Here is a 1,150,724-nt window from a genome sequence, read left to right on the forward strand (position 1 = left end):
ACGTGATGGGCTCTTGTGGGTTCCTCCTCCCTTTGCTCTCATCTGGAAATTTCCTCTAGGCAAAGACTAAGGTCATCACTGTGCTCACCACTTTTCTTTGCCCTCTTTCAAGGATCATATAGTCCTGCACTATTATCGTCCAGTGTTTAAAAACATTTGCACAACATATTTTTCCCCAGTTTTTTAGTTGTTTATGGAAGAAGAGCAAATTCTGTACTGGTTACTCTTTCACAGGCAGAAGCAGAGGTCCAAACACCAAACTGTACTTCACAGTATATAACTTGGGTTCCCATACAATGTTTATTCCACCATAGGCTGGAATCATGGTAATAACAGAAATGGTAAAATCTCTGACAAGAAACTCACTTAAGTAAATGTAAATCACACTTTGAGGAAATTGAGTGAGGAAGGATAGTAGGATTAGATTTTTACAGTAATTTTGATATTTTTCAATTAATCTGATCAGGAGTTTAATTCTACCTGAAATTATGAATTTTAAATACATGAATATACCTTTAAAATGCACAAACTCATTCTTTCTTCTTTATTTTCATTATGTAAGTCCTTGATACTGCGCATACTGATGCTTTCTTTGCACACTTATAATCACCCCTCAAAGACTCCCTTCAGACAGATTTATTGCTTAAATTCAATTTAAGTGAGTTGACTCTTGGGTAAAATAATCAAAGAATAGACAGGGAAGTTGAGTTAGTCTTGCAGAGGTCTTTAAAATACATATAATTTAATAAATACTAAATTTTCACAAGCACAATTCTAGCATAAAGAAATCATTCTCTTGCCCTCCCCCTAAAAATCTGAGAACATTTCATGGTTTTCTGAGAAGACACAATAATTTTTATTCATTCCAACTTTCGCATCAGTTACAGTACACAATTATAAAGACAAGTGATGTTAACACAGACCCACCACGCAGACAAGTGAGGATGTGACCCCACTGTATTTTCAGGCTCTGAGCATCTCTGTGTTTGCCCACTTTGATCAGTTTTTAATTTCCATGGAATGTGCAGGCATCCAGAAGTTCTGTGAGCGGTAACATAAGAGAAAGATCGTCAGGTACTGCCTGGGCTTATTAAACACGATCCTTTTCCTATTTTCTAAAAATAAATGGTAGATAATAAATATTCTTTTTAAATTTCTCTCTCATCCCTCTAACTGATGTCAGTGCTATTCTTAAACATCTACATTTTCCTCTCCTGCTCTCCTCATCTTTAACACATGATATAATTTAACAAAAATTCAGGCATACTCCCAATAATTTGATTATTCCAGGTCTAATTTTATTTCTCCAACTTATTTCTTTTAGAGGTAGCTGTGCCATTTCTACAATACACAAAAATAGAGAGAAATGATATACTTAGTGCTACTTCCATGTATGTATATATGTAGAAATGGCCTACTTAGTGCTAATACTGTTTCTATTAAATTGTATAAAGTATTATCTATAGGTTTTACTTAAAATCTTTGCAAATTGGTCCTCTGTGAGTGGTATATGTGTCATTTCCAACCTTCTCCCTACACTGAAATGCTAACACACATTTTCATTCTAGTAGCCAAAGAAAACAGACAAGGACATGTAAACAAGTTCAATTTGCAAAAGATCTCTAGTTCTGCTGTACCCTCTGTCTCCTTCAAACAATTTGGCCTTTTCAGGTAGTATCTTATACAGTTGCCTAATTGAGTTGCTTCCCTGGTAAGCCTGAATCTTCCTGCAGGGCCAGGAGCAAGCCCTCTGAATCTTTATGCTCCTATTGGTACTGGTCCAGGCTTGGCACAAGGTCATCTTTAAGACAAACATGTTTGCCTTGATGCACATGTAACTGCTCCTCGGTATTTATTCTACTCACCAGAGCGTAAGCAATGCTTCACATTAGCAATAGCCTGAAGATACTCTGGCCCTAAGTATTTTTGGTAAGTTGTTCTGTCCTGAAGGTTAGCCAGACATTCCGTGTCATCACTGAAGAGCAGGTCTTTGGCTGGAGATTTAAACAGCTGGAACATCATGTATTCAAACCCATTTCTTCCGAAGAGCTCCTGGGTCAGACAGACAGACAGAAAATAAGTGACCAGCAGCCCGGGCCACGTGTTCTGCATCAGAAGCCCCAAGTCTGCTGGCCTGCTCGGCTCCAGCCCCTGGCAACCCTGGGACACAGCAACAGCTCAGGAGGCACTGGAACAAAATGGCAAAAAGTCCTCTGGGTTCAAAGGCAGGCCCTAGCTTTTCCCATCATGTGACTTAAGAAAATTCTTGACTGAGCTCAGTGAACTTCAGTTTGTACGTGTGCATACTCAGTCGTGTCTGACTCTTTGGGACCCCAGGGATTAGAGCCCACCAGGCTCCTCTGTCCATGAAATTTTCCAGGCAAGAATACTGGAGTGGGTTGCCATTTCCTTCTCCAGGGGATCTTCCCAACCCAGCAACCAAAACTGCATCTCTTGTGCCACAAATGGTTTCCCACTGCACCAAGGTGGAAACACCTGAACTTCAATTTACTCATTTGTAAATGGAGGTAATTACATTAGATACTGACATGATATATGCAAAAAGTGAGAGTGTTAGTCATTCACTCATGTCCAATTCTTTGCAACCCCATGGACTCTTCTGTCCATGGAATTCTCCACGCAAAAACACTGGAGTGGGTAGCCATTCCCTTCTCCAAGGGATCTTCCTCACCCAGGGATCGAACCTGCATCCCTTGCATTGCAGCCAGATTCTTCACTATCTGATAAAGAATACAGGGAAGCCCAATGTATGTAAAGCAACTGCTAAATAAAAAGAGCCCCAAATTCACTGCTCTATTACTATCCCACCAACAACTGGTGGATGTTTTCAACTCTCTGAGTCATCTTTACATGTTTTCCTGTGACCAGATCCCTTGCTACCTTGCATCTTCTGTTCTCTGAACCTGACCCAGACACTGATCATTTCCATTGCTTCCTGCCTCTCCCCCCTACTTCCTTTGTCCACTTCCTTTGTAGTGGAGATGGCAGCTTACCCTGGATGGAACCATCCCTTCAAAAGCCCAAGTCGAAGAGCCTCTTGTGTTGCCAGCTGCCTCTGGGTCATCATCCTTTAACCAGGATGTGTCAACAGCATATGCTAAGATATAGATTACTCATTTGGGGCTCCTCCAGGAATAGGGTGCACTTGGGCAAAAGGCAGATGAGGCTTTGGGATCAAAAAAAAAAAAAAAAGATCATCTGATTCAGGCAGCCACTATTCCCTAGGGTCAGCCCTTTTTGGCTGCCTATAGAGGTTATGAGTTATCTGAATGTTGGCTCTTCGACTTTCATGAAGCCCAAAATAGTGCTCAGCTTGCCCAGCTTCAAGAAACACAGTGAGATCCTCTTTTGGTCAGGCAGAGTAATCCCTGTTTCACCTTTCCAACATGTAGCCCTGCCTGGTGGGAAGGGCACCTGGGCTGACTCCCTTATTTCCGGGACAGAACAAGCCCAGGAGGTACCATGACTCTGCTCAGTCTCAGGGAGACACTTAAGATGCCCATGTGTCTGGACTCTTCCAGTCCACTGGGATACTCTAGACAGCCCCAGAGCAAGAAGTGAGCACAGCCACCAGCCTCCCACTCTCATCAGAGGCAGGCTCCACTGCCCAGGGAGAAAGAGTGTGCAACTGAGCTGGGGTGTGTCTGTGCAGCTCTGCAAGTGAGCTGAGCATTCATGTGGGGGATGAGGACTGAATTCCCACACCTGTTGGTTGAAGAGCATTCTGCGGACAAAATCTGCCTTATCTTTCCTCGAGACCACAGCATGACTTGGGACTATGGCCAGGTGGCAGCTCTGAGCCTCAGTCACAGGCTTCCTAGAGCCATCGAGGCACAGCAGCTGGAAGTCCTCGGGTTTTAGATTCTTCGCCCAGGCTTCAGGGTTCTTTCCTGGAGAGAGAGAGGAGGTGGAGGGGTCACAGCTAATGACTTCAGTCAAGGCACCCTCACTGGGGGGTGTGACTGCCCACCAGTGCCTGGGAGAATCACAAAGGCACAAACAGAACAATAAAGCCTTTACAATAAAACAGAAGAGAAACATTCATAAACTCATAAATTCATTTGTCAGTCCTGTTAAAGGCAAAGATTTCCTCAACAGGCCTGAAAAGTGCTAGTCAAAAAACAGAAGATCGGCTGATTAAACTATATTAAAATGAAAACTATATTAAAATGAAGAATGTTCATCAAAAGACATCATTAAGAAAGCAGGGAATTCCCTGGTGGTTCAATGGTTAGGACTCCAGGCTTCTACTGCTGGGCGCAGGTTCAACTCCTGGTGGGGAACTAAGCTCCCACAAGACTCACAGCATGGCCAAAAAAAAAAAAAAAGTTAAAGGCAAGTATTTTCAAAGAGGGACAAGATATGTGCATTACATATAGCTGACAAAAACTTGTGTCCAGAAAATACAAAGAATGCATAAAAATCAAGACAGCCAGACATGCTTCTATGGACTGTGGCCTTTGTGTGTTTGTTGGTTGGGTTCAAGGCCAATGTGATAACCAACCCTGTCCAGTTTGAGCAGACATGAAGAATTTTTTCATTCCCTAAATAAAGAATGTTAGGACCAACATGACTGCCTGGGGAGTGATTTCCCAGGAAGGACTCTGAGTTTTCCTGAGGGAGGAAAGGGCAGTGCCAGTCCATACCATTGGTGTTCTGCAGGACCGTGGGGTGCTTCACAAAGGCCACATCTCCCTTCTCAACCAGACACCTGCACAGAGAGGGCCAGGTCAGCAAGGAGGATCCACAGAGGCGGGAGAGAGCTGCTCCAAGACGGAATCCCTGGGAGCTCCCACCCCCTCCCCCAGGCAACTGGGCACATCTACCATGGCCCACTTACTCCACACACACTGCTCTAATGCCTGCTGTCCCTGGTAACTTCAGAAGAAATGTCCTAGAAAAAGAAATCTGCTTATTTAGATTCCACTGTAGATACCCATTGCTTGCTTCCTTAAACAGTGATTGGTTTCTCCATGGGAGATGCTTGTGTTCTATTAACAGGGCTATCCAAAGATAATTCTCTGGCTGGATCAAAACTCATGTCAGAGATTAAAATCAGTGTGGAAGATGTGATTCTGAAGGAGCCTTGTCACACCTTATGTGTCTACACAGCCTTAACAAAAGTTAATGTGCATGTATCACGAGATATTTTTCATGCTTAATCTCCTGAAAAATGTTTCTCAGTGTTTGAGGTGCATGCTTTGGGAGAAACGTTGAGCACGCTAAAAATAAGTTTTGTGACATTCAATCAGTTGGAAATTGATATTATTAATTTTTAGGAACACCTCTCCAGTTTTCTCTGTCCCATCATCAGGCCCCTCTATCCTTCACTAGAATCAGTTACTCCCAGAAATTTTCCTAAGTAATCTTGTCCTATTTCTTTGTCTTAACAACCTCCCCCCAATAATCCCAGGCCTGAATGAGCCCAATCGTCCGTCTCAGGTGTGTCTGCACCTCAGCAGTGAGGTGCTCCCCGATCCTTAACTTCACCTGGACATTCTGGCATCCCTTCTCCACTCTAGACCTGTGACTCTCCAAGAGTGGGCTGGACCAGCAGCATCAGCAATGCTGGGAACGGGTTATAAATGCACATTCTTGGGCCCTGGACTCACTGGCTCAGGAACTCTGGAGTGGGGTTCAGCCCTCTGGGTTTGAATAAGCCCTGTGGAAGTGTGCTCAAGTGAGTATGAGAGACCAGTGCCTGAGACAGTGTCCCCACGACTCTTTGTGATCCCATGGACTGCAGCCCACCAGGCTCCTCCGTCCATGGGGATTCTCCAGGTAAGAATACTGGAATGGGTCACCAGCCCTCCTCCAGGGGATCTTCCCAACCTAGGGATCAAACCCAAGTTTCCCGCATTGCAGGCAGATTCTTTACTGTCTGAGCCACCAGGTAAGCCATTCTACAGAGCAGGGACCCCAAAATGTTCTCCCACTTCCGGTAAACCTCTGTCTCTCCATACACCCCTCCACAACACTTACACTCTGTCATGTACTCTGGCTTCACAGAAGAAATAAAGAGATCATCATGTGGGCTTCCTTTCAGCATCCTTCTGTTGAATCTGGCAGCCCTAGACTCTAGCACTCTCCTGCCCTCCAGGGACAAAGGAGGAGGGAAGGCCTCCCTCCAGCTAAAGTCTCCTCCCCAGGGGCTCTGCACCCCATCTCGACCCACACTCAGGCACTTTCCACGGCAGTCATCCTCTTTCCCCTCTATAACCCTCTTCACTGGGCTCTTTCCATCAGTATTTATGCTTTTTTGAAAAAATAAACAAACACTAAGCCTTGCCTTGACCCTACACTGCCCTTAGCAATGGGCATCTCCCCTAAAGTCATCCAAACACCTAAGAGCGTCATAGCACCTACCATCAGCATTCCTGCACAGGACTCCCTGACCCCTGCCAGTCATCTTAGGGGACTGACTCACTATTGAATCTGCTCCCGCCTGGGTCACCAGACCCCATTCATTGTACTTGTTTTATTTGATGTCCCAAGTCCATCCTTTCTCCAGTCATCTTTGTTTTAGACTAAACATAATATGTCTATGTATCTGTTTTGGAAGTCTTTTCTCTTCCACTGGTTTGTCTTTCATCACATAAACCAGCCTGTATTGATCACAGTATTAAGTAGTACTGTAATGTGATTTTTAAATCTAAGAACACAAAATTCCCTTTGTGTAACATTGTTTTCTAATTCTTAGCTCTTATTTGGTCTACCAAGTGTTAATATTTTTTGAGTTCTGTCTAGGCCTCCCCATCCCCTTCAATCCACCTGGTCACACTGGAAGCAGCTAGGACTTTACAACACAACTTCAGGGCGTGAGTTGTGTGAGCAGGAAGATTCCCCCTGAACTGGGCTGACAATCACCCTCAATGCTGTGTTGAAGCTAGACTGTGGTGGGGGAGGGGGACAGGGGAGATACATGGATTTCTGTTAGGGGTTATAATCCGGGAAGAGATAATGGTGGTTTAGATCAAGGTGGTATCAGCAGAGATGGGTGATGAGGTCAGTTCTTGTTACCCTTTGCAGGTAGAGATAACATAATATGATGATACAGGGCCTCAGAGAAAGAGAGGAGACATGGTTAAGACACATCAAGACTTTGACTTTTTCCAAAAGGAAAAACAGAGTTGCCTTTAACTGAGATGGGGAAGACTGCAGGAGGTGCTGGTTTGGGTGGGAGTGTGTGAAATTCCAAAAGCTCAGTTTGGGACATTTAAACTTGACCTGGTGATTAGACATCCAAGTGGACATGCCCAGTAGGCAGTTAGGTGTATGAGTTTGGAGTTTCATCTGGTGTTTTGAAGAGATGTCTGAAGAGGAACGTAAATTTGGGAATTGTCAACATAGAACTACTATGGAGAAGGAGAAGTGGGCGTCAGAGGATGAGATGGCTGGATGGCATCATTGATGCAGTGAACATGAACTTGGGCAAACTCCAGGAGATGGTGAGGAACAGGGGGGCCTGATATGCTATAGTCCATGGGGTTGCAAAGAGTTGGACATGACTGGGGGACTGACCAACAACAAGAACTAGATAAAACCACTAAAGTCTGAGCATTAAGAGACAAGACCAAGGCTGGAGCCCCGGGGCTTGCCAATACATAGGGGTCAGGGAATGAAGCAGAGCCAGCAAAGGGGCTGAGATGCAGTAACAGGAGAAGAAGGAGGGAATCCAAGAAAGTGTGGTGTCCTGAAGCCAGAGAAGAAAATGTATCCAAGAGGAGGAAGAGATGGGTGGTGCCAGTGATCTGGGCTTTGGATTTATTTGCAACACAGAGGTCCCTGGAGATTTAAAAGGACGATTTCAGAAGTTCCCTGGTGGTCCACAGGCTAAGACTCCTTGCTCCCAATGCTGGGGCCCAGGTTTGACTCCTGATTATGGAACTAGATCTCACATGCCAGAACCAAGGGTTCACATGCTGCATCTAAGGATCCCACATGCCACAATGAAGACCCCATGCAGCCGGATAAATAGATTTTTTTAAAGTGTAGTTTCAGCTGTGTGGTGGAAGTGGTGAAAGGTTGTTGCTGACCCACGACAAGATGCCTGGATTCTTGGCCTCTGGAAGAGAAGAATTCAATCTGGGGCCAGTGACGAGGCTTGATTGCTCAGAGCTTTTGTGCAATAGAGTTTTATTAAAGTATAAAAGGGATAGAGAAAGCTTCTGACATAGATATCAGAAGGGGGCAGAAAGAGTACCCCCTTGCTAGTGTTAGCAATGGCGGTATATACCTTTTAATTAGTTATTACAATAAATCAAAAGAATGTCTCAAGGTTGTGAAAATTTTACCAGACTTACTCTAGCAATTTATATTTTAGGATAACAAGATTAGAATTTGACAATAGAAAGATCCTCCGGACCCACTCCCATAATATACATTCTAAGATATCAGGATTAGTCAGAGGTATTCAGGAAGGAGAAACTGTCCTTCAGCCAGATATATTGTAGTTGTATAATCTCTAGTACAGAGTTTAAACTGAGTTGTGTAATTGACTGAGACTAGGGCTTCCCTGGTGGCTCAGAGGATAAGTGTTTGCCTGGAATGCGGGAGACCCAGGTTCGATCCCTGGGTCGGGAAGTTCCCCTGGAGAAGGAAATGGCAACCCACTCCAGTACTCTTGCCTGGAGAATCCCATGGAGGGAGGAGCCTGGTAGGCTACAGTCCATGGGGTTGCAAAGAGTTGGACATGACTGGGGGACTGACCAACAACAAGAACTAGATAAAACCACTAAAGTCTGAGCATTAAGAGACAAGACCAAGGCTGGAGCCCCGGGGCTTGCCAATACATAGGGGTTGGAAACGACTGAGTGACTTCACTTCACTTCAAGGAATGCAGAGGGGAAAAAACGTTTGTCCTTTTCTCCTCCTTGAAAATTCCAGACTCCCAGTCTCCACTTTGAGAGCCCCAGACCCCTTTCTCCTCCTTGGGGACCCTGAACTTCTTATCAATCTGCCTAGGAATTGACTTTCTGTGGTGCATGGGGGTTAGTGGCGGGGGCTGGGTAGTGGCAGATATGGTGGGAATAATCTTCCCACTTGCCAACAATGAGGAAGAATGTCTTCTGTAGATAATTTAAATACAATAATGAAAACCAACTCCATTGGTTGGGGAGGGAGAGGTGAACAGTTTCTTAAACTAGGTTTGGGGGAGACTGAAAGGAGAGAGACTGAACTGGGCAAGGACATTAGAGTAACCTCCTTCAAGGACTTCTGTTGTAAAGAAGTGAGAAACAGGAGGTTGCTGCAGAGGACAGTGAGATCAAGAGAAGTTTGTCTTATTTCTTTATGTTTAGGATGAGAAAGAAGCAGCATGTTCGTGTGCTGCTGGAAGTAATTCTGTGGATAAAAAGATGTGATGATACAGGAGGAAGAGGAGAGGCATGCTGGGCAACGCTCTTCAACAGGCTGAGGGGAGGCGATGCCAGCACAGGATCAGACTCAGCAGGAGCTGGCCTGCTCGTCCCCAGGAGGAGGAGGGGCAGCGTGCCCACCGGCATGGAGGTTAGCACACGCACAGATATGGCAGTGGCACACTGGTGTTTCTATCTGGATGACCTCAATTTTCTCAGGTGAAGGAGGAAACAAAAGTGTGATAGATGAAGGAAGAGACACTGGATGACTGAGGAGAGGAAAGAGCATGGAATGGTCTTGTAAGAGAGTGGGATGGTAACGGACTAGCGACGGTCTGGCTCATTGGAACTGGCTTCTCATCACGTTACTCGGAGGCCAGTCAGCTTGGAGGCCCTGGCACCAAAGGGGAATGTTGGAGCCAACCCAGGTTGCAGTTCAGCCAGGAGTAGGTGACTGGCATTTGAGGATGTGCACAGGGGAATAATGAATAATTATCACGGTTGGCTATAGAACGTATGCTGTTGTCTGGAGGGGGAAAGGTTTATAGTGGGGGGTGAGAACAGGATCAGTGGATCTCAGGTCAGTAGGAATGCTGGAGACAGGAAGCTGGAAGCAGAGCCAAGGCAGGCAGGAGGCGGTGGGAAGAATGCGATGCCTAGAGCTAAGACTGTTCTTTGCATCCCCATCTTCACGATGGAACTCCCGAGGTTCTGGACAGAACTCGAGGTCTCTGTGACGCTATCATAATCATGCCAAAATGGGACCGTGGACCTTAATACCGATGCACATCCCAGTGGAAGGAAAAGTTCAAATATTTTAGCCTCAGTTTAATGTTTATCATATATTTATGCGGTAGGATCTGTGAAAATATGTAATTTATGTATGGTTTATGAAAGTGACAAAGCTTTGGAGAGGGAGGGACAAAGTAGTCTGGCCATGTGATGACTAGAAGCCTTCTTTATAGACGCTCCCACATTCTCCACACAGCCCCAACTCCACAGCACCCTCGAGGACCCTCCATACTTAGCATTAACTCTACCTCCTGAGCCAGATCTCCAAGGGCAGAGCAGCCAGTGGCTGCAAGCCCAGCCTGCCCTCCCTGGGCCCACCTCCCAGTGCTCTCTCGGGGCTTCTCTGGCTGCAGGCACAGCACGATTTGTCTAGCTTTGCCTTTGTCCTAGCTGTTCCTTCTTCCTGGATTATTCTTCTCCAGGTTTTCTCAAGCCTGATTCCCTTTCAGTATTTAACCCCCAATATTTAACAGCCCCTCCATGACGCTGAGGCCTTCCCTGACCACTTTTTCTAAGATTAACCCCGAGTCACTGTCACATCACACCCCTCGGTCCCACGCCCCCATACACACACCCTACAGCACTTACCACAGTCAGGAAGTGATCATCCTTTATGCGTTGTGTTACTCCCCCCATGAGACACAGGGGCCACGTGTCTTGCTGTTGCTCTAACCCACCCTACCTAGAACAGTGCCTGCACCTACTATGTGCTCAAAAAATATTTATTGAATGAATGGAGGAGCCCAGGAATATGTTATTAAATGCACTCATCAAACAGGTATAAAATGCACATATTCAGTGTCCTTCCTTTGATCTCAAACTGGGCTCTGGAAGATCCTGTGACTTGTCCACAGTCATATAGAAGGAAGGATCAAAAGCAGAAGTAGGGCTGTGACCTGTGCTTATCATTCTTGCCCCTCCCCAGGCGCCCTGAGTCCATCAGCTCTGCCCAAGAGTGCTCCAGGAAGGGACCGGACCTGAGTCCTCAGGGCCCCTGGGAATCTGCATTTCTGCTCTCCAGTCCTGGCCCCTTCTAAATGCAGCACCCAGATGGTGGGGTGCTGAGAAAGGAGAAAGGACAAGAGGTTCACTGGGTTGGTACCAAAGCAAAAGGCAGTGGGCAGATGCTACTTGCCTGAGCGCCCCACTGGAGCCGTAGTACTGCTCGTGGCTGTTGGGAGCACACATGTGGGCTGGCTTGAAGCTGCCTCTGCACAGAGCGCAGAGGCTGGACTCCGGATCAGACCCAGGGGCACAGCTTTGACTGAAGAACTCATCTGCACAGGAGGACACCAGAGGTTAGATTTCCCTGCCTGTGTTGGCAAGAAAGCCTCAGATTTTGTTCCTAAAATTGCCTGAGTGACATAAAGACACATTCAGGTGTTTAGTACCATATGATTAGAAATAAGCACCTATGAAATAGAAAAAGAAAAAAGGTTGCAGCTGGAGCAAAGTAAAGGGGACCTGGCTGAAGCTGGGACAAGGGTCTGTGAAATCACTGAAGTCCTGGCACAGGGCAGCAGGGGGAGGGATGGACACGGATTTAACTCTAGGAGAGTGGACGAAATTGGAAGTTTTGGTTGGTTGACCCTGTCCTGCACACTTTCCAATCTCTATTGCCCTTGTCCATCTTTACAAGGTCTGCAGTTATGACTCGAAGGACAGGAAGGAGCCCAAGAGGCCCAACTGCCCAACCCTGTGCTGAGCCCCAGGGTACCACTATGATGAAACCACAGAAGCCCTGCCCTCCTGGAGCCCAAGTTCATGGGGTGACAGTCACAACTCAAGTAACTACAGCATGAATTAGCATTTCCCCATAACTGTATTTCCACATCATGTTCTGGGAAAAAGAATATGGCTCCACAGCTACAAATAAAGGAGCCTGGTGCAGACCTAGGAGTCAGGGAGAGGTCTCAAGTGGAGAGATGAAGAATGAATAGGAGTTACTCTAGTGAAGGGCAAAGGATGAGCTTCCTAGTCAGGGAGCAGCATCTGCAACGGCTAGGGCAAGGGTTGGGGGAGGGGGGCAGACAGCACAGAGAGCTTAATGGAGGCCCCCTGGGCCTGAACCACTCAGGGATCCAGTGAGTGAGAAGGGTCAGGGTCCAGACCACGTGTGACGGTCTACATCTTTGTGTACATTTTGTTTTTATTTATAAAGAAATGGGGAGCCTCTGACAGGCTAGATAATGTTGGGCCAAGGGTCTAGCAGGGTGAGTCAAGACAGATGTGGGGTGCAGGCAGCAGGCTACTGCTGGAGTCCAGGGGACGTGAGGGCAGCTTGGAGTCTCCCAAAGCAGAGGGAGGAGCTAGGTGGAGGGAGGACAGCTAAAATCTCAGGCTGGATGAGTATGCGGGGATGACAGGTTGGTTTCCAGCTGGAGCCAGGGTACAGACTGGGAGCCTCCAGCAAGCTGGGTGGCTCTGGGGCAGGACCAGGCTTGGTAGGGAGAATGCATTCTATTTTGTACAGGTTAGGTTTAATGCACTTTTCAAATACAAGATTAGATAATGTCAAACAGGCAGTTCAATATATGCAGGTTTGGAGGTCAAAGAGAAATCCACGCTAGGGACAAAACCTGACATTGTCAGCATATTGACCTAATCACAGTGACAGCAGCGAACCTTGATCTAGTGCTTGCTCTGGGCCTAGCTTTGCACGTATAATATTGGTTTAGATGGTCATCTAGGCTGTAGGCATAGATGTGAGTGCTTGGAGGTTGAGTTTAAAGTGGAAAAAGTTGCTTTAAGCAACTCAAACATTTATTAACCAGGTTGGGAAAGAGGGACTTTGTAGGGGTAAGAGAAAAAAGAAGCTAGTGTGTTTTCACAAAAAGCCAGGAGACTGTGGTTTAAGATGATTCAAAGAAAGTTCATGGAGGAACAGACTGGAGCCCATCCTTCCAACTGAGCAACACGGAGGTCCTGGTAGCCTTGACCAGAGTTCTCCCTGTGGAATGAGACAGGGGAGTCACCCACAGCAGGGAGTGCAGGGGTGAATGGCTCAGACCATGATTTTAAGAGGTCTAGCCATAAAGGTGGAGAAGGCGATGGCACCCCACTCCAGTACTCTTGCCTGGAAAATCCCATGGACGGAGGAGCCTGATGGGCTGCAGTCCGTGGGGTCGTGAAGAGTTGGACACGACTGGGCAACTTCACTTTCACTTTTCACTTTCATGCATTGGAGAAGGAAATGGCAACCCACTCCAGTGTTCTTTCCTGGAGAATCCCAGGGATGGGGGAGCCTGGTGGGCTGCTGTCTATGGGGTCGCACAGAGTCGGACACGACTGAAGAGACTTAGCAGAAGCAGCAGCAGCAGCCATAAAGGCAGAAGGAGAAGGTTAGGAGCTAGAGGGGATGGTAGGGAGAGGGAAGATTTTTCAAGATGAAAGACGTTGGGTGCATTTACAGGTTGAGAGAAATTTGCATATACCAGAGGAAGAAATGGTAACTGAGGGTGCAGCTCTGGGTAAGGGGTCGAGGCAGGGACCGATAGCCATGTGGGTAGGAGGACTTGCTAAGCAGATGCAGCCAGCAGGGGCCCTGGGCTTTGTTGGTGAGGTATTGATGGGAACTGTCCTGATGGCTTCAAGTGTCTCTTGCAGAGGCAGACAAGATCATCTGCTCAGAAAGGGTGGTAGACAGGTGAGAGTGGCCTGGAGGTGTATGGACAACTAGGACACTAGGGTAGTTACTGGGAAGTGCGGGGAGTGGAGCAGAGGAACAGTAGGCGTGCTCATGAGCCTACAGTTGTCTGGGGTATGGGTGATGCCGAGGCCAGCGGCTGGAACATCTGCATGGAATGAGCTGCTGTGCCCTGTGACATCCTCCACCTGTGTTAAGCTGCTCAGGGGCAGAGCGCCAAGAGAGCGGGTGGTGGGGTTCCTGCAGGGCTGGGACTTGTCACACAGCTGGGGAAAGCAGGGGAGCAGGAGCCTTTTAGGTATTGGCTGAAATGACTAGTACAGAAATGTAAGAGAGGTGAGCGGTGAAAGCTAAAGCACTCAAAGGGTGAAGCTGAAGCGTACTGGTGTGACGTGTTCAATTAAGAAGGCAGGTTCAGGTCTCTCATCTTCTGAGATGGCCCACACTCTGTGTAGGTGTATATCTCCCCAAATAAACCTTTTTCACACTTAAAGAAAGAGAGCAAGTTTAAATGGAAAAACAACACATGCACACTAGCACACACATTACACACGCACACCTACACCCCACTCTACACTCCACTCTCGTTTTGCCAACAGGCCTCTTCCATGAGATCTAGCCATAAAGGCCGAAGGTCTAGCCATAAGCCATGAGCCAGCTTCCATGAGCCAGACGAAAGACATAAAGAGTGGTGTATTTCCCTGAGATCTGCTCTTTGAGCCAAACCACTTCCGCAGAAGCAAGATGGGAGGAGAAAGGGGGGTCCTGCTAAGAAGATGTGAAGCTTGCCCACATGTCTATCCAGCCCCTGTCCACCACCCACTTATGCCATTCGTTGAACTGAATTTCTCCCCTACATAGGCACACCGCCACTCAGAACACACTTACCCAATTTACATGACCCAGTCTGATTGTATAGGAAACCCATGGGGATGTTCCAGCCAGCAGAAGTGCCAACTGCAGTGTGGCAGGACTTCTTGCCTCGCAGAGAGTTCCAGGTTAGGTTGGCATCTGACTTCTTGACCACTGCCACAACGTAATAACCTTGCAACAGATACCAAGGTGCAATTTCAGTACCTCCCAGGCCCTCCCTAAAATTTACTCCAGAGCCACTGCAGCTAACCTTCACCTGTCAGTCTCTCAGGGAGGGAGCACTGGGTGGAGCCACCTGTTTGAGTATTTCTGTTGAGTAGAAGTCCAAAAGAAAGTACTTTAATGACTTCCTTTTTAAAGTGAAGTCTCTGATTTTCTAGGTTTATAGTAATACCATTTTTTAATGATGACAATTTAATGTCTTCCTTTCCTCAATTTTTTAAAAAAAACTCCTTTTCTTATTTTACTGAATTCACTCACAAAATAATGCCAAATGTATTTGGTGAGTGTGCGCATTCTTGTCTTGCTCCTGATTTTTACAGGACCGCCATTGACATTTGATGTAGTCTATCACAGTATTGGGACAGAATTGTGTTTGTTGAGTAAGACCTAAACTCCAAGGCTGTTTAGAGACTGAAATCATGGGTAATGTGGTTCACCACCCCCACTCCCACCCCCTCCCAACACACATGCACACACCTTTTCTTGCTGTTGTAGTTCAGATGTCTATATATTCAAGTTGGAAGTCAACATAGCATTGGAAGACCTCCCTCACCACTTACTAAACTGCCTCAGATAAGTCACTCAGCATCACCAGGATCCTAAATCTCTCATAAATGAAATGGTAACAGTAATACCCATTTGGGTACTAATACCTATTGAAGGAGATGAAATGTGTTAATACGATCATACTGTACATTAGGAATGGGAAGGGGAAGTTACATGGATAGGTTTCTGGCCATGTTGCTAGCAGCAGGAGCAGTACTAGAGCCACTTTCTTGGTGAAGCAGATTCTCCTGCCTACCACACTGGGCTCTATGACACCATTCCAGTGGCCAAACACTGTTAAAGTACCTTTCTTTGAGCTGTAACAATTTCAACAAAATGGCATTAACTATTGTCATCTGGGGTGTGTGTGTGTGTGTGTGTGTGGCTTCGGGATTAACTCCTCTCCATCTCTACTCCAATCTAACCTTCTCCATCACCCTGAACTGTCTTCCAAGCATCCTCATTGATGCACATTTGTATACCACTGCAGTTCTTGGAAATTTCAATCACTCGTGAAGCAATTACAATTCCTTAGGACTTCATATATTTTATAATCAGAATGACTATATGCTGTTCCTTAGGTTTTGGGATACAGACTCAATTCAGCTAAGACTGTTAGCCAGGAAAGCAGGGAGGAAAGAGGGACAATATATCCCAGATTCTGCTCCCTTTGAAGGGGAGAAGCTGTGGGGTGAGTGGCTTTGCACCCCGAAGCCTCTGCAGAGCTGGGTGGTGCAGGGCCTCTGTGACCCCACACTTAATGCTGTGATGCTCCAAGCCCCCACACCTCCCCTAGCTCTATCTCATAAGAAATTCCAAACCAAGTAAGCACTTGGTTTCATCTCAAGATCCCCTATCACAATAGTTTTCCAAGTTGAATGCACATCAGAATCATTCTGAGGGCTTGCTGAAACACAGAGCAGCAGCCGCATCCTGGAGCTCAGCAGACCTGTGGTTGGACACAAGAAGGGTCATTGCTAATTTCTCAGGCAACACTGGTGCTGCTGGTCCAAACACCACATGACATACACACTGCTCTAGCCAATGCCCTAGATTACCCAGGGCACTTCAGAAACAGATAAAGACCGTTTCTGCCCATGAGATGACACAGATGGCAAAACTTGTCACCTGGCCTCCTATTCTGAAGAGGACCTCTGCTATTCAAAGCCAGCCACTAAAAGCTAAGGGTTAATTTCCTTTCCCTCCTCCTCTTCTTCATTAGCAGCATCTATGACTCCCCTCTTCCTCCTCTGAGGCCTCCACGGGGCCCCAGAAATGTCAGGAATGGGCTCCTGTCCCTTGCAGAGATGGGTAGCAGCCTGTGACAGGGAGCACTGTGGTGGGTCAGGAAGGGCAGCAGGTTTCCAGTCATGCTGCCTTGAACAAGCCTAGGTGCGGCCACTCGCTGCCTGTGTGGCCCTGGGCCAGTCACACAGTCCCTGAGCCTCACTTTCCCATCTGTGTGATGCACACAGCGACACCCACATTCTAGAGGACTGCTGAGCAGGAGCAGCGCAAGCAGGAGCCCTCTGTCCACTGGCACATGCTCCACAAACAGAAATTATTTCACAGCTCACGACAGATTTGCTCCTTCACAGTGAACTGTGGCAGGGTCATCTCTCTCTCTCTCTCTCTCTTTTTTTTACAAGTCTAGTAACTTTGGTTTATTTGTAAGGCTTTCCTCAACCCCTCTCCCCCACAATAGGCCTTTACCTTTGAGCCCCAGTGTTACTGATTCTGACTCACCTTTCATAGGTGTGTTCACACACTTAGACCCAAGCTGCTCTTTGCCATCTTGAGACACTAAAAACAATTGAGGTACAGGTCGTTAAACTCTCACGTTACTCAAGTCATGATTTTCTCACTCTCAACAGTCAAGAACAAAATGAGGAGAAACGCTGACCAAGCAGTTTGTCATTGGCATCAACAAGCTGATTCCCTGCCATCCTATTTCACCTCCTCTCCCCTGACCTTTGCTATTTGAAATTAGGCTCCATCCCAGAATTAGCTCAACACTTGGGGAGCTACAGAGAAAGAAAATGAAATGCTCATTGAAGGGGGTGAGGGGGAAGCAGAAGCCATAAAAACCTTCACAGAGGCTTTTCACTTTGCCATGTGATTCTAGGCATCCTGACATTCTTCCCTTCAGAGCTTTGGGCTGTGCAAGCAGTCACCACAGTCTTGCTAAGTTGTAAGGGAAGGGTCCAACCCATGGTTCAGAAAGACTGGTTACAGTCGGCATTCTACCCTGGACACCTCATTCAACCTCCCCAAGCCTCAGTTGTTATGGAGACACCACTGTTTACTTCAAAAAAAAAGTTGTTTTGTTTTGAAGGATAAAGTATGGTTTCTCACTGCCTAGCAACTTAGGGGTTTAACAAATGAACCAGCTTTATTTTTCCTGATAGATGGATCCCCACCAAGACCATGACCTGTAGCCCCAATCCTTAATGTTCTAACAGCTGGAGTGAGTTCATTTGGATTAGTAAACTTGGCAAAAGGATCTAGGCACCTGTGGCTCTTTCTTCCTTGAAGAGAATGGGGAGAGGATGGTTTTGACCTCCTTATGTGTGACAGAATGTGTTTTCTTCCATACTAAGCCGTGGAGCCAGTCAGCCAGTAGAACTGTCCACCTGAACTGGTGGGCAACTCTAACTCAAGGGCAATTTAATGAACCCTGTGGCCAGTTCTGTGCCATGGTCTCCAATATCACTCCTCCAGCAATAAAGGTGTTACTTTGATTTCTCTCCAAGTTTCATATATGTCTTAATTTGTTCTGACTCTGGGAAAATAGATGTTATCTACTAGTACTCTATGCTGGAGAAGGCAATGGCAACCCACTCTAGTACTCTTGCCTGGAAAGTCCCATGGATGGAGGAGCCTGGTGGGCTGCAGTCTATAGGGTCGCTAAGAGTCGGACACAACTGAAGCGACTTCACTTTCACTTTTCACTTTCGTGCATTGGAGAAGGAAGTGGCAACCCACTCCAGTGTTCTTGCCTGGAGAATCCCAAGGATGGTGGAGCCTGGTGGGCTGCCATCTATGGGGTCGCACAGAGTCGGACACAACTGAAGCGACTTAGCAGCAGCAGCAGCAGCAGTACTCTATGCTCCAAAAACAGCTATTGTTATCTCAACACTGAACTAAATTACTCTTTGCCTTTCTATGTCCATAGGCCAGAGGGAAGAAAACACAGAGACCCTCGCCTCCACTTACAGTAGTTCTCTGCCAGGACAGGCACCAGACCACACTTGCCCGCTGTGTAGATGAAGCCTCCATCCAAGCTCATGGCGTCAGCCTCTCCTTTCTGAAGTTAAGAAGTAAAACAGTAGCACAACAGTGAGGTTGTTATCCTGTCTCACCCTCAGAAGTTTGCATCTCATTGGCTTCACATCATGTGTCTTTGTGATAAACTAAATGGCATGTATGACCCAAAGCTTCTGCCACATAAACCCAGGGTTTAGAAAACTGGACATGCCAGAGGTCCCAACCCAGATCATGCTCCCTAGACATCTCTGTGCCCTCCATGAGGCCCCATTCTTAGTGCGGGCCACGCTCTCATCACATTTCCTTTGTGACCATTGTCACTCACTCAACAATCCACGTGGTCAGACTTAGTGTATTTAATCTGTTTCTACAGGAGATGCTTTTTTCCATATGGCAGAGTTCAATTCTGTTCCTATAATCCCATTAGCACTCTAGTCTAATTAATAATTTATTAATAATTAACTTATGATTTTAATCAGTGAACTTTTCCAACAACAAAGCCAAAAATGCGCACTTCTATTTATAGATAAGGTAGTGAAGAAAAAACATACAGACACAGGAACACTCTTTGCTCTTTCCCTACTAACTGCTCTTCTAGAAATCTACCTTAAAACAGTAGTAACTACAGAAGCAAAAGCTTACCTTACCATGTGCTGGGCCCTTTTCTAAACACTATAGAGATTTTCTCATGTACTCCCTCACAGAACCCAGTAAGGGGGGTACTATAATTCTCCCCCTTTTATACATTTTTTTAACTGAAGCAGAGAGAAGCTAAGTAGTTTATCCAATAGATGATCACTAAGATAAACTCAGGTGGTTTAATTTTCTTAGCCTCTGCTCATAACCACTATGGAATGTGTCAGCCTCTGGGACTGACTGTTCCAAAGGACACATCCCTAAATACTTTCTATGTACATTTTTTTTCATCCATCAAATGAGTGAAAAAAATCTATTTCATGGGCTTATCATGAGGATTAAATGAGTTAATACAAGTTAAGAGCTCATACACATGCATGGCACACAGTAAGTAATTTCAGATATATTCACCATCATTAATATTAAAGAGGCTTCCTCAAAAATACTGATGGGTATAGAACAAAAATATCCAATCACATATTATCTATAATAGACAAGGATTCAGAAATAATTCAAATATAGACATTTAGAATTGAGACATAAAAATTTGGTGATCTAATATGCAGCTGTTAAAAACATTCTAAATGAATATTTCATTACCTAAGAAAGCATGCCAATTGTGCTCAATAATTGAAATAATAACTATTAACATTTATTGACTGCCTATTACACATTAGGCAATGTTACAAGCACTCAAATTCATTTAATCCTTATAGTGGACAAATTCAGGAGACTATATCAATTGCAAGACCTTAATATTATGGGTTAGTCCCAGAGGGGTTTACCGCAATTATCTTTTGAAGAAAAAACTGTAGTGTTTTCTAAGTTTGTCAATTTTCCAGCCTTTTATTGATAATTTTTTTCCTAATCTCCAAAACTGAAATGTACAGTTATTAACAACATAACACCATCACTCAGAAATTATAATGAGTTTTGAGTTGTGAAGTTGTAAATGATATTATTTTTCATTTCTCTTCCAGCATGTAATAATTTTATCACGGGAAAAAAAAAGTTTGCTTTCACAATCCACAGGGGCTCTGACCACAGGATATCACCCCACATCCTAGGCAGGACCCCTCAGAGCTCCCTGGGCTCCAGAGTTGAGCTGAAGATATGGGTCCTGGGCTGCTCTGTTTCTGCCCTGGCAGAGCTGAAGGGGGAGGTAGGGCCAGTGGGGTGGAGCTTCAGAGAGTGGGGCTGGGGGAGGCAGCATGTAACAGGCGTGTCTCAGCCTCACAGCTGATGGGAAGACACGGGGAAGGGGCCTCCAGCACCAAACACACAGCAGCGCTGCGTCCGAGTGGCCAAGGCAACTGCAGAGGCGGGGCCTCCTTACCGCGATGGCAGCAATGCAGTCCTCGGTGCTCTCCTCCACGGTGCACGCCAAGATGCCGCCGCTCAGCGCACTCCACCGGTTACACTTGACATGCTCATCATGGCCCACTGTGCACCACATCACCCTCTGGGGATCTTCTGCCTCTGGGATCGCTAGAGAAGAGCCAGGGATCCAAAAGAAGCCCCCAGATGGGAGAAGGATTCAGAGTGGCTGCCCAACCGGGCTCTTCCTGGCAGCGGCAGCATTGACGTGTCTCATGCCCATGTCACCACCTATTCCCGCGTATCACCTCCAGGAGAAATGGCCAACTTGGCTCCCAGACAAAGCAATGAAGGCAGAGCAAGCCCCTCCTGACCTCCCTACTCAGACATCACCTCCCCAGGGGAAGCCTCTGCCAGCACCAGCCCAACTCAGGGCCTTCTGGGTTTTTTTTCCTCACAGGACAGAGATCTCCCATCCAGAGAGCAACCTCCAGTTGGAAGCCAGTGTCATTTGTTCTGGACGGGTCTGCTTGTTCCACCCCCCATCCCCCCACACCTGCTTCTGCCACCAAGTATGTCCACATCAATCACAAGGGCTTTGGCAGATGTGCCATAAGTACTGAAAAAAAAAAAAAAGAAAAAGAAAGAAAGAAAGGAAGGAAGCATGGAGAGCCAAAGGAAAGCAAGTGCTGGATCAGGGCTTGCTGGATCAGTGTGTGCTTAGTCGCTTCAGTCGTGTCCAACTCTCTGTGACCCTATGGACTGTAGCCTGCCAGAATCCTCTGTCCATGGGATTCTTCAGGCAAGAATACTGGAGTCGGTCGCCATGCCCTCCTCCAGGGGATCTTCCCGACCCAGGGATCGAACACAAGTCTCTCATGTCTCCTGCACTGGCAGGCAGATTCTTTACCACTAGTGCCACCTGGGAAGTCCAAAACCCTCTGAAATTCTAGCTCCGATCCTGGTGGTGGCAGAGGCTGTGTTCCCACTTCAGTTTAGGATTGGCTCTATTCCTTATCAAATAGACCCCCTGTGGGGTGGGGCAAGCCTGGCTAACACAAGGAGACAGGACTGTCGTTACTTAAATATGAAAGTCACTCAATCGTGTCTGACTCTTGGAGACCCCATGGACTGTACAGTCCATGGAATTCTCCAGCCCAGAATACTGGAGTGGGTAGCTTTCCCTTCTCCAAGGGATCTTCCCAACCCAGGGATCAAACCCAGGTCTCCCACATTGCAGGCAGATTCCTTACCAGCTGAGCCACAAGGGAAGCCCAACAATACTGGAGTGGGTAGCCTATCCCTTCTCCAGCAGATCTTCCCAATCCAGGAATCAAATCCTGCCTTGCAGGCAGATTCTTTACCAACTGAGCTATGAGGGAAGCCCCCGTTATTACTTAAGTAGCCTGTAATCTGAAGGTCTTTCAAACCCTTTTGTGAACCCGAGGTTCAGGCCTTTCCCCAAGTTCAGCAGAACATCCCCACAAGAATCCAGCACAGTTGGCCCTCCCTTGGACCCTGCAGGCCAGTGTGGGTTGGGTGAGGTGGGGCTTGCAGGTCCCAGGAAAGCCTCCACGGCCCCGCCCTGCCCTATGCTCAAGCTCTCCAGGTCTTCCCAGGAGCTACACACCTCTCCCCAGATGCTGAATGACCGAAAAATATTCATATCCCAAGTACAGCTTGGCATCCATCTTAGGTGGGACTCTTAAAAACCCAATGGCAGCATCTGTAAATAGCAGGTCTTTCCCATGAGGAGAGTAGAAGAGCTGGAATTCTGCTGACTTGTCTTTTCCAAAGTGTTCCTGTTCAAAGGATAAAAGAAATAGTAAAGGAAGGAGGCTGGCAGAGAGAAGCAAAGTAAAAACAAATCCCAAAATCAGGCGAATAGAAAGGGAGAGAAATATGAATGCCTGAGAGTGAAGACCAAGGCCCTTCAAAGTCCCTGTGGCTCACAGGGTTCTCCAATCTTCTTCAGCAAACACTTCACTCAAATCCTAATTTGCCTGCCTTGTGTGGCTTCAGGGAAACTGCCAGGGGCTGCCTCCCAGGTCTGTACAAAGGGTAATGGCACCATGGGTCAGGAAGCTTCCATCTCCTATGCTGTGTTTCCATGGGTGGGGCAGCCAGTGATGGTGACCTTGTTGCTGGACTTCATCCTGTGGGCTTCATCCTGGAGTGGGTGGTGATCCAGGACCATCTAGCCTGGGGGTCATGAGCCTTAGGTGCACCTGACGCCCCAGGCCTGCCGTGAAGGACTTCAAGCAGTCCTCTTTCTGGCCCTCCCAGAAAACCAAGAGCCCTTTGCTTGTGACCCCACTGACTGGCCCAAAGCTGTTCCTGATGGTAGCTGACAGTAGCAGCTCCCACATGCTCTTTGCAATGTCTGCTTTTTGCCTTTGCAATGGCTCTTCATATTGCCTTCTCTGGCAAACCCCACATCTCCTTGGAGTGTCCACAGCTTACTCTTGGGGCCCAGAAACCTTTCCAGATATACCCTGCAAATCACTCTCTTCAAAGTACACAGTTCATGCGTGCAAGGCTGTGCCCCATGGTGGTGATCCGTGTGTACAGTGTGCTCACTGTACCTTCCACAGTCATCTGCGAGTGATCCCATGGCAGGTCTGTGTCCAGTTCATCTCTGAATACCTAGTGCTGAGCACAGGGCACTAACGGAGATGGGACAGGTGAGAGATGTGGGTGTGCTGGGAGGGAGGGCCTCCAGCACAAGACACAAAACGCTCAGAGTCAGAACCTGCTGCTGAGGGGTCCAGGCCAGTGGGATAAGAGAGGGGAGCAGCTCCTGGAGGAGGGGCCTCTGCACTGCAGCTTGAGGATCCCTATACAACCTAGAAGAATAAAATGGGGCAACAGTGGCCTTCTGCAGAGTCCTTGGCCCATGGTGTTGGTGATGCCAAGGGAGAGAGTTTTATGGTAACTGCTGCCCATCACATATCCAGACCAAGTGCTGGTCACTGAAGCGAAGGACATGTGGTGTGGTTCCCACTGTGCCCAACACCAGGATTTCCACAGTGGCTGGAAGAGAGTGAGGGAAAGCACCCCAAATCCGAGCAGGGACCCTTATGCAGGAGGGGAAGACGGGGCGGGGATACCTGAGCCTGACTGAGAAGCTCCCAGATCAAGTCTTCTTTGCCATCCACACTTCGGGCCACGACGGCATGGGAAGGGACCCGGGCCAGGTGGCATCCCTTGTACTCGTGCACAGGCCTCCGGGTGTTTTCCCTGCAGAGCAGTTCGTACTGGTCCCTGTCGGCCTGGTTAGCCAGGTTCTCTAGAGGAGGGAAGCCTACATGAGCTGACAGCCAGCAGACAATGAGCCGTGGTGCCCAGCCCTCCCAAATTGTTTGTTTAGGGATTTGTTGAAATAGCTGTCCAAGCCCAAGATGGAGCCACTCATATCTGCTGCCATGTCTGTGATCTGTGTCTGTGATGCCGCATCACCATGGAAAGTTAGATAACTCCCTGTGCCTGTAAATGTTCTGCTTAATAGAAATGCAGTCTATCCAGTCAGCCAGGCACCCAATGCCAAGCTAACTCTGGGCTCTATACCTCCTTCCTTCTTTCTTCTCAACCTGGTCAAAGTGACCCTGGCCCATCAGATATTATCTATTTTTCTCTTCATTGTTCTTTACTTTTTATCCCATCAAAGCTTCCTGCCTTCTGCAATTTTCCAGTTCTCTGAATGGCCCATTTAAAGAAGTGCTAACGTTTATATCACCTGAACTGTCTTCTTTCATCATTTTTTAACAGCCTGGAGAGGACTAAAAGAGAATTTTTTCCAAATACATTTGGACAGGTGAGGATGCTGAGCCCTCCGGAGATGAAATGACAGATTCTCACTGCAGAGAGACCAGGGCTGGGACGCATGCTCTGCCCAGAGCTCTGCTAACAAGAATGGTGACAGCAAATGCTTTCTGAGAGCTCATAATGCACCAAAGACTGAGTTGAAGCTCAGTTTCATTTAATCTTCATAACAACTGGGGGAGGCTGGTAATGTGATTATCCCATTCCAGAGATAAGGAGACTGAGGCTCAAAGGATTAAGGGAACTCATCAAAGTCTGACCTAGCCTGGGACTGACACAGCGCCATGCTGCAGAGACAGTTCAGGTCCCTAAATAAAGTGGCAATACTCCCCTGGGGACAGAGTCTGCTGGGGAAAGGTGGCAGTGGGTTGAGAGATGGATGGAGGACTACGGGCTCAGTCAGGATACTATATAGGTACAAAGAAGGACCAAAAAGCTGTGTGAGGAAAACAGACTCTTTGGTTCCCCTGGTCTAGGTATTAGAAAGTATTCTGGGTTGAACTGTGTCCCCCTAAAATTCGTATGTTGAGGTCCTAATCCCCAGCACCTCAGAACATGACTTTATTTGGAAACAGAGACAGCTCAGGAGTAATGAGTTAAGATGAGGCTGTAACTGGTATCTTAGACAGAATACTAGCACAGAAAAAACACGTTAGGTAAAAAGTTAGGAAATCTGAATCAAGTGTGGACTGTAGTTAACTAAAAAAAACAGAAAAAAAATCTATATGGAACTGCAATGTACCAAGAATAATAAGACATTTTGGAGAAAAAGCAAAATGAGTTGAAGCAGAGCTCGGCTTAGAAGATGTGAAACGTTACTTAAAAACTGTAATTCAAGCCATTTAGCACTGATGCATAGATAGACAAATACATTACACAGGATAGAGCAGTGGTTAGAAAACTAGAGCCTTGTACAAAATCTAGCTTGTTGTCTGTTTTTGTAAACAAAGATTTTTTGGAAACAAAGAGATGAGGTCAAAGTGGAGTAGGATGGCTCCTGATCCCATATGACGGGTATCCTTCCTAAAAGGGGAAATTTGGACACAAACAGACACACACACACTGGGAGAACACCATGTGGAGGGAAAGACAGAGATTGGGGTGATGGAACTGCAGGCCAAGGACCCCAAAGATTGCCAGCAAACATCAGAATCCACGGGGGTGGGGGGAGCATAGAACAGGTCCTCCGTCACAGCTCTCAGGAAGAACAGCCCTGCCAACACCCCAATCTTAGAATTCTAGCCTCTAGAACTCAGAGAATGAATTTCTGTTGCTTAAGCCACTCAGTGTATTATAGCCACCCACTATATCTCTAGGTTCCACATCTGCAAAGATTTTTTTTTTAATTCCAGGAAATTCCAAAAAGCAAAACTTGAATTTGTCACGGAGGCAACTATTTGCATAGCATTTACATTGATTAAGTATTATAAGTAATCTAGAGATGATTAAAAGCATATAAAGGATGTACACAGGTTATATGCAAATACTGCACAGTTTTAGGTAAGGAACTTGAGGACCTGCAAATGCTGATAAACTGAGAGATGCCTGTACTCTGTAATGGCAGCCCTAGCAAACTCATATCCTAGGCTGATAAAATCTTATACTGAAAGAGAATGAGTAGTACAATTCGAGTTCCTGTGAACAGTTCCATTTTAACCAGACACGTTGCAGAGAAAATACATTTTAAAGCTTTATATTAAAAGAAAAATTTAAACAATTTTTGCAATGTTAAAATTAAAAGAACAATATGATCTAATAGCTTCAGAAAGAAAGAACGTTTCCACCTCAGTCTTTCTAGAGCCCAGTGGTGGGAGCAGCTCGCCAACACTCATTTTCACCCCTAAGCCCAGTACATAGTCTCTCAGAAACTCCCACTTAAAAGGTAATACGGGATTGTGTGTGATAGTGGACATATGACTTTCAGCAAAGGGAAATCTAGATGGTCTCAGACAATTGGTGGTTTTCAGAAAGTGGGGATGTTTTCAGTTCTCTAGAGTGAGTGTTAGAATATTCTGTCCATTGGCCTAACTGTGACAACATGAGCAATCACAGAAAATAACAATGACAACTATTGAGAGTAACTTGATTTTGGGAGAAGAGACCCATATATTCCCCTTCTAATGAAAATTACTGATAATAAGACACACATCAATTGCCAAAAGGCTAACAAACCAGGTCAGTGTGTTATAATGAGAGAACAGTGGATTATGAACGGCTGAGATGAGGGAACAGAGCCAACACACTTCTGTTTCATGTTAGGGAAAGAGACCAGCCTGCAAGGAACCAAGGCCCCCAGAAAAAGTGAAGGCTCAAAATTCTGCTTCAGGTAGCAGACAATGATTTTAAAAATGAACTGAGTATAAAATATATATCTCTTGTTTAAACATCTAAAGTGTTATAAATGTGTCTGTGCCTGATAGAAATTTAATTGGTTATAAAACCTAGAATCTGAAAACTGAATTCATATGAAACACTATTTGTTTCTGATTGCCCAAAACTTTTGAAAGGTTTTTTTTTTTTAACGTATAAATAAAGAAATACATTTTTGTCCACAGTAGTAATGCTTTGCAACAGATTTAATTATAGATGTGCTAACAAGTTCTGCAATCATTATAAGAATTTATTTCTTTAAGGTGATTAAAGAAAACATTTAGGAACCGTTTATAAGGAAGCATTCAGGAGATCATGATTAGATCTGAATTTGGCATTTCAGTGACTAAGAGAATCTAATTATTAAAACTTGCTTTATTAGTTGGTAAGTAAGATTTAAATGTTCAGAAAATTTGTTCAATCAATTTATAAACTGAACAAACTGAACACTAAACAAAGCACCAATAATGGAAGTGTCATTATACAGAAACTCTATTTCATTAAAGATCTTGGCACAACCCATCTCTAGATATAAGGAAACTTAGGAAAGAAGGAGTTCCTCTGGCCAGGGTGTGGCCACAAGATTCTTCCTCCATCTGACTTACCAAATACCGTCAGATGCCTCACGAAGCTCACGTCCCCCACACCATCCTGCAGACACCTGAGCAATAGGACAGCTGTGTTCAGACCACTGTCTACAACATAGGCTCACCCCCCACCCCGCCAGGAGCCCCCTCCTCAGGCTCTGCCCCAGCAACTGGCTCACAGGGCTTCACCTGCAGTTTCCCAGGCTTCAGTCTGTCCTCGCAGAGGCAACGGCCCTGTCTGAGGAGTCTTTGAACCCTCAGAGCCAAGCCCGGGTCTGAAATAGGCAGAAGCCCCATAAGCCCCATCCCAGGCAACTCTGGGGAGGGATGGTCCAAAAGAAGGACCCTCAGCTTCCTCTTTGTAGGCAGCCTGAAGCAATAGAGTTTTTGTACTTTTTTTTTAAGGTCAAAAGCCTTTTACAAAGACGACCTACTCCTGTATTCTCACATGGCGAATCCCATGGACAGAGGAGCCTGATAGGCTATGGTCCACAGGGTTGCAAAGAGTCGGACACGACTGAAGTATCTTAGCACAGCACAGCACATAGAGTATAAAAACTCCAGACAGCCTGGATACCTGGTCAGTTTTGCTCTGGTTTCGAATGTTAGTTATGTCCCTTGCAGGCATGTTGTATAGAAAGGTGCCTTCGGGCACAGGGCTGAGGAGGAGGTGGGAAGACGTAGCACGTGTATCTGGCGTGGAGATGCTCAGGCAGAGAAGCCAGTGAAGGGTTCGGGAGAGGATCTGATCTTTGGCCTGGCTGCGTGCTCAAGCCTGTGTCTATGGAACCCAGAGGCCTCCCTGGTCCCGACTCCAGGCTCTGGGTAGATGAGAGCCCCCCCACCCCACACACACAGAAGACTCCTTTGTAGGACAGGCAGGAACGAGGATGTGCCGTGGGAGACAGTCAAAACCCAAGGTTTCACCAGGACACTTGAGGTTATCCGGGGCAGGCCCCATCTACTCCCTGTTCTTCAGTTTCCCCAACATCAGAGAGAGGAGGAGAAGGGGGCCCACTCACTTGAAAGCCCCCGAGTAGCCGAAGTACGGTTCGTGGTGGGAGCAGGCACACTTGTCCATCCCTTTTCCAGCACACAGTTGGCACAGTTTGGGGAAGTTTGACTGATCCGCACAGGGGACGCAGCTGCCCGCGAAGAACTTGGCCGCTGCTGCTCAACACAGACACACGGACTTCAGGGCATGAGCTGGTGGGGCCTCTGGGTCGTGTGTGTGTGTGTGTGAGTGTGAGTGTGTGAGTGGCCCTATGTGAGAGCCCAGAGGTTTGAATGCATTGCTTCGGACTGTCATGAGGAAGTGGGCATGTAGAGGTGGCCAACAGTGCCTGGTCCAAAGGCGTGGATGGCTCATGCGTGGGCCTGGGTCTCCAGAACTTCCCAGTGTTTCCACTGCGGGGCTCAAAAGCTGCTGAGCTGCACTGAACCAGGCGGCTCCAGTTCTCCTCACCTGGCTCAATCACCAACATGGAGGCTCGGGAATGGTGGTGGGGAGCACAGAAATCTGAACACTCAGGAACCCCAACAGTCCTTCCTTATCTCAGGAAATAGTCCCACCCACTCTTCTCCTTTTCTGATCATGGCCCATGGTGGCTCACGGGAATCCCTCTTCCAAGAATTCATGGGAGGGGGCTGCATTCACTTGCTTCATGTGAGTGGGTGTGCCAACATAACCACCCAGACAGACGTCCAACAACTCAAGGCAAGATGGAACCCCAAGAAAACACAGCCAGAGCTGTGGCCCAGGTTGCAGCACCCCATCTGACCTCTGCAGCTCAAAACACAAGTGAAACATGAATGTTGCAGAGCTGGCAGGGCTCAAAAAGAAACACTTTTGCAAAGTGCAGAAAATCTGGTTATCTTTCGGGCGCAAAAAGGCACCCTCGGTTCACCCTGGCTCATCATAACTGAGCTCTGGTCCACTCATCTCCTCTCGCCTTCACCCCCAGACCTCACCCAAGGCACTGCGGCCCGACTGCTGGTGGTGTGGTGGTCACCCTTAGAGAGTCTTCCTGGGCAGCTGGAAGGGAGCTCCTCTTTCTCCTGAGCCTCCACCATGGCCCTTGTCAAACCCCACTGCTGGGATACCATGCATGTGGGGCTGCCAGGAGCTCAGAGACAGGGTCTCTTTGGCTGAAGGAAGGGAAGTCCCAGCTGCCAGTCACAAGGGTCACTGGTGTGGCAAGCCCAGGCAGTACATGTTTAAAGCAGGTTGTCCTCATCCCATCTTGGATTTCACGAAACCTGTATACCTGGCAGTGATTGTAAGGCCCCAATACAATCCGTGTGGGTCCCAGCAGTAGGAACCCTGCCAGAGGGCACCCCACCCTGGCCAGCTTACCTTCTTGGGACCAGTCAGAGGGAAGAAGCATCCTCATGGGGATGTTCCACCCAGCAGACCACCCCAGGCCTGTGTGGCAGGACTTCTTGCCCTGGAGCTGATTCAGCTGGAAGTTGCTGCCCTTCTTCACCACAGCTACGACATAATGGTGAGTCTGTGGATCTGCAAAGCAGCAGAGAAAGAAGGGCCGAGGCAAGATGTCGCATCATTGCTACTAATCTTCCAGAGTGTGTGCAGTGGAGCCTGGGGGATTCTAGGACCTGCAGCACCTTCTGGTTAACAGGTAGAAAAGGAAAGGGAAAGGCCCCTGATTGACAGAAGAAAGCAAACTGTCCCTTTTCAAGGCAATAGGCTGGAGGACCTACAGCTCCCAGTCACCGTGATGTTACTGCTTCTCCCCTTCTCTGCTCCTCTGTCTGCAGCACAGACACGAAGGTGAAGGTGTGGGAGGAAGGTACACAGGGCATCTGAAGATTTTACTGGGGCCTTCAAGTTGGACTCAGGTTGAGGCAGGCTGTGCTCCTGCACACACTGGCAACGTTTATGGACAAGTAGGACCGGCACCTCATTCTTCAGCTCCTTAAAGTCCCTTCTCACAACATTCACTGCCCACATTCTCTAGCACCTGCAGGGGACTTGGCAAAAGGAGAGCCTGTCCTGGGATATGCGTCTCCAGAGAGGCATCCCGTTGATGCAATCCCACTGAGTGGGCGTGGACTCCAGATAGCACATCCCCTCTCACTCAGCAGCACCCAGCAGCATTCCCATCAGGAGGCTTAAAGTCCACAGTTTCCCAGAAAGAGCCAAGCTTCCAGCCCCCACAGGTCAGCGCTGGGGACAGCCTTCCACAGTACAAAGAACCCCAGCAACTTGTTCCCTGCAAGTGTAATACCGACAGAGTCCTTGCCTCCCCCCACAGCAGCTGTGTCAGGACAGAGACCTGGGTCTCCATGAGGGACGCACCATCTTTTGACCCATAGAACTCTGCCACGACAGGCTTCAGGTTGTAGGGCTTCAGACCTGCCTCATAGACCAAACCGCCATCCACCATCACAGCATCTGCTTCGTGTGCCTGAAAGAAGAAAGGCCAGACATGAATGAAGCCCCTCAGCTCCGAGGAAGACTCACTTAACTCTCTGCCAGGGTCACTTGTAACCCCTGGGATATTTGAACGGCTCTGATCTCCTCCATCTCCCTCATGTTGGCTCAAAAACCTTTCCCCAACCATGCTTTTAAAACTACCACCTCACAAATGCTGAAAACACTGTTTTTCTCCTGAGCCCTTAGCAACCATCTGACAAATCTTCTTCATTTATTGTTTGTCCTCCTCCTTGGAATGCAAGCTCCACCAAGTTGGAGATGTTAGTGTTCTGTTGTTTTATCTTAACAAAGCCCAGCACCTATTACCAGTAGAAGTACAACAGATGTTGTCGGAAACGCGAGTAAATGAATCAGAATATTTCCATCCATGTTGAATATTTCCATCCATGTTGCTGTTGCTCAGTCACTAAGTCGTGTCCGACTCTGTGATCCCATGGACTGCAGCACTCCAGGCCTCCCTGTACCTCAGTGTCTCCAAGAGTTTGCCCAAGTTCATGTCCATTGAGTAGGTGATGCTGTCCAGCCATCTCATCCTCTGTTGCTCTCTTCTCCATTTCCATCTGCATTTCCATCCATAAGAGTCATGTTTTACACTCTTAAGTCTGGATTGCCTCTTCAAGAATCTGTCAAGGATTCCTTCCTTCCTGAGAAAAGCAGTAACCTCACAGCCTCTTCTCAAAAATCAGGTTAGATCAATTCCCTAGCTCTTATGGAAATCTTTTTTCTTCAACTGGAGGGCATGGCAACCCACTCCAGTATTCTTGCCTGGAGAATCTCTGTGGAGAGGAGCCTGGTGGGCTACAGTCCATGGGGTCATAAAGAGTCAGACACTATTGAGCGACTAAGCATAGCACAGCTTACAAATTTATAATTTATAATGAGCATTACAGAAAATAAATAAAAGCTTGTGTGTATCCTTACAGGATCTTTCCAAATTTTTTCCAGAAATGATGTATAAATTTATAATTTATAATGCCAATAGCTGCTGCTGCTAAGTCACTTCAGTCGTGTCCGACTCTGTGTGACCCCATAAAAGGCAGCCCACCATGCTCCCCCGTCCCTGAGATTCTCCAGGCAAGAACACTGAAGTGGGTTGCCATTTCCTTTTCCAATGCATGAAAGTGAAAAGTGAAAGTGAAGTTGCTCAGTCATGTCCGACTCCTAGCGACCCCATGGACTGCAGCCCACCAGGCTCCTCCGTCCATGGGATTTTCCAGGCAAGAGTACTAGAGTGGGGTGCCATTGCCTTCTCCAATAATAATGCATGCCAATTTCATGCAAAACTATCAGCAAGAAATGCTATCTTTTAAGAAATATTACTACATTAAAAAATATAAACTGTTACTTTAAGGATGTTTTTATTTGCATTTCTTTGATTATTAAAAAGGATGAAGACTTTTCCTTCCTCATTTATATCATCTATTAGTTGTAATTTCTGTGAGCAGCTTGTTTATAGCTTGTTATTCTTAAGCATTTCTTATAAATTTAAATGACATCTTTATATAGCTTTTAGATCACATTGCTTTGTTATAGCTGATGTGAATATACTTTTCTCTAGGCTTAGGACTTTAATTTTTTTTTTTTGTCAGAGATTAAAAATTTTTACATTTCCAAATTTGTCTACTTTTGTGATTTATCTTGTTATATCTAGCTACATTAGTCAAATTGAGTCAAGCTAGGAGTTTATTTTGGTAAATGTATTAAAAATCTCAGTTGATTTTATTTCTAAACGGCTATCCAATTGTCCAGCTAAAGATTTCCTTTCTCAGTCTTTTCTTTGAAAGTTTGCCTTGTCACACAGTATCTAAATCTATGTGGATCTAACCATTAAGTCTGGAACCCAATGCCGTAGTGGTGGACATTCATAGTTTGCATCTACATCATATCATGTGGATAATTAGCTATTTTTAGAAAGCTGGAAATATGTCTAAATCTTGTTCTCTTCCAGGTCTTCTACATCTGTCCAAGGACCTTGTTCTTTGCAACACTGTTATTAAATATGTTATAGTTTCAGACAGGCCTCAGCTACTCCCCTGCGCATTTTATTTTTCACAATACTATTTTATATTCTCATCCACACTTAAGAATTACAAAGTTATTTTATTGACTTAAAATTTTTTGATATTATTTTTATAAAATTATATTAAGTTGATGAATCAACTTTGGGAGAATATGCAAATATATGAAGTTTAGTCTTCCTATCTGGGAATACGGCATATGTTTTAATTTATTAATAATATTGTTCATTTATCTCAGGCTCTTGTATTATATTTCTTGTATTCTTGCAGATCTCTCATATAACTTTTTTCCCTGAAACATTTTTCTGTGTATCATCTTACATGTAAATAAGATCATAATTTGGGGTTCTTTTTCCCCAACTAGTGACCACTGACAGTTAAAATGACATTAAATTGTGATACATTTATCTTTTACCAAAGTACTTTTCTCATTAATAATTATAGTAATATTTCTATTGATTTCATTATACTTTATAGGCATGTAAGCATCTGAACATATTGACTGTTTGTTTGTTTCTATCATTTTATATCATTGCATTACTAGGAAATTCCAAAAACAATATTAAGTAATAACAGTAACACTAAAACTCCTTGTTTATTTCTGAGTATTTATATATTTCTCTTCCAGTACAAATCTGGCTTTGCTTTACTATGGGCATTTTCAATGAATCCTTATCTATCAGTTGTTTAAATATTATCATTATTGCTGTTTTCACTATTAATAAATGTTGAGCACCTATATTTTCATCTACACACAGTCCCTGTACTTTCAAGTCTAGTTCCTTTGGGGAGAAAATTGTTCTAGAGCAATAAACTATAGCAAGCACAGAAAAAGAACAAGAAAGTATGGATTTCCTCCCACTCTTCTGTGACAGTAGTGACTTACCGCAATGGCCCTGATGCAATCAAGGTAAGAGGTTCTCTTCACACAGGTGACATGAGGACCTTCCACTGAAAGGACTTTTTTCATATTGTCGTGGAAACTGTAGCACTTACTCGCCTCAAGATTCGAGACAGTGCACCATCTCACAGTTCTCTCAGGGACAGCCAGACACAGCCCTAGGGAAGGGAGGCCAGATGTGTAAGGGAGCCATAGTACTCACAATTCTGCTGGACGGAGAGGTTAAAGACAGGGTCAAGGATTAGCTGAGAGGAATAGACACAAATTGGACTGGCTGTCTGGTAGCTCCCATTTCTCTGACTGTACCTTTCCCTTTGGAAATAAAAAAGCCAAAAGCACCCTCAAAAAGTTAAATATAGAATTACTATATGACCCACTCATACTTTTGGGTATCAGTATATACCCAAAAGGATTGAAAACAGGATTGAATACTCCTGAGAAATCTGTATGCAGGTCAAGAAGCAACAGTTAGAACTGGACATGGAACAACAGACTGGTTCCAAATTGGGAAAGGAGTACATCAAGGCTGTATATTGTCACCCTGCTTATTTAACTTCTGTGCAGAGCACATCATGAGAAATGTTGGGCTGGATGAAACACAAGCTGGAATCAAGATTGCCAGGAGAATTAACAATAACCTCAGATTTGCAGATTGAAGAGGAACTGAAGAGTCTCTTGATAAAAGTGAAAGAGGAGAGTGAAAAAGTTGGCTTAAAACTCAACATTCAGAAAACAAAGATCATGTTTTTGTTCTTTTGCCATGTTTTGTTCTTTTGCCATGAAATGGTCCCATCATTTCATGGCAAATAGATGGGGAAACAATGGAAACAGTGAGAGACTTTATTTTCTTGGGCTCCAAAATCATTGAAAATGGTGACTTGCAGCCATGAAGTTAAAAGATGCTTGCTTCTTGGAAGAGAAGCTATGACAAACCTGGACAGCATATTAAAAAGCACAGACATTACTTTGCCAACAAAGGCCCATCTAGCCAAAGGTTTGGTTTTTCCAGTAATCATGTATGGATGTGAGAGTTGGACTATAAAGAAAACTGAGCACCGAAGAATTGATGCTTTTGAACTGTGGTATTGGAGAAGACTCTTGAGATTCCCTTGGACTGCAAGAAGATCCAACCAGTCCATCCTAAAGGAAATCAGTCCTGAATATTCACTGGAAGGATTGATGCTGAAACTGAAACTCCAATCCTTTGGCCACCTGATACGAAGAACTGACTCATTTGAAAAGACCCTGATGCTGGGAAAGATTGAAGGCAAGAAGAGAAGGGGAGGACAGAGGATGAGATGGTTGGATGGCATCACCAACTTGATGGACATGAGCTTGAGCAATTTCCAGGAGTTGGTTATAGACAGGAAAGCCTGGAGTGCTGCAGGCCATGGGCTCTCAAACAGTCAGACACGACTGAGAAACTGAACTGAATTGACTCAAATACATATACACAAATATTCATAGCAGCACTTTTTGCAATGGTCAAAAAAGGTGGGAACAACCCAAATGTATAGCAAGGAATAAGCAATATATAGTATATCCATACAATGGAATGTAATCTACCATAAAAAGAATAAAGCAATGCTACAGCATTGATAAAACTGAAAAATAATATATTAAATGAAAGAAGTCAGACACAAGTGGCTACACATTATATCATTCAGTTTATGTGAAATATCCCGAATAAGTAAATCTATCGAGACACAAATTGGTGGTGGCCAGGGGCTGGGGGAGAGGAGGATGACTACAGGGTAGTCTCTTGGGTGATGGAACCATGCTGGAACTGGCTAAAGGTGGCATCTGTATAACCTTGTGAATACTGAATACTACTCAATCTATACTTTTATTTACTCACTAAATATTTGCTTATTTATTTGGCTGCACCAAGTCTTGGTTGTGGCACACGGGATCTCTAGTTGCTGCATGCAAACTCTCAGTTGTGGCATGTGAGACTTAGTTCCCTGACCAGGGATCGAACCTGGGCCCCCTGCATTGAAAGTGCAGAATCTTAGCCCCTGACTCACCAGGGAAGTCCCTGAATTGCATACTTTTAAATTACTAATTTTGTGTTAGTGAATTTCACCTCAAAAAATCTTATGGAAAGGAAGTTGGAACCTGAGTCTTTGTCTTGACGTTGCATACTTCAGCCTTCCACGGTAGCAACTGCTGGGGCATTAAAATCAGTGTCGGTTCATTTCACTAGCCCGATGCTGCTGCTGCTGCTGCTAAGTCACTTCAGTGTTGTAAATAGTGTTGACAGTATTATGAAAGCAAAATGCTGTTTACAAATTTGCAGTATTTGGGCAAAATGTCAACTTAGTTGAAATCCAGGTGAGAGTAACAGCAGTCACAGCTACCAGTTTTTGAGGAGGCCCTGTGCGTCAGGCAGTCAGCCACACTCACAACCCTCCTTGAACTCCTGCAACTGTCTTGCCAGTTAAATACTGATGTTCCCGTTTTGCAGATGAGTTTAAGCAAGTAAACAAAAAAACCTATCAGAGACTAGAAATGAAGCTAATCCTTGAAACCCCCAGGTCTGTTTGACTCCAAAACCTGTATTGCTCTTTAACTGCCTATAAGTAGGAAATATAAAAATCAATGGGGCAAGCGATATCAAATTTCACTCAGAGAAATCCGTACCAAAGACAGGAAGTGACAAATGGAGTGCTTCAGCTTTGTTTGAACAGGCCCATTTGATAGCAGCCACCCAGGCTAGGAGAGCCATGAGAGAGTGGAGCTGTTGGGCCACGTGCCCTTATGCAGAATAGACGTGTGCAGAGTAATAACTCACGTTGCATTTTGAGCCTTTCAAAGCATGCTTACCCTGCTTGCCAATGTATATTCTTAAAACGTTCTGCTCTTGGAAATAACTGGTAACCATGGAGACAATACAACTCTATAAATGAAAATAGCTTTGTAAGTAGATTAAGTTACACAAAAAGCTACTGTATACAATGGCAGTTTTTTTCTTTTTCAAAAGTATATACTTACTGTGAAAGCTTCTTCGGAAGGTCTGTATTTTCCATCACTTTTGCTTATGTTCCAATAATTAAAGCTGCAGCTTTTGCACTACTGATGTTTTTAAATTATTTTTTTTACTGAATGAAAGATTCAGTGCTTTACAATTTTCCAAAATATCACACAGTTGACTTCATACAATCCTATAATAATCTTTTTTTCCCTCTCCTACTTCTATATTACCCCTCACTCCTTCCCTCTCCCCAATGATAGCCATGGTTCATTCAGTGTGAATATAAAATAGGGTGAATGATATTTGCGTAGTTAGGGGAAAGCTAAAACCTTGACAAAAACATGGTACTAAAACAGGGAACTAAGCGAAACAAACAAAACACAAAACAAAAAAATTAAACCAGATAGACTTCTGTTTCCACCTATGACAGATAACTGATACGGGACTTGCCCTGGCACTTTAAACAACTGAAACAAACAAACAAACAAACAGGACCCTGGGAAAACACATATGAAAAAAAATTTTTTTTTAAACACTGGGAAACAGGCAGTTCATAATTATGATCCTTGAGAGAAGGGAAACAAATAAGGTAAGCCCTGAAATCACTCTAGCTTTCTTCCTGGACAAAATGTCCAGACGGCAGGGCAGAAAGGAGGAAACAGTCTGATGGTCATTCTAAGCTGAGGAGCCAGAGATCGTAGCTCGGCAAGGCAGAGGCAAATAAGAATGTGCAGCATAGGGCACCAAAGAGCAGGGAGTGCAAAGAGAGAGGAGAAAGAGAGAGAAGTAGAGATCCAGGATTTTCACATCCTGGAGATTCCGGCTAATTATCAATCTGATCATTGTGGAGGCCAGGCAAGGACAACTGCTAGGGAAAAAAAAAATTAATGGGAACCTTAAACCAAGCATTTCACAGAGTTCAAATGGGGTTAAGAATCATCTGAGTTCACACCATTCAGAGTGGAGAAAATCTTATTGAGTAAATAGTACATTTTTGAAAGATTCCAGAAGTAAGCTAAACTAGATCTAGAAAGAAAGGTAATCTAGACACAGCCTAAACATCTTGAAAACTAATCATTAACATTAAGCTGATCTGAAGACATTACGAGTGCCTGCCAGAAAAAAGGTTGACACCCCTTAAATTAAAAACAAATCCAGTAATCAGTAAGGTAAAATTCACCGTGTCTAGCAACCAATAAAATTAATACACACGTGAAGGTGCAGGAAAATGTAAACCATAACCAGGAGGAAAATCAGCCAATAGAATCAGACCCAGAAGTGAAAGAGATGAGGAAATTAACAGAAAATAACTTTAGAACAGCTATTTTAAATGTTGAAAGTATGCTCAGAGATTTTTTTTTTAAAGCACGAACATCAGTGCTGCCAGGGGATGTGGCACTTCCTTTCTGCTCTCACACTAGTCCTGGTATCACCACGTGCACCCTAAGCACGCAGAATGATGCCAGCAAGTCTGAGGACCTGTACTTGCCATGGAAATGCTCCACCAGCAACTGTAACATCAGTACCAAAGACCATCCAGATGAACCTGGCCAAGGCTGACAAAATGACAGGCAGGTTCGAAGGCCAGTTTAAAACTGAGGCTATCTGTGGGGCCATTCACAGGATGGGAGAGTCAGATGACCAGTCAAGGCTTATGGCATCGTGTAAAAGAACTTCTGACTGGAGAGGATCATGGAAATGTGAAATATTTTTCATAACTAGTGACCCCCTCAGAAAAGAAAAACATGAGCATAATGAAGATACAAATGTAAGATGTAAAGAGCCAAAAAGAATTGCTAGAGATAGAAAAGCTGAAATGAAAATTCCACTGGGTGGGATTAACAGATACTACAGAAGAAAAAAGATGATCTGGACGACATTATTAGAAACTATCCAAAATGAAGCAGAGAGAAAAAAGATTGAAAAACAAATGATCTAAGCCTCAGTGATTTATCATATAGGATAAAGTGATCCATATACGTGTAACTGGAGTCCAGGATAAAAATGGAGGGGAGGGGCAGGAAAAAATATGGGAAGAAATATTCAGTCAGAACATTTCCTAATATTATGAAAACTACAAACTCACAGTTCTGAAGCAACCAGAGAAAAGAGACAAAATTAGGTACAGAGGAACAAGGACAATAAATATCTCAGACTTTTTGTCAGAAACCATACAAGTTAAAGACAATGGAATGGTATCACTAGAGTGCTAAAAGAAAAATAACTCACTAACTTAGAAATCTACAACCAATGAAAACAACTTTAAGAATTGAAGGAAAAAACAAACTTTTCCAGGCAAACAAATGTTGAGAGGATTTGGGTTCAGCAAACTTGCACTACAATGAATGTTAAAGGAAGTTCCAGATCCAGGCGGTTACACTGATGAATTCTATCACACACTTAAAACAGAAATCTCACCAGTGCTACACAAACTATCTTGTAAAGTAGAGGAGAAAGTAATACACCTAGAAAATATTCCTTAGAAAAAATATTCATTTTCTAAAGACAACAGTAACTTGATACTAAGTCCAAACAAAGATATTAAAGACAAAGTAAAGTACAGCCAAACATCCCCCATGAACACAGACACAAAAATCACTTACAAAACATTAACAAATCAGAAAATATTAATAAATCAAATCCAGCCAAAATTTTTTGAGTACATGAATACACACACACATACACACAAACACACACACATATTTATCCCTTACCCAGGAATGAAAAGTTGAATTAAAGTGCAAAAATTAATCAGTATAGTTCACCATATGACAGAATAAAACAGAAAAATCCATATGATAATCTCAATAGAACAGAAAAGGTACTAGCCAATTCAAAATTCCAAAGTAAGGATAGAAAGAAGTGTCCTCAACCTGATAAAGAGCATATACAAAAAAAAATCACACTTACTGTCATACATAATGGTGAAAGACTGAATGCTTTCCTTTTCAGGTCAGAAACAAGTCAAAGATGGACATTCTCATCACTTCCAACAGTGTAATAGAGGTCTTAATCATTTTAACAAAGCTCAAGAGAGAAACAAAAGGTACACAGATTGGAAAAGAAGATACAAAATTGTCTATGTTCATAAATAACATGTTTCTCTACAAAGAAAACTTTAAGGAATAAATAAGTTTAGGAAGATCATCAGATTTGAGGTCAATATACTAAAATCAACTGGATCTCTACAATGCTAAAAAGATAAAAACTACAAAAATGAAACTTTAAAAATACTACTTACAATGACATATCTAGAGACGAGTTCAACAAATTATGAATAAGACCTGTACACGGAAACTACAAAATATTCCCAAGATAAATGAAAGAAGACCTAAATAAATAGATATAGAATGTTCATGGATTAGAAAACTCAATATTAAGATGTCAACTCTCCTCAAAATAATGTATAAATGCTATCCCAATAAAAATCCAAACCTAATCTTGCTTTTTATAGAAATTGATAACCTGATTCAAAACTGTGTTTGGATATGCAAAATACCTAGATGGCCAAACCGACACTGAAGTAGCACAATAGAGCCAGAGGATTTATACTATCTGATTTCCAGACTGACTATAAAGCTACAGTAATCAAGGCAGTATGATCTTGTCATAAGGAGACACTAAAGCTTAATGTAACAGGACAGTCTAGAAATTGACCCATATAGAGGCAATAGGTCTTCCCTGTAGCTCAAAAGGTAAAGAATCTGCCTGCAATGCAGGAGACCCAGGTTTGTTTCCTGGGTCAGGAAGATATTCTGGAGAAGGGAATAGCAATCCACTCCAGTATTCTTGCCTGGAGAATTCCATGGAAAGAGGAGTCTGTTGGACTACAGTCTATGGGATCAAAAAGAGTCAGACTCAACTGAGCAACTAAAACTACTACTATACTATAACACTACTACTATTATAGAGGCAATAGATTTTCAACAAAGCTGTCAAGGTAATTCAGTGACGAAAGGATATTCTTTTCAAAAACAAGTCCTGGAAAAACCAGATATCCATATGAGAAACATGAATCACAACTCTTTCTTTACACCACACACAAAAGTTAACTAAAAATGCATCATAAACCAAAATACAAAACCTGAAGCTATAAAACTTCCAAAATAAAACAAAGAGGAAAATACTTCAACTTGTGGGGCTAGCCAGTTATATTTTTAGAGATGACACAAAACATAATAACAGAAAATAAAAATTAGGTAAGTGAACCTGATCAAAATGTAAGACATTTGCTCTTCAGAAGAAATCATTTAGAAAATGGAAAGCTAAGCCACAAATTTGGTAAATAATTGTAATACATCTATCCCTGGTGGCTCAGACAGTAAAGAATCTACCTGCACTTGGAAAACACAGGTTTGATCCCTGGATTGGGAAGATCCCCCAAATGGCTACCCACTCCAGTATTCTTGCCTGGAGAATTCCACGACAGAGGAGCGTAGTGGGCTACAGTCCATGGGGTCACAAAGAGTTGGAAATGACTGAGTAATGTGTAAGTAAAGTGTAAGTAATACACTTTATCTGACCAAGGATTTGCATCTAGAAAATATAAAGGGCTTTTTAACTCAAGAAGTCAAATAATCCAGTTGAAAAATAGGGAAATATTTGTACGGATACTTCATAAAAGAAGATATACAATAATATCTTCAACATTATTACTCTTCAGAGAAATGCAATTTAAAACCATTGTGAGCTACCACACATATCTATTAGAAAGGCTAACTGTGAAAATACTGACAACACCAAGTGTTAGCAGGATGTAGAGCAACTGAAAGTCTCATATTGCTGGTAGGAATGTAAAGTGGTACAACTACTCAAAAAAAATTGACATTTTCTTAACAAGTTAAAGATACACTTACCATTATGACCCAGCAATGCTACTCTTAAATATTCACCCAAAAGAAATAAAAACGTATGTCCACCCAAAGACTTGGATACTAATAGTCAAAGCAGCTTTAGTCATAATACCCCCAATCTGAAGACAATCTAGACATCCACTAAGAAGCTAGTGGAAAACAAACTGTAGCAAAGACACATCGTGAAATACTACTAAGCAGTAAAAAGGAGTGAACAATGTGGATGAATTTCTAAACAATTATGCTGAATGAAATCAGCCAGACACAAAAGACTAGGTACTGTATAATTCCATTTATGTGAAATCTTAGAAAAGGAAAAACTTATCTAAAGTGGGAAAAAATGGGAATGACTAGGAAGGGATAGTGGACAGTTTGAGAGTGACAGAAATGTTCTGTGTTTTGATTGTGGTGGTAGTTATGTGGGTAGGCATATTTGTTGAAATTTATCGAACTGTATGTGTACATAAAGGTATTATATTAAATGTAAGTAAAAGTTATTTTAAAAAGAAAGAGAGTGTATGTAAGCAAGCTAAGGGTCAATGGAGTCAAATAGCCTGGTGACTAGACCAGCCATCAATAACACTCCATCAGATCATGTGACAATTTCAAGAATGGGTACTCAGAGCCCACCTCAAATATTTCAATCTGGTAGCCCATGCTCACTGTGTGGAGAAATATCTTCCCCAGAAGAGCAAAAGATCGAGAAAGGTAGCAGCCAAGGTGGAGAGACAGGCTGTTCTGAGCCCCTGGTTCTTGGCTCTTACAAGGTTTCCTAATCACCACCCCTTCTCCACTGACAATTTTAGTTTAAGCTAGTTTGGTCGCATTCCTGTCATCTGCCACCTGAAGAATTTTTATTGGAAAAGAACACTGAGCTTTGAAGAAAGCTGGTCTCCAATTCCAGCCTTGCCCAGCACCAAGAGGGAGGAAATGTTGGGGTGGATTGGGCAGAGGACAGAGGAGAGGCAGCTCTTGCCTCTGTTTAGTAAACACAGAGCTGACTGGGAGAGTGAACTCTTAGTCAGTGCCTGACACTGCCAGGAGAAGGATGGAGGAAGAACAAACAACACAAGCACTGTTCAGGGAGAATGGGGAGAGACCAAGGAGCTGCACTACAGATTCCCTGTGGCCACAGTTGCACCACAGCAGCAGCAAACCGGTCAGCCCTCCTCAGCCCCTGCAGAGCTCCCTCTGTGGCCCTAGAGGGCAGCACTTGGCCAGGGAGACCCAGAAAGCACTCCTTGCATTTCCTGCCTTCTTCTGCCCAGCCCAGGTTACCCCTCCCCCCATGATAGATATGCTGCCCCAGAAATGACTTAAGACAACCTGAGACCTTGACAGAACCAGGGCTGGACAGAACCCAGTCGTTCAGCCTGGGAGGGCTTCCACCTGCATGAGCTCAGCGACTTTGTGCTGTGACCTTCCTTGCAGTTACCCAACCAAGAGCCCCTTTCATTTAAGAGCAGGATTTTTTCCCAGTGATAACTCACCTGTGCCTAAAGCGCTGCTCTTAGGCACATGACCTCATGTCACATGTACAGCAACTGTGTTTGTTGTGAAAAAGTAATTTCTACTGAACTGAAGAGTAAATTAGCTCAGAGAGGACAAGAGACGACTCAGAGTCACATGGCACTGAGTGGCGGGTGGATCTCATTCTAGGGTGGGTGTTTGTCCCCTATATTTCTCCACCTCTCTAGTGTATACTAGGGATGGGAGGCATTGTATGTGCAGAGCAGGAAACGTCCTTCTGGTTAGATACTTGACAAGATTACCTCATGTGCTTCAGCCCCTCATTCCCCCAGTCTGTGAGTCCTGGGAGAAAAAAATCCGTTCTCTCCACTGACCCTGTTTCCTCCCCTCTAAATGGGATGAACAGCCTTCAGGCAAGGGGTCACGAACATTTTCCATAATTGTCTACCGAGGCAATGACTAGCTTTGTGAGCCATACAGTCTCTGTGGCAACTACTCAACTCTGCTTTAAAGCCTGAAAGCAGCTATTGTTGTTGTTGTCATTGTTTAGTCACTGAGTCAGGTCTGACTCTGCCACTCTATGGACTGTACCCAGGTTCTTCTGTCCATGGGATTTTCCCCACAAGAATACTGGAGTGGGTTGCCATTTCCTCCTCCAGGGGAATCTTCCCCACCCGGAAATCAAGCCTGCATATCCTGCATTGGCAGGAGAATTCTTTACCACTGAGCCACCTGGGAAGCCCGAAAGCAGCCGTGGATAGTATTTGAATGAGCCTGATCCTGTTGCAGTGAAGTGTTATTTATGGATGCTGACGTTTGAATTTCATTTAATTGTCATGTGTCAAAACCATTTTTCTTTTTGTTTTCTTCCACCCATGTGAAGATGTAAAACCCATTCTTAGCTCAGTCTGCTGTATATAGGCGGCTGGAGGAATTTGGCCGGCTGGTCATAGTTTGTGAACTCCTGTCCTAGGCTATAGGGTTTCTTCAAGGGCGACTGCCTGTCAGGTGTACTGATGCACCTCCGGGGGTGGAAGGCACTTTGCAGCCAGCCAGACTCTGGGCTACTTCGAAGCCGCTCTAGCCCAGGCAGTGTAGCGTCCCGCCGTGGCTGACCCTCTGCTGGTACCCAGTCCCCATCCTAGGGGCCCGCCCTCACCCAGCTTCCAGCGCGCACTCACCCAGGGCGCCCGCGCACAGCAGGGAGCAGATGACGAGCCTCATTCTCCTCGTTGACGCGCGACACCTACCCGGCTCCCGGGGCCTCAGCTAGCTTTACCTGTCCACGAGGGGGCGGATCCGCCTCCTCGGAAGGGTTCCCTCTTCCGGCAGATCGCCCTCGCCACACCCCCATCCCTTGCGCGGGCATTTCGCCAGCCGAGCCTCGGCTGCATCTTTGCCCAGCGCCAGGAGCTGCGAGGCTGGGTCTCCGCTCGCCAGCTAGAGATCCGCACCCAGATATATGAGCCGCAGCAACCCCGGAGCCCGTTGGAGAGAGACACTGAGGCCCAAGGTGAGAGTGACCGCCTGGGCCCCAGGTTAGTTACTAGAATGCAGGTTCCTTGACTTCTAGACCTAGACGGCAGGTCTTGCATGGCCCTCCCTTTCGGGACTGAGGGGCGGTAGACGAGGTGAAACCTGTGGATCCCTCCTCTAGAAAAGGATGTGCACACGTATATACAACATTTTGAACACAGTTTTCAGGGATCCTCAGACTCTTTCTCCAAAGCGTCTCGGATGCCTACTTTGGGTCCCTCCCAGAAGCTCTCCAACCCCCAACCCCCATAAAATGGTCTCCTGCAACCCTGTCCTGAAGGTTGAGATCTGGTGAAGCGCAGGTGCAGACTGCGGAAGACTTCCTCCGGAAGTCTATGAACTCTCCCTGGGGCAAGTCTTCCGAATTTAGAGAGAATTTAAAAAACTTTTTCTTGAATGTAATAAACATAACATGAAACTTCACATGTCCCAAGTATAAAACGATGAATTATCACCAAGTGAACACAAGAGCATAACACAAGAAAAGGAACGTTAATAGGGTGGGGATGCCCCTCCTCAGTTACTTCCCATCTTCCCACAAGCGTATCCATTATCGTGACTTTTAGCAACACAGACTAATTCTGCTGATTGTTTAAGTTTACAGACATAGAATCATACCATATGTACAATGTTACATCTGGCTTCTTTCACTCAAGGTTATATTTGTAGGATTCATCTACCTTGCTGTTTATGCACAATCCCAGGCTTGGTGTTGCATCAGTTCAGTTCAGCTCAGTTCAGTCGCTCAGTCCTGTTTGATTCTTTGGAACATCAAGGACTGTAGCACACCAACTCCCGGAGCTTGCTCATACTCATGTCCATTGAGTCCGTGATGCCATCCAATCATCTCATCCTCTGTCATTCCTTTCTCTTGCCTTCAACCTTTCCAGGATCAGGGTCTTTTCCAATGAGTCAGTTCTTCTCATCAGGTGACCAAAGTATTGGAGCTTCAGCTTCAGCATCAGTCCTTCCAATGAATATTCAGGACTGATTTCCTTTAGGATGGACTGGTTTGATCATCTTGCAGTCCAAAGGACTCTCAAGAGTCTTCTCCAACACCATAGCTCAAAAGCATCAATTCGTCAGCACTCAGCTTTCTTTATGGTCCAACTCTCACATCCATACATGACTACTGGAAAAACCATAGCTTTGACTAGACATATCTTTGTCGGCAAAATAATGTCTCTTCTTTTTAATGTGCAGTCCATGTTTGTCATAGATTTTTCTTCCAAGGAGCAAGCGTCTTTTAATTTCATGGCTGCAGTCACCATCTGCAGTGATTTTGGAACCCAAGGAAATAAAGTCTGTCACTGTGTCCATTGTTTCCCCATCTATTTGCCATGAAGCGATGGGACTGGATGCTATGATCCTAGTTTTTTGAATGTTGAGTTTTAAGCCAGATTTTTAACTCTCCTTTTTCACTTCCATCAAGAGGCTCTTCAGTTCCTCTTTGCTTTCTACCATAAGGGTAGTGTCATCTGCATATCTGAGGTTATTGATATTTCTCCTGGGTATCTTGATTCCAGCTTGTGCTTCATCCAGCCTGGCATTTCACATGATGTAATCTGCACAGAAGTCAAATAAGCAGGGTGACAATATACAGCCTTGATGTACTCCTTTCGCAATTTGGAACCAGTCCATTGTTCCATGTCCAGTTCTAACTGTTGCTTATTGACTTGCATACAGATTTCTCAGGAGACAGATTACGCAGTTTGATATTCCCATCTCTTGAAGAATTTTCCACTGTTTGTTGTGATCCACACAGTCAAAGGCTTTGGCATAGTCAATGAAGCAGAAGTAGATGTTTTTTTTATGGAATTCTCTTGCTTTTTGTATTATCCAATGGATGTTGGCAATTTGATATCTGGTTCCTCTGCCTTTTCTAATTCCAGCTTGAGCACCTGGAAGTTCTCAGTTCACATACTGTTGAAGCTTCGCTTGGAGAATTTTGAGCATTACTTTGCTAGCCTGTGAGATGAGTGCAATTGTGCAGTTGTTTGAACATTCTTTGGCATTGCCTTTCTTTGGGATTGGAATGAAAACTGACCTTTTCCAGTCCTGTGGCCACTGCTGAGTTTTCCAAAATTGCTGGCATATTGAGTGAAGCACTTTCACAGCATCATCTTTTAGGATTTGAAATAGATCAACTGGAATTCCATCACCTCCACTAGCTTTGTTCGTAGTGATGCTTCCTAAGGCCCACTTGACTTCACATTCTAGGATTTTTGGCTCTAGGTGAGTGTGAGTGATCACACCATTGTGATTATATGGATTGTGAAGATGTTTTTTGTACAGTTTTTCTATGTATTCTTGCTGCCTCTTCTTAATATCTTCTGTTAGGTCCATACCATTTCTGTCCTTTATTGAGCCCATCTTTGCATGAAATGTTCTCTTGGTATCTCTAATTTTCTTGAAGAGATCTCTAGTCTTTCCCATTCTATTGTTTTCCTCTATTTCTTTGCACTGATCACTGAGGATAGGGCTTTCTTATCTCTCCTTGCTCTTCTTTGGAACTCTGCATTCAAACTCTGGGTTACCCCTCTCCTTTCCAAGAAACTTGGCACCTCTAATGCCTCATGCTCTTAAATAGATGTTTTCTGGGGCTTTATCCACATCTGGATGTGCTCAACAAGAGCACGGTTCTTATACAGGCTACTTCAACATGACAGAAGCACAAATGAGGATGACATTAGCTACTAATTTGTAATCTTTATTTTTTTTAATATTCTAACATATTGTTAACTGAATGAATGAATTTTACAGGTTATTGTGCTCATTTACAAGTGTTCCAACTCCTCGTTTATTCATACCTTTGAAAGGAAATAGAGTCTAATATTTTTCTTGTTTTACATGCTAACCCTAAGCTGGAAAATAGTGTCTCAAGGGGTAAGGCTCAAAAAATTGTCAAATAGGTGAATAAAGGCACATGAAGGATTATCTCAAAAGTATATTTGAGCAATCTTCTCTGTAGGCCAGTGGACAAAAACTAAATAGGGTCAAGAGGTGAGCATTGCTCTTAAGGTTAATGATCTGCCTAAAGCTAACACAGCCTAAAACCAGTAGCCCAAGATGCCCAGTGACCTCTGAGTGGAGCAAACTCTGGAAAATTCCTATTTATTGTAACCAAGTTATATTGCAAAGGAAGGACATCCATAATCCTAAAGCCATCTCTGTTGCTTTGACACAATCATAACAGCAGAGCAGGTTAGATTGTATCATAGGAAACAATTTAAAGACTTCATGATGGCCTTTGGAAAATTAGGAATTTGTAAATTTATCATAACTGTGTGCCAGGCACTAAGCTAAGTGTTTTTCAGATATTAATTTATAGTAACCTCATAAGTTAGTTACTTTTATCATCTCCATTTCATACAGGAAGAAAGTGAAGCACCAAGAGGTTAAGTAACTTGTCCAAGGTCAGACAGTCAGTACATGTCAGAGCCAGTATTCAGGCTAGGCAGCCTGCTTCCAAGTCTATGCTCTTCCCCATGTGGCCTCCAGCATTTATCTCTGAACCCATTTCACTCTTTCCTCTTTCTAAGGGCCTTTCTGATAATAAAAACAGTTTTTGAAACACATTTGTTTAGACCCTGGCAACTTCAGAATTGATTAGGTTGGTACTAGTTGACATAACAGATGAAACTCCAAATCTCAATGGTTTAACATAATGGAAGTTGGCTTCCTGCTAGTATAAAGCCCAGTTGGAATCAGAGGTCTTATTTTATTGGAGAGGCAGGGGTGTGGGGGGTTCCACCTTCATAGCTCTGGTTAGTCAATCAGAGATACAGGCTAAGAGATGCTCTGCCATTTTCAATATGTGGTTTCCAAGACTGCCTTGCGTGTTGACACCTAGAATAAGGAAGTATGGGAGGTGCAAGAGGTTTCCATGAACCAGGTCTGGAAGTGCTATACATCACTTCTATTTATATTCTATTGGCTATAACTCAGTCACATGACCCCATCGAGATGCAGACAGGATGGGAACTGGAATCCCTGGCTCAGCAACTTTGTCCCAGCCACAACATACACTATCAAAGAAGACCACATGTCTTCGGTCTTTTGTCTTAGCTTGTGTTTCCCCAGAAAACACACTTTTAGACAAGACTTTTCAAATGTTTTATTTGGTAAAATAAAGAATATTTGCTAAAATAAAGTTAGAGAATGGGGAAGAGAGACAGGGATAAAAAGGCAACCAAAGGATGTACTGACAGATCAGTTACCACCATGGAGACTGGAGCTTAATTCCACTGGGGAAACTCTGGAAGCAAGGTTATAATAGCCCATCCAAGAGGCTTGCAAATAAGAGTCTTTGTACACCAACTCCTGTCAGTAATCATTTGAAGGTTTTTTTTTCCCATGGGTCATAAATCTCCTTGCTTCCTGGGCTACTGTGCAGGTGGCAAAGCCGACTCCTGGTGTCACAGAATGCTTTCATGCAAAGAAACACAGGTGCTGGCAGCTGGAAGTTTCCCAATATGCCTGTGAGTGGTAAGGCTGAGGGGATATATATGGGATACTAAGGATCTACTACACAGTCTCTGCCAGAATCCACTGGATGATCCAGTGACATATGGACTGAACAGATTGATTGCTACTCACCCCTCATCCCCACCAATCACATGGTGATATATAATAGTGGAGCAGGGACAGAACAACTACAGTAAAATTTCTTTTCAGAAAGTTCCGGAAAGAGGGGAGATTCCTAGCTGTTGCTGATCAGTATCAACTTTGAAGTCCTACTGGAGAGGCACTGGATAGTTCCTCTTTCTGACTCAGGTTCTGCTCTCTGAAAGTAGTTCCTTTGCTCAGTGTTCTCCAAAGACCCTCTTGGAGGGTCCTCCTTCTCTATGATCCTCTCTAACCAGGTCTAGACAGGGTATTGAGAAACTAGTGTTCCCTGAAGGCTGTATGACTTTTCACCCACTTCCTATTATGCAAGCTTGAAAATTATATTAAAGTTTGAATACTCCGAATTTCTGGTTTTCTTCACAAAACAATGACCTCAAAACCTTAGTAGCCTTCAGATCTACTTGCTCCCTGTCAGTTTTACACATACAAGACAAGGGCAAGGCCTGAGTGATGAAGCTGGTGAAGATACATGAGACATATTTATTGTTTCCATCAAATCAGATCAGATCAGATCAGTCACTCAGTCGTGTCCGACTCTTTGTGACCCCATGAATCACAGCACGCCAGGCCTCCCTGTCCATCACCAACTCCTGGAGTTCACTGAGACTCACGTCCATCCAGTTAGCAATGCCATCCAGCCATCTCATCCTCTGTCGTCCCCTTCTCCTCCTGCCCCCAATCCCTCCCAGCATCAGAGTCTTTTCCAATGAGTCAACTCTTCGCATGAGGTGGCCAAAGTACTGGAGCTTCACCTCCAGCATCATTCCTTCCAAAGAAATCCCAGGGCTGATCTCCTTCAGAATGGACTGGTTGGATCTCCTTGCAGTCCAAGGGACTCTCAAGAGTCTTCTCCAACACCACAGTTCAAAAGCATCAATTCTTCGGTGCTCAGCCTTCTTCACAGTCCAACTCTCACATCCATACATGACCACAGGAAAAACCATAGCCTTGACTAGACGAACCTTTGTTGGCAAAGTAATGTCTCTGCTTTTGAATATGCTATCTAGGTTGGTCATAACTTTCCTTCCAAGGAGTACGTGTCTTTTAATTTCACGGCTGCAGTCACCATCTGTAGTGATTTTGGAGCCCAGAAAAATAAAGTCTGACATGGTTTCCACTGTTTCCCCATCTATTTCCCATGAAGTGATGGGACCGGATGCCATGATCTTCTTTTTCTGAATGTTGAGCTTTAAGCCAACTTTTTCACTCTCCTCTTTCACTTTCATTAAGAGGCTTTTGAGTTCCTCTTCACTTTCTGCCATAAGGGTGGTGTCATCTGCATATCTGAGGTTATTGATATTTCTCCTGGCAATCTTGATTCCAGCTTGTGTTTCTTCCAGTCCAGCGTTTCTCATGATGTACTCTGCATATAAGTTAAATAAACAGGGTGACAATATACAGCCTTGATGAACTCCTTTTCCTATTTGGAACCAGTCTGTTGTTCCATGTCCAGTTCTAACTATTGCTTCCTGACCTGCATACAAATTTCTCAAGAGGCAGATCAGGTGGTCTGGTATTCCCATCTCTTTCAGAATTTTCCACAGTTTATTGTGATCCACACAGTCAAAGGCTTTGGCATAGTCAATAAAGCAAAAATAGATGTTTTTCTGGAACTCTCTTGCTTTTTCTATGATCCAGTGGATGTTGGCAATTTGATCTCTGGTTCCTCTGCCTTTTCTAAAACCAGCTTGAACATCAGGAAGTTCACGGTTCACATATTGCTGAAGCCATAGCAAAAATAGAAGAAGCCAAAGGTGCTAGCTCCCTGGGTCCTCACCCACACACTGAAAAGGATGACACCGAAGAAAAGGGGCTGGTGACTGCAATTGAGATTTGCAGTCCAGTTCCTCATCACTGGGGAACCAAATCTAGATCATAGCTATGTGGTTTTATATTCTGCAGCTCTATTCTGAGGGGAGCGATGCAGAGAAGCACACTTCATCAGAATCTGGGACGTGATGAGAAGCTATCTGATGACATTCTTCTAGGGCAGGTGGGAAGACAAGTGGGAGGTGGCCTCCATCCTCTCATGTTCCAGCAGGATCACAGAGTGTTTGGCTTAACTGTGCTGCAGTTTCAACCTTCACCTGTATGGATACGTACAAGTTTGCCAGGAAGCCATGGCAGAGCTGTTCCCCTACAGTAGTTGCCACACTCACAGTTCTCTCCTGGACTAATTTTCAAGCCTGATTGCTATTCTTAACCCCATACCTGTTTCTCTCTCAATTAATGGTACCTAACAATCACTTCATGGTAAATAGATGGCAGGGGAGGGAATGGAAACAGTGACAGATTTTATTTTCACGGGCTCCAAAATCACTGCAGATGGTGACTGCAGCCATGAAATTAAAAGACACTTGCTCCTTGGAAAAAAGTTATGACAAACCTAGACAGCTATTAAAAAACAGAGACATCATTTTGCCTACAATGGTCCATATAGTCAAGCTATGGTTTTTCCAATAGTCATGTATGGATTTGAGAAAGCTGAGTACCAAAGAATTGATGCTTTAGAATTGTGGCACTGGAAAAGACTCTTGAGAGTCCCTTGGATTGCAAGGAGATCAAACCAGTCAGTCCTAAAGGAAATCAGTCCTGAATATTCATTGGAAGGACTGATGCTGAAGCTCCAATACTTTGGCCTCCTAATGCGAAGAGCCAATTCACTGGCAAAGAACCCAATGCTGGGAAAGATTGAGGGCAGGAGGTCAAGTGGGTGACAGAGGATGAAATGGTTGGATGGCGTCATCAAGTCAATGGATATGAGTTTGAGCAAACTCTAGGAGATAGTGAAGGACAGGGAAGCCTGGCCTGCTGCAGTACATGGGGTCTCAAAGAGTCAGACATGACTTAGAGACTGAACAACAACAACCCAGGTTAAGTAGGCGGCCCATACTCTTAGGTCTTTTTCACATGATGGGTTATAATGTACATTTGTTCTGGAAAACTTCTCTCGGGTTTTGTTTCATTTTTAGGGCCTAGATGCAATCAGCTTTCCCAACCTTGCAAAATCCAAGTTTTGGATTTTTAAATTCCTTTTACTTCTTGTGTGTAAACAAGCTAATCCTTCCCTGAGTTTAGCACTTTCTTATAATACCAAATTAAATGCAGCCAATAGCAACCAATGCATGCTAATAGCATCCTATTTTACCTCCTCCTCCTCCACTTCAGTGGATTCAGTTGACCTATATGTTCTACCTTCCAGGTATGAAGACAACCGTTTAAATAAATATTTTGCCACCACAGAGACTATTTCTATAGCAAGAAAGATCATTTACTAACCTCATTTTTAAATTATACATCCCCTTATTTGTACATAGTCTTTGTGGTGGCAAAATATTTATTTAAACTGTTGTCTTCATACCTGGAAGGTAGATCATAGGCCTACTAAGTGATGAAGTGTAGGAGGAGGAGGTAAAATTAACCTCATTTTAAAATTATACATCCCCTTATTTATATACGGGGCTTCCTTGGTAGCTTAGATGGTAAAGAATCTGCCTGCAATGCAGGAGACCCAGGTTAGTTCCCTGGGTTGGGAAGATCCCCTGGAAAAGGAAATGGCTACCCACTCCAGTATTCTTGCCTGGAAAACCCCATGGACAGAGGCACCTGGTGGGCTACAGTCCATGTGGTTGCAAAGAGTCAGACATGACTGAGCAACTAATGTCAATGTTGTTTGTATGTATTTATTCATTCACATCACTGGAAGCAAATATAAAACACTATCACTGAAAAGGCCTGGTTTAGTTTGTTTTAGTTTTCAGAAATCTCATCAATGTAGCAAAATATAACAGGAAATATTCATATTCACATTACCCATATTTTAAAAATAACTATCTTTTTATATTTGTTTTCTGCATTTTTAAATTTTACAAACAGATAAATTTCCCTTTAGGCTTACTCCAAGCAAAGTCTAGAGTGTCTGGCTCTAGGTGACAGAAGTGCTAAGGAAACAGGAAGGTGAGGGGAAAGTTAATGCCCAGATCCCATCTTCAGGGGCAGCTTCTTAAGGGCACATCACAACTGTTCTGTTGTTGTTCTTTCACTAACATCTTCATGGGTGAAAATCCATATAACTATTTTCACCCTTTCCTAAAGGATGACTCTTCAAGCAAACCTTAACATGAATCAGAATCATTCTGAGGGCTTGTTGAAACACAGAGCAGCAGCCGCATCCTGGAGCTCAGCTGGCCTGTGGTTGGACTCACAAAGTTTCATTTCTAATAAGTTCTCAGGTGATGATGGTGCTGCTGGTCCAGACACCACACGACATACACAACCACTGCTCTAGCCAATGCCCTAGATTAACCAGGGCACCTCAGAAACAGATAAAGACCATTTCTGCCCATGAGATGACGCAGATGGCAAAACTTGTCACCTGGCCACCTATTCCGAAGAGGAGGTCAACTCCCCTGCTATTCAAAGTCAACCACTAAAAGCTAAACAGTTAATTTCATTCTCAGATGGTAAAGAATCCACCTGCAAGGCAGGAGACCTGGGTTCACTCCTTGGGTGGGGAAGGTACCCTGGAGAAGGAAAAGGCTACCCACTCTAGTATTCTTTCCTGGAAAATCCCCATAGACAGAGGAGCCTGGTGGGCTACAGTCCATGGGGTCACAAAGAGTCAGACACGACTGAGTGACTAAACACAGCACATGACTCCCGTTTTCCTCCTCTGAGGCCTTTACTGGGTCCTAGAAATGTCAGGAATGGGCTCCTGTCCCTTCAGAGATGTGTGGCAGCCTGTGACAAGGAGCACTGTGATGAGTCAGGAAGAGCAGGGGCGTTCCAGTCACACAGTCCCTGAGCCTCACTTTCTCATCTACATGATTTGAGAGGTGGCTACCCCCTCACAGTTGAAAGACAGTGTGGGGAGGGGGTGGTTGGAAAATATCAGGTAAATAGTCACTCAGTTGAAAGATATTGGAGGAGGCTTGGTTGAAAGATACCAGGGAATAATCACTCAAGAGAAAGACACTGAGGGTAGGGGAAGGTGCTGGTTGAATAATACCAGGGTTTGCTCAGTTGTATGAGACTAAGTGGTCTGTACTGTGTGGTTGGATATAAGGCTGATCTGATGCTTTTCCTCAGTTTGTCTGCCTCCATAGCATTTGTTGGGATAAAAGTGAGGATATTACTGAGAGCTTTGCTCTGAAGGAAAGGGATAAGGCTTCTCCCAGCTGCTTGCTGTTTTCTTAGGCAACTGAGAAATTTACAGTAGTGGAGGCAGAATCCTCATACCATGCAGTAGTCCCATAGGGAAACCCCATTCATTAACTAAAACACTTCCTCATCCAGGGGTCACAAATAAGAATTGGCCATTCAGTGATCTGAGCACCCATGGTGGTCTTAGATCCCAGAAGGGAGAAATTGAGGCATACGAGAGGGCTGAAATGCCTCTAAGGTTAACCCTAGAGGGTTAAGTTCACAAGCAGTGCACTGGCTTACCACACAATTTCATTAGTGAATTTTTTAATCTGAAAAATTCAACTTTAAAATGGGAAATACAGCCTCTCCAACACAGAAACAAGGGATATCAGAAAGCCAGCCTTTAACTGACACCCAAGCCAAGGGTTAAGGACGTACAAACTTATACTTGCAAGTACCTACTCAATTGGGCAAACTATACTAAAGAAGAACTCAACCTAAAAAAGGCCAAATCAGGGTTCTTCTCATATTCAGAAATTGCTGTTTTTGTACACACAGAAAAAGCCAGCCACAAATCAAACAAACTGAGTGGAATGCTTACTTTGATTGGTATTTCGGAGAAGGCAATGGCACCCCACTCCAGTACTCTTGCCTGGAAAATCCCGTGGATGGAGGAGCCTGGTAGGCTGCAGTCCATGGGGTCGCTAGGAGTTGGACACGACTGAGCGACTTCACTTTCACTTTTCCCTTTCATGCATTGAAATGCTTAGGAATGCTTACTTTGATTGGTATTTAGAAGCTACTAAACTAAAAAAGGCTGCTAGAACTCTGTCTCTTCTTTTGCTCCTCCCACATATCTTTTTCTATCTGAATTGCCTGGTTCAGATGTTGTATTTTTTCTTTTCCAACTCATCTGCCTCCTGCTGCTTTTTCTTCCCCAATAAAGGAAGGAAAAAAAAAATCAGAAGTGATTGTAACTCCCTTTAAGGAGGAACCTATTACAGGGAGAGATGAACCATCCTTAGTGTTTACAACACACCCAGGACCTAAGCAGAACTTTAGAGCCTTAGCTAAGGAATTTCCAATCCAAGTTAGGATCCATTAGGATTTGCTAAGGAATTTGAGTTACACATCTTGACTTATAAGTCTGGGTTTTCAGATCTGTATCAATTAATATAGGTGTTAGTTTCTGAATGCAAAGCAAGGGAATGAATTTTAAAAAGCAGGATGTAAACATTCCTCAATGGATTTTGAACCACAGGCTCACACTGAATACAAGGAATTAGCTCAGAAATTGCTTAAACTTATCCCATAGGTTTTTCCAAAAAAAAAAAAAAAAAAGACCAGACAGAGATTCACCAGTGCAAGCAAAGATCAGATGGATCAATTCTAGATTATTATGAAAGGGTTGAAAAAAACTTTTAAGCAATATTCTGGCTTGACAACTGAATCATTCTCTAAACACCAAAGCAGCCCCTTGCTTAACTCTGCTTTCTCAGAAAGCTTAAAGAAGGATTTGACTACTCTAGTCAAAGGATAACCTAGATTGGTCAGAGTTACAAACAAATGTCCTTGTTACACTGGCTGACCAATGTTTCACAATCATTAAAAAAAAAGTAGGGGGTATCTACAAAAATGATCAACCTTCAATTGTGCTAGTGCCTGTTGAAGTTTAACTGACTTCTGTTTAATTCCCAACTAGTTGAGAAAGCTAGCTTGAAAGAAAAAAGTTATATATATATATATATATAAATAATTCTGACCCTGAGCGAATAAGGCCTACTAAGAAAGCCTGATTTTCTCTTCCTGTTCTTTGAGCCCAGAGTTCTAAGGATTATTTATTCTATCTCAACCATCTCTAATTCTTGAAGCAGGGGGAGAAAGGGGATAGGAAAAATTATTTAACTTATTCTAATTATTATTTACAAGTAGTGAGCTGTATATTGTGATATATGTTTCATGACTAAGTTTAGAAAATGAAGCTATGAAACCCCTTGTATCTGTCTGGATATATGTATGTCTCAATATGTGTGTTTGGATAATATTTCTGAGGTTAATTTGTCAATGAGGTCTACTTAATTGAATTAAAGAAAATCAAGTATTTACATAAATTCTGAAAGATATAGGAGATAACTGCCCAGAATTAATTTCAGATTTACATAAGCTGGGAAATATTCAGTATTAAATTAATGCCTGGTATTAATGTTTAAGTTTTTTTACCTAATTAATACAGACATGTCTTTAGAGTCATCAGCATTAAGTATAATACTTTTATTGCATCTAGATTTAAATAAAATCTTGTTATAGCTATTGCAACTTTGTCAGCAAGGAAGGTAACTTGATGTGAAGGAACTTTAAAGGAAAGAAAATACAAATAATGCAAGAGCTCTTAGAAAAACTCTATTAAAAATAATTATGCTTAGAACTGTCTATCTAAAATAGTCTCTCCAGATTCTGGTAACTTGAAATTCTAGAATTGTGCTGAATTAAGTTAAGTGATGGAAGTTTATTGAATAGCTAGGCCACTCCCAAATAAAATAAGATATTGAAACATCAATTACTAAACACTGGATTCCTCTTTCAGAAACGCTAAAGATATTTTGGGGGGTGGTCCTAAGATGGCGGAGGAATAAGATGGGGAGATCACTTTCTCCCCCACAAATTCATCAAAAGAACATTTGAACACTGAGTAAATTCCACAAAACAACTTCTGAATGCTGGCAGAGGACATCAGGCACCCAGAAAAATAGCCCATTGTCTTCGAAAGGAGGTAGGAAAAAATATAAAAAATAAAAAGAGAAACAAAAGCTATAGGAATGGAGATGGGTCCCGGGAAGGGAGTCTTAAAAAAGAGAGAAGTTTCCAAACACCAGGAAACACTCTCACTGGTGAATCTGTGGCGAGCCTTGGAATCTCAGAGGGCAACATAACCGGGAGGAAAAATAAATAAATAATTAAAACCCAGAGATTACGTGCCCAACAGTTACTCCCGGTGGAGAAGCAGTGCAGACTCCTGCATCCGCCACTAGCAAGTGGGGGCTGGGCAGGGAAGTGCAGGCTGCATTGCTTAGAGTAAGGACAAGGCCTGAATGGCCCGAGGGCAATCTGAGGGAACTAACTTGAGATAGCAAACCAGACTGTGGGATAGATACCACGTGAAAAGCCCTAACATAACATACTGCCAGGCCCGCTCACAGAACAAAGGACTGAGCAGAGCTAGCTGGCTGCGGACCGGCCCATCCCCCACCAGAGACGGGCAGGCAAGGGCAGCCAGAGCCGGAAGAGGGCAATCGCGGCCCCAGAGAGGCATCCTCTACTAAACTGCAAGCAGGTTTCATTGCTAACCAAGACTTCTTGGGATTCTGGACCGTCGACATCCACCGGGAGTGTCGTAGCCAGAGATCAGTTCCCCAGAAGAGACACACGGCACACCTGAGAAGGTGCTCTGGTTGTACACCCAGAAAACCTAGCGGAAGGGACGGGGGAGGCAATAAGTCACAGAACTGCGCTCGACAAGCTCCTGGTCACCTGAGCTGCCCGGACCTGGGAAGGGCACAAAACACAACCCAACCAAGTCTGCGTCTTTTTGGAGTATCCGAGTACCTGAACCTGAGTGGCTTAGACCTAGGAAGTGCATACAACCCAGGGCCAGCCTCAGACAGTTCCTGGCAGAGCAACCTAGAGCCTAAGTAGTGTAGACAGGGAAAGCATACACTCCGTGAGCGGGGGCAAACCCAGTGTGACTGAGACACTGTGAGCACACACCAGTGTTATTTGTTTGCAGTATTCCTCCCTCCCCACAGCACGACTGAACAAGTGAGCCTAAAAAAGTGTCCACCACCGCCCCCTTGTGTCAGGGTGGAAATTAGACACTGAAGAGACCAGCAAACACAAGAAGCTAAAACAAACAGAGGGAACTGTCTTGGAAGTGACAGGTGCAATAGATTAAAACTGTGTAGTTAGCACTGACTACATAGGAAGGGGCCTATAGATCTTGAGAAATATAAGCCAGATCAAGGAACTATCTGAAAATGAACTGACCCCACACTGTCCACAACACCACTAGAGAAAGTCCAAGATATACTTTTACTATTATCATTTTTTTTAATTTGTAAAAAAAAATTTTTTTATTTTTAAGTCCTCTATTACTCCTTTAATTTTCATTTTTATAACCCACTGCTGCTGCTGCTAAGTCGCTTCAGTCATGTCCGACTCTGTGCGACCCCATAGATGGCCTCCCACCAGGCTCCCCCGTCCCTGGGACTCTCCAGGCAATAACACTGGAGTGGGTTGCCATTTCCTTCTCCAATGCATGAAAGTGAAAAGTGAAAGTGAAGTCGCTTCAGTTGTGTCCAACTCTGTGCGACCCCATAGATGGCAGCCCACCAGGCTCCGCCATTCCTGGGATTCTCCAGGCAAGAACACTGGAGTGGGTTGCCATACTATTACTTTGCAAAAAAAAAAAAAAAGACCCTATTTTTTAAAGCAAACTTCATATATATACATTTTATGATTTTTGTGACTTTGTTTTTTTCTTTAATATTATATTTTTGAGAATCCAACCTCTACTCTAAATTTTTAATCTTTGCTTTTTGGTATTTGTTATCAATTTTGTACCTTTAAGAACCCAATCTTCAGTACCCATTTTTACCTGGGAGTGAGATTACTGGCTTGACTGCTCTCTCCCCCTTTGGACTCTCCTTTTTCTCCACTAGGTCACCTCTACCTACTCCCTCCCCCTTCTCTTCTTTACCCAACTCTGTGAATCTCTTTGTGTGTTCTGGACAGTGGAGAACACTTAGGGAACTGATTATTGACTGGATCTGTCTCTCTCCTTTTTATTCCCCCCTGTATCCTCCTGGCCACCTCTGTCTCTTCCCTCCCTCTTGTCTTCTCTGTATAACTCCATGAACATCTCTGAGGGATCCAGACTGTGGAGAGCCCATAAGGAAGTGATTACTGGCTAGCTTGCTCTCTCCTCTTTTGATCCCCCCTCTTCTCCTCCTGGTCACCTCTATCACCCTCCTCCCTCTTCTCTTCTCCATGTACCTCTGTGAACCTCTCTGGGTGTCCCTCACTGTGGAGAAACTTTTCATCTTTAACCTAGATGTTTTATCATCGGTGCTGTATAGATGGAGAAGTCTTGAGGCTACTGTAGAATAAGACTGAAAATCAGAGGCAGGAAGCTTAAGTCCAAATCCTGAGAACACCAGAGAACTCCTGACTCCAGGGAACATTAATCAACAGGAGCTCATCAAACGCTTCCATACTTACACTGAAACCAAGCACCACCCAAAGGCCAACAAGTTCCAGAGCAAGACACACCACGCAAATTCTCCAGCAACACAGGAACATAGCCTGGAGCTTCAATATACAGGCCAAAGTCACACCGAACCCATTGACATCTCATAACTCATTACTGGACACTTCATTGCACTCCAGAGAGAAGAAATCCAGCTCCACCCACCAGAACACCAACATAAGCTTCCCTAACCAGGAAACCTTGACAAGCCACCTGTCCAACCCCACCCACAGCGAGGAAACTCCACAATAAAGAGAACTCCACAAACTGCCAGAATACAGAAAGGCCACCCCAAACACAGCAATATAAACAAGAGGAAAAGGCAGAGAAATACCCAGGAGATAAAGGAACAGGATAGATGCCCACCAAACCAAACAAAAGAAGAAGAGATAGGGAATCTACCTGATAAAGAATTCCAAATAATGATAGTGAAAATGACCCAAAATCTTGAAAACAAAATGGAGTTACAGATATATAGCCTGGAGACAAGGATTGAGAAGATGCAAGAAAGGTTTAACAAGGACCTAGAAGAAATAAATAAGAGTCAATATGTAATGAATAAGGCAATAAATGAGATAAAAAAACACTCTGGAGGGAACCAACAGTAGAATAATGGAGGCAGAAGATAGGATTAGTGAGGTAGAAGATAGAACGGTAGAAATAAATGAAACAGAGAGGAAAAAAGAAAAACGACTTAAAAGAAATGAGGACAGTCTCAGTGATCTCTGAGACAATGTTAAATGCCCCAACATTCGAATCATAGGAGTCCCAGAAGAAGAAGACAAAAAGAAAGACCATGAGAAAATACTTGAGGAGATAATAGTTGAAAACTTCCCTAAAATGGGGAAAGAAATAATCATTCAAGTCCAAGAAACCCAGAGAGTTCCAAACAGGATAAACCCAAGGTGAAACATCCCAAGACACATATTAATCAAATTAACAAAGATCAAACACAAAGAACAGATATTAAAAGCAGCAAGGGAAACACAACAAATAACACATAGGGGGATTCCCATAAGGATAACAGCTGATCTTTAGATAGAAACTCTTCAGTCTAGGAGGGAATGGGAGGACATACTTAAAGTGATTAAAGAAAATAATCTACAGCCCAGATTACTGTACTCAGCAAGGATCTCATTCAAATATGAAGGAGAAATCAAAAGCTTTACAGACAAGCAAAAACTGAGAGAATTCAGCACCACCAAACCAGCTCTCCAACAAATGCTAAAGGATCTTCTCTAGACAGGAAACACAGAAAGGGTGTATAAACTCAAACCCAAAGCAACAAAGTAAATGGCAGTGGGATCATACTTATCAATAATTACCTTAAATGTAAATGGGTTGAATGCTCCAACCAAAAGACAAAGACTGGCTGGATGGATACAAAAACAAGACCCCTATATATGTTGTCTACAAGAGACCCACCTTGAAACAAGGGACACATACAGACTGAAAGTGAAGGGCTGGAAAAAGATATTCCACGCAAATAGAGACCAAAAGAAAGCAGGAGTAGCAATACTCATATCAGATAAAATAGACTTTAAAACAAAGGCTGTGAAAAGAGACAAAGAAGGGCACTACATAATGATCAAAGGATCAACCCAAGAAGAAGATAAAACAATAATAAATATATAAGCACACAACATAAGAGTACAGCAATATGTAAGACAAATACTAACAAGTATGAAAGGGGAAATTAACAATAACACAATAATAATGGGAGACTTTAATACCCCACTCACACCTATGGATAGATCAACTAAACAGAAAACTAATAAGGAAACACAAACTTTAAACGATACAATAGACCAGTTAGACCTAATTGATATCTATAGGACATTTCATCCCAAAACAATGAATTTCACCTTTTTCTCAAGAGCACACGGAACCTTCTCCAGGATAGATCACATCCTGGGCCATAAATCTAGCCTTGGTAAATTCGGAAAAATTGAAATCACTCCAAGCATCTTTTCTGACCACAATGCAGTAAGATTAGATCTCAATTACAGGAGAAAAACTTTTAAAAATTCCAACATATGGAGGCTGAACAACACGCTGCTGAATAATCAACAAATCACAGAAGAAATAAAAAAAGAAATCAAAATATGCATAGAAACGAGTGAAAATGAGAACACTACAACCCAAAACCTGTGGGACACTGTAAAAGCAGTGCTAAGGGGAAGGTTCATAGCAATACAGGCTTATCTGAAGAAACAAGAAAAAAGTCAAATAAATAAGCTAACTCTACACCTAAAGCAACTAAAAAAGGAAGAAATGAAGAACCCCAGGGTTAGTAGAAGGAAAGAAATCTTAAAAATTAGGGCAGAAATAAATGCAAAAGAAACAAAAGAGACCATAGCAAAAATCAACAAAGCCAAAAGCTGGTTCCTTGAGAAGATAAATAAAATTGACAAACCATTAGCCAGACTCATCAAGAAACAAAGGGAGAAAAATCAAATCAATAAAATTAGAAATGAAAATGGAGAGATCACAACAGACAACACAGAAATACAAAGGATCATAAGAGACTACTATCAGCAACTATATGCCAATAAAATGGACAACTTGGAAGAAATGGACAAATTCTTAGAAAAGTACAACTTTCCAGAACTGAACCAGGAAGAAATAGAAAATCTTAACAGACCCATCACAAGCACAGAAATTGAAACTGTAATAAAAAATCTTCCAGCAAACAAAAGCCCAGGTCCAGACGGCTTCACAGCTGAATTCTACCAAAAATTTAGAGAAGAGCTAACACCTATCCTACTCAAACTCTTCCAGAAAATTGCAGAGGAAGGCAAACTTCCAAACTCATTCTATGAGGCCACCATCACCCTAATACCAAAACCTGACAAAGATGCCACAAAAAAGAAAGCTACAGGCCAATATCACTGATGAACATAGATGCAAAAATCCTGAACAAAATTCTAGCAAACAGAATCCAACAACACATTAAAAAGATCATACATCATAGCCAAGTGGGCTTTATCCCAGGGATGCAAGGATTCTTCAATATCCACAAATCAGTCAATGTAATGCAACACATTAACAACACCTTGAGCCCTGCCTCCTGTAAGCTCAGGCATCCAGCCCAGGCCCCCTCGGCCCCTTCCTTGCCTCCCTCCACTGGGCGCTGCTGCACCCCTGAAACGCCCACACTCTACGCTGGCACATCCCACTGCAGCTGACCTCACACTTCACCATCACACAGCGCATTAACACCTTCGATTCTCCCATTTATCTGTCCCCACCTGCTTCTATCTCCTTCTAGCTTAGAACCCAGAGAATTTCCAGCAAGGGCTATCCATCTCCTCGACCAAGAGTGACCAACCCTTAGGCTGCACCCTGAGTCCATCCCCTTCTGCTCCCTTGGGCAGTAATCTGCTCCTTCAGATTTGCTCCTCTCCCTCCTGCAGCCTCAACTCTCTCTTTTGAACCTCTTCCTTCAGCAAATTTGCTTATGTGTCCATGTTTCCGACATTAATAACAGAACAATCACCTACCCCTTGGCTTCCTCTTGCCCCTGCTCTGTCTTTTGTCCTTTTTTATGGTCAAGCTTCCTGAGATTGTCTCTATTTTTCTCTCGATCCATTGCACGCTGGCCTGGGGATTACACCATCACAATGGATTGCTCTTGACAAGAGCTCCAGGGACCTTGTTAACTTATTCCCTGGATGCCTGATCCTGGCAGGCTCTACACAGCCTCAAACATGTACTCATGAGAATTTGCTCTCAGTCCAGTCTACACACCACCCCCTCCTGCTTCCCTTGTCCCCACCTCAACTGCTTCTCAGGCTCCCTCCTGGCATCCTCATGGTAAATATTCCTCAAACACCCAGGGGAAATTCTGATGCAGCTGGTCTGAGAAGGGCCAAGAATTTGCATCCCTTACAAGTTCCTGAGTGATGCTGCTGCTGCTGGTCCACAGACCACGCTTCAGAACCACCACTTTATAGAGGAAAGTTAGCCTTGGCCTGAGCCCTTCAGTGAATATAGCAGGCTCATCGCAAAGTGGGCCCCTGCCACCCAAGCTGGGGAAGGTTCTGGCTCCACTTGGGCTGAGCTCACAGCAGTGAGGCCTTTGACATTGGCTTGCACTGACTCTTGGCTAATTTTCCAACTTACTCCTAGTCATTGTTGCTGTGGCTAAAGAACAGAACATAGGCATTGAGGGTCATTATTGGTGCTCAAAGTGGAGGTAAGAGGCAGGGATGCCCATCAAAGGGTGTTCTGCCTGCTCCCAGGTCAGACTCAGGCCTTTCTGTTCTCCGCTGCATTTTCTCTTTGCCCCATCTTTCGTGTTTTAAGAGCACATCAAGCCATACTTCTTCAGAGACCTAAAAAATGTTATCTAGTAATTGCATTCAGAATTCTCCCTCAGTTTCCTCTGACTCCCTGAGCTCCATCCCCAGCACCCGCTTCTGGGTTGAGAGTCAGAGGACTCTCCAAGCAGGGCAGATGTCCCCCAAAGAGGAAACAGAATGCACGTATTCCTGCTATAGGAACATAGTGAAGTAGCTAGTCGTGTCCGACTCTTTGCGACCCCGTGGACTGTAGTCTGCCAGGCTCTTCCCTCCATGGTATTCTCCCGGCAAGAGTACTGGAGTGGGTTGCCATTTCCTTCTCCAGGAGATCGTCCCAGCTCAGGGATCGAACCCGGGTCTCCCGCATTGCAGGCAGACGCTTTAACCTCTGAGCCACCAGGGAATCCCCTTATAGGAACATAAGGACAGCCTAATACCGAGGCCAGGGTCATTCCGCAGGGTTGAGCCTCAGAGCTGCTAGGCTGCTTCCTCTTTGCCCTGCGTCTGCCCGAGGGGCTAAATAAATGAACTTCACCTTGGGCCCTTGCCAAGGGTCTGCCTGTTTCCCACAGCAGCATGGGCTGACCATATCTGCATAGGAAGGAGGGCTGACGTGCTTGTGCTCATGAATGTATGAAGTGTCTGAGGCAGGGGTTGACCTTGATCTTACTCAATTACTCAAAACAGCCACAGTTTACTAGAGTCTGTGGAACAGTCCCTGAATCCTTGCCTAGCACTCCAAAGATGCTCAATAAATATTTGTTGAGTGAATGAATGCATTCACTCCAGGATAATCTGTTCATTCCAAGAAATCTGACGCGATCCTGGCTGCTCTCATCTAAACCAAGTTTTTCCTGTTTCTTTTCATCTTTCCCTTTCTAAAGTTCTCAGATGGGGCATAAAACAAATCCTCTTTCATCCTGCCAGGGAACATGGAACATGGAATCAACACACACATGAAAATCCCTGACCATGGGCTCCCTGTGCACTCAGCCAACCCAGCCATCCCTCCAGCAGCCACACCACAGAGCGAGCCCATGGCAGCCCCCCAAATGAACATAAAGCTGCCTCTCCTTCTCTGGAGATCTGCAGCTCCTGGAATCTGCCAGGGCAGGTGTCTCCTGGCAACTGTGCAGGTGTCTCCTGGCAACTGTGCAGATGTCCCTCCCCTTGTAGATTCCTCGTGACGTGCGCCCTGCATTCTCAGGCCTCAGGAGATTTGGGGCCTCGAAGAAGGACTAAGAACAAAGAAGGGTCAGGGAAGTGAGCCAGGAGTCAATAAAAGCCAGATGAAAGATGTTTTTAATGAATTGATTTGATCACCAACTTGTAAAATAAACCTGCTTTTTGGAGCTAAGAGTTGGGAAGATCTTGCTCAACTCTGCTTCTTTCATGCCTGGTTCCCCTTATGGACCAAGCTGTCACCACACAGCCCTCCCCATAAGGTCACAGTGTTGCTGGGCAGACAAAGCCATCTTCATCAAATAGCCACACAACGTGACAATGTGGCAGAGGTTAAAGAAATCATTCTACAGCCTGTCACAGTATCATGAATGATTACTGGTGAGTTTGGTGTCACATTTTTCTAGCTTTGAATGAGTTAGAAAAAAATTTATAACCATTTACAAAAATGCTAAAGTCCATGTGGCTAAACTCACACCAAGTGCGCCCCACCGAATGTGCTCCTTTCCTTGGACAGTGTGACTTCCAGCCCCTGGCCTAAGAAGACTCCCCATATGCGGCTCTAGCAGGTAACTATTGCCCCCGAGGCCAGCCAGGCAGACATGGAGCATGCTGGATGAGGCTGGATTGCGCTGCCCTACTGGGCCATATGACCCAAAATCAGAGCCCAGGTTTTCCTCTCTGGGCTCAGATGCCTAAGTGACTTGTTGGAGCAAAGCCCTGGAGCACAGTAAGCAGGAAGTCTGTTCACCACTCAGCCAAGGCTGGGGTCTACCACCCTCCCATCCTGGCCCTTTGCCTCCACAAATAAAAGGCAGTCCAGCTCCACTCTCTCCCACTCCTTCTGTCAACATCCAATGCACTTCATGACCTGGCATCTTCAGGGAACTCATGACAAAAAGAAATAGGAGTCAACCTGCCAGCAATTTTAGCCCAGACTGATGTCGAGGGAAATGTGATTGCTGCCCCTCGAAGCTGGGGAGGGGCAGGAACCCAGTCCTCCACCCCTCCCAGGGCTGACTGGGGCGTGGACACCTCCCCAGAAACCCATGCAAGGTCATGGGGCAGACCTTGCTGCAGACATTGGTTTTGGGAGCAATCATCCCAAAGTATTTTACAAGTGTATGAGTAAACACCAGCCTAAAGTGTGACTCTTCAGAGGAAAAGTGAATAATTAATCTAAGTTTCAAATACTGAATATTTTTCAATAAATGTTGATTCTATTTGTATATCTCCAATCCACAAGTATTATTGAGAAGGTTTGGAAATGCTATTGAAGATGAAGAATAGAGAAAACATGTTTATCTCACTTACAGCTACGTACAGCAGTGTTGTTAACCTAGACAATGTCCAGCTATGAGCTCATGTGGGACTCAGTCACAGAGATGCTTTCCATGTCTATTGTGCTTATGATGTTGAGCTGAGGGCTTTTGCCATGATGCCTTCTTCCTTTCTAAAAATGTGTTCATTAAAAAAAAAAAAAAAAAAAACAGGATGTTTAGGTTGTGATATGGAGAAGGCAATGGCAACCCATTCCAGTACTCTTGCCTGGAAAATCCCATGGACGGAGGAGCCTGGTAGGCTGCAGTCCATGGGGTCGCTAAGTGTCAGGCATGACTGAGTGACTTCACTTTCACTTTTCACTTTCATGCATTGGAGAAGGAAATGGCAACCCACTCCAGTGTTCTCGCCTGGAGAATCCCAGGGACAGAGGAGCCTAGTGGGCTGTCGTCTATGGGATCGCACAAAGTCGGACACAACTGAGGTGACTTAGCAGCAGCAGCAGGTTACGATAACAAAATACCATAGCCCGAGGCTAACAAGCAACAGAAATTTACTTCTCATACTTCTGGAGTCTGGAAGTCCAAGATCAAAGCATTGGCAGATTCCTGGTTTGTGGACAGCGTCTTCTCACTGTGTCCTCACAAGGGGAAGGAGGCTCTCTGCTGCTGCTGCTGCTGCTGCTAAGTCGCTTCAGTCGTGTCCGACTCTGTGTGACCCCATAGACGGCAGCCCACCAGGCTCCCCCGTCCCTGGGATTCTCCAGGCAAGAACACTGGAGTGGGTTGCCATTTCCTTCTCCAATGCATGAAAGTGAAAAGTGAAAGTGAAGTCGCTCAGTCGTGTCCGACTCTTAGCGACCCCATGGACTGCAGGCTACCAGGCTCCTCCGCCCATGGGATTTTCCAGGCAAGAGTACTGGAGTGGGGTGCCATCGCCTTCTCCGAGGAGGCTCTCTAGGGTCCTTTATATAAGGGCACTAATCCCATTCCTGAGGGCTCCACCTTCATGACCTCATTGCCTCCTAAAGGCCCCACCTCCAAATATCATCACTGTCAGGGTTAGGTGTCAATATATGAATTTGAGGGGCACAGCATTCAACCTATGCATGCAGGCATGCTAAGTCACATCAGTAATGTCCGACTCTGTGCAACCCTATGGACAGCAGCCCACCAGGCTCCTCTGTCCACAGGATTTTCTAGGCAAGAATACTGGAGTGGGTTGCCATTTCCTTTTCAATTCAATCTATAGCAATGCACAAAGAAGAGAAAGAAAAGCAAGAAAGATGATGGAAGCATACACCCAGAGCACTACATGTTTGGTGACCACTGCATAAACTGCTGTGCTGGAGTGACCTCTAGTGGGGGGGAGGGTTGAGGATCTGGGCATCCATAAGATAGGCTAGAGGCTGTATGCACTTTCTAGAACCCCAGAGAGGGGCATTATGCCAGGAGAGGCCTCCACTTGCCCACACACATGGATCATTGACCAAGCTCAGTTCTGACTGCCAGTTACAAGCTGCTTGCAGAGTCTCTGACACTGGGTGGCACACATCATAGATGTAAGTGCCACGTTAGGGTTCTCCAGAAAAATGCCAGATGCCCAGTTCAATTTGAATTTCCAACAAACAACAGTTTTGGGGTTTTTTTTTAAAGCATAAGTATGTCCTAAATATCTCATGGGACATGCTTGTACTAAAAAATTATTCATTGTTAACTGGACATTCACATTGAACTGTGTGCTCTTTATTTTTACACATTAAATCTAGCAACTCGCTATACTAGGTGTGAGGCCCTCGCTATACTGAGGGCCTTTCTGGACCAAGTCAGGGTGCTGGGGACAGGCATCCAACCTGGCCAGGCCTCCCCAGACACTGAGACCAGGCATATCCCCGGTCAGGTGACAGCAGAGCTGCTCTTGAATGACTTCTGAGAGGATGGGCCCACTGAATCCATTCCACCAGTGTGGGAGGGTCCCCATGTCACCATTTCACTTCTGACATATGTCAGTGGGGTCAAAATAAACAGTAGCAAATTTAATGTGAAGATTAAGGGTGGCAAACTGATGCTAGAATCTAGATGCTTTATGTCAAATGTATTATTCTTTCTTTTTTTCTTTTTGAGGTCACAGATGTCAAGAGTTTAATGGCAGCAGGACTTAACAGAGAGTTCTCTTTATGAACTTTTTCTGTTAATTGGAAAAAGACTGCCATTATTTTATTTGACATGGAGAACATACATACTCAAGCCTGAGGACTGTCAAGGACCCATCAGGACACTGCTTGTTAATAGATTCACAACCCAGATGGAGACCCCAGAGATGATAGGAAAAGAAGCCAGAAAAGCAAGCCTTAGGCAGAGCTGGACTGGTTCACAAGGGCCAGAAGAGGGGCAAGCAGTGCTTTGGGAGAGGGGGTGTTCCCTAAGGATGCATGGTGTCTGTGGAGCACACGGCCACCTGGGGACCATGTGCTCCCACATGTGTGTGGCATTGTTGTTGTTGGGGGGCACTCTGGAGAATGCAGAGCCCAGATGACTGTCCACTAGAGCCCAAGGCCCTGGAGGGCAGTGAGCAGGGGCAAGTCAGGCAGACCCCAAGTGATGCTGAAAGCTCAGCTTCTCTGTGTACCAGTGCTGAGTTGAATCTTGGAGACAGAGTTTTGGGTAAAGTCAAAAAGAATAGCTTTCTTACTTTGCCAGGCAAAGGGGGCCTCAGCAAGCCAATGCCCTCAAAACCATCTGTCCCAACTTGGGAGACAATAGTGAGAAGTTTTACAGTAATTGTTCAAAGAGGACATGGTCAGCCTGTGGACATTCTTCTCATTGGTTGGTGTGGAGGTGAATGGGAGTCGGCATCATCAACTTTCTGGTTCCAACTGGTCTGGGATCTACATGTTTGTGGGCAGCATACCATTGTTAACTGTTGACTTCTCCCACCCAGAGGGTGTTTCAGTATCTGCAAAATAGCTCAAATATATTGTGGTGTATCTACTGATGGGGAATCAGGACCTTGCCCCAAGGCTGCTCTTAACTGTTTCTCACTAGTCTCACATACTCTCCCTTCCCTAATTTGTAACTGCTTGAAATCTGTCCATTGGAACCCAGGAAGGTTTGGAGGCTGAGTGAAAACTGCTTCCTATAACCAAAGAAATAGTGGACACAGAAAGGCTTTGTGCCCAGGAGCCCCACAGGGTTCTGCTCAGTATCATAAGTGGAAGGTGGCATGGGAGGTTAGCCACCAGAGAGAAGTCCAGGTTTGCTCTTGGCTTGCCACACAGAAGGGACCCTCTTGAGAGTGGCAGGGGGAGTCTGTCTGAAGGGTTGGAGACTAGAGCTGAGAAGCCCAGGTTTATTATCCTGGCAGAAGTCTTGAGGGGACCTCAGAGGCTGTTGGGTGAGTGTGGCCCAAGTGGGAGTGACTGGGGCCTGCCTGGCACATCAGCAGGAGGGGGCAGTGAGGATGGTGACAGAGCGACCACAGAGAGCGGTACCCACACAGCCGGAGTGGACAGGGCTGAAAGGAGCCACATACACGGTCTGATTTAGACCCTTAGGACATGGGTCAGGGGTTCAGCTCCTGCCTTTACCTGCTGTTGGCCAATCGGCCGGGTGCCTTCCACCACGGCCTGACAGCGGGTCTGGTCCCAGTTCTGGCACTGACTCTGTATTCTTTGGAGAAACCATGTCTCCGCTCAGCAGCTATTTTCACAGCAACACAGGAGACCCCCTTCATGTGCTCTGGGAAGTCACAGCTTCATGTCGGGTCAGCCAGGCTGGCCCAGTACAGCCATGGGTGTGGACCAAGCATGTGGCTTCCACGCAGGATGGCCAGCCTTGGCACCTGAGCCGGGCACACATCACCACAGCTGTCCCACCATCCTGCCCCGGTGTTTCATCAAGGGAGTCTGAAAGTGAAAACAACGGGAAGAAAAGTGAAACCTCCCAAAGGGGCAGGCAAAGGTCGCTTCGTGTCCCTTGAAATGAGACCCAGAGGAACCTTTGTGACTTCCGCATTCCTGTCTTCCGCCACACTTCCTGCGTGGCTCTGGTTCCTGGCACACACAGCCCTGTAGAGGCTGTCATCATAGCCCTGTCAGCCAGATGGCTGCTCCACCCAACCCTGCGCTGACAAAGGGTCGTCTCCCCACATGCCAGCCGCACACAGAACCGAGCATGTGGTTCTGCATGTGGCTCTCACAGAACTCACAGCTGTGCACAGGACCTGTCCTCAGGTACCCCCGCAGTTCTCCCCAAACACAAGCCTGCACACACCCCTCCCCCAGCTCAGCCCTCACACACCCATCCTGGCAGAAGTACACTCATGAGCACAGACACGGAGCACCCTGTGTGTGCTAAGTCACTTTAGTCACATCCAACTGTTTGTGACCCTATGGGCAGTAGCCCACCAGGCTCCTCTGTCCATGGGATTCTCCAGGCAAGAATACTCGAGTGGGTTGCCATGTCCTCCTCCAGGGGATCTTCCCCACGCAAGGATTGAATCTGCGTCTCTTGCATCTCCTGCATTGGCAGGCGGGTTCTTTACCACTAGTGCCATCTGGGAAACCCTGCATTCTTGCATATCCAGTCTCCCTACGTGTGCTCATGCCCAGTACACAGACACGTACACGGGCCTCTCTGTTGACGGCTATCGAGCCCTTGGGTGGCTATTCCTCTGTGCACAGGGCAGGGACACCAGCCCCTCCCTCCACTGCCATCTAGAAACGGTCTCCACCACCTTCCTGAGCTCAACCAACTGGGCGGGGCCCCATAACTGCATCTGGTTCTGTTTGCACTGACTCAAAGGGCACTCCCTTTGAGACCCCGCCCTTCGAAGGCCAAGCCAACACCTGCCAGCTGTTTTTCCCACACATTGAACATGCAGTGCTGGAGGAACTGGCATCCTGGCTACCTGGACTCTGGAACAAATCAATACGGTTCTTCTTATCTCTGTGTTAGAGAGGCTAGTCCAAGCTGTCAGAAACACAGAAACATAGACACTCGGGTTATTTGGAATGGTGGCTGTTCATTGGAAGGAAGAAAAGAGGGCCAGAGAGAGATGCATGGGCAGGACCACAGCAGTGTCCTGCAGTTGGGACTTGAGTTTGGGTTTAACCCTAAGAAGAGTGTCTGCCCCACCTGGGTCCCGGACACAGCACCAGACGCCTAGTGTGTGTTATCAAGGGGCGCTCACAGCAGCCTTATGCAGGAGTTCCCGTCACTGTCCATTCAAAGAGGATGGTGAGGCTGAGATAGTCTGTGGCTTGCCTGAAGTCCTGCAGCTAGTGAGTGCAGGGCTGGGACGTGAGCCCCGCAGTCAGGGGCCCGTCCACGTACCAAGGAGGCCCCGCAATGCCACTCCCAGAAGCTGGTGTCTGTGGCTCTCGACCTGGTGGATCTGCCTTTCTCTTGAGATGACTTCCCCCCGTCTTTGAGTGTTTGTCTGTCTGTCTCTGCTTCCTACTCTGTGTGTCTCTATCTAAAACTTCCAAGAGGGGACCCTTAGTATCAGTCAGATTCTAGCCAGTGCAGAACCACTCTGAAAGTAAAACGAGCAAAGTTTCAGCCAGACTGGACCCATGCTCCACTCCCTTCCTTCCCACAGTGAGCAGATGCCTTGGGGCGAGGCGCTCAGCTGTGGTCAGGACAGCTAGTCACTCTCAGATGCCCTGGGGATGGGGCAAGACACACTACCAACCCCAGGTTGTCCAGTGTGGTTTCAAATACTGTTATTGGAAATTTTTTCTGAACATATTTCTCATTTTCTTGACTTGGTGAGATTAATCTAGTAAGCATAATTGAATAGCTACAAAAACTAGTCAGGATTTTAATGATTCCTGGGGCATCCTTCTGCATTCCAAGTGCATCAAGCAGCCAAAGCAGGAGGGATGGAGAGCTGATGGTGGTGACAACCAGGAAACTCCCTAAACATCTTTTTAAACATTCTTGATGAGTTTTTTGCCTTAATGTTAATTTAGAGGCAACAAAGAGGCAAATTTAGAGGCTGCAACTCCCTGGCAGCAGGTTCAGTGAGCTAAGCGTCGTGGCTGCAGATGCAGGCAGGGTCCCTGGGTCAGGCAGCTTCCTTCGCCTGGGACCTTTCAGCCTTGGCTGCAGAAGGCCGCCCACATCAAGGGGCCTCTGGGGGCACCTAGGCGTGGAGGGTCCCGGGCCAGCTCCTCAGTCATCTGCATTGCCAGGAGCCTCCTCCACTGATAGAGGACAGAGGTGGGGGTCTCGGGTCACTCAGCCCGTAACACCCGCAAGCACAGGCCACCAAGCCACCCTCCCTTGGGACTGTCAGGAGCAGCCCATTTCAATTTGATCGTTTGCATAAATACATTAGAGACCACAGACTTCATGTCAGCGTGTGGTCCAGATCCTGTTAGAAAATATCCGTATTTATAGAGAAGCTTAAAAGAAGGAGCAAAAGTCCCAAATCCTTCACTGAAAATGACTGAGTGGGAGGGAATATTCACACCCAAAGCTACAATCTGGATTCTGGACTCTGCCTAATGTCAAACAGTATTCCCTGTGGATCTGAAACCCCACATGCTAGCAGCTACTGCGGAAGCAGGGCTTTTCCAGGACAGCCATCTCCTTGGGAGCTGTGCCCTGAACTGACCGAGGATGACTGACCTTTAGTCTCCTTCAGCCCAGGAGGCAGCTAGGCACGAGGCTGTGGGGCTGGAATTCAGACCTCTCTCCCCACGGACCTGGGCGCATGGGTGTGGGTGGCTGGGGGAATGTTGGCCTGGCCTCGGGCTCCTCTTTTCCTAAGTCAGGAGCCAAACGAGGAGATGGCTTCAGACCATGTGCTGCAGGCTGACAGTTACCCGACAACAGACCAACACTCACAGTCACCTCGATTTTTTAAGGAGTGCATGTCAGTGGCCTTGCTTGGCAAGAAAAACCTTGATTTCCCACCCCACCCCACTTATTCTACAGCAGAAATAGGCAACTTTTTACCAAGCTTTTACAGGATTCCTAGCCCAGCACCTGACTTGGAAACTCTTCCAAGAGGGTCCACCTTCACAAAGTTGATGTGTGGGTCTCAGTCCCCTGATTTTAGCCTGCATTGTTGACAGAAGCACTTTAAAGAGGTGTGGGATCTGAATGGGGACAGAGGTGGGTGATTCTGGGGGAGGTGAGAGGACCCACTGCATGTCATGACTAAATAAGTCCACTACAGGAGAGGAGGGTCTGGAGATGCTCTGCCCCAGTGGAAGTGACCTCAGAGAGGAGTGAGGACCATCTGAGGACAGGTCCCCAGAGCCCTGCACTCTCATGGGAGGGGTCTGAGCCATCTCTGCCCAGAGGAAATCCCTCCACACAATCAGTTCTCCCAAATCCGACAGCCAAGAACCCGAGGCAGGGCCTAGGAGCATGAGAGGGCTGAGTGGGTGGGCACAGGGCCTTGGGCAGTGCCAGTCCTTTCCAGAACGAACAGGCACCTGCTCTCCTTGCACTGCCAAGAGGAAAAAGGTGAGCAGAGGCTGCCCTTCCCCTCTCAGTCAATGTAACCAAGACCCTCCCAGACACCTCTCCTCCTGAAACCTCAATGGGGTGTGTTCCTGAGGGTCTTTGCCCAGAGCAGCCCCATGGTGCCACCAGGACTCCCCTTAAATCACTGAACATTTCCCTGAGAGACTCAACTGGACAACTCCAGGACCCAGGGAGGCAGCGGTTGAACTCAGGGCCCCAGAGGACTGATGTTGGGGTCATCATCAGTTGTAGGTTTGGGGAGGGGTTCTAAGTTGGAGAGGAAGTGAGTTCCTGGGCTTCCTAACATTCCGTGAATCTCATCCAGACCTTCTCTCTTAGTTTCCTGGGGCTGCTGTAACTGTAGTTCCACAGGATGGGGTGCTGACACAATAGAACTTTATTGTCTCATAGCTCTAGAGGCCAGAAATCCAAGGTCAAGGTGATGGCAAGGGTGGTTTCTTCTGAGGCTTCTCTCCTTGACTTGTAGACAGCTGTCCTCTCCCTGAATCTTCACACGGTCTTCCTTCCCTGTGTGTCCATGACCAAAATTCCTCCTCTTATAGCACTAGCCATATAGGATTAGAATGGTCCTAAGGACCTTTTTTAAATTTAATTACCTCCTTACAGACCTGGTCTATAAGCAGACACTCTTTTCACAGCAAACACCCTGGTCACAGAAAACACCCTTTTCCAACATCACAAGAGACAACTCTACACATGGACATCACCTAATGGTCAATACCGAAATTAGACTGATTACATTCTTTGCATCTGAAGATGGAGAAGCTCTATACGGTCAGCAAAAACAAGATCTGGAGCTGACTGTGGCTCAGATCATCAGCACCTTATTGCAAAATTCAGGTTTAAACTGAAGAAAGTGGGGAAATCCACTAGGCCATTCAGCAATGACTTAAATTGCTTATGATTATATAGTAGAGGTAATGAATAGATTCAAAGGATTAGACCTGGTAGACGAAGTGCCTGAAGAACTATGGATAGAGGTTTGTAACATTTTACAGGAAGCAGTGACCAAAAGCATCCCAAAGAAAAAGAAATGCAATAAGGCAAAGTGGTTGTCTGAGGAGGCCTTACAAATAGCTGAGGAAAGAAGAGAAGTGAAAAGCAAGGGAGAAAGAGAAAGATATACCCAACTGAATGCAGAGTTCCAAAGAATAGCAAGGAGACAGAAGGCCTTCTTTAATGAACAATGCAAAGAAATAGAGGGAAACAATAGAATGGGAAAGACTAGAGATCTTTTCAAGAAAATTGGAGACATCAAAGGATCATTTCACGCAATGATGTGCATGATAAAGGACAGAAATAGTAAGGACCTAACAGAGGCAGAAGAGATTAAGAAGAGGTGGCAAGAATACAAGAAGAACTATACAAAAAAAGGTCTTAATGACCCAGATAAGCACGATGGTGTCCTCACTCACCTAGAGCCAGACATCTCAAAATGTGAAGTCAAGTGGGCCTCAGGTAGCATTACTATGAACAAAGCTAGTGGAAGTGATGGAATTCCAGCTGAGCTATTTCAAATCCTAAAAGATGATGCTGTGAAAGTGCTGCACTCAATATGTCAGCAAATTTGGAAAACCCAGCAGTGGCCACAGGACTAGAAAAGGTCAATGTTTACCCCAATCCCAAAGAAGGGCAGTGCTAAAGAATGTTCAAACTACCGGACAATTGTGCTCATTTCCCATGCTAGTAAGGTCAAGCTCAAAATCCTTTAAGTTAGGCTTCAGCAATACTTGAATTGAGAACTTCTGGATGTCCAAGCTAGATTTAGAAAAGTCACAGGAACCAGAGATCAAACTGCCAACATTTGCTGGATCATAAAGAAAGCAATGGAATTCCAGTAAAACATCTACTTACACTTCATTGACTATGCTAAAGCCTTTCACTATGTAGATCACAACAAACTGTGAAAAATTCTTAAAGAGATGGGAATACCAGACCATCTTATCTGTCTTCTCAGAAACCTATACATGGGTCAAGAAGCAACAGTTAGGCCTCTACATGGACTGGTTCAAAATTGGGAAAGGAGTACAACAAGGCTACATATTGTCATCCTGATTATTTAACTTATATGCAGAGTACATCATGCCAAATGCCAGGCTGGATGAATTATAAGCTGGAATCAAGATCGCCAGGAGAAATATCAACAACCTCAGATATGCAGATAACACCACCCTAATGGCAGGAAGTCTAGTCAAGGCTATGGTTTTTCCAGTGGTCATGTATGGATGAGAGAGTTGGACTGTGAAGAAAGCTGAGCGCCGAAGAATTGATGCTTTTGAACTGTGGTGTTGGAGAAGACTCTTGAGAGTCCCTTGGACTGCAAGGAGATCCAACCAGTCCATTCTGAAGATCAGCCCTGGGATCTCTTTGGAAGCAATGATGCTAAAGCTGAAACTCCAGTACTTTGGCCACCTCATGCGAAGAGTTGACTCATTGGAAAAGACTCTGATGCTGGGAGGGATTGGGGGCAGAAGGAGAAGGGGACGACAGAGGATGAGATGGCTGGATGGCATCACTGACTTGATGGACGTGAGTCTGGGTGAACTCTGGGAGTTGGTGATGGACAGGGAGGCCTGGCATGCTGCGATTCATGGGGTCACAAAGAGTCAGACACGACTGAGTGACTGAACTGAAACTGAAAGGCAGGAAGTGAGGAGGAACTAAAGAGCCTCTTGATGAGGGTGAAAGACAAGAGTGAAAAAGCTGGCTTAAACTCAGCATTCAAAAAACTAAGATCAGGGCCCAGTCCCATCACTTCATGCCAAGTAGATGGGTAAAAAGTGGAAGCAGTGACAGATTTTCTCTTCGCGGTCTCCAAAATCACTGCAGATGGTGACTGCAGCCATGAAATTAGAAGATGCGTGCTTCTTGGAAGGAAAGCAAGGACAAACCTAGACAGCATATTAAAAAGCAAAGACGTCACTTGCTGACAAAGGTCCATAGAGTCAAAGCCATGGTCTTTCCAGCTGCCATGTACAGATGTGAGTGTTGGACCATAAAGAAGACAGAGCACCGAAGAATTGATACTTTCAAATTGTTACTGAAGAAGACTCTTGAGAGTCCCGTGGACTGCAAGGAGATCAAACCAGTCAATCCTAAAGGAAATCAACCCTGAATACTCATTGGAAGGACTGATGCTGAAGCTGAAGCTCCAATACTTTGGGCACCTGATGTGAAGAGCCAACTCATTGGAACAGACCCCGATGCTGGGAAAGACTGAGGGCAAGAGAAGAGGAGGTGACAGAGGATGAGACGGTTGGATGACATCACTGACTCAATAGACATGAATTTGAGCAAACTCTATGAGATAGTGAGGGACAGGCAGGCCTGGCGTGCTGCAGTCCATGGGTTTGCAGAGTCAGACACGACTTAGTGACTGGACAACAGCATTACAGATCTTACTTCCAAGTATGGTCACGTTCTGTGGGCAGCGCTTCGACATGTGAATTTGAGATGGCGTAGCCCAGCCTATAATGGAGCCCAAGCAGCCCAAGCAGCAAGCATCTACTTCTGGATGGCATCTGGGTGCTCCCTCCATAAAGGCAATCCATGTTGCCCACTGGGTATTTCACAAGTGCTTTCTGCTTCAAACCCTATAACCTCCCCTGGAGTCAGCAGAGAAGCATCCTCATCTCATTTCATAGATGAGAAAACAGGTCATGAGAGCTAAAGTTAGTGTCCCCAAGCCCCCTGCCAGGAAGTGAATGTTCTGGGCTGAGACTGGGCTCCTCACTCCTTGGCTCTGTTCCTTCAAACTCCCTGCTTCAGGGACTACAACATTTCCCTTCAAGGAAGGAAGAAAATATTTCCTCTGATAAGAGCTTAACACCCAAGTCAAGTTTGCAGGCTTTCAGGCTCCTCGTCCTATTTAATGTGCCAGAGCTTCTTCTAGTTAACATTTATTTGCTAAATAAAGTCACTTCTCCCTACATTTGGCTCTCACACAGCTGCCGTGAGCCATGCGCTCTGCAAGGCCCCTCATATGTATTATATCAAAAATTAATCATATTTCATAGATGAGAAATGGCAGCTTAAGGAGGCAAAACTGAGCTGCTGGTCAGTGCTGGAAGGGTGCAGTGAAACCAGGAAAGGGTGATTCACAAGCCCTTATCTTTCGAGGGTAGCAACCCTCAACAAATTCAGTTACTCAGCAAGTGTTTATTAGATGTCTGCTCCATGCCAGGCACTGTTCAAGGTGACACTCTAGTTGTTTGGGTTTAATCTATTTACAAAAGAGACACTGAGCCCTGTGTTTATGGAGCTAGAGTTGTCCAGAGGGAGACAAACAATAAATATAGTAAATAGGTAAATTGTATTATGGTTTCCCTGGTGGCTCCGTGGTAAAGAATATGCCTGCAATGCAGGAGACTTACAGGAGGCACAGGTATGATCCCTGAGTTGGGAAGATCCCCTGGAGGATGAAATGGCAATCCACTCCAGTATTCTTGCCTGGGAAATCCCATGGACAAAGGAGCGTGGTGGGCTAAAGTCCATGGGGTCGCAAAAAAGTCAGACACGACTGACTGGCTAAACAACAACAATCAAATTGTAATATATGTTAGAAAGTGGTAAGTCCTATGCGGCAGAGTGGGGGTGATCAGGAACACTGGGCTGGGGAGATGAAGTTGCAGTATTGAACGGGGTGCTCAGGGAAGGTGTTCTGGAGCATAGACTCAGGAAGGAAGAAGTTAGACAATGAGGATGCCTGGAAAAGAAGGTCTGAGCAGAGAGAACAAGTGCCAAGGCCCTGGGCCTGGAGGGTGCTTGGTGTTTCGTAGGGACAGCATGGGGCCCTGTGGCCAGACAGGCAGGGACGAGGGTGAGGACGGCGTGGAGGGGAAGTCGGAGCGGAAAAGGGCCTTCAGGGGCAGGCTCACAGCCACTGCCAGGACCTGGGCTTGGTCTAGAAGCGGGACCTCGGCAGGGCTCTGAGCAGAGTAGGCAGGCATGGTCTGACTGCTTTCTAGTGGGATCCCAGCTGCTGTGTTGAGAATACCTGGCAGGGGAACAGAGAGGAAGAGGGGATACCAGTTAATAGGACATTGGCGTGGACAAGGTGGTCCTGATGCTGACAGACTCTGCTGCTCTTGTTGCTCTTTCTCCCTCTCCCCATCTCTGCCTCCTTCTTTTTGGAAAGTCTCTGGAATGTGGCAGACTACATTCCAGTCCTGGTGTCCCCAGTGAGCAGCTCTCTGGGGTCAGAGATAGCTGCTTCCATGCTCAGAATATCAGATTTCTCCTTTAGTAAATGAAATAAAACAGGGTTAATGATGCCAGCCTCACAGAGCAGTTGGAGAATCACCCATGGATGGATAGATGTGGGCGTTTCAGTCAGTTCAGTCACTCAGTCATGCCTGACTCTGCGACCCCATGGACTGCAGCACACCAGGCTTCCCTGTCCATCACCAACTCCTGGAGCTACTCAAACTCACGTCCATCAAGTTGGTGATGCCATCCAACCATCTCATCCTCTGTCGTCCCTTTCTCCTGCCTTCAATCTTTCCCAGCATCAGGGTCTTTTCCGGTGAGTCAGTTCTTCACATCAGGTGGCTAAAGTATTGGAGTTTCAGGTTTAGCATCAGTCCTTCCAATGAATATTCAGGACTGATTTCCTTTAGGATGGAGTGGTTGGATCTCCTTGCAGTCCAGGGGACTGTAAAGAGTCTTCTCCAACACCACAGTTCAAAAGCATCAATTCTTTGGGGCATTCGGTCCCAGCCAGCTCAGTCAAGGCCCCTCAGATTGGGTTTCTGAGCCCTTGATCCCTTGCCCCAAATGGGAACCCTCCAGACATGGGGCTCACAGAAGGATACAGTCCTCTGTGAGCGTCAAAGGCAGAGCCCGTGATCACTGGGGAACCAGCTTAGAGAGGCCCAGGAATCCAGGTATGAACTTCATGTCTTCTGATCCTCAGGGGAGGGGGCTGTATGTGAGCACTGGATCAGGATTCCAGCAACCTGCATTTGTTTATTTTTTTAATTGAGATATAATTGACATACAACACTATATTAGTTGCAAGTGTACAACATAATATCTGTTTATGTTGCAAATGGTCACCACAGTAAGTCTAGCTAGCAGCAACCTGCATTTCTTCGTCAACTCTGCCACGTCCCAACTCAGCAGACTTGAGAGACGACATCTCTCTGGGCTTGTTTCCCCACCTGACAAATGCACATGTTGATAACATTTCCATGCTTCTCTCCAGCCTTCTGGAAGTTTTCTGGGCCTGAGAGGAGCCCGGGCAGTTGTGGAGTCACAGAGTTACTCACTTCCTTGTTTTCCTACATGACTTGGCCCTATTTCCTGGCTTCCACCTCTACCCAGTCAATGACTTGGTCTGAGCCACTTATGCGGGGAAAGCTGGTGAGCTGAGCTGGGATCAGAAAAGTGCCGGACAGACCTGGGCCACACAACCTCATGCCCTCCCCTGAGGGTGGGCCCTGCCTCTAAGGAGATGTGTGGATAGAAGTTCATGAAGGTCGTGCTGGAAGGTCTCTTAGAGACCCTCAACTTACAGCGGGGAAGCTGAGGGTAACAGAGGGGAAGAGACTTGTCCAGGATCTCACAGAGGTCACTGGAAACATCTGTTTGTTTTTTAATAAACAAGAAACAGCCTTATTACAGTATAAGTAGCATCTATTAAACTCTACATGAAGTGGCGTTGGGTGAGTTCTGACACACATACATCCCATCATCCAGCTCCACAGTCAGGATACTTATCGTTCCCATCACGTGGGGACTTCCTTGGTGGTCCAATGGCTAAGATTCTTCACTCCCAATGCAGGGGCCCAGGTTCAATCCCTGGTCAGGGTACTAGATTCCACATGCCCCAACTCAGAGGGCACAGGCAACAACTAAAGATCCTGCATGCCTCAACTAAGACCAGGCACAGCCAAATAAATCAAGCTAAAAAAATTTCCCATCGCCTCCAGAAGCTTCCTCATGGTCCTCTGTCCTGTCTCCCTCACTGACACTCCAGGCAAACTCCAGTCTGCTTTCTGCCACTACCGACGCATTTTTGCATCTGTTTTAAGGGAGCACTGATAGGGCTGGTGGGCAGGCTGGGTGTGGCCTGGGAAAGACAGGGGCCACCAGGATTGCGGCCTGAGGACTGGAAGGCTGGGGCAGCCATACTTTGAGGTGAGGGTCAGGGAGCTTCATGAGCTTAGCCTTAGGCCTTAGGTGACCTGTCTAGTCATCCTTGTACGGGGAAGGCTCTGGGGCAGTTGGGCACAGGAGCCTGGAGTTCCAGAGTCTGGACTGGAGATCTGCAGAGAGGGACGGGAAGTCAAGGACCGGCCAGACCTCCAAAGAACAAGTGTGGTGACAGCGGGGCCCTGGTCTCCCACTGGGCAGTTGGCCAGGGCCAGCTCTCTACAAAACGTCTGCTCCCCTCCAGGGGTCTGGCATCCCTGAGCCCAGGGAAGTGGGTCCTCCAAGGGCAGAGTGTTGTTGCATCTGCCTGGTGGCCACACAGTGCCTGGGCCCTGGGAAGAGCAACTGAATGGGCAAGGAAAACTCCCTTTACCTTGCCAATATTTGCAATATTGGCAAAAAGTATGTGTCAGAGGAGGGCAAGTACCCAGACAATTATGACCACTTTCCATGGGCCTCACCTCTGGCCAGATGTTCTGCAGAAAAGGAAAAAGCAAAGTGACATTTGACTCGCCTTTCACGAACACTCCCTCAGTTGACCTCCCAGTAACCCCATCAGCTAGGTCCCTCCTTTACAGAAGAGGAAAGTGGGGCTCCAGAGAGAAGATGGCACCAGATGTGGACCCACTGCCTCCTCGGTGGTCCCTGGGGGCACGAAGGCTTGAGCAAATCTGCCTTGGGCCATCCCCAGCTGGTCACTGCCCTTTCCCCAGGGCTCCCCTCTCTCTGCAAATCTACTCCAAGACATTTTGTCCTGTTTGGACTAACTGCCCCACCAGCCCTATACCTTGGCACCGCACCCTGGCCTGTCAGTGTGAGCCCACACTTCCCACCTGCCCTGTCCTAAAGGGCTTTCTCTGGGCCATGCGTGATGCCTCATACTCCAGGTGTGTGCAAGGCCTCATGGCAGTATCTCCAGAAACCCCATGCGGCTAGAATATTCGACATAACTGATAAACACAGTTGAGCAGCTTTCACTGTGTCTGGCCAGGCACACAAGAGGCAGGCACTATCCTAATCCTCCCGCGCCTGGAGACAGGAGGTCCGTGGGTCAACCTCAGGTCATTAAAGTTGACTGTGAGGCATGTGTGCTCTGGAAGAAAAGGGTCAGTGCATAGGACAGGGGACCAACCATTCCAGGATCCATAAAGGGGTTCTGGGGAAGGGAGTGGGGAGCTGGGGCCGAAGGAAGAGCAGGAGTCACCAGGGGAAGATGGAGGAGAGGTTATTCCAGGCAGAGGAGGAAGGGGGCAGAGCTGTGAGGGCCAGAGGAGGCCTGTGTGCCTCAAGAGGGGACACCTCAGGTAGCTGAGGATGTCCAGAGGGGAGGTGGGACCGGAAGCGGTATGTCTTATCCACCAGCAGAGACACACGCCCTTCCCTAGAGCGGCTCAGGGACTGGGAGCAGGCAGGGGCCCTGGGCCTCATAGCACCTTGCGGAGGGAGGCTCCCAGGTCAGTTCCTGCTCAGCAGAGGCCAAGTAGCTCCAAGAGCTCTGCCCAGCAGAGAGGGGGCCGCTAGTCCCCACTGCCTGTCCACTGTCGGCTCCAAGCAGACCAGGAGGCCCGGGCCTTCCTTCTGCTGTGAGTTTTCTGATGGAGGCGGAAAGGCCAAACCCTGGAATGTGCTGACCTCTGCCCCCTGTAAGGTCCAGGAGCTAAGGCCCTTTCTTCCCAGTGCCAAAGCCCTGCTAAAGCCAAGGGTGGGTGTGGCCCAGCATGGGGCAGGCCAAGCAGGAGAAACATTTCCCCTAGGATGGTTCCCAGAAGGGTCTCCTTCAGCATCCCCAGCCTCCTTCCCTAATGAGGAGAGGAAGGCCCCTGAGGCCAGGGTCAGCACAGCATACCCCGGCCAGTACTGGCTCAGCGCTTCCTGGGCAGGGCCCTAGCCCTTGAAACTGGCGGCCCTGGAGCTCCTTTCAGGAAACTTCACAGTTGGTTTTGGAATCCACTCCTGTCACATAGGAACAGAGCTCTGTGGCCTGTGTTGGGAGGGAAGTCATGGGCGGCTGGAAGGGGAGGGGGCTTCAGGGCAGGGCCTGGGCGTGGGAAGAAGATCAACCTTGGAGGAAGCCCAGCCTCGCGCTCTCCAAGCCTCAGTGGCCTCATCTGTGACATGGAAACCACGACTGCTCTGCCAATGCCAAAGGAAAGCTTTGAGGTCAGGGGAAACTGTATGGTGCTTTCCAAGTGCGAGATGAGCCTCTTATCAGGCTCCAGTCACCCAAGGGGAGGACACTGAGTTAAGGTAGCAACAGCCCTCAACGTAGAGCTGAGAAGCTGCAAAGCTGGGGTTCTGCTGCCTGAGGGGCCAAGCAAGGTCTGAAGACTCTCAGCACCCCTCATCCTGAAATGCAGAGCCCTGGGTTTTTTTTCTCCAGATGAACTGGGCTCTGAACCCTCCTGGCAAGCCAAGACATGGGCTTGCACTGGGGCTGGTGGTTCTTAAGGGAATCCTCTGAGAATCCTCGATGGGAGGGGAAAACACAGACTCCCAGGCGGGTAGGGCAGGGATGTACAAGGATCCAAGCTAAGGACCCCTAGAGGTGTGTGTGCAAGAGTTAGTATTAGACTGGGAACTTAGAAGAAGGCAGGAACCGCTGCCAGGAAGCTCCCACAGCCCTTTGGCTCGTGAAGCCTTCCCCGTGGTGAGTACTTGAGAGTGAGGACCACACTTTCTTCCTTAGAGCCACAGAGTATGCCCAGATAAGGGCCTCTGTACGTGTGCTGGGAAAATGAATAGAACAACTCTTGGTAAACTCTCAACTCAAGTCTCATCTACCTTTGTCTCTGGCATCTAGCACAGCACCTGCATTCAGCTGGTGCTCAGTATATGTCTAGCGGCTATTTGTTTCCCCAGTAAACCCTGCCCTGGACTCAATACGGACTACCTGAGCTTTTCCAAGCACGTCTTTTGTTCTCCAGCCTCTCAGCCCCTGTTCCTTCTGTGGGAGCGTCATCCCAGGCCCTTCTTCACCACCTGACATTCTGAGCATCCTTTGTGGGCCCCCTTTCCCAGGAGGCCTTCTCTGACCAGACTGACTTCCACTCGGTACCATCCAAAGTCCTCCAAGGACTTTCCTCATCCCACAAGGGACTGCCAGGCTCTCAACACTCACCACACTCCCAGTCCTAACCCTTTCCCTAGCCCTCACCTCAACCCAACACCCAGCTGAGGGTCTGTCCTGCCGGGAAGAAGTCAGCCACGTAGCGATGGGAGTGTATCCATCCACTCTCCCCTCGGGGCCAGGATACGCCCCCTCACGCGCTCACCCTTTCTCAGAAGACATAAGAGAGGATGACAAAGCGAGAGGCTCTGGACCAGTCACCAACTCCACCAAAAGGAAGTGGTGGTTTTGAAGAGCCTTGAGCTGGTGGTCAGGACGCCTGGGCGGGTGACCTTGGAAAAGTCACACACAGAGCCTCAGATTCCCGTCTGTGAAATGAAGAGCTGGACCACATCTCATAAACTCTGACACATTGAAAGTGCCCTATCCCAAGAAGGAAATTCCCCACAATGGCTGGAAAACGAGGGGGGGGGGGGTAGTATGTGCTCAAGGGCCCCCTGTCTACCAGGGCCAGTCTCCCTCTTTCCCAGGACTGCCCAGGAGCTCAGGACACTGCCAGAGGGTGGGTGTCCCGCCCCTGGTCAGGTTTGCTGTATTTTGCTGTGTGGCGAGTCCTGGCCTAAGGTCAGCTGTCCCCCTGCATCCAAGGCAGATTTCCTAGGAGGGAGCCCTGAAATTGGCTCCCAATTTCGGAGGAGGGAGAACAAGTTGATTCCAGGGAAAGAATATATTTTCCGGAACATTTAAGACAGCTGTTGTTTCTGCGGCCTGCGGGGGTGCCCCTCACTCTGTCATCCCCAGAGTTGTTGGCTCCCCCGAATCCTTGGGACCTGGGAAAACAGTGTCCTCCTTCCTTCCCACCACCCGCCTCTCACTTCCAACAAGCAGCACTTCCTCTGGGATTCTCCACCTTGGACTCGCTCCAGGGAATTTCTGGAAGCATAAAATGGTGCAGACAGATTGTTTTCATTATGATTATTCTGGGTTTAACCTCCTGGCCCTGCGTCACTGAGAATTGGGGTCTCTTTGTTAGAACCGCATGGGGCAAGAGGCCTTTCTTTTTCTTCTGTTTGCTGCCCGAATCAGTCTTATTTTCCTTCCCTCAATTCTGGATCCTCTCCTGCCTGGACCCATTCCTCCACACGCCCTCCCTGCCTCCTGCAGGATTTGTCTAATGAAGCCTCAGGGTGACCCTGCTCTCCTGCCTGACCTGCATTGTTGTCAAATCCTTGCTTCTCTCTGGGGCTGCTTTCCAATGTGAAACCAACCTCTCTGAACCCGCCTCTGAAAGACTTAGAGGATCTGCCAACATTTGGTCTGAATGTATTTTAACATGAAAATTTTCCTGTTCATCAAAATTGTAGCGAAAACAACACACTCACACAAATGTGTTTCATGTACATTTCAGTACATTGAAAACTACCAACACATTAACTTGGACTGCTGCAAGAACGCATTTTTTTGTACAGATCTCAAAGCAAGAATTTTATTTAATTAAAGGTTGTTCTAGGAACAGCAAGAGAGCTAATTTAAAAAATAAAAACCACACTTTTAACAATTGCAAATACTTCTCCACGTGAAACAGAATTTCTTAATCTGGTACAATCAAAATAGATGGCAGTGGTTCTCAGCTGGGGTGATTTTACTCCTGACACCTGACTCTGGAGGAAGGGCCAGTGACTATTGGCTACTGTCACCATGCAGGGTCTTGAGTTGTGCCGTGAGGGCTCCCACTCTGGGCCCACCACTCCTAGACCATGTGACCCCAGGCTCAGTACCTCGTCTCGCCAAGCTTAGATTTCCTCAACTGCAAGATGGCACCACAGTATCATGTATTTCATTTGGCTGTTGTGAGGATTAGATGGTATCATTTATGCCAAGTGCTTAGAACAGTGTCAAACACACAATCATTGTTAGCCACCACCATCATGATTCCTGCAAATTCCCACAGCCTGCCAGTAAGAACTGGCCATTGGAGGACCCCTGTTTGCCTCCCCGACTCCAGGGTCCTTGTCTTGCTTCACAGCCCAGCCCTGTCATGGCCTTATGTGGGGAGTGGGGGCAGCCTATTGGAAGGCACTCCCCAGAACAAAGCTTTAAGCAGCAGTGTCCAGAGACACAGACACCTGATGATTTTTCTGGCCCCAAAACTTACAGATGCCCAGACTCACAAAGCCCCCTCCCCACTTCCTCTTTGAAAGCTGGAGTCCTACTGGGCTGAAGAGGAGCTGGGGGGGAGGGGGGATGACGGTTAGGGTTCAGGCTCAACCCTGACCTTTAATTTTGGTGAAGAGCCTCCTTGGAAAAGCTATTCAACCTTGGCAGAGGGGAAGGGAGTGTCCTACCAGGACACCAAGGGAAAAAGGTGGTGTTTACATTTCTGCAAACTCTATTGTTTGAAAGGACACAGAGCAGCCATTTCCCACAGCAATGGCCAATAGGGTCAGAATTTCTCACATGTTGCAGTGAGACCAGCCTGGCTGGGCTGTTTATTTACAGCAAAAAGCATCACTTTACCAAAATGATTTACTAAAAGCTATCTTCCAGTATCAAATTTGAGAATTTGCTCTAAATGTGACAAATGGGTTTACTTGCTGCAGATGGTTTTCCTGCAAAGAACAGCCAGGATAGGCATTAAGAAGATGCTGAAGCCCATTCTGGAGAAGGTTTGTTTTGCTGAGCCAGTTGGCAAGGTTGGGGGCGTTCTAGGTCTGTCCTGGACACCTCAGTGCCTTCCCCGTCTCCTCCTTCCAGGACTTCCCTCCCTCCCACAACATCTTCTGGCTCTTCCTTCAGAATTTGTCCAGAACTAGACCACCTCCCATTAGCTCCACCGCCACCCTGGCTCAAGCACCGCCATCTCCTGCCCGAGTCATTGCTGTGGCCCCTCCCTGGTCTCCCTGCTTCTGCTATGGCCCCTCTACAAACTATCACCCAGAGAAAGGTCATTTTAAAACATAAGTCTGATGTCACTCTTCTAGAACATTCGAGTCCAGAGGACCCTTCCCAGCTCACAAGGAGTCAAATTCAAAGTCCTTTCTGTGGCCTGTATGCTGTGTTCCCACCCTGGCATACTCACCTGGGCCTCTTCTCTTACCACTTGGCTCACTCCTCCCAGGCACACTGGGCCCTTGTTCTCCCCTGAACACCCCCTGGTACAGCCTGCCATTCCTTCTGCTCCCACATGGCCTCCCTGACTTCCTTTGAGTTCCTGCTCAGGTGTCTTCTCATCGAAGAGCCCTTCCCTTACCACCCTGACAATTGCCAGTGTCCACCCCACTGCAAACACAGGTTTCCTCCTCTATTTGCTTCACAGCATTGCTGAACCTTCGCTCTCTGCTCATCACTTACTTGTGTGTTGGTGGTCTCCCTCCCTGGAGATCCACTCCTAAAGCGTGGGACATTGTGGTGTTCACAGCTCTATCCCCACTATCCCCATCCATGTCAGGAGCTCAACCAATACCTGTTGAGTAAGTGATGATTAGGTGAGTGAATTCTGAGGGCAGCCCCAGACAGCTGTGATTCCTCTCCTCTGCCCACAGCTGATGGGGCCAGTGACCACCAATCCCCAGGTGAACCAGCACCCAGACAGGTCAGGAGGAAAACGCTCAGCCCTCTTGCATCATGGGGATTTGTGGGTCAAGTCCTCATCGGTCTCCACCTCCCTCTTTCTCAGTATAAAGAGATTAGCCAGGAGATAGTGAGAAAGAGAAGTTACCTGCCAAGTGTTCCCAGCTGCAAAGACTATGGCTCCCCACAGATCCACGGATGAGGCCCCAGGCTGTCCCAGCCCTCTGGTTCCAGGTGTCATCGGAAGCCACAGGCCTGGGCGAAGAACGTTCCATCTACACATATAACATCATGCCACTGGTGTCGGTGTCAGGATTGGGAGCAGGGTCAGGGAGGGTCACTGTGTGAAAGTGTTAGGGTTCAGGGTGGTTCTGTGTGAGACAGAGGAATGCCTTTGGTGGCTTTTGGCTGGTCCAATTGGTCAGGAAAATCATTCCAGAGAAGGAGGGCCAGAGAGCATGATCTCAACTTCCACAAGCGATCATGAACTTGGGAGGATATTCCAGGTAAAAGAAACAATATAAGAAACAGCAAACTGGTTTCCTGAGCAGGGACTGAGAAGCTGGAAATCGATTCTGTAGATGGGCTAAAGTGTAGGCTTCATGCTGGGGGCCAGGAAAAAATGACCCCAGGTTTCTCCAGCACCTGCTGTGCCAGGCCCTGTCTTGGTGCTAGAAGATGAATAAGGCCCAACTTCCCTCACCCTGTCACACCCTGCACAAGGTGGTGGGTGTCAGAAATACATGTGCAGCCAGCATCACGGCATACACACACAACATGCATATACAAATTGCACTTCCACACATACACAGAAAAGAGGCACCTGGATGAGAGCTGACTCAGTGGCCCTTGTCAAGTCTCCAAAATGATTTCTCCCAACAGAAAATAGGCAGTGGTGCCAGAAGATCCACTTGGCATCTCACAGGCTGCACCCAGCTCCCCTCCTGCAGTCCCCTAGAGCCAGGCTTTCACCTTGAAACAAATCTCTTTTTTCTTTTTCTTTTTTTAATTTAAATTTATTTATTTTAATTGGAGGCTAATTACTTTACAATATTATATTGGTTTTTGCCATACATCAACATGAATCTGCCACGGGTGTACAAACACCATCCTGAACCCCCCTCCCACCTCCCTCCCTGTACCATCCCTCTGAGTTATCCCAGTGCACCAGCACCAAGCATCCTGTATCCTACATTGAACCTGGACTGGTGATTAGTTTCTTATATGATATTATACATGTTTCAATGCCATTCTCCCAAATCATCCCACGCTCTCCCTCTCCCACAGGGTCCAAAAGACTGTTCTATACATCTGTGTCTCTTTTGCTGTCTCACATACAGGGTTATCGTTACCATCTTTCTAAATTCCATATATATGCGTTAGTATAATGTATTGGTATTTTTCTTTCTGGCTTACTTCACTCTGTATAATAGCCTCCAGTTTCATCCACCTCATTAGAACTGATTTAAATGTTTTCTTTTTAATGGCTGAGTAATACTCCATTGTGTATATGTACCACAGCTTTCTTATCCATTCATCTGCTGATCGACATCTAGGTTGCTTCCGTGTCCTGGCTATAATAAACAGTGCCTCGATGAACATTGGGGTACATGTGTCTCTTTCAATTCTGGTTTCCTCAGTGTGTATGCCCAGCAGTGGGATTGCTGGGTCATAAGGCAGTTGTATTTCTAGTTTTTAAAGGAATCTCCACACTGTTCTCCATAGGGGCTGTACTAGTTTGCATTCCCACCAACAATGTAAGAGTGTTCCCTTTTCTCCACACCCTCTCCAGAATTTATTGCTTATAGACTTTTGGATTGCAGCCATTCTGACTGGCGTGAAATGGTACCTCATTGTGGTTTTGATTTGCATTTCTCTGATAATGAGTGATGTTGAGCATCTTTTCACGTGTTTGTTAGCCATCTGTATGTCTTCTTTGGAAAAATGTCTATTTAGTTCTTTGGCCCATTTTTTGATTGGGTCGTTTATTTTTCTGGAATTGAGCTGCAGGAATTGCTTGTATATTTTTGAGATCAGTTATTTGTCAGTTGCTTCATTTGCTATTATTTTCTCCCATTCCGAAGGCTGTCTTTTCACCTTGCTTATAGTTTCCTTTGTTGTGCAGAAGCTTTTAATTTTAATTAGGTCCCATTTGTTTATTTTTGCTTTTATTTCCAGTATTCTGGGAGGTGGGTCATAGAGGATCCTGCTGTGCTTTGTGTCAGAGAGTGTTTTGCCTATGTTCTCCTCTAGGAGTTTTATAGTTTCTGGTCTTACGTTTAGATCTTTAATCCACTTTGAGTTTATTTTTGTGTATGGTGTTAGAAAGTGTTCCAGTTTCATTCTTTTACAAGTGGTTAACCAGTTTTCCCAGCACCACTTGTTAAAGAGATTGTCTTTAATCCATTGCATATTCTTGCCTCCTTTGTCAAAGATAAGGTGTCCATAGGTGCATGGAATTATCTCTGGGCTTTATGTTTTGTTCCATTGATCTATATTTCTGTCTTTGTGCCAGTACCATACTGCCTTGATGACTATGGCTTTGTAGTAGAGCCTGAAGTCAGGCAGGTTGATTCCTCCAGTTCCATTCTTCTTTCTCAAGATTGCTTTGGCTATTCGAGGTTTTTTGTATTTCCATACAAATTGTGAAATTATTTGTTCTAGCTCTGTGAAAAATACCGTTGGTAGCTTGATAGGGATTGCATTGAATCTATAGGTTGCTTTGGGTAGTATACTCATTTTCACTATATTGATTCTTCCGATCCATGAACACGGTATATTTCTCCATCTATTAGTGTCCTCTTTGATTTTTTTCACCAGTGTTTTATAGTTTTCTATGTATAGGTCTTTAGTTTCTTTAGGTAAATATATTCCTAAGTATTTTATTCTTTTTGTTGCAATGGTGAATGGAATTGTTTCCTTAATTTCTCTTTCTATTTTCTCATTATTAGTGTATAGGAATGCAAGGGATTTCTGTGTGTTGATTTTATATCCTGCAACTTTACTATATTCATCGATTAGTTCTAGTAATTTTCTGGTGGAGTCTTTAGGGTTTTCTATGTAGAGGATCATGTCATCTGCAAACAGTGAGACTTTTACTTCTTCTTTTCCAGATTCCTTTTATTTCTTTTTCTGCTCTGATTTCTGTGGCCAAAACTTCCAAAACTATGTTGAATAGTAATGGTGAAAGTGGACACCCTTGTCTTGTTCCTGACTTTAGGGGAAATGCTTTCAATTTTTCACCTTTGAGGATAATGTTTGCTGTGGGTTTGTCATATATAGCTTTTATTATGTTGAGGTATGTTCCTTCTATTCCTGCTTTCTGGAGAGTTTTTATCATAAATGGATGTTGAATTTTGTCAAAGGCTTCCTCTGCATCTATTGAGATAATCATGTAGTTTATGTCTCTGCTTTTGAATATGCTATCTAGTTGTTCATAACTTTCCTCCCAAGGAGTAAGCGCCTTTTAATTTCATGGCTGCAATCACCATCTGCAGTGATTTTGGAGCCCAAAATCACTGACAATGTGGTCCACTGGAGAAAGGAATGGCAAACCACTTCAGTATTCTTGCCTTGAGAACCCCATGAACAGTATGAAAAGGCAAAATGATAGGCTACTGAAAGAGGAACTCCCCAGGTCAGTAGGTGACCAATATGCTACTGGAGATTAGTGGAGAAATAACTCCAGAAAGAATGAAGGGATGGAGCCAAAGCAAAAACAATACACAGTAAATATTGTCAAATGAGTAATAATTCTTCTTAGGTTATATTGTATGATAAATGTTGCTAATATAGATATCCTGGAAATTGTGAATTCCTTTTTCCAGTGGTCATGTATGGATGTGAGAGTTGGACTGTGAAGAAAGCTGAGCGCCGAAGAATTGATGCTTTTGAACTGTGGTGCTGGAAAAGACTCTTGAGAGTCCCTTGGACTGCAAGGAGATCCAACCAGTCCATTCTGAAGGAGATCAGTCCTGGGTGTTCTTTGGAAGAAATGATGCTAAAGCTGAAACTCCAGTACTTTGGCCACCTCATGCAAAGAGTGAACTCATTGGAAAAGACCATGATGCTGGGAGGGATTGGGGGCAGGAGGAGAAGGGAACGACAGAGGATGAGATGGCTGGATGGCATCACCGACTCGATGGACATGAGTTTGGGTAAACTCTGGGAGTTGGTGATGGACAGGGAGGCCTGGAGTGCTGCGATTCATGGGGTTGCAAAAAGTCGGACATGACTGAGCAACTGAACTAAACTGAACTGACTGAAAATTCTGATAGATCCTAGTAAAATTTGTCAGTCATGATTCTAGTTATTATCTTAAAGTGTTCTATGTCATAGCAGTAACCAAGTTTCTTTGTTAATTGCATTGTAATTAGATTTTAAATGTGCCTTAAGTCTTTTGTCATCATAGACAGTTATGGTTTTATTCTGGTGTTTTTGCAAAAATGCTTCCTCTTCAAGAAGATTAATAGAAAGGCTGCTGCTGCTGCTAAGTCACTTCAGTCGTGTCCGACTCTTTGCGACCCTATAGACTGCAGCCCACCAGGCTCCCCCGTCCCCGGGATTCTCCAGGCAAGAACATTGGAGTGGGTTGCCATTTCCTTCTCCAATGCATGAAAGTGAAAAGTGAAAGTGAAGTCGCTCAGTCGTGTCCGACTCCCAGCGACCCCATGGACTGCAGCCTACCAGGCTCCTCCGTCCGTGGGATTTTCCAGGCAAGAGTACTGGAGTGGGGTGCCATTGCCTAATCCATAATAGAAAGGACTTCTGGATAAATACAGGTTTCTGACTTTCAGATCATAATGCTGAACTGAGTAAGAAATTAAACAGTCCTAATGAGAAACGCGATGACTTCATAAATTGCTAACAAAACAAGTTAATTACATAAGACTGAGTGACTGGTGAATATGGTTATAGTTTTTAGTTTCTGTCTGAAAAACTACTGGTTTGTATCTACGTTTTCCAGGTATAAGGAAACCTTTCCCTCAAACAAATTATGACTTTGATAAATTATACCTTTGTAAGCAGAATTGCTTATAAACAATTCTGAGCGGCAAGAGGCGGCTGTGTGGTGCTGGAGCGGTGAGTGGCTGAGAGGAGATACCCTGCATCCAAGGTCAGTAGCAGTGACCATGAGGAGATACCACACGTCCAAGGAAAGGAGCAACAGCTGCAAGTTGCTGGAGCAGCCGTAAAGAAATACCCCACGTCCAAGGTAAGAGAAATCCCAGTAAGATGGGATTTGAGATGGGTGCTGAGAGAGGGCATCAGAAAGCAGACAGACTGAAACCACAATCACAAAAACTGACCAATCTAATCACGTGGACCACAGCCTTGTCTAACTCAATGAAACTAAGCCAGTCCAGGTAAGCCACCCGAGACAGACAGGTCTTGGTAGAGAGTTGTGACAAAATGTGGTCACTGGAGAAGGGAATGGCAAACCACTTCAGTATTCGTCCTTGAGAACCCCATGAACAGTATGAAAAGGCAAAAAGATAGGACACTGACAGATGAACTCCCCAGGTCAGTAGGTGCCCAATATGCTACTGGAGATCAGTGGAGAAATAAGTCCAAAAAGAATGGAGAGACGGAGCCAAAGCAGAAACAACACCCAGTTGTGGATGTGACTGGTGATAGAAGCAAGGTCTAATGCTGTAAAACAGCAATATTGTATAGGAACCTAGAATGCTAGGTCCATGAATCAAGACAAATTGGAAGTGGTCAAACAGGAGATGGCAAGAGTGAAAGTCGACATTTTAGGAATAAGTGAACTAAAATGGACTGGAATGGGTGAATTTAATTCAGATGACCATTATATCTACTATGGTGGGCAAGAATCCCTTAGAAGAAATGGAGTAGCCATCATAATCAACAAAAGACTCTGAAATGCAGTACTTGGATGCAATCTCAAAAACGACTGAATGATCTCTGTTCATTTCCAAGGCAAACCATCTATATCACAGTAATCCAAGTCTATGCCCTGACCAGTAATGCTGAAGAAGCTGAAGTTGAACTGTTCTATGAAGACCTAGAAGACCCTTTATAACTAACACCACATAAAGATGTCCTTTTCATTATAGGGGACTGGAATGCAAAAGTAGGAAGTTGAAAAACACCTGGAATAACAGGCAAATTTGGCCTTAGAGTACAGAACGAAGCAGAGCAAAGGCTATTAGAGTTTTGCCAAGAGAACGCACTGGTCATAGCAAACACCCTCTTCCAACAGCACAAGAGAAGACTCCACACATGGACATCACCAGATGGCCACCACCGAAATGAGATTGATTATATTCTTTGCAGCAAAGGATGGAGAAGCTCTATACAGTCAGCAAAAACAAGACCAGGAGCTGACTGTGGCTCAGATCATGAACCCCTTATTGCCAAATTCATATTAAAATTGAAGAAGGTGGGGAAAACCACTAGACCATTCAGGTATGACTTAAATCACATCCCTTATGATTATACAGTGGAAGTGAGAAATAGATTTAAGGGACTAGATCTGATACACAGAGTGCCCAACGAACTGTGGATGCAGGTTCATGACATTGTACAGGAGACACGGATCAAGACCATCCCCAAGAAAAAAAAAATGCAAAAAAGCAAAATGGCTGTCTGAGGAGGCCTTAAAAATAGCGGTGAAAAGAAGAGAAGTGAAAAACAAAGGATAAAAGGAAAGATATAAGCATCTGAATGCAGAGTTCCAAAGAATAGCAAGAAGAAATAAGAAAGCTTTCCTCAGTGATCAGTGCAAAGAAATAGAGGGAAAAAATAGAATGGGAAAGACTAGAAATTTCTTCAAGAAAATTAGATATACCAGATCAGATCAGATCAGATCAGTCGCTCAGTCGTGTCCGACTCTTTGTGACCCCATGAATCGCAGCACACCAGGCCTCCCTGTCCATCACCAACTCCCGGAGTTCACTCAGACTCAGGTCCATCGAGTCAGTGATGCTACCCAGCCATCTCATCCTCTGTTGTCCTCTTCTCCTCCTGCCCCCAACCCCTCCCAGCATCAGAGTCTTTTCCAATGAGTCAACTCTTCGCATGAGGTGGCCAAAGTACTGGAGTTTCAGCTTTAGCATCATTCCTTCCAAAGAAATCCCAGGGCTTATCTCCTTCAGAATGGACTGGTTGGATCTCCTTGCAGTCCAAGGCAATCTCAAGAGTCTTCTCCAACACCACAGTTCAAAAGCATCAATTCTTTGGCACTCAGCCTTCTTCACAGTCCAACTCTCACATCCATACATGACTACAGGAAAAACCATAGCCTTGACTAGACGAACCTTTGCTGGCAAAGTAATGTCTCTGCTTTTGAATATGCTATCTAATTTGGTCATAACTTTCCTTCCAAGGAGTAAGCGTCTTTTAATTTCATGGCTACAGTCACCATCTGTAGTGATTTTGGAGCCCAGAAAAATAAAGTCTGACACTGTTTCCACTGTTTCCCCATCTATTTCCCATGAAGTTGTGGGACCGGATGCCATGATCTTCGTGTTCTGAATGTTGAGCTTTAAGCCAACTTTTTCACTCTCCGCTTTCACTTTCATCAAGAGGCTTTTAAGGGAATATTAAATCAAAGATGGGCTCAATAAAGGACAGAAATGGTATGGACCTAACAAGCAGAAGATATTAAGAAGAGATGGCAAGAATACACAGAAGAACTGTACAAAAAAGATCTTCATGACCCAGATAATCACGATGATGTGATCACTCACCTAGAGCCATACATCCCGGAATGTGAAGTCAAGTGGGCCTTAGGAGGCATAACTACGAACAAAGCTAGTGGAGGTGATGGAATTCCAGTTGAGCTATTTCAAATCCTGAAAGATGATGCTTTAAAATGCTGCACTCAATATGCCAGCAAATTTGGAAAACTCAGCAGTGACCACAGGACTGGAAAAGGTCAGTTTTCACTCCAATTCCAAAGAAAGACAATATCAAAGAATGTTCAAACTATCACACAATTACACTCATCTCACATGCTGGTAAAGTCAGTTAGTTCAGTTGCTCAGTCGTGTCCGACTCTTTGCGACCCCATGAATCGCAGCACACCAGGCCTCCCTGTCCATCAACATCGCCCGGAGTTCACTCAAACTCAGGTCCATCGAGTCAGTGATGCCATCCAACCATCTCATCCTCTGTTGTCCCCTTCTCCTGCCCCCAATCCCTCCCAGCATCAGAGTCTTTTCCAATGAGTCAACTCTTCGCATGAGGTGGGCAAAGTACTGGAGTTTCAGCTTTAGCATCATTCCTTCCAAAGAAATCCCAGGGCTGATCTCCTTCAGAATGGACTGGTTGGATCTCCTTGCAGTCCAAGGGACTCTCAAGAGTCTTCTCCAACACCACAGTTCAAAAGCATCAATTCTTCAGCGCTCAGCTTTCTTCACAGTCCAACTCTCACATCCATACATGACCACAGGAAAAACCATAGCCTTGACTAGACGAACCTTTGTTGGCAAAGTAATGTTTCTGCTTTTGAATATGCTATCCAGGTTGGTCATAACTTTCCTTCCAAGGAGTACGTGTCTTTTAATTTCATGGCTACAACCACCATCTGCAGTGATTTTGGAGCTAAAAAAATAAAGTCTGACACTATTTCTTCTCCAAGTCAGGTTTCAGCAATACGTGAACCATGAACTTCCAGATGTCCAAGCTGGTTTTAGAAAAAGCAGAGGACCCAGAGATCAAATTGCCAACATCTGTTGGATCATCAAAAAAAGCAAGAGAGTTCCAGAAAAACATCTATTTCTGCTTTATTGACTATGCCAAAGCCTTTGACTGTGTGGATCACAATAAACTGTGGAAAACTCTGAAAGAGATGGGAATACCAGACCACCTGACCTGCCTCTTGAGAAACCTGTATGCAGGTCAGGAAGCAATAGTTAGAACTGAACATGGAACAACAGACTGGTTCCAAATAGGAAAAGGAGTACGTCAAGGCTGTATATTGTCACCATGCTAATTTGACTTATATGCAGAGCATATCAGGAGAAACGCTGTGCTGGATGAAGCAGAAGCTGGAATCAAGTTTGCTGGGAGAAATATCAATAACCTCAGGTGTGCAGATGACACCACCCTTATGGCAGAAAGTGAAGAAGAACTAAGGAGCCTCTTGATGAAAGTGGAAGAGGAGAGTGAAAAAGTTGGCTTAAAGCTCAATATTCAAAAAACTAAGATGACCATCTCTTCATGGGAAATAGATGGGGAAACAGTGGAAACATTGGGTGACTTTATTTTTGGGGGTCCAAAATCACTGCAGATGGTGACTGCAGCCATGAAATTAAAAGACGCTTACTCCTTGGAAGGAAAGTTATGACCAACTTAGACAGCATATTAAAAAGCAGAAACATTACTTTGCCAACAAATGTCCATCTAATCAAGGCTATGTTTTTTCCAGTAGTCTCTTATGGATGTGGGAGTTGGAGTATAAAGAAAGCTGAGCACCAAAGAATTGATGCTTTTGAACTGTGGTGTTGGAGAAGACTCTTGAGTCCCTTGGACTGCAAGGAGGTCCAACCCAGGTCATCCTAAAGGAGATCAGTTCTGAGTGCTCATTGGAAGGACTGATGTTGAAGATGAAACTCTAGTCCTTTGGCCACTTGATGCAAAGAGCTGACTGATTTGAAAACGCCCTGATGCTGGGAAAGATTGAAGGCAGGAGGAGAAAGGGATGACAGAGGATGAGATGGTTGAATGGCATCACTGACTCAATGGAAATGAGTGAGTAGACTTTGGGAGTTGGTGATTGACAGGGAGGCCTAGCATGCTGTGGTCCATGGGGTCACGAACAGTCAGAAATGACTGAGCAAGTGAACTGAACTGAAGCAGAACTGAGGGTTTCCAGGTGGCACTAGTGTTAAATAAACCCCCTACCAATGCAGGAGTTACAGGAGATGCAGGTTCGATCCCTGGGTTGGGAAGACCCCCTAGAGAGGGATATGGCAATCCACTCCATTATTCTTACCTGGAGAATCCCATGGACAGAGGAGCCTGATGGGCTCCGGTACATGGGGTCACAAAGAGTTGGACATCACTGAAGTGACTTAGCATGCACGAATGCAACTAGAATTGAAACATTTACCTTTTTTTCTCTATCTGCTTCCTCCAGAGATTGTAAACTCTTAAGTTCCCAGCAATGTTACCAGAAAAATAAGGAAAGCCGCACACTAACAGCTACAGAAAGCTCAACGTAATTGGGGGACCTTTAAAAAAGACAAATTAACCAATATATCTGTTAGGTGAAATCTGTGACAAGCCCTTTGTGTACCTTTTCTAGCCCTGATAGGATCTTTAAAAGTTCACTCAGACTCCTTATAAAATTTTCAGCAAAGAGTGTATATGATCAAATATAAATTATCAGGCCAAATTTTTGAGATCAGAGTTATTTTGCAAAAAAAATAGTCAATTTTGTTATATTTGGTAGAAATGAGGGTAATTCTAGAGAAGAAAAGATGTTTCAATGAATGTTAAACCCCAGTTTTGTTAACAGAGGTCTATATTTACTACGACTCACTTCCTGGATAGTTCCTTGCTGTTATATTAAAGTTTAATCGAATTGTTAAAAGAACACTCTAAGTTTGTTTCTGAAGCTTTCTTTATGGTCCAACTCTCACATCCATACATGACTACTGGAAACGCTATAGCTTTGACTGTATGGACCTTTGTAGGCAAAGTGATGTCTCTCCTTTTTAATATGCTGTCCAGATTTGTCACAGCTTTTCTTCCAAAGAGTATTTTTAATATCATGGCTGCAGTCACCATCTGCAGTGATTTTGGAGTCCAAGAAAATAAAATCTGTCACTGTTTCCACTTTTTCCCCTTCTATTTGCCATGAAGTAATGGGACCAGATGCCATGATCTTGGTTTTTTGAATGTTGAGTTTCAAGCCAGCTTTTTCTCCCTCCCCTTTCACCCTCATCAAGAGGCTCTTTAGTTCCTCTTCCCTTTCAGCCATTAGAGAGGTATTATCTGAATATCTGAGGTTGCTGATATTTCTCCTGGCAATCTTGATCCCAGCTTGTGATTCATTCAGCCTGACATTTTGCATGATGTACTTTTCATTTAAGTTAAATAAGTAGCATGACAATATGCAGCATTGAAATACTCCTTTCCCACTTTGAACAGTCCATTGTTCCATGAGCTGTATGAAAAGATATGACACCAGGAGATGAGCCCCTCAGGTCGGAAAGTGTCTAATATGCTCTTGGGTAGGAGTAGAGGACAATTACAAATAGCTCCAGAAAGAATGAAGCTCCAGAAAGAATGGACCAAAGTGAAAACAATGCTCATTTGTGGATGTGTCTGGTGGTGAAAGTAAAGTCCGATGGTGTAAAGAACAATATTGCATAAGAGCACAGAATGTTAGATCCATGAATCAAGGTAAGGTGAATGTAGTCAAGCAGGAGATGGCAAGAGTGAATATCAATATCTTTGGAATCAGTGAACTAAAATGGACAGGAAAGGGCGAACTTAATTCAGATGATCATTACATCTACTACTGTGGGCAAGAATCCCTTAGAAAAAAATGGAGTAGCCCTCAGTCAAAAGAAGAGTCTGAAATACAGTACTTGGGTGCAGTCTCAAAAACGACAGACTGATCTTGCTTCATTTTCAGGGCAAATCATTCAACGTCACAATAATCCAAGTCTATGTCCCAACCACTGATTCTGAAAAGCTGAAGTTGAGCACTTCTATGAAGACCTAATGCAAAAGTAGGAAGCCAAGAGATACTTGTAGTATCTCTTGTTTGGCTTTGAAGTACAAAATGAAGCAGGGCAAAGTCTAACAGAGTTTTATCAAGAGAATGAACTGGTCATAGCAAACTGATCATCGCAAAAGACATTTCTACACATGGACATCACCAAATGGTCAATACTGAAATCAGACTTATATTCTTTGCAGCCAAAGATGGAGAAGCTCTATACAGTCAGCAAAAACAAAACCTGGAGTTGACTGTGGCTCAGATAATGAACTCCTTGTTGCAAAATTCAGATTTGAATTGAAGGAAGTAGGGAAAACCACTAGGCCTTTCAGGTATGACCTAAATCAAATCCCTTATTGTTATACACTGGAGGTGATGAATAGATTCAGGGATTAGATCTGGTAGACTGAGTGCCTAGAGAACTATGGGCAGAGGTTCATAACATTGTACAAGAGGCAATGACCAAAACGATCACAAAGAAAAACAAGTGCAAGAAGGCAAAATGGTTGTCTGAAGAGGCTTTACAAATAGCTGAGAAAAGAAGAGCTGTGAAAGGCAAAACAGAAAGGGAAAGGTATACCCAACTGAATGCAGAGGTCCAGAGACTAGCAGAGAGAGATAAGAAGGCCTTCTTAAATGAACACTGCAAAGAAATAGAGGGAAACAATAGAATGGGAACAACTAGAGATCTCTTCAAGAAAATTGGAGCTGTCAAGGGACTATTTTATGGAAGGATGAGCATGATAAAGGACAGAAACAGAAGAGATTAATAAGACGAGGCAAGAATACACAAAAGAACTCTACAGAAAGAGAACTGAATGAACCAGATAACCACGATGGTGTGGTCATTTACCTAGAGCAGACATCCTGGAGTGTGAAGTCAAGTGGGCCTTAGGAAGCATTACTACAGACAAAGCTAGTGGAGGTGATGGAATTCCAGCTGAGCTATTTCAAATCCTAAAAGATGATGCTGTTGAAAGTGCTGTACTCAATATGTCAGCAAATTTGGAAAACTCAGCAGTGGCCACAGGACTGGAAAAGGTCAGTTTTCATTCCAATCCCAAAGAATGGAAATATGAAAGAATGTTCAAATTACTGTACAAGTGTGCTCTTTTCAAATGCTAATAAGTTAATGCTCAAAATCCTTCAAGCTAGGCCTCAGCAGTATGTGAATCAAGAACTTCCAGATGAACAAGATTGGTTTAGAAAAAGCAGAGGAACCAGAGATCAAATTGCCAACATTCATTTGATCATAGAGAGAGCAAGAGACTTTCAGAAGAGCATCTACTTCTGTATCATTGACTATGTGAAAGCCTTTAACAGTGTGGATCTCCAACTGTGAAAAATTCTTAAAGAGATGGGAATACCAGACTACCTTACCTGTCTCTTGAGAAGCTTGTATACCAGTCAAGAAGCAAAAGTCAGAACTGGAAACAGAATAACTGAGTGGTTCCAAATTGGGAAAGGAGTATGACAAACTGTATATTGTCACCCTGCTTATTTAACTTCTATGCAGAGTACATCTTGTGAGATGCTGGGCTGGATGAAGCACAAGCCGGAATCAAGATTGCCAGGAGAAGCATCAACAACCACAGATATGCAGATGATATCACTCTAATGCAGAAAGTGAAGAGGAAGTAAAGAGCTTCTTGATGGGGGTGAAAGAGGAGAGTGGAAAAGCAGGTTTGAAACTCAACATTCAAAAAACCAAGATCAAGGCATCCAATCCCATCACTTCATGGCAAATAGAAGGGAAAAAGTGAAAGCACTGGCAGATTTATTTTCTTGGGGGTCCCAAATCACTGCAGACAGTGACTGTAGCCTTGAAATGTAAAGATGTTCACTCCTCAGAAGAAAAGCTGTGACAAATCTGGACAGCATATTAAAAAGCAGAGACCTCACTTTGCTGATGAGGGTCTGTATAGTCAAAGCTCTGGTTTTTCCAGTAGTCATATATGGATGTAAGAGTTGGACCATAACGAAGGCTGAGCACTGAAGAATTGATGCTCTTGAACTGTGGTGTTGGAGAAGACTCTTCAGAGTCCCTTAAACAGCAAGGGGTTCAAACCTGTCAATCCTAAAGGAAGTCAACCCTGAATATTCATTGGAAGGACTGTTGTGAAAGCTGAAGCTCCAATACTTTGGCCACTTGATGTGAAGAGTGGACTCATTGGCAAAGACTCTGATGCTGGGAAAGATTAAGGGCAGGAGGAATAGGGGGTGACAGAGCATGAGATGGTTGGATGACATCACGGACTCAATGGACATGAATTTTAGCAAATTCTAAGATACCTTGGAGGACAGCAGAGTCTGGTGTGCTGCAGTCCATGGGGTGGCAGAGTCAGACAGGACTTAGTGACTGAACAACAATATGTGGTTAACACCAGGCTGAGGTCATTTAAGTTTTAAGGCCCCTCCTCCCTTAATCTTTTATTGTTTACTCACTAAGTCATCTCTGACTCTTGTGACAACAGACTGTAACCCACCAGACTCCTTTGTACGTGGGATTTCCCATGCAAGAATACTGGAGTGGGTTGCCGTTTCCTCTTCCCAGTGATCTTCCTGACCCAAGGATCAAACCCCATCTCCTGCATTGGAGGAAGATTCCTTTATCTTGGGAACAATTAAATTATATTAAGGATAAACAACCTAGTAATACTAGGCTGGGTGCCTTATGGACAGTGCCAATCCCAGGTGGTGCAGTGGGAAAGAACCCTCCCCCCTTGCCCCAAGTCAATGCAGGAGATGCAAGAAATGCATGTATCTGTGGATTGGAAAGATCCCCTGGAGGAAGGAATGGCAACCCACTCCAGTATTCTTACCTGGAAAATTCCATGGACAGATGAGGCTGGCAGTCTACAGTCAATGGGTCCACAAATAGTCAGACATGACTGAGCATACACAAAGTTTATTATTTCCATGAAAAATAAAGATTGGTACAGAATAGATGAAGTCAATCTGAGGATATACTGGACTACACCTAATGGAAGTTCTTGGCTTCTTACTGATAAGTTAAATAATACTGCTAGCTATGTTACTTGTACTTTATCTGTTTTACAAGATTGTTGTTTCTTGCATTACCAAATGTGTGACTGAGCCTCTGATGAAAATATTTTTATATGATATCAATGATTGTAATAGTATAACTTTAGATATGGGAAGATACAACAAGAGGGAATTTTTTCCTGGACATAAGAGGTTAGTAAGACAGGTGATCCAGAGTCCTGGTTACTGTTGATAAGACCTAGTCCAGTAACTGCATTGAGTGGTCTATCAGTAAAATCTTTGACAGATCTAAAAATGAACCTTCCTAGCACTGTGTGACAAAATGGTCATGAAATGCCTCCTGAAGCATGGTCGAATTTAATACCAGCAGGCTGCTGCTGCTAAGTCGCTTCAGTCGTGTCCGACTCTGTGCAACCCCATAGACGGCAGCCCACTAGGCTCCTCCGTCCCTGGGATTCTCCAGGCAAGAACACTGGAGTGGGTTGCCATTTCCTCCTTCAGTGCATGAAACTGGAAAGTGAAAGTGAAGTCGCTCAGTCGTGCCCGACTCTTAGCGACCCCATGGACTGCAGCCTACCAGGCTCCTCTGTCCATGGGATTTTCCAGGCAAGAGTACAGGAGTGGGGTGCCATTGCCTTCTCCGATACCAGGAGGGGGCCCTATCAAATTGGCACTTGCCATCTACCTCTCAGCTCAGTTCAGTTCAGTTGCTCAGTTGTGTTTGACTCTTTGCAACTCCGTGGACTGCAGCACACCAGGCCTCCCTGTCCATCACCAACTCCTGGAGTTTACTCAAACTCATGTCCGTTGAGTTGGTGATGCCATCCAACCAGCTCATCCTCTGGTTCTCCTTCTCTTGCCTTCAATCTTTCCCAGCATCAGGGTCTTTTCAAATGAGTCAGGTCTTCGCATCAGGTGGCCAAAGTATTGGAGTTTCAGCTTCAACATCAGTCCTTCCAATGAACACCCAGGACTGATCTCCTTTAAGATGGACTGGTTGGATCTCCTTGCTGTCAAGGGACTCTCAAGAGTCTTCTCCAACACCACAGTTCAAAAGCATCAATTCTTCAGTGCTCAGCTTTCTTTATAGTCCAACTCTCACATCCATACAAGACTACTGGAAAAACCATAGCTTTGATGAGACGGACCTTTGTTGACAAAGTAATGTCTCTGCTTTTTTTTATTATTATTATAAATTTATTTATTTTAATTGGAGGCTAATGTCTCTGCTTTTTAATATGCTGTCTAAGTTGGTCATAACTTTCCTTCCAAGGAGTAAGCATCTTTTAATTTCATGGCTGCAGTCACCATCTGCAGTGATTTTGGAGCCCACCCCCCCCCCCAAATAAAGTCAGCCACTGTTTCCACTGTTTCTCCATCTATTTGCCATGAAGGGATGGGACTGGATGCCATGATCTTAGTTTTCTGAATGTTGAGCTTTAAGCCAATTTTTTCACTCTCCTCTTTCACTTTCATCAAGAGGCTCTTTAGTTCTTCTTCTCTTTCTGCCATAAGGGTGGTGTCATCTGCATATCTGAGGTTATTGATATTTCTCCTCGCAATCTTGATTTCAGCTTGTGCTTCATCCAGCCCAGGATTTGCATGATGTACTCTGCATATAAGTTAAATAAACAGGGTGACAATATACAGCTTTGACATACTCCTTTTCCTATTTGGAACAAGCCTGTTGTTCCATGTCCAGATCTAACCGTTGCTTCCTGACCTGCATACAGGTTTCTCAAGAGGCAGGTCAGGTAGTCTGGTATTCCCATCTCTTTCAGAACTTTCCACAGTTTGTGGTGATCCACAAAAGTAAAAGGCTTTGGCGGAGTCAGTAAAGCAGAAGTAGATGTTTTTCTGCCTTCTACCTCTACAAGGAATAAATCATGTGCTGCTTCAGCTACTCATTTCAACACTCCCTGAAAGGAGTTTAAGGTGGACAGCAGAAATGAGGCATTCGTGCTTTGGAAAAAGACCTGGCAGAATAGGGCTTCAGATGGATATTTTCAAAGACCCTATTTTATGACCCCAATTCTTGTATCTCCTCATATCTAGAAAAGCACTTAAATTCTTCATGGTGATGTCCACTCCTTGTGACTAGCAGAAATCTTCTGCAAAATATATGTGCTTGAATGCATATACTCCCCTTTCACCAAAGGCACATATATACTGACCTTCCATTCTACCACTTTGGAGTAGTTTCTAGGAACTATTTGAGGTGCTGTCACCCAGGCTATAGTCCTTGTTATTGTTGTTGCTGTTCTGTCACTCAGTCGTGTCTGACTCTTTGCAACCCCATGGAATGCAGCATGGAAGCCAGCTGCATGGAACCCCAAGGAAGCCAGGCTTCCCTGTCCTTCAGTATCTCCTAGAGTTTGCTCAAACTCATGTCCATTAGGTTGATGATGCATTTCAACCATCTCATCCTCTGTCACCCACTTCTCCATCTGCCCTGAATCTTTCCCAGCATCAGTCTTTTCCAATGAGTTGGCTGTTTGGATTAGGTGGCCAAAGTATTGGAGCTTCAGCATCAGTACTTCCAATGAATATTCAGGGTTGATTTCCTTTAGGATTGACTGGTTTGAAGGGGCTTCCTTCATAGATCAGTTGGTAAAGAATCTGCATTCAATGCAGGAATCCAACTGCAATGCAGGAGACCCAGGTTCAATTTCCAGGAGAAGGAAATGGCAACCAACTCCAGGATTCTTGCCTGGAAAATCCCATGGACAAAGGAACCTGGTGGGCTAAAGTCCACGGGGTCACAAGAGTCAGACACGACTTAGGGACTAAACCACCACTGGTCTGAACTTCTTGCATCCAAGGGACTCTTGAGTCTTCTCCAGAACCACAGTTTGAAAGCATCAATTCTCCAGCACTCAACCTTCTTTATGGTCCAACTCTCATCTCCATACATGACTACTGGAAAAACCATAACTTTGACCATACGGACCTTTGTTGGCAAAGTGATGTCTATACTTTTTAATATGCTGTTTTGGTTTGTTATAGCTTTTCTTCCAAGTGAAATGGAGCAGGACACCGTGTCCCTGCCCACTCCTCCATCATGTTTGCCTGCCTTTTGTCTGTGGAAAACTTTAGTCAAAGAATAAGCTTAATCAGAGAAGTGATAAATGTGGAGATAAAAGAAAACAGAAGAGACTTAGGAATAATGTAGTCATTAAGCATCATCAAGGACCTTTATCAAGGGCTGTAGATAATATTCTGAGCCATACACTATGAGCTGTTTTATAGATACTAAAACCCCAGGTGGAGAAGATAACTACACGATGACCAGACTGTATCCAGGACATGAACTGCCACAATTCCAAGGACTGATCACAAAGAAATTTGAACAAATGGACCCTGGAACTGAAGATTAACTGTGCCTAAAATGATCAAGATGATGCTCGTCAGATCACTGATGACCAATTTGAAGATGATTGTTAGAGCTGTGTTGTTTCTGCATGTAGCCTCTGCCCCACCCCCACTCTGTTTATAAAAGTTCTTACCCCACTGCTTGTGGGGACAGTCAGCTTTTGGAGAGATGTCTGCCATCCTCCCCCCACCCCAGTTGCCAGCATCTGAAATAAAGCACTTTCATTTCCATCAACCTGGCCTATTTAAGCATCTTTAAATTTCATGGCTACAGTCACTGGCCCCAGCGATTTTGGAGCCCAAGAAAACAAAGTCTGTCACTGTTTCCATTTTGTCCCCATCTATTGGCCATGAAGTGGCCAATGGGACCAGATGCAATGATCTTAGTTTTTGAATGTTGAGTTTTAAGCCTTCTTTTCATGCTTTTTTACCTTCATCTAGAGACTCTTTAGTTCCTCTTTGCTTTCTGCCATTAGGGTGGTGTCATCTGCATATCTCAGGTTATTGACATTTTTCCTGGCAATCATGATTCCAGATTGAGCTTCAGCCAGCCAGGCATTTCACATTATGTACTCTGTAAATAAGCGGGGTGACAAGGTACAGAGTTGACATACTCCTTTCCCAATTTGGAACCAGTCCATTGTTCCATGTCCAGTTCTGTTGCTTCTTGACTTGCAAAGACGTTACTCAGGAGGCAGGTAAGGTCAGTTTTCATTCCAATCCCAAAGAAAGGCAATGGCAAAGAATGCTCAAATTACCATACAATTGCACGCATCTCACACACTAGTAAAGTAATGCTCAAAATTCTCCAAGCCTGGCTTCAGCAATACATGAACCGTGAACTTCCAGATGTTCAAGCTGGTTTTAGAAAAGGCAGAAGAACCAGAGATCAAATTGCCAACATTCACTGGATCATCAAAAAGGCAAGAGAGTTCCAGAAAAACATCTATTTCTGCTTTATTGACTATGCCAAAGCCTTTGACTATGTGGATCACAATAAACTGTGGGAAATTCTGAAAGAGATGGGAATACCAGACCAGCTGACCTGCCTCTTGAGAAATCTGTATGCAGGTCAGGAAGCAACAGTTAGATCTGGACATGGAACAACAGGCTTGTTCCAAATAGGAAAAGGAGTATGTCAAGGTTGTATATTGCCACCCTGCTTATTTAACTTATATTCAGAGTACATCATGAGAAAAGCCAGGCTGGAAGAAGCACAAGCTGAAATCAATGTTGCTGGGAGAAATATCAATAACCTCAGATACGCAGATGACACCACCCTTATGGCAGAAAGAGAAGAACTAAAGAGCCTCTGGATGAAAGTGAAAGAGGAGAGTGAAAAAGTTGGTTTAAAGCTCAACATTCAGAAAACTAAGATCATGGCATCCGGTCCCATCACTTTATGGCAAATAGATGGGGAAACAGGGGAAACAGGGGAAACAGTGGCTGACTTTATTTGGGGGGGAGGCCTCCAAAATCACTGCAGATGGTGACTGCAGCTATGAAATTAAAAGATGCTTACTCCTTGGAAGGAAAGTTATGACCAACCTAGATAGCATATTAAAAAGCAGAGACATTACTTTGTCAACAAATGTCTGTCTAGTCAAAGCTATGGTTTTTCCAATAGTCACGTATGGATGTGAGAGTTGGACTATAAAGAAAGCTGAGCACCAAAGAATTGTTGCTTTTGAACTGTGGTGTTAGAGAAGATTCTTGAGAGTCCTTTGACAGCAAGGAGATCCAACCAGTCCATCCTAAAGTAGATCAGTCCTGGGTGTTCACTGGAAGGACTGATGTTGAAGCTGAAACTCCAATACTTTGGCTACCTGATGTGAAGAGCAGACTCATTTGAAAAGACCCTGATACTGGGAAAGATTAAGGGCAGGACAAGGGGATGACAGAGGATGAGCTGGTTGGATGGCATCACCGACTCAATGGACATGAGTATGGGTAAATGCTGGGAGTTGGTGATGGACACGGAGGCCTGGTGTGCTGCAGTTCATAAGGTAGAAAAGAGTCGGACATGACTGAGCAACTGAACTGAACTGAAGGTGCTCTGATATTCCCATCTCTTAAGAATTTTCCACAGTTTGTTGTGATCCAACAGTCAAAGGCTTGAATATAGTAAATGAAGCAGATGTTTTTCTGGAATTCTCTTGCTTCTCTATGACCCAACAGATGTTGACAATTGGATCTCTGGTTCCTCTGCCTTTTCTAAATCCAGCTTGAGCATCTGAAAGTTCTTGGTTCACACACTGCTGAAGCCTAGCTTGAAGGATTTTGAGCATTACCACGTTAGCATGTGAAATGAGTGCAACTGTGCCATAGTTTGAATATTCTTTGACATTCCCCTTTTGGGGAATGGAATCAAAACTGACCTTTTCCAGTCCTGTGGCCACTGCTGAGTTTTCCAAATTTGCTGACACACTGAGTACAGCTCTTTCACAGCATAATCTTTTAAGATTTTAAATAGCTTACCTGGGATTCCATCACCTCCACTTTGTAGTAATGCTTCCTAAGGCCCACTTGACCACACACTCCAGGATGTCTGGCTCTAGGTGAGTGACCACACCATAGTGCTTATCTGGGTCTTCCAGACCTCTTTTATATAGTTCTTCTGTGTATTCTTGCCTTCTCTGCTTCTGTTACATCCATACTGTTTCTGTCCTTCAGTTCAGTTCAGTCGCTCAGTCGTGTCTGACTCTTTGCAACCCCATAAATCACAGCACGCCAGGCCTCCCTGTCCATCACCAACTCCCAGAGTTCACTCAAACTCATGTCCATCGAGTCAGTGATGTCATCCAGCCATCTTATCCTCCTGCCCCCAATCCCTCCCAACATCAGGGGCTTTTCCAATGAGTCAACTCTTTGCATGAGGTGGCCAAAGTATTGGAGTTTCAGCTTCAGCATCTGTCCTTCCAATGAACACCAAGGACTCATTTCCTTTAGGACAGACTGGTTGGATCTCCTTGCAGTCCAAGGGACTCTCAAGAGTCTTCTCCAACACCACAGTTCAAAAGCATCAATTCTTTGGTGCTCAGCTTTCTTCACAGTCCAACGTCTCACATCCATACATGACCACTGGAAAAACCATAGCCTTGACTAGACAGACCTTTGTTGGCAAAGTAATATCTGTCCTTATTTTGCCCCAAATAAAACTTAACTCGCCACTCTTAGGTTGTGCAGTTTTTAAAGTTGACAGTGGCCAACAATGACCATTTTCTAGAGGACTGCCCAGCAGAGTGAGCAGGAGCCCTGTGTCCACTGTCACTCACCCCACAAATAGTAATTATTATATCAGCTCAGATTTGCTCCTTCACAGTGAATTGTGGCAAGGTTGTCTCTCATTTTTTTTTTTTTTAAACAAGTGTAGTAACTTTGATGTATCTGTAAGGCTTTCCTCACCTCCTCCCTGACAACAGGCCTTTCAGTCCCAGTGTTTCTGATTCTGACTCACCTTCCACTTAAATGTTCACACACTTTGACCCAAGATGCTGTCTACCATCTTTAGACATTTAAAAAACCAAGGTACAGATCATTAAACTCTCAGGTTACTCAAGTCATGATTTTCTCTCAACAGTCAAGAATAAAATGAGGAGAAACGCTGACCAAGCAGTTTGTCATTGGCTATCAACAACTAGAGAATCTACAATCCTATTTCGCCTCCTCGCCCCATACCTTTTCCATTTGAACATTAGGTTCCATCCCACAATCTGCCCAACACTTGGGAAGCTACAGAGAAAAAAATGAGATGCTCACGGGGTGGGAGTAGTGAGGTAGGAGAATGGGGTGTTAGTCCTGGAGAGGGCACTACTAAAGTTGGCAAAGACCCCCTACGCACCAGGCGTGTAATTCACGTCATCCTGACACCTTTCTTTCCTTTAAGACACTTGGCTGTTGTAGTTGGTGAGCACATTTGGGCTATACTGGAGGAAAATAATCCAGTCCACCAGTCCATGGAGACAAAAAGACTTGGGTGCAGTCTTAAACTTCTACCACTTACTGTGACCTCGAACACTTCATTTAATTTCCCTAAGCCTCAGTTTTTACATCTGTAAAATGCGAATCAGTATTTGCCTCCCAGAGTTGTTTTAGATAACATATGGTGTCTCGGCATAAAGTATTTATTAAAGAAACCCTCTTTTACCTGTCTTTATTTTTTTGGATATGTTAGGGTCTGCTCTGAGGCATCAGTCCCCAATATTTTCTGTCACTAGTGACCGGTTTAGTAGAAGACTATTTTTCCCAGGGCAGGGGGAGCTCGGCAGTTCAGGCGGCAACGCGAGAAATGGGGGAGCGGCTCTGCTTCCACCACTAACCTTCCCTGGCCCTGGAGTAGCGAACTCCTGCTCTAAGATACCTCTGATCCGCCGCCTCAAAGCCCTAGCCCTCGGCGCTTCGCCAATTCCCAGCAAAGGCAAAACCCGTCCTTCCAGCTCCCAAGCCAAGCTTCTGCCACAGCCTCCCTGTAACACCTTAGCCTCCGGGTGGGAACCAACCACTACCGCCGCTTTCTTTCGTCTCCGCCCTCCGCCCCCCGCAGCTGTCGTAGCGTCACTTCCGCCGGAAGGTACGGGCACAACTGTGCGGTTGGCGCGAAAGTCGGTTCGCGGTTCGGCAACTTCCGGGTCTGCGTTTGCTTTGGTCGGGGGCGCCGCTGGGTGCGGCGGGTGTGCGCCGGGCTGGCGCCCGACCCCAGCCGCAGTCCCGCGGGCCGCGCGGCCCCCTACTCGCCGGCCGGAGATCCCCTGGCTCCACCGAGGTGAGTGAAGCTCAGAGTGAGCACCCAGCTCCCTCCTCACCTCGTGAGGGGGTGGGGAGGCGGGGCGGGGGAGGGGTCCTCGACGCCGCCTCTGGCCTTAGGGGCCCTGGATTCCGGACCTTGTAACCGGCCCCCGGACCGGTGGATGGGACACCAGAGAGCACGTGACTGGGGCTGGACCGATAATCGGACTTTTCCCTGGCAGCTGGGGAGCGAGAGCGTCTGGCCTTTTAGGGCCCTAACTTGGATGGCTGGCTTTCATGTTTATATTTAAAGTTCATTTAGTGAGGGCTTAACCTATGTCGAGGGCCGCAGATGACCTCAGGGACCTTAATCGTTCTGAGCATTCTCAGGCTAAATGAAATTGAATGGCCATCGGCTTAGGAGACTTAGAGCTCCAGAGCAAAGGTCCTGGATGAATTCAGTTTAGCAACATTAATTTCGTATTTTGATTTACGAAGACTGGTTGTTGTCATCTTTTCCCTTGATTTTGTCCACATTCCACTGTTTCCTACAAACCATAGTAAACGAATTCAAGGGCAAGACCAGAATGTTTGTCCTTCGGCATTCTTATTTGCGCAGAAAAACAGGTGCTTTAAACCTTTAACTTTATATGTAATGTGTTTTTGCTCTTGTTAATGGTTCCTTTATTTTGACAGTTCAGAAATGTCCAAAAATGACAAAGAACCGTTTTTTGTGAAGTTTTTAAAGTCTTCAGACAATTCTGAATGTTTTTTTGAAGCTCTTGAGGTAAGACTACTTGACAATGTCTTGCTGTGAATTCATTTTCTTGTTTCTAGTGTTTTTGACTTAGGCCTTTTATGTCTTAGTCATGGTTATTTTATTTTCATAATAGTTTTACTCTAGTCTACATTCGTAGATATCTCATTGTTAACACACTTTTGAATTGATATTAGTATATCATGTATTTTGGGGGGCTTGAAGTCTTTACTGACTTTTATATTGAAAGTGATGGGCCTACTAGTCTTAGAAATTAAGTAGTTTTCTTTTGTCTACTAACCATAGACCTTTGTGTGTTGAAAAAACTTGAGGTAGTCATATATTGGTTACACTTCAGTTTTTGTTTTTGTAAATTGTTAAAACTATGTTTCATTATATAGTTTCATGTGGGAGGATGTAGGGGTAGTGTCTCCCCTAGTAGCATCACCGTGGCCTGAGAAATTGGACCCCAACTCAGACTTACCAACTGGAATCTACTTTTTAACAAGATCTTATGTGTGTTTAAGAAACACTTGTAGCATGTTTTTCTTTAAAGTTCATTCATTCAGCAAATAATTATTGTGTTCATCATCCGATAAGCACTGTTCAAATACTTGGGATACACAGTGGTTTAGATAATGAGAGCAGGCAAAGATCCATACTTTCTCAGAGTTTACATTCTGGTCTAGCTAGAGGAAATAAACTAATCAGATATATAAGTGTGTGAACTATATAGTATGTTAAAGGTGCAAAGTGCTGTGGGAGGAGAAATGGGAAACAAGTTAAAACATTCCAGAAGATGTTTGTTAAGGAAGAAGGGAAGTTTACAATTTATTTTAAATATAGTGTGATATATTTTGTGGAGAAGTTGGTATTTGCAAACACTTGAAGGAGGTGAGATAATGAGCCATGTGAATATGTGGGGAAGGTTTCAGTTTCAGGCAGAGGGGATAATCATGCACAGGCCCTGGGAAGGTGCTTGCAGTGACTGTCCTGCTTTATTGTGGCTCAAGTGTAGTGTGAACAGGAGATGTGGGATGAATGCTAAGGTTTGCTTCAGAGAGTAAAATAAAGAAGTAATGAGGGCCTTGTGGTCTCTTTTAAGGACTTTGGCTTTTTCTTCCGGTGAGATGGAGAGCCACTAGGGGAGTTTAATCAGAAGAGTATTATGAGCTGACTTACTCGTTTTAAAAGGATCACCCTAAGTATTTAATGAAAGGACTTCAAAATTTGTTAAAATATTTGAGTGCTTATTGGGAGCCAGGATATGTTGCCAAACAAGATAGATCATGAAACGTTCTTCTTACAAGGGAGAGAGACAAAAACAGTGTGTATGTATGTATATATAATATTATACATATTATATATGCTAGTATACATAATACTACATCTGTGTTACTTTCTTCGTAAAATTGGGAAAGAATATTTTAGAAAAGTGGGGTCAGGAAAATCATCTCTGAGGAAGTGACATGGGAGCAGATGCGGTTGAAGTGAAACAAGTCAGGTGAAGTCCTGGGGGAAGAGTATTCCAGGTAGCAGGGGGAGAAAGCAAAACCTCTAAATGAGGTCATACTTAGCTTGTTCCAGGTCTGGAAAGAAAGCATGAGTGGCTAGAGAAGAGGAAGCAAAAGGGATTAGAGGAAGAAGTAAGCATGGGAAGACAGAGACAGGCAAGGGCCAGACTCTGTGGTCTTGTAGGTGATTGTAAGAAATGAGGATTTTATTCTGAGTGTGGTGGGAAGCTCCTGGAGGTTTTGACCAGAGTGACATGACCTGATTTGTATTGTTGAAAAGATTAGTAGCTGCTGTGTGGAGAATAGATTTAGGGCAAAGGATGAGAAGGAACCCCTTTGGAGACTCCTGCACAGGCCCCGTGAGAGATTATGGTTCCTTTTGATAGGAAGAAGGCTGGATTTGAGATGGATTTTGAAGATAAGAGTTCATAGGACATAAATACAGGTGAATAATTTCATATGCATTCTTATTTTTTCTTTCAGTCAATAAAAGAGTTCCAATCAGAAGAGTATCTTCAGATTATTACAGAAGAAGAGGCATTGAAAATAAAGGAGAATGATAGATCACTGTATATCTGTGACCCCTTTAGTGGTGATGCCTTTGATCATCTCAAAAAGGTTTGCTAACTTTTAGTGTGTTCTTTCAGGTACTGTTTTTGGTTTGTTTTTGCTGGACATAAGTTCTTTACTGGTCATCATGTATTTTGTATATTATGAATTGAGAGGAATCTTTTGGTTTTGAAAGATCAGAATAGTATTTTTAAAGTGTAATTATGTTCCAGTAGGCTTTGGTTGGGCTTCCCTGTGGCTCAGACAGTAAAGAATCCACATGCAATGCAGGAAATCTGGGTTTGATCCCTAGGTTGGGAAGATCCCCTGGAGGAGGGCATGGCAACCCACTCCAGTATTCTTGCCTGGAGAATCCTCATGGAGGAGCCTGGCGGGCTACAGTCCATGGCGTCACAAAGAGTCAGACACGACTGAACGAGACTAAGTACAGCACAGAACAGACTTTGCTTAATATGTGATTTTTATATTTCAGGGAATTTAACCTCACTAAGTATAATTTAACCCTATAGTAATGAAGTATTTACTGATGAAGTTCTAATGTACTTAAACCCAGTTTGATTGTAGAGTAAGAAAGGATTTGTTTCCTTACTGTCTTTACTGTGTGCTCTTGAATTTTAGTACCTGTGCTTTGTATAGGGTATGAAAACTTATATGCTAAAAGGAAGCGAATTGGGGATGAGCATTGCTAATATATCATTGAGCCATCTTATTTCTTTTTGTTGATTCTAGAGTCTACTGACTCATTACTTTTTTGGTGTCTGGACAAGAGAGAAGCATTGAAATAAAAGTAAACTGGCTATAATTCCATCCAAATTACAAAGAAGTGACTCTTGTTTGAAGGAGAAGAAAACATAGAAGAGTAGCTAGATGCAGTACTATACAGTATATGGAAGGTCTGTGCCCATGTTTGCCAAAAGCATTATTGGTCTTACCCTCCTTTTGGAAATAACACCTCTTGTCAGATAGAAGCAATAGCATTGAATACTCAGTTTTCTTATGACTGACCAAAAAGATAGAAATAGACATTTACCCTGTAGACATTTACATCAGTTATGTTTTGGTAACTTTGGCAACTGTAGGCTTTTTAGTCTGGCCTGGATGTGCTGATGTTGAGCAAGATTGTTAACTTTTCTCAGTTATCAATGAAAGTGATACCTTACAAGAAGTTTTTGTGGGCCTTTCTTGGAAAAACACTGAGTTGTGAACAGTGTTTAAAAACGAATGTAGAAACTACCTAGGGTTATGCTTTTTTTGTAGCATAATAGGTATTTTAGAGGGGAATTATTTGGGTTCTTACACTTCACTGCCTCATTGGCTGGGTGCTTCATTTGAACAGTAAAGGTAGATGTTTCCTAAATATTATGGCATAAGGCTATTACTAGTATCCCCTATTGCTAAGATTTTGTTTTGGAGATTAAAATTTTAATGGCAATTTAGAGTGAGTGTAACTTTTGGAGCTTATTTCTTTTGATAGCCTCCGTTGTTTGATTTGCTTGTGTGTTAATGTGTGGTATGTCTGAGAAATTATATAACATGTGTTTGTTTTTTTAACAATTTGGTGGGTTTTCTGCAGTGATCAACTTCTCTAAAGAATTGGTAAATACAGTGTTACAAAATATAATTTTCTAAAACCGTCTCTTCCTACTTAATAATCTTTCCTTGTTTTTGTAGCTTGGTTGCAGAATTGTTGGTCCTCAAGTAGTCATATTTTGTATGCACCACCAGCGATGTGTCCCAAGAGCTGAACATCCAGTTTATAACATGGTTATGTCTGATGTAACCGTGTCCTGTACAAGCCTGGAAAAAGACAGAAGGGTAGGTGTTGCTGTATTAAGTGGACTATCGTCAATATATATTTGCACACTTAATTTTTCACTGTATAGGGGATGTTTTGAAAGACCTTGCATTTGGTGCTTATGACATGTAACAGAGTCTAGATGATATTGTATGTCTTTTTTTTATTTATTTAATTGGAGGCTCATTACTTTACAATATTGTAGTGGTTTTTGCCATACATTGACATGAATCAGCCATGGGTGTACATGTGTTTCCCATCCTGAACCCCCCTCCCACCTCCCTCCCCATCCCATCCCTCAGGGTCATCCCAGTGCTCTGGCCCTGAGCACCCTGTCTCATGCATCAAAGCTGGACTGGCGATCTGTTTCACATATGGTAATATACTGTTTCAATGCTATTCTCAAATCATCCCACCCTTGCCTTCTCCCACAGAGTCCAAAAGTCTGTTCTTTACATCTGTGTCTCTTTTGCTGTCTTGCATATGGGGTCATCATTACAATCTTTCTAAATACTGTATATATGTGTTAATATACTCTATTGGTGTTTTTCTTTCTGACTTACTTCACACTGTATAATAGGCTCCAGTTTCATCCACCTCATTAGAACTGATTCAAATGCATTCTTTTTAATAGCTGAGTAATATTCCATTGTGTATATGTACCACAGCTTTTTTATCCATTCATCTGCTGATGGACATCTAGGTTGCTTCCATGTCCTGGATATTGTAAACAGTGCTGCAATGAACATTGGGGTACACGTGTCTCTTTCAATTCTGGTTTCCTTGGTGTGTATGCCCAGCAGTGGGATTGCTGGGTCATGACTGAGCAACTGATCTGATCTGATCTGATGGCAGTTCTATTTCCAGTTTTTTAAGGAATCTCCACATTGTTCTCCATAGTGGCTGTACTAGTTTGCATTCCCACTAACAGTGTAAGAGGGTTCTCTTTTCTCCACACCTTCTCCGGGATTTATTGTTTGTAGACTTTTGGATAGCAGCCATTCTGACCAGCGTGAGATGGTACCTCATTGTGGTTTTGATTTGCATTTCTCTAATAATGAGTGATGTTGAGCATCTTTTCATGTGTTTGTTAGCCATCTCTATGTCTTCTTTGGAAAATGTCTGTTTAGTTCTTTGGCCCATTTTTTGATTGAGTCGTTTATTTTTCTGGAATTGAGCTGCATGAGCTGCTTGTATATTTTTGAGATTAATTCTTTGTCAGTTGCTTCGCTTGCTCTTCTCCCATTCTGAAGGCTGTCTTTTCACCTTGCTTATAGTTTCCTTTGTTGTGCAGAAGCTTTTAATTTTAATTAGGTCCCATTTGTTTATTTTTGCTTTTATTTCCGTTACTCTGGGAGGTGGGTCATAGAGGATCCTGCTGTGATTTATGTCAGAGTGTTTTGCCTGTGTTTTCCTCTAGGAGTTTCATAGTTTCTGGTCTTAACATTTAGATCTTTAATCCACTTTGAGTTTATTTTTGTGTATGGTGTTACAAAGAGTTGTAGTTTCATTCTTTTACAAGTGGTTGATCAGTTTTCCCAGCACCACTTGTTAAAGAGATTGTCTTTTCTCCATTGTATATTCTTGCCTCTTTTGTCAAAAATAAGATGTCCATACGTGCGTGCGTTTATCTCTGGGCTTTCTATTTTGTTCCTTTGATCTATATTTCTGTCTTTGTGCCAGTACCATACTGTCTTGATGACTGTAGCTTTGTAGTATAATCTGAAGTCAGGCAGATTGATTCCTCCAGTTCCATTCTTCTTTCTCAAGATTGCTTTGGTTATTTGAGTTTTTTTTGTATTTCCATACAAATTGTGAAATTATTTGTTGTAGTTCTCTGAAAAATAATGTTGGTAGCTTGATAGCGATTGCTATAGATTGCTTTGGGTAATACACTCATTTTCACTATATTGATTATTCTGATCCATGAACATGGTATATTTCTCCATCTGTTTGTGTCATCTGTGATTTATTTCATCAGTGTTTTATAGTTTTCTATATATAGGTCTTTTGTTTCTTTATACTATACTAAGTCACTTCAGTCATGTCCGACTCTGTGCGACCCCATAGACGGCAGCCCACCAGGCTCTCCCGTCCCTGGGATTCTCCGGGCAAGAACACTGGAGTGGGTTGCCGTTTCCTTCTCCAGTGCATGAAAGTGAAAAGTGAAACTGAAGTCGCTCAGTTGTGTCCGACTCTTAGCGACCCCATGGATTGCAGCCTAACAGGCTCCTTCGTCCATGGGATTTTCCAAGCAAGAGTACTGGAGTGCGGTGCCATTGCTTTCTCCGTTTGTTTCTTTAGGTAGATTTATTCCTAAGTATTTTATTCTTTTTGTTGCAATGGTGAATGGAATTGTTTCCTTAATTTCTCTTTCGGTTTCTCGTTGTTAGTGTATAGGAATGCAAGGGATTTCAGTGTGTTAATTTTATATCCTGCAACTTTACTGTATTCATTGATTAGCTCTAGTAATTTTCTGGTGGTGTCTTTAGGTTTTCTATGTATAGGGTCATGTCATTTGCAAACAGTCAGAGTTTTACGTCTTCTTTTTCCAATCTGGATTCCCTTTATTCCTTTTTCTTTTCTGATTGCTGTGGCTAAAACTTCTAAAACTAGGTTGAATAGTAGTGGTGAGAGTGGGCACCCTTGTCTTGTTCCTGACTTTAGGGGAAACGCTGTCAATTTTTAACCATTGAGGGTAATGTTTGCTGTGGGTTTATCATATATGGCTTTTATTATGTTGAGGTATGTTCCTTTGGCCGCCTAATGTGAAGAGCTGACTCATTGGAAAAGACCCTGATGCTGGGAAAGATTGAAGGCAGGAGGAGAAGGGATGACAGAGGATGAGATGGTTGGATGGCATCACCAACTCAATGGACATGGGTTTGGGTGGACTCTGGGAGTTGGTGATGGACAGGGAGGCCTGGTATGCTGTGGTTCATGGGTTCGCAAAGAGTCGGACACGACTGAACTGAACTGATGTTCCTTCTGTGCTTGCTTTCTGGAGAGGTTTTATCATAAATGCATGTTGAATTTTGTCAAAGGCTTTCTCTTCAAAATTGAAAGCAGTGGACTCTTTTATTGCAAACTGGCTACTTAAAATTTTTTGTTTTGATTTTAAAAGGAAACTCACTTTTTTTCTCTGTATTATCAATAAATTTGTCTTTGAGTCACCTTTTTCCACCATAGTTAATCTTTTAAAAAGGATTCTGAGATTTACACATATTTTTTCTATATTCAGTATGTCATTTGTATATTTTTAAGTATGTGCATCAGTTCAGTTCAGTCGCTCAGACATGTCCGACTCTTTGTGACCCCCTGGACTGCAGCATGTCAGGCCTCCCTGTCCATTACCAGCTCCCGGTATTTACCCAAAACTCGTGTCCATTGAGTCGGTGATGCCACCCAACCATCTCATCCTCTGTCATCCCCTCCTCCTGTCTTCAGTCTTTCCCAGCATCAGGGTCTTTTCAAAATGAGTCAGCTCTTCGCATCAGGTGGCTAAAGTATTGGAGTTTCAGCTTCAACATCAGTCCTTCATAGTATATTAAAATATATAGTGTTCACTGTAGAAGAAAAATGGTTAAATTCATGGAGTTGCAAAAGACAGACATAGGAAAATAACGTGCATAAAGGTAATTCTAAAATTTATACTTTATATTTATCTTCTAAAAAATAACTTCATGAATTATTTAACTTGTAGTGATGAGAAATATTTGTGTGTTCAAGCTAAGAACAACAAACAGTGTTTATCGGACATTGTATTTAAAAATGGAAGAAATATTGTTTGATTCTGTATTAATTTTCTTTTGGGGCTACAGGAAGAAGTTCATAAATATGTACAAATGATGGGTGGACGCGTATACAGAGACCTTAACGTATCAGTAACTCACCTTATTGCAGGAGAAGTTGGTAGCAAAAAATACTTAGTTGCTGCAAACCTAAAGAAACCTATTTTGCTTCCCTCTTGGATAAAAACACTTTGGGAGAAGTCACAGGAGAAGTAAGAGATATTTTAGATATTTTCTAGATTTGAATAAGTGTTATCATTTTGGCATATTATGGGTTTTCATGGGGGGCGGTTTATGGTATCCGTTTGGGTGAACTCCGGGAGTTGGTGATGGACAGGGAGGCTTTTGCATGCTGCAATTCATGGGGTTGCAAAGAGTTGGACACAACTGAGTGACTGAACTGAACTGATGGATTTGTTATTTGGGACAAAAATTGGATCATTACTCTTTTCTCCAATGAAAACAAAAGATAATCTACAAGTTCTTATTATCAAGGTATAAGTTGTTAGGTAGACTGGGCTATGGACTTAACATTTGCTACGAGATAATAAATTCTTTGGTAATAGAATTGTTTTCAGCAGTGAACAATGATAAAATAGTTGAGAGAATCTGTGTGGCAACTGTAGCTTTTATGTTGCATTATCTTTCAATACCATGCCCTCATGTTGCTGCTGCTGCTGCTGCTGCTAAGTCGCTTCAGTCATGTCCAACTCTTGTGCAACCCCATAGACGGCAGCCCATCAGGCTCCGCCATCCCTGGGATTCTCTAGGCAAGATCACTGGAGTGGGGTGCCATTTCTTTCTCCAGCCCTCATGTTAGGATGGAGAATAAATTTTAGCCACTTTGGTATTTGTATTTCTTCCCAAAGGGAACATATTTAAGGTTGAATATAAACATATATAACCCATTAACTGAGATGTAATTATTCAGTAAATGTTAATTAAGCCCATTTTATGTACCTGTCCTGAACTAGGCATTAGGTAACTGGAGAGCAAAACAAGACATCATCCCTGGCCTCATAGAGCTTAGAGCCTATTTCAAAAGATAGAATTGAGTCTCCCTTAGAATTCGATTAACAACCAATACGTATTTAGTTACCACTGTTTAAATTAAGTAGGCATTTTCCAGTCTTCCTTTCAGCACCATCCAGCATATTCTAAACATGTCTCTATATTGGCATCATCATCATTCCTAGCCTGTTTCATGAGTACATCTACCTACCAGGGCAGCAGAATGATGATATTTTTGTTGGCATTCTGCCAAAAATCTTTGCTTATTATTTGTATAGTATAATGGAAGAATTAAAAGTCTGTCTTTTTAGTAGGCAACCAAAGAATCTTTGAATTTTTAGTTAGAATTTTAGACTTATAAGTTTGGAAAGTGCACTGCTTTGACCAGCATGGATTTATAGTTAACTGAAATATATGTATTTTTTCACTTAAAACAGTTTTATTTGAGGCTCTGAAACATTAATTTTTTTAGAGACATGGTTTGAGCTAGATGAGCAGTTAGTATAATTCTAAGTGTGCTTGTCAGTTTCCCTTAATATTGATCAAATTCCTAAAAAATGAGGAAAACATTAGTGTTACTTCTGTTGTTTGTCATTCTTCTGATAAAGTTTAAACTACCTGGTATTTTGATATCTTAATTTACGGGTTTTTTGTTTTGTTTTGTTCATTTTCCCCAGGAAAATAGCTAGATATACTGATATAAACATGGAAGACTTCAAGTGTCCTATTTTTCTTGGTTGCATAATCTGTGTGACTGGCTTATGTACCTTAGACAGGAAATCAGTTCAGCAGCTAACAGTAAAGCATGGAGGACAGTACATGGGACAGTTGAAAATGAATGAGTGTACACACCTCATTGTGCAAGAACCAAAAGGTAAAACTGTTTCCCAAATAGATGATAGAATATCTTTTACTTCTGATATTTCATAAACATGCACATTTCTTTTTTCTTTATTTTTGGCTCTACTGGGTCTTGTTGATGCATAGGCTTTTCTCTAGTTGCAGCAAGTAAGGGCTGCTGTCCAGCTGGAGTGGCTTCTCTAGTTAAGTGGCACAGGCTCTAGGGTATGTGGGCTTTAGTACTTGCAGTTCCCGGGCTCTAGAGCATAGGCTCAATAGTTGTGGTTCACGGGTTTAGTTGCTTCGCAGCATGTGGGATCTTCCTGGACTAGGGATTGAACCTGTGTCTCCTGCATTGGCAGGTAGATTCTTTACCACGAGCCATCTGGGAAGCCCTCTAATAATAAATTTTAAAGGCTTGGCTTCATTTTTAATTGAATGAATTATCCTTACTGAGTAAACTGCAAATTTTAACTTGAAGATACACCTTGAAGAACATGAAACTACTAAAAGAAAAATATATTACCAGGAAAAAGAGTTCCTTAAAATTGCAATTAATTTTGGCGTTCTATAACCATTATAACTATTCTGGAGAATATTTTTACTGATTCTCTGAAAATATATAAAAATTGATGAGAACAGAGTTGTATTAACATTTTTATTGTCTCTTTTTACCTACACAGAGAGTTTTTACCTAGATATCAATGTTGTTTTTTTCTTCCTAGGTGTGACTGTGAACAACTGTAATTGCAAAAAAAATTTTTACATTTTATATTAGAAATATGTATTTTGAAACTACTTTCCAAAATGTTTTATTGTATCATGTCACCTTTGTTTCCATCTAAGCGTATTCATCCTCATATATCTCTATAAACTATAAATATACTGTTATCCCTTAACCCTATTCCTTATAGTATGAAACTGAGGGTCAGAGTCTCCTGAGCAGTAACTGCTTTAGATAGAATGGTTTCTTCAGAGTGTCAGAGCAATTTAAATACTTGTGTTAAGTAGGAATTGAAGTATATATACACATAAATATATGTATATGTATATATACACACAGTAATTAGTTTAAAAGTGAAAAGTGTAAAACCACTAAATTCTGTGAGTTATCCACATGTTACAGATTAAGAAGCTGGTTTAAAGAACTTAAGAGATGGAAGCTATATTCAGAAATTTTATTTCAGTTACCCCAGTAATGGCTTCTGTCTCTGCAATTTTGTAAAAGATAAACCCCTCACATAGCATGTGTATTTAACACAACACACATAAAATATAATTGGATAATAACCTAATATATTGCCTTTTAATACACTGTATAACATACCTCTGAAGAGTAATTGCTGGTAATTTTAATTTTGTTTCAGGTGAATTTTTTTCATAAGCTTTCATATAAATATTTCTGCAAAGATGGATTTTAATGGCTTGCATTTCTCTCTTTTTTAATTGACATAATAGGTCAAAAATATGAATGTGCCAAGAGATGGAATGTACACTGTGTGACCACGCAGTGGTTTTTTGACAGTGTTGAGAAAGGTTTTTGTCAGGATGAATCCATATACAAGACAGAGCCTAGATCAGAAGCAAAGAGTATGCCTGATACTTCAACTCCTACTGGCCAGATCAACACAATTGATAGTAAGTCTCTTTGGGATTAAGCAGTCATTTTTAAGACAGTTTTCTGTGTAAGGATTGATTTGTTAATAGGATCAATGAGATACAGTAGAGAATTCTCTCTTTTCTTACTTTGTTTCCAGGTGTAATTGTATAATAAAATAACCAAATTATATTAAAAAAAAATTAGTCCAGAACTTCTGCTATTTCATTTTCTAATGAATACCTACTTTCTTTCATATCCTTATATAATGCACAAGATAGTTAAAGAAATTAAGAATATTAATAAAGACTTAAGGGAATTAAGTTTTTAAAACTTGACTGGCATGTGGATATTAGTCCTATTTCTTTATTAGTTTGCTACAGTTGTTATAGATCATCTGTATTCATATAAAATTTAAAAAACATTTCTGTTTTGGAAGTACCATGTATACTTGTTGTTGGCAATATTACAAATGTTACCAAATTTTTTTCCAATATAACCTTCCTGGACCTTGAAGTCAGCAACTTCAGATTTTTATTGGAAGCCAGTCACTATTAAGAGAATATATTAAGTATATTTTCATTAAAATGAAGCTTAATTAGATTCATTTTCCCTTTTCATACTTGACCCCCAAGATTTCAGTAAAGCCACTTAAATTTTACTTTAGAGATTGTTCATGGCTCTTCTGGTATAAGAAAAGTTCACCTATAGGAAAATATGTGATTAGTTATTTTATTTCCATAAATTTATGCATCTTTGTTTTTAATATGTAGGTCGTACTCTTTCAGATGTCAGCCATATTTCCAACATCAATGCAAGCTGCATAAATGAATCAATATGTAATTCAGTTAATAGCAAACTGGAACCTACAATTGAAAATCTGGAAAATTTGGATATCAGTGCATTTCAGGCACCTGAAGATTTATTAGATGGTTGTCGGGTATGTCTTTATTATGTAATGCACTAAGCGATAATACACGTTGGTACTTGTAGCTTCACTCTGAAGACCCTTCAGAGTTGGGCTTGCTCCTTACCTACAGAAGCCCACCACTCAAGCTAAGCAAATGCACTCATTAGGCCGTGTTTGTCTTTTAGCTATTAGGGTCTCTTTGCTTGGGATGTACCTTTATATGTCATCCATTAAACTTCATATCATTTTTCAAATCTTCTTTGAACCCTCCTAACTACCTTAATCTTCCCATGTACTGTGGGGGTTTTTTTGGCTGCATTGGATCTTCATTGCTGTGATCAGGCGTTGTCTAATTGCTTCAAGCAGGGGCTGTGGTTCATTGTAGTGCCTTCTCTCGTTGCAGAGCCTGGGCTCTAGGAGCACAGGCTTCGGTAGTTGTAGCACACAGGCTCAGTGTTTGGGGTAAATAGAGTTAGTTACTCTGTGGCATGTGGATTTTTTAGACCAGGGATCGAATCCCTGTCCCCTGCATTAGCAGTACGGATTCTTAACCACTGGACCACCAGGGAAATCCTATCTACTGTATTTTGAGACCATTTAGTTTCTGAACCACTTAATGGATTTTTATTTATAATTGTCATTTATTGTTTATAATAAGTGAGACACTGTGCTGATTATTTCATATACATGTTAGTATGTCATATATAATCCCATTTAATTCCCACAAATAACTCAAATGGATATTATTCAGGCTGAAACTCAGAGGATTAAAGTTCTTGTCCAGAATCTCACAGACAGTAAGTAACTAGCCATTTACTCCACAAAGCCTGTATTTCTAAAGATTAGGTACACCACTTTGTTTAATATCTCTTGGGCTATTTAATTTTTTAGTGTCTGAGTAACTGTCTAATAAATGCCTTGATGGTAACATCTTATATATTTTTTAGAACTACTTAGTATATTTCTTGCTTGTAGACTGAATAGGCTATGCACTAATTCTCAAGGAGTTAGTTAACTAGTTAACTTAACTAGTTAAAGTTAAGCAAAGACTTAACTTTCTTATTTTAATCTTCAGGAAATTGGGCAAATTACCTTCCTTTCTATACTTTTAAAACTTAACAGTTTATTAATAGAATAGGAGGTGTTGTGTAATCTTTTATCTAGACTCTACTAATTCTGGATGTGACTTAATTATTCTTATAGGAAATGTATGATTACTCATTTTTGTTAAAATGTAATCTAGTGATGGAGGTTATTTAGTTTGGGATATAAATGCAGTTTGGAATAGATTAAGACATTTTTAAAAGATCCATTTTGTAAAATAGAGAAGAAGAAGATACAATATAGTAATATTGATTAAATTGATTTCCGTTCAGTTCAGTTGCTCAGTCATGTCCAACTCTTTGCGTCCCCATGGACTGCAGCACACTAGGCCTCCCTGTCCATCACCAACTCCCAGAGTTTACCCAAACTCATGTCCATTGAGTTGGTGATGCCATCCAACCATCTTATCCTCAGTCATCCCCTTCTCCTGCTTTCAGTCTTTCCCAGTATCATAGTCTTTTCCATTGAGTTAGTTCTTCACATTAGGTGACCAAAGTATTGGCGTTTCAGCTTCAATATCAGTCCTTCCAATGAATATTCAGGACTGATCTCCTTTAGGATTGACTGATTGGATCTCCTTGCGGTCCAAGGGACTCTCAAGAGTCTTCTCCAACACCACAGTTCAAAAGCAACAATTCTTCGGTGCTCAGCTTTCTTTATAGTCCAACTCTCACATCTCACATGTGCACATATTGATGGTTAAAAATAAGTTACTGAATATGTTTCATCCTCAAAGCGTTGTGCTTAGCTCTTTGACCTAATTTTTTTTGTTTAATCAACTATGAAAACTGTATTTCAGTATATAAGGAAGAAAACTGATTTAAATAGTCTAAGTTGGACTTGCTTGGTAGTCCAATCATTAAGAATCCACCTCCCAGTGCAGAGGACACAGGTTTGATCCCTGGTCTGGGAAGATTCTTCAGTGGCTCAGCAATAAAAAATTCACCTGCAATGCAGGAGACGAGGGTTTGATCCCTGGGTTGGGAAGATCGCCTGGAGTAGGAAATGGTAACCCACTCCAGTATTCTTGGCAGTAAAATCCCATGGACAGTGGAGTGAGCCTGGCAGGCTATATACAGTCCATAGAGTAGAAAAGATTTGGACACAAACTGAGCACGCTCGCACTCTGAGGCTTCCCATGCCGTCAGGCAGCTAAGCATATGTGTCACAGCTGCTGAGCCCGCACACCCTAGAGCCTATTCCCTACAAAAAGAGAAGCCACTGCATTGAGAAATCTGCACATCCTCACGAGTAGCATCCACCTGCCACAGCTAAAGAAAGCCCTCGCGCAGCAACGAAGACCCACACCACCAAAGAAAAAGCCTAGTATGTTGAAGTGGTCATGTGGTTAATCATTGGTAGCCGACCCCAAATTTAAACCTAGATTTTCTGAATTCACATATTTAACTCCAGTTTATTTCAGTAATTACTTGGAAATTTACAAGTAGTAAGACCAGTTTAAGAAGCTACCTACATTTTAGAAATTGCTGTGCACTAATATTCAGAAGATATTTGAATTATTCTGGTTTCTATTTTATTTAAATTTTCAGTACTTATCAGTAATGGGTAATAATGTTATGGGATTGTGAAGAAGTGATAAAATTTAAGAATTATTTAGAAATCAAAGTTTCAGAATATACTTCTTAATATATTTAAAATGTAAATATAAAGGTTGCCTTATTTACACGTAATGGGTTTAGATCACACTTTCAATAAATAGATTTCTATTGAGAGAAATAGGCCATTTTAAATGTGTTAATCTAAAGCCAATTTTTTTTTTTTTTTCATTGCAGATCTATCTTTGTGGTTTTAATGGCAGAAAGCTAGATAAACTGAGAAGACTTATTAACAGTGGAGGTGGAGTTCGTTTTAATCAGCTCAATGAAGATGTAACTCATGTTATTGTGGGAGATGATGATGATGAATTGAAGCAGTTTTGGGATAAATCAGCCCACAGGTTTTTTCAGTTTTTGATTCAAAGCAATTTCTACTCTGTAATGATTTTCCTTAAAATTGCATATCCTGGCAGTTATGGAAACTGCATGGTACATGGGATAATGGTATTTATGGTTTAAACTAATATATAACTGTACTGTTTTTGTAGGCCGCATGTAGTGGGAGCAAAATGGTTGCTAGAGTGTTTTAGTAAAGGCTACATGCTTCCTGAAGAGCCATACATCCACGTTAACTACCAGCCAGTGGAAATTCCAGTTTCAGATCCACCTGAAAGTAAAACAGCCCTTTTGAAAAGGAAGAACAACGGCTTCTCTAAGAGTGACTTTGTTCCTGAGGAGAAGCATGAGCAAGCTGATGAAGATCTGCTCTCTCAGTATCAGACTAATAACCCCACAGTAGGTAAGAAAGAATGACCAGTGTTAACAGTCATTAAATATTTTGGTAACAGAATACATACTTATGTGATTTCTGCCAGGTTCTTTAGAATTTAGGTTATACTAACCTCTTTCTTCCCTTGAAGTTTTATTTGTGTTACTTTTTTTTCTTTTAAGCAGACAACGCTAAGAGATTCTAGACTTTCTGAGTCCCTTTTTTCTCTTCAGTTCACCTGTACCTCTTGGGTCTGGTTTTTAAATACTGTCACTTGGTTTGTGTGTTTGTAACATCCTGAGTTTATTACAGGGGTCAGTTCAGTTCAGATGCTCAGTTGTGTTTGACTCTTTGCAACCCCATGGACTGTAGCACGCCAGGCTTCACTGTCCATCACCAACTCCTGAAGCTTGCTCAAACTCACGTCCATCGAGTTGGTGATGCCATCCAACCATCTCATCCTCTATTGCCTCCTTCTCCCGCCTTCAATCTTTCCCAGCATCAGGGTCTTTTCCAATGAGTCAGTTCTTTGCATCAGGTGGCCAAAGGATTGGAGTATCAGCATCAGTCCTTCCAATGAATATTCAGGACTGATTTCCTTTAGGATTGACTGGTTTGATCTCCTTTCAGTCCAAGAGACTCTCAAGAGTCTTCTCCAATGCCACAGTTCAAAAGCATCAGTTCTTTTTATGGTCCAACTCTCACATCCATACATGACTACTGGAAAAACCATAGCTTTGACTATATGGACCTTTGGTAATGTCTCTGCTTTTTTATATGCTGTCTAGGTTGGTCATAGCTTTTCCTCCAAGGAGCAAGTGTCTTTTAATTTCATGGCTGCAGTCACCACATGCAGAGATTTTGGAGCCAAGAAAATAAAGTCTGTCACTGTTTCTATTGTTTCCCCATCTATTGGCCGTGAAGTGATGGGACCAGACGCCATGCCATGATCTTAGTTTTTTGAATGTTGAGTTTTAAGCCAGCTTTTTCACTCTTCTCTTTCACTTTCATCAAGAGGCTGTTTAGTCCCTCTTCGCTTTTTGCCATAAGGGTGGTGTCATCTCCATATCTGAGATTATTGGTATTTGTCCCGGCAATCTTGTTTCCAGCTGGTGCCTCATCTAGTCCGGCAGCTTCATCTAGTCCGGCAAGGTATTTGTTACAAGGTATTTTAACCTTATAACAAATGCCTATTAGTTTGTAATTGTAGCTTTAATGAGTATAATGCTGCACTGTAGACTACTGTCTCAGGATGTAGTCTTCTCAGTGTGCTAAACACAATTGCCAGTGAAAAGTTGTAAACAGCATTTCTACTTTTTAAATACTTTTTATTATAGAGTATTTAATTCATCCAAAAAGATATAAAGAATAATTTAACAAATAACCATATACTACTAATCTAACTGTTTAAAAACTATAGGATATTCTGTTTGGTCAAAATTCTCCTGTGAATCCATCCTCATTTTCTTAGTAGTTGATAACATATATATATCTGTAAGTAATATACACACTGTTTGGTTTTGTGTGTATTTTAACTTACATAAATCATACATGATATGTACTCTTTTGCTGCTGCTGCTGCTAAGTCCCTTCAGTCGTGTCTGACTCTGTGCGACCCCAGAGACGGCAGCCCACCAGGCTCCCCCATCCCTGGCATTCTCCAGGCAAGAACACTGGAGTGGGTTGCCATTTCCTTCTCCAATGCATGAAAGTGAAAAGTGAAAGTGAAGTCACTCAGTCGTGTCTGACTCCCAGCGACCCCACGGACTGCAGCCCACCAGGCTTCCCCGTCCACGGGACCCTCCAGGCAAGAGTACTGGAGTGGGTTGCCATTGCCTTCTCCCTAAACATGCAAGATACTCATCTCATCCTAGTAACTGGTTATGAATATATCACACTGGTATATGAACATGCCATAGTTTATCTATTGCCCTTCCTGAGGAGATTTTTATTGTGGTTTTTTTGTTTTGTTTTCTAATAACAAACAGTACTGCTGAAATTGTTCTTGTGTGTGTCTATGCACGTGAACAAGAATTTCTCTAGGGTGGGATGACTGATTCCTGGGATAAGTTTGTCTTCTACTTTCTTACATAAAGCATATTGCTTTCTGGAGTGTTTTAGTTTACCACTTTATACTAGAACAATAGTAAGTGTTCCTGTTGTTGCACATCCTTTTAACATTTAGTATTTCTCATAAGGCTTGAAATTCTTATTAATTTGATGGGTATAGAGTGGGATCTCATTGTGGTTTTAATTTTATAACATTGCTAATAAGGTAGAGCATCTTTTTGAGTGTTATTTGGCTATACTTTTGTTTTAATTAATTTATTTTTTATTGAAGAATAATCACTTTACACAGTTTTGCTGTTTTCTGTCAAACCTCGACGTGAATCAGCTATATGTATACATACATCCCCTCCCTTTTGAAACTCCCTCTCATCTCCATCCCCATCCCACCCCCTCTAGGTTGATACAGAGCCCCTGTTTGAGTTTCCTGTAAAGTAGGTTTTTTAATCCATTATTTTATGGTTTGTTTTTTTCTGTTTTATGTAAGTTTTCCTATCTGAAAGTCATAAAGTTGTATTTTAAAAGTCTTAAAGTTTTGCTTTTTCATATTTCGTCTTCAGTCCACATGGAGTTGATTTTTGCATTTGATAAGAAGCATTCAAATTATCAGTGTAAATAATCACTTATTCTCAAACTTTTTTGAATAGGCCATCCTTTGTCTACTAATTTGCCCTCTTGCCCCTGTCATTTATTAAGGGTCTGTTAAGTGGGGACCTGTGTTTAGGCTTTTTATTCTGTTCCATTGAGATACTTCACTGATAAACCATCTTATTTTAATAGCTTTTGTAATATGTTTTGATATCTGAAATGTCAAGGCCCTCCAGTTTCCTTTACAAAAGTTTCTTACCTATTCTTGAACTTTTGCTTCTATATAAATTTTTAAAATTAATTTGTCAGTTTGAATAAATCTGTATGGGAATTCGGTTGGGATTGTACTGAAATTATTTGGAGCAGGATTGACATCTTTACAATAAAAAGATCTTCCTGTCCATGAATATAGAATATCAGCATACAGTTTATGTTTTTCAATAAAGTATAACGAGTCATAAGATACTAGACATGCTATGTTACAACTATCCCTAATTTTTTGTATTTTGTGTCTGTTCATTTGATATTTTAATTCTTAAAATTATATTTTACTGATATACAAGAATAAAACATTTTGAATAAGAACATTTTGGGTATTGAGTTTTTTAAAAATTGTGGTAAAATATGCCTGACATAAAATTGACCATTTTAACCGTCCTTAGATATACAGTTTAGTGGTATTAATTATATTCACATAGTTTTGCCACCATCATTACCATCCATGCCAGAACTTGATCTTCCCAAACTGAAACTTTATAGGCCTTAAATAGTAACTCTATATTCCTCCAGCCCGTTTCCTGGTATCCACCATTATATTTCTGTCTCTATGAATTTGACTATTCTAGTTAGCTCATATACATGGACTCAAGACAATACCTTTTGTGTCTGGCTTATTTCACTTAGCATTATGTCCTCAAGGCCATGTTTTAGCATGTGTCAGAATATCATTCCTTATTAAAGTTGAATAATACTCCACTGTATGTTGGAATTGTCTGTTCCATTTTCTGTTGATGGACACTTGAGTTGTCTCTACCTTTGGCTGTTGTAAATTATGGTGCTATGAACATTGGTGTACAGATATCTGTTCAAGTTCCTGCTTTCAGTTCTTTTAGATATAGTCTCAGAGGTGGAATTGATAAGTCATGGTAATTCTGTGTTTAACTTTTTGGGAAACTATCTTGCTGTTTTCCACAGTGCTGAACTACTTTACATCTTCACCAGCTATGCACAAAAGTTCTAGTTTCTCTATATCCTTAGAACATACTGTATTTCCTTTTTTTTTTTTTTTTTTCATATAAAAGTCATCCTCACGGATTTGAAGTGATATCTCACTGATGGTTTTGATTTTCATTTCCCTGATTAGTGATGTTGTGCATCATTTCCTGCTCTTATTGGCCATCTATATATCTTCTTTGGAGAAATGTTTATTCAATCGGGTTGACTGTTTTTTGTTACTGAGTAGTAGGAGTTCTTTATATATTCTGAATATTGATCTCTTATCAGTTATTTGATTTGTATATATGTTCCCCCTTCTTTGGGTAGTGTTTTCACATTGTGTTCTTTGGTAGATGAAAGTTTTAACTGTGATGAAGTCCAGTTTATCTGTTTTTTTCTCATTGCCTGTATTTTTGGTGTCATAATTAAGAAATCATTACGAAAGCTAGTCATGAAACTTTCTCATATGTTTTCTCATAAAAGTTTTGTTTTTATTCTTCTTTAGAACTTTGATCTGGGTATTACATGCTTTTCCTCTGTTCATTGGAATTATCATATGGTTTTTCCTTCTTGCTGTGATAAATCGTATTAGATTTTATATTGTCAAATCAAGTTTAAATTCTTCTGGATGTGATATATTCATCTTTTTTACACATTACTATATTTAGTTTGCTAATATTTGATTTAGGCTTTTATCTACTCAGTGTGATACTGGCTATACTTTTCCTTTGTCTGTTATCTTTGTTGGATTGTGTTATTAATTGAGTGGATTGAGGATTATTCTTTCTTTTTAAAAAAATCTCAGTTTGTGGTAGATTGTGGGGTTATTTTTTCCTTTTTTTTTTTAAATCTCAGAGTTTGTGTATCATTGGGGTTCCCTATCCTTGAATGTGTGATGAAACTCATCTCTCTGGGCCTAGTGTTTCTTTGTAAGAAAATTTTATAGTACTAATTCACTTAATGGATATAAGACTGTTCAGTTGTGTTTTTTTCTGCATCAACTTTTGTAAGCTGTGTTTTCTAGGAAGCTTAATGGCTAATTTTAATAGTCGTTTTAGGAAACTAACTTCATTCATAAATTTATTTTTTCCTTCTGATTTCTTGAGTTGCACGATTTGCTTTCTTTTTTTTGTTAGTCTTTTTATCTAAGTATGTCAATAGATTTCTCTCAAAGTACTCACTCAACTAGTTGTATTTCAAAATATATTTTTTTTAAATTATTTTATATTTTGATCGCACTGGGTCTTCATTGCTGCACACAGGCTTTCTCTAGTTTTGGAGAGCAAAGGTTCCTCTAGTTGCAGTGCACAGGCTTCTCATTGCAGGGCGTGGGTTCCTCCTTACGGGGACTTCTCCTGTGGAGCACAGGCTCTAGAGCACTTGGGTTCTAGTGGTTGTGGCATGGGCTCAGTAGTTGAGGCACATGGAGTCCACAGCATGTGGACTCTTCCCAGACCGGGAATCAGACCCATGTCCCCTGCTTTGGCAGGTGGATCCTTATCTACTTTACCACCAGAGAAATCCCAAAAGATCTTTTATGTAGAATTTTTGTAATTTGTTATTGTTGTTTCTCACTCGCAGAGTCGTGTCTGACTCTGCCACCCCATGGACTGAAGCACTCCAGGCTTTCCTGTCATTCACTATCTCCTGGAGTTTGCTCAAACTCGTATCCATTAAGTCAGTGATGCTATCTAGCCATCTCATCCTCTGCTGCACCTTTCTCTTTTTACCTCTAATTTTTCCCAGCTTCAGGGTCTTTTCTAATGAGTCTATTCTTTGCATCAGGTCGCCAAAATATTCTGTTCTAAATGTTTTCTAATTTTATCATATATTTGGTCTGTGAGGTGTTTAGTAAGTAGTTTTTGTAAATATTTTTCTGTGCCTCAGAAAAATGTTTTCTATGATTATTTGGAAATTTTATACATTTGTATGATGTAATCAAGTTTTGTCAGTTCTATCTATGCATTAATGAAATAGATGTTAAACTCCTCTATTGTAATGGTGACTGTCACTTTTTCCATGCAGTTCTGTCACATTCAGTTCTTTTGTGTGTATTTTGAAGTCTTATTACATGGGGATCCTCATTTTCCTAATTTTTCATTTACTTAAGATCTATTTTATCTGATATTAAAACACCTATGCCTGCTTCACATAGGTATTTTTTTAGTGTGACTTTCTTTTAATTGAAAATTGGTTGATTTACATTTGTTGTTACTTGTAATATATTTGGATTATTTTCTACCCTCTTGTTCTGTGCTATTTGTCCCATTTTTCCATGCTTCCTTGGTTTTTGTTTGTTTTTTTAACATTTTTGTCTTTTGGATGGGTTGAGCTTGCCTTTTCCTTCCCCAGATCACACTTCCAACTCTGCATCTTTCCCTCTACTGATTTGGAAGTTTATATATACTGTTTTATGTTTTCAGTGTTTACCCTTGAAAATCTAATGCACATCATAGCTTAAAATTTAAAATTAATTAGAATTTTTGTCTTTCTTGTGAATAATTTAAGAACCTTATAATGTTTATCTTCAGCATCACTACCAACCATACTCTCTACACATGCACTCATTAATATATTCAGCTTATGTGATTTCGTCTTGTATTTTCATTGTCCTTTAATCTCACAATTAGGCATTGTTGTTTTCTATATTCAGTAATTGTTTTGATTTACCAGCATATTTAGCTACTTCTTTGCTCCTGATTCCTTATTGCATCTGATCTCTCTCCTTTGAAATAATTTTCTTTTTTCTTAAGATATATCCTTTGGAAATTTCTGTTAATGTCTTTATTTTGCCCTTGTCCTTAAAAGACAGTTCTAGACAGTTAATTTGTCAGAGCTCTTGGGAGATATTTTTTCTTTGTCATCTGTTTCCATGACTGCTAATTAAGAAGTCAGATGTCAGCTTACTTGTCATTCTTTTGTAGGAAATCTTTTTTTCTCTGGTGGTGCTAATGGTTAAAAATTCACCTGCCAGTGCAAGAGACACAAGAGATGAGGGTTTGATCCCTGAGTTGGGAAGTTCCCCTGAAGTACCAAATGGCAACCTGCTCCAGTGTTTATGCCTGCAAAATTCCATTGATAGAGGAACTTGGCAGGCTGCAGTCCATGGAGTCGCAAGAGTCTGACACAGCTTAGTGGCTAAACAGCAGCAGCATCTTTTTTCTCTATTTTTAATACCTTTTTTGTGTGTGTCCTGGAGTTTTACCATTTATCTGTCTTATTTGCAAATCATTGTACTTTTTGAATCAGAGAATTAGTGATTTTTTTTTCCTTTATTAGTTTTTAAAAATTTTTCATCTATTATGTGTTTGAATATTGCTTTCCTTCATTCTCTGTATTCTGTAACTCCCCTTTAGCTCTGTGTCCTTAATCTGTCCTTCTAATTTCATCTTTTTATTTATTAATGTAATTTCTTCAGATTTTCCTTCTACAACACTGTTTTTCTGTTTAGCTATTGCCTAATATGTTTAACCCATCCATTAAACTTTCACTTTCAGTATTTTTCAGTTCATAGAAGTCCTAGTTCTTTAAGTAGTGTGTTGTTCTGTATTTGTGGGGGGGTTTTGCTTTATTTCTTGAGACATTTTAAACCTATTGCAACATCTGAATGAAGAACCGGGGTAGTTCTCTTGATTGTTGTTCATGATGCTTGGCTTCCTCATGTGTTTTGTGATATTTATTATATAAACTCTTTCTCGTTAGGACTTGAGGTCCTAAGAAGCCTGGGAAGAGAATTTGGTCCTCCAGATAAAGTTTATGATTAAACCTGCCAGGAGCCTAGGAATTTCCCAACTTAGGACACCCCTAAGTTACTTATTAGCTAGATGTTTTTGGACCATCAGGCCCTAACCTACTCTGAGGACCAGCCTATGATGACAGATTCCCAAGAGAGATGTGTTGACAACCACCCCCCCCACCCCCTAAAAGCCAAAATCGTGTACTACTCATCTCTTTTTGCAGGGTGAACATGGTGGTGGTTGATTGGTTTTTGATGGACATTTTTACTGAAGGCATCTTCCTTTAGGGTTTCTGAGTGAAAGCATATATTCTTCCCCACCTCTAATTAGTGTGGGATAAAAGGCTTGACTCCTGTCCCTCTACATGACATCCTTAAATCCTAAGGGTGTTGGTCACTGCGAAAATAGATGGTAATTGTTACCTTTAGTGATTACTTAATGCTCTGGATTCATACTTCCACTTCATTTTTAGCATTTGAGAATTTACCTTGCTTTTTTGCAAACTCAGCTTTGCATTTATAATGATACCTTTAATACTTCATCCTCTATTTTTAGGTGTTTTATGGTGAGAGGGTTCTGCATGTCTAGCTGGCCATATTTTTATTTATTTATTTTTGACATATTTTTAGAGAATTTCAATTTTCCTCTTTTTTTCAGCTTAAAACAATATTTAATAATCCACACTGTTCATGTTGTTCTGAAAAATGATTTTTGTCAGACCATTTCCTTATGCTTTAGTAGTGTATCATATCAGATCATCCTAATTTTTTAGGATGTTTTAGTACAAAAAGACCACCTATTGACTGGAAGCAGTTTTATGTGCTATCCTTCAACAAGGGTGGTTGTTGGAGTAAGGCAATTAGTTTCTCAAATCTTCCTTTCTGAAGCAGCTAGTAGTGTGCTGACTTTGAAAGGATTTGGTGATAGTAAATCTCAGTGAATCCCCAAGTACCTTTGAAAGAATGTAATTAAGTGTTTACTTCATGTTGAAAAAGCTATGAAAAAGTGTCTGTTGGGCTTCCAAATGACATCTGTTTGAAAAGAGGGTTCTATTAGTAAATGAACTGCTATAAAATGTGTTATTTTATTCTGAACCTTTAATAACTTCAGGGTTTTACTTATAATTTAGAAGAACATAGTATTTCTAGTTTGTTTTTATAGTATGTACTGATGTGTTCAGTCATGGCCAACTCTGCGACCCCATGGACTGTAGCCCACCAGGCTCCTCTGTCTGTGGAATTTTCCAGGCAAGAATACTGAAGTGGGTTGCCATTTCCTTCTCCAGTTTTTACTGTAGTATTCTAAAATTCCCGCTGGTTTCTTTGTTCTTACACCTCACCAATTACACAGAAACATCAAAGTTGTTTTTTTCCTCCGAGATGTGATTGTGAGCAATTTTAATGCAAAAAAAAATTTGTTTTTACGTTTTATATTATACATTTAAAACTGCTTTCTAAATGTTTTATAGTATCATGTCACCTTTATTTCCATCTAGGCTTATTCATCCTCATGTGTGCTCAGTCATGTCTGACTCTTTGTGACCCTTTAGACTGTGGCCTACCAGGCTCCTCTTTCCTGGCATTTTTCAGGCAAGAATACTGGAGTGAGTAGCCATTTCCTCCTCCAGGGGAACTTCCTGACCCAGGATTAAACCCTAGTCTCCTGCGTCTCCTGCATTGCAGGCAGATTCTTTACCTGCTGAGCCATTGGGAATACATCCCTCTAAATTATAGATACACTGTTATCCTTTATTCCTTACAGTATCAAACTGAAGGTCAGAGAATCTCCTGACATACTGATTAGTAAATGCTCTAGACAGAACAGCTTCTTCAGAGTCTCAGAGCAATTTAAATATTTGCATTAAGTAGAAATTAAAGTGTGTATATACATACTTTATTTTATATATATATATATGCACACTTTATGTATACTTTTCTCCAATAAGCATGACTTTTCACTTTTCAACTAATGACTGTATGAATGTGTATATACAGTAATTAGTTTAAAAGTGTAAAGAGTCATTTATATATGTACACACACACACACACACACACACCCATATACAGTAATTAAAATGAAGAGAGTTCTGCCTGTTGGAGATGAGGATAGAAATAAGAAGATGGCTTCCCTGGTGGCTCAGCAGTAAAGAATCCGCCTGCTGTGCAGGAGATGTGGGTTCAATACCTAGGTCAGGAAGATCCCCTGTAGAAGGAAATGGCAACCCACTTCAGTGTTTTTGCCTGGGAAATCCCATGGACAGAGGATCCTGGCTGGCTACAGTCCATGGAGTCAGAAAAGAGTGGGACACGACTTAGCAACTAGAACAACTATAACATAATGCTACAGACCCTGCAGTCAGACAAACTTTGGTTTATATCTCATTTCTGCCAGCTAATAACTGTGTGACCTTAGAGAAATTATATAACCTGTTTAGACCTGACATTCTTCTTGAAGGATGGGTGTAGATACAGCAATAGAACTAGCCTTATATTATCATAAGCATTAATTACATGCACGAAAAGCCCTTAAGTACAGTGCCTATGTTCCTGGTGGCTCTGATGGTAAAGAATCTCCCTGGAATGTGGGAGACCCAGGTTCAATTTCTTGGGTCGGGAAAATCCCCAGAAGGAAATGGCAACTCACTCCAGTGTTCTTGTCTGGAGAATCCCATGGACAGAGAAGCCTGGCAGGCTGTAGTACATGGGGTCACAAAGAGTCAGACATAGCTGAGCAACTAACTCTATGTAAATAGAAAAGAATCTTTGACTAGCCTTCAGGCTGTTGGAATCCCAGGAAGCAGGGCTTGGAAAATGCTGAAAGTTGCTCAGTTGTGTTTGACTCTTTGTGACCCCATGGACTGTCCATGGAATTCTCCAGGCCAGAATACTGGAATGGGTGGCCTTTCCCTCCTCCAGATCTTCCCACCCAGGGACTGAATTCAGGTCTCCTGCATCACAGGCAGAGTCTTTACCAGCAGAGCCACAAGGGAAGCCCCTTGAGGAGTTATTGGAGCTTCATAATTTTTGAGTTACTGCTACTGCTAAGTCACTTCAGTCGTGTGCGACCCCATAGACAGCAGCCCACCAGGCTCGCCCGTCCCTGGGATTCTCCAGGCAAGAACACTGGAGTGGGTTGCCATTTCCTTCTCCAGTGCATGAAAGTGAAAAGTGAAAGTGAAGTCACTCAGTCCTGTCTGACTCTTAGCGACCCCATGGACTGGAGCCCACCAGGTTCCTCCATCCATGGGATTTTCCAGGCACGAGTACTGGAGTAGGGTGCCATTGCCAGTTCGAGTTACTGGAGCCTCACAATTTTCTAGTATACTAGGAATACTAGAATACTAACATGATTGCTCTTATCCGAGGATGGTAATACTCATTGCTGTCTTGGGAACCCAGAGGATGGGGTAGGTCATATTCTTTCTTCATTGTATACTTATAAAGCCTTAGTTTTGTAAGTTTGGTCACAGTTCTTAGGCTCCCTGTTACCTTTATATCCTTACTAGGAGATAAACTTTATAAAGTAAATTACCTGTTAGAAAACGTTTCTTTTTCTTTTCCAGTTGAAGTTGCCAAGTCTGAAGTTGGGCTCTGTAGTGACTCTACTCATGTGGAGCCCCGTAATGATTCTACTCATATTTCTCTGCAAGAACACCAGTCTTCCATCAGTCATTGCCTCCCTGATGTTTCTACAATTACCGAAGAAGGTTTATTTAGCCAAAAGAGTTTCCTAGTTTTGGGGTTTAGTAATGAAAATGAATCTAATATTGCAATCATCATAAGAGAAAATGCTGGAAAAATTGTGTCCCTTCAGAGCAGAGTTGTTGCTGATTATGCTGTGGTTCCTCTGCTGGGATGTGAAGTACAGGCAACTGTGGGAGAAGTTGTAACAAACACATGGCTGGTAAGAAAACACCGCATCAGTTCAAATGTAGTATTGAAGGGTGTCTGAAGCTATATATCTTTGGCACTTTAGTTTTGGTAGACTGGTATTTGGGTTTGGGCACTGTCTGGATTTTGTTTTTAGCAAAGGAAATTATCAATAATAAAATACACAAGCTTCTTAGTCCTAATCCTGGTAGAATAGAGGGGCTACATCAGCAGCATTCTTTCCTAGGAAAGTGACTCCAGGTCTTCTCATATTTAGGTTTTCCCTGTTTTCCTACTACCAAAGCATGACATGCACTTATGTATTATTGCATCTTGTTGGCTTATCAATGATAATTTCAACCACTGACTTTTTCAACTTTCCAAGACTTAAGAGGAAAAATGATAACTACATTGGAAGAAATTAAATTTAAAGCAATATTTAGGAAATTCAATGATAAATCTGATTTTAATATCCTATATAATGACTGATACATTTTAATATTATAATTTTAAATGTATTGTGAATGAGCATATACACATTTATATTAATAAAATTGCTTTTCACTGTAACTGAACCAGTGTTAACCACTAATTGCTTATTTCAGGTTGATGATGATGTTTTTCTTGTTTTTAAAAGGTAATGTGTATAGACTACCAGACTTTAATTGATCCAAAGTCAAATCCTCTCTTCACACCAGTTCCAGTTATGGCAGGAATGACTCCTTTAGAGGGTTGTGTTCTTTCATTCAGCCAATGTGTAGGAGCTGAAAAAGATTCATTGACATTCTTAGCAAATCACCTTGGAGCCAGGTATGTAGTATTTTTAGTACTTGCCCTCTTGGTGTATGTATTATTTGTTTTTACTTACTGAAAAGCATACAAATTAGCATTTCACTGGATTTCTTATAATATTTATGAGGAGTATGTTGCATATCTGATGTGGTGGCTCAAAGTGGAAGGGAGAGAATGATGTTAGACAAGTACTTAGCAAGTATTAAGACTACAGGCATTAATGCTTACTACCAAGAAAAGGAATATTTAAAGATACTGCTTGTCTCAGTGTTATTTCCTTCTGTGTGCCATATTCTTTTTTAGTATACATTGTTTCTCTGCAATGCAGTGTTAAGCAGAAATAATGAATACTTTAGGAGAAAGAAAATGAATTTAAAAGTTCTTTAAATTAGCCCAACCCCTAAGTGAACTTTAATGGTGGCTGTTTAAAAAAAAAGTAGAAAACTGTTACATAAATAATTGTAAATGGACTAACTTCCACATTAAAGGAAAAGTTCTTTTAGATTATATCATGAAACAGCACTTAAAATACTTTAAAACAAGAGCCACACCTAAACCAAAGTGATTCAGAACATTTGGGGAAAAAGTAAAGATGGGCAAAGATATGTGAAAAGAGAGGGGTACAATTTTATTATCAGACAAGTTTGAATTCAAATTGAAAGGCATTAAACGGGGAAAAAGCATGTTGTAAATAAAGAATGCTATTTACACTGAAGGTTTTTAATTTCTAAAAAAATTAGAAATGAATAGTAGAAATGGAAAATGAAGACTGTATCAACTGGACATTTTAGAACTTTTTAATAACTCTTGGTTCAAAGAGGAATTCAAAACCATTTATAAGCCTAGATATCATTGTCAACCTAATAGTAACAAGCAACACCAGTACCCACATTGTGACCTTAAAATACCATTTCCCACTAAAAGAAAGTAAAGCTTAGAGAAATGATCAGTTCTACGTCTGGGGCAGAAAAGATACCAGTGAGTCTGGAACCTTTTGTCAGAATGGAGAACAAATATATTATTGAAGACTACTACGAAGGGTTGTGTCAAAAGGACCACCACTGGCCGAAGACAGGAAAAGTGTCAATAGCAGCAGTGGCTCCAGACATCATCAAATAATATTTCAATCATGATTTCATAATGGCACCAAAAAACTAAGTTAATTGGCCATGTTTGAAGGATGCTAGGAAACCAACTCATTATTTTTGAAAGCTGGTAAATGAGGAGAAAGGATCTGGTATTTATTCTGCCTTCCTGTACAGTCTGTATCAGACTGTATCCATAATAATAGATAAGACAAAGTTTCCCTTTATAGAGGTATTCCAACAAATGAGTGAAGAAGAAATGGTAAAATTTTGACTCCTAATAAATGGAAGAATCTAGATATTGAAAACCAACATTCACAAAATAAAGAGAAAACTAGACATATGCCTCCTTATGAAGAATATACAACCATCTTGAAACAATCTTATCAAAATAATGAAACCTCATGATCCAGTATCTTCAACAGATATAAAGGGGGCATGGAAAGAAGAGGGAACCTGGAAGCCAAAAGACATAAAAAATGAAATGTAGTGTTTAAGGGTGGGAAGTGATAAAGTAAGGAAGTTCAGTTCAGTTCAGTTGCTCAGTCATGTCCGACTCTTTGCAACCCCATGAACCGCAGCATACCAGGCCTCCCTGTCCATCACCAACTCCCAGAGTCCACCCAAAACCATGTCCATTGAGTTGGTGATGCCATCCAACCATCTCATCCTCTGTCATCCCCTTCTCCTCCTGCCAGCAGTCTTTCCCAGCATCAGGGTCTTTCAAGTGAGTCAGCTCTTCGCATGAGGTGGCCAAAATATTGGAGTTTTAGCTCCAAGATCAGTCCTTCCAATGAACACCCAGGACTGATCTCCTTTAGGATGGACTGATTGGATCTCCTTGCAGTCCAAGGGACTCTCAAGAGTCTTCTCCAGCACCACAGTTCAAAAGCATCAATTCTTCGGTGCTCTGCTTTATAGTCCAACTCTCACATCCATACATGACCACTGGAAAAACCATAACCTTGACTAGATAGACCTTTATATCTACTACTGTGGGCAGAAATTCCTTAGGAAAAATGGCGTAGCCATCATAGTCAACAAGAGAGTCCAAAATGCAGTACTTGGATGCAATCTCAAAAACGACAGAATGATCTCTGTTCGTTTCCAAGGCAAACCATTCAATATCATGGTAATCCAAGTCTGTGCCCCAACCAGTAGCCCTGAAGAAGCTGAAGTTGAACAGTTTTATGAAGACCTATAAGACCTTCTAGTACTAACACCCGAAAAAGGTGTCCTTTTCATTATAGGGGACTGGAATGCAAAAGTAGGAAGTAAAGAAACACCTGGAGTAACAGGCAAATTTGGCTTTGGAGTACAGAATGAAGCAGGGCAAAGGCTAATAGAGTTCCGCCAAGAGAATGCACTGGTCATAGCAAACACCCTCTTCCAACAACACAAGAGAAGACTCTACACATGGACATCACCAGATGGTCAACACCGAAATGAGATTGATTATATTCTTTGCAGCCAAAGATGGAGAAGCTCTATATAGTCAGCAAAAACAAGACTGGGAGCTGACTGTGGCTCGGATCATGAACTCCTTATTGCCAAATTCAGACTGAAATTGAAGAAAGTGGAAAAAACCACTAGACCATGTATGACCTAAATCAAATCCCTTATGACTATACATTGGAAGTGAGGAATAGATTTAAGGGACTAGATCTGATAGAGTACCTGATGAACTATGGACAGAGGTTTATGACATTGTAAAGTAAGGAAGTGATAACTATAAATATCCAAACAGTGGCTGCTATTAACATGGGAGGGGAGGGGTGGTAGTAACAGAAGAGGCATATTGGAGAGGTTCTGGAGTGACTGGTAAGAGTCTGTCTTCTGACGTGGGTGGGGAAAATAAGGGTTTTCATTTTATAATTCACTAAATCTTATATTTCCTTTTTTGCTGTGTTCTATACTTTGGTTATACTAAACAATAAACTTTTGGAAAAAACAAATTGTAGAAAAGAACAGTAAGAAAATATGGCAGTAGACTAAAGCAGTGCTCATAGAAAAATTCAGCAAACTGATTACATAAAATACTAATATACAGAAGTCACTGACCTTCATATGTGCAGCTAGTTAGAAGAGCTAATGAAAACAGAGGTCTCTTACTAAATCTGTAGTAAGAGATAAATAGGTAGCAACTGATATGTAATCTTAAAAAGAAAGAAAATGAATGAACAAAATAAAACCAAAATAGACTCATAGATACAGAGAATAAATTAGTGGTCACCAGAAGGGAGGAAATGGCAACCCACTCCAGTGTTCTTGTCTGGAGAATCCCAGGGATGGGGGAGCCTGGTGGGCTGCCGTCGATGGGGTCTCACAGAGTCGGACACGACTGAAACGACTTAGCAGCAGCAGCAGAAGGGAAGGGAATAAGAGGCTGGGCAAAATTAGTGAAGGGGATTAAGAGGTACAAAATTCCAGTTATAAAATTTAAAAGTCACAGGGGTGTAATTAGATTTGGTATTGATCTTTTGTAATCTATTTAAATGTTGAGTCACTATATCATACACCTTAAACTAATATTGTATGTCAACTATATTTTGATTTAAGAAAAAAGTTGAAAGTGAAACTTGGAAGAGCTACGGAAACTTGTAAAATGCTATTGAGGGAAACAGGACTTGAAGAGTATAAAAGATGTACCTGTTCTTGGACAGAAAGACTATAAACATTATAAAGGAATTGTTTAGAGAGGGCAATAAGCAGACTAATTCTTAAATTCATAAGAAAATATTAGCAAGCAGGAAAGTCATAAAAATTCTGAAATAGAATTGTTATTTAAATATATTTTGTAAACCTCACAAGATAATAGTATGTCTGTAAGTAGCAGAAAGTTAAGTGAACAGACAGAAAGCATAGAAATAGACCTAAATACAAACGAATTTAGTATATGATAAAGGTGATGTTTCAGCTTATTGAGGAAGAGATAATTCAATAAAATTGGAGCAACATCTCATACCAAAATAAGTACCAAATTAATTGATCAGTGGGTTAAATGTGAAAAATGAATCCTTGAAAGTACTAGGGAAAATGTGGGATACTTGACAAAATCTTAGAAGTGAGGAACTAGACCTGAAACCCAGAAGTCCTAAAAGACATTTCTGTTTGTATCTCAAACGGTGGTGTTCTCTTTAATATTCTGTGATCTTGAGGAAGACGCTTAATTTCTCTGCATCTTTTCCCAGGTTGTATCTTTATGATAACTTGTAAAATATTGGTATTTCACAAATACTGAGAGGATCCAATGATATACTTGAAAATGCTTAGAGAAGTTGGGGTGTAGGGCTAGAAGTTGTGTTATTCATACTCATCCTTTGCTCCCCTAGTTGTTCCGTGTCTTTTACTGGGAGGAAAGACAAGGTGGGTAGGTGGGTGATGACCAATTAAATAGATGATCTTTCTGGTTATTTCTTGTAAGTCTGGTTTAATTTGCTTATTTTTAAATAATTAATTTTTTAAAGTTTAATTTTAACAATACATTTTTATCCTAGAGTAGGTATTGTAAGAGGATTAGCTTAATTTAAGAAATATAACCAACTTTTAATGTATTTTCTTTACTTAGAACTCTGACAACACCATTGTATTAGAAATGTCATTCTTTGCCAACTATTATGCATATGACCATTTGCTTTTTTTAAAATGTAACTTTCAGTGTTCAAGAATACTTCGTTCGCAAGTCCAATGCAAAGAAAGGCATGTTTGCCAGTACACATCTTGTTTTGAAAGAGCCAGGTGGTTCTAAATATGAAGCTGCCAAGAAGTGGAATTTACCAGCAGTCACCATAGCTTGGCTGTTAGAGTCTGCTAGATTGGGAAAGAGAGCAAATGAAAACCATTTCCTGATTGAAAATTCATCTAAAGAAGGTTAATATTTTTGTTTGTCATTTTATATATATTTTTACAGTTTGGTTTCTGGGATTGTTGTTCAGTTGCTAAGTCGTGTCTGACTGTTTGTGACCCCACAGTTTCTGGTATATGAATGTGCTAAAACTTGTTTTTCAGACAGTTCATTAAGATTTCTCCCTTTAACATGAGCCACTGTTGGGCACCCATTATTGGGGAGAGGGGTGAGCAATATAAGTACGTTCATAGCAGAAATGTTTAATTTATAATTGTACTATCAAGTGTAGGCACAATCTGAAAGCTAGAAGGTACAAACAGTATGGGAGTGTTCGAGGGTCTCAGTGTTTGAATCTAAAGATGTGAGCTTGGATCCCATTTACTGTTCCTTCTGTGAGTAAAGTGCTGTCTATTCCTATTTTAGTTTTTCCTGTCTATGCATTTTATTCTATTCCAGTCTGTTCCTGGACTTCTGCATCTTATCTCTTGCCCGCCTTGTGCTTGCTTGTTCCTCCTTGTCTTTCAGCTCCCAGCTTAGATATCACTTTCCCTGGAAAAACCTTCCTTGATTTATAAGTATGGCCTTGTCTTGCCATAACACCATGCCTCTTTTGTAGCTCTTATCCCAGTGTTACCATTCCAGTTTACTTTCCTGTTTCCCTGCTCAGCCATAAGCTCTGAAAAGGCAAGGAGTACATGCATCTTGTAAATTATATATTTTCATTGTCTAGATTGGACCTGGCATGGAGCAGCCATCTAGTAAGTGTTCTTGATAAATGTTGAAAAATGGTAGGAGGCAGAATGGGAGGACACAGTAGCCTCTCTTATATAACATGAGGGCATCCCAGGTCACACTTTAGGGAACCTTGGGAACAGCTCTCAAAGCTATTACTTATTACTTTTCTCTAGATAAACTGGGAATTTTACAACTGAGGCGAAGTAATGTTTAGGTCATATTAAAATCTCATTAAGAACTTTTCAAAAACTTGACTGTAGTTGTTAACTCTGAGTACATATAATTGGGATTTTCTTTTTACTCTGCCATTGACCAAGATGATATTAACTTCTTGTTCAATCACTAAGTCATGTCTGACTCTTTGTGACCCCATGGACCCAGCACACCAGGCCTCCCTGACCTTCACTGTCTGCCAGAGTTTGCTTAAGCTTATATCCATTGAGTCAATGATGCTACCTAACCATCTCATCCTCTGCCACCCTCTTCTTTTGTCTTCTGTCTTTCCAGTGAGTCAGCTCTTCACATCAGGTGGCCAAAGTATTGGAGCTTCAGCTTCAGCATTAGTCCTTCCAATGAATATTTAGGATTGATTTCCTTTAGGATTGACTGGTTTGATCTTCAAGGGACTCTCAAATGTCTTCTCCAGTATCGCATTCTTTGGCACTTGCTTATATAATTTTGGGCAAATTATGAGGTTTATTGAGAATATTTTAAGTTATAACAAGATGAAACAGGACATCTAATTTCATTCATTATTTCAGTTGATTTGCTTGTCTAACTCAACATATATTTTAATGTCTGGTTTATTTCTTTGAAAGTAAGTTTATAGCTTTGTGGTGTGAAGTGTACTTCACATGAAAACTAATAGGAAGATAAAAACATCACTTCTTGTATGCCTCTTTAGAGACAAGAAAATGACATCAGTGGCTCATATTTATTTCTTTTCATTTTAAATCTCTAGAACAAAGTTTGGAAACTGAAACAACAAATGAGGTGAATCTAAATCCAGATACTCCAGAGCATCCTGTAACACATCTGGAAACTCAGAGAAAAACAGCCGTTACACCTTTAGATATGAACCGCTTTCAGAGTAAAGCTTTCCGCACGGTGATGTCACAGCACTCCGGACAGGCTTCAGTGTCCCCTTCCCCAGGACAGTCACTTCAGAAGGAGCCCTCATTACACCTGGATACGCCGTCAAAGTTTCTGTCCAAGGACAAACTGTTCAAGCCTTCCTTTGATGTGAAGGTGAGGCTTATAGAAAATGGTTCTGGAGATAACAGTTTTATAGTTCATAAAGTTAAAGCACCAAGTTCTCCATCACTTAGTTTGTAGTAGTAACTTCAGAAATATTGGCAAATAGATTCATGATAATGAGTCCCTATGTATACCCAGCGTTGAGGTAACAGCTAGAGATATATATGGTGTGAAATCAGGACATCTGGGTTCAAGTTCTGTGTCTGTTGTGAATGGTATGATTCGCAGATTGTTTAATATATTTGAGCATCAGTTCTATCTTTTGTACAAATAGGATAATATCACTGAAAACCACACACTTACTGTAAGAATCAAGTGAAATTGTGTGATAAATAGTTTCATAAACTGTACAATTACATAGACACATTGGACTTAGGTTTTGATTCTAGGAATACCCCCAGTGCACTTTCTGAAAATGTTATCTCTTTACCTTTCAGTCATTTGCCCTAAAAAGATGAGTTAAGTGTGCATCTTTCTTTGATCTTCTGAGCATTGGAATATGGCTCCCTGTTTAAAAAATGCATTCACAAATTAAGGTTTAATTCAGCCTTCTCAGATAGTTTTCTTTCATTCCCCAAAGATAATTTTCTTCACTACTCCTTTAGTAGTTCTTGGACTTTCAAATAGCTGTGCGAACCATGATTTTTTTTATCCATGAACCTTTGCAAAAGTATTGTGTGGTTTTACTCATAGTATGTTTTGGAGCAGACTTAAAGTTTGCAAGTTGTTCATCTTCAGAAAATAAACATAAATTGACCTGGGACAGTTTTCTCCAAGCTAAATCTTTGATCACATTTCTTCTGAAGTAATATTTTTACTGTAACACTACTTATGCTGTGAAAAGTAGAGGGAAAGCACTGGTTTGGGAATTGTGAGATCTAAAATCAGGCCTCTGCTTTGCCTCTTACTGCCTTTTAAGGCAAGTCAACTTCTTTGTGTTTCATTATCCCCATCTGTAAAATTATGGAGCATATCTAGATGATTTCTAAGGTCTCAAAGCTAGTAATATTCTTTGAATAGTAAATGGAATAATAATAGGCAAGATAGTAGAAATATTTCTGTTTGTTGAGACCATTCTTCTACTTTACAGTGAAAAACTGATGGTTCTGAAATAGTCTCAGTGAAGGTATAAAGCACATTTAAAGGTTTTATTGTTCAGTCATAATGTGTTTAGCAGTGTCTCTCTCTTGTGATATATAAAATAGTACTTCACCTTGTACTCAGTGGTCTTTAAATTAATGTAACAGATGGGCAAAAAAGAAAAATCTGATTATCTACTCTGCTCTCTAGTACGTGGTGAAACACTGATGCTTTGCTCATGAGAATATATCAGTGTTGGTGCATGCATTTTGCTTACATGGTTTCCTTTACCTGTGCAAATTGTGTGTGTTCAAGGTGAATATTCATCACTTGAGCACTGGCTAAATACTTTCTGCTGTGTATATGGAATACTCTTCAGATGGGAAAGAGAATGAGCACAAGTCCTGAACAGCAGTGACTAGTGCTCACGTGGGAATTGGGGTGGCTTGGGAATAGGCATATATTTTGTACCTTTGAAGATTTTTCATAATCCTCAGCTCAATATGACTTTTTAATCCTCCTTATTGTTCATGTCTAGTTTATATCCATCCTTGCTTACTTGTTTCCTTCTGTGTTTTTTGCTTGTTTACTTGTTTGTTTTGTTTATTTTGTTTTTTTTGTATCATTTTAACCAATTTCAACTGTGAAGTGAAGTCGCTCAGTCGTATCCAACTCTTTGCGACCCCATGGACTGTAGCCTACCAGGCTCCTCTGTCCGTGGGATTTTCCAAGCAAGAATACTGGAGTGGGTTGCCATTTCCTTCTCCAGGAGATCTTCCTGACCCAGGGATCGAGCCCAGGTCTCCTGCATTGTAGGCAGATGCTTTACCGTCTGAGCCATTTCAACTGTAAGATCAGACAAATGTGGTAAAATACTACTGAAAATGTATTAAGCTGCTTGGTCTCTTTGAACCAGTTTGTTGGACAGTATGGAATTGTTTTCTTCATTATCTATATAGATACAGATAATACTTCATTCTTTTTATTGTTGTTTGGAGGAAAGCTGGAGTAGGTTAAAGCTATAATCCAGTTAATACTGAGGATTATTCCCCTTCTCTCTTTACCTCTTTTTTCCCCTTTCCTTTTTCTGTTTACCTCTGTCTCCCCTCTTCTTTCTCTCCTTTTCTCTTCCTTTTCCTCACTTCCTTCCTCTTCCTCCTCCTCCTCCTCCATATACACAGGATGCTCTCGCAGCCTTGGAAACTCCAGGAGGTCCCAGCCAGCAGAAAAGGAAACTGAGTACACCACTCTCAGAAGTCATCGTCAAAAACCTGAAACTTGCTTTGGCAAATAGCTCTCGAAATGCTGTTGCTCTTTCTGCCAGCCCTCAACTGAAGGATGCCCATTCAGAAAAGGTGGAATTATATCTCTTATTAAAAGGAAGTTTTAGATTTAAAAAAAACATTTGAAATAATAATGATTGATCTGTTTCTTTTATTTTCCATGGGCAGGAAGATGCTCCGAAGCCACTTGAGAACGTTGTGGTGTGTGTTAGTAAGAAACTCAGTAAGAAGCAGAGTGAACTAAATGGGATTGCGGCCTCTCTAGGTGCAGACTACAGGTAGTTGGCATGCATTTTTTTTGGTGGTGATATGAACTCAATTTATAGGGAAACCTAAAGCTGTTGTGAGCATCTATTTAAAAAAAAAAAAAAAAAGCATTATTTTGCCTTTTATTAATAGTTTATCATAGTATCTACAAAATCCAATTTTGATTTAATTTACCTCATCCTTTTAAGATACCCTCTCCCATATCAATTCACTCTTACATGTATGTTTTTAGGGCATATTTAACAAATATATGAGAACATACTTTGTGACACTATTTCTAAAAATCTGGGATCCGTGAATGAGTACAGTCTAGAAAAAAAATCCTTGTCTTCAAGGAGTTTTTTTAATACATTTAGGTCGGAGATTTTAAGCATGTTTCTTAGTGATTTTCAAATTAGAGCCCTTCTGTGAGTACTGCTAAGTGCTGCAGCACTCCTGAATTAAAATGGTCTTTTTGAGGATGTTTAATGCCTATCGTTTTTACTTTGGAGTCATAGATAACCACTCTCAACCTGACAGCCCATCTAGAGACAGGTCCCTAGCACAAATGGCATCAGTGTCAGGGATTGAGAGACCCTTGCCTATTCCAGCCAGTGCTGAGTTGATCGTATTCCTTCATTGTCTGTGGTACTCGCTTTCTTGATCACTTGTTTTCAGCAGTTCATAGTTAGCATAATGATTGGTTTACAATTAACAAACAGTTTGAGGAATATGATTAGCTTTATCTTTCCCTTTTGGTAAGTCATTTCAGTTATCTTTTTGATGGAGAAATTAAATCAGGAGAATGGAAAAATAAAATATATTTGTGTGATTATAGGCACCTTAGTGTTTCATTCATCTATTGTAGAAGAGTAAAGCTTTCTTACTTATAACTATTATTTGTATTGTCTATATATTGTTCTTACCTGGTTGCTGAGTGCTCAATATGAGGCAAGTATTATCTCATACCATTCTCACAGTAGCCCTAAGAGCCCTAAAAATTGAATGTGTCCATGGGGATTCTGTTTAGATGTAGACTTATGTAAGATTTAAAAAACGCATATAGGACTTGTGTTTTTATAAGATTTAAAATGCCAGTCCTGGGAATTCCTGGTGGGTCCACAGGTTAGGATTCTGCACTTCCACTGCTGGGGGGCCAGGTTCTATCCCTGGTCAGGGAACTAAGATCCCACAAGCCACACCAGACAGCCAAAATAAATAAAATGCCCCAGTCTTCTCAATATAAAAAAAAAAATACATTGCTGAAATCCCTAAATAGAAGCTAATACTCAGTGGCATTACTTTGGAATTTGCATTAGGTATATTCCTGAAGTAAATTTCTGAGACTTGATAATTAATGAGAGGAAAGAACTCTTATTATGCAGAGGTTACAGTATGTATGTGTTCATAGGGTAATTGGCTCTCAAGTGCTGCTGTTCCAGATGTTCCCTTCCATACGCACCAAAGAGATCAGTGATACTGTCTCCCACCTGCTGACAGTTAAAATCTAGACCAGATCTTCCTGACACATCAGATATAGCACTCCCTTTTTATTACAGATATTTATACAACATTCCTTCTACTAAAATGGATTTCATAAATCTAACTTTTATAATTAAAGTCAGTAGAAGGTACATAGTAATAGAATATACATTAAATATGTAAATGCCTTTGTCTGATAACACAGAGGGGAATGGAGTATTTATATTTTTGCATACATAGAAAGAGCACTTCAAATGTGATAGCTGGAAGACTGAAATAGATATGGAGACTCAGATACCATAAACAGGATTTCTGTTGGTAATATGACTACCATGAGTTGTTCACATTTAGCAAACTAGGTTAAGGAAATATTAAATGGGAAGAAATCGGGAGCACAGTGTAATAGCTAAGAGTGTGCATTTTGAAGTCAAAATTGGCTCTACCTCTTATTCACTGAGTATGTTACTTAATCATGTCCTTCAGTTTGCTTATCTATTAAATGGATAAAATAATACAGTGTTTTAGAATTGTTGTGAGAAATGGATGGATAATGCTGTGTAGAGTACACAATATTATGGGCACAGAGTGAATGTACAGTGACTAGTGCCTGCCAGCAGCTGGAGGATAGGTTGGATACTTAACAGGAAAATATCTTTATCGTTATATCACCCGTATGAAGTGATATTATAGAAGATGTTTTAAAGAATATCTTTCTGCGTCTCTCTCTACATTTATATATTGAGAGATATGCGTATAAAATTTAACAGTGAAAGTGGAGTCTGTCATTTAGTGTTTTTGCTTACTCTGGTTCCTGAAAGGTTTTGGGTATTCTGTTTATAGAGAATAATGATAAACTAATGTCGTTATCTCTCTCAGGTATTCAGGCTTTTGTGGGTTTGATTGTTTTAGGTGGAGTTTTGATGAGACAGTGACTCATTTCATCTATCAAGGAAGACCAAATGACACTAATCGGGAGTATAAATCTGTAAAAGAAAGAGGAGTACACATTGTTTCAGAGCACTGGCTTTTAGAGGTAAGCATACTCCCCGCGCCTTTCTGTTAAATGAAAACATAAACAGTACTTCAAGGCACAGATCCATTTCTCTGTACATAAACAAGTTTGATAACCTTATTTAATTGCACATTTCCTTTCTTTGGCATCAGAAACTTAAGGTCTTTAATCCTTAAATGCTTAGTAAATCTTTAATGGGTATTCTTTCAGATTGTCTCTGATTCTTTTTGCTAGTTAAAAATGATATGAAAGAAAATTTTGTAATGCTTTGAGGAGAATTAATTTAGCATGCCAATACAGTTTCTTTTCTTTCTTCTTCTTCAATTTTCCTTCTGGGTATTCCCTGAAATGTGATTGATACTTTGGCAAAAGCATAGAAATAGAATTAGATTTCATACTTTAGTGGGCAGGACATTTAAAAGTGAGGACAAATTGTTACTTGTATAATGGAATTTTAAAGTCAACTACTTTTCAAAACTTTAATTTTGTGAACTTTTGCCATCTTAGAATTCCTTAACATCTTTTAGTTACTAAAATTTTTTTAGTCCTGTTTTAAAGCACACCATTGTATTACAGTGTGCCCAGGAGTATAAACATCTTCCCGAATCTCTTTATCCACATACTTACAATCCCAAAATGAGCTTGGACATCAGTGCAGTGCAAGATGGCCGACTCTGTAATAACCGACTACTTTCAGCTGGCTCTGCAATGAGGGATGATGAGGTAAACGATACAGATGATACATTTACCCCCTCTTTAAGCTGAATGTACAGTCATATATTGCTGTGAAGCCTTATACAGGGCTTGGTTTGAGAAACTGTAATTTTTCTCCTTCAATAGCCAGATCATATGCCTCTAGAAGAAAATGATATAGACAATATGACCACCAGTAATAAAGAACTAACAACATCAAATGGAAATGGGAGGAATGACTCTAAAGGAGGTAAAATATTTTAAATTACAAACAAAATTTATAAATGTGTATCTTTCATACTGAGGGCTTCCTTTGCATCAGATGAACAAATAAAGTTATCTTCTATGTTACTAAATAGAAGTAAAGCATATATTAATATTTGAGGATTGAATTGAGGTTCCATGCCAATCATTAATTAATAGCAAAACTTTGAGTGATAAAGTGTGAAACCTGTAAAATGTGTGAAACTAGGTATTCTACAGAGTTAGTGTGACACAGCTGTATTCTCTTAAACATAGGTAGAGATGGTAATTTTTCAAAAATTGGTCCTTTGATTCAAAAAGTTTCATTATATGCACAATATATTTTAACATAAATTCAAATGGTTTTAAAGGTACAGAAGGAGGTGTAAAGAGTTTCTCTTTATCTTTCTGATGTTATTTATTTATTTTTGGTTGTGCTGGGTCTTCATTGTCATGGGCAGGCTTTCTCTAGTTGCGGTGCACTGGCTTTATTGTAGTGGCTTATCTTGTTGTGAAACACAGATTCTAGGCACAGGAGCTCAGTAGCTGTGGAGTAGCTACTTAGTAGCTCGCAGGCCCTAGCGTGCTCAGGCTCCAGTAGTTGAGGCAGGCACGTGAGGCTCTAGAGTACGGGTGCAGTAGTTACAACACATGTGCTTGCTCTGCAGCACGGGGGATCTTCCCAGACCAGGCATCCCACCCGTGTTCCCTGCATTGGAGGGGAACTCCTATCCACTGTACCACCAGAGAAGTCCTCTGATGTTATTGTCTTATGATTTCTTCCAGAGCTGTTTTATGAGTGTACAATTATAAACATGTTTTCTCCTTCCCTCATTTAAAAAAATATATAAATATTAAACTACTATATATATTGTTTTATACTTTGATATTGATATTGTTATTTAACAGTTCAACTTGTGGAGTGTCATATTAGGACATAAGGAGCTTCTTCAGTCTTTTTCCCTTTTTTGGCAACTGTATAGTATTCATAGTATGAATGGCTCACTTTGTTTAGCCAGTTCCTTGTTGATGGGCATGTTGGTTATTTCTCTTGTCTTGCTATTATAAAGAGTGGTGCAGCAATGAGTAACGTTAAAGCTCTAGGTGTCCTCTCTTTAATGGATTTAATGGATCAGTATTTTCTATTTTCTTTACCCTACCAGAGCATTCCCTATGATTTACCTGTTTAGTTAGTCCCACTCTGTTCATTCCAAAAATGTTTATTTAGTACCTACTTGAATATTTAGTCTATAAAGAAACCAAAGATAAACATGTTGTGGTCTGTGTTTTCAGGGACCATAAGGGAAAATCATAAATGACTGTAATGTATGTCAGGGTGTGGTACAGAGCATGAGAGGATCAGAAACTGGCAGGGTATCTGCAGAGGGATGATGACCATGCGTCTCAGCAGTGTCTGCAGAGGGCTTCCTGATTATTTCCTATTCCATCTCCATAGTAAGGGCTGCCTTTATGTCTTGGTTCTGCAGTATTCATAGTCTTAGTACAGTACTGTAGCCTATAGTAAATATTCAGTAGATGTCAAGTCAATAAATCTGTGTTCAACTAAATCTAGACAAAATAGTTAATATGAATAAGGTGTGCTAAAGAGAAACTTACCTTGATTGGTATATTTTTGTTTGTTTCAAGCTCTGACACAGACTTTGGAGATGAGAGAGAACTTTCAAAAGCAGCTTCAGGAGATAATGTCTGCAACTTCAATAGTGAAACCCCAAGGGCAGAGGACTTCCCTCTCAAGAAGTGGTTGTAACAGTACCTCTTCAACTCCTGACAGCACCCGCTCTGCCCGCAGTGGACGAAGTAGAGTCCTAGAGGCACTGAGGTCTGTCCCTGTCACTGATGGCAGAATAGCTTTTCCTTCCTCCCTTCCTTGTTAACTTATCCTTCTTTCATTTCATGCAACTCCAGAATTCTTATTTGGGAATAGGAAGCAGAGGTGTGTTCCATACCAAGGAACTGCTTCCACTGAGGCATGATTAATACATTTTATTACCTCCCCTGAGAAAGACATGATTTAAGATCCAGTTTGCCTTGTTTGAAATGGATTGAATGGTAGTCCTCTCTGTTCTGTGTATTAGACTTAAATAATATTGCTATTAGACAGTAAGTGCATGTGTATGTGTATATATATATATAAATTTAGGCAGTTTTCTTATTGGATTACATGTTATTTTGTATTCTCTTTATAACTCTTATCTTCTAGGGAAGGTGATTACAGATCTTAGTGTGATGTGATTTAAGTTCAATAGAAATAACTTCATCTTTTCCTTAATAGAAAAATACGATGAAGGTTAATGGACTTATATCTTGAATTGATTAATTGAAATATGCATTTATCTATATTAACTGTATGTTTCATGAGGCTGTTTCTTTAGCTGAGTACGGAGCAAAAATGATTTTCTATTTAATACACCTCAGGTCATATTTTACATTTTAGAGAGCCTAAATCTTGTGCCAAAGTCAGTAAGTAAATATATTCTGAGAGTAAAAGGCCATCTTCCTTGTATTTGAGGCAAATGAACACTTTAGGAGTGCCATCAGCTTTAGCAAATTATTTTTATTAATAATTCTTTATGTATATACATTGAAATATTCAGTATACACATTGAAGGCAGGTATTGGAATTCTTTTTACTTTTCAGTGAAATTGGTACACCATAAAGAGGAACTAAAAAGCCTCTTGATGAAAGTGAAAGAGGAGAGTGGAAAAGTTGGCTTAAAGCTCAATATTCAGAAAACTAAGATCATGGCATCTGGTCCCATCACTTCATGGAAAATAGATGGGGAAACAGTGGAAACAGTGTCAGACTTTATTTTGGGGGGCTCCAAAATCACTGCAGATGGTGACTGCAGCCATGAAATTAAAAGACGCTTACTCCTTGGAAGGAAAGTTACGACCAACCTAGATAGTATATTGAAAAGCAGAGATATTACTTTGCCAACAAAGGTCCATCTAGTCAAGGCTATGGTTTTTCCAGTGGTCATGTATGGATGTGAGAGTTGGACTGTGAAGAAGGCTGAACGCCGAAGAATTGATGCTTTTGAACTGTGGTGTTGGAGAAGACTCTTGAGAATCCCTTGAACTGCAAGGAGATCCAATCAGTCCATTCTAAAGGAGATCAGTCCTGGTGTTCACTGAAAGGACTGATGCTGAAGTTGAAACTCATACTTTGGCCACCTCATGCGAAGAGTTGACTCATTGGAAAAGACTCTGATGCTAGGAGGGATCAGGGGCAGGAGGAGAAGGGAATGGCAGAGGATGAGATGGTTGGATGGCATCACTGACTCGATGGACATGAGTTTGAGTGAACTCTGGGAGTTGGTGATGGACAGGGAAGCCTGGCATGCTGTAATTCACGGGGTTGCAAAGAGTCAGACACGACGGAGGGACTGGACTGAACTGAACTGAAAACATGTTTCACTCTAGTTCTCTATAAAGCTGGCTTACCTTAGACTCTGAGAGGTTTGGTTGTTAGTAACCAAAAAACCTTCCTTAAAAGCAGCCTATAGATACTAAGTACACTTCCTACGTAATTATAGTTATTGTTTAATTACAGTTATTGTTTCCAGTGATTAAAAATACAACCTGTGAATGGTCAGCAAAATAACCAGGTTTCTAAACATGTTTCCCTAAGCCTATATAATTGAGAAAAGTCCCTTTTCTAAATGCTGTAATCATTTTGGAATTTTTTAAAATTTCCTACAGTAAACTTACCCTCTGAAGTTGAGATTCAATGTGCTTTATTTTCTAGGTAAAACATAAGTTTCTGGGGAAAAAAATTTTTAAATAAAAATTTCCCTAAGTTCAATTATTGAATAAGTATTTTCAAGTTGCTTACTGGGTGCTAGATGGTGGACATTTAAAGGTGAACCACCAATTTGCAGTCTAACTTAACAGAAGTTATGAGGACGGATTTTGTTATGGCTATCTGTTATTAAAATTGTGACTTCTGTTCCTTAGGCAGTCTCGTCAAACAGTACCTGATGTCAACACAGAGCCCTCCCAAAATGAACAGATCATTTGGGATGACCCTACAGCCAGGGAGGAGAGAGCAAGACTTGCCAGCAATTTGCAGTGGCCTAGTTGTCCCACACAATACTCTGAGCTTCAGGTTGATGTTAAAAAACTGGAGGATTCTCCTTTCCAGGAGCCTTTACATGATTCAGAAATTGCTGAACAGGGTAATGAGAAAGAAATCTATTTAATTGTTTGTATTAAGTACATGTTGACTTCTTGAAAATAAATAGATAAGCACTTCGTGGTTCTCTGAATTGTACATGCCAACAAAAACTTAATAGATATATTTGGGCTTAAACTTGGAAGTCAGATAAATAATTATAAATTGATGTAATTTATCATACTCTGGTTGGGAGAATTCCATGGACAGAGGAGCCTGGCAGGCTACAGTCCATGGGGTTGCAGAGAGTCAGACACGACTGAAGTGACTTAGCCACATAGGCATCATAAATTGAAATATGTATTTTGATTAAATTTGGAAGTTAAGGATTAGGCATTTTTTCCCCCAGACATTTTTCCAGTTCTTTTTGCATTTGTGTAGTTAATGCTTGATTTTTCTCTCAATCATCTTGTTCATTTAAGTCTTAACTCCACCTAGCATTTACCTACATTTCTTTAGAGCTGTATGAGTTTCTTTCTGAATTCCCTATATTTTTCTTCCTTGGACTTTACCTTGAAAACAAAATGCTTCCTGTTTCTCATCATTGGTCATCTTTCCCCCCCTCTTTCTCTTTCTGATCACATGAGTATTTCTCTATACTAGATGTATAGATTTATCTCTGCTTCTGATTTTCTCATAAAATTGCTCTCATTTTTAAAATCTGATTTACATTTTACTGATGAAGGTGTGGTATTTAAAGAGAGAAGCACACAGATAACACCATTTGCCATTTTAATTGCTTTCATTTATAAGCTCTAGAAATAGGCTACTTCTTTTGCATGTACATTTTACATTCTAGAATTTCTGTTTAATTTCATCTTGGTTAAGACAGATGAGAATATTTCCCAGACTTTCTTCTTAGTCATATTTGGATAACATCACACTGTAGCATTTTATTGCCCTCAGCTGTCTGTGATCCTGGGAACGTATGTGTGACCGGAGCCCCAAAACACCCGATCTCTGAAGAACTGGAAGCTCCAGTGAAAGACAGCCACCTGATCCCTACGCCTCAAGCCCCCAGTATTGCCTTCCCCCTAGCCAACCCACCTGTGGCTCCACACCCTAGAGAAAAGGTTTGTTTATCCTTAGTATGGTGATAAAACTTTTGGATATTGCTGTTACGCTACATTCAGAATTTTTTGATATCAATATCAAGGTTTTGTCATATGTTGAAAACTTTATTTCTTTGTACTTTATTATAATCATTTCTGCATTTGATGACTCAGAAAACTAAGTAAAATGTTACTGTAAAAGAACCATAGACTTGATAGCTGTTTTGATGTTAATTTTTTTCTAAAATAAACTTTTCCATTCCAGATTATAACAATAGAGGAGACTCATGAAGACTTAAAAAAACAGTACATATTTCAGTTGTCATCTCTGAATCCTCAAGAACGTATTGATTATTGTCATCTGATTGAAAAACTAGGTACAAGTATCTTACTTAAGTCGAAAATGTAACCTTATTTGGAAGTCAAATGTAGCTAACTATTGATTACCATTTTTAAGCTGTAGAAATTGAGATTAGAAAGATGAATAACTTGTCTCAGGCCATACAGCCTCTCAGCAGTAGAACTTAAGTCTTAGGATTTAAAGATTTAAAGTGAATCCCATCATTCAGGTGTAAGAATCTTGTCCTACTTTGAATGTTCATTGTTGAAACTCTGGACAAAATCAAAGGAATTATATAGTTAAAAACTACATTTTCATGAAGTTGAAGGTACACTGATATCCAGACAGGAGCTCCTCCTGCTGTGATGTTCTTATTCTACTGGTTGTCAAGCTCTTCCTGACCATTCTGGAAGCAGCATACTAGAAAGGTAAACTTCCTAACAACTACTTTAAAAAGTAAAATGAAGCAGGTGAAATTAATTTTACATATGTATTTTATTTATATGTGTACTTTATTTAATATTTACTTTATTAGTATATGCAAAATATATTCAAAATATTTTATTCAACATGTAATTAGTATAAAATATCAGTGAGATAATTTGCCTGTTTTCTTACTAAGTTTGAAATCTGGGATATATTTTACATGTACAGCACATCTCAACATCTCAATAGGGAGTAGCTGTGCTTCAGGTGTTCAATAGCCCCATGTGACTAGGAGCTACTGTATTGGACAAAGCAGCCTTATAGAACTTAATATGACAACTTGACCTAGAGAAACATTAAGAAATAATGATTGTTTTTAATAGTGGCCCTGAATCATCAAGAAAAGATTAAAGGTCCTTTAGTGCTCTCCTTTTAAGTTTGTGGGACAAACTTAAAACTCCTTTTAAGTTTTTTTTTTTTTGTTAAGATTTCTTTCAGATACAGTTGTGTACTTAAGAAGCTGTATGTTTTGGAAACTTCACTCATGTGGAACATTTGTTTCCCAGTCATACAATAAATTAGATGGAGATAAGTCAGAATTGCTAAGCGTTACCTAGAGCTACCAAATGGAGCACTTTCAAGTGTGTGTCTTCCGTAGAGTGTTCCATCTCTGTAAACTATGCAGCTAGCAGAGACTTGTCTAGAAGAGAGCAGAGGCAGATGAGGGCAGATTGCTGAACTGGGAGTCTGTGACTAGAGGGTTTTTGATACTAGACTGCAGAGAGTCCCATCATTGTATAAACGAAGCAGCCGTGGCCAACTGATGTACATAAATAAGTTCGCCTGTTGTCTGGGTTATAATAAATTCATTACGTAGAATTAGATATTGATATTAATAATGGAATTTTTACCTTATTGTTCTTTAGTCACTGTGATCCTGGGTTAGTTACTCTATACCTGTGTCCTCATATGTAAATTGTACATAATAGAATATTCATAGAATAGTGATGATTAAATGCGTCAATACTTTAAACTCCCTGACTTGTATAGTAAGTGCTCAAAAGTATTGCCGCTCTTAATTATTAAAGTCATATGTAAAGCATGAGTAGAGTTCCATTGTTTTGTTAAAAATCTCAAGAAGTCCTTGGTACCACACTGCCTAACCTCTAAAATAGAAATAAAAGCATGCTTTACATATGCTTTCATTTACTTAGGCCTTCTTCTTTCCTCAAAGTCTGACTTCTTTCTTACATATCTGAGAAGAGGGATCAGCTCTCACCATCTCCTTCATCTCTATTTACCTAGCGTGTGTTTTCCTCCTGAGCTGCTGTGTTGGTCTACTGACCTTATTTCCACTAAAAGCAGGACAAAAATTTTTTTTTCTGTATTTAGTCTATAGATGCCCATTTTTGGCCTCCCTCTCCCTGGTGACACATATTCAGTGCTTGAAAACTGCTAAGGTAGTTGAAAGAGACTTAAGAGATGTGAACCTAAGAGAGGCTTAAGAGAGCAACCACTTGCAGTTTGTTGCTCTTGTTTGTATTCATTTTCTTTTTTTTATCTTAATTGTAACCAATTTCAGAGAAGCAGGAAATTTTGAGTAAACATTTTATAAAAATACTCATGTAAAGTAATTGTCCGGGGTTTTGTTTATTTAATGCAGTTCATTTATAAATAACTTCTCTGCATTCCTGGGCTCGATTCCTGGGTCGGGAAGATCCCCTGGAGAAGGAAATGGCAGTCCACTTCAGTACTCTTGCCTAGAAAATCCCAGGGGCAGAGGAGCCTGGTGGGCTCCAGTCCATGGGGTTGCAAGAGTCGACGACTTAGCGACTACACCACCACCACTGCATAGTGAGGTACATTTTCCCTCAGAAAAGGTTACGAATCAATAAAGTATCGATTTTTCTCTAATTAAGGTGGATCAGTGATTGAGAAGCAGTGCTTTGATCCCAGCTGTACACACATTGTTGTGGGGCATCCACTTCGCAACGAGAAGTATTTAGCCTCCGTGGCAGCGGGAAAGTGGGTACTCCATCGCTCCTACCTCGAAGCTTGCAGGACTGCTGGGCGCTTCATGTCGGTGTGTATGCAAATTAACATGAAGGGTCATTTTTCTTTAAAATTAAATGTCTTAATAATTGATTCCAGCACATAAAATATTAAGCTAGTTATTTGAAATATTTTGGTTTGTAACTGACCATTGCAATAATATCTATCATGTAGTTTTTGAAGTTTTCAATCAAGATAACCTCAGGGATCTCTCTTGTATAGACTAGTAATCAAACTGTTAATATATACCTCCTCCGAGACCATGTCCTTCTGTGACTTTCATCTTATAGTAGGTAAAGCCCAGTAATCTAAATATTACCAGTTGCTAAGATGAAGCTAGATGTACATGACTTTCATATGAAGGCAAATTAATCTACATTTCCTCCATGCTCATAAATTGATGCTTGTTTAGTACTCTCTGTATTTAAAGGAACAAAATGTGTAGCTTGTAGCTCTTACTAGATTGGGGACTCTTTGAGGACGAATTGTAGAAATGCAAAAGTTTGTTGAACTAATTCTCTAGGAAGAAGACTATGAGTGGGGAAGTAGTTCCATACTTGATGTTTTGACTGGAATCAATGTACAGCAACGAAAACTAGCACTTGCAGCAATGAGATGGAGGAAAAAAATCCAGCAAAGACAAGAATCAGGCATTACTGAGGTATTAATCTATATAATTATGTGGGTAGTATAAATGGCATTTGATGTCATGACTAGTCCAGATTTTAATTTTTAATAGATAACCTGTATTACAAAGTAAGAATAGTTCTATTTGTCTTTTATTCTTTGATTGATATACTTAATTTGGGCATTCTAAATTGAGCTTAGTGTGATTCCTAATTCTTCTAATTGTGATCAACAGTAATATATATTTAGTGTTGATGGCGCTCTTAAAAATCATTTATATGTGTAAAATGTGACCCATACTATATTTCTTCCAAAGAATCTTTTCAGCCTCTAGCTTCAGGAGTTTTCAACTTGGGGTCCACAGATTATCAAATCATATATCAAAGGAGTTTATAGATCAGATTCAGAAAGGCTGTACACTTTTGATGGGAAAAATACATCTTTATTTTTACAAACCTCTAATTGAAAGTTTGCATTTCCTTCATTATATAAGTCTAGGCAACAAATCACAACACTGTTAACAGTGCTGTGACGTTCCCCACAGAAATCAGGTATTTTTTTTAATGTGTTTTTTTATTTGGCTCTGTTGAGTCTTACTTGCAGCGTACAGGATCTTCACTGCCTCACATGGGGTCTTTCCTCGTGGCGCACGAGGTCTCTAGTAAGGGCTTTCAGGCTCAGTCGTTGCAGCGTGGGTTTAGTTGTTTTGCAGCGTGTGGGATCTCCAGCAGGGATCAGACTTGCATCCCCTGCATTATAAGGCAGGTTCTTAACCACTGAACCACCAGGGAAGTCCCAAAAATCAGATATTTTTGCTTGCATTATGTTTGCAACTTGAAATATTGTTTATGTTCATCACAACTTTAAAATTATAATACATATAGACCTCCTCGACTTGCAGTGGTTTGACTTTATGATGCTACAAAAGTGATACACATTCAGTGAAAAGCATATTTCAAATTTTGAATGTTGGTCTTTTTCCAGGCTAGCATTATACAATGCAGTATTCTCTGGTGATGCTGGGCTATAGCAGCAAGCACTGTGCCCAGTGAGCCACATGATCGTGGGGGCAGTAAACAACTGATACAGCCATTTTGTTTTTCTGTATAGTATTCAGTGAATTACATGAGATATTCAACTACTTTATTATAAAATTGACTCTGTGTTAGCTGATTTTGCCCAACTAAAGACTTCTGTGTTATGAGCATGTTTAATGTAGACTAGTAAGCTATGGTTAGATAGTATTACTGACTCAAAGGACATGAATTTGAGCAAACTCTCAAATTAGTTAGTGGACCTAGTGGAGAACAGATGCGCCTGGCGTGCTGCAGTCCTTGTGGTTGCAGTCAAAGACACAGCTTAGCAACTCAACAGCAGCAGCAGTGAGACTTCCCTGGTGGTCCTGTGGCTAAGGCTTCGTGCTCCCAATGCATGCGGCCCAGGTTCAATCCATGATCAGAGAACTAGATCCCACATGATGCAACTAAAAGTCCCACGTGCTGCAACTAAGACCCGGTGCAGCCAAATAAATAAAGTTTTAAAAAACAGTAGTAATCTATGATGGTTAGTACATTAGGTGTATTTAAATGCATTTTTTACTAAATGGTGTCTTCAACCCTCTGATGGGTTTAAGGTAGAAGCACATCTATTATGTCACAGATTTTTTAATATTTTTATAATTTTCAATAAAATGGTTTCGTTTGTAATACTTTGTTTTATTTTGAACATTTATAAAACATTCATATGGTATGGAAATTACATTTCAATAAAGGTGTTATTTTTTTTTTAATTATTTGGAAAACAGATCATAGGTTTTACTAGACTGCCAGATGGGTCCATGCCTCACAAAAAGGTTAACAGTACAAATTATGTCATCTTTTATGTTATATTCTGAGTTCTCTGCTATCTCCAAGTCCCTGTTAGCCTTGATTCCCTTTATTTTAGAGTAATTCCACAAGCTTCTGTTAACTGGTAATTCTGTACTTAAATTTCCAATTTGTAGTCATTTTCAAGGGAAATAGTAGTGAGGCTTCATCTAATCTAAGAAGCCGTGTTTTAGATTCTACAATTAGATTAGTTGTAAGGAAGAAAAATACTACAAAAAAACTAGACAAATGTCAAGTCGCTTTGTTTTACTGTTACCTAATTATTAAATCATTTTTTTATTCTTTAATTATTTATTGATGGCCAACTGTATGCCAGACACCATGACTGTGTGTATCAGAGTGTTCCGGGCAAGATAGTTATCAGTTCATCAGAAGTAAAACTTATAAGATTATTCACTTACATTAAACTAAGACTACAGAGAAAATAATGTTTTTATATTGTCAAATTATTTTCCAAATAATTTCTACACTGATTATTCTTTATTTGCAGGGGGCATTTAGCGGGTGGAAAGTTATTTTACATGTTGATCAGTCCCGAGAATCAGGATTCAAACGCCTACTTCAGTCAGGAGGAGCAAAGGTTTGTATTGAGTCAACTTAACTGGATTTTTTACAATTATTTCTAACCAAGGTTGCTGTCATCAGTTCTTGATTTTCTGTACTTTATGAGATGGTAATCCTTAGATGTAGCTTATACAGTTGAATTACCTTGGAACACTGATAGATTGTGGTGCTTTTTGTTTTTTCCTTAGGTGCTGCCTGGTTATTCTGTATCTTTATTTAAAGAAGCTACACATCTCTTTTCTGACTTTAATAAACAGAAACCAGATGACTCAGGAGTTAATATAGCAGAAGCTGCTGCCCAGAATGTATACTGCTTGAAAACAGAATACATTGCTGATTTTCTTATGCAGGTTTGTAAAATCCTGTCCTTGACAACCTCTCTACCAGAAACATGCTTATATGCATATAGATATAACTATACAGTAAAACCCTTGGTTGGTATTCATAGAATGTTAATCTCCCATTAGTCTCCTTGATTCAGCCCTTTCAGTTTCCATCTATTTTTTTAAAATAATGAACACACGTAAACATTTGGCCTGGAAGGTAAATATGAAATAGGTTTAAAAATCTGGAGACCTCTAAAAACCTTAAAAGTGCCCTCTAAAATGTTGGACTCTAAAGAACACAGAAATTGATTCTGCGAATCCAAGGAGAGACATTTACCCAGGGGTCCTTTCTAAATTTTCTTGACCTTTTTGCTTTGTTGTTGTTTAGTTGCTAAGTCGTGTCCAACTCTTTGTGACCCCATGAACTGCAGCACACCAGACTTCCCTGTCCTTCACCATCTCCTGGAGTTTGCTCAGACTCACGTCTATTGAGTGAATGATGACATCCAATCATCTCACCCTCTGTAACCCACTTTTTCTTCTCAGTCTTTCCCAGCATCAGGGTCTTTTTCCGGTGAGTCACCTCTTCCTGTCAGGTGGCCAAAGTATTTGGAGCTTCAGCGTTAGTCCTTCCAATGAATATTCAGGGTTGATTTCCTTTAGGATTGACTGGTGTGATCTCCTTGCTGTCCATGGGACTTGCAGGAGCCTTCTCCAGCACCACTCTCCTCTTTTACCCTCACCAAGAGGCTCTTTAGTTCGTCTTCACCATTCTGTTTCAGGGATATATCAAGAGGTTCTTGGTTCCTCTACTCCCATTAGAGTGCTACCTTTTGCATATCTGAGGTTATTGATATTTCTCCTTGCAATCTTGATTGCAGCCTGTGATTCATCCAGCTGGGCATTTCACACGATGCACTCTGCATAAAAGTTAAATAAGCAAGGTGACAGTATACAGCTTTGATGTACTCCTTTCCCAATTTTGAAATAATCTGTTGTTCATGTCCAGTTCTAATTGTTGCTTCTTTACCTACATAGAGGTTTCTCAGGAGGCAGGTAAGGTAGTCTGATATTCCCATCTGTTTTAAGAACTTTCCACAGTTTGTTATGATCTACACAGTCAAAGGCTTTAGCATAGTCAATGAAGATGTTTTTCTGGGATTCTCTAGCTTTTTCTATGATCTAATGGATGTTGGCAGTTTGATCTCTGGTTCCTCTGCCTTTTCTAAATCCAGCTTGTACATCTGGAAATTCTTGGTTCACATACTGTTGAAGCCTAGCTTGAAGGATTTTTGAGCATCACTTTGCTAGCATGTGAAATGAGCACAATTGTGTGGTAGTTTGAACATTCTTTGACTTCGCCCTTCTTTGGGATTGGAATGAAAACTGACCTTTTCCAGTCCTGTGGCCACTGCTGAGTTTTCCAAATTTGTTGACATACTGAGTGCAGCACTTTTAACAGCATCATCTTTTAGGATTTGAAATAGCTCAGCTGGAATTCCATCACCTCCACTAGCTTTGTTCTTAGTATTGCTTCCTAAGGCTCACTTGACTTTGCACTCCAGGATGTCTGGCTCTAGGTAAAGGACCACATCATCATGGTTATCCGAGTCATCTTTTTTTGTATAGTTCTTCTGTGTATTCTTGCTACCTCTTAATCTCTTATGCTTTGGTACATTGTAAATACCTGTGTTAGATAATAAGGGAAATCATGCACTTGCTACATGGAAGGCTCACTATATTCCTGTTCAGAATTGGCCTTTGTTGGCTATTTGAATGGGCAAAGAAAAATCTTGACACCAGAGTACCTAAAATGCCATCAGGAATCAGTGAGATATGACACATCATAAATGTCTTACCACAAAGGATCTCAAATAGAAGGAAGTCAAAACTCAACCTGGTTTATAATTGTTGCTGCTTGCGTTTGGAAGTTGGTCAGGAATTAATAGAAGGAATGCTTGAAACAGACATAAAACCTGTTATAAAGCAGTGAAGTGTATTGACTAGGAATTAGTAAATCAGTGCTTGTTCTCCTTGAACATCTAAATAAATACATATATATATATAAAACAGGTATGCATGCTTTATTATTTTTAAATGACAAATTTAATGAGGTAAAAGAACACCATGTATACAAGAGATCGTGAAGATTTATTCTAAGAGCCATCTCTGATGAATTCATGGTTCATTAGAATGCTGTGTAAAGAAGGATTCTGAGTTTGTATCATTAGCAGTGTCTTTGTTATCCTTGCTCAAATTAGAATCTTCTCAGTGGTAGCATTTCTTTCATTAGACAATGAGAGCTTTATGATCCATTTAATTTCCATTTTAGTTGCTAGAAACTCTGGGGAATTTTTTTTTAATATAATTTTCTCCTTTCCCTTTATTACTTGATTTTTTCTTTTATTTTGTGGACTGTTCAGTTCAGTTCAGTCGCTCAGTCGTGTCTGACCCTTTGCGACCCCATGAATCGCAGCATGCCACGCCTCCCTGTCCATCACCAACTCCCGGAGTTCACTCAAACTCGTGTCAGTCGAGTCGGTGATGCCATCCAGCCGTCTCATCCTCTATCGTCCACTTCTGCCCCCAATCCCTCCCAGCATCAGGTTCTTTTCCAATGAGTCAATTCTTCGCATGAGGTAGCCAAAGTATAGGAGTTTCAGCTTTAACATCAGTCCTTACAATGGACACCCAGGGCTGATCTTCCTTAGAATGGACTGGTTGGATTTCTTTGCAGTCCAAGGGACTCTCAAGAGTCTTCTCCAACACCACAGTTCAAAAGCATCAATTCTTCGGCATTCAGCTTTCTTCACAGTCCAACTCTCACATCCATACGTGACCACTGGAAAAACCATAGCCTTGACTAGACGGACCTTTGTTGGCAAAGTAATGTCTCTGCTTTTTAATATGCTATCTAGGTTGGTCATAACTTTCCTTCCAAGGAGTAAGCATCTTTTAATTTCTTGGCTGCAGTCACCATCTGCAGTGATTTTGGAGCCCCCAAAAATAAAGTCTGACACTGTTTCTACTGTTTCCGCATCTATTTCCCATGAAGTGACGGGACCAGATGCTATGGTCTTCGTCTTCTGAATATTGAGCTTTAAGCCAACTTTTTCACTCTCCACTTTCACTTTCATCAAGAGGCTTTTTAGTTTCTCTTTACTTTCTGCCCTAAGGGTGGTGTCATCTGCATATCTGAGGTTATTGATATTTCTCCTGGCAATCTTGATTCCAGCCTGTGCTTTTTCCAGCCCAGCGTTTCTCATGATGTACTCTGCATAGAAGTTAAATAAGCAGGGTGACAATATACAGCCTTGACGTACTCCTTTTCCTATTTGGAACCAGTCTGTTGTTCCATGTCCAGTTCTAACTGTTGCTTCCTGATCTGCATATAGGTTTCTCAAGAGGCAGGTCAGGTGGTCTGGTATTCCCACCTCTTGAAGAATTTTCCACAGTTTATTGTGATCCACACAGTCAAAGGCTTTGGCATAGTCAATAAAGCAGAAATAGATGTTTTCTGGAACTTTCTTGCTTTTTCCATGATCCAGCAGATGTTGGCAGTTTGATATCTGGTTCTTCTGCCTTTTCTGAAACCAGCTTGAACATCTGGAAGTTCACGGTTCATGTATTGCTGAAGTCTGGCTTGGAGAATTTTTGAGCATTACTTTACTAGTGTGTGAGATGAGTGCAGTTGTGGACTGTTACTATACTGTAATTTGGGGTTTTTTTAATTAGTTTATTTTAATTGGAGGCTAATTACAATATTGTGATGGTTTTTGCCTTACATTGACATGAATCAGCCACGGGTGTATATGTGTCCCCCTATCCTGAACCCCGCCTCCCACCTCTCTCCCCATCCCATCTCTCTGGGTTGTGCTAGAGCACCAGCTTTGAGTGCCCTGCTTCATGCATTGAACTTGCACTGGTCATCTGTTTCACATATGGTAGTATACATGTTTCAGTGCTGTTCTATCAAATCATCCTACCCTTGCCTTCCCCACAGGATCCAAAATTCCGTTCTTTACATCTGTGTGTCCAGTTCCATTCTTCTTTATCAGGATTGCTTTGGCTGTTCAAGATTTTTTGTGTTTCTATACAAACTGTGAGATTATTTGTTCTAGTTCTATGAAAAATACCATTGGTAGCTTGATAAGGATTGCATTGAATCTATAGATTGCTTTGGGTAGTATACTCATTTTCACTATATTGATTCTTCTGATCCATGAATATGGTGTATTTCTCCATCTATTTGTGTCATATTTGATTTCTTTCATCAGTGTTTTATAGTTTTCTTTGTAGTGTCCTGCTTTGTCTCTTATCACGGTCTTTATTTCAAAGTCTATTTTGTCTGGTATGAGTATTGCTACTTCTGCTTTCTTTTGGTCTCCATTTGCATGAAATATCTTTTTCCAGCCCTTCACTTTCAGTCTGTATGTGTCCCTTGGTTTCAGGTGGGTCTCTTGTAGACAGCATATAGTGTCTTGTTTTTGTATCCATTTGGCCAGTCTTTATCTTTTGATTGGGGCATTTAGCCCATTTACATTTAAGGTAATTATTGATAACTATGATTCCATTACCATTTACTTGTTGTTTTACATTAGATTTTATAAACCTTTTCTATGCTTCCTGTCTAGAGAAGATCCTTTAGCATTTATTGAAGAGCTGGTTTGGTGGTACTCAATTCTCTCAGCTTTTGCTTGTCTCTAAAGCTTTTGATTTCTCCTTCATATCTGAATGAGATCTTTGCTGGGTAGAGTAATCTTGTTTGTAGGTTTTTCTCTTTCATCACTTTAAGTATGTCCTGCCATTCCCTTCTGGGCTGAAGAGTTTCTATTGAAATATCAGCTGTTATCTTTATGGGGATCCCCTTGTGTGTTGTATGTTGCTTTTCCCTTGCTGCTTTTAATATTTACTCTTGTGTCTAATCTTTGTTAGTTTGATTAATATGTATCTTGGGGTTTTTTGCTTTGAGTTTATCCTTTTTGGAACTCTGTGGGTTTCTTGAACTTGGGTGGCTATTTCCTTCCCCATTTTAGGGAAGTTTTCGCCTATTATCTCCTCAGGTATTTTTTCATGCCCTTTGTTTTTGTCTTCTTCTGTGATACCTATGATTCGAATGTTGGGGCATTTAACATTGCCCCAGCAGTCTTTGAGGTTGTCCTCATTTCTTTTCATTCTTTTTTCCTCTCTGCTTCATTTATTTCCACCGTTCTATCTTCCATCTCACTTATCCTCTCTTCTGCCTCAGTTATTCTACTGTTGGTTCCCTCCAGAGTGCTTTTGATCCTCAGTTATTGCATTATTCATTATTGATTGACTTTTCTTTATTTTTTCTAGGTCCTTGTTAAACATTTCTTGCATCTTCTCAACCCTTGTCTCTAGTCTATTTATCTGTAACTCCATTTTGTCTTCAAGATTTTGGATCATATTTACTATCATTATTCTGAATTCTTTTTCAGATAGACTCCCTATCTCCTCTTTGGTTTGGTGGGTATTTATCATATTCCTTCACCTGCTGAATGTTTCTCTGCCTTTTCATTTTGTTTATATTGCTGTGTTTCGGGTGCCATGTCTGTAGGCTGTAAGTTCATGGTTCCTCTTTATTGTGGAGTCTACTTCCTGTGGGTGGAGTTGGACTAGTGGCTTGTCAAGGTTTCTTGATTGGGGGAGCTTGTTTCTGTGTTCTGGTGGGTGGAGCTGGATTTCTCTCTGTAGTGCAGTGAAGTGTCCAGTAGTGAGTTTTGGGGTGTCCGTGGGTTTGACATGGCTTTGGGCAGCCTGTGTTTTAATGCTCAGGGTTGTGTTCCTGTTTTGCTGGAGAATTAGTGTGGTATGTCTTGCACTGGAATTTATTGACTCTTGGGTGGAGCTTGTGTTTCAGTGTAAGTATTGAGTCTTTTGGGTGAGCTCTTGTCTATTAATGTTGCCAGAGTCAGGAGTTCTCTGATGTTCTCAAGTTTTGGAGTTAAGCCTCCTGCCTCTGGCTTTCAGTCCTTCTCTTACAGTAGCCTCAAGACTTCTCCATCAATACAGCACATATGATAAAACATCTAGGTTAATGGTGAAACAATTCTCCACAGCAAGGAATACCCAGAGAGATATATAGAATTACATAGAGAAGAGAAGAGGGAGGAGGAAGATAGAGGTGACCAAGAGAAGAGGGGGAGTCAAAGGGGAGAGAGTGATCAAGCCAGTAATCAATTCTTTAAGTGCTCTGCACAGACCAGAACACCCAGTGAGATTCACAGAGGTAAGTAGAGAAGAGAAGAGGAAGGTAGGAGATACAGGTGATCTGGAGGAGAAAAGTGAGAGTCAAAAGGGGAGAGAGCAGTCAAGCCAGTAATCAAATCCCTAACTGAAAATGGATACTGAAGATAGATTCTTAAAGGTACAAAATTGATAATACCAAAAAGCAAGATTAGAAATCTAGAATAGACTCTCAAAAATACAATATAAAATACAAAAACAAAATCCATCACAATATTTATATATATGTGAAATTTACTTTAAAAAATAGGGTCCTTTTTTTTGCTAGGTAATACTAGGTTATGAAAATTAAAGGAGTAATAAAGAACTTAAACTTTCTTTAAAAAATTAAAAAGTCATAATAGTAAAAATATATCTAGGAATTTCTCTGGAGCTGTTGTGGGCATTGTGACATTAGTTCAGTGTCAGTCCCTTTTTCCAGCTTGTACTTGTTTTGAAGGTCTATAGGTCCCCCTCCAGTGCACAGTCAGTATTAACCACAGGGTTTTAATGCGTTGCACCTGTCTCTTCCACAGCGGTTCCTTCTTCTGTTTATTTTTACTTCCTCTGTTTGCAAATCTCTTCAGTGTCTAATTTCTGCCCTGACACAAGGGGGTGAAGGTGGCTACTTATTTAGGCTCACTTGTTCAGTTGTGTTTTGGGAAGGGAGGGACACTGCAAACAAATACCACTGGCATGTGTGGGGAGTGCTCACAGTGTGTGGACCACCCTGGGTTTACCACAGCCCAGGGCAGCGTGTGTTTCCCAGGTCTACACTGCTCAGACTCCAGGGTGCTCTTCAAGGACACTGTCCCAAGTGGGCCCTACATTTCATGCAGTCCCCAGGTCTAAGCTGCTCAGGTTCTCGGGAGCTTTGCAGGGGCACAGACCCAGATGGGTTGTGCATTCTGTGCCTCCCAGGTCCGAGCACCTCAGGCAACCCAGTACTTGATGAACACACTGTCCCAGAAGCACCATGCATCTTAATCACCTCCCTGGTCCTGGTCTGTTGGTTTCCCAGGTATGCTGCGAGAGCACCATCACAGATATGCCGTGTGTCTCTGGGGAGCTAATCTCAGGCTGTAACACTCCTGGCAGATGTCAACCATCCAGGAACCCAGGAAGACATAGCTAGCAACTGGGAGTCTGCTCATAGTTTGGTAGAAGATGCAGTCTCCAGAGCTGAGATTGCAGCAGCCCCTTGCCTTCTGGCTCTGGCTCTGTCTGTTACACACCTGCCTCTCTGCCTCTTGGGGGAGAGAGCCCTATATTGCAGCTGGCTCTCACTCCTTTGGTATTCACTCATCTTTGTTCTGTGAGTGCACCAGAGGTGACTGTGCTGTGTTAGAGCCTTTCTCAGGAAAGTTGATTTTTTTTTTTTTTTTCTGTCTCTCTGGTGACCCCATGTTGCAGTCTCATGTTAGCTCTCTCTGATTGTCATCAGGGCATTCAGGCCCATTCCTTACCCTAAGGACCGATGATGCTGCCACTCCTCCCTGCCCAGCCCCCACTCTCCGGTGGTAAACGCAAGCATCTGGGCTGCTGTGATGCTGGCAGTTGTGGTTAGGTGTGTATTCTGTGGGGTTCTTTTTTTTTTTCTCCCAGTTATGTTGCCCTCTGAGATTACAAAACTCCCCACAGACCCACCTGTGAGAGGGTTTCCTACTGTGTGGAAACTTTTCCTCCTTCACACTCTCTCCCCAAGACAGGTCTCTATCCCTAAATCTTTTGTCTCTGTTTCTGTGTTTTATATTTTGTCCAACCTCCTTTCTAAGAGAATGGGCTGCCTTTCTCGGTGCCTGGTGTACTCCACCAGCGTTCAGAAGTTGTTTTGTGGAAGTTGCTCAACATTCAGATGATCTTTTGATGAATTTGTGAGAGAGAAAGAGGTCTCCCTGTCCTATTCCTCCACCATCTTGGGACCGCCTCCCCCTAAATATATTTTTTAGAAATCTATTTGTTGAGATATGAGGTTTTAAAATTCTACTAATTGAATAAGGGGCAGGGATTAGGGGAATGTAGAGGAAAAGGCAACACACTCCAGTACTCTTGCCTAGAAAATCTCATGGACGGAGGAGCCTGGTGTCCATGGGGTCGCAAAGAGTTGGACACAACTGAGCGACTTCACTTTCAGAGAGGCTCCTGTACTTCATCCCTCCAGAAGTTACTGATTGTTTCAGGGATATGGCTGCCATCTAAGATAGGACCCAACATAGATGAATTGCTTAATTTGTACTGTGTCAAGTGTTTGTATGTGTACTATATAATTTGTTGGTATTTTTTCTTACATATGAAAGAGTGTATAGAAAGTATTTCCTGGTTAAAGAATAGCAGAATGTCATCCAGGCACCCAGGATAAAATATAGATTGCTAGTCTCATACGACCTCCAGTTGCTCCTCTCTGGTTGTTTGTATCCTTGCCTTTGTCAGGGTTGATACGTGTGTCAAGTTCTAGATATCTGGAAAAATGCATTGGGGGAGTAAACTGCCCTGTATTTCTGCATCTGAGCTCATCATTGCCTCTCTGTAGGTCTCAGGAGTAGGTCAAAACAGAAGACATTTATAGAGTGAGGCAGCAGGCTAAGGATGGGAGAGCAGCAGCTTCATGTCAAGTTCATGGCCAAGAGAAACCAAGCAGAGGTAGGACCCTGAGATAGGCTTACCCCAGTGTTCTGATGTCAGGTTAGAAACTAGGTGCTGTGGCTGCAGGGAACTTCGTGATAACAGATTTCAACATGTCTTCAGTTGTGTTGCTTCAGTTTGGATGGTCACCCTGTATCTACTTCTGTACAGTGCCATCATCCCAGGAGCTCCATTCACTGCCCTTTGTCTCTTCTAGTAACTTTTGTCTCCTTGCTTCTAGTATTGCTATTGAGTAGTCTGAAGCCATCTGATTTATAATCCTTTATATGTAACTATAATCTAATAGGAAGTTCTTTTTTTTTTTCACATTTTCTTATGTCTGAATAGTTTCTGTTTCCACTAAGCTGTGTTTTCACAGCTGGGTTTTCATCTTCCATTTTAGAGGAATTTATCAGATATCTAGTAATTCTTGGTTTTCTATACATGATTAAGACAAGGGGGTAAAATGCTGTTCAAAAGTATTGAGCACATTTGCATCTTGTCCATTTTGAGCTGGGTGAGATGGTTTGGGTGGACTAATTATTGGACCTCCTCTCCTAGATTCATAACAGTGATTCATTTTATGTACATATTGCAAAGTGATCCCCACAGTAAGTCCGTGTACAACCACAAATTTTTTTTATATTGTGTGTTGAGAACCTCCAAGATCGACTCTAAACGAGTTTCAAATATACCATGCTGCTGACTGAAGTCGGACACTTCAGTCATGTCCGACTCTGTGTGACCCCATGGATGCCAGCCTACCAGGCTCCCCCGTCCCTGGGATTCTCCAGGCAAGAACACTGGAGTGGGTTGCCATTTCCTTCCCCAGTGCATGAAAGTGAAAAGTGAAAGTGAAGTCGCTCAGTCGTGTCTGACTCTTAGCGACCCCATGGACTGCAGCCTACCAGGCTTCTCTGTCCATGGGATTTTCCAGGCAAGAGTACTGGAGTGGGGTGCCATTGCCTTCTCCGAAATATACCATACAGTACTATTCATTATAACCGCCATGCCGTGAATTATATCCCCATGACTTACATATATCAAATTTGTATCTCCTAACCACCCTCATCCTTCTTGCTCACCCACCCCTCAACCCCCTGCCTCTTTCAAGCAACCATCAATCTGTTCTATCTGCTGAGTTCTGAGGGTTTTGTTTTTTAGATTCCATTTATTAAAAAAACCATATAGTATTTGTATGTCTCTGTTTGACTCTTTTTGCTTAGCATAGTGCCCTCAAGGTCCATCCATGTTGCCACAGTTGGCAGGGCTTCCTCTTTAATGGCTGCCAGTATTCCATTTAGTCTGTGTGTGTGTGTATATGTGTTTGTACCAGTTTTCTTTATCTATTCATTCATTTCTGGATACTCATATCTTGGCTACTGTAAATAATGCTTCAGTGAACACAGGAGTGTAAAGATATTTTCAAGTTAGTGTTTTTATTTCCTTTGGATAAATAGCCAGAAGTGGAATTTTGGGGCCTTATAGTAGTTCTGTCTTTGATTTTTTGTGGAACCTCCATACTGTTTTCCATAGTGGCGGTAGCATTTACATTCCTACCAGTGGTGCACAGAGGTTCCCTTTTCTCTGCACTCTTGCCAACATGTGTTGTTTCTTGTCTTTTCTATGTAAAAGTTATTCTCTCAAGTGTGAGATGTTATCTCATTGTGGTTTTGATTTGCATTTCTCTGTTGATTAGTCATGTTGAGCACTTTTTCACGTACCTGTTGGCCTTCTGTATGTATGTCTTCTTTGGGAAAATGTCTGTCAGATCCTCTGCCTATTTTTTAATGGATTTTTTTCCCCCCACTGTTGAGTTTTATGAGTGTTTTGTATACTTTGGATATTAACTCCTTATCAGATACATAATTTGCACATTTTTTCTCCCATTTGACAAGTTGCCTTTTCATTTTGTTGATGGTTTCCTTCATTGTGCAGAAGCTTCTTGTTTGATAATCTCACTTGTTTATTTTTGCTTTTGTTGTCTTTGCTTTTTGTGTCAAGTAAAAAAACCAAAACCACTGTCTAGAAGCTTGCCACCTGTTTTTTTCCTAGGAGTTTTATGGTTTCAGGTCTTATGTTCAAGTTTTTAATCCATTTTGAGTTTAGTTTTTTGTGTGATGTAAGATACTGAGTTTCATTCTTTTGCATGTGGTGATTTAGTTTTCCCAACACTGTTTATTGAAAAGACTGTCTTTTCCCTGTTGTATATTCTTGGCATCTTTGTTGTAAATTACTTGACCATGTATGCATATGATTATTTCTGGGTCTCTAGTCTATTCCATTGATCTGTTTTTAGGCCCATAGAGTGTTGTTCAGTCGCTCAGTTGTGTCCAAGTCTTTGTGACCCCATGTACTATAGCACACCAGGCTTCCCTGTCCTTCACCATCTCCCAGAGCTTGCTGAAACCCATGTCCATTGAGTCAGTGGTGCCATCCAACCATCTTGTCCTCTGTCATCCCCTTCTTCTCCTACCTTCAGTCTTTCCCAGCATCAGTGTCTTTTTCAGTGAGTCAGCTCTTCACATCAGATGGCCAAAGTATTGGAGCTACCAATACTTTGGTCCTTCCAATGAATATTCAGGATTGATTTCCTTTAGGATTAACTGATTGGGTCTCCTTGCAGTCCAAGGGACTCTCAAGAGTCTTCTCCAACACCACAGTTCAAAAGCATCAATTCTTTGATGCTCAGCTTTCTTTATGGTCCAGCTCTCACATCCATGTATGACTACTAGAAAAACCATAGCTTTGACTAGACAGACTTTTGTTGGCAAAGTAATGTCTCTACTTTTTAATATGCTGTGTAGGTTTGTCATAGCTTTTCTTCCAAGAAGCAAGTGTCTTTTAATTTCATGGCTGCAATCACCATCTGCAGTGATTTTGGAGCCCCCCAAAATAAAGTCTGTCACTGTTTCCATTACCCATCTATTTGCCATGAAGTGATGAGACCAGATATCGTGATCTTAGTTTTCTGAATTTTGAATTTTAAGCCAGTTTTTCATTCTCTTTCACTTTCATCAAGAAGCTCTTAAGTTCCTCTTTGCTTTCTGCCATAAGGGTGGTGTCATCTGCATACCTGAGGTTATTGATGTTTCTCCCTGCAATCTTGATTCCAACTTGTGCTTCATCCAGCCCTGCATTTCACATGATGTACTATTTTGATAACTGTAGCTTTGTAATATAGTTTGAAATCAGGGCACATGATGCTCCAGCTTTGTTGTTCTTTCTCTAGATAGCTTTATTTGAGGTCTTTTGTGTTTCCATACAAATTTTAGGATTGTTTGTTCTATTTCTCTGGAAAATGCCATGGAATTTTGATAGGGATTGCATTGAATCTGTAGATTGCTTTGGGTAGCAAGGACATTTTAACAACATTAATTTTTCTAATCCATGGACACAGATTGTCTTCATTTCATCAGTCTTACTGTTTATAAATGTAAGTTGAATTTATTGCCCAGTGTTTTATTCTTTTTGTTGCAATTATAAATGGGATTATTTCTTCTTAATTTTTCTTTTTTTAAAGTTTAAATTATCTTTGTTGTTAAATGAATTTCTTGAAAGGGAACCCTCTTGTACTATTGTTGGGAATGTAAATTGATACAGCCACTATGGAGGATAGTGTGGAAATTCCTTTAAAAACTAGGAATAAAACTACCATATGACCCAACAATCCCACTACTGGGTATATACCTTGACAAAACCATAATTGAAAAAGACACATGTACCCCCAGTATTTGTTGCAGCACTATTTATGTGTGTATATATATATGTATGTATATATGTATATACCTATGTGTGTATATAATGGAATATTACTTAACCATGAAAAGGAGCACATTTGATCCAGTTGCTAAGGTGGATGAACCTAGAGCCTATTAGAGTGAAGTCAGAGAAAAATATTATATATTAACACATATATATGGAACCTAGAAATATGGTACTGATGAACCTGTTTGCAGGGCAGCAATGGAGACACAGAGAACAGACTTGTGAACACAGAGAAGGGGTGGGAAGGAGAAGGTGGGACGCATGGAGAGAGTAGCATGGAGACATACACACAGCCATAAGTAAAATAGATAGCCAATGGGAATTTGCTGCGTGACTCAGGGAACTCAAACTGCGGCTGTGTGTGTGACAACCTAGAGGGGTGGGATGGGGTGGGAGGGAGGTTTAAAGGCAGGGGACATATGTATACCTATGGCTGATACATGTTGGTGTATGGCAGAAACCAATACAATATTGTAAAGCAATTATCCTCCAATTAAATATTTTAAAAAATTGAGCAGAGGGGAATAGCTTTCTTATAAACAGGATATAGTTGGGACTTGGTTTTTATTCTCTAGTTTAGTCTACAGTGTAATTACCAATACTGGATTTTCTTTTTTGCCATCTGTCTTTTGGTTTGTCTCTCAGTTCTTTGTTCCTCAGTTCTTGTTTTTTTTGGTATTTTTTTAGAACTCCATTTTATTCATTGTCCTTTTCTTGTCTGCACTGGCTCTTCATTGCTGTGTGAGCTTTCTGTAGTTGCAGTGAGTGGGGTCTACTCTCTATTTGTGATGTATGGGTTTCTCATGGCTGTGGCTTCTCTTGCTGAGGAGCAGGGGCTCTGGGCACATGGACTCCATAGTTGCAGCACATGGGCTTAGTTGCTCCATGGCATGTGGGATCTTCTGGACCAGGGATTAAACCTGTGTCCCCTGCATTGGCAGGTGGACTCAACCACTGGACCACCAGGCAAGTCCAGCGTCCATTCTTTTTAAAGCAACAACTTCTCTGCTTTTTTTGGACACGTGGAAGTGTTTTGCTCTACTGATTACAATGCACTTAATTTTTCATAATCTTTCTAGAGTTACTATTGTACCACTTTGCATAAAATTTAGTAATCTTGGAACCATATAGATTAAATTGCTTCCCTTGTTCTTCAAACCAGGAGTCAGTAAACTATAGCCCACAGTCCAGTCTATTGCCTGTTTTATAAATAAAACTTATAAAGTTGAAACCCAGCTGTGTTCATTCATTGACATATTCTATTTGGCTGCTTTTGCACTACAACTGCATACATAGTTGAGTAGTTGCAGCAAAGATTTGCAACTACTAAAATGTTTAATGTGTGACACATCTGTCTGTTATAACTCCACAGTTTTGTGTAATACTTTAAGTTTTGCCTTAAACAGTCTTATTTATTTTAAGAAAATCAGAAGGGAAGCCTTTTATATTTACCCTAATATATATCATCTTAAATGTTATTTCTTTCTAAAGAGCTAAGTTTTTGTGTGGTTCATTTTCCTTCAGCCTGAAGAACTTTCTTTAGTTTGTAATACAAATATGATGGGGACCAATTCTAGTTTTCTTTTTTGAAAATGTCTGTTTTACCTTTATTCTTGAAGATTTTTGATAGGATATAGAATTGGGAGTTGAGTTGTTTTCTTCTTCTAGTACTTTAAAGACTTCATTCTCTCCTGGCCACTTTTATTTCTGATAAGAAGTTAATGGTAATTTGAATTGTTCTTTATGCAATATGTCATTTTTCCCTCGCTTCCAGGCTATCTCTTATGCCTGGCAACCACTATTCTTTTTTTTTAAGAGGACACTAAAAAAAGAATTATTTCACTGTGTGAGGTCTTAGTTGCAGCACATGAGATCTTCATTGCTTCACGCAAGATCCTTTGTTGTAGCACATGAACATCCTGATCGTGGCACACAGTCTCCAGTGTGTGGGCTCAGTAGTTGCAGTGCGTGGGCTTAGTTACTCTACAGCATGTGGAACCTAGTTCCCCAACCAGGGATCAAACCTGTGTCCCCTGTGTTACAAGGTAGATTCTTAACTGCTGGACCACCAGCAAGTCCCAATTAGTAATCTTTTGTCCATTTCTATAATTTAATGATTTTTTAAAATCTTAAATAAATGAAATTACTAATAGTGTGTGAACTTTGGCAGTTGGCTTTTTTCACTCAGTAAAATTCTTTTGAGATTCATCCAAATTGTTGTTAGTATACACTTTTATTCCATTTTATTACTGAGTGATACAGATATACTACAGTTAATCTTTAACCTGTTGAAGGCCATCTGGGTTATTTCTGGCTTGGAGCTGCTAGGAATGTTTGTATAGTTTGTATGTGAATATAAGATTACACTGCACTGGGATAAGTGCCCAAGTGTATGTTTCCAGAGTGGGCATATTTTACATTCCCATCGTCAATGTCTGAGTGATCCAGTTTCTTTGCATCCTCATCTACATTTAATTATCATTTCAGTTGGCATATAATCTCTCATGGTTTTAGCTTGTGGCATTTCCTTAATGGCTAATCAAAGTGAACATCTCTTTGTGTGCTTTTTTACCATGTTTATAATCCTCTTTATTGAAATGTCTCCTCATGTCTTTTTGCCTATTTTGTAATTGAATTGGTTTTACCTGTGAGAGTTTTTTGTAGCAGATACTCGTCTTTTGTTGGATATGTGTTTGCACATATTTTCTCCGTCTCGGTTTATCTCTTGACTTTTATACTCTTTTTTTTTTTGGCTGTGCCACACAGCTTGCAGGATCTTAGTTCCCCCACCAGGGGCTGAACCCGGGCCCTGAGCAGTGGAAGCACTGAGTCCTAACCACTGAACCAACAGGGATTTCCTACCTTTATCTCTTAACAGGATTTTTTGCAAAACAGAAGTTTAAAAGTTTTTACAGTTTTTATACTTTCTATGACCCATTTTCCATAAAACATGTGAAAGTCTCTAAGTTGTGTCCGACTCTTTGTGACCCCATGGACTGTAGCCCACCAGGCTCCTCTGTCCATGGGATTCTCCAGGTAGGAATACTGCAGTGGGTAGCCATTCCCTTCTCCAGAGATCTTCCTGATCCAGGGATTGAACCCAGTGCTCCTGCACTGCAGGCAGATTCTTCACCGTCTGAGCCACCAGGGAATCCTGGTTGTGAGGTTTAGGACAAAATCGTCAGGGGGTTGGCTAGGGGATTTTCTGCCTCAGAATATCCAGTTGCTTTAGAACCATTTGTTAAAGAGCAAATGGTTAATCCTCCATTTAGTTGCATTTGTACCTTTTTTTAAATTTAGATGTGGGTTTTGTGTCAGTCAGAATAGATTCCATCAGTCTATGTGTCTTTCCCTCTGCAAGGTTTGTTTTTTTTTTTTGCAAGACTCAATTAGTCCTAATACTCAGTAATGATTCCTTTCTCTTTATTCCTCTTTTTCAAAATTGCTGTTGCTATTCTAGTGCTTGTACTTTTTTTTTTGCTTTTATCTTTATATGTAAATTTTTAAATAAGCTTGTTTGTCTATAAAAACACCTTGCTATGGTTTTAATAGGAATTACACTAAACCTACAGGTGAGTGGAAGTGTTTGACATCCCCAGTCTATTAAGTCTTTCAGTCCTTAAAGGCAGTAGGCAGTTTGCTTGGCTGACATTACACAGTAAGTTGCAGCTCAGATCTCAGTTGGGTTCTGGGGGCCTTACCTTGAGTCTCTGACAGACATGATTTAGGGGTCAAGTCAGAATTTGGTCAGTGTTTATAATACAGAGTTGGAGCTCCCCTCAGATCTTCTGGAATTTCCCACCTCATTTTCTAGTGCTATGGTGCCATTCTGTCCTGTGGCTCTTCAAAATTTTCTGTTTTAGCCAGTCAACATGACATAGACAGGGGCATCTCCCCTGACTAAAAGCTGTAAAAAATGAAAAAGAGGATTTGCCCTTTTCATTCCTTTCTTTCCAGAGGTCAGCCCCCCCACCCCGCCATTTGGTATTTGCCTGATTGTTTCTTCTACAGTGTCTTAGAGTAGTTGCTTTTCGTATATTCTGGTTGGAAGTTATACTTGTTAAACTTTGGAGGAGTTGGATTGAAAGGCATTTACCCAGTGTGGTGGTGATTTCTTGTGTTCTCCAGTCTACCATGTTGCCAGGAATAAACTGCACTTATAATAGCTGTTTTCTTTTATGTTGCAATATGGCTGTGTGGAAGAAAAATGCAAAGGATTTTGGAGTCAAGTGGAGAGGTACATGAATTTGGCTTTGCCACCTGCTAGTTATATAACACTGTGTCATTTAACCTTTTTTATCTGTAAAATGGAGAATAAAAAGCCTATCTCACATGTTTATTGAAAAAATTTTTTAAGGTTTTCAGAAACTTGCATCTCACTTAAATGATAGCTATTAATTGTATTTTATGTTTTCTCTATTCTGTTTTTTAATCTATATTTAATCCATTAAGATCTGAGATAGCCCACCTCTGCCTGAGCTGTAAACTCATTTTTCCAATAAAAGGTGAAATTTTGTTACATGGGATCTGTTCATTAAGGGTGACAAATGCTAAGTAGCTATCTTGGAAGACTGATGTTTAAGTTTTTTGATTATAAAGCAGAGTAAAGAAATCTATTACCTTATTAACAGTTTGAAATCTGAAAAAAAAAAAAATTAACAATGTTGGGTTTTTCCCCTTTTATAGGAATCCCCTCCTCAAGTAGAAAATTACTGTCTACCAGAAGCTGCTTCATTTCTTCAGAATAAAAAGGAACCTGGGCCTGGATTCTCACAAAAGAGGAAAGCTCCTGCAGAAAAAAATAAAATCAAACGACCCAGAGTACAGTAATTATATTTACTCAGTTACCAAACATTAAATGTTTTTTAAATTAATAACTTGATGACTGTGATGGATTTGTAATTTAAAGACAAGAACCTGGAGAATTCAGCTTCAGTATAGTGATGAAGCTTGAAGTTAGTTTTCAACACCTGAAATTTTAATCACTGAAATATGAACTGATCCTAATAGAAAGTTACCTGAAATAACAAAATGCAGCTCCTCAGCTAGCTTGTCGTTAAACCATATTGATGTGTGTGATGTGGGTTTTTATTTATTTGCTTGTAAGTATCCAAGTCTGTAGTTTAGTGGAAGTTTGAGCAAGGTGTTAGATTTTGCCTTAAAATGTCTGCTTTAATTCGTAACAAGAAAGTTATCAATTGGGATTCATTCATATTTTCCCTGATTTTTAGCTTCTTACCATTTTATCTCTTCTTAACAGGAGCCTGAGCACAAGGTTTAATGAGGAACTGAGGCTTTAAACTTAAGTGTGTGTGTATATATGTATATGCATGTTTGTACAAATCTCCATGATGTTTGCCAAGTTTGGGGGCCAAAACTTGGAAGATAAAGACAATAAAGAATAAAAGTAGTGACTCAAAGTAGTTGTTCAAATAGATAATTAAAAAAAAAAAAAATTCTGGTAACCATTCTCGTTGAAGCAAATAAAAGATTTGTAAAACAGCTTAAAAATAAATCTAGTTATGTTTCTGATGTTGTTTATGTATAATTATTAGGGCTTCCCTGGTGGCTCAGTTGGTAAAGAATCTGCCTGCAATGCAGGAGACCTGGGTTAGATCCCCAGATTAGGAAGATCCCATGGAGAAGGGAACGGCTACCCACTCCAGTATTCTGGCCTGGAGAATTCCATGGACTGTATGTATAGTCAATGGGGTCGCAAAAGAGTTGGACATAACTGAGTGACTTGCACATACACATGTAGAAATTTGCTCTGGTGGGTTAAAAAAAGGAAGAACTATAGAACTGCATTAGCCTCTATTAATCTAAACCTAAACACCAGATACTACATGCATGGCCACAGTTCTCTAAATGTAAGGCTACCTCACTTTGTTTAAGGGACTGTAATTTTGATGTAAATTGTTCAGTTCCTAGTAATAATCTTTGAAAGGCAAACTCAAATGTTGATGAATTAAAATACTTAATCTGAACACCAAACCCCTGAAGTTTTCATCAGATTTTTCTCTAAATGAAGTAGGGGTTATCACTGCCCTTCAGTCTTTTTAGCTTTGAGCTAATTCACGCCTTCAATTCAGTTCAGTTCAGTTCAGTTCAGTCGCTCAGTCGTGTCTGACTGTTTGCAACCCCATGAATCGCAGCACACCAGGCCTTCCTGTCCATCACGAACTCCCGGAGTTCACTCAGACTCACGTCCATCGAGTCAGTGATGCCATCCAGCCATCTCATCCTCTGTCGTCCCCTTCTCCTCCTGCCCCCAGTCCTTCCCAGCATCAGAGTCTTTTCCAATGAGTCAACTTTTTGCATGAGGTGGCCAGAGTACTGGAGTTTCAGGTTTAGCATCATTTCTTTCAAAGAAATCCTTAGGACAACACAAATTCTTACACCAGCAAACAGGTAGCATTGTCATATAAACTGTACTCCTGCCCTCCTCCAAACAAAAAACCCATAGACCTGGTTTTATTAGCACCATTTTGTGTTAGCTGTCCTTTCATTGGCAGTTTGAGGTATGATTCTCTCTGAATTTAACTACTTAAAAATTCTTTGAAATAGGTACTCTTTTCTTGATGAGCACACTGTTTCCAGAACAAATATTATTCTACTATTTCTCTATCTCAGAATAAATGAACTAATGTAGCATTGTCTTTTCTGCCATGATTATGAACTATTTTCTCTGTTCAGGCCTTAATGTACAATTTTAAGGCTCCAGATCTCAGCTTCTCTTGACTCTCCAGAATCTGTCTACACCCTGCATAACACATTTTCAGTCAGGTTTTGACTCTTAGCACTGTAAATGTCTTATACCAGCGAAGTCTTCTTACATGCAGATAATTCTAAGCATAGGTAGATATCTCATTTAAAAAGGAAGAAAAAAACTTTCCTTGATTATTCTGACTTTCTCCTTAGAATTACTGTAGTATTTTAATCTATGACATTTAAATTAGCATTTCTTATATTTCCCTGTGACTCATGTGCATTACTCTGGCCTCATCACAATTCACTGATTCAACAAATATGACTCCTCAGCATGTAAGGTAGTTTGTGGACTTCAGGAGCAAACCACTTAGCATACATGCTCCCTCAGAGTTAGAGGTATGGCCCTCAGTGCAGACACTACACTCAGTTATCCTCGGATTTAGTATTTATATTTCAGGTTGAATTTTATCTTCCTCAGCCCACTAAAGAAAATTTCACAGATTGACACAACCCGATATGTGACTGTACTTGGAGATTGGCCTTTAAGGAAATAATTAAGGTTAAATGAAGTCCTATGAGCGGGCTTTAAGGAGAGACCAGGAGTTCATGGGCACAGAGGAAAGGCCACATGGGGACACAGGCAGCTGTCTGCAAGTCAGGAGAAGATGCTTTACCAGAAGCCATCTCTGGCAGCATCTTGACCTTAAACGTCTAGCCTCCAGAACTGTGAGAAGTTTGTTGTTTAAGCTCTAGTCCATACCTGTTCATTTTGAGACAGGAGGGGAAGGGACAGGACAAAACCTCTGGACAGTGAAGGAGGCCACAGCTATTTATTAGCCTGCTGAAAAGGCTGGAACTGGCTGAAACCAAGATGACTTCAAGAATAATCTGGTCATTGACATTTAGCTTATACTTTCATTGTAATAAAATCACTCAGATGGGAAAAGTGGGCAGTGGCCCAATTTCTGGAAAAATCCCATCCTTCCCTGAAATAGCGAGAGTATTCCTCCCAGCCATTAGCCTATGAAATTACTCAGCCCATAAAAAGCAACAACCCCATGGCATGAGTCCAGTCTCACTTTCTGAAGAGGTTCTGCCAATGGAGTGTGCATCCCTCAAACTCACTTTCACTTTTTTGGGGGGGCTCATTTGTGAAGTCTTTGCTGCATGAAGCAAAAGATCCCTTCTTAGCACTCCGTCCCAGGACCTGATGTTTCCCTCTCCTGCAGCAACTTAACAGATGAACCTTTAACTCGGAGGTACTTCCATAAGTGTTGCTTTATTGTAGAGGTTGGCAAGCTTTCTCTGTAGAAGGTGGAAAATGAACTTTTAAGCAATGTGGGCTGGTCTTTGTGGCATTTTTCCTCCAACCCTCTAAAATATAAAAACTATCCTGAACTCAAGGCCATATGGAAATAGGCAGTTGGCCATAGTGTGACCCCCACTCTAGCCTCAAAAATACTTTTAAATCTGTATTTATTGACCTGTTTTACTGGCATGTCCCCAGCACCTCAAACAATGGATGGAATAAGCAGATAAAAAATAAATATTTTTAAATCAATTCATGTTTCTTGGGGGAAAAAAGTCTGTCAACAAGCAAGGCACACAGCTCTTTGTTTTTCTCCCACTCAAAAAGTAGTATCCTTTTGGCATTTCATGCTTATTTAGCATTTTGGATTCTGTAATTGAAAGTATTGAGTGTTTTAAATTTGTGAGGTATTTATGGGAAGAAAAGCCAGGAGACAGATATGTTTTTCAAGGCATAAAGGAAAAGCAATAGACTATTTTGCTTTTAATATAATAGCAATATTTCTAAAGCAATAGAAACTGATAAAGGAAAGAGAATCAGGCAGTTATCCTACGAGTATGACTGCATTTCAGGATAACCTGACAGTTGAGAAAAGGCCCTATAGAATAATTCCAGGCAGAAAGTGCAGAAGAAATGATAGAAGGCAAGCCATTTTATAGTTTCTAATGAAATCATAGATCTAAGCAAAGAGGGACTTTTATAATGATGGGTCAAGCTGATAATACCTGAACTCACTGGTCACAAAAAGAGTCAGACATGCCTCCTGATGTGATGTAGCAGGAAATAGAAAACATCTGTAATCTTTCCCTCAGCCCCATGACTTGGATTTGATCAAGCTTCCAGATCTTAATAAAATCAATCAACATTGAGTAAGGAGAGATCTGGGCTTCCTTTATGGCTCAGCTGGTAAAGAATCCACCTGTAATGTGGGGGACCTGGGTTCAATCCCTGGGTTGGGGAGATTCCCTGGAGAAGGGAAAGAGTACCCACTCCAGTATTATGACCTGGAGAATTCCATGGACCACAGTGTTCTTTGGAAGGAATGATGCTAAAGCTGAAACTCCAGTACTTTGGCCACCTCATGTGAAGAGTTGACTCATTGGAAAAGACTCTGATGCTGGGAGGGATTGGGTGCGGGAGGAAAGGGGGATGACAGAGGATGAGATGGCTGGATGGCAATACCAACTCGATGGATGTGAGTTTGAGTAATCTCCGGGAGATGGTGATGGACAGGGAGGCCTGGCGTGCTGCAGTGCATGGGGTTGCAGAGAGTCAGACACGACTGAGCCACTGAACTGAACAGTCCGTGGGGTCACAAAGAGTCAGACACAACTGAGCGACTGTCAAGGAGAGACCCAGTTCAAAATGATGATGTTCGTGGATCCTATGTCCCATGGACACACTGCATCCTATATACAGAACAATTTCCTCTGAAAGAGCCACAAAAAGTGGTTGCTACATATCAGGCAAATGAGAAAACCACATCAAAGCAGGTAGGGGGAAGCTGAGACACAGTCTCACCATAAACCCCACCCCCAGCATGGCACCCACAATCAGAAGCAGACTGGCACACCTGAGCTTCTCCCTGGGGAACAAAGGCTTTGAACTCCACATCTGACATCCCACATTTTAAGACCTACACCTGAGAGGCAAGCTTCTGAAGTATCTAGCTTTGACAGTCAGTGGAGCTTGTTTCCTCAAGACTCACAAGGCTACAGTTATCTGGGAATGCAGTGCAGAGGCAGACCGAAAAGGGCCAGTCTTTCTGTAAAAGAGGCCCAACTGCTTATTGTAAAGCTTTGAGGTTTGTATTACAAGTGGAATATAACTTAAAAATTGTGGGAGAAGGCAATGGTACCCCACTCTGCCGGGGTCCAGCCCCGGTGGATCCAGGGAATTCGAAGCGGGGACGGTGTGGGCGAGGATCAGGAAACAACTGCTTAATTAAATTTTAATTAAGGATATAAAGAGTAATAGAATAAGGATAGCTGAGTGAGGAAATTCAGTGGAGAAAAGAGGCTGAATAATTCAGCCAGAAGGTGAGAGAAAGAACAACATGAGGTGACCAAGTTTCCGTGAACAAGGCCCGCACTTTATTTTCCAAAGTAGTTTTTATACCTTAAGTTATGCATAGAGGATAATGGGCGAAGAGGTAGAGTCAGGCAGCAAGCCAGGCTTTCTTCCTGCAAACTTATCATATGCAAAAGTTTAGGTGATTTGCATCATCTTCTGGCCCGGAGGCCTGTTAACATTTTAAGACCCTTTCTTCAGAAAACTTACTTTTCTCTAAAGGTGATTAGTCAAGCGCCACCCTCCAAAAGCATTAGATAAAGTTGCATTCCTACAGAGCAAAGGTGTGGTGGGCTATAACAAGAAAAAGAATTAACTCAAGGTCCCAGGTTACAAACATTAAAACTACTACTTACACCAATTATATTAATCAATACACTGCCAGGGACACAGCAGGTAAGGGATATGGAAACTTAGCAGCAAACATTGGCCCAACAAGTGAAAAACCCTTCACCAATACAATTTCTAATCAATCTTTTAACTGCTCAAAGGAATCTGTATTCAGACAGTTTAGAACATCTCATGCCTCTCACAGTTGGGAGGCTCTGAGCAATCACATGTGGCCGGAAAAACCTATTCAGGCAGGCTAGAGGATTTTCAAAGGAGTTTGTAGGTTGACACACTGTAACATCCAGGAATTATTAACTGGAGCTGTAAGCTAACTCTTTTTTCAGAGAGGTAGTAGGGGACAGCCCCCCGTAAAGTCAGAGGTGTAGCTGAAAGCACAAAGCAGAAAGTAGGCAGACTCTGGTTTTGGGGGCAGATGCTCGAGAATTTCCAGGGGGACTCCTGAGGCTCAATCCCACCTTCGTGTATGCCGAGCCTCCTTCCTCATGACCTTTGCCATGGGCGGAGTTCCTCACCCTGGCTCCTGGAAGTGATAAGACTTCAGTTGAGCTATTCCAGATCCTGAAAGATTATGCTGTGAAAGTGTTGCACTCAATATGCAATATGCACTCAATATGCAATATGCCAGCTCCCGGCACCACTCCAGTACTCTTGCCTGAAAAATCCCATGGATGGAGGAGCCTGGTGGGCTGCAGTGCATGGGGTCGCTAAGAATTGGACACGATTGAGCGACTTCACTTTCACTTTTCACTTTCATGCATTGGAGAAGGCAATGGCAACCCACTCCAGTGTTCTTGCCTGGAGAATCCCAGGGACGGGGGAGCCTGGTGGGCTGCCGTCTATGGGGTCGCACAGAGTCAGACACTACTGAAGCGACGCAACAGCAGCAGCAGCAGCAGCAGCAGGGACCATATTGGTATAAGAACAGACATGTAGACCAGTGGAATAGGGAGTCCAGGAATAGATTGTGGCATTAAGAAACAAAAAGCATCGAGAGGGGATATATGTGTACTTAGAGCTGATTCACTTTGTTGTATAGCAGAAACACAACACTGTAAGGCAGTTATCCTCCAATTAAAAAAAACAAACACTGTGCTAGGCCAAGACAATGCATCATTCTTGCAGCCCTCCAGCTTGGAAACTGAGGTTTATCACCTTTGCTGCAAGACTTTGTTAGGTAGGTAGAATAGGGAAAAGGAGTCCAAAATGGTGGTGGCTAAAAGACAAGGAAGGTCAAAGGGAGGTCCAAGGACCGGAGTGAAGACTTCACGCAGAACAAACAGCACTCTTGGCTAAGCCCAATTTGCATAGGGCAGGCCCAGGTGGAGGAAAAAAACATATAAAAGGAGGAGCCAAAGCGCTGTCTCATGGACTCTCTCTCCCGCATGCGCGTGCGCACTCTCTCTCTCTTTCTCCCTCCCCACGCACTCCTCCACTCTCTTCTCTTTGAGTCTTGGATTCTCCTGCTATCTTATAAATAAAATGGAGCTGTAACACTGATTTGCCTAAGAGCTGTAACACGGTTTGTCCAAGACCCAAGAGCTGTGATGCGCCGAGGGCTTTAATGTCCGTTGCTCCAAATCTTTGTTGTGACAAGACAAAGAACCGAGGAACATACACTCGCGTGACAACTTGAACTGTCGAAGAAAACAGTAGAAGCAACTTCATCTCTGTCTGGTCAGGGTTAATTCTGAACCTCCTAATTTCTTAAGGCTTTTGTGAAAGCTATTATTCTTTATGTGATTTAACAGTCACATGTTTTTTTTTTTTTACTATGTGCTTATTCATTTTTTCTGTCTTCATATATCACAGTAGAATAAACCTGAGTTGCATGAAACAGTAAAAAAAAAAAAAATTGTGAACCACTGTTGTACACTTGTGTATCAACTGTACCTCAATAAAACAAGCAAAAGCTTTGGCCTGAGGGGCAGGCATTCGACACAGATGTTGCAAGGAGGGGCGGCCCGAAAAGGGGCTCTTGTGTAACATTCAGAAATGAATTGTCAGAGGAGACATACACGCTGACAAAACAAGAGACTTTATTGCGAAGGGCCTCCTGAGTGGAGAACGGTAAGGTAAGGGGACCTGGGAGAACTGCTCTGCCACGTGGCTTGCAATCTTGGGTTTTATAGTGATGGGATTAGTTTCTGGGTTGTTTCTGGCCATTCTGACTCAGGGTATTCCTAGTGGCACGCGCATCGCTCAGCCAAGATGGAGGGCATTGAGAAGGAGTCTGGAAAGTGATAGGATACGTGTCATCTCCTTTGACCTTTCCCAAATTCTTCCAGTTGGAGGTGGCTTGTTACTTCTGTGTTCCTTACCAGGACCTCCTGTCATAAAATAACTCATGCAAAGGGTTACTGTGGTGCCTGGCCAGGGTGGGCAGTTTCAAACAGTGTGTTTCCCCTAACACAAAGAGGTGACAACTGAAGCACTCTCCGAAAGACCGAGGCCACCACACCTGCCTTTTGTACACTCTCTGCCTTGCTCCAGATCTCTGGTACCTCCCAGAAAGGAGCCTATACATTTGCCTGGTGCCCTGATTTTGGGAGGATCCACCCCGACACAGAACACCTCTTCATCACCTGGTTCTAGTAGCTAGTGGGGCTTAGTCCTGCAGGTCCCGTAGGACAAATGGACAAGAGTTCTTAAACAGCCATCACTCCCAGGGCACAGCAGGGAGGCAATAGACTGAAAAACCCATTCTTTCTGTAAAAGAGGATTGGTACTTATTTTCATTGCTACCGCCTGGGGGCAGGCTTCCAATTAAACACACATTGAGAGGCCTCATGAAATACTTATCTAAAGTCTACAGAGGCTGGTTGGAGCCATCTTCAACCTCTCCCTCTGCCTCTCTCCTAGTATCTCCTAGGAAGGAATTTGTGCTCATGCCTGGCACCCACGTTTTTGTGGCTGCTCCCAGGGGACACCCCTTGGTCACCTGGTTCCGGTGGTCAACAGGGCTAACACTCACAAGTCCCACACTATAACAAATGGAGAAGTTTTTTTTTTTAACCAGCCATCATCCCCAGGGCACGTAAGGAGGACTGAAACACGCCCAGTCTTTCTGTGAAATAATTCTATTAGCATGTCTTCATAGCTTTGGCCTGAGGGGCAGGCTTCTAATTAAACACACACCAAAGGTTTGACTACAATCTTCTCCAGAGACTTCAGGGGGTGAACACCATCTTCACACTCTCCCTTCTGCCCTACCCTAGGTTACTGGTACCTCTGAAAGAGCTGTGTACACGTCTGATGCCCTGACTTTTGTGGCTACCACCTAGAGGACACATACTGTGATAGCCTAGTTCTGGGCGTCAGCAGGACTTGTGTTCACAGGTTCAGTGGGATGGTAGCAAACAGTTTTGAAAAGGCTATCACCCCAGGGCTCAATCAATGCAGAGAAGCAGACAGAACTGCTCTTTTTCCAGTATTCCCCTGGAGAAGGTATATTTGCATACTTAAAAAGCTGCTTCCCAAGAGTCTGACTTCCAGTCAGCCTGAATCTTGGGTGCTGACTGAGATCCTCCTCTTTGGAACACTGAGAGGTCTTGGCACACCCTCAAGTACTGGGAGCCACTATGAACAAATTAGTCTACTTGAACAATCACAGAAGTTTGAAGGACAACCACGAGCTACAGCAGGGTTGAATAAGTTTCATCTCCAACACAAGCACACCTCTTCAACACTAGAAAAAATGGTTGCTTTATCTAACGTACAGAAACCAATAAAGAGAGGCAAGAAAAAAAGAAACAAAGGAATATGTTCCAAACAAAAGAATAAACTAAAATTTCATAAGACGACCATAATGAAACAGATGAGTGATTTTGCTGATAAAGAGTTCAAAATAACAGTCATAAAGATGTTCCCCAAGCTCATGAGAATTGTGAATGAGCAAAGTGAGAATTTCAACAGAAAAAAAAAAATGTAAATATTAAACTGAAGTCATAGAGCTGAAGAATGCAATAACTAAACTTTTGAAAAATACGATAGAGGGTTTCAACATCAGACTAGATGAAACAAACAAGAAAAAGATCAATGAACTTGAAGACAGTTCAGTGAAATCCATTGAATTAGAGCAGCAAAAATAAAAAAGATGAAGAGTAAAGATAGTTCAAAGGACTTACAGAACAATATAAAGTAGACCAACATTCACATTATATGATTCCCAGAAGGATAGACATTGCTGAAAATTGCTGAAAATTTTCCTAACCCTGGAAAAGGAAAAAGATATTCCATATAAGATGAACTCAAAGAGACATTATAATTAGGGTATCAAAAGTTAAAGACAACAAAAGAGTCTTAAAAACAGCAAGAGATAAAACAACTTGCTATGTACAAAGGAACCCCCACAAAGATCATTAGCCGATATTTCAGTGGAAACTTCCCAGGCCAGAAGAGAGACTGGCATGATATATTTAAAGTGCTGAAAGAAAAAAATACTGTACTGGCAAAGTTGTCCTTCAGAATTGAAGGACACATAGAGAGCTTTCCAGACAAGGAAAAGATAAAGAAATTCATCAACACTAGACCAGACTTACAAGAAATATTAAAGGAACTTCTTTAAGCTGGGGGAGGGGGACATTAATTAGTAACAAGAAACATGGAAGTATAAATCTCACTGTTACAGATAAATATATAGAGATAAATCATAGTAAAATTCAGAATAATGTAAAGTTGGTGGGTTAATCACTTTATAAAGGTACTATGAAGGTTAAGACAAAAGTAGTAAAAATAATTATAACTACAATAATTTGTTAATAGATACATAAGATTAAAAGATGTAAACTGTGACATCAAAAATACAAAACATGGTGAGGGGAGTAAAAATGTAGTCTTAGAATGAGACCAAAATTGTTATCAACTTAAAATAGACTGTATAAATAAAAATATAAGTTGTTTTATGTAAGCTCATGGTAACCACCATAGATACACAAAGAAAATCAAAGCATACCACTATGGAAAACCATCAAATCAATAAAGTAAGAGAGCACAAGATGAACAAAGCTGAAATGGAACCAAATGAAAGCTGGAGTGGCTATACTTATAGTAGACAAAATAGACTTTAAGTCAGAGACAAGGAAACTCAATATACAATGATAAAAGGGTCAACCCAACAAGAGAATATAATATTTTTAAGAACTAATGCACCCAACATAGAAACACCTAAGTGTATAAAGCAAACAACACACATAAAGAAGTAGACAGCAATATAATAGTAAGGGATTTTAATATTCCACTTTAATCCATGAATAGATCCTCCAGACAGAAAATAAATACAGAAACATGGACCTTAAATGACACATTGGATCAAATGAAGTTAAAAGACATATATAAAACATTCTACTCAAAAGTAACAGAATACACATTCTTCTCAAGTGTTCCTAAAACATTCTCCAGCATGGATTATAAGTTAAGCCACCCACACAAAAAAAATCAATAAATTGAAGACCAAAATCATACCAAGCATCTTTTCTGACCACTATGATATGAAACCAGAAATCAATTACAAGAATAAAACTAGAAAATCAACAGATATATGGATATTAAACTACATGCTACTGAACAACAAATAGGTCAAAGAAGACATCAAAAGGGAAATAAAAAAATACTTTGAGACAACTGAAAATGGAAATGAAACATATCAACTCTATGTGATGCAGCAAAAGCAGTTCTAAGAGAGAAGTTCACAGTGATAAATGCCTGGGGCTTCCCTGGTGGCCCAGGGGCTTAGATTCCATATTCCCAATGCAGGGTGCCCACTTTCGATCCCTGGTTGGGGAACTAGATTCCACATGTTGCAACTAAACATCTTGTGTGCCTCAACTAAAAGATCACTCATGTAGCAACATGTGATCAACATAGGATCGTGTAGATCCCAACAGAATGCCACAACTAAGAACTGGTGCATGGAGAAGGAAATGGCAACCCACTCCAGTATTCTTGCCTGGACAGAGGAGCCTGGCGGGCTGCAGTCCATGGGGTTACATGACAGCATGTGTGCATGAGGGTGGAGGGTGACGGGTTGGTAGCAACAAACTGGTAGAACTAAAAAAAATAAAATGTGGTGCAGCCAAAATAAATAAATATTAAAATAAAAGAAGAACTCCTCAATAGTGATAGATGCCTTATTAAGAAATAAGAAAGGTCTCAAACAACCTAACCTCAGACCTCAAGGAACTACAAAAGAAGAACAAACTAGTCTAAATTTATAGAAAGAAGAAAATAACAAAGATCAAAGCAGAAATGAAGGAGAGACTAAAAGACAATAGAAAAGATCAATGAAACTAAGAGCTGAGGTTTTTCTAAATATTTTATTTTTGTATAGTCTAATTAATCTTTTATTTATTTATCTGTGGATGCTCTGGGTCTTCATGGCCGTGAGTCAGGCTACTCCTTAGATGTGGTGTGCAGGCTTTTCATTACCGTAGCTTCTCTTGTTGCGGGGCAGGGGACCTAGGGCATACAAGCCTCAGTAGTTGTGGCTCACGGGGGTATAGGCTCAGTAGTTGTGGTGCACAGGCTTAGTTGCCCCGTGGGATCTTCCCAGAACAGGGATCGAACCCATGTCCCTGCATTGGCAGGTGGATTCTTAACCACTGGACCACCAGGAAAGTCCCTAAGAGCTGTTTTGTTTTGTTTTGTTTTTATTAATTTACTTATTTTTGGCTGCTCTAGGTCTTCATGCAGGCTTTCCCTATGGGGAAAAGCTTTCCAATGGGGGATACTCTTCGTTGCAGTTCATAGGTTTCTCACTGTGGTGGCTTTTCTTATTGTCAAAGTATGGGCTCTAGAGCCCTGGCTCAATAGTTGTGACACACAGGGTTAGTTCCTCTGCAGCATGTGGAATCTTCCCAGACCAGGGATAGAACCCATATCCCCTGCACTGGCAGGCAGACTCTTAACCACTTGACCACCAGGGAAGCCCGAAGATTCATTGATTGATTTTGATTGATTGACCTACTAAGAGCTGATTTTTGAAAAATGAATTATCAACTATAAACTAAAGAAAGCAAATCTTATCTAGCAACACCAAGAAAATAAAAGAGGACTCAAATAAAGTTAGAAATGAAAGCAGAGACATTACAATAATACCACAGAGATAAAGAATCATGAGATTCTACTATGAATACTTAAATATCAACAAATTGTACAATCTATAAAAAATGAATAAAAGTATAGAAATATACAGACTATGAAGAATAAGTCATGAAAAAAATTTGATTACACTGATTAAGGAGATTGAATCAGTAATCCAAAACTTCTCAACAAACAAAACTCCAGGGTCAGATGTTTGTACTGGTAAATTCTGGTAACTTCCAGTGAACATTTAAAGAATAGCAACCCTTCTCAAACTCTTTCAAAAAAATAGAAGAGGAGAGAAGACTTCCAAACCAATTTTATAAAGCCAGCATTTACCCTGATATGAAAACTAAAGATAGAAGAAAAGAATATTACAGGCCAACAATGAACATAAATGCAAAAATCCTCAACAGAATATCAGCAAACTGAATTCAGCAATACACACAGAAATTATGACTAAGTAGGATTTATTCCAGAGATGCAAGGGATAGGGGTGGTTCAATATCCACAAATCAATCAATGTGATATATTAACAAAATGAAGAATAAAAATCACCTCAATAGATGCAGAAAAGGCTTTTCACAAAATTCAAATGTTAAAGTTTAAATTTAGCATCCAGTGGATTTAAAATTTAATGTGCATTTAAAAGATTCTCAGAAAAGTATGTAGAGAGAGAATGTGCTCCAACATAATAAAAGCCATTCATGAGAAGCCAACAGTCAACATCATACTCAGCAGTCAATAGCTAGAAGCTTTTTCTCTAAGATTAGGAATAAGACAAAGATACTCATTCATGTCACGTTTATTCATCATATTATTGTGATACTGGAAGCCTTAACCAGAGCAATTAAGCAAAAGAAAGAAAGAAAAGGCACCAAAATTGAAAAGGAAGTAGTGAATCTGTAACTGTTTGCAGATGACCTGGTGTTAGAATAAGAAAATCCTAAGGACTCCACCAAAAAACTATTGGCACTAAATAATGAATTCAGTAAAGATGCAGGACACAAAATCAATATGCAAAAATAAGCTGTGTTTCTATATGCTAAAAATGAACTATCAGAAAGAGAAATTAAGAAAATGACCTAAGACCTATATGCTGAGAACTGTAAAGGATTAATAAAGGAAACTGAAGATGATCTGATCCAAAGAAATAGAAAGATGTCCCATGCTCTTGGATTGAAGAAATTAATATTGTTAAAATGACTACCCAAAAGCAATCTACAGATTTAATAAAATCCCTATGAAATTATCCATGACACTTTTCAGAGAACTAGAACAAGTAATCCTAAAATTTATATGAAACCACGAAAGATTGTTCTTTTTCCTCAGCATTGCTTTGGTAATTCTTAAAATATAGCTCTTCCAGACTTTGGACAATATTACAAAGCTACAGTAATTAAAACAGCATGGCACTGGCACAAAACAGACATATAAATCAATGGAAGAGAATAGAGAGCTCAGAAATAAACCCACACACCTATGGTCAATTAATCTATGAAAATGGAGGCAAGAATTACAATGGAGAAAATCTCTTCAGCAAGTTGTGCTAGGAAAGCTTTTAGACTGCCTTATGGCAAATCTATGAAATTAGAACACTCCCTTCATACCAATATATCAAAAAAAAAAAAAAAAAAAAAATTCAAGAAGGTTGAAAGACCTAAATATAAGACATGACACAATAAAACTACTAGAAAAGAACATAAACAAAACATCTTCTGACATAAATCATAAAATATGTTCTTAGATTAGTCTCCCAAAGATGAAATAAACAAATGGGACATAATCAAACTTATTTGCTTTTGCATGGCAAAGTAAACCAGAAACAAAATGAAAAGACAATCTATAGAATGGGAGAAAATATTTGCAAATGATGTAACAGACAATAGATCAATTTCCAAAATATATAAACAGCTCATACAACTCAATATAAAAAAGAAAACCAAATAACTCAATCAAAAGAAGGGCAGAAGGCCTAGATTTTTCTCCAAAGAAGGCATACAGATAGCCAACAGGCACATGAAAAGATACTCAACATCACAAATTATTGGAGAAATGCAAATCAAAACCACAGTGAGATATCATCTTGCATTGGTCAGAATGCCTACCATCAAAAAAATTTATAAATAATAAATGCTGGAGACTGTGTAGAGAAATAGGAACTCTCCTATACTGTTGGTGGAATGTAAATTGGTGCAACCACATGAGAAACAGTATGGTGGTTCCTTAAATATCTAGAAATAGATCAAGCAGTCCCACTCCAGAAAAGACAAAAACTCTAATTCAAAAAGATACATGTGGGACTTCCCTGGTGGTCCAGGAGTTAAGATTCTGTGCTTCCAATGTAGGGGGCATGGGTTCAACCACTGGACAGGAAACTAAGATCCTACATGCCACACAGGGCAGCCAAAAAAAAGATACATGCATCCCAATTATCATAGCAGCACTATTTACACTAAGTGTAAAGCCAAGATATGGAAGCAACAAAAATATCCATGAACAGATGAATGGATAAAGAAGATATTACTCAGTCATAAAAAAGAATGAAGTAATGTCGATTGCAGTGACCAGCCAATTTGGATGGACCTAGAGATGGTCATATTAAGTAAAGTAAGCCAGACAAAGACAAATATCATGATATTGCTTATATGTGGAATCTTAAAAAAAATATACTAATGAATATATATAAAACAGTCCTAAAATATGTATAGAATTACAAAAAATCTGAATAGCCAAAGCAACTTGAAAAAAATAACAGTTGGAAGCATCATTTTTCCTAATTTCAAACTATATTACAAATATATAATAATCGATATAGCATGGTATGGACATTAAACCAGACACACGTATCAATGGAACAGAGTAAGCCTACACATGCGTGGTCAGTTAACTTGCAACACAGCTGTTAAGGATATACAATGGGGTAAAGATAATCTCTTCAGTAAATGGTGATGGGAAAACTGGCAACCACATGCAAAACAATGAAACTGGACCACTATCTTATTCCATACACAAAAGTAAAACTCAAATGGATCAAAGACTTGAACATAAGACCTGAAACCATAAAACTCCTGGAAGAAAACACAGCAGTGATCTCCTTGACATAGGTATTGGTGATGATTTTTTTAGATTTGACAGCAAAACCAAAATAAACAAGTGGGACTAAATGCTTCTGCACAGAAAAGAAAACCATCAACAAAATGAGAAGGTAACCCATCAAATGGGAGAAAATTTTTGCAAACTATGTACCTGATAAAAGGCTAATATCCAAATTATAGAAGAATTCATACAATTCAATAGCAAACATCCAAACTGATTAAAAACGTGGGTAGAAGGTCTGAATAGACATTTGTCCAAAGAAGACATACAGATGGCCAACAGGTACATGAAAAGGTGCTTGATATCACTTATCAGGGAAATGCAAATCAAAACTAAACGATATCACTCACACCTTTAGAATGGCTATCATCGAAAAGGCAGAAATAAGAAGAGTTGGTGAAGATATGGAGAAAAGGGGACACTTGTCCCACTGAGGGTAATATAAATTGGTGTAGTGACCATGGAAAACAATATGTAGCTTCCTTAAAAAATTAAAAATAGAACTACCATGTAATCCAACAATCCAATTCTGGGTATCATCTAAAGAAAATGAAAACACTAACCCCAAAAAACTGACCCCCATGTTCATTGCAGCATTATTTACAATAACCAAGATAAGGGAGCAACCTTAGGTGTCCTTTGATGGATGAATGAATTTAAAAAATTGGTAAATACATACAATGGAATATTATTCAACCATAAAAACAAGGAAATCTTGTCATTTGTGACCTTGGGGGTATAATGCTAAGTAAAATAAGTCAGATGGATAAAGACAAATGCCATACGATTTCACTTATACATGGGCTCTAAAACAAAACAAAACTCATAAAGAGAACAGATTGATGGTTGCCAGAAGCTGGGGTCAAGGGTGTGAAATGGGTGAGTGAAGGTGTTCAGAGGTATAAATAAGTAACTCCTGGGGAATGTAATGTACAACACGGTGACTATTGTTAATAACATCGTATTGAATGTTTGAAAATTGCTGAGGGTAGATCTTAAAATTTCTCATTACAAGAAAAAAATTTTGTAACTATGTATGGTGATGGATGTTAACTAGACTCATTGTGGGGACCATTCTATAATATATACAAATATCAAATCATTATGTTGTATACCTGAAACTAATATGTTACATATTAATTTTACCTCAAAAAAACAAAAAATATAGGCTACCACTGAGTCCAAGTTTCAGTCAACCAACCAAGTAATATGTTAGAGCTCTCAGTGCTAACACTTTAGGTCTAGAATCTCTGGTTAGTGAACCCATATGAATGGATTCAGCTCAATCTAGTAGTATATCCTCTTCTCCTTGCTCTGAAAGTCACTCCATTATGTCTGACTCTTTGTGACCCCATGGACTTTACAGTCCATGGAATTCTCCAGGCCAGAGTACTGGAGTGGGTAGGCTTTCCATTCTCCACAGGATCGTCCCAACCCAGGGATCAAACCCCCAGGTCTCCCGCTTTGCAGGAGGATTCTTTACCAACTGAGCTATCAGGGAAGCCTGCCACTACTGCTGCTAAGTCACTCCAGTCGTGTCCGACTCTGTGTGACCCCAGAGACGTCAGCCCACGAGGCTCCCCGTCCCTGGGATTCTCCAGGCAAGAACAATGGAGTGGGTTGCCATTTCCTTCTCCAATGCAGGAAAGTGAAAAGTGAAAGTGAAGTCACTCAGTCGTGTCCAACTCTTAGCAACCCCATGGACTGCAGCCTACCAGGCTCCTTCGTCCATGGGATTTTCCAGGCAAGAGTACTGGAGTGGGTTGCCAGTGCCTTCTCCAATCAGGGAAGCCTAATGCTCTTCAAATACATACCCACATGTATATTTCAGAATTATGCTAATATATGTTAGGGAAATCTTAATATTTTTTCCCTTTTTGGGTTACTTACTATGTGGGTGGTGGTGGTGGTTTAGTCGCTAAGTCGTGTCCAACTCTTGCGAGCCCATGGACTGTATGTAGCCTGTCAGGTTCCTCTGTCTGTGGGATTCTCCAGGCAAGAATACTGGAGTGGGTTGCCATTTCCTTCTTCAGAGGATCTTTCCAACTCAGGAGTCAAACCTGGGTCTCCTGTACTGCAGGCAGATTCTTTTACTGTGTGGGCAGTGGCGTCAAAGAAGTTCTTGAGAATGGGCATGTCTTTGCATGAGAATTTGACTCAAATGAAGAATCTCCAGATTTGCCAAAAAAAAAAAAAGCCATCTCGGTTAACACAGGAAAATAAAATTATGTCCACTGACAAAGAAGGTTCAGTTTAGTCTGAGTCTGGCCAGAAGTTGCCATTCCAAGTTTCCCCATCTCTCCCAGTCAGTGTCCTAATCACATAAGCAAGTTAATGATTTTGTGAATTCAACGGATGTTATAATTCTGCACCCTGCACAGTGAAGTTTTGTTTGATTTTCAGCAACATCAAGCCCCCTGGCTCCATGAAATAATTCTCTTAGGACTGCCATGGATGCTCTTTGTTCCTTGGACTGTGACTTGAGCTGAGAGTTTAAGGGCTCGAGCTTGTCATTTCTTCTTGTAAGCACTCCAGTGCAACCCCACACTAGCCCTTGCAGACATCATTACTGCCGTTAAAGTCAAATGCAGCCCAAGTCCCAGGGGCTCATGAAACACTTCAGCGGACACTTCATCCCAAGCAGAGGTAGTAGCTGAACTGCTATGCATGTCATGGATTATAACTATCTCACTGCCTAGTGGCAAGGAGCTCAATTTTGCTTGAGTTCAAAGGTACCACCAAACCAATCCCCAAGTCAGATCTTTGAAGGTTTTTCTCCTGAGACCATTCCTGGTACCATTTCATTCACCAGGAAACAAATGAAACCAGTAATTTAGACGGGAAAAATCTAAAGAATTATTACCTAGTAAAAGTGGTTAACATTTAAGAAGGATAAAAGAGTATGCTAAGACATACATCAGTAGCAACTATAGAAAGCAGCCACAAGCCCTAGAGTTGAGGAAGAGTGAACAAGAAAGGAACTTATAGGCCAATGGTACAAGACCGAAAGTCCAGAGATAAACCCATGCACCTATGGGAACCTTATCTTTGACAAAGGAGGCAAGAATATACAATGGAGAAAATATAGTCTCCAATAAGTGGCGCTGGGAAAACTGTACAGCTACATGTAAAAGATGAAATAAGAATGCTTCCTAACACCATACACAAAGATAAACTCAAAATAGATTAAAGACCTAAATGTAAGACCAGAAACTATAAAACTCTTAGAGGAAAACAGAGGCAGGACATCTATGACATAAATCACAGCAAGATCCCCTATGACCCACCTCATGGAATAATGGAAATAAAAACAAAAATAAACAAGTGGGACATAATTAAACTTAAAAGCTTTTGTGTAGCAAAGGAAACTATAAACAAAGTGAAAAGAAAACCTTCACAATAGGAAAAAATAATAGCAAATGAAACAACTGACAATGGATTAATTTCCAAAATGTACAAGCCGCTCATGCAGCTCCATACCAGAAAAACAAACAACCCAATTAAAAAGTGGGCAAAAGACCTAAATAGACATTTTTCTAAAGAAGACATACAGATGGCTAACAAACACATGAAAAGATGCTCAACATCTCCCATTATTAGACAAATGCAAATCAAAACTATAACGAGGTATCTCCTTGCCCTGGTCAGAATGACTATCATCAAAAAATCTACAAACCATAAAAGCTGGAGAGGGTGTGGAGAAAAGGGAACCATCTTATACTGTTGGTGGGAATGTAAATTAATATAGCCACTATGGAACACAGTGTGGAGATTCCTTAAAAAACTAGGAATAAAGCTACCATGCATGCGTGTCTGCTCAGTCGTTTCAGTCTTGTCCGACTCTGCAACCCCATGGACTGTAGCTAGCCAGGGTCCTCTGTCCATGGGATTCTCTAGGCAAGAATACTGGAGTGGGTTTCCATGCCCTCCTCCAGGGGATCTTCTGGACCCAGGGATCAAACCAGTGTCTCCTGTGTCTCTTTCATTGCTGATGGATTCCTTACTGTTGAGCCACCAGGGAAGCTCAAAACGACCATGTAACCCAATAATCCCACTACTGGGTATATACCCTGAGAAAACTATAATTGAAAAAGACACATGTACCCCAATGTTCATTGCAGCACTATTTACAATAGCTAGGATATGAAAGCAACTTAGATGTCCATTGACAGATGAATGCATAAAAAATTGTGGTGCACATATACAATGGAATATTACTCAGCCACAGAAAGGAACACATTTGAGTCAGTGCTAATGAAGTGGATGAACCTAGAGCCTATTGTACAGAGTGAAGTAAGTCAGAAAGAAAAAAACAAATGTCATATATTAATGCATATATATGAAATCTAGAAAAATAGTACTGATGAATGTAGTTGCCGGGCAGCAATGGAGACACAGCCATAGAGAACAGAGTTGTGGACGTGAAGAGGGGGTAAGAAGAGGAGGGTGGGATGATGAGAGAGTAACATGGAAACATGTACACTACCACATGTACAACAGATAGCAGAGGAGAATTTACTGCATGACTCAGGTAACTCAAACTGGGCTCTGTGACAACCTAGAGGGGTGGGATGGGGTGGGAGGGAGCTTCAAGACGGAGGGGACATATGTATACCCATGGCTGATTCCTGTGGATGTTTGGCAGAAACACAATACTGTAAAGCAATGATCCTTCAACTAACAATAAATAAACTAAAAAGAAAGGGACTTAGAAACTTAAAGGCAGGGTCCCTCTCAAGGCTGAGGTTCAAACCTGGGAGGGGAGAGTAAGGCTGCACTGCAACAGCCAACCTGCTAGTGTCAAAAAAAAACCTGCTGGTGGATATGGGCTGAAGTAACAACTGGAGGGTGTGAGCCACGGCTGAACCATGAGGGCTACATGACAATCTGCCCAGAGGACAGGAAGAAAGGCATAGTCCTGTTGCTAACTCTACCGTTTTCCTCCAGCTCCCTCTGTTGGCGAAGCAGAGCTGTGTACAGGATTCAGATTTCGTTGAATCACAATGCAAGGCGAAGGAGGGCAGCTTTGGAAACTAAAGTCTATCAATTAATAACAGGCACACCACTTATTCATAGGAGTTGTAGGAAAGTAATCTGCTAAATTCAGAATGTGGGCAATTCTACAAGCCAAATAACCAGAATTGTAAGAATACAATGGGAAAATCATGGGAGCTTAAAGACTAAATGCAATAGTCATTCTTGTCTGGTTTCAAACAAACCAACTGAAAAGCATCAGGAGAAATCAGAGTAACACCAGCAGGACACTTGATATTAAGAAAATGTTAGTTGTTTAGGTGTGATAATGGTGTTATGGTTAGGAATCTTTATCACTCGGTGAAATATTTACAGATGAAATAGATCTGGGATTAGCTTTAAATGAATCCAGGAAATGGGGAACATGTTCCCAGGTGAAATAAGAGCGACCCACAGACTGATCATTGTTGAAGCTAGGTCATAGCCTCAAGGACATTTATTATACTATTCTCTATTCTAATGTATTTGGAATTTTCATCATAAAATATCCTAAAAAATAAAATCCCACATTCAGAAAAAGATTTAAAGATAATACAACTCACCTCAGTGTCAGGAACTCTATATTCTGCTGCTTTGAGAGGGAGATAGTTAAGAAGCCAGCCTCAAAGGCATCCATGCCGGCTTTGGGATGGGAATACAGCAAAGGCATTTCCAAACCCAGCTTGAAGAAACATTAGTTTCCTGCTTTATTTCTTTAGCCTTAAATCTAACAAGAGGAGTGGAAGCAAAGCCTCATGGTTAAGAACACACCAGAGTCAAAACACCTGGGGTGGAATCCTGGCTCCTTCATCACCTGCTCTGTGATTCAGGCAAGCTTATCTAAGCTTTCAGAAGCTATTTTCCCATCTTTAAGGGATTGCCAGGAATTAAATGAGTAACATTTATTACATGTTTTGCACAGTGCCTGCCCCAAGGTTAAACACTTTATGAGTAATTTTTTAAAATTCTAAAAAAATGATTTGCTATTTGATACTCTTGCTAGACTGGAGCTAAGGTTAAAAAAATATATGAAAGGAAAAAAAAATATATGAAAGGAAGATGGGAGGGTCAGAGAAGGACATAGGAACATAACAGAGGCTGCAACCTGCCTTTAACCCCATTACACTAACATGGTGCTACTGAGGTGGGGAGTCCCTGACATCCAAGTTTAATTCAGGCTCTAATTAAAGCCATACATTTGAACTGTAAAATTAGAGAAACCCAGGAAGACAACTGCAATAGTTTCATCAATTTAAAACCAAAGACAAGCCTAAGAGGCTTCCTCTCTGTGTCCATATGCTATTCAAAAGGATGCTTCAGTGCAACCCAGATGACCCCTAGAAGGTGACTGAAGTCAACCACCAGCCCAAAGTGTGGTCAGTAAAGAGCCTGAATTTCCAGTGCTGAGTAGGCAAATTGATAGTGCAGTTGCTAAAGCCTGTCTCTGGTAAAGTTAATCCTGTTCATTTCATAGTCACCTGGGAGAACTACAGAATTGCAAAGAAACCCTTAAAACCCAGAGGTGTTCTTACTAGCAACATAACGGAAGGGCAAATTTAAAGTATCCAGGAGTGATGTAAGGCAAGTTAAGATTTACAGTGAGTAACTTCTGGAATGGTCAGATTTATTGTCAAGACACAAGAGAGACAAAGTTAGTGTATGAGAAGGAAAACAAAGGAACTATAGTAATTATATTGATGGTGAGGTAGTTTTCTTGGAAATGAGAGGATATATTTAACAGTTTTTATACTGATAATTACTGAATGATAAAAATGTGTATGTAAAAATTAAAAAAAAAAAACTGTATTTCAGCTGCCCACACTGTTTCAGTACCCATTCCCCACCCTCACCCCTCATTTCACACTGTCTGATAATGCCAAGATGCTTGGTCCTTGGAAGGAAAGCTATGATGAACCTAGACAGCATATTAAAAAGCAGAGACATCACTTTGCCAACAAAAGTCCATATACTCAAAGCTGTTTTTCCAGTAGTCATGTATGGATGTGAGAGTTGGACCATAAAGAAGGCTGAGTGCCAAAGAATTGATGCTTTTGAATTGTGGTGAACCTTGAGAGTCCCTTGGGCAGCAAGAAGATCAAGCCAGTCGATCCTAAAGGAAATCAATCCTGAATACTCATTAGAAAGACTGATGCTGAAGCTCCAATACTTTGGCCACCTGATGCAAAGAGCTGGCTCATTGGAAAAGACCCCGATGCTGGAAAAGATTGAAGGCAAAAGGAGAAAGAGGTTGGTAGAGGATGAGATGGTTGGTTGGCATCACCGACTCAATGGACATGAATCTGAGCAAACTCTGGGAGATAGTGAAGGACAGGGAAGTCTGGTGCTGCAGTCCGTCGGGTTGCAAAGAGCTGGACACAACTTAGCGGCTGAGCAACAACAATAATACATTTAGAAATATGATAATCCTTTTTGGACTAAAAATGCAATCAAAAGGATTTCCTATATAACTGGCCATGTGTTTTCGCGCTCCATCACAGAGAGACAGATTCTCTCTTTGACATACTTTGTGGTTCCCATATTTTGCCACATATTAGAATTAACTGGAGAAAAGAAAAAATCCCTATGTGCCATTCATAGCCCATACCAATTAAATCAGAATACCTAGGGTAGGGGTGGGAATCGGGCATCAGTGTTTTTAAAAAAGATCTCCAGGTTCTTCCAAAATGAAGCAGTTCCAGAACCGTGGATATAACCCATAGAGTTGCCTCACTTCTTTGGAAGAAAATCAGCTACAGTCTTTTTAGGGATGATATACTGTCTAAACTTTGGAGTTGAAAATCAAGGACACAAAGTCTCTGTCCTGAGGTAATGTTTTGAGTTTCCATACACTCACATTCAAAATAATTGATAGTTTATTTTGTATGTTTGTCTGCCTACATTAAAAAAAAAAGATTTTAAAAATAAAAGTTTGAGTTTTCTGGGGGGGAAAAAAAGGTAAAGTTATACAACAGAAGTTAAGAGATGGTATAGAAAATTATTGTCTGATAGCTTGTTGTAACGAAGTAAGAAAAGGTAAAATATCCTGGTTTAGGTTTTGAAACTTGAGAGTTTGGGGTCTGTAGGGAAATAAGCCAAGATGGCACGGTCAGGCTCTCTCACCCCATAGCCTCTCACTCTTGCCCCATGAGTTGTAAGTTGTAAATAATGATTATGTAATGGCTGGGATCACTTAGAGCACTGCATCTGTGTGTCACGAGGTACTTGCTTGGCCATGAGCTACTTTTGTTCTGTAAGCATATATAAGCTCCACCTGGAAAGCCCTTGTGGGTTATGTTATGTGATGGCTGCTGCATCAGCCAGGAGGGAATAAATGTGTCTGCAGTTCCTATGGCTCCTTGAGTGTTCTTCCAGCTTCCCTGCTCATATCTTGCCTACCATGGGTTCAGCAAACAGTATGCACAGTGAGATACAGTGAGACAGGTGGTGTAGTCAGCAGGATCAGTAGACAGGGTCAAAAGCCACTCATGTTTAGAGAAAATCAAAAGACCATGTTTCCTGAAATGGCACTGCAAAAATGTAGAACATCACATTAAATATTTGCAATAAATTTAAAAAATCATTCCCTTAGCTGAATCTGCTTGCTACCTGTTTTAGGGAGAAAGTGGCTGCCTTCTTAGTGGTGCTCACCTGATACTAAAGCTGTCTACTCAGCCTGTTACCAATTAAGAAAGACTATGGATGCTGCTTCATTCATACTTAACACATTGTCTTCCACCATATTTGGAGACAAAGGATTTTATCCTTACACTTTAAAAAAACTTTTACTAGAATATATGTTGCTTTACAATGTTGTGTTAGTTTCTACTGTATAGCAAAATGAATCAATAATATGTATGTGTGTGTGTATATATATACACCCTCTTTTTTGGATTTCGTTCCCTTTCAGGTTACCACAGAGCACTGAGTAGAGTTCCCCGGGCTATACAGTAGGTTCTCATTAGTTATCTATTTTATACATACTATTAATAGTGTGTGTTTGTCAGTTCCAATCTTCCAAATTCATGCCACCCCCTGCTTTCCCTTTGGTATCCATCAATGTGTTCTCTATGTCTGTGTCTCTATTTCTACTTTGTAAATTTGTTGTTGTTTCATTCAGTTGCTAAGTTATGTCTGACTCTTGGCGATCCCATGGACTGCAGTATGCCAGGCTTCCCTGTCCTTCCTTATCTCCTGGAATTTTCTCAGTCTCATGTCCATTATGTTGGTGATGCCATCCAAGCACCTTACCCTCTGTCACCACCTTTTCCTTCTGCCCTTGATCTTTCCCAGTATCAGGGTCTTTTCAATGAGTCAGCTCTTTGCATCAGGTGGTCAAAGTATTGGAGCTTCAGCTTCAGCATCAGTCCTTCCAATGAATATTCAGGGTTGATTTCCTTTAGGATTGACTGGTTTGATCACCATGCTGTCCAGGGGACTCTCAAGAGTCTTCTCCAGCCCCCACAATTTAAAGGCATCAATTCTTTGGTGCTCAGCCTTCTTTATGGTCCAACTCTCACATCCATACAGGACTACTGGAAAAACCATAGCTTTGAGTATATGGACCTATGTCAGCAAAGTCTCTGCTTTTAAATATGCTGTTTAGATTTGTCATAGCTTTCCTTTCAAGGAAAGAGCATCTTTCACTTTCCTGGCTGCAGTCAACATCTGCAGTGATTTTGGACCCCAAGAAAGTAAAATCTGCCACTGTTTCCACTTTTTCCCCTTCTATTTTCCATGAAGTGATGGGACCAGATGCCATGATCTTAGTGTTTTGAACGTTGAGTTTTAAGCCAGTTTTTTCACTTTCCTCTTTCACTCTCATCAAAGAGGCTTTTAGTTCCTCTTTGCTTTCTGCCATTAGAATAGTATCATCTGCATATCTGAGATTGTTAATATTTCTCCTGGTAATCTGGATTCCAGATTGTGATTCATCCAGCCTGGCATTTCACATAATGTACTCTGCATATAAGTTGAATAAGCAGAGCCTCGATGTACTCCTTTCCCAATTTTGAACCAGTCTGTTGTTCCATGCAAGGTTCTGACTGCTGCTTCTTGACCCATATATGGGTTTCTCAGGAGACAGGTAAAACGGTCTGGTATTCTCATGTCTTTAGGAATTTTCCACAGTTTGTTGTGATCTACACAGTCAAGGCTTTAGTGTAGTCAATGAAGCAAAAGTAGATGTTTTTCTGGAATTGCCTTGCTTTCTCTATGATCCAATAGATGTTGGCAATTTGATTTCTGGTTCCTCTACCTTTTCTAAACCCAGTTTGTACACCTGAAAGTTCTTGGTTCACTTACTGCTGAACCTAGCTTGAAGGATTTGAGCATTACTTTGCTAGCATGTGAAATGAGCACAATTGTATGATAGTTTGAGCATGCTTTGGCATTGCCCTTCTTTGGGATTGGAATGAAAACTGACCTTTTCCAGTCCTGTGGCCATTGCCAAGTTTTCCAAATTTGCTGTCATTCTGAGTGCAGCAGTTTCACAGCATCATCTTTTAGGATTTTAAATAGCTCAGTTGGAATTCCATCACCTCCACCAGCTTTGTTTGTAGTAATGCTCCCTAAAGCCCACTTGACTTTACACTCCAGGATGTCTGTCTCTGTGCTGTGCTGTGCTTAGTCACTCAATCACGTCCAACTCTTTTTGACCCCATGGATTGTAGCCCACCAGTCTTCTCTGTCCATGGGGATTCTCCAGGCAAGAATACTGGAGTAGGTTGCCATTCCCTCCTCCAGGGGATCTTCCCAACCCAACGATCAACTGGGTGAACGATCAAACCATCATGGTTATCCAGATCATTAAGGCCTTTTTTGTGTAGTTCTGTGTATTCTTGCCACCTCTTCTTAATCTCTTCTGCTTCTGTTAGGTCCTTACCTTCTCTGTTTTTTACTGTGCCCATCTTTGTATAAAATATTCCTTTGATACCTCCAATTTTCTTGAAGAGATCTCTAGTCTTTCCCATTCTGTTGTTTCCCTCTTTCTTTGCATTGTTCACTTAAGAAGGCTTTCTTATCTTTTCTTGCTGTTCTCTGGAACTCCGCATTCAGTCGGGTATATCTTTCCCTTTTTCCCTTGGCTTTTGCCTGTCTTCTTTTCTCAGATATTTGTAAAGCCTCCTCAGACAACCACTTTGCCTTCTTGCATTTCTTTTTCTTTGGGATGGTTTTGTTCACCACCTCTTGTACACTGTTACAAACCTCTGTTCATAGTTCTTTAGGCATTCTGCTACCAGATCTACTCCCTTGAATATCTATCACCTTCACAGAATAATCATAGGGATTTGATTTGGGTGAAACCTGAATGGCCTAGTGGTTTTCCCTACTTTTTTCAATTTAAGCCTGACTTTTGCAATAAGGAGCTCATGATCTGAGCTCCAGGTCTTGTTTTTGCTGACTGTATAGAGTTTCTCCATCTTCAGCTGCATAGACTATAATCAATCTGATTTTGGTACTGACCATGTGGTGATATCCATGTGTAGAGTCATCTCCTCTGCTGTTGTTGGATGAGGGTGTTTGCTATGGTCAGTGACCAGTGTGTTCTCTTGACAAACTCTGTTAGCTTTTGCCCTACTTAATTTTTTTATTTTTTTAAATATAAATGTATTTAATTGGAAGCTAATTACTTTACAATATTGTATTGGTTTTGCCATACATCAACATGAATCCGCCACAGGTGTACACGTGTTCCCCATCCTGAAACCCCCTCCCACCTCCCTCCCCGTGCCCTACTTTATTTTGTACTCCAAGGCCAAACTTGCTTGTTACACCAGGTATCTTTTAATTTCCTATTTTTGCATTTCAATCCTCTATGATGAAAAGGACTTCTTTTTTGTATTAGTTCTGGAAGATCTTGTAGGTCTTCATAGAACCAGTCAACTTCAGCTTCATCAGCATTAGTGGTTAGGGCATAGACTTGGATTACTGTGATGTTGAATGGTTTGCCTCAGAAATGAACCAAGATTATTCTGTCATTTTTGAGACTGTACCCAAGCATTTCAGACTGTTTCGTCGACCATGAGGTCTACTCCATTTCTTCTAAGGTCTTCTTGCCCACAGTAGTAGATATGATAGTCATCTGAATTAAATTCACCTATTCCCATCCATTGTAGTTCACTGATACCTAAGATGTTGAGATGGCTGATACCAATTTTTTCAAATTCTGCCTAGTACACAATATTTGTTTTTCTTTTTCTGACCTACTTCATTCTGTGTGAAGGTCTATCCACATCTCTACAAATGACCCAATTTTGTTTCTTTTTATGGCTGAGTAATATTCCCATCTTCTTTATCCATTGCTCCTGTTAATGGACATTTAAGTTGTTTCTTGCTGTCTGCTCTGATTGGATCCCTGCAGAGTGCAGTTGGGGGACGGTGTTCAGTGGAGAGGATACTCATGGGTGAAATGAGAATTGATAACTTGAGTTCTACCCACCTTCTATTACTATACCCAGCTATTGTCTAAAATGCTAGTTCTCACTTGGGCTATAATTTTTTAAAAGGTTTAAAATACCTTAATGATTTCCTTGGTGTGGACATAATCCCTTCTCATTTATTTTTAGATAATAAAAATGCTGTTTAGAGTGATTGTTTATGTTCTTTGATTAATATAATCATAATATTCATTACCTTTATATCAAGCTTGAGAAGCAATTCATGGGAATTCCCTTGTTGTCCAGTGGTATGACTTGGTGCTTCCACTGCTACAAGTTGCACAGTGCAGCCAAAAACCAAACAAATGAAAGAAGCAATTCAGGACTTCCCTAGTGGCGCAGTGGATAAGAATCCGCCTGCCAGTGCAGGGGACATGGGCTCAGTCTCTGGTCAGGGAAGATTTCACATGCTGCAGGGCAGGCAAGCCTGTGCACCACAGCTACTGAGCCTATGCTCTAGAGCCCATGAACTAAAACTACTGAGCCCGCGAGCCTAGAGCCTGTGCTCTGCAATAGGAGAAGCCACCACAATGAGAAGTCCATTCACCACAACAGATTAGCCCCTACTCACCACAACTAGAGGAAGTCTGTGCAAAACAATGAAGACCTAGCTCAAAAAAAAAAAAAAAAAAAAATTTCACAACTTGCCTGCATTTTTCAGGCCCCATTATGCCTTGTCACAGTAGCTGGGTGATAAAAACTGTCATACAGTTTCAGGACTCTAGTTATTGGAGTATCTGTGTATATGATTCTCTATGTCCTGGATTCTCCTTCCTAGCTCTGATTATCCTATTAAATTCTATCTCCACTGTGTAATACAGATTCTGACGTCAATCTTTTCCTGTCTACCGCCCTCCACCTAATCTCTCCCCAATTTCTATTCCACACTCCCAAACTCCTGACATCCTTTCCCATGTGTTTTTATTCCAGTTTCACATTCTAGTGGAGGGTGGTATTAAGAAAGATGGGGGGAAAATGTTTGCAAATCATGTATCTGATTAGGTCCTAGTATCCAGAATATATAGAGAACTCTTCTGTCTCAACAGTAAAAAGAGAAAAGGCTCAATTTAAAAATTAGTGAAGGATTTGAATGGATGAATTTTTCCAGAGACATAAAAATGCCCAATAAGCACATGAACAGATGTTCAACATCATTAATCATTACAGAAATGTGAATCAATACCAAGAGATACCACTTCATCCCAATTAGGATGACTAGAACTAAAAGTCAGGTAACGAGTAATTATAAAGAGAAATCAAAATCCTCAGACACTACACAGCTATTTTGGAAAAGAGTTTGGTAGTTACTCAGAAAGTTAACACATGACCCAGCAATTTCACTCCTAGATCCTAACCCTAACCCAAGAGAATTGAAAAACATGTTGATACAAAAACTTGTACTTGAAAGTTCATAGAAGCATTATTCATAACAAGGACAAAGTGGAAATTACCAAATGCTTATCAAATAATGAATGGGTAAATGAAAATATGGCACATCAACATAGTTTAATACTGTCTAGCAATCAAAAGTAATGAAGTACTGATACATGCTACAACTGGATGAATCTCAAGAACATGCCAAATGAAAGAAGACAGTCAAAAAAGACCATATATTGTATAGCCCTGCTTATATGAAATGTCCAGAATAAAGAAATCTATAAAGGAAAAATAATAGTTGCTACCTAAGGTTGGGGATTTGAAGGGAAGTGGGAAAGTACTGCTCATGGGCATGGGATTTCTTCTGGAGATGATGAAAACATTCCAGAATTAGACGTAGTGATAGTTGCCCTCCTGGTGCTAATAAGCTAGTGTCCTCATGGTATAATGAGCTCTCCCACCTTTAATGGCTGCTACCCACATTTAATGTTAAAAATTTACTCTTTAGACAAACTTAGAGAAGGGAAGAGTGATAGGAAGTATGTTTTTGTGTGTGCTCTATTTTTGAATAGGACTACTGAGAATAATCTTAATCTAGTACAAAGAATGACCAAATAATAAATCATTAACAGCAATGGTGGGTGGCAGCCATTCTGGAGAGCTCCTTTTATCACGAGGACACTGGTGATGGCAAGTGCTATTTTGAAATCCTCCCTCTGGGTTATTAGCACTGGCTTATTACCACATTCACCAGCCTGTCAGTACCAGTCCTGGCCCTCCGCCTAAGTTGAGTAGCTGTCTGCCTTGGAACACAGCTTTACCCACCAGGAAGCCAGTAGCAGCTGTGAGCCCCCCTGAGGCCCCCAGGGTCCTGGGACCTGGCCTGTCATAACAGATAATTGAGGAGTTGGCCACACTAGTGGGCTAGCACTAGCCTCAGGACACTCAAAGTCCCTCCATGGCCTCAACCACCAGCAGGCTGATACCAGCTTCAGAACCTCAGACCCTTATAGCTAGAGACCCAGGACCCAGCTCTGCCCTTTAGTGGGTCGGCACTAGCCCCAGACTTGTCTCACTCACCAGAGGGTGGATGTCAGGTCTGAAACACCTGGGGTCCCTCAGCTAGCAGCCTGGAGTCTGGCCCTGCCTATGGTGGGCCAGCACTAGCCCTGGAACCTGGCCCCATACACTTGAGTCTAAGACAAGCTCTAGGACACCAGGACCTGTAAGCAACCATCCCAGGACCCAGATTTCTCACTAACAGGCTGGCACCAGCCCTGGAAGCTCCCTTGAAGCCAGCTGCCCATGAATTAGCCCAGTGGCTGGTGGTCTCTGCACTAGATAGGGCCTGGTAACCAACTGGACCAGGGGCTAGTCATGACTACCAGCATGCCCACCCACAACAGAAGGGCCTAGAACTTCACAAAGAGTGAAGAGCATATAGTGAAGAGCACCCCTAGAACATATAGGTCTGGTGACCAGAGGAGAAAGCACTGCTGTGACATAGGACATTCTATAGAAGGCCACTTCTCCAAAATCAGGGAATAGCTGATCTGCCTAATACATAGAAATTAAAACAGCAAATTAGGCAAAAAAGAGGAAACAGAGGAATATGTTCCAAATAAGGAAAAAGATAAAATCCCAGAGGAACAGCTAAATGGAGTGGAGATAAATAATCTACCCAGTAAAGAGTTCAAGGTAAATATCATAAAGATATTCAATGAACTCAGAAGAATGGATGAACACAGTGAGAAATTTAACAAAGAGTTAGAAAACATATAAAGAAGACTCAGAGTTGAAGAATACAACTGAAAAAAAAAAATACACTAGATTGGAATCAACAGATTAGATGATACAGAGGAATGGATCTGCAAACTGGAAGTCAGAGTGGGGCAAATCACCCAAGCTGAACAGAAAAAAGAAAAAAAAAGTGAAGATAGACTTTTAAGAGATCTTCAAGACAACATCAAATGTATAAACATTTGCATGATAGAGGTGTACCAGGAGAATAAAGAGGCAAAGAACATATTTGAAGACAAGGATTCAGCACCACTAAACTTGTTCTACAAGAAATATTAAGGGACTTCTTTAAGTGAAAAAGAAAAGACCACAACTAGAAATATGAAAGTTACTAAATAAAACTCTCATTGGTGAAGGTAAATATACAGTCAAGGTACTAGATCAATCACTTATGAAGCTACTAGAAGGGTAATACGACAAAAGTAGTACAATCACCTATGCCCACAAGTATAGTTAAAGGATACATAAAACAAAAAGATGCAAAATATGTTGTCAAAAGCACTAAATATGGGAGAGTAAAAATGCAGGGCTGTCAAAATGTGTTCAAACTTAAGTTACCAACTTAAAATAATCATATATATATGTATATATGTGTGTGTATATATATATATAGGCTGCTGTATATTAATATAAACCTCATAGAAACCACAAACCAAAATCTACAATAGATACACACACAAGAGAGGAAACCAAAAAGAACACTAAAGAGAGTTATCAAATCACAAGGGAAGAGAACAAAAAAAGGAACCAAAAAGAACTATAAAAACAACCAGAAAATAATTAATAAAATGGCAATAAGTACAGACTTATCAATAATTACTTTAAATGTAAATGGACTAAAGAGCCTCTTGATGAAAGTGAAAGAGGAGAGTGGAAAAGTTGGCTTAAAGCTCAACATTCAGAAAACTAAGATCATGGCATCCGGTCCCATCATTTCATGGCACATAGATGGGGAAACAGTGGCTGACTTTACTTTTCTGGGCTCCAAAATCACTGCAGATGGTGATTGCAGCAATGAAATTAAAAGACGCTTACTGCTTGGAAAGAAAGTTATGACCAACCTAGACAGCATATTAAAAAGCAGAGACATTACTTTGCCAGCTAAGGTCCAACTAGTCAAGGCTATGGTTTTTCCAGTGGTCATGTATGGATGTGAGAGTTGGACTATAAAGAAAGCTTGCACTGAAGAATTGATGCTTTTGAACTGTGGTGTTGGAGAAGACTCTTGAGAGTCCCTTGGACTGCAAGGAGATCCAACCAGTCCATCCTAAAGGAGATCAGTTCTGGGTGTTCATTGGAAGGACTGAAGTTGAAGCTGAAACTCTAATACTTTGGCCACCTGATGCGAAAAGCTGACTCATTTGAAAAGACCCTGATGCTGGGAAAGATTGAAAGCAGGAGGAGAAGGGGACAATGGAAGATGAGATGGTTGGATGGCATCACCAACTCAATGGACATGGGTTTGGGTAAACTCCGGGAGTTGTTGATGAACAGGGAGGCCTGGCGTGCTGTGGTTCATGGGGTCACAAAGAGTCAGACACGACTGAGTGACTGAACTGAAATGGAGTAAAAGACAGTAGCTGAATGGATACAAAAACAAGACCCATTTATGTGCTGCCTATAAGAGACTCACTTTAGGTCTAAAGATACACACAGACTGAAAGTGGGGATGGGGAAAGGTATTCCATATAAATGGAAATGAATAGAAAGCCAGGGCAGAAATACTTATATCAGACAAAATAGACTTTAAAACAAAGACTGAAACAAGAGACAAAAATAAGGACATTACATAAGGATCAAGAGACCAATCCAAGAAGATATAACAATTGTAAATCCAAGAAGATATAATAATTGAAAATATACATAAACCCAACATAGGAGTACCACAATAAATACAACAAATGTTAATAGATATAAAGGGAGAAATTGACAGTAACACATAGTAAGGGACTTAAACTCTTTCCTCTCCACACATAAATGGACAGATTATCAGGTAGAAAACGAATAAACACTGGTCTTAAATGATACATCAGGCCATATGGACTTAACAGATGTGTATTTTTCAACCATAATGCCATGAGACTAGAAATTACAAGAAAAAACTGCCAAAAAAATAAACACATGGAGGCTAAACAATAAGCTACTAAAACAACCAATAGATCACTAAAAAAAAAGTCAAAGAGGATATAAATACATGGAGACAAATGAAAACATAATGAACCCAAAATCTATGGGACACAGCAAAAGCTGTTCTAAGAGGAAAGTTTGTAGTAACACAAGCCTCAGAAAACAAGAAAAATCTCAAATAAACAACCTTACACATAAAGTAACTAGAAAAAGAAAAAGAAAACCCAAAGTAGAAGGGAAGAAATAAAAAAGATCAGAGCAGAAATAAATGAAAAAGATACTAAAAATACAATAGAAAAAAATCAATAAAACCAAGAGCTGTCTCTTTGAAAAGATAAATAAAATTCATAAACGTTTATCCAGATTCATCAAGGAAAAGAGAGGGCCTCAATAAATGAATTCTAAATTTTCTATTTCAGAAATGAAAATAGAAAAGTTACAACTGCCACAGAAACACAAGATCATGAGAATACTGGAACATTTATGTCAATAAACTGGGAAACTTAGAAGAAATTCCTAGAAATGTACAATCTCCCAAAACTGAATCAGAAAGGAATAGAAAACATGAACATACTAATTAACAGGAATGGAAGTTGAGTCAGTATTTTAAAAAACTTCCAACAAAAGTCCACAGACTTACAGGTGAATTCTGCCAAACAGTTAAGGAGTTAACATCTACACTTCTCAAACTCCAGAAGGTACAGAGGGAGGAACATTTTCAAACTCATTTGACAAGGCCAACAACACCCTGATATCAAAACCAAAGATATAAAAACAAGAAAATTACAGGCCAATATCATTGATAAATACAGATGTAAAAATACCCAACAAAATATTAGCAAACCAAACTCAACAATACATTAAAAGGACCGTACACCATGATTGAGGTTTGTCCCAGAGATGCAAGGATGGTTCATTATTCTCAAATCAATTAATGTGATACACCATATTAACAAAATGAAGAGGGAACATCCTTGGTGGTCCAGTGGCTAAGACTCTATGCTCCCAGTGCACAGGGACTGGGTCAATCCTTGGTCAGGGAACTAGATCTCACATGCCACAACTAAGAGCTCATATGCCCCACCTAAAAGATCCTGCATGCTGCAACAAAGATTGAAGATCTTGCATGCTGCAACTGAGACCTGCCATAACCAAATGAAATACTAAAAAAAAAAAAAAAAAAAAAAAAATCAGGAAGAAAAATCATAATCATCTTAATAGATTCAGAAAAGCTTTTGACAAGATTCAAAATCCATTTATGATTTAAAAATTCTCAACAAAGTTGGTATACAGGGAAACACCTCAATATAATAAAAGTCATATATGACAAGCTCACAGCTAACATATGGTAAAAAGCTAAAAGCATTTCCTGTAAGATCAGGAACAAAACAAGGACGCCCACTCTCACTTCTCTTAAAATTTAATTGGAGGATAATTACTTTACAATATTGTGATGGTTTTTGCTGTACAACAACATGAATTGGCCACAGGTATACATGTGTCCACCCCCCCACCCCCCCGCCATCCTGAAACCCCTTCACACCTCTGTCCCCAATCTATCCCTTTGGGTTGACCCAGAGCACTGGCTTTTGGTGCCCTGCTTCATGCATCAAACTTGCACTGGTCATCTATTTTACATATGGTAATGTACAATTTCAATGCTATTCTCTCAAATTATCCCACCGTCACCTTCTCCCACTGAGTCCGAAAGTCTATTCTTTACATCTGTCTCCTTTGCTGCCCTGCATGTAGGATCGTCAGTACCATCTTTCTAAATTCCATATACGTGTGTTAATATATAGTACTTGTCTTTCTCTTTCTGACTTACTTCCCTCTGTATAATAGGCTCCAGGTTCATCCACCTCATTAGGACTGACTTAAATGTGTTCCTTTTTATAGCTGAATGATATTCTATTGAACTGTGGTGTTGGAGAAGACTCTTGAGAGTCCCTTGAACTGCAGGGAGATCCAACCAGTCCATTCTGAAGGAGATCAGCCCTGGAAGGAATGATGCTAAAGCTGAAACTCCAGTACTTTGGACACATGCGAAGAGTTGACTCATTGGAAAAGACTCTGATGCTGGGAGGGATTGGGACCAGGAGGAAAAGGGGACAACAGAGGATGAGATGGCTGGATGGTATCACTGACTCAATGGACGTGAGTCTCAGTGAACTCTGGGAGTTGGTGATGGACAGGGAGGCCTGGCGTGCTGCGATTCATGGGGTCGCAAAGAGTTGGACATGACTGAGCGACTGATCTGATCTGATCTGGTCTGATACGTACCACAACTTTCTTAATCTGCCGATGGACATCTAGGTTGCTTTCATGTCCTAGCTATTGTAAATAGTGCTGCAGTGAACATTGGGATATGCCGGGAGCCGGTGAGGCATTCCACTCGTGACAAAGGTCATGAGGAAGGAGGCTCGGCATACGCAAAGGCGGGATCGAGCCTCAGGAGTCCCCCTGGATATTCTCGAGCATCTACCCCCCAAAAACCAGAGTCTGCCTACTTTATTGCTTTGTGCTCTCACCTCTGACTTTACTGGGGGCTGTCCCCCACCACCATCTCGCTCTCTCTGTCAAAGATTTAACTTACAGCTCCAATTAATAAAGTTCCTGGGCAACTAAGAGTGTTTAAATCCAAACCCCTCAGATGGCTCTCTAACTCGCCTGACAAATTTACCCGGACTCCTACAGCTATGCATACGATTGTTTACAGTCTCCCAGCCTCGAAAGGCACGGGAAGCTTAAGATATTCAAATAGCTTAGAGCCTCTCAGAGAGTTAGAAACTGTCAGAATAAAACTAGTAAAAGATTTCATTGATGAGCCAATGCTTGTTGCCAAGTTATCACATCCCCTGAATTGTATCCTTGAATATGTATTAATTAATAGTTGGTATGTAGAAAAAATGAGTAGTGGCCTTGGTGTTAGTAACTTTAGACCCTTAAGGTAATAAATTCTTTCCTTTGTTGTAAACCCATTACACATCCGCCCTATAGGAATGCAATTTTATCTTCAGAAGATGGCGCCAAACCTTAAAATAATTACTCTTAGAGAAAATAAGTCTTTGTTGATAAGTCTTTGTCAAGAGTCATAAAATGTTAATAAGCCTTCTGGCCAGAAGATGATGTAAATCACCTAAACCATTTGTATACGATAAATTTGCAGGAAAGAAACCCTGGTTTTTGATAAGGATCAAAGACTGCTGACTTTGTATCCCCTATTATCCTTTATGTGTAACTTAGGGTATAAAAACCCCTGTTGAAAAAAAAGCTATGGGCCTTGCTCACCAAAGCTTGGTCTCCCCATGTCATTCTTCCCCTCAATTTCCAACTGAGTCTCCATCTGGAGCGCGGATATCCTCTGCGACCATTTATTTGCCTGGGCTTCTAAGACCCACTCGAGAAGGTGTCTAAGGTGGGGCACCTTCCACTATTCAAAAGGGCGCCTGTGGCCTCCGTGGTCAGAGCTAACCTGGTGTCACGGGTTATATTGATTTTCCGCGTAAACCAAGCTACTCAGCTTCTTTTCTCCACTGAATTTTCCTACTGAGCTATCCTCATTCTATTACTCTTTATATCTTTGATAAATAAATAAATAAATAAATAGGTCGCCGAAGCCGTCTCTCCTTCGAATACCCTGGATCAGCCGGGGCTGGACCCCGGCAGGGATACATGTGTCTCAATTCTGTTTTCCTAGGGGTGTATGCCCAGCAGTGGGATTGCTGGGTCATGTGGCAATTCTACTCCCAATTTTTTAAGGAATCTCCACACTGTTCTCATAGTGGCTGTTGTGGTTTGCACTCCCAACAACAGTGTAAGAGGGTTCCCTTTCCTCCACACCCTCTCCAGCATTTATTTTTTGTAGACTTTCTGATGATGGTCATTCTGACTGGTGTGAGATGATACCTTATGGTGGTTTTGATTTGCATTTCTCTAATGAGTGATGTTGAGCATATTTTCATTTGTTTATTAGCCATCTGTATGTCTATTTTGGAGAAATGTCTGTTTAGGTCTTTGGCCCACTTTTTGATTGGGTTGTTCATTTTTCTGGTATTGAGCTGCATAAGCTGCTTGTATATTTTGGAGATTAATTGTCAGTTGTTTCCTTTGCTATTATTTTCTCCCATTCTGAGAACTGTCATTTAGCCTTGCTTATAGTTTCCTTTGGCAACCTGGCTTCCCTGGTGGCTCAGAGGTTAAAGCGTCTGCCTCTAATACGGGTAGACCTTGGTTTGATCCCTGGGTCAGGAAGATTCCCTAGAGAAGGAAATGGCAACCCACTCCAGTATTCTTGCCTGGAGAATCCCATGGACGGAGGAGCCTGGTGGGCTACAGTCCATGGGGTAAACTTAATTAGGTCCCATTTATTTTTTGTTTTTATTTCCATTACTCAATGAGGTTAGTCATACAGGATCTTGCTGTGATTTATTTCGAAGAGAGTTCTGCTTATGTTTTCCTCTAAGAATTTTATATTTTCTGGTCTTACATTTAGGTCTTTAATCCATTTTGAGTTTACTTTTGTTGTATGGTGTTAGAAAGTGTTCTAGTTTCATTCCTTTACATGTAATTGACCAGTTTTCCCATACATACACAATGAAGACTATCTTTTCTCCATTGTATATTTTTGCCTTGTCAAAAATAACGTGTCCACAGGTGAGTGGATTTATCTCTGGACTTTCTATTTTGTTCCATTGATCTGTATTTCTATCTTTGTGCCAGTACCATACTGTCTTGATGACTGTAGCTTTGCAGTATAGTCTGAAATCAGACAGGTTGATTCCTCCAGTTCCATTCTTCCTTCTCAAGACTGCTTTGGCTATTCATGGTCTTTTGTGTTTCCATACAAATTGTGAAATTATTTATTCCACTTCTATGGAAAAGAACATTGGTAGCTTGATAGGGATTGCATTGAATCTATAGATTGCTTTGGGAAGTATACTCATTTTCACTATATTGATTCTTCCAATCCAAGAACATGGTATGTTTCTCCATCTATTTGTGTCATCTTTGATTTCTTTCATCAGTGTTTTACGCTTTTCTGTATACAAGTCTTTTGTTTCTTTAAGTAAATTCATTCCTAGGTATTTTATTCTTTTCTTTGCAGTGATGAAGGGGATTGCTTCCTTAATTTTTCTTTCTGATTTTTCATTATTAGTGTATAGGAATGAAAGGGATTTGTGTATCCTGCAACTTATGTTTATTGATTAGCTATAGTAATTTTCTGGTGGCATATTTAGGGTTTTCTATGTAGAGGATCATGTCATCTTCAAACACTGAGAGTTTTACTTCTCTTCCAATCTGGATTCCTTTTTCTTCTCTGATTGCTGCGGCCAGGACTTCCAAATCTATGTTGAATAGTAGTATCACTCTCACCACCTCTATTCAACATAGTATTGTAAGTCCTAGTAACAGCAATCAGATGAGAAAAATAAAACAAATTAAAATTTCAAAGGATGAAGTAATGCTGCCACTGTTTGCAAATGACATAATCCTAATATATATAAGATCCTAAGTGAAAATGTTAGTCGCTCAGTTGTGCCCAACTCTTTGTTTCTCTTTCATGGGATTTTCCAGCCAAGAAGACTGGTTTGCCACTTCCTTCTCCAGGGGATCTTTCTGACCCAGGGACTGAACCCCAGTCTCCTGTACTACAGGCAGATTCTTTACCAACTGAGCTACCAGGGAAGCCCAATAAAATCCTAAAGATGCCACCAAAAAACTATTAGAACTTACCAATGAATTCAGTAAAGTTGCAGGGTACAAAATTAATATACAGAAAATCTATTGCATTTCTATATACTAATAACTATCAGAAAGAAAAATTCTGTTTACAGTCTCATCAAAAGTAATACAAGGAATAAATCTAACTAAGGTGAAAGGCCTGTACTCACTGATGAATGAAACCGATGACACTAACAAATGGAAAGATGTATGGTGCTCATGAATTGAAGAATTTTGTTAAAATGACCATATTCTACAGATTCAATGCAATCCCTATCAAAATACCAATAATGTTTTCCACGATGATGCTTATTGTTACCCTGTTTATTTAACTTATATGCAGAGTATATCTTGTGAAATGCTGGGCTGGATGAGTTACAGCTGGAATCTAGATTGCCAGGAGAAATAACAACCACAGATATATGTGGATGATACCACTCTAATGGCAGGAAGTGAAGAGGAACTTAAGAGCATTTTGTTGAGGGTGAAGGAGAGTGAAAAAGCTGGCTTAAAATTCAATATTAAACTAAGATCATGGGATCCAGTCCATCAGTTCATGACAATAGAAGGAGAAAAGGTGGAAGTAATGACAATTTCCTCTTCTTACACTCTAAAATCACTGCCAAAGGTGACTGCAGCAGCCATGAAATTACAAGATTGCTTCTTGGCAGGAAAGCTCTAACAAACCTAGACAGTGTGTTAAAAAGCAAAGACATCACTTTGCTGACAAAGGGCCATATAGTCAAGGCTATGGTCTTTCCAGTAGTGATGTATGGATGTGACAGCTGGACCATAAAGAAGGCAGAACGTTGAAGAATTGATGCTTTTGAACTGTGGTGTTGGAGAAGACTCTTGAGAGTCCTTTGGACAGCAAGATTAAAACCGGTCAATCTTAAAGGAAATCAACCCTAAATACTCAATAGAAGGGCTGATGCTGAAGCTCCAATTCTTTGGCCACTTGATGCAAACAGCTGACTCACTGGAAAAGACCTTGATGCTGGCAAAGATTGAAGGCAGAATAAGAGGGGAGAGAGGGTGAGATGATTGGATGGCATCACCAATTCAATGGATGTGAACTTGGGCAAACTCTGGGAGATGGTGAGGGAAAGGGAAGCCTAGTGTACTGCAGTCCATGGGGCTGTGAAGAGTTGGTCATGATTTGGCAACTAAACAACATTCTTCATAGGACTAGAATAATTCTAAAATTTCCATAAACACCAAATAGGCAAAACAATCTTGAGCAAGAACAAAGCTGGAGGTAACATGATCCCTGATTTCAAAGTATACTACAAAGTTATAGTAATCAAAATGGCATGATACTGGCATAAAAACATGCATAAATCAATGGAAAAGAACAGAGAGGCCAGAAACAAACCCAATGTATATCATCAATTAATCTATGATAAGGGACATACAACAGAAAAAAGACAGCCTCTTCAATGAAAGATTTGGGAAACTGAACAACTACCTGGAAAACTGGACTACTTACTCACACCGTACATAAAAACAAACTCAAAATGGATTAAAGATTTAAATGTAAGACCTGAAACCATAAAACTTCTAAAAGAAAAAACACAGGGATCATGCTCTTTACTCTTTCTGTTGTTCACTTGCAAAGCTGTGTCCAACTCTTTGCGACCCCATGGGCTGCAGCACGCCGGGCTTCCCTGTCTTCCACTGTCTCCTGGAGTTTGTCCATTGAGTCAGTGATGCCATTCAAACATCTCATGCTCTATCACCCCTTTCTCCTCCTGCCTTCAATCTTGCCCAGCATCAGTCTTTTCCAATGGAAAATTCTCTTCCAGTTTCTTCACAATAGGTAGCTGAAGTATTGGAGCTTCAGCTTCAGTTCTAATGAATATTCAGGGTTGATTTCCTTTAGGATTGACTGGTTTTATCTCCTTGCAGTCCAAGGGACTTAAGTCTTCTGCAGCACAATTCGAAAGCATCAATTCTTCAGCACTCAACCTCCCTTATGGCCAACTCTCACATTCACACACGACTACTAGAGAAACCATAACTGACTATATGGATCTTTGTCAGCAAAGTGATGTCCCTGCTTTCTAATACACTGTCTAGGTTTGTCATAGCTTTTCTTTCAAGAAGCAAGTGTCTTTTTAGGGCTGCAGTCACCATCTGCTGTGATTTTGGAGCCCAAGAAAATAAAATCTGCTGTTGCCTCCCCCTTTTTCTCCATCTATGTTTGATGTCTCCTCAGGCAAAAGAAACAAAAAAAAACAGGACTACATCAACCTAAAAAGCTTTTATTCATTTGCATAGTGAGGGAAACTACCAACAAAATGAAAAGGCCACCTACTGAGTGGGAGAAGGTATTTGCAAAGGATATACCCGGTAAGTGTTAATGTCCAAATTTTTAAAAAAATTAAATTGGAAGCTGATTACTTTACAATATTGTAGTGGTTTTTGCCATACAATGACATGAATCAGCTATGTTAATGTCCAAATTTAACTCATACAAGGACTTTCCTGGTGGTCCAGTGGTTAAGACTTCATGCTTCCACTGTAGGGAGTGAGGTTTTGGTTCCTGATTGGGGAACTAAGATCCCACATGCTGTGCAGCAGGACCAAAAAAAAAAAAAAATTCAAATGGACAGAAGACCTGAGAAGACATTTTGCCACTGAAGTCATACAGATAGCCAGACACATCAAAGGATGTTCAACATCAGTATTAATCAGGGAAATGTAAACCAAAGCCACAATATCACCTCACATCTGTCAAAATGGCCATTATCATAAAGACAACAAATAAAGTGCTCTCAAGGATGTGGAGAAAAGGGAACCCTCATTCTATTTGTGGGAATGTAAATTTGTACAGCCCCTATGCAAAACTGTAAGGATATTTCTCAAAAAATTAAAAAAAAACTGCTGTACAATCCAGTAATAACCACTCCTGGGTGTTTATCCAAGAAAAGCAAAATCTCTAAATTGAAGACATGTTCACCTCTATGTTCAATGCAGCATTATTTACAATAGCCAAGTTACTGTAACAGGAAGCAACCTGTGTCCATCAACAGACACATGAAGAAAATGTGTTACATACATACAGTAATTGTTTAGTCACTAAGTTGTGTCTGACTCTTTGTGACCCCATGGACTGCAGCCTACCATGCTCCTCTGTCCATGGGATTTCCCAGGCAAGAATACTGGAGTGAGTTGCCATTTCCTTCCCCCGAGTCTGCCTGCCAGATCCATGCGTTGAACCCGTTTCCTGTCTCCTGCATTGGCAGGTGGAGTCTTTATCACTGAGCAACCTGAGAAGCCCATATACTCAACCATAAAAAAGAATGAAAATTTGCCATTAGCAATGTGGATGAACTTGGAGGGCATTACGCTTAGTGAAATAAGTCAGACAAGTTATGATTCCACTTATAGGTGGAATTAAAAAAAAAAATGTATCAGAACTTAGAGCATGTGGTTTCCAGAGGGAAAAAATGTATCAGAACTTTGAGCACGTGGTTGCCAGAGATGGGCATATGGGGATGGATGCAATGGATGAGGAACATTAACAGGTACATACTTCAGTTACTAAACAAATAAGTTGTAGGCATGAAAAAAAAACACATACTTACATTCCAAAATGAATAGTTCAAATACTTGCATTTGACTTTTGGTATTTCAACAATTACTTAAAATATACTTTCTCTATTGTTTAGAAATTTAGGCACTAAATGTGTTACGCTGTGCTTAGCCACTCAGTCATGTCCAACTCTATGACCCCATGGAGTGTGGCCCACCACACTCCTCTGTCCAAGTGGGATTCCCCAGGTAAGAATACTTAAGTGGGTTTCAATGGCCTTCTCCAGAGGATCTTCCCAACCCAGGGATCGAACCCAGTTCTCCAACCCATGTCTCCAACATTGCAGTCAGATTTATTGTCTGAGCCATCAGAGAAACCCAAGAATACTCGAGTGGGTAGCCTATCCCTTCTCCCGGGGAACTTTCCAACCCAGGAATTGAAGCAGGGTCTCCTGCACTGCAGGTAGATCCTTTACCATCTGAGCTACCAGGGAAGCCTGGTAGGGACTATAATTCAGACTAAATTCTGAAATTTCTCATTTGAGAAATTTGTAAGCTTCTCAGAGGATAAGGCCTCAAATCTTTAGTTTACATAGTAGATACAATAGTGTAGATTCCCCTGCCATGGTCCAAGACAACAAAACTTAATAGAGCAATGAAGGCAAGTGTGCATCTCAGTTTTTATCTTTGGAAAAGAATATTCGTCACAGCTTCACAATTTCATTCCAGGTCTGGTTTTTTAACATTAAAAACAAACATTTCTCAAATGGGAAGGTCACTCAGGATGAGATTATCATCCCCCCAAGCAAAGCAGGAATATCATCAATCCTCCTTTTGCAAAGATAGAGGATAAGTTACCAGTTGAGCAAAAACCAGACTCCAAAATCCATATATTTACTTTTTATTGAATTTGTTAATGACACATAGTTTTTGCACTGCCAAACCATGCCTGAGAATTCAAAGAAAGAAATGGTACAATGGACAGCCTCATCCACCCATCATACAGCATATTAAAACTTGATTCATGTGCACTTTGATAATTCCACATCTTTTAAAAAGTTGTAACAACGGTTGGGATTTTTAAGTCTCCTTGCAGGTCTTTAGATTTCTATGCCATTAAATAACTTTTCCCATATATTCATCTCAGTTCCTCAATAACATAACCCCCAAAAAAATTTTGCTGGAAAAAAATGCACTTTTCAGGGGATTTATGTGGCTCAAGGTCCAAGAGATTATTTGTTAAAAGATTTTTGTTTCCCATATGATGTCTTCAGATTAACCAAGAATCCTTTGTTTTTCAATCATCCAACCTCTCCTTGGCTGGCTCAGCTACTCACCCAAGCACATCAGAACATAGGCATCCTGCCTGCCACCTCAAGTAACTCCAACATTATTGCCCAGATACACTTTGCAGGTCCCATCAGGTGATTCTGTTCGCTTCCCAGGAGTGGGATTCCTGCATTGACACTTTTATCAAGACTCAACTCCTAGAGGAAAATGCTCCCACAACAGGATAGTTTTACTCACCCATTTGCTTCACTCTTGCCAGTAGCAAGTCTGCAACTCCTACATTTGGCAAAGGGATTTTATTATAGAGAAACCCAGACTCTGCATTAAGTGGTCACATGCCACTTTGAAATATATCTACCAAAGATACAAAACTAGTAAATTACCAGACTATCTCATTAGATGGAAAGACTTTTCAGTAATCCTGGGTAGCATCCTGGTGTCCCTTTTCAGGACTAAAAATTACTGGATAGTTTAAGCTGTAATTATTAAAAACAGAAGTGCTACATCACCTGTCTTTCGCCCCTGACTCTCCAAATGATCAACTTAAAGACATACCAAAAGGTTGATACCAAAGCTAGGCTGGGACAATCACTGCATCTACAGAATACCTAACACCTTAAATGTTTGGGCACAAGTGCATCTGGAATTCTTGTCAAAGATCATGCAAGATCTGTGAAACTTAAGTGTGTTTCAGGTTGAGGTTCTGCTCTTACTGCTTTGAATTTCTAAGGACAGGACAGTGACTCCCTTGGCCTGAGCAGAAACTAAACAGTCTTTCCACCAGTTTACTATACAATTTAGACCTGATTAGAGGAGGCTTTAGCAGCACCTGAAGTAGAGCCCCCGGCATTTACTGCCCTTTACATTAAAGGCCATTTGGTTCCACTCTAGGGATTGGCAAATTCATGAGACATTTCACAATTCCAATGCATACTTCAGGTTACTGAGCTAAGCAATATGCTCTGTAAAAGAACTATTCCAAGTGATAGCAAAAAAAAAAAAGCCTTAATATGGAACACAGAAAAAGCATTACCCAAATAAAAAAATTACTAAAAGAAATAAGATTCTTCCCTCCTACCCCTTTCCCCACTTGGTGACCAAAGTTTGGATGAATTTAATTTGTGGTTACCTCAGAATACAACTCAAAGTTTTAAATTATAAATCAGAGCCCTACAGATTTTCCAAGCACATCAGTTCTTTTGAGAGCGGCATGTTCTAGTAAGTCTAATCCAGCCACAGTCCACCTCAGAGTATTCCTTATAGATGGGGCACAGGACAGGTTAATTAAGGTCACTTAAATCTTCATCTTTTACAGCAGATCAGAACCCAGATGGCTGACTTTCTGCAGGATTTCTGATAGGAATCCAGTAGAGCTGGTTTCAAGTTTCACATCGATACTTAATAGCTGTAACCTTCTTATCCAGAAGTTGTGATCCACATGAAGTCCACAATGAGTGCAGCAAATCTGAGGTAGTCAACCCTTACGAAGGCTCAGTATCTGAACATAAAAAGATTTTGATATGACCACTGGCTACAGGTTTTGATTTTTTTTTTTTTGTACTCGCACAGTAATTATGAAAGAACACTGCTGAATTTAGTTCGAACATTAATATAACTATGAAACCCCCCCTAAATCCAATACACATAAAGAGCAGTTGTAACACTTAAACTTCCATAGTGCAACATGGTCAGTCATGTATACCAAGTGGTCTGCATCGGCTGTAGATCCAGCAGAGATCAGATGACGGATGGCTGTCCGTGGCGGTTAGCTGTGGTTTAGTTACCTTAGAAGGGTTAGCAAACACCATTCCTTAATTGTACTGTGTGTGGCTGCTTTTCTGATTCTCAAGCACAGCATACTGGTTGTCTAGCTGAAGTTTAAGGGCCTGGTTTTTTGAAAACTCATCCCTACCTCTAGTTTTGTGTCTTACTACTTCAAAGCTCTTCTCCATTTCTTTATCCCTAAGGGAAAAGAAATGTAATCAGTAAATATTTCTTCTTCACTAGGCTGTTCTGAAAATATTCGTTCTTGAATTAAAATAAAAAAGCCACCCCTTGGAAAAATCTTGAGGGAAGGGATAGGAGGGGGAAACTGGCATGTAAAATCCTTATCAAAACCATTTTTAAGGCTTCAATTGAACAGAAAATATAGAATACTGTACTGAAGCGCTACGGTCATATTTTCTGTGGTTGCAATTCTACCAAATACTATTAACTGAAATCCTATTCTGGGACCAACTTCAAGACAACTGCAAAGTTAAAAAGCTGTCTAATGACATGGTGAATCCTTCTAAGACTCACTTCTACTCTTAGGAAAAAAAAGACAATACATCTCTTTTTTTATATGTAAGTAAGGGCTTCTCATTCAAGTAAATTTCTACTCATTATTCAAAGACCTCTCTGCACTTCTACTTTATGGGAATGGATCAGATAAAGATGTGTGTGGTGAATCAGTGCCTCGTGTGTAGGACAGAGCAAGTCAGAGGTTTAAATTCAAGTCAGTTGTGCCCTCAAAGAGGCAAAAAGACTAGGATTTAATTTAAAAGCCACCCCCCACAAATTCCATACTATGTCATTTACACTTCTTATTTACGTAAAGAAAAAAATCATGTCCCTATATAAGATGTGGATGTGCCATATGTGGTCATTTAACTCCAGGTAGCATTCATTTTAAGTACTTGCTGAAATAAGATTATTTTTAGTATTAGGTATATAAATGTCAGCATTTTTCATCTATTCACATTAACTGGGAATACAATAAAATATTGCTGATTTCTCTAGTCTATAATATAAGGAACGTTGAAGCAGCAATAATGTACCCAATACTTATTAAGAATTCTAACTAGGTAAGACTTGTCATGGCTACAGAATGACATAACCCAGGGAAAAGAGGAACTTGCAGAAGATGTCTGTCTTTGGTACTCTTTCCCCTCAGCCCTTCCAGGGTTCTTCCTCTCCTCCCCAATTCCTGGGCATATAAGACCTACCTTAATTCTTAATTACCTCTCAGCTGCAGCCTGGGCTTTACTGCAACCCTCAAGGTGGGTTTTCAAATACCAAACACCCCATTTTCTGGCCAAGGCAAAAGTTTCAAAACAAAATATTGAGCATACTTACTTCCGGCTCTCTACATGCTTGGCAGTGGACTGCAGGGATGGGAACTGCGTATCACTATAGATTTCTGGTGGTCCTTGTGGTGCTTTCCTTGTTGTGGTCAACCTAGCTCCAGGAGGCCTATACACGCCACTAGTCATTGTCGGTTCTGGGGTTTCTGTAACTGACATTTCACAACAGTTTAGAGAAACCACTCAAGTGCCTAGCATTTTAACAAGCTACTCCTGAATTCTTGATCATTTAACAATTATGGAAACAAAACAAAACAAAACAAAAATATTTATTTGCATTAAAGTTCTCTGAACAACAGAAAGAAAGAAAATTATTTGAGATATTCCCCTTCTGAGAACTCATTCTTCAGACTGAGTAAAATGGGAAAAGGAAAAAAAAAGATGGGTAGTCAGCTGTCAAAAACTGAAAAACAAACAAAAAAACCAAAAACCTTAAACATGTCTGGCAAGCTATAGGATCACTATAGGATTATTGTAAGACTTAAGCTGCCTACGGCCTTAACTTCCAAGTTCCTTTATCGAGGATATGAACGTGTTTAGATCAGACACAAATCTCTCTCTCCTAGCAACGGAAAGAAGACCCTACTCACTCACTACAAATATGCACTTAGTTGAAAGCTGACTGCCTATTAAAATTATAGACAACACATCTTTATGAAAATGAAATATTAAGATTACCAACTATTGGAGCAGGAGGTGCTTGTACCGGAGCAGTTTTATTCCAAGGGCCTGAAGACTTTTCTACACCACCACCACCACCTCCACCTTCTTCCCAATTATCACTTGGATCTTCTCTCTTTTCAACTTCATCTTCTTCCTTTTCACTATCGGAAAATAAATACGTGAATTCAATTACAGAAACAAGTTTTTTGTTTGGGTCCTGGGGGACAGGCCTCATGAGGGATACGGAAAAAAATTAAGCACCTGAGCAGTCCAATTTTCAGGTGGAAAATCTGTCAGTCCAAATCCTTAGTTCTATCAATACTGATCTGTGATTCTGGAGAAGGCACTTAACCCTCTTCCAGCCCAAATGCCAAGCTTTTTTTTTTTTTTAAAAGGGAAAGGAAGAAATAGGGGATTTCATTTTATGCATTGGGGCCTCAACTTAACTTCAAGTGAACGAATTCATCACTGGAAAAGAGTTCATAAAACCACTGACAGTCTCCATTTCCCTTTTTGCAAACTTCATACACTCAAGAACATCTAGAAATATTTAACATACTGACACATCAACTTATAACAACCTACGTTGATTACTTATAGGAGTCCCTACGGAGGGAGGGAAGAAAGGTCAATCTAACCTGACATGTAGAGAAAAATAATCAAAAGTATAATTACTAGATTTTTTTCTGGAACCCAAGTGTACAAACAGCCATTTATAGTAAGCATATTTTCAGATTAATTCAGATCAAATGAATTGTTTTTAAAAGTTGTCTAATTTCATTTTCTAATCCTTTAGTACATGTAACAAAATACTCTCAAAACTAATTCACATTCCAACAGAGGAAAACAAGTTAGTGTTTAGCATCAGTCTCTACTATCCAGACATAGGGAATACACAGAACTGGTTCCTAATAACAGAGATGTGTCACCCATTTAAAGAAGAGAATAAAAGAACTCAGTCGTTGCTTACTAGTGATTATAAATGCAAAATACATTCTCAGTGGTGACATACCATTCTAAGATTCTATTTAATGCCTCTTTTTAATTTATCTATTCTTGAAGTGTATAATCTCTCCAAGGTATCTTTGATGATGTCCCCTTGTGTTCGATTACTTATTACTGTGTCATGTAAACCTGAATGTGCTAAATTAACAAGTACATATATCTTGTCTTTCTATTCCACTGGCTTGACAGCACAAAGATAACTGCCAAGTCAAACTTCCCTTGCCCCTGCAGATGATGCATCTGGCACAGACACCTTTTCCCTGGATTATTTCCCATGACACTAGTGGTGTTTCCTAGGTATTCAGCTTATCAATCTGTACCATCAATCTAACTATCCTTTCCTCTATTAAAAAAACATACTGTCCTTGGCCTTCCACTCTTTGAGATATTTTCTCTTTTTGATAGCTGATCCATAATGATGGTCATAACAATGTGTACATGACTCCTACCTTGACTGTGACCTTGGGAACATTAGGGCTTCTCTTGGTTTTTGCAAAATGACATCTAAGGGTGTTAGCCTTCTATGTCTATTAAAATAAGTTCTGGCTATATGACAAATTTCTTGAATTGCTAATAGTCTCCTTTAATGACACTGAGACAATGGTACCATGCAACACTGCCCACCAACCAGAGGTAACTGCAGAGTTTAGAGGCCTAGGGTGGCAACAGGAAGGGGAAAGTGGAATGAACTTACCTTCAATCTGCATTTACAACAGCAAGGTTTTATTTAAGACTACGGTTTGAGAGGAAAAAAGGGTAGAGAGTATGGCTAAGCCAGCCTTCAGTTTTCCTTGCTGATAACGTAGTAGAATTCCATGCAGTCATTTAAAATAATGTGTTAGGCTTATACTAATATGGAAATAATAATCATTTCATATAAACAAGGTACTAAAACAAAATCTATGTACCTAATATAAATAGAAAGACATCTAGAATGATTGTTTAGCTAAATGTTAAAAAGTGGGTACTAGAATGCATGACTTTATTTTCTTCATGCAGTTAGGAGCAGATTCTAAGGCCAAACTGCCTGTTCAATACATGCAGACTCTGCGATTTACCAGCCAGAAAGAGTAAGTACAACACCTAACTTCTGTATGCCTCAGTCTCCTCATGTGTAAAATGGGGATAACAATCCCATTATGAAGACTGATTGACATAAAGCACTCAGAACAGTGCTTGGCACACAGTAAGTAAGTGCTGTCAGCCCTTGCTATTACATGCTTTTTTAATATTTGAGTTTTCATAAAAGCATCACATTTCTTTAACAGGAAAAAAATATAGCATTTGGAAAAAGCAAAAATGCAACAAGAAAATGTTCTTTTAAATCGGATACCAAGCAGTATGACCTTCTTCCTAAAGCTTTTAAGCAGAATGAATAGTTAAGAGTATGAATGTCATAATTTATCTAGAAGTCTAACAGTGGTACTCAAATGTCAAAACTGTCCCAAAAGAAGTTTTTTTTAAGTTACCCACTTCTGAACCCACACCTATGTAAATTACACTATAATGTAATTTGGGCTATGAATAAAAGCACAGGTGTTATTCACTTAGCTATAATGACTAAGGAGTTAGTAATGTCCTAGCGACCCAATCTATGCCAGATAGGGAGATAAGAGGCCCATAAAGATTTAAGTGACTTCATGACACTTTTACACTCTAATATCCCCCCAAACTATGACAGCTTTCATTTGGTCAATTACATTTTGAAATGGTTTTTCAGCAATGCACTGAATCACAATTGTTCACATATATATAACTTTAAAATAGCTATTTCCTTAAATTATTTTAATATTTGGTGATTAATAATTTAAACTCCAAAATTATCAGCTTGTAATAAACTGAAAGCCAAAAAAAATGTTAACACTGATTATCCCTTGAATATTTCTTTATGCTGCTTTACTTTTCAAATGTTCTAAAACCCAAAAACATTGTTTTCCTAATCTGCAAAAAAAAAAAAAAGAAAAATTCCAATATAGTATGATAGAATGCTGAAAGTCTTCATCAATTTTTTCTCTCAGAGACAAGTGACAGAAATGAATTTTTTTTAAAAACCCATAAATCCTAAATACCTCCAGAGTATAAACTACACTAGAAAATAAGTGATCTATTTTAATTAGAGGGATTTTATACTGATAACAGGCACAAGACAATTTAGTATTTTGGTTTCATAAGATTCTGAAATATTAGCTAAACTAAACACTGGAAGTTATCTAGTTGAGATACTTCATTCAACAGAGGGAAATAAGGCCCAGAGATGCTAAGAGCCTTGCTGAAATGCTACAGTACCAACAGCAGGACAGAATAATTTAAATATCGTATTACTCTTTCATACATAGGTATTTCAGAAAATGTCAAACCTCCAAATGCCAAAAACAAAAAACATGTTACAAAGAATTATTTCCACAGAAGACAACTAGGCTAGAATTTAACGTTTAACCCAATATATAGCATCTCATCAGCTAAATCTGATGCTTTGAAAACTACAATGCCACTATAAATTCATTATCCCAACTCAAAAGTATACTGTCTTAAATATGCTTTAGTCTATACGGCACTATTGGTGGGGTACGAGGAATGATAATGCTAGAAAAAGGAGTATTTACTTAGTATCTCTATACTATGCCAGGCAGTGTTATAACCACTTTACAAAGCTAAACCTCAAAATAACAAAGATGAGGAGAAGACCCATCATACATATGCTGCTGTTGCTGCTAAGTCGCTTCAGTCGTGTCCGACTGTGTGCGACCCCATAGATAGCAGCCCACCAGGCTCCCCTGTCCCTGGGCTTCTCCAGGCAAGAACACTGGAGTGGGTTGCCATTTCCTTCTCCAATGCATGAAAGTGCAAGTGAAGTCCCTCAGTTGTGTCTGACCCTCAGCGACCGCATGGACTTCAGCCTTCCAGGCTCCTCCGTCCATGGGATTTTCCAAGCAAGAATACTGGAGTGGGGTGATTGTACATATGAGGAAACTTATATTCAGATACTTAAAGGATCTTCCCCAGGGCTACAAGGTAGTAAAGTCAAGTCAGTGGGACTCCAGAGCCCATATTCTTTCAGGCTGCCTCTCACTTCATTTTATTCTCTTTATAGCTCTAAAATATGATACAAAAATTTTCTATATTTTCAGATTTGAGAAGCTCACTTTTCTGAAATAAGACTGATCAGGATCACCCATGTTACAGCAGTATATTTATAAAAAACATAATACTCTTACTACCATATCTCAAGGGACATTACAGAATTTAAGCATCCTATCTCCCCTCTCCCAACACTAAAGCAGCTAACACAAAATCCAGACTTGACTGCACTTTTGCCAGTAATAATGGGCAGCTCCACTGGTTTTATGCAACCACTCCCATGACAGTAAACTGGGGAGACAGAAACCGCCTGACGAGTCATGCCTGGCAGCTTAAAATGTCACTGTACCCATCCAAGGTCTCTTTCTTGGCCCCTTCATGGCAGACCTAAGCGTCTCTCTCCTGGGCTCTATCCACAGCCTCTACAAATCACTGAAACGACCCACAGGGGTTCAGCTGAGCATGAGTAGTTTTTTTTTTTTTTTTTGTTAAACAACTCCAAGACCTAACAATCAATGCTCGGAGGTCAAATATTTTCTACAATGAATCCAGATTGGATGCTGAAGTAATTTCCTCTCTTCAAACGACAACTTAACTAGTTCTACCTAATCGGTTTAAGTCTAGCTGTCCAAAGATTTCTAGACAACCACTGGGCTCATGTTAGTGAAACATGACAAATGCTCACCATTTAGTAGCAAGTAGTAAATGAAATCTTTCTCCCTCAAATCCATTTTAAAGATGGGAAAGGCCTGTAGGTCCTATTATCAACCAATAATCTAAGCTTAAGCACCAGGCTCTTTCTTTTATCATCTCAATGGCTTCTCTCTCAGAACCTGTCGGTAAACAATGATGCAATCCTGAATAAGATTTATTAACTTAGACACAAAACTTGACACGTGACCTCCTACTACTCCTGGTACTTAAATCTTGAGCTAGTTGGTAAATGTGAGCTAGAATGTTAACACAGTATGTTTGTCACTGTTGAAAACTTCCCCTCTTTCAACTGCACTTAACTTCAACACAGGTTGAGCATGCAAACTTACTACAATGACTAGTGCTGAGAACTTTTAAGACTGTATGCAGCTAACTAAAGAGAAAGCAAATGTGGCAAAAAATGATTGGTAGATCTCAGCCAAAAGTATAAGGGTACTTATTCTACTATTCTTGCAACTTTTCTGTGGTTTGTAATTTTTCAACACAAAAAGTTAGGAGGTAAAACATTAAGACTACAGACAGAGAATTTCAAGATATTTTAAGTCAATTTCTAAAGTTTCATTTTCTCTTGTCCCATATTGAAAGGCTGCCTCTCTCATGGATAGAAAAGATGACAAATTAAAGGCATATCCACCCCACTCCAATATCTGAGAAGAGAGATATTTCATTTCTCTCTCCTTCCAAGAGCTTCAGCTCAAAAGGTAAGATCAAGACATAGACAACAATCATTCAAGAACTCCAGCAACTGTGAGGATTTTTGTTTGTATGATTATACTATTGCCAACCTGAAATGGCATGTTGTCCTATTAAGTTCATAGTGAAATGACTCACCAGCATGCATGTGTGCTCAGTCACATTCAACTCTTTGTGACCCCATGGATTGTAGCCTGTCAGGCTCTTCAGGCAAGAATACTGGAATGGGTCCTTCTCCAGGGAATCTTCCTGATAGAAACTGACCCAACATCTCCTGTGTTGGCAGGCGGATTCTTAACCACTGAACAATCTGGAAAACCCACTGACTCACCAGCCTAGGGCTTTAGTCATAATGTGTCTCCACGACTCCTTCAAATATTGGAATTATAAAGCAGATGCTTCATGGCTAAACAGCAAAATTCCCAAGAGTAAATCACTCTACCCACTAAATAGAGAAGTTGATTAACATGAACCAAGCGGATACATTATGAACATCTTATTCAAAATCCTCACAACAAATCTGAGCAGTCATCTCAATTCTGCAGATGAGAACATTCACAAGTAAAGTAACTCGCCCCAGGTCACACATAAGCAGCAGGGCTACAATGCAGGCCTAGGTCTGTCTTTCCCTAAGTCCATGTTTTTGCTATATTATCAACTACATCCTATCTGTTCGAGTAACCTACTTTCCATTCTATTGAACCAATGTGTCTTTCCCTGGAGATTTCCACTCCTACTGGAATGGGCTGCCATTTCCTTCTCCAGGTGATCTTCCCCACCCAGGGACTGAATCCGCATCTCCTGCATGGGCAGGAGGATTCTTTACTACTGAGCCATCTGAGAAGCCCCAAATCCAGTCTAAAGTTAAAACTTTCAGTCATTATTATGAAACCTCTGAGAGCTTCTCACTCTCAAGCCTTTCCTGGAAACTTACATTCCCTTCTATTGATTTATGAAGGCAACAGAGATAGACCCCAGACTCCATAATAACTAAGGAGCCACAAAACAGCTTCCTTCAGGAAGAAGGTATGTTTTTCAATGTTAGCAGGTAAGAGAAAGACCTCTGCATGGCCACTAAGTGGCCATGACTAGATGCTAAAAATGTAAAATGCAGTATAAAAGCTGCTCTATTTTGGGTCAAGCAAACCTCAATGTTCACACTAGCTGAGATTTAATTACGCCTCTGGCAAAAGTGAAGAATAGAAGTGTTTTAAGTAATGTTCCACCACTTCAGGAGTAGCTAAAAATGAAAAAAAATAACCCTGAATGGATATGGGATATACAGTCAATGACAAAAATAGATGGTAGTTTAAATATCCTGTATAACAAAATCAACTTCTAGCATTCAATGAACTTGAAACCTCTTCCCTCAGAAAGCGCTGCTCTTGCTCAGTAATCGAGTCTTTGAGAACATACAGTGCATGGGCTGGCAATCAGGAAAGGCAGAGCAAGAGCCTACTCTACCACAGAACACAGGAACCCAACACACAGGCGGTTCCACTACCACAAGTAACTATTAACAACTCCACATCCCTCCTCCCGATTTTTAAAAGCCAAGCCCCAGGAGAAAGAAAATGTATTATTTTCTAAACTATACCTCTTCAAAAACATCTAACACATGAAGGAAGCCAAGAAGTGGTTGGGAATAAACCTCCAGTCTTATCACCTCTACTTCACACCACCAGGAAGGTATTTCAAATGTAGAGAAACTATTCCCTAACTTTCCCACTATCAATCAGGTTTCACTTTGCAACAACGTGAAAGCACCTAGGACATGAATGCCTAGCTGTGATAAGTAAGTATTCAACAAATGTCATAAACATTAGCCCTGCTTTTTTAACAAGTTATTTAACATTATAAACATTACCATCTAGTGAGTCCTTCATTGGAAGGACTGATGCTGAAACTCCAATACCGTGGCCACCTGATGTGAAGAATTGACTCACTGAAAAAGACCCTGATACTGGGAAAGATTAAAGGCAGGAGGAGAAGGGGACAACAGAGGATGTGATGTCTGGATGGCATCACTGACCTGATGGACATGAGTTTGAGCAAGCTCCAGGAGTTGGTGATGGACAGGGAAGCCTGCAGTCCATGGGGTCGCAAAGTCGGACACGACTGAGCGACTGAATTTAACTGAGTGAGGTCAAAGAACAGTATTCTGTTAAGGAAAAGTTATTTCCTCCACTGTGCCAGGTGGTCACGAGTAAATATAAATCACAAACTTCAATCTGGAAGGCAGTGCATCAGGATCACTTCTTTTTTTGGCTACACCGCATGGTATGCAGGACTAGTTCCCCAACCAGTAGAAGAACTTGGGCCCCTAACAGTGACAGCACTGAGGTAATTCCCTAGGATCACTTATTTCTTGAAACTGGGAATAAACAGTTTCTAATATAAGCCAATGGATTTTCTACTTCATGAAACTTTCAAAAACATGACATTTATTTACATGAATCTAAAGTTCATGTGACTACCATAGACTGGATTTGATAAAACATGTTAATTTCAAATCTTCTAAATCAACCAATGTAATTTTCAGGAATTACTGTTTTCTTAAAAAAAAAACAAAAAACAAAAAACTTTACGCTTAGACTATGATTCCATTTCTATAAATTTCTAGGGGAAATTAATCTATAGTGTTAGGACAGTGGTTATTTTGGGGGCAAAAACAATGACTACAAGAGGTTAGGAGGGGTGCTTTCTTCTCTACCAGTAATGTTTTCTTTCTTGACTTCCGTGCTGATTACACAAGTTGAATAGGTAAAATCTGTATTTCCCTGTAACTATGCTTCAATTACAACCACCCATGTTATCTTTTGGGACAAAAGCTAAGTTCAACCCACCAATATTAAAAGCAAAAATTTTGAAAGCACAAAATCCATTTTAGCTGTCTCAAAAAGGACTAACCAAGATTTGAAGTAGGCAAGCTCTCACAGGATTTTAGAACTGGCAGCTAATTTGACTGGCATGTAAAAGGGCTGCCATCACAGAGGAGGAACAGACACAATCCATTAGTCGTAATAAGCATACCTAAAGCACAAGAGTACTGTGATGCTGTTTTGGGACAAAAAACCCCCAAACATACAGTATTTATCCTGTGGGTGACATAAACGTTATCTGTAACCAAACCATACCTTATTTGCATTGCTTGAACTCTTAGGCCGCTGTAATCAACCTCTTTTTGCTCAAATTCTTTCCACTCATCTTCCTCCTGTAAAACAAGTACCCGGTAGTCAATTAAAGCTATTTTAAAAACATAACTAAAACAACTATCAGACTATTGAAAAGGGATCAAGTGGCTGGAATCTAAAGTGTGGACTCGTTTTCTGGCCAAAGCCCTTGCTCAATCCCAAGGCCACTAGCTTGAGGACAAACGTGACTAAACTTTGTTACTTCCACCCAGTTCCTTCACGAGACTTGTTACTTTAAAAGCAACCAGGAAACGTCGGATCAAGTCAATAGTAAGCACACAACTAAACGTCTACCTCAATCTTGTATGAGACTTTTCTTTTACAGGTTTCCAGACCAAGTAGAGCCAATTAGATCTGCCACAAATGTGACTGTTAGAAAATTCAGCTCACACTACTGGGCTGAAATCAGAACGCTAAATTACTCAGAGTAGACGTCACCCGATAGATGCACTTCCGACCCGGGCCGAGTCCCCGGGAGGCTGCCGCCGCCTGCCTGCGTGCTGGCCCGAGCCAGGCGACGAGGGTCGGGAGCTGGGCCGCTGTGGTCCGGCGGGGAACGCAAGGCGGCCCGCCGTGGGAAGCCCGCGTCACGTGGCAGCCTCCGCGCCCGTCAGCCCGCCGGCCGGCCCCGGCCGCTTCCCCAGGCAGGCAGGCGGGGGCGGGCACATGGGCGCAAGCGCGCGGCCCGGGCCCTAACTCCCCGGCCCCTCACCTTTGTCACAACCTTGGTGGCGGCCCCAGGGCCAGTGGCCCCCACGCCCGCGGTCCCGCTATCGCCCGGCCGGGTCCCCGCGCCCGCCCCACCGCCCGCCGCGCCCGTGGCTCCGCTGCTCCCGCCAGCGCCTCCCGCCGCGCTCGCTGCGCTCGCCGCCCGGTTGCTCCGCTCCTTCTTCTTCTTTTTATCTCTCTTGGCGAAGAAGTTGTCTAGGCTCCGCTCCTCCGTCTCAGCCATGGCCGCGGCCTCCTTGGCCCGGATGGGTGGGGCCGGCGGCGGGCCAGGCCCGCCGAGGCTCCGAACTCGGGGTCGAGGCCGGCTCGGCGCTCAAGCTCCCGGGCGCGGCGACGCCTCAGTCCCGCGGGGTCGCTGAGGCGTGTGCAGCGGGGCGACCGGCCCCCCCCCGCCTGCTGGCGGACGGTGGTACGGTCCTCCTAGGGGCTCGCGTGCCGCTGCCGCCGCCCGAGCCCGCCCGGGCCGCAGCTGCTGCCGCGATCGCAGTGCAGGATCCCGCCCGCTCCACAGCTGGAGGGAAAAAGGAACGCGCGGGCCAGAGGCTCCGGCGAGAGTGCTGGGTTAGCGGCGGCGCGTGCAGAAGGAAGACGCGAGCACGCAGGCCGGGAGAGGAGGGGATAGGGGGTGGGGAGGGGAGGGAAGGGGAGGAGGGAGGGCGGGCCACCAGAAAAGAGAGGCAGCGCCCGCGCCTGCGTACTTAGCTCCGCCCGCCTCTGTGGGAGCGTGGAGGGAAGGGCGGTGAGAGGAGACGGAGGCGGAGCTGGCAAGGGAGCCAATCAGGTGCCAGGACGAAGTGCTTAGGCGACAATCCCTGCCTCAGACGGGGCGGGGCTGTGGCTTGGGGGCGGGGAGAGGGTGTATGCTAAATAAGTGACGTATATGATGGCTCTTGCCTCCTGATTGGTCGAGCGTTTAGCCTTGAGGGCGGGCATTTAGAGGGCTTGTTGGTGACTTGGCTAAAGAGGTCCGGTCGAAGGGGTGGGTAGGTCCGTTCTAGGCGCATGCGTAGGGTACACGTGTGTCTGCTAGTCCGCCGCAAACTGTGGCCTTGTAGTGGTTTGAACTTTAGTGAGACTGAGAGGCCCTGTGCTAAGCTAGCTGTATAAAGAATGTATCGTCTGCTCCGCTGGCCTCTGTATTTTCACCCTCTCTGGTCTGGCAACTGTTCATTTTATTCGTAGGTGATGATTATTACGAAAATGAGGTGCTTTCGGCTTGAAGTTTAGTTCTTATTTACTAAAAGGTCTACGTAAACCAGTAGGTAGTCAAAAGGAGATTGGTTTTATCTGAATTCTACTTTCTGTGAGATAGCTAGAAATAGTGTCAAGCTAAATCTGACCCTCAAGCGCCTGATCTGTAAAGTGGAGATGTTAGCTCTTGCAAGACACGTGGGGAAAGATTACCTCTTAGCTGCCAGCGCAGTACTTAATACTCATTGTGCGTGCTAAATCGCTTCAGTCGTGTCTGACTCTTTGCGACTGCATGGAATGTAGCTGCCAGGCTCCTCGGTCATTGTAATTCTCCAGGAAAGAATACTGGAGTGGGTTGCCATTTCCTTCTCCAGGGATTGAACCCGTGTCTCTATGTCTCCTGCATTGGCAGGCAGTTTCTGATACACATTAGATGCTATAAATAATTTTACATGTAAATAATACCCCCTACCCTGATGAGATGATGGCTATAATCTATCATTTTTGTCCCTGATAAGAGGAAAGGAATGGCATATATAGAAGAAGGGAGCAAATGTGCCCAGACTGTACGTGGTTGTACCATTTAAGTACCTTCTGGGCGTTGAGAATGAAATGAATCCTCCCATATGAAAAAGGCAGTCTAATAAAAGGTATTAAGCTTTCCACTTCCTTCTAAAGACAGAGAACTGTCACAACCACTGAGGAAATGACTCAGTTATGTTAGTAGCCTTGTAGGGTAGATAGAGCACAGCCAATTCGTGGAGGTACTTGTCTTTTCCTTTACAGTTTTTCTGTTAAAGTCTGTCTCCCCTACACCCCCTTCACCTCTACTATTAAAGTACTAAATCCAGAATATGTCAAAGAAGCAAATCAAGGAGCTGGTCTTGGCCAATCGCAAGCTTATGTTTAATTCCCCATACTGACTCCAACTACCTGGGGTGGATCTCTAGGTAACTTCCTTCTGTGACACCAGGCATCTTCTTGTGATGCAAGCCAAGTTCAGTATTGCCTCTCCCCTACCTTCCTTGACATCTCTGATCAAATTTTTCTTCCCTTCTCTCCCTCCCTTCTTTCCCTCCTTGCTCCCAATCCCTTCCTTCCTTTTATTCTTTCTTTCCTCACCTGTGAAACGCCTTTTTGTTATATTTAAGGCAACGTGGTTTATTCTAGGCAGAGTAACTTGTCATTCCTGCCTTCAACTCCCTTATAATCTACAAGAAAAGACCTAGATATGAATAATTGAAATTTAGCCCTCTCTTTCTTATATCTCCATCAATGGATCAGTGTGTCTTGAAGGAATTAATGATGGGAAAAAGCAGAGAAGGAACAGCAGCTGCAGCAAAATTCCCCACTACATCTTCCAGTGATTGAGGGCATGTTCTTCAAACTTGATCACATATAAAAGACTCAGGTCAGGCCAATAGAGAGACTAGGGTCTTTGTGGTTGTGTCATTATCTACAGTTGATTCTCTCCTCCAGGAATCTAGTCTCCCTCTCATTAAATCCCCTGACCTGAAACTCACAGCATATATTCATACCAGATTTTCCTGTTAAATCTCCTGTGCTCCCTCCTCTGGTGTGTTACACAGAGCCTTGAAACCTACCATCACCACACCCCTTATCTTTACCCCAACCCTCATCATGAAGCACCATCCAGTGCTCTCTTGATGTTTGGACCTTCACCATCTTTAAAGTAAAACAGACCTTCATTTGTACTTGGTGGGTGGAGAGTTGAATAGTGGTGAGAACTTGGACCATTACCAGTTATTTCAGCACATCTTCTAAGGAGCCTAATGCTGTCTGAATGTGAAAATTTCTGAGTCCTCTGAAGTGGTACAATCCAAAGGACATCATCTGTCTCCCCCGACAAGGCCAGCTGAGCTTCAATATTCCATGAGCTCAAGAGCTGGCACAGGGAAGCTGGGCCCAGCCCCATTGTCCGTGGGTTCTTTTTTGCTGAGCTATTCATTCCAAGTTCCATTCTGCTACCTAGGCTAGAAGTTCCACACATGCTCAGCTCAAAGGAATGCAGCTGGTGCTAGCCAAAGACTTCCCAGGAAATGAGAAGCAGCTTTTCATTTGTGACTTCCTCTCTCAGAAATCTGAGGGACTGAGCTACTTCCTGGGCTATTCCATTAATGACCTTTTCCAGTTGAGGAATAACTACTTTCAGATCACTTCCTCTGGGAAAAAACTTCTGCTGATTTCTACAGGCAGTCTGGTTCCTGACCTTTAAAGACCCAGAGACCTTTTGTTTGGTATGGATATTTGATGCCTTCCAGATATTTCCATGATTTGTTTGTTGTTTAACCATTCATCCATTCATTAACTCATTCATTTATGTAAAACATTTATTTCATGAGCACCTACTGTATGCCAGGCCTGATATTAGCAGTTAAGTATAAGTCAGATGTAGGCCTTTCCCTCACAGAGCTTACTGTATGATAAACTGGTAGTCAGTATACACAAGTATACATACAATTATAACACATTGAAAATATAATGGGGCAGGGTTGGAGCATAGCCGTTAGCGACTTGATTAGAGAGCCATTCCACCAACAGTCAACCTCACAGTGGTCCTTGTGGCAGAGAGAGCAGGATGGCTGCTTTCTCTCTGACCTCAAGAACAAAGGATCTGCTACTAAGAAGTTTACAACAGCTAATTATGCCCCTCTGTCACTTTTTCTATGAAAGAGATTTGCTGAAAACTTCAGGAGTTTGGAGTTTTTAAGGCGTGAGCCATCCATCTCCCTTCATTCCCCCACAATAAACCTTTGTTCCCAATACCGACGACGTTTTGGTGTTGTTTTGCCTCACTATGTGTTAGGCACATGGACTCTTGTTCGGCAGCAAAACACTTGAAGGTAAGAATAGGGTTGGGCATACAGCCTACATCACATAGACATTTGACTGAAGTTTGTAAAATGTGGCCACTAATCCCTAGTTTTCCACATTAACGGGATTGCACAAACCTTGGACTATCTCAGTGTTCCTTAACATTGTTCTTTGTTGGCTTTAGAACATATAGTCAGTCATGGGTAGCAAAAAATTTGACCTTCTTCAACCTCAAGGCCCTTGTTAGGTCATCCTTGACTTTAAGGTTCTAGCTGGAAGATGAATGGACAGCAAGAGTAAAGAGGTCCCAGATACCAGTGGCCACCCAGAAGAGCCTGTTTCCAGAAAGAGGTAAAGGGCTGCCATGCATGACCCTTCCCCTTCCATTCCCCTACCCCCATCTACCACAAGGCTTGCAAAAGAGAGTTGGACTTAGTAAGCCCACCCCTAGTGGATCCCGTCTCCTATTTGATGAAACACATGAAGTTGCCGCTATCTGACTGTTTTTTACCTGACAAAATAGCAGTTTCATATGGTTCAGCCTAATATATCTGAGAATAAACAAAAAAAATTCTGTAAATGATTGAAGAGCTTGGGAACAACCAACCCAGTCATCAAGGTGACTGATTTCAGGAGAAGGACTGAAATGTGATGATAATTGAATACTCAGCAATCTTATTGTATTCTGTGGAGAATACAGGAAACAAAGATAAAGAATGAGGCTGGCAAACAGAAAGAGGAAGGAAAAAGAAGCAGGATAGAGCCAGGAGGCTAGAAGTTGGCATTTACTACCTATAACTGTCCAGGAAAGAGCAACATGAAATTGGAGCTCACACAGTGCCCTGCTGCGAGGTGGAGATGACTTGCCAAGGCCCCCTGCCTTGGATGAAATCCTTCCTTAACTCACAAACCAGCCTGCTGATGACTGATTTGGCTCCCTGGGATTGTTGATATCGGAAAAAGGGTGGTCTGGTTGAGGGAGGAGCCATCCAGTTATTGAAGGACTAATACCAGCTGTTAATGAATACATGGGTATCTGGTTATATACTTCAGCCTCCTATGAGTTGGATTGCTGGGAGTTAGTCTTCTTTAGGCAGACATATCTCAGACTTGACTATGAAACAGGTTCAGCTTTATGGTAAACTCATTAAGGTAAAACTATCCTGGGTGGCCTCTTTGGGAGCTAGTCAGATGACTCTAGCACAAAGCAAAACCTTCTGACCCAAATCATCTTGATCACAGAGTGCAAGGGATATAATTATATTGGCAAGGTACCATTACCCTATCCCTGACCCTAGCTCTAGTCCTAATCCTACTTCATGACCTAACAGGGAGATGGGAAATTGTCTGGCATTGTATGCTTCTGAATCCGAGCCAGCCCAGTCCTGGTTACCAGGTCAGTAGGTCAATAGTATTGTCTTCCTACTTGGGCTAACAAGCAGAAAAGAGTGAGGGTGTAGGGAGCATAGAGAAAGCTTCCCATGCTGAAGGCAAGTCTTTTACATTCTCCCAAGCACCATGCTCTTTACTTCACAGTCAAGAGTCTATTTTCTAGACCTTGATTCAAATAAAAACTCTGCCTCTTCCTAGCAAGTCACTTATCATCTCTGCATCTCAGGTTTTGTGTTTTTTTTAATCTTACTTTACAAATAAGGATGAGAAACACACCTGCCTTGCTGAGCTGTGAGGAGTCAGGGTAAGGATGGACTTGAAGACCACCTGGCTCAGTGTCTGACATTCATCTCAATTAATATTATTTTTATTAGTTTTTTGGCTGGGCTGGGTCTTCATTGCTGTGTGCAGGTTTTCTCTAGTTGTCGTGTGAGGGCTTCTCATTGCTGTGACTTCTGTTGCAGAGCAGGCGCTCTAGAGCACAGGCTCAGTCTTTGCATCACGCAGGTTTAGTTGCCCCACGGCATGTGGAATCTTCCTGGACCAGGGATCAAACCTTTGTTCCCTGCATTGGCGGGTGGAGTCTTAACCAGTGGACTACCAGCAAAGTTCAAATTATTATTATTATTAATAGCACTTATGTACTAAGGCATAAAATATCATTTATAGTTACATAAGGGGTTTTGGTGACTGTTCCTTTATCTGTTCTCTCTGACCCTGCTGCTCGTAATTGGGTGTTCAGCACCTGCTGAGTGGCACTAGCCCCATAGTAAACAATCACTAAACATTTGTTGACAATTAAAAGGATAATTTAAAAAAACAGTGAGAAAACTAAAGTTTCATGATGTGTATTTGTAGTTACTAAATATGAAATCACTTAGTACTTTTGTAACAGGAAGAAAAGGAGCAGCCCACAACTTTTGAAACAATGACATAGCCCAGGGACACAATGTAAACCCATTAAGATCAAATGGGACCAAGATGGCAGACAAGACTAGACCTTGATCCTCAATCAGCAAGTGAAATGACACACCCAGAGGTGCCATGACAGTTCCAAGGCACTGCTAAAAGGCCAAGGAGTGGGTGGTGGCCCAAATCCTGGAAATCTCTGCCCCTTCCCCCAAATAGTTGAAATAATCCTCCCACTCAATAACATATGAAATTACCCAGCTTATATAAAAACTAACCATGGCATATTTTGCGGTCGCACTCACCCTCTGAGATGGTGCACACACTGTGGAGTGTTTTTCTCTCTGAATGAATAAATCCACTTCTTACCTATCACTTTGTCTCTCACTGAATTCTTTATGTGATGAGACATCAAGAACCTGAGCTTCATTAGGTCCTGAAGCCAGGGACTGTGGGTTTTGGCTGGGTTTGAATCCCAGCCACGTGAGTACAAGTCCCAAGCAGGATTTTAGCTGGATTTGAGTCCCAGCCAGGTGGGTTCAAGTCCCAGTCTGTAAAGGTTTCACTTTGGCCTCTTCTCTCCAGTCTCCTGGTTATATAGTTCTTGCTCATGTTAAACTATCTGTGACTTTGAAATGGAGCAAAATAGCCACCACAAGTGCCCATCTGCTTAGAGCTCCTGTGGTGCCCCCTGAGGACCTCAGTACTACCCACCATCCACTCAGTCTTCTGAGCTGGCAAGGCACCCTCCCTCTCCGCCCAAATAAAACTGAACTTGCTGAGTAAGTCAGCAAGAAGTTAAACTCTCCCCTCTCTGGGGGTTGAGGGAGGGGCCTGGCTTAGCCTCAGGTAATCATTGATGAGCCCCCAGTCAAAGGGTTACACAGAGGAAGTGAAGTGAAGTGAAGTGAAGTCGCTCAGGCGTGTCCGACTCTGCGACCCCATGGACAGTAGCCTGGCAGGCTCCGCCGTCCATGGGATTTTCCAGGCAAGAATACTGGAGCAGGCTGCCATTTCCTTCTCCAGGAGATCTTCCCAACCCAGAGATTGAACCCAGGTCTCCTGCATTGCAGACAGATGCTTTACTGTCTGAGCCACCAAGGAAGCCCAACACAGAGGAAGAAAGCATTTTGATAGCACTGGCCCAACCTCCTGAGTGGAGTTCATCCCAGATAGTATGATTCTGAGGTCTGCACCCCACCCTGCTCCATCCCCAGGCCAATCCTCCGGGAGACCTCTCCACGCAGTGGGATGTCTGGCCTGAGGTATGCCAGAAGGGTAGAAACTAGAAAAGTTTTGTGAGGCTTCTGGGAGCTTTCACCCTTGTCACTGGCTAATCTCCTCCTGTGGGTCTTGGCCCTGGAAGAACAAAAAGCGTGTCATGTAAACAATTGTAAAATTATATAAATCAATAAGATACAATTAAAGGTTATGTATTAAAGCTGCTGCCAAACACAGCTAAGTGAAGAATAACTGCTTGTATGTACTTAATGAAGTGGCAAAATTAGTAAAGGTTCTTAGTGATGCTATATGCCCTTCCATCTCCCCTGTCCCCACATCCATGACAAAGAAGCTTCGATCTTAACCTATCCCTGCCCTGCTCCATGAAACTGCAACAAATCTGCAACGGTTCCTGCTTATCACCACATCCCAACTTAATTCCCAGGCCCCTGGGTCCTCACATTTCCCAGGATGTTACGTTTCCCAGGAGGTGTGGAAAATGTGTAGCCTGAATATCTCCCTTTACCTTTGAATGTGACATTTGGATGAAAATGACCTGAAATCTGGTCTTGCCTGACCAGCCTCAGTGGAAGCAGATTCCGTGTGCTTGATAACCTTCTAAGGTTCCCTGGGGACTTCCTGTGTTCAGTTCTAGTTCACTGCAGGCACTGTCCCCAGAGTCCCCTGCCCAAGCTTGTTCTTTCCTGCCCTTCATTTAGGGTCCTCTCCTGGACCCTTGCCCTGTCTCCACTCATGTGACTCACAGCCCTTCTGAAGACTTGGTAGACACTGGAATGGTTTTGAAAGTATGGTTTAGTGTTTTATAAGCTTATTTTTACACACCTAATTTCCTCATCTAAAGGCTTAAATAGAAAGAAAGCAAAAGGAAAAATACAGGTAGGAAAGTAAGACAGGGGGAGATGAGTTTAATACAAAAAATGCAAATGCTCTGCAAAGTTGCTTTTGGAGGTAGGGACAGGGTGAGTTCAGAATGTGCACCCTAGAATTTTTCCCAGATGATGTAATAGGAAATTTCTATCTTATGCACTGATGCTGAAGATGATTTTGAGGCCAAGGCTGGATTGTTGCCCCAGATCCTCACAATCTTGTGAATCTGAGCAGTAAAAATGGAACAGGAGGGAAGGTGGCAGGGCAAAACCTTTGAAGGAATGACATAGCTTGAGGGCACAATCAGATCAGATCAGTCGCTTAGTCGTGTCCGACTCTTTGCAACCCCATGAATCGCAGCACGCCAGGCCTCCCTGTCCAACACCAACTCCCGGAGTTCACTGAGACTCACGTCCATCGAGTCAGTGATGCCATCCAGCCATCTCATTCTCTGTTGTCCCCTTCTCCTCTTGCCCCCAATCCCTCCCAGCATCAGAGTCTTTTCCAATGAGTCAACTCTTCGCATGAGGTGGCCAAAGTACTGGAGTTTCAGCTTTAGCATCATTCCTTCCAAAGAAATCCCAGGGCTGATCTCCTTCAGAATGGACTTGTTGGATCTCCTTGCAGTCCAAGGGACTCTCAAGAGTCTTCTCCAACACCACAGTTCAAAAGCATCAATTCTTCGGCACTCAGCCTTCTTCACAGTCCAACTCTCACATCCATACATGACCACAGGAAAAACCATAGCCTTGACTAGACGGACCTTTGTTGGCAAAGTAATGTCTCTGCTTTTGAATATGCTATCTAATTTGGTCATAACTTTCCTTCCAAGGAGTAAGCGTCTTTTAATTTCATGGCTGCACTCACCATCTGCAGTGATTTTGGAGCCCCCCAAAATAAAGTCTGACACTGTTTCCCCATCTATTTCCCATGAAGTGATGGGACCGGATGCCGTGATCTTCGTTTTCTGAATGTTGAGCTTTAAGCCAACTTTTTCACTCTCCTCTTTCGCCTTCATCAAGAGGCTTTTTAGTTCCTCTTCACTTTCTGCCCTAAGGGTGGTGTCATCTGCATATCTGAGGTTATTGATATTTCTCCTGGCAATCTTGATTCCAGCTTGTGTTTCTTCCAGTCCAGCGTTTCTCATGATGTACTCTGCATATAAGTTAAATAAACAGGGTGACAATATACAGCCTTGACGAACTCCTTTTCCTATTTGGAACCAGTCTGTTGTTCCATGTCCAGTTCTAACTGTTGCTTAATGGGTCCAAGATGGCGGACAGGTCAACTTCCACTACCTTGAACCTCAATATTTGCTCACTGTAACACATCACCAAGCTAAGTGACACACCCACAAGCACCATCAAAGATCAAAAAATGGGCAGTGTCCCAAATTCTGGAAATCTCTGCCCCTTCCTCCAAATAGTTGGAATAACCCTCCCACTCATTAGCTTGTGAAATTACCCAGCCCATAAAAGCTAACCACACCACGTTTTGAGGCCATAGTAGCCCTCTGTGGTGGCCCATGTTCTCGTTTATGGAGTGTGTTTCTCTCTAAATAAATCCACTTCTTACCTATCATTTTGTCTCTCACTAAATTCTTTCTGCTATAAGACATTAAGAACTTGAGCTTCATTAGGTCCAGAAACCAGGTGTGTATTCTCAGCTGGAAGACAGTGGGTTTTGGCTGGGTTCAAATCCCAAGCTGAGGTGAATGGTTTCACAAGCAGTGGTATATCCTTGCCTTTAGAAAGAATCTTGCCACTGCATAGCTTTCCTGTCTCCATCATGTCCTGAATTTCCCCTCTTTGGATCTTTTCATCAGTTATTGGCTCTTCTGAGAAGACTCTGCCCTCTCCTGTCTACCTGTGGAAGTCAATCTGTGTTTTAGAGCCCTCATCACTTCTCCACCTCCCCAGATGCCCAGGTGGGATTAAACTCTGCCTTTCCCAAGTTGCCTAAGTCTTTGCATCTCTCGTAAAGCACCCATCCCAGCCTGTGCTAGTCACCTGGTATTGGAACAGCAGGGGCCAGGGGATTTTCTTTCCAGGACTACATCTGAGGTGATGCTTTCTAAGTATAGAATCAGTCAGAATCTTCAAGTTGAAGAACCAGCTCCAGGGACTTGATGACCTCCAGCTCAAACAGTCCCTGAAGATGGAGTAGTCCTGGTCCCTTTGTAGGAAGGAGGGGATTAACAATCTCTGGGTTACTAAGGCCTCATGGACTCAGAGGTGAAGTTGCTCAGTCGTGCGTGACACTTTGCGACCCCATGGACTGTAGCCTACCAGGCTCCTCTGTTGGTGGACTTTTCCAGGCAAGGATACTGGAGTGGGTTGCCATTTTCTTCTCCAGGGGATCTTCCTGACCCGGGGATCGAACCCAGGTCTCCCGCATTTAGGTAGATGCTTTACCCTCTGAGTCACCAGGAAAGCCCGTGAACTCAGGGCCTTCCTCAATGTCCCAGTTCTGCTGGGCCAGCTGTGGCTTCCTAGAAGCCTCTGATTCCACAAGCTGGCCTGGCCTATGGGGCCCTCCCTCTGTGACCAAGTAGTCAGCCAGTTAGAGCTCTAGGGCCTGGCTAACCTGGTCCAAGAGAGAACTACTTTCTGATCACTCCTTTCCTTTTCTGCTTCACATCCAACCCATCCAGCTGCCCTTGGGCAGAGCCCTAAGGTCAGGCTAGAGTAGTCACACTCCATCCAATTAATCACTAAACCCTGCCCTCCAAACCAGAGTTTTTTTTTCCCCTGGATCAAAAAATAAGATCAGTTTATCATTCCTCTGTTTAAAACCATTCAATGATTACTCATTGCTCTCAGGATTTCTCAGGCTAAAATTCTTAACAGGATTTGAAAACCTTTCACCTGGCCCTTTCAAAATAAGAGGATTTATAATCTTTTCAAAAACAACAAGAATCCTGACACAATCTTAATTACTCCAGCTGTCAAAACTGTTTAAGATTGATGAGGTCTGCATTAAGCTGTTAGAAGGTGATTAACTCATTTGTCCTGAATGGGTGTGAATTCCAAGGAAATTGTTTTTCCACCCTCTTCTCTGTTCTGCCTGCGATACTATCCTTAGATGACTGCTGGTGACAAGGTTCATTAAGGCAGTCAGGGTGGAAAGGACTGTGGAGGGGATTGAAGCGGGGATTGAAGTCTTGTAGATGAGATTCCTTTGCTGTTGTTCAGTCGCTAAGTTGCTAAGTTGTGTCTGACTCTGTGACCCTGTGGGCTGCTGCACGCCAGGCTTCCTTGTCCTTCACTGTCTCTGGGAGTTTGTTCAGATTCATGTCCATTGAGTTGGTGATGTATTCTACCATCTCATCTTCTGCCGTCCACTTCTCCTTTTGCCTTCCATCTTTCCCAACATCAGGGTCTTTTCTAATGAGTCAGCTCTTTGTATCAGGTGGCCAAAGTACTGGAGTTTCAGCTCAGCATCAGTCCTTCCAATGAATATTCAGGATTGATTTCCTTTAGGATAGACTGGTTTGATCTCCTTGCAGTCCAAGGGACTCTCAGGAGTCTTCTCCAGCACCACAGTTTGAAAGCATCAACTTTTTGGAGCTCAGCTTTTTTTATTGTCCAGCTCTTACATCCACACATGACTACTGGAAAAACCATAGTTTTGACTATATAGACATTCGTTAGCAAAGTTATGTTTCTGCTTTTTAATATGCTGTCTATGTTTGCCATTGCTTTTCTTCCAAAGAGCAAGCACCTTTTAATTTCATGGCTAGAGTCACCATCTGAAGTGATTTTGGAGTCCCAAAATATAAAGTCTCTCACTGTTTCCATTGTTTCCCCATGAAGTGATGGGACCGGACGCTGTGATCTTAGTTTTTTTTTAATGTTCAGTTAAGCCAGTTTTTTCACTCTCCTCTTTTACCTTCATCAAGAGGCTCTTTAGTTCTTCCCTTTCTGCCACAAGTGTGGTGTCATCACCATATCTGAGCACCATATCTGATTCTCTGGGCAATCTTGATTACAGCTTGTGCTCCATCCAGCCCAGCATTTCACATGTTGTACTCTGCATAAAAGTTATATAAGCAGGGTGACAATATACAGCGTGATGTACTTCTTTCCCAATTTTGAACCAGTCCATTGTTACATGTCTGGTTCTAACTATTGCTTCTTGACCTGCATACAGATTTCTCAAGAGACAGGTCAGGTGGTCTGGTATTCCCATCTCTTGAAGAATTTTCCACAGTATGTTATGATCTACATAGTCAAAGGCTTTAGCATAGTCAATGAAGATGTTTTTCTGGGATTCTCTAGCTTTTTCTATGATCCAACAGATGTTGGAAATTTGATCTCTGGTCCCTCTGCCTTTTTTAAGTCCAGCCTGTACATCTGGAAATTCTCAGTTCACATACTGTTGAAACCTATCTTGAAGGATTTTGAGCATTACTTTGCTAGCATGTGAGATGAGTGCAATTGTATGGTAGTTTGACTATTCTTTGGCATTGCCTTTCTTTGGGATTGGAATGAAAACTGATCTTTTCCAGTCCTGTGGTCACTGCTGAGTTTTCCAAATTTGCTGGCATATTGAGTGCAGCACTTTCACAGTATCATATTTTAGGATTTAAAATAGCTCAGCTGAAATTCCATCACCTCCACCAGCTTTGTTCATAGTGATGCTTCCTAAGGCCCACTTCACTTTGCACTCCAGGATGTCTGGCTCTAGGTGAGTGATCACACCCTTGTGGTTATCTGGGTTATGAAGATCTTTTTTTATAGTTGTTCTGTGTATTCTTGCCACCTCTCCTTAATATCTTCTGCTTCTGTTAGGTCCATACCATTTCTATCCTTTATTGTTCCTATATTTGTATGAAATATTCCCTTGAAGAGATCTCTAGTCTTTCCCATTCTATTGTTTCCCTCTATTTCTTTTCATTGTTCACTTAAAAAGGCATTCTTATCTCTCCTTGCTATTCTTTGAAACTCTGCATAAAGATGGGTATATTCTTCCTTTGCCTTTAGCTTCTCTTCTTTTTTCAGCTATTTATAAGGCCTCCTCAGACATCCTTCTTGACTTTTTGCATTTCTTTTTCTTGGTTATAGTTTTGATCACCGCCTCCTATGCAATGTTATTAACCTCCATCTATAGTTCTACAGGCTCTCTGAAATAGCTGAGGGGAGGTCAAGTGTATGGTGACAGATGGTAACCAGATTTTGGGGATAATCACTTTGTAATGAACACAACCATCAAATCATAAGAAGAGTAGTGAAGTCAATGTTTAAATCCATATCTCCTTAGCTCTGATACTTTCCTTTATTCCTCTCTGATCCAGCATAGCTGGGTGTCAGGCACTTCTGCATTCACCATCTCACTGAATCCTCACAATACACCAGGAGGTGAACACTTGTGGTTAGAACATGATTGATGAGGGGACTGAAACGCAGAGAGGAAAAATGAGCGGACCAAGGTCACCCAGCCAATAAATCACTTCTTTTTTTTCTAGCTCTAGCTCTACTACTTGTAATATTTCTTTCACTCTGTTATCTGTCATCCCAATGCAGACATAATAAAGTAGAACATTTTCTTCTACAAAGGTTTGCCGATAATCTTGGGATCAAAGGTAATCAGCCAAAAGATTGAATACGAGTTATGAAATCAATGTCTAAAGACTGATTACGAGTTCAGTCAGTGGCCTACCTCAGTTCTACAGCAGACAAAGCATTCTGTTTCCATAAGGGTCAGCTCCTGCCAAGTTCAGAAAGCTCAGCCCAGGTCTGTTGTTAATTCTGAATTCTTCAGATGGAAGAACTCTTACACACACACACAAGAATGCTTACATGAGGCTTCATTCCTGGGACAAAACAACGAACCATTGAAAGAGGATGGGGGCCCTCTCTCGCCCTCTGAGATGGCACATGTTCTGTCTGTAGAGTGTGTTTGTCTCTAACCAAATCCACTTCTTACCTAAAAAAAGGAAGAAAGAAAGAGGACAGGGGAACTTTCCTGGTTGTCCAGTGGTTTTAAGAATCTACCTTCCAGAATCTACCTGTCCAGTGGTTAAGTGCAAGGGAGGCAGGTTTGATACTTGGCTGGGAACATAGGATTCCACATGCCTCAGGGCAACTAAGCCCACGTACCATAACTAAAGAGAAGCCCAAGTTCCACAACAAAAGACCTGATGCAGCCAAAATAAATAAATTAATTAATTAATGGAAAAAAACCAAACTTTAAAAAAAAAAGGAAGAAAGAGGATGGGTTATATAAGGCTGAAAATTGAGAAGTCCTGAAAGGTGGGAACCAGCTGCCAGGCCCAATCCAAAGTTCCCTAGCAAACCAGCCCTAGCGTAGAGAGGATTCTAAAAGGCCAAAAACAAAAACACATTCATTAAAAACACCGGAGATGAATTCTTTCAAAGCAGCTTAGTCCTCTGGTGGGGCCTTCCCCTGTCTTTCCTCTGCCCACTCTGCCCCTACAAATATTCAAAGAGAGCAGACACCCACTGGCCTCATCTGGCCCACAGATGAGTTTTCTTTAACCTGCACACAGTTTTTAAATAGCTGTAAACATCAAAAGTGAGAAGTTTTACCTAAGAATCTAGACTTTTTCTTTTCTTTTGGAAAATCAGAAGTTTTTCATATGAAGCCAAGTGGCTTCATATCTCTGAATGATAACTATGACAAAGTTGAGCAGTGGCTGCCTCCAAGGTATTTTTATACCCAGACCACTTGACTCACTTATCTTCGATGCCTGACCCCTGTGGGCATCTGTTTTTCACTCAGGCCAGGTGAGACTTCCCATCTGCATATCAAGTGAAACAGATCTCCCTCACCCTAATATTCAAAAATCCTTCACAACACAGCTTATTCTGACTTACCCATGTGACTAGACTTCATTCTGAATTTATCTACTTCCTGTATAAACAGGTCCCTTACCTTCCCACATTCACATTTTTGCTGGTGCTTTTTCATTTCCTTTAAGATGCCTTCCATCCCAACCAAATCTGGGAACTCTCCTGCACCCTCAAAAGTCCATGTGAGGGCCTTTTTGGAATCTCCCAAACAGAAACAACCTTTCTTTCATTAGAGGCTCCAAAGTGCCGTGTTATTTTGCAGTATAGTCATACCTTATGTATTCTTCTTTACAGATGTTGGGATTTTTACAAATTGAAGGTTTGCAGCAACCCTGTGTTGTCAGATGATGGTTAGCATTTTTTAACAGTAAAGACATAAAAGCTATTGCATACTTAACAGATTACAGTATAGTGTAAACATAACTTTTATATGCACTGGAAAACCAAAAAAAAAAAAAAAAAAAGGCTTGATTCACTGGCCTGTGATATTTGCTTTACTGTGGTGCTCTGGACTGAACTGGCAATACCACCCAGGTCTGCCTGTACTTGCTCTGGACTTTTACAACTTCACATATTTACATATTATAAGTTCTTTTCCTGTGATTACTTCTGTCCTGGCCAGTAGTCCAACTGAGCCGAGCCAAGGCCTTACCTGTGAATAAGGAAGCTGTCTTAACCCTCCTGACCAGCCAAGTCACCAGATAAATACCACAGACTGGCTTCATTTAATGCCATATGGAGCAGTACAACTTCCTGACTGAGATTTGCCCAAATTCCTGACTTTTGTGACAGTTGTGTGATAGGATAATAAGCTTATTGTTTTAAGCCACTGCTTTGTCACATAGCAACAGATAACCAAACTGGTTCTGAAAATTTTAAAAGTCTTTAATCTTGTTAATTATTTTCAAGCCTTTTTACAAAATTAAAATAAACACACATACAACTTAAAGAAGGAGAAGGGAACTAATTTATTGAGTTCTTAATTTGATTCAGTTCAGTTCAGTTCAGTCACTCAGTCGTCTGACTCTTTACTGCCTGACAAGTTATACGTGTTACATTATCTAACACTCAAGACAATCTAACTTGTGCTATTATCTACATTTCTGAGAAGAAGGAACCAAAGCTGAGAGGGAGTGTGCTTTGCCAGCTCAGAAGACTGAATGGATGGTGGGTAGTACTGAGGTCCTGGAGGGGCACCACAGGAGCTCTAAGCAGATGGACACTTGTGGTGGCTATTTTGCTCCCTCCATTTCGAAGTCACAGTTTAGCATGAGCAAGAACTGTATGATCAGGAGACTGAAGAGAAGAGGCCAAAGTGCAAGTGATTTCATATTTAGTAACTACAAATACACATCATGAAGCTTTAATTTTTTCACTGTTTTTTAAATTATCATTTTAATTGTCAACAAATGTTAATTGAATGCAGGAGGAGGAGGAGACAACAGAAGATGAGATGGTTGAATGGCATCACCAACTCAATGGACATGAGTTTGAACAAACTCTGGGAGATGGTGAAGGACCAGGAAGCCTGGCGTGCTGCAGTCCATGGGGTTGCAAATAGTCGGACAGGCTGAGGGACTGAAAAACACCACCACCACTTATTTTCCTCCTGTCCCCAACCACCTTCCCCTCTGGTAACCACTAATTTGTTCTCTGTGTCTATGAGTCTATTATTGTCTTGTTTTGTTTAGATTCCACATATGAGTGAAATTATAAGGTTTTTGTTTTTCACCTTCCATCTTATTTCACTTGATTCTACAACTAAAATAACAGCTACTATGAATTCAGTAATTACTATGTACCAGGCTCTGTGCATCTTTTAAAATGCTTGCAACAACCCTAAATGGATAGAGGTATAGTTGTTATTATCTCCATTTTACAAAGGAGGAAACTAAGGCACAGAAAATTTAAGTAACTTACCCAAGACCTCCCAGCTAAGTGGTGAAGCCAAGCTATCTAATTCCAGAGCCTGTACTTCTAGCTGTGTAAGTTAAGACAAGCCCTGTAACCTTTCTGATCTTCAGTTTCTGATCTATAAAATTGGGAAATCTTTGTGAGGATTAGAAATAATGTATATAAAATGACTATCATGGCAAGTGCCTAGCATTTTATGGATATTAACTGTTTCCTTAATGGCTTAGTGTTAGGGGTTGGATTGTGTCCTCCTGAAGATGTTGAAGTCCTAGTACCTGGTGCCTATGAATGTGACCTGATTTGGAAATAAGGTCTTTGCAGATGATGAAGTTAAGATGAGGTCATTAGGATGAGAAATCTGGACACAGAGAGAGACACAAAGTGAGGGTGCCATCTGAACATCAAGGTAAAGATCGGGGTGATGTATCGACAAGACAGGCAACACCAAAGACTGAAAACAAACCGCCAGCATCTAGGGGAGAGGCTTGGAACAGATTCCATCAGAGCGCTCAGAAGGAACCAGCCCTGCTGACACCTTAATTTGGACACCCAGCCCCCAGGACCATGAGAGACTACGCTTCTGCTGCTTTCAGCCACTCAGCTTGCGGCCCTTTGCTATGGCAGCCCTGGGGAACTAATAGCTCAGCACATGGTACTTGTACCTTTGATACTCGGCAAGGCGTCTCTGAGTCTCTGGGTGTACACAGCAACCTGCTGCTAGCATCCTGGGTGCTCTGCACATGTGCAGCCCTGCAGCCCAGCTGTACATGGAGCCAGTCTAATACATTAGAAGGTTGGACCAAGGTCAACTCTCGAGATCTCACGTGTCTTTTGTGCTCCTCTGGATCAAGTGCCCACTACTCTTATGCTGCCTTGGGTAGAGCAGAATGTCTTCAGTAAACTCATTCAGAAGAAGGTGCTGGTGGATAATTTGTCCTCTCAAATGAATTAATCACACCTGAGAGATGAACTCTCCGATAACCTTGGTGCCTGGTTGGAAGAGATTTTAGGTTAAGACCCCTCAGGCTCCCCCAGAATATCTGCATGCCCTACAGTCCAGGCACCATGTGCACTGCTCTCTGCATACAGATATCCAAGTTCAGAGATCAAGGGATACTTTCCAGCACAGAAGGTGATTTAAGCAGCCTAGGTAAATGCCTCAGACCTTCAGGGAAATCAGGACAGCCTCAGAGAGCATTTAGAAATGGAGAGGCAGGAGGGCTTTGTGAGCCCAAGAGATTCATTGTTAAGGCTTGGAAAATAATTAGAGGTGGAATGAGCTCAAGCTGCAGCAACCAGGGACCCTGTGGGACACTGTTTTTCAGGAACTCTAGAAGCAGCATTCCCTCAGGTTCATTTTCAGGAAAGAAAAAGATCTCCAAACAAAAAGACCATCATAGCTGTTTAAAATAGGTGGAGATCATGATCTGTTAGTGTTCCCTGATTAGGGGGCAACAGACCACCTGCATATTGCTGTTTAACAAACTACTCCACATTGAGCAGCTTAAAATAACAATATTTATTGTCTCACATAATTTCTAAGGGTCGCCTTACCTGGGTGGCTCTGGATCAGGGTCTTTCATGAGGTTGCAGTTGGGCAGTTGGCTGGGGCTGCAGTCTTCCCAAGCCTTGACTGGGCCTGGGGGATTTGCTTTCCAAATGGCTCCCTCATGTGGCTGTTTGTAAGAGGGCTTATTTTTTGTTCACTGTTGTCCTGAAGTCTCACTACCTTACCACACAGCTGGTCACATAGGATGACCAATCATCTTGGTTTGCCCAGGACTAAGGGGGTTCTCAGGATGTGAGACATTCATTCTAAAACCAGGAAAGTCCTGGGCAACCTGGGGACAAGTTGGTCTCTCACAAGGGCTGCTCAAAATATGAAGAGAGTGGCCAAGATAGAGCTATGAAGCATTTTATCATCTAATCTTACAAGTAACATACTGTGCATCACTTCTGGTCTAGTCTACTGGTCAGACAGACCAGCCTTGGTACCGTGTGCAAAGCTACTATACAAGGTATAAATATTAGGAGGTAGGGATCAATGGAGCCATCTTAGAGGCTGGCTACCACATTTCCCCAAAACTCAGTGGTTTAAAGCAACCACCCTGTTAGTATCTTTCATGAGTCTGTGGGTTAACAGGGCTCAGATGGATGGTTCTTCTGTACCCCACGATGTCTGCTGGATCTGCAGCCACTAGGGCTCAAGTGAGCTGGAATCTCAAATGACATATTTCCATGGCTGGCAGTTGGTGCTGGCTGTTGGCTAGGAGCTAATCTAAGGCTGCCTATGGGACAGTCTTGGTTCTCCTCCATGTGACCTTTCCATATAGCTTTGACTGGATTCTGAGAGGGAACATCCCAAGAATAGGCATGTAAGCAGAAGGAAACAGAAGCTACCAAATCTCCTAAGATGTGAAATCAGAAGCCCTTGAACATCTTACATTGCATTCCATTGGCCAAAGACGTCACAGGGAGAGCCTAGATATAAGGAAAGGGGAAATAAACCATACTTCTTGATATGAGGAATAGCATATGTTTGTAGTAAGGGGAGGGATTATTAGTAGCTACTACACAGCCTAATAGGAGAAGGCAATGGCACCCCACTCCAGTACTCTTGCCTGGAAAATCCCACGGATGGGGGAGCCTGGTGGGCTGCCGTCTATGGGGTCGCACAGAGTTGGACAGGACTGAAGTGACTTAGCAGTAGCACACAGCCTAATGGGGCTACCACTACCCAAAGACTGTGCTTCAGGGTTTCTCATTAGTGAATGTGCAAAAGCTCCAGAGGTGGTGAAATATTCCAGGCACTCTTAAATTTCTGAATCTATAATCCTGGCTTTATTTTTTTTTAATTTTTTAATTAAAAATTTATACATGTAATTGTAATGAAGTTCATACAGAAAAAATAGGTAATCAATACTTAAGAGACCATGTAATTTTGGTACATAGCTTCTTAGAATTTACACTATGCAAAAATAATTTTATTTTACAAAACTGTAACCATTTTGAACCTACTATTTTTAAATCTGCCATTTTCTCCTAAAACTACATTGTGAGTCTCTTTCTGTGATGGTTAATATAGAGCTACCTCAGTTTAAGGGTCACATAGTATTTCATTGTATACCTACCAGCCAAGACTGTTGATAACAACAACAGAGATACACTGTGGTTAGGTTATTTAGCAAAAAAGGACATTTTTTGAAAAGTATTGGATAGCCCATGGAATCTATGCTGTGTCAGTTTAGAGTCCCATTAGCTATTTTTGTGTAATAATCTGTAAGACTTAGTAGAATAAAACATTCACCATTTTAATATACTCATAAATTCTGTGGGTCAGGAATTCTACAGGGCACAGTAGGGATGATGCACAATGTCTGGGATCTTGGCTGGGAAAATTCACACTAAGAGTGAGATGAAAGGCTGGAGTGGGGGTGGAGTGGTAGAATCATCTGAAGGCTATGTCATGCACATGTTTGGAGACTGGGCTGCCATGAATTGAACTCTGGGCTGGCAGGGATTCTGGATCAGAGTGCCTATACAAGCTGTCTCTATATGACTTGGGCTTCCTCACAGTGTGGTGGCCTCTGGGTAGTCTGACTTCTTACAAGGTGGTTCAATGCTCTAGGAGCTGGTGTTCTAGCAAGCAGGGAGGAAGCTGCACTGCCTTTTGTGACCTAACCCTGGAAATCACTTTCACCAAAGTCTATTGATTGAAGTGGTCACAAGCCTGCTCAAATTCAAAAGAGGAGACATAGTCTCTACTTCTCAATGGGAGGAGTAGAAAAGAATTTGTGGCTATGTTCTAAAATCACCATAATTAGGATAATCTAAGTTACCATAACAAAGAAAGTTCAACTTACAGTGACTTAATGAATATGGAAATTTATTTCTCTGGCACATAACAGTTACAAGGTGAGTAGCCTAAGTCATTGAGGCAGCTCTGCTCCACCAGACACCACTATGCCCCTGGAATCTAGGCTCCACTGCCAACACAGCAGTCTTGAAAACCGCTAACTGTCCTTGTGTCTTTGTGGGCAAAACCTTAGGCAGGAGCCCACACACCGGCCACTCAGCTCACATGCTTGTATCTTGTCTTCCAGGGAGCAAGGAGTGGGCATATTTGCCTTCTTTATGCTTCTGTAGTGGAAAGCAGGGGTGCTTCTTTCTTATCTTTAAATTTCTTCTTTAAATGAAGAAGGATCAGATACTAGATACCCTAAAAACAAACAAATATCCAGTAGAATATGGATGTATCATATCCCAGCTCTTACTGATAGACATTTCGGTTGATAAGTTTCTGTTGATAAGATGTTATTTACACTGTTTCGAGGAACATTCAAATATCTTTGAATATTTGTAAGATATTTTTTTCCCTTTAAAATACATTTCAGGACTTCTTTGGTCGTCCAGTTGTTAAGAATCCACCTTGCAATTCAGGGGACGTGGATTTAATCACTAGTCTGGGAATATCCCACGTGACATGGAGCAACTAAGCTCATGCTCTACAACTACTGAGCTTACTCCCTAGAGCCTGTGCTCTGCAACAAGAGAAGCCACTGAGATGAGAAGCCTGTGCACCGCAACGAAGAGTAGCCCCTGCTTGTCACTGCTAGAGAAAGCCCACTTACAGCAATGAAGACCCAGCACAGCCAAAAAAAGCAACAAACAAAGGAAACACTGTTACTGCCTTGATCCTTATCATGCCTTTATCCAGACTGACTATATAACCTCTCCCTATTTATGGGGTGCCAGTGGGTAGGGGGGGAAGTGGATAGTTCTTATGGAGCTAGCCTGCTGTGTTTCCCTTTGTCTGCCGCTGCTGCTGCTGCTAAATCGCTTCAGTCGTGTCTGACTGTGTGTGACCCCATAGACCGCAGCCCACCAGGCTCCCCCGTCCCTGGAATTCTCCAGGCAAGAACACTGGAATGGTTTGCCATTTCCTTCTCCAATGCTTGAAAGTGAAAAGTGAAAGTGAAGTCACTCAGTCGTGTCCGACTCTTTGCAACCTCATGCACTGCAGCCTACCAGGCTCCTCCGTCCATGAGATTTGCCTGGCAAACTAATAAAGCCACCCTTTCCTTCTCTGGGGGGGGGGGGGGGGGGGGGGGGGCGGAAATATATTTTCCAAGGAGTCATGTCATAGTTTCTGATGTCTAGTCCGTAGTTTCTGCATCTAGTCCTACAGAAACCCACCAAAGCCCCTCCTTTTCTTCAAGTCAGGGGTGGCAGCCCAGCAATTTGTATGAGCCAGGGAGAAAGTCTGGAGAGATTCGTCGTGTACTATCAAGGATGCTCCAGGATTAAGTGTTGGGGTGGCCATGATCATAACCTGCTCTTGTTTATGGAGCACTGTGTGAAGGGCTTTACTCATACTGTCTCACTTAGTCTTTGCCTTAATCTGATGGGGAAGATTCATCTTCATTTGATAAATTATCTTTATCAAATTATCTTTGACAAATTATCTTCATGTGATAGATGGAGAAGCTTAGGTTCCAAGAGATTAGGTAATTTATCTAAGGCCTTGGAGTCAAATCAGTGCTTGGAACACTTGCTTGTAGGAAATTCCCTCCCTAACCCAGCTGCCATACTGTGGGAAGCCCAAGCCACATGAAGAGGCTATGTGCTGACATTTCAGCCAACAGCCTCAGCTGAGCTCCCAGCTGTCAGCCAGCATCAGCTCCCAGCCATGTGAGTGAGCCAGCTTGGATTCTTCTCACTCTTCAGCCCACTTGACACCCCAGGTGGCTATAGCCCCAACCAACATCATAGTAGTAGAACTGCTAAGTTGAGCTCAGCGACTCCAAAGACTGGAGAGAACTAATAATGAAATAGTTTTTGTGTCAAGTCACTGAGTTTTGGCATTTTTATGTAAGAGTGACTAACCAAAACAGGTGGGGAGCTACTCATTCTTGGATGAATCCCAGAAGAGTCTGAAGAGGGGGTTACTGCTCTGGGGGTATCACTAGAGTAGGGGGGTCTTTGATGATTCTTACAAGTTCAGTGTACTAGGCTGCATCTGCATATGACAGTTTTGCTCGCTCCCTGCCCCAGATGGGGAAAACTTCATTGAGTCACAAGTCTGGGAAGAGAAACTGTGTATAAATAAGTTGACAGAAATCTGGGCAAGATTCCCAAAGTAAATAATGTTGATTCTCAACACAAAGAAGACATTGCTTAATGCTACAAAAACTCACATAAACAGTCATTGCTTTATGACTGATTTGCTATATTTTCAAATTTTAAAAAAGTAACCATAATAAGCATCATTTTAAAAAGCAGCACTTGGAAATGCTGGGACATTGTGTGCAGTTCCTGAGGTCACAAGAGTATCCTTATCTTTTGGAGCTTCCCAGTCCTGTAGGCTGGAGGTTGTGCCAGTTTGACCTTTGGAAAGCCCCAGTTGGCACTCAGATCCCAAAGCAAAATCCAACGTTTCTTTTCAAAGAGAAGAGAAGCTCACAAAAGTTCAATAAGATGGTGGCCTTTACCAATTTAGGTGTTTAGTCTCTTAACCCTCACTTCTCAGTCCCTTCCAGTTCAGTGGTTCTCAAATCTGGGGGCATAAAAATCATCTGGGAAGTACGTAAAAGATGTATAAAAAAATACAGGATTCTTCCCTGAAGATTCCCATTCTCTGAGTCTGGGGTGGGATCCCAGAATTTTTATTTTAAAGAGAACCAGCTGGGACTTATTTGGCAGTCTAGTGGTTAAGACTCCTTGCTTCCAATGCATGGGGTTAAACCCCTGGTTGGGGAATTAAGATTCCACATGCCATTGTGCATGGCCAAAAAGAAAAAGAACTGGCTAATTCTTCCATTGTTGGGCCCCATACCCCAAGCTGAAGAGGACTATCATCTCAGGCCTTTCCTGAAAGTGTAGAATAGAGATGGGGAGAGTCCTCGATAACCCGACCTCCAGAGACCAGGATGGACCTTGGAAGGAGATCAAGATGGGATATTCAGATTCTGAGCCAGGAAGGATATAACAAACTCTGTAGCAAATGGTTTTCAAATTGTGTTTCTTCAACCCTAAGGGGTTCCTCAGATGTGCTATCACCTCCAACCCCAGCAGTTTCTCTTTGATCTGTTTTATCATAGTAGGTTTCCAAGAAAGATTGTGTTAGAAGAAAAGATTTTACTGCTAAATTCCCTCCCTGCTTAAGGATATAGTTTGGTGAGGGTGAGGAGCAAACAGAACCCTCAAACCTTGGTGGTAAGAATGAAAAATGATGCAGCCACTGTGGAAAAGCTTGGTGGTTCTGTAATAAATTATATGGAGATTACCATATGTCTTGGTTTGCTCAGGCTGTTGTAAAAAAATAACCATAGATGAGGTGAATTAAACAACAGACATTTATTTCTCACAGTTCTATTATAAACGTTTGGCTCTTTACAACAGTCCAAAGGTGGAAACAACCCAAATTTCATCATAACTGACAAATGATGAATGAGTAAAAGTAGTATATCTCTACAATGAAAAACTACTTAACTATACAAAAGAATGAAGTGTTGATACATGAATGAACCTTGAAAACATCATGCTAAGTGAAAGAAGTCAGTCACAAAAGGACAAATAATTGCATGATTCCATTTATATGAAATATTCAGAATAGGCAAATCCATAGAGACAGAGACGGAAAGCAGATTAGTGGTTGCCGGAGATTAGGGGGATGGGGTAATGGGGAGTGACTGCTTAATGAGTGCAGGATTTCTTTTGGGGATGATGAAAATGTCCTGGAACTTGGTAGTGGTGATGGTCACACAACATTGTAAATGTGCTAAATGTCAATAATGACAAGCTTTATGTTATGAGAATTTCACAAAATACAGCAATGAAAAAAAAAAACAACCCAATCAACAGACCTAGAACAATCATCTCACTATTATTACTATTATTTTTACTGATAAGGTAGCTGAGGTCAGAAAGGGGAAATGGCTTGGTGAGGTCACCCAGCCTGTTAGAGGTACAGCCAAGTCTAGTGACCCCCAGCCTGCCATAGCAGGCTGCCTCTCTTCTTCAACATCCTTGGGCCCTTACCCCCAACCCCTACCAAAAATGCTAAGATTCAGGGACGTGCAATGTCCTGAGCCATGCATCACATCATAGTTTTTGCAGCCAGGCCCCCTGCTTCCCAGGCAGAGGTCCACTTTACCCCCAATAGAGCTGGGCCAGCCTTTTTTCTGCTGTCACCAGTGCCTAGTGCCTTCAAGTGTGTTGATGAAAGACAAACCCACTTCTAACTTCATACTTGAGTAAATCTTCCTAAGGGGCTCGCTAAGCTGCATTCTTCGGACAGGGTTGATAAGGGCTGGGTGCATCAGATTCCTTACATTACAGACATTGCTTAGCTTCCCAAACTCCAGCTGGGCAGAGAGTCTGGAGGAACTGTTGATGCTCCCAGGGTTGGGTTGGATTTATTCCAGCCATACGCATTTGTGTGGTTGGCTCTTCTCTCTGGCTGTTGGACCATATGCGTCTATCCCACAGTAGGTGCTTAATAAAGATTCATTGTAGGCTTCCCTGGTGGCTCAGTGGTAAAGAATCTGCCTGCCAACGCAGGAGACACTGGTTGATCCCTGGTCTGGGAAGATTCCGCATGCTGTGGAGCAACTAGGCTCGTGCATCACAACTACTGAGCCTGTGCTCAAGCCAAGGAGTTGCAACTACTGAAGCCCATGTGCCCTAGAGCCCATGTTCCATGACAAGAAAAGCTGCTGCAATGAGAAGCCTGAGCACTGCAACTGCAGAGTAATTTGCCACAACTAGAGAAAAGCCCACACAGCAGTGAAGACCAGCATAGCCAAAAATCAATCAATGAATAAAATTATTAAAAAAAAAATTCACTGGCACAGTAGTCCCTGTCTTGTGGTCATCCTGGGACTGTCTTCATTCTAGTTAAGAGAGTTCAGGAAAAGGCCTCACTTTCCTTAGTGCCATTGAGAATAAAGGACTCAGGGTAAGTTGTACATGAAGTGAGAATCGTTTATCTGGTAGCCACCTGTCCTGACTCTTTGTGACCCCATGGATGCAAAATTCAAGTCCATGGAATTCTCCAGGCCTGCAATGCAGTCATGTCCAACTCTTTATGATTCCATGGACTGTAGCTTGCCAGGCTCCTCTGTCCATGGAATTCTCCAAGCAAGAATACTGGAGTGAGTAGCCGTTCCCTTCTCCAGGGAATCTTCCCAACCCAGGAATCGAACTCAGGTCTCCTGCATTGCAGGCAGATTCTTTACCAGCTGAGCCACCTGGGAAGCCCAGGGTAGCCATCTGAGATGGAATTATTCACCATTCTGGGAGGTGGGGGCAACAGAAGGGTATAACTCATTTGCATTTGCAGTACTGTGAACTTTAGAGGTCAGGTCTTCTGGAACAATTCCTTCAGCTTCTTACCTAGGGTTTCAAAAAATTGCTAAGAGTTTTGTTCTGTCTCCTCAGATCCTGACCATTCCTTACATTTCTTAGTTACAGTCTCCAGACAAATCATGGAGTTTTAAAAAAAGTGCAGAAACATACAAAAGGGCAATTGCAGGACCCAAGAAAATTGACTCTTTGGCAATTTTCTAATCTCAGCTGAGAACCCTGGCTGAGAAGGGAAACCTAGTTCTGCTCATTTGTGTTCAGTATCTGCTTCAGTGTGGGGATGGGGAGGGCGAACTCCCTCAATCCTCACATGGTGACTCACTTTGCTCAGCCTCTGATGATTATCTAACTCCTTGAACTTGAGCTTGGAAATTGACTTCAGGCAGCAGGGATGGATGGAAACATTAAGGAAGACAGCAGCGTAGCAGTGGCCACAGTTTCTATGTTGCCATTTAGGATAAATCAGTAAAGGTGAGAATTGCTACAGGGCAGAGGTTTTGGGGGTGAGTATTTACAATTCAGCCTTGGTGGTTGTATGTGGTTTCCCTGCTGTGTGGACAGATGCCTTATGTCTGGATGCAGACTTTCATTTTACAGGACAGAGAGGTTTAGAAATGCTCTATTCCTGTTTGGAGATTTTAGTGTATGACTCTGTTCAATGATCCAAGGTGTCTTGCAGAAGAGAAATCTGCCTTGGCGTTGTTCAATCCAGTCTTTCCCAGTTATTTGACTTTAGAATTCTTCCTCCTCCTCCCATTATAGCACTCATTTATACCCCGTGAAAGCCAAATTTCCAAGAAATAATGGGAAATGCCTCCTTATGTCCTGTGGAGTTGGTTCTGGCCACTGATGCCCTACAGTGAGCAGCAATGGGGATATTTGGTCAGGACACAGGACAGGGGACCGTGTTATAATAATCCAGGAAGTAGCAATACATGTTGTACCTGTCAGGCTCCTTCCTACACTGAGATGTTTTGATTCTCTGCACACTGACCAGGAAACCACTATTTGCTGAGCATCATGCCCTGGGAGCTTTTTGTATGTCATCTGTGTAATCTTCCCTCAAGTCTGTTGTTTCCATTCTATAATGAGGAAATTGGGACTCCAAGAGGTTGTGTAAGGAGGTCACCCAGTTGAGTGTGTGGCAGAGTGAAGATCTGGGCTGAGGATGACGGGCCAACACTGGTACCCCCTCCTCAGACACCGATGGTGGGAAAGGAAACTGGGGCAGCTGTAGTTCAGCAGTTCGTCCATCAGTTAAAGAGAATTGCCAAATGTCTTGGGCTGCTATGACAAATACCATGGACTGGAGGCCTTAAACAGCAGGCATCTGGTTCTCACAATTCTGGAGCTGGTGGGTCCCACGTCAGGGTTAGTGTCTGGTGAAGACTGGCGGGTGGCTGCCTCTTGCGGTCGCTCCCCTGTGTCTCGCCACTTCACTCACAAGCTGCATTTTCATGTTGCTCTTTCCAGAGAGTCTGGTTCCCACGAGGAGCTGTTTTGCTGGTCATGTGACCTTGGGCCTCTGGGCCTCAGTTTCCTCATCTGTAAAATAGGATAATACTCTCATTTTCTTTCTTCTGAACTTTTCCACATTTTCGTATTCCTTCCCTCCTCTCCTCTTTCCTTCTCCCTTAATTTTTCCTCCCTCAGTTTGTTTTTCCACATTGTCATAAACCTCAATCTCTAGCATTAATTTTCCCCTGGAAGATCCTTGAAACTCCCCTGTTGGATCCTCCCTAAAGTGGCTTGAGAGGCACCGATGGTTTTTCAGTAACAGAGACCAGACAAGAAGGCGACTGCTGAGGAATTCCATGTCAGTCAGGCGCTCTGTGCTCTGCATCTAGAATAGGGCAGTTTCCAAGGTGACTGAGCCTGGTGTGTGAGGATAAGGTGATAAGGTGAGGGCCTGGAGTTATGAGCTGCCAAACTCATAAACCATGCGGGCTTCCTCTGAGCCACTCGCCAAGCAATTTAACAACCGACTTGCTTCAAAGTGTTCCAAACTATTTAATGATCAGTGCATCTATAAATAGGGTCGTAAAAACAATCTGGATAGATATTAATGTATGGGTTCAGTCCTGGAGTAACTAAACCTTGAGTTGTTTTGACCTCAGAGAGCCATCAAAGTCTGCTGCAAGGAACAATTCTGCAGTTGTCTTGGGGCAGATGTTTTGTTCCTGCTCAACATGTCCTTGTGTGTATAATTTGTTAACATGATAATAGTGTGCTGCTTGGCACTCGCAGTTTACTAAGTGCCTTCACACACATGTTCTCATTTGATCCTGGCAAGCCAGGCATTATTATGAGGCTCAGGGGAGATAAGTGACTCACCTCAGAACATCCAGATTGTGGGGTGAATGGGGCTGGGGTAGCGGGGCTGGGGATAGTGGTGGTGGTAGCAGAGTCCAGATTTCAGATAAGGACTATGTGGCTTCCAAATTTATCTTCCTATCTTATTCCATCAAATCCTATTTCCTGGTTTAAAAGACTGGATACAATCAGTGACTCTTCTGTTCTCAAAGGGGCCAGCACCCAAGTCTCTCCTTTGATTGCTTTATATTAAAAATAGGCTGGCCAGATTTAGTAAATAAAAATACAAAACACCTCATTAAATTAAAAATTCAGATTAAATAATGAATAATTTTTTGGTGTAAGTATGTCCCATGATACCTGGAAACTCTAACTTAAAGTACTTGCTATTGTCAGGTAAGATAATTCTTACCTGTTCCTCTTTTTGGAGGGCAGAATAGAATGTGATGATTGGAGCTCGAATGATTTATGATTAAGGGCTCTCCATAATCAGGACTTGCAACACCCTGACTGCACCTATCTGATTAAAAAAACAAAAATAAAAAAATAAGGTACTTGCTATTAAATATTTTTTCTTTTAAAAAATAACATGAGTTACAGAAAATTTTGAAAAATCAGATAAACAAAAGAAAAGTGAAAGTGAAAGTCATTTAGTCGTGTCCGACTCTTTGCGACCCCATGGACTGACTATACAGTCCATAGAATTCTCCAGGTCAGAATACTGGAGTGGGTAGTCTTTCCCTTCTCCAAGGGATCTTCCCAACCCAGGGACTGAATCCAGGTCTCCTGCATTGCAGGCAGATTCCTTACCAGCTGAGACACAAAGAAAGCCCATAAGCAAAAGAAAGAAAATATAAATTAGTCCTAATTTTGCTGCTGCTGCTAAGTCGCTTCAGTCGTGTCAGACTCTGTGCAACCCGAGACGGCAGCCCACCAGGCTCCCCCGTCCCTGGGATTCTCCAGGCAAGAACACTGGAGTGGGTTGCCATTTCCTTCTCCAATGCATGAAAGTGAAAAGGGAAAGTGAAGTCGCTCAGTCGTGCATGAAAGTGAAAAGGGAAAGTGAAGTCGCTCAGTCGTGTCCGACTCTTAGCGACCCCATGGACTGCAGTGCAGCCTACCAGGCTCATCCTTTCATGGGATTTTCCAGACAAGAGTACTGGAGTGGGGTGCCATTGCCTTCTCTGAGTCCTAATTTTACCATCATATAATATTAATATTTAAATATTAGCTGTTAATACTTTGTTATATTTATTGTGACCTCTTTTCCATTATGCATATGTTTATATGCATAATTTCTTTTTTAAAAATAGAAAAATGAATTTACTGATTATATATTACTTAGTTCAGTTCAGTCTCTCAGTTGCTTTGCGATCCCATGGACTGCAGCGTGCCAGGATTCCCTGTCAATCACCAATTCCTGGAGCTTGCTCAAGTCGGTGATGTCATCCAACGATCTTATCTTCTGTCCTCCTCTTTTCCTCCTGCCTTCAGTCTTTCCCAGCACTGGGGTCTTTTCTAGTGAGTCAGTTCTTTGCATCAGGTGGACAAAGTATGGAAGTTTAAGCTTCAGCATCAGTCCTTCCGATGAATATTCAGGACTAATTTCCTTTAGGATTGCCTGGTTGGATCTCCTTGCAGTCCAAGGGACTCTCAAGAGTCTTCTCCAACACCACAGTTCAAAAGCATCGATTTTTCGGCACTCAGCTTTCTTTATAGTCCAACTCTCACATCCACGCATGACTACTGGAAAACCATAGCTTTGACTATATGGACCTTTGTCGGCAAAGGAATGTCTCTGCTTTTTAATATGCTGTCTAGGTTAGTCATAGCTTTTCTTCCAAGGAGCAAGCATTTTTTAATTTCATGGCTGCAGTCACCATCTGCAGTGATTTTGGAGTCCAAAAAAATAAAGTTTGTCACTGTTTCCACTGTTTCCCCATCTGTTTGCCACGAAGTGTTGGGACCAGATGCCATGATATTAGTTTTTTGAATGTTGAGTTTTAAGCCAACTGTTTCACTTTCCTCTTTCACTTTAATCGAGAGGCTCCTGAGTTCTTCACTTTCTGCCATAAGGTTGATGTCGTCTGTGTATCTGAGGTTATTGATATTTCTCCTGGCAATCTTGATTCCAGATTGTATAACTTAAGGTCTGCATTTTTTTCACTCAGTAATATATCTTGGATATCTTTATATGCCTTGATAAATTCTGTAATATTCAAATGACTGCAAGGCCATTGATGGCATAACACATTGCCTTTAGTGAATCCTCTATAGGCAAACACTTAGGTTGTGTCTAATGTTTTATTACTACAGACTTATCATGAATAAACTTCATTGAGTCTTCTGGACATCCTTGGGGTAAATTTCTGACAGTAAAATTTCTTGGTCAAAGGATATGCAAACTTTAAAGGCTTTTTTATAGGTTGTCAAGTTGTCCTCCAGAAAAATTGTACCAGTTTATGTTCTTACAAATAGTGTCTGAAAATGCCATTTCCTTGCATACTGGCAATGTTGGAAATTATCAATAAAAACAAAAAGAAAAAATAACCCGTTTGATTCTGAGCCTATCCTGACTCTATAATCATATTCAACACTCTGCCCTCAAGTATGTAATCTTACTTCTTTCTACTGAACCTTAAATTCTCAAAGAAGGGAGTAGATTAGATCAGGGATAGAAATCACTACCTCCACCCCATCACATGCTGAATTTCCATCCAGGTAATAACAGGCCCAATCCTGTTTGGCTTTTGAGATTAGAAGAGGGCACATTCAACCTGCTGAATTTCCACAGTGCTCAGAATCTTACTCACCTCAGCCTTACAGGTGACCATTACTAATGTAAAGAACTTGCTCATTAGGGCAAATTTCCCTTGATGTAGAAATTCAGTTAATAAATGGAAACAAAATGGTAGAATTATAATGTCATCAATCATCAGTATTTGTTTATTTCAGGTATCAGTTCAGTCTCTCAGTCGTATCCGACACTTGTGACCCCATGAAACGCAGCACGCCAGGCCTCCCTTTCCATCACCAACTCCCAGAGTTTACTCAAACTCATGTCCATTGAGTCGGTGATGCCATCCAACCATCTCATCCTCTGTCATCCCCTTCTCCTCCTGCTCTCAATCTTTCCAAGCATTAAGGTCTTTTCAAATGAGTCAGCTCTTCGCATCAGGTGGCCAAAGTATTGGAGTTTCAGCTTCAACATCAGTCCTTCCAGTGAACACCCAGGACTGATCTCCTTTAGGATGGACTGGTTGTATCTCCTTGCAGTCCAAGGGACTCTCAAGAGTCTTCTCCAACACCACAGTTCAAAAGCATCATTTAACTTAATCAAATCTCTAAAGACCCATCTCCAAATAGTCACATGCTGAGGTATTGGGTTACAGCTTCAACAAATGAATCTTGGGAGGGGACACATTTTACCCCATAATATTATAGAATACTGATAGCTAAACACATTAGAACCAAGTGAAATATCTAATGATATGATAATGATGAAACTGATCCAACAAATATATACTGAGTGCTTGCAGGGCCAGGTACTACTCTGTTTGCTGAGTTCTGTCCACAGTCTAGTGGGAGCAGGAGGTTAACAGACAAATTATAAGAGACGTAGCCAAGCATGATACCCATGTGCACAGACTCTGGATGTAAACTTCCTTGCTCCCCCACTTACTAGCTGTATGACTGTGGGTAAGCTGTTTAACTTCTCTGTACCTCAGTTTCCTCATCTGTAAACAGGTCTGTTTTGAGAATTAAATATTTATAAAGTACTTAGAATTGTAGCTGGAACATAGCACTACAAGTGATAAATAAATAAATTTGTGAACATTCACATGAGTCTGGCATTGAAAATGAGGTCTCTGGTAGACTGCAATCTTGGTTCCAATTTCATCTCCCTCCTTGTATCCAGGGCCTTTGCCATGTGACTGCAATTCCTCCATAGGTGATGGAATCTGTTTCTTTGCCCTTTCACTTCAAGCTGGCCCATGTGACTGGTTCTGGCCAATTGAATGTTAACAGATGTGAAATTAGTAGAGATTTGAAGTGTGCCAGTGGGGTGTGTCCCCTTGTGTTTCTCTCATCAGTATGAGAATATGCTGGAACTAATCGACTGATCCTAGTGGCAGGATGGAGACATATGGACTAGAGTCACCCCAACTGACCAGAAAACATTTAAATGAGAACCAGTTCTAACTGTGTGTGTACTGAGAATTCGAGGCTACTTGTTACCTAGCAGTAACTGACTAATAGGATGCTGATTGAGATTATTTCATCAGGAAATGCTCCCAATAAATTACATGATGGCAAAAATTGATTACAAAACAATTCTTACAGTAAGATCCTATTTTTTAATTTTAAATAAATTTGTTTATGTGTTTTTGTGTATCCCTGAAAAAAGTGTAGACCAAAATGTTAGCCAGTGGTTTTCACTGATGGGTGGCAATTTTTATTTTGTATGTATTTTTTTCTATGCTTCAAGTAAGCTAAATGACCATGTTTGGATTTTGTGTTTAGATGGGTGGAGAGATGAATGGTGGTTGGGTGGATAGACGCAGCCCTCCCTTGTGCCTGTTCTCCCAGATTGGTCTGAACTCTTCTATGGTGATCAAACACCCACTGCAGTAGGGCTGGAGGCCACACAGAATGTCTGTGATTATAGCAGTTTGGAAAATGATTTGTAAGATAGCCTTTCAAGGTGAGACATCTTGTTAAGATTCTTCCAGGCCCCCTGAGAGATTCCTGTAGGGCTTGGAACATCATGTTTAAATGCATTTGGACATATGCCAGGTCAGGATGAATTAGAGGTTAACATTTAGTTTAAGAACAAGACAAAAGAAGGCCTGAAAAACAAGCTTGAAATATCTGTTCTACTTGCTGCAGTTACTTCATTTTAGGTTTTCCTTGGTCTCCCCAGAGTGATCAGCCCTGATAGATGGCACCTGGGCATATGGGCCTTGCCCTCTCCAGCCAGAGCAGGACACACTGTAGCCTTCACTCCGTCTCACTCTGGATTCAGAATCCACAGTGGCACCACAGTGGATTCTAATCCTTGGTAGGAGAGACTTTTGTAGTTATTGTGTTTTTTTTTCTGATTTTTTAAAATCGATTTTGTTGAAATAAAATCCATCCATTTAAAACGAACAGTCTGGACTTCCCCGGTGGTACAGTGGATAGGAATCTGCCTTGCCAATGCAAGGGGCATGGATTTGATCCCCGATCCGGAAAGATCCCACACGTCTTGGAGCAACTGACCCTGTGCACCACAACTGCTGAGCCTGAGCTCTAGAGCCTGAGAGCTACAAATACTGAGCCCATGTGCCTGAAGCCCATGCTCCACAGCAAGAGAAAGCCCTGCAATAAGGAGCCCATGCACCGCAACTACAGAGTAGCCCCCGCCTGCCACAACTAGGGAAAGCCCAAGTGTAGCAACAAAGACCCAGCACAGCCAGATAAATAGACAAGATTTTTAAAAATAAATGAAATATACAGTTTAATGAATTTTGACAAATGTACACCCTCTTGTAATCAAGATACAGAATCTCTCCGTCACCGTCTCAGGTTCCTGCCGTCCCTTTGTAGTCAATCCCAACTTGCATTCCCGACTTCAGGCAACCACTGATGAGCTTCCTGACTGTACATTAGGTTTGCCACTTCTAGAATGTGACAGAAATGAAGTCATACAGCATGCACACTTTTGTGTCTGGCTTTCTTTGCTCAGTATAATGTTTCTGAGATTCATCTAAGATGAGTGACACCTTAGCTTTTTTCTTATTGTTTCTAAAGAGTATCCAGTTTATGGATGAACCACAATTGCTTTATTCATTCAGCTTTTGATGGACATTTGGGTGGTTTCTAGTTTGGGACTATTATAAATAAAACTTTTCTTTCCTTTTTTGAATTTCAACTATACTTATCCAGTAGCTGCTATGGGACTCGCTACAAAATGAACAATTTTCCCTGAAGCTTGCTTTTGCACTAAGAAAAATTATCTGTGATCAAAAAACTTGATAGTTCATTATTTCATTCCACCAAGCACTCATTTAATGAGCCATTTATCCAGTAAACATTCGCTTACCACCTACTATTATTACTAGTAATAATTTAGTAATATGCTAGCTGCTAAGTCACTTCAGTTGTGTCTGACTCTATGCGACCCCATAGACGGTAGCCTACCAGGCTCCCCCGTCCCTGGGATTCTCCAGGCAAGAACACTAGAGTGGGTTGCCATTTCCTTCTCCAGTGCATGAAAGTGAAAAGTGAAAGTGAAGTCACTCAGTTGTGTCCGACCCTCAGCGACCCCATGGACTGCAGCCTTCCAGGCTCCTCCATCCATGGGATTTTCCAGGCAAGAGTACTGGAGTGGGGTGCCATTGCCTTCTCCATAGTAATATATTGAGTGCTTAATAAAGTACACCATGCCTCAAATACAGGGAGTATCACATTCTTTTCTCACAACCGTCCTATAGGGTAGCTGTGACTGGTCTCTCAGCTTAAGGTGCTTCTTAAATGAAATAAAGTTGCCTTTTTTAAACAAAAGAATTTTCTGTGCATCTTAGGCTTTTCATTTATTTATTGGCCTGCCCTCCTCTCTCTCTCACTCCACTTGGGTTTTGTGAGGTTTTACGACATCTCTTCTTTAATCAGGACCAAATGACCTGTGACGTTGCGCATGCCTTTATGTTTATTGGCCAACACCAAAAGGAAGATATTATACTCTGACATCCCTGGTGTCATACATAGATTGATATTCACTCCAGGCACACATGGAACACTTCATTTTTCAGAGACATGATTGAGCCAAGGTGCTACATAAGTCAAATAAATAAATATAGCTCTGGAAAGCCAAGGGCAGTTCTGTCCTCTGTGACACGTGGAAATACAGTTAACTTTCTGAGTTCTACTGAATGCTAACATGCAGCAGGAACTTTGGAAAAAGGAGAAAAAAGATGAGACAGAGAAAGACTCTCCTAACTCTTGACAAGTTTCATTAGTATGAGAGCCAAGAATAAGCTGAAAGAATAGTTTTCAAGAAAGCATAAACAATGGGAGAAAATGAGTATATCTTGAGCTTCTACCATCTGCCAAAGAATGTGCTAATCCATGTGCTCCAACGTGGCAGGTCCTCATGATCCCCTAGGAGACTTATGAAAACATAGATTACTGGGCCTCATCCCCAGGATTTCTGATTCTGTAGGTCTGGAGTTGAGTTCAAGAATTTACAACTCTAACAAGTTTCTAAGTGCTATTCATGCTGCTGGTCCAGGGACCACAGCCTGAGATCCACTCAGAGTTGATAATATGTGCTAGACCCATGTATTATCACATTTAAACACCCCAAGAGCACTATGAAGTAGGTCTCATTGTCCCCAATTTGTACGTGAGGAAAGTAGAGTTCAGAGAGAAGTTCCACAATTGTACCCTGAGTCCATAGCTAGTGAGCAGCACAGCCATACTTTGAAGTCACAGTTTTCTTACTCTAAAACCTATGGTTTTCCCACAATTTCAAACATCCCTCAGACTCTTCCTGGAAAAGCAGACCTAGAATATTATCTGAGCTGCTCAATGTTGCCAGAATCTCCAGTGTTTGAGAATAAACAGGCACCATGGCATTATTTAAGATCACATGCTCCCAAAATAATAGAATGGTTTGGAAAGGATCCAGAATGTAGGAGTCAATGACCCTGATGAACACTATGTGCTTCTTTGAAGCAACTCAGTATGCAAAACACTTCAAGGTGACCTATCACTCTTGCTTCCTCCTTTCATAAAGACAGAACCTGGTTACAAATCAGATTTTCACCTGACTATCTCCCTTCTGCTTCCCATAAGCCTCCTGCTGCATTAATTCAGCATAAGGAATAATTCTATAAAATGTGTAAAAGCAAATACTTCAAACATAAGTAGATTTTCTCATATGAACAAAGAAATTGTCTTCCTTGTTGAATTTTTGTCCTCTAAAAGACTTTAAGTCAGGGACTTCCCTTGAAGTCCAGTGGTTAGGACTCCATGCTTCCAATGCAGGGGGCACGGGTTTGACCCCTGGCCAGGGAACTAAGATTCCAGGTGCTACAAGATACAGCCAAAAAAAAAAAAAACTTTATTTCAGACACAAATTATCAATTTAAGAAATGAGAGATGACATCACTAAAGAGTCTACAAAGATTAAAAAGATGATAAGAGATGCTTATGGAAAACTTTTATGCCAATAAATTTGACAACTTAGATGATATGGATGAATTCCTTGATAGATGGAAATGACCAAAGATTATGAAAGAGCAAATAGATAACCTGAATATCATGTCTGTTAATGAAATTGAATTTATAGTTTAAAACATTTCCACAAAGAAAACTCCAAGTTCATATGGCTGTACAAGTAAATTCTACCAGACATGTAAGGGAAAAGTAATATAAATTCTATACAAATTATTTTAGAACCCCACACCCTGAATTGAAAATGCAGATGCCAAGCCACTGAACCACCAGGGAAGTGTCCCGTGGAGCTTTTATAAGACCGAGGATTCCATTTCATCTGGCATTACCAAAATTGCATTTTTTCTCCCCTTAATATTAAGTGCAGTCTTTGGTCTGGAAGTAAAGTCTTTGAATTTCAGGATAATTTTAACTTAATAGTTAATTGGTAAATAACCTCTCCTCTTCAATTTCCTGGGTTTCCTTGGTGACTCAGACTGTAAAAAATCTGTCTGCAATGCAGGAGACCCAGGTTCAATCTCTGGGGTGGGGGGACTAATATACTACATGCCTCGTGGCACAGACAAAATTTTTAAAAAAAAACTCCAGGAAGTAAACAAGATTTATGTGTGTCCCTGCTTTGCAGATAAAAACATCGGTCAAGGAAACAGGGTGGGGGAAGTTTGACCTCCACATCTCCCCTCTGGTGGTAGGGAAGGCAGAGACAGGAGGATACACAAAATAAGCTATCTCACAATTTCCCTATGGATAAGATTAGAAACAATTCAAAGTTACTAGAGAATGAAAAAGATGGTTCTTAGAGAAGGAATCCAGAAGAAATGGCAATCCACCTCATGGGAAGATTTTTTTTGGGGTGGGGAGGGTGCTTCACCACATGGCTTACGGGATCTTAGTTATCCAATCAGGGATTGAACCCAGGCCCCCTGCAGAGGAAACACAGAGTCCTAACCACTGGACTGCCAGGGAATTCCCTAAACTTTTTATTTTAGAGAATTTCAAACTTACCTAAAAGAAAGTGAAAGTGAAGACGCTCAGTCATGTCTGACTCTTTGCGATCCATGGACTGTAGCCTACCAGGCTCCTCAGTTCATGGAATTTTCCAGGCAAGAGTACTGGAGTGGGTTGCCATTTCCTTCTCCAGGGTATCTTCCTGACCCAGGGATCGAACCCATGTCTCCCGCGTTGCAGGCAGATGCTTTACCATCTGAGCCACCAGGGAAGCCCCAACCTACCTAAAGGATATAGAATATAATGAAGTCCCATAACATTTACCCGGCCCCAAACAACAACCATCAACAAGTCCATGCCTCCAGACCTCCATCCATTTCCTCTGTCACATACAGTTAGCCCCCGTTGTCTGTGGGGGTTGCAAGACACCCAGTGGATGTATGAAATAGTACTGAACCCTAGATGTATGATTTTTTTCCTATACATGTTTGCCTAAAATACAGTTATAAATTATGCACAATAAGAGATTAACAACAGTAACCAACAATAAAATAGAACAACTTTAACAATATACTGGAATGAAAGTTATATGAATGTGGTCTCTGTAAAATGAGGATTACTTGAACATGAGAACTGGGTTACCATGACAGTCAACATGATAACCTAGATGGCTACTAAATGACTAATGGGCAGATATGCTGGACAAAGGGATGATTATGTCCCAGGCAGGATGGAGTGGGATCTCGTGGGATTTCACCATACTACCTTGAATAGTGTGCAAGGGGCTTCCCTGGTGGCTCAGTCGTAAAGAACCCACCTGCCAATGTGGGAGACAGGGGTTCAACCCCTAATCCAGGAAGATCCCACATGCCAAGGAGCAATCAAGTCTGGACACCACAGCTGCTGAGACTCTGCTCCAGAGCCAGGAGACACAACTACCAAGCCCACACGCTACAATGACTGAAGCCCTCATACCCTAAAGCCCGTGCTCTAAAACAAACGAAGCCCCACAATGAGAAGCCCGCACACCACAGCTAGACAGTAGCCTCTGCTTACCACAACTAGAGAAAAGCCCTCGCAGCAACAAAGACCCGCACAGCCACAAATAAATGATAAATAATTCGATAATTTTCTTAAAAAGAATGGTGTGCAACTTAACATTTCTGAATTGTTAATTTCTAAATTTTTCCATTTAATACTTTTGAACCAGAGTTGACCATGGGTAACTGAAACAGGGCAGAAAACAAAACTGCTGCTAAAGTGGGGGAGGGGAGGGGTACTGTATTATTTTAAAGCAAATCCCACCCATAATATCACTTTACCCATAAATACTTCAGTGTGTTGTTGTTTAGTCATTAAGTTGTGCCCAACTCTTTGGTGACCCCCACGTACTATAGCCCTCCAGATTCCTCTGTCCATGGGATTTCCTAGGCAAGAATACTGGAGTGGGTAGCCGTTCCCTTTTCCAGGGGATCTTCTAAACCCAGGGATTGAACTTATGTCTCCTATTGGCAGGTGGATTCTTCACCACTGCCCAAATATTTCAATATGTATCTCTAAAACACAGCCTCACAATCTCAGCATCATTACTGTTGTGAGCCAAATGACTCTTTGCTGTGAGCAGCTATCTGGTGCATTATAGGATGTTTAGCAACATCCCTGGGTACTACTCACTAGACCCTGGTAACACCTTCCCTCCAGTTATGACAACCAAAAATGTCTCAAGATTGCCAAATATCCTGGGAAGCAAAATCTCAAAACTGAGAACCACTACTCTAAAAGATGAAGGCTCTTGTTTAAAACATAGATGATACTATTATCACGTGTTTTAAAATTAGTGGTTATTTCTTACATTAACCAAATATCCATTCCATGTTTACATTTCTAATTGTCTCATGAATGGTGTATTCTTTCCAATAGTTTTTTTTTTTTTTAAATAAGGATTCAAGTATACTCCATACATTCTGATTGGTGGATATGTCTTTTAGGTATCTTTTACACTGTTTCCCCTGCATCCTTTTTTTTTCTCCACTTTTTTCTTTTTTTTTAAAGAAAAGAAGCCATATGACCTATAGAGTTGCCCTTAGTCTGAATTTTACTGATTACTTGTTCATAGTAGTTTAACATTTCCTCTGCACTTGAAATAAACAGACACTGATACACTGATACAAAAAAGATCTTCACAACCCAGATAATCACGATGGTGTGATCACTCACTTAGAGCCAGACATCCTGGAATGTGAAGTCAAGTGGGCCTTAGGAAGCATCACTGTGAACAAAGCTAGTAGAGGTGATGGAATTTCAGTTGAGCTATTTCAAATCCTGAAAGATGATGCTTTGAAAGTGCTGCACTCAATATGCCAGCAAATTTGGAAAACTCAGCAGTGGCCACAGGACTGGAAAAGGTCAGTTTTCATTCCAATCCCAAAGAAAGGCAATGCCAAAGAATGCTCAAACTACCACACAATTGCACTCATCTCACACGCTAGTAAAGTTATGCTCAAAATTCTCCAAGCCAAACTTCAGCAATACATGAACTGTGAACTTCCAGATGTTCAAGCTGGTTTTAGAAAAGGCAGAGGAACCAGAGATCAAATCGCCAACATCTGGTCGATCATCAAAAAAGCAAGAGAGTTCCAGAAAAACATCTATTTCTGCTTTATTGACTATGCTAAAGCCTTTGACTGTGTGGATCACAATAAATTGTGGAAAATTCTGAAAGAGATGGGAATACCAGACCATTCACCTGCCTCTTGAGACACCTGTATGCAGGTCAGGAAGCAACAGTTAGAACTGGACATGGAACAACAGACTGGTTCCAAATAGGAAAAGGAGTACATCAAGGCTGTATATTGTCACCCTGCTTATTTAACTTATATGCAGAGTACATCATGAGAAACGCTGGGCTGGAAGAAGCACAAGCTGAAATCAAGATTGCCAGGAGAAATATCAGTAACCTCAGATATGCAGATGACACCACCCTTATGGCAGAAAGTGAAGAAGAACTAAAGAGCCTCTTGATGAAAGTTAAACAGGAAAGTGAAAAAGTTGGCTTAAAGCTCAACATTCAGAAAATGAAGATCATGGCATCTGGTCCCATCACTTCATGGCAAATAGGTAGGGAAACAGTGGAAACAGTGGCTGACTTTATTTTGGGGGGGGCTCCAAAATCACTGCAGGTGGTGATTGCAGCCATGAAATTAAACTATGCTTACTCCTTGGAATGAAAGTTATGACCAACACAGACAGCATACTAAAAAGCAGAGACATTCCTCTGTCAACAAATGTTTGTCTAGTCAAGGCTATGGTTTTTCCAGTGGTCATATATGTATGTGAGAGTTGGACTACAAAGAAAGCTGAGTGCTGAAGAATTGATGCTTTTGAACTGTGGTGTTGGAGAAGACTCTTGAGAGTCCCTTGGACTGCAAGGAGATCCAACCAGTCCATCCTAAAGGAGATCAGTCCTGGGTGTTCACTGGAAGGACTGATGTTGAAGCTGAAACTCCAATACTTTGGCCACCTGATGCGAAGAGCTGACTCATTTGAAAAGACCTTAATGCTTGGAAAGATTGAGAGCAGGAGGAGAAGGGGATGACAGAGGATGAGATGGTTGGATGGCATCACCGACTCAATGGACATGAGTTTGAGTAAACTCTGGGAGTTGGTGATGGACAGGGAGGCCTGGCGTGCTGCGTTTCATGGGGTCACAAGTGTCGGATACGACTGAGAGACTGAACTGATACCTGAAATAAACAAATACTGATGATTGATGACATTATAATTCTACCATTCTGTCTCCATTTATTAACTGAATTCCTACATCAAGGGAAATTTGCCCTAATGAGCAAGTTCTTTACATTAGTAATGGGCACCTGTAAGGCTGAGGTGAGTAAGATTCTGAGCACTGTGAAAATTCAGCAGGTTGAATGTGCCCTCTTCTAATCTCAAAAGCCAAACAGGATTGGGCCTGTTATTACTTGGATGGAAATTCATTTGTTCCTAGTCTTGCAGGATACTTAGTATTGGTCACATGGAAGCTGCTGCTGCTGCTGCTAAGTCACTTCAGTCATGTCCGACTCTGTGTGACCCCATAGACGGCAGCCTACCAGGCTCCCCTGTCCCTGGTATTCTCTAGGCAAGAACACTGGAGTGGGTTGCCATTTCCTTCTCCAATGCATGAAAGTGAAAAGTTAAAGGGAAGTCACTCAGTCACGTCCGACTCTTCACGACTCCATGGACTACAGCCCACCAGGCTCCTCCATCCATGGGATTTTCCAGGCAAGAATACTGGAGTGGGGTGCCATCGCCTTCTCCGCACATGGAAGCTAGTTTGAAGCAAACAGGATAAATTTTATGGATCACACAGTTCTCTGAGAGCCATAGAAATCAGAATCTGCATGGTGTCGAACAGGTACTCTCCTGACTCCAAGAGCCAAGGTACAGATCTTATCTGACTCTCCAAAACTTGCTCCGTCTCTCTTTCTCTCTGCACATCTGCTTTGTGTCTTCCCCTCAATGGACTAGGCATCTAGACTTCTCTGCTCACCCACAGCCTCCGAGCTGGGCCATCTTTCAGTCAAGTAACCAACAAAAATGGACTTTCTTATTTTAGGCCCAATTTACATTTTTGGGAGAAAATTGACCAATTCTTTTTTGGTTCAGTCAGCTATGGTCAGGGAGGGGCCAGGTCACTGGTGACAAAATGGATGCCAAGTCCCCTTCCTGAAGCGGGTGAGGCATTCTCAGGAAGGGGTGAGATGATTCATGTTGACAGCGCACAAAGCCTTTTTCATATGGTGCAAAAGTGAGGAATCCATTAATGATTCTAATTTAAAAATCATTCAAGAAAACTGGCAGTACGATGAAGAGGAGCAAACACCCCAGGTCAAATTCTGAAACCAATAAGAATAACTCAACACAAAGAACTACATAGTAAAGCTTGGATAACGAATACCAAAGGATTAAGTAATAGAATCTTGTGAGATTTCCATAGTCACTGTAACCAAGAAGGAGGAAGTGTAATTAAATTCAGGGGGTCAGGATCTTGAAAGCTGGAAGTAGGAAAGAACAGGAAAGAGAGAAAATGAAATTTCCTCAGGTGGGGATCTATAGCATGGAGTTCCTTACTTCACAGGCTGCTGTGAGGACAAAATGAGCTTGTGCACAGAAAGCATTTAGCCCAATGCTTGGCACAATTTTACTTATAATTAGGAACATAAAGGAAAGGCAGTGCACTACACTATTCTTGCGTGGAGAATATCATGGACAGAGGAGCCTGTGGGCTATGTCCCTAGGGTCACAAAGAGTTGGACTTAGCAGCTAAACCAACACCAAGAAAGGATACAGGGCACGATGGGGCTTCTCCTTGGTTAGCTGGCAAGTCAGTAAAGGAATTTCCAAGCCCAACCCCAGGAAAGCAATACCACCCATAAAGATGTGAGAATGGGTCCCAATCTCTTTGGGCATGAGGACTCTTTCTAACATCAAAATATCTAAGCCAGGACCTTTAGTGTTCTGAAAATTCTGAAATTTGTGTGCTGAAAGGAATAGTTTATGTCATTGGATAGAGACATCTCAATTTACTGTTGTGGATACTGAAGGTCAAAAAAGTGAAGGCTGTCGTCACTATCACGCTGAAATCTAGACATCAAAATTGACAGAAACTACGCCCCCTACCTGCCTTCCACTAGGATTCTTGTGTCCTCAACTGACTTTTCTCCTCCTGCCTCACCACCCACATCCTGAGAGCTTGGGTTTTATAGCTTCTTGGTCTAAGCTTCTTTAATCTGAGGTTGTGCCAACACTCATTCATTCCTTCATGTAGGCCTTTATTCATCCATCAGTGGTCAACTGCTATTTGGTACCCAGGTCCTGTCTGGACACTGAGTATACAGCTAGTGAACAGAGGGTCCTAGTAAATGAAAATTCTTCATTATCAAGAGGAGTTCCCAGAACTTCCCTGGTAGTCCAGTGGTTAAGAATCTGCCTGCCAATGCAGGGGACACAGTTCAATCCCTGGTCTGGGAAGATTTCACATGCAGCAGGGAAACTAAGCCCATGAACCATTATTACTGAACCTAGGAGCCTTAACTACTGAACCTGCATGCCCCCAGAGCCCGTGCTCCACAACGAGAGAGTAGCCCTTGCTCACCACAACTAGAGAAAGCCTGTGCTCAGCAATGAAGACCCAGTTCAGCCAAAAATAAATAAATAATATATAACTTAAAAAAGAGGAGTCCCCAAATGTAGAAGGACAGGAGTGTCAGCCCCTCAGGGTCACTTGAGAATTTCTAGTTAATATCAGTAGTATTAACATCTTTGTTTGGGAGTTCAGAAGTCTTAAGGCTTCAGAATGATTTAAAATTTGCCCAGTAGCTTCTTGATATGGCCTGATCATTTTTTATCTAGTTTAGTAACCACTATTTATCTACCTAGCCAGCTTTGTAATTCACATTTTCCCCTAGCACACAGTTAAGGAAACTGGTGAAATACTCATGTTGGATGTGACCAAGATCCCTGTTCAGGCACGCACAGACCCAGGAGAGTGAGCTGTCGCATTTTACTCCTGAGTTCATGAGTTTTGGAAGGCACGTGCCCTGTCTTAAGAATGGAATGCAGAGAGTTAAGACTTATTCAAGACAAAACCATGCAAAATCAAAGTTCTCATCACATTCTTTCTAGGAAGCAGATATTTTAAAATGTTCAACCACTGGCATTGTGTTTCTAAAATAACACGTTTCCTTTTCATGTTATTTCAGTTGTTAAAGAGACAGATGAAACTGATAGTTACTTGGCTGAAAATATTTGTGTTGGGTGATGTCCCTATCCTGTCTCTACACCCAAGACATTCATTCTACAAGTATTTATTGATGATATTAGAGTACAGGGTTCAAGCTGTGAGTCACAACATACTGATGGGTCATGAATGGTGTTGGGCTGCTGTTGGCATTTTTAAAAATGAAATAGAACCAAATAAAACAGGAAATGTCAGCAAGAATTATGTGCAGTGAGGGTAAATATTGTTACATGCATCTTTTGATTCCTCTCTGGGTCAATGTATGTGTGTGTATAAATGTTGAGTGAATACTACATTGTACTTTTAAACTTATTTCTTATTGTGAGTCACCATCAAAAATGTTGGAAAACATTGATAGAACAGTTAAAAAAAGCACAGACTCTGGAGTTAGAATGAATTAAAATCCTGGCTCCATCACTTTTCTAGACGTATGATTATTGGGCAATTACTTAAACTCTCTGTGAAATGGGAATTATGACAGATCCGTTAAGCCTAGGAGGACCTGGGCGCAAGCACAAGGTCCATGATATTTTTGCTATTGGTGTTTAGTCACTAAGTCATGTCTGACTCTTTTGCGACTCCATGGACTGTAGCCCACCAGGCTCCTCTGTCCATGGAATTTTCCAGGCAACGATACTAGAGTAGGTTACCATTTCCTTCTACAGGGGATCTTCCTGGCCCAGGGGATCAAACTCACATTTGCTTGGCACCTGGGAAGCCACACATGATATTTTTTGGAGCCTACTAAAATGTTTGATTTCTTTTAAAACCAGAAGAAAAAAAAATAAACCTTTAGGGCTGAAGAAGATATTTTACATTTTTTTCTCAGGTAATAAAAAGACAAATTTTTAAGAGTCCACCAAAGTCTACTTTGTGGGAGGGGCCCTCAAAAGCAAAAATTCCTGGGCCAATGAGAATCATAACACACCTTGAATAGGTAAGGTGACCAATTCACCCCAGTTTTAAATAGAAAGTCCTGCATCCCATGAACCCCCTCAGCCGTAAGCAAACAGGACTCTCAGCTACCATGCTGATAGACTTGTTGTAAAGCTGAAATTAGATGATTATTGACAAAGCTTGGCAGATTGCCTAGTACATCAGCACTCAGTAAATGCCTTACCAAGGGTCAGGCACTATGCTGGCCTTGAAGAATTGTAAGGTGAATCAGACAAGGCTAGCCCTTGAGAAGCAGTAGAATATTACAGTGGGTGAGAGTGAATGTGGAGCCAAATGGAAACTGTTCCAATCCCAACTCTGCTACTTCTTAGCTTTATGATTTAGAGCTAAGTACTTAGACTTTCTGTGCCTCAGATTCTTATCTGTACAGTGGATAAGATCGTAATTGTATCTACTTCACTGGAAAGTAGTAAATATTAAATGAGTTGGTGCTTAAAAAATACTTGGAACGGTGTTTTGGAGAAGGAAATGACAACCCTTCAGTCTTCTTGCCTGAAGATCCCATGGACAGAGGAACCTGAAGGGTTACTGTTCATGGGGTTACAAAGAGTCGGACTCCACTGAGAGACTAAGTACAAGCACAGAGTTTAGTATATGACAAGCACTTTGCAAATCTCAGCTATTTAAGCGTGAATCAACTAGCAGCTGGGGTTGCTGTAACAGATGCCATAGACTTGATGACTTTACCAACAGAAATTCATTTTCTCATAGTTCTGAAGACTGAATGTTCAAGGTCAACATTTGGCAGGGTTTAGTTTCTGGTGAGAGCTGTTTTCCTGGCTGACAAATGGCTACCTTCTGCTGTGTCCTACATGGGAGAGAGAGAGAGAAAGTGAGACACAGTGAAAGAGGGCCCTTGTATCTCGTCTTGGCACCCTGATAACCAGAAATGAGTCATGGGCCCACACTTATGTCCCTCACTGGTGGAGAAATAATATAGGATAGCCATACTGCTGCTGCTGCTGCTAAGTCGCTTCAGTTGTGTCTGACTCTGTGCGACTCCATGACGGCAGCCCACCAGGCTCCCCCATCCCTGGGATTCTCCAGGCAAGAACACTGGAGTGGATTACCATACTAGTTTAGCTTAATTACGTTTCCTCCAAATAGGGCTGGTCTTCCATCAGCAAGGCGGAAGAGGAGCATGGCTGTTGAGTAGGCTTCTGACAGCATCTGCCCTGGGCTTTCACAGGCCACCTGGGAAGCCAGACAAAACAATAACAGCTAATGGTATGCAGCTGTGGCCCTAATGGTGCAAAGATGCGGGGGTGGGGGGTGCTTCAGGCATGTGACAGGTGAGTGGGGTCTTGCAGGCCTGAGAAGGATTTCTTCAGCTGAAGACGTGGGCAGAGGAGAGGAAATAGCACAGGGAAGGGTGTGGAAGCATCAGGAGCACAGGGTGGTCAGGAATGGGCTGGAAGGGACACTTTAGGAGGCAGGAGTGGGTGCTCAGATTAGAAGAGAGGCAGGAGAAGTGGGTGATCCCAGATCATGGAGGCATTGAATGGTGGGCTCCAGAGGCTGGACTTGATCCTGAGAGTGGTCGGAACCCTTTGGATGTTTGAAGCCAGGAAGCGGCTGATGAGCTGAACTACTTTTCAAGGGAAAGCCTATGTTTCTCAGTCTTGCATGTACGCTTCCCAGGGCATACGTGGTGGTGTGGTTGGGGCTTTTGAAGCTACAGAATGAATGAGTGCATCTCCTCACATGTAAGTGACTGGATTGAGAAGAAAAAATAAACTTATTCCCAGTAAGCAACTTAGAATTTTATTTTGATACTGAAATGAGCAAAGTAAGACACAGGATTTTCAAGAATAATGAAGATAAAAGAGAAGACTTTAAAGAAATTATGAGTTTGTGGTGGACTTCTTTGGGCTATGATCCTAGTCCTCCAAAGCCTATATTTAGTGTCATCTGAGTCCCTTGGACTGCATGGAGATCCAACCAGTCCATTCTGAAGGAGATCAACCCTGGGTGTTCTTTGGAAGGAATGATGCTAAAGCTGAAACTCCAGTACTTTGGCCACCTCATGCAAAGGGTTGACTCATTGGAAAAGACTCTGATGCTGGGAGGGATTGGGGGCAGGAGGAGAAGGGGACGACAGAGGATGAGATGGCTGGATGGCATCACTGTCTCGATGGACGTGAGTTTGAGTGAACTCCAGGAGTTGGTGATGGACAGGGAGGCCTGGCGTGCTGCAATTCATGGGGTCGCAAAGAGTCAGACACGACTGAGCGACTGATCTGATCTGATCTGATCTGATAATCGGGTTGGAGAAGGCAATGGCACCCCACTCCAGTACTCTTGCCTGGAAAATCCCATGGGTGTAGGAGCCTGGTAGGCTGCAGTCCATGGAGTTGATAAGAGTCGGACACGACTGAGCGACTTCACTTTCAGTTTTCACCTTCATGCATTGGAGACGGAAATGGCAACCCACTCCAGTGTTCTTGCCTGGAGAATCCCAGGGACGGGGGAGCCTGGTGGGCTGCCGTCTATGGGGTCGCACAGAGTCGGACACGACTGAAGCGACTTAGCAGCAGCAGCAGCAACATAATCAGGTGATTGGTGGTGGAACAGTTGCAGAGCCCTGGAGCCAGTACGGAGGGCAGCAGGAAACTATCTTAACCCTGCTGGCAATATGTTCTTTATCTGCCCAAGATCTCTCTGAAGGAATGTTTCCCTGGAAAGTATCTTTTTCAGACAAGTTCACAGACAGTATCAGGAGCTTTGTAACTCAGTGTGAATTTATCTAAGCATACTCTACTGGATAGTTCTATTGTCAAACCTGTTAAATGGGAACTATGTTTCCACAATCCCTTTCCTGTTTGGTTTCAGGTTAGAGTTGCCCGAAAGAGGAACTTGCACCAAACTGGGGAGGTGAGAGAGAAGCAGCAGCCATTACTCTCTGGATGTCATTATGGTTAGATGCAATGCCATACGAAGAGGTGCCAGTGCATTCAGGCTAGCCCTAGCCCTCCTGTGCTCTGAAACCAGCTCTTCTATTCAAGTGGTGTCCCTGATGACCAACAGCAAGCCCATCACCAGATGCTGTGGGCCCACAGCCCACACAGCTTCTCTATCAGTTTCCGCATTGCACTCCACTGGGATGTGCTTCTCTGATTGATAGGCTGGCAACTCTCTCATCTCACTCTTCCTTTCTGACTTCCTCTTCCATGCTCCTCTTATGATTGCATAAGGTTTAATTCCAAATTCTTTATCCCAGAGCTCACTTCAGTTCTGCTTCCCTGATTGGACCCGATTGATATACATAATTTCCTTTTGATGTTTCACTCAGGCCTGAGGACAGAGCGGTTTTAATGGAAAATAAAGTGAGGAGGTAATCTCTAGCAGGGACTAACTGCATAGTGCAGGGAACTAAACACTGTTCTATATTTGGTAACAACTTACAAGGGAAAAGAGTCTGAAAAAAATATGTATGTATATATAACTGAATGACTTTCCTCTACACCTGAAACTAACACAAATTTGTAAATCATCTATACTCAGTCAGTTCAGTCACTCAGTCGTGTCCGACTCTTTGCAACCCCATGAATCGCAGCATGCCAGGCCTCCCTGTCCATCACCAACTCCTGGAGTTCACTCAGACTGATGTCCATCGAGTCAGTGATGCCATTCAGCCATCTCATCCTCTGTCGTCCTCTTCTCCTCCTGCCCCCAATCCCTCCCAGCATCAGAGTCTTTTCCAATGAGTCAGCTCTTCGCATGAGGTGGCCAAAGTACTGGAGTTTCAGCTTTAGCATCATTCCTTCCAAAGAACACCCAGGGTTGATCTCCTTCAGAATGGTCTGGTTGGATCTCCTTGCAGTCCAAGGGACTCTCAAGAGTCTTCTCCAACACCACAGTTCAAAAGCATCAATTCTTCGGTGCTCAGCCCTCTTCACAGTCCAACTCTCACATCCATACATGACCACAGGAAAAACCCTAGCCTTGACTAGACGGACCTTTGTTGGCAAAGTAATGTCTCTGCTTTTGAATATGCTATCTAGGTTGGTCATAACTTTCCTTCCAAGGAGTAAGCGTCTTTTAATTTCATGGCTGCAGTCATCATCTGCAGTGATTTTGGAGCCCCCCAAAATTAAGCCTGACACTGTTTCCACTGTTTCCCCATCTATTTCCACTGTTTCCCCATCTATTTCCCAAGAAGTGATGGGACCAGATGCCATGATCTTCGTTATCTGAATGTTGAGCTTTAAGCCAACTTTTTCACTCTCCACTTTCACTTTCATCAAGAGGCTTTTTAGTCCTCTTCCCTTTCTGCCATAAGGGTGGTGTCATCTGCATATCTGAGGGTTATTGATATTTCCCCCAGCAATCTTGATTCCAGCTTGTGCTTCTTCCAGCCCAGCATTTCTCATGATGTACTCTGCATAGAAGTTAAATAAGCAGGGTGACAATATACAGCCAATAAAATAAACTAATTAAAAAAGAGACAGGAGGTAATCTTTAAGCTGTGACAATATTTGAGAGATGAGCCTGGACAGGACATGGCAGTGGGAGGTTGTAAGCCCAGAAAGCAGTGAGGCGCCCCCCTCCCCGGCAGGCCCCCAAGCCGTGGGCAAGGGATAGAGGGCTGTGCAGAGGGGAGAGAGCAACAGTGAAGGATGGTTCCCACTTCCTGCTTTCAGCACGACCTGCCACTGCCAGTAGCTTGCTCATTCTCTTCTGGCTTTCAGAATGGTTGTTTAACAGATGACTCTTTCATGCCCGAGAGAGAAACAGAATTAAAAAAAATATATGCAAAGGCAAGAGCAGTGGAAAATAGAACACTGAGTAAGAAGAAAGTCACACAGGGGATTCATTAGTCTGGACAGGACTTTGAAGAATTCCTTTTGTGGCACTGACTTTATAAAACTACATCCTTCTTTATTGTCCTTATATCTGGGATCATAGATAACATAAGTAGATCTCTCTTTATATTTTGAGAATGTTGTCTATCCCATTGTTCATGATTCTATACATAAAGATCCATGTAAAAATTGTCCTTTAAAAGTGCAAAAGTGGGGAAAATCTGGAGTCTTGCCATTCATTTATAAGGCAAAAAGAAGTATGATATTTTTATTTTTCTTCTTGTCCTGGTTGCCAGGAAACTCAGATATACATTTTATGATTGTAGGAAAGAGTGCTCTTTAGTCTAAGTTCTATCTTTCTGTACTTAGTTCCCTTTAGTGTCAGTCCTTGAAAAGTTTCTTTGTGAATGCTTAAGGCAATTTTGTGTTTGTTGAATTTGCCAAAGTTCCTTCCTCTTGCCTTCTTTTTTTTTTTCTTGTTTTGGAGACAACCTAGAGAGGGCATATTTCATTTCTGGTAACTTGGCACCATTCCTTCCTATTCCACCCAAGAGACAAATGTAATTCTTGACTGGGAGGAACACAAAGAAGGTGAAAGCTGTATTTCCAGTTTGGATAGAAATGAAATTGCACTCGCGCGTGGATCGTATCTGTGTATATGGTGATTTTTGTCATGAGATCCAACCAAGATACGGAACACCTTCAGGTCCTCATCTGTGTGGAAAAAATCTTAGTGGTTTTCTCCTAAATAGTCAGTGAGGAGTTTTAAGACTCATATGATGCACAGGTTACCACGGAGCCCTTGGGTTCCTTCTCTTGGTTCTTCAGCTTACTCATTTTTAGGTAATGGTCCAGTTACTAAAAAGCAAAAATCATATAAATTGTTGTCAAGTAGAAACATGTACAGGTGACTTTATTCTTTTCCAACTTTTTGAAACTGTAGTTATATGATTTGTAATTAAAATTAAATTTATAAAGAAAAGTTTGTTATGACAACAAAGTGAATTCCCTTTTGTAAGGTTGAAGTCCATAAATTTAATCACAACAATCCTATCCTCAGGCTACAGAAAAGTAGATTAAAATCAACATGGGTAATTTAATCTGAAGCCCTGAAGGGAATTCAATCTGGTTTCAGAGAATAAGAAAACAATAAATGTCAAGGAAAATTCAATCTCACTTCATTAGAGAAATGAAGGATCTGTGTAGCAAAGACCAGGTTAACCATCAGTAAAATGGCAAAAAATGATGTAGTTGATACATAAACGTATCATAGCAAACTCAAATACACAGACAGACTCTGTGTACACATGCAAGCACACCCACACAACATAAGTACCTTTAAAGCAAGAACTTTTTCTGTTTTGTGGTATTCCCGGAGACCAAAACACGGTCTTACAGTAGTAGGTACCCAAATCTATGTCAAATAAATTATTCAAATATAAATAACATAGAAAGATACCAGCATGCACCCTTAGACAGGGGGATATTCTCCATAAGTGTTTTGCACTAAGAGAACATATAGATTCTTAATTTAATATAATAATATCTACGAGAGAATAAGCTAAGACCAGCAGAATGGGTTGAAGAGGATATTGCAGAACTAAATAAAAGTTAGTACTATTTGATATATAACAAATAAACCTGATATATTAATAGCTGGACATGAGTTTGAGTGAACTCTGGGAGTTGGTGATGGACAGGGAGGCCTGGCGTGCTGTGATTCATGGGGTCACAAAGAGTTGGACACGACTGAGCGACTGACTGAACTGAACTGATGAATAGATATAGCTGAAAGTCAAATTTTGGTGGAGAGTCTTGAGATAATCAGAATGAATGTGGAGAAAAGGGAAAAAAATAAAAAATTAGACAGGAGATGATAGACATGAAGAGGGCAAAGGTGACTCTTTGATGGCTTTGAGGTAGAGACTCTCACAAATGGAATAGAACATGTATTCAGAGATTTAATATAAAAAATTTTACCTTAAAAATGAAAGAAGAATAAAATTTTTAGGCATATAGGGCATATCACATGTAAAAAGTGATTAAAAATGATGGTTATCAGAGCAGATCTTCAGTCTGATTTAAGACCTTGAAAAATGAAGACAAATTATTCAAGTGTCCAGGAAGAAGCAGTGAGAGGTAGACTGGCCTCAGACTTTTCCACAACAGTCCAAGCCAAAGACTCTGAAGTCAAGTCTGCCAAGTTCTGAGGGAAACAAAATGTGACCTGGGAACACTGTACATAGTCAATTCTTATCCAAATGTAACAGAACCAGTGAGACATGCTCAAACATGAAGGAAGAAGTCCAGTACCCATCAGCCACCAACACTTAGAAAATTCACTAAAGATAAATTGATTTAAACAAGAGAGGAAACATAATAAAGAATCTAAGAATGAAAAAGCTGTGGTTAAAGTACTCATAGCTAAATATGGACAAAGGCTGACAACAAAAGGATTTACATTTTCAGAAAAAAATGTGAACACAGCAAATCTTGATTAAATAAAAATGATGTGAGCAAAAAAAAAAAAATGATACTAAGAGAGCAAGAGAAGGAAAAAGAGAAAAGGTGTAGCTGTGCTAACAAGTGCGTGTTTTCTAGTGTAACAAACTGATACTATATAAAAACTGAAATGCATTGTATTTATTTATTTTTGGCCACACTGTGCAGCATATGGGATCTTTGTTCCCCTACCAAGGATCAAACCTGTGCCCCCTGCACTGAGAGCACTGATTTAAACACTGGACTGCCAGTTCAGTTCAGTTAAGTCACTCAGTCGTGTCCAACTCTTTGTGACCTCATGGACTGCACCACGGCAAGTCACCCTATCCATTACCAACTCCTGGAGCTCACTCAACCTCATGTTTATTGAGTCGGTGATGCCATCCAACCATCTCATCCTCTGTCATTCCCTTCTCCTCCCACCTTCAATCTTTCCCAACATCAGGGTCTTTTCCAGTGAGTCAGTTCTTTGCATCAGGTGGCCAAAGTATTGGAGTTTCAGCTTCAGCATCAGTCCTTCCAAGGAATATTCAGCACTGATTTCCTTCAGGATGAATTGGTTGGATCTCCTTGCTCTACAAGGGACTCTCAAGAGTCTTCTCCAACACCACAGTTCAAAAGCATCAATTCTTTGGCACTCAGCTTTCTTTATAGTCCAACTCTCACATCTACACATGACTACTGGAAAACCATAGCTTTAACTAGATGGACCTTTCTTGGAAAACTAATGTCTCTGCTTTTTAATATGCTGTCTAGGTTGGTCATAGCTTTTCTTCCAAGGAGCAAGCATCTTTTAATTTCATGGCTGCAGTCAACATCTGCAGTGATTTTGGAGCCCCCAAAATATAAAGTCTGTCACTGTTTCCACTGTTTCCCCATCTATTTGCCATGAAGGGGTGGGACCTGATGCCATGAGCTTAGTTTTCTGAATGTTGAGCTTTAAGCCAACTTTTTCACTCTCCTCTTTCACTTTCATCAAGAAGCTATTCAGTTCCTTTTCACTTTCTGCCATAAGTGTGGTATCACCTGCATATCTGAAGTTATTAGTGTTTCTCCTGGCAATCTTGATTCCAGCTTGTGCTTCATCTAGTCCAGCATTTCTCATGATGTACTCTGCATATAAGTTAAATAAGCAGAGTGACAATATACAGCCTTGGTGTACTCCTTTCCTGATTTGGAATCAGTCTGTTGTTCCGTGTCCAGTTCTAACTGTTGCCTCTTGACCTGCATACGTATTTCTCAGGAGGCAGGTCAGGTGGTTTGATATTCCTGTCTCTTGAAAATTTTCCACAGTCTATTGTGATCTATACAGTCAAAGGTTTGGCATAGTCAATAAAACAGCAGTAGATGTTTTTCTGGAATTCTCTTGCCTTTTCGATGATCCAATGGATGGTGGCAAATTGACCTCTGGTTCCTCTGCTTTTTCTAAATCCAGCTTGAACATCTGGAAGTTCACAGTTCATGTACTGTTGAAACCTGGCTTGGAGAATTTTGAACATTACTTTGATAGCCTGTGAGATGAGTGCAATTGGCACTGCCTTTCTTTGGGATTGGAATGAAAACTGACCTTTTCCAGTACTGTGGCCACTGCTGAGTTTTCCAAATTTGCTGGCATATTCAGTGCAGCACTTTCACAGCATCATCTTTTAGGATTTGAAATAGCTCAACTGGAATTCCATCACCTCCACCAGCTTTGTTTGTAATGATGCTTTCTAAGGCCCACTTGACTTCGCATTCCAGGATGTTTGGTTCTAGGTGAGTGATCACAACACGTCGTGTTTATCTGGGTCATGAAGATCCTTTTTGTATAGTTCTTCTGTGTATTCTTGCCATCTCTTCTTAATATCTTCTGCTTCTGTTAAGTCCATACCATTTCTGTCCTTTATTGTGCCCATCTTTGCATGAAAAGCTCCCTAGGTATCTCTAATTTTCTTGAAGAGATCTCTAGTCTTTCCCATTCTATTGCTTTCCTCTATTTCTTTGCATTGATCACTAAGGAAGGCTTTCTTATCTCTCCTTGCTATTCTTTGGAACTCTGCATTCAAATGGGTATATCTTTTCTTTTCTCCTTTGCCTTTAGCGTTTTTGCCTTCTTTTCTCAGCTATTTGCCTTCTTTTCTCAGCTATTTGTAAGGCCTCCTCAGACAATCATTTTGCCTTTTTGCATTTCTTTTTCTTGGGGATGGTCTTGATCACTGCGTCCTTTACAATGTTATCAATCTCTGTCCATAGTTTCTTCAGGCACTCTGTCTATCAGATATAATCCCTTGAATCTATTTGTCACTTCCACTGTATAATCATAAGGGATTTGGTTTAGGTCATACCTGAATGATGTAGTGGTTTTCCCTACTTTCTTCAATTTAAGTCTGATTTTTGCAATAAGGAGTTCATGATCTGAGCCACAGTCAGCTCCTGGTCTTGTTTTCTTCTGACTGTATAGAGCTTCTCCATCTTTGGTTGCAAAGAATATAATCAATCTGATTTCAGTATTGACCATCTGGTGATGTCCATGTGTTAGAATCTTCTCTTGTGTTGTTGGAAGAGGGTGTTTGCTATGACCAGCGTGTTATGGTGGGAAAACTCTATTAGCCTTTGCCCTGCTTCATGCTGTGCTCCAAGGCCAAACTTGCCTGTTACTACAGATATTTCTTGACTTCCTAATTGTCAGGGAAGTCGCCAAAACATGTATTTTAAAGTAATACATAATATTGTAACCAAATGAGTTGAAAACTTATGTCTATACAAAACTTGCACATGGAAGTCTAGAGCAGCTTCATTCACAGCCCTAAATTGAAAGCAACCAAGATTCTTTCAATGGATGAGTGGATACACAAATTGGTGTTCCATATTTCATTTGTACAGTGGAATAGTATTCAGTATTCAGTAATAAAAAGAAATGATCCATCAAACCATGAAAAGACATGCAGAAATGTTAAATTTATAGTGCTAAGTGAAAGAAAGCAATCTGAAAATGTTACACGCTATATGATTCCAACTATAGAACATTCTGGAAAAAGCAAAAACAGTAAAAAGATCAGTAGTTGGCAGGGGTTCCTGGAGGGGGAAAGGATGAATGGGTAGAGCACAGAGGGTCTTTAGGCGGTGACACTATTCTCTATGGTACTGCTATGGTGGATACATGTCATTATACATTTGTCAAAACCCAAAGAATGTACAACACAAAGAGCAAGTCATAATGTAAATTATGGACTTCAGTTAATAGTGAGGCATTAATAAGAAGGGCAATGCCGAAGTATGTTCAAACTACCACACAATTGCACTCATCTCATGCGCTTGCAAAGTAATGCTCAATATTCTCCAAGCCAAGCTTCAATAGTACATGAATTGTGAACTTTTAGATGTTCAAGCTGGATTTAGAAAAGCAGAGGGACCAGAGATCAAACTGCCACCATTCACTGGATCATTGAAAAAGCAAGAGAATTCCAGAAAAACATCTACTGCTGCTTTATTGATTATGCCAAAGCCTTTAACTGTGTAGATCACAACAAACTGTGGAAAATTCTTCTAGAGATGGGAATACCAGACCACATTACCTGCCTCCTGAGAAATCTGTATGCAGGTCAAGAAGCAACAGTTAGAACTGGACGTGGAACAACAGACTGATTCCAAATCAGGAAAGGAGGATGTCAGGCTGTATATTGTCACCCTGCTTACTTATATGCAGAGTGAAAGTGAAGTCGCTCAGTTGTGTCCGACTCTTTGTGGCCCCATGGACTGTAGCCTATCAGGCTCCTCTGTCCATGGGATTTTCCAGGCAAAGTGCTGGAGTGGATTGCCATTTCCTTCTCCAGGGGATCTTCCCGACCCAGGAATTGAACCCAGGTCTCCCACATTGCAGGCAGACACTTTACCATCTGAGCCACCAGGGAAGCCCTGGTGCAGAGTACATTATGCAAAATGCTGGGCTGGTTGAAGCACAAGCTGGAATCAAGATTGCCAGGAGAAATATCAGTAACCTCAGATATGCAGATGACACCACACTTATGGCACAAAGTGAAGAGGAACGGAATAGCCTCTTGATGAAAGTAAAAGAGGAGAGTGGAAAAGCTGGCTTAAAGCTCAACATTCAGAAAACTAAAATCATGGCCTCTGGTCCCATCACTTCATGGCAAATAGATAGGGAAACAATGGAAACCATGATAGACTTTATTTTGGGGGGCTCCAAAATCACTGCAGATGGTAACTACAGCCATGAAATTAAAAGATGCTTGCTCCTTGGAAGAAAAGCTATGACCAGCCTAGACAGCATATTAAAAAGCAGACATTACTTTTCCAACAAAGGTCCATCTAGTCAAACTATGGTTTTCCAGTAGTCATGTGTGGATGTGAGAGTTGGACTATAAAGAAAGCTGAGTGCTAAAGAATCAATGCTTTTGAACTGTGGTGTTGGAGAAGACTCTTGAGAGTCCCTTGGACAGCAAGGAGGTGCAACCAGTCCATCCTGAAGAAAATCAGTCCTGAATATTCATTGGAAGGACTGATGCTGAAGCTGAAACTCCAATACTTTGGCCACCTGGTGTGAAGAAGTGACTCATTGGAAAAAACCCTGATGCTGGGGAAGATTGAAGGCAGGAGAGGAGGACAACAGAGGATGAGATAGTTGGATGGCATCAACGACTCAATGGACATGAATTTGAGCAATCTCTGGGAGTTGGTGATGGACAGGGTAGACTGGCATGCTACAGTCCATGGGATCATCAAGAGTCGGACAGGACTGAGTGACTGACCAGAATATTGGTTCACCAGTTGTACAAATATACCACACTAATGCAAGTTGTTAATAATACAGGGGGGCTTCCCTGATATCTCAGTAGGTAAAGAATTCGCCTGCAATGCAGGAGACCCTGGTTCAATTCCTGGGTCAGGAAGATCTGCTGGAGAAGAGATAGGATACACAATAAAGCATTCTTGGGCTTCCCTTATGGCTCAGCTAGTAAAGAGTCCACCTGCAATGTGGGAGACCTGGGTTTGACCCAACCAGAGTTTAATTAAACCAGTGTTAATGCATCATTATTAGCTGAAGTCCATAATTTACATTATGACTTGCTCTTTGTGTTGTACATTCTTTTGGTTGACAGATGTATAATGACATGTATCCACCATAAAAGTACCATAGAGAATAGTGTCACCACCCTGAAGACCCTCTGTGCTCTACCCATTCATCCTTTCCCTCTCCTGGAACCCCTGGCAACCACTGATCTTTTTACTGTCTCTCTAGAGAAAACTGTGGGAGAGACAGTATACAGGAACTCTCTGTACAATCTGCTTAGTTTTTCTGTAAATCTAAAACCACTGTAAAAAATAAAGCCTACTAATTAGAAATTTTTACAAAATTTTATAAATTTTAAATAAAAAATCCAAAATGTAAAGCTTTTGTCTCAATGTTTGCCAGTCAAAATTTTCAAGTTATTAATATATTACAATAGATAAGTATACAAGTAATTAATAGATAAGTATATAAGAAATTAAAACTTTAAAATAATAATTTTTTAAAGTTTATAGCATTTATACTTCTGAAGTTAATATAGCTTAAAGCTGTATTAATAATTTGGGATGGTTTATTGATCTAAAATGATAATATTGTGGAATCTGAGTGAAGGGTACATGGGAATTCTTTGAAATTTATTCTTTTGACTCCTGTATGCCTGCAATTATGTCAAAATAAAAACTAAAAAAAAAAAAAATCCTCAAACGTCAGACCTTGCAGCCTTATGTGTTACTGCATTTAGTTCATAGCCAAATAACTATTTGTGTGCTGCTTCTGAAAATCTAGCTTGGCCCGTCTTTCCTTGTGGTGGCTGGTGTGTAAAGTACAATATGTATCTCACTTTCAAAGGTCTGTACCGACAACTCTAGACCACTGGATCTTTAGAGGCTCCACCCATGTTCTCAGGGATTATCTCCCCCATCTGGCTTACAGAGGGACCTACATGCTGGCTCCTTGGGCCCACCAAGTCTAGTTAGCATGATGAAAACCTGTAATGGATGATCTTGGTATTCTTTGGTCCTTCTAGAATACATTATGACCATGTACAGGGGAGAAGACATGGCCTGAAGCAAGACAGGAAAGGTATTTCATTGTTCCTGCCAGAGGGACAGGATAGGATGGGGAGAAAAGCATTTGCTGGGTCAATAGTGACACACCAGGTGCCAGGGCTGTGTGGATTTGCTCCAGGGAAAATACCACCCCTGCAATCATGCTGGAGAAGGCAATGGCACCCCACTCCAGTACTCTTGCCTGGAAAATCCCATGGACGGAGGAGCCTGGTAGGCTGCAGTCCATGGGGTCATAGGAGTCGGACACTACGGAGAGACTTCACTTTCACTTTTCACTTTCATGCATTGGAGAAGGAAATGGCAACCCATTCCAGTGTTCTTGCCTGGAGAATCCCAGGGACGGCGGAGCCTGATGGGCTGCCGTCTCTGGGGTCGCGCGGAGTCGGACATGACTGAAGCGACTTAGCAGCAGCAGCAGCAATCATGCTGTGAGTCACCTCACCATTTGCTTCCTCTCTGATCCTTCTCCATGACCCACCTGACTGTGTGCTGACCACACAGCTGGGTTAGTTGCGGATAAGGAGGGAACCACTACCCTGCATCTTCAAGTCTTTGGTGGTAGCATTAAGCTCTCATGGGGAAAGAGAAAAGCATTATGAGAAGGATGGCACACTGAAGGAGCTTGACAAATGGTAGCCATCATCATCATTGTTGTCATACTGTCATTGTTATTGTTCAAGGCAAAGCAGGGCCAACGTTCAGATTACCACTTTCCTTTATAAGGACCATATTTCACTGGTTCTAAGGAGCACATTGTTTTATACTTTAAAGTCTCTAAAATCAAGATATGATAACAGTTGATGATGTGTTACTGCTATTCAGTTGGATTAAAACTGAGTGCCTTCACAGAGGCTTTCTGTTTGCTTCTGCCAGTCCCTTGTGGGCAGAAGTAGGTGTACCCAAAACCAATGAAACTAAAACTTCAAGGGCCCTCTCTTGTGTGGTTCTTGCAAGACCCTGCAAGGGGCCTGAGTCGCAGTTTTACATGATGATCTGGTTTCATAAAATGTTTAAGAATAAGATATTTCATATTCATTTTCTTAAAGATGGCCCAAATTGCATAAGCTTCAGGCTCTGGCTGAAGCTTCTCTTGTGTCATTCTGCTTGTCTTTTTTCTTGCTATGTCTATTTTGTATATTTCTCATTTACCCCTAAACTATGGTCTTTAATGTCTCACCTTTATCTGGGGGTCTTGTAGCAGACTTCCACTGGGAGTGGCTTTATTTCTTAGTGTTAAATTCAGTAATGATGTGGTTTATAATCAATGATGCCTTAAGTTCCATGAACATAGTATGTAACAGGACACCCAGGCTGGGGCCAGCTGAGATCCAGGAGGCCGGCTGTGAAGTTGGACAGCACTGTTTCCTAGAGGTTCCTTTTGTGGTCTGGGGACATTAGCTTCCCCTCCCTCAACTACAACTGACAGTTCAGGAGTTTCTTAAAACTCAAGAAATATCTGGGGACATTGAAACAAGTGCCTGGTCACATATCCTGGTTTGTGTGGGGCTGAGGAAAGGATATGAATTCAGCCCAGAGGTGGGGTTCAAATCCGTCTGAGGAGCTGAAATGGTTGGAGGTGAGTCCGGATGTAACTAGACTGAGGGAGAGGCTATGGGACCTCTATGAGGGAGTGAGAACTCGCAGAATGGCTCAGCTGAGCAAGTAGGGGCCAGATATGAGCCTCTTTTGATTTATTACCCCGTCCAGGGCCTGTGCAGTAAGGAGGAGAGGGATGTGGCATAAAACGAAAGACCCGTGTCACAGGAGGCCAAGCACTCTGCTAGGGAACTCCTTCCAAAAGAGCTGGCTGTAGGGGAGAAGCCAGTAGTGGAGTAGTGAATCAGTATAGTGGAGTAGAAGGATTACTTGGAGGAAGCCTGTGAAACTGTTGGAATGACAGTCACTCAATTTATACTCACTTACTATACTCAGGGGTACCCCCCTGCCAGGCACTTCAGATGTATTTGGTAAAATTAAGCAGGACTTCTCACAAATAAGCTTGCAAATATGACCTTAGTTGTTTTCAAAAGGTAGTTAAGCCCATGGTACATCCCATACACCTCTACTCAACTTTAATCTGCACTCTCCAATATGGTAGCCACTAGTCATGTGTGTCTATTGAGCTCTTGAAATATGGATAGTGTGGGTGTGGAACTGAATTTGAAATATTATTTAATTTTAATTAAAAAATGGAAGCTATATAGAATATTTGTCCTGTAAAACTTACAAGAAAATTTTGAAACGTGTTTCATTTTTTATATTTATAGATTTAGAATTGATTTTCAATTTGTGGAATACCTCCTTAAATGTAATATTAATAATTAGATGTAAGAGTGAGTGGATTTACTTAACTTGATTAGGTGTGATTTTGAAGTTGACATGCTTTTGCTTCAAATTTATATGAATTCTTCTGAAAAAGGTGAATATAAATGGTCAGTATAGTTGTAAACATCAAAGAAAAACAATTTTTTTGGTCCTCAGTTTGGTTACTGGAAAACTTCTAAGTATGTTTGGAATAACTTGGGTTTGTGAGTCTACTAACAGACTGGAAGCTGACTGTGGCTCAGATCATGACCTCTTTATTGCCAAATTCAGACTTGAATTGAAGAAAGTAGGGAAAACCACTAGACCATTAAGGTATGACCTAAATCAAATTCCTTATGATTATACAGTGGAAGTGAGAAATAGATTTAAGGGATTAGATTTTATAGATAGAGTGCCTGATGAACTATGGATGGAGGTTTGTGACATTGTACAGGAGACAGGGATCAAGACCATCCCCATGGAAAAGAAATGCAAAAAAGCAAAATGGCTGTCTGGGGAGGCCTTGCAAATAGCTGAGAAAAGAAGAGAAGTGAAAAGCAAAGGAGAAAAGGAAAGATATAAGCATCTGAATGCAGAGTTCCAAAGAACAGCAAGAAGAGATAAGAAAGCCTTCTTCAGCGATCAATGCAAAGAAATAGAGGAAAACAACAGAATGGGAAAGACTAGAGATCTCTTCAAGACAATTAGAGATACCTAGTGAACTTTTCATGCAAAGATGGGCTCGATAAAGGACAGAAATGGTATGCACCTAACAGAAGCAGAAGATATTAAGAAGAGATGGCAAGAATACACAGAAGAACTGTACAAAAAAGATCTTCATGACCCAGATAATCACGATGGTGTGATCACTCACCTAGAGCCAGACATCCTGGAATGTGAAGTCAAATGGGCCTTAGAAAGCATCACTATGAACAAAGCTAGTGGAGGTAATGGAATTCCAGTGGAGCTATTCCAAATCCTGAAAGATGATGCTGTGAAAGTGCTGCACTCAATATGCCAGCAAATTTGGAAAATTTGGCAGTGGCCACAGGACTGGAAAAGGTCAGTTTTCATTCCAATCCCAAAGAAAGGCAATGCCAAAGAATGCTCAAACTACTGCACACTTGCACTCATCTCACACACATAGTAAAGTAATGCTCAAAATTCTCCAAGCCAGGCTTCAGCAATGCATGAACCGTGAACTTACAGATGTTCAAGCTGGTTTTAGAAAAGGCAGAGGAACCAGAGATCAAACTGCCAACATCCGCTGGATCATGGAAAAAGCAAGAGATTTCCAGGAAAACATCTATTTCTGCTTTATTGACTATGCCAAAGTCTTTGACTGTGTGGATCACAATAAACTGTGGAAAATTCTGAAAGAGATGGGAATACCAGACCACCTGACCTGCCTCTTGAAAAACCTGTATACAGGTCAGGAAGCAACAGTTAGAACTGGACATGGAACAGCAGACTGGTTCCAAATAGGAAAAGGAGTATGTCAAGGCTGTATACGGTCACCCTGCTTAATTAATTTATATGCAGAGTACATCATGAGAGACGTTGGGCTGGAAGAAGCACAAGCTGGAATCAAGATTGCCGGGAGAAATATCAATAACCCTCAGATATGCAGATGACACCACCCTTATGGCAGAAAGGGAAGAGGAACTAAAAAGTCTCTTGATGAAAGTGAAAGAGGAGAGTGAAAAAGTTGGCTTAAAGCTCAACATTCAGAAAACGAAGATCATGGCATCTGGTCCCATCGCTTCATGGGAAATGGATGGGGAAACAGTGGAAACAGTGTCACACTATATTTTTGGGGGCTCCAAAATCACTGCAGATGGTGACTGCAGCCATGAAATTAAAAGACGCTTACTCCTTGGAAGGAAAGTTATGACCAACCTAGATAGCATATTAAAAAGCAGAGATATTACTTTGCCAACAAAGGTCCGTCTAGTCAAGGCTATGGTTTTTCCAGTGGTCATGTATGGATGTGAGAGTTGGACTGTGAAGAAGGCTGAGCGCTGAAGAATTGATGCTTTTGAACTGTGGTGTTGGAGAAGACTCTTGAGAGTCCCTTGGACTGCAAGGAGATCCAACCAGTCCTTTCTGAAGGAGATCAGTCCTGGGAGTTCTTTGGAAGGAGTGATGCTAAAGCTGAAACTCCAGTACTTTGGCCACCTCATGCAAAGAGTTGACTCATTGAAAAAGACTCTGATGCTGGGAGGGATTGGGGGCATGAGGAGAAGGGGACAACAGAGGATGAGATGGCTGGATGGCATCACTGACTCGATGGACATGAGTTTGAGTGAACTCCGGAAGTTGGTGATGGACAAGAAGGCCTGGTGTGCTGCAATTCATGGGGTGGCAAAGAGTCGGACATGACTGACTGACCTGAACTGAAACCACCAGGGAAGTTATCAACATGGTTTTTTTGTCCAATCCTAGTATTGCACTGAAAGCCTGACTCTCTGTGATGTGAATTACCTTTCCCTTTCAAGAGGAGCTGGAGAAAATGGAATATTTTCTCTTATGCTTGACAGGAACAAGTGGGTTTTCTGTTGACTCTGCAACACAGCACATCTATGGTGGGATCTACTCCGGTTCCTGCTCAACCTATTGTTCAAAATAACCAGTCTATATGATCTAATTAAGCCAGTCACTTCAGCAGAGAAAATAGTTCGCTTTATTTCATCACTCAATGAGCAGATTAATTTCTTGAACGTGACTGGAACTGCTGTGCTGCTGTGTCAGGAGACTGAGTTTTCAATCAAGACTGGGCAAGGACATGGCCTGGATCACCTTTTCCCCTTCTCCTGTGTTGCAATATCCAAGCTAGAAATGCTGGACAAACCTTCATATATCATTTAAGGTCAGATACTATGTGGGGAATGTGAAGTATGGAGTGTTTTTGTCTGGTATGATTAGGGCTGCCAGATAATTTTTTGGTAGAAGTATGTCTCATGCAATATGTGGGACATATCATACGTCTATTAAAAATTATTCATTATTTGTATGAAATTCAGATTTACCTAGGCATCCTATATTTTTATTTGCTAAGTCCAGCAACTCCAGATAAGATGCTAGAATGGCCCCAAAGAGGCACCACTTTCTTTTACCATTTCTCAAACAAAAAGATGATGTGTTTAAGAAAGGATATCTGTAGCACAATAGTATCAGAAACAAATAGTTAGGAATGAGTTTAGCCAGGGAGGGGAAAGATCTCTACACTGAAAACCATAAGACATTGATGAAAGAAATCAAACAAGACACAAATAAATGGAAAGGTATTCTGTGTTCGTGGATTGGAAGAATTAATATTGTTAAAATGTCTATTCTACTCAAAGCCATCTAGAAATTTAATGCAGTTTCTATCAAGATTCCAATGGTATTTTTAACAGAAGTAGAAAAAACAGTTCTAAAACTTACATAGGCCCACAAAAGACCATGAATTGCAAAAACAATCCTGAGAAAGAAGAACAAAGAGAGAAGCATAACACTTCCTGATTCCAAGCTATATTATAAAATTATAGTAATTAAATTGTATCATATTGGCATAAACGAGTTACACAGATCAATGGAACAGAACTGAGAGCCCGGAAATAAACTCAGGCATATATGATCAATTAATATTTGACAAGGGAGCCAAGAATATTCAGTGAAGAAAACACAGTCTCTTCAATAACTGAGAAAATTGGATATCACATAAAGAATGAAACTTGACCCCTTATCTTATACTACTCACAAAAATGAACTCAAAATGGATTAAAGACCTAAATGTAAGATGAGAAGTCATACAACTCCTTGAAGAAAACATAGGAAAAAAGCTCTTTGACATGGGTCTTGACAAACGATTTTTTGGATATGACACCTAAAGCACAAGCAATAAAATAAAAAGTAAACAAGTTAGATGACATCAAACTAACAAGATTCTGCCCAGCAAAAACAAACAAAAACCAACAAAAGACAACCTATGGATCGGGAAAACATACTTGCACACTATACATCTACTAAGGGGTTAATATCCAAATTATAATGAAGAAAACTGACCTTTTCCAGTCCTGGGGTCACTGCTGAGTTTTCTAAATTTGCTGGCATATTGAGTGCAACACTTTCACAGCATCATCTTTTAGGATTTGAAATAGCTCAACTGAAATTCCATCATCTCCATTAGCTTTGTTCCGAGTGATGCTTCCTAAGGCCCACTTGACTTCGCATTCCAGGATGCCTGGCTCTAGGCAGGTGATCATACCATCATGGTTATCTGAGTCATGAAGATATTTTTTTCTAGCCACAGAACTGGAAAAGTTCAGTTTTCATTCCAATCCCAAAGAAAGGCAATGCCAAAGAATGTTTAAACTATCACATAATTGCACTCATCTCACACATTAGCAAAGTAATGCTCAAAATTCTCCAAGTCAGGCTTCAACAGTACGTGAACCGAGAACTTCCAGATGTTCAAGCAAGATTTAGAAAAGGCAGAGGAACCAGAAATCAAATTGGCAACATCCGTTGGATCATTGAAAAAGCAAGAGAGTTCCAGATAAACCTCTACTTCTGTTTTATTGACTCTACCAAAGTCTTTGTGTGGATCACAATAAACTGTGGAAAATTCTTCAAGAGATGGGAATACCAGACCACCTGATCTGCCTCCTGAGAAATCTGTATGCAGGTCAGGAAGCAACAGTTAGAACTGGACATGGAAAAACAGACTGGTTCCAAATCAGGAAAGGAGGATGTCAAGGCTATATATTGTCACCCAGCTTATTTAATTTATATGCAGAGTACATCATGCAAAATGCCGGGCTGGATGAAGCACAAGCTCGATCAAGATTGCCAGAAGAAATATCAATAATCTCAGATATGCAGATGACACCACCCTTATGGCAGAAAGTGAAGAAGAACTAAAGAGCTTCTTGATGAAAGTGAAAAGGGGAGAGTGAAAAAATTGGCTTAAAACTCAAAATTCAGAAAATGAAGATCATGGCATCCGGTCCCATCTCTTCATGGCAAATAGATGGGGAAACAGTGGAAACAGTGACAGACTTTATTTTTGGGGGTTCCAGAATCACTGCAGATGCTGACTGCAGCTATGAAATTAAAAGATGTTTGCTCCTTGGAAGAAAAGTTATTACCAACCTAGACAGCACATTAAAAAGCAGAGACATTACTTTGCCAACAAAGGTTGGTCTAGTCAAAGCTATGGTTTTTCCAGTAGTCATGTATGGATGTTAGAGTTGGACTATAAAGAAAGCTGAGTGCCAAAGAACTGATGCTTTTGAACTGTGGTGTTGGAGAAGACTCTTGAGAGTCCCTTGGACTGCAAGGAGATCCAACCAGTCCATCCTAAAGGAAATCAGTCCTGAATATTCATTGGAAGGACTTATGCTAAAGCTGAAACTCCAATACTTTGGCCACCTGATGCAAAGAACTGACTCTTTTGAAAAGACCCTGATGCTGGGAAAGATTGAAGGCAGGAGGAGAAGGGGGCAACAAGGATGAGATGGTTGGATGGCATCAGCAATTGGATGGACATGAGTTTGAGTAAATTCCTGGAGTTGGTGATGGACAGGGAGGCTTGGCATGCTATAGTCCATGGAGTCGCCAAACGACTGAGTGACTGAACTGAACTGATGTAAGATAATGTATGTTAACTTATTGTGGTAATCATTCACAATATATCAAATCATTATGCTATATGCTTTAAACTTACATGGTGTTGCATGTCAGTTTTATCTCAATAAATCTGGAAAAAATATTTGTGTGCTATATGGAGATAATCAGAGACCAGCATGGTGTTTGATGATTCCTGCTGAATCATCTTACTGAGACCAACAGAGGTCAGATCTGAGAGTCTGTGTTCACATTTTCTGTGAATAACTGAACTATGTTAAAGGGGTCATGCAAATTGTAATGTGCTGCTCTGCCTACTTTGCTTTGTTTTCCCTTTTATGTGCCCATATGAACTCCTTAATGAGATTGTAAACCCAACAGGGCAGAAACTGTGTCTTCTTTTTACTGGGATCCCCAAAGTCCAAGAAAATGTCTGGGTACCTGCAGATGCTTGGAAGTGTGATACATGATAATGAAAGGGAGACTTACCTTGGTCTGAAATCCAATGGGTATTCTAACAATCTCAGAGGGAGTTTTGTGCCTCAGGCACCAGGCCAGAGGTCAGTGGAGTAGCCTGGTCTGGAAATAGAGATCGTCTGTGCTTTCAGAGGAGTCTGTCGAAAGCCCTTCTCTGGTTTGCCCCAGAACAAGTGCTCCATCCTTGAGGCCAACACAAGCAACAGCCTCCCTGCCACCTGTCAGTGAACTGCTGCCAGACTGTAATTGTACCGGATGCTGTGAGAGGAAGCCTGAATTAAATGAGGCTTCAGCAGGGCCAACAGTGCCTTTTCTTACCTGTTAATGAAGCCTCATTAGAGACAGCAAGAAACCGTGCTGAGAGCTGGAAGCACCAGTCTGCTGGGCTCTCCTTGCCAAAGGATGATTAACTTAATGATTTACGGCAGCTGCTCTTTGAGGTTACAGAGCCGAGGAGACTGAGTGTGTGCGGCCGGCACAGTGTGCTGTCTGGTGGAAGCTCAGGAGGGTGTACAAATCCATTCTCCCCTAGCTTCCAGGTTCTGGGGAATGCATAGCCATTCAGATCCAGAAGTATCTCATTCTGATGGCTGGCCTTCTGAGGCTCTCCAGCTGTGTTTAAGTTAGGGATTTAGATCGTGGCTGGGGAACAAAAATTCACCATAATAAGTAAAAAAGAAAAGAAGCAGACCCCAGTGAACGGGCATTCTACAAAGTTGGCTGCACATTCTTCTGGGGAGGCCCTGGTACCCATAGCTTCAGTCACGGGCACCCCTGGGTGTGCAGCTATGGAGGGGATTGGTGCTTTCTGAAATGCAGCCGTAGGTGGTGTCTTGACTATTTCTATGCTTCAGACAACAAAGGGAATCATGCAAAGGTGCCATGCAAACTAAATAGCTGTCCTGCCCACCTGACTTATTAATACAATTCCTTTGATTCTGGAAGCCACAAGAGAAACCAGTTGGAGCGATTTCAACCAGGCGATCCCCATGTCTTGCCTCGCTTCTCTTTCTAACTTTCTTAAAAGTAAATAAGATTCCATTTGTTTATGTTGACCTCGGCTATTTGGAAGCCCAGGAACTGAAGGAGGGGGTCTTCGAATGTGCCCATGTTGGACACACTGCCCTGTCTGGATTAGCTGCTTATGTGAGGACAGACACTCAGCTTGGATCATTTTTAAATTTTGGTCTGTAATTCTGTGTGACAGGTGTGTTGATAGGAGCTTGGGGGAGGAATTAAGAAATGAAGTCTGGGCTGGGTGTGTGTGGTTTTGGAGGCACTGAAAGCCTGTGGTAGGACACAGGTGGTGGTTTCAGTTTTAATCAGAAGGCAGGGGCCTCTCGAATGGGTAGGCGGCAGATTCATGAACTATATTTGGCTGGCCTGGGCCCTGAGAGGGCTGGGGAAGGACCCTGGAAGAATGTTCTGAGGCTGCAAGTGTAGGCAGCCACAATAACAACCTAATTCATCTCCCACAGATTTAAACTGAAGTTCCCTTTAAACTGATTGAGAGAGGTGCTCTGCCAACAGCAGTGAAATGTGGGTGTCTGCACATAACTATTCATGCAGAGCACACTAAAGACACCTGAATGCTCTGTGATCACGCTACATGCTGACCCCTCTAGCAAGAACATTGTTTTTTTTCCCCAATGGTGGCAATCTGGTATGCTGAGCACAACTCTCACCCCAGAAGCACATTTATGTTGATAAACCCATGAGCAGCTGACCCTTGAATAATGAGGAAGATGGCATCATGCTCCAGGACCCTTCCAGAAGCCTTTTAAGAATGGCCCCAAAAGGGAAGGCCAGGTAGGTAAAGTGATATCCATCTCTATCTGATAGTGGGTTGAACAAGGTGGGCAGACTGGAAGCCACACACAAAGCATTTATTTGAGAGGGGCAAGGGAGATTGCTCGAGCTGTAGACTACTTGAATTAAGGCAGCAGGACCCTCTCCACTTCCAGGAAGCTTTTCAGCTCAAGCTGAACCAACCAGGAAATCCAGCTTGGGGTGGGGAGTGGGAAGGGTGAGGGGAGATGAGGGTTGGGGGTGTAAGGGAGTAGGGATGGGAATTCCTCAGGGAACTTCATTGGTCACTTGGTGAGGAAGCCAGCATTTTCTTCATGAAAAGAGGGTATTTCTCCATTAGCTGAAAGAAAAAAAAAAAAAAAAAAACCCAAAACACATTTGAGTGAGAAAAGCCATGGATGATGAAAATTAGTAAAGACATCACAATAGGATTACAGGAAAGGTAGATGTTTCACAGAAAGAATTTGGCCTTTGGAACAAGACAGTTTGAGTTTCAACTCCTACCTCCACGGTTATTAGCTGTATGACCTTGGGTAAATGACTTAAGATCTCTTTGATTTTGTTTCCTGTCTGTAAAATGGGGATAATGATGTGGTTCTGGCAGAGTTTTGAGGGGAAATGAAGATAGTATAGAGCTTGAGACTGCTGGCACATAGAAGGCACTCACTGAATGGCGTTCTTGAAGTAAATTTAACCAGTCTTGTTACTTTTGTGTTTCAGTTATTCATACACACCTGAAAAAATTAGTGTTGTTACAAACGTCTAGCTTTTATAACCAACAGAAATCAATCCAATAAAAAGGCAGCTGGAAACAGGAGCTGGATGCCACGGTTTTCGTTTGAAAGGAGTGAGCGTTAGGTTGCTTCCTGGCCTTCTCACCTTCTAAGAAGGGGATGGCGCAGAGCACAGTGAGAGTCCGGACTCCTGGCATCCAGTCCAGCTCTGCCTCCCCGTGGGACCATGGGAAAATCTTTTTCTGCTCTGGACTTCTTATTCTCTCTGGAATCATGAGCCGTTGTACTACATAATCAACAAGTCGTCTCTTAGCCCTGCTATTCTATTTCTAATTCAATGTGTGCCATAGACTGGACCTTGGAGGGCACGGAGATACAGAATTATGATGAAAGAAAGGCTTGAATTTCCTTAAAGAATTGGCAAGGAAGCTGAGCCCCAAGCCTCACGCCTATGCTTCAGGGTGTCCTTACCCATTAAAAAAGTACTGCTACGTGTATATATATGTGCATGGTGTATATGTATATATACCACACATATGTATATAAATGTGTTATATATGTATCTGTACCACACACACATAAATGTATATATACCACATACACACATGTATGTTCATTGACGTACACATGTCATTCCCAACCTCTCACCTCTGTCCACTATGGAGGCTGGAAAAGCTAAATAGTTGCTTTCCCAGCTTCCCTTGCAGGTAGGTCTAATCATGTGAGCAGACTGGTTAATGAGATAAAAAAGAAAGTCGATTGGAGGCCTTCTCAAAACATTTTCCCTTCACTGAAAAAAGGAGTGAGTCATGCAGGGAAAATCCTTTCTTCTGTCCCCTCTTCCCTCCCTCTTCTTGCCATGCATGAAGTTATGCTCTCTGGAGCTGTGATAGGCATTTGGCAACCATGGGTGACAAAGATGAAGACAGGAATGGTAAATCAGAGGGATGAAATGAGCTGGGGACCTGACTGACATCACGAGCAGCCTAGCCTCTCTCATTTCTGAAACTTTCAGGTGAACATGGTTTATGCCCTTGCTGCTCAAAGTGTGGTCTGTGGACCAGCAGTACAGGCATCGCCTGAGAGTTCTGTCAGAAATGCAGAGTCTCAGGTCCTGTCTCAGACTTATAGAAGCAGAATTTGCATTTTTAAAAAGATGCCCAGGCTTGGCATGTTTCAGGAGTGTTGATTTATAGCTTCAGTAATAAGGACTTACTACATGCAATGGCACCCCACTCCAGTACTCTTGCCTGGAAACTCCCATGGATGGAGAAGCCTGGTGGGCTGCAGTCCATGGGGTTGCTACAAGTCAGACGCGGCTGAGTGACCTCACTTTCACTTTTCACTTTCATGCATTGGAGAAGGAAATGGCAACCCACTCCAGTGTTCTTGCCTGGAGAATTCCAGGGATGGGGGAGCCTGGTGGGCTGCTATCTATGGGGTTGCACAGAGTTGGACATGACTGAAGCGACTTAGCAGCAGCAGCAGCAACATGCAGCAGAAAGCATTGCTAACAGCTACCATGTAGTATGAGGTAAGTGTGAACCATATAGGTGTGTCTATAGGTGTGTGTCCATATGTCTGTATACATGAATATATACTGACATCCACATATATATGTATACACACGTAAGTATATACTATATATTCATCTATATATTGTTGTTGTTTAGTCGCTAAGTCATGTCTGACTCTTTGCAAACCCATGGACTGTAGCCCCAGGCTCCTCTGTCCATGGGATTTTCCAGTCAAGAATTCTGGAGTTGGTTGCCATTTCCTCCTCCAGGAGATCTTCCCCACCCAGGGATCCAACGCTTGTCTCCTCCTTGGCAGGTGAATTCTTTACCACTGAGCCACCAGGGAAGACAAATACTATGTACATATGAATGGAAAAGTCCTGGGAGGACAGTCTGGCTGTGGGAGTTGAGGGGGTGTGTTGGGCGGTGATTTCTCATTTTTACATTAATTACTTTTATAGTATTTGAGAAAATGTGTAATGGAAACCTATGAGTACCTACCCCCTCCTAACAAAGCTAGCAGAGACGCACCTGCTCTCCTCGCGGTCCAGCAGCGCGTGGTAAGACGCCACGTCCCGCTGCAGCTGGCATTTGTGCGACAGCAGGTGCTCCCGGGCCTGCAGCTGCTGCTCCGCCTCCGCGCGCATCTCCCTGAGCTCCGCCTCCAGCCTGCTGACCACCGCTCCCAAGTTCTGCAGCTCGATGTCATGCCAGTGCTTGGCATCGTGCAAGGTGTTCTCCAGGCCTCGCTTCTACAAGAGAGGGAACGCGGGCCAAGCCTGAGGCCGAGGGACAGGCCCTGGGAAGAGGGAGGTGGGCAGAGCAGTGGGAGGGGCTGGCCTCGGCCTGGTCTGTCCGTTTCTCCCATGACTATTACCTTGACCGACTGAGGTGGCTCAGTGGGGAAGTAATGAATCCTCCTGGGGAGGCCAGAGTCTTGTTTAGTCTAATTCACTGATCCTTCCTATGGGGGTGGGGGTGGAGGTGGAGAGGGAGACGAGGAAGAAAAAGAGGGGAGGAGACCAGAAGGGAGGGCCTATGAGACAGAATGATGAGAGAAAATGAGAGGGAGATGAGTGAGAGAAGGAGAGAGATAAAAGGAGACAGAAATACACACACACACACACACACACACACACACACACACAGGAGGCAGTCTGCAGGTGTTTCTTCAAAGAAATTTTGCAGTCTTCTCCCTGAACTGCCTCCAAGCCTTTTTGCTCCTGACTGCTCCCCCACTGGGCCCCTTCCTTCCTCTGTGAACCCCCACTCACCGTCCTGCTGGGATGCTGTCTCCTGCACGCTTCCCACATTCCACAGTCAGAAATAACGTCTCTGGTCCCTATACCCTCGGCATGTCTTTCCTCAGTGTCTCGGTAGCACTCTGTGCTAGTTCCTCTTCCCCAGCTGCCCCTTCGCCCTACCCTTAGCCCGTCTGTCTCTGAGCTGAGCCACACCGGTTGGTCTCTACCAGACTCACGATTTGGTCATCTCTGTGGCTGACTCCTGTGTTGATGTGTCCAGCACAGACGTCTCCCCACCCATGCAGACTTGCTACTGAGGTTCTTCCTAGACATATACACAGGTTGTGGGCACCTCAAATCAAGGTGTTCAAAGTGAAGCCATTGGCTTCCTTCCAAACCTGCTGGCCCCTTCTCTCCTGTGCTCCAGCTGGTGAACTCAACAGGAGCTAGAAGCCAGGGAAAGATATGCCCCTGATCCTGCTTCCCTCCCAAATTCAGTTATCAGAGTCCTGCCTCTTCTATATTCTGAAACATTTTCCCATTTGTGCCCCCTGTGCTCCAGCCACCAATACCCTGGATGACTGCTTATCGCCTCTCATCTGGAGGAAACTCTGTGGCCTCCCAGCTCATTTCCTCTGACTGTAGTTCCTCCTCCTCTGCACCACAGCACCCCCCTCCCCCCACCCCACCCTACCCTGCTGCTAACAGCAGCCACCGTGTGCTGTCTAAAGCCCAAATCTGCTTGTATCCCCCTCCTCCTCAGCTGGCTGACTCCTATTCACCCCATGTCCAAGATCAGGGGTCACCTTTCTTAGGAAACCTCTTGTGCCTGCCACCACCAGGCTGGATTAGGGTGTCCCTTCTCTGGGTTTCACAGCTTCCCAAGCACACACATGCCCTTGAAGTGGGCTGAGCTTCTTAGGGCATGTCTCCTCTAGCAGATGCTGAGCTCCTTGAGAGAAGGAACCTGGTTTCTATAACCCCAGAGATAAGACAGGACCTGATACAGAGCAGGGGTGTGTGTGTGTGTGTGTGTGTTGCCTAAATGACAGCACTTGTATTATGGTTAAACTTACTGCCCTGTCTCCCCACTAGACTGAAACTTTCTTCTCATCTTCCCATATACCAAGCCCTGCAAACTGTAGGGCTTTACTGACCAGTAAACACCTTTAAAAAATGGTATGCATCTTTAACAGTTTTTAGTACTTCTAATTATGTAGTTCTATAATTTAGAATCTGGCCTTTTATATGACACATAAAAAACAAATATCCTTCTAAATTGGACTGAGTCTTGTTGAAACAAGTTTCTGTACTCTCTTTTAACCATTGTGACTGAAATGGAAGACTCTTGCTCAAGATGTCATCTTGAATCATGACTACTGTCAAGCAGAAGCCATCATATTATCTTATTTAAATCTTCCTAACTTTACAGGATATGAGAATGTTGAGTCAGACTCCCATCCTAGGTATGTCTACAGGTGGCAAAATGTGATTAGTAGAAATAAACGTAGATCAGTGTCTGCTCTGGTTATTATTTGCTGGTAAGATCTGGGATGCTAACTCTACCTACTACACTTGGCATTCAGTATCAGATGATCCTTTGCAGGCCTCAAACCTCTCACGTGCTGTGAGATGGGAAAGCCATATGACTACAGTTAGACAGTTGAGAGTTAAACTTGACACAGGAAAGGCCAGGACTGTTCCTGGCCCACTCACCAGAGCTCGTAAGGATTCCGTCTCAGCCTGCAGGCTCTGGATTTGGCAGGAAGTGTTGTGCAACTCCACCCTGAGGGCTGCAGCCAGCTTCTCTTCCTGGGTCTGGGCCCTGCGAGCCAGTTCTGCCTGTTGCTGTGGAGAGTCAGAAGTGAGAAGAGGAGCCATGGCCTGAACCCGTCGTTTCCTCTCACCCTCTTGGAAACAGCCATTTGATTTAAAAATCACTTTTTTTTTTTTTTTAAATAGGTGCCCACATGAACTTGTTGGAGAAGGCAATGGCACCCCACTCCAGCACTCTTGCCTGGATGGAGGAGCCTGGTAGGCTGCAGTCCATGGGGTTTCGAAGAGTTGGACGTGACTGAACGACTTCCCTTTCACTTTTCACTTTCATGCTTTGGAGAAGGAAATGGCAACCCACTCCAGTGTTCTTGCCTGGAGAATCCCAGGGACGGGGGAGCCTGGTGGGCTGCCGTCTCTGGGGTCGCACAGAGTCGGACACGACTGAAGCGACTTAGCAGTAGCAGCAGCACATGAACTTGTATTCCAACATTTAAGTAATTTGAACATATAACGCATGCAAATAGAATAAAATACAAAAGATCTTCTAAAGGATATATAGTATAAAGTCACCTTTTCTTCCTGTGCCCTAATTACTTCATTCTGTTTCTAGTTTCTTTTATCTCCTACCAGAGCTATTTCATTCATTTATCAGATCAGATCAGTCGCTCAGTCGTGTCCGACTCTTTGCAACCCCATGAATCGAAGCACGCCAGGCCTCCCTGTCCATCACCAACTCCTGGAGTTCACTCAGACTCACGTCCATCGAGTCAGTGATGCCATCCAGCCATCTCATCCTGTGTCTTCCCCTTCTCCTCCTGCCCCCAATCCCTCCCAGCATCAGAGTCTTTTCCAACGAGTCAACTCTTTGCATGAGGTGGCCAAAGTACTGGAGTTTCAGCTTCAGCATCATTCCTTCCAAAGAAATCCCAGGGCTGATCTCCTTCAGAAAGGACTGGTTGGATCTCCTTGCAGTCCAAGGGACTCTCAAGAGTCTTTCCAACACCACAGTTCAAAAGCATCAATTAACAGATGCGTATGAACATCCCTCCTTGCTTTGGTACTTAATACATTTTTAGAAACTATTCTATAGCAGTACATGTAGATCAATTACATTCTTTTTAAGTGTTGCATGATATTACCTTGCTTGGAGGTACTGTGATTATTTGGAAGTTTCCCAATGATTGACACTTACCTTGTTTCCAGTCTTGGCCTGTTATGAACAATGACGCAATCCCTCAATTTCCATACATGGGGGGATCTCTGAGGGGTAAATTGCTGTAGTGAAACTGCTGAGTCAAAAACATAGGCATTTCAGACTTCTCTGGTGGCTCAGTGATTAACAATCCGCCTGCCAGTGCAGGGGACACAGGTTCAGTTCCTGGTCTGGGAAGATTCCACATGCTGGGGAGCAGCCAAGCCTATGTACCGTAACTACTGGAGCCCTTGTGCTCTAGGGCCTGCGAGTCACAACTAGTGAGTCCACATGCTGCAACTGCTGAGGTCTGTGTGCCTAGAGCCCATGCTTAGCAACAAGAGATGCCACTGCAAAGATAAGGTCATGCACCGCAGCAAAGAGTAGCCGCAACTTGCCACAATTAGAGAAAGCCTGTGTGCAGCAATGAAGACCCAGTGCAACCCCCCAAAATTAATTAATTAATAATAAAAAACCCAGTGCTAAGGGGTCATCAGGAAGGATTATAAAAAAAAAGTAGGCGTTGTAACCATGATAAACTTTGGAAATTTGAACTCCCTCCAGCGTTGCAATTGTCCCACATCTTCCCCCAACAAGGGGTGAACCAGCTCGACCTGAAAGCTGCTGTTTTCCTGTAAAGATCCATCTGACCACCACTGTGAATACAAGGGGAAGATCTGTGCTTCTCCCCAGAGCAAGATGGACATATTCTGATTCCTCCTACATTCACGAGAGCGGGTCACTGCTACTCCTCTTTGCTGGAGAAAAGGGAAAACACCAGAGTTCTCCCTCGTGTTTCTTCAGTGCAGCCCGTTGAAAGGTCTCCAAGTCAATGATGTAGGAGAAAATAAACTGCTTTCTCTCCTAGGTTACTGGCTTTCTGAGTTTCCCATCTTTACCACATATGAATACTTATTTATAGAATTATGCCCAAATAGTCCACCTAATTGACTGGCTAAAAAAATCCCAAATCAGAAGGCTCACATCTCAGTATCAGTTCTGCCAATTCTTGCTGTTTGAGGTCTATTAAGAGCTCAACTAAAATGTCCATTAAATGCCAGGGAGCAGCTGAAGGACAGCAGAACCCATGGGCTCAGCTCTGACTGGTTGGCCCATGGCTGTGTGTCTCTGGCCCATTATTCAGCCTCTCTGAGTTCCAGTCTGTACCCTTAGATGATGTTGAGTGGGGAATGATAATCATATGATGACTGCCTCCTGGGGTCACTGTGAGGCTCCCATCAGTTATGCATGTGGAGGTTTTAGGAACCTTAAAAGTGTGCAAATATTGGCTCTGTATATTTTCTATATGTAACAAGGAATAGTAGCTAACAAATGAGTTTGCAAAACTCACTATAGTTGAATACTCCTAATGATAACTAATGGGCTTCCCAGGTGGCTCAGTGGTAAAGAATCTACCTGCCAATGCAGAAGACACAAGAGATGTGGGTTCGATCCTTAGATTGGGAAGCTTCCCTGGAGGAGGAAATGGCAATTCAATGCAGTATACTTGCCCAGAAAATTCCATGTACAGAGGAGCCTTGTGGGCTACAGTCCATGGGGTCACAAAGAGTCAGACATGACTGAGCTATACAGTAGTTTTAAATCAGCCCTGGTGAGAGTACTTACACCATGGAAACTGGCAAACACTACAAATCAGGGACTGAATTATTGTTTTGTTGATTGTGCAGACTTAAGAAAGGGATGCAGAAAGTGTTAATAATGCAGATTAAACTTAAAAGTGGGTCATGTCTATAGCTATTGCATTGATAATGTCACAAAAGTTAGAGGGGTTATTCTTCAAGTATTTGAAAATTACTATGTGATTCACAAAGAAGTCACTCATAGCACTGATGAATGAACTCATTAAAGTCAACGAAAATATCAACCAAAATTCACAGCAGAGTTGTCCTCATTCCTATGATGTGAGTGACTTTTTGTTTAATTTGATATTAATAATCAAGCACTTTTCTGATTTTGTGACACTACAGTTGATGACAGAATTATTAAAATGGCTGGCAGATTTTGTAAGAAATAGCAAGTCACACTGAAGCTATAGGTTCTAATGGAAAAACAAAGTGTTTTATCTTAAAATTTGTTATTTCTAAAATAACATAAGAAAATATCAACAGAAACTTTTATGTTACCTCTAAGTAGTATAGGCAGAGTACATCACGGGAAACGCTGGGCTGGAAGAAGCACAAGCTGGAATCAAGATTGCCAGGAGAAATATCAATAACCTCAGATATGCAGACGACACCACCCTTATGGCAGAAAGTGAAGAGCAACTAAAAAGTCTCTTGATGAAAGTGAAAGAGGAGAGTGAAAAAGTTGGCTTAAAGCTCAACATTCAGAAAATGAAGATCATGTCATCTGGTCCCATCACTTCATGGGAAATAGATGGGGAAACAGTGGAAACAGTGGCTGACTTTATTTTTTGGGGCTCCAAAATCACTGCAGATGGTGACTGCAGCCATGAAATTAAAATATGGTTACTCCTTGGAAGGAAAGTTATGACCAACCTAGACAGCATATTGAAAAGCAGAGACATTCTTTGCCAACAAAGGTCCGTCTAGTCAAGGCTATGGTTTTTCCAGTGGTCATGTATGGATGTGAGAGTTGGACTGTGAAGAAAGCTGAGTGTCCAAGAATTGATGCTTTTGAACTGTGGTATTGGAGAAGACTCTTGAGAGTCCCTTGGACTGCAAGGAGATCCAACCAGTCCATCCTAAAGGAAATCAGTCCTGGGTGTTCATTGGGAGGACTGATGTTGAAGCTGAAACTCCAATACTTTGGCCACCTCATGCAAAGAGTTGACTCATTGGAAAAGACTCTGATGCTGGGAGGGATTGGGGGCAGGAGGAGAAGAGGATGACAGAGGATGAGATGGCTGGATGGCATCACCAACTCGATGGATATGAGTTTGGGTAAACTCTGGGAGTTGGTGATGGACAGGGAGGCCTGGAGTGCTGCGATTCATGGGGTTGCAAAGAGTCGGACACGACTGAGCGACTGAACTGAACTGAAGTAGTAATGTGAATATGACTGGCACATAAATACATGTGTTTACATTTCCCTGCAGAGAGAATGTCACCAGCACAGCATGAGTTAGAGCTGGGCACGAGGGGAAGTCCAGTCCCACGGAGGCACACTTCAGTTCCTTAGTGGGCAGGCCTGGGGTAAAGCTGCTGGCCAAGGAATGAAGTGTCCCTCTACTGCATTCAGATAATGTAGTCTGTGGTTCAGTGGTACACACTGGTCTCCGGAGAGATGAATCTCCATGTCTCAGTTTTATTAGCAAAATGCTGTACCCAAATATTTTCCAAGTATTCTTAGACAACGAGCATGGTTTGTTGCATATATGAATACTTATTCAAACTGTTTTTATTTGAATCAATTCACTTTTTCTTTGTAAATAAATGTCTTTAAAAATGTGATCTGCAGTTAAGTTCTCAAATATTAATGTGTGGCTGCATCATCTGGGAGACCTTGTGAAAATGCAGATTCTGAGTCAAGAGATCCTGAGTGGGGCCCAGGAATGTGCATTTAAAACTTCCATGTGATGCCTGGTCCTTGGAAGCAAAGTTCTAGGTTGTTACGAAAACTGATAAAACTGTGTTACTTGCCAAAGATAAAAGATAACTGAAAAGTCAACAAAATGAAAACAAGCCACTGTATTGTATTTTAACACATGCTGCTTGCCAAGCTGCTGAATCTCAAAGTTGGCTTTCTCTTTGTTGAAAGGTAGAGTTAATAAATATAAGAGAAGTGTTAGTGACGTCCCATCACTAAATGGAAACTTTCTTGCACCATTTTTTAAATTAAGGTGGAAAGAAAAAGAAACTAATTTGATCCCTATGGGTGTAAATATTGTTTTATATGACATCTCCAACATTTTCAAGAGGAGAAGGCGGTGACAGAGGATGAGATGGTTGGATGGCATCACTGACTCAAAGGACATGAGTTTGAACAAACCCCAGGAAACAGTGAAGGACAGGGAAGCCTGCTGTGCTGCACTCCGTGGGGTCACAAAGAGTTGGACACGAACAATAATGACAACCTTCTTAAATCAGCTTGCCACAAATGATACTTGCCCTTCATATGGAGACAGTCAATTGTTTTAACTCACCTAAAAGTATAACATGTTCTTCTCCAGTGGCTTTTAGATTTATGTTGACCCAACACCTCCAGATTTCTCCTCATACACCAAACAGCAGCTATGTGTTTCTAGCCCCTGAGCATGGGAAGGGAGGACCTTGATCTGCGATTCAGTGCCATTGCTGGGATGTGTGCTGAGATTCAAATATGTTGGTCCCTAGGCTTGCAGATCAGCTTGAAACCTTGGGTCCACTGTGCAGGAGTTGGGCTACTCAGGTTTGCACTCCAGTAATATTTCTGGGGCAGGAAAGCATATTGGCATTTTGAAATATGGTAAACATTTTCAAATTAATTTTTACAAATTGGCATGGTGTTGCACATGAAGGATGGATGTGAGAGAAAAAGAGCAGCAGACTCTTAAGGAAGTCAGAATGAAGAATTGGATGGTAAAGAGCCATCCAATTGGAGGGGAAAAGAGCCATCTCCACACCCCACCCACTTTGCTGATTAGTGCAGCCATTCCTCCAAACACCCTGGGCACTTGGAAAGGTGACTTGGAAGTGGTGATTGTGTGGTGTGAGGGGAGAGTGAGAGTTTAAGAGGAGGCAGAGTATGGACAGCAGTGACGTGGGTCCAAGCTGAGCACTGAACATGAGTCCAAGCTGAGCACTCAGGGGTGGACATGTGCAGTCTGCCTTTCCCTGAGCAGTTGCTGCATGGGCTCCAGAGTCTCACAAGCTCTCTGGGTTTTGCAGCTGGGGAACAGCTTTACCAGAGCATCGCTCTGCCAACGTCCTTGCTCACGTCCTTGCTCTTAAGCTTCTCAGATCTCGCAGGATTACACTGACCTCATTATGGTCACATTCATGGAGAAAGGGAAAGCAATGGGTTCCTTGGAGAAGCAGGGGTTTCTGATCTTGCTTCACAGAGGAATCTTACGCCTGTTGGGCTACACTCCATGGGGCTCTCAAAGAGTCGGACATGACTGAGCAACAAACACTTTCATTTTCACATCCACATAGAAGGCACAGAATTGTGGTCTGGAAAGATCCTGACAGAAGCCTGGCATAACCTTTTGGTTCCTCAAGACAAAGCCCTCCCAGCCTCACACATGACGTCACTTGTGCTCATCCTTAGGAAAGAGGATGAATCAAGGTCTCCCTGCTCCCCAGCTCCCCACCCACTCCACGTGATCTGTCTGGGTCAGCCTAGCAGTGAAGACTGTTGATTCTATAGTTAGAACACATGGTTTGAATCCTAGCTCTGCCATGTCCTAACTTTGTGATCTTGGGTAATTTATCTAACCTGTCTGTGCCTTAGTTTCCTTCTCTATATGATGGTTGAAATCACAGTAGCTATCTCAGGTTAGGAAGATGAACTAAGAACAGGCCTGTCAAGTGCTCTGGACACTGTTTGGCACTTGGTAAACCCTTAATAAGCTCCTGCTTTCCTGGCTCGGTTCACTCTGTCCTGCGAAAGAGTGGTCTTTCTGTCCGCTGCCTCCCACCTGCTCCCCACCTAACCTCACACTAGGGTGTGGCACCTTGTGTGCAGGAACAACTTCGTACTCACCCCTCAACTTCCATCCCAGGCACCTAAACTGGTTTTTACCCCTAGAACATACCCAACGACCTTTATTTAAGGTCAACAAAGTATCCCAGGCACAGGTTTGGGACTACAGTAGAGGAACATCTACCATGGAATTAAATCAAATCTCCTTTTCATTAGGAGGACTAGCTGTCATTATTATGATTATAAGGTACTTCATAGTCACAAGTGTCATATAAATGCTATTTAGCTGAGGAAAGCTTTTGCCAGGCAGCTACCCCAGCCAGATGTAGGATTTAGTAGGGAGAAGGCTGGATGCCACCCAGGAGGATTTGGGTTCGCCTTAGTGGGAATTAAAAAGAAGTTCTTGTCTCCCTCAGTGAAACATCAACACTGGCAGAAGAGCTGGCCTGGCCTGGCTGAGCCAAGTCTCTTCTTGAATTTACACGAGAGCTGTTTGGCTGCTGAAGGTGCTTTCTTTAGGGTATAGGAGCAATTCACAGCCTCAGTTGAAGCTGCCAAAGGAAACCCATGGGAGCACGTGGTCTGGCAGACCCCTGCCTTCTTGGTAGTGTGCAAGTGTGCCCGCTGATGAAAGAAGCAGAAGAAGCTCAGGAAGGAGGAGTATTCTGAGGATAAAAATAGATTTTTCTTCCTAAAGTAATTATTGAAAAAGTTGAAATGACAGCATTTTTGCTCTGGTTCATGGAGATCACCCCATTTCTAAGAAGGCTCACCTCTGCTCTGCCCCTGCCAGGAGACCAAATGTTGAATACAAGCCACCCTACCTTAATGTCTCAGAGACTTGTGTTGTCTTGTTTTTGCAGATCTCTTGGTTTAGAAGTAAGATTCCTATGCTTTTCTTGGGAAAGAGCTACTGTTAAGAAATATCCAAGACAGATTTGAGATCAGCAGAATCAGGTGCCAGGAATGACCAAGAATTGAAGCCAAGGACTTTGTGTCCACAGCACCAAGCTCAGGGCCTGGAGCCTGGTTTGTCCTTGACAGGCTGCGTCTGAATGAGTGAGCGAGTGAAGATTTCTTGGTAGAAGGTGTGAGGACAAGGTTGCAATGGTGAGTGATCCCCTGATAGCCAACTGGGTGTCGACCAGTCGTGGGGTTGAAAACCCAATATAGGAGGTGAGGACCTGGGTGCGCCCTTACAACACCTGTGATTGTGCTGGGTAGTCAGATAAAGAAGAGGGTGTGACAGCCTCTTCATATTTCCTACTCTTGACTCTCCACACCTGCCCCCAGCTGCACCAGCTGGGTCACACCACCGCAGCACACAGCTACAGGAACCAAATTCTGGCCCTTGGCTCCTATACTAACACTTCCTTACAGGCTAATAACAACTTTTGAAAGCTAGCTGGAACCATGATAAAGTAAGTAAAAAGACCAGTGACAGGGAGGTCCCTGGTGGTCCAGTGGTTAGGACTCTGTGCTTTCACTGCCAAGGCTTGGTTTATTCCCCGGTCAGGAAATTAGGATCCCGCAAGCCATGCAGTGTGGCTAATAAAAAAAAAAAAAAAAAGACAAGTGACAAGCTAGGAAGATATCATGGAGAATTAATTATTTCTCTAACGTACAAACAGCCACTATAAACCAGTATTAGAGTCCAAGACCTAATAAAAATGGGCAAAAGATATGATCTGATAGAATACACAAAAGCAAATATGGATGAAATTCAGCCATGATGTTCCACCTTCCTCATAATACGACAAAGGCAAAATAAAAATATACTGAAAAACCATTTTTACCTATAATATTGGCAAAGATCACAAAGAGATCACAGTGTGAGAACTCAGTCTCAATGAGGATGCAGGGAATATATATTCTCAAACATTTCTAATGAGAATTGTTACAACCTTTACGGAAGGTAATTTGGCAATGTTTATCAAAATTACTGATTGGACATAATTTTTGCTCCAGCAATTCCATGTCTATAAATTTATCCAACAGATACATTTTTATATTGGGAAAGGAGGGACATACACAGTTAGTGACTAATCATTTATAATATTATAGGAAAGATTGGAAGCCACCATTCATCAACAGGGTACAGGTTAAATAAACCCTAGGATACACATTAGCTGGAACAAAGGTTGGCAACTTTTCTGTAAAGAGCCAGATAGTAAATGTTTTAGGCTTGGCAGACCATATGGTCTCTGTTGCAACTACTCAACTCTGCTGGTACAATGCAAATACAGCTGTAGACAATATGTAAATGATGAGCATGGCTACATTCCAATAAAACTTTATTTGCGGAAAAACAGGCAGCAGGTCAGATATTGCTTGTGGGCCAGATTTAGCTTTGTTGCCCTCTGGAGTACAATATTGTGCAGCTAAGAAGCAGTATGTTCCAAATAATACTATTTGTGTAAGAAGAGAGAAAATATGTACATATTTTCTTGTATATGCATAAAAAATGTCTCTGAAAGGGGACATAGGAAAAGGGTAACATTTATTGACCCAACAACAAAGCCTGGGTGCCTGGGACATGGGTGAGGTGACACTTTTCACTGTTTGTTATTTTGTACATCTTGAATTTTGAACCAAGTGAAGGTACTAGATATTAAAATGAATAAATAAAATAAGAAATAAAAGTAAGCTGGGGCTCTTTTCAAAGCTGACTCTGTGGTGTTTTTATGAGGTTTAGAAATGCTACATGATTCCTCTTCAGTGCTTGCTGTGAGGACTTATTTCACGGAAGAGCCATTGAGAGTATAGCCAACTCATCAGCACACAGGGACCCCCAGATTACAGATACTCTCGGAGTCTGCTTTCCCAAAGGAACTCCCCCAGTTGACTATCATGGCAGGACCATATGGAGCTTCTAATTTCCCATCTTACAGTTGAGTGCCAGAAATGCATTTAGAAAAAATTGACTCTTCCAGGTAAAAGCAAGTAAAGAAAAGGCACAGACACAGCAGCCTGTATAAAATATATACCCCACAGGGCAAGCTACTGTTTGTGAATATAGATGACATGGTGACACGTTATCCAAAGCTTCTAGTTGCTCACGGGTAGATCTAGATCCATGCTGTCCAGTATGGTAGCCAACTAGCCAACACATAGTGATTATGTAAGAAGTTATAAAAAATAAATCAAGAGTTCAGGTTCTCAGTCGTATCAGGCACATTTCTGGTGCTCAATAACCACGACTGAGCTGCCTCACTGGACTGCTGCACAGGTCACAGAACAGCCCCTCCCCCCACCTGCCCACGGACACTTTCATCAGAGGGCACCACTCTAGTCAGTCTCAGTGTCTTCTCCAGCTCTAAGTTAGCAACAACCAGAAACCTCACAATTCATCTCCATCTGTTCAGCTTTCTTCATTCTTAACCGTCTCCACAATCTGTCATCCTGACTATTTGAGGCATGATGGTTACAGCACAGACAAAGTTTCTGACCACAAATGCCTTAAACTGATCTGAGGCAAGTGTGGCCTATTGTCAGGGCAGGAGGCATGGGAGCAATCTATTTGTTGGGGAGCCCCTGCCCCTGAGAGATTCATCAGAGCGCCACCCCCTGCCCAACATTAAACAAGCCTTTGATTATTGTGCACATCACCCACCTGCAGTGAACAAGGACAGAGATGCAACTTCTAGGAACTGGGGGGAGGGCCTCCAACTCCATCAAGGGCAAACTGAAGTGGTTAAGGCCAACCGTTCAATCCCTAAGCAGCCTGATTCAGAAACTTGGGGAGCCCTTAGTCTGCAGAGTGGCCCCATTTCTAGGAGAACCGCACACTGGTAAGGAAAAGATCAGGTGGAAGAAACATGGGATTATATATATCATGATGGACTGACACTGACATAAAAGGCTATGGATGGGTGTGTGCTAAATCTCTTCAGTTGTGTCCGACTCTTTGTGATACTATGGACTGTAGCCTTCCAGGTTCCTCTGTCCATGGGATTCTCCAGGCAAGAATACTGGAGTGGATTGCCATGCTCTCCTCCAGAAGACCTTCCTGACCCAGGGACCGGACCCCCGTCTCCTGCACTGCAGGTAGATTCTTAATCACTGAGCCACAGGGAAAGCCCACAAAAGACTGTAACAGGCATTTAGGATTACATTCCTGAAAGTGTCTTTTTGGCTACCCAGAACATCATTCTCCTGTTGATGATATGATGCTTGAATTTTTGCACCTGTGAAAGAAAAACTTAGTAGAAACAGCCTGGTTGCAGGGAAACTAGAAGCTCCCAGCTCTTTCTCCTCCTTTTCTCCCTTTCTACTTGCTTTCCTTTCTTCCTTCCTGGTTGCAGAAAACACATCTGTGAAGTGGGAATAACAATAGTTCCTACTTTTGAGGCTGTTTGAATGAACAGAAAGGATGTCAGAGGTCTAGCCAGCACAAATGGCCTCACATGGTTATCGGTTTAATTTTTGAATTCTATTAATAGTCTTCTAACAATGATGGACAGATGACTTCAATGCACCCGTAAGTTCTGCAAAAGTTTTAGGAAGAAGAGCACTGTAAGATCTTAACCTAGCCAAGGTATTTGCACTTAGGACTCTCTGTTTTGTTTGTTACTCTACAGAGTGGAAATATCTCAGCACATGAATCTAGGAAACAGGCAAATAATAGCGACTCTACTGGATTTCCCAAGGTGGTCTTTTAAGGTGGTAGTTGCAGACTGAGTCGGAGAAGGCAATGGCACCCCACTCTAGTACTGTTGCCTGGAAAATCCCATGGATGGAGGAGCCTGGTGGGCTGCAGTCCATGGGGTCGCTACGAGTTGGACATGATTGAGTGACTTCATTTTCACTTTTCACTTTCATGCATTGGAGAAGGAAATGGCAACCCACTCCAGTGTTCTTGCCTGGAGAATCTCAGGGATGGAGGAGCCTGCTGGGCTGCCGTCTATGGGGTTGCATAGAGTCGGACACGACTGAAGCAACTTAGCAGCAGCAGCAGCAGTTGGGTAATGTGTTCCATGGCTAACCAGGTGGTCTGGAGGGTGGTATGGCGTGCTGTTGGAGGTTCTCAAAGTATACCCAGATATCCTGAGTTGGGTAACCACATTAAACAGAAAAGAAAGGGCCAGACTTTAAAACACTCTAAAAATTCTCTGGACCAACCTGATGCCCCAGTCACTGAATCCTGCAACTTGAGAAACTCCAAAAACTGGACCAAGGTGGGAATGTAAATTGATACATCCACTATGGTAGACAGGATGGAGATTTACTAAAAAACTAGGAATAAAACTACCTTATGACCCAGAAATGCCACCACTGGGCATCTATCCTGAGAAACCATAATTGAAAAAGACACATGTACCCCAATGTTCATTGCAGCACTATTTACAATAGGCAGGACATGGAAGCAACCTAGATGTCCATCAACAGATGAATGGAAAAAGAAGCTGTGGTACATAAATGCAGTGGAATATTACTCAGCCATAGAAAGGAACACATTTGAGTCAGTTCCAATGAGGTGGATAAACCTAGAGCCTATTAAACAGAGTGAAACAAGTCACAAAGAGAAAAACAAATATGGTATATTAACGCATATATATGGAATCTAGAAAGATGGTACCGATGAGCCTATTTGCAGGGCAGCATCTCCATTGCTTATGACAGAATGATGACGTGGGGCTGGGGGGTGGGTAGGAAGGGGAGAGTGGGGATGAATGGAGGGTGTAGCGTGGAAACAAATACACTAACATATGTAAAATAGATAGCCAGTGGGAATTTGCTGTATGACTCAAAGAACTGAAACTGGGGCTCTGTGATAACCTAGAGGGGCTGGATGGGGTGGGAAGTGGGAGGGAGGCTCAAGAGGGAGGGGACATATGAATACCTATGGCTGATCCATGTTGATGTATGGCAGAAACCAACACAATATTGTAATTATTCTTCAATTAAAAGTAAATTAAAAAAAACTGGGCCGCTGAGGTTCCCAACATCTATAACACCATGACTAGAGAGAACCTATCGGGAACTTCTTTACAAGCTTTTACCGATTAAGAGTTGGCAGGAAAGTGTAGCAGATGCCACACCAGCCTCCAGACTACCTGGTTAGCCACAGAACAAGGTAGACAGCGTCCACCTTGACTCCTAGGTGACCCGTTAGTTCTCCCCAGCTTCCTTCCCACTGCCAGATTGTGCAGCTGGGAGCTCTCTCTGAAGACTCTGAAAGGTCACTCAGCTAGCAGATATCAGATGACTGTCAGGAGAGGGTATTACTACCCCAGCTTCCTGATCTCTCTTATATTCTTTACTGTCCCCCAGATCCACAGTGGGGATGCTCCAGTCTCTCACAGTGGGAGCTGGCTGGATAGTGTGTTCGTTGGTTCACTTCTCTGCTTCCTGCAACTTCCAAAGAAACTACCTACACTTCAACATTTGTCTCAGGATCAGTTTCTGGGGGAATGTAAATGAAGACAAATTAATCATGTCAATTAATTTTTAGCCTCTCCAGACTGAGAGGTAATTAAACACATGTCTATATTCTCTCTGCAAAAGGTTTTGAAAGCAGTGTGTGCTAAGCTATTTCACATTTATGCTTTGCTGCCAAGAAACAGACGAGAGATGTTCCGGCTGGACAAAAGTCAGCCCCCGAGGGCATGATGGCAACTGACAAAACTATTTATTGGAGGACTTTGGCTGTCAGTTCTGATTGCTGTGGATGATTAGAAGAATTCACTCATTCTGCAAATATTTTCTGAGCTCCGCCTCTCTGCAAGAGGCCCACTGGAAGCATTGGCCAAATTGAAACAAATACTGTGTATTCTCTGAGATGTAGCTTTCAGATTACTCTATTTAAAATTAAAACAACAACAACAACAACTCTAATGGATCTGTTTAGAATTAACGTTTGAATGACTGTTGGGCTGATGATGATTCTCAAGAGGGTAAGGGAAGAATAATAACTAACAAATTTTTTCTTTTTCATGTGATGCACAATTTATTTCTGTTAATTACAGAGCCCCTCCACCCTTTCCCAGAGAGATAATCACTATGGTGTGGTAAGGACCCTGGGGGTGTTAGGACAGAAGCAAGTTTGCAGACTGCTGGGTCAGTATGATTTAGCTTTGGGAACAGGGCCAAAGAGAAGTGACAGCCCAGCGCAGAGAAAGGGTCCCTGGACCCAGAGTCAGGAGAGCTTAACAGTGGTGTTACATCCAGCTGTGTGACCTCAGGACATCAACTACCCTCTGTGGGTCTTAATTTCCTCACCTCTAAAATGAGGGTATGGGACAGATGGTCTCCAGGGTCATTCATTGTAAATATTCATGAGTCCCCTAAGAAACAATGGACCCAAACCAAATCTATGTTTTGGTTTCACTTTCTCTCTGTGCTGTTTCACTTCTCGCGGTTGTGGAGGCTGTATTTCAAAGGAGTTACTAGGCACTATTTGCTGTGGAAATTGTTTGTAGTGACCCGGCCCAAAGAATTGAAAGAAGAGGTGTTGGAAAGGGGTAGAGAGTAGAGAATTGGGGAGTGGAAGACACTTTCTGGACTGGAGAATTCGGGAGGATCCACATTTGCAAAGACCCTGTGGGGAAGTTTCCTGTTGATATGTGGGGGCAGGGGTTGAGGAGGGCTGAGAAAAGAAAGAACAGAAAAGGCCTTGCTCATTTCCTTTTGGTCGATTTGATCAACCCATGGTCCCCAACCTTGGCTATGTGTTAGAATCATCAGTGAGCTTAAAAGCCAGGAAGTCCCTCTCCTTCTTCTGATTTAATTGGTCTCTGGCCTGGGTATTTTTGAAAGTGCCCTGCGATATTGGATGCTTGGGGCTAGTGCACTGGGACGACCCTGAGGGATGGTATGGGGAGGGAGGAGGGAGGAGGGTTCAGGATGGGGAACACGGGTATACCTGCGGTGGATTCATTTTGATATTTGGCAAAACTAATACAATTATGTAAAGTTTAAAAATAAAATAAAATTTAAAAAAATTAAAAAAAAAAAAAAAAAAAGAAAGTGCCCTGAAATAATTTTGCTGTGCAGTCGGGATTGAGACCCACTCAATGGTCACCAAGACTTCAGAGCAACCCTCTTGACTTCTTTCAAATTTTATCTAATTTTTCTCACTTGCTTTCTGCTTCCCTTCCTCTTCTGCTCTTTCATCCTCTGGCTCAGAATTCTAGAGTCATGAATTGGTGGGAGATGGAGAAGGGAAGAACAAACCCTGTGCTTTCTATTTTCTGGTTAAGTCCTTTCTTATTTCTGAGGTCTAAGAAAAGATGCTTTCCCTCCACAAATATAAATCATACTATTTAAGAAAAGTTTGAGAAATATGAAAAAACAAGAAAGAAAACACACCACAACGTGAAATGGGTCCCTCGCTTAAAGACAACCACCGCTAACGCTAATACCTTTACATTACAGGGTTTTTTCTTTCTGATTTTTTTTAAAAAGGGAGACCTTTTATTTATAGCTTAATTAAGGTATTATTGTGCTTAAGTCACTCAGTCATGTCCAACTCTTTGCAACCCCATGGACTGTAGCCCACCTTGCTCCTTTGTCCACGGGGATTCGCCAGGCAGGAATACTGGAGTGGGTTGTCATGCCCTCCTCCATGGGATCTTCCCAATCCAGGGATTGAACTCAGGTGTCCCACATTGCAGGAGGATTCTTTAGCATCTGAGCCACCAGGGAAGCCCAGGAATATTGGAGTGGGTAGCCTATCCCTTCTCCAGGGGATCTTCCCGACCCAGGAATTGAACCAGGGTCTCCTGCATTGCAGGTGGATTCTTTACCAGTTGAACTACCAAGGAAGGCCTAAATTATATAATTATAAAGGTATAATTGAAGTATAATAAACTTCCTTCTGACTTTTTCTTGAGGCTTAGCTTCTTTGTTTGAATGCTTTACCCACTGTGTATAGCAGGGGTCAGCGATTACAGTCCAAAGGCCAAATCAGGCCCACTCACTTCCTGTTTCTGAAAATAAAGTGTTATTGGAACACAGCCATGCTCACTGGTGCTTTGTCCACAGCAGTTTTCACACCAGTGGCAGAGCTGAGTACTGCAACAGAGGACCTCTGGCCCAGGAAGCCTCAGTATTTACTATCTTGTTCTAGAGCAAGTTTGCTGGCCCTTGGGACGTACCATTCTCTACTCTCCTTATTACCCCCGTTTTACCTTATTGCCTGAGCAGTCCCCATACTTCTGTCAATGCTTCATAAATCTAATTTCTAATAATTGCCTGATATTCTATTGCATGCTCAGCTTGTGACTTACTCTTTCTCCTGTTGTTAAACATTTATCTGTTTTTCCTCCCTTTTCACCCTTGTAATAATAAATGCTTTTTTTCACCCTTGTAATAATAAATGCTTCAGTGGGTATATATGGATGTAAACTTTATCTATATTTTCAATTATATCTTTAATGGAGTCTAGATTATTCAATTGGTAGGTATGGGCATTTTAAGACTCTCAATACATACCATCAAATCCCTTCCTCAAAGACGTCAGACTGGTTTGTGCTTCCCAAGAACTCAGGGGAGCACCCACATGCTTGCCAACATTGAGTATTAACATTTTAAACATTTTCTGCATTTAGACAGGTGAACAAAAAACTATTGCTGTAAATTGCATGTCTTTTTCTGTCTAGTGAGATTGAAATGATTGCTTTTCTTCTTTCACATGTTGGCTGCTATTCATCTTTGCTTGGCCTCCTTCTGCAGAGGGCAGAGTGAGGGTGCTGATCTTGCCTCTCACCTTAGCTTGGAGCAAGGCTCCTGCCTGCAGCCGGTTCTTTTCAACATCTCTTTCCCAGTGAATTCTGATCGTCTCAAGGATGTCATCCAGCCCAGTGCCAATGGGAACGTTCAGTTGTTCCAGCTCAGACCCTGCCAGCTGTTTGTACAGCATTTTCACATCCTGAAAATGACAACATACACCTCAGTGAGTTCAAGAGGAGAAAGAAAAGACATGACGTTCTAGCGGCCAAAGCCCAGCTCCATAAGCGAAACTTGGCTTCTCAGTCTGCTGCTGCCAATCGTGGGGCTTCACAGAGAAAGGCAGCTTGGGCACCATATTCTCTTTTCCCTAGGATGCGTTTCTTAAGTTGGTCTTCACAATCCCAGACCCACCCAAAGCAAAACTCAAAATAAATCACAACACAGAGTAAGCAACAAAAGCAAGATGAAACTTATGAATTTCATCAAGTCAGAGTAGGCGGAAAGAAAGTTAAAGATAGCTGTGACGTTTTTAAAAAGGGGTACCTTTTAAAAAGGGTGACAAATATGGAACTAAGAACAGGAGGAAGTGGTTAGCTCAAGGTTGGACAAAAGAAGTAACTTCCCAATGTGAACATGGTAAAGTGGGTTTTCACTTTTTCAACTGCAAGCATTTTAGATCTTGGACCAGTGACAGGTGCGATGTAGTTTAGAATCAGCGCAGTTCTGCAGGACACTGGACCACATCACCGTTGGGGGGCCCCTTTGGTCTTGTCACTCCGATCTGACCTAATTTTATTATAAAGTGTGACTAAGCCACAGCCTGGATCTACTCTCAGAGTTATTTCGTTTGTTCTGTCCAGTGTTGAATGAAGGTCCGAGCTAGAAACCTTGGGAGATGCTCCCTTTAATTCAACGCACATTCCATCATACACTGCTGCCTGGACCTGCTGCCTCCCCATTTTTGTACCTGCCTGGTCCCTGAAGCAATTGGAGTTTGAGACTCCAGATAACCTCACCCACTATAAGAATCTGATCATATTTAATTGGTGTTTTACCCACAGCCCAGAGCAATTGACACAGAAAGGCTGTTGTCATTTATGCTGTGAAGCTCAGCCAGGCAGGTGCGGGCTTCTGGACCTGTAGACAGCCCAGTCCCCACCTACCTCTTCATAGCTCCTGGACAGAAAGCCGAGTTCTTCTTTTAGGCTTTCTATTTGACTCTCCAGATCCATTTTTGATGAATTCGCTTCATCAATGACTTTATACAGAGAGTTAATTTCCTCTTCTGCTGCCTTCCTAAATGGCTGCTCATTTTCGTACCTGTAGGTAAAAGAACCCAATCAGCAAGACTGGATAACCTCAAAGCAAAACAAGCAGATTATAAATGTGACCAACAGGCTAATTATGGGATAGTCAGGAAATGAATATTAAAATTCAGTGTTTCAGTGGGTTTGAAAGAAAGAAAAGAAAGTGAAGTCACTCAGTCGTGTCTGACTCTCTGCAACCCCATGGTCTGTAGCCTACCATACTCCTCCGTCCACAGGATTTTCCAGACAAGAGTACTGGAGTGGGTTGTCATTTCCTTCATCTCAGTGGGTTTGAGGACACTGTTAATGCAATTGTTACATATTGATTTATTAAAATGAAAATGATTGCAGCCAACTGCTGAAAACAGGGCACCTGGGCTAACAAAGTATGAGCCTCATGGAGCACTGGAAGCAAGGAGCTCTAGGGAAAGCTTCTCCAAGAGACCATATCCAGCTAAGGGGACCAGTACTGTCATCATTGTTCTAATTTGTCATCCTTTTAACCTGAGGATGCTTTAACAAACACTGCTGAGAATCTGCTAATTACCAGGCTATGTGTTAATAATCTCAAAATGAAGAACGTGTTCCTCTCTCCAAAGAGCCCAGGTAAAATTTCAGGACTGTGGCTGCAAACCCAGATGTCTTCAGAGGCCAAGAGGGGGATATAGACAAGTGATGAGGGCCAGGTCCGGGCCAAACTGAGAGGTGGGGATTGACGTGCCTAGGAACACACATGCTTCAGCAACAGGGGCCCTGGTGCCCATCCCCTCCCCAGCACTGCAGCATCAGAAGGGGTGTGCCTTTCTCTTCTATAGCAACTGGAGACCTGGATTTATATGTGAACTATGCAATAACACAGGGCTTGCCTGGCAGCTCAGATGGTAAAGAATCTGCCTGCAGGAGACCCAAGTTTGGTAACTGGGTCAGGAAGATCCACTGGAGGAGGGCATGGCTACCCACTCCAGTATTCTTGCCTAGAGAATTTCATGGATAAAGGATCTTGGTGGGCTACAGTCCATGGGGTCAAAAAGAGTCAGACACTACTGAGTGACTAACACAGACACACATACATGCACAGACACAAGTGTGAAACCATCACCTCTGAGTCACTTCAATCACTGGTTTGCACAGGCCTTTTTTCCTAACAACTATCCAACATTTTTTCCAATTTCTTCCAGTGTCGCTCCTCTCTTCCACCACCATCCACTCAGTCACATTTCACATGTTACCTTCATCTATCCACAGAAGGGAGATGTCTCATACCTCTCATTCCAGAAAGCATCTTAAGGTCTTAGAATTTTAAGGAACTTTAGCATTTGACTATTGCAGTGGAAGAAAAGTTATGACCAACCTAGACCGCATATTGAAAAGCAGAGACATTACTTTGCCAATAAAGGTCCGTCTAGTCAAGGCTATGGTTTTTCCTGTGGTCATGTATGGATGTGAGAGTTGGACTGTGAAGAAGGCTGAGTGCAGAAGAATTGATGCTTTTGAACTGTGGTGTTGGAGAAGACTCTTGAGAGTCCCTTGGACTGCAAGGAGATCCAACCAGTCCATTCTGAAGGAGATCAGCCCTGGGATTACTTTGGAAGGAATGATGCTAAAGCTGAAACTCCAGTACCTTGGCCCCCTCATGCGAAGAGTTGACTCATTGGAAAAGACTCTGATGCTGGGAGGGATTGGGGGCAAGAGGAGAAGGGGACGACACAGGATGAGATGGCTGGATGGCATCACTGACTCGATGGACGTGAGTCTGGGTGAACTCCTTGAGTTGGTGATGGACAGGGAGGCCTGGCGTGCTGCAATTCATGGGGTCTCAAAGAGTCGGACACGACTGAGCGACTGAACTAAACTGAACTGAACTGATTGCAGGTGACAATCCCCTGATGGTGTTATTGATAGGTGATCATGCAGGCTCGGCTTCAAAACTTCCAGCAATGGGACCTCATTGCCCAAGGCCACCAGGCCATTTTTGAATGATTCTAACTATTGCAAATTGCCTCCTTCAAGAACTTTAGTTTCCATTCCTGTAAGAGTCTGAGTTCCATCCTCTGCAACACCTGAAGTCAGTCTAAATCCTTCACTGGCTGTCCCCAAATCCTTCACTGGCTGTCCCCAAATATTTGGAGATATTCCCTTACTCACTCTCTCATCCCGTGTCCATCCCCTCGACCCCTCCAAGACCTTTCTTCTTCAGGTTAAACATTCCCCTTCCTTCCTCCATTCTTCACGTAAATCAGTTTTCATATCCATCATTATTGAGGGTGGGGTCTATGACCCTTTCCGTTTTGTTTTCCCAGCACCAGGTTTAAGATATATTTGTGGAATGATTAGAAATACTCACTGGTCTACATCCTTCTTAAAATGTGATACAGAGAACAAAATGTAAAACTCCAGATATTGCCTGATCAGTTCACAGTCCTGTGGGAATGTCTGCCCCTTTGTTTAAACCCTTTAATTCTATTCATCACAAACCCTAAGATTTGCATTGTGAGTTTTTGTTTGTGTTTGTTTGTTTCAGTTTGACCAGCTGTATTTGCTGGACTAATCAAGGAGAACCCCTGAACATTTTTCATAAGAGCTGCTTGAAACCCAGTTTTCCTGTCTTCTCTAAGTGTACCTATTATTTGAATCCCAAAATAGGAGTTCATGCTTATCCTCTTACAGTTTCATTGGCCTATTATTCCAATGTGTTGGGAGCAGAATCATGATTCTGTCAGTCTACTCTTCACCACCCCCACTGGCTTTGGATCGTGGGTCATTTGGTCACATCTGCTTTCAAGCACCTCGCAGTTAAAAACAGTAAATGAGGAGACTGAGGACAGAGCCCTGTGACATACCACCAGAGACTTCCCTGAGAGCTGGACCTGTGTCTTTGGATCAGCACTCAAGGGTGGTTTCTGAAGCATTTTTTCTGTGTTCTATATGTGGGATTACATTTTCTACCCAAATGTAGTCTTTTTTGAAGGATTGCATTCTTATTGACATTTAGTCCCTTTGGAGACAAATCCTGCCCCTCCAGCTGAAATGGAAAGCCACTCATATAATGGGGATTGTTCCTTTTTGACCCAGGTTGGAAGACTCCTTCACTGCCTCTGCAGTCCTGTTTTGCTCACCTGTCCAGGGAGCCTGGTCCCTTCTAGCACATGATCCATTCAGCATTACTGGATGTTTTGGTTCCCTAAGGACCATTTTTTGGGAAGTCCTCTGAGGATTTGAAATATCTCCATGACATCCCCCAAGGCTGCTGTTAAACTTTTAGCCTTTTTTTTTTTTTACCACCCTTCTTTGAGTGGTGCTTCAGTTAGAACCCCTGGGTGCTCATGGCACCCAGAACCGTCTTGCCTTGACCTGCAGGCCTCCCTGACATGACGGTGTCCATGGCATCTCATCACTTCTGCTTGACTGCTCTACCATCAACTCAACTCAGCTTCCTCAAAACCAAACTCATTATCAATGCCTGAATTTTAGACAAGCTTTCCCTCCCCAATTTCCCATTTCATTCAAAGAATCACCAGTGTTCTAAATTACTCAAGTTCAAAGCCTGGGATTTACCTTTAACCTTCTCTCTTCAGGTTGTCTAAGTAGATAATTTTCAAATCCAGCCAGTTAGTTCTTCAACCCAGCCCTCAAGTCTGCCCACTACTACCATCCCAGGCCAGCCCTAAACTACACTTGCCTTCTAGTGTCTTCCCAGACTCACAGTATTGCCTGCAGAGTGACTGTACTTAACCACACTGAGTCATCTCTCTGCTCTGATGTCTTGTCACATCCTCTGGCTCCTCAATAATCTGATAAAGTGACTTTCCAACCACTGTCCCAATCCAGACCCTTAACTCCCATTGTTTCCTACTCATTTGCCTGCCTCTTCTCTCTACCACTACAAAGCTTCCTTTAAAGCTCAAGTCTGGTCATGATGGGCCACTGCTCAGACCCCTTCTGAGGGTCTCCTCTGCTCTCAGATAATGTCTGAGCCCTTTGGAATGGCTGACGTGGTCCTCCAGGATCATTTGCTCTACATGCCCCAGTCTCCCAAGCTGCTTGGAATTGCAATAACACACCATGTCTTCTCATGTCCTCCCAACTTGCCACATGCTGCTTATTCTGCCTGGGAAGTCATGCGTCCTTTATATGCCTGGTCAACTTCTACATAAGTTCAGGATCCAAATCAGGTATCACCTCTTTTGCCAACACTCCCTCATTTGGGCTCATCTCAGTGATGGCATCTATGCTCGGTGAGACCACTGTCTGCTCACTCCTCTGTCTTTGACATTAAACTGTGGGCTCATTGAGGTCAGGAACCATGCCCGATTCACTTCACTCCCAGCATCTGGCAAGGGGCCTGGGATAAGCAGACATTCAAACACATGTTGAACTCATTTATTCACTCATTCAACAAATGTTTGTTGAGCATCTGTCTCATGTTCTCTGTTTTAGGAGCTGGTGATACAATGGGGTACAAAATAGATCAAATCTCTGCTTTCAGTGAGTTTACATTCTATTCTGTTGAATGGCAGGACAAAGGTATGTATGAATGTATGAATTAATGCCAAAAGGAATAAATGAATGAAAGACATTTCAGTCAGATCCTGTTTCATCACACTTAATTAAATTCCACCTTAAATTTAGTGTGAATGGTTTGCTATTTACAGGTGTTTGTCTTTAATTGTGCACTGAGCTGTCATGACTGGATGATGGATCTGCTTCCTTGTGTACCTGTAACATTGGCTACTGTGCTGGGTAAACGGCAACCCTGGCTGATTGAGAGTCTCTTTGACTCCAGAGTGCCACTAATGGAGGCCTTTTAGCAGGTAGAATAGCTTGGTGTCAGAGAAAGGAAAAGACTAGGGATCTGAGGAGATGGTGGGGATTCCCTTTTTCATCACAGTTCAGTTCAGTCCCTCAGTCATGTCCAACTCTTTTCGACCCCATGGACTGCAGCATGCCAGGCTTCCCTGTCCATCACCAACCCCCAGAGCTTGCTCAAACTCATGTCCATCAAGTTGGTGATGCCATCCAACCATCTCATCCTCTGTCATCCCCTTCTCCTTCTGCCTTCAATCTTTTCCACCATCAGGGTCTTTTCCAAGGAGTCAGTTCTTCACATCAGATGGTCAAAGTATTGGAGTTTCATCACAATACCCTTCTCATTCCTTAAGATAAGAATGACTGTGGGATCACGGTCTTCCCTACAGACTCCCAACTATATGCCTTTCTTCTTCATCTTTGCCAGTTTAGGGAATAACAAGCCCATGACTCACCCATTTGCTCAACTCCCAGGACACCTTCCTCACAAAATAGTCTCAAAATCACTGTGCTCATCCATAAAAGGGCATCTTCATTTTGCTTTTCCATTAGGCCAGTGTTTTGCAAAACTCACTCTCCTTCAGGATTTTGCCCTAAATGTTTATCTCCTTTATCATTATTTACTTTTTATTGTTCCTCAAATTTGTCTACTTAAAGAGCAAACATTAAATCAACAAACTTTAAAAGCTCTTTATATTAAATAAATTTTAAATTGATACTATAAATGGTAGTACTATAGTGGAAAGACAGTTTCATGGGCCATAAACAGAAGGTAACATAAAGATCAATGAGCACTAAAAACAAAATGTTAATCTTCATACCACTTAAAATGATCTTCATCAGCCACATTTTAGGAAATACTGTATTAGACTCCAAAGAGGTGGTTCTCAAGGCTGGATGGACATCAAGAAAGGCTGGGGAACTTTAAAGATACAGAGGCCTGGCCCCATCCCTGGGACTCTGCTTAATTAGCCTGTGGGGCTTGTGTACTGGCACTTTCAAGTGTCCAGGTAATTCTCATATGCAGCTGGAATTGAGAAGCATAGATCCAAACCAGTAGTTCTCACAGTGTGTTCCCAGGACCAGAGTATCAGCATCATTGGGACCTTGTTAGAAATGTGAATTTTAGGTACCACCTACTGAATCAGAAATTCTGAGTGTGGGCACAGCCATCTGTGTGTTCTATCAGCCTCTCAGGTGATTCTAATGTACAATGAGTTTTGAGAACCCTGCTCTAAACCAAGTGACACTCGTGAAATCTCTGAGGTCTTAGACCTATTTGTGTCTACAAGGAGTGCTTGAGCAGGGTGGTCTTGGCTCTGGATTCTCCCAGGACCACTGTTATCCCACCCAGCCTTCTGTGACACTGAGGTGCCTGCTGCAGACACATTACCCAAGTGGCCCAGGAGTCCTGGGTGTGGAGGGACAGTCCCCTCTGCTGCAGAATGTTACCTCTCCTTAAAGTCGTCCGCGCCCGCCTGGATATTCTCTGTCTGGAGCATGAGCCGTGCGTTTTCCAGGACCGCCTCGCCCACCTAGAACGACCACACACCGAAGGACAAGGTCACTGTCACGTCTTCCCACTTCCCACTGGGCCCTCATGCTGGGCACAGAGGCTTTGGGGCACTGCAAGAACTTTTCTCACGCCAAGTATTTTTAGAATTCAAGTGTCCCTCTTTAAGAGAGGAGGAGATAGACACTAAAGTCTAAAATCTGGATGTATTTTAAGGGCTTTTAGGTTTGGATTTTGGAGCAAAAAGATTACTTAAGGCAGACTTGTCCATAGCCTCTTTCACAACGATGAGCTTTTGGCTCTCCAGAGAAATTTCTTGCTCCTTAAACAAAGTTTCACTGGTTCAACCTAGTGTCTCTTAACATTTTCTGGTCATGGACGTCTTGAGAAGCTGATGAACTCTCCAGACCAGTGCTGTCCAACAGAATTTTCTGTGATGATGGAACTGTTGTATACTGCGCGGGCCAACAAGTGGCCCCACGTGGCTATGGAACACTCAAAATGTGGTAAAGGCAACTGCAGAGGCGGAGCATTCAATTTTATTTAAAGTTAACTATTTACATTTAAATTTATGCTGGACAGCACTAGAATTCTGTCCACTCTGAAAACATACATGTGAACATAAACACTGCACATACAGTTCAGAGGTTTCATGGAGAAGAATGGTTTTCCACACTTGGACCATAACACCTCTCAAGATCCCCATAGGTGGGAATTAGGGGGGATGGTCCTCTTTTTAACCTGAGAAGCTTCTTTTAAAAAACATATATATTTTTTACATATTGACTTCTATATAATCTTCAGTTTGGGCTGGGGGACGAACTAACTGGTATTTTATTTTTTTAATATAAATTTATTTATTTTAATTAGAGGCTAATTACTTTACAATATTGTATTGGTTTTGCCATACATCAACATGAATCCGCTACGGGTGTACACATGTTAAGAAGGAGGCAAGAGGCTCTCTTGGTGACTCAGTGGTAAAGAATCTGCCTGCCAGTTCAGGAGACACAGGTTTGATTCCTAAGTCAGGAAGATCCACATGTCCCGGAGCAATTAAGCCCATGTGCCACAATTACTGAGCCCATGCTCTACAGCAAGGGAGCTGCAATTGCTGAAATCTGTATGCCCTAGAGCCCCGTGCTCTGAAACAAGAACGCCCTCACAATGAGAAGCCTGTACACTGCAACAGAGAAGCCCCTGCTTGCCACAACTAGAGAAAAGCTCACACAGCAATGAAGACCCAGCACAGCCAAAAATAAAAATAAATAATACAATTTTTTTAAAATGGAAGCAAACCTGAGAAAACTTTCTGGAGTGATGAAGATGTTCCAGGGACTTCTCTGATGGCCCAGTGGTAAAGAACCCACCTGCCAATGCAGGGGACGTGAGTTTGATCCCTGATCCGGGAAGACTCCGCACGTTACGGAACAACTAAGCCCGTGCACCACGACTACTGAGCCTGCACTTTGCAGAGCCCACATGTCACAACTACTGAGCCTGTGTGCTACAAATACCAAAGCCAGGGTGCCTAGAGCCTGTGCTCCACAACAAGAGGAGCCACTACAGCGAGAAGCCCTTGCACTGCAGTGAGCAGTAGCCCCCACTCGCCACAACTAGAGAAAGCCTGCGCAAAGCAACAAAGACCCAGCGTAGCCAAAAATAAGTAAATAAAATGTAAAGAAACCAGAAGTCCCATATCTGGATCTGATGATTACACAGATATATAGTAAGTAAAGGGACTTCCCTGGTGGCTCAGATGGTAAAGAACCTGCCTGCAATGCAGGAGACCTGAGTTTGATCCGAGGGTTGGGAAGATACCCTGGAGAAGGGAATGGCTACCCACTCCAGTATTCTTAACTAGAATACTAGTGTTCTTGACTTCATGGAGTCATGAAGAGTTGTGTCTGAACACAACTGAGTGATTAACACACATAATAGGTAAAGATTTGTTAAGTTGTACCTAACAGATTTGTGTATTTTATTATATGTAAGTTATGTTTTCGGCTTCCCTGGTGGCTTAGATAGTAAAGAATCTGCCTGCAATGCAGGAGACATGGGTTCAATCCCTGGGTTGGGAAGATCCCCTGGAGGAGGGCATGACAACCCATTCCAGTATTCTTGCCTGGAGAATCCCACGGACAGAGGAGCCTGGAGGGATACAGTCCATGGGGTCACAAAGAGTTGGACATGGCTGAGCGACTAAGCACAGCACAAGTTATCTTTAATAAAAATATGTAAAATTGAAAAAATAAAGTGATGCAAACGACTGTTTTAAGCTCTTATCAGTCCTTTGCTCTTAAAAATTAATGAGTTGCAATTAATGAGTTCTTTGCTGACTTGGTGGAGGACTTCCAGCACCAGAGGTCAGAGACTAGAGTGAGATGAGAAAGAATGGGGAGAAGGAGACCCCAGGTTCCTTCTCCCCTGGGTGTGTCAGGGTGGGGCTGGAGCAGCGAGAAGATGAGGTTGCTGTTGGGAAAATCAATGGAGTGGACAAACCACACAGGACGGCCCTACTGGATCAGAAGAGCACCATTCTTTCCACCTGGAGCTGGGACTTGGTCCACACTGTGTTTCCTGTTTCCCCAGCAAAGTCTCATCTCATCGTGCTGAAGTGGCCCTCCCCAGGTCAGCCCCTTGTTCATTGCTGTGTCCCCAAGCTCTGGCTTGTGGTGGCCATTCCATCAACATCTGGAGAAGCACCAGGGTTGGTCAGGAAGGGCTGAGGGGAAAGCATGGGTAAAGGTTTTATTGTGGTTTTCATGGGAAGAAATGGGCATGGCAAGGTAAGCAGCTGGGACTGGCTGGTTTCAATAATTTCAGTGGTCTCTATGCTATAGCGGTGGTCCCCAGTTTTCTGGTACCTAGCCCTGGGTGGTCGGAGCAGAGGAATATTGCCTCCTGGAAGGTGCGAGCCAGCAACGGGAATCAGGTTGGGGTACTGACTCAGAAAGGGCTGATTTGCATCTCAAAGGCATTGTCCCAGGTAAGTGGTTACTATCTCTAGGATTTGCTAGCCCCGTGAAAGCGCAGTCTGTGCCTGTTAATGAGGCCCCAGATGTCAGAGCATCAAGAATACAGACAATAAGAAGACATAATTATGTTGTTGAATATAGTTCATTCAAGGGCTCTGGCTAAGTGAGGCCTCTGAGCACTATCTCTGGCAGCTCTGACCCAGCCCTCTCTTCGTCCTCTTCACACACTGCCACTCCCACATCAGGAGCCCCTTTCCTTGTCTCTGGGTACTCAGTGATGCCACCTTGCAGATGATGAATTTGAAGCTCAGGGCACTCACTCTGCTCATTTTCTCACAATTGTACCCCTGGCAAATATTACACCCTGGTATGGGACCTCGAGGCATAGAAGGTGTCCAGATTGTGGGCTCAGAAGCCCTGATACAGAGAAGATGGCTTCAGAAGTGCTCTAAACTATATGGCCATGTGGGGCCGATGTGGGCAGAACAGGCTGTAGCTTGTACCATCTGGAAGACCACCTTTAAGACAAGGAATAAAACAATGACTACTGCAGGACTTCCCTGGTGGTCCAGTGGTTAAGCATCCACCTGCCAATGCAAGGGACACTGGTTCGATCCCTGGTCTGGGAAAATCCTACATGCTGTAGGGAAACTGGGCCTGTGTACCACAACTACTGAAGCCCACATGCTCTAGGGCGGATGTGCAACTACTGAAGCCCTTGGGCAGCAAGGGAGACCCAGTGCAGCCATAAATAAATAAGTATATATATATATAAAGACTAAGGTGGGGTGAGCCAGTGAGGGAGCTCCAGGTTTAAACTATTCTCTTGGGTACAGCTCCATTTTGTGTCTGCTTTTAAAACTGGGGACCGAGGGGTTGGACAGAAAAAGTTAAAAACAAAACCCAGCCCTGGGGCATGAGTGGCAGTATGTGTGTACCATGTTCAGAGGCACACAAATCTGGAAAAGCAGAAAGATGCTTGGGGATGCAGTCACCTATGTCTGGTTGTCCAGAATAAACACACTAGTGCTTACATGTGCTGCGTTACGGCTGGGGCGTGGCTTGTGGGAATCAGTGACATCTACCCGGTGGACCGCAGACTCTAAGTAGGACGCTGCCAGAAGCCCCGGCGCAGGAGTCGGTAGAAGGTGCCGGCTGATGGGAGGCAAGGCTGGGACCCTGCCCTTGCTTCTCCTCCTCACCCCGGATGAGGACTGGAGGCGGCCTGGGACCGTTTGGACGCTGCCCAGCAGATGAAGTGGTTCTGTCCAAGGAGGCTGGGCAGCGCTGGGCTCCGGGAAGCTGGGGACCTTCCTGCTTTCACTGTTGTTTAGTAACAACAAGGGGTTTATTCGAGCCTCAGGCAGAGGCTAATTATAGGTCCCAACTTGCCAAAGCACAATTGGCTGGCGGTACTACCCCATGTCCACAGATGGGATCCTAAAATAGACCTCCAGCCAGGGCTGAGCCACGGAAAGCCTTCCTCTGTCCTCCTGTGGTCCCTCAGCCCCGCAGAGGCCACGGCCTCTGGATGTCAGTGGTGGCTCAGCGCCCGCAGCCAGGAAAGGGCCGGGAGGCCGGTCCAGGGCTGGGACTCAGATGAGGTTTAGCACAGGCTGAGGACTGGGATTGTGGCCGAGACCAAAAGTAAGCACAGAGCCTGCAGTGGAACAGGGACCATCTTTGTCTCTATATCTGGGAAAACCATCTTCTCTGGGGCTGAGGACAGAAAAGGAAGAGGAAGGGAAGTCGGACTTACTGCCCATCCACACGTGTGCTGCCCGCCCCCTGTGCTGGCGCTGGCTTGGACTGGCTTATACTGGCTTGCCAGGGCAGACTGTTAACTATTTCAGGAGTTTTGTGAGCTGGTTGTTAAACATAGCCATCACGAAAATTTTAATTATGTGAACTTACAATTACATGTGCTGTGTTGTGCTTAGTCACTCAGTCATGTCCAACTCTTTGAAACCCCATGGACTGTAGCCCCCCAGCTTCTCTGCCATGGGGATTCTCCAGGCAAGAATACTGGAGTGGATTGCCATGCCCTCCTCTAGGGGATCTTCCCCACCCAGGGGTTGAATTCAGATCTCCTGCATTGCAGGCAAATTCTTTACCATCTAGGCCACCAGGGAAGCCCTACAATTACATAAATTATATTAAAAGCAAAAGTAATAAATACTCGGAATAAAAAAGTAATGAATACTCATCAGTTCCAAATTGTTTTACTATGTTTGACTGTCATCTCTGCTTTTGAGGTTATTTGTTTCTATTATATCTATAGTGATGTGTGGACAGGGAACATTGCTTGCCATTCCAGTAAACAAAGAATGTTGCCTGCCATTCTATTAATAGTTCTACAAGGACCAAGCCATTAGCCACTGCAGCTGCCCCCTACCCCCATGGTGCACCCTAAGAACCTAGGATGGAGGAAAATAGGAAGCATTCTGTGCTTTGGATACTGGCCTTAGATAGTTAAGATGCATATTGAAGGAATAATTTCAATGAGCTCAGACTCTTCATCTCCCTTTATATATAAAAGCACTGAAATCATCAGCTTGAGATGTCAGTTTCTTATGATTAGCAGTAATCTTTTGATGTTTGTTTTCTAGCATAAAGCTCCTATATCCTGCAGCTTACCCTACCTCTTCCAAGCAGTTCCTCAGAGCTATCCGAGAGGCAGTCTTCTGGGCTATAGTCCTCAGTAGGACCCCAAATGAAACTTAATTCTCAACTCTTAGGTTGTGCATTTTTCTTTAATAGACAGGTGAAACTGTGTACCACTGTCCTGCATGCATCTCTTCCCAGCTCTGCATCTGTGTGGGTAGCTTGATGTCATTGGGTGAGAGTAGCTCCACTAGGGAGACTGGCAAATATTGTACCACAGAACCTTTTATCCATGGAGAGCCAGCTGTTAAACAGATCTCAGCTTACCAACAGTACCCCACCTCCCACTTAGTACTTACATCCACAACTTCACTAAATGCTCATGCCCTCCTCCAATCCCCCCTATACTGATATCAATACACCCATTTTACGGATGAGGATGCTAAGGCATATGTTAATTGCCTTAGCAATTAACCTTAGCAATGCCACAGCTGGAATGTGGCAGAGCCAGAAGGCTAAGCCAGGTTAATGTGACTTGAAAGTGTGCAAATCTTTGTCATCAGTTTTGGAAACCAAAAGACACATCAGAATCAAGAGAGACTGTGTTGTGGAGGACTGTTTTCTGTCTTTGCTGTAACACAGAAGAGTCAGGATTCCCGGTTCCTATTTGGACTCCGTCATGAAGACAAAGAGACATCTTCCCTACTGTGTGTGAGAATGCTAACCATCAGCCCAAGCCATCTCCCACTTTAAGTCCCCGAGCTTTCATTTCTGAGCTCTGTAAGCTGGGAAGAGCTGAGGCAGATCTGTGGTCCGACTCTGAAGGATCAGAGGGCTTGTGCGGCTGCATGCTTTGCTGTCAGGCCCTAGACAGCAGAGGTCATTTGTATTTAAGACTGCAAGAGGCATGTGTTAGCTATCTGGATTTATGGCTAGAGTGGATGCAAATTGACCTCACTTCGCCAATCACCTTTTCTTTCCGGGGAGAAGGCAATAAAAATACCACACACTAAGATGTGCAGTCCCTGACTGATGCTGGGAATGCAAACATGCTTATTCATGACCCTGGGGCCACACCCATCCACTTTTCTAGTAGGAGAAAAGTATAACATAAACTGATGTAACAGTTGCTCTCAAGGACAGACTTAAGGGAGGGCAGGCTGGCAGCTTGTCCCCAGGTATGCTGGAGACACCAGCAGGTGACATCCTTTCCTTCTCTCTGTCCCACTGGCCAGAGCTGCCCAGAGCTGCCCAGAGCTGCCCCTACCATCAAGGCCATGTAACTTAATACCACTTCTGTTAAAAAGAAACACCATCATAGCAGCAATAGGACAAATTGCTATGTGAGATTAGCTGGTTTTGAGGGATTAGGACCCATTGGTTTTGCTAGAAGCAAAAACAAAAGTCACCTGCAAAGCCTAAAATGCTGTGGATGAGAGTAGCTGGGGTTGACTAGCAGGGAAATGGCAGTCAGAGGTCCAGGTGGGCAGGGGTGTGTTCTATTGGGGGGTGGTACTGGTGGGAGGGGCTGCCCACTGGCTGTGTGAGTTCAAGCTGCTCCGGGGGTGGCCTGCAGTTGTCTCATCTGACATCCCTGGACCTATCTTCATCTGTGCCTCCACGTGGAGGCTTCCTTAGCAGACTTTTCCCCAATGGTTCTCAAAGTGTGGTTGGTCCCTCTGGACCAGCAGGATCAGCATCACCTGAAACTTGAGAGAATGCAAATTCTCAGACCCTACCTCCCATGTCTGAGTCAGAATCTCTGGAGTGGGTCCTAATGATCTCTGTTTTAACCAGCTTTCCAGGGGATTACAATGCACCTTGGACTTTAAGAGCCTCTACTTTGCACAGACCTGCCTCCAGTCCTTCTCAGGCTGCCCCCAAGCTGCTCCTGGCCCTCCTTGCTGTCCTGGCCCACACTGTGGTCTCTGCCTAGAACACTTGGTCTTCTACCCCGAACCTGGCCACCTGAGAAATTCTTCCCCACTTTAGCGCTCATCTTGAACATGGCTTTGTCTATGAAGCTGCTTTATTCACTCACTCATTCCTGCCTCCATGTCTCCAGCAGGTGATGATGATTTCCTCTGTGCTGGCTATGAGCTGGTTTTGGGGAATTAGCAGGTATGGTAGGAGACATGGTTAGAAAGGCAGGCAGAGGACAGACCTCAGGGTCAAGGTCTTGGGAAGAGTGGAAAGGAGATGGCCTCTGCTGGGAAGTCACTGGAAGCTTGTGAACAGGCACAGGGGTGACCCCCATGGTAAGTGGACCCCTCTGACTCCTGCAGGAAGGAAGCTGTAGGACACTGGGGGCCATGCCGAGGGCCCAGCTGAAGGGCTTCTGCATTCACCCAGGAGAGGTGATGGCGCTTTGACTAGGGAGGAGGTGGGGATGGAGCAGTTTCAGGGGACATGAGAGAGAGGAATTAAGGACGAACCCTAGGCTTTCAGGTGGAGCTACTGGGGGCTTCCCTGGTGGCTCAGACAGTAAAGAATCTGCCTGCAATGTAGGAGACCCAGGCTCAATTCCTGTGTCAGGAAGATCCCCCTGGGGAAGGGAATGGCTACCCACTCCAGTATTCTTGCCTGGAGAATTCCATGGACAGAGGAGCCTGGCAGGCTACAGTCCATGGGATCATAAAGAGTTGGACACGACTGAGCGACTAACAAAAAACAAACAAACAAAAAAACAAACTGGCCCTTGATGCCTCCCTTCCTTCCTCCTTGGGTTATCCTACATCTAAGTCAATCCCCTTCCCCCCCTCTCTGGTGACCACGTCTGCAACTCTCCACACAGTGTAAATGGTGTGTAGGCAATGAACATGTTGGCCTTTTCTTGACCCCAGCTCCTCCCTCACCAGTTTGGGCCAGTTGCTGGGATAAGTTATCTAAGATTCAGTTTCCTCATCCATTAAATGTGGATAATGCCATGCTCTGCCTCCTGGGGTAGTTGTGAGAATTACGTGAGCTGATGCATGTGAAGCAGGGCAGGTGAGGGATTTGACTATCACTGTGTTTCAAAAAGGGCAAGGATGAGCAGCATTTTCAAAAGGGTTTATTGTTTTGGCTCAAGGGTATAATGAATGCTTTATTTGGAGTTAATGATATTGACATCCCAGCAGACAGAGCTGCAGAAGGGGAGGAAGTGGGTAAGACTGGGCTCTGGGAAATGAGACTCAGCTGGTACACTGGCAGATGTAAGAACCCTGGAAACACTTCTCACATTTGTTTGACTTTCAAGTTTAGAATAAATGCTCACCTGTCTCCTGAGAAACCTGTATGTGGGTCAAGAAGCAACAGTTAGAACCGGACATGGAACAACTGACTAGTTCAAAATTGGGAAAGGAGTATGACGAGGCTGTATATTGTCACCCTGCTTATTTAACTTCTATGCAGAGTAGATCATGTGAAATGTCAGGGTTGGTCACAAGCTGGAATCAAGATTGCTGGGAGAAATATCAACAACCTCGGATATGCAGATAATACCACTCTAAAGGCAGAAAGTGAAGAGGAACTAAAGAGCCCCTTGATGAGGGTGAAAGAGGAGAGTGAAAAAGCTGACTTGTAAGTCAACATTAAAAAACTCAGATCATGGCATCCAGTCCCACCACTTCATGGCAAATAGCTGGGGGAAAAGTGGAAGCAGTTACATATTTTATTTTCTTGGGCTCCAAAATCACTGTGTATAGTGACTGCAGCCATAAAATTAAAAGACCTTGCTCCTTGGAAGGAAAGCTATGACAAACCTAGACAGCGTTATTAAAAAGCAGAGACATCACTTTGCTGACAAAGGTCTACAGAGTCAGAGCTATGGTTTTTGTAGTAGTCATGTATGGATGTGAGTTGGCTGAGAGCCTAAGAATTGATGCTTTCAAATTGTGGTGCTGGAGAAGACTCTTGAGAGTCCCTTAGACAGCAAGGAGATCAAACCAGTTGACACTAAAGGAAACCAACCCTGAATATTCATTGGAAGGAGTGATGCTGAAGCTGAAACTCCAATATTTTGGCGACCTGCTGTGAAGAGCTGACTCGCTGGAAAAGAACCTGATTCCGGGAAAGACTGAAGACAAAAGGAGAAGGGGACGACAGAGGATGAGATGGTTAGATGGTTACTGACTCAGTGGACATGAATTCGAACAAATTCTGTGAGATAATGGGGGACAGAGGAGCCTGTTGTGCTCCAGTCCATGGGATCATGAGTCAGACAAGACCTAGTGACTGAACAACAGCAACAATGACTTGTTTTCAGCAATAAATGAACAAGAAATCATCATCTGTCCCTACACCCAACTCTTACTGCAATTTCATCAAGATGGCAAAGGCCACCATATCTCCAAGCCAAACAGATGCATCTCTGTGCTCATCCTGACCTGCCTATTGCGTTTGTCACAAGACATGCTTTCCTCTCTTGGCTCCCATGAGCCATTCTCCCCCACTCTTCCTTCTACTTTTTGGCCAGCTTTTGACTTTTTCCTTTGTGAAATCTTTCTCTCTTCTCTGACCTCTAAATGCTAGAGTTTCTCAGGATTGGGTCTTTGGGTTTGTTCTTTATAGTCATAAGTGATCTGATTCATTTGCATGGATTGAAATGTATATGCGACGACTTCTGTATTTTTGTCTCTAGCCCAGAACGTTCCTTTCTATTCCAGGCTTGTGTACCATTCTCCCCTTGACATCTTCTCCACTTAACAAACTTAACTTGACTAAAACGGAATTTCTTTTCCCTCAAATACCGCCCCCCCACTTCTCCATGCCAGTAAACAGTACCAACACCTACCCAAAGACCAGAGTCTTGACATCACATTTTCTCTCATCTGCCACATCTAATCCAACACCAAGGTTAGTCAGCTTTACACCCACTCCTGCCCCAGTGTACCTCAAATTCATCTGCATCTCACATTTCCACCCGCACCCTGGTGTACATCCCGTCATGCTGTCTGACCCCAAGACACCATCCTCCTAATCCATGTGTCCTCCTCTCCTTGAGTCCGTGCTGCATCCTGCTTCCAGGGAGATTTTCTTCAACCCTTCACATCAGATCATGTTGCTGTGATTAAATAAAAACTCTTCTGCAGTGTTTCTTTTGGTTAGAATAAAACCCAAGCTCCTGACAGCAGCCCTCAAGGCCCTGCAGGTGTGACGGTCTTCCCACTGCTCACAGGTTAAAGCCTGTGGGCCATGCGGGCCTCCCTCCTGCCTTGAGGCCTTGGTGGGCAGTGACTCCTCAGCCTGGACTGCTCTCTCCTCTTTGTGTGGGTGGCTCCATGCTCGTGATCTCCTCTCCTAAGGCAGGATCTTCTTCCACTCTTCCTCTCTCTGCCTTGTTCCCTTTCTTTGAAACACTTATCCCAGCTATATCTGCTTAGTTCCTCAGTCATGTCCGGCTCCTTGTGACCCTATTAACCACAGCCCACTAGGCTCCTCTGTCCATGGGAATTCTCCAGGAGAATACTGGAGTGGGTTGCCATGCCCTCCTCCAGGGGATCTTCCCAACACAGGGATTGAACCCAAGTCTCCTGCACTGCAGACAGATGCTTTACTGTCTGAGCCACCAGGGAGGCCCATGAATGCTGGAGTGGGTAGCCTATCCCTTCTCCAGGAGATCTTCCCAACCTCGGAATTGAACTGGGGTCTCCTGCATTGCAGCGAATTCTGTACCACCTGAGCTACCAGAGGAGCCCATCACAGCTTATAATTATTACCAATTTTTGTTTCTTGATTTACTTGCTGCCAGAATATAAACTCATTGAGGTCAGGCTTTTCTGCTTTTCTGTTCTGCTGTTGTCCCATCCCCAGCACAGTGTGTGGTACAGGATGAGATGGATACATGGGCCCAGAAATGGTGCTGCTTCTTCAGGGACAACCAGACAGGGGAGCCCCTAAAGGCACAGCCAGTGTTGTACCTGCTTCCAACCTGAGAATCACCTTCGGCCCTTCCCCTCACTCCCAAATCAAACATAACAGTTCCCTACATTGACATGCTTCACTCCATTCCCATCCCTTATCCAGCTTGGTTTGAGTCCTAATCATCTCTTTTCTAGTTCAACCTGCTAGTTGTTACCTGTAGATGGAAAATATGAAGCCCACGGAATGAGTTAAGGTAGCACCTGCAGGTGGAGTCAGGGGACATGTCATCAGGTAGTGAAGAAGGTGTCACCTCCTGGACAGCTCATCTCAAGCATAGTCACAGCCACTGGGCATCCAGGGAGAATCAGGGACACTGAAGGCTAATTTCGGTCTTTTTGGGGAAGTTGAGGTTGGGGAAACCCTCCTGAGTCCGTACTGCATGTGAGTTTTGACCTCATCATTACACTGCAGTCCATCTGAGAGAAGAAGTCTTAGTAGGAGAGGTCGGAGGAGTGTGGAGCAAGAGGCTGGTGTGGGTGCTGGTGTTCACAGTGCTGGGCAATCAGGAGGTCCTAGTCCCTAGAGGCTGCCCTCTGTCATGGGAGGACAGAATTCCCTTGTCTTCACCCTCCCTGGAGGCCTCCTTCATTCCACAGCCCCCAACACCCTGCCTCAGTTACCTTGGACTTGCTTTGAACAAAGAGTTTAACCGCCACAGTATGGCAGATGTAATCCTGGCTATACATGTCAGAAGGGTTTCTTTGTCATGAGCTGGCCCTAATTTCTACAGATGCCCTAATAAAATCAGAGTTTTGAGCACCAAGCATTTCAAGATATGGTGACTCTGGGAGGCTCTGTTTGGGCAGCCAGCTGGTCTCCCTCTGGGACTTCTCTCTGCGTCTCTCCACTTTCTACATTTGAAACAAATGCTTTCCAACTTCCCATTTCCCTTTCTGCTGGCATGAACTTACTAAGAGCAAATTTGAATTTATTCAGGGGTGTGCTCTTATTTAAACCCTGACAACTTGACCCTGCTCTTCACTCTGGCTTTCTTTCTCCTCTCCCCTGCTGTGGGCTGAACTATTTTCCTGAACAGATGAGGCCCTTTCCAGGTTCCAGCCCTTGACTCAGATCGCTACCTCTGCATGCCATGACCAAACCCGGCCACCCAGCCTCCCAGTGGGGAAACTGAGGCCCAGAGAGTACAGGAACTTGCCTACAGGACTAGGCATCCAAGCTGAATTTAATCCTCATATGTCTGACTTGTAGCTCGTTGCCCGTTTTTCTTTTTAAAAAAATTTTTATTATGGAAAATTTCAACTACATAAAATTACATATAAAGGTAGAAAGAGACATATCTCCTCACTTCAACAATTAAAATCTCATGGCTAATGAAAAAAACCTCCATTTCCACTGACCTCTACTCCTTATCTCAGATTGTTATACACATGTCACTTCATCTGTAATTATTTCAGAAACTCTCTTTTGTACTTCTTGTACTTCAACTTAAAAATTAATAAAGCCATGCATACATGTCTAGTTTAAAAATTAGACAGTACTAAAAAGAAATGCTTATAAAGGTTTGTAAAGAAAAAGCACTCCCAGGCCCACATTTTTGTAACCTCATGTCCTAGTCCCCAGCTGTTTGTCTGTTCAGAGCTTGCCCCATCTTTCTACAGATTTTTTGATTGCCTACAGCCATAGGCATTATTTATTGACTTCCTGGTGGACATATGAAGATTTACTGCTCTGACACTCCATCTCCCTTTCCCTTTATTTATTGGCTCTCTTGATAACTTTAAATAATAAAGCTGTATGTCTTGCTGTATCATTTATGGACAGTTTCTTTCTCACATTCACTTTTTCTCTTATAATTGCAGATGTTTTATATTCTAAGGTCAAAAGAGAAGATAGGAAACCAGTTTAATTACTAAACGACTTTAATGATGCCTGTGTGAAATACAGATCCTTTTTGCTAAGAATTACGATGGAAGTGCCCCTGATTGTGAGAAGCTGTGGGCAGAGAGCCAAATTGTTGCTTTATTTCTCAACTGAGCATCCTCAGGCCTGCAGAATAGTCAGCTGTTTGATCATTTTTCATGGTGCTAACCTCTCCAGGGTATGCCTGCACCACCCACATGCAACCATCTTGCCTCACCACCCACCATGTTTGAATTGTGATTCTAACACTGAGTAGCTTAGTTTTTTCTCTTGTCAAAGGGAGCAGCTTTATCTAGATAGTACCAGGCACACAATAATCCCTTAATAGATGTTTGTTGAATGAATAAGTGATACATGTTTAAAGAGCCAAACATGAAAAAGCAATGAGAAACCAGTTCACAAGCATCAGACTGGCAGACCTTTGGAAGTAGAGGATATGAAGGAGGGGGGCTTCATATTCTGTTTCTGGGAGGGTAAGTTTGTGTGGCCACTCTGGGGAGGCATTTGGCAATGTTGGCTAAAAGCTGATGATAGGCAGAGCCCATGCTGTTTCTAGGTACCAGCCTGGAGCCCAGTAGGAAACCCTTTCTTTTTTGGGGGGTGTTCTGTGGCTGCTTGTGGGATCCTAGTTTCCTGACCAGGGATTGAACCGGGGCTCTCAGCGGGGACAGGGAAGAATCATAACCACTGGGCAACCAGGGAATTCCCAGAGACCTTTTCTCTAGTGGGACAGGGAGGAAATACTTTAGGCTTTGTGGTCTTTGTTGCAAATCCACAACTCTGCCTGGGAGTGTGAAAGCAGCCAATTAGTATACAATTAGCACATGAACAGGTGTGACTGTGCTCCAGTAAGACTTTATTTACAGAATAGATGCTTGGCTGGACTTGGCCTGCCTGTAGTTTGCCCACCTCAGACCTAGAAAGAATCTCTCCAGTGTACATGAAGTTTGTGCCCCTCTTGTTTGTGACAGTCAACCGAAGCAACCTCTTTGGTTTGACAGTGAAGCAACCTCTGTCCATCGACAGAAAAATTCATAACCTATGATGTAAATACAATGAAATGCAACATGCATCAACAAGGACAAATCTAAAAATCAAAATGGAGAGTTAAGAAAGCAAGTTGCTTAAGGAAACAATATATAACAGTTAATTTCTTGTGTCAATTGGACTAGGCCATTTCATGCAAAGATGGGCACAATAAAGGACAGAAACAGCAAGGACCAAAGAGAAGCAGAAGAGATTAAGAAGCGGTGGCAAGAATACACAGAAGAATTGTTCAAAGGTCTTAATGACCTGGATAACCATGGAGAAGGCAATGGCACCCCACTCCAGTACTCTTGCCTGGAAAATCCCATGGATGGAGGAGCCTGGAGGGCTGCAATCCATGGGGTCGCTAAGAGTCGGGCACGACTGAGTGACTTCACTTTCACTTTTCACTTTCATGCATTGGAGAAGGAAATGGCAACCCACTCCAGTGTTTGTGCCTGGAGAATCCCAGGGACGGGGGAGCCTGGTGGGCTGTCATCTCTGGGGTCGCACAGAGTCGGACACGACTGAAGCGACTTAGCTGCAGCAGCAGCAGCAGGCGGCAGCAGCAGCAGCAGTCACTTACCTAGAACTAGACATCCTGGAGTGTGAAGTTAAGTGGGCCTTAGGAAGCTTTACTATGAACAAAGCTAGTGGAAGTGATGGAATTCCAGCTGAGCTATTTCAAATCCTAAAAGATGTTGTTAAAATGCTGCACTCAATATGTCAGCAAATTTGGAAAACTCAGCAGTGGTCACAGGACTAGAAAATGTCAGTTTTCATTCCAATTCCAAAGAAGGGCAATGGCAAAGAATGTTCAAACTACTGTACAATTGCGTTCATTTCACATGCTATCAAGGTAATGCTCAAAATCCTTCAAGCTAGGCTTCAGTAGTATGGGAACTGAGAAATTTCAAATGTACAAGCTGGGTTTAGAAAAGAGAACAAATTGCCAACATGCATTGGATCATAGAAAAAGCAAGGGAATTCCAGAAAAACATCTACTTCTGCTTCATTGACTATACTAAAGCCTTTGATTTTGTGGATCACAACAAACTGTGGAAAATTCATAAAGAGATGGGAATATCAGACCACCTTACCTGCTTCCTGATAAACCTGTATGCAGGTCAAGAAGCAACAGTTCTAAGTGGACATGGAAAAATGGACTGGTTCAAATTTGGGAAAGGAGTACATGAAGGCTGTATATTATCACCTTGCTTATTTAGTTTGTATGCAAAGTTGAGCTGTGAAATGCTGGGCTGGATGAAGCACAAGCTGGAATCAAGATTGATGGGAGAAATATCAACAACCTCACATATGCAGATGATACCATCCTAATGGCAGAAAGCTAAGAGGAACTAAAGAACCTCTTGATAATGGTGAAAGAGGAGAGTGGAAAAGCTGGCTTAAAACTCAACCTTCAAAAAACTAAGATCTTGGCATCCAGGTTCATCAATTCATGGCAAATAGATGGGGGAAAAATGGAAACAGTGGCAGATTTTATTTTCTTAGGCTCGAAAATCACTGTGGATGGTGACTGCAGCCACGAAATGGCTGATTCATGTCAATGTATGGCAAAAACCACTATAATATTGTAAAGTAATTAGCCTCCAATTAAAATAAATAAGTTAATTTTTTTTAAAATGCTTGCTCTTTGGAAGAAAAGCTATGAAAAACTTAGACTGCGTATTAAAAAACAGAGATATTGCTTTGCTGATAAAGGAGCATATAGTCAAAGCTGTGGTTTTTCCATTAGTCATGTATGGTTGTAAAATTTGGACCATAAAAAAGGTTGAGCACTAAAGAATTGATACCGTGGTGCTGGAGAAGACTCTTGAGAGAGTCCCTTGGATAGTGAGGAGATCAAACCAGTCAGTCTTAAAGGAAATAAACCCTGAATACTCTTTGAAAGGACTGATGCGGAAGTTGAAGCTCCAATACTTTGGCCACCTGATGGGACTCATTGGAAAAGACCCTGATGGTAGGAAAGACTGAGGGCAGGAGGAGAAGGGAGCGACAGAGAATGAGATGGTTGGATGGCATCACTGAATCAATAGACATGAGTTTTGTAAACTCTGGGAGACAGTGGAAGACAGGGAAGCCTGGTGTGCTGCAGTCCATGGGGTCACAAAGAGTTGGACATAGCAACCTAACAACAGCAACAAATGGTGCCAAGATGGCACAGACGGTAAAGAATATGCTTGCAATGCAGGAGACCCAGGTTCAATCTCTGGGTTGGGAAGATCCCCTGAAGATGGGAATGGCTTCTCACCCCAGTATTCTTTTGTCTGGAAAATTCCACGGACAGAGAAGCCTGGCAGGCTCCAGTCCATGGGGTCACAAAAAGTTGGACATGACTGAGCGACTAATATTGTGCCCAGATATTTGGTCCAACATTACTCTAGATGAGATTAACATTTTAATTGGTGACTTTGAGTAAAGTGAGAGGACCTCATTCAATTAGTTGAAGACCTGAATAGAACAAAGACTGAGGTCCCGAGAGGAAGAAAGGATTCTACCAGCAGATGGCATCTGGACTTGAACTGGAACAAAAGCTCTTTCCTAGGTGTCTAACCTGGAGAAGGCAATGGCAACCCACTTCAGTACTCTTGCCTGGAAAATCCCATGGACAGAGGAACCTGGTGGGCTGCAGTCCATGGGGTCATTAGAGGTCGGACACGACTGAAGCGACTTAGCAGCAGCAGCAGCAGCAGGTGTCTAACCTGTTGACATCTCGATTTTGGACTTCTAGCTTCATTATAGTGTGAGCCAATTCCTTAAAATGTTTCCCTGAAACATCCTGTTGATTCTGTTTCTCTGGAGAACCCTAATGCACAATGTAATACAATTGAATATAAAGTCTAAAATCATGCAAATAATCCTACAAATGATATATATATATACACACATAGTAAAATTGATAAAAGCATGGTGGGAATGATAAATGCCAAATGTAGAGGAGTGGTAGCCTCTGGAGAGGAGAATGGAATCAGGACAAAGCACAAAGGGGTTTCAGCTGTATCTGAAATCTTTGTGCATTTTTAAAAAAAAGTCTGTAACAAATAACATTAAGGTGGACAATTTCAGATGCTGGGTATCCATTTTATATATTTGACATATTTTATAAATTAAGAAGAATGAGACAACACCACTCAACAACAAGGGAAAGAAAGTCAGTGCAGTGGCTGGCATGCCCATGCTCCTGAAGTGTAGAGCAAGAGTGGCTGGGACAACTGGGCAGAGGAGGCAGATCAGGGGTGGTGGGAGATGACCAGGTAGAGGGCAGTGGGGACCTCTAGAACTCCAGAAGAGGCCTCTGGGCAGCAAGGATGAAGATAAGGCAGACTTGGCATGGGAGAGTGGGGCAGAGCAGTGCGGTCTGTGTGGGCGAGGCTGCCGTAGGTGGCTGCGGAGGCTTGGGTCGGCCACTTGGGTATGGTCACAGGTGCATGGGCTCTCCGGGGGGCACTTTGTGCTCACCTGGAGGAGGCTCTGCAGAAATATTAATAGTTATCCTCTACTTCCCTTTGACAAGAGTTGTTCCTGAGAGCTTGCCAACATCAGAGGAATTTGTGCTGCTCTGAAATACACTGGGGACTTGTTGAGGCTTAAACTGAATTGCAAGTTCTTCCCTATTTCAGTGTGGCTGCTGGAGCAGATATTGTCGGCACTCGGCCACATCCTCTTGGATTGTTTTTTCCACCATTTTCTGTGCCTGTGGGTTTCCTGTGCTTTCGCTTCCCATAGTCTGCACTTGGGACTCTTTTTGGAGCAGGGCCCTCAGGCCAGCAGAGCCCACTGTTCAGTTCCCTGGGCTAGTCCTTTGGGAATGACTGACAAGCATGGGGTGCGGAAGCCCAGCTCCCTCACTTGGGATTAGGACAACTTTGAGTGGAAATTCCCCTCCTGAGTTCCCCTGAAGCTGAGATGATTTGCTTGCTTGTTTCTCCCTCACAGGTTTTCCAGGAACACCTCTATAATATGCCACCTGCTAAGGAGTCCTAGACTTGGGCTCTGCCTCTAGGGCAACCATCTAAGACAAGCGTTCTTCTCATCCCAGAAACTCTCTGGGGTCAGGATACCTCAAGCTGTCTCGTGGGCTGTTGGGCACATAGGCCGTAGAATCAAACTACCCAAGTTGAAAGACTTGTCTCTATCACCTATTAGCTGTGTGACCTTGCAAAAGTTACTTAACTGTTCTGTGCTTCAGTTTACTCATCTTTATTTTATTTTTTAAGTTTTATTTTTTCATTGAAGCATAGCTGATTTATGAAGTGTTGTTTCAGCTGGACAGCACAGTATTTCAGTTGTATATATGTTTATATTCTTTTACATATAGTCTTTTTTATATATATTCTCTTACATACATATTGTCTTTCAGATTCTTTTCCCTTATAGGTTATTACAAAATACTGAGTAGAATTCCTTGTGCTATATCATAGTTCTAGTTTGTTATCTATTTTATATATAGTAGTATGTATATGTTAATCACAAATTACTAATTTATCCCTCCCCTCCCTATCCCCTTTGGTAACCATAAATTTGTTTTCTAAGTCTGTGAGTTGCCTTATCTTTATTATTATTATTTTTTAAATTGGAGATACAGTTCACATTTTATTCAGTTATCTGCCATATTATCCTTGAAACCATTAATAACCCCTCAATCACAAAAGAAGCAGGGGGAAAGACCTGGATTTTTGTGCAGAAGTCACTCTCTACCAAAAGCAATTCATAGTCTACCATGTTTCATGGCTGTGGTTTTCCCTGGAGCCTCTTTTCTGGGGGGAGCAGGGAGAGGGATCTGTTTCTCACAAATATTAGTTGAAAACAAATAACATGACGTACTGTATCACGGGAAAAAAACAACAAGGCCTAGTTCCTGGTGAAACTGCAACCAGGGCGGCCTTCAGGAAAGGATCCCTGCAGTCTCCTAGAGGCGACAGTCAATAACCCTTCTGCCCCAGCCAGTTAGTAATCGTAAGAGATAGCCAGGTGAATGAGAGAGGTAGTCATTAGCTGGAGGACCATGAGCTAGACTCTCTAGAACAGGAACGGCTGAGTGAGTCAGAACGGGAGGGACACATCTACAGAGGCTGGAGAAAAGTAATTAAGAATAGGAAAGGGTGGAAAGACACAGGTTTCCCACCCTGTAGGAGACCCACAGAAAGATGGGAGCCAAGGGGAGTCCTGTCCTTTTCTCTGAGACAGGTGTACACTGTACCGGTCCTGCAGTTTTCAAATAAAAACTGGAATGCTGCTGAAGCTAGTGCAAAGTGAAGTCGGAGTAAACACTGTGTGAGGCGATGGGACAGGTGTTAGGGTTGAAAACGAAGCTGTCTAAGTTGCCGTCCGGACCTGAAAGTGGCCGTCAGACCTGCACACCACAGAGCACTGTGTCGGAGGCCCGAGTGAAAGGAGACACCACTTCCGGCTGGGAGGGCAGAAACGGCATTCTCCAATCCTTTCTTCTGGATTCCTAACATGTCCTCTGTGTCACTGCTCAGCCCACCCCATTCCAGGCACTTGTTTGTCTTCCTTATCTTTCTCTGTAATGTGAAATGGAAGCCTGAGAGAAGATCCTGCCTCACAGGTGTCCAATAACTGGGTGGAATTGATGTGCTGTGGAGGCCTCACTCTATTTTGGATCAAGTGGGTAGAAAAAAATTGGAGGAAAGGCAAGCTGATAAGATGGTGGTGGTTAAGGGTAAGGTGTTTTAATCAGAAGGTATCTCAAGGGTATCTCAAACTTAGTATGTGGCTTAAAGCAGGTGACAGGGAGAATGTCAGTGCAGCCAAGGACCACAGGAAGGTAGCTGGGAGCGCTTTGCCAAATACGTTAGTCTGCGTAATTAGAAAGCTAAAATCTTTTTCTACTATCTACTTAACTTTAACTAGAGCTGACGAGGGAATCATGAATAACTAGAGGGCCTTAACTTTCTAGAAAGTAGGAACATCAAGTAAACACAGCACCCCTCAAAAAAGATGAGGCTGAATATCAAAGTATAGAGAAAGCTTTTGAATATCTTCTTTTCTCCCCCTAGGAACTTTATATGCTATATTTTCTCTCTCTTTTTAATTAATTAATTTATTTTAAATTTTTTTTAAAACTGAAGTATAGTTGGTTAAAAACATTATATTAGTTTCAAGTGTACAATAAAGTGATTCAGTTTTTTTGGGGTATCTTAAGTTTGTTTTTGGCATTTTGGTCTAAAAGCAATCAAGTAATAGAGAGATGCCATCCCGAAAAGGAACGTCTGTAGGAACCAGAGCAGTTGGGTCCACGTATTCGTGATGCCTTTAGACTTGCGCAATACAATGGCATACAAGGACACTCCCACGAGAATCATCCAGGCAAGCCAACACCAACCATGCACGAGGGTGTGATGATGCTTCAGCGAGTACTGAGTGAAGGGCCCAGGGGTCCCAGGCTCTGATAAGGAGTACTCTCAGGCCAGAAGACCATCCACGTGTAATAGCCAAAAGAAAGGATGATGACAGTAACCCAGAACAGACGGCTCCTCTGGAAGTAGGCCTCATCTCCTCTCGACTTCCCCATCGCTGCAGAGCACATCATGGGATGCCTGGCAGGCCACTGGCAGTGTGTGGGGAGATAAAGCTGTGAGTTGCCTTATCTTTAAAAGGGGGATTATAAAAGTGTGGGCCACATAGAGTTGTTGTCAGGTCAAATGGCTTGAGAGATGCAAGAACCTCAGAACAAATTCTGGCATATGGTAAGTGAAGTCAAGTCACTCAGTCTGTCCTACTCTTTGCGACCCCATGGACTGTAGCCTACCGGGCTCCTCCGTCCATGGGATTTTCCAGGCAAGAATACTGGAGTGGGTTGCCATTTCCTTCTCCAGGGGAACTTCCTGACCCAGGGATCAAACCCAGGTCTCCCACATTGTAGGCAGATGCTTTACCATCTGAGCCACAAGGGAAGCCATATGGTAAATGCTCAATAAACATTAGCTTTGTTACCCTCCACTAGAACTTAAGGGCAATCAGGAATTAATATGCTTTGCCCCTGAACCTGGGTCTGAACACCCAGGCTAATTTAATGAAGGAGATAAACCCTTCTCTGTTATATGGACATAAAATCTCAATTTATTACGATGGTGTAGGATGGGCAGGTCAGTAGATTGGCAGGGTGGATGTGGCTAATAGTCTATTGAAAGAACTATAGAAAAATCCTCACCCTTCCTTTGCCTGAGATCCCACCTCACCTTCTAACCCCGGGGCTGGTTGAGGAGCTGGAAGGTGGGTTTGGATTCCATGTCCAGGAATGGGATTTGATAGGGAGACAATTAGAGAAGGGCACCAGCAAAAAAGAGAGGACAGAACTCAAAGTATTACATTTGAAATAGGAAATCAAGGTTCCAGTCCTGGCTCTGGCCTTTACCAGGCACGTATTTCTCACCTCAAAGTCTCAGTTTCCCCATCCGTAACAGGAGGTAATTACGCTGGATCTGACTCCACAGAGAGGCTGTGAGGATCTATGGAGACAGCAGAGAACTGCTGTGCACTGATTCCTACAGATGGCGCCAAAGCAAGTGTTAGGAGAGCAGGGCCATTGCACAGCCCAGATTATCTTTGGAAATCCCTTAGGAGGGCTCTATTTGGGGCAACTGACAACCAACACATCCAGGACAGCCAGGGTTTTTCTCCAGATGAGATAGCTGATTTAGAAGAAGACCTATGCTATCTGGAAAGTTCCTCTCTTGAAACACCGCATCCTGCTCAGCAAGGTAGAACCCTCTCAGCAGGAGCTGCGGTGGGAACTAAGCCTGTGGAAGAGGAAGCAAATTCGTCTCCTGCTCAGTACAGGGCACATCCTCATGGAGGGAGAAGAAGGCCAGCACCAGTTAAAAGGGGTTTGTCTCTCCCTGCACTGATTAAGGTGCAGGACACGTGGGGCCTTAGGGCAGGAAGTGGAGCGCTGAGCTCTGCTGCCTCTCACACTGGAGGCCGAGGCCCTGCAGATTGCTTTGCCTATGGCTTGCAGGAAACCTCAACTCAGACATTTCATGTTGCAGTTTTAGAATGCAAAGGGCTCTTGGAGATCACGCAAGATGAAGAACCAAGGCACAGAGAGGTGTGATGGCTGGTCCCTCTGCTCTTTAGTGACCATAGCAAGGACTCATGGGAGAAACATGGCCTTGATCAGAGAGACAGGACTTCAAACCCTGTCTTTGTCACCTGTGGATGTGTGATGTTCTAAAGGCCCCTGTTTGTAGAATGGGAATAAGGAAACTTTCTCCCCAGAGTACCAAGAGGACTAAACCACGTGCATGTGTAACAGAATGTTAAATTGTCTGAGCCCAGATGGGAAGCTGCTCACTCCTCTTTCAGTGCCCGGAGGTTCACCTGCCCCAGCAGCAAAGGCAAGACCCTGTGACAGGTGTGACAGCCTGGGCTCCACTGAGAGGGGTTTACCAGAGGGCACCTTTGGGGGTGGGGTTGCCGTGGGGGCACCAGCAGAGGAGAGGCCTCTCCCTGCAGCTAGTCCTGCAGAGGGGGAGGGGCGTCTCAAAAGAGCTAAGAGAAACGTCCTCAGGAGAAGAAACCTGGTTTAAACTCCAGCCACACCCAGACATTGTGAAGCCACCTTATAACAGTGTCTCTCAAGGAAGAACCTTTCTGCCTTCCTTTCCTCTCCTTCCTTCCTGCTTACACACTGACTGCATTAGAAACAGCAGCGGGGAGGGCAGGGCGGGGCCGGGGGTTGCCTACCTGGGAGGAGGGAAAACGTGGGTCCATGGGTTGAATAATATATTGACCAGTCATGTTGTTTACTGGATTGAGACAGTGTTTTGGGACTTAAAATAAGCATGGAATTTTTAATTACCTATAAGTGATCAGAAAAATCCTGAGACCATTCATGTTTTCAACAAGGGGCAGGAGACAGCATGTACCTCCCACTGAATACATTGAAAGGGACCTTGGAAGAGGTCCCTTTCAAACCAAAGCTGCTTTTGTAAGCGGACCTCAAGAGGCCGCTTTAACACACAGTTGACACCCATCACACACCCTGCACTATGCTTCGGCACACAGCAGGCTCTCAACAATGTGCGGGTTCATTTATTCCCTCCTCATCCCTCTTGGCTCTCCAGGTCCTAGAGGCCAAGAATTTTGACCCTTTAATGTCCGAACTCCATAGTGCCTGGTGCAGAGTAGACCCATCAATGCCTGATGAATGAACAGAATAAAAGTGAGTTCTGTGCCAGCTCCACAGCAGCCACCATGACAAAGGTTACACTGTGGAGCCTGCTGCTGAGGAAGGGGGTGGGGCCAGCACACGCCGTTATTGCTAAGATTCTGTACTTACATGTGACACTAATTATACCCGCAGGCTGAGGAGCTGCAGCCTAATCTCTGACACTGACAGGGCGTTTTCCCCACTCATATTATTCTCCTTCAGTTTCAAAAGAGTTGGGGCCATGATGGCAGGTGTAATTCTGTCTGTCCTTTTGTAGATGAGAAGATGAAGGTGGAGAGACTGGGGACCCAGGCAAAGTCTTTGGTGAGCTGAGAGCAGATGGGACTCAGGACACCTACTGCAAACTCAAGCTCTCATCTAAAACCCAAAGCCACAGAAAATGCAACTGAAAGAGAAAAGGAGGAGGTGGTTTCTCCCACCACAAATGGAAGCAGGAGAGAATAAGAACAGACTTGCTAGATAACAATATGCAAAGTCTTGGGGCAAAGTGCAATTTTATGGTTGACTTATAATCCTCAGGAAATTGGGAGCTGTCATGAAAATCCTGACATGAACGGACTGACTGAGGGGCGGTATGAAGTGTGTGGCTGGCCTCTCTGGATCAGAGTGGCTCTAGCAATGAAGGGATGATTATAGGCATCCAGAACTTGGCACAAATCAGATTTTGCAGCTGGGTGACTAGGAGTTCAAGCCAGTTCCTAGATGGTCCAGAAGGTGGCGCCACTTGCCAAGATAATCTGGTCAAAGACAGCAGCCTGAGACCCCGCCCGCCCTCCGCCCCCAGCCCCGCCTACAAGGGAGTCCCTAGCCGCTCTAATTTGGCCTAGAGTCTACTGTTGGATTTCTATCACAGAGTGAGATGCTTTTCAGACACCAAGGGTACATCTCTGATTCAATTCAGTTCAGTCGCTCAGTTGTGTACAACTCTTTGCGACCCCATGAACTGCAGCACGCCAGGCTTCCCTGTCCATCACCAACTCCCAGAGCTCGCTCAAACTCATATCCATCCAGTCGGTGATGCCATCAACCATCTCATCCTCTGTCGCCCCCTTCTCCTTTTGCCTTCAATCTTTCCCAGTATCGCCAAAGGATTGCAGTTTCAGCTTCAGCATCAGTCCTTCCAACGAATATTCAGGACTGATTTCCTTTAGGATGGACTGATTGGATTTCCTTGCAGTCTAAGGGACTCTCAAGAGTCTTCTCCAACACCACGGTTCAAAAGCATCAATTTTTTGGTGCTCAGCTTTCTTTATAGTCCAACTCTCACATCCATACACGACTACTGGAAAAACCATAGCTTTGACTAGACTGACCTTTGTCAGCAAAGCAGTGTCACTGTTTTTTAATGTACTGTCTAGGTTGGTCATAGCTTTTCTTCCAAGAAGCAAGCATCTTTTAATGTCATGGCTGCAGTCACCATCTTCACTGATTTTGGAGCCCAGAAAAATAAAGTCTGTAACTGTTTCCATTGTTTCCCCATCTGTTTGCCATGGAGTGATGGGTCCGGATGCCATGATCTTAGTTTTCTGAATGTTGAGTTTTAAGCCAACTTTTTCACTCTCCTCTTTCACTTTCTTCAAGAGGCTCTTCAGTTCCTCTTCCCTTTCTGCTATAGGGTGGTGTCATTTGCATATCTGAGGTTATTGATATTTCTCCCAGCAATCTTGATTACAGCTTGTGCTTCATCCAGCCCAGCATTTCGCATGATGTACTCTGTATATAAGTTAAATAAGCAGGGTGACAATATACAGCCTTGATGTACTCCTTTCCCGATTTGGAACCAGTCTGTTGTTCCATGTCCAGTTCTAACTGTTGCTTCTTGACCTGCATACAGATTTCTCAAGAGGCAGGTCAGGTGGTCTGGAATTCCCATCTCTTTAAGAATTTTCCACAGTTTGTTGTGATCCACACAGTCAAAGGCTTTGGCATAGTCAATAAAGCAGAAGTACATGTTTTTCCAGAACTCTCTTGCTTTTCCGATGCCCCCATGGATGTTGGCAATTTGATCTCTGCTACCTCTGCCTTTTCTAAATCCAGCTTGAACATCTGGAAGTTCACAGTTCATGTACTGTTGAAGCCTGGCTTGGAGAATTTTGAGCATTATTTTCTAGCGTGTGAGATGAGTGCAATTGTGTGGTAGTTTGTAAATTCTTTGGCATTGCCTTTCTTTGGGATTGGAATGAAAACTGACTTTTTCCAGTCCTGTGGCCACTGCTGAGTTTTCCAAATTTGCTGGCATATTGAATGTAGCGCTTTCACAGCATCATCTTTTAGAATTTGAAGTAGCTCAACTGGAATTCCATCATCTCCACTAGCTTTGTTTGTAGTGATGCTTCCTAAGGCCCGCTTGACTTCACATTCCAGGATGTCTGGCTCTAGGTGAGTGATCACACCAGCGTGGTTATTTTGGTCATGAAGATCTTTTTTGTACAGTTCTGTATTCTTGCCACCTCTTCTTAATATCTTCTGCTTCTGTTAGGTGCATACCGTTTATATCCTTTATTGTGCCCATATTTGCATGAAATGTTCCCTTGGTATCTACAATTTTCTTGAAGAGATCTCTAGTCTTTCCCATTCTAGTGTTTCCCTCTATTTCTTTGCATTGATCACTGAGGAAGTCTTTCTTATCTCTGCATTCAAATGGGTATATCTTTCCTTTTCCCCTTTGCCTTTAGCTTTTCTTCTTTTCTCAGCTATTTGTAAGGCCTCCTCAGACAACCATTTTGCCTTTTTGCATTTCTTTTTCTTGGGGATGGTCTTGATCACTGCCTCCTGTACAATGTCATGAATCTCCATCCATAGTTCTTCATGCACTCTGTCTATCAGACATAATCCCTTGAATCTATTTGTCACTTGCACTGTGTAATTGTAAGGGATTTGACTTAGGTCATACCTCAATGGCCTAGTGGTTTCCCCTACTTTCTTCAATTTAAGTATGAATTTGGCAATAAGGAGTTCATGATCTGAGCCACAGTCAGCTCCTGGTCTTGTTTTTTTCTGTATAGAACTTCTCCTTCTTTGGCTGCAAAGAATATAATCAATCTGATTTTGGTATTGACCATCTGGTGATGTCCACGTGTAGAGTCTTTTCTTGTGTTGTTGGAAGAGGGTCTTTGCTATGACCAGTGCATTCTTTTGGCAAAACTGTTAACCTTTGACCTGCTTCATTTTGTACTACAAGGACAAATTTGCCTGTTACTCCAGGTATCTCTTGACCTCCTACTTTTGCATTCCAGTCCCTTATAATGAAAAGGACATCTTTCTTGGGTGTTAGTTCTAGAGTAGAAGGATGTGAGCTCACCTTCTCCTGCGAGAACTCCAAAATTACAACTCACTGCTGAACAACCATTGACAGGAGAATGTTGGATCCCACCAAAAACAGATACCCCATGTCCAATGGCAAAGGAGAAGCCCCAGCAGAACAGTAGGAGGGGCAAAAATCACGTTTAGAATCAAGTCCCATACCTGCCAGAGACACTCGGAGGGCTCAAACAAAGCCTTGTACATACCAGGAGACCCCACAGAGATTGAGCCAGACCTGCCTTTGAGTGCTTGAGTGTCTCCTGTGGAGGTATGGGTCAGCAGTGGCCTCCGCAGTGGGCAGGGGTTCTGGGTGCAGCAGATCTGGGTGTGGCATAAGCCCTCTTGGAGGAGGTTGCCATTAACCCCACCATAGAGCTGCCAGAACTTACACAAGACTGGGGAAACAGACTCTTGGAGGGCACTAATAAAATCTTGTGTGCACCAGGACCCAGGAAGAATAGCAGTGACCCCACAAGAGACTGACCCAGACTTGCCTGTGAGTGTCCAGGAGTCTCAGAAAGGAGGCGTGGGTCAGTGGTGGCCTGCTGCAGGGTCAAGGGTACTGAGAGTGGTAGCGGGTGCCTGGGACCTTTTGAAGGAGGTCGCTATTATCTTCATTATCTCCAAACACCATAGTCAGACAACAGGGAGGGAACACAGCCCTGCGCATCAACAGAAAATTGGATTAAAGATTTACTGAACAAGGCCCCGCCCATCAGAACAACATCCACCCCCCCCCCACCTCCCATCAGGAAGCTTCCATAAGCCTCTTATCCTTATCCATCAGAGGGCAGATAGAATGAAAAGCACAATCAAAGAAAACTAATCAAACTGATCACATGGACCACAGTCTTGTCTAACTCAAAGAAACTATGAGCCATGCCAAGTAGGGCCATCCAAGACAGATGGATCATGGTGGAGAGTTCTGACAAAACGTGGTCCACTGGAGAAGGGAATGGCAAACCACTTAAGTATTCCTGCCTTGAGAACCCCATGAACAGTATGATAAGGTAAAAAGATATGACACTGAAGGATGAACACCCTGGATAGGTTCCCAATATGCTATTGGAGAGGAGTGGAGAAATAACTCCAGAAAGAATGAAGAGATGGAGCCAAAGCAAAAACAACGCTCAGTTGTGAATGTAACTACTGATGTAAGTAAAGTCTGATGCTATAAAGAGCAATATTGCATAGAAACCTGGAATGTAAGCTCCATGAATCAAGGTAAATTGTAAGTGGTCAAACAGGAGATGGCAAGAGTGAACATCAACATTTTAGGAATCAGTGAACTAAAATGGACTGGAATGGGTGAATTTAACTCAGATGGCCATTATATCTACTACTTGGGCAAGAATCACTTAGAAGAAATGGAGTAGCCCTCATAGTCAACAAAAGAGTCTGAAATGCAGTTCTTGGGTGCAATCTCAAAAATGACAGAATGACCTTTGTTCATTTCCAAGGCAAACCATTCAATATCACAGTAATCCAAGTCTGTGCCCCGACCAGTAATGCTGAAGAAGCTGAAGTTGAATGGTTCTATGAAGACCTAAAGACCTTCTAGAACTGACACCCATAAAAGATATCCCTCTCTGATTGCTGCTGCACAACTGCTAATTCCTTCATCCTGCAGTACTGAAGAGTTGGCTGAGCAGATGGTACTGGGAAGGCCTTACAATCCAAGCAGTTATTATCATTTTAATCACTACACACAGTGACATAAATTACCACTACAGTTAATTGAGCACGTGCCTGGCTAGACACTAAGCTAAATGCTTTCAGTGAATTATTTAATTCCCATGACAATCCTGTAGGGTATATATTATTATCCACATGTTACAGATGAGGATGTGTTGAAATTCAGAGAGGCCAATAAATTTGTTTTCCATCACAAGTCCAGTCAATTGCAAAGTCAAATTTGAATGCAGTTCTTTTTGGACTCTGTAGCTTGTACCGTGAATCACTGTGAGGCACTGTCTCCTTCTGTCCTCCTCCCTCTCTCCTCCGCTCTCTCTGTGCCTGGCATTGTCCCAGGGGTTAGATTCAGGACCTGTTGGACTAAACCTCTGCTCTTGGGGATGAATGACAGCAGTGGGCCATGGGAGCGTGATTCCCATCTGAGAACAGGAAAAAATATTCACTTGTATCCAGGACCACCTTTAGGTCAGGCATGATGCTGGGGGGTGTTCAAGCTGGAAATTCCAGGTGTCTATTGGTTACATTTAATCTGGGTTTTTGTGATCATGGATCAGGTGTGGGCTCTGTGCTCTCTCAGTAAGCCAATTTCTCCCCTCACTGCCAGTTAGCAAGACCAATATATTCTGGCAGGTGTGTGTGTTGGCGGGAAGGGGCGGGTCAGTAAAACTGATTCATCAGTACTGGAGCACAGGCACCACTTGACCCTTGAAAATGAAGCAGGTGGCCAACATATGCTGAACAGTCCTATCCCAGCCGGCCAACTAGCATAGCCACGAAAGATTAGGGAACCAGGCTGATGGGAGGGCAGTTTCTTCTCTTAGGCGTCCTCCATGGCTTGGGGATAATGAGGAACAGTAACAGAAGATCTAGGGCCAAGGCTTGGGAGATCAGAGAATCTCACCCTCTCATGTTGTAAGTGTGATTTCACTTGGAGTGAAATGGGTTTGCTGCAGGGCACACAGCCCGTTAGCTCTGAAGTGAAGACAGACGTGGGAGTCACCCGTACTTGGTGTCCATGGAATGAAGTAGAATCTGACCTATTACCTGTGTGTTTGCAAGATGTCAGTTTGACCCAATCTCATTTAACAGTTGAGGAAACTGAGGTTCAGAGATGTGGAATAACTTGTCCAAGATCATACAGCAACTTAGTGACATTTACTGTGTTTCTAATATATAAATAGTACTCTTCTGGGTTCTCTGTACCATGTGTGTGGTTTCATACACCACACAGATTTGGAATCTGATTTCAAGTGCAAAAGGAAGTGAGGGTGAAGTGAATTAGGTGCAGAAATATTGACATTTCTGGGACCTTTAAATGACATTTGAGGAAACAGGATAAAATGTTGGAAATTAAGACTGTAATGTGATAAAAACAATAGCTGATGTTATGGGTTGAACTGTGTACCAGCCAAAAGATATGCTGAAGTATCTGTAAATGCAACCTTATTTGTAAATATGAGGTTTTTACAGATGCAATCAAGATGAGGTCATTAGGGTGGACCCTAGGCCAGTGTGACGTGGTGTCCTTATAAGAGGGAATATTGGACACAGAAACACAGGGAAAAGGAAGTTAGAGACTGAAATAATACATCTACAAGCCAAGGAAGGTCAAGGACTGCAGGCCTCCACCAGAAGGTAGAAGAAGACTTGAAACAGATCCTCCCTTAGAGACCTTGCTCTTGCTGCTGCTGCTAAGTCGCTTCAGTCGTGTCCGACTCTGTGAGACCCCATAGACGGCAGCCCACCAGGTTTCCCGTCCCTGGGATTCTCCAGGCAAGAACACTGGAGTGGGTTGCCATTGAGACCTTAGGAGGAACCAACTCCCCTGACACCTAGATTTCCAACTCCAGCCCCAGAAGTGGGAGAGAGTCCCTTTCTGTTGTTTAAGCCACCCTCTCTGTGGTGCTTCCTTATGGCAGCCAGCAAACAAGTATAATGGAAAACCTCTTATTAAGTAGTTACTTTGCGGGTCATGTCTCTCTGTCGATTTAATCAATATTCATTGTGTATCTACTATGTGCTAGGCACTGTCTAGGGTGCCAGAGAAAGACCAGGGAGTAGAGAGGCAGGAAGTCCCTGCCTTCTGGAAGCTTCTGGTTCCCTGCGTTATCTCCCAGAATTCTCACAATTCTGTGAAATAGGGTCATCCCCCTCACCTTGAGATAAGGGCCTCATATTAGGGAAGGACAAAGTCGGGCCTGGTCTCTGTCACTCTGTTCCACTCATTTACAGAGAGGTGCACGACTGATTCCCTGGGGGGAGAAGGTGAGACAGGCAGGGGTGTGGGGCCCCAGCATTTCTGAGATCAGAGTCCTGCTTCCCAAACAAACCACGCCTTGGCCCAGCCTGGAGAGCCCTGCGTAGCCACATGTGAGGCAGACATCTTGACTTGCCAGCTCTGTCTCCAAGTCCCCCCTTCCCCCACTGAGGTCAGGCTGCTCAGGAGGCCCAGTTTGGGCAGAGAATGTAAAACCCTGGGCCTGACCGCAGGCAGCTGCAGTTAAGAGCTGGGCCGTGGTACGGTCACCTGAATACAAATGTTCACAGTGTATCAGCGACCACCAGTGCTGCTCTGCGATCCTGGTGGGGGGCGGACAGAGACAAGGCCTCCGCATGATCGCATCTGAACCAAGAGGCAAGGCTCTCCAACCACATAAACTCAATGGGCTCCTTCCAGCCAGTGCTGTGAGGGACTGCTGTTTACTCACAACAGCTCTAGGCCTGTTGCACCCTGTCCTCTGGGTCCAAACTGTAAGCTACCCCATCATCCAAGAGCCCCTGGTTCCTGACAGCATCAGATACAGAACAAGTCCTTACTCTTAACTTCCTCCAAATTGCCCAGTACAAGCCTACACCTCACAACAAGCTCCTTGCAATCCCTCTTCCTGAGATGTCCCAGGTTCCCTCAGAGTGTTTCTCTCCTGCTTCAGCAAGCGATACACCTGACTTTGTCCCCCTATCTGTGTACTCTTAGTGGTCAGCCTGGCTGTAACTGGTGCCTGCCTCGCTCTCAGATCCAGGTCCTTCGGCGTCAGCACAGGGGGCTCCTCCCACTGGGCGTGGCCTCTCCTCCCAGGAAGAACCCTCAGCACTTCAAGGGGCCCCGTGGACCTAGGTGTGGTGGCAGCCATCACCCCTGCAAGGGAGACTGTGGCTCCACCCCGCAGTCTGTGGAAGCCTCTGATGTAGGAGAGCGTTTTCCAAGGAGCACCCCTCTCTCCTCCCCCATAGGCTCCCACCGGAGCTCCTCAGCTCCATTCAGATAAAGAGGTTCTGCCTTCAGGGCCGACTGCTCAGCACATTTTTCTAAGCATTAAAAAATCACTGAAGAAGAAAAATAGAAATCCCTGGGGGGCCGCACCATTCCCCGACAGCCAAGCTATTAAACTTTCAAGTCCCAGTACTGAGCGGCCTGACAGCTGGAAGGCGCCTAGCCTAATGTGTCCTCGCTAAAGCAGTTCGTTCCAGTTAGAGCAAGCTTGGGTAAGGATCAATCACTGTTTCTGGCAGTTCCTCCCAAATTAGAAGAGGAAGAAAAGCAGAGAAAAAGGAGGCATATCCCAGAGTTTAATCTCCTCTCAGAGAAGGGCTCTCACTGACTATGACTCCATCTTATCAAACAGTAGGCACTCAGGGGATCACTGGCCCGTCTACTCTTCAGGATCTTGGGTCTCTTATTTATTCTTTTTTTGAAAAGTCTTTATTGAATTTGTTACACTATTACTTCTGTCTTATGTTTTGGTTTTTTGGCTGTGAGGCCTGTGGGAACTTAGCTCCCCCATGAGGGATCGAACCTTCACCCCATGCATTGGAAGGTGAAGTCTTAACCACTGGACCACCAGGGAAGTCCCTGGGGTCTTTTAAATGAGTTTAATAGGAGGCTTTTCATAATTTTTGGGGGGCAGCCAACACTGAGTTGGTCCTGACTAGAACACTAACTCCCAGAGAAACTGCATCTCTGTGGGCCTCAGTTTCTTTGTCTATAAAGTGGGTGTTAATGGCCTGAATTGCGCCCCCCTCTCCAACGTGCATGTTGAAGTCCCAACCCCTAGCACCTCAGAATGTGACTGCATTTGAAAAGGGCTTTTAAAAAGGAGATTAAGTTAAAATGAGGTGGTGGTAGTCTGATATAAGTGGGTCCTTATAGGAAGAGGAAATTTGGACACAGGTCTCCAGTACTCTTGCCTGGAAAATCCCATGGATGGAGGAGCCTAGTAGGCTGCAGTCCATGGGGTCGCTAAGAGTCAGACACGACTGAGTGACTTCACTTTCACTTTTCACTTTCATGCATTGGAGAAGGAAATGGCAACCCACTCCAGTGTTCTTGCCTGGAGAATCGCAGGGACGGGGGAGCCTGATAGGCTATAGTCCATGGGGTCGCAAAGAGTCGGACACGACTGAGTGACTTTTTACTTTACTTTACTATAGAGGGAAGACCATGTGAAGACGCAGGGAGAAGACAGCCACCTGTCAGGCAAGGAGTGAGGCTTCAGAGGGAACAATCCTGCAGACACCTTGACCTCGGACTTTCAGCCTGCAGTACTGTTAGAAAACAAGTTTCTGTCGTTTAAGCCACCCAGTATCACCCAGTCTGTGGTAATTTTCTATGGCGGCCCTGGCAGACTGATCAAGTGGGCATGCCTCCATTTTTCTGGGTGACACAGACACTGTTGAGAGAATCCACTGACAGTGAATAAAGCTCCTGGTAGTATCTGCTGGTGTCACACTGATGAAGGCGCTACGTGAGCGGCGCAGAGTGACGGAGCACACAGTTCATCTCCATGGGTTTTATCAGAGAGCAGGGTTCTTGGGAGGGAATCGTATAGAACTCCCAGGGCACCTATGCCCGCTCCAGAGGGCAGCTGGTACCTGGTGAACCACCTGGCAAGTGGGGGTTGCCCAGGGGTGCCCCCTGCAGCGAAGGCCTGGCCTGGCTGGTTCTGGGTGAGCTGCCAGGTACCTGTGGGAGCTAAAATCCCATCAGGTGCAATTCACTCTGCAGGCAGTGCTTCTGGGGACAGGCCAGGAACCTGTTTTCCTTGTCTCATTCACACTTCACAGCCACACATGGGCAAAGAGCCTTTCCACCTTTATTAGGAACATAAACCAGCACTAGTAAGTTAAGAGTCACATCCCTCCCCAAGTAACAATCAATTTGTTTATCAAATAACCTTCCTCCTCAGAGTTAGCTGGGAACAGGCCTGAGCAGTGGGCCCTTACCTGAAGTGGTCAGAGATGATGAAGAAATAACACAATTAAAGGCTGGGGGTGAGGCCTGGAAGTACTTTGCTCAGCCAGGGAGGGCAAGGGAGGGTGGGGCCTGGGTGCCGGGAGAGGGGCCTCTGTCCTTGGTGCTGGGAGACACAGCTCCAGCAGGTGTGGGCGGCGAGGGTTCTTTGCCTCGGGTGAAACTTTGCCCAGCGTCTGCTGAGAAGGGGGCCTTTTAAACTTTACTTCTCTCCCCATGTTTTCCTCATTGGTCCCTAAAATAGATAAATAAAAACTACCAGTTGGTCGGTTTTGTGATGGAGTTTTCCACTCTGTGCACACTGCTTTTTGTTACTTACTGATAATGGCTGACATAACTTCTCATTTCTGCTAAATAATGTATTTGTGACACTCTGCTCTACCATCTCATTTACAACCAGGTAAATGAGTCTTTATGTGCTTTTTTCCAGCCAGACAACGATAAACTAGATTTTATTTTCCTCAATTGAGTCGTCAACTTTGGTAGATCAGCATAAACCTTTTAGGGGAGTGGGGGTGGGTATGGGTTACATTCTGCTGGGTTCAACCATTTTTTCAATAACTCCCTGGAAAGAGGCATCACATTTGTCCTTGGCACTTGCCTGGATTGTTGTAATTTAGTTCTTCTGAAAAGTGTAGGTCGGTGGAGGGTCTCTCCTATTGCTCTTGGGGTTTTGTTTTGAGAGAAGGCTGTTGGGAAAAGTCTTCTTTCCTCACACCTGGTTTGGTACTTCTCTGAGGCTGTCGGGGCTTCACCAGCACTGGACCTGACTGGACTCACCCCAAGTCATTGGTAGCAGTTTTATTTATAACTTTATTTTCTTTTAAGATAGATCATTCAAATGGTGCAAGAGCCCAAAGTAAGCCTGTTCCCACCGTGTCTCTGGTCACCCAGCTCCACACTAGAAGCAGCCATTGCCACCACGTGTGTATCCTTCCAGGGACAGGCTGCACTCCACCTTTCTTCCTCTCCCCCTCCCTCCTGCCCTTCTTTCCTTCTTCCCTTCCCCTCTTTCTTTCTTTTTCCTTCCTTAAGGACCCCTCTCTCTTTCTTCCTCTCTCTCTTTCTTTTGCCTTAAATGCAAATGGTAGCATAGCATAGATAGGTTTTGCAGTCTGCCTTTTGATTTTTTAAAAAAATATATATTTAGTTTCACAGGTGGTTCAGTGGTAAAGAAGCTACCTGCCAAGCAGGAGATGCAGGTTCAATCCCTGGGTTGGGAAGATCCCCTAGAGAAGTAAACGGCAACCCACTCCAGTATTTTTGCTGGATCATAAGGCAGTTCTATTTCCAGTTTTTTAAGGAATCTCCACACTGTTCTCCATAGTGGCTGTACTAGTTTGCATTCCCACTCAGCCCACTTAAAATGCCTTCCTGAGGGAGCTCAAGCTCCCCAAAGAGTTTACTGTTCCAGCCTGACAACAGGCCCCTGCTCTACCTTTTCTTAGACAATTACTTTGGGAAACATGGAACTGTAAATCTTTTCTCTATTGTTTTGAGACATGAATCTCCTACAACCCAGAATGTTTCCTCTAGAACCTGGGAGCCGTCTCTGTGAAATGCAAACATTTGGGGACATAGTTCCCCCTCTCCCAGTTCCTGGTATGATGCTAATTTCAGGGGGCTCCTTGCTCCAGTCTGTGCCCGTCATAAAGATGTGAGATGTGTGTTTCTCTTCTGGATAAGTGCCAGTTAGCAAACATGGATGGCTGGATCGCCTGGACCACCCTCCTCAGCCTCCTTCAGCATTCTCCTGTAGCACACCAGCATTTAAAAAGCCTCCTACCTTTTGTTTCAGTGGAGTTGAGCTCAGTTCTATTCTGAAGTCTCTCTCTCCTACTGCCGTAGTCTGAATATTAATAAAACCTGTTTTGCTGACTTTTAACAAATGTCCAATACAGACCTTCCCTTTGACAGTTGGGAGGTCAGCTCCAAGTGCAGATTGCCCTGCAGGCGGTCACACCTGGTCCTAACTCCCGGCTTGGTCCACGCTGGGCCCGGGTTGAAGGGTTACCCTCTGGCAGGTTCTTTGGGTCTCACATTTGGTCTCCATTTCTTGGGGGTACCTCTGAGGGCTAGTCAGTACCCCACTCCTCTCTCAACTCCTGCAGTGTCTGTGGTTTGAACCTCTCACGTAAACATAGTTGTTTATGTTACCACCCACTTAATGTCGCTATCTTCTCATTTATTCAATTCTACAAACTTAATTGGGTATTAAGTGTGCTCCCAGCAATGTACATATATTATTTCATGTTATACCTACGGGCCAATCATTTTTATTATGAAAATGTCAAACATACATAAAAAGAGAATGGTATAATGGATCCCCGTATACCCATCACCAGTATGATTATAAACACATGGCTTTTTCTTTTCTTCTTTTGTTATACCAATATCCCCTCACATTTCCATCCTGTCCCAGATTATTTTAAACAAATCCTGGATATTATTTCTTCTTCAGATATTTCAGTACGGTATTGCTAAATTATAAACATGCATTTTTAAAAAACCACATAACTTCTACAAATCTAAAAATACATAGCATCTAAAAAGTAAATACAATTCTTCAATAGCACCAAATATCCAGTTCCTCTTTCTTCACTTGTTTGATATATTTTTTACAGTTTCTTTGAAGAGTGGTCCAAATAAAGTCCATTTCAATGGGCTGATATGTCAATTTAATCTCTTTTAACTTATAGATCCCCCATCTCTCCTTTTTCCCCTGGTAATTTTTGCTTGCTGAAAAAATTGGATGGTTACCCCTGTAATTTCCTACTGCCTGGATTTGCTGACTTCATCCCCATGGTGTCAGTTAACATGTTCATCTGACCTCTGTATTTCCCGTAGTTTTTTCTTGAGACTTAATCACTTGCAATTTTCTTTTTTGTTGGTTTCTTTCTTTTTTTTGGCAAGGCTACTTCATAGGTGGTGTTGCGTGCTCCATCAAAAGGTACAAGTCTGCTGGTCTTTTTTTGTGAGATTAGTAGCTATTTGATACTTGTTATTGCCTAGATACATTATTTGCAAAGTGGTGATATTCAAATGCTGTTTTAAGAATTACTTTTATGATATACAAATAAAATTAATAATTACATTCTTATTTGTTTTTTAACTGTAATACTTCTACAAAATGATGCTTCCTCTCTTCTTTTTCTTCTCTTTTTTTTTTAAACTGTAACCATGATATACCTACAGTTCTTATAGGAAAGTCAGGAAAAACATCTGGCTCATTATCTACCAGTTTTCAAAAAACTGAGTTGGTTCCTCAGCAGACTCCAAGGTGGATTTTGGAGGGGAAGAGTACAATACTGAATGTATAGATTTAAACATTTTTATGTATTTCAATCTACTATAGTTAATATTCTTATTGGTATTTTGCCATCTTTGATTAATGGGGGTTTATTCAAATTGACTATTAAGTCTTTTAATGTGACTCTAGTAGTTCTTTATAGTTTCCTTGGTTTCTCAGATTCATTGCCCCCAAACCTGGATCTAGCCATTTCTCCAAGGAGCTTCTGTTCTTATAGTGAAAGATGGTGGTTAGAGACCAAAACCAGAGGCTAAAAATGCTCAGTACCACTGGGTTGGCCATAGTTTCTAAGTCTTTTGACTGATTAGAGTTAGGAAATGGATATATATTTATTTTATGTTGACCTACAACCAACAACATGATTACTGAAATAATTTGAAATTCTTTTTGCAGTACTCTTCTGCATCCCCACTAGGGATTACTGTGATTTTAAAAGTCACTTGGAATAGTTCTTCTCTTTGTGATTATACCATAAGTTTGAAACATAGTTGGATTCATTTGTTTCTTTTTTCTTTTTGGTTTTTAGAGCTTTCTCTTTAAGATTTAATTTTGTTTTATAATTCTGTAAAATATTTGCATGGCCCCAAAGTCATCTCCACATAACAAGATAAATTAAAACAACTCTAGTGTCTATTTCTTTTCCCTCTACCTGCTTCCTGTAAGTGATCATTTAAAAACATGTTAAAATTTTTTTTTCAATTATAAGGCAATATGTATGCATGTACTCATATCCCTTCCTCTTTCTTAGATAAGTGGTCAATAACATACATATTCTCTCCACCTTGCTTTTTAACCCAACAACATATCCTGGAGATTTTCCATAATAGTTTACAGAGTTATTTCTCATTTCTTTTGTGGATATATAATTCATAGCTTATTCAACTAGTCCCTACTGATAGGTAGTTGGGTTGCTTCCAATTTTTTGCCATTATTCATAGAATTGAAATAAATAGTCTTATGCATACTTCTTGTTCATGTTCTTGCCAGTGTGTCATTGGGAGAGAGTCTTAGAAGTGGGATTGCTGGATCAACTTCAATATACATAAATGCATATACATTTGTATAGATGTTGCCAAATTCTTCTTCACAAGTGATTGCAATATTTTCTATTCCCATCAGTATTATATGAACTTCCCTAGAGCTTCACCTGGGCTTCCCAGGTGGGACAGTGGTAAAGAATCCTCATGACAATGTGGGAGACGTAGAGATGTGGGTTCAATCCCTGGGTTGGGAAGATCCCCTGGAGTAGGAAATGGCAACACACTTCAGTATTCTTGCCAGGAAAATCTCATGGGCAGAGGAGACTGGCGGACTCTAGTCCATGGGGTCGCAAAGAGTCGGACATGACTGAGCGACTGAGCACAGCAGAGCACAGAGCTTCACCAACAAAACAGACTGACACATTTGTGGAGCTTTGCCAATCTGATAGATATAAATGATCTCAGGTAGGTTTTCATTTTGTTTTATTTTTTGTATTTTACTATTATGACTGAAATTGAGCATTCTTTTATGTGGTTAAAAAACATTTTAACTTTAGAGAGGAGAGTTCAAGATGGGGGAACACCTGTGCACCCGTGGCTGATTCATGTCAATGTATGGCAAAAACCATCAAAATATTGTAAAGTAATTATCCTCTAATTAAAAGAAATTAGTTGATTGTAAATTTTTTTCTTTTAATTTTTTTATGTAAACGGTCTATTCATATCTCTAGCCCACTTAAAAATAAGAGTGTTGCTGACTTTTTTTAATCCTTAAATTTTAAATGCTGTCTGTATAATGGAGATATTAACCCTTTATATTCTAAGTTTCAAATACTTATTTTTTAGTTTGCCATCTATTTTTCAGTTATGCTTATGTTGTTGTTTGAGAATGCAAAATTTAAAAAACTTTGGTAATCAAATTTATCAATATTTTAAAAGATCAGTAAGTTTGCTTTTAGATTTTGAATTATATCAAGAAAAAAATGTCCCCACAGCCAAGTTATAAAGAATTTAGCCTTGCGTGGCTTCCTCTTTTACATTTAAATCTAGAATGAATTTGGGATTGATCCTAAAATATAGTGAGGAATGGGTATGATTTTATTATTTTCCTTATGACTATCTAGTTTCCTGAATACCACTCACTGAAAAGGCTTGGTTGCAAAGGCTGCCTTGATCAATACTAATTTCCATATGCAGTGGGGCTTACTTTTAAATTTTGTCTTATGTTTCAGTGGCCTTTCTATCCTTAGTTTACTTTAATGATTGAGACTTTCTAGTATGTTTTATTATCTGGAAGAGCTTTCTCTTCTTTTTTAGTTTTTCTTCTTGGCTCTTCTTGCCTTTTTCCTCTTACAAATGAAATTTATAGTGAACCCATCTAGCTCTAAAAAAGCAATGTTACTGTTTTAAAAATTAGAATTGCATCACATTTATAAATCAATAGGGAGAACTGGGATCTTTATGCTTTCAAGTCTTTTTATTTCAGTGCATGGTATTTCTTTCCATTTGGGTCTTTCAGGAGAGTTTTATGGTGGTCTCATATAAATTTTGGACATTTCTTGTTAAATTTATGTAAAGGCATTTCATTTTATTTTTTGCTATCATAAGTAAGATTTTTCTCTTTCATTGTATCTTTTTTATTTATAGATATAATGGCATTGACTTTTAATTTTCTAAGTAACCTGGTACTTCACTAAAATTATGTTATTGTTTGTGGTAAAGTTTTCACATGGAACCTTTCGGATACTCCAGGAAGACCACCATTTTCCCTCTTGTATTCAAATTCTTGGTGCTTTCCAATTGTTTTCTGATCGCATTGACTACTACCTCTGCCCAGTGTTACACAGTAGTAGAGACAGTACTCATCCTTTTCTTTTTAATTTCTGCAGGAAGGCTACCAGTGTTTTATTCTTAGAGACAATTTATCATTGAAGAAAGTGTCCAAGTATCCTCATTATCCAGATGAGGAATCGAGATGTAGAGCCATCAAGGAAGAACTTGTCTTCAGGTCTGTGGGGCCTCAGTCTCCCCGGCTTAATAATCCCCAGTCTTTGCAGGACACCCCTATTATCTAGACTCCTCTGCCCGCTTCCTCAACATGGACCTGACGTTTTAACAGATCTTAAGAGATTTAAGAGTGACTAAACTTAGCGTGTGGGAAGGGCCTAGAGGCCCCAAGTGACAGGACTCAGTCTCTCCCTTATTTTCTTCAGCAATTCTGCTCCCTCTCAGAGACTCTATGTAGCAAAAGAAGAGCCCCCAAGAAATAAAAAACAACTTTTCTTAGAAAGCAGCTTACTGACCACCTATATTACTCAATCAAGAGCCTCAGGCCTCCTTCCCCTCGCCTGTTGCATCCAAGGAATTTTTCCAATCTTACACATCACTCTCCCTCAGAGGAACTCTCAATGTATCTTTCTCTCTTTAGTTACATTTCTAATGATCCTTCAGTGTCCCTTATAGATCTGCTAACAGAGTGATTACCTCACGGGCCTGCTCTCACTTCATTGTATTTATCGAGAAACAGACTGAGTGGTTTGTCTTGGGTAAATGTATTCAAGCTTTTACAGGCTCTAAAACTGCTCAGGTTCTTCCTCTCTCCGCCTTTCAGGGATACCAGGTTGTGAATCACAACAGTGACCCTGTGGCCTTTCATGTATTCAGTGGGGAGGGTTCTTCTCATATCTTTTTTTTTTTTTTTTTAAACAAAATAAAAAACTGCTAGGACCCCAAGTGCTGTGCGGAGAGAAACCTGGCCTGGATCCAGATTCCCTGTTTCTGGTAGTTTCCCCAAATAGGTAGATCCTCAGAGTATGGACTCCTTCTCTGCAAGGGACAGAAAGAGAGACTGTGAGAGTAGGGGAAATATTAAAATCAGGCCCATTTGAAATTTGAATCCTTTTGCCTTTCAATAGTTTTGACTTCTCCTTGCCTCCAGTTGACAGCCCTCGCCAATGGAGGTATAAGCCGCTGTTTTCTCCCGTGGAGACCACTAATTTCAGTGGAGACTTAAGCCTCCACGGTCCCCTTTCTTCCACCTGCAGCCTCTCCACAGCGCTGGCCTCTGCTCACTCCCGGTGCTTTGACTCTGTGGCTGCTCCACCTCTGTTCCTACTCTTCTTTCATGAGCAGCTCTGAGGCAGGGATATTGCCCAATTCCAAGTTTGAGGTTGGCATATTTGAGGATGAAAGGGCCTGATGTTGCCGCCAGAACTTATTATCAGCGTTACTCACTTGGCAAAAAAAGTCAGAGCACTAAGCAAAGCCAGAGAGGGAAAGGACCACCTTCTGCCTGAGCTGGTACCCGGCTCCTCCTTGACCTCTTGGCCACCATCTGGGAGTTCTTCCATCTGTTTTACTGCTGAGCAGAAGTAGCTGAGAATTTCTATTCTAACACAGCTGAGTCACTGAGAGAGACGTTTGGACATGAAAAAGAACTTCATATACATTTAACTCTAACTAGGACAGGCTTCATACTTTGTGAGTCCCAGTGCAAAATGAAAGCACAGAGCTCCTTGTGCTTTCCTGCTTTCAAAAAGCAGGAAAAGGGGTGCCTTGAAAGGTATTAGAATTTTCCTTTCTTTCTATCTTTTCTCTTGACCTGTCCTACTCATTTTTGCTGTTTAATCTTGTAGTCCTTTGAGTACAGGGGCAATCAAGGCACAGATGCAACCCACAGGCACCCAGGGGGGCTGTGCCCTGTGATTTGGGGGAGCTGTGAGGCCCGCTACTATGGGGTTACCCTTCCTGCCAGCTACTGGACTGATGTGCTAGGTCCTGGCCAGGGGTGGGGAAGTCCGGCCAGGCATCTCCCTTTCTACAGACTGGCCACCCTAACATGGAGGACAGCAGACCCCTAAGAGTACTGAACCTCAGTACTACTCTGTAGGCACCTGGATCGAGGGTGGGTGAAAGGCTCACCTTTCTCCTGTCAGTTGCCTGTTGAATGCACTGTGGTGCTGCCAGTCTCGGATCTGCCCCCCTGAGATACCACCCTGACCCTCCCTGCCCCTGTGACCAGGCCTTTGCTGGGGGTGGGGCAAGGAGGGGAGGTCAGGAGAGGCCTTGAGTTGCAAGGGGTCACAGGACCTAGCTGTCCCAGAGAGACAGGGGAGCCAAGGCTCCAAGTCCCTGACACACGCTTCACTGTGCCATTGGACTTTACTTACAAAACACGAATTCAAAGAAACAGCTAGTGAAAGTTTCAATATGGCAGCTGCTGCTGCTGCTAAGTCACTTCAGTTGTGTTCGACTCTGTGTGACCCCACAGACGGGAGCCCACCAGGCTTCCCCATCCCTGGGATTCTCCAGGCAAGAACACTGGAGTGGGTTGCCATTTCCTTCTCCAATGCATGAAAGTGAAAAGTGAAAAGTGAAAGTGAAGTTGCTCAGTCGTGTCCAACTCATAGTGACCCATGGACTGCAGCCTACCAGGCTCCTCTGTCCATGGATTTTGCAGGCAGCTACTGAGACTTAAACCCCAACTTTGGGGCCTATTAGAGTTTGGGCTCTATAGTGTGGCAGTGGGTCTGCCCCCATGAAGCTGGCTCTGACTCTGACCCCAGTTCTTCCAAGGCTGATAAACTTACACAGTGAAGCGGGAGGGAGACGATCTCCCCAGGCTGCTCACTGGACTGCTGTGCTGTGAACTCCTGAGCCCCGTCCTGGGTCACGTCCCATGCTGGGGCTTTGTCCACAGGGACAGCACTCTCTTTCCCCCTCTCGCCCTCTTCCTTGTTCTTCCGAAAGTACGCCTGTGTCTCCTCGAGGCTGGTGGTGAAAACTCTTGGTGGAGGTGGAGAGGCTGTGGGAGGCTCCGGGGCAGAGGGGCCTTTTCCCAGGGAAGTTCTGGGAGCTCTCTATTAAAACTACCCCCTCTCAATCTTTTTTCTTTTTCCTTCTCAAACAGCTACAGAAGTGTTGGACATGAAATTATGCTTGGTACTTGCTCTGAACTTCTCCATTGCTCCTAGAGCTGAGTCTGAGAAAGTGTCACTGAAATGGACTTTCCAGCCCAACCTACTTGTGGGTGACAGGGGTCCATGTTGGGTTCTACTGGGGGCCCAGGCTAGGGAGAAGGTGACATTTTTCTCTAGGTGTCCAACCACCATTCAGCCACTTTAGGGGTCAGTTACTGAGAGCTTGACCCCAGGCCTCAAGCACAGTGCGGGTCCTGAGGGGCCAAAGAAGATCAGGGAGGACTTCACAGCAGAGGTGCCATTGAAATAGACTTGAAGGATGAGGAGGAGGTACACAGAGGGGAGGAAGTGGCTGCAGGTGGAGGAGACTGGGCGGCCAAGGGGAGAGGGTACGGGAGTGTTGTGAAGTGTCAGGAATGCTGGGGACAGGTGTTTGGAGAGACAGGCAGGAAGCTCCAGGCCAAGAAATCCAAGTGAGGGCAAAGGAGCCCAGGAGCACTCGGCATGCGTGGCTGCCTCTGAGCCCCCATGAGGAGAAGGAGGCACATTCTGAAACAAATGGACTGTGGAGGTGCGGGGGGCTGATCTCTAGGCCAAAAGAGGGAGAGTGCCTGGGGGGCGGGCCCCTCCTGAGCCCTATGGGGACTGGCGGGTGGGAGTCTAGGGCTCCATAACCTGCACCCAGGGAGGCAGTGGGTCCCACTCCCCGAGGGAGAGGCATCATTTCTCAGTGCCCAGAAGCTGGGCCTGCTGTTTGGGGATAGATAGGGCTTAGGAGGGAGCTATCTCCCGCGGCCCTTGGTGATGAGGACACTGCTTGGGGATCGGGGAGTAAGGGGTCCTTTTAAGGCCCTGAAGGGGGCCATGGTCCCAATAGCAACCCCAGGGCCTGTGGCCCAGCTCCCAGGGTGGCGGGTCCTCTTTGAGGACACCACGCTGCATGCACACAGCCCTTCATAGTCCATGCAGCCCCCCTTCACATCTTATTTCAGTTCATGCTCATAGTGGCCCCTTTCCACTGGTGAGGTGTTCATCCACCTCAAAGACAGGGAAAGGGAGGTGTGGGGTGGATGTGCTCCTCACATGGTTGGTCCATGTGAGGGGCAGAGCCAGGATTTGAAGGGAACAGGTCCCTCTCAGTGTTGACCATCGATTGTGTATGTGGCTCTAGGTATCTGCAGTGCCAGGAATGAAACTGTCTTTCTAGGCTGTTAGCCGCTGATTTTACCAAGTACATGACATTCAGTTAACCCCCTAACAGCTCCACACAGTAGATATAGTGACGCCCAAATTGCAAATGAGGAAACAAGCTCAGAGAAGTTACATAACCGACTCAAAGCCACCTAGCTGGAAGGTAGCAGAGCCAACATCCAAATTCAAGTTCTCCTGACCTGTCCATGTGCCTAAGTGAGCCTAGTATGTGAGGGCCTAGACACACAAATGGCGCAGGACGACATGGCAACCGCCGCGGTGGATGTGTGTGCAGGCTGTCACGAGGCCACAGAGGAACAGCAGGCCGAGGGCATGCGGTGTGTTCATGGCCTCCTAGGTGGGTGGTGTGGCCGGGACAGAGGTGACTTTGGGAGGGCCCTGTGGACTGAGCTCAGGGTTGCGGATTTAGTCCTGTCGGTGAGGAGAAGCCCAGAGGGTTCGGGCAGGGTTATAATGCAGAATTTGCATTATGGATTGCCTGTGTCCAAAAGATCACTCTGGTGACTGGGTGGAGAATACCAGGTGGAGAGAAGGTGTTAGTAAAGCTGAAGGGGGAGGCGGATGGCCCACATGAGTCAGTTTTGCAACAGCAATAGAGGAAAAACTGTGTCTTTCTCAGATATGTAGGATTTTCTTATTTATTTATTTTTTTGGATGAAACAGAGCTAGATATGGCGGGAGGACTGGGCCATGTGAAACAGAAATAATTCCATTTTACAGGTTGTTCTAACTGAATCTTCAAGTCCGTGTTTCATAAAAGAGGAAAAAGGGAACTCTGTATTCATAGCTAGAATCTCAAGTCACTTAAAATGAAAATGTGCCCTATTTGGGGGCTGACTGTCTTGGTGTCCAGCCCACAGCACTCTACCTGTACCACTCTCACTATGCATTTTTCTGATCTGTAGTCTACCTACGGGCAGGACCTATGCAACTTATTTATCTATGGACTTGTTGGAATACCCATGGCATTATTATACCCATTTTACAGATAAGGAAACTGAGGCTGAAAGAAGTTGGGCAGCTGCTGAAGCCTCTGAAGCCAGACTAAGTCAGTCTCTGTTGAGTATGGACTAAGTTTTGTCACTGTACTTTTTGACTTAGGAATTGGGACATTTGACTTATGAAAAGTCTGTGTGGCAGCTGAGTGTAAGAAATTATCTGGCAGGAGCTGAAATATTGGAATATTCCAATAAAGAAATATTGGAATATTCCAATAAAGAAATGTTCAGTTCAGTTCAGTCGCTCAGTCATGTCCGACTCTTTGAGACCCCATGAATCGCAGCATGCCAGGCCTCCCTGTCCATCACCAACTCCCGGAGTTCACTCAGACTCACGTCCATCAAGTCAGTGATGCCATCCAGCCACCTCATCCTCTGTCGTCCCCTTCTCCTCCTGCCCCCAATCCCTCCCAGCATCAGAGTCTTTTCCAATGAAATAAAGAAATATTGGAATAGGGGCATTCTGGTGGCTTGTAGGACACAAAAACTTGGAATTATTACTGTTGGAGAGAACCCTGGAGGAATGGCTGGCTGAGATTTGTCAGCTTCAAGGCCCCAGGCTGCTCTGAGATGGCTCTCCTCCCAACACAGATGGATGTGAGCAGAGCAGCAGCTCTGAGGAAGAGCCGAGAGGACAGTGTTGGGTGTCATGTGTACTGTGCTGTCTGCTGGGCACCAGCTGGCAGTGGAGAAGCCTCCAGGGGGTCAAGTGGGAGGCAAGAGGGGCAAATGGGAAGCCCCTGAGTGTGTCTGCCCAGCATCACCCAGTCACACACGAATGAAGGTCTGTGACGTCCCCCTGGGGGCTGTGTGCTGAGCCCCAGGGTGCAACGGGTCTGAGCTGGCAGTTCCTGGCTGGGCTAGAGGCTGATTTAGCTCAGAGGGATGCCAAGGCCAGCATTTGTGGGAGGAGGGGAACAGAGAAGCCAGCCACCCACAAAGAGATAGATGAAATGTGCAAAGCTAGCTGCGGGCCCAGTGTCAGAACCACAGGCTGCAAGCAAATGTGACTGATGATCTCAGCGTCCTGCAGAACCACCCTGGAGAGCAGGTCCTGACCAAGCAAGGAGGAAACCTCTGTGCCCTGCCCTGGTCAGTAAGGTAGCCACTGGCCACTTGTGGATGTATAAATTTAAAGGAATGAAAATGAAATAAAAGAAAAATGTCAGTTCCTCATTCTCATTAGCCACGCATCAAGTGCTCAATAGCCAGAGATAACTAGATGGTATGGATACAGTACTTTTCCATCATTGCAGAACTTCTATCCAAATGTAAATTATCTCAGTAATAATTTTAGTATTGATTATATGTTGAAATAACATTTAAAATATAATGAGTTAAATAAAATACACTAATATGAACCTCACATGTTTCTTTTTACTTTTATTACTGTGGGTAGTAAATTTGTCAATTACCTGCATGGCTCAGATTTCTACAGGATAGCCCTGAATTGATGCAAGCAGGAACACGCCTCCATTTAGCCATCGTCTTTAATGCCACAGCCATTTGGTGGTGATGATGGCTTGATGATGGCTGTAAAAACCATTCCACTTGATGATGGCTGTAAAAACCCTTTTTTAATACAAAGTTACAGAGTCAGCCTAGGCTGAGGGGAGAAATGCAAGCTTTGGAGATGGAAAAATTTAGGTTCAAATCTCAGCTCTGTTTCCCCATCAGCTGTGTGATTTGGGGCACATAACTTCTTTGTGCCTCGGTTTTCTCATCTAAAAATGCAACCAGTGAACGATCCTCTGCACAGTACTGCTTTGAATCCTAGAGGAGACAGTGTCTGCAGAGGGTCTGGCATGGGCCCGGCCCCGAGGGCACCTTAAGAAATGATGCCCCCTTTTATTCTTTTTATCACTGTCATTAATGTTTTTAGCATGGAAGTGTAAGGAGTTATGGTCAGTCTCTCTGGCCTCAGGCCACTCACTTCCTTGTCTCCTCCACCCCCGACCCCGCCTCAGCACCCTTGCTCTCTTTAATGACCCCCAGAGACGGGGCAGCAGGCAGCCAGTCAGCACCCTCTCTCAGGCACTCACCTGCTGGCAGCTGCTGGCCCATGAGGCCCGGAGGGCACCCCAGTTCTCTGAGCGTGTAGCTTTGCTCTCCAGATGCATGCGCAGCTGTGCCTCCAGCTCCTGGCTGACTTTCTCCAGGGCATGTACCTTGGCCATGTATTCCACCAGGCAACCCCCCAGGTCCTCGACGGCACCGAGGTCCCTCTCCAGGCTGGGAGCGGGTGCCGTGGCCAGGCCTGAGCTCCGCAGGCCTTGCAGGAAGACGCTACTGATGCCCAGGGCCCTGCGGGTCACTCGGGCACCCAGGCCACCTGTGGGCCCACTGGGTGCCATCCCTACATAGACTCTGGGTGTTCGGACAAGACCACTCACGGCAACGGTCCTGGAAGCTGGGAGGCCGTCCAGGGAGGAAGGTGACTGAGCTGCCCTGAAGGACGCCTTGTGCCTCTGCAGAGGCATGCTGGAGCTGGCCCCTGCGGGCGCATCCACCACCACGCGCCTGGTGCTCATCTCCCCTTCTGCCTCTGCTGTGCCTAGGGGACTTACAGAGCACAGTGGTTTTTGGTTTCCAGCCCCAGCATCCCCGTGACTGGGCCTCTCTGGAAGCTTCCCTGTGCCAGGGCTGCTTTGTCTGCTGTTTTCCATGAGTTTCCACCATTCACCAAGCTGAAAGGGAAATGGCCCGCCCAGGGCTGTGTGCAGAGAGGCACTCAGGCGTTCTCAGCAGGATCATGTGCCTGACCTCCTAGATTTTTCTGTGGGTGGTGGGGAGGCTGGATCTGTGTAGGCTGTGGGGGTGGCTCATCTGGGCCTGTGTATTTCACTACCTAGGAGGGCAAGGCTGGCACCCAGCAGTCCCATTTCACAGATGAGAAAACTGAAGCTCAAGGCCATTAGATCAGAAGTAGAGAGAGTGGCTGAGCCAGGACTGACTCCAGGTGCTTCAGGGCTAACGTCAGTGCTCTCCAGCTGTACCTGTGCTGCGTGTGTGACTGTGGACATGTGCCCGGAGATGACTGTGAACCAGCCTTGGTGGGAAGCAGCCCCAGGGACTCAAAAGAAACAGACTAAGCCTGTTGCTTCTTTCAGGCTCCCTCAGACCCAGCAGCAGATCAGGTCCCTGCCTGGCGCCTTTCTGCCCCCGAGCATGGTGTTCGTCAGTTGCTTGACCTTGACCACATTGCTTGCCTTCTCTGCACCTTATTCTCCAGGCACTGGCCTGGGCTCTAACTCGCTGATGCACTAGAAAGGGACTGTGGGCAAATTTGGTTCTTACACATGTTGGCCATACGTGCTCTGGATGTTCCCTGTGCCTTGGCTTCCCCATCTGCCAGAAAGCTAGTACATATAAAAAGAGGTTTTCTGGTTAAAAATCTTAAAGGGTGCTCCAAGCTGGTATTGGATGCCACCCTCTGGGCTTTAACTTATGCCCTCAGTATCCAGAAAGGCTCTTGCAGTCCCCAGTATAACAAAATGGACCTGAAATCCACTGCATTTAAGTTTAACCCTAGAGAAAAGAAGTAACCAAAACCCAGATCCTGCAATGTGGGGATGCACCTTGAGGAGAGAAGGGGAGGTGGTGAGCTGAATGTAGCCAGTACTGTGCACATTCCCATGCTTACTACACTGAGTCGTCAATTTGACCTCAGGAAGCAGGATCAAGGTTGACATGCACTACCATTAGGGCTGTGCACTGCACAACTCCAGGAGTATCATCACATGGCCTAGGACCACCTGTTCTCCCTTGCGTGATGACAGTCCTGAGAGCTGCGTGACTTACCTGAAGTTTCCTGTCCAAGAAGGGGCAGACCTGGGATGAGAAGTCTTCTTCTGACTCCAAGTCCAGTGACTTATCTAGAATCCCCCTGTCTCCTAACACCCAGAAAACAGGGTACCTGCCCAAGGTCACACACACAGAGTTAAAAAAGCTGGTCACTTACTGGAACATTCTATGTGCTCTTTCCTTTTTTTCCCCCCTTCTACTTTTTCTATTTGAAATGACATGGAAAGTACTTTATGAATATCAATGTTGAATTTATGATTATCAGGTTAAGTAACCAATCAGATCAAGTAAAGGCTGACAGTGCCCCTTGTTTATTTAGATGAGGCTTTCTTGCTGTGAACGGAAAGCACCCTTTCTTGGTGTACCTGAAGGCCCATGGCTCCCACTAGTCTGCATTATACTGACATCCTCCTAAAACAGGTGATGCTAATGGGCCCCAGGAGCTGCAGGAATTCCAGGATGGATCATTCAAGAATGAACGGAGGGCGCAAGCCACAAAAATTGTTTGCAATAGTGCCATGTTTAGGCACCGTTACTCTATGAAATGGTGACACTCTGTGGTCAGGTTAACTTCATATTCCTCTGACTGAAGATATTTACAATATGGTCTGGAGTCCAGGGAGGGGCAGATGAGGAGGATGTATCTTGACACCAATATCTTCAAAGACCCATAGACAAATGACTTCTGGGGGAGAAATCCCAAGCATGGCCTAAAGAATTTGTTTTAACAAATGATAAATGGCTATTAGCTCATCACACTGATAAAAATCCAACTTACTGTTAAAATAGATACAGATGGATACATGGTGTTGGTACTTAAGGAAGACTTAAAAGTTATCTAAAAATGAAAAGAATGCAAAATGTATTAGCAACTTAATCCTCTGGCTAATAAAATAAGTTTATTTATATATACATGATAGCTGAATTCTGTGTATAAGGAAAAATAAGTCATACATCCCACATATGTATATATAACATATGTATCTCTGATTACATATATTATATATAAATTCTACTTTACAAACAGATTTCTTTCTCTATATACACACACACTGATATTTTAAATGCAATCACTGACAGAAATATTATGACAAGTTTGAAAGATCAGACAGCAATGCACTGGGAAATGAGTCTCAGAGCAACATGTAACCTGCTTCCTTGTGGGTTGAAGAGTCTTTGAAGAGAGACAATCACCAAACTCATGTTAAGTACATTCATAAGACATTGAGAACACACAAGTTTAAAGGCCATTTTTTAAAAAGGAAAATGTAGGAAAGGAAAAAGGTATGATAAAAAGACCACAGCAATAACACAAACATATGACTCAACATTCAAGTTCAGGTCCCAATCTGACTATAAGAACATCTATAATCAAAATATACTATCAAACTATCTTTCATTTAGAGAAAGGAAGTGCCAAAGCAGTTATCTTCTCTATTAGCCACTATGTATTAGGTGAAAAAATGGATAAGCAGCCATCTCTGGAAGCCCTTCTCCTGTCTCCGGGGGTCTGAACCTTGTTGGTTTGTGGACCCCGGGGTGGGGGTGGGGCAGCGGGAGACCACCGATGGAGAGACCAGTGAGAGGTGAAGACCCCTGGTGACCCCCAGGCAGGTCTGCAGCGCCCAGCACAGATACAGTGATGTCTTCTGAGAGATCCGCTTTGGCAATCTTGTTATTTTAAGATCCTGGGAGGAAGCTTTAGAAAACTACAGCTCCACACTCCAAGGCTTCTTCCACAAACACGTTCCTCAGGGGTGTGATGTGATGGTCTTTCGAGAAAACAAAGGTGAACCCCCAAACATTGGATCCTTGAGGAAGGGCAAGCATTTCAAAGCTCCAGGGCTGGGATCCACATTCAAACTGTCTCCAGAGAAAGGCACCGTGTCTAATGCATTTGCGGGTGGTGGGAGAATGTGGGGATACACTTGAAGGGGAGCCTCCTGCTGGCGGAGGGGAAAGTAGTTCTGATGTTAGCACAGTGGGGGCTCCCTGAGGGGGCTGTCAGGGGGCGTGGCCCGAGGACACTGCCGTCCTTTCCGCCTCCACACTCCAGCCTTTGTCCACACCTTGGATGGAATTACCCTCGACAGCCATTGGTGCCGTCACAGGGCTCAGGGCTCCCTCTTCCTTGTCCGCCAGCGTCCTTCCAAGTGCCCAGTTCCCGTCACTGAGGTGCGGATAAGGGGACGGAAATGGGGTCCTTCACATTGAATCAAGAGGAAGTAGAGCTGTAGGAAGCCTCACAGGCCTTGCACTTGGCCATTTTAATATCCACTTGTACAGGCCAGTCTCTTCTCTCACCTGCCTGGGGCTGCTGGGACCCCCACGTACAAGGACAGTTATTAAGAGAAGCAATCAATGCAACTGCTTTGCTTAGAAATACCTTTATTTTATAAAGGCCATGGATTGTTCCGCCAAGATTTTTTTTTTTAAACCACACTTATAAAAAAGATGTTGACAATTCTTAGGAAAAAAAAGCTGCTGAAAATGTTTCTCATCAAGTCAGGGTTACACAAAGATTATATTTATAATATATATTTGTATATTGATAAGTTAGAGATGGAAGGTAGGGACCGGTAAAGCGAGGGCTGCTGCTTAGTTAGATCTCCGACACTTGATCATTTCCCACAAACAGCGTTTCTTGGCAGAAGGGGTTAACGAGGACCATCCCGGTGTCTCTGTAGTCGCCATTGGCTGGGGAGCGGGGCTCTGATAGCTGGTCCTGGAGGACAGAGGGAAGAGACAGGGTGAGCTGGGGAGGGGTCATCAGGTGGCCATTCTTACATACCCACTGCAACATTTACTTCCACTTGGGAGTGCTTGGTAAACATAAAAAAAGTTATTGAAATGTAGTTGACATACAAAGTTACATGAATCTCCAGTGGACTGCACAGTGATTTGACATTTACATATATTATGAGATGGTCACCACGATAAGCCCAATAAACTGTGCCCTCAAACAAAGTTATTACAATATTATCGACCATATCCCTTACGCTGTACCATTACATCCGTGAGGCTTCTTTATTATATAACTGGAGGTTTGTACCTCCTAATCCCCTTTACCTATCTTCTCTTCATCTTAACCACTTGTCATCATCCTCACTGCTGATGCTGGGGTTCAGAGATCTGTCTGCTCTTTTTTCAGATCTTCATAGCAGCTTCCAAAGAAGGGTTCCTGCTTCCTGAATCATCTCCACTCTAGGCTGCAAGAGGTAGCATTGCTGTCCCTGCGTGTACAGCTGTCCATGGTGTACAGCTCGCTGCCCTAGTGGGCAAAACCTGGTCCCCTTGGGCCCCAGACTCTCCTTCCACCTTTTCCCCACAGACCTCCAGGAGGCCTCACCACTTTTCTTTCCTGAACACACCCAGCACTTGCTCTCCTCTTTCTTCTCCTGAGACCCACCTACCAGAACCTGCAGAGTTCATTCCACCCTCCCGAGTCCTCCCAGAGCCTGGTCAGAATTCTAAGTCTGTTTCTTATAGCACTGGATGTGCTGAGCTGAATGGATCTGAATTTCTGTGTGACTGCACGATAGGTGACTGAAAAATTCAGTCCATCTACACAGCCCCAGGAGGGGAAAGCCTAGAAACAGACAACCCGCTCAGGTCATCTGAATGACTTCGGCCTCAGCCATGGAGGCAGATGGGGGCTATGCAATAGCAGTTCTCAGACTCCAGCCCAGGTGTTGACATAGAGAAAAAAAGCCACAGTTTTTTCCAGTTCCACACAACGGAAGGCTCAGAGCCTGCAGGCTATTGTAGGGCAAAGACTCAGTGGCAGACTTGGGTGTAACTGGTTTAGGCCAGACCAGCTTAGAAATGGAGAAGGCAATGGCACCCCACTCCAGTACTCTTGCCTGGAAAATCCCATGGACAGAGGAACCTGGTAGGCTGCAGTCCATGGGGTCGCTAGAGGTCGGACACGACTGAGCGACTTCACTTGCACTTTTCACTTTCATGCATTGGAGAAGGAAATGGCATCCCACTCCAGTGTTCTTGCCTGGAGAATCCCAGGGATGGGGGAGCCTGGTGGGCTGCTGTCTATGGGGTCGCACAGAATCGGACACGACTGACGCAACTTAGCAGCAGCAGCAGCGGCTTAGAAATGGCTTCAATTTAAGATGTCATGATCAATACTCTGAAATTTATTTTTAAACAAAATGTGCAGACTTTTTTGTTTTTGTTTGCACTGCACTATATTCCCCCCAAAATGAATAAAAAGCATGCAATTTTTGATGAGTATATATTATTTATGGGTAATAAGGAGAGAAAGGAAGAAAGGCCATTTGTTGTAAAATGTCTTCAGAAGCCAAGAATGTCCTTCGCTCATCTTAGGGGTGGATGTGGGGCCAGCTGTCTAAGAGAGGAGACCAAGGCAGCGTGTCAGCGAGGGGACAGAAATCCTCTTTCTCCACTGGGCTTTGGAGTTAAGCTGATGGGGAGTTTGGAGCCTGAGATGTGCTGTGGTTTTACAGTCCTCACAAGAGTTTAAGGGCAAACCACATGGGGGAAGTTATTCTGTGTTAAAAAAAAAAAAAGAGAAAGTTATGTAGAAAATAACTAAGGCAGGAAGGAAGAAAAAAGGAAGGAGGGGAAGGAAAAAGAGGAGAAAGCATGAAAAAGTTTCCAAACGCTTCTGGGCACCACAATTCTGCCCACACAGTTCTGTTTTGCTGTTTTCATCAGCCCAGCAGGGGAGCAGGGTGCCAGGGAAACTTGCTTAGGCGAAGCACTTGGCAGCCTCCAAAGCTGGCAGCCTGGCAGTGAGCTCATGGCCCTATGACTGCGGTGGCTGTGTGGGTGGGCAGGGCCTCTGTGCCTGGGGGACAGGACACAACTGCTGTTACTGGGAATACAGCAGGATGAGGGGAGCAGGCCGACTGGGAGAGGGTGAGAAACCCACTCTGAAGCCAGCCAAGCTTGGTGCTGCTGCAGACCCCTGACCCTGGGTCCTAGCAGGGTCTCTGGCCTGTATCCCATGGTGGCCTGGGGCTGTGGGTGCTGTGCTCACCAGCACTGTCCTCTGGCTTTTGGTTTTCATTTACCAATTTGTAAGCAGTTTATGGTCCAGGGGAACAGAGCCCACACTCAAAGTGGGCCAGCCCTTGGGCCAAGTTACCTGTTTTTTTTTTACTCACTGTGACAGTTTTCAGGAACACTTCTGCCACCAAATTGTACCCTGGCCATGCTAAAGATCAATGCCATTGTAAGGCCTGTCCCTCTGTTTGTCCTTCAGCTAATTTTTTTTTTTCTGAGTGTCCACTGTGTGTCAGGCTTTGGGGTGGATGATGGGTAGATTGTGAGCAAAGTTCACTCATGTGATGACCATTTACTGAGAACCTACCACATGCTCAGCACTGTTCTAGGAGCTGGGCATAGGGTGTGAGGAAGCCTCCTGCCCTGGGGCAGCATGTGTTCCAGTAGGTGAGATGTATACTCAGCAGTCAACAGAGAGAGAAGGGTACAATGCCAGGTGGAGAGAAGTCCTGAAGAAAAACGAAGCAGGGTGGGGACAGAGCACTGTGGATAGGGGGAAGGTGGGGTTCTAACCTGTGTAGAGCAGTCAGGGAAGGCCTCTCTGAGGAGGTGGCACTGCAGCAGAGGCTTGGAGGAAGTGAGAGATGGAGGCAGCTGGGAGAAAAGCATTTCAGAGGTGCCAGGATGAGCTTACTCTAGGGACTGAGACCTGTACTCCTGGGGGGCCTGGCAGCGTAGGGAGGAGGTAGGCGGGGCCAGCCCGAGAAAAAACCAGCTAGGAGGAATCTGGGCTTTGTCTAGAGTGTGAGGAGGAGCCCTGTGAGGCTTGGAAGTTGTGACTGACATGAGGTCCTCCCTTGAAAGCCTGGTCTGGTTGCTGTGTGGAGGACAGACTGCAAGCGGGGACTGGGGGCAGACAGCGGCTGGGAGAGCTGTTTGCAGAGCGATGGCAACAATCCTGGGTTCGAGGGATGATGGCAGCCCAGGCGGGTGTCGTTGGGGTAGGGGGTGGTCACAGTGCTGGTAGTGAGACCTGCCCATGTGGAGGAAAAGCCAATGGACTACGGGCTGTTGATGGATGGGATGTGGGGTGTGTCAGAGGAGAAGGTGGCCAGCAGTGCCATCTAATCATGAGAAACACCAGGGGGCTTCCGGGTGTTGAGGTGGCAGGGAAACGCTGAGAGATCAGTCTCAGGCTGTTCACTATGAGATGCCCGTGAAATGTGTGCATCGGTAGCTGGGCACATGGGTCTGGGGCTCAGGCGAGATGGCCAGGCTAGAGCCGAACTTGGTAGTCATGGTGAGAAATGGGACTTAAAGTCATGGAACTCTTTCACAGAGAAGAGAAGCAGTGGGAGCACTGAGCCTGGGCCCTCCTGTGACTGGAGCTTGGGGAAAGGACAGGGGGCCATGATAGAGATTAAGGAGGAGCTGCTGGCGCTGGGAGGGAACAGGACAGGATGGGGCTGGGATGCCAGTGAAGAAATGGTTTAAGGAGATGATTGAACGTGCCAATACTGCTGGTAGGCGAGTAAAATCAGTGCCTTAGAACTTCCCCTTGGGGTTAGCAGTGTGGGGGCGAGAGACTCAAAATTGTCATGTCAGACCTGTGGCTATGTAATTACAACCCTGGTACGTGCCACAGTGCAAAAAGCACAGGAGCTGAGACCCAGTGATAGGAGAGGGTGCCCAGCTAGGCAGTCAGGGGAGGCTTCTCTGAGGAAGTGACTGTTGGACTGCACCCTGAGTGGACAGTGACTGGAGTCACTGAGTGGACAGTGAGGGGGATGCCCAGGAGGGAGAAGGGACATGCTAGGAGACACACCAGGAGAGGGAAGAGCTTATGCACAGCCCTGCAGTGTGATATAACTTGGTGCCATAATGAAATGAAAAGAAATCCAATGTCATCTGAGCTTCGCAGATGAGGGAGAGGGTACGACATAAGGCTGGAGGGTTGGGTGGGGACAGGTTCACCTCACAGGCCCTGAAAAGACTTTGAACTTTGACTTACCAGCAATGGGAAGCTACGGAAGAGTTTGGAGCACAGGCGTGATGTGATCACAGGCATGTCTATAAAAGCTCATCTGGATGCTGGGGGGATGGGTCTGCAGGAGGGGAGGGAACTGTTCCACCAGAAGCACGCTCAGCCCCACCCCCACTTTTACTTAGCTGTCCACCACCCTTCTCCCAGGCCATCTCAACTGCATCCCTTACTTATTTCTCATCTGTCTTTCTGTCCTCTCATCCATTCAGCCATTCACTAAACCATCCTTCCTTTCCTTCTTATCCATTCACTGATAATGACCATCAGCACAATCTTTCTACAACTAGGTCACAAAAAGCTTAACTTTCATTGACTCTCCGCTGTCCAAGACTAATGCACAAACTCCATCCAACTTCATCCAAGGCTGTGCCTAATCCATCTGTCTCTCCTGGCGCACCCTGACCCCTACCCCACCCTTCTGTGAGAGTGGAAAGAGCAGTGGTCTCTGTAGTCAGAACATGGGGTTCAAAGCCCAGCTCCCTTACTGGCCAGGCTGGGGTTTCCTGCACTCATTCACCCTGCCAGCACTTGCTCTGCGAGGCTCTCCTCCATGGGTTTCACAGCCCTCTAACTTTCCCCATATCCCCCTCGTATCCTACTCTCCCCGTATTATCTGAATGATGCCAAGGTCCAGTACCTTAACCACATCTCAGAGCCTGGACCCCTTCAGAGCAAGCTCCCACCTTCACAGTCCCCTGAATGCCTGCCACCAAACTGTCCTCAATGAAGAGTTGTTGGCCTCTTCCCAGAAACCCAAAGTCCCAAGAAACGTGCTTCGCCAAGCAGATGCCCATTTAGCGGGGCGGGGGCGGGGCCCCGCAGCTCAGGACCCTGCCGGTTCTTGCCGCCAGGAGGAGGCTGGAGAGGGGAGTGGGTGCTCCTCCCCCAGTGGCAGTCCTCCTGGGGGCAGCCCTTGGTTTGGGGCTCGTTACCTCAGAGGTTTCCAGGGACTGGATCTCCCTGGGAAGCTCCACGGCATGCTTGCTGAAGTAGTCCATGGTGATGGCGTTGTTCCAGTAGCTCAGACTGTTCTCGGGATTGGCCGGCTTCTTCTTCCTCCGCAGGCAGCACACGGTCAGCAGGACCGCTGCAGACAGAGTCCCGGTTAGAGAGAGGGAGGGGCGGCGAGCCGGGCCAGCATTGCGGAGGGAGGGAGGCAAGCCTCCAGGTGGGACCGTGACAGTCACACATCCAACCACTTGCCCCGCTCATTGATTCGCTTGTTCATTAGCTCAACAAGTATCTATAAACGTGGAGCACCTGCTTTGTGCCAGGTGCTGGGGACGGGGGAGAGAAGAAAAAGACAGGACCGCCCTGCTCTCATAAGCTTTCCTCCTTGCGTGGTATGGAGGGTTCACGGGGGTTAGACAGTATAGGAAGATAACTGTTCAGGGAAAAGGAAACACGGGGAAGTGAGGGAGACAGCCGAGGGGAGCTGCGGGAGGGGTTCCATCGTGAAAAGCTTCCCTGAGCAGTGACCTTATGGCTGAGACTGGCATGTGGGGAAGGAGCTGGCCATGGGTGGAACAGGGGCAGTGTGTCCCAAGTCTAGGGAGCAGTACGTCCAAGGGTCCTGAGGTGGGGACGAGCTGCATGTACGTGAGGAAATAGCAGCATGGCTGGAGCGCGGTTGGTGTGGGAGAGAGTGAGGTGGGAGGTGAGGCCCAGGGGCAGGAAGTTTGGATGGAATTTCGGATACCTGTGCATGTTGCAGTGCCAGGGAGTTTGCTCCAAGTAAAGGCCTTGCGCTCTCACTGGGAGGGGTCCCCAGAGCTCAGCTGCAGGAAGTGACACGTATGTGCCAAGCTGCACCTCAAAACTGAGGAGGAGTGTTCCTGAAGTGGGAGTGTGGCATAGAGATGGGCAGAGCCCAAGGAACCTTACAAATGAGCCTTGACTTCCGCAGAGGGCAGAGGCTCAGAGCAAAATCTCTGGGCAGAGGTCTTGGACCCTGAAAAAACTGTTGCTCCCGTCTCATTATCACCATCATCATCAAAAACAAATAGCTGCTAGCAGTCCTATAGCATGTATGTAGGGCTCCAGCACTCTAGAAACATGAATTCATTTAATCCTCCATGTCCATGAGGTCAGTACTATGAGGGTCACTATTTTACAGACAGGAAAATGGAGACTTAGAGAGGTGAAGTGACTTGCCCAAGCGCAAATCCAGATGGCTCCAAAGTCCATGCTGTTAACCATCCATGGTTCTGCCTCACAAAGACAAGACAAATGCTGACACGGAAACCTCGCTGCACAGAGAGGTCTGATCCCGCCTCCACACAGCTCGACGTGCCACCCTGTTTGTTCAGTCTCGGACCCTCGGGGGCACGGGAGGAAGGAGCATGTTTGGAGGCTGCTGCTGAACCACGTGTGAACAGAGTGGCTTGGACATGCTGACAGGGAAGGCTTCCAAGGTCAGAGAGGTGGGGTGGCCTGTCCGGGGTCTTACAGGGGAACAGGAGATGCAGTGCCCCAGGGAGACAGGAGCCATCTTGGGGAGAAGCCAGTCAATGAAGACTGAGCACCTCCTGCCTAGGCTAGCCATCCCCAGAGCCCATGGGGTGGCTGAAACTCTGGATCAGGGGTAGGCATGGTTGCACTCAACATCCTGGTGGTGCCCATCATCTGTGCTGGGGGGTGGAGGGCAGGCTGAGCTGTCCATAGAGGCTGGTACCGTGGTGGCAGTGGCCACCAGGGGGCAGTGGAGGCCCATCTCTGCCCACAGCGGCCAGCAGGCTTGGTGGTTTTGGGGGCCTATGCCTGCCAGGGTATGGGGGAACTGCAAAAGTTGGCATCCACATAGGCTGAGACCTCAGTGCCCAGAGCCCAGAGCCTTGCAGGCTGACTGAGGAATTCTGTAGCTCTTTCCTGCTGCTGGCCTTGCGGGCACCTCTACCTGAAAAGGCTTCCAGGCAAGATCAAGAGATTGGGCAAGTTTCCATTCCATCCAATCTGCTTTGATCAAAAAGACTTCTACTTTTCTTACCATTCTTCCAGGTCCTCTCAAAAAAGTTTTAAAAATAGAAAGCCAGTTTCTGAATACTTGAGCTCAAAGACATTTTAGACTGGCTGGTAGAGATTCTTTCAAGCTTTGTGGGTTTCCTCCCTTCCTTCCAAAGAGCCCTTTCTTCAACTGGTTGCAGGAATAAGGGGTGAGGAGGGAGGCTGCAGAGTCAGCCTGAAAATCTGCTAATTTAGGGCACACCTGCCTGTTCTATAGAGGAGAAGACTCTGATGCAGAACCCAGCTTGCCACCGGACACAGCAAGTGGCAAGGCTGGGGCAAGGCCCTGGTCCCTTCTCTTTTCCGGAATTTTTATTCTTCATTGTCACGACTACTTTTCACCCTACTCCTGGGACTGGAATGGGGAAGCAGCCCAGGGGAATTCAAGTTGGGGAAACCTAAGCCATAGGGTGAGGGCTAGGCTGCATGAACCACTCCCTCCCACCCCACCCCACCCCCGCCCGCTAACCTAGGTGTGTGCAGGTTGCAGAATCCAGGTCCTCTGGATCCTGGGCCAGTGCCCTCTGAGCCCATACTGCCCCTGCCCCAGGGACTGGGCCTGGTTAGGACGCATGACCAGGGTCCTGCCCTGTGGGAAGGGCTGGGGGTCGGAAGGGGGAGTTCTGTTCCTCACTTTCTCTTCCTCCTCCCATGTTGTTAGCACTCCCAGCCTGACTACACGTCAATCGGGGAGTTCTTGGTGCCTCTCAAACACCATTTCACTTACACACCAGAAGCCAGCCCGGTTACAGGAAGAGCATGGGCTTAGACTCCAAAAGACCTGAGTTCAAGTCTGACTCGGCTGTGTGTTACACTAGGCGTCACTTCCTCATGCTGATCACTATAGACCCGGCAGGGTTGTAAGGATCATGAATGCCAAATGCTGAGAGCACTGCCTGACACACAATAGGCGCTTCACTAATATGAGTTTCCTTCTTGTTCTCACCTCATCATCCTTAAAGGGAGACCCTGAAGGAAAAATTGGGCTGCATGCCTGTTGCGTGGTTCAAGGCCAAGGGTTAGATTAGTACTTCCATTATTTTGGGGTCTGAGCTTTCATCTCAGAAAGAAAAGTTCAATCAAATTTATGGAGTCTCTATTTTATTCCCAGGTGCTCTACCGTCTGATTTAACTCACAATATGGCTGCCTGAGGAAGGTGCTGGCACTCCTCCCATTCACAGAAGAGGCAACTGAAGTCACCTAAACTTCTAAACCACACAATTCTGCACACTCAGGTGCGAGCCGCGCCCCCTCCCATGTCACCGAAAGCTTCAACTGCTCTGTTTCTCCAAAGGGAAAGGCTGTCAAGACCCTCGAGGAGGTCAATAGGATCCCTATTTCCTCTAGTTTTGAAACTGAAATGAGAGTGAAGCAAGTTCTCCCAGCTTCTCCAGCACATCAATAGGGAATCAGCCACAGCTTGTCGGATGTATGACAGGAAGGAGGAGGGTCGCTGACGTGAAGATGGAGCCTGGGTACTGTGCTGTGTTTCTGGAAGGGATCTCATTTCAGGGCTGGGACCTGCTATACGATGGGAAATGGACACGAAAGCCTACAGGACCCCGAGGGAGGTGCTTTGAAAACGCCTGCTGAGGGTGCTCTCCACGGGCGGCTGGAGGATGTGTGGCAAGTCCTGACAATGAGATGAGTATCATCACCCTCTGACCGTGTCCTCACCGGGCACCTCCCCATGGTAGATGCTGTGATAGGACTTCAGATGCATCTGCTGTCCCCGACAAGGCTTTGGAGCGGCAGCTGCAGCCCTGCGAGTGCCTGAGCAGCTCTCCTGCTGCACGGGGCAGCCAAGGGACCACCCCCGCCTCCGCCCCCTGACTCGCCACCACGGGTGTGCTGAGGCCACCCTTCCCAGGCTGCTCCCAGCCATCACTGACGGAGCAGGTCTGTTCCCGAAGGACAGGAAACTCCTCTAATGGTCTGAGGACTCCCCTCACTCGTGGAAGCTTCCTCAGGACGACTATCCAGCCTTTTCCTTCCCAGCCCTCCACCTCTTTCTTCTTCCTTTATATCAATAATTCAAAGGTGTTTCCTCAATAAATCTCTTTCAGGCCTAATTCTGTTTTGGTATCTGCCTCCTGAAGGCCTTGAATGAACACAGTGGACATTAGTCCTATTTTAGCAGGTGAGAAAACAGTGGCCCAAGGGTTAACCTGTCCAAGTCCCAGGGGCGACTTAGTGGGAGAGCTGGGTTTACATCCAGGTGTGTCTGGATCCCAAGTCAAGGCTTCTTGTTACAGCAGGGTCCCTCTCAAGCTATTCACACGGGTTTAAAGTTAGGCAAATGACAGAGGGCAGGGAGCTCTGACGTCTCAGTTTGGCCCCTCATTAGGTAGATTAGAAACCGAAAACCCTGGAGGAAAGGATTAGTCGGGCGGTGCCAGCCCATCTGTGGACAATCATTTCCTCACTCTGGAGGTTGGGGGAGGTCAAGGGAGGCCTCAGGGTGTGGAAGGAGGCCGGGCTGGACCGGGTGATGGGCCTGGGGAAAGCAGGTTTGGGGGCTCATTGACTTTCTGGCCTGGTGGATGGAGATGTGCCTGAGGAAGCTCCAGAAGGTTCCTGCCGCAGGTGCTGGTTGGGAAGCACAGGGAAGAGCTGTGAGTGTGGCCAGGACACTCTAGTCCAGCCTCGGGAACATCCCCGGGTAAGCCTGCCTTTTTCAAAGGCTGCCCCACCTCCTTCAGTTGGTTCATAAACCCCAAGGAGACAAACCTGGTCACGCTTACGTCCCGTCCTAATCTATTCTTTTAACTGGAAAGAGTACTTCTGACCCAGGTTTCTTTCTTTCTTTCTTTTTTAAAATATAATAACTACAAAGTCACTGGGGTCTGTGAGTAAAGGTACACAGACACATTCGGATTTGAGTAACATTCACAGAACAACTGGTAATATAGCCACGAGCCACCTGGCATAAGGATGCGTTCTCTCTGCTGCTCCAGTGGCATTTCTGTACGTCTGGAAGGAGGCCAGCCTGTCCTGGGTAACGTGCGTGTGAACTGTCACGAATCCTGGGTCAGTGAGAGGTTGCTCTGCTTTGGATGGCTCAGCTTGGATTGATGATGAAAACTATCTGTAACTGGCCTTGTTTCCTGCTTTCGCCCCATGTAACTCCCATCTCTTCCAGGGAGGCTGGATGAAGACAGTCTCAACAATGAATGTGGTATGTGCAGGCCAGGCCAGAGAGACTGACAGAGCCACATAACCGATCTCCTGATGGAAACCCAGATGACAGCCAAGAGCAGGGACCACTTCAGCACCAGACCCAGAGGCTTCCAGGAGGAGGTGGTGGCCTGTGCGTCCTGATGGTGGCAGCAGAGACCATCTCAGGAGCCACCCAGCTCCCAGCGCCTGACCAAATGTGACCTGGATCCAATCAGTTTCAGTTCTCAGTACATCTGAAACTAAGTGTGGCTGTTTCCAGTGTGGCTCAGGAGACAAAGCATTTCTCAGACCTGGCGCAACATACATCTTTCCAGCTGCTAGAAAGGGCTCATGATCTGAAGCGCAGGTGTGGGTGGTGACAGCTCCTCTTGAGCAGACCTGAGACTTGCTACAATCACCCTCTGCTTCCACCAGAAATAGGGGACTTGCTGGCCAGCCCAGCAGTCCCTGAGAAGCTGGACCAGGGCCTGGACTACTCAGAAAAGCCAGATGAGAAAATCTACGCATGTACTTTGTCACCAATGCAGATTGCCTGAAATATCTGGCAAACCAGCCAAAGAGGAAACTTCTTTGAGGGCTGGAGAGTGTGCTTTAGGATAAATATAGCTGCTGAGAAGGTCTGACTGTGGGGCCCCTAGACCTGGCCAGGCTATGAGCTTTCAAACAGCACAGCATTTTAAAGCTGGACAAGCATCTTCTTTCTCAGTGCCCCTCTCATCAGGACCTTCACAGGGTCAGCGATGGTCCCACAGGACAGGGAGCTGTATGTATGTGGAGGCGGCCAGGCTGGAACCCTGCTGAGTGAGGGCTTGGCCTGAGGATGGTGGAGATGCGAGACAGACACCAAAGGAAGCAGGGGCTGTGGGTCCCAGGGGAAATCTTCCTTTCTGAAGTAATATGCTCTCACCCAGCGGCTGAAGGCTCCTGTCAGTGCCAGAAGCATTCTCACGGTGCAGTTCCAGGCTTGTCCTCGCTTCTGTCTTGGCTGATGTTATTATGCATGGTTTAGGCAGCCCATGGGTTTTCTGCTTTGCAGTAAAATTTGATCTAATTTCAAACTCATATATAGCAGAAGGGCTGGAGACATCTTTTTAGACCTGCAGCCCCAGGTGGGTGTGGGCTGTGGGAGTGCAGGTAGGGACAGGGCCCTGGCAGCTGGGTGGGGGAAGCTGTGTCACACATTTCTGGGTCCCTCGTGCTTGAAACAGTGCTTGGCACACAGTGAGCACTTGGGAGATGCCGTTGAGGCAAATGGATCGTGTCACCAGGTCTGGGCTGGCTCAGGTGTGAGTGGGACCCTGGGCAAGTCACTTCACGTGGTGACATATGCCCTACCTGTATGGTGCATCTGCTTTGTCTTTTTATTTTATTGCTCTAGCTAGTCTGCTTTAAGGATGAATGATGAAAAATAGTAGGAATTCCCTTTGTAAACTACAGCCTCTAGACACATGGAAAGAATGGAAAATTAGAAAGCTGTCTCTAATGTGGTTACTTCTCAAATATGACCATTATTAATAATTTATGGGCTAATAGTGCTACATTTTCTCATTATCATTCTTCTGTTTTAGAAGTGAGCAATCACAGCTTTAAGAATATCTGTGTGCACCCATGAGTGACAATAAATATGCTTAAGGAAAGAATGAAATATGCAACCTGTAAACATTTTCACTTTTCCTGCACTGGTTCCTTGAGCAGACTGGACTTTCCTCAACATGGAAAGTTGGCTTTGCTTATCAACTGGAAGGAGACAGAGAGCTGGGAGAGGCAGCTCCTGGAAAGAATCCAGACTCCAGATTAAAAAGGATTTTGTCAGAATACAATGCCAAGCAGACATCAGGTTAATGTTAAAGGCACACACCTCCTGTGCTGATGTTTGATTGACCCATAACATGAAGACAGGCTGGGAGACCTGGCCGCATAGCCTCCTCTGAAAAAGTTTCTGGGGCTTCATTCCCCTTGAGATCAGGCTGAGCCCATGGTGTGACATGAGGACCTGATGCCAGAGCAGGTTGCCTGAATGTGACTAAAGTGTCCAAACAGAGGAACTGCCATGCACGCTTCTCTGCCTTGGCCGGGCACGGGCAATGCGGTGCTTCTTCTGGGGCAGGCATGAACTGAGGCCATTGGAGGGGTAGATAGGGGCAGGACCAGGGCCAGGTGGCCCTGTGAAGAGACTCAAAGGGACAGGGACGACAGCTTGGAAAAGAAAAGCTTGCCCTTGAGAGTGGTTTCCTGTATCTCAGGGGTTGGTGGATGGACTTGTTTTGTGTGGTTTCAGAGGGCAGAGGTTAGAACCAAAGAGTGTAACTTACAATGGGAAAATTACAAGGCCCCCAGGAGAGCTGGAAACAGCCACAGGACAAAGGGGCTACGTGGGCAGCACAGGGGTTTCTCACCCCTGAAAGGACTGAGGGGGCACCTGGATGATGTCTGTGTGTGGGGTGGGGCTGGGGGGAGGGCAGGCACAGTAAGGATTCCTGTGAGGCCATCAGAAGAACTCTTAAGAATTGAGATCAGGTGCATGGGGGAGACATGAAGGCAGCCCTTCATTGGGACATGAAGGGTCCCAAGTGATTGCATCAGGTTCTTTGTGGAGACGTCAGGGAGGAAGAGGGCTTCCCCAGTGGCTCAGCCAGTAAAGAATCTGCCTGCAATGCAGGAGACCTGGGTTCAATCCTGGGTTGGGAAGATCCCTGGAGAAAGGAAATGGCTACCCACTCCAGTATTCTTTCTGGAGAATTCCTTGGACAGAGGAGCCGGGTGAGCTACAGTCCAGGGAGTTGCAAAGAGTCAGACACGACTGAGCAACTAACACTTTCACTACACTTTTTTCAGGGAGGAAGAAGCCCCTGGAGTTTTCAATATAGGAGTGATGGTGGGAGTGATGGTGGCAGCAAGGGGGCGCTGGTGGCCCGCTATTGTTGTGGTCTAGGGGAGCCCTTCTCCATGTACCCAGTGGGAGCAAAGGCAATGACAAGGTCCACAAAGCACCACTTCACACCACATATGGACAAGCAAAATGGGGAGGAGCCACAAAACAGCTAAATTCACATGTAACTTGTAAGCCTCAATTTAGTTATAAGAACTGTTTTTGTCAAGGCTACTAGAACTTCCTGCAAAATAAAAACTTCATCTTTTCTTCTTTCATGAGGGAAGACAGGAGGAGGAGAAGAGAGCAACAGTAAGGGCGACGGAAGAGAGGTTGGGGGGAAGGCTCCAAGGGCTCTGCCACTTGGAGGCTGTCGGTTTGGAAGCACCAGCTCTCACCTTGCGGGGTGTTGGTGTCACGTGGCTAGAGAAGAGAGCAGGCAGGGTAGTGTCATGACATGAGCCCTGGGCTGGAAGATGGGTGCTCTGAGCTCACATTCTAACCCTGACTCTCATGAGCTCTGGGGTCCTGGGGAAACCATGTCCCTTCCCCAGCCTGGTGTTTCTTTCTGCAAAATGCCGAGTTGGACTTGACTCCCAGCTCCTAGGAGTTGTGCCTTTATGATCAGTGGGCATCTGAGCCATGGCCTGATGAGCTAGGGGCCAGGAGTGGGATAACCTGGGATTCTTGTTCTGCTGCCTTCTCTCCTGGGGTTCTGGGAACTCTGCAGACCACTTGGTGGGGACTGCCCAAGTGTGGGGCAAAAGAATTGTGGGGATGGGCACGCTGCTGTGGTGGTGGGTGAGGGGAGAAGGGAGCGTGTGAGGCACTTACAGCAGGAGGAGATGGGCACGCTGATGGCGAGGATCACCCAGGCGATGTCCATCTTGCTCAGGCAGATGGTGGCTCTGTGCTGGGGTTTGTCCCCTTCGGCCACATGGGAAATGTTCCCCGCTGTTCCAGGCTTCCAGGTCCCAGCGGGGACCAAACGGTTGAGGAAGTTTCCTGTGGCTGTGGACACCACTGTGGAGAGGGGACTGGGCACCCTGCCCATCATGGTGGGTGTGGGGGTGGCCACAGCTTTCTCCTCGGCTTGGGAAACAGTGCTTTCTGAAGCCCATGTTGGGTGGGCTGGGGCCTGCGGGGCTAAGGATGTTCCCTGAGGAAGCCCCTCGGAAGGGACTGAGACACTGGCATCAAAGGCAGCCTGGATGGGCCCCGTGGTGGCTGCGAAGACCCCAGAGTTGGTAGACGGAGGTCTGCTGGTGCCGGGGGTGACAGTAAGCCAGGAGTCACTGTGGCTGGAGCCGTCCTGCGGGTCACCATGGGGGCGCTGAGAAGGCACTGGAGCACGCTGTTGACTGGCAGGGGTGCCTGAGGCTGCTGTGGCATCTGGCTCCCCTCCTTGGCTGGTGAAGGTGGAACCACCCCCTTGGTCTGCCCTGCTAAGGCTGGGCTTGTCCTCCACAGGCACTAGGGGGGTGGTGGGTGGTACCCACGAGGTCCTGCTGGGCGCTGAGGTTGCAGCCACTGTCTGGGGCTGTGGCGAGGAGGAGTAACCCCAGAGCGGGTTCCTGGGGGTGAAGGTGGAGGGGTCAGGCTCCACAGACCCTGTGAAGTTGCCTTTGTAAATCTGAAAGATTTTCCCCAGCGGCCGCTTCTGCCCCAGATGTGTGGAGCTCTGGTTTCTTCCCCGCTGGCCGTCCTTCCTCCCAGCATGACCACTGGGTGCAGCGGGGATAGGGCGTGGTGAACTGCCGGCTCCCTTTCGGGAAGAGCCAGGGGGCCTGGGGGGCCTGCGTGTGGTAGCTCTGGAGGGGGCTGTGGGGGGACGGCTGGTGGCTTCCCCTGGCTTTGTCAGCAGGATGGTGGGCGCAGTTTCGCCTGGGGCGCGGCCCTCTGAATGGGAGGATGTGGTTGCCATGGCAGCAGGAAGTGGCCCTGTGGACAGGGAACCTTCAGAATGGGGGGTGGATGCCGTCGCCATGATGGTGGAGATGGTGTTTGTAGGAGGGTGTCCATCTAGATGGGGTGTTGTCGTTGCCATGGGAGCTGTGGCCTGTGAGGAGGGTCCATCAGGATGAGGGGTCGGTGTCACCACAGAGGCAGGGGTGGCCACCATGGAGGAGTGTCTGGTAGAACTGAGGGATGCTGTCACCATGGTGCCTGGGATGGTGCCTGAGGGGGAGACTTGAAGAGATTCCCTGGGAGATGGTTCCTGGGCAGCAAATACCAGTGCTTCAGTCAGCGCCAAGGTCAGGAGGAAGCCTTGAGAGGGAGACAGAGAGCAGAGGTGAAATCCCGGCAGCAGCTCAGCCCTGTGCCTTCCTTACCCATGAACCTGAAGCATCTGGGAACTCCAGGGAAATGGTGGGAGGATCCCTGAGGTCCCTGTGCATCCCACACAGGACCATGGGGACGGGGGTATCTATCAGGTTGGTTCCACCCAGCACCCCTCCCAGAGAGAACCCACCCACAGGGGAACCAGAGACAGCCAAACCAGCCAGGCCTGTCCTTTCCCAAGTGCCTCTGAAATCCCTCTGCCCTCTGCCCAAGGGCAGATGCTCAGACGGGCTGGGGGAGGAAGCCTTGTGGCCCCTGAGTGCCTGTGGACCTTCTGCACCAGGGAGCCGTCCAAAGTGTGACCACAAGGAAGCCAGCAGCTCTGTGTGAGCCGCCCTGAGTCACTGAGCAGGGCTGGGTGGGCAGAGCTGACCAGCACCCACGCCTTTTCAGACTCCTCCATTTATGAACTAGACACAGTGCTTGTTCACGCCCACCCACCAAAGAGTTAAGGAGGGTCTACCCCCTCCTTGACCCTGGAGACACAAAAATGAACAGGGCCTGGGTGAGGTCATGAGGTGAGGGCCTGGGTGACCAACAGGCAGAAGCGGACGGGATTCAGAGGGTGACCAGATCTGTTGCCCATAAAGTACTTAGCACAGAGCCTGCAGGACAAGGTGCGGTGCATAAACACCAGCTGGTTGTATGGTTAACTGCTTGTCCTATGTACTCACGAGGCTGAACTCTGGAAGGCCACTGGTGGTGCCTGGCCTTCCAGAGTAGGAGGAGCCCTTCTGAGCATTGACAGAAAACTATGGACTTTGCATGATGGTGAGTGTGTGTGCTTTTTGTTCACTGAGAAAAATGCACAAGGACAAAAATCTATACACGTAAAAACGCTTCTAAAGATGTGTGGATTTTATTAATCACAACAGCATGTGCCCATCTTTAAAAATAATACCTCAGATCAATGGGATATGTAGGATCTATTCGGATTATAAACGTGAAGACTGGCCACCCTGTACTACCCACGGGCTAGGAAGAGCTGCTTCCTACCACCAGGGAGAGCTTGACAGACCTCTACGGTCCGATTCTGACCTGAGACCTCCCCCGTTCACAGGAGCTCCCTGCTCAGTCACACTCATGCCCTTCCTTCAGCGCTGCTAGCTGCCAAGACCAGCCCAGGTAGAGATGAGCCTCTGACTGGTCACCCTCTCGGGGCCTCCCTCCCCCACAGATTCCAGCAGGATGAATGGTCAAAGCAGGGGCCCTGGTGGTGACGCTGGGGAACCTGGGGTGGTCAGCAAAGCTGGCAGGGGAAGACAGGGGCTCTGGTGAGTTTCTGGAAACAGAGATGGGGAGGAGACCTCCTGACATGGCTTCAAAGCAAGGTTCAGGGTCACCACTGAGGCCTCCTCCAACTTAGGGGAGGGGATGGGGTTTGGGTCAGTGCTCCCTCACCCTGCACATCTAACTTAGTGTGTGTGGGAGGCTGAGGGACAGCAGATGGAGTAGAGCCTATAGCAGTCACATCTCCAGGACCAACAGTTCTCCCTAAACGACAGAATTTCTCCACACTTTCATTCATAGTTTAGCCCATATACCAACAGTGTTTTCTACTTATCTGGGTCAATCCTAAAATCTGGCTACTGAGCATCACTCTGGCCCTGTCTCTCATGCTTGACTGAACCCTCGATTTAACCACCTGATGGGGCAGGAAGTTGAGGCTGAAGGCGATTAAATAATGTGTTCAAAGCCCCTCAGTAGAGAAGTATGTGACACCCGGGCATATCCAAAATGCACAGAGTTCCTGGTCACCCAGCACATACGAGGCAGGAGAAAAGGACAGGCAGTTGCAGCTACAGAAGGAACCATGTGCTCAGGGTTGCTGCAGCCCCTCTCTGGCAGTTTAGCACCACAGGGACAACCTATTCCTAGAGCTGGTGGTTGTGACTGCTGAGGTTTTAAGGGACATTCCCTAATAGGCCTCTGTTGGCTCATGAGCACCCTGGTTCAATATGTGCTGAACACATTCCCCTCAAAGCCATATGTGGACACCCTGGCCCTAGCACCTGAGGGTGGAACTGTGTGTTAGGGCCTTTGAAGAGCTGATTAAGGCAAAATGAAGCTTATGGGGTAGGTCCTAACCCAATCTGAAGGGTGTCCTTATAAGAAAAGGAGCCCAGGACACAGATGCAAAGAAGGCCCGCACACAGACAGGCAGTGAGAGGCCAGCTGCCTGCAAGCCAAGAAGAAAGGAGTCAGAGTACTCCAACCCTGCTGGCACCTAGATCTTGGGGTTCCAGCCTCCAAAACTGTGAGATGATAACTTTCTGTGGTTTAACCCCCTCCCCTCCCCCCCCACCCCCGGCCGGTGATACCTTGTGTGGCAGACCCAACAGACTGATATCCGTGTCATACCTTAGAGATTTCTGAAAAATGAGAAGTGGAGACTGGGGCTTGTGTACAGGGAGTTTATTTTGGGAAGTGGCCCTAGGGGACAGCCGTGGGGGCCTGAGATGAGTGAAACAGGGAAAGTCAATCCTAGGGTAGGTTTAAACTGATCAGGGTGCAACTCAAATCTGCTGGGGGTCTCTGAGGAGCTGAGCACCTCTTGCCAGCAGCTCCCCTTCCCACTGCCAGAGCTGCTCACCCACCTCCTCACTCCTCCATGAGGCCCACCTGAGTGAGTCAGCGAGGCTCTGGGCAGGGGCTGTCTGCTCACACCTGTACCCGGCTGGTGGCTGCCACAACAGCTGGAGTTAATTAAATTAAGAGCCCAGAGGATTCCTAGGGTGGAGCACAGATGTGCTCCATACAACCTGAGGCCCATCACCAAGGACAAGGACACTGTTGCCTTCCAGCAGCAGCATCAAGGGCAGCCCAGAGTTTTCAGAGAGGCCCCCAGGGACCCCAGGGACAGGCCAGAGGTAGGAGAGGGGTAGCTCGGCCTCCAGGGGGAACTTCTGCAGCCTCTAGAGGCAGAGGGATTAATGCACCCTGGTCTTCAAAATACTCAGGGAAAGAAATTCCCTTGACTTTCCCACCATGAACATCCCTGGGGCTAAAATCCTCCCAGGTGGGAAGTATACAACTGACTGGAGTTCTCCTTCCTGCAAGACTTTCAGGGAAGTAAACAGGTGTGCCCTTGCTGCAGCTCTTTCTAGATGCCAGCATCGCCTGAAGGTATTTTCACTCTAGGAGGACTGTTAGGGCCCTTTTTTCTTCAGATTTGAAAGCTTCGGTACAATGAATGGATACTGCCATCCTGGGTGCACAGGGTTTCCACCTAGAGGATGACATTTAGCTGTCACAGTGAGAAGGGCACTCGAAACAACTTAGTCCAGTCCCCTCATTTCACAGAAGGGGTAACGGAAGGAGTGAAGTGACTTGTCCAAGAACACAGCTGGTCGGGACACAGCCTGGATTACAGCCATCATTTCAAAGCAACTTTTCATTTGTATCATAAAACTGCTAGAGCATCGCAATGCCCAAATGCCTCCTTCAACATCCACAGTCATCCTCACTATGGAAATCGCCTCTCCTCTCTGGCACAAAAGGTTAAGCACTGAATGTAAAGGCTTACACCATCACAATCACTGCTCAAGGCCTTCAACCCAGGGCTCCCCTAACAGATGCAAATTTCCACTTCAGGCCCTTTGTGCTGGCCTGCTCATTCTCCTCCCCACAATCTGGGGCTACTGCCTCTTTGAATATAATTTGCATAGATTTGCATAATAGACTTTGCCGGCTCTAATTCCAAATATGTAGGCGAGACTATAACTAAAATCCTACTTGATGTGTTTTAAATGTAGAACCAATTTTTAAAGGATGCCAGAATAAGGACAAGTGTAGAGGGTGGGAACCAAAGATTGATGGGTGCTCAGATGTGGCAGGAAGGCCTCCTCCTACCTGCAATTCCAGTGCCCAGTGATCCCAGGACCCAGGGGAAGGAAAGGCCTTCCTCCTTCTGTTTATTTGGTTGGCTGCCGACAGCCCATATTGGGCATGATATTTGCATCTGGTAAAGGCAAGGAGGGAATTGGTGAAGAGAGAAATGACTAATCTGTGCTGAGTGCTTCCTGCCTGCCACGTGCCATTTGAAGGGCTGAGTGTGTTCCTGACACATTTAATCTTCATAACAACCTGATGAGGCAGGTACTATCATTAGCTCCCCATTGCAGCCGACGAAAAGCAGCACAGAGAGGCACAGGAAGCTGCCTCCTTCCACACAGCCTGGGATAGTGAGCTGTGATTTGAACCTGGCAGCCTGGCCCCAGAGTCCACATGCTCAACCATGTTCCCTCACCATTCTGCTCTGCATATTCAAAAGCAATGGTTCAAAATCTTTTGGGAATTGATTTTCTATTACTGATTTTTTGACTTTTCTTTCTTCCTACTTGTTTTCTTCTAGCTCCATTTCAGGGCTCTGTGTTAACATTTTTAACAAGTTAGTTAACTTTATTTTGCAATTTAGCTTCTGCATCAGATGTTTCAACAACAACAAAAAAAGAGAATCCATGCTCACCAAGTTTGACCATCATGAAGTCTGTTTTCTACATGGGCAATAACATACATCTTGCCAGCAAACAGGCTCTTCTCATTTCAGTACTATTGTCTTTTAATTGGAAGGGGCGCTAAGGCTCCCTGCTATCTAACGCCTTCACTGACAGATGAGAAGGCTGAGGCCCAGTGAAGTGGAATCCTCACTCTGGGCCACATACTATGATGCACCAGCCCACAGGGCTCTCTTCACATTACTATGGGTCTGGTATTCTAGTGCTCCATCCTCTGGACTTCTTTTAAAAACAAAATCCCTTTTGTTTTAAAGATCAAAAAGCTTGTCATTCCTAAGAGCATGGTTTCTGTCCATGCTCAGAAATAAATGCGCATCACTGACTTTAGGGTAAGCTGGGTGACTGCTCTGAAGAGGTACTCATGCCTGTGACCTTGGGCTTCTTTATGAAAGAGACTTTTTTTTTTTTCATAAAGACAAAAAGGAGTTTGGGGGTGTATATCTTTGCTGCTACTCCCTTCTCAGGCAGACACTTTCCAAATGTTTCCTCCTCTCAAGTCCTGCTGGTGACATGCTTCAGGTCACAGAACTTAAAGCACAGAGGGTTCTGCTTAGTTCTGAGAGACACCTGAGGCCATCACCTGGTGGGTTCCAGAAATGTCTGGGGATCACTGATTCAACAGTTGCACTGATCAGATCCATGACTCCACTGAGAATTATTGCTCCGAGTACAATCTCTAGAACACATGTGAGCAAGAAAACCACATGAGATGGGCCTAGGTGACCCAGACACTCCTACGGCCTCCAGCTAACATGAATTCACTTCGTGCTGCAACTCTGAAGCTAACAGATCACAGCTTTCTATCAAAAACATGTGTACTCACATGTGAGCACACACACACACAAGCTCCTCTCCTGGTAGCAGGAAATAAGAAGAATGACAAGCGTGAGAACTCCAGTCATCTCCATGGCAATAAACAGTTAAGTCATTCATCCGAAGTCAAAATGGCCATCATGTAGCAGTGTCAGGATTTAAACACAGTTTCTCTGATCCTGGCTGCTCGAAACCCTAGGTACTGAGAAAGTTTTGATCCAGGAAAATGTCCTACGCTTTATGAAGACAGGCAATGATATAACAATAGTAGGAGTGACCACAGCTACAAAACAAACATTTCCCTCCAAGCAGAAACACTCGGCAACCACACCACCTTTCATCTTCAGCTTTTGCTCCTCTGCCTTAGTCACTCAGTTTATTTGGGGACAAGCATTTTCTAACTAGAACTCCTCTTGGGTCTTGAAGCCATTGCTAGAAGCCCCTCCTGTGTGCCTGTAACCACCATTCCTACCACTGATCCAACCCCCATCTCTCTAAATGGAAATGCCCAGTGTCCTGTTTCAAATGCCCACTGTCTGAACTCTAAGCGGCCAGAGTGCAGAGACTGTGTCTGCATCAATGATATTTCTCCATATCTAGTCCAGTACCTTCAGTTCAGTTCAGTTCAATCGCTTAGTCGTGTCCAACTCTTTGTGACCCCATGAATCGCATCATGCCAGGCCTCGCTGTCTATCACCAACTCCCGGAGTTCACTCAGACTCATGTCCATTGAGTCAGTGATGCCATCCAGCCATCTCATCCTCTGTCGTCCCCTTCTCCTCCTGCCCCCAATCCCTCCCAGCATCAGAGTCTTTTCCAATGAGTCAGCTCTTCGAAAGAGGTGGCCAAAGTACTGGAGTTTCAGCTTCAGCATCATTCCCTCCAAAGAAATCCCAGGGCTGATCTCCTTCAGAATGGACTGGTTGGATCTCCCTGCAGTCCAAGGGACTCTCAAGAGTCTTCTCCAACACTACAGTTCAAAAGCATCAATTCTTCAGCGCTCAGCCTTCTCCACAGTCCAACTCTCACATCCATACATGACCACAGGAAAAACCATAGCCTTGACTAGACGGACCTTTGTTGGCAAATTAATGTCTCTGCTTTTGAATATGCTATCTAAGTTGGTCAATACCTTAGGTACCTTAGCCACAACAAATCTTTGCTGAAGAATGAGAAACTCTCCTAAATATCCAAAATATAAGAACTCATACAACTCAATTAGCAAAAAACTCCAAATAATCCGATTAAAAAAATGCTTGGAGGGTCTGAATAGACATTTTTCCAAAGAAGACATTCAGATGGCCAACAGGTACGTGAAAAGGCACTCAGTATCACTAATCATCAGAGAAACACAAATCAAAATCACAATAAAAAAACAAATGAAATATCTCTTCACACCTGTTAGAATGACTATAATCAAAAGGATAAGAGATAACAAGTGTTTTACGGATGTGGAAAAAAGGGAATCTTTGTGCACTGTTGGTGGGAATGTAAACTGGTTAGAGCCCACATGGGAAATAGGATGGAGTTTTCTCAAAATATTAAAATGGAACTAATATATTATCTAGCAATTCCACTTCTGAGTACATATCTGAAGGGAACAAAAATCACTATCTTGAAGAGATATTTGCACCTCCAAGTTCACTCCAGCCTTATGTACAATAGCCAAGACATGGAAACAACCACAGTGTCTACTAATGGATGAACGGATAAAGGAAGTGTAGTATTACACACACACACACACACACACACACACACACACACACACGATTACTCAGCCACAAAAAGAAGTAAATGCTGCTATTTGCAACAACATGGATGGACCTTGAGGGCATTATGCTAACCGAAATAAGTCCGACAGAGAAAGACCAGTACCATATGATCTCACTTATGTGTGGAATCTAAAATAAAAATCAGGGCTTTCCTAGTGGCTCAGTGGTAAAGAATCTGCCTGCCAATGCAGGTGACGCAGGTTTGAACCCTGGTCTAGGAAAATCCCACATGCAGCTAAGCCTGTGTGCTACAACTGTTGAGCCTATGCTCTAGAGCCTGGGAACCGTAATTACTGAGCCCATGCTCCGCAACTACTGAGGCCCATGCATGGCAACTAGAGAGTAGCCCCTGCTCACCGCAAACTAGGGAAAAGCCCGTACAGCGATGCAGACCCAGCACAGCCAAAAATAAATAATTAAATAAAATTATAATAAAATAAAAATTAAACTCATAGAAATACAGAACACGTTGGTGGTTACCATAGGTGGGGAACAGAGAACAGGGGAAATGGGGGAAGGCAGGCAAAATTCCAGTTATAGTAAATAAATTTTGGGTATAATGTATAGCATAGTATCTATAGTTCATAATCCATGGAGAAGGGAATGGTTACCCACTCCAGTATTCTTTCCTGGAAAATCTCACAGACAGAGGAGGCTAGTGGGCTACAGTACTTATTGTACATTTGAAAGTTGTTAAGAGAGTAAATCTTAAATGTTCAGTACAGTTCAATCACTCAGCCGTGTCTGACTCTTTTGTGACCCCATGGACTGCAGCATGACAGGCTTCCTGTTCATCACCAACTTTCAGAGCTTTCTCAAACTCATGTCCATTGCGTCGGTGATGCCATCCAACCATCTCATCCTCTGTTGTCCCCTTCTCCTCCTGCCTTCAATCTTTTCCAGCATCAGGGTCTTTCCCAATGAGTCAGTTCTTCACATTAGTTGGCCAAAGTATTAGAGTATCAGTTTCAGCATCAGTCCTTCCAATGAATATTCAGGACTTATTTCTTTTAGGATTGACTGGTTGGATCTCTATGCAGTCCAAGGGACTCTCATGAGTCTTCTCCAACACCACAGTTCAAAAGCATCAATTCTTCGGCACTCAGCTTTCGTTATAGTCCAATTCTCACATCCATACATGACTATGGGAAAAACCATAGCTTTGAGTAGATGGACCTTTGTTGATAAAGTAATGTCTCTGCTTTTTAATATGCTGCCTAGGTTGGTCATAGCTTTTCTTCCAAGGAGCAAGCATCTTTTAATTTCATGGCTTCAGTAACCATCTGCAGTGATTTTGGAGTCCAAAACAATAAAGTCTTTCACTGTTTCCATTGTTTCACCATCTATTTGCCATGAAGTAATGGAACTGGATGCCATGATCTTAGTTTTCTGAATGTTGAGCTTTAAGTCAACTTTTTCACTCTTCTTTTTCATTTTCATCAAGAGGCTCCTTAGTTCTTCTTCGCTTTCTGCCATAAGGGTGGTGTCATCTGTGTATCTGAGGTTATTGATATTTCTCCCAGAAATCTTGATTACAGCTTGTGCTTCACCCAACCTGGCATTTCACATGATGTACTCTGCATATAAGTTAAATAAGCAGGGTGACAATATACAGCCTTAACGTACTCCTTTCCCAATTTGGAATGAGTCTGTTGTTCCATGTCCGGTTCTAACTGCTACTTCTTGACCTGCCTACAGTTTTCTCAGGAGGCAGGTCAGGTGGTCTGGTATTCCCATCTCCTTCAGAATATTCCAGTTTGTTGTGATCCACACACTCAAAGGCTTCGTTGTAGTCAATAAAGCGAAAGAAGATTTTTTTCTGGAACTTTCTTGCTTTTTCGATGATCCAACAGATGTTGGCAATTTGATGTCTGGTACCTCTGCCTTTTCTAAATCCAGCTTGAACATCTGGAATTTCTTGGTTCATGTACTGTTGAAGCTTGGCTTGGAGAATTTTGAGCATTTCTTTGCTAGCATGTGAGATGAGTGCAATTGTGCGGTGGTTTGAGCATTCTTTGGCATTGCCTTTCTTTGGGATTGGAATGAAAACTGACCTTTTCCAGTCCTGTTGCCACTGCTGAGTTTTCCAAATTTGCTGGCATATTGAGTGCACTTTCACAGTATCATCTTTTAGGATTTGAAATAGCTCAACTGGAATTCTATGACCTCCACCATAGTGATGTTTCCTAAAGCCCACTTAATTTCACATTCCAGGATGTCTGGCTCTGGATGAGTGATCATGCCATCGTGGTAATCTGGGTCATGAAGATATTTTTTGTTTAGTTCTTCTGTATATTCTTTCCACCTCTTCTTAATATTTTCGGCTTCTGTTAGGTCCATACTGTTTTTGTCCTTTATTGTGCTCATCTTTGCATGACGTGTTCCCTTGGTATCTGTAATTTTCTTGAAGAGATCTGTAGTCTTTCCCATTCTATTGTTTTACTCTATTTCTTTGCATCAATTACTGAGGAAGGCTTTCTATCTCTTCTTGCTATTCTTTGGAACTCTGCATTCAAATGGGTATATCTTTCCTTTTCTCCCTTGCCTTTAGCTTCTCTTCTTTTCACAGCTATTTGTAAGGCCTCCTCAGACAACCATTTTGCCTTTTTGCATTTCTTTTTCTTGAGGATGGTCTTGATCACTGCCTCCTGTACAATGTCACAAACCTCTGTCCTAGTTCTTCAGGCACTCTATCAGATCTAATCCTTTGACTGTGTCTGTCACTTCCACTGTATAATCATAAGAGATTTGATTTAGGTCATACCTGAATGGTCTAGTGGTTTTCCCTACTTTCTTCAATTTAAGTCTGAATTTGGCAATAAGGAGTTCATGATCTGAGCCACAGTCAGCTCCTGGACTTGTTTTTGCTGTCTGTATAGAACTTCTTCATCTTTGGCTGCAAAGAATATAATCAATTGGATTTCAGTATTGACATCTGGTGATGTCCATGTGTAGAGTCTTCTCTTGTATTGTTGGAAGAGGGTGTTTGCTATAACCAGTGCATTCTCCTGGCAAAACTCTGTTCACTTTGACCTGCTTAATTTTGTACTCCAAGGCCAAATTTGCCTGTTACTCCAGGTAGCTCTTGACTTCCTACTTTTGCATTCCAGTTCCCTATAAGGAAGAGGACATCTTTTTTGGGTGTTAGTTCTAGAAGGTTATGTAGGTCTTCACGAACCATTCAGCTTCAGCTTCTTCAGCACTACTTGTCGGGGCATAGATTTGGATTACTGTGATATTGAATGGTTTGCCTCGGAAATGAACAGAGATCATTCTGTCATTTTTGAGATTTCATCCAAGTATGGCATTTTGGACTCTTTTGTTGACTGTGATGGCTACTCCACTTCTAAGGGATTCTTGCCCAAGTAGTAGATGTAATGGTGATCTGAGTTAAATTTACCTATTCCAGTCCATTCTAGTTCACTGATTCCTAAAATGTCAATGTTCACTCTTTCCCTCTCCTGTTTGACCACTTCCAATTTGCCTTGATTCACAGAGCTAACATTCCAGGTTCCTATGCAATATTGTTCTTTACAGCATTGGACTTTACTTCCACCACATATCACATCCACAACTGGGCACTGTTTTCTCTTTGACTCTGTTTCTTCATTCTTTCTGGAGTTATTTCTCCACTCTTCTCCAGTAGCCTATTGGGCACCTATTGACCTAGAGAGTTCATCTTTCAGTGTCATACCTTTTTGCCTTTTCATACTGTTCATAGGGTTTTCAAAGCTAGAATATTGAAGTGGATTGCCATTCCCTTCTCCAGTGAACCACGTTTTGTCAGAACCCTCTGCTATTACCCGTCCATCTTAGGTGGCCCTACATGGCATGGCTCATAGTTTCACTGAGCTAGACAAGGCTGTGGTCCATGTGATCAGTTTGGTTAGTTTTCTGTGATTGTAGTTTTCATTCTGTCTGCCCTCTGATAGATAAGGATGAGGCTTATGGAAGCTTCCTGATGGGAGAGTCTGACTGATGGGGAAACTGGGTCTTGTTCTGATGGGGGAGGGGGCCCATGTGCAGTAAATCTTTAATCCAGTTTTCTGTTGAGGGGGATTATAGGTCACTTTACATGTGTACATTTTCATAAATGTTACATATGTGCATTTCATAAATATTCTCATCATGTAAAAAAAATTATGCACTTTCACACACTTTCTCTTTCAAGAAACTAAATCTTAAAAGTTCTGATCATATAAAAATTTGTAACTATGTGGGGTGATTGATGTTAACTAAACTTATTGCAGTAATCATTCCACAATATATTCACATTTTAAATCATTATGATGTAATACAATGTTATATGTCAATTATATTGAAATAAAACTGGGAAAAAAGAAAACTCTTCTAAATCAATCACTAGCCAGCTTTTATTTTCCAAAAATAACCACTGTAACACACCCCAACCAGCTTTCTCTTCCTGAATGTGACTTCAGCACTCCTACTGAAAGGTGAAGTCTGTTCCATTCCCTGGAATCTGGGTGGGTTTGTGACTATGGCTGAAGTGATGCTACATGATTTCTGAGGCCAGGTTATAAGAGATGGTATTGCTTCCTCCGAGTCCTTACTCTTGGGTATTCCTCTCAGAAGTCAGCCACCATGCTGTGAGGAAGCCTGAGCAGTCCATGAAGGAGTCCATCTGGAAAGGGGCTGAGGCCCTGGCCTTCAGTCCCAGCTTGAACTTCTAGATGAAGTCAGCGCCGACTGACTACTGCCAGCCAGGGCAGTGAGTCATCCTCAACCCTATGTGGGCTACCCCAGCTGAGTCCAGGTACAGTAGAGACAAGTGATGCCCCCTAACTAGATTTATGAGCAAATGAATGATTAATGTTGAAGTTTTGAGGCAGTTTGTTAGGCAGTAATAATAACTTGAATATTATCTTTGTAGAAGTGAAATTAAAGTTCTTTCATTAAAAAACTCCTGGATTTAAACATCAGGGGTTTTAAGTGCTGGGGCTCAACAAGCTGATCTTGTCGTGGGTCCCTTACTTTTGTCTCCTGCCCAGATGCAAGGAAAGGGAAATAGCTCACTTCTGGGCTCCTTCTTCAGCATCATGATTTCTCTAATCTATACAATTCCCCCCCCCCCCTCCCGCCTCCGGAGAAGGGAATGGTTACCCACTCCAGTATTCTTGCCTGGAGAATTCCATGGACAGAGAAGCCTGGCAGGCTACAGTCCATAGTGTCACAGAGTCAAACACGACTGAGTGACTAATACTTTAACTTAACATCAAAGAAAGGAAGGAACAAATGCATACTAACAGGGGCATGAAGTTCCTGGCATCTAGGTACCTTGTGGACCAGGGCACAGATGGAATGAGGTGGAGGCTAGCATAAGGTGACCACACATTGAAGACATGAGTTCAAAGAGTATATGTATGTATATATGGTGCCTACATATTGAAGACATACATGACCATTTGCTTCAAGGGGCTGTCATTCTGGAAGGGAAGAGAATAATCTGTGACAGGGGAACAAACCTACACATCAAAGATGTTTTCTCAAAGGCCTTCTCCAAACAACAGGAGTCAAAGTTAGAGGAATGAAAAGGTCAGCTCAGTTTCTAATAAAAGAATAGGATCGTTAATATTCAGGAAACATCTCGCTGACATCATGGGAAAGAACACAACCGCATCAGTCCAGACTGCTTTGTACTCTCCTAAACTAAAAGCAAAAGACTCATAAAAATGTTCTATGCTTTACAGTAGAGGACCTGACAGACACTACCTCAGCCAAGTGATCAAGGTCATGGTGATAATATGCACCCTGGATATGAAGACAGCAATTTACCTCTGTAGCTCTCCTTTCCCAAACCTATATCCCAGGTCTAATGATAAGAAAAACATCTGAAAATCCCAAATGAGGGACATGCTACAAAATATCTGACCAGTACTCCTCACCAAGGTCATCAAAAATAAGGAAAGTCTGAGAAACTCACAGCCGAATGGTGTCTAAGGAGACACGACAACTAAACGTAATGTGGAATCCTGGCTGGGTTCCTGGAACAGAAGAAGGACACTGGGGGGAAATGAAGGAGATGTGAGTAAAAGTTTGGACTTCAGTTAATAATAATGTATCAATACTGTCTCATTAATTGTGACAGATGTACACCAGTATTGTAAGACACTGATTACAATGGGAACTGGCTGCAGGCTATATAGAATCTCTCTGTTTTACTCTGCAATTTTTCTGTTAGGTTCAAAACTACTCTGGGACTTCTCTGATGGTGTAGTGGATAAGAATCCATCAGCCAATGCAGCGGACATGGGTTCGATTCCTGGTCCAGGAAGATTCCACATGCCGCAGAGCAACTAGGCCTGTGTGCCATGACTACTAAGCCTGTGCTCTAGAGCCTGTGCTCTGCAACAAGAGAAGCTATTGCAATGAGAAGCCTGAATACTGCAACAAAGAGTAGTCCTGGCTCACCACAACTAGAGAAAAGCCTGCACATAGCAACGAAGAGACAGTGCAGCCAAAAATAAATAAATAAAAATTATGGGGAGAAAACAACAACAACAACAACAACAACAACAACAAAAACCCAAAACAAAAATCTAGCCTGAGATTTAAAAAAACGTTCCACGGAGGTAAGACAGCAGGGACAATGTGAGAGTGTGTCCTGGAAGGAAAGTTAGCTGAAGGGAGGTTTGCAGGCAACTTTCCCAGAGCCTTGGCGTTAGATCATGTGTCCACAGATGCATTTTGGAGCCCACTTACAGAGGGGAGTAACTATTGTCACATCTATCTATCCCCCCTGCTTCTCACCATTTAAAGTGTTCTCACAGAGAGTGTGGAGTTTGGAGGGGAAATGGTCAGGGAGACTAACAGCCTGAACACATAGTTTTTTCTAACCTGTTCAAATTCCAACTGGGGGATCAGTTTATATACATGCTACATGTGTAATATAAATACTCTTGACCAAGGAAGCAGGCTGCATGGAAACCAAAGCTTATGTCTCATTCAGATCAGATCAGATCAGATCAGTCACTCAGTCGTGTCCGACTCTTTGCGACCCCATGAATCGCAGCACGCCAGGCCTCCCTGTCCATCACCAACTCCCGGAGTTCACTCAGACTCACGTCCATTGAGTCAGTGATGCCATCCAGCCATCTCATCCTCTGGCGTCATTTGCCATTCCCTTCTCCAGTGGACCACATTCTATCAGATCAAATTGCCAACATCCGCTGATCACTGAAAAAGCAAGAGAGTTCCAGAAAAACATCTATTTCTGCTTTGTTGACTATGCCAAAGCCTTTGACTGTGTGGATCACAATAAACTGTGGGAAATTCTGAAAGAGATGGGCATACCAGACCACCTGACCTGCCTCTTGAGAAACCTGTATGCAGGTCAGGAAGCAACAGTTAGAACTGGAAATGGAACAACAGACTGGTTCCAAATAGGAAAAGCAGTACATCGAGGATGTATATTGTCACCCTGCTTATTTAACTTATATGCAGAGTACATTATGAGAAATGCTGGGCTGGAGGAAGCACAAGATTGCTTCCTGGAATCAAGATTGCCGGGAGAAATATCAGTAACCTCAGATATGCAGATGACACCACCCTTATGGCAGAAAGTGAAGAAGAACTAAAGAGCCTCTTGATGAAAGTGAAAGAGGACACTGAAAAAGTTGGCTTAAAGCTCAAATTCAGAAAACGAAGATCATGGCATCTGGTCCCATCCCTTCATAGCAAATAGATGGGGAAACAGTGGAAACAGTGGCTGACTTCATTTTTTTGGGCTCCAAAATCACTGCAGATGGTGACTGCAGCCATGAAATTAAAGGACGCTTACTCCTTGGAAGGAAAGTTATGACCAACCTAGACAACATATTAAAAAGCAGAGACATTACTTTGTCAACAAAGGTCCGTCTAGTCAAGGCTATGGTTTTCCCAGTGGTCATGTATGGATGTGAGAATTGGACTATAAAGAAAGCTGAGCGCTGAAGAATTGATGCTTTTGAACTGTGGTGTTGGAGAAGACTCTTGAGAGTCCCTTGGACTACAAGGAGATCCAATCAGTCCATCCTGAAAGAGACCGGTCCTGGGTGTTCATTGGAAGGACTGGTGCTGAAGCTGAAACTCCAGTACTTCGGCCACCTGGTGCGAAGAGCTGACTCATTTGAAAAGACCCTGATGCTGGGAAAGATTGAGAGCAGGAGGAGAATGGGACGACAGAAGATGAGATGGTTGGATGGTATCACCATCTCGATGGACATGGGTTTGGGTGGGCTCTGGGAGTTGGTGATGGACAGGGAGGCCTGGCCCACTGCAGTTCATGGGGTCACAAAGAGTCAGACATGACTGAGCCACTGACCTAACTAATAGTTATAAAGTCAACATACAAAAAATTAATAAATAATTATTTTATTTATATGAGGTTCAAAACAGACAAAACTAATCTCTAGTGGTAGAAATCAGAACAAATTGTTGTTCTGAGAGGGGAATATTGGCTGAAAAGGAGTATCAAGTTTCTTAGGGTATAGAGAGGTTCTATATCTTGGTTAGAGTAGTGACTAACAGAGGTATACTGCACATTTAAAGTGTGAGTGTTCGCTGATTGGATTTTAAAAAAGGACCTTTCAATATGCTCCCTACAAGAGACTTACTTCAGGGCTAAACACACACACAGATTGAAAATGAGAGGACAGGAAACAGTACCACATCCAAATAGAAATGACAAGAAAATGAGGGTAGCAATACTCATGTCAGACAAAGTAGACTTTAAAATAAAGGCTATAACAAACACAAAGAGGGACACTATATAATGATAAAGGGAAGAGGATATTACACTCACTAACACATATGCACCCAAAACAGAAGCACCTAAATATATAAAGCAAATACTAACATTCATAAAGAGAGAAATGAGCAATGATATAATAATAGTAAGAGACTTTAATAAAATCAGTAAGGCACTAATGGCTTTAAATGACATAATAGACCAGGACTCTAAGACAGAATAGACCAGATCATAGGATATTCTATCCAAAAACAGCAGAATACACATTCTTTTCAAGTACACATGGAATGTCCTCCAGAAGAGATTACAGGCTAGACCACAAAACAAGTCTCAACAAATTTAAGAGAATAGAAATTATATCAAGCATTTTTCCCAACTACAATGGTATGAAACCAGAAATCAACTACAGAAAGAAAAATGGGAAAATGAGAAATGTGATAACTAAACAATATACTGCTTGAAAAACCAGTGGGTTGATGAAGAAATCAAAGGGGGAATTAGAAAACTATTTAAGGCAAGTGAAAAATGGAAACACAACACTTCAAAATTAATGGGATGAAGCAAAAGAGTCCCAAGAGAGAAGTTTATAGCAATACAGGCCTTCCTTAGGAAACAAGAAAAGTCTCAAACAACCTAATTTACCACCTAAAAGAATTAGGAAAATGAACAAAGCTCAAAATTGGCCAAAGAAAGAAAATAAAGATCAGAGAGGAAATAAATAAAATACAAATAAAAATATATAGGAAAAGATCAAGGAAACCAAGAACAGTTTTGTTTTGTTAAAAAAAAAAAAAATGAAACTGGTAAATTTTAACCAGGCTCACCAAGGAGAAAAGAGGGCTAAAATAAGCAAAATAAGAAATGAAAGAGGAGAAATAATAATTTATGCTACAGAGATACAAAAAAAAACCATAGGAGAGTTCAGGATGGGGAACACATGTATACCTGTGGCGGATTCATTTTGATATTTGGCAAAACTAATACAATTATGTAAAGTTTAAAAATAAAATAAAATAAAAAAAAGAGAAAAATACTATGAACAGTTGTATGCCAACAAATTGGACAACGTAGAAGAAATGGACAGATTTTTAGAAACATACAGCCTGCCAAGATGTAATCAAGAAGAAATAGATAATTTGAACAGACTAATCACAAGTAGTGAAATTGAATTTGTTATTTTTTTAAAAAGTTTCCAGAAAACAAAAGTTCAGGATCAGGTGACTTCATAGGGGAATCTTACGAACCATGTAAAGAAGAACTAATACCTATCTTGCTCAAACTATTTTTAAAAATTGGAGAAGATAGGATACTTTCAGATTCATTCTATGAAGCCACCGTTTCCCTGATACCAAAACCAGACAGATACTACAAGGAAAATACAATTGTAGGCCAATATCTATGATGAATATAAATGCAAAAATTCTCAAAAAAATATTAGCAAACTAAATCCAGCAATATATAAAAAGTATCATATACCATGAGCCAAGTAGAATTTATTCCAAGGGCACAAGGATGTCTCAACATTTGAAAATCAATGTGATATACTACATTAATAAAAGGAAGGATTAAAAATTACATGATCATCTCAATAGTCACAGAAGAAGCATTTCACAAAATTCAACATCCATTCATGACAAAAAAAAAAACCCCTCATCAAAGTGGGTATAGAGGGAACACATCTTAACATAATAAAGACCATTTATGACAAACCCATAGCCAGCATCATACTCAATGGGGAAAAGCTGACAGCTTTTACTTTTACTTACTTTTATCCAAGAACAAGATAAAGATCTCTACTCTTGCTGCCTATACTTAATGTTATATTGGAAGTCGTAGCCACAGCAATTATATGAGAAACAGAAAAAAAAGGAATCCAAATTGGAAGGGAAGAAGTAAAACTGTCACTGTTTGCAGATGACATGGTACTCTATATAGAAAACCCTAAAGTCTCCACACAAAAAGTATTAGAATAAATGAATTCATCAAGATAGCAAGCTACAAGATTAGAAAAATCTATTACATTTCTCAATCAACTATCAGTGGGGGATTAAAAAAAAAATCCTGTTTAAAATCACATCAACAGGAATAAAATACCGAGGAATAAACTTAACCAAGGAGGTGAAAGACCTATACTCTGAAAACTATAAAACATTGTTGAAGGAAACTGAAGATGATACAAGGAAATGGAAAGATATCCCATACTCTTGGATTGAAGAATTAATATTGTTAAAATGACTATACTACCCAAGGCAATCTAGAGGTTCAATGCAATCCCTACCAAAATACCCATGACATTTTTCACAGAACTAGAAAATAATCCTAAAATCCATGTGGAACAGCAAAAGATCCCAAACTGACAAAGCAGTCTTAAATAAGAAGGAAAAAACTGGAGATATTACCCACCCAGACCTCAGACTATACTGCAAGGCTACAGTAATCAAAATAGCATAGTACTGGCACAAATACACAGACCAATGGAATGGAATAGAGAGCCCAGAAATAACCCCACACACATATGGTCAATTAATCTACAACAGTGGAGGCAAGAATATGCAATGAAGAAAAGACAGTCTTTTCAACAAGTAGTACTGGGAAAACTGGACAGTTAAATGTAAAGCAATGAGATTAGAACTTACTTTATACCATATACAAAAATAAACTCAAAATTGATTAAAGACCTCACGGTGACACCTGAAACCATTAAGCTCCTTCCTATGAGAGAACATAGGCAGCATATTCATTGACATAAATCATAGCAATACTTTTGACTGTCTTAAGGCAAAAGAAATAAAAGCAAAAATAAACGGAGCCTAATTAAACTTAAGAATGTTTGCACAGCAAAGGAAACTGTCAGCAAAAACAAAAAGACAACCTACAGAATGGGAATAAATGATATGGCCAACAAGGAATTAATATCCAAAATATGTAAACAGTCATTATTACTCAATATCAAAAGAACAAAAACCCAATCAAAAAACGGACAGAATAGACATTTTTTGAATAAGATATACAGATGGCTACTGCTGCTGCTGCTGCTGCTAAGTCACTTCAGTCGTGTCCGACTCTGTGTGACCCTAGACAGCAGCCCACCAGGCTCCCCCGTCCCTGGGATTCTCCAGGCAAGAACACTGGAGTGGGCTGCCATTTCCTTCTCCAATGCATGAAAGTGAAAAGTGAAAGTGAAGTCGCTCAGTCGTGTCCAACTCTTAGCGACCCCATGGACTGCAGCCTACCAGGCTCCTCCACCAATGGGATTTTCCAGGCAAGAGTACTGGAATGGGTTGCCATTGCCTTCTCCGACAGATGGCTACAGACCCATGAAAAGATGCTCAGCATTGCTAATTGTTGAGAAAAGTAAATCAAAACAACAAGATAGCACCTCACACCTATGAGAATGGCTATTATCAAAAAGTCTACAGATTACAAGCAAGGAGAGGATGTGAAAAAAAGAGAATCTTTGTATGCTGTTGGTGGAAATGTAAATTGGTACAGCCACAGTGGAAAAGTGTATGGAAGGTCTTCAAAACACTATAAATAAAACTGGCATGTGGTCTAACAATTCCACTCCTGGGTATACATCCAAAGAAAACAAAAACATTAATTTGAAAAGATACATGCACACCAATGTTCATAGCAGCATTATTTACAATCGACAAGATATGGAAGCAACCCAAAGGTCCATCAACAGATGAATGGATAAGAAAGATATGAGAGACAGAGATATATACACACACATACATAAACACACACGTAATGAAACATTAGTCAATCATTAAAAAATGGAGTTCTGCCATTTTCAGCAAAGTGGGTCGGCCTAGAGAATATTATGCTTACTGAAGTAAGAAAGACAAATACTATATGATTATCACTTACATGTGAAATCTAAAAAATAATACAAATTAATGTATATGCAAAACAAACTGATTCACATAGGAAACAAACCAGTGGTTACATTGTAAATCAACTATACTTCAGCTTAAAAAATGAAATGTGTGTTATTATATACAAATGGAATCATATAGCCTTTTGTGCCTTCCTTTGGCCAGGGAAATTCCAGGGGAGGGATTCTGCTGTGAGCAACCAACATTCCTTTCTGGGGGAAGACAGCCTCAGTCCTGAAGAGAGAGCTGAGTGACACACAACATTTTCTACATGGTTAAATGTAAAAGATGAAATTAAACCAATACAATATTGTAAAGTAATTAACCTCCAATTAAAATAAATAAATTTATATTTAAAAAAATAAAAAATAAATTTCAAATATTAAAAAAATTTTTTTTAATTTAAAAAATGGAAGAAAATATCAAATAGTCCAAAAATGAGATTGAAAAGGATTTTCTTTTTGTGATATTTCCCAAATCAGATAAAAAGAGACGTAGAGCATCTATACTGACAGTAGGTTTTATCAAGGTGGGGAGTGTAGGTGGAAAGGGACAGCAGTAAGAAAAGCCACCAGCATCACCGTGGTCCAGGAAGGACCTCTCTTGCCTCAAATGCTGAACATCTGGAGGACAACGTTTCCTTCCAGTGCTACTTTACTCAAATCCCTGACAAATAGCTTGCACATCAGCCTTGGTTTACAGCATTACTTCACATTCGTGTATGGTGGGGAGGGGCTGATTTTGAGTCCCCCAGAGGGTCCTGCCTATTTCAAACTCAACATGCTTGTAAGAAAGCATAGTCTCCAGGGGATATTCTCCCACTGGCTCCAACCTCCCCCAGCAACTTGCCCTTCCCTGAGACCTCACCCCACCTTTGCATGCCTGTTACAGAAAGTCAAGGCCATAGAAGCTGCTGAACATCCAGCATGTGGGCTTTTTCTGGACATCCCGTGTTCTCACTTGCTGCTTTATTCTGAACCCACTGGAAGGCTGATCAATGGTTAGAGATTATGACACTTTAGGAAGGAAAAAGAAACCTTCTGAGTTAATATTATGATAATAGCAGCCACAGTGACTGTACCAGACACTGTGAGAAGCCCTCTCATATATTATCTCACCAAACCTTCTTTTTTTTTTTAACCAGTTTCATTCACTTTTTTTTCTCATATAAAATTACGTGGTAGCTACCACTGGAGCCTGGGTCCTTGCATGGAGACTGGTGTGGGTCCTTACAAGATGGTCAGTGAATTCCTGATACAGAGACTTGGGGAACACCGTCTCTTTCCAGAGATCAGTTGGAAATGGCATCAAAAGTGGCCTTAGTGGAGTTGCCCAGGGTGGCGGTGCAGCCCCTGGCAGAGGTGTAACAGTCATCAGTGCCAGCCATCATCAGGAGCATCTTGGCCACAGGGGCCAAGACGATGCCAGTGCCCCTGAGGGCAGGGATGAGGTACACCAGCACTGAGCCACAGCAGCCAGTCACCTTGCAAGGGACAGTGTGGGGCCTGCTGATCTTGTTTCCCCAGTAGCCCATTGTCACCTGGGACAATGGAGAGCTTGGCCAGGATGATGGCCCCTATGACCAGGAGAGCAGTGGCTACCTTCTTAGAGCACTTGACACCCAAACTGACGTGTCTGTTGTGATCCCCAGTGGCAGCAAATGCCTTGAACCTGGTCCGCTAGCCAGCACGGACCTGCTTTTACACAGACATAGTCTTCAAAACCTCGTCCTTGAGGGATGTCCCCAGGAAAAAGACAATGATCTCAGATTCCTTGATGGGCAAAGAGAAGAGGTAGATCTCCTCCATGAACTTGATCTCCATGTCCTTGACCAGAGGGCCCAGCTTGGTACTGAGGAGCCACTCCTTGTCCTCGGCCTTACCTCCAAGAGTGCCATGGCGTTTACCCCAGCCCCCCAGCCCTGACCCTGGCCCAATGGCCCTGGACACCACTGCCAAAGTCTCTGTGGATGCCACCACAGCCTCCTATTCCAGGGCCTTCAGGGCCTCCGGGCCCTCCCACAGCACCAGGGTCAGCCTTCATTTGGTGTTTTTACAAAGAAGCCTCACCAAACCTTCTTAAGTCTCTATTTTACATATGGAGGAAATGAGGCTTAGAGTGATCAATTGCCCAAGATTACACAACGAAAAACACTTTCCTAAGACACTTGGATGTGAATGAGGATATACCTGATTCCAAAGACCTCATTGTTTCTGTCCCCTCAGTTCCTCTCAGGTTTCATTGAGCAACATAGGCTATGGAGACAGGGGGCGGGAGACTTAGTGTGCAGCTTTTATTACATCATTGATTCTCAGTCTTGGCTTCACATTAGATTCACCCAGGGAGTGGCTTAAAATCTCATTGGTTCCAGTGAGAAGCTAAGGTTGAGAACCACTTATTAGATGCACCCTCAAAGTATCCTAGAATACAGAGTTGGTGTCATCTTAAAAGCTAGTGTTACCTCCTCCTTATGCTTTAAGGAGATTTCATCATGGATGATCTGGTGACTATTTTGAGCATTTTATTTACAACTTGATATTCATATTGACCTAACAGAAATGGTAACTAAACATAAATAGAACATAGCAGCTTCAGTAAGCTTAGGAATCCTCATGTGGTGGAAAGTCATCACTCTGAACAGAGTTAGAAAACCTAAGTTCAAGTTATAGTCCTTCCACTTACCACCTATGTGACTTGATCTTGAAATTCCTCCTTAATCTGAAGGAAGCCAACTAGATTTTTGAGCAGCAGAATGACATGCTGGGGTGGGGGTGGGGAGAACCTCTTTCTAAAATACCAGAGGTTGGAGACAAAGATGTTGTTCAAGGGTTATGAGGGTACTGATAATTCTGCCTTTACCACCCACCTGTGTGAAATTAAAGTTAAGGGAAGCAATCTGATGCTGATTTTGGCTCAAAAGTTAGAAGAGCCTGTTTTTGTAACAGTTCCTTAAATGGAACCACATACATTGTTAGTCTTAGTTCTTTCAAAATGAAGATGCAAGACCCAAGCCTACCAGGGCAGTGACATAGCAAGAACCTGAGTAACTTCAAGCATCCTAAGGATCCTATCCATCAGGGAACCGAAAGCCAGGATTCCTTTGCCAAGGACTGCTGATCTGCTTCTTCCCTGTTCAGTCTCCTCGTCTCTGACAATAAATACAGACTTTAATTCAGAGTGTGCAGGTGAGGTCACCCCAACTCTACTGCCCCCCTGCTCCTAGATTGACAGAGAAGTACTAGATGTGAGATGTCAACTGGGAGAAAGGTGGTGCAGTGGGAAGAAATAATCACCTCTCACATACATGGAGGCAGTTTAAGAGCCAAGAACCTCACTGCTACCCAGTTGCTATGTTCTGGTTCCCTGTCAGAAAAAAAGAATAGTCTTGTGTCCTGCCTACTCTCCATTTTAATCATACAGCCCCCTTTGCAAACTTTCCTTCACAAGCATCAGGCAGGCTCGTGATTTCTGCCAGATATGGCTCCTCCACATTCTGGAGAAACGCCAGTGTGCTTGTGTCCTTTAAGGTGGCTTAGCAATGAGACCACAGGAGGCAGGGCGAGCAGCTGAGGATTTCACAGGTGACTCTTGCTTCTCCCTGTTGTCTTTGTTTCCACCCTCTTTTCACCTCATTTTAGTCTTCTGTAAAGTGTTGGTCTCAATTTTTATGTTACAAAGCTTGTGTTTGTGCCCATCCCATTGTAAACCACCTTAAATCCGTTCTGAGAACATGAAAGGCATATGTCAGAAACAGTTTTGTCACTTTGGACCTCCACGTCTGTGGCGGGAGACTGGCAGCCACCAGTCAGGTGTGTGCCTGAGTGAGGGTCTGAGCTGTGGACACATCTGGAGGCTGACTGACATGGAGGCACCCAACAAACCTGGTCAGGCATCTGATAGACTCCTACCATGCTAAAGGAGCACAGAGGGTGAGCTGGTACCCAGAACATCATGTCACTCAGCCTCATCTTCAGGGGAGCGTGGCCAGGACACTTGTTTACTACGAGTTGTACAGAATAGAAGTATTAGGGTTTTGATAGTGGATCCTAGCAGCACTTTTGTGAAACAGCATAAGGTGGAGAGAATGGGGGATCAAGGTTAGAGACACCAGAGTCTGAACCTCAGACAGGGCAGAGACACAAAATCCATCACCAAGAGAAGGTGTGTGCTTTCTTTGCCATGCCAACACATAACCATACCTCCCAAGATCCCTGCACCCCCACCTCGCCAAACAAAGCCTGGCAGGCCCAGCTCAGAAAGGGGCTTAAAGGAGCCAAGCAGCCTCCTTAACTGTAGTTGTAGTTGTCAGATCTTACTTTAAATGTCATATAATCATTTTTTACACAGATATAAATTTCTAATTCGGCTTTTTCATTTACACATTTCTTTGACATATGTGCTAAGCACATGCTTGGGGAAAAAAAAACTAGTTTAATTCTGATTTTCTCCCTTTAAAACAACCAGCATTTCACACTCTAGTGCATAATTCATTAAGTAAACCAAAGTTTTTTTTTTTTTTTTTTTTTTTTTTTGAGCTCATGGGAGGGAGGGCAAGTGTGAAGATATACTTTTTGTGGGTCATATCAAGAATTCCATGGTTAGACCTGTTTTGATCCAGGTGACTTTCATGGCACAGATATTCAGCCGAAGTATCTGAATATCCCTGCTCAGCATTTGGAAATGGTTGCAAAAAAGAAAGATGCTACAACATGCTGCTTCAAGGCACTTTGTTTTTTCTTTACCTCCTACGGTAGGAAAGTAGGACTTTGTTTAAGCACACACCTTTCTTTCCTGTCAGTCAGACAGTGATCACAGCCCAAGTGGTGAGTGTCAGCTGAAGTTAGTTACCTCAGCATCTCTATTTGAGGCATATGCATCATTGGTACTGAGCATCTTTAATTGCTATCTTAAATTCTTCAAAAAGATTTATTGTGGCTCAGCCTCCAAAGGTTGTGTTGTGTGCAGAGGGCATAGAAGCAGAGCATCAGAGCAGAAATTTGATATTTGTGAAACAAGTGTTCATCATTTAAGAATGGTCTCCATTCCATATACCAGAGCAACGGTCAAGTTCTAAATGGGACTAAAGGAAAGATGACCCTTACAAAACAGTTGAAACTGGGTTGTTTTGTTGCTGAAATATTTGCAAAAGAGTTGGCAATTATGTAGCACATGATGTAAGTGAAGGGATGCATGATGAAAGTGTCTAGATAAGTCTAAAGGCACTCCCTCAGTAGCATAGAATAAAAATTGTAAGAAAGCATTGTGTTATAGTGTAATTGGCAGTATGTTTTCTTTCTTACTGGGACATAAAACAATAGTATGTTGTCTCTTATGTTTGATGAAATGTACTTAAAACAGAAGAGCTTGAATTTCCTTAGGTAAATATTCTATCTATTGCCTGGATAGATAGCACAGTTAGCACAGGATAACTTATAAAATTCACTCCCAGAATCTGACCACAAGCTGATGCAACCTCAGATGGTTTGAGTGTGAACAACAAAGATTTCATGGAATCCTAGAATGAGTAATCTGTAAAGGAGTCTTAGGGATTCTATGGTCTTACAGATGGAGCTGCTGGAGCCCAGAATTCAGAAGCCTCTCTTCAGTCACTGGACACATATTTAATCAGTGGATCATGAGAACGTGAGGCATGGATGCCCTTTTCCCAGTGCTCCCAGTGGACATTTTGGCTTCGAGGGGCGTGGACAGGAGAGGGGAGAAATGGGAAGGGATGGAGTTTAAGGTTGGGCAGCTGTTCTTTTGTCCCTTATTTGACGATCTGTTTTCTGTGGATGCCTTCTCTCCAGTTCCCCTCCTTACATTCCCCTTATCCCTCCACTGTGCCCCTCACCACTGCCCCCCAACAACCCTGTAATTTTTTCTCTGCTTTTGTCCACTATTCTCCTCCCTTCTCACCCATCTTCTAAGCCTTGAAGTGGCAGATCAGTTGAAGTGGGGGAGGGAATAGGAAGACATATGTGAAGAAAGCAACGCAGACAGGAGGCATCGAAGAAACACTTTAAAAATTTAACTGAGGTACTTCCCTGGTAATCCAGTGAGTCAGAATTTACCTGCCAACGCAGGGGACATGAGTTCAATACGTGGTCTGGGAAGATTTCATGTCCTGCAGAGCAACTAAGCCCATGCACCATAACTATTGAGCCCACTCTCTAGAGCCTGTGCTCTGCAACAAGAGAAGGCACTGCAATGAGAAGCCCACACACAGCAATGGAGAGTAGTCCCCGCTCACCACAGCCAAAGGAAGCCCACATGCAGCAATAAAGACTCAGTTCAGTTCAGTTCAGTCGCTCAGTCGTGTCCAACTCTTTGCGACCCCATGAATCACAGCACGCCAGGTCTCCCTGTCCATCATCAACTCCCGGAGTTCACCCAGACTCACGTCCATTGAGTCAGTGATGCCATACAGCCATCTCATCCTCTGTCATCCTCTTCTCCTCTTGCCCCCAATTCCCCCCAGCATCAGAGTCTTTTCCAATGAGTCAATTCTTCGCATGAGGTGGCCAAAGTACTGGAGTCTCAGCTTTAGCACCATTCCTTCCAAAGAAATCCCAGGGCTGATCTCCTTCAGAATGGACTGGTTGGATCTCCTTGCAGTCCAAGGGACTCTCAAGAGTCTTCTCCAACACCACAGTTCAAAAGCATCAATTCTTCGGCGCTCAGCCTTCTTCACAGTCCAACTCGCACATCCATACATGACCACAGGAAAAACCATAGCCTTGACTAGACGGACCTTTGTTGGCAAAGTAATGTCTCTGCTTTTCAATATGCTATCTAGCTTGGTCAGAACTTTCCTTCCAAGGAGTAAGCGTCTTTTAATTTCATGACTGCAGTCACCATCTGTAGTGATTTTGGAGCCCATAAAAATAAAGTCTGACACTGTTTCCACTGTTTCCCCATCTATTTCCCATGAAGTGATGGGACCGGATGCCATGATCTTCGTTTTCTGAATGTTGAGCTTTAAGCCAACTTTTTCACTCTCCACTTTCACCTTCATCAAGAGGCTTTTTAGTTCCTCTTCACTTTCTGCCCTAAGGGTGGTGTCATCTGCATATCGGAGGTTATTGATATTTCTCCTGAGTGTGAAATATCAAAAAAGTTATTGATATTTGGCTGTGCTAAAGACTCAGCACAGCCAAAAATAACTAATTAATTACTGTTTTAAAAAAATTAACTGGGGAAATTCCCTAGCGGTCCAGTGGTTAGGATTCCACTTTTTCACTGCTGAGGGCCTGGGTTCAATTGAGGAACCAAGATCCCACAAGTGAGGCAAAAAAAAAAAGAAAGTTAACTGGAAAATTTTCCATCTCAGCTCCTACCCTACTCTAGAGCAGGAGTTGGCAAACTACAGTCTTCTGCCTCTTCTTGTAAATAAAGTTTTATTGAATTACAGCAGCATGCATTCATTTACATCTTGTATGTGTCTGTTTCTACACAGTGATGGCAGAATTGGGTGTCCACATAGCCCAAAATGTTTACTAGTTTGGTGTAGACAACTGCTTCCCCAAGAGTAGTCTGCAGAGGTCTCCTTGTGCAAAATGTTAGAGAGGTATCTCTGGAAAGAAAAAGCTTCTTGGGTCAAATATTTTGGAAACTCTGCTTTTTAATCAGAGGATTTCTTAGATCCTTTAATACGCTAACAGGCACTGTGAATTTCTGAGAGGTAGCTGAAGTATACAGCATTTTCCCAGGTTAATTTGGGAACCCTTTTCTTACAGAGCACCTTATGGGTATAGAGTTCCTCAAAAGACACTATGGAAAATGGTTCTCATTCAGTATCCAAGATATATTATTAATATTAAGTGAGAAAAGCAAGATGTATCCATTACACACCCATCAGTGTAAAGCATGAAGAAGGAAACTGTGGTTAAGTGTTTGCTTGTAAATGTTTCAATCATCTCTTGAAAGATCCATAGTGAATTGGTAGTACCACTCACTTCGAGGTGTGTTGAGGCTGGGAGATAGGCTTTTCACTGTATTGATTATCTGCATTTTGACTTTGGGATCATGCCAATGTACTTCATTATCTAAACAGTCTGTCCATCAACATAATTAAATTTTAAAACAAAAATGTAAAATGATAAAACACTTTGGAAAACAGTTTGCCAATTTTTAACAAAGTTAAATATATACATACTGTATGTCTCGGCAGTTCTTCTCCTAGGTATTTACAGAAGAGAAATGTAAACATATGTGCATGCATACACATACTGTAAATAAAATGATGGGAGAGCAGAGACAGGCTTCCATATAAAGATGTGTTGGTTATGTACCTGCAGCCTCCTCCATTGTGACACTGCCCCACGGAGCCCCTTCTTCCCAGCTCTCTCATACCACTTCCCTAGAAAGAAATGTGGCATGAGTTTGGCACATTCACAGTGGTTTCTACCCACACCACGTGCATGGCCTTCTGTGGACTAGCATCCCTCTGTATGACCCCATTGAAGACTAATGGCAGAATTTGGACTTTATCAATTGAAAAGCATCCATTTGGTAAGAGCACAGGAGAAAATAAAGACCACAAATCCAAAGGGCAAAATCATGGAGTCAAGTGTAGAGTCTTTTCCTAATGGAGGAGGATCCCTGCATTTCCCCCCACCACCACCCTGTAATTAATCCTCCACTGGCTCACAGTGCTCTCAGAAAGGACTATATTTACAGGCTGACCCTCTTGTCACGGGCTGGCTCAGGAGTTGCTGCTTCTCTCTTGCAGTCTGTTTCAGGACCTGAGCTGCCCAGTTGGCACCACATCCACAACCCACGGAATAATAACCACACCTTTCTAAGGTTGTGCTTTACAAATGCAAATTAAGTTCACTGCTGGCAGACAGCTCAAATTCCATTTGTTCTTGGCTCACTTTTGCTTAAAAAGGTACAGAGACCAAAAAACCTAGCCAGAGCTGGAGGGCATCATTTGCAGAAAATGCAGCATCTGAAGGAGCCAGGCAGAGCAGGATGGAGTATTGCTGTAGCTCACCTATTTTTATTTCAAATTTACTAACTGCCTGGACCATTTTCTTTGTGGCCTCTGCAACTACATTTTCTCCATTATTATCCTGTGGATGACATAGTCTCCTCCTCCAATAGAACAGGTCACTGATTCCTCTGCATTCCCTTTGGGCAGTACCTTTCAAAATTTGGTGAAATTAGAATCACCTGGAGGTTTTTTAAAACACATACACACACACACACACACACACACACACACACACACACACACACACACTGCCTAGTCTGTTCCCTGAGTTCCTGATTCAGTAGGTTTGGAATTGGGATCCAAGAGTCTCTATTTCTAGCAAGTTCCCAGGTGATGCTGATGCTCCTGGTGATCCACACTCAGAGTAGCTCTTCTCACGGTACATATACCTCTATCATGGTATCTGTTATATTCTGCTTTCATTGTTCCTTTTGTAGGAAGGACTTAGATCAGTACTGTCTCATAGAAATGTAACCTATGTATATAATTTTAAATTTTATAGTAGCTAGTAATATATTAATAAACATGATACAATTAATTTTAACAATACATTTTATTAATAATCAAATATACCCAAAATATTATCACTTCAACATGTAACCAATACCAAAATAAATATTAATCAGATATTCTATATTTTTTGTACTAAGTAATCAAAATTAGGTATATATTTTATACCTAGAGCACATTTCAGTTTGAACTAAGCACATGTGGAGTGCTCCATGGCCACATGTGGTCAGTGGCTACCACACTGGGTGGGACAGCCTGAGGTCATGCTCACCGTGTACCAGAGAGTGTTGTAAACCCTTTAATTCATTTAATATATATTTAACCTTGTATATTAACTCTAGCCCCTCATGATAACCATAGCGGGTAAACAGTGTTATTAATCTCATTTTACAAGTAAGGAAACTAAGGCCCAGAAAGCTTTAGGTAACTTGCCCAGGACCCCTGAGCCAGAAATTGGGGGAAAGGGGACTGGAGCTTGGCATCTGGCTTCAGGGTCAGCCCCATTTCCACAAGGCCCTCATGCTCAACCACAACTCCCTGCAAATACCACTTCAGTATTCTTGCCTTGAGAACCCCATGAACAGTATGAAAAGGCAAAAAGATAGGACACTGAAAGATGAACTCCCCAGGTCGGTAGGTGCCCAATATGCTACTGGAGATCAGTGGAGAAATAACTCCAGAAAGAATGAGGGGATGGAGCCAAAGCAAAAACAATATCCAGTTGTGGATGAGACTGGTGATAGAAGCAAGGTTCAATGCTGTAAAGAGCAATATTGCATAGGAACCTGGAATGTTAGCTCCATGAATCAAGGCAAATTGGAAGTGGTCAAACAGGAGATGACAAGAGTGAACATCGACATTCTAGGAATCCGCGAACTAAGATGGACTGGAATAGGTGCATTTAACTCAGATGACCACTATGTCTACTACTGTGGACAGGAATCCCTTAGAAGAAATGGAGTAGCCATCATGGTCAACAAAAGAGTCCAAAAGGCTGTACTTGGATGCAATCTCAAAAATGACAGAATGATCTCTGTTCATTTCCAAGGCAAACCATTCAATATCACGGTAATTCAAGTTTATGCCCAACAGGTAACACTGAAGTAGCTGAAGTTGAACAGTTCTATGAAGACCTATAAGACCTTCTAGAACTAACACCCCAAAAAGATGTCCTTTTCATTACAGGGGACTGGAATGCAAAAGTAGGAAATCTATGACAAAGGAGGCAAGAATATACAACGGAGAAAAGACAGTCTTTTCAATAAGGGGTGTTGGGAAAACTGGACAGCTATGTGTGAAAGAATGAAACTAGAACATTCTCTAAAACCAAAAACAAACTTAAAATGAATTAAAGACCTAAATATAAGACCAGATACTTTAAAACTCCTAGAGGAAAACACAGGCAGAACTCTTGGGCATAAATCACAACAGTATCATTTTTGGATCCATCTCCTAGAGTCATGAAAGTAAAAACAAAAACAAAAGAACAAATTGGACCTAATTATACTTAAAAGCTTTTACGCAGTGAAGGAAAGAAACCATCAGCAAAACAGAAGGATAACCTACAGAATGAGATAAAATATTTGCAGATAATGTGACTGATAAGGGATTAATTTCCAAAATAAACAGATAGCCTATACAGCCCAATATAAAAAAACAAAAACAAAAAATGAGCAACCCAATCAAACAGCAGGCTTATGAAAATATACTAAACATCATAATTATTAGAGAAATGCAAATCAAAAATGCAATTATTAGAGAAATGCAAATCAAAACTATAAAGCATACCTAACATTGATCAGTCGAAAGTGAAAGTGTTAGTCACTCAGTATCTGACTCTTTGCCACCCCGTGGACTGTAGCCTGCCAGGCTCTTCTGTCCATGGAATTTTCCAGACAAGAATACTGGAGTGGGTAGCTATTCCCTTCTCCAGGGATCTTCCTGACCCAGGGACTGAACCCAGGGCTCCCACACTGCAGGCAGATTCTTTACCATCTGAGCCACCAGGCAATCAGAATGGTCATCATCAAAAAAATCTACAAATAAATGCTGGGGAGTGTGTGGAGAAAAGGGAACCCTCCTACACTATTTAAGTGTGTGTGTGTGCTAAGTCACTTCAGTCGTGTCCAACTCTGTGTGACCCTATGGACTGTATTCTGCCAGGCTCCTCTGTCCATGGAATTTTCCAGGCAAGAATACTGCAGTGGTTTGCCATGCCCTCCTCCAGGGGATGTTCCCCACCCAGCGATCGAACCCGCATCTCCTGCCTTTCCTGCATTGGCAAGCAGATTCTTTACCACTAGCACCGTCTGGGAAGCCCATACTATTTACACTGGGATGTAAATTGGTGATGCCACTGTGGAGAACAGTATGAAGGTTCTTCAAAAAAACTAAAAACAGAGTTGCCATATGATCCAACATTCTCACTCCTGGGCATATATCTGGAAAAACTCTAGTCGGAGAAGATTCATGCACTCCAGTGTCATAGCAGCACTTATTTACAATAGCCAGGACATGGAAGCAACCTAAATATCCATCAACATATGAATGGATAAGAAAATGTGGTACACATGTACAATTGACTACTACTCAGCCATAAGAAAGAATTAAATAATGCCATCTGCAGCAACGTTGTTGGAACTAAAGATGATCATACTAAGTGAAGTAAGACAGAGAAAGACAAAGGTCATATAATGTCATTTACATATAGAATCTTAAAAAAATAATACAAGTCAAACTACGGCACAATAGCACTCATCTCTCACGCTAGTAAAGTAATGCTCAAAATTCTCCAAGCCAGGCTTCAGCAATACGTGAACCGTGAACTTCCAGATGTTCAAGCTGGTTTTAGAAAAGGCAGAGGAACCAGAGATCAAACTGCCAACATCCGCTGGATCATTGAAAAAGCAAGAGAGTTCCAGAAAAACATCTATTTCTGCTTTGTTGACTATGCCAAAGCCTTTGACTGTGTGGATCACAATAAACTGTGGGAAATTCTGAAAGAGATGGGCATACCAGACCACCTGACCTGCCTCTTGAGAAACCTGTATGCAGGTCAGGAAGCAACAGTTAGAACTGGACATGGAACAACAGACTGGTTCCAAATAGGAAAAGGAGTACGTCAAGGCTGTATATTATCACCCTGCTTATTTAACTTACATGCAGAGTACATCATGAGAAACGCTGGGCTGGAGGAAGCACAAGCTGGACTCAAGATTGCCGGGAGAAACATCAATAACCTCAGATATGCAGATGACACCACCTTTATGGCAGAAAGTGAAGAAGAACTAAAGAGCCTCTTGATGAAAGTGAAAGAGGAGAGTGAAAAAGTTGGCTTAAAGCTAAGAAACTAAGATCATGGCATCTGGTCCCATCACTTCGTGGCAAAAAGATGGGGAAACAGTGGAAACAGTGTCAGACTTTATTTTTTTGGGCTCCAAAATCACTGCAGATGGTGACTGCAGCCATGAAATTAAAAGATGCTTACTCTTTGGAAGGAAAGTTATGACCAACCTAGACAGCATATTAAAAAGCAGAGACATTACTTTGTCAACAAAGGTCCGTCCAGTCAAGGCTATGGTTTTTCCAGTGGTCATGTATGGATGTGAGAGTTGGACTATAAAGAAAGCTGAGTGCCGAAGAGTTGAAGCTTTTTATTTTATTATTTTTTTTTTCTCTAATTTTATTTTATTTTTAAACTTTACATAATTGTATTAGTTTTGCCAAATATCAAAATGAATCCGCCACAGGTATACATGTGTTCCCCATCCCGAACCCTCCTCCCTCCTCCCTCCTCATACCATCCCTCTGGGCCGTCCCAGTGCACCAGCCCCAAGCATCCAGCATCATGCATCGAACCTGGACTGGCAACTCGTTTCCTACATGATATTTTACATGTTTCATTGCCATTCTCCCAAATCTTCCCACCCTCTCCCTCTCCCACAGAGTCCATAAGACTGTTCTATACATCAGTGTCTCTTTTGCTGTCTCGTACACCGGGTTATTGTTACCATCTTTCTAAATTCCATATATATGCGTTAGTATACTGTATTTATGTTTTTCCTTCTGGCTTACTTCACTCTGTATAATAGGCTCCAGTTTCATCCACCTCATTAGAACTGATTCAAATGTATTCTTTTTAATGGCTGAGGAAGCTTTTTAACTGTGGTGTTGGAGAAGACTCTTGAGATTCCCTTGGACTGCAAGGAAATCCAACCAGTCCATCCTAAAGGAGATCAGTCCTGGGTGTTCATTGGAAGGAATGATGCTAAAGCTGAAACTCCAGTAATTTGGCCACCTCATGTGAAGAGTTGACTCATTGGAAACGACTGTGATGCTGGGAGGGATTGGGGGCAGGACGAGAAGGGGATGACAGAGGATGAGATGGCTGGATGGCATCACCAAGTTGATGGACAGGAGTTTGGGTAAACTTTGGGAATTGGTGATGGACAGGGAGGCCTGCTGTGCTGTGATTCATGGGGTTGCAAAGTGTTGGACATGACTCAGTGACTGAACTGAACTGAGTATTATAATATACTCAATTTCTTGTATAACCTATACTGGAAAAGAATCTGAAAAATAGGTAGATTGATAGATGTAGATACTGAATCATTTTGCTGTACCCCTGAATGTGTACATCTGAAACTAAGACAACATTTTAAATCATCTATGCTCTAATAAAAAGACATAAATGTGAACTGAGGTAAAATAAGTGTATGGAAAAATTAAGTAGGGTCAGAGGATGAAGGGTGTGATGTGGGACAGTCAGGAGGAGCCTCCATTGAGTGGAGAGGCCCTGAGGGATAATTCTTGAAATCGCAACATGGAAGTCAGTGTGGCTGAACCAGAGTGGGGGTGGGGCAGTCAATAAATGAGGTCAGAGCAAAGGTCAATGGCATTGTTAATACTTGGGCTTTTGCTCTAAGTGAACTGGAAATCCTAGAGAGTTTTGAGCATAGAAATAACATGTAATAACTATTATGTGTTTATCAAGTAATAACTATTACGTGTTTATCAAGTAATAACTATTACGTGTTTATCATGTAATAACTATTACATGTTTATCATGTTTAACGTCATTTTCTCTGAACAGTATTTCTGCCCCCCACTTTTAAGCCTTCTGGGAAATTCCATTATGTCTCAGTCCACTCCAGACTCTGATTTAATGCTCTTTTTTTCTGAGCCACCCAGGCAGAGTTAGGTCTGAGGACTTCAATCCCAAATCCATTTCCCCTGGGCCAGCAGCCTCATCTCCTCATAGCCCACATTTTACTCTAGCAGTTGCTACAGAAATTAGGCACATAGAAAAGCAAGCAGACAGCACCTGCACGCCACATTTTTCTCATTCTAACCCCACCTTCCCTGCCACAGCCACATGAAAAGATTGTGAGCAGCACACAGCCCTCCTGTTACATGCACACTCCTGCCATGTGAGCAGGATAACATCCCAAGAGGCAGGCACCTTTTGACTAATGAGGGATGGAGCCAGATTTTTCCCTCTCCTGTCCCCTGCAGGGACATAAGATCCTACTTTGCTCCTCCAAGGATTCTTAGTGAGACTGCATCCCAGTTGTCCACAGTGGTGATCAGCTCAGTAACATATGTTCTTTCTCCCTTTCACTTTTTCACTCTTTTCAGTCGCCTACACAAGTTCCTTGAAACGACTCTCCAAAATTTAAGCCATATGTCAGCTTACTTTGGGGAGAAAAAAACAGGGTTAAAACATCCCTCTCCTTTCACCTTACTCTGCTCCTGCTTCTTTCAAAAAATTTCATGTCAGCTTCAGCCTCAAGGAACAGAAGACGAACACCAATAACCCCTTCTCTAGCAAGACCATACCCCACCCACTCCTGCTGGACAGACCCAGCCACTGTCTTGGCTGATCTCAGGTCCACAACTTTTCTCTGGCTACTTTCCTACATCCATAATAATTTTTTCCTTTCAACCATTTTTTCAAAGATCAGTTCAAATCTCAGTGATTTTCCTAACAGCTTGCTTCTCTAAATGGCTAAAGTGGAAGTTGTTGTTCTGCTTGTGAGATCTCATCTGCTGTCTTATAATAACTATTTCTGTGTGTTAAGTGTCTTTTCAACTTGATTATGGGATCCTTCAGGGAAGAAATACCATCTTACATTTCAATCATGGAATTATAAGACTTCATGGTTAGGAAGAATCTCAAAACTCATTCATAGAGGACCAGGATTACGATGCCATATCTGATTCTAACTTCATGACTTTCAGAGACTCACTTCATTTCTTTGGACCTGCAGAATGAGGATGAACTCCAAGCCACTTCAAAAGTCAACCATTTCATGATTTCGTGAAAAGACAAATAGTCATTTTAACAAAGAAGGAACCAACAAACAGCCCAAAGAGAGAAAATGACCTTCTCAGGTTCATAGACTCAATGGCCAAAATATAATTAGAAGTTCAATCTCTTGATCTCTGGCCTGCTGGGAGCTATTTTGGAAAGCCCTTTGACTCTCCTACAACACCACTATGAACCTCAAGAAAATGCTCAATGAAAACATACAGATTGACTTACTAAGAAACTAAACTCTCCAGAAAGATGCAACTGACCACAATCTTTGAATATTCTTAAACACTTATTACTTATCACAGAATTGTACATTACTTCTCCATTTCAATTTCTAGGCACTGATTCCTTTTATGCCATGCCAAAGGTTAGCTTTCATTTCTCTCTATTAATAAAGTCTTATTCTTAACTTTGGAACTGTCTGACAAGCTCTGCTGTCCCGGACATGTTTTTGATTTTCCACTTGCTCTTATCTTTTTCACAAAGACAAGTTATAGCAGAGGCATATGAATCTCTTTAGACTTCTGTTTCCTTACCTGTAAACAAAAGTTGTGGAAATGAATGTTCTCTAAAGGTTTTTCTGACTCTAAGATTATTTGAGAAGATTGGACTTATCTCAATCTATAGCAGAAGGAAGTAAAATGTGGAAACTGTGACCAAGATCTCTTGTAATAATTAAACAAATAGTTAAAACTGCTAATTTCTGTTTTGTCCTTAAGCAGTTATATTTTTAAGTGACATTTTAAGCATAATTGATACACAGTGTCCTTGGCACAAGGACTAGTTTGAAAACTCAGTAGAATAATGAAGAAAAATTGATATTTTTTGCTGATAGTTCTTTGGAAGATCATTTAAATGAGTACAACTGTTTAGAAACAGAGATGGATGAGGCCCATTCAACTTGATAAATTCCTGTTTTGAGTGGAACTGGTGGAAAGGTGAGGGAGAGATTCGATTTTGTGTTTGGCATGGATAATTAGAGATAATTATTGAAGGACAATAAAAGTTTGTATACTTTAAAAACAAAGAAACAAGTCAGGAGCCATCAAAAAATAGAATAGAAATCATAAAAGAAAGTGAGAAAAATAAGACCTAAATTTATATGAATAAATGTAACCAAAGTCTCTTATTAGGTGACAGAGATGTTCATCTAAAATAAAATATAGCTGATGTGCTCCATTAACCTAAAACATGACACAAAAGATTGGTAAATACAAGGATAGAGGAAAATCAGCAAAACTCAAGTAGAAATATATTTTATTCAAAGCTCAATTCAGACAAATTCATAACCTTAAAAGTTTTCATCATTTAATGAGGAAGAATGAAGATAAATTATCTGTGAATCCAGCTAAACATTTTTTTAAAACAAAATATAATTAAAGCAAAAAGAGGAAAATAAAAAGTAAGTAAAATTGTAAATTAGAAAAACAATCATACATATATTCAAACGTTAATTTCTTTCTTTTTTTTTTTTTTATGTTCCAGACAGCAAATTCAGGTACAAAAGCCAATTTCTTGAAAAAATAAAATGTATGCCTCTGACTGGCTTTCCAGGTGATGCTAGTGGTAAAGAACCTGCCTGCCAATGCAGGAGACATAAGAGACATGGGTTCAATCCCTGGATCAGGAAGATCCCTTGGAGGAGGGTACGGCAACCCACTCCAGTATTCTTGCCTGGAGAATCCCATGGACAGAGGAGGCTGCTGGGCTACAGTCCACAGGGTTGTAAGGAGTCAGATACAACTGAAGCAACTTAGCACACACACATGCCTTTGACAAGTATATTAAAACAATAAAAATTTGGTATGAGAAAAATATGTAATAGATGAAGAAATTTTTAAACACGGCTACACTTTGTACTATATGTTTAGTGTGAAAATTTTAACAAAATTTACAAGTTTCTAGAAAAATACAGTAATCAAAATTATATAGCAAAGCAGGTTGAACTGCAAGCATAGGAAGTATTTTTAAACTGTCAAATTTTAAAGTTTTTAAGGTGTGAAAGAATTATCTCCAAAAAAGACTATTTACATTTTATAAATAGTAAAAAAAAAAAGTTTAATGAATATCTTACATGCTGTATAAAGTTGTCCAGATAACAGAAAACACTTAAAGACTCTCCTTTTATATTACATAGCTTATGAAACCCAGTTACCAAAACCTAACCTGTTACCTTAAAACCACCATCTCAAACTTACAGGCCAATATTAATAATCAATACAGATATAACAATCTGAAACAAAGTTCTATCAAGATGAAATGAAGGTTATTCAAAGAATGCACAGATGAATTGCTCTTGCTGTTGCTGCTAAGTCGGTTCAGTTGTGTCCAACTCTGTGTGACCCCAGAGATGGCAGCCCACCAGGCTCCCCCGTCCCTGGGATTCTCCAGGCAAGAACACTGGAGTGGGTTGCCATTTCCTTCTCCAATGCATGAAAGTGAAAGGTTAAAGTGAAGTTGCTCAGTCATGTCCAACTCTTAGCAACCCCATGGACTATAGCCTACCAGGCTCCTCTGTTCATGGGATTTTCCAGGCAAGAGTACTGGAGTGGGGTGCCATTGCCTTCTCTGTGAATTGCTCTTAGTATCTATTAATATAGGCCATGAAGTCTTAAGAAGAATAGTTGAATGACAAGCTCAATAGATTACATAAAAAATATTTGACAGTATTGTTGGAGAAGACTCTTGAGAGTCCCTGGGACTGCAAGGAGATCCAACCAGTCCATTCTGAAGGAGATCAGCCCTGGGATTTCTTTGGAAGGAATGATGCTAAAGCTGAAACTCCAGTACTTTGGCCACCTCATGCGAAGAGTTGACTCATTGGAAAGACTCTGATGCTGGGAGGGATTGGAGGCAGGAGGAGAAGGGGACGACAGAAGATGAGATGGCTGGATGGCATCACTGACTCAATGGACGTGAGTCTGAATGAACTCCGGGAGTTGGTGATGGACAGGGAGGCCTGGCATGCTACAGTTCATGGGGTTGCAAAGAGTTGGACATGACTGAGCAACTGAACTGAACTGACTATCCACTCCTTAAAAAAAACCCTCATAATTAGATTCAGAAGCATATTTCCTTAACTTAATAGCTGTTATTATATATAGTCATTTCCATTAAAACCAGGATTAAACAAAGATCCCCACTAACATCATGTTAGATTTAGTTAACCTTATTCTGGACATTCAAATCAATACAATACAATAAAATAAAAGTAAGAATAATAAATGTATAAAAAAGTAATACAAAACTATTATTCATAGAAATATTGTTTTCCTGAAAAATTCTAAACTGTTATAGCAAATAAGAGATATTCGTAAAGGCTATGAACTGGACATGGAACAACAGACTGGTTCCAAATAGGAAAAGGAGTACATGAAGGCTGTATATTGTCTCCCTGCTTATTTAACTTATATGCAGAGTACACCATGAGAAACGCTGGGCTGGAGGAAGCACAAGCTGGAATCAAGATTGCTGGGAGAAACATCAATAACCTCAGATATGCAGATGACACCACCCTTATGGCAGAAAGTGAAGAACTAAAGAGCCTCTTGATGAAAGTGAAAGAGGAGAGTGAAAAAGTTGGCTTAAAGCTCAGCATTCAGAAAATGAAGATCATGGCATCCGGTCCCATCACTTCATAGCAAATAGATGGGGAAACAGTGGAAACAGTGGCTGACTTTATTTTTCTGGGCTCCAAAATCACTGCAGATGGTGACTGCAGCCATGAAATTAAAAGACGCTTACTCCTTGGAAGGAAAGTTATGACCAACCTAGATAGCATATTGAAAAGCAGAGACATTACTTTGCCAACAAAGGTCCGTCTAGTCAAGGCTATGGTTTTTCCAGTGGTCATGTATGGATGTGAGAGTTGGACTATAAAGAAAGCTGAGCGCCGAAGAATTGATGCTTTTGAACTGTGGTGTTGGAGAAGACTCTTGAGAGTCCCTTGGACTGCAAGGAGATCCAACCAGTCCATTTGAAGGACATCAGTCCTGGGTGTTCTTTGGAAGGACTGATGCTGAAGCTGAAACTCCAATACTTTGGCCACCTGATGCAAAGAGCTGACTCATTTGAAAAGACCCTGAGGCTGGAAAAGATTGAGGGCAGGAGGAGAAGGGGACGACAGAGGATGAGATGGTTGGATGGCATCATCGACTCGATGGACATGGGTTTGGGTGGGCTCCGGGAGTTGGTGATGGACAGGGAGGCCTGGCATGTTGTGGTTCATGGGGTCTCAAAGAGTCGGACATGACTGAGCGACTGAACTGAACTGAACTCTTCACAGATGAATTGACTGTAAGTACGCGGGTTTACTTCTGGGTTCTCTGTCCTGTCCCACTGATCTATGTGTCTGTTTTTGTGCCAGTGCCATAGGCTGAAATCAGAGAGCCTGACTTCTCTATTTCTGCTCTTCTTTCTCAAGATCACTTTAGCTATTCAGGGTCTTTTGTGTTTCCATACAAAGTTAAAATTTTTTTGCTCTAGTTCTGTGAAAAATGCCATTGGTATTTTGATAGGGATTGCACTGAATCTGTAGATTGCCTTGGGTAGGATGGTCATTTTAACAATATTGATTCTTCCAGTCCAAGAATATGGTATATTTTTCCAACTGTTTGTGTCATCTTCAATATCTTTCATCACCTTATAGTTTGTGGAATACATGTCTTTTGCCTCCTTAAGTAGATTTATTCCTAGGTATTTTATTCTTTTGGATGTGATGGTAAGTGGCATTGGTTCCTTAATTTCTTTTTCTGATCGTTCATTGTTAGTATATGGAAATGCAACAAATTTCTGTATAATTTTGTGTCCTGCAACTTTACTGAAGTCACTGATGAGCTCTAGTAGATTTCTGGTAGCATCTTTAGGTTTTCCTATGTATATAGTACTATGTCATCTGCAAACGGTGACAATTTTACTTCTTCCTTTTCACTTTGGATTCCTTTTATTTATTTTTCTTCTCTGACTGTCATGGCTAAAACTTCTAAGACTATTGAATAAAAGTGAGGAAAGTGGACATCCCTGTCTTGTTCCTGATCTTAGAGGAAATACTTTTAGCTTTTCATCACTGAGTATGATGTTGGCTGTAGGTTTGTCATATATAACCTTTATTATGTTGAGATATGTTCCCTCTTGGCCCACTTTTGGTGTCTTTTTAAAATAATTTATTTCCTGGCACCAACAGATTTGCTCAACTCAGAGTTGCCACAAACCTTAAATTTCTAAAAAATTTAAAAAAAAAGAAAAAAAAACCTGAAAAATATGTGAAGCACAATAAAATGAGGTATGCCTGTAAATATACAGGCATACTACAACTCCATTAGAAATTTATGCTAATTAAATTTCATGAAGTAGTTTAAAGGCTATTTGAGTTTTGAACCAATTGTTGATTTTTCTCCATAAATGCAATACTAAAAATAAAATAAATTTATTTTAGTATGCTCCACTGGAATGTAAGTACCACCAACGTAACATATGTGTTTTGGTTTGTTCATTGGCATGTTTCCAACATTTAGAACAGTTCCTGTAAATAGCAAGTACTTGATAAATTAAAGAAAAAATGAGTGACAGGTTGAATGAATGAAGATGCACATGTCTTGCTGATGCTGAGTTTGTTTAAAAAAAGACAGGAGGGATCTACCATTTGTTAAAAGGCCCTAAATCAAAACAAAAACATGGATTGATTATGTCCTATCTAGATGGTGATGGACCTTGCTTGTGATGTAGAAAGATGGGAGTTTTTTGGACCTGGAAAGACCAGTGTGTACACAGTGTCACCAGCGTTTGTGTGTTACTGCTGTGGACTCTTGGGTTAAAAGGAGGCATTTTGGAATATGTTGCAACAACTATATAACCTTCTGCCCCTATATCACCTGGTGTGCCCTCGCATCCTGTGACTTCAGATGATATTTGTCCTCTTGGCTAATTAAACCAGGTACTCAAGCTAAACTTAGAGAAAGTCTAGGTAAGTGTGTGTGTGGTGTGTATTTACATGCTTAAATGTGCACAAGCAAATGCTCTTCCAACCAATACGCAACTCAAAAAATCCGGGACAGAAATGTTGTTGAATCTTAAGGTGACAGCCTCTAAATGTAACTATGGCAGCATGATGTATACATATTTGAGAATGAACAGAATAGCTAGAGGAAGGAGAAGGCCAAATGAAGTTGTATTAGTGATAAAAATCTCAAGAATCAGAAGAGATGTGAAATACGTAGAATTTTTGGACAAATTTCTACTAACTTTTTAATATAGCTTAGCTAGTGAACCTAACAACAGAGTTTACTGAATCTAGACTCTCGGAGTGAGTGAGTGGTAGTTTCTCAGTCATGTCTGACTCTTTGTGACCCCATAGACTAAAGCCTGCCCGGCTCCTCTGTGCATGGAATTCTCCAGGCAAGAGTACTGGAGTGGGTTGCCATTTCCTTCTCCAGGGGACCTTCCCAACTCAAGGATTGAACACAGGTCTCCTGCACTGCAGGTATTAAGAGACATTTCTAAGTATAAAGACAGGTCAACTGAAAAAGTATCAGCAGATACGTGCTTGACTTTATCTTATAATCAATAGACAATATATTAGAATATGTAATGAATCCATATAGCTTTTCCAAAGGAATACCCGAGACAGAAGTAGCCATAAAGTTATAAGTGACAATTATCAATCAGATGAAATAATTTAGATGAAGCTTATCTCTTTCGAAGAGATGTGGACTGGGCAAGTGGTCAGGAAGGAAATACAATGTGCTTTTAACTTTGTATGAAAAATAATCTCAGAAAAAGAGTTACAAGTAGTAGTTTTGATTTGCATTTCTCTAATAATTAGTGCTGTAGAGCATCGTTTCACGTGCCTCTTGGCCATCCATATGTCTTCTTTGGAGAAGTGTCTATTTAGGTCCTCCTTCCATTTTTTGATTGGGTTATTTCTTTGTTTTTGATATTGAGCTCCATGAGCTGTTTGTATATTTTGGAGACTAATCCTCTGTCTATTGCTTCGTTTGCAAATATTTTCTCCCATTCTGTGAACCGTCTTTTTATCTTGCTTATGGTTTCCTTTGCTGTGCAAAACCTTTTAAGTTTAATTAGGTCCCATTTGTTTATTTTTGTTTTTATTTTCATTACTCAAAAAAGATCTTGCTGTGGTTTATGTCAAAGAGTGTCTTTCCTATGTTTTCCTCTAAGAGTTTTACAGTGTCCAGTCTTATAGTAGGTCTTTAATCTATTTTGAGTTTATTTTTGTGTATGGTATTAGGTAGTGTTCTAACTGCATTCTTTTACATGTATTGGGGAATTTGTAGAGCTGTGGATGAACCGAGAGTCTGTCACACAGAGTGAAGTAAGTCAGAAAGAGAAAAACATATATCATATATTAACACATATATATGGAGTCTAGAAAAATGATACAGATGAGCCTATTTCCAAAGCAGGAACAGAAGCACAGACATACTGAATGGACATTTGGACACGGGGTGCGGGGCAGGGAAGGGAAAGGTGGGAGGAATTGAGAGATTAGGATTGACATATATAGACTACCATGTGTAAACCAGAAAATTAGTGGGAAACTGCTGTAGAGCACAGGGAGCTCTAGCTCAGTGCTCCATGATGACCTAGAGGGGTGGGATGGGAGCAGGGTGGCAGGGAGACCCAAGAGGGAGGGGATAAATGTATACTTATAGCTGATACATTTTGTTGTACAGTGGAAACTAAAACAACATTGTAAAGCAATTATACTCCAATAAAGAACAGTAGGAAGAGGGTTTATATTCAGCAGAGTCAATGGCCTGATTCTTAAGTGATGGTAAGCTTGTCAGTGATACTTTATGAAAGTGTACATACAGTTAAGCATAACCGTAAACTCTCTGGTGACATTAGTTATTTAAGATTTTTTAAATATTTTGAAGTCATATAAATCTAGCATTTGTAGATATCAGTTGTATGAAACTGAGGCCTGAAAAGTCTAGAAAAATGGAACTAGTAAAGAAATTTGTAAGCTGAGCTTGGTTTACATGGATGGAAGTAAGGGGGTCCTAAGATTAGGTATAAAATTTTTATGCAGCCATGTACATTTTTCTGGGAAAAGGGTGTATAGTAGGGTTGGCAAACATTTTCTATAGAGGTCTAGACAGTAAATGTTTGGACTTTGTGGACCAAATGGTCTCTGCTGAAAACCAGTCAACCGAGCCCATATAGTGTGGAAGTAGCAATAGATGATATATAAAAGAATGGGCATGACGGTCATTCAATAAAACTTCATCTACTCTCATAGGAGGAGGATTGAACTTGGCCCACGAGCCATAGTTTGCTGATCCATGGTATAGTGCAGTGCTAGCCACAAGAACTCTCCATCATAATGAAAATGTCATTATTGGTACTGTCCCATTTTTTTATTTATTGGTACTGTCCAATACGGTAGCCAGTCTGTGTTGTCCAATATGGTAGCCACTAAACATAATATGGCTATTGAACACTTGAAATGCAGCTAGTACTACTTGGGAGTTGAGTTTTTGATTAATTAAAATTTAAATTTAATTGCCACATATTGTCTTACTATACAGGAAGGTACAGGTCTAGAACTTTCATCACAGAATTAGAGGCAATGTAAATAAGCCACAGGCTCCCAGAGAAGAGGACCTCACCCTGCAAAGAGAGGTGTTGCATGTGGAGAGAACTCCCTAGGGCTTTGCTATCATGGCTCATGCAGTTATTCAAACCTTACTTTAGACAAGGTCTTGATGGGTTAGTGTCAGGAACCGAGGAGGTGGTCTGGTTTTATGACAAATGCTCTGGCACTCGGAGCACTACAGGGGGTAGACTCTCTTCTCCCAATTTATCTGCCTGAGATAGTTCATAAATATGACACTAATGGTCACCCACTTCCCTAGTGGTTCCTTGGTTAGAGGAACATGCTGGTGCAATGTGACCAATTAGCCAAAACGACAGGAAGAAGACTGAATCTAGATGCTTGATAAAGGCTATAATCGAAGGGTTTTAAGGTTAGTTCCTCCTCCTCCCCCATCTTTAGAAAGTCTTGAAACACACCAGAACCTGGCTCTATATTTAATTCTGGGGCCAAAAGCATTTCCCAAACAGGCTGATGACCATGCACCGGAAGGATCTTGTTCTAGCCCGGCTGCATCTGCCCACCTCTAGGGAGTGTCCAAGTTGCGATGGAGGTCTCTGGTCTCTAGGCCTCACTATTGGTATCTTTTGCCACATATTCCAACTCTTTCATCATTTCCTGTTTGCTGAACGTGGTAACCATCCTCCAGAGCTGGTGGGAATGAGATGTATTGATTCACATTTGGTACCTGGATTCCAAGAAGCTCTCTCTTGTCAGCTTTTGGCATGGCTACAGTGGGAGTCGCACAGAGATGTTTCCAGATATTCAGCATCCCCCTTTGACAGAGTTACTCCTGGTCACTCTCTAACCTAGGTTGGATCTGTGGCATCCTCAAACCTCTAAAACATGAGATGATTCAGGGGAGAAACCATTTTCGTCTTATACACTGCCTTCCCAATACAAAAAACGGCTATTTCAGTAGCAAATTGGACACCTCAGCCCCCTCTAAAGATTCTGACTTATCTAGGCAGATCAATTCAAGACCTCAGCCACAAGTTTCAGTATGTATTTGTAAAACAAACTGACTTCTAGTCTGGGCTATCTGTTCTTCAGACTTCCCTACCCTCCATCACCAGAATTCCCCTGACAAGTATTAATAAGATTCCTTCCTCTGATTCTTGAGATTTAATTAGGTTTGTCCCCAGGGAAATGCGTGCATCATGGAACACAGGGGGCCATGCTTCTAGGGAAACCAGAAGAGAAAGATGATAATCAATATGGGTCCCTGGGGGGGCTCTGTGGATATGCAGCTTGCAGTCTATAAATGGCACTGATATAGCAGCTAAGGGAAGAGTCCACATGCCTTCTGCTCCCAGGGGTTCTAACAGATGAAGAAAGGCAATATTTTGACTGTTTAATCCACACTGCAGTCTGCACTGGATGTTTTGTTGTTGGTTTTAGGAAAGAGAGTCATTTGTCTGGTTTCTCTGCCTCTATTAGAATGTTCCATCAGAGGAATGTTTCATTAGGATGGTAAATTGCCCCATAAAATATTCAGCACTGGGAGAGACCTATTAAGTCTGGATCAAATCCATAACCAGGAGTTTTTTTTATTCCAGCATTATTTTTTTCAGTACTGAGACATTTGATGACAGTCAGTATTCCCAAATAAGGCAACCACCCACAGTGAATGTCAGTATCTTTCTTAGTAAAATGTCTTGGTAGCCTGTAGCCTGATTTCTTTTCCTGTGATTGCTTCCATATCTTTGGACTAAGGGACATGGGTACAACTTTTTACCTTTTATCACAGATAAACATAAATCTACGTAAAAGTAGGCAAAAGAGTATTAGGAAACTTCCATGTGCCAACAAGTATCAACTCCTGGCCAGTCCTGCTTATCTAATCCCCCACTCACTTCCCTCCTTTCTTGCATTGCTATGAGGTAAATTTCCGAACACTGTATAATGATAACTGCTTTTTAGGGATCTCTTTTATTCCCCTTGCCTGATATGTTATGTTGTCTACTTCTTACCTCTAATGTTTTGCTATTTTGAAGTGAATTACAAATATCATACTTTTCAGGGATCCATTTCTTTACCCAGCCTGATATGTTATAAAGTTTTTTGTTTATTACTTTTAATAAACTAAATACATTTAAAAAACAGAAGCAATCTGTCAGCAGAGAAAGCGTGATTTAGAATCCAGTCCACAAAGCAAGCTCCATTCTCTAGAATGGGCTGAATGTAGTTGGAAGACACAGTACTGTATTTAATCTTAGCAAAAGCCACAGCAACAACAGCAAAAAAGAAAAACACAAGGTCTACTCTATCTGATGAGATACTTTCCTATAAAACCAGGTGGTTCTATTGCCCAAGGTTTTCACCAATGTCATTCTAGAAAAGAACTTTCCCAAGAAAACTAACTATAAGCCACATATCAATATAACATCTGTCTCTCTGTACTTCTCTCTCTCACACACTCACACTCGGACATGGTTTCCCCTGCCTAACCTTTCCTGACAGAGACTTTAAGCTTAGAAGTCAGCTTCCTTCCCCACCGCACCCTGCCCCTGCCTCCCACCTCCCTGTGGGGTCTCCGGGCTCAGCTGCTATCTAGAGCAACACAGATACACACGTGGCAAGGCAGGGAAGTGGAGCTGGCCAAGAGAGTTTCTCATCAAAAGGCAACTTCAGTTCAGTTCAGTTCAGTTGCTCAGTCGTGTCTGACTCTTTGCGACCCCATGAATAGTAGCATGCCAGGCCTCCCTATCCATCACCAACTCCCGGAGTTTACCCAAAGTCATGTCCATCGAGTCGGTGATGCCATCCAGCCATCTCATCCTCTGTCGTCCCCTTCTCCTCCTGCCCCCAATCCCTCCCAGCATCAGGGTCTTTTCCATGAGTCAACTCTTTGCATGAGGTGGCCAAAGTACTGGAGTTTCAGCTTCAGCATCAGTCCTTCCAGTGAACACCCAGGACTGATCTCCTTTAGGATGGACTGGTTGGATCTCTTGTCTTCATGAAAGGAATTGTGTGTACCCAACACTTTTCAGGGCAGGAAAATAGCTGTGTTTATGACATTATTAATGTTCCTTTCTCTCCTTGCCATGGTTGTGATTGTTTCTTTTCAAAGCAAAAGTTCCAGGTACAAAGGATGAAAAGAGAAGGAAACCCAAATTGCATCTCCCCAGCATCAAGTTCCTTTTTATGGGGAACTTTAATCTTCTTTCTGTGGAGGGGATGTAACCACACACTGCCCTATAACCTTCTCCCAGAAAAGGTAATAGGTCACAGCCTGGAAGCATGTTTAATTAGAAAATAACCACTCTCTCTCAGAGGTTTTGAGATTACTGATGCTGTGTGTGTAGTTTTGGGTGGGGTTGAACAGAGGGCCCAGGACCTTCACTTCCTGTGCCTGTGAGCTATGATAAGCATTATTTGAACTTTATCTTTGCTTTAAAAGACAACAATAAATAAAAATGGAGGGTAACCAAGCAAAGGAAAGGGAAAATAAAATCTCCCCCCATGACTTTCCTATGTGGTTAGCACAGCTGTCCAGACTTGAGGCTGCAGAGTGAGGGAGCGATTGGAAGAAGAGCTTCCACCACTTCCAGAATTTTCCTCCTCTTTTTTCCCTGGAGCTTTTCTGTGAGGCCTTGTGATCCTGTCTACAGACACAAGACCCAGAAAAGCTCTGCCAGTCACTGCCAGGCTGTCACGGGCTCTAGGCATTGATGAACTCACATGTCACCTGCTTAGAGAATATTGATCTTCCTCAGCAAAGAGCCCAATCTCATTTCCCAGATTCCTTCTCTGGTTTTAATTACACAGACCTGGAACATGTTCCAAGACATCAGGCAACAGTGGGGCTGTTAATTTTTTAAAAGGAGATGCTTTCCTGCCCTCGCACAATGTGCTTAGATTGAATAATGTTTTTTTTTTTTTCCACCCACAAAATACTATTAATAGTGTTGTCATATATACCCCAAGATTCTCTCACTTAATAAATTTTCAAACACTTATTTACTACCTAATATACTCCAGACAACAGACTAGATTATGAAAATGGTTAAAACAGTCATGACACTCTTAGGCAGCTCAAGGAAGGTAGGTAGGGGACATATATATAAGTAAATAAACAAACAGCCTCAAAATCTGACAAGGGTTAAAACAGAGTTATGGGTTTAACATAGTGAGACTAGAAAGGGAGGTGTAAAGATCATCTATAGCCACCTCCCTTCTTTTTTCCTTCCTCCCATCCCCTGACTATTTTGGGAACCTGTGGCATAGAAGGTGCAGAGTGTTGTTCTGCATTCAGTCCTACGTTACACATGCCTTGCTACTTGGACACTAAAACACACCCTGGCTTCCTCTGTCCACTGCTCTGCGAGCGTGGACTGGCTCTGTGTGCTATTGTGAGATAGCCTGACAGCAAGAGGTGAGGAGGGTAGGACAGGATTAGGAAAAACCAACCACTGCTCTCTGCCTGGAAATACTGGTAACACTGTTCTTACTTGCCTGAGTAGAACCCAGAATCCCTCTGCTTCTCACAGGGCCATAGAGGGAAGAAGACACCTGCTGACTCAGGCTGGGCACTGCAGACAGTAAGCACGCAGTAGGAGCGCACATGGTTGTGTTAATTGTAGAAAAAGGAAAAACTGATCAAATTATAGGGACTTTTATTGAGCTCTACCAGATTTTTAACTACAGATGACGAGCTCAGAGATTTTGGTACCAACATCCCTTTATTCCCTCGTGGTCAGAAGTCATGGCATGATCTTAGTCAGGCACAAATGATTGATCCTCTATTACATACACATCACCTCATGATGTTAGGCTCTCAAATGCAAAATGATAGCAATCCCCATTTAGGGAAGCATACATCTAGCTTCAGTTCTGAATGTGGTTCCAAATCCCTTCTGGACCACTAAATGTTCCTAGATACCAACTAGAGACCAGACAGATGAATGGGACTAAACTGAAAATCCCCCAACGGTAAAAAATGAGTCTACAAAGGTGGTTTGGGGAAAGAATAGAAAGGAGGAATTTCAACAAATAGTACTGGGACAACCAGTTAAACATTTAGAAAAAAATGATGTATATCTGGACTTCACGCTGTCCACCTGTTACGCCCACCTCCCTCTTGCCTTCCCTTCTTCCTTCACTGAACCTCATTGCTCTTCTTTTCATAACTTTCTTGGCTCTCCTTTTGCCTTTGCTTGTCCTGACAGACTTTAGAATCATTTTGACCTCCACCGCAAACACATCTACAGCAGTAGGCCTGGCCTCTGCTCTTTCCTTTTAGAAGGGTGGGATCCCTGCTCCTGAGCTTCTGAGATGAAGTAGTGTGGTGGGGCAGAGATGTGTGTGCTCACCCAGAGCTGACCCTGGGTCAGCTGACCACAATGACCCTGACACCTCTTTGGAGAGGCAGCACCTCTTTAAATGGTTCAAAGGAAGCAACAGCCCTAGGGGCCCTTCTGCAGATGGACATTTGCCAGGAGGACTCCTATCACCGGGCATCCACCTGGGATGCAGGGTTGACTGTGTCTGGAGGGTGGCCCTGGGGAAGTCAGTCCTAACATGCAGCCAGGCCCACGGTGGCCACCTTCCTCAGACAGCCCATTTGGAAAACTAGCACTTCCATGCTTCGGTCTTTTTAATGACCCTGGTCTCATAACGCCCAAGCTAGAGAACCTGAATAACCAACAAAAAATCTTAACATGGTCTCAAAATGTGGTTCGTTTCAAAGAAGGCCCAGTGCTCTGACAATATGAATTGGAGTTATTTTTCTTCTTGATTCTTGGCACTAGTTGGAGTCATGCATTATAAAAACAAATCCCCTCCTCTAGGTGACTGGCATTTCCCTTCTGAGCAGGAACACAGAGCACTCACTCAGCAGCTCTGCGCAAAGTGGACAAATACACTCTTCCTTCAGGCAGACGTCCTGCACTTGGGTGAACAGCTGAGCCCAGCCAGGTGCTCTTGTGCAGTGACAAGCCTGTGCAGCTGTACCTGGTGACTCTGCTGCTGAGGCGCCCACATTCACAGACACATCTAGTTACACTTGTTCATTCACTGTCAAGAAAGCACCTGAGGGCAGTGGGAAACTAACACTCCCCGAGCACCAACTATGCACTGGGCGTTGATTGTCTTCTGTTAAATCTTCTAGGTGGACTTCATTATCGCTATTTCACAGATAAGGAGATTAAAAGCTTTGCCAATGGCTCTGTGGTAGGTAAGTGATAGATATAGAATTAAAACCCAGGACTTTCTGATGCCAAAGCCATGTTCTTCCCACCTTACTATCTCGGGAACACAGAGAAGCACAAGACGGGCTCCTTCTCTCAGGGGGCATGGTCTAAAGTGGGAGAAAGAAGATCCAGAAAATGTGAGTCACTCCCCTTATAGAGACCACTTCTCCCCCTATTCATTAATTGCTGGGTCTAAGCTGACCAGGAATTTGGGAGCCCATCTTCTTGGGAGGGATCTTCAGGGTTGATATTATTCTATGGTTTAATGCTATTCCATTTGATCACCACAACTCCCCAAGGCTCAGCAAGGTGAAGGGCTTTGCTCTAGGTGTGCAGCTCCTAAAAGTAAGGCCAGACTTCTTTTCATTATACCACATACCCCCTTTTTCCTTGGGTGAGATGACCCATGAGCTGGTTGCAGAAAAGCCATAGCCCCAAGACAGGGTAGTATACCATGGGGAGGAAGTCCAACATTTAGCCAGCTCTGGCAGGTGGTCAGTGCAACCAATTCCACATTCACCATGGCAGGGGTGTTTGGTTTTACTTTTTATTGTGGAAAAATTTAAGCATATACAGAACTAAAGAGAATAGCATAACAAACTGCTACAATGGTGATCAACACATGGTCAGTCTTATTTATGATCCCTCCAATACATCATTCTTTTTTAAAAATTAATTACTTTAATTAGAGAATAATTACTTTACAATATTGTGATGGTTTTTGCCATACATCAACATGAATCGGCCACAGGTATATATGTGTTCTCCTCAATCTGAACCCCCCTCCCCACTCCCACCCCACCCTATCCCTCTGGGTTGTCTCAGAGCTTTGAAACATGGCTTTGAAACATGTATATTACCATTTGTAAAACAGATGACCAGTGCAAGTTCAAATACATTACTCTAAAGTAAACTCAGGCATCATATCATTTCCTCTGGCAATACGTAAGCATGTACCTTTAAATTTACTCATTTAAAAAATTACTCTTTTATCACACCTGAAAAAATAAAAATAATTCTTCAATATTATCAAATACCCTGCTAGTGTTCAAATTCCTGAATGCATGTCATTGATTTTAAATAGTTTATACGGTCAATCCATATAAACTATTTAAAATCAATGACATGCATTCAGGAATTTGAACACTAGCAGGGTATTGATAACATTGAAGAATTATTTTTATTTTTTCAGGACGCTCAGGGCTGGTGCACTGGGATGACCTAGAGGGATGGTATGGGGAGGGAAGTGGGACGGGAGTTCAGGATGGGGAACGCGTGTACACCCGTGATGGATTCATGTTGATGTACGGCAAAATCAATACAATATTGTAAAGTAATTAGCCTCCAATTAAAATAAATAAATTTATATACAAAAAACTGCAAAAAAAAAAGTTTAGAGCAATTTCTTAAAAAAAAAAGTTTATACGAATAAAGATCTAAATAAGGTCCAAGCTTTGAAACTGGTTGTCTCTTAAGTCACTTTTAATTTATAGGTTTCTTTCCCACTCTTTTCCCTGTATTAATCTGCTGAACAAACCAGATAACTTGTCCTGTATGTGACCCACATTCTGGATTTTGCTGAGTGCATCTACATCTGGGAAAGGTTTTTAAGCGTGAAGAGTGAGGCGCTAGTAAGAACGTGGCCAGGTGGAGTGAAAGGTGACACACTCAGGACTCAGACAGGCATGGGTTTAAATCCTCAAACTGGAATTAACTGTATAAAATCGAGCAAGTTACTTAATCTTTATTTTCCATTTTTTAGCCTACAAAATGGTCTTGAAAAATGACAGGGCCTACTAAGTGGTGAATGTTAAAGAGGCAACTGTACAAGTCTGTAATATCCTCAAAGTGTTAAACAGTTCTCCCCATTTCCCTCCCATCTGCCATCACTGGAGAGGGAGCACCAGTGAGGCCAGTAATGGGAATGCCCCACTAGAGCAGAAGCTCCCTCTGGGTGAGGTGTGGCTTTGTTTTCTTGGCACAAAAGAACATGACTTGGTGAATCACTTTGTAAGGTTGAAATCCAACCTTTTTCTTAATTTCCCTTGTGTTGCATATCAAAGTGCCACCACTGACTACAGCTGTGAGGTGACAATGATCCCAGTCTGGCTGCACCACTCAATCACTGGACAAAAGGAGATCCAGGGAGTAAGGTGCCTGGCTGGAGCCCCCATCTCCACTCTGGAAACCAATTCTTTCCTGAAATCAGGGCCTCTGGCACACTGCTCCCCTTTCCAAGCCGAAGCACCACCCTTCAACACATCTACTCCCCTTTCAGGCCTTAGATTTCTTCATTGCATGTATCCGCATCTAACACACCATATGTTTTGCTTATTTATTCCTGTTTACTAATCTTTCCCTAATAGAGTTGTCAGCATCACAAGGGCAGGAACTTGGGCTGTTTCGTTTGCTGTTGTGTCCCCAACTCCTGGAATGGTGTCTGGCACACAGAAGCCACTCAACTCATACCTGCTAGATTGAACCATGTTGAAAAAAAGCCTTTTCAGTTGCTATTTGGGGGAATCCACACCAAATAACATTTCTAACCAAGAAGACATTAAAGGTTATAAGCAGAGAATTTTCTGGTGGTCCAGTGGTTAGGAATTGGCATTCTCACTACCAGGGGCCCAGGTTCGATCCCTGGTCAGGGAATTAAGATCCTGTAAGCTACGTGGTGTGGCCAATAAATAAACAGGCTTTAAAAAAAGGTTATGAGCAATTACTATTTGTTAATGCTCTTCAGGTTTCTATTCTGCTTATTTTCAAAGTTTGGCTTGGTGTTTATGTTCTTGCTTATAATTTATGTTCTGTTTCCAACCTCTTATTTACTAAGCCATCTGGGCAATCTGTAAATCCATTACTCACAATTTGGAGAAACTAATTTCTTATAAAAATCATATTATTGGTATCTGCCAAGATCTTCAAGATTTGGCAAACATCTTTTTTCCCTTCTCTTTGAGATGATGTTTATTACTTCTTTCTGTTCAGTTCAGTTGCTCAGTCATATCTGACTCTGTGACCCCATGGACTGCAGAACACAGGCTTCCCTGTCCATCACCAACTCCTGGAGCTTGCTCAAACTCATGTTCATTGAGTTGGTGATGCCATTCGACCATCTCATCTTCTGTTGTCCCCTTCTCCTTCTACCTTCAATCTTTCCCAACATCAGGGTCTTTTCTAAGGAGTCAGTTCTCTGCATCAGGTGGCCGAAGTATTGGAGTTTCAGCTTCAGCATCAGTCCTTCCAATGAATATTCAGGACTGATTTCGTTTAGGATTGACTGGTTTGATCTCCTTGTTGTCCAAGGGAACTCTCAAGAGTCTTCTCCAACACTACAGTTCAAAAGTATCAATTCTCCGGTGCTCGGTTTTCTTTTAGTCCAACTCTTACATCCATACATGACTACTGGAAAAACCATAGCTTTGACTAGATGGACCTTTGTTGGCAAAGTAATGTCTCTGATTTTTAATATACTCTCTAGGTTGGTCAGAGGTTTTCTGCCAAGGAGCAAGTATCTTTTAATTTCATGGCTGCAGTCATTATCTGTGGTAATTTTGGAGCCCAAGAAAATCAAGTCTGTCACTGTTTCCATTATTTCCCCATCTATTTGCCATGGAGTGATGGGACCAGATGCCACGATCTTAAGTTTTCTGAATGTTGAGCTTTAAGCCAACTTTTTCACTTTCCTCTTTCACTTTCATCAAGAGGCTCTTCAGTTTCTCTTTGCTTTCTGCCATAAGTGTGGTGTCATCCGCATATCTAAGGTTATTGATATTTCTCCTGGCAATCTTGATTCCAGCTTGCGCTTCTTCCAGCTCAGCATTTCACATGATGTACTCTGCATATAAGTTAAATAAGCAGGATGACAATATACAACCTTGACATACTCCTTTCCCGATTTGGAACCAGTCTGTTGTTTCATGTCCAGTTCTAAGAGTTGCTTCTTGACCTGCATATAGATTTATCAGGAGGCAGGTATGGTGGGTCTGGTATTCCCATCTCTTTCAGAATTTTCCACAGTTTGTTGTGATCCACACAGTCAAATGCTTTAGCATAACCAATAAAGCTTAAGTAGGTGTTTTTTTGGAACTCTCCTGATTTTTCTATGATCCAAGAGATGTTTGCAATTTGATCTCCGCTTCCTTAGCCTTTTCTAAATCCAGCTTGAACATCTGGAATTTCTAGGTTCACATACTGTTAAAGCCTGGTTTGGAGAATTTTGAGCATTTCTTTGTTAGCATGTGAGACGAGTGCAATTGTGTGGCAATTCTTTGGCAATGCCTTTCTTTGGGACTGGAATGAAAACAGACCTTTTCCAGTCATGTGACCACTGCTGAGTTTTCCAGATTTGCTGGCATATTGAGTGCAGCACTTTCACAGCATCATCTTTAGGATTTGAAAGAGCTCAACTGGAATTCCATCACCTCCACTAGCTTTGTTCATAGTGATTCTTCCTAAGGCCCACTTGATTTCTCATTCCAGGATGTCTGGCTCTAGGTGAGTGATCATACCATCATGGTTATCTGGGTCATGAAGATAGTTTTTTGTATAATTCTTCTGTGTATTCTTGCCACCTCTTCTTAATATCTTCTGCTTCTGTCAGGTTCATAATATTTCTGTCCTTTACTGTTCTATCTTTGCATGAAATGTTCCCTTGGTATCTGTAATTTTCTTGAAGAGATCTGTAGTCTTTCCCATTCTATTGCTTTCCTCTACTTCTTTGCATTGATCACTGAGGAAGACTTTCTTATCTCCCCTTGCTATTCATTGGAACTCTGCATTCAAATGGGTATACCTTTCCTTTTCTCCTTTGCCTTTAGCTTCTCTTCTTTTCTCAGCTATTTGTAAGGCCTCCTCAGACAACCATTTTGTGTTTCTTTTTCTCGGGGATGGTCTTGATCACTGCCTCCTGTACAATGTCACGAACTTCCATTCATAGTTCTTCAGGCACTCTGTCTATCAGATCTAATCCCTTGAATATACTTGTCATTTCCACTGTATAATTGTAAGGGATTTGATTTAGGTCATACCTGAATGGTCTAGTGGTTTTCCCTACTTTCTTCAATTTAAGTCTGAATTTTGCAATAAGGAGTTCATGATCTGAGCCAGTCAGCTCCCGGTCTTGTTTTTGCTGACTGTATAGAGCTTCTCCATCTTTGGCTGCAAAGAATTACTTCCTTAGCAAAGGTAGTAAAAACTCAAGAATTTTTACTGAGCTTGTCACACATATGGTGTCAAGGGAATAGCATCCTTTTTTAAAGCCATCACAGTAATATGGTAACAGCAACACACACATTTCCTCGGGGGATAGAAATCCCTTTCGATTTGCAGGCCATCAGATTGAGATGGGCAACAACAGGGCTGTGAAAACAGAGACTGTCAGCCCAGGAACTTGGAGTGCTTTTCAGCTGCTCACAGAAACACAGTTGCAGTTCACTTTTGAATCAGTGCTCACTCTGACAAGCTCAAAAGAGTTTACAAACCACCCCATCAGGCCTCACTGGCATACTCAGTGGTTCTCCTCTCCCCATTGATGTTTACAGATAGATACTGCTGTGGATCCCCTTTCCTCACAGAACTTTCTCCCACCCTCAGCTTCATCCTTGGCTACCCAGCTTTTCCTCCTCCAGCTATACCAACTCACTCTTCTGACTCTTTGATTATTTACCTCCCCAAGACCCTGTTTTTTAGCTTCCCCCTTGGTCTTGCATATTATAAACTGAGGGCCAAATCTGCCCACCTTAGTTCTGACTCAGGTACCTGGGGACCTTGCCAGCTGGGCCCTGTTTGGGTAAGAGGAGGAATTTGACAATATGGCTCATTTTCAGTCATTCCTTTGGTACCAATGAGATACAGGGTTTGGTACATCTCTTTACCGACAAAGAAAAGATATTCACCCATGTCTTTATATGCCCTACCTGTTCTTGTAATGGCAAGCTCTCACTTTCTAAGGTTCAGATCTCTTCAACTAAGTACCAGGCAAAGTGCTGTTCAGTTCACAGTTAGCACACAGGATAGAAACAAACCTAGCGATCACACAGCTCCCTAAGTGATGATGCTGGAGACACGGGCTCTGCAGAACAGACCTTTACAGCTGGTGCCCAACGGATACTGATTTTCTTTTAAAGAGAGTGCTTTCTTCAATTTCCATTATAAAATAGATTCTTACAAATTCGGAGGATCCCTAGAGAAGGAAGATCCAAACTGAACACCCACAATCTCACCACCCAGTGGGAATCACTCAACACACTGGTGTATTTCTTCCAGTCTTTTTTTTTTTTTAAAGAATGTGAGGAGTATATTTCCTTTTCTCCTCCTGCCCTATATATGTGTTTACTTTTATCTTTCTTGTCTCCTGTGATTAATGGAATAACTAATGTCATGGGGACCCCAGAACAGCTGATTACTGGAATGTTTGTATAGGCCCCTCCCTACTTTCACGGCTTCACGGCTTCTAGCTGTCCCTGGATCTTAGGTGCAGGAGGATTACTTTAAGAGCAGGTGCTTGCTAAAGCTGTAGAGTGTGTGTATATGCTTTTCTATCTCTCTTAATAACTGGATGATACAAGTGCTCACTCAATTATGTATTCTGCTTTTTCTTTTACTGTTACTGTGTCATGCAAAGATGAAAGTGAGCTTTGCAAACAAGTGCTTCTGTGGTGTCCACTGTCAAAGTTGTGTCAAATTTAATTTTCATTCCCTAAAGATCAGAAGTTATAAAAGCCATATCTCAGATATTTCCATGGTCTTTATTTCTGAGGGAGACCTAACTCTCTATATATGTGACTGTGACTGCTGGGCTTACATGGAACCAGCAGGTCGGTGAGATTTCCTGTTGGGGTATCTGGGCGCCTGGCAGGGGCGGGATGGGGTTTGTGTTGCTCACGCCCCCACTTGATCGGCTCCTCACCGCCTCTGTGTCTGGCAGTTGCCATAGATCCAGGCTCTGATGGGCCTGGGGGCTGGGGAAGGGGTCACGCGTTTCTGTGGGGATCCAGACTGGCCCAGGCCTGTTTCATATACTCAGGAGTATGGCCTCTCTTTTAATTTTCAATTATTGTGGGATTGTAGGCAAGTCATTGAACTTCTGGCTCCTACTTCTTCACCTGTTAAAAACAGGAGGGCTTCCCTGGTGGCTCAGTAGTAAAGAATCCGCCTGTCAATGCAGGAAACACAGATTTGATCCCTGATCTGGGACGATCCCATATTCCGTGGAGCAACGAAGCCTGTGTACCTCAACTACTGAGCCTGCACTCTAGAGCCTGTGTGCTCTGCAACAAAAGAAGCCACTGCAAAGAGAAGTCTTGCACTGCAACTAGAGAGCAGCCTCCATTTGCCCCAAAACTAGAGAAAAGGCCCACACAGCAACGAAGACCAGCACAGCCAAAAATAAATAAAAATCACATTACAAAAATAAACACACAGGGTATCAGTCCATGCCTTTGTGTTCTCTAGCAGAATATAAGGATGAGGACTTGTATCATGCATTTCCTGTGAGTTGGGCACCATTCTTAGCACTTGATTAATATTATCTTATTTAGTTCCCACAACCAGCTAAGAGCAAGGAACCACTATTATCTCCATATTACACATGAAGAAATTGAGACCCAACAAGGTGAGACAACTTTAAGAAGATGGTGAGGCCAACATTTACACCAAAGCATTTTGGCTATATTGCCTGAAAGGAGAAACTGCTGAGTGCTTTGAAAGGGCCATGCAAATTAGGTGGTCACTGCCATTGTACTTCTCTCAGAGAGGTGTATCAACAGTAGTAAGCTCTTGGGGTTGGGACCGAGTAATTCCAAATCCTAAACTGATGCTACCTGTCCTTGCTCCAGACCTTTAGGCAAAGTCTAATCCACCCACCAACCCCCATGATAGATTCCATGCTACAAAGCTCCAGCCCTAGACCTCTGTGTGAGTAGGTGGAGACATGGCTTTAGTATGCAGCTTACGGCTCTTAAAGGACCTTGGCTATAATATATGTTAGTCACTCAGATGTGTCCAATTCTTTGTGACCCCATGGACTGTAGCCCACCAGGCTCCTCTGTCCATGGAATTCTCCAGGCAAGAATACTGGAGTGGGTTGCCATGCCCTTCTCTAGGGGATCTTCCCCACCCAGGGATCAAACCTGGGTCTCCTGCATTGCAGGCAGATTCTTTACCATCTGAGCCACCAAGGAAGCCCGTAATATATAATGGGAGGAAGCTTATATCTTCAGGTGAAAAAGTGACTTTATACATCTTCTACTAGCTGTACAACCATTCTTTCACAAAGCATGAATGTTCTTAGGAGCAGTATCAGTTTGAGAACTAGAAATGGCTCTAGAGTTACATCTCTGAAATCACAGCTAGTAAGTTGAAAGTGCTTCTGAAAGCAACTGAACCTCCTATTCAGTTGTGCCTTCAATTAGCATCTACATAATTTAATAACAAAGCTGTCATCCTCTCCTATTAAACAGATGCTGAGATACGGATGAGAGGTGGCACATGCTTTGGATTTGTCATCATCCTTTTTATTTTCCCAAGCTATTAAAAATATTTTTTTCTCCATGTACTACCCTTTCCAATAAAATCTGAGCCATTACTTTTCTTTTGAGTTGTTCATTTTTCTTGATTTAATGGAACAGAAAAAAAAAAGAAAAAAACAGCCTTAAGAATCCCTAAAGGAACACAGCTCCATCCATTTATTCACAAACAGGCATGGCAGCGATCAAATCAGGGAAGTCTTTGGAGATATTAATAGAACAGCAGAAAGGAGTTAATCTTGTATTAGATCACGGTGGATAAGAAAACTGCCATTCATTTGGTAGCATCTTTCTCTAATTCTCATCATCCATGCATTAGGAAAAAGCCTTAAATACACATTAAAAAGGCCTTCTGCCTTTAATGCCATTATCAGTGTTCTCTTCCTTCTCTGAGAAGGACACGCCACTGTCTGAGTGGTGTCCTGACTTGAGAAGCACAACATGAAGGGAATCAGGTGGAAACATCAGACAAGAAAAAACAAAGAATATCTACTTTAAATGTATTTTTTAAATGATGTAAAAATAATTTTCAAAAGTGTGAATATATATGTATTATCTAATGTTTTTTGAAAGTGTATTTTCAAAACTGTTAATATTATAAAATGCAAAGAAAGGCTGAGGAGTTTTTCAGATTAAAGAGATGTGACACCTAAATGAACTGTATGATTCTAGCTTGGATCCTATTCAGGAGGAAAACAGGCTATGAAGCACATTCCAATTGGTGAAATTGGAATATAGGTAATTGATGAAGAGATGAAAGCATATCTAGGGAACTTGGTAATTTCACTGTGGTTATGTAAGAGAATGTCATTCTTGGGAAATGCACACTGAAGTCCTTGGGGAAAAGGGCATGATACACGTAACTAAACCTCAAGTGGCCAGGAGATAATTGCATACATACAGAAGAGATCCACAAAGCAAACAGGCAAACTGTTAACATTTAGTGAATATGAATAATGGGTACCTGTGTTTTCTTCATACTATTCCTATAAACTTTTCTTTAAGTTTGCATTTTCTTACAAATAAAAAGCTGTTTTAAAGTCACTAAACTATGCTAAGATGTCAGTTCTCCCGAGACTGATGTATACATTTGATGCATTCTATCAAAATTCTAGTAGGTTCTTAGAAATTAACAAGATGATCCTGATACTTAGATGGAAATGTAAAGGGCCTAGAACAGTCAAAACAATTCTGAAAAAGAACAGTGTTGATGGGCTTATACTACTTGATTTCAAAACTTACTGTACAATCACAGTAATTAAGACAATGTGGTATTGGCATGTGGATAGTAATATAAACCAAATGGAACAGAAATGAGTTTAGGAATAAATCCTTATACTTATGGTTACTTGATTTTTGATAAAGGGATCAGGACTATTCAATGGGGATGGCAGAGAATTTTTTCAATGATGCTGACACAATTGGATAGCCACATGCAAAAATAATGAACTTAGATCCTTATACTGTACACAAAAATTAACTCAACATGGCATGTAAACCGATATGTAAGAATTAAAACTGTAATATTTCTGGAAGAAAATATAGGAGAAAGTCTTTGTTACTTTTGGTTGGGCAGAGTTCTTAAAAATAATACCAAGTTCATCAAAATTTAAAAAATTCCATGCTTCAAAGATACCATTAAGAAAAGAAAGCAAAAGTCACACACAAAAATATAAATGTAAGCTACAGGAGAAAAGATCTGCATAACATATTGGAAAAAGACTTGTATCTAGAATAAAGAACTCTTGCTGCTGCTGCTGCTGCTACTAAGTCGCTTCAGTCGTTTCCGACTCTGTGCGACCCCATAGACGGCAGCCCACCAGGCTCCCCCGTCCCCGGGATTCTCCAGGCAAGAACATTGGAGTGGGTTGCCATTTCCTTCTCCAATGGATGAAAATGAAAAGTGAAACTGAAGTCGCTCAGTCGTGTCTGACTCGTAGCGACCCCATGGACTGCAGCCTACCAGGCTCCTCAGTCCATGGGATTTTCCAGGCAAGAGTACTGGAGTGGGGTGCCATTGCCTTCTCCGATATACAACCGTAAGCAAAGTCAAAACAGTCCAACTAAAATAAAGTACAGTAGATTGGCCCGGTGAACAAAGGAATTCAAAAATTATATTTAGCAGTTAAGAACAAAGCTAACAAAAGCACAAACTGGAAAACAAAACTAAAGCAAGTTGCCAAGTGGAGAATAAAGCAATGAAAACAAAACTAACAATATGTTGAGAGAGAAGGAAAGAACGAATAGAAATGCAAAGTTAAATAGAGGTAGATGAAGAAGATTTATATACAGTAAAGATTAACTGCAAAGGGAAAAGAACAGTGGGAAAAGAAAACAAAGGAATAAATATAGAAAAAAAAAATAGGTTTGAAAAATTAACAATAAAAAAAGAGAACCACCCCTCCAAAAAGAAAAAGGAAAACTCCACAGAACTGCAGAAAGCCCAACGTAGAGGCAGACATTTATAACAACAATAAAAATGTGACTGAGGAAAAAAAAGCTCAAGAGTTTAATTAGGTTTCATAGTCCCAATAAAATCAACAGCTACAACAGGGGTGGGGGGGAAAGGCGGGCGGTGGGGGAGATAAAAAAAAAAGGAAAAATCCAAAAGAATCTACGGAACAAGTCATAACAGGAATAATAAATGTTTTTTCTTGAGTCACTGCTGTCAGAGTCCTTTCCCTCGCTGGGAGTCACTGTCCACCTCGTCTCCCTACAATGCCCTCCAACACTGTGCTGATCTCTGGACCTGCTGTGGGGGCAGCTCAGATTCTGATCTGGTCTTACTCCTGTGTGTTCTTACCTCCAATGTCCACAGCTATCAGAACTAGTGCGTTTTCTTTCGTGAGAGCTCTCAGCGCCCTTTTATATATTTCATAGACAGAGTCTGCCTAGTTGATTGTGTGGATTTTCTCTGAAGTGGTGGGAAGGTTTTAGGTCTTCTTCCTTAGCCACCCTGCCCCTGGGTTTCACCTGTGGTTTTATTTCCACCTCTGCATATGGTTCGTCCACCGAGGTTTGCTCCTGAGGCTGCCTTGAAAGACCTGGGTCTGCCCCTGTGAGGGCCAGGTGTGGAGGTGTTGCAGTTGCTTGGGTCACAGGGGTTCTGGCAGCACCAGGTACTCAGGGGAGTTGATGGTTAGGGCAGCAGGAAATATAGTGCTTTAGAAGGGTATGGCAACCAGTATTGGGTAATATGTTCCCGTATTCTTTCCCGGAGAACCCCCCTCCCTCCCTGACAGAGAAGCCTGGCAGTCCACAGTCTACAGGGTTGCAAAGAGTCGGATATGATCGAGGTGACCCTGTGCGCATAGACGCAAGACTTTTTTGCCTGTGACAGCTCTGCGCCAGTGAGAGTTGAGCATAAAGGTGGTGCAGCTGCTTGGCTTGTGGGGACCCTGGCGGTACCAGGTGTGCAGGGACATGGACTGCCTCCACAGTAGGAGTTATGGCCCTATCAGAGTCTTTTTTTGAGCCTCTTGTAGCTGGCGATCAGAAGGCCTCTTTGGCCAGTCTTTCTCTGTAGCTCTGGTCTTACTCCAGTGTGTTCTTACCTCCAATGTCCACAGCTATCAGAACTAGTGCGTTTTCTTTTGTGGGAGCTCTCAGTGCCCTTTTATATATTTCATAGACAGAGTCTGTGTAGTTGATTGTGTGGATTTTCTCTGAAGTGGTGGGAAGGTTTTGGGTCTTCTTCCTTAGCCACCCTGCCCCTGGGTTTCAACTGTGGTTTTATTTCCACCTCTGCATGTAGTAGCTGCCACATGGCTATGTTGGCTTATATAGTAAGACATGGGAAACATAGAGCGCTGAGCCAGGAATAAAGTCAGAAACTACATTAGCAAAAAGAGACTTCAATTTCCTGCTTAGCCAGAAAGGAAATAGCAACCACGTAAACCACGTAACTATATAACCATTTGTCTTTTCAATAGACATTAAAAAAAAAACAAAACAAACTATAACAGGGTAATCAACTGAAATTGGATTTCCTTGATATTTCATCATGATAACAGTAAAGTTTTGCAAAGTGAATTGTCACATAATTACATATGATTTAACCTTCATAAACCAACCTTGGGTTAGTAAATTAATGGTATTCACTTTAAGAGTATATTTGGTTTTTTAATGACTAAGGCAGGCTTTCATGTTTCATTAAGACTGCATAATAAATGAATAAATAATGACCAAATTTCTTCACTGCTTAAGTTTGATTTTATGAGAAGGATATTAGGAAGTTATTTTCAAAAGTATTCTGACTGATTTTCTATATATTGTGGAATGTTTAAGAAGGTACCCAGAAGAGAGTTGTCTTTGGTAAACTCTGATAAAGTTCATTGTCTATAAGATTTGTCACTATTATGAAACATTTCCTTTGAAAGATCCAAAACTCACCCACTTCCCTGTTGTAGGGCATCTGTTCTCTATGGGGACCCTGACTGACGCTGCTGATGTTAGGCAAAGTGCGTGGCATGTACATCCTCCAAATACAGTGGTTACCATTGAAATGTATGTAAAAGTGTTTTCTAAATGATAGCTCTAATATGCAAATACTCCAGGCACTGATTATCCTTGAGAAGTTTGCTGCTACTGTTAGCTCTAAAGAACACCTGTTTCTATAACTAGAGCTATATTATAAAATTAGAGATGAGTGTCATAGAAAAAATTCCCATAGAACAGCTTTATCATCAAACAGGCCTCTGGTTCTGAAAATATTTCCTGGACCACTTTAATCTTTATCAGCAGAACTCATCAAGAGACAATTAAAAAACAGGCAGCAGGTAGGAGGTCCACTGTCCTATGTCCTATGTCCCACCTGACTTCAGGCTTGAGGGCCTAGCAAGGAATGAAGTCAGAGCTGTGTGAGGCTGACTGCTGTTCCTCTCATGCTCGAGGGCTGACAGGACACATGGGGGGCAGGCTCAGGGATGCCAGATGCTACAGGATCATGCTGCAGGGCCAATATTACTCAAGGATTAGAGTAAAAACACTGCAATATTAAATGTAGAACAGAAATTTCAGAAGATCCATGAAACTGTATATTTTAAATTTTATATTTTCAAAATGTAAATTGAAATTTTACATTTCAGTTTGGAATATGTCTTCAGTCTACCAAGGGTACAAATTCCCCGGTATGTAAAGTGTGGTAACTGGGTGTGTGTGTACATGTGTATGTGTACGGATGTGGTTTCATTAATGTGTCAGCTTAAGGTTTAGTAAGTGATGAGCAGGAGATACCTGGAGTCACACACTGGAGTGGATAACAACAAAAAGTGGGAAGATCGTGGATTCACTGGATATAAGAGCTGAGACCTTACAGCCCCTTGTGCCCTTTGTACCTCCCTCGCTCAGCCATCTCACAGCTGAGAACACTAAGGCTTATACAGTTGTAGGGATGGTTCATCATGGAGGCAGAGGCAGAGGAGGTGGAAGGACATTCACGGAGTACTTCCGGGGTTGTGCCCCTGTTCTGTGGCAATAAGGGAAGGCAGATAACATAAAGCTAAAACATGGTTTTACCCAGTGTGTGCATTTGTGCTGGGCTTTGCACATTGGGAATGTGTGACAGTGAAAGTGTTACTCGCTCAGTCGTGTCCGACTCTTTGCAACCCCATGGACTGTAGTCTGCCAGGCTCCCCTGTCCATGGAAATCTCTAGGCAAGAACACTGGAATGAGTTGCCATCCCCTTCTCCAGGGGGTTTTCCCAACCCAGGGATTGAACCTGGGTTTCCCACAATGCAGGCAGATTCTTTACCATCTGAGCCAACAGGGAAGCCCGGGAATGTGTAACCAAATGCAAGGAAAATGGTTAGTCAGTAGAGGCTTGTGGAGACTATGGAACTAAAAATGACTGTGTTAAATGCTTTTCTATTACTTGGCTTTTCCCTTAACCCCATCCAAATCATCACTTCTATCTCCTAAATATGCATTGTTAAGAATCCCCCAAAGTAATTATTAACAAGTGAGTCAGCCGCTGCTTGTAAACCATTTTACAAACACAAAAGGTTCTGCAAATGTTTATTCTCATTACTGAACCCCATTCAACAATGGCATAATATAGAAACTCCTTCTTAGCAATGCTCACAGTGCATAATGCCTCAACCCTGGTTAAAGCTGGTAGGTGAGCTGAGGAAAGCACATTCTCCCCTTTTCTGTGTTGAGATCATCAAAATGACCAGACCTGAGTCCTGCCCTGTTCGCAGTTGTTCTTTCAAGTCTGCACCTCAGGGACTACACACCAGTACTGCGGAAAAGGCTTCAGTGCTCGTCTTCAAAGAATGGCTTTTCCCGAGGCACCTGCTTGGCATTAGTAGGTGTGCACATTGTGTTCTTGGGACACAGGGACAGGGAAGGAACAGGAGATGGTTCTCACGCTGCTTTTTAGGGCTCCTTTCTTACTCTGGGAAGGGTGGTGGTTTAGTCCCTAAGTCATGTCTGACTTTTTGTGACCCCATGGACTGTAGCCAGGCTCCTCTGCCCGTGGGATTTCCCAGGCAAGAATACTGGAGTGGGCAGCCATTTCCTTCTCCAGGGTGTCTTCCTGACCCAGGGATTGAACCAACATCTTTTGCATTGCAGACAGATTCTTTACTGCTGAGCCACCAGAAATTCCCTACTCTGGGAATATCAGTCCTGGAAAACACAGATATCTCTTACATCACAAAACAGACAGTAGACCTTTTGCTTATGTGTGTATTAAGGCCAGTATTAACTATACTTTCTTATCTTCTATATTCTAATGCTCTGGCATCTGGGCCTTGCAGACCTGCGGGAGGGCTACCCCTCCCAGGGTGCACTGATTCTTAGAGACAGTAAACTAGAAAACACAAGGATTCCCTGGTGATTCAGATGGTAAAGAGTCTGCCTACAATGTGGGAGACCTGGGTTTGATCCCTGGGTTGGGAAGATCCCCTGGAGAATGAAATGGCAACCCACTCCAGTATTCTTGCCTGAAGAATCCCATGGATGGAGGAGACTGGCAGTCTACAGTCTATGGGGTTGCAAAGAATTGGGACACAACTGAGCGACTTGACTTGACTTGACTTCACTTCACTTCATGAGGGCCCTGCAGTATGGATACCATCCTTCTGCCCTAATTATGCTACGGCCAGGAAATGAGCAATTTATGGTTTAGATAGCACTGCTGCTGCTGCTAAGTCGCTTCAGTCGTGTCCAACTCTGTGTGACCCCATAGACGGCAGCTCCACCGTCCCCGGGATTCTCCAGGCAAGAACATTGGAGTGGGTTGCCATTTCCTTCTCCAATGCATGAAAGTGAAAAGTGAAGTCGCTCAGTCATGTCTGACTCTTAGCAACCCCATGGACTGCAGCCTACCAGGCTCTTCTGTTCATGAGATTTTCCAGGCTAAAGTACTGGAGTGGGGTGCCATTGCCTTCTCCATAGATAGCACTAAACTTATTTAAATTAGCCAATTCTAAGTCTGTCTACCCTGCTTACCCAGTCTTGCCCTCTCCTTCCCATGAAAACTATAATATAGGTTCTCGCCCATGCTACCCTTTTGCCTCCTGTCTGACCCTGGTGCTTTCTGGGTGACCTTGTGTGGCACACGATGCCTGCTGTTTCTAGGGATTTTTGAGACATGCCTTCATGACAGTGATTTCCGCATCTATATGTCTTACCATACCTGATTGAAACAAACCCTGGGTACACTTTAAAACAGAAACCTTTACCCAATTTTATTCATAGTCAGTAAAAAGGGATGAAGTGAAAGGTGTTCAGTTGTGTCCAATTCTTTGCGACCTCATAGACTATATAGTCCATGGAATTCTCCAGGCCGGAATACTGGAGTGGGTAGCCTTTCCCTTCCTTAGGGGATCTTCCCAACCCAAGGATCAAACTCAGGTCTCCTGTATTGCAGGTAGATTCTTTGCCAGCTGGGCCAGCAAAGAGGGTAGGAACGGTAAATTAGCTCTCTGAACACATCACCAATTTCTCTCTTTGCCTGGGACTCTATTGCTCCAGGAACAGCTGAGGTTGCCAGGCAACACCATCAGGTACGCTGCCTACAGTCCCTGGACATTAAGCACTCTCCTTCAGGACTTATTTACTTTGGTCTTTATGTTCTTAAATGTGGTCAGGATCTACTTCCTCTTCCTTTTTCCTCACACACACACACACACACACACACACACACACAATCCTTTATCTTTTAAACAAACACTTTTGAGACTTCCAATGGTGATAAATGATACAGAGAAATATGGAGCAAGAGAGGCAAGGACCTGTCAGGTAAACTATGAATCCTAACTATGCCATGAAAGTACCTCACTTACAACTCTTTGTTGTTGTTGTTCAGTCGCTCAGTTGTGTCTGACTCTTTGCAACCCCATGAACTGCAGCACACCATGCTTTCCCGTCCTTCACCATCTCTGGAGCTTGCTTAAACTCATGTCCATTGAGTCGCTGATGCCATCCAAATGTCTCGTCCTCTGTTGTGCCCTTCTCCTCCTGCCTTCAATTTTTCCCAGCATCAGTGAGTCGGCTCTTCGCATCAGGTAGCCAAAGTATTGGAGCTTCAGCATCAGTCCTTTCAATGAATATTCAAGACTGATTTCTTTTAGGATTGACTGGTTTGATTTCATTGCAGTCCACGGGACTTTCAATAGTCTTCTCTAACACCACAGTTCAAAATCATCAATTCTTTGGCACTCAGACCTCTTTGGCTCACTGTAATTTCCTGAAAACTTAGGGTGAAAAATCAGCTAGTCCTATTTTCTTCCCACTCTGACCTTTCCTTATTCTTAACTCTGGTTTTCAGATTTATCACTTCTATGTGATAGGAAGACCATTTTAATAAAGTGTGCTAATGACATAAGATAATCACGTTCATAATTGGGGAGATTTGGGAACAGATGTATGATTGTTATCGTTAGGGTGGCTCAGGAGAAGAGTGTGTGTGTGTGTGCGTGTGTGTGTGTGTGGTCGAAGATATATATTGGCCTGGAGGAATGGGAACAGTTTCAGTTTTTGTTATTTATAGTAGCATCCCAGGCAGAGAACAGTGGGCCTGTGTCATAAGGGAGAAAAAAGCAAAGAAGTGCTTTTTCACTAAGATCTCTGATGGTTTTGGTCCAACATCATTCAAAAATCTTAAGCATGAGTTGTCTGAGTCTGTGGTGGGTCCACGGAAGGAGGGGAGTGCAATTTCCATGAGCTCCTTCATGCTAAGCCACCACATAAACAAATGTGCTGCAGAAAGAACAATCCTGCTTGCTATACAAATGTAGCTTCAAGCAAGTCTCCTTAGCACTCCATTCCAAAAAGACTGCCAACCTCATCTCCAGCTCTACAGAAGTTCTGGATATTTGGGCTTCATCTCCAAATTGACTTGTGTTCATGGCTTGTCCAAAAGTCTAGATTAAAAGAGTAAGATGAGACTCACCAACTGGTTGGTTAAATATATTTGCCATTGAAAAGTTACTCTTTTATTTCTCCCATTGAAATAGAGGCAGTTTACTCCTCTTGTTTGAAGAGTGGCTTTCTGGCCTCCAGGTCACCTGGGAGGCAGTGAGCATCAGCAGGCTGCACAGTGTCATTCAACTTCTGCAGGCTTCATTTTGCTAGGCTGCAAGCTTTATAATTTTCCCGGATTGTTCCTAGATGACACTTGCCATGAATCAAGTATTAACAGCCTCACAAAAAAGTGTCCTTTTCCCCCCAGTGCAGGTTTCCCCAATGGGAACTTGTGTAGGACTGCCACCTCTGTCAGTTCAAAGCAGGAAGTGGAGCAGGCAGCTCTCCTGGAAACCTAGCCTAAACACATAATCTGAAAGGATGAAAAGTCACGAGCAATAAGATGTTCTTTGCAGTTATTTATAATTCTGAAGAGAAGACAGTTAACTAAAATATCAGCGTTGCACAGTGGTTATGAGCATAGATTAGCATATGCCTGTCTCTGCCACTCACTACTATGTGATCTTGTACAAGTTACCTAGTCTCTCTAAGTCTCGATTTTCTAATCAATAACGTGAGTATGATATTTGTTAGGAGTGTGAATGAATTTATAAACATTTGTCAGTGAAATGAGTTAATATTTACTGTAATATTTATGAGCCTGGTACATACAAAGCATAATGTAAGTATTAGACAAAGTGGTACCTTTTCTAGATGGGGAATTTTATAGCTATTACAAAGATCATTATCAAGATTATTCAGCAGTGAGGAAAGGGGTTATAATAGAAAAGGTCCTACAAAAATCATAAGTACTCTGTATAAAATATGAATATGTTTATCGGTACTATTTTTCTAGATTCCATTTATATGCGTTAACATACGCTATTTGTTTTTCTCTTTTTGACTTGCTTTACTCTGTATAACAGGCTCTAGGTTGCGGGGTGGGAGGGAAGTTCAAGAGGGAGAGGATATATGTATACTTATGGCTGGAAGGAAAGTTATGACCAACCTAGATAGCATATTCAAAAGCAGAGACATTACTTTGCCAACAAAGGTCCGTCTAGTCAAGGCTATGGTTTTCCCAGTGGTCATGTATGGATGTGAGAGTTGGACTGTGATGAAGGCTGAGCACCAAAGAATTGATGCTTTTGAACTGTGGTGTTGGAGAAGACTCTTGAGAGTCCCTTGGACTGTAAGGAGATCCAACCAGTCCATTCTGAAGGAGATCAGCCCTGGGATTTCTTTGGAAGGAATGATGCTAAAGCTGAAGCTCCAGTACTTTGGCCACCTCATGTGAAGAGTTGACTCATTGGAAAAGACTCTGATGCTGGGAGGGATTGGGGGCGGGAGGAGAAGGGGACGCCAGAGGATGAGATGGCTGGATGGTATCACTGACTCGATGGACATGAGTCTGAGTGAACTCCGGGAGTTGGTGATGGACAGGGAGGTCTGGAGTGCTGCGATTCATGGGGTTGCAGAGTCAGACATGACTGAGTGACTGAACTGAACTGATGGCTGATTCATGATGTACAGCAGAAACCAATGCAACATTGTAAAGCAATTATCCTCCAATTAAAGGTAACTTTCAAAAATATGAATATGAAAATTCATCAAGGGACTATATAAAATGAAAACAGTTGTCCTGAGATTCAGGGGCATCTTCTGTTTTTCAGACATTCTGTGTAGCTTTTGTATTAAGTTTTAAGGAAGTTCATGAGGCAGCAGTGGAAAGGCAACATTATTCCTGGGCCACTGGCTGGAACGAATCACCTCATCCTTCTGGCAGAGCTGGGAGGGTTGTCTGCTCTACCAAGAGTAAACAGAAACCTACTCATAAGAATACCCTCAAAGAGGGAGATAACTGGGGAAAGAGGATGCAGCAGCCAGGAGAGGGAAGAGGGACCAAAGTCAGTGGGCAGGCACTTCCTTGCTTCCTGCTCTCTGATTCGCTAGTGGTGCAGTCCACGTTGGGAGGAGGGAGCTCAGAACATCTCGGCAAGATGGACAAAGACAGCAAAGAGATCAAAGCATTTGAGACTTACAAGGTAGGGGTAGAATACCCTCATTTGTCAGGGAGTTGTCCACAGCCACTGAAATAAACTCCAACAAAAGAAATAAACACCAGCATCAAGCATGCCTCCCTCTCCTCTTCTGACCTGGATATCTTATCAGCCCTTCCTAGGAGGGCAGCTGCTTCCCCAGGATAAAGCAGCTTGGATACAGCAGTCTTGCCCTCTGTGTTTACCCACATCTCCCTTTCCCCGCTTCTCATAAGACTCTCAAGTATACAAGGAAACCTTAAAGATTGTCTCAGCCAGTGGCTTTCAAGTCTGGCCCATAGTCCACTCCTAGGGAATTAATATATACAGGTCCCAGGCTTTAAGAAGTAGTAGCTCTGAGGTGTGGAGAAGGCAATGGCACCCCACTCCAGTACTTTTTGCCTGGAAAATCCCATGGATGGAGGAGCCTGGTAGGTTGCAGTCGATGGGGTCACTAGAGTTGGACACGACTGAGTGACTTCACTTTCACTTTTCACTTTCATGCATTGGAGAAGGAAATGGCAACCCACTACAGTGTTCTTTCCTGGAGAATCCCAGGGACGGGGAAGCCTGGTGGGCTGCCGTCTCTGGGGTCGCACAGAGTCGGACACGACTGAAGCGACTTAGCAGCAGCAGCAGCAGCAGCTCTGGGGTGGGGTAAGAATTCTGCATTTTAACTTCCCCTGAGATGAATCAATTCACCTGTGGGAATTATAAGTCTCCTAGTTTATCTTAGTGATAGGAAACAACTGACCCAAACTTTCTCTTTTTCTTCTACCTGTTGGTCATTTACTACTTTCTTTTCTACCTTCACCCTACTTTTCCCTCTCTTTCAAAATCTTTCTTTTCCTGGGTTGGGATTGGCATTTTAACTACAAGAATGAAAACCTCAACTGGGGGAAGGGAGGCTGACAATCTTTTGTTACTAATAAACACACTGGCATTGTTCCAGCATGGCCCCAACATCCTAACATCTGTCTCAGGAAGAGAGAAGTATCCCTGAGCAGTGCACCCATCTGTCCTGGCAATGAGGCAGTGACACAATGAGACGTGCTAAATTAAATGAGTGAGCTCTATGCCTAATGAGTATTATTAGTGCATCTGCATGCATTTAAGGAAAAGCCATTGTTAGCCCTGTGCTGTTCTGACTTCCATCAGAAAGAGGGTGTGAGACTTAGCTCAGACCTGGGCCTTGTGCTATTGTCTTGATCAGATATCTGAGGACCAGACTCCCCAATAAAGTGGAGACAGTTGACATCACCAGGGATCCATCATCCTCACTGGTTCATACTCTCTATTCTTCCTTCCATCTAATAAGAAAGCTGTCTGCTTAGAGTCTATATCTTTGAATGAGACACACTTTCATTCAAACCTGGCTTCTGGGGGTCCTCCTGACACTTCCCCATGTTTGTTCCTGACTTTTCTGTGCTGGACTGCAGCCTCCCTGTCCACAAGTAGCCCCAACAACCCCTTGTGAGGTGCACTGGCCCTGCCACATTGGTTCAGGCAGGTGCCTCCTCCAGCCTATCCATCTATCCTTGAGGAGTGGGACAGGGATCTGGATAAGCATGAAGTTCAGTGGAAATGTCAGATCATTGCTTTTTGTTAGTGTTTTTGAGCAGCTTAGTAACCTGGTAGTAACAGTTGATGCTCACATGCTACTTGTTGGTTAGCCTGGCTACATGATAATTTGAGTTCTGGAAATATCGGCAGAAATATGATTTCTTTGTGTAACAGATTTTTTGTGCACTTTGTATGTAAATATCCCTGTGAGTTCTAAGTACTTTGCTTCCTGGGTGTAATTCCTGTTTTAACAATGTAATGGTTGTTTTATGTTTAATGAATTCAAAAAAGCAAGGGCTTTGGGGGCAGAGACTCTGAGACTTAAATTCCGACTTCACTGCTTTCATAGCTTTAATGCTTCTTCTATTATTTTGGCTTAGTTTGTTTTTTTCCTGCCTTTAGTATTTAGTAAAATTTTTTAAAAAAAAACTTAAATGTGACCAAGAGAAAACCAATAAAGAGGGGACTTCTGTTAATATTTGAACCAGAGTGTTAAGCTTGGACACATGCTCAGTCATTAGACAGACTAGGAGCAGCTGGAATAGAAATAAGTGTGAATTTTGGAGAAATAGTCAGTTGGCACAGAAGCTCTTTCCAGTCTTAAAGCACTCTGTCTTGTTCTTTCATTTTAGTAGGAGAGGCTGTTCCCCGAAAGACAGCTCCATTACCCTTTGTTGGCTAGAGAATGTTTTCATCCAGAGGGTCTTGATGAGCCGTGTTCTCCCGACTCTATGGTTTTCTCTCTTCAGTGGGCCAGCTGCCATGCTGGTTGGTGTTGCTTATCCAGGAGCATTGCCTCTGGCCTAGAACTCTGTACCCTTCTGTAGCAGAAGAGGTGAAGCAGTTGTAACTGGTGGCCCAGCAGCCAGCAGTGGCCCTAACCTAGCACTCATTACCTCCCTCCCAGCTCTCTCAGTGTTCCTCGGGGATACGAAGAGCCTGGTCTGTATGTAGAGACCTTCTGGATTCCAGACCTGGTTTTGCCAAAGAAAGCTCTCAGGCATGTCATGCACACTTCTGCTCTTCAATGGAAAAGTAAGAGAGTTTTCTAAGCAGTAACAAAACTGACCCTGACATTGAGCTTTATAGTTCACATGCTTCCAGGAGATTTCATTTCATGCTCACAACTTTGCAGGTAGGCAGAGGTGTTAATCATTATTTTCATTTAAAGATAAGGAAACTGTGGGTCACGGGGTTACTTAACGGTCTAAGGCCACATGGCTAGACCATGGCAAGCAGGTATGGGGCCAGAGCTCTGCTTTGCCCACTCCCCCATCTCCTTGGTGAGTTGCTCTAAAAGCCTTCTTTCAGATCTTAAATGCTATCATTCTTAGGGTTCGGGGCAAACTTTGCCTAGCTTCTGCATAAAAAATTTTGGATAACTTACACTAATCTCTAAACTTGTCCTTTTAATGAAACAAACATGAAAAAAGAAAATTATGACATATTATGATGTTAGGATTACAAGTTTTATCTAAATTCATTATTTTCTCATGATTTGTTGTTATAAAAGTACATAGTGGGAGTAGCTGAAAAATAGCCTTTAACTTGATAAACCTCAAATGGTTTTGCCCACAGCAACCCTCCTAGCATTGGTAAAATTTTACTTCAGGCAAGGAATGTACATTATTCTGTTGGTGGTTCTGCTCTAACTAGATTGAAATGGCACATACATTCATTTCCTTAAAATTTTTTTTTTCAGGAAACAGTAAGGACATATGGATGCTTGAAATCTCATAAATCTGAAATTATCCCAATTGTGAATCAGCTAATATCATTAGCTGGCCTATCATTATCATGGGCTGGCCTATCATTTCCTGAACTTCACCATCTCAGTAGCAGCCATTTAGTAAAAACAATGTGCATTTAGTTTTAATTAGTTTCCATCAATAATGTTAGAAGTTTAAAAAATAATCAAGCAAACAAATAAAAAATACATCTCAATATTGCTACTTGAGAATCAAATTGATTCTATCCTTCTGTAGATGAGAGAATTATCACAAGAGGCAAAGCCCCGATCTCCGGAAATCATCCTTACACCAGTATTTAAAGTAAATTGCCCAGAAATAATCATATTTGAAGGAAGTAGAGAAAATATCTTGAGATCAGTCATCATGAAGTGATGGCTCTGTGACATAATGCTGTATGTTTTTATGGTTTTATAGTTTTCTTTGATCTCTCAATTCTAAATTAGAATTTGTTTTAAAAAGTAAAACAAATAGCAAAAAGGATAGTTGCTTTTTTATTACCACATTCTTCTAGAAGTTCAAAGAATTTTAGAGCCTTGTTGCTATCAGCTCAAAACAGCTCTAGGGTTGAGAGATTTTTACTGGACAATAAAACTTTCTTCTTTCTGTTTAATACTATCACTTTTCTTGTGCCTGAAGATGTCCTGTATTTGTATAAAGAAGAGAAATACAAATGTTCATTATCCAAATAAAAGCAATTCTAGTAAATTAAATTCACTGAATTAAATTCATCACAGGGGGACTAAACACTTCAGAGAGTAGGGAATTAATATCAGACTTGACAAATGCAAGATCTTCTGTATACTAGTCTATCTTTGGCAAAAGGATGGCGGTGTTCCAAGCCGCAGCATCTCCGCTCTGTGTGCTGAAGCAGATTCCCATGATACCAGCTGCTATTGGAAGTAATTCTAAAATTCAAGTTGATAGCTTCTTAGTTCTTCTGTTGAGATGATGGTCTCTGCTTCCAATGTAAATTAGATCAGACTCTGATATAAGAAAAATCTTCAATTATATATTAAAAAAATTCCTCCTATACATAAAATTTGGGCATGTTCAACCCCTTTCATTCCTCAGCTAAAGAGGAAATGGACTTTGCTGTACAAAGGAAGCTAAACCACTATTTAGCCCGCAAAACCACTCAACGTCCTTCTCACGAAGGAACTGAAAATAAAGGATCCTAATTTGTTAGGTGCTGGAAAGTTGGCTCTGGCTAAGTGCAGGAAGTTGGTAAGATGAACCCTTAAGATCCATTCCAACCCAGTAATGTATATTGTGCTAATCTTTGGCTTGAAGTACATCTAATCCAATGCTGGACAATGTCCAAGCTCATTCATTTAATAGCCAACATTTGTTAAGGGCTTACTATGTGTGAAGACCTGTATTAGCCTTGAGGACAGATACAAAGAAGGTTTCTGCCTTTGAGGAGTGTGATAAAGGCTTTCAGGGAGGGAAGTGCTAATTTCAGTGGGAACCCAAGGGAAGGCGTGACTGACTCCAGCTGCGGGGTCAGTGGTGAAGAAAGCTGGGGCCAGATCCTATGATGAATGGCAGACTGTCTACATGGAAACACTATCAGTGAAAGCTAACATTTCCTGAATGGTACCTACTGGTAAATTGATTCTTCTTTGTGTCTCAGAAAAAGCAACCTGCCTTACAAGGTTGAATTATACAAGGTTCTGTTCCCTGTCGTTCTTAAGAAATAGCCCCTCATTTGTAACATACATCCCTTTCCTCAAAACCTATTCACATGAGATCTCCTCCATTATTCCAGGCCACAAAAAGTATATAATGCATGCTAAAATACCAATTTTATAGAAAGGGGAACTGAGACAGGAAAGAACGTTTCATTTGGCCAAGTGATTTGGCTTAAGTTAGACAAGTAAGTAGCTTATGAAACAGAACGGGAAGCCAGGTGTTCTATCTCAAGCCCCGAGCTCTTCACAGAGCTCCATTCCATCAAATTGATAATACTAAATCCAGAATTCTACTATAAGAAAATTGTGGCTAGGGCATCTGTCTGTCTGTTCTGGCAAAGGAAGACAGGATCTTGTACTTGAGAGTATGGGAGAGATGCTTGGGAAAAACTCGATGAAAACTGTCTCTGGGGTTCCCATTCAAACTCTAAACCCTAAAACCATTCAAACTCTCTGCCAACTGCAGAGCACTTTGGGGTGGGCTGTTCCTGCCTGAGCTATTTTACAAACAGCCAAGTTCCAAGTCCCAGCCACACTGTTTCCCTCTCTTACGATGACGATCAATGCCAGAGCAAAGGACAAGCGAGAGGCAGTCGTGGCAGGGTCAAAGAAAGCTTGAAGCAACCCAGACCCTGGCTCTGGGCCTATGAGGACAGGGCTAGGAACCCACCACTGGAAGCCTGAAACAGCAGAGCTGGAGGGGAGCCTGGCAGTGAGATCCTTATTAAAAGAAATCATGTCAAGAACTCTGATGTTTACAAAAGAGTTTCCTTACCACCTGAACACTTTTTTTGTAGTTTGAAAACCTGCATTTTCTTTAACTTGCTATGTACACACCTTCACCCATATCTGTACACATGGAATTTTATATCCAAGTGAAAAGAATTCTTTTCCCTTTGTCAATCTGGTAAACTTCCATTTACCCTTCAAGATTCTCATGAAGTGTTTTCTAACAGAATCATCTGAGGCACTTAGACAAACTCGTGGGTCTCTTCTCATATGTACTAAATACAGACTTCTGTTCTTATCGAGCTCCTGGTGGGACCCAGGTGTGCAGTCAGGTCTGGAAACCACAGCAGATCCTGCTCTGTAAAATGGTTTTAACAAGAGATGATTTATAGAAGAATTAATTCCAAACATCTGGGAAGGGGAGGAGGTGGCAGAGAGAGAAGCTGAAGCTTGTTTACCGTCCAGAGGTGAGCAAGGCCAGGAGGAAAGCGAAGGGTTGCATGCCCTGCTTCTGTGGATGAGGGCTGCCTTAAGGAGACAGAAGCCAGAGGGCGGGCAAGCTGAGGAACACAGGACATCAGGGGCTTAGAATCAATAAATCTGCAATTTTCTCTTGTGCAAGGCTCAGGGAAATCCTACAGCTCCAGGAAGCTTGCACCTGTCCCATAAAGAAATCCAGTGGTGGTAATTTAAATGTTTTTCCTTCTGACAGTTCCATTTACAAGATTTTTTAAAGAGTGCCAGAATGAAAATAACCCACCTCTTGAATGACTGAAGGTTCTAATTGCTATTAGCATTTTCAGTATTGACTTTACTTGTTACCCACAGTTCAAGGAAAAACATCCTCTCAGGGCCCTCCACTCCCAAATTCATAAACATCTACATACAAGAGCAAAATATTGTTACGTTGTTATTATGTGAGCAGCTGGAGATCCCATTTAAACAGTGGAGATCCCATTTAAAACAGCTGATCCCTGGGTCCAAAAGATCCCCTGGAGGAGGGCATGGCAATCCACTCCAGTATTCTTGCCAGGAAAATCCCATTGACAGAGGAGCCTGGCAGGCTATGGTCCATGGGATCACAAAGAGTCGGACATGACTGAAGTGACTGAGCACGCATGCATGAAATTTTAGCTACTGTTATTTAGCATCTCAAATCACAAGAATGTGATTTCTTTCTTTCTTTTTTTAGGGATCAATTAACAATTGAATTTAGACACTGTTTATTTCATAATTTACTGCTACATTCCATCAGGGTATTTGTTTTCATGTTATGACAGTCCAGCAGCTAAAACATTTATCTTTGAAAAAACTCCTAATGCTTAGTCTTGTAACATATAAATACAATGCACATAAAGATACTACAAAAAACCTCCACCTACCCACAAATTGCTACATGCATCATTTCTGAAATATATACCATATCTAAAAGTACACCTCTATAATGGCTGTGATGCTTTCAGCTCTAAGAAAACTTAAGCTTGTAAAGAACCAGATAGTAACTATCTCAGGCTCTGTGGGGCCTGGGGTCTTCTTCAGACCACTCAACTCTGTCACAGTAATGTGAAGGCGGCCACAGGCAAAACAAATGAATGTTTTTCTTTATTATTGTTCTAATAAAATGTGAATTTATAGACACAAGTTTGAATATAATATAATTTTCATGTCACAAGATATTTAAAAAAATGTTTTTCAACCATTTAGAAATGTAAAACATTGCAGGCAGTGGGCCAGATCTGAATCACTTGTGGAAAAATGTAAAACCAAACCAAAGCAAGGCACTGCAGCAGTAAAGTGAGGGGTGAATGCTCTTAGCTAACCTTTTAGTTATTCATTTCGCAGCATAATTCAAGAAATACAAACTATAATGATGGTAGTATCTAACATATAGCTCTTCCTGTGTTTCAGACACTATTCTAAGTGCTTTAAAAATAATAACTCATTTACACTTCAAAGCAATCCTAACATATTATTATTATCACTTCTTTTTACAGAAAATAAAACTGAGGCACAGAGAGGTTAAGTGCATGCCTCATGCTAGAACCTGAGCCTAGGCAGTAGAAGTCCAGAGGCCACACTCTTAACCTCTACGTCATGTTGCTACTAGGAAGAAAAAGGGTAGTGAAGAACATTTAGGACTCTCATACAAAACATAAATTCAGACAGCCCTGCAACTTACTAAAACAATACTAGCATAAAAGACATTTCTTTACACAGTGTTAAATTTATTGTGTAGGGTATTTCAGCTGTTTTAAAAAATGAACTTTTTCAATTGCTAAGTCATGTCTGACACGTTTGAGACCCCATGGGCTCTAGCCCACCAGGCGCCTCTGTCCATGGGATTTCCCAGGCAAGAATACTGGAGTGGGTTGCCACTTCCTTCTCCAGAGAATGTGATTTCTTATTTGGGTAAAATCTCTGGGCCCTTCTTCATTTTGCATTGTGAGTGAGGTACAGTACAGGGTTTGTGTGATTATCACCTCTGTTTCCTCTTTCTCCAGGTTCAGGTTCTACTGAAAACACTGGTGAGGTAATCCAGAGGTTACAGACCAGTTTTCTTTTGTTCTTTCCTGAGTTATTCTATCTGATGTAGGCCAGTTCTCATTAGTTTTCTGTTTGTTGTATAATGTAATTTCAGGGCTTTATTTCTGAATTAGTTTATTCTTTTTGTTAAGAGACAACTGACAGGGACTTCCCTGGTGGTCCTGTGGTTAAGACTCCGTGCTTGCAATGCAGGGGGCACAGGTTCGATCCCTGGTTAGGGAATTAAGATCCCACATACTGCACAGTGTGGCCAAAAACAAGAGAGAGAGATAGCCAACAAAGTTAAGTGGCTGATAGTTCTCTTACCTCTTTTAAGACTTTATCAAACTGCCACCTTAGTGAGGCCCTTCCTGTCACCTCCTTCCTGCCCCACAACCTTTTCTATGCTCTTGGCCTGCCTTGTTCCCTTCTTAGCACTGTTAGTAAATCTAACAGAACGCACACTTATTGTTCGGTATTGTGGTTATTGTTTGTCTTCCCATCAGGGAGGCATTTTGTCTGTTTGTTCACTGTTGTAACCCCCGTGCCTAGCTCCGCACCCGGCAAGTAGGAGGTGTTCTGTAAGTATGGGTGAATAAGTGAATGAACCATCCCTCCCTCCCTCCTTCCTTCCTTCTGAGGATTATTTTTTATCATGGCAACATATACATAAAACTTACCATTTTAACCTGTTTTCGTTTTAAAGTGTGCATTTCAGTGGCATTAAGCTCATTCGCATTGTTGTGAAACCATTGTCATCATCTTACCTCTGGAGCTTTTTCATTTTCTCAAACTGAAACTCTGTGCCCTTAAAACACTAACTCCCCAACAACTGGGCAACAGCTAGTTAACTGTAACTCCAGGCAACAACCATCCTATGTCTCTGTGAACCTGATTAACTCCAGGTACCACATATAAGTGGCATGGTACAATAAGTATTTGTTCTTTTGTGTCTGGCTGATTTCACTTAACATAATGTCTTCAGGTTTCATCCATGTCATAGCATGTGACAGAATTTTCTTTCTGAATAATATTCCATTTTATGGATAAATCACGTTTTAAAATTGAGAGATAACTAACATACACATTGTATGAATTAAAGTGTTGAGTTGATACATTTATATATATTGCCTTATGAGTACCACTGCAGCTTTAGCTGATATCTTTACCATATCATTCAACTATCACTTCTTTTTATTGTGGTGAGAATATTTGAAAACCAGGCTCTTAGCAATTCTGAAATATATAATACTGTTTTGTGGACTGCAATCACTATGCTGTACATTAGATCTCCAGCACTCATTAGTCTTCCAGTTTCAAGTTTATCCTTTTTCACATCTCCCCAATCCCTCAGCTCCTGGTAACTATCATATTTTTTTTCTTTTTTAAATGTATTTATTTTAATTGGAGGCTAATTACTTTATAACATTGTGGCAGGATTTCCTTCTTTCTTATAGCTGAATCATATTCCAGTGTATACATGCCACATTTTCTTTATCTGCTTGTCTGTTGATGGGCACTTAGGTTGTCTCCATATCTTGGTTATTTTGAATAATGCTGCAATGAACATGGGAATGTAGATTTTTTTTGATATCCTGTTTTCATTTCCTTTGGCTAGATACCCAAAAGAGGGATTGCTGGATCCTATGGTTGTTGTATTTTTAATTTGAGGAATTTGTGTACTGTTTCCCATATTGGGTGAACCAATTTACATTCCCACCAACCGTCTATTAGGGTTCCCTTTTCTCCACATTCTCCCCAACATTCGCTTTTTTCCCCGTTTTCTTGACGTTGGCATTCTAACAGACAGTGATCTCCATTTTTGGTTTTGATTCTCTGTGACTAGTGATATCGAGCACCTTTTCATGTACTTGTTGGCTATTTGAATATTTCCTTTGGAAAAATGTCTATCCAGTTCTTCTTTTCATTTTAAAAATTCGATTGCTTGTTTTTACTGTTGATGTTATTGCTATTGAGGTTGTATGTGTTCTTGTATATTTTGGATATAAGCCCTATATCCACTGTATGTTGTTGTTGCTGTGCTGTGCTCAGTTGTGTCTGACTCTTTGCAACCCTATGGACTATATATAGCCTTCCAGGCTCCACTATCCATGGGATTTTCCTGGCAAGAATACTGGAGTGGGTTGCCATTCCCTCCTCCAGGGGATCTCCCCGACCCAGGGATTGAACCCAGGTCTCCTACATTGCAGGCAGATTCTTTCCCTGAGCCACCATATGGTCTGCAAATATCTTCTCCCATTCAATAGGTTGCCTTTTTATTTTGTTTACTGTTTCTTTTGCTGTGTGGAAGCTTTTTAACTTGATGTAGTCACCTTTGATTTTTGCTTTTCTTGTTTGTGCTTTTGGTGTTGCATCTAAAACATTATTGCCAAGGCCAATGTCAAGGAGCTTTTTCTTTATGGTTTCTTCTAGGAGTCTTTTAACATATGGGTAAAAACTTTGGTCTTATATTTAGCTCTTTAATCCACTTTTTAAAATCCATTTTGAATTAGTTTTTATGAGTGGTATAAGAAAGGTCCAATTTCTTTTTTGTTTTGGTATGTTGTTATCCAGTTTTTCCAACACCATTTGTTGAAAAAACTATCCTTTCCCCATTGAGGGAGTTCTTGACTTCCTTGTCAAATCCTGACTGTATATGTAGAGCTCTTGATTCTGTTTCATTGATCTATGTGTCTTGTTTTTATGTCAGTGACAACTGTTTAAATTACTATAGCTTTGTAGTACAGTTAGAAGTCAGGAAGTGTGATGCTTCTGGCTTTGTTCTTTCTGAGAATTGCTTTGGCTACTTGGAGACTTTTGTGAACCTGTGAACATTTAGATGCTCCATGTTTTTTAGCCCCACGTTTGAGATAGTGTAGGCTAGTGAACAGATTCCCAGAACTTTAGTTCACAGGGCACTTAGTTGGATCAAAAAAATTAAGAAGCATTTATGTCAGAACAACTTAATAGCCATTTGAAAAGAAAAGCACATACATTGAAAGAAAAATATTTTAATTTTATTCTTTAATATTATAATTAGTTAGTAATGGGATGTATGCACCTATTAGGGATGGCAAACTTTTCAAAATCAGATGGGACACAAGAACCTTCAGTTCTGGTTCCACATTGATTTTTCATGTGGTACTTGCTTTTTATCACAAGTGCTGAAAAGCCAGCTTCACAAAGATATGCTATCATCAGAGGAAAGCAGGGTGCTCTAATGTGCACACCATGAATTTGAGCTCTTAGTTCAGGTGGTGCCTGACAGGTATGGGCCACTGGGCCACCATATCCACTCCCTCCGCCCTACTGCTGTGCCCTGGGGAACTGTGGTGCAGTTTCAGAACCATGGACAGAGTGCCTGGATGCAAGCAAACACTTGGGCAAGGTTTCCTATCTATAAGAAAGAGCAAATAATAGTATCTACCTCAGAGATTTTGTTTTGCTTTTTATGATGAAGAAATATCAAACCTACATAAAAGCAAACAGAACAAAACATATGCCATCACTAAGACCCAAAACCATTCAATTATGACCAACTCTGCCCCAGCCCTGCCCTGTATACTTCGCTCCTCATAACTGAGACATAAATCCTGAGTTTCATCTGTATTTTAGCACCTCCTAGGTTTCTCATGAGAATTAAGTGAATTAATAATCATGATGTATTCATCAGACTGCTGATCTTCCCAAAGTGTAGGGTATTGTTACCACTGTCATCTCAGCAACAGCAGCTCTACCACACGCAAGCACTCTGCTCCGCTCCTGGGATGTGTCATACTGGTAAAATGTAGTGTGCTTCCTGTGATACTCCTCAATCCCATGATCACAGAGAATAGGGCTGTGGCAAATGCACTAACCACCTTCCACATAGGATTCAGTAAATGTTTCTCTTCTTGTGCCCACTTTAGAGAATACATGGCATTCAAATGGCATCAGATGCTTTTTATAGACACACAGAGCCACATAGAGTCTGGTTTGATTTCTTGGTTCTGGGTAGAAATCTTCTCTGAGAAGATTAAGTTCTTTTCTACCTCCTTGCACTTCAGATGCAGTGGGGTTTTGCTAAACTAAGCATATCAGAATGCTGCTAATCTAGTATAGCACAATTTTGAAAGAACTAGGAAAAAAATCAGTTTATGGAGAGGTCCCAGCTTCACGTAACTGCCCACACACACATTTGATTGTGAGGGGCACAGATGCTACTCAATCTAGCTGTTGAGGCACGAGGTATGTAAATGGTTATGAAGACAAGAAACAATTGCTATTTTCTCTGAATGACACTCATAATTCTCCCTTCCCTCCTGGGGCTCAATTAAAATGTAATTTAAATTGTTCCTATCTTGGGGTCTCTGGGCCCATTATTCTGTACCCAGCCTAGTGAGTGAGGGGTGATGACAGGAACGTGAAGCACTCCTCTGACTTCAATGCTGCAGCAGCAAAATTCTCCACTTGGCTCTCCTGGATTTGTTGTGGAACCTAAGTGATTATCTGTGTTCAACAAAGCTGAACAAATTATTGATCTGTTCTGTTTGATTTACAGTCTGTTTGGTTTACTGATCTGAGAGAGGCCCTAACTAAAATTCTTCAGGTTTTACTTAGTGAAAGGCACTCAGTCATGTCTGACTTCTTATGACCCCATGGACTATGCAGTCCATGGAATTCGCCAGGTCAGAATACTGGAGTGGGTAGCCTTTCCCTTCTCCAGGGGATCTTCCCAACCCAGGGATCGAACCCAGGTCTCCCTCATTGCAGGAGGATTCTTTACCAGCTGAACCACCAGGGAAGCCAAAGAATACTGGGGTGGGTAGTCTATCCCTTCTCCAGCAGATCTTCCTGACCCAGGAATTGAACTGGGGTCTCATGCACTGCAGGCAGATTCTTTACCAACTGAGCTATCAGGGAAGCCCAAAGTCACTCAGTTGTGTCCAACTTTTTGAGACCCCATGGACTATACAGTCCATGGACTTCTCCAGGCCAGAATACTAGAGTGCATAGCCTTTCCCTTCTCCAGGGGATCTTCCCAACTGAGGGATCAAGCCCAGATCTCCCACATTGCAGGTGGATTCTTTACCAGCTGAGCCACCAGGGAAGCCCAGGGAATAGTGGAGTGGTTTTACTGAGGCCAGGGGCAAAATATACAACGAAACCATCTGCAACCGGCATCCACTTCTTTTAGGCACTGAGCATACCTTAGACTGGGAAGCAGTGTTGGAATCTTACCAGCATACCCTCTCCCACAACATTCATTTTATTATAATTTGCCATTGATGCTACATCACAATTTCAATCTAGCTCCCATCGAAGACAACCAGCAATCTCAAACAAAGGAGCAAATAAAGTCATTCTGAAAAACAGGGTGAATTGTCTAGAAGTAACTCTATTAACCTCCATGCAACTTAGGAAGGTAGGAACTCAGTATAATCGTATTTGTCAGTTTTTGTATATGTAAATAACATGTGAAGTTTTGTATAATATTCTTTAATACTGCATGGTGCTTCATTCAAACAGTTTTTCCTAACTTAGGAAGGTAGGAACTCAGTATAATCGTATTTGTCAGTTTTTGTTCAGGGAGTAAATAACATGTGAAGTTTTGTATAATATTCTTTAATACTGCATGGTGCTTCATTCAAACAGTTTTTCCTAAATTGATAAAATAATGGTATGGGGAGGGAGGTGGGAGGGGGGTTCAGGATGCGGAACACGTGTATATCCGTGGCGGATTCATGTTGATATATGGCAAAACCAACACAATATTGTAAAGTAATTAACCTCCAATTACAATAAATAAATTTATATTAAAAAAATAATTGACAGAGGTCACTCATACCAATAAATATACTCAGCCCTGATTTACTTCTAAAAAGGTTTTATAAACAAGGCTTTGCAAGAATTTTAATCCATTTTCTTTGTCAGTGATCTGCTCATTATCTCCTGAATCTCATTACATAAAACTGTCTGAAGAGGTGAATTTTTTAAAATACCAAGAAACTTCTTGCCAACCACATGCTCAATTCCTGTGTCAGCTAGGCAGGACTTTGAGGGACCTGAGCTTCTTACTTATCCAGCCTCCCTGTCTACTCTGAAAGCAAAGAAGAACAAAGGGTTCAATAATAAATCTGGAAAAATAAAGAATATAAGTAGTAATTAGATGAAAATCTAAGAAAACAGGATCAGAGAAGCAGATAACAGAATCTACATGAAGAATCAATCCTTTTCGTATTTGGTCTGTTTCCTGATTTCCTGATGAAAGCAGCTTTTCCAGTTACTAAGGCCGTGGGCATAGAGCCACAAGACCTGCCTCTGCATTCACTGGTGCCCAGGCACGCTCAGTGGCCAAGGCCAGAGGTTTCAATGCTGCTGTCCTATTGTAGCACTAGGCTGATACAGGTACAACATGTGGATCACATTTTGGAGTCGCTTTCTGGATCGTTAAAAAGTCATGGGTGATACCATCCCGTTGGAAGGTGGAGCTTAATTTCCACCCATTTCCCATTTGGGAAATTTAAATTTGGGTCTGCTTTAGTGGCCTTCTCAGGTGGCTCAGCGGTAATGAATCTACCTGCAATGCAGGAGACATGGGTTTGATCTCTGGGTTGGGGAGATCCCCTGGAGGAGGAAAGGGCAACCCACTCCAGTATTCTTGCCTGAAAAAATACCATGGACCAAAGAGCCAGTAAGGATGGCAGAGTTGGACATGACTGAAGTGACTGAGCATGCACACACACAGCTTTAGTGACTTGCTTGACCAGTAAAATGCAATTTAAGTGACTTCTGTCATCCCCAAGTCTAGGTCATAAGAAACTTTGCAGCTTCCGCTGGGCTGTCTTGAGACAGTCTCTCTGGCGCCCATGAGCTGCCATGCAAGAAAGCCAACTACCCAGAGACTGCTCTGCAGGTGAGGCCAGATGTGGGTGCTCCAGCTGACAGTCAGTGCAGCCATGCTCAGCCTTCCAGCCATCCTTGCTAAGATATAAACTTGTCTTGTAAAGTTGTCTGACAGCCTCCAGGCCAACCTACCCACCAGCCAAATACCATCAAGCTTTCTTAGTCAGTCAATGAACCATGGAGCAGAAGAATCCCCTGGCTGAACCCTGTCCTCCACTTCCTATCAATGTAAACTATTAGGTATATTATAACACAATGGTTGTAGTTTGAAGCTGTCAAGTCTCAGGGTAGTTTGTTACATAGCAGTGGATAACAGGAACACGAGGTACACTGCCTGGCTATACCACAGACTGACTGCCACTTCGAGAGCCACAGCCCAGAACCTGGGGTAGAAAGGCTGATGTGCTGTCGAACCACTAGTGAGCTGGATTAGCCAATCTCATCCTCTGTCATCCCCTTCTCCTGCCTTCAGTTTTTCTCAGGATCAGGGTCTTTTCTAATGAGTCAGCTCTTCGCATCAGGTGGCCAAAGTATTGGAGATTCAGTTTCAGCACCAGACCTTCCAATGAATATTCAGGGTTGATTTCCTGTATGATTGACTGGTTTGATCTTGCAGTCCAAGGGACTCTCAAGAGTCTTCTCCAACACCATAGTTCAAAAGCATCAATTCTTCAACATGCAGCCTTCTTTATGGTCCAACTCTCACATCCATACATGACTACTGGAAAAATCATAGCTTTTTTTTTTTTATTGCCAAAAGTTCATAATTTTCATTAGGATTTACTCTTGATTTTGTATTCTATGAGTTTAGACAAATGTATAATGAAGTATATCCCTCATTACAGTATTGTGCAGAGTAGTCTCACTGCGTTCAAATTCCTCTCTGCTTTGCCCATTGTTCCTTTCTCTATCTTACCCTCTGGCAAAAAATCATAGCTTTGACTATAGGGACCTTTGTCAGCAAAGTAATGTCTCTCTCTGCTTAAGGAAATGACAACCCACTCCAGTATTCTTGCCTGGAGAATTCCATGGACAGAGAAGACTGGCAGATTACAGTCCATGGGATCACAAAGAGTTGGACACTACTGAGTGACTAACACCTTTTCTAGGTTTGTCCAGCTTTTCTTCCAAGGAGCAAGGGTCTTTTAATTTCATGGCTGCAGTCACCATCTGCAGTGATTTTGGAGCCCAAGAAAATAAAGTCTGTCACAATAAATTATAATTTACATGCCTGCCCTATTTGTAGGGGCCTGCGTGGCTCAGTGGAATAGAGTTTTGAACAACTTCCCATCATCCCATTAAGACAACACAGAAGGACCTTATTAAAAGTTTGTGGGGTTCTTCTCTAGAGTAATGTTTGCCTTTAGATTTGATATTTCATATATCCACTCAGCAAATATTTAATGAGAGCCTATTGTACTGTATTCTTTAACAGTTGTGACCAGATGCTTAGGGAATCAATGAATGTAGGAGTGTGTTGTGATTAGAAATGCCTTGGAGGGGACACCACTGGTCAAGACAGCTTTGTAAACTTGTGTTTTGATGTATCCCCCCTTTGCCCCCTGCCTCAAGCACAGAGCAATGCCAGTTAGAACATAAAATTAGAAAACTAAAAAGACACAGCTAAACTAAAAAGCAAGATTAACATACTTGGGCCAGAATTGGAACAGAAAGGTAGAACAGTGAAGACTGCTGAAGCCACAGGCTAGCAGGCAGGCAGTGATGGAGTCTAGCTCTGGCAGGAAAAAGGGAATAATGGCATAGGATCTAGGGGTGGGAATCAGGTTCATAGCTTGAGGTTGGGGTTGAGGTAGGGATTCACTTGTGAAAGTGAAAAAGCCAGTCATTTCTAGCTACCACTTGGGGCTGCAGTTTTAGCAGGTGGAAAGTCCAAGGAAGAGGAAGATCAAAGTTATGGTCTGATTGGGAACTGAACCAAGCCACTCACAGGTCTCTCCACATTAAGCAACTCACTCTGGAGCAGGCGCCTCAACACACATTTCTCAAAACATATTTGTTACTTAAGACAGTTCTACCATTATAAAACCCACCTATTCCATTCCTGCATGGTATCAGAAAAACACAAAAATCCTAAATGAAGTAGTACCTTCCACTTGAAAAACAGAGAGAGAAATTATAAAGCAAAGAATGCAAAAGATAAGAACATTTACCAATTAAAATGTTGGTAATTAAATTTACATTCATCAAATTAAAAAATGTTAAAGCTTGGAATAACCTTAAGACAGTGATACAGTGATTTGGTAATTAGTGAACTGGAAGACAAAACTGAGACCTAAAGCCAGGTGGAGCACAAAAGACAAAATGAAATGTTCTTGCAAAAACCAGTAGAAAAAGAGGGTTGCAGGTCATTCTTGGCTTGAATAAGTCAGGGTTTTGGCATTAATCTGGGATGGTCTGAACAGCACAGGCAGCAATTCAGAAAAATAACATGGGAAGAAGGACAAAAACCTTTTTTTGAAAGAGGTAAACTCAAAATGTTGGCCAGTTGCTAGGCAACCAACCAAGGGTGTCAGCAGCCACTGGAGCAGAAGGCAAAGGCAATGAGAAGAGGGATGAGTAGGGCCATCACCGAGGGAAGGTGGCCATCTAACTGAAGGGACGAGAAGAACCTGTTGTCACAATAGCCAAGACCTGGAGACAACCTAAATGTGCATCAACAGATGACTGGATGTGGTGCATGTACAGTAATCAATGGAGTACTACTCAGCCATTAAAAAGCAAGAAATAATGCCATTTGCAGCCACATGGATGAACCTAGAGATTATCACACACTAAGTGAAGTAAGTCATAGAAAGACAAATATCATATGATATCACTTGTATGTGGAATCTAAAATATGACACAAATGAACATATCTACAAACAGAAACAGACTCACAAATATAGAGAACAGACTTGTGATTGCCAAGACAGGGGTGAGGGGAGGAAGGATCGGGAGTTTGGAATTAGCAGATGCAGTATATACCAGATGTATATGGTATATATAGGATGGAGAAACAACAAGGTCCTACTGTATCACCCAGGGAACTATATTCAACATCCTGTGATAAGCTAGAACAGAAAAGAATATAAAAAAGAATATATATATATATATATATATATATATATATATGTAACTGACAGAAGCAGAAGATATTAAGAAGAGGTGGCAAGAATACACAGAATAACTATACAAAAAAGATCTTCATGACCCAGATAATCACGATGGTATGATCACTCATCTAGAGCCAGACATCCTGGAATGTGAAGTCAGGTGGGCCTTAGGAAGCATCACTGTGAACAAAGCTAGTGGAGGTGATGGAATTCCAGTTGAGCTATTTCAAATCCTAAACGATGATGCTGTGAAAGTGCTTCAGTCAATATACCAGCAAATTTGGAAAACTCAGCAGTGGCCACAGGACTGGAAAAGGTCAGTCTTCATTCCAATCCCTAAGAAAGGCAATGCCAAAGAACGCTCAAACTACCACACAATTGCACTCATCTCATAATGCTAGTAAAGTAATGCTCAAAATTCTCCAAGCCAGGTTTCAGCAATATGTGAACCGTAAAATTTCAGATGTTCAAGCTGGTTTTAGAAAAGGCAGAGGAACCAGAGATCAAATTGCCAACATCCGCTGGATCATTGAAAAATCAAGAGAAACATCTATTTCTGCTTTATTGACTACGCCAAAGCCTTTGACTGTGTGGAACACAATAAACTGGAAAATTTTGAAAGAAATGGGAATCCCAGACCACCTGACCTGCCTTTTGAGAAACCTATCTGCAGGTCAGGAAGCAATAGTTAGAACTGGATATGGAACAACAGACTGGTTCCAAATAGGAAAAGGAGTACGTCAAGGCTGTATATTGTCACCCTGCTTATTTAACTTATATGCAGAGGATATCATGAGAAACACTGGGCTAGAAGAAGCAAAAGATGGAATTAAGATTGCCGGGAGAAATATCAATAACCTCAAATATGCAGATGACACCACCCTTATGGCAGAAAGTGAAGAAGAACAAAAGAGCCTCTTGATGAAAGTGAAAGTGGAGAGGGGAAATGTTGGCTTAAAGCTCAACATTCAGAAAACGAATATTGTTGCATCCGGTCCCATCACTTCATGGCAAATAGATGGGGAAACAGTGGAAAGAGTGGCTGACTTTATTTTTCTGTGCTCCAAAATCACTACAGATGGTGACTGCAGCCATGAAATTAAAAGACTTTTACTCTTTGGAAGGAAAGTTATGACCAATCTAGACAGCAGAGACATTACTTTGTCAACAAAGGTCCGTATAGTCAAGGCTGTGGCTTTTCCAGTAGCCACGTATGGATGTTGAGAGTTGGACTACGAAGAAAGCTGAGTGCCAAACAATTGATGCTTTTGAACTATTGTGTTGGAGAAGACTCTTGAGAGTTCCTTGGATTCCAAGGAGATCAAACCAGTCCATCCTAAAGGAAATCAGTCCTGAATATTCATTGGAAGGACTGATGCTGAAGCTGAAACTCCAATACTTTGGCCATCTGATGCGAAGAGCTGACTCATTTGAAAAGACCCTGATGCTGGGAAAGATTGAAGGCAGGAGGAGAAGGGGATGACAGAGGATGAGATGGCTGGATGGCATCACCGACTCAATGGACATGAGTTTGAGTGAACTCTGGGAGTTGGTGATGGACAGGGAGGCCTGGTGTGCTGCAGTTCATGGGGTCACAAAGAGTCGGACACGACTGAATAACTGAACTGAACTTAACTGAGACACCCTGCTGCACACAGAAATTAAATACAGCATTGTAAATCAACTATACTTCAAATCAGTTTTTAAGAGAAAGAAAGAATAACTTGCCTGAGAGTGGCAGGGGGCCAAGCTGTGCTAGCCCCTTGGACAAACAGCCTCTTCTGTGCCTGCACTGATAGGGCTCTGGGAAGGGGTGGGAGCCAGGAGAGCCACGTGTGGCTGGGGGAGTGGGGCGGAGGGTGGAAGAAAGGGCTGACTCCCGAGTGGAGTGATTCTAACCTGCTGACAGAGAGAGGCTGGGGCCCAAGGGACACACGAGCTCTGAAGGGGGCTAGATGCCTCTTCCTCTGGCTGCCTGGGAGCTGAGCACTACACAGGAGACCAGTCTGGGGGAGGAAGAAGTGGCTCTGGGGAGGACAAGGCCCTCCTCCAACCCTGAGTACCAGGCAACCCTACAGCCCCCTGTCCAGGAAGACTCTCTGTCAGAATGCTCTAGAATCTTGCTGCTCAATACAGCAGCCTCCAGGCCCAAGTGGCTAGTCCACATCTGATACCTGGAGACACCACACAGGTCTTTTCTCCCACATTTCTCAATGTGGAGAGGCCACTGCTGAGTTTTCTGGGTACCTGACAGGTACCCGATACATGGCACATAGATTATAATTTTTGAAAACACGGAAAGCAACAGCAGATACCACCACATTTGAGCTTTCTTTGAAATTCCCAAAGTTGCATTAAGGACATGCAGTATCTTACTGCCATTGTTATAAACAAAAGTTATCAGCATATGGTACTATAACCGCTGGTGTAAGAAATTAAGCATCATCTGGATTGACTGTATGACAGAACCTGAAAGGCTTTTGGAAAAGTTCCGCAATTTGCGCTTATTTGTCTCATTTTCAAAGAGCAGAGGAAAGTACTGATTATGTGAGTATCTGGTTGTCCAGATTATGAAGAAATATCAATACTACTCTTCTATAATTAAATTGTAAGGAGTTAATCGCAATTAAATGTCACCATGTTTGGAAAAAGCTGTCCCTTCTTGGAATTAGCTCTGAAATAACAGAGCAATCAAAACCTGAAATGCAGATCTTTGCAGATGGTTCTTGTCCAGGTTGGGATACATGGCCTTTCTATTTCCTGCAACCTCTGTTGTGTTCTTTTCCTTCACACTGACAGGTCAAAAAGTTTATGACATCTCCACATAAGGATGCTGGGTTATTAATCTGAGAACAAGTACGTTTTCCCCACATTTTACTTATTTTCTTATATCCAGAGGTAAATACAAACTGAAAAAACAGTTGAAAGTATTAGTCACTCAGTCGTGTCCAACTCTTTGTGACCCCATGGACTGTAGCCCACTAGGCTACATGGAATTCTCCAGGCGGGAATACTGGAGTGGGTAGCCATTCCCTTCTCCAGGGATCTTCCCAACCCAGAGATCAATCATGTATTGATCACCTCTTTACAAAAATTCCATTTAACATTTTTTTAAAATGTCATAAATCATATGATTCTATGTGTCCAATGTTCAAAATGTAAGTAATGCAGATAAGCAAACATTCCCATTACTCTCCTTCCCTCTTCTATTCTGCTGACTCCAGAAACTGTCGTGACCTATTAATGTGTCCTTCCTGAGCAAATTCACCTGTGTACACATGAATACACCTCCCTTGAAATAATTGTTCAAATTGACTTTTCCATAAATAATACCACATTTTCCCCATTTCTCCAAATCTTTTGAAAAATGTTTGATGTTAATACCAATAAACCTTGCTCCTTTTCACTGCTGTACTCTATTCCCTCAAATAGCATTGCCCTATTTTATTAAACCACTCCTCCCTGGCTCAGAGGATAAAGCATCTGCCTGCAATGCAGGAGACCCGGGTTCGATCCCTGGGTTGGGAAGATCCCCTGGAGAAGGAAATGGCAACCCACTCCAGTATTCTTGCCTGGAGAATCCCACGGACAGAGGAGCCTGGAGGGCTACAGTCCACGGGGTCACAAAGAGTCGGACACGACTGAGCGACTTCACTTTCTTTCTTTCTTTCCTCCCTCTATGGGAGATTAGGTTTGTCCCACTTTTCACTTTTACAAACACCGCTGCAAAAGAATTTCACCCTTTACTAAAAACCTGAATGGAGATGGGGACAGGAAACACATACTTAACGTCACACCAGTAGAGAAAGAGAAATGAAATAATGATGGGCAAATGGAAATGCACAACAGAACAAGGGTGTGTGGTTTTAATCAGAGCCAGGAGAGCCTTCTTTGACACTATCTGGAGACTTTTTGGCGACCCAATTCATCAGTGAATCTGGAAACTGAAATGTGAAGTCAAAGAAAGTTTTCAAAGCATGCCAGATTCGAATAGTTCATGCAAGGAGGTAAGCAACAACATGACTGTGTTAAGATCCTGAATCTCTGGACTCCAGCAGGGAGCCCTGTGCTGCCTAAAATGGCACTGAAACTGGGGAGAAAACCTTCTAAATCTCCATGGAGTCTCTTCTGATTCTTATTTGCATCATCCTTTTATCTCAAGGAAAATAAGCAAACTGGGTTTGGCAGAGAGATCCATGGCCAGGAAAACTGCACTAAAGCCCAGGGCGAGAGTAGTCTAATAATACTCTTTTCCTTCTGTATAGTTTCTTGGGATAAGCCATTATGTATAAAAGTACTCAGCCTATTATACAGAGTGAAGTTAGTCAGAAAGAAAAACACCAATAGAGAATATTAACGCATACATAGGGAATTTAGAAAGATGGTAACGACGACCTTATACGTGAGACAGCAAAAGAGGCACAGATATAAAGAACAGACTTTTGGACTCTGTGGTAGAAGGTGAGGGTGGGATGATTTGAGAGAATAGATTGAAACATGTATATTACCATATGTGAAATAGATTGCCTGGTGATCTATTTCTCATGCCAGTTCGATGCATGAGACAGGGTGCTCAGGGCTGGTGCACTGGGATGACCCTGAGGGATGAGATGGGGAGGGAGGTGGTAGAGGGGTTCAGGATGGGGAACACATGTACACCCATGGCTGATTCATGTCAATGTATGGCAAAAACCACTACAATATTGTAAAGTAATTAGCCTCCAATTAAATGAATTAATTAAAAAAATAAAGTACTCAGCCCCCAAATCCTAATTCCACTACTGGAAGGAACTACAGAGACAATCAAATTCATCCTATTTGGTAGAGAATGTAACCAAAGCCCAAGAAGAGAAGGTGACTGGGACCTCATCACAGAGCTGGTTAGTGGCAAAGCCTGGGCCATGAGCAGAGTTATTTTGAACTAGCCTCCTGCTGCTCGTCACAGTATCCCTCCATCACACCCAGTGTGCCTACTGCTCCCGAGCTTCTGTCTGGAAGTGCCGCCTCTGCTTGTCACTTTCTTAGCCATGTGACACACATTTTTTGTTTGTCTGTTTAAGCTTCTCTGTCCTTGGTACAGAGCACAGAGAAAGAGGCTCAGTTAGCCGTGGTTGTTTCCAACTACCTATGGTGTCTACAGCAAGGTTCATTCTTATCTGATGCTATGCTTTTTGCATACCTTTGAGGCACAGCTATCTGGCATAACCCTATCCACACACAAACCTTTCCTAAAGCAGAATTCAATTTCTCCATCAAACCCAAATTTGCAAACTTCAGTGCAATGAAGAGGCTCTGGTTCTCATTTCCTGCCCCCCTCAGTCTGACTTATTTAAATATGTGACTCCTCTGACCCCTCCTCTTCTTTTGTCCTGATAGGTTAAGCCTTACTTACTAATTTCATTCAGGGCTCTATTTCTTTTGATGTGACTGGTAGATTACAAAAATGACTGCCATTATTCCCTTCACAGTATCTGCCCCCACCTTGTATGTGACTCTAAAGTTCTTCCCATCAGGAAGTAAAGTTTACTTCCCCATCTCTTTAATCTAGGATGCTGTGTGACTTGCTTTGGCCTACAGAATGAGGTGGGAGTGGCAGTATGCCAGCTCTGAGGGTGGACTTCAATAAGTCTTGTGTATTTCTGTCTGTTCTCTTAGATACCTGCTCAGTATCCATGTGAACAAGCCAGAGCTAGCCTGCAGGAGCAAGTGAGACCATGTGAAGCAGAGACGAACAGTTCCAAATGAGGCTGTCCCAGATCAGCCAGCCTCCCTCAACCCACTTGGCAGCTGAGCACAAAGGCATGAATGAGTCCGGCTCAAACTAGAACCAACCAGCTGAGGACAGCCTACATAGATAACTGTTAGGATTATAGGCTAAATAAGTGATAGTCATTTTAAGCCACTAAGTTTTTTTAGGGGGAAGGGTTGTTGTTATGCAGCAAAAGCCAATTCCTTTATTACTGTCTGCACGAATGTTTAAAATTGGACCTCTCAGATCAAAGAGACTTTTCCCACTTGGTTCTGTACGTACCTCAATGAGTAACTTAATAGAAATTTAGAACAAAAATTGTTTTCTTGAAGAGAATAGGGAAATGGTAAAGAATGATGAAAATGTGATTCCCAGTTTCTTCCTACATTCAGCCCACCCCACTCTACAGCCTGTGATTAAGGAAATAAATAGAAATCCACAGGATACAGGGCATGTCATTAATCAATACTATGGTAGTAAGACAAGCAGCAGAAAATTCTCTCCTTACAAAAGATTTTCTCCTTACCAAAGAATAGACTAGGAAAACTGTCTAGGGACAGGGTGAAAACCCTGTAATTTTTCAAACATCTTGACTGCTGTGACTTTTGCTGTGCCATTTCTTTGCCACTGTCCTGGGTTTGACCTTTGAGCCCATCTCAGTTCCTTCCGAAAGGCAGGAACTTTTGCCTCTGCTCCAGGCTCTTTTGCAGGGAGGGATGGGGAGTACACCACCTGACTCACACCTGACTGCTGTGACTGTGCTGTTTCAAGTCCTTCTTGGGGCTTACATGGGCTTCCCTGGTGGCTCAGTAGTAAAGAATCCGCTTGCCAATGCAGGAGACATGGGTTTGATCCCCGGGTCAGGAAGATCCCCTGGAGTAGAAAATGGCAACCCCACTCCAGTATTCTTCTCTGGGAAATCCCATGGATAGAGGGGCCTGGTGGGTTATAGTCCATGGGATTGCAAAAGAGTTGGACATGACTTAGCGACTAAACAGCAGAAGCAGTGGGCCCTACATTAACTTTCAGAAGCTCCACTCATGCCACATTTAACATGTTAAAATGTACCCACATCCTACAATTTAATATAATTTGTACAGAACCCTCAGGGTGGAGTTGCACTTGGCTAGCTAATATTATGTATGATATTCTCCTAATTACACATTTTAATGTTTACTTTGTAGTTTTCTTTCTGTATTTTGACTTCTTTCTCCATTGTTGATCTTCAGGCCTGAAACATTTTCATAGTCTATTGAAGAACTCACAGGTTCTGGGCTCTGTGCATATAGGTGTCTAACAGGAAAGTCACCCTGGCCTAGTCAATCAACCAATAGCTATTTCTTGAGCACCTAATACTTATGAAGCATTTTACTGAGGTCTTCATCAAACTCATTCACTGGGCAGCTATTTGCCATATCCAGCCACTGAGCTAAGTGCTGAGAACCAGGATAGAGGCCCCTCAGTTTCTGCCATCAAGGGTTCTGAGTTAGCCAGGCCTAGGCTCAAAGTAAAGCAGATGAAAAGAACTGTGAACTTAGGATCTACATCTGGGGTCTTTCCTTTACTCCACTGGAAGGGTGAACAGAGTTCATTTGGGTCAGTATCACTGGGAAGTAGAATATTGCTTACTATAGTCAGTGTCAACTACAAATTGGCAATCGCCATTGCCCCTTGCCACCTACCTCTACAAGGATTAAATCAGGTGCTGCTGCAGCTGCTTATCTTCAACACTGCCTGAAAGGACTTCAAACAGCAGAAGTCTGAGGACAGCAGAAATGAGGCACGCCATGCTCAGGGAAAAACTGGCAAGACAGGTCTTCAGATAGTTAAGATATTCTAAGGAGCTGATTTTATGAGCCCAATTCTTGTATCTCCTCATATCTAGAAAAGCACTCAAGTCCTTTGTGGTGACAACTGCTCCTCATGACTAGCAGAAACATTCTGCAAAAATATATGTACTCGACTCGACCTCTTTGGAGCAGCTTCTCAGAGCTATCTGAGGTGCTGTCTCCCAGGCTATAGCCCTCATTTTACCCCATATAAAATCTGACTCACAACTCTCACATGTTGTGCAATTTTTTTTAAAAGTTGATATCAGTAAACAAAGGATGTCACAGTCATTAGCGATTGCAGGTGCCCAGTGGTAAAGCCTGAGGAAACTCACGATGTGAAAACACAGGATACTGGCCCCACTTACCTGAAGTATGTATCAAAGGAATAACTGCAGTGAGCCCAGACTCTTGCATCTTCCCACACACAGAAAAGCACTAAATTCCTTAAGATATATAGTTTTATTTTATTAACAGTAATCTTTTGTTCTTTTTGCTGCAAAATGCCTATATATCCTAGCTCTCCCCTCAACTCCTTGTAGCAGTTCTCTGAGGGTTACTTAAGATGCTGCCTCCTGGGTTGAAGTCCTGCCAGATAAAACAACTCTCAGCTTTCAGGCTGTGCAGTTGTTTTCGACACCACCTTCCACCTCTGTCAGCAAAAGGAGACTTGACAGATAGTCCTGATTCCTACCTGCAGCTGACTTTGGGCTAAACCCTTACAGTCCTTCCCTCTGAAAGCCAGGATGGTCTCATGAGGAACATGGCAGTCTCCAGAACAAAGGCCGGACCTGGAAGTAACAGGTCCCTCAGAGCTGACTTCAGGGGTCATGGTTGGGGTGGCACAGAGGACTGGCTTAGCCCTCAGATCAGATCAGTCGCTCAGTCGTGTCCGACTCTTTGCGACCCCATGAACCGCAGCACGCCAGGCCTCCCTGTCCATCACCAACTCCTGGAGTTCACCCAGACTCATGTCCACCGAGTCAGTGATGCCATCCAGCCATCTCATCCTCTGTTGTCCCCTTCTCCTCCTGCCCCCAATCCCTCCCAGCATCAGAGTCTTTTCCAATGAGTCAACTCTTCGCATGAGGTGGCCAAAGTACTGGAGTTTCAGCTTTAGCATCATTCCTTCCAAAGAAATCCCAGGGCCGATGTCCTTCAGAATGGACTGGCTGGATCTCCTTGCAGTCCAAGGGACTCTCAAGAGTCTTTTCCAACACCACAGTTCAAAAGCATCAATTCTTCGACGCTCACCCTTCTTCATGGTCCAACTCTCACATCCATACATGACCACAGGAAAAACCATAGCCTTGACTAGACTTATCTTTGTTGGCAAAGTAATGTCTCTGCTTTTGAATATGCTATCTAGGTTGGTCATAACTTTCCTTCCAAGGAGTAAGCGTCTTTTAATTTCATGGGGCAGTCACCATCTGCAGTGATTTTGGAGCCCATAAAAATAAAGTCTGACACTGTTTCCACTGTTTCCCTGTCTATTTCCCATGAAGTGGTGGGACCAGATGCCATGATCTTCGTTTTCTGAATGTTGAGCTTTAAGCCAACTTTTTCACTCTCCACTTTCATTTTCATCAAGAGGCTTTTGAGTTCCTCTTCACTTTCTGCCATAAGGGTGGTGTCATCTGCATATCTGAGGTTATTGATATTTCTCCCGGCAATCTTGATTCCAGTTTGTGTTTCTTCCAGTCCAGCGTTTCTCATGATGTACTCTGCATATAAGTTAAATAAACAGGGTGACAATACACAGCCTTGATGAACTCCTTTTCCTATTTGGAACCAGTCTGTTGTTCCATGTCCAGTTCTAACTGTTGCTTCCTGACCTGCATACAAATTTCTCAAGAGGCAGATCAGGTGGTCTGATATTCCCATCTCTTTCAGAATTTTCCACAATTTATTGTGATCCACACAGTCAAAGGCTTTGGCATAGTCAATAAAGCAGAAATAGATGTTTTTCTGGAACTCTCTTGCTTTTTCTATGATCCAGTGGATGTTGGCAATTTGATCTCTGGTTCTTCTGCCTTTTCTAAAACCAGCTTGAACATCAGGAAGTTCACTGTTCACCATAGGGCTTAGCCCTGTGTTGAGGCAAAAGCTCTATCAGGGTTCTCAGTGTGCTTTTAATGTTCACCAGAGACTGTGCTGGTTTCCCAGGCCCTTGAATGACACTCTTTATAGCCTCAATAGGCAAAACACTGAAAATCAAGTAGGTCTCATGTTCCAGCAAACAGGGATCCTGTTTTTAAGGTCCTGATTTCAAGATCTCTCAGACCTCTTCAAAGGCACTATTAATACTATAAGAATCAACTCAAGAAGGGTGATGTTTTAGCTCAGCTTCTCAACTTTCCTGTGCATTTGAGTGCCCTGGGAATGGTGTTAAAATGTAAATTCTGATGCAGTAGGGCTGGGGTGGGGCCCAAGAGTCTGCTTTTTTCTCCCCATGAAATCAATGCTTAATTGCACTTTGAGCAAGGCTCATATAGCCCTCCACAGACTTTATCTCTTTTATTAATTTATCAACTCTGAAGCCTTAGCATCTACATCTCACAGATAACGTCACGGACTCAGAGTGGCTCGCCTGGAACGCCCGCCTCCACCCCCCACCCCCCCACCCCCCCCACTAGTAAACAGCAGAGTGAGTTCTAATCTGTCTTCTGGCCTCTAGCTCAGCATCACTGCTATTCACCCATCGTCCCAGACAGTTCTTTTCACTTTTACCTCCCATGTCTTGTGAGGTCATTTGTCTCAAGGTAAAAGTCCAGAGGTAATTTCATCCTTTCAAACTTCTGAGCTGATAACCTGATCTCACTTCTCATACTGTGTGGCAGCTAGGGAAGGAAAGAGTTCCAAAAGCGGACTAGAAAGGGCTTGCAGTGGTTATGCCTGGAGTGATTACACCTGCAAAGAAACCAGTCATCCTTGGAAGCATTGCCTGGAGCAGTTAAGCCAATAGGATTTCCATCAGGGCTTGCAGTTAGAGGTTTCCAGAGTGGCAGAGCCTGAGCCTCAGGCCCACAGACTTGGCAACAGACTTGTTGCTTTCTGTGCCTGAAAGTAATTAAAAAAAACTGGAGCAAGCCAGCCATGGTCTTTCTGTGGAAACAAAGATATATTTAATTTGGGGAAGGTACCTATTACATGCCAGATGCTGAGCCAGGTACTTTGTAAACGTCACTTCCAATCCTGACAGCAAGGCTGCGAGGTAAGTTGCCACATCCCATTTTTACAGGGTAGGAAACTGAGCCTCGCAAGGTTAAATAGCTAGGGCCCTGCAGCCCACGGACACCAGGGCTGAGTGTGTCTGATGTGCAGGCTCTTACCACCACACCAGACTACCTCTGAAATGGAGAGTCAGTGAAGTTCAAGGGCAAGAGACTGAACCTGCTCTAACTCCAGCGGCTCCTGTCTCAGTGGAGGCCGGGTCCTCACCCTTCCCACGGCTATCTTCTTGGAACATCTGTATCTAGGTTTTGCCAGGCTGCCATCCTTTTCTTGTTTTTTATGGTAAAAAAATTCTTACTAAAAGTTATAAAGACTGGTACAACAAACCTCTGTTTTCCACATAGATTCACCAATAGTGAATATATATATATATATATATATATATATATATATATATATTCCTGAGTCATTTTTTTCTTGGAGGATAATTACTTTACAATGTTGTGTTTCTTGCCACACAACAGTGTGAATCAGGTATAAGCATACATATGTCCCCTCCCTCTTGACCCTCCTTCCCATCCCACCACTCTAGGTTGTGACAGAGCAGCGGGTTTGAGCTCCCTGTGTCATACAGCACATTCTCACTGGCTGTTTATTTTACACATGGTGATATACATGTTTCAACGCTGCTCTCTCAGTTTACCCCACCCTCTCCTTTGCCCACTGTGTCCACAGGTCTGTTCTCCATGCCTGTGTCTCCACTGCTGCCCTGCAAATACGTTCATCAGTGCCATCTTTCTAGATTCTCTATATATGCATTAATATATAAAAATTGTTTTCCTCTTTCTGACTTACTTCACTCTATATAATAGGCTCTAGGTTCATCCACCTCATTAGAACTGACTCAAATGTGTTCCTTTTTATGGCCAAGTGCTGACTCATTTGAAAAGACGTTGATTCTGGGAAAGATTGAAGGCAGGAGGAGAGGGAGACAACAGAGGATGAGATGGCTGGATGGCATCACTGACTCAATGGACATGGGTTTGAGTGAACTCTGGGAGTTGGTGATGGACATGGAGGCCTGCTGCAGTCCATGGGGTCACAAAGTGTCGGAAATGACTGAGCAACTGAACTGAACTGAATATTCCACTGTATATATGTACCACTTCTTTATCCATTCATCTGTTGATGGACATCTAGGTTGCTTCCATGTCCTAGCTATTATAAATAGTGCTGCAATGAACACTGAAGTACATGTCTTCATCAATTATGGTTTCCTCAGGGTATATGCCCAGTAGTGGGATTTTGGGGTCATATGGTAGTTTTATTCCTAGTTTTTTAAGGAATTTCCATACTATTCTCCACAGTCAAAGCCCACTTTTGATGCAACTTCAAGCCTCTCCATCCCTGGACCTGGTGAGCCAGGTGGTTCTTAAGCACTTCCTCTTAGTACCTCTTAATTTCGGAGGCATTTAGAAAGGCAGTTATGCTCTCAACAAAGGCTCATCACTAGCCACTGTACCCCTCATTTAAAAAACAGAGATTGTTCCTAATTCACCCTCCTTGGCTTTCTTTCTGGAATCCTTAGTGGAGATTAAGAAGCTCCTAAATCAGGGGTTACATATTAAAAAGCAGAGACATTACTTTGCCAACAAAGTTCCGTCTAACCAAGGCTATGGTTTTTCCAGTAGTTATATGTGAATGTGAGAGTTGGACTATAAAGAAAGCTGAATGCCGAAGAATTGATGCTTTTGAACTGTGGTGTTGGAGAAGACTCTTGAGAGTCCCTTGGACTGCAAGATCCAACCAGTCCATTCTGAAGGAGATCAGTCCTGAATATTTGTTGGAAGGACTGATGCTGAAGCTGAAACTCAGCACTCAGCTTTCTTTATAGTCCCACTCTCACATTCACATATGACTACTGGAAAAACCATAGCCTTGATTAGACGGAACTTTGTTGGCAAAATAATGTCTCTGTTTTTTAATATGCTGTCTAGGTTGGTTATAACTTTTTTTCCCAGGAGCAAGCGTCTTTTAACTTTTTAACGTAGTTACTAGAAATTTAGAACTACTTGTGTGGCTCCTGTTATATTTCTAGTGGAGGCACTGCTTTAGAGAGAATATCTAGGTGTAAAACATTTTTACAGTTGGGAAAACTAGATGAGAAAGTGACTTGGGTAGTATGGGCAATTAGTCGCTGAGTCTGAACTAAACCTTTGGTCTTCTGACTCCTGTGTTAATGCTCTTTCCATTTTCCCTTCAAAAGACCTGATTCCAGAATGAAAATTCTCAAAGGATGAGTCTCTCAACAGCCTCTGGGCTCTGTACTTGGTTCTGGAATTCTAAGACCAATTTTAGAGCCTGACTGAGTGTTGGTGGTTCTTGCTGATGGAAGTAGGAAAATCAAACACTGACTTGTAATCAATGGTTTCAGGCATAACAGAATCAGACTTGAAGAAGCAAATGAGAAAGATTTGTAGCTCACTGGTTCCATTTGATGTGCTAGTTTTCAACAGATTCAGAAGAGGAGATCTCAGCCCTGAGTGCCTTGCACCAGAGGCAGTGGAATTTCACTCAGACTCTGATCAGACCTGCCCCTTCATCAGCTCCGATGGAGATGGTCAGGCTGGAAATCCACACCCAGTAGGGAGGGTGGGAGTGTCTCTTACTCTCTGACAAATGGTACAGGGATCCACTACCTTCAGAAAGTTCACCTTCTAGACAGAAGATGTTCATTAATAAGATGGGCCTGAGTGGATGGTAAGCCTGGTCACAGGGGCAGGGAATCACTTGTTCAGCTGTAGTTAAGACTCCCTGACAGGAGGCAGTGGGAAGGGACTCTTGCCCATCAGCACACAGTTATGCTTGGCTGAACTGAGGGATGCTTTTGAACTGTGAGGAAATCCAACCACTGCATCCTAAAGAAAATCAGTCCTGAATATTCATTGGAAGGACTGATGCTAAAGCTGAAATTCCAATACTTTGGCCACCTGATGCGAAGAACTGACTTATTTGAAAAGACCCTGATGCTGGGAAAGACTGAAGGCAGGAGAAGGGGATGACAGAGGATGAGATGGTTAGATGGCATCACTGACACAGCAGATGTGAGTTTGAACAAGCTCTGGGAGATGGTGAAGGACAGGGAAGCCTGGCATGCTGCAGTCCATGGGCTTGCAAAGAGTTGGACACAACTGAGTGACTGAACTGAACTGAGGGAAAAACAAATCTCCATGAGGAGCAGAACAAAGCCATCACAAAGTGAGAGCAGATGCAGTTCCCTCGCGCTGTGTCCAGACAGGCTCCGGAGGCTCTCAGGGGCTGCGTTCTTAGGCACTTGCATCAGCAGGGCCTTGCCTCTCCCATCAGTCTAGAAGGAAAGGTTCCTAATCTAGAGAAAGAAGGAAGAAGCCCATGAGAGACATTGCCTTGACAGGATTCTAGGTTGCCCTGATGGATCACCAGAAATCTGAATGACAGTTGGCAGGCTCGTCCCCAGCATCTTGCACCCAGAGCAACCTGAGAAGGGTCCTGCAGCTGGGGAGCTGCCGTCATTTGCAGGTATGGAGCTCCCCGCTACGCAGGTAATTTCAGCAGTTTGAAAGTACCATTAGCTGTGTTTGCTCATTTACACAAACTAGCTGGGTGTCTGGGAAGCCCTGGGATAGGGAGAACTTGGTCTAGGTGTCACAGAGGGCTGGGTGGGAATTTTATATAACTGTGAAAAAGTTACCTCATGTCTCTGAGCCAGTTTCTTCATTAGTAAAATGGACAAGAAAATATGTCCCAGAGGGTTCTGCCAGGTGGAGTGAGTCAAAGTTCTTGCAGAGTGACCATTCGCAAGGTCTGTCGGGCTCTACTTTTACACTTGGCCCAAAGTCCTCTCTCACGGGGTGGTAGTGGGCTGGCCATCTTCCCTCTCCTCCTCATCCCCCAGACCCTCCTCTCCAAAACAGCCCCACAGAGGCTTGACAATCCACTGCCTGCTGCAAATGGCAGGAACAAAACACCCTGAAATGGAGCATTTTGCCACCTAACTAATTTAATGAGTCAGAAATTGCCCTCTTGGAAAATTTATAAAATGCAGCATATGATTTACAGCTTGACTAGCATTTAAACCTGTGTTCCTTCTACCTCAGCCAGGACACACAGGATCGCAGGAGCCTGTGACCCACTCCCATCTCTGTTGTGGCCCCCGCACTTGTAATGTGGGGACAGCAAAGGGAAGACAGGTGCTGGAAGCAGATTTGGTGTTCGGTTGGCTCTCACTAGGAAACAATAGCTACAGTTTTCAAGTGAATTTTCCAGGGCTTCTGGTGAGTGGGGGAAAAAAAAAAGTCTAATAGTCTGGATAGCACTATGCCTATTTGATAGGGGAAAAAGACACTTATTATTCATTCCATTAGGCAGATACCCCTTTATCCATAAGAAAATATACACATATTTAATTTCTTCTACCTTTATGTCTCTTTCCAGTTCAGAGTTATTAACCTGGGGTTCAGGGATGGGCTTAAAGGGGCTTATAATCCATTAAAATTAAGTGCAAAGTTCATGTGTATGTGAAAGTTTCCCCGAAGAGGAGATTTCTAATTAGTTCTCAGAGGGGTTAGTGAGCCACTCTCACATACGCACTCAATGATAAGCTGCTGCTCTGTAAATGCTCACAGAGCCAGTCCTCTCTGCTCCTGATGGGCTCTTGCTGCCGTAAGCAAAGTCACTTTAATCCTGTGGTTCTCAGTGTGCTGCTGCCATCTGGGACTGCGTGAGTCCTCACTGGGTAGGACTATTCCACTTACTTCACTATGCTTAGCACGCCTGGCATCTGCACACCGAATGCCAGTATCACTCCTAGTTGTTTTGACAACCAAAGATGGTCACGCATATTTCCACACCGCCTTAGAGGGCAGGGCCTCCCCTGCTTGAGACAATTAAGCTTATCTTCCCCCACTTCTCTTTCTTCATGAGGAAAATATGGGAGGTGGGCAAGATGCCCTTCCGGCTCTGTGATTCAGTGACACCTCACATACGTCCCCCCTTCTTTGAGTGTCACATTTGTTTCTGTTCACCCCACTATGCTAACAGATGTGTGTTGTTGAGGGACCAGAAAGGTATCCCCAAGAGTGCAGAACCATGGCCTGGCCTAGATGTGGCCCTCCTGGGCAGTCCTGTGGCCTTCCTAGGATGATGCCCATCGACTGTAATCAGGCTGAAGAGACTTGGAGGGTCAGTTCAGCTCTAGAGTTGGATGATTCTATGCAGTAATGAGAGTAGGTTCTATGGGATTCCCTGCACCTCAAGAAAATTGCTAAGAAATCTTTCAGATATTGTAACAAACCCCTTTATGGGGGAAAAAAAAACGTGAATAGTGCTCCTAGCAGGCAAAGGACCCGGAATGCTCCTTCAATGCCCTAAGTGTTAGACCACACAAATCAAATGTCTAATAAGGAAAAAAAACAAACAGTCCTAGGGGAGGGGATATCCTGGTTGGGCTTATTGATGAGAATCTGGGAATTTGACGACCTTAAGGGAAATTGCAAGGCACCAAGTTCAGACGCTACCTCCTCTCAGAGGCCTGTTTTAGCTCCTGAAGCAGTTAAGAACCCACAACCTAATGTCAGTGCATTTTTATTATGATACATTAATTTTACCACAGCTGTTGATTATTTGCTCACCTACTCATATCTTTACTGAGCAACCGAGGTCTTTGAAGACAGGTTGCATAGGACTCATCAGAGCCCGACACACAGTAGGGATTCAGATGAATAAAACAGGTGCAGGAATAAGGCTGGGTTGTGCACTTGATGGAAGAAATGATAAAACAAGCTGGGCTAGCTTCCAGTGGGGCTGCTCATGATGGCCTGAGGATGCCACCTTTCAGCTTTGTCTCTTCTCTCTTCCAGGGGAGCCAGAGCAGCGCCTGGTGTTAATCACTCTTTCCCTGCAAATGAGACACTTTCTGAATTCACACACTAGCTAGACAGTCCTGTGAAGCCAAAGGAACCATGCTGTTAATTCCTGCTCTCTCTCTCTCCCCTTCCCCCATCTCTCTAGTGAATCTCTGAATGCAGAAACACCTTCTACATTTTCTCTAGAGATTTAATACCATGTAGGAAATTATTTCTGAGTAATCACTTTTGAACTGCTGAATTTGTGTATTCCTACTGAAAACTGACAGCCCTGTAATAAGGAAGTTTATGGGCCTTGTGAGAGAGGTTTTGAACATAGTTGTCACTGGGTAAAAAGTTAATATTTTCTAATGACAAAGTGATGTGGTTGATTCAAATTCCCAGACAATGTTCCCCTGAAGGCTGTGAGCCCTGCCTGTTTCCTGGTCTCTTCCTCTTTCCTGGCTCTTCCCCTTCTACTGTGGAACTCTTGACCCTTTCCCTCAATCAGTGAGCTCAGTCTTTCCTGGTTTCCCCAAGTCTCCTTCTTGGCCTCTTGATGGGTGAGGGTGGTACAGAGTAGATGAAGAGTCAAGAAAGCCTGCCCAGATGTTGGGTCCAGAGCTGGACTGAGTGATATCTCAAGTACCTGAAGTGGTAAAGACCAAAGAGCTACAGAAAGTCAAAGGTCAGAACAGTGCTGGCTTCAAAAGGATGGCTTCCAGGGGGCTTCAGTTCTTCAGTGACTATCACCAGCCCCTCTGACCAAAGAGGGTGGGGGTGGAGGGTATGACTCTTCCTGACAGAGCTGTGTGGTGATTTGGGGAGGCGGGAGAATTGTGTGTGCTTATGTAGGGCCATTCTTCAAGCAGGGAGAAATTGGCTAATATGACCAAAAAATAAATGGCTTCAGCCACATTTGACCACCAAGGTCTTCTTGAGAGCATGTCCAGGACACCTGCCTATGTCTGGACAGCCTTGAGAAAGTTCTTCTTGTGGACTAGGACCAATAGCCTCCACTCTCCAACCCAGCTGCATCAGCCAAAAGTGGCAGGGGTGGTGAAAAGGACACAGGCTTGAGAGGAAGATCTGGGTTCAAGGTTTATATCTGACTCTGCAAACTAGCTGTGTGTTCTTGGGCAAGTCACAAACTCTCAGGGATTGAGTCTCATCTCTAAACAAAGGTGCTACAGGTTTCTAGGTCTTTTAGGATCTTATATTTATTCAAATAATATTTGTTGAGTACCTACTATGTCCTAGGTACTTTCAAGGTGCTTGGGATACAACAGAAAACACAAAACACTAAAATCCCTGTCCTCATGCAGCTCATGTTCTAGTGGAGGGAGCTTGATAATGAAGATAAGTATGTATATTATACTGTCATTTAGAAGGTGATCAATATTGTGGGATGAAATAAAGCCCAGTAGGTTAAGGAGGACCAGGAAAGGTGAAGTCAGGGGCTGGGGGAGAGTGCAAGTAGCAAATTCTCTGATTGATGCTTTTCTGGAATCTCAAAAATGCCTCCTAAGTAAACTTTCTGAGTAGGAACATGATGCCTGTTGAGATGACACAATCAAAGACAGGAAAATGAGGTTTATCTTTCACAAGATTTCAGAATGATCCAATTGGCAGCTCTTAACTCTACTCTAGTTCATTTCCATGAGGAGAAGGTGGGTCTTATTTTCAACGCTCACTAAGGGTTTAGGTTGGGAGTAAGGATATGGAAGTCCCAAAGCTCAGGACAGGGCGGTACTATTGCAAGCTTCCTCCTCACAACTTGGGATACTTGGAAATGCCACAGGATGAGGTTGCAGGTGATAGGCAGTTAGAGATCTGCTAGCAAGGCTCTGTACTCACTGGAAGCCTCAAATTTACTGGTCAGCAGCCTGTCTAATTATCCTAAATGGCAACAGATAACTTCATATCACTGTGAGAAGCCAACTAAAAACTACTGAAAAAATGATCAATAACTCACTGGAAATTCTCCTTCCTCCAAGAATAAAATACTCTTATGATGCCAATGCTTGGTTATAGGTTTTATAGAGGTTTGTTCGTTTGACTGATTGATATATATTCATTTCCTTGCTCCTTCTTTCTTTACAGAAGTGGCTAATATATTTATTTGACTTCTGAGATCCAGAATGAATTCATTTACAGAATTTTTCTAATTGTAAAGATCTGGGTAGAGGAAGGAAGGCAGAAAGCAAAGACTGGCATGCGACACATGACAGTGGGTGCTTCCTGGCTGGCAGACTCACAGGATGCACTTGCACTCAACAAGTGCAAACCCCACTTGGGGGTGTCAGCCGGTGTCCAGAAGGCAAGTAATGGATTTCCTGGCAGATATCTCCTGTGTGAGGCCCAGTAGTTAACTGGCTCCCAAACTTGATCCCAGAAAAGACAATGCTTGGAAAGGTCATCTGGAAATTAGGACATTTTCCAGAATATGCATTATCCTCCCAAATCCCTGATTATCATATGATTCTATTCCTCATTGCCTCTACTCTGAAAATGTAGATATTTGTTCTTCAGACTGAGATAAAACAAATATACTGGTTGAAAAATATTGTGAAACTCTACAATACAGCAGTATTCAGTAGGTTTCCTTTGTTGGCACATTTTACATGACTACATTTCATAGAGAAAGAATTGCCTTCTTGTTCTTAGGTCTTGTCACACCATTAACAGCACTGTGAAAATCCATAGCTCGCTATGGACTCATTCTGTAGATTCAGGTAAAAATGCTTACAGTGTGCTCTCTAGCTTTGAAGTGGAGCAAATGTGACTTAGGAGCCAATCTTCTGCCCTCTCCTCCCCTTAGCACTCATATTCCTAATTATTTCTACTGCATCCCTTGTAGTCATACTTCTCAAACTTTTAGGTCCATATGACTCAGAGTCTGTTGTGTCCAGGGTGATGTCTAGGATTCGGCGGTTTTACAAGCTCTCAGACGATGCCAGAGCTGCTGAGACTGTGCTCCACGGACCACCTTTTGAGTAGCAGAGTTCTACATCCCATACCACACTGCCTGATCTAGGTGTTATCTTGCTGGACTTTGGTGACAGCTCATTGTCCCTTCCGTTTCACACTTTCTCCACAGTTTCCAAGAGGACTTTCTAAAACACAGATCTGGCACCAGTCTTCTCTTCTTACCACTTCCTCCAGTGGCTCCATGCTGCCTAGAGATGAAGTGTCAGCCTGTTAATGTTGGCTGCTGGTCTTCATGATTAGGTCCTGCACCTCACAGCTTCTTCTGCCATTTGGTGTCTTAATCTTGATATCCTTGTGTGGCGGCCACCTTCCAAGATCTTCTCAGTGATCTCTGTCTCACACCCCCTGGGTAGTCCCCTCCCATCTAATCAATAGAATTTTGTGTGACTTCTAAGATTAGGTCATAACCTAGAAGTTGTCACACTGAGTGAAGTAAGTCAGGCAGAGAAGGAAAAATAGCATATGACATCCCTTTTACGTGGAATCTAAAAAGAAATGATACAAATGAACTTACCCACAAAATAGAAATAGACTCACAGACTTGGAGAATGAATTTATGGCTGCCCGGGGGAATGATGTGGGGAAGGGACAGTTAGGGAGTTTGGGATGGACATGTACACACTGCTACATTTAAAATGGATAACCGATAAGGACCTCCTAAACAGCACATGGAACTCTGCTCAGTTTTATACGGCAGCCTGAATTGGAGGGGAGTTTGGGGGAGAATGGATACATGTATATGTATGGCTGAGTCCCTCTGCTCTCCACCTGAAACTATCACAACACTGCTAATTGGCTATAGCAATATAAAATAAAAAGTTAAAAAAAGATTAGATCATAAAAGATATTTAGGCTTTTGTTTTGCTTTCTCTTGGATCATTTACCCTGGGAGAAGCCAGTTGTCATGCCATAGGAACACACGGGCAGGCCTATCAAAAAACCTACATGGTAAGGAACCGAGGCCTCCTGCCAGCAGCCACATGAGTGAACCATTTCAGAAGCAGATCCTCCAGCTGCAGTAAAGCCTTCAGATACCTGTAACGCCAGCTGATGCCTCGACTACAACCAACCGAGAGACCTTCAGCTAGAACCCTTCAGGCTGAGCCACTTTCAAATTCCTGGCCTATAGGAACGGTGGGATAAGTGTTTGTTGCTTGAAGTCATCAAGTTTTGGGGTTATTTGTTGTGTAGCTATTGACGCTGGCATCTCTTCTGGGAAAACTTTTCATCTGGGTAACTTCTAGCCATCCTTTGAGACCCAGATCTCCAGATGTTTCCTCCAGGAAGCCTTCACTAACCTTGTCCCTCAAGATTTAACCAGATGCCTCTTCCTTGGGCTGCCATGATGCCCTGGGTGTGTCTGTATCCCTATCTTTATTACCATGTCTAGTCATTATCTATATTTCTGACAGTCCCATGAGGCTGTGAACTCCTTCGAGGCAAGGGACAGTACCATTTGGATAACCTGAATGCTAATCAAAGTACCTGGAACATAGTAGGCACTTATATATGTTGGAATGAATGAACAAGTGAATGAATTCAACTGCCCTGGAATCATGACTTTACAGTAACTATATCCCTTTACCCAGGAAGTTCTTTAAGCACCTGCCACTACTTATTAGACCTGCCATCTCACAAGGGCCAGCTATGATGTAATCTGTTGACTGCTGAATTTTCAATTTTTTATCACACCACTCATCCACTGAGTTACCTCAGTGGCTCTTAAACAGAACACATCATAATCATCTGTGAGATTTAAAAGAAGATGTGTGCACACACACACACACACACACACATATACACACACATACATATACAGGTATTTACTTTGCTGACAAAGGTCTGTCTAGTCAAAGCTATGGTTTTTCCAGTAGTCATGTATGGATGTGAGAATTGGACAATAAAGAAAGTTGAGCACCAAAGAACTGATGTTTTTGCACTGTGGTGTTAGAGTAGACTCCTGAGAGTCCCTTTGACTGCAAGAAGATCACACCAGTCAATTGTAAAGGAAATCAGTCCTGAATATTCATTGGAAGGACTGATGCTGAAGCTGAAGCTCCAATACTTTGGCCACCTGATGCAAAGAACTGACTCATTTGAAAAGACCGTGATGCTGGGAAAGATTGAAGGCAAGGGGAGAAGGGGATGACAGAGTGAGTATGAGATGGTTGGATGGCATCACTGACTCAATGGACATGAGTTTGAGTAAGTTCCGGGAGCTGGTGATGGACAAGGAAGCCTGGCATGCTGCAGTCCACAGGTTTGCAGAGTCAGATATGACTGAGCAACTGAAGTGAACTGATATACACACACACACACACACACACACACACACACACACACACACACAGGCTTCCCTGGTGGCTCAGATGGTAAGAATCTGCCTGCCAATGCAGGAGATCGGGGTTTAATCCCTGGGTCAAGAAGATCCCTTAGAGAAGGCAATGGCAACCCACTCAAGTATTCTTGCCTGGGAAATCCCATGGACAGAGGAACCTGGTAGTCTACAGTCCATGGGGTTGCAAAGAGTCAGACACAACTGAGCAACTAACATATACATCTGTGTGTGTGTGTGTGTATACATATATATATACACACATATACACACACACACACACACACACATATATATATATATATATATATATAAATAAACACACACATACTTACATACATATTTCAGTCCTGACCCCAGAAATGCTAACTCACTAGTTGTGCACTTTAGACATGTACATTTTAAAGGTTTCCATAGGTAACTTTTCATCCCTAAATTGATATTCATTGATTTACCGATGTTTATGTCCAAAAAGCATGGGAAGTTTATAAGAACATATGATTACTAAAACAAAATGAGAATAACCAACCCCCCCAAAACTCTTAAATATAGGGAAGTATAATAATAAGAACAAGTGATGGTAAGTCTTAGTAAGGGATAATTTTTATAAGAGGAGATCTAGGCTAGGGAAGCTACTACAAATTTTTCTAGAGCTTCCTTGGAGCCAAGACAAGAAGCGATTTGAATGAATTATGCTGCTTTCAACATTTGAAAGAGATAGCATGTAAGTTTGTCAGTAAATATAGCTTCTGCTCTAGTATGAATTATAAGAGGAACTATCTCATAACTCTTTATATGAGGCACTCAAACACAAGGAATGATGTTTTTGATACACACACACACACAAAAAAAAAAGTGTAGGAAACTTTTACATACAGCTACTTTTCAACAAAAGTCAAAAGCATATTAAATTCTAGGGTGGTAAAGGTATTTCTATGGAGAGTCAAAAAATAAAGTATGTACCTTCATTGCATCTGGTTTGATACAAGAAACTGATAGGACCTGGAGGAGAAAATATCATGAATATTCTGTTCATTTTCAGTGGTCTCAGACTTCTTGCTGGAGCTCAACAGTAGCCATCCCTCCACTCTCCAAGTCCAAATTTGGGATATTCTCCCAATGCAGCTCTGCTGTCAAGGATGGAGGGTGGTGCCAGAATATGTGCAGGTGTGGAATGAATGCTAGCTACATTGGCTAACAAAGGCTCCTGCCCACAGGGTTCAGAATCACTGGACTGGAGTGCCAGCAAATGATGTAGGGAAGGTACATTTTACCTGTAAGCTCCGTGCAGTGAGCGCAGCACAGCAGTGAAGGACAGAGTGATCACACCTAATTCAAAGCATGTGTTTTGTCTATCAACAGGTTGGGAGCTCAAGGTCACACTTTTTAATGAATTATTTCAAAGCTTCAAGGTAGAATATCAAACCTCAAAGGTACACAGAATGTTCGAGGCAGAAGAAACAGATATCTGGAGGGAATAAGTTAGGAAAAGAGCATGGAATTCAAAGAATCCTGCCTTGCCTGTCTGGCTGTGATGATTCCTAGTGGATCCATGCCAAACTAGTCCATCAGGAATATTTGACCTTTGATTAATGATCAATCAGTCAGTGAGGTATCAAACAGCTATCACCATACTCCTGGCTCTCCTTGCCCAACACCAAGGGCAGTTTTGGGGGTCATGGAAAAGCCCCAGGAGTATAGGTGCAGACTGGGAAAGGGCTGGGGCCCTAAAAGGATACTCTGTGCCATTAATATTTCAGAAAACTCGCCAAAGTTGTAGATTTCAGCTATGTTCGCAAGTTCTGATTGACACATGAAGAGACATTCCAGCAGTGCCATCCAACAGAATTTGCTAAAACTGATGGGACTGTTCTATGTCTGCACTCTCCAATATGATGGCCACTAGTTACATATAGCAATTGAGAATTCCAAGTTTTGTTTAATTACAGATAATTTAAATTTCGATCACTCTGGTGTGCTGCGATTCATGGGGTCGCAAAGAGTCAGACACGACTGAGCAACTGATCTGATCTGATCTGATGTGTTTTAAGTGGTTATCCTACTGGACAGCACAATTCTCTAGGATCTGAACCAAACTGCTTCTCCTCTGTAACTGCTAATTGAGGCTTCTGACTTCATCTGCTAGCAAGGGGTTATCCCCAAGTAAAGCTGTATGTTCCATGGGACAGCTGGTTGTGTGCCCTAAGGGCTTTGCCAGCAGCCTCAACCAGATCAAGAGGGCCTCCTAAGCTCAGAGTGTCAAGTTCAAGCCTTGGCATACAGTACTCTTTTAGGAGAACAACTCCATCATTCTGGGTCTCTGGGTGCCATTAGATATCAACTTGTCCAAAGAGCTCTAGGAAATGAGGAGGGAGACAAGAGAGTTAAAGATACTATCTCACATCAGAATAGCAAAAGCAGGAGGAATGTAACTAAACTTTAGTAGGCACTGCAGTCAGCACTTTCCTGTTGTGGTAAATAATGAGACCTGGTTTTCCCAACCTGAATTCCACCTTCCTCCTAGCTGGAGGGGTTGAGGAGCCTAAAACATGTTTCCTTGACTCCTGTGTGTGGCAGTGTTCTCAATGTGCACTGCAGGCTGTGGGGGACCTGGAGGCCCAAGCCAGCAAAAGGTCACTCTCCGCAGGTCAGTTCTGATCAGAATGAGAGGTGGTGAGACATCTGTATTCAGCATTCCTATATCCTGGCCGCAGTGTTCTCAGAGATAAGAGGCAGCTATAGTGGTCACTGAGGTGGTTCCTGACATCTGGATTGCTTCTACAGGGGTGTGTGCTTGGACCTGACCATTCCTGACTTCTATTACTGTCCCAGCTTTCTAACAGTTTAGTAAGCACTTAATCATCTATATGCAACCTCTTTCTACTCAAACTATTAGAGTGATTACTGCTTCCTGCACTGTTTTCCTGATCAACACCCTTGCATTATCTCATTTAGTCCCCTTAGAAACCCTCTAAGGTGGGTAATTTTACCATTGCTTGTTTTACAGATAATCATCAAGTCCAGTTCTGTTTATGGTAAGTACTTAGTACATTCATGGCCACATCTTTTCCTCTAAACAAATCTAGACCTATATCATGAATTGTTTCAAAAGCCAGGGTGTATTTGTATGTATGTGTGTGATGAATTTGTACCCAAAGCAGAAAGCAAGTTGTAATGACAACTTGCTGAGAGTGATGTTATCTGTTATCTTTGCTAGAAAATAGTGTTGACACCTGTGGACATAATTTCAATCCTAAATTAGCTATGTTCTTGCTGAGAAAGTCATAGTTCTGGGTTCATAGAATGAATCTATAACCATAAACAGAATGAAAACCACAATCACAGAAAACTAACCAAACTGATTACATGGACCACAGCCTTGTCAAACTCAATGAAATTTATGAACCATGCTATGTAGGGCCACCCGGGACAGAAGGGTCATGGTGGAGAGTTCTGACAAAACGTGGTCCACTGGAGAAAGGCATGGCAAACCACTTCAGTATTCTTGCCTTGAGAACCCCATGAACAGAATGACAAGGCAAAAAGATATAGCCACAAACAAGCAGCTACACATGAAGTTCTTGATCAAGAGAAACTGGACAAGAGATGTGAGTGACTGAAGTGACCTAGTGGCACTTGCAGAACAGCCCTGCAGAACAGCCCTACAGGACAGCCTTCTTTGGGGAAATTGATACTGTTATCTGTCTCCTTCTATTAAGTCAGGTATCTGAATTCTACGTATTTTCCACCTCCAGATCCCCAATATTCAATAACTCACGAATTATTCTCTTTGTCAGATGAACTATTGACCGCTCCATAGACATATCAAATAACTGCTCTGAAATAGTTTCTCTCAAGCTAGAGAGGAAGAAAAAAAAAAACACTCATCACTAGACTGGTTGTGACTTGGGCAAGGGGTCTCTGCCTCACCCTCCAGCAGCGGCTGTGTGAGCTACAAAAAGACAGCACAATAGACTGACCTCGTCAACTTGTCCGAATGCTGCCTGTGAGCTTTGCCTCCACAGTTTGTGGATTATCTATGTCTTTCTCACACTTCTGATGCTAATTTTGAGCCATTTAATTACGTAAAAGTCCATTCTTCTAGAAGCTGAAATTTATGACAGTTAAAACTCAAGTCAGTGAATTTGACTTCTTTATATCATTAGAGTCTATGAGAAGTATCACACCAAGAGCTTCTTTTCGCCCTTCCGATGAATCAAAGAGTAAAGATGGACTATTCAGGGCATCGGAGAAGGTCAAATTTCAAACATTTAGAATGGTCTATTTTTTATTTTTATTTATTTGCTTTTTATTTTAGTTATTTGCTTATTTAACTTATACACAGAGTATATCACGTGAAATGCCAGGCTGGATGAATCACAAGCTGGAATCAAGATTGCCAGGAGAAATATCAACAACCTCAGATATGCAGATGATACCACTCTAATGACAGAAAGTGAAGAGGAACTAAAGAGCCTCTTGATGAGGGTGAAGAAGGAGAGTGAAAAAGCCAGCTTAAAACTCAATATTAAAAAAACTAAGATCATGGCATCTGGGGATACCATTCAGGGGAAAAAGTGGAAGCAGTTACAGGTTTTATTTTCTCAGGCTCCAAAATCACTATGGACAGTGACGGCAGCCATAAAGTTAAAAGCCACTTACTCCTTGGAAGGAAGGTTATGACAAATATAGACAGCATCTTAAAAAGCAGAGACATCACTTTGCCATCAAAGGTCCGTAAAGTCAAAGCTATGGTTTTTCCAGTAGTCATGTATGGATGTGAGAGTTAGACCATAAAGAAAGTTAAGTACTGAAGAATTGATGCTTTTGAATTGTGGGGCTGGAGAAGACTTTTGAGAGTCCCTTTGACTGCAAAGAGATCAAACCAGTCCATCCTAAAGGAAATCAACCCTGAATATTCATTGGAAGGGCTGTTGTTGAAGCTGAAGCTCCAGTACTTTGGCCACCTGATGTGAAGAGCTGACTCACTGGAAAAGGCTCTGAAGCTGGAAAAGATTGAAGGAAAAGGAGAAGGGGCCAACAGAGGATGTGATGGTTAGATAGTAAAACTGACTCAATGGACATGAATTTGAGCAAATTCTGGGAGACAGTGAAGGACAGGGAAGCCTGGCATGCTGCAATCCATGGGGTCACAAAGAGTTGGACATGTTAGTGACTAAACAACAATGTTTGTTTAGCTTATTCTTTTTCACCACAAAAATACTGTATGGAATTGAGTCATTTCAAATTTAAATGAGAGAAATTATTATGCATAAATACTTTGAGGGAGGTAAAATGAGACTGTCAGCTACTCATTAAAACCAGTAAGTCATCAGTTACTACCAGTGAGTACTCTTTGATGTTTATCTTTTAATAACTCAACATTGTGAGCTCATCTCTGAACTTCTTTTAGATCCATGAAGAAATTTCACTGTTTTACTTTTAAGTCAGATTCTCCAAGCACTGAAAAAACTCACTCAACCTGACTGCAATTGGGATAGAATAATAATGTTGTAAACAGTAACATATATAGAATACCCAAAGGACTGATACAGCTTTCAAAGGTAGCAAACGTTTGAGAAATAACTTAGCTCTGAATGACATATATGCTCCCTTCTACTTGGTTATGCACAAAATGGAATTCAGCTAATTTTCACTTCATTACTGCTAATTTACCACGATGGTATTTTGATTATTTTTATCCAAGAAACTACAAGCATTTCCACTTTATTGCTCTCTGGGTTTCCTGTAACCACTGTGCCCTCTACCTCACCTGTGGTATTCCCAACAGGTTAGGATCTTTGCAAGGGAACAAAGCAACTGGCTTGCAAAGTTTTTTAAACTATCACTTATGATCTATGGGAGCAGAGAACTTCCAAAAAACACAGAAGGCTTGCTTAAGTATTTTGAATGGAGGATCATATCCTATCAGCAGGGTATTCAGGACAAACTTTTGTGTTATAGTCATAAACCAAGAGCCCATTCTCAAGAGGTTTAGAAAACAAAGATGCCTAGTAATAAAGGGGTCGTATCTGAAAATTTTGTTAAGATTCTTGGAAAACAATCCTTTTTGTGGGAAAGACGCATGATTACTAGATTACAGGTTCTTTGAAGGTAACCCCACATCTGCTGCTTGCATGATACATTGTGCGTACTTACTAAATATCCAATGAACTGAATGCTCAGAACCCACAAGTACTACAACATTCTTATCTCTAATTATCATCAGTAATCTTGGGGATGGGCTCCCTGCCTTCTCTAGGCCCTCTGTCTGAGTTGGTGGGCTCACAGAAACCTAAAGCCTCGAAAGTAAAAGCTCAGTGCTGTCTCTGTTTCTTTCATTTTTGTTTGAACAATCTTTCTACATTACTATGGTAATGCCTAATATCAGGATGCTCTGTAAATTTTCATTTGGGAAGGAGGAAGAGATCATGAGTGATGTAGTTCATAGAAAAATCTGCCCAGAGGGCAACCTCTTTGCCAATCTGAAAAGCTTGTGCATGTCCCATTTTATAATAAATGCATTTAAATAATACATGACACCATATAAAACGGACACAATATGTTGAAATAGAGATCCATTGGGCCCAGGAAAACTGCATTGAGTATGAGATTATAAGTAACTGAATATTTTAAGACATTTGAAAAAAAATACCAGAGGGGATTCAGTCCATATATAAGATTCATTTCAACACATAAAGGTAATAGCTGTGGAATTCCAGAGATGAGTACACCAGGCTATCCTGAGTGGAGGCTGGATATTAGTCTGGGACCTTATCTGAATGGTGAATACACTGGTTACGGCAGTTAAAAGGGCAGGGGTAAACTAAAGAAACGAAGACGTCTGTTATTGATATTTGCCCTTTGACATGTGTAACTTCACAGCTGATATGATCGAATCTGGACTCTGAGATGGGGATGAGAAAACGGCCTGTGGTATCTGACACTTGAGCCATGCAGTCAAATTTCTCAGTACTACTTTTGGACGCTGCTGACTGTAGCTTATTAAAACCCAAGCTGGGACTGCTCCTGCCTGGCCAAAGTAGGCACTATAACACCTAAGGATGCCCACCACCACTAATTTTGTTTGAGGACATAGGAAGAAAGCTGCTTTGGCTTCTTGATTTATGACTTCATTAAAATGTTTGTGCTTCAAACCTCCATCAAAGCTTATTGAAATTAACAGCTTCTTAAAACAGAAATACTCAGTGATAAATGAATGCAGCTTGCATCTTATGAGAGGGGAAAATAGAGCACTCTGCTGCTGCTGCTGCTAAGTCGCTTCAGTCGTGTCCGACTCTGTGCAACCCCATAGATGGCAGCCCACCAGGCTCCCCCATCCCTGGGATTCTCCAGGCAAGAACACTGGAGTGGGTTGTCATTTCCTTCTCCAAGAGCTCTCTAGGTACCCTTTATATTCCTCCAGGTACAGGGCAATGTTTTCTGCTGTTGTATACTAGTAAGTCTCAAGAATGAGTCAGTGAGAAGATGTAAGTGAGAGCATGAAGAGAACAATCACTGATTCTCAGCCAAGAAGAGCACGGCTGCCAGCAGTCTTTCAGAAATGCATTAAGGAAAAGGTCTAAATTGTTCCTGCTTAGAAAGACCGCAACCAATTCAGAAATCAAAAGGCCGCTATGTCTATTACAGATATTCACTGACTTGGTATTCACAGAGATCTCAATTTAAAGATATAACTTTGAGATGGGCTTTTTGTGAAGATTTTCACAAGGACACAGGATTTTGAGCTTCCTCAGATCAGTCACTCAGTTGTGTCTGACTCTTTGTGATCCCATGAATCGCAGCATGCCAGGCCTCCCTGTCCATCACCAACTCCCGGAGTTCACTCAGACTCACGTCCATCGAGTCAGTGATGCCATCCAGCCATCTCATCCTCTGTCGTCCCCTTCTCCTCCTGCCCCCAATCCCTCCCAGCATCAGAATCTTTTCCAATGAGTCAACTCTTCGAATGAGGTGGCCAAAGTACTGGAGTTTCAGCTTTAGCATCATTCCTTCCTAGGCAGCTCTAACTTATTTTTTTATATTCATAGCACTTAGCTACATGTGTGTGTACTCAGTCATTAAGTCTTGTCCAACTCATGCAATCTGATGAACTGTAGCCCACCAGGATCCTCTGTCCATGGGATTTTCCAGGCAAGAATACTGGAATGAATTGCCATTTCCTTCCCCAGGGGATCTTCCTGACCCAGGGATCAAACCTGTATCTCTGGCATCTCCTGCACTGGCAGGCTGATTCTTTTCCAGTGAGCCACCTGGGTCGCCTAGCTATGTCTGCTACTGCTGCTGCTGCTGCTGCTAAGTCACTTCAGTCATGTCCGACTGTGTGCGACCCCATAGACGGCAGCCCACCAGGCTCCCCCATCCCTGGGATTCTCTAGGCAAGAACACTGGAGTGGGTTGCCATTTCCTTCTCCAGTGCATGAAAGTGAAAAGTGAAAGTGAAGTCGCTCAGCCGTGTCCGACTCTTAGCGACCCCATGGACTGCAGCCTACCAGGCTCCTCCGTCCATGAGATTTTCCAGGCAAGAGTACTGGAGTGGGGTGCCATTGCCTTCTCCAAGCTATGTCTAGCACATATTAAATATTTGATGAATAAGTGAATGTAGCAGCTACCACTTCCAAAGAGAGCCCTGATTCTTCCTTGTGGTTTCTTGCTATCCATTTGTTCAAACTATCCCAGTACCTAGAGATGATGCAGTTACTGCCATCAGAATCAAGTTAACAAAGTCTCACTTATCCCTTTTTGAAATAAATTCAAGTGTGGACAAGTAGCTCAAACACATAGTGGGAGTTTAACCCAAGCTTCTTGCTTTTGTTCATCTGAACACCTTGTCTCATTCCACTGGTCCTCTCACCCGCTGTCCTTCAGACACAGTTGGCCTCTTTCTGTTCCTCAACAATTATGAGCATGTCTCCCCTCAGGGCCTTTGCCCATGTTGTGCTTTACTACCTTGTTCTTTTTTATTCATCTTTGCAGGGCAGGGTGCTTCTTTCCATTCAGATTTCAGTCCAGTGTTAACCTACTCTGAGATGCTTTTCTTGATCACTTAACCAAATGAGATACCTGGGCAAGCACTATCAAAATAACCTTGTTAGATCTCTGCATAGTAGAGGTCTCTTTCAGGTTTTAAACATTTCCTTATTGTTTGGGTTGCCCAACTATATGTTCTAGGGATCTTATTTATCTTATTCACTATCAAGAATGATGCCCAGCACATAGTAGAAGCCTCATAATCTTATTAAAGCAAAAAGCAAGCCTAAAATGGTCACCAGAAAAACATCTATTTATGCTTTATTGACTATGCCAAAGCCTTTGACTGTGTGGGTCACAATAAACTGTGGAAAATTCTGAAAGAGATGGGAATACCAGACCATCTGACTTGCCTCTTGAGAAATCTGCATGCAGGTCAGGAAGCAACAGTCAGAACTGGACATGGAACAACAGACTGGTTCCAAATAGGAAAAGGAGTACCTCAAGGCTGTATACTGTTACCCAGCTTATTTAACTTATATGCAGAGTACATCATGTGAAATACCAGGCTGGGTGAAGAACAAGCTGGAATCAAGATTGCCGGGAGAAATATCAATAACCTCAGATAAGCAGATGACACCACCCTTATGGCAAAAGTAAAGAAGAACTAAAAAGACTCTTGATGAAAGTGAAAGAGGAGAGTGAAAAAGTCGGCTTAAAGCTCAACATTCAGAAAATTAAGATCATGGCATCTGGTCCCATCACTTCATGGCAAATAGATGGGGAAACAGTGGAAACAGTGGCTGACTTTATTTTTTGGGGCTCCAAAATCACTGCAGATATGATTGCAGCCATGAAATTAAAAGACACTTACTCCTTGGAAGGAAAGTTATGACCAACCTAGACAGCATATTTAAAAGCAGAGACATTACTTTGTCAACAAAGGTCCGTCTAGTCAAGGCCATGGTTTTTCCAGTGGTCATGTATGGATGTGAGAGTTGGACTCTAAAGAAAGCTGAGCACCAAAGAATTGATGCTTTTGAACCATGGTGTTAGAGAAGACTCTTGAGAGTCCCAAGGAGACCCAACCAGTCCATCCTAAAGGAGATCAGTCCTGGGTGTTCATTGGAAGGACTGATGTTGAAGCTGAAACTCCAATACTTTGGCCTCCTGATGAGAAGAGCTGACTCATTTGAAAAGACTCATTTGATGCTGGGAAAGATTGAGGGAGGAGGAGAAGGGGACTACAGAGGATGAGATGGTTGGATGGCATCACCGACCCACTGGACATGGGTTTAGGTAAACTCCGGGAGTTGGTGATGGACAGGCAGGCCTGGTGTGCTTCAGCCCATGGGGTCACAAAGAGTCAGACACGACTGAGCGACTGAGCGACTGAATTGAACTGAACTGAAAATGGTCACAGGTGAGTAGCTCTGCAAGCAAGAAACTGCTTTACTGAATGCAGGTTCCTCAACCAAGCCAGGTGCTAAGTAAAAACACAACACCTGGCATAAGGTATATCTGAGTTGGTGAGTTGGCATAGTTCTTCCACATCTGATGAGACTTTCACTCACCCCTTAAACCCACAAAACCAATTCTTAGTATCCTTGGCTCTGGGATCTGTCTCCACAAGGCATCCACCTATCTGGACTTTGGTAGATCAGTCCTTTGAATTGTCCAATTGATCAAAGATGCAGTTGCTGAATTCACACAGGACATGCAGAAACTGACGACTAAACCAAAGGAAAACTCAAGGATGATTCTGCATGGGTTTGTAAATACTAAAATAACAAAATAATTATCCTCAAATCATGAATAAGAATCTCTTAACTATCATTTATGAGTGCAAAGTTTTCTTTTCCCAATCTTACATTTAAAATTTTCTGCTGCTGCTGCTAAGTCGTGTCCAACTTTGTGCGACCCCATAGATGGCAGGCCACCAGGCTCCTCTGTCCTTGGGATTCTTCAGGCAAGAATACTGGAGTGGGTTGCCATTTCCTTCTCCAATGCATGCATGCATGCTAAGTTGCTTCAGTCGTGTCGAACTCTGTGCGACCCTGTGGACAGCAGCCCACTAGGCTCCTCCATCCACAGGATTCTCCAGGCAAGAATACTGGAGTGGGTTGCCATTTCCTTCTCCATAAATTTTTCTACATTTTGTCAATGAATTTTCAGCCCTTTGAGGCAGAGATCAACTCATTGTTTCCTATGTACCAGCTGTAAGAATAAACCTTCTTTTCTGGAAATCATCCTCTGGGCTATGGAATGGGTTCCCTGGTCATCCATAAGACATGTCTGTGCATGGTGGAACTCCCTGCTCCAGCGGTGCTCGATAAATATGCCCAGATGCCACTAAGAAGCTAGATGTGGTCGATGGCCTGATGGATAGTGGCAGATTTTCCAACACGGAAGCAGAGCCAACAGCGAGTGTGGGAGGCAGAGTGAATGAGACAAGGAATGTGGACACCAGGCTCTGTGTACCCGTTCAGTTCAGTTCAGTGCAGTTGCTCAGTCATGTCTGACTCTTTGTGACCCCATGGAGTGCAGCACGCCAGGCTTCCCTGTCCATCACCAACTCCCAGAGCCTGCTCAAACTCATGTCCATAGAGTCGGTGACACCATCCAACCATCTCATCCTCTGTCATCCCCTTCTCTCCTCCTGCCTTCAATCTTTCCAAGTATCAGGGTCTTTTCTACTAAGTCAGTTCTTCACATCAAGTGATCAAACTATTGGGGTTTCAGCTTTAGCATCAGTCTTTCCAGTGAATATTCAGGACTGATTTCCTTTAGGATGGACTGGTTGGATCTTGCAGTCCAAGTGACTCTCAAGAGTCTTCTCTAACACCACATTTCAAAAGCATCAATTCTTTGGCACTCAGCTTTCTTTATGGTCCAACTCTCACATCCATACATGACTACTGGAAAATCCATAACTTTGACTAGATGGACCTTTGTTGGCAAAGTAATGTCTCTGCCTTTTAATATGCTGTCTAGTTTGGTCATAGCTTTTCTTCCAAGCAGCAAGCATCTTTTAATTTCATAGCTGCAGTCATCATCTGCAGTGATTTTGGAGCCCAAGAAAATAAAGTCTGTCACTATTTCCATTGTTTCCCCATCTATTTGCCATGAAGTGATGGGACTGGAGGCCATGATCTTAATTTTTTCAGTGTTGAGTTTTAAGACAAGTTTTTCACTCTCCTCTTTCACTTTCATCAAGAAGCTCTTTAGTTCCTCTTTGCCTTCTGCCATAAGGGTGGTGTTATCTGCATATCTGAGTTTACTGATATTTCTCCCAGCAATCTTGAGTCCAGCTTGTGTACCCATTACCCTCAGTCATTTCCACATACACTACCTCAATGGACTACTCTAATAAGGGAAGAGACAAACTAAATTTGGTAAAGAGCAAAGCCAGGACTGGAAAGTTTATGCTCTTCTCCTATATCCTATGGCCTCAGGTAGCTCAGATTTCTCATATTTCCAGTACAATTTATTAGGAGTCTGAAGGAAAAAAGAAAGGGAGAGGAATTTAATTCTCACTGGCAGTTCTAGACCTTGCAGGCTGTGGCTGGGAACCTCACCAGGTACCTAAGACTTCTGTCTGAGTGAGAATTACTTTTTCCCTCCCACTCAAAGTTTCTCATTCAACTTTAAATAACAGTCATCAAGCCCAGAGTCCATAACTAGAGGGATATGTGAATAATGAATGATTTCTATTTATTTGGCATCTATTAACTACCAGGTATGGTGCATAGAACTGGTGATAAGTAATCTCCCTTAATTCTCACAACTCCAGAATCATGGGTTATATTACTCCTAGACAGATGGAGAGACTGAGGTAGATAGTAAATGACAGAACCTATATTTGAATCTAAGGTTGTCAAAGTTCAAATGGTAAAGTCTTGTTGCTATTTAATTTAGTTCACAACCAGTTCATATCATGGAGAAGGCAATGGCACCCTAGTCCAGTACTCTTGCCTGGAAAATCCCATGGGCGGAGGAGCCTATTGGGCTGCCGTCTATGGGGTCGCACAGAGTTGGACACGACTGAAGCGACTTAACAGCAACAACACAACCAGTTCATATCACGGAGAAGGCAATGGCACCCCACTCCAGAACTCTTGCCTGGAAAATCCCATGGGCGGAGGAGCCTGGTAGGCTGCAGTCCATGGGGTCGCTAGGAGTCGGACATGACTGAGCAACTTCATTTTCACTTTTCACTTTCATGCATTGGAGAAGGAAATGGCAACCCACTCCAGTGTTCTTGCCTGGAGAATCCCAGGGACGGGGGAGCCTGGTGGGCTGCCGTCTATGGGGTCACACAGAGTCGGAAATGACTGAAGTGACTCAGCAGCAGCAGCAGTTCATATCAAACCAAAATAACTGACATCTTGGATACTTAACAATAAAGCATAAACAGCAATATTAAAAGTCAAATTGACTTAGCATAATATTAGAGCTTGGATTTGTTTCTCACCTCCTGTTGTCATGCTAAAACAGGTAGACATGTAGAATAATGATATTGCTAGAAAAATTCCATACAACTCTTTTTAAAATGCAGTTGATACTTCTAACCACCAGCATTTGCAATCTAACAATCAGGCAGGAGAATTCTGAAAACAGCAAACGAGTAACTTATCATTTCACATTTACCCGTAAATACAAAAATAGCAAAAAAGGTAAAATCTCCTATTATTTCCAGTCATGTCCACAGGTTTGCTGGCACAGAAAGGGCCTGTTTCAATGCTTTCTCAGTTGCACTGACAATCAGCTTATCCTGACACTGCTCTTCATATGCTAAATTTAGTTCAAGAGACTTATAGGACACCATCTTTTTATTTTCAAAGGAGATGTCACTCCAAGACAAAAAAGAAACCCTACCCGTCCTCAAGGGAAAAAAGTGTCCCTACACAATGTTTTGCCCTTTGTTCACAGCATGAGAAGATGTTTTCCAATTCCTTGTTCTGTCTGTCTCTCGCACTGCCTCACCCCTGCCCCCTCGACCTACCACTCTGGATGAGGAGGTCCTTTCCTCAAACCACTGAGGAAGGGACTGCTGAGGGACAGGGCTGACGAGGATGGACAATGCAGCAGCGACACTGACCATGCTGGAGAGGGTGAGTGCCTCCTGCGGCTACACCTCTGCCCCCCTGAGCTGCAGGGAATCAGAGGTGGGATGGACAGCTGCCCCAGAAACAAGGATGTGGCACATGTGTGCCTGAGGGGCTCCTCTGGACCCTACCACTAGTGCATCTACTCTTACCAAGAGGGAGTAGGCCCGGCAGCCAGCTGCCCCTGGCCTGGACCCACCACATGGCCTTCCAAACCAGTTTCTGGAGAAACACTGAGTGCGTTTTCCTGCCTTCACAAACTGCCCTCTTATAGCTGGATGGAGACAAGGGTGGACTCTGAATGGTATTCTCAGCATGGGACTCAGGGCATCTGATTCCTGTCCTACCCTTCCCTCAAGGTCCCTGAAGGAAACGCATAAAACAACTCCTCCTGGAACCTTTCATGCTGGGGAGATCCTTTCCTCTAGTAAAGATTGCCTGGTCTCTGACTTCACAACAGGCAGAGCTCAGGGCTGCACAGTAAGTAGATCAGTGCCTGGAAGAAAAGTCTTTGCACTTTCCTTCATCATCAGGAGCTGACCAAAGTTTACAACTAAGCAGCCTCTATTCTGCCCAGTTCAGATGTCCAGTCTAGTCCTATGAATGGTTTGCATCCCTTTTCATTCACCCTTTCCTCACTGACAACTCTCAGAGAAGGGAGGGTGGAGAGGTAAATCCATGCTTGTAACTTTAACCTAATTTGCCAATTTATGCTTTAACATATCCCTGAATAGATGACAGGTAGATCCTTGGCCAGAGAAGACAATGGCACCCCACTCCAGTACTCTTGCCTGGAAAATCCCATGGACGGAGGAGCCTGGTAGGCTGCAGTCCATGGGGTCACGAAAAGTCGGACACGACTGAGTGACTTCACTTTCACTTTTCATTTTCATGCATTGGAGAAGGAAATGGCAACCCACTCCAGTGTTCTTGCCTGGAGAATCCCAGGGACAGGGGAGCCTGGTGGGCTGCAGTCTATGGGGTCTCATAGAGTTGGACACGACTGAAGTGACTTAGCAGCAGCAGATCCTTGGCACTCAAAGGGAGAGATACTATAGTGCTTTAGGTTTTGTTTCAGGAGGGTCAAATTTTTTTTTTTTTTTTTTTTGGTTGCACAACTCAGCATACAGAACTTCCCCAGCCAGGGATCAAACCCATGCCCCCCGACAGTGGAAGCAGGTAGTCTTAACCAATGGACCACCCGGGAAGTCTAAGAGGCAGTGATATTATGAGGTCAGGTCTAATTGTTGAAAATTTCTGGACTTGAGCAATGCTTAAATCATACTAAAATGTATTGCTTTTCTAAGGATTATTAATAATACATTTGTAACTACTCAGAGACTGGTTATAAACTTTCAGAGACAGAATGAGAATGTAATCTGTCCACAGCAACAGAGACAAATGACTTTGATAAATTCTTTATGATGGTGCCTCATCTCCTGCACCTCCTGGATTGGTTAAGAGTCTACAGTTAATCCTTCAATAACTCCCACAAGCACCTCATTACTCATCAGACTGTGACATCTTGGGTTGTAAAAGAGGTGCTGTGGTATAACACAGGCATTGTGTGGCAGCCTCAGGTCATGAATATTAAGAGACAGCCTCAAATGAATTGATATCAATAAAGACCTCCTGCCAACCTCCACCCAAGAAATAAACCAGAAGAAGGCACGATCTTGTCCTTGGAGGCATCCAGAAAGCAGGGCTGACAGGTGCAGGCACTGTGCTCTTTTCAGCTTTCATGGTTGCCATCCCTCCCACCAAGCCATGACTTTACAGTCATGTTGATGAGCATAAGGTTGACACAGTAATTTTCCTTTCTCATGTTATCCTTTTCTGACTTTTGCATTAAATGTATAGTAATCTCGATCTACTGACATTTACTGTGCTTACTGATATTTGTACTTATTTCTACCTTTTCCTATTCATCCAACTTCTCCATGCCCATTTTTTATGCCCGTTGCCTTTTTCTAATTACAACAGTGTTTTTTTGTTGTTGTTGTCATTGCTGTTGTTCTGCTTGTTTGAACCGTGTGTGTATGCATGCTCAGTCATGTCTGATTCTTTGCAACCCCATGGATCTGTAGCCTAATAGGCTCCTCTGTCCAAAGGATTTCCCAGGCAGGAATACTGGAGTAGTTTGCCATTTCCTACTCCAGGGGATCTTCCCAACCCAGGGATCTAACCTACATCTCCTGCATCGCAGATGGATTCTTTACTGCTGAACCACTGGGGATTCCTATTTCTACTCTTTTAGTGGGGTTCTTAAAAGTTTGCCATGCCTATTCACCTTGACAAGCTCTAAGTTAACTGATGTATTTTCCCTCCTCTCAGACACGGTAAGGAAGTTAGAACACGTTGATTTTTTTCAACTCCTCCCAACTTAAATGCTACTATTGTCCAGCATATTTTTTAGTTTTGTTTTTGTTTGACCTGACAAATTAGACATTATACTCTTTATTGGGACTTCCCAGGTGCCACTAGTGGTAAAGACCGTGCCTTCCAATGTAGGAGCTGCAAGAGACACGGGTTCAATCCCTGGATCGGAAAGATCCCCTGGAGGAGGCCAAGGCAAACCACTCCAGTATTCTTGTTTGGAGAATCCCATGGACAGAGGAGCCTGGCGGGCTACAGTCATAGGGTTGCACAGAGTCAGACATGACTGAAGAGATCTAGTGTGCACACATAATGTTTAATACAGAATATTATCTGCCAATTTCTTTTTTTTTATTATTATTTATTTATTTGCCAATTTCTTTGGTGACTATTCCTTCTTACATTTAAGACCTTCCTTCTGGGAAAATTTTCTTTTTCCTGAAGCATATCTTTTAGAAATTTTGTAATGAGAGTATCTGTGAAATACTCTATTTTTTAAAAAATCTGAAAATGTTTTTATTTTGCTCTCATGCTTTAAAGATGGTTTCACTGGATCCATAATTCTAATTTGACAGTTATCAACTATCAACATTTTAAAGACATTATTTCACTGCCTCCTGAGTGCCATAGAGGCTATAGAGAAGCCATATTAAGTGCTATTCCTTTATAAGTAACCTTTTCCTCTGCCTGCATATACCCTAAAAAACACACAACTCAAAAAGACACATGTACCCCAGTGTTCATTGCAGCATGAAGATGTAGACATGAAGAATGGACTTGTGGACACAGCAGGGGAAGGAGAGGGTGGGCAAATTGAGAAGGTAGCACTGACATATATACACTATCGTGTAAAACAGATAACTAGCAGGAAGCTGCTTATAACACAGAGCATGCTGCCTGGGGCTCTGTAACCACCTAGAGGGGTGGCATGGGAGGGAGGTTCAAGAGGGAGGGCATATATATGTATAATTATGACTGATTCAAGTTTATGCACAGTAGAGACCACCACAACATCGTAAAGCAATTATCCTCCAATTTTAAAAAAGATTATCTCATTATGGGCAACGTCATTGTTTGTATATTCAGGTTTGGCATTCCTTTTTACTCTTTTTTCAGACTCACAGTACTCCCAGAATCTGAATGTTTCCATCTTTCTTACATCCTGGAAAATATTCTGAGAATTTAAGTCTTCAAATATTTCTTCCTCTTTATTGTCTCTATTCTTCCTTCCTGAGCTCCCCTCTTATACCTACTAGGCCCTCTCAAACAACCTTCCATGTCTCAATCACTTTCAAATTTTTCACCTTCTTATTTCTCCATAACATATTCCAGGTACTTTCTTAAGCTCTGTGTTCTAGTACATTAACTCTTTTAAAAAGATTAAATCTGCTATTTAATCCATATATGGAGTTTCAAATTCCAATGATTACATATTCTGTAATTCTGTAGGTTCTAGCTTGTTCTTCCTTCAAATCTAACTAGTCACTTTGAATAGTCTATTATCTCATGATTTCCCTTCATTATATTCTTCTCTCATTTGTTCAAATATTTTTACCTAATCTGACAGTTTTTAGAAAATGGCTGCAACAATATTTCTACTGCTAAATTCCCCCTTAGAACCCTGAATACCCTCATCAAGAGGTGAAGTCTTTTTCCTTTCCCTCAAGCCTGGCCGGCCTTTGTGATTTCCTTGACAAATAATGCTGTGGAAGTCACACGTCAAGTCTCTGGGCTAGTTGAGAAACGCTGATATGGCTTCTGCCTGGCTCTCTCCACAGATGCTCTGGAAACCAGCCATCACGCTGTGAGGAAGCCCAGGCCAGGACGTGAGGCCATATTTGGATGTCCTGGCTGGCAACTCCAGCCAAGGTCTCAGTCACAGACAGCAGGGACCGCCGGAAATGTGAGTGCAAGAGCATTCCGAGTGCTGCAGCAGCCCGCAGCTGAGGCGCTCCAGCCTTCCAGCCACAGACACTGACAGTGTGGAGTGGACACAAACCACTTCCTCAGGACCCTGAATTCCTGACCCCAAGACTCCACAAGCATAACAAATGGTTGTTTTATGCCACTAAATTCTGTGGTAATTTATTAAACATTGATAGATAATGAGAAGTCTCTTGTTGTTTAGTCGCTAAGTCGTGTCTGACTCTCTGCACCTCATTGACTGTAGCCCGCCTGGCTCCTCTGTCCATGGGATTTCCCAGGCAAGAATACTGGAGTGGGTTGCCATTTCCCTCTCCATGGGACCTTCCCAATCCAGGGATCAAACCCATGTCCCAGCATTGGCAGGTGGATTCTTTACCGCTGAGCTACCCTATGAGAATCCTAAATGGTTCACATTCAGTATCTGATAATTCCAACAGCTAAAGTTCTTGGCGGTCTAAAACCAAGCTCTCTCTCCCCCTTCCCCACTCTTTCTGTTCTCTCCTCTCTCTTGCTGACTCCCACTACCACAGCTCGCTTCCTTACGTGTTTGGAAACTGTTCATTGAGACCCTTTGGTTGAAGATGCTTTCATACCAAGAGAATTCCCATTTGTTCTGGCTGGCTTCCAGAAGGTGCTATCAGTGGAATTACTTTTATTTATATCTCCTTTCAGAGTTACCATAGAATATGTAATATGGTTTCAAAATCCAAACCACAAGAAAGCAGGACTATGTTTAGAAATTCTCAAGAAAGGCTAATGTTATTATTGTTTTTCTCCACTAATAGCTGTAACTGTGACTGATAAGTTTGTTCACTGGCTGCCTTTGTCGCAGGTGGATATTTCCTAGGCACATTCATTCAACCTACAAGTACTCATTAAACATGCTTTATATGTTCCTTTACAGAATATGGCTCACGTTCCTTTATATGACATGTTTAGCACCCACAGTAGTGCTGCAGCCAGGCTTACAGTTTAGTTTTTAAAATTACCTCTCCAGTTACCTACTGCCCACACCTACTGGGATTAATCAGAAACTCTATGAGATCAGGCCTATTATCTTTTTCTTTTCTTTAAAACTCACAGTGACTACCAAAGCTCAATATGCACAGGAGATGCTTTTTGTTTTTTCCCTGGCTGTACTGAGCTGTAACTGACATACAAAAATTGTATGTATTTACATTATACACCGTGATGCTTTGATAAAGTGTGAAATAACCACCACAGTCAAGTTAATTAACCCATTCATCACCTCAAACTGTCACCTTTTTTACTTTGTGGTGAGAACATTTAAGATCTACTCTCTTAGCAAATTCAAATATACAAAACATATTTTTAAAGATGACTACTAGCCAATCAACAGAAGCTTGGTAAATAATGAAAACAGGTGAAATTAAATTGACCACTGGCAAAAGAGATCTTCCTACAGGTAGATTTAAGATTCAAAAAGCCTATCAGAAGGGTGGCATGTGTTTCAGTTTTCTATATATATTAGATCACATCTGAAGAGTTAAATAGCTTAGCTCATGTTTAATCGGCTGTAACACATGGAATGGACTAGGTGAAGAGACTACATATGGCCTTATGTTTCTTCCTTGATGAGCTTCTGCCATGAAGTCTGACTCCAGTGTGGAGATCCCATGACACTGAGATCTTTTTCTTTGTTTTAGGGCAAGAACACCCATCATGTTTAAATTCTAGAATCAGAATATTAAAGAGTAGGAACAATCTTGTAGAACACTTGATGTTCTTTTTTAAATGTTCTTTTTATAGGTGGATAAACTGAGACTCAGGAATGGGGAAACTGACACTCAGGAATAGGTAAACTGAGGCTCACGCAGGACAAGGAAATAACTGACTTCAAGGCTGTATTAGTAGCCAAGCCAGCATTAGAATTCAGCTTTTCTGACTCACAGACCAATGTTTCTGTCATAGAACTACCCCTCTTGATTTATGTGATATTTGTCAGGTCAGACAGAAACCCCTGCAATAGATTGCTCTACATTCTATGTTTCTTTGAACACTCTACACAGACATGGTGCTGGAGACTTCCTAGTTTAAGCATCATTTCACAGATGGATGATCAGAGGCTCAGAGAGGTCTCCCTATCCACTCAAACGTCACAGCTCCTTGATCCTTCCATCTTCTGTTTCTCTACCTTTCATCATATTCTCAACTCTCTTCCTCTTGATTTTACTTTCCATTTCTTCACAGAAACATGAAATACCTGCTTATGAAACAAGATTTCCTTATATACTATTTTGAGAAAAAACAGAACTTATGTCAGAAAAAACTAAAAGGAAAGTATCTGCTGGGTCCCAACGTGAACTTTAAGTTAAAGCATCGTAAACTGTGTTTAAAACAGTATTTTTCCTTACTATCCCACTGCTAAAATTTTCTTTCAGCCCTTTACAAGAGAGCCATATAATTCCAGAAGGAAAACATTAACATAGTCTGCATGTGAATGGTGTCCCTACCGCTGTGCACTTCACGGCCTGAATAACCTTAGATAATGGCCCTATTTCCATTCATTTCACATACCCAGACTTTTTCAGCTTTTTTAATACTACCATAACAGGGAGCTGAAATGAATCACGTTTTACTTTCCTTTCATCCTTCTCAATCTGTGAACAGCAATATTTACTCCCAAGAGGCTATCAAAACCTGAAATTAATGTGGTTCTGGCCACTCACTCATTTATTTCAAGGGCACTCACATCAACAGATGATGGCAGTGACGGTAACAGTGCTCCATAACAAAAACTGCTATGAAACAATGCTGCAGGAGTTATACAGCAACAGGGGTTAGGACTAATTCTTTCTCAAAACCATGCTTATGGACTTTATTTTACTCAATATTACAGGCTGTCAGAAGACTCGAGTGCTTGACAGGTTGTCTCGTTTCATTCGTTAACTTTCCACCTCGAGTTTTAAGTGTAGAGCCAGAAACAGAGGTGCCTAGTTGGCTACCCAAGATTCGTGTTTCCCTCCCACAGTGTATAGGTTTCTGGGAAGTGGCTGCATTTTCCAGTCCCCTTGCATCTAGATGGGGCCATATGACTAAATCAAGCTAATGGGATAGGAACAGAAATTCATGTGTATTACCTCTAGTCAGAGAAGGACATGTAGACAATAACTATCTCCCATCTGTGATGGTCTTGGAGGCCAGCAATGAAGATAATGGGATCATGAGACAGAAAAAACTGGGTTCCTGATCAAAGCTTGGAGGAAAGCCACCCAACCAGAAACATCTACTTGGGAACTTCGGGTAAGTGAAAGATAAATCTTCGCTGGGCTAGGTCATTATGATCTTGCAGTTGTTTGTTACAGCAGACAATCTACACTGATCAAAACAATAACTATTGGTTGGTTGGTTGGCTGCATAAAATTCCTTTAAAGAGAAGGGACCCTGTCTTCATTAGGTTACATCCTCTGCAGTGCCGTCATAACAAGTGCTTAGTGAATGTCGAAGAAAATTTGTTCTGAGAAAGGATAACTTTCATCTTACTCTCTCAGGGAACATAAGATTTTTAATATTTTGTTTGCCTTTTAATGAGAAAGGAGTATGTCAAGGCTGTATATTATCTCCCTGCTTATTTAACTTAAATACAGTACACTATGCAAAATGCTGGTCTGAATGAAGCACAAGCTGGAATCAATTGCTGGGAGAAATATCAATAACCTCAGATATGCAGAAGACACCACCCTCATGGCAGAAAGTGAAGAGGAACTAAAGAGCCTCTTGATGAAAGTGAAAGAGGAGATTGAAAAAGCTGGCTTAAAATTCAACATTCAAAAAACAAAGATCATGGCATCTGGTCTCATCACTTCATGACAAATAGATGGGGAAACAATGGAAACAGGGACAGATTTTATTTTCTTGGGTACCAAAAATCACTGCAGATGGTGACTGCAGTCTTGAAATTAAAAGACACATGCTCCTTGGAAGAAAAGCTATGACCAACCTAGACAGTGTATTAAAAAGCAAAGGCATGACTTTGCTGACAGAGGTCCATCTGGTCAAAGCTCTGGTTTCTCCAGTAGTGATATGGATGTGAGAGCTGGACCATAAAGAAAGCTGAGTACTGAAGAATTGATTTTGAACTGTGGTGTTAGAGAAGATTCTTGAGAGTCCCTTGGACTGCAAGGAGATCAAACCAGTCAATCCTAAAGGAAATCAGTCCTGAATCTTCATTGGAAGGACTGAGCTGAAGTTGAATCTCCAATACTTTGGCCACCTGATGCAAAGAACTGACTCATTGGAAAAGAGCCTCATGTTGGGAAAGATTGAAGGCAGAAGGAGAAGGGGACAACAGAGAATGAGACGGTTGGATGGCATTACCAACTCGATGGACATTAGCTTGAACAAGCTCTGGGAATTGGTGATGGACAGGGAAGCCTAGTGTGCTTCAGTCCATGGGGTCACAAAGAGTTGGACATGACTGAGTAACTGAACTTGCCTTTTAAGGAATACATCCAGGATCTAGCACAGTGCCTGGCTACCTGACTATTAATCTCTTTCAGTGCCTGTTTGAGTCACAGAATGGCTGGCTATGAACTGATTAAGATCCTAGGGAACCTCACTGACCCACCCACCACATATGCCAGCAGAAGTATACAAGTCAGACTAGACCTCTTATAAAGTAAAACAAACAAACAAAATCCAAGGGATTCTTGTTGCAGTGATACACTATGATTTTAGGCAACTGGGTCAATGCCAAAGAATTATGATTTGTGAGATGAGAGAAGAAAGAAGAAAAGCAGGGGACAAATTAGAGTTGAGAGAATAGAGAATTTTCTTAAAGCCACTTCACCCCTATAGGTAGAGATAATAATGATGATCTGATACCCCAAGGAAGCATACTTTTTGAAGTTTAAAAATACACATTAAAAAAAAGGCATATAACTATACTACACCATATACAAGAACCAACTCAAAGTAAATTAAAGACTTGAACATAAGACATGAAATCATCAAACTCCTAGAAGAAAACATAGGGAAAAAGACTTTTGACACCAGTCTTGGAAATGACTTTTTAAAATTATTTGGACCAAAAGTGGAGGTAACAAAAGCAAAAATAAACAAGTAGGACTAGATCAAACCAAAAAGCTTCTGCACAGTAAAGAAAACCACAACAAAATGAAAAGGCAGTCTACCAAATAGGAGAAAATATTTGCAATTCATATATTATTCAAAATACATAAAGAATTCAAATATTAATAACTCCATAGCAAAAACCAAATGAAACAAGAAACATAAACAACACCAAGCAATCTGAGTAAAACATAGGCAGAGAAAAAAAAAAAAAAACATAGGGAGAGGAATTGAGCAGACATTTTTTCAAAGAACTACAAATGGTCAGGAGGTACATGAAAAGATGTCCAGCAGGTACATGAAAAGATGTTCAACATTACTAATCACCAGGGAAATGCAAATCAAAACCACAGTAAGGTATCACTGACACCAATTAGAATTTGTGAAAGTAAAAGTTGCTTAGCTGTGTCCGACTCTTTGTGACCTCATGGACTGTACAGTTCATGGGATTCTCCAGGCCAGAAAACTGGAGTGGGTAGCCTTTCCCTTCTCCAGGGGATCTTCCCAACCCAGGGATCGAACCCAGGTCCTCCTGCATTGCAGGTGGATTCTTTACCAGCTGAGCCACAAGGGAAGCCCAAGCACACTGGAGCAGGTAGCCTATCCCTCCTCCAGCGGATCCTCCCAACCCAGGAATCGAACCGGGGTCTCCTGCATTACAGGCGGATTCTGTACCAGCTAAGCTACCAGGGAAGCATGGCTATCATCAAAAACACAAGAAAGAACAAGTACTGGCTAGGATATGGGGAAAAGGGAACGCTTGGGCATTGTTGGTGAGGATGTAAGTACTGGTGCAGCCACTGTGGAAAACAGAATGGAGGCTCCTCAGAGAATTAAAAACAGAACTACCATATGACCCAGCAATCCCACTCCTGGGCATATCCAAAGGAAATAAAGCCAGGACCTCAAAGAGAAACCTGCACTGCCATGTTCACTGCAGCATTACTGACAAAGATGAACTGTGAATAGCATTATTCATGATGATACTATGGTGTGTGAACCACAAATTGGCACTTGCTATGGGTGCTTGCCATCTATCACCACGAGGATTAAATCATGCGCTGCGGCAACTGCTCACCTCCAATACCTCCTAAGGAGTTCAGGAGGGTGGAGAGCAAAAATGAGGCACTCTGTGCTCTGGGAAAACTGGCAGGACAGGTCTTCAGATAGTTAGATATTCTCAGGTGCTGATTTTATGAGCTCAGTTCTCGTATCTCCTCATATCTAAAACAGCACTAAATCCTTCAGGGTGCTGACTGTTTCCCGTGACTAGCAGAAGCTTCACAAGACCAGCAGAAACTTTCTAAAAAATAAATGTGTTTGATTGCATGTACTCGCCCTTTACCAAAATCACATATATACTGTCCTTCCCCCTTACCTCTTTGGAGCAGTTTCTCAGAGCTATTTGATGTGCTGGCTCCTGGGCTGCAATCCTCATACTGCCCTAAATAAAACTTAACTTGCAACTCTTACATTGTGCAGTTTTTAAAGTCAACGGGTGGTAATCATTTTGCAATATGTAAGTCTATCAAATTAACAGATTGTACACCTTAAACTTACATAGTTATATGTCAATTATATCTTAATAAATCTGGGAGAATATATGCAACTACCTTTTTCATAAAATAAAAATTTCTTTTATTTTTAAAAAGTTTCCTACTGTACACATATCACTTTGCTATTCTGTTCAAAGAATTTAAAAACTGGAAATAGAACTGCCAATCGACCCAGCAATCCCACTGCTGGGCATACACACAGAGGAAACCAGAATTGAAAGAGACATGTGTACCCCAATATTCATTGCAGCACTGTTTACAATAGCTAGGACATGGAAGCAACCTAGATGCCCATCAGCAGACAAATGGATAAGAAAGTTATGGTATATATACACAATGGAGTATTACTCAGCTATTAAAAAGAACATATTTGAATCAGTTCTAATGAGGCAGCTGAAACTGAAGCCTATTATACAGAGTAAACTAAGTCAGAAAGAAAAACACCAATACAGTATATTAACACATACATATGGAATTTAGAAAGATGGTAACTACAACCCTATATACAAGAGAGCAAAAGAGGCAGAGATATAAAGAACAGACTTTTGTCTGTGGGAGAAGGCGAAGGTGGGATGATTTGAGAGAATAGCATTGAAACATGTATATTACCATATATGAAATAGATGACCAGTCCAAGTTCAACGCATGAATCAGGGCACTCAAAGCCAGTGCACTGGGACAACTCAGAGGGATGGGGTGGGGAGGGAGGTGGTAAGGGAGTTCGAGATGGGGGACACATGTACACCCATGGCTGATTCATGTCAGTGTATGGCAAAAACCACGACAATGTTGTAAATTAATTTAATCCTCCAATTAAATTAATTCATTAAAAAAATCTTTAAAATCGTTATTCCTTAATGTGAAGAAAATCAATCACTACAAAATTAATTTAAAATGATGGTGCTTCCTATAACTGTGTTCCTGGTCAGATAAACACACTTCTGAAATGTCATCAGTTGTAGAATAAAGATGATCAGGGTTATTTTAGTGGCATCTAGGTAGCCATGGTAACGATTAAGCATCTATAGTTGATGTCACTACTGTAGGCGTCTCCAAAGAACCTGAAAACTCATCACTAACATCTGGCTGTTTTGTTGATTATGTTTTATTGATATAAATAATTTAGGAAAATGAGCAGATACATAGTGTTTTGACTTTTGGACTCAACAAATGTAATGCACTTTGTTATTCAATCAGCAGTCTGGTGCCCACTTGATTCACTTTAGGCTTTTTATTTTCTTCTTCCATTTCTTAGAGCTTCTTTGGCTTTTGATACACTCACTACCTCAAAACTTGAAATTCACCCTAACAGTTCACTTGCGCAGTTAGTAAGTAGACAGGCCTAATAACTAAACAATAGAATTTTGCAAGATATTTGCAAATTAATGAGATTTTCACAGTAGCATTGCTGGGCTTTGGGGAACTTTTACTCTACTATGAAAATTGTATTAAATAGCAAATAAAATATAATGACTTTAAACTGTCCACATCATTACGACTGTAACTGCAGGATTAGGGGTTGCTTAAAAAAATTTCTCCATTCTCTCAATTCTAATTTTCTGTCTCCTATTTTTCTTCTTCTTTCTCATCTCTTTTCCTAGCGTGAACTCATTTCCTCATATCTTCATAATAACTCTGGACTCAACTATGACTGCTTTTCTAATTCCTTGTACTCTGCTCTCTGCATTTCTTCATTCTTTATTATTTTGGGATTCTAAGCTTCTTCACAATATTTTATCATCTGCCTTCTCCTCACTGGACTGTATCATCCTTCCTCTTGGGAAACAAAAGTCAGAACAATTATTTCACTGGTCCCGCAACCATATGTTGTATTTTTTCTCTTGAAATATATAAATGTTGAAGGAAAAAGATCTGTGTTGGATGGGCTTGGTGGTGATGCACAGTAGCCTCTCAGCAATGAACTAATGAGGATATGAAAGAAGAGCCAAGACCCAACAGGAGGTGGAGCTGGAAAAAGCCAAGCAGCTACAGACAGTGTTGCTGTTGACAACATGGACATGTCATATCTGGCCTTACCCTGGACAGGCCACGAGAGCTCAGCTGTGGAGTTCAGGAACACCCAGAGATCCCAGGCCAAGAAAACTAGAGTGGGTTGCTATGCCTTCCTCCAGGTGATCTTCCTGACCCAAGGATGGAATCCATGTCTACTGCAGCTCCTGCACTGCTGCCTGATTCTTTACCACTGAGCCACGGGGGAAGCCCAGTGCAGCCCAATAGCTTGACACATTTATTTACTTCTTGAGTCCCTTGTCATTCTTCAGTGCACAATGGGGCTGTCCCCTTACAGTCTCTTCCTCTTGTCACATCAGCTTGAATGAGGCTTAAGTGCCATGACTAGAATATCAGACTCAACACAAATTGTTAATGTTTCACTTGGCACCACACGGGAGATGTCATGTCACTGTAATGCACTCTTCCTATATGACATTTTCACCTCGATCCTCCCAGGTCCAGCTGGTACCCAGAATAAACAACGGATGATGAGGAGGAAGACCTGCAGCACCGTGAAATACCTCTCATCCTCTGGCAGCCCCATCAGCAACTACACAAGGAAGGGCACAGTATCCTTTGAGGGCTGGATGAAGACACATCTAATTCAAGAAACAATTAAGTGAATGTATATTGGGAGCCAGATTTCTTTTCCCATCCTTTTTCTCAGTTGTTATAATAATCTAAGACTTCTAAAAATATAGCCATAAGGATGGCACACGCAGAGTTTGCTAACTAAGAAATAATGAGGCTAAGTGAACTCCAGATTCATTGGCTTATAAAAGGAATGGCCCACTGCCTTGATGGGTTACAACACTTATTTTCCCAAATATAATCTAGCCAATATCTGGGAGCCAGTATCTTTACCCTGCTACTGTTTACTTTATTTCTTTAAACAGACTAGGGGCAGAGGATGGATGACAAAAAGACCAACTACCAAATGTGCTAAAACAAAATGAGGCATATTGCACGGGAAAGGCTGGAGGAGTTCATTGACTCAAGTTGAAAAACTCCAAGAAGAAAACACACGATCAGATGGCACAACTGTCCTCAGTGAGTTGTACAGTATTCCTAGTACAATGACTGTGGTTTAGATAAAGTATGAGAGACTGTGGCTAAGATACAGGACTCGGAGCAAGAAAAGACCTGGGTCCAAGTTGTAGGACCTTGTAGGATCTTAACTACAACACTTAGCTTCTTTGGGTTTCCATTTTTTTCTGTGGTAATGTGATAAAAATCATGCCCATCAACAGGGTTGTCAGGATGATGAAAGGCACATCAGATGAGAAAACACTTTGAGAAGCACAAATGGCTGGTTTTCATTAGTCTCCTTTGGTTGTAGTGCTGGTCTCAGGGACTAATCACTGCCTTGCTCCAAGTCTGGAGCCACTAAAACACACAGCAAGGACTCAGAAATTGAATCAAAATGTCATCTTCATTACTATTAAGCTGGACTTAAGAACATGGCTTGACCTGTGGCTTCTTATCATATTCTAAAATGCACTATTTTCTTTTTATCATCCATACTTGTCTTCTTGATTACACTATAAGCTTCTGGATAGTAGATTATGTCTTATATATCTCTGTATTCACAGAATTTTTCCCAGAACCATACATGCAGCTGGCGCTCTGTCTGATCATGATGAACCCATGTTTGTACTCTCGTTCTCTTTTGAAGCCTCTCTCTCCACTAGCCTGGAGCTCATGGAAGGAAGTGTGTACATTTTTCCATTCCTAGTACCTAGCACAATGCCTGGTCCTTTATGAAAGTGAATTGAAACATAATGAAAATAGGAGGATATCAAATGATCCACCTACAGGTTGTAGGGAGGGGGTTAAAGTAGGGATGTCTAATAAAAATTCCATTCTTGGTAGCTCATTCATTTGTGAAGAGCTCTACCTGCAAATTGTTTATGACTTAAGAATTTCTGTGAGATAGTTTTCCACAAGACAAACTTTAGTCTTTGTCTACTCATCAGGCCCCTTGCCTATCTGGGCATCCGTGTTCTGTGTATCTCAATTAGAGTTACTCTGCTAATGCTCTTAGAGGACTTGGTAATTAAGTTAGATCTATGACAGAAGCCGATGACATCTGATGTTTCACATTACAACACTCACACTTGTTCTCCCAAGGGATGCATGCAACATGAAAGTTTCCTTTGGGACTGCTGGTGGAGTCAGCTCATGGCATGAGAGCCAGGCCTCCCAGACAAGTGTAAGAAAGCTGTGAGAAATAGCATGTCTGCCCCTGCATCATTAAGCTCCTCAGGGACCGAGGGAGACACAGTACTGCCCGGCCCAACTACAGCAGAGGTCAGGATGAGATGTACACAGAGGGGCTGCGGATCTCAAAACATGCTTTGTGAGAGGGATGTTCAGGACCTGCAGAGGATCTGAGGAAGAAGCCTTCCTGGACAGAAACTCTCAATGCCTCTGTGGCTCACCCAGTCAGAGACATGCAAGCAGGTTGCTCCAAAGTCAGGGCCTCTGCTCTGCATGATGCTCTCTGTGTTTTCTAAGCCCTGAGCCTGATGCCACCACTGCAAGAGAGGCTCCAATGTGAGCTTTGATTCATTGCTGGACTATACAGTCTGTGTAGGCAGTGTGAGAATCCCTGATCTTGCCCTTCCTCTAAAACAACTCAAAACCACTTTACTTAAAGGGATTTGCCAACTACTATCTCTTAACATGATGCCCAGAGACGGGTGGGTTAGAGGCACAGTCATCTATCATGGCCAAGGCCCTGGTGTTCTGCCTCAGTGTGTCCTGCCCACCGGGCTCTGTACCACGGGGCGGATGGAGGGCAGGAAGGGCAGAGGAACGTCAAAACCAACACTGAGGTGTCAGTAATACATCCCTGTGCAGCCACAGGTGGCACCTAGCACTTGAAATGCTGCTAGTGGCTAAGGAACTGAGTTTTAAAATTTTATTCATTTTTAACTAAACTTAAAAACTGATATCAAATTCAAGTGCTAGAAAAAATTTTATGTGAATCTAATTCTTCACCTATATGTTTTATGAAATCTAGGTGCCAGTCAAGTATTTCTGATAAAAATTCAATGTCCAAATTGAGATGTGGTATAAGTGCAAATTATATATGGGATTTCAAAGAGCTGGTATGAAAGAAAGAAGCAAAATATGTCACTAATAATTTTTAAAATATTGATTACATGTTGAAACAAGAATATTTTAAATATATTATATTAAATAAAATATCACTCTATTACTGAAATTAATTTCACCTATTTCTGCCCATTTTTTTCTAATATGGCTATTGGAAAATATTAAATTGGGACTTGCATTCTTTATGTCTATCAGACAGTGATGATCTAGACCATAATTCCACCCCTTTCTATACCCCTTTCTGACAATGTGAACCACCCAAAAAACCTGCCCATTTGTCCTCTGTCTGCTTCATTCTATTTTAATGTTGCTTTTTAAAAAATTTTTCTATTTAAGGATAACTGCTTTACAGAATTTTGCTACTTTCTGTCAAACCTCAACATGAATCAGCCATAGGTATACATACATTCCCTCCCTTTTGAAACTCCCTCCCATCTGCCCCCCATCCCACCCCTCTAGGTTGATACAGAGGCCCTGTTTGAGTTTCCTGAGCCATACGGCAAATTCCTGTGGGCTATCTATTTTAGATATGGTAATGTAAGTTTCCATGTCATTCTTTCCATACATCTCACCCTGTCCTCCCCTCTCCCCATGTCCATAAGTCTATTCTCTATGTCTGATTCTCCTTTGTTGCCCTGTAAATAAATTCTTCAGTACCATTTTTTCTAGACTCCGTATATATGTGTTAGAATATGGTATTTATCTTTCTCTTTCTGACTCACTTCACTCTGTATAATAGGTTCCAGGTTCATCCACCTCATTAGAACTGACTCAAACATGTTCCTTTTTATGGCTGAGTAATATTCCATTTTGTATATATACCACAACTTCTTCATCCATTCTTTTGTTGGGGGATTTCCATGAGCCAGGTGCTGTTCAATGCTGGGAATATAGTATGTTGGCTCACAGCTGACATTCCAAGAGGAGATGAAGGCAGTGCAGAAAAAAGGGCAAAGAAAAATGTCAGCCAGCTCTGTGTGCTAGCAGAACTTATACCAAGGTAATGTCATGGACAGAGTCTGGGTGGGGAGGAAGTTGCTGGGCTGAGGTCAGGGGGCCAATCCTGAGCAGCAGGGAGCCAGGCACGCCAGGTTGTTGGAATACTTAAGAAAGGAAGAGAAAAGCAGTGAGACTGGAGCTGAAGGGAAGATGGAGGGTGGAGGGTGGTGGACGGAGAGCCTGCAGGGAGCCCTGTACCTGGCTCTGGGGACCCATGTTTGCGCCTCTGGCCTCAAATCCACTTATCCTTTCAGGATGGAATCAGTTTCTTCATCTGTTAGACAGAGTGGCAATTACTAAAGGATCTTCCATTCAGCTCTGAAACTATCTGACTCTTCCATGTATTCCAGGGAATAAAATCCTGTCATGGAAAATGAAAGAAAGAGGAAGCAAGTGGAAAAATCCTGACCATTAATCACTTTCAAGATTTAGCAACTGCTTATTTGATGCCTCCTCTTTCTCTTCCTCTCCTCTTTCCTTTTTTTTTTTTTAAGAAAATGAAATTTATTTGATATAAAGTCTATTCTCATGTAACATCAGAAGGTAAATCTCTCAATTCCCTGCTGTACACACAAGAATGTTTTTCTCACAAGAACAATTAGGTGTCCTGTATAAAGACTGCCTTCCTTCCTTAATAATTATACTATAAATCCCTCAGAAGTTTATAAATAATTCCTAAGTTTTGGAACTTTTTATTTTTGAAGTACCCATTGATTGGGGAAATCTGGATTCCCAGACTGGCAATGACGTGCTGAAGTTCCACCTATGAGGAAGAACTCCCAAGGAGACCACATCTGTAAGAGTCACATCTTCAGGGAAAGATGAAAACACCTTGCCTCCTCATTTGTCATCCCAAGTTAATAATACACAGGAGACACTCACAGGGCCACATCCGGAGGGATTTCAATTACATCTCTAACCACAGATACTTTCATCACCAGTCCTTCTCCAGTCACCTCTGGTGCTCAGCTGGGACTCCAGACAGGCTCTCAAAGAAGGAGACTTAGGAAGGGGACTCATAGGGGAAAGGGCAGAGATGTAATAGCTTGGACTTGTAACACAGTGTATGAGAATGAGAACAGGTCCCAGAGATAAAAGAGAGATGAGGTTTCACTTTTAAATCCAGAGAAATGGGATAAGTAAGGGAAGGGATGGTAATAATGGTGGAAATAATTATGACTCAACATTTTTGGCTCTGCTCCAAGTACTTAGATGAGACCCCCTGTGTTTAGACAAAGAAGTTGCCCAGCCACTCAGGTTTCTTGCAGCCTGGCACTCCTCCAACCTCCTAGTGGCCTCCAGGCCTGAGCTGGAGTCTTAATAATCACCACCCCTCTTTAAATGCCCTGACTGAGAGCTTCCAACCGTCTCCACCTATCACCTTCCTATGCACCTTCCTCTGCAACCCTGGGTGCTGGGGCATGACCCAGCAGGGACTTGGGGCACAATACTTGGTCCCCCATCCAGGTGACATTTGGACTCTGGCTTTGGGGGAAAGTGGTTACACTCTCATTTCTTCACCTAACCAAGGAATTTCAAAGTAAACTGTAGCATCCTTTCATCTCAGAGGGTTTCAGGCTCTCTCCCAAGCCATGTTATAATTAGCAGACCCTGCAGCTGCCAGCACAGAGCCTGGGCTCTGCCCTGTGGGAGACAGTTGTCTGAGAGAATATCCCAAGGAAATCTTTAAAGCCCTTATGCTCAGTGTTAACCAGACTCACTCATCACAGTTCAAGGGAATCTAATTCTTGTCTCTTCTCATCAAACACCCAGCACTGCAGTCCCTGGCAAGGTCAGGAGACGCAGCCTGTGCACCAACTACACATGGGCCTGGCAATCTCGGCTAGAGCCGTTCCTGCCTAGAGGCTCAGCCTGTGTGCACCTCCCGTCCCTGAAGCTCATAGCCCTACAGCACTCAGTCTCTGCAAATCTTTCCTGGGAACTTTTACACCAGGTGGGTTGGGTTCACTGTTTTGTTTTTTTAAGCACTTGGTGCTCTCCTGCCCTCACTTTGTGGTAAAACTTCTTCAGAAAGCTGTATAAACTCATAAGCACACTGGTTCCATTTCCTTACACCCTACTCCTCCACCCACACTCACCACGGCCTGAGCACCCATTCGGCACTGTGCTAAGTGCTTGATATACTTGTATTACCAACTCTATGAAGTACAGCAAGATCATTCTCTGATTGGTTGAGATGTGGTCCCTCAAAAGGCCTATATATGTCCTAACCTAGAAACCTGTTGAAAGTGTTAGTCACTTAGTCTTATCTGACTCTTTGCAATCCCATGGACTGCAGTCATCCTGGAAACCTGTTAATGAGACCTTATTTGGAAAAAATAGTTCTGCAGGTGTAATCAAGGATCTTGAGATCATGCTTGATTATCCAGTAGGCCCTAATCCATTGACAAATGTCCTTATAAGAGACACACAGAGGAGAGACACAGGGATAAGAGGGAAGGCCATGTGAAGACAAAGGCAGAACTTAGAGTGATGCAGCCACAAACCAAGGAACATCTTGGAGCCACCAGAATGGAAGAGTCAAGGAAGGATTCTCTCTTGGAGGCTTTGCAGGGAGTGCAGCTCTGTTGACACCCTGAATTCAGACTTCTGGCCCCCATAACTGTGAGAAAAAAAAAGTTCTGCTGTTTTAAGCCACCAAGTTTGTGCTAATGCCATATGGCAGCCATAGGGAGCTTTTTGTAGAGGAAACCGATGAAGATGCATAGACAGGGGGATGAGTAATACGACTGGCCACAGCTCACAGGGCACCCTGATACCCTAAGTGAATGCTGGTACAGCCAGGACAAAGGCAAGAAATCCACTTTTGAGGGGCTGTCAGAACACCTGCAACAGATAAACGACTTATGCCTTGCAGGAGAAAGTTTCAGAAACTTCTAAAGGGGAAAATCAAAGAGAACAGAGAACCTGGTGAGCAAGATAACCCAAAGGAAAGGAAGGGAAATGGGTGAACAGGAGGGAGATTAAGAAGGAGAGCTGGCAAAGGCAACGTGGCTTAGGTCTGGGAAGCTTCTTGGATTCTAGCTGGACAACCTCCAGTGTCCCTCACATTTGTAAAGAAAACGATTGAACCATCTAGAAAACTTCCAGGGAAGATTTATTACAAGTCAGTATGAATCTGCTGAGGAAAAATTCCTTTTATTCATTAAAAAAATTCTTCTCCAACCTCTCTCATTTAGAACAATTTTCCAGAATTTTATCAGATCCCGATAAGCCAGAAAACGCCCTGTTAGAATAGCTCCCTTGAGTTTCATGTGCATGAATGAGTGTTCTACTGAATTGGAAGCTGGGTAGGGACATACTGGACTGTCTCTCACATTTCCCTTTTAAAATTTTTAAATGAGATTTACTAAACAATAGCACAATTTAACAACAAAAGAAATGCTTAAGTTATTTAAAGTGAAAAGTGAAAGTTGGTCAGTCATGTCTGACTCTTTGCAACCTTATAGCCTATATAGTCCATGGAATTCTCCAGGCCAGAATACTGGAGTGGGTAGCCTTTTCCTTCTCCAGGGGATCTTCCCAACCCAGGGATCAAACCCAGGTCTCCTGAATTGCTTACCACCTGAGCCACAAGGGAGGCCCTAAGTTATTTAAGGACAATAGTCAAAGAACAACCCATGTTTAGAAGGCATTTTACAACTTATGAAATGTTTTTATCCCCTGATCATTTAACTCTCACAGCAATCCTCAAGGGGATAGACTCATCATTTGTATCCTATAGTTAAGGAAAATGAGGCAGCTCTGGGCAGGTAAGTGCTCTGTGCAAAATGACAAAACTGCTAAGAGAAGACATGAGAGCACAAAGTACATCCTTCAAATCCAAATTCTATGCTCTCTCCCACTGTATGTTTCAGCAAAAGTACTTTCATATTGAAAATTCATATAGAATTTTGATATAGAAATTGAATTTTCTAGATGGTTCATTAAAATTCATTAAGAGTTAACATTTAAATTTACCTAAGTCAACAGCTCTAGGTGTGAGCATGACTTCCCTCACCTATGCTTCTGCTGTGTGTGTAATGGCTGCTGCCGCTGCTGCTGCCAAGTCGTTTCAGTCGTGGCCAACTCTGTGTGACCCCATAGACGGCAGCCCACCAGGCTCCCTCGTCTCTGGGATTCTCCAGGCAAGAACACTGGAGTGGGTTGCCATTTCCTTCTCCAATGCATGAAAGTGAAAAGTGAAAGTGAAGTCGCTCAGTCGTGTCCGACTCTTCACGACCGCATGGACTGCAGCCCACCAGGCTCCTCTGTCCCTGGGAGTTTCCAGGCAAGAGTACTGGAGTGGGGTACCATTGCCTTACACTCTAAAGTCATAAAATTGAGTTTCTTTAAAATATTTTGTTCCTCAGTCTTTACCGGCATTGCTTACAATGAGAATGTCTACTAAGGTTTGTTTAATCTGCATAAGAGAATTGTTGATTTAGGCAAATTAAAAAAAAATCAGAGTCTAAAATAGAAAAGACATTAAATCAACATGACACCTTTAAAGGCCCAGTATGCACAAGCTTCCTGGGTTAATGTTGGACTCCAAAGTGTTATATCCTCAATTTTTCTGTGTAAATGAATTAACCTTCAAAGAATCAAGGAGATCTGTTCTTCGTAGAAAACATTAGAAAAATTTTTTTCATAATAAAAAAATTTCAGCCTCAATTTCCTGATTTGCAAAAGAATTATACAGCATGAAATGAAGAAATAGTCTTATAAAATCAAGTTCTAAAGTGGGCTTGATGCAGTGAACAGCCAGAGTTGAAGGCCATTTTTCTGTTTTGTCTTTGTTTATAACCTTAGCTGAAGCTCCAATACTTTGGCCACCTGATGCGAAGAGCAGACTCATTGGAAATGACCCTGATGCTGGGAAAGACTGAAGGCAGGAGGAGAAGGGGATGACAGAGGAAGAGGTCGTTGGATGGCATCACCGACTCAATGGTCATGAGTTTGAGTAAACTCCAGGAGATGGTGAAGGACAGGGAGGCCTGGGTGCTGCAGTCCATAGGGTCACAAAGAGTCAGACATGACTGAGAACTGAACAACAACAACATAAGCTCAGCTAATCCATTCCTGGTGACCTTTTTTAAAACAGAGTGAAAACTAATTTCCAGTGTATCCCGAGGAGTAACTGAAACCTCAACTTCTAACAGTTCCTAACCTTACAACACTGTGATTCTTCTGGTTTTCCTCCTCTTCCTTCCTTTCTAACTTTCTTCCTCTTCTTTCCTAACTGACCCTGGTTCTGCTCCAAGATTCATTTCACCACTTCACCCTGCTCAAGTGATGCAGGGAAACTGAAAGCATCTTTGGCTCCAGGAGACAGCACTTCTTTTGTCTAAGACAGTGATTTTCAAAGTGTGGTCCCTGGACCAAAGCTTCTTCAGCATCAGAGAAAATTTAGCAGTGCAAATTACTATCCCCATATATTGAGTCAGAAATTCCAGGGGTGGTGCCCAGCAATCTGTATTTAAATAAGCTTTCCAGGTAATTCTGTTGCATGGTTATCACTGCTCTAAGCCAGTGATTCTCAACCCTGTGGCATTTTAGAATCACTGGATACCCAGGCCCCATACTCTCCACCCTGTCTCCCAAAGATTCTAATTGATCTGGTGTGGGGTCTGGGCAAGGAGATTTACTAAAAGTTCTCCAGGTGATTCTAATGTATATCTAGGTTTGAGAACCAGCAACGAAAGCCAATTGGAATAATCCAGTCTGAAATACTGAATTGTGGTGCTGATGAAATGGACACCTCCAATTTCTATAATGCTTACTGGAGAACAGATTGTGTCACTACCATTATTATAGCTACTGGTGGTAGCACTTTGCTTTTTTACTTTCATGGCCTCTGGGGTGATAGATCTGCAAGGGGTGGAGGGCAGACGCTCCAACAGCTATTTGGAGGCATGCTTAACTGGCAGATTTGGTACCTAAAGAGGAAAAAATCATTTGGATAATAATTTGTAGCAAACCAGGATTTGAGCCCAAGTAGTCTTAACCTGGGGCTTCCCAAGTGGCGTTAGTGGTAAAGAACTTGCCTGCCAATGCAGAAGACATAAGAGACACCAGTTCAATCCCTGGGTCACGAAGATTTCCTGGAGGAGGGCATGGCAACCCACTCCAGCATTCTTGCCAAAAGAATCCCATGGAGAGAGGAGCCTGGTGGGCTATAGACTGAAGCAATTTAGCAAGCACGCATGCAGTCTTAATCCACAACCTGAGTCCTTAACTGTGGCTGGCACATGTTATCCTCCATGGATGGTATAGTCAGGCACCTCCAGTGAGAAAGGGAAGCACCTTCATTGGTGGGTGGAAGAAGTGAAAACTCTTCATTTCTGAGGCAAGTTCAGTTCAGTTCAGCCGCTCAGTCATATCTGACTCTTTGCGACCCTATGGACTGCAGCACGCCAGGATTCCCTGTCCATCACCACCTCCTGGAGCCTGTTCAAACTCATGTCCATCGAGTTGGTGATGCCATCCAACCATTTCATCCTCTGTCATCCCCTTCTACTCCCCACTTCAATATTTCCCAGCATCAGGGTCTTTTCCAGGGACTAATGTCTTCCCATCAGGTAGTCAAAGTATTGGAGCTTCAGCATCAGTGCTTCCAATGAATATTCTGGGTTGATTTCCTTTAGGATTGACCAGTTAGATCTCCTTGAAATCCAAGGAACTCTCAAGAGTTTTCTCCAACACCACAGTTCAAAAGCATCAATTCTTTGGTGCTCAGCTTTCATTATGGTCCAACTCTCATATCCATACATGACTACTGGAAAAACCATAGCTTTGACTAGACAGACCTTTGTTGGCAAAGTAATGTCTCTGCTTTTTAAAATCCTGCCTAGGTTGGTCATGACTTTTCTTCCAAGGAGCAAGCATCTTTTAATTTCATGGCTGCAGTCACCATCTACAGTGATTTTGGAGCCCCACAAAATAATGTCTGTCACTGTTTCCCCATCTATTTGCCATGAAGTGATGGGACCAGATGTCATAATCTTTGTTTTTTGAATGTTGAGTTTTAAGCCAATTTTTTCACTCTCTTATTTCACTTTCATCAAGAAGTTCTTTAGTTCCTCTTCATTTTCTGCCATAAGGGTGGTGTCGTCTGCATATCTGAGTTTATTGATATTTCTCCCGGCAATCTTGATTCCAGCTTGTGCTTCATCCAGGCTGGTATTTCATATGATGTACTCTACATATAAGTTAAATAAGCAGGGTGACAATATACAGCCTTGACATACTCCTTTCCCAATTTGGAACCAGTCTGTTGTTCCATGTCCAGTTCTAACTGTTGCTTCTTGACCTGCATACAGATTTCTCAGGAGGCAGGTAAGGTGGTCTGATATTTCCATCTCTTAAAGAATTTTCCACAGTTTGTTGTGATCCATGCAGTCAAAGGCTGTGGTGTAGTTAATAAAGCAGAAGCAGCTATTTTTCTGGAACTCTCTTGCTTTTTCTGTAATCCAGTGTTGACAATTTGATGTCTGGTACCTCTGACTTTTCTAAATCCAGCTTTAACACCAGGAAGTTCTTGATTCATGTACTGTTGAAGACTGGCTTGGAGAATTTTGAGCATTACTTTGATAGCCTGTGAGATGAGTGCATTTGTCTGGTAGTTTGAACATTTTTTGGCATTGTCTTTCTTTGGGATTAGAATGAAAACTGACCTTTTCCAGTCCTGTGGTCACTGCTGAGTTTTCCAAATTTGCTGGCATATTGAGTGCAGCACTTTCACAGCATCATCTTTCAGGATTTGAAACAGGTCATCTGAAATTCCATTACCTCCACTAGCTTTGTTCACAGTGATGCTTCCTAAGGCCCACTTGACTTCGCATTCCAGGATGTCTGACTCTAGGTGAGTGATCATACCATCATGGTTATCTGGGTCATTAAGATCTTTTTTGTATAGTTCTTCTGTGTATTGTCATCTCTTCTTAGTATCTTCTGCTTCTGTTAGGTCCATACCATTTCTGTCCTTTATTGTGCCCATCTTTGCATGAAATGTTCCTTTGGTATCTCTAATTTTTGTGAAGAGTTCTCTAGTTTTTCCCATTCTATTGCTTTCCTCTATTTCTTTGCATTGATCACTTAGGAAGGCTTTCTTATCTCTCCTTGCTCTTCCTTGGAACTCTGCATTCAGATGGGTATATCTTTCCTTTTCTCCTTTGCCTTTCACTTCTCTCCTTCTCTCAGATATTTGTAAGGCCTCCTCAGACAACCATTATGCCCTTTTGCATTTCTTTTTTTGGGGGATGGTCTTGGTCACTGCCTCCTGTACAATGTCACGAACCTCTGTCCACAGTTTTTCAGGCACTCTATCAGTTCTTACCTCTTGAGTCTATTTTTCACTTCCACTGTATAACTAATGCAATATCTTTATGACTGCCTGTAACATTTAAAAGAGCCTACATTTCTGGGGTTAATACTTGTTTGGACATTAATTCCACATCATTCAGTTATGATTTATACCAGCTCTCCCTCCTTTACGTAAAGGAAAACTTACTCTTACTTCTTAGAAAAACAAACCATGAAGACTGCATATGCTCATCAATGTCAGTTAGGGGTAGCCCACTTACTTGGATCTTTCTCTAGCTTCCAAAGGAAATTCCTTTGCAATATGGGGCTGACCTAGGGTGGGAGCTAGAATACGGGTGGGAGCTAGAATACAGGTGGGTTTGCTGAGACTTGGTCTTAAAGGAGAATTTAGTGGCAGAAACCCAGGGACATGTTGCCCAGTTAGCCACAATCTACTCTAGTAATTCTGTATTTTATCCATACATGCGCTTCTGTATTGTAACGTATAATTGATGGCTTGTGATAGTTTTACAGTTGACTCATTAATTCTTTCTCAGTGGTTCATTAAAGTAATAGTGCATTTTACAGTTAATGACATCCTTGACATTCTAGATTTGCAGAAATGTGGTAATTACATTTCAAGCCCCATTAAGAGTCAAGTTCTAGATTAGACTGGAGATAGGGGAGTGAATGGAGTCCCCACATTGAAGAACTGGAAGCACAAGCAAACAAGCATATGCACACAGAAAGGTGAATACAAGCTGATCCTCTAAAAACACAGGTTTGAACTGCATGGGTTTGTTCATACACAGATTTTTTTTTTTTTCAATAAATACCGTCTTACCCCACTGTAAGTATGCACAGACTGACTGTAAGGAACCCAAACACCTATGGAAGTGGGATCCACAGGGGGGCCTGGAACCAATCCCCCTCAGATACTGATGGGTTACTGTACTTTGTGAGGGATGAAATGTCAGCATACTGTGGATGTCCCTGGGTGGAGTACTGTGTGTGTGTGTGTGTGCACGTGTGTGTGTGTGTGCACACATGCACACACATGTGTGCATGTGCATGCATGCACCCATGTACATGGAGAGAATCAGTGAGAGATGAGGTGGAAGAAGAAGGCAATCTGGGACCAGAGTATTAACCAGTCTTCAGTGCTAACCTAAGAAATTTGGGCTTAATCCCTCAGTGATCCTCAAACATTTTGGTCTCAAGACCTCTTTATACTCTTAAAAGAGAACCTTTGTTTATATGGGTTATATCTACTAATATTTACTATGTGCTGTACTGTGCTTAGTTGCTCAGTCATGTCTGACTCTTTGTGACCCCATGGACTGTAGCCTGCCAGGCTCCTTTGTTCACAGGGATTCTCCAGGCAAGAATACTGGAGTGGGTTGCCATGTCCTCTTCCAGGGAATCTTCCCAACCCAAGGGTCAAACCCAGGTCTCCCGCATTGCAGTTGGATTCTTTACCATCTGAGCCACCAGGGAAGCCCATGAATACTAGAGTGGGTAGCCTATCCCTTCTCCAGGGGATCTTCCTGACTCAGGAATTCAACTGTAGTCTCCTGCATTGCAGGTGGATTCTTTACCAGCTATTAGAACTGAGAAACAAAAAATATTAACCCATTAAAATAACAATAAACTCACTACATGTTAATATATAACATTTTAAATAAAATACAACCATATTTGCTAAAACAAAAAAATTATGAGAAGGATTCAGTTTAGTTCAGTCGCTCAGTCATGTCCGACTCTTTGTGACCCCCTGAACCACAGCACTCCAGGCCTCCCTGTCCATCACCAACTCCCGGAGTTCACCCAAACCCATATCCATTGTGTTGGTGATGCCATCCAACTATCTCATTCTCTGTTGTCCCCTTCTGCTGCCCTCAATCTTTTCCAGCATCAGGGTCTTTTTAAATGAGTCAGCTTTCCGCATCAGGTGGCCAAAGTATTGGAGTTTCAGCTTCAACATTAGTCACTCCAATGAACACCCAGGACTAATCTCCTTTAGGATGGACTGGTTGGATATCCTTGCAGTCCAAGGGACTCTCAAGAGTCGTCTCCAACACCACAGTTCAAAAGCATCAATTCTTCTGCGTTCAGCTTTCTTTATAGTCCAACTCTCACATTCATATATGACTACTGGAAAAACCATAGCCTTGACTGGATGGACCTTTGTTGACAAAGTAATGTCTCTGCTTTTTAGTACGCTGTTTAGGTTTATACCATTATTTTATATTTTTGTAAATCTCCTTAAGATCTGGCTTATGAAAGACAGCGAGCTGGCTCTCACATCAGCTTCTGCATTTAATCTGTTGCAGTATAGCTGAAGAATATAAAGACAATCTGGCTTCATAAAGATAATATGGTTGGAAAAGGAGAGCCTCACAGACTTCCTGGAAAGGTCTCAGGGGTCCCCAGAGCTTCCTGGACCACACTATGAGAACTGCTGTTCCTGGTAATGCAAAGCCATCGAAAGATCATCAGCAGCGGACAGGCTGCTGTTTGGTGGCAATGTGAAAGTGGATTAGAAGGAGGAGGCCTTAGATAAGGGAAGCAGGAAGGGAGATGATTAAAAGGGCTCAGGTAAGACCATAGGAAGCCCTTCTTTAAGCAGAGACAACGCAGATGCAGAGAAATGGATTCACAAGTTAAGAGTCTGTGGGAACTGATATCCAAATGCATAACTTCAGGTATTCAGTACTGGAAATCCAGAAGGATGGTGACAATAAGGCATAAGCAGATTATTTCTGCTTTTAGTTGGCCAAAGAGGCAAGGGATAAGCCAGAAAGAGAAATAATATGAAAATTCAAGACCACTGACTCAAAGAGATCCAAATAAATGGACAGGCCCTGGCAAACTTACCTGTTTAAACTGCTATACTCAGTATGGTTTAAAATGACACTGAGGATTTCCCTGGTGGTCCAATGGTTAAGAATCCACCTGCCAATGCTGAAGACTTGGATTCAATCCCTGCTCTGGGAATATTCCAGGGAGAAGGCAATGGCACCCCACTCCAGTACTCTTGCTTGGAAAATCCCATGGATGGAGGAGCCTGGTAGGCTCCAGTCCATGGAGTCGCTAAGAGTCGGGCATGACTGAGTGACTTCACTTTCACTTTTCACTTTCATGCATTGGAGAACAAAATGGCAACCCACTCCAGTATTCTTGCCTGGAGAATCCCAGGGACAGAGGAGCCTGGTGGGCTGCCGTCTATGGGGTCGCACAGAGTCGGACACTACTGAAGCGACTTAGCAGGGAAGAGTCCACATGCCACAGAGCAACTAAGCCTGTGAGCCACAACTCCTGAAGCCCACACGCCCTAGAGCCCATGCTCTGCAACTGGAGAGTAGCCTCTACTCACCACAACTAGAGAAAGCCCTCACACAGCAACAAAGACCCAGTGCAGCCAAAAATAAACAAATATTAAAAAAAAAAACCCACAACACTGACAGCATTTGCCTTAAGAAGGTAAAATTAATTTCTTTATTAATGCAAATATCCCTGAAGGTTATGGAAAAGCTCCCAACTCTCCTTAGCCAATTAAGCATACCTTGGCATTAGTTAATTTAGTCAGATTGTTTTCTTTCTTAATGAGCACAGGAGAGCTTCAGATCACAGATCACATTAGAGCAACTGGCCTAGTAGGTACCATGGTGGGGCTCTGGGTATACTATGGGATAAAAGGGAAAAGAGATGGAGAATGTTAACTCCCTGTGGAAGATATTACTATCTGGATATTTTTAGTTTAAGAAGTGATTAGAGGGATGATTGTTAAGTGATTATTCAGTTCAGTTCAGTAGCTCAGTCATGTCTGACTCTTTGCAACCCCATGAACCGCAGCACGCCAGGCCTCCCTGTCCATCACCAACTCCTGGAGTTCACCCAAACTCACGTGCATCGAGTCGGTGATGCCATTAAGAAGTAAATAAAATCACTGGGTAGCTGGTTGGCAAAAATCGCTAGTTAGCACTGAAAAAACACAAAAGACATTTTGCTCATTGTAAAGTATATTTATGGCTTTCTGCCCAGTTCCAGAGATCAGACGAGAGGCAGATCATCCCAACAGAAATGAACTCTGTTCTCAAGCAGCTTCTCATTATGCCTCAAAGAGCCTAGAGAGTTGGGTAATATGGATTTTGGGGTGTGTGTGTCTGTGTGCATAATTTGAGGCTGAGACAGATGCAATCTCCATGGTCCAGGTAGAGGGCAGAAAAGTTGATACTTCTTACCTTCTAAATGCTACAGATTAGGAACCCAAATCTACTACAGGAATTCTCTTTATCTTCCACCATTTGAGTAATAGGGCCCTGTGGACAGTTCTCTGGTTTGAGCAAAGGATTACTTTTTGTATGGTCAGCACAGTTAGTATATTCAGAGGATGCAAGAATAAGCAAGATGTACCAATAGTACAGAGTATGATTTAAGAAATACAGATTCCTGTGTATAGAGCAAATGCTTAACTTACTAAATATCATTACTCCTTAACTCTGAGTAAGTATCCAAATGACTTTGATTTGAACAGATATTGGTATATAAAAACTTACTTTCATAAGCTCAAAAGGATTGTCTTGGTCTTCTTAAAAATGAAGTAAATTTCCAGGACACAGCACCCAGGCAAAGACCAAATCTGTCACTTCAGAACTCAGCGCCTCCCCAGTAATGTCACATTCTTAAATGTTTGTGATGATGCTCCTTACTTTCTATTGTTACTTTTTTAAAAAGAATTGTGACATGACCTGGGAAAGGCAGCCTTGATCATGTCAACTCTCTCTTCTGTAGAAGGAGATCAATGATAGTCAATGTTCCACTTGCCATATAAGGTTTGTAAGGATTAAATCCTGTAAACATTTTTGTGAACCAAAAAGTCCCATGCAAATGTTAGTTACAGAGGAGCTCCTAGGGAGGCTGTACCCTTTTCATGCAGACAGGATGGCCCAATAAGGGAAGAGGCATTTATTGTAGGTGTTCTATATGTCATATTACCTCACTGAATACCATCTTATGTAGTGGGTGGTCATATCCCATTTTACATTTGAGGTACATGGAAGTTAAGTCATGGTTATCCAGGTCATTAAGTCATTTTTTGTATAGGTCTTCTGTGTATTCTTGCCACCTCTTCTTAATCTCTTCTGCTTCTGTATGGTTCTTATTGGTTCTGTTCTTTGTCATGCCCATTCTTGCATGAAATGTTCCCTTGATATCTCCAATTTTCTTGAATAGATCTCTAGTCTTTCCCATTCTACTGTTTTCCTCTATTTCTTGGTATTGTTCATTTAAGAAGGCCTTCTTATCTTTCCTTGCTATTCTCTGTACTCTGCGTTCAATTGTGTATGTCTTTGCCTTTCTCTCTTGCCTTTTGCTTCTCTTCTTTCCTCAGCCACTTGTAAAGCCTCTTTAGACAACCACTTTGTCTTCTTGCATTTCTTTTTCTCTGGAATGGTTTTGGTCACTGCCTCCTGTACAGTGTTATGAACCTCTGTCCATAGTTCTTGAGGAATTCTATCTACCAGGTCTAATCCCCCAAATTTATTCATCACCTCCACTGTATAATCATGACCGTATAATACCATGCAAACTTTGGGGCATATAATCAGCATAGGTGAATTCAACAAACCTGCTGCCTTCTAAATCAACTATGGTCTTTTTCACTTCTGGTTTCTTTTTACTATAAAAAACTGCCTCGCCTTCTTGAGTGTGTGTGTAATCCTATTTATCTTTCAAATGTTCCCTCTCTCATCAAGGCAGAATTAATCACTCCTTGATGACACTGCTAATTCAATCCATAAAGCCCTTTCTCTAATAAGCAAGCTTATCATTAAAAAAAAAAGCAACAAACTTTATAAAATACATGGAGAAAAAACATGAGAGAGTCCCTATAACTCTTGGTGACGCTCCACCAGGCTGAAATCAGGCTGACGTGATCTGTGTTTCAGTGATTAGAATTTAATAGCAAAAATGAGTCAGTTAAAACACCCAGTCAGAATGCTGCCTGTAGATTAAGTGCTTTGCATTGGGGATACAACATAACCTGAACTGCTAAATCCTAAGGGCTGACTGGTGATTTGCGTCTCAATCTCTTTTCATGTTATTTTCTTGGCAAAAGTTAACAAGGAGCACTCAGCCTAGGAAAGCTAGGTCCTCTATTTACCTCAGCAAGAAACAGATAAGCACAATGAATTTCAAGTTTTCCCAATTCAATGGCTTTGGTTTGACCTGGAGTGGGTAATGACTGTTGTCCCAAATGTGTCAATCTGAACATCAAACCCACCAGCTGGTGTTAGATTTTACATTCATTCAGTAACAATCCAGTCCCAAAGATCACACAATCCCTATGTGACAACTGGCACTTTTATGGTACAATCCACAAAACACATGAGCAATGTGCCAAGAAAATCATGATCGAACACTCGCCATTCCACCACCAAACCTAAACAAATTAACCTTCACCACTCATTGTTCAAGAACACATGGAACTATGCAAAACTATTCCAAATAAAGGCTGTACAGTCACTGAATGGTAATAGGTTCTATGTAACTAAATCCTAACAGCCGACCATTCCCTCTTCATGAGGAGTCCAGAGTGGATCATACCAGAACCCCTTTAAATTCTGCCACATAACCAAGAGTATTAACGCTTTTGATACTCATTTTCAAATTGACTGTGCTTAACATGCCAATTTAGAATAATCATATAAAAGTCTACAATAATTATGTACAGTAACTGATGCCTGAGGCAACAGAATGACTTAATGCTTGCTACTCAAGTACCTAGACGAAGCAGAGGGAAATGTACTGTTCTCCTTCACCAGCCAAACACTGGTCTTCCTCCAGAAGGTGGGTGAGCTTCTGGCACCAGTGAAATAATAACATTGGTCTATTCTAGGCCAGAAGAAAAGTGACATCGACTTACTTAACAGTTGGCAATAGAGGGCCTGTAAACTTCTCTTCATGGTATCATCTGGTCCTGCTTGTCCTCCAGTTTATTCATGATTCTGTCTAGGAAATGGGAGAAGAAAATCATTACATCTGGGAAACAGCATTCAAGTCAATAATCATAAAGAACTCCACTCAATATGACTCTGGTGTTAAAGCCCAAAATGACTTATTTGAAGCGAAAAATTCTTGGAGTGAATATACCACAATATAGTCTATGTTATAAAACTATCAATTAATCAATTAGCTTTTGAAACTACACATCACTCATATGGGCAACTAGAGGGTGAGAATCAGGCCTTGGGATTTTGAGGACTTCCAAAACATCTTTCCTGCATCTCTAGTTTTGAAACAGGAGAAATAAGGAACTTGTAATCTCATTTCTGCAATCCTGCTCACCAAACAAAACACTCCCCTGAAAGCTTCACCAATTTAAAATTGTATTATATTAAACAACTTTTCTATTATTTTCCGATTACAAAAGATACCTCCAGTGTAGAATATCTGAAAAATATAGCTAAACAAAATATAGTTAAGAATGTACAAGAAATTACAAATTACCTATCTCTTCAGCTTTTCCTGTGTGCACTTCTATTGGTCTCTTTTGCTATACATTCTAATTTTTCTCCCTAGCAGTAGAAACATCTTCCTCTGTTGTTATTACACTTTACTACATTTTTTTTTTTCTTTTGGCCGTATCTCTTGGCTTATGGTGTATTAGTTCCCTGGCCAGGATTTGAACTCAAGGCTCTCGGCAGTGAAAGTGTGGAGTTCTAAGCACTGGACCACCAGCGAATTTGCACTTTACAACTTTATTCTAAATGGCACACAGTATTTTTTTCAAGATAAGGTCCTAGAAACAGAATCACTAGGACACAATCTAAGGCTTTTGAAATACATTGCTGAGATGCCCTTCACCAACCCCATATTATGAAAATCTTCATTAGACTACAACCTACTCAATGAAAGAAACTTGTATTTTCCTACCATCATTGCCAAGTAAACAGGCACATATTTCATCTCATTGCTTTCACATTTTACAGGTTTATTAATCTTTTTAAAGACTGTAAATTCACATTTGGCAAAGATTCTCTAATTAGGTGCTGAGCCTTCTCCCGTAGACCTATCTGTGCACTTCCTTGTAAAACCGAGCAAAGGCAGCTCTTTTGCCCCTTTCCTGTTTACTCATTTCTCCTCCCTTTTTAACCTTTAAAGAACCTAATGTAGGAATAAGATCATTAGGCAATTTAACTTAACTCCTGACTTCTGCCCTCCTGAATGCACACCATGCCTTGCCTAACCTGCGAATTCTTCTCCAGGATAAAAAGAAGAGTGAAGAATTAACTAGTCAAAGAATGGTTAGCTCTCTACCCTGCAATGGCCCCCTAAGGAATCCTGTTGGCAGATCAAGGGGGCAAGGTAATATCTGGAGAGAGAGAGTCAGCCAGTCTGCACTCAGTAGAGATGATGCAGAACCCAACCTCCTGCCTTGACAATTCTGAGATTCTTTTCCCCATTTTTCCCTTTAAAAACTGTCATGGCTGAGCAGAATCCTTGGAGTTGGTCTCTGGACATGAGTCCACCTCCTCCCCAAGGCTGCCAAATTTTCTGATTAAAGCGTCTTTGCTTTCTACTGACACTTGCCTCTGGAGTTACTGGCTTTTGAGTGGTGAGCAGCCAAACCTGAATTTGGTAACACTGGTTTTAGCAAGAACCCTGCTAAATTAATTTAACCAGCACCCCAAACCCTCAATATTTGATCAGATTTACTCTACCATCCTACCTTCAGCGTAAGCTTGGTTGGTCAATTTAGCCAAACCCCTTACCCTGGTGCTTCCTCTTAGTAATTTTCCACCCACTGACTCCCATTCTGCTCCTTGGCTATCTATTCCCACTCTGCCGTGCTTTATTCAGGGTGGAGCCCAGTCTCTCACCCTTACTGTAAAATCCCATTGCAATGGTCCGTGCATCCATTCATATGGTCTTGAATAATGTATGTCTTGCCACCTTTAACAAATGTCACTGAATGTTTTTTAAAGACATTTCTTAATCATTCCCTACTGGTATGCTGTTTTTTTTTTTTTCCTTACGATACCCCAAGTAGAAATGATCTATCCTTAAATTTTTTCTCAAGTATAATTAATGTATCATAAAATTCAGCCTTGAAAGTAGACAATTTAGTGGTTACCAGCATATTAAAAGTTGTGCAACCATCACCAATACCTAATTCCAGAACATCTTCATCACTCTAAAAAGAAATTCCCATGTTTATTAGCAGTTATTTCCTAACATCCTCTCTCTCCAGTCCCTGGCAACCACTAATCTACTGCACTATGGGTTTGCCAATTCTGTAACTTTCACACAGAATATATGGCCTTTTGTGCCTGGCTCTTTCAATTAGCATAGTGTTTTTAAGGTTCATTCATGTTGTAAAGCATGATGTTTTTTTCTTATTTTTTGGTAAGAATTATGCATACACACACACACACAAAACCATGGTTAGAAAGGCCTTCCTTGCATAATTAAGGATTACATAAAAAGTTATAAATAGTTGCCTATATTTTCTTCTGCTATTTTTTTAAATTTCATTTAGATCTGTTTCTGAACTTTGTGTTATGTTTTACTTCTCTGTCTGCTCATTCTCCCATTAAACAATATGTACTGTTTAACTCAAATTCTTAGTAGAACTAGTTCGGCATTACTTTCCCTTTTAGAGACCCAGGTTCGATCCCTGGGTTGACAAGATCTCCTGGAGTAGGAAATGGCAACCCACTCCAGTATTCTTGCCTGGAGAATTCCATGGACAGAGGAGCCTGGTGGGCTCCAGTCCATGGGGCTGCGAAGAGTTGGACACAAATGAACACACATGGATGGATGTTGTTCTTTGAGCTTGTTCTCCCCCAAATTAACTTTAAGATAATTTTATTAAATTTCAGAAAAAAAATCATTGGGATTATAATTAAAATTATCTTCTATTTGTTTATTAATCTGGGAGAGACTTGATTTCATCAAAATCCAAGTGTGCTGAGGGAATTAAATTTTTTAAAGATTGTAGCTCTGGAGATCAGAAGAATCCCTTTTAGAGGAAGAGAAGAGCTCTTGTTTTGTGGGGTGGGGTAGGGGTTGGGGAACAATAGCTCAATGACTTCTTTGGCTAACCCACCCCCAGTGTGATCTAGCTGAGTAAGAGGGAGAGAAAGAGAGAGTTAAATTGCTCTCCATTACAATATAAGAGGGGGCTTCCCTAGTGGTTCAGTTGGTAAAGAATCTGCCTGCAATGCAGGAGACCCAGGTTCAATCCCTGGGTTGGGAAGATCCCCTGGAGAAGGAAATGGCAACCCACTCCAGTACTCTTTTCTGGAGAATTCCATGGACAGAGGAGCCAAGCAGACTACATGACTGTGCAAATAACTTTAACTTTTGACTTTGGTAACATAAGAGGAGGTTTAAGTTCCCAAAGGCTAGAAAAGAGGGATTAAGTGGTCTAGAAATCAGAGAGGCTGAGGAGATAAACAAGAAATACTGTGAGGCAGAACAGGCAATTCCAAAAGACAGCAGTAGGTAAGACACAAGAATAAAGGATAGAATGAGAAATTCCCCACAAACTTTAATATGTGTAATATTTAATTTTCCATTGCTTTTTGTTTTATGCTATTTGTACTTAGACACCACATCTGTCCTCCTTCTCTATGCCACAACAGTTATCCACCACTAGGACCCTCAAAAACCTCAGAAAGTCTTGCACGAAACAGCCTTGTGTTAGTGATGCTCAGCTGGGCAATGAAAGAGACTATGTCTTAAGACAAGAGTGACTGGAAATGGAGATAGGAGCCACAAGGACCATAAGCAATGATTGGTAGGCATCTTCGGAGTGCTCAGGACCCGGTAAGCATGCAACAAATGTGCTGCGAATAAAGAAATAAATGAATAGATAAATGAATAATCAAGTAATAGGAGAACAGAAATATTTGTAGTTGATGTTGATCAAGAGGAACATAAGTCCCTCAATCATCTCTGGAAATGCTTGGAGATTTTCAAGAAACTGTTAGACTTGTCACAATAGATGGAATAGAGTCATGTCATTCGAATATCAAAGAAACAACTGAGCACATAAATATGGGACACTTGAGTCCTCTGGGTTACCCAGGGCTATTCTAACTACAAGCACCATATGACCTACTATTTACTCAAAACTAATCTTCAGGTCCTTCTGTGGAGTTTTGTTATGTTTTTCTTCATTTAAGTTCTATAGTCTTGTCGAGTTAATCCCTAGGCATTTTACACCTATATGTACTCTTGCCACGGTGATGGAATTTCCATTTCCATTATATTTTCTAAATTGCTTCTACATGGAAATGACTGAGTTTGTATATTTACTTTGTGACCTAACTGAACTCACTTAGAGTTCTAATGATGGTTTCTCAGCTGAGTCTCTGGGGTCACTTGCGCTCCTTGGCTGGATAGAGAGGCATGGTGAGATTTCATCAAAAGCCTCTTTTTAACCACATTAATTGTATTAACCATTAACCGTATTAACATTAATTGTATCTAGTCCCTCAGGGAATAATTTAGGAGCTCCAATGATGACAGCTAATCCTAAGAATGTACAGAGTTTTATAGCCAAAAGGCCGAAGAAAAGAAAAATGAGAGGAGGAAGATGAAAACACCTGACCAGACATGCAGAGATAGAGGCACAGGTGGCGACCTGGCTGATCATGAGCTCAGGGGAGATGACAGGGTGCAAGTAACACGAATCACTCCTTAGCAAGTGCAAGCCTCAGAGAACCCTGCCTCTCCTTTTGGGTTAAATGAAACTGTTCTATCAATTTTATTGACTTGGGAGGGAAATCTCTTTAGAAATGTCCACGTACCCAGGGAAGAAGTAATAAAGAACCAAATGAAAACCTCTTGACATTTGATATGTAAATTGACTTGAAAAGACAAGTTCATAGAGAACAAATGAGAAAGAATACCCAAGAAAATTCTGGAAAAAAAAAATTCCAAGAAGATGGGGCCAGGGAGAGAGGGACTGCCAGGCCTACTAGACATTAAAACATCCTCAAAAGCCTCTATATTCAAAATAATTTGAAACTGGCATATGAATATACCAAATTATACGTGCATATTTATGATACAATAAGAACAGTAATATTAAATCAGCAAGCAAAAAGATGAACTTTTAAATAAACATTTTGAGATAATGGCAGAGCAATATGGATAAAGTTAAAATTGTACTCATTCCAAATATCACATACCAGCATAAACTCCAAATAAGGTAGACATTTAACTGTAAAAAAAAAGTAAAGAATACAAATACTAGAAGGAAATATGAGTAATTCTTCTATTACTTGGGGGTAGAGAAGGTTTGCTAACTCTGAGTCAAAGTTTGAAGCAATAAGGAAAAAGATAAACTTTATTACATAAAAAAATTACTCAGTAAAAACTATAATTAAGTAAAACAAAAGTTAAAAACTATAAAAATGTTCAACTTATAAGAAGGAAAGATTTAAAGTCCCTAAATTTTTCCCCAAATCAATCTTCATGGTGCTTTAGCAGTTGTCTGCATACATGGGCAGAATGGCAAAAATCTGAACCGCCCAGCACACCTGCTCCATACTGAGGTTAAGCGAGGCAGTGCTCTGTCTTTGTGTTTCAGCTCTCATACTGTGAACAGTGTCCTTTCAACAGGCAATTTAGTGCCATGCTTTTTAGCATTTTGTGCTTTTTATTGACATCTCTGTTTGAAATGGCCCCCAAGCACAGTGCTGAGGTGTCTAGTGTTCCTAAGTGCAAGAAGACTGTGATGAGCTTTACAGAGAAAACACATGTCTTAGATAAGCTTTGTTCAGGCATGAGTTATAGTGCTATGACTGTGAGTGCAAAGTTAATGAATGAACAGTGCCTATTACACAAGGCATCTTTAGACAGAAACACATATAAAACAAGACTATATATGGATCAGTTGACAAAAATGTGACCAGATCTAATAGGAACCTAACCCTATATTTCCCTTAGGAGCACAGATTCAGTCTTAACTCATTTAGTCCTTCAGTATTCATGACAACTTTATAGAATATAACTACTATGAGTAATGAAAATCAATGGTATTTGAGACCAGCTTTAAAATATTTTGTGGAGCAAAGAATGAATATGATGAGCAATCCATGCCAACAGTAGAGTTTGAATAAAACAGGATAATAGTTCACCATCTCTTTGGGACAGAGAAAGATTTGATTAAGCTGATGGCTAATACTTGCTCTCTGGGAAAGAGGGGAAAAGGAATAGCAGAACTGATATATCAATTAATATCACAGGCCTGTGAAGTTTGGAATGGAGCATTCTCCTCCAGGTAGGGACACAGACACCAAGTCATAGTCTTTTTATAAGTAGAAATAATGACTTTGTTCTGCACATGATTTCTGATACTCTAAAATTAGGTAGCTGAAAGTGAAAGTGAAGTGAAAGTGAAGTCACTCAGCCACGTCTGACTCTTTGCAACCCCACGGACTGTAGCCTACCAGGCTCCTCTGTTCATGGGATGTTCTAGGCAAGGATACTGGAGTGGGTTACCATTTCCTTCTCCAGGAGATCTTCCTGACCCAGGGATTGAACTCAGGTCTCCCTGAAGTTTATATGATATCTAAGATTCATGGCCTTTCTAGACATTATATTTCTCATCACAAAAATTATAATAGAGTGATGATGAAAAAGAAAGACTTTCCTTTTCTAAAAAGTCCTCATGGAATAATCACATCAATTATGGTCACTCCTTGATTTAGCCATTTAACAATTCATCTCATGTCTTCCATGTGCCTAGTAGTGTTTTTGTTTTTTTGTTTGGTCAAGAAATCAGTCTTTATTCAAGATCAAACCTACCAACTATGAGACCTTGAGCTGGATTCTTGACTTCCCTGATCCTTGCATTTCTTGTAAGGTATAAGAATAGTCCTTGATATGCTTGTGGCAAAGACTGAGACAACCCATGCAAAAGGCAAGATAACAAATCAGGCCAGAGCTCACCAACCATCTTAATTTTGCTTCTCTTAAGCCATAATACAAAAGCTTTTGGGCTATTCCCCAAAGGGCCTCTTCTGTAAATCCAGTGTCTTATTTAAATTGACTTTAGAGATTACTTATATGGGGATAAGTTGAACTTTAAGATTCTTATTTAGAACTTATACATTTGTCTTCCTTAAAAAGGATCTGAGGAAGTTCACTATCAGATACAACTTGTACAGTAGAAATACTAACAAATCAAAGCACATTAATGGCATCAGAAAGACAGATCCAGAATTACAGGGAGAAAGGCGGCAATTCATTTTACCACAAGGTGCACTGGGGCCAAACACCTCCCTTGGAGCTTCTTGAAAATAAAGGCAAAAAGGACAGTTAGTACCATGGCTTTTTTTTTTTTTTTTTTTGGCTGAGTAAATAGAAGTACATTCTCTAGTTTGTTCAGAAATACAAACCTATTCTGCCATTAAAATCTAAGAAAAGATCATTAGACAAATCTCTTGATAAGCATACAAATAGAACATTCTTGCCATGACTGCTTCTTATGCTGTGTGGGCTCGGTTGCTCAGTTGTGTCTGACTCACTGCGACTGTAGCCTGCCAGGCTCCTCTGTCCATGGGACTTCCCAGCCAAGAATACAGGAGTGGGTTGCCATTTCCTACTCCAGGGAATCTTTCTGACCTAGGGATCAAACACTTGTCTCTTGGGTCTCTTGCACTGACAGGCAGGTTCTTTATCACTGTGCCACCTGGGAAGCCAGGCTGCTCCTTATCAATCCACAATAAACACTAATGTCTCTGTGTTAAGTAGGAATTCAGGGAAAGTTTTTTGATGAGCAGCAGGAGCACCATGCTTCAGAGACAGAGTGAGGCAGGCCTGCCCCCGAGTAGCTTTGCTACATGAACTTGGGCAAGTTACTTTACTTCTCTGAGACACAGCTTTCTCATCTGTAAATGGGGCTGACACCTAAATCAAAGGATTGCTGAGAGAATTAAGTAAAGAAGTTACTGTGTACTTGATATATTGTATGCATCTCTTCTTTTCTGTCAAGCTACTAGTGTACAGATATGCTGCTTCCGGTCGTGTGCGGTTAGAGAGAACTAGGAAAATAGCGGGGACTGACGTTCAGTAAGTCAGGCCAGGGCCTGAGCTGCTGTGTTACCCCAGGAAGGCAAGTGTGATGGTTTCTCAGGTTCACTTACACCAAAAGTCACAAATGAGTGTATGTGTCCACAGCGTTGGGTCTGGGTCATAATGGTGTTTTCAGAATATGAAGTTCTTTTGATAGAGACAGTTTGCATTTTAAACACAGGAATATCCTTCACTTCCATAAAGAAATATTCTCTCTCACTTTTCTTGAAACTTATAGCCCTCCTACTCTTTCTTCCAAATTTTCTCATTTTTGCACAAGAACTAGCTCACCCTACTCTGGGATCAACAGTGTGAGCATGATTACAATGACTGTTGCTTTGCCTCAGGTCTGGGAGTTTAGTTTATAGGAAGTAGTGGGGACTATGGTGAACTTGAAAGCAGAAAAAAAAGTGTTTTTTTTTTTTTTGTCTCCAGCCATTTGTCAGCAGAAAAACAGCTCTTTGTTTCTTTTATCTTAAAGAAACTGAAAATCCTCTCAAAAATTTTTCCCTAAATTTTCAACAGAGGTTAGAAATTTTAGATGAAATGAGTCACCAGTCCAGGTTCGATGCATGATACTGGATGCTTGGGGCTGGTGCACTGGGACGACCCAGAGGGATGGTACGAGGAGGGAGGAGGGAGGAGGGTTCAGGATGGGGAACACATGTATACCTGTGGCAGATTCATGTTGATATATGGCAAAACCAATACAATATTGTAAAGTTAAAAAATAAAATAAAAAAAAAGAATGGAAGAAAAAAAAATATTAGCAATGAATTCATATGGGCCAAGGCTGTGGAATTTCTGACTTATAAGGGTTCTCCTGCAGCAGAGCCTGCACAGTGACTGTTGGGGGCTGGGAAGAGAGAGAGGACATGCAGCTCTACCTTCCACCCAAGCTCTGTCCTCTAGGAGCCCTGGGGCCCAGTAAACTTCAAAGGATGAAACACACCTTCAGTAGAGCTCCTTCCCTCTCCTCCCCTTCATATTTCCTTCTCTGAAAAAGAAAAGAAACTACTGGGAGTTTACAGACCCACTGAGACTTAATTTCAGTAGAATTTAAAACAAAAGGGCAAAAATTATTCATCTGCTAAGGAAAAGCCTACAAAAGGGGATTGATTGATAAGATGTGGATTCTGCTTGGAGGACTGAGAGGTGACTGCCTGAATGTTCTTCAAGACCAGCTGGACTTTATTTGCATCTATTGTGGGTGGGTATTCTGCTCTCCACAGACACTGAAGTCAGCAGAAGGATAAAAATAGGACCAGAAGTTTGAGGCATATAGAATGACACAGACCTTCTCCTTCTGGCATTAAAGTGTATTGAGACCACTTATCTCATTTGAGGAGACAGAAAGGTGCTTGTGCGAGGTGAAGAATATGTATTACACATCCCTTTTTATAGTTTTGATATTAAAGACTGAATACCAAAGTCAAGGAATTATATGATACTGTAGCAATGCCAAATGTTAAAGGAGCATGTTCTATCATTTGCACCAGCTTATGAAAAAGATTATTTCTCATCCACAGTAAACTCAAGCATTTTTCTTTTTATCTTTTGCAGTGTCTGAAAAACATTCTCAGATATTGAATTTGGGGATCTAAAAAATGTGTATTTCTTTTGGGTAGCAGGCATTTGTTCTGAAAGATGCACCACATTTTTATAATGGAAAGAGAGGGAAGGCCTTATGAAACAGGCAAAATTGTCATCTGAATGTTTACATGTGGAAAGACTATTTAAACCCACGATGCACAATTTGAATGGGCAATATATTTCAGCATGTGAAATTATTCATAATAGCATAGCAATTGCCAAATTTTAATTTTGACTTGTTGGCTGAAAAAAATAATGTATGATCAAACAGTTGAGAATTATGTTTTATTTGGCAGACTTTCTGAGGACATCAAGCCTGGGAAGCAGCCTCTCAGATAGCTCTGAGTTCAAAGAGATAAGGGAGGAGTCATGATTTTTGCAACAAAGGGGAGACAGCAGGAACATCAAAAGATTACTGTTAATTAAAGAAAACCAGATATCTCAGGTTAAGGAGATTTAGTGCTTCTCCATGAATGGGAAGAGGACTTCCCTGGTGGCTCAGATGGTAAAGTGTCTGCCTACAATGCGGCAGACCCAGGTTCATCCCTGGGTTGGGAAGATCCTCTGGAGAAGGTAATGGCAACCCACTCCAGTACTCTTGCCTGGAAAATCCTATGGACAGAGGAGCATGGTAGGCCGCAGTCCATGGGGTCACAAAGAGTTGGACACGACTAAGCAACTTCACTTTACTTCACTTCATGAATGGGAAGACACAAGAGTCTCAGCTCATTGAAAACATTCCTTTGATATGCAACTCAGCTATCTGGGGCCAGAATACTTTTCTTTCCCATCCTTGGACCCCTCAGGGCGTACCACTGGGGCAGCTGCAGTAGCTGAGGGCTTGGTAGCCTGGCAAGCTAACTCATTTGTCTCTATTCTGAAGTGAAGTGAAGTCGCTTAGTCGTGTCCGACTCTTTGCAACCCCACGGACTGCAGCCTAACACGCTCCTCTGTCCATGGGATTTTCCAGGCAGGAGTACTGGAGTGGGTTGCCATTTCCTTCTTCAGAGGATCTTCCCAACCCAGGGATTGAACCTGGGTCTCCCAGATTGTGGGCAGACGCTTTACCATCTGAGCCACCAGGGAAGTCTCTGAGCTCCTTTGGAGCTGTAGTGGCTTGATGGCTGTGTCATCCTTTGTTGACTGATACAGGAGGCAATATTTTTCATTTATAAACCTTTAATCTCAAACTCTCTTCCGCTTCCTTAGCTCCTCCCATCCCACCTCCATCCGCATAAAGCCTTCTTTAATGCTTGAGCTCGTATGAAGACATTTTAATTTGTGGTTTCGTTTAATCTTTGAAGATACATAATTTATATCAAGTGATTCCACAGGATACAGTCTGTTGAATGTGCAGTTTGAATAACAATTATAATGACATGAAAAATTATATGGGCAAGAGTGGGATGGGTCAATACCAAAAGCTGAAGCCATCACTTGAAGAGTATGGATCAAGGTCACAGGTAAGGCCTGTGCAGACAAGCTCAGTCCACAGGGAAGCCATGGCATCCCAAGCATTTCTGATGAACTTTATACCTCAATTTTTTCCTCAACTTTACACTTTGCTTCAGGAAGCATGAATTAAGTAATACAGTTAATCTCACTTGTGAGGGCCTAAAATGCTAAATAGATCATTTAACTGTGTTGATAATTCTGTCTTGCTTTGATGACCACAAAGGCCAGAATAAATATCCAGAAGAACCAAGACTGCTGTTTCCCAAACAAGCTGATAGTCAGCATCTATTTTAAAATAAATTCCTAGGTGTTTCCCTCAGGAATTCTAATTCCAGGTTCTTAGATGGGACAATTTTAAAAGGTTCTCAAGCTGACTCTCATGATAAGCCAGGGATGGAGACCAAGACTGAATCTAGCTGCTCTAATCCCGACTCTAATAGCACATTAGAACTATGGAGGAACATAAGAGATCAATCAAGCAAACTCCCCAGGCACCGTGAGAAGCTTCCAGGAGAACCAGGGATCCTTGTTGCTGTTCAGTTGCCAAGTCGTGTCCAACTCTTTTCCAACCCCATGGAATGTCGCATGCCAGGCCTCCCTGTCCCTCACCATTTCCTGGACTTTGCCCAAGCTCATGTCCATTGCATCTGTGATGCCATCCAGCCATCTCATCTTTTGTCACTCTCTTCTCCTTCTGCCTTCTATCTTTCCCAGCATAAGGTCTTTTCCAATGAGTTGGCTGTTCGCATCACGTGGCCACAGTGTTGGAGCTTCAGCTTCAGCATCAGTCCTTCCAATGAGTATTCATTCAGGGTTGATTTCTTTTAAGATTGACTGGTTTGAATTCCTTGCTGTCCAAAGGACTCTCAAGAGTCTTCTCTAGCTCCACAGTTCAAAAGCATCAGTTCTTTGGTGCTCTGCCTTCTTTATGGTCCAGTTCTTATAACTGTAGGTGACTACTGGAAGGACCATAGCCTTGACTATACAGACCTTTGCTGGCAAAGTGATGTCTTTACTTTTTAACATACTGTCTAGTTTTGCCATAGCTTTCCTGCCAAGAAGAAATCGTTTTCTAATTTCATGGCTTCACTCACCATGCACAGTGATTTTAGAGCCCAAGAAGAGGAAATCTGTCACTGCTTCCACCTTCTCCCCTTCTATTTCCCATGAAGTGATAGGGCCAGATGCAATGCGCTTAATGTTTTAAGCCAGCTTTTTCATTCTCCTTCATCCTCAAGAAGAGGTTCTTTAGTTTCTCTTCACTTTCTGCCATTAGAGTAGTATCATCTGCATATATGAGGTTACTGATATTTCTCTAGGCAATCTTGATTCCATCTTATAACTCATCCAGCCTGGCACTTCTCATGATGTGCTCTAAGTATAAGTTAAATAAACAGGGTGACAATAAATAGCCTTGTTGTACTCCTTTCTCAATCTTAAACCAATCAGTTATTTCATATAAGGCTCTAACTGTTGCTTCTTGACTGGCACACAGGTTGCCGAGGAGACACGTAAGATGGTTTGGAGTTCCCATCTCTTTAAGAGTCTTCCACAGTTATGATCCACACAGTCAAAGGCTTTAGCACACAGTCAACAAACTACACTAAATGTTTTTCTGGAATTCCCTTGTTTTCTCAATGATTCAGCAAATGTTGGCAATTTGATCCCGAGTTCTCTGCCTTTTCTAAACCTAGCTTGGACATCTGGAAGTTCTAAGTTCATGTCATGCAGTTTATGGTTTAGTATGCAGGATTTTGAGCATCACTTACAATCATGGGAGATGAATGCAATTGTTTGGTGGCTTGAACATTTTTTAGTTATTGCTCTTCTTGGGAACTGGAATGAGGATTGACCTTTTCCAGTCCTGTGGCCATTGCTGGGCTTTCCAAATTTGCTGAAATATCAAGTGCAGCACTTTAATAGCATCATCTTTAAAAATTTTAAAAAGCTCTGATAGAATTCCATCACCCCCACTAGCTTTGTTCATAGTGATGCTTCCTAAGGCCCACTTGATTTCACATTCCAGGATGTCTGGCTCTAGGTGAGTGATCACACCATCGTGGTTATCTGGGTCATGATGATCTTTTTTGTATAGTTCTTCTGTGTATTCTTGCCACCTCTTCTGTTAGGTCCATACCATTTCTGTCCTTTATTGTGTCCATCTTTGCATGAAATGTTCCCTTGGTATCTCTAATTCTCTTGAAGAGATCTCTTCTTTCCCGTTCTACTGTTTTCCTCTATTTCTTTGCATTGATCACTGAGGAAGGATTTCTTATCTCTCTGTGCTATCCTTTGAAATTCTGCATTCAAATGGGTATATCTTTCCTTTTCTCCTTTGCCTTTAGCTTCTCTCCTTTTCTCAACTATTTGTAAGGCCTCCTCAGACAACCATTTTGCCCTTTTGTATTTCTTTTTCTTGGGGATGGTCTTGTTCACTGCTTCCTATACAATGTCACAAACCTCTGTCCATAGTTCTTCAGGCACTCTGTCTATCAGATCTAATTCCTTGAATCTATTTGTCACTTCCACTGTATAACTGTGAGGGATTTGATTTAGGTCGTACCTGAACAGTCTAGGCGGGAGGGGGTGGGAGGAGAAGGGGACGACAGAGGATGAGATGGCTGAATGGCATCACCGATTCAATGGACATGGGTTTGGGTGAACTCCAGAAGTTGGTGATGGACACCCAGGCCTGGCATGCTGCAGTCCATGGGGTTGCAAAGAGTTGGACATGGCTGAGCAACTGAATTGAACTGAATGAATGGTCTAGTGGTTTCCCCTACTTTCTTCAATTTAAGTCTGAATTTGGCAATAAGAAGTTCATGATCTGAGCCACAGTCAGCTCCTGGTCTTGTTTTTGCTGACTGTATGGAGCTGCTTCATATTTGGCTGCAAAGAATATAATCAGTCTGATTTCGGTATTGACCATCTGGTGATGTCCATGTGTAGAGTCTTTTTTTGTGTTGTTGGAAGACAGTGTTTGCTATGACCAGTGTGTTCTCTTGACAAAACTCTGTTAGCCTTTGCCCTGCTTCATTTTTCACTCCAAGGCCAAATTTGCCTGTTACTCCAGGTATCTCTTGACTTCCTACTTTTGCATTCTAGTCCCTATGATGAAAAGGACATCTTTTTTTATGTTAGTTCTTGAAGGTCTTGTAAATCTTCATAGAACTTTCAATTTCAGGTTCTTCCTCATTACTGGTTGAGGCACAGACTTGGATTACTGTGATATTGAATAGTTTGCCTTGGAAACAAATAGAGATCATTCTTTCGTTTTTGAGATTGCACGCAAGAACTGCATTTCAGACTCTTGTTGACTATGAGGTTATTCACTTTCTTCTAAGGGATTCTTGCCCACCGTCATAGATATAATGGTCATCTTAATCAAATTCACCTATTCCGGTCCATTTTAGTTCTCTGATTGCTAAAACATTGATGTTCACTCTTGCCATCTCCTATTTGGCCACTTTCAATTAACCTTGATTCATGGACCTAGAACTCCAGGTCCTATGCAATATTGTTCTTTACAGCATCGGACCATACTTCCATCACCAATCACATCCACACCTGGGCGTTGTTTTTGCTTTGGCTCTGCCTTTTCGATCTTTCTGGAGTTATTTCTCCACTGATCTCCAGTAGCATATTGGGCACCTACCAACCTGGGCAGTTCATCTTCCAGTGTCATCTCTTTTTGCCTTTTCATACTGTTCATGGGGCTCTCAAGGTAAGAATATTGAAGTGGTTTTCCATTCCCTTCTCCAGTGGACTATGTTTTGTCAGAGATTAAGTCTGACCACATTTTGAGAACCCCACTTTGTAAACCACATGGTTATACTACTGTGGAGTTGATGAAATAATGTGTGCCTACACTCATCATTAATATATGATGAGAGATTAATATATCAAAAATTACTCTACAGCCAGATTTTGCCTTACCAGCTCTATCAGACAAGTTATTTTACTATAGCAAATTATTACAAAGTAGAAAATGTGTTACTCTTCTTGTCTCATCTGTAAACAAGTATCACACCTACACTACAAGGTTGTTTTGAGAATAAAATAATATCCCTATCCTTTCAGAGGAAGGACAAATGATGTCTTCTGGAGAGCACCAGACAAGGTGTTTGGAGATGGAATCTACACTAACTTTCAAGGTGAAGAAGCATTTTGACTAGTAAAGGTGGAAAATCTCAAACCTGCAGAGAGAGGACAGTGAGGCAGGAGTTTGGATGAGTAAATTAAACAATAGAAGACCTACTACTGGCTGCTTTAAAACTCCTAAACAATGCAGTTTTTGATATAGCGTAACTGTCTCTCCAGCTTCTTAGGTAGGGTTGAGTCAAAGATTCCATCTTCTAGGGTGCGAAGGAAATACAGAGAAGACAGACTGACAGGGAAGCAGAGGTAGTGGTCGGGAAGCAGAGAGTCAGAAGCTGGGCCTCCAAGGCTCAGTCTTCCCAGATCTGAACAACAAAATAAGTGCTTACTCCATGAGATAGCTGGCATCTCACTGTCCTGGGAGTCCCAGGACCCAGAACTTCTCCCATCATGTTTGCCCAGGACTAGATGGTCACCACCAGCTGGTGCCAAACATAGGTCCACACCTGGGTAGAGCTGATCATGTAGCTGGATCCTCAGGTCTCTAGGCTAGCTGTGTAGGCGCTCATCATCAACTCCACAGTTTTATAATCATGGGGTTTACAAAGTGGGGTTTTCAAAACGTGGACCTCAGATCACCAGCAGCATCCAAGAAGTTGTTAGAAATACAAATTATCAGGCTCTAACCTAGACTCCTTGAATCAGCAACTCTGGGGAGGGGGTTCAGCAGTTTTTGCTTCAACAAACCCTCCAGGATGCACACATAAGTCTGAGAAGCTCTGCTTTGCATGGATGAGTTTGTGGACACCTTTATCATGCTATAGCTGAGTTTTACTCTTCAACTCTTGCTTGGACAAATTATTACTCTTCAAAGAAGCAATAGTGAGGAAAGAGGGATTTGGAGCAGAAAGACTCATTTCAAGCATCTCTTTCTTCTGCAACAGACTCTAAGTCATCAGTTCATCAGCGGGGAAGACATTTACAGTTCTTTAGTTCAACCAGAATGTTGGTGTTGGCATTCACAGCTCTTGTTGAGAGCATTTAGCAGTGTCTGAATTCTAATGGCTAAATTAGAAATACCACCCATTTTCATGATTCAACTTATTAGGCTGGTATTATTAATGCTCTGTGAGTAACCCCTGTATAGGGGGTGTGTGTATTAAAACATGGGCTTTGTGGTAGGAAAACCGACAAAATGATTGCCATGTTTGTCTCTGCTGTAGTTATATACCATCAGTAAGAACTAGACCTTTCACTGAATTAAAATTCTAAACACAGGCAGCCAGAATTGATTTAAATGATCAAATCCTAGAACGACTACTTTCAAATAAATCTCTCACTTAGAATCTAAAAAACTTAATAGTGGCAGCCAACACTTAAAGGTAAATCAAATGTGTAAGCCATCTGTGCCGTGCAAATCAGCTCAAATCAGATGTCTAAAATTCAGAGGTCTAAAAGCAGAAGAAAACAGAGAGCTACACCTTAAAGGAATCAGACTGGTGATGAGCCAAGATTAAAAAATAAATAAATAAAACAATTAACTCTCTGTTTCCCCAGGCTGTCCTTCTTCAAGCTATTGCTACACACTGACAGTTGGATGCAGGCTTTGTAAGTTGAAGTGTAAGTCCCGGGAAAGCAGAAATTTTGCTTATCTTACCCATTGCTGTATCCTCAGTCTTTAGAAATGGGTCAAGCACAAGGTTGGTATCCAGCATATTGACTAAATGCATGAACGATCCTACAAATGACTGTACCGTACACAAAACTGTGGCACTGTCACAGAATATTCTGTGATGACAGAAGTGTCATGTAAGTTGTAGTGTCCAATACAGTAGCCACCTGTAGCTGGTGGCTTAAAATGTGGCTCATGTAGCTGGGGACATAAATCTTAAATCTAAGTGGCTACTATATTGGACAGCACAGTTATAAAGGCTACAGACGTGTGGAGGAAAAAACAGAAGAAAAGTATGTAGTGCAGGGAACTTGTTACTTATGAATTCTGACCTGGGAGGTGGTGCAGATAAGGGCAGGTTGGGTAGGGTGGTCGCTGGTTTTCAGATTCTTCCCACTTCCCCTTCAACCACTAAAGGCTGTGGCAGCAGCTGTTGAGGCAAGGAAGGCTGGGTTTCAGATTTAAGGAGGAGAGATTGCATTCCTCTCCCATCAGGGACAAGGTGGTGCTGAACCGATGGGCACCCCAACAGATGAGAGTGACCACTGGATGGCAAATGATACTTAGCGTCTGCAGAAGCAAAGGCAGTGATGAGTTCTGGGTCTTTCTCTTGGCTCAGTTTGCTTTCTGGTTCATGAGTTTATTCATTTGATTATTTTTACTCATTCAAGGATCTTCCAATATCTTCATTAATACACAGGCCCTCTTTTCTCAATATCCTTTGTTAGGGGACACTATACAAAGGTCTGATCCTTTGAGGTTCTTGGGCTTGTCACAGAGGAAATCCTGGGAAGAATGGGCTGTCTTACAAAATGAGATGATTAAATAAAAGTCATTTAATCTTACTATTTTAAAAAAGATATGCCCTTTTCTTTTTCTGCCCAAATTAGTAGGCCTTGCTGCTGCTAAGTTGCTTTAGTCGTGTCCGACTCTGTGCGACCCATAGATGGCAGCCCACCAGGCTCCTCCATCCATGGGATTTTCCAGGCAAGAGTACTGGAGTGGGTTGCCATTGCCTTCTCTGTAGTAAGCCTTAGGAAGCACGAATATGAACAAAACTAGTGGAGGTGATGGAATTCCAGCAGAGCTATTTCAAATCCTAAAAGATGATGCTGTTAAAGTACTGCACTCAACATGCCAGCAAATTTGGAAAACAGCGGTGGCCACAGGACTGGAAAAGGTCGGTTTTCATTCTAATCCCAAAGAAGGGCGATGCCAAAGAGTGATCAAACTACCGCACAATTGTACTCATCTCACATGCTAGTAAGGTCATGCTCAAAAGCCTTCAAGCTGGGCTTCAATGGTACATGAACTGAAAACTTCCAGATGTCCAAGCTGGATTTAGAAAAAGCAGAGGAACCAGAGATCAAACTGCCAACACCCACTTGATCATTAAAAAAAAGCAAAAGAATTCCAGAAAAACATCTACTTCTGCTTCATTGATGATGCTAAAGCCTTTGACTATGTGGAGCACAGGAAACTGTGGAAAATTCTTAAAGAGCTGGGAATACCAGACCAGCTTATCTGCCTCCTGAGAAACCTGTATGTAAGTTAAGAAGCAACAGTTAGAACTGGACATGGAACAATGAACTAATTCAAAACTGGGAATGGAGTACATCAAGGCTGTATATTGTTACCCTGCTCATTTAACTTCTATACAGAGTACATTATGTGAAATGCTGGGCTGAATGAATCACAAGCTAGAGTCAAGATTGCTGAGAGAAATATCCATAACCTCAGATATGCAGAAGACACCACCCTAATAGCAGAAAGCCAAGAGGAACTAAAGAGCCTCTTGAGGGAAGGAGTAAGAGGAAAGTAAAAAAATCTGTCTTAAAACTCAACATTCAAAAAACTAAGACCACAGCATTCAGTCCCGTCACTTCATGGCAAATAGATGGGGGAAAAACAGAAACAGTGACAGACTTTATATTATTGAGCTCCAAAATCACTGCAGATGGTGACTGCAGCCATGAAATTAAAAGACGCTTGCTCCTTGGAAGAAAAGCCATGCCCAATCTAGACATCGTACTAAAAAGCAGAGATATTACTTTACCAACAAAGGTCCATCTAGTCAAAGCTATGGTTTTTCCAGTCATCATGTACGGATGCAAGGGTTACACCATAAAGAAGGCTGAGCACCAAAGAACTGATGCTTTCGAACTGTGGTGCTGGTGAAGATGCTTGAGAGTCCCTTGGACAGCAAGGAAATCAAACCAGTCAATCCTAAAGGAAATCAGTCCTGAATATTCACTGGAAGGACTGATGCTGAAGTTGAAGTTCTAATACTTTGGCCACCTGATGCAAAGAGCTGACTCACTGGAAAAGATCCTGATGCTGGGAAAGACTGAGACCAGGAGGAGGAGGAGGTGACAGAGGATGAGATGGTTGGATGGCATCACCAACTGAATGATATGAGTTTGAGCAAACTCCGGGGGAAAGTGGAGCACACGACTGACCCCATGGTGTGCTGCAGTCCATGGGGTTGCAAAATGTCAGACATGACTGAGCGACTGAAAAATAAATGTGGTGGGTGCATATTAAGTTGCTTTAGTTCAGTTCAGTCGCTCAGTCGTGTCTGACTCTTTGTGACCCCATGGACAGCAGCACTCCATGGGGTAAAATGTGTTCAACACTTTGTGGTCCTATGGACTGTAGCTTTCTCCATGGGATTTTCCAAGAATACTAGAATGGGTTACTATTTCCTCCTCCAGGGGATCTTCCTGACCCAGGGATCAAAGCTATAGCTCTTATGTCTCCTTCACTGGCAGGTGGTTTTTTTACCACTAGTGCCAACTGGGAAGTCCATTTATGTGGTATAAGGCCACAAATAAGGCTTATGTGCATTAATATGTCTGCCTTGACATCTGGTAAAGCCGGGAAGGCCTTGAATGGCCTGCTTCTTCGCTTCCCTCTTTGCTCCAGTCATCAAATTCTCCTAGCCAAGCAACTCTCCTTATCAAAACGACCAGGCACAGGTCCTACTTAACCCTGAGTAGGAGGTTTCAGTTCCCTCCCAGCAAGTGGAATTTTTCAGACAAGCCAATCTCATCCTCCACATGAATCAGAGGCTCCTCAGCCTCTTGATATTACAAAGCCTGCTTCCCACAGCCTTTGGTTTTTCATGCTGTTTCTGAGGACAGGTCCCACGTGCCCTGCATGGCACTCCTGTCCTCAGCCTCCAGCTATGAGTCCATGTGACTAATCAGCTGCTGTTGATCTCATCTGTCCCATGTTGTATGTTTGGCCATCTCCAAGCCACTAGTGCAGGATCCCTCCTTCATAAGTGAAGAGAATAGAAGTGATTAAAACCAGTTTTGTAAACTCCTCATACAAAATTCATCAGTTGCTGCTGGGCCAGACATCATTCACTGATATTCAGGACAAACTTCACCCTTCTGACCGCTCCTTTTTACCTCATGGGCATGAAGCCTGGAAACTGCATTTCTCAGAGGCCCTTGCCATCAGGTTTCCCATTAGATCCCACCAATTAGAAGCACTTGCATGACATTATAAAGGTAAAGAGAAGCTACCTCCCCAGTAGCAACTGTGGGAGAGTGGTAGACAAGAGATGGAAGGCATTGCCAGAGGCTTCTGAGTGTCTCCCAGAGAACCACCTCTATGGGGACTACCCTCCTAGGACTGTTTTATGTGAAATTTCCTGATATTGTTGTAGCAGATGCCTCTGCACCATGGTTCATATCCTCTTAGCTTTACCTCTGATTTCAGCCATGGTTGCACAGTTCCACACAAGCTTTAACTCGCTTCATGCTAGCAGCATCCTGCCTCAAGTACAGGATACACATATCCATTTTCTGTTCCTCCAACATTTCAGAAGTCACAAGAGTTAGCTGGCTCACATACACATGGGCAGCTCATAAATATAGGAAGTCAGTATCTCTGGGGGCAATTCTTGGGATCCAGTGGATAAATCCCCCTGCCTTCTAATCTTTGGAGAGACAATTCTGGAAGGTATCCTGTATCTCAGTAGATTCTGACAGAATCAAGCTCCTACCCATCATAATGCAACCTCCACAACACACCCCTACCTAGGTTGGCTATTCTTCTTTCCCTTACTCTCCAACTGCTGATCCCTGGGCTCACTTCTCAAGTAAACTATCTGGTCACAGTCCTTTTCTCAGGCTCTGCTTTGTGAGGAATCCAAGCTAAGATAGGGGTCTTCCTGACATTCACTCCTCTGGCTGTCCAAAGATTGTATAGCTTCTAATTCCCTGTAATGAAACATTTCCTAGTCCTCCTACCTAGACCAGCTTTTGTTTTCATGACCTAACTATAATTAATATAGTTACAGAATATTCTATCACATTTGATCATTTTATTTATCCATTGATCTGCAAATGGATATTAAGTGTGCCTCTATTATTTTACTTAGTATCTTCAGTACATTGATTACTATGGAAAACATTGTTAGTTGTTTACCAATAGCCATTCTCTCCATTTCCCTTACTAAGAAAACCCAATTTGGGTTAACCTGACAATGTACCAAACCTAAACCTGGGAAATTATCACAATCTCCCTACAGCTAGAGGAGACATAGTTCTAGCTAATGAGAAATAAAGAGAAGTCCATCAGAGATTTCTAGGAAAGATTTACCTGTCCTCTTGTCCTTTTTCTATTCTTACCTGGAACAATGACATGAGAATAACTTGCCAGCCTACAACCACACGGGACAGCGAGGAGAAACGCCATTTAAGAAGCCTGTGATCCAATCATATTAAAACTGAGAGGGGGCCTGTAGGGCTGTGCTGTGCTTAGTTGCTCAGCTGTGCGGACTCTTCACGACCCCACGGACTGTAGTCCGCCAGGGTTCTCTGTCCATGAGGATTCTCCAGGCAAACATACTGGAGTGGGTTGCCATGCTCTCTTCCAGGGGATCTTTGGTCTCCCACATTGCAGGCAGATTCTTTACCATCTGAGACACCAGAGAAGGCAAAGAATACAGGAGTAGGTATCCCTTCTCCAGGGTATCTTCCTGACCCAGGAATATGAACCGGAGTCTCCTGCATTGTAGACAGATTCTTTGCCAGCTGAGCTACCAGGCACAGAGGCCCTTCTTTTTCCCATTTCTTGTAGGTACCCTCCAAGACCTTCCCTGAGTTCCAAGGGGCAGATTCAACACGTGCTAATCAAGGGAAGAGCAGCCAAGAAACTCCCTGAGGCAAAATCAAAGGCAGCAGAGAAGCTCATCAAGATTAGGAGACTGAGCACCTGAGATGTGATTGAAGTGAAGTGAAGTCGCTCAGTGTCCGACTCTTTGCGACCCTATGGACTGTAGCCTACCAGGCTCCTCCATCCATGGGATTTTCCAGGCAAGAGTACTGGAGTGGGTTGCCATTTCCTTCTCCCGAGGATCTTCCCAACCCAGGGATCGAACTCGGGTCTCCCGCATTGTAGGCAGACTTACCATCTGAGCCACCAGGGGAAGAGATGAGATTAAGGGAGTACAAATCTTGCACACACCATAATTCTGTCAGAGACCCCCACCCTTGAATCATTGTTATAAACCCCCTCATCAAATCCTCTGGGGTTAAGACACATAGTTTTTCTAAGCAGGAACCCTCTGTGTCCCCCTTTGCCTGGCAAAGCAATAAAGCTATCCTTTTTTACTTGACCCAAACCTCTGTCTCCAAGATTTGACTCACTACCAGTGTACAGAGAAGCTGAGCTTTTGGCAACAGGATCATGGAGATGCCCCAGCAGCTCTGAGTGTTGGTCTTCTTACTTCTTATTACATGAAAAAAAAAAAAAAAGACTATTTTGTTAAGCTGTCATAATGGTTTCTCTAACACTGCTGAGTACAATCCCATACCTGATATACTGTATTCATATTTCTATGAATTATTTCCTTTAACTAGACAACCAGAAGGAAATTCCCAGGTCAAAAAAAAATGTATTAAACATACATAAATTTATAATTCATGCTGTTAAATTATTTTACAAAAGGAATACATCAAAATACATGGCTACTCTTAAAATTTGAAGCTGTATATTCTGGAAAGGTACATTGTTTTGTAACTACCTTGCTAATTCATTTCCACTTTGATTAGCAGTCTAATATACTGGTGGGGATTCCCTGGTGGCTCAGACGGTAAAGTGCCCGCAATGCAGGGGGACCAGGCTTCGATCCCTGGGTCAGAAAGATCCCCTGGAGAAGGAAATGGCAGCCCACTCCAGTGCTCTTGCCTAGAAAATTCCATGGATGGAGGAGCCTGGTAGGCTACAGTCCATGGGGTCGCAAAGAGTTGGACACGACTGAACGACTTCACTTCTTCTTCACTTCATACTACTGGTAGGGTTCAGGCTCATAGGCTACATGGTGAGAAAAAGCTGTGGGAGCCCTAGTCAAAACAACTCTAAGCATGTTGCCCATTAAAAAAAACAGCACATACAATGTTGTCTCTACAGTGATTTCATTACAGGCTGACTGTTAAGACAGCCAGTGTGACTTTCTTTGAAAAGAATTTTCCCCAAATGCTCCAAAGTGACTCCAGTGGTCAAGGAAGACATAGAGGTGAAAAGAGGCAAAACAATGAGAGGATGGCAAGAAAACCAGTGTGGTAATGGCTTACCAACAGCTAAGAGATCTGCTTCCATGGGCAAAAGGTAGAGGAAAAGGTGGAAAGTCCCTGCACTGCTCTAATTGAAAGGAGAGCTGTTAGATACCAAAAGACAAAGGTGGGGCATTTCTAGCTGATTATTGTTGTTGTTTAGCCACTAAGTCTTGTCCGACTCTTTTGTGAATCCATGGACTGCAGCTCACTGAGTTACCCTACCCATGGGACTTCCCAGGTAATAATACTGGAGTGTGTTGTCATTTCCTTCTCCAGGGGATCTTTCTGACCCAGGGATCAAACCTGTGTCTCTTGCATTGGTAGGCAGATTATTTATCACTGAGCCACCTGGGAAGCCCTTCTAGCTGATCGCTCCAGAGTTATTGTGGCTCAAAAGCAATACTAGTTTGAAAAGAGAAATTAAAAAAAAAAATTGTAAAGAGAAGACCAGGCCAAACTGGTGTGTCCTCCATGGCTCGCTATGCACTATGCTCTGGGTTCAAAGCTCAGCCTCATCTTATATCTGAGCCATTTCCCCTGCTTATCTGCAGATCTAAGAAGAAAGACCCTTGGTGAGGTCAGTAATGACAACACTGCTTTATGGCAGACTCTTGGGATGTCACTCATTCATGTATGCTCATTCACTCACTCAGTCACACTTTTCCTGCATGCCTGCCACTAGTAAGTGATAATAAAGAAAATACCCCCTGGACTGAAGGAGCTCATTATCTTGTAGTAGTTATGATACTATAGTAATAATGACAACACAAAGGCTCTGTAGGTTAAGAACAACAACGGAAATATGTGAGGTTGTGGGAGTTGAGAGTATGAAGAATTTCCTCCAGTTGGGAAGACTGGAGAATCCTACTTGGAGATGACAACCCAGTTGAACCTCAACAGGTAGGCAGGATGTCAAAAGGAATGTTTAGATTAAAAAGCAATCAATGTGAGGGGAAAAGAATAGGGTGTAAACAAGAAATCTTGGATTTTGCCCCATTCTCTTAGGATTTTTAGATCTATTGAAATTTTGTGACAGATGGGGAAAAATGGTAACAGTGGCAGATTTCTTTTTCATGGGCTCCAAAATCACTGTGGATGGTGACTGCAGCCATGAAAAAGCTATGACAAACCTAGATAGTGAATTAAAAACCATACATCACTTTGCCAACAAAGATCCATAGAATCAAAGTTATGGCTTTTCTGATATAAGAGTTGGACCATAAAGAAGGCTGAACACCAAAGAATTGATGCTTTTAAACTGTGGTGCTGGAGAAGACTCTTGAGAGTCCCTTGGACTGCAAGGAGATCAAACCAGTCAATCCTAAAAGAAATCAACCCTAAATATTCATTGGGAGGACTGATGCTGAAGCTCTAATACTTTGGCCACCTCATGTGAAGAGCCTACTCATTGGAAAAGATCCTGATGCTGGGAAGGATTGAGGGCAAGAGGAGAAGGTGGTAACGGAGGATGAGATGGTTGAATGGCATCACTGATTCAACGGACATGAGTTTGAGCAAACTCCAGGAGATAGTGAAGGACAGGGGTGTCTGGGGTGCTAGAGTCCTTGGGGTTGCAAAGAGTCAGACATGACTTTGCGACTGAACAATAACCACCACCATTCAGAGGCTGCTTATTGAAAGTATTAAATTAGATAGTACATGGGGGAACTTTCTTATAAATGATAGAGATAGAAATATAATTAACTTATTATTATCATCATGTTTCTTATTCTTCCATGTATAGCAAACAGGATCAAAATGTTCAAACATGGAAATTTTTCGGGTATGAATGAGACAAGTTTTTCTCTTTCCAGACTCAAGATCATGTACGATTTGTATAATAGACTGTTAAATAGTTGTCTGACACATACAGACATGCACACCCTAAGTACTAGTTCACTGAAGTCTGACGCTGGATTTTTTTTTTTTTTTTTAACTGTGTTAGTGTTCATGGTAACTGTCATGTGAACATACAGGCCTTTGTAATGAAAATTTTTATATTCTCAAGATTTTGGCTATGTTGAATAGGGTTAAAGATGTTACAATTTCATGAAATTGAGTTTATAACCAGAAAGGAAATCTGAAGCCTTCAATATAAGAAAGTAGTTCTGCCGGGAGCCGGCGTGAGGACCTCCGCCCGTGGCAAAGGTCATGAGGAAGGAGGCTCGACATACGCAAAGGCAGGATCAAGCCTCAGGAGTCCCCCTGGAAATTCTCGAGCATCTACCCCCAAAACCAGAGTCTGCCTACTTTACTACTTTGTGCTCTCACCTACACCTCTGACTTTATGGGGGGCTGTCCCCCACCACCTCTTTCAGAGAAGGAGTTAACTTAGAGCTCCAGTTAATAATAATTCCTGGGCGTGATAGGAGTGTTTCAACCTAGAAACTCCTCTGAAGGTTCTCTAGCCTGCCTGACAGGCTTGTCCGGCCACATGTGATTGCTCACAGCCTCCCAACTGTGAGAGGCACGAGATGCTTTAAACCTTCTAAAAACAGGTTCTTTAGAGAATTTAGAAAACTATTAGTATAGTATAGTGGGCTGATTAGAAACTGTATTGGTGAAGGGTTTTTTATTTGTTGAGCCAATGTTTGCTGCTAAGTCTCCACATCCCCTGCCCTTATACACATTAATGGATATATATAAGAAATAAGTATTAACCTTTGATATTAATCACGTTAGACCTTAGGCTAAGCAAATTCTTTCCTTAATTAAAACCCACTACACCCTCACCCTATAGGAATGTAACTTTATCTGGTACCTTTGGAAGGTGGCATCTGTTTTAAGAATAATCACCCCTGGAGAAATAAGTGTTCTGGTTGACTGACCACTGTCACAAGGAGAGGGTCATAAATTGTCAGCAGGCCCCCTGGCCAGAAGATGATGTAACACCCCTAAGACCTCTGTATACATTTGTATGAAGAACCTGACTTTAATAAAAGTCAGGACTGCTGACCCCACGTGACTTTTGTATAACATCTCAGTGTATAAAAACAGACCCTGGAAAAATAAAAAATGGGATCAGTTCCTCGAAATACTGGTCTCCTCATGTCATTCTTTCTCTCAAACTCTGGCTGAGTTTCCATCTGGAGCGCAGAGCCCGCCAAGCTTACTAATTTTGCCTGGGCTTCTAAGATCCGACTGGGGAGGCCTCAGTGTCTCCTCTCCTTCGGGAGAACAGAAGGATGCCTGCGGCCTACGTAAGTGGTGCAAACTTCTTGTCTTGAAGTTTTATTGGTTTTCCGCATAAACCAAGCTACTCAGCCTCTTTTCTCCACTGAATTTTCCTGCTGAGCTATCCTCATTCTATTACTCTTTCTATCTCTAATTAATATCTAATTAAAGCCAGTGTATTCGCCAACGCTGTCTCTCCTTCAAATTTCCCTGGATCCACTGGGACTGGACCCTGGCACAGTTTGGCATCAAACGAAAGTTGTATCCAACCTGCGTTTTGTTTCTCATTATACCTAGGCAGCTTTCTGGCCAGTAAGAATAGATGAACTTGCAGAGAAAGCATTAGCTTCCATGCTGATTGGAAAATGAAGTTATGAGATTTTACACTGACAAAAATATCATGGAGCTTTTATGTCCCTTTTTGATGCTGATAAGTCTGAACATTCAGAAAGTTGCTGTAAAAAATACAGCAGGAGAGGGAACTTATTTATTTCTTTGTCTAGTCTGGATTGAGAGTCTAGTCAGTAGAAAAGAGAAATAATTTGAAAAAAAATGTTAATAAACACAGAAAACCACTTACAGCAAAACTGGCATAAACAGGATCAAGGAAATGTCCAGTGAAATTACTTATATTACTCAGTTCAGTTCAGTCGCTCAGTTGTGTCCGACTCCTCACGACCCAATGGACTGCAGCGTCCCTGTCCTCCCTGTCCATCACCAACTCCCAGAGTTTACTCAAACTCATGTCCATTGAGTTGGTGATGCCATCCAACCATTTCATCCTCTGTTGTCCCCTTCTCCTCCTGCCTTCAATCTTTCCCAGCATCAGGGTCTTTTCCAATGAGTCGGTTCTTCACATCATGTGGCCAAAGTATTGGAGTTTCAGCTTCAGCATCAGTCTTTCCAATGAATATTCAGGACTGATCTACTTTAGGATGGACTGGTTGGATCTCCTTGCAGTCCAAGTGACTCTCAAGAGCCTTCTCCAGCACTACAGTTTGAAAGGATCAATGTTTTGGTGCTTAGCTTCCCTTTTGGTCCAACTCTCACATCCATACACGACTACTGGAAAAACCAGAGCTTTGACTCTATGGACCTTTGTGGGCACAGTGATGTCGTTGCTTTTTAATATGCTGTCTAGGTTTGTCATAGCTTTTCTTCCACAGAAAGTATCTTTTAATTTCAAGGCTTCAGTCATCATCTGCAGTGATTTTGGAGCCCAGGAAACTGAAATCTGTCACTGTTTCCATTTTTCCCCATCTATTTGCCATGAAGTGATGAGACCAGATGCCATGATCTTTGTTTTTTGAATGCTGAGTCTTAAGCCACCTTTTCCACTATCCTCTTTGACCTTCAACAAGAAGTTCTTTAGTTCCTCTTCACTTTATGCCATTAGGGTAGTGTCATCTGCTTATCTAAGGTTATTGATATTTTTCCTGGCAAACTTGACTCCAGCTTGAGCTTCATCCAGCCTGGCATTTTGCATGATGTACTCTGTATATAAGCTGGCTCAGATGGCAAAGAAAAGCTTTTGTGTGTGTGTGTGTGTGTATATATATATACATACATACACACATATATATATATATATATATATATATATACTATGTGTGTGTGTATGTGTGTGTGTATATATATATATATATATATGAAAATTAATGAATTTTTGCCTAGCTAAAAAAATACATAACATTTAGATTCCACTTGCTTGACTTCGTATAAATACAATGCTAGGTTTCTAATTTATATTTACTCAAAATTTTGATATAGCTTCACATATTTTGGCATCTAGTATAGCCCTTGTTAGAGGAATAAAGATACAATTGATCTGTGATGGGGATGTATGTTAGGGAACAGTAAACCTTTTTTATTTGAAGTTACTAAGATCTGGACATCTTTTGTTACTGCAGTATAACTTAATATATCCTGACTATATATATAAAATAATTGTTATGAGAAATGGGGTGCTCCAGTAACAACAAAAAGCCCTAAAACAAAGGCATTGGCTTAGGGCCAGGCAGTAGTCCCATGCAGAAATTCTTTTAATGGAGCCTAGAAGGATGGCAATCCATTCTGCAGAAGGAAAATATTTGCTAAAACTGTCACTTGTGACAACTTAGAACACACATAATGCACCTAATGAGCTTGTTGCTCTAGGTGAAGAGTGAAAAATGGAATGCTAATAGCATCCTCTGATTGCTGCTGGCTGTGTCTGACAAGCTACCATGAGAAAGAGATGATTTGTTTTTTAAGTGAAAACTTTATTAAGCAGAAATAAAAAGGACTGAGAGCCCAGAAATTCCAAGTCTTATAGGATTAGAAGAGGCAATTTCTTTATAATCCAAACCATAACAGAAAATATCAATAACCTCAGATATGCAGAAAGCGAAGAGGAACTAAAGAGCTTCTTCTTTTTTTTTTTTTAAATAATAGAACTATTTTATTAAACATATGAATGTACTGATTTTGTACAACACGCATTTCTTTCTCTCCTCTGCCCCAGGAAGCAGTGCTCTAGAACCCCATGTTTATAAAAACACACTTTGGCAGCTACTATGACAAGGTGAAAAAAGTGCAATTCTGAAAGTGACAACACATAACCAAAGTGGGGAACAGAAAAGGCAGAGCTGAGTGGGCCCAGGGCTGCTCATCTTCTCTCAAAAGGAAACAATTTAAGAATAGAAACTCTTGAGCATTATTTAAGCAGTACTGCCCAACTCTCTTGGTAGCATCTCTGTTTCAATTCCATTTATCTTGATGTTGTAACTAACTAATCTGTTACTTCTTTAAGAAATTCTGCCCTGGTTTATATCCTTTTCAGTGGCCCATATCCCTTTGAGCTTCAAAAACACAGAAGTCGCTCAGTCGTGTCTGACTCTTTGCGACCCCATGGATTGTAGCCCACCAGGCTCCTCGGTCCATGGGATTTTCCAGGCATGAATACTGGAGTGGGTTGCTGTTTCCTTCTCCGAAGAGCTTCTTGATGAAAGTGAAAGAGGAGAGTGAAAAAGCTGGCTTAACATTCAACATTTAAAAAACAAAGATCATAGCATTTGTTCCCATCACTTCATGGCAAATAGATAAGGAAACAATGGAAGCAGTGACAGATTTTATTTTCTTGGGCTCCAAAATTACTGCAGATGGTGACTGCAGCCATGAAATTAAAAGATGCTTCCTTTTTGGAAGAAAGGTTATGACAAACCAAGACAGTGTATTAAAAAACAGAGATAGTTCTTTGCCAATAAAGGTCCGTATAGTCAAAGCTCTGGTTTTTCCATTAGTCAAGGATGGAGGTGAAAGTTGGACCATAAAGAAGGTTGAGACCTGAAGAATTGATGCATTTGAACTGTGGTGCTGGAGAAGATGCTTGAGAGTCCCTTGGACTGCAAGGAGATCAAACCAGTCAATCCTAAAGGAAATCAGTCCTGAATATTCATTGGAAGGACTGATGCTGAAGCTGAAGCTCCAATACTTTGGCTGCCTGATGCAAAGAGCTGACTCATTAGAAAAGACCCTGATGCTGGGAAAGACTGAAGGCAGGAGAAGTGGATTGACAGAGGAGATGGCTGCATGGCATCACCGACTTGATGGGCACGAGTTTGAGCAGGCTACAGGAGATGGTGAAGGACAGGGAAGCCTGGCGTGCTACAGTCCTTGGGGTCGCAGAGTCGGATATGACTGAATGGACAACAACAACAGACAAAACTAATGAGACCTTTAAGCAATGAAGGCTAATTAAATCTCAGTTTCAGGGCAAGGACCAAATTAAAGATTGGCCTTCATAACCTTTAAAAAGCCCCTGAATGGCTTCAGGTAGCCCCCATGTGGACAAAATAACCTAGGAATAAGAGACTAAGGGTATCTCCCCTTAAGTTCACGGTACATAAGATTAAGTTTAGAGAAGAAGGACTCCCTTCCTGGCCCAGGCCTGGTGATGTGATTTGTTTGGCTAATGAGATATGAGCAGGCTTGATGTGTGTTGATTCTGGACCGAAGCTTTAACAGCCAGTGTTTGATTAAAACACTGACCACAAAATTGGCAATGTTCCCAACAGAGGCTACATCATCAGCCTAGAACTCAGAGTAAAAAGGACAGTAAGCAGAGCTGCAGCCCATCCTTGTTGCCTTGTCACAGTGTGAATGAGAAATAAACTGCCATGATTGTTCGTCACCACAGCATAAATCAGCCTATCTACCTAGACAGACATGATGACTTTTAAAAACATCTCTCGCAACTCCAAAGGAGCAGAGGCCTATTTCATAATAACAGAGGTAAAAGTTTGCTCACTAAACAAAAGTGAACAGCAGAAGAGAAAATTATCACATTTAAAACCGAGTTATTAAGGCTCTGCTGGGGACTATGCTTCATTAAACTGACTGCCTTCTCTGGTTCTGCCTCTTCAATGCCCCATATGTTTCTTAAAAACAAAAAACAAAAAACAAAAAAAACTGCTTATGGCTCTCCCCTCCCAATTCTCAAATTCTATTCACAATGGCACTACTCACTAATATACTCTGCTGCTTCCTCCAATTAATTCTAAATGAAAAAGGATTTAATGTTTTTCATTCATTAGGGGTGAAAATGAGCCAGATTGGCATATTTACGATATTTTTGTTCTTTGCAGTGAATCACTGTTTAATTGACATACCAGGTCCATCAACAACTCTGATGGAATCAAACGCTGACACCAATGGCTAATAAATGTTGGGTTGAACTCTTAGTTTAGATCCTCATATGGAAGTTACTGCCTCCAGTGATAACCAGCAGGGGCCTAAGTTCATTTTTGCTCACAAGAGCAATGAGGGCTGCACACACTTTGATCTGAGTGCCAGAAGCAGCCAGCACAGAGCCTGGGACAGAGCCTGTGATCAAGGAATGTCAAGTTCCTCTTGTGCTCAGTCTCCTTCCTGCCTCTTTACTGAAGACATCTGTCTGATCAGACTCACTGTCACTTTAATGTCTTAAAACAGAAAGTGAAAGTCACTCAGTCATGTCCGACTCTTTGTGACCCCATGGACTATACAGTCCATGGAATTCTCCAGGCCAGAATACTGGAGTGGGTAGCCTTTCCCTTCTCCAGGGGATCTTCCCAACCCAGGGATCAAACCAGGTCTCCCACATTGCAGGCAGATTCTTTACCAGTTGAGCCACAAGGGAAGCCCAAGAACACTGGAGTGGGTGGCCCATCCCTCCTGTATAATGTCATGAACCTCTGTCCATAGCTCTTCAAGCACTCTATCAGATCTAAACCCTTGAATCTATTGGTCACTTCCACGGTATAATTGTAAGGGATTTGATTTAGGTCATACCTGAATGGTCTACTGGTTTTCCATACTTTTTTCAATTTAAGTCTGAATTTTGCAGTAAGGAGTTCATGATCTGAGCCACAGTCAGCTCCCAGTCTTGTTTTTGCTGATCGTAAAGAGCTGCTTCATCTTTGGCTGCAAAGAATATAATCAATCTGATTTCAGGATTGACCATCTGGTGATGTCCACATGTAGAGTCTTCTCTTGTGTTGCAGGAAAAGGGTATTTGCTATGACCAGTGCACTCTCTTGGCTAAACTCTGTTAGCCTTTGATATGCTTCATTTTGTACTTCAAGGACCAAATTTGCCTGTTACTCCACATACCTCTTGGCTTCCTACTTTTGCATTCCAGTCACCTATAATGAAAAGAATATCTTTTTTTGATGTTAGTTCTAGAAGGTCTTGTAGGTCTTCATAGACCCGTTCAACTTCACCTTCTTCAGCATTACTGGTTGGGGCATAGACTTCGATTACTGTGATATTGAATGGTTTGCCTTGGAAACAAACAGAGATCATCCTGGTGGTGATAAAGACCATCTCCAAGAAAAAGAAATGCAAAAAGGCAAAATGGTTGCCTGAGGAGGCCTTACAAATAGCTGGGAAAAGAAGAGAAGCTAAAGGCAAAGGAGAAAAGGAAAGATATAAGCAGATGAATGCAGAGTTCCAAAAAACAGCAAGAAGCAATAAGAAAGCCTTCCTCAGTGATCAATGCAAAAAAATAGAGGAAAACAATAGAATGGGAAAGACTTGAGATTTCTTCATAAAAATTAGAGATATCAGAGGAACATTTCATGCAAAGATGGGCACAATAAAGGACAGAAACGTTATGGACCTAAAAGAAGCAAAAGATATTAAGAAGAGGTGGCAAGAATGCACGGAAGAACTATACAAAAAAGATGGTGTGATGATCACTCACCTAGAGCCAGACATCCTAGAATGTGAAAGGCAAGTGGGCCTTAGAAAGCATCCCTATGAACAAAGCTAGTGGAGGTGATGGAATTCCAGTTGAGCTATTTCAAATCCTAAAAGATGATGCTGTGAAAGTGCTGCACTCAATATGCCAGCAAATTTGAAAAACTCAGCAGTGGCCACAGGACTGGAAAAGGTCAATTTTCATTTCAATTCCAAAGAAAGGCAATGCTACAGAATGTTAAAACTACCACATAATTGCACTCATCTCACACGCTAGCAAAGTAATGGTCAAAATTCTCCAAGCCAGGCTTCAACATTATGTGAACCGTGAACTTCCAGATGTCCAAGCTGGATTTAGAAAAGGCAGAGGAACCAGAGATCAAATTGACAATATCTGTTAGATCATCAAAAAATCGAGTCCCAGAAAAACATCTGCTGCTGCTGCTGCTGCTAAGTCGCTTCAGTCATGTTCAACTTTGTGCGACCCCATAGATGGCAGCCCACCAGGCTCCCCCATCCCTCAGATTCTCCAGGCAAGAACACTGGAGTGGGTTGCCATTTCCTTCTCCAATGCATGAAAGTGAAAAGTGAAAGTGAAGTCGCTCAGTCGTGTCCGACTCCTAGTGACCCCATGGATTGCAGCCCACCAGGCTCCTCCGTCCATGGGATTTTCTAGACAAGAGTACTGGAGTAGGTTGCCATTGCCTTCTCCATGACCAACCTAGACAGTATATTAAAAAGCAGAGACATTACTTTGCCAACAAAGGTCTGTCTAGTCAAAGCTATGGTTTTTCCAGTAGTCATGTATGGATGTGAGAGTTGGACTATAAAGAAAGCTGAGCACTGAAGAATTGATGCTTTTGAACTGTGGTGTTGGAGAGGACTCTTGAGAGTCGCTTGGACTGCAAGGAGATCCAACCAGTCCATCCTAAAGGAAATCAGTCCTGACTATTCATTGGAAGGACTGATGTTGAAGCTGAAACTCCAATCCTTCGGCCACCTGATGTGAAGAACTGACTCACTGGAAAAGACCCTGATGCTGGGATAGATTGAAGGCAAAAGGAGAAGGAGACAACAAAGGATGAGCTGGTTGGATGGCATCACCAACTGGATGGACATGAGTTCGAGCAAGCTCTGGGAGCTGGTGATGGACAGGGAATCCTGGTGTGCTACAGTCCATGGGGTCACAAAGAGTTGGATATGACTGAGAGAGTGAGCTTAACTGAGCCTATCCCTTCTTCTGGACATGGAACAACAGACTGGTTCCAAATAGGAAAAGGAGTATGTCAAGGCTGTATATTGTCACCCTGCTTATTTAAATTATATGCAGAGCACATCATGAGAAACACTGGACTGGAAGAAGCACAGCTGGAATCAAGATTGCCGGGAAAAATATCAATAACCTCAGATATGCAGATGACACCACCCTTATGGCAGAAAGTGAAGAGGAACTAAAAACCTCTTGATTAAAGTGAAAGAGGAGAGTGAAGAAGTTGGCTTAAAGCTCAGCATTCAGAAAACGAAGATCATGGCATGTGGTCCCATCACTTCATGGGAAATAGATAGGGAAATAGTAGAAACAGTGTCAGACTTTATTTTTTGGGGCTCCAAAACCACTGCAGATGGTGACTGCAGCCATGAAATTAAAAGACGCTTACTCCTTGGAAGGAAAGTTATGACCAACCTAGACGGCATATTCAAAAGCAGAGATGTTACTTTGCCAACAAAGGTCCATCTAGTCAAGGCTATGGTTTTTCCTGTGGTCATGTATGGATGTGAGAGTTGGACTGTGAAGAAGGCTGAGCACTGAAGAATTGATGCTTTTGAATTGTGGTGTTGGAGAAGACTCCTGAGAGTCCCTGGACTGCAAGGAGATCCAACCAGTCCATTCTGAAGGATATCAGTTCTGGGTGTTCTTTGGAAGGAATGATGCTAAAGCTGAAAGTCCAGTACTTTGGCCACCTCATGAGAAGAGTTGACTCATTGGAAAAGACTCTGATGCTGGGAGGGATTGGGGGCAGGAGGAAAAGGGGACGACAGTGGATGAGATGGCTGGATGGCATCAATGACTCAATGGACGTGAATTTGAGTGAACTCCAGGAGTTGGTGATGGACAGGGAGGCCTGGCGTGCTGCGATTCATGGGGTCGCAAAGAGTCAGACATGACTGAGCGACTGAACTGAACTGATCCCTTCTTCAGCGGATCTTCTTGACCCTGGAATTGAACTGGGGTCTCCTGCATTGCATGTGGATTCTTTACCTACTGAGTTATCAGGGAAGCCTTTAAAACAGAGGTGGCAGGAAATTTGTCTACAGCACAGCTTGTAGGGAAGCTCAGTTTTCTAGACCAGGGTGACCAGGTGTCCCTCCCTTACAGGACTGGCTCCACTGTCATAAGGGGTTTAAGAAGAACTTAGCAAGAAAAAAAGGCAGTTGCATCCAGTGAGGTCAATTTAATTAGTTCCTCCTTCCCTTATTTTTGGGGGTCTGGCAATAATCAAGGGAAGTTTAACAAGTTAAATTTCTTATTCTTCCACTGTTGAGATAGGTCCTGATTTTTTAAAAAAAAATCTCATTGTTCCTGGGTAGGAAAATGATATCTAACATGGCTAAAGTAACACTTCTTGACCTGATGTAAATAAAATCAGGCTTGATATATTAAAAGTCCAAAAGGCCTTCACTCTGGACATTAGCCCATTGGCCCAGGTGCTCTAACAAAATCCTTTTTCCACAGATAACTCCCCACATTCACGAAACTGCAATCTTTAAGGCTAGAGAAAAAAAAAAACAAAACAATTTTTTATCATGTGATATCAAGTTAAAAGTTGAGATCTTTGTTGCCATGGAGATGGGATTTTTCTTGCAGTGCTGGCCTTTTGCTGGAAGATGTTGTATATAATCAATAAGGGAATAGTACTTTCATACTTTCCTCTTGGGGAATGGATTCTAAGCAAAGGCACATAGAACCGTATTTGATGGGTCTTAAATGTCAATGCATAGAAATTTCCCCTGTAAAATACCAGAATGCTCAGATAAAATCCCTTTACCATGTTCTGCTGAAGGATTCACTAAAAGTCAGAGTATACAGGCCAGTTCCTGATTTCTATCTGTTTCTTGTCAAATGTTTCTCTAGTGCTTTGGGTCTCATCTAATAAGTCCTTCAGATGTCTGAACTGCTTCTTAATAAAGAACCAAGTTGAGTTGAGAATCTCTTAGACCTTGAATTTTGGAATAATTTTAAAGGGTGTAAATGAATCTCTCTAGAACAGTATGTCTCAAATTTGTAATCATGTAATCTTCTGTTACTAGATATCTTGGTGTTACACCATTCCATTATCATTTAATCTGAAATCTCTCTGGCTTTGTTTTTCTTTTGGTCATTTGGCCATCTTGAAGTTCTATGTTTTCCTCTTTCCTTCAGAGGAACACCTTGGTAGAAAGGAACAATCTTTTAAAGATTTTCCTAACATAACAGATGGATGGATGATATCTCCTCTTACTTTCCATGTTGTATATCAAAAGTCGGCAGTCACTCCACTTTAAAAATATGGTGATTCAAGCAGGGTCTCTATTTATACATGCTTATTCCTGGCAGGAGAAAAATCCTCTATGTATAACAGTCTTCTCTTTCCAGAGAAAAGTAAATTGAATAAAATGGGATCAAATAGATACATGCCTAACCACTAGATCTGTCTATTTAGATGCTATGGTGTCGTTACACAGTTACTCCCTAGGACTAGGAGAATGTGGGTAGAAAAGGAAAGGAAACCAAGGTGGAGTCAGTACTATGGGTTCACCAAACTTGCTTCTTCCTCCTGCAGGTCACGGGCTCAACTCCATTTTCAAAGCTCCCCTGCAGTTAGGTAGGACCACGTAGCGAAATTCTAATGTCTAAACTGCATGATCCTCTATTCTCTTTCTCACTTAGTTGCCAGGTTGATGCAGAGAATGCAGGAGACGGATGCTGAATCTAAGATGCATTATAGAGAACTTCTAGGTCCCTAAATGGAACAGGGGCTTCCAAGGTGGTGCTAGTAATAAAGAACCCACTTGCCAACACAGGAGATGTAAGCAATGCATGTTCAATCCCAGGGTCGGGAAGATCCTCTGAAGAAGGAAATGGCACCCTACTCTAGTATTCTTGCTTGGGGAATCCCATAGACAGAGGAGCCTGGTGGGCTACAGTCCATATGGTCGCAAAGTGTTGGACATGACTGAAGCAACTTAGCACACAAATGGAGCTAAGGGTCCTTCTTCACCCCAACTCATGCCAACCTACATTGGATCAGGATATGAGTGATAAATTTTTATGTCAAAACACTGAGATTTGGGTTTTTTGTTAATACAATCTGGATTAAAAAAGGCAGTAAGTGGATCCTGAAACATGGTTCCTCTTATATGTTTAGACCACCTAGTTCAGTGTCCTGAACTAATCTTCAATAATCCATATTAGAATTTTGAGGCAACTCTTGATAGAGGGACACTGTTCATTGATCCTCTGAACTTAAGGACCAAGAAGAAATCTTAATATTTAGTGCAAACCTAGAACTGATAGCCAAAAACTAATATAAAATTCCTCATTCTTGTTACTTCCCCAAACTCTCCATGTCCATGAAAAAAGTAATAATACAAATAGCTCCAGAAGCTGGAGCTCACAAATGTCACTTCAGGGCAGGGACAGGGAGGATGAGGGAAGGAGACAGGACCATTTATACCATCCAACCTCTTTCAGATTATTCACTCATCATTTCCATGGGGAGATTATCCTCCTCCAACACCACTTTCCATTTTGCAAATGTGTAGTGTGCAGACTTTCCTGGTTTGATGGGGAAGGTTTCCAAGAAAATTAAATGTCAAGGCTGCTTGGCTTATTGGTTTCATTCTGTATAAATTCCCTTTTAAGTTCAGCTTTAAATAATAACATTCCTCAGTGTCAATGTGACAAATTAGCTTCAGTCTTAATGGGGTGTGAGAATCGAGAAAGGAGAAGAGGACTAGCTATGGTGCTCATGTTAGCACGTTAGACAATTAATAGAGAATTAAGTCCAAAAGACAGACTTTAACGGCTCTGAGGAAGAAATGACACAAGAGACACCAGATTTTTTCTAAAGTCTATTGATTATTTTTTTCCATCTTTTTCGTTTTCCAGAGGTCAGCACCCTGATAGATGCAAAATTTAATGTATACTAGAACCCTCACCTGAATGTAGATAGGATGTTGCTGGGAAACCCATGTTTTCCTATGAGACCACACTCAAGACTTCTCCTGCCTGTTAGTAAGTTAGTGAGCCTTGGGAGACCCGGGCCTAGAATTCCTCCCTGCATCTCTCATCCCTACAGTAGCCCCATGTAGCACTATTCTATTACATGGCTTCGAACACAGGTTGACTGGTGAAGACTGGTTTGGGGTGGATCTAGTATTTAGCCCCAAAATATTTTAGTCTTTTTTTTTTTAACCCTTCCTTTCAGTTCACATATATTAAAATATGAGACAAAGGCTAAGAGAACAGTCCTCGTACATATGTGAATCATATCAGTCCAGGCTCTCAGAGATAAAACCTTAATATATGTTATCTGCATATGGACGACATACATAAGCATGTGATCACAAGGTGCTTTCCCATTAAAGTAAAAACATGTTATAAAAATAGAACGCTTAAAATTAAAACATAGTGCAACTCCTTCACTCTGCACCGTGACAATACAGCCCAGAAGGGCTAACTGACTTGTCCAAGGTCTGTTTCTCTGATATGACTGATTGACTTGATATGACAGGATACACATACACAGAGAGAGAGAGAAAGGAAAAATGATATACCAGTTTGCACATTAAAATCTGAGATGTCTGGAAGCAGTATGATGATATTTAAAGTATTATATCCTCAAAGCATGCATCATCCAGCAAAATTATTCTTAACATCTTGAAACCTAGGATTACAAAAGCTGTTGCCAACCTTCTTGCCACGGTTTTATCAAAAGGAAATTTGGATTGGGAAGACTTATTTCTTTACATGCTGTTTCCAGGGATAACTGCACCAATCAATGGATGACACATTTCTCAGAGATTTGTCACAATATCTTGACTGACACTTCTATTTCTACTCACAAACAGGACAGACTAAGTTTTCAACTGGGTTTTGATTCCTAAGCCTTTTCAGAGTATGAAAAATTGACCCCAGCATTGCAGTTGATGCTTTTAAAACTCATTTTATTCAACATGGCTTTGCAGGCATGTAGGACAGTAAGAAGTAAATTATGAACTGTGTTAATAGCAGAAACAGGACAGTAATATCAACTCAAACAGTTCGAGGGGAGCTAACTAACATCCACCTCCAATGTTTTGAAAGTAAGGTTCAAAAATGTGCCACAAATGGATCAGAAATAGTTACCAACAGTGTGAAGCAACCCTAAACAGTTCGTAATAGAGTGGACAGTATTGGCTCTAGAGAAAACAGTAACAAATGAAACCCCCCAAAATGGATATTACTGTAGACTCTCCAACCTGAGAAGGAGGTCAACCCCATTCTGGAGACTGCATCCTCTGACAGACTGGGAAGGCCCTCAGTTCATTTGCCAAAGGCAGCGAGGCACCTGCTCACTCTTGGGTGAGAATTTTCCTATAGCTGGAGAAATTGCTGAGCAGGTGCTGAAATTCTGGCCCCTGATTCACAGCTAGGGATTCACCTGTAGGATCTCTAGCTCTGCAAACAAGAAGTGGCGCACACATTCAGGCACAATGCCAAGGAAGAGCTCGCCAACTCTCCTTTTAACCTTTCTACTGCAGGCTCAGGGGGCCTTAGACCACTGCACAGGGAAATAGTGCCTGAGCAGGGAACAAGAGAAACCTGCTTGGCACTGGACATGAAACAGTTAATCAGGAACCCCTTTGGAGACAGGGAGCAATGCAGGCGGGAGGAAGGGCAGAGTGAGATGTAAGAGTTAAGCAGAAGTACCCATATGTCCATTCAATGCAGGGGAAGAAATGTTTCTGGCTTTGAAACTGTGTACAAGGCCCTGTGTCCTTGTCTTTTGAAATAAAGGGCTGACTCAAGAGTTAAGGATTGGTAAATGTGAAGACGTGGAAACAGAATAGCTGTTGGTCTAGGGAACTGGTAATAATTTAGACTATAATTCTGCCACATAGCAGAATCACTGAACTCCTAGTTCCCAGAAAGATATAGATAAACACCTGACACACATTCCTAAGTTGCGCTTATAGGAAGCAGACCCCCCTCCAGATGAAAAGTGCTGACCACAAGAACACAGACCCTAGACTGGTTCAAACAAGAAGGTTGTTCATGCCTGAAACTTCATCTTGATGCCAGCCAATCCAAGAACGGTCCATGAGCTGATCATGCCCTGCTCCTTGAACCTATAAAACTCCTCACTACCCCTCCAGGGTGGATCACACAGTCTTGGGGGCATTAGCCCACTGTTTCCACCTTTGCCTGATGAAGCAATAAAGCTACTCTTTTCTACTTCATCCAACTCTGTCTCCGCATTTCTATTTGGCACCAGTGAACAGAGACTGAGTTTGGGCAATAGTTTGGACCCTCAAGCAGGAAGTTACTTTTCCAACCAAAAGCAGCTGAGAATATCCTCTCCTATTTAGTCAGTAGTCAGAGTTAATGAGGCCATCGCATTGAGAGAGGATGTAGAGTAGAGAAATACACAGAGTCAGGGCAACAAAGCCAAGTCAAACTTGAATTAAGTGGTAGATCAGGAAGCTGTAATTCTGGAGAATTTCTGGCAGGAAGTAAACTTCCTTCCAAATACAACTATGAAGCTCATATTTGAAGAGACCTTAGATGAGGTGGGTAAGCAGAAACTATTAGGTTGGTACAAAAAGTAACTGCAGTTTGGCATTGTTGGAGCTTGTTATTTGATATTGCAATACATTTTTAAATAAACATGGTTATGTTATACATTTTAATGCACATTTCTTGCTTTTCTTTTTGCTAATGACTTATTACTTGCTGTGCATTTCATATTTATTTTAGACTATGGAAATGATGTTAGACAAAAAGCTAATTTGAGCAATTTTCTTATTTGAGTTCAAAATGGGTGGTAAAGCAGTGGAGACAACTCCTAACATCAACAACACATTTAGCCCAGGAACTGCTAATGAACATACAGGCAGTGGTGGTTTGAGAAGTTTTGCAATGGAGACAAGAGCTTTGAAGATGAGGAGCACGGTGGCCAGCCATCAGAAGTTGACAATGACCAACTGAGAGCATTATTGAAGCTGATCCTCTTATAACTACAGGAGAAGTTGCTGAAGAACTCAACACCAGCCATTCTATGGTCATTTGGCATTTGAAGCAAATCGGAAAGGTGAAAAAGCTCGATAAGTGGTGCCTCACGAGCTGACCAAAATTCCAAAAAACTGTCATTTTGAAGGGTCATCTTCTCTTTTTCTATGAAACAACAACGAACCATTTCTCAATCAGATTGTGACATATGACAACAAGTGTTTTTTATATAACAAACAGTGATGACCAGCTCAGTGGTTAGACCAAGAAGAAGGTCAAAGCACTTCCTAAAGCCAGACTCCCACCCAAAAAAGGTCAAGGTTGTTGTTTGGTGGTCTGCTGTCCATATGATCCACTACAGCTTTCTGAATTCTGGCGAAACCATTACATCTGAGAAGTATGTTCAGTAAATCAATGAGACACACCGAGAAATGCAATGCCTGCAGCTGGCAATGATCAACAGAAAGGGCCCAATTCTTCTCCACGACATTTTCTGACCACACATTGCACAACCAACACTTCAAAGTTGAATGAATTGGGCTACAAAGTTTTGTCTCATTCACCAAGTTCACCTGACCTCTTGCCAACCGACTATTGCTTTTTCAAGCATCTCGAAAACTTTTTGCAGGGAAAATGCTTCCACAACCAGCAGGAGGCAGAAAATGCTTTCCAAGAGTTCATAGAATCCTGAGGTACAGATTTTTACACTACAGGAATAAATTTATTTCTCATTGGCAAAAATGTGTTGACTGTAATGGTTCCTATTTTGACAAAGATGTGTTTGAGTGTAGTTATAATGATTTAAAATTCATAGTCTGAATCCCCAAGTACACTTGTGTCAACCTAATAGAATAAATTTTATAGACAATAAAGAAAAACCTTATTTGTTGTTGTTATTTTGTCACTAAGTTGTGTCCAACTCTTTTGCCGTCCCATGGATTGTAGCCTGCCAGTCTCCTCTGTCCATTAGATTTCCCAGGGAAGAATACTGGCCATTTCCTTCTCCATACTGGTTTTTACTATCATGGAGTCAAGAATATCATGGAAAAGAATCAGCAGGAAAAAAATGAGTGTTATATTGATCATCCTTTTATAAATTAGCTACATACATTTATGGTTTGGTTAAATTATCGCAGAGTGTATGCAGTGGACTTTGAAAGTGTAACCAACACTGCCTGCAACTTGGAAGTGCTGGGGAGAAAACTTTGAAAATGTTATAGAGACAAAATGTTATGCTATTCACACTCTTACACAACCCTTAGTTAACTGACCTGCAAATGAACCAGTACCCTCCATGCCACTCCATGTCACACTGACTGATTCCCTTGCAACACCAAGAACTCACAGGTAACAGGTTTCTGGGGTGTCTCCACATTGTCTGCTTTCAAGAATAAGTTGTGTCTCCAAATATGCTTATGTCCAGTTTATGTGTTATGTTAGTTACCTAATAACTAGTAACATAGTTACTAGTAACATAGTTGCATAACACACTGTGAAAGGAGAAAAAAGGGACTGAAGAGAAAGCTGTCTGTATGCAAACTAAATCAAGTGCTTTGAATAGACGTAACTGATATGTTTCCTCTAACAATGCCTTCAATTCGGTGTCAAGGCAACTGTAAAATATTTTTTACCTATAAAAACTCAAAGATTCTATGCTCACATTTCATTGCAAGAGTCAAACAGTAATTGACACAATATAGAAAATATAACTACAAATTGTAGACAAAGCATTATGGGGCAAGGGGTTATGCCAGAAATAAGCAGCAGGACTCTAAGAAAAGGTCTTAGGTCACCATTAAAAGATATCTGTATGAATGCAAATTTACATTAAATTATTTAAGATAGATACATATATAAATTTTTTATGATTCTCTGTTTTAACCACTTAGTAAAAAATTAGTTCTGATCACGTCTGATATAACATCTTCTATTGTAACTGAATGCCCAGTCAAGCTTAAAACTTAGTCCAATACAAAAATCATAAAAGTTCTTTTAGAAAACATTCAGGTTCTCTGAGAGCTTCCTCTTCTCCTGTAATAGCACCGGCCCTCCCAGTGTCATAAGCATTGTACTAGTCCCGACGTGTGCACTGCCTGGCACCTACTGGTCTGTAGTAATGACCTTGTTTCCCGGTCACATGTGCCCTCTGGCATCTGATAGTAAAGTATGAGGCAGTCCCGTTCTTTTACCTCCAGCAATGCTCCCAGCCAGATCTAACCATTTCCCTATTGTTTATTTAGCTTTTCCAAGCTGGCTGCAGCCCCAGCACCACATGGCCCTGGGCTGCATGTCCACCCTACATCTGCTGTGATGCTTCTGGTTCTCACCTGAGCATCCTTGGTGTATGGGGACTGAACTGCTCCATATTGGTTTGGGAGGCACCTGCACTATGCTTCTTTCTGCTCCCCAGTTCCAACAGGAGCACTGGGATAGAATCCAGTCCCAACAGGAGCACTGGGATAGAATCCCGGGCACTTCCCTGAATGCTTCATTCTTACCTTGGCCGGGATAGCAGCAGGCCTTTTATTTCTCTTATGTCACATTTTTTGCTTCCTGACTGCAGTCTCCACACTGGGAGAATCCCGTGAACTGGGTCTTGATTTACCTAAGAATCAGGTAGGGGAATTTAATGGGACTTCTCACTCCTCACTGCCTGCTCTCAAACCCAGCATCCTGCCAGTCTCCTGCACCGATTCTATAAGCTCACTGTGCCTTACAAATGATGAGCTACAATGAGACAAGACTCTAAGGGAAGGAGGGGAAGATGCATTGGTTTAATATCTGTGAACACATAAAACATTTGTTTTTATTTATATATTATAATTCCAGAATGAGGGTTCAAACACTGCCAACTAATACTTTTATTATTATTATAAAGTCTCCTCTACCTCTAGCTATGGATTAACACCTGCTATTGCTGTGCATAGATGTCTGGACTGAATACTACAGTCAGTACCTGGTGCCAGAGAGGCCACAACTCAGTCAGGTGTACCTCCTACAGAAACACCTTCTTATCAGACTTATTTGGTTTAGATGCTATTTCACAAGAGGTATCCTCCCTGGGAGGGCTTCTCTGGTGGCTCAGTGGTAAAAGAATCTGCCTGTGAATGCAGGAGACACAGGTTTGATCCCTGGCTCAGGAAGATCCCCTGGAGAAGGAAGTGGCAACCCACTCCAGAATTCTTGCCTAGGAAATCCCATGGACAGAGAAGCCTGGTAGGCTACAGTCCATGGGGTCACAAAGAGTTGGACACGACTGAGTGACTAAATGACAACAAAAAACAACAATTCTCCCTGGACTCCAGAAACCTTCACTGAAAGGACAGGTGCATCAGCACACCTCCAGCAGGGCCCTGTGCTTCCAGACAAGACAGTAATGAGGCTTGCTGGCTGAAGTAGCTTCTCCCATACACATAGGTGAATAAAGGCAGAAGGCATATATTTAAGGCTACAAGACTATTAAAATATGGAAAGAAATGCATTATCATGAAACTTCAAAGTAGCAGAAATAAAAACCACGTCATAAGATCATACCATTATCTAATGACCGTGGGGTTCCCAGGTTTCCCTTCTCACGGTCTGCTAATGCTCAGATGTGCCCAGTTATAAATCCATGTGGAAATCTCAGGCTGTTCTCCCCAAAGGTTGACCCCCAGCAGGTCTTTTTAAAGAGCCCACTCTCACAAGCTCTCTGGGAAGACTCCAATCTATGCGTTTTCCTAGATAAAAGCAAAATCTAGCCTTTTATATTCTGCTTAGCACTATCAGTCCTGAAAAGAAAAGTTAACCTTTCCTGTCCTCAATGCAGTGTGGTTAATTGATCTACCACTGTGGGAAGAAAGGAATCTGCTTCCATTAAAACTGGAATAAAAAGCCAGCAGTCAAGCACATGCAGAAATTATTAGACACTGACACATGTGACAGATAAATGGTGGAAAACCAAAGCCAACTGGGGTTGCCTAGACAGGGCGAGATCTACCAGACAGAGTACTAGGTTAGGTAGACTGGGGGTTCAGAGGCAAAAGCTTACTGCTTAAGCTTTTAGCAAACTAAATCCTCTGCTTAGCTCAAATTTGTGCTTCTGGATTGAATCTGCTAAAATCTTTTCTTGGAACAAAATCACTCCTTGAAAACTTTTATATGTTCTACATAAATGTGCCTCAAAATGTTTCTCTCTCTGCAATGAGGTCTCTTCATTAGACGACAATCTTTGACTGAATCCAGGCTGTGGGAGGGGCAACTTCAGTGATGAGGAAGTGATCCTAAGCATTTGGTATTTAGAAAGAACACAGATCTTGCCCTCAAAAGGCACAAGAACAAAGTAAGGATGCCGGCAACTAGATTGAAATTAAACATGCGTGTGCATGCCTTCCAAGTTCAGACCAGTGGTAAGAAACAGTATCCCCTGAATGGCTGCTAGAAGGCCTCTCTCTTTTCTTGTAATAAAAGAAAACTAAAGAAATGTGGGGTGATGGGGCATAGGTATGGCCAACCAGGCTCTTCTTTTCTGGACAGCACAGAGGACACTCCTTTAAACCTTTACTGGCACTTGGCACCATCAACTTCCTATAACTGCCTAGTGTCCTGAAGACAACTTTCAAGCATACACTTTAGTACAGATTGTCTTTATCTGAAAACAACTGGAAAAAGACCACATTCTTTGAATAAAGAATAAATTGTTTTTTGGAGTGTTTTGTAGACAGAATGGCCCAATAGTACCATATGACACTCTTTACTTCACACAAGATGCTCACAGAACAAATATAATGAAAGCAATTTTTCAAAATCTATTTCAGGGTTTCATTTTCTTTCCTTTGTTAGCCAAATGATTCTCTTTGGAAACATCAGCTGCATCATGGTTGCGCAATCCTACCAGCTCCTCATTTGTTAATGCTGTTCACGTGACTCAAGCTGTTCTCCAACATTACTTGCAACAACTTCATGAATTCTAATCCGGTAAACAGTACATATTTAATAATTTCTATAATGAGAAGCAGGACAAGTTAATGTTTACAAGCTGGATTCTAGAGCCAGATAACCCAGGGCCAACCTTGGTTCTGGGATTTCTAAGCCACATGCCCTTGGGAGATTTTTTGAACCGTCCAGGCCTCAGTTTCCTTATATGTAAAATGGGAAAAGGAGGATAATTGTATCTCATAGGGTTGTTTCAGTTCAGTTCAGTTCAGTCGCTCAGTCGTGTCCAACTCTTTGCGACCCCATGAATTGCAGCACGCCAGGCCTCCCTGTCCATCACCAACTCCTGGAGTTCACTTAGACTCATGTCCATCAAGTCAGTGATGCCATCCAGCCATCTCATCCTCTGTTGTCCCCTTCCCCTCCTGCCCCCAATCCCTGCTGCTGCTGCTGCTGCTGCTAAGTCGCTTCAGTCGTGTCCGACTCTGTGCGACCCCAGAGATGACAGCCCACCAGGTTCCGCCATCCCTGGGATTCTCCAGGCAAGAACACTGGAGTGGGTTGCCATTTCCTTCTCCACCAATCCCTGCTAGTGAGAGTTAAATGAAAAACACGTAGAGCAGTGCCTGGCACACAGTAAACACTATTAGGTGCTGACTACCATCATCTCTGGGGGCTTCCCGGGTGGCTCAGATGGTAAAGAATCTGTCTGCAGTAAGGGAGACTCAGGTTCAATCCCTGGGTCGGAAGGATCTCCTGGAGAAGGGAATGACAACCCACTCCAAGTATTCTTGCCTGGAGAACTCCATGGACAGAGGAGCCTGATAGGCTATAGTCCATGGGGTTGCAAAGAGCTGGATGCCACTCAGCTACTAATACTTTCACCATCATCTTTATCATCATCAGAGTCTGCAGGAAATCTTCAGCAGCAAGTGTCTAGGTATGCACAAGTCATGGGGACTTCTGACATGCAAAGTGGTAATCAAGACATTACAGCAGGTAAATGAGGAAACTACTGCTTCTCTATCAGGTAATTGTGAGAATTTATCCATTTGTAAAACTGTTTTCTATATGTTGAGTCCTCATAAACTGGATAATAAGTGATTTATACTTGGCTCATTTAAGAGGTAGGAGAAGGCAATGGCACCCCACTCCAGTACTCTTGCCTGGAAAATCCCATGGATGGAGGAGCCTGGAAAGCTGCAGTCCATGGGGTCGCTGAGGGTCGGACATGACTGAGCGACTTCCCTTTCACTTTTCACTTTCATGCATTGGAGAAGGAAATGGCAACCCACTCCAGCGTTCTTGCCTGGAGAATCCCAGGGACAGGGGAGCCTGGTGGGCTGCCGTCTATGGGGTCGCACAGAGTCGGACACGGCTGAAGTGACTTAGCAGCAGCAGCAGCATTTAAGAGGTAGGCTTTTTCAGAGAACGTATAGTAACTGAATGGAATTCCTTCATAACTATAACTAAATGGACATTGACTTAAATAAATTTTATGCTATTGTTCTTGATGACCTCATGCAGTGCTCCTCAGTGTTTTCACAGAAGAACATTTAATATAAGAAAAAAAATATATACCACCCACCTCCACGCTAACCCTACATTCTGGACCCTCAGGGTATAGTAGAAAGTATTCTAAGCAGGAAATTTCCTTCAAGTCTCTTGTTTCATTTTAAAAACCAAACCACATTTTGCTTTATATTCTGTAATATGTACAATTTAATATAAAATAATTTTAAAGTTATTTACCATCAATAAAATTTGTTTACATTATTTTGTCCCCAACATCCTCAAATAAAATTGTAACTCTAAAAGCACATAGCATTTACCTGTTTATCCCACAGTTTTGTTAATTTCTTGTGTGTTCCTAGTAAGTGTGGATAAAATGCAACATGGAGGCACAGATTAATGGAAAGCCAGCCACAACCAGCATCACCTGCTGCTTCTGCTAAGTCGCTTCAGTCGTGTCCGACTCTGTGCGACCCCAGAGACGGCAGCCCATCAGGCTCCCCCGTCCCTGGGATTCTCCAGGCAAGAACACTGGAGTGGGTTGCCATTTCCTTCTCCAATGGATGAAAGTGAAAAGTGAAAGTGAAGTCGCTCAGTCGTGTCCGACTCTTCGCTACCCCATGGACTGCAGCCCATCAGGCTCCTCTGTCCATGGGATTTTCCAGGCAAGAGTATTGGAGTGGGGTGCCATTGCCTGGTGTTAAATTATCCAGATGTTAGGGAAAGGAGAAAGCCAGAACCAGTGACATCAGGCTTACAAGTAAGTAAGATAATGAAAAAATATCCACTGATGACCAACTCACCTCACAGAGCTGCATCTGCTGGTAACACCTACTACTTTTACTTGCCTAACCTTCACTACTTACCTAAGTGTTAGGAAAATGGGTCAGAGTGATATGAGGTTTAACTATTCATTATCTAGTGCCGGCTCCCGGGAGCCGGCAATCTAGGGCTGGAAAATAAATCAGTCTGAAGATTAACCATGTCCAAAAGGTATACATAAACTGTCAAAAAATAAAATCATCACAATTCAGCATGAATATTTTCATCTTTGTGTCTTTATCGGAAACAACACACTAATGAATAGATGTGATTTCCTATCATAGCTTGGGGACATCTCTCTTTCTCGATAAAACAAATTGAAAGCGAAAGTCGCTCAGTCATATCTGAATTCTCCAGGCCAGAATACTGGAGTGGGTAGCCTTTCCCTTCTCCAGGGGATCTTCCCAACCCAAGGATCAAAGCCAGGTCTCCCGCATTGCATGGGGATTCTTTACCAGCTTAGCCACAAGGGAAGCCCGAGAATACTAAAGTGGGTAGTCTATCCCTTCTCCAGTGGATCTTCCCGACCCAGGAATAAAACAAGTTAACAAAACCCAAAAAACCAAGCAGTATATTTTAAAACATTTTGATTTTTTTAAAACTCTGATTTTAAATATTTTTTATTTTAATATTCTGACCATTTCTTTGTTGAGGAAGTAAATGTTTAGTTGCTTGCACTAAATCAATACCTACATTATTTATGCTTTTAGATGATGTTTTAGAATGTTAATGTGCTTCTGAATATTAAACATGCTTTGAACTAAATATGTTTACAATGAAAATTTTGGTACCACATTTCGACTAGTTTTGGCTCAACCATGCTTTAAACTGTCTGTGATTTTTCCTCTCTCTCCATTTATACCTCAGGGAATTGAGAGCTGGGAGATCCTGGAGTCTATAGCATGGTTTTCCGTAGGCAGCAACCAGAAAACTTTCAATTTGTTGTTGTTGCTTTTAACTAAGAGAAATGGAATGGTGGCCTAAAATATTTGGGTAGCTTCATTTGTCTTTTTTTTATATATAAAATATAGGTCTGTGTTTGTATAGGTAGACAGTATGAATATTAGTTTTCCATAGCAGTCATAAATGGAGCTGAAAATGCTTTGTTTGAAATTCTTAAATAAATGAATAAATAGATAGATGTCCCAGGAAGAAGACATTACTATTCTTTACAAGTGGATGGAAAATAACATTGTCATCTCTAACCACAAAGTTTTAAGGAAAGTGTTACCTTAATAAAAATGAGAATGCTGTGGTATAAAGTTATCCCACTCTTTATGTCCACTGAAATAATGAATGTATTGCTAATGAACCCAAGAAAATGAAAACTTTAGTATCCAACCCCACCCTTGTTTCCAGTACATCTGCCTTGAGATGATCTGTTGTTATTCAACCAGCTAATCACATCCTTCGTTTACATCACTGTTTCTACTTATCAGAGCTAATCTACACAGCCATCTGGCACTTCAGAGATAATTACCTTTTCCAGAAGCCCATGAGGCATCTGGGGGGAAAACTGAACTAGATCTTGGAGCTAACATGGACAGACGGTTAGAGTGTTAGTCTTCAACTGGAGTACAGATTTTACCCAATGTTACAATGAACCTGTAGTTTACAGGGGAAATGACAGCTCTGATAACATTCTTTAGTATGACTTAGTCTAGAATCTGCTTCCACTTTCCTTGGCAGCCTTGTCTCCTACCAGTTCAACTGAGTCAGTATCTCCAGCAATGAGGCTCAGAAAGCTGCACAGTTCACACACTTTCTAAGGTGATTCTAATGTACAGCCCTGACACTGGGGATGAAATGGTGAGCAGCAGATAGTCCCCTTCCTGCATAGATAATACTTCAGGGTTTTGTTTATAATCACCATTTTTTTTAAGAGTATAAAAGAGATACATGCTTATTGTGGAAAGGTTGGAAAACACAAAAAAGCCTAAAGGTAGGCCCAGAAAAATATCATCCAATGACACACCTGTAAATATTTCTTTTCCAAAATTTAATAAGATTATATGTACAAGACAGTGTCTACTCTTTTTTTTTCCACTTACTAGTATGTCATGCGGAGAAGGCAATGGCACCCCACTCCGGTACTCTTGCCTGGAAAATCCCATGGATGGAGGAGCTTGGTAGGCTGTAGTCCATGGGGTTGCTAAGAGTTGGGCACGACTGAGCGACTTCACTTTCACTTTTCACTTTCATCCATTGGAGAAGGAAATGGCAACCCACTCCAGTATTCTTGCCTGGAGAATCCCAGGGATGGGGGAGCCTGATGGGCTGCCGTCTCTGGGGTCGCACAGAGTCGGACACGACTGAAGTGACTTAGCAGCAGCAGCAGCAGTACGTCATGAGGAGTTTTTAACGTGATATTGTCTTTTTACCAATTTGTAAACTCTCTTTACAGTTAGTGATTCTAAAATGTTCTTCTCAGTTACTCTGAATCACCCACTGCATACTCATCTAAGTCTCCCCAGGCCCAATGTCCCTTTGGTATTTATCTCTCAAGAGGATCCCAGGGGCTCTTCTTCAGGCTCCAAACAAGCAAAGAAGCCCCTGGAGCCTCTTTATCTCCAGAGGGTGATATCTCTTTATCACCTATCATCAAAGGGTGATCTGATGACTGTCCTCAGTCCATGCCTTCCGGCCACTCTACTCTGCTGCTTTTGACACTTTTAGGAGTTGATATGGAAATAAGCTATGTAAATAGAGGCTGTTCTTTATGAGCCTGCTGTATTCCCAAGTATTCAATAAGAACACAGAAAAATGGCTTTTTAGAGGATCAGGTGGAGTTTCATAAAACTTACTTTAAAAATTTATTTTATTATTTTTATCAAAGTAGAGCTGATGTACAACATTATATAAGTTATAGGTGTATCATATAGTGATTCACAATTTTTAAAGGTGTTACTTCTTTTATGAGTGAAGTGAGTGAAGTTGCTCAGTCGTGTCTGACTCTTTGCAACCCCATGGACTGTAGCCTACCAGGCTCCTCTGTCCATGGGGTTTTCCAGGCAATAGTCCTGGAGTGGATTGCCATTTCCTTCTCCAGGGGATCTTCCCAACCCAGGGATTGAACCCGGGTCTCCCGAATTGTAGACAGATGCTGTACCATCTGAGTCACCAGGGAAGTCCTTACTTCTTTTATACTTATTATAAAATATTGGCTGTATTCCCTGTGTGGTACTTATAAATTCTAGTAGCTTATTTTATACCTAATAGTTTGGACCTCTTAATCCCCTACCCCTATCTTGCCTTTCCCCTCTTCCCTCTCCCCATTGGTAACCACTAGTTTGTTCTCTATAAGTCTGATTCTCTTTTGTTATATCCACTGCTTTGTTGTATTTTTTAGATTACACATATATGTAATATCATACAGTATTTGTTCTTCTCTGACTTATTTCACTTTTTCATTCTTTTTTTCTGGGTGAATAGTACTCCATTGTATATATGTGTATGTATGTGTGTATGTATATGTGTTTGTGTAAATAATTCTGCTATGAGCACTGGGCTGCATGTATTTTCATGAAAATTATCTTTAATAAGCAACTTATATCCCTTATATCAATGGCGGTAGTGTTTTTTACATTTTTCTATTTATGGGAATAAATGCATAAAAAAACTTTTCCCACAAGATAAAGTGTATTCTCCATCTACATTGCTGTGTACATTTTTCTTTTTACTTATTTCATTTTTATTTATTTATTTTTTCAATTTGGTATCCTGGATGAATATATTAATGCTATCTCCACATGAACTTTAAAATATATTTGTTACTGAAAATAATGTTGTTGCTGAAAATACTTCTAATATGAAGACAGAGTTAACAAAAGAAGTCACTCACAAAAGAACCCACTAAAAAATAAACCAGGGTGGTCACATTTAGCTGCAAATCCTGTCACACCCACAACTGTATCAGCAGTGTCAAACGTGGTGCCAGGTACACAGCAGTCATACCCAAACGGTATCAGGTTAAAGGCCTTGACCACGTGTCTGGCCGGTAAGCTGGCAGAGTGAGGATGCTCCCAAACCTAGGACTCTCACTACAAGTTCAGTATTCCTTTTATATCACACTGCTTCCTGCTGACCTCTTAAGCTCCAATACATACAAAGCTTTTCATCCACCCTCACCAATGACAGCCTACTGGGTCTTCACTGTTCAGCTTGAAGAGGAAAAGTTAAAATTTTACATAACCTCCTGTTCCTTTTGCCTCTGTAACTCAGCTTGCTCCTTGCAAAGTCCGGATCACGTAGTCTCAGAAAGTGGGGACTTACAATACTAGGAACTGGAGTTTATCTCACTCACCCTTGTCCTGCTCTTTGCAATTGTCCAGCCCCTGCAAACCTGCTTAATCATGCCTGTCCGTGTAAATCAGGCATCCCCCTCCCCATCTTGACTACTGTTCCCGTACACACAAAATCCCTTAGTTTAGACCAGCGTATTAGCAGCTAGTGTTGCCACTATAGTAAGTTTATAAAAACTCTGTAACCCCTTTGTTCGGGGCTCAGAGCTTAGAGTGTTAACTCCTCTGGGCCTTCTGGTGTAATAAGCCTGAGTTCTCCAACTCTCCATGTGTGGTGCTTGGTTTCTTGATGACTGGTTTCTGCAATATTTCTGGGGGCCCCAGTGAGATTCCAAACATGCTGGCCCCTTGAGCCTTTGGACTGGTGGCTCAGCTGGGCTGGAGCGAAGGAACCACAAGACAAACAAGAAGGCACGCCACCTGATGGTATTTTAGGTTCTCTTTTGGACCGGTGTTCCCAATCTCTGGTTGGTGGAGCCCTGACTGGACTCATTGGAGGGACAGACCAACTCACCAGGAATGGCCACAGGATAAGGTAAGGCTCCAGGGCCAGTCCCCAGTCAGGTCCCAATGGATAGAAGAGGAGATGGATCGCCTACTTGGAGCTCCCAGGAAGTGAGCAACAGTTAAGGAAACCTGGGGACTTGGGAGAAGGGAGGCATTGTAATAGCCTCTGAATGATTGTGAGTGCATGACTGATAACTAAATGGAATGAGAAAAATTTTTCTTTTCGGAAACTGCAAAACCAATTCTTTTTTCAGTTCAGTTCGGTTCATTCTCTCAGTTGTGTCCGACTCTTTGTGACCCCATAAACCGCAGCATGCCAGGCCTCCTTGTCCATCACCAACTCCTGGAGTCCACCCAAACCCATGTCCATTGAGTTGGTGGTGCCATCCAACCATCTTATCCTCTGTTGTCCCCTTCTTCTCCTGCCTTCAATCTTTCCCAGCATCAGGGTCTTTTCAACGAGTCAGCCCTCTGAATCAGGTGGCCAAAGTATTGGAGTTTCAGCTGCAACATGAGTCCCTCCAATGAACATCCAGGACTGATCTCCTTTAGGATGGACTGGTTGGATCTCCTTGCAGTCCAAGGGACTCTCAAGAGTCTTCTCCAACACAACAGTTCAAAAGCATCAATTCTTCTGTGCTCAGCTTTCTTGATAGTCCAGCTCTCACATCCATATATGACCACTAGAAAAACCATAGCCTTGACTAGATGGACCTTCATTGGTGAAGTAATGTCTCTGCTTTTTAATATGCTGTCTAGGTTGGTCATAACTTTCCTTCCAAGGAGTAAATGTCTTTTAATTTCATGGCTGCAATCACAACCTGCAATGATTTTGGAGCCCAGAAAAATAAAGTCAGCCACTGTTTCCCCATCTATTTCTATGAAGTGATGGGACTTGATGCTATGATCTTAGTTTTCTTAGTTTTCTGAATGTTGAGTTTTAAACCAACTTTTCCACTCTCCTCTTTCACTTTCATCAAGAGGCTTTTAAGTTCCTCTTCACTTTCTGCCATAAGGGTGGTGTCATCTGCATATCTGAGGTTATTGATATTTCTCCCGGCATTTTTGATTCCAGCTTGTGCTTCTTCCAGCCCAGTGTTTCTCATGATGTACTCTGTATATAAGTTAAATAAGCAGACTGACAATATGCAGCCTTGACGTACTCCTTTTCCTATCTGAACCAGTCTGTTTTTCCATGTCCAGTTCTAACTGTTGCTTCCTGACCTGCATATAGGTTTCTCAAGAGGCAGGTCAGGTGGTCTTGTATTCCTATCTCTTTCAGAATTTTCCATTGTTTATTGTGATCCACACAAACAACTAGCTTGTTAAAAGGCCTAGGAAAAAGCTTGAAGTTAACCCTTTCCATGTCCTTGAAATACACAGCCAATCTTGCCTGAGACCTCAGCCTTGGGCAAATTAGAACTTGAAGCAAAGAATAAAACAAAAGGGCTCAAAGAGGTATTTTAAATGTCAAAGAGAAAACTATAAGATCTCTGTCTGTCTGTCTGGATTTATGTATGTTTCAGTGTATGTCTTTGTTTTTTTCTGATAATAATGTTGAAGTTGTAAATGAATTCTAATTTAATTGGCCTAAGAAAGTATGTGCTTGCAAATCAAACAATTCTAAATACAAGAAAAATTAACCTAAATAAATTTCAGATTCATGTAAACTGGGAAATATTCAATACTAAATATCTAGTATTAATGTTTGTTTGCTAATCTAATAAGGAAGTAGGATGTATGTTTTTAACAAAGAAGATATAAAACATTACATTTTACAAAGGGAAAAGAAAGTGGGTCAGACTTACAGGTGGCTGTTACAGAAAGTGATTAAAAAGTCTGTGGAAAGTGGACCCTAAAAAAAGGTTTTGTGTATGGTTAGGACTGACTAAGTTTAAAATAAATTTAATTAAGTTTACCCAAATGAGTTTAAAGCTGGTGCAAAAACTTGAATTTGGCCTTTCTCTCTGTTAAGAGGACATACCTTCCTCAGATGATGAACTGCTTTTAATAATAGATTTAAGTTTCTTTACCTCTTAATTGATCTGTTCTATATTTACCTTTGAAATCTTCTAACTTTGGCTAAATGTATAACCATTATCCCATGAAGTGGTGGGACTATCCGGTCCCACCACTTCATGGGAAATAGATGGGGAAACAGTGGAAACAGTGTCAGACTTTATTTTTCTGGGCTCCAAAATCACTACAGATGGTGACTACAGCCATGAAATTAAAAGACGCTTACTCCTTGGAAGGAAAGTTATGACCAACCTAGATAGCATATTCAAAAGCAGAGACATTACTTTGCCAACAAAGGTTCGTCTAGTCAAGGCTATGGTTTTTCCAGTGGTCATGTATGGATGTGAGAGTTGGACTGTGAAGAAGGCTGAGTGCCGAAGAATTGATGCTTTTGAACTGTGGTGTTGGAGAAGACTCTTGAGAATCCCTTGGACTGCAAGGAGATCCAACCAGTCCATTCTGAAGGAGATCAGCCCTGGGATTTCTTTGGAAGGAATGATGCTAAAGCTGAGACTCCAGTACTTTGGCCACCTCATGAGAAGAGTTGACTCATTGGAAAAGACTCTGATGCTGGGAGGGATTGGGGGCAGGAGGAGAAGGGGATGACAGAGGATGAGATGGCTGGATGGCATCACTGACTCAATGGATGTGAGTCTGAGTGAACTCCGGGAGTTGGTGATGGACAGGGAGGCCTGGCGTGCTGTGATTCATGGGGTCACAAAGAGTCGGACATGACTGAGCGACTGATCTGATCTGATCTGATAACTATTATTTCACAGTAACTTATATGATCCTACCTGACTGTTACAAACTCTTTTGACATTTATTGACAAAACTTCCTAAATAACTTGATCTCGAGCTAACTTTGGGATGCTTGAGAGGGCCCCTGAGACATCCCAAAGAGCTATTAACGCTACCTTGGTTCATTGGACATGTTAAATTACATGAGAAGTACTGTTAAAGGAGTGATAAATCTTTTCAGGTTATACCGTATGGTTGATGTTACTAATATAGATATCCTAAAATTATGTAAAATTCATATGGATCTGATATGCCCTGATAAAATATGGTCAATTATAATTCTAGTTATCATATTAAAGTGTTACATATCACAACAATGACCAGGTTTCTCTGTCAATTGCAAAAGAATCAGATTTTAAACATGCTTTCTACGGTTTTACTCTCATGCCTCTGGAAGAATACTGCTAGTTCTTCAAGATTTATGAAAAAGACTTTCTAAGATTAAACAGATAAATGCTATTAACAGCAAGCTGGAACCAGATTGGAATTTGGTCTTCTCTCTATTTAGAGAACAGTTTTCTTAGAATGCAACTTTTGATAACAGATTATGAATTTCTTTGCCTTTAAGTGATTTATATTTGTTTTTAAAATCTTTTTGTTACTTTGGTAAAGTAAATAAACATTATTTCAGATTACGGTACATGCAGACAAAGCTCATTCTGCTTCTACAAAAAATAACCCCTTATGGTTCGACTTTTGCTATCCTGATGTCCTTAAAACATGGCAATAGTCTGCTCCTAAATCAGGAAATTAAAAATGGATAAACAACAGCTGAAAATCAAGGAGCCAGGGCTTTGGGAAATCCAAGACAGCTGCTTGCCTTTTCCCAGCTCCCTGACAGACCTCATTTTTATCTGATGGGTTAAAGCCTTCCCTGGCTACAGTGTTAATGCCCTCACAATGAGTTCTCCCAAAAAGGAAAAAATTACATTTCATTGAATATTAAGTTCTAGTTTTGTTAATTAAGGTCTGTGCTTACTAAGACTCACTTCTGAGATAGTTCCTTGTTATATTATATTGCTAAAAGTTTTAATTAAGTTATTAAAAAGACACTAAGATTGTTTCTAAAGCTTATCTCAGTAACCAATCTTTGTATAAAGGTCAGATGCTCCATGATGTACAACCAGGAGATTAACAATTGGCTATAATCATTTATAGCCAATTGAACTGACTGATAATCATTTATCTGAGTCAGATGACCTGGGGTATACCGAGTTTTACCCAATGAAAGTTCTTGACTTAAATTCTTGCTTGTGCTGTTACTAATAACTGCTAGCTGTGTTATTTCCTATGTAGCTTGCTTCAGAAGATTATTTCTTATGTTACCAAATTTCTTATCTGAGCCTGTGATAAAATGCTGATATGCAGTTCCATGTGAGATCAATAATTGTAATAATGTAACTCTATATATGGAGAGAAAGAACAAGAGGAAATATTTTCCTGGACCAAGAGGCTAGTAAGACAGAGACTTTAGCTACTTACAAGGCCTGGTCCAGTGACAACACATTGAGTAGCCTGTCAGTGGAACCTTTGTTAGACCTGGGAATGAGCCTTCCCAGCACCACGGGACACAATGACCATGCTGCTGCTGCTAAGTCGCTTCAGTCGTGTCCGACTCTGTGTGACCCCAGAGACGGCAGCCCACCAGGCTCCCCCATCCCTGGGATTCTCCAGGTAAGAACACTGGAGTGGGTTGCCGTTTCCTTCTCCAATGCGTGAAAGTGAAGTTGCTCAACCGTGTCCTACTCTTAGTGACCCCATGGACTGCAGCCTACCAGGCTCCTCCGTCCATGGGATTTTCCAGACAAGAGTACTGGAGTGGGGTGCCATTGCCTTCTCCAGCAATGACCATGAAATGCCCCCAAAACATGGTCAAATATGTGGCTTTGAAAGGGCCCTGCTGACTGGAAGTTGGCCCTTGCCAACTGCCTCTACAAAGATTAAATCATGACTGCCACAAGATGCTGACCTTCAACACCCCCTTGAAAGGAGTTCAGGGTGGAGACAAAAAAATAAGGCACTCTGTGCTCTGGAAAAAAACCAGGAAAACAGGCCTTCAGATAGTCAAGTGTTTTCAGGTAAAGATTTTTACAAATGCAAATTCTTGTATCTTCTCATACTTAGAGAACACTACTATCACAAACCAGTGTCTGGACCTGGTTCTCCTGGCTAGCCCCACAACAGCTTTCCTACTTCTATTAATCTTTGGGTCATATATCTTTAACTTCCTTGTTAAGTCTGCTTCTCCAAGTAGTAGTACAACAAGAATATCCCCCAACCAACACCCAGACAGTGCTGGAACAAGCTGTCTTATCATTCTGTGGACTCTCATTTCCCTCTGTAAATGCACCCCGAGGACCTCAGGCTTTCTCCCTTTGAGATCTTATACAGGAGACCACCCCCAGCTGATAGAAAAGCTCAAGGGAGACCACCAACAACTAGCTGAACTGGAGATGTCCCAACATCTCCAGGCCCTGGAAAAGGTATTCCGCCATATCACCTGATAAAACTTAGAAAGGACACACATTCCTTTGGGCAACTGGGTTCATCCTATCAGGAGATGAGATATGGGTTAAAGATTAGAAAAAAAAACAACACTTTGGCCAGTTTGGACAGACCCTCACACGGTTGTCCTGGCAACCCCTACTGCTATTAGAGTTATAGGTGTCATTCCTTGGATCCACCATACCAGAGTCAAGAAGGCAATGACTTCCCGTGATGAGGACACCTGGAAAGCAGTTTGGGACCCCAAAAACCTCCTCAAGGTCTGGTTCCAAAGACAACGGCCCTCACCCACAAAGGATGCTGAACCCTGCTCTAGTCACTCCGGAAGCTGACCAGTCAATGCACGGCAGAAGTTTGAGGATTCAGCCTTGCTCCAGCCACACTCCGGTAGCTGGCTGGTCAACGCACAGCGGAAGCTTGAGGCTCTGGCTATCAAAATATCGATGGATTTTCACTGTCAACCTCAGCCTCTATCCCTAATCTGTATTACGGCTGTGCTCTTCTGTTGTTACAGGACCAACTAGACACCCTGGCTGAGGTGGTTTTACAGAATAGGAGAGGGCTAGACCTACTGACTGGAGAAGGCAATGGCACCCCACTCCAGTACTCTTGCCTGGAAAATCCCATGGATGGAGGAGTCTGGTAGGCTGTGGTCCATAGTGTCGCTAAGAGTCGGACATGACTGAGCGACTTCACTTTCACTTTCATGCATTGGAGAAGGAAATGGCAACCCACTCCAGTGTTCTTGCCTAGAGAATCCCAGGGATGGGGGAGCCTGATGGGCTGCCGTCTATGGGGTTGCACAGAGTTGGACATGACTGAAGGGACTTAGCAGTAGCAGTAGCAGCAGACCTACTGACAGCTGAAAAGAGAGAACTCTGCCTCTTCTTGAATGAAGAATGCTGCTTTTATGTAAACCAATCAAAAATAGTCAGGGACATGGCCCAACAGCTAAAGGAACAAATCATAAAAAAGAAAGAGAAACTAGCTAATTCCTGGGATAACTGGAACAGTATGTGGAGCTGGGCATCATGGCTTCTCCCTTTAAGAGGTCCTCTGTTCATGCTCTTTGCTGCGCTCTTGTTTGGCCCTTGTATTCTCAATGCTGTTACCCAGTTCATAACCTCTCGAATTGAATCCATAAAGTTACAGATGGTAATAGCTCAATATAGACCCCTAAACAATAGGGAGCTCTGAATGTCTTACCAAAACATGAGATGATGCTTTCTACAATGAGTGATAGAAGCAACAAGAGGGGGGAATGAAGAGGAAAAGTTAAACTTTTACATAACCTCTTGCTCCTTCTGCCTCTGTAAGTCAGCTTACTATTTGCAAAGTCTGGATCACGTAGGTCACATAGTCTCAGAAAGTGGGGACTTACAATACTAGGAACTGAAGCTTATCTCACTCATCCTTGTCCTGATCTTTGCAATCGCCCAGCCCCTGCAAATCTGCTTAATCATGCCTGTGTGTGTAAAGGTCAGGCATCCCCTCCCCATCTCGACTACTGTTCCCGTACACACAAAATCCCTTAGTTTAAACCAGCGTATTAGCAGCTAGTGTTGCCCACTATAGTAAGTTTATAAAAACTCTGTAACCCCTTTGTTCGGGGCTCAGAGCTTGGAGTGTTAACTCCTCTGGGCCCACTGGTGTAATAAACCTGAGTCCTCCAACTCTCCGTGTGTGGTGCTTGGTTTCTCGATTAGCGGTTTCTGCGACAAGCTCGGGGACCCTCCTCTGTCAAGGTGTCAGGCTTTTTCCATACATGGCTCATGGGACTGGCTGGGTTAAGGACTGTGTTAAGGCACTGGTGTGCCTTTGGAGGAGTCGAGAAACACTTCACAGTGTTAGATCGAGTCAGGGAGAAATCCACAGCCCTTCCTGTGACTCGACACTCAGTCTTATCTGTTGAGATTAATAAAATTATTCTTGCCACACAGTATTAACAGAAAAAGGCATTAAATACAGTTCATACAAAAGCAGGCACATACAGATAGTTGTGATGGCTAATAAACTCAAGAGGCCAACTCTAATGCAAGGAAAAGGAAAGGAACATTATGAAGAGATAGTTAATCAAACTGTGCATCTCTGATTGCAAATTACAAGAGGAAACTTAAGTAAGGGTAGCTAGAAATAGGCAAAATCCTAGCTTAGGATACTGAGACAACTAAAAATCGAAACTTGAGGCTAAAACAGCTGTCAGAGAAGAGATCCCTGGTATATGGCAAAGTGGGGCCCTGGCCAGCAGCCCAAGCTTTAGAAATCTGGTGACCAGAGCTGGGAGAAGGGTGAGTAGAGGAGGATGCACCACTGTGGGCAAAATTCTCCAAAGGCTCACAGATTCAGGCCACTGAGCATCACCCCCCACCCTCCTGAAAGCAAAGGCCTGGAATACCCTTCCTCTCCCACAGCCTTCAAGACTGAAGCCTTCCATCCTCTTAATCCAATTATCCTGGTATAGAAAGCCTTGGGGGCAGGTGGCAGTGTGAGCTCCTGAATGCCTGTCCCCAGGCAGAGTCCAAGGGAAATAGGTGACCAGGTCTTCCCAACTCACCCCTCCACTGTCACGCATGACAGCCATTGCCACCTGTAATTCTCTGCCCTCCTCATCCCATCCTTCTTGACTCCTGGCATGAATGAGGACGTGTGGGGCAATTTACCCGTGACTGGTATAAGCTGTGCTGTGAAACACAGTGCCGCTGCAGGAGATCGTGTGTGGTTCCTATACCACTCCAGGCTCTGTCACCTTCATTGTCTGGCTCTTCCCCACTGGATTGGAGATAATGGCCACTTTAAATGTCAATTTACTCTAAGAAGATGGATTGGGAAAAAAGGAAAGCAAGGTAAGAAGCCAATAGCCCATTTCAGAAAAAACGGTTCCCTGACCTCTGGCTTCTGAGCCTCTCTCTTTCTCTCATGAATATTTATGTCTAACTGCCTCCCTTGGTACTCTCTGGGGCAGGGCAACTGAGAGGCTCAGGACTGTGGCAGAAACAGGGAGAACTGACATGCATGTGATTGGAAAGCAAGTCACACCTATTAAACCTAGGTTCTTTGTACGCAGGCCTCTGACCAGAATCTAGATGTGGTGGGAGAAAACCCCAGCCCCAGATGTTACCATAATGCCCACATCACCTTTTGGAAACCACCTTCTGAAGTGTTTCATATGGTGCCAGAAATAAACAGGCAGAATGCAGCTGGGAGCTCTGAGCCATGCTCCTCTGCAAATCACTCAACTGCATACAAATGATAGCAATTATATAGCCAGGATCCCCCAGGGAAATGATTTCTATTCCCACTCTCTCCTAACCTGATGAGTCACTTGAGGTCAGCTGGTGGGAACAGTAAGCTCAGGGAAGCTGCTCTGACAGGCCTGGCAATGTGCAGGGTAGGGCCCTGCCTCCCTGATTGTAGCCTGTCTTCTCAAGAGTTGGTCTTGCAACGTGTGCTGGCTCTGAGGGAGCCTAACAGATGGCTCTCGAAGCCAGAATCCACTACTGGAGAAAAAACTCAGAGGTAAAGTGGAATCTGGCCAGACTTGAGAGATCAGGATTGCTGTCAGACCAGGGGAATGAAATCACGCTTCATCCCGGTCTGCTCACGTCAGGCTGCTGGGCATCATATTCTTTTCTCTGCCACTAACTGTTCCTCTTCCCTTTTAGATTAAAGCTTTTAATACACAATAGTTAAAAATGAAATAATACAGCAAGTTAATAACTACATCCAGTCAGAGTCAGTAAGATTCTAAGAGAGAAAGAGCTCTGGGATAGGAGACATCCCCTCCTGTCCTGGGTTCAACGCTCCATAGCAGGAAACCAAGAATGAAGACATATACCTTCTGTGTACTTGGGTCCTAATAAAAAGTTCCTAAGAGTCAAGGCTCCCAAGTAGAGCTTTTTAGTATAGTAGTAGTAGTAGTGCTCAGTCACATCTGACTCTTGGTGACCCCATGAACTGTAGCTTGCCAGGCTCCTCTGTCCATGGGAATTTACCAGGCAAGAATACTGGAACAGGTTGCCATTTCCTTCTCCAGAAGATCTTTCCAACCCAGGGATTGAACCCTAGTCTGCTGCATTGGCAAGCAGATTTTTTTTTTTTACCACTGAGCCACCATAGTGCTTCTTCAACACCATTCAGTTCAGAATTCACTCAGATTGTTACTGAGTTTCCCTTTTTTGCTGTGTGTGTGTTAACCTGTGGATATCTCCAGCCTTACCTCCATCTCTCCAACCCCATGTATCAAGCCTGCCTGTTGGATTTGTGACTTTTTGTTATATCGATTTAGAAAATGGGTCCAGCTCCTGGAGGTGTGCAGCCAGGCCATGGGTTTTTAAGCAGAGTTCTTCGGTTGGGACTTGGCGGGGAGATAGAAAGAGAAAATTGACTGACTGGCTGCCATGAGTGTTGGATAATGTGGGCAAAAGAGATGGTGAGATGGGATTTTTAACAAGTTTTGCTATAGATGAAAAATACACCCTTCCATCTTGGGCATATTCTTGAGGGTGTGAGCAGAGATTTTAGTTTCTTTCAGTCATATGTTTCTGCTGGACACCTATTTTTCTGAACATGTTACTGCATAGAATCAGGACAAAATAGAACTCCAGTTATATTAAGGTTTCACCTTTTTGGTTTTTGATAATGTAATTAATATGAACAGTGAACATTTATAGAACACTTATCAGGTGTCATTCATTATTAATTGCCCACCTACTATGTTTTCAACACTAGTCCTGGCACTGGGAAAACAACAAGATCAGGCCATGAAAGGTCCCTGTCTTCATGAAATGATTTCCTAAAGGAAATAAAGAGATAACGAACAAGTACATAAGCAAGAGACACAAAGAATCTATTTGTGTGGCTACTTCAGACTAGACAATTCAAGACTGCCTCTTTGAAGATGTTAAGCCGGGATCTGATGGTGTGAGGAAGCTAGTCACACAAAGATCAATGGGCGAGCATATCAGGTAGCAGAAACAGCTTCTACATGAGGGCCAATGTCAGCAGATACTTGGAGTGGTAAAAGAGGCAGGTCAGGGTGGCTGAATCAATGGGGAGAGATGGTACAAACTGACATCCGAGATGGAGGAAGGGAGCTGAGGCACAGGGCGACACAGGCTTGCAAGTGGAGCAGCGTGGCAGGATCGAGAAGTCACTGGAGGACTTCAGACAAGGAAGTGATGAGATGGAATCTTCATTTTTAAAAGATCAAATTGGTTTTTATACAGAAAATAGCTTTGGTGGGGGTTGGGGGTGGCGGGGGCAGGCAGGGTGAAAGCAGGAAGGCCAGGTGGAAGACCATTACAGGGACCCAGGAGACAGTACAGCCTTAATGTCAGATGCCATGTTTTCATTAGTCCTCAAACAACCCCCCAGGGAGCGAAATGAAACACAAGGACTAGGGCTTGGTGTAAGGACAGTGCTGCACTGACTAGGTGCACAAGTGGGGTGGGATGGCTGGGCTGCTGCTGAGTCACTTCAGTCGTGTCCGACTCTGTGTGACCCCACAGACGGCAGCCCACCAGGCTCCCCCATCCCTGGGATTCTCCAGGCAAGAACACTGGAGTGGGTTGCCATTTCCTTCTCCAATTCATGAAAGTGAAAACTGAAAGTGAAGTCGCTCAGTCGTGTCCGACCCTCAGTGACCCCATGGACTGCAGCCTTCCAGGCTCCTCCATCCATGGGGTTTTCCAGGCAGGAGTACTGGAGTGGGGTGCCATTAGCAGATCTTCAAGGTTATCGAGATTTGAAGGCAGGGCCAGGTGAGCAGTGACAGCAAGGTGTGGTCAACTAAGAAGATCCCACTTGGGAGAAGCTGTCAGTTTTTCTATACAGGAAAGCATTCAAAGGTGGCAGCCCAAGGCAACCCTGCTCTGATTGAGGCTCCAGGGCTAAAATATTTTTAACCTTGTCTCAAGGGGCAGTGTTCACACTCTTTGGAATGAGTCTCAGGGCTAAGGGACTTCTAGAACCTCAGTGTACAAACGAGGCTTTATTTGGTTCTTGATGGCAGAACAGAGTACCCAGTGGCAGCCCTTTTTCCAAGTAACTTCCTAAAACTTAATAAAAACCTAAAATCTATGATTAAAGGCCATGGCACAGCTTTCAGGTACTTTCTCTTTTCATTGCTTCAATTTTCTCAAAATCTCAGCTTCCTGCTGAGGCTCATGTTTCAGTGTTAAATGAGTGACACCAAGTAAATGAAACAAAAGTTAATTACTGAGGTAGCCCAAGTCTAGCATGTTAATTTGATGTTGAGATAAGTTACCAGATTCCTCAAGTCACAAAGTTGGAAGTACCTATTAGTTTGCTTCTTTCTTTTCTCTCTCCTCCTTCCTCCCTCCCCAGTCTCCATCTCTCTCTCTCAGCCACCTTCTCTTTGCTCTCCTCTCACTCTCCTTAAGACAACAGTAAGTAAATGTCAAGCATTCTAGGAAAAGGTACCTTTCAATCTAGGATTCCAGATACACTTGTTTAAATGGGTGTGGAGAAATGAAGGGATAGGGGTTGGATAAATTGTCCACAATAAGACAGCCATGCTAAAATACAATACAGGTTTAAAAAATTCTAGCAAATGGTATCTGTCAACTTTCAAAGCATTCCAAGTAATATCTGTTCCCTCCCGCAAGAAGCAGAAGTTAGAAATGAAATAGCAGAAGAGAACACAAGGCTGGCAGGCCAAAGAGCAGGGCTGCAGCTCTGACAATTGAGCAATTCTCTCCAGACCTTTGTTTCCTGGTTTATGTAACAAGGGAGCCAAGGCCAGGGTGGTCCCTAAATTTAAATCCAGCTGCAAAAGGATTTGAGCATTCTTTCAAAGTCAAAGAACACCTTAACAAAGATTATAGATGACAGATGACTTGATATGTCACATGTAAAGCCACTCCTATTTAAGCTTTAAGTTTCTAACTATTGGGCTGTACATACTATGCAGGCCAGCAAGCCCTGCACTTGCCCAGCCTGAAGAAAGAGCCCAGAGTCAGCAACAGAGACATCAGTGCTTTTATGGGTGGGGGAGCTTCCATGTCTGAAGCAGGGTCCTGGAGTAATAACCCACTGTGTGTAGCAGATGGTGGGCAGGACACAGCAGCAGTCTTTGTTCTGGGGGTGGCAGGGGAGAGGGAAGTTATCAGTTATACAGGGAACTGGTGTCAGGTTGGCTCACCGGTTACCAAGGAAACCAGCAGCACGGTCCTTCACTGCCCCTTTGCTATGCTATCGTGGTGGAGGTGTTCTCATCTGAAGATTACAACAGTTACTAGCTGGGGCCCAGGCAGGTATGTAGGCATGTACTGACGGGGCTCTATGATTAAGAAGGAAGGTCAATCAGGTGAGTAGGGTCTAAGTGAAGCAGGGACTGCTCAAACAAGGCAGGCACAGAGAGAGAGAAAATAGCCACCCTGGGCGGCCTGACCATACACTAACACAGGTTCTTCCACAACATCATAAAGCCAGGTGGCAGGTGGCAGGGGGAAGGGATGACACATCCAATGGAAGGGTGGTAAAGTTACTACTCCCTCTTGCCCTACAAGTGCCAGGGATCTGCATAACAGAAATGAAAAGATACTAAACTACTAAGCAAAATGCGTTCTTGTTTGCTAAGACTGCATTAACAAACTAGAATCAAAGTGCAGTCTTGGTTTAGACCCGACTTCAACTCTTCTCTAGGGTTTGAGAACTGGAACTCTATATATATTCTTGCAACCTTCCACCCAGGACCTACCCACCAAGCACACACAATTGTTTCCTCCTATGATTCCACTGAATGCTGTCAGTTCCTCTTCTCCCACCAGCTCCACTTTCCAGAACCAGCCCCTCCATCATAGAGTGCTGGCCACTCCTGACTCCAGCCAGCAAATACTGATTTCCCTGCAGGTTAGGCCCTCACGAGCTTGAGGACTTTAACTTCCATTAAAGTGAAGTAAGCCCTAAGGCAAGTCCACTTGTCCTGGAGGATGCCTTCTGCCAAACAAAACAGAGAGAGGCCTCATCTAGACTGAGAAAGCATTCATAAAAAGGGAAAAGTGGAAGCAGAATGAAAGAGTACAGAGGAGCAGTGAAAGGAGAGATGCCCTAGAGTCACACTGCCTGGGTCTGAACCCCAGCTCCGCCAGTGGTAGCTGTATGACACTGGATAATTCAATTAACCTCTCTGTGACTTAGTTTCCCCATCTATAAACTGCAGATAGCAACAGTACTCACTCATAGGGTTGTTGTGAGGATTAAATTAACAAGAACACGTGGAGCAGCGTCTGGGCCAGAGTTAAACATATAAGTGCTCATCACCATCACATCATCATCCTTGTGAATGTAAGCTTGTGGTTCTACTCTTGGAAAGAATTATACCAGAAATACACAAAGTAACGCACAAGAATCCTCAAAGTAGTCAGACTGATGGATCCTCTTGAACAGACAGAGAAAAATAAAATTGCCATTTAGAGTATGGATGAATGCAGCCAAGGAGAACTGTCTGTTGTTGCTTAGTCGTTAAGTCACGTCCAGCTCTTCTGTGACTCCACAGACTGTAGGCCGCCAGGCTCCTCTGTCCATGGAATTTTCCAAGCAAGAATATTGGAGTGGGTTGCCATTTCCTTCTCCAGTGGGTCTTCCCAAGAGAACTACAGGTGTATAAATGCTTTAAAATGTCTAAATTCCAGGAAAATGGGCCGTGGGGATTTACCTAGCTTAACTAAGAAAACTAGAATAAAAACTAATGAACAGGTGAAGACCACAAAATAACCAGAGTGATGGATTCTACACGTCTTGTCAAATGGATGATAACCTCTGCCATGTGGAGGGCCTCACCACTGGTTTACAGGAGAGATAACTTAGGAGGGCAGCCTGTCAGAAAAAGCAGGATGTCACAGTGAAGATCTGGGGAGGAGGTGAATGCAACCTGGGGAGAAATACATTTTTCCTTTGTGTATTGCAAGCCTGCACTTTTGCTGTACTTTCCCAAATGATTCATCACGTGATCCAACAGATACAGCATGACAGTCACACTCTCCCTGCAGGGGAAATGCTGGTGGTGTTTACAGCCTGCTAAGCTATCCATGGGCTGAGCTCAACTCTGCTGTGTTAGCTAACTTTTCACATGCTTTGATTAGCAGCTGGCTGACACTAGCCATCCATAGGAAAGGTCATCAGGAGACAGTAACCAGGAACATCACCCCTGTGATAGCATCTCTCAATTGCCCATTTACTGAGCCAATTCTCCTGCCCTGCATGCTTGAGACACTCAGTGCTCATGACCCTGCTGAAAGAGGGATGTGGTATCTCTCCTCTCCTTCCATACACACACACACTTGGGGCTGGCTGTTCAAAGTCTCAACAAAAACTCTTCATGCATGGTTGAATTATTCTCCTAGTGACTCTTTGGCATTTTTAATTATCTATTAAAAATGCATCATTTTTGTGATGTTAAAAAAAAAGAACAAAATTTTCCTTCCTTTGTCCAACTTACTTTGCATCTAACCAGTCTCTAAGATACACGAGGCACAACAGAGAGAAATGTGGAAGGCAGAACTTCTGTTTTTTGTGTTTGTTTTAATCTATAAATAAAGGAAGTTGACTAAGGCTCACAGGACTGTCAAAAGGATTAAAGGAGATAACCCATTTGAAAATGACTGCTCCAGTACTTGACATATGGCATGTAGAATCTGCTCCCCAAAATGGGTTAATCTATTCAGTCTAAGAAGACTAATCCCTTAAAAAGCCCATCTCACTACCTCCAGTGCTGGCACTGACCGGTCTTCCAATAGACTCCTGCTGCCTGAGGATGGGCTAATCATTCATTTAAGAACTAAGAGGGGCTTATTTACTCAACTCACCTGCACCTAGAGGGATACACTTGAGTCCTCAATCTAGTTGATGGCTCAGATCCTTCAGTTCAGATGCTCAGTCGTATACAACTCCTTGCGAACTCCATGAATTGCAGCACGCCAGGCCTCCCTGTCCAGCACCAACTCCCGGAGCTTACCCAAACTCACGTCCATCGAGTCAGTGATGCCATCTAGTCATCTCATCCTCTGTCATCCCCTTCTCCTCCTGCCCTCAATCCCTCTCAGCATCAGAGTCTTTTCCAATGAGTCAACTCTTTGCATGAGGTGGCCAAAGTACTGGACTTTCAGCTTTAGCATCATTCCTTCCAATGAACACCTAGGACTGATCTCCTTCAGAATGGACAGGTTGGATCTCCTTGCAGTCCAAGGGACTCTCAAGAGTCTTCTCCAACACCACAGTTCAAAAGCATCAATTCTTCGGTGCTCAGTTTTCTTCACAGTTCAACTCTCACATCCATACATGACCACTGGAAAAACCATAGCCTTGACTAGATGGACCTTTGTTGGCAAAGTAATGTCTCTGCTTTTCAATGTGCTGTCTAGGTTGGTCATAACTTTCCTTCCAAGGAGTAAGCGTCTTTTAATTTCATGGCTGCAATCACCATCTGCAGTGATTTTGGAGCCCAAAAAAATAAAGTCTGACACTGTTTCCACTGTTTCCTCCTCTATTTTCATGAAGTGATGGGACCAGATGCCATGATCTTAGTTTTCTGAATGTTAAGCTTTAAGTGAACTTTTTTACTCTCCTCTTTCACTTTCATCAAGAGGCTTTTAAGTTCCTCTTCACTTTCTGCCATTAGGGTGGTGTCATCTGCATATGTGAGGTTATTGATATTTCTCCTGGCAATCTTGATTCCAGCTTGTGCTTCTTCCAGGCCAGCGTTTCTCATGATGTACTCTGCATATAAGTTAAATAAGCAGGGTGATAATATACAGCCTTGACGTATTCCTTTTCCTATTTGGAACCCGTCTGTTGTTCCATGTCCAGTTCTAACTGTTGCTTCTTGATCTGCATATAGGTTTCTCAAGAGACAGGTCAGGTGGTCTGGTATTCCTATCTCTTCCAGAATTTTCCACAGTTTATTGTGATCCACACAGTCAAAGGCTTTGGCATAGTCAATAAAGCAGAAATAGATGTTTTTCTGGAACTCTCTTGCTTTTACGATGATCCAGAGGATGTTGGCAATTTGATGTCTGATTCCTCTGCCTTTTCTAAAACTAGCTTGAACATCTGGAAGTTCACGGTTCATGTATTGCTGAAGCCTGGCTTGGAGAATTTTGAGCATTACTTTACTAGCGTGTGAGATGAGTGCAATTGTGTGGTAGTTTGAGCATTCTATCCTTAGGACTAGTGATATCCTTAGGGCTTGGGATATTTTATCATGCAGAAAAAGTGCAATATTAAGTGGTGCTGTCTTAGGCACTATCCAAAAGTCCTCCTCAAGATTTAAAAGTACTCTTGGGAACTTTTCTGGTGATCCAGTGGCTAAGCCTCCATGTTGTCAATGCAGCGGGCTTGGGTTCAATCCCTGGCCAGGGAACTATGATGAAAAGGACATCTTTTTTTTTAGTGTTAGTTCTAGAAGGTCTTTTAGGTCATCATAGAATCATTCAACTTCAGCTTCTTCAGCATTAGTGGTTGGGGCATAGACTTGGATTACTGTGATACTGAATGGTTTGCCTGGGAAACGAACAGAGATCATTCTGTCATTTTTGAGATTGCGCTCATTTTGGATTCTTTTGTTGACTATGAGGGCTACTCCAATTCTTCTAAGGGATTCTTGACACAATAGTAGATGTAATGGTCATTGCCCATTAAACTAAATTCGCCCATTCCAGTCCATTTTAGTTCACCAATTCCTAAAATGTCGATGTTCATTCTTGCCATCCCCTGTTTGACTGCTTCCAATTAACCTAGATTCATGGACCAAACATTCCAGGTTCCTATGCAACATTGTTCTTTACAGCATCGGACTTTACTTCCATCACCAGTCACATCCACAACTGGGCATTGTTTTTGCTTTGGCTCCATCTCTTCATTCTTTTCGGAGTTATTTCTCCACTCTTCTCCAGTAGCATATTGGTCAGCTACCAACCTGAGAGTTCACCTTCCAGTGTCATATCTTTTTGCCTTTTCATACTGTTCATGGGGTTCTCAACGTTATAGGTACTCAATATACTTTTATACTGTTCATGGAGTTCTCAATACTACAGGTACTCAAGTAATATTAAAGATGAGTGATACACAGTCTAATCAGCGTGCTAAAAAACTATGCTGCAGTAACAACCCCGATTCTTACTACTTTAACATGGCAGGAACATACTTCTTGCTCATGCTCTTGCCCATGCTCTATGCTCAACATTAGTTGTCTGGGGGCTCTGCTCATCATAGCCGCCCAAGGGACTGTAGGTTGATTTAAGACGCAATGATGCTTCCACAATCACAGTGAAAGAACAAGAAGGGAGAAAGCAGTGAATCACACACAGGCTGTTAAAACTTCAACCTGAAAGTAACAAATGTCCACCTGATCGGCCAGAGTAGGTCACACGGCCCTACCTAACTTCATAGGTGGCGAGGCTGTACAATTCTATCATATGTCTGAAAAGCACTAAGCTGGACACTTCCAGTGAACATTACTGACTGCTATTACCGAATGACAAGCTTATTATTGAAGAACTTTGCAAAGTTCTTCCACATTCATTACCTCATTTGATTTTTACTCAAGTCTTACGGGGGCTTCCCAGGTGGCACTAGTGGTAAAGAACTTGCCTGTCAATACAGGTGTGACTCCTGGGCCAGGAAGATTCCCTGGTGGAGGGCATGGCAACCCACTCCAGTAATTTTGACTGGAGAATCCCATGGACAGGGGAGCCTGGCGGGCTACAGTCTATAGGGTTGCAAAGAGTGGGACACGACTGAAGCGACTTAGCATACACATGCACGGCACCTTTACAGTGTGGGTTCTACCAGCATTCTTTTTTTACAAATGAAATAACTAAAGCTCGCAGAGATTAAAACTTATTTAAATCGCACAGATAGTAAATCAAACAGTTTGGAACTCCAAATCTTAATCTTTTAGTTAGAAAACTACTATGGTACAATCTCTGCACCCATAATAAGCAGTGCATTCCAATTTGCCATTTATTTGCACTATTTATTCATTACATTATTGGACATTACTCTTCCCTTCATGTATATTATACATGTACCAGATCGCTAAATTTATGTTTTCTGAGAACATATTGTCATATACTCTGTGTTCTTCACAGAATCTTACCACATCTTATCTCATCTTGTCTCACTTTATAAAAGGCAGTATATTTCTAAGTTTGTCTTGGTTAATTTGTAATAGAATCACTATTTTCTGAACACCGAGGCCATGCTTTGGGCATTAGAGAAGAAAGATGCCAACTAGATAAATTAAATCAAGAACTTCATTGTTAGGGAGAACTTAAGTCTGCTCAATTCAGAGATGTCCTCCAGATGCTACCTGCCTTTACAGGTACAGGTTTCATAGGGATGAAACTTGACATGCACGTGCTTCCCATTTTCATCACATCAAATCACACCACATGCTCCTGACAGTGCATCACTCTTAGAGCAGTCTCCACAGATTTGCACAGACTTGTTTACCTTTATTTTGATACTGAAAACTCCTCTCTTTGTGAATTCACTAGGAGCCATTTTGCTGTCATAATGCCATTTCCATGGATACTCATAGGCAGAATGTGTCCTGAAACACTGGAATGAATGCCGTGCTCCTGCAAATGGGGTAAGATTGGAAGACTCAAAAACCAACTGCCTGATTAGAACCCGGGTCTGAATAACAAGCAGAGGTGCTAATATTGAAAGCAATTCTCCATTAGCTTATCTAATGTGCCTTAATATAACCACAGAAGGAACTGCCCTAGGACACGGTTTCCTCAATTTCCTTGTTTGTGGGAAATAATGGTACTTACTTCATAGGGTTCCTGTGGGATTAAATGAGGTAATGCAACAAACATTTAGAACAAGCTTAATGCATAGTAGTTTCTCACTAAATGTCTCACTTATTGCAGTACTTGCCTTTGAATTTTGCCAAATGCTTCCACTTGAGCCAGTTGGGCTCAGATATTAACGTATAAGAAAATTTTAGGGCTGGAAGGAACTTTGGAATCCATCTGGTCCAGAGAAACTGAAGAGATCTGTCCAGGATCACAGAATTTATGGTGGAGCCAAAATAGGATCTGGGTCTCTTGACTGTAATTTTACATTTAGGAGGATTGTCTTATTTAGAACAGTGTTTGACACAGTAAAGAAGCTGTCTATTTGATTTTACATGAACCAAAGTTGATTTACTTTGGTTAGTTTTCATTTCTTCTGAAAAGTCCATTTATTTAATAAGTACATAGAACACAATCAATCCCTATCACTGTTAAATTGTGTCCTAAGAACAAAAGGAAACTAACCCAAATATTAAGTCAAAGCTCTTTCCAGCCTAGGGCTAGGACTCCAGTCTGAAATTAGTTCTATTTTGCTCACCAGTTTAATGATATTGTCAGTTGTTTTTTAATTAAGTTGCCCTTAACTGCTACACTGCATGGATTTTAAAAGCTAACAGAAGTGCTTGCTGTGCTTCAATACACTTTAAAGTGAAATAATTTGAATTGGCTCTCTTTTAAAAGGCTTAGATAAGGGCATTTCAGAAAACAACTTAAAAGTATTTTTCCAGGTAATGAGTCTGGAAATGTCTGCAAGTTTCCAGGCTTTCCAGACTTGATAGTTAAATTCCAATTCCTCCAAAGTAAGTCACTGAAATTTCTTTATTTCTGTGAAATAGAAATCATGACCTTTGTAACCCAGGGGAGAGAGAGTGGAGCCATGCGACAAAGCCATTACCCAAATAAATGGTGGCAATTTCCAAAACAACTATAAAGATGGGTGTCCTCTATTTTTTCTTTTCAGAATCAAATCAGTTTTCAATAGAGAACAGATGTGCCATTATAGCTTCTCCTTTGCCCTTTTGAAGGTTCACTTGGGATACCTCTTGGCCAAAACAGATTAAGTGACGTCAGCATGTTGCTATTACATTGGGAAGCCAAAAAGAGATATTGTCTCTTTCTAGGGTAAGAACCTGGTTGAAGCAGTAATGTGAATTCCCAGCAAACCAGCTGTTTGCACAAGAATATGCTATTGTTGTTCCTCAGCAACCAATGTTATTCTTCAAAGGGACAATGAATGGAGAATTATTTTGTTCTGTCTCTTGTATCTGGAGTATGACTTGAACAAACCTCTAATTAAAATGAACACTCTACTGGTATCTTGGAAGGACTCAGGCAACTGACCAAGTTTGCCCATGGAGTTGAGAAGTCAGATATGGTTTTGATCAATGGAAGTCTCCAATAACCAAATAAATGCCCCTTCACTCTCTTTCTTCCATTCACCTGTATATGAATAATTGTGTCTGTTCTACTCTTGTTGGCATCTACCATGTCATTCAACATTCCATTCTCTTACCCAGTCTCATGTTCTACTCTGGCACTAGCACTAAAAGAGGTAACATGCATGAGGCAACCAATATACCACTGAATGGTTAAACAAACAAACAAAATGAGATAATAACACAAAATTTTAAAAATTACTTTATTTTAATTGGAGGATAATTACAATATTATGATGGCTTTTGCCATACATTGATATGAATCAGCCATAGGTGCACATGTATCCCCCCATCCTGAACACCCTTCTCACCTCCCTCCCCACCCTATCCCTCTGGGTTGTCCCAGAGCACTGGCTTTGGGTGCCCTGTTTCATGCATTGAACTTGCACTGGTCATCTATTTTACCTATGGTAATATACATGTTTCGATGCTATTCTCTCAAATCATCCCACCCCGCCTTCTCCCATGGAGTCCATAAGTCTGCTCTTTACATCTGTGTCTCTTCTGCTGCCTTGCATATAGGATCATGATTACCATCTTTCTAAATTCCATATATATGTGTTAATATACAGTATTTGTGTTTCTCTTTCTGACTTACTTCACTCTGTACAATAGTCTCCAGTTTCATCCACCTCATTAGAACTCACCAAATGTGTTCCTTCTTATAGTTGAATAATATTCCATTGTGTATATGTACCACAACTTCTTTATCCATTCATCTGCTGATGGACATCTAGGTTGCTTCCATGTCCTAGCTATTGTAAACAGTGCTGCAATGAACATTGGGGTGCATGTGTCTCTTTCAATTCTGGCTTCCTCTGTGTGCATGCCCAGCAGTGGGATTGCTGGGTCATATGGCAGTTTTATTTGCAGTTTTTTAAGGAGAGTCGGGCACGACTGAGCAACTTCACTTTCACTTTTCACTTTCACGCACTGGAGAAGGAAATGGCAACCCACTCCAGTGTTCTTGCCCGGAGAATTCCACAGACGGGGGAGCCTGGTGGGCTGCCGTCTATGGGGTCGCACAGAGTCAGACATGACTGAAGTGACTTAGCAGCAGCAGCAGCAAGGAATCACCACACTGTCTTCCACAGTGGCTCTACCAGTTTGTATTTCCACCAACAGTGTAAGAGGGCTCCCTTTTCTCCAGACCCTCTCCAGAAATTATTATCTGTAGACTTTTTGATGGCAGCCATTCTGACCAAAGTGAGATGATACCTCATTCTGGTTTTGATTTGCATTTTTCTAATAATGGGTGATGTTGAGCATCTTTTCATGTGTTTATTAGCCATCTGTATGTCTTCTTTGGAGAACTATCTGTTTAGTTCTTTTGCCCCCTTTTTGACTGCATTGTTCATTTTTCTGGTATTGAGTTGTATGAGCTGCTTGTATATTTTGGAGATTCTTTGTCAGTTGTTTCATTTGCTATTATTTTCTCCCATTCTGAAGGCTGCCTTTTCACCTTGCTTATAGTTTCCTTCATTGTGCAAAAGCTTTTAAGTTTAATTAGGTCCCATTTTTTAATTTTTGTTTTTATTTCCCTTACTCTGGGAGGTGGATCATAGAGGATCTTGCTGTGATTTATGTCAGAGTGTTCTGCTTATGTTTTACTCTAAGAGTTTTACAGTTTCTGGTGTTACATTTAGATCTTTAATCCATTTTGAGGTTATTTTTGTGTATGGTGTTAGAAAGTGTTCTAGTTTCATTCTTTTACATGTGGTTGAACAGTTTTCTCAGAAACACTTGTTAAAGAGATTGTCTTTTCTCCATTGCATATTTTTGCCTCCTCTGTCAAAGACAAGGTGTCCACAGGCGTGTGGATTTATCTCTGGGCTTTCTATTTTGAATAACAGAAAATTTAATGACAATCTGCAATTAAAAATATTTAGGAACTGCTATATAGTCACTCTATTGCTATTTAAACATAAAACACAAAAGATTTGGCACTTACTTCATTAAAGTAGCTCAAACTATAAGACTAGTTTTACTGCAGTACAATAGGCTCTTTGTTACCGTTATTTATTTCACTGCTTAAAATCCTGGGCTTAATAATGTCTATGATCCTCCCCTACCCCAAGTGTCCAGCAGATTCTTCTTGGAATATAAGTGACAAGTGATATAATATGAAGATCATACAGATGTATGATATTCACAGGTAGATTATAATTTGATTTCCATGGTGGTTTTCCCACTGAATATATCTTGAGTGAATTTTGGAAAGTCTTCCCAGTAATCTGGTCCAGATTCATTATTTCTCATTTATTAATGAACCTAACAAGTATTTATTGAGCATCTTGGCATCAGCAACTGAGGTAGGCACCGGGGGATGTGGACAAGATAAACAAGTTCCCTGCCAAGTGCTAATGACAGAGGAGGGTCCATGCTAAAGGAGCACCCAGAAGGTTCACTTATCCAGACCCAGAGTGGGTTCAGGAAAGAATTCTTGGAAGTAATGGTGATAAAACAGAAGAGCTAAAGAAGCAGTAGAAAAGTGTTCTGGGAAGAGGGAGTATCAGGTATACAGGTTAGGAAGAGAGAGAACACGGCAAATGAAAGAAAAAGAAGAAAAATTCACTGTTGATACAGTTGAGTTGGGATAATGAGGTCAAGAGAGGTAAATTGGGACCAGATTATGAAAGGCTGTAGAAGCCAAATGAAGGTGTTTGATTTTAAGAATATGTGTCTGTATGTAGCCTTCAGCCTTTCCTCAAACACAATGCCACTCGACCCTCCCTGCCCAGCTATTTTTTTTCCATTAAAATTTTTTTTGTCAGGACTTCATTTCTTGTTTCATTTCAGTTTTCTTTTTCTTCCATTTTTATTGATATATAATTGACATGCATCCTAAGTCACTTCAGTGTGTCCAATCCTTTGTGACCCCATGGAGGAGCCCGCCAGGCTCCACTGTCCATGGAATTTTCTAGGCAAGAATGCTAGACTGGGTGGCCATTTCTTTCTCCAGGGGATCTTCCAGACCCAGGGAGTGATTGAACCTTGTCTCTTATGTCTCCTGCATTGGCAAGAGGGTTCTTTACTGCTAGTGCTACCTACAGCACTGTATAAGTTTAAGATGTACAGTATAACAATTTGATTTAATATACCATGAAATGATTAGCACTTAAGTTTAGTGAACATTCATCATCTAATATAGATAAAAATTAAATTGAAAAAACTTTCCTTATGGTAAGAACTCAGATTCACTCTCGTAACAACTTTCATGTATAATACATAACTGTTAATTATATTTATCATGTTGTACATTACATCCGTAGTACCACCCCACTTTATAAACTATTATAGACATTTTATAACCACTGAATGAACTTTTTTGATAAAAAAATAACATCTTTGTTAAAATGGAAAAGCTATTAGTTGATCATGTTCTTGATCTAGAAGGGAATTTAAAGATCATACATTCTAACTCTTCTCACTTTTTAGACAGAAAAACCAAGATTAACAAAAGTGAACTGTGTCATCTGAGGGTCTGTAGGTGCTGAAGGGTGAGCAAGGCCTAAAACTCAAGTTCCTATTGGACATTCCTCTACACAATATCAGATGTGAAGTCTATCTGACTGATTTAGACATATTTTATTACTATATAAGCTGGGTTAAATGAATTTTTTTTAACCCTACCAGTACCTTTGAAAGCTGAGGAGCTTTCTTGAATGATCTTCATTAGGAATGTAATACTCTAAGAAATATGATGGTGAAGCCCTGCCCTGTTAATAATGTAGATTCATATTTTGAATGCATGGAAGACCTTTAAATGAAGCCTCAGGTCTCTGTCCAGTGTTAGGATCATCTCATTAGAAGCATAATCATATGACACAAGCAGTACCTTCATGGAAGATAAAACAAACAAAAACAACAAATGCCCCTAGGAACAAAAGGACAGAACTGTCAATTCAGAAAAACCAGACTCTGGCTCCAAAGTTATCCTATGCATTTCCCAAATGCCCAGAGAAAAACAGCTATTTATTACAAACTTAAATTACTGCTTTTAAAGATGCCCTGAAAACAAAAGCAGTAGCCATAAACTTTTCAGGCAATGTATGCCCCACAAGCACAACTTAATTACAGAACATGAGGCTGAGTTTTCTATCTTGGGGAAACATTTGGCTAGGAATTCAAATAGACCAGGTCATGGCTTCTGCTCATCTTAAATTAAAAGACCCTGAATATTTTTAAAATTAGGAAAACATAGGCAAATGTTAGCTTCTGTGCTTTTTTTTTTTTTTTTCTGTAGTGAAATAACACATATAAACTGTGGCCTGTATCCTTCCAAGACCCAGTTCTTGAGGACATTGTTCTACAGTTTATTCTATGAGCATAGTTGAGAAAACTGAGCCCCGTTTGTTTAAAAATATCTTCAAAGAGCCGACCTAATGCTCAAAGAGAAGCATGGCTAACAAATATCTTTTTAAAAAAAGGTAACAAACCAGCCTACACTGGATATTTATTGAGTGTATTTCAATAATCTTTCAGTTTTCTCAGTTTCTGTTCATTTATTTATCCATTCATTAAAGAAATTTTAAGAAAATATAACCTTCTCTTGGAACCAAGGAGGTTACAAAAAGTTAATTTTTATAGAGTTTATATAAAAATGGAGGCAACATACATATTTGAAAAGAACAGAATTCCTAATTAAGATATATTAGTGAACTGTGGCCCTGTGAAGTCTGTAAATGCAGGTGCTGAAGATATGTAAAACAAGAAAAATATAGGAGAAAAATTTTTAAACTTTTAATTTTGAAATAATTTTAGATTTACAAAACAGCTGCAAAGATAGCACTGAGTTCCTGTATACCTTTCACCCAAATTCCCCTAATGTTAATGTCTTATGCAACCATGGTACAATTATAAACTAAGCAATTAAAATTGGAAAAATATTACTGACTAAACTCCCCAAATGGCAACCCACTCCAGTATTCTTGCCTGGAAAATCCCATGGATGGAGAAGCCTGCTAGGCTATAGTCCATGGAGTCGCAAAGAGTCGGACACGACTGAAGTGATTAAGCATGCATGCACGCAAACTACAACGTCATTTGAATTTACTCATTTTTTTCCCACTAATGTCTTTGAAGGAGTTCTGGACATGGGACTCCAAAATATGCCACTTTGGCATATTGATTATTATGAACTAAAGGCACTTGAGAAGGAGCAGATTCAGGAAGAGCTCTCTGACCTCTCCTTTTGTACCCCCAAACAGGTCATAAAATTTCTCATGAGAAAGGTGATCCTCTGTACCAGGAAGAAAAGAACATCCTGGTTTCCCAGAGACTGGGAATTAATGTTGAAGTGGATCTGTACAAACAAACTTACTCTAATGATGTGATATTATATTCCACTGGTTTCCCTCCTACTCCGTTTATGTCCTATTGCCTTCCCCATAATGTGTTGCCCCTAGCCCAAACCCTTTTGCCATTTCTTCACAAATCTATCATTTCTTGGTCTAAAATATAAAAGCTTCCTGCTTTGGTCACTTCCTCAAGGTCTTCATTCTCTTTTGAATGCCCCCATGTACAGGCAGAAATTTAGTAAAGGGTGTATGCTTTTTCTTCTGCTAATAGTCTTAGGTCAGTGTTGTTCTTAAGCCCAGATGGAGATCCTAAAGGAGAATTCCGCCCCCCCACCCCATATCCCTTTTCTGTTCCTGCCTCCAACTCAGGATCCCACATTTCATTTAGTTGTCACCTCCTTAGTTCCTTCCTTCCATTACAGTTTCTCAGTCTTTCCTAGCCTTTACTTTTTCATGACCTTGATACTTCAGAAAAGTACTGGTCAGGTATTTTGTCGAATCCTCCTTGATTTGGGCCTGTGAATTTCAGGGAAGAATACCACAGATGTGAAGCATTCTTTTCATCACATCAAATCAGGGTGTACCTGATGTCAAGGCAACTTTTTCCTGGTGGTGTTCACCTAGATCACCTGGTTGAGGTGGTGTCTGCCAGGCTTAGACACTGGAAAATTAGTAATGTTCCTTTTCGACTCTCTACTAGTGAGATGTGAGTCACTAAGCTCTGCCTCCTCTAGGGGAGAGGATTCAAGTTTCATTTGTTGGAGGAAGAAGTCTCAAACGACTTGTCAACTTATATTAAAACCACTACAGTAATAACTATTTTGCGAGAGATACTTTGAATCTATGCCAAATATTCTCTCAAGGTTTTGCCTAAATTTAGTATTCACTGATAAATCCTGCCTACAGCAATTTATTGTGGTATTTGAATCACAATTTTCTATTTCTCTCTATATTTTTTAAATTTAATACCTAGAATTCTTTCAGAAAAAATACTTATCCCCTCTCCCTATTTATTTATATTAGTATGGTATCATTGATATTTGCTAAAATTGCTTCAGCACTGACCTTTGGAGCTTCTTTTAGATATATCTAATCATGTATCTTTTTAACATGGCCTCTTTTTTTTTTTTTTTTTCTTGAACATTTACTTACTTTTTGGCATTATAGGATACTCCAGATTCATCTGGTATTTTCCTCTATCGGCCCAAGATTCAGCCATTTCCCAAAGTGGTACTGGTTCATTTTACTAGAAAATGGTATTTAGCAACCAAGATCTGGGCATTATGTGTTAGCAATGAGGTATGCTCGTTGCTATAGGAGTATTACTGTCCCTAGGGCCTCTCAGGGATTAGAACTAGAAAATATACACATGTACACACAGATAAGGGGCTTCCCAGGTGGTGCAGTGTTAAAGAACCCACCTGCCAATGCAGGAGATGCAAGAGAGGCAGGTTCAATCCCTGGGTCAGGAAGATCCCCTGGAATAGGAAATGGCAACCTACTCCGGTATTCTTGCCTAGAAAATTCCATGGACAGAGGAGCCTACAGACCAAGGGGTTGCAAAGAGTTAGACATGACTGAGAAACTGAGCGTGCATGCATGCTACATAGATAACTCAATTTCCATGTACACATTAAAATAAACATGAGTTCATATTGTTACATCCAGCTTTAATCCAACAACAGTGGATTCATTCAAACACTCACAGCAGAGGGTATTCTAATCAGAGAAAGGTTTCAGTCAAAGAAAGATCTCAAAATAGGTGAGTCTCAAGCCAGGCTGAGAGGTGAAAACACTGAAATGTCTACTGAGTTTCTTTGAATAAAATCTTCTAAGCAGGTGGTAGTAGATTATACTGAGGACATTTTATAGATCAGAAAATGAGGCATCAGAGAAGTCAAGAACTTGGCCAGTATCTAACATACTGGTAAGAGATAAGCCTTCCCCTCCCTGTGGATGTTCATAACTGGGAGCATATCAAATGGAGGAGAAGGAACACTAAAGGCTGGGAAATACGAGTGTGGGCAGACAGGAACACCCACTGGGCTGGCAGGGCACCAATCTGGCTGAGGTAGAGCATGGAGTCTCTACTCCTAGCTCAGTGTAGCACAGGATCTACCCGGGGCTGAAGGGAATTCCAAACCTAAACCCCACTTCTGCTTCTCTCTGTAGCCCTGTTTCCTCATCAGGAAAGCAATTTACAACATCTTTTTACAATACCAAGCAATAATAAAAGGCAAAGGAATGAAAATATCAGTGTAAACTCTTCTGCGTCATAAATGATTTTGCTTCTGGAGCTGTCCTGATGATAAAATAATGCAATTGAAAATGGCTTTTATAAACACAAGGTATTACTTTATAACAGGTCTAGATGAATATAACATACTTTAATATTACAGGAAGTGTTAATTGAATATATTAGTCTATAAAATTTGGAAACAAATTCAAAAGATCTCATTGAAAAAAATGACTAAAGCAAGATATGTTTCTAGTTGTTGTTTTTGTTGTTTCTGTTGTTCAGTCACTCAATTGTGTCCAACTCTTTGCGACTCCATGGACTGCAGCATGCCAGGCTTTCCTGTCCTTCACTATCTCCTGGAATTTGCTCAAACTCATGTACATTGAATCCATGAGCCATCCAACCATCTCATCCTCTGTCATCATACTCTCCTCCTTCCTTCAATCTTTCCCAGCATCAGAGTCATTTCCAATGGGTCAGCTCTTTGCAACAGGTAGCAAAAGTGCTGAAGCTTCAGCTTCAGCATCAGTCCTTTCAATGAATATTTTGGGTTGATTTCCTTCAGGATTGACTGGTTTGCTATCTTTTCTGTCTAAGGGACTCTCAAGAGTCTTCTCCAGAACCACAGTTCAAAAACATCACTTCTTCGGCACTCAGCCTTCTTTAAGGTCCAGCTCTCACATCCATACATGACTACTGGAAAAACCATTTCACTACAGCCTTCATTATACAAGCCTTTGTCAGCAAAGTGATGTATCTGCTTTTTAATACACTGTCTAGGTTTGTCAAAGATTTTCTTCCAAGGAGCAAGCATCTTTTAATTTCATGGCTGCAGTCACCATCTGCAGTGATTTTGGAGCCCAAGAAAATAAATTCTGTTACTGTTTCCATTGTTTCCCCATCTATTTGCCATGAAGTGATAGGACCATATGCTATGGTCTTAGTTTTTTGAATGTTGAGTTTTAAGCCAGCTTTTTCATCTTTCACCTTCATCAAGAAGCTCTTTAGTTCTTCTTGGCTTTCTGCCATAAGGGTGGTGTTACCTGCATATCTGAGGTTATTGATATTTCTCTAAGCAATCTTGATTCCAGCTTGAGCTTCATTCAGCCCAGCATTTTGCATGATGTACTCTGCATATAAGTTAAATAAGCATGTGACAATATATAGCCTTGAAATAATCCTTTCCCAATTTGGAACCAGTCCGTTGTTGCATTCCCAGTTCTAACTGTTGCTTCTTGATCTGCATACAGGCTTCTCAGGAGACAGGTGAGGTGTTCTGGTCTTCCCATCTCTTTAAGAATTTTTCAGTTTTTTGTGATCCACACAGTCAAAGCCTTTAGTCAACACTTTTGGATTTCCAACAGGCCAGAGACTATGGGCACAAGTGCCATATACTTTTTTATTCTATCTATATAGTTTTTCGCTATCTCTGTCACACTATGGCAAGTTATTAGCTTGGGTAGAGAAGGGAGTGTAGTGTGGAATAAAAGCACAGAACCTGAAGCCAGGTCAGTTTTATTCAATTCCCATTTATTCATCTTACTATTGATATTTGTGTAACTTCTTCATGCCTCAGTCCCCTCAAATGTAGTCAAGAAAATGACAACATAATACAACTAGCACTGTTGTGAAAACAAATGAAGTTACATATGTAAAGCACTTAGAAGACTGCCTGGAACATAGTGAAAGCTTAGTGTCAGCTACAAATATATTCCACTAATAATCTTATCAGGTATAGTTCCTAATGAGGGGACATGGGTTATTAGTTCAAAGTACTAGAAATTGTTTTATTATCATATTTAATCACATGAGGAAAGAGGAAAAGTAGCTTCACATTGAGTACATGTAAAATCCATTTCTTAGAACTAACTCCATGACCAGGATGTGGTTTTTAAGGAGCTGCAGGGAAGCATGGAGTATGAGATTGTTTCAGGGCAGCAGCTCCTAACTCAGCCTCCCTCCCTCTACATCCCAACCCATCCCCTCCTCCCTGCCCCCGCCCTCCCCCACCCAAGTAGGGCAGTGTTATCAGTTTCCCAACATGCTCGCCCTTGCTCACCAGCTGCACTTTTCCCCTGCACATGTTATATGCCATCCATCCTTAAATGAATGGCTCCACTTCTGGCTCCCCTTCAACATATTTCCTCATGTCAGTCCATCTTGATCTGTGTTTCTAACTCTTTTCATATGTATGCCAAGAAGCACACCACTCCAAACAGACTTTTTACCACATTATACATGTAGATTAGATGTGTGCACCCAGTTGGATTTCTTGAGAACAGAGCCATGACTTACACAGGCTTCTTTTGAAGACTTCAGCAGTGGTTCTCACCTAGGGACGGTTTTGTCCTCAGGTACCATTTGGTAATATCTGGAGGCATTTTTGGTTACACTGCTAGGAAAGTGAGGTACTACTTGCATCTAATGGGTAGAGACCAGAGATGCCGCAAAACAACCTACAATGCACAGGACAGCCTGACCTCCCTTATAACCAAGTGTTACCCGGTTCAAATTACCTGGTTTCTCACTGTACCACAGATGAGAAACTTTGCCCAACAGTATGCAGGACAGCAGTAAAATAAGAATCATTCCCATTACTTTGCCAACAAAGGTCTGTCTAGTCAAGGCTATGGTTTTTCCAGTAGTCATGTGTGGATGTGAGAGTTGGACTATAAAGAAAGTTGAGCACCGAAGAATTGATGCTTTTGAACTGTGGTGTTGGAGAAGACTCTTGCGAGTCCCTTGGACTGCAAGGAGATCCAACCAGTCCATCCTAAAGGAGATCAGTCCTGGGTGTTCATTGGAAGGACTGATATTGAAGCTGAAGCTCCAATACTTTGGCCAACTGATTCGAAGAGCTGACCCATTTGAAAAGACCCTGATGCTGGGAAAGATTGAGGGCAGGAGGAGAAGGGGACAACAGAGGATGAGATGGTTGGATGGCATCACCGACTCGAAGGACATGGGTTTGGGTGAAGTCCGGGAGTTGGTGATGGACAGGGAGGCCTGGCGTGCTTCGATTCATGGGGTCGCAAAGGGTCAGACACGACTGAGCGACTGAACTGAACTGAACAATTTCATGATTTTTTTCTATAATATCTCAATGAGCTAAGCACTAACTCAACTTCCATTCCAGGGTCATATCCAGTGACATGGGGTTCCTTATAACCAGCAATAATGACCAGGAAAACAAGAGGGAATATTTTGTATTTATATTGTTTGGGCCTTGTGGCTACCTTGGTAGCAGAAGCATGAGTGATTTTTCACAGTGAGAGTTGAACAATGGCAATGACATCTCCTTGGCACTGAAAAGATAACCATATAGGTCAGTCCTTGTCTCTAATCTCTGCTCAGCTACAGCCTCTGAAGTCTTTTATCAGCAGCCTTAGCCCAGATTAGAAACCTGGATATTATCAGCTTGTTCCCTGAGCAGGGTAGGGTCTGAGATTGATATTGTTGCTCTCACCCAGCTATACCTATGGGACTAGAGAGGACTCTAGGGCACCCACATTCCCACTTCATTGCAGTTTTTTCTTACTAACCACCAGACTTGCCCAGTCCCCATGAATGACCTTTAGCTCTAGATTCTTAAGTGAGTTCCAGCTCAACCCTAAAATTTAGGTCCTATCCTTTCCCTCTGACTCTCCGCAGGCTCAGCTATCCAGGAGATGAGCTCTGCTCTCAGTACCTCGGTCACTGAGCATAAGTCTATTTCAACAACAATGGCCCTGTTGGTATCAGAGCTGCTGAAACTAGCCTGACCATCAGAGAGACTTGTGCCTACTTCCCTCAACAGTTTAAACCACCTGTCCTCAAAGTCCTCCTGGATACTGACCTTTCCCTTATAGATGGTGTGATTTAATTCTATTTGATTCCAAAAGCTTTGAGCAATACTCTTGTAGTTGGGTAAGCTGGATCCTTTAAGTGAACCTCCACAGTGAGTGCCTCTCCTCTAATATACTCTGATAGGCACAGTCCATTTCACTTACTGAGGTGGAGCTCAAGATGGAACATGCAAAATTTTCGTGAATGAAAAGGTACATATCACAAATATTCTGGAAAGTTTAATAATCAAAATACATAAGGATTAAAGAAAATAAATGAATCATGATAAGTTGCTATCTCATTCTCAAAGCCTTATTTCATCTGGTACTGTAATGTGTTTCTATCACTCAAATGTGATTATAGCTCAAGACTTTTTATGCAGTGCAGAAAATGGATGTGGATAAACGAAAGGAATAGACTGAGATAGGAACAATCAATTTTGCACTTGATTTCTATTTGTAAAGGTGTTTTTAAAATTCTTTACCATCTCTTAACTGCTCAGGCTTTTTTCTCAAAAACAAAAAACTTATAAACTTGTTGGAGTTACTAAGTACAAAATTGCCCAGCTAATAATATCTTTTTTTCAATCAACTTAGCCTCTGATTTAAAAATTCACAGATATTCTACCATTTACAGGATAATGCCTGTTGACACAATTTTTCACTTTACCAATAGAGCATGAGGTAATATATATAATTGATTGCTTGTCCTTTCCCTGGTAGCTCAGACGGTAAAGAATTTGCCTACAATGCAGGAGACCTGGGATTGATTCCTGGGTTGAGAAGATCCCCTGGAGAAGGGAATGGCAATCCATTCCAGTATCCTTCCTTGGAGGATCCCAAGGACAGTTGAGCCTGGTGGGCTACAGTCCATGGGGTCACAAAGAGTTGGACATGACTGAGCGACCAACTAACTATAAAACTGTACTATATTATTAAACCAGCATGGTTTATGGTCAAGTCATGATCAACTGCACCTGCAAGGCTCACAGAGGTAACTGAATGGACTCAAGATGTTTACAACTAGAGTGTACACGTGCTAATTTCAAGTTCAGTTCAGTCGAGTCCGACTCTTTATGACCCTGTGGACTGCAGGATGCCAAGCTTCCCTGTCCATCACCACCTCCCAGAGCATGTTCAAACTGATGTCCATCGAGTCGGTGATGCCATCCAACCATCTCATCCTCTGTCGTCCCCTTCTCCTCCTGCCTTCATTCTTTCCCAGAATCAGGGTCTTTTGTAATGAGTCAATTCATCACATCAGGTGGCCAAAGTACTGGAGCTTCAGCTTCAACATCAGTCTATCTAATGAATGTTCAGGACTAATTTCCTTTAGGATGGACTGGTTGGATCTCCTTGCAATCCAAGGGACTCTCAAGAGTCTTCTCCAACACCACAGTTCAAAAGCATCAATTCTTCGGTGTTCAGCTTCCCTAGCCACTCAGACCTTAAAGCATCTGCCTGAAATGAGGGAGACTCAAGTTCAATCCCTGGGTCGGGGAGATCCCCTGGAGAAGGAAATGGCAACCCACTCCAGTACTCTTGTCTGGAAAATCCCATGGACGGAGGAGGCTGGTAGGCTACAGTTCATGGGGTTGCAAAGAGTCGGTCACAACTGAGCGACTGCACTTCCTTTCTTTCAGCTTTCTTTATGGTCCAACTCACATCCATACATGACCACTGGAAAAACCATAGCTTTGACTAGATGGACCTTTGTCGGCAAAGTAATGTCTCTGCCTTTTAATATGCTGTCTAGGTTGGTCATAGGTTTTCTTCCAAAGAGCAAGCATCTTTTAATTTCATGGCTGTGGTCACCATCTGCAGTGATTTTGGCACCCAAGAAAATAAAATCTGCCACTATTTCCATTGTTTCCCCATCTATTTGCCATGAAGTGATGGGACTGGATGCCATGTGATCTTAGTTTTTTGAATGTTGCGTTTTAAGCCAGATTTTTCACTTTCCTCTTTCACTTTCATCAAGAGGCTCTTTAGTTCCTTTAGCTTTCTGCCATAAGGGTGATGTCATCTGCATATCTGAGGTTATTGATATTTCTCCTAGTTATCTTGATTGCAGCTTGTGCTTCATCCAGCCTGCTACTTCCCATGGTAAGTTAACTCTGCATGTAAGTTAAATAAGCAGGGTGACAGTATACAGCCTTGACATACTCCTTTCTCAATTTAGAACCAGTTTGTTCCATGTTTGGTTCTAATTGTTGCTTCTTGACCTGCACACAGATTTCTTAGCAGGCAGGTAAGCTGGTCTGGCATTCCCATCTCGTGAAGAATTCTCCACAGTTTGTTGTGATCCACACAGTCAAAGACTTTAGCATAGTCAATGAAACAGAAGTAGATGTTTCTCTGGAATTCTCCTGCTTTTTTGATGATCCAACAGAAGTTGGTAATTTGATCTCTGGTTCCTCTGCCTTTTCTAAGCCCAGTTTGAACACCTGGAAATTTTCAGTTCACATACTGTTGAAGCCTAGCTTGGAGAATTTTGAATATTACTTTGCTAGCATGTGAGAAGGCAATGGCAACCCACTCCAGTACTCTTGCCTGGGAAATCCCATGGATTTCCTCCCATGGAGGAGCCTGGTAGGCTACAGTCCATGGGGTTGTGAAAAGTCGGACACAACTGAGCAACTTCACTTTCACTTTTCACTTTCATGCACTGGAGAAGGAAATGGCAACCCACTCCAGTATGCTTGCCTGGAGAATCCCAGGGACAGGAGCCTGGTGGGCCGCCTTCTATGGGGTCACACAGAGTCGGACATGACTTAGCAGCAGCAGCAGCAGCAGCAGCATGTGAGATGAGTGCAATAGTTTGAACTACTGAGTAATTTGAACATTCTTTGGCATTGCCTGATTTTGGGATTGGAATGAAAACTGATCTTTTCCAGTCCTATGGCCACTGCAGTTTTCCAAATTTGCTGGCATACTGAGTGCAGCACTTTCACAGCATCATCTTTTAGGATTTGAAATAGCTCAACTGGAATTCCATCACCTCCATTAGCTTTGTTTGTAGTGATGCTTCCTAAGGCCCACTTGACTTTGCATTCCAGGATGTCTGTCTCTAGGTAAGTGATCACACCATCATGGTTATCTGGGTCATTAGGGTCTTTTTTGTATAGTTCTTCTGTGTATTCTTGCCACCTCTTAATATCTTCTGCTTCTGTTAGGTTCATATCATTTCTGTCTTTTATTTTGCCCATATTTGCATGAAATGTTCTTTTTGTATCTCTAATTTCAAGTTACATAACTGTTTAAAATAGGTTTTGAGAAAAACTGTATAATAAATGAAGAAAATATGGGGTTTTTTGAATGCTTGAGTGAGGAGCTCAGCAAATCTTTGAGCAGTGATAAACCTGGACACATTTGTTGAAAAAACCAAATTTGTTGAAACTTTAAAATAACAAAATTAGAGTGGAAATTAATGAAATAGAGAGTAAAAAGACGATAGAAAAGATCAATGAAACTAAGGTGTTTTTTAAAAAAGATTTTAAAAAGTAGAGAAACCTTTTGCTAGACTCACCAAATAAAAAGAGGATTCAAATACACTGAATGACAAATGAAAATGGAGATTTTACAACTGATACCACAGATGTAAAATACAAAGGATCATAGGAAACTATTATGAACAATTATACAATAAGAAATTAGATAACCTATAAGAAATGGATAAATTCTTAGAAATATACAACCTACCAAGCCTGAATCATGAAGAAATAGAAAATATAAACACACTTATTACTATCAAGAATACTGAGTCAATAATCAAAAATCCTCCATCAAACAGAAGTCTAGGACCAGATGGCTTCACTGGTGAATTCCACCAAACATTTAAAGAAAAGTTAATACAATTTTTTTCAAATGCTTTCAAAAAATGGCAGAGAAGGAAATGCATCCAAACTCATTTTATGAGGCCAGCATTACACTGTTACCAAAACGAGGCAAAGACACAAGAAAATTATAGACCAGTGTCCTGATGGACATAAATGTAAAAATCCTTAACAAAATATTAGCAAACTTAATTGAACAATACATTAAGATGATTGCACACCATGATTAAGTGGAATTTAATCCGGAGATGCAAGAATGGTTCAACAGTCACAATTCAACCAATGTCATTCACCACATTAACAAAATGAAGAATAAAAATCAGATAATCACTTTAATAGCTACAGAAAAAGAATTTGAAAAATATAACATCCATTTATGATAAAAACTCTCAACAAAGCAGATACAGAAGGATGTATCTCAACATAGAAAAGACTATATATGACAAAAGTGAAAGTTAAATGGCTCAGTCATGTCCGACTCTTTGTGACCCCATGGACTGTAGCCTACGAGACTCCCCCATCCATGAAATTTTTCAGGCAAGAGAACTGGAGTGGGTTGCCATTTCCACAGGTAGTATCATAATCATGAAAAGCTGAAAGCTTTTCCTATAAGATTAAGAACAAGGCAAAGATATTCACTCTTGCCACTTTTATTCAATATATTATTGAAAGTCCTAGCCATAGCAATGAGAAAAGAAAAAGAAATTAAAGGGATTCAAATCAGAAAGAAAAAAGTAATACTTTTCTCTATTTGCAGATAACATGATATTACATATAGAAAATCCTGAGCTCTACCAAAAACGTGTTAGAGAAAATGAATGAATTTATTAATGTTGTAGGATACAAAATCAGCACACAAAATTCTATTGTGCTTCTACAAATTAATAACAAACTTTCAGAGAGACATTTTTTAAAAGTCCTACTTATAATTGCATCAAAAAGAATAAAATACCTAGGAATAAATTTCAGCAAGGAAGTAAAAGACCTATATACTGAAAACCCTAGCCATCGAAGAATATAGAAACAAATAGAAAGAGGGTCTGTACTCATGGACTGGAAGAATATTAAATGTTCAAACTACTCAAATTAATATACAGATTCAATGCAATCCCTATCAAAATTCCAATGGGATTTTCCCCTCCCCCACAGGAACAGAATAGTCTTAAAATTGATATGGAACCATCAAAGATTCCAAATAGTTAAGGCAATCAGAGAGAGAAGAAAGCTGGAGATATCATATTTCCTGATTTCAAATTATATTACAAAGCTATAGTAATAAAATGCCAGTATAATACTGGTGTTAAATGGCATTAAAAACAGATATACATGCCAATGGAACAAAATAGAGAGCCCAGGAAAAAATGTTTACGTGGTCAATTAATTCATGACAAAGGATGAAACAATGGGGAAAGAACAGTCTCTTCAATAAATAATGTTGGAAAAACTGGACAGCCACATGAAAAAGGATGAAACAATATCACTATCTTATACCATACACAAAATGAATTAAGGATTTAAATGTAAGACCTGAAACCATAAAGCTAGAAGAAAACACAGGGGGAAAGCTTCCAGACATTGGTCTTGGCAATGGTTTTTTTTTTTTTTTAATTTGACACCAAATGTAAATCAATGAAAGAAAAAATAAATAAGTGGGACTACAGAAAGTCAAAATGCTTCTGCACAGCAAAGGAAACCATCAAGAGAATGAAAGGGCAACATACAGAATGGGAGAAAATATTTGCAAATCATATCTTTAAGGAACTACTATCCCAAAATATAAAATAACTCATATAAATCCATAGTAAAAGACAAATAATCTGATTTTAAAAAATGGGTAGGTCTGGATAGACATTTTTCCAAAGAAAACATACAGATAGCCAACAGATAACATTAAAAAATGCTGAACATCACATTAATCATAAGGGAAATGAAAATTAAAACCATTATGAGGCATCACTTAACACCTGTTAGAATGGCTACCATCAAAAGACAACAAATAACAAGTGTTGGCAAGGATGTGTATTGTTGGTGAGAATGTTAATTGGTGCAGCCACTATAGAAAATAATGTGAAGATTGTTCAAAAAATTAAAAATAGAATTACCATATAATCTGGCAATTTCACTTCTGAATACTTATCTGCAGATAATGAAAACACTACCTTAAAAAGATATCTGCATGTCCATATTCATTGCAGCATTATCTATAATACCGAAGGCATGGAAATAACCTAGTCCATCGATGGATGAGTGAGTAAAGAAGTTGTCACACACACATAACGGATTATTATTCAGCTATAAAAAAAGAAACCTTGCCATTTGTGACAACATGAATAAAACTTGAGGGCATTATGCTAAGTGAAATTAGAGAAAGACAAATTCTGTATGATCACTCCAATGTGGAAGTTGAAGAAAGAAATGAACTCATGAATTCAGACAAAATATTTGTGGTTACCAAAGGCAGGGTATATGTGTGGGGTAGGAATGGGAGAAATGAATCACAGTGATGAAAAGGAATAAACTTCCAGGTATAAGATAAAAACATCCTGGGGATATAATGTACAGAATGATGACTATAGTTAACAATACACTATTGTATATTTGAAAGCAGATAATAGAGTAAATCTTAAAAATTCCATTATAAGAAAAAACTATAGCTATGTATGGTGATGGATATTAAATAAGCATTGTGGTAATCATTTCAAAATATATACGTATATCAAATTACATTGCATACCTGAAACTACTCTAATGTGTCAATTTTATCTCAATAAAAATAAAAACAAAACAAAATGACCATTTAAAAATTCTGGAAATTGACCAAAGGCATATAATAAATTAAGATTTATTCAAGTACACCTACTGAATCTCAGTAAGAAGAGTAGGATTCTGTGACATTATAGCCAGAGATTGCTCCTATTCCTTGCCACCTCCCACCTCAGCTTCATGCTACTGAAAATTCTACCCAAGCCTCAGCAGATGGAGAGGGCTGTGGGAATTGGCAGTTCTACCTCCCTGCTACAGGGGGTTGATTTTATGGAAAAATTCCTGCCTGGGCACTGTTGGTAACAATAGTTATCTCAGTGGCAAACAATCAGGAAAGGCTAACATCATGAGTTGCCTGAGGTCTTGACAGGTTGGGACAAGCATAACATGGCAGACAAGCCAGATATTTAATAAGGAGATCCAGGGAAGGAACAATCAAACAGAGCCTGGCTGAGAGCCCCCTTTTCTCTGGTGGTCTGGAAAGCTGTACATGCTCTGCTGAGATCAGACAGGACGAGCTACTTGCTACCTGTCCTTGGCTGATTTTCCTTAAGTCATTCATCATGTGTCTAGCACATCAACTGATAACTAAACTCATTTAAATCCACCCACTGTGGTCACAAATCATACATTACAGACCATCTGCATTGCCTCCTTTATCATACAGGTGGTAAAACCAAAGCCTCTGAGCAGTTTAAGAACCCGAGTTTCCATGAAGTTAATAGAAAATCAACAGAGGTTAGTACAAATGGCTCCACAGGACTTTTCAGAAATTCACTTACCTGCCACAAGTTGGCATAAAGTTAAAAATAAATTTACCTTGCTAGTCAGGTAAGTTCGGTCTACCTGTATCAAATATACATAAAGATCGTCCTCAATCTTTATCCTACATACAGTCTCCTTTCTCTTTGTTTTATTTTCTTCTGAGAGACTAGAAGGGGCTCCTCAGGAGTCACTCCTTGTGGGCTCTCAGGTGGTAAACTGCACTGGGGAACAGATGATGCCTGTCCTATGAGTGATGATCTATCACAGTTATTGCTCTTAATCAATCCTCTTACCTTCTGTTGTTTCATGTTGTCGTAACTTCTGACTCCTGGATCTAGCTCTTCATTTTGTGTGTTTTGTGGGTGACAACCCATGCTAAAAATACGGAAGTCTTTTGGCTGGGTACCTGTAATTCTCAGGGAAAATGACTCACCTCAAACTATTATCTCATCTCAAACGTTTTTGTCTGTGTAACACTGCCTTTTTTCATAATGAAATGCTATCCATGCATGTCCTTAAGCTTTTTTTATTGTAAATTCTGCTTATTCAAGCAAGTGATTATAAGTTCTCTTGAAGGCAATAGAACACTCATGTGCATTAAAGGCTCTGTTTCCCCGAAGCATGGTAGGATACAGGAAGTTACTTCAGTTTGGTATCAAGGAAACCTACTCCCAAGACAACCTTTATATGTTCCTGTTGTTCTTGATGGCTTGACATTTGGTTCATCCCTGGCATTTAGTCAAGTTTAAAGCACTTGAAAAAAGAAACAAATCCCTGTGTTTATACAGCTGACATCTTTGCTTCTCAAAACTTTGTATAATCTGTATTTATGATAAGGACAGTCAGAAATTTTAATAGTTTAACCATCATAAATAGAGTGATGGACATTCAAGAAAGGGTACAAAGAAAAGACTACAGTAGGGTGAACCATTGCACTGTGGACTAAATCCCTTATTTAGGCTTTTTTTTTTTTTTTCCTATTTTTGTTACTTGAAGACAGCATCCAGGGATTGAAGGCTGGAACTCAGGGCAGGTATAGAGGAATGGTGTCTCCATAAAGGGGAAACACCTGGGTAAGTCGAATTTATCACAGAAAACACATCTGTTCTCTTAAACGAGCGAAAGTAAATACCAAAATATGCCCAGAGGCAGTGTGGTATAAATTTTGCCACCAATTAATTATTCCTGGGTTTGAACTGTGTCCACCATGTATTTGCTCAGTTGGACAGTACCTTGGACAGTTCCCTCACTCTCTGCGTTTCCTTAACTGCATGATTGATTAAATGAGACAATTTAGGTAAAATTTAGATAAATTCAATAAAATACTGCTCTCATGAGCTCATCTACGTCAACAACTTTCTACTTTACCAACGTCATTCAAAGGCAAGTGTTAATAGTGACAAACTCATTTCTAAGCAGATTTTAGAATCTATATTTGTAGTTTTCAACAGCAACAACAAGAACTATAAGAACCATTCTGCAACTTCACAACTCAAAATTTTTTTCCAGCCAGGTTGAAATGAGTAACTTTTACTTGACACTTTTCCTCCTGAGTCACTTCTAAAAGATGAGATATTTTAACAGTACCCAGTTCACACATCAGGATCCCATGGGTCAGCCACCGCCATCAATGTAAAAAGGCCAGGAATATTTTAGATCATGATGCTGCCAGATGGAGTAGAGCTCCCCAAAGAAAACATTTTATAGCACATGATTTTCTCCCCCTAACTCCCAGCTCCCTCCTCTGACAAGAAATGCCTGGATTTGATGGTGCCTGCAGTCTATGGGGTCATAAAGAGTCAGACACAACTGAGAGACTAAACTGAACTGACGGATGCATGCCCAAGTCCAGAGCACTCCAGGATAGCACCAGGTAGAAGGCAAGAAGTTGCTCATGTTCTGGACTGACACATCACATCTGCTATTAAAGCTACTTAGCACCCTGACAGGGAGAAGTTCCTTTGAACTCTCAGCAGTGTCCACTGCAATCATTACGTGTGAGTGACGAATAAGTCACTGAATCACTGTGATGACTCATGCATTAAAAAGAAAGCCCGCATTTGGGCTCATAGGCCAGGCGCCAATCTCCAGGGAGCAATCTGATCTTGCCAGCTAAAAACAGCAGGTAGGAAGCATAAGTGTTGCAAATACTTTTTTAATTAAATGGAGGGTTTTCTTTTCCCCCTTCCCTTGCTCTGCCTCTGTCTTCCTTCCCTTCCACTCCTTCCTGTCTTACCAGATGCTCTTAGACACTTTGGATCACATCTGCCAGCCTGTGGACAGTGTTAAGGTTAAAAATAGATACCCAACAAGAGGTCCCATCAGCCAAGAGCAAGCACTGCATGGCAGCAATCATTTTGCAAACAGCAGAGAAGATAGTTCTACATGTCAAATTCTCGACCTAAAATTTCACTGAAATCCAACGATTATTTAATTATATGTTATTTATTGCTAGAAACAGACTTTGCATCCTGCAGCAGAGATCTATATTCTAACTCAGGAAACGAAAGAAGGAAAAACAGTAATGACCAGAACCACCAAAATCAAATGTTGCTGAGTTCTCAACACAGAGATATCCCTAATTTATTAAACACTGATCTTCTAAGACTGACTCATTATCTTCCTGAAAAGATGTCAAATCATTTAAGTGATAGACTCACCTCATCTTCTCCTTGCAGTGGTGTCTCACTACACCCCCAACATGCACACCGCCTCCGTGCTCTCGATCCTGCTAGCCCTCTAGATTATACTCTTTGGAGTGCATCACCTAATCTCTCTTCCTTAAATCTTCTTTTCAGAGCTTTACCTTGTCAATGTCCCTTAAAATTTTGTCTCTCCTCTTCATTACCTTTGCTTGCCTTGGTTTAGTTACCAGCCTCCTCCCAGATCAGGACCCACCATGTCACACATATCACTCCTAAATAATGCATCTACTCATGTCACCCCACTGCTTTAAACCTCCCCCAACTCTCTACTGCCATCAGTTTGGCATTTAAGGCTCTCCATAATCCACTCGCTAACTAGCTAACCTCTCTAGCTCCATCTGGCACTAACCTGCTCCTAAGCTCCAGCCTGCTGCGCTGATGAATGTTCCATGAAAGCATCCAGAGCCCTCCACACTTCACATTTCCTATCCTGAGATGCCCCCACCCCCTGCTCCTTAAATTTAGCTTTCCCTCTCTGTGCCCACAACACATGGTCCTAATCTTGAATTCTGTACTTACACTGCAACTATATATTTTATGTGAGTGTTACTTATTCATCTCTGTATTACTGACATATAGTATAGAGTTTACTATTAAAAAAGTCACTAAATGAAATTCTAAAGGCTGTACTTCAGAAAGAAGGAAAAAGACTACAGATGAAACTCTGAAATGGAAGAAAGTAACAAGGGAAAATAATGACAAGTAGATGGATAAAACCAAGTAATCTTTATTTAAAACTGTAAGAAAAACACGTAATTTGTGGAAGAAAAATAAGGAAGCTGAGAAGAGGTAAGTCTTTTGAGTTTGGGAGCCTGAGTTATAACATACTCATCAAATAGAAACTTTAATTTAGAATATATTTGCAGAAATAGCAAGAACAGCTACTAGGGGCAGACACTAAGCATATAACCTAAAAAGAAGTAGGAGGAAAAACCCAGACTGAGGAAAAAAATGATTGGTTCAAAAGATCGCAAGAAATGTGTGTGGGGGGTGGGAGAAATAGAAAACATTCACAAATAAAAATACATAAAACAGTGATAGAAATAAAAGTAAACATACAATTAATTGCAATAAAGGCAAAAGACCCACTTTCTAATTAATATTTTTAGACAATAAATAAAAATCTAGCTATGCATTGATTGTAATAAAACATGGAAAAACACACAAAGAATTATAAATTGTGTATATCTATTAATATTACCTGAAAACATTCAAAGCAAAAAACTGACATGATAACTAGAGAAATGAGCAAATCACCAGAGAGAGAAATTGCAATATTTTTAGTAATTGACAGCTTTAGTAATTGACAGCTTCAGCAGATAAAAGTCAATAAGGATAGATAAGATTTAAACAAAATCAATATTACAATAAAGTGAGTCACATGAATTTTTTGGTTTTCTTGTGCATATAAAAAGGCTTCCCCGTTGGCTCAATCGGTAAAAAATCTGACTGCAATGCTGGAGATACAGGTTCGATCCCTGGGTTGGGAAGAATTCCTGGAGAAGGCAATGGCTAACCACTCCAGTATTCTTGCCTGGGAAATTCCATGGACAGAGGAGCCTGGCGGGCTACGGTCTATGGGGTTGCAAAGAGTTGGGCAGGACTTAGTGACTGATCCACAACAGAAAGTTATGTTTACACTATACTGCGGTCTAAGTGCATAATAACATTATGTCTAAAATTACAATGTACATGCTGCTAAGTCGCTTCAGTCGTGTCCGACTCTGTGCAACCCAATGGACGGCAGCCCACCAGGCTTCCCCGTCCCTGGGATTTTCCAGGCAAGAACACTGGAGTGGGTTGCCATTTCCTTCTCCAGTGCGTGAAAGTGAAGTCGCTCAGTCGTGTCCGACTCTTAGCGACCCCATGGACTGTAGCCTATCAGGCTCCTCTGTCCATGGGATTTTCCAGGCAAGAGTACTGGAGTGGGGTGCCATTGCCTTCTCCGTACATACCTTAATTTTAAAATATTTTTATTGTTAAAAAAATGCTACCATCATCTGACCCTTCAGTGAGTCCTAATCTATTTGTTGGTGGACGATGTTCCCTTAATGTTGATAGCTACTGACTGATCAGGGTGGTGCGTTGCTGAAGGTTGGGGTGGCTGTGGAAACTTCTTAAAATGAGACAGCTGAGTTACTACATTGATCGATGCTTCCACTCACAATTTCCCTGTAGCATGTAATGCTGTTTGATAGATTTTACCCACATAACTTTCAAAACTGAAGTCAATCCTCTCAAACTCTGTGGCTGCTTTATCAACTAAGTTTATATAAAATTCTAAATCCTTTGATTTCATTTCAACAGTCTTCATAGCATCTTCACCAGAAGTGGGTTCCTCCTCAAGAACTTTGCTCATCCATCAGAAGCAATTTCTCATCTGTGAAGTTTTTATCATGAGAGTAACAGGAACTCAGTCACATTTTCAAGCTCCATTTTTAATTCTACATCTCTTGCTATTTCTACCACATCTGCAGTTACTTCCTCCACTAAAGTCCTGAACCCCTCAAGGTCATTCATGTGGGTTGGAATCAACTTCTTCTAAGCTTCTGTAATGTTGATATTCTGAAATCTTCTCATGAATCACAAATGTCTTAATGGCAGTTACAATGATGACTCTTCTTCAGAGGTTTTCCATTTATTTTACCCAAATCTATCAGGGGAATCACTATTTATGGAAGCTACAACCTTACGAAATATATTTCTTAAATAATAAGACCTGAAGTTACTCCGTGATTCGAGGGCTACAGAATGGATAATGTGTTAGCAAGTATGGAAATAACATTAATTTTAGTGTATATCTCCATAAGAATTCTTGGATGACCGGGTACATTGTAAATGAACAGTCATATTTTGAAAGGAATCTTTGCTGAGCAGTAGGTCTCCACAGTGGGCTTAAAATATTCACTGCTGCTGCAGCTTAGTCGCTTCAGTCATGTTCGACTCTGTGTGACCCCATGGACTGAAGCCCTCCAGGCTCCTCTGTCCATGGGATTCTCCAGGCAAGAATACTGGAGTGGATTGCCATTTCCTTCTGCAAAATATTCACTAAAACATGTTTTAAACAGGTGCTGTCATCTAGGCTTTGTTGTTCCATTTCTAGAACACACAGAGTACATTGAGCACTTCTTAAGGGCTCTAGGATTTTTGGAATGGTCAAAGAGCACCAGTTTCAACTTAAAGGTCACCACTCACATTGCATTAGCTCTTAACAAGAGTCAGCCGGTCCTTCGAAGCTTTGAAGCCAAGCACTGACTCGTACTCTCAAGCTATGAACGTCCCAGATGGCATCTTCTTCCAGTAGAATGCCGTTTTTGTCTACATGGAAAATCTGCTGTTTAGCGAAGCCACTTGCTGCTTCACTTTGCACTTCTCTGTTAGAGACAGCTTCTTTCTTTAAACTTCTATTACCTCCAAACTTTTCTCTTGCAGCTTCGTCAATTCTCTCAGCTGTCATAGAATTGAAGAGAATTAAGGCTTTGCTCTGGATTAGGCTTTGGGTTAAAGGAATATTGTGGCTGGTTTGAACTTCTATCCAGACCACTAGAACTTTCTCTACATTCACAATAAGGCAGCTTTGCTTTCTCATCACTCATGTGTTCACTTTTAATTTCCTTCAAGAACTTTTCCTCTTCCTTTGCTTTCAAAACTTAGATGTTTTGTGGAAAAGGCCTAGCTATCAGCTTTTGACATGCCTTCCTCATTAAGCTTAATCATCTCTAGTTTTTGATTTAAAATGAGAGATGAGCAACTGTTCCTTTAACTTGAACACTTAGAGGCCATTGTAGGGCTATTAACTGGCCTAATTTCAGTATTGCTGTGTCTCATGGAGCCCCAGGGAGAGGGAGATGGATGTGAGAACAGCTAGCTGGCTGGTGGAGCAGTCAGAACACACACAACATTTATCACTTAAGTTCACCATCTAATAAGGGTGCAGTTTGTGATGCCCCAAAGCAGTTACAGTAGTAGCATGAAAGACCATAGATTACCATATAAAACAGAGTATCAATAATAACATGAAAGTATGAAATATGCCAGGACTACCAAAATGTGACACAAAAACACCAAGTAGGCAAATGCTGCTGGAAAAATGCTTGAAACAGGCTTACATGCACCTTCAATTTTTAAAAAATGCAATACCTGTGAAGTGCAATAAACTGAAGTGCAAAAAGAAAAAAACAAGTACGCCTGTAGTGAGATTTAGCAAATTTGATTTTCATAAAACTAATATGCAGAAATCAACTGCAGGTTCATACTTGGCAATAATCAGAATGATACCATTAACAACAGCAACAAAAATATAAAGTACCTAAGAATCCAGTTGACCCTGAGCAACACAAGAATCAGGGGAATTGACCCCTGAGCAGCTCAGTCAAAAATTTCAGTGTAACTCTGTGGTTGGCCCTCTGTATTCATAGCTCTGCATCTTCAAATTCAATCAACTACAAATTGAGTAGCACTGGAGTACGTATTTACTAGGAAAAAAATCCATGTATAAGTGTATCTGTACAGTTCAAACCCATTGTTGCTCAAGGGTCAACTGTAAAACTAATGAAAGATGTACAAGTTTTTTTTTTTTTAATATAAAACACTTTTAATTAAAGTGAAAAGCATTATGTGATGATTCAGACAAATAAAGGATTTTACTTGGCTCAGGCCTACAGTGTGGGAGACCTGGGTTCGATCCATAAGGAAATGGCAACCCATTTCAGTACACTTGCCTGGAAAATCCCAGGGACGGAGGAGCCCGGTAGGCTACGGTCCATGGGGTCGCAAAGAGTCGACCCGACTGAGCGACTTCAAGAAAGTGAAAGTGAAATCGCTCAGTTCGTGTCTGACTCTTTGCGACCCCATGGACCGTAGCCTACCGGGCTCCTCCGTCCCTGGGATTTTCCAGGCAAGCGTACTGGAGTGGGTTGCCATTTCCTTCTCCAGAGGATCTTCCCGAACCACGGATCGAACCCAGGTCTCCCACACTGTAGGCAGACGCTTTACCTACTGAGTCACCAGGGAAGTCTTGCTACAGATATGGTAATACTATAAAGGAAAGAAAGGGTTTAGCCTCCAGGGGATAAGGTAGGTAACAGTCTACTTTCTAACTTGCAGGGTGTATACACAAGTATTCATATTTTTCTTTAAACTGTACCTATAAATTTTATATTTAATATGGATGGAATATTTTACTGTTTTAAAAAAGGTCTAGAACAAACTAAGCCCAATTAATGCAAAATGTACCTAAGTCTGTTGTGTGCCACGCCCCAGGATTCCTACATTTTACAAGTAGCACTTGAAAGAAGATACTAATTTTGTAAACTTTAAGAAATGTGTCTTGAATAATCATTTCATCTTCAAAAGAGGAGGCAGCAGATGTTTTAAAACACTAGAATGAACCCCTACCAGAAACATTCAATTTTAAGTGTAACGGTCTTCTTCACTTTTTAGTTTTAAGCGGAAAGGTTTCTATGCAAAATGTTTACATAAATATTCAGCTGTTTATTTCTGCACACAATGTAGAAAAGCAGAAATATGACGACAATTCAAGAACATTAAACAGGCATGGGCTCAACAATGATGGAAAATTCAGGAAGAGCATACTAGCTATCTCATTAGCCTAATCCACTCATGTTTTACAAGTGATTTGTTTCTAATGGTAGACAAAGTGCCAAAATTTTGCAGATGATTTACTTTTTTGAAGAGTGTAAATTATGGCAGGTTAAATTATAGGGAAATAAATTATATTTCATTTGCATACCAATATGCTCCCTTGGATGGGCAAGAAATGCCCGGAGATATATCTGGCTTAGGCATCAGCATATAACCCATATCCTGGCTTATCTGTACAGCAGACTGTATTTTCCAAAAATGGCCACTGTAATATTTCCAGTTCCACATGCTCTTCCAGAAACTTTCCACTTCCCTATCAAGAGAGGGAATCTATTTCCATTCCCACTGAACCTGAGCGGCTTTTGTAACTGCTTCAATGAACAGAATGCACTGTAGGGATGCTGTGTGATTCCCTAGGGTGGGTCATAAAAGATAAGGTTACAGCCTGACTTTATCTTTTTTTTTCTTGTTGTTTGTAAAATCATTTCTTTTTTTTTTTTAACTTTACATAATTGTATTAGTTTTGCCAAATATCAAAATGAATTTTGAGTCACTTCTTTAAGAGCACTGAGCTAGCACAGAAGTCTGGCTACCCTGCAGCAATTCATGCTGGAGAGGCCACCAAGAAAGAGAGATGCCAGAGGAGCCCAGCTATTCCAGTCTTTCCAGACCAGGCTTCAGACATATGAGTGAGTGAGCTCAGATGATTAAAGCCTTCAGGCCAACCCAGCTGATGCTGAGTGAGCAGAGATGAATGATCCCCGTTGAACCCTGCCCAAACTGCAGATGTGTGGGCAAAATAAACATGGCTGTTGCTTTAAGATACTAACTTTATTGTGCAGCATTAGATAACTGTTGTCATTCATATCTGTGGGAAGGACATTGAATGTAAATGTCATCCTCTCATGTCCCCAAAGGAACCACCAACCCAAACAACACAGTTTCTTAAAAACCAAAATGATAGCACGATATTTCACCCCAAAAGCAGCAAGCACCACCTCTGAAGGTTAAATTTGATTTAGGATTAAACTTTTTGCCACTGATCAATGATCCTATCAGTGAGTATCTTTATAATCCTATTATTTTAAAAACTTAATTAATATTTTTGCTTGTTATATCTTCAAAGGATCTCTGAGATGCAGTTTAACAACCTCTGCTTATAAATGAATTACTCTATTTACGTATTTCCCTTTCATTCTGGTCCATTTATGTTGGCATCTTCAGATTTGGCATCAGGCATCCTCCTCAAACTCAGTGGAACCAAACTGAAATCACTACTATTGGATATTACTGAAATTAGTGGAAAATAATTAGATTTCAGAGCCAAATAAAATCCCTTCTCACTTACTTTGTGACCCTAACCAAGCTATATTACTTTCCTGAGTACTTATATTGATTTGTAAAATGGAAATAATACCTATCTATCTTGTAGAGTGGTTATAGAATTAAATGAGCCAATACATAAAAAATACTTAGTATGCCTTGTACACCTAATAGGCAATTAATAAGCTTCCTTTCCTTGACACCTCTGTCTTTTTAAACAACTGAATGACAGGAGTACAAAGGCTCCTGCGTTTGCTGGCAAAAAGCTGCCCTCCTGAGAAAGTCAGGCTCAGCCTCCTATCTGTGAGCACCGCCTCAACACTTGAAGCAGGCCGCCAGCCCACTCTGGGAACTTCAACAGCAGTACTGTACTGGGGTCTTCTATTCTGCTTTGCTTTGTTATAGTTGTTTAAATGGTAAATATTTGAGCAAAGTTAACTGCATTCCAGCTGCTGATTTTTCCTTTGTCATCATATCTCTTCAGCAACAAAGAACTGATATATATTTTTTGTTTAGAGGTCACTGGTGGACTTTATGCCATAGAGATGCCTGAGCTGAATTACTGAAGGTAGCAGAAAACAGGCAACCTGGAGGTTTTAGAGGTTTTGGCCAGCAACCTCAAAATATCAGCAGACAAAATGAATGATGTTATGCGGATAGATGCTGCTGCTGCTGCTAAGTCGCTTCAGTCGTGTCCAACTCTGTGCGACCCCATAGACGGCAGCCCAACAGGCTCCCCCATCCCTGGGATTCTCCAGGCAAGAATACTGGAGTGGGTTGCCATTTCCTTCTCCAAAGCATGAAAGTGAAAAGTGAAAGTGAAGTCGCTCAGTCGTGTCCGACTCTTGGCGACCCCATGGACTGCAACCTATCAGGCTCCTCCATCCATGGGATTTTCCAGGCAAGAGAACTGGAGTGGGGTGCCATTGCCTTCTCCATGCAGATAGATAGAACCAGCCATTCTTTTGAATATCTTCATCTGGTTCATGCTCAGCCTCTAAGAGCCTGATGAAGCTTCTGGGGTGGACAAAGCACATGACTGAGAACCAGAGACCTGCCTCCCACTTGCTACATGTTCTCAGGAAGTGACTTCACAGGCCTCTGGTTATCTGGGAAGCTGAGGGATCAGTCAAGATGGTCAAAACATGTGATGGTTGAAATGGGCCTCAAGACCACCTGGTCTAACATTTGACAGGTGAGAAGTGAGGCCCAAAGCAAGCCAATGGCTTTCCTGATATCACACCCTTCACAGCTCATGGACTAGGAATTAGCATACAAGGTTTTCCTTCTGTCATTGATAATCATTCCACAAAGTCCTATTTAAAAATTATTTGATTCTGATGGTAATGAGGAAGGCACACAATGTGCATTCCTACTCAAATTAGTTCAAAATGACTCAATAGACTGAATTTCTGAGCTAGTTTTCTTACCAAGGGAGGACTTGTATACTGTCTTGGATAACACATTATTCCGTAGACCTGGAAAGGCTCTGGAAGTACTTTTTACCTTATATGTCCCAGAATGCACAGAGTGAATTTCAACACTGTAATTGATGATGTCCCTTGAAAGTGGCAAGTATCCAATAGGAACTGATGAACTCTGTGCTCTATAACCTCTTGGTGATCATGCTATATGCCAAACAAGGTTCAGACCCAAGCAAAATGCAAAGCAAAAATCTATAGCAAGGCTAAGGGGGCGGAGGCGGCGGTTATCTTCCAAATCATAACCTACCTACCTACCTACGTATTTCTTAATTCCTCCTGCCTAGGGAAAAAAGAGAGGTTCTTAAAGGTTAACAGGTCTAATCACAGGTGACCATAGTGAAGAACCCTGATTTGCCCAAAGAAAAATATTTCCATGGGTAGAAGGGACTGTGAGGCTTCTTGGTCCAGTCACTCTAGAAGTCTGAAGCAAGGGGCTGAGAAGGAAGATTTTCTAATTCAAATTAATATAAATCAAACACTGTGACCTTAATTAAGAACCATGCTAAAAGGTGAACATTTGAATCCTCCACTAAAACAGAAACTAGAGCCAAATGTGAAGAATGAAACAGTAAGAAAGACAAAGGAGGGCCTATAAGCAGGAAACACACTGATGTAAAGGCACCGGGCCAGTGCGGAGGCTGACCGGAGAAGCCCGAGGGAGGTACACTGGCATGGTTTTACCTGTTGAGGGTATGTCTGGGAGCAAGGTGGGGACAGTATAGTCAACCAAACAGATAACCTTGCCAGGCAGGTTCTAATAGTTTAAATGGAAATCTCTTTTAAAAATGTAAACTCTTTGTCTGTAGTTCCCTGCTTACAAAGTGAGGTCCTTTCTCCATTAGAGTTCTCAGATAGGACTCACAACTGAGGTATGTGGGAGTGAAGAACAGAAGCTGGAGAAAAGCAGGCCTGTCTATGCTGTCCAACATGGCAGCCACTACCAGCCAAGTGTCGCTACTGAGTGCCTGAAACGTGGCTAGTGAGACAGAGGAACTGAATTTTATTTTAAATTTTATTTAACTTTAAATTTAGAAATAGATACTGATTCAATTATTGCAAAGTTGATATGCACTGTGGAATGACTTGGGTATGTGAATCTACCGTTTCAACTGTAAATTTTAATCTAAATACAGATCATGTGTTTTCTGTGAAAACGTACTGTCCAAATTTAGATCAGCTACAAGTGAAAAATGTACACTGGATTTCAAGATTTAATATGAAAAAATGTAAAATATCTCATTAATAATTATATTAATTACTGTAAAAATGGTAATCTAATTTTACCTGTTTCCTTTTACTCTTAAGTGGCTACTAAAAGATTTAAAATTACATAGAAAGTGCACATTTGAGGTGCACATTATATTTTTATTAGATAGTGTTGCTTAAATTCTAGTAGGTCTGGATAAGAATATCACTTTTTAAAAAACATTATAACCAATATACATTTTAGTTTCTTTGTCAAGATCAAACTAGAGAAAGATTATACCATCTGAAGAGTCCAAAGATTGTTTTTCTAATTATACTCTTCCGGGAAATTAAAATTTGACATTTGGTTTACAAATTTACCTCAGATTAATTTGTCAATCAACCATTATCTGATCAATTAAAGTAAAAACAATGCTAAAGGTGCAGACCAAAACACTGATGAAGGAGTGAATTCTGAAACAGAATACAGTAACCTCTAATCTGGGTCTTATGCCATCCTTTGTATTTATGCATCACTATAATTCAAATACTTGATAATAAATATCATGTTCCATTAGTCTTCTTTACATGACCCAAGAAGAAACCACACAAAAAGAAGCACTTCCACTGTATGCCGCAACTGCTGAGCATATTCTCTGGAGCAGAGGCGACAGCGTGGCTGCTTACACACTTACGTCAGTGTGTTTCCTGCTTATAGGCCCTCCTTTGTCTTTCTTATTGTTTCATTCTTCACATTTGGCTCTAGTTTCTGTTTCAGTGGAAGATTCAAATGTCCACATTTCAATGTGTTTCCTAATTAAGGTCATAGTTTTATTTACGTTAATTTGAATTAGAAAATGTTCCTCCTCAGCCCCTTGCTCCAGACTTCTAGACTGACTGGGTCAAGAAGCCTCATTGTCCCCTCTACCCATGGAAGAGGGGTTGTGGGTCACAACTAGAGAGCCTGTGCACCACAAAGAAAGATCCTGCATGCAGCACCTAGGACCCGACACAGCCAAGTAAGGAAATAAATAAATATGTTAAAAAAGAAGCAACTTTTTTTAATACACACACATATACACCCTAATGAGACTATTTTAAATACCCTCTGAACACAAATCAAATCTATGGCACAAATGATAATAATAATTATATATACATATAAATACTTCATATGTATAAGTAAAACTATCAGCTAAACAAAGTTTCCTTTAAGTTAAAGAAAAAAACCTGAAACACAAAATCTTTGACCTAAATCCTTATGACAAACTAAGCCTGTCATTATCATCATAGGTGCCTCAGGATCTTCTACTATCTCCAGAAATTGTATTCAATGACAGCAGCATCCATGCTCACAACATTCCAGAAAGGCAAGGATTAGCTCTCACTTCCATTTTAAGAGCTGATAATTGATCAATGACAGAGAAGTTAAATAGCACAAAGGTTCAACACTTGAAAAAGCTAAAAGCTGCTTATTTCTGCTTGGACCCTGAGCTGTCATTCCAGAAGCTGCCACCAGATATGTAAGGTGCTTATTAATAGAGCAGTAAGCCCATCTTAGAGGGTCTTTTTAAGGTTTGACATCAGTAACACACAATTTGGTCGATTGTGCTTCCCCCTCTATAAAAAGAGAACTTAATATAGCAGCATAATTAATTAACAAATCTTTATCACTACCTTTGTTTTATGAATTAAAATAAAGATATAATCTAGCATAATATTTACTTAAAAAATAACTTCAAATTAAATATATCTTCCAACTAAATCTCACTATTTTAAATCTACATCTAATTTAAACCTGGGTTTTTTCCAGAGTCAAATCAGAATTTTCCCTTACTTAATTCTAGATGGTAGCTTCTCCAAGTCTCAGACCTTCAGAACAGGATAGGGGTTCATCATGTAATTTCCCAGAGTTAAACTGTTCTTAATTCTCCTGCCTGTTTTTAGCTTCAGAAACCATTAGTTTCACAGGGCATCTAGGGACTCATCTGCTGAGGCCCTTCTTCCCTTCACAGGATGCAGCATCCTTCTGCCTTTTCCACACACTTAGCCTCACAGAACGTTTCTTGGGTTTAGCCCCTTCCTCCCCATGGCTTACCTCTGCTCCATGGCCCACCCTGGGCTCCCATGCCCAAGCAGAAAGAACCATAGATACAGCCGTCTTGCTGTCTCTACTTTGTGGTCTTGTTCCAATCAGAGAAACATTCCTATGGCAACCAACATGCGCCACCATCTCACTCCTCTTCCCAGAAAGTTTCCTATTTGCATTGCAGACATTTGGCAAGGACCCATGAATAACTTGCCTAGCAACTACTAGCCTGTTCCAGCCTCTCTAAGGGGCTTACTTTTTTCTCTTTATCTTTTAGAACACACTCAGAGGCTGGTGGGTTGGCTGTGGAACAGCAGCTGCCGAGTCAGCCTCCCTTGGTAGTGGCCTGGAGCACACATAGCTGTTGGGCAAATTGTAGCCTCCTTTTACCCCAGGATAAAATAATGCCCACAGGCTCAAGGTAATGGCCCAAGACTGGGCAGCTCTACAGTGTTCATTCTGAGCTTCCTCCAGGGAAATTTCAGTTCTTAGAGAACCAGAGATCTTGTTCATCCTCAGCTATAAGAGTTGAATTATCAGTACATATGCTTCCATTTAGAAAACCAGGTTTATCCATCAACAATGTTGTGTACTAAGGACCCTCCTATTTATTCATTTACTAAACAGACTAGCAACCAGATATTTTAACTTATTTTTAATTGAGGGATAATTGCTTTACAGTATTGCGTTGGTTTTTGCCAAACATCAACATGAATCAGCCATAGTAGCAACCAGATATTTTAACTTACAGATTGTATTTTACTCATTTAGGTAATTTTGGTATCAGAAACCAACGTGGTCCCAAATGACTAATGCTACTATCCACATTTCCCCCCTCAATGAATTCTGAAGAAGCCCTCAGTGTCTTTAACATAATTTTAGTGCCCTAAAGTGAAATACTTTCTCTGAGAACCCACAGAGGTGAAGGAGTTTCAATAATAAATAAACTGTGTTTCTCCTGCCTTTGTGCTGTTCTGCTGATAGAATTCCATGCTTCCCTTTCCAAAGAGAGGCCAACAGTGCATCCTAGCTCCTAAAAGCAACTGACAGGATTATCAAGGGAGGTACTAGAGGGGAAAAAAAAGCTACTTTTTTTTCCCCCACAAGGAAAGCAAGCCACTGATGCAGGAAGGGGGATGTAGGGGAAGTTGTCAATTTAGGCTAGGAATAGAACTAGAAGTCGATCCTGGAAATGCTTTCTTTATATTCACTTTCATGACTTGACAAGGACGGTTTTTGATCCTGAGATCCCATTTCAGAGAAGACACATAATAAGTACTCAATGAGTATATACTGAAGTGAAACATATACTGTATATACTGTAACACATATAAACATATAAACACTGTTGCTGGAACTGATACAGTCATTCTGGAGGACAATTTGGCATTATCTAAAAATGCACACACCTTCACTAGTTAATTCCCCTGCTTTGGCTTTCCTTGTGGCTCAGCTGGTAAAGAATCTGCCTGCAATGTGAGAGACCTGGGTTCGATCGCTGGGCTGGGAAGATCCCCTGGTGAAGGGAAAGGCTATCCACTCCAGTTCTGGCCTGGAGAACTCATGGCCTATATAGTCCATAGGGTTGCAAAGAGTCAGAAACAACTGAGTGACTTTCACTTCACTTTCACCAAAAAAAGAAAGGTGAAAAGGTACATCCAAGGATATTTATTGCAGCATTGTTTGTGACAGGATAAATCTAGAAATAACCCAAATGTTAATAAATAGAAGGTAATTTAAATTATGACATGCCACCACTACTATATAGCCAATAAAGTAAGGTAGAATATATGTATTGATATGGGCAGATTTCTAAGATACAATATTAAGAAAAACGTATTGCACAGTAGAACCCATAGGTAAGTACATATGTGTGTTATGTGCATGTGGATGTGAGTCTGAGTGAACTCCGGGAGTTGGTGATGGACAGGGAGGCCTGGCGTGCTGCGATTCATGGGGTCGAAAAGAGTCGCACACGACTGAGCGACTGAACTGAACTGATATCTATATATGTACATATATAAGTACAGATGTGTATGTATATGTATATACGTAGGTTTCCTGGTGGCTCGGCAGTAATCCACCTGCCAATGCAGGAGATATGGATTCAATTCCTGGGTCAGGAAGATCCTCTGGAGAAGGAAATGGAAATCCACTCTAGTATTCTTGCCTGGGAAATCCCACAGACAGAGGAGCCTCGCAGGCTACAGTCCATGGGTCACAAAGAGTTAGGCATGACTTATCGACTAAGCAACAACAATGTACTTATGTATATTTATGCATGGATGTGGGTGTGAGTGTGTGTGTGTGTGTGTAGAACATTAGATCATTTCTGGAAGGTTCTACAGAAACTTTAACCTCAGTTCAGTTCACTCAGTCGTGTCTGACTCTTTGCGACCCCATGAATTGCAGCACACCAGGCCTCCCTGTCCATCACCAACTCCCGGAGTTCACTCAAACTCATGTCCATCAAGTCAGTAATGCCATCCAACCATCTCATCCTCTGTTGTCCCCTTCTCCTCCTGCCCCCAATCCCTCCCAGCATCAGGATCTCTTCCAATGAGTCAACTCTTCGCATGAGGTGGCCAAAGTACTGGACTTTCAGCTTTAGCATCATTCCTTCCAAAGAAATCCCAGGGCTGATCTCCTTTAGGATGGACTGGTTGGATCTCCTTGCAGTCCAAGGGACTCTCAAGAGTCTTCTCCAACACCACAGTTCAAAAGCATCAATTCTTCGGTGCTCAGCTTTCTTCACAGTCCAATTCTCACATCCATACATGACCACTGGAAAAACCATAGCCTTGACTAGATGGACCTTTGTTGGCAAAGTAATGTCTCTGCTTTTCAATATGCTATCTAGGTTGGTCATAACTTTCCTTCCAAGGAGTAAGCATCTTTTAATTTCATGGCTGCAGTCACCACTTTAACCTAGTTACCTTTAAATAACACTTTAGAATCAGAGAACAGGAAGACTTATTCTCTTTATAGTTTTTTTAAAATTTTGATCAATTTTAAAACAAAGTAAGCCTTACTTACACTTTAAAAATGTTAATAATTTGTTATTGCTTTCATATAGTTTCCATCATTTAGTTTTTTTTTTTTTTAAATAAAGCCTGCAGCTTATTTTTACCATTTAAGCATACCTTGTAACTAATACAGGAGTCTCTTAAACCATCCACAGCTATTGTGGTAAGTGAGAAACTGCAGAAGTGGAATCAGCAGTTCATATAAATTGTTCACAAACTCTGTACTTTCAACATGCTGAACATGGTAAATATATCAAAACTATTAGAAATTAAGAAATCATATTAGAGCTATGTAAATTAAGGTAAAAAATTGGAAAAACACATTGCAGTGCACACACAAAAAAGCATGTGTGTGTGGTGTGTGTGTGCACACGCGCGAGCTCAGTCATGTCTGACTCTTTGGTACCTCATGGACTATAGTGCAGCAGGCTCCTCTGTCCATGGAATTTTTCAGGCAAGAATACTGGAGTGGGTTGCCATTTCCTACTCCACGGAATCTTCCCCACCCAGGTATTGAACCTGCATTTCTCCCATCTCCTGTATCAGCAGACAGATTATTTTACTACTAGCACCATCTGAGAACCGCCCCCCCCCCCCAAATAAACATCTCTTCCTAATACTTGAGTCTTTTGTTATTATTTTTTTCAACTTAGAGAAGGTGGAAGAAGCAGATAAATAAGTACTGCTACTAAATCAGAAATCATAAGCCTCAGAAGCCCTGAATATACATAAAAATTAAGAGCCAATAAACTGGATCTAAGAACTCTAAATGATGTTTCATCAAATAAAAAGTCAAAAAGCTGCAAATGCATCTTTTCGGGAAGAGTACTTAAAATGGGGAGAGTACTTAAAATGCAGAGAGGGACAGCTGAAGAGAAATTTCCCTTAGTCACTTTCACATCAGTAACAAGAAAATGAAGACCATGGCATAAAATTAATATCTTCAACTTCCAAAGGCTAGAAAGAATACTTCATTAAGAAAATATAGCATTAAAGTTCATTTTCACACTATGCCAGTCTCCCAAATATTCCTACCTTTTTCTTACAAACTCAAGAGAAAAATTTCCTGTGGTACTCATTATTAAAACCCTAGAATGTTCTTGACACTGCCATTTTAACTGTCTATTGTTCTCCTAACTCCAGGAAGTCTCTGAAAGCCAGACATAATGACTGTTGTGACAGTTTTCAGTAACAAGAAGTGAAGTTTCCTGTCAAAAGAAGGGCTCTCTCCATTTTGATCATATGTTAAAGAAAATGCTTCAACAAGCACTTTCACGGAAAGAGCAGATTCTCTGAGACCCTGAAAATGTACTACAATAGTGAAAGAATGGATCAAAATCAAAATGACAGATAAATTTGTGGGAGTTTTTTCCTTTCAGCTAGAGTAATGTGATTTATTTCCCAAGTAGTACTGATTTTCTGGGCATAGAACTGGTTTTTTATTGGGCTTCCCTGGTGGCTCAGATGGTAAAACACTTGCCTGCAATGCCGGAGACCCGGGTTTGATTCCTGGGTTGGGAAGATCCCCTGGAGAAGGAAATGGCAATCCACTCCAGCACTCTTGCCTGGAAAACCCCATGGACGGAGGAGTCTGATAGGCTACAGTCAGGGGTTGCAAAAAGTCGGACATGACTGAGCGACTTCACTTTTTCACTTTCATTCTAGAACTGTTAAAGGTAGGTTCCAGATGTTAATTCAACAAAGGAGCAGGAAAAAAAGCTGGGAGTTGGTACTAGCGCCTCAACTAAATGCAGGGGATATGAAACGCATTACATTATAATGCTATCCCAATAACTGCTTAAAGTCATCAAGAATCCAAATCTCCCATGACAAGTGAGAGGTCTTCAGTAGGGCTCTGGTCAGATGAGCAGAAAGGAGGAGGACGTGTCTTGACCCAGGATTCAGAAGACCTGGTTAAGTACGACAGTCCTGGACCTGTAGAACCACAGAAAGCAGTTCAGTTCAGTTCAGTCGCTCAGTCATGTGCGACTCTTTGCGACCCCATGAATCGCAGCACGCCAGGCCTCCCTGTCCAGCCCCAACTCCCGGAGTTCACTCAGACTCACATCCATTGAGTCAGTGATGCCATCCAGCCATCTCATCCTCTGGCGTCCCCTTCTCCTCCTGCCCCCAATCCCTCCCAGCATCAGAGTCTTTTCCAATGAGTCAACTCTTCGAATGAGGTGGCCAAAGTACTGGAGTTTCAGCTTTAGCATCATTCCTTCCAAAGAAATCCCAGGGCTGATCTCCTTCAGAATAGACTGGTTGGATCTCCTTGCAGTCCAAGGGACTCTCAAGAGTCTTCTCCAACACCACAGTTCAAAAGCATCAATTCTTCGGCGCTCAGCTTTCTTCACACTCCAACTCTTGCATCCATACATGACCACTGGAAAAACCATAGCCTTGACTAGATGGACCTTTGTTGGCAAAGTAATGTCTCTGCTTTTCAATATGCTATCTAGGTTGGTCATAACTTTTCTTCCAAGGAATAAGCATCTTTTAATTTCATGGCTGCAGTCACCATCTGCAGTGATTTTGGAGCCCCCCAAAAATAAAGTCTGACATTGTTTCCACTGTTTCCACATCTATTTCCCATGAAGTGATGGGACCAGATGCCATGATCTTCGTTTTCTGAATGCTGAGTTTTAAGCCAACTTCAGAGACAGTCTCATATGCCTCACTCTCCCATGTAAATAAATGGGGACAGCTGTAACAGATCAAGTGAGGTGGAAACAAGCTGAAAAAATTGGGCAAGATGCCAAATGGTCTTACTGTTAGAAAGAGCAAGGGTTCCTTTGTGTGAAACTGTCAAATACAAATGTGTTCCTGCATGACTCAAGTTTCCTTATCTGTAAAATGAAAATAACACTCCATAGATACTCTGAGAATTAAATGAGAGAACATATGAGATGTTCTTAAAAGAGTGTCTGGCATAGACAGAGTAAATGCTCAAAAACATTAGCTATAATCTTTAGTACAAAACTACTTTATTTATTTAGAACTGTGGATCCCTAGTACTGGAGAGTCCCTAGAGGTTACATAATCATAGCATAAAGTGAAAAATTGGGATATATTAAGAAGGAATAAGCCGTTGCTCATAGCATCTGCCTTGTAACCAGTGGTGCAGTTAGGCTCAAAGCAATAACCACAGAAGGATGGCTGAGATTGGACTTGGACCAAGCACACAGCAGCTCTGACTACAATGAAAGGCAAATCTCTCTACTAAAGGTTAAACAGTTTGTACACTAAATATGACATGCATGGGGGCAGAGAGTCTGTCTCTTCTCTGTGCCTGACTGGCTCCAAAGTTCTTGTTATTGTTCAGTTGCTCAGCTGTGTCCGACTCTTGGTGACCCCATGGACTGCAGCATGCCAGGCTTCCTTGTCCTTCACCATCTCCCAGAACTTGCTCAAATTCATGTCCACTGAATCAGGGATTCCATCCAACCATCTCATCTTTTGTAATCCCTTCTTCTTCTGTCTTCAATCTTTTCCAGCAACAGGGTCTTTTCTAATAAGTTGGCTCTTCACATCAGATGGCCAAACTATTGGAGCTTCAGTTTCAGCATCAGTCCTTCTAATGAATATTCAGGATTGATTTCCTTTAGGAATGACTGGTTTGATCTCCTTGCAGTTCAAGGGACTCTCAAGAGTCTTTTCCAACACCACAGTTCAAAAGCATGAATTCTTTAGCGTTCAGACTTCTTTATGGTCCAACTCTCACATCCATACATGACTACTGGAAAAACCATAGCTTTGACTATATGAACCTTTAGTAAAGTACTATACGAACCTCAGCAAAGTAATGTGTCTGCTTTTTAATGTGGTTCCACAATAGGTTCCCCCCAAATATTTGAAAGATGGGCAAAAGGGGGGATGGGATGAACAGGTAGTGCTTTCAACACAATCCTCTTACAGAGTGTCTATCATAATATAGGCTGGTCAACATTAAGACAGTCTATATGAAAGAAAAAGCAAAGTCCCAAAGATGTATGTATTCTTATACCTTCATTCATTAAGTATTTATTCAATGTTCACTATAGGTAAGGCACAATGCAGAAGCTGTTTTATGAATAAAGGTTTGTGTATGTAATTACAGAAATCTAACCAACTTTTCACAGGAAGAAGCTGGCCTCCTATTTGGACTAGAGTTTAGTCATAGAGGACATAAATAATTATCAATCTCTCTAATTGGCTTCTACAGGACACTCTTCTCGGTACCCAAACTTCAGCAATGCCATTTAAGTGTCAAGACATTTGCATTAATATCTAAGGAAACCAAAGGAAACTGAAAGTCTTATTCAAAGGATATAATTGTACCAGACAGTTTCCAAGGGATTTAGAAGCATGTAATTAATTACAATAATACCTTACAACAAATTCATCCTGTTGGAGGAAGATCTGGGTGACAATATTGAATTACGGATGAGTTTTAAAGAAGAGGAGTTTTATTAGAGTAATTCAAATTAAATGCTAATAAAATACTGCCAAGTAGAAATCCTCATAGGACTACTTTAATGACTAGAATCACTCATAATCAGTATGTAGTTAGGATACAAATAGATGCAAGTAAGGCATTTGAAAACAGCCCTTTCCCTTAAGCAGGTTAGTATGTTTCCTAGCAAACTTGTTTACACTTTCATTTGCTTGGTGGGTCCCTTATTCATAGATAAAGTAAACTTCAGATTTGCCTCAAAAAAATTATTAAAGACCATGAATCAATGGGCTACAAATGGATGACATTGCTGGAGAGAGATCCAGAGCTCTGTCAGATGGCTGCAGCCAACTACATCTCAAGTTATTTTTAAAAAACGACTCCTCTGTTCATGCACATTATCACAAGAGGCTCTGTCCATGCATACAAAGCAGGAAAGAACTGAGTTAAATCAGTGTGCTGAATGGAGCAGGAGAGTAGGTGGAGGGGAGTACCTACCCTTTTCCTCTTCTTTTCTCTGTTATTTTCCTTTCCTCCCCTATCTGGTATTCTTGGATACACTCTGTCAGCTTGTGCAAACTGAGGAGCCTAAGGAGCCTGACAGCCTAGACTCAGGAAAGACACATGTGCAAACATGTTTTGCAGCCTGTGCAGAATGATCAGACTTTGGTGAATGAGTTAGTACATGTCCAAAGCACTCCAGAAGCTGCAAAGAATGATCCATGTTACTCATCTGATACAACCACTGGTGAGACAAGAAAGGCAGATGTCTTCATTTTACAAGTAGGAGAGGTTACTGATGCAATCAAGGCCACACTGTTAGAAATGATAGATTCCACTGTCAAGTCCAATCCTCTCACTCTTGGTCTGCGGCAATGGCCCCACACCACACTGCCTAGAACGTAACAACACTTTTTTTTTTGCACATCCCTATGGTAAACTGACAACCCCTAGCATCGATCTGTTATATCCAGAGGAAACAGAATCCTGGGTGGGGAAGGATTCATAGCCCTCAGCCTCACTGTGATTTCACAAGGGACTTATTATGTTCTGGAACGGCCACTTTTCAGATGTTAAGCAGTTGTATCTTCATGTGTTCTTCTGCTAGTGAAAAACATGGTTTGGGGGCAATGTCCAAAGAAAATTACCTATTGTTCTAAAGTTTGCATCTGTGCTAAGTCTCTTGAGTCATGTCCAGCTCTTTGAGATCCCATGGAGGAGCCAACCAGGCTCCTCTGTCCATGGGATTCTCCAGGCAAAAATACTGGAGTGGGATGCCATACCCTTTTCCAGGGGATGTTTTCGACCCAGGGATTGAACCCCATCTCTTATGTCTCCTGCATTGGCAGGCAGGTTCTTTACTACTAGTGCCACCTGGGGAGCCCTTCTTACTAAAGCTGAGATATCAAATAGGGGCAGGAGTGGCTTAGGCTTGTAGGTCTCTCATTTGAGAGGCAACTAAAATGTATTTTGCAAACATAAAATTTAACATAAATGCTTATAAATTATCTCCAAGATGGTGGAGTAGAAAGACATGCACTCATCTTCTCCAGCAATATTAAGATCGCAACTAGCTCCTGAACAACCAGAGACAGAAGAATCTTGGATCCCACCAAAAAAAGATACCCTGCATCCAAGGACAAAGGATAAACCCCAACAAGACAGTACAAGGGGTGAAACTGTGTTTAGAATCAAACCTCAGATCCGCCAGAGATACTCAGAGGGTGCAAACGAAATCTTGTGCACACAAGAACTCAGGGAAAAGAGCAGTGACCCTCAGAAGAGACTGAATCAGACCTGCCTTTGAGTGTCTGAATGTCTCCTGCAGAGGCACGGGTCAGCAGTGACCTACCACGGGAACTTGAGCTCTGATTCCAGCAGATCTAGGAAACGTGGTAAATAGTATAAGTTCATTGGAGGAGGCCGCCATTAAGTGCCACCATAGAGCCACCAAGCAGACGACTCACAAAACAGAGAACAATTATATCAAAGAAGTTCTTGCACTGTTGCAAAAGTTCTAGGGCCCACAAAAGATTTCCCAAGCTGGAGATCTGGCAAGGGACTGAGCTCCCCCAGAAAAACAGATTCTTGTAGGACAAAACAAACCTTGTAGGCACAAGGTCCAGGAGAAAGGAGCAGTGACCCCACAAGAGACTGAGCCAGACTTGCCTGTGAGTGTCTAGGAGTCTCCAGTGGAGGCATGGGTCCATAGTGGCCTGCTGTGGGGTTAAGGGCACTGACTACAACAGTCCTGGGAGCCATGGCATGCTGGCATAAGTCCTTTGAAGGAGGTTGCCATTACTGCCATTACTCCTACCATAGTTTGGTCTCAGGCCAAACTACAGGGAGGGAACATAGTCTGACACATCAGAAGAAAATTGGATTAAAGATTTACTGAAAATGGCCCAGCCCACTAGAGCAGACCAAAAACCAGTTGAATACACAGCCAGTCACTCCCACCAAAAAACTTCCACAAGCCTCTTATCCTCATCTATCAGAGGCCAGACAGAATGAAAACCACAATCACAGAAAACTAACCAAACTGATCACATGGATCACAGCCTTGTGTAGCTCAATGAAACTATGCGCCATGCAATATAGGGCCACCCAAGACGGACAGGTCATAGTGGACAGTTCTGACAATATATGGTCCACTGGAGAGGGGAATGGCAAACCATTTCAGTATTCTTGCCTTGAGAACCCCATGAACAGTACAAAAAGGCGAAAAGATATGACACTGAAAGATGAACTCCCTAGGTTGGTAGGTGCCCAACATCCTACTGGAGAAGAGTAGAGAAACAGTTTCAGAAGGAAATAAGAGGCTGAGCCAAACTGGAAACAACACCCAGTTGTGGATATATCTGGCGGTGAAAGTCAAGTCCGATGCTGTAATGAACAATACTGCATAGGAACCTGGAGTGTTAGGTCTATGAATCAAGGTGAATCAGAAGTGGTCAAAAGGAGATGGCAAGAGTGAACATCGAAATTCTAGGAATCAGTGAACTAAAATGGACCAGAATGGGCGAATTTAATTCAGATGACCATTATATCTACTACTGTGGACAAGAATCCCTTAGAAGAAATGGAGTAGCGTTCATAGTTAAAAAAAAGAGTCCAAAATGCAGTTCTTGGGTGCAGTCTCAAAAACAACAGAATGATCTCTGTTTGTTTCCAAGGCAACCCATTCAATATCACTGTAATCCAAGACTATTCCCCAACCACTAATGTCAAAGAAGCTGAAGTTTAATGGTTCTATGAAGATCTACAAGACTTTCTAGAACAACAACAAAAAGATGTCCTTTTTATCACAGGGGACTGAAATGCAAAAGCAGGAAGTCAAGAGATACCTGGAATGAAAGGCAAGTTTGGCCTTGAGTACAAAATGAAGCAGGGCAAAAGCTAACAGAGTTTTGCCAAGAGAATGCTCTGGTCATAGCAAACACCCTTTCCAACAACACAAAAGATGACTCTACACATGAACATCACCAGATGGTCAATACCAAAATCAGATTGATTATATGCTTTGCATCCAAAGAGGAAAAAGTTCTATACAGTCAGCAAAAACAAGACTGGAAGTTGACTGTGGCTCAGATCATGAACTCCTTATTGCCAAATTCAGACTTAAATTGAAGAAAGTAGGGAAACCACTAGGCAATTAAGGTATGACCTAAATCAAATCCCTTATGACTACCAATGGAAGTAAGAAATAGATTCAAGGAATTAGATCTGATAGACAGAGTGCCTGAAGAACTATGGACAGAGGTTTGTGACAGTGTATAAGAGGTGGTGATCAAAATCATCCCCAAGAAAAAGAAATGCAAAAAGGCAAAACAACCATTTGCCTTTTTGCAAATGGTTGTTTGAGGGGTCCTTATAAATAGCTGAGAAAAGAAGAGAAGCGAAAGGCAAAGGAGAAAAGGAAAGATAAACCCATGTGAATAAAGAGTTCCAAAGACAGCAAGGGGAGATAAGAAAGCCCTCCTAAGTGATCAATGGAAAGAAATAGAGGAAAACAATAGCATGGGAAAGACTAGAGACCTCTTCAGGAAAGTTAGAGATAGCAAGGGAACACTTCATGCAAAGATGGGTACAATAAGGACAGAAATGGTATGGACCTAACAGAAGCAGAAGATATTAAGAAGAGGTGGCAAGAATACACAGAAGAACTATACAAAAATGATCTTAATGACCCAGATAACCACGATGGTGTGATCACTCACCTAGAGCCAGAAATCATGGAATCCAAAGTCAAGCAGGTCTTAGGAAGCATCACTACAAAGGTAGTGGAAGTGATAGAATTCCAGTTGAGTTATTTAAATCCTAAAAGATGCTCTTAAAATGCTGCACTCAATATGCCAGCAAATTTGGAAAATTCAGCAGTGGCCACAGGACTAGAAAAGGTCAGTTTTCATTCCAACCCCAACAAAGGGGTCAAAGAACGTTCAAACTACTGCACCATTGCACTCATTTCACACGCTAGCAAAGTAATGCTCAAAATTCTCCAAGCCAGGCTTCAACAGTATGTAAACTGAGAACAAAAAATGAAGATAATGGCAACCGGTCCCATCATTTCATGGCAAATAGATGGGGAAACAATGGAAACAGTGACAGATTTTATTTTCTTGGGCTCCAAAACCACTGCAGATGGTGATGGAAGCCATGAAATTAAGAGGTGCTTGCTCCTTGGAAGAAAAGCTATGACAAACCTAGACAGCATATTAAAAAACAGAGACATTACTTTGCCCACAAACTCCATCCAAACAAAGCTATGGTTTTTCCAGTAGTCATGTATGGATGTGACAGTTGGACCATAAAGAAGGCTGAACACCAAAGAATTGATGCTTTTAAGCTGTGGTGTTGGAGAAGGCTCTTAAGAGTTCCTTGGACTGCAAGGAAATCAAACCAGTCAATCCTAAAGGTAATCAATCCTGAAGAGTCATTGGAAGGACTGATGCTGATGCTGAAGCTCTAAAACTTTGGCCACCGGATTCAGAGTTGACTCATTAGAAAAGACCCTGATGCTGCGAAAGATTGAAGGCAGGTGGAGAAGGGGACGACAGAGGATGAAATGTTTGGATGGCATCACTGACTGAATCGACATGAGGTTAGCAAGCTCTGGGAAACGGTGAAGGGCAGGGAAGCCTGGCATGTTGTAGTCCATAAAGTCACAGAGAGTCGGACAGGACTGAGCGACTGAACAACAACAATCCCTTCTTTTTGGAAAAACTGATTCCATTTAATATTCATGGTACTCTATAACCACAAATACTATATTATCATGGGAGGATTATTTTTTCATTGGAGGCAGAGCAAAAATCTGATAAAATTTTATCAATTTAGGTTTGGGGAAATGTCAGAATTGGGAAGTCTTTAAACAGTCTTGATATTATAACATTGAGTGTTTCCCACATTTGGACGGCACCAGAGTCTCAAGAAGGGCTTATACTCAGCAGGCTGTGAGAACCACTATCAACCAACCCCAGAGACTAAGAAACCTGGTGAGTAGCCAGTAGCCTGTTAAGTCCATGCTGCTCTTCTCCCAGAAAAGTTTAATGATAAATTCTAAAGAAGGGTAGTTTTAAAATAACTACTCCCTCCTAGCTGGGGGGCAGGATGGGGGAACTTCTGCAGGCTGAGAGTTGCAAACTTCATATGTTTACTGATTACTCTAATGAGCAGCCCAAACTGTTCAAGTGAGAAAATAGCCAGCAACATGGATTTCCAAGACTACACTTTGAGAACCGTAGAGATTTGTTGAAACTCCTTATAACTTTGGTTGTTTTTCCAAATCCAGTGCACTGAATCCAGCCTCACAAATCTTTGTTTAGCATTTATTATTACTGGCAAGGCAATGGTGCCTGCTACCTTCTGACTCTGGATTCAGAGTAAGACTGGACAACTTAGTCACAAGCAAACAGACATAGATACATACACACAGAGCAAATGCTACAAGTGAGCCTGTTGAGAACATCATTAGGAAAGGATCTGTGAGGTCAGCAATGATTACCATAGCAACAACAGCCAATGGAAACGCCATCATTGTTACGAGTGCAATGATTTGAGATCTCAGTCTCCTGTGGGAGGTTTCTGTTGGCTTTTTTAAGAGGCCAGGATAGACTTTGGTCTGCTTTTGTCCCTGGCAGAGAAGAATGAACTCTTTATTAAAGGTTGCTCATTGTCCACATATAAAACTGAAACTAAAAGTTCAGGACTCTATTATTCACTAATTTGCTTGTTTTTGAACAGAAATTGTTCAGGGAGTTCCCTGGTGGTCTAGTGGTTAGGATTCAACACTGTCACTCCCACGGCCTAGGTTTGATCCATGTTGGGGAACTCAGATCCTGCAAGGCATGTGTTCAGCTCTAGCCTATTAAAAGCCATCCAGTCACTCACTGGGAAGGTTCTCTGCTACATTAGACCAAGTTGTTCCATTTGGAATCAATGCTCATCTGATACTGTGATCCAAACTTAGAGCAAACTGTCAGCCTGTGAAATGATCTGAATGCACTTAAATGATCTCTAACAATCAAGCCAAAATAAGTACTATTTGAGTTAAAAGCATATGCAGATATATTTTCCTTTGAATGTACTAGCATCTCATGGTTGAATACTAAGAATGTTTAGTAAATATGCTGAACATAAGTCAGTTTAAAATTTGAATTTGATGATATGGTACTCACCCTGAAGACAGAATGTCTTAGAATTAGAAGGCATTTTAGAGATAACTTAGTACATCTTCATAGCTAGGATATGAAAAAAAAATATACATTTCACTTACTGAGTAGACAAATATATGTGTGATAAACATAAAATACACATATACATATACACATACAAAATACTAAAAGAATGTTCACTGAAGTTTTAACAGTTATCTGTAAACAGAATTACACATAATTTTATTTTCGTGTTTTGACTTGTATTTTCTGACTTTCTTCTTTTACAAGGAGTTGAATTTATTGTTACCCTGTTTATGGCATATTATTATCATTGTTCTTGCAAGGTTCTCTTTTGCTTTATTTATTATTTCCCTTTTTATCTCCCCACTTCTAGCCCTCATTCCTCACACAACCAACTCTGACAGGTTGAACTGGTACTTCTTCAGTATCTCCCTTCATTTCTACTAAGACTATAAGCTTGAAAGCAGATAGCCTCATTTTGTGCACTTACAGAAATGAGTATCATTTTGTGGACATGTAATTTAACTTGTACTGCATCTCATTTTTCTTACTCTTTACATTTGGCACTATGCCCTTAAGATCCAGTCATGTTGATAAATGTTCATCTTATGCACCATACTCCTTTATGCTCTTTCAACTAAATTTGAACTAACCACTTTGTTAGTAAAGGACAACCAGTTTACCTCCAAGTCCCTCTTCAGTTCAGTTCAGTAACTCAATAGTATCTGACTCTTTGTAACCACATGGACTGCAGCATGACAGGCTTCCCAGTCCATCACCAACTCCCAGAGCTTACTCAAACTCATGTCCATCGAGTCAGTGATGCCATCCAACCATCTCATCCTCTGTTGTCCCTTCTCCTCCTGCCTTCAATCTTTTCCAGTATCAGGGTCTTTTCTAATGAGTTGGCTCTTCACATCAGGTGGCCAAAGTTTTGGAGTTTCAGCTTCAGCATCTGTCTGTCCAATGAATATTCAGGACTGATTTCCTTTAGGATTCACTGGTTGGATCTCCATGCAGTCCAAGGGACTTTTATGAGTCTTCTCCAACACCACAGTTCAAAAGCATCAATTCTTCAGCGGTAAGACTCCCTCTTACCATCACAATAACCTTGCGTGAATACACTCACGTCCTAGTATGGTGCTTTACATACACACAATGCAGGAGAGATAAGAGACGCAGGTTCAATCACTGGGTTGAGAAAATAACCTGGAGGAGGGCATGGCAACCCACTCTAGCATTCTTGCCTGGGAATACTGGAGGAGCCTGGCAGGCTACAGTCTATAGGGTTGCACAGAGTTGGACATGACTGAAGCAACTTAGCATGCACAAACGCATACATACACACATATATGCTGCTGCTGCTAAGTCGCTTCAGTCGTGTCCGACTCTGTGAGACCCCATAGACGGCAGCCCACCAGGCTCCCCTGTCCCTGGGATTCTCCAGGCAAGAATACTGGAGTGGGTTGACATTTCCTTCACAATGCATGAAAGTGAAAGGTGAAAGTGAAGTTGCTCAGTCGTGTCTGACTCTTAGTGACCCCATGGACTGCAGCCCACCAGGCTCCTCCGTCCATGAGATTTTCCACAGTACTGGGGTGGGATGCCATTGCCTTCTCCACACACACACACACACACACACACACACACACACACACATATATAAAAGGGATATATATATATGTGTGTATATGCATGTGTATATGCATATATATATGCATGTGTTTAAATATACATACATATATATTATATGTATATATACGTGTGTGTGTGTGTGTGTATATATATATATATATAAGACAAAGACATTTTCATATATCTCCAGAGTAGAATATCTGGGTTATGGGTGTGAGTGGCCCTAATTCAAACAGGTAGTGTCACAGGCTCTCCAAAATGGTAGCATCAGTCTATCTCCTATTAACAATGCATGAAGGTCCCCAAAGTCCCAGAAACACTGGGCATAACTGAGATCTCTAAAACGCTATACATGCCATTATCAATTTAATTTGCATTTCTCTCAGCACTAGTGACTTGGAGTATCTTTTCTAATACTTTGATAGCCTTTTGAGTTTCCTCCTCATTAACTGCCTTTTCTAATCCTTTGCCCAAATTTTCTACAAATAACATGTATCACTTTAAAAATAATCTCCTGCCTCCAGTGAAATCGGCTGAATAAGACAGGCATGAGAGGCAACTAGAAGACCCAAACGTGAGAACAGATGGCAGTTAATCCATCTTCTGAAAATAGCAGTGACTCAGTAGTCAACAGAGAATTTGATAACTGCACAACAGTGATAACAGGGACAGCAGCAATGGCTGATGTTATGTGAAACACATCCATTCCTGTGGTCCCTGGCTCATAGTATATGCTCATTAAACCTGACTTCTCTCCCTTATCTTCTTGGATTACCACAACAAATCTGTGAACAGGAGAATTGTGTGTTATTTTTAGTCCCCTTTAATGGAGAACAAAACTGCCTGGGCGGATGCCCTGATAAGTGTGAGAAGCATGAGTAACACAGGTGCTTCCAGCTTCTCCTCTCATTTCTACTAGGAGAGTAAGCTTGAAAGCCTGGACACAAGTAGAGGCTTCCATCTCCTCAACTCACCGGCATGTGGCCTTAGGCAAGTCAAGCCACTGTTTGAACTTCAGTTTACGCCATTAGTCATTAGTCAAATGACTAATGACGGCATTTTCCTCAAGATGTTGTACTGAGGATTAAATGAATGATTTCCTGTGAGCCATGCAGAATAGTGCATGACACCCAGTAAGTGCTTAGTGAATATGAGTACTTAGTGAACGTTAGCTTGTCTTTGGAGTATGGAGACTATACTAAACTGACACCATAAATGGTCTTTCATAAACACCCTCCAATTATAAGCTTGTAAGAATTCATTTTGAAGGATTAAAGGCAACATAGCATATGAACACTTTATATCTGAAATACTGCATTTCATTCTAAACATTTTTCATAATACACCTTTTTCCAATTTGGCTTTAAAAAATTATCCTGAGGAGGTAAACATTTTTGTTAGAAATTTTCTGGGGGGTTTCTTTTTTTAGGTCTTCATATCTCTAGTAACACATTCAAGGATTGACTAGATCAAACAGAACTGTTGGAAAATAGGCCTCCATAAGGAGAAGGCTAGCACTTCTGTCCTCCTTGTACAAGGATATTCTTACTCATATTTCTATCCGCTGAGGTAAGAAAGGATGTCAACCAAAGCAAAGCAACTAGTGGTAGCCGTGGCCTAAATAAAAGCAACCCTCATTTTTCTCAGCTTTAAAATATAAAGTAAAATTGAAGTGGGTAAAGCAGGGGAATCAAATCAAGCATGTGTTACAAACACTAGGGTTAAGGGAACAGCAACAACAGAATGAGAGCTCCTGGATTCTTACGTAAGTGGTCAGAACTCACTGAATTACAAAAATCAGCATCATGGTACAAGAAGAGCTAGTGTCTTAAGTCCTGGTTCCTTTATGTTATAGCAAGACAGGATCTGATGGCTTATTATGCCTCTTCTATGAGACTCAAATTCCTTATTGTAAGGTGAAGCATAGCACAAAAAAATCCTTTCTCTTCCCATTTCCTTCTAACCCTAAATTCTAGGACCTATATTTAAATTTTTTAAAATTTCCTACATGTTGATAATGATACTACCTTTCCCAGCAGATATAACACTATGTTAGTGAAAGTAGTTAGTCGTGTCTGACTCTTTGCAACCCCATGGACTGTAGTACACCAGGCTCCTGTGTCCATGGAATTTTCCAGGCAAGAATACTGGAGTGGATTGCCATTCCCTTCTCCAGGAGATCTTCCTGACCCAGGGATTGAACCTGGATCTCCTGCACTGCAGGCAGATTCTTTACCATCTGAGCCACCACAAGTGGTTCAACTCTTCTCTCTCTGTAATTGGAATGCACAAACGAGGATCCAGCTGCTACATCTAATTGGATGAGAGATGTTGAACTTGAAGAAAATGACCAGATACTCCTTCCAAAAGCACTGCCTTATCTATATTTTTGCCAGACATGACTCCCCTGCAAATGTAGGCTCAAAGATGTGAAGCTGCTTCTTTCTCCATGTGAATTTTCCCTTTTTCCCAAGATGGACCTGAAAAGGATAAAACACCCAGTGTACCCCAGAATTAACCATCACAAATACTGTGCATGCAATTGTCAAGAAGTGTCTAATACACACAGCCATATCCTGAAATCAATAAATGTGACCCTGGGGAATGCTCTGAGAGCTAGAACAAATGAGTACACACACTTCACCAAAAAACACAGGGCCACTTCAACAGGCACCTCTCTGGGCTATCAGTCAAAGAAAATCATCAGGGAGAAAACAAACATTCAGTCATCAGTGACTCAGCCCCACGTGGCTTGGCTCAAAGGTTGTGGTCGGGATGGAGATGGAGTGAGAACAGATCACCTTAACAAAGCCATTTTGCTACATGGGAAATTTTTATGTGGCTCCCCCCAAAATTTAACATCCTTTTTGTGATGTTACACAAAATGAGGGGGATTTACTCATTACTTAATTTTTTTAATATTCAGTTAGAACTGGATATGGAACAACGGATTGGTTCAAATTGGAAAAGGAGTACATCAAGGCTGTATATTGTCACCCGGCTTATTTAACTTATATGCAGAGTACAATATACAAAATGCTGGGCTGGATGACTCACAAGCTAGAATCAAGATTGCCAAGAGAAATATCAACAACCTCAGATATGCAGATTATACCACTTTAATGGCCAAAAGTGAAGAGGAACTAAAGAGCTTCTTGATGAAGGTGAAAGAGGAGAGTGAAAAAGCTGGTTTAAAACTCAACATTCAATAAACAAAGATCATGGCATCTGGTCATTGGATGGACTGGTGCTGAAGCTGAAGCTCAAATACTTTGGCCACCTGATGCAAAGAACTGACTCTTTAGAAAAGACCCTGATGCTGGGAAAGATTGAGGGCAAAAGAAGAAGGGGGTAACAGAGGATGAGATGGTTGGATGGCATCACCAACTCAATGAATTTGAGCAAACTCCAGAGAAAGTGAAGGACATGGAAGCCTGGCATGCCGCAGTTCATGGAGTCACAGAGTAGGACGTGACTTAGGGACTGAACAACAACAACAAAATTTTATAAGAGATAGGAAAGAAAATATGTACAAAAGAGGCATTTTCACATGCCCTTCGTCTCACAGATGGCCATCAAGTATTCTAATAAGGGAAACAGGGAATCATCTGAGAACTGACCTAAAGCCAGTTGTGCTATAATGCTTCTTTGAAAACAAAAATTTGTTTCAATGCAAGTGATATACTAGGGAACCATTAGAGCATACTGCAAATCTTGTGTTTGCTTGTGAACAATTTCAACCATGAGAAACACTAGGAGAGTACAGAAAACCACACACAGCTGAACCCAAGTACCCTCACAAGCATGCATGTACCTCCAACACCCACCAGCTACCTGGCTCACCCGGTGATAACGTACCACCCAGCCACATCTGCTGTTACAATTTCCTTTCAGTTTCCAAACAACCCTCCTTCACTACTCACAATAACTTACAAGCTGCAACCTTTCCAACACCCACTTCCACAAGTAAACTTAAAAACAAGTGATTTTATATTTCCCAGTCATTTAGTTCCTGGGGGGGTACCTACGATGATCAATCTTTCCTCCCTATCACCATTCTTCCTGTAACCCAGTTCCTTGTTCCCTACAGCCTTCAACAGCAGACACCAGAATTTTTTGTTTTTTGGTTTGTTCCCCTGCTCCACCTCTCAGTGGAAAAAGAGCTGTTTTCTACAGTAAAGGAAAATACCTGCACTGCTATTAATGTGCAGTGTCTCACTGCAGACATACTCTCCAAAGCCCTCAGGTCTTGTTCTTGTTTTCCAACAGAGTGGATCTGTCAATACAGACCTGCCAACCATCTCCCCAGAATTAAACGATGCCCTAAATTTCTTCCTTTTTGGTGAAGTACTGGGGAGAACATGGGAAGGGAAGGGCAGCAAATCAAGTTTCATCTCCATTTATTTACTGATGGCAGTCAAGGGTGTGGCTGGAACTTAGTATAAATCAATGGCAATCAAAGAGGCAGATTTTCTTAGACTTAATGTGAGGCATAGAGGAAAAGCTAGTTTGTGTGTGGATAGTAACATGTATGTGCACTAGGCATATATGTATTTCTTGCCCTGTTCTAATCTGCTTTAGGACAACTTCAAGGACACATATTACATACTATACTAGATACACATGCAAAATAATAAAAATGAAGCCAAGGAGCATGTGTGTATATATATATGAATACACACATATGTATATGTAAGTCATAATTCAAACCCTAATTAAAGAGAATCTGTGTAATGTGTAATCTTGGTTACATAATAATGAGGAACGAGATCAAAATGGAACACAGGAGAAACAGAGATTAGGTGAAGGAAAATCAGGCAGTGAAGCCCTAATCCTGGGTTCAAATACCAGTTCTGCCATTTACTTCTGGGCAAGTAATTTTCACTTTTCAAGTTTCAATTCCTCACAGATAAAAGTGAGAATACTTCCCACCTAGAGTGTTATTTTCCAGATTAAATGACAATGTTCCTAAGGTCACAAGGGGATCACAACTTCTGCACCAGAGCTCTGGTTTTATACCATGTTCAGAAATTCCAATGGTCGGGCATCCCAGAGTTCTCAGCACTCTGGCTCTGAAGGACAGAATATGGGCACACACGCATGACCCCATACCCAAGCAGCAGTGGGACAGACACAAGCTGGCCTCAAAGGAGTGAAAGAATTGAGAAACCCCAGGGCTCTGTAACCTGATTTCCAATCGCTCCAGGTTGGAAGAACCATTAGGACAGCAGTTTCCAAAATGGGACCAGCAGAATCCACACCATCTAGAAACTTGTCAGAAATACAAATTATCAGGCCTTATTTCATGTACCTTGAATCAGGAAGTCTGAGTGTCTGGGTTGGCAACTCAAGTTTAAGAAACAAAGCCTTAGGAGATAAGAGTTTTGCTTCATTAAGTTCAAGAATTTGCATAATATCTGTTTCAAGTCAGAGTTTTGAAAAGAATAAAAAAAGAATACCAGTATCCATCTGGCCCTGCTCTATAAGTTAGTAATGAATTCACACCCTTTGGCTATTCTGGCCCTCCGGTAATGCTTGCTGCCTCCTCAGACCATTAGCTGCTGCTGCTGCTAAGTCGCTTCAGTCGTGTCCGACTCTGCGACCCCATAGACAGCGGCCCACCAGGGTCCCCCATCCCTGGGATTCTCCAGGCAAGAACACTGGAGCGGGTTGCCATTTCCTTCTCCAATGCATGAAAGGGAAAAGTGAAAGTGAAGTCGCTCAGTCATGTCCAACTCTTCGAGACCCCATGGTCTGCAGCCTACCAGGCTCCTCCGTCCATGGGATTTTCCAGGCAAGAGTACTGGAGTGGGGTGCCATTGCCTTCTCCACAGACCATTAGAGGTATGGTCAATTCCTGATACAACCAAAAATGTCACAAACATGCTGATCAAATCACGTGGGAGGATTTGTGGACAGAAAGCAATGGATGGTGTAATCCTCTTAGAATGAAAGGAGTGTGGAGAAAGAAAAAATCCCCTATTGGAGTGTGTAAATAAGGTCCACAGTGGAAGGATGACGTGAAAATGCATCCTTTTACATATCCAGCACCAAATACTTATTTCTGCTTGTCTTCCTGTCTGCCAGTGTCTGAAATTGGGGTTACGTACTCAAATAGGGCAAGCTACTTTACCTGGTGACCTTCTCCCCAACCTCCTTCCCTACACTCAAATCAACTCCAGAATTGCCAGAGTTTGAGTTTATGAAGCTCTTGCAACATCTAGGCCCCTTGATTTTCTTCCTTTTCATTTATTTGCTTGTTTATCTGACTGCATTCCCACCAGTTTTCTGAGAGATGGATGGGAGAAAAAGGAGAAAGAAAAAAAAAGTGGGCAAAACAGGCTTGGTGAAGAAGAGCTACAATTACAATGGAAGCTAAAATACAGGATTTGTGACTAATGGGCAGATTTCATTATCCTGTACTGTTCTATAAGGAGTGCCATCTCCACTTACCAACCTGGAAAGAAAATCCGTAATAACTACAAATCGCAATGCCTAAGAGTTCCTATTGTATGCTAATGTTGCACCAAAGCTAAGATCATTCTATATTCACCGGCAGAAGGCTGCTCCTCCTGCAAGGTGTTAAGATGATTGTAAAAGTCACAACAATCAATTAAAACTGCAATTACTAGACAGAACATAAAACACACTGAAAAATACCTATGGCACAGACTTACTGACTTATGTATAAACTCATTCAACAGCAAGCAGCATCTCTAATTTTTTCCACCATAATCTTTATGAGTTTTAGAAATTAAGTAATTCTTATAATTACAGAGGAATACTCATGTTACACATAAAACCAAGCAAATGGATATACATTGTGTCTAATAACAATACAAAAATTTCCAAAGAATATTTTTGGTTATAATATTTGTCTTATTCCCTTTAGAACAGTTAGATTATCACTCTAAACTCTCCCCAGAGATACATATTATCTCAATTTTGACAGAAATATCACGTAAAAGGAATCATATGTCATGGAACATTGTAATGAGAATGAACATTGGGAATCATCTAATCCAACCCTTTCTCATTTTATGAGCAAAGATATTGAGACTCAGGAGATTTAATATTTGCCCAGGATTACACAGCTTGCCAATGGCTCAGTGAGAATTAGCACTTTCCCCTTGACTCTAATAATATTGTTCTTTCCACTGTATCATTCTGCCCCTAGCCTTCAGATAGAGCTAACCAAGGACCTGACTGCACCAGAAGGCCAGAGAATAGAAGCTCCTGATCAGAGTTTTCCCACTACATACTTCTCTCTGTGTCTGTGTTTGGCTGAAATCTAATCATCACATGCTTAAACTATGTACACTTCTTCAGGTGGTGACTCACAGATCTGCCTTGAGCATACTCTTAGGACAAGACATTTTTCTTTCAGGGGCTTGTACAAGCCTTGTAGGGATGCTGCAAGGAGGAAGCTCTCTACCAATTAGAAAAATAAAAATAAACTATGATTCCTAGGATTCAAAGAGTCAGATACAGATTTTAAGATTTTCAAACTCAGAAAAAGATGAGACAGAAGTATTTATAAGATATTTAATTCCTCAGTGACTGCCTTCCAGGCCCAAACGGCATGAAAGTCAGTTAATCTGTAAATGTTCCATATTCAAGAGGCTCACCAATAATCTATTTTTCTAAGGGCTCTGCTGTTCAAAACCCTACAGTGTCTCCCTTACACAGAATAAAAACTAAAGTTCTTAGACTGCACAGTAGGTTTTTTATAATCTGTTTAACACCATTTAAATACTACTATATTACTTGCTCTTGTAAAACCCATGCTGTATTAACTACCTATTACTATGAAACAAATTAGCCCAAAACTTAGTGGCTTAGGACAACGATAAATACCTCACAGAGATTCTGTGGGTCAGGAATCTGAGAGTAGCTTTATGGCTGCTTCTAGTTCAGGATCTGCCACGAGGCTGCAGTCACCTGAAAGCTTGACTAGAAGTGGAAGATCTGCTGCCAAGATGGCTTTCCCATAGCCTTGCGGAGGGCACCTCCCCAAAGAAATGCTGGTCTCTTAGGGCATGGCAGCTATTTCCCTTCAAAAACAGAGACTCAGGAAAGCCAGCTTCAAGCTACAAGGTCTGCTTTGACCTAGCCTCAAAATCAGACATCATCATTTCTGTAATATCCTATTGGTAACACTGGCCAGCCCAATCCCATTTGGTAGGGGACTATACAAAGGTGTCAATACCAGTAGGTGGGGATTGTAGGAGGCTATTGGAGGCTAGCTACTGTATGCACCATACCAGCCACCACACTCTGCCATTTTGCCACAAGGTTGGCCCCTCTGCCTCCTGCTCATATTAAAATGGTTAGTAAAAAAAGCACATGATCTAGAGTTAGTGAAACTGGGTTCAATCTCAGTCAGTCAAAGCCTGGAGTCTGATTATGAGCAAATCTCCTAGTTTTACCTCCTATATCTGTAACAGAAATACTATAATCCCTACTGAAAAAAGTAAGTGTGGTTACTAAATGAAGTTCAGTATAGAAAACTACTTTGTAGACTGCAGATAAGTAAAATTGTTTCTCAACCACCACTTTCCTTCTGGGCCTGCCTGTACACCACTGTTTCTTAAACTTTCTCCTCTCCATTGAAAGGCCCAGTGTCCTCTTCTCGGTTCTGACAGCACCATATGTATTCCTACACAGTCTTCTCACATTGTGCATTTATTATAAGTACTTGTTTACATGAAATTCACTCCTACTAGCTTATACATTTCTTCAGGTCAGAATCTCTCATATCACTGTCTATTACAAAATAGTCAATAAATGTTTGATTAATCAAACTAGCATGCCTTTATCCTTTAATCACCATCCAAAGAGACAGGAAGGCCTTTCTGCACACACAGTCCATGGGATACACATGATAGAAGGGAGAAAGGTTAATTTTAATTCTAGACAGTCAGGGCATCTTGACACCTACGATGGAGAAAATAGTTTGGCACTTTGGAACATGTCTCAGATATCAAAAGCTGAGCTCCTAGGATAAATGATGATTTTTGGAGAACTGGGGAATACATGCCCAGCCAGTTTATCCCTCCACTGACAGAGGAGAGTCAGAGGAGTTTTGGGATAAGAGTGCAACAGGCAGAATTCTAAAGATGTACCTCCCCTGACATTTCCTGTTCCTGGCTACTAATCCAGCCATTAATCTAGGTATTGCTCTTTAGGGACTTCACAGATGATATTAAGGTTATTCATAAGCTGACCTTAAGACAGAGGTATTATCTGGGTGGGTCCAATGTAATTACCTCAGTCAGAGAAGTCAGGGAGAGGCACAGGAAAAGGAAGGCAGAAAAGATGAGAAAGGAGGAAAGGTCAGAGAGATTAAAAATGTGAAGACTCAACCCACCATTGCTGCCTTTGAAGACGGAAGAAGGGAGCCATGAGCCAAGGAAAGTGGCGAGCCACATGAAGCTAAGAACAACCCCCAGTTGACATGCAGCAAAGAAATGGGGGTCTCAGGCATACAAAGGCAAGAAACTAGGAACTTCTAACAACCTAGTAAGCCTGAAGTGAACCTTGATTCCAGTCTTATAAAATCCAAGTCTGTGAGGTCAGTTAAGTCACCCCAGACTCCTAACACACACTGTGAGATAATAAAATGCATGTTATTTGAGCTGCTAAATGTCCAGTAATTTGTTATGGCAGCAATGGAAAACTAATCCAAAGAGTAAGAGGGTTTCTGAAAATAAAACAGCCTTCTCTCCCTATCTGCACTTCGAACCAAGTCTATGTGGATGGGGGATAAAGCAAAAGAAACCTCAGGTGAGTTCAGAAGCTGAGAGAAGCTTAGCACCTAGCAGGATCCGGAAGGATGGAAGAGCCAGCAGCACAAGGAGAGCAGGGACATGCATGGGGGCCACCATACAGGTCTGTGCTTTCTAGCGAGATGAGAGAGAAAACCAAGAGTTTCCCTCATAGTATCAGAGAGGAAGGCCTGAGGTATCAGCAGGGTCTGGGGCCTGGAAGGCAGAATGAAAACTTTCAGCTGTGCACTCGGCAGACCCAAAGACCACTGGAAACCCTACATCTGAATGGAAGTGTCACAGATCTCAGAATAACACCTAATCCCAAGAAGCTTACCCTGAGGGAGAAGCAAAGTGGAAAGCAGAAGGAAAGAAACCCAAAATCAACTGAGTGTTTGCTCAAACTAGAGAATGAGGGGAAGTGTCTGGAAGTTTCTGAATTTACCATTAAGTTGTCAAGATTTCATTTTCAGCCAAAAGAGAAAAATGGAGACTCAAGAGGTAAAATTCGGTTATAAACAAAGTTTTATTTTGTATACCAAGTCTGTGACTGATGATAATTGCCAGAGACAGATGCCATTTATCAAAGTTATTATCTTCCAAAAGCCATACTTCACATTCATCCTATAATTTAATATCCATAATAACCCTCCAAGCCTTGCACTGCTATCATCTCTATTTCATAAGTAGAGAAACCAAGACTAAGAGACATGAAGAAAATAGTCCAGAACGTGACAACTGGCAAATGGTAGATTCCAGATTCAAATATCTACCCACCTAGTATTTCCTCTTTGAATTCCTTTCAGTGAGTGTGCAGAAGGGATGCTACTATTTATGAAAGCATTTATAAATTCATCTGTAATTATACTATCTATAAGACGACTTTTATGAATTCTTTGGTATCTCAATAATAGCAATAGCATCTGTTAACTTATCTTGAAAGCACAGACGTGCCAAGCAGCTCTAAGTGGCTTTTGTGGATCATTTAAAAATTATGATTTTCTCCTTTTTGTAGATGAGAAAAGTGAGGCCCTGACTTCTCTGAATACACAGAGTAAGAGGCAGGGCTGAGATCTGAACCCAGGCACTCTGACTCCAGTCTTCATGTTTACCCATGGGCTGTACAGCATTCCTACCTTGAGTCACCCTTAAGACCTAGGGGTCAACAAGAAATGCTGCACTGGCCCAGAAGAGAGATTCTGGAAGCAGCATGGAGGGGTGTTTATAGAAAAGCATTGTTACACTCTATGACTACGCTTATTAAGGTTTAGCTGTCCCTGAAGTGATCTATCTTGCTTTTCTTACCTACTTCATTGCTTTGATGCTTAAGATACACCATCAATTCAATAATAGCTACTGAGGTTATAAGCAAACACATTTATTATAAGTCCTATTCAAAGTTCAGAAATATTAAGAGTGTCAATAATAAGGATACGTATTTATATTTTTCAGTTTGTACCACCTCCTGAAAAAACAAATTCAAGTTCATTTATCCAATACTTTCTAAAAGCCAAGACTATGGAGTCAGAGATAAATGACACAGTCCTGGTCTCACTGGACTCACAGGGACACTTTAGGCAATAGCATGTGACACTAAGTGAGCAAACTGGAGGAGCAACTAGCTGGAAGGGGACGGGCTATGAGGAAAAGCTTTCTGGAAGAAGCCATGCTATCAGAATTCAATCTGTAAGGATCTGAGAGCAAAGAGGTGGCCAAGATTTTAAAAAGAAGAGGCTACGACTTATTTAAGGGGCTGTAAACACAGTTGAAAAACTCATTTCACTGACTTCTACTGAACTAACTTCTGAATTAACACTCTCCATTCTCTCTGAAAGACATCTTGACACTCAAGCCAAATACTAATGGATTCTCTCCAGTGGGCCAGGGCACTTGATGTCTCACCCAGGTGAGGGAAATGTTTGCCAAGAGTCACTTGTATTGGTTCCCAACATATGGGAACCATATGTTGTGTATGCCAGTTGTGCTTGGCTTTATAATCAAATTAATTAAACATTACATTATTTAATTAAATATTATATAAGTTAGTGAAATATGAGTGTGAAAAAAAAAAAGTTACTGTTTCTAAGAAAACTAGGTTGACTCTTTCAAAACAACTCAAAAAGACTAGCTGCCAAAAAGTTACTGTCAAATTACAAGTGAGTGAGATGGCTATAAAAGACTGGAAAATATAACATAGCAACCTAGAAGATTCTGCTCTTTCATTCACTCTACTTGAAAGAAACTCAATTGAAATCATGAGAGATATTATGCGTGTGGTTACACAAGAAAACTGATGAGGTACTTTGACAAGTAGAGCCACATTCAAGGCAAAGGCTTTGGCCCTATATCAAAAGACTGCTGAACAAATGTGAACACATGTTTTAAGTTAAAATAAAAAATTTTAATGTATCATTTTTAGGTCTCTATTTCAACTAATATTTGTATTAAAAATTATGTCTCAGATCAGAAGGTTTCCACTGTAATTTAAGAAGACTGAAGCCAGGATTATAAATAGGCAAGTATCAACAGATGAGGCTAGAGAAGTTGGCAATATAACTGCAAGCTCTGCACACATGCAAGAACATGTAGCTTCACATAGAAGCTATGTGAAGAAGCTTCTAGAACATAGAAGAGACACTGATGTGACAAGATTCCTGGTTGATAAAGATCATACGGGAAACATGGAGAATGCTTTGGGGAATCAAGACTAGATGCTGTTGAAGTAAATCTGTGAAGAAATGATGAAGCTTTAACTGAGGCTGGTATAGTGAGAGGAACAAACTTTGCAGTCAGTGCATGAGGCAAAGTACCTGGTGAGCTGGTAAAACAATGGTGAAGTGCTATGGCAATGGGAGCTGTCACTGCAATCTTACGGACAATATCTGGCATAGGGGACTCGAACTCTGCATATTTATAATTTTCAAAAGGACTCTTCTGAGGGTTTTAAGCAAATCCTAATGCTTCACCATTTTATTGATTACATCACATGGCCCCATTGATAAGTGTCTATCTAGGCTGAAATTCGGAGAAGGCAATGGCACCCCACTCTAGTACTCTTGCCTGGAAAATCCCATGGATGGAGGAGCCTGGTGGGCTACAGTCCCTGGGATCTCGAAGTGTTGGTCACAACTGAGCAACTTCACTTTCATTTTTCCTTTCATACATTGGAGAAGGAAATGGCAACCCACTCCAGTGTTCTTGCCTGGAGAATCCCAGGGACAGAGGAGCCTGGTAGGCTGCTGTCTCTGGGGTCGCACAGAGTCGGACCTGACTGAAGTGACTTAGCAGCAGCAGCAGCAGCAGCAGGCTGAAATTCTCACTTTTTTCAGTCCATCCTCACAGAGCAATCCTGCTCTATCCTTGATTTACTTGGTCTTTCTCAGATTGACTCTAACTCTAACCAGAAGGTTTGGTAAGAAACCTAAATTAAATATTCTTACAATGGGAACTCCACAGCTAGTTCTTTATAAAGTCATGGATGAGATCATTGCAGCATCCATACAGAGTAATGGATATGATAAGGCTTATCTTCCTTTATTAACAGATCTATTCATTAGAAAATAATAGTAAGCCGCATGTCTGTTTCATTGGATAATTACTAAATGATGCCAAACTACAAATAAAGCTACATAGAAATCTAACATTTAGACAGAAGTAAAACAATAAAATAGGTAATAGTAAATGTAATCCATGTTAAGAAAACAATGTAAGTAATTTTAAAGCAACCTCTTCAGTGCCACCTATATACATACGTCATTACTCAATAAACAGAAAGGCAAAGTGACAAAACTGCACATGAAATGATATTTTCACTTTATAATAAAATAAATTTATAAAGTAGCTGATAATAAACAAAGTGGCTTCACATATATTACTATATGGTAACAGAGCTACCATATGACTCTGCAATCCCACTCCTGGGCATACATCAGGAAAAAAACATAAACTGAAAGGATATATGCACCTCAATGTGTTCATGGCAGCGCAGTTTACAAAAGCCAAAACACAGAAGCAATCAAAATGTCCATCAACAGAGGAACACACAAGGAAGATGTGGTACACATATACAATGGAATATTACTCAGTCATTAAAAAAAGAATGAAATAATGGCATTTGTAGCAACAAAGATGGACTCAGAGATTATCAAACTAAGTGAAGTAAGTCAGATAAAGAAATACAAATATCATATAATATCACTCATATGTGAAATCTAACTTTTAAAAAAGATAGAAGTGAACTATTTACAAAAAAGAAACAGATTTACAGGATGAAAAAAACTTATGGTTTCCAAAAGGGAAACCTGGAGGGGAGGGATAAATCCCATAACATTGTTACCCATTACTGATAAGTACCTGACCTGGCTCTTGAGAAACCTATACGCAGGTCAGGAAGCAACAGTTAGAACTGAACATGGAACAACAGACTGGTTCCAAATAGGAAAAGGAGTACATCAAGGCTGTATACTGTCACCCTGCTTATTTAACTTATATGCAGAGTACATCATGAGAAACACTGGACTGGAAGAAGCACAAGCTGGAATCAAGATTGCTGGGAGAAATATCAGTAACCTCAGATATGCAGATGACACCACGCTCATGGCAGAAAGTGAAGAGGAACTAAAAAGCCTCTTGATGAAAGTGAAAGAGGAGAGTGAAAAAGTTGGCTTAAAGCTCAACACTCAGAAAACGAAGATCATGGCATCTGGTTCCATCACTTCATGGAAAATAAATGGGGAAACAGTGGAAACAGTGTTAGACTTTATTTTTTGGGGCTCCAAAATTGCTGCAGATGGTGACTGCAGCCATGAAATTAAAAGACGCTTACGCCTTGGAAGGAAAGTTATGACCAACCTAGATAGCATTTTATTGAAAAGCAGAGACATTACTTTGCCAACAAAGGTCCGTATAGTCAAGGCTATGGTTTTTCCAGTGGTCATGTATGGATGTGAGAGTTGGACTGTGAAGAAAGCTGAGCACCAAAGAATTGATGCTTTTGAACTGTGGTGTTGGAGAAGACTCCTGAGAGTCCTTTGGATTGCAAGGAGATCCAACCAGTCCATTCTAAAGGAGATCAGCCCCAGGTGTTCTTTGGAAGGAATGATGTTAAAGCTGAAACTCCAGTACTTTGGCCACATCATGCGAAGAGTTGACTCATTGGAAAAGACTCTGATGCTGGGAGGGATTGGGGGCAAGAGGAAAATTGGACAACAAAGGATGAGATGGCTGGATGGCATCACCGACTCGATGGACGTGAGTGTGAGTGAACTCCAGGAGTTGGTGATGGACAGGGAGGCCTGGCGTGCTGCAATTTATGGGGTCGCAAAGAGTTGGACATGACTGAGCAACTGAACTGAACTGAACTGAAAGGGGGAAATGGACAGCAACTCAGTGCTACTAGGAGACTTTAACACCTCAATTATATCAATAGATATGTTACATAGACAAAAAGTCAATAAGGAAATATTGGCCTTAAATGACACATTAGACCAAACAGACAATCAATAAAACAATCCATCCAAATGCAGCAGAATACATTCTCTTCAAGTGCACATGGAACATTCTCCAGGATAGATAGCATGCTAGGTCTCAAAACAAATATCAATAAATTCAAGAAGATTTAAATCATATTAAACATCTTTTCTGACCACAACAATATGAAACTAGAAATCAACTACAAGAAAAAACTGCAAAAAAAAAAAACAGAAACATGCACAGGCTAAACAATATGCTACTAAACAACCAATGGGTCAGTGAAAAAATCAAAGAAGAAATCAAAACATACCTGGAGACAAACGAAAATGGACACACAACAATCCAAAATCTATGGGATGTGGGAAAAACATTTCTAAGAGAAGAAGTTCATAGTAATAAATGCCTATCTCAAGAAACAAGAGAAGTTTCAAATAAACAACCTAATTTTATACCCCAAGGAACTAGAAAAAGAACCAAAGAAGCCCAAAATTAGTAGAAGGAAAGAAATAACAAAGATAAGAGTAGAAATAAATGAAATAGAAACTGAAAGACAAGAAAAGAACAATAAAACTAAGAGGTGGTTCACTGAAAAGATAAGAAAACATGACAATCTTTTAGTGACACTCAACAAAAGGGAAAGAGAGGACTCAAAGAAATAAAAAAATAAAGGAGAGATGTCACAACTGATACCACAGAAATACAAAGAATCTTAGGAGACTATTATAAACAATTGTTGCTGTTTGTTTGCTAAGTTGTGTCCAACTTTTTTGAGACCCCCATGGACTGCAGGCCATGATGCTCCTCTGTCCATGGAATTTCCCGGGTATGAACACGTTGGAGTGAGTTGCCATATCCTTCTCCAGGGGATTTTCCTGACCTAAGGATTGAACCCATGTCTCCTGTTTGGCAGGTAGATTCTTTACCACTGAGACACCTGGGAAGTCCCATTTATGTGCCAATAAATTGGACAACCTAGAAGACAGATAAACTCCTAAAAACATATAATCTACCAAGACTGAATCATGATGAAATAGGAACTCTGAACAGATCAATTACTAGCAAGGACACTAAATTGGTAATTAAAAAAACCTTCCAAAAAATATAAGTCCAGGGCAAGATGGCTTCACTTGTGAATTCTACCAAATATTTAAAGAATTAATACCAATACATTTTACAAGGTCTGCATTACCCTGATATCAAAACCAAATGAGGATGGCATAAGAAAAAGAAAACTACAGGCCCAAATCCATGAAAAACATAGATGAAAAATCCTCAAGAAAATATTATCAAACTGAATTAAACAATACATTAAAAGGATCACACACCATAATCAAATGGGATTTATGACAGCAATACAAGAATGGTTCAACATCTGCAGGTCAGTTATTGTGATTCACCACATTAAAAAAGGGCAGGATAAAAATCATATGATCATTTTACTAGATGCAGGAAAAAGCATTTGAAAAAGTTAAACATCCATTTTTGATAAAAAATAAACAAAACTATCAACAAAGCAGGTATAGAAGGAACATTTGTTGCTGTTCAGTCACTCAGTCACATCCAACTCTTTGTGACCCACTGGACTGCAGCATGCCAGGCTTCCCTGTCCTTCACCATCTCCTGGAACTTGCTCAAACTTATGTCCATTGAGTTGATGATGCCATCCAACCATCTCATCCTCTGTTGTGCCCTTCTTTTCCTGCCTTCTATCTTTCCCAGCATCAGGGTCTTTTCCAATGAGTCAGCTCTTCGCATCAGGTGGCCAAAGTATTGGAATTTCAGCTTTGGCATCAGTCCCTGCAATGAATATTCAGGATTGCTTTCCTTTAGGATTGAATTGTTTGATCTTCTGACATACCCAAACATAATAAAGGCCATATCTAGCAAGCCCAAAACTAACACCACACCATACTCAACAGTGAAGAGCTGAAAGTGTTTCCTCTAAGATCAGGAACAAGACAAGGATTCCACTCCAGTCATTTTTATTAAACACATTTTAATAAATGTGTCTGGACATTTTAGCCAGAGAAATTAGGCAAGAAAAAAAAGGCATCCAAATTGGAAAGGAAGAAGTAAAACTTCTTTTCTATTTGTTTCTATTTGCAGATGCCATGATACTGTATATAGAAAACTCTAGCAACTATATCAAAAAATTATTATAACTACTAAGCAAATTCAGTAAAGACAGGATAAAAAATCAATACGCAAAAGTCAGCTGCACATCTATACAGTAATAATAAACTATCAGAAAGAGAAATTAGAAAAATAATCCCAATTACAATTGTATCCAACAATAAAATACCAAGGAAGGAAATAAACCAAGGAGGTGAAAGATCTCTATACTGAAAACCACAAGACACTGATCAAACAAATTGAAGAAGATACAAATAAATGGAAAGATATTCCACACTCATGAACTGAAAGAATTAGTATTGTTAAACTGTTCATACTACCAAAAGGATCATACAGATTCAATCTAACCTCTATTAAAATCCCAAAGGCATTTTTCACAGAAATAATATAGTCTTAAAATTTGTATGGAAACACAAAAGACCTCAAATAGACAAAGTAAGTTTAAGAATAATAAAGCTGGAAGTATCACACTCTCTGATTTCAAACTATATTACAAAGCTGTAGTAACTAAAACAATATGGTATTTGTGTAAAAAGGACACATAGATCTATGGAACAAAATAGAGGGCCCAGAAATTAATCCACACATAGATAGTAAATTAATCCGTGACAAAGGACCCAAGAATACACAATGCAGAAAGGACAATTTCTTTAATAAAAGATGCTGGAAAAACTGGACAACTATATGCAAAAGAATAAAACTGGACAACTATCTCATAACATACAAAAACTGACCCTAAATGGATAAAATACTGGAATGTAAGACGTAACACCATACAACTCCTAGAAGAAAAGATAGGTGGTAAACTTCTTGACAAAGGTGTTGGTGATGATTTTTTGAATCTTCATCAAATGCAAAAGAATAAGGGCAAAAATAAATGAGTGGGAATACATCAATGTAAAATGTTTCTGCACAGCAAAGGAAACCACCAAAAAATGAAAAGAAAACCCATAGAATGAAAGGAAAATTTTGCAAATTATGTATCTGACAAGGGACTAATCATTGATGCTTCTGAACTGTGGTGTTGAAGAAGACAAGTGAGAGTCCCTTGGACTGCAAGGAGATCAAACCAGTCAATCCTAAAGGAAATCAGTCCTGAATATTCACTGGAAGGACTGATGCTGAAGCTGAAGCTCCAATACTTTGGCCCCCTGATGCAAAGAATTGACTTACTGGAAAAGACCCTGATGCTGGGAAAGATTGAGGGCAGGAGGAGAAGGGGATGACAGAGGATGAGATGGTTGGATGCCATCAACGACTCAATGGACATGGGTTTGGGTGGACTCTGGGAGTTGGTGATGAACAGGGAGGCCTGGTGTGCTGCGGTTCATGGAGTCACAAAGAGTTGAACACGACTGAGCGACTAAACTGAAATGGGTAAAAGAGACTTCAGAATACTATCAGTTGCAGGTCCCACACCCTGGAGTTCAGGTAACAATGGAGATGTTTCACAGCCCTCCGAGTGTGTCAACTAATCAATGAGAAAGAAATCTGCTGACTTCTCATCGCTGGTTTCTTATCAGTCTGGATCTGAAATGAAGTTGATTTATTTATACCACTTAATTGTTGATAAATTCAAGGCTCAAATGATGGACTCCCCTCTGTGCCACTTCAACAGTCATCAAGAAGAATGCATTAGTTTAGCATCAGAGGAAAAAACCTGCAAGCCTCCTCCTAAGGCAAGCCTTGTAATATTGAAGCTCTAAGTATTGCTGAAGTCACCATACTTTATAGACTAGTATTTTATTATTAGATAGGGACAGACCAGTTGAAACAGCAAGTGAAGGCACCAAATAATGTGTATTTTCAGAGAAGATCAAAACAAACATTTGTGTTCTTATGCTACCATGATAGTTCTTAGATGACTCTCAAACCAAAGAAGTAGCACTTTATCAGAGCTTTCAGAAACAAGATTAATAGGTATAGAGAATTAGGTAGTATGCTCTTTCAGGTATGAGCCAAACTTTGTATAAAACTGGGGCCTGTAAACCAGAAGGCCATGTAAAAAACAGTCAATGTTTATACAGTTCATGAATTTGAATCCAGGTATCAGAGCAGCACAGCAGAAGCATGCTGGGCCCATGAATTTGAACTTATTAATGAAATAAAAAGAAAGGGCTAGTTGCTCAGTCATATTTGACTCTTCACTACCCCATGGTCTGTACCCCAGGCAAGAATACTAGACTGGGTAGCCATTCCCTTCTCCAGAGGATCTTCCTGACCCAGGGATCAAATCCAGGTCTCCTGCATTACAGGCAGATTCTTTACTGTCTGAGCCACCAGGGAAGCCTACTCCTTAATGAAATAAAAAGAATAAGTTATATAATTCCTTATATTTCCACATTTTATAAAAGTTTACAAACTATTTTATGTATTATATATTTTTTAATGAATATTTTTTATGGCCAATAAAGCTGCAATTATTATTTGTATTTTACAGATGGAAACTCCAAGGCTCAGAGAAGCTGGCTTGACCAAGGTCACTCAAAAGGCCAGAGTTCAAAATTAAACCTTCAGATTTAACATGGTGCTTTCTTTCTACTGCCTTTTTCAGCCTAATTTGATTAGGCTTTGCCTGAGGGCAGGGGCTCCCCAGGTGGAGCCAGTGGTAAAGAATCCGCCTGGAAATACAGGAGAAGTAAGAGATGTGGGTTTGATTCCTGGGTCTGGAAGATCTCCTAGAGGAGGAAATGGCAACCCGGTCCAGGGTTTGATTCCTGGGTCTGGAAGATCTCCTAGAGGAGGAAATGGCAACTCGGTCCAGTATTCCTGCCTGGAGAATCCCATGGACAGAGATGCCTGGCAGGCTATAGTCTACGGGGTCACAAAGAGTCGACATGACTGAAGCAACCTAGCACACACATAAGAGGAGAAAATGATCTTGATAATCTTATAGTCTTCTTCAAGCCAAAGAATTTGATCAGGTTGGTGGTGAATAAGCTAAGAGTAGTAGTTAACAAAATAGGCAGTTTTAAAGGTATGATACTAATAAATTCATAAATTTGTAATAAAAAAGACTATACCACTCATCAGATAGTTTTTAAAATGACTTACTACATTATGCACCATAATCAATAAATGTCAGGGAAAGAATAAGGAACAGAAAGTTACGACAGATGTGCATTCAGTAGATTATTATAAAAGTAGATACACTGACTGATCTAATCAACCAATCCATAAAAATGGCTGTCCTTTGCCTAGGTTTGTGGTAAGTTATAAATTATAAGTGCCCCATCACTCATCTCATATGGAAGCCAATATGCAAAGAGGAACACTCTCTAGAGTGCAGAATAAGCCAAAACAATAATAAATACACGTATACAAATATATGGAAAAATCCAACATCTTGTACAAAGAAATACAAATTAAAACTAAGATACCATGTTTACCTATGAATCTGCAAAATAATTTTTAACAGTAATACTTGGCATTGGTGGAGCATATTGAAACAGACAACCTCTCATAGATGAAATATAAACTAAAGTCAGTGCATTCTGGTAATATTTATTTAAAATGTATGTATTTAACCAATAACTTTATTTACATTAATTTACTTTCAGATGTTCAAGCTGGTTTTAGAAAAGGCAGAGGAACCAGACATCAGATAGCCAACATCTGCTGGATCATCGAAAAAGCAAGAGAGTTCCAGAAAAACATTACTGCTTTATTGACTATGCCAAAGCCTTTGACTGTGTGGAGCACAATAAACTGTGGAAAATTCTTCAAGAGATGGGAATATCAGACCACCTGACCTGCCTCTTGAGAAACCTGTATGCAGGTCAGGAAGCAACAGTTAGAACTGGACATGGAACAACAGACTGGTTCCAAATAGGAAAAAGAGTACGTCAAGGCTGTATATTGTCACCCTGCTTATTTAACTTATATGCAGAGTACATCATGAGAAACACTGGGCTGGAGGAAGCACAAGCTGGAATCAAGATTGCCAGAAGAAATATCTATAATCTCAGATATGCAGCTGAGAAGGCAATGGGACCCCACTCCAGGACTCTTGCCTGGAAAATCCCATGGATGGAGGAGCCTGGTGGGCTGCAGTCCATGGGGTCACTAAGAGTTGGATACGACTGAGTGACTTCACTTTTACTTTTCACTATGATGCATTGGAGAAGGAAATGGCAACCCACTCCAGTGTTCTTGCCTGGAGAATCCCAGGGACGGTGGAGCCTGATGGGCTGTCGTTTATGGGGTCACACAGAGTCGGACACGACTGAAGTGACTTAGCAGCAGCAGCAGATATGCAGATGACACCACTTTAATGGCAGAAAGTGAAGAACTAAAGAACCTCTTGATGAAAGTGAAAGAGGAGAGTGAAAAAGTTGGCTTAAAGCTCAACATTCAGAAAACTAAGATCATAGCATCTGGTCCCATCACTTCATGGCAAATAGATGGGGAAACAGTGGCTGACTCTAATTTTGGGGCCTCCAAAATCACTGCAGATGGTGATTGCAGCCATGAAATTAAGAGGCTTACTCCTTGGAAGGAAAGTTATGACCAACCTAGATAGCATATTAAAAAGCAGAGACATTACTTTGTCAACAAAGTTCTGTCTAGTCAAGGCTATGGTTTTTCCAGTAGTCATGTATGGATGTGAGAGTTGGACTATAAAGAAAGCTGAGTGCTGAAGAATTGGTGCTTTTGAACTGTGGTGCTGGAGAAGACTCTTGAGAGTCCTTTGGACTGCTAGGAGATCCAACCAGTCCATCCTAAAGGAGAAGAGTCCTGGGTATTCATTGGAAGGACTGATGTTGAAGCCAGCTAACACAAAGAGCTGACTCATTTGAAAAGACCTGATGCTGGGAAAGATTGAGGGCAGGAGGAGAGGGGGATGACAGAGGATGAGACGGTTGGATGGCATCACCGACTCAATGGACATGGGTTTGGGTAGATTCTGGAAGTTGGTGATGGACAGGGAGGCCTGGCGTGCTGTGGTTCATGGGGTCACAAAGAGTTGGACACGACTGAGCAACTGAACTGAACTGAATTCTAAAAATTCACAAACACTAGTTGAATTTGCAAGGATAATCATCATTGTTTTATGTAAGTAAAATACAGTAGACAATGCTCATTTAACTAAAGGAGAAAAATAGCAAGTAAATTCTGGGACTTCCATAGGAAACTATTCAGCCTTAAATGCTCATGTTCTCAAAGAACATTTAATGACATGGTAAATTATATGACATGTAGAAATTTAGGGCTGCTGCTGCTGCTAAGTCGCTTCAGTCGTGTCCGACTCTGTGCGACCCCATAGACGGCAGCCTACCGGGCTCCCCCGTCCCTGGGATTCTCCAGGCAAGAACACTGGAGTGGTTTGCCATTTCCTTCTCCAATGCATGAAAGTGAAAAGTGAAAGTGAAGTCACTCAGTCGTGTTCGACTCTTCGAGACCCCATGGACTGCAGCCTACCGGGCTCCCCCGTCCCTGGGATTCTCCAGGCAAGAACACTGGAGTGGTTTGCCATTTCCTTCTCCAATGCATGAAAGTGAAAAGTGAAAGTGAAGTCACTCAGTCGTGTCCGACTCTTCTCGACCCCATGGACTGCAGCCAAGCAGGCTCCTCTGTCCATGGGATTTTCCAGGCAAGAGTACTGGAGGAGGGTGCCATCGCCTTCTCCAAAATTTAGGGGACATATTATTATAAACAGTATGATTCCAATTTTATAAAATAAAAAGTACATTTCTATATGCATGTAAATTATACTGAAAGGAAAAATTCCAAACTGTTAATCATTGGATTTCTCTGGATGCTGGCTGCATGGAAGATTGCTTCATCTCACTCTTACAATGAAACTGAAATTTCTTACAGAATCAGTACAAGAGAGGTGATGCATTGATTTATCAAGCTTTATTTGGCAATACACGAGTATATAATATCTTTATAATGTTGGGAAGTGACTTATTGATGCATATTGACAGCTTTTTCCCAAAGTGGTCCTGCCCAGAGCTGACACAGGAAGGAGCCAATGATAGATGGACTTCAAAACCCTTATAAACTTTTATAGACTGGACCCTAACAAAGCAGCAGCTATGTGAAATTTCCTTTTAAAATTAAGTCAGGGGAAAAGGTTCTCCTGAAGAATTGCTGTATTTATCAAGCAATGAGAATCATATCGTTGCCTTGAGATGCCAGAGAGTTCAGAAATACTCAATGACAAATTTTTTGTTTGACTCCTGAGGTTTGATAGAAAGGATAAAAGGGCTCTGTATGTTTTTTCTAAAAGCAGTAATCTCCTTCTCAAGTAATGAATGTTTCATTTTCTAATTAGGCACTTGCTACAAGCTCTCCAGGGTTTCAGTAACATAATAAAATAAAGTAAGACCCACTGGTGACTTCTTCCATCACTACCATGTCCTTCATCTTTGTTGGTGTCATTTTAATCTTCTGCTTATGCTCAGCCTACAAAGCTGGCAGAGTGTGAACTTGCCTTTAAATTACATTAGGTTGAACCGTTCATTTTTCTGCATTTTGGTTCGGGATTTAATCTACATATTGAACACATGCTAAACTGACATTTGGTTGATCTTGGAATGTTTACCCAATGTTGGTATGCAGCCAGTCAACTGACCTGTTTTCCATCTCTTCAAGATACTCAGACCTACCTTCAGCAGGTTAGTTTATGAAAGAACAAGATTTCTAACCAGGCTGTTCGCCTTTTTCCCCTGAAGAGTCAGGAAATGAAAGCTAATTTGCACCTCTGAACCATGAGGTCTAGTACAAATCTGAGATTAAAGAAGGTAGGCTCTCTGCGGCCCCTGAAACTTCTCTCTTCTCTTTCCTTGTCAAGTTGATTGGTTACTCAGTCACTTTCCATATGAAATGACAGCCTATATTAGTGTCATCAAGTTTATCTAACCACATGCTGTGCTTGGTCACTCATATCCTTTGCAATCCCATGGACTGTAGCCCGCCAGGCATCTCTGTCCACGGGGATTCTCCAAGCAAGAATACTAAAGTGGGTTGTCATGCCCTCCTCCAGGGGACCTTCCTAACCCAACGGTCAAACCCAGGTCTCCCATACTGCAGGAGAATTCTTTACTATCTGAGTCACCAGGGAAGCCCAAGAATACTGGAGTGGGTGGCCTATCCCTTCTCCAGGAGATCTTCTCAACCCAGGAATTGAACCGGGGTCTCTTGAACTGCAGGTGGGTTCTTCACCAGCTGAGATATCAGGAAAGCCCTCATCTAACCATGCTACTGCTACTGCTAAGTCACTTCAGTCATGTCCGACTCTGTGCGACCCCATAGATGGCAGCCCACCAGGCTCCCTTGTCCTGGGATTCTCCAGGCAAGAACACTGGAGTGGGTTGCCATTTCCTTCTCCAACGCATGAAAGTGAAAAGTGAAAGTGAAGTTGCTCAGTCTGACACCATAAAAGGTCACGAGGCACATTCAGATTAAATTGGACCAAAAAGCTATAAAAATGAATGAATTACAGTCCCCAAAATAGGATTCATATGCATTTTATTAAAAAAACAAACAAACTAAAATCTCTTTTCAATAAAAATTCAAAACATAATATGTTGAAATTACTGAAAAGGCACAGAATGTAAACTGGTAAATTTACCAAAAAACTGACATCATTCTGATTTTCTAAGCATCAATGTGTACAATGAGCAGGGCTCTGCACACTTCTGATGGTATCTCCTGGTACTTGTGGCCATGGAACAACCAATATTAATGACAGAGTAATCGTTCCTCATTAGTCCCAAACAGCAATGTCAAGGGCTGTCATAATGCCACAGCAAAATAACTCTGGGGTCAATCTAGTAAGCAGCTATTGACATGTCTATTATCAGTCAGAAATGTCCTTAACAAGAATTATTAATATCAACATTTATTCAAAGCCAAACACTTCAATATAGTGTTAACATACTGCTTGACACCATAAATCATGCAAGAACTCTTTGTGTGATGAACTGCTAGCACAGATCTATAAAAATGGTTTGGAAGTAGTTTAGGAGGAGAATACAGTGGCCTAAGCTTTGATACTCAAAAAAAAGCCCCAAAAGCAATGTATCCCCACAATTACCCTATTCTCAGCATCACTCCATCCCTACTAACCCACAGGCTCTTCCAAGGGTAATCTGAGAACATCACTTCCACTAGAATACCTTTTCTCACCTCCAAACCCTTTGGGCTGGCATTTTTGCCCCTGTGATTTATGATGAACCCTGTTCAATTTACCTACCATTACTTCTTTGTTTTATCCTTTTTCTGCTGCTGCTGCTGTTCAGTCGCTTCAGTCATGTCCGACTCTGTGCAACACTATGGACTGCAGCCCGCCAGGCTCCTCTGTCCATGGTATTCTCCAGGCAAGAGTACTGGAGTGGGTTGCCATGCTCTCTTCCAGGTGATCTTCCCAACCCAGGGATTGAACCCAGGTCTCCTGCACTGCAGGAGATTCTTTACTGCTGAGCCACCTGGGAAGCCCATCGTCTTTCTACTCCAGCTAATTGACACATCAGTTCCTTCAGATACCTCCTGCACATTAGTTTGTTCACAACTGGGTCACCCCCTCTCAGCCTCTCTGCTCTTAGGAATCATCCCATCTGTGAAACTCAAACTTAAGACCTTCAGGTTCTACCACCTTTGTCTTTTCTGCACTGTCAACCTTGTAGCACATGCTGTCTGTCCCACAGCACCCTTCTCAGATGCCCTCGCATTGCTGGTTAGCTTACTTTGGATCTTGTCTCTCCAACAAGGGTACCGACAACATGAGAGCAATGACTATGGCCATTCTTGTACTGTTCCAAATGCCTATCTAAAATATTTGGGCCCTGATTAAGAAAGAAAATCCTGAAGTCAATTTCAACACTCCAGTAACAACCTGATTTCCTTCACCAAACAGGTACACTACCAAGATTATGATATTTTTCTCCAGCTTTCTGAAAGCTTTCTAATGGGAGGAGACCATTTTTTCTAATGAAGGCTTTATTTCTCAAAGGCACTACCTAGTTCAATCTTGACTTTAATGACATAACAGGCAATGACCTGATCTTCTACGTGATGACTGGGCAAAACAAAATGGTAAATCCAAGGCTCTTCTCTGGCTGCCGCCACCACACATGGAATATGGATAACACCAAGTGCTCAGGTGTGAGGAACATGGTCCCTGCTCTCAGGATATCTACAGTTTTGTTAGAAATACAAGGTCAAAAGCAAGTTAATTAGCAAGGCCAGGGAGTGTAAGAAGGGTGCTTTGAGGTGGACAGCGTGAGCCTGGCACAAGAAGTCTTAATGACAGAAGAAAGTTTCCCTCATCTGGTTTCAAAAGACAATGCCAAGAGCTAATTGTCACAATGCCACAGCTTTACCACATCTTTTAAGGGCCAGCATAAAACAAAAAGAAAAAGACATTCCCTTGGTTAACCCCTAACCACCAATGTCTGATCAGATCTCAGATGAGGACTAGGCAACAGAGCAAGTTGGTGAGTGGCCACATTCTGTGGTTAAAAGGTACGGAGCCTGGGACACATTCTAGAATATGTACCCCGCAGGGTTACCAGATCCAAACTGGACAGAATTTGAAAGATGAGTCATGGTGGGACGGCATGGTAAGAGGGACTACTAAATGCAGTGTTCATAACTCAACAAGACTTTCTATCCAGCCCAGAGTCCTGGAGAGTGGAGAGCAGGTCAGGGATATATATATATATATATATATACATACACATATATATATAAAGCAGAGTCACAGGCAGAGGGTACAACAGGGAGAAACCCAGAGAAGAGGGAGATAGGTAGGGTGGTTCAGGCATATCTTTATTAGGACTGCAGCCAAATACTGGTGAGTGAAGGTCACCACTGAGTGAAGGTTGAGAAAGCCAAGATCCTAAAGTTGAGTCTTCCTCCTCAGGGAATCCCAATGTTCTTAACTGCCTTTTACAAGTGGGAACTTAAGATTCCTGGGATGAGTACAAGGATTTCTACACATCTAGATTTTTCCTAGTCATTTTGTAATTTTAATACTCCAAAGCAGACCACTCTTTCCACAGACATATATGTGGAGTGTGGAATCAAGCAGCTGACCCACGGTAATCCCCAGACCACAGTGTACTGGACAAAGAGCTCTCTCTTCCGCTAACATGATCTTTGCTGGATTTGGGCCAACTTAATTTAGCTAAATGAAATGTTCTCTCTGTTTACCACGTCTGACCTCTGGCAGTGCAAGGTGCTATTAGACTCATCCGTTCTGTGGAAGCAAGACTGCGTCCTGAACTCTGGCATGTACCTTGTCCAATGGAGGAAGACGAGACCTGTTTCACATGGATGATGTCAAAGGGTGCTCATCTTATGACAGTTCCTTAAACTGTAACTATTTTATACTGTTGATATAGTCATCTTATATTTAACAATAAAAACCTTTAGAGAAATTAGGCAGATACACACCCCTCATGTATAAATAGAATGCAAGGTAGATAGAATTCAACAGCTGCTGAACCCTTGCAATGCTTCAGATCTTGCACTTACAATGTATAGAATTTCTCATTTAATCCTCACCTCCAGCTTACAAAGGTGGTTTGGCTTCACCTTATACTTGGCGAGGGGTGGTCGGGCGACTTGAATGCTCCAGAAATTAACTAAGAAGACAGCTAAAATGTGACTCTAGGCACATCTGGCTCTGAAGTAAGTTGTTTTTACCTCTAGCCAACCCTGGCCAGGCCAGTGGGGACCAGGACAGAGGAACAGCCTCAAGGAGCAGGGAGCAGAGATGGTTTCCAAGGACAGCAAATATTTGGTATGTCATCCCTTTCACTGCTCTTGGGCAGGATTAGCATTTGAGAATTCTTTCTGTCTCTTTTCATGTAAAATGTCCTCAGTAAGCAATTATCAGTGTATTCTTTCTCTTCTTCTCTCGTTTAAAAATGTAGCTCAGCAAAGAGACGAGTGAAAGAGTTGAAAAAGAGAAAAGATGAAATTAGTTAAAAATAGAAACACTTGATTTAGAAAACTTATAAATTCTACTTCCAAAGTAATGTTCCACTCCAAAAATATTGCTCTGATGGAGACTGAAATTCTTTAAAAAACACACACACACAAATGGCACACTGATCTAACTAATGGCTTTCAAACTTTTCCAAGGAGTTCTAAAATCCACATAATCTACACCATTCCTTCTATTCTGCCACAAAATAAAAAATTAAAATAATTACAAAAAAGAAAAAATCTAGCAAGAACATTCAACAAGACATCTTATTGGGACATCTTATTGCCACAAACAGCAAGCAACAATAACTCAAAGATTAATAGGGTTATGTCAAAATGACACAGAAACAAGATTAAAGAGACTTTTAGAAGACAAATTTAGGGGGAAAAGGCTATTACTGTAATATAGTGAATGGATACAACTCATGAGTATAAAGCATTAAAAAATAGAAAAAGGCAAACCCTTATATTTCAACTATATTCCCATCTCTTGTTGTAGCCTCTGATTAAGAATCAGTTCTGTGCTTCTGTATTCCTTTCCCATTGTATTTTTGCTTTGTATAGCCCTTTTCCATTCTAAAAGGAAAATAAAGTGAATAAGCATACAGTAGGCAATGCTTTTTGTGGCAGAGGAAGAAAAAATTATCCTCCAGACATTTTTGAGACTATGAGGTGGAGGAAATGGAAAAAAGGAACAGAAATAATTCATTATGCTTACAGTTTCATATAAGGATGCAAGAGATTCCTCCCCCAACTTTACACTGACTTTGTACTATGGACCCTGAATAAGTTGTATCTCTAAATGTTTCCAAGGTTTAATATTTTGCAGAGTTAAGATAAAAAATTATCTAAAGCAAGAAACATTCCTGGAAAGAAAAGACAGAAAGAGAAGAGTCAATCCCCAAAATGCTGAAAGTTAGAGACTGGTATCATGAGGCCTCCTGGGGAGCTTCTTGCAGCAGAGATAGCTGTGTGGTACCAGTGAAACACACCCGGCCCAAGTCTGGTTCCTGGAGAAGAGTCTCAGCCCTGCTCACCCACCAGCCATGTGTCCTGGAGAAGCTTCCTACTCCTCAAGTCATGGCTTCCTTCACAAAGAGTTAGTCTTCATGACCTTCACTCACACTCTGAGCCCATGGATGTCTGAACTTCCATTTCCACGTGCTGTGTGCACCCTGGAGTGAACTAGCTCCCCTGTGCCTCAGGTTCCTCATCTGTAAAATGGTAACATTAACAGTTCTTGCACCTCAGTTTGTTGCTGTGAGAATTAATGGGATAATATACGTCAAGTGCCTGGAAGAGTGCTTGGCATGTAGTATGCATCCCAAACAAGGTATCTACTATTGTCATTATGGTGATAAAAAATCACAAGTATTATTTCTTTTGTTATCCATCCAAAGTCTTCTCCAAAAGTTAATAATACTTCAAAAACCAGTTCTGAGGCTTTCATCATTCTAGCAGGATTTGCCCCATCTGCCTCCCTTGTTCTTCTCTGCCACTGTGGCTCTTTCAATAACTCCTGGAAGTCTATATCATTTGGGGATGAGTTAACTTTACAACATCCTGCTCCAAACCATGCTGTAAGATCATTTTTTTATCTAGAGTAGGAAGAGAAGGGAAGAGTAACTGGAATAGGTCTAACAGATTGATTTCTTCAGTGAGAGTAAACGGAGCCTAACCAAAGGGAAACTAAGCACTGGGAGAAAACTGACAGACCAGAGAGCATGGCATTCATGACTCAGGCAGCAAGTCTGGTGATAAGGGCGACAGAGGGCAGATGAACGCTGAAGTCGGGGGCATGCAGTTCACGACACTGTTCTCTCCAGATTTTATCAGTTGAAAATTCCTAATGATTTTTCAATCTATGAAACTTTTAAAAACCTAATGGAAATAAATCTCATCCTCCATGATATTGGGGTATGCACTGCACAGTTGACTGACAACTTCCTGACTGAAGATATTATAGAACTGTGTTCCTGTATCCAATACAATGAGGCCAAACAAACTGAAATGCCAGAATGTGGAGCAGACAAAGGCTTATTATAGGGCCAAGTAAGCAGAACAGGTGATTTGTGTTCCCCAAACCCCGAACCCCCTGAAGGGTTTCATCAAAGCAATTTTAAAGGCAAGGTGAGGGCACGGGGTCCCAGGGTCTGTGATTAACTTGTGCACAATCCTCTGATTGGCTGATGGTGATCAATCCTTGGGCTTCCCTACTGGCTCAGATGGTAAAGAATCTGCCTGCAATACAGGAGACCTGGATTTGATCCCTGGGTCAGGAAGCTCTCCTAGAGAAGGGAATGGCTACCCACTCCAGTATTCTTCCCTGGAGAATTTCATGGACAGAGGAGCCTGGTGGGCTACAGGGTCTCAAAGAGTAGGACACAACTGATCAATCCTTAGGTGTCATAAAGTCTAGGGGCTACATGCTCATGATCATCATCATTAATTTTTTTCATTTGGTGGTGGTTTTTAGCATTTGAAAACCTCAGGGAATATATACCAGATCCTATTATCTGGGTACTTCAGAGAATCACTACATCAGAGGGTATAAGGGAGGGGTCTTCCTGGAAAGGCCATTACAAAGAGTGATCTCTTGGATGTATTTTCTCTGCTTTCTGCAACCATGTCAGGAGCTTCAGAACTTCATCTTCAGCATGTTAAGAAATTTTATTATCTTGGAAGGTCTTAGCTATGAACACAAAGGGAGCATGAAGCTTTTTAGAATTACTATATGTCCCCTTTCTATACTACCCCAGGACTAGCCCTTGTGAAAGGTGAGAGGAAAAGTAATAAAGCCAACACCTTCATCTCCCAATTGTACTGTTTCATCTCTTTGAAAGTCTCTTAGCACAATGCAAAACATGAGTTTTAATTATATATTCCTTTATAACAAACCCAGAAATATCACTGTCTTCAGAATGCTCTCTGGATGAGAACTATCTAAAAATAAAGCATTACTTCAAGGACATGAAAAGAAATATAAATTCCCCAACGAATGTGACACCACAAGAAGAATTAAAACAAAGAAAACAAAGATCTCTGGAATATACTTCTTTCAAAGAAGCCCCTTTTTAGTCCCCAGTGCTCTAAAGTGGGTAGGTCTGGGGATAATATTCAGCCAGGAAGAGAAGGTAAATAATGTTTGAAGGTTGAGTAAAGAGAAAAAAACATCTGAAAAGGAGCAAAGTTACTCATCCAGGAGCCTGTTCCAGTTAATAGTCCACATGGCACACACCAACGACTCACTGTCTCCATCCAGTCATTCAACAGACTTCCAAAGGCCTTGAGTGTGTGAGGTGTTCGGGGTGAGGGGGTGAGAAGTGAGAGGCAGTCTCCAGGGCCCTTACAATGTACTACAACAGAGACTTATACACAAACAGCTAGGCCAGGCTGAGGGTGCAAAAGAGCATCAGAGGAGGGTTTCCCAAGTAAAGCTATGAAAGAGGCAAAACAGCCTGTCTGGCACAGACTCAGGGTTACACTCCTTCAGTGCAAATCTCAGCATCACTGGCTCTGTGACTTTGGTGGAGTAATTTAACCTGTGTTTCAGTTCCACAGTGAAAAAAAATTTTTTAAGTTACTGTTTTAAAGGCATATGCTGCTGCGTCGCTTCAGTCGTGTCCAACTCTGTGCAACCCCGTAGACGGCAGCTCACCAGGCTTCCCGTCCCTGGGATTCTCCAGGCAAGAACACTGGAGTGGGTTGCCATTTCCTTCTCCAAAAGGCATATGAGTATAAAACACATATTTTATATAAATGTCAAGAACAGTGCAAATTCTTCGCAAATTTGAGTGGAAATTCTTGGCAAAATCTGTCACCTGCTCCCATGGAAAGGTCTTCATTTCTTCCAGTTGTGGTTGGTAGTCATGCCCCTGCCAGTGTGAACATCTGACTTGCACAGTTTCCCGCATTAGACCACAGGCCCAGACAAGCCTGGCTTTGCTCAGCGAGCTTGGTCACCAGCACTAAGAAGGCACTCCTATGTGTTGAATGATGGTTGCACAAATGTGGCATGGTAGAGGTGGGAATACAAAGTAGCCTGTGGTGGTCACAGGTGTGCTGCTCAGATTTATTTTCCAGGAAGAATCTGCTGCAAGGAGCACAGTGAACCAATAGCTCCCAGCTGTGTGTGTCCTAAGGATCCGCCTCAACTTTCAAGCCGAGGCTACACTCTCGTCAGGCAGTATCAGCTAATGACTGAGCAAGGCTTGCCATTCCTCACCAGCAGGGACACCCTATAGGTGATTTTTGACTCAAAGTTTCTTCTTGGGTCAGGCAAGACTTTCTCAGAGCTGTACCAAAGTGTGAGGTTCTTCCTACCCAGTTTTCCTTCCTCCCTGCTTTCTTTTTCAGTGTCAGACCAGCATCACATCTAAAGCTTTCCCCTACTAAAACAACAACAACAACAACAAAAAATTCACAACTTTTATGGAAATACAAAAGACCCCACATAGTCAAAGCAATTTTAAAAAAGAAGAATGGAGCTGGAGGAATAAACCTTCCTGACTTTATAAATTATACTACAAAGCTACAGTCATTAAGACAATGTGGTATTAACCAAAAAAAAAAAACTGAAACACAGACCAATGGAACGAGATAGCCAAGAGATAAACCCACGTACACATGGGCACCTAATCTTTGATAAAGGAGGCAAGAATATACAATGGAGAAAAGACAGCTTCTTCAATAAGGGGTCCTGGGAAAACTGAACAGCTACATATAGAAGAATGAAACTAGAACACTTTCTAACACCATATACAAAAATGAACTCAAGTGAATAAAAAATTTAAATGTAAGGCCAGAAACTATAGGTAGTATATTCTATGACATAAATCACAACAAGATTCTCTTTGACCCACCTTCTAGGGCAATGGAAATAAAAACAAGTTAAACAAGTGGGGCTTAATTAAACTTGAAAGCTTTTGTACAGCAAAGGAAACAATAAATAAAATTAAAGGACAACCCTCCAAATGGGAGAAAATAATAGCAAATGAAACAACTGACAAAGGATTAATTTCCAAAATATACAAGCAGCTCATGCAACTCGATATCAGAAAAACAACCTAGTCAAAAAATGGGCAGAAGATCTAAACAGACATTTCTCCAAAGAAGACATACAGATGGCCAACAAATACATGAAAAGATGTTCAACATCACTCATTATTAAAGAAATACATATCAAAACTACAACAAGCTATCACCTAACACTGATCAGAATGGCCATCATCAAAAAACCTACAAATAATAAATTCTGGAGAGGATGTGGAGAAAGGGAACCCTCATGCACTATTGGGGGGAATGTAAATCGATACAGCAACTATGGAGAACCAGTCAATCCTAAAGGAAATCAGTCCTGAATATTCACTGGAAGGAGTGATGCTGAAGCTGAAGCTCTGATACTTTGGCCACATGATACAAAGAACTACCTCATCAGAAAAGACCCTGATGCTGGAAAAGATTGAAGGCAGGAGGAGAAGGGGACAATAGAGGATGAGACGGTTGGATGGCATCACCGACTTGATGGACATGAGTTTGAGCGGTCTCTGGGAGTTGGTGATGGACAGGGAGGCGTGCTGCAGCCTGTGGGGTCACAGAGTCGGACACAACTGAAAGACTGAACTGAACTGATCAAGATTCTTTAAAAAGAACCTTAAAAAACTAGGACTAGAACTACCATGTGACCCAACAATCCCACTACTGGGCATATGCCCTTAGAAAACCATAACTGAAAGAGACACATGTACCCCAATATTCACTGCAGCACTTTTCACAATAGGTAGGACTTGGAAGCAACCTAGAAATCCATCAAAAGATGAATGGATTCAGACATTGTGGTGGTAGTGGTGGTTTAGTCGCTAGGTTGTGTCCAACTCTTGTGACCCCCATGGACTGTAGCCTGCCAGGCTCCTTTGTCCATGGAATTCTCCAGGCAAGAATACTGGAGTGGGTTGCCATTTCATTCTCCAGGGGATCTTCCCAACCCAGGAATCAAACCCAGATCTCCCGCACTGCAGGCAGATTCTTTACTGACTGAGCTACGAGGGAAGACCACTGCGGTACATATATATATATTTAATGGAATATTACTCAGCTATAAAAAAGAATGCATTAGAGTTAGTCCTAATGAGGTGGATGAACCTAGAGAATATTGTACAAAGTGGAGTAAGTGAGAAAGAGAAAGACAGATACTGTATATTAATGCATGCCTATGGAATCTAGAACGATGGTACTGATGAACCTATTTGCTGGGCAGCAGTGGAGATGCAAACACAGAGAACAGACTTGTGGACACAATGGCAGAAGGAGAGAGTGGGACAAATTGAGAGAACAGCATGGAAAGATATACATTACCATATGTAAAATAGATAGCAAGTGAGAATGTGGTGTATGAAATGGAGCTCAATCCAGTGTTCTGTGGCAACCTAGAGGGGCATGAGGGGGTAGGAGATGGGAGGGGGCTTCAAGGAGGAAGGGGACATATGTGTATCTATGGCTGATTTGTGTTGCCAAAGAATGCTCAAAATACTGCACAACTGCACTCATCTCACACACTAGCAACGTAATGCTCAAAATTCTCCAAGCCAGGCTTCAACAGTACACGAACCATGAACTTCCAGATGTTCAAGCTGGATTTAGAAAAGGCAGAGGAATCAGAGATCAAATTGCTAATATCTGCTGGATCATCAAAAAAGCAAGAGAGTTCCAAAAAAAACATCTATCTCTGCTTTATTGACTATGCCAAAGCCTTTGACTATGTGGATCACAACAAACTGTGGAAATTCTTAAAGAGATGGGAACACCAGACTACCTTACCTGTCTCCTGAGAAATCCATACGCAGTTCAAAAAGCAACAGTTAGAACTGGACATGGAACAACAGTTTGGCTCCAAATTGGGAAAGGAGTACATCAAGGTTGTATACTGTCACCCTGCTTATTTAACTTACATGCAGAGTACATCATGCGAAATGCCAGGCTGGATGAAGCACAAGCTGGAATCAAGATTTCTGGGAGGAATATCAATAACCTCAGATATGCAGATGACACCACCCTTACGGCAGAAAGCAAAGAAGAACAAAAGAGCCTCTTGATGAAAGTGAAAGAGGAGAGTAAAAAAGTTGGCTTAAAACTCAACATTCAGAAAACAAAGATCATGACATCTGGTCCCATTACTTCATGGCAAATAGATGGGGAAACAATGGAATCAGCAACAGATTTTATTTGGGAGGGCTCCAAAATCACTGCAGACGGTGACCACAGCCATGAAATTACATGCTTGCTCCTTGTAAGAAAAGCTATGACCAACCTAGACAGCATATTGAAAAGTAGAGCCATTACTTTGCCGACAAAGGTCCGTCTGGTCAAAGCTATGGTTTTTTCAGTAGTCATGTATGGACATGAGATTTGGACTATAAGGAAAGCTGAGCACCGAAGAATTGATGCTTTTGAATTATGTGGTGTTGGAGAAGACTCTTGAGAGTCCCTTGGATTGCAAGGATATCCCAACCAGTTAATCCTAAAGGAAATCAGTCCTGAATAGTCATCGGAAGGGTGGATGCTGAAGCTGAAACTCCAATAATTTGGCCACCTGATGCGAAGAACTGACTCAATGGGAAAGACCTTGATCCTGGGAAAGATCGAAAGCAGGAGGAGAAGGGGATGACAGAGGATGAGATGGTTGGATGGCATCACCAACTCAATGGACATGAGTTTGAGTAAGCTTCGGGAGTTGGTGATGGACAGGGAAGCCTGGTGTGCTGCAAACGATGGGGTTGCAAAGAGTTGGACATGACTGAGCAACTGAACTGATTTGTATTGATAGGTGGCAGAGGCCAACACAATATTGTAGAGCAACTGTCCTCCAAAAATTGTATTTTGCTCTATACTTCTCAGTACTGTAAATTAGAAACTTTGATAATTATTAGTTATTCTAATAGTATGTAAGAACAGTTACTATTTTTACTATTATGTAAGAACAGTTACTGGAGAAGGAAATGGCAACCCACTCCAGTGTTCTTTCCTGGAGAATCCCAGGGACGGGGGAGCCTGGTGGGCTGCCGTCTATGGGGTCGCACAGAGTCGGAAACGACTGAAGCGACTTAGCAGCAAGAACAGTTACAGTTTATGAGTATTGTTGAACTGTCATCAACAATAGAATGATACTCAGATGTGTTCTTTCTAATACTTTGTAAGTATAAGAAAAAAAAAAGACTTAAAGAAAAATAATGTCTTTCATCATCCAAAGCTGTATTCCCTTATAGATCATCTCCTCCTTCCTTTGGACCACAGAATCTCCAGATACCAACCCCTTCCTTAGACACCTGTCTCAGTCTTCCTCACTCTTTCAACCTCCTTCCTTGGTTCCTGTTGAATGCTGGTTTTTAAGGAGGCATTATTCCCATGTGGGTTTTTCTCACCCTTCAAGCCATCTGTTTCTTCCTCTGTGATTCACTGCTGGTACAAAGCAGGAGAAAGTTCCCTGTACACCCCAGAAACAAAACACAGAGTGGACTAAATAATATCCTATCTTTCCTATAACCTCATAAAGAATAATATACAGGGGAGAAGGATACAGAGAAGGGAGAAGTTAAAACCACAGGGATGTGCTAGTTATGAAGAGTGATGAAGGCAAGGATAATGATTAAAGATTATCATGAGAATTAAGACTCCTTGAAAATTAAGATCACTATTCAATAGGGTTCTTTATAAGGCTTCCATGGTGGCTCAGTTGGTAAAGAGTCTGCCTGCAATGTGGGTGACCTGGGTTTGATTCTGGGTTGGAAAGATCCCCTGGAGAAGCAAATGGCAACTCACTCTAGAATTCTTGCCTGGAGAATTCCATGGACAGAGGAGCCTGGGGGCTACAGTCCATGGGGTTACAAAGAGTCAGACACAACTGAGTGACTAACTTTCACTTCTTCACTTTCAGGGTACTTTATATTGCTAGAAACCACAGCAAAACAGCAAGAAATGTTCAAATCACTGATGATCAAAGAAATGCAAAAAACAGTGAGATTTTACTTCACACATACTAGCCCAGCAAAGATTAGAAAGCTGGATAAAGCCAAGTATTGCTGGGGACTTGAGGAAATCTCCAAGAAGCCACTAGTACCTCCAAGAAGTGCTGGTAGGGAAGCCATTTGATACAGCCATTCTGAACAGCAATTAAATACTACTTAGTAAAATTAAGTATGACCCAGCAGTTTTGCTCAGCCATTTGATACAGCTATTCTGAACAGCAATTAAATACTACTTAGTAAAATTAAGTACAACCCAGCAGTTTTACTCTCTTTGTATGTATATATATATATATAACCCAGAGAAATACTCATACACAGTCAAAAGACACTTTGATGGCAGTACTGTTTTCAGACAGTCTAGAGAGATAACAGCCAATCAGCTGATACTTGTCACCTCTACTGCTGCTGCTGCTGCTGCTAAGTCGCTTCAGTCGTGTCCGACTCTGTGCGACCCCAGAGATGGCAGCCCACCAGGCTCCCCTGTCCCTGGGATTCTCCAGGCAAGAACACTGGAGTGGGTTACTATTTCCTTCTCCAATGCATGAAAGCGAAAAGTGAAAGGGAAGCCTCTCAGTCGTGTCTGACTCCTTGTGACCCCATGGACTGCAGCCTCCATGGGATTTTCCAGGCAAGAGTACTGGAGTGGAGTGCCATTGCCTTCTCGGTCACCTCTACTATGAATTAGTAAAAGAAAAGAAACAAAAGTCTTGAGATAGACAGGCAGGCGGAACCATGCACACTCTATCCTGACTCATGCATGTGCCATTTATATGGGTGACTGGATTTAGGCTGTTGGTATATGAGCTCCAAGAGGACAGGCTTGAGTTTGATATACTTATGAACTATGGAACTTAATGCAGATAGGCACTCAGGAAGAGTATGTGTTGGGTAGTCAGGTGGTATGGAGTGCGGATGGAGAAAGCAGTAGTACTCTACAATGATAGAAAAATTGAAAAGCACCTCCCTCACCTTTTAGGCCTTCCTGATCAGTTAGTCAGTTCAGCTGCGTCCAACTCTTTGTGACCCCAAACACTGCAGCATGCCAGGCTTCCCTGTCCATTACCAACTCCAAGCACCAACATGCTCAAACTCATATCCATCAATTCAGTGATGTCATCCGACCATCTCATCCTCTGTTGTCCCCTTCTCCTCCTGCCTTCCATTTTTCCAAGAATCAGGGTCTTTTCCAATAAGTCAGTTCTTAACATTAGGTGGCCAAAGTATTGGAGCTTGAGCTTCAGCATCACTCCTTCCAGTGAATATTCAGGACTGATTTCCTTTAAGATTGACTGGTTTGATCTCCTTGCAATCCAAGGGACTCTCAAGAGTCTTCTCCAACACCACAGGTCAAAAGCATCAATTCTTCAGCACTCAGCTTTCTTTATGGTTCAACTCTCACATCCATACATGACTATTGGAAAAACCATAGCTCTGAATAGACGGACCTTTGTTGCCAAAGTAATGTCTCTGCATTTTAATACACTGTTGAGGTTGGTCATAGCTTTTCTTCCAATAAGCAAGCTTCTTTTCATTTCTGGCTGTGGTCACCATCTGCAGTGGTTTTAGAGCCCAAGAAAACAAAGTCTGTCACTGTTTCCATTGTTTCCCCATCTATTTGCCATGAAGTGATGGGACCAGATGTCATGATCTTTGTTTTTTGAATGTTGAGTTTTAAACCAGTTTTTTCACTCTATTTCACTTTAATCAAGAGGCTCTTTAGTTCTTCTTCATTTTCTGCCAAAAGGGTGGTGTCATCTGCATACCTGAGGTTATTGATATTTCTCCTGGTAATCTTGATTCCAGCTTGTGCTTCATCCAGTCCAGCATTTTACATGATGTACTCTGCATATAAGTTAAATAAGCAGGGTGACAATATATAGCCTTGATGTACTCCTTTCCCAATTTGGAACCCGTCTGTCATTCCATGTCCAGTTCTAACTGTTGCTTCTTGACCTGCATACAGATTTCTCAGGAGGCAGGTAAGGTGGTCTGGTATTCCCATCTCTTTAAGAATTTTCCACAGTTTGTTATTATCTACACAGTCAAAGGCTTTGGCATAGTCAATAAAGCAGAAGTAGATGTTTTTCTTGAACTCTCTTGTATTTTTGATGATCCAGTGGCTGTTGGCAATTTGATCTCTGATTCCTCTGCCTTTTCTAAATCCAGCTTGAACATCTGGAAGTTCATGGTTCGTGTACTGTTGAAGCCTGGCTTGGAGAATTTTGAGCATTACTTTGCTAGCGTGTGAGGTGAATGCAATTGTGCGATAGTTTGAACATTTTTGGCATTGCCTTTCTTTGAAATTGGAATGAAAACTGACCTTTTCGAGTCCTGTGACCACTGCTGAGTTTTCCAAATTTGCTGGCATAGTGAGTACAGTACTTTAACAGCATCATCTTTTACGATTTGTAATAACCTTCATGATAGATCAGTCAAAATTAGTTGCTACTTTTGCTATGCTCTCAAAGTTCTGAACTTAAAGTGTCTATGTGTAACAAGGACAACCACCATACAAAGCAACATTATTAGTCTTTAAGGAAATGCAAATCAAAAATTCTAGGCACAAAGGTGGCTAGAATTAAAGTGTCAGATAATAACAGTATTGGCAGGTATGTGGAGAAACTGGAATCCTCATACACTGCTGTCAAAGTGTAACGCCACGGTGGAAAACAGCCTGGCAATTTCTCAAATGATTAAACAGAGAGTTACCACTCAACTCAGCAATTCCACTCTTAGGCATATACTCAAGAAAAATGAAAACATATACACACACAAGAGCTTGTACACAAATAGCATTATTCATAATATCCAAAGAAGTAAAAAAAAAAACCCAAATGTCCATCTACTGATCAATGGATAATCAAAATCCAGTATATGCCAACAATGGAATATTACATAGACATAAAAAGTAATAACAACATGAAGTACTAAGAACATGAACCTTTAATACATTATGCTGAGTAAATGAAGCCAAGCACAAAAGTTTATATATTTAATGAATTCATTTATATGAAATGTCTAGAACAGGTAAATCCATAGAAACAGAAGACAAATTTAGTGGTTGGCAGGGGCTGGGGTCAAGAGGGTAGGGTGTGGCTGCTAAAGAATATGAGGTTTCTCCTAGAGATGATGAAAATATTCTGAAACTATAGAATGGGGATGGCTATACAACTCTGCATTTACTACAAACTACTGAATTATATATTTTAAAAGACTGAATGGAGTAATATGTAAATTGTATCTAAATAAAGCTGTTATTTTAAAAAAGAGGCTTTAGTACACTTTTTGACATCAATCTTAGCAATTTTGTTTTTTTGGATCTGTCTTCTCAGGCAAGGAAAACAAAAGGAACAATGAACAAATAGGACTACATGAAGTCAGAAAGTTTTCACACAGTGAAAGAAACCATCAACACAATGAAAAGGCAGCCTATCAAATGAAAGAAGATATCTGCAAACAATATATCTAACAAGGGGTTACTATCCAAGATGTACAAAGAACTCACACAACTTAACATCAAAACACAAGCCACCAAATAAAAAATGGGCAGAGTCTTGAAGACAGAGAAGTTCAAGGTAAAAAGGACATAGAGACAGAAGACACGCAAGCATGAGCTTTGACAGGGAAGAGATGGGGGATCAGTTGGTGAGACATGATCTGTGGGGCAAGTGAAGACAGACAGGGAAGCAGCATATGGTAAGTGGCACTGTGTATCATGGTAGGAATTTTCCTTTGGTTCTTGTTTAAGAAACTTCAGCAAAGGTTTAAATTATTTTCACTGGTATCAGTGTTTAAATATCAGATGATTTCTGACTACTGGATGTTAGACTATTTCTGGATATGAAACTGTACTGTGACTCAACAAGAATCTACTCAGTTTCATGCAACTTATATAAACCTTCAACACAAATAATGTCCATTTAGCCAAATCTGCTCATTTGAGCACCAAAATAATTAAGGATTGTAATGAATTATAAACTACTGAAAAAACAGTAATCCTTCAGTCCACACCAATCATAAACAGATGGAGAAGTATATAAATGGTAGAAAAGGGAGAGCTCTTGCCAACAGCAGAATGTCTAGTGATGACTGTTCAATGTGCAAAGTGCAGGTGGGTAGGTCTGGAAAAATCACTTTGCAACCATCCCAGGAAAGACTGATTTAGGCAAGAATTATCAATGGATGCTATGTGTACAGGAAAGTATTTTATGAGAAGCAAGATTTTTCCAATAGTAACTATACAGTGGAGAAATTGGACATCTTGACCAGGTGACCAAAATTACCCCACCAATGTAGGACAGGTGGACATCAAGTACTTCTAAATGTAATGATCTCAGAAGGATCCAATATAGCTTATTTAGTACCCTGGCCAGGAATGTATAAACTAAGATCATGATCATGGCATCTGGTCCCAGCCAAGTGACCAAGTGAAATTGCTCAGTCGTGTCTGACTCTTTGTGACCCCATGGACTGTAGCCTACCATGCTCCTCCATTCATGGGATTTTCCAGGCAAGAGTACTGGAGTGGGTTGCCATTTCCTTCTCCAGAGGATCTTCCCAACCCAGGGATTGAACACGGGTCTCCTGCATTGTAGGCAGATGCTTTACCATCTGAGCCACAACCTGAATCTAATTATGAAAAAACATAATAGTGTTCTTCATTTTGAATTTGTTTATTTACAAAAAAAAGCTGTGGGGAAACACAGTTTTCTTCAAAAAGGTGAATGTCAACTGAACGTATACAAATAAATTCTTATAGTTAAACTGATTCTTTTCAAAGGTGTCAAGGCAATTTAATGTGGAAAGAATATTGTTTTCAGCAAGTGGCGCTTGGACAATTGGATAACCACTTACCGAAAGATTAATTTGGACCCTTGCCTCACATTTTACACAAAAATTAACTTAAGATGGATCATAAATATAAATGTAAACTATGTAAGAAAACATCAGAAAATATCTCTATGGTCTTGGATTATTCAAAGTTTTCTTAGAATCATCAAAAGTATGAAACATAAAAGAAAAAAATGATAAATTGCACTTCATCAAACTTTAAAACTTTTGTACATCAAAAGAAAGCATTAAGAAAATGAAAAGTCACAAAAAAATACCTGAAAATCATATATCTAACAAGGACTCACATCTAGAATATAAAAATAACTTTAAAAAGAAAATAACAAAAAACCCAAAGGAAAATGGGCAAAATACTTGAATAGACATTTTAACAAAGAAGATATACAAACGGTCAATAAACACATGGAAAAAAAAAAAGTTCAACATCATTAGTCATTACGGAAATATGAATTAAAATAATGACATACTTCTTTACCCATTAGGATGTCTGTCATTAAAAAGACAGACAGTAACACATTAGTGAGAACATAGAGGAATTGGAACCCTCATACATTGCCAGTAGGAAAGTAAAACAGTACAGCTACTTTAGAAAAGAATTTAGGAGCTTCTTACAAAGAAACACAGAGAAGGCAATGGCACCCCACTCCAGTACTCTTGCCTGGAAAATCCCACGGACGGAGGAGCCTGGTAGGCTGCAGTCCATGGGGTCGCTAAGAGTCGGACACGACTGAGCGACTTCACTTTCACTTTTCACTTTCACGCACTGGAGAAGGAAATGGCAACCCACTCCAGTGTTCTTGCCTGGAGAATCCCAGGGACAGGGGAGCCTGATGGGCTGCCATCTATGGGGTCTCACAGAGTCGGACACTACTGAAGTGACTTAGCAGCAGCAGCAGCACAAAGAAACATAAATGCATCATGATTCCATTGCTAAGTATCTATCCAAGAGAAGTGAAAAAGTATACACATGCACAGACTTGTATGTGAATGTGCACAGCATCATTGTTTATAATAACCCCAAAGTGGAAACAACCCGCCTGTATACAGAGAGAGGCAGGGAGAGACTTGTACATGAGCATGCACATGCAACAAAACAGTAAGTGCATCTGAACCAGGGTAGTGAGTACCCGGGTGATCTCTGTACTGCATTTCAACTTTTATAGAAGTTGAAATTATTTCCAAACAACAACAAAAAGGTGAATTCTTACTGAGCACTTTTTGCGTATCAGGCACTGTACAAGGTACTGGGCTCCTGCCTCAAGGACATCAGACCTGCAGTCCAGGGTCCCCACCTCCCCACTGAGAGTTCCCTGAGGGCAGTAAATATTGAGTTTAAAAGGGAAGGTGCACTAGAACATTCTGAGTCACTGTAGTAGCCTGTCTCCCAGAAACCCATCTGTAGCTCAGAACACAAGTTACTTCTAATGACAAAAGGCTGTTAAATGAAAAAGAATCAGAGGAAGTATTCACTGCAAAGTTTATTGTAATCAGAACAGCAAAAAGCTTTTTCTACAGGTCATCACAGATACTGCTTCATTATAGAGAATGAGTCCTTATAATAAAATGTTATAATGAGATTAAATCCTACTCTCTTCTTAATAATCAGTCTTCACGGTTTACTATATTTTTCCTTTACATCTGTATTCACAGCAGTTCCTCATAAGCCACATCAGAGTCTAAAACCTTTTCCAGTGGAAAACTCACTTTAAATTTCTTCAGTTTTTGCAGCTCACTGCCCATAAGCTATGAGGATGGGGGATGGTGGTAGCAAGAACCACAGTCCTGCAAATGCCCAGGCTGGGCTGCTCAACACAGATGACTGACCACTTGGTGAAGCCAGTCTTGCATTATTGGCTCACTCCTCACACGTATAAACCCTCTTCTCCCAAGAGTGCAGGCCTCCCAGAAGCCAGGCACAGTGTTACACTGGGCATACACTGGGCACTTAAAAGGGTCCCTCTGAATCGCTGACTCTGGCAGGTACCAAAATAGCTTGGGTCACCTGAGAAGAGGTATGGGAAGCTAAGCAAGGACCGATGACAGCTGTTATACGGGCGGCACCACTCCGTGCCCCAGGAGGATAACTTAACGAGGTATGATGGGGGTACTGAGCCAAATCAGAAGATGGGCAAAAATGCAGCAGTGGGCTTTTACAGGAGTAAATTTAGAAGCACTTGTTAAAGGTGTAAGGGGCTGAGGAGCATCAGTCAAAGAGAAATTTATCATTCTGGAGGAGAGATATCTATCAGGTTTTGTGAGTAAAAGTAATATATATTAAATTGTTAAATTCAAGACATTATACAGGTATAAAGACGCTGAGGAAAAAGCGGGTAAGTTAAGGAGACTGAAGAAAGCACACATTGTTATACAGGTGGACTTTGACAAAAGACTGAACGGACCACACACCACTCTCAGCTCTGCGAATAAATGAATGAAGACAGAATCCAGGATGAAATACCAGGTGGTCCGGCTATTTCCAACTTAGGAGCAGATCTAGGAAGGAGTATGGACATTGAATAAAAGGTGAGATATGGAGGGGAAGGGTTTTGGATGATAAACAGAAGGATTTGTACTGAATAGAACCTTACAATCCTTCAAAACAACAGACTTGACTTGACCCTGCTGATGCACGTTGGCTCAACCACTTCCTCCCACTATTGTAAAAAAGATGAAAACCTTGAGGGAGTAAAAGAAGTGCCTTTATTAGCTAAACCTGCACTTGTCTAATTACTTCTTAAGTGTTAGTCACTCACGTGTGTAACTCTTTGTGACCCCATGATTGTAGCCCACCAGGCTCCTCTGTCCACGGAATTCCCCAAGCAAGAAAACTGGAGTGGAGAAGATCCCTTCTCCAGGGGATCTTCCTGATTCAGCGATAGAACCTGGGTCTTCTGCATTACAGACACATTCTTTACGGTCTGAGTCACCAGGGAAGCCCAATTACTTCTTAGGTTATATAAACAGAATTGGCTCTTCTATACAAAAACCCAGTGACAAACTAAAATCAACCATGTGACTTAGTGAAGTGCCATAAGATAGTAATCCAGGGCCAACAAAGTCAGTCCACAATCAAAGATGAAGTGGTGCTATTCATAAAGAAACTGTATTCCTAGTGAAATCTTCTAAACTAGAGCTGTCTCAGCTACATCTTCATGAAGCCACAAAGCCTATCAGTTTACTACTCCACTAGTAAGGAAGATATTCGAGAACAGCTTTCCCTCTCTCTAAATTCACCTTCCAGCCCTTCTCTGTTCTATCCAGAGGTCTACGCTGTTCTGTTCTGCTTGGAATGCTTTCCCTATTCTCTGCTGTCTAACTTCTACCCATGCTTCCAGGTCCACACTGAACTGACAGCTGCCCCTGGAAGCCTTTGCTGGTGGCTCCCTCCACAGTGATCTCTCCCTTTTCTGAGTTTCTAAGGCCTATTTTCCTTGTACAGCAAACCTGGCAGTTAGTATGATCAATTTTCTTACATGCTTCACCAGGAGGTCATTCAGTTCATTCTTCAGATATCAGCAAAAGTCTTCTTAACAGCTCAACTATATCATGTCACCCTCCCCCAACCCCTCCATTTCAAACCCTTCACCAGCCTTTCATTGCAGTTAAGTGTGAATTTACACTTTTTACCCTCCTTGAAGGTTCTATATGGTCTGGCTTGCTCTTAATCTCCAACCTCATCTCTTACCACAATATTCCAAACCCAGCCTCTGCCGTCCACCATATAGGGCTTCTTACAATTCATAAACATGTGGGTTTTTACCCTGCCTCAAGTTCCTTGTGCATGCAGTTCCCTTCTGGCCTGAAATGTCCCTTCTCCTTCTGCCAACCCACCCCACACACAGTACAGTTGACCCTGGACACACAGGTTTGAACTGCATGAGTCCACTTTCATGAAGACTTTTTCAACAGCAAATACTTCAGTACTACACTTTCTTGGTTTGTTGAATTCATAGATGCAGAGGATCCATGGATACAGAGGGCTGACTATAAGGTGAATGCAAATGAACCCTTGTGCTATTCAAGAGTCAACTGTAGTTACATCTCCCAGCTAATCTCTTCCTACTCATTATGTCTCAACTAAATTCACTTGTGTGAGACGCTGTCTCTGACACACCTCCTGAAGTGTGTTTCCTGTATTAATCCCCATCTCAGCACCTGACACCTCCTGCACAGCATTTGCAGCCCAGCTGGCCCACACCCTAATAGGACACATAAGGTCTCCAAGAGCAGCCCACGTATCTCGGCACATACTAGGTACAGTGCCAAGTAATTACTGATTTCTGTGTTAACTGAGAAAATAATAACTGAAAACGTTTGAAAAATGTTCTAAATTCTTTATCTAAGCAGGTTATCAACATTAGTGATTTTGATCCAGTGAGCAGGAAATTCACCTCTTCTGGCCTCACAATACCTTTATAAAGAATGCATAAATCATCCACCATAGATGGGCAAATATTAAAGAGTCAGACCAAGTATTATCAGGATATGAAGCTCGAGAGTTCCAATTATACTAGCTGGACTATAAAATAGTATAACAATTTTGGAAAATAATTTCACATTGTCTAGCAAAGCTGAATATGCACATATGACACAACTGTTTGATAATTATAGAGCCTAGAGAAAGTCTCACATGTCGGGACTTATGTAAGACATACATAAGGAGGACATGAACCTGGAGACACAAATTGGAACATTAATAGCAAAGGGAATAAAGAGTGCATGCTCACATAAGGGAAAACAAAGGAGCTATGGTACAAACTTCAACATGGAAGAAGCTCAAACAATGCTGTGGACAAGAAGCAAGGTCACAAAAAACATGCACATGATGCTTTCAGTATTTTTTACTTTGTATGTAAATAATATAAAAACCTTAAAACCTCAAGGAATAACTGTGAAGTTTAAGATACTGATTACATCTAATGAGGGGAAAGGAGAAGAATGCAGTTGGAAAATAGCATATTGGGGGCTTCAAAGGAAATGGTAATGTTCTATTTTTTGACTATGCACAAAGTACACAGGAGGTACAAGAGGTACTTTTCATAACTTACATATACATTATAACTACTCTTCTATGTATGATCAACTGACTCTTTTCAAACAATTAATAAACACTGACCAAAGTACAGAAGAGAAGTAGATGGTTTGCTCTTATATTAAGGATACTGTGTAATGTAGCACAGACTCCTGCAAAATGGGTGCTACAAAGCCCAAGGCCATGTATCTGTCCCTTTAAAAACAAGAATAACAGTGCCTAAAACTGCAATTTCCTTAGCTTCACTCAAGGTTCTATCTTTTTATTACCTTACCTTTTTTTCCCCTTATTTCACATTCAGTCTTAAATTTTAACTTGTTATATTTTAATGCATCTTTTGACAACATTCTAAATCCTTTATACAGCAAGATATGGTATGAAATGAGACGTACATTGAAATAATATCATAATATAAAGCAAATTAAAGGGATCATCCTGCAATCAGGCCAACAAAACATTAAAGGGGCTTGTTCTACATGGAAATAGCAATAAAGTTGGTGGTTATGACAATATAATACCAATTAAAATACAAGTTCAGGAAAATACTTACTTCACATAAAATATGAGTGTAAGTAACTCAATGAAAATTCAGTGAGGAATGTCATGCTTGGGTTGCCAAGCACAGTAAAGTAATGGGAGTATAAGTACATGTGAAGAATTATAATCACAGTAAAAACTCACAGAAACCACATTAATGAAGTAAATGAGTAGCTTTTCATAGCTACTATGATAGTTGAGGATTTCTACACTTAACTTAGAGAATATACAGAAGAACCTCCAGAAGAGTACATTCCTTATTCAAAGACCCAAAACTGTCAAGCATTATTAACATTCTAATTACACTGACAAACTCATTTATGGGATCCTACTCACTTTAAGCCTTGAAAGTGGCTCAACTATGTAGAAATAGTGACATGCTAGTACTGAAATTTTCATTTTAAAATTAATTTTTATCCTTAGAATGCTACAAACAAATACTTATAACCACATGAATACCATAGGGACACACACACACAAAAAACCCTCTCACTTAAAAAACTGGCTGCGTGATGAATAACACAATTTGTTAGAAATAAGATGGAGGAGTAATCAAATATATCACAGAATGTGATGTTGGATTTTGTCAAATGTTTTTTTATGCATCTATTGAGATGATCATGTGATTTTTATCTTTCCTTTTGTAAAAGTGGTCACATTGATCAATTTTTGGATATTGAACCATTCTTGTATCCCTGGAATAAATGCCATGTTCATATTGTCTATATCTTTTTGATTCAGTTTTGCTTGATAGTAGGTTTCTAGAAATTTGCCCTATTCTTCTAGGTTGTCCAATTTGCTGGCATATAATTGCTTCTTGGTATTGTGGTGTTATTTCCCTTCTTTTGTTCTTGTTTTGAGTCCTCTCTTTTTTCTTTGTGATGATCCTGGCTAAAGTTTTATCAATTTTGCCTTTAAAAAAAGCAGATCTCGGTTTCTATTCTTCTATTGTTTTCATTTGTTTGCTTTTTGGTCTCTATTTTATTATTTCTCTTTGGGCTTTGTTGTTGTTCTTTTCATATATATATATATATATATATATATTTTTTTTTTTTTAGGATGGTAGGTTAGGTTGCTTATTTGAGATCTTTCTTGTTTCCTGAGGTAGACCTTCATTGCTATAAAGTTTTCCCTTAGACCTGTTTTTGCTGCATCCTATAGATTTTGAAATGTATTCCATTTTAATTTGTCTTGAGGTATTTTCTGATTGTCCCCCTGATTTCTTCATCAACCTATTGATTTTTTACTAGCATGATATTTAGTCTCCACAATGGTTGTGCTTTTCTCATTTTTCTTTAATTGATCTCCAGTTTCATACTGTTGTCATTAGAAGACATTTCTTAATATACTTTCTTTAGTATTAAATTTACTGAGACTTGTTTTGTGGTCTAGCAAGTAGTCTATCCTGCAGGTCATTCCATGTGCACTTGAGAAGAATGTGTATTCTGCTTTTTGGGGATGCAATGTTTGGTAGATCTCTATTAAGTTCAACAGATATACTGTATCATTTAGAACCTCTGCTGACTTGTTGACTTCCTGTATGGATAATCTATCCATTGATGTCAGTGGGGTGTCAAAGTCTCCTTGTATTATTGTATTATTGTCAACTTCTCCATGTATGTTTGTTAACAACTGCTTTATATATTTAGATGTGCCTGTATTGGGTCATATATATTAATGAGTGTAATATCTTCTTCTTGTATTGATCCCTTTATCATCATATAACACCCTTCTTTTGTCTTTTCTTTTGGCCTTTGTCTTTAAGTAATTTTTTTATCTCATATGAGCATAGCTACCTCCACTTTCCTGTCACTTCCTTATTGCATGAAATAGATGAACTTTTCATCCTTTGTGGCATGAGGGATGGAAATCCCTCACCTTCACTCTCTGTGTGTGTCTTAGCTCTGAAGTGAGCTAAGTAAGCAGCATATAGATGAGTATTATTTTTCTCTTTTAATTTGATCAGCCACCCTATGTTTTTAATTGTACATTTGGTCCACTGACATCCAAAGTAGTTAGCAATAGGCATGTACTTATGGCCAATTTATTAAGTGTTTTCCAGTTCTGTGTTTTCTTCTTCTTTCAATTTCTTCCCTTGTAGTTTGATGATCTTCATTAGTGGTATGTTTATTTTCCCTTTTCTCCAGTTTATGTGTATCTACTGTGGGTTTTTGATTTGTGGTTACCATTGGGTAACCACAATGGTTTCACAAGGAAGTACCATGTTGACCTAAACTTATATCTACTTGTTCTAAATTGGCAGTCATTTACACATTCCAAGGAAATGTTTACTCCCTTCCCCAACATTTTGTTTTTTGATACCGTATTTCACATCTTCCTGTGTAAATATCTATTCACTATTTTTTGATATCATATTTCACATCTTTGTGTGTAAATACCTATTCATTATTCATTAGAGTTGCTTCCACATTTTTTTTTTTTTTTGCCATTTAACCTTGGTGCCAGATTACTGAAGTGGTTGATCCTCAGTCTTTACTATATATTTGCCTTTACTAGTAGGATATTTTCTTTTGCTATAGATCCTTACTTCTTTTTTTTTTTTTTTAGATCCTTACTTCTTGATACAGCCTTTTCCACTAAGAGAACACCCTTTAACATTTGTTAGGGTAGGTTTTTGCTTGTCTAAGAAGTTCCTTATCTCTCCTTAAATAATCTTGATAAGTAAGAGTATCCTAGGTTGCAGGGTTTTTTTTCTCTTTCAGCACTTTGAATATATTACGCCATGCTCTTCTGGCCCAAAAATTAAAAAAAAAGAAAATCAGCTGATAGCCTTACAGTCTTTTATATGGCATTTTCATTTGTTGCCTTTAGAATTCCCCCCTCAGCTTTTGCCATTTTGACATGTTTTGGTGTGCATCTGTTTGTATTCATCTTTTTGGGGATCCTCTGTGCTTTCTGTACCTGTATACCTGAATCTTTCTTCAGGTTTGGGAATTTTTCAGCCATAATTTCATCAAATAAATTTTTAATCTCCATCTCTCCCTCTCTTCCTTTGGGGACTCCTATAATGCAAATTTTGGCATGTCTCATTTATCCCAGAGATCTCTTAAACAGGGCTCATGTTTTAAAATTTGTTTTTCTTATTGCAATTTTGATTGGGTGATTTCCATCACTCTATCTTCTAGATTACTTATGCATTTTTCTGTATTATCTGGTCTGTTCTTGATCCTTCTTATGTGCTTTTAAAAATAAATTTATTTGTAATTAGAGGGTGATTGCTTTACAGTATTGTGTTACTTTCTGCCGTAAATCAACATGAATGAGCCATAGGTATACATATGTCCCTTCTCTTGAACCCTTTTCCCACCTCCCATCCCATCTGATCCCTCCAGGTTGTCACAGAGCACAGAGTTTGAGCTCCCTGTATCACACAGCAAATTCCTACTGGCTGTCTATTTTACATATGGTATTATAGGTTTCAATGTTACTCTCTCAATATGTCCCTCTTTTTCCTTCCCCCACTGTGTCCACAAATCTGTTTGCTAATTCTGCACCTCCACTGCTGCCCTGCAAATAGGTTCATAAGTACCATCCTTCTAGATTCCATATATATGTGTTAGTATATGATATCTGTTTTTCTCTAACTTTACTCTGTATAATAGGCTCTAGGTTCATCTACCTTGTTATAACTGACTCAAATGTGTTCCTTTTTTTGGCTGAACAGTCCATGGGTCGCAAGAGTTGGACACAACTTAATGACTAAATCACAGCCACCAACAATACTCCATTATATATATGTACCAGAACTTCTTTATTCATTCATCTGTTGATGAACATCTAGGTAGCTTCCATGTCCCAGCAATTATAAATAGTGCTGTAATAAACACTGGGGTACCTGTGTCTTTTTCAATTATGGTTTTCTCAGTGTATATGCCCAGTAGTTGGATTGTTGGATCATATGGTAGCTTTATTCCTAGTTTTCTTTTTTTTTTCTTTGTAAGGAATCCCACACTGTTCTCCATAGTGGCTGTAACAGTTTACATTTCCAGCAAGAGTGCAAGTGGGTTCCCTTTTCTCCAAACCCTCACCAGCATTTATTGTTTGTAGATTGTTTTAATAATGGCCATTCTGACTGGTATGAGGAGATATCTCATTGTAGTTTTAATTTGCATTTTTCTAATGAGTGATGTTGAGAATCTTTTCATGTGTTTTTTAGCTATCTGTATGTCTTCTTTGGAGAAATGTCTGTTTAGGTTTCTTTCCCACTTTTTTATTGGGTTGTTTGTTTTTCTGGTATTGAGCTTCATGAGCTGCTTATATATTTTTGAGATTAATCCTTTGCCAATTGTTTCACTTGGTATTATTTCCTCCCATTCTGAGGGTTGTCTTTTCACCTTGTTTGTAGTTTCCTTTGCTGTACAAAAGCTTTTAAGTTTAATTAGACCCCACTTATTTTTATTTCCATTAATCTATGAAGTGGGTCATAGAGGATCTCGCTGTGATTTATGTCAAGGAATGTACTGCCTGTTTTCCTCTAGGAGCTTTAGGCCTTACATTAAGCTTTGGATCCATTTTTACAATTTATCTTTGTGTATGGTGTTAGGAGTTATTCTAGTTTCATTTTTTAACATGTGGCTGTCCAGTCTTTCCAGCACTGTGTATTGAAGAGGCTGTCTTTTATCCATTGTATATTCTTGCCTCCTTTGTCAAAGACAAGGTGTTCATAGGTACGTGGTTTTATCTGTGGTCTTTCTATCTCGCTCCATTGGTCTGTATTTCTGTTTTTGAGCCAATACCATACTGTTTTGATAACTGTAGCTTTGTAGTATAGTCTGAAGTCAGGAAGGTTGATTCCTTCAGCTCCTGTTTTCTTTTTCAAGTTTGCTTGGCTATTCAGGGTCTTTAGTGTTTCTACATGAACTGTAAAATTTTTTTATTTAGTTATGTGAAAAATAACACTGGTAGTTTAATAGAGATTACATTGAATCTATAGACTGCTTTGGATAAAATAGTCATTTTCACAAAATTGATTCTTCCAATCCACAAACATGGTATATCTCTCCATCCATGTCATCTTTGAGTTTTTTCAGCAGTATCTTATAGTTTTATTCATACAGGTCTTTTGTCTTTTTAGGTAGGTTTATTCCCAGGTATTTTTGTTGTTGTTGTTGCAATAGTAAATCAAATTGCATCCTTAATTTTGCTCATTTTTCATTGTTAGTGTATAGGCATACAAGTGATTTCTGTGTATTAATTTTATATTCTCCAACTTTACTATATTCATTTATTAGCTCTAGCAATTTTCCAGTGGAATCTTTAGGGTTTTCTCTGTATAGTATCTTGCCATTTGCAAACAGTGAGTTTTACTTCTTCTTTTCCAAAATGGATTTATTTCTTTTTCTTCTCTAAATGATGTGACTAGGGCTTTCAAAACTATGGTGAATAACAGTGGTGAGAGTGGATACCCCTGTCATATTCCTGATCTTAAAGGAAATGCTTTTTATTTTTCACTGTTGAGAATAACGTTTGCTGTGGTTTTATCATATATGGTCTTAATTATGTTGAGGTAGGTTCCTTCTGTGCCTACTTTCTGGAGAGTTTTTATTATAAATTGGTGTTGAATTTTGTCAAAAGCTTTCTCTGTATCTATTTATATGACTATGTGGATTTTATCTTTCAATTTGTTAATATGGTGTATCACATTGTTTGATTTGCATATACTGAAGAATCCTAGCATCCTTGGGATGAGGCTCATTTGATCATGATGCATGATCCTTTCAATGTATTGTTGGATTCTATTTGCTAAACTTTTGTTGAGGACTTTTGCATCTATATTCATCAGTGAAATTGCCCTGTATTTATCTTTTTTGTGTGTGGCATCTTTGTCCTATTTTGGTACCAGGGTGATGGTGGCTTCACAGAATGAGTTTGTGAGATTTCCTTCCTCTGCAATTTTCTGGGAGAGCTGGAACAGTATAGGTGCTAGCCCTATACTGTTAGCCCTACACTCTCTAAAATTTTGTTAGAATTTACCTATGAGGCCATCTGGCCCTGGGCTTTTGTTGTTGGAAGATTTTTTTATTATAATTTCAATTCCCGTGCTTATGGTTGACCTGTCCATATCTTCTATTTCTTTCTGGTTTGGCTCTGAAAGATTATACTTTTCTAAGAATTTGCCCACCTCTATGAGATTGTCCATTTTATTGGCATATAGTTGCATGTAGTAGTCTATTATGATCCTTTTGTTTTTGCATTGTCTGCTGTAACTCCTCCTTTTCATTTCTAATTTTATTGACTTGAGTCTTCTCCCATAGTTTCTTGATGATTCTGGCTAATGGTTTGTCAGTTTTGTTTATCTTCTCAAAGAACCAGATTTTTAGTTTTACTGATCTTTGCTATTGTCTCCTTCATTTCTTTTTCAATTTTTTCTACTCTGATCTTCGTGATTTCTTTCCTTCTACTATGGTTTTTTTTTTTTTTTCTTCTTCTTTTTCTAGTTGATTTAGGTGTAAGGTTAGGTTGTTTATTTGATGTTTTTCTTGTTTCTTGAGGTAGGCTCATATTGCTATAAACTTCCCTCATAGCACTGGTTTTAGGGCATCCCATTAATTTTGAGTTATCATGTTTTCATTGTCATTTGCTTCTAGGTATTTTTTATCTACTCTTTGATTTCTTTAGTGACCTCTTAGTTATTGAGAAGCATGGTGTTTAGCCTCCATCTGTTGTGTTTTATAGTTTTCTTCCTGTATTTGATATCTAATCCTAAAGAGTTGTGGTCATAAAATATGCTTGAAATGATTTCAATTTTTTTCAAAATTTACCATGGCTTGATTTGTGACCCATGATGTGATCTATCCTAGAGAATGTTTCCTGTGCAGTCGGGGAAAAAAAGTGAAATCCACTGTTTGGGGATGAAATGCCTGTAGATATCAATTAGATCCAATTGGTGTAATGTACCATTCAGATCTTGTGTTTCTTTATTCACTTTCTGTGTGGATGATCTGTCCATTGGTATGAGGGGGTTGCTAAAGTCCCCCACTATTATTGTGTGTCAATTTCCTCTTTAATAGTTGTTGGCATTTGTCTTGTATATTGAGGTACTCCTAATCCCAGGGACAGGGGAGCCTGGTGGGTTGCCGTCTATGGGGTCACATAGAGTCGAGCATGACTGAAGCGACTTAGCAGCAGCAGCAGCATGTTGGGTACATATACATTTATAATTGTTATGTCTTCTTCTTGGAATGATCCCTTGATCACTATGTAGTGCCCTTCCTTGTCTCTTCTGACAATCTTTATTTTAAAGTCTATTTTATCTGATATGAGAATTGTTACTCCCGCTTTAATTTCCATTTGCATGGAGTATCTCCTTTGAGCCCCTCACCCTCAGTCTATATGAGTCTCTAGGTCTGAGGGAGGTCCCTTGTAGACAGCTTGTATAGGGGTCTTGTTTTTGTATCCATTTAGTCAATCGGCCTTTTGGTTGGAGCATTTATCTACATTTTAGGTAATTATTGTTACACATGATATTATTGGACACCTTCTGAAGCTCCAATAATTTGACCATCTGATGTGAACAGATAACTCATTGAAAAAGACCCTGATGCTGGGAAAGACTAAAGGCAGAAGGAGACGATGGTGACAGAGGATGAGTTGGTTGAATGGCCTTACAGAATCAATGGACATGAATGTGGGCAAACTCTGGGAGATAGTGAGGGACAGCGAAGCCTGGTGTGCTGCAGTCCATGGGGTCCCCAAGAGTCAGACATGACTTGGCTACTGAACAACAACATTACCATTTATCTTATTGTTCTGTACTTGTTTTTGTAGGCCTTTTCTTTCTCTTGTGTTTCCTGTCTAGAGAAGTTACTTTAGTATTTGTTGTAAAGCTGGTTTGGTGCGCTGAATTCTCCTAACTTTTGCTTGTCTGTAAAGCTTTTGATTTCTCCTTCAAATCTGAACAAGATCGTTGCTGGATAGAGTAAACTTCCTTGCAGGTTTTTTTGTTTCATCACTTTAAGTATATCCTGCCACTCTCTTCTGGCCTGCAGAGTTTCTGTTGAAAGATTAGCTGTTAGTCTTTTGGGGATCTCCTTGTAATTTATTTGTTGCTTTTCCCTTTCTGCTTTTAATATGTTCTTTGTGTTTAATTTTTATTAGTTTGATTAATATATCTTGGTGTGTTTCTCCTTGGGTTTATCTTGTATGGGACTCTGTGCTTCCTGAATTTGGGTGGCTATTTCCTTTCCCATGTTAGGGAAGCTTTTGACTATAGTCTCCTCAAATATTTTCTCATGCCATTTTGTCTTCTTCTGGGACCCCTATAATTTGAATGTTGACACACTTAATATCGTCCAAGAGGTCTCTGGGACTGTCCTCACTTTTTAATTCTTTTTTTCTTATTCTGCTCTGCTTCATTTATTTCCACCATTCTCTCTTCCAGTTCAATTATTCATTTTTCTGCCTCAATTACTCTGCTACTGGTTCCCCTTAGTGTTATTTTTAACCTCAGTTATTATGTTGTTCATTGCTGGTTGTCTATTGTTTATTTCATCTAGGTCCTTGTTAAACATTTCTTGTGTCTTCTAGATCCGTGCTTCCAGTCTATGTATCTGTGCCTCCATTTCATTTCCAAGATTTTGGATCATCTTTACTATCAAAACTCTGAATTCTTTGTCAGGTAGATTGCCTATTTCCTCTTCATTTGTTTAGTCTTGTGGGTTTTTACCATGTTCTTTCACTTGCTGCATGTTTGTCTGTTTTTTCATTTTGTTTACTTTACTGAGTCTGGGGTCTCCTTTCTCCAGGATGAAGGTCATAGTTCCTCTTAATTGTGGAGTCTGCCCTCAGTGGGTGGGATTAGACCAGTGGCCTATGAAGGTTTCCTGGTTGAGGGGAACTGTGTCTGTGTCCTGGTGGATGGAGCTGGATCGTGTGTCTCTGAAGGGCAGTGCCATGTCCAGTAGTGTATTTTGGGGTGTCTATAGGTTTGGTATGGCTTTGGTCAGCTTGTCTGATAATGTTTAGGGTTCTTTTCCTGCTTTGCTGAAGGACCGGCATGGGGCATCCAGCACTGAAGCTTGCTCATCTTTGGATGGTGCTTGGTCCTAGTGTTTAAATTGAGGCCTTTGGGAGATCTCTCACTGATTAATGTTTCATGGGGTTGGGAGTACTCTGGTGGTCCAAAGTCCTGGACTCAGGTCTCCCACCTCGGGAGTTCAGGCTAAACCCCTTACTATAGCACCAAGACTACATGCCACATAGCACAGAAGACAAGACTCCATTGGTGAAAGCAACATTCAACAGCTGAGAAAATGCAAAGAGACTCACAGTCTTACAAAGAGAGAAGAGAAAAAAGAAAAGGATAAAAACAGGAGTCAAAAAAGAAGAGAGCAATCAAGTCAATAAACAAACCCATAAGTGAAAATGAATACTAAAGACTAGACTAGCAAGAATACAAAATCAAAAACCTGGGGAAAATGCAATAGAACTAAAGGGTACTATAAATATAGGGAAATAAAATGAAATGAATTTATTAAAAATAAAGTGTTTTAAAAAGGAAAAGTAGGTTATGAAAAATAAAGATTAAAGGAATAATATAGAAAGAATACAAAAAACAAAAAGAAAAAAAGAGAAAATTATATATAGAGTGGTAGTGAAAGGAACACCTTCATGATTCCTCCATTTTCCACTCCACACGTTCCAGTCAATCTGCTTACTCAGAAAGCCCTCCAATATTTCTAGGAAGGTCTCTGGACCTGTTGTGGGTATTATGGGATCTGCTCTGTCTCAGGTTTGGCCTTACTCCAGATTGTACTTCCTACCAAAGTCCATAATCTCAGGCTAACTGCAGGGATTTAACCCACTGAACCTGAAGCTGCAGGGGTTAATTCCCTTCCTTTTCTTTGGCGGCACAGCTTTGGTTTTGGCCCTGCCTCTGCTTGCAGGCCGCCCTTTGATGTCTGTTCCCCACCCAGACAAGAGGGGGTGAAGGCCAAGGAGTATGAGGGCTCACTTGCTCAATGGAACTGTGAAGAGGGGTTTGGCGACACAACTGGGATGTACCAGGGAATGCCTGCTACAATAGAGACCTGCCAAATGTTGTTACAGTCTGAGGAGGGTCTTGACCTCTCCCAGAGAAATTGGACCAGGGTCTTGGGTCCCTAGGAAGAGCCAAGCTGCTTGGGGTCCCAGCAAGGTGTGGGCAGTAACCTGTGCCTGCTCACAGCCTGATAGCTGCTGCCACCTCTGGGTCAGGGCCATTGCAGCGTTTTGTCCACTGCCTCAGGCACTCTTCCTGGCTTTGGCAGTTGCCAGTGGCTTATGTTTCCCACTCTGGGATCATAGACTGCAGTCATGTCTAATTCTGCTGGTTTTGCCAGTTTTGGCAGCTGCCACCAGGCACACAGATGCTGTCTGCGAATGTGCGAGGTTAGTGTCCCAGCAAGGACACCCAGTCTTTTTCCTGGACTCCCTTAGCTGCATTGTATTAGCCCTCATGGCAGCCAACCCCAGTCTCCTACCTGGGGCCTGATCCCTGAGCCTGAGCCCCAGCAAACTCAGGCTGCAGATGCAGGCGTGCAACCTGCTTCTCAGCTGGGAAGTTCTGGTCAGCAACAATCTCTGTTGTGAATTCTCTCTTTTTTTGCCTTTTGAGCACCTGATGCTACATTTCCCTCTGAAGTTCTGAGGCTCACCCCTGATTCTGCCCATGAGTGGGTTTCTGAGTGTGCAGAAACTTCTCTGCCTTTATGACTCCCTCCCCAGCTCACAGGTGCCCTGAAATCCTGTATCTATCTTTTGCCCTACCTTGTTCTAAGGAGACTGGCTTGCCTTTTTGGAAGTCTTCTGCCAGTGTTCAGAAGCTGTACTGTAGGAGTTGTTCCAAATGCACACGAATTCTTGATGTATTTGTGGGAGAGATGTGATCTCCCTGTCTTATTTCTCTGCCATCCTTCTCATGTTTTCTTGATTTGTTTTTGTATTCTTCAGTTCTGACTGGTTCTTTTATACTTTCTAGTTCCTTGTTAAAATTCTCACCATGTTCATCTACTTTCCCCCCTAACTCAGTTGACATTCTTATTACTAATGCTTTGAATTCTCTATCTGGTAAGTTGTTTATTTCTGTTTCATTGTGGTTTTCTTTGTTGTTGTTTAAGAGTTTTCTCTTACTTTTAATTGAGATCAATTCCTCTGTCTTCTCATTTTGCTTAACTTTCTCTGTGAAATTAGGTGAAACAGTTACCTATTGAGGTCTTGAAGGGGTGTCTTCTAGGAACATGTGCTCTCTTGTGGGCACAAAGCATGTGCTCTGTGGCTTTGGTGGGAGATCTGGATCTGATGTGAACAGGAGTCACATCTTTCCTCAGAGTGTGTGAGCAGCTACCACCTAGGTAGGAGGTAATGCTGAAGAAGGAGGGGCTAGGGCTTGAACTAGGTGTGAGCCAGGGCTTCCCCTCTGCTTAGTGGCCATCACTGCCCTATCAAGGGGCAGGGTTGGGTCCCAGGTTGCTGTAGTAGAAACCCTGAGGCTCGGATTTGAGCTGTTTCTGTTAGCTTTAAGTGTGAGCTCTCCCACATCCTAGCAACGGCACCTTGCCCCAGAGGGGAGCAGTCTGTTACAAGAAGGACCCAAGCAGGCTCTCAGCATGTGAAGTTCTTGGCATGTGATGGGGTGCAGGCTGTGGAGGTCCAGTCATAGAGTTTGGGCTCTTCTGATACACTGCCTGTGCAAATGCCAGTGATGGCTGTCCCTGACCTGCTGAGACGTCACTTTGGGTCTGGGCCACCTCTGGAACTAACAGTCAAGCTCTTTCCTTGGCCATAATAACCATCACTCCACTGTGGAGCTGTGATATGATACAATAAATGGTGCTGGAGCACTTGTTCTGCTCAGGCTGGGGCAGTTTGAAACTGCTCAGGCAGTTTCAATCTGCCATCCTTGCCCTGCCTTGGGAGCAACCAAGTGGGTGTGCGCTCCTCAGGAGTGGAGGCCAGGCTTCCAACAGCCCTCCTGTTAGTCTCACTGGTCCTCCGACGAATGAAGAGCATTTGTCTTCCCTGTGTCGGACCGCAGGACTGGAGCGTCCAATATGTTGCTCAAGTCATTTACTCCCCAAGGAGTACCTCTGCCCTTAAAATCTTCCTTTTCCTCAGAGTCCCCTCCCTGGGGCACATTTCTCTTCCTGTCTTACCCAACTCCATGTGGATCTTTCTTACAACCTTGGTTGTATAGGAATTTTTCTTCCAGGATCCAGTTGGTTTTCAGTAACAACTGTTCCATATGTAGATGTATTTTTTATGTGTTTGTCGGGGGAAGTGAATTCCACATCCTCCTATCCCACCAATCTTGATCTTCCCTGTCATCATAGAAGCTCTCAATTAAGGAATATGACCCTGTGTTGAGGCCCTTTCACTTTTTTCATAAAGAATGGTTTGTTTACAGACCATGTTTTAAAAAATGGATTTCATCTGTATAAACTAGAGCTTAGAAAATGTCAAAACTAGGTCAGAGGTGGAGAGATTAGGCTTAAGCCACCAAGAGATGACAAAATTACACATTCCCTTCCCTGAGCTTATTTTTATTTCCTAAGACATGGTTTCCTAAACATGGTTGTTCTCTCTATGAGGAAAAAGATTTAAAACTGGCAAAATGCAACTACATTTACAGTAAGCTTAATGTACATACCTAGTTGGAAAATGCAACATTCTGGCTAATTGAAAAATCTGTTAGCTAAGAGTCAGGGTGTCTCCAAAATGTATGGCAAAAATCACAATACCGTAAAGTAACTAGCCTCCAATTAAAATAAATTAATTAATTTTAAAAAAGAGTCAGGGTTCTCTTTGTATATGCAGGTATATCCTGTGTAGGAACATGCCTGTGTGTACCTGTACATATATATATATATTTGTACATTTCCTTACACATTTGGATTTGGATTGCTAGCAAACACAGAATTAGAAAAGAATATACAATACTAAATAATACACTGACCATAGTTTAATTTATTCAATAAATATACATTGAACACATTTACATTCATATAAACATCATATCATTGTGGCTTTAGCATCTAGCACGCCCCAAAGGGTGAGATCATTTTTCCAAAGTCAGTGTGTGAGACATAAAAGGTCTTGTCCTGCTTTCTAAATGTTTACTGCCTGGCAGGGATCTGATTTAAGTTTGCTATTTCAGGACTTCCAGAATCTTTCAGGGACTAAACTATGATCAAGACTATTGCAGATATAAGGAAGTGTCAATGCAAAGTTGGAAAAAAATGCCAGAAAATCAGCTTGCGTTGTGTTTACTATTTACATATCATCTAATGGATCTGTAGGAGAGATTTCTTTTTAAGGAGGGAAGGGGTACCTTTAAAATCATGATTTCATTAGTGCCATCTTCCCCTGCTTCAGTCCATCGTCGAAACCGCTACCATATACTGTAATTTTCCACAAGAAAAATTAGTTTCCTTCTCTAATCAAACTTTATATTCATGTTTGTTCCCTCCCTTTGTTTTGAAATCTATGATTAATTTATGGGAAGTCCCCTTACATACAAAGTAGACCTTTAGAAGAGAAATGTTAAAACAACTCAAATGTTTCATGAAATGTCATTTCTGTGTGATATCCTTGTAAACGTAGCAGGATTCTAGAAAGAGGAGTTAGAATTAAAATTAGGTCCTTTTGATAAATCTCTCTTGGATCTCTTCCTGTGAGAATTAAAACACTACCATATGTCCACAGGTAGACAATCAGGACTTATCAAGGAGTTCATTTTGAATTTTAAATCCAGTGCTTAAAAGAGTTAAACACAAATTAATTTTCCCAAAATAGATTACTTAAAGGTCAGTTCATACATTTAGTTGTTTAGTTTCTTTTGGCTTGTACTATGGAATATTTTTGGATTGCCCAGAAGACAGAACTGATACCCTTGAGGTTAGCAAAAGTGATCCCTGGTTTTAAGCCAAATGCCTTCTTGCAGACAGTATCTGAGCAGAGTCCTATAGGCACATCTCAATGCTTTGCCCTCAGACTAGCACCCACTACAGCCTCATCTGTCCAGACATAGCAGTGCAAATGGGTAAGTGGAAAGGAAAGAAAAAAGAAAAGAATGAGGGCTCTTTATCAGGCACAAAGTGATTAGCAGAAATATGTCATAGCCAAAGGGATGTTATGTGTGAAATAAGTGATTCACAAAGCTGAATAAAGCAGAACAGCCTTCATGTTCCTCTGCAGCTCTTTACCCTTCCCAAGGCAGGAATAAGGATGAGCTGAGTGCTCAGAATTAAGATCATCCCTCCTCTAGTCTAGTGGTAAAGAATCCGCCTGTGAATGCAGGAGACCTAAGGGACATGGGTTTGATCCCTGGGTCAGGAGGATCTCCAGGAGGAGAGCATGGCAACCCACACTGATAGTCTTGCCTAAAGAATACCATGGACAGAGGCCCTGGAGGACTACAGTCCACGGGGTCACAGAGTCATACACAAATGAAGTGACTTAGCATGCACACACTTGTCTAGCTGGGGTTAAACGGGAGCCCTCTGTGTTTGGTGTAAGACCCCTCAAGCAGGAATCTGTCTGGAGACCCAGAACCCCAGATGCTCTAATATCCACACTACCTGCCTCCCAACCCACTCCCTACACTTAAAGCCTCTGGACTATCAGGACTCATTTCATTACACCTGTTACTCCTATTGACAGTAGACACAATGAGATGCCCAGGTCACCTCTCATTCCTCCAATTTTTATACCCAAACAGCCTCTTTCATACTTTTTTCTTGACCTTCTATCTCCCCTCCTTCTCAGTGTCTGATGCCCTTTTCCTGTGCTCTCTGGGACTCACAGGCAGCCATCAGGAAGACCCCCCTTCCTTCTGAATGCTCCTCTGTCTTTCTACCTGGCTGTTCCCTGAGGACACTACTCCCCCACTCCAGCCCTCTCAAGTGGTGTCTATTTTCTCCCACATTCTCAAACCACAGGGCTTAGAGGTAGGGTGGAGGTCCTACTGCTTCTCTTTACCACATCTGGCCCAGTCCTTCCTCTCCTCTTCCATAAAAACTCCTGAGTTCTGAATCATACAAAATCAGACTGTACCATCCACTCCCCCAAAGTCGAGGAAGAAATGGTTTCCTGGCATCCTGTCACACTCCACCACTATGGTGGCCACGATTCTAGGTGAATTCAGTGTCCACACAGATAAGCTTTCTTATCCCCCACTTCTCTGTCCTCCACCCTAACTCCAAGGACACATACCAGTTCTTAACTGAAATTCCTCCACATTCATCTCCAACCACCACCATCCTGTCAGTTTCCCACTTCCGGTACCCCAACTCCAGCAACCTCAATGAGACCTGATAACCACCGATCCTCCCACTTCTCACTTTCCATCAGCCTCCTCTTGTCTGGCTTCACCTCCTTCACCAGTGTAAATTCCACGTTCAATTGTCAGAACCATTCCCTCCCTGAGTGAAAACTCCTCCTGCTCTCACAGGGACCTGCTCACTTGGTAAAGCCACACCCTGGTTGACTTCCTCTCTCCACTCTTTCACACACAGGCCCAGAGAAGAAAGTCACAAAATTCTAATTCTGCTAAATGCTATTACTCTAAATCTAAGATCTCCAGTGAGCCCTCAGCATGGCTCAAGGGACTGGCTAAAGTCCTCAAAAGTGTTCTGTCTCATCCTTCTTCTCCCTGAATCCATAGGGGCTTGGTATATCTTTGCAAAAATGAACTGGCATTAATGTCACCATGATTTAGAATGAAACAAATTTAATTCTGTGAAAGTAAGTTTCACATGCTGCTGCTGCTAAGTCACTTCAGTCGTGTCCGACTCTGTGCGACCCCATAGACGGCAGCCCACCAGGCTCCGCCGTCCCTGGGATTCTCCAGGCAAGAATACTGGAGTGGGTTGACGTTTCCTTCTCCAATGCATGAAAGTGAAAAGTCAAAGTGAAGTCGCTCAGTCGAGTCCGACTCTTAGCGACCCCATGGACTACAGCCCACCAGGCTCCTCCGTCCATGGGATTTTCCAGGCAAGAGTACTGGAGTGGGGTGCCATGAGACTTGTTTTAAGTTTCCCAGGCAATATACACATCCTGAGTTAGAAAATGCTCACAAAGATTTCCCTCAGCACAAATTTCCATAAAAGTAAAAGAGCAGACTGGATGGCAGAGGACGTTAACCAACTTCCCTTAAAACAGATTCTTTGAAACACTCCTAGCTTTTGGCCCAAAAGAATGTCCATTAGCAGCAGAGAGATGTTTTTACTTTCTAAGCCCACAGAAAATTAAAAGTTTTAAATAATGAGATGTTAATGGAGAATTAATAAAATTAACAAAAACTCTAAAAAAGTTTCATGGCTATTATTTCTGCCTTCACTCAAGAGTCTATGATTTTCCAATATGGAAAAATAATATGACGATGCTAGAGCAAACCATCCATCTCAGAGAAATAAAAACTGGCTGAAGGAATGACTAAGCACTCATTTTACTTGCAAAGTGAATAAATGACCTTTTCACCTAGAATATGCATCCTGATTTTCCAGCACTGCCATGAAGAAGAATCAGGGTCCATGATTTAAATTGTAGGTGGTTACAATACCTAACAAAGCCAATGAAAGAAATTGCTAGTTCCTTTTAAAAGTAAGTGTCAAAACTAGTAGCAACATTCACTTAAATGATTCTGGAGGTCCATAAAATTGTGTCAAAATATCTCTCTCAAAGTGAAACACTCACTGATTTTCCTTTCACGTGTGGGTAAACATTCAAGGTAAAATGACGAATTTGAATACACATGCCATCCATCGTAAAAGCTCTCCTTTGCAGATACTTATGTATTCCAGGCCAATGAACTGCATACCTACAGAATAACATGTCATTTAAGAATTATGCTAGACTTTAAGTTCCTAGGCACAAAGACACTCATTTGTATCCTTAACACTTAATGTCTGGGTGTATATAAAGTTGAACTTAATAGATGTTCTATAAAAACAATCCTTTCCGCCCACTAACATGCTACGTTGTTTGGATGGTGCTACAAACACTTGATCAGTAGGATCAAGCAGGTTTTAAATATTGTTAGGAATTTTAATGAGGCACGCTCATTGTATAACCATATAAATCACACAGAAAAACTACAAAATAAAATCACTAGGAAAAAACACTGCTGCTGCTGCTAAGTTGCTTCAGTCATGTCCGACTCTGTGCGATCCCATAGACGGCAGCCCACCAGGCTCCGCCGTCCCTAGGATTCTCCAGGCAAGAACACTGGAGTGGGTTGCCATTTCCTTCTCCAATGCATGAAGTGAAAAATGAAAGTGAAGTCGCTCAGTCGTGTCCGACTCTTCGCGACCCCATGGACTGCAGCCTACCAAGCTCCTCCGTCCATGGGATTTTCCAGGCAAGAGTACTGGAGTGGGGTGCCATCGCCTTCTCTGACACTACTAAGATGTTATTCAATAGTCCTTCTGCCCAAGTGCTTAGTCGCTCAGTTGTGTCTTTGCAACCCCTGGGACTGTAGCCCATCAGGCTCTTCTGTCGATAGGATTTTTCAGGCAAGAATACTGAAGTGGGTCGCCATTTTCTCCTCTAGGCATCTTCCTGACCCAGGGATCAAATTTGTGTCTCCTGTATTTCCTGCACTGCAGGCAGATTCTTTACCCACTGAACCATTGGGGAAGCCCCTTCTGCTCAAGTACATATATAAAAACAATTTTATATAAAGGGACTCATATTACTTAAGCTTTCCTGTGATCATAATTATTTTAACCTAAATTTAACTTACTAGTTTGCCAGATAGTTTCCCATAAAGTATTTTTTAATTGAAGTGTAATTTACATACTATACTACATTAGTTATGTTAGAACATAGTGATTTGATATTTTTATACATTACAAAATTATCTCCACAATGAGATTAGTTACCCTCTGTCACCATACAAAGTGATTACAATTTTATTGACAATATTCCCCATGCTGTACATTTCATCCCCATGACTCATTTTATAATCGGAAGTTTGGACCTCTTAATCTCCCTCACCTATTTCAGTTACCCTGCTACCTTCCTCCCATTGGGGCTCATAAAGTTTATTCTCTGTATCTATGACTCTGTTTCCAAATGATTCGGTAATTTTTTTTTAGATTCTAAATATTTAGTGAAATCACATAGTATTTGTCTTTCTCTCACCTATTTCACTTAGCATAACATCCTCTAGGTCCATTCCTTTTATCACAAATGACAAGATTCCGTTTTTATGGCTGAGTAATATTCCATTGTGTGTATGTATATGTGTCTTTTCTATCCATTCATCTATTAATGGACATTTCAATTACTTCCATGTCTTGGCTATCGTAAATAATGTTGCTATGAACATCAGGGTGCGTGTATCTTTTTGAATTAATGTTTTCGTTTCCTTTGGATATATATTCATGAGTAGAATTTCTGGATCATATGATAAGTATAGATTTTAAAGAAACCTTCATACTATTTTTCATAGTGATTGTACCAATTTATAGTCTTATCAACAGTGTACAAGGGTTCCCCTTTCTCCACATCCTGGCCAATATTTGTTCCTTGCTGCCTTTTTGATGACAGTCACTCTGACAGGTATGAGGTTTTGTGATTTCCATTTTCATTTCCCTTATGATTAGTGATGTTGAGCATCTTTTCATATTTCTGTTGGCCATCTACATGACTTTTTTGGAAAAGTCTCCAATCAGATCTGTCCATTTTTTAAGACAGGTTTTTGGTTTTTTTATGTTGAGTTGTATAAGTTCTCTGTATATTTTGGATATGAATCCCATTATAGGATATATTACTTACAAACATCTTCTCCCATTCAGCAGTCTGTCTTTTCATTTTGTTAATAGTTTCCTCCACAGAGAAAAGCTTTTGAGTTTTGTTGTTGTGTTGTGTTAGTCACTCAGTCATGTCTGACTCTTTGTAACGCCATGGACTGTAGCCTTCCAGGCTCCTCTGTTCATGGAATTCTCTAGGCAAGAATATTGGAGTGGATTGCCATTCCCTTCTCCAGGGGATTTTCCCAACCCAAGGATCGAATCTGGGTTTTCCGCACTGCAGGAGGATTCTCTACCACCTGAGCCACCAAGAAAGCCATGAGTTTGATCTAGACCAATTTGTTTACTATGGCTTTTGTTTCTCTTGCCTGAGGAGGCAGATCAAAAGACATATTGGTAATATTGCCTATGTTTTCTTCTAGAAGTTTTTGGCTTCAGGTCTCATATTTCAGTCTTTAATTCATTTCAGTTTATTTTTGCACACAGTATGAGAAAAAAGTCCAGTTTGACTCTTTAGCATGTCAAAAAAGCTGTCCATTTTTCTTGACATTGTTTTTTGAAGAGGCTTTCTTTTCCCCATTATATATCCTTGCCTCTTTTGCCAAAGATTAAGTGACCATATACATGTGGCTTCATTTCTGGGCTTTCTGTTCAGAACTGTGTTATTTTTAATGGCTGTATAGTATTCCATGGTAGACATTTAGTGACATGTCTCCTACTAATGGATACTTAGGTTATTTCTAGTTTTTTCTTATCAAATACAAACCTACAGTGGGTATCCCTGTGAATGCATCTATGCTATGAAACAAAGGTTGTAACAACAGAGACCCAACCAACCAACTGGTTATAACAACACTGACCCAAGCCCTCCAGAAGTCCTCACTCTTGCCAACACCATTATGCTGTTGAAACACATTGCCAATGTGTTTCTCCTTACATGTAAGAGACATTAACAATAAACATGCTCTAAATATTTCAGTTAGTCACATCTTTCAATCTTGTTTATAGTGATTTTTTGTCATGTATAAGTTTTATTATACTATGAAAGAATAATTTTTTAAACAATTTCTGATTTTCATGACACATATGGAAAGATTCTATCACTCCAAACTTTTTAAAATCAGTATTTTCTGCTAGTACCATTATTCTTAACCATTTTGTGATGAGAACCCTGTTGGAGAATCTGATGAAACCAGAACCACCCAGAAAAAAAGCTTTTAAATGTAAAGATTTTGCAGATAATTGCACACAGTTTAAGCCTTCATTAACCTGATATGTGATCTTGTGGTAATCATATTTTATGCATTTCTCTGCAAACTAACATGGAATGATAAATTTTCAAAATACTCTCTATATCTATAGGTTAAGTGGGCCCCTTTCTAATATCTTTCTTCTCAAGGGCTTCATTCCCACTACCTTGGTCTTCTTCCCATGCGTCTTAAACAAAAATACTTGTGAGTAAATATGTGAAGAGTTCTCTTTAGGATTTGCCAGTTGCCATCTCTGGCCAAGCCCACATATGTAATGAGCTTTGAAGAGTTAAGAAAAACTGGTAAAAAGATCCCTTTCCAACTTCTTGGGATCATCTCAGAGAGCCTCTGAAGTTTATTTTGAAATTTTTATTAAATTCTTATTATCACTTATCGTTTAGCTATTCTCAATTTTTATAATTCCTGTATTAATTTTTACCACCCTGTAGAATAAATTTTAAAATCTCCTAATAAGTTAGGGGAAATTAAATAAAACTTAAAAGTTATGAAGGAGATAAGTTATCACAGGATCAAAAGTCGCTTCAGTTGTGTCCGACTCTGTGTGAACCCACCAGGCAGCCACCAGGCTCCCCTGTCCCTGGGATTCTCCAGGCAAGAACACTGGAGTGGGTTGCCATTTCCTTCTCCAATGCATGAAAGTGAAAAGTGAAAGTGAAGTCGCTCAGTCATGTCCGACTCTTAGCGACCCCATGGACTGCAGCCTACCAGGCTCCTCCACTGTATATTGTTTCACACATGGCAAGGAAAGAAAAAATACACAAGGCTTTCTCATCAAAATGTAAGCTATTTATATAATAGCTAAATGGTATGTACTCAATGAAATTCAGAAGATAAAAGTACTTTAACAATTAGGGCTTTCACATAATTGTCACAAAATTCAGAGGAATAAACCTGGGTTACAGGCAAACCTCTGCTAAGAAATCTGGGTAGAAACCTGGGTTACAGGCTGAGCTCTGCTACACAGGAGCTACTGACTGGCTTTGGGCAAGTACTTCCTTTCTCTGGATTGATAATCTCCAGTTTAAACCTTACATTCTCACAAAAGCTTCCCTGGACCCTAAGGCAGCTTCCCAGTGGTGGGCTTCTGGAGTTCCCAGTACTTACAGCTTTCAGATTTAATCATCTGTTCATTGCCTATCCTCTCCACTTGACAGTAAGCTCCACCTCTATATTCACCTCAGATCTCCTGCTCCTTATACAGGGCCTGGCACAAAATAGAGGGAAGAATTAAGAAATAACTGAATCAATAAACTGATCCAAAAAAGAGGTAGACCAGAAGACCTCTAAGGTGTGCTTAGATCTTAATGTATTAAAGGCATTTCTTCCTGTTGAATGCTATAAATGCTTGGGTTTAATTAGGTTAAAACATTTATGGATCACCTAATTTGAATAGAGTCTTATATTTGGTCTATAGGGAGAAAAAGGGTAGCCAAGGATGCATGAGAAATAGGTCTTGTCCCTGCCCTTCAAAGAAATGGGTTTGGCTAAGGAAAAAAGACTACATTAAACAACAAAGGACAAAGGAATAGGACAACTTAAATGAAAACAAAAATAACAGAGTAAGATATGACTAAGAGGAGCTGGATGGACTCTTAATTATTAAAGTACATGACACAGAAGTGAACTGAGTCCTCTGTAACCACACAGACAATTCCATCTTCTGGTAGTTAAGGAAATCTCTTACGTTAAAAGTGAGGCTCACGTTCCTGAAACAGGGTTACAAGAGAGAAGTAAGATTCAGCTCAACAACAGATGAAGTCTGATATGACCAAATCAATCCTACTGCAGACAGCTTTGGAGGCATTCACAGTTTCACCCACCTGGAAAAATAAATGCCATTCCAGGGAGAAACAAGCAAGTGGACATTGAGAAAATACATTAAAATGGTAATGAAGCTCCCCTGGTGGCTCAGACAGTAAAGAATCTGCCTGCAATGCAGAAGACCCAGATTCAATTCCTGGGTCATAAAGATCCCCTGGAGAAGGGGATTTCTACCCACTCCAGTATTTTTGCTCAGAGAATTTTTTGGATAGAGGAGGCTGGTGGCATACAGTCCATGGGGTCACAAAGAGTCAGACACAGCTGAGCGCCTAACACACACACACACATGGGAATGAATAAGATAGGCTACAAACTACTAACGCCATGCAATCCCCCTTCTTTGAGACCCTACCCATGTGCCTCCTGTAGGGTAGGTCATGCAAAGAATGCACAAGACGTTCCTGGCAGGATCCGCGCTTGAGGAGACCTCACTGTCTAACTCCAGAGACAAATAAGTAAATGAGGAAAACAATTCCAATTAGTAACAAAGTCTCCTAGTTCCAAAATGTGGCCTCAAATTATAATGCCCAAAGAAGCAAAGCTAGATGAGCAGAAGGCCTGGAGTGGAGCTGGGAAACAGGGCTTTGCCCTTGGTACTTCTTGGTCTCTTCTTGTTGGGCCTCTCACCCCTGAGGATCATCCCTCTCGCATCTTCTCCACCCTGGGAAGAAAGGTGGTGGGCACAAGGGAGTAGCCCCAACATTTAGTGGTCTGCCCAGCTGCAAAGGGAAGAAACCCAGGCAGACAGGCTGTGGCACGGAGGGCACACCTGCGAGTGGTGATTCTGAGGGCTGCGCAGGATGTGCCTGGAAATAATTTAAGACGCGAGTTCTTTTTCCTTCCTCAGCAACAAACCCACAGTGGGGCTATCATCCTCCCAAGGCAAGATCTAATCCCATCTGCTCTTCTTCCTATATTCTGAGAGAACAGGGGAGAGCTTCCAGTAGGAGAAAGTTCTCATTAGCTCACAGGCAGGAAATTGAGAGGCTTTTTTAAAACGGAAGAAAGAGTAGGACACTCAACCTAACACAAGGTGCAAAGTGGCCACGTATCAGCTGCTGTTCACCTCATCTTCCTGTTACTGTTCTCATCCCAGTGCCCATAATTTAAAAAACTAAAAATCAACAGTTTAAAAGAAAATCCAGCTTGATTAGAGGCTATATATTTCTTGCTTCCTCCAACTATGAATAACTCTGTGAGGAAGAACACATGGCCGAAAACACTGGTTTTTCCCCTTCAGGAGGATTAACAAGCAACTTCATGCAATAGAGTCTCCCAGTTTATTGTTACCACCCTCCCTTTCTGTCACCCTAAACACACACATAGGCACTTCCTCCATCAGTGCTCATGGAGAGAAGAGGGTGGGAGGCTCCTGCTGCATGCCTATAATATCTCTCCACTCAAAGAAGTTACACTAGATAATCTTTTGGGTTATGAGCCCCCCAAAACCCCAAACAAACAAATAATTCTATCACAAATCTCCAAAAAGAGGATCTGGAAAGAAAAATTCAATCATCCGTAGGTATCTGCTGGGGAATTGGACCCAGTTAATTTCCCAGTAGATACCAAAAGTTGCAGGTGCTCCAGCCCCTTATATAAAACATTAGTGTCGAAGTAATCTCTAGATTACTTATGTTACCTAACATAATGTAAATACTATCTGCTGCTGCTGCTGCTAAGTCACTTCAGTCGTGTCCAACTCTGTGCGACCCCATAGACGGCAGCCCACCAGGCCCTGCTGTCCCTGGGATTCTCCAGGCAAGAACACTGGAGTGGGTTGCCATTTCCTTCTCCAATGCATGAAAGTGAAAAGTGAAAGTGAAGTCGCTCAGTCTTGTCCGACTCGTCACAGCCCCATGGACTACAGCCCACCAGGTTCCTTCCTCCATGGGATTTTCCAGGCAAGAGTACTGGAGTGGGTTGCCACTGCCTTCTCCAAAATACTATCTAAATTGTTATAAATACAATGTAAATGCCATGTAAATAGTTGCTAGTGCAGCAAATTCAAGTTTTCCCTTTTTTGGAACTTTGTGTAACTTCTTTTCTCAAATATCTTCTATCTACAGTCTATTGAATCATGGATGCAGAACCATAGATATGAAGGGCTGACTGTATACCGTAATGGATCCTTTCATACCACAAATCTTCTCATGGATTTTTATATATTTCCCTCAAAAATCTAAAAAGAGAGAAAGCCCACAAAATTTAGACAGTTGTTAAGGGTTCAGTGAGATACTGCTCATACCACCAAAGAATGCAGAAAAATCCATGCAGTTGTACTTATACCTCTCATCAATAAATTCAAGCAAATATTTTCTCCCATATGGCTCATTCAGCTCAAAATCAAGCAACCCAATCAAAAAAAAAAAAAAAAAAAAAAAAGGGAAGATCTAAATAGACACTTCTGTAAAGAAAACAGACAGGTGGCCAAAAAGCACATGAGAAGATGCTTAACATCACTAATTATTGCCTGCCTGCATGCATGCTCAGTCTTGTCCGACTCTTTGCAACCCTATGGATTGTAGCCCACCAGACTCCTCTGTCCGTGGAATTTCCAGGCAAGAATACTGCAGTAGATTGCCATTTCCTACACTAGGGGATCTTTCCAAACCAGGGATCAAACCTGCATCTCCTGCATTGGCAGGTGGATTCTTTACTCCTGAGCCCCCTGAGAAGCCCCAACTAATAATTATAGAAATGCAAATCAAAACCACAATGAGCTATTACCTTACACTGGTCAGGTGGCTATCATCAAAAAATCCACAAAAATAAATAAATAAATAAATGCTGGAGAGGGTGTGGAGAAAAGGGAACCCTCCTACACCGTTGGTGGGAATGTAAATTGGTAATAGCCACTATAGGAACAGTATGGAGGTTCCTTAAGAAATTAAAAATAGAACTGCCATATGACCCTGCAATCCCGTTCCTGGGCATATATCCAGAGAAAAACATGCTTCAAAAGGATACATCCACCCCAGTGTTCATGGCAGCAATAGCCAAGACATGGAAGCAACCTAAATGTCCATAAAGAAGGTTTGGGATATATACATACACACAATGGAATAGTATTCAGCCATCAAAAGAATGAAATAATACCACCTGCAGCAACATGGATGGACCTGGAGATTATCATACTAAGTGAAATAAGTCAGATAGAGAAAGACAAATGTCATATGACATTGGTTATATCTAAAAAAAATGATACAAATGAACTTATTTACAAAACAGAGACAGATTCACAGGCCTCAAAATTAAATTAAATTTATGGTTACCAAAGGGGGAATATGGGGGAAATAACAAATTAGGAGACTGGGATTAATATATACATACTACTATATGTAAACTAGATAACTAACAAGGACCTACTATATAGCATTAATGCTACTATGTAGTATTAAAAGACGCTTGCTCCTTGGAAGAAAAGCAGTGACAAACCTAGATAGCATATTAAAAAACAGAGACAGAAGTCTGTATAGTCAGAGCTACAATTTTTCCAGTAGTCACGTATACATGTGAGAGTTGGACCATAAAGAAGGTAGAGAAGTGAATAATTGATGCTTTCAAACTGTGGTACTGGAGAAGGCTCTTGAGAGACCCTTGGACAGCAAGGAGATCAAACTAGTCAATCCTAAAGGAAACCAACCCTGAATATTCACTGGAAAGACTGATGCTGAAGCTCCAGCACTTCAGCCACCTGATGCAGAGAGCTGACACATTGGAAAAGATCCTGATGCTGTGAAAGATTAAGGGGAAGAGGAGAAGGAGGTGCCAGAGGGTGAGATGGTTGGATGGCATCATCAACTCAACGGACATGAGTCTGAGCAAACTCCAGGAGATGGTGAAGCACAGGGAAGCCTGGCGTCCATGGAGTCACAAAGAATTGACAGGACTGAGCAACTGAGCAGCAACAACAACTATATAGAATAGGGAACTCTAATCAAGTTTATATAATAACCTATATGGGAAAAGAATTTGAAAAGACTGATTGAATCACTTCGCTGTACCCCTGAAAGTAACACATCATTGCAAATCAACTATACACCAATAAAGTTTTTTAAAAAAACAAGCAAGAGACAAAATTAATGCAGTGAGAGACCCACAAGTATATATGAAATTGCAGCCAATGCTAATAACTAAAATAAGGAAGCTCAAACCAGAAAAGCAATACAAGTATTTAAATTTTTCTCACCTTGAGTAGAAAAAAATTTTTTAAGTCTTATTTTCTCCATGATACAGTAAGAAAAATGGAGAAATAAAGGAAGAGTGAGAAGGGCCAGAAGGAGATATGTTTTAAAAACTACAATTTATAAGCCTAAAGTATGGCTTAAATCATTTGAGCAAGACGTGGAAAACCATAATTTAAAAAGAGTGAACAAAAGAAACACTGATATGCTTTCAGCTCCACAGTCAGGAGGGCAGAACTGCCAGGACAGCATTACCATTGTTTGAGAACACCAGCAGGTTTATTCATGCTAAACATGCTATAATTGAGAGTCAATATGGGGCAGAGTGTGCTTAAATGAACTCCGAGGGTTTGTACAAGGTTTGTACAAGCAATCCTGTTAATGTCATGTTGCATTTTATTAAATGATGTTTGGAATAAAAAGCCTGTCGGTTGGGCCCGAGAAAACTTTGTTTTAAAGAGGTATAACTTCTCATGACAGCTATACTCATACCATTGATCTTCATGATAATCTCACTATACATAAACGAATCAACTGTGAAGATAATGAACCAGTGCTCAGGTTGTACGGAGTGACCCTAAAACTGCCTTCAATTTCTAATATGGGAGATAAATCAGGACATTATGAAGACCCAGGATAATTTTCACCATAACAGATGCAGGGAGAACAGTATCCTTTTTTTCCCAAAGTAACAAGTTTATTCAATCATTTTTTTTTCATTTATTTATTTTTATTGATGTAGACTTGATTCACAATGTTGAAGGTGTTCAGCAAAGTGATTCAGCTATACATACAGAAGTGATTCAGTGGTAAAGAATCCACCCGCAATGCAGGAGATGCAGGTTCGATCCCCTGGAGGAGGAAAAGGCAACCTACTCCAATATACTTGTCTGGGAAATCCCACGGAGGAGCCTCTTCATGGGGTGACAAAGAATCAGATGCGACTGAGCACACTAACACACATACACACATTATTTTTTAGATTCTTTTCTATTATAGGCTATTACAAGATACTGTACATAGTCTCCTGTGCTATACAATAAGTCCTTGTTGTTTATTTTGTTTTACTTTTGAATTTTTTATTTTGTATTGGGGTGTAGCCGATATTGTAATCATTTCAGGGGAACAATGAAGGGACTCAGCCATACATATACAGGCATCCATTCTCTCACAAACTTCCCTCTTATCTAGGTTGCCACATAACATTGAGCAGAGTTCCATGTGCCATGCAATAGGGCCATGTTGCTTATCCATTTTAAATATAGCAGTGTGCACATGATCATCCCAAACTCCCTAACTATCCCTTTCCCCTGGCAACCATAAGTTTTATAAGTCTGTGAGTCTCTTTTTGTTTTGTAGGTTCATTTGTACCCTTTCTTTTTAGTTTCCACGTATAAGGGATGTCATACAATATTTCTCCTTCTCTGACTTACTTCACTCAGTGTGACACTCTCTAGGTCTATCCATGCTGCTGCAAATGGCATTCTTTCATTCTTGTTAATGGCTGAGTAAAATTCCATTGTGGAGAAGGCAATGGCACCCCACTCCAGCACTCTTGCCTGGAAAATCCCATGGACAGAGGAGCCTGGTAGGCTGCAGTCCATGGGGTCTCGAAGAGTCGGACACGACTGAGCAACTTCACTTTCACTTTTCACTTTCATGCATTGGAGAAGGAAATGGCAACCCACTCCAGTGTTCTTGCCTGGAGAATCCCAGGGGCAGCGGAGCCTGGTGGGCTGCCATCTCTGGGGTCACACAGAGTTGGACACGACTGAAGTGACTTAGCAGCAGCAGCAAAATTCCATTTTATTTACGTACCACATTTTATTTATCCATTCATATGTTGATGGTCATTTAGGTTGCTCCCATGCTTTAGCAATTGTAAACAGTGCTGCCATAAACATTGGGGTGCATGTATCCTTTCCGACCATGCTTTTCTCCATGCTTTTGTCCAGGAGTGGGATTGCAGGGTCATATGGTAGCTCTATTTTTAGTTTATGTGTATTGTGCTCAGTCACTTCAGTCATGTCTGACTCTATGTGACCCCATGGACTGTAGCCTGCCAGTCTCCTCTGTCCATGGGATTCTCCAGGCAAGAATACTGGAATGGGTTGCCATACCCTTCTCCAGGGGATCTTCCCAATCCAGGGATCAAACCTGAGTCTCTTACATCACCTGCATTGGCAGAGGGGTTCTTTACCACTAGCGCCATTTAAGGAACCTCCATATTGTTCTCCATAGTGGCTGTACCAATTTACATTCCCACCAACAGTGTAGGAGGGTTCCCTTCTATTCACACCCTCTCCAGCATTTATTGTTTGTGGATTTTGTGATGATAACTATTCTGGCAGGTGTGAGGTGATATCTCATTGTAGTTTTGATTTGCATTTCTCTAATAATTAATGATGCTTAACATCTTCTCATGTGCCTATTGGCCATCTATATGTCTTCTTTGGAGAAATATCTATTTAGGTCTCTTGTCCATTTTTTGAGTGTGTTGTTTGTTTTGATGTGTTAAGTGACATAATAGCTGTTTATAAATTTTGGAGACTAATCCCTAATTGATCATATCATTTTCAAATATTTTCTCCTAATCTGTGAATTGTCTTTTCATTCTGTTTATTGTTTCCTTTGCTATGAAAAAGCTTTTGAGTTTAAGTAGGTCCCATTTGTTGTTTTTCTTTTCATTATTCTGGGAGATGAATCAAAAGACCCCCAAACAGCCAAAGCAATCTTGAGAAAAGAAAAATGCAGCTGGAAAAATCAGGCTGTCTGACTTCAGACTATACTACCAAGCTACTTTCATCAAAACAGTATGGTACTGGCACAAAAATAGAAATATAGATCAATAGAATAGGGTAGAAAGCCCAGAAATAGGCCCATGCACCTATGGCCAACTAATCTAAGACAAATAAAGCAAGACTATACAATGTTAGAAAGACAATGTCTTCAGCAAATGGTACTGGGAAAACTGGACAGCCACATGTTAAAAAAAAATGAAATTAGATCATTCTTTAACTCTATATACAAAAACATGCTCAAAATGGATTAAAGACCTATATATGAGACTGGACTCTATAAAACTCCTAGAGGAAAACATAGGCAGAACACTCTCTGACATAAATCACAGCAACATCTTGTTTATCTATTTTATATATAGTAGTGTGTATCTGTTAATCCCAAATTCCCAATTTATCCCTCTTCCCCATTTTCTCTTTGATAACTGTAAGTTTGTTATCTATGTTTGTGAGTCTATTTCTGTTTTGGAAATTGGTTCGTTTGTATTTTTTTCTAGATTCCACATACAATATCAAATGATATGTGTCTTCTCTGACTTACTTCATTCAGTATGACAATCTCTAGGTCTACACACAGTGCTGCAAATGGTATTACTTCATTCTTTTTATGGCTGAATAATATTCCACTGTGCGTGTGTGTCTGTGTGTGTGTGTCTGTGTGTGTGTGTGTGTAGTAAAGACACTACACTGTCTTTACCCATTCATCTGTTGATGGACACTTAGGTTGTTTCCATGTCTTGGCTATTGTAAACAGTGCTGCTATGGGTGCATGTTATCTTTTCAAATTAGAAAGAAAGAAAGAAAAAGTGTTAATCGCTTAGTCACGTCTGACTCTTTACGATCCCATGGACTGTAGCCTACCAGGCTCCTCTGTCCATGGAGTTCTCCAGGCAAGAAGACTGGAGTGGGTTGCCATTTCCTTCTCCAGGGGATCTTCCTGACCCAGGGATTAAACCTGTGTCTCTCATGTCTCCTGCACTGCAGGCACATTCTTTACCGCTGAGTCACCAGAGAAGCCCAATTAGAGTTTTTGTCTTTTCTGGATACATGCCTGGGAGTGAGATTGCTGGGTCATATAGTTACTCTATTTGTAGTTTAAAGAAGCTCCAGTACTGTTTTACACAGTGTCTTCACCAATTTACATTTCCACCAATAGTGTGGGAGGGTCCCCTTTCCATCATGCCCTAGGAGCGTATATTTTCAGGTGCTTACTGATCAAGTTAGGGGTACTGGAGAAGAAACATGTGTTTACAGAAGGTGCAGCAATTGTAGGCAGAGGATGGCTAATCAAGAAATGTGATTCAGATCAGCTGGGCAAATCTGACCAGTAACTTCGTCAGCAAGTGCAGATGATAAGCCTACATACACAGCTTGGTGCTGGGCAGTCAGAAGCAAGGACATGGTACCGTGTTCACAAGCATCTTATAAGGGGGCTATTTTGAGTCCCTTCTTACAAATAATAAAATTGAGGTTGAGAGAAATTAAATATTTTTCCCAAAGTCACCTTTCTAAAATCTGATAGAGACAAGATAGAAATGCACATCTGGCTAATGGGACAAAGGTTTTCAATGCTACCAAACAGATATGGTCACTGGAAGAAAGGGCATTCTATGCACAGAATAGACAACTGGACCAAGGCCCAGTCTGAGTAAGGAGCAGTTTGTGAACAGAAAGAGTAGAAAGTCAGACAGTAAGTTGGAGTCATACTGCAGACTGTCTTTATGCCTAGTTAAGAAGCACATTGTCCTTCAGACTGCTGGGAATCACAGAACTTTGGAAATCAAGAAAGATGTAAGAAAGAGGGTAAACAGACAAAGGATCTAAACTAGATAACAGGGTTAGTGGGAGGAGGGAAAAGATGGAAACACATTTAGAGAAATACCAGAAGGAACAAGAAGCTTAAGTCTAGTACCATATTAACATGGGATTTGGGGCTCTCAAATTAAAAGACACTAATTGAGGGTCTCTATTAATGTTCTATTGTTTAATGTCTGGCAAATGTTTTACTAATGTCAATAATTAAAAATTTCAGGAGTGATCTAATAAGCGTTCTGGCTCAGCTGGTAAAGAATCCGCCTGCAATGTGGGAGACCTGGGTTCAATTCCTGGGTTGGGAAAATCCCGTGCAGAAGGGAAAGGCTACCCACTCCAGCATTCTGGCCTGGAGAATTCCATGGACTATATAGTCCATGGGGTCACAAAGAGTCAGACAGGACAGATCAACTTTCTCTTTTACTTTCCAATAGAAAGGGGATAGCTTGATAGCTAAGGGAAGCATGCATCTGCCTGCCTTCGTCCTCGTCCAGGAAGCTTCTTTTAAAAGGGATGTGCTAATAAGAAATCAAGTTTGAGGATATTACTTCAGCCATATCTTTGTTTCCTAGAAAGGCTAAGGCCAGGATTCAACAATGGGCTCAGGAGGGAAAGGCCTGAGTAGGATCTATTCCTTCCTGTGGCTCATGGGAAGCACAGGACACTTCATCAAAGCTGGAGGTTTCAGCCCTCCCCTCAAGCATCTATGTCCATTTATCACACTTATCCCCCAACACTTATCTAGGAAGTGGCCTAGAGTAGGACAAAATCCCAGGATTCAGGACCTGGGACTCTCAGGCATCTTTCAGGCATCATCTTTCATCTCTTTACACCTTGGAGAGAGCAGATGTCTTTACCATTGCTACAGAATCTTCATGCAAGGGCTGCAAATTAGTTCCTGATTCTATGAGAACAGGAATTCTATGTTTTATTTTTATAAAAAATAAATTATATATGCAAAAATTTGACTTTATGTTTGGTTTATACTGTAAGATTAGATTTTCTTTAAAACTAAAATTGAGGATTTTAATCTGGTGATATATGGTTACTATATACAAACCTTCTTCAGAAGAAATATAATCTTGTATGTTAAAATGTATTGGATACAATTCTCTATTTTTCCCTTCTTGTTAAAAAAATTCCATAGAAGGGATAGGGATCTTCCTAGAGTAAGAAGAGAAACTGAAGCAAAAGATTCATCTCTGCTCCTTTGAGCAGCTGAGTGAGAAAGCTGATCCCAATCATCTTTCAGTAACAGACTACATTCTTTCCTCAACTAGCAGTTGAAGAAGCCCCACTGAACTTCTCTTCTGCCGCCTTCAACAGAAGCTGCAGCTAAGGAAATACTAACTAACTCTGCGTGTGTCACTCCCATGCTCCAGCTGCTTGAAAAGAGTAAGAGCCTTAAATGAATTCAGCGAGCCATTGGGCTGTGTGTGACGTCACAGAGCAGGCCCTTCACAGCTGTGATGGCCCATGAAGCCAGGACCATCATCTTACCCTATTACAGAATCATAAATAAGGACAGAGCCTTCTGCAAATATGAGGATGCACTCCCTTGTAAAGTCATATTCAATCACTGGTTCAAATGAAACTAGCTCTCCAAGATTGGGGGTAAATAAACAGAACACACTACAACACAAAACATTTTAAAGTCTGCCTTTAAGGTAGTAATTCCCAAAATGACACCATCTATATGGAATTTATTTCTGGAGTAATAAGCCAAATTATTTCACTTTGTCAGAACTGGAATCTTACACACCCAGCCGTTGAATAACACTTGTCAGAGATATCAAAATGTCTTTCAACATTTAGACAGCTACCTAGCCATTATTCCTACAAGATGCATGGGTGGTTGAGAGAATCACGTTTGACAGATGCAAAAAAATAAAATATCCATATGGAAAATATAACTGCTGATTTCCCAACCATCTAGCCCAGCAATTTCCCTACCATTCTGCTCTGGGATGCAGCAGCTGCTGCTGCTGCTGCTAAGTCGCTTCAGTAGTGTCCGACACTGTGCGACCCCACAGACGGCAGCCCACCAGGCTCCCCTGTCCCTGGGATTCTCCAGGCAAGAACACTGGAGTGGGTTGCCATTTCCTTCCCCAATGCATGATGCAGCTAGTCTCCTAAAAAAACAGATTCAGGCTTTTTCATAATTGCTACTGAATGCAGAGGCTTCATCTTCCAATTCTTTATTATACACATAACCCATAAACACTGTTTATGTTGATTCTAAGAGTTAAGAATTCAGTGTCCTTACACAAGAGAGGTCTCACATTCTGTCGACCCTACCACTGCTCCCTTCCAGAAAAACCACAGTCTTTATTGAAGCAAGAAGACCCAGGCCACCACTGTGTGGACCAAAAGAGGGCATCAGTACCTCTGAGACTGCCTGGGAGAAAGCTCTCTATAACCAGAGGGCTGATAGTTACTACAGAATTATCATATTCTTTTCCTTCTTGGTCCATACATAGACCACCAGTTAGGTTGTGGGGACAGGAAGACATGAGTAGTGAAGCCAAAACAGGAATCTTGAGCCATGTAAATGACTGATCAAGCACTGTTGGTGCAGACACATCCTGGAGTTGCAACAGATCAGGCAATAATCCTCCTGGTCCTGAGTTAGGTCCTGTCGCTGTGAGGTCTGGCCACATGATGGCTCTTTCTCATCCTGAAAGACCTCTGGGATTACCCACAACTTGCCACACGCCTGACATTTATTTTCCCATGTATTCTTACTTAAGCCTTCCATTTCCTAAAGTAACTTGAATGAGCTTCTGTTCTTGTAATCAGAGACATTTATAGATGCCCCACAGCAAGACATCTAAAAGTGTTCTTTTTCTCTTTACTAACTATAAAACAACCTCAGATTTCCCATCTGAGAGTCTACACATAACCTCACAAATTTAGGGCTACTTTGCCAGTTTTTGTAATCACAGAGAAAGAAAAGAAATGGCTGGCAAAATCCCTTTCTCTTGGATTGTCTTTAAATCTCCCTTGCTGCATTCTTTCTCCAAGTCAAGAATAAAAACCAGCATGCTCTGGGAGCCTCAGTAATCTCTCCACCCTCTGTGGCCCTAACAGACTTCCCCCTGTGACTTCTGGGTTGATTTCAAGGTTCAGGGACCAAGTTTTCCACTGGCAAAACCTGATTCTTCTAGTCTCTATAGAATAATATTGGCTCCCAAAGCAGTTCCAGCACTGGGAATAGGTGAGGTCATATCAGAAATTAATGAGCCAGCCCCTCCGAGCACCTGCACCTTCTGCAACTCTAATACTCCCCCTTTCTAAAACCCCCCAACGCTCTAGCAGCCAGTGATTCTCAATCAGAGGCCATCTTTAGAAATACAGGGGGCTTTGTTGGTTGACTTGATGACTTGGTTAGAGTAATACAAACATTCAATGACCAGGGTTGCTATATGTCTTATAATGGGCAGCAAAGTTTCACACAGGGATGAGTCATTCTATCAAAATGCTAAGAGCACCTCCCTTGAGAAACACTAAGACCCCTCCAACACCCCAAGCAGAACAGAAACACAAAGTGAAGAGAGAGGGCAATACAAGGATTGGTACCACAGTCAGGAGAGAGGCAGTCCATGAAGGCCGTCAAAGAATTATCTCAGCCCAGCCATCTCCATGCCTTGTCTCCTGCAACACTGCTCACAGCATGCAAACCCTCTGCTCTCATTCCTTCTACCATGCAAAACAGTCTTGGGCTCAGTTAGACTTAAATTGCATCTTTTAAAATATGTGTCTTTATTTCTACATCTTTTCATTTGTTCTAATTATGATAGTTTCAGAGCAACTAATATTGGTACTAGAAAGAGATAATATCACCTGAAAATTCTTTCATGTTGCTCAAGGGCTTAACTACTAAATATGTCCTATACTACTTTACAAACTAATCCTTTAGGGGATAACGCCTCAGAGCTTAAGCTTGTGAACTAATACCTTCTTATGAAACACTTTTCTGAGCCATGCTGGGGCTTGGAAGGAAGGAAGGTGAAAACTGTCTCACCACCTGTCCCAGACGCTTTGTGAAGCTCTGCTGCTCTAGGCAGTATCAAAAGAGACATCCTGCACAAACAAGCTTCACCACCGAGGGTCAGGGTGTGGAGATACCAAATGGAAAGAGACAACTCAGCAGTCTGGGATTAAAGCACAGATATTTTTGAGGCAGTGCACTCAGTTATGTCAGAGAGACAGGTTCATGGCACTTTCTGTGACAGGTGCTTCAGCAGCTAAAAAGTTCAGCAAGATTCTCTCACAGACTGAAAAGTGACCAGGATGGAGAAATCCAAAACACAATTCTGTTTTAAATGAGGTAAGGTCTTGTTATAACAAGCACACACACACTGTCACTACAAGTACGGATTTCTGACACATAGTCTTTACAGACTAAAGCAGTGCTGTCCAAAAGAACTTCCTGATGATGGCCACACTCTCTGTCCACACTGTGCCTGTGTCAGTATGGTCTTGGTGTAAGTTTGGTGAGTGTATCTAATAGGTACAGAGACCAACACCTCAGCAAGGCTGAACTCAAACCTGCCAGGACAGTTTACATCTAATCCCTGCACTTGCTCTTCCTAAACTGAGGTTTTCTAGTAAAATAACATGACTGCTTCAGGCCCAAGCCAGGGTGATAGCCCTTTTCACCATTCCAGCACAGTTCTAGAAGATAAGCAGAAGTAAAACTGAGATCCTAAAACATTTTATGTATCATTCAAAGGGCATGGGTTGAAGACAACCCCTTTTCTATACTTTCAAAGGAGAGAAGAAATAGATGGAAAAGCTATAGAATAAAAACAGATTTCTCCAAACATTCTCTGGTATTTGTTGTATTACTCAAAAAATCTGCTCTAGGATCCATAGTAATTTGGGAGGATATTTTTCTTTGGGAGGGTTACTTCTTTATGTCCTTTGGTGACTTTATGTCCTAGTGACTTACCTTCATTAGGTGGCACTAGTGACAAAGACCCCAGCTGCCAATGCAGAAGACTTAGAGACTCAAGTTCAATCCCTAGGTCCGGAAAATCCCCTGAAGGAGGGCATGGCAACCCACTCCAATATTCTTGCCTGGAGAATCCCCATGGACAGAGGATCTTGGTGGGCTACAGTGCATAGGGTCGAAAAGAATCAGACATGACTGAAGCAACTTAGCACTAATTATACAAGTCACTTTAAGAGATTACCACAATCTCCCATCCCTACTTAAAAGCAATTTCCTTGACTGCTCTTATAACAGGCTTATTTCTCTCTCCTCTACTCTCCCATTTTTTCCCTTTACAAAAAAAAAGCCTTTATTCAAGAGTATATTGTTGAAATGAATTGAATATGAAGCCAAGTGAAATCAGAGTCTGGCACTATGCATCATTTCCCACACCACTGACCCTTCAAACTCCCTTGCTCCTCAGCTACTGCCTTCATAAGGATTAAGAGTGATCCCTGGGTCCTGGATATTTGAGGATACAGGTATTTCTTAGCATTATAGAGCTCTCAAGTAATCACACCATGCTTTGTACATCCCTTCTTTAGGCTACTGACTTACAAATGCTGTGTCTATTTCACAGGTAGGGAAACAAGCATAATGAGACCAAGTTACTGACATGCCATCCCAGAGAAACTCAAGAGCAAAATTAAATCACCTCCAGCAGTGGTTCTCAACCAGGGGCAGTTTTTTCCCCAGGGCACATTTGGCAATGTCTGGAGACACTTTTGATTGTCGCGATTGTGGTAGGGGTCGGGGGAACTACAGGCATCTAGAGGGTAGAGGCCAAGGATGCCGCCGAACATGCTTCAATGCACAGGATAGCCCACAACAAAGAAGCACCAGGCTCAGCATGCCACTGGTGCTGAGGATGAGAACCCCTGATCCTCTGGCATCCAGCACTAGCTTCTTTGGCTCCTAATCAATAAAGAATGGCTCCCTCTGTAATTTGATCCTCATACAGCATTTACACGGAAACATACCAGTTGAGTGCTATTTCTGTCATGCTATACTTTTTGGCGCCACAGAGGAAAATGAGGAAAAGCTGGCAAAGTCTGGCTCCTTTCCTCTAATGAGATAGCTTAGCAGAGACCAGGTCCTTTCCTTAGTGACCCCCAGGCGCCGAGCCGGGGTCTGTGCCTGGCTGCTCACCTAGACCCTTCAGTTGTTGCTGTGCCCTACAGCTCCCTGTCCTCTGCTTTGCTTATCTCTAAGCACATGCATCACTCCAGAGCTGTAATGATGCATGCTTATGGGAATCTCCAGAGATCTACAGCTCCTAATTGTCTATTTTGTTCAGTAAATTGTACTCATTACTGAGCCATGTGAGGCACAGAAGGACATCAGCCTTACTGGGTGCCCTCTGTCTGCGCGTGGGTAATAGGACATTATCAGCAAGGACTCCACAGTATTGAACCAAGACGCTTAAAAACAATCCTCCATTCAGTTTCTCAGCTGAGTACTTTTTTTTTTTTCTAAATATAACCTCCTGTCCTCCTTTTTCCTAACCCGTCTTAGCTCTGCTTAGATTTGTATTAATTATTATTTTCTCTGTAAGGAGTCTGGTTTTAGTTTAAGCTCTAAAAGCCAGAGACCTCAGAAAGGATGGGATGTCCTTTCCACTCCTCCCTCTCAGCCCTCCACTGCCTCTGAGAAGGGCACACCAAATCTCCTTTCGGTCTCAAAGTCTTCACGACAGATGAAAATCCAAAGCAGCTTTAGTTATAATGCTCCCAGTGACTACATCCATTGCACTAAGGACTGCAAACAAATGAGGAGGGAATGGACGTGTGACTTCCAGTGACACTGGATAAAATAAAATGGAATGGGCAGAACCATGTGCTTTGCTACCACTATTATCTACCAAACTGGAAATCATCAACTCTCTGGTAAGCAGTTTCCCATCCCCCCCGCCCCCAACACCCCCCCCCAACCCCCGCCAAAAAAAGTGATTAATGCAGGAAAAGTGAAGCATAGTGATCCATGGAAGAGTAGAGTGCTGAGAGAGGGGAATTTGTGTCAGCAGAGACAACAATATGATATGGCTACAGGAAAACAGCACTCAGGCCTAGTTCCCTTCTCAGGAAGGCCCAGCAACACCCTCACCCCCTATGTAAATCAAACCCCATACAAACTCACTAAAAAATTCTTATGTTGAGATATGCCCATGCAGATTCTATCCCATCACCTTGATCATGGTTTTAGCTTTGTAAGTGCTGACCTTAACAATGTTTATGACCTGAATCACTAAAGGCTTTGGGAAGCTTTCACAGACAGGGCACCCTGTCTGTGATGCCAAGAGGCTGTTAAGACAAGAGTAAAACCAGAACAACAACGGCAAAGAATGCCTTTGACTTACCCTGGAGTAGAGGGTGTGAGAGCCTTCAAATGCACTTACATCCTCATGACCCATCAGCTCTGTTGCCTTTCATCGCTCACTTCTGCATGGTGGATCACAACCAATCGATCACCAACTACCAAAGATGAGAAACGAATGAATGAATACGTTAGGCCAGAAGATCCATAACTTCAAGTTCCAAGCCACCGCTCCTCAGGTGAATTTGCTAGCATAGGCTAACTATCAGTACTTACTTAACACATAAACCCAAACATATATAATGGTTTAAGCTCAATAAAAGCTTATTTCTTGTTCCTGTATACATACTGCACAGTTGAACAGTCTCCCTTAACAGTAATCCAGGCAACCAGGCTGACAAAAGTCCTGCCATCCTTTAACATAGCATCCCAAGATCTCGTAGGGACCCTCTCCACTCCAGCCTACAAGGAGTATAAAACAGCATGGAGGAATTTGCGTGGGCGCTCTCTTTTTGTTTCTTTTTTCCCTAGAAATGGACCACAATACTTTCCTACTTCCACTTAGTTACACAGCCACACCTAAACCCGTGGGTTGCTGGGTAGCTAATAATCAGTATCATACAAGCCTGACTCCAGCCCAACGAAGATGATGTTAGCTTTAAGGTATGGGGTTCTGGGTGAGACGCTAACAGCAAATCTAACTTAGTTACTTAATGACTCTGAGATCTGGTTTCCTCATCTGTGAAATACTCTGCTTCCCTCACTGACCTATGCGTCAGTGTGAGACTCAGAAATGAGACAAAACAGCATGCATAGCTCCTGGGTATCTTGACAAAATGCTGAGCTGCAAACTCCCAGATGTTGTTCTTTGACCACACTTGAAGCAGAAAAGAGATTTTAAAAATTAGAGAATATTTTTGTATTCCACAAAGTGATCTGCAGATATAAAGAACCGGCACCAACTTCGATTATACATAAATTCCCCATTTTCAGGATACCAGGTAAAATTTCAAAGAGTCACAAAATTTCGGAACTAGAAAGAATTTAAGTGGTCACTGCTTTCCCCTCTTATTTTCCAGACAAGGAAACAAACTCAGAAGTCAACAATGTCCCTCAAATCTCATCTCATACTAACTCAGTGTGCTGGAATCAGAGTACAGAAATTGGACTTTTTCTTCTGTTATTACATAAATTAAATCGATAAGCTGCTGAAGAAGAAAAGGTAATTCTTATTCTTCTGCTAAAGTGAGAGTAAATGGCTACTCTGGCCCAAATCTAAAAAGGCACCAGAAGGTAGCATTCACCAGCGTGGACCACCATCATACCGAACGTAAGGGAAGGGAGTCACAGGGCAGACCAAGTTTTTCAAGCAAATGTTCTTTGAAACAGTGATCACCACCAAAGTTATATCTCACAAGTCCAAAATGTGACCTGAACACAAATTAACTTCTGTATACCTTCTGGCAAAAACAAGAATTTTTATTTTCCATACATACACACTGAGTCATTGCTATGGGAATTATTAGGGAACAATTAGAAAAAGAGAATTTGAGATTGCAAATAAAAAAGGGAAAGGAAATATTAATAATTAGCTGAGGGGGCACAGAGGTTTCCATAGCCAATCCTGGGGACAAATAAAGGAATCTCAAGATTTTTTTATCCATGATACTTAAATTATTTTGCATCTCTGAGATCACGGTGAGTCCTCGAAGTTAAGAGCAGAAAGTAAAAATATAGGGCCTCAGCAATGAAAGACAGGAGTCCAAATTCAAAGTCCTAAATCAGGAAGGGAAGAATGGAATCTCTTAATATGCATGTCTCCGATAAAGAGATATAAATTTGAAAGTGTTTTGACAAAATTAGGAGGTGCTACTTAATGAACAAGAAATGATAAATGGAAATCAGTACTTGCATATCCACCGTTGAGTAAAATGCTATTATCAGCATCTTCATTTAGTGAGTAACTTTAAGCATTTTAATAAAGGTAAAATGTTCTAAGAACTGCTACAGGTTTACTTCTGTACTCCACCCCCAACTCGCTTCTCCCATAGTGTCACTAGCACCTCAAAACTTTCCCATCCTGGCAATGTCCCAGAACCTCTTCTCGACCCTAGAAGTTTTACCTATTCTTGTGCCATGGTCCCTCCCGTACTTTTGGCAATCTACTGAAGCCTAAGGAACTCCTCAGAATAATCTCTTAAATGCAGAGAAAAAAATATATATATAAGAATAAAAAGGAAATCAGTTATATGGAAATTATTCTAGTCACATAGCCTTCAGAGAGTTCATGGACCCAATTTAAAAACATCTGATTGGGGAGTGACTCTTCCAGGGTAAAGAAAGTTTTTTTCTCCTGCAGGAAAGTTTAAAAAAACACAAGGATGTATAGTAAAGAATACTACTCAAGAACAGTCAGTGAAGAAAAGAATGAGGTGCAAAAAAGAAGCCAGACCTTGAATTTCTGCCCAACACGATACTATTCACGCTATGGTTTAAAAACCCTACTTTAAGGAATTACTCAGAATTTTCTCGGCTCCAGCCCTGTAGACACAGCATCTTCTTCGTACTGATGGCAGGTGAAGAAATTCAACACTGGAAAAGGCAGGACTGACCTGAGCTTGGCTCCCAGTTTTCTACCACTCTCTAGTTCTGTTAGCTTGGGCAAATCACTCAGCTCTGAGGTGAAACTCTGTGTCTATAAAATGAGAAGGTCAAGCTAAACCATCCCTAAGGTTTCTTACAACTCTGAATTATTAGGATTCTCTGAGAAGAAATATGAGTGAGATTTCTTTTTGCTCTAGGTTCACTGCATGAAAATACCTTTCAGATGAGAATTTTTCAGGGGCTTCAGAAATGTTGACCCTTTATGAGAATCAGCTGGGCGTAGAATTTTTGACTTAGGATTTTTTTCAAGAGACATGCATCACATCTCACCCAATTCCAATGACCCAGGTGAGAAAAGTGAGTTTCACAAAGGCAAAGAAATGTATTTGAGGTCACATAATGAGGTAATGTTAGCAAACTGTTGTGACTACTGCTGTCTAGCGTCAGCAAGATTTTAGGATTTGGCATTGGTAATAAAAATCAGCTCATGAGTTCACTTGAAAAGAAATGGAAATAAACTCCAAAAAGCTGAGCCATAGCACAGGGACTGCATGAGGAAGCAGGTGATTCGGGTAATGACTCCCAGGAGCAGAGTTCTATGCCTCCAGAAAGGTCAAAGCTCGTATGCTATGCACAGTAACCTCACCAGCAACAGTATCATCTCCTTCAAATATATGGCTACAAAATTCATATCAAAACAGTCAATTATTTTTTTTAAAAAATGAAAGAAAAGGTAGTTCAAAAGAGGGAAATAAATGAACAAACCCTGGCTAATAAGGTCAATAAAACCAAAGTTCAGGATGTGAATTGCTAATAAAATCTTAAAATTGTAGAATACTTGTTAGGAATTTTTAAGTTTTAGAATATTATGGACAGCCCTAAAATATAGTAAGCATGAGCATTATTTTTACTAATACTCTCACCACTATCTTCAGATACATAATTATTGGATATTGATTAGGCTTCAAAGTTATATGTGTATTTCCATAGTCCCGTCCCTGTATACAGATGAGTTTTATAAGCAAAGACGTAGACGCTAGAAGTTGTTGGGAAATTTGATTGAATCATGAATTCAACCTCATTTTCAATTAGCCAACAATATGTATGCAAGGGCTTTCAAAACCTGTGTTCCAACGCTTGTCAGCTTACCCTCTCCATTTCCCACACACAATCAGCAAAGTAATGGCACCCATTCTCAACCCCTACAACCATCATTCCTACTTTGTATCAATATTTCTGGCTTTTGTAACTTTTTTCTTTCTTTCTTTTTTTTTTAATGATTTTCTTTGGGAATTGACACAGCCTTTCAAAATCTTCTAGACCAGAGGCTATACATCACTGGTTTGCCAGCTCCTGTTTAATCTCCTCCAGGAATTCCCAGAGACAGCAGTGCCATCTACTGGTAGGGAGGGCATAACTTGTTTTCTGGAAGCCTGCGGTTGACATGCCTGAAAGAATGGCAGCCTAGATTTGTGCTTTTGTGAGCCTTTCTTTTCTAGAGCACATTACAAGCGTAACTGATGCTTACAACCTGAGACACAGAAATCCACAGGAGACCCCATCGTGAAGGGCAGGTCCTTGGGAAGCCGTATAAAACCCAGCCAGTCAAGCCAGTAGAGAGGCAGCTCTGCCTTCTCAAAGCTCCAAAGGCAGCGCCTCAGTGAATTAAACACTTCCTAGCTCTCCTCACCCTAGGGCTTCCGTATCAGATGTTCTCACTTTGCTTCCACCTGTGGCAATGTTATCCCACTCTATCTTACAGCAAGAGTCCAGGGAAGGTGCTCAGACCTCTATCAACGTGACAGCTCTTAGATTTACACAGTGTGACACAGATCCTGCTCAAAGGACAGTACTGCTTAGGCATGCAGGTCAGACTCTAATCTCTCATTCACTCTTCCCTCCCTGACCCAGGGGACAGAAACGACAGAAAGGAAATGATTTTGTTTTTGCTTTGGAAGCAACATTAGTGGGCTTTTACTGAATCAGAGAACAAACCTTGTCCTGTAGGTCACTGAGGTACATTGCTTCCCTTAAGATGAACTAAGCCTGCCAATCTTTCTGCTTTCCCTTGTTTAACCTAATAAGTGTTTTTCAACCTTTCCAAAACCCTTGCCTCCCTTTCACAGACTAAACATAAACACTGCATGTCCTTTGTGTAGTTTATATAACAAAATCGACGTTTTCTCTCTAAACACAAAAGCATATACCTTTTCAAACTACACTCCCTACCCCAGCCTCAGAATTCCTTCCTCTCCCCACTGATACCAGCTAGAAACAAATCACTGACAAGTTCTAAAATTACTCTAATTTGCTTTATGTACCAATCTGTCAGGTGACAATCTATATTTTACTTTATGAGGTCATCTGTTACATTCCCAACAAGCTTTGCAACACCTTTTCTTTTACTTTGGCTCACCCCAGAAAACCACCAAAAGTTGATCTGCTACAGTTGATGTTAATTCTGATTCCCCCTAACAAATTTAAGTGTTCCTTCTTTAGTTAGTTTGAACCTGCCAAGTAAATTGATTTCTTAACAAGTTTGGGCATTTCACAGGCATGCGGTGTGTCTTAGATGTTTGAAAAAAAAATCACATCATTTCCTAAAGAAACAAAACTTTGTATGGGGAAGGTAAGAGTAATAAAAAGCCTTGGAACCCTGTCAGGATGTCTCTGAGAAACCAGGTAGAGAGATTCCTGTCCATTTCCTACCAGGATAAGTTGTAAATGAATTATAGTGGAATTCCAGAATACAGTAAAATCTTCCTAATGATCGTTTAAACCGTTCCGAACCAAGCAGACTAACAGGTATAGCTAATAAATTAACTAGTGGAAAACTGAAGGGGCTTTTTATACTTTGTTATGAGCTGTACAGTATATAATAGCTCTTGCTATTTCAGGTCTAGGGAAATTGAGAAGGAAAGAGGCAGAGGATGCCTTTTGTAAAGTATGACTTCAAGGAGTCACCCCCAACCCCCAAACCATAATCACACAGACACAGACACACAGACACACACACACACACACACACACACACACACGCAGCTTTTGACATCCAAAGGCCTTCTTTTAACACGCACTTTTGAAAGAATTAAGGAGATCTAAACGGGTGTAACCTGCCTTCCCTTCTCCCTAGCACCCATTAACATGCTAAAAATAAGTCATTACTTGATTCGGCAGCCCAGAAAAACCTCAGTTTACAGAGATAACCAGCCACCCCCCAAACCCGCAAAAAAAAAAAAAAAAAAAAAATCAGATTTTCTTGAAGGAGAATATCCGTGATGGTCTGCTCTGCAGTTCACTGCAGGGATCTTCCCCCTCACAACTACCAGCCATCAGTTTCGCTGTAATTTCTCACTGTAGCCTCTCACTTAGACCTTCTCCGCCAGTGCCCAGCGGCTTTTAAAATAATTTTTTCCCCTTATTTCTTGATCCCTTCGGCAGGGTGAAAGCGTTTCGGTGCAACTCTGGGGTGAGAGCTCCAGGCAGGTCCGGAGAAGCCTTCCACCGGCGCACCTGGGCTGGCCCGAGGGTCCTGCCCCCACCCCTGCCCGCACGGCTGCGCCAGGAATACGGCTTTGGTCGCCGCCGCCGCCGCCGGATTAGTTCGAGTCCCGTGGCTTGGCCAAAGTGACACTACATTTTTTTCTTCTTTCTCACATGTGACAGATCCCACTGCATTAAAGCCATTTTCTCCCCGGCTCTAGGCCAGGTCTAGCGCCGGAGACGTCCCTGCCCCACCACCCTTCACCCTCTACCTGGGGAGGGGGTCGGTACCAGCATCCCTCCGGGAGAGAAACAAAGGCGGAGGCGAGGCTACCAGGTAGGCAACTCCCCTCGGGTGGACCCGTCACCGCGGTGAAGAGGATGCGGAGATGCATTAGCGGGCAGAAAAGGGAAACCGAGGCACCGAGGGGGATGACTGAGCCTGGGTCGGCATCCTCTCCCAAGTGAGGCTCCCCGGGCGGGCGGACCTCAGACTTGCCCCCGCCCCGCTCGCCCGCAATCGGCCGCGGAGGGGCAGGGAGTCCGCCCCGCGGCAGCTCTTACCTCGGGAGAAGCGCTCCCGCTCCCTCCGACGGCTCGGGGAAAGAGCCCCGCCGCTCGCGCACGCGCATTCGCGTCCTCGCCTCTCCGCGCCACCGCGCGCGCCCCTCCGACCTGGCTTTGGCCCGCCCCGGCCCTGTCCGTCAGCGTCCGCGAGAGCCAATCCACAAGCACGGGAGGGCCAGCGCCGGTCACGTGGTCGGACTAGCCAATCACCAAGCTGCCCTCGGCTGCACCGGTTCCGATGTCTCCGGGGATTCGGTTGCTACAGAGTGGATCTGGTGAGAGGCGTGTACAAAGGGTTGAATCTCTGTTTTGGGCTCTGATTGGTGCTAGATTGATCAATTACTAGATCTATTGATATCTCAAATTCTAAATATGAACTAGAATGACCTGGGCATCTTATTCAAAAGCAGATTCTGATCCAGTAAGCCTGAGACGGAGACTTGAAATTCTGCCCAACAATCTCTTAGACAGTGATGATGCTCCTGGTCTGAGGACCACGCTTTGGGTAGCAAGATTTTAAAGGCACTTGTCTAAAAATGATGGTTATAACCCCCTACTCCATGTTATTTAGAAGTTTCAAAACCTCTTCCTTCCTCAACTGATAAAGTATTCCAGTGACTGACTGAACAAGGGGTGTTCTGGTGACGTTTGTAGTTTGGGCACAGGCTGAGGGAAGGCGTGTTTGATTTGAATATCACCCATCTTTGTTCCGGAGAAAGCAATGGCACCCCACTCCAGTACTCTTGCCTGGAAAATCCCATGGATGGAGGAGCCTGGAAAGCTGCAGTCCATGGGGTCGCTGAGGGTCGGATACGACTGAGCGACTTCACTTTCACTTTTCACTTTCATGCACTGGAGAAGGAAATGGCAACCCACTCCAGTGTTCTTGCCTGGAGAATCCCAGGGACGGGGGAGCCTGGTGGGCTGCCGTCTATGGGGTCGCACAGAGTCGCACACGACTGAAGTGACTTAGCATCTTTGTTCATGGGGCAGTAACTAATTTGGTGGACGCTCCTCATTGAGAACACTAAGTCATCCTGAAATATTGGACGTGTCACTGTGCTGTATTCTTGGCCAGAGAAGCAGCATAAGTGGTTCCTGCTTTTTGGAAATTTGTCTGTCACAGAACTACACAGGCAAACTCGGGAAGAAGCATTATAGGAATAAAATCCAGGGACATAATTGCTGCAGCTCCTTGGACAATTCAGGTCAGAACTATCCAATATAAGACAGAGTTTGTAATATCCTATTTTAGGAATCTTTGAAATTGCCCAGATAGACTTCTGTCAGTAATTCCAGAGTCTGGAAATCAGGAAGCCCAGTGCCTCTGTCATCTCTCAAACTTGACCTAAATCTGAGTATTTTCAGACTGGCTAGACTATTGTTCAGCATAGTCCTATTACGCAATAGTGTACCGGTGTGATTCTAAGGTCTAAGTGCTACAGTCTGCAAAACCTTCCTACTTCAGGCCAGGTGGTGTGACACTGCTTCAGCAGTTTTCTCTCACTATTCCTCAAGGTGATCAAAATGTCACTTAGAGAAAACTTCTATCCTTGTCAGTGTATCTTGGGCCTCTGGCTTATCAGCCCCAGAAGTGAAAGCCTGCTTAATAATCTCAGCTACTGTTCACCAGTAACTCTATCAGAGGTAGCATAGCACAAAACTCAAGAGTTACAAGAATGCACTGAATCTAGCACAGCAATGGTTCTGGCTGCAGCAAGAGTAAAGAAATGTCTAACCAAGAAGAATATGTTTGAAAATCTCAGACAAAGTTTATTTTGCTATCTTTAAACCAGTGGTTCTCAAGCTTGGGTATACAGTAACACTTTTTTTTTGTAATTGGAGGATAATTGCTTTACAATGTTTTGTTAGTTTCTGCCATACAACAATGTCAATCAGTCGTTAAGTATCCATATGTCCCCTCCCTCTTGAATCTCCGTCCCACTCCCCACCCCATCCCACCACTCTAGGCTGTCACAGAGCACTGGGTTGAGCTCCGTGTGTTATACAGCAACTTCCCACTAGCTATCTGTTTTATATATGGTAATATAAATGTTTCAGTCCTACTCTCTCAGTTCATCCCACCCTCTCCTTTCCCTGCTGTGGCCACAAGTTTGTTCTCTCTGTCTGCCTCTCTATCCCTGCCCTGCAAATAGGCTCCTCAGTACTATTTTTCTAGATTCCATATATATGCATTAATATATGATATTTGTTTTTATCTTTCTGACTCATTTCACTCTGTGTAATAGACTCATCCATCTCACTAGAACTGACTCAAATTAATTCCTTTTTACAGCTACATAATATTCCATTGTACATACCTGTACTACTTCTTTATCCATTCATCTGTCAAAATGGAAATAAAAACAAAAAAAAACAAATGGGACCTAATTAAACTTAAAAGTTTTTGCACAGCAAAGAAAGCTAAAAACAAAATGAAAAGACAGTAGTGCTTCTAAGGAAATAGATTTTGGGGTTCCTGTGCCTAGAGATTCTGATTGGAGTGAGGAGTGGAGCCTGGGCACCGATAGGTTTAAAAAGTTCCACCAGTGATTTATATCCAGCCATGCTTGAGAATACCTATACAAGCTGCTAGATTGAGGCACTCATTTTTTAACAGGGGAAATCAACTCTGCAACACAAATCACTAACAATACAAAGACTGGAAACAGAGGGAAAGCTTCCATATAATTTGTGAGAACAGATTTTTTTAAAGCCAAAAAATAATTCATGGGTAATAAATATTCCAAAAACTATTTAGTAGACTAAATTTAAAAGCCAGGTTCACAACTAGGTTTAATTCCAGTTGATTAAGTAAATATTGCCCAAAAAACCTATTACCTTTTGACAACCACTCCAAACTAATGAAATCTCTGGTGCTATCTTGACTTGTTTTGTGTCCTTCTTAACTAAAAGCAGATTTCTATTTGAGCATTATTGAGAGTTATTCTCTGAGGCTTTCCCCAAGACTTGCAACAGAATCACCTGGAGTCCTGGTGAAAACACAGATTCCCGGGTCACACCCCAAACTTCCTCTAGGCTCCCTCCTGTAACAATTCTGAAGCCAGCGCTAGTTACACTTGAAACTACGTTGTATCTCCTGTTACAGAACATCTCAAACTCTCAAGCTCTGCTATTAGTTCAGTTTGCCATGATAGCTAAATGAAGCTGAGTCCATTTTAAGGTATTCTGAAAGAGTCTCAATTCTCTTTATTGAGATTTTACCAAATTCTTATATTTTGTGACATAAAATGATTAGTGCCTGGACCTTGGAAAACTGTTGTTGCACAGAGTTTTTCTATGGGGTGATATTTGCTATAGTGGAATATGACCTCGTTTTTAACTGAATTAGTGAGGTACCCTCAGAACACTCTACCAACAACAGCCATCTTGCTCAAAAATGACTTGATTTGCCACATTAGAAATATGGAATCCGATGTGTAAGTCTGAAATCTAACTTCCTTCTGCTCTGACACTTTTAAAAATATATTTCACAGCATTAAATGGAGGAGAAATTTTTATCACCTCATAAACTTGTAGCTTTATCCACTGGGTAAAATAAGGACAATTTTCACTGATATTTAACTAGCATCAGTAATTTAAATTTTTAACTAGAAAAAAAGCATTTATTTTATCTTGTGAATATCATCATTACAAAAAGATGCATCAAGAAACAAAATAAATTCTTGCTGGAGGATAAAAATTGGAAAAAAAAAAAAGGAACATCCAGGCTGTCATTCATTTTCTGTTTCTGTCTGCTCGCCTCACAGGTATAACCTGGCTATTCTGTCTCAGGAAATGGAAATGTTAGTATCTGATATAAATCAGGCGTTAGCTTATGCAATCCCCCTTCCCCATTTCCCCAACCCGAAATTGCTTAGTAAGAGATTTAGGTATATTTGAAAAGAAAAGAAGAAGATAAGATATAAATAGCCAAGTCTCCAAAAAATCCACCCATTGCTCCATGATAATCAGAACCTCCACAGGACTGTTTTATGATTGCTAATTATGTTTTCATCTCTCTAGCAATAAATAGCTTCTCTAAACTTCATTTATTTCATTCATGAAGACCCACTGATTACCCAAGATTCTAGTCCCTGTCTATCGTATAAATCTAGCCAGGATAACGATTTTCTGTCTGTATCTTTGTTTTAATAGCTGCTATCTTTTCTCCACTTTACAGTGTAAACGTGTGTAGATTTAGCCTAAAACACTGGACATTTTAAGATAAGTTTACATTCTTTACATTCTTTATATTATCTGTCAGTTCAGTTCAGTTTAGTCGCTCAGTCATGTCTGACTCTTTGCGATCCCGTGGACTGCAGTATGCCAGGCATCAGTCCTTCCAATGAATATTCAGGACTAATTTCCTTTAGGATTGACTGGTTTGATCTCCCTGCAGTCCAAGGGACTCTCAAGAGTCTTCTCCAACACCACAGTTCAAAAGCATCAATTCTTCAGCACTCAGCTTTCTTTTTTTTTTTTTCTTTTTTTTTTAATTTTTATTTTTTTAATTTTATTTTATTTTTAAACTTTACATAATTGTATTAGTTTTGCCAAATATCAAAATGAATCCGCCACAGGCATACATGTGTTCCCCATCCTGAACCCTCCTCCCTCCTCCCTCCCCATACCATCCCTCTGGGTTGTCCCAGTGCACTAGCCCCAAGCATCCAGTATAGTGCATCGAACCTGGACTGGCATTCTCATTTCATATATGATATTATACATGTTTCAATGCCATTCTCCCAAATCATTCCACCCTCTCCCTCTCCCACAGAGTCCAAAAGACTGTTCTATACATCAGTGTCTCTTTTGCTGTCTCGTACACAGGGTTATTGTTACCATCTTTCTAAATTCCATATATATGTGTTATTATACTGTATTGGTGTTTTTCCTTCTGGCTTACTTCACTCTGTATAATAGGTTCCAGTTTCATCCACCTCATTAGAACTGATTCAAATGTATTCTTTTTAATGGCTGAGTAATACTCCATTGTGTATATGTACCATAGCTTTCTTATCCATTCATCTGCTGATGGACATCTAGGTTGCTTCCAAGTCCTGGCTATTATAAACAGTGCTGCGATGAACATTGGGGTACACGTGTCTCTTTCCCTTCTGGTTTCCTCAGTGTGTATGCCCAGCAGTGGGATTGCTGGATCATATAGTCCAACTCTCACAACCATACATGACTAGTGGAAAAAGCATAGCTTTGACTAGATGAACCTTTCTTGGCAAAGTAATATCTCTGCTTTTTAATGTGCTGTCTAGGTTGGTCATAGCTTTTCTTCCAAGGAGCAAGTGTCTTTTAATTTCATGGCTGCAGTCACCATCTGCAGTGATTTTGGAACCCAAAAAATAAAGTCTGTCACTGTTCCCATTGTTTCCCCTTCTATTTGCCATGAAGTGATGGGACCAGATACCATGATCTTCGTTTTCTGAATGTTGAGCTTTAAGTCAGCTTTTTCACTCTCCTCTTTCACTTTTATCAAGAGGCTCTTTAATTCTTCTTTGCTTTCTGCCATAAGGGTGGTGTCATCTGTGTATCTGAGATTATTGATATTTCTCCCATCAATCTTGATTGGGCTTCCCTGGTGGCTCAGAGGTTAAAGCGTCTGCCTGGAATGCAGAAGACCTGGGTTTGATCCCTGGGTCAGGAAGATCCCCAGGAGAAGGAAATGGAAACTCACTCTAGTACTCTTGCCTGGAGAATTCCATGGAGGGAAGAGCCTGGTAGGCTACAGTCCATGGAGTTGCGAAGAGTAGGACACGACTGAGCAACTTTCCTTTCACTTTCTAATCTTGAGTCCAGCTTGTGATTCATCCAGCCTGGCATTTTGTATACTGTACTCTGCATATAAGTTAAATAAGCAGGGTGACAAATATATTATCTATAATATTATCTATAAAGATTTATAAGTATTCCTTTTAATGTTCTATATAGTATTTCATACTTAAAATGTGATATGCCCATCTATACCTCCCCACCTTAAGAAATAAAACATTATTAATACAGACGCCATGGACCCCTTCCAACAAGTTAATTCTTTAGATGGAGATACCACACTTAGCAAGCTTAGGCACAAAGGAGAGAGAATGATTTATGGAGAAAAACACCGTATGTATGCATATAATAGAAAACACAAGCATAATTTTTACTAAATAAAATGTTTAGAAGTTCCAAACTGATAAAAGAATAACAGGGCTGGAAATCCCATGTGTTCAACTTCTGTGATTCCATTCCATGTGGTTCAACTCCTATCCCACAAAGAGTCAGACATGACTGGGCAACTGAACAACAACAGCAACAACTCCTATGCAGGTAACTTTTAGAAGACTACATAAGTATTGTGCAACAGAAATAAGGAAAGGAATCAAGTCTCATTCATTCAACAAAAATACTATGTGAAACCTGGCTTTTAACTCATTTTAAGTTAAATTTAAGGCATCACAATTCAAAATAAAAAGTTTTATGTTACAAGTGAGGCATGTTCACTGTAAGAAAGAAGGAACACCAATTCTTGATGAGATCAGAGAAAACTTTCTGCAAGAAGCAATTCCTGAACTGAATTTCAGAGCACCAGTAAAAGCCAGCAGAGGGTGAGCATAAAGGTGTTTAATTTGACTGGCTGTGAAAGGAGAAGGAAGGTGACTGAAAGATGGGGAAAAGATCAGAATGCAAGGATGGCAAATGACCTTCCTCTCTTTTCTAGTCAGTCATGGGATTCAACTCTATCCTTGTGAGAAGAATCAAGACCAAATCCCAGTTCCTCCACTTACCAGCTGTAGAAACCTGGAGAGTTTATCTCTTGGAAGGTACTGAATAAATGATTGCACAGTGTTCTCATCTGTAAAATGGAAATACAATGGCAATACAACTACTTGCCTCTTACAGCTATTAATAGCTAATTAAACAATATAAAGTGTTTAAGCAGACTTTCTCAATGGTTCAGCAGGTAAAGAACCTGCCAAGAGGGAGGCACAGTAGACACGGGTTCGACCCCTGAGTCAGGAAGATCCCTTGAAGGAGGAAATGGAAACCCACTCGGGTATTCTTGCCTGAAAAATCCCATGGACAGAGGAGACTGGTGGGCTACAGCTCATGGGGTCACACAGACTAGGCCATAACTGAGCAACTAAGCAAGCAAGCTTTCAAAGTGTTTAAAGAATGTTTGTCATGTAAGAAATGCTAAATAAATGTTAGCCATTATTAACAGTATTCTTCTAAACATGGATAAAATTCTTAAAGGAATACCAGACCACTTTATCTGTCTCCTGAGAAACCTATATGCAGGTCAAGATGCAACAGTTAGAACCAGACATGGAACAGTGAACTGGTTCAAAATTGGAAAAGGAGTATTTCAAGACTATATGTTGTCACCCTTTTTATTTAACTTGTATGCATAGTTCATCATGGAAAATGCTGGGCTGGATGAATCACAAACTGAAATCAATTGCTGGGAGAAATGTCAACCTCAGATATTCAGGTGACACCACACTTATGGCAGAAAGTGAAGAGGAACTCAAGAGCCTCTTGATTTAGACGAAAGAGGAGAGTGACAAAGCTGTCTTAAAACTCAACATTCAAAAAATTAAGATCATGACATCTGATTCCATCACTTCATGGCAAATAGATAGGGAAAAAGTGGAAATAGTGGCAGATATTATTTTCTTGGGCTCCAAAATCATTGTGGATGGTGACTGCAGCCATGAAATTAATAGATGATTGCTCCTTGGAAAAAAAGCTATGACATATCTAGACAGTGTATTAAAAAGCAGAAACATCACTTTGCCGACAAAGGTCCTTATAGTCAAAGCTGTGATTTTTCCAGTAGTCGTGTACAGTTGAGAGTTGGATCATAAAGAAGTCTGAACACTGAAGAATTGATGCTTTTGAATTGTGGTGCTGTAAAAGACTCCTGAGAGTCCCTTGAAAAACAAGGAGATCAAACCAGTCAATCCTAAAGGAAATCAACCCTGACTATTCATTGGAAGGACTGACGCTGAAGCTCCAATACCTGATGCAAAGTGCCAACTCATTGGGAAAGACCCTGATGCTGGGAAAGATTGACAGCAAGAGGAGAATGGAATGATGACAGAGAATGAGATGGTTGGACAGCATCATCAATGGACATAAGTTTGAGCAAACTCTTGGAGACAGTGAAGGACAGGGAAGCCTGGTGTGCTACAGTCCATGGGGTCATAGAGTCAGACAGAACTGAGTGGCTGAACAAAAACAATGGTACTTCAGCCAATCAGAATTGGCACCTGGGGGAACCTTTCATCTCTCTCTGGTACCTGACACAACTCCGATTTCGAGCTCTGCATCCTTGTGCCACTCACCTATACTGATTCTTAATTACATTTAAGCAAGTTTTCTGTGATTTAAAAGACCCTCTCAGTCCCCAACACCAAGTCACACACACAAAAAACTAGCTGCTGGCACACATAAAATATTTTCTTGATGATTTAGAGATTGTTTTCATTGATTTTTTCTTTGTAACTTTAAATAAAACACATCATACTCTAAGTAGTTTGGACTTTTGTCCCTCTGATGGATTACTTCTTACTCACACTCAAGTATATGACATTTTTATGACTTTATCTCCCAAGTTGCTGAACTATATGTCTACCACCTTTCCATTCCTAGGCAGAAGAGCTTAGCATCCTTTATGAAGATGTAATATTGGCATATGTGGTTTCCACCAAATAATTCTTAAAAATTCTCAAGACCAAATCCTGAGCCAGGGATGCTCTTCATGCATGCATTCATTCCCACTTAGAAACACCTCTGAGGTTCTCAACAACTGGATGCTAAGGACATAACACCAAGCAAGCAGGCATGGTTTCCACCAGAGAAAAACTTGCTATCCTCTGCCCATCTTTCAAGCCCTACCCTCTAGGCTGAGAAACTTTGTTAGCCCTAGAATGGAGACTGTTGGTGCCCCAAGATACCCCTGGATCCCTTTCACTAGCTCTGTGTTCCCACTCCCATCCCCAGCCTCCACTCCCTCTGTAATAATCTTCAGAGATTATTTTGAAACTGGAGCCATCTCACTTATATAAAATCCAAAATGCCTGAGAGTGACACCACCCTGTTGGGAAGCCCATAGTCAATGACTAACAACTCCTTTGCTTTAAAATGTGACAAACTCTGCAGTGTAATTTACAGTACAGTATTCCCCATAGATCGGGCTGAGTCTGTTGCTTGAAATCCCACCCTTGCTTGGCTCTTATTAGTTCTTCCTTATGGATATTTCCTTTATAAATCACTAACACCTGAGTGCCTGGTTCAGGCTCTGCTTCTGGAAGGACTCAACCTATAGCCACCTGTCTGCTTATTGTTAAGCTATAGCATTTATCACACTATTTTACTTAGTGTGAGTCAAGTGATATAATCTATATTGCCAGTTGCAAGAGGATGGAAACCATGATTCATTCATCTTTGAAACCCCCGGGTCATCACACACAGTTGGAGCTCAGTAAATTTCTGGTGAACTAACTCAAGTTGAAATGCCTCTGGCATGTCTCACCACCCCATCTCCACCCTTCACCAGCCATTTCTCTGATCTTATCCCTACCTTTCTGTCTCTTGATAACTCATCTCCAGCCACACTGGCCTTCTTAATTGTTCCGCAAATATATGAAATCCACTCTTGTCTCTGATTGGAATACTTGGCCACGACCCCCTACCCCTCACCCTCACCTTGCCTCTGCAGGGCCCACCTCCCTCACTAAATTCAGGTCTCTGCTCAAGAGACTTCTTGTCAGAGAGGCCTTCCCTGGTCAGATGATCCAAAGCACCCACTCCCTACCACAACTGTGACTCTCTAATGCCGACTTTCTCTACCAGCATTCCATGAAGGTATTAAGTCCCATAGAAAATGAATTCAGTGACTGTTTTCTCCCATCTCCCAAGGATGGTACCAGCTGGTATCATTCTACTTGCATAGGGGAGAAGTTAATTCATCGTATTTAAAGGGTACCTTTGGGCACCAGAGCTTAATCCTCTGGTGGAAGTGGTAGAAAAGGGCTGTTCTAAACTAGTGCCCTACACACACACACACACACACACACACACACACACACATTTTCTTTTTAGCTCTTATCAACAGCTGACAAATTATTTCTTTGTCTCCCTACCTTACCCCTCACTAGAATATAAGGACATGGATTTTGATTCAGTCTCTGTTTATCACAATTGCCTAGAACTGGTATATAACAGACACACAAAAAGCATTATTTGAATAAACTTCACAGGATGTGTGCATGCCTGTGTGCTATCACTTCAGTCGTATCCAATTCTTTGCAAACCTATAGACTATAGCCCACCAGGCTCCTCTGTCCAAAGGATTCTCCAGGCAAGACTACTGGAATGAGTTGCCATGCCCTATTCCATGGAATCTTCCCCATCCAGAGATTGAACCTGCATCTCCTGTGGCTACTGCATTGCAGGCAGATTCCTTACTGCTGAGCCACCAGGGAAGCCCAGTTTCACAGGATAGATTTGTGTTATAACTTTTCATATGAAAACTTTCCACAGTAAAAGGATTTCATGTTTAAACTTCCCCATGTTGAAAAAATGTATTTTATAGATTACTCAAGTGAAATGAGAATATACAGAAGAACTGTACAAAAAAAGGTCTTAATGACTCACATAACCATGATGGTGTGATTGCTTACCTAGAGCTAGACATCCTGGGCTGTGAAGCCAAGTGAACCATAAGAAGCATTACTACAAACAAAGCTAGTGGAGGTGGTGGAATTTCAGCTGAGCTATTTCAAATCCTGAAAGATGATGCTGTTAAAGTGCTGCACTTAGTGTGCCAGCAAATTTGGAAAACTTAGCAGTGGCCACAGGACTGGAAAAGGTCAGTTTTCATTCCAGTCCCAAAGAAGGGCAATGCCAAAGAATGCTCAAACTACTACACAATTGATCTTATTTCACATGCTAGTAAACTAATGCTCAAAATCCTTCAAGCCAGGCTTCAACAGTACATGAACCAAGGACATCCAGATGTACAAGCTGAATTTAGAAAAGGCAGAGGAACCAGAGATCAAATTGCCAATATCCATTGGATCATAGGAAAAGCAAGGAAATTCCAGAAAAACATCTACTTCTATTTTATTGACTGCACTAAAGCCTTTGACTGTGTGAATCACAACAAACTGTGGAAAATTCTTTGAGAGATGGGAATACCCAATCATGTTACCTGCCTCCTAAGAAACCTGTATGCAGCTCAAGAAGCAACAGTTAGAACCAGACATGGAACAACAAACCAGTTCCAAAGGAGTACTTCAAGGCTGTATATTGCCTATTAAACTTATTTAACTTATATGCAGAGTAAATAATGCAAAATCCTGAGCTTGATGAATCATGAGCTAGAATCAAGATTGCCAGGAGAAATATCAATAACCTCAGATATGCAGCTGATACCACCCTCATGACAGAAAATGAAGAGGGACGAAAGAGCCTCTTGATGACGGTGAAAGAGCAGAGTGAAAAAACTGGCTTAAAACTCAACATTCAAAAAGATATAAAGAACAGAGTTTTGGACTCTGTGGGAGAAGGCAAGGATGGGATGATTTGAGAGAATAGCATTGAAACATGTATATTATCATATGTAAAATAGATCACCAGTCCAAGTTTGATGCACCAGTACAAGCCAGTGCACTTGGACAACCCGGAGGGATGGGATGGGGAAGAAGGTGGGAGAGGGGTTTGGGATGGGGGACACATGTACACCTATGGCTGATTCATGTCAATGTATGGCAAAAAAACACAATATTGTAAAGTAATTAGCCTCCAATTAAAATTAATTAGTTAAAAAAACTTGGATTGTTGCATCTGGTCCCATCACTTCCTGGTAAATGGGGAAAAATGGAAACAGTGAGAAACTTTATTTTCTTGGGCTCCAAAATCACTGCAGATGGTGACTGCAGCCATAAAATTAAAAGATGCTTGCTCCTTGGAAGAAAAGCTATGACAAACCTAGACAGCATATTAAAAAGCAGAGACGTTACTTTGCCAGCAAAGGTCCTTAGAGTCAAACCTATGGTTTTTTCAGTACAGATGTGAGAGTTGGACTACAAAGAAGGCTGAGCACTGAAGAATTAATGCTTTTGAACTGTGGTGCTCTTGAGAGTCCCTTGGACAGCAAGGAGATCAAACCAGTCAATCCTAAAGGAAATCAATCCTAAATATTCATTGGAGGGACTGATACTGAAGCTGAAGCTCCAATACTTTCACTATCTGATGTGAAGTGCCAACTCATTGGAAAAGACTCTGATGCTGGAAAAGATTGACATGAGGAGAATAGTATACAGAGGATGAGATGGTTGGATGGCATCATCGATCAATGGACTTGAGTTTGAGCAAACTCTGGGAGACAGTGAGGGCCAGGGAAGCCTGGAGTGCTGCAGCCCACAGGATCACAGAGTTGGACATGACTAAGTCAACTGAAGAACAGCAACAGGTGAAATGTTGAGAAGTTAAATGAGGAAGCCGAAGAATTTATCTAAATAATAATAATGGGAGGCTTTAATCATCCAAACACAAAGTAATGAAAGTCACTCAGTCATGTCCAATTCTCCAGTCCATGAAATTCTCCAGGCCAGGATACTAGAGTGGGTAGCTGGTTCCTTCTCCAGGGAATCTCCCAACCCAGGCATTGAACCCAGGTCTCCGACATTGCAGGTGGATTCTTTACCAGCTGAGCCACTAGGGAAGCCCAAGAATGCTGAGTGGATAGCCTATCTCTTCTCCAGTGGATCTTCCCAACCCAGGAATCAAACTAGGGTCTCCTGAATTGCAGACAGATTCTTTACCAGCTGAGTTATCAAAACACAAAGTAACCAACTGCTCAATCAGAATGGGAGATGGGGGTGAGGGTAGAAGGCTGGATGTTAATAAATTGAGGACCGCTTTCTAAATGCCACAAGGAAGGGAAATGGAGAGAACTTTCATCCTAAACAGGATCAGAAATGGACCCTAGAGATTGCTGTGGGTGAGACACTTGGCAAAAATTAATAACATAATTAAATTTCACATCCTCATGGGACAGGTGAAAACCAAGAATCCCATTCCATACACTCTAGATTTTTTTTTTAAAGGGAAATGTGATAAATGCAGGCCCCATTTAGGAGACAGTTGAAAGGAAGGACTTTAAAAAGTCAATAACCCACAAGAAAGACTATACTCTTTTGTTGCTGTTTGCTTTTCATGAAAAGCATTTAACCAAGGAACCAAAATAAGAATTAGAGGTAAGAGCTAAAAAGAGAACTTCTAGTTCCATATAAATTATCAGAGATAAAATAGGGCACTTCCCCTAAATTGGTAAGGGCATTAGTGTAAAGTAAATAAAGAAACCAATCAATTATAAATTAGAATAATAACTACAACAAAAACACTTTGACGAGCACCTTACAAATGTCTCTGAAACCAATAAAAGGAGCTTATTTTAACATGTCAAGGGAGGAAGTCACTCAAGAATAAGTGGAATCCTTTGATCTTGGTGAGATAAAGGATTTGTTCAAGAATGGAATGGAGCATTATTTCATAGGCTGAATTATTTGCTGCAAATTAAGATACTGAAAGAGTAATATAGTGACTTCCTTCACTAGACTATCCACAAAGACAGGCAAGTTAGAATTATTCGACTGTAACAGTGACCATGTAAACAAAACACTGCACGAAGTTGAACAAAATCAATGTGCACAAACCATAAGGACTGAGAGAGAATCTGCTCACTGAAAGCGCTGACTTGTATAACTGAAGGGGTGAAATATGTAACTGTTACCCATTCTTACAAAAAAACTCAGAAGAGACCTGAGAAAAGATAATCCCAAACAAAATTTACTTTGGCTTAAATATTCAAATACTTTGAACCTCAATTATAGTCTCCTGACTTTGCCTGACTTAAAATAACTTAATGAAATGGCTATTTGATTAAAGCTGATAAGAATTATATATAACCCTGTCCTTTCTGTTGTTTCTTATCTCTTTTGACATCAACTGTGCTGTGCTGTGCTTAGTCGCTCAGTCGTGTCTGACTCTTTGCAACCCGGTGAATTGTAACCCGCCAGGAACCTCTGTCCATGGGGATTCTCCAGGCAAGAATACTGGACTGGGTTGCCATGTCCTCCTCCGGGGATCTTCCCAACCCAGGGATTGAACCCAGGTCTCCCGTATTGCATACACTGACATTAACTACCACTTGTGACTTTCTTGGCCAATTACACCTAAAGTTACAACTTTAAAACAAACTGAAAACCTGGCATATAATAAACATTCAGTAAGTGTTACCTGCTTTAAAATGAAATTTTTTTCAGTAGATAAATGAAAATATAAACATAAAAATAAAATAAGTTAAGACTTGTTTGTTTCTCCCTCTCTCCTGCCTTTATTTGCCTTTTTTTTTTTTAATACTGAGATTTCCCTGGAATTCCATCAGCCATCTCCTGCTCCATCAGCAACAGTCCTCTGACAAAAGTTACTACTAATAAAGGGTCCCCAAACGTGACCCTCATATATTCCTATAACTATTTTTGCTAAAGAGCTTATATGGCTCAAACTTCTGAGATCTCAAACCATTAGGGTTGCTATTCAGGTCTTCTGTTTTCAAAGACTTTTTTCTTTTTTTAAACAGATTCATTTCCTCTTGGCTAGAGCCCTCCCTGCAGTGTGACGATTACCTTCCTAAGGTTAGAAACCATTTCAAAGAGGAATCTGGACCCAGTCCTGTGCTTCTGCCAAGGATTTTGATATCCATAGTCCTAAATCTCTCTTCTCTGTCACATATCATTTTAACACACATTTTCTATTAAAACCTCAAGCTGGGACTAATGCTTTCCACCTCAGAGAGATCATTTGAAATGAGCTGCAGAAAAGTGCTTTACTAATCTCCTTCAATTTGCTCCTATGCTATGCTTCTGCTCTAGGTAATGGCCATTACCAAGACTCCCCTCTCCTATCTAAATTCAGAGCCTCTTCTCTGAGCCCCCACAGCTACTTGGCACATCCGCTAATATGGCTTCAATCAAAATGTATCAAACTTGGCCATTCAGTATCTCATGACCCCTACTAGACTAAGTTCTGTGAGGGCAACTTATTTCTATCTTGTCCTTCATTGGACAAGACAATTGCCCTTAGAACAATGCCTGAAATAGAATAAGTACTCAATAATCATTTATTATTATTTCAAGAGAGTTATTTATTATTATAGAAAGAGAGTTCCAGAAAAACATCTATTTCTGCTTTATTGACTATGTCAAAGCTTTTGACTATGTGGATCACAATAAACTGTGGAAAATTCTTCAAAAGATGGGAATACCAGACCACCTGACCTGCCTTTTGAGAAACCTATATGCAGGTCAGGAAGCAACAGTTAGAACTGGACATGGGGCCTCCCTCCTGGCTGGGTCCGCCGCGCAGGCCCAGAGCGAGAGGCCGCGTCGGGGGGAAGGCGGCGCCCAGCCAGTGGGGCCCGCGGCGGGATATTCCTGGGCGGCGAAGGCGGTATGGAGTGTGTATGGGGGAAGGGACGTCACGCTCCTGACTTTCTGCTTCCCGTCTTCCTTTCTTCCCGGCTGGAGCCGTGGCGTGCTCCCCCGGGGTGGGTGAGGAAGAGCCGGGTGCGGGGATCGTGGGCCTTCTAGGGGCAGAGGGTCCCGACGGGGAGGGAGGCCTCTGACCCGGACCCTGCTCCCTCCCATTCTTAGAGGACGGCTCCGCTCTCTGGGGCCTCTGAGACCCCGCGCCCCCGGCTCGCTCTCACCTGCTTTTTCTGGGGCTGGGGCGGGCTGCCGCCAGGCTTCACGAGGTGGCCTAGGCCGATCAGTCTGGCACGGCTCCTCCGGTTTGTCTTATTTCTCTCGTTCTCCCTTTCCTTTCCCTACTTGGGTCTTGAGATGACTTTGTGACTCTTTTGCCAGGCGCTTCTCTGGTGTGGAGAGTGAGTCCACCGCTTTCACAGTCATGCCGATGAGTGGCTCCCCTGGCTCCAGGGGTTCCCTGGTTTCTCATTTCACCCGAGGCTGCATCTGCCAGGGATTAAGACTGGAAAGATGAGAGAGAGAGAGGGGTGTGTGTGTGTGTCTGCGCGTGTGCGTAACTCCTGTGTGTTACCTACAAAATAGACGACAAAGGCATACAGAATACCAACTTGTTCGTTTAATTATGGGCTCATGGAAGGCTTTCTTCAAGCTTGAGAACAAGCTTGCGGACAGAAGGGAAATACTGCTTTACGTGGTGGACAGTAAATGAACTTTGCCACCCTAAGAGATTGATGGAATTTATAAAGAGGTTAATAAGACAGCATATGATGGAGTCTCTTTGGGTTACTGGGGGAAAGCTGGAAGTTAGCAGATACTTGTGGGGTTGCTGGACAGAAAATGGGCACTGCCTATTTGGTTGTGGTTGGTTAGTGTGTCTTCTCTCTGCTGGGTTTTTCAAGGGCTCATTAGTAGCTTGTGGAAGGCACTGGTAAGGTTTACATGAAATTCAAACTGAATTCCCATTCCAGCTGTGCCATTGGTTAGTTGGAAATCAATTTAGTGGAGAAAAAATGAGAAAAAAAAAAAAAAAGAACTGGACATGGAACAACAGACTGGTTCCAAATAGGAAAAGGAGTACGTCAAGGCTGTATATTGTCACCCTGCTTATTTAACTTATATGCAGAATACATCATGAGAAACGCTGGGCTGGAAGAAGCACAAGCTGGAATCAAGATTTCCAGGAGAAATATCAATAACCTCAGATATGCAGATGACACCACCCTTATGGCAGAAAGTGAAAAGGAACTAAAAAGCCTCTTGATGAAAGTGAAAGAGGAGAGTGAAAAAGTTGGCTTAAAGCTCAACATTCAGAAAATGAAGATCATGGCATCTGGTCCCATCACTTCATGGAAATAGATGGGGAAACAGTGGAAACAGTGTCAGACTTTATTTTGGGGGGCTCCAAAATTGCTGCAGATGGTGACTGCAGCCATGAACTTAAAAGACAGTTACTCCTTGGAAGGAAAGTTATGACCAACCTAGACAGCATATTCAAAAGCAGAGACATTACTTTGCCAACAAAGGTTCGTCTAGTCAAGGCTATGGTTTTTCCTGTGATCATGTATGGATGTGAGAGTTGGACTGTGAAGAAAGCTGAGCACGAAGAATTGATGCTTTTGAACTGTGGTGTTGGAGAAGACTCTTGAGAGTCCCTTGGACTGCAAGGAGATCCAACCAGTCCATTCTGAAGGAGATCAGCCCTGGGATTTCTTTGGAGAGAATGATGCTGAAGCTGAAACTCCAGTACTTTGGCCATCTCATGTGAAGGGTTGACTCATTGGAAAAGACTCTGATGCTGGGAAGGATTGAGGGCAGGAGGAGAAGGGGACGACAGAAGATGAGATGGCTGGATGGCATCACTGACTTGATGGACATGAGTCTGAGTGAACTCCGGGAGTTGGTGATGGACAGGGAGGCCTGGCGTGCTGCAATTCATGGGGTCGCAAAGAGTCAGACACGACTGAGCGACTGAACTGAACTGAATCATTTATGAAGTGAATGGAAGCTCTCAATCTTAGAATTCTCCCTCTACTTCTGTGAGCATCTCTGACGATTTTACTCTAAACTGGGCAATTGCCATTACCTATTAGCAGGGTTTATTATTACCGTTCATTTATGTTTCATTTCCTTTCCAGGTTTTGTATTCTCTCTGCTAATAAGAGTGTGTATAAACATTTAAGTTCCTCTCAGGTTAAACACTTTTCTCCATTCTTGAATTTCTTCCTTTCCCCTTGCTAATTATAGTAAGATCGTCAAATCTAGATAGTATTACTTCAATTATGATGCATGGGCACCTCATACACATTTCCAGTGATTGCTTCAATAGCCATAAATCCTAACAAACAAACAAAAAATTACAAAACAATACTTTTGATATTCCACTCCTTTCAGTTCAGTTCAGTCGCTCAGTTGTATCTGACTCTTTGCGAACCCATGGACTGCAGCACGCCAGGCCTCCCTGTCCATCACCAACTCCCAGAGTTTACTCAAACTCATGTCCATTGAGTAATTGATGCCATCCAACCATCTCATCCTCTGTTGTCCCCTTCTTCTCCCACCTTCAGTCTTTCCCAGCATCAGGGTCTTTTCAAATGAGTCAGCTCCTCGAATCAGGTGGCCAAAGTATTGGAGTTTCAGCTTCAACATCAGTCCTTGCAATGAATATTCAGGACTGATTTCCTTTAGGATGGACTGGCTGGATCTCCTTGCAGTCCAAGGGACTCTCAAGAGTCTTCTCCAACACCATAGTTCAAAAGCATCAATTCTTCGACACTCAGCCTTCTTCACAGTCCAACTCTCACATCCATACATGACTACTGGAAAAACCATAGCCTTGATTAGATGAAACTTTGTCAGCAAAGTATTGTCTCTGCTTTTTAATATGCTGTCCAGTTTGGTCAAAGCTTTTCTCCCAAGGAATAAGCATCTTTTAATTTCATGGCTGCTGTCACCATCTGCAGTGATTTTGCTGCTAAGCTGCTGCTAAGTCGCTTCAGTCGTATCTGACTCTGTGCGACCCCGTGGACTGCAGCCTACCAGGCTTCTCCATCCATGGGATTCTCCAGGCAAGAACACTGGAGTGGGTTGCCAAAATTCTGCCACTGTTTCCACTGTTTGTCCATCTATTTGCCATGAAGTGATGGGACTGGATGCCATGATCTTTGTTTTCTGAATTTTGAGCTTTAAGCCAACTTTTTCACTCTCCTCTTTTACTTTCATCAAGAGGCTCTTTGGTTGTTCTTCATTTTCTACCACTCCTTTACATTCCAGTTTTTCTCAGAAACTTCCTTTCTTATTAATTTCTCTGTCACTATGTCATAGTCACTTACAGAACACTATGCCAGTGGGTCTCCAACTAGAGTGTGCATTAAAATCACTTAGAAGGCTTGTAATCAATACAAGACAACAAAATTCTTGGATCTTACCCCAAGAGTATCTGATTCAGTAAGTTTGCTGTGAATGCTGGGAATGTACATTTTAAACAGGGTCGAGGAGGATGCTGATGCTTTTGCCTAAGGACCACAATTTAGAATCGCTACTATGTCATTAAATAACAAACCCCCAAACAATATAAGAAAATGTAGTTAATAAGTATTCCATGTATGAAAGTAATTACTTGCTGTGATTGGTTATGACCAAAGGAGTAACATCATTCCAGGATGTCAATTCAGTGTGGCACTGCAACTCAAATGATCAGCCAGTTGTTGAATATAATTCAAAAGAAATGTATTTTTTCATTCCATAAAACTTTATGTATCTTTTGTTACTGAAATTCAAGAAAGTTACAATGGAAAAAATTTCAAGAAAGAACAGCTAGCCTGATTGCAAGCAGGAGTTTCACCAGACAGAAAGTTGCCTTCTAAGGCCAAATGAAAGGGGGAGTTTTTTTTTTTTTTTTTCATTTCAGAATGGTAGAAGCTAAGAAGTAGGACAATACTAACCTCTAATATCAAGAACTGTATACATAGAGTGATCACTCAATCTTGAAATATTGGAATGCAGAAGGTCCTGTGAAACTTGAGCTTGGGGAAGTTTATGAAAAAGGTACTACTTTATTCAATGAGTGTAATTTGTGGTACCCTCAACTCCTGAGGGGGCTTCCCAGGTGGCGCTAGTGGTAAAGAACCCACTTGCCATTGCAGGAGATTAAGAGACAAGAGTTCAATCCCTAGGTCGGGAAGATCACCTGGAGAAGGGCACGACAACCCACTCCAGTATTCTTGCCTGGAGAATCCCATGGACAGAGGAGTCTGGCAGGCTACAGTCCATGGGATCACAAAGAGTCAGACACAACTGAAGTGACTTAGCACAGCACAGCACAGCACAACTCCTGAGGGGGCTTCCCTGGCTCAGAGGTAAAGAATCTGTCTGCAATGCAGGAGAAGTAGGTTTGATCCCTGGATCAGGAAAATCCCATGGAGAAGGAAATAGCAACCCACTGTAGAATTCTTGTCTGGGAAATCCCATGGACAGAGGAGCTTGGCAGGCTATAGTCCATGGGGTTGCAGGAGTCAGACAAGACTTAGTGATTAAACCACCACCACCACAACCCCTGAGAATGATATGAGTAAGGAAAATAAAGATAATCAAAATGTGTTTTTGGCACGTGGGTGAATAAAACCATAAATTGTTAGTTTTTCATTGTTTATAGAAGGGAGGACCACTTACCTCCCTTATCACATATCCCTGGTGCTGCCTTTGGTAAAAAGTATATGGTAAAACTGCAGCCATGCAATTAAAGGACGCTTACTCCTTGGAAGGAAAGTTATGACCAACCTAGATAGCATATTCAAAAGCAGAGACATTACTTTGCCAACAAAGGTTCGTCTAGTCAAGGCTATGGTTTTTCCTGTGATCATGTATGGATGTGAGAGTTGGACTGTGAAGAAAGCTGAGCACGAAGAATTGATGCTTTTGAACTGTGGTGTTGGAGAAGACTCTTGAGAGTCCCTTGGACTGCAAGGAGATCCAACCAGTCCATTCTGAAGGAGATCAGCCCTGGGATTTCTTTGGAAGGAATGATGCAAAAGCTGAAACTCCAGTACTTTGGCCACCTCATGCGAAGGGTTGACTCATTGGAAAAGACTCTGATGCTGGGAAGGATTGGGGGCAGGAGGAGAAGGGGACGACAGAGGATGAGATGGCTGGATGGCATCACTGACTTGATGGATGTGAGTCTGAGTGAACTCCGGGAGTTGGTGATGGACAGGGAGGCCTGGCGTGCTGCAATTCATGAGGTCGCAAAGAGTCAGACAAGACTGAGCGACTGATCTGATCTGATCTGATATGGTAAAAACTCCCTGAGGTTGATCTTATAATTCAGTTCTAATCCTTAAGGCCACCTAAGTGATTTGAGACCTTTAGACTTCATGTGATCCACTTCACCTTGGAATATGGCCTGTGATCCAAGTTTAAGACCAGTAACTAAAATATTAAAGTGAGTGAATAATAATCCCATTTATTCATTCATGCATGTGGCAGATTTGAGAAAGTTTTCCCTAGGCATGATCCCTGTGTGAATTTTAGGACAGATCTGTCATCCAGGGCCAAGGCACAGACAGATAAAACATAAGACACAGAAGGGAAAAAGAACGAGAGAGACAGACTATGGTTTAAAGCAAGTTTACAAAGCAAATGCTGGCAGTGAGGCAGGTGTATGTGTTATGTGTGTTAGTCACTTAGTCATGTCCAACTCTTTGCAACCCCATGGACTGTAGCCTGCCAGGCTCTTCTATTCATGGAATTCTCCAGGCAAAAATATTGGAGTGGGTTGAATGTAGAAAGGAATATAGCAGGCAATAGAAAGACATAGGGGCCATGTTGTTACTGAGTTGCAACCCATTACTGCAATGTGGGAATGCAAATAGATCATATCTCATAAATTTTTAATAATCTAGAAATCTGATTTTTTATGAGAATTTATCATTTTTAAAATAAATCTCTATGGACAAAGCTAAACATATCTGTAAATCAGATATGGGCCACAGATATATCCCTTGGCTAACATGGTCAATTCCCATCCTGAAATCTCCCCAACACCTTCTCAGAACTGTGCTACGTGATCACTGTGAAGTGCAAGGGAAGCTGGGAACAGTAGGGTTGTTTTTTTTTTAGCAGAGTACATTGTTGTCATGGATAAAATCTGGATTCCATGACTAAAAAAGAAAGGAGGCCACATATCCTAAGAGGAAATATGTGCTATACTTTGAAACACTAGGTCAGGAGAATTCCAGAGATATTCTCCCAGCTCTTGAATGATCTTTGGAGGTCTCTAGGTCAATCTGTTAGCCTGAGTATAAAGTGACTTGAACTGTTTTATAGAACTAAATTAAATTAAAGGACTGAAATTATTGTGCCAAATGTGGCCATTTTCAATATAGTACAGATTTTTGTAAAGTAGAGAAATGGGAAAGAAAAGCTATGCTAAAAATTCCAGGCACACAAATTAAAACTTGAATCCCTGCTTTTGCTGGGACTTTCTTGAGATGACAGATGTACTTCTCTGTCATTGCCCCAGTTTCAAGGCAAGCAAATGTCTGAGAAGTCATTAGATTTAAATTACTTTGGGAAATATCTTTGCAGTCAAAACCTATATGCACCAAGTACACATTTCTCATTTTCATGTCAATGACTATCTTATTTGAAGAGTCTATTGTGCTAATTTTAAAACCCAGAAAGAAAAGGCAGTGATCTATTAGTAATGATGCAGTGATCTTGGGTAAGGATTGATTAAGCTCTCAGGACTACTTTACTTTTTCCTGATTTTAGATTTTCTAACTTCACCTTAAACAACATAATCATAATGCATCTAACTGAGACACTAAGAAAAATACCAATTTCAGGCTTTCTATACTTTCAAGAGATCTTGGATTCACTGTTTATTTCACCTAGAATTCATTTTCTTTAGATTTTATGATACTCAAATGTGTACTTATCTTTTTATGCCATTCACTGGGAAGAAAGAGAAGTCATTTGCTTCCATTTTTTATTAATTTCTAGATTTGTTTACTTTTTAATTTTGTGGGGCTTTTTTTGGATACCTTTGTGAAGTCTTCTTGATTTAACATCTCTAGTTATCAAGATTTTCAAGTACTAGTGATGTCTGAGGAGTTTCTCAATAACAACACAAATCTGCATTTGAACATTAAATCTTTGGTGCTAAAATTGTTTACTCTGGGCCATACGACCAACTCTTCCTGTGCCTTCATCTGTTTTTGTCAAAGAGGGCTGCCAGCTTTTGTAGAGCCAATATTTGTGTTTCAATCTAGCCAAGTCTCTTAGGAGTTCATCCTTCATTAGCCTTCCAGTAAGAGCTGTCAAGGCCCTGCCTTTTCCTACAGTTTTAGGGAATGACTTTTCCTCATCTCCATTTTCCAAAGCAGAAATCAGATGAGAATTATTTTTTCTTTGTCAATCCGGAAGTCTCACTTATATTACATTAGCCTTCAGAAACACGTGCTAATCTTGTGACTCAATCCTTTTTGTAGACTTTTAAGCTCATGGTTCAAGATATAAAACACCCCTCCATTTTGGACAGGCATTGATTTGGGCTGGATATATATAAACAGCTTCTGGGGTTTATCCAATAGTGTGTAAAAAACTTCTCATGCCACCAGAAGTTCAGCAGTAGGCTGACATAGCAGCTGTGCAAGATCATTGCAGCAGGTCAGGGTCTTCTGGAAAGAAGACTCTGCAATGGAGACTGAATGTTGAGGAGTTCTATTGGGATTAACATCTTTGGGGTAAGGAAAGGCAACAGAATTAGGTAAAAGGAAGAAGCTGGGCCATGATGTGGTCACAACAGATCTCTGACCATCATATAGGGAGCTCTAAAGCTGGCCCTTCAGAGTTTTCTGTGCTGGAACAAGAGAGCAGGGCTTTATACCCTCCTCTCAACCAGCATCGTTGGATGCTGGCTGACCATCAGAAGGGCCTGAGATGCGGTGTGGGGTCTGTCTCCAGGTAAGGACAATTTCCAGTGAGGGCTAACAGGTGAGGGACACCTGCTATCAAGAGTCTCGGCAGTGGGGATCAAAGACCAGTTCTGAGGGGAGTTTATGCTGTTACAGCACAATATCCACTGCAGATGTCAATGGCCCAGGCTCCTTTTTCCTTTCTGCTCTGCCATTCTAAGCATGTCCTTTTATGTTCATGATTGGTTCATGATCGGTTCATGATCTCAAGATAGCTACTTCACCCCTAGTCTTATTTCTGTTCTCTGGGTAGGAGCAAGAAGGAAGCCAAAAGGAGGAAAAGGTAGCACCTATATCAGAAAAGCAACTATTTCCCAGAAATGTTCAACAATCTTCTGTCTCACTGGAAACTGTTGTCATATGACTATTCTAGCTGCAAACAATGCTGAAAAATGTGTTTTAGCCAGACACACTACTGCTTTGACCAAAATCAGAGATCAGAGGTTTTTTAAGGAAAAGAAGAAAATAGATACTGACATTAGCAACTAACAGTTCTCCTAAACTATTTGATTTTCAAGAAGACTTAACTTCCATCGTCAAGCGGTTCATGACTCCTCAAGGAATTTTTTCATATTTTGTTACAAGAACTCACTTCTCTATCTTAATCGTGTACTAGTTATATTCTAATACCTCTCTCTGTAGTCACTGGAGGTTTGACTTCTTTTTCTAATAGTCATGTTTACCTCAAAATACTAACTCTTAAACTTCTTTCTGTATGCTCCATCACTTTTCTCTTTTACACTTTCTCTCTCTTATGCATCCATGTATACAGACATACACAATTTCACTATTTCTGTGCTGTTGGGAGAGATGGTAACAAACAATCATCCTTAGCTTCTTGTCAGAGCTGCATCAAATTAAGGTACATCTAGAGATAAGGAAGAAGAAAGACCTTGTCAAAAGAAACACACAAACAACAGAGATATAACAAGTGCAAGATAGGAAAACCTGCCAAAGAAAAATTTACCAGGACTAGGACTGCCAGATTTAGCAAATCAAAATAGAAGATACTCAGTTAAATTTGAATTTCAAATAAACAGAGAATAAGTTTTAGTATAAGCAATGTTTGTATCCGCCTGAAATGTGTATGTTAAATCCTGATGACCAATGTGATGGGATTTAGAGGTGGGGGTCTTTGGAGGTGATTAGGTTACAAGGATAGAGCTCGCCTCATGAATGAGGTTGTGGTGGTGCGGGTTCAGTCGCTAAGTTGTGTCTGACTCTTGTGACCCCATGGACTGTAGCCCACCAGGATCCTCTGTCCATGAGATTCTCCAGGCAAGAATACTGGAGTGGGTTGCCATTTCCTTCTCCAGGGGATTTTCCTGACCCAGGAATCGAACCCAGGTCTCCTGCATTTCAGGCAGATGATTTACCAACTGAGCTAGACTCCAGAGAGCTCCCTTGCTCCTTCTGCCAAATGGGGTTACAATGAGAAGATGTTCATACCTGAACCAGGAAGTGGGCTATCACTAGTCACTGATTCTGCCAGTGTCTTGATCTTAGACTTTGCAGTCTCCAGAATTGTGAAAAATAAGTGTCTGTTGTTTAAGCCACTTAATCTATGATATTCTGTTATAGTAGTCCAAACAAAAACAATATCCCTAATATGTTTGACATACTAAAAGTTTGTTTACTGTTTATCTGAAACTCAAATTTAACTGGATATCCTGAATTTTATCAGGCCACCCTAACTAGGAGGAGTAGTGTCACTGTCACATGGTTAGCCTGTCACTGTGCCCATTTCCATACTGACTTCCAAGCCACTGACTTTACTCCTCACTTGGAACTATCCCACAAACCTCTAACCTTAGAACCACTGTCCAATATCTCTGGAGACTTGTTAATTAATGCTGTTAAATGGAAGCTCTATTTTGCAACAAATTACATTTTTAATATTTCTTGGAGCACAGATTCCCTAGACTATATGGATATTTTTCAAGTGGGTCTCTGAATCCACTGAAATTATATGGAAAATTTTGTGTTTAGGCTTATGTACATTTTTCTGGGGAGGAGGCCCATAGCTTTCATCTCACTCTAAAAGGAGCTATAGACTCAAAATAGTTCATTCCCAAGCAGAGGGCACTGAGAAAACACCAGGCAGTCTGTTAATCTTTCCTGCTTATTCTATTTAGGGACAGAAGAAATATCAGTCATGGAACAAATGCATTAGAACTTTTCTGGATAGGGAAATATGGGGCAAATAGGAGAAATTTCCATTTCTTTATCAGTCCAAAATCAATTACAGAGTTGGACATTAGTCAGAAAGATTTTTCAGCAAAGCCTCTTAATTTCAGAAATCACCCACACTGGTTTCTCAGCACCTCTGTGGGTGAAGTTTCTCTCCTTTAACTGTCAAGCTGTTGCAAAGGATAGATATTAGGAGCCACCGCACTTCCTGATTGACCCCTGGTCTTTGGAGGAGCAAATTAAGGAGTTTATTTGTGGTTAAGTCCTGTAGACATGACTTTGTCATTACTTCTTTCTCTTCAGTGTCTTATCTATTCAGAGTGCTTGACAGTGAAGACCTCCTATTATGATTCTTGGCTTCTTATTTGGGTTTCTGTTTTTGTTTTTTTGTTTTTTTTTAATAGGATATGCTACAAACTAGCAAGCATAGAGACAGTCTTGGAATCTAATGTCTAAAAGCAGAATATTCCATGCTTCTTCATGCTCCCTTCAGCTTCCAGGGCATGGCATGGTCTAATCCTTGAAGTCTTGTTCTCTCCTAACAAGTTTCCTGAATTCATGTGCTCATAAGTGACATATTCCCTGTACCATGGCAAATTGTCAGGAAAGCCCCCAGACACATCTTCAGGATTCTCCAATGGTCCCTGGCATACCACTATTAACTACATCCCAGAGTGGGTTATGTCCAGTATACTATGAGCATCTTGAAGGAACCATGTCTTATTTGACTCTCCCCCAACTCCTACCTAACCCCGGATCTAGTTTAGTGCCATAAATAAAGCAAGGAGACACAAATGCTTGTTTACTTATTGAATGAAGGATGGATGGATGCATAAATTAATGAATGAGTGAAAGCTGTATAAGTCTACAAGAAACAGGCTTCAGATACCTTATATACATGCAAGCATGTTCAGTTGTGTCTGACTCTTTGCAACCCCATGGACTGTAGCCCTGCCAGGCTTTCTGTCTATGGAATTTCCCAGGCAAGAATACTTGAGTGGTTTGCCATTTCCTTCTCCAGGGGATCTTCCCAACCAGGGGATTGAACCTGTGTCTCTTGTGCCTCCTGCATTGCCCACAGATTCTTTACCACCAAGCCACTGGGAATTTCTCTCAGATACCTTTGGGAAGGGCTAATATCAATCTCCCTGTTCTAAATGCAGGTTTCTCCCCTGAGGAGTCAACACAGAATTATTTCATTCCTCTCCAGCCTCTGGAAAGATGAAGCATATTTAAAATTTGTATTCTACTCCTGAGCAATTTTGTTATCTTTTATTTTGAAGATTCTGGTGAATTGATTTTGGAAAGAAAAAGAGAAGACAGTTTCCAAAATCCTAGATCTACCTAAAAACATAGCCCGTCAGGGTCACTAACTCAGGATCAAGGATCAGAAAAGACTTCTGGGAGGCTCCCAGATGGATAGGTTTAAATAAACAGGATAACTAGTATAGGAGCAGAAGGTGAAATCTGTGTTCTGAGCAGAGAAACCCTATACAGGTATATAGTCTAAGGATGAGAGGCTCCTTGGCACATTTGACATAGAAGAGAGAGGGTTTATAAGCCAAATTAAGAAGTACCACACTTAGACATGGGCAATTCCTTAAGCACCCCACTCCTATCCCTATCACCCTGAGCCCAACCTGGACCCATGACTCAAGAGCCTGTGCTTTGGAGGGCCTTTTCCAAAAATTTCCAAGTCCCTGTCTAGTGTTTTGAACTAGTTGAGTATGACAGTATCAGAGCCCAGACTGGGACCTGCACAGACTCTCTGTGTCTCTCCTTTGTGTGGCTCTTAATCTTCTACCCCATTTTTCTGGGGTTTACCAGATGCCCCAGGACTCATACTATGGGATTTTCCTGGAGCCCAAGAGCCAAGTAATGGCTTCAGAATGTCAGTCTGGCAAGCAGATTGCTCCTGCTAGAAGATGCAGTATTTCTTGTGTGAGATCATGTGAGCTTAGGTCATCAGAATGGTGATGACAAACTGATTTTGGATGACTCAAACTGTTTATATAGATAGAGATCCCAGAAGAGATATTTGCCCAGAGTCTACACACTCTATGGGCAGCTTTGTTAAGGAATTTGGACTTAATGCCAAAAGAAAGAGGAAAGATCAAATAGTATTACCGCAAAGATCCTTTTGTCTAAATCTTTTTCAATTAAAACTTTTTTTATTGTAGTAAAATAAATATAACATAAAATTTACCATTTTAAAGTGTACAGTTTAGTGGTATCAACATTCTTGTGCAACCATTAAACTCTTATTTGATGTAGTAAGAAATTAAAACTGACTTGTCCATGGTCACACAGGTGGTCCCTGAAAGAGCCCTGCATTGAGGAGTCAGTGCTTTCCCACTTTTCCAGTTCATTCATTTTATGGGTTAAGGGAACTGAATGCAGAAAGGCAGAGTAATCTTACCCAAGTCAGAAGTAGGACTAGTGAGATCTCCAGGTTAGTGCTCTGCTTCCTCCACCTCCCTACTTCAGGCCGCCCTCACCATTTTCCTTCCCCACTTCTTTCAACCAGGAATTCCAAGCCTTCTTGTACCAAAAATGTGAGTTTCTCACGGCCAATTATCACCTAAAACGATTTTCTAAATTGGTACTTGGGGGCGTCAAATCCATTGGCTGCAATATGTCTTCACACCAGACTTCAGTAGTTTGTCAGTTATGGATTAAAGAAACTACTTGCCATGCTTTCCCATCACTGCTAAAGTTCTTCATGCATTGTTTTTGGCTGTAAATCAAGTTTAAGGAATCGGAAGCATAATTTAGGTCATTTCCAATGTACTATAGACACTGAAATTAGTTTGCTTAAAAATATGGTCATTTAAAAGTGTCTAGCACACAGTAGGTGATGAGTAAGTATTTGTTGAAAAGTGAATGCAGGTATTTTTCACTGGGTTTTTTCCTCCACTTAACAATTAAGGTATAATTTATGTGCAGGAAAACTTATCCTTTTAGTATACAGTTCTGAGAGATAAGACAAGCATTTACAGTCATGTAACCACTACAACAATCAAGATATATAATAGGTCTGCTGCTGCTGCTGCTAAGTCACTTCAGTCGTGTCCGATTCTGTGTGACCCCATAGACGGCAGCCCACCAGGCTCCCCCGTCCCTGGGATTCTCCAGGCAAGAACACTGGAGTGGGTTGCCATTTTGCCATCCTCCAACTTCGCCCTTGCCCTTTTATAGTCAAGCCCTTCCCCTGCCCTCTCATTTATGCAAGAATGTTATAAATGAAATCATATATTATGTAGCCTTTTGACTGTGGCTTGCTTCACTTAGCACAATGTTCTGTAGGTTCTTTTATGTTGATGCATATGAGCTGCAACAGCAGCTCATTCCTGCTGTATGTTGTATCACTGTATATATTATCGTAGCTTATCCATCTCCCAATTGAAAGGTATTTGGGTGGTTCCAGATTTCATTATGCATTGAACTTTAATTTGTTTTTATTTAAGTGTCTATCAAGCATCTAGAGCGATGAGAAGAAGGCATCCTCAAACCTTTAGCTCATATTAGTTTACATGTTTGTTGTGATATGTGTTGGAACTGGTAAAGACATTAGAGTTAAGACCAAGTGTAAGTAGAGCTTCCTGATAGCAAAACAAGAGACATAATGCAAAGCATAATCGCAGATCCTGAGAGCCGTTTGGCCCTCATCCTGTATCAACTTTGGAATCTTGGTGAGTGTTTATCATTTTTCTGACCAACTTGCCTCTTGTGAATGGGAATATCCTGCCCTCATACTGGGAGAAACACCACGTTATCAGACCTGCCCACTTTCCAACTATCTTTGTGGCCATGGCAAGTCAGATGACTTCAGGTCCACCAATCAAATGTCATGCAGGACACTTTGGTTTGTAAAAGAACAAAGGGGGTCTGTTTTTTGGGGAGGGTGGCAGTGAAGATGTTTGGTTTCTGGGAGCAGTAAGATGGCATTCTAGCACCAATGCTCAGCATGGCCAATGCTATCTATGGTGTCTGTGGCTGGTAGCAACACTGCCTAAAGAGGCCATTTGTTGCAACTAAGAGCACTACTATCTCAGTAGAGAGGGCCAGTAACTGAGCTTTCTCTTCTACAAAATAGATAAAAATTTCCCACCTATTTGTGAATAACTGTTGAGGATATTTCCCTGTAATTGCACACAGTAGTCTCTCTCCAGAGAAGGCAATGGCACCCCACTCCAGTACTCTTTTGCCTGGAAAATCCCATGGATGGAAGAGCCTGGTAGGCTGCAGTCCATGGGGTCACTAAGAGTCGGACATGACTGAGTGACTTCACTTTCACTTTTCACTTTCATGCATTGGAGAAGGAAATGGCACCCCACTCCAGTGTTCTTGCCTGGAGAATCCCAGGGATGGGGGAGCCTGGTGGGCTGCCATCTATGGGGTCACACAGAGTCGGAAATGACTGAAGTGACTTAGCAGTAGCAGCAGTCTCTCTCTCTTTTTTTTAAGATTCACCTAAAAACTTGCACTTACGTTTTGTGAATTGCTAGGCTTCCCCTACAAATGCATTTTTTAATCTTACAGGCATCATGAGTCAAGCAGTTGATTTGGTGGTGGTTATCTTATAGGCTGTTAGATCAGAGCCAAACGTGTGGCAGTCGGCAGTCACAGAGACCTTAAGACATGTATTTTTTATTCTAAATTACTTGTACTTTTATTTTTAAACTTTCGAAAAACTCTTGTTTCTGGTTTCCTCACTTTTAAAAGTTTATGCGATAAGGAAAAATGGAGCACTATCTAAGCTCCCAGAAAACTCAATTATATGCCATGTATATACAGGCATGCCTTGTTTTGTTGTATTTTGCAGATTTTGCATTGTTCACAAATTGAAGGTTTGTGATAACCCTGCATCAAAACAAATCTACTGGTGCAGTTTTTTCATCAGCATTTGCTCACTTTTTGTCTCTATGTCACATTTTGGTAATTTGCACAATCTTTCAAACATTCTAATTATTATTACAATTGTTATGGTGATATACATAACAATTATTACAATTGTTATGGTGAATTAATGACTTTTAATGTTACTGCTGTGTTACAATATGAATTGTTGAAGGCTTTGATGATGGTTGGCATTTTTAGCAATAAAGAATTTTTAAATTAAGACATGTACATTGTTTTTGAGATGTAATGTTATTGCACACTTACTAGACTACAGTATATATTGTTACTCCAGGCTTCAGCAATATGTGAACCGTGAACTTCCTGATGTTCAAGCTGGTTTTAGAAAAGGCAGAGGAACCAGAGATCAAATTGCCAACATCCGCTGGATCATGGAAAAAGCAAGAGAGTTCCAGAAAAACATCTATTTCTGCTTTATTGACTATGCCAAAGCCTTTGACTATGTGGATCACAATAAACTGTGGAAAATTCTGAAAGAGATGGGAATACCAGACCACCTGATCTGCCTCTTGAGAAATTTGTATGCAGGTCAGGAAGCAACAGTTAGAACTGGACATGGAACAATAGACTGGTTCCAAATAGGAAAAGGAGTTTGTCAAGGCTGTATATTGTCACCCTGTTTATTTAACTTATATGCAGAGTACATCATGAGAAACGCTGGACTGGAAGAAACACAAACTGGAATCAAGATTGCCAGGAGAAATATCAATCACCTCAGATATGCAGATGACACCACCCTTATGAGAGAAAGTGAAGAGGAACTAAAAAGCCGCTTGATGAAAGTGAAAGTCGAGAATGAAAAAGTTGGCCTAAAGCTCAACATTCAGAAAACGAAGATCATGGCATCCAGTCCCATCACTTCATGGCAAATAGATGGGGAAACAGTGGAAACAGTGTCAGACTTTTTCTGGGCTCCAAAATCACTGTAGATGGTGATTGCAGCCATGAAATTAAAAGACGCTTACTCCTTGGAAGGAAAGTTATGACCAACCTTGATAGCATATTCAAAAGCAGAGACATTACTTTGCCAACAAAGGTTTGTCTAGTCAAGGCTATGGTTTTTCCCGTGGTCATGTGTGGATGTGAGAGTTGGACTGTGAAGAAGGCTGAGCGCCAAAGAATTGATGCTTTTGAACTGTGGTGTTGGAGAAGACTCTTGAGAGTCCCTTGGACTGCAAGGAGATCCAACCAGTCTATTCTGAAGGAGATCAGCCCTGGGATTTCTTTGGAAGGAATGATGCTAAAGCTGAAACTCCAGTACTTTGGCCACCTCGTGCGAAGGGTTGACTCATTGGAAAAGACTCTGATGCTGGGAGGGATTGGGGGCAGGAGGAGAAGGGGACGACAGAGGATGAGATGGCTGGATGGCATCACTGACTCAATGGACATGAGTCTGGGTGAACTCTGGGAGTTGGTGATGGACAGGGAGGCCTGGCATGCTTCGGTTCATGGGGTCCCAAAGAGTCGGACACGACTGAGCAACTGATCTGATCTGATCTGAAACATTACTTTAACACGTACTGGAAAACCAAAATATTTTTGTGACTCACTTTATTGAAATATTTGCTTTATTGAGGTGGTCAGGGACCAAATCTGCAATAGCTCTGTGGTCTACCTGTCTCTTTCTCTGTGTATACAATCCATAGAGTCAGACATGACTAAAGTGACTGAGCAAAGCACACACACACACACACACACACATATATATATATGTATATATACACACATATATATATATGCTGCTAAGTCACTTCAGTCGTGTCTGACTCTATGTGACCTGAGACAGCAGCCCACCAGGCTCCCCCATCCCTGGAATTCTCCAGGCAAGAACACTGGAGTGGGTTGCCATTTCCTTCTCCAATTCATGAAAGTGAAAAGTGAAAGTGAAGTTGCTCAGTCGTGTCCGACTCCTAGCGACTCCATGGACTGAAGCCTACCAAGCTGCGCCGTCCATGGGATTTTCCAGGCAAAAGAGTACTGGAGTGGGGTGCCATTGCCTTCTCCATATATATATGTATGTATGTATATAACTTGTTGTTGTTCTTTAGTTGCTAAGTCCTGTCTGACTCTTTGCGACCCCACGGACTGTAACTTACCAAGCTGCTCTGTCCATTAGATTTCCCAGATGAGAATACTGGAGTGGGGTTGCCATTTCCTTTTCCAGGGGATCTTTCTGACCCAGGGATTGAAATTGCGTCTTCTGCTTGGCAGGCAAATTCTTTACCACTGAGCTACCTGAGAAACCCTATATCTATATGTAACTGGTGAGAAATTTCAAACTGTACAGAAAGGTACAAAATGAAAATAAAAGCTTCTTGCCTTTACTAAAGCTCATTCTCCCAAAGATAACTACATTTCCTTCAAGGAAAAAAAGTGCATCTGTGAGCATTTAAGATTACATTTGCTTACATTTACACGAAAGATATCATGCTGTACATAATTTTCTGTACCCCCCCTTTTTTTTTTTTAACCTAATAATATGTCTAAGAGATCTTTTGATATCAGCATATATAGAGGGTACAGAAGGAAATGGCAACCCACTCCAGTGTTCTTGCCTGGAGAATTTCATGGACAGAGGAGCCCAGTGGGCCACAGTCCATGGGATTGCGAAGAGTCAGACACTACTGAGCGTCTGAGCACGTATAGAAGCACTTCTTTTTAAATATCTCCCTAATAGTCTATCTTGTTAATGTACATAATTAACTGGTCCTCTAAAGAATGAACACTTTGGTTTTCTACAGGCTTTCACTATTACAAAAAATTTTGCAATGAATGTCCACAAACCTATATCTTGGTGAAATTTTGCAAGTAAATTCCTAGGATTGAAATTGAGAGACAAGTTGGTATAAGACTTGAAGGATTTGATAGATGTTGCTAAATTGTCCTCCAGGAAACTAGCAGCAAATTAATACTCCTATATGTATTTTATCAGCGTTTCCATTTCCATGTATTCTCATTATCATTGGATATCATCAATCATTTAAATTTTTACCAATAGGGGAAAATGGTACCTCTTGTCTTAATTTCCATTTATTTAATTATATTTTCAGATTATAATTATAATTTTAATTTATTTAAAAAATCTTTAGATGAATCTATTTCTGGAACCTATTTTAATGCCTTTTTGAATTAATATGGCCTATAAAAACCTATATGTATTCCATTTCTTTAGAACATTTAAAAAGCACTGTCCTGTCTCTAAATCAGTGGTGTGCCATCTTGACTGCACACTTGAAATACCTGGGTTGCTTTTAGAAAAACCTTTGCCTGGGCCTTATCCTAGACCAATGAAGTCAGAATCTCTGGGAGTGGGGCCCAGCTTTGACATTTTTAAAAAGCTTCTCACATGATTCACAAGCACAACCAAGGTTGAACACCACTGCTCTAAATGTATTATAATGGACTTTACAAATGCCATGTTTAAAAGGTTTAAGGCTCAAGTCCTGGATGGTAATAGCTGAATGTATAAAAGCAAAACATTTTCTAAACTGCACTTTTTTTTCAAACAGGGTCTGATATTCCTAATGGTGAAGGGACAGCCTCCTTGCTCAGCCTCCATTTCACTGTATACCAATCTGTATAGCCAGTATTTCAGTAGGAAATGACAAACTCACACTTCACAAATTAATAATTGATGTGACCAAACCACAGAGACTCACTAGCAGAATGGTGATTAATATCTTTATGATCAAAGGTGTAAGAACACCTTCCTGTTGAGTTATGACTGTAATTGGCTCACCATCCATGGAGAAAAAGAAAAGATTATCATAAAGAAAGAAAGCCACCGCCACCTCCTGTGAAGAAGGCCCTTTAAAGTTTACTTGTCACTCTTCAGCTTCCCTGGTTCCTGTGACAAGTGTGTCAGAAGCTGTCTTTGCTTTCACTAGAGCTAAACCAGCAAATACCTAATAGGAGAAAAACTGTCTAGGAAATGATCCAGTTTATTGATTCAACTTGAATTTTCTATGATATCAGGAAAGATCAGGAAAAGTAGTAACAGTAACTCTTTTATAAAATTTATAAATGTATTCGCATTTAAAAATGCAAAATCAGATAATGTGAGTGAGAAAAGAATTTTTTAATTCTCGTAATTTAGTTGCTTTTGATTTCTAGACTCATACTAATGTCTGTTTTCTCCTATTCTCCAAAAGAACCAGATTACATTTTAAAAAATTGTTAATAGCAATGATTAAAACATAGAGATCTTTTAAAAATACATTGAAGGATTAAAAACTAAGAAATCACTACTAACTAACTCTAACAATATAATATTTTAAAGAAAATATTTGGAACTTAGCTTCTTTCTTTAATTGAATTTATTCTCTTATGATTTATGTACAGTATATTGCAAACATTTAAAGTGTTTAATTCAATGACTTTTTAACAGATACACTCCTGAAATCACCATAATCATGATAAAGAACTCCCTCATTTCCCAAAGTTTCCTTATGCAACTTTGCAGTCCCTGGCCTCCAGGCCCCTTCCGACCTGCTTCCTGTCTCTATAGATTTGTATGAATGAAATGATACAGTGTGTACTGTTTCTTGTGGCTTCATTTTACTCAGCATAATGTCTGTGAAACATATTCTCCTTTATTGCAGAGAGCTACTCCACTGGTGGGTGTGCTCCAGTTTCTTTTCCCATTTACCTGATAAATTTTGCAGTTGTTTCCAGTCTTGGGCTGCTGTGAGTAATACTTCTGTGAATGCTCTGGGACTAGCACTTGTACAAAAAATAAACAATATACTTTTCAGATGTTAATGTTAGTGTATATATCAAGCTCTAATGCACAAATATAGTTCTGTTGATTTGGGAGGGGCATTTTATAAGCCTCTAATACTATGATTTCCATGAAATATGAGATGGCTTTTTACTCTCCCAGATTCCTCTGTCCCCAGACAAAATATCTTTCAGATTGTACACACACGGCTCTGCTGGTGCCATTTATATCATGATGCACCATCTGCTCAACTGTGTGTGGCAATGAATGTCTTTAACCAGTTCCTTTTCAATGAGGCCAGAATATTTCCTCTTGCCTGTCCATTCCCTGATATTAATCATGATGACTTCATCTTTTCAGAAGTCACTCCCATCATTATTCTGTCATGTTTAAGAAAATTCACTGGCACCCCTTGCCAGTTCTCCACCTGCATGTAAAACTCCCCATGGATGGGTCTCCACACGAGGAAGCCAACACATTTCTCATAGCTCTCAGACATGATCCAGCCTCTCTGCCATCTTCACAATGTCTCATAGGTGCTTTTCCTGACTCTGCTCTTACCCTTCCTAACTTCCTTCAAACTCTCTTCTCGTCCTCACTTTAGCATCTGACTTTGTGGAGTTAGTCCTTATTGAATTCCTAAAATCCTGTTATGTTATGCTGTAATTCTAACACTCACTCTTCACTTATTTCCCTTGTATCTGTATAATCTCCTGAATTATAGTTTGATCTCCCTTTACAAAAACAAAATGACAAATTTGTAAAATATCTTGGTCCCCGTATGTCCTCCTAAACTCTTAATACTGTATAATTGTCATAATTGTCACAAATCAAACTGTCTTTGACTTCACTTTGATCATGCAAATGATTTACTTCATTTAATGTGAGATCTCTTTATTGCTCAGTGCTTAGGTGAACTGAACCAAAACTTAAGCCACAAGCCAAACTCTGGCTTCCAGTTTTGAATTCTTGAAACCTGCCCTTGGATGAAATAATAAGATGATGGTTTTCAGAAGAGTTTTTCAGAAACAAAGGTCAGTGATGTAAACCTTTGGAGATCCTGATGGGCCCAGATCCAACACAGGTGCATCCCATAGTCAGGGAAAAGTCAGCAAGGGAAAGAAGGGAGATGCTGATTTCAACAATTGCTTTTAGCAGAGTGTATCAAACCTGAGTAGACTGAGAAGGCTATTTTTAAACACCCTTTACTTTGTGCCTGATTTATAGGCAGACACTAAAAATATTAATAAGTAAAACTGGTGCAGATCCATGAAGATGATGAGCTTTCAATTTCTGGAGCCACAAGGTGACAGACTGCCATGAAGATGCCTGCATTCTCATAATATCCTGGACGGATCCAACTTTAAAGAAGAAAACATTGGTATTTAAAATCCCAGTTTGGCATTTAACTGTGTTAAATCATTCTGTTACACTGGCATCACTTAAATAGCCTTAAAAAGGAATTAAAAAATAGATTGTATTACATATCACAGCAGCTTTAATACAAATGCTCTAAGCCCAAGGGAAATTATGTCCTCTGCAAATTGTTTCCCTGGTATTGGCTTTCTTTTGGGTCTCTTAATCTCATCTTATATAGCTATATTGATGTAGGTCAAAGGTTGATTTAAAAATGACTGTATTATCATGGCAAATGCAAGAAAAACAGTGTCTGAAGTAGTGTATCAATGGGAGAAATTTAATCAAGGAAAACAAGAGATGGCACACAGAATTGTTCCCAAACCAATTTACCAACCTATTCTTGCCAGGAAAACCAGGTGCGGTCCTTAAGCACATAACTTGGGCATATCATTATAATAATTAAAAATAGAAATGTCAAAGTGTGGTATAGCTACTTGGAAAAAGTTTGGCAGTATTGAATAAAGCTAAAGATACACATACTTAAATGATCCAGCAATCCATCCCCAGGCATAAACTCTGCAGAAACACATGCTATGTGCACCAAAAGACTTAATATAAGAATCTTCATAGCAAGCAGCATTTCTTGTAGTAACTTTTATGGAAGCAGTCCATTAACAGGAAAATGGATAAATAACCTGTGACATAGTCTCACAATGGAATACCACACAAGAAAGATATTTTAGACACATTTTAGTATGTTTGTTACATTTAATTTTTTTTAAGCAAGAAAAATGGGAATAATATGTTTTAGGTTTCTTGACAAGATTATTTTTGCCCTATACATTGTCAAGGGAATTCAACAATAAATCTATTGCGGGATTTAATATGTGTGTGTATTTTTAAAATTGAAACACTGCACACTTTGTCAATTCTCACTGAAAATTTCTATTTGCTCCTATTCTCTAAGTGATTACATTTTCCAAACAAGAATTAATAGGCCAGAATTAAAATATGAATTAAAAAAAAAAAAAGAAAACTAGCGCTGTCTTTGAGCCAAATGGGGAAAAAAGTGAAAATAATGTTTGGAAGTCGTCACTGGAGCATTCCAAGGATTTACATTTCTAGACTATTCAGCAGGGACCAACCTGTGAGATCATGAGCTCTTGTGTATGACCTTCTTTAGTTGATCATTCATCTCAAATCATCTAATCCACTATTTGCCCTTTGTCTTGTGGGCACCCAGCATGAGGGTATATGGATTATTGATCTAATCACGGGCCTTGGAGAGGAACATTCTGAGTCCCAGACCCAGGAGAGCTACCACCTTACCGAGCACCCATGGGTTACATTGACTTCATGTTTTCTTTTTCTCTCCAATAAATCGAGGTGATGATTTTAGTCTGCTTTGCTGTCTCAGTCGGAGAAGGCAATGGCACCCTACTCCAGTACTCTTGCCTGGTAAATCCCATGGACGGAGGAGCCTGGTAGGCTGCAGTCCATAGCGTTGCTAGGAGTCGGACATGACTGACCAACTTCACTTTCACTTTTCACTTCCATGCATTGGAGAAGGAAATGGCAACCCACTCCGGTATTCTTGCCTGGAGAATCCCAGGGATAGGAGAGCCTGGTGGGCTGCCATCTATGGAGTCGCACAGAGTCGGACACGACTGAAGCTACTTAACAGCAGCAGCAGCTATCTCAGTATATGGAAACAATATTTGAAGGTCCAAAAAAAAATTAATTTCAGTTGAAAATGTCTTCTTTTATGGGTAGATTTTAACACATTCATGAGAGAGTTTTATTTTTCAGCTTTTGTGTTTCTGGCATTTTTCAAGGATTTTTATTCTTGTATTCATTTAAAGAAACTGACTTCACTGGCTTTCTCCTTTCTCCTTATGGGTAGATTTCAACACTATAATGAAACAGTTTTGTTTTTTAGCTTTAGCTGGGTTTTGGCACTTTTTCAAAGACTTTCATTATTTCATTCATTATCAAAGTGATAATGATCTCTCCCTTTTCTTCCTACACCCCATGGAATTTGGAATTACATTTGGTGGGTGAAAGAGAGTATAAACCAGAGCAAGAGTGAAGGAGACAAAACCAGCACAGAGAACAGTTTTATAGGTCGATGTACTGTCAACTTGAAAGGACAACAGAAGACCATAAAAAGTTGTCACTTTACAAATTAAAATGAGATTTTTGACTCTTTCTATATTTTTTTTCCAGTGCTATTTATGCATTAGACAGAGACACTTTTCCATTTCTTTCAAGATTAAAGTATTACTGTCAAGCTGGGAGAGATCCAAGGAAAATAGCTATGCAGAATGGATTCAGAGACATTATAAGAAACCCTAATATTTTAATATAGAGAATCAAGATATTTGATCTATAGAAAAATTCCAAAACAAACAGGCCTAGATTTTTCTTTCTATCTATAACCATTTTTGCATTAAAGACACCTTTGAGAGTCTATAGAAAGTTATGAATGGTACATCACCCAAGAAAAATGTGCATAGGCAAAAAATATTACATACACTGTCAGAGGATTCACAGATACGCTGAAGCCCATCCACCTACTGCAACCCTTCAACTAAAGATCTGAAGCTCTAGAGCAATGGGGCCCTGGAGTTCCTTTAGGCCTCAGAAATCTCCAAAAACACATAACTGTGTATTTTCCCTCAGCTTTGCTCCCGCTTGTGCAACTCTACTAGTCTCTTTACCTGCATTTTGGCCTGTGCGTCTACTCATATCATCAGCTCACTGACTCTGCATTACAGTCCAGCTTTCCAAATCTGATTCCTTCAGGTGATCATTGTCCTTGTAGAGGGTATCTCTTAGGGTCAGCATCTCTCCTCTGAGCTAATTGGCTTTGACTACCTTTGACTTAGAAGAAGTGTCTCAGAAGGAGGCTGGGAATGGCCAATCTTCTGATATTTGTCCTGTCCTCCATTTTGCCCAACGGTCTCATGACACTACGTAAAAATAACCCCAAGTATATACCTATGAAGCTAGGATAATATGAAAATAAAATTTTGTGCTGTGGACCACTATACACCAGTAGTGAGTCAACGGTAAGTTTGAGACTAGAATTTGTCATATTGTTGATACGTTCTGAATATGATGCCTATGAACATTAGTGCTACACAGAATAGACGTGCTGAGAAGCACAATGTAAGCAAGCTTTACCAAAAGTTTTTAAAATGTTATGCTGGTGATTCTACTACATCAGTGCAGGTTTATCAGTGATGACAAGTTTATCATTCTTGTAATGAGAGAGGCTACACAGGTGTCGATGCAGGAGGTATATAGGAAATCTCAGTGCCTTTCTCTCAATTTAGCTATGAACCTAAAACAGCTCTTAGGTTGTCTGCTCCCCTCAGTTGAAAGATACTGGGGATTGCTGGTTGGAAGACACTGGGGTTTGTTCAGTTGAATGACACTGAGTGGTCTGGACTGAGTGAGTGAGTGAAAGGATGATCTGCTGCCTTACTTCAATTCAACTGCTTTAATAGAATTTGTTGAGATAAAAATAAATATATTACACAAAAGCTTTGCACTAAAGAAGAAGGACAAGACTTCTCCCAGTCAATACTGGATTTCTCAGGAGACTAAAAATTTTACCAGAAATGCTGAAGACAGAGTCCTTGTACTATGGAGCGGTTCCATAGACCCACTCTTTAATTAAAAGACTTGATCATCCAGGGATCATGTGTAAGAATTGGCCATTCAGTGATCCAACCATCCATGGTGGTCTTAGACCACCAAAGGGAGTAACTAGACATGTAAGAGGGCTGAAATGACTCTAGGGTGATGCCTAGAGGAGTTAAGCTCACAAGAAGCACGCTGGCCACCACACAATTTCATTAGCAGATTTTATCCTTGCAAATTCAACTTTAAAGTGGGAAATAGAGCCTCTCGAACAGAGAAATGAGAGGCATCAGAAAGTCAACCTCCAACTCAGTCAATTTGATGTATGTCCAAAACTTATACATACAAGCACTTACTTAACCAGGAATTAAAGGAAAATCTTGCCATGAAAATGGCCAAGATGGGTTCTTTTATTGCATACACAGTTGTTAGAGAAACCTGGCTTGATAAAACATCTTTTCAGAATTCTGACCCTGAGAGAACAAGTCCCTCTAGGAGAACTTAGTTTTTTCTCCCTGTGCCTAGAGATCAAGGCTCTCAGGAACACTTATTTTATCTAGACCATCTCTAATTCCTGAGAACCAGAAGTAAAAACAGGTGGGAAAGAAGCCTTTTAAAATTTAACTTATTCCAACTGTTATTTATAAACTAGTAGGTTTTATATTTGTAATACCTGATTCATGACTAAGTTTTAAAATAAAGCATGAGATTTCTGGCTGTGTCTATCTACATATCTGTGAGTATGGTATTATTAAAATTAATTTGTAAATAAGCTTTAAATTGACTTAAAGGAAATTAAGCATTTATACAAATGCTCAGAAATATAAAGGTAAACTAGCCAGAATGAATTTCAGGTTCATGTGGGAACTGGGAAATATTCAATATTAAATTAATATATGGTATTAAAGTTTGTTGATTTAATTAATATAGACATATCTTTAGAGTCATCAATATTAAGTATCATATCTTTATTGTACCTAGGATTAATAAAAATCAAATAAGATCTTGTTATATTTGTTGCAAATTTGTCAGCAAGCAAACAGAACTTGGTAGATGAAATATTTTATAAATAAATGTAAATGAGATGAGATTTTTTGAACTGTTTATGGAATAATTGTTTTAGTAGTGTCTACTTAAAAATAATCTCACTTGATATTTTTTAACTTGAAATTTTAGAATTGTGCTAAATTAAGTTAAATGATGGAAGTTTATTGAACAGTTAGGTCATTTTCAAATAAAACAAGATGCCAAAACATTAAGTACTGAACATTCTTTCAGGAAACAGGAAACTAAAGGCATTTAGGACTGTTAATAAATACATTTTGTGCCACACTGAGATATTTTCTATAAGAAAGAACTTGTTTTTAGAAATTATTATTGGTACTTATGCTTGCCAATCTCTAGAATGCTAATGTGAAAGGCAGTTCATAATTGCTTACTTCTTAGTATACACTGGAAAGTAAGTTTTTTAAGAGTTGAAGATCCTAATTCAAACTTGTAATTAAAGTTACTAGAAATAATAAAGGAAACATTTCAGTATACCACGAAAACAGGACATGTGTTTCCATAAAAGAAGATATGAGGAATGGAACTGAATTTTGTTAAGGGAAAAAAAAGCAATTTTGTCCTAGAGCTGGTTGTTTCTAGATGGAAAAACTAATAGGAATACATAAATTTATGGAAGGTTTGTGGCAAAAGAACAAAAAGAGGAGAGTTTTGTGTATGGTCAAGATCGGCTAAGTTTAGAAAACATTTAGTTGAAGAAATAAATTTTAAAATAAGCTGGTACAAAACCTGAATTTGGTTTCTCTCTCTCTTCAGAGGAAAACGTTTTCTTAAAATGTTGATCTGCTTTGGATAACAGATAAATTTTCTTTTACCTTTAACTGGTAATCTGTTATAAATGCCTATATTTTCCTTTGAAATCTTTTATTGTCAATTTGGTTAAGTGGGTAAGTATTGTTTCACAGTGACTATGATTCTATTTGACCAAGCATTTGAAACCTTTTTGATGTTTTTGACAAACTTCCCAAATCAAATCCTAATGAATTTATTTTGACCCTTAGCTAAACTTGGGATGCTTCCTGGAACATCCCAAAGAGAGATCTTAAACTAATTAGGTTGATTTGATATATTAAATTACATGGGAAACATTATCAAAGAGTAATAAATCTTCTTAGGTTATATTTTATGCATAAATATTATTAATATATATATTCTAGAAATTATATGAAATTTCTAAAAATCTGCTATGTCCTGATAAAATGTTACCAGTCATAATTCTAGCTATTATCTTAAACTATTATATGTTACTGAGAGAGTTAATTCTTAGGTGGTTTGATAAGGAGTCCAGGGCCCTCAAGGAAGAAGGGGTCCAGGGCCCTTGAAGAGGAAAAAAGAATCCAGGGCTCTCAAGCTCTCAAGGAGGTGAAAGGGACAAACATTTTTTTTCCTACATTGCTTTGTCTTAGTCACATAAGACATTTTTTTCTTAAATTCTGATTTGTCATGACAACAATCTTTGACTAACTTTCTTTAAGCCCAGAGCTAATGATTACACAACAAAACAACTCATCTTGTTCAAGGGTATGCTTTTCCTTAAGTTTTTCCTTATGTTTTTCTCTACTGATGATTATATAACAGCAATGTATCTTGCTCAAGGACATGTTTCTCCTTCTCAACAAGTACCTCCTGACTAACCTTGCTATCTTGCTGTGGGAGTAGGTCTGGTAAGACCTTTCTATTGTTAGTTCTAATCTTATTAATTTAAGATGTGTGTTGTGGGAGTGGGTCTGGTAAAAGTATATAAGGCCTTGATAAGACTAGTGAGGGGGGCACTCTCCATCCCCCTTCTGATGTTTGTGTCAGAAGCTTTCTCTGTCCTTTATTATTGTAATAAAAATTCTGCCACACAAAAGCTCTGAGTGATCAAGTCTGGTCCCTTGTCCTGAAGCTAAATCTTCTTCAGAGATTGCAAATCCAACATAAGCTATCACTATAAGCTATCATTACAGTAGTAACCAAATTTCTTTATCAATTGCATTGTAATCAGGCCTTTAACCACATCTTCTTAAGTCTTTCATCATTCATAGACAGTTATTATTTTACTCTGATGCTTTTGCAAAAACGCTTTCTCTTCAAGAAGACTCATAGCAAGTTACAGGTTTCTGGTAACTTTCAGATCATTCTGGAGGACTGGATTAGAAACTAAAGAGTTCTAATGGAAAACCTGATGGCTTCAAAAACTGTTAACAAAAAGTATTAGTTATATAGGACTAATGAATATGGTTATAATTTTTATGGGCTTTGTCTGAAGCATTACTAGCTTTTAATCTGTGTTTACCAGATATAAAGAAACCCTTCCCCTCAACGTACTTATACCTTAGAGGAATTTGTTAAATTATACCTTTGTATGCAGAGCAGCACCCTGGGCTTCCCTGGTGACTCAGATGGTAAAGCGTCTCCCTGCAGTGCGGGAGACCTGGGTTCAATTCCTGGTTTGGGAAGATCCCCTGGATAAGGAAATGGCAACACACTCCAGTACTCTTGCCTGGAAAATTCCATGGACGGAGGAGCCTGGTAGGATACAGTCCATGGGGTCGCAAAGAGTTGGACACGACTGAGACACTTCACTCGCTATGCAGAGTTGAAACCTTTGTCTTTTCTCTCAGTCTGATCTCTCCAGAGGCTGAAGACTTTTAAGTTCCTCACAGTTTTGTCAGGTATATTAGGAAGGCCATCTCCTAACAGGTGCAGGAATCTCAGGAATCCAGGGGGTTTTTGAAAAGGAAGAAATTCCCCCAAATCTGTAGATATCACAGATGAAATTTGTGACAAGCCCTAAGTGTGACTTTACTGGCCTTAGAAGCTTTTTAAATTTTTTATGTATTTATACTTTTATATTTTTCTTTTTGACCACACTGCATGGCATACAGAATCTTAATTCCCTGACTAGGTGTCAAACCTGTGTCCCCTGAAGTGGAAGTACAGAGTCCTAACCATTAGACAACCAGGAAATTCCCCTCAGAGACCTTTCAAAAATTCAATCTGAAATGTCTTATAAAATGTTCCAGCAAGGCCAATTTTAAAAAAGACTGTATGATCAATTACATTTATATAAATCATCAGGCCAATTGTATTGAAACCAGACTTATTTTGCAAACAAATTAGTTTAGCTATATTTGGTAGAAATGAGAGTAAGTTTAGAGAGAAAAAAGGTTGTATTTCAGTGGATAGTAATTTTTAGTTTTGTTACTTGAAGTCTGTTTTTACTGAGAATCACTTCCCAGATAGTTACTTGCTGTAATCTTATATTATTATAAGTTTAATTGAACTATTAGAAGGATACATTAAGCTTGTTTCTGAAGCTTATCTCAGTAATCTATCTTTGGATGAAGATCAGATACCCCATGACCTACAACCAGGGCATTATGCATACTGGAAAATACATCATTTAAGGGACTAGCTCTGATAATTCAGAGAAATGCAAATCAAGCTACAATGAGATACTACTTCACCCTGGTAAGAATGTCTATCATTAAAAAGTCTACAAATAATAAGTGCTGGAGAGGTGTGGAGAAAAAGGAACCCTCCTACACCCTTGGTGGGATGTAAGGATGTAAGTTAGTGCAGTCATTATGAAAAACACAAAGTTTCTTTAGCAAACTGAAATTAGAATAACCGTATAGTCCAGTAGTCCCATTTCTGCACATATGCCCAGGCAAAATTCCAATTCAAAAAGATACATGGACCCCTATGTTCATAACAGCACTATTCACGATAGCCAAGACGTGGAAGCAACCTATATATCCATTGACAGATGAATAGATAAAGAAGAGATGCACACATACACAATGGAATAATAGCCATATAAAGAACAAAATAATGCCATTTGTAGCAACATAGATGCAACTAGAGGTCATCATACTAAATGAATTGTCAGGAAAAAGAAAGACAAATATTGATACTATATGATATCACTTAGACGTGGAATTTAAAATATGGCACAAAAGAACCTGTCTACAAAACAGAAACAGACTCACAGACATAGAGATCAGAATGTTGTTGCCAAGGGGAAAGGAGGGAGATAGACTGGGAATTTGGGGTTGGTATGTGTAAACTATTACACTTAGAATGAATAAACAACAAGTTCCTACTGTATATCACAGGGGACTATGTATAATCTCCTGGGATAAACCATAATGGAAATAAATATTTAAAAAGAGAATATGTACATGTAAAACTGCATCACTTTGCTGTACAGCAAAGATTCACAAAGCACTGTAAATCACCTATACTTCAATTTGAAAAAGAAATACCTCTTACCTAAATGGAAGGAAATCTTAATTGGCTCATGCACAGTGAAATGGAAGGGAATTGATTCTTGGATTAATATTTCCACTTAGAAAGGCCCTCTGCACGGGTTTGGCCTACAGAGAGGATTTCTGACCTTAAAATAATCTTAAAACAATGTTTACATAGAGGAGAAACTACCAGACCAGGATGAGAAGAAGATATCTGAAGGAGACAGCTGACCCGATGCTAGACCAAGCCTGTATACCAATCACTTTGATAAGTGCTCACATTCATGCTTATGAACCAAATGTATTTCACAATCTTATGCAGAGTTAAAGTTAATACAGTTGTTAGGTTTATTATCAGTTACCTGTAGACAGTACTTATGCATTACCTTGGTTGGTTTCTCCACTGCAAAGCTCTCATTGTATAGCCCTTAGAAAACTTCTTTGAGAAGAAATTATGGTCCTGTTCAGGTCACTATTGATATTACTAGGTGGAATCCTTTGCCCTGGCCAATTAATAATATCTACTGTACCATGAATATAATATCTTCCCTAGCCATAAATCTGAATTTTCTTTTAGAGTCACTCAAACTCACCAAGGAGAAGGCGATGGCACCCCACTCCAGTACTCTTGCCTGGAAAATCCCATGTACAGAGGAGCCTGGTAGGCTACAGTCCATGGGGTCGCGAAGAGTCGGACACGACTGAGCGACTTCACTTTCACTTTTCACTTTCATGCATTGGAGAAGGAAATGGCAACCCACTCCAGTGTTCTTGCCTGGAGAATCCCAGGGACAGGGGAGCCTGGTGGGCTGCCGTCTATGGGGTCGCACAGAGTCGGACACGACTGAAGCGACTTAGCAGCAGCAGCAAACTCACCAAAACAATGAGGTGAATCTCAGTCAAAAATAATACTTCTCATTTATTAGAACAAAACTTCCCTCAAACTATACTACAAAGCCACAGTCATCAGGATAGTATGGCACTGGCACAGAAATATAAATCAATAGAACAAAATAAATAAACCCAGAGATAAACCCACACACCTATGGACACCTTATCTTTGACAAAGGAGGCAAGAATATGCAATGAAGAAAGGACACCCTCTTCAATAAATGATGCAGGGAAACTGCACAGCTACATGTAAAACAATGAAATTAGAACACTTCCTAACACCCACACAAAAATAAATTCTAAATGGATCAAAGACTTAAATGTAAGTCCAGAAACTATAAAGCTCTTAGAGGAAAATATAGGCGGTACACTCTTTGACATAAATCTCAGCAAGATCCTCTTTGATCGACCTTCTAGAGTAATGTAATAAATAAAAAAATAAACAAATGAGATCTAATTAAACTTAAAAGCTTTTGCACAGCAAAGGAAACAATAAACAAGATTAAAAGATAATATTCAGAATGGGAGAAAATAATTTTAAATGAAACAACTGACAAAGGATTAATCTCCAAAATATATAAGCAGTTCATATAGATCAATATCAGAAAAACAAACAGCTAATTCAAAAAATGGGGAAAAGAGCAAAACAGACATTTCTCCAAATAAGACATAAACTGGCCAATAAACACATGCTCAACATCACTTACTATTAGAAAAATGCAAATCAAAACTACCATGAGATATCACCTCACACCAATCAAAATGGCCATCATCAAAAAACTACAAACAATAAATCCTGAATAGGATGTGGAATAAAAGGAACCCTCTTGCACTGTTGGTGGGAATGTAAATTGATACAGCCATAATGAGAACAGTATGACAATTCTTTTATTTTTTATCTTTTTAAATTTAAATTTATTTATTTTAATGACCCAGCAATCCCACTGCTGGAGATATGCCCTGAGAAAACCACAATTCAAAAGACACATGTACCCTAATGTTCACTGCAATGCTATTTACAAAAACCAGGACTTGGAAGCAATGTAGATATTCATCGACAAAGAATGGATAAGGAAGATATGGTACATAAATACAATGGAATATTACTTAGCCATTAAAAGGAACAAATTTGTGTCAGTTGTAGTGAGACAAATGAACCTAGAGCCTGTTACACAGAGTGAATTGTCAGAAAGAGAAAAACAAATATCATAAATTAGTGCATATATATGGAATCTAGAAAAAATAGTACTGATGAACCTATTTAGAAAGAAGGAATGGAAATGCAGACAAAGAGAACAGACTTGTGGACACAATGGGGGAAAGAGGCTAGGACAAATTGAGAAAGTAGTATTGACATATACACTATCATGTGTAAAACAGATAGCTAGTAGGAAGTTGCTGTATAACACGGGGAGCTTAGTCTGGCACTCTGTGATGACCTAGAGGGTAGAACTGGGCAGGGCTTATGATGGAGTCTTATTTATATATAATAGCCATAATATATATATAGCCATATAAAAGCCATATATATATATATATATATATATATATATAAAATTATGAGTGATTATGTTGATTTTCAGCAGAAACCACCATATTATAAAGCAATTATATTCCAATAAAAAATAAAGAAAAACTTTAAAAAGTAAAAATTGAATACAGATCAACTTCATAAAACAGTTGTTATTGTTGCTGTTCAGTTGCTCAGGCCGTCTGATTCTTTGCAAACCCATGGACTAACAGCACGCCAGGCTTCCCTGTCCTTCACCATCTCACAGAGCAAACTCATGTCCATTGGGTCAGTGATGCCATCCAACCATCTCATCCTCTGTTGTCCCCTACTCTTCCTGCCTTCCATCTTTCCCAACATCAGGATTTTTTTCCAATGAGTCAGCTCTTTGCATCAAGTGGCCAAGTATTGGAACTTCAGATTCAGCATCAGTCCTCCCAGTGAATATTCAGTGTTTATTTCCTTTCAGGTTGATTAGTTTGATCTCCTCACTTTCCAAGGGACTCTGAAGAGTCTTCTCTAACACCACAGTTAAAAAGCATCAATTCTTTGGTGCTCAGCCTTCTTTATGGTCCAACTCTCACATCTGTACATGACTACTGGAAAAACCATAGCGTTGACTCTACGGACCTTTGTAGGCAAAGTAATGTCTCTACTTTTTAATACACTGTCTAAGTTTGTCATTGCTTTTCTTTCAAGGAGCAAGTGTCTTAATTTCATGGCTGCAGTCACTGTCCACTGTGATTCTGGAGCCCAAGAAAATCAAGTCTGTCTCTGTTTCCTTTGTTTCCCCATCAATTTGCATGAAGTGATGGGACCAGATGCCATGATCTTTTTTTTTAAATCTAGTTTTTTTATTGAAGGATAATTGCTTTACAGAACCCTGTTGTTTTCTGTCAAACCCCAACATAAATCAGTCGTAGGTATATATATATCCCCTCCCTTTTGAACCTCCCTCCTTTCTCCCTCCCCATCTGACCCCTCTAGGTTGATACAGAGCCCCTGTTTGAGTTTTCTGAGCCATACAGCAAATTCCTGATGGCTATCTATTTTGCATATGATACTGTAAGTTTTCATCTTACTCTTTGCGTACATCTCACCCTCTCCCCATGTCCATGAGTCTATTCTCTATGTCTGTTTCTCCATTGCAGCCCTGTAAATAATTTCTTCAGTACCATTTTTCTAAATTCCATATATGTGCATTACAATATGATATTTATCTTTCTGTTTCTGACTCACTTCACACTATATAATAGGTTCTAGGTTCATCTACCTCATCAGAACTGGCTCAAATGTGTTGCTTTTTATGGCTGAGTAATATTCCATTGTGTATGTGTACCACAACTTTTTTATCCATTCATCTGTCAGTGGACATCTAGGTTGCTTTCATATTCTAGCTATTGTAAATAGTGCTGCAGTGAACAACAGGATACATATGTCTTTTTCGGTTTTGACTTCTTCAGGGTATATGCCTAGGAGTGGGATTTTTGGGTCATATGGTGGCTTTATTCCTAGTTTTTTAAGGAATCTCCATACTGTCTTCCATAGTGGCTGTATCAGTTTACATTCCCACCAATAATGCAAGAGCATTCCCTTTTCTCCAAACCCGCTCCAGCATTTATTGTTTGTAGACTTTTTGATGATGGCCATTCTGACTGGTGTGAGTTGATATCATATTGTGACTTTGATTAGCATTTCTCTAGTAATGAGTGATGTTGAGCATCTTTTCATGTGTTTGTTAGCCATCTGTATGTCTTCTTTGTAGAAATGTCAGTTTAGATCTTTCCCCCACTTTTTGATTGGGTTGTTTGTTTTTCTGGCATTGAGTTGTATGAGCTGCTTGTATATTTTGGAAATTAATCCTTTTTCAGTTGTTTCCTTTGCTATTATTTCCTCCCATTCTGAGGGCTGTCTTTTTACCTTGCTCATAGTTTCCTTTGCTGTGCAAAAGCCTTTAAGTTTAATCAGGTCCCACTTAGTTACTTTTGTTTTTATTTCCGTTACTCTAGGAGGTAGGTCATAGAGGTTCTTGCTTTGATTTATGGCATTCGAGTGTTGTGGCTATGTTTTCCTCCAAGAGTTTTATAGTTTCTGGTCTTACATCTAGGTTTCTAATCCATTTTGAGTTTTTCTTTATGTATGGTGTTAGGAAGTATTCTAGTTTCATTCTTTTACATGTAGCTGTCCAGTTTTCCCAGCACCATTTATTGAAGAGGCTGTCTTTGCCCCATTGTATATTCTTGCCTCCTTTGTCAAAAATAAGGTACCCATAGGTTCATGGGTTTATTTCTGGGCTTTCTTTCTTGTTCCATTGGTCTATATTTCTGCTTTTGTGCCAGTACTATACTGTCTTGGTGACTTTGTAGTATAACCTGAAGCCAGGAAGGTTGATTCCTCCAGCTCCATTCTTCTTTCTCAAGACTGCTTCAGCTACTGGGGTCTTTTGTGTCTCCATATGAATTGTGAAATTTTTTGTTCTAGTTCTGTGAAAAATACCATGGTAATTTGATAGAGATCACATTGAATCTGTAGATTGCAGTTGGTAGTATAGTCATTTTCACAATATTGATTCTTCCTACACGGGAACACGGAATATCTCTCCATCTGTTTATGTCGTCTTTGATTTCTTTCATCAGTGTCTTATAAGTTTCTGTGTGCAGTTCTTTTGTCTCCTTAGGTAAGTTTCTCCTAGATATTTAATTCTTTTTGTTGCAATGGTGAATGGGATTGATTCCTTAATTTCTCTTTCTGATTTTTCATTGATAATATATAGAAATGCAAGTGATTTCTGTGTATCAATTTTGTATTCTGCAACTTTGCTAAATTCACTGATTAGCTTTAGTAATTGTCTGATAGTATCTTTAGGGTTTCTATGTACAGTATCATGTCATCGGCAAACACTGAGAAATTTACTTCTTCTTTTCCAATCTGGATTTTTTTTCCTTTCTTTTTCTTCTCTGATTGCTCTAGCTAGGACTTCCAGAACTATGTTGAATAATAGTGGTGGAAGTCAACACCCTTGTATTGTTCCAGATTTTAGGGGGAATGATTTCAGTTTTTCACCATTGGGAATAATGTTTTCTGTAGGCTTATCATATATGGCCTTCACTATGTTGAAGTAGGTTTCTTCTGTTCCCATTTTTTAAAGAGTTTTAATCGTAAGTGGGTGCTGAATTTTGTCAAAGGCTTTTTCCACATCTGTTAAAATGATCATATGGTTTTTATATTTCAATTTGTTAATACGGTGTATCACATTGATTGATTTGCGTATATTGAAGAATCCTTGCATTCCTGGAATAAACCCAACTTGATCATGGTGTATGAGCTTTTTGATGTGTTGCTGAATTCTGTTTACTAAAATTTGTTGAGAATTTTTGCATCTATGTTCATCAGTGATATTGGCTTGTAGTTTTCTTTTTGTGTGTGTGTTGTCTTTATCTAGTTTTGGTATAAAGGTGATGGTTGAATGACTTTGGAAGTTTTCCTTCCTCTGCAATTTTTTTGAAAGAGTCTTAGAAGAATAGGTATTAGCACTTCTCTAAATGTTTGATAGAATTCTCCTGTGAAGGTATCTGGTTCTGGGCTTTTGTTTTTTGGGAGATTTTTGATCACAGCTTCAATTTCAGTGTTTGTAATTGGGTTGTTCATATTTATATTTCTTCCTGGTTCAGTCTTGGAAGGTTGAACTTTTTAAAGGATCTGTCCATTTCTTCCAGGTTATCCATTTTATTGCCTTATAGTTGTTCATAATAGTCTCTTATACTCCTTTGTATTATTAATCTTTACTATTGTTTCTTTCATTTCTTTTTCAATTATTTCTGCTCAGATCTTCATGATTTCTTTCCTTTTACTAATTTTGGAGTTATTTTGTTCTTCTTTTTCCAGTTGTTTTAGGTGTAAAGTTAGGCTGTCTATTCAATGCTTTTCTTGTCTCTTGAGGTAGGATTGTACTGCTGTAAACTTCCCTCCTAGAACTGCTTTTGCTGCATCTCATAGGTTTTGAGTTGTTGTGTTTTCATTGTCATTTGTTTCTAGTTTTTTCATTTCCCTTTGTGATTTCTTCAGTAACCTGTTGGTTATTTAGAAATGTGTTGTTGTTTAATCTCCTTATGTTTGTGTTTCTTACAATTTTTTCTTGTAATTGTATCTAGTGTAATTGTAATTTTCTTGTAATTGTATCTAGTATCTCATAGTGTTGTGGTCGGAGAAGATGCTTGATATGATTTTAATTTTCTTAAATTTACTGAGGTTTGATTTGTGATCCAAGATGTGGTATAGTGGAGAATGTTCCATGTGCTCTTGAGAAGAAGGTGTGTAGTCTACATTTGGATGGAATGTCCTGAAGATATCAATGAGATCCATCTCATCTAATGTATCATATAAGACTTGTGTTTCCTTATTAATTTTCTGTTTTGATGATCTGTACATTACTGTGAGTGGGGTGTTAATATCTCATGCTATTATTGTGTTACTGTCCATTTCTCTTTTTATGTTTGTTAGTGTTTGTCTTATGTACTGAGGTGTTCCTCTATTGGGTGCATAGATATTTACAATGGTGTGTCTTCCTCTTGGATTGATCCCTTAATCATTATGTAGTGTCCTTCCTTATCTCTTGTAATCTTCTTTGTTTTAAGGTCTATTTTGTCTGATATGAGGATTGCTACTATAGCTTTCTTTTGATTCCCATTTTCATGGAATATATTTTTCCATCCTCTCACTTTCAGTCTATATGTGTCTTGAGGTCTGAAGTGGGTTTCTTGTAGACAGCATATATTCAGTCAGTGTATGTCTTTTGGTTGGAGCATTTAATCCATTTACATTTAAAGTAATTATTGATATATATGTTTCTATAGCCATTTTCTTAATTGTTTGATGTTGATTTTTTAGATCTTTTTTCTTCTCTTGTATTTCTTGACTATATAAGTCCATTTAACATTTGTTGTAAAGCTGGCTTGGTGGTACTGAATTCTCTTAAATTTTGCTTGTCTGAAAAGCTTTTGATTTCTCCATCAATTTTGAATAAGACCCTTGCCAGATTCAGTAATCTTGGTTGTAGATTTTTTCCCTTTCAGTACTTTAAATATATCCTGCCATTCCCTTCTGACTTGCAGAGTTTCTGCTGAAAGATCAGCTGTTAAGTGTATGGGGTTTCCCTTGTATGTTACTTGTTGCTTCTCCCTTGCTGCTTTTAATATTCTTTCTTTGTGTTTAGTCTTTGTTTGTTTTATTAGTATGTGTTTTGGTGTGTTTCTCCTTGGGTTTATCCTGTATGGGACTCTTTGTGCCTCTTGGACTAGATTAACTATTGTGTTTTCCATGCTGCTGAAATTTTCAACTATAATCTCTTCAAACATTTTCTCATACCCTTTCTTTTCCTCTTCTTCTTCTGGGACCCCTATAATTCAAATGTTGGTGCATTTGATATTGTCCCAGAGGTCTCTGAGACTATCCTCAATTCTTTTCATTCTTTTTACTTTATTCTGCTCTTCAGAAGTTATTTCCACCATTTTATCTTCCAGGTCACTCATTCGTTATTCTGCTTCAGATATTCTGCTATTGACTCCTTCTAGAGTATTTTTAATTTCAATAATCATGCCATTTGTCTTTGTATGTTTATTCTTTCATTCTTGTAGGTCTTTGCTAATTGATTCTTGCATTTTTTCCCCTTTTTCCCCCAAGGATTTTGATCATTTTCACTATCATTATTCTGAATTTTTTTTCCAGGTAGTTTGCCTGTTTCCTCTTCATTCATTTGGACTTCTGTGTTCCTTCATTTGTGCACTATTTCTTTGTCATTTCATTATTTTTTTTAACTTATTGTATTTGACATCTTCTTTTCTCAGGCTTCAAGGTTGAATTCTTTCTTCCTTTTGGTTTCTGCCCTCCTAAGTTTGGTCCAGCAGTTTGTGAAAGCTTCCTATAGGGTGAGATTTGTGCTGAGTTTTTGTTTATTTGTTTGTTTGTTTTTCCTCTGATGGGCAAAGCTGAGTGAGGTGGTAATCCTGTCTGCTGATGATTGGGTTTGTATTTTTGTTTTGTTTGTTGTTTAGATGAGGAGTCCTGCACAGGGTGCTACTGGTGATTGGGTGATGCAGGGTCTTGTATTCCAGTGGTTTCCTCTTTGTGAGTTCTCACTATTTGATACCTGCTAAGGCAATTGCACCCCACTCCAGTACTCTTGCCTGGAAAATCCCATGGGTGGAGGAGCCTGATAGGCTGCAGTCCATGGGGTTGCTAAGGGTCAGACACGACTGAGCGACTTCACTTTCCCTTTTCACTTTCATACATTGGAGAAGGAAATGGCAACGCATTCCAGTGTTCTTGCCTGGAGAATCCCAGGGATGGGGGAGCCTCGTAGGCTGCCATCTATGCGGCTGCACAGAGTTGGACACAACTGAATCGACTTAGCAGCAGCAGCAGCAGGGTTAGTTCTCTGGTAGTCAAGTGTCTTGGAGTCAGTGCTCCCACTACAAAGGCTCAAGGCTTGATCTCTGGTCAGGAATGAAGGTTTCACAAGTCGTTTGTTATGGCATTAAGTGAGATTAAAACAAATATCCCAAAACGAGAAACCAAAGAAGAACTCTAGACAAATGGCAGTTATAAAATCAGGCAAATAATAATTAAAATAATGGAATATACACACATGGATATACACCCATGAACAAAGTCAAAACAGTCCAGCAAAGTCAAATAAATAAAGTACAATAGATCAACCCAGTGAACAAAGGAAATCAAAAATTATATTTACCAGTTAAGAACAAAACTAGCTAAAGCACAAACTGGAGAACAAAACTAAGGCAAGGTGCCACGTGGGGAATAAAGCAATGAAAACAAAACTAACAAATATGTTGAGAGGAAAGGAAAGAAAGAAAGAATAGTAAAGCAATGTTAAACAGAGGTAGACAAAGAAGATTTACATACATTAAAGGTTAACTTCAATTGGAAAAGAGTAGTAGGAAAGGCAAACTAAATAATAGATGTAGAAAAAATATAATAGGTTTAAAAAATTAAAAGTTAACATTATAAAAAAGAGAAAAGAAAAAAAATGGAAGAAAGAGAAAAGGAAAAAACATAAGGGAAAACTGCACAGAACTGCAAAAGCCCAACATTGGTGCAGAGGTTTATAACAACAATAAAAATTGTGACTGAATATACACATATACATAAAATCAAAACAGTCCAACAAAAATAAAGTACAATAGAGTGACCTGGTGAACAAACGAAACCAAAAATTATATCTACCTGAACAAAACTAACTAAAACACAAACTGGAAAACAAAAATAAAGCAAGGTGCCAGTTGGGTATAAAGCAATGAAAATAAAATTAACAAATATGTTGAGAGGAAAGGAAAGAAAGAACAGTTAAGTAGAGGTAGATAAAGAAGATTTATGTATATTAAAGATTAACTGTGAGGGGAAAAGAACAGTAGGAAAAGCAAACAAAGGAATAAATGTAGAAAAATAATAGGTTTACATAATTAAAAATTAAAATTAAAAAAAGAGAAACAAAAAAAAAAAAAGGAAAACTCCCCAGAACCGAAAAACTCCAACATAGAGGTAGAGGTTTATAACAACAATAAAGAATGTGACTGAGGAGAAAAAGAAGCAGAAGAAAAAAAAAATAAAAGCTCAAAACCTTAATTAGGTTTCATAGTGCCAATAAAATTGACAACTACAAAAGGGAGGGGGAGGAAACAAAAGAAAAATAAATTCCAAAAAAATCTACAGAACAAGTCAAAACATAAGAATAATAAATTTCTTTTTGAGTCACTGCTGTCAGAGTTCTTTCCCTCTCTGGGAGTCACAGTCCACCTCACCTCCCTAGTATGTCCTCTAACACTGTGCTGAACTCTGGACCTGCTGTGGGGGCAGCTCAGAGTGTAATATGGTCTTACTCCTCTGTGTTCTTGCCTCCAATGTCCACAGCTGTCAGAGCTAGTGCATTTTCTTTTGTGAGAGCTCTCAATACCCTTTTTATATTCCATAGACACAGAGTCTGCCTAGTTGATCATGTGGATTTAATCTGAAGCTTTTAAAGCTGGCGGGAAGGTTTTGAGTCTTCTTCCTTAGCCACACTGCCCCTGGGTTTCAATTGTGGTTTTATTTCCATCTCTGTATGAGGGTTGTTCACTGAGATTTGCTCCTGAGACTGCCCTGGAGAAGTTGGGTTTGAGCCTGTGAGGGCCAGGTATGGAGTGCAGCTGCTTGGGTCACAGGGGTTCTGGCAGCACCAGGTACTCAGGGGAGTTGGTGGCTAGGGCATCAGGAAATATAGTGCTCTAGAAGGGTATGGCAACCAGTATTGGCCAATACACTCCAGTATTCATGCCTGGAGAACACCCCTTCCTGACAGAAAAGCCTGGCAGGTTACAGTCTACAGGGTCACAAAGAGTCAGACATGACCGAAGCCACCCTGTATGCATAGATGTGAGATTTTTTGGCCTGTGGCAGCTCTGCCCCAGTGAGAGTTGAGCACGAAGGTGGCATAGCTGCTTGGCTTGCGGGGACCCTGGCGGTGCCAAGTGTTCAGGACATGAACTGCCTCCACCGAAGGAGTTATGGCCCTGTCAGAGTCTTTTGTCGAATCTCTTGTAGCTGGCAATCAGAAGGCCTCTTTGGCCAGTCTTTCTCCATAGCTCTGCCTGTTCAGGCATTTCGAGGGCTTCCTTACCTGGGGTCCTTCTCTGTTGTTCAGCACATTAGGCACATAGAGGGCCCCCCTGGCTGGGGTCTTATTCTGTAGATTGGTGAGGCAGGCACTTAAAGGGGGACCCTGGGTGGAGTCCTACTCTGTAGTTCAGTGGTGTCTTCTGCATGTCTGAGATTACTGATATTTCTCCCTGCCATCTTGATTCCAGCTTGTGCTTTATCCAGCTCCACATTTCGCATGATGTACTCTGCATATAATGCAGTAACATTATGTAAAATGAATGAGTATTATAATAAACAATATTAAAAGAAATAAATATTATTTCAATAAAAAAATGAAGCCTCTCACATTATGGAATGAATTTATGTGGTTAACACCAAGCTAGTGTCCTTTAAGTTTAAAGTCTTCTTTATTTTAGGAACAATTAAACCATACTAAGGATATTCAGACTAAAATCTGTGAAATTGAGCTGGATGCCTTATTAACAATCCCAAAATATAATCTCTCTTAAAGAGAAGGATTGGTGCAGAACAAAGTCAGACAACCTGTGGATATTCTGAGCTGCACCTACTAGAAGTTCTTGGCTAAAATTCTTACTTATGATATTACTAGTGGGTTTCCCAGCTGATGCTAGTGGTAAAGAACTGGCCTGTCAGTGCAGGAGGCATAAGAAATGTGGGCTTGATCCAGGAGTTGGGAAGATCCCCTGAAGGAAGGCAGGGAAACTTTTCCAGTGTTCTTAATCTTGTTAATATCACTAGCTATGTTATTTGTGTTTTGCCTGTTTAACAAAATTATTGTTTCTTACATTACCAAATGTGTGGTTGAGCCTTCAAAAAAATGATGACTAGGTTACTTGAAGCAGTTGACTTGATATATAGTTCTACATGAGATTAATGATTAGATAATGGGATGAGATTAATAATAGTGTAACTCTGCTGCTGCTAAGTCGCTTCAGTCGTGTCCGACTCTGTGCGACCCCATAGACGGCAGCCCACCAGGCTTCCCGTTCCTGGGATTCTCCAGGCAAGAACACTGGAGTGGGTTGCCATTTCCTTCTCCAATGCAAGAAAGTGAAAAGTGAAAGTGAAGTCGCTCAGTTGTGTCCGACTCTAGCGACCCCATGGACTGCAGCCCACCAGGCTCCTCCGTCCATGGGATTTTCCAGGCAAAAGTACTGGAGTGGGGTGCCATAACTCTAGATAAGGGAAGAAACAACAAGAGGGAATACTTTCCTGAACCAAAACAGACTAGTAACATAGGGGGTCCAGAGAGTTTTGGCTACGGTTAATAAGGCCTAGTCCACTAATAGCACATTGAAAGTCCCATCAAAGAAATCCTTAACTGACCTAGGAATGGGCATTCCTAGTACCATAAGACAAAATGGTGATGAAGTGCTTCCCAAACCATGGTCAAATATATGACATGAGGGAACCCCACCAATTAAAAATTGTCACTTGTGACCTGCCTCTATGAGGATTAGGTTAGCCACCGTAATTTCTGATTTTCAATATGCCCTGAAATGAATTCAGGGTGAAGATCAGGAATGAGGCACTCTGTGGTCTTAGAAAAGCTAGCATAACAGGTCTTCAGATAGTTAGATATTTTCAGGAGATTTTTTTGAGCCAAATTTCTTGCATAGTCTCATATCTTAAAAATACTAAAATCATTAATGGAGACATCTGCTCCTCATGACCAGCAGCAATCTTCTGAAAAAATATGTGCTTGGTGGCATATACTTCCCTTTACCAAAATTATGTATGTACTGACATCCCCTCTTACCTCTTCAGAGCAGTTCCTCAGAGCTATCTGAGAAGCTGACTCAAAGGCTGTAGTCCTCATTTGGCCCCAAATAAACCTTAACTCACAACTCTCACATTATGCTTTTTTCTTTTCAGTCAGACAGAAGGAATAGAAATTATGTCTAACAAAAGAATCACTTCATTTCAAACACTGCCTTGAGATAAATGAGTGGTATTTGTGTTATTTACAGCGTGATAATCCCAAGAGAGGGCCAAAATACAATTGTCTGCCATTGAGGAGGGGATTTGACAGGAAAAATTAGTGCTCACCAAGGAGCAAGATGGCAAACAAAGGTTAACAAAATTTCTTCAGACATGAGAGTCAATGAGCTGTCTTGCTACTGTTGTTTCAGTCATTGTTTTTGACTAAGACATACGTGGTGAATTTACCCCAAATATCGTTGCCACAGATAAATGGCCCAGGCTAAACAAGAAACTGAGATGAACTGAAGTTCTCACCAAGCTACACTTCACAACAGTGCCAAGTCCTGGGCAGAATTCTGAGGGCATTAAGGCCAGCCTTCACCACCATCCGCTCTCTTTCCCATATACCACAGATGTCTCAACATAGCTGTCTCTGCATGCATTCTTCCATCTTGAAGCCAGTCCTCCACAGGTAGTGCCCTCAGTTCTAGAATCCAACCTGCTGGCTATTTTTTTTTTTTTTTTTTTACAGCCTAAGACCTAAGAATGGACTTCACTTTCAAATAGTTTGAAACAATCAAAAGAAGGATATTTCATAACACATGAAAATTATATGGAATTCAAATTTCAGTATCCCTAAAGGAACACAGCCATGCTCATTTGTTTGCTTGTTACTGCTATAATGGTGGAGTTGAGTAGTTGCAACATAGATCATAGAGCCTGCAGAGCCTAAACCATTTACTATCAAGCTCTTTACATAAAGTGTATATCAAATCCATTGTCTAGACCACAGTTCCCAAAATTCATTTCATAGAAACTTATCAAACTCTATGAAACGCCCCTAAAGACAAAACATTGCTGCTTTTGTTTAGTCGCTAAGTTGTGTCCAATTCTTCGTGACTCCATGGACTGTAGTATGCCAGGCTCCTCTGTCCTCCACTATCTCAAAGAGTTTGCTCAAATTCATGCCCATTGAGTCAGTGATGCTATCTAACCATATCATCCTCTGCTGCCCTCTTCTCCTTTTGGCTTCAAGCTTTCCCAGCATCAGAGTCTTTCCAATGAGTCAGCTCTTTTGCATCAGGTGGCCAAAGTATTGGAGCTTCAGCTTTAGCAACAGTCCTTTCAATGAGTATTCAGGATTGATTTCCTTTAGGAATAACTGGTTTGATCCTTGCTGTCCAAGGGACTCTCAAAAGTCTTCTCCAGCACCACAGTTCAAAAGCATCGATTCTTTGGCACTCAGCCTTCTTTATGGTCCGACTCTCACATCCATACATGACTACTGGAAAAACCATAGCTTTTGACTAATGAGGACCTTTGTTGGCAAAGTGATGTCTCTGCTTTTTAATATGCAGATGTCTAGGTTTATCATAGCTTTCCTTCCAAGGAGCAAGTGTCTTTTAATTCCATGACTTCAGTCACCATCCACAGTGATTTTGGAGCCCAAGAAAATAAAATCTGTCACTGTTTCCACTTTTTCCCCTTCTATTTACCGTGAAGTGATGGGACTGGATGCCATGATCTTAGTTTTTTGAATGTTGAATTTTAAGGCAACTTTTTCTCTCTCCTCTTTAACCCTTATCAAGAGACTCTTTAGTTCCTCTTCACTTTATGTCACTAGAGTAGTCAGTTCAGTTCAGTCACTCAGTCATGTCTGACTCTTTGTGACCCCATGGACTGCAGCACACCAGGCTTCCCTGTCCATCACCAACTCCAGGAGCTTTCTCAAATTCATATCCATGGAGTCTGTGATGTCATCCAACCAACTCATCCTCTGTCATCCCCTTCTCCTCCTGCCTTCAATCTTTCCCAGCATCAGGGTCTTTTCCCAATGAGTCAGTTCTTTGCATCAGTTGGCCAAAGTATTAGAGTGGTATCATCTGTATATTTGAGGTTGTTGATATTTCTCCCAGCAATCTTGATTCAGCTTGTGATTCATCCAGCCCAGCATTTCTCATGATGTGATCTGCATATAAATTAAATAATTAAGATGACAATATACTCTTTTTCCAATTTTGAACCAGTGAGTTGTTCTGTGTTCTGTTCTAACTGTTGCTCCTGGACCCTCATACAGGTTTCTCAGAAGACAGGTAAGGTGGTCTGGTACTCCATCTTTTTAAGAATAGACAGAGTACTGTGTCAAAAAAAAAAAAATGTGGGAGATTCTTTATATTATATCCTCCATTTAGAGGAAGCTAATGCACTTCAGATTATTAAATATCTGAGCAATACTATAACTTAGAAACATAAGTTGCACCTGGTGTTACCCAACTTCATTTGAAGATAAATTCAGTTTCTCCAAATAACATCCATGAATATACCTATAACATCCCAAGAACACATCCTGGGAAATACTGCTTTGGGTCAACTCATCTCCTTTTCCTATTGAAATATATCTGTCCTGCATTCCATTTATTCACATCTATGAATTTACTGCCTTGGAAATTAAAGAAAAATCTTATCTTACAAACCAAGAACTGTATTTCTCAGTTTACATATTTTCATATGGTCTTAATGAATGAGTCTTCCTCAATTATAAAATAGAGATAATGACAGTCCTCTTGCATGTCACATGGCAGTGTTGTGGAGGCAAGTAAGATAACGTGTATGATAAGTTTCTAATCATCAGAACATTCTATATGAAGAGGAGACATTATTAACATATCTCAAATCAGGAGATCAGGAGCAATCTGTTAATCTCTTCAGCTCCACTTTCCTCATCCAATTATTGCTGTATATTACTGCCAACTAATTTCCTAAAACTGCACTTAAAAAAATGTAATCCTCTACTCAATTACTCATAATTGGTCCTTATAATTGCTAAGTGCAATGTTTTAAAACTGAGTTCTACAGAGTTACCGAGTTTCACCTGGCTGACTTGGGTCCCATAAGGATGAAAAAGGGTAAACCTAGAATATGGAGCTCCCACCAACTCTGTCTTATATATTGGAATTTTCAAATATTTCATTTTAAAAGGAACCTAGCTCCTAAAAATGTGTTGGAAAATTAGTATGCACAAGTTTATCTCTCTGTGTGATTTTGAAATCTCCAGACCCAACATTGTCTCCCATATTTTTGCAGTAGTCATCTTTCTTTCCAGTTGGATATTGATAGCATTGCCTCTTTGAAAGGGTTGATCAGTGCTGCAACTGTGCAGTATTTTGGGAACACTGAGTGAGAAGAAGGCAACAGGGAGTGGGGAAATAGTGCAGAACATACATGTGAACAGTAGCTCGGCCCCAGGAGGAGGTCAGCCAAGACAAACCATGCACCAAACAGGTATGCTGCTCCATCCTTCATTCACACATCTCAGCTGCAAGAAGCTGAAGGAGAAGGGCAGGGGTGTGTGTGTGTGTGAGATAGGATGAAAGGAGCAAGACAGTGATTCATGGATTTGAGAGATAAGGGTAATAGCAGACCTTACATTCTGGTACAAGTCGAGCCATTACCCAATATTATATTAAATGAGTCAATACATGTAAGTCACTTACAAAAGTGCCTTGGACTTAGTCAGGGGTATACAAGTGTCAAGTATTGTTATTATTGCAATACTACCACTGTTGCTGTTATTATTCAGCATCAGTTCAGTTCAGTCACTCAGTCCTGTCCAACTCTTTGTGACCCCATGGACTGCAGCATGCCAGGCTTCCCGTCCATTACCAGCTTCTGGAACCTGTTCAAAGTCATGTCCATCGAGTTGGTGATGCCATCCAACCATCTCATCTTCTGTCATCCCCTTCTCCTCCTGCCTTCAATCTTTCCCAGCATCAGGGTCTTTTCTAAGGAGTCAGTTCTTTGCATCAGGTGGCCAAAGTATTGGAGTTTCAGCTTCAGAATCAGTCCTTCCAATGAATATTCAAGACTGATTTCCTTTAGGATGGACTGGTTGGATCTCCTTGCAGTCCAAGGGACTGTCAAGAGTCTTCTCCAACACCACAGTTCAAAAGCATCAATTCTTTGGCACTCAGCTTTCTTTATAGTCCAGCCCTCACATCCATACACGACTACTGGAAAAACCATACCTTTGACTAGACAGACCTTTGTCAGCAAAGTGATGTCTCTGCTTTTTAATACACTGTCTAGGTTGGTCATAGCTTTTCTTCTAAGGAGCAAGTGTTCTTTTAATTTCATGGCTGCAGTCACCATCTGCAGTGATTTTGGAGCCCCCCAAAATACAGTCTGACACTGTTTCCATTTTTTCCCCATCTATTTGCCATGATGGGACCAGATGCCATGATCTTAGTTTTCTGAATGTTGAACCTGAAGCCAGTTTTTTCCCTCCCCTCTCATTTTCATCAAGAGGCTCTTAAGTTCTTCTTCGCTTTCTGCCATAAGGGTGGTGTCATCTGCATATCTGAGGTTATTGATATTTCTCCCAGCAATCTTGATTCCAGCTTGTGCTTCATCCAGCCCAGCATTTTGCATGATGTACTCTGCATATAAGTTAAATAAACAGGGTGACAATATACAGCCTTGACGTACTCCTTTCCCGATTTGGAACCAGTCTGTTGTTTCATGTCCAGTTCTAACTGTTGCTTCTTGACCTGCATACACATATTATTGCTTAGGGCAAATATGGATGTAATCACATAGAAAAATGTTTGCAAGAATAAGTCAAGATGCTGGGCCTATTCAGATTGATGCTTCATTAACTCTATCCTATGGCTGTGCAACCTGTTTAGTTCTTTCAAGGCACTTGTCACAATTTGTAAGTACATATTATTTGGGAATTTTGTCTATTTATGGTTTATTGTCTACTTCCTCCACTAAGATTTTTTTATTTTTATTTTTTATTTTTTTATAATTTTATTTTATTTTTAAACTTTACAATATTGTATTAGTTTTGCCAAATATCGAAATGAATCCGCCACAGGTATACCCGCGTTCTAAGTTTTTACTCTGTTAATCCAAGGACTAGGTCTGTTTTGCTCACAAACTATAGCCAGTGTCTAGTACCATGTCTGGCATAGTGAAATTCAATACTCCATACATAATGTTGACTGGCTGAATGCCCATTGGTATAGGTCAGACTTACTCTAAAAGGTATAACTTCAGCCCGGTGAGCTGGAAAAAATCTTTGATGCAGAAATGTTCCAGGAAAAATGGAGCCAAAGAAAAAGGCTGAATTCCCTGGGTACATCAATCCTGGACTGTGAAACCATAAAGGAGGTGGGGTTAGTACTCCGGACATCTAGCTCAGGCAACCTATTGGGGGTTCTGAGAATGAGTGGCAGCAAGTCTGCAGGTGTCTGGAGTCTACTTGCCAATAGATGTGACAGGGCTAAAAGAAAAGTTCAAACTGGCCAATTTCTTCAAAGTCCCCAGACAAAACCAGTCATCCTCTTCTTAACTTGCCTTTCCTCCTCTTCAACATTAACTCAAGAGCTCCAATCTGTGCCTTGCAGCCTATTCCAAACTCTATTGTCTTTAAATGAGTTACTAATTTTGAACCATAGGTTAAACTCTACTTACATATATTTTTGAAGTTTTGGGATACTAGTTACACCCTTTATGAATTTGGGTTCTTAATCAGTTGATAAGGCAAGGAGCTAAGTAAACCATTGAACAACATCTGCCTCTTTACTCATTGTTGTTGTTTGATCACTAAATTGTGTCTGACTCTTTGCAACCCTGTGCACTGTAACCCCTCCAGGCTCCTCTGTCTATGGGATTTCCCAGGCAAAATTACTGGAGTGGGTTTCCATTTCCTTCTCCAGGGTATCTTCCTGACCCAGGGATCAAATTCTCCTGCTTGGCAGGCAGATTCTTTATCACTGATTGGATTAAAGAACCTGGCAAATCCTCCTCTTTCTCTTCCCTTTATCTAGGGATTTACAAAACCCAATTTATCAATCCAGATATAAATAGAGAATTTAGAAGATGGTAAACTGGCTGATGGAAGCTCTACTTGATTTTTTTTTTTTCTAATTAAGACAAAAAACACAAACTCCAACTATTATACATATTTTGCCTTAGGCTTTCCTTTAAGGAAGAAAAACTCAGACCTGTCTGAGTTTCAGTGCAATGGCCCTAGAAATTACCCATACTTTGTTCCTTGAGGAGGAAAGGACAGTGGAGAGTAGAGTGAGAGATCACAGGTAGTCCTTTGATTCTACCTCTTTTGGATGATCGGTTTAGACAGTCTCTCATGGATGTATGTAGAAGAGGGCCCAAAGGTTCTTTTCCACATACACATGTCACAAACACTTGTACATACATGTTTGTTTCATAAGCATCTTGTCACTCCTCTGGGTTAGCTACTGTTTCAACATCTGCAGCACATCCTGTTTACCAAAGATGGCCACAATAATATGTCCATGTACATGTTCCTTCAGAACCCTGTCATTCCTTCATCAAGAAATGAGGAGTCCACATCTCCTCCTCTTGAATCTGCATGGCCTTTCAATTACCCTAATGAGTAGGGTATGGCAGGGTGGCATTCTAACTTCCAAAGATAGATAATAAAAATGTCATGTACTTCATCTTGTCTTTTGAGGACAGTCCGTCTTAAATACCCAAGATCAAGACCCAAGCAGCTTATGGAGAGTCCATGTGGAGAGGAACAGGCCCTCTGACTTATAGCCCTGGCTGAATTCCCACCCAACAACCAACATCACATGCCTGTCATGTGAGTGGGTCAGCTGAGTGGGTCAGCTTGACAGTGCATCACCCAGCTTTCCCCCAAGTTGCCCCACTGATGATCCTTGTCAAGCTCTGTCCAAAGTTCAAATTCATGAGCAAAATAAATGGGGGAAGGGTAGTTTGTTACATAGCAATAGATAACTGATGTGATAATTAACTAATATAAACCTTAAAATCAGCAGCACCAAAGATGAGCTGTGAGAATTAGGGTGAGGCATCTTACTGAGTAACACGAATGAGTCTGAGTATGAAAAAATAGATCTTCCATTCTTAAAGCAGACCCAACCACTGTGTGATTATCAATAATCAGCACACTGTACTGCTCCAAGTTTCAATCATAAAAGGAAGTGCAGGGGAACTACTGCAATTAGCTTCTATACCTGGGAACTCTGTGAAAGGGATTTCTCTCTGCTATGGATAATAGGTGAGGTGTAGAATGTCAGCCCTGAGCTTAGAATGTCTTTATTTTGTTCAGAGTGCCTCACAGCGGGAAATAAAACTACCTTCTTCAAACACTTCACTCTTAGTCATGAAATCCTGCCTGGACAACCATTTCAAAAAGACTAGCTATGATTTTCAACTTGTGGGACTTCTTCTGAAATATGGTATGCAGCCTCTCTCACCATCTGTAAATGGTCCTCCCTTGATTTTTCACATGGCCCTTTAGAGTCCTGAAGGCTTTTGACAGATTAAAAAAAAGTCACAAAAATAGACTGTATGAAAGAAAGCACCTTCTGGAGTAGATTGGAAATGATGCTGTGAGAAATTAGAACAAGAATGAATCCAGTGGTTTATTCAGAATTCCAGAAACATTCTGGGTTCACCCCTCGGCATAGACCAGAGAGTTTAGAGAGGTCTAGGAAAAACAAGAAGAATTCATATTTTAGGGCTCCCCTGTGTCAAATTTCAACCACTTTGAAGCTCATCATCCTAATTTTGTTTCAAGGCATGAGTTGAACTCCCCCTGCCAGTTCCTATCACTTACATTGCCTCTTTCCTCTCATATTTATCCAGGTCATTAGTCAGGTTAAATGTCCAAATTCTCCTTAGGCTATATATATATATATATATATATATATATATATATTTAGATGTATAGATATATAAAAGGCTTTGTATTACTCTCTGAGTTGTGTCTGACTCTTTGCCACCCCATGTACTGTAGCCTGCCAGGCTCCTCTGTACATGGAATTTTCCAGGCAAGAATACTGGAGTAGGTTGTCATTTCCTCCTCCAGGGGATCTATATAAATTCTTTAGGTGGAAACTTTTCAGTGAACTTTTAAATTGAAGTGTAACATAAATATGGAAACATACAGTAACCATAAATGAGAGATTCATATAAAGATATAAAAATATACAGAACACACCATATAACCACAACTGAAATCAGCTAAGTAGATAAAGTGAGTTATATTTGATCATACCACTAATTAATTGGAGAAGGCGATGGCACCCCACTCCAGTACTCTTGCCTGGAAAATCCCATGGATGGAGGAGCCTGGTGGGCTGCAGTCCATGGGGTCGCTAGGAGTCAGCCACGACTGAGCGACTTCACTTTCACTTTTCACTTTCATGCATTGGAGAAGGAAATGGCAACCCACTCCAGTGTTCTTGCCTGGAGAATCCCAGGGATGGGGAAGCCTGGTGGGCTGCCGTCTATGGGGTCACACAGAGTCGGACACGACTGAAGTGACTTAGCAGCAGCAGCAGCATACCTCTTTCTGCTACACAGCAGTGCCTCCCCTCTGCCCTTCCAACACACATATCTAAGGATGAGGAGAAAACCCAGCTATGCTGAAACATTGACACACTGTCCCTATAAAAGGGAAGCAAACCTCCCATACTTTCTCCATAGAGTCAAATCCTGTTCCTTTATCAGCCTATTTAAAACATTTTATTATATCAGAACAATTATCAGTTCTAATGAGGTGGATGAAACTGGAGCTTATTATACAGAATCAAGTAAGCCAGAAAGAAAAACACCAATATAGTATACTAATGCATATATATGGAATTTAGAAAGATGGTAATGATAACCCTGTATGCGAGACAGCAAAAGAGACATAAATGTATAGAATAGTCTTTTGGACACTGTGGGAGAGGGAGAGGGTGGGATGATTTGGGGGAATGGCATGGAAACATGTATAATATCATATAAGAAATGAATCTCCAGTCCAGGTTTGATACAGGATGCTTGGGGCTGGTGCACTGGGATGACCCAGAGGGATGGTATGGGGAGGGAGGTGGGTTCAGGATGGGGAACACGTGTATGCCCGTGGCAGACTCATGTTGATATGTGGCAGAACCAATACAATATTGTAAAGTAATTAGCCTCCAATTAAAAGAAATAAATTTAAATTTAAAAAAAAGAAAAATTTTTGAGCAGAATTTGACAATGCATAACTTTCCCCCTCATTAATTCATTCCCTCATTCACTTAACAAATATATGTTGAATATCTGTTACGTACCAAGTATGCTTATGTTCTAGAGATACAATGGTGAACAAAAAAGAGAAAATCCTTGTCTTCAGGGAGGTTACATTCTAATGGGGGAGGCAGTCAAGAAACAAGACAAGTAAGAAAATACATTGTGTTAGATGATGGTGGTGTTATGGAAAAAGCAGAGCATGAGGTGAGGTGAGGTGTTCTTTTGAGATAGGTGAGCAAAGTTTTCACTGCCAACTCCTATAGGAGGTGAAGGAGTAAACATGCAGATATCTAGGTGGAAGTCATTCTTGGCAGAGGAAAAAACAAGTGCAAAGGCCCTGAGTTGGGACTCTGTTTAGTATGTTCAAGGACTAGCAAGAAAACAGTGCAGCTAGAGCAGAAGCAGCAAAGGGATGAGTAATGGGAGAAGAGGGATGGGAAGTGCTATAGGTGCAACCATAGAACTTAATTATACTCTGAGAACAATGGGGATTCCCTTAAGGTTTGGGTCAAGAATGCTATGATATGACTAATGACTAATAGGATCACTCTGATAGTTCTGTTGAAAATAGTCTTTATGCAGGTCAGATGGAGGCAAGGATTCTTAGACTATTCTTGGGGGAAGAGTCTTGGGACCAGTGTGATGACAATGGAGGTGGTGAGAAGTGATAGGATTTAAGATATGTTTTAAAGTTACAACAAAGAGAATTTGGTTCCCACAAAAAGAGTGAACCTAAGTGTGGTGGTATTAAAAAAAAAAAAAAAAAGCTGAAAATCCTGTGATATTCTATCCATCTTGAGGGTCAATATCTCCGCTCCTTGAATCCACATGGGCTTGTGACTATTTCTGATCAACAGAGGGGTGTTTGGTGACCTCTGAGGCTAGGTCATACCAGTCCGGATCAGTCGCTCAGTTGTGTCTGACTCTTTGCCACTCCATGGACTGCAGCAAGCCAGGCTTTCCTGTCCATCACCAACTCCTGGAGTCCTTTCAAACCCATGTCCATTGAGTCAGTGATGCCATCCAATCATCTCATCCTCTGTTGCCCCCCTCTCCTCTCGGCTTCAATCTTTCCCAGCATCAGGGTCTTTTCAAATGAGTCAGTTCTTCACATGAGGGGGCCAAAAATTGGAGTTTCAGCTTCAGCCTCAGTTCTTCCAATGAATATTCAGCACTGATTTCCTTTAGGATAGACTGGTTGGATCTCTTTGCTGTCCAAGGGACTCTTAAGAGTCTTCTCCAACACCACAGTTCAAGAGCATCAATTCTTCGGTGCTCAGCGTTCTTTATACTCCAACTCTCACAACCATGCATGACTACTGGAAAAACCATAGCTTTGACTAGACGGACCTTTGTTGGTAAAGTAATGTCTCTGCTTTTTAATATGCTGTCTAAGTTGGTCATAACTTTTCTTCCAAGGAGCAAGCGTCTTTTAATTTCATGACTGCAGTCACCATCTGCAGTGATTTTGGAGCCCAGAAAAATAAAGTCTGTCAATTTTCATTGTTTCCCCATCTATTTGCCATGAAGTGATGGGATCAGATGCCATGATCTTAGTTTTCTGAATGTTGAACCTTAAGCCAGTTTTTTCCCTCTCCTCTTTCACTTTCATCAAGAGGCTCTTTAGTTCTTCTTCGCTTTCTGCCATAAGGGTGGTGTCACCTGCATACCTGGGGTTATTGGTAGTTCTCCCGGCAATCTTGATTCCGCTTGTGCTTCATCCAGCCCAGCATTTTGCATGATGTACTCTGCATATAAATTAAATAACCAGGGTGACAATACACAGCCTTGACGTACTCCTTTCCCAATTTGGAACCAGTCTGTTGTTCTATGTCCGGTTCTAACTGTTGCTTCCTGACCTGCATACAGATTTCTCAAGAGGAGGGTCAGGTGGTCTGGTATTCCCATCTCTTGAAGAGTTTCCCACAGTTTTTTGTGATCCACACAGTCAAAGGCTTTGACATAGTCAATAAAGCAGAAATAGATGTTTTTCTGGAACTCTCTTGCTTTTTCCATGATCCAGAGGATGTTGGCAATTTGCTCTGGTTCCTCTGTGTTTTCTAAATCCAACTTGAATATGTGGAAGTTCACAGTTCATGTATTGTTGAAGCCTGGTTTGGAGAATTTTGAACATTACTTTACTAGTATGTGAGATGAGTGCAATTGTGTGGTAGTTTGAGCATTCTTTGGCATTGTCTTTCTTTGGGATTGGAATTAAAACTGACCTTTTCCAGTCCTGTGGCCACTGCTGAGTTTTCCAAATTTGCTGGCATATTGAGTGCAGCACTTTCACAACATCATCTTTTAGGATTTGAAATAGCTCAACTGGAATTCCATCACCTCCACTAGCTTTGTTCGTAGTGATGCTTCCTAAGGCCCATTTGACTTCTCATTCCAGGATGCCTGGCTCTAGGTGAGTGATGATACCATCATGATTATCTGGGCGATGATCTTTTTTGTATAGGTCTTCTGTGTATTCTTGCCACCTCTTCTTAATATCTTCTGCTTCTGTTAGGTCCATACCATTTCTGTCCTTTATTGAGCCCATCTTTGCATGAAATGTTCCCTTGGCATCTCTAATTTTCTTGAAGAGATCTCTAGTCTTTCCCATTCTATTGTTTTCCTCTATTTCTTTGCATTGATAGCTGAGGAAGGCTTTCTTATCTCTCCTTGCTATCCTTTGGAACTCTGCATTCAAATGGGTACATCTTTCCTTTTCTCCTTCGCTTTTTGCTTCTCTTCTTTTCACAGCTATTTGTAAAGTGAAAGTGAAAGTGAAGTCGCTCAGTCGTGTCCGACTCTTTGCGACCCCATGGACTGTAGCCTACCAGGCTCCTCTGTCCATGGGATTTTCCAGGCAATAGTACTGGAGTGGATTGCCATTTCCTTCTCTAGGGGATCTTCCCGACCCAGGGATCGAACCCAGGTCTCCCGCATCGTAGACAAGCGCTTTACCGTCTGAGCCACCAGGGAAGTCCCCAGCCATTTTGCTTTTTCTTGCATTTCTTTTTCTTGGGGATGGTCTTTATCCCTGTCTCCTGTACAGTGTTATGAACCTCCATCCATAGTTCTTCAGGCACTCTATCAGGTCTAATCCCTTGAATCTATTTGTCACTTCCACTGTATAATCATAAGGGATTTGATTTAGGTCATACCTGAATGGTCTAGTGGTTTTCCTTACTTTCTTCAATTTATCTCTGAATTTGGCAATAAGGAGATCATTATCTGAGCCACAGTCAGCTCCCAGTCTTGTTTTTGCTGACTGTATAGAGCTTCTCCATCTTTGGCTGCAAAGAATATAATCAATCTGACTTTGGTGTTGACCATCTGGTGATGTCCATGTGTAGAGTCTTCTCTTGTGTTGTTGGATGAGGGTGTTTCCTATGACCAGTGCATTCTCTTGACAAAACTCTATTAGCCTTTGCCCTGCTTCATTCTGTACTCCATGGCCAAATTTGCCTGTTACTCCAGGTGTTTCTTAACTTCCTACTTTGGCATTCCAGTCCCTATAATGAAAAGGAACATCTTTTGTGGGTGTTAGTTCTAGAAAGTCTTGTAGGTCTTCATAGAACTTCAGGTTCTTCAGCATTACTGGTCGGGGCATAGACTTGGATTACTGTGATATTAAATGGTTTGTCTTGGAAATGAACAGAGATCATTCTGTCATTTTTGAGATGGCATCCAAGTACTGCATTTCGGAATTTTTTGTTGACTGTGAAGGCTACTCCATTTCTTCTAAGGGATTCTTGCCCACACTAGTAGATATAATGGTCATCTGAGTTAAATTCACCCATTCCAGTCCATTTTAGTTCTCAGATTCCTAAAATGTCGACATTCACTCTTGCCATCTCCTGCTTGACCATTTCCAATTTTCCTTGATTCATAGACCTAACACTCCAGTTTCCTGTACAATATTGCTGTTTAAAGCATCAGACTTTGCTTCTATCACCAGTTACAACTGGGTGTTGTTTTTGCTTTGGCTCCATCTCCATTTTTTCTGAAGTTATTTCTCCTCTGATCTCTAGTAGCATATTAGGCACCTACCAACCTGGGGAGTTCAGCTTTCAGTGTCCTATCTTTTTGCCTTTTCATACTGTTCATGGGGTTCTCAAGGTGAGAGTACTGAAGTGATTTACCAATTCCCTTCTCCAGTGGACCACATTTTGTCAGAACTCTCCACCATGTCCTGTCCATCTTGGTTGGCCCTACATGGCCTGGTTCATAGTTTCATTGAGTTAGACAAGGCTGTGGTTCATGTGATCAGATTATTTAGTTTTTTGTGATTGTGGTTTTCAGTCTGTCTGCCCTCTGATGGAGAAGCATAAGAGGCTTGTGGAAGCTTCCTGATGGGAGAGACTGCCTGAGCAGGAAAATGGATCTTGTTCTGATGGGCAGGGCCATGTTCAGTAAGTCTTTAATCCAATTTTCTGTTGATGGGCTGGGCTGTGTTACCTCCCTGCTATTTACCTGGGACCAAACTATGGTGAAAAGGCAGAGGAACCAGAGATCAAATTGCCAACATCTGCTGGATCATGGAAAAAGCAAGAGAGCTCCAGAAAAACATCTATTTCTGCTTTATTGACTATGCCAAAGCCTTTGACTGTGTGGATCACAATAAACTGTGGAAAATTCTGAAAGAGATGGGAATACCAGAACACCTGACCCTCCTCTTGAGAAATTTGTATGCAGGTCAGGAAGCAACAGTTAGAACTGGACATGGAACAACAGACTGGTTCCAAATAGGAAAAGGAGTACGTCAAGGCTGTATATTGTCACCCTGCTTATTTAACTTCTATGCAGAGTACATCATGAGAAACGCTGGACTGGAAGAAACACAAACTGGAATCAAGATTGGCGGGAGAAATATCAATAACCTCAGATATGCAGATGATACCACCCTTATGGCAGAAAGTGAAGAGGAACTCAAAAGCCTCTTGATGAAGGTGAAAGTGGAGAGTGAAATAGTTGGCCTAAAGCTCAACATTCAGAAAACGAAGATCATGGCATCCAGTCCCATCACTTCATGGGAAATAGATGGGGAAAGAGTGGAAACAGTGTCAGACTTTATTTTTCTGGGCTCCAAAATCACTACAGATGGTGACTGCAGCCATGAAATTAAAAGACGCTTACTCCTTGGAAGGAAAGTTATGACCAACCTAGATAGCATATTGAAAAGCAGAGACATTACTTTGCCAACAAAGGTTCGTCTAGTCAAGGCTATGGTTTTTCCTGTGGTCATGTATGGATGTGAGAGTTGGACTGTGAAGAAGGCTGAGCGCCGAAGAATTGATGCTTTTGAACTGTGGTGTTGAAGAAGACTCTTGAGAGTCCCTTGGACTGCAAGGAGATCCAACCAGTACATTCTGAAGGAAATGAGCCCTGGGATTTCTTTGGAAGGAATGATGCTAAAGCTGAAACTCCAGTACTTTGGCCACCTGAATGCGAAGAGTTGAGTCATTGGAAAAGACTCTGATGCTGGGAGGGATTGGGGGCAGGAGGAGAAGGGGACGACAGAGGATGAGATGGCTGGATGGCATCACTGACTCGATGGACGTGAGTTTCAGTGAACTCCGGGAGTTGGTGATGGACAGCAAGGCCTGGCGTGCTGCAATTCATGGGGTCGCAAAGAGTCGGACACGACTGAGCGACTGATCTGATCTGATCTGATCTAAAACTGTGGTGAAGGTAATGAAGATAATGCTGACCTCCTACAGAAGTTCCCATGCATGTACTGTTGCACTTAGTGCCCCAAACCCTGCAGCAGGACCCAGGAGAAAGGAGCAGTGAGCCACAAGAGACTGACCCAGACTTGCCCAGGAGTGTCCAGTGGAGGCGTGGGTTGGTATAGGCCACTCATTTTTATCCTTGGTCTTTAGGAATGCCTGCCTCCTTCTTGGACCCCAGCTTTCATGTTGTAAGAAGTCCACGAATATAGAGAAATTAAGGTGGGCGTGCCAACTGACAGTCCCAGCTGAGCCCAGCCTTCAAATGAGCCCAACCCAGGTACCAGGGAGAAGAAGCTTGCTGAAGATTTCACTAAATCGTTTAAGTCTTCCCAGCTGAGGCATCAAACATCACAGAGAGGAGATAAGTATGTCCACTGTGCCCTTCTGAGTTCCCGACCCAGAGAATCTATGAGCATAAACAACTTGTAAGTCACCAAGTTTAGCAAGTGTGTCACATTGGGGTAGATAGCCAAAACACAGATTCCACATGGGATATCTGCAGTACAGAACATCAAGAATAATCTCCTCACCCAGATCACACTCAGTCGCACTGTTATACAAAACCCACTGGGAAGCTGTCCAAGGTCTAGCAAGAGAAACTGTGCCATCATTATCTGTGTGTAAGCATATTAGGAATGGGTAATGGCCCTGAATTAACTATCTCCCACTTACCAATAATAAAACCACTGCCAACTACTTGAAAAGCTAGATTGAACAGATGCAGTCAGCAATCTGGTTCTTCCCTTTATTAGCATTAATTATGATCATTTTGTTTTTATTGGCTTTATTTTTATTAATATCTCCTCAAACAAGCCAAAAAAAAAGAATACATGCCTTCATACATGGGCAAGCTTCCACAGGCTCAATGAAACAAAGTAGGTGTGTCTCAAGATAGGCATGGTTTACTCTTCACATACTCAGTACTTGTGTTGAAATTGGGAGGGACTAAGGGTTCACACTGATTGATGAGCAGTGTATGGATTCAAGATCCTCTGCCAGGCTATGTTCCAGTTTGGTATCATAATTCTTGGCTCATCTTCCATCCCTGAGCCATGGTAGTAAGCTACCAACTTCTGAGTCTATTTTTCATGCTGAAATAAGAGGAAAAAATTTACTGAATGTTGGCAATCAGCACTGTCCTGTGTTCTCAGGGCCCAAAGGAAATTTAGCAATCATTCTGCTAGAAATAGAATTCTCTAGAATAGATTCTTTATAGTCCTCTTGTAATTCAATGGTTATAGAAAGCTGCATGTCTATTTATCCATCCAATAAACATTTATCAAGAGACCAATCTACACCAGGCTCTGTGCTAAGGGCAAGAAATATAGAAATGAAGACTGGACAAGACTCATTTTTCAAGGCTCAGCCCAAATACCATTCTCTCTGTAAAACTGTGGTAGGAACAGTGCTGTGTAGCCACCCAATTCATGTTATTTTCCTTCTGTGCTGTCTGGAAAACTAACTTCTCAGCTTCCTTTGTTGTTAAATTTGAGCCATGTGAATAAATTCTAGCCAATGAGAGATCTGGCAAATGTGATATCTGAATGATCACCCCGGCCATAAACCCTCTGGGACATTCTCTACATACTCTGTTACCTTCTGTGGTGGCTGCAGGGACCATATGACCAAGATGGTGAGTTCACTTGATGGAAGGAGTCTGAGTCCTTGAGTGGCCCCATGGAGGAAAGCCACCCTGTTGGCCACATTGAAACGTGACAAAATCAATTAACTTTTATTGTGTGAAACCACTAGGATTTAAGTTGTTTGTTCCTTCAGTTACTCACTTACTCCCTGCAACTGCCCAAAAACTAATAGAAAGTTTTAATTGCCACATTATTCAGGGTTGCTCAGGAGGCAGAAAGCATAACATTTTTAAGAATTTTGGTAAAATACTCATAAAATTTGCCATCATAACTGCTTAAAAGTGTACAGTTTGGTATTGCTAAGTATGTTCACTTTGTTGTGCAACCGATCTCCATAAGTTTTTCATCTTACAAAGCTGAAATCTATATTCACTAAACAACTCCCATTTTCATCTCTCCAGCCCCTGGAAACCACCATACTACTTTCTGTTTCTGAGTTTGACTATTCTAAATAGCTCATGTAAATGGAATTGTATAATATTTGTCTTTTTGTGATTGACCTATTTTGCAGCATAATGTCCTTAAGGTTCATCTATATTGCAAACTGTGTCAGAATTTCACTTTTTAAAGGTGAAATAGCATTTCATTATATGCATAAAGTGTTGATTTCACCTCTTGGCTATTGTGAACAATGTTGCTATGAACACTGGTGTACGAATGTCTCTTTGAGGCCTTGCTTTTGATTTACGTGAATTTATATCCAGAAGTAGAATTGTTGGATCACATGGTAGTTCTAGGGCTTCCCTGGTAGCTCAGCTGGTAAAGAATCAGCCTGCAATGCAGGAGACTCCCGTTCGATTCCTGGGTCAGGAGGATTTCCTGGAGAAGGGATAGCCTACCCACTCCAGTATTCTTGGGCTTCCCTGGTGGTTCAGTGGGTAAAGAATCCACCTGCAATGTGGGAGACCTGAGTTCGATCCCTGGGTTGGGAAGATCCCATGGAGAAGGGAACGGCTACCCACTCCAGTATTCTGGCCTGGAGAATTCCATGGATAGTCCATGGGGTCGCAAAGGGTCAGACATGACTGAGCAACTTTCACACACAATGATAGCTCTATTTTTATTTATTTATTTATTTTTTTGAGAAACCTTCATATCATCTTCCCTAATAGGTGCACCATTTTACATTCTCACCAGCAGTGCACAAGGGGTCCAATTTCACATCCTCAGTAGTCTTACCATGCATGTTTTTGAACAGAGGAAATCTAATATAAAGAATCACTTGCTAGGTAACTGAAAGGGTAAAAAGGAAATAGTGAAGTTTTATTAAGGAAGTTTATTGACTATGCCAAATCCTTTGACTGTGTGGATCACAATAAACTGTAGAAAATTCTGAAAGAGATGGGCAAACCAGACCACCTGACCTGCCTCTTGAGAAACCTGTATGCAGGTCAGGAAACAACAGTTAGAACTGGACATGGAACAGCAGACTGGTTCCAAATAGGAAAAGGAGTATGTCAAGGCTGTATATTGTCCCCCTGCTTATTTAACTTATATGCAGAGTACATCATGAGAAACCCTGGGCTGGAAGAAGCACAAGCTGGAATCAAGATTGGCGGGAGAAATATCAATAGCCTCAGATATGTAGATGACACAACCCTTAATGGCAGAAAGTGAAGAAAAACTAAAGAGCCTCTTGATGAAAGTGAAAGAGGAGAGTGAAAAATTTGGCATAAAGCTCAACATTCAGAAAACTAAGATCATGGCAACCCGTCCCATCACTTCATGGCAAATAGATGGGGAAACAGTGGAAACAGTGGCTGACTTTATTTTGGGGGGCTCCAAAATCACTGCAGATGGTGAATGCAGCCATGAAATTAAAAGATGCTTACTCCTTGGAAGGAAAGTTATGACCAACCTAGACAGCATATTAAAAAGCAGAGACATTACTTTGTCAACAAAGGTCCATCTAGTCAAGGTTATGGTTTTTCCAGTAGTCATGTATGGATGTGAGAGCTGGACTATAAATAAAGCTGAGCGCTGAAGAATTGATGCTTTTGAACTGTGGTGTTGGAGAAGACTCTTGAGAATCCCTTGGACTGCAAGGAGATCTGTCCTGGGTGTTCATTGGAAGGACTGATGTTGAAGCTGAAGCGCCAATACTTTGGCCACCTGATGTGAAGAGCTGACTCATTGGAAAAGACCCTGATGCTGGGAAGGATTGAGGGCAGGAGGAGAAGGGGACGACAGAGGATGAGATGGCTGGATGGCATCACCGACTCGATGACATGAGTTTGGGTGGACTCCAGGAGTTGGTGATGGACAGGGAGGCCTGGTGTGCTGCAGTTCATGGGGTCGCAGAGTTGGACACCACCGAGCGACTGAACTGAACTGAAGTGAAGGAAGTAACAACACATGTGGCAACTAACATTTCTCGGGCTGAGTGTACAAAGGAAAGAGATAGAATTTATTAAAATATAAAAACAGAGGAGAGTTCTGTTGGGCAAGGATCCAGATCCCTGGGAAGTGGTCACAAGCTGTCTGGTTCTGGTCCCTCTGAGAGGTAACAGTGAGGCTGGTTCAACGGTGTTGAAGAGACTGCAAACTGGATTCAGCTGCTGTTACAGGAATGCACTGCCATTGCCAAAGTGCTGCTGCCAGGGTGAAGAAGCACTGCTAAAGTGGTACTCTCGGGAAGAGAGAGTGAACTGGTGGAGTGAGCCCGTTTTTTCTCCAGCCCTGCAATCTTCCCCTGGCGCCCCCTATGGCAGAGCCTAATAGAGCAGAAATGTATGTATAGTTTGCAGAGTCCCAACATGACTGAAGCTACTTAGCAGCAGCAGCAACCTCAGTGCCAAAAAGCAGACTATGGAAGGGCATATTTGGAACTGAGAGACAGTAACTCAAACAACCTGCCCACCAGGTAGTGACCTGTCTCTGCACAGTACTCTCAGCATTTTGCCTGCTTTCTTGTATGTCTTCGTACGACCGCTACCTTGAATGGGAGTTCTTTGGCTATGTCTTAACTCTCTGATTCTTATATAAAGTCCTTTAAGAGCAAGGTCATCTTGCTGATTAAGTGGCTGATTCATCTCCGTATACCTTTCTGATGTTCCCAAAGCCTAGCACAATGGTTATACATAAATGACATACAGTAATTTTGTCAAATGAATGATCTTCAATGGGTAAAAGGGCAGGGGTTAGAAAGTAGCACAGAGGGAGCCCAACCACCATGAAAGTCATTGCAGATCTGTGGATTGACTGGAATTTGGGCTGAGATATTTGTAAAGGCTGGTGAGAAGCAGACTCACACCAACTTTGTGCAAATGCTTTAAGACTTAACTGGAGGTGCCCTGAAAAGCTGCACTTATTTGGTATTGGCTCCTCAACTTGGGCAATAGAGAGGTGAAAGCAGGAGAAGAGGGCCTGTCCCAGGGCCCTCTCTTTACAGATAGCCTGGTCTGTCCAGAGTCTCTTCCTCCTCTTCTCAGAATACTTTGGATTAGTACTTAGGCTCTAAGCAGTAACATCAGGCAGAAATATTGAAAAGCTAGTGTCCCAATTATTATTTCTGCTCAACAAATTATCTTCAGACTTAGTGACATAAAACAACAAACATTTTATCATATTCATGGGTTCTGTGTGTCAGAAACTCAGAAAGAACTCGGTGGAAATGACTTGCTTTTGTTTGTGGATGTCTGGACTCTCAGCTAGGAAGACTCCATGAGGAGGAGACTTCTTGGGTGAGATCTAGAATGCAGGCACACATGGGAGATATTGCAGGTTCTATCCAGACCACTACAGTAAAGCAAATATTGTAATAAAGTGAGTTACACAATTTTTTTTTTCTGGAGCATATAAAAGTTATGTTTACAGTATACTGTAGTCAAACATGTTTAATAACATTATGTCTAAAAATATGCATGCTTTAATTTAAAAATGCTTATACACCCATGGCTGATTCATGACAGTGTATGGCAAAAACCACCACAAATTGTAAAGTAATTAGCCTCTAATTAAAATAAATTAATTAATTTAAAAATGCTTTATTGCTAAAAAATGCCAACCATCATCTGAAAACACAGGGTTGCCACAAAGTTTCCATTCATAAAAAAACATAGTATCTGTGAACCACAATAAAATAAGATGTGCCTGTACTCTGGGGACATCCTCACTTACATGTCTGGAGATTGATGCTGACTACCTGCTGATGTTGACCAGAGTTCTATGGCCTCCACATGTGGCTGGGGTTTCCTCCTGGCACAACAGCTTCAGAATAAGTTTATTATATGGTGACTTAGGGGTCTATAGCAAGTATCCCAGGAGACAGAGTGGAAACTTTCATGTCTCAGCATCACAAAGTGGGGAAAAGGGAACTCTTGTACACTGTTGCATGCATGCTAAGTCACTTTGGTTGTGTCAAACTCTTTGCAACACTATGAACTGTAGCCCATCAAGCCCTACTGTCCAAGGGATTCTCCAGGCAAGAATACTAGAGTGGGTTGACATTTCCTTCTCCAGGGGATCTTCCTGATTCATGGATCAAACCCACGTCTCTTATGTCTTCTGCATTGGTAGGTGGGTTCTTTACCACAAGTGCCACTAGAGTCACCTGAGTAAATTGGTATAGCCATTGTGGAAAACAATATGGAGGTTTCTCAAAAAGCTAGAGCTACCATATGACCTACCTATGATTCTATATATGTGAAAAAGCCAAAAACATCAATTCCAAAAGGCAAATGCACCCCAATGTTTAGAGCATCATTATTTACAATAGCCAAGACATGGAAATAACCTAAGTGTCCATCAGTAGATGAATGGATGAAGAAAATATGGTATATATACAATGGAATATAATTCAGCCATGAAAAGGAATGAAATTTTGCAGTTTGAAGCAACATGGTTGGACTTGGAGGGCATTATGCTAAGTGAAATAAATCAGAGAAAGATAAATATTGTATGATATCACTTATATGTGGAGTCCACTCCATGGATCACAACCTTGTGGTGACAAAGGGGTTGATTAACTCAATGAAGCTATGAGCCATGTGTGCAGGGACACACAAGGCTGATGGGTCATAGTGAAGAGTTCTGATCAATCATGGTCCACTGGATGAGGAAATGGCAAACCACTCCAGGATTCTTGCTGCAAGAACCCCATGAACAGTAGGAATAGGCAAAAAGTTATGACACCAGAAGACGAGCCCCCTCAAAGAGAGAAAGTGTCCAATATGCTACTGGGGAAGAGTGCAGGGAAATTACTAATAGTTCCTAAAAGAGAGGAATGTCTGGGCCAAAGTGGAAATGATGCTCAGTTGTGGATATGTCTGGTGGTGAAAGGGAAGCCTGCTGCTGTAAAGAACAATATTGCATAGGAACCTGGAATGTTAGGTCCGTGAATCAAGGTAAACTGGACATGGTCACGCAGGAGATGGCAAGATTGAACCTCAACATCTTAGGAATCAATGAACTAAAATGGATGGGAATGGGTGAATTTAGCTCAGATGACCATTATATCTACTACTGAGGGCAAGAATCCCTTAAAAGAAATTGAATAGCCCTCATAGTCAACAAAAGAGTCCAAAATGCAGTACTTGGGTGAAATCTCAAAAACGACAGGAGGATCTTGGTTTGTTTCCAAGGAAGACATTCAACATCATAGTAATCCAAGTCTATGCTCCAACCACTAATGCCAAGGAAGCTGAAGTAGACTGGTTCTATGAAGACTTGTGACACCTTCTAGAACTAATACCAAAAAAAAAAAAAAAAAGATGTCCTTTTCATCATAGGGAATTGTAATACAAAAATAGGAAGTCAAGACATACCCAGAAAACAGGCAAGTTTGTCTTGGAGTACAAAATGAATCAAGGCAAAAGTTAACAGAGTTTTGTCCCCAAAACATGCTGCTCATGGCAAACACCATTTTCAAAGACCCAAGAGATGACTATACACATGGACATCACCAGATGATCAATACTAACATCAGATAGATTATGTTCTTTGCAGCCAAAGATGGAGAAGCTCTATACAGTCAGTAAAAACAAGACCAGGAACTGACTGTGGCTCAGATCATCTGCTCCTTATTGCAAAATTCAGGCTCAAATGGAAGAAAGTGGGAAAAACCACTAGACCATTCAGGTAAGGCCTGAATCAAATACTTTATGATTACACAGTAGAGGTGACAAATAGATTCAAGGGATTAGATATGGTAAACAGAGTGCCTGAAGAACAAAGGACAGAGATTTGTAACATTGTACAGAAGATGGTGACCAAAACCATCCCCAAGAAAGAGAAATGCAAGAAGGCAAAATGGTTGTCTGAGGAGGCTTTACAAATAGCTGAGGAAAGAAGAGAAACAAAAGACAAGAGAAAAGAGAAAAGATATACCCAACTGAATGTAGATTTCCAAAGACTAGCAATGAGAGATAAGAAAACCTTCTTAAATAAGCAATGCAAAAAAAAAAAAGAAGAAGAAGAAAACAATAGAATGAGAAAGACTAGAAATCTCATCAAGGAAATTGGAGATATCAAGGGAACATTTCATGCAAGGATGGGCACAATATAGGACGTAATTGTTAAGGACCTAACAGAACCAGAAGAAATTAAGGAGAGGTGGCAAGAGTACACAGAAGAACTATACAAAAGAGGTCTTAATGATCTGGTTAATCAGGATAGTGAGGTCAATCCCCTAGAGCCAGACATCCTGGAATGTGAAGTCAAGTGGGATTTAGGAAATGTTACTACAAACAAGATCAATGGAAGTGATGGGATTCCAGCTGAGTTATTTCAAATCCTAAAAGATGATGCTGTTAAAATGCTGCAAGGGGCTCACTCAGCAGTGGGCACAGGACTGGAAAAGGTCAGTTTTCACTTCAATCTCAAAGAAGAGAGAAGTTGCTCAGTCATGTCTGACTCTCTGTGATGCCATGGACTGTAGCCCACCAGGCTCCTCAAAAGTAATGCCAAAGAATGTTCAAACTACCATACAATTGGGCTCATTTCTCATGCTAGTAAGATTGTGCTCAAAATTCAGAGGTACATGAATTGAGAACTTCCAGATATACAAGCTGGATTTAGAAAAGGAGAGAAACTGGAGATCAACTTACCAACATTCACTGGAACATAGAGAAAACAGGGGAATTCCAGAAAAATGTCTACTTCTGCTTCATTGACTATGCTAAACTTTGACTGTGTGTATCACAACAAACTGGAAAATTCTTAAAGAGATGGGAATACTAGACCACGTTACCTGTCTCCTGAGAAACCTATATGTGGGTTGAGAAGCAACAGTTAGAACAGTACATGGAACAACTTACTTGTTCAAAATTGAAAAAGGAATATGACAAAGCTGTAAATTGTCACTCTGCTTATTTAACTTGTATGCAGAGTACATAAAGGGAAATGCCAGGCTGGATGAATCACAAGCAGGAATCAAGACTGATGGGAGAAATATCAACAACCTCAGATATGTAGATGATACCACTCTAATGGCAGAAAGCAAAGAGCAATGAAAGATCCTCTTTTTTTTTTTTTCTTTTTCTTTGTATGTTTATTTTTTTAATTTAATTTTATTTTTAAACTTTACATAATTGTATTAGTTTTGCCAAATATCAAAATGAATCCATCACATGTATACATGTGCTCCCCATCCTGAACCCTCCTCCCTCCCCATACCATCCCTCTGGTTCGTCCCAGTGCACTAGCCCCAAGCATCCAGTATCGTGCATTGAACCTGGACTGGCATCTCGTTTCATACATGATATTTTACATGTTTCAATGCCATTCTCCCAAATCTTCCCACCCTCTCCCTCTCCCACAGAGTCCATAAGACTGTTCCATACATCAGCGTCACTTTTGCTGTCTCGTACACAGGGTTATTGTTAGCATCTTTCTAAATTCCATATATATGCGTTATTATACTGTATTGGTGTTTTTCCTTCTGGCTTACTTCACTCTGTATAATAGGCTCCAGTTTCATCCACCTCATTAGAACTGATTCAAATGTATTCTTTTTAATGGCTGAGTAATTCTCCATTGTGTATATGTACCACAGCTTTCTTATCCATTCATCTGCTGATGGACATCTAGGTTGCTTCCATGTCCTGGCTATTATAAACAGTGCTGCGATGAACATTGGGGTACACGTGTCTCTTTCCCTTCTGGTTTCCTCAGTGTGTATGCCCAGCAGTGGGATTGCTGGATCATAAGGCAGTTCTATTTCCAGTTTTTTTTTTTTTTTTTGAGGCTGAAAAAGGAGAGGGAAAACGATGGCTTGAAACTCAACATTGAAAAAACTAAGCTCATGGCATCTGGTCCCATCACTTCATGTGAAATGGGGGAAAAAGTGGAAATGGTGACAGATTTTATTTTCTTGGGCTCTAAAATCACTGTGGAAGGTGACTGCAGCCATGAAATTACAAGTCGCTTGCTCATTGGAAGGAAAGCTATGACAAACCTAGACAGTGTATTTAAAAGCAAAGACATCACCTTGCTTACAAATTTGCATATAGTAAAAGCTAGGAGAAGGCAATGGCACCCCACTCCAGTACTCTTGCCTGGAAAATCCCATGGATGGAGGAGCCTGGTGGGCTACAGTCCATGGGGTCGCTGAGAGTCGGACACAACTGAGCGACTTCACTTTCACTTTTCACTCTTATGCATTGGAGAAGGAAATGGCAACCCACTCCAATGTTCTTGCCTTGAGAATCCCAGGGACAGGGGAGCCTGGTGGGCTGCCATCTATGAGGTCACACAGAGTCGGACATGACTGAAGCGATTTAGCAGCAGCAGCAGCAGTCAAAGCTATGGTGTTTTCAGTAGTCATATATGAATGTGAGAGTTGTATCATAAAGAAGGCTGAATGCCAACGAACTGATGCTTTTGAATTGTGATGCTGGGAGAAAAATCTTGAGAGTCCCTTGGACAGCAAGGAGATCAAACCAGTCAATCCTAAAGGAAATTAACCCTGAATATTCATTGGAAGGACTGATGCTGAAGCTGAAGCTCCAATACTTTGGGCCACCGATGCAAAAAGCCAACTCACTGGAAAAGCCCCTGATGCTGGGAAGGATCGAAGGCAAAAGGTGAAGGGGGTGGCAGAGGATGGTTAGATAGCATCACTGACTCAGTGGATATGAATTTAAGCAAACTCTGGGAGACAGTGGACAGAGGAGCCTGGTGTGCTGCAGTTCATGGGACTTCAAGGAATTGGACACAACTTAGCAACTGAACAACAACAACATGTGGAATCTAAAAAATACCAGAAAATACTTGTGAATGTAACAAAAAAGAAACAGACTCAGATATAGATCACAAACTAGTGGTCACCCACAAGGAGGAGGTGGAAAGGCAGTGTAGGGACTGGGGAGGGGGAGATACAAACCACAGCTTGTAAGGTAGGTTCAAGGATGTATTGTACAGCACAGGGAATACAGCCAGTATTTTGTAATAACCATAAGTGAAAAATGTTAAAATTTGTATAAAAATTTAAAACAGAAGTCATGCAGTACTGCTTTTGCCTCGTTCTGTTGGTTATAACTGAGTCATGAGCTCACTCATATTTAAGGGTAGAGGATATGAACCTCATCTGAATGAGTGTCAACATGATCAACTGTAGAAAAGTATATGGGATAAGAAATATAGTTGCAGATGTTCTGGGAAAACACAGTCTGCCACAGCTGTTAAACTTATTCTTCACATTTTTGGGATGAGGACACCAAGTTCTAAGAACCTGGGAAGTGGCTTTCAAAGACCCTGCAGTCAGTTCTCAGAATGCTTAGAGAACCCAATTTTGCCATGGCTGCTGTAACAAATTCCACATACTGAATGGCTTTAAATAGCAATAATTTATTCTCTCACTCTTCCAGAGGCTAGGTTTCAGTTAGGGCCATGCTCTTTCCGACTGCTCTAGGAGAGGATTCTTTCTGACCTCTTCCTAGTTTCTGGCGGTTCTCAGAAATCTTCCTGGGGTTCCTCAACTTGTAGACCCTTCACTCCAATCTCTGCCTCATCCTCAGCTTGGCATCCTCGCTGTATATCTGCACAATGTCTTCCCTCTGTGCATGTCTAGCTCTGTGTCCAAATTTCCCCTTTTCACAAGGATGCCAATTATATTGGATTAAGTTGCACTGTAATGTCCTTACTTTAACCCTATTCCTTCTGCAAAGGAAGGAATCCTTCTGCTCCTTATTCCCAAGTAAGGTCACAGTAGGCAATGCAGGGGGTGGGGGGAACTGGTGGCAAGGGAGTAGTGCTTCCCAGCTGTCACTAGTGATAAAAAATCTGCCTGCCAGTGCAGGAGACTTAAAGACATGGGTTTGATACATGGGTTGGAAAGATTCCCTGGAGGAGGGAATGGCAACCCACTTCAGTATTCTTGCCTGGAGAATCCCATGGACAGAGGATGTAGTCCATTGGGTTGCAAAGAGTTGGACACGACTGAGAGATATTTACTTTTTACTTTTCAGGAGGAGTTTAGGTCATCGACATATATTTTGGGGAAAGTGAAGTCGCTCAGTCGTGCCTGACTCTTTGTGACCCCATGGATAGTAGCCTGCACCAGGCTCCTCCGTCCATGGGATTTTCAAGGCAAGAAGTACTGGGGTGGGTTGCCATTTCCTCCTCCAGGGAATCTTCACAACCCAGGGATCGAACCCAGGTCTCTCACATTGTAGACAGACGCTTACCATCTGAGCCACCAGGGAAGTTTTTATTTTGGGGAGGAGGGGACACAATTCAACCCAGAGCACCATCTTTTATGAAACCCATGGGAAGAGAACTTAGAGACTTACTCTAAGGTAAACTTAGAAGCACATACAACAGCCATGCTGAGGGAATTTCCCTGGCCAGCAAGCCTGGGCCAAAGTGCTGAAGGTGTTCTAAGAGAAAAATGGACTGGGATTGTTGAAACACATTGAAAATGTTTATGTTATAAACATTGTCATGACAAACATAAATGGGGATCAGTGGGTGCTATCAGAAAGGATCTCAGTGACTTCACAGAGATTAGATGCTGGAGACTTCACAGAGATTAGATTCCCCCTCTCTCATGTCTGAAGGGTGATGATTAAACTTCATAAGCAATTTGGGCCCCAGTACCTGACACAATGAAAGTGAAAGAGGAGAGTGAAAAAGTTGGCTTAAAGCTCAACATTCAGAAAACGAAGATCATGGCAACCGGTCCCATCACTTCATGGCAAATAGATGGAGAAACAGTGGAAACAGTGGCTGACTTTATTTTTCTGGGCTCTAAAATCACTGCAGATGGTGACTGCAGCCATGAAATTAAAAGACGCTTATTCCTTGGAAGGAAAGTTATGACCAACCTAGACAGCATATTAAAAAGCAGAGACATTACTTTGCCAACAAAGGTCCATTTAGTCAAGGCTATGGTTTTTCCAGTGGTCATGTATGGATGTGAGAGTTGGACTATAAAGAAAGCTGAGCACAGAAGAATTGATGCTTTTGAACTGTGGTGTTGGAGAAGACTCTTGAGAGTCCCTTGGACTGCAAGGAGATCCAACCAGTCCATCCTAAAGGAGATCAGTCCTGGGTGTTTATTGGAAGGACTGATGTTGAAACTGAAACTCCAATACTTTGGCCACCTGATGTGAAGAGCTGACTCATTGGAAAAGACCCTGATGCTGGGAAAGGTTGAGGGCAGGAGGAGAAGGGGATGACAGAGGATGAGATGGTTGGATGGCATTACCAACTCGATGGACATGGGTTTGGGTGGACTCCAGGAGTTGGTAATGGACAAGGAGGCCTGGCGTGCTGCAGTCCATGGGGTTGCAAAGAGTCGGACACAACTGAGCAACTGAACTTAAGTGAAACTGATACAATCCACTGAAAAACAGAGGTGGCTTGTAGAGGAGATGAATAGCTGAACAGAAAAGCTATTCTTTCAACCCTGGCTTGTTTTATTTTTTAATTTTTTAATATAAATTTATTTATTTTAATTGGAAGCTAATTGCAATATTGTATTGGTTTTGCCATACATTGACATGAATCCACCACAGGTGTACATGTGTTCCCCATCCTGAACCCCCCTCCCACCTCCCTCCCAATCCCATCCCTCTGGGTGGTCTCAGTGCACCAGCCCCGAGCATCATGCATCAAACCTGGACTGGCGATTCATTTCACATATGATAATATACATGTTTCAATGCCATTCTCCCAAATCATCCCACCCTTACCCTCTCTCACAGAGGCCAAAAGACTTCTCTGTACATCTGTGTCTCTTTTGCTGTCTTGCATACAGGGTTATTGTTACCATCTTTCTAAATTCCATATATATGTGTTATTTTACTGTATTGGTGTTTTTCTTTCTGGCTTGCTTCATTTTGTATAATAGGCTCCAGTTTCATCCACTTCGTTAGAACTGATTCAAATGTATTCTTTTTAATGGCTGAGTAATACTCCATTGTGTATATGTAGCACAGCTTTCTTATCCATTTGTCTGCTGATGGACATCTAGGTTGTTTCCATGTCCTGGCTATTATAAACAGTGCTGCGATGAACATTGGGGTACATGTGTCTGTTTCAGTTCTGGTTTCCTCGGTGTGTATGCCCAGCAGTGGGATATGAACCCTGGCTTTGAAACGGGGCAGAACCCTATGGTTCTGAACTCGCCCTTCACCACCATATCTTCTGCCTGTCTTTTGTCTGTGCAAAAAACTTTAATAAAAGAATAAGTTTAATCAGAGAAGCAAGAAATGTAGAAACAAAGAACAGGAGACTAAATAATAATACACTCATGAAGCATAGGTAAGGACCTTTAGTTCTTTCTCAAGGGCTACAGATAATATTCTGAGCCACATTCTGCGAGCTGTCTTATAGCTACTAAAACCCCAGGTGGAGAAATTAACAACAAGATGACCAGACTGTACCCAGGACATGAGCTGCCACAATTCTGAGAATTCACCTCTAAGAAATGGGAAAAAATGGACCCTGGAACTGATGATTAACTGTACATAAAACAATCAAGATGATGCTGGTCAGACCACCGATGATCAATGTGAAGAAGACTGTCAGAGATGACTGTGCTGTTTCTACATGTAGTCCCCTGCCTCTCACTTACGTCTATGAAAGCTCTTGCCCCACTGATTGCTAGTTGGGGAAAATCTGCCTTTGGCCAGATGTCCACCACCCTCTCCCTCCAGTTGCCAGCATCTGAAATAAAGCAAATTTTTCTTTCTACCAACATGGTCTGTTTATTGGCTTTTGAGCAGTAAGTATCCAGACCCCACACACTCTTTTGGTAATAGCTTCAAATCATGAAAGGTAGCTTTCCCTTCCACCAAAACAGTGTTGTGAAGCAGATGATTCAGGCAGAGATAGAAGAGACTGTGGACTTCTGCAAAGCTAGATGGAGCCCTAGATTGGAGGAAAACTATATTCTACCTTATCTACCAGTGTCCTTTCCTCCAGAATTTAGGGGAATACAAAGCATTTTACATTGTTTACCAATAACAGCATCAGAAAAAAACAAGAATTGTTACTACTTATTGAGGGGCAGTTTATCTAGGCCATCTATAGCTTTGCTACAGTTTTTTGCTTATATCCCTGGCAATTCCATTATTGTTTCCTAGCACACTGACGTCTGGTAGAGTTTTGCCCCTAAAACTGCATCCTTTTGTTGGCTGGCTGCCCCCAGTTTGCTATAACTGACTTTTCGGGCCACAGTGGGAACTGAAAGTGCTTTGGAATTTACACTCCCTTGGGTATCCTTTATCTAATGGCACAGATATGGTAGTGTATGGGGGCTTCCCGGGTGGTGCCAGTGGTAAAGCACCCACCTGCCAATGCAGGAGATGTAAGGGATGTGGGTTCGATCCCTGGGTCGGGAAGATCCCCTGTAGGAGGGCACAGCAATCCACTTCAGCATTCTTCCCTGGAGAATCCCATGGACATAGGAGCCTGGTGGGCTGTAGTCCATAGGGTCACAAAGAGTTGGACACAACTGAAGCGACTTAGCACACACATGGTAGTGTATAGCAAAGGGGTATAGATTCCCTGGGCGTCCCTGGTGGCTCAGCAGTAAAAATCTGCCTGCTCAGGCAGGAGACAAGTGTTCGATCCCTGGATTGAGGAGATCCCCTGGAGAAAGAAATGGTAACCCACTCGAGTATTTTTATTTTGGAAATCCCATGAACAGAGTAACATGGTGGGCTACAGTTCATGGGTTCAAAAAGCAGTCAGACATGACTTAGCGACTAAACAACAGCAAATAAATTCCCTGCTTCTCCCCCTCCTCTGACTCAATACCTACACTCTCCTGTAAAGAAACTGTGGGACTGAGTCAAAATTGCTCTCAGTGATACATGATAACTCACTCTTATGTGGCCCCCTTCTCCTACCTGTCTCAATTTCCCACTTCTGTGTGTGTGTGTGTGTCTTAAGCCACTCAGTTGTGTCTGAATCTTTGCAGCCCCATGAACTGTAGCCCGCCAGGTTCCTCTTTCATGGGATTCTCCAAGCAAGAATACTGGAGTGCGTTGTTATGCCCTCCTCCAGGGGATCTACCTGACCCGTGGATTGAACCCACGTCTCTTGTGACTCCTGCATTGGTATGTGGATTCTGTACTACTAATGCCACCTGGGAAGCCCTCCCATTTCTCTACTGCTAGTTTTTACTGATATTAATTCCTAGTAAATGATTTTCACATTCTAATTTCAAGATTAGTTTCAGGGGTCCAGTCTAAGACACCATCTTATCTAACCTTCACAACCACTTCTCCAAGGCAGGGAGGACAACTATGGAAACTCTGGCTTTGAAAGGACTGCCCCCAATCACATCATAATTGTACTTGTCTTCCCTGGTGGCTGAGATGGTAAAGAATCTGCCTGCAGTTCAGGAGATCCAGATTCAATCCCTGGATTGAAAAAATCCCCTGGAGAAGGCAATGACTACCACCCCAGTATTCTTGCCTAGAGAATTTCATGAACAGAGGAGCTTAGCAGACTACAGTCCATGGGTTTGCAAACAGTTGGACACGACTGAGTGACTAACACTACTAACTACCTAACTCAACTTTCAAACCAGTCTTCTCTCTGCTATATTATATTGCCTCAAAGAAACAACTTGTCTTATTTCTTTTTCACCTCTTAATTGCCTTTGGATTTCCTGAATTGCTTCACTTAGAAGAAATACACTGAATTTTTTCAACTAAAGTAAAGAATTGATATTCCTATTATTTTCTCTTGCTATGTTTTCCAAGTCTAGGTTTTTATCAAAGCAGTGAATGAGGTGAAGACAGTCTACTTCATGTTCCCTTCTCCTGAGATACTGTAATAGACTAAAGATAGACCTAACTTATTTGACAGTCCTTCCACTGAAGGCTGGAGTCTGTATACCCTCCCTTTGAATCAGGGCTGACCCATGACTGTGTGACAAATGTGTGTACTGTGTGCTAAGACAAATGTGATCTGCGACTAGATTTTTTAAAGGGCTGGCAGCTTTTGCCTGGATCTTTTGAAGTCCTGAGCTGTCATATAAGAAATTCCACTACGCTGAGAATGCTGGCCCTTGACAAAGCCCAGGCTAGCCACAAGGAGAGGTCATGTGGAGACAGAGGTGTCCAATGAGGCAGCACCCTTTTGAGTTGTCCTGGTTGAATCTTCAGACATAAAGGAGCAGAGATGATCCATCCATCCCTCCTGTGCTTTGTCTGAATTTTTGATCCACAAAATCCATGGTCATAAAAAGTGGTTTTTATACAATGAAGTTTTAGAGTATTTTGGTCATGCATAAATAGATAACTTGAACAGCCAGACACATCCGATGGTGCAGAAAACATCTGTATTAGCACAGAGGAACTAGTCTACCCTCTATCTAGCACCCACCATATCATTCCACCTGCTTTTCAAACTTTCTCACCCTAGTCTTGGAGCTGGGAACAGTTGAACTCTTCTTTGAACATCACTCAGTCATAGCCACCTTTAAGTTCTAACTGGACACCTGATCCAGGGCAGGGAGGACTATCATTAGGGATCAGTCTTGGGTTAACAAAATAACTTGGGGACCAGTTTCCCCCCAGCACATCTAAACTTCTGCCTTTTAACTCTTGGTTACCTTATAAATTATTCGAGCTGCTACTGGGCCCCAAACCTTACTAACCTGGGCATAGTTAGATTGCATGTTCTTATTTGTATGAAAAGCACTGCTTAAGCATTTGGTTCTGTTTTAACTTTGTTACTTTGCCACTGTGGGCAAGTCACAATCTCTCTGAGTTTCATTGCTTCATTTTCATTCTTCTAAAATGAGATGATTGTCTTGTGAAGCGTTTCTTTTGCCCTCCTTAGGGGAATAATTTGTTTGTATGATGGGATTTCTGTGGAGGTGGCACTAGTGATAAAGAATCCCCCTGTCAATGTAGGAGATGAAAGAAACGCAGGTTTGATTCCAGGGTTGAGAAGATACCCTGGGATAGGAAGTGACAACCCACTCCAGTATTCTTGCCTGGAAAATTTCATGGACAAAGGAGCCTGGCAGGCTATAGTGTGTGGGTCACAAAGAGTTGGACACAACTGAGGAACTGAGTATAGGCACGTGGCGGAGTTTCTGCAGCACTTTGTACACAGTCATTTTGTAAATATCACTTATATTACACACATATTTTATTCACGCTATACAGAGCCAGTGCCATGGCAGAAAGCACTGTGTAGGTTATAAGTTTCCAAAATCAGACCTGGGTTTGCCATTTACTAGCTATGCGACCTTGAACAAAGTATTGCCTCTCAAATCCTATTTTAACTTACATGCCTACCTCATACACTTGTATTGAGGATCGAGGTAAATAGTGAAACAATGAGTAGCTAAATAAACATTCAAAAATTGCTGCTATCATTATGATGAAAACCTTTCCTTTACAAACAATTCATGATGCTATTTACTTCGTGTACATTTTAAATGGTTTGAAACAAAAATTATTACTCTAAAAACAGACAGTTTAAAGAATGCTCTGAATTAAGGATTTCAGAGTCAAAGGGAAAGTTTGCTTTTTTTCCATATCACAGGCAAAAGCACAGTCCATATGTATGCCTGCTCCACTGATTCCCAGTCTGCCAAAGAAGACAAACATATTTCATGTAGACCCAGCAGGTCTCCCATCTTTAGTCTGAAGTCATCTTAGTTGCCCTCTAAAGCTTTTGAAAAGAGAAGGGAAAAAGAGAAGAAAGTCTCAGCAGTGTCCACGGTCCATTCAATAAACCAGAGCAGTATTAAACCACTTTCATCTTACGAACCCTATGTGTGTCAGTCAGCAAAACAGTGGTCCTGTGTCATCACCCGGAGACGGAAGAACCTGGACAGAGGGGCTCTGAGGAAGCTGACCAGCACAAATGGCCTTGGGGCATGAGCTCGAGTTTAGCTTTGAATCTGTTCAGCACTTAACTTGATGTCCGGGACTGCTGAGGAGCATCTGTCCCTGCTACTCACTTTCTCCAGGGCTGCGGCTGGAGATCGGGTGTCAGTGTCCAAGTCTCACTCCCCCTCACGTCAAATTCCCATCGCTCAGGACAATACCAAGACAGCACACAATCAATGTGTATTGACTGAATGAATAATTAAATGAATTAATGTGTAGATTATTTCAACTGAGTTTTTTTGTTCCACCACTTTCATTGACTTCCACTTCTGACTTTGTTATTTGGCACTTCTTAAATTTGGTCTGGAAAGTAGGGAGAAAATACAGTTTATAAAGCCCTATCATCTACTCATTGAACACCCAGTTACTTTATTCTCCCAGCACCTCCATTTTATGATGAAAAAGGGAAGTTCAGAAAAATTAGCTCGTCTAAGCACCCGCAGATAATGGATGGCAATTTCAAGATTCAAACTCCAATTTTCTGACTTAAAAGTCTATGATCTCACTATTATATTCCTTGACATTTCTCAGAATTGGAGGAAATTGCTTGTTGGTATAAAAGAAAAAAAGGTGGGATGTCTGACCCTTGACTTAAGTGATCTTTCTTATGAATGGTACCCACCATACTTTTGAAAGATGGGGAGTCTATTCCTGTTACAGATATTCTGGAATGGGGACAATCATTCACTTCATAAAACTTGACAGAGTAGCCTCCACATTCTTGCTGTTGTCTGAGAAAGATAAAGCATTATCCATGGCAACTTTCAAGGAGCTGCCTAGGAAAACTCCCTTGACCTCCCTTTTAAGGGAACTATTAAAAATGAATTTGCATAACATTGCTTTTTTTTTTTTTTTGCAGTAACAGTAGTAGAATCAGAAGAGCAGTGAGTACAAAAGGAGATGGATTTCATTTTAGACTTTTAAGTCACATCAGAGGAATATGCACAGATGCAGAGATGGCTATCATATGTGGAGGAATAGTTGGAAGGCTGAAATTCCTAAAAATAGTGTCAGATGCTGGTGACACACCCCTCTGTAAAGCCCAAGATTGCTGACCCACATGTTTCTCTGTGTCATTTTTCCTCAGAATCCTCCTTAAACAGACAGGCCAAAGCTTTCAGAGACCATAATCTAGCAGATTCATGGCTAGAAGGAGTTTTAAGGCTCCTTAGTTGAAAGATGCTTAATGTAAATCTGCAAAGAAGAGCACTTGAATGTCAGCAACTGTAACTGCTACAAAATCACTTTCCTTCTCACCTGAGAAGGTTAAATAATGTCTCAAGAAATATATGCAATATATGCTGGCATTAGGAGCAGTATGGGGACTCTCCATCCTGACTACATTTTCCCCCAAACAGACCTTACATTTTGGAAACAAGATATAAAGACTTGAAGCTTCTGGCTTTAACAAAAATTATACCAGAGTGAAAAAGTTCTCAAAAGTTCCATTTTCATATAGCTATTGACATGTCACTGCCTCTCTGCTTCCATTTTTCATGCCTAAATTTTTTACCCATCTAATACCTGGGGCAAGATTTAATTCTTATCTAACTCTACTTGGGATTATCAGAGAGAATTTAAGTGGACAATATATTTCTTAGATCTCAATGTGTACCTCCTTTTTCAAATGATTAGACAGGGAATTTTCAAAAATTTCTAAGGGGTAAGAGGATGTAGGCATCACATAGACCTTCCATCCCAGTCTTACTCAACCCTAGGAGTTCCAGACCACTCATGGTTACACATTAATGCTATTCCAAAGAGGACACCATGTTCTCAACTGGCATATCATTCACATGGATCCTGAGTATAATACATTTCACCTCAGTACCCACTTTTCCAAGCCATATACAGAGGAATGGTGATAAGATAGAGGAATAAAGGGGTTAAGCACCTGATTTTCACTGATGTGATCATGAGACCTCCCATTGTATTTTTGGAGTAAAGACATGCAGATTTCACAGTTAGACTTTCACATTCAGCTGGCCTTCAACCTCACTTCCATGCCTCGTGAAGGAAGCAGAGATGAGGAATATTGCATGCATTCATCCACCTCTTTCCTATAATTGAGAATCACTCAGAGGGAGGAAGGAGAAGAAAAATAGGCCCTGCTCCCTGATCTCAGCATCTAAGATCAGCTGATGCAATATTTCTCAAGTATTTAGGAAGAGGAATGAGATTATAACAGATTATAACAGAATCCATGTTGACAGTGTTGGGAAGCCCAGTAAGGGAGATTTGAGTTCTTATTCTGGCATTTCCCAAAACTTGATGAATAATCTAAGAGTAAATGACTTGAAGTGTTTTGGCTTTTAAGTTTAATTTGGACCCATTTGTTTATTTTTGTGTTTATAATATTACCATTACTTTAGGAGGTGGTTCAGAGAGAAACTTACTGTGATTTATGTCAAAGAGTGTTCTACCTATGTTTTCCTCCAAGAGTTTTATAGTGTCTGGTCTTATGCTTATGTCTTTAATATATTTTGAACTTATTTTTGTGTATGGTGTTAGGAAGTGTTCTACTTTAATTCTTTTATATGTAGCTGTTCAGATTTCCTAGGACCACTTATTGAAGAGGCTGTCTTTTCTTCATTGTATATTCTTGCCTCCTTTGTCAAAGACAAGGTGCCCATGGGTGTGTAGATTTATCTCTGGGCTTTCTATCCTGTTGCTTTTATCTATATTTCTGTTTTTGTGCCAATACCATGCTATTTTGATGACTACAGCTTTATAGTATAGTCTGAAGGTTGATTCCTCCAGCTCTGTTTTTCTTTCTCAAGATTGCTTTGGCTATTCAGGGTCTTTTGTGTTTCCATATGAATTGTGACATTTTTTTCTAATTCTGTGAAAAATGCCATTGGTAATTTGGTAGGGATTGCACTGAATCGGTAGATTGCTTTGGGTAGTACAGTCATTCTCACAATATTGGTTCTTCCAATCTAGGAACGTGGTATATTTCTCCATCTGTTTATGTCATCTTTGATTTCTTTCATCAGTGTTTTATAGTTTTCTGCATATAGGTCTTTTGTGTCCTTAGTGAAAGTTGCTCAGTTGTGTCCGACTCTTTGCAACTGCATGGACTATACAGTCCCTGGAATTCTCCAGGCTAGAATACTGGAGTGGGTAGCCATTCACTTCTCCAGGGAATCTTCCAAACCCAGGGATCTACCCCAGGTCTCCCACATTGCAGGCAGGTTCTTTACCAGCTAAGCCACCAGGGAAGCCCTTTTGTGTCCTTGGGTAGATTTATTCCTATGTATTGTGGTTTTTTTTGTTGTTGTGATGGTGAATGGGATTGTTTCCTTAATTTCTCTTTCTGATTTTTCATTGTTAGTGTGTTCTCTAACACACTAACACACTAAGATATTTCTCTGTATTAATTTTGTATTTCATGACTTTACTAAATTCATTGATTAGTTATAGTAATTTTCTGGCAGCATCTTTAGGGTTTTCTACATATAGTATCATGTTATCTGTAAACTGAGAATTTTACTTCTTTTTGAATCTTTTATTTCTTTTTCTTCTCTGATTGCTGTGTCTAGGACTTCCAGAACTATATTGAATAATAATGGCAGGCATGGGCATCCTTGTCTTGTTCCTGATCTTAGAGGAAATGCTTTCAGTTTTCCACCACTGAGAATAAAGTTTGTGTGGGTTTGCTGTATATGGCCTTTACTATGTTGAGGTAGGTTCTTTAAACAGTATGGAGATTCCTTAAAAAACTAAGAATAAAACTACCATATGACCCAGCAATCCTACTATTGGGCATATACCCTGAGATTATCATAATTGAAAAAGACATATATACCTATGCATCTTTGCAGAACTGTTTACAATGCCAGAACATGGATGCAACCTAGATATCCACTGATGGATGAATGGATAAAGAAGTTGTGGCACATACATACAATGGGATATTACTCAGCCATAGATAGGAATGAATGTGAGACACTTACAGTAAGGTGGATAAACCTAGAGCTTGTTACACAGAGTAAGTCAGAAAGACAAAAACAAATATCATAATTAACACATATATATGAAATCTGGAAAAATGGTACTGAAGAACCTATTTGCAGGACAGGAATAGAGACTCAGACATAGAGAACAGACTTATGGATACAGTGGGAGCAGGAGAGTGTGGGACAAATTGAGAGAGTACCATTGACATATTTACACTACCATGTGTAAAATAGATAGCTAGCAGGAAGAGGCTGCATACCACAGGGAGCTCAGCTCCGTGCTCTCTGATGACCTAGATGGGGAATGGGGGTGGTGGGAAGGAGGCTCAAAAGGAAGAGGATATATGTAAGCTTATAGCTGATTCATGTTGGACAGCAGAAACCAGCACATGTAAAGCAATCATCATCCAATTAAGAATAAATTAAAAAAATAAAAAATACAATGTTTTGGCTTTCACAAGGATAAAGTAAGGAACTGGATGAAATAAGCACAATGCTATCTCTGTCAGTGAGAGTAGAATAATTGGCTGGAGATAGATGGCAAAGGAAAATTTACTGAGAATTCTGGATTCTATTAATTGACAAGAGAGATGTTATTCCATACTATTGGCATAAGCACATCCTTATCCTGGCTGTCATGGTCTAGACTTAACAAGGATAACTGTCTTTTGCCTTAGAGGACATATAATCACAATATAGCTTACAAACCTTATGGTTAGATCTCACCTGCCTTCATCTTCCTCTACTAATGGAATGGTGTCATAATTTAAGACCAAGTTTAGAGATTTTTCAATCCAGAAACAATAATGGAGTAACCTAGGCTGCTAGTAGCTCTCCCCAGACCTAGACCTGTAGGACATGTTATTATAGTAACAAGAGTTATCGCAATAAAAACAGCGTGTTTCTGAACAGAAACCCAGACAAATAGGCCACAGGAGGAGCACAGAGAGGCCTTGTACATGTGGGAACTTGATATGTGTTGGCATCTCAGTTTTTAAATAAGCTTTTAAAATTATAACTTATTTTGTATAGATAGATGGTGCTGGAAAAACTGAGTTCACCAAATAGAGAAAAGTAAAGTTGGATTTGTACTTCACACTACAAGAAAAAGAAAGCAAAGATATACAAAAATTAAAAACAAAGATCTAGTGTGAAAGGTAAAATTGTACAGCTAAAGCAAATTGAAGATGGAGATAATGGAGGAAGTGGACAATGGACGTGGACAGTGCTCAGAATTCAACATGACCCCAAATTTTCAAATGATAAGGGGCTCTATTTCTAATCTTACAACAAAATTGTGCAAAACTGCAGCAGAAACTTCTCTGTGCTCCTCAAAGCCTCTTTTCTTCCCCTCCTGTTGTTGTTCAGTTGCTCAGTAGTGTCCAACTCTTTAAGACGCCATGGACTGCAGCATGACAGGCATTCCTGTCCTTCACCAACTCCTGGAGTTTGCCCAAGTTCATGTCCATTGCATTAGTCATGCCATCTAGCCATCTCATCCTCTGATGCCCTCTTCCCCTTCTGCCTTCAATCGTTCCCAGCATTAGGGACTTTTCCAATGAGTTGACTGTTTGCATCAGGTGATCAAATTGCTGGCACTTCAGCTTCAGCATCAGTCCTTCCAATGAGTTTTCAGGGTTGATTTCCCTTAAGATTGACTGGTTTGATCTCCTTGCTGTCTAAGAGACTCTCAGGACTCTTCTCCAGCAACAAAGTTTGAAGGCATTAATTCTTTGATGCCCTGCATTCTTTATGGTCTAGCTCACACCCGCTTCGTGGATCACTGCCTTGTCATGGCAAAGGGGGTTGTGTAGCTCAAAGAAGCTATGAGCCATGCCATATAGGGCCATCCAAGATGGACAGGTCATAGTGGAGAGTTCCGACAAAAAGTGATCCACTGGAGGAGGGAATAGCAAACCACCCCAGTATACTTGCTATGAGAACCTCATGAACTGTATAAAAAGACAAAAAGATATGAAACCAAAAGATGAGTCCCTCCTATTACACAGATTCTTTTGCAGTTTTCTGTGTCCATGGACTGAATCCTGACCAGTGGAATGTAGGTATAAATGATGTATGCTACTTCCAGGACTGGCCCATATAGCTATAAATATAACATTCTGCCATGTTCTTCCCTATAGGTTCTTGGCCAGTACTGTACTGACCTAACTGGGAGCACAGACTCAAGATGCAAGAAGTCTGGGTCCTTGCATGTCCATACAGAAGGCCGCATAGCTAACACCTGCTTTGGACTATTCTGTGGGAAAAAAAAACAAAACTTAGTGTGTTGAGCCTCTGAGATTTGGAGGGCTATTGTTACTGTGGTTAGTGTCACCTTAACTAACAAAAATGGCAACATCATGGATTAAAATATAAAATTATAAATGCTCTAGAACACAATTTACAAGAAAGATTTTATGATGTAGAGATGGAAAAGAATTTTCTAAGCATGGAAAAAGAGACAAAAGCATACATTAATGTTTAATAGATTTCATTACATACAATTCTTTTAAACCAATGACTATTTAATTGTGGTAAGTACGCTTATGATGAGATCTACCCCCTTAATAAATTTTTAAGTATACAGAATAGTGTTGTTACCTATAGATGCAATGTTATACAGCAGAGTTCTAGAATTTACTCATCTTTCACAACTGAAATTTTATACCCACGGAGCAGAAGTTTTCTATTTCCCCCTCTCCCCAGCCCTTGGCAACTGACTTTCCACTCTGTCTCTATGAATTTGATTATTTTTATTGCCTCGTAGAAGTGGGATCCTGCAATATTTATTCTTCTATGACTGGCTTCTTTCACTTAGCATAATGCTCTCCAGATTCATCCTTTTCGTCACATACATCAGGATTTCCTTCTTTTTTAAAGGCTGAATAAGATTATGTTATGCACACTATACATATATATTATTTACATTATATTTTATAATAATTATACCACATTTTGTTTATTCATTCTGTATATTCCACGTTCATATCCTTTCATTGACAGACATTTAGGTTGTTTCCATATCTTGGCTATTGTGAATAATGATGCAGTAAACATGGGAGTGCAGTTATCTCTTCAAAATTGACCACTAACCACTATTTATTTAGGTAAAAATAAACTGTTATATTTGATTTATAACTATAGTCAACACACCTCTGAGCAAACAAAAACTATTTGCAGTTTAAAACAACTCCTGTATCTGAGCTACACATATATTGCTCCTGTTGCTGTTCAGGTTATAATGATGGTAATTAAAAATTAAAGTACCAGTTTATTTAGAATCTACCAGCAAGGCAGGAGATGCAGATTCGATCCCTGGGGTGGGAAGATTCCCTGGAGGAGGAAATGGCAACCCACTCCAGTATTCTTGCCCGGAAAATTGCATGGACAGAGAAACTTGGTAGGTTACAGTCCATAAGATTGCAAAGAGGCAGACAAGTGCATGCACATGCATGCAAAAGATAAATAGAAATATTACTCATAAATTGATGTACTGTGCTTGGTCACTCAGTCGTGTCTGACTCTTTGTGACCACATGGACTGTAGCCTGCTAGGCACCTTTGTCCATGGGGATTCTCCAAGCAAGAACACTGAAATGGGTTACCATGCCCTCCTCCAAGGGATCTTCCTGACCCAGGAATCAAACCGGGGTCTCCTGCATTGCAGGCAGATTCTTTACCAGCTGAGCTATCAGGGAAGCCCCACAAGTTGAAGATAATATTATCTTCAAAACATTAAGAACCAGAGTCCCATCAAAATGTAATTCAAGCAAAAATTTTGTCTCTTAAGTAATAGCAGTTTTTTAAACTAATGGCAAAAGATAAATAATCCCAAACTATTTCTTTTAAAAGAGACAAAAGTTTTTCAGTATAGTCTGGATATCAGCACAGTTCTGAAATATTTGGTTTGTTTGAAAGTTGAGTTAATCTAGAATGAATCCTCTTTTATTTTCAGGATATTAGGATGGTAGAGGGGTGAGGTGAAAATGGAGAAGGAAACAGTGAAATATTTGGTTTGTTTGAAAGTTGAGTTAATCTAGAGTGAATCCTATTTTATTTTCAGGATATTAGGATGGTAGAGGGGTGAGGTGAAAATGGAGAAGGAAACAGAGAAAGGGAAGAAGGTGAAAAGGTCGTTCTTGCAGAAATTGTCCCCTTGGATCAATATATATCCCCTTGGCAATAATGAATTTGGATAGATGGACATAGTCTAATAGCAAACATGAGATGCTAGTGGCGGAGAGAGGAAAGCTCTGATTTCAACAGGAAGCTCTAGCTGCTGGTTCGGGATTAGGTGGGGATTTGCTCTTGGCCTCATATTCTGTTGGAAAACTGCTTGTGGAATGATTACTCAATTCATTTTCTATTGAACGGATCAATGTTATAAGTTCAGCCACCAACTTCACTTGTTCTGTGCATGTAGGGCTTTCTTCTTTCAAGTCTTATTTTCAGGAAATTACTTCATTCTTAAACTTTCAATTTCCTCCAGGCTTCAGATTTCTGATGACTCTTTCTCTAGGCTAGAAGTCTTCAAAAATGACTCCATCTTTTCTTATTCTTTTTGAACAGAGCTAAGCCATCAAGGAGTTCATGTATTTTCTGAATCAATGCTAGCATGCTCTGGGGCAAGTTTTTTCTTTTAAATAAAAAGCCAGCTTTTGTTTGACCTAAATATTCTGAACAAAATATGTGCTGCATGCTCCGTTGTGTCTGACTCTGAAATCTCATGGACTGTAGTCTTCCAGGCTCCTCTGTCCATAGAATTTTCCAGGCAAGAATATTGGAGTGGGTTGCCATTTCCTACTCCAGGTGATCTTCCTAACCCAGTTATCAAACTTTCATCTCTTGCAGCTTCTCCATTGGCAGGCAGGTTCTTTACAACTGTGCCACCTGGGAATTCTGCCTAATAAACTGAGGCTTCCCTGATGGCTCAGGCTGTAAAGAATCTGCCTGTAATGCAGGAGACCTGGGTTTGATCCCTGGATTGGGAAGATCCCCTGGAGAAGGGAATGACTACCCACTCCAGTATTCTTGCCTGGAGAATTCCATGAACAGAGCCTACCAGGCCCAATAGCTTCAGTCACTACTGAACACCAAATAGTGTATACTTTGAAAGGACTGTATTTGAAGACTCTAGGTTCTTTGGGTCAAATTATAGGATCTGATATTAGGAATAAAATATAGGACTTGTAAAAAAAAAAAAAAAACGTGAGTCTAGCTCCCACAAGAAGCTGTACAATTCAAAGTCTAGACAAAGTCATCAGTCAGCAAGGCCGCTGCCTTGCACAGATTTCCAAAGATTAGCTGAGAGTAAGGTTTCTTAGAGGTTCACAGCCCCTCTGTGGCACCAACATTCCCCCACCCAAATCTACCTTCACAACAAAGGCTGTATTAGAGTGTAAACTGCAGTGCACACTCCATAGAGTTGCAGTTGGATCCCACACATTGCCACTGGGATGCACCATCAGTGGAGCAGAGGATGTTTATAATAAAGAACACACATGCTCCACAACTCCCTATTCTCACTCTCCTTTGTAACTTTTTAATTAGAAAAAATTCAGATAAAGAAAAGTAGAAATATTATACAATGAACATCCATTTAGCCACCACCTAGATACAACACTATTAACAGTTTATACTATTTGCCTCACCTACCTCTCTCTCTCTCATTATTTATTTTTGTAAGTGAATCACTTCAAAATAAACCATTGACATCTGGACACTTTGGCATGCAATTCCAAAAAATAAAGACATTCTGCTGCATAACTGTATATCCTGCTGGTAGTATTGTTTCCCATTTTACAGATGGGGAAACACTGAAAATCTCTTTGAAGAAGGTAGGGAGCTGGAGCTTTAGCACACTAACTGTGCAAGGCTGTAGAGTAAGGTGGTGAGTGGTCCTGAGACATGGGTGAGTATCCCTTCAAGTGGCAGCTCTGAGGAAACTCACTGAACTGTGGGGGCTTATGTAAAAATCTTTCATTACTATAAAAAGAAAAAGTACACCATAAACAAAGTGAAAAGACAAGTGATGAACTGTGAAAAACATACAGTTTATATAGTAAAAATCAAATGTTAACATTCTTAATATATAAAGAGCTCTTTCAAATCAAAACTTAAATACCTCATTTTGAAATAGAAAAGAGTATTTTAATGATGATTTGTTTTGCCAGCCTTTCCTTCTACTTTGCACAATTTTGCTTTGGGAAAATGCCCTTTGCTGCTGCTGCTGCTGCTAAGTCACTTCAGTCATGTCCGACTCTGTGCGACCCCATAGACGGCAGCCCACCAGGCCCGGCCCCACCGCATCCCCCCTCCCCCCCCTCCCCCCTCCCCCCCTCCCCCCTCCCCCTCTCCCCCACTCCCCTCCTTCCCCCCCCCCTCCCGCCTCCCCCCTGCCTCCCTCCTTCCCCCCCCCCCCTCCCGCCTCCCCCCCGCCTCCCCTCGCCCCACCAGCCCCCGCCCCTTCCCTGGGATTCTCCAGGCAAGAACACTGGAGTGGGTTGCCATTTCCTTCTCCAATGCATGAAAGTGAAAAGTGAAAGTGAAAGTGAATTTGCTCAGTCGTGTCCGACTCTTCACCACCCCTTGGACTGTAGCCTACCAGGCTCCTCCGTCCATGGGATTTTCCAGGCAAGAGTACTGGAGTGGGGTGCCATTGCCTTCTCCAAAAATGCCGTTTACTATCTCCTAAAACTGTCAAGAGCTTGTTTTCACCTTCCCCACCTCAAGAACTGACATGTAACCAATCAAACTACCTCACCCCTCAGGTGTGCTGATAGTTCAGGGGTTGGTACGTTCCCAATAAGTCAATCTTTTGCAGGTGTAGAGGCTGTTACATATGCTATAATATAAAAGGAACCCCTCCTTCTAAGAAGACAAACTTTCAGAGAGGGACAGTAGAAGAGAGAGGGGGAGAGAAAGAGGTGATTTCATGATTATATGGTTTGAGGTCTTGGATCTAGACTTGCATAAAAGTAGCTGCACCTGTTTCCCAGTTATAAAATCTAATAACTCCTCAATAGGTTTAATAACTCCTTTGTTAGGTTTCTGTAATTTGCCATCAAATATTAGATTGGTGCAAAAGTAATAGTGGTTTCATACCCTTAATTTTAAATCATTATAATTAGCCTCAAACACACCTTTATTAATCAAAATAGGAACCATTACAATCAACACATTTCTGCCAATGAGAAATAAGTTTGTTTATTCCTCTAGCATAAAAATCCTTTCGTTTTTGAATCTAGATTCAACAAACTCTTGGAAAGCATTTTCTGTATCCTGCCGGCTGTGGAACTATTTTCCCTTCAAAACATTGTCAAGATGCTTGAAGAAGTGGTAGTCAGTTGATAAAAAGGCAGGTGAATATAGCAGATGAGGGAAAACTTCACAGCCAAATTCATTCAAGTTTTGAAGCATTGGTTGTGCTACATGTGGTCCGGCATTGTTGTGAAGAAGAATTGGACCCTTTCTGATGACGAATGTTGGCTGTAGGTTTTGCAGTTTTCAGTGCATCTCATTGATTTGCTGAGCATACTTCTAAGATGTAATGGTTTTACCAGGATTCAGAAAGCTATAATTGATCAGATTGGCATCCGATCACCAATCAGTGACTATGACTCTTTTTTTGGTGCAAATTTGGTTTTGGGAAGTGCTTTGGAGCTTCTTCTCAGTCCAATCACTGAGCTGGTCATCACTGATTGTCATATAAAATCTATTTTCCAGATGGGGAAACACTGATGCCTGAATGTTTCCCCATCCATTGTGTGTTTCACATCACAATCCAGTACAGAAATAGTTTGTTGTTGTTGAGGAGAATAAGAGAAGATGACACTTCAAAATGACAATTTTTTTGATTTGCAGTTAGCTCATGAGGCACTGGTAAGCTACAGTCCATGGGGTCTTGAACAGTCAGACACGACTGAGCGACTTCACTTTCACTTTTCACTTTCATGCATTGGAGAAGGAAATGGCAACCCACTCCAGTGTTCTTGCCTGGAGAATCCCAGGGATGAAGGAGTCTGGTGGGCTGCTGTCTATGGGGTTGCACAGAGTCAGACATGACTGAAGCGACTTAGCAGCAGCAGCAGCAGCAGCATGAGGCACTGACTTATTGAGCTTTTTCATTTTTTAATTTGCTTCAAGTTCCAAATGACTGCAGAATGGTCAACCTTGAGTTCTTGGGAAACTTCTTATGTAGTTGTAAGAGGATCAGCTTTGATGATGTTCACAGTTGTCGTTGTCAACTTCCGGTGGCCAGCCACTGTGCTCCTCATTTTCAAGGCTCTTGTCTCCTTTGCAAAACTTCTTGAGCCACCACAGCATTGTAAGTTCATTAGCATTCCTGGGTCAAATGCATTGTTGATGTTGCAAGTTGCCCCTGCTGCTTTACAACCCATTTTTGAACTCAAATAAGAAAATTACTTGAATTTGCTTTTTGTCTAACATCATTTCCATAGTCTAAAATACATGTAAAATAAACAGCAAGTAATAATCCATTAGCAAAAAACATAAAGCAAGAAATGTGCATTTTTATGATATATAACATAACCACATTTATTTAAGAATGTATTCCATTATCAAATGACAAACTTCAGCAATGCAAAACTGCAATTACTTTTGCACTAACCTAATGTATGGCAAGCCACTCCAGTACTCTTGCCTGGAAAATCCCATGGACGGAGGAGCCTGGTAGGCTGCAGTCCATGGGGTCGCTAAGAGTCGGCACAACTGATCGACTTTACTTTCACTTTTCACTTTCAAGCATTGGAAAAGGAAATGGCAACCCACTCCATTATTCTTGCCTGGAGAATCCCAGGGACAGAGGAGCCTAGTGGGCTGCTATCTATGGGGTTGCACAGAGTCGGACACAACTGAAGCGACTTAGTAGCAGCAGCAGCAATGTTGTTTAGTCTCTAAGTCGTGTCTGACCCTTGCAACCCATGGACAGTAGCCTGCTGGGCTCCTCTGTCCATGGGATTTCCCAGGCAAGAATATTGGAGTGGGTTGCCATTGCCATTTCCTTTTCCAGGGGATCTTCCTGATCCAGGAATCAAACCCATGGCTCCTACCACCCTCCTGCATTGCAGGCTGGTTCTTTACTGGCAGAGCCACAGGGGAAGCCCTAGCACCAACCCAGTAGTATAGCTTAATATATTTGTTGATTAACAAGCCACGAAAGAAAAAATTTTAAATGGCTAGTGGCCCAATTCCCAACCATGAGAACTATTTCAGAGGGGAAAAAAACAATTTAACATCAGATAGTAATATGTTTTTTTTTCACATTTTCAAAGATTAAAAGGGTTGATAAGTACTGAAAAGGTGTAAAATTAAATATTGCTTAAGTTTTAGGTGCATATGGAGGGTGGTGTGTAGACAAGGGGACTTGACTGACCCTTCTGTCAGTTTAATCCTTTTTGCCTTCCTTGGGCTGGATTCTGCTTCCAGAAGTTCCTTCACTTCACTCAAACTTCGTGTTCAACTTCCTGTTCCGTCCATATGCTATGAGCCACCATTTTCCTAAAGCCCCTACATGCCCTTACTGTGATCCACTGTCCAGTGGCTTTATCTCAACTTGCTGATTTCTCCCCAGAAGGCGTTCTAAGTGTTCTGTGTGGCCAGGCATCCTGAAGTCAGAGTCTGCTCTGCAGAAAACGACTAGCAAGCTAGAAGCTTTACTTCTTCCCCATTAGCCTACCTCTTCACACCACAGTGAAGACACATATGTACACACACACACAGGTTAACACCACAATTAAAACACACACATACACACACACACACACACACACAGGGGTTGTATGGCAACACGGTTTTGGGTGGGGACTGCGGCATCTGACTACCAGGGTTTAAATCTTGACTCTGAATCTTGCTAGACACATGGTCCTAGGAAATATACCTAACCCCTCTGTGCCTCAGTTTCTTTATCTAGAAGATTAAAAATATCTATCTGTTTTGAGGGTAAACGAATACACATACAAAACTTTCAGCACAGCATTGTACATGTGGGTTACCAACGGCCCGTGTAGTCATCGGTCCTAAATAAGCACACAGACTTGTTTCCAGAATAGGAAAGCTCGTAAATCATTATGAAAATTTATTGACAAGTGACAGAAATCAATGTCAAGTAGCTGGAGCAAAGAAGGCAATTTATCAGCTCATTTAACGGGGGAACCCAAAGGTTGAGCTCACCTTGAGCCTGGTTACATACAAAGTTCAAATGGTGTCAGTGCTAGCTGCCTAAGAATTGGGCCATTGTTGTTTCATAATTGTGGTTTGAGATGTGTGAAAGAGTTAAAGTTAATAAAACAGGTCTCAAATTCAAATTTTACCACTTGTCAATGTGTAAATTTGGGGGAGCAGTGTCTATTTTTGAGAATTTGGGGGACAGTCCCCTGCAAAGGGCCTGAGATCCATGTCATCATATGATCACTTCTCCACCCCATTTGGACATGAGATAAACTAACAGGCTGTGACTGTCATTTAGGAAAGATATATATCTCCTCATTTAATATTCAAGACTGTATCTTCCCTAGGCACATTTAGTTTCCACAATAGACAGATGTGCTAGAATAGCTTTGTGTAATAAACTTGATTAACAAAGAACAATTCCACTGTGCTGTATATAAATCAGGCAGTGGACATGGAGCCCAGCACAGAATAACGCATTTGTCCACACAGCATGCCAAGAAGGAGTTTGGAAGGTTGTGCAAGAAATCACAGAGGGAAAAAGGAAACTGTTTGCCTGCGCTTGGTAGGAGCATCATCCTGTCAGATCCCTGCCACAGGGCTGGTTCTAAACATCTGCTGTCATCTTTTTGTGTGTGTTGAGTAACAATGTTTCACTTCTCAGAAACAGCCAGTCCACTGTGTTGCTCTGGCCCTTTACATAGGAGACAAATTCTGAGCATGTAGGCTCGAGGCAGCAAATGCCCCCTCCTATCCCCATCATACCTTCAGGCCTCTGAGTCTGAAAAGTTGTGTACATATGTGGCTTCTTACAAGAAGAAAATCACTAACACTTCTAGTAATGCATGTATCTGGGTCAAAACTCACAGTGAGACTGGAATGTCACTTCCTAATTATCAACAAAGTGAATCTTTTCACACATTTGGGAGACTTTGGTTTCAAAATGTAAGAGGTGGAAGAGATCTCAGAGACAATCTTGTCCAACTCCCTCATTTTACTGAGGAAGCTCCATAAATAGTGGTGGTTTTTTTCTGAGCCAGGAGCTTCTGTGCCCTCAGTCAGTGTACCTGTTTACTCTAGAGCAGCCTTCCTAATACCAGCTAGATGATTATACCCCCTTCTTTAACTTTTGTGCTGTGGATTTTCTCTGGTGGATTTCAATGTCCTGCATTGTTATCATCTCCCTGACACCCTCCCTGACTACAGGCCCACCCTCCATGGGGATATGTTTTCAAATAAGTGAACTCGTTTTAGTACAAACATAAGCACATGTCATGATTTCAAAGCTGATTTGGCTCATTTAAGCCCTTGTTCCACTTCATTAAAGCATTCCAGGAGTGAGCACTTGCGCGCATTCATTGGGATGACATCCTCTTGGAAGTCTCTGACCCATGACCCTGGAGAGGACTTTGGCTGCAGCCCAGGTGCTCCCAGAGTTTTGCACATTTTCCCTTTCGACATTCAGCCAGATTCCTGTAGTGGTTTATCTCTACTGTGACTGTTGTATTTTATGGTTTATCTGTAGGGTCTTCCTCTTGCAGAGTGACCATTTTTGCCACAGGCTGGTCACCCAGGGAGCTGATTATGGAGGAGGAGAGGAGAGCTTTAGAGAGAAAAAAGCAGTACTTTAGAGATTTGAATCTAAGACATGTGGCATAATTTATGAACAGTCCTTTTTGAATATCCAGCTAAAGGTACATGTCATGAACATAGGAGTATTTTATGTATTCAATTTTTCTTGGATTAATGAATAAAAAAATAAATGACTCAATAAAGCAGGAGCCCTTCTTCCATTTCCTCTGCTCTGCAGATGTGTTTCCTGCCACTTGAAGCTAAATCAAATAGTCATACCACTGTCCTCACATTACTTGACTCATAAGCAGCATTTGACAAGAGATTGTCCCCTCCTCCTTGACACATGTTCCTCTCTTAGCTTTGAGGACACTGTACTCTCCTGGTTTCCCTCTCTGACCATTTTCTCCTTTTCATTCACAGGCTGATCCTTCATGCTTCTAACCTCCACATTTTTGTAACCCTGGGTTTAGTATTTAATCCTTTTTTCTTTATACATACTCACTCCCTTGTTGATTTCATCAAGGTCCATGATGGGTGACTCTTCAAGTCATGTCTACAGCCTAGACCTCTTCTTTCAATTCTCACTCAGTGTATCCAACTATCTACTTATATTTTCACTTGGATGCACAATTTAACAAGCCTAAGTGAGGTCCTCATGTTTGTCTCCTAAATCAACTTCCATTTCAGCTAATGGCAACACCAGTCTCTGTTGATGGCAGGTCAAATCCCTGACATCATCCTTGCTCTCATCACTCAGATAAAGACAAAACTCCAGAGCATGGTGGAGCCACAGGATAAAAGGAACCTCTGTTCCTAAGTGGACTAGAGCTGTCGTACAGTCTGGACCACCTACTGCCGGAATGTTACATGACCAGAAAGGAGTTCTAAATTACATAAGCCACTGTATTTTTGGATATCTTTGTCACAGAAGCTTACTTAGCCTGTGCCCTAACTAACACAGGAGGTGAGGTTGTGACTAGAAATCTTTCTTTCAAGAAGTCTTAGAAGGTGGGAAGGAGAGAAATAAAAAAGATTATTGCTGGAATGCTTGATGAAAAGATTGTGAGAAAATTTGGCTCTAGGGGAAGATGCTGGAATGCCTATGCTCTGAAACAGTAAATTTACTGAATGTTCCTCAGAGAATCCAAGTTACTCAGGATTTGGGGGACAGAGGTGGACCTGGGAAGGCATAACTATCTATGCCCCATTTACAACATCACTTCCTTCTTTTTGATGTAATACACTGAAAATTTTTAAATAATGGCATTGATAACCCAGTAGTAGAAAACACAGATTGAGATATTTAGTTCTTAAATGGGAGAGATTTTGTATATTTAGTTCTTAAATGGGAGAGATTTTGTACTAAACCATCCATGATCATAATTCCCTCTCATGATAAGAACTATACATCTGAAGTAGACCTTGTCAGGGATGATGAAAGTAATACAAAGGAATAAAAATACCAACAACTCATAGTTGCTAAGCACTGAAAATACATCCTTGCCTTTGTAGGATACTTTGCATCCTTGTCTAAACATTCATACCTTTGTATACATTTAAGTGAATCAAATTTTTCAGGTAATAATATTTTTCTTACTATGTGTGATGCTCCTTGTATTTTTTGTTTGGTCCTATTTAATTATATTGTATAATAAAATTGCTGTTTGGACTTATTAATTGATTTCACAAAGTATTTGTCACCCTGCTTATTTAACTTATATGTAGGCTACATCATACAAAATGCCAGGATGGATGACTCACAAGCTGGAATCAAGTTGCTGGGAGATATATCAACAACTTCAGATATGCAGATGATAACACTATAATGGCAGAAAATGAGGAGGGACTAAAGAGCCTCTCAATGAAGGTGAAAGAGGAGAGTAAAAAAGCTGGCTTAAAACTCAGCATTTAAGAAAACTAAGATCATGGTATCTAGTCCCATCAGGTCAGTTCAGTTCAGTCACTCAGTCGTGTCTGACTCTTTGCAACCATCAATCACAGCACAGCACAGACCAATTCCTGGAGTTTACCCAAACTCATGTCCATTGAGTCAGTGATGCCATCCAACCACCTCATCCTCTGTTGTCCCCTTCTCCTCCGGCCCCCAATCCCTCCCAGCCTCAGGTCTTTTTCAATGAGTTGACTCTTCGCATGAGGTGGCCAAAGTATTGGAGTTTCAGCTTCAACATCAGTCCTTCTAATGAACACCCAGGACTGATCTCCTTTAGGATGGACTGGTTGGATCTCCTTGCAGTCCAAGGGACTCTCAAGAGTCTTCTCCAACACCACAGTTCAAAAGCATCAATTCTTTGGTGCTCAGCCTTCTTTATAGTCCAACTCTCACATCCATACATGACCACTGGAAAAACCATAGCCTTGACTAGATGGACCTTTGTTGGCAAAGTAATGTCTCTGCTTTTGAATATGCTATCTAGGTTGGTCATAACTTTTCTTCCAAGCTTACTTCATATCAAATAAAAGGAGGAAAAGTGGAAACAATGACAGATTTTATTTTCTTGGGCCCCCAAATCACTGCAGACAGTGACTGCAGCCATGAAATTAAAAGATGCCTGTTCCTTGGAAGAAAAGCTATGACAAAACTAGACAGTGTATTAAAAGCAGAGACATCACTTTATCAACAAAGGTCCATATAGACAAAGCTATGGTTTTTCCAGTAGTCGTGTACAGATGTAAGAGTTGGATCATAAAGAAGGCTGAGCATCAAAGAAATGATGCTTTTGAATTGTGGTGTTAGAGAAAACTCTTGAGACTCCCTCGGACAGTAAGAAGGTCAAGCCAATCAATCCTAAAGGAAATCAACCCTGAATTCATTGGAAGGGCTGATGCTGAAGCTGAAGCTCCAATACTTTGGTCACCTGATGTGAAAAGCCAACTCATTGGAAAAAAACCCTGAATGGGAAAGAGTGGTGAACTTATTGGAAAAGACTCTGATGCTGGGAAAGACTGAGGGCAGGAGGAGAAAGGGGATGACTGAGGATGAGATGGTTGGATGGCATCACCCACTCGATGGACATGAGTTTGAGCAAACTCTGAGAGATAGTGAAGGACAGGGACGCCTGGTGTACTGCAGTTCATGTGGTTTCAAAAAGTCAGACACAACTTAGCAACAAAACAAAATAACAAAATTGCTGGTTGGACTTACCAATTGATTTAATAAAGTACTGATGGTGTGGTGACATGCAGTTTTAAACACATTATTTTTGATTGCTAGAGTAGAGAGATTTTTTATAAATCAGCATGCTAACAAGTTGGTGAGTTTTTTTTCATATTCGTTATAGACATCTTTCTCTTATTTAAATTTTATAAAGCAAGTACCTTCTTTTGTGAAATCTCAGAGTATTTATCCTGTGTATAGCCAAGCAGCATTCAACAGTCTTGTATCTGTCTGGTGTATATCCAGACCTGGCCACCCAGATCTGCAGAAGGAGATCTCAAGAATCAGAGATGAGGAAGGGGAAGTGGGTGTAAAGAAGGTGAGAACAAGCCAGGAGCTGGGCATAGAAATGGGACCTCAAGTGGGAAGAGGTTCCAGGGAGGAGGGGAAAAAAGAGATATGAGGAGAAGAAACATCAGAAAGAGCATGGCCCCTTCTCCCACTCCTATCTGTACTCCCCACCCTTGGCAGCATGGTTTCAGAGGTGCACACATCTATCCACTCAGCCTTCCAAGGCTTTCTTTGGGGGCCTCCATCCATGGAAGGTTACCTCCTGGTTCCCAACTCCCCACCATAAGGAGATTCCAAAGACTTTCCACACCCTGCTTTCATCCAGCTCCTCCTCTGACAAGCCCAGCACTTCTCCTGCTAATGAGATCTACTCCTGGCCCAATGCTCCTTCCAGCAGACTCCATAACACTTTCAAAAAACTTCATATTATAGAAAACTTCAACTATATCCCAAAGTAGAGAAAATAGTTTAGTGAATTCCCATATACATACCAGAGAAGGTGATGGCACCCCGCTCCAGTACTCTTGCCTGGAAAATCCCATGGACGGAGGAGCCCGGTAGGCTGCAGTCCGTGGGGTTGCTCAGAGTCGGACAGGACTGGGCGACTTCACTTTCACTCTTCACCTTCATGCATTGGAGAAGGAAATGGCAACCCACTCCAGTATTCTTGCCTGGAGAATCTCAGGGACAGGGGAGCCTGGTGGGCTGCCATCTATGGGGTTGCACAGAGTCGGACATAACTGAAGCGACTTAGCAGCAGCAGCAACAGCAGCATATACATACCACCCACTGTCAATAATTATCAATATTTTGTCCATTTTGTTTTATTGTGTGCATGCTCAGTCACTTTAGTCATGTCCAACTCTTTGCCACTTCATGGACTGTAGTCTGCCAATCTCCTCTGTCCATGGGATTTTCTTGGCAAGAATACTGAAGTGGATTACCATGCCCTCCTCCTGGGGATCTTTCCAACCCAGGGACTGAACCCATGTGTTTTGTATCTCCTGCATTGGCAGGCAGATTCTTTACTACTGAGCCACTAGGGAAGTCCTTTGTTTTATTATCCCACCCAATTTCTGACATTTTTAAGAGCTGGAAAAAATTATATGAAATAAAATGATAGTTATTTGGAAATTAAGTGCAAGTTAACCATCTTGCTTAACATAATATACTTTTAAATAATTTTCTTATTTTTAGTCACAAGGATTAGATCTAGATTTCTTTGAAAAATTTAGGATAAATTCAGTGACTAGGGGTAAGAGCTGGAGTGCCATGCTTGGTATGTGCTTCATGGGGACGGTATGGGGATTCCAAGGGGCCTTGCCAGACTACAAGGAGACTCTGGGAGAGAGGCTTAGAGGGAGGACTCTCGAGGGATTCTGCCCTTTCAAATAATTCTCAGCTAACCCACCTCTTGGAGTCTGCCTACTAGGCGTGGGAGAATACTGTTTTAGTCTTCATCCTTGCGTCTCTGCCTGCTTAGTGGGACCCCATGTGGCTGGAGTTCCTTCATATTTCCTTTGAAATCTTTGGGTGAAGGTCAAGAAAACAACAGAGAAGAAGGCAATCACAAGGTCAAAGGATACAGAGAAAGCCCTAGAAGATAGGATTTTAATAATTGAGAAACAATACTCCTCATATCTCCTATCAATTTCCATCAAGTTATGACAGACACCTTTTAGAAGCTATTCAGTTGCTTTCTCAAACAACCTTAAGCCACAGAAAGCTTTTTCTTCTTCTTCCTCTTTCACCCCTTCCTTCTTCTTTCTCCTTCTTCTCTTCTACTTTCTTCTCTTCCTTTATCTTCCTCCACTTTCTTTATTTTCTTCTCTTTCTCTCCTTCCTCTTCCTCTTCTTCTTCTTGCCTTTCCTCCTCCTCCTCCTTCTTTTCTCACTCTCTCTCAATTTAAATCTTATGAGGAATCTCAAAGCATAATCCAAGTAGAAGTTGAGCTGCTCAGGTGGATGGTGGAGTATAGGAACCTTTCTCTGACCTCCAAGGTGGCCCCTGAGTGGAAACTACTGATGTGGTTAAAATCCTTCATTTTATAGTTGAATCTGAGGTCCAGAGAGCATCCCCAAGTCACACACCTGGCATTAAAAATAGACCTGAAAGCAGGAGGTTGTTAAAACACCATAGAAATGTGTTTTCTAGAGTACTTAAAATCTAAAACTATTTTGTCTCTTTCTTAAAGATGTACTTTATAAAACCACTGATTTTCAAAAATGTAAATCCTACCAGTCACCCAAAGAAGCTCTCACAGAGATACCAGATACTCCCAACAGGGGGCAGAATAACTTACTGTAGAGCCAGGGTACTATCACCACGGCCTTTCCTTCCCAGGGATCTTTATACATTCCAAACCTGAAACGGAAGGGAAGTAGAAGAATCTATACAAAGGCATCCGTGGGGACTTTGGAGGGTTGCCTCTCACAGGGGCAGAGCTGTCTGAGGTTTCAATTGATGAGTCTCTCATTGCAACATGTTACCATAGGGAGCTGAGAATGCCCTAGGAGTACATGTTTTCACATCCCTAAGGTTTGATCAGTTGTGAGCTAATGGGAGCAGCAATGGACAGAAGAGGCGAACAACTCTTCCCTACACTTCTGTAGCCTAAGCTACAGTGACAGCAAAGCAGGGAATACGACAGATGGATCAGCAAGCAGAAGTGATCAGATCAAAGAGCACCACACACACATACAGGCATTCACACATATTCACCACATATGCACACATACACATACCCAACACACACATACACATACACTCATACATACTCACCACATACACACTTAAACATATACCCACCATATACACACATACCCACCACACACATACCGCACACTCCCATACCAACACACACTCACTACACACACACACCACACTCACACATACCCACCACACACACACTCTCATGCATATACATACCAACCACACATACACATAGCTACCACATACACACACACACTTACATATACTCACCACACACAAACACACATATGCAGATATAGCTTCCCAAGTGTGTAAGCCACAGGAGTAGTTCGGCTCTGCCTCTGTGCATTGGCACTCCTGATGTATGCACCTAAAGCAATACTATTAATATATTCACGTCCAAAAGCTGATGAGCACTACTATCTAACTTTTGTCTTTCCACCCCTCTACACCTCTCAAACTGAGAGCTTAAGGGAGGAGAGAAACATAAGAGCAAAAGGTAAACAGAAGATACAGCCTTCATTTTTCTTTGGAGTAAGTGAAACTGTGCCAACATCCAGAGTTCCTTGTGTCATTTTGACTCAGTTGCCAACATACTTAAATAGTGAAATTAAGATTAGCATCCTTTACACTTATTAAATTGAAATCCCTATGTACTCTCATAAAGTTTGGCACTGATATGAAAAACTGCAGTCAAAGAATGTGTAACTGAGTAAGGTATATAATCAAATGCTAAAAACATTATTATTAGCATAATTCCAATTATCTATCATAAGATTATAGAAGTGAAAAGCACAAGATTTCATCCTGAATCACGTGTCTGTCTCTTCAACTAGACCAACTGAAGACAAGTTCACTCTGGAGCTCACGGATCATCTTACTAGGGGTATGCTGATGGTAACAAAGGTATTAAGGTGAAAGTGTACTAGGGTGGCTCTAAAGAGAGCATGAGATATGCGAAGCATCTTTTTTTTTGACATAAATCATATCAAGATTCTTTATTTTTTTTTAAGTTTTCAGACTCATCTTTTTTTCTTTTTCAATGATACAAAGCCAGTGTTAAAAATATTACCGTGTGTTGAATAAAAATTTTAAAAAGAAAAAAATTTTTTGAAATCTAATAATCCTCTGCCAGCCACTGGAGTATTATGATTGGCAAAACTTAAGTTGGCAAGTACACATTCTTACAGATAGTAGGGGTTGGGAGAAAAATTGTAAAATTGGAGTTAATATCCATTTTCAAAAAGTTGAAATAAACAGAAGTTATTAAAAGCAGCCATACTTCAAATCAGAGTTTGAGGTATAATCAGTTCTTTGCCATTTTTGAGAACATTGCTACTGTGCTGTGACCTGAAGAGGTGGTCAGTTCAGTCGCTCAGTTGTGTCTAACTCTTTGCAACCCCATGGACTGCAGCACACCAGGCTTCCCTGTCCATCACCAACTCCTGAAGCTTGCTGAAGCTCATGTCCATCTAGTTGGTGATGCCATTCAACCATCTCATCCTTTGTCTTCCCCTTCTCCTCCTGCCTTCAATCTTTCCCAGCATCAGGGTCTTTTCCAGTGAGTCAGTTTTTCATATCAGGTGGCCAAAGTATTGGAATTTCAGCTTCAGCATCAGTCCTTCCAGTGAATATTCAGGACTGATTTCCTTTAGGATTGACTGGTTGGATCTCCTTGCTGTTCAAGAGACTCTCAAGAGTCTTCTCCAACACCACAGTTCAAAAGCATCAATTCTTCGGCGTTCAGCATTTTTATAGTCCAACTCTCACATACATCCATGACTACTGGAAAAACCATAGCTTTGACTAGACAGACCTTTGTTGGCAAAATGATGTCTCTGCTTTTTAATATGCTGTCTAGGTTGGTCATAGCCTTTCTTCCAAGGAGCAAGTGTCTTTTAATTTCATGGTTGCAGTCATGATCTGCAGTGATTTTGGAGCCCCCCAAAATAAAGTCTCTCACTGTTTCCATTGTTTCCCCATCTATTTGCCATGAAGTGGTGGGACTGGATGCCATGATCTTAGTTTTCTGAATGTTGAGTTTTAAGCCAGCTTTTGAACTCTCCTCTTCCACTTTCATCAAGTGGCTCTTTAGTTCTTCTTCGCTTTCTGTCATAATGGTGGTGTCATCTGCATATCTGAGGTTATTGATATTTCTCCCAGCAATCTTGATTCCAGCTTGTGCTTCATCCAGCCCAGCATTTCACATGATGTACTCTGCCATAAGTTAAATAAGCAGTGTGACAATATAGAGCCTTGATATACCCCTTTCCCAATTTGGAACCAGTCTGTTGTTCTATGTCTAGTTCTAACTGCTGCTTCTTGACCTACATACAGATTTCTCAGGAGGCAGGTAAGGTATTCTGGTATTCCCGTCGCTCTAAGAATTTTCCACAGCTTGTTGTAATTCACACAGTCAAAGGCTTTGGCATAGTCAATAAAGCTGGAGTAGATGTTTTTCTGGAGCTCTCTTGCTTTTTTGATGATCCAACAAAATCTGAGCTAACCTTCCCACTCATAAAGAGTACATGAACCAGAACTTCCAGATGTTCAAGCTGGATTTAGAAAAGGCAGAGGAACCAGAGATCAAATTGCCAGCATCCACTGGATCATCAAAAAAGCAAGAGAGTTCCAGAAAAACTTCTACTTCTGCTTTACTGACTACACCAAAGAGGTGATAGTGCCCACAAATTTTAAGTTATGTGCAGTCAACATCTCTGTAAACTTTTAATATCAGATCTTCTGGCTGGAAATTTAATGCCTTTGATACTGTAAGTCTTCTTGGTTTTAGTTTTAGGAGTCTCAGCAAAACACTTTTGTAATTCCCCAGGTAAATTCACAAATGGTACTGCCCAAGAACACATTTTCTGAGCTAACACTCCTATTCATAAATTGAGGATTGGAATTGCAAGAGTTCACCTCATAGACTCTTTCATGCAGTTTATAAGATGGGGAAGCAGTATTTGTTTCTCTGGGGACTGCATTAGTCAGGGTTTTTCAAAGAAATATAACCAGTAAGAAATTTGTGTTCATTATAGAAATTGGTTCACATGGTTATGGAGACCAAGAAGTCCCACAATCTGCTATCTGCAAGCTGGAGAACCAAAACAATTAATTACGTCAATTACAGGTGATGTAACTGAATTCAAGGTCCAAACATCGGAGAACTGGGGGGGTTGATGGTTTAAGTCCCAATCTGAGTGCAAGAGCCAGAAGCACTGATGTTTCAGGGCAGGAGAAAATGTGTGTCACAGCTCAAGCCAATAGAGAAAGTTCATTCTTTTTCCAGACTTTTTGTTTCACTCAGGCTTTAGGTGGATTGAATGATGCCAACTCACCAATTCAAATACTAAGCTTTTCTGGAGACACCATCACAGACATAGAAACATAATGTTTTACCAGCTATCTGGGCATCCCTTAGCCCAGATAAGTTGACACATGAAGCTAACCCCCACAGAAACTGAGGTGAATGGTCTGTAGGTTGACTGGTCCCCTTATATCATTAGTTGAAGCCATGCAGTTACAACTCAGAACTTTCAAATGTGAGGCCAGAGATATTTTCTCACTATACATAAGATAGCAAATGGGCTTCCCTGGTGGCTCAGTACTAAAGAACCTGCCTGCTGATGCAGGATTCAGTTCAGTTCAGTTCAGTCACTCAGTCGTGTCTGACTCTTTGAGACCTGTGGGTTCAATCCCTGGGTCAGGAAGATCCCCTGGAGAAGGAAATGGCAACCCACTCCAGTATTCTTTCCTGGGAAATCCCATGGACAGGAGAACCTGGCAGGCTACAGTCTGTGGCATCAGAAAAGTTGGACATGACTTAGTGACTGAACAACAACAAAGAAAACTCAAGTTATTTTATTTACAAGTAGCTTTTCACAAACACATCCAGTTAACTCTTACTTGGGGACTCAGGTCAAACCACTTCAGGGAAGCTTCCTCTGACTGTTTTTGGGTCATTTTCTATTTATACATGTTCATTGTACTACATTTCATCCCTTTCTTTCCTCCAAGTCAGTTGAAGCATCTATTCATTAGTTTTATTAGTGGTTTAATAACTGTATTCCACCCTTTCAGGCAGCGAGTTCATGAGAGCAAAGGCCCTGTCTTGCTTTGTTACCATCACATCCCAAGTGTCTGTTACAGTTCCTGGCATTTAGTAGACATTTATAAACAGTTGCTAAATGAATTGAAAAGCGGGCATTCATTTCTTTTTCTCTTAAATTTCTCTGAGACTCCTGTCAGATATGTTATCTTTCATTGCACAAACTTTCAGGAGACTAAGGGCATGTGTGTACACACCCACCTGTTGGAGGTTACAAACTTGGAGATGTTGGTGTTTGATATGCTAAGTTTATGAGTCTCTAGATTTGTTCTCAACTATAGTTTCCTCCGGGCTTCCCTGGTGGCTCAGCTGTAGAGAATCCACCTGCCAATGCAGGAGACGTGAGTTTGATCCCTGGATTGGGAAGATCCCCTGGAGAAGGAAATGGCAACACACTCCAGTGTTCTTGCCTGGGAACAGAGGAGCCTCGTGGGCTCCAGTCCATGGGGTTGCAAAGAGTCCGACATGACTGAGCAACTAAACAATAGCGACATAGTTTCCTCCAGGTCTATTATACACATATTATCTGTGTTGCTATCTGAAGATGTTAATTTTAGCTTCTTATAAATGTTGACAGAGCTTGGAAGGGAATCAGAAATCTTTATTTTTCGATGGAGATGATAGTGCAGTGTAGGGAGGAACAGACAGGAATCAGCAGATCTGAAATGATGTCCTAGCCATCATATATTAGCTTAGAAACATTGGAAAACTAATCTGTCTTTATTTGTAAAATGATGTCAGTAGTTTCCAAAACTACTTTTTTTTTTTTGCTGGAAATGCTTTTTAACATGAAATTTCAGAAATCTGTAGAAGCACAGCACACGAAGGAGATGAAGTGGTGCCACCCCAAGTGAAGGTGAGATGTAGAGACCATACCTGGAATCTTCCTTGTGCTGCCTCTCCCACACCTACAAGGAAACTCCTAAAGAAGACACAGGCACCCCATTTAAAAACATATAAAATCTTGAAATAATTATAAATGTATGGGGAGTTTCACAGTTAACACGGAAAGGTCTTGTCTGCTCACCCAGTGTCCCCTAACAGGCCCGTTGAAATGAGACATTTGGCACAATAATGTGAATGAACTTAACACCACTCATCCATACACTTAAAAATGATAAAAATGCTAAATTTAATGTCAGATATACTTTACCACAATAAATTTTTTTTTTTTAATTAAAGAACCTTTCAGTTCAGTTCAGTTCAGTTCAGTTGCTCAGTCGTGTCCGACTCTTTGCAACCCCATGAATTGCAGCACCCCAGGCCTCCCTGTCCATCACCAACTCCCGGAGTTCACTCAGACTCACGTCCATCGAGTCAGTGATGCCATCCAGCCGTCCTATCCTCTGTCGTCCCCTTCTCCTCCTGTCTTTAGGACCTACTATTAGACAATCCTTCAAAGCCCATCCAGCTCTAAATTCTATGTATGTATCTTAAGTGTTAGATCATTCTCATTACAGTTCTGCAATCACAGACTTACCAAGCTTGAATGCACCTTAGGAATCCGCCAGTGGAAGACATAGTTCAAGTCTTCACTACTTTTCAGGGCTTCTCTCTTGTTACTGAGTTTAACTAGAGTATGGCATCTGGCCTCTAAGAAATGTGCTTTACAGAGGTGGTCTTTATTATCTTCTTTTCAGTTGTTTTCACAGTGGGCTTGGCAGTGTTGCCTTGTGTTATTTTCCATGTCAATGTCAACTTACAATGCTGTTTAAGGTGGCACCAAAATATGTAGGCTGCATTGAAATGCCCAGAGACTCCATGGAACTCATTTCCATTATTCTGATACTTTTTTATTTTTAATATTTGTATATGTAGTCACATATAATTTTATATAAACTCAAGATATGTGATCATATAATACACCCTGTTTTTTGAAGGTAGTTTTTGTTTTGGTTTAGCTCTTCCTTTCCATATACCCCTTTCTCAATCTACATTATCTCCTCATAGACACAAAGCTACCCATGGTAACAACCTACTGTATATGCTTTCATATTTTTCCTTATGTTCATGTGTTCATAAATAACTATACATAACATACATATGTATTCATAATATATAGAAATGCACAAAGAGAGGTTTTGTCATTATTTTGCAAAAACTGAAGCACGTATTTTTGAATCTTGCATTTTGTGAACAATGACTTTCTTCCTTATGGCTGCCTAGAATTTTATATTCCAGTGTGTTGTAATTTCAAACATTCTATTACTGATGAACCATCACTTTGTTTCAGTTTTTTTCTTTTGGGCTTCTAAAATAATTATGCAATAAACATCTCTGTATATACACTATAATGATACTTTTGCTTTCATTTCAATGGAACAGATGACCAGAAAGAAGCATTTATGGCTCAAAATGTGTATGCATTTTAAGTTTTAACAGAATTCATTATTTTTTCACTAGCTCTATGTGGTAGTACACTTGCCCCACATTCCTATCAACAATATAGGTTGTCAGTGCTTTTAACTTTTGCCATTCTGAAGTAGTAATGTAGTCCTTTAATGTTGGAACCTCTATTTTCCTATGAGTTTTAAGACCTCATCTTGTTACTTTTTCAGGATTCTTTTGCATTTGAAATAGTAACTCTCTGTCTGTTCTCTTATGGCAAATATTTCTTCCACATATCTTACTTAGATTTGGAAGAAATTGTTGATTTAGCTTATAGTATTTTTTTTGTAATGATACCTACTATGCACCACACATTATTCTATATGCTGAGGATTTAACAGTGAACAAAATAGACAAAAATTCCTTCCCTTTAGAATCCTACATTCCAGGGATGAAATGCAAGCAATAAATAAATTCATGTTATTCATGGTATTTTAAAGTTTTATGTGGTCACATAGGTCTGACTTTTCTTATAGCACTTTTGGGTTTCCAATCTGAGTTAAGACCTCTCCTACCCGTCAGTATGTATGGATGTGAAAGTTGGACTGTGAAGAAGGCTGAGCGCCGAAGAATTGATGCTTTTGAACTGTGGTGTTGGAGAAGACTCTTGAGAGTCCCTTGGACTACAAGGAGATCCAACCAGTCCATTCTAAAGGAGATCAGTCCTAGGTGTTCTTTGGAAGGAATGATGCTAAAGCTGAAACTCCAGTACTTTGGCTACCTCATGCGAAGAGTTGACTCATTGGAAAAGACTCTGATGCTGGGAGGGATTGGGGGCAGGAGGAGGAGGGGACGACAGAGGATGAGATGGCTGGATGGCATCACTGACTCGATGGACATGAGTTTCAGTGAACTCCGGGAGTTGGTGATGGACAGGGAGGCCTGGCGTGCTGCAATTCATGGGGTTGCAAAGAGTCCGACACAATTGATCGACTGAACGAACTGAACTGAACCCGTCAGAAATGCATATGGTGCACTGGGACGGCCCAGAGGGATGGTATGGGGAGGGAGGAGGGAGGAGGGTTCGGGATGGGGAACACATGTATACCTGTGGCGGATTCATTTTGATATTTGGCAAAACTAATACAATTATGTAAAGTTTAAAAATAAAATAAAATTAGAAAAAAAAAAAAAAAAAGAAATGCATATGGTTTCCTGCTGCTGCTGCTGCTAAGTCGCTTCAGTCGTGTCCGACTCTGTGTGACCCCATAGACGGCAGCCCACCAGGCTCCCCCGTCCTTGGGATTCTCCAGGCAAGAACACTGGAGTGGGTTGCCATGTCCTTCTCCAATGTATGAAAGTGAAAAGTGAAAGTGAAGTCGCTCAGTCGTGTCCGACTCTTTGCGACCCCATGAACTGGAGCCTACCAGGCTCCTCCGTCCATGGGATTTTCCAGGCAAGAGTACTGGAGTGCGTAGCCATTGCCTTCTCTGATATGGTTTCCTAGATACTATTGATCTTTCTGTTTTTAAAATGTGGCTGTTATGATGCTATCTCCAGACTAAAGTTAAGTTACATCTTAAGTTCTCAGAATTTTATTGAACTATTTCATAATTATATCAAGCCCTTTCTCTCTGTTCTAATCTGCAGTTATAGCTTTTATATATAATTCATCAAAGGCCCTATCATATAGCATTGTGTTAATCACTTAGTCTTGTCCAACTCTTTGTGACCCCATGAACTATAGCCCTCCAGGTTCTGTCCATGGAATTCTCCAGGCAAGAATACAGGAGTGGGTTGTCATTTCCTACTCCAGGGGATCTTCCTGACCCAGGGATAGAACCTGCATCTGCTGCATTATGGGAAGATTCTTTACCATCTGAGACACCAGGGAAGCCCATGTCAATCTTACTCTCCCAATTTGTCTCGCCCTCCCTCTCCCCACTGGGTCATTATCCATTCTTTACATATGTCTGAGTCATATGTACCCTATTTGTGTAAAATAGATAGCTAGTGGGAAGCTTCTGTATAGCACAGGGAGCTCAGCTCGGTGCTCTGTAATGACCTAGAAGGATGGGATGGGGTGGGGATGCAAGGAAGGTTCAAGAGGGAGGGGACATATATATGCATATAGCCAATTCACTTCATTGTATAGCAGAAACTAACACAACATTATAAAGCAGTTATACTCTAAAAAAAAAAAAAAGTTTGAATAGCACTAAGTACATATAGTTCAACCTGTAGATAAGGAATGAGAAAAAACCTCTTATTAAGATCATCTATTTGCTTGATACTATGGTGGACATTTTATGTGCAATACTTAATTTCCCTATCAGCAATTTGAGGTAGGTAATACTAGCTCCTTTTTATCATTATCTCAAAATTATTAAGAGGAAGAGCTAGGACTGATGTCATTCAGTTGATACCAAATTCCAAATGTATTTCTCTTTGGCATTAAAATATAATTCAACAGGAATTTACAAAGCACTGTGCAGGGTTTTGAGTAGTGCTGAGAATTTTAAAAGTGCTAAATAAGTTCAGTGCCTAGAACAGTGCTGAACACAAAATAATACCCAATAAATGTAGGTTAAATGGAATCTTCTACCCTATAAGAGGTTATATCATAATGAAGTTTTCTTTTTTTGCCTTCATCCAGTTTCTCCCTCCCCGAGCACCCCCCCCTGCCCCACCCCCCCCACACACACCCAGTTCATGCCTCTGGTAACTCCAAATCTGAACTCTTTTTCTATGAGTTTGTTTGTTTGTAAACATAAATTTTGATAGTTTCAAATAATTCACTGCATGGATGCAATTAATTTAATTACCCATCACTTTTTTCCCCCTAAACACCTAAGCTATTTCTAAATTCTTGTTTTCATAAATAATACTGTCAATGCTTCCTTGGACATAGATCTTTGTCTACATCTCTGAATATTTCCTGAATATTTCAATATTCCAATTGAAATTGGAATGGCTACATCAAAATCTATGAACATTATTAAGGCTGTTGATACATATCACCAATTTGCCCTTTAGAGACATGGTACCAAGAAATCATCCCTGAAAAATCATATTTGGGTTTGGATATGTTTAGTGTCCTGGAAATTCATTTTAAACCAACCTGTAAATATTTAAATCCAGAAAAAATTTAAGTCTTTTGATTTCTTCCTCATCTTGAATCTCCACTCAACTTCCCATATCCTCTCCAAGTTTGAAATAACCATCCACTTTTTGGGAAATAATCAATGGAATCAGATAGCAGTTTAATTTCTGGCTTTGAACTGCTGGCTATGTGAAAGCTAAAATAAACATAGGATAGTGATTAAACAGTGTGAGCCCTAATTGGCAATTTTTGCTTGCAGACAAATTGAAACTTGGAGACCAAGTTAGTGAAGTAGCCATGTTTCATTACTTTGTGGTCTTTATTCAACAGAGTGCATTTTCCACCTTTGTTGAAGGCATCCTTCTCAAACCATTATTTCAAAGCTACAGGCCATTTTTTTTTTTTTTTAAATTTTACCTTTGCTGCTGCTGCTGCTGCTGCTAAGTCATGTCCGACTCTGTGAGACCCTATGGACAGCAGCCCACCAGGCTCCTCTGTCCACAGGATTCTCTAGGCAAGAATACTGGAGTGGGTTGCCATTTCCTTCTCCAATTTTACCTCTAACTCAGACTAATTACAAAGAAAATTATCATCTTTCTTATGATAACCTAAGGCAATTGCATTTTGGAGTCAGAGCCATTATTTAATTCCATCATTAGACTATACTATTAAAATGACTTTTTTCACCCCCAAAATGCACATGAGCATTTGATAAAATTTCATGATATTTAAATTATGAAATATGATTTCTTCTAGAGAACCAGTCACATCGGAACACAATTTTAAGAAGTGAATGAATTCCCTTATAGCCATATTGATTAGGATTCCACCCTCTCTTTCTTATGGTAATTTTTTAATTAGTTTGTACCAAAGTCTAAACTTGGCCTGAAATCTCTTCTCTCCTTGTCTGAAGGAAACCGCTCAGCTTCAGCTCTGTACAGCACAACAGTACCCTTGGGTGTTGTAGAGAGCCACCAATGTCCTTCAACCAAATGTCAGGGCAATGCATTGTGCAGCACCTTTCTCCTGGTGCTGACGGTTAGGTTGGTATGTCTCACATAGAGGGATTTCCTCTACCTTATGCCTTTAATAAGCAATCTACAGCTTGGATCAGCGCAGACAGAATTCTACAAAACAAGAAGGAAACAACAAGTGAAAACTATGCAAGCATGTGGAAATTTTTCTCCATTGAGCTCAACAAATCGAATAAATCAGAGGCATTTATCTTTCATGAAGGGGGTTCCCAGCTTCATCTGTCATATAACTGAATAAGAAATTGTGTGGGCGACAACGTTTCTCTAAGTCTGGGTCCATTTCATCAACCATGCTGATGGCAGTCGAAAACAGGTCCTTTAGCTCTTTACCTCCTCTGCTCTGCACGCTCTCCTCAGCAGCCCCCTCTCCACAGTGTTCTTCATAGAGATGTTTTTAACTCATAGTGAATGCTGAGAAGGTTATTTGATCCTTACATTATCCTAAGGATAAAAAGATTTTTTTAAATAGATTTACTGGTGGAAGACTTGGCTAATATTTCTATTTCATGACCCCACAAAAGATATCTCTTTATTTCTAGATGGAAAATGATTACATTGATGTGTTTCTGGTTTAATAGTTAGAATTTATTTATTTACTTTGTGCCCCTTACAATGCTAACTAAGTGCTTAATGTACCTTGAAAAAGTGAAAATGTTAGTTGCTCAGTTGTATCCAACTCTTTGGAGAGTTCATTGATTTCAGCCCAACAGGGTCCTCTATCCACAGAATTCTGCAGGCAGGCATACAAAGTGGATTGTCATTCCCTTTCCAGGGGATCTTCCCAACCCAGGGATCAAACCAGGACTCCTACATTGCAGGCAGATTCTTTACCATCTGAGTCACCAAGGTTAATGTACCTTGGGTTCTTTAAATCTTACAACCACCATGGGATATACATGTTACTGTGTCTATTTTACAAATGAGAGAACTAAGCCTCCTTGACTTTAACAGGTCCATATGTGCCAGGAAGTAGCTGATCTTGGATTTAAACTTGGATCTTCTTGACATTTGAAGCTGTGTCTGTTAACTACAACTGTTCTACACTGCTGTAAATTTGACCTCACCTCTGGATCTGATCTCCTGTGAGGGCAAAGAACTGGTAATTTATCCCTGGGTAAGATCATGCAGTAAAATGAATTCTTTAAAAGTTCCTAGGTACAAAGTTGTATAGGAAATGTGTCAGTCAGAATCCAGTCAGGGAAGTATAACCACTATTAATGATGGGAAGGAGGAATTCGTTGTGGGAATTTGGGCTTATGCAGTGGTGGGATCTGGTAAGAAGTCTATACCTTTTGCTAACAGGCCCTGCATCACTACCAAGTGGATGAATTTAAACAGTCCCTGACCTCATGGACCTTATATGAGTAATTTTTGAAACAGGTTTATCAAGAGTGAAGTCATTTTAAGTATGTGGAGATGTTAAATGAATTCCTGGTCACTGATGCTGTCTATGTTCTGGGAGAATCTCTCACTGTATTCTTTACACAGGCACTGAAAAACCATCCTCAAACTGCAGCCAGCAATTTGTTCAAAGATTTGTTATATCCCAAATGATGTTTTCCTCCTGCACAATTCTGTCCTGAAAATACATAATGAAATCTATAATAAAATCTTTTAGTTTTTTTTTGTTTTTTAATTTTACAGTGCTGTATTGGTCTCTGCCATACAACAACGTGAATGACCCATAATTATAAATATATTCCCTCCTTCTTGAACTTCCATCCCCTCCCATCCTACTCCTCTAGGTGACCACAGAGCACCTGTGTTATGCAGCAACTTCTCACCAGCTATCCATTCTACACATAGTGGTGCATATATTTTGATGCTACATTCTCGATTTGTCCCTCGATGTCTCTCCATCCCCAACTGTGTCCACATATCCATTCTCTACATCTGTGTCTCCATTCATTCCCTTCAAATAGGTTCATCAATACCATTTTTCTAGATTCCATGTATATGTGTTAATATAAGATATTTGTTTTTTTCTTTCTGACTTCACTCTGTATAGGCTCTAGGTTCATCTGCCTCACTAGAACTGATTCAAATGCATTTTTTTATGGCTGTTAATGTTTGATTGTATATATGTACCACAGATTCTTTATCCATTCATCTGTCAGTGGATATCTAGGTTGCTTCCATGTCCTGGCTATTATAAATAGTGCTACAATGAACATTGGGATACATATGTCTTTTAGAATTGTGGTTTTCTGATGATGTATGTCCAATAGTGAGGTTGCTAGGCCATATGGCAGATTTATTCTTAGCTTTGTGAGGAAACTCCATACTGTTCTTCATAATGGCTGTATCAGTTTACATTCCCACCAGCAGTGTAGGAGGGTTCCCTTTCCTCCATATCCTCTCCAACATTTATTGTTTGTAGATTTTTTGATGATGGGTATCTAGTCAACGCTATGGTTTTTCCTGTGGTCATGTATGGATGTGAGAGTTGGACTATGAAGAAGGCTGAGCACTGAAGAATTGATGCTTTTGAACTGTGGTGTTGGAGAAGACTCTTGAGAGTCCCTTGGACTGCAAGGAGATCCAACCAGTCCATTCTGAAGGAGATCAGCCCTGGGATTTCTTTGGAAGGAATGATGCTAAAGCTGAAACTCCAGTACTTTAGCTACCTCATGCGAAGAGTTGACTCATTGGAAAAGACTCTGATGCTGGGAGGGATTGGGGGGTAGGAGGAGAAGGGGATGACAGAGGATGAGATGGCTGGATGGCATCACTGACTCGATGGACGTGAGTCTGAGTGAACTCTGGGAGTTGGTGATGGACAGGGAGGCCTGGTGTGCTGCGATTCATGGGGTCGCAAAGAGTCAGACACGACTGAGTGACTAATCTGATCTGATCTGATCTGATTCTAACTGGTGTGAAGTGACACCTTACTGTAATTTTGATTTGCATTTCTCCAATTATAAGCAATGTGGAGCATCATTTCATGTGTTTATTGGCCATCTATATGATTCTGGAGAAATGTCGGTTCAGGTCTTCTGCTCATTTTCTAATTGAACTTTTTCTTTTCCTGATATTGAGCTGTACGAGCTGTTATTTCATTTGCAATTATTTTCTTCAATTTGGAGGGTTGCTTTCCATCTTGTTTATTGTTTCCTTTGTTGTTGTTTTTCAGTCATTGAATTGTGCCCAAGTCTGTGCGACCCCATGAACTACAGCACACTAGGCTTCCCTATCCTTCACCATCTCTTAGAGATGCTCAAACTAATGTTCATTGAGCGGTGATGCCATCCAACCATCTTGTCCTCTGTTGTCCCCTTCTCCTCCTGCCTTCAACATTTCCCAGCATTAGGGTCTTTTCTAATGAGTTGGCTCCTTGCATCAGGTGACCAAAGTATTGGAGTTTCAGCTTCAGCATCAGTCCTTCCAATGAACACCCAGGAATGATCTCCTTTAGGATGGACTGGTTGGATCTCCTTGCAGTCCAAGGGACTCTCAAGAGTCTTCTCCAACACCACAGTTCAAAAGCATCGATTCTTTGGTGCTCAGCTTTCTTTATAGTCCAATTCTCACATCATACTTCATTACTGGAAAAACCAAAGCTTTGACTAGATGGACCTTTGTCTGCAAAGTAATGTCTCTGTTTTTTAATATGCTGTCTAGGTTGGTCATAACTTTTCTTCCAAGGAACAAGTATCTTTTAAATTAATGGCTGCAGTCACCACCTGCAGTGATTTTGGAGCCCAAAAAAATAAAGCCTGCCACTGTTCCCCATCTATTTGCCAAGAAGTGATGGAACCAGATGCCATGATCTTAGTTTTTTGAATGTTGAGTTTTAAGCCAACTTTTTCACTCTCCACTTTCACTTTCATCAAGAGGCTCTGTAGTTCTTCTTTGCTTTCTGCCACAAGGGTGGTGTCATCTGCATATCTGAGGTTAATGATATTTCTCCCAGAAATCTTGATTCCACCTTGTGCTTCATCCAGCCCAGCATTTCTTATGATGTACTCTGCATATAAGTTAAATAAGTAGGGTGACAATAAACAGCCTTGATGTACTCTTTCCTGATTTGGAAACAGTCTGTTGTTCCATGTCCAGTTCTAACTGTTATTTCCTGACCTGCATACAGGTTTCTCAGAAGGCAGGTCATATGGTCTGGTATTCCCATCTCTTGAAGAGTTTTCCACAGTTTGTTGTGATCCACACAGTAAAAGGCTTTGGCAGAGTCAATAAAGCAGAAGAAGATGTTTTTTTCTGGAGCTCTCTTGCTTTTTCGATGATCCAACAGATGTTGGCAATTTGATCTCTAGTTCTTCTGCCTTTTCTAAATCCAGCTTGAACATCTAGAAGTTCATGGTTTACATACTGTTGAAGCCTGGCTTAGAGAATTTTGAGCATTACTTTACTAGCATGTGAGATGAGTGTTATTGTGTGGTAGTTTGAGCATTCTTTGGCATTGCCTTTCTTTGGGATTGGAATGTAACTGACCTTTTCCAGTCCTTTGGCCATTGCTAAGTTTTCCAAATTTGCTGACATATTGAGTGCAGCACTTTCACAGCATCATCTTTTGGGATTTGAAATACCTCAACTGGAATTCTATAACTTCCACTAGCTTTGTTCGTAGTGATGCTTCCTAAGGCCCACTTGACTTTGCATTCCAGGATGTCTGGCTCTAGGTGATTGATCCCACCATCATGATTATCTGGGTCATGAAGATCTTTTTTGTATAGTTTTGTGTATTCTTGCAACCTCTTCTACAGACTCGTTCCAAATCAGGAAAGGAGTATGTCAAGGCTCTATACTGTCACCTTGTTACTTAACTTATATGCAGAGCACCTCATGAGAAATGCTGGGCTGGAAGAAGCACAAGCTGGAATCAAGATTGCCAGGAGAAATATCAATAACCTCAGATATGCAGGTGATACCACCCTTATGACAGAAAGTGAACAAGAACTAAAGAGCCTCTTAATGAAAGTGAAGGAGGAGAGTGAAAAAGTTGGTTTAAAACCCGACCTTCAGAAAACTAAGATCATGGTATCTGGTCCCATCACCTCATGTCAAATAGATGGGAAAAAAATGGAAACAGATTTGGGGGGGGGCTCCAAAATCACTGCAGATGGTGACTACAGCCATAAAATTAAAGACACTTGCTCCTTGGAAGAAAAGCTATGACCAACCTAGATAGCATATTAAAAAGCAGGGACATTACTTTGCCAACAAAGGTCCATCTAGTCAAAGCTATGGTTTTTCCAATAGTCTTGTATAGTTGTAAGAGTTGGACTATAAAGAAAGCTGAGTGCTGAAGAATTGATGCTTTTGAACTGTGGTTTTGGACAAGATTCTTGACAATCCCTTGGACAGCAAAGCGATCCAACCAGTCCATCCTAAAGAAAATCAGTGCTGAATACTTATTGGAAGGACTGATGCTGAAGCTGAAACTCCAATACTTTGGCCACCTGATACGAAGAAATGACTCCTTAGGAAAGACCCCAATGCTGGAAAAGATTGAAGGTGGGAGGAGAAGGGGACAACAGAAGATGAGATGGTTGGATGGATCACCGACTCAATGGACATCAGTTTGAATAGGCTCTGGGAGTTGGTGATTGACAGGGAGGCCTTGCATGCTGCAGCCCATGGGGTCGCAAGGGTTGGACATGACTGAGTGACTCAACTGAACTGAACTGAAGACGTTTCTTTACAGTCCAACTGTCAAATCCACTCATGACTACAGGAAAAACCATAGCTACGACTATGCAGGCCTTTGTTGGCAAAGTAATGTCTCTGCCTTTTAATATGCTGTCTAGGTTTGTCACAGCTTTTCTTCCAAGGAGCAAGCATATTTTAATTTCATGGCTGCAGTCACCATCTGCAGTGATTTTGGAGCCCAAGAAAATAAAGTCAATCACTGTTTCCCTTGTTTCCCCATCTATTTGCCATGGCGAGATTGGACTGGATGCTATGATCCAGTCATTACTTTTTTGAATGTTGAATTTTAAACCAGCTCCTTTTTGCTCTCCTCTTTCACTTTCATCAAGAGGCTCTTTAGTTCCTCTTTGCTTTCTGCCATAAGGGTGATGGCCTCGGCATATCTGAGGTTATTGATATTTCTCCTGGAAATCTTCTTCTTGTGCTTGTGCTTCTTCATCAGGCTTGGCATTTTGCATGATGGACTCTGCACATAAGTTAAATAAGCAGAGTGACAATATACAGCCTTGACATACTCCTTTCCCAATTTGGAACCAGTCCATTGTTCCATGTCCAGTTCTAACTATTGCTTCTTGACCTGTATACAGATTTCCCAGGAGGCAGGTAAGGTGGTCTGGCAGGTAAGGCAGGTAAGGTGGTCTGGTCTAGACCAGACCTTAAATCCCATCTCTTTAAGAACTTTCCACAGTTTGTTGAGATAAACACAGTAAAAGGTTTTAGCGTAGTCAATGAAACAAAAGTAGATGTTTTTGTGCAATTCTCTTGCTGTTCCTGTGATCCAAGGGATGTTGGCAATTTGATCTCTGAGCTCTGCCTTTTCTAAATCCAGCTTGAACATCTGAAAGTTCTCAGTTCATATATTGTTGAAGCCTAGCTTGAGAATTTTGAGCATTTTTGTTGTTGTTGTTGTTAGAGTGTGAAACGAGTGCAATTGTGCCATAGTATGAACATCCTTTGGCATTGCACTTCTTTGGGATTGGAATGAAAACTGACCTTTTCCAGTCTTGTGGCCATTGCTGAGTTTTCCAAATTTGTTGGCATATTGAATGTGACACTTTCATGGCGTCATCTTTTAGGATTTGAAATAGCTCAGCTGGAATTCCATCACCTCCATTAGCTTTGTTTGTAGTGATGCTTCCTAAAGCCTGCTTGACTTCACATTCCAAGATATCTGGCTCTAGCTAAGTAATCACACCATCGTGGTTATCGGGTCATTAAGATTTTTTTTTTTTTAAGATCTTTTTTGTATAGTCCTTCTGTGTACTCTTTCTTGCCACCTCTTCTTGTCTTCTGCTTCTGTTAGGTCCATATCATTTCTGTCATTTATTGTGCCCATATTTGCATGAAATATTCCCTTGGTATCTCTAATTTTCTTGAAGAGATCTCTAATCTTTCCCAGTCTACTCTTTTCTTCTATTTCTTTGCATTGTTCACTTAGGAAGGCATTCTTATTTCTCCTTGCTGTTCTTGGAACTCTGCATTCAGATGGGTATATCTTTCCTTTACTTCTTGCCTTTTGCTTCTCTGTTTTCCCCAGGTCTTTTTAAGGCCTCCTCAGATGACAAAAAGACAATTTTGTCTTTTTGAATTTCTTTTTCTTGTGGAAGGTTTTGATCACAACCTCCTGTACAATGTTACAAATCTCCACCCACAGGTCTTCAGGCTCTCTGTCTATCAAATCTAATCCCTTGAATCTATTTGTTATTTGCACTGTAAATTTTAAGGGTTTTGATTTAGGTCATATCTGTTTGCCTAGTGGTTTTCCCTACTGTCCTCAATTTAAGTCTGAATTTTTCAATAAGGAGTTCATGATCTAAGCCACAGTAAGCTCCTGGTCTTGTTTTTGCTGACTGTATATCACTTCTCCATCTTTGCCTGCAAAGAATATAATCAATCTGATTTTTCTATTGACCATCTGGTGATGTCCATGTGTAGAATCATCTTTTGTGTTGGTGGAAGTGGGTGTTTGCTATGAACGGTGCATTTTCTTGGCAAAATTCTGTTACCCTTTGCCCTGCTTCACTGTGTACTCCGAAGCCAAACGTGCATGTTATTCTGGGTATGTCTTGATTTCCTACTTTTGCATTCCAGTCCCCTATGATGAAAAGTGGAGAAGGCAATGGCACCTCACTCCAGTACTCTTGCCTGGAAAATCTCATGGATGGAGGAGCCTGGTAGGCTGTAGTCTATGGGGTCGCTAAGAGTTGGACACGACTGAGTGACTTCACTTTCTCTTTTCACTTTCATTCATTGAAGAAGGAAATGGCAACCCACTCCAGTGTTCTTGCCTGGAGAATCCCAGGGATGGGGGAGCCTGGTGGGCTGCCGTCTATGGGGTCACACAGAGTCGGACACGACTGAAGTGACTTAGCATAGCATAGCATAGCATAGCATAGCATGATGAAAAGTACATCTTTTTTTTTTTTTTTTTTTGGTGTTAGTTCTAGGTCTTGTAGGTTTTCAGAGAACTATTCAATTTCAGCTTCTTTGGCATTAGTGGTTGGGGCATACTTGGATTACTGTGATATTGAATTATTTGCATTGGAAATGAACAGAGATCATTCTGTCATTTTTGAGATTGTATCCAAGTACTGCATTTCAGACTTTTGTTGACTACATGAGGGCTACTCCACTTCTTCTTTGCTGTGTAAAAGCTTTTAAGTTTGATTAGGTCCCATTCATTTATTTTTATTTTTTTATTTCCATTACTCCAGGCAGTGTGTCAAAGAGGATCTTGCTGTGTTCATGTCAAGAAATGTTCTGCCTATGTGTTCCCTGAAGAGCTTTATACTTTCTGACCTTACATTTAAGTTTTAATTCATTTTGAGCTCATTTTTGTGTATGGTGTTAGGAAGAAAAGACAAGCAAAAAAGTTGTCTGCGGAGACCTTATAGATAGCTAGGAAAAGAAGAGAAAAGAAGGGTTGATCTTCACACTATACAAACAGCTCATGCGGCTCAATAACAGAGAAACAAACAACCCAATTGAAAAATGGGTGGAAGAACTAAATAGACATTTCTCCAAAGAGACAGATGTCTAAAAAGTAGATGAAGAGATGCTCACTAAATATTTGTTGTTGTTCTTAAGTCATTCAGTCATGATCTACTCTTTGCGATCCCATGGACTGCAGCATTCCAGGTTTCCCTGTCCTTCACCATCTCTCAAAGCTTGCTCAAATTCATGTCCATTGAGCTGGCGATATCATCCAACCGTCTCATCCTCTGTTGTCCCATCCTTTTCTCGCCCTCAATCTTTCCAAAATTCAGGGTTTTTTTTTCCAATGAGTTGGCTCTTCACATCAGATGGCCAAAGTATTGGAGCTTCAGCTTTAGCATCAGTCCTTCCAATGAATACTCAGGGTTCACTTTCTTTAGGAATGACTGGTTGGATCTCCTTGCTGTCCAAGGGACTGTCAAGAATCTTCTCCAACACCACAGTTCAAAAGCATCAATTCTTCGGCACTCAGCCTTCCTTATGGTCCAACTCTGACATCCATACTTGATTACTGGAAAAACCATAGCCTTGACTAGATGTACCTTTGTCTGCAAAGTGATATCTCTGCTTTTTAATGTGCTGTCTAGGTTGATCACAGCTCTTCTTCCAAGAAGCAAGCATATTTTAATTTCATGGCTGTAGTCACCATCTGCAGTGATTTTGGAGCCCAAGAAAATAAAGTCTGTCACAGTTTCCATTGTTTCCCCATCTATTTGCTATGAAGTGATAAGACTGGATGCCATGATCTTGGTTTTATGAATGTTGAGTTTTAAGCCAAATTTTTCACTCTCTTTGTTCACCTTCATCAAGAGGCTCTTTAATTCCTCTTTGCCATAAGAGTGGTGTCACCTGCATATATGAGGTTATTGATATTTCTCCTGGAAATCTTGAGTCCAGTTTGTGCTTCTTCATCCAGCCCGGCATTTCGTATTATGTACCCTGCAGAGAAGTTAAATAAGCAGGGTGACAATATACAGCCTTGACATACTCCTTTCCAAATTTGGAACTAGTCCATTGTTTCATGTCCAGTTCTAACTGTTTCTTCTTGATATGCATAGAAGTTTCTCAGGAGGCAGGTAAGGTAGCCTGGTATTCCCAAATCTTTAAGAATATTCCACAGTTTTTTGAGATCCACACAGTCAAAGGCTTTAGCATAGTCAATGAAGCAGATGTTTTTCTGGAATTCTCTTGTTTTTTATATGATCTAGCAGATGTTGGCAATTTGATCTCTGGTTCCTTTGCATTTTCTAAACCCAGCTTGTACACCTGTAAGTTCTCAGTTTCATGTACTGTTGAAGCCTAGCTTGGAGGATTTTGAGCATTACCTTGCTAGCGTGTGAAATGAGTGTCATTGTGCCATAGTTTGAACATTCTTCAGCATTGCCCTTCTTTGGTTTTGGAATGAAAACGACCTTTTCCAGTTCTGTGGCAACTGCTAAGTTTTCCAATTTTGCTGACATATTGAGTGCACCACTTTAACAGCATTATCTTTTAGGATTTGAAATTGCTCAGCTGGAATTCCATCACCTCTACTAACTTTGTTCGTAGTGATGCTTCCTAAGGGCCACTTTATTTCGCTCTTCAGGAGGTCTGACTCTAGGTGAGTAATTGTGATTATCTGGTCATTAGAATTTTTTTTTTTTACCTTTCAAATCCACTTTTATTTTCCTTTTTCCTCCTCATGCACAGAAGTTTTCCACAAGCTGATTTTCTTGCAGGTATAAAGTCATTTGATTTTGGTCAGATACCATTTTATCCCCTAAAACTTTGCTAGCATCAAAATATGACAGTTAACCAGTGTTAAATCTATAAAGTATTTACATAACACAGCACATTAAGCTTTACACACTTGGCAACTAAACCACATAAAAATTGGAGAAGATTCCCAACCTACATGTTCAGAATCAGGAGTTCACAGTTGCTATCTAGTGACTGTACATGGTTCAAAAAGCAACAGAGGCAACACACAGTTACTTGGAAAGACATGGACCACTATCATCTGGAAGCACATTATGTTACCCCAGTGTCATGTCCCACTCCACCTTTCTCCAAGGTGGTCTCATAATTCTGGAATGACAGGTTTGGCTGATACAAAATGAAGCCAGACAACACAACGTTTACTCTGTGGAGACATCCTAACTCCTACTATGCATGCATGGTGATCTTGAATGTAACTCATCCTAAAAACTTGTCATGGTCATTCTGGGTTTTTAGGTTGGGTGATCCATCAATCTTGCACTCAACCATTGCTTCTTTTACTTCAGCATCACTACCAAAGCTGAGCTGGATGGCAACTAGTGGCTGCAGGTAGCTCCCATGCAGTTTTTTTCCCATAATATGGAAAATATTTCAAATCTATCTTTCCATTGGGAGAATAAGTTGATAGAACTGTTGTGCTTTCACTCTTTGCAATACCATCTATCCTTGGTTCTCCTTGAGGCTGTAATCCAATTGTTCTGTTAATTTTCATAAGAACACAAGTGTTTCCTACTTGGTAGCCAAACGTGGGATCATCCACACCACTGCATCCTTCAAATAAGGCGAGAAGAAACTGACATGTTGTGTATTCTGGAATCTTCTGCTCAAAAAAGGTTCCAGTCTGTGAGATTGTTCTATTCTTCTAAGCCATATGGCTTTAGAAATTTCTTAAGGTCATCAATGTACCCTTGATAGGATTCTGAATCAGACAGAGTGAATGAAAAATCCAACGCCGACACTGCTTTTGGAAAAACTGTAAATCCTGGACTAGGAATCTGGTCAGGGTATTTTGGAACCTCATCGTTCAGAGTCTGAAGCATGGTCCACATTGTGAATGAAAAGAGTGCAGCCAGGAACCCATAACAGACTAGGTGGAAGAGTACAATCAAACCTCAGCTCTTGGTGGTCCAGTTGGAGACGAAGAGCTTCCATTCGGCCAGGCTCTGGTTGAAGGATTTCTTGTCTTTCTTCATCATGGTGTGTGTGCTGTTGACAAGGGGAGCTGCGGCCGTGGGGGTGGAGCAGCGAGGAGCGCAGAGACGCGTCCAGTCTCCAGCCACACAGCCCAGCGCCAGCAGCTGTGTGGAAGACAACGGGGCTGAGGAAACCTCCTGGCTGTGGAGAGCAGTCAAACCGCCTGTGCTGAACTGCGCCCAGTTGGGCTGCTACTGGACTACAGTTCCGTCCTCCGGAGCCAATCCCTGCGCTGTTCAGGCCCCCAAGACTTTTTTTGTATAGTTCTTCTGTGTATTTTTACCACCTCTTCTTAATATCTTCTGCTTCTGTTAGGTCCATATTGTTTGTCTTTTATTGTGCCTACCTTTTTAATGAAATGTTCCCTTGGTATCTCTAATTTTCTTGAAGAGATTTCTAGTCTTTTCTGTTCTACTGTTTTCATGTATTTCTTTGCATTGTTCACTTAGGATGGCTTTCTTATCTCTCCTTGCTATTGTTTGGAATTCTGCATTCAGATGGGTCTATCTTTCCTTTTTTCCTTTGCCTTTCACTTCTCTTCTTTTCTGAGCTATTTGTAAGGCCTCCTCAGACAACCATTTTGCTTTTTTGCTTTTCTTTTTCTTTGGAATGGTTTTGATCACCGTCTCCTGTGCAGTGTTATAAAACTCTGTCCATAGATCTTCAGGCACTCTCCATCATATCTAATCCCTTGAATCTATTTGTCACTTCCACTGTATAATTGTAAGAGATTTGATTTAGGTCACTAATTACTGGGACTTCCCAGGTAACACTAGTGCTAAAGAACATGTCTGCCAATTCAGGACATGTAAGAGATGCGTAGGAAATGGCAACCTACTCTAATATTATTGCCAGGTTAATCCCGTGGACAGAGGAGCCTGGTGGGCTACAGTCCATGGGGTTTCAAAGAGTCAGACACAACTAAAGTGACTTAGCACTCATGCAGGCACTAATTATTAGAGAAATGCAAATCAAACCAATAATGGGGTATCACCTCATACTGGTCAGAATGGCATCATCAGAAAAGTTTCAAACAATAAATACTGGAGAGGACATGAACAAAAGGGAGCCCTCCTACACTGCTGGTGGGAATATAAATTGGTATAGCCACTATGGAGAATAAGAAAATAAAAATAAGCTAACATATGATTCAGAAATACCACTCCTAGTCATATATCCAGAGACAATCATAATTCAAAAAGATACATGTATCCAAATATTCATTGCAGCACTATTTACCATAGCCAGAACTTGGAAGCAACCAAATGTATATCAACAGAGGACTAGATAAGAAGATGGGGTATGTATATACAATGGAATATTACTTAGGCATAAAAAGGAATTATTTAATGCCATTGACAGCAGCATGGATGGACTTAGAAATCATTGGTGATTGAAGTAAGTCAGACAGAGAAAGATAATATCATATGATAGCATTTGTATGTGGAATCTAAAATAAAAAAGGGTACAAATGAGCTTATTTGACAAAACAGGAATTGAGTTACAGATGTGGAAAACTAATTTATGGTTACCAGGGGTAAGGGGTGAAGGGATAAATTGGGAGATTGGAACTGACATGCACACTACTATATGCTTTTGAACTGTGGTGTTGGAGAAGACTCTTGAGAGTCCCTTGGACTGCAAGGAGCTCCAACCAGTCCATTCTAAAGGAGATCAGTCCTGGGTGTTCATTGGAAATGAAGTCACTCAGTCGTGTCCGACTCTTTGTGACCCCATGGACACCAGGCTCCTCCGTCCATGGGATTTTCTAGGCAAGAGTACTGGAGTGGGTTGCCTTTTCTTTCTCCAGGGAACTTCCTGACCCAGGGATCAAACCCGGGTCTCCCGCCTTGTAGACAGACGCTTTACCGTCTGAGCCACCAGGGAAGTCTGAAGGTCTGATGCTAAAGCTGAAACTCCAGTACTTTGGCTATCTCATGCGAAGAGTTGACTCATTGGAAAAGACTCTGATGCTGGGAGGGATTGGGGGCAGGAGGAGAAGGGGACAACAGAGGATGAGATGGCTGGATGGCATCACCGACTTGATGGACATGAGTTTGAGTGAACTCCGAGAGTTGGTGATGGGCAGGGAGGCCTGGCGTGCTGCGATTCATGGGGTTGCAAAGAGTCGGACACGACTGAGCGACTGAACTGAACTGAATACATAAAATAGGCAACTAACAAGAACCTGCTGGAAATTACTCAGTACTCTGTAGTGTACTATATGGGGAAAGAATCTAAAATAAAGTGGAGATATGTATATGCGTAAGTGTTTAATTTCGCTGTATATTTGAAACTAACACAACATTGTAAATCAACTATACACCAATAAAAATTTTAAAGATAAAATAAAGTCTCTTAATTTGTATTCTTAAAATGGAGAACACAGAATCTCACATTAGAAAAAACCATAAGGAAAATATTTTTGGGTAGTAATATAATTATTCTAAACATAATCATTTATACTCTAAAATGATTATTGTGGTCAGAGAAGATACTTGACATGATTTCAATTTTCCTAAATTTACTGATATTTGATTTGTGACCCAAGATGTGATCTATCATGGAGAATGTTCCATGTGCACTTGAGAAGAAGGTGTATTCTGCATTTGGATGGAACGTCCTGAAGATATCAAGAAGATCCATCTCATCTAATGTATCATTTAAGACTTGTGTTTCTTTATTAATTTTCTGTTTTGATGATCTGTCCATTGGTGTGAATGGGGGGGTTAAAGTCTCCTACTATTATCGTGTTACTGTTAATTTCTCCTTTTATGTCTGTAAGTGTTTGTTTTATGTACTGAGGTGCTCTTACGTTGGGTGCATAGATATTTACAATTGTTATGTCTTCCTCTTGGATTGCTACCTTGATCATTCATGTAGTGTCCTTCCTTATTTCTTGTAATAGTCTTTACTTTAAGGTCTATTTTGTCTGATATGAGGACTGTTACTCCACATTTCTTTTGCTTTCCATTTTCATGGAATATATTTTTCCATCCTCTCAGTTTCAGTCTATATGTGTCTTTAGGTCTGAAGTGGGTTTCTGGTAGACAGCATATTTATGGGTCTTGTTTTTTTTTTTTTTAAATCCATTCAGCCAGTCTGTGTCTTTTGGTTGGTGCATTTAATCCATTTACATTTAAAGTAATTCTTGATATATATGTTCCTATTGCCATTTTCTTAGTTATTTGGGGTTTGATTTTGTAGATCTTTTTCTTCTCTTGCATTTCTTGACTATATAAGTCCCTTTAACATTTGTTGTAAAGCTGGTTTAGTGGTACTAAATTCTCTTAACTTTTGCTTGTCTGTAAAGCTTTTGATTTCTCCATGAATTTTGAATGAGATCCTTTCCAGGTAGAGTAATCTTGGTTTTAGATTTTTCTCTTTCAGTACTTTAAATATATCCTGCCATTCTCGTCTGGCCTGCAGATTCTGCTGAAAGATCAGCTGTTAAATGTATGGGGTTTCTCTTGTATGTTACTTGTTGCCTTTCCTTGCTGTTTTTAATATTCTTTTTTATGTTTAGTATTTGTTAGTTTGATTAGTATGTGTCTTGGTGTATTTCTCCTTGGGTTTATCCTGTATGAGACTCTTTGCACTTCTTAGACTTGATTGATTCTTTCCTTTCCCATATTGGGGAAAATTTCAACTATAATCTCTTCAATAATTTTCTCGTGCCCTTTCTTTTTCTCTTCTTCTTCTGGGACCCCTATAATTTGAATGCTGGTGCATTTAATATTGTCACAGAGGTCTCTGAGATTATCCTTAGTTATTTCCATTCTTTTTACTTTATTCTGCTCTTCAGAAGTTATTTCCACCATTTCATCATCCATCTCACTTATCCATTCTTCTACCTAAGATATTCTGTTACTGATTCTCTCTAGAGTATTTTAAATTTCAGTAATTGTGTTGTTTGTCTCTGTATATTTATTTTTTATTTCTTCTAGGTCTTTGTGAATTGATTCTTGCATTTTCTCCATTTTATTTTCAAGGTTTTGGATCAACTTTACTATCATTATTCTGAATTCTTTTTCTGGTAGTTTGCCTATTTCCTCTTCATTTATTTGGACTTGTGGGTGTCTAGGTTGTTCCTTCATTTGAACAGTATTTCTTTGCCTTTTTATTATTTTCTTTTAACTTATTATATTTGAGGTCTCCTTTTCCCAGGCTTTGAGGTTGAATTATTTCTTCTTTGGTTTCTGCCTTCATAAGTTTGGTCCAGTGGTTTGCGTAAGCTTCTTGTAGGGTGTGCCTTGTGCTTGTGTTCTGGTAGGAAGAGATGAATTGTTTTTCTTCCTCTGACTGTCAGGGCTGAGTCAGGTGGTAATCCTTATGCAGATGATTGGGTTTGTATTTTTGTTTTGTTTGTTGTTTGGATGAGGCGTCCTGCACAGGATGCTACTGGTAGTTCAGTGATACTGGGTCTTGTATGCAAGTGGTTGCCTTTGTAGGAGTTCTATTTGATATTCCCTAGGATTAGGAGTTCTCTGGTAGTCTAGGGTTTTGGAGTCAGCACTCCTACTCCAAAGACTCAGGGCTTGATCTTTGGCCAGGAATGGAGATTCCATGAGTGGTTTATTATGGCATTAATAAATGAATGGGATTGAAACAAACACACAAAAATGAGAAACAGAAGATGCACACCAGACAAATGACAATTACAAAATCAGGCAAATAATAACTAAAATAATGAAATATACACAGACACATATAAGCAAAACCAAAACAGTCAAAAAAATAAAAAATGAAGTACAATGGATTAACCTGGGAAACAAAGGAAACCAAAATGATATCTACCAGTTAAGAACAAAACTAACTAAAGCACAAACTGGAAGACAAAACTAAAGAAGGTGCAAACTGGGGAATAAAGCAACAAAAACAAAACTAACAAATATGGTGAGAAAAAGGAAGAATAGAAAATCAAAGTTAAATACAGGTAGATGAAGATTTGTATATATTAAAGATTAACTGCAATGGGAAAAGAACAGCCAGAAAAACAAAGAAATAAATATAGAAAAAATAATAAGTTTTAAACATTAAAATAAAAAAAGATATAAAAAAGAAAGAAAAGCAAAAACTCCACAGAACAGCAAAAGGCCAATGTAGAGGCAGAAGTATATAGTAGAAATAAAAACTGTGATTGAAAAAAAAATTCTCAAAAGCTTAAATAGATTTAATAGTACTAATAAAATCGACAACTACAACACCGGGGGGGGGGGGGGGGGGCGGGAAAGAGGGGAAAAAAGTGGAAAAAAAAGAAAGAAAAAATCCAGAAGCAACTACAGAACAAGTCAAAATATAAGAAAAATAAATGTTTTTCTTGAGTCTCTGCTGTCAGCATTCTTTCCCTAGTTGGGAGTCACAGTCCACCTCACCTCCCTACAATGCCCTCCAACACTGGGCTGGTCTCTGGACCTGCTCTGGGAGCAGCTCAGACTCTAATCTGGTCCTATTCCTGTGTGTTCTTGCCCACAAGGTCCAAAGCTGTCAGAATTAGTGCATTTTCTTTTTTGAGAACTCCCATTGTCTTTTTGTATATTCCATAGACACGGAGTCTGCCTAGTTGATCGTGTGGATTTAATCTGCAGCTTATACAGCTGGTGGGAAGGTTTTGGGTCCTCTTCCTTAGCCACACTGCCTAGATCAAAGGGACCCTGGCAGCACCAGGTACTTAGGAGAGCCTGTGGCTTGGGCAGCAGGAAATACGGTGCTCTAGAAGGGTATGACAACCCACTCTAGCATTCTTGCCTGGAGAATCTCCCAGAGAAGCCTGGCAGGCCACAGTCCACAGGATCACAAAGAGCTGGACACGACTGAAATGACCCCATGTGCACATACACAGGACTTTTTCTAGCCCCTGGCAGCTCTGTTCCAGTGGGGATCATGCATGGAGTTGGCATGGTTGCTTGGATCACAGGGACCCTGGCAACGTCTGCTGTGGGAGTTTTCTCTCGGGACTCGGAAATGGTGAACCTGAAAGAACAACACTCGGACAGTCTCTGCAAGGACTGACAAGTTTATTTCTGCAGTCAAGCCTTTTTATAGGAGCAAGGAACAAAGAGCTCAGAGCATACGGCCAGCAGAGCATGTACAAGGCTAAGATATAATCAGTAAAAGATATTTCAAGAACCAGTGCATTCTTAATGACCCATGTGTTTATCCCTTGACCCATTTTCTCAAGCAACGTTTTTAAAGTTTAATCGTTAAATTCTGGTGCCGAGCATAGCCAAAGGCAGGAAATGTTTTCCAGCTATCAGTACACAATGCCTGGGTACTTCTGGCCCTTCGCCATTTTCCCAAGGACCTTCTCCTTCAAGGCTATTTTGCACTGTGCCTCCCAACACCTGCTAACACAGGAGGGCCGGCGGCTAGTGTCACAGGAGATATGGTACTATTAAGGCTTTTTCTAGCCTGTGGCAGCTCTTCCCCAGTGAGAATTGAGCATGAAGGTGATGCAGCTGCTTGGAGGGGGTGGGGGTGGGTAGGCAGGGATTAGTCCGCTGGAGGCACCAAGTGTCCAGTGACACAGACTGCCTCAGCCACAGGAGCTATGGCCCTGTCAGTCTTTCTCTAGCTTCAGGCAACTGGCAATCAGAAGGCCTCTTTGACTGGTTCTCTGCATTGCTCCACCAATTCAGACATTTAGAAGACTCCCCTGGCTGGGGTCCTTCTGTATTGTTCAGCACACCAGGCACATAAAGGTGCCACCCCCAACCCCCACCCCACTGGGGTCCTGCTCTGATGTCAGAGCATCAGGCACTAAAAGGGCTCCACTGGCTGGGGTCCTTTTCTGTTGTTCAGGCATGTCAGGTGCTTGAAGGGTCAGCCTCTCTATTGTTCACTTGCTGGTGCTAGCGTATGGAGAGAGACAGAGGCTATGATGATGGCTCCACCCCCTACGCATGACTCAGCCATATTGCCTTGCCTCCATGCTGCCTAGTTTTCCTCCACAGGCATTTCCTACCATAATATCCCTTTTCACTTCCCCTTGGGCTGTCTCCCCATAGTCAACAGGAGACCTTGCCCTGGGATTGCTCCACAATCCCTATGCTCCAGTTCCCAGCCACTGTGCCTTCTAAGGGACCCATGTCCCTGTCTGGGGTACGTATGGCTGTGACAAGGATTGTCTGTGTGATTCTCATTCCATTTAGGAAGTCACAGATCAGCTGCTTCACTCTCAGCCTCAAATGCTTCTCCTCTGTTCTAAACAATTGCCCTGATGTGGGGATCGGACCCCTGCTTCAATTCTCTTACCTGCTGGGGGCAGATCCAGTCCTACTAACTCTCCTCTTTTTCCCTCTACTTCCTTCATCCTACAGAGTTTTGGGTGGTTCTATATATTATTTCCCAGTGGTCAGGTACTCCTGCCTGCTCTCAACTGGTGTTACGCAAGCAATTCTGGGTCTGAGGTGTATTCCTGATGTATCTGCAGAGAGAGATGTACTCCATGTCCACCTACTCCTCCTCCATCTTGTTTTCCTGTATTTTGGTGCCTTGAAAAGCCCATGCTGTCTTCCTGCCAGGGTTTCTCAACCAAGTCTGGGGATAGAGGGCTGTATTGTCAAGTAATTCTGGACAGTGTGTGCACTGTCACTCCCCTTTACTATTTTACAATCCAATGTAAGCACATTAAAAACAGTAAGAAATCTTTGGCTTAACATCATCTAACTCCAAACTTCCCAAACTTATTTCTGACTCCTGCTCTTCAAAAAATACCTACTGTACCTCACGGAACTGGAGTTCTGTGATACTTACCTTGGGGACCAAGATAATATGTCATAATCTTGCCTTTGATTTCATAAAAATATTTGAGAGCCATGGGCTCCCTTCCTTTGTGCAAGAGATACCAATGAGTAAGAGCTGGCTCCAAAGGACTTGCTGTCTTATCTCTCCCACTCTTTCCCTGGAAATTCCCGTACCCCCAACTCTGAAAAGGAATTCCACATTATGTTAACCAGGTGAGTATATTTATTCTCAGCCAGTGATACTAGAGATGAGGGAATGACTCTCTAAGCATAGAACTGGCAGAATTGATAGACATAGTAACAAAATGGATATAGGGTTGATGTAGATTATTTATGTCCCCCAAAATTCATATATGGAAACCTAATCCGCAATGTGATGGTACTTAGAGGTGGGAAATTTGGGAAGTGATTAGGTCAAGAGGGTAACATACTCATGAATAGGATCAGTGCCCTTTGAAAAAGGACCTCAGAGAACTCCCTTGACCTTTCTACCACCAGTGAAACGATGATTGTCTTGAACCAGGAATCAGGCTCTCACTAAACATCAAATCTGCCAGTGCCTTAATACTGGTATTCCCAGCCTCCAGAACTGTCAGACATAAATTTCCACTGCTTATAAACCAACCATAGACAGACTAAGATAGGTGTGAAGGAGAAGATGAAATCAAAGATGATTGTGGTGTTGAGTCCATTCATAAAGAAAGAAAATGGAAAGAGGGGTAGAATAAATTATTGTGTGCTCACCATGCCTAGCTCTATTTTACGCTCTGGGAACAGAGAAATGAACAAAGATAATTTTTATTTTTACCTGTCCAGATTACAGTGCAATGGAATATCTGGCCAGAGTCACCTGAAAAATTCACAAATGGCCCTCAGGCAGACAGAACCACATGAGCAATACACTTTAAATTACTCTTGTAAATTTACTTCTTGAACAAGCCTTACAGTTTAACAGTTGTCCCCTTATTAAAGCACTCCCTCTTAATCTACTGTTAAAAATATATGTGCTTTCTGCCCTCAGGAGCCCTGTAAGGCAGCACAAAGAACATGCAATGAACAGAGGGAGGGAATGAGCTGTGATTCCTACTTCAGTCTTTTCAGTCACAAAAACAGAAGAGAAAATTCACAAGCAGCATAAGCAACGTTTGAATGAGATGTACATGTTATCAGCATTTGATATACACTGAGAACTTTCAAGATACAAGACTGTGTTGGGCGCTTTATGAACGCTATCTCATTCTCTCTAAGATGCACTTTTTTCAGCCTTGTGAATAATTGAAAACATGCCATAGAGGTCTCTCTGTTCTATCAAGGAGGTAAATGTTTGTTTTGCAAATATAAATAAAATTTCAACAAGAGGCTTACTAATTTTTCTGTGATCAATTATCCCTAAGATATAGAAACAACAGAATCAGACCTAGTTGCAAACTATAAGAGGTCTATTAACAAGTACATTCATTCTTTTATACAACATGAGTTTATTCTTGGATTGAATTTTTGGAAATCTATATGTTACACTTAAATCAGAGGGAGAAGTTTAACCTTAAGGACATTTTATAGCAGAATGCCAAATTAAAGGTCTTTTCTCCTGTGACATCAAGCAAGGAGGCCAACCAAGGGTCATTTTTCATTTCTTCTTTTGCTTGTCTATGTTTTACAATTTTTCAACAATGAAAATGGGGCGGGGGGTGGGGGGGCAGGCAAGAAAAGGACATGACTATGGAATTATTTTAGTAAAGTCTCTTAAAACCCAAAATATAAAAAGTGTCAAAAACCAGTTGCTAAAAGTTAATATTGATTTTTTAATGTGATAAAACAACTACAGCTATGCCATATCTGATCTCCTTCTGTTCATTTAAGATGAAAGAACACTTCAGGGAGAACTTGAGGTATTCTTCCTTACTGTCAGCATCCCCCATCTCTTCTCAAATCGTGTTGCTGCTGCTGCTGCTAAGTCATGTCAGTCATGTCTGACTCTGTGCGACCCCATAGACAGCAGCCCAACAGGCTCCTCTCTCTCTGGGATTCTCCAGGAAAGAATACTGGAGTGGGTTAGGGTTAATGAAGGTCAATTCATATGTTTGAGTCCATTTGGCCAGTCCCTGGTCTTGATGTAAAGCCTTTGGTAATTACAGGGCTTTAAACAATCCATAAGCCTTGACAAGACTGTTTTTCACAGAAGCAAATTATCTCTTCAATCTCTCCTAAAAGACTCGACTCTGAATATCTGATTCACCATCTTCATGATTAATGGATGGCAAGAAGGAGACAAGATGCATAAAAACAACAACAACAACAACAACAAAAACAGCCTGCAAAAGATCAGCTGTCCAAGCAGGAATCAAAATCAGATGACTTGAAGAGGAAATCTAAAGAGGGTTGAGAGAAATAATAGACTTAGGAGTCAGACAGGTCTGAATTTGAATCCCAGCTTTATCACTTAGAATTAAGTAACTGGCAAGAATTTCTAACCTCTTTGAACCTCAGTCTCTTCATTAGTGAAATGAAGTACATTACAAAGTGGCTTTAAGGATTAAGTGAGATGGCATGTATTCATAGACAGAAACTCAGAAGCTGTACATGGAAACCTTACCCTTGTCTTAGAGGGTGATTTGGGAGATTATTTGAAATAGCACATCTAAGACACATATCACAGAGTCTGGCACATGGTAAATGTTCATAATATTATATGATGATTATTATTCTCATTGAATTTTTATGTCCTTACTCATCTGGATGTGGGTAAGGTGAGCTACTTCTAACAGGAATGCAGATGACCAATTTCAAAACCCCGAGTTACTAAGAAATGAGACTGGGCCAAGTCTAATAAAAATAGCAAAACCTCCAGGGCAGACAGAGAAGAAATACAGTCTCTTCATATTTTTTACATTTCTATTCATATGGACCACAGACTAAGGGGAGTATGTAAACAAATGCACCTTGTTACCATGAGACCCAATGTTGAAGGTCCCTGGTAGGTGACTGAGTCCTACATACTCTGGCACTACAATTGAAGTTTATACCAGAGCACTAAAGAGTTCTAAATACTAAGAAGCTATTCACTAGGACCAAACAGAACTGAACAATAGGCATCATCCACATTTTCCCAGAAGAGATGGGATGGAGAGGTTGATAAGAATTTATTCATGTCTTCATTCGTTCAAATTTACAACCTACCTAACTCTGTAACAGAATTCCAGGATGGTGAGGCCTCCTATAGCACAAGGAGGCTGGGGAGTGCAGTCTACCCTGAGGGCCCTTTGAATATAATGAATAATACATATGATAAGGTTATTGCTGTTTATACTTTAGAAAATTAAAGTTCTGGAGATGGATGGTCATCATGGTGGCACAACAATGTCAGCATACTTAATATTGCCAAGACGTAAATTTAAAATGGCTCAAATGATAAATTTTACATTCTTTATATCTCATTACAATTTTAAAAATTAATATTTATTTTTCCTTTCTTAACTTCAGGTATTGCCTCTGACATTCACATAAGAAAAAAAAAAATTGACACTAAGGCAATAGCCCTCCATCACAAAACAAAACAAATTTTACAAGGAAAAATGTCATTTCTCAATTATGTTGAGCATGAAAATTAGCAGGTACTTTTAAAATATGAGTGAAATATTTATCATCCCCTGGCAATGTGTGTGTGTGTGCACTTAGTCATGCAATGATATCAGTAAATTTAGGTTTTACAAGTCAAGTCAGCCCTCTACAACAGAACAGAGATTATAATGACTCCAGGCTACAGAAAGGACATTGTAGCTGCTGCTCAACTCTGCACCTGTACATCAACTACACTTGCCAAATGTACTACTCTCATTAACAAACTGTAATTTTTAACCAAAGAATTCATATTTGTGTTAATATAAGACAACTGAGGATTTCTATTTAAAATCACCCAGCACAAGCAGTGATCCTCTCAGTAGTCCTTGGAAGTACTAGTAAATAACTTCTATTCACAGACTTACTATAAAAGTTTGCCCACATAACAGAACAGAGGCTGCACTAAGATTCAGATTCCATCAGTGGAACAGTACACTGAAGGCACACAGTAAGGGCTCAAACATTTCTCCGATAATCACCTACTTGCTACTACTCAAGTACATCTCAGGACTATTTTCCTTAACTCTTGTACTTCCTGGTGGCACTGCTTCAAATTCACTGGGCCAGGGCCACATCCCCTCTTCCTTGTTTAGAAAAATTAGGCCAGATTTTAAGGAAATTATATGGATGAAAGACTGGAAAAGTCATTTTTTAGGTTATTCCTTAAAAAGTTGTCTTTTCCCTCCTAATAGCATGTGGATTTGAAAGGTGACTTCACATCCATGTGGTTTAACTTCTAGATTTATTGAAGAGCTACACTGTATTTTCCCCTCATGGATCATTGCCTTGTCAAGACAAAGGAGCTTGTGTAACTCAATGAAGCTATGGGCCATGCCATGTAGGGCCACCCAAGATGGACAGGTGATAGTGGAAATTTCTGACAAAATGTGATCTACTGGTGAAGGGAATGGCAAACCACTCCAGTATACTAGCTGTGAGAACCTAATGAACTGTATAAAAAGGCAAAAATATCTGACACCGAAAGATGAGCCCCTCAGGTCTAAAGTTGTCCAATATGCTATTGGGGAAGAGCGGAGGACAACTACTAATAGCTCCAGAAAGAATGAAGCAGCTGGGCCGAAGCAGAAATGACCCTCCATTGTGGATGTGTCTGGTGATGATAGTAAAATCTGATGCTATAAAGAACAGTATTGTGTAGGACCCTGGAATCTTAGATCCATGAATCAAGGTAAACTGGAAGTGGTTAAGCAGGAGATGGCAAATGTAAACATTGACACTTTAGAAATCACTCAACTGAAATGGATGAAAATGGGTGAATTTAATTCAGATGACCATTATATCTGCTACTGTGGGCAAGAATCTCATAGAACAAATGGAGTAGCCCCCATAATCAACAAAAGAGTCTGAAATGCAGTACTTGCATTAAAAATGCATTTTTTAACCTTAAAAATGACAGAATGATCTTGGTTTGTTTCCAAGGAAAACCATTCAACATCACAGTAATCCAAGTCTATGACCCAACCATCAATGCCAAAGAAGCTGAAGTTGATCAGTTCCATGAAAACCTAGAAGACCTCCTAGAACTAACACCAAAAATGATGCTCTATTCATCATAGGGGATTGAAATGCCAAAGTAGGAAGTCAAGAGATACCTGGAGTAACAGGCAAGTTTGGCCTTGGAGTACAAAATGAAGTAGGGCAAAGGCTAAAATAATTCTGCCAAGAGAACATACTTATCATAGCAAACACTCTTTTTCAAGAACACAAGAGATGACTTTACACATGGACAGTACCAAATGATCAGTATTGAAATCAGGTTGATTACATTATTTCGTGCTGAGGCTGGAGAAGCTGTATACAGTTAGAAAAAACAAGACCTGAAGCTGAGTATGGCTTAGGTCATCAGATCCTCATAGCAAAATCCAGGCTTAACTAAAGAAAGTGGGGGAAAACCACTAGGCTTGTCAGGTATGACTTAAATCAAACCCTTTATAAATATACAATGGAGGTGATGAATAGATTCAAGGGATATGATCTAGTAAACAGAATGCCTGAAGAATATGGACGGAGGCCTATAATAATTGTATAGGAGGCAGCAAACAAAACCATCCCAAAGAAAAAGAAATGCTCAAAATCCTCCAAGCTGGGCTTCAGTATTACATGAACTGAGAACTTCCTGATGTTCAAGCTGGGTTTAGAAAAGGGCAGAGGATCCAGAGATCAAATTACAAGCATTCACTGGATCATAGAGAAAGCAAGGGAATTCCAGGAAAACATCTACCTCTGTTTCATTGACTATGCTAAAGCCTTTGACAGTGTGGATCATAACAAACTGTGGAAAACTCTTTAAAGTGATGGTAATACCAGACCGTCTTATCTGTCTCCTGAGAAATATGTATGAATCTCAAGAAGCAACAGTTAGAATCCTGTATAGAACAACTGACTGATTCAGAATTGAGAAAGGAATATTACAAGGTTGTTTATTGTCACTATGTTTATTTAACTTACACATAGAGCACATCATGGGAAATGCTGGGTTAGATGAGTTACAAGCTGGAATCAAGATTGCTGGGAGAAATATCAGCAACCTCAGATATGCAGATTATACCACTCAAATGGCAGAAAGTGAAGAGGAACTAAAGAGCTTCTTGATGAGGGTGACGGAAGAGAGTGAAAAAGACAGCTTAAAACTCAATATTAAAAAAACTATGATCGCGGCATCTGGTCCCATCACTTCATGGCAAATAGTAGAGGAAAAGGTGGAAGCAGTGACAGATTTCCTCTTCTTGGGCTCTAAAATCACTGTGGATGGTGACTCCATGAAATTAGAAGACAATTGCTTCTTGGCAGGAAAGCCATGACAAAGCTAGACAGTGTGTTAAAAAGCAAAGACATCTCTTTGCTGACAAAGGTCCGTATAGTCAAGGCTCTGGTCTTTCCAGTGGTCATGTACAGATGTGAGAACTGGACAATAAAGAAGATAGAGCACTGAAGAATTGATGTTTTCTCACTGTGGTGCTTGAGAGTCCTTTGGAAAATAAGGAGATCAAACTGGTCAATCTTAAAGGAAATCAGCCCTGAATACTCTTCGGAAGGACTGGTGCTAAAGCTGAAGCTCCAATACTTTGGCCACCTATGTGAACAGCTGACTCGTTGGAAAAGACCCTGATGCTGGGAAAGATTGAAGGCAGAGGGAGAAGAGGATGAAAGAGGATGAGATGGTTGGATGGCATCACTGATTTATTGGACATGAACTTGGGCAAACTCTGGGTGATGGTGAGGGACAGAGAATCCTGAGGTGCTGTAGTCCATGCGGTTGTGAATAGTTGGACACAACTTTGTGACTGAACAACAACACTGCAATTCATATAAAAAGCTTGACTTAATGAAAGTTATTATTATTATTACAGGAAAACAACAATCCACTGTTATATGCTTAGTAGGTTTCTGGCAGGCAGAGATGGTCTTCAGAGGCTCTGGTCACTATCTGAAGTCCCATCATCACAAGCTTGACTGGGTCTTCCCTCAGATGCAGAGACACTTCTCTGTAACCCATCAGCCACCATTCATTGTGAAGCTCTGGAAATCAGGCTCTTGTTCTGCCCTTTGGCATGTGTTCAGGACCAATGGTTTCTCCTTTCAACTCCATTGACTTCATTCAGAAAATCACTGAAATCATTAATATTGGAAAGAGAAGTTTGTATTGTTAGTGTTTGGAAGACAAAAGAAGAACCAAATCATTCAAAAATTTCAGGAATTGAATTTACTCCTTTTGTATGCTTTGCACTGCTCCCAGTACCCTGAAGTCCTTAGAGCCACAGCAACTATGAGGTTGTTCATTTAGAGTTAAGTGGCATGAACCTGGAGCCAGGGTTTCTAGGTTCAAATCCTCTCTCTACCACTTCATAACTGTGTGATGGTGAGCAAGTTAATCTAATACATTTGTACCTAGGTTTCCCCAACTGTAAAATTGGGCTGGTGGTAATTTAGTCACTAAATTTGTTCAACTCTTGTAGCACCATGGACTGTAGACCACTAGGCTCCTCTGTCCATGGGATTTTCCGGGCAAGAATACTGGACTGGGTTGCCAGTATCTTCTCCAGGGCATCTTCCCAACCCAGGGATTGAACCTGTGTCTCCTGCATTGCAGGTGGATTCTTCACCACTGAGTCACCAGAGAAATCCTGTAAAATTGGGCTAATGATATTCAATAGTGTCTACCTCACAAGGTTTCTAAGATTAAATGAGTTATTATCTATAAAGTAGTTAGAACAGTATTCAACAAATATTTACATGGCACATAATAACTGTTGTATAAAATAAATCCTTACTCTGCCCTCATAGAAATTCATCATTGTCTATCAGTTACCAAGTCTTATTGATTTTGTTTTCTAAATACCTTCCAAATCTATCCCTTTCTTTTGATTCCCAGGGTTCTGGTTTTGTCTGGTTTTTGTTGTTTATTTTATAGTTTGCTGCTCTAGTGTTAGTCACTCAGTTGTGTCTGACTCTATGGACTGTAGTCCATTAGGCTCCTCATTCATACTGGAGTGAGTAGCCATTTCCTTCTCCAGAGGATCTTTCTGACCCAGGGATTGAACCCTTGTCTCTTATGTCTCCTGCATTGGCAGGCATATTCTTTACTGTCTGAGCCACAGTGATTTTGCTTTCTAAATGTCTTCCAAATCTGTCATTCTTCTGACTCCCAGGGTTCTTGTTTTGTCTGAGACTTCATCACTTCTTGCCTGGATGACTGTAATCCAGATCAATTAGACATCCTTCCACCCTCCTACTGACTACCAGGATCATATTCTTACAATCTTATGACACCACTCTCATGACTCTAGTGGCTCTCCTATCAAAGTTGGCAAGGTTCAAACCCATGGCATGGTATCTCAGGACCTTTACACTTTGGTCCCAGAACTTTTCCAGTCTCATCTCAAGTCACCCTTCTCCCATCACTTGTGCCCCAACTACTCCTGCATGCCACATTCTATCACAGCCATGTTTTCTCATAAAAAATTTTCTCTGTTTTGAATGTCAGCCTACAATACTCCTGTCTACTTTCTAAATTCCTACTTATCCTGCAGCCTCCATCTAAAGTATCCTCTTGTCAGTGACATCTTCTCTGACTCCCCTGACACCCCTGGGGCAAAATTACTTTCTACCACTACAGTATCCTACAGCTCATTCAATATTCAGCTATTTAGCTGCATATCAGTTGTAATGTAACCATGTATCTACCAGACTGTGAAAACAAGGCCATATGTCATCATACATTCATTTATTCAACCACAATGAGGTTGGAGACAAATTTATAAACAAGGCACACTTGATCTCAGTCTTTGTGGAGCTTATAATCAAGTACCCAAGAAATAAACAAACAAACAAAAAATAAATAATTATCAAGTATAATGAGTACCAAGAAGGAAAAAACATGCTTCTGTGGTGGAGAAAAACAGGGAGTGACATTTCTACATCCTTAGTACTAATCATGCCCTCTGGCTCATATGCCCTCATGAGTGCAGTCAGATTGGCAGAGACCATTGTGATTACTCATTTTAGTTATCAAGTGATTGATTTCATTTCAACCCTAATCCCAAGTTCTGTACAAATATATCCCTACAATAAGACATAATCACTATGGCAACTATTTACTTCCTGTTGTAAAACATTCACAGATCCTGGCCATTCATCAACTAGTAGATGTAGAGGGAAGTAGGGGGAAATTTCAGTCTTTCAGAAATGTGAGTCTACATCAGAGCCAGACAGAAATTTGTGGATTATAAATCCTGGTCTTAAATTAGCATGAGCCCTAAAGGACATCTGAAGTGAGCAGTGGTTTCTCAAAGCATGGCCCCTGGACCAGCACCAGCATCACCTGAGAAATTGTTAGAAATGTAAATTCTCAGAGTCTGCCTCAGACTTACTAAATTAGAAATTCAGCAAGGGGGCCGTTAAACTGTTTTTTTGGTTTTTTTTTTTTAAGCCTTTAGGTGATGCTGCTACAAACTTTAGTTTCAGAGCTATATATAAAAATCTAAATCTTGCATAACTTGTCACACTGATTACTCTTACTCTGAGTAGGATTACAATGAAAAGGGACATTCCAGGTATGTCATATTAACTTTCTGACCTCGTGTCTCCAAGCTCTCTGGCAACTTAATCTCATGAAAGTACTTGCCATTTCCTAATTATGCCAGCTTCTGTGCCCTGAGTTATTGCCTTTGCCTAAAAAATTAATAAATCTTCCTTGCCCTTTAAGACCAAGTTGAAATTCCAGCAACTCTGGGGTGGCTTATCTGACCTCTCCAGCAGAACTAATCACTCTCCTTTTGTCATTTTATAGTGTGTTGTATATATTTTCCCCATAGTCTTCATCATATTATATGGTTATTGGTGATATACACAAATGTCATGGTTTCTTCCTTGCCCACAGTTCCCAAAAGAGCATCTCTCTACAAGTAGAGATCTCTATAAGTAGAGATGCCTGCTCACCAGGAGTGCAGACCTCACCCCAAAGCAGCCAATACAAGCTCACTCATAACTTGAGTGGTCTAGTTCAAATAAATAGTTAGACTATTCTAGATTCTCCTCCTTGAGAATTTGGACTGAGACATCAAATTGACCATCGATTTGCAGTCGGACATAAAGCAACAGAGTGGTGACATACATGGGGCCAAGGTGAAGAATCCATGGGGTCATAAATGACTCACAAGTACAGCAAGGAATCCTATCTTCCATGAGAGGGGAGAAAGGCAGGTGTGCAGAGGAGAACAGGGAGATCTTCTTGAGAGGTGGAATGTGACTGCAGTTTCTAATGGTTATTCTACTGTCTTTCAAGTTTATGAGACGATTTTTAAACATTATAAACTTCATTTTATTTGAGTACTTGTGAGGTCCTTCGTTCTCTTGTAGTCACTAGAGCAATGAATATTCATTCACAATATTCATTCACAAGCTTCCAAGTCGTGGCACTGGCTTCCCAGGTGGTGCTGGTTGTAAAGAATCGGGCTGCCAATGCAGGAGATACAAGAGACATGGGTTTCATCCCTGGGTCAGGAAGATCCCCTGTAGAAGGAAGTAGCAACCTATTCTAGTGTTCTTGTCTGGGAAATCCCATGGGCAGAAGACCCTGGCAGGCTAGTCCATGGGGCCACAGAGTTGGACACGACTAAATGAGTAAGTAGTGGCACAGAACAACCACCGTGTTGTTATACCATAGATTCTGTGGGTGAGGAATTAGGATTTGGCTCAGCAGGAATGACCTGTCTCCTTTTCATGCTCCTTGAAGTATTGGACCTCAGCTGTGAATATCTGAAAGGCTAGAGGCTTGGAAAGATCTGGAAGCTTCTTCACTCACATAATATGTTGCCTTGGTTGAGATTGTCAATTGAAATGCCTACACACAACCTCTCCAAATGATTTGGGCCACCTCACAACATAGCAGCCTCAGAATAAACATACATTTTATGTGATAGTTCAGGGCTTCAAGAGCAAGTATTCCAACAATTTAGGCAGAATATGTACAACCTTTTACAACCTAGGCTTGGAAGTCACACTACTTCCATGGTACCCTATTCATTAAAGCACTTACAAGCCAGCACAGAATACAGGGGAGGAGAGATAGAACACATCTCTTTATGGGAGGAATGTCAAAGAATTTGACACCATGCTTTAAAATCATCACAATGTGCTAATAATGGGCTTCTTTTCAAGAGCAGGCTGTGTTCACTGATTCCAGCTGTGAAGAATAAGACCTCACACACAATAAAGAGAAAATAGGGTTTTTGCAAATATCTTACACTTCAATCTACTGAATCTGTTAATCACTATAGAAATGATATGGTGTGATTTCAGTATTCTTGAAGTGTACAGAGGTTGGGGTAATATTCAGTCTTGCCAGAATTTATTGAGATGTGGGATTAGGACTAACATAATTTATGTTGGCTTATAATGTACAAATAACTCAAATACTTCAATAAAAAGAACACAAATAACCTAGTAAAATAGATATAAATAGACACCTCATCAAAGGAGATATACTGATGGCTAATAGCACACAAGATAGTTATCATTAGTCATTAGAGAAATGCGACCTTATACTTCATACACTCTAGGATGGCTATAGTAATAAAGACAGATAATAACAAATGTTGGTGAGGACATGGGGAAACCTAGCCTTCATGTATTACTGGTGGGAATGTAAAATGATGCAGCTGCTTTGGAAAACAGCTTGGTGGTATCTTAAAAAGTTAACTATGAATTTACCATATTCCATTTTTTGTAGACTCTTATGTATCTTCCCAAGTGAAACAAAAACACAGATTTGGACATGATTTTTCTTAGCAAAATTATTCAAAAATAGCCAAATATTGAAAGCAATCTAAATATCCATCAACAAGTGAGTGGATAAATAAAAGGTGATACAGTCATATAATGAAATACTATTCAACACTTAAAAAAAATTTTTTTTGATTTAATAATAATTGCTGTACAGAATTTTGGTGTTTTCAGTTCAACCTCAACATGAATCAGCCATAGGTATACATATATATACATATATTTGAATCTCCCTCCCATCTCCCACCCCATCCCATCCCTCTAGGTTGATACAGAGCCTCTGTTTGAGTCTCCTGAGCCATACCCATTGGCTATCTATTTTACATATGGTAATGTAAGTTTCCATGTTACTCTTTCCATACATCTCACCCTCTCCTCCCCTCTCCCCATGTCCATAAGTCAATTTCTATGTCTCTTTCTCCATTGTTGCCCTGTAAATAAATTCTTCAATACCGTTTTTTCTAGATTCTGTATATATGTGTTAGAATATGGTATTTCTCTTTCTCTTTCTGACTTACTTCAACATTTAAAAGAAATGGACTACTGATAAATGCTATGACATGGATTAAGCCTAAAAATCATTACGTGAAAGAAGCCACTTAATATGAGACCACGTATTACATGGCTCTACTTAAATGGAATTTCCAGAAAAGGCAAATCTATGAAGACTAAAAGCAGTTATTTGTTGCCTGGGTGGATGGGTAGTAAGGAGAATTAAGAGTAAATAGGCATACGGAATTTTATCAGGGTAAAAGAAATGTTTTAAAACCGATTTATGAAGATGGTTGCACCACTTGGTGAATTTATTCTGAAAATCATTGAAATATGAGCAGTTTATATACTATATAAAACTTGCTTCTATTGGTTACAAAAATAAATTTATTTTTGAAAAGAATAAATTCAAATTTTTCTTCATTTTTATTTTACTTTTTCTGAACTGATCTTGATTTCTGAATATGCAACACATATAGAGTGAACTTTAGAAAGATATATTTATTCTGTCAAAGAACTAGACTTACGAGACCACAAGAGAATAATGTGCATGCTGGCTGGCAGTTGATCATGACTAATTGATTGAGGCCAATGAATGCAGAGATTAAGAGCAGGGTTTGGAGTCAGATATACTAAGGATCAAATCTTGCCTCCACTTCCATTACTTGATGGGTAAAATTGACTAAATTTATAGATGACAGTTTGTTCACATACAAAATGAAGATTAAGCAAACCTCAAAGGATTGTCAGAGTTAAATGAGATCATGTTTTGGAAACACATATAAATGCTAGCTATGAACCATTACTGAGTGATATAAAAGTAATTTCCCCATTTATTAAAAATATGTTTTAGAGGTTGTTTTTTTTTTTTTTTCCTGGTAAACAGCCTGAGGTGACCTCTAGAAATGGTTCACTATTCACTTGACCCAGAAAACCCCACCAAATCATGCAAATCTAGAGCTTTGAATCTTCGTGTTCACTTTTAGAACACTCATGAAACCATCTAGGCCATCAAGGGTATGCATATCTGAAAAGCCACCACGTATCTGAAGGATGTCCCTTCATAGAAGCAATATGTGCCATTTCGTTGTTACAATGGTGGAGTTGGTAGGTGTATACAGGCCAACTAGTGGGGCTGGACACAGGGTTGGTGGCCCAAAAAGACTACTGAATTATTACTGAACATGCTCAAAAGTGCAGAGAGTAATGCTGAACTTGGTGGTGCTAGTAGTAAAGAACTTGCCTGACAGTGCAGGAGACATAAGAGACACAAGTTTGATCCTTGAGGCAGGAAGATCCCCTGGAGGAGGAAACAGCAACCCACTCCAGTATTCTTGCCTGGAGAATCTCATGGACAGAGAAGTCTGGCAGGCTATACAGTCCATAGGGTTGCAAAGAGTTAGACACAACTGAAGCAACTTAGCATGCAAAGCTGAACTTAATGTAGATGTAAATGTAGAGTCTCTGGTCATTGAACACAGCCAGATGACAAAGCCTCCAAGATGTGGTGCAGAACTTACAGAGCTCATGGTCAAATAAACCCATACATGAGCTCTCCTCACCACATTGAGATGATCCTTACTGAAAAAGAAGATCGTTCCTAAACCAGAAGAGAATATTTCACAGAAGAAAAAGATATCCCAGAAGAAATTGAAGAAACAAAAACTTATGGCTCAGGAATAAATGAAGCAAATAATAATAAATGCAAATAAAAGTAAAAAAAAATGTCTAAAACTTTAAATATGGATTTTGTATTTCAGTGCTTAATAGACACTCAGTAAATGTTAGCAAATTTTTAAAAGCCCATATAACTCTTGCCACATTGTCTTAATATATATAAATTAAAGCTTAATCCAACTTTTTCTTGTCTCCAAATCATATTAGATATGCTTTTTTTTTTTTCTTCTTTTTTAACTGATTCATTTGTACTCAGTTGTTTCTAGGGCTAAGATAGATAACTATAGGATTTGGGATAAGCATGCTATCAGAAATTTTCAATTCTTTTCGTGGTTTTTGACTGTGAATACTCTAGATTATCTCTTCTATAGTTCTAAAAATAGCCTTTTCTTCTCAAAAAGTGGTTACTGATCTTACAGCTCTCTTTCCTATATCAACAGCAAAAGGAAGAAAACCAGGAACAAAATACAGTATTTCCTCCGCTGTTCACTGCTCCCATCTTCCCTGACCTCTCCCAGCCGCAGGGAGGTAGGAGTGAGGTCTGCAAAGTGAAGCTCCTCCTCAACAGGAAGGCTGCTTTCCACAAACCTGACGGAAGTCATTGTCTACTTAATTTAAAGAATAAAGACATCTTTTTCCTCCTGAAAGATGCTTCCTGCTGCTAACTGCTCTTCCAGATGTTGCTTGAAATTAAATTCAATGGGAGGCATATTTACTGTTGAAATTGCCCATGGAACTTGCAACTTCTATAGTTTAGGCATAGAAAAAGACACTAAAATGAACTTTAGAGACTCTTCTATTCTAATCCTTTCAAGTAAGGAATTTGCTTCTGATGCAACTGTTTTAGTAAGAGTTCCTTCAAACTAATGGTTTAAAGATTTTATGTATATTACATGTGTGCTTCTGTGTGTATAGAAAAATGTTCTGGAACAGAATCAGTTCTAAACAGATTTGAAGCATCATAGTATTTCTCAAACTTTTGTGGCTTGAGAACCACATGAAGGACTTGTGAAACAGATTGCTACCCGCCTCCTTCCCCTCCCCAGTTTCTGATTTAGCAGATCTAGGATGGAGACAGAGAAATTACATTTCCAACAAGTTCCTAGCTCATGTCCATGATACTGGTCCAGAGACTACACTTTGAGAACCATCATTCTAGAAGAATGACTACTCTAGCTGCTGACCCAAATTCTTAGAGTCACCATTTTCAACTGCAGTATTCAAACAAATGATTTTCCATTGTGAATCTTCTGAATGAAGAACTCTGAAACCTTTACTACTCTAAGTGTTATCCTTTTTTTTTGCTGTTTCTTTTTTAACACAGATTTTTGTTGCCTAGGGAACAGATTGAGCTGGAAGAGGTTTCTTAACCAAAGTGTTCCCCAGTTCAGGATTTTATTTCCTATAAACCAATACATATCTTCAAGTAGATCACTTCTCTTTTCCAGGTCTCTGCTACTTAATTTCTATACAGGAGTATATGTATATTTCTTATCACATTCCTCTTTTTAAAAGATGAAAAGTAAAATAATTAAATCATGGTTTATATAAGAATTTAAAACAAGGTAAAGGCTGACACACATATGTTACTGATTCTCACATTTGTCCTCTGTGTGGACATTTTAAAATTGCATAACATTTTATCTTCTTCCCTTTGTGCTTGTGGGGAGTACATGGTGAGAAAAATATCATCATATAATTAACAAGATATTGTAACCTGGGAAATTCTTAGTGTAGGTTTGACTTTATATAATAAATGTGGTTCTAAAAAAATTAAGTATAGATGAACCTGATGTCAAATCCAATTCTCTTACTAGTTCTCATCATAGAATTAAACATAGGCTCCTTTGGGGGAGGGTGGAGAATGGCTCTAACACATAATAAAGGCATACCTAAGACTATAATAAACCATTTAAATAGAAAATGGTAATTTTCTGATAAAAATAATAACAGCTAATCTATGCCACAAATTATGAATACCAAGTAGCTAAGGTCATTCTCATATTTGATACACTTGCTTAAAGGTCGGTCCTGAAAAACTGTCAGGCTAGCTGAAGAAAATTTCCTTCTCTTCCTAGTGATGAAATGTCACTAGGAAAGCCAGCAATGATAAACTGCAGCAATTAACACATGTAGGGGATAACATGTCCTCTAGAGACACACACATGTCTCCTGTAGGCCAGGAGATTTGTACAGCTTTAAAGCTAGTCATCTGGCATGGTATATCAAGTTAATTCTTTAGAATTAAAATTTTGGTTGTTAAAATTTCTCTAAGCAGCAGTGCCACAAAGTGGTAAGATCACAGACTCATAACCAAAGAGCCTAGGTTCTATTCCTAACTTTAAAGCATTGGAGCTGCATAACCAGGATCTTGTAATCATAAACCAGCAGCACTGCCATCACCTGGGACCTTGTTAGAAATGCAGACTCTCAACCCTGGCCCAGAATCCGCATTTCAAGATACTTGAATAGGCAGATTATATAGTGGCTGCTGGATGAACTTCCCAGTTCCCTCTTTAGGACTGAGATGCTTACTCCCCCAGTGACTGAGGAGGCTGTCCTTATCTGAAAAATGCTATTGATGGTGAGAGCTGCTTTACCAGGGTCATTACCCCTTTTCCAAAGGCAGCCTTCATCCAATGACTGGTCATTGTGAAGGTCTTTGCTCCTGACCCTACTTGGAACTACTCTGAAGGTCACCACATTTTCAAAGTTCCCCTGTGTTGACAGAAACTGTTGCTAAGATTGCACTTGGTCCAAATTCTCTTTCTGCCCAATGTCCCTTTCTTCTTTTGACTTCTACTGGTGTTTTCCTGAGAGTACTTCTTATTAAACTTTCTTCATGCTAAGCTTCATCTCTAGATCTACTGTCTGGGGAACCAAATCTGCAATAACATTGACATCTGAAATGCTTGAATTTTGGTTATGTAAATTAATCTCTAGCTCTTCAGTTTTCTCATTTGTAAATGGAGATAAGAGTATCTTCAAGGTATGCTGTAAGGATTAAATATCCTAATGTTTGTAAAATACTTAGAGCAGTGACTGACTCTTGCAGTGTCACATAAGTGTTAGTTAACACTATACAGTAAGTCTGTGGATAAGGAGTTAACATCTGCAAAAACTCAGATTCCTCGTAAAATTTTAAAAAAAACGCTACCATGAATATGCAAAAATTAAGTTCAATTAGGGAATAATCATTTTACTTATATGTTCAATCACATTGCAAGGGCTGATGGGAAGGAAGTGTAGGAACACATATACTAATATGTTATCTGAATTTAAATCAAAGATATCAAGCTGAACCTACCTCAACACAACAAGGGCCATATCTGACAAACCCATAGCAAACATTTTCAACTGTGAAAAACTGAAACCATTTCCTCTAATATTATGAACAAGACAAGGATGTTTACTCTTGCCACTTTTATTAAACATAGTTTGGGGAGTGCTAGCCACAGCATTCAGAAGGGAAAAAGAAATAAAAGGAATCCAAATTGGAAAAGAAGTAAAGCTCTCACTGTTTGCAGATGACATGATACTATGCATAGAAAATCCTAAAGATGCCACCAGAAAACTACTTGACTGTATTCATGAATTCAGTGTGGTTTCAGGATAAAAAGTTAATACACATAACTCTCTTGCATTTCTATACACTAACAACAAAAGTTCAGAAAGAAAAATTAAGGAAACAAGCTCATTTCCTATTGCATCAAAAGAATAAAATTCCTAGGAACAAACCTACCCAGGGAAGCAGAAGATCTCTACTCTGAAAACTATAAGAAACTGATGGAAGAAATCAAAGATGACACAAATAGATGAAAAGATATACCACATTCTTGCGTTGGAAGAATCAATATTGTCAAAATGATTATACTACCCAAGGTAAACTGCAAATTAAATGAAATCCCTATCAAATAACTAATGGTACTTTTTCACAAAATTAGAACACAATTTTTTAAAAATGTGTATGGAAACACAAATGACCTTAAATAGCCAAAGCAGTCTTGAGAAAGAAAAACTGAGCTGGAGGAATCAGGTTCCCTGACTTCAGACTATACCACAAAGCTCCAGTTATCAAAATAACATGGCACTAGCATGAAAACAAAACTACAGATCAATGGAACAAGATATAAAGTCCAAAAATAATCCCATGCACCTATGGTCAATTAATCTATGCCAAAGGAGGCAAGAGTATACAATGGCAAAAACACACTTTCTTCAATAAGTGGTGCTGGGAATACTGGACAGCTACATGTAAAAGAAATAAATTAGAATGTTTTCAAACACCATACACAAAATAAATTCAAAATGGATTAAAGACATAAATGTAAGACAAGAGCCTATAAAATTCTTAGAGGAAAATATAGGCAGAACACTCTTTGACATAAATCACAGCAATAATCTTCTTTGATCCACCTCCTAGAGTAATGAAAATAAAAACAAAATTAAGCATATAGGACCTAATTAAAACTTTTGCACTGCATAGGAAACCATAAATGAAACAGAAAGATGACTCACAGAATGGGAGAAAATATTTGCAAATGAGGTGACCAACGAGGGACTAATCTCCAAAATATACAAAAACTCATGCAGCTCAATATCAGAAAAAAACAAACTGAATCAAAAATGAGCAGAAGATCTTAATAGACATCCCTCCCAAAAAGACAAACTGGTGGCTAAAAAACACACGAAAAGATGCTTAACATCACTAATTATTAGAGAAATACAAAACAAAACTACAGTGAGGTATCACCTCACACTGGTCAGATTAGCCATCATGAAGATGTCTACAAACAGTAAATGCTGGAGAGCATGTGGAGGACTGAGAACTGTCTTACACTGTTGGTAAAAATGCAAACTGATACAACCATTCTGAAGAACAGTATTAGGTTCCTTAGAAAACTTAAATAAAACTACCATATGATCCAGCAATCTCATTCCTGGGCCAACCAATCTGAAGGAAACCATAATTTAAAAATATACATACACCTTAAAATTCATTTACACTATTTACAGTAGCCAACACCTGAAAGCAACCTAAATGTCCATCAACAAATGTATAGATAGAGATGTGGTAAATATATACAATGGAATATTACTTTGCCTTAAAAAAGAACAAGATAATGCCATTTTCAGCAACATGGATAAACCTGGAGATTATTATACTAAGCGAACTAAAGTCAGTCAGAAAAAGACAAATATTGGTGGCGGTCCTAGGATGGCAGAGGAATAGGATGGGGAGATCACTTTCTTCCCCACAAATTCATCAAAAGATCAATTGAACACTGAGCAAATTCCACAAAACAACTTCTGAACGCTGGCAGAGGACACCAGGGATCCAGAAAGGCAGGCCATTCTCTTCAAAAGGAGGTAGGACAGAATATAAAAGATAAAAAGAGAGACAAAAGAGTAAGGGAGAGAGACTCATCCCAGGGAGGGAGTCATGAAGGAGGAGAAGTTTCCAAGCACCAGGGAGCCCTCTCACCGGCAGGTCTGTGGAGAGTTTTGGCATCTCAGAGGGCAACTTAACCGGGAGGGAAAAATTAAAAAAAAAAAACAAAAAAACAAAAAAACCCACAGAATACTCTGCTAACCGCAACTCCCAGCAGAGAAGTAGCCCAGATGCTCCTGTCCACCAGCAGTGAGCGGGGGCTGAACAGGGAGGTGAGTGTGCTGCACATTTAGGGTTAGGACCAGGCCTGAATGCCCTGAGGACAATCTGAGGGAGCTAACATGAGATAGCAACCCAAACTGTGGGATAGCCAGAGAGAGGGGAGAGACAGAGAGAGAGAGAGAGAGAGAGAGAGAGAGATAGAGAAACTTTCCTGTGAAAAGCTCTAACCTAAGGAACTGCCGGGACTGTTCACAGAACAAAGGACTGAGCGAATACTAGAGGAGAGCTAGCCAACTGAGGACTGGCCCCTCCCTGCGCTAGAAGCAGAGAGGCAGGCGACAGCCAGAGCGGGAAGGTGAGGGGCAATCTTGGCCCCAGAGATGGCATCCTTTACCAAACTGTGAGCAGGCTCCCAGTTGCTAACCAAGTCTTCCTGGGATCCTGGACAGTTGACATCTGCCAGGAGGGTTGCAGTCAAAGATCAGCTCCCCAGAGGAGACACACGGCAGACCTGAGACGACACTGTCACTGCACACCCAGGAAACCGAGCGGCTGCGACCAGGGAGGTGATAAGACACACTGCACACCTGGGAGAGTGCATTCACCAAGCACCTGGTCACCTGAGCTGCTTGCACCTGGGAAGGGCACAAAACACAGACCCAACCGAGTCTGTGCCTTTGAGTAGTACCCAAGAACCTGAACCTGAGTGGCTTAGACCTGGGAGTGCACACAACCCAGGGCCGGCTTTAGACAGTTCCCCTGCAGAGCAACCTGGAGCCTGAGCAGTGTAGATAGGGAAAACACACATGCCATGAGCAGGGGCAAACCCAGTGTGGCCCAGAAACTGTGAGAACTCCCCACACACACCAGTGATATTTATTTGCAGTGTTCCTCCCCCCCACCCCAACAAAACACAAGTGAGCAAGCTAACCTACATAAGTGACCACTTCACCCCTGTATATCAGGATGAGAATTAGACACTGAAGAGACTTGCAAACAGAAGAAGCCAAAATAATGAGAGAATAGCTTTGGAAGTGACAGGTGTAACAGATTAAAACCCAGTAGTTAGCATGGACTACATTGGAAGGTGCCTATAGACCTTGAGAAGAAGTATAAGCTGGAACGAAAAACTATCTGAAACTGAACTGACCCCACACTGCCCTCCACAGCTCCAGAGAAATTCCTAGATATATTTTACTATTCAGATCAGATCAGATCAGATCAGATCAGATCAATCGCTCAGTCGTGTCCGACTCTTTGGGACCCCATGAATCGCAGCACGCCAGGCCTCCCTGTCCATCACCAACTCCCAGAGTTCACTCAGACTCACGTCCATCGAGTCAGTGATGCCATCCAGCCATCTCATCCTCTGTCGTCCCCTTCTCCTCTTGCCCCCAATCCCTCCCAGCATCAGAGTCTTTTCCAATGAGTCAACACTTCGCATGAGGTGGCCAAAATACTGGAGTTTCAGCTTTAGCATCATTCCTTCCAAAGAAATCCCAGGGCTGATCTCCTTCAGAATGGACTGGTTGGATCTCCTTGCAGTCCAAGGGACTCTCAAGAGTCTTCTCCAACACCACAGTTCAAAAGCATCAATTCTTCGGCACTCAGCCTTCTTCACAGTCCAACTCTCACATCCATACATGACTACTGGAAAAACCATAGCCTTGACTGGACGGACCTTTGTTGGCAAAGTAATGTCTCTGCTTTTGAATATGCTATCTAGGTTGGTCATAACTTTCCTTCCAAGGAGTAAGCGTCTTTTAATTTCATGGCTGCAGTCACCATCTGCAGTGATTTTGGAGCCCCAAAAAATAAAGTCTGACACTGTTTCCCCATCTATTTCCCATAAAGTGATGGGACCAGATTCCCTGATCTTAGTTTTCAGAATGTTGAGCTTTAAGCCAACTTTTTCACTCTCCTTTTTCACTTTCGTCAAGAGACTTTTGAGTTCCTCTTCACTTTCTGCCATAAGGGTGGTGTCATCTGCATATCTGAGGTTATTGATATTTCTCCCGGCAATCTTGATTCCAGCTTGTGCTTCTTCCAGCCCAGCGTTTCTCATGATGTACTCTGCATAGAACTTAAATAAGCAGGGTGACAATATACAGCCTTGACGTACTCCTTTTCCTATTTGGAACCAGTCTGTTGTTCCATGTCCAGTTCTAACTGTTGCTTCCTGACCTGCATACAGGCTTCTCAAGAGGCAGGTCAGGTGGTCTGGTATTCCCATCTCTTTCAGAATTTTCCACAGTTTATTGTGGTCCACACAGTCAAAGGCTTTGGCATAGTCAATAAAGCAGAGATAGATGTTTTTCTGGAACTCTTGTTTTTTCGATGATCCAATGGATGTTGGAAATTTGATCTCTGGTTCCTCTGCCTTTTCTAAAACCAGATTGAACATCTGGAAGTTCATGATTCACGTATTGCTGAAGCCTGGCTTGGAGAATTTTGAGTATTACTTTACTAGCGTGTGAGATGAGTGCAATTGTGCAGTAGTTTGATCATTCATTGGCATTGCCTTTCTTTTGGATTGGAATGAAAATTGCTCTTTTCCAGTCCTTTAGCCACTGCTGAGTTTTCCAAATTTGCTGGCATATTGAGTGCAGCACTTTCACAGCATCATCTTTCAGGATTTGAAATAGCTCAACTGGAATTCCATCACCTCTACTAACTTTGGCCCACTTGACTTCACATTCCAGGATGTCTGGCTCTAGATGAGTGATCACACCATCGTGATTATCTTGGTTGTGAAGATATTTTTTGTACAGTTCTTCTGTGTATTCTTGCCACCTCTTCTTAATATCTTCTGTTTCTGTTAGGTCCATACCATTTCTGTCCTTTATCGAGCCCATCTTTGCATGAAACGTTCCCTTGGTATCTCTAATTTTCTTGGAGAGGTCTCTAGTCTTTCCCATTCTGTTGCTTTCCTCTATTTCTTTGCATTTAAAAGGAGGAGAAGAGGGGGAGTCAAAAGGAGAGAGAGAGATCTAACCAATAATCAGTTCCCTAAGTGTTCTCCACAGCCTGGACACCCAAATAGATTCACAGAGTTAGGTAGAGAAGAGAAGGGGGAGGGAGGAGATAGAGGTGACCTGGGGGAGAAATAGGAGACTCAAAAGGGGAGACACCAATCAAGCCAGTAATTACACTCCTAAGGAAAAATGGGTACTGAATATTGGATTCGTAAAGGTACAAAATTGATAACAAATGCCCAAAATCAAAGATTAAAAATCTAGAGTAAAGGTTAGACTCTCAAAAATACAATATTAAAAAACCAAAGCAAAATCACAAAAAATATAAAAAAGCGTATATATGAAATTTGCTTTAAAAATAAGGTCTTTTGGCAAGGTAATAGTAGATTATAAAAATGAAAATTAAAGGAGTAATAAAGAACTTAAAAATTAAAAAAAATTTTACATTAAAAAATGATATGGGTAAACAGTGGAAACAGTGTCAGACTTTATTTTTCTGGGCTCCAAAATCACTGCAGATGGTGACTGCAGCCATGAAATTAAAAGACGCTTACTCCTTGGAAGGAAAGTTATGACCAACCTAGATAGCATATTCAAAAGCAGAGACATTACTCATTCAAATATGAAGAAGAAATCAAAAGCTTTACAGACAAGCAAAAGCTGAGAGAACTCAGCACAACCAAACCAGCTCCTCAACAAATGCTAAAGGATCTTCTCTAGACAGGAAACACAGAAAAGGTTTATAAACTCGAACCCAAAACAACAAAGTTAATGGCAACAAGGTCATACTAATAATTACCTTAAATGTAAATGAGTTGACTGCCCCAACCAAAAGACAAAGACTGGCTGAATGGATACAAAAATAAGACCCTTATACATGCTGTCTACAAGAGACCCACCTCCAACCAAGGGACACATACAGACTGAAAGTGAAGGGCTGGAAAAAGATTTTCCATGCAAATAGAGACCAAAAGAAAGCAGGAGTAGCAATACTCATATCAGATAAAATAGACTTTGAGATAAAGGCCATGAAAGAGACAAAGAAGGACACTACATAATGATCAAAGGATCAGTCCAAGAAGAAGATATAACAATTGTAAATATATACGCACCCAATATAGGAGCACCGCAATATGTAAGGCAAATGCTAACAAGTATGAAAGGGGAAATTAACAGTAACACAATAATAGTGAGACAATTTAATACCCCACTCACACCTATGGATAGATCAACTAAACAGAAAATTAGCAAGGAAACACAAACTTTAAATGATACAATGGACTGGTTAGGCCTAATTCATATCTATGGGACACTTCATCCCAAAACAATGAATTTCACCTTTTTCTCAAGTGCATACAGAACATTCTCCGGGATAGATCACATCCTGGGTCATAAATCTAGACTTGGTAAATTAAAAAAAAAAAAAAAATGAAATCATTTCAAGGTCTTTTCTGATCACAATGTGGTAAGATTAGATGTCAACTACAGGAAAAAAAAAAATATTAAAAATACAAACATATGGAGACTAAACAACACGCTTCTGAATAACCAACAAATCACAGAGGAAATCAAAAAAGAAATAAAAATATGTATAGAAAAGAATGAAAATGAAAACACAACAACCCAAAACCTATGGGATTCAGTAAAAGCAGTGCTAAGGGGAAGGTTCATAGCAATACAAGCTTATCTCAAGAAAGAAGAGAAAAATCAAATAAATAAACTAACTCTACACCTAAAGCAACTAGAAAAAGAGGAAATAAAGAACACCAGGGTTATCAGAAGGAAATAAATCATAAAAATTAGGGCAGAAATAAGTGAAAAAGAAACAAAGGAGACCATAACAAAAATCAACAAAGCTAAAAGCTGGCTCTTTGAGGAGATAAATAAAATAGACAAACCATTAGCCAGACTCATCAAGAAAAAAAAGGGAGAAGAATCAAATCAACAGAATTAGAAATGAAAATGGAGAAATCACAACAGACAACACAGAAATACAAAGGATTATAAGAGACTACTATTAGCAACTATATGCCAATAAAATGGACAACTTGGAAGAAATGGGCAAATTCTTAGAAAAGTAAAACTTTTCAAAACTGAACCAGGAAGCAATAGAAAATCTTAACTGACCCATCACAAGCACAGAAATCGAAAATGTAATCAGAAACCTTCCAACAAACAAAAGCCCAGGACCAGACAGCTTCACAGCTGAATTCTACCAAAAATTTAGAGAAGAGCTAACACGTATCCTACTCAAATTCTTCCAGAAAATTGCAGAGGCAGGTAAACTTCCAAATTCATTCTATGAGGCCACCATCACCCTAATACCAAAACCTGACAAAGATTCCACAAAAAAAGAAAACTACAGGCCAATATCACTGATGAACATAGATGTAAAAATCCTTAACAAAATTCTAGCAAACAGAATCCAACAACATATTAAAAAGATCATACATCATGACAAGTGGCTTTATCCCAGGGATGCAAGGATTCTTCAATATTTGCAAGTCAATCAATGTGATACATCACATTAACAAATTGAAAAATAAAAGCCATACGATTATCTCAATAGATGAAGAGAAAGCCTTTGACAAAATTCAACATCCATTTATGATAAAAAAAAAAAAACCTCCAGAAAGTAGGCATAGAAGGAACATACCTCAACACAATAAAAGTCATATATGATAAACTCACAGCAAACATTATCCTCAATGGTGAAAAAATTGAAAGCATCTCCCCTAAAGTTAGGAACAAGACAAGGGTGCCCACTCTTACCACTACTATTCAACATAGTTTTGGAAGTTTTAGCCACAGCAGAGAAGAAAAAGAAATGAAAGGAACCCAAATTGGAAAAAAAGAAGTAAAACTCTCACTGTTTGCAGACGACATGATTCTCTACATAGAAAACCCTAAAGTCTCCACCAGAAAATTACTAGAGCTAATCAATGAATATAGTAAAGCTGCAGGATATAAAATCAACACACAAAAACCCCTTCCATTCCTATACACTAACAATGAGAAAACAGAAAGAGAAATTAAAGAAACAATTCCATTCACCATTGCAATGAAGAGAATAAAATACTTAGGAATAAATCTACCTAAGGAAACAAAAGACCTATCTATAGAAAGCTATAAAACACTGATGATAAAAATCAAAGAGGACACAAATAGATGGAGAAATATACCATGTTCATGGACTGGAATAATCAATATAGTGAAAATGAGTATACTACCCAAAGCAATCTATAGATTCAATGCAATCCCTATCAAGCTACCAACGGTATTTTTCAGAGAAATCAAGCAAATAATTTCATGATTTGTATGGAAATACACCTCAAAAAGCCAAAACAATCTTGAGAAAGAAGAATGGAACTGGAGGAATCAACCTGACTTACTTCAGGCTCTACTACAAAGCCACAGTCATCAAGACAGTATGGTACTGGCACAAAGACAGAAATATAGATCAATGGAACAAAATAGAAAGCCCAGAGATAAATCCACGCACCTATGGACACCTTATCTTTGACAAAGGAGGCAAGAATATACAATGGATTAAAGACAATCTCTTTAACAAGTGATGCTGGGAAAACTGGTCAACCACTTGTAAAAGAATGAAACTAGAACACCTTCTAATGCCATACATGGAAATAAACTCAAAATGGATTAAAGATCTAAATGTAAGACCAGAAAGTATAAAACTCTTAGAGGAGAACATAGGCAAAACACTCTCCAACATAAATCACAGCAGGATCCTCTATGACCCACCTCCCAGAATATTGGAAATAAAAGGAAAATTAAACAAATGGGACCTAATTAAACTTAAAAGCTTCTGCACAACAAAAGAAACTATAAGCAAGGTGAAAATACAGCCTTCAGAATGGGAGAAAATAATAGCAAATGAAGCAACTGACAAAGAACTAATCTCAAAAATATACAAGCAACTCCTGCAGCTCAATTCCAGAAAAATAAATGATGCAATCAAAAAATGGACCAAAGAACTAAACAGACATTTCTCCAAAGAAAACATACAGATGGCTAACAAACACATGAAAAGATGCTCAACATCACTCATTATCAGAGAAATGCAAATCAAAACCACAGTGAGGTACCATTCACACCAGTCAGAATGGCTGCTACTCAAAAGTCTACAACAATGAACGCTGGAGAGGGTGTGGAGGAAAGGGAACCCTCTTACACAGTTGGTGGGAATGCAAACTAGTACAGCCACTATGGAGAACAGTGTGGAAATTCCTTAAAAAACTGGAAATAGAACTGCCTTATGACCCAGCAATCCCACGGCTGGGCATACACACCGAGGAAACCAGAACTGAAAGAGACATGTGTACCCCAATGTTCATCGCAGCACTGTTTATAATATCCAAGACATGGAAGCAACCTAGATGTCCATTAGCAGATGAATGGGTAAGAAAGCAGTGGTACATATACACAATGGATTACTCAGCTATTAAAAAGAATGCATTTGAATCAGTTCTAATGAGGTGGCTGAAACTGGAGCCTATTATACAGAGTGAAGTATGTCAGAAAGAAAAACACCAACACAGTATATTAATGCATATATATGGAATTTAGGAAGATGGTAATGATGACCTTATATGCGAGACAGCAAAAGAGACACAGATGTAAAGAACAGACTTTTGGACTCTGTGGGAGAAGGTGAGGGTGGGATGATTTGAGATAATAGCATTGAAACATGTATATTATCATATGTGAAATAGATTGCCAGTCCAGGTTCAATGCATGAGACAGGGTGCTCAGGGCTGGTGCACTGAGATGACCCTGAGGGACAGGATGGGGAGGAAGGTAGGTGGGAGGTTCAGAATGAGGAACACATGTACACCCATGGCTGATGCATGTCAATGTATGGCAAAAACCACTACAATACTGTAAAGTAATTAGCCTTCAATTAAAATAAATAAATAAAAATAAAAAGACAAATATTATATGGTATAATTTATATATGGAATCTAAAAAAATGATACAAATGAACTTACTCACAAAATAGAAACAGACACACTGACTTTTAAAACAAGCTTATGGTTATCAAAGGTGAAAGGCTGGGGGAAATAAGGAGCTTGGGACTAACATATACACAATATCACATGTAAAATAGATAATCAACAAAGACCTACTGTATGGCATATGGATCTCAGCATTCTGCAATAACCTATATGGGAAAAGAATCTGAAAAATAATGGATATATGTGTATGCATGCTGTGATTCATGGGGTCGCAAAGAGTCGGACATGACTGAGCAACTGATCTGATCTGATAATTGAATCACTTTGTTGTACACCTGAGGCTAACACAACATTGTAAATCAACTATCAATTCAGTTCAGTCTCTCAGTTGTGTCCGATTCTGCAACCCCATGAATCACAGCATGCCAGGCCTCCCTATCCATCACCAACTCCCGGAGTTCACTCAGACTCATGTTCATTGAGTCAGTGATGCCATCCAGCCATCTCATCCTCTGTTGTCCCCTTCTCCTCCTGCCCTCAATCCCTCCCAGCATCAGAGTCTTTTCCAATGAGTCAACTCTTCGCATGAGGTGGCCAAAGTACTGGAGTTTCAGCTTTAACATCATTCCTTCCAAAGAAATCCCAGGGCTGATCTCCTTGCAGTCCAAGGGACTCTCAAGAGTCTTCTCCAACACCACAGTTCAAAAGCATCAATTCTTCGGCACTCAGCCTTCTTCACAGTCCAGCTCTCACACCCACACATGACCACTGGAAAAACCATGGCCTTGACTAGACGGACCTTTGTTGGCAAAGTAATGTCTCTACTTTTCAATATGCTATCTAGGTTGGTCATAACTTTCCTTCCAAGGAATAAATGTCTTTTAATTTCATGGCTGCAATCACCATCTGCAGTGATTTTGGAGCCCCCCAAAATAAAGTCAGCCACTGTTTCCGCTGTTTCCCCATCTATTTCCCATGAAGTGATGGGACCAGATGCCATGATCTTTGTTTTCTGAATGTTGAACTTTAAGCCAACTTTTTCACTCTGCTCTTTCACTTTCATCAAGAGGCTTTTTAGTTCTTCTTCACTTTCTGCCATAAGGGTGGTGTCATCTGCATATCTGAGGTTATTGTCATTTCTCCTTGCAATCTTGATTCCAGCTTGTGCTTCTTCCAGCCCCCAATATAAAATAAAAATTAAAATAACAAAAAATTTATTGCCAAGATTAATAAAACAAACTACTGATACTTTTTCTTCATACTCACATATGATAATATAATGAAATAACATAAAATAAGTTAATGATTTTCTAAAATGCTTATCTACACCTGAGGATAATTAAAATTCATGCCAGGTTTTGAATGTTAGCAACAAATAATATAAGTAAAAATTTTTCAAGAGTTTAAAAACAAAATTCTATAAGGGATTCATTAAAATTTTACTGTCAACAAATTTTAAAAACTCCTCCTATGCATATCATATTTAAACTTCAGAAAAATTAAAAATATTTAAAGAAGCCAAAGGAGGAAAACACCTTACCTACAGAGAAACAAGTATAAGAATTACGGGGGACTTTTTCTCAGAAACTATGCAAGCAAAAATGAGTGAAATAGAATATTTAAAGTATTGAAAGAAAAAAAATAACCCTTGTAGAAGTCCACATCCAGTAAAATTATCCTTCAAAAGCAAAAGAGAAATAAATACTTTCTCATACAAAGTTATTTAGGAATTTATTGCCAGATCACCTACACTGCAAGAAATATTAAAAGAAGTTCTTCAGAAAGCTGAATATGGTATGAGTCAAAAACTTGGATTTACCAAGGAAAGAAAAAAAGAACATTGGATAAGGAATAAGTGAAGGTAAAATAGCATGATTTATTTTTCCTATTCTTAGTTGATCTAATAGGTGATTCTTTGAAGTAGTATTGGGGGAAAAATGTACCGAGTGATTATAAGATATGGATGAGTGAAATGAATAACAACAATGTTGTAAGAGACAAGAGAGGGCTTGAGATATATCTCAATATCTTTACTTTCTTGAAACTCATTTCTTGCAGTCCATTACTTTGGAAACTGGACCATTGTGACTGACTTGATAAACTACTAGGATACTTTGAGATCTTAATTTAGTCATAAGAGGTTTTTTTTTTTTTTTTTTTTTTTCAAATTTGCAATTTTTCTAACTTTATTTGCAGTACAAGTATCTCCACAACCTTCAGGAAAAGTCTTAATCTTATGCAAACTTTTGTTTCCTTTCCAATAATCCTATATTTGGAAACTGGAACAGTTATAAATCTCTGAAACTTTAAATTCTTCTCAGATTTTCTTTTGGTAAAGCTGGAAACCAGAGGTACATGGAAGTCACTGACTATTTGGATGTCTTAGGTGCACTAAATTAAATCACCACCATTTTGGTTGGGTTTACCATTAGGTAATTTTGATCATTTGATCCAAGCTAAATCTTATCACTTTTTATAAATTTTTAGTAGAAAATCATGTTTATTTAGTTCTCAGTGGAGTGTGGTGTTATGCCATAGTACCCTCAAATTATTTACTCTTTAAGAGATAGCCTTGAATCAAAGTTGGTGTTTGAGCCAAATTTCCTTTATAGCATATTTTAAGTCCCTGTTACTGTTAAAAGATTTATTCTAATTTTTTTTCCCACAAATCAAACCTGAGAGTTAGACTTGCTTTTCTTTTAAAAGTATCTATTGTCTTTTGTAATTTTCCATAGGCAAAAATGAAATTGGAAATCTATTGGCCTCAGCAATTTAAAAAAGTTGTATAGTTATGCCAATACGCCAGGGAAAAAACCATACAAGCAGCTTGCTTTGGAACACCTGCTAAAAATATTTTTGCCATAAAAAGTATAATTTCTCTGCTGGATATTTATAAAAATAAGTGAACACATGCCCTACAGTGAGACAGTCTCTTTTCATGAAGCACAAAGGAAGCATGCATTAGAGGTAAAACAACAACAATGAAAACAGAAATTCAATTCATTCCATTTTCTGGAGGGATCTGTGCAGAGTAATTGACATTTTTCAAACATACTATTAGAAAAATGAATGTTTATTCAGTAGCTTTTCAGCTTTATTTTTTTCCCCTACAAAACACCACAAATAAATGTACTCCTTGAGGTTTTGACAGTTGGTTCTTCATTCTCCATTTCTGAAACTTAATTAACAAGGTCTTGTATACCTTTTTCATATGGAGCATGTATCCTCAGTTTGAAATTATTAACAGAATAAATTCACCTTTATTAAATTCACTTTTATTGGGTGGTATATGAAAAGTCTTAAATGGATATGATTTAAAATCAATCCCTCTTAATGCCAATTCCCTGGAGCTAAGTGGGTTTATATTGGATATTCAGAAATGTTTTATAATAAAGAATGCAAACAGTACTTGGTTTATATAATTAGCATTCCAATAAGGTGCATAATTCATGTCTAAATGGCCAGCTAAGAAATATAGCCTGTCTTCTCTTGAAGGTTCACCAAATGGCTGTATCAGCTGGAGGTTTCTCATGGAGGTGACTAAAGGGTATCCTGACAGCAATGGCCCTGGGCTCAGTATCGTGGTTGGGGTACCCTCCTAGGCTTCAATTCCTAGGCTCCAAGTCAGCTGGATTTGGCTAATGGAAAGTATTGGTAGGAGTTAGGAGGGCAGCAAGAAGCAAAAAGCCAGGATATTTCTCCCCTTCCTCTCTATATCCAATAGCCTCTCCTAGTGCAGCTTGGTATCCTTCACTGCTCTAGTTCACGTTAAACAGGTCTACTATGGTATTAGTTTCTTTCAGGTAATTCAGGCCCCTGGGCTCTGATATGAACTGTGGTCCCGCCAGCCTAAGGGTGAGAGTAACTGCTTACTATAGTTAATCTCTGGACTGTTTCCTAGTTTAGGGTTGTCTTCACAGATCGCTCACTTTTTAACAAGTGCATCTAACCCCTGAATCTAACAACAAGGCTATATATTGTCACCCTGGTTACTTAACTTCTATGCAGAATACATCATCTGAAATGCCAGGCTGGATGAAGCACAAGCTGGAATCAAGATTGCAGGAGAAATATCAACAACCTCAGGTATGCAGATGATACCACTTTAATGGCAGAAAGTGAAGCGGAACTAAAGAGCCTCTTGAAGAAGGTGAAAGAGGAGAGTGAAAAAGCTGTCTTAAAACTCAACATTCAAAAAAACTAAGATCATGGCATCTGGTCCCATCATTTCATTGCAAATAGAAGGGGGAAAAGTGGAAACAATGACAGATTTTATTTTCATGGGTTCCAAAATCACTGTGGATGGTGACTGCAGCCATGAAATTAAATTAAAAGATACTTACTCCTTGGAAGGAAAACTATGATGAATCTCAAGACCATATTTAAAAGCCAAGAAATCATTTTGCCAACAAAGGTCCATATAGTCGAAGCTATGGTCTTTTCAGTAGTCGTGTATGTATGTGAGTGTTGGTCCATAAAAAGGCTGAGTGCTGAAGAATTGATGTTTTCTAATTGTGGTGCTGGGGAAGACTCTTGAGAGTACCTTGACAGCAAGGAGGTCAAACCAGTCAATCCTAAAGGAAACCAACCCTGAATATTCATTGGAAGGACTTAGGTGGAAGGTGAAGCTCCAATACTTTGGCCATGTGACGCAAAGAGCCAACTCTGGAAAAGACCCTGATACTAGGAAAGATTGAAGGCAAAAAGAGAAGGAGGTGGCAGAGGATAGAATCACTGACTCAGTGGACATGAATTTGAGCAAACTCAAAGAGATAGTAGAAGACAGAGGATCCTGATGTGCTACAGTCCACGGGGTCACAAAGAGTCAGGTATGACTTAGCGACTGAATGACCACAAGCATCTGATTGTAGAACACTTAAGTAGTTTCTGTTTTCTTAGATGTGGCTAGTACATTGACTAGCATGATACAGTAAAAGGCATTTGATAGATGATTGCTAGAGTCATTTACAAAAGGAATGGAGAACTGAACAAAGAAAGCTTGGTAGTATACAAACTAGGACAGTTTTAGGAAATATAGCACTAGAAATTCAAGGACAATCTCTTGAGCATTGCCATCATATGACTCAGTTCCAAGTACCTTCTGCTCCATGCACACCTTCACTGGAGATTCAAATTTCCAGGAGAAGGAACTTCATCAGTCAAGCTAGAAGTGGAGATCCACCCCTGTACAAGAGACAGTGATCAAAACCATTCCCAAGAAGAAGAAATGCAAAAAGGCAAGATGGTTGTCTGAGGAGGCCTTACAAATAGCTGAGAAAAGAGAAGTGAAAGGCAAAGGAGAAAAGGAAAAACATATCCATCTGAATGCAGAGTTCCAAAGAATAGTAAGGAGATATAAGAAAGCCTTCCTAAGAACAATGCAAAGAAATAGAAGAAAACAATAGAATGGGAAGACTAGAGATCTCTTCAAGAAAATTAGAGATACCAAGGGACCATTTCATGCAAAGATGGGCACAATAGACAGAAATGGTATGGACCTAACAGAAGCAGAAGATATTAAGAAGATGTGGCAAGAATACACAGAAGAACTATACAAAAAAAGATCTTAATGACCCAGATAACCACAATGGTGTGATCACTCACCTAGAGCCAGCCATCTGGGAGGGGAAGTCAAGTGGGCCTTAGGAAGCATCGCTACAAACAAAGCTAGTGAAAGTGATGGAATTCCAGCTGAACTATTTCAAATCCTAAAAGATGATGCTGTGAAAGTGCTGCACTCAATATGCCAGCAAATTTGGAAAACTCGGCAGTGGCCACAGGACTGGAAAAGGTCAGTTTTCATTCCAATCCCAAAGAAAGGCAATTCCAAAGAATTCTCCAGCTATTGCACAGTTTCACTCTTCTCATATGCTAGCAAAGTAATTCTCAAAATTCTCCAAGCTAGGCTTCAACAATATGTGAACTGAGAGCTTCTCGATGTTCAAGTTGGATTTAGAAGTCAGAGAAACCAGAGATCAAATTGCCAACACCCACTGGATCATAGAAAAAGCAAGAGACTTCCAGGGAAACATCTACTTCTGCTTCATTTATTGTACTAAAGCTTTTGACTGTGTAGATCACAACAAACTCAAAAATTCTTAAATAGATGGAAATACCAGACCACCTTACCTGCCTCCTGAGAAATCTATACGCAGGTCAAGAAGCAACAGTTAGAACCAGACATGGGACAATGGACTGGTTCCAAATTGGAAAAAAGAGTACGTCAAGGCTGTATATTGTCATCCTGTTTATTTGACTTATATGCAGAGTACATCTTGTGAAATACCAGACTGGATGAAGCACACTCTGGAATCGATATTGCTGGAAGAAATACCAATAACCTCAGATATGCAGATGACACCACCCTTATGGCAGAAAGCAAAAAGGAACTAAAGAGCCTCTTGATGAAAGTGAAAGAGAAGAGTGAAAAAGCTGACTTAAAACTCAACATTCAAAAAACAAAGATCATGGCATCCGACACCATCACTTTATGGCAAGTAGATGGGGAAACAATGGAAATAGTAACAGACTTTACTTTCTTGGGCTCCAAAATCACTGAGATGGTGAATGCAGCCTTGAAATTAAAAGACTCCTGCTTTTTGGAAGAAAAGCTATGACCAACCTAGATAGCATATTAAAAAGCAGAGACATTACTTTGCTGACCAAAGTCTGTCTAGTCAAAGCTATGGTTTTTCTACTAGTCATGTATGGATGTGAGAGTTGGACCATAAAAGGCTGAGTGTCAGAGAATTTATGCTTTTGGACTGTGGTGTTGGAGAAGACTCTTGAGAATCCCTTGGACAGCAAGGAACTCAAACCAGTCAATTCTAAAGGAAATCAGTCCTGAATATTCATTGGAAGGACTTATGCTGAAGCTGAAACTCCAATACTTTGGCCACCTGATGTGAAGAACTGACTCATTGGAAAAGACCCTCATGCTGGGAAAGATTGAAGGCAAGAGAATTAAGGGGATGGCAGAGGATGAGATGGTTAGATGACATCACCAACTCAACAGACATGAGTTGAGCAAGCTCCGGGAGTTAGTAATGGACAGGGAGGCCTGGTGTGCTGCAGTCCATGAGGTCACAAAGAGACACAACTGAGTGACTGAACTGAACCCCTGTGATGGTTGTGGTGGCAGCACAGGCAGTGGTGGGATGGAGGTAGTGGTGATGTTTGAGAGAGTCAAAGGAATTTCAAAAAATTGAAGGCAGAAGTGTTCCTCAAAGGATAGGGTTCTGGAGAAATAAAATAACTGATGTCCACTACCATAACACTGACTTGCCATGCTCAGATTTTGGTCTTGAATCCTATATGCTGAGAACACTGATTTTGTGGGTGCTTTGAGACTGAGAACATATCCCAGGAACAGACTCATATTAATAATGTTCTCAGAGATTGAGCTTAACATAAAGCTAATTTACTCATTTATAATAAAAAAAATATAACTGTCAAGTAAACTAGATGCTTAAAATGGCCTGACTAGTACATTCTTTCCTTTTAGGGAATCCACATGAAATTAAAAGATGCTTACTCCTTGGAAGGACAGTTATGGCCAATCTAAGACAGCATATTAAAAAGCAGAGACATTACTTTGTCAACAAAGGTCCATCTAGTCAAGGCTATGGTTTTTCCAGTGGTCATGTATGGATATGAGAGTTGGACTATAAAGAAAGCTGAGCACCAAAGAATTGATGCTTTTGAACTGTGGTGTTGGAGAAGACTCTTGAGAGTCCCTTGGACTGCAAGAAGATCCAAACAGTCCATCCTAAAGGAGATCAGTTCGTTGGAAGGACTGATGATTAAGCTGAAACTCCAATACTTTGGCCACCTGATGCAAAGAGCTGACTCATTTGAAAAGACCCTGATGTTGGGAAAGATTGAGGGCAGGAGGAAAAGAGGACAACAAAGGATGAGATGGTTGGATGGCATTACCGACTCAATTGACATGAGTTTGGGTAAACTCCAGGAGTTGGTGATGAACAGGGAGGCCTGGCATGCTGTGGTTCATGGGGTTGCAAAGAGTCGGACACGACTGAGCAACTGAACTGAACTGAACATGGTAGTAGAAAATTAATTTTTGAGCATGAAGGTATTCTCTGAGAAGTGTTTCAAGTACTATGTATCTTGACTATTTAGACATTCTAAGCTATGTCTCTCCACTAAAGTAATCTGAGATACTATTATATAATTGGACTGTTGCAGGTTGGGTTCTCAGGAAGTTATGCTGAACCAATTTGGGATGCTCTGCATTTGTTAGAGATCAAACCTTTGAAAGGAAGGGGGAAAGCTCAGTGGAGAAGGTAAACTATGAAGCAGACCTAGCAAAACCCTAGCCCATTGAACAAGGAGTTTGGAACAAATCCTACCCATCTGCATTGTCACCATTGTGTCAAGATAGCATGCTTTTGATTCCTGTCTCACACATCACTGAGCATGCCCTGCCCAAGAAGGCCAAGACCATGGACTGGCTACTCTCTGCCATGGAGGTAGACCTGAAGAAGCTGGATGTCACATTTTCACGTGTACCAAATTCATTATGGGCAACTCTTGCTCTGGACACAGTACAGTTCACAGCCACTTAGCCAAGAACTCCTTTCCTCTTAAACAAAACAAAACAAAACAAAACAAAAAAAAACAAAAAAAACCCTTTGTGATCTTCAAGGTTCTACTTCTGCTATGGTGCTTACATGTGCCCTAACAGTGTTTGCCTCTTGCTTTCCTTTTAAAAATGTTCCTTTCTGTTCACTCCAATCTCTCTCTAATAGAGGCTATACAATGTAAATAATTTCGGCTAAAAAATATCCAATCACATTGTACCTTTATCACTTTGAGGTGACTGCTGGATAACTGTGATTGCTGTTTTGGGTGTTTCCAAGCCTCCTAGACTCACAGGGATACTCTCTTGTTTTACTATCACTCATTCAGCTCGGGCGGCTACCCCACGTCCGAGGGGCAGAAGCTGGGAGGAACCCATGCCCGAGAGGAGGTGGCCAAGAAGAGTTACCCCATGTCATAGGTCAGGGGAAGTGGCTGAGAGTGCCAGGCTGCCACGGTGCAGGAACAGCCAAGAGGAGCAACCCCACATCCGAGGTCAGGGGCGGTGGCCGAGAGGAGCTACCCCACCTCTAAGGAGTGGTGGCTGCACGGGCGCAGGATGGCCTAGAGGAGCTATTCCATGTTCAAGGTCAGAAGGGACGGTGGTGAGGAGATACCCCTCGTCCAAGGTAAGGAGCAATGGCTGTGTTTTGCTGGAGCATCCGTGAAGAGATACCCCACATCCAAGGTAAGAGAAATCCAAGTAAGACGGTAGGTGTTGCAAGAGGGCATCAGAGGGAAGACACACTGAAACCATACTCACAGAAAACTAGTCAATCTAATCACACTAGGACCAGAGCCTTGTCTAACTCAATGAAACTAAGCCATGCCTGTGGGGCCACCCAAATGGGCGGGTCATGGTGGAGAGGGCTGACAGAATGTGGTCGACTGGAGAAGGGAATAGCACACCACTTCAGTATTCTTGCCTTGAGAACTCCATGAACAGTATGAAAAGGCAAAATAATAGGATACTGAAAGAGGAACTCCCCAGGTCAGTAGGTGCCCAATATGCTACTGGAGATCAGTGGAGAAATAACTCCAGAAAGAATGAAGGGATGGAGCCAAAGCAAAAACAACACCCAGTTGTGGGTGTGACTGGTGATAGAAGCAAGGTCCGATGCTGTAAAGAGCAATATTGCATAGGAACCTGGAATGTCAGGTCCATGAATCAAGGCAAATTGGAAGTGGTCAAACAAGAGATGGCAAGAGTGAACATTGACATTCTAGGAATCAGCGAATTAAAATGGACTGGAATGGGTGAATTTAACTCAGATGACCATTATATCTATGACTGCGGGCAGGAATCCCTCAGAAGAAATGGAGTAGCCATCATGGTCAACAAGAGTTCAAAATGCAGTACTTGGATGCAGTCTCAAAAATGACAGAATGATCTCTGTTCATTTCCAAGGCAAACCATTCAATCACAGTAATCCAAGTCTATGCCCCAACCAGTAATGCTGAAGAAGCTGAAGTTGAATGGTTCTATGAAAACCTACAAGACCTTTTAGAACTAACACCCCAAAAAGATGTCCTTTTCATTATAGAGGACTGGAATGCAAAAGTAGAAAGTCAAGAAATACCTGGAGTAACAGGCAAATTTGGCCTTGGAATACGGAATGAAGCAAAGCAAAGATTAATAGAGTTTTGCCAAGAAAATGCACTGGTCATAGCAAACACCCTCTTCCAACAACACAAGAGAAAACTCTACACATGGACATCACCAGATGGTCAACACTGAAATCAGATTGATTATATTCTTTGCAGCCAAAGATGGAGAAGCTCTATACAGTCAACAAACACAAGACCAGGACTGTGGCTCAGATCATGAACTCCTTATTGCCAAATTCAGACTGAAATTGAAGAAATTAGGGAAAACCACTAGACCATTCAGGTATGACCTAAATCAAATCCCTTATGATTATAGATTGGAAGTGAGAAATAGATTTAAGGGACTAGATATGATAGATAGAGTGCCTGATGAACTATGGAATGAGGTTCGTGACATTGTACAGGAGACAGGGATCAAGACCATCCCCATGGAAAAGAAATGCAAAAAAGCAAAATGGCTGTCTGGAGAGGCCTTACAAATAGCTGTGAAAAGAAGAGAAGCGAAAAACAAAGGAGAAAAGGAAAGATATAAGCATCTGAATGCAGAATTCCAAAGAATAGCAAGAAGAGATAAGAAAGCCTTCCTCAGCGATCAATGCAAAGAAATAGAGGGAAACAACAGAATGGGAAAGACTAGAGATCTCTTCAAGAAAATTAGAGATACCAAGGGAATATTTCATGCAAAGATGGGCTTGATAAAGGACAGAAATGGCATGGACCTAACAGAAGCAGAAGATATTAAGAGGTGGCAAGAATACACAGAAGAACTGTACAAAAAAGATCTTCATGACCCAGATAATCACGATGGTGTGATCACTCACCTAGAGCCAGACATCCTGGAATGTGAAGTCAAGTGGGCCTTAGAAAGCATCACCACAAACAAAGCTAGTAGAGGTGATGGAATTCCAGTTGAGCTATTTCAAATCCTGAAAGATGATGCTGTGAAAGTGCTGCACTCAATACGCCAGCAAATTTGGAAGACTCAGCAGTGGCCACAGTACTGGAAAAGGTCAGTTTTCATTCCAATCCCAAAGAAAGGCAATGCCAAAGAATGCTCAAACTACCACACAATTGCACTCATCTCACATGCTAGTAAAGAAATGCTCAAAATTCTCCAAGCCAGGCTTCAGCAATACATGAACCGTGAACTTCCAGATGTTCAATCTGGTTTTAGCAAAGGCAGAGGAACCAGAGATCAAATTGCCAACATCCGCTGGATCATCAAAAAAGCAAGAGTTCCAGAAAAACATCTATTTCTGCTTTATTGACTATGCCAAAGCCTTTGACTGTGTGGACCACAATAAACTGTGGAAAATTCTGAAAGAGATGGGAATACCAGACCACCTGACCTGCCTCTTGAGAAACCTGTATGCAGGTCAGGAAGCAACAGTTAGAATTGGACATGGAACAACAGACTGGTTCCAAGTAGGAAAAGGAGTACGTCAAGGCTGTATATTGTCACTCTGCTTATTTAACTTACATGCAGAGTACATCATGAGAAACACTGGGCTGGAAGAAGCACAAGCTGGAATCAAGATTGCCGAGAGAAATACCAATAACCTCAGATATGCAGATGACACCACCCTTATGGCAGAAAGTGAAAAGGAACTAAAAAGCCTTTTGATCAAAGTGAAAGAGGAGAGTGAAAAAGTTGGAGTAAAATTCAACATTCAAAATACAAAGATCATGGTATCTGGTCCCATCACTTCATGGGAAATAGATGTGGAAACAGTGGAAACAATGTCAGACTTTATTTTGGGGGGACTCCAAAATCACTGCAGATGGTGACTGCAGCCATGAAATTAAAAGACGCTTACTCCTTGGAAGGAAAGTTATGACCAACCTAGATAGCATATTCAGAAGCAGAGACATTACTTTGCCAACAAAGGTCTGTCTAGTCAAGGCTATGGTTTTTCCAGTGGTCATGTATGGATGTGAGAGTTGGACTGTGAAGAAGGCTGAGCGCCGAAGAATTGATGCTTTTGAACTGTGGTGTTGGAGAAGACTCTTGAGAGTCCCTTGGACTGCAAGGAGATCCAACCAGTCCATTCTGAAGGAGATCAGCCCTGGAATTTCTTTGGAAGGAATGATGCTAAAGCTGAAACTCCAGTACTTTGGCCACGTCATGCGAAGAGCTGACTCATTGGAAAAGACTCTGATGCTGGGAGGGATTGGGGGCAAGAGGAGAAGGGGACCACAGAGGATGAGATGGCTGGATGGCATCACTGACTCGATGGACATGTGTCTCAGTGAACTCCGGGAGTTGGTGATGGACAGGGAGGCCTGGCGTGCTGCGATTCATGAGGTCGCAACGAGTCGGACACGACTGAGCGACTGAACTGAACTGACTGATGGCAATCCATTTAGTGTTGGACTGACTGCATTGACTCTGAGGACCACTGACCAAACATGATAGGTATTCATTATATATGGTTTCCTTCATTACCTCTTTTTGTATTTCCTTTCCACTCTTCTTAAATAGCAGAGTTTATCAGAACATTCAAGAACAGACTAGACCTTACGATAAATCCTACTTTGGCCTGGTGTTTAGTGTCCCTAGACAGGTCATACCCAGGCTGAATGCTGCATCACACCCTCTGGATTTAACCCAAATAACTTACAAAAACATATAACCCTTATCATATCATAACAAAAGAATCCTACACAAAAGGCACATGTGTTAGAGTGGTGCTAGTGCTTGCATTTCAAGAAACTCAGTCAATGATAATTCTAGTCACTCTCAGTTTAATAAAAAGTTATTTTTTCCTTCTCTATAAAATCTGCCATAAAAACAAGTTAAGGTTGACATATCATTACTTGATGAATTCATTCTTAGAGCCCCAGGCATTATTCACAGGCCATGCACTCATGAATTACAAAGGGAAAGAGGGGTTGGGTGGTTGTATCTCAGTTATTTTCAGAAATCAAATTAGAAGCTATAGTGCATACATTTATGTATGCCCTAAAAGAAAAATAAGGTGCATTTGAAGTTGAATATCAAACTAATATGTTATATATCCTACCTCAATTCAGTCTTTTATAAGGTAATGTCTAAGAAATATTTCTGATGTGAATATTTGTCTGTGCTTGCCATCACTCATGATCACTTATCCAGCACTCACTCTGCTTCTAGTTGCATTCTTTTCCTGCCTTCCCAACCCTCAAATCCCAGTGTCTTTTTCTCTGCAGTTATGCCCCTCATGATAATCTCAGTGTATCTAGAAGCAAACCTTCTCTACATTGAAAATTTCCTCTCACCATTCAGCAAGCCAGTATCTAAGCATCACAGAGAAGAAAAATAGATGGTCAATATGATGGTTTAGTAAGCAAAGCCTTGATCATTTAATCAAGTTTCTGGTCTGTATAACAAAAACATATGCATATTTAATTTTTATTCACACACCACCTCACAAACACTCTATAAACATCTACAGGATGCCTATTTTAATAACAGATCGGGAGTGTGGGTTTCTGCACACATAGACACAAAACTTTTTCTTGAGTATACTCAGTTCTGGGAATTTGCAGAGAACTGATGTGAAATGTTTTGGCCCACTCCAATTATGCAGCCTGGACAGGCAGAGTTTTCAGGTTCAGCTGTGTAAAATGTGGGCCCCATTCAGTTGGCCTACATGATAGAGTAATAGGAAAAAATTGGTCTGGACATTTGTGACTTACTTTGCCAACCTGCCTTTTCATGCAATCAAGTGTTGAAGCTGGTGCTCCACATATATTCCCTACATTGACTTTTTTTCATATTGTAGAGTTATGTTTGTTCTCTCTTTTGTTCTTCAGAGAAGAAGTTATTAATAAACTATGTGATGCCTTCAAATACCCAATTTATGCACTTGTGAGCATTTCATCTAATCAAGACAGAAAATCAGTCTGTTACACCTGGAGGACTTCCACCAGTTTGAAGCAAAAAGGGCACCCATGACAAACTTCCTCTATGATAAGTTATCCCCACCTCCCTCAGGCTATGGCACATAAATGGTGCATGCTAGCAGTTTGTGTGTGTCTGTGTTCATGGATTCTGTCCATACATCTCTCCCCTTATGCTATTTTGTTTCAATTACACAAAAGGAAGTAATTTCAGAGGTAACAGTCAGAAGTAAATTCAATAGTCCTAATTTGAATCTGAATGAAAATCAACTCTAGTATTTCAGAAAACTCTAGATCCTTATATAGTCAGAATATTCAAAATACAATGTCCTTAAATTTTTTAAAACTATTTGACCAATTCCTCACAGATTTCCTCTTACCATTAACAGACATCCCCTTCTGCAGGCCAGATCTCACTAGTTTGTCCATCTTTTTTATTAAACTCCCAAATCAATTTTCATATCATGCTAAGGATTCTTGCATTAATCAGAATTCATCTTTCCCAAACAGTAGATCTCTATTCTACCAACTCTGATTTCCATGAGAGACATTGCAGGGGTTGGGGGAGGGGTTGTAACAGAACTGTTCTGTATCTGAACTGTAGTGATGTCAGTGCCTTTGTTAAGTGGATGGGTTTTACTTGTATATAAATTATACCTCAATAAAGCTAGCTTACAATTAAAAAGTGACTCTGAAATTACAGATTGACTCCATTCACATGAAATTCAGATAAAATTAATCTATAGCAAGGTCCTTATCCCTTGGTACTGCCTCTCTGTTGGGCTACATGGGTCTTCATTGTGAACAGGGCCAGTTGCAGAGGACACAGGTCTTTGAAAAGATCACATACTTGGCTTAATGCTCTATTGTCATCATGAACTTCTTAATAATTTGATCTTTGAACTTGTGTTTTTTAAGTGAAACTAATAGGCAGTGAAACATGTATAAGAGCGGAGGAGATCCACCAGATATCTTTGTGTGTATGTGTGAGCTCAGGTCCATGAGCGTGGCAAGCAGCAATCAATTGGCCTGACTGTCCAGTGTCCACACCTGCTGTGGGACCTCCCCAAAGAAGAACCTGGGGCCAGGAGACTGGGGCCCAGTATGTTGGCAGTGATGGCAGAAGCAGCAGCGATGGTGGCAGCACAGGAGAGGCGGGGTTTCACTTGGGAGCAGCACCAGGATTTGCAGTGGAACAGGTTACTTGTCCATCTTTACATCACCTACACAAATGTTAACTTCCCAGACTAAGCATCATGACAGGAACTGCTGACACTTAGGCAGTAAACTTTGTCAGTAAATTATTATAAAATAAAAGCATCCAAAATGGGCATTGCAATAAAACAGATTAGGGAGTCATTGTTTTAGTTTCTAAGTTGCTAAATCATACAAAAATTGTTTGCAATCTTGTATTTGTCAAGTTATTGATGTCACTTTGAATTATATTAATTCAAAATGAAGTTGCTAAAAGTGTGAATGTTGTTGACCTAATAAAAGAATTTTCAGAAAAGCCCCCAAAGTCTCATGCTCAACCAAGATACCACATTATTAAAGTATATCAGTTATTTATTTTACAAAATTATAACACCAAAAGTAAGAGAAATGCCTGAGACTGGAAACTGTGACTATTGATGCAGACCTAGTTGGCAGCAAGCTGGGTTTATAAAATGAGTGGCAAGAGCCATAATCTATGTCAGTGACTTCCCAACTCCAAATGAAATCTCTTGCATTGCTGAGGCAAGTCCAGCTTAGAAACCGTAGTTGGCACATCTATGTTTGGTGGGAAGACAAGTCACATCAGCATCAGGTCAACTACCATGGACCTTTCTACACACCACCAGGCAGTTTTTATATGGGTTTTGGTTGGGCTTGACAATTTCTCGGGTTTAGCTTGGGTTTGCCTTCCTTGAAACTGCTGTCTAACCCAGATCCTGCAATGATGAAAACCCTCCTTATTCATCCAGCCAGAGCCCCATATTATCTGTCAGTAGGTTAGCAACCACATGTTATAGCACATAGCACATAGGAGAGCCAGAAGATGCACATTAAACTGTTATTTTGTGATTCAGCCCAAAGCAGTAGTGCAACTGAAAAGTTTCCCTAAGTGGTAATTTCTTAAAATTTTGTAGATCAAAAATGGCATCAGTTTTATTGTTTCATGAGCAGTTAACAGTAAAAAATGTTAACTGTAAAACAAATACATCAATACCAAAAAATTAGAGACGAAAATAAAAGCCATTGAAAACATTTTCTCCAAGAAATAATTAATTTCAGTATTTTTCTAGGCATATATATTTCAACTCTGGGAAAATAAGTTATTTTATTTTAACCAGCTTTTCCACTTAATATACCATGGTCATCTTTCCCTGTCAATCACGATAGCTCTTTATCATTATTTTTAATAATTGCATGGATATGTGATAACTATTAGTACTCATCATTAGACATTTCACCTTTCTACTTTTCATTACTAAAAATAATGCTCCCATGAATATCATTGCGTATATGCCTGTATGCTTTTATTCAATCAGTTCCTTAAATAAAATTTTAGAAGTAGTATTAGGTCAAAGCATCAGTTCACTTCAGTCACTCAGTTGTGTCTGACTCTTTGTGACTCCATAGACTGCAGCACACCAGGCCTCCCTGCTCATCACCAACTCCCAGAGCATGCTCAAACTCATGTCCATTGAGTCAGTGATGCAATCCAACCATCTCATCCTCTGTTACACCCTTCTCCTTCTGCCTTCACCTTCCCCAGCATCAGTGTCTTTTCCAATGAGTCTGTTCTTCACATCAGGTGGCCAAAGTATTGGAGTTTCAGCTTCAGCATCAGTCCTTCCAGTGAATATTCAGGACTGATTTCCTTGAGGATTGACTGGTTTGATCTCCTGGCAGTCCAAGGGACTCTCAAGAGTCTTCTCCAACACCACAGTTCAAAAGCATTAATTCTTTGGCGCTCAGCCTTCTTTATGCTCCCAGCTTCCTTTTCTCTCTAACTACTCTCTTTTCCTATCCCCTCACAACCTTCAAATTATTTAAAAAGAGCTGTCTACACTCACTCTTTCAATTTCCCATACAATCCAATTACCTTGGCAATTACTACAATGTCTGTACCCCAACAATTGAATAACTCTGGTTGTCTATGCTGTGAACATGCATCCTTAACCCTTCCTTCTACTTACTCCTTCATTCAGTCCATCCCCAAGTCTTTCGAATTATATTCCCTGAAGAGCTCTCATATCTGGTATCTCCTCTCCATTCTCATTGCCATTCCCTTAGTTCTAGTTTAAACTATCAGCGTCCTTCATCCTGATTATTGTCAGAGCTCCTTAACATGTTGGATGCAGCTCCAGGTGTCTCAGAACACAGCAGCTAAAATGATCTTTCACAATACTCCTTCCCTACTTAAAAATGCTACTTTATGGATTCCCACAGACTCCAGGATTACATGAAAGCTCCTTACTATATTATATGATTCATCACCTTGCACTTCTCCCCCACCAGAGTCTATATTCAAAGCATAATTAATTGTAATTTCTCAATAGGGCCATTGTTTCTCTTGCTTTTAGAAATTTGTACCTGCCTCTCCTTTTGCTCAGCTGCCCTTCCCCTCCAATCTTTCATTTTTTTACTGGCAAACTCCTATTTGTTATTTCAACTCACTAGTTCTGGGAAGTAATTCTGGGAAGAAGTTTCTGTTTCATTGAAACTCACTCAGTTGCCCCCATGTTTTCTCTATGACAGCCCATATTCACCTGGATAGCAACACTTAGACAGTTCTCATAATTATCTCTTTACTTGCTTGACTGGTCTATTGAATTAGCTGAATTTGACTTTTTCTCCCACCAATGCTTTTAAACACTGGTAGATCTCACTTCTTCCTTGTAACATCTGAGGCATATGCTTTTAACATCTTCAGGTATTAAATAACAGTCTTGCTTTCAGACATTAAGAAATGCAGTTAAAAGGTCAGGTCATTCAAGATGGCTGTTCCCTTGATCTCTGTACATCCCCTGCTTGACCAGGCCCTGCTTCACTCACATGACTATCCAATCCTCTAAATTATAAGGCTTAATCAGTAACTTCCTGACCCCTACCCCAGTTGATGGTTTGCCTGGTAAATGTGAACCAACCTGACATCAATCCCCCGTATAAACAGTAGCCTCCTTCTCCCCAAAGTAGAAGGTTGCTACCATATACTGCTTGCCATTGGCTGTACATGGTGGGGTGTCACTCCAGGAATTTTGCTGATTCCCTTTTGTAAGGTTCCCTATCCAATAAACATTTTATGTCTCTGTTGCTGTCTCTGTGCTCTTTCTTCAGTCTCAAGGCTAGCAGTGACAAATCTTGCAGATCTGCAAGGTGCAGCCCAACATTTCAGCTCTGTTACTCAGTTGTGTCCAACTCTTTGTGACCCCATGGACTGCAGCACGCCAGGCTTCCCTGTCCGTCACCAACTCCCAGAGCTTGCTCAAACTCATGTCCATTGAGTCAGTGATGCCATCCAACCATCTCAAGAATTGACTCGGGGGTGGCGACTCACTCAGGATCCGGTGGGGGCAACGCAATGAGGCGGGTGACCCTGTTCCTTAATGGCAGCCCCAAGAATGGAAAGGTGGTCGCTGTATATGGAACTTTAAAAAAAAAAAAAAATTGACTCATTAGAAAAGATCCTGATGCTGGGAAAGATTGAAGGCAGGAGAAAGGAATGACAGAGGATGAGATGGTTGGATAGCCCAATGTAGTCACGTTCAATGTCAGCATTTCCATCTTTCATCCAATTCTGTTTCCACTTATAGCACCTCCAAGATTGGGCTTGGGGAGGGATGTGAATCTAGCTGGTGCTATTTGTAGCTTTCATTTGACTATTGAATGCCCACCTTCAAATGCTGGCTCTTTCATAACCACATTGGTAGATTCTTCAGTAATCTTCATGGGCATGACTTCACTTCTTGGACAGGACCTCACTATCCAGACATTCATTATTCTGTGAACACTTTCTCTCTTCAACTTCTGTGTTCCAGCAGAATACTTCAGATTCCCTCATGCTGTGGGGCCAGCCCTCTGACACTGGATCCTTGCAGGATGACTCTGGCTTGGCTGCCCTTCTGCAGAGGCTGCTTTGCCCAGCAGTACACTTTTGTACTCTTGCCCCAGCAAACTCTGGAATTGTGGAACATTCAAATTACAACCATCTCTCATTTTGAAGAACAATGCTGTTACCTCATCCAGCCTCCAAATGAGACTTAGAATATTCTCTATGTGTGTTCACACAGAGAATATGACAAATTTTTGTCTTCCTAGTCCTCACAGCTCCAACTTTTCTTAAAGGAAAGGAGTAGGAATTGAGGGGAATAACCATAAAGCTCACTACTCCTATAAATTAACATCAAAGGAATTCTTTTTCAATAAAATAATCAATCTAGGCTTCTCTTATTTATGTTGAATTTAGATGAAAGACTAGGAGTCACAGGGTTGACTGTGCTGTCTCTCAGCAATTCCTGTGGAGGCTGCCCTGGCCCTCTCTCTAATATGTAGGCTCATGGAAGCAATAGAGAGAGTCCAATGTGACACATTATGTTTGTCTTCCCTTAAGGAAATGGCAACCCACTCCAGTGTTCTTGCCTGGAGACTCCCAGGGATGGGGGAGCCTGGTGGGCTGCAGAGTCAGACACGACTGAAGTGACTTAGCAGCAGCAGCAAGGACTGCATTTGTAGTCTCTCCAACCTTATATCCCCAATGTCAGAGTTCAGAGTAGAGATGAAATAGACTGTGTGGAAGGAAACTGTTTGCTATGTATTATGATATATTTATGATAGAGTCATAGCAATACATTTTGCTACACAAGTAGAGAGGACTTTTTTCCTAATGTCTTTTTGAAGACATTAGGAAATACTGATGAATATGAAATTTTTTTTTAATTATCAATTAGTTTTTAAGGAAAGACATAAAGTTTCCTTCCCTGTTTTCAATAAGCTTATTTTATTGTTTTGTAGAGGAACATAATGTTTTTAATTATCTGCCATCATTTAAAAATATCAAAATTAATATTAATGCTCATATCAAGCCTGTCTGTATTGAAAGCAGGAATGGTCTTAGCTTTAAATAAATAATTATAAAAGTTTATTTCCAAAAGTTGTTTAGGACCTTTCTTGGTTGAAAGTAAGAGGAGCCCCTTGGATTTAATTTTAGTTGAAAAGAGAGTTTATTATAAAGATGACAGTGGTCATAATGGAACAACAACAACAAAAAAAAAACCTATGTAATGGAACAACAACAACAATAAAAAAAAAAAACTGTAGCTGGATTTCAGGAACACACTGGAACGTGAGATTACTCCAGAATGCTCTGGCGAAGCCCCCAAATTCTCTCTTATTCGGTTTCCCAGCTTTTTCTATTTTGTAGTCCTCATGGTTTAACAGCTACTATTAATAACTTCTGAGTCAACACCTTACTAGTTTCACTGTCCTTAATCCTGCTTGCTCTCAGTCTTAATTCCAAATTCCTGTTTGATCAGGTCTCCCAGCTGCCCCCAGTCTAATCAACTGCAGCTGTGCCATTAGATCATGGGGGCGGGGGGTGCATTTCTCAAAAGCAGGGATGGGTGACTGGACTTCTAACCTAAGAGACAATAACTAGGACAGATATTTCAAACGTTTAATTCTTTATCTCAGGAAAACTTTCAAGATTTTGGCAATCGATTTAGCTATTGAGAAGAGACATTATTCACTCTATTATTCTGACATGATTTATATTCTATTCAAAGATTGAAGGATCTTCTTGCTTCTTAATAGGGAAACTTCACTGTTATAACTTAACTGTTACTTATAACATTAGTTTCAGTCCCTGGTGGCTGTTCTATTTGAAATCAGAGGAGAGAAATAACAACAATATCTCTAAGTATAAATGAATCATAAAATCAGATTTTAAACTCAACCAAACTCCAAACTTATTGGGCTTCTTTTCTGATCATAATTTGTTAGCAAGTTCAGGAGGTGTCTAATCAGAAATTACATTTGACTCAGAAAAAGCTAAGACATTGGTTATTTTTCACTTGAGGATACACACATTATAATCATGTGGCTATTCTGGCAATGATCTAATCTCTTTTAAATTAAATTAGGCTCTATGATTTTTTAATTTTAAATTTATTTCTTTTTAAATTGAAGGATAATTGCTTTACAGAATTTTGTTGTTTTCTGTCAAACCTCAACATGAATCAGACGTAGGTATACATATATCCCCTCCCTCTGGAGCCTCCCTCCCATTTCCCTCCCCATCCCACCCTTCTAGGTTGAGCCCCTGTTTTGGTTTCCTGAGCCATACAGCAAATTCCCGTTGGTTATCTATTTTACATATGGTTATGTAAGTTTCCATGTTACTCTCTCCAAACATCTCAGGCTCTATGATTTTTAAAACACTATTGAACAGGCTTCTCCTTTGTATTACCATATTGATTTCTGTGGAACACTTCTATTTTACTTCCTCCAAATTGTTTTTTAACATGCCTTGTGTTTTTTCCTCCAGTTCTTTCCTCCCCTGCTGTACAGATATTCACAGGGCACTTAATTCTAGTATATACCAAGGAAATAATGGATTCCAGGGCCTTGGGAGTGAAAGAGTTCAGAGGAAGGGGGAGGGCTGGGGAAGAAATAAAGGATACTGTGGGTAGTTGAAGGCAAGTATGGAGTTCTTGCCATTCACAGTAGAGCTCATTCCAATAATTAAAATTTCCTTTTTTCGTTTTTCAGGCAAACATGGCAAAGGTAGGATAATCTTAGAAGGTATGAAGTTCTGAGTCATTTTTATAGAAAGCTACAACCACAGGGGCACACAATTCTAACAAAATCTTATTTATATTTACAGAGTCATAAATAATATTTAAGTTTAATGAAGCAGCTGTGTATTTGTTTATTTCCATTGGTGCCACCAACAAGATGCAGTTTTATGTTGAGACTGCTAAACTCCCTTTAACTGCTAAACCCACAACATACAGAACACCCATAATTTGTTAAATGTGGAACTGAATATACAATACCCTCTAGAGTCTTTATGTTTCTGAACACTCATTTTAGGCCTAAAATAAATAGCAATGAAGCGAAACACTGCTCCGCTTGCTGAATGTAACTTGTTTGGATAGCCAGCTATTTTAATTAAATCTTTGCTTTCAAGTCGGAAGGTATTCCTCGTTATGGTGAATTTAGAGGAGTAGAGACTGGCAAGGAGATTGTTATTTGGACTTCAAGTGTTATTTGGCCTGGTTTTACAATTTTTATCTTCCTCTATTCCTCAGTATTCCCAAGTGAGCAGCCTGAAACTCATTAGAACACAAGTTGTGGCTCATTGTTCCAACCCACTTTTGTTTTTTAATTTTAGGTGAGATCAATTTGACCTATTTACACTATGGGGCATCTGTCACTCTAGATGAAAATCCTAGATAAGAAAGAATGAATCAGACTATGGGAGGTAGACCAAGATTTGATGGAGTTTTCTTGAGGCCAAGAAAACAAAGCCTCTCCCTAGCAAGAGGGGTAGGAAAGTGGGAAGGAGGAAATTGGACTTTTCTTGGAATGGAAAAGAGTGGGAATTCCTCTTCTGTCTGGTTTTGACTCAGAGCCCTGGGGAAACTTAAAGCAGTTTCAGTGGAACAGGGTGAGCCAGGAGCTGGAGAGTTCTGTATGCCAGTGGCAGCCCAGCAATTGTGCCAGCACTAGGACCCACATCCACCATGGGATGCCACAAAGAAACTGGTGGTGGGCAAATTTCTGGCAAAGTAGGCCAGTGGGCGAAAGTGAAAATGAAAGTTGCTCAGTCGTGTCCGACTCTCTGCAACTCCATGGATAGTCCATGGGATTCTCCAGGCAAAAATACTGGAGTGGGTAGCCATTCCTTTCTCCAGGGGATCTTCCCAACCCAGGGATTGAACCCAGGTCTCTCACATTGCAGGCAGATTCTTTACCAGCTGAGCCACTAGGGAAGCCCAATGGGTACATAAGTAAATCTGAAAATAACTGGGACATAGTCAAAGACTATTTGCTTTGATATGTAAAGATTCTTTTATCTTTATAAATATATATATATATATATATATATATATATATCAGTTTCCATAGATTCTTTAGCCTAGAACTATTAGATAACCACAATCCAAAATTCTCCCTGGATTGTTCCCCACTTTGGTGAACACCTTTGATGCAGCATCATTTTGGTTCAGGCTAGATTCTATACTTTATTTCAAGTGCTTTCTACCCTTAGTAAGCTTGTAATCTTTGAAATTCTATAAAAACTACACTGCATATATGTAATAGACTAGAAGAGAACATTAATAATGAAAAACTTATGCAGGAAAATTCCTTTAAAATATTTGTATACAATAGCTGTGATGGTCCATTAAAATTACGGTTTCACAGAAAAGACCCTGAATAGCCAAAGCAATTTCTTCAGAAAGAAAAACTTTATTGGAGGAATCAGGCTCCCTGATTTCAGAATATACTATAAAGCTACAGTAACCAAAGCAAGTTGGTACTGGCACAAAAACAGAATTATACATCAGTGGGACAGGATAAAAAGTCCAAAGATAAACCCATACACATATGGTCAACTGAACTATATTACAAAGGAGGCAAGAATACACATTGCAATAAAGACAACCTCTTCAGTAACTGGTGCTGGGAAAGTTTGACAGCTACATGTTAAAAGAATGAAATTAAGACATTCTCTAATAGAATAGTAATAGAAAAAATATTTTTCTAATAGTAATAGAAAAAATAAACTCAAAATGGATTAAAGACCTAAATTTAAGATCATATACTATAAATTCTTAGAGGAAAACATAGGAAGAATATTCTTTGACATGAATTGCAGCAATATCTTTTTTAATCTACGTCCTTAATGAAAATAAAAACAAAAATAGACAAATGGGACCTAGTTAAATTTTAAAACTTTGTACAGCAAAAGAAACCATAGACAAAACAAAGACAGCTGCCGAATGGGAGGAAAAAATTGCAAATGAAGCAATTGACAAGTGATTAATCTCCAAAATATACAAACTCTTACAGCTCAATATCAAAAAAACAACAACAACCCAATCAGAAAATGGGCAGAACATCTAAAAGAAGACAGATGGCCAAAAAGCATATGAAAAGATGTTAAACATCACTAATTATTAGAGAAATGCAAATCAAAACTATAATGAAGTATCACCTCACACTGATCCGAATGGCCAATGTCAAAAAATCTACAAACAATAAATACTAGAGAGATTATAGAGAACAAGGAACCCTCCTCCACTATTGGTGGGAATGTAAACTGGTATAACCATTATGAAGAATAGTATGAAGCTTTCTTTAAAAAACTACATCTATGGGGTCGCACAGAGTCGGACACAAATTAAGCAACTTAGCAGCAGCAGCAGAAATACCACCTGGTTCAGCAATCCTGCTCTGGGCATATCCCAGAGAAAACTATAATTTGAAAAAATACATGCACCCCAATGTTCATTGCAGCATTATTTATAATAGCCAAGACATGGAAGCAACCTAAATGTCCATAGGAGAAGGAAATGGCAACTCACTCCAGTATTGCTGCCTGGAAAACCCCACGGTTGGAGAATCCTGGTAGGCTACAGTCTATGGGGTCGCAGAGTCAGACATGACTGAGCAACTTCACTTCACTTCAAAGATAAAGAAGATACCGTGAAATATTGCTCAGTCATTAAAAGAGAATAAAACTAATGCCATTTGCAGCAACATGGATAGACCTAGAGATTGTCATACAGAGTGAAGTCAGTCAGACAAAGACAAATATGATAATACTTATAGGTGGAATTTTAAAAAAATGATACAAATGAACTTATTTACAAACCAGAAATAGAGTAATAGATGTAGAAAACAAACCTATGGCTACCAAGGGGAAAGGAGTGATAAACTGGAAGATTGGAATTAACATATACACACTACTATAAATAAAATAGATAACTAATAAGAACCTACTATATAGCTCCCTGGTGGCTCAGACAGTAAAGCGTCTGTCTACAATGCAGGAGACCTGGGTTTGATTCCTGAGTTGGGAAGATTCCCTGGAGAAGGAAATGGCAACCCACTCCAGTACTCTTGCCTAGAAAATCCCATGGACAGAGGAGCCTGGTGCAGGCTACTGTCCATGGGGTCGCAAAGAGCTGGACACGACTGAGTGACTGCACTTACTTATTGGGTCCCCTGGTGGCTCAGACGGTAAAGCGTCTGCCTGCAATGTGGGGGACTTGGGTTTGATTCCTGGGTTGGGAAGATCCCCTGGAGAAAGAAATGGCAATCCATTCCAGCACCTCACCTGGAAAATCCCATGGACAGAGGAGCCTGATAGGCTACAGTTCATGGGGTCGAAAAGAGTTGGACACGACTGAGCGACTTCACTTTCACTTTCATATAGCACAAAGAACCTTATTCAACACTATCTAATAACCTATGTTGGAAAAGAATCTTTAAAAAGTGGATATATGTATATGTATAACTAATTTGCTTTGCTGTACACCTGAAATTGACATAACTTTGTAAATCAACTATATTCCAATGATATTTTTAAATTTGTGGTTTCAAAGAATATTTGGTGGCCTGGGAGAAAGTAAGCGAGACAAAAAGCAGGATACAATTTTGTATGTAGAGTACAATTCCAATTTCTAAATGAATACTATACATTCATAGGAAAGAAGTTGTTAGTATTGGTTCTTGTTCAGTTGTACAATTAAATTAATTTTCATTTTTTCTTCATGATTTTGCAGTTTGCAATTTTTAATAATAATTTTACTCTCACCACTAAAAGTTATTTCTATAAATGTAGTTTTATAGACTCTAAGATATGTATTGCTGGCTGGAAAAATAAATACACAAAAGCAGATCTAAGAAGGAATGCTACCATTTAAATGGGATAGCAGGATTATGGTTGACTTCTTAGTTTCTCAATTTCCTTTCAAAGTCATTACACTTTTTTATAATCAGATCAGATCAGCCGCTTAGTCGTGACTGACTCTTTGCGATCCCATGAATCCCAGCACGCCAGGCCTCCCTATCCATCACCAACTCCCGGAGTTCACTCAGACTCACGTCCATCGAGTCAGTGATGCCATCCAGCCATCTCATCCTCTGTCATCCCCTTCTCTTCCCGCCCCCAATCCCTCCCAGCATCAGAGTCTTTTCCAATCAGTCAACCCTTCACATGAGGTGGCCAAAGTACTGGAGTTTCAGCTTTAACATCATTCCTTCCAAAGAAATCCCAGGGCTGATCTCCTTCAGAATGGACTGGTTGGATCTCCTTGCAGTCCAAGGGACTCTCAAGAGTCTTCTCCAACACCACAGTTCAAAAGCATCAATTCTTCAGCACTCAGCCTTCTTCACAGTCCAACTCTCACATCCATACATGACCACTGGAAAAACCATAGCCTTGTCTAGACGAACGTTTGTTGGCAAAGTAATGTCTCTGCTTTTGAATATGCTATCTAGGTTGGTCATAACTTTCCTTCCAAGGAGTAAGCGTCTTTTAATTTCATGGCTGCAGTCACCATCTGCAGTGATTTTGGAGCTCAGAAAAATAAAGTCTGACACTGTTTCCACTGTTTCCCCAACTATTTCCCATGAAGTGGTGGGACCAGATGCCATGATCTTTGTTTTCTGAATGTTGAGCTCTAAGCCAACTTTTTCACTCTCCACTTTCACTTTCATCCAGAGGCTTTTTAGTTCCTCTTCACTTTCTGCCATAAGGGTGGTATCATCTGCATATCTGAGGTTATTGATATTTCTCCCAGCAATCTTGATTCCAGCTTGTGTTTCTTCCAGTCCAGCGTTTCTCATGATGTACTCTGCATAGAAGTTAAAGAAACAGAGTGACAATATACAGCCTTGATGGACTCCTTTTCCTATTTGGAACCAGTCTGTTGTTCGTGTCCAGTTCTAACTGTTGCTTCCTGACCTGCATACAAATTTCTCAAGAGGCAGATCATGTGGTCTGCTATTCCCATCTCTTTCAGAATTTTCCACAGTTTATTGTGATCCACACAGTCAAAGGCTTTGGCATAGTCAATAAAGCAGAAATAGATGTTTTCCTGGAACTCTCTTGCTTTTTTGATGATCCAGCGGATGTTGGCAATTTGATCTCTGGTTCCTCTGCCTTTTCTAAAATCAGCTTGAACATCAGGAAGTTCACGGTTCACATATTGCTGAAGCCTGGCTTGGAGAATTTTGAGCATTACTTTACTAGTGTGTGAGATGAGTGCAATTGTGCAGTAGTTTGAGCATTGTTTGGCATTTCCTTTCTTTGGGATTGGAATGAAATACGAAAGTCTAAATAAAAATAACTATTGTATTGAAATTCTAATAAGGCACTCAATTAAAAATTAAAACAATAATAATTTAAATCTAATTGGTAAATAGAGTAAGCACCAAGGGAAATCACAGAATTCTTTCTCTACAATAGAAATATATAGATAATAAAGGCAGAACCACACTCCCCAAGCACAGTATCACATGAATGAGGGGACACTGCCAGATACTACAAGATACTTGGAGGCAGAGTGGAGAGGATTAGCCTGTACAAGCTGGGGGGCCAGCTTACCTAGGCTTACTTCTGACTCTACTGCCTACTGGTTGAGACATTTTTGTAGGTCACTAAGTTTTCTGAGTGCAAGGCTTCTCACCTGGAAGGTAGCAATGGTAACAATTGCTACTCAGATTTATTATAGTGAATGTTCATAAAACGTTTTTTTTTTTTTTTTAACATGAAGCATATTTTTCAAATGCTAACTCCTACATAGTCACACAGTTGACATGTTCTTTTTTTTATTTTATTTTATTTTTTAACTTTACAATATGGTATTGGTTTTGCCAATATGTTCTTTATGCAGAAAAGCTCTCTGTCTTCCCACAGTTGCGTCCAAAACTCTCCACTATATCAATTCTGATTGCTAATTACATAAAGACTAATTTCAAACTCTATGGTGACTTTAGAAACCTAATTACTCCTGATCCACTATTTTAACAAACTTTCAAAAGTGAAGGTTAAAGATGCAGAAAAGTATGATACATGTAGAGTTCAATTAAATTTCACAAGGTGAACACACCCATGTGACCACCATCCAGATCAGAAAATAGGTCACTACCAGTATCCAGGAGTCACCCTCATGCTCCCTCCAAGTCGACCCTCCACTTCCTCCCCAGAAGTAAGCATTATTCTGACATTTGATACCAGAGATTAGTTTCTCTTCGTTATAATGGAATCACTTTTGCCCAACTTCACGTTTCTGAGATTCATTGAAGTTATGTGTAGCAGTAGTATGCTCATTTCCATTGCTATATAGCATTCCACTATATGGATAATTACATATCCTCCCACAGGTGGACATCTGATTGTTTCTGACCAGATGAATAGTATTGGTATAAACATCCTTGCACCTGTCTTTTGATGAACAAATTCATTCAGTTATCATGGACATATACCAATGATTGTGATTGCTGGGTTCTAGAATATACTTGGAGAAGGCAATGGCACCCCACTCCAGTACTCTTGCCTGGAAAATCCCATGAACAGAGGAGCCTGGTAGGCTGCAGTCCATGGGGTCACTAAGAGTTGGACACGACTGAACGACTTCACTTTCACTTTTCACTTTCATGCATTGGAGAAGGAAATGGCAACCCACTCCAGTGTTCTTGCCTGGAGAATCCCAGGGATGGGGGAGCCTGGTGGGCTGTCATCTCTGGGGTCACATAGAGTTGGACATGACTGAAGCGACTTAGCAGCAGAATATACTTAAACTCATCTTTATTTGATATACTCTCATGGCTTTCCAAAGTGGTCCCACTTCATTTTTTATTATCCCCTCCACATGATCCCTAACATTAGCATTCTACTTCCTGTTTCTATGAATTTGACTACTTTAGGTAACTAATATAAGTGGAATCATATAGCATTTGCCTTTTAGTGACTGGCTTATTTCGCTTAGCAGAATGTCCTCAGAATTCGTCGATGTGGTGATATATGTCAGAAATTCCTTCCTTTTTAAGGAGGCAAGAATGTACAATGGAGACAGTCTCTTCAACAGGTCGTGCTGGGAAAACTAGACAGTTACATGAAAAAGAATAAAAGTAGAATATTTCCTCACATCACATGTAAAAATAAACTCAAAATGGATCAAAGCCTAAATGTTAGACATGAAACCATAAAAATCCTAGAAAAGAATATCAGCAGTTCACTCTTTGCAAATCATAGAAGTATTTTGGGTTGGGTTTTTTTTTTTTGGGTGGGGGGGTAGGGCGGGGACTGTCTCCTAAGACAAAAGAAACAAAAGCAAAAGTAAACAATACCAAATTAAGTTAAGAAGCTTTTTCACAACTAAGGAAACCATCGACAAAATTTAAAAATAGCTCCACTGAGTGGGAGAAAATATTTGCAAATAATATAACCTACAAGTCTTCCCTGGTGGCTCAGTGGTAAAGAATCCACCTGCCAATGCAGAAGATACAAGATATGTGGGTTCAATCCCTGCATTGGGAAGATCCCTTGGAGAAGGAAATGGCAACCCACCCTAGTATTCTTGCCTGGAAAATTCCATGAACAGAGAAATCTTTCGAGCTACAGTTCATAGGGTCGCAAAGTGTTAGACATGCCTGAGTGACTGAGCTATAAGGGGTTAATAGCCAAAATATATAAACATCTCATACAACTCAATATCAAAAATAAATAACTCAATTAAAAATGGGCAGAAGACCTGAACAGACATCTTCCCAAAGAATATATACAATCACAAGAAAAAATGCTCCATAGCACTAATCCTCAGAGGAGTGCAAATCAAAATGACAATGAGATAACACTTTACATCTGTCAGAATGGCTATCATCAAATATGTCTACAAATAACAAATATTGGGTGGCATATGGAAAAAAGAACCCTAGTACCTTGTTGATGAGATTGTAGATTGGTGAAACCAGTATGAGAAACAGTGTGGAAACTTTTCAAAAAACTAAAATAGAATTACCATATGATCCAGCAATTCCACTCCTGAATAAATATCTGAAAAAAAAAAAAAAAAAAACAAAACAGTAATTCAGAAGGATACACAAACCCCAGGGTTCACAGTAGCTTTATTGACAATAGCCAAGATATGCAAGAAACCCAAGTGCCTATCAACTTATGAATGGATAGAGAAGCTGTTATACATATAGAATAGAATATTACTTAACCATTAAAAAAAGAAATTCTACCATTTGCAACAATATGGATGGACCTAGAGGGTATTAAGCTCAGTGAAACAAGTCAGATAAAGACAAATACTCTGTTATCACTTATATGTGGAATCCCTGAATATTCATTGGAAGGACTGATGCTGAAACTGAAGCTCCAATACTGATGCAAAGAGCAGACTCATTGGAAAAGATCCTGATGCTGGGAGAGATTGAAAGCAGGAGGAGAAGGGAACAGAGGATGAAATGGTTAGATGACATCACTGACTCAATGGACATGTTTGAATAAACTCCAGGAGATGGTGAAGGACAGGGAAGCCTGGCATGCTGCAGTCCATAGGATCACAAAGAGTTGGACATGACTTAGTGACTGAACAACAACAACAAAAATAAAACAATGAATATAACAAAACAGAAACAGATTCACCGATACACAGAGAAATCTAGTGATTACCAGTAGGGAGAAGGAAGTGGGGAGGAGCAAAATAAGGGATAGGCAATTGAGAGATACAAACAAGCCTTTACTTTGAATGGAGTATAATCTATAAAAATCTTGAATTACTATAATGTATACCTGAAACTAATACAATATTGTAAATCAACTATACTATTTTAGAAAAACAGAATTTCTTTCCTTTTTAAGGCTGAATAAGATTCTATTAAATGTATATACCACATTTTCTTTATCCTTTCATCAGTCCACTGATGGACACTTCCACCTTTTTGCTATTATGAATGATGCTGCTATGAACATGGATGTACAGATACCTGTTTAAGTTCCTGCTTTCAATTCTCTGGAGTCTAGAAATAGATCTGCCAGATCATAAAGTAACTCTATGTTTAATTTTTTGAGGAACCACAATACTCTTGATAGCTTACAGTGAACGGTGTTAGATTCGTGATCTCTAAAGAAAATAATTTAGCTTCAGGACCAGAGATGAGGCTTCGGGCACTCAGAGCTTCATGTGGCAAAAGTTTTATTACAGTGAAAAAGGTCTGTCTGACCTAGACAGAAGAGGGCAGAGAGTGCCCCACTCACTAGTTTGGGTGGAGCTAAAAATCCCACTTTTTCAGTTGGTTACTGACAATAGAAAGGTCTTACCAGACTCACTCTCACATACATCTTAAGATAATAGTATTAGTCAGAAGGTTCTTGTTAAGAAGGAGAAACATGTCCTTGAGCAAGATTAGTTGTTTTGTTGTGTAATCATTAGCTCTGGGGTTAAATAAAGTTGGTCTTAGGATTTATTGTTGCCATAACAGCTCAGAGCTTAAGAAAAAAAATGTCTTATGTGACTAAGACGAAGGAATGTAGGGAAAAAACGTTGCTCCTTTCTCCTCCTCGAGAGCCCCAGACCACTTTCTCCTCCTAGAGGGTCCCAGACTCCTCACCAACCGACCTAAGAATGAACTCTCACTCTTTTCCATTGCAGCTATACCATCCCATCTCATTTGAACAGTTTTCTATTCCAAATCAAAATCAGGTCCTTCATCTCAACGTCTTATCCCGCTTTTGGTGACAGTCCAGCCTTTGTATGTTCCAGCCCTGGTTATCTATGTGATGAGACCGAGGTAGGGAACAAAGGTTGAATGTGGATGAAACCTAGTTCTATTTCTACTGCCACTAATTCACACCATTATTAAACAAGAAACAAGAACCCACACAGGTGTCCTGAAGTTTAACTAGAAATCACAGGAAGTTAGAGTGATAAAATAAGCAAATTTGAATACACCAGACTTTGCACATCAAACGCACATTTTTTAGCCTCAAAGGAATCATTCCAGCTGAGTAAGATCATACTGTTATTTCATAATATCTGTTTCATTCCTCTTTTTTTGTAATCATTCCAAAAATCTAAATTTAATTGCTAAACACCAATTACTGAATAAGAACAAACAGATTAAAAGAACTGAGGACTTAGAGAAAAGGTAAGATTCTTTCCTTTGTGAGAAATCCAGCATAACAGCTATTGCTTTATCATTTTTCTGCACAGCATCTCTTCCTCCATTCCCCTATTCCCTTTCTGATCATCAGGATGTGGCAACCATAAGGTGTACAGTTGAGATTGTCTAAAAAGCCCACATAGTTGACTGACAGGCTCCAGCGGCTGCTCTTTGGGATCCACCATTGTATTTAAACCAAGACCATGCTTCCTCCAGGCTGTTTTCAGCCAATGACTGAGCATGATGGGGATCTAGAGCTGGGACAGTCCTACCTGGATGTAGTACTTTTCCAATGACAATCTTCTTGGGAATTCTCTATTTGCTTGGTGAAGACTCTCAGAACCATGCAGTGGCCTGAGGCTCTTCCTAATCGTCCATCCTTCCTTCTCTTCTTTCACAGACATTAGGCCTGTGTTACAGCCTAAAGGGTCTCCCCAACTACTTCTGCTTCCTTTCAGTTTATCTTTTATGGGCATTTCCCCCAATAAATCTCTTGGAAATCTAATCTCATCTTGGCATCTGCTTCTAAGAGAAGGAAGTGAGGCAAGGACAGAATCTGGGGGTTCCAATTATCACCTGTGGCCTCAGTGATTGGTCAAAGGGGTGAACCTTTGATTGGCCTGCATAGGACCAATCAGAATATTTTGCTGGGGATTAGTCAATTTCAAACATGTGGGAGCAGAGGATTCCCAGGAAGTAAGGCAATAAACTCACATTCCCCTGAGGCCATGGTTCCTGGCAGAGGAAACTGTGTCTACAGTTGCAAAGAATGAGGTCAATATTATAGAGTAAAAGAAAGGAGTGAAAGGTTTGGTAGTGGAGTGGTAGGACCTGAGGAGATGCAGATTCTGAAATCCAGAGACCAGCATCACCCATCATATTTGATCATGTGAGTCAGGTACGTTTCCTGTTTTAATTGGGTTTTGATCCCTTGTGACCTAAGAGTCCTAGTTATGTGATTCCCTTGGTTAGCATCTTTCCATGGCTTCCACTGATTTTAGGATAAAGCCCAAACTTGTTATACTACAACAGTTTATTTTAAAGTTTGCAAACCTAGTGAAAATTTGTCAGAATAATAAAATAGGCTGCATCTAAATTCATCAATTATTAGTACTCTGCTACATTGGTTTTATCTCTTTCTCTTTCTATATACATATAATTTTGAGTAAATAATTTGAGAACTGAATTAGTCAGAGACATCTTAATATTTCACCCCTAAATATCTTTAAAGGTATTTTCCTATATAACCATGATACAATTGTCACATTAAGAAAATTTAGCCTTGATACAGCATAGAATCTGAATTCAAATTATCCTAATTATCCCAATAATGTCATTTATAGTTATTGCCGTTGGTAGTAGGTTTTTTTTTTTAAATCAAGATCTAATTAAGGATTCAGTCAGTCAGTCACTCATTCGTGTCCTACTCTTCGACCCCATGGACTGCAGCATGCCAGGCCTCCCTGTCCATCACCGACTCCCAGAGTTTACTCAAACTCGTCTCCATTGAGTCAGTGATGCCATCCAACCATCTCATCCTCTGTAGTCCCCTTCTTTTCTCGCCTTCAATCTTTCCCAGCATCAGGGTCTTTTCAAATGAGTCAACTCTTCGCATCAGGTGGCCAAAGTATTGGAGTTTCAGGTTCAACATCAGTCCTTATGTAATGCTTTTAGGTGTCATAGCTCTAATTCCCTTTGATTTAGAACATTTCCTTCATATTTTTCTGTCTTTCAACCCCTTGATATTTTTTTTTTTAAGAATCCAGGAAGATTGTTTGGCAGAATGCATCTTAAATTGGATTTTTCTGGTTGTCTGCTCATGATTAGATTCAGGTTAAACATTTTCAGGAGCAAACAGAGGTGATGTGATGCCCTCAACACATTTGTAGGGCTGTTCACAGGCTGGACCTCCCCACATATCTGATCTCATCACCTCCTACTCTCTCTGTGATTCTTTGAGTTTCAGCCAAACACACTTGTTCCTCCAGCCTGCTTGTTTTTTCCAGCTTTCACACACCCTACTGCTTATACCTGACACTCACTTCCCCTACTCTGCCCTTGGTTTGTCTGGGTCACTGGCATGTGCATTTCTGGTCTACCCTTAGATATTCATGAGGCCATCCTTGACCCTTTGGGGTGGGTCAGTTTACATGTGTACTTGAGTAATTATTTTTCTTTCTAGACCATTGGTCTTCAAAGTGTGGTCTTCAGACCCTTGGGGTTCACAAGATCAAAACTAGTTTCAAGGTAAAACTTTTTTATCTTTTTTACTGTATTGACATTTGCATTGATGGTACAAAAGAAATGGAGGTAAAACTACTGGTGCTTTAAGATGAATCATGGCTGGGACAACAACCTATAGCATTAACTGTTCTATTCTTCCTCCATTCATTCACGGGAAAAAAAAAAATGCTAGTTTTACTTAAGAATGTTCTTGATTAAGCAATAAAAATGATTAATTTTATTAAATCATGTCTCTTGAGTACATATCTGTCTTATATTTTCCATGACAAAATGGGAACTATGCAAGCTCTTCTGGTGAAATATGATGAAATACGATGGTCATCCCAAGGAAAAGCATTTGTGTGATTGGACTGTAAGCTGAGTTACATGCTGTTTTCTATGGAACACCATTTTTACTTGAAAGAACAACAGGCAGTTAAACTATGCTTATTCAACCTGGGTATTTGGCAGACATTCTCTCAAAAATGAACAAAGTCCGTCATTTAAAGAAAAACAACTCATATTATGTATGGCCAATGGTAAAATTCAAGCATTCACACACAAGTTAGAATTTTGGAAAAATTGTATTTGTCACCACAAGCTCAACAGATTTCCAACACTTAAAGACTTTTCTGATGTGATCAGTGCTGCTACTAATAAATGTGATTTTTTATATATTGTGTAATGAAATATGTCAACATTTGAAAGAATGGTATAACTCAGTGAATCAATGTTTCTTAAACAATGCATGTTGTTACAAAATCATAATAAGATCCACTGAAAGTACAAACTAAACTAATGAATTTTAATATGCAAAGTTTATTTCATATATTTATCATTGGTGTGATTTCAGATTTGATATTGTAGTAATCTTTAAGAAATTACCACTTATTGATTTTTGGTATAGTATTAAAGCAAAGAATAATTTCCACAATTATCTGAAAACACTTTTAAGATACTTCTCTCTTTTCCAATTATTTATCTGGGTGATGCCAGATATTCTGTATATACCTCAACCAAAATAACATATCACATCAAATTAAAGAAAGAAGCAGAAGTGAGAATCCAGATTATAAAATATTACAAATTAAAGAGACTAACGAAATTATAAACAAATGCCACTCATTAAATTTTTTGTTTTGAAAAAATGTAGTTATCTTTTCATAGGTGTATATTATTTATGCTTACATATAATAGGTTCATTGTGCTACATTCAAATGAATTAATACTTTTCAAGTTTCCTAGTTTTAATCTCTAATATAATAGATACCAACAACTGTAACCCACATAATCAAAAGTCTTTTTCAGTCTTCAACTTTTAGAGTGTTACAGGGTCCTAAGATCAAAGCTGGAGACCTGCTGTTGTAAACTCTAAGCTTTGGCAGAGCATGCTACGTCTCTCTTGAGCACTGTTCTGCTCTACACCAGAGACATTTGAAAAATAGCTGCCAGTATTTGTTGAAAATATGATTGACTGAATGACTGTCTGAGTGAATTATTGACACTTGCAAGATATTAAAGACAGAGGGAAGAGTCTGATATTAAAAAAAAAAACAAACAGAAATAAAACAGGAAGAATTTTAGGTGAATGTTGATATTGTTCAATTGCTCAGTTGTGTCTGACCCTTTGCAACCCAATGAACTGAAGCATGCCAGATTTCCCTGTCCTTCACTATCTCCAAGAGTTTGCTCACACTCATGTTCATTCAGTTGATGATGCCATCCAACCATCTCATCCTCTGTCACCCCCCTTCTCCTCCTGCCCTCAATCTTTCCCAGTAGCAGGATCCTTTCCAATGAGTTCACACTTCACATCAGGTGACCAAACTATTGGAGCTTCAACTGCAGCATCAATCCTTCCAATGAATTTTCAGGGTTGATTTCATTTATGATTGACTGGTATGATCTCTTTGCAGTCCAAGGGACTCTCAAGAGACTTCTCCAGCACCCCAGTTTGAAAGCATCAATTCTTGGTGCTTGGCCTTCTTTATGGCCCAACCCTCATGTTTGTACATGACTACTGGAAAAACCATAGCCTTGACTATGAGGACCTTTGTTGGCAAAGTGATGTCTTTGCTTTTTAATATGCTATCTAGGTTTGTCAAAGCTTTTCTTCCAAGGAGCACTGAAGTGTGTTAGTCACTCAGTAGTGTCCAACTCTTTGTGATCCCATGGACTATAGCCCACCAGGCTCCTCTGTCCTTGGAATTCTCCAAGCAAAAATACTGGAGTGAGTAGCCATTCCCTTCTCCAGGGAATTTTCCCAACCCAGGGATTAAACCTGGATCTCCTGCACTGACAGGTGGATTCCTTACTATCTGAGCCACCAGGAAAGCCCTAAGGAGCAAGTGTCTTCCAAGGAGCAAGTGTCTTTTAATTTTATGGCTGCAGTCTCACCATCCACAGTAATTTTGGAGCCCAAGAAAATTCTATCACTGTTTGCATTGTTTCCCCATCTATTTGCCATAAAGTAATGGGGCAGGATGCCATGATCTTAGCATTTTAAATGCTGAGTTTTAAGCCAGTTTTTTCACTCTTCTCTTTCACCTTCATCAAGAGGCTCTTTAGTTCCTCTTCATTTTCTGCCATTAGAGTGATATCATCTGCATATCTGAGGTTGTTGATATTTCTCCCAGCAATTTTGATTCCAGCTTGTGAGTCATCCAACCCAGCATTCTGCATGATGTGCTCTTCATATAAGTTAAATAAGCAGGGTGACCATATACAACCTTGACACGCTCCTATCCCAATTTTGAACCAGTCCATTGTTTCATGTCCAGTTCTAACTGTCACTTTTTGACCTGTACACAGGTTTCTCAGGAGACAGGCAAGGTGGTCTGGTTTTCCCATCTCTTTAAGAATTTTTCCACAGTTTTTTTGTGATCCACACAGTCAAAGGCTTTAGCCTAGTCAGGGAAGCAGAAGTAGATGTTTTTCTGGAATTCTCTTGCTTTTTCTATGATCCAATGGATGTTGGCAATTTGATCTATGGTTCCATTGCCTTTCTTAAACCCAGCTTGTATATCTGGAAGTTCTCAGTTCATATTGAAGCCTAGCTTGAAGGATTTTGAGCATTACTTTGCTAGCATGTGAAATGAGTGCAATTGTGCGGTAGTTTGAACATTCTCTGGCATTGCTCTTCTTTGGGAAGGGCAATGAAAACTGACCTTTTCCAGTCCTGTAGCCACTGCTGAGTTTCCCAAATTTGCTGGCATATTGAGTGAAGCACTTTAACAGCATCATCTTTCAGGATTTGAAATAGCTCAGCTGATATTCCATCAGCGCCACTGGCTTTGTTCGTAGTGATGCTTCCTAAGGCCCATTTGACTTTGCACTCCAGAATGTCTGGCTCTAGATGAGTGATCACACCATCCTGGTTATCTGGGTCATTAAGATCTTTTTTGTATATTTCTTCTGTGTTTTCTTGCCACCACTTCTTAATATCTTTTGCTTCCATTAGGTCCATACTGCTTCTGTCCTTTATTGTGCCCATCTTTGCATGAAATGTTCCCTTGATATCTCTAATTGCCTTGAAAATATCTCGAGTCTTTTCCATTCTATTGTTTTCCTCTATTTCTTTGCATTGCCCACTTAAGAAGACTTTCTTATCTTTTCTTGCTATTCTCTGGAACTCTGCATTCAGATGGGTGTGAGGAAACTAGTGCATGAATGAAAACAGGCTTTGGACCTAACCCCGAGTTCAAATCCTGGCTCCAACTTTTATTAGCTAAATACCATTCTGAGCTTCAGCTTGTTAGCTGTGTACTAGTGCAACTTCCTGCCTCTGTGCCTGTTTCTTTACCTGTAAAATGAGAATAATGACAGCACCTATCCCATACATTCATGTTGAAAGTAAAGTGCTTGACTTGTATTGCCTAATATGCAGTCACTGGCCACATGTGACCACTGAGCACTTGGTATGTGGCTAGTGCAAGTGAAAAAATAAGTTTTAAATTTTATTTCATTTTAATTGGTTGAAATTAAAATGTTTAAATTGAAGTAGTTGGTCAAAATGAATGGGAATAAAAAAAGAAATAATTTTTGCTACTAGTTCAAGTATTAAACTCCTTTTAAGTAAATTTAGATCAACTTGAGTTTGTGATTCTAATTTTCCAGTTTATTTTTTATGAAATCTAAATACTGATCAAATATTTGCAGTGAAAAGTTAGGTCCAAATTGAGATGTGTTATAGGTATAAAATGCATTGTGGATTTCCAAGACAATACCAAAAAATGAAGTATATTAGTAAGTTTTTATACTGATTATACACACATAATTTTAAAAATTTATTAAGATAAATCTCACCATTTTTTATTTTTTGATGTGGCAATTAGAAATTTAAGATACATATATGGATTACATTCTATTTCCATTGTACAGTGGCTCTGTACACAGTAAGCATTGTACACAACATTAGTGGTCACTTTTTATTATTATCTATACTATAAAGATAACATTTACCTTATAAAATCATATAAAGATAAAATTCAAGTATTCTGTAAGGCTCTTACCCCAGTGTTAAGCACATGATAAGGGCTCAGTAAATGGTACCCATCAGTAAGGAAAGAGGGAATTCTGTGTTCTTGGATAACAGAACTGAAAGGCTGTGTGGGGAGTGCATATTGTAGAAAGTTTTGAAAATCTGGCTGAAAAGCTGAGGCTTAATTCTCTATACAACCAGGAGCCACTGAAGCACATGATCCAAGATGTGTTTTAGAAAGATAATTCTGACAATAAGTGTCCTCAGAGGGGGTGATGTGAGATTTAGAAACAGTTCTAAACCATTCAGAGCTACATCTGCAGAGTTGGTTGGGTAATCAAGCTGGGAAATGCTGTCTGGGGTCACAAACCAAGTCTCAGTTTGAGTGATGAGTCTGGTTTCTTGCGAAGCTCATAATCAAGCTTTGTAGCAATTCTGAAAGAGATTTCACAGGCAGTTTTGAAAAGTGATAGACCACATCATCAGTATAAGCAGCTCTCCTTCCACTGTGACTATTCCAAAATGTGTACATTTTTTGTGTTTACACATCAAGCAAATAAATGGTACCATCACATTTTAGTGTATTTTTGTACTCCAGATGAAAGGCTCTTATAAAAACTTATCCTGGTCTCAAGCACCCTAACCAGTCCTTCAAGTTCCCCTTTTATATAAATAAACCCATCCTTCCCTAGGAAACACTTAGATACTGACTGAAACTAACTAAATCCATATACTTTCACCAGTACTGCCCTTATATCCAGATGAAAGACGCCCATCTCCTAGGCCCCATAGCTTTGAGGGTTCTGAGATGGCCCCTTTCCTGCTACACTGTTGTCCTTTATTAGTTATCTAAGGGTGCGGTGGCTCAGACAGTAAAGCGTCTGTCTACAATGCAGGAGACCTGGGTTGGATCCCTGGGTCAGGAAGATCCCCTGGAGAAGGAAATGACAATCCACTCCAGTACTATTGCCTGGAAAATCCCATGGACAGAGGAGCCTGGTAGGCTACAGTCTGAGGGGTCGCCAAGAGTCGGACATGACTGAGTGACTTCACTTTCACTAAGGGTGCATAAAAAATCACAAAGCTTAGTGAGTTAAAATGACAATCATCATTTACATCTATCATGGTTTCTGCAGGTTGTGAATTAAGAAGTAGCTTAGCTAGGAAAGGGGCTTCTCTGGTGGCTCAGATGATAAAGAATCAGCCTGCAATGCAGGAGACCTGGGTTCAATCCCTGGGTTGGGAAAATCCCCTGGAGGAGGGCATGGCAACCCACTCCAGTATTCTTGCCTGGAAAAACCCCATGGACAGAGGAGTCTGGCAGGTTACAGTCCATGAGGTTGCAAAGAATCAGACCCTATTGAGCAACTAAGCCCAAGCACTCTTAGCTAGATGAGTCTGGTTCAGGGTCTCTCATGGGAAGTTGTAGTCAGAAGTCAGCTGGGCCTGTAGTCATTTGAAGGCTCGACTTTGGAGGATATATTAATGCTTTCACGGGGTTCACTTACAGAACTGGGAATTTGATTTTGGCTGCTGTCAGAAGACTTTGGGTCCTCTCCGCATGGGAAGCTCCCTCACAAGACGGTGGCTAGGTTCTGAAGCCAAACATACAAATGGACAATCGCTACATCATACATGACAATAAAACCCTGAACCACAATGTGCCCCATCAGTGAAGCCAACAACAACTTCCATATCAATAAGCCCCAAATGGCCAGGACTTGATCTATTACTGATAGCTTCTCTGATTTTTGCTTCCATTTCCAACTTAAAACTAACTAAAGAAAGCAAAATCTGCCCTCCCTAACCAATCACACCAGAGAAGGCAATGGCAACCCACTCCAGTACTCTTGCCTGGAAAAGCCCATGGACACAGGAGCCTTGTAGGCTGCAGTCCATGGGGTCGCGAAGAGTCGGACACGACTGAGTGACTTCACTTTCACTTTTCACTTTCATGCCTTGGAGAAAGAAATGACAACCCACTCCAGTGTTCTTGCCTAGAGAATCCCAGGGTTGGGGGAGCCTGGTGGGCTGCCATCTATGTGTCTGGGTCGCACAGAGTCGGACACGACTGAAGCGACTTAGCAGCAGCAGCAACCAATCACACAAAATGGCCTACTTCCATTCTGCCAGCCTGCAGCTTCCCCAGGCCACACACTTCTAATTAGGCACACCCGAGGCTTTCTATTTACCTAGAGCTATGCCCCTAGTCTGCTGCTTTTGGATCTCTGCAAAAAGACATGATGGTGGCTGACTCCCTTACTACACAAACTCTGAATTAAATAGCTTTTTCTTGTTCTAACGTGGGTGGTATTTGCTTATTTACACAATTTCAGAAATTCTGAAAGTTTGTGTGTTTGTGTATGTGTGTTTGAGAAAGAGAGAGCATGAAGTGGCCAGAAGCTGTGTCCTTTTCATGACCCAGCTTTGGAAGTCACAAATTATCACTTCCACCATACCCCTTTGGTGCAGGTAGTCACAATCCCTCACCTAAGGGGAACAAAGATCACCTGTCTTGGTAGAGAGATGTGCCAATAACAATGAAAGAAGAGCATCCTAGATGGGGTAAATATGTGGGTTTGGTCATTTTTGAAAAATACAATCAGTTCCCTACCCTCTGGACAAGGAGTCTGTGGGGCTAGGAGACATGCTTGCATAAAACCTGCTCCCCAACTTCTAAGCCTGCAATGAATATGTTAGCCACTATCTAAATGTGTTTTTTTTTCTATTTAAATCAATTAAAGTTAAATAAAATTTAGAGTTCATTTCCTCAGTCTCACTAACCACATTTTGAGTACTCAATAGCCACAAATGGCTAGTGGCTATCATACTGGACAGCCCAAATAGAGAATGTTTCCATCACTGCCTTGGATAGCACTGATCTAGGTCAAGTTCAGAGACCTCAAAAATCCATGTAGATCATATTTTGATATTAGCAGTTCAGGGCCTGGATGGGTGACCCAAAATGATGGTTGGCAGGCTTTGTAGATAGAGCTTAAATATCCAGGCTGCAATATCAGCAAGCTTGCTGCTATGTCCTGAATTGCATCCCCTCAGATTCATATGTTAAAACCCTAACCCCTGACGTGACTGCAATTGAAGAAGGGCCGAAGAAGGAGGTAGTACACATTAAGTGAGGCCATAAGGGTAGGACCTTAATCCAGCAGGGCTGATGTCCTTAGAAGAGGAAGAGACGAGAGAGCTCCCTCGCTCCACGTGCCACAGGGAAAATGCCACTTGAGGATGCAATAAGATGGTAGAATGCGCAAGACAAGAAGGAAACTCACCAAGAACCAAATTAGCTGGCACCTTGATCCCGACTTCCAACCTCCAGAACTGTGACAAAATTAATTTCTGTTACTGAATCCACCCAGCCTGTGGTATTTTTTTACGGCAGCCTAAGTAGATTCACACACTTGTGCACAAGGTCCCTCACAGAACAGTCTAGAACAAGGGATGGAAGGAAGAGGGAAGGAGAGACACAGGTTGGTGGCTTACTCTCCACCACCATCTCACTTCAGCATGGAACCTCAAGAAACTCAAAAAATAAAACTCAAAATTGGCCTCCCAAGATTTTATAAAGACATATATGGCAATGCAGAAAGATACAATTTATTTAACAGTTTGTTCATTTGATTCATACCTTCTAAATATTTTGATATACAGTATGTAGGTAGGCCTCCATGTGTGTTCTTTATAGGAATCCATGGGGCTTCTCTGGTACCTCAGCTGGTAAAGAATCCACCTGTAATGCAGGAGACTCTGGTTCAATTCCTGAGTTGGGAAGAGTCCCTGGAGAAGAGATAAGCTACCCACTCCAGTGTTCTTGGGCTCCCCTGGTAGCTCAGATGGTAAATAATCTGCCTGCAATGCAGGAGACCTGGGTTTGATCCCTGTGTTGGGAAGATCCGCTGGAGAAGGGAAAGGCTACCCACTCCAGTGTTCTTGCCTGGAGAATTCCATGGACAGAGGAGCCTGGCAGGCTACAGTCCATGGGGTCACAAAGAGTCAGACACGATTGAGTAACTAAGCACAGTACAGCATAGGAACCCACAAATGTTGGAGATGCATAAGACTTTAGTTTACATGGTTTCTTAGTCTGAGGAATAGGAAAATATATGTGTGTGCTATGTTGCATTATCACTGTAATGAAAACACTGGATTCCAAAAAGAAGGATGATAGACATCAGGCCCAATGTAGTTGCACAAACTGGGTAGAGAAACTTGCTCTGCCTCAGTGCATATTTCATAGAGCCGGTTTCAAGACTAAGAATCAAATGGAGATATCAACTGCATTATGGTCTAAGGAATCTGCTGAGTTACCTGAAAAAAAAAAAAAAAAAAAGTGCATGGAATAGGCTTTGAAATAGAGTTATGCAGGAGTCACTGTTGCTGCCCTCTTCCTGGGCTGCAGCACCCATCTCTCAGTCACTGAGGGTGACTTTTCTTTCAAGTGACACTTTGAACAGCCAACCTTTATCCACTGAAATATACCTTGAAACATTCTATTTTTCCACCTGGTATTTTTTCATAATTTTATTTATTTATTTTTGGCTGTGCTGTGTGGTTCTTCACTTCTGAGCAGGCTTTTCTCTAGCTGCAGCAAGTGAGGGCTGCTCTCTAGTTGCAATGCTCACACTCCTCATTGTGGTGGCTTCTCTTGTTGCAGAGTACAGGCTCTAGAGTGTGCAGGCTTCAGTAGTTGTGATTTGCGGGCTCTAGGACACAGGCTCAGTAGTCGTGACACACAAGTTTAGTTTCTCCACGGCATGTGGGATCTTCCTGGGCCAGGGATCAAACCTGTGTCTTCTGCATTGGCAGGCAGATTCTTTACCACTGAGCCCCCAGGGAAGCCTCTGCCTGGTATATATTCAAACAAAAATGCTTGTCAGCAGCTTGCACACAAAGAAAGTCTTCCGTTTTCCCATATAAATATTTTGGGCTGTCTGATGAAAGGTCTGTTTTTCCAGATCAGCGAGTTCTGTAGCTGATGAATGTTTCCAAAACCATATGGCTGCTGATGGTGAGAACCCAAATTCCTGACTACACAGAAAGTGGCCTCCTGCATCCGAGACTCTGGGTTGAAGGGCAAGGTTTGTCCTTGGCCAGAGCAGCTGAGAGCCTTTCTATATCCCAGGGAAAAAATGCTTCTGGTGCTCCTTCCTTATTCAGTTACTTGTGTCTACATTCCCCTGACTTTGAGGGCCTTCATGTGGCATTATCACAATGTGAGTCAACATTGCAGAAGTTACCCAGACTTCTAGACCTGGTGGAAGGCTTAACAAGTGTGTAGGCCAACTCCACCCCAAACTCTTCTCCAAATATGCAGAAAGACTGGACCCTACACATATTTTTTAATTAAAAATAGATATGTGTTGGGCAGTGAGGAAAAAAAGACCAGGAAAGATGGTGTGAAAGAAAGCTAGACTTACTACTTGCCTGGAAGGGAGAGCCACACTATTGCACTCAGGTGTAAGATAAGCAGGTTTCTCTAAGCAGAAATCGAAAGAACTTATATAACAAAAAGAATTTGGCCGAGAGGCAGAATGTAAATTCTTTCTTTTTGTGTCTCTGATACAGGGAAGTCTGGTTTCAAACAAGTTTGGGATTAGTTGCCTAAGTTTCCCATGGGCTTGGAGTCATTCAGCGGAAGGCTTAAGCTGAGAATTCTCATCAAAGTTTCTCTTTAATACACATTCAAATAAGAAAGAGTAATTGCCAGGAGTCAGAAGAAAAGAAGAAGACTTTAGATAGTGAAGAAAATGAAAGTTGAAGCAGCCCACAAGATGTGAACCTTATTAAATACACTTGACAGGAGAGGGTTTTAATGCCTGATCAGGAAGCAACTTGCTGTACCAGGACCCAGGAGAAAGGAGCAGTGACCCCACAAGAGACTAAGCCAGGCTTGCCTGTGAGTCTCTAGAAGTCTTGGGTGGAGGTGAAGGTCGACAGTAGGTGGCCTGCCCCAGGGTCAGGGGCACCAAATACAACAGTCCTGGGAGCCCTGGGGCATGCTGGGGTATGCTGCCCTAAGTCCTTTTGAAGGAGGTCACCATCATCCCTACCATACTTTGGCCTTAGGCCAAACTAGAGAGAGAGAACACAGCCCCAACCTTCAACAGAAAATTGAATTAAAGATTTACTGAGCATGACCCTGTACTATACAGGGAGAAGTTTTATACAGTCAGCAAAAATAAGACCTGGAGCTGACTGTGGCTCAGATCATGAACTCTTGATTGCAAAATTCAGACTTAAATTGAAGAAGGTAGGGAAAACCACTAGACCATTCAGTTCAGTTCAGTCACTGAGTCATGTCCAACTCTTTGCAACCCCGTGAATTGTAGCATGCCAGGCCTCCCTGTCCATCACCAACTCTCGGAGTTCACTCAAACTCATGTCCATCGCGTTGGTGATGCCATCCAGCCATCTCATCCTCTGTCGTCCCCTTCTCCTCCTGCCCCCAATCCCTCCCAGCAAAAGAGTCTTTTCCAATGAGTCAACTCTTCACATGAGGTGGCCAAAGTATTGGAGTTTCAGCTTGAGCATCAGTCCTTCCAAAGAACACCCAGGACTGATCTCCTTTAGGATGGACTGGTTGGATCTCCTTGCAGTCCAATGAACTCTCAAGAGTCTTCTCCAATACCACAGTTCAAAAGCATCAATTCTTCGGTGCTCAGCTTTCTTCACAGTCCAACTTTCACATCCATACATGACGACTGAAAAAGCCATAACCTTGACTAGATGGACTTTTGTTGGCAAAGTAATGTCTCTGCTTTTGAATATGCTATCTAGGTTGGTCATAACTTTCCTTCCAAGGAGTAAGTGTCTTTTAATTTCATGGCTGCAGTCACCATCTGCAGTGATTTGGAGCCTAAAAAAAATAAAGTCTGATACTGTTTCCACTGTTTCCCCATCTATTTCCCATGAAGTGATGGGACCAGATGCCATGATCTTAGTTTCCTGAATGTTGAGCTTTAAGCCAACTTTTTCACTCTCCACTTTCACTTTCATCAAGAGGGTTTTTAGTTCCCCTTCACTTTCTGCCATAAGGGTGAGGTCATCTGCATATCTGAGGTTACTGATATTTCTCCCGGCAATCTTGACTCCAGCTTGTGCTTCTTCTAGCCCAGCATTACTCATGATGTACTCTGCATAGAAGTTAAATAAGCAGGGTGCCAATATACAGCCTTGATGTACTCCTTTTCCTATTTGGAACCAGTCTGTTGTTCCATGTCCAGTTCTAACTGTTGCTTCCTGACCTGCATACAGGTTTCTCAAGAGGCAGGTCAGGTGGTCTGGTATCCCCATCTCTTTCAGAATTTTCCACAGTTTATTGTGATCCACACAGTCAAAAGCTTTGACCATTCAGGTATGACCTAAATAAAATTCCTTACGAGCATACAGTGGAAGTGACAAATAGATTCAAAAGATTAAATCTTATAGACAGAGTGCCTGAAGAACTATGGACAGAAGTTGGTAACATGGTACAGGAGGCCTTGATCAAAACCATCCCCCAGAAAAAGAAATGCAAAAAGTCAAAATGGTTATCCACGGAGGCCTTACAAATAGCTGAGAAAAGAAAAGAAGTGAATGGCAAAGGAGAAAAGGAAAAATATTTCCATTTGAACACAGAGTTCCAAAGAATATCAAGGAGAGACAGGATAGCCTTCCTAAGTGATCAATGCAAAGAAAGAGAGGAAAATAATAGAATGGGAAAGACTAGAGATCTCATCAAGAAAATTAGAGATATCAAGGGAACATTTCATGGAAAGATGGGTACCATAAAGGACAGAGCGGTATGGACCTAATGGAAGCGAAAGATATTAAGAAGAGGTGGCAAGAAAATACAGAACTATACAAAAAAGATCTTCATGACCCAGATAATCATGATGGTGTGATCACTCACCTAGAGCCAGACATCCTGGAATGTGAAGTCAAGTGGACCTTAGAAAGCATCACTACAAAAAAGCTAGTGGAGGTGATGGAATTCCAGTTGAGCTATTTCAAATCCTGAAAGATGATGCTGTGAAAGTGCTGCACTCAATATGCCAGCAAATTGGGAAAACTCAACAGTGGCCACAGGACTGGAAAAGGTCAGTTTTCATTCCAATCCCAAAGAAAGGCAATGCCAAAGAATGCTCAAACTACCACACAGTTGCACTCATCTCACACGCTAGTAAAGTAATGCTCCAAATTTTCCAAGCCAGGCTTCAGCAATACGTGAACCTTGAACTTCCATATGTTCAAGCTGGATTTAAAAAAGGCAGAGGAACCAGAGATCAAATTGCCAACATCCACTGGATCATGGAAAAAGCAAGAGAGTTCGAGAAAAACATCTATTTCTGCTTTATTGACTATGCCAAAGCCTTTGACTGTGTGGATTACAATAAACTGGAAAATTCTGAAAGACATGGGAATACCAGATCACCTCATCTGCCTCTTGAGAAACCTGTATGCAGGTCAGGAAGCAACAGTTAGAACTGGACATGGAACAACAGACTATAGGAAAAGGAGTACGTCAAGGCTGTATATTGGCACCCTGCTTATTTAACTTATATGCAGAGTACATCATGAGAAACACTAGGCTGGAAGAAGCACAAGCTGGAGTCAAGATTGCCGAGAGAAATATCAATAACCTCAGATATGCAGATGACACCACCCTTATGGCAGAAAGTGAAGAGGAACTAAAAAGCCTCTTGATGAAAGTGAAAGTGGAGAGTGAAAAAGTTGGCTTAAGGCTCAACATTCAGAAAACTAAGATCATGATATCTGGTCCCATCACTTTATGGGAAATAGATGGGGAAACAGTAGAAACAGTATCATACTTTATTTTTGGGGGCTCCAAAATCACTGCAGATGGTGACTGCAGCCATGAAATTAAAAGACGCTTACTCCTTGGAAGGAAAGTTATGACCAACCTAAATAGCATTTTCAAAAGCAGAGACATTACTTTGCTGACAAAACTCCATCTAGTCAAAGCTATGGTTTTTCCAGTCATCATGTACGAATGTGAGAGTTGGGCTGTGAAGAAAGCTGAGTGCCAAAGAATTGATTCTTTTGAACTGTGGTGTTGGAGAAGACTCTTGAGAGTCCATTGGACTGCAAGGAGATGCAACCAGTCCATTTTAAAGGAGATCAGTCCTGGGTGTTCTTTGGAAGGACTGATGCTCAAGCTGAAACTCCAATACTTTGGCCACCTCATGTGAAGAGTTGACTCATTGGAAAAGACTCTTTTGCTGGGAGGGATTGGGAGCAAGAGGAGAAGGGGACGACAGAGGATGAGATGGCTGGATGGCATCACCAACTTGATGGACATGAGTTTGAGTGAACTCTGATAGTGGCCATGGACAGGGAGGCCTTGCGTGCTGCGATTCATGGGGTCGCATAGAGTCGGACGTGACTGAGCGACTGAACTGAACTGAACGGAAGCATCACTACGAACAAAGCCAGTGGAGCTGATGGAATACCAGCTGAATGATTTCAAATCCTAAAACATGACGCTGATAAAGTGTTGCACTCAATATGCCAGCAAATTTGGTAAACTCAGCGGTGGCCATAGAACTGGAAAAGATCAGTTTTCATTCCAATCCCAAAGAAAGGCAATGCCAAACAATGTTCACACTACCACACAATTTCGCTCATCTCATAGCTAGCAAAAAATTGCTCAAAATTCTCCAAGCCAGGCTTTAACAGTACATTAACTGAGAACATCCAGATGTTTCAGATGAATTTAGAAAAGGTGGAGGAACCAGAGATTAAATTATCAATATCCATGGGATCATAGAAAAAGCAAGAGAGTTTCAGGAAAATATCTACTTCTGCTTCATTGACTATGCTAAAACTTTTGACTGGGTGGATCACAAAAAAACTGTAGAACATCTTAAAGAGATGGGTATACCAGACCATCTTACCTTCCTCCTGAGAAATCTGTATGCAGGTCAAGAAGCAACAGTTATAACCAAACATGTAACAATAGACTGGTTCCAAATTGGGAAAGGAGTACATCAAGGCTGTGTGTTGTCAGTATGCTTATGTAACTTATATGCAGAGTACATCTTGCAAAATATTGGGCTCGATGAATCACAAGCTGGAATCAGTATTGCTGGGAGAAATATCAATAACCTCACATATGCAGATGACACCACCCTTATGGCAGGGAGAGAAGATGAACCAAAGACACTCTTGATGAAACTGAAAGAAGGGAGTGAAAAAGCTGGTTTAAAACTCAACAGTCAAAAAACTAAGATTATGGTATCTGGTCCCATCACTTCATGGCAAATAGATGGGGAAATAAAGGAAATAGTAACAGACTTCTTTTTTTTTTTTTGGGGGGGGGGGGGGTCCAAAATCACTGCAAATGGTGACTGCAGCCATGAAATTAAAAGACACTTGCAAGAAAAACTATGACCAACCTAGACAGCATATTAAAAAACAGAAACATTGCTTTGCAAACAAAGGTTTATATAGTCAAAGCTATGTTTTTTCCAATAATCAAGTATGGATATGAGAGTTGGACCATAAGAATGGCTGAGTGCCAAAGAATTGATGCTTATGAACTGTAGCATTGGAGAAGATTCTTAAGAGTCCTTTGGAGTGCAAGATTGAAAAAGTAGTCCTAAAGGAAACCAGTCCTGAATATTCATTGGAAGGACTGAGGCTGAAGCTGACACTCCAATACTTTGGTCACCTGATGCAAGGAGTTGACTCATTAGAAAAGACCCTGATGTTGGGAAAGATTGAAGGCAGGAAGAGAAGGGGATGACAGAGGATGATATGGTTGGATGGTATCACTGACTCAATGGACATGAGTTTGGTTGAGCAAGCTCTGCGAGTTAGTGATGGACAAAGAATCCTGGCATGCTATAGCCCATGGGGTTTCAAAAAGTCAGACACAACTGAGCAACTGAACTGAACTGATCAGAATGCAGAGTCAGAGATAGGCAACCAGAACAATTCCTTGCACAATGCCAGGGTTCATAAAACCTTGCCCCATCTGTAGTCTGGGATTGAAAAGTTGCATCTAGTAGCAAGCTTTCTGCCCCAGGTTTGGGTTGGAATACCACTAGGGAAGGATAGGACCTTAAGACCAAGAAATGTTGTTCAGGACCTACCTGGTGTATTTTGTGGGTTGAGCAGATTTGGGCCAGCCACAAATCCATCCCCATGGATCTCAAACAAGGCTTCTCCAGGATTCCCAAGGAAGGTGAGCTCTCCGAAGTCTGAGCCTGGTCAGCTATAGTCCACGGGGTCACAAAGCATCGGACACAACTAAGCAGCTAAGCACAGCACAAAACTGCAATAAAAACCTTTTATTTATTAAAAAAAAAAAAGCAGTAAGTACTCTGTTTAATGGCTCTCAGGGATGAGGCAGTAGGGAAGGAGGATTTAAAAAAAGGGCTTCAGTGTGAGAAACCCTCTACAGTGTATATATTTTATTAATCATCATCATGTGCCAGGCTCTTTATCACTTGTTATCTTGAACCTTCCCAACAACCACATTCTATAACAGCCATTTTATCTATTTTCAGAAAGCTAGTCAAAGTTGCACTCTTATTGCATGCCTGAAATTTCACCACCTGAGATTCATTCTTAAAAGTCTTAATAGCTTTTCCATCTCTATGTGCACACACAGCTCCATACTAGTCTAGAACACTGGGAAATGTAGTACAATGGAAAGAATTCAAAAAAGGCAGCCCTATGATTGTAGAGCAATCCCAGGGCAAGGGCAAATGTTGACTGTGGAGAGATGGAACAAGGGGCTGTGAGGGAGGAGATTCTGGTGGGAAATGCCTGTGGAGGAAAGCCAGGCAGCCATGGAAAGGTGACACTGCTGAGTTGCTCATAGAGGGTGGAGCCATCACCATAGCCTCTCTTTCCCCACATGCCAGCATCAGCAGCTGAACAGTAGACAGGCTGGCCCATCAAGCACCTGATGCACTGAACTACCCCACCAGGGATGCACCTTTAAGTGCCTGACGCAGGTATCTATAGAGTAGTACCCCAGCCAGGGGGGCCCCCCTAGGTGCCTGATACACTAAAACACAGAGAAGGACCCCAGAAAAGGGAGCCCTCCAAGTACCTGAAAGGGTGGAGGGAGCTATGGAGAAAGACTAGCCAAAGAGGCCTTCTGATCACCAGCAACCAGAGGCTCAAAAAAAAAAAAAAAAAAAATAGTGATATGTCCATAACTCCTGCGGCTGAGGCAGCCCATGTCTCGGCACACTTGGTGTCACCAGAGTCCCCACAACCCAAGCAGCTGTGCCACCTTCACGCTCAACATTCACTGGGGCAGAGCTGCCACAGGCAAATAAAAAATCTTGCATCTATGCACGTGGAGTTCCTTTGGTCGTGTCCAACTCTTTGCGACCCTGTGGACTGTGGCCTGCCAGACTTCTGTCAGGGGGTTCTCCAGGCAAGACTACTGGAGTATATTGGCCAATTCTGGTTGACATACCATTCTAGAGCATTATATCCTGCTGCCTTAGCTGCCAACACACCTGAGTACCTGGTCCTGCCAGAATCCCTGCAACCCAAGCAGCTGCACTACCTCTGCACCTGTCCCTCTCTGGGGCAGACTCAAGTCCTCCAGGGCAGCCTCAGGAGCAAACCCCAGTGGATGACCCACAGGCAGAGGTGGAAATACAACCACAATTGAAACCCAGGGGCAGTGTGGCTAACGAAGAAGACCCAAAACCTTCCCACCAGCTGTACAATCTGCCGATTAAATCCACATGACCAACTAGGCACTCTGTTTACAGAATACATAAAAAGGCTTTGAGAGCTCCCACAAAAGAAAACACTCTATTTCTGATAGCTGTGGACTTTGGAGGCAAAAACACACAGGAGTAGGACCATATTAGAATTTGAGCTGCCCCTACAGCAGGTCCAGAGAACAGCACAGTGTTGGAGGGCATCCTAGGTAGGAGAGCTGGACTGTGACTCCCAGCAAGGGAAATGACCCTGACAGCAGTGACTCAAGTAAAGCATTTATTATTTTTTGACTTGTTCTGTAGTTTCTTTTGGATCATTTTCCCTTTTTTTTTTTTTTTTTTTTCCTTTTTGTCCACCCCACCTCCTCTGTTTAGTTATTGATTTTATTGGTATCATGAAATCTAATTAAGCTTTTGAGTTTTGTTTTGTTTTTTAATCACACTTTTCAATGTTGTTATAAACCTCTGCCTCTACATTGGTCTTTTATAGTTCTGAGGAGTCTTCTTTCTTTCTTTCTTTCTTTTTCTTTTCCTTTTTAAAATTCTTTCCGCTTCCTATTTTTTTTCTTTTCTCTTTTTTAATTTTAATTTTTTAAATCTATTATTATTTTTTCTACACTTATCCCTTTGTTTGCTTTTCCTACTGTTTTTTCCCCTTGCAGTTAACATTTACTGTATATAAATCTTCTTTATCTACCTCTATTTAACTTTGTATGTCTATTCTTTCTTTCCTTTCCTCTCAACATATTTGTTAGTTTTGTTTTCATTGCTTTATTCCCTACTTGGCACCTTGCTTTAGTTTTGCTTTCCAGTCTGTGCTTTAGTTAGTTTTGTTCTTAACTGGTAGATATAATTTTTTATTTCCTTTGTTTGCCAGGTCAATCTATTGTACTTTATTTATGTTGGACTGCTTTGATTTTTTTTATGGATGTAAATGTATATTCCATTATTTTAATCATTTTTTGCTGATTTTGTAACTGCCATTTGTCTGGCATTCATCTTTCATTGCTCATTTTGGGTATTTGTTTGTAATCTTACTTAATGCAATACAAACCACTTGTGGAATCTTCATTTCTGACCAGAGATCAAACCCTGAGCCTTTGGAGTGGGGGCACTGACTCCAAGACCCTAGACTACCAGAGAACTAACCCTCTGGAGTATCAGATAGCGAGAACTCCTGCAAAGGAAACCACTTGAATACAAGACCCAGCATCACCCAACTACCAGTAGTATCCTATGAAGGACACCTCATCCAAACAACAAACAAAAAGAAAAATACAAACCCAGTCATCAGCAGGCAGGATTACCACCTCACTCAGCCTCAGCCATCAGAGGAAAAACAAACAAACAAAAAAAAGTGGCACAAATCTCACCCTATACAAAGCTTACACAGAACACTGCACCAACTATAGTGGGGCAGAAACCAAAAGGAAGGAAGAAAGAATTCAACCTTGAAGTCTGGGGAAAGGAGACTTCAAACACGGTAAGTTTAAATAAAAATAATGAAAAGGAAGAGAAATAATGCACAAATGAAGGAACAAACTAGAAACACAGAAGTCCAAATAAATGAAGAGGATATAGGCAAACTACCTGAAAAAGAATTCAGAATAATGATAGTAAAGATGATCAAAAACCTTGAAAAAAGAATGGAGAAAATGTAAGAATCAATTAACAAAGACCTAGAAGAATTAAAGAATAAACATACAAAGACAAACAACACAATTACTGAAATGAAAAATACTCCAGAAGGAATGAATAGCAGAATATCTGAAGCAGAAAAAAGAATCAGTGAACTGGAAGATTAAATTGTGGAAATAACTTCTGAAAAGCAGAATAAAGTAAAAAGAATGGGAAGAACTGAGGAGAGTCTCAGCGACTTCAGGGATGATATCAAATGCACCAACATTCGAATTATAGGAGTCCCAGAAGAAGAAGAAAAAAAAAAAAGGGTATTAGAAAAATTTTGAAGAGATTATAATTGAAAACTTCCCCGGTATGAAAAGAAAATATACAATCAAGTCCAAGAGACACAAAGAATCCCATACATGATAAACCCAAGGAGAAACACACCAAAACACATACTAATCAAACTAGCAAAGACTAATCACAAAACAAGATTATTAAAAGCAGCAAGGGAGAAGCAACAAGTAACATACAAGGGAAAACCCACACATTTAACAGCTAATCTTTCAGCAGAAACTCTGCAGGCCAGAAGGGAATGGCAGGATATATTTAAAGTATTGAAAGGGAAAAATCTACAACCAAGATTACTGTACCTGGCAAGGACCTCATTCAACATTGATGGAGAAATAAAGAGCTTTTCAGACAAGCAAAAGTTAAGAGAATTCAGTACCACCAAACCAGCTTTACAATAAATGTTAAACGGATTTATATAGTGAAGAAATACAAGAGAAGAAAAAAAATCTACAAAATCAACATCAAACAATTAACAAAATGGCAATAGAAGCATATATATCAATAATTACTTTAAATGTAAATGGATTAAATGCTCCAATCAAAAGACACAGTATATATATGTATCCATCCTGGCTGAATGGATACATATATATACTGTCTACAAGAAACCCACTTCAGACCTAAAGACACATATAGACTGAAACTGAGAGGATGGAAAAATATATTCCATGCAAATGGGAAGCAAAAGAAAGCTATAGTAGCAATCCTCATATCAGACCAAAAAAGACCTTAGAATAAAGATTACAAGAGATAAGGAAGGACACTAAATAATGATAAGGGGTCAATCCAAGAGGAAGACATAATAATTGTAAATATCTATGCACCCAACCCCATGAAATCACGTGTACAACACTCTGCTTTGTAACTGCACTTGTATTATCACTTTTTTCTGTTACCACCCATTTCATGTTAGCTGCATTGTTAGTCAGCATATAATTAAATTAACCACGAATCATTTTAGTGGCATGTGAAGTGGTAACTAGTCCATTTTCTGGTCTTTTGACAAATTTGCATCATTGGCTAATTAGTTGATATTTAAAATTCTTTGACAATTCTCTGTGGTTTTATGCTTGATTTCTTTCCGAGTATTTGTAAAAGAACAGTTCTGTATATGTTTTCCTTGCTGTTGGAGTTCTCTGACGATGTGTCTGCTTTCGTCACTGGTTTTGATTTCCTGTCTTATCCTCTTGTCTGCTTAGTCGTCGTCAATCCAGACCCCAGCCTCCCACCCCTCCCCCGCCCCCGAGGCTGTAGTTTACCCATCCATCTCCCCTCCCCCATCCTCCCTCTTGCTCTGGTCATAGCAGTGCTGTGGTTCACAGCGTGTGTCCCCTTAGTCGGGTTTGTGCTTTGTCTTCATGTTTCATTAAATGGTGTTTTTCCCCCATAGCAGTAAGTTTGAATTAGTGTATCACTATGCAGTTACAGGAGAAGGCAATGGCAACCCACTCCAGTACTCTTGCCTGGAAAATCCCATGGATGGAGGAGCCTGGTAGGCTGCAGTCCATGGGGTGGCACAGAGTCGGACACGACTAAAGTGACTTAGCAGTAGCAGCAGCATGCACCCAACATAGGAGAAGCTCAATACATAGGACAAACACCAACAGCTATAAAAAGAGAAATTGACAGTAACACAATAACAATAGGATTCTTTAACACCCCACTCACACCAATGGACAGATCATCAAAACAGAAAATTAATAAAGAAACACAAGTCTTACATGATACATTAGATGAGATGGATCTCTTGATATCTTCAGGACATTCCATCCAAACGTAGAAGAATACACACCTTCTTCTCAAGTGCACATGGAACATTCTCCAGGATAGACCACATCTTGGGTCACAAATCAAACCTCAGTAAATTTAAGAAAATTGAAATTGCATCAAGCATCTTCTCCAATCACAACACTATGAGACTAGATATCAATTAAAAGAAAAACAAACTGTAAGAAACACAAACACATGGAAATTAAACAACATGTTTCTAAATAACAAACAGATTACTGAAGAAATCAAAAGGGAAATCAAAACACTTCTAGAAACCAATGACAATAAAAACAGGGCAACTCAAAACCTATGGGATGCAGCAAAAGGAGTTCTAAGGGAAATTTATAGCAATACAGTCTTACCTCAAGAAACAAGAAAAACATTGAATAGATAGTCTAACTTTACATCTAAAGCAACCAGATAAAGAAGAACAACAGCAACCAAAAAAAAAAAACCAACTAGTAGAAGGAAAGAAATCATAAACTAGTAGAAGGAAAGAAATAATAAATATCTGAGCAGAAATAAATGAAAAAGAAATGAAAGAAACAATAGTAAAGATTAATAAAACTAAAAGCTGGTTCTTTAGAAGATAAACAAAATTGACAAACCTTTATCCAGACTCACCAAGAAAAAAAGAGAAGAATCAAATCAGAAAAATTAGAAATGAAAAAGGAGAGGTTACAGCAGATAATGCAGAAATACAAAGGATTATGAGACTATTATGAACAATTATATGGCAATAAAATGGAACACCTGGAAGAAATGGACAGGTTCTTAGCAAAGCTCAATCTTCCAAGACTGAACCAGGAAGAAATAGAAATTATGAACAACCCAATTACATGCATTGAAATTGAAGCTGTGATAAAAAAAAATATTTCCCAAAAAACAAAAGCCCAGTACCAGATGGCATCACAGGAGATTTCTATTAAACATTTAGAGAAGAGCTAATACCTATACTTCTGAAATTATTTCAAAACATTGCAGAGGAAGGAACACTTCCAAACTCATTCTATGAGGCCACCATCACCATGATGCCAAAACAAGACAAAGACAGCACAAAAAAGAAAACCATAGGTCAATATCACTGATGAACATAGATGCAGAAATCCTCAAGAAAATTTTAGCAAACAGAATTCAGCAACACATCAAAAAGCTCATACACCATGATCAAGTTGGGTTTATTTCAGGAATGCAAGGATTCTTCAATATACTCAAATCAATCAATATGATACACCATATTAACAAATTGAAAGGTAAAAATCATATGATCTTCTCCATAGATGCAGAAAAAGCCTTTGATAAAATTCAACACTCACTTATTATTAAAACTCTTCAAAATATGGGCATAGAGGGAACCTACTTCACCATAGTAAAGGCCATATATGATAAGCCTACAGCAAACATTATTCTCAATGGTGAAAAACTGAAAGCATTCTCCCTAAGATCAGGAACAAAACAAGGGTGTCTGCCTTCACCACTATTATTCAAAATAGTTCTGAAAGTCCTAGCTACAGCAATCAGAGAAAAAAAAAAAAAAACAAGTAAAAGGAATCCAGTTTGAAAAAGAAGAAGTAAAGATCTCACTGTTTACAGGTGACCTGATACTGTACATAGAAAAGCCTAAAGAAACCATCAGAGCTAGAGCTAACCAGTGACTTTAGCAAAGGCACAGGATACAAAATCAATACACAGAAATCACTTACATCTTTATATACTAACAATGAAAAATCAGAGAGAGAAATTAAGGAATCAATCCCATTCACTGTTGCAACAAAAAGAATAAATATCTAGGAATAAACATACCTAAGGATACAAAAGAACTGTACACAGAAAATTATAAGACACTGATGAAAGAAATCAAAGATGACATAAACAGATGGAGAGATATTCCATGTTCCTGGGTAGGAAGAATCAATATTGTGAAAATGACTGTACTAGCAAATGCAATCTACAGATTCAATGCAATCCTTATCAAATTATCAATGGCATTTTTTCACAGAACTACAACAAAAAATTTCACAATTCATATGAAAACACAAAAGATCCTGAATAGCCAAAGCAGTCTTGAGAAAGAATGGAGCTGGAGAAACCAAGCTTCCTGACTTCAGATTATGCTACAAAACTACAATCATCAAGGCAGTATGATACTGGACAAAAACAGAAATACAGACCAATGGAACAAGATAGAAAGCCCAGAAATAAACCCATGCACCTATGGGTACCTTATTTTTGACAAAGGAGGTAAGAATATATAATGGGGCAAAGACAGCCTCTTCAATAAATGGTGCTGGGAAAACTGGACAGATACGTGTGAAAGAATGAAATTAGAATACTTCCTAACACCATACACAAAGATAAACTCAAAATGGATTAAAGACCTAAATGTAAGACCAGAAACTATAAAACTCTTAGAGGAAAACTTAGCCACAACACTCGATGACACAAATCGAAGCAAGATCCTCTATGACCCACCTCCTAGAGTAATGGAGATAAAAACAAAAACAAACAAGTGGGACCTGATTAAACTTAAAAACTTTTGCACAGCAAAGGCAACTATAAGCAAGGTGAAAAGACAACCCTCAGAATGGAAGAAAATAATAGCAAAGGAAACAACTGACAAAGGGTTAATTTCCAAAATATACAAGCAGCTCATACAACTCAATACCAGAAAAACAAACAACCCAATCAAAGAGTGGGAAAAAGACTTAAACAGACATTTCTCCAAAGAAGACATACAGATGGCTAACAAACACATGAAAAGATGCTCAACATTGCTCATTTTTAGAGAAATGCAAATCAAAGCTACAATGAGATGTCACCTCACACCAGTCAGAATGGCCATCATCAAAAAGTCTACAAACAATAAATGCTGGAGGGGGTGTGGAGAAAAGGGAATGCTCTTGCAATGTTGGTGGGAATGTAAATTGATACAGCCACTATAAAAGACAGTATGGAGATTCCTTAAAAAGCTAGGAATAAGATCACCATATGACCCAGCAATCTCAGTCCTAGGCATAAACCCTGAGGAAACCAAAACTGAAAGAGACACATGTATCCCATTGTTCACTGAAGCACTATTAGCACTAACAATAGCTAGAACATGGAAGAAACCTAGATGTTCATAGACAGATGAATGGTTAAAGAAGTGTGGTACATATACACAATGGAATATTACTCAGCCATTAAAAGGAATGCCTTTGAGTCAGTTCTAATGAGGTGGATGAACCTAGAGCCCATTATACAGAGTAAGTCAGAAAGAGAAAGAAAAATATCGTATTCTGACACATATATACAGAATCTAGAAAAATGATACTGAAGAATTTATTTGTAGGACAGGAATGGAGAAACAAACATAGAGAATAGACTTATGGACATGGAGAAAGGGGAGGAGAGGGTAAGATATATAGAGAGAGTAAAACGGAAACTTACATTACCATATGTAAAATAGATAGCCAATGGGAATTTGCTGTATGTCTCAGGAAACTCAAACAGGAGCTCTGTATCAATCTAGAGGGGTGGGATGGGAAGGGAAATGGGAGGGAGGTTCAAAAGTGAGGGGATATATGTATACCTGTGGCTGATTCATGTTGAGGTTTGACAGAAAACACCAAAATTCTGTAAAGCAATTATCCTTCAATTAAAAAATAAATAATTTTTTAAAAAAGGCAAGCCTACAACCTGTGTTCTGTTCTGCTCACCATGCCCATGATATGATGCTTTGCTCAAGCTACATACCTACTCTGGTGTTCCGCACACAGTAGATGGTCAGTAAATGATAGTGTCTAATTTTCATTATTATTACACATTCCTGACCAAGGACTCAGCATCTCCAAATATCATGGCCCTTACCAACACAAAAGCCACTAGAACCCTGCTGTGTTGCATGGTGAAGTGTGCAGGCACCAGGAGTACCTTCACCAGGAGTCCCATCTTACTCAACACAAATCTGGAACACTGGGAGCCAAGGTGTTGAAATATTTTTTCACAACTCCCTTTTTATTCTAAGGTCTGCTCACGTGAGAAGTTTTGCTTTCTTACCCTTTTTCCTTTTCCTCTGCTCCTGGCCCGGGGCACCTACTTCAATCTCCATGGTTGCTATGCTGACAAATCTCATTGCTCAAGGCTTTAATTGTTCAGAGTGGAACAGAAGAAGACAGATACATATTGCCAATATTGATGACTTCTCACAGCCTAACTTTGATTCTGTATTATACTTAAAGTTCCTCTCTCCACCAGAAGAAAGTCTTGACAGAGAAAGTGATGCCCCATACAAATAGTCTACTATCAAACTGTCATAATTTTAGAAAGAGTCTGGGCTGACTTCTATAATTAGGATACAACTCTGCTATACACATTGACGGTATAAGGGGGCCCCAGTAAGCATAAATTTGATGTAAAATGAAGCTTTGGTAATGACACATAATAATTTGCCTTCTTAAAATTTAGAATGGAGTGTGATTTGAAAGACCCAGGCAGAATTATTCAAAAAGTATTGCTTAAAATTAGTTGAAAAGTCCTCCTCAGGGATGCTAACACCTGCTTGACTTAGATTCTTATAATACTGCTTCTCTTACTGAAAAAAACCATTAGAAGGAAAAGTTGATCCAAAGCTCCCTGCTTTGCATTCTGCTGTGCTTCTAACTATCCAAGACCCTGATCATGCCTAGGGCAAGTGAAGGCAATCAGACCACCACAACCAAAGGCATCATGGGCTTCCCACTTCACTGGAGACCATGGAATCAACTAGCATGACCAAAGTGCTTCTCCAAAGCTCTTCTCAAAGAAGTTTTAAAGAAAATGGGAGAGAAGCCAGGGATAAAGCTGGGACCTGAGATGGAAGGAAAAATTAAAACCATAATTAGGTGGCAGGCAGATGTAGAGGCTGGAAGAATAAAGTGTTTCAAAGCTCTCCTTTAAAATGGGAGGGTGGTATGGGCCACTTCAGATAGGTGAATTGCATCAGCTGAGAGACGGCAGTCTCACTGAGCTCTAATTGATTCATGTGGAATGTAGTCACTGTGGCTCCTTTTAGCAATAAAATTGTAAGGTAGTTTCCCTGCTCTCTGCTATTTAGACATGGTTTTAAAATGATTACCTAATGATATGTTCACTTGAAATGAAGATGCATGATATTGCATATTGTGTGCACACATGAGACATGAGTTCATTTATCCAATGATCACAAACACATTTTCAGACAACTTTTAAGAAAAGGTTCAAGTGTTTCTCCTTAAAATGCTAAAATTATCCACCTAGATGTTTCACAGGCACCTCCAACTCAGCTTCCCCAAGAATGCATCATTCTTCTCTCTAAGTCCTTCTTCCACAACACCTATGTCAGCTGATGGCTCCACTGTGCCAGTACCACCTTGGCTACAACATGGAGACTCTTTGTCTTGTCTCTTACCCTCCACACTCATAGGTTACCAGGTCCCGATAAATTAACCTCCCCAGTTTTGGGGCACCTAAGAAGGAGTAAGGGAAGCTCACAGGTTAGAGCACTTTGCTTACCTGGACCATGCCTGCCGTCTTGCCCTCCATCATCCACTAAACCATTGTCCCTGATGTAGAAATTCTTTCTTTTTTCTCATTTTAATTTTATTTTAGAATAGTTTATTTGCAATGTTGTGTTAGCTTTAGGTGCACAGCAAAGTGATTCCGTTTTATATATATATATATATATATATATATATATATTCAGACACACACACACACACACATATATTCATTCTTTTTAAGATTCTTTTCTCATATAGGTTATCAAAGAATATTAAGTAGAGCTCCCTGTGCTATACAGTAAGTCCTTGTTGCTTATCTATTTTATATAGTTGTGTGTGTGTGTGTGTGTGTGTGTGTGTGTGTGTCTCTCCCAAGCTCCTGCTTTGTTCTTCCCATCCCATCTTTCCCCATTGGTAAATGAACTTATTTACAAAACAGCAACAGATTTATAGATAATAAAAGCAGAAACAATCTTTCTGAAACACCAATCACTTCCTTGTTCAAAACCATTCATACTCAACAACAAAAAAAAACATTTGTTCACACTTTTTTGGAGATCTTTGCCCACCTGCCATGTGATCTCCCTCCTGGACCATCACCAGGATAACTTCTACTCATTCTTTTAGACACTGAAAGCACATCTTTGCTCCCCACCCTTTTGCCAGGCTCTACCAGATAGCCACACTATTTCATTCCCTTTGTGTGTGCTGCAGGACTCACTGCCTTGACTGTAACTGTGCCTGCCTCCATAACTAGGCTGAGGACTCCCTGAGAACAGAGGTATATTTTATCCCTGTCACCTAAGAGAACTCCTGGCCCATACCAGCTACTTGTGTTTCTCAGTCATGTCCAACTCTTTGTGACCCCATGGACTGTAGCCTGCCACAGCATTACATAAAGAATGGGACTCTTCTGAATGGGGGACCCTGTGCAACTGCCAACCTTAGTCATCTGTGCTGTTTACTATATAGCTCAGTTAAACAACAAAGCATCTGTTAGCAATAAATATGCCTGAACATGTCCCCCCAACTCTGATTCTCATGTCCATGGGATTCTCCAGACAAGAATACTGGAGGGACTTGCCATGCCCACCTCCAGGGGACCTTCCCGACCCAGGGATTGAACCCAGGTCTCCCTCATTGCAGGTGGATCCTTTACCAAAAAAATTTAACTAATTTATTATTTCTCTGGGCCCAGAAATGTCATTGATCTAAAGCAGAACACAGTCACTACCCAGCCACCTAAATCTGTTCAGTGAAGCAAAGCAGCAGTGGGCTGAGATGCAAGCCCAGTGCCCCAAACAGATGCCAGGGTCTTTGTTGGACACTGGTATCTACTTATGGTAGATACTGAGTTGGGTCAAGTTGATGCTAACAAACTGTTTGACAGAGAGCCATTCTGACAGCTATTTCTCTTTCCCAGTGCACATTGCATGTAGCAGATGCTACTTTAAGGTAATTATTTTACACAAAATGTAATCAATTTCCCTGTGTGCTTTCTCTCCAGCAAATGATTCTGCATAAAGCAAACTAATGTTTTGGCTTGGCTAAGAGGCTTTTTCTTAGATGGGAAAAGAAGTGCTCCAGAAACCTTGCCAAAAATTCCCAAATATCACTCAGTTTTCAAATATTGCCCTACACTGATCAATTTCCATTGACTTCTACATACATAGTTGACTCAGTTCCTTTGCAAATCACTCCAGCCTTTAGACCTCATTTTCTCTATCTGCAAAATAAGAGGAATGGATTAGATGAGTCTTAATATTTCTTTCTTTGGATGGAATGACGCTAAAGCTGAAACTCCAGTACTTTGGCCACCTCATGCAAAGAGTTGACTCATTGGAAAAGACTCTGATGCTGGAAGGGATTGGGGCAGGAGGAGAAGGGGACAACAGAGGATGAGATGGCTGGATGGCATCACCGACTTGACGGACATGAGTTTGGGAGGACTCCGGGAGTTGGTGATGGACAGGGAGGCCTGGCGTGCTGTGATTCATGGGGTTGCAAAGAGTCAGACATGACTGAGCGACTGAGCTGAACTGAACTGAATATTTCTTCCCAGTTCTTAAATTGGACTATTTCAAGAACCTTATTTATTGTTTCATGTTGCATTTGATCTCATGTTTTAAGTCAACTGATGGTACAGAAATTTAACAGTAATATACATAAATTAGGGGGTTATTCTTCATATAAAAATAATTTGTTCTTGTGTAAGATTTAACTTTAAATAATAAATTTCCTTCAGTTCAGTTCAGTTCAGTCATTCAGTCATGTCTGATTCTTTGTGACCCCATGGACTGCAGCATGCCAGGCCTCCCTGTCCATCACCAACTCCACGAGTTTACTCAAACTTGTGTCCATTGAGTAGGTGATACCATCCAACCATCTCATCCTCTGTCATCCTCTTCTCCTCCCGCCTTTAATCTTTCCCAGCAATGGCACCCCACTCCAGTACTCTTGCCTGGAAAATCCCATAGACAGAGGAGCCTGGTAGGCTGCAATCCATGGGGTCGCTAAGAGTTGGACACAACTGAGCGACTTCCCTTTCACTTTTCACTTTCATGCATTGGAGAATGAAATGGCAACCCACTCCAGTGTTCTTGCCTGGAGAATCCCAGGGACTGGGGAGCCTGGTGGGCTGCCATCTATGGGGTCGCACAGAGTCGGACTCAACTGAAGTGACTTAGCAGCAGCATCAGGACTGATGAATCTTGATTACAAATTCTTGACCTGTGTGCCACCTTATTATACAAATCAACAGTTATCTGCAGGACTGACTACATAACCTATGGGAACCAATTAAAATGAAAATACTGGGCCTTTGTTTAAAAATTAGCCAGAATTTCAAGATGGCAATAGTAGAGCATTACCTAAAGAATGGGACTCATCTGAATGGGGGACCCTGTGCAACTGCCAACCTTAGTCATCTGTGCTGTTTAGTATATACCTCAGTTAAACAACAAAGCATCTGTTAGCAATAAATATGCCTGAACACGTCCCCCAACTCCGATTCTCAAGTAAATCCAACAAAAGGAAATAAAGATGCACAGAAGGAAATATCACTAGGCTATTGGTTACAGTCTAAGTTCCCTTGTGCCCATTCAATGAAAGAGCATCAGGCTGGAATCTGACATGAGTGCCTTGTCTAACTTGACCACTGGCTTACTGATTTTTCACTGGACTTTCTGAGCACTCAGTCCACCCCTCTGTAAAATGAAGAACTTCATTTTTGGCACTAGGACTCTGTGAATTTTTGTTTTTGATCCAGGCTTTGTTTCCATGTCAATGTAACTTTTTTGAACTTGCTATTAAAGTGTAACATGTATAAAAAAGTGTACATACATATCATAAGTGAACAGCTCAGTGAATTTTGCAAGCTAAATACATTTATATAACCAGCTCCCACATCAAAAAGAAGAACATCCCACCTCATGCTCCATTCTGGCCACTGTCTCCATATAAGTCAGGATAGTGGTTACCCTGGTGAGAGTGTCACAGGAGTAACCACTATCCTCACTTTTAATACCATATGTTAAGTTTGCCTGTTTTTTAACTTTAAACAAAATAGAATCATGCAGTATATATGCATGTGACTTCTTTAACTTGGTATTGTGTTTTGAAATTCATCCACATGGTTGAATAGTAGATCATTCATTCTCATTGGTTTAGTGTTCTGTTGTGTAAATATACCACATTTAAATTACCATTCTATGGGTATTTAGGTTACATTTTTGGCTGCTCATGTAATTTTATAATTTACTAAAAATATCCACCATTTCTAATACTTAATAATTTTAGTAAGATTAAAAATATTTACTTTTTTGATTTCATGTAAGTTAGAATGTCCCTGGACTCTTTCTTCAGTCCTACAGGTGAACAGTGAGCAGAGGAGAATTTTATTCTAGCTCAACTTCTACCTGATATTTCACAATCACAGGTGAGGATTTCTAGTCTATAGAAGAAGCAATTGTCATTGTTCATTAACATCTGACCAAACACTATTAAATGACAGAAAAGGCTTTTGAGTATATCAGGAGGAAAGCCTTTCAGGCTTCAGGAAGTCTGTTGATTGAACAGGCCATACTCACTCAGGGGATGCTGGGTGACGGGAACAAGTCACACCTGCCAGGAGCCACAGGAAGCTTAGAGTTCTAGACAAGATGCAAGGGATGGTGATGGTAGTTGGGGTAGGAGTAGGGAGAGTGCTCCAGGCAAGCGGTCTCCAGAGACAAAAGAAAAAATAGACAAAATTCGGCAATCCAGGCAAGTGTTGTATGGCTGGGCAGTTCAGTAGAAGGTAACACACAGTTCCTCTTCAGAAGGAACTCAGCAACAGAAGATGTGAAAGCAGGCCATCCTTTCACAATCTGGGCAGAGGTTGAGCTCAAGAAGATCTGAGAGGCACTACTGACTGTGGGCATAACTCCACTGGAAGAACTGAGAAAAGCAAAAATGAAAAAAAGACTCAATGGACAAGTGTCTATAGCTCCAGGCAGGTTACCTAAGCAAAGGCTCAGGTAGCCTCCTGGGACCTTACCACCAGAAATAGGACAGAGTAGAATCAGCAGTAAGGTTGAAAAGTGCTGTCATTACTAATTCAATGAACTGTTTGGCCAAAAATTCATTCAAGTCTCTTGTAACAGGGTCCGTAAGATGTTATAGAAAACTCAAATGAAATTTTTGGCCAACCCAATATTACGGGGTCCTGGCTCAATGTGCCAAGCACTGCACCAATTGATGGTGGTAAACAAAACATACATGGTGATCACATCAGGATGCTTTTGTGTGCAAGTAACAGAACACCCGAATAAAAGTGACTTAAACAATAGCGGGTGACTGGTAATCTCGCATACCAAGTCTTGAGGTAGGCTGTCCTAAGCTTTCCTAAGTCACTTACTAATATCTGGACTCAGGATGAACCTCTTTAGTTTACCTCATGGCTACAAGGAGTCTGCAGTAGGCCTACAAATCACACCCTCACATAATAATATTGAAAGTAAGAAAGAATAAAGTAACTTGTATGCCTTCTTTTATCTGAAAGAAAAATCCTTTCCAAAACTTCTTAGTTGAATTCCTCTTGTATCACCTTGACCAGAACTAGATCAAGTGACTACAATTAAACTAGTCACTGGGAGGAGGGATGGGATGATCACAATTGTCTAGAACAATCAAGATGCAAGCTGTGGGGATTGATATACTGTGTCTCAAAATGTGAACAAATTCAGGGCCTTGTCAGCAAGGAAGAAGGGAGGATAACTGTGGGGTATAAAACCCAAAATACTGTTACCACCTCCCAAACTCCTGAAAATAAAAAAAGTTTCTTTTACTGCCTTGGGGCCAGGATGGGTCCCAAAGTTGGAGGATCTCTTTTGTTTAACAAAGTCTTAGTAAGCATCTCCTCTGGGCAAGCAAATGTGGGATCTCCAACTGTGAGCTCTGGAAAGCTTCAGCCATCAGACCACTTACTTCTTCAAGCTCTACGTAAACTCCTTTCCCACAAGGCCAGCCCATGTTTCATTCAGCCCACTCTCTCCAATGGTGGCACCAATGGGGATGCTAGGGAAACAGCATTTGCTTCCTGTGCTCTCAGAAGTTCAGTATGTCCTAAATCTAGGTCCTTACCACTTATAGCTTTATTTCATCCCTCCATGAATCTATTTCTGACTTACACAACCTCCTAGGAGAGTAAATTCCATAAGTTTTATACTTGCCAGGTAAGCTAATAAATACTTTTTTTACAACACATCAATACTACTTCCTTTAAGCTTCTAAAAGTTACCTCATCTCTTCATTAGTTATTTATTAGAGGTTAGCCTCCAAACCTATCACAGATTGCTTGTTCTTTAGAGATATCCTTGAAGAGGAAATAACCGGAATAATGCATTGAACAATTACTATGTGCTATGGTTTTTCCAGTGATCATGTATGGATGTGAGAGTTGGACTGTGAAGAAAGCTGAGCACCGAAAAATTAATGCTTTTGAACTATGGTGTTGGAGAAGACTCTTGAGAGTCCCTTGGACTACAAGGAGATCCAACCAGTCCATTCTAAAGGAGATCAGTCCTGGGTGTTCTTTGGAAGGAATGATGCTGAAGCTGAAACTCCTGATACTTTGGCCACCTCATGTGAAGAGTTGACTCACTGGAAAAGACTCTGATGCTGGGAGGGATTGGGGGGTAGGAGGAGAAGGGGACGACAGAGGATGAGATGGCTGGATGGCATCACCAACTTGATGGACATGAGTTTGGGTAAATTCTAGGAGTTGATGATGGACAGGGAGGCCTGGCATGCTGCGATTCATGGGGTGACAAAGAGTCGGACACGATTGAGTGACTGAACTGAACTGAACTGATGTGCTATTCTAAGTACTTTTATATTAATTAATCCTCAAGAAATCCTATGATAGAGGAATGTTTATGCACTTTTTTTGAAGAAAAGATATGGAGCTATTAATTAACTTGCCTAAAATCACATAGCTAATAAAAGGAGGAACAGAAATTCAAACTCAAGCTGCCTGAACAAGAGCTTACATATTCAACCATTCATTATACACCCTCTCAAAGGGACAAAGCTTTCCCCACCCTGAAAGGCTCCCAGGACTTTTCATCTTATAGCTCGTAGGCCCTTCAGAGGACCTGCTGGGGTTAAACAAAATCACACAATTAATAGACAAAGCCAGACCAAGCCAAGAATTACACCTTGATCCTCTCCCCCTTGTCAGTTGCTAGTCTGTCCTCTCACACCACAGGGGTGTCTGTCATGCTACTCAGTGAAAACTTTACATTCAAATTCTCATGGGCAGATTGTCTCTAGATCATAAAGAGGTCAATTTGGGCAAAGTGGTGATTGGAGAACAGCTGTAGAAAGTGCATTCCCTTTGTGACGTGGTTTTCAGAATAGCTTTTCTATAAGTCGAGGACAGACATAACTGTCTCTCCCACAACATTTTAACATTGAATCACCACCCAATGACATGTACTGCATTTTTATTTTCTTGAATTAATGTCTTATAGCCAAAATACAATTTTAACTTCTTTGAGATTTTGGACTGCACCTTAATCATGGATCTAACCATGCCTCACCTGAATGAAAAATTCTTCCCTTGATGAAATATTCTGATTTGTGTATGAGACCCATTTCTCCAATATGACTAACAGTTTTCTGGCGTTTGTGGCATTTTCTTTAACAGGTAATTCAATTCTGAATATTCCAAGGACTTGGAGACAACATTGAGGTGCCCATGTCAAGAACTGAGAGATCAGAGGAAAACCGATCTTGTGGCTTGTGTTTATTTTGTTTTGCTTTGTCCTCTTCCTGTGGACTCATCAGAGGAGAACAAAGCAGCCCTCTGACCCAGCCCCTTCTCTCACCAAACCACTGTATTTCCAAGAAGTCTGCATTTTACCACAGGACCACCACCTGCACCTCTACTGTGAAAGAACGCAAACACGTCTTACTGAAGAGAATGAAGCTGGGTTATCCCAAAGGGGAATGGACAGAGTCTGGTGCTGTGAATTGGGTAAAATGTGAGGAAGGGTGGCAGAAGGAGCTTCCCTGAGAGCTTGGGGGATTTCTGAAAATGGTAGACAAACCCAATATCTCATACTGAGGTATGTCCTAGGGTCCAGGACACTTGGGCACAACAGATACTTCAATCTGTGAGAAGATTCCTGTGTTGGAATATCTCACAGAAGAGCAAGAAACAGCCAAGAGATGACTTCACTCACATCTGGTGTCTTGGTGGCTGGGTCCAGTTGGGATTGTCAACTGGAACACCTATATACATTGGCCCCTCCAGCATGGCAGTCTCAGTGTAGATGATCTTTTTACATGACAGCTCAGAGCACTCAGAGAGTCTTCTGCAAAATAATCCTTCTCAAAAGCTGCAAGACTTTTTCTGACCTAGTCCCCAAAGTCCCAGAAGATCACTTCTGTTGCATTCTTTGGCTAAGCAAGTAGCTGAGGTCAGCCAGTCTGCCTCTTTGTAGAAGAAATAGCAAGGAATATTGGTGTAGGCATATTTAATCTACTATTGTCTCTTTGACTAACATGAAGTAGACAATGATTTCCATGATGTTGATGCAATAATCTATAGCATAGGAGGAGATGAAAACTGACAACATGGTTATTTCCCAACAGGTAAACATGAAATCTTGCTCAGATGGGTGCCTCTAAATGATGATGTTCTGAGTGATCATGTATCCTTGAGGGTGAATAAAGGGCACTGGAGTAGACAGGTTCAAATCCCAGTAATTCCATTGATTTGTTGCATACTTTGTCACCAATCCAGGCTACCCCTCCCCAAGAGGGTCCAAATCCCTTGGACTCCATGCTAGCATATTGTTTTCTAGTCACTAAGCCATGTCTGACTCTTTTGTGATCCCATGGACTATATAGCCCACCAGGCTCCTCTGTCTGTGGAATTTCCAAGGCAAGAATAATGGAGTGGATTGCCATTTCCTCCTCCCAGGAATCTTCCTGACCCAGGGATCAAACCTGCATCTCCTGCAAATTCTTTACCACTGAGCCACCAGGATAAGCCCAGGATAGCATGTACATGAGAGCTAAGGGTTGGGTTTTGCAGCATCTTGGGAAATTTTATTCTCAGCATTAGGCTTATCCCTCCATGAAAGAAAAGTTAAAAATGTCTTTGGGCTACCTTGAACAGATACAGTTTAACCAAAGTTTGTAGTTCAGTTCAGTTCAGTCCCTCAGTCGTGTCCGACTCTTTGCGACCCCATGAATCGCAGCACGCCAGGCCTCCCTGTCCATCACCAACTCCCGGAGTTCACTCAGACTTCATCCTCTGTCATCCCCTTCTCCTCCTGCCCCCAATCCCTGCCAGTATTGCAATTGTATACATTCATCTCTGTTTCAACCTCTCCCTACCCATAACAATACACATTACATCAGGAACATTGGAGAAGCCAGCAGATGAAATGTCTTTTTATGAACTCTTGGTATATGATAATATCTAACACCTGTTCCAGAGAAGACAATGGCAACCCACTCCAGTGCTCTTGACTGGAGAATCCCAGGGACAGGGGAGTCTGGTGGGCTGCCATCTGTGGGGTCACACAGAGTCGGACATGACTGACGTGACTTAGCAGCAGCAGCAGCAGCAATGCCTGTTCACAGTCATAGGAGAGTTTACTGACATCTCATCACTTAAACCGGAGAAGGCAATGGCACCCCTCTCCAGTACTCTTGCCTGGAAAATCCCATGGACAGAGGAGCCTGGAAGGCTGAAGTCCATGGGGTCGCTGAGGGTCGGACACAACTGAGCAAGTTCACTTTCACTTTTCACTTTCATGCATCAGAGAAGAAAATAGCAACCCACTCCAGTATTCTTGCCTGGAGAATTCCAGGGATTGAGGAGCCTGGTGGGCTGCCGTCTATGTGGTTGCACAGAGTCAAACACAACTGAAGTGACTTAGTAGCATCACTTAAACTGACAGATGGATAACAAGATTGCCCAGGTCCACAAAGAAAAGGTAAAGGCAAATATTATAAGAGAAAATACAGGTTATAACTAATTAGAGTTTTTCAATATGTGAGGAAATACAGAATGATAGTACTGATAAAGTGAGAAACATTACCATTGCAAGTGTCCGAAAGACCAACTCATAATGCAATAAGAAATAAAAAGGCATACACTGACTCTAGTTACTAGATAGTGCATGGGGAGATCTAACTGGTTTCAGATAATTAATCCAAAGCTTAAGTGATACCAGGATGTGGCTTCTCTCTCTTGCTGTCTTCCTCTCCTTTCCTCTGCTCTGCATCCTTGGTGTTGGTGACATTCCTAGGAACTGTCTCTCCTATGGTCCCCACACAGTTGCCAGCAGCTCCAAGGGCTGAAGGCTTAAATCTAGGGATGGGGAAGACCTAGTGCTGTTTCTATAAATTCTAGCAGAAATCTTTTCCCATCTCCTTGGCTCTGCTTGGGTCTCATGTCCAGTTTTAGCCAGGAAAATGTGTTGAGTGAATTGTTTTAGGCATGAACTACTTGCTGTTTCCTGAGCCATAAGTGAGACCAACTTCTCTGGAAGCATTTGGGCTAAAAGTGGGAAGGAAATTGTAACCCGAAAGGAAATGCAGCAGAAACACAAATGTGAGCATTGTGATGCAAACAGCATGAGAGCACCTTAAGACTCTGTCTTGGGGGCAAGGAATATAAAAGAGATCTTTTAAAGCTCAGAGATAGCTAGGTAAATTCTTCAATTATTCTCTACCTTTGCCCTCTTACCTCATATCCCAGGCAATCCAGTGGCATGTGCATGGCAATAAAGGAAAACTATAGGAGATCATATCCTAAGGGAGAGGAATCTTCCTTTAAAATCAGTGAAACTACAAGTCCAAGAGAGCAGGCCAATCCAAGCCCCAGTGATTTTTTTCCCTTTCTCTCTGCCCTTCTAACATAATAGGATAAATAGCAATTTCTGGCCAGAGAACCAAAAAGGGGAGCCCTAGGGAGCAGTAAGTCTCTCAGAGATAGAGGAGGGAGAGGACCTCAGAAAGCAATTTGGTACAACTATTGATGAACTCCTGGGCTCACCCGACCTGGAAATTCTGGATCTGGCCTTAGAGAGGCTCTCATCTAGATTCCAAACTGAATGGCACACACTTACGACAGACCCTTGTAACACTGTAAAGTCTTTAAAAACTAAGGCGATATTGCAACCACAGCCTGGATTGGAATTTGCAGCCTGAATCTAAAGAGATCAAGACAAAAGTCTAAAACAAAAGTCAATAAGATTCTAGGACTTAAACAAAACCCAGCATCTTATAACGTTGAAGTTGCCCAAGATATAGTTCTAACACACAAAGAACCTTGACAACTTCAACATACATGGGAAAAGACACCAGTGATAAGATGCCACAGAGGTTGAATTATTGGACAATCCTTAAATCAAGATATTATAAAAAAATGTTTAAATAAGAAACTGTGAACACTCAGAACAACATAGAAAGTATCAACCACAACAAGACAGAAAGACAGAAAAACCAAGTGGAAATTATAGGACAAAAAATACAATAAAAATAAAAACCTCATGGGATAGAGTCAATACTGGTATAGAGGTGGTAACAGAGAAAAAAGTCACTGGTCTTGAAGATAGATCAATAGGAATTATTCAGGAGAAAACAGATTAAAAAACTTCAGGGTCTTGGGGACTTGTGGGATTAAAAAACAAGAAATGTCTAAAAGACATGTCATTGAAGTCCCATATGGAAAGGTAAAGAGGATAGTGCTGCTGAAAAAAAAATATTTAAAGAAATTATGGCTGAATATTTCTCAAGTTTTTCAAAAATCATAAAACTACAGATTCAAGGAGCTAGAAAACACACAAATACAGAAAAACACACACACACAAACACAAATAAATCCATACCTAGGCACATAAAAATCAGAATGTTGTAAACTAAAATTAAAGGAAACACTTGGATGCAGCTAGAGAAAGGGACATATTATCTATAGGGGAACAATGATTTAAAGGACAACAGACTGTTCACCAGAAACTATGGAAGCTAGGAAAAGGAAGCACAACAATTTTAACAAGCTAAAAGAAAATAACTGTCAACACTGAAATCTATATCCAGTGAAAATATCCTTCAGGAATAAAGGTAAAATGAAGATATTCTCAGGTGAAGGAAAACTTCAGGGATGAAAAGGGGAGATATTATTACAGACCTCACAGGCATTAAAAGGATCATAAGAAAATACTATGAACAACACTAGGAACAAAAATTCAACAATTTAAATAAAATGGATTAATTTCTCAAAAACTACAAACTACTAAAACTTATCCAAGATGAAATAGATAACCTGATGAGACCTATAGCTATTATATAACTGTTACACAAATTGAATTTATATTTTAAAATATCCTTTTAAAAAAACAAATCCATACATGTTTTTAAATTTATAGAACTGATCTAAAAAAATCCACAAAAACATGAATTCAAAAAGATACATGCATCCTTATGTTCATAGCAGAATTATTCACAATAGCCAAAATATGGAAGCAACCTAAGTGTCCATCAAAAAGTGAATGGATAAAGATGTGGTACATGCATATATATATATATATGCGCATACACACACACACACAATGGTATATTCAGTTCAGTTCAGTTCAATCGCTCAGACGTGTCCGAATCTTTTCGACCCCATGAATCGCAGCACACCAGGCCTCCCTGTCCATCACCAACTCCCGGAGTTCACTCAGACTCACGTCCATAGAGTCAGTGATGCCATCCAGCCATCTCATCCTCTGTCATTAAATCATGTGCTGCTCCAGTTGCTGATTTTCAGCACCCCCTAAAAGGAGTTCAGGGTGGAGAGCAGAAGTTAGGTACTCTGTGCTCAGGGGCAGGGTGGGGAAATGGCTGTACAGGTCTTCAGATAGGTATTTTCAGAAGCTGATGTTATGAGCCCAATTCTTGTATCTCCTCACACCTAGAAAGCACTAAAATCCCTCATGGTGATGACTGCTCCTCATAACTAGCAAAAACCTTCTGAAAAAAAAATATACTTGATTGCATGTACTCTCCCTTCACCAAAATCACAGATAGCCTTTCCCCCTACCTCTTCAGAGCAGTTTCTCAGAGCTATCTGAAGTGCTATCTCCCAGGCTACAGTCCTCATTTTGCTTCAGATAAAACTTAAGTTGCAACCTGTGCATTTTTTTTAAGTCAATGGTAGTGTCTTTGATTTTGGTATCAGGATGGTGGCTTCATAGAGCAACTTTGGGAGTGTTTCCTCCTCTTCAGCCTTTTGAAAGAGTTTGGGAAGGATCAGTATAAGTTCTTCTTTGTATCTTTGGTAGAATTCACCAGTGAAGCCATCTCGTTCTGGACTTTTGTCTCCAGAAAGGTTTTTATATTTTTATTTATTTATTATTTAATTATTTATTTTTATTAATTAATTTTAATTAACTATTTATATTAATTAATTAATTAAATTAGTTATTATTATTATTAAAGAAGAATCGGTATTTTTTGAAGCTGTCCAGTGATTCTAATGTGTAACCCAAGTTGACACTCATGGAACTACAGGGCTTCTAGGCTATTCTTAAAATTGGCTTCAGTAGCCAATTTTTATAACATTATGAGTTAAATACCCAAATCATAAGTTTGTGTTTCTAAACCAAAATGTATTCAAATTTTAGCTATGATAGGTTCCATTTAAAACAAGTACTCCAGAATGAATGTATGTTTCAGTATAATTACACTTACTCTCACTGAGGTTTTTAGAAAACTTCGTAGAATTTTGTTCAACTTGAATTCTGAGATATAACAGAAACCTCATCTTGACAAAACCTCATTTCTTTTCAGGTTTGGCAGGTCTTGCTGATAGTGTGCATGCATGCATACTAAATTGCTTCAGTCATGTCTGACTCTTTGCGACCCTATGGACTGTGGCTTGCCAGGCTCCTCTGTCTATGCAATTCTCCAGGCAAGAATACTGGAGAGGGCTGTGATGCCTTCCTCAGGAAATCTTCCCAACCCAGAGATCAAACCAAGTGTCTTATGTCTCCTCCTGCATTGACAGATGGGTTCTTTACCTCTAGCACCCCATTATCATTTTGTTAAAGAGCTCTTAAGAGTGACTTCAAGCCCATGCTGGGGAAAAGGAATAAGTGTTCTCTGTTATCAAAATCTGGTTCATGTTGCTTTTTGTATTTAATGAAAACTAGAGCATATTAAAAAGCAGAGACATTACTTTGCCAACAAAGGTCCGTCTACTCAAGGCTATCGTTTTTCCAGTGGTCATGTATGGATGTGAGAGTTGGACTGTGAAGAAAGCTGAGCACCGAGAATTGATGCTTTTGAACTGTGGTGTTGGAGAAGACTCTTGAAGAGTCCCTTGGACTACAAGGAGATCCAACCAGTCCATTCTGAAGGAGATCAGTCCTGGGTGTTCTTTGGAAGGACTGATGCTAAAGCTGAACTCCAGTACTTTGGCCACCTCATGTGAAGAGTTAACTGATTGGAAAAGACTCTGATGCTGGGAGGGATTGGGGGCAGGAGGAGAAGGGGACGACAGAGGATGAGATGGCTGGATGGCATCACCAACTTGATGGACATGAGTTTGAGTGAACTCTGGGAGTTGGTGATGGACAGGGAGGCCTGGCGTGCTGCGATTCATAGGGTTGCAAAGAGTCAGACATGACTGAGCCACTGAGCTGAACTGAACTGAGAGACTCCTATCTTAAGATGTTTATTATTTTGCCTTAAATATAAGTGCATTAAATAAGTTTTTTCCTATCTTACTTTGGTAAACTCAGCTAGAAGCATGTGATTTAAGATTTGTTTATTTGTTGCCAATTAACTTAATCTACACGGTTTATAATTACCATCAACAACACTACCTGCATCAGAGTGACATGCACCACTTCTCTATCAATGCCTTCCCTCTTTTGTGATGCTTTGTCTCTGAGATCTTCTGACTCTCACCCAGTGGTATGCTGGTAAATGTTTAACAACCAGTTCTTGAGAGTGGGGATAAGGAGCCCTGATTTGTAGCCTGTGCCATTTTCTATGGTATAAATACTCCCATCCTAGTCAATTATAACCTATTAATTCAGTTGTCAACTGAATGCAGAGATTAGAAGAGATGTGCATTATTGGCTCTCATGAGCTAGTATTAGCTGGCTCCAGCCCACCCCTGCTCCCGCTTGCGAGACACTCCCTAAGCAGAATATAATCTAGTGGTTATTTATTTGTATTCTTGTCTGGGACAGAGCAGCCTGGCAGGCTACAGTCTATGGGATCACAAAAGAGTTAGACATAGCTTAGTGACTAAACAACAAAGAAATCATTCCCTCTTTCCAAACCCATTTTCCCATTCTCAGTCCCCATCAAAACTTACACCTTTGTTCCCTCAAGGTCTTTGCATTCATTTCAAGTAAAAAGCCTGTGATAGGCACTAAATGTAGATTCAGAAGATCCGTGGACCGGCTTTCTGCATTTGCCACCACCTACTGCATATTTAACACTTAACCTCTCAGAGCTTCATTTCTTCCTTGGTAAAACAGAGATAGTAATAATATCCATCTTCCACAATTACTGCTAAGCAAGGAAGATAGTTTGTATGATGTGTGTGTGTGTGTGTTCGGTTGTGTCTGACTCTTTTGCAACCCCACGGACTGTAACCTGCCAGGTTCCTCTGTCCATGGGATTTCCCAGGCAAGATTACTGGAGTGGGTTGCCATTTCCTCCTCCAGGGGATCTTCCCAACCCAGGAATCAAACCTGTGTCTCTTTTATTAGCATGCTTTACCACTGAGCCACCTAGGAAGCACTGTATGATATACAATGCTTTTCAGACTTGAGTGAGTGTGGATCAGAATCACCTGGGGAGCTTGTCAACCACAGATTGCTAACTCCCCTCCCCCAAGACATATACACCGTGTTTCCGATTCAGAAGGTTTCAGTATCAGGACTTCCATCAAGCTCCAATGTAATGCTGATGCTGCCTTCTGGAGACCACACTTTGAGCAGCACTGTGATAAAACACCTTGTGAATTTTTTAATGTCATGCAAACATAATGGTTTTTAATAGAGAAGGATGGTGGCTTAATGCCTCATCTCTCCTGGCCCCGAGGGTTAGATATATTTAGATGAATTCTCCAAGGAGATGTAATAGTGGCTTTGACCAAGGACAGAATTCTGCTCATTTCACCTGAGGGTTTAATGGACTACATACTGAAATTCGGGGATGCTGGGAAGGCACTGTATGATTTGGAATGAAGCATACTTTACACGCATATGGAACTTTGCAAGACTCAAGCTGGTCCCTCTCCTAGCACTTCCCTGTTCAGGACATGACTTCACCATCATACTATTTCAAAGGCCAGAATCAAGTCCTCTTCATTTTATCACCTAAATATCTTGCAATTTCATTCTCTTATCTCCATCCCACCACCCCGTCACCATCCTATGACTAGCCTCTATCTTCTCTCAACTTGGTTACTACAGGGGCCTCCAAATTTGTCCATCTGTTCTTACTCTGTCTCTCTAATGCACTCATCACTCTGCAGGCAAGATAATGCCCCTACTTCCAGCATAGCTTTCCCCTTGGTTTCAAGTCTTAAATCAAGAGAATCCAACTGTCAAGAGAATGTGACAACCTGAATAAAGGATTAAGTGTGTATTTAAAGAAAAACACCATGAAAAGAAATCTGTATGCAGGTCAAGAAGTAACAGTTAGAACCGGACATGGAACAAGGGACTGGTTCCTAATTGGGAAAGGAGTACGTCAAGGCTGTATATTGTCACCCTGCTTATTTAACTTACATGCAGAGTACCTCATGTGAAATGCCAGGCTGGATGAAACACAAGCTGGAATCAAGATTGCTGGGAGAAATATCAGTAACCTCACATATACAGATGACACCACCCTGTGGCAGAAAGCGAAGGCTCTTCATCTTGATGAAAGTGAAAGAGGAGAGTGACAAAGTTGGCTTAAAACTCAACACTCAGAAAATTAAGATGATGGCATCTGGTCCCATCACTTCATGGCAAATAGATGCGAAACAATGAAAACAGAGAGACTGTATTTTCTTGGATTCCAAAATCACTGCAGATGGTGACTGCATCCATGAAATTAAAAGACATTTGCTCCTTGGAAGAAAAACTATGACAAACCTAGATAGCATATTAAAAAGCAGAGACTTTTTTTTTAGGTTCCAATTTTGTTTTGTTTTGTTTTAATATAAATTTATTTATTTTAATTGGAGGCCAATTACTTTACAATATTGTATTGGTTTTGCCATACAACAACATAAATCTGCCACGGGTGTACATGTGTTCCCCATCCTGAACCCGCATCCCACCTCCCTCCCCATTACTTTGCAGACAAAGTTCCATTTAGTCAAAGCTATGGTTTTTGCAGTAGTCATGTATGGATGTGAGAGTTCGACCATAAAGAAAGCTGAGCACAGAAGAATTGATGATTTTGAACTGTGGTGTTGGAGAAGACTCTAGAGAGTCCCTTGGACTGCAAGGATATCAAACCAGTCAATCCTAAAGGAAATCAGTCCTGAATATTCATTGGAAGGATTGATGCTGAAGCTGAAGGTCCAACATTTTGGCCACCTGATGTGAAGAACTGACTCCTTGGAAAAGACCCTGATACTGGGAAAGATTGAAGGCAGAAGGAGCAGTGGATGACAGAAGATGAGGTGGTCAGATGGCATCACCGACTTGATGAGCAGGAGCTTGAGTGGGCTCCGGCAGTTGATGATGGACAGGGAGGCCTGGCATGCTGCAGTGCATGAGGTTGCAAGAGTCAGACATGACTGAGTGACTGAACTGACTGACCATGAAGTTATACTCAGTCCTATTATTATTTTCATTGCTCAAAAAGGATGTCCCTCACGTGATTATCATATCTGCAAGGATCATTAGATTTCAGAAGACATGAAAGTTGTAAAAGTCAGAGATAAAGTTTTATTCAACTCGCAGAAAGGGGCTCAAGTCTTTATTCAGTTCAAGTACTAGGATTGGATGGGATGTTTCTGATTTTGTGGTCATCTTATGATACAGAGATGCCTTTACTTCCCCCTCTGATCATGTATGCAGTTGTGTTCCCTTAACTATAATGATGTAAGGGCAAGATGCCAGGGGTCCTTTTATGTGACCTTTCAGACCCTGGTGTACACTCTGTATCTTCTTTTTATGGGCCTTTGCACCTGCTGTTCCCACTGCCTAGAATGTTCTCCCCATCTCTGCCTCTTGTTACTCCCTATTTTCCCTTCATGATATAACCATTATCACAACAGCAGGGAAGGCTTCTCTGACCTGCAACCTAGGTCAGATCTCCCTCATACAGCTTCTCAGCACCATTTACCTCTGTCTTGGAAAATTAAAAACAGTTAAAGTTTACATTTGCTTGTGTGACTTTCAAAACTTAAAATCTAATTTCCCCAGTCAACTCAAGTAAACTCATCTGGGAAGAAATGATGTCTGTACTTGCTCCATCATTGTATCCCCAGGCTCTGGTAGAGTATTAATACATGACTCACAGTAGGTGCTCAATGAATGGTTGTAGGACTTCCACACTGAGATATGTCTTGATTATCATTTGATTCCATATGAGGTGGGCAGAACATACTCTGTTTTCCCCCTTATTCCTATTTGACTGAAGAAGAAATTGAGGCTAAAAACATCTGTGACTTGCTCAGCTATATAAGTAAGTAGAGGAATGGAAACTCAGTCCCTCTCAACTGGGTCTCAGTGGCCTCTGGCTCTAAGGGCCTTCACAGTGAAGGGTCAGATGCACTGCAAACTCACATAAAACATTGCAGGATGTGAGTGGGAAGTAAAAGGGAGAGACAATATCTTACAAGTAAAAGTGTGAAAGGAAAAGTTGCTCAGTCATGTCTGACTCTTTGCAACCCCTTCAACCATACAGTCCATGGAATTTTCCAGGCCAGAATACTGGAGTGAGTAGCCATTCCCTTTTCCAGGTGATCTTCCAAATCTAAGGATCAAACCCAGGTCTTCTGCATTTCAGGCAGATTCTTTACCATATAAGCCACCAGGGAAGCCCAAGACTGGAATGGATAGCTATCCCTTCTTCAGTGGATCTTCCTGACCCAGGAATCAAACTGGGGTCTCCTGCATTGCAGGCAGATTCTTTACCAGCAGAGCTACCAGGGAACCTCTCACAAAGTGTCCTCAAATATCTAGCTTGGGATATGTCAGATCAGATAGTCCCCAAGACCTTGAAAAGGGCAGAGAGACAATGAACCCTGCAATTACACAGTCAATGCAAAACTTGAAGATATCTTTGTTCCTGTTTTCAATTTAAAGTTTAAAAGACATCAAAGCAGACTGACAATATTGCTGCTTGTTTAAAGCTAGAAGTTTAAGAAATAGGCGACTGTTTGACTTCACATAATAAAATCTTAATTGAACTTCAGTTGAAAAAAGTAAAAATATGTTATTTGTATAATGACAAGTATGTCAGATTTTCAATAAATCTTTAATATCAAGACTCGGGGCAGAGCTCCATGGTTATGGTGGCTGGAACATCTGAAGCAGCACTTCTCTCCAAGCTTCCTTTGATGTATCAATTCTGGACTTAATCCTATAGGCTCCTCTGTACTTATACTATGTGATTTGATGGAAGAAGCACAGTATCCTAGGGCTTCCCTAGTAGCTCAGCAATAAAGTATCCACCTGCAATGCAGAAGATATAAGAGATGTGTGTTCGATCCCTGAGTCAGGAAGATCCGCTAGAGATTCCTCCAGTATTCTCACCTGGAGAATCCCATGGACAAAGGAATCTGGCAGACTACAGTCCATAGGGTCTCACAGAGTCAGACATGACTGAAGCGACTTAGCATGCAGACACAGTATCCCTAGTTTTGGCTTGAGCACAGTCTCAAAATGTCTAGTCTCTGCAATTTATACTCACATACAAACAAAATGGCACACACTTATGCTTAATTGCCTCTTTGTGTTGCTCAGAATTTACAATGTGAATTGATTAGTACTGGATGGCTCTGATGTCATTTGATGTCAAGAAATCCTCTCTAGCTCTATTCCTAGGACTTTCCTGCTGACTCTGCATCTCTGTGAGTTTATGAAGCAAGGGGTAAGTGAGGGAGAAGAATTTCATTTTGGATGAGTAGAGTTAGATGCAGTGGGAAGTTGTGGGGCTCCAAACCCTAGGTCTCCTGGGCAAGATTATTCTAGAACATAAATCCCCTCCAAGTATTGCATGGATCATAGCAGTTGCTTAGGCAGAAGCATCCCTCATCAAATAATGGGTGAAAAAGACTTCCAGAGGACACTGGGAAATGTCAGGAGCATGAACACTCCTGGCATATTTCTGTGGGCACATACAGAGGCATCCATAAGGGTCCCCTGAGGCACCATGGTCTCTCAAGAGCAATTTTCCTTAATAATGTTCAAACAACTCTAAAATGCTCAAGAGTGGAGCTGCAGGTACAAGTTATACAAAGGAAGACTTACCAGAGGAGACTGAATTCACTAGAGAGCTGAGAAACCAGCTGAACCAAGGGGTCAGTACAAGTCTAGAATTTAAATGCAACTGTTTTTTGTATTATCAAGGTTGTATTGCTCAAGTGTTCCCCTCAGCCACATCTCCTTCCAGCAATGCACATGGTTAGAGTTTGGAAGCAGGAAAGAGAACCTCTCCATTTGGATCAATGAGATCTTCCTGGGAAATATGGAATAAGAGATTCCAATTGGTCTAGCTTTCTTGTCTCCAGTTGAGGAGATATAAATCTGGGAGTTGCTATAGTGGTTATTCTGCCACATGGGCTAGAAAAACAGATACAGGTGATCTAAACCAACTAGAAAGAATTAAGCAGATGCACAGAGAAAAATGGGAATAAGTTCAGTTCAGTCGCTCAATCATGTCCTACTCTTTACAACCCCATGGACTGCAGCATGCCAGGCTTCCCTGTCCATCACCAACTCCTGGAGCTTGCCCAAACTCATGCCATCCAACGATTTCATCCTCTGTCATCCCCTTCTCCTGCTACCTTCAATCTTTCCTGGCATCAGGGTCTTTTCCAATTACTCAGTTCTTCCCATCAGGTGGTCAAGTCCTTCCAGTGAATATTAAGGATTGATCTCTTTTAGGATTGACTGGTTGGATCTCCTTGCAGTCCAAGGGACTCTCAAGAGTCTTCTCCAGCACCACAGTTCAAAAGCATCAATTCTTTGGCATTCAGCTTTCTTTATATTCCAATTCTCACATCCATACATGACCACTGGAAAAACCATAGCCTTGAGTAGATGGACCTTTGTTGGCAAGGTAATGTCTCTGCTTTTTAATATGCTGTTTAGGTTGGTCATAACTTTCCTTCCAAGGAGTAAGTGTCTTTTAATTTCATGGCTGCAATCACCATCTGCAGTGATTTTGGACCCCAGAAAAATAAAGTCAGCCACTGTTTGCACTGTTTCCCCATCTATTGGCCATGAAGTGATGGTTCCAGATGCCATGATCTTAGTTTTCTGAATGCTGAGCTTTAAGCCAACTTTTTCACTCTTCTCTTTCACTTTCATCAAGAGACTTTTTAGTTCCTCTTCACTTTCTGCCATAAGGGTGGTGTCATCTGCATATCTGAGGTTATTGATATTTCTCCCGGCAATCGTGATTCCAGCTTGTGCTTCTCATGATGTACTCTGCATATAAGTTAAATAAGCAGGGTGACAATATACAGCCTTGACCTACTCCTTTTCCTATTTGGAATCAGTCTGTTGTTCCATGTCCAGTTCTAACTGTTGCTTCCTGACCTGCATACAGGTTTCTCAAGAGGCAGGTCAGGTGGTCTGGTATTCCCATCTCTTTCAGAATTTTCCAGTTTATTGTGATCCAGAAGGGGACGACAGAGGATGAGATGGCTGGATGGCATCACCGAGTCGATGGACATGAGTTTGAGTGAACTCCAGGAGTTGGTGATGGACAGGGAGGCCTGGTGTGCTGTGCAAAGAGTTGGACACGACTGAGCAACTGAATTGAACTGCACACACTTGTTTGTAAGGGATGCCAAAATATGCTATTTTCGTTTGCAATACTAGTTACAGTAGGGCTTCCTCAGTAGGTAAAGAATCTGCCTGCAATGCAGGAGACCTGTGTTTGATTCCTGGGTCAGGAAGATCCCCTGGAGATCTAGTTACAGTAACAAAAAACAGCATTGTGAATATAAATGATGACCACCTAAATGAGGTCCAAGAGACTATTCTCAGTTTGATATAGCAAGGGAATCAGCCACTATCACTTGCATTTTGTCAGAAATTCAAACACAAGCAGAGAAACAGGAAAGCTTTACAGTGAAGAAAAGAGGAGACATCAGCTTTGTCCTGTTTGGAGGTTGTTAGCAAGGGAATGGGAGAAGGCAATGGCAACCCACTCCAGTACTCTTGCCTGGAAAGTCCCATGGGCAGAGGAGCCTGGTAAGCTACAGTACATGGGGTTGCAACTTCACTTTCACGCCTTGGAGAAAGAAATGGCAATCCACTCCAGTGTTCTTGCCTGGAGAATCCCAGGGATGGGGGAGCCTGGTGGGCTGCCGTCTCTGGGGTTGTACAGAGTCGAACACGACTGAAGTGACTTAGCAGCAGCAGCAGCAAGGGAATATTAGAGGGCCAACTAGAAGCAGTGTGTCCTACCTAATTTGCTTGGGGAGTATATTTGACTTACTCTGGTTGGTCCTGAGTTGGGGGCAGGGAGTGGGATGGGGAAGGCTGCCGGGGTCCAGCCCCGGTGGATCCAGGGAATTCTAAGCAGGGATGGCGTCGGCGAGGATCAGGAAACAACTGCTTAATAAAACGTTAATTAAGGCTATAAAGAGTGGTTAAATAAGGATAGCTCAGTGAGGAAATTCACTGGAGAAAAGAGGCTGAATAATTCAGCCAGAAGGTAAAAGAAAGAACGACATGGGGAGACCAAGTTCCGGTGAACAAGGCCCGCACTTTATTTTCCAAAGTAGTTTTTATACCTTAAGTTATGCACAGAGGATAATGGGGGAAGGGGTAGAGTCATGCAGTAAGCCAGGCTTTCTTCCTGCAAACTTAACATATGCAAAAGTTTAGGTGATTTGCATCATCTTCTGGCCTGGAGGCCTGTTAACATTTTAAGACCCTTTCTTCAGAAAACTTATTTTTCTCTAAAGGTGATTAGTCAGGAGCCACCCTTCAAAAGCATTATATAAAATTGCATTCCTATAGGGCAAAGGTGTGGTGGGCTATAACAAGTAAAAGAATTAACTCAAGGGTCCAAGGTTACAAACATTAAACTACTACTTACACCAATCATATTAATCAATACACTGCCAGGGACACAGCAAGTAAGGGATATGGAGACTTAGCAGCAAACATTGGCCCAACAAGTGAAAACCCCTTCACCAATACAATTTCTAATCAATCTTTTAACTGTTCAAAAGAATCTGTATTTAGACAGTTTAGAACATCTCATGCCTCTCACAGTTGGAAGACTCTGAGTAATCACATGTGGCTGGAAAAACCTATTCAGGCAGGCTAGAGAACTTCCAAAGGAGTTTGTAGGTTGAAACAATATCAGACCCAGAAACTTTATTAACTGGAGCTGTAAGCTAACTCTTTTTTCAGAGAGAGGTAATGGGGGACAGCCCCCTGTAAAGTCAGAGGTGTAGGTGAGAGCACAAAGCAGAAAGTAGGCAGACTCCGATTTTGGGGGTAGATCCTCGAGAATTTCCAGTGGGACTCCTGAGGCTCGATCCTGCCTTTGCATATGCCGAGCCTCCTTCCTCATGACCTTTGTCATGGGTGGAGCTCCTGCTCTCGGCAGAAGGCAAAAATTGGGAAGCTGAAAGTTATTGACTAAGTCCTGATCCTTCTATGTCAGTTCCTGCAGAGGCTGTGGGTCAGAGTTTTTTGTTATATATGATCTGGCCACTATCTGTTTGTATATTTAGTCTCTCAGAACAAGTATTGAATGCCTCTTAACTGATAGTCTTAGTCCTGGCTGCATATTAGAATCACCTGGGAAGCTTTAGCACCACCCTGGACCTCTGAAACCAGAACTCTGGAGATAGAGGCCAGACATCAATATTTTCAACAGTTCCCCGGGCATTTCCAGTGCAAAACTCTGGTCAATAAGCAAAGAAATGAAGAATTGATGTGTTCTTTAGTAAGGCTGCTGACATTTCCACTATCCTCTTTTCTGAAAACACATCACTGGCAAATGCTTATTTTAAAAATGGCAGAATGGTTAAAACTTAGATGCCATGAAACAAAAAAAAAAGTGGCTTCTCCAGGTATAGTGTTAGACAATCAGTCGTGTGCGGGGAGCCGTAGGGAGGCACTCCGCCCGTGGCAAAGGTCATGAGGAAGGAGGCTCGACATACGCAAAGGCGGGATCGAGCCTCAGGAGTCCCCCTGGAAATCTTCGAGCATCTACCCCCATAACCAGAGCCTGCCTACTTTACTACTTTGTGCTCTCACTTACACCTCTGACTTTACAGGGGGCTGTCCCCCACCACCTCTTTCAGAGAAGGAGTTAACTTAGAGTTCCAGTTAATAATAATTCCTGGGCGTGACAGGAGTGTTTCAACCTACAAACTCCTCTGAAGGTTCTCTAGCCTGCCTGACAGGCTTGTCCGGCCACATGTGATTGCTCACAGTCTCCCAACCGTGAGAGGCACGAGATGCTTTAAACCTTCTAAAAACAGGTTCTTTAGAGAAGTTAGAAAACTATTAGTATAAGTATAGTGGGCTGATTAGAAATTGTATTGGTGAAGGGTTTTTCATTTGTTGAGCCAACGTTTGTTGCTAAGTCTCCACATCCCCTGCCCTTACACACATTAATGAATATATAGAAGAATTAAGTATTAACCTTGGATATTAATCACGTTAGACCTTAGGCTAAGTAAATTCTTTCCTTAATTAAAACCCACTACACCCTCACCCTATAGGAATGTGACTTTATCTGGTACCTTCAGAAGGTGGAGTCTTTTTTAAGAATAATCACCCCTGGAGAAATAAGTGTTGACTGACCGCTGTCACAAGGAGAGGGTCATAAATTGTCAGCAGGCCCCCTGGCCAGAAGATGATGTAACACCCCTAAGACCTCTGTATACATTTGTATGAAGCACCTGACTTTGATAAAAGTTAGGACTGCTGACCCCGTGTGACTTTTGCATAACATCTCAGTGTATAAAAGTAGACCATGGAAAATAAAGAATTGGGATCAGTTCCTCAAAAGACTGGTCTCCCCATGTCTCTCTCTCTCTCAAATTCTGGCTGAGTCTCCATCTGGAGCGCGGAACCCGCCACGCTTACTAATTATGCCTGGGCTTCTAAGATCTGACCGGGGAGGCCTCAGTGTCTCCTCTCCTTCAGGAGAATGGAAGGATGCCTGCGGCCTACGTAAGTGGTGCAAACTTCTTGTCTTGAAGTTTTATTGGTCTCCCGCGTAAACCAAGCTACTCAGCCTCTTTTCTCCACTGAATTTTCCTACCGAGCTATCCTTATTCTTTTACTATTTATATCTCTAATTGATATCTAATTAAAGCTATTGTATCTTGATCCTCGCTGACGCCGTCCCCACTTTGAACTCCCTGGATCAGCCGGGGCTGGTCCCCGGCAGTCGTCTAATTCTTTTTGACCCAATGTACTGGGTAGTCCACCAGGCTCCTCTGTCCATGGAATTCTCCAGGAAAGAATACTGGAGTGGCTTGCCATTGCCTTCTCCAGGCGATCTTCCCAACCCAGGGATCAAACTCCGGTAGAGTAGCTACTTAATAAACACGTCCCTAAAATGAAGGCACTTCCTAATATTTTTGTGCATTTATAAGGCTATGTCCTGGTGACAGTGCCTTCATATGATTTTTTTAAAGGAACTTTGGAGGATTTTACATAGTAAGAACTGCCATTTATTCAGTACATTCCATGCTCTAGACAGGATGCTGAGTATTTTGTGTATTATCCCATTTATCCTTCACCATTATATCTCACAAGTTTAAACAGAAATGCAGATTTATCCCAGAGGCAGTATTTTCTCCCATAATATCATCTTAAATAATCCAATTATTTTACAATGGAATATCACTTGGCCATGAGAAAGAACAAAATAATGCCATATGCAGCAACATGGATGGACCTGGAGATTATCATACTAAGTGAAGTAAGTCAGAAAAGGAAAGACAAATATCATGTGATATCATTTGCATGTGGAACCTAATTAAAATATTATACAAATGAATGAACTTACAAAATGGAAACAGACACAGATCTTAGAATCAAATCAAAAGAATCAAATCAAAAAAAAAGAATCCATAGAGTCAGTGATGCCATCCAGCCATCTCATCCTCTGTCGTCCCCTTCTCCTCTTGCCCCCAATCCCTCCCAGCATCAGTGTCTTTTCCAATGAATCAACTCTTCACATGAGGTGGCCAAAGTACTGGAGTTTCAGCTTTAGCATCATTCCTTCCAAAGAAATCCCAGGGCTGATCTCCTTCAGAATGGACTGGTTGGATCTCCCTCCAGTCCAAGGGACTCTCAAGAGTCTTCTCCAACACCACAGTTCAAAAGCATCAATTCTTCAACACTAGCCTTCTTCACAGTCCAACTGTCTCATCCATACATGACCACAGGAAAAACCACAGCCTTGACTAGATGAACCTTTGTTGGCAAAGTAATGTCTCTGCTTTTGAATATGCTATCTAGGTTGGTCATAACTTTCCTTCCAAGGAGTAAGCGTCTTTTAATTTCATGGCTGCAGTCACCATCTGCAGTGATTTTGGAGCCCAGAAAAATAAAGTCTGACACTGTTTCCACTGTTTCCCCATCTATTTTCCATGAAGTGATGGGACTGGATGCCATGATCTTCGTTTTCTGAATGTTGAGCTTTAAGCCAACTTTTTCACTCTTCTCTTTCACTTTCATCAAGAGACTTTTTAGTTCCTCTTCACTTTCTGCCATAAGGGTGGTGTCATCTGCATATCTGAGGTTATTGATATTTCTCCCAGCAATCTTGATTCCAGCTTGTGCTTCTCATGATGTACTCTGCATATAAGTTAAATAAGCAGGGTGACAATATACAGCCTTGACGTACTCCTTTTCCTATTTGGAACCAGTCTGTTGTTCCATGTCCACTTCTAACTCTTGCTTCCTGACCTGCATACAAATTTCTCAAGAGGCAGATCAGGTGGTCTGGTATTCCCATCTCTTTCAGAATTTTCCACAGTTTATTGTGATCCACACAGTCAAAGGCTTTGGCATAGTCAATAAAGCAGAAACAGATGTATTTCTGGAACTCCCTTGCTTTTTCCATGATCCAGTGGATGTTGGCAATTTGATCTCTTGTTCCTCTGCCTTTTCTAAAACCAGCTTGAACATCTGGAAGTTCATGGTTCAGGTATTGCTGAAGCCTGGCTTGGAGAATTTGGAGCATTATTTACCAGCATGTGAGATGAGTGCAATTGTGCTGTAGTTTGAGCGTTCTTTGGCATTGCCTTTCTTTGGGATTGGAATGAAAACTGACCTTTTCCAGTCCTGTAGCCACCGCTGAGTTTTCCCAATTTACTGGCATATTGAGTGCAGGACTTTTACAGCATCATCTTTCAGGATTTGAAATAGCTCCACTGGAATTCCATCACCTCCACTAGCTTTTTTCATAGTGATACTTTCTAAGGCCCACTTGACTTCACATTCCAGGATGTCTGGCTCTAGGTTAGTGATCACACCATCCTGATCATCTGGGTCGTAAAGATCTTTTTTGTACAGTTCTTCTGTGTATTCTTGCCATCTCTTCTTAATATCTTCTGCTTCTGTTAGGTCCATACCATTTCTGTCCTTTATTGAGCCCATCTTTGCATGAAATGTTCCCTTGGTATCTCTAACTTTCTTGAAGAGTTCTCTAGTCTTTCCCATTCTCTTGTTTTCCTCTATTTGTTTGCATTGATCACTGAGGAAGGCTTTCTTATCTCTTCTTGCTATTCTTTGGAACTCTGCATTCAGATGCTTATATCTTTCCTTTTCTCCTTTGCTTTTCGCTTCTCTTCTTTTCACAGCTATTTGTAAGGCCTCCTCAGACAGCCATTTTGCTTTTTTGCATTTCTTTTCCATGGGGATGGTCTTCCTCCCTGTCTCCTGTACAATGTCACGAACCTCATTCCATAGCTCATCAGGCACTCTATCTATCAGATCTAGGCCCTTAAATATATTTCTCACTTCCACTGTATAATCATAAGGGACTTGATTTAGGTTATACCTGAATGGTCTAGTGGTTTTCCCTACTTTCTTCAATTTAAGTCTGAATTTGGCAATAAGGAGTTCATGGTCTGATCCACAGTCAGCTCCTGGTCTTGTTTTTGTTGACTGTATAGAGCTTCTCCATCTTTGGCTGCAAAGAATATAATAAATCTGATTTCGGTGTTGACCACCTGGTGATGTCCATGTGTAGAGTCTTCTCTTGTGTTGTTGGAAGAGGGTGTTTGTTATGCCCAGTGCATTTTCTTGGCAAAACTCCATTAGTCTTTGCCCTGCTTCATTCCGTATTCCAAGACCAAATTTGCCTGTTACTCCAGGTGTTTCTTGACTTCCTACTTTTGCATTCCAGTCCCCTATAATGAAAAGGACATCTTTTTTGGGTGTTAGTTCTAAAAGGTCTTGTAGGTCTTCATAGAACTGTTCAACTTCAGCTTCTTCAGCATTACTGGTTGGGGCATAGACTTGGATTACTGTGATATTGAATGGTTTGCCTTGGAAACGAAAAGAGATCATTCTGTTGTTTTTGAGATTGCATCCAAGTACTGTATTTTGGACTCTTCTGTTGACCATGATGGCTACTCCATTTCTTCTGAGGGATTCCTACCCGCAGTAGTAGATATAATGGTCATCTGAGTTAAATTCACCCATTCCAGTCCATTTTAGTTTGCTGATTCCTAGAATGTCGACATTCACTCTTACCATCTCTTGTTTGACCACTTCCAATTTGCCTTGATTCATGGACCTGACATTCCAGGTTCCTATGCAATATTGCTCTTTACAGCTTCAGACCTTGCTTCTATCACCAGTCACATCCACAGCTGGGTATACTTTTTGCTTTGGTTCCATCCCTTCATTCTTTCTGGAGTTACTTCTCCAGTGATCTCCAGTAGCATATTGGGCACCTACTGACCTGGGGAGTTCCTCTTTCAGTATCCTATCATTTTGCCTTTTCATACTGTTCATGGGGTTCTCAAGGCAAGAATACTGAAGTGGTGTGCTATTCCCTTCTCCAGTGGACCACATTCTATCAGATCTCTCCACCATGAGCTGCCCGTCTTGGGTTGCCCCACGGGCATGGCTTGTCTAACTCAATCATGTTTAAAAAGAAATAATAAGGGGAACCCACTGAGAGGACTAGACTTAGCTGTTTTATTTTTGTAACTAATAATCCTAAATAAAACAGTGAAGGATTGCCAAAATTATCAAAATGATTAACCTTCTGCCAAGCCATAGACAGCCCATGCAGCTCTTAGACAGTCAGCTAAGTTGTGTGACAAATGTGATTCAAGAGGCCACATCCAAAAGCGTAGTTCAAAGGCTGGAGATAGGGTTTTATGAAGAATTACAGTAAATTAAGCAGCTCAATGTAGACCAGTGGTTCTGAAACTTGAGCCTTCAGCATAATCACCTGAAGGGCTTGTTAAAACATGGATTGCTGAGCTCCACCTCAAAAGTTTCTACATCAGCAAGTCTGGGATAAAGGCCCCAAAGTTAGAATTCTTCATAAGTTCCCAGATGCTGGTAATGCTGCCCGTCAGGGACTGCACTGTGGTTATGACCCCTGGGTGCACATCAGCATCACCAGGGGACCTTTTAAAACATTCCCAGACCTTCACAAAACAATTAAATCATAATTTTCAGAGGTATGCCACAGGCTACAGCGTTTTTTTAAAGTTCCCAGGTGATTCCAACCTGTAACCAGAGCTAAGAACCACCAGGTAGGGTAAATGCCAGCAGAAAACATTAGTAACTCTCAGAATACATGTGAGAATAATTGTGTGGTAGAAAAGAAAATAAAGAATAAGAATTTGAGGACTAAAAGACTCAACCAAAATCCCTAATGGGATCTATGAGGCGCTATGTTTTGGGGAGACTTAAGAGTCTCAGAAGTTTCCAAATAAAAAACTTTAGGTTAGGAATTTTCCCTTAATCTAATTTGCTAGAGAGGGCTGGATTGGTTACTGTGGAATTATGTAACCTGGAGAATATTTACAAATCACATCCTGAAACATAAAACACCCACTAGACAGAATTTTAATTAAGTGCAGTATTTTCTCTCTGTAGAAGGTACATTAATGACAGTGCATCTGAATCCCAGCCTCTTCTTGAGGAAACTATCTCTGAGGAAGTTTTGATACCAAGGTAGTCTGCTCACTTTGCCCCACCTGCCCTTACCCTGTCCTGCCCCTCTAGCCAAGCGACTAGGCCAAAGTGAGCACCAATCATCTGACCATAGCAAGTCCTCTTATAGCACTGGGGCATTCTGCCCAAACAGACATGGTGGATATCTACTGAACTAATCCGAGTTCCTCTCGTTATTGGAATTGGAAATAGGGGAAGAACTACTTTAAATACACCTTCCTGGAGGAGGTGTATTTTCAGAAAATTCCATAGCCACATTTGCCCCAAATGTAGGTTTAGAAAAACTACCACATTTCTAAGTTACCAGAATCTCTGCTCCTCTTGACCAAGAGAGCAATCTAGTTGGCAGTAGTCTGACATACAGACTTCCCTTCAGAGAGGGAACTTCTCCCCTGTCCCTCACATTTATGCCCATTCCCCAGGCGGAGCTGTCATAGCATGTAATGGGCATGGTCTTGTCTGAGGACAAAAAGGTCAGTTTGTTCAGGAGCTGTGAATTTAACTTCTCTGGTAATCAGTTCAGTTCTGTTCAGTCACTCAGTTGTGTCCGACTCTGTAGACTTTGTTGGATAATGATGTATCAATGTAGGTTCATCAGATGAAACAAATCTCTCTGGTGGGAGTTCTTGGTAATGGGGGAGTCTGTAGAGGGTGAGAACAGGGAGCATGTGGGGAATCTTTGTACCTCCTGCTTAATATTATAGTGAACCTAGTTCAGTTCAGTTCAGTTGCTCAGTTGTGTCCAACTCTTTGTGATCCGATGGCCTGCAGCACACCAGGATTCCCTGTCCATCACCAGCTCCCAGAACTTACGCAAACTCATGTCCATCAAGTCGGTGATGCCATCCAACCACCTCAACCTTTGTCATCCCCTTCTCCTCCTGCCTTCAATCTTTCTCAGAATCAGGGTTTTTTCCAAGGAGTCAGTTCTTCACATCAGGTGGCCAAAGTATTGAAGTTTCAGCTTCAGCATCAGTCCTTTCAATGAATATTCAGGACTGATTTCCTTGAGAATTGACTGATTGGATCTCCTTGCAGTCCAAGGGACTCTCAAGAGTCTTCTCTAACACCATAGTTCAAAAGCATCAATTCTTCAGCACTCAGCTTTCTTTATAGTCCAACTCTCACGTCATATGTGACTACTGGAAAAACCATAGATTTGACTAGACGGATCTTCTTCTCTGGTATTGGGATCTTTATATTTTGGCTTTATTTTAGTCCCTTTAATACCTTGTAGGATTGTGAAGAAGATGGAATAGAAATGTCCACCAAGGATTTAATAGAATAGTGTACACACCCATGTATACTCTGGAATCAGACTGCCGAGGGTCAAATCTCAACCCTACACCTTTCTGACGGTGTGACCTTCAATAGGTTACTTAACATCTCTGAGACCAGAGCTTAGTAGAACCCTCCTCATCTAGTTGGGAGGAAAGATCTGAGCCCACTTCCTTGTGCAATGAGCTCATTTCATCAGTGCCAGCTCTGATTACTGCCCACATACAAGAAAGTATTTACCCATTGAAAGGGCTGTCCGAAGAGGAAAGGATTCTCCTGGTTAGATGTTGGTAAAGGGCCTGACAATCAGATTGGCTTCTCACTGTAGGTCTCTTTCCTACAACTATGATTTGAGTTAAAGCTGTAGTAACAGAACACCATCTGGAACCTTTGGATAAGCAGCAAGGAATCATTCTTGGGCCTCCAAGGGACTCTGTAAACCTTCATCTAGGAAGTGAGGCTGCCCCATGGGCAATTAAAATACAGGCATGGAGATAAGAAAAGCTTCACTAATTAAAACATAGCACAAGTAGTCATGAGAGACTCATCAGCCCACCTGTGATCTTACACTCACATTACCTACTCTGCGATTTCAAGCCCTTGTCCTGCCTTCTGGGAAAAGATATGGACATGTAAGTTTCCGGGACAGAAAAACAAGTGAGAGACTCTCCTCCAACATAAACTCTTTCAGTCTGACATCAAGCAGCGAGAGAACCTCCTTCAGCAAGGGAACTCACACAATCAAAATACTTGTGCCAAATCAGAGTCTTTTTTTTTTTTTTTGTCTTTAATGACCCCAAACTTGTAAAACAAGGAAGAGGAGCCTATGGAAATCCTTATATTCACAAGGGTCTTGGAAACAGAGAAGCAGGTCTCACTAAGGCTCCATATATAAAAATCTCCTCTGCCAGTTCTTCTAGATTCTAATAACATTCACATAAAAATTTTAAATATCTTAATTGATCAATGTGTGTTTTACTTATTACGGTAAGATTTCAAGCTTCCTGAATGGGTAAGGGAAAGGTTTTTGTGTCTGGATTATTAAACAAATGGAATATAATAGCGTTCTCAGTATGAAAAATGAGCTGAATAATATAAAATGTTATATAAAATAAACTGAATCAGCTATAACTCACATTAGATCATTAGAACTTTGTTAGGACTTTCTGTGTTGAAGGAGGCATCCTTTATCTGTGCTATTATGGTAACCTTTAGCCACAAGTGCAGCCACACGCATAGCAAAATGTGGCTACTAGAACTGAGACACTGAATTTTTAATTTTAAAAATTTGAATTGATTTGAATTTAAATTTAAATAGCCACATGTGGTTAGTGGCTATCATTTTGGGAGTTGCAAAAGGATCAGAGATTATGTTAAATATGAAGCAACCCAATGATGTACCTTGGCATGCAACATTTGAGAATTAATTCAACATGAGGTATTTATCATTTGCTTTTTCAAAACAAAAATAAAGTCAGAACACAAAATATCTACTCCCCAACACACACTAAACAAAATTTGCTGCCTGAGCTTTATGATTAGCTTAGATGTCAGATAAACAGAAATTGTCATATTTAATTGCCAAAAAAACATAAAAGCCATAGAATTCTAGAATTAAAAGAGATGTTAGAGGTTATGCAAAGTGTTTAAAACTCAGATCGTTTGGAAATATCTGGGGGTATTTGAGGCTGTCATAATGACTAGGAAGTTCTCCTAGTCAGAGGCCAGAGATTTTAAACATCCTGCAGTGTGCACCAGAGTCTCACATGTGGAAGAGTTAAACTGCCTGAATGCCAATTGCTCCCCGTTGAAAATACTTTCTGTCCAACTGTTTGTTTTAAAAATTAGAAATTTGCTTTCAAAAATATTAAGTGACCTGCTCTGGATTCCATAGCTAAAGAAGTTACCTAGACCATGCATAAAAGGCCAATGGCAGCTGGATGGTAAAATGTTATTTGTGCTGTTGCTCTGCAAGCTGCACTAGATTTTTATGAGAAATAAATGATTATAAGGCAAAAGAAGACGTTTTCTTGTAGTTCACCATTCTTACACTCAGTAAAATTGAAAGAAAAATTCTCATACTGAGCACTTATGATGCCACCATAGACTGGCACCTGGGCAGCTCTGAATTTCATTTACTATGATGGCACGAGTTGAGAAATTGTGACAAAGACTGTCTGGCCTGCAAAGCCTAAAATATTTACACCCAGCCCTTTAAGAAAAAATTTGCCAATCTATGCCATCAATTATTACAGTACCGTTAGTGTGAAAATTGAGCTAAGTAAAGTATTATGGGAGCATCAGGGAGTTAATAACTGGAGGGTCCAGGGAAAGCTTTCCCAGAACATTGAATCTTGAAGGATAAGCAGTTGGAAAATATGGTATGTTATGGATGAAGTTGTGTCTCCCCATCCCCAAAGGCTTCCTCGGTAAAGAATCCACTGCCAGTGCAGGAGATGCACGAGAAAGGGGTTCAATCCCTGGGACAGGAAGATCCCCTGGAGTAGGAAATGGCAATCTGCTTCAGTATTCTTGCCTGGAAAGATTCCATGGACAGAGGAGTCTGGTGGGCTACAGTCCATGGGGTCTCAGACATGACTGAACACACACACACACACACACACACACACCACACACCATCCCCAAAATTCATATGTTGAAGCTCCACTCCCTCCCAATACCGCAAAATGTGACTATATTTGGAGATAGTGCTATTAAAGAGCTCATTCAGTTAAAATGGGGCCTTCAGGGCCCTAATCCAACAGACTGCTTTCCTAATAAGAAGAGGAGATTTGAACACAGATGGCAGCATGAGGTAAAACCACGTGAAAACAAAGCAATAAGGTGGCTGTCTGCAAGACAAGCAGAGAGGCCTCAGAGGAAACCATCCTTCCAAGACCTTGATCTTGGACTTCCAGCCTCCACAATTATTAGAAAATAAATTCTTGTTTTTTAACCCCCAATCTGTGGTATTCTGTTATAGCAACCATAGAAAATAAATACACGGTAGATGAGAATGTTATTTTAGATCAGGGAAATCAACATAGAGCCTCAGGGCATGAAAAGCTTTGACACTGGTAAATAGTGAAAATGTGTTTTGAAGAATTATGAGTACTGGAGTACAGGAGGTAGGAAAAGTGAAGGTGGAAGAGCATTCATTTTGTCTCTTAAGCATCCATTTTTGTCCTCTGGGTAGATAATGAGGATTTGGTTTCTAGATTAGTAATTCTGATGGTAAATGAGACCAGTGCCAGGAAAACCAGTTAGGAAGCTTGAAATTTCATCGCTTGAAAAAAGTGATGAGAAAAAGCTGAACAATATATTGCTTACAGTGTGCAAAAGGGTGAGCAGATTTAAGAGATGTTTCTGAGGGAAAACATTAAAAAAGATTTTGTTGGCCAGTTGACTGTAGAGGAAATGTACAGTAAAACTCAGGCCTCAATAAAACAAAATCTCCACAAGTTGAATCTGGTTCTTAACCTAACTGTACACTCATTTCTAGCCCAGGAATAAGAGATGATATTTTAAAGGGTCAAATAAACTGTGCTTCTTAAGATTCAAGATGGATAACAAAACACCAAATGATTTAATTTGAAAGAATTTCTGGATAGAAAAAAATCAGGTCTCTCATAAATTAGAGCAGTAAAAGAAAAAGATAGATGAAACAGATAGTTCAAACTACAAAAACCAATGAAAGGTGGTTGATCAGTAGTAGTATTTGGAATTGTTGTAATGATGTGTGTATGGGCTTTCCCAAGCAAACAGAGATGGCAGCCTTAAAAATGAGCTCTGCTTTTGAGAGGTTGGGTTAGAAATTTATTACTTTAATATAAATTTTCAGTTGATGTTAGAGTTTTAAATAATAACAGCATCGTTGCAAAAAATGTGGGGTTTTTATACTGCACTAAAACATTCACTCTTTGTAATGTGATATTATTTGAAATTTATATCCTAATTATGCAGATGTTCATTCTTGGATGAAATAAAGCCAAAGAAGAACCAGCCTGGTCGGATCTAATGCCTGAAGATAACATCCTTTTCAGAGGCCTTATTTGGAAGCCTTGAGTTGCACTGAAATCTGAATAGCAAAATTTCAGTTGTTTAAAACAACAAAAGTTTCTTTGTTGTTCATACTATATGTCCATTGAGCATTGTCAATCAGGGATTCAGGCTAATGGAGACGCCCTCATCTTAGAAGTTGCCAGCTGTCATGGTAGAAGGAAAAGAGAGTAAGGCAACATGCTTCCTGATTCAGAGTTTGTCCACCAAGAAATCACTGCCAGGGTAGGTCACTTAACTTCCAGTAAGTGGAAAATAAAATTCTATTTTGTACTCAGAAGAAGAGGGTGCCAGAATATCTAAGAAATGAAACATTTGTGCAGAATATTCTCAAGTATTCAAAGCATGACCAGTGGCCTCTACTTTGTATTTTTCTGAAAGATAGAACTCACAAAATTTCTGCAAAGAGCCCATTTTAAGTGATCATTTCAATGAAATTTTTGAAAGTATGAAAGACAGTCCCTTTGTGTCAATCACTTATAGTCTTGAAGAAAGTAATAATTCTTAGAGTAGTCTCATAATAATAGGAAATGTTAACTGAATGCTGACTACATGCCAGGCACATAGTACATATTAACTAATTTTATACTCATAGAAACCTATGAAAAGGCCACAATTATTATTCCCACTTTACAGGTGAATGTTCCATAGGGAAATTAAGTAATTTTTCCAAGGCGATGCAATTAGTAAGTGAAAACCAAGCAAAACACTCCCAGAGCTAGACTGCTTCATCACTTACTATTTAGACAATTAACAAATAACAAATAAAACTAAATACATATTCAACTGAAGGAAAATTTCAGTAGCTGGGGGAATTATTTGATATTTCATTTTCATTGCATTCCAGTACTCCATCAACATTCCAATATTGTTCCAATATTGTTGATTTGGCTCATCTGGTTGGCTAGGCAGTTGTCCCTTCCCTCCCTCACTGCTCAATGTGCATCCCTCCCAAAGCTGTGCACTCAGTCAAAGGACAACCATCCCCGATAGAAGAGAAACAGTCTTCAGTCAAGGGTACACAAGTAGCTGCACTCCCCTTCTAGAACCTCCAAACAAGTTCTCAAGGTCCAATATGTATATGTTTTAATATGCTAGATATTATGACTGAATTGTTACAGTATCTTTATCCATGTCATAGGTAAGAACTATCTATTTTTAAAACATCTTCTGTTTTTTTAAAGGAACTGTTTAATATATCCAGCACCAAAAATATTTGTTATTTTATGTGAGAAAAGTAAAAGTGTTAGTCGCTCATTTGTGTCTGACTCTTTGCAAACCCATGGGCTGTATAGGCTGCCAGGCTCCTCTCATGGAATTCTCCAGGCAAGAATACTGGAGTGGGTAGCCATTCTCCAGGGGATCTTCCCAACCCAGGGATCAAACCCAGGTCTCCTGCATTACAGGAAGATTTTTTATGGTCTGAGCCACCAGGTAAGCCCTATTTATGTGAAATTTACCTTAAATTGACTCTAAGGGGTCAGTGTAATGAACAACTATTGCATGGAATACATGGAACCACCTCTACCCCTGCCCTGCTTTCTACTGGGAATAGCCTCTTCTCCCTCTTCCTCTCTGTTTTATCAACATGATAATCTCTGGACCAATCGTCTTATATAAAATGTACCCTGGCCAGAGTTAGCTGGTCCAGGAGAAGATATCTGAGCCAATTACCTAGCAAAACCTGTCCTAGCCAGCAGATTGGTTCCAGAGTGAGCATTTGATTCAAGCTGGGCCACTCCAAGTCCCTTGCCAGGGATTTCTTAACTGAAATGAAAGAGTCCATCTCATCCCAGGTGACTGAAACTCTAAATGAAAAGGTTAGGTAGGTGCTACCAACCACCAGTTTTTCTTCACATACAAGCACAACAACCCAGGGGAAGGAGTGAGGAAGACAGAAATACAGTAGAAAAATAAAGACCTTAATAGGCAAAAGATGAAGAGAGAAACCTGCCCTTGAGATCTGTGAACACTACAATATCCTTGCTTCAACAACTGTTGCTAGACCTTCTGTCGTTTGTAGCCAAAATAGTCCTAATTACTATGATCGACTTCTGAAATTCTTTATTCAACTGGTATATTGTTGAAAGGTCTCAAAAGGGAACATGTAAGTAATCATGGTTGCTTATGATTCACCAAAGCAAATAGAATTATCAAAATTGAACAGAAAACTAAAGATTTTAGGAAATAATTTAGTTACCCACATAAAGCAACCACAAGAAAGGGGGCAAGTTTTTCTCTTACTTTTCCCTTTCTTAGGAAAATGATAAAGAAACCAGAGCCACATAATATCTACCAGTTACTCAGAAATGAGCACTAATAAGACAAAAATCCTTTGTAGCATACTATCCAGTGACTACCAAGTGACTTACTATCAAGGAATCGCAAAGAGAGATTAGAAAGCCTTCCTAAGTGAACAATGCAAAGAAATAGAGGAAAACAATAGGATGGGAAAGACTAGAGATCTCTTCAAGAAAATTAGAAATACCAAGGGAACACTGCATGCAAAAATGGGCACAATAAAAGATGTAAACAGTATGGACCTAACAGAAGCAGATGATATTAAGAAGAGGTAGCAAGAATACACAGAAGAACTAGACAACAAAAAAGATCTTAGTGAACCAGATAACTATGATGGTGTGATCACTCACCTAGAGTCAAACATCCTGGACTGTGAAGTCAAGTGGGCCTTAGGAAACATCACTACAAACAAAGATAGGCGGAGGTGATGGAATTCCAGCTGAACTATTTCAAATTTTATAAGATGATGCTGTTAAAGTGCTGCATTCAATTTGCCAGCAAGTTTGAAAAACTCAGCAGTGGCCACAGGACTGGAAAAGGTCAGTTTTCATTCCAATCCCAAAGAAAGGCAATGCCAAAGAACGTTCAAATTAGCCCACAATTGTACTTATTTCACGTGCTAGCAAAGTAATGCTCAAAAATCTCCAAGCTAGGCTTCAATAGTGCTTCCAGATGTATAAGCTGGATTTAGAAAAGGTAGAGGAACCAGAGATTAAATTACCAACATCTGTTGGATCATAGAAAATGCAAATTGCAGAAAAACATCTACTTCTGCTTCATTGACCACACTAAAGCTTTTGACCACAACAAACTGGAATATTCTGAAAGAGATGTGAATACCAGACCACCTTACCTGCCTCCTGAGAAAACTGTATGCAGGTCAAGAAGCAACAGTTAGAACCAGACATGGAACAATTGACTGGTTCAAAATTGGGAAAAGAGTACATTAAGGCTGTATATTGTCACCCTGCTTATTTAACTTGTATGAAGAGTACATCATGTGAAATGTCGAGCTGGATGAAGGTCAAACTGAAATCAAAACTGCTGGGAGAAATATCAATAACCTCAGATATGCAGATGACCCCACCCTTATGGCAGAAAATGAATAGGGACTTAAGAACCTCTTGATGAAAGTGAAAGAAGAGAGTGAAAAAGCTGTCTTAAAACTCAACATTCAAAATCAATCCTGAATATTCATTGGAATAAATGATGCTGAAGTGAAACTCCAGTACTTTAGCCGCCTGTTGTGAAGAGTTGACTCATTGGAAAAGACCTTGATGCTGGAAAAGATTGAAGGCAGGAGGACAAGGGGACACCAGGGGACAAGACGCTTGGATGGCATCACTGACTCAATGGACATGGATTTGAACATGCTCCATGAGATGGTGAAAGACAGGGAAGCCTGGTGTGCTGCAGTCCATGGGGTCACAAAGAGTTGGACATGACTAAGCAACTGAACGACTACAATCAAGTGACTAGCACCCCAATCTCAACAATCCTAGTAGGCAGCAAATTTTTAGGGATCCCCTTCTCCAACGCTCTCTTATAACATGTCTATTCCTTTGTGATTTTGATGGAATTCTATTTTCCTATTCTACTGGGCCAGTCCAATGTGTGTTCTTTCCAACAACATCAAGCAGTTCTCAGCAAACACTGACTGGGTGTCCTACAATTTAACTCAATTCTGACACTGTCTGCCTGAGCATAGTGTCAGATCTCACAAGTTAAGGGCTCAGTCCTATAAGACTGCACCTCATTCCCCTCAGCTCAGATACCAATGGCAAGTCCAGGCTGTCACCTGGGCTTCTGCCCCACTAGATTAGAGATTTCCATCACCCACTCTTCGCATTCAGGTGTTTTGATTAATCAGGTCATAGGACTCAGAGAAATTTACTTACTTTACTAGTTGATTATAAAGAATAATGTAAAAGATAGAAATGAACAGTCAGATGAAGAAGCACATAGGGCAAGATCCTCACAAAGGGGTTCAGGGCTTCCTAGCTTTTTCTTGGGGGCACCACTATTACAGCACTTCTATATGTTTACCAGTAAAGAAGCTCTCTAAGCCCCATCCTTTCAGATTTTTATGAGGACCTCATCACATAGTCATGGTTGTTTAAATCAATGGCCATTGGTGACCTGAGTTCAGTATCTAGTCCCTCTCTACTCTCCAGAGGTGAGGTAGTACGGGGGTGGGGAGGGGGGCAGTGGTTGAGGGTGGGTAGTGGGATCTGACGGACATGACTGAGCGACTTCACTTTCACTTTTCACTTGCATGCATTGGAGAAGGAAATAGCAACCCACTCCAGTGTTCTTGCCTGGAGAATCCCAGAGACGGAGAAGGCTGGTGGGCTGCAGTCTTTGGGGTCGCACAGAGTCAGACATGACGGAGCGACTTAGCAGCAGCAGTGGAGATTGAAAGTTCCAACCTTCTAATCACAAGATGATTCCCCTGGAAACTGACCCCCATCCTTAGGTTGCTTAGGGGTTTTCCAAATATCACACCATTAACATAACTTTCTCTATCTTCACTTAGTAAATTCAAAGGGTTTTCTGAGCTCCATACTAGGAATGGGATGGAGACCAAATATATGTTTATTATAAATCACAGTATCATAACAGAGGAACAGTTTCCTTCTCAAGACATTGATTATATAAATGGTTACCAGGATTCCCCTCCACAGTCATGAGGCTCTAGATTTGGAATGGGCATAACTTTATACTTAAGAAGGTGTTTCTCTAACTCCCTTTCCTTTTAATACCCTGAACATCCATCTGTTAATTATTTTGACAATGTATCCTTCAGGAGTTGCTAATTAAACAATTGCACTCATTTCACATGCTAGCAAAGTAATGCTCAAAAGCCTTCAAGCTAGGCTTCAGCAGTATGTGGACCAAGAACTTTCAGATGTATAAGCTGCATTTAGAAAAGGCAGAGGAACCAGTGATCAAATTGCCAACATCTGTTGGATCATAGAAAAAGCAAAGAAATTTCAGAAAAAAATACCTACTTCTGCTTCATTGACTATGATAAAACCTTTGACTGTGTGGATCACAACAAACTGTGGAAAACTCTAAAACAGATGAGAATATCAGACCACCTTACCTGTTTCCTGAGAAACCTGTAAGCAGGTCAAGAAGCAACAGTTAGAACCATACATTGAACAACAGACTGGTTCAAATTTGGGAAAGGAGTACATCAAGGCTACATATTGTCACCCTGCTTATGAACACATATGCAGAGTACATCATGTGAAATGCCAGGTTGGATTAATCTCAAGCTAGAATCAAGATTGCCAGGAGAAATATCAACAACCTCAGATATGCAAATAATACCACTCTAATGGCAGAAAGCAAAGAGCAACTAAAGAGCCTCTTGATGAGGATGAAAGAAGAAAGTGAAAAAGCTGGCTTAAAACTCAATATTCAAAAAACTAAGATTGTGGCATCCAGTCCCACCACTTCATGGCAAATAGATGGGGAAACAATGGAAACATTGACAGATTTTATTTTCTTGGGCTCCAAAATCACATGCTGGATTTCATTTTTTTTTTTTTTTTTTGTTAGAACAACTCAGCAAAATAAAATTCCGGTTTATTGTTGGACAACATTGTTTCACACATACATCAAACAGGCCAAAAAAATAAACAGCAACTTCATAGACAAAAAAAGGAAAAAAAAGAAACCTTTTATCTTTGGCCTTTTTAACCATCTCATACAAACCAACTACTTATAGTGCAGCTAAGTACATACACACAAAAAGTTACTGGAATGCTCGGAATAAGATTTTTGCTTTTTTTACAAGGTTTTTTTTCTCCTTTGAAATTATAATGAACATGGTCACACCACAAGTAAAGTCAGAGTAGGACAGAGAACGCTCCGAAGGCTGGTTTGGTCATCCGAGATCATTAAAAATGGCTGACCCCTAACAGTATGTACAAAAATATAAACTGCTGCCATGAAATTAAAAGACGCTTGCTCCTTGGAAGAAAAGCTATGACCAACCTAGACAGCATATTGAAAAGCAGAGACATTACTTTGCAGACAACGATCCGTCTAGTCAAAGCTATGGTTTTTCCAGTAGTCATGTACAGATGTGAGAGTTGGACCGTAAAGAAGGCTAAGCACCAAAGAATTGATGCTTTCGAATTGTGGTGCTGGAGAAGACTCTTGAGAATCCTTTGGACCGCAAGGAAATCAAATCAGTCAATCCTAAAGGAAATCAAACCTTGAATATACACTGGAAGGACTGATGCTGAAGCTGAAGTTCCAATACTTTGGCCACCTGAATAGAAGAGCTGACTCATTGAAAAAGACCCTGATTCTGGGAAAGACTGAAGGCAGGAGGAGAAGGGGATGACAGAGGATGAGATGGTTGTATGGCATTACTGATTCAATGGCCATGAGTTTGAGCAAACTCTGGGAGACAGTGAAGGACAGGAAAGTCTGGCGTGCTGCAGTCTATGGGGTCACAAAAAGTCAGACATGACTGAGACTGAAGGACAACAACAACACACACACACACATTCAACAAACTCTCATATGCTTCTTCTCTATATGTTTGACTCTATTGGTAGGCTTCAATGAGAAAACACTAGCTCCTATTTTATAAAGATGAGTAGTATCGTAGCCTTGCATCCCCCCAAAAATAGAACCCGAGGTAAAAACTTCCTTGTAGATAGGTTCTCTTGGAATACATTTCCATAAAGCAAGACTGCAGGACTGGAAAAGCCAAACAAGAAGAAGACAAGGCCAACATAAGGCTGTGTTACCAGGTTGGTCTTTACCATGAGCAGCCAATTCTTGATCTACTAGGACCTTCCAAGGAGCCTTATTTCAGAAGTTTCCATTCTGAGGACGCAGGTGAGTACATCTGCTCTTCTCTCCCATTGGTCAAGTGTGGCTGGAGCAAATTTATTCCTCTGAATTTGGGGGTTTTAAGTGCAGAGCAGTATTCAATGATGTGATATCAGAGAAATCACAGGGTAAGAAACTAGAGGTGTGTGATCATGGCATGAACCTAGAGAAAGTCTCAGTCTAATTTCCTCTGCATGAAAAGATTAAAGTCTACAGGAACTAGCTGCCATATAAGTAGCTCAAGTAAGAAATAGACTTGACAAAATTTTTAAGTAATGCACAAAGCTGTCCACCACAAATAAATAAGGTCATAGGATTTGAAACCAAGAGGCAACTTTCAGGGATGCGTTACTTGTCCAAATGCTATACATCTGCTCATGAACATGCTCCAAACATCTTACATCAACTAAAAAGAGAAAGAGAATTTCCTCTGTATTGTCCCTGCCACCAGAGAGAAATGTAGCAATTCCTTCTAGCACAAATTTTCAGCAAGGAAGACATATGTCATACTCCTGAAGCATGATATGATTGGTGGAGAGATAAAAGACAAGTATCATGAATTCAACAAATACAAGATCATGCATGGCTAAAATTATTCAGCAACAAACTAAAAAAAGAATGTGAAAACTCATGATTAATCATTATTTTTCATGAAGAATAACTGAGTCTCAAAGACAAACCATTCTCGAGGCTCAAAAGCAATAAGACTCCCTGAAGTTCAGCTTAAAATGATCTCTGGGTATCATATTTATGTGGTCATCCCATAAGAGAGGTACACAATTAGACAAAAATGAAAATTTCTCTTAATAAGGCAAAATTCACTCAAAATCTCCATGCATAGACAAAAGAGATGACAAAAAGTAAATTAAAAAAAATTAAAGTCTGCATTTATTCATTCAAACCTGCTGGTATTAAAATAAGCCATGATGAGTAAGACCCTAAAGAAAATTAGGCTATGTGCTTAGGAAAACAAGATAGCTGGCAGACCAGAAAAACTGTCTTTCTCTTAGGGTTTCTATGAGAATTGGAGGTTACATTCAGTTTATTTTTTGCAGCAGGCAAAAATTTTATATATAGTGTTTCACAGAGTCGAAGGAGCTCCCTGAGTCAGTCCACCAACCTGAACCAAGAGGGTTGACACCAGGGCTGTCCACATCTCTTACCACACACTGAAGGCCACTGGATTCTCCTCCAAGTGAGCCAGCAAATGTCAATAATGTCAGGAGAGTAGGCAGAATTTCCAAGGAAGAAGTGCTTTATGAATGCTAATGTAATTACCTTGAATGTAAGCCTAAGCTTTTTTTTTTTTTTTTTATTCTCCCTATTAATCATGTTCACCATTAAGGCCAAGTCACAAGGCTTAATGCCTTAATGAAGGAGGCAGGGCCACTTAGAACAAAGATACCTACAGATGAGAAGGAAATGACTTAGAGGAAGTCCCCATCAGACTGAAAGGGCAAGTCATACCCCATCTGGAGGGAAAAAGAAAAGACTGGGGGCAGGGGAATGTGTAGGAGGAAGAATTTTCTGGTCCTATAAAGGCCCAAGCATTCCTGTCTCTCTGATCTTTAGCTCAGGCAGTGGGAACAGACAGGAAAGGATAGAAATCTAAGACAAAGAGGAGGCAAGATGACCAGTCCAAGTTCAACACAAGAAACAGGGCACTCAAAGCTGGTGCCCTGGGACACCTGAAGGGATGGGATGGGGATGAAGGTGGGAGGGGGATTTGGGATGGGGGACACGTGTACACCCATGGCTGAGTAGTATCGATGTATGGTGGAAACCATCACAATATTGCAAAGTAATTAGCCTCCAACAAATAATTTTTTTTTAAGTGATTCAGATGTGCCTGTAGGCTAGTCAGTTCATTTCAGTCACTCAGTCTTGTCCAACTCTTTGCAACCCAATGTACTGCAGCACGCCAAGCCTCCCTGTCCATCACCAACTCCTGGAGCTTGCACAAACTCAAGTCCATTGAGTCGGTGATGACATGCAACCATCTCATCCTCTGTCATCTCCTTCTCCTCCCACCTGCAATCTTTCCCAGTATCAGGGTCTTTTCCAATTAGTCAGTTCTTCCCATCAGGTGGCCAAAGTACTGGAGTTTCACCTTCAGCATCGGTCCTTCCAATGAATACTCAGAACTGATTTCCTTGGGGATTGACTGATTAGATCTCCTTGCAGTCCAAGCGACTCTCTAAAATCTTTTCCAACACCACAGTTCAAAAGCATCAATTCTTCAGTTCTCAGCTTTCTTTATGGTCCAGTTGTCACATCCATACATGATTACTGGAAAAACCATAGCTTTGATTAGATGGAACTTTGTTAGCAAAGTAATGTCTTTGTTTTTTTAATACGCTGTCTAGGTTGGTCATAGCTTTTCTTCCAAGGAGCAAGCGTCTTTTAATTTCATGTCTGCAGTAACCATCTGTGGTGATTTTGGAGCCCCCAAAATAAAGTCTGTCACTGTTTCCATTGTTTCCCCATCTACTTGCCATGAAGTGATGAGACCAGATGCCATGATCTTAGTTTTCTGAATGTTGAGTTTTAAGCCAACTTTTTCACTCTCCTCTTTCACTTTCATCAGGAGGCTTTTTAGTTCTTTTTTGCTTTCTGCTATAAGGGTAGTGCCATCTGCATATCTGAGGTTATTGATATTTCTCCCAGCAATCTTTATTCCAGCTTGTGCTTCATCCAATCTGGCATTTCACATGAGGTACTCTGCATATATAAGCACAGTGACAATATACAGCCTCGACACACTCCTTTCCTGATTTGGAACCAGTCTGTTGTTCCATGTCCAATTCTAACTATTGCTTCTTGACCTGCATACATATTTCTCAGTAGGCCAATGTGGGGACCCAAAAATGTAGCTGAGGGTAAAGACTTTCAAGTCTGCATGGCCCTTCCATGGAAAGGCCATAACTCCCCAGTAGAGACTGGGTTGGGGGTGGATATCCTTGGCTGGGCTACTTACTAGGTGGGACTTAGTCAAGACCTGAGAATCTGCAGAACCTAGGAAAACCTGGGAAAAACTGAGTCAGCTGGAGTCTTAGCCAATAACTTCTTCAGTGAAGTCAACACAGTCACCAGAAAAAGCATAAAACTCTTTCTTCCCCTCTGCCATAAAGATGAATGAGCTATCTTCTATATCTAGATACTATGTTGGTTGGGGAAGACTACTTTATAAACTTGAGTTTGGTGGAATAAGTTTGGATTTTTAAGTAAAAAGACATTTTTTTTTTTCATTTTCACTAAGATCTTTATGAAACAATGTATTCACCATCTTGTTCCACTATCTTCTGCCATTTTTCAAGCAACTTCATAATTTCATCTTCCCCCAAATTTTTATCTTCTTGAGGAAAGAACTGTTCCATGTACCTTTTACACTTGTTCAAGGAATGGAAATTTTTCCATTAAGAAGGTTTTGTAAAAACAAATAAATGGACATTTGTAGGTGCAATGTCTGATGAATATGGCAGATGAATCAGAACTTCTCAACCAAATATGACTGTTTTTGTCTGGTCATCAAAGAAATATGCCATTTGTGTTATTTTGATGGAGGATTATGCATTTTCTGTTGACTAATTCCAGATGCTTTTCATTCAAGTGGTGCTTTCAGTCTGTTTAATTTGGAACAGTACTTGTTGGAATTAATAATTTGTTTTTCTGGAAGGAGATCATGATAGAGGATACCCTTCCAATCCCATCATGTACACAACACCACCTTCTTTGGATGAAGACTGGTCTTTGGTGTGGTTGTCGGTGGTTCATTTCACTTGCCCCATGATCTCTTCCCTTCCACATTATTGTACAGTACCCACTTTTCATCACCTGTCACAATGTGTTCTAAAAGAAGAACATTTTCATTATGTTTAAGTAAAAAATCACATACAAAAACACAATGAAGAAGGCTCTTTTTTTTTTTTTGCTTAACTTATGTGGAACTCAAACATCAAAGTGATTAACAAAACCAAACTGGTGTGAATGATTTTCAATGCTTGATTTGGATACTTTGAGTATGTCAGCTATCTCCTATGTGGTATAACATTGATTGTTCTCAATTTATACCTGGATTTGATCCCTATCAATTTCAACTGGTCTAACCAACAATGGAGCATCTTCCAGTGAGAAACCTCTAGCATGAAACTTTGCAGACCACTTTTGTGTCATTTGATCAGTCAGAGCATCTTCTCCAAACACTGCACAAATCTTTTTTGTGTGTTTCAATTGTTGTTTTACCTTTCTTGAAATAATAAAGCATAGCATGCCAAAATGTTGCTTTTTTATTCCATCTTCAATATTAAAAAAGCTACACAAAAATTCAATTTTGATAAAAAATTTTAATGTATGCTGATATGACAACTGTCACAATATAATCTAACAAAATTGTTTTGAATGACATTAAAGAAAGCTAAGAGCCGCAGAGACATCTTAAAGAAAAAAATCAAATGAACTTTTGGCCAATTCAGTAATATTTTTTTTTCTAAAAATGAGACTATTATAATTAATCGACACACTTAAATCCCCTTGTCAACCTCCAATAAGATGTAGACTTGACAGAAAAATGAAAAAAAAAATTATAGTAGATAATACTATTTGCACATCTGATTTGTGTCATTAATGATAGACTAGATCATGCTGAGGTAATAACCCCCAAGTTCCAGTAGTTTAACACAATTATTTCTTGCTCATGCAGCATGTCCATTTATATCAATGGTTGAGGAGTCTCTAGTCCATGTCATCCTCACTCCAGAATCCAAAAGAGTGAAGCTTCCATCATTTGGAATATTTCAGATTCTTCTGGCAGAAGAAGAGAGAAGTAGAGGTTCTTATAGCAGTAATTAGATACTTTGGTTCACATGTTACTTTTGCCCACAGCCCACAGGTCAGACCAGTTACATGGCCCCATCCAGATAGAAGACAGATGGACAAGAGTAATCTCCGTGGGCCAAGAAGAGAAGTGAACAGAAGAAGGTGAGCTAATGCTAGTGAAATCTCTACCACATAGTCTTACCCTAATACAAAAATTACTTTTTAAAAAGATTAAATTACCCAAATTTCATGTTACTGCCCAGAATTAAAAATGTAAGTATCCCATCCACCCAGGTCATCTTTTCTTTCTCAAATTTATCTCAGAACTGGCCTGAGCTTCTTCACCCTTAACCCACTCTCCCACTGCTATTTTCCTTCCAAATCCTTTCCACAGTGCCTGCATGAAATTACCCATTCCTAGGGAAACTCTTTTCTTTGTTCCCTCATTTTCCCTTGATATCCAAACATTTCCTGATCTTTACCAAGTCCACTTGGACCCTGCAATGCTCTCATAGCACCCACAGATGCCTCTGCTTCTTCCCACAGATGCCTCTGCTTCTGCGGCACCCCTGCAGCTAAATCCCAACATTTGTAGGACTTCAATAGTTCAGCATCCCAAGGTTCCAACAGTCAGTTCAGTTCAGTTCAGTCACTCAGTCGTGTCCGACTCTTTGCGACCCCATGAACTGCAGCACGCCAGGCCTCCCTGGCCATCACCAACTCCCAGAGTTCACTCAGACTCACGTCCATTGAGACAGTGATGCCATCCAACAGTCAAGGGCTCATTAAAATAGAACTAATCAATAAAGTTCAGTCTCAGCTGTCTGGTACTTTGAAAATTGCAAAAATCTGGTCCATTTAAACTGCATTAAGATTTGAGATCAATTCTAGTATTTTATGACCTAGTAGTTTTTTAGTTTAGTTTTTTTTTTTTTTTTTTAAGCTTTCTTCTTGCTTTGTGTCACCTTACTCATGAGGGCTGATGTGAAACCTAGAACTTCCTCTGATTCAATAGTACATGGGCAAAGTCAGAAAACATCACCCTGATGTTTGTCCCCCTAGCATATACACTGCTTGAAAATCTGAAATCATTCCAAATAACTCCCCAAATTCACCTACATATTTGCATTTTCTTTACCATGAGCTTCCACAACACCAATTATTTATGTCATTTCCCTCTCCGTCTTTATCTAGAGGTTATAAACCTTTTCAAACTATCCTCTAACCTGGATCAAGACAACAATTTCTACTAAAAATTGGTTCATGGTGCTGACTTCTCCCAGATCTAAAACTACAAAGGTAAAGGGTATCATTTAGCCTGATTCTTTTTGTATATGTCTGCATTGAAATTGGTGGAAGTTAAGAACAGAGTGGTCAGGGAATTCACTGGTCTTTTGTCAGGGAGTAGAGCAGCCTCATAGGAAAGCTTCTCTCATTTCTCATATGGGTGCTGCCTGCAAACGCCTAAGGGCCTTCAGTAACTGTTTGCATCTTACCATTATGTCACTTCCCTGTGCCCTACTGAGAAGCTTCTCACCAGCACACTGTACCAATATGATCCTAATGAGACTGTAAACCTGAGATATAGATGTAGACAGACCTTCTCTTGAAGCAACATTTTTCAGCCTGCAAAACAGAAAGGAAAAAAAAAAGGAATGAAACATTCCTAAAATTACTGATGGAATTTATGTCAACTTCTAATCTCTTATGTCAAAGTTCTTAAGTTAACCTCTAATCTCTTCTTAAAGGTGTTTATCTCTTCTCTACTTCCCTCCTCAATAATTCTGTGAATATAATAGCTCATGTTCCTGATAGTCACTAAATCGTTGGCAGATTGTATTTTCCCAAAGATGGATGCAACAATTTATATATCCCATTCCATATGCTCCTCTTACAATGTGATTGACACTCCCCCTACTGAGAGGCAGGACCTCTATTCCTTCCACTGAAACTGGGTGAGCTTGAGACTGCCCCTACCAACAGACGAAGTTTCTGAGGTTAAGCCAGACAAAAGAGACAACATCCACCTGCCTCTCTATATCAGGACACTCACCCTTAGAACCCAGCCACCATGCTGCAAATAGGGCCAAATTAGTTCATGCAGAGAGACCACATGGAGATAACACAAATGGAGAGGCAGCTAGTACTGACTGCTAGTTGAGTGCATGAGCCTTTGTGATTCCTGCTCCCAGCTTCATGTCTTGTACCTGCTATGCCCCAGGCAACATGGAGTGAGAAGCCAGCCCTGCTGTGTCCTGCCCAAATTTGTTACCCACAGAATTCGAGAGCATAATAAATGTCTATTTTATTCCACTCAATTTTGGGTAATTTGTTATGCAGCCATAGTAACTGGAACAAAATCTTTCCTGATATTTTATCTCATTTCATCTTTACTCTCAGAGTGACTTTAACAAACAATATAAGAATTACATGATAACATCTAGAGTAGTGAAAGGATTATTTCTATCCATCCACATTTCAGTAAAATAGGGTTTTGTTTCTCCATTTATAAAATGAAGGCAATTTTCAAAGTCAAGAATTAAAACAGTTGGAATGTTTCTTATCCTTATTTCTCATTGGAAGAGGGAATGTTTTTCAAACTAAAACTGTTCTGTTCTTCATATTGATAAGGCCCTTGAGTCCATAGAATATATAGTATTTATTTTAGTGTCTCCTTGGCTTCCTTTAATTTCTAAAGTCAGAAAGAGAGGACAGCAGTTTCAAAGAGACCAATAGTAACTTCAGTGCCCATTAATCTGAGAGGGAGCCAGAGAAAGTGGCCTGCAGGGCTGGTTGCTATAATGATAAAATAAGTAAGAACCTCTTTAGTAAGGAAAAAGAGTGGGTGAGGAATAAGTGAGAAATGTCATGGAAATATTAAATAGTAATAAGGGATAAAACCTTTCCAATAACCTTTCTGTAATTGAGAGACAGTTTTCATTTTAACTAAGTTTTTCGTCAGTTACAAGGAAACTCAAATTGAACTTCTTTTTTCTGTCTACACTCCCACACCATTCAGGTATTCATCTAGCCTCTAGCTTTGAATCCTTCCTGTTTTCTCACAGTCCAAAATTTGTATATCCATCCCAGACCTTGTCCTTACACTCAAGACTCACACAACCTTCTGCTTCCCAGCATCTCCCCCTGATATCTAATACTCATCTCTAGTTCAACTTCTCCACAGACTCCTGATGTCCCTCCCCAAACCTGTTCCTCTCTCTTAAGTGATAGAAATTCTACCCTTCCAATGGCTCAGGACAAAAACCATGGTATCACTTTAACCTCACTTTCACAAACAACAGCCCTCCTATCAGCAAATTCTGATGGCTCTAGCCTCAGATCATATCCAGAATCTAAACAGTCTCACGACCTTCAACATCAACTCTCATCTAGAAAATTGTTGCCATCACCTCCTAACTGGTCTCCCTGCCTTCATCCTTTCCTTCCTATGCTGTTTTCTCACCCCAGGAACCAGAATGATCCTCTAAGAATGTAAGTCCAATCATGTGCTTCCCTAGCTTGGACTCCTCTAAAGGCTTTGCATCTCATTCAGAATAAAAGCTCAAATCCTTAAAATGTCAAATAAGGCCCATCATGATTGGTCCCTTATTACTCCTCTCTTGCCCTATCCAGGCTCACCAGGCTCCTGACTGTGCCTAGAAGACAACAAGCACTCTCCTACCTTGGTGCTTTTGGGTTTGCTCTTTGCCAGGAACACCTCAAACCTCAACCCCACACCATATCTGTGTGGCTCATTCCCTACCTCATTCACCTTATCAGCAAGGCCTTCCCTCACCACCATATTTAAAAAAACAAATATCATGCTTTCCAGGTTCCTCTTCCCTACTTTTTTTTATCTTCAAGGAACTTACTACACCCCAACATTAAAGTAATTAAATAAACAGATATGTTTGTTCATTCACTTACTGCCTATCTTCCCAATTTAGAATGTAAGCTCCATTAAAGCAAAGTTTTTTTTAGTCTATTTTGTATATGACTGAATTTCCAGTGCCCAGAATAGTTTCTGGCATATAATAGTCACATAAATGGCAAGAGTAACATACACCTGTTGATGAATGAACAAACAAAGGAACAACTGGACCATAGTCAATTCACAGCCAAGCACCCCCTGTGCTGAAGGCAGAAGGCACATGGAGAGCTCTGGATAATGCTCACATCTGCCTAGACAGCTCCTGGGTCCCCAGGATGCTCTGAAAATTCTCCTGAGTGCAATGTGATGGTAGAAAGACTTGAGGGTCTTGGGTCACTCTTGTCTTCAGCCCAGGGGACACAGCTTTGCTCTATGAAAAGTGGAAGCTTTATTACCCAGAGGTCTGGTGTTAAAATCCATGAAGTGTTTGGATGATTCTGGACAAGTTACTTAACCACATTGAGTCTTGGGTTCCTCATCTGTAAAATAAAACAATAGCAGTTATTTTTAATAACTGGTGTAATAAAGATTAAATGAGTTAATAATGGAAACAATGATTGCTGTTGTGTTAGTCACTCAGTCACGTCCAACTCTTTGTGACCTTGTGGACTGTAGCCTGCTAGGCTCCTCTGTCCATGGAATTCTCCAGGCAAGAACACTGAAGTGGGTAGCCATTCCCTTCTCCAGGAGATCTTCCCAACCCAGGGACTGAACCCAGATCTCCTGCATTGTAGACAGATTCTTTACTGTCTGAGCCACCAAGGAAGCCCAGTCTATAAATTACAAATGAGCAAATAAAAATAAAAGCTGTAATTATGTAAGAAAACAACCTTGACTTGAGCCTGTTGTTGTGTTGAGTCACTAAGTTGTGTCTGACTCTTCACGACCCCATGGACTGCAGCACGCCAGGCCTTCTGGTCCCTCACTGTCTCCTAGAGTTTGCCCAGGTCCATGTCCATTGCATTGGTGATGCTCTCCAGCCATGTCATCCTGTCACCCCCTTCTTCTGGCTTCAATCTTTCCCAACATCAGGGTCTTTTCCAATGAGTCCACTGTTCACGTCATTTGACCAAATCAGCACCAGTCCTTCCAAAGAGAATTCAGGGTTGACTTCCTTTAAGACTGACTTATTTTGTCTCCTTGCTGTCCAAGGGACTCTCAAGAGTCTTCTCCACCACCAGAGTTTGAAAGCATCGATTCTTGGTGCTCTGCCTTCTGTATGGTCCCGCTTTCATAACCATAGGTGACTACTAGAAAGATCACAACCTAGACTACACGGACCTTTGTTGGCAAAGTGATGTCTTTGCTTTCTAACACACTGTCTAGGCTCGTTATAGCTTCCAACCAAGAACCAGGCATCTTCTAATTTCAAGACTGTAGTCACCATCTTCAGTGAATGTTAGAGCCTATAAAGAGGAAATCTGCTACTTCTTCCAAATTTTCCCCTTCTATTCGCCATGAAGCAATGGGGGCCAGATGCCATGATCTTAGTTTTTTTAATATTTAGTTCTAAACTGGCTTTTTCACTCTCTTCCTTCACCCTCATTAGAAGGTTCTTTAGCTCTGCTTTGCTTTCTGCTGTTAGGGTAGGATCATTAACATATCTGAGGCTGTTGATGTTTCTCCCAGCAATCTTGATACCAGCTTGTCACTCATTCAACCTGGCATTTCTCATGATGTGCTCTGCATATAAGTTAAATAAACAGAGTGACAATGAACAGCCTTGTTGTCTTCCTTCCTCAATCCTGAACCAGTCAGTTGTTCCATACAGGGTTCTTAGATTTGAGCCTACTTAGTAATTAAAGCAGAGTCACATATTCAGTGTAACTGATGGGTACCTGATTAGTCACAGAAAAGGCCAAAATGACTGGTTGGTTACTTATGTGAGACTTACTGGTCTAAAAGGAGAGGGAATTGGGCAACTTTTTAATACCCACAAGTGATGGGTAATCTACATACATTATTTCATTTTATCCTAATAAAAATTCATGGAAGGTAAGTATTAATATTACAAAAATCACATTAAAGTGATAAATGAGGTTCAGAGAGTTTAAGTAACTTACCAAAACTACCCTGGTCAGGTAGCTAGAAATTACAAGGCCATTTCCAAAACACCAAGTCATACTCTTGGACTTTAAAAATCAAACTTCTCCACCAGTGATTCTTAAATGTATTAAAGACAGGTGGGCCACATAAATGTGGATGAAAAGGGTATAACAGAAGAAGATGAAACATCTAATTAAAATTCATAGAAAATGAGAAAAGCTTGATACAAAAGAATACATATTCTATGACTCCATTAAGATAAAATTCTAGAGCAGACAAAAATAAGCTATGGTGATAAATTCAAAACAGTGATTACCTTGTGTGTGTTGGGGCAGGGGCAGGGATTAATTGAGAAGGGGCTATGGGCTTCCCTTGTGGCTCAGCTGGTAAAGATCTGTCTGCAATGCAGGAGACCTGGGTTCGATCCCTGGGTTGGGAAGATCCCCTGGAGAAGGGAAAGGCTACTCTTTCCAATATTCCGGGCCTGGAGACTTCCATGGACTGTATAGTCCATGGGGTCACAAAGAGTTGGACACGACTGAACGACTTTCACTTCCACTATGGGAACTTAACAAGGAGATAGAAATCTCTTATACCTTGATAATGAGTTATATGGTAAATACATTTGTCAAAACTCATCAAACTGTATACTTAAGATCTGTGCATCATTGGACATAAATTGTCTTAGTCTGTACCAGCTGCTTTAAGGCTGGTAGCTTATAAAAGAAAAAATAAAAGCATTAGTTGCATCCAACTCTTTGTGACCCCATGGACTGTACCCTGCCAGGCTCCTCTGTCCATGGAATTCTCCAGTCAAGAATACTGGAGTGGGTAGCCGTTTCCTTCTCCAGGGGATATTCCCAACCCAGGGATCAAACCTATGTCTCATGTCTCTTGCATTGGTAGGCGGGTTCTTTACCACTAGCATTACCTGGGAAGTCCAGCTTATAAACTACTGGAATTTATTTATCACAGTTTTAGAGGCAGAAGCCCACATTGCTAGCACAGTAGGGTTCTGGTGAAGGTCTCCTTATGGGCACCAGATTTCTGGCTATGTCTTCAAGTAGTAGAAGGGGCAAAGGCACTCTCTCTATAGTCTCTTTTATAATGGCATTAATCTCATTCATAAAGGCTCTATGTACTTGAAGGAGAGTACAAAATCATTCAAACCATAGCAATTTTTAAAGTTTTATCATAGAAAATTAGGGGGTTTTTTAGGCTTTCAACCTGAGTGAAAAATAAAGGCATTGTTTTAAGGACTTTTATTAATCCTTGGGAAAATCCAATGATGTCGGTTCAGAAATCAAACTCATCTCCAAGATGAAGAAGCTTAAGTAATTTTTGTGGTTCACACAGTCAGGATGAGTAGAACTAGGATTCAAACACTAGTGGGATGTAATTAACCCCCCACTAAAGCTGTCTCTTAAGATAGCTTGTTGTGACAACAATGAAGCTGGAAAAGGGAAGTACGGGTTCATTTTCCTCACATAAATACCGAGTCTTTAGCCTCAGCATCATGTGGAAAAAGAGAATATATGAATACTAAGTAGCCAGTCCAGACCTTATTCACAGAGGTATGTTAGTAGGAAATTGCGAGGAAAATGATAATTTGTGAGCCATAGGGATAGGAATGGTTAGATTTTGTCTCATACTACAATACATCTTATCTCTGTTTATTCATAGTTCACCTTACTTAAAATTAAAAAAAAATTTTAATCTTATCATCATAGGAATAAAATAAGCATATGACTTTGAATTGTAACGAAGAATAAGCATTATATTGGATAGCCACCATAACCAAAATTAAAGTTATTTCAAATGAATCCCGTTTAAAACTAATGTGGAAGGTTTAGCCACATTGTATTCTGTGGCCTATTTTTAACACACCTCCTTATACACAATAGCTTTGATTTAACATGGGAGAAGAGGCAAGAATAAAAATGTCACAGAATAGATAGGAGCCTTATGGCACATTATTTCCCAAAAGTCCCCTCCTTTAATGACTGAATTCACTACACCTTCCTGAGAAAAGCAAAATGGTAGGTAATTTAAATTCAAACACCATGTAGGACATAGCCAACTTAGCAAGTCACAAAAAAGAATTCAGAGGAAGCAGAGACGATATTAACCACCATAAAGAAAACAGCAGAAGATAAATAATAGAATCTTGCTTACCACACAGGCCTCTAATTATAGGGGATAAAACTTCCTTGATATTTTTCTCAAATAAGACATTAAACAGAAAGGCCTTGGAAGAGAAAAGCATTTATTTTGGTGAAAGAAACATAAATAAAATAGTTACATGATATAAATAATGGCAATACTAAAGAATGTAACTGGTGCACACAAGCAAAAACCTCTGCAAAAACTAAGTACAGAGCAGAGGAGTTCAGGTCTGTTTCAGGAGGTGTTAACACAGTGCTGTCAACTAGAATTTTCTGTTGTGATGGAAACGCTCTCTGTTCTGTCCATTGTGATAGTCACAAGCCACGTGTTGCTAGTTGAGCACTTAAAATGTGGCTAGTGTGACTGAGGAACTGAAGTTTTAATTTTAATTAATTTAAATTTAAATAACCAAGTGTGGCTAGCGGGCATCGTATTGGACAGTATAGCCTTAGAATGGTTTCAAAGAAACAGACACGCCTTTAAGACTGACCTTGTCTTTAAACAAACCCCTGATGGCTCTGTAATTTCCCAAACTGACTTGTGAACATTAGTCAGTCTGTATGGCTTAAAGAGTTCAATGTGTTGCAGATACCTGCTGTTCCCAGGGGTGAAACGTATAGCCATGTCTGATGAAGGTTTGCCTCACAGCAATGAAATGGATTGTGACATTTGGAAACACTCTAACTCCTAACCCCAGCCCATGAGATTCCCAGAGCATGGCCTTACACAGAACTGACGTAGTCCTTTATCTGATCTTGGATTCTAAACCAAGAAAATAACAAAGTCTCCTGGTGCGCTTCTTGAGAAAAAAATAAAATTGATCTGACAGCCTAGCTTCTCTTCAGTAAGAGCTTATTGCTGTTGCTAATAGATTTCTTCCATGTGACCAGCTCCTCCACATGCTATTATGCTATAGCATTATAATCCACTATAATCCTCTAACTTTCTATCCTATCCCAAATGAATTTAGTCCTTGGTGGAAACCACCTGTGGAGTCTGTGTGGTGAAATTCCCTTCAACTAACCAAAGCATTAAGCTTTTGTTATGAAGGAGGTCATAAATTTAGCTAAAGATGGAATGCAGATTTCATTTAATCAACTGCTAATAACTGCATAGAGCAGTTATTAATAATAACTTAATAAAGAAATAATGTCTTGAGGTGCCTTGAAGTGCATTTAGTGGGAAATCATGCTGTGATTGTTTAGTAATATTTTCCATAATGGAGACTTTGTTTTCTGAGCTTCTATCAGCCACTCCTATGTGAGCCAATGTAAGGATACACAGTTGAGGAAAACATTGTCTAGATACATCTGTCACTAAATATCCTAGAAGAGTGCATCATAGATATGACAGAAGCAAAAAAATAATAGAGATCAATGTCAATGGGAAATATTGCAACTGGCATCATGGAAGAGGTGGCATTTGAGCTAGATTTTGAAAGATGCATGATCTGTGGAGTAATAATGTGGAAGCATTACTGGCAATAACAGACACAGGGATGAACAGCCTGTCAAAGGAAGGGCAAATGTGTGACAAAGGCAGGGAGAGATGCACTGAAAGATGCTACCGAAAAGATGTGGAGTCAAATACAAAAAGGCATTGGATGCCATGCTATGGAACTTTTTTTGTAGTGATAAGTAGCCATCAAAAAGCTTTGAGGTCAGAGCTGTATTTTAAGAAGACAAGTTTGACTGTCATGAGCAGGAGGGATAGGTAAAACAAGATGTCAAATGTAGCAGTCATTTTATTAATTTATTTGTAATATACCCTTCAAAAATTCTAAAATTAATTGAAAGGGCATATTATAATCATATAATACCCACCCATCGGAACAAGACCTAGTTTTCCCCACAGTCAGTCTCTCCCATCAGGAAGCTTCCATAAGCCTCTTTCCCTTATCCATCAGAGGGCAGACCAAATGAAAATCACAATCACAGAAAACTAATCAAAATGGCCCCATGGACCACTGCTGCTGCTACTGCTGCTAAGTCATTTCAGTCGTGTCCGACTCTGCGGCCCCATAGACGGCAGCCCACCATACTCTCCTGTCCCTGGGATTCTCCAGGCAAGAACACTGGAGTGGGTTGCCATTTCCTTCTCCAATGCGTGAAAGTGAAAAGTGAAAGGGAAGTCGCTCAGTCATGCCCAACTCTTCGAGACCCCATGGACTGCAGCCTACCAGGCTCCTCCACCCATGGGATTTTCCAGGCAAGAGTACTGGAGTCGGGTGCCATTGCCTTCTCTGCCATGGACCACAGCCTCATCTAGCTCAATGAAACTATGAGCCATGCCATGTAGGGCCACTGAAGACGGACGGGTCATGGTGGAGAGTTCTGACAAAATGTGGTGACTGGAGAAGGGAATAGCAAACCACTTCAGTATTCTTGCTATGAGAACCCCATGAACATTAAGAAAAGGCAAAAAGATGAATTCCCCAGGTCAGTAGATGCCCATATGTTACTGGAGAAGAGTGGAGAAATAACTTCAGAAAGAATGAAGAGATAGAGCCAAAGTAAAAACAATGCCCAGTTGTGGATGTGACCGGTGATGGAAGTAAAGTCCAATGCTGTAAGGAGCAATATTGCATACAAACCTACAATGTTAGGTCCATGAATCAAGGTAAATTGGAAGTGGTCAAACAGGAGATGGAAAGAGTGAATATGGACATTTTAAGAATCAGTGAACTAAAATGGATTGGAATGGGTGAATTTAACTCAGATGACCATTATATCTACTACTGTGGGCAAGAATCCCTCAGAAGAAATGGAGTAGCCATCATGGTCAACAAAAGAGTCTGATATGCAGTACTTGGATGCAATCTCAAAAACGACAGAATGATCTCTGTTCGTTTCCAAGGTAAATCATTCAATATTACAGTAATCCAAGTCTATGCCCCAACCAGTAACGCTGAAGAAGCTGAAGTTGAACAGTTCTATGAAGACCTACAAGACCTTTTAGAACTAACACCCACAAAAGATATCCTTTTCTTCATAGGGGACTGGAATGCAAAAGCAGGAAGTCATGAGATACGTGGAGTAACAGGCAAATTTGGCCTTGGAATACAACATGAAGAAAGGCAAAGGCTAATAGAGTTTTGCCAAGAGAATGCACTGGTCATAACAGGCACCCTCTTCCAACAACACAAGAGATGACTCTACACATGGACATCACCAGATGGTAAATACAGAAATCAGATTAATTATATTCTTTGCAGCTGAAGATGAAAAAACTCTATACAGTCATCAAAAACAAGACCAGGAGCTGACTGTGGCTCAGATCATGAACTCTTTATTGCAAAATTCCGACTTCAATTGAAGAAAGTAGGGAAAACCACTAGACCATTCAGGTATGACCTAAATCAAATCCCTTATGATTATACAGTGGAAGTGACAAATAGATTCAAGGGCTTAGATCTGATAGACAGAGTGCCTGAAGAACTATGGGCTTAGATTTGTGATGTTGTACAGGAGGCAGGGATCAAGACCATGCCCCCCAAAAAAGAAACACAAAAAGGCAAAACGGTTATCTCAGGAGGGCTTACAAATAGCTCAGAAAAGAGGAGAAGCAAAAGGCAAAGGAGAAAAGGAACGATATACCCATCTGAATGCAGAGTTCCAAAGAATACTAAGAAGAGATAAGAAAGCTTTCCTCAATGATCAGTACAAAGAAATAGAGGGAAACAAGAGAACAGGAAAGGCTAGAGATCTCTTCAAAAAAATTAGAGATACCAAGGGAATATTTCATGCAAAGATGGGCACAATAAAGGACAAAAATGGTATGCACCTAACAGACTCAGAAGATATTAAGAAGAGATATTAAGAATACACAGAAGGAATATACAAAATGAAGATCTTCCTGACCCAAATAACCATGATGGTGGGATCATTCACCTAGAATCAGACATCCTGGACTGAGAAGTCAAGTGGGCCTTAGGGAGCAACACTAGGAACAATGCTAGTGGAGGTGATAGAATTCCAGTTGAGCTATTTCAAATCCTGAAAGATGATGCTGTAGAAGTGCTGCACTCAATATGCCAGCAAATTTGGAAAACTCAGCAGTGGCCACAGGACTGGAAAAGGTCAGTTTTCATTCCAATCCCAAAGAAAGGCAATGCCAAAGAATGCTCAAACTACTGCACAGTTGCACTCATCTCACACGCTAGTAAAATAATGCTCAAAATTCTCCAAGCCAGGCTTCAGCAATATGTGAACTATGAACTTCCAAATGTTCAAGCTTGTTTTAGAAAAGGCAGAAGAACTAGAGATCAAATTGCCAACATCCACTGGATCATCGAAAAAGCAAGAGAGTTCCAAAAAAACATCTACTTCTGTTTTTTGACAATGCAAAGCCTTTGACTGTGTGGACCACAACAAACTGTGGAAAATTCTTAAAGAGACGGGAATACTAGGCCACCTGACCTGCCTCCTGAGAAATCTGTATGCAGGTCAAGAAGAGACAGTTAGAACCAGACATGGAACAACAGACTGGTTCCAAATTGGAAAAGGATACGTCAAGGCTATATATGGTCATCGTGTTTATTTAACTTATATGCAGAGTATATCATGCAAAATGCCAGGCTGGATGAAGCACAAGGTGGAATCAAGATTGCTGGGAGAAATATCAACAACCTCAGATGAGCAGATGACACCACCCTTATGGAAGAAAGCAAACAGGATGAAAGTGAAAGTGGAGAGTGAAAAAGTTGGCTTAACACTCAACATTCAGAAAACTAAGATCATGGCATCCAGTCCCATCACTTCATGGCAAATAGATGGGGAAACAGTGAGAGACTATTCTCTTGGGTTCCAAAATCACTGCAGATGGTGACTGCAACCATGAAATTAAAAGACTCTTGCTTCTTGGAAGAAAAGCTATGACCAACCTAGACAGCATAGTAAAAAGCAGAGATGTTACTTTGCAGACAAAAGTCCAGCTAGTCAAAGCTATGGTTTTTCCAGTAGTTATGTATGGGTGTGAGAGTTGGACTATAAAGAAAGCTGAGCGCCAAAGAATTGATGCTTTTGAACTATGGTGTTGGAAAAGACTCTTGAGAGTCCCTTGGACTGTAACGAGATCCAACCAGTCCATCCTATAGGAAATCAGTCCTGAATATTCATTGGAAGGACTGATGTTGAAGCTGAAACTCCAATAGTTTGGCCACCTGATGCGAAGAGCTGACTCTTTGGAAAAGATCCTGATGCTTGGAAAGATTGAAGGTGAGAGAAGAAGGTGATGACAGAGGATGAGATGGTTGGATGGCATCACCGACTCAATGGACTTGAGTTTGTGCAAGCTCCAGGAGTTGGTGATGGACACGGAAGACTGGTGTGCTGCTGTCCATCTCTCTCACAGAGAGTCAGACATGACTGAACAACTGAACTGGACTGAAGAAACACAAGTAAGGCCAATGTGGTGGGAGTGCAGGGAGAAGGACTGGGGAATGATGGAAGGTGAAGTCAGAGAAAGGACAACACCAGATCACAGGCAGCCTCTGAGACTAGAAATCCCTGACAACTGGTGAAGGAAAAGCCCAAATCACCACGGCCTGCTTATACTTGGGTACAGAAGGACCTATGGGTAAAATAGCAAAATACTTTCATTCCAGCTGGTAAACAGCCACTATGCTGATGTCCCTAAGAATCCCCACAGCCCTAGCCAGCCAGGGTTTTCCCTGAGGGCCATAAAACTTCCAGGATCCGGTAATTTAAGAATTCAGGGTAACTACATGCCTCTAACCTTGATCTAGCTCCATGACTGCAGGTGTATAACATTATCCCTGGGCAAAAGGAAAAGTATTTCTTTATATACATCTTTATGAAGTTCAAAATAAGCATGCATTCACTCAGTAAATATTTATTAAGTACCAACTATGGGCCAGGAGTTATTAGAAGTATCAGGATAAGTTACAGTAAATAGACCAGTTTCTGCCCTCACAAAGCTAAGAGTTTGAACTTTAGGCAAATTATTGCCTGTAAAGAGCAGTTTTTAGGCAGTGATTCTCAACCCAAACTACACAACAGAATCACCAGAAAGTTTTTTAAAGTACTGATACCTAGGTCTCACCCTCAGAGGGTCTGATTTAACTGATATGAGTAGTGGCTAGGTTACTGGAAATTTCTAACCCCCTCCCCAGCTGATTCAGTGTGTTACAAGGCTGAAAGCTTCCCTCCTAGAGATATGAGCCAATGTGGATGACAGAGTGGAATTGTGACATTTTAGTAAAATTTATGGATGCAAACCTAGGACATCTTCACTACATGTTAAAGCATAAAGATGAATCAAGATGGAAACATGATTCTTTCAAAGGTATTTTTCAGAAAGTTCTTGAGGCTGTCTTTGTAGAATGATATTCTGACAAATGCTGCCTGCCAGTGTGATCCAATGTTAGTCAAATCAACCCCTCGTATTCTGCCAATCCTCAGCAAAACTCTGGGTTTTGTGAAATCAAATTCCTCAGGAGAAGGACCTCCACCCATGACCTGTCTGCCTGTCAGCCTGAGGAATGGATGAACACCCAGCATTCCAGACCACAGGATAGGAGTCCAGCTCTCAGGGTTAACCAAAACTCAGTGGATTGAGATTATTCTTTACATAGTATTCTTGCCTCTCCAACTGCTTTCTAGTTGACTCCCTCAGTTGTCCATCTTGTGACATATGTTTAGAAAGAAACAGAATCAGAAACTCCTTGAAAAGGTTTGACCCAAAAGAGAGTTGAGGGGAGCTGTGGAAAGGGAATTAAAAAGATACCCAGCGTGTTTAGGTATACTTCAGCTGAGCAGCTTGGAATGTGACCAAGAATGTAGAAAGAAAATGACTAGGATTTCAAAACGCAGCAAGAAAACCCACAAAAAGGAAACATCTAAGTGGAAATAACAGAGCCCTGAATTATGATTTAGAAGGCAAGAATTTTTGCCTCTGGTCTATTGTGACATGGGTAACTTCTCTGTGCCTCAGTTTCCTCAATTTTAAAATGAGGGGACTAGACTTACATGATCTCCAATAGAACAGGTAGGTAAAATGTAATTTAATATCTGTAAGAGAGAGAGAAAGAGAAAAAAAATACTGATAAGTGGAATATGAAGACAACTGTTAGGGAGAAACCAAATTTACATTTGGAGCCCAAGACACTCCTAGGAGGTGAGGGTAGAAGGGGATCCATGAGAAGCCTAGGTAAACGCACCACCAAGGAGAACAGATAAGACCACCTGCCCAGCTTCTGCAATGACATAGGAGTTCCAAAGTATAGTGCACACTGGGACCAAACCCAGGAGCAGGGAGCAGGCTTGAGTCCTGGAGAAATGGACACGTAAGTAAGGAACTATAATGATGGGAATCCAAGCCATATTTGCCCAAAGCCCACCTCTGGCTGAACTTACTCCTCACTGCTGGGGCCTTCTCTCTGGCCCCTTAAAGAAGAGCAGTGACCCCAAAAGGGTCTACACTAGCAGCTTTTCCTGGAGCCATCAGCCTCTGTGGAACTGCAAATTCCCCTAGCCTGAGTTGGGATTTCAGTCCTGGCCTGTCAGAAGAAGGGGCTCCCAGGAAAGGTCACTGTATTTCCCATTCATGAGGCAGGTGTGGACTCCCACATTCAACTTTGGGACCCTACCTGAGTGGTGCTTTATTTGCATCCCAAGCTATGAACTGAGGCAATCCAGTCACACATCTATAAGATGACTTACAGCTCTAATATGCTGTGGTTTTAGTGTACAATTCAAAATGAAATCCAAAGACAGAGTTTGGCATATAACTATCTCCTTAAGCTTGTAGACTCTGGAACTCTTGTCTGAAAAAAAAGAGATGTGTAAATTAGGAATCCATCTGTGACCATGACATAGCCTAAAATTAACACAGAAGGCATATCACTTCTAAAGATCCATGAATTCACTCCATGTGCATTCATTAAAAATCATTAAAGTGAAAGCTGGGAATGCGAAAGATAATTATATAGTTTGAATATCTAAAACGTCTTCCTTATGGAGAGCAGGTTTGTATGCATGTGTAAAATATATATGTATTATCTCCAAATGGAAACAGAAACACATGTTTGCTTTATTGGAAGGTAATCATTGTATTAATTTCCTGTTTCAAATGGCCTTAAACAATAACCATCAGCTTTGTTAATATGCATACTGCTTGACTCAGAAATTTCACATGTAGAAATTTAACCTGATGAAAATTTTCACATATATACAAAAATATATAAGAATGTTCATTGTCACAATATTGTTAACAAGGAAAAAAGCTGAAAAGAATTGAAATGTTTGTTAATAAGAGATTAGTTAGATAACTTATCAGTCATCCATATACAAGGATACTCTACAATTACCAAAAATAGTCAAACTTACTTTTATACTAAAAAGAAAATTTTATGTTAACTGATGGAGCTGATATTTACAGTTTGCATATTTACCCCACATCCATTCTCTGCTTCAAATTAAATCGAGTTGAAGCTGAGGATTTCTTGTGTCAGGGAGGCTTGGTTACAAAGAGCACTGACCGCAAAATGATAATTCCTCACACAGGTCAGAATGGTCATCATCAAAAAGTCTACAAACAGTAAATGCTGGAGAGGGTGTGGAAAAAGGGAACCCTCTTACACTGTTGATGGGAATGGAAATTAGTACAGCTACAATGGAGAAAAGTAAGGAGGTCCCTTAAAAAAACTAAAAACAGAGTTATCATATGATCCAGCAATCTCATTGCTGGGCATATATTGGAAAATATACATGTACCCCAATGTTCATAGCAGCACGATTTATAATAGCCAAGACATGGAAGCAGCCTAAATGTCCACTGGACGATGAATGGATGAAAAAGACATGGTATATTTATTACAACGGAATATTACTCAGCTGTCAAAAAGAACTAATGCCATTTGCAGCAACATGAATGGACCTAGAGATTATCATACTAAGTGAAGCAAGCTAAAGACAAATATCATGTGATTATCACATGTAGAATATTAAAAAAAAAAAAAGATACAAATGAACTTATACAAAACAAAAATAGACCCAAAGGTACAACAACTTATGGTTACTAAAGGAGAAGGAGGGGAGAGGAGTAAATTAGGAGTTTGGGATTAACATAAACACACTATTATATATAAAATAAATAACCAACAAGGACCTACTATACAGTACAGGGAACTATAGTCAATATTTTCTAATAACCTATAAGAAAAAAGAATGTATATATATATATGTATGATACAATCACTTTGCTCTCTACCTAAAACTAACAAACATGGTAAAACAACTATACTTCAATTTAAAAAAGAAAAAAGACAATTTTTAGTGCTCAGCACCAAAGACAAGAGACCCAGAGAAAAATATTCTCAGCATCCCATGGGCACATTCTTGAGAATGGAAATAACCTGGACTGTCCTGAGAAAACAAGGACAACCTACCTGGGCCTTTCCCTGGAGGTTAATTTGTTTTCTTATAAACGAAAGGCAAGACTTTTCTATACATCAGTGTCTCTTTTGCTGTCTCGTACACCGGGTTATTGTTACCATCTTTCTAAATTCCATATATATGCGTTAGTATACTGTATTTATGTTTTTCCTTCTGGCTTACTTCACTCTGTATATTAGGCTCCAGTTTCATCCACCTCATTAGAACTGATTCAAATGTATTCTTTTTAATGGCTGAGTAATACTCCATTGTGTATATGTACCATAGCTTTCTTATCCATTCATCTGCTGATGGACATCTAGGTTGCTTCCATGTCCTGGCTATTATAAACAGTGCTGTGATGAACATTGGGGTACACGTGATGTATAGAACAGTCTTATGGACTCTGTGGGAGAGGCAGAGGGAGGGCAGATTTGGGAGAATGACATTGAAACATGTAAAATATCATGTAAGAAACGAGTTGCCAGTCCAGGTTCGATACACGATACTGGATGCTTGGGGCTAGTGCACTGGGACGACCCAGAGGGATGGTATGGGGAGGGAGGAGGGAGGAGGGTTCAGGATGGGGAACACATGTATACCTGTGGCAGATTCATTTTGATATTTGGCAAAACTAATACAATTATGTAAAGTTTAAAAATAAAATAAAATTTAAAAAAAAAAGAAAAAAAAAATAAAGACTTTAAAAATGGTCTACGTCCAAAAAAAATCTTAAAAAAAAAAAAAAAAAAGAAAGGCAAATGTCATCATTTAGCAGATAAAGTCCTTGCTTTTATGGAGATTTAGGTGACAGGAGATGGAAAAAATAAAGAAAACAAAATAATGAAAAAGACAATCTGAGATTAATAAATCTTTGAAAAAATTTTTAATGGATTAAGCAATCAGTGCAGGGTCGGGAGGAAGAATGGTCAGGAAAAAAACATGTGGCTGGAGATCTTAATGTCCAGATAGGATTGGGCATGCCAAGATGTGGGCAAACAGGTAAGCAATGACCCCAAGGCATCTGTTGTGTTGAAAGAATGCATGAAAGGGGAATCCATTGGAGGGTAAATCAAGGGTCTGATATGATATGATTCACTGTCTAGGGGAAGGAACAAGAAAGAAGGAAATGGAGACAAAGACAATTGATGGAAGGGGATGATGATGTGTCTGCTGTTGTTCAGTCACTAAGTCATGTTTGATTCTTTTCAACCCCAAGGACTGTAGTGCTCCAGGCTCCTCTGTTCTCTACTATCTACCAGAGTTTGCTCAAACTCATGTCCATTGAGTTGGTGATGCCATCCAACTATCTCATCTTCTGTTGCCTGCTTCTCCTCTTGCCCTGAATCTTTCCCAACATCAGGATCTTTTCCAAGAGTCAGCTCTTCACATCAGGTAGCCAAACAATTGGAGCTTCAGCTTCAGCATCAGTCCTTTCAATGAATAGTCAGGGTTGATTTTCTTTAGCGTTGACCGGTTTGACTTCCTTTCAGTCCAAGGTGGAGAAGGCAATGGCAACCCACTCCAGTACTCTTGCCTGGAAAATCCATGGAAGAGGCTGGTAGGCTGCAGTCCATTGGGTCGCTAAGAGTTGGACACAACTGAGAGACTTCACTCTCACTTTTCACTTTCCTGCATTGGAGAAGGAAATGGCAACCCACTCCAGTGTTATTGCCTGGAGAATCCCAGGGACAGGGGAGCCTGGTGGGCTGCCGTCTATGGGGTCGCATAGAGTCAGACACTACTGAAGTGACTTAGCAGCAGCAGCAGCAGTCCAAGAACTCTCAAGAGTCTTCTCCAGCACCCAGTATGAAAGCATCAATTCTTCGGCATTCAGGCTTCTTTACGGACCAACTCTCACATCCATATATGACTACTGAAAAAACCATAGCTTTGCCTATATGGATCTTTGTCGGCAAAGTGATGTCTCTGCTTTTTAATATGCAGTCTAGGTTTGTCATAACTTTCTTTCCAAGGAACAACCATCTTTTAATTTCATGGCTGCAGTCACCATCTGTAGTGACTTTGGAGCCCACGAAAATAAAATCTGTCACTGCTGATGTGTCTGAAGAAGAAAATTAGTAAGGACAGGAAAGGGGGATAGGAACACCAGAAAGAAAGATTCCAGCACCTGCTCCAGACTAGAGGTGGTATAGCTGATACTGGGAAAGGACAGTGCCAGGACTGGCTTGCCTGAGGGTCTAAGGAGTTTTTCTAAACCTCTGGGGTATCACAGTGGGATAGCAAGACGACCACAGATTGGAGATGTATAGCCTAGCCAAGAAAAGGCTAGTGCAGAATTTACATGTAATCATATTCATTATGCTGGGAAGTATTGAAGGCAGGAGGAGAAGGGGATGACAGAGGATAAGATGGTTGGATGGCATCACCAACTTGATGGACATGAGTTTGAGCAAGCTCCAAGAGTTGGTCATGGACAGGGAAACCTGGCGTGCTACAATCCATGGGGTTGCAAAGAGTCAGACACGACTGAGCAACTGAACTGAACTAAACTGATATTCATTATAATCACAATTTATCTCAGGCTTAGTCACTATGGATCAAGCTGACCTGAAGCTCTAGACAGAAGAGGTAATTTAGGTTGTTAGATTTTTCCTCTGTATGGTAATGCTCCACAATGATGACTATTTTGCAATTTGATCTTTTCTGGACTATGTATTGTGTTCCAATGATCCATTTTGCCAATATACACTGTTTTGATTTAAAGACTTTACAAAAACTTAGTTTTAGAATAAGTCTTAAAGTCAGACAATGTAAATTCTCCAACCCTATTCTTTTGCATAATTGTTTCACCTATTATGCAATTTCATATTTTTAAATCTTATTTTAATATTTTGTGAAAATGTTTCTGTATTTATTAAATACATCTGCTTTGTTTATTTTTATCTGAAAAAAGAAAATAAAAGAAAGAAGTGCTGTCAGTAAAGCATACTTTAGGCTAAAACTGAATCTATCATTTCAGTGCCTTAAACAAAGAGGGAGTTTACTTTCCCTTCATATAACAGAAGTCTGAAGATTGGTGTCTGCTACTATTGATTCAGCAGTTCATCAAGGTCAGGGCTGACACTCTATGGGTCTGTTGACCTCTCTCTCATGGTCACAAGATACTAGCTACACCGACTATCATTTTGTTCATTCACAGCAGAAAAAAAGTAACCATATTTCCTTGTCCAGAATTGTATCAAATGCCTTTTTTGGTTTCAAGAGGGGGTGGGTGTGGAATGTTTTTGTCTTTCAGCCTATAAAATATACATAGACCAGAAAGAAGGTGTCTGATATGAGAGTCGAAGTACTAATCTGTGACGCTGGCCTCCAAGAATTGAAGAGGGGTTTTTAAAAAAATTTTTGCATTGAACTCTTCAGTCCCTAAAATATAGCAAAGAGATCAGTGATTTAGAATCCAAATGAAGCCACATCACTTTCCTTCTCAATGTTGCTTGAGGACCACCTTCATGCCTCCTGATCCTGCCTCTCCCCCAGCATTCTACAGTACTGTCTCTGGCCGTGAGAGTCAGAGACACAAACTAGAAAAACAAATCTAGTCTATTGCTGAAAGACAAGAGTAACATGACTACAGCATAGCTACAGCATAGCTCTCTTTAATAAACTTTCATTGAAAGAATGTTGAAATTAAATGCACGTTCATGTATTGCCTATTTCAGGCCCTGAATGGGGAAAACTGGGTATTTCTTCTTTACTCTCATTCAGTAAACAGCTATAGGGCTTCTGTGTGTCAGGCGCTGGGTGTTTTATTCTTCCTTTTATTATTGTTCCCTGTCCTATTTTCTTGGATTATTTCTCTCTCCAAATGTCTGTGACGATACTTGAAAAAGTATGAGACAATATATCAAACCTGAAGAATGCAGGGCACTGTCAGGGCCATCAGAGCACCACCCACAGCCCTGAGAAGGAAAGCCTGGGAAGGGGTGAAAGAATCAAGATGCAAGAGAATACCTGTGAGGAATGATATTTCTTACAACACTCACGTGCTTACTCATGCATTTATTTACTCACTAAACATTTACTGAGTCCATTTTCTAGATTCTGGAAATATTGTGGTGAACACACAAACAAGGTCTCTACCTTCATTGAGCTTATACTTGTTGTAGGGCAATGTTTTTGAAATATAAATCAGTGTTATTTCCCCAGTAGTTTCCTTTTTATTTCTCTGTTCCCAGTCAAGTAGCTAAGCTATGCTCATTGCCTCAGGGGAAAGATGGAATAAGAAGAAAGCAGAGAAAAAAAGAAGACATCTTGTACTTTAGGGGGATAGAAATGACGTGCTATGCACTGAGTCATGTTCAACTCTGTGATCCTATGGCCCATAGCTCGCTCGGCTCCTCTGTCCATGGGATTTCCCAGGTAAGAATACTGGAGTGGGTTGTCATTCCCTTCTCCAGAGAAATGACTTTAGGAATAAACACTATGTTAGCATGAACAGGACCTCAACCTACACAGACACTGCATGAAATGGCAAAGATTTATCTTCACTGAAAGGCGGAAGAGAGATGGAGGGCAAGAGAGTGGCCACAAGTAGGCCAGCGAGGGAGCTGGAAGGAACACTCCAGACCAAAAAGTGCTATGGCTGAGCACAAGCTGTATCTCAGCCCAGGGCCAGCATGAGAAGCTGTGATCATCCAGGAGCCAGATGGCAAACAGACTGCATTTACCAACACAAAGGGAGCACTGGGTCTTTATCTACCAGGTGTTCAAACTCCATCCTTGCCTCTTCTTCCTGGGCACACAGTTAGGCTCTATTTCCCAGCCTCCCTTGCAACTAGATGAAGTTACATCATAAACCAGGGAGCTCTGGCCAAAGGAGTGTGGGAGGAAGTGATACACACCATTTTCTATCTTGTCCATAAACGCTTCCAATGTAGCTTCCAAAGAGCTCCCCGATGCTCCCTCTTTCCTGTTCTGTCAGATATAAATGACACGTTTCAAGGCAAGAGAAAATGGCAGAACCAAAAGATAGAAGAAGCCTGGGTTCCCACATCCCTACTTGGAAGAGCCACTGGGTTTCTGGTCCCACACAGACCAGAATTCACAGACATCTGCGTTGTGTGAACCGAAGTTAATTTTTCTTGTTAAGTCACTAAAATGTTTGAAGTTACAGAAATTTTAGCTTACTCAACAAATATTCCAAGCAAGCCCCAGGCTTTGGATTTAGTTCACTCCTTACCCATTAGTACATGAAGACAGGCACTTCACTGCAAAATACCAGGACACAGTAAGCAATCTCCCCTCAGTGAAGTTGGGGCCCTCACAATCTACCATGTGGTGTAATGGTGAGAAAGGAAAACATCCTGCTCTTATATTTGTGAAATTAAACAAAATCTACTTAAGATTTTCCCTGAGCAAGGAGAGTGATTAAGCACATGAGCATCACAGTGTAGAAGGGGAGAGAAATATGCAACAAGCAAGTGAAGAGTTATGTGCTGAGCTCTATGAAAGAAAAATACAAATAGTCCGGAGCAAAAATAAGTGTGGGTATAATTTATATTAGGGAGTGGGAATGAGTGAAGGCTTCTCTGAAGAAGGAACAGTTGAACCTAAGAGGGAGTCAGAGCCAAGCAAGTTAAAAGCCAGGGGAATAGTATTCCAGGCAAAGGGAATAGAATGTAAAAAGGCCCTGAGAAAGGAAAGAGGTTGGCTTATTTGAGGATCTGAAATATAGCTGTGACATACAGAAGAGGAGAAGAATATGATACAGGAAAGGAGAAGTAGGGAGAGGCAAATTCATACTGCCCCATGGAAACCTGGATCTTGATTTTTAATTTTATTACAAGAGCTTGGGAAAGTGCTGAAAAATGTTAAGCAAGGATCATGGTCAGGACTGCATTTTTAAAATCTCAAACTGACCAAGATGGAGACTTGTTGGGAGGGAGGGAAAAGAAAAGGGCCAATGTAGGAAGCTATTTAAGCAATCCAGGCAGGAGATGATGGTGTGCTGAATTAGAAGGGTGTCAGTGTGTATGTGGAGAGAATCAGATGAGTTTAGTCTATGCTTGGGAAGCTGAATGGAGTGCAGCTCTTGCATTCAATATCTTTAAATTCTAGTAAGAGGAACATTAAGTGGTACAAAATTCAGTTCTCAGCTAGGCCCTCGAAAGGTTGAAAGAATGTGGAAAATGAGAGTAGCAGTGGCCTCTCCTGTCTGAAGCACCATAATTTGAGCAGATTGGTTTGGTTGAGGTTGCAGGGAAAGCTGGGCTTGGAATCAGAAGGTTGCAGCCCAGTTGGGTGTACTCACTTAGGTGTGACATCATGCTGGATGGATAGAGCCTGATAAGGTAAGCAACTTAGAAACCTAACAAATAAGGTCTCTGCCCAGACATGATCTAAGCACTATGGAGGTGAGTGCCATTCAAATAAATTCACCCTTTGCCCATTCTTGTGTGTGTGTGCATGAGCTCAGCCGTGTTCGATTCTTTGTGACCCCATGGGCTGCAGATCCCCGGGCTTCTCTGTCCATGGAATTTTCCGGGTAAGAATACTGGAATGGGTTGCCATTTCCTCCTCCAGGGGTTCTTCCTGACCCAGGGGGTGAACTCACATCTCTTGAGTCTCCTGCATTGGTAAGCAGATTCTTTACCAACTGTGCCACCTAGGAAGCCCCCTTCTTACTAGCTTATAATAATAAGAGGAAGGATAGTTAACATTATGGAGCTCTTCGTACAGGGCCCTGTTCCAAAGCAGCACAGTGGCTTTGTATTAAAGTATACGACTTCCTGACTTCTGTTCTTTCTCCTGTGTTTGGAAAGAGAAATAAGTTAATTTTGACCTCAAAGGGCTTCCCTTGTGGCTCAGCTGGTAACAGATCCAACCGCAATGGGGGAGACCTGGGTTTGAGCCCTATGTTTGGAAGATCCCCTGGAGAAGGGGAAGGCTACCCACTCCAGTATTCTGGCCTAGAGAATTCTATGGGCTATATAGTCCATGGGATCGCAAAGAGTCGGATACGACTGAACAACTTTCACACACACACACACTGTTCCTAGGAATGTGTTGCTGCTGCTGCTGCTGCTAAATCGCTTGAGTCGTGCCCGACTCTGTGCGACTCTATAGATGGCAGCCCACCAGACTCCCCCGTCCCTGGGATTAAGTTCTCTCACTTAAGCTCACTAGAGCTTTGTAAGATCCCTGCTATCATTACCACTGTTTACTAACTAAAACTAGTGCCTAGAGATTAGTACCTTGTCCAAGGCCATGTCTTCATTAATTATAGCAACATATATTCCAACCCAGCTCTGTCTTCCAGAGCTAGGCTTCTAACCATATCATCAACGTGTTGAAAAGGATTTTGAAGATGCATTTGTGTTGAAGAAGGCAAAGTCAGGTGGATGCAGTCTGGTCAGTCATGTATTTACCACCTCTGTAGCAGCACTGCATGCCTCCAAAATATATCAATCTTATTTAAATAAAAGTAGATGCTAGGATTAAATCTCTCTCCTCTAGCTGTCTTATTGTAACCATGCTGCCTTATTCTAAAAGATAAATCAGTATGGATTGCATCCAACTTAGAATAACGAAAGAAAATTATAATTATACTTGATAATCTTATAAAATATCATATTCACATTCTAATGGTTGATTATATTTTTCAGGCCAACTAACTAGAAAGAATATTATTTGAAGAATCTGGTATACAAGGGCCTCTAGACACCTTAACACAGAATTCTAAAAACATTATGAAAGATTAAAAACCTACTTGGAGAGCCTCTTCTCTTTAGAACTCAACTGGGAAGTCATATCAGGCTAAAAAATGGTTCTGGGGCAAAGCCAAGCTTTGAGCTGTCAGGGAAAGGCTGCACTGAAACAGAACTGCATCGTCTCTGGGAACCCAGTGCTCACTGGTAAAAACCAACGTTGCTGTTCCTCCATGCGCTCATAAGAAAAGAGCATTTGAAACTACTAATGTGGTTTTCTTCTCTTCACCACCTCTCCTGCCCCCAGTGGAGGGAAATATTTACTCTTCTAATTTCTTTCTTCTTTATGTCACCAAATACCTTGTGATAGTATTACACTTGACAGATCTCTTATTGAGAATTTGCCAAAGTCAAAATATAATTAGTTTGGTTTTTCAGACATATAAAAGTGCCAGAGAGTGAACTATGCTCAACCTATTGGAGATTGTATCCAATTGCTCATATCTCAGTGAAATTTTCTGGAGCTGTAAACAATTGTTATATCTTAAAGAAGGCCTTGTGCAATATAATATTTTGCTGAAAGAAGCTGGGTCCCTAGATTTTAGAGAATGTAAGGGCTACCCAGGGGATTAGCAGATATTCATGAAATGTCTACTAGGTCAAGCATGTTGCTAATTTTGAGGATAAACAGTAGAATGAGATCTAAGAGAATTGACAGTGTAATAAAGAAGGGAGTGATCTATACAACACCTCTTAGAGTGAGTACAAAGAGATCAGTATAGATATTAGACTAGTTCTCAAAGTTGTGATCCTCAGATAAATAGCATCAGTGAGAAGCTTGTTAGAAATGCAAATTCTCATACCCTATATGAAACCTACTGTGGAGGGGGCGCAGCTAGAAACCACTCTCCAAGTGATTCTGATGCAGTCTAATGTCTGGAAATGACTGATTTGGCAAAACAGAAGACAATACAGTATAATTGCTTAGATGGGTTACTAGTATCCAACCAAGAAATAATGAATGTGGGCACTGGGGTCTTTTGGAGTGATGTAATCTTTAATACAATCTTTAATGTAATTTTTAATACAGTGTATTAAAAAGCAGAGACATCAATTTGCTGACAAAGATACATATTAGTTCTAGTTCAGTAGCTCAATCGTGTCTGACTCTTTGCTACCCCATGACTCGCAGCATGCCAGGCCTCCCTGTCATCACCAACTCCTGGAGTTCACACAGACTCATGTCCATCGAGTCGGTGATGCCATCCAGCCATCTCATCCTCTGTCGTCCCCTTCTCCTCCTGCCCCCAATCCCTCCCAGCATCAGAGTCTTTTTCAATGAGTCAACTCTTCGCATGAGGTGGCCAAAGTACTGGAGTTTCAGCTTTAGCATCATTCCTTCCAAAGAAATCCCAGGGTTGATCTCCTTCAGAATGGACTGGTTGGATCTCCTTGCAGTCCAAGGGACTCTCAAGAGTCTTCTCCAATACCACAGTTCAAAAGCATCAATTCTTCAGCACTCAGCCTTCTTCACAGTCCAACTCTCACATCCATACATGACCACTGGAAAAACCATAGCCTTGACTAGATGGGCCTTTTTTGGCAGAGTAATGTCTCTGCTTTTGAATATGCTATCTAGGTTGGTCATAACTTTCCTTCCAAGGAGTAAGTGTCTTTTAATTTCATGGCTGCAGTCACCATCTGCAGTGATTTTGGAGCCCCCCAAAATAAAGTCTGACACTTTCCACTGTTTCCCCATTTATTTGCCATGAAGTGATGGGACCAGATGCCATGATCTTTGTTTTCTGAATGTTGAGCTTTAAGCCAACTTTTTCACTCTCCACTTTCACTTTCATTAAGAGGCTTTTGAGTTCCTCTTCACTTTCTGCCATAAGGGTGGTGTCATCTGCATATCTGAGGTTACTGAAATTTCTCCCAGCAATCTTGATTCCAGCTTGTGTTTCTTCCAGTCCAGCATTTCTCATGATGTACTCTGCATATAAGTTAAATAAGCAGGGTGTCAATATACAGCCTTGACGTACTCCTTTCCCAATTTGGAACCAGTCTGTTGTTCCATGTCCAGTTCTAACTGTTGCTTCCTGACCTGCATACAAATTTCTCAAGAGGAAGGTCAGGTGGTCTGGTATTCCCATCTCTTTCAGAATTCTCCACAGTTTATTGTGATCCACACAGTCAAAGGCTTTGGCATAGTCAATAAAGCTGAAATAGATGTTTTTCTGGAACTCTTGCTTTTTCCGTGATCCAGCGGATGTTGGCAATTTGGTCTCTGGTTCCTCTGCCTTTTCTAAAACCAGCTTGAACATCTGGAAGTTCACGGTTCATGTATTGCTGAAGCCTGGCTTGGAGAATTTGGAGCATTACTTTACTAGCATGTGAGATGACTGCAATTGTGCAGTAGTTTGAGCATTCTTTGGCATTGCCTTTCTTTGGGATTGGAATGAAAACTGACCTTTTCCAGTCCTGTGACCACTGCTGAGTTTTACCAATTTGCTGGCATATTGAGGGCAGCACTTTCACAGCATCATCTTTCAGGATTTGAAATAGCTCCACTGGAATTCCATCACCTCCACTAGCTTTGTTTGTAGTGATGCTTTCTAAGGCCCACTTGACTTCACATTCCAGGATGTCTGGCTCTAGGTCAGTGATCACACCATTGTGATTATCTAGGTCATGAAGATCTTTTTCGTACAGTTCTTCTGTGTATTCTTGCCACCTCTTCTTAATATCTTCTGCTTCTGTTAGGCCCATACCGTTTCTGCCCTTTATCGAGCCCATCTCTGCATGAAATGTTCCCTTGATATCTCTAATTTTCTTGAAGAGATCTCTAGTCTTTCACATTCTCTTGTTTTCCACTATTTCTCTGCATTGATCGCTGAGGAAGGCTTTCTTATCTCTTCTTGCTATTCTTTGGAACTCTGCATTCAGATGTTTATATCTTTCCTTTTCTCCTTTGCTTTTCACTTCTCTTCTTTTCACAGCTATTTGTAAGGCCTCTCCAGACAGCCATTTTGCTTTTTTGCATTTCTTTTCCATGGGGATGGTCTCGATCTCTGTCTCCTGTACAATGTCACGAACCTCATTCCATAGCTCATCAGGCACTCTATCTATCAGATCTAGGCCCTTAAATCTATTTCTCACTTCCACTGTATAATCATAAGGGATTTGATTTAGGTCATACCTGAATGGTCTAGTGGTTTTCCCTACTTTCTTCAATTTCAGTCTGAATTTGGCAATAAGGAGTTCATGATCTGACCCACAGTCAGCTCCTGGTCTTGTTTTTGTTGACTGTGTAGAGCTTCTCCATCTTTGGCTGCAAAGAACATAATAAATCTGATTTTGGTGTTGACCACCTGGTGATGTCCATGTGTAGAGTCTTCTCTTGTGTTGTTGAAAGAGGGTGTTTGGTATGCCCAGTGCATTTTCTTGGCAAAACTCTGTTAGTCTTTGCCCTGTTTCATTCCATATTCCAAGGCCAAATTTACCTGTTACTCCAGGTGTTTCTTGACTTCCTACTTTTGCATTCCAGTCCCCTATAATGAAAAGGACATCTTTTTTGGGTGTTCGTTCTAAAAGGTGTTGTAGGCCTTCATAAAACTGTTCAACTTCAGCTTCTTCAGCATTACTGGTTGGGGCATAGACTTGGATTACCGTGATGTTGAATGGTTTGCCTTGGAAACGAACAGAGATCATTCTGTCATTTTTCAGACTGCATCCAAGTACTGCATTTTGAACTCTTTTGTTGACCATTATGGCTACTCCATTTCTTCTGAGGGATTCCTGCCCACAGTAGTAGATATAATGAACATCTGAGTTAAATTCACCCTGTACAGATGTGAGAGTTGGATCATAAAGAAGACTGAGGGCTGGAGAATTGATGCCTTCAAACTGCGGTGCTGGAGAAGACTCTTGAGAGTCCCTTGGACTGCAAGAAGATCAAATCAGTCAGTCCTAAAGGAAATCAACCCTGAATTTTGATTGGAAAGACTGATGCTGAAGCCGAAGCTCCAATACTTTGGCCACCTGATGCAAAGAACTAACTCACTAGAAAAGTCCCTGATGCGGGGAAAGATTGAAGGCAGGAAGAGAAGGGGGAGACAGAGAACGAGATGGTTGGATGGCACCACTAACTCAATGTATATGAGTTTGAGCAAACTCCAGGATCTGATGAAGGACAAGGAAGCCTGGCGTGTTGCAGTCCTTGGGGTTGCAAAGAGTCAGACATGACCTAGTGACGGAACAACAATAACCCAGACCTTGGTGGTGCTAGTGGTAAAGAACCCACCTGTCAGTGCAGGAGACTTAAGAAACATGGGTTTGATCCCTGTGTCAGGACGATCCCCTGGAGGAGGGCATGGCAACTCACTCCAATATTCTTGCCTGGAGAATCCCATGGACAGTGGAGTCTGACAGGCTACGGTCCAGAAGGTCACACAGAGTCAAACTACTTCTGAAGTGACTTAGCATGCACACACACAACTCAGCCCTTATGAAGCAGGATTTGAGATTTTAGTCATGCCAACATCTAAGGCCATCATGTATCTCTCCAGCTTTGATTCTTGATAATTTCTGTCTTTGTTTCCTACTGCTGATGTAATAGATTACAACAAATCTAGTGACATAAAACAAAATGTATTATCTTTCAGTTCTGGAGATTAGAAGTACAAATTCAGTCTCTTTGGCCTGAAATCGAAGTGTATACAGATCTGTTTCCTTCTGGAGGCTGGGGGAAATTTCATTTCCTTACATTTTCCAGCTTCAAGAGGCCACTTGCATTCTTTGCCTAATGGCCCTGTATCACCTTGACCACTTTTTCCCTCATCATATCTCCTCTAACTCCACACTTCCCACCACCTTATTATAAGGATGCTTGTACTTACACTGGGCCACTCACATTATCCAGGTTACTCTCCCCATCTCAAGATGTTTAATTTAATGACATTTGCAAAAAACTCTTTTGCCATGTAGGTGGCATATTCAGAAGTCCCTGGAATTAGGACATGGACATCTTTGAGGGACCAATATTCAGCCTTCCACAGCTTCCCTTTCAGTGCTGCTCACAGAACAGGAAAGATGGAGGGAGCAAGAAGTATTAAGTTACAGAGTTTATAGAAGGACAAAACTAACAAATTAATTCTCTTAGATTGTTTCAATATGTTGGGTACTCATTTATCCTTATAAAAGCTGCGATAAGCAGGAATGACTTGGGGTGCCCAAAAAAAAGCAGAGTCAATAATGGTCAGCAAGGCCAAGCCCCGATGAGTATGCCTGTTTATCCTTATGTTCACCTGTCTACTGGATATCGCCTGAACAGGCACAGAAACAAACTCTTCATTCCTGGTCCCTGTCCTCATCCGAACCTGTTTTTCCTCCTTGAGTTCCTAAGACAAAGGTGTATAACCTACTCACTAAACCCAGAAATCTACACCATATCCTAGGCTCCTCTTTCTCTTTCACTCCCAAATCCCACCCCACACCCCAGACACCTCAAATCAAATCAACCACCAAGTTCTGTCAAACCCATCTCCCAGATATCTCTCTTCCTCTTCCACCACCCTAACCAGGCTTGACTCAAGGACACACAATTTCTCACCTTGAGTTTTTACAAGAGCCTCCTAACTGGCTCCCCTGGCTTTGAGAGTGCCACCTTTATCACCACAACTAGGAGAGTTCCTCTTTAAGTATCCTATCATTTTGCCTTTTCATACTGTTCATGGGGTTCTCAAGGCAAGAATACTGAAGTGGTTTGCCATTCCCTTCTCCAGTGGACCACATTCTGTCAGACCTCTCCACCATGACCTGCCCATCTTGGGTGGACCCACAGGCATGGCTTAGTTTCATTGAGTTAGACAAGGCTGTGATTAGATTGACTAGTTTTCTGTGAGGATGGTTTCAGTGTGTCTGCCCTCTGGTGCCCTCTTGTAACACCTACCATCTTACTTGGGTTTCTTTTACCCTGGATGTGGGGTATCTCTTCATGGCTGCTCCAGCAAAGAGCAGCCACTGCTCCTTACCTTGGATGAGGGGTATCTCCTCACCACCGCCCCTTCTGACCCTGAACGTGGAATAGCTCCTCTAGGCCCTCCTGCGCCCGCTCAGCCACCGCTCCGTGGAGGTGGGGTTGCTCCTCCCGACCGCTGCCCCTGGCCTCAGGCGAGGGGTAGCTCCTCCCGACTGCTGCCGCTGGTCTCAGACGCAGGGTAGCTCCTCTCAGCTGCTGCCCCTGACCTCGGACGTCTCTCCCCAGGTCAGTAGGTGCCCAATACGCTACTGGAGATCAGTGGAGAAATAACTCCAGAAAGAATGAAGGGATGGAGCCAAAGCAAAAACAATACCCAGTTGTGGATGTGACTGCTGATAGAAGCAAGGTCTGATGCTGCAAAGAGCAAAACTGCATAAGAACCTGGAATGTCAGGTCCATGAATCAAGGCAAATTGCAAGTAGTCAAACAAGAGATGGCAAGAGTGAATGTTGACATTCTAGGAATCAGCGAACTAAAATGGACTGGAATGGGTAAATTTAACTCCAAAGACCATTATATCTACTACTGAGGGCAGGAATCCCTCAGAAGAAATAGAGTAGACATCATGGTCAACAAAAGAGTTCAAAATGCAGTACTTGGATGCAATCTCAAAAACGACAGAATGATCTCTGTTCGTTTCCAAGGCAAACCATTCAACATCACGGTAATCCAAGTCTAAGCCCCAGCCAGTAACTGAAGAAGCTGAAGTTGAACAGTTTATAAAGACCTACAACACCTTTTAGAACTAACACCCAAAAAAGATGTCCTTTTCATCATAGGGGACTAGAATGCAAAAGTAGGAAGTCAAGAAACACCTGGAGTAACAGGCAAATTTGGCCTTGGAATATGGAATGAAACAGGGCAAAGACTAATAGAGTTTTGCCAAGAAAATGCACTGGGCATAGCAAACACCCTCTTCCAACAACACAAGAGAAGACTCTACACATGGACATCACCAGGTGGTCAACACCAAAATCAGATTTATTATGTTCTTTGCAGCCAAAGATGGAGAAGCTCTACACAGTCAACAAAAACAAGACCAGGAGCTGACTGTGGGTCAGATCATGAACTCCTTATTGCCAAATTCAGACTGAAATTGAAGAAAGTAGGGAAAACCACTAGACCATTCAGGTATGACCTAAATCAAATCCCTTATGATTATACAGTGGAAGTGAGAAATAGATTTAAGGGCCTAGATCTGATAGATAGAGTGCCTGATGAGCTATGGAATGAGGTTCGTGACATTGTACAGGAGACAGGGATCGATACCATCCCCATGGAAAAGAAATGCAAAAAAGCAAAATGGCTGTCTGGAGAGGCCTTACAAATAGCTGTGAAAAGAAGAGAAGTGAAAAGCAAAGGAGAAAAGGAAAGATATAAACATCTGAATGCAGAGTTCCAAAGAATAGCAAGAAGAGATAAGAAAGCCTTCCTCAGCGATCAATGCAAAGAAATAGAGGAAAGCAAGAGAATGTGAAAGACTAGAGATCTCTTCAAGAAAATTAGAAATACCAAGGGAACATTTCATGCAGAGATGGGCTCGATAAAGGGCAGAAACGGTATGGGCCTAGCAGAAGCAGAAGATATTAAGAAGAGGTGGCAAGAATACACAGAAGAACTGTACGAAAAAGATCTCATGACCCAGATAATCACAATGGTGTGATCACTGACCTAGAGCCAGACATCCTGGAATGTGAAGTCAAGTGGGCCTTAGAAAGCATCACTACAAACAAAGCTAGTGGAGGTGATGGAATTCCAGTGGAGCTATTTCAAATCCTGAAAGATGATGCTGTGAAAGTGCTGCCCTCAATATGCCAGCAAATTGGTAAAACTCAGCAGTGGTCACAGGACTGGAAAAGGTCAGTTTTCATTCCAATCCCAAAGAAAGGCAATGCCAAAGAATGCTCAAACTACTGCACAATTGCAGTCATCTCACATGCTAGTAACGTAATGCTCCAAATTCTCCAAGCCAGGCTTCAGTAATACACGAACCATGAACTTCCAGATGTTCAAGCTGGTTTAGAAAAGGCAGAGGAACCAGAGACCAAATTGCCAACATCCGCTGGATCATGGAAAAAGCAAGAGTTCCAGAAAAACATCTGTTTCAGCTTTACTGACTATGCCAAAGCCTTTGACTGTGTGGATCACAATAAACTGTGGAGAATTCTGAAAGAGATGGGAATACCAGACCACCTGACCTTCCTCTTGAGAAATTTGTATGCAGGTCAGGAAGCAACAGTTAGAACTGGACATGGAACAACACACTGGTTCCAAATTGGGAAAGGAGTACGTCAAGGCTGTATATTGTCACCCTGCTTATTTAACTTCTATGCAGAGTACATCATGAGAAACACTGCGCTAGAAGAAGCACAAGCTGGAATCAAGATTGCAGGGAGAAACTTCAGTAACCTCAGATATACAGATAACACCACCCTATGGCAGAAAGTGAAGAGGAACTCAAAAACTTCTTGAGGAAGGTGAAAGAGAAGAGTGAAAAAGTTGGCTTAAAGCTCAACATTCAGAAAACGAAGATCATGGCATCTGGTCCCATCACTTCATGGCAAATAAATGGGGAAACAGTGGAAAGTGTCAGACTTTATTTTGGGGGGCTCCAAAATCACTGCAGATGGTGACTGCAGCCATGAAATTAAAAGATGCTTACTCCTTGGAAGGAAAGTTATGACCAACTAGATAGTATATTAAAAAGCAAAGATATTACTTTGCCAGGAAAAGGTCCATCTAGTCAAGGCTATGGTTTCTCCAGTGGTCATTTATGGATGTGAGAATGGGACTGTGAAGAAAGCTGAGCACTGAAGAATTGATACTTTTGAACTGTGGTGTTGGAGAAGACTCTTGAGAGTCCCTTGGACTGCAAGAAGAGCCAACCAGTCCATTCTGAAGGAGATAAACCCTGGGATTTCTTTGGAAGGAATGATGCTAAAGCTGAAACTCCAGTACTTTGGCCACCTCATGCGAAGATTTGACTCATTGGAAAAGGCTCTGATGCTGGGAGGGATTGGGGGCAGGAGGAGAAGGGGACGACAGAGGATGAGATGGCTGGATGGCATCACCGACTCAATGGACGTGAGTCTAAGTGAACTCCGGGAGTTGGTGATGGACAGGGAGGCCTGGCATGCTGCGATTCATGGGGTCTCAGAGAGTCGGACACGACTTAACAACTGAACTGACTGACTGACTGACTAGGAGAGTATTTCCAATGCATGAATCTGTCACCCTTTTTCTCTACTACTTAAAACTCCCTAATGCCATCTTAGAATAAAGACCAACGTCTTAATAAGGTGGTTAAGGCTCTTTGTGAGCACCGTTAATTTACCTGGTCTACTTCATGTTATCCATTCCCTCCCATGACAAGACAAATTATTTACAGGTCCTAGAATGTACCTTGATCCCTCACACCTCCTACCTTTTGGACAGGCTCTTTTCTTTGCTGGAGTGACATTCAATTCTGTACCTGGCTGGAGTGACAATTCTCTAAGTCTTCCTCTATGCATTTTGGACCTCCCCAGAGGCTCAGATGGTAAAGAATCTGCCTGCCAATTCAGGAGACCAGGTTTTGATCCTTGGTTAGGAAAGATTCCCTGGAGAAAGGAATGGTTACTCCAGTATTCTTCCCTGGAGAATTCCATGGACAGAGGAGCCTGGTGGGCTATAGTCCATGGCATTGCAAAGAGTCAGACATGACTGGGCAACTAACACTTTAATTTTTTCTAGGCATATTGCCCTGGCCTCTTCCATCTTAGCACTCACTACTCACTCTGGAAGCACTTATAACCCCAAATTACAATTGATCTTTTAATTATAATCATCTCTTGGACTATTGAACTGTGAGGTCCTAGAGTTTAAGGATTATTCCCAGGGGCCAGCACAGCCCAGGGCACACAGTAATTGTTCAACACATTCCTTAGTTGAATTGAGATACACATTGGGAAATGCTAGCTAAGAAAACAAAAAGGAGTAGTAGTAATAAGGAGAGTTAGGGTAGATTTCTAAGATCCAAGTATCTGGAGCAGATTAGAAAATTTTAGGGGACACCCATCCAGACATACAGTTATAAGGACATAAAGAATAAAAAGAAAGGATTTTTCAATAATGTCAACTTCTCCTGAAGGTCAAAACCAGAGAAAAGACAAACAAGAAAGCCATCCATGCTGTTCAAGAGAACAGCTTCAAGTGCAATAGTTCATATAGCCAAAGCTATGTTTTTTCCAGGAGTCATGTAAGGATGTGAAAGTTGGACCATAAAAAAGACTGAATGCTGAAGAATTGATGTTTTTGAGCTGTGGTGTTGGAGAAGATTCTTGAGAGTCCCTTGGACTGCAAGGAGATCCAACCAGTCCATCCTAAAGGAATTCAATCCTGGATATTCATTAGGACTGATGCTGAAGCTGAAGTTCCAATACTTTGGCCACCTGATGGGAAGAGCCAACTCATTAGAAAAGACCCTGTTGCTGGGAAAGATTGAAGGCAGGAGGAGAAGGGGACCACAGAGGATGAGATGGTTGGATGGCATCACTGACCCAATGGACACGAGTTTGAGCAAACTCTGGAAGAAGGTGAAGGACAGGGAAGCCTGGCATGCTGGCATCCATGGGGTCACAAAGAGCTGGACACAACAACAACAGATGGTACAGAAGACAGTGAGGAAAAAAGGTCCAGTTTACAAGGAGTCAAGCACTATATTGTGCTTAAACTTTACTGTGCATCACATTCTGGGGACTCCTTATCCAAAATGCATATTCCAAGGTCCATCACAAGAGACTCTGGATCAGTTAGTGTGGAGATTGGCGGGGAGGGTGGGTCTCAGAATCTGCATTTTTAACGAGTGTTTTGACTTTGAGAAACACTTGAATATGTTGCAGTAAGATATTGAATATACATTCTAGAGAATGTTGAGATAAAAAAGGAAGAATGTGAGCAGTATATAATTTGAGGGTGTTAGGCAAAGATGTCAAGAGGTGTATATTAGTAACAGCCAGCCACTAGGAGATGTGTGTATGCACACACTCCCACACACACACACAGGGATTTGTCACAGGAATTTGACCTTATGGAATTATGGGAGCTGGTCAAGCAGTTTCTGTGAAGCTGTCTTTGGTCTGGAGTTGGAGCATGAAGTCCACAAGATAAACACAAGGGAAGATGGCTGTAAAATGGAGGAGATCAAGAACAGTCCAGAATCCACAAACACGAGCTGGAGCCCCACAAGGATGAACCAAGACCCTTGTCAGTTCTTGCTGCCTCTGCAGTGTGGTGTGTCCTGTGGACTCTGGAGACATCCTCGTGGAGCTAAGTTCATACACCTGGTCTAGAAAGGGAGCATGAAAGGAGGGTCCAGGAAAAGGTAGGGCAGTTGCATACCTGGCTGCTGCCTCACAGCAACCAACAGAGCCCAGCTAATAAGTGGCAATGTGTACAAACTACAAAATGGTTGCTGCTTCACTTCCACCCTCCCAGTCTCCCACAGGAATCTCACTCTGACCCAAATAACTAGAAATACACAAGGAGGAGAATTCTTGGAAATGCAGTTCAAGTTAACACATTACAAAATTACCACAAGGGGCATGTGTGTATGTTAGTCAAGTTAACACATTACAAAACCACCACAAGGGGGATGTTTGTGTGTTAAGAAGGGACAGGGATCACCGGACAGAAAGGTTGGGAAGTCAGTTAAGAGGGACTATTGATGGAGCAATATCCTAGCAAAAGAATAAGGCAAGGGGTCTGGACTTAGAAAGGAGGGATATTCCTTTCTCTAGCATAAATACAAAGAAGCAGGGTAAGAGGAAAAGGGAGGGTAGGGCTTGAGTGGGGAGCTCAGTCACTTCAGTTGAGTCCCATTCTTTGGGACCCCATGGACCTACCAGGCTCCTCTGTCCATGGGATTACCCTAGCAAGAATACTGAAGTGGGTTGCCATTTCCTCCTGTAGGGGAATCTTCCCAAGTAGGATTACCTGGACCAAAGCACACTTGTTAGAAGAAAAGGAAAAGAGGCAGATAACTTGAGACCACATGTAGGAGAACATGGCCTTCTCAAATACAAAGAATAACTTGCATCTCTTTCGTTCTGAAGGTCCTCACATACGAAAACTTCCAAGAGCAACCAACTCAAAGATAATTTGCAGGCTTTTGGTTGTGGATACAGGATGAGTTGATGTTCTTCCAAAATCCAAACCGTGACATAATTTTGAAATATGGTTATTAAGCACCTGCTTTTTCCTCACTGTGAAGTTAAGGATGTTTATAGAGGTCATGTCTTAGCATATGGTCTGTTTCTTGCTCATTGAGTTGTTGGCAGCATAGCTGCTCACAGCTTGGTGTGCTGTGCTAGCACCAGCATGAGAATTTAAGGAACACCATGCAGTTTTAGCAAGTCCATCTGAGACTTCTGGCAGAGGGAGGCCCCTTTGTGGGGAAGGCAGAGTTCCTTCTGAAAACTTAAAACTACAAGTTAAGGATGTAGCCAAACACCCACAGAATTTCCCTAAAATGACTCTATTGTCTTTCCTTCTTCTTAGGGTAGTGACTTCTCTTGGTTAGCTCTAATAGATAAGATTTGATAAACAAGACTTGTTCAGATGATACTTAATTTTATGAATTTTCAGTCGTGTCTCCTTGACATTTTACTTTCTGGACTAGAAAATGTTTTTCTTTCTCTCCTGAAAACAATCCATTTGGAAAAAAGAATTAGACTTGAATACAGGCTATTTGTATTTCAATTTCAGTCTTCCCATTTGCTTGGACAAATTAATCACTCCTTTCTTCATCTATAAGTGTGGGTACCAACAAATACCTGACATGTTAATTATAAGGATTAAATGAGATAATACATGTATTAGGCGATAAGCTAAGAAGAACCTAAAATGTCGGGTACTAAATAAGAAAAATCTATTTCTTATTTTGGAATTAGTGGCTGATAGGTGTCTCTAGTTCCAGAAAAACATCTATTTCTGATTTATTGACTAGCAAAAGCCTTTGACTGTGTGGACCACAATAAACTGTGGAAAATTCTGAAAGAGATGGGAATACCAGACCACCTGACCTGCCTCTTAAGAAACCTGTATGCAGGTCAGAAAGCAATAGTTAGAACTGGACTTGGAACAACAGACTGGTTCCAAATAGGAAAAGGAGCATGTCAAGGCTGTGTGTTGTCAGCCTGCTTATTTAACTTATATGCAGAGTACATCATGAGAAACACTGGGCTGGAGGAAGCACAAGCTGGAATCAAGACATGTATACCCATGGCGGATTCATGTCAATGTATGGAAAAACCAATACAATACTGTAAAGTAAAAAAAAAAAAAATGATTGCCAGGAGAAATATCAATAACCTCATATATGCAGATGACACCACCCTTATGGCAGAAGGTGAAGAACTAAAGAGCTTCTTGATGAAAGTGAAAGAGGAGAGTGAAAAAGTTGGCTTAAAGCTCAACATTCAGAAAACTAAGATCATGGCATCCAGGGCCATCACTTCATGGTAAATAGATGGGGAAACAGTGGAAACAGTGGCTGACTTTATTTTTCTGGCTCCAAGATCACTGCAGATGGTGATTGCAGCCATAAAATTAAAAGACACTTACTCCTTGGAAGGAAAGTTATGACCAACCTAGATAGCATATTCAAAAGCAGAGACATTACTTTGTCAACAAAGGTTCGTCTAGTCAAGGCTATGGTTTTTCCAGTGGTCATGTATGGCTGTGAGAGTTGGACTGTGAAGAAGGCTGAGCGCTGAAGGATTGATGCTTTTGAACTGTGGTGTTGGAGAAGACTCTTGAGAGTCCCTTGGACTGCAAGGAGATCCAACCATTCCATTCTAAAGGAGATCAGTCCTGGGTGTTCATTGGAAGGGCTGATGTTGAAGCTGAAACTCCAATACTTTGGCCACCTAATGCGAAGAGCTGACTCATTGGAAAAGACCCTGATGCTGGGAAAGATTGAGAGCAGGAGGAGAAGGGGACGACAGAGGATGAGATGGCTGGATGGCATCACCAATTCAATGGACATGGGTTTGGGTGGACTCTGGGAGTTGGCGATGGACAGGGAGGCCTGGCGTGCTGCAGTTCATGGGGTCGCAAAGAGTCAGACATGACTGAGCAACTGGACTGAACTGAACATTCTCAATATACAGCTTTCATTTGTGGAAGGGTCATATCTCAGCCAGCAGTGAGGAGAAGAGAGATAATTGTTGGCAAAGAACTTCCTTTTTAAGGTGTGACCCAGAGACCACACATCACTGTTGTGTGTATCCCACTGACCAGAATGCACTCACATGGCCACCTCCTTAGCCTCCCAGCTAGTGATGCTGGGAAATGTGGTCTCTATCTGGTTTGGACACCATGCCCAGTTAAAATTGTGGGGAAGTGATTTGTTGTTAAAAAGGATAGTATAAATATTGGGGGATGCTGCTGCTGCTGCTGCTCGGTTGTGTCCAACTCTTTGCAACTCCATAGACTAGAGCCCACCAGACTCCTCTGTCCATGGGATATCCCAGGCAAGAAGACTGGAGGGGGTTGCCATTTCCTCCTCCAGGGCATCTTCTTGACCCAGGGATTGAACCCGTATCTACTGCACTGGCAGACAGATTCATTACTACTGAGCCACCTGGGAAGCCCACTTGGTGTTTTACATCATGTGAATTTTCCAAGTTTTATTCACCCTTCAGTTCAGTTCAGTTCAGTTCAGTCACTCAGTCATGTCCACTCTTTGCGATCCCATGCATCGCAGCACGCCAGGCCTCCCTGTCCATCACCAACTCCCGGAGTTCACTCAAACTCATGTCCATCAAGTTGGTGATGCCATCCAGCCATCTCATCCTCCATCATCCCCTTCTCCTCCTGCCCCCAATCCCTCCAAGCATCAGGGTCTTTTCCAATGACTCAACTCTTGGCATGAGGTAGCCAAAGTATTGGAGATTCAGCTTTAGCATCAGTCCTTCCAAAGAACACCCAGGACTGATCTCCTTTAGAATGGAATGGTTGGATTTCCTTGCAGTCCAAGGGACTCTCAAGAGTCTTCTTCAAAACCATAGTTCAAAAGCATCAATTCTTTGGTGCTCAGCTTTCTTTATAGTCCAACTCTCACATCCATACACGACCACTGGAAAAACCATAGCCTTAACTAGAGAGACCTTTGTTGGCAAAGTCATGTCTCTGCTTTTGAATATGCTATCTAGGTTGGTCATAACTTTCCTTCCAAGGAGTAAGCATCTTTTATTTTCATGGCTGCAACCACCATCTGCAGTGATTTTGGAGCCCCCAAAAATAAAGTCTGACACTGTTTACACTGTTTCCTCATCTATTTCCCATGAAGTGATGGGACCAAATGCTATGATCTTAGATCCACTATTTTGAATGATTAATATCTTTACAAAGGTTATACACAAAAATTTCCTGACTTCTTAAACTAGATTCAACCAAAACAATAAGTATGCTAAAGACTTCAGACAGGGCTTCCTTGGTGGCACAGTGATGAGGAGTCCACCTGCCAGTGTGGGAGATGCAAGTTCAATCCCTGGTCCAGGAAGATCCCATGTGCTGCAAAGCAACTAAAGCTGTGTGCCACAACTATCAAGCCTGTGTTCTAGAGTCTGGAAGCTGCAGCTACCAAAGCTTGCACACCCTAGAGCTGGTGCTCTGCAACAAGTGAAGTCACCTCAATGAGAAGCTCACACTCTGCAGCTACAGAGTAGCCCCTGCTCACAGCAACTAGAGAAAAACCCATGCTGCAACAAAGACCCAGCACAACCAAAAATAAATTAAAACATTTTTTTTTAATTTTAAGTAAATAAAGATTTCAAAGATACTCAGTATAGGCTAATTCATTTGTAACTTTCAAATGCTTCATGTTAAAATTCTCTTAGAAATGTTACAGGAAAACCCTAATGATTTTTTGGGCCAATCATATAGTTGAATACCTAAAGCCTAAAGGTTAAGTTCAGACATGGTTCAGAACTCCCAACAGAAGATGATATACAAGGATTCAGAAATACAGTAAAATGCCTATGCCTTTCACCTTGATATGGAAGTCTGAAAAATATAACTAAATTTATCAGCCACGTTCTTCAACTTGAAATTTATAATGTCTGAACCAAAGTAAAACCCATGGCAGAGAAAGCATTCATCCATTCAACAACCTAGGTTTTTTATTTACAGAGCACCGATAGTATACAAGTATCAGTGTTAAGTAATCTAAGCACTCTGGCCATGACTGACCTCTTCAGAGAAATGTGATCAGCTTTCCAGCTGTATCATAATGATATCCTCTTGCTGTCTTGTTTTAGGACAAACATTCTATGTTAAAAATGAAGCCAAATAGCCTTGTCAAATGTTTTCATGTATACAAAATTATATATAATGTTTTGTATATATTATATACATATATATGTAATTGCATAAAATGTTTGATGGTACAAAGTTCTGCAATTTGTGATTACAGAAATCAACAGAACTGGCATTTTTGCTCCCTTTCAAGCTAGTGTAAGAAAAAGCAAATCAGGTATTTCAAAGTGTATACTGAAAAAAAAAATTAAATTAAAACATCTGGAAAAATTGTACACTTGTATATGGCATTGTATTATAATTTGGTCCTCCCCTCCATCACAGTATGTCTGCCCCTGATACTGAAATATTTTCTTCCCTCTAGTGCAATGGTTCTCAGAGTGAGGTCCCTGGATCTACAAGCATCAGCACTACCTGGGAACTTGTCAGAAATGCAAATTATTGGTCCCTCCACAGCTCTTCTAAACCTGAAACTTGGTAGGTAGGGTCCAGCGATATGTGTGTTAATAAGCCCTCCAGGTGATTCTGGTACATGCTCATTTCAGAACCATGATTATAAGATTACACATTAAACTATGTTTTTCAGTTCCTACTTAATAAATGTTTATTTGGAGTTCATATAACAAGTGCTTTACAATATTTAACCTTTGTCACTGGCACTTGTGCATCACATGTCATTATTTTAAATATATATATATTTACAGACTACTGTATATTATGTATGTTGGGCATGATTGTGTTTTCACAAGCTCTCCAAGAAGTTCTGATGAATGCTGAAGTCTAACTTGAGCTCTAACTCATTCTTGAACTCATTCTCCATTAGTCCTGCCCTGGCAAACAGAAACCTGGTATGATCCGCAGCAATAAATATAAACAAGAACAAGAGGCAAAGAAAGATCTAAGAATTCTTGCCATCACAGAGCATCATTTTGCATTTCCAAGCAATGAAATGAATCAGCTAGAGTGGCAAATTCTGTATAAACACTTGTGCTTGAATCTCCATTCTCTAATCTTCTGGCTGTGCTTCTCAGGAAATCATTTAATTTTTATAATAGCTTGTTTCCTTATCTATAAAAGGAGGGCTTGACCTTGGGCATCTTTACAGTGCCCTCCAGCTCTTATGTAATTCCAAGCATCTCAATCAATATGTATATTATTATCATTTTCAGAGATACCCATATTTTTCCACTTCATGCTGTTACTCAAAAGCATATCAAAACTCTTAGAACTCATAATAAGAATACAACCCAGTTAAAAAGTGAACAAAGAATCTGAATAGATATTTCTCCAAAGAAGATATACAAATAGCCAATAAGCACATGAAAAGATACTTGATATTATTTGCCATCAGAGAAATGCAACTCACAATTACAATGAGATACCACTTCACACATGACTGGTGGGAATGTAAAATGGTGTAGCAGCTTTGGCAACAGCTTGGCAGTTTCTCAAAAGACAAACATAGACTTCTCATATGACCCAGCAATTCTATTCTTTGGTATATACCAAGAGAAATGAAAACATATCTCTATGCAAAAAGTTATACACAAATGTTTATAGCGGCATTATTCCGAATAGCCAAAAGTGGAAACAATACAAGCACCCATCAGTGAATGGATAAATAAAATGTAAAGAATTTGTATAATGGAATATCCTCCAACAATAAAAAGGAATGAAGTAAGGATACATGTAACAGTATAGATGAACCTCAAAAATATTATATTTATCTAAAGAAGACAGTCATAAAAGACTGTATATTATATAATTTCATGTATATGACATGTCCAGAATAGGCAAATCCATAAAAATCCATAGATACAAAAAGTAGGTTTATGGCACCCCACTCCAGTACTCTTGCCTGGAAAATCCCATGGATGGAGTAGCCAGGAAGTCTGGAGTCCATGGGGTCACTGAGGGTCGGACACGACTGAGCGAATTCCCTTTCACTTTTCACTTTCATGCACTGGAGAAGGAAATGGCAACCCACTTCAGTATTCTTGCCTGGAGAATCCCAGGGACGGGGGAGCCTGGTGGGCTGCCGTCTATGGGGTCGCACAGAGTCAGACACGACTGAAGTGACAGCAGCAGCAGCAGCAGAGCTGGAAAGGCTGAGGGGAAATGGGAGAGGGAGGTAACTGTTAATGAAAAAAAATGGAAATTGATTGTACTACTGTTTGCACAGCCCTGTGAATATACAGAAAACCATTGAATTGAACTCTTTAAATGGGTGAGCCATATGGTAGGTGAATTATGTCTCAATAAAGCTGTTACCAAAAAATAAAAGCATATCAGAACATACTCTCCTGCTTTATTTCTCCCCTTGTCATATCAAATGACCATCAGTGAGACTAAACTAATCCCTTTATGAGTATAATAGTGTGGAAAGAAGTACCATCCTACTGTTATTTAATTCATTATTTCAATACTCAAGAAATAGTACTGGATGTAGTGTGGACTGACCACCTCTTGATAATTTTATTACTTTTATTCAAATCTAAACTCCTAAGAAAAAGCATTTACAAAGATAAATGCTAGAAGCTGGCTTTTTTATTATTATATTGGAAGTGACCATTTGCAAATTACTGGCACACTTTGAATTGGACATAAACAGAACATCTACAAAATGAGCAAATATTTCTCAACTCTTTCTTTAAATCCTTGAATTCATTCAGTGTGAATTCTAAAGGTAAATGTGGTAGAGTTGCAAACAGGAAATTTTATGTCTTCTGAAGCTCATTGTCTTTTTAAGTTACACACACAAAAATGGTGTTTTGAAAACTTTTGCTAAATTATGCACATGAAAATAAACAGCAATATAGAAAGCAGATTCCTAAAAGACTACATTGATGAGGCTAATCACAAAACAAATTGGACTTTCAGAGCATGCCAAAAGTCTATGGCAATTATCCCTACCTGTTTTATTTGCTAAAGTTTCAGGTAGACCAAAAGACATTCCTTGTGAATGTCTCCATGACTAATTTTCCCTTAATCACATCAGGAATGCATATTTCCTTTCCTAATAAATAGCACAGAGCCAGAGGACATGATTTTCACTATAGAAAGGGCTTTGTATACATGAGGATATTTTAGAAATTTGGGTCAAATGGTATTTTAAGACTTTAAGAGCTAATAAGAATTTTTTAATATAAATTTATTTATTTTAATTGGAGGTTAATTACTTTACAATACTGTATTGGTTTTGCCATACATAAATTCACATTATAGTAAAACGAAATCTTTGAGCTGTGAGAACATAAATAGTTGACTGCAGATAGTTAATTACGACCTAGTCTATCAGACTGATCAAAAATCACATCTTCAGAGACTGCTGTTTGTGTAATTGTTAACATTTGAGCAAATGAGGGACTGTGTTTAAGAAGGTGAAATTTATATAGATTCTATCCTCCTGAAAATGTAGGCAGGCATACATTTTTGCATATAATTTCGTGAATATACCCCAAAGAGGGTTCTGAAAATAAAAGTTTAAGAATCCACGAAAACTTAAAAAAAGAACCAGAGGTACCATGACACACACATGGCTATAGTAAAACAAAACAGAACAAAACAAAAGAAAAACTTTGACAACACCAAATATTAGCAAGGAAATGGAAAAAACTGGAATTTTTGCGTACTTTGGGAAGCCATTTGGTGGTTTCTTAAAAACTTAAACATGCAACTCTACTGAGTTTCAGCAATTCTACTCTTAGGTATTTACCCAAAAGAAATGAAAGGGTATATCTGTACAACATCTTATATGAGACTGTCCTTAGTCCATTCTTTTTTAAAAAATAATTATTTATTTATTTGACTATGTCAAGTCTTGGTTGTGGCATGTGGGATCTAGTTCCCTGACCAGGGATCAAACCTGGGCCCCCTGCACTGGGAATGTGGAGTCTTAGCCACTAGTCCACCAGGAAGGTCCTCTTACCCATTTTTAATAGCTAAAAACTAGAAACAACCCAATGGCCTTTGACAGAAGCATGGACAAATTATGGTATTTTCATACAATGGAATCCTATACAGAAAAACAATAAAAGAATGTGCTACTTACATCCACAACAATGTGCCTAAGCTTCAAAAAAAAAAAAAAAAAAAAAATTACCCTGAATGAAAGAAAGCCAAGCATAAGAAAGTATGAATTTCTAGAACAGGAAAAACTACACACAACAATAGAAATCAGAACAATGGTTGTTTCTGAAGGATGTGATAGGTTAGAAGAAGGCATGTGGAATCTTTGCAGGTGTTGGAAATGTTATGTACATTATATGTATATAATGGAAGTGTAGGTTACATAGTTGTATGCATTTGTCAAAATTGATTGAACTGTATATTTAAGACTCCTGTGCTTTAATTCATGTAAAGTATACTTTAACAAAATATTTTTTAGAAGCAGAGATGAATTGTGAATCTGTTAGTGTCAATGTAAGTAAGAGAATTCAGATTTTTTTTTAAACTACATATTTAGGCTAGTATTAGTAAAAGCCCTGGAAGAGATGAAAAGCGTTGCTTCTTTAAAAATCATTGCTCTAGAAATATGGCCATATTTCATAGAGCTTATTTAGAATTTTCCTGTATCTTTCATTTGATTCTCATGACAACTCTGTGGGGGAAGGGTATGATCACCCTCCCCATTGTACACTGCACAATGAAGGGCACCCCCTCCCTGATACTCAAAGATAAAACAGGTGCAGAAAGGCTGAGGGTTCTATCCCAGGTCACAGTCCATTTGTGGCAGAGCTAGGGCCAGAACACTTATTTTCTAAGGAAATTTAGCATTCATTCTACCTCTACACTTTTAGAGAGAAGAAAGTTATAACAGCCAGAGAAACATCTGAGTTAGACTCTAGAATATGGATATTATTTAGTGAATTAAAAATCCAGTGAATCTGACACATGTTGCTAAGAGCCTCTAGCTCCTTGTTTTTAGAGTTTAAACAATACTTTGTTCACTGAAACAGAGTGGCTGCACCATGCCAACAACTCTCTGGGTTAGTGTGAGTTTCTGTTAGTATCAAGCTTCACTAATCATTTTAAAGTGAAAGTGAAAGTCACTCAGTGGTGTCCAGCTCTTTGCAAGACCATGGACTATAAAGTTCATGGAATTCTCCAGGCCAGAATACTGGAATGGGTAGCCATTCCCATCTTCAGGGGATCTTCCCAACCCAGGGATGAAATCCAGGTCTCCCACATTGCAGGCAGGTTCTTTACCAGCTGAGCCACCAGGGAATCCCAAGAATACTGGAGTGGGTAGCTTATCCCTTCTCCAGCAGATCTTCCTGACTAGGAATTGAACCAGGGTCTCCTGCATTGCAGGCAGATTCTTTACCAGCAGAACTACCAATTAAGAGGAAAAGGTGAAGTAGGGAGGGGGCCAGGATCTGGAGTGTGGCTCCCCAGGTCCTCTCTTCCTGTATCAGACATGTACTCTGCAGCTCACGGCAATGGTTGGGGGCAGGGTGGGGGTGGGGGGGTGTCTACAAATAGGTGTGTGGGTTACCATACACAACAAGGAGACTTTCAGCTCAGTTCAGTTCAGTTGCTCAGTCGTGTCCTACTCTTTGCGACCCCATGAATCGCAACACACCAGGCCTCCCTGTCCATCACCAACTCCCGGAGTTCACTCAAACTCACGTCCATCAAGTCGGTGGTGCCATCCAGCCATCTCATCCTCTGTCGTCCCCTTCTCCTCCTGTCCCCAATCCCTCCCAGCATCAGAGTCTTTTCCAATGAGTCAACTCTTCACATGAGGTGGCCAAAGTACTGGAGTTTCAGCTTTAGCATCATTCCTTCCAAAGAAACTCCAGGGCTGATCTCCTTCAGAATGGACTGGTTGGATCTCCTGGCAGTCCAAGGGACTCTCAAGAGTCTTCTCCAACACCACAGTTCAAAAGCATCAATTCTTCAGCGCTCAGCTTTCTTCACAGTCCAACTCTCATATCCATACATGACCACTGGAAAAACCATAGCCTTGACTAGATGGACCTTTGTTGGCAAAGTAATGTCTCTGCTTTTGAATATGCTGTCTAGGTTATTAATAACCCCCACTTTATAGCCAGATCATTATGTGACTTAAATGGATTCCTCTAGGGAGCCATGGTTCATAACTCCATAGACTCTAAATTAGTTTTCCATAAGCAATCCTAATCCAGGAGCAGTTCTGTAAAAACATTCCATAGACAGGGTGTCTCCTGCTAGTAAGTGTCATTAGTTTATTTACCAGGAGGCCAATTATCAGCATGTTTATGAAGAGATTACATTGGGTCACTTGCTTTTTTTGTCTCCCAGGAGTCTCCAGGGTTACAGGAGAGAAAGGATGATGGGCCAGCTGCTTAACTTCTCCCTGCCCCCCACTGCCCCCCCCACCCCCCGAGAACTGAGAGCCAAGTGATACAACAGACTGAATTCCAACACTGCCACAACTTAGTTCTAGGAATCTTGAACCATAAGGGAGTTTTTCATGAGGGAACTGGAGTGCACAGAGCACCACTGAGCAGAGCCATCTCAAGGACTAAGTGACTGGGCTGTAACACTAGGAATGATTCAGAGGAGTGAGTGAGGGGGGAGCTAGTGCTACATCAACAAAGAAGTTAAATACTGGAGTCCATCTATTGAAGGCTCACTACCATGAGCTCATAAGGGAATATTACCTTAATTTTACTCATGTGGAGCTGAGCTTCAAACAGGTGAAGTAACTTGCCCAAAGTCACACAACAAGTGAGGGGCAAAGCTGGGATTTAAATACAAAATTGCTCAAGGCCCAATCTCAGCTTCACTGTCCCCCTCACCCCTTATTCACTATGCCTTATGAGACTGGAGCTTCGACTCTGCAAATCAACATTTTGGTTTTTCCAGCTGCTCACTATGAGGTAATGCCAATTGGGGGTCCTAAGAAGAACATACTTTCTTGAGCTTGCTTCCCACTACTCTGTTACCCCAGAAATGCCCCTCACCCCAACATTAGCAGATTCTTCCTGTGGCAACAGTTGAATCTAGTTTGTAGTTTCTTTGACACTTTTAAAACTAGCCTCAGAAACACCTGCACAAGGAGGCCTGACCACTTCCTCAGAGGTTTGGGTTGCAGCCTCCAGGACCATTGTCTGGGTTTCCAAGTTTTAATAATTCTAACCTCTTCCAATGAACATCTTGCCAAATTCAGATTTAAATTAAAGAAAGTAAGGAAAACCAATAGACCATTCTGGTATGACCTAAGCCAAACCCCTTATGATTATACAGGGAAAGTGACAAATAGATTCAAGGGATTAGATCTGATAGAGTACCTGAAGAACTATGGATGGAGGTTTGTGACATTGTACATTAGGCAGTGATCAAGACCATCTCCAAGAAAAAGAAATGCAAAAAGGCAAAATGGTTGTCTCAGGGGGCCTTACAAATAGCTGAGAAAGGAAGAGAAGCAAAAGGCAAAGGAAAAAAGGGAAGATATTTCCATCTGAGTGCAGAGTTCCAAAGAAAAGCAAGGAGAGGTAAGAAAGGTTCCTCAGTGATCAATGCAAAGAAATAGAGGGGGGAAAAAAAAGAAAGGAAAACAAGAGAATGGGAAAGACTAGAGATCTCTTCAAGAAAATTAGAAATACCAAGGGAACATTTCAGGCAAAGATGGGCACAAAAAAGTACAGAAATGATATGGACCTAACAGAAGCAGAAGATATTAAGAAGAGGTGACAAGGCAATAATACACAGAAGAACTATACAAAAAAGTTATTCATGACCCAGATAACCACGATGGTGTGATCACTCGCTAGAGCCAGACATCCTGGACTGTGGAGTCAGGTGAGCCTTAGGAAGCATCACTACAAACAAAGCTAGTGGGCGTGGTGGAATTCCAGTTGAGCTCTTTCAAATCCTAAAATATGATGCTGCACTCAATATGTCAGCCAATTTGGAAAACTCATCAGTGGCCACAAGACTGGAAAAGGTCAGTCTTCATTCCAATCCCAAAGAAAGGCAATGCTAAAGAATGTTCAAACTACTGCACAACTGCACTCATCTCACATGCTAGTAAAGTAATGCTCAAAATTCTCCAAGCCAGGCTTCAACAGTATGTAAAATGTAAACTTCCAGATGTTCAAACTGGATTTAGAAAAGACAGAGGAACCAGAGATCAAATTGCCAATATCCATTGGATCATGGAAAAAGCAAGAGAGTTCCAGAAAAACATATACTTCTGCTTTACTGACTGCACCAAAGGCTTTGAGTGTGTGGATCACAATTCTGAAAGAGATTGAAATACCAGACCACCTGATCTGCCTCCTGAGAAATCTGTATTCAGGTCAAGAAGCAACAGTTAGAGCTGGACATGGAACAACAGACTGGTTCCAAATTGGGAAAGGAGTACATCAAGGCTGTATATTGTCACCCTGTTTGTTTAACTTGTATGCAGGGTGCATCATGAGAAATGCTGGGCTGGATGAAGCACAAGCTGGAATCAAGATTGCTGGGAGAAATATCAATAACCTCAGATATGCAGGTGACACAACCCTTATGGCAGAAAGAAAGAAAACAGGAACTGAAGTCCTCTTGATGAAAGTTAAAGAGGAGAGTGAAAAAGCTGGCTTAAAACTCAACATTCAAAAAACTTAGATCATGGCATCTGGTTCCATCACATCATGGCAAATAGATGGGGAAACAATGGAAACAGTAAGAGACTTTATTTTCTTGGCCTCACCGCAGATGGTGACTACAGCCATGAAATTAAAAGATGTTTTCTCCTTGGAAGAAAAGCTATGACCAACCTAGACAACATATTAAAAAGCAGAGACATTGCCAACAAAGTCCATCTAGTCAAAGCCATGGTTTTTCCAGTGGTCATGTTTGGATGTAACAGTTTGGCCATAAAGAAAGTTGATTGCCGAAGAATTGATGCTTTTGAACTGTGGTATTGGAGAAGACTCTTGAGAGTCCCTTGGACTGCAAGGAGATCCAACTAGTCAATCCTAAAGGAAATCAACCCTGAATATTCATTGGAAGGCCTGATGCTGAAGCCCAAACTCCATTATTTTGGCCACCTGATGCAAAGAACTGACTCCTTGGAAAAGACCCTGATTCTGGGAAAGATTGAAGGCAGGAGAAGGGGACAACAGAGGATGAGATGGTTGGATGGCATCACCGACTCAATGGACTCGACCTCAAGCTCAAGCTTGAGTTTGAGCAAGCTTCAGTAGTTAGTGATGGACAGGAAAGCCTGGACTGCTGCAGTTTATGGGGTTGCAAAGAGCCAGACACGACTGAGTGACTGAACTCAAGAGAGCTATTTACATATTCTGAATATGAATCCTTTGTTAGATATATATACAACAAACACATATATCCCTAGTCTCTGCCTTACATTTTCATTCTCTTCAGTGTGTTTTAATGAACAGACCTTCTTATTTAATTAATTCTAATGTATAAACCTTAGCTTTTATGAATCTTAAGTGCTACACCCTAGTAGACTGCCCTGATATCATACTTGAGGGCTGAAGTGTTGGGACAAGAGTATGGAGACAGAGCTCAGGAGAGATGGGAAGGTGTGAAGGAAGATGTGGAGATGTGGAAAGACAAGATGGAGAGAAGAAGAGAGAAGAAAGAGGGTGAGGAGGGAAGGGATGTTTTCCCAGCCTGAGCAAATTTGCCTCTGTCTCAGGAATCACAGCATTCTGGCCAAGCAGGGACCCACCACGTGAGCAGGACTAGAGTCAAGGCAACAGAAACAAGATCAGAAGTCCCTTCCCCACTCTTCTCAACCCTCCCTTCCCTCTCTGTGCTCAGGCCAGTAAGCATTTTCCTTTGAAAAACACTTTTTAAAACACTTGCTGAATTTGTTTAAGAAATCTTCATTTCCCAAGGATGTGCTGAGACATCATTACATTAATGTGTATCTGAAGCCACATCTAGATTTTGACCAACATCCAGAAATTAACCCTGACAAAATGTGTAGTAATTTTAAATATGGACTTTGAAGTCATATAAACCTAGGTGTCTTTACTTACCCACTCCTATCTTTGGGCAAGTTCATGAACTTCTGTGAATCTCAGTTTCCTTGTCCTTGTCTATTAAATAAGCATTTATTTATTCATTCATTAAGATATATTTATTGAGTGCCTGTTATATGCGAGAGACTATTACTATCCAATAAAAATTATTTATTCCCATGAAGCTTGCCTTCTAACAGGGTAAGCAGACAATAAGAAGATCAAACCAGTCAACCCTCAAGGAAATCAACCCTGAATATTCTTTGGAAGCACTGATGCTGAAGCTGAAGCTCCAATGCTTTGGCCACTTGTTGCGAAGAACCAACTCATTGGAAAAGACTCCGATGCTGGCAAAGATTGAGGGCAAGAGGAGAAGGGAGTGACAGAGGATGAGATGGTTGGTGGCATCACTGACTCAACGGACATGAGTTTGAGCACATTCAGGGAGATAGTGAAGGACAGGGAAGCCTAGTGTGCTGCAGCTCATGGGGTCGCAAAGAGTAGAACACGACTTAGTGACTGAACAACAAGAAGCAGACAATAAACAGGATGAAATAGCATAATGTATAGTATGTTACACAGGGATAAGTAGGGAACAACTGGAAGAATGGAGCTGCTGTTACCTAGGATGGGGAAAGCTGCAGGAGGTACCAGAAGAGAAGAAATATCAAGAATTCACTTTTGGGTACATCATGTTTTAGATCCCCAAGTAGATGTCAAGTAGACAGTTGGATATACAAGTTCAGGGAAGAAGTGCAGATTAGAGATATATGTTTGGAAGTTACCAATGAATAAGTAGTATTCAGAGTCCTAAAACTGGAGGAGATAATTCAAAGAGTGATTTTAAAGAAATATGAAAATATTGCTCCACTCATAGGGTTGTTGATGCTGGTGATGTGTGTGTGTGTATGAGGTTTGTTGGAGTAATAATAAGAGCTTTATTTACTGAGTGCTTAATATGCACCAAATGCTGTGCCAAGAGTTTTGTATTCCTTAACTCATTTAATTTTCTAGGTAGTAGGTGATACTGAGAAAGTTTATATTTGCTTAAAGTCATGGAATTAGTAAGTGATAAAATTGGGATTTGAACACAGAACCCATGTTCTTAATCAATATACTTCATTTCATATAATCTAACCTAAAAATCTAATACCCACTGATCATTCTAATGCATGATAATCACTTTATTAAATGCCCCCTCCACTACATATTGGGTTTCCATGGTAGCTCAGATGGTAAAGAATCCGCCTGCAGTGCAGAAGGCTTGTAATCAATCCCTGGGTCAGGAAGATCCCTTGGAGAAAACTACCCACTTCAGTGTTCTTGCTTGGAGAATTCCATGGGCAGAGGAGTCTGGTGGGCTACAGTCCATGGGGTTCGAAAGAGTCAGACACAACTGAACCACTAACACTTTCACGTTCTCGTTACATATCAGCTTGTGCCTTGTAACAAAACTTGTTTGACCATGGTTTGAGATTTTCAGTTTCTAGTGGGTATGTTAATAATAATGATGATTATTCTGCCTAACTAATAGGGCCAAATGAGATTATATCTAAAGAATTGTATCTCCATACTTGTTACAGAATATCATCTCTACCACTGCAAAATAAGCCTGAGCTTTGTGAATACGATAAAATCAGATCAAATTAGTTCTGCTCATGAAATATATACTCCAGGTGCACAAAGCATTACATGTTAGAGAAATTCTATTCTTTAATGAGATGTTTGACCTTGACTTGAGACTAGTATTTCAGCAACTGGCTGCTCATAAACTGGAACATACACTGAAATACTTACGTGCAGAAATAACAACAGAAAAAAATTCCAAAACGGCAAGAACTTTTTAAGTCAATGTTTTGAACTGTTGTTTTCAGTTTCACTGTTGGAATATCTCAACATTAATTGTCTTTTTAAGTTTATGGACTAACATAAAAGTGCTTTAATTGGGTAAGAATTATTTGCTTTCCTATTTCTTGATTTGAATGTTAGGAAATATTTCTATATGAAATATACATTCCCATAATTATAAAGAGTTTTACACAGGACCTAAACTGTCCACTTTGTGCTTTTTAAGGACTAAGAAACAGGTGGACAAAGTACAGAATTTGAAGTCAGAAGACCAGTATTGAGTTCTAATATGCTGGCTAAACCTTAACACAGCAAGTTTAAAGTATTTTTTTCTTCTGTTTGCATTATCTGCTCACAGATATGGCAGGGTGATAAGACTCAATCAGGAGATCTCTTTGATCTTGGGTTATTTCACTGACCACCAATAAGAAGAGTTTTGTTAGGAAATTTTCACTCAAAGCAATATAAGATAGAAAATTGTTGTTGTTGTTGGGTTGCTAAGTCCTATCTGACTTTTTGTGATCCCATGGACTGTAGCCCGCCAAGCTCCTCTGTCCATGGATTTTCCCAGGCAAGAGTACTAGAGTGGATTTTCATTTTCTTCTCCAGGGGATTTTCCTGACCCAGGGATTGAACCCACGTTTCCTGCTTTGGCAGGCAGATTCTTTAGTGCTGAACCACCAGGGAAGCCCCAAGCACCAGGGATGGAATATACAGAGCGACAGTTGACTAAACATCCACTGCCACCCTCCCCTCCCTGAATATATGGTTATCTCTACACTCCATACACTAAGGAGATTTAAAAAAATAAATAAAATTTGTAGTCCTTGCTCTCCAACAGCCACAGTCTAAAATCAAAACCACACATACGTGAAAAATAACTTAAAAGATTTATAAACTGCACTAGAACAAAAATAATATGAGAATGGGAAGTGTTTAGAGAAGTTGATTGGAGATACCTGTATCCATCTGTGCCATTTTATTTCCTACCAGACAATTTATTAGTTTCTGCAACCTCAGGCCATGGTTGATCTTTAATAGACATTTCATTACTCTGTGACTCAGTTTCTTCATTCATGAAACTGAAAATCATACTCATTGTCTCATATAAATCTCAAGGTGACAGTTGGAAAACTAAGAAATACCCCATTTTTTAGATAAAATGTAGATAAATTTAAATCATATGTCATAGACACATCTATGATAATTATTTTTTTTATTTTTGATAATTAAGAAATAGCCCAGTGAGTCAGCTTATCTCTGCAGCCTAAACTTAAGACAGATAAAAATAAAAATCTTATGACAAGGTAGATTCACACAGAATTGTGAATGAAGCTTACAGGTTTTTAAACATTTCAGTCAGCATTTTTAATGTACCTGGAGTGGGATGTTGAGAAATAAATCAGTAAAGTGCTTCTTATTTCCTTGCAAGGAAATAAGAGTTTTTTTCTGAGAATTAAGGTTTGCTTTTTTTTTTTTTTTTAATCAGGCCAAAAATAATTAATTCCATTGCTGCCAGGAGCATCTGAACCATTTTTCCCCTATGTTAACTGGACAAAAGAGATTTCCTTGGTCAATTCCTAAGTGACAGATGTAGGAGGAACTCTTCCATCCAATTCTACCTATGAGAAGTGGCCCAGGAAATATTTGTCATATAAATAAATCAGTAATTGAATGATTCATGTTGATGTATGGCAAAAATCATCACAATAGGGTAATTATGCTCCAATCAAAATTAATTAATTTTTTTAAAAAAAGAAAAAAACAGACATTTATAGGCTGAACATGATCCTTCTCTTTTGAAGGAATGATCTGTAACTAGTACTGTTTTTTTTTCCCCAAATATTTTTGTTCTCTAAAATTAAAATTACAGGAGGTATGGCCAAGAATGCAGAGTTAGGAAGGCCCTGAGTTCATCTCCTCACACAAGCACACCAAAAATATAACTACTTTAAGGGCAAATATCTATGAGAATGACCTGAAGACTAGCAGAAAAGATTTTTCACAATTAAAAATACAAAGAAGGCACTACCACAAGATTGGTAGAAACAGTGGAGATGCAGTATAGTCAAAACCCACACTCGCAGGAGGTAACTCAAAAAGAGAAGGATAATCACAATTGTGTGGGTTTTCTCAAGGAAGTGAGGGGATCCAAATCCCACATTTGGCTCCCAACTCCCCTACACAGAGATGAGCCCCCTGAATGACTGACTTTGAAGGCCAGTGGGGTGTGTATAGATGAGAGCCAGAAGGCTGTTGAAAAGAGAGATTCCACTGTGACAGAATGCATGCAAAATCACATGCTCCAAGACCCATGGCAAAGGCAGCAATTTGAAAGGAGCCTGGGTCATACCCATTTGCTGATCTTGGAGAGCCTCTTGGAGAAGCAGAAGGCAACTAAAATTCCCCCTGGGGACATAGATGCTGGCAGAAGCCATTTCAGGGGTCTTGTCTGCCATGAAGACACTCACATTGGCAGGCACCATAACCTGCCCACCAGAAGTCCAGCACCAGACCTGGGACCGTCCCCTCTCAAGCTACACAGGGATCTTACCAGCGGATGGTAACCACTGCAGAAGGCAGGGCTGGCAGCCAGTAAGGCCAAGTTGGTCCTATCAACTCACCCACAAGTCAGCCTCACCACAACAGGGGCCCACATAACTTACAAAGGAAACACCCCTAGAGCACATAGCTCTAGTGACAAAGGTGAGTAGCTGTGTGTGTGTGTGTGTGTGTGTGTGTGTGTGTATACTTGCAGTCATGTTCAACTCTTTACAACCCCATGGACTGTAGCCCACTGTCTATGGGATTTTCCAGGCAAAAATACTGGAGTGGGTTGCCATTCCCTCCTCCAGGGGATCTTCTGAACCCAAGGATCAAATCCATGACTCCTGTGTCTCCAGCACTGCAGGTGAATTCTTTACCACTGAGCCACAGGGAAAGCCCAAGTGTGAGTAGCTACTGGGCCCCATATGTTGTATCTTACCTAAAGCCATTTCTCTAAGATCAAGGAAATGACCTACCTAATACACAGAAATAGGCACAGAAAATTAAGCACAATGAGGACACAGAGGAACACGTTCCAAATGAAGGAACAAGACAAGACCTCAAAAGAAGAACTATATGAAGTGTTGGTAAGTAATATCTAATGAAGAGTTTAAGGTACAAACTCAGGAGAAGAATGGATATACACAATGAGAAGTTTAACAAGGAGTTATAAAATATAAAAAACCTTTAAAAACTAATGGATACATATCTGAAATAAAAATACACTAGAATGAATTAATAGATTAGATAATACAGACGAATGAATCAGCAGACTGCAAGACAGAGAAGTGGAAATTACCCAAGCTGAACTAAAAAAAGGTTTAAAAATGAGGGCAGTTTAAGATACATTTTGGACATCAACCATGCTAGCATTGCATTAAAAAGGATCTCAGAAGGAGGCAGAGGGCTTATTTGAAGAGATAATTGATGAAAAGTTCCCTAGCCATGGAAAGGAAAAATACATCCAGGTGCAGGAAACACAGAGTCCCAGATAAGATGGATACAAACAGATCCACACCAAGACACACTGTAATTAAAATGGCAAAAAATAAAGAGACAATCTTAAAAGCATGCTTGCAAGAGAAAAGCAACTAATTACATATAAGTGAACTCCTATATCAACTGACTGTTAAGCAGAGACTTTGCAGGCCAGAAGGCGGTGGCATGATATTTTCAAATGATGAAGAGAAAACTCTACAATCAAAAATACTCTACCTGGCAAATCTTATAGATATATATAGATATACATTACATATAATACATCAGATCAGATCAGATCAGTCGCTCAGTATAGGTTGTTATATATGAAACTCATGGTAACCACAAACCAAAAATCTATAATATTAATACACACAGAGAGACAAAATAGAGAAAGGAAGCCAAACATAACACTGAAGATACTCATGAAATCACAGAGGAAGAGAACAAAAGAAGAAGAAAGGAACAGAAAGAAAGAACTAAAAAATAACCAGAAAACAAAATGGCACTAAATATATGCTTAGCAATAATTACTTTAAATGCAAATGGACTAAATATTCCAATCAAAAGACAAAGAATGTCTGAATGAACACAAAAGTAAGACCCACATACATGCTGCCTATAAGAGACTCACTTCAAATCTAAAGACACATAAATTGAAAGTGAGGGGATAGAAAAATATATCCCATGCAAATGAAAATGAAAGGAAAGCTGGTGTACCAAGACTTATATCAGACAAAATATACTTTAAAACAAAGACTAACAAGAGACAAAGAAGGACATTACAAAATGTAAAGGGATCAATTCAAGAATAAGATATGACAATTGTAAATATATATGCACTAACATAAGAGAACCTAAATACATAAAGTAAATATTAACAGACACAAAGGGAGAAACTGACAGTAACATAATAATAGTAGGGGGGATTTAGAACTCCACTTACATCAATGGACAGATCAATCAACAAGACATAAAACCATTAAGGAAATACTGGCCTTAAATGACATAGTAGACCAAATGAACTTAATAGATATATACAAAGGTGTTGGGGGCTGGCATGAGGCACTCCGCCCATGGCAAAGGTCATGAGGAAGGAGGCTCGACATACACAAAGGCAGGATCGAGCCTAGGAGTCCCCCTGGACATCCTCGAGCATCTACCCCCATAACCAGAGCCTGCCTACTTTACTACTTTGTGCTCTCACCTACACCTCTGACTTTACGGGGGGCTGTCCCCCACCACCTCTTTCAGAGAAGGAGTTAACTTAGAGTTCCAGTTAATAATAATTCCTGGGCGTGACAGGAGTGTTTCAACTTACAAACTCCTCTGAGGGTTCTCTAGCCTGCCTGACAGACTTGTCCGGCCACATGTGATTGCTCACAGCCTCCCAACCGTGAGAGGCACGAGATGCTTTAAACCTTCTAAAAACAGGTTCTTTAGAGAAGTTAGAAAATTATTAGTATAAGTATAGTGGGCTGATTAGAAATTGTATTGGTGAAGGGTTTTTCATTTGTTGAGCCAATGTTTACTGCTAAGTCTCCACATCCCCTGCCCTTATACACATTAATGAATATATAGAAGAAATAAGTATTAACCTTTGATATAAATCACGTTAGACCTTAGGCCAAGTAAATTCTTTCCTTAACTAAAACCCACTACACCCCCACCCTATAGGAATGTAACTTTATTTGAGTGACGTCTGTTTTAAGAATAATCACCCCTGGAGAAATAAGTGTTGACTGACCATTGTCACAAGGAGAGGGTCATAAATTGTCAGCAGGCCCCCCTGGCCAGAAGATGATGTAACACCCCTAAGACCTCTGTATACATTTGTGTGAAGCACCTGACTTTAATAAAAGTCAGGACTGCTGTCCCCGTGTGACTTTTGTATAATATCTCAGTGTATAAAAACAGACTCTGGAAAATAAAGAATTGGGATCAATTCCTTGAAATACTGGTCTCCCCATGTCTCTCTCTCTCTCAAACTCTGGCTGAGTCTCCATCTGGAGCACAGAACCCACCAAGCTTACTAATTTTGCCTGGGCTTCTAAGATCCGACCAGGGAGGCCTCAGTGTCTCCTCTCTGGGAGAACGGAAGGATGCCTGCGGCCTACGTAAGTGGTGCAAACTTCTTGTCTTGAAGTTTTATTGGTCTCCTGTGTAAACCAAGCTACTCAGCCTCTTTTCTCCACTGAATTTTCCTACTGAGCTATCCTCATTCTATTACTCTTTATATCTCTAATTAATATTTAAATAGTCGCTGATGCCATCTCCCCTTCAAATACCCTGGATCAGCCGGGACTGGACCCCGGCACAGCCAGGACTGGACCCCGGCACAAAGGCAGCAAAATACAAATTCAAATGCATGTGGAACATTCTACAGGACAGATTACATACTAGTCCAAGAAACAGATCTCAATAAATTTAAGATTGAAATCATATCACGCATCTTTTCCAATCACAGTGGCATAAGACTGGAAATCACAAGGAAAAAACTGCAAAGACACAAAAATGTGGAGGCTAAACATAGTTCTGCTAAACAGTGAGTCACTGAAGAAAAAAAAAATACCTGGAGACAAATGAAAATGGAAACCCAGCAATCGAAAATCTATGGGACACAGTAAAAGCAGTTCTAAGAAAGAGTTCATAGCAATTTAAACCTACCTTGGGAAATAAGAAAAATAAAGAAACAATTTAACTTTACACTTAATGGAACTAGAAAAAGAACAAACAAAACCCAAAGTTAGTAGAAGGAAAAAGATCACCAATATCAAAGCAGAAATAAATGAAATAAAGGCCCCTCAAAAAATAAAAAAGAATAATGAAACTAAGATCTGATTCTTTGAAAAGAAAAATACAATTGATAAAGTTTTATCTAAACTCATCAAGAAAAAAAGAAAGAGAGCCCGAATGAACAAAACTAAAAATGAAGGCAAAGTTACAACTAACATCACAGAAATACAAAGGCTCACAAGAAATTACTATAAATTATATGCCAATAAAATGGACAACCTAGAAGACATGGATAAATTCCTAACAATGTATAATCTTCCAAGACTGAATCAGGAATAAAGAGAAAATCTAAACAGATGGATTGTTAGTAAAGAAATTTAATTAATAATTTTTTTAAAAATCGACCAACAAAACTCCAAGACCAGATGCCATCAGTGAATTATACCAAACATTTAAAGAAGAGTTAATGCCTATACTTTTCAGACTTCCAAAAAATCAAAGAGGAAAGAATATTTCCAAACTCATTCTATGAGATCAGCATCACTTTGATACAAAAACCAGCCCCAAACAACACACACACACAAAGAACATTACAGGCCAATATCCCTGATGATAGTGATATTTAATGAAGGTAAATTGGATGTGGTCAAGCAGGAAATGGCAAGAGGAAACATCGACCTATTAGAAATTAGTGAACTAAAATGGACGGAAATGGGTGAATTTAATTCAGATGACTATTGTATCTACCACTGTGGGCAAGAATCCCAGAAGAAATGGAGTAGCCTTCATAATCAACCAGAGTCAGAAATGCAGTACTTGTGTGCAATCTCAATAACAACAGAACATCTGTTGGATCATAGAAAAAGCAAGAGAATTCCAGAAAACATCTACTTCTGCTTCATTGACTATGCTAAAGCCTTCGACTCTGTGGATCACAACACACTGTGGAAAATTCTTCAAGAGATAGGAATACAAGACCATCCTACCTGTCTCCTGAGAAAACTGCATGAGGTTCAAGAAGCAAAGGTAGAAACTTACATGGAACAACTGACTGCTTCAACACTGGGAAAGGAGTACGACAAGACTGTATATTGCCACTATCATGTGAAATGCCAGGCTGGATGACTCACAAGCTGGGATCAAGATTGCTGGGAGAAATATTAACAACCTCAGAAGACATGCAGATTATACCACTCTAATAGTAGAAAGCAACGAGGAACTAAAGAGCCTCTTGTTGAGGGTGAAAGAGAAGAGTGAAAAAGCTGGCTTAAAACTCAACATTCAGGGACTTCCTGGTGGTCCAGTGGCTAAAGACTCTGTGCTCCCAATGCAAGGGGCCCAGGCTTGATCCCCGGTCAGGGAACTAGATCCTACATACCACAATTAAGATTGGGTGCAGCCAAATGAACAAATATTAAAAAAGAAAAAGAAAAACTCGACATTCAAAAAACTAAGGTCATTGCATCCAATCCCATTACTTAATGGCAAATAGAAGGGGGAAAAGTTGAAGCTGTGACAGATTTTATCTTCCTGAGCTCCAAAATCACTGCAGATGATGACTGCAGCCATGAAATTAAAAGATGCTTACTTCTTAGAAGGAAGGCTATGACAAACTTAGACAGTGTAGTAAAAAGCAAAGATCACTCTACCGACAAAGGTCTGTGTACTCAAAAGTATGGTTTTTCCAATAGTCATGTACAGATGTGAGAGCTGGACCATAAAGAAGGCTGAACACCAAAGAATTGATCTTTCAAACTGTGGTGTTGTAGAAGACTCTTGAAAGTTCCTTGGACAGCAAGGAGATCAAACCAGTCAATCCCAAAGGAAATCAACCCTGAATATTCATTGGACAGACCAAAGCTGAAGCTAAAGCTCCAATACTTTGACCCACCTGATGGGAAGAGCCAACTCATTGGAAAATACTCTGATATGCTGGGAAAGATTGAAAGCAGGAGGAAAAAGGGATGACAGAGGATGAGATGATTGGGTGGCATCACTGATTCAATGGACATGAACTTGGGTGAACTGCAGGAGATGGTGAGGGACAAAAAGGCCTGGTGCAATCATAGGGTCACAAAGAGTCAGACACGACTTAGAGAGTGAACTACAACAACAATCCCTGATGAACATAAATGTAAGAATCTTCAACAGTATATTAACAAAATGGATTCAACAATATATTAAAAGTATCATACACCATGATCAAGTAGAGTTTATCCTAGAGATGCAAGAATTAATTCATATGTACAAATCAATCAGTGTGATATAACACATTAACAAACTGAAGAGTAAAGATTATATGATCATCTCAAGATGTAGAAAAAGCTCTTGACAAAATCGAACATCCATTCATGATAAAAAATAAAATGAGGATAAAGGAAACATATCTCAGCAAAATAAAGGCCATATATGACAAGGCTACAGCCAACATTATATTTAGTGGTGAAAAACTTAAAGGATTTCTTCTAAGAAACAAGATTAAGATGCCCACTCATGCCATTTTAATTCAACATAGTGTTGGAAATTCTAGTCACAGCAATCAGACAATAAAAATGAAATTTAAAAATCCAAATTGGAAAGGAAGAAGCAAAACTGTCACTATTTGCAGACTACAAAATCCTATATATAGAACATCCTAAATACACCACAAAAAAACTATTATAAAAAATAAATGAATTGCAGGATACAAAATTAATATACAGAAATCTGTGGTGTTTCTATATACTATCAAAAGCTATTAGAAAGACAAATGAAGAAAAGAATCCCATTTACAAATGCATCAAAAATAATAAAATACCTAGGGATAAATCTAACCAAGGAAGTAAAAGACCTGTACTCAGAAAACTGTAAGACATTGATGAAAAAAATTGAAGATGATGCAAACAAATGGAAAGACATGTTGTGTTCATGGATTGGAAGAATTAATATTGTTAAAATATGACCATACTACCCAAGGCAATCTACTGATTCAATGCAATCCCTATCAAAATACCAATGGAACTAGAACTAGAAAATAGAATTCTAAAATTTGTATTGAAATACAAAAGACTCTGAATAGTCAAAAATATTTTGAGAAAAAACAAAGCTGGAGGTATCATGCTTTTCATTTTCAAACTATACTTCAGAGTTACAATAACCCAAACAATATAGTACTGGCACAAACACAGACACATAAATCAATAGAACAGAATCTAGAAATAAACCCACATTCATATGGTCAATTAATCTACAACAAAGGAGGTAAGAATATACAACAAAGAAAAGAGAAGCTCTTCAATAAATGGTTTTAGGAAAACTTGACATCTATATGCAAAAGAAATCAAACTGGACTACTTCCTCATACCATATAGAAAAATAAACTTAAAATGGATTAAAGACTTAAATGAAAACCTGAAACCATAAAACTCCTAGAAGAAAACATAAGAAATCTGCTCTTTGACATCAGTCTGAGCAACAATTTTTTGGATCTCTCTCCTCAGGCAAGGGAAACAAAAGCAAAAATGAGCAAGTGGGACTATATCAAATTAAAAAACTTTTTCACAATAAAGGAAACTATCAACAAAATTGGAAATTCCAACTTAATAGGAGAACGTATTTGCAAATGATAGATTTGATACTTCATTAATATCCAAAATATACAAGGAACTATAGTTCAACATCAAAAAGAAGCAAGCAACCTGATTAAAAAATTGTCAGAGAATCTGAATAGACACTCTTCTGAAGAAGATATACACATGGCTCACAGACACAAGAAAAGATACTCAACATCACCCATCACTAAAGTCAGGGAAATGCAAATCAAAACCACAATGAGATAATCACCTCACACCTGTCAGAATGGTCATTATCAAAAATATAACAAACAATTTGTTTCTCAGGATGTTTAAAAAAGAGAACCACCAAGCACTGTTGGTGGGAAGGCAAATTGGTACAGCCACTATGAAAAACATATGAAGTTCCCTCAAAACTTAAAAGTAGAAACATCACTTATGATCCAGCAATTACACTTCTGGATATTTTTCACCAAAAAATCGAAGAAACCTAATTCAAAAAGGCATATACACCCTCATGTTCACTATATTATTCATAACAGGCAAGTTATGGAAGTAACCAAAGTATTCATTAATAGATGAGTGGATAAAGAAGATGTGGTATATGTATACAATTAAATATTCAGTTCAGTTCGGCTCAGTCACTCAGTTGTGTCCGACTCTTTGCAACCCCATGAATCGCAGCACGCCAGGCTTCCCTGTCCATCACCAACTCCCGGAGTTCACTCAAACTCATGTTCATGGAGTCTGTGATGCCATCCAGCCATTGCATCCTCTGTCATCCCCTTCTCCTCCTGCCCCCAATCCCTCCCAGCATCAGGGTCTTTTCCAATGAGTCAGTTCTTCACATGAGGTGGCCAAAGTACTGGAGTTTCAGCTTCAGCATCAGTCCTTCCAATGAACACCCACGACTTATCTCCTTTAGGATGGACTGGATGGATCTCCTTGCAGTCCAAGGGACTCTCAAGAGTCTTCTTCAACACCACAGTTCAAAAGCATCAATTCTTCAGCTCTCAGCTTTCTTCACAGTCCAACTCTCACATCCATACATGACTACTGGAAAAACCATAGCCTTGACTAGACGGACCTTTGATGGCAAAGTAACATCTCTGCTTTTCAGTATGCCATCTAGGTTGGTCATAACTTTCCTTCCAAGGAGTAAGCATCTTTTAATTTCGTGGCTGCAATCACCATCTGCAGTGATTTGCAAGCCCATAAAAATAAAGTATGACACTGTTTCCACTGTTTCCCCATCTATTTCCCATGAAGTGATGGGACCAGATGCCATGATCTTCGTTTTCTGAATATTGAACTTTAAGCCAATTTTTTTCACTCTCCACTTTCACTTTCATCAAGAGGCTTTTTAGTTCCTCTTCACTTTCTGCCATAAGGGGTGCTGTCATCTGCATATCTGAAGTTATTGATATTTCTCCAGGCAATCTTGATTCCAGTTTGTGCTTCTTCCAGCCCAGCGTTTCTCATGATGTACTCTGCATATAAGTTAAAGAAGCAGGGTGACAATATACAGCCTTGACATACTCCTTTTCCTATTTGGAACCAGTATGTTGTTCCATGTCCAGTTCTAACTGTTGCTTCCTGACCTGCATACAGGTTTCTCAAGAGGCAGGTCAGGTGGTCTGGTATTCCCATACCTTTCAGAATTCTCTACAGTTTATTGTTATCCACACAGTCAAAGTCTTTGGTATAGTTAATAAAGCAGAAATAGATGTTTTTCTGGAACTCTCTTGCTTTTTCCATGATCCAGTGGATGTTGGCAATTTGATCTCTGGTTCCTCTGCCTTTTCTAAAACCAGCTTGAACATCTGGAAGTTCATGGTTCGTGTACTGCTGAAGCTGAGAGGAGCTACCCGACATCCGAGGTCAGGGCGGCGGGTTAGAGGAGCTACCCCACGCTCGAGGTCAGGGGAGGCAGACAAGAAGAGCAATCCCACGTACAAGGAGCGGTGGCTGCACCGGCACAGAAGGGCTGAGAGGAGATACTCCACGTTCAAGTTCAGGAAGGGTGGCCATAAGGAGATACCCCTCGTCCAAGGTAAGGAGCAGCAGCTGCGCTTTGCTGGAGCAGCCATGAAGAGATACCCCACGTCCAAGGTAAGAGAAACCCAAGTAAGACAGTAGGTGTTGCGAGAGGGCATCAGAGGACAAAACATACTGAAACCGTAATCACAGAAAAGTAGCCAATCTGATCACCCAGACCACAGCTATGTCTAACGAGATGAAACTAAGCCATGCCATGTGGGGCCACCCAAGACGGGAGGGTCATAGTAGAGAGGTCTGACAGAATGTAGTCCACTGGAGAAGGGAATGGCAAACTATTTCAGTATTCTTGTCTTGAGAACCCCGTGAACAAAAGGCAAAATGATAGGATACTGAAAGGGAAACTCCCCGGGTCAGTAGGCGCCCAATATGCTACTGGAGATCAGTGGAGAAATAACTCCAGAAAGAATGAAGGGATGGAGCCAAAGCAAAAACAATACCCAGTTGTGGATGTGACTGCTGATAGAAGCAAGGTCTGATGCTGTAAAGAGCAACATTGCATTAGGAACCTGGAATGTCAGGTCCATGAATCAAGGCAAATTGGAAGTGGTCAAACAGGAGATGGCAAGAGTGAACATTGGCATTCTAGGAATCAGCCAACTAAAATGGACTGGAATGGGTGAATTTAACTCAGATGACCATTATATCTACTACTACGGGCAGGATCCCTTAGAAGAAATGGAGTAGCCATCATGGTCAACAAAAGAGTCTGAAATGCAGTACTTGGATGCAATCTCAAAAATGACAGAATGATCTCTGTTTGTTTCCAAGGCAAACCATCCAATATCACAGTAATCCAAACCTAGGCCCCAACGAGTAACGCTGAAGAAGCTGAAATTGAACGGTTCTATGAAGACCTACAAGACCTTTTAGAACTAACACCCCCAAAAGATGTCCTTTTCATTATAAGGGAATGGAATGCAAAAGTAGGAAGTCATGAAATACCTGGAGTAACAGGCAAATTTGGCCTTGGAATACAGAATGAAGCAGGGCAAAGGATAATAGAGTTTTGCCAAGTTTTGCCAATTGAATATTATTCAGTCATAAAAAGAAGGAAATCTTGCCATTTGTGAAAATAAGCCAGCCAGAGAAAGACAAATACTGCATGACTTCATTTAAAGGTGGAATCTAAAAAATGAAACAAATAAACAATCATAATACACAGAAACAGAGTCATAGATTCAGAGAACACACTGGTGGTTGCTGGAGAAGGAAATTAATAAAATAGTTGAGGGAGACGAATAAAATAGGTGAGGGAGATTAAGAGCACAAACTTAGAGCTATAAAACAAATGTCATGGGGATGAACATGGATAGCAGGCAGAATGTAGTCAATAATATTGCAATGCTTTTGCATGGTGACAGACTTTGTATAGCAATTAGACTTACCATGGTGATTATTTTTTAGTGTATGAAAATATGGAATACTATGCTGTACATCTGAAACATATAATACTGTTGAGTCAGTTATACATTTCAAGTTATTTAACTAATAGAAATAAAATTGAAGTTACAGCATTCTAGAAATTGACTTTGAAGTAATTACTCGAGGCACACATCCTGAAATAGAACTTAGGATTATAAGCAAGCTCAAAACCTATCAATATTCCCAGTTCTACCAATAAGAGAACTAAGAACTTCCTGACATGAAACAGGAATTTGCCATGAGGTTTACTAAGTAGCTCTAGATGAAAAAGAGTGAAACAAAAAGTCTGTACTGGAGTTACCTGAGAAGCAATGGAAAACTGAAAGGCCCCTCAAAATAGGGGGTTTCTATAAAACTTTTCTCAAACAATTAGGCCTCTACCCAAAGGTAAATATAAAATATATAGAATACACCTAGTCACCTGCTAGTGAATATGCCTCAGACAGTTTGGATAGATTAGAAAGAAATGGACCAGAGGTGAGGATAGGACTTCCAGAAGTCATCTCTACCTCTAGCTCAAGGAAGAGTAAGAGAGATAATACTCCACCAGTGAGCTGAAGCTCAAGGCAACTCTGTGTGGGGAAGAATAGAGAGCCCTTGTAACAAAGGGGCCAGTGAGGGAGGAAACTTTAGGGAGGAAATTAGGTGTAGGGTGGGGCCAGAGAATACAACTCCAGAATCTAAATTCAAGGTAAGTTCCTACTAAAACTTTGTTAAAGAAATTAAAATGTTGTCCCAAGAAGTCAGATGCAGTGGTAGTCCAAATTCGGGGAACACCTGGATGGGCCAATATCCAAACACTTAACTGATAGCTCTCAGAGCACTCGAGGAAAGGAAAGTGATCTATTTTCAAGATGGCAGAGTAGAAGCACGTACACTTATCTTCTCCTGTGAGAACATCAAAACTACAACTAGCTGCTGAACAACCATCAACAGGAGAATGTTGAAACCCACCCCAAAAAGACACCCCATATCCAAGGTCAAAGGAGAAACTACAGCAAGACAGTAGGAAGGGTGCAATTGCATTTAAAATCAAACCTCTTACCCACCAGAGACACTCAGGGAGTGCACACAAAACCTTGTGTCACCAGGACTGAGGGAAAGAAGCCGTGATCCCCACAAGAGACTGAGACAGACCTGCCTGTGTGTGTCTGAGGGTCTCCTGTTGAGGCATGGGTCAGCAGTGGCCTGCTGTGGGGACAGGTGCTCTGGCAGCCGCAGTCCTGGGAGGCACAGCATGTGGCCTAAGTCCTCTTGAAGGAGGTTGTCATTAATTAGCCAGCCCCATTATAGAGCTGCCGAGGAGGTGACCCACAAAACTGGAGAGCAATTATACCAAAGAAATTCTCGCACTGTTGCAAAGGTTCTAGGCCCAACAGACTTCACAACCTTGGGAAACTGCAAAGGGACTGAGTATTCCCAGGAAATCTGACTTTGAAGGTCAGCGGGATTTGATTATAGAACTTCCATAGGATTGGGGAAGCAGAGACTCTTGGAGGGCACAAATAAAACCTTGCACACAGCAGGACCCAGGAGAAAGGAGCAGTGACCCCACAAGAGACTAAGCCAGACTTACCTCTGTGTATTTGGGAGACTCTGATGGAGGAGTGAGTCAACAGTGGCCTGCGGCAGGATGAGGGGCACTGAGTACAACAGTCTTGGGAGGTGCAGCATGAGGCATAAGGAGGAGGTTGCCATTACCCCACCATAGTTTGGCCTCAGGAAAAACTATAGGGAGAGAACACAGCTCCACCCATCAGCATAAAACTGGACTAAAGACTAACTGAGCATGGCCTTGTCCACCAGAACAAGACCCAATTTTCCCCACAGCAAGTCCTTCCTATCAGGAAGCTTCCACAACCTCTTATCCTCATCTATCAGAGGACAGACCAAATGAAAGCCACAATCACAGAAAACCAAACAAACTGATCACATGGATCAGAACCTTGCCTAACAATGAAATTATGAATCACGCCATGTAGGGCCACCCTAGATGGATGGATGAAGACGGAGAGTTCTGACAAAACGTGGTCCACTGGAGAAGGGAATGGCAAACCACCTTAGTATTCTTGCCTTGAGAATGCCATGAAGTGTGTGAAAAAGCAAAAAGATATGACACTGAAAGATGAATTCCCCAGGTCAGGAGGTGTTCAGTATGCTACTGGGGAAGAGCATAGAAATAGCTACAGAAAGAATGAAAAGGTTGAGCCAAAGCAGAAACAACACCCAGTTGTGGATGTGTCTGGTGGTGAAAGTAAAGTCCGATGCTGTAAAGAATATTGCACAGGAACCTGAAATGTTAGGTGCATGAATCAAGGTAAACTGTAAGTTGTCAAACGGAGATGGCAAGAGTGAACATCGACATTTTAAGAATCAGTGAACTAAAATGGACCAGAAGGGGTGAATTTAATTCAGAGGACCATTATATTCACTATGTGGGCAAGAATTTCTTAGAAGAAATGGAGTATCCCTCATAGTCAACAGAAGACTCCCAAATGCATTACTTGGGTGCAGTCCCAAAAATCACAGAACAATCTTAGCTTGTTTCCAGGACAAACTATTCAGTATCACAGTAATCCAAGTCTATGCCCCAACCACTAATGCTGAAGAAACTGAATGGTTCTATTAAGACCTACAAGACCTTCTAGAACTAACACCAAAAAAAGATTTCCTTTTCATCATAGGTGATTGGAATGCAAAAGTAGGAAATCAGGAGATACCTGGAGAAACAGACAGTTTGGCCTTGGAGTACAAAATGAAGCAGGGCAAAGGACAACGGAGTTTTGTCAAGAGAACGTACTAGTCATAGCAAACACCCTCTTCCAACAAAACAAGAGACGCCTCTACACATGGACATCACCAGATGGTCAATATGGAAATCAGACTAATAATATTCTTTGCAGCCGAAGATGGAGAAGCTCCATACAGTCAGCAAAAAATAGACCAGGAGCTGACTCTGGCTCAGAGCATGAACTCCTTATTGCAAAATTCATACTTAAATTGAAGAAAGTAGGAAGTCACTCAGGTATGACCTAAATAAAATCTCTTATGATTATACAGTGGAAGTGATAAACGGATTCAAGGGCTTAGATATGCTAGACAGAGTGCCTAAAGAACTATGGATGGAGGTTCATGATATTGTACAGGAGGCGGTGATCAGAACCATCCCCAAGAAAAAGAAATGCAAAAAGACAAAATGGTTGTCTGAGGAGGCTTTACAAATAGCTGAGAAAAGAAGAGAAGTGAAAGACAAATAAGAAAAGGAAATATACACCTATTTGAATCCAGAGTTCTTGTCAGGTAGTTAGAAAAAATAAATTTTAAAAAGACGGAGTCCCAGATGACAGAACGGTACAGAGGGAGAAAAAGCCAATAAAAGAGGAAGTTGAGGACCTGAGTGAGAACCTCTAGTCCTGGGTGTAACTAATTAGGTGAACGCTGGTACCATCCCCTATTTGCATGGGGCCTAACCTGGGAAAATATGCATCCTCTTTCCTGATTTGTCCTGGGTGTAACCAACCAGGTACATGGTGGTACCATCACCTATTTTGCATAGAGTGTAGCCAATCAGGCTCCAGGCGGAGGAGAAAAAAAGTTTGAAAAGGGAAGCCAAGAGGCCTCAGGATTGCTCCCAGGGTGAGACCTCAAGTATGTGTTAGGAGTCTGTTGCCTGCTGCATACTATCTGCTTCCCATTGCCTGCCTGTTTCCCACTGTCTGCCTGCTTCTCACTTCCCAGATGAGCCATAACTAGTTTGTTCTTGTTAATCTTGCATACTGTCTGCCTAATAAAATCCTGCCTGTTTGAGCTACAAGTGGTCCTTTGTTCCAAATCTTTGTTACAGGAAGGAAGAGGGAGAGAAGTATACCAACTCAACATTCTCAAATAACACACAATAAATACGCACAATATGCTTCCATACTACTATGGTTCTAACATCCATATTTCTCTGTTGAATGAAAAGTCTGCTCTTAAGTGTTCTTAGAAATTCTGAACGTTTTTGTTTTGAAGCACCAAGGCTACTGAAAAGTAAACACACTTTTATAGGCAAAGCACATATTTACATATACACACCCACACAGATAGATATACATACCATAACAGTTTCAATGTATCACCAATCATCAGTAATACTAACATAACTTATTTACTGAGTGCTTACTATGTGCCAGGGTTGGGTTGAGCAATTTGCAGATATTATCCCCTCCCCCCACTACAATTTTATGGAGCAAGCTATGTTTCTGTTCCTCGTTTATCATTTTAAAAACTGATTAAAATATTAAAAGTTATACTAATGGTTAAACAAATTTCTCAAAGTCATATCCATTAATAGCAATAACCTTGGTTAAATAAAACATTAGTCTGAAATGCAACAATTAATACATAAACAAGCTAAATTGTTGATTGTTAACCAACTCTTGGTAGAGTTGCTGAGGGTCTGGTTTTCCCATACACACTTCCCATACACACATCGGCATAACCTATTAAATAAAATATCAAAGACTGAAAGAAGGAAACTACTACAGAACAAACAAGATGATGATCAATACATCATCCTTTGCATCACAAATATAGATTTCATTTATCTCACTCACATAATTCAGAAGTTAAATAAAAACCCTGTAGTACACAATGGAGTATTACTCAGCCATTAAAAAGAATACATTTGAATCAGTTCTAATGAGGTGGATGAAACTGGAGCCTATTATACAGAGTGAAGTAAGCCAGAAGGAAAAACACCAATACAGTATACTAACGCATATATATGGAATTTAGAAAGATGATAACAATAACCCTGTGTACGAGACAGCAAAAGTGACGCTGATGTATGGAACAGTCTTATGGACTCTGTGGGAGAGGGAGAGGGTGGGAAGATTTGGGAGAATGGCATTGAAACATGTAAAATATCATGTATGAAACGAGATGTCAGTCCAGGTTCAATGCACGATACTGGATGCTTGGGGCTAGTGCACTGGGACGACCCCGAGGGATGCTATGGGGAGGGAGGAGAGAGGAGGGTTCAGGATGGGGAGCACATGTATACCTGTGATGGATTCATTTTGATATTTGGCAAAACTAATACAATTATGTAAAGTTTAAAAATAAAATAAAATTTAAAAAAAAAATAAAATAAAATAAAGAAAATACCAATTAATGCTTTGCTGTGAATAAATGTTGACTTGGTCTCTGATTAATGCTCTAGAAATAGATTTGGTTCCAACAGCTGGTCTTTCCTAGTTGCTAAATTTCAAAGACTACAAGTAAAAATTTCAACATAATGGACATAATTATCAAGAAATAAGGAGATAGTCACCAACCTGAATGATTATTGTCATCCTGCTTGCATTTCTATTTCTCACAGGAGTTTTAGTTAAAATCTTAAACAGCCTTATGCTTGAAAATTTTGTCTTTCCTAATTTAACAAGAAGCCCCGTTCAGGGGCAAAATTTGCAAAGTAATTACCATGCAGAGGTCACATTATTTCAACATTTGTCAGGGATCATCTTTATCCCTGTAGAACATATGTGTCCTCATTCCACTCTACTGATCTGTGCTCCAAAGGCCCTTGATTGTACTCTTGATGCAGTCAGCATTATTCTTTTCTTTAAGCATCTTAAAGCATATTGCTAAAAAATAATCCTGTGGCATCTACTCTACTGAACTGAGTCACATATCAACAGTGTCAAAGCCACATTGGCAATGCACTAGAATGTTAAGATAGAGTTCATTTCTTCACTCTAATTATTATTTAAGCAATCATATTTCTTGTTTTATAATTCTCTTTTGGGAGTTGTGATACATACTTCAAAAATCTGCTGAGTGCTATGGAATATTTCTCCCTTCACCTACTGAATTAACTCCTGAAAAAGAACTGTCCATTAAATTTATTTAACAACATCTCTCTTTCCATTTTCATTAAGAAATATGTGACAAAATGAAAACACCCAGTATTAATTTTGATAGTGTTTATACAGATGGAACACTTTCTTAGCATTCGGTCATTGAGGGAACCCTGGACCAGGTGCCAGAAATTGAATTCTAGATGCAGAGCACTCTGACACCTTTTTGTCCTTCTAAGGAACTCATGAGTACTCTCTGTTCAAAGTCAAGCTTATTCACCTCTGAAATGGGCACAGAGTAAAAAACCTGTACATCAGAGAGGACAGGAGTAAGAGGCTCTGCAGCCAGGAATGCCCATAGAGGTAACATGGTCAGCCTGGGAAATGAGGTGCCACTGTTAGGCACACCGGGGGCAGGGCTACCACTGCACCCACACAGCAGCCCCTGCCTCCATGAGCTGGAGAATCTCCCACCAGAGCAAGCACGACCCTGTCTGTTACAACTGCTGCCAGTCTGTGCCACCACAACCACTGCACACACACCTCAGATGTGGCCACCATACCCTTCCCCAGCTTGAGCAGCCCCAATTAGCTGCTGCTTTCACTCCCTGTCACCTGGGCAAGGAACAGATGTCTGAGGTTGTTGTACCACAGAGATGGGGCCAAAGCCAAAGTTGAACCCCTAGGGTGAAACCAAGGAAAAGGAAAGGAAATCTCCCCATTCAGCTGCACAAGCCACAGATTAAATCTGTGGTAAATCTGTGGAATATCAGAATAGATAACAAATCTTTCACAACTGACACTTGTCTAACTTTAGCAATGGATTTTGGGAGCAAGTACACACAGGAATTGGGACAGGTCAGAGTCTGAGCTGCCCACACAGTGCTCGCAATAGGCTCAGAGTCCTACCTAGAGGTATTGGAGGGCCTCCTGGGAAGGTGGGGGTTGGTTTTGGCTCACTGTGGAAGTAAGGGCACTGATAGAGGAGGCCCCAGGAAAATATTCTTACTGCTATTATTGTTAAGCTTTATTTTATTCCTATTGCCATTATTTTTATTAGCAAATAAAAAAAGTTGTTGTTTTATGCTTTAATTTTTTTATATTTCTACTTTTGTCATTTTGTGGTTTTTTCCTTGCTTTTGTATTTTGTTGTGTTCTGTTTTGTCTTTTTATCATTTTTGTTTGTTTATGTTAGCTTTTTTAAGTTTGGCTTCTGGTGTTTGTTTTTGTTTTGCCTTTGTTAGTTACTCTTTATTGATTGTTTTCATCTTTGAGTTCTTTTGTTTGTTCTCTAATTTTTGTTACCTTGTTTTTTTTTTAATCCTATTTCTTTGTTTCTATTTATAAACAGAATGATTTTGTTTTTATCATTTGTCTGGGGTTTGGTTTGTCTGTTTGTTTTCTTTTTTGTGGGTTGCTGTTGTTGGTATCTGTTTTTGTTTTTGCTATTTGTCCTCAGTTATATTTATTTGTGTGTGTGGGGGGGGTTTGTTTTTTGGGGGTTTTTGTTTGTTTGTTTGTTTGTTTTTTCTCTGGCCACACTGCATAGCTTGTGGGTTCTTCATTCCCTGGCCAGGGCTTGGGCCTGGGCCTTCTATGGCAGCACCAAGTCCAGGATGTTAGACCACCAGAGAATTCCCAGGCCCAGGGAATAGTAATCAGTATATGCTTTCTTTAGGGTTTCCATCACAACACTAAAACCTGGTTCTACCAACTGCCTGCAGGCTCCAGTGCAAGATACCTCTAGTGGAACAACCAGCTAGACAGGAACACAGCAGACAAGCTGCCTAAAGTGATACTAAGCTCACAGACACCCCAAAGCACACCACGTGACACGGCCCGGTCATAAGAGAGAAGATTCAGCTCCAACCACCAGAGTGCAGGCATCAGTCTCTCCCACCAGAAAGTCTACTCAAGCTGCTGGACCAGCCTTATCCACCATGGGAAGAGAAGAGAAAGAAAAATTCCAACCCTGCAGCCTGAAGAAAGGAGACCACAAACACAGTAAGTTGGACAAAATGAAACAACAGTGAAATATGTTACCAGTGAAAGAGTAAGGTAAAGACCCATAAGACCAAATAAATGAAGAGGAAAAAGGAACTCTACCTGAAAAAGAATTCAGAGTAATGATAGTAAAGATGATCCATGCTGTCAGAAATAGAAGGAAGGCACAGGTCAAGAAGATACAAGAAATGTTTAACAAGGACCTAGAGAACTGAAGAACAAAAAAATCAATATGTTCATTGTGTGTAATTAACAACACAATAACTGAAATAAAAAATACACTGGAAGGAATCAATAGTATAATAACTGAGCCTGAAGAATGGATAAGACAGCTAGAAGATAGAATACTGGAAATAACTACTGCAGAGCAGAGTACAGAATAAAGAATGAAAAGAAATGAGGAGTTTCAGAGACCTCTGGGACAACATTAAACACATCCATACTCAAATTATTGGGGTCTCAGAAGAAGAAAAAGAGAAAGTACCTGAGAAAAGAGTTGGATAAATTATAGCAGGAAACTTCCCTAACCTGGGAAAGGAAATAGTCACCCAAGTCTGGGAAATGCAGTAAGTCCAATACAGGGTAAACATAAGGACAAACATGCCAAGACACATATTAATCAAACCAGCAAAAATTGAATACAAAGAAAAAATATTAACAGCAATGGAAAAGCACCAAATAACATACTGGGAAATCCTCATGAGGTTATCAGCTGTTTTTTCATCATAAACTCTGAAGGCCAGAATGGAGTGGTGTGATATATGTAAAGCGAAGGGAAGGAAAAAACCTACAACCAAGGTTACTCTACCCAGCAAAGATATCATTCAGATTCAATGGAGAAAAGAAGTATTACAGACCAAGCAAAAGCTAAAAGAATTCAGCATCACCAAACCATCTTTCCAACAAATGCTAAAGGAATTTCTCTAGGTGGGAAACATAAGAGAAGTAAAAAGACCTACAAAAACAAAATAATTATGAAAATGGTGATGGGAACATGCTTATCGATAATTACATTAAATGAAAGTGAATTAAGTGCTCCAACCAAAAGACCCAGACTGACTGAATGGATTAAAAAAAAAAAAAACAACCCATGTATATGCTGTATTCTAGAGACTCACTTCAGACCTACATAGAGACTGAAAGGGAGGGGATGGAAAAAGTTATATCCTGCAAATGGCAAACAAAAGAAGGCTGGAATAACAATACTCATGTCATAAAAAATAAACTTTAAAATAAAAACAATTACAAGATACAAGAAAGGACCCTACATAAAGATTACAAGATCAATCCTTGAAGAAAATCAAAAAATTGTAAATATTTATATATCCAACAGAGAAGCTCCACATAAGGCAAAGGTTAATAGACATAAAAGATGAAATTGATAGTCACACAATAATACTGGGGGACTCAGCACTCCAGTTACACCAGTGAATAGATCATCCAGACAGAAAATTAATAAGGAAACACAATTCTTACATGACACATTAGACAAGATAGACTTAATAAGTATTTATAGAACAGTCAATGGACTGCAAGGAGATCAAACCAGTCAGTCACAAAGGAAATCAACCCTGAATATTCATTAGAAGAACTGATGCTGAACCTGAAGCTGTAATACTTTGGCCATATGATATGAAGAGCTGACTCATTGGAAAAGGCCATGATGATGGTTAAGATTGAAGGCAGGAGGAGAAGAGGGTAACAGAGGATGAGATGGTTGGATAGCATCGCCAACTTGTTGAACATGAGTTTGAGCAAGCTCTGGGAGATAGTGAAGGACAGGGAAGCCTGGCATGCTGCAGTCCATGGAGTCACAGAGAGTCACACATGACTTAGCAACTAAACAACAACAACTGGACATTCCACCTGAAAGCAGCTGAATACACATTCTTCTCAAGTGCACACAAACATTCTCTGGGAGATTATATCTTGGGCCACAAATCAAGCCTCAGTAAATTTAAGAAAATTGAAATTTTGTCAAGTATCTTTTCTTTTTTTTTTCTTTTCTTTTCTTTTTAAACTTTACAATATTGTATTAGTTTTGCCAAATATCAAGTATCTTTTCTAACCACAAAGCTATGAGGTTAGACATCAATTACAGGGGGGCTTCCCTGGTAGTCCAATGGTGAAGACTTTGACTTTCAATGAAGGAAGTGTGGGTTCAGTCCCTGATCTGGGAGCTAAGATCACATACACCTTGAGGCCAAAATACTGAAATACAAAACAAAAGCAATATTGTAAAAAGTTTGATAAAGAATTTTAAAATGGTTCACATAAATAAATCTTTAAAAATATAATTATTACAGGAAAAAAATGTAAAAATCACTAACACATGAAAGATAAAAAATATGCTATTCAGTTCAATTCAGTGGCTCAGTCATGTCTGACTCTTTGAGACCCCATGAACTGCAGCCCACCAGGCCTCCCTGTCCATCACCAACTCCCAGAGTTCACTCAAACCCATGTCCATTGAGTCGGTGATGCCATCCAACCATCTCATCCTCTGTCATCCCCTTCTCCTCCTGTCCTCAACCTTTCCCAGCATCAGGGTCTTTTCCAATGAGTTAGCTCTTCGCATCAGGTGGCCAAAGTATTGGAGTTTCAGCTTCAACATCAGTCCTTCCAATGAACACCCAGGACTGATCTCCTTTAGGATGGACTGGTTGGATCTCCTTGAAGTCCAAGAGACACTCAAGAGTCTTCTCCAACACCACAGTTCAAAAGCATCAATTCTTCAGTGCTCAGCTTTCTTTGTAGTCCAACTCTCATATCCATACATAACCACTGGAAAAACCATAGCCTTGACTAGATGGACCTTTGTTGACAAAGTAATGTCTCTGCTTTTGAATATGCTATCTAGGTTGGTCATAACTTTCCTTCCAAGGAGTAAGTGTCTTTTAATTTTATGGATGCAGTCACCATCTGCAGTGATCTTGGAGCCCAGAAAAATAAAGTCAGCCATTGTTTCCACTGTTTCCCCTTCTATTTCCCATGAAGTGATGGGCCCGGATGCCACGATCTTAGTTTTCTGAATGTTGAACTTTAAGTCAACTTTTTCACTCTCCTCTTTCACTTTCATCAACAAGCTCTTTTAGTTCTTCTTCACTTTCTGCCATAAGGGTGGTGTCATCTGCATATGTGAGATTATTGATATTTCTCCCAGCAATCTTGATTCCAGCTTGTGCTTCCTCCAGCCCAGTGTTTCTCATGATGTACTCTGCACATAAGTTAAATAAGCAAGGTGACAATATACAGCCTTGACGAACTCCTTTTCCTATTTGGAACCAGTCTGTTGTTCCATGTCCAGTTCTAACTGTTGCCTCCTGACCTGCATACAGGTTTCTCAAGAGGCAGGTCAGGTGGTCTGGTATTCCCATCTCCTGAGGAATTTTCCACAGTTTATTGTGATCCACACAGTCAAAGGCTTTGGCATAGTTAATAAAGCAGAAATAGATGTTTTTCTGGAACTCTCTTGCTTTTTCAATGATCCAGAGGATGTTGGCAATTTGATCTCTGGTTCCTCTGCCTTTTCTAAAACCAGCTTGAACATCTGGAAGTTCACGGTTCACATAATGCTGAAGCCTGGCTTGGAGAATTTGGAGCATTACTTTACTAGCGTGTGAGATGAGTGCAATTGTGCAGTAGTTTGAACATTTTTCGGCATTGCCTTTCTTTGGGACTGGAATGAAAACTGACCTTTTCCAGTCCTGTGGCCACTGCTGAGTTTTCCAAATTTGCTGGCATATTGAGTGCAGCACTTTCACAACATCATCTTTCAGGATTTGAAATAGCTCAACTGGAATTGCATCACCTCCACTAGCTTTGTTCGTAGTGATGCTTTCTAAAGCCCACTTGACTTCATGTTCCAAGATGTCTGGCTCTAGGTAAGTGATCACATCATCGTGATTATCTGGGTCATGAAGATCTTTTTTGTACAGTTCTTTGATGTATTCTTGCCACCTCTTCTTAATATCGTCTGCTTCTTTTAGGTCCCTACCATTTCTGTCCTTTATTGAGCCTGTCTTTGCATGAAATGTTCCCTTGGTATCTCGAATTTTCTTGAAGAGTTCTCTAGTCTTTCCCATTCTATTGTTTTCCTCTATTTCTTTGCATTGATCGCTGAAGAAATAACGAAGAGATCACTGAGGAAATCAAAGAGGTAATCAAAAACACCTAGAAACTAATGACAATGAAAACAGAATGACCCAAAATATATGGAATGCAGCAAAAGCAGTTCTAAAAGGGAGCTTTAGAATACAATCCTATCTCAAAAAAAAAAAAAAAATTCATATAAACAACTTAACCTTATGCCTAAAGCAACTAGACAAAAAAGAAGAAAAAATGATAACAGAAGAAAAGAAATTACAAAAATCAGAGCAGAAATAAATGAAAGAGAAATGAAAAAATAGTAGCAAAAATCAATAAAAATAAAACTGGTTCTTTGAGAATATAAACAAAGTTAATAAACCTTTAGCCAGACTCATGAAGAAAAATGGAAGAGGACACGATTCAATAAAATTAGAAATTAAAAAGGAGACTAACAACTGATACCATAGAAATACAAAGGATCATAAGAAGCGACTACAAGCAACTATCTGCATGAAATGTTCCCTTGGTATCTCCAGGTTTCTTAAAGAGATCTCTAGTCTTTCGCATTCTATTGCTTTCCTCTATTTCTTTGCATTGTTCGCTTAAGGCTTTCTTTATCTCCTAGCTATTGCCTGGAAATCTGCATTCAGTTTGGCATAGCTTTCCCTTCCTCCTTTGCCTTTCGCTTCTCTTCTCTCAGCTGTTTGTAAGGCCTCCTCAGAAAACTACTTTGATTTCTTGCGTTTCTTTTTCTTGGGGGTGATTTTGGTCACTACCTCCTGTACAATGTTATAAACCTCTGTCCATAGCTCCTCAGGCACTCTGTCTATCAGACCTAGGCCCTTGAATCTATTTGTCACCTCCACTGTATAATCATAAGGTATTTGATTTATATCATACCTGAATGGCCTAGAAGTTTTTCCTATTTTCTTCACTTTGAGCTTGAATTTTGCAATAAGGAGCTGATTATCTGAGCCACAGTTACCTCCAGTCTTGTTTTTGCTGACTGTATAGAGCTTCCCCATCTTTGGACACAAAGTATATTATCAATCTGATTTTGGTATTGACCATCTAGTGATTTCCATGTGTAGAGTCATCTCTAGTGTTGTTGGAAAAGGTTGTTTGTTATGACCAGTGTGTTCTCTTGACAAAACTGTTAGCCTTTGCCCTGCTTCATTTTGTACTCCAAGGCCAAACTGCTTGTTACTCTAAGTCTCTCTTGATATCCTACTTTTGCATTCCAATCCCCTGTGATGAAAGGACATCTTTTTGGTGTTTGTTCTAGGAGGTCTTATAGGTCTTCATAGAACCTTCCAGCTTCAGCTTCTTCAACATTAGTGATTGGAGCACAGAGTTGAATTACTAAAATGTTGAATGATTTGCCTTGGAAACAAACTGAGATCATTCTGTCATTTTTGAGATTGCATGCAAGTACTGTATTTCAGACACTCTTGTTACAATGAGGTCTACTCCATTTCTTACCACAGTTGTAGCTATAATAGTCATTTGAATTAAATTTACACATTCCCATCCATTTTAGTCCACTGAGTCCTAATTTTGATATTCACTCTTGCCATCTCCTGCTTGACCACATCTAATTTACCTTGATTCATGGACCTAGTATTTCAGGTTCCTATGCAATATTGTTCTTTATAGCATCAGACCTTACTTTGACCACCATGAGAGAATTATTTCTTAGGTAGGTTGAAACAGAGTCTGGGGCCCTCGAAGAGGAGGAAGGGGTCTGGGGTCCTCAAGGAAGAGAAAAGGACAAACCTTTTTTCTACATTCTTCTGTCTCAGTAACATAACATGTTTTTTTCTTAAGCTCTGAGTTGTTACAGCAACAATATATTTTGCCTAAGATTAACTTTCTTTAAACCTAGAGCTATTGATTACACAACAAAACAACTCATCTTTCTCAAGATTATGTTTTTCCTTAAGCTCTGTACTGATGATTATAAAATAACAATGTATCTTGCTCGAGGACATGTTTCTCCTTCTTAATAGGAACCTTCTGACTAATCCTGCTATCTTAAGATGCATGTTTTGGGAGTGGGTCTGGTAAGACCTTTCTATTGTTAGAAAAAGTATATAAGGCCTTGGTAAGACTAGCGAGTGGGGCACTCTCTGTCCCCTTCTGAGGTATATGTCAGAAGCTTCTTCTATCCCTTTTTCACTGTAATAAAACTCTGCTACACAAAAGCTCTGAGTGATCAAGCATTCTCTCTGGCCTCAGGTTGAAATTTTCTCCTCCAGAGGCCACAAATCCGACACCATTCACTGGAATCTATCAACCAGACACATCTACGACTAAGCACCATTTTCACTTTGTTGCAGCCTCTTCATTCTTTCTGGAGCTATCTCTCTGCTCTTCTCCAGTAGCATATTGGACACCTTCCAACCTGGGGGTTCATCTTCAGGTATCATATCTTTTGGCCTTTTCATCCTATTCATGGGGTTCCAGAGGCAAGAATACAGAAGTGGTTTGCCATCCTCTTCTCCAGTGGACCACATTTTGTCAGAACTCTCCAATCCTGGGTCACACAGCATGGCATGGACCATAGCTTCATTTAGTTATTGGGCTTCATTGAATTACACAAGGCTCTGAACATGTGATCAGAATCAGAAGAGAATAAGAAGAGGTGACAATAATACATAGAAGAATGGTTCAAAAAAGGTCTTTATGACCTAGAATACCACAATGGGGTGATCACTCACCTAGAGCCAGACATCCAGGAGTGTTAAGTCATAGGTGTTAGGAAGCATTACTACGAACAAAGCTAATGAAGGCAATGGAATTCCAGTTGAACTATTTCAAATCCAAAAATATGATGCTGTTAAATTGCTGCATTGAATATGCCAGCAAATTTGGAAAATTCAGCAGTGGCCACAGGACTGGAAAAGGCCAGTTTTCATTCCAATCCCAAAGAAAGACAATTGCAAAGAATGTTCAAACTACCATGCAATTGAGTTCTTTTCACATTCTAAAAAGGTAATGCTCAAAATCCTTCAAAAGGCTTCAGCAATACGTCAACCAAGAACTTCCAGGTGTACAAGCTAGATTCAGAAAAGCAAAAGGAACCAGAGGTCAAATTGCCAACATTCGTTGGATTATAGAGAAAGCAAGAAAATTAAAAATATATATATATAATTTTGCTTCACAGACTAAGCTAAAGCTTTTGACTGTGTGGATCACAACAAACTATGGAAAACTCTGTGAGAGATGAAAACACCAGACCACCTTACCTGTTTCCTGAGAAACCTATATGCAGGTCAAGAAGCAACAGTTAGAACCAGACATGGAACAACAGACTGGTTCAAAATTGATAAAGGAGTAGGTCAAGGCTGTATATTGTCACTCTGCTTATTTAATTTCTATGCAGAGTACATCCTGTGAAATGCCAGGCTGGATGAATGTCAAGCTGGAATCAAGATTGCCGGGAGAAATATCAATATCCTCAGATATGCAGATGACACCACCCTTATGGCAGAAAGTGAAGAGGAACCAGAGTCTCTTGACGAAAGTGAAAGAGGAGAGTGACAAAGTTGCCTTAAAACTCAACATTCAAAAAACTGAGATCATGGCATCCAGTCCCATCACTTCATGGCAAATAGATGGGGAAACAATAGAAACAGTGACAGACTTTATTTTCTTGGGCTCCAAAATCACTGCAGATGGTGAGTGCAGCCATGAAATTAAAAGATGCTTGCTCCTTGAAAGAAAAACTATGACCAGCCTAGACAGCATATTAAAAAGCAGAGACATTACTTTGCTGACAAAGGTCTATCTAGTCAAAGCTATCATTTTTCCAGTAGTCATGTACGGAGGTGAGAGTTGGACTATAAAGAAAGCTGAGTGCTGAAGAATTGATGCTTTTGAACTGCTGTAGTGCTGCAGAAGATTCTTAAGAGTTCCTTGGACTGTAAGGAGATCCAGCCAGTCAATCCTAAAGGAAATCAGTCCTGAATATTCATCAGAAGAACTGATGCTGAAGCTGAAACTCCAATACTTTGGCCACCTGATGCGAAGAGCTAACTCCTTGGAAAACACCCTGATGCTGGGAAAAATTGAAGGCAGGAGGAGAAAGGGATAACAGAGGATGAGATGATTCGATGGCATCACTGACTCAACGGACACGAGTTTGAGCAAGTTCTGGGAGTTGGTGATGGACAGGGAAGCCTGGAATGCTGCAGTCCATGGAGTCGCAAAGTGTCGTACATGACTGAGCAACTGAATTGAACTGAAAGAATAATTATTATTGACATTAAATATTATATTATATTATAATGTGAAAAGGGACATCAGGAATGGCAAACTCATTTTTTAAAAATTCTAGACTACCTACTTAAAAAAAAAATTCTCCTAATTTCTAGTTTCCCTGCTTCTTCCTTGACTTCAGGCCATAGCTGCTGTTTTCAGTACTGCAATGTTCCCATCCTGTAATCTGCTGTAAATTTTGGAGTCAATATCTAAAATAATAGTGTACAGGATCTTCATGGAGACCTCAGATTCTCTCCTCTGAGTTATTGAATGTTGGCCATGCAACGTGCAAGGACTTTTACAGACATCACTTTTCTCCTTTTCCACTTATGGTTTTGGGTGGAATTTCTCATAGGTGAAGTTTCCCTTAAGTGAATTACTGATACATGGAAATGACAGTCTAATGTTCATTGACTTAAAAAAAATTTTTTTTTAATTTATTATTGTCTGGGCAGAGGGGGGCTGTGCTATAGCTCTTCGTTGCAGTGTGCCGGCTTAGCTGCGCAGAGGAACGTGGGATCTTAGTTCTCGATCAATGATCTAACCCATGTCCCCTACATTGGAAGGTGGGTTTTTTACCATTGGACCACCAGGGAAGAACACATTGATTTTTATTAATGATGAGTATAATGGCAGACCTACTTGATAGCATATTCTTAACAAGACTCACTGCAGCTCTTTTTATTTTTTTGTTTTGACCACACCATGCAGCTTGTGTGAGTCTTAGCTCCTCGACCAGTGACTGAACCTGGGCCCTCGGCAGAGGAAGCGTACAGTTCTAACCACTGGACTGCCAGAAAATTCTCTGCAGCTCTTTTTAAAGCATGGCCATCTATATGTCCACACATTTCCTTCAGTTCAGTTCAGTTCAGTCGCTCAGTCATGTCCGACTCTTTGCGACCCCGTGAATCGCAGCACGCCAGGCCTCCCTGTCCATCACCAACTCCTGGAGCTCACTCAGACTCACGTCCATCGAGTCGGTGATGCCATCCAGCCATCTCATCCTCTGTCGTCCCCTTCTCCTCCTGCCCCCAAACCCTCCCAGCATCAGAGTCTTTTCCAATGAGTCAAGTCTTTGCATGAGGTGGCCAAAGTATTGGAGTTTCAGCTTTAGCATCATTCCTTCCAAAGAAATCCCAGGGCTGATCTCCTTCAGAATGGACTGGTTGGATCTCCTTGCAGTCCAAGCGACTCTCAAGAGTCTTCTCCAACACCACAGTTCAAAAGCATCAATTCTTTGGCGCTCAGCCTTCTTCACAGTCCAACTCTCACATCCATACATGACCACAGGAAAAACCATAGCCTTGACTAGACGGACCTTTGTTGGCAAAGTAATGTCTCTGCTTTTGAAAATGCTATCTAGGTTGGTCATAATTTTCCTTCCAAGGAGTAAGCATCTTTTAATTTCATGGCTGCACTCACCATCTGCAGTGATTTTGGAGCCCAGAAAAATAAAGTCTGACACAGTTTCCACTGTTTCCTCATCTATTTCCCATGAAGTGATGGGACCGGATGCCATGATCTTCGTTTTCTGACTGTTGAGCTTTAAGCCAACTTTTTCATTCTCCTCTTCCACTTTCATCAAGAGGCTTTTTAGTTCCTCTTCACTAAGGGTGGTGTCATCTGCATATCTGAGGTTATTGATATTTCTCTCGGCAATCTTGATTCCAGCTTGTGTTTCTTCCAGTCCAGCATTTCTCATGATGTACTCTGCATATAAGTTAAATAAACAGGGTGACTATATACAGCCTTGATGTACTCCTTTTCCTATTTGGAACCAGTCTGTTGTTCCATGTCCAGTTCTAACTGTTGCTTCCTGACCTGCATACAGATTTTTCAAGAGGCAGGTCAGGTGGTCTGGTATTCCCATCTCTTTCAGAATTTTCCACAGTTTATTGTGATCCACACAGTCAAGGGCTTTGGCATAGTCAATAAAGCAGAAATAGATGTTTTTCTGGAACTCTCTTGCTTTTTCCATGATCCAACGGATGTTGGCAATTTGATCTCTGGTTCCTCTGCCTTTTCTAAACCAGCTTGAACATCAGGAAGTTCATGGTTCACGTATTGCTGAAGCCTGGCTTGGAGAATTTTGAGCATTACTTTACTAGCATGTGAGATGAGTGCAATTGTGTGGTAGTTTGAGCATTCTTTGGCATTGCCTTTCTTTGGGATTGGGATGAAAACTGACCTTTTCCAGTCCTGTGGCCACTCCCACAGTTTTCCAAAGTTTTCCAAAGTTGCACTACATTTCCTTAGTCCAAGGCTAAAGGGCCCAGGGTGAGCCAACCTTTAGAGAACACACTTCATAAGGAATGAACACTCCATATTTAAAATACTCTTACTAACTACCCTTCTGCTGCATCTTTGTGTGTTGCCTTTGTTTCACTATTTTTAAATTGTTTTTTCTTTTAAATTTCTTTTTTTATTGAAGGATAATTGCTTTACCAAATTTTGTTGCTTTCTGTCAAATCTCAACATGAATCAGCCACAGCTATACATATAAGCCCTCCATTTTGAACCTCCCTCCCTTCTCCCTCCCCATTCCACCTCTCTAGGTTGATATAGGGCCCCTGTTTGAGTTTCCTGAGACAGACAGCAAATTCCCGTTGGCTGTCTATTTTACATATGGCAGTGTAAGTTTCCTTGTTACTCTCTCCATACATCTCACCCTCTCCTCCCCACTCCCCATGTCCATAAGTCTATTATCTATGTCTGTTTCTCCATTGTAAATAAATTCTTCAGTACCATTTTTCTAGATTCCATATATGTGCATTAGAATATTTATCTTCCCCTTTCTGACTTACTTCACTCTGTATAATAGGTTCTAGGTTCATCCACCTTATCAGAACTGACTCAAATGCATTCCTTTTTATGGCTGAGTAATATTCCATTGTGTATATGTACCATAACTTCTTTATCCATTCATCTGTCGGTGGACATCTAGGTTGCTTCCATAATCTAGCTATTGTAAATAGGGCTGCAATGAACAATGGGATTCCTGTGTCTTTTTCAGTTTTGGTTTCCTCAGGGTTTATGCCTAGGAGTGGGATTGCTGAGTCATATGGTGGTTTTATTCCTAGTTTTTAAAGGAGTTTCCATACTATCTTCCATAGTGGCTGTATCAATTTACATTCCCACCAACAGTGAAAGAGTGCTCCCTTTTCTCCATGCCCACTCCAGCATTTATTGTTTGTAGACTTTAATGATGGCTATTCTGACCCATGTGAGGTGATATCTCATTGTAGTTTTGATTTGCTCTTCTCTGATTATGAGTGATGTTGAGCATCTTTTCATGTGTTTGATAGCCATATGTATGTCTTCTTTGGAGAAATGACTCTTTAGGTCTTTTTCCCACTTTTTGATTGTGTTGTTTGTTTTTCTGGTGTTGAGTTGTATGACCTGCTTGTATATTTTGGAAATTAATCCTTTGTCAGTTGTTTCCTTTGCTATTATTTTCTCCCATTCTGATGGTTGTCTTTTCACCTTGCTTATAATTTCCTTTGTTGTGCAAAAGCTTTTAAGTTTAATCAGGTCCCACTTGTTTACTTTTGTACTGAAGTGCACCTATGCTGGATGCATAGATATTTACAATTGTTATGTTTTCCTCTTGGATTGATCCCTTGATCATTATGCAATGTCCTTTCTTATCTCTTGTAATATTCTTTATTTTAAATTCTATTTTGTCTGATATGAGGATTGTTACTCCAGCTTTGTTTTCCATTTGCATGGAATATGTTTTTCCATCCTCTTAGTTTCAGTCTATATGTGTTTTTAGATCCAAAGTGGGTTTCTTATAGACGGCATATACATGGGTCTTGTTTTTTTATCCATTCAGCCAGTCTGTGTCTTTTGATTGGAGCAATTAATCCATTTATTTTTAAAGTAATTATTGATGTATATGACTTCAAGGAGATCCAACCAGTCCATTCTAAAGGAGATCAGCCCTGGGATTTCTTTGGAAGGAATGATGCTAAAGCTGAAACTCCAGTACTTTGGCCACCTCATGCAAAGACTTGACTCATTGGAAAAGACTCTGATGCTGGGAGGGATTGGGGGCAGGAGGAGAAGGGGACGACAGAGGATGAGATGGCTGGATGGCATCACCGACTCGATGGACGTGAGTCTGAGTGAGCTCCAGGAGTTGGTGATGGACAGGGAGGCCTGGTGTGCTGCAATTCATGGGGTTGCAAAGAGTCGGACACCACTGAGAGACTGAACTGAACTGAACTGAACTAATGTTCCTATTGCCATTTTCTTAATTGTTTGGGATTGATTTTGTAGATCTTTTTCCTCTCTTGTATTTCTTAACTATATAAGTCCCTTTAACATTTTTTATAAAGCTGGTTTGGTGGTACTGAATTCTCTTAATTTTTGCTTGTCTGAAAGGCTTTTGATTTCTCCATCAATTTTGAAGGAGATCCTTGCCAGGTACCGTAATCTTGGTTATAGATTTTTCCCATTCAGTACTTTAAATATAATCCTTCCATTCCCTTCTGGCCTGCAGAGTTTATACTGAAAGATCAGATGTTAAACGTATGGGGTTTCCCTTATATGTTACTTGTTGCTTCTCCCTTGCTGTTTTTAATATTTTTTCTTTGTGTTTAATCTTTGTCGGTTTGATTAGGATTGTCTTGGGATGTTTCTCCTTGGGTTTATCATGTGTGGAACTCGTTGTGCCTCTTGGACTTGATTGACTATTTCATTTTCCATGTTGGGGAAATTTTCAACTCTAATCATTTCAAAAATTTTCTCATACTCTTTCTTTTTCTCTTCTTCTTCTGGGACCCCTATAATTCAAATGTTGGTGTGTTTGATATTGTCCCTAAGGTCTCTGAGATTTTTCTTAGTTCTTTTCATTCTTTTTACTTTATTCTGCTCTTCAGAAGTTATTGCCACCATTATATTTTCCAGCTCACTGATTCTCTTTTCTGCTTCAGATATTCTGCTATTGATTCCTCCTAGAGTATTTTTAATTTCAGTAATTGTGTTGTTTGTCTCTGTATGTTTACTCTTTAAATCTTCTAGTTCTTTGTTAATTGGTTCTTGCATTTTCTCCACTCTGTTTTCAAGGTTTTTGATCATCTTACTATCATTATTCTGAATTCTTTTTCAGGTAGTTTGCCTATTTCTTCTTCATTTATTTGGACGTCTATGTTTCTACTTTGTTCCTTCATTTGTATAGTATTCTCTGCCATTTCATTATTTTTATTTAAACTTACTGTGTTTGAGGTCTCCTTTCCCCAGGCTTCACGGTTGAATTCTTTCTTCCTTTTGGTTTCTGCCCTACTATGGTTGGTGCAGTGGTTTGTGTAAGCTTCGTATAGGGTTAGATTTGTGCCAAGCTTTTTGTTTGTTTGTTTGTTTTTCCTCTGATGGGCAAGGCTGAGTGAGGTAGTAATCCTGTCTGCTAATGATTAGGTTTGCATTTTTGCTTTGTTTGTTGTTTAGATGAGGCTGCACAGGGTGCTACTGGTGGTTGGGTGATATCTGGTATTGCATTCAAGTGGTTTCCTTTGTAGGGGTTCTCACTATTTGATACACCCTAGGGTTAGTTCTCTGGTAGTCTAGGGTCTTGGAGTCAGTGCTCCCACTCCAAAGGCTCAGGGCTTGATCTCTGGTCATGAAAAAGATTCCACAAGTGGTTTGTTACGGCATTAAGTGAGATTAAAACAAATATCCAAAAACAAGAAACCAAAGATGAACCCCAGATAAATGGCAGTTACAAAATCAGGTAAATAATAATTAAAATAATGGAATATACACATATACATATACACCCATGAGCAAAGTCAAAACAGTCCAACAAAAATAAAGAACAATAGATTGACCTGGAGAACAAAAGAAATCAAAAATTATATTTACCAGTTCAGAACAAAACTAACTAAAGCAGAAAGTGAAAACCAAAACTACAGCAAGGTGCCAGATGGGGAAATAAAACAATGAAAACAAAACTAACAAATATGTTGAGAGGAAAGGAAAGCAGGAAAAGAAAGAAAGAATATATATGCAAAGTTAAATAGAGGTAAATGAAGAAGATTTATATACATTAAAGATTAACTGCAAGAGGAAAAGAACATCAAGAAAGGCAAACAAAGGAATAAATGTAGAAAAAATATAATAGGTTTAAAAAAATTAAAAGTTAAAATTATAAAAAAGAGAAAAGAAAGAAAAAAAATGGAAGAAGAAATAAAAAAATGGAAGAAGAAAGAAAAAAGGGAAACACCCCAGAACTTTAAAAACCCAGCATAGAGGCAGAGGTTTATAAGAACAATAAAAAGTGTGACTTAATATACACATATACATACACACCCATAAGCAAAATAAAAACAGTCCAACAGAAATAAAGTACAGTAGATCAACCCAGCGAACAAAGGAAAACAAAATTCATGTCTACCAATACAAAAGTAAAACATAAACTGGAAAACAAAACTAATGCAAGGTGCCAACTGAGGAATGAAGCAATGAAAATAAAATTAACAAATACATTTGAGAGGAAAGGAAAGAAAGAAAGAATAGATGTACAAAGTTAAATAGAGTTAGATAAAGAAGATTTGTATACATTACAGATTAACTGCAAGGTGAAAAGAACAATAGGAAAAGCAAACAAAGGAATAAATGTAGAAAAAATAATAATAGGTTTAAAAAATTAAAACAAGAGAAAAGAAAAAAGGAAAATGCCCCAGAACTGCAAAAGCCCAACGTTGAGACAGGGATTTATAACAACAATAAAAAATGTGACTGAGAAAAAAAAGAAAAGGAAAAGCTCAAAAGTTTAATTAGACTTCGCATTGCTAATAAAATTGACAGCTACAATGCGGCGGGGGTGGGGGGAGAAAACAATCCCAAAGAATCAGATTCTAATCTGGTCCTACTCCTCTTGTTCTTGCCTTCAAGATCCACAAGTATCAAAACGAGTGTGTTTTCTTTTGCAGGAGCTCTCAATGCCCTTTTATATATTCCATAGACACAGAATCTGCCTAGTTGATCGTGTGGATTTAATTTGCAGCTTGTACAGCTGGTGGGAAGGTTTTGGGTCTTCTTCCTTAGTCACACTGTCCCTGGATTTCTATTGTGATTTTATTTCCACTTCTGCATGTGGGTTGTCCACTGGGGTTTGCTCCTTGAGGCTGCCCTGGAGGACTTGGTTTTGCCCCTGTGAGGGCCAAGTGTGGAGGTGGTGCAGCTGCTTGGGTCACAGGGGTTCTGGCAGCACCAGGTACTCAGAGGAGTTAGCAGCTAGGGCAGCAGGAAATACAGTGCTCTAGAAGGGTATGGCAACCAGTATTGGCCAATACACTCCAGTATCCTTCCCTGGAGATAGCCTATCCCTCCCTGACAGAGAAGCCTGGCAGACCAGTCTATAGAGCTGCAAAGAGTCGGACACTACCGAAGCGACCCTACGCACATACATGCAAGCCTTTTTTTTGCCTGTGGCAGCTCTGCCCCAGTGAGTGTTGAGCATGAAGGTAGCACAGCTGCTTGGCTTGAAGTGACCCTGGTGGTGCCAAATGTGCAGGGACACGGACTGCCTCCACCACAGGAGTTATGGCTCTATCAGAGTCTTTTTTCCAGCCTCTTGTAGCTGGCAAACAGAAGGCCTCTTTGGCCAGTCTTTCTCTGTAGCTTGGCCCATCCAAACAGTTAATGGGCTCCGTTGCCCAGGGTCCTTCTCTGTTCTGCATGTCAGGCACATAAAGGGTACCCCTTGCTGGGGTCCTACTCTGTAGATCAGTGAGTCAGGCACTTAAAGGGGCACCCTGGCTGGGGTCCTACTCTGTAGTTCAGTGCATCAGGCGTTCGATGGGCCAGCCTCTCTATATTGTTCAGCTGCCAATGCTGGTGTGTCTGGGGAGAGAGGCTATAGTAGTGGCTTCACCCGCTATGCATAATTCAGCAGTATTGCCTTGCTTTCATGGCTTCCCAGCTTTCCTCGACAGATATTTCCCACCACAGTTTCCTCCCTCGCATCCCCTCGATCTGTCTCTCCACAGTCATCAGAAGCTCTCACCCAGGGATTGCCCCACAATCCCTGAACTCCAACTCCCAGTTGTTGTGCCTTCCCAGGGGACCTGCGTCCCTGTCTGGGGTATGTGTGGCTGCACAAGGACTGCTGATTCTCACTCCATTTAGGCTGCCACAGATCAGCGGTTTCACTGTCAGCCTTAAATTGTTTCTCCTCTGACTCAGACAATTGCCCCGCTGTGGGAATCCGACCCCTGCTTCAGTTCCCCGACCCACCTTGGGCAGGTCCAGTCCTACTAACACTACTGTTTTTCCCTCTAGTTCCTTTGTCCTACTGAGTTTTGCATGGGTCTATATATTCTTTTCCATTGGTCAGGTATTCCTGTCCTCTCTCAGCTGGTATTCTACATTCGCCTCTGTGTCCGGAGGTATATTCCTGATGTATCCATGGAGAGAGATGTACTCCACTTCCACCTACTCCTCCACCATCTTGTTCTCCCCTGCCTTTCTTTTACTCTTGTACTCACTTAAGCATTAAACCCCTCCCTTTCACCAATTTCTGCCCCCACCTCAAAATAATAATAATAATAATAATAATAAAATAAAAAATCCAGTCACAGTTAAGTTTTTTGTGAAAGTGGAAGTTTATTGAAGATTTGGGACATCTAGGAAAGCACTGCTCCATTTAATCAGGTGTGTTTGTCCAGTAGGCATAGCTCTCCAGACAGAGAGCCCAGTCATTGTGAAGGGATGGGGAGGACTTTTTCTGAGTGGTTACTGAGTGGGGGACAGGGGTGCTGGATTCTGTGGTTAGGTTAGGATTTCCCTTCTTGGTGAGAAGTTCCATTACTTGCAAAGTTGTAACCAACTTTCTATCAAAAGTGAGAATTAGGGGGGGAAGGAAGGATAGGAGTCCATGGGGTTGCTAAGAGTCAGGCACGACTGAGCGACTTCACTCTCACTTTTCACTTTCATGCATTGGAGAAGGAAATGGCAACCCACTCCCGTATGCTTGCCTAGAGAATCCCAGGGACAGAGGAGCCTAGTGGGCTGCCATCTATGGGGTCGCACAGAGTCAGACACGACTGAAGCGACTTAGCAGCAACTTACCATCAGCAGGAAAGCACTGCACATTCCATCATCTCTCTACATTCTTCCTTATGTTTTTCCATTTCTTCAATCTCTTCCCTTCCCTGTTCAAATTAATTCAGTATGGTCCTCTATCAATCAGGACAGGCTGGGATGTGCTACAGTACAAAAAGCCCTCAAACCAATCGCTTAAAACATTTATATGGGAATGAGACCTTCACTGATATGCTTTGAAAGTGCCCACAGAGATAATTTGAACCTTAAGCTCTACATGTATATCTTTTATACCATGTATATAGAAAATAATTACAATATGCCAAGGAGGACCTTATAGTCCCCTAAAAGGAGAACTTTATTTTGGCCTGTGTGTGTGTGTGTGTTAGTCGGCCAGTCATGTCCAACTATTTGCAACCCCTGTAGCCCACCCCAGCTCCTCTGTCCATGAAACTCTCCAGGCAAGAATACTGGAGGGGTAGCCATTCCCTTCTCCAGAGGATATTCCCAACCCAGGGATTGAACCCGGGTCTCCTGCATTGCAGGCAGATTCTTCACCAACTGAGCCACCAGGGAAGCTCCTATTTGGGCCTCAGTTCAGTTCAGTCACTCAGTCGTGTCCGACTCTTTGCAACCCCATGAATTGCAGCATGCCAGGCCTCCCTGTCCATCACCAACTCCCGGAGTTCACTTAGATTCACGTCCATTGAGTCAGTGATGCCATCCAGCCATCTCATCCTCTGTCGTCCCCTTCTCCTCCTGCCCCCAATCCCTCCCAGCATCAGAGTCTTTTCCAATGAGTCAACTCTTCGCATGAGGTGGCCACAGTACTGGAGTTTCAGCTTTAGCATCATTCATTCCAAAGAAATCCCAGGGCTGATCTCCTTCAGAAAGGACTGGTTGGATCTCCTTGCAGTCCAAGGGACTCTCAAGAGTCTTCTCCAACACCACAGTTCAAAAGCATCAATTCTTCAATGCTCAGCTTTCTTCACAGTCCTAATGGTTGCTAAATTAGGACTTGCTTCAGAATCATGTAGGGACAAAAAAAAATCTGATACGTTAAATTTTACACCCCATTCTCAAATACTTTGATTTGGTGGATTCGATGTACAATCCAGGACTCTAAATTTTTAACAAGCTCCCCAGGTACTTCTGAAAGTTATCCAGGTTTGAAATCTACCCCTGTAATTCAGGCATCAGCAAACTATAGGCCTCAAGCCCCCTGCCGTCTATTTTTGTAAATAAAGTTTAATTAGAATGTGGACATGCCCATTCATTTATGTGTTGTGTATGAATGTTTTTATGCTGTAATGGCAAAGTTGAGATAGAAACCATATAGTCCATAAAATGTAAAATATTTGTTATCTGGTCCTGTATAGAAAAAGTTCACAGACCCTTACCTCTTGTCTATTTCATGACTAATTTCCAAAAGTCATGTTATTACTTGTGGTGGAAACTAAGTAAGGCAATGTATTTTATCACTATTGAAAACAATAATACCTGGACTGAATTCTTTACAATCTTTATCTTCACATGAGAAAAATGATTCTCTTTAATATATACAAGTAACAGGCCAAATTTTTTCCTGAATTACACTGCCCCCTGATGGTAGAAATGTTAAATCACAGATGTTTAATCAGATTAGATGTTCCCCATTGTTAATCAATTCCTGAAATCAGTCTCTAGATTTGGTAACAGGGACTTTAGGAATCAGTTCACGTGGTAGAACTGAGTAGAACTAAATGGCCTCGGAGAAGGCTGGCAATTTTAATAAGAATTAGAATGTCTTCCCTTTGTGAAATTCTTTTCTCTTCAAAGACTATTAACTCTCTGTATGTGCAATTAGACAGTCATTTATCCCAAGGTGGTACATTTTCTTGGGGACATTTTGGCCATTTGTGATGCTAGGTCATCACCACAACTGAAGAACAACGCTATCAACATGGTCAAAATTACATGAGCACTCACTATGTGATGAAAGGAAGGGAAGCTTAACCAGGAATCTGGATGCATACAAACATGCCAAAGCGGTTTCCAAGGGGGACTGCACACATGTTGGCAATAATGAGTTAGCAGAGGATAAAACCATTGATTTTCCCCCCTTGACTATTGACTAAAATTCTCCAAGAAGCTTCTAAAAACATGACGGCCAAATCCTCCCTGGCCCTCGACCCCTCCCTTCCTCCCAACGCCCCACATATTATGACCTAACAGGCAGCAGTGCTTTTTTTTTTTTTAAGTTCTGCAAGTGATTTTCTGTGCAACTAAGGTTAAG

At 41.5% G+C, this 1,150,724-nt stretch overlaps 5 protein-coding genes, 1 non-coding gene and 3 pseudogenes across 21 annotated transcripts; 2 read left to right on the forward strand and 7 right to left on the reverse strand.

The window, feature by feature from the left end:
* Nucleotides 1-832: 832 nt before the first annotated feature.
* Nucleotides 833-44,451, reverse strand: LOC109560217 (inhibitor of carbonic anhydrase). Its single transcript, XM_070794659.1, has 17 exons — nt 44,310-44,451; nt 33,817-33,989; nt 30,775-30,883; nt 29,812-29,973; nt 28,478-28,625; nt 27,474-27,529; nt 23,787-23,965; nt 22,307-22,478; nt 20,696-20,847; nt 18,673-18,763; nt 17,203-17,259; nt 14,704-14,859; nt 11,305-11,446; nt 4,668-4,732; nt 3,727-3,911; nt 1,866-2,052; nt 833-1,041 (listed from the first exon to the last, which is right to left on the reverse strand). Exons 1-17 carry the CDS (start codon nt 44,350-44,352, stop codon nt 1,007-1,009), a joined length of 2,112 nt encoding a protein of 703 aa, XP_070650760.1. The 5' UTR covers nt 44,353-44,451; the 3' UTR covers nt 833-1,006.
* Nucleotides 44,452-110,462: 66,011 nt separating this feature from the next.
* TOPBP1 (DNA topoisomerase II binding protein 1) lies at nt 110,463-181,686 on the forward strand. Of its 4 annotated transcripts, none has more exons than XM_070794666.1 (28): nt 110,463-110,642; nt 111,302-111,392; nt 113,360-113,494; nt 115,118-115,261; nt 119,063-119,244; nt 120,721-120,917; nt 122,342-122,521; nt 123,269-123,420; nt 126,288-126,451; nt 126,599-126,849; nt 137,989-138,329; nt 138,933-139,105; nt 143,831-144,042; nt 145,716-146,002; nt 148,273-148,446; nt 148,543-148,652; nt 151,012-151,135; nt 151,691-151,837; nt 151,955-152,057; nt 153,698-153,890; nt 156,029-156,249; nt 157,152-157,318; nt 157,563-157,674; nt 159,983-160,146; nt 160,639-160,776; nt 163,119-163,208; nt 163,381-163,542; nt 180,841-181,686. In XM_070794666.1, the coding sequence occupies exons 2-28, from the start codon at nt 111,309-111,311 to the stop codon at nt 180,982-180,984; spliced, it is 4,551 nt and encodes a 1,516-aa protein (XP_070650767.1). In that variant the 5' UTR covers nt 110,463-110,642; nt 111,302-111,308; the 3' UTR covers nt 180,985-181,686. The 4 variants fall into 4 exon arrangements, with proteins under 4 accessions (XP_070650767.1, XP_070650768.1, XP_070650762.1 ...); XM_070794661.1 differs by having other exon boundaries at nt 110,464-110,642; nt 123,254-123,420; XM_070794667.1 differs by lacking the exon at nt 148,273-148,446 and having other exon boundaries at nt 123,254-123,420.
* Nucleotides 181,687-224,670: 42,984 nt separating this feature from the next.
* CDV3 (CDV3 homolog) lies at nt 224,671-241,240 on the reverse strand. Of its 10 annotated transcripts, none has more exons than XM_070794691.1 (6): nt 238,260-238,912; nt 237,491-237,567; nt 228,879-229,024; nt 228,193-228,352; nt 226,988-227,037; nt 224,671-226,573 (listed from the first exon to the last, which is right to left on the reverse strand). In XM_070794691.1, exons 1-6 carry the CDS (start codon nt 238,497-238,499, stop codon nt 226,557-226,559), a joined length of 690 nt encoding a protein of 229 aa, XP_070650792.1. In that variant the 5' UTR covers nt 238,500-238,912; the 3' UTR covers nt 224,671-226,556. The 10 variants fall into 10 exon arrangements, with proteins under 10 accessions (XP_070650792.1, XP_019817827.2, XP_070650800.1 ...); XM_070794699.1 differs by lacking the exon at nt 224,671-226,573 and adding an exon at nt 226,580-226,859; XM_019962268.2 differs by lacking the exon at nt 226,988-227,037 and having other exon boundaries at nt 238,260-238,909.
* Nucleotides 241,241-267,509: 26,269 nt separating this feature from the next.
* Nucleotides 267,510-267,645, forward strand: LOC139185315 (U8 small nucleolar RNA). Its single transcript, XR_011568935.1, has one exon. It is a non-coding gene; the product is annotated as a U8 small nucleolar RNA (small nucleolar RNA).
* Nucleotides 267,646-307,682: 40,037 nt separating this feature from the next.
* Nucleotides 307,683-384,911, reverse strand: BFSP2 (beaded filament structural protein 2). 2 transcript variants are annotated; one of them, XM_070794728.1, is made up of 7 exons: nt 384,312-384,911; nt 336,934-337,016; nt 330,532-330,688; nt 329,406-329,567; nt 312,838-312,963; nt 310,409-310,629; nt 307,683-307,966 (listed from the first exon to the last, which is right to left on the reverse strand). In XM_070794728.1, exons 1-7 carry the CDS (start codon nt 384,798-384,800, stop codon nt 307,963-307,965), a joined length of 1,242 nt encoding a protein of 413 aa, XP_070650829.1. In that variant the 5' UTR covers nt 384,801-384,911; the 3' UTR covers nt 307,683-307,962. The 2 variants fall into 2 exon arrangements, with proteins under 2 accessions (XP_070650829.1, XP_070650826.1); XM_070794725.1 differs by having other exon boundaries at nt 312,838-312,969; nt 384,312-384,909.
* Nucleotides 357,570-357,943, reverse strand: LOC109560255 (transmembrane protein 254 pseudogene; annotated as a pseudogene).
* A 3,533-nt stretch (nt 384,912-388,444) lies between the features above and the next one.
* On the reverse strand, nt 388,445-776,648 carry TMEM108 (transmembrane protein 108). 3 transcript variants are annotated; one of them, XM_070794743.1, is made up of 7 exons: nt 776,544-776,648; nt 769,936-770,050; nt 682,558-682,620; nt 561,458-561,543; nt 402,988-404,421; nt 394,033-394,187; nt 388,445-388,798 (listed from the first exon to the last, which is right to left on the reverse strand). In XM_070794743.1, exons 4-7 carry the CDS (start codon nt 561,495-561,497, stop codon nt 388,676-388,678), a joined length of 1,752 nt encoding a protein of 583 aa, XP_070650844.1. In that variant the 5' UTR covers nt 561,498-561,543; nt 682,558-682,620; nt 769,936-770,050; nt 776,544-776,648; the 3' UTR covers nt 388,445-388,675. The 3 variants fall into 3 exon arrangements, with proteins under 3 accessions (XP_070650844.1, XP_019817888.2, XP_019817897.2); XM_019962329.2 differs by lacking the exon at nt 682,558-682,620 and having other exon boundaries at nt 561,458-561,539; XM_019962338.2 differs by lacking the exon at nt 682,558-682,620.
* On the reverse strand, nt 424,463-426,720 carry LOC109560274 (small ribosomal subunit protein uS5 pseudogene; annotated as a pseudogene).
* A 135,536-nt stretch (nt 776,649-912,184) lies between the features above and the next one.
* LOC109564668 (sodium/potassium-transporting ATPase subunit beta-3 pseudogene) lies at nt 912,185-913,048 on the reverse strand (annotated as a pseudogene).
* Nucleotides 913,049-1,150,724: the final 237,676 nt, after the last annotated feature.

This window comes from Bos indicus, chromosome 1 (genome assembly GCF_029378745.1).
Source record: "Bos indicus isolate NIAB-ARS_2022 breed Sahiwal x Tharparkar chromosome 1, NIAB-ARS_B.indTharparkar_mat_pri_1.0, whole genome shotgun sequence".
Taxonomy (NCBI): Eukaryota; Metazoa; Chordata; class Mammalia; order Artiodactyla; family Bovidae; genus Bos; species Bos indicus.

Coding starts and splice junctions, on each gene's coding strand:
- CDV3 (XM_019962248.2), bottom strand. CDS start 238,499: ATGGCTGAGACGGAGGAGCGGAGCCTAGACAACTTCTTCGCCAAGAGA. Junction 228,353..228,878: donor ACCTCCTGCTCCAATAGTTG/GTAATCTTAATA, acceptor GTGAAATGTCAG/TTACAGAAACCCCAGAACCG. Junction 227,038..228,192: donor AAGCATGTAGAGAGCCGGAA/GTAAGTATGCTC, acceptor CTTTTCCCTTAG/GGATAAAGAAATGGAGAAGA.
- BFSP2 (XM_070794725.1), bottom strand. CDS start 384,800: ATGAGCACCAGGCGCGTGGTGGTGGATGCGCCCGCAGGGGCCAGCTCC. Junction 330,689..336,933: donor GCGGACGACTTTAAGGAGAG/GTAACATTCTGC, acceptor TTTTACCTACAG/GTACGAAAATGAGCAGCCAT. Junction 312,970..329,405: donor GAGCCTTGCTCCAAGCTAAG/GTGAGAGGCAAG, acceptor GACTCTCCACAG/CAACAGGCAGAACTGGCTCG.
- TMEM108 (XM_019962329.2), bottom strand. CDS start 561,497: ATGAAGAGAAGTTTACAGGCCCTCTATTGCCAACTGTTAA. Junction 394,188..402,987: donor CGTGCCCATCTCCTCCTGCT/GTAAGTGCCTCA, acceptor CTCTGTCTGCAG/CGGTCCTGCTGACCGTGTGC. Junction 388,799..394,032: donor AGTCCCTGGAAACCTCTGAG/GTAACGAGCCCC, acceptor TCTGTCCTCCAG/GACCAGCTATCAGAGCCCCG.
- TOPBP1 (XM_070794661.1), top strand. CDS start 111,309: ATGTCCAAAAATGACAAAGAACCGTTTTTTGTGAAGTTTTTAAAGTCT. Junction 122,522..123,253: donor CCAGATCAACACAATTGATA/GTAAGTCTCTTT, acceptor TTTAATATGTAG/GTCGTACTCTTTCAGATGTC. Junction 139,106..143,830: donor GCAAATCACCTTGGAGCCAG/GTATGTAGTATT, acceptor TGTAACTTTCAG/TGTTCAAGAATACTTCGTTC.
- LOC109560217 (XM_070794659.1), bottom strand. CDS start 44,352: ATGAGGCTCGTCATCTGCTCCCTGCTGTGCGCGGGCGCCCTGG. Junction 23,966..27,473: donor GAGGCATCTGACGGTATTTG/GTAAGTCAGATG, acceptor TCCCTCCTCTAG/AGAACCTGGCTAACCAGGCC. Junction 2,053..3,726: donor GAATGCTCTTCAACCAACAG/GTGTGGGAATTC, acceptor TGTCTGACCCAG/GAGCTCTTCGGAAGAAATGG.